This window comes from Harmonia axyridis, chromosome 3 (assembly GCF_914767665.1).
Source record: "Harmonia axyridis chromosome 3, icHarAxyr1.1, whole genome shotgun sequence".
NCBI classification, from domain to species: domain Eukaryota; kingdom Metazoa; phylum Arthropoda; class Insecta; order Coleoptera; family Coccinellidae; genus Harmonia; species Harmonia axyridis.
Genome location: NC_059503.1, coordinates 59,165,161 through 60,283,878, shown reverse-complemented (window position 1 = coordinate 60,283,878; position 1,118,718 = coordinate 59,165,161). Strand labels below are relative to the sequence as shown.

The 1,118,718-nt window shown below is 34.8% G+C and overlaps 47 protein-coding genes, 3 long non-coding RNA genes and 2 other non-coding genes across 85 annotated transcripts; 25 read left to right on the top strand and 27 right to left on the bottom strand.

Moving 5' to 3' along the window:
* Positions 1 to 8,197: 8,197 nt before the first annotated feature.
* LOC123675611 (cell division control protein 45 homolog) lies at positions 8,198 to 11,672 on the bottom strand. The gene is made up of 9 exons (XM_045611011.1): positions 11,069 to 11,672; positions 10,642 to 11,001; positions 10,398 to 10,592; positions 9,990 to 10,345; positions 9,440 to 9,644; positions 9,191 to 9,385; positions 8,839 to 9,038; positions 8,706 to 8,782; positions 8,198 to 8,375 (listed from the first exon to the last, which is right to left on the bottom strand). Exons 1-9 carry the CDS (start codon positions 11,117 to 11,119, stop codon positions 8,311 to 8,313), a joined length of 1,704 nt encoding a protein of 567 aa, XP_045466967.1. The 5' UTR covers positions 11,120 to 11,672; the 3' UTR covers positions 8,198 to 8,310.
* Positions 11,673 to 15,538: 3,866 nt separating this feature from the next.
* Positions 15,539 to 28,824, top strand: LOC123675610. Of its 2 annotated transcripts, XM_045611009.1 has the most exons (7): positions 15,539 to 15,696; positions 15,749 to 16,086; positions 20,389 to 20,899; positions 24,774 to 24,953; positions 26,305 to 26,535; positions 28,348 to 28,554; positions 28,607 to 28,824. In XM_045611009.1, exons 1-7 carry the CDS (start codon positions 15,649 to 15,651, stop codon positions 28,742 to 28,744), a joined length of 1,653 nt encoding a protein of 550 aa, XP_045466965.1. In that variant the 5' UTR covers positions 15,539 to 15,648; the 3' UTR covers positions 28,745 to 28,824. The 2 variants fall into 2 exon arrangements, with proteins under 2 accessions (XP_045466965.1, XP_045466966.1); XM_045611010.1 differs by lacking the exon at positions 28,607 to 28,824 and having other exon boundaries at positions 26,305 to 26,542; positions 28,348 to 28,385.
* Positions 28,825 to 30,610: 1,786 nt separating this feature from the next.
* LOC123675609 (nucleoredoxin-like) lies at positions 30,611 to 41,555 on the top strand. The gene is made up of 7 exons (XM_045611008.1): positions 30,611 to 31,487; positions 36,934 to 37,089; positions 37,152 to 37,277; positions 37,333 to 37,433; positions 40,349 to 40,544; positions 40,691 to 40,781; positions 40,876 to 41,555. Exons 1-7 carry the CDS (start codon positions 31,122 to 31,124, stop codon positions 41,250 to 41,252), a joined length of 1,413 nt encoding a protein of 470 aa, XP_045466964.1. The 5' UTR covers positions 30,611 to 31,121; the 3' UTR covers positions 41,253 to 41,555.
* Positions 41,556 to 44,495: 2,940 nt separating this feature from the next.
* Trnar-ucg lies at positions 44,496 to 44,568 on the top strand. Its single transcript has one exon. It is a non-coding gene; the product is annotated as a tRNA-Arg (tRNA).
* Positions 44,569 to 48,701: 4,133 nt separating this feature from the next.
* LOC123675608 (cholesterol transporter ABCA5-like) lies at positions 48,702 to 74,631 on the top strand. Its single transcript, XM_045611006.1, has 28 exons — positions 48,702 to 49,019; positions 49,177 to 49,325; positions 49,381 to 49,554; positions 49,608 to 49,795; positions 49,848 to 50,049; positions 54,172 to 54,401; positions 54,485 to 54,671; positions 56,561 to 56,704; positions 56,756 to 56,906; positions 56,964 to 57,175; positions 60,650 to 60,825; positions 60,880 to 60,994; positions 61,049 to 61,198; positions 61,255 to 61,390; positions 62,792 to 62,899; positions 63,256 to 63,432; positions 63,496 to 63,711; positions 63,771 to 63,953; positions 64,010 to 64,280; positions 66,970 to 67,156; positions 67,212 to 67,548; positions 68,103 to 68,383; positions 68,440 to 68,583; positions 68,633 to 68,851; positions 69,098 to 69,466; positions 71,307 to 71,398; positions 71,461 to 71,708; positions 73,363 to 74,631. Exons 2-28 carry the CDS (start codon positions 49,206 to 49,208, stop codon positions 73,464 to 73,466), a joined length of 5,121 nt encoding a protein of 1,706 aa, XP_045466962.1. The 5' UTR covers positions 48,702 to 49,019; positions 49,177 to 49,205; the 3' UTR covers positions 73,467 to 74,631.
* Positions 74,632 to 76,654: 2,023 nt separating this feature from the next.
* On the bottom strand, positions 76,655 to 107,195 carry LOC123675602 (ATP-citrate synthase). 5 transcript variants are annotated; one of them, XM_045610997.1, is made up of 17 exons: positions 107,054 to 107,195; positions 106,662 to 106,748; positions 90,255 to 90,481; positions 89,871 to 90,163; positions 89,568 to 89,814; positions 89,113 to 89,292; positions 88,761 to 89,030; positions 88,301 to 88,512; positions 85,775 to 85,813; positions 85,245 to 85,455; positions 83,900 to 84,109; positions 81,908 to 82,151; positions 81,585 to 81,856; positions 81,338 to 81,523; positions 79,623 to 79,913; positions 79,000 to 79,276; positions 76,655 to 77,391 (listed from the first exon to the last, which is right to left on the bottom strand). In XM_045610997.1, exons 3-17 carry the CDS (start codon positions 90,457 to 90,459, stop codon positions 77,220 to 77,222), a joined length of 3,309 nt encoding a protein of 1,102 aa, XP_045466953.1. In that variant the 5' UTR covers positions 90,460 to 90,481; positions 106,662 to 106,748; positions 107,054 to 107,195; the 3' UTR covers positions 76,655 to 77,219. The 5 variants fall into 5 exon arrangements, with proteins under 5 accessions (XP_045466953.1, XP_045466954.1, XP_045466952.1 ...); XM_045610998.1 differs by lacking the exon at positions 106,662 to 106,748 and having other exon boundaries at positions 107,054 to 107,193; XM_045610996.1 differs by lacking the exons at positions 106,662 to 106,748; positions 107,054 to 107,195 and adding an exon at positions 101,920 to 102,077.
* A 106-nt stretch (positions 107,196 to 107,301) lies between these two features.
* Positions 107,302 to 109,339, top strand: LOC123675604 (zinc finger protein OZF-like). Its single transcript, XM_045611002.1, has 3 exons — positions 107,302 to 107,444; positions 107,497 to 108,067; positions 108,124 to 109,339. Exons 1-3 carry the CDS (start codon positions 107,322 to 107,324, stop codon positions 108,945 to 108,947), a joined length of 1,518 nt encoding a protein of 505 aa, XP_045466958.1. The 5' UTR covers positions 107,302 to 107,321; the 3' UTR covers positions 108,948 to 109,339.
* A 1,287-nt stretch (positions 109,340 to 110,626) lies between these two features.
* LOC123675607 (DNA-directed RNA polymerase II subunit RPB9) lies at positions 110,627 to 112,104 on the bottom strand. Its single transcript, XM_045611005.1, has 4 exons — positions 111,934 to 112,104; positions 111,025 to 111,153; positions 110,880 to 110,966; positions 110,627 to 110,810 (listed from the first exon to the last, which is right to left on the bottom strand). Exons 1-4 carry the CDS (start codon positions 112,005 to 112,007, stop codon positions 110,708 to 110,710), a joined length of 393 nt encoding a protein of 130 aa, XP_045466961.1. The 5' UTR covers positions 112,008 to 112,104; the 3' UTR covers positions 110,627 to 110,707.
* Positions 112,105 to 113,107: 1,003 nt separating this feature from the next.
* LOC123675605 (phosphorylase b kinase gamma catalytic chain, skeletal muscle/heart isoform) lies at positions 113,108 to 118,305 on the bottom strand. 2 transcript variants are annotated; one of them, XM_045611003.1, is made up of 9 exons: positions 118,027 to 118,305; positions 117,801 to 117,964; positions 117,460 to 117,744; positions 115,959 to 116,049; positions 115,877 to 115,906; positions 114,486 to 114,690; positions 114,289 to 114,375; positions 113,500 to 113,658; positions 113,108 to 113,407 (listed from the first exon to the last, which is right to left on the bottom strand). In XM_045611003.1, the coding sequence occupies exons 1-9, from the start codon at positions 118,116 to 118,118 to the stop codon at positions 113,267 to 113,269; spliced, it is 1,254 nt and encodes a 417-aa protein (XP_045466959.1). In that variant the 5' UTR covers positions 118,119 to 118,305; the 3' UTR covers positions 113,108 to 113,266. The 2 variants fall into 2 exon arrangements, with proteins under 2 accessions (XP_045466959.1, XP_045466960.1); XM_045611004.1 differs by lacking the exon at positions 114,289 to 114,375 and having other exon boundaries at positions 118,027 to 118,303.
* Positions 118,306 to 120,993: 2,688 nt separating this feature from the next.
* On the top strand, positions 120,994 to 124,852 carry LOC123675603 (bromodomain-containing protein 7). Its single transcript, XM_045611001.1, has 8 exons — positions 120,994 to 121,415; positions 121,577 to 121,848; positions 121,902 to 122,259; positions 122,319 to 122,505; positions 122,577 to 122,803; positions 122,872 to 123,012; positions 123,145 to 123,389; positions 124,430 to 124,852. The coding sequence occupies exons 1-8, from the start codon at positions 121,073 to 121,075 to the stop codon at positions 124,622 to 124,624; spliced, it is 1,968 nt and encodes a 655-aa protein (XP_045466957.1). The 5' UTR covers positions 120,994 to 121,072; the 3' UTR covers positions 124,625 to 124,852.
* A 3,299-nt stretch (positions 124,853 to 128,151) lies between these two features.
* Positions 128,152 to 158,367, bottom strand: LOC123675601 (max-binding protein MNT). Of its 2 annotated transcripts, none has more exons than XM_045610993.1 (4): positions 158,149 to 158,367; positions 136,445 to 136,998; positions 133,291 to 133,657; positions 128,152 to 131,399 (listed from the first exon to the last, which is right to left on the bottom strand). In XM_045610993.1, the coding sequence occupies exons 2-4, from the start codon at positions 136,978 to 136,980 to the stop codon at positions 131,157 to 131,159; spliced, it is 1,146 nt and encodes a 381-aa protein (XP_045466949.1). In that variant the 5' UTR covers positions 136,981 to 136,998; positions 158,149 to 158,367; the 3' UTR covers positions 128,152 to 131,156. The 2 variants fall into 2 exon arrangements, with proteins under 2 accessions (XP_045466949.1, XP_045466950.1); XM_045610994.1 differs by lacking the exon at positions 158,149 to 158,367 and adding an exon at positions 137,299 to 137,502.
* Positions 158,368 to 166,153: 7,786 nt separating this feature from the next.
* On the top strand, positions 166,154 to 167,179 carry LOC123675600 (dnaJ homolog subfamily C member 30, mitochondrial-like). The gene is made up of 2 exons (XM_045610992.1): positions 166,154 to 166,699; positions 166,761 to 167,179. Exons 1-2 carry the CDS (start codon positions 166,402 to 166,404, stop codon positions 167,102 to 167,104), a joined length of 642 nt encoding a protein of 213 aa, XP_045466948.1. The 5' UTR covers positions 166,154 to 166,401; the 3' UTR covers positions 167,105 to 167,179.
* A 691-nt stretch (positions 167,180 to 167,870) lies between these two features.
* On the bottom strand, positions 167,871 to 169,991 carry LOC123675599 (vacuolar protein sorting-associated protein 37B). The gene is made up of 3 exons (XM_045610991.1): positions 169,648 to 169,991; positions 168,953 to 169,130; positions 167,871 to 168,895 (listed from the first exon to the last, which is right to left on the bottom strand). Exons 1-3 carry the CDS (start codon positions 169,777 to 169,779, stop codon positions 168,495 to 168,497), a joined length of 711 nt encoding a protein of 236 aa, XP_045466947.1. The 5' UTR covers positions 169,780 to 169,991; the 3' UTR covers positions 167,871 to 168,494.
* Positions 169,992 to 171,239: 1,248 nt separating this feature from the next.
* On the bottom strand, positions 171,240 to 180,383 carry LOC123675597 (ankyrin-2-like). The gene is made up of 2 exons (XM_045610990.1): positions 179,893 to 180,383; positions 171,240 to 174,352 (listed from the first exon to the last, which is right to left on the bottom strand). Exons 1-2 carry the CDS (start codon positions 180,188 to 180,190, stop codon positions 173,067 to 173,069), a joined length of 1,584 nt encoding a protein of 527 aa, XP_045466946.1. The 5' UTR covers positions 180,191 to 180,383; the 3' UTR covers positions 171,240 to 173,066.
* On the top strand, positions 179,141 to 179,639 carry LOC123675598. Its single transcript, XR_006746792.1, has 2 exons — positions 179,141 to 179,286; positions 179,368 to 179,639. It is a non-coding gene; the product is annotated as an uncharacterized LOC123675598 (long non-coding RNA).
* A 1,052-nt stretch (positions 180,384 to 181,435) lies between the features above and the next one.
* On the bottom strand, positions 181,436 to 189,031 carry LOC123675596 (phosphatidylinositol 5-phosphate 4-kinase type-2 alpha). The gene is made up of 7 exons (XM_045610989.1): positions 188,711 to 189,031; positions 188,554 to 188,651; positions 188,389 to 188,499; positions 185,355 to 185,733; positions 185,198 to 185,300; positions 184,251 to 184,445; positions 181,436 to 183,107 (listed from the first exon to the last, which is right to left on the bottom strand). The coding sequence occupies exons 1-7, from the start codon at positions 188,843 to 188,845 to the stop codon at positions 182,872 to 182,874; spliced, it is 1,257 nt and encodes a 418-aa protein (XP_045466945.1). The 5' UTR covers positions 188,846 to 189,031; the 3' UTR covers positions 181,436 to 182,871.
* Positions 189,032 to 189,316: 285 nt separating this feature from the next.
* LOC123675585 (myb-binding protein 1A) lies at positions 189,317 to 195,328 on the top strand. The gene is made up of 5 exons (XM_045610965.1): positions 189,317 to 189,574; positions 189,633 to 189,818; positions 189,875 to 190,273; positions 190,901 to 191,597; positions 193,155 to 195,328. The coding sequence occupies exons 1-5, from the start codon at positions 189,404 to 189,406 to the stop codon at positions 195,086 to 195,088; spliced, it is 3,387 nt and encodes a 1,128-aa protein (XP_045466921.1). The 5' UTR covers positions 189,317 to 189,403; the 3' UTR covers positions 195,089 to 195,328.
* On the bottom strand, positions 195,091 to 196,283 carry LOC123675589 (transcription initiation factor TFIID subunit 7). Of its 3 annotated transcripts, XM_045610979.1 has the most exons (5): positions 195,928 to 196,276; positions 195,476 to 195,880; positions 195,364 to 195,424; positions 195,238 to 195,269; positions 195,091 to 195,184 (listed from the first exon to the last, which is right to left on the bottom strand). In XM_045610979.1, exons 1-5 carry the CDS (start codon positions 195,997 to 195,999, stop codon positions 195,164 to 195,166), a joined length of 591 nt encoding a protein of 196 aa, XP_045466935.1. In that variant the 5' UTR covers positions 196,000 to 196,276; the 3' UTR covers positions 195,091 to 195,163. The 3 variants fall into 3 exon arrangements, with proteins under 3 accessions (XP_045466935.1, XP_045466933.1, XP_045466934.1); XM_045610977.1 differs by having other exon boundaries at positions 195,091 to 195,269; positions 195,928 to 196,283; XM_045610978.1 differs by having other exon boundaries at positions 195,091 to 195,269; positions 195,476 to 195,871; positions 195,928 to 196,233.
* An 811-nt stretch (positions 196,284 to 197,094) lies between these two features.
* Positions 197,095 to 198,543, top strand: LOC123675588. Its single transcript, XM_045610976.1, has 3 exons — positions 197,095 to 197,609; positions 197,751 to 197,906; positions 197,956 to 198,543. Exons 1-3 carry the CDS (start codon positions 197,361 to 197,363, stop codon positions 198,469 to 198,471), a joined length of 921 nt encoding a protein of 306 aa, XP_045466932.1. The 5' UTR covers positions 197,095 to 197,360; the 3' UTR covers positions 198,472 to 198,543.
* On the bottom strand, positions 198,413 to 198,863 carry LOC123675595. The gene is made up of 2 exons (XR_006746791.1): positions 198,710 to 198,863; positions 198,413 to 198,628 (listed from the first exon to the last, which is right to left on the bottom strand). It is a non-coding gene; the product is annotated as an uncharacterized LOC123675595 (long non-coding RNA).
* A 5-nt stretch (positions 198,864 to 198,868) lies between these two features.
* Positions 198,869 to 274,007, top strand: LOC123675586. 5 transcript variants are annotated; one of them, XM_045610968.1, is made up of 18 exons: positions 198,869 to 198,978; positions 199,201 to 199,352; positions 205,187 to 205,248; positions 263,034 to 263,276; positions 265,843 to 266,001; positions 266,058 to 266,214; positions 267,492 to 267,642; positions 267,698 to 268,603; positions 268,663 to 268,861; positions 269,122 to 269,258; positions 269,649 to 269,820; positions 271,363 to 271,548; positions 271,600 to 271,776; positions 272,125 to 272,254; positions 272,376 to 272,536; positions 272,899 to 273,013; positions 273,072 to 273,285; positions 273,573 to 274,007. In XM_045610968.1, the coding sequence occupies exons 4-18, from the start codon at positions 263,067 to 263,069 to the stop codon at positions 273,757 to 273,759; spliced, it is 3,261 nt and encodes a 1,086-aa protein (XP_045466924.1). In that variant the 5' UTR covers positions 198,869 to 198,978; positions 199,201 to 199,352; positions 205,187 to 205,248; positions 263,034 to 263,066; the 3' UTR covers positions 273,760 to 274,007. The 5 variants fall into 5 exon arrangements, with proteins under 5 accessions (XP_045466924.1, XP_045466923.1, XP_045466926.1 ...); XM_045610970.1 differs by having other exon boundaries at positions 198,932 to 198,978; positions 199,238 to 199,352; XM_045610967.1 differs by lacking the exon at positions 205,187 to 205,248.
* On the bottom strand, positions 199,600 to 214,450 carry LOC123675593 (microtubule-associated proteins 1A/1B light chain 3C-like). Of its 2 annotated transcripts, XM_045610985.1 has the most exons (5): positions 210,105 to 210,289; positions 208,297 to 208,591; positions 205,185 to 205,246; positions 200,663 to 200,769; positions 199,600 to 200,401 (listed from the first exon to the last, which is right to left on the bottom strand). In XM_045610985.1, the coding sequence occupies exons 2-5, from the start codon at positions 208,358 to 208,360 to the stop codon at positions 200,242 to 200,244; spliced, it is 393 nt and encodes a 130-aa protein (XP_045466941.1). In that variant the 5' UTR covers positions 208,361 to 208,591; positions 210,105 to 210,289; the 3' UTR covers positions 199,600 to 200,241. The 2 variants fall into 2 exon arrangements, with proteins under 2 accessions (XP_045466941.1, XP_045466942.1); XM_045610986.1 differs by lacking the exons at positions 208,297 to 208,591; positions 210,105 to 210,289 and adding an exon at positions 214,333 to 214,450.
* On the bottom strand, positions 210,655 to 214,309 carry LOC123675594 (microtubule-associated proteins 1A/1B light chain 3C-like). The gene is made up of 3 exons (XM_045610987.1): positions 212,536 to 214,309; positions 211,726 to 211,832; positions 210,655 to 211,661 (listed from the first exon to the last, which is right to left on the bottom strand). The coding sequence occupies exons 1-3, from the start codon at positions 212,563 to 212,565 to the stop codon at positions 211,451 to 211,453; spliced, it is 348 nt and encodes a 115-aa protein (XP_045466943.1). The 5' UTR covers positions 212,566 to 214,309; the 3' UTR covers positions 210,655 to 211,450.
* LOC123675590 (microtubule-associated proteins 1A/1B light chain 3B-like) lies at positions 223,447 to 240,575 on the bottom strand. 3 transcript variants are annotated; one of them, XM_045610981.1, is made up of 4 exons: positions 239,844 to 240,540; positions 224,896 to 224,951; positions 224,012 to 224,118; positions 223,447 to 223,947 (listed from the first exon to the last, which is right to left on the bottom strand). In XM_045610981.1, the coding sequence occupies exons 1-4, from the start codon at positions 239,905 to 239,907 to the stop codon at positions 223,737 to 223,739; spliced, it is 438 nt and encodes a 145-aa protein (XP_045466937.1). In that variant the 5' UTR covers positions 239,908 to 240,540; the 3' UTR covers positions 223,447 to 223,736. The 3 variants fall into 3 exon arrangements, with proteins under 3 accessions (XP_045466937.1, XP_045466936.1, XP_045466938.1); XM_045610980.1 differs by lacking the exon at positions 239,844 to 240,540 and adding an exon at positions 226,529 to 226,850; XM_045610982.1 differs by lacking the exons at positions 223,447 to 223,947; positions 224,012 to 224,118; positions 224,896 to 224,951 and adding exons at positions 236,778 to 237,213; positions 237,278 to 237,384; positions 238,174 to 238,229 and having other exon boundaries at positions 239,844 to 240,575.
* LOC123675591 (microtubule-associated proteins 1A/1B light chain 3C-like) lies at positions 242,055 to 259,852 on the bottom strand. Of its 2 annotated transcripts, none has more exons than XM_045610984.1 (4): positions 259,568 to 259,852; positions 243,802 to 243,857; positions 242,853 to 242,959; positions 242,055 to 242,788 (listed from the first exon to the last, which is right to left on the bottom strand). In XM_045610984.1, exons 1-4 carry the CDS (start codon positions 259,587 to 259,589, stop codon positions 242,587 to 242,589), a joined length of 387 nt encoding a protein of 128 aa, XP_045466940.1. In that variant the 5' UTR covers positions 259,590 to 259,852; the 3' UTR covers positions 242,055 to 242,586. The 2 variants fall into 2 exon arrangements, with proteins under 2 accessions (XP_045466940.1, XP_045466939.1); XM_045610983.1 differs by lacking the exon at positions 259,568 to 259,852 and adding an exon at positions 245,904 to 246,138.
* A 1,315-nt stretch (positions 274,008 to 275,322) lies between the features above and the next one.
* Positions 275,323 to 292,000, bottom strand: LOC123675587 (segment polarity protein dishevelled homolog DVL-3). Of its 6 annotated transcripts, none has more exons than XR_006746787.1 (13): positions 291,737 to 292,000; positions 291,495 to 291,564; positions 291,195 to 291,385; positions 288,553 to 288,715; positions 288,225 to 288,394; positions 288,039 to 288,167; positions 287,750 to 287,844; positions 287,559 to 287,690; positions 284,966 to 285,231; positions 282,968 to 283,178; positions 279,875 to 280,066; positions 277,021 to 277,089; positions 275,323 to 275,365 (listed from the first exon to the last, which is right to left on the bottom strand). XR_006746787.1 is itself a non-coding variant. In XM_045610972.1 (12 exons), the coding sequence occupies exons 1-12, from the start codon at positions 291,895 to 291,897 to the stop codon at positions 276,639 to 276,641; spliced, it is 1,914 nt and encodes a 637-aa protein (XP_045466928.1). In that variant the 5' UTR covers positions 291,898 to 291,995; the 3' UTR covers positions 276,505 to 276,638. The 6 variants fall into 6 exon arrangements, 3 of the variants coding, with proteins under 3 accessions (XP_045466928.1, XP_045466929.1, XP_045466930.1); XR_006746789.1 differs by having other exon boundaries at positions 287,580 to 287,690; positions 291,737 to 291,994; XR_006746788.1 differs by lacking the exon at positions 275,323 to 275,365 and adding an exon at positions 276,631 to 276,772 and having other exon boundaries at positions 291,737 to 291,994.
* A 15,411-nt stretch (positions 292,001 to 307,411) lies between these two features.
* On the top strand, positions 307,412 to 436,882 carry LOC123675584 (scavenger receptor class B member 1). Of its 3 annotated transcripts, none has more exons than XM_045610962.1 (11): positions 307,412 to 307,562; positions 365,444 to 365,594; positions 375,741 to 375,832; positions 380,942 to 381,102; positions 422,071 to 422,209; positions 422,735 to 422,938; positions 424,050 to 424,305; positions 426,144 to 426,281; positions 426,423 to 426,541; positions 427,429 to 427,554; positions 436,245 to 436,882. In XM_045610962.1, the coding sequence occupies exons 1-11, from the start codon at positions 307,515 to 307,517 to the stop codon at positions 436,536 to 436,538; spliced, it is 1,728 nt and encodes a 575-aa protein (XP_045466918.1). In that variant the 5' UTR covers positions 307,412 to 307,514; the 3' UTR covers positions 436,539 to 436,882. The 3 variants fall into 3 exon arrangements, with proteins under 3 accessions (XP_045466918.1, XP_045466920.1, XP_045466919.1); XM_045610964.1 differs by lacking the exon at positions 307,412 to 307,562 and adding an exon at positions 318,717 to 319,085 and having other exon boundaries at positions 436,245 to 436,880; XM_045610963.1 differs by lacking the exon at positions 307,412 to 307,562 and adding an exon at positions 354,114 to 354,560 and having other exon boundaries at positions 436,245 to 436,881.
* On the top strand, positions 396,125 to 398,946 carry LOC123675583 (zinc finger MYM-type protein 1-like). The gene is made up of 2 exons (XM_045610961.1): positions 396,125 to 398,415; positions 398,511 to 398,946. The coding sequence occupies exons 1-2, from the start codon at positions 396,546 to 396,548 to the stop codon at positions 398,861 to 398,863; spliced, it is 2,223 nt and encodes a 740-aa protein (XP_045466917.1). The 5' UTR covers positions 396,125 to 396,545; the 3' UTR covers positions 398,864 to 398,946.
* Positions 436,883 to 450,210: 13,328 nt separating the features above from the next.
* LOC123675582 (calsyntenin-1) lies at positions 450,211 to 667,726 on the top strand. 2 transcript variants are annotated; one of them, XM_045610959.1, is made up of 14 exons: positions 450,212 to 450,419; positions 484,606 to 484,611; positions 521,680 to 521,959; positions 639,937 to 640,223; positions 648,798 to 648,996; positions 651,096 to 651,421; positions 653,449 to 653,576; positions 654,557 to 654,733; positions 655,315 to 655,437; positions 656,820 to 657,029; positions 658,728 to 658,965; positions 659,029 to 659,216; positions 662,668 to 662,982; positions 665,286 to 667,726. In XM_045610959.1, exons 1-14 carry the CDS (start codon positions 450,350 to 450,352, stop codon positions 665,490 to 665,492), a joined length of 2,754 nt encoding a protein of 917 aa, XP_045466915.1. In that variant the 5' UTR covers positions 450,212 to 450,349; the 3' UTR covers positions 665,493 to 667,726. The 2 variants fall into 2 exon arrangements, with proteins under 2 accessions (XP_045466916.1, XP_045466915.1); XM_045610960.1 differs by lacking the exon at positions 484,606 to 484,611 and having other exon boundaries at positions 450,211 to 450,419.
* A 3,504-nt stretch (positions 667,727 to 671,230) lies between these two features.
* On the bottom strand, positions 671,231 to 673,056 carry LOC123675581 (60S ribosomal protein L22-like). Its single transcript, XM_045610957.1, has 3 exons — positions 672,902 to 673,056; positions 671,924 to 672,073; positions 671,231 to 671,551 (listed from the first exon to the last, which is right to left on the bottom strand). Exons 1-3 carry the CDS (start codon positions 672,908 to 672,910, stop codon positions 671,264 to 671,266), a joined length of 447 nt encoding a protein of 148 aa, XP_045466913.1. The 5' UTR covers positions 672,911 to 673,056; the 3' UTR covers positions 671,231 to 671,263.
* Positions 673,057 to 674,134: 1,078 nt separating this feature from the next.
* On the top strand, positions 674,135 to 675,588 carry LOC123675580 (ribonuclease P protein subunit p29). Its single transcript, XM_045610956.1, has 2 exons — positions 674,135 to 674,809; positions 675,033 to 675,588. The coding sequence occupies exons 1-2, from the start codon at positions 674,287 to 674,289 to the stop codon at positions 675,167 to 675,169; spliced, it is 660 nt and encodes a 219-aa protein (XP_045466912.1). The 5' UTR covers positions 674,135 to 674,286; the 3' UTR covers positions 675,170 to 675,588.
* On the bottom strand, positions 675,511 to 683,477 carry LOC123675577 (bleomycin hydrolase). Its single transcript, XM_045610954.1, has 8 exons — positions 683,052 to 683,477; positions 682,845 to 682,999; positions 681,348 to 681,593; positions 681,161 to 681,298; positions 680,748 to 680,996; positions 679,130 to 679,356; positions 678,953 to 679,073; positions 675,511 to 676,204 (listed from the first exon to the last, which is right to left on the bottom strand). The coding sequence occupies exons 1-8, from the start codon at positions 683,059 to 683,061 to the stop codon at positions 675,977 to 675,979; spliced, it is 1,374 nt and encodes a 457-aa protein (XP_045466910.1). The 5' UTR covers positions 683,062 to 683,477; the 3' UTR covers positions 675,511 to 675,976.
* A 102-nt stretch (positions 683,478 to 683,579) lies between these two features.
* On the top strand, positions 683,580 to 684,732 carry LOC123675579 (uncharacterized protein F58A4.6). The gene is made up of 3 exons (XM_045610955.1): positions 683,580 to 683,967; positions 684,035 to 684,422; positions 684,483 to 684,732. The coding sequence occupies exons 1-3, from the start codon at positions 683,690 to 683,692 to the stop codon at positions 684,531 to 684,533; spliced, it is 717 nt and encodes a 238-aa protein (XP_045466911.1). The 5' UTR covers positions 683,580 to 683,689; the 3' UTR covers positions 684,534 to 684,732.
* LOC123675576 (transmembrane protein 145) lies at positions 684,632 to 700,884 on the bottom strand. The gene is made up of 11 exons (XM_045610953.1): positions 700,708 to 700,884; positions 700,502 to 700,651; positions 699,665 to 700,033; positions 696,281 to 696,442; positions 696,019 to 696,103; positions 693,122 to 693,343; positions 691,211 to 691,383; positions 688,885 to 689,016; positions 685,646 to 685,807; positions 685,046 to 685,406; positions 684,632 to 684,970 (listed from the first exon to the last, which is right to left on the bottom strand). The coding sequence occupies exons 1-11, from the start codon at positions 700,792 to 700,794 to the stop codon at positions 684,765 to 684,767; spliced, it is 2,109 nt and encodes a 702-aa protein (XP_045466909.1). The 5' UTR covers positions 700,795 to 700,884; the 3' UTR covers positions 684,632 to 684,764.
* Positions 700,885 to 701,143: 259 nt separating this feature from the next.
* Positions 701,144 to 723,993, top strand: LOC123675575 (serine/threonine-protein kinase Tao). 2 transcript variants are annotated; one of them, XM_045610951.1, is made up of 14 exons: positions 701,144 to 701,572; positions 703,572 to 703,861; positions 705,687 to 705,902; positions 708,026 to 708,365; positions 712,774 to 712,913; positions 713,071 to 713,392; positions 713,573 to 713,746; positions 714,297 to 714,508; positions 714,566 to 714,839; positions 714,905 to 715,021; positions 716,537 to 716,773; positions 718,598 to 718,756; positions 718,815 to 718,933; positions 721,372 to 723,993. In XM_045610951.1, the coding sequence occupies exons 2-14, from the start codon at positions 703,629 to 703,631 to the stop codon at positions 721,490 to 721,492; spliced, it is 2,664 nt and encodes an 887-aa protein (XP_045466907.1). In that variant the 5' UTR covers positions 701,144 to 701,572; positions 703,572 to 703,628; the 3' UTR covers positions 721,493 to 723,993. The 2 variants fall into 2 exon arrangements, with proteins under 2 accessions (XP_045466907.1, XP_045466908.1); XM_045610952.1 differs by having other exon boundaries at positions 701,147 to 701,375.
* Positions 723,994 to 727,048: 3,055 nt separating this feature from the next.
* Positions 727,049 to 728,578, bottom strand: LOC123675572 (protein NipSnap). Its single transcript, XM_045610949.1, has 5 exons — positions 728,424 to 728,578; positions 728,117 to 728,290; positions 727,893 to 728,061; positions 727,569 to 727,836; positions 727,049 to 727,396 (listed from the first exon to the last, which is right to left on the bottom strand). Exons 1-5 carry the CDS (start codon positions 728,474 to 728,476, stop codon positions 727,248 to 727,250), a joined length of 813 nt encoding a protein of 270 aa, XP_045466905.1. The 5' UTR covers positions 728,477 to 728,578; the 3' UTR covers positions 727,049 to 727,247.
* A 188-nt stretch (positions 728,579 to 728,766) lies between these two features.
* On the top strand, positions 728,767 to 776,150 carry LOC123675569 (rabankyrin-5). The gene is made up of 13 exons (XM_045610946.1): positions 728,767 to 728,948; positions 729,005 to 729,729; positions 760,701 to 760,927; positions 761,503 to 761,625; positions 761,681 to 762,448; positions 762,505 to 762,744; positions 764,960 to 765,128; positions 765,184 to 765,420; positions 765,543 to 765,760; positions 766,373 to 766,517; positions 771,005 to 771,172; positions 775,402 to 775,524; positions 775,581 to 776,150. Exons 1-13 carry the CDS (start codon positions 728,945 to 728,947, stop codon positions 775,833 to 775,835), a joined length of 3,402 nt encoding a protein of 1,133 aa, XP_045466902.1. The 5' UTR covers positions 728,767 to 728,944; the 3' UTR covers positions 775,836 to 776,150.
* On the bottom strand, positions 731,125 to 753,997 carry LOC123675573. The gene is made up of 3 exons (XM_045610950.1): positions 753,622 to 753,997; positions 732,677 to 732,850; positions 731,125 to 731,491 (listed from the first exon to the last, which is right to left on the bottom strand). The coding sequence occupies exons 1-3, from the start codon at positions 753,668 to 753,670 to the stop codon at positions 731,214 to 731,216; spliced, it is 501 nt and encodes a 166-aa protein (XP_045466906.1). The 5' UTR covers positions 753,671 to 753,997; the 3' UTR covers positions 731,125 to 731,213.
* LOC123675574 lies at positions 748,791 to 749,232 on the bottom strand. The gene is made up of 2 exons (XR_006746786.1): positions 749,035 to 749,232; positions 748,791 to 748,981 (listed from the first exon to the last, which is right to left on the bottom strand). It is a non-coding gene; the product is annotated as an uncharacterized LOC123675574 (long non-coding RNA).
* LOC123675571 (translation initiation factor IF-2, mitochondrial) lies at positions 773,106 to 775,296 on the bottom strand. The gene has a single exon (XM_045610948.1). The coding sequence runs from the start codon at positions 775,216 to 775,218 to the stop codon at positions 773,155 to 773,157; it is 2,064 nt and encodes a 687-aa protein (XP_045466904.1). The 5' UTR covers positions 775,219 to 775,296; the 3' UTR covers positions 773,106 to 773,154.
* A 645-nt stretch (positions 776,151 to 776,795) lies between the features above and the next one.
* LOC123675565 (vacuole membrane protein 1) lies at positions 776,796 to 791,648 on the top strand. Of its 4 annotated transcripts, none has more exons than XM_045610942.1 (7): positions 776,796 to 776,915; positions 786,294 to 786,535; positions 787,983 to 788,128; positions 788,515 to 788,650; positions 788,715 to 788,864; positions 789,781 to 789,940; positions 790,516 to 791,648. In XM_045610942.1, the coding sequence occupies exons 2-7, from the start codon at positions 786,315 to 786,317 to the stop codon at positions 790,942 to 790,944; spliced, it is 1,242 nt and encodes a 413-aa protein (XP_045466898.1). In that variant the 5' UTR covers positions 776,796 to 776,915; positions 786,294 to 786,314; the 3' UTR covers positions 790,945 to 791,648. The 4 variants fall into 4 exon arrangements, with proteins under 4 accessions (XP_045466898.1, XP_045466896.1, XP_045466899.1 ...); XM_045610940.1 differs by lacking the exon at positions 776,796 to 776,915 and adding an exon at positions 777,215 to 777,433; XM_045610943.1 differs by lacking the exon at positions 776,796 to 776,915 and adding an exon at positions 778,443 to 778,587.
* Positions 791,649 to 791,760: 112 nt separating this feature from the next.
* LOC123675563 (WASH complex subunit 2) lies at positions 791,761 to 807,843 on the bottom strand. 2 transcript variants are annotated; one of them, XM_045610937.1, is made up of 15 exons: positions 807,460 to 807,843; positions 807,174 to 807,359; positions 806,384 to 806,526; positions 806,159 to 806,327; positions 800,874 to 801,023; positions 800,418 to 800,547; positions 800,243 to 800,359; positions 799,314 to 799,390; positions 799,007 to 799,177; positions 797,333 to 798,945; positions 796,385 to 797,115; positions 795,361 to 795,641; positions 794,355 to 794,845; positions 793,885 to 794,324; positions 791,761 to 792,034 (listed from the first exon to the last, which is right to left on the bottom strand). In XM_045610937.1, the coding sequence occupies exons 1-15, from the start codon at positions 807,583 to 807,585 to the stop codon at positions 791,928 to 791,930; spliced, it is 4,932 nt and encodes a 1,643-aa protein (XP_045466893.1). In that variant the 5' UTR covers positions 807,586 to 807,843; the 3' UTR covers positions 791,761 to 791,927. The 2 variants fall into 2 exon arrangements, with proteins under 2 accessions (XP_045466893.1, XP_045466892.1); XM_045610936.1 differs by having other exon boundaries at positions 793,885 to 794,845; positions 807,460 to 807,835.
* A 639-nt stretch (positions 807,844 to 808,482) lies between these two features.
* LOC123675568 (cytochrome b-c1 complex subunit 6, mitochondrial) lies at positions 808,483 to 808,966 on the top strand. The gene is made up of 2 exons (XM_045610945.1): positions 808,483 to 808,659; positions 808,717 to 808,966. The coding sequence occupies exons 1-2, from the start codon at positions 808,555 to 808,557 to the stop codon at positions 808,888 to 808,890; spliced, it is 279 nt and encodes a 92-aa protein (XP_045466901.1). The 5' UTR covers positions 808,483 to 808,554; the 3' UTR covers positions 808,891 to 808,966.
* Positions 808,967 to 809,374: 408 nt separating this feature from the next.
* Positions 809,375 to 810,156, bottom strand: LOC123675567 (mediator of RNA polymerase II transcription subunit 21). The gene is made up of 3 exons (XM_045610944.1): positions 809,960 to 810,156; positions 809,690 to 809,905; positions 809,375 to 809,635 (listed from the first exon to the last, which is right to left on the bottom strand). The coding sequence occupies exons 1-3, from the start codon at positions 809,999 to 810,001 to the stop codon at positions 809,456 to 809,458; spliced, it is 438 nt and encodes a 145-aa protein (XP_045466900.1). The 5' UTR covers positions 810,002 to 810,156; the 3' UTR covers positions 809,375 to 809,455.
* A 259-nt stretch (positions 810,157 to 810,415) lies between these two features.
* LOC123675564 (histone-lysine N-methyltransferase SETD1) lies at positions 810,416 to 833,872 on the top strand. 2 transcript variants are annotated; one of them, XM_045610938.1, is made up of 18 exons: positions 810,417 to 810,741; positions 810,804 to 810,979; positions 811,031 to 811,258; positions 811,978 to 812,371; positions 812,425 to 812,618; positions 812,679 to 813,002; positions 813,241 to 813,380; positions 817,384 to 817,541; positions 819,445 to 819,763; positions 820,802 to 821,159; positions 823,673 to 823,990; positions 824,053 to 824,293; positions 825,781 to 826,119; positions 827,988 to 828,170; positions 828,462 to 828,819; positions 829,856 to 830,149; positions 831,924 to 832,276; positions 833,467 to 833,872. In XM_045610938.1, the coding sequence occupies exons 3-18, from the start codon at positions 811,032 to 811,034 to the stop codon at positions 833,638 to 833,640; spliced, it is 4,374 nt and encodes a 1,457-aa protein (XP_045466894.1). In that variant the 5' UTR covers positions 810,417 to 810,741; positions 810,804 to 810,979; position 811,031; the 3' UTR covers positions 833,641 to 833,872. The 2 variants fall into 2 exon arrangements, with proteins under 2 accessions (XP_045466895.1, XP_045466894.1); XM_045610939.1 differs by lacking the exon at positions 810,804 to 810,979 and having other exon boundaries at positions 810,416 to 810,803.
* Positions 833,873 to 835,147: 1,275 nt separating this feature from the next.
* LOC123675562 (esterase AGAP003155-like) lies at positions 835,148 to 836,237 on the bottom strand. The gene is made up of 2 exons (XM_045610935.1): positions 835,811 to 836,237; positions 835,148 to 835,682 (listed from the first exon to the last, which is right to left on the bottom strand). The coding sequence occupies exons 1-2, from the start codon at positions 836,139 to 836,141 to the stop codon at positions 835,321 to 835,323; spliced, it is 693 nt and encodes a 230-aa protein (XP_045466891.1). The 5' UTR covers positions 836,142 to 836,237; the 3' UTR covers positions 835,148 to 835,320.
* A 393-nt stretch (positions 836,238 to 836,630) lies between these two features.
* LOC123675561 (esterase AGAP003155-like) lies at positions 836,631 to 837,692 on the bottom strand. Its single transcript, XM_045610933.1, has one exon. The coding sequence runs from the start codon at positions 837,598 to 837,600 to the stop codon at positions 836,917 to 836,919; it is 684 nt and encodes a 227-aa protein (XP_045466889.1). The 5' UTR covers positions 837,601 to 837,692; the 3' UTR covers positions 836,631 to 836,916.
* A 5,092-nt stretch (positions 837,693 to 842,784) lies between these two features.
* On the top strand, positions 842,785 to 957,955 carry LOC123675560. Of its 3 annotated transcripts, XM_045610931.1 has the most exons (9): positions 842,785 to 843,070; positions 848,692 to 848,694; positions 867,613 to 867,637; positions 893,706 to 894,150; positions 899,009 to 899,203; positions 901,857 to 902,176; positions 948,969 to 949,566; positions 951,708 to 952,446; positions 956,626 to 957,955. In XM_045610931.1, exons 4-9 carry the CDS (start codon positions 893,792 to 893,794, stop codon positions 957,214 to 957,216), a joined length of 2,802 nt encoding a protein of 933 aa, XP_045466887.1. In that variant the 5' UTR covers positions 842,785 to 843,070; positions 848,692 to 848,694; positions 867,613 to 867,637; positions 893,706 to 893,791; the 3' UTR covers positions 957,217 to 957,955. The 3 variants fall into 3 exon arrangements, with proteins under 3 accessions (XP_045466887.1, XP_045466886.1, XP_045466888.1); XM_045610930.1 differs by lacking the exon at positions 848,692 to 848,694 and having other exon boundaries at positions 842,785 to 843,072; XM_045610932.1 differs by lacking the exons at positions 848,692 to 848,694; positions 867,613 to 867,637 and having other exon boundaries at positions 842,785 to 843,072.
* Positions 957,956 to 958,201: 246 nt separating this feature from the next.
* On the bottom strand, positions 958,202 to 958,732 carry LOC123675488. The gene has a single exon (XM_045610845.1). The coding sequence runs from the start codon at positions 958,730 to 958,732 to the stop codon at positions 958,202 to 958,204; it is 531 nt and encodes a 176-aa protein (XP_045466801.1).
* Positions 958,733 to 959,899: 1,167 nt separating this feature from the next.
* On the top strand, positions 959,900 to 964,598 carry LOC123675559. The gene is made up of 2 exons (XM_045610929.1): positions 959,900 to 960,051; positions 964,098 to 964,598. Exons 1-2 carry the CDS (start codon positions 959,992 to 959,994, stop codon positions 964,494 to 964,496), a joined length of 459 nt encoding a protein of 152 aa, XP_045466885.1. The 5' UTR covers positions 959,900 to 959,991; the 3' UTR covers positions 964,497 to 964,598.
* Positions 964,599 to 1,008,129: 43,531 nt separating this feature from the next.
* On the top strand, positions 1,008,130 to 1,057,005 carry LOC123675558. The gene is made up of 2 exons (XM_045610928.1): positions 1,008,130 to 1,008,568; positions 1,055,120 to 1,057,005. Exon 2 carries the CDS (start codon positions 1,055,136 to 1,055,138, stop codon positions 1,056,876 to 1,056,878), a length of 1,743 nt encoding a protein of 580 aa, XP_045466884.1. The 5' UTR covers positions 1,008,130 to 1,008,568; positions 1,055,120 to 1,055,135; the 3' UTR covers positions 1,056,879 to 1,057,005.
* A 30,086-nt stretch (positions 1,057,006 to 1,087,091) lies between these two features.
* Trnap-ugg lies at positions 1,087,092 to 1,087,163 on the top strand. The gene has a single exon. It is a non-coding gene; the product is annotated as a tRNA-Pro (tRNA).
* The last annotated feature ends 31,555 nt before the right edge of the window (positions 1,087,164 to 1,118,718 follow it).

Below are 1,118,718 nucleotides of genomic sequence, written 5' to 3'. Positions count from 1 at the left end.
GCATCATTACTACAGAGTAATATTCTACAAAATATATATATAAAAATCAGCCATTTAAAAGTGAGAAAAGTAGCACCTATTTTAAGTTACCTTTCTCACCTGGTCTGCCCTGGTGTCACTGAGCGAACTCTACAAACTACAAGTACAAGGGACTACTCAGAGCCTATAAGATTTCATCCTTCAGAAAATAAGTTATCTCTTACGGCTTTGGATATTCGCTTTACAAATTTTTTTTGGTGCTAAGATGCAAACGAATAGTAGTACCTAAACCAGTTTAAGTGAAAAACAACTAGAAATCAATTTGTCTAAGGTCTTCAAATCAAAAAGCGACGTCGCTATGAACGCTTGGCCGCCACAAGCCAGTTATCCCTGTGGTAACTTTTCTGCTGTGGAGCTTGGTCATGGATGGCCTCTTGGAGAGGCTTACAACAGGCGGATTAACGTCCAGGCTTACGCCGACGACATAGTGGTGACGGTTAGAGGCAAGCATGTGGGCCCAATAAGTAGCCGAATGCAACTTGCTCTCAAAACTATTGAAAATTGGTGCGGGGAAGAGGGGCTTACTGTCAACCCCTCGAAAACATCAATAATCCCGTTCACTAGAAGAAGGAATCTCGACCTCAGAGCTCTGGTCTTAAATGGTCAGACTCTGCACTTCTCTAGTGAGTGTAAATATCTAGGTGTTACCCTGGACAGTAAACTGAACTGGGGGAAACATATAGATAAGACTCTTTCCAGAGCCACGGCGGCTATGTGGGCATGCAAAAGACTCTTTGGAAAGACATGGGGAGTGAAACCGAAAATGGTACTGTGGTTATACACAGCGGTGGTACGCCCTATTGTCACCTATGCATCTCTAGCATGGTGGACATGGAGGAGGTCACCACACGCATCAGGTTGCAGAAAATGCAAAGGCTGGCGTGCATTGGTGTCACAGGAGCTATGCGCACAGCTCCTACGGCAGCGCTGGAGGTCATACTAGACTTGCCTCCCTTACACCTACATGTAAGGAAATGTAGCCTGCTCGAAGCAATAAGGATTTCCCATAATGGAAAGCTCCTTCCTGGGAACTGGGTTGGACATATGAGGATACTGAATCAACTAGATTCAAACCTCCTCGCAAAACCATCAGATATTATGCCAACCACCTACGATTTTGAAACGCCCTTTGAAACGGTTATAAATGACCGTCATAGTGCAATAAGTTTCATAAATCGTCTAGACAAAAAGTCATCCATATGGTTTACAGATGGATCAAAAACAGAGAAGGGCACCGGCATTGGGATATATGGACCTAGACTGAGGATCTCTAAAGCCCTGGGAAGTGAGCCCTCGATTCTACAAGCCGAGATAATGGCTGTTTATGTATGCGCCCAGGAGTGTCTCAAAATGAACCTCAAAGGGGCGCATATCTACATCACCACGGACAGCCAAGCCATGCTGAGATCCCTGGAATCGTGCTGTCAGGGGTCTCTGCTGACTTGGGAGTGCCGTAACACCATAAAGCAACTGGCCAGAGGAAACAAGGTGACTCTACTATGGGTACCAGTGGCACTGTGGTGTTGAAGGAAATGAGAGAGCGGACGAGCTTGCAAAAAGTGCATCTAGGCTAAGACCTGCTGGACCTGAGCCTTTCTGTGGGATAGGAAAAGACCAATACAAAGCTGCGGTCCAGCTATGGGAGTTGAACAGTAGGACAATCCACTGGACTAACACTCCTAGACTTGCTCAGGCAAAGAAATTCGTGAAGATTTCACCTACTTACACCAGAAAACTCCTGAAGCTGTCACGAGCGGAGCTCCGGGTGATGGTGGGACTGCTGACGGGGCACTGTCGGTACAAACATCATTTGTACCGTATGGGTAAGTCAGCAGACGAGATTTGCAGGCTCTGTGGATCGGAAGTAGAAACTTCTGAACACTTGATATGCAAGTGTCCAGAGCTGGCTGGCCTAAGAACCATTCACATGGGCAAGCCGGTCCTGGATACCAGAGAGGTAATGGCCAAGGCCCCTAAGGAGGTTGTCAATTTTATTAACGTCGTTGACGACCTCCCTGGGTTTCTATGAATGAGTAGGGTAGTGAACAAAAGATCTGCATGGTCGCAGTTCCCGGAAGGCTCACCGAAGCAAAACGACCCCAGTTCAAATAATAATAATAATAAGGTCTTCAAATAAGAAGAGGTACAATCTGTCCAGAGTCAAACTAAGGATAATTCACATAATTGAACACTTGGTACTGCACATTGATCTACAAACAGAATTTACAAAACATCTCAACAAGTGAAGCCAACGTTTTTCTTTGTTACTCTTCTGTAAAATAGATATACAAATAATCAATTTACAATTGATATCCACATTCTGTTACGAATATATCCTGGCGGTCTGTTAGAGACGAAGGAGGGATAGGATTCATGACTGTTTGACCAATAACAGTTGCTCTATGTGCAAACCATGCGATTTACTTAGTTTATATTGCTCCGACATATATTTGAACGGATTATAGTAATCTATAAGCGCTCCGGCGCATAATTTCGAAGATTGGAATTTTTTAAATTAAGGGTTGGAAAAACTACCCCAGGATCCTAAAGGAAAGTGAGTAATTTTTTAGCGTTTATTCAAATCGGTACTAGTTATCTATAAAAGTAAATTGGTTTTGATCCAGCACATATTTCCGAAGATATGAATTTTCGACTAAGGGGGTGAAAAACTATCCTAGGATAGTGAATCACTTTTGGAGTGGTAATTCACATCGATATTGGTATTCTATAATTGAAATATGTGTTCCAGTAAATATTCGGGGAGATATGAAATTTTCAAATCAAACGGATGATAATTTAAGTATAATGGTTGCTAAAATATTTCTCGGTCTATGAGGAAGTCATTATGTCCTATACCGTATATCTTCAATGCTATACGGAATCCACATTCGAAATTTGTATCCGATCTACTGAATATTTCAATAAGGTATCATTATCTGTCCGCACGCCTATGGTCATGACGTTCGTGTGTTTTCATCAAACAGTTCACTACAATAACTCGGCGTTTTAAGTCCATTCTCTGTGTTGTTTGGATGTGCCTTTGAAATTCAATTTTCTAGTGGAAATTGTTAAATTTCTCATATGATCATTAAAAAAGTGAAGAGTTTGTTTCAACTTGTGTTTCTCTACCAATTAAAATTTCCCTTCAATGCAATTTCTTATTCGCTGTTGAATGATGTTACTATAGTAATATAATCCATATAAAACCAATGAACTGAAATTGTTCAATAATACAAATAATGTACCCCTCAATTCACTTCAAAGTGATTTCTCTGCTACGCTGATAGGCTAAAGTGGAATACAAAGTTTATTTTATTTCACGAGTAGCCTGACCAAAAATGAAAAATATGACCACATTTTACCCTTCCAACATTTCAGATTAATAATAATAATAATAATAATAATAATAATAAAGTTTATTTGCTCTCAACACAACCTAATATAATATTCTAATAATTATTGCAAATAAACACGATGAACAGAGGCTCACTAGAGGTTCGCCTGTTAGTTCTGAAAAAAATACAAAAATTCTCTTCCTTGAACGTCATGACAACATTATACAAAAAAAAAAAAAAAAAATTTCGTTTGGTATGAACAATAATACAAATGGAATCATATAAAATCTAAAAGTCTATTATCGGGTTGAAACTGTCAAAATCTGGTTCTTAGTTTTGTCCAATTCGGGGTAAAAATGTCTTAATCATGAGTAAATATTTGTCACTATTCTTGAGGGCACTTAATAACTCTTTGTTTAGACATGATGGATATGAATAATAAGGTAAGTAAATCCACACCAACACTCACTGAATTCCCAAATCATTGAATATCTTCGCATCTCCATTCAGTAGCCACAATTTCACCTTCCTATTGAATGATCTACGATTTTTTAGTGTTCTACATTCCATAGGAAGAAAAGCGAACATTTTGGGTGCCAAATACCACCAGCATCTCTGACCAACCGTCTTTTGGGTACGTATCATCTTGAAATTCCTGAGTTTATGTCTAGTGGGGTACTCGTGATCGATCGATTGTAGTCTTATCTTTCCCCTCTGGACGAGACTAGTCAATTTTAAAAAGTAAAGTTGTTGTATGTTCAGAACTCTTGATATTTTGTAAATTTCTACAGAGGGGAACAAATATGGTTTTCCAAACATCGTTTTGAGAATCATCCTCTGAATGACGTGTAGTCTCTCCAAATGAACAGCGTGTGCAGCTCCCCAACCAACATTCCCATATGTTAAATGTGACTGCACCAAACCGTAATAAATAGTTTTGAGTTGTTCACTATTCATCTGCTTTCTCAGGTACCTAAATGTATGTAGCAGTCCACGAAGTTTCTTTGCCAAATGTTCACAGTGATAGTCCCATCTCATATGTTTATCGATATATATACCAAGGTACTTAATATGGCCTTCTGTACTTTCATGGATATATTCCTGGTCATCAATCTTCAAAGGACCCAAATCCGGTTGACTGGATTCGTAAGATGTGAAAGGTAAGTAGGAAGTTTTCTTTGCGTTTAGGGTCAATCCGTTCTGTCTGAACCATCTTGAAACAACACTTAGATCAAATTCTATGTTCTCCTTTAGTTTCTCCCATGTTCTCTCTTCAGCCATTAAAACCACATCATCTGCAAAGGCTATGATTTTTCCAAAGATTGTCATACTCAATAAAGCATTTACATAGATAAGAAAAAGTATCGGTCCCAATACTGTGCCTTGGGGGACCCCACATGTTATCACCTCCTCATGGCTGGTTACATCCTTCATTCGAACTATTTGAATTCTTTCAGTTAGGTAACTCCTGAACAAGTCAAGGGCTATTCCTCTTATACCGTAGTTATATAATTTTTCCAATAGTTTTTCATGGTTTACCGTATCAAATGCCTTTGATAAATCGAGAAAAACACCAACCTGGGGTACACTTCGGTCTAGAGCATCGTATATATACTTCGTCAAATCCTTGATTGCATCTTCTGTCGACATTCCCTCTCTAAACCCATATTGACGGTCTGATATCACATTGTTTTTCTTCAGGAATATTATTATTCTCGTCTTAATAAGCTTTTCAAATATTTTTGCCAAGTTGGAAATAATCGATATAGGTCTATAATTGGACATCTCTAGTTTGTTTCCTCCTTTGTAAACTGGATTTATAATGCCTTTTTTCAAACAATTCGGAAATATTCCATGGATGAAACATTCATTAAAGATGTGGGCTAGAGGTAGTGAGATTTTAGATTTAATTTCTTTCAATGATCTCGACTGGAGCCCGTCAATACCTGGGGTCTTTCCCACTTTCAGATCTTCTATTTTATTTTCGACCTCTTTTTCATCAGTTGGAACAAAGAAGAAACTGTCTCTTACGGATAATTCACCCTCATGTAGTGGTCTTTCTGGTTCTATAATTCTGTCAGAGTACTTTCTTCCCAGATTACTGAAAAATCGATTGAATTCACTAGCAATTTTTGGTTTTTCACTTATAATATGCCCTTTATCGTCTTTGATCTTTTCTATACCTTTTTCAACTATATTTTTTTTATTGTAGATTTTTTTCACTTCTTTCCATAAAACTTTTGTTTCTCCTTTACTGCGATTGATGCATTCATTCAAATATTGTTTTTTCGATATTATTATAAGTTTGTTCAGTTTATTTTTATATTGAGTATATTTATTTTTCAGGTTGCTATCAAGTGGACTTTTTCGAAGTAATGCGTATAATTTATTTTTTTCCTTTATTGATTTCAGCAGAGCCCTTGTGATCCAAGGATTTTTTGACATGTTCTGCCGACTACTCACAATTAATTTTGTATTATTTTTTATATGTTTCTGTAAAATTTTAATAAAGTTCTCCATCTTCTGATTTACTTCATTTTCCCCATATACCTCTTTCCATTCCTCTTGTTCTAAGTCTATACTCAATTCATTATAATTAGTGTATTCCTTTCTATATTTTTTCTGTTCAAGATGGGTTGTTTGCTCGATTTCTACTGTAAGAAAAACTGGGTAGTGATCCGTAATATTGCAGTGTAGTATATAACCATGAATGTTTCCAACAGATGAGTCGTTTCTCTGAGCCACGAAGTAATGATCCAAACATGTATTGCTTTCAAATCTTGTACATTTGTTAATAAATGATCGATATCCAAAGTTACTCATAACATTCCTATATTCATCCACTTTTGAATCATGACGAGCTAAAATATTTATGTTAATATCACCACCCAGAATATGGCAATCACATTTAGCTTCAATTTCCCTAAGATATGTGTACATTTTATCAATGAACACACTTTCTGAAGAATTCGGTGATCTATATAAAGCTGTCAACTTAACGTTTTTACATGAGTAATTTAGGTCTACTTCTAAAGCCTCTGTTTCTCCTATTATAACAGTTCGGTAGTCAAATTCCAACCCTTTTCTGATATAGCACAGTACACCATCGTGGCCGTTGTATCTGCCATAGTTGTAGACGACAGTATATCCTGGTATACTGTACAAGTTTGGATCCTGCAGAATGAACGTCTCGGTTAATATAATCACATCCATCTCCGGGGTTAGCTGCTCTATCAGAATAATGAACTCATCCATGTTTTTTGCAGCGCTTCTGATGTTCATGTGGATGATCTTGAGCTGCGATAATGTCATGAGTTTATTCAAATCTCCAACTTCCACAAGTTCGGTTGTTTCCTGGTCTTCACATTCGTAATCTCTAATATATGAATCCATTTCGGGTAAAAAAAAACTTAATTGAATAAAAATCTCAAACGATACCAAATATCAGCATTAAAAAAATAGAACAAAAAAAATCTCCTTTTTCCCCTTTTTAATTTTCCTCTTTTTTTTTTTTTCTCTCCTTTACTTCAAAATTTTACCAATTTCCAATAATAGAATATAACAAATAAATATTGCTGAGTTACATACCCCCTTTGTTGTCCTTCGCAACTTTTGTCTTCTGGCTGGAAGTACCGGATGAGTGGGATCTGAGGAATGTTTTCCTATTAACACCTAAGTCGGAATCTCCCTCTCCAGCAACTTTCGAGTTTTTGTCCTGACGTTCCCGGCTCAAAATAATATCCGTCTTGCACAATTCTTCCAGCTCTCTATTCAGCTTTTCTGTCCTTGTAACGGAATTTGGAGTATCTGGTGCACTCGAAGGATTCCTATTTGTACCTCTTATAGTGGTGTTTAATTCTCCAGCTGATCCTTCCCCCTGCTGATCTATGTCAATTTCATCACTCTGTACCTTAAGATCTTCATAAGTGAATCTTTCTCCATTTATGAACAGTAATTGGTTTTTTATGTAAGCATTGAAGTTCTTTCTTTTAGCTTCTCGCAAATGCTCTCTCAAGACTTTCTGTTTAGCTCTATCCTCAGGACATAGGTCGTCGTTTATGAATATTTCTTTTCCCCTCAACTTACTCCTATTTTCTATTACCTTTTTTTTGACAATATATGATACGAACTCGATCTTTATTGGTGAATTTGATTTCTTACCAAGTTTATATAAATCGTTAATGTTGTGGATTGTTAAATTAATATTTAGCAAACTATTCAATTGTGAGATTGTGGTCTCGACCAGCTCTCCAGCTTCCACAGGTAAACCTGTAACTATAATGTTATTCTTTATGATATTTCTTTTTAAAGCCAAAATGTCTAACTCAACTTTTGATATTCTCCCCTCAATCTGACCAATGCACTGTCTAGTACTCACTCCCTCACATCGTATATTATCTTTTATTGCATCCAACTCTTTTCTTAGAATAGAGGTTTGTGTGGAAAGTTCTTGTTTCAGCACTTTGACTAATTCACTTGTATTTGACATAATTTACAATTCGGACCGTCGATGTAATCCTTTAGACGTCACATCCAAGAATCGATAAGGAGTTATCTTACACAGATAAGAACCTCGATCGTAAACAATGTATTTCCCTCCGACAACAAACTCGATAATTTGTCCGTTTAATTGTTAATTTCACACAGCCTAATAAACTAGGGTCTTCAGTATTATTATTCTTGAAATATATGTATCAAAATTACTATTGTTTTCAGTTTCCTCGTTATATTTCTCTACGTTTTTAATAGCAACCTAGTCAGCGACGCACATATCACGTCGAAATTGAAGCTATGATTCTACTCTACTAATGAATACAAATTTTAAAAAAACTATGTTTTATTGGACAATATACAAAATATTCAATTATGAAATATTTACAATGAATAAAATGGAAAAATTTTGTACTTGAAATAGACAAAACAAGAAGGAATCACTTTAGGTCAAAATTGCTGTCAAAGCGTCTAAAAACCTTACTCTGTCCCTCACAGGAAGTTCAAAAACTGCAAAAAAAAAAACAATTTCTCAGATTCCAGAGTATTCATGGCAAACGACGAACCAAATAAAAATTTTTATAAAAAAAAGGGGTTTTGATTAGGAAATAGTTATCCCTTCAGAGATATTATTAATAAAATTAGAGATTTATGTATTCATTTTACAGATTTCAATTGTTTTTAGACTTCTTCATCTTCATTAAAATAATATTATAGGGAAGAATCTGAAAACAATGGAATCTTTAACTGAGTAATTTTAGTTAATATTCACTTGTATTTTCTATATCTGAATAAGATATTGATTTATAATTATTATAATCAATTATTTTTTGTACTTACATGATGTATCGAAAAAATCACAAGATGTTTTGCATCGTAACATCTCTGCTGCTTTTTCAAAGGCTTTACCGAAGAAACTTAAATGAAAGATACATTTTAACGCTTTTAACATTTAAAAATCTCAAGTACTTACTTTTTAGGTGAATTTTCGCATAAAGGAGGTATCCCAAGAATTATGCAAGTTCCGTTTTCTAAATTTCGTGGTGCAGAAACAATCAGAGGTAACTGAGTTGCTTTTCTGTTTCTTGAAATAGAAACATAGGCTGTAAGTAAAAACTGGGCCAGTAGGGACAATACATGAAGATTTGAAAACATGTACCAATCAAGAAAACCCTAAAAATTAGAAGAGTAAATTTTGAGGAAATATTAAAATGCTCTGGCATATATGAAGATATGATATAATTAATTTATTTTTCAGAAAAAACTCTAACACTATTACTTATAAAAAAGCACATTTTTGTTATAATGCTCTGATAATAACTTACTTCTTGAATGATATAGTAAAGGAAAGGCCCAGCACTTGAAATCTGCTTCATTTCCAAAGCTCCTTGCACAGTTTTGAACATAACTTTGAACAAAGTTTTAGCTCTTCCTATGCCTGCTTCAGCCATTTCCTTTTTAGGTTTTGGCAAAAATTCTAGAGCTGTATGGAAACATTCTTCTGGACTTTTAGATTTAGGCTGAAAAGATCTTTACTGATTAATCAACTTCTTTTATTTATTCATTTTGCTTACCGCTGTTTCTAAAAGGGCCAACATCATATAGACAACATCAGAAGCAGAATAATTATTTGTAAAGCCATATCGTAATATAAACGTAGGATAGACAATGTCCTCAAGATCGTATTTTTCACTAAGTTTTTCTAATGAACTGTGGAATTCTTGTCTGAGTTGTAGATCCATTGACGTAAATTTTTGTTTACTCTGGGCAAGAGGTAAACTGAAAGCCATAACAAGGAATAAAAACAGATTCTGAATGAAATAATCTCGTAGTTTGTTATCAGCTCTCTAAATATATTAAATAATGCAGGAGTACCATCAAAAACTTATTTAAAATTCCTTGGTAAAGTTGAATTCGGAATGATGGAATGCTTCAAATGAAATTCACAACACTCTTATGAATTATAATTAATTGCAAATCGATTTTGACCTCACTTCGTATATTTATTATCATAAACCATTACGAAAGGTTTATTTGGAGAACCCATGAAGTTTTCTTCTATTCTATTCTTTTAATAAGTCACTATGTAAAATTTGAAGTATATCTCAAAATATTTTTTCTTACCCCATATCTGCTAGCAATTGATGTAATTTTCTATCTCCCTTCAGAGTCCACAACTTCAATCTACATGATGTAAACATAGAGAACTTCAAGCTACTTTCCACACACCAATGTTTGTGCAAAACTAATCTTAAATCTTTTTCAAATGTGATTTTCAGTGATGTTTTAACTTCTGAATCATTTGAGCGATTGTGAAGCCTTGTAGCATGTGATTGAAGACTGCCTATTTCTATATTATATTTAGAGTCCTCCAGCTTGCCAAGAAGCATTTGCTCTGTCAGAGCTATAATGGCAAGCCATAGCATTTCCTTATCATCCTTATTAAGGGACCATGCTAACTCAAACATGAGTATTGCACTCTAAAACCAAGAAAATTATATGTGATGTTGAGATAAGTTGAATTAGACTTACAGCTTTAGCGTAATATGTAAATTGGGCATACTCAAATAACAATTTGCTTCTATTCTCTTCCCAAAGTCTTTTTTCTCTTCTTTTATCGATTTCTTCTTCGTTCAACCTTCTCCTCTTAGCAGCTCTTCCTTCAGATTCATCGTCACTTCCAACCTCACTAGTAGAGTCCCCCACTTCATCATCTTCATTATCAGACTATAAAAATGTTTTCAAATAAAGTTTTTTTTTTGGAGTCGTTACTTACATCTTCTCTGAATATATCATCAAAACTTGGAACTCCTGCATCTTCTTCAGGAGATGACAACAATCTCACTTGTTCATTGCTGTAAATATTACAGAGATCTATTGGTCGATGTGAATCCAATACAAAAAATATAATATCTTCTTCTGGTTCAAGAGCTTCAACTATATCTATTGTACCGCCACAGTTTATTAAGATAAAATATTTCACATCTTCACAGTTTTCTTGGAAAGATGCTTTAAAATCTTCAATACCTCGAACAACAGCTAAACTGTATAGAATATGATTGTGTCTAAGCAAGGATTGCAGTATTTTACAACAACAAATACTATCTATGTCATAATGGACCATAAGAAATATCCTCTGAAAATATAAGATATTAGCAATAGAACTTCAAGATATATAGTATAGTTCTCAGAAATATACTTACTTTTCCAGCAAGAAATCCATAGAAGTCATTCTTTAAATCATCTACATACATTTTAGATATAATTCTTTTACTTAAAAACCATTTTAAATGAGAAAATAATGCTAAGGGTTTCAAAGTTTCAACCAATCATCTGAAGTAAAATTCCGAAGAATTATAACTAAATACGTAATTAAAATATTTTATCATTATGCACTTCACAGATCAGGTTTTCATGAAAATTACAAGTAACCTCTAAAAGTCTAAATAACTATTTACCAAACATTGGCGCCAAAAGAAAAAACCGTTCACAATTCACATCGCAATCGCAAATATTGACATGTGCTAGGAGAAGAGTATGAATGCGCATGCTTTGACAATGGCTTTTGAAAAAATACATATTTAAATTCGAATCATATGCTAGGTATAAGGAATTAGAAAGTGTTTATAAATTCCAATTATCACTAGTCACTACATTTATAATAAACATTAATAGAGGTCAAGGTTTAAATTGCCTATACATATTAGGGCCATCTAACAAAAACAGCTGATTACTATCAAAGATGGCCTCTATGGTGCAAATACATATTGTTTGAGTTCAGTATTTCTTCTTTCTTCTGAGTGTGTGAGTTTCAATACAATAATTTTGTCTCCAACTGAATAGGTTCCAATAACTCTCTATTGGAGAGTTATTGCAACATACAAATAATCGATGACATTATTAAAGGATCCTCTAACGCGATTTTAAAACTGGACTATGAACCAAGGCGCCTCCATTGAAAACGGAAATCAGTAAAGTGACTGATCTCTAAATTTGTATTTCCATCATCTTGATTTGTGATCTGATAGGCATTAAACGAATAATTGATTGGATAAAAGTCCAAATTTGGCAATGGAAGAACAAGTACCTAGCTAGCAGTTTTAGCCAGTGATGTGGATATTGAGGAATTAATATGTTTGTAATGACTTACAGCTCGCCTTCCAGTACCAGAATTCTAATGAACTCCAATATCTGAGATGGCTTCAATGAGACCAATTCCTCACTTCTATAACTTTCGTGTCCAAAGCAGGTTTTGCGTTGGCTAGTGATAGTGATGCATTCCGAGAAAGCAGCCTAGCGATATTGAGCATTTGGTACCAGTCGAATACTCCAGCGCCAGATCCCGTCTTGGTTTTGGAACCATTTGTGTACCATTTGACGGTATTCTTTTTATGAACTGGGATTGTGGACTCCTTTTCCCAATCTGCTTTTCTAGTTAGTATCGTAATGAAGGTTTTTTCGATGCTAATTTTCTTTATCATCCTGCCACTGGGAAGATTCGCTGATGGTATGTAATAGTCAGAGAGGATCAGGCTCTCCTATTATAGGCGAATCAAGATAAGCGCTACGCCACCTGGTGACAATCAGAGTAACTATAAATGTTGCCATGGTTTGCTATGGCTCTTACCTGAGAGGTAGTCAGTCTTTTTCATTCCTCTGAGGTTCTAGTATTTTGCTTTGTTTTTGTGTGATATTCTACAAATATTTATATATTTTTTAAATCATTTCAATAGTTCTGAGTCTTTCAAATCGCTATTGTTCAGTTCCTCAGTGTTCTTCCTGGGAAAAAAAAGGTCAAATATCAAGTTCCATGCTTTCCCTCAAACTGGTAATAAATATCGTGTTTGGATGGAAGGGAAATTGGGGAGTAAAGTGCTGATGGATCGACAAAAAGCTTGGCAACTGAACTAAAAATCGATAAACCAGTGACAAGAAATATGAAAGTATGTTCCCTGCATTTTATCGATGATGATTATTTTTATCGAGGTAAGAACTGATAGCACATGAAATTTTAGATTATATTTATGGGGATAATAATCATAATAATAATCGTTTACAGATTCCAGTTCTACACAGAAAGAATGTTTGAAAAAGACTGCTGTGCCTTCCAGAAATCTTTCTGTTGGATCCACTACCACAAAGGAAGAACCTGAATGTTCTAGTAGTAGATCTGAAAGATTGAATCAAAGAAATATCAACAAAGAAAAACTTATTGCTGAAGAATGCTCTAGTGAAGAAATCGAACCTGCTCTACAATCTACTTCCCAAGATGAAATCGAAGCTGCACAAGGTCTTTCAAGGATTTCGAAGTGCAAGTGTGTTGTTTTAGTTTTAACAAAATTGAAATGTGATCTTTCATATGTGACATCTGTTTTATTTGGCATTTCACAAGAATTGTGCCAAAGATACATTGTCTTCAAATCTAAGGTACCTTTACACTATATTGGAAAAATTCCTCAGAAATATTTGGACATGTATTCTGAAATTCTATATATTTTTTTTCAGGGCACACTGATGATACTTCTCTATCACATTTTAATTATTTTAAAATAGTCGTATAATATGCCGAATATATTTTCAAAATAAATACATTTCATAAGTGAAATATTTTCAATTGAATTCTCATTATTTTTTGATGATTCATTAGTCAAGCAATAATTTAATTTGATAAATAGGTATCGATATGAGTAGTTTTAAGTAACCTAGTTATTTAAATTTATTTTTAGAAACATTTTATGTAAATTGAGTTATCTCTTAATAAATAAAAAAAAGGGATATGCGACTTTCTGTAGTATTCCTAAAAATATTCAATACATTAGCATTTGTAATATTTTGTTGGGACTGTATAATTGAAGGGTAATGTGAAATGATCAATTCTGATGAGTAAAAAAACCTTTCACCTAAAGTTTATTAGTCATGCAAATAACATGTAACATTTTTATTATGTGACCAGCATTTAAAACTTCTTCACCTTCATAAACACTTCTAGAAGTGTTTGTACCTTTAAGATACCCCAAGTATTCTACTCAGTCTTGCCATTTGGACCTAAAAAAGGTACTATTAGAATCCTGTAGTATAATAATGTTGATTGAACCGTTCACATATTATATGCACACGATTGTTATTCGTCATTTTTCGAAGTCTTCCATCCTTGCATAACTTTCAATATCACTAGACTGAACTGAAACAAATGATGATATCTATCGCCTTTACCTAAAATGAAAGTATTATATACAAAGTAACACACTTGTTCACTATAGAAGACCGAAAAGTTTTTATATTTATTGTAAAATCGAATTTTAATAACGCAAATACACACACAACTAATACAACCAAACACTCCAATGGCAACATTTATAGTTCTACGTTTGCTCACCTTGTCGCTGCATTCTTAATCTCAGATGCCTATCTAGATAGTCTTAGAGTGGCGTCATAGGCCACTCTCTCTCTATCACTAGATGAAGAGGAGTGAGATCTGAAATGATCTCCAATGCCCTAGTTGAGCACGTTCTCAAAGCTCCAGTGATATATTATTATTATTATTTGAACTGTGATATAAAAATGTATATAGTTTTTATGGTCCTGATACTCTTACAGCAAATTACGCGTTATTTTTGTTTCGTCGATTATGTTCTGGTAATTTCGATGTCAAAGATGCACCACGCACTGGAAGACCAATTGTTGAAAATGTCGACAAAACCATGGACATTGTCGAGTCCGACCGTCATGTACGCACAAAAAAACCGTTTGGAACCATTTGCATAAAGCTGGTCTCAAGAAGAAGCTCGATGTATATGGGTAGCACAGAGTTAACGCAAAAAACCTCATGGACCGAATTTCCATCTGCAAAACGCTGCCGAATCGCAACAAAATCGCCCCATTATCGAAGCGGTTGGTGGCTGATAATGAAAAGTGGATGACTTACGACTGCGTCAAGCGAAAACGGTCGTGGTCGAAACGCGGTGCGCCAAGCTAGGATTGACGACCGAAAGGTTTTGTTTTGTTTTGCAGGGGCAGATGAAGAAATTTTTCAAGGGGAGAGGGTGCGCACAGTACCCAATTCACATGAAAATGAAAAAAAGGAAGTATTTTTTTCATTCATCATCGCTCAAGGGAGGGGCGCGTGCGCCTCTGCGCCCACCTTGTATCCGTCGCTGTTGTTTGTGTGGGAATTATCTACTATGAGCTGCTCCCCTACGGCATAACTGTAGTTGTGCCGTGTTTCTTCGAAAGCTAGAGTGGCCTAGTTATTATAGGATACTAGGTTCTCAACACGAGATTTCGGGTTCGAATCCCGGGAGAGTTTGAGAGGAAAAACGTCACTGATCCGCTCAAAACTAACATTTATTTTCATCTCTCATCTTCCGAATACTGTAATGATCCAGAGGTCAACACAAAAGTGAGGGTTCGAATCTCAAGGGAGTTTGAAAAAAAATTCCGCCCGCGCGCATGCGTTCTACGCTCACCAGAAGATTGATAAGAGTTAAGATTTTCGCCATATGTAAACTATGTTACACTGAGATCACAAATTTCTACAAATTAATCCTCTATGGTGTAATCTTTGCTATTCTTTTTTTTTTGACATGTACCCCAGCAGCTGATTGGACTATCGAGTATTAATTGGGTATAGATTTCTTTATCTTTCGTATTGTTAACAAACTTTCTTTCTTGGTTGAAATATGGATCATATGACAACAGATAAAAATTGAATATTCATTCTGTCGACATTTTGTTTTTTCGGCTGGCAGTTATTCCAAACATCTATTTTAAAATAATCAAAATTATGGCATTGAACTTATATCGTAAAATAAATGCAACGATTGCTAAAAACGTAAGAATTCTACAAAGTCAGTAGGAGATTGTATTACAAAGTTTGCTTTCAGTGTAAAAGGTTCCTACAAAACAACGCTCAGAAACTGACCCAAGTAAGCAATATTCTTGAAGAAAACCAGGTCCAAAAAGAAGTGGATAAAAACAAATTCAATAAATTTTCTATATCTTCCCATGAGAGGACGACGCCCTCAGAAAATCCTCGATTATGGGCTAATGCTTTTGAACCAGAAAGAGATATGATTCAGAGGAGTTTGCAAAATCGCTATTTACAACCAGCTACAATGCCAACTTACCGAGATGAGCCTATTTTCGATACTAACTTTATGGCTTCACTCCAAGAGGAACCCATCAAAAAGGCCAAAAACATAGTTTTGAACAATTCTGCTAGGTGAGTCCGTTTCTTGCACACTAGAATTTTTTTCTTTCATGATTTACTAGTCCCAGTGGTCCTATCAATTACATTTTCGTCCTGCTTCACAGTGAGGGTATGAAGTAGGTATTGACTTCTTGTTTTTTTTAAGGTTTCACTGGGACGACGCAATGGAAGAAATTCAAGAAACTATAAAGTACTATAATAGGGCATACGAAACGCGATAAATTCTTGTTTTTTCGAATAAAGCTTGTTGAAGTCACAGTTGCTTGGATAATATACCATAAAGAAAGACCCATATAGCTTATATCTGCCGTGGAAACAATAAATCCTCCTTGCATTCTTTGACTATGAAATATTCAATTTTAAATTTCAAGTAGTCTCCAAGAATTACAGATTATTTTCTTGAGCTCTGGGTGAGGTGCCTTCCTAACCTAATTTTAGATTAAATATACTGTTGTTTTTGCAATTTGTTGAAATGTTTATAAGGACGTTTACCGTTACTATTACCAGCAGAGAGAGGGAATCACAAGCTGTTTAACAGACGTCAATTTTAGAGCATAAAATGTTTGACATTTGACAGTTCCATTTATGGCCTCGGCGTTAACATTAACATTCCGCCCACCTTGAATCCTCATGGTGTCAACAAAAAGAAGTCTTAAAATGAATATATGTACAATGTATGTGAATTATTGATATTATTCCTCTGACCTCACTCTTGTGAGTCCATTTTTACTCGGAAATAGCTTCAATGTTCTACCTAGCTTTCATTCCAAGAAGAAAGGAGTTTGTGTTATCTTCTTCAAGAGTCACCAATGGTCCTGATTTAAGTAAATCGTGGATTTTTGTCTTCAATTTCAACCTATGCTGGAGTGGGGAAATGTACTCTCTTCATTTTCCTTATACCATTGTAGGGTCTGTTTGGCTTGTTTATATTGCCAGTTGTTGCTTCCTTTAAATTGGGCTTTGGGATTGATGACAATGGTGCTCCAATGAGGAAATGCCTTCTAGTAAGAGCTCGATAGTCTTCTGGATTAGATGAAATGCTTCAATTTGTATTATTATTGTATTCAGTATAACAAAAGGAGGTGGAATTTCGATGCCTTCACATCCGATTCCCAGATACCACCTTGATTACCTACAAAAAAGAGTTTCAGGAAAAGTAGGTAACCGAAAGAGAAAAACTCTGGCGGAATCTTCCTGGTTTGGATCACTCCAAGATCCACGAAGTATCTGGTTCTTAGTAAGAATATGCTACACCTCTTCACTGGATTCCTCACAGGGCATTGCCGCCTTAGGAAACACCTAATGAGAATGGGTCTAACAGAAAACGACGAGTGCAGATTCTGTGGGTAGGAGGAAGAACTCAGGATCACCTAGTGACGGAATGCCTCGCCATCGCTAGCCAACGCAAAATCTGCCTTGGACACGAAACTTATAGAAGTGAGGAATTAGCATCCTTGAAGCCATCCCAGATATTGGAGTTCATCAGAACTCTGGAACTGGAAGGCGAGCTGTAGATCACGTTATGGAGAGAATAGCTCTGATGGGGGGCACAATAATAGACCATTAGGTCGCAGTGAAACGAAACCTCACTAATAAATCTCTTAATCTTACCACCTTGATGAGGTGATCTGCTAGGAATAAAACTCCATCTGATCGATCCTGATGCTAAAGAATTTCCCATTTTATCATGGTCTTGTGCCAAAACCTTTCAATGCAGAGTTTGCGCCTACAAAATTTGTTGTGGCATCTGAGCTTGTATTACTGACTAATTCCAAATGAGTGACCTTAGTGGCTTTTTGGCACGAGACAGAGAGGAATTCCAGTTGATGGTCGCCAACCTCCGTTGAGGAGACGGCACTTAAAGAAGAAGAAGACCTTAGTAGTGAAACAAACAAATAAACTAATTTTTTTTTTGTATTTCTCAATTATTTTTTGAGAGCAAAACACAACATCTCTCGCTCTCACATTCGGTACCAACAGCTGAGCCCATCAAGTTTCTAGGAGTCCATCTGGAAATTAGGTTAGGTTAGATTCTCTGATATCAAAATTATCAGTGGCAGTATTCACCACCCGAAGAATGAAAATGTGTGCTTCAACTGTAGTAGCTCGTCAAGCATATTTTGCCAACTTTCACGCAGTAGCCTCGCAGAGTATCCTTTTATGGGGAGCGACATCCGAGGCGTTAAGGGTGTTGAGACTTCAAAAGAGAGCAGTAAGAGCACTATGTGGTCTTGCACCTAGTGATTGCTGCAAGGAAACTTTCATAACCGGGGAAATTCTGATTGTGCCACGTATATACATTCACGCCTGCCTCAAATATGTACACAAAAACATCCAGCAGTTTACCAGAAATTCAAGCAGACATGCCTATAATACGCGAAACAAGGCTGCCCTGGATACACCTTTCCATCGTCTGGCATCTACTCAGCGAGTCGTTGATCACAGGGGTCCTGTATTATACAATTATGGTACCTGATCGTATAAAGGCTCTAAAGGAAAAACGTTTCAGCACAGAGGTGAAGAGGGTGCTGTTGAGGACAGCGATATATGAGGTGACTGAACTTTTCGACTGTGATATTTTTGATGTTTGATATTTCATGTTTGTACAAAAATGATGTTATTGTGATGTTTATTGATATAATTGCTATTCTTGACTTTTCCTGTATGTTTATACTGTGAAATAAATAAATATTATTATTATTATTATCATGAAAATTAGCCCTCGGTCACCGGCATCAGTTTTTGCCTATCTAGTATAGAAATAGGACTTCTCCTTTGAAAGTGTCCAATTTGGCCCATCCTGTACGGGATGTAGAATTTGGAATTTCAACCACCATAACTTTCTGAATTCCTATCTGATTTATAATTTTCCATGGTTGTTTAGTTTGGAACGTAGATACGAGTTTGAACTCTTTTGGATACAGAGAGCCCGTTTCTCATGTGTAATTATGAAGAAGATCCATTACATAATCAATCGAAGGCGACTAAGATTATTTGAACTGGGGTCTTTTTGGTTCGGTAAGCCTTCCGGGAACTGCGACCATGCAGATCTTTTGTTATCTAACCTACTCATTCATAGAAACCCAGGGAGGTCGTCAACGTTAATAAAATTGACAACCTCCTTAGGGGCCTTGGCCGTTACCTCTCTGGTATCCAGGACCAGCTTACCCATGTGAATGGCTCTTAGGCCAGCCAGCTCCGGACACTTGCATATCAAGTGCTCGGCTGTTTCTGCTTCCGATCCACAGAGCCTGCAAATCTCTTCTGCTAACTTTCCCATACGGTACAAATGATGTTTGTACCGACAGTGTCCCGTCAGCAGTCCCACCATCACCCGAAGCTCGGCTCGCGACAGCTTCAGGAGCTTTTTGGCGTAGGTAGGTGAAATCTTCACGAATTTCTTTGCCTGAACAAGTCTAGGAGTGTTAGTCCAGTGGATTGTCCTGCTGTTCAACTCCCATAGCTGGACCGCAGGTTTAAATTGTTCTTTTCCTATCCCACAGAAAGGCTCAGGTCCAGCAGGTGTTAACCTTGATGCACTTTTTGCAAGTTCGTCAGCTCTTTCATTTCCTTCAACCCCACAGTGCCATGGTACCCATAGTGGAGTCACCTTATTTCCTCTGGCGGCTGGCCAGTTGCTTTATGGTGTTACGGCACTCCCAAGTCAGCACAGACCCCTGACAACAAGATTCCAGGGATCTCAGCGTGGTTTGGCTGTCCGTGGTGATGTAGATATGCGCCTCCTTGAGGTTCATTTTGAGACACTCCTGGGCGCATACATAAACAGCCATTTTCTTGGTCTGTAGAATCGAGGGCTCACTTCCCAGGGCTTTAGAGATCCTCAGTTTAGGTCCATTTATCCCAATGCCGCTGCCCTTCTCTGATTTTGATCCATCTGTGAACCATATGGATGACTTTTTGTCCAGACGATTGACGAGACTTATTGCACTAGGACGGTCATTTATAACCGTTTCAAAGGGCGTTTCAAAATCGTAGGTGGATGGCATAATATCCCATGGTTTTGCGAAGAGGTTTGAATCTAATTGATTCAGTATCCTCATATGTACAACCCAGTTCCCAGGAAGGAGCTTTCCATTAAGGGGAATTTTTATTGCTTCGAAGGCGACTAATGTATACCTATCATTTTTTAAAGAATACACTGCATATTTTGGTATCAGTTACTTGTCATTTTACTATATAAGACTGACTTAAACTTATGTATTTGCATAACTGAATGAAATTTATTGAATAAATAATTTCCCTTGGCTGAAATTAATTTTATTGCATTTCATCTAACCTATTAATTCTTTTCAGCCAACAAATCTTGGAAAGTTTCAAGAAGAAGCAGGCTCAAAATCTGCCTACGCGCAAACCAAGACTGACATCAAATCCTTTTCCGGAACCTTTAAAAGCAATATTTTCACCTTACACCATATCCGATCAAGAGAAAGCCGATCAGATGTTACTCGACCAAAAATCAATGCAGATGAATTTAATAAACAGTACAGGAAACAGCCAACTAACCTCTAACCACGATGCTATAAAGTCGTCGAAAAAGTTTTACTGCACCATGACACAGCGGGAAAAATCTCAAGATATTTTAGATCGAGTAATGGGGATCTCAAGTCTGCATTCGAAGGAATTTTTAAGTCTATCAAGTGATCAAGTTAGATGTTTCTCAAGTAAGTCGGGCGGCAATGAGGTTTGTAAGGACAGCACGAAACCAAAGATGAAATCTTGCTTACCGAGAAAATGCAACAAGATAACGATTAAGGGATGTCCACCAGTAAGAAGGAATACGATTTGTAAGCAGAAGAATAAAGAAGTATGTAATTGATTTAGTTGTCCCTTTGTATTTTCATACAATCATGTTTATTCAGTAAAAGACCATATGTGAGAACTTCTCCTTTTAATATTTCAACTCGGAAAATATAGTCGAATGTAACAATTGATTAAATGAAAAAGGGGTTGAATAGGGAATGGTGGAGGTCATTTCAAACATAATTTATGAAAACATTTTCTACAGAAATTTTGAGTTTAATTGCGATGAAAAAATATTTAATTCATTACTTTCCTTTTTTTTGCTTCTTTCACCTTTTAAATCGAAATCTGTTGAAACAAAACTACTGCCTGCATTCTAACGAAAATTTCTTTAGGAAATGAAGTAGGAATTTGACAAGTTTATGAAATGATTTTTTTATACAAGAATTGAGGAATTCAAAAATTGCACGCAAATTTATATCATAAATTTATAATTTTTTTCTTCATATACCAAATATCAAATCATACTAATTCTTATTCAACATCTTATACAGCATAGGTTTGCTTTTTTCATACATATCAAACCTTCTCTGATGAAAATAATACAAAATTCAAATCAAACTTGGTCGACGTAGAAAAAGTTGAAGTAAAATGAAATAAGGTGAGAAATTAAAAAAAAAGTATATCTGAGATACATTTTGCGAACTGACATGACGAGAGTTCCTTTGAAACCTCAATTGCATTAATATCATCCTTGAAGGAGGCTAAATTGGGGTTAAGAAGTCTTACTTAGCCATTAGTTCTTTGAAATGACGCATTGTAAGTGAAGCGTCATTTATTAAAAGTTGAGTTGGAGGGCAAGTTGAGACATTAAAATCGTAAGAAGCGTTTTCCTCAGTTGTAATTTGGAGCAATAATGAAAAATCCATTTCGATCTGTTGGACGATGAAATAAATTATTGGGTTGTTTCGGAATGTTCAAAGAACGCATTGATGTCTCATAAAATTTTGTTCATTTTAAAATTTATTATCTTTGTATTGTATTAAAAAAAAAAAAGAATTGATTTTCATCGCCCAACATTTATCTCTTTGATGTTGCTGTAGTAGTAACTCTGTGCTTGACCGAGATATGTCGTTATAGGCCTAGCGTCACTCTCTAATTCGGCATCGCTGGGGATATAATCCAACCGCACTAGGTTCGAGTCTCAATACTGCACTATGAAGATGGAAGGTGGATTTGGCAGAGATCACTGAGTGCTAAACTGACGATTCTATCAGTGATCTCGGGATGAAACACCACAATCCTCAGAGTAAGGGCGCACCATTTAAAAAAAAAGACCAAAGAAAAACTGATAACCAGTTAATTTGAAAAGATGGAAAACCTCCAGACCACTCTTGGTGAATGAAATAAACAAAAAACAGAAGAGCACTATAAAACTCGTCTTCTTTCTTTCTTATATGTAGGCTTGATTAATCGATCGTCTAGAGGTATGATTCGATTACCTGGCCTTTCGTCTTACAAGTTTCTCACTATGGTACTGAATTTCGTCTTTAACTCTAATGTTAATTACTCGAGTCGTCTTCGATATTTCACGTCTTTGTCTTATTACAAGTTTCGGTCGTCTCGTCTTTGATTCATTCGCGACTCGTCTTAATCTTGTCCGCGACTTTTCGTCTTATGTCTTAAGTTGACCGACTGAACTTACTCTTACTTCGACTTAGACCCAACTTGAACTTTACTCGTCTTCGACTTAACTTCAACTGACTCTCGACCCGAACTTACTTCGTCCCCTGACCGCAACTTACCCTGTCCACTATGAATATCCTTCCCTCCTTCCAGCTTGACTACACCCTTAGGGAAAGTACCATCCCCTAGTCCAATAAGAATTTTGCCGTACCGCCCACAAAGATCTTCGCGGATTCCTGGAAATCGAATATTCTCGAAGGACTAGAACCTGATACACAGATGTGAGACATCTGGTACGACCGTGTTGTCTTCGAACTTTACAATTTTACAATTTACAACTCCATGACATATTTTCGACACCTCGAAGAATTACACATTCTTTTTATATTATATGTACAATAACAATTCGTTCCCTGTAAATTCATTGAAACTGTCATGCCCTCAACACTTGAAGAAACTAATAGGTCTCCAAGCATCCTGTTGACCATCTCAATTATTTACAGGGAACAATAACTGGATCCTACATATATACTACTCAATTTGATATACAGGAGGTCCCAGAAGTCGACGTCAAACCCGACTCGAGTAACAGGCTAAGTCATAATGTGTATTTTTCAAATTATATTGCATTTCTTTTGAAAAAATGCACAACTTGAGTTGATTTTTGAAATCTTTTTGCTACAAATCTTTAATTTTTTTCAATTCCACTTTTCCTAAGGTATCCTGAATAGTGCTCTGTAATCCGAAATCTTCAATTCTAAGCCAAATGCTCTAGCTTGGAAGATAATGTCTTTTTTGCCGAATAAAATATTCAAAACTAATATTTTGACCAACAGTTGAGCGAGTGACCTCAATAGTTAACATTTTATATGGATTCTAAAATGGTATAACGCTTCCTACATTATTACTTAGATTAAGTAAATAAGTGTTTTCTTGAAAAAAAAAATACGTTTTATGGTGAAATATAATAAATTTACAAAGGATATTCAAACTACTCTATTTCAGTCGCAATACATGCACGACATCTTCTCAACAAATATCTGGACATCAGACAGGCGAATCTCTGTTATTGACGCATTCAAATGCTTCCGTTATTCTCATCCGAAGTTAAGCTACATTTTAGATCGGCTTTAAATTAAATTTTTCTTTTACTGCACCCCTGTAAAAAAAATGTGAGAGATTTAAATCAGGTGAGCAGGCTGGCGACGAGATTGTACCAGATCGCCCTATCCATATGCCCGGATGTTATTCATTTAAATATTATTTAACTGAGAGGGCTTTGTGAGCTGTGCACAAATCATTGAAACCACTCTTCTCTGAAAAAACTTAGTGGTACGTCTTCAACTAAATAAGGTAATAGTGTTGGGAAAAATCTGAATAAATTTCAACATTTAAGACTTATGGCAACTCAAAAGAGCCTAAGACTCTTCGTAATTGAGATATATCTTGCTTCATTATTCAAATTTCTACTCTCGTAAATTTTGTAGGCTGATGTAACCATCTTTTTCAAATGTCGATTCATTCGACCACAAAATTTTTTCTAAGAATTGTGGATATTCCTGTTTTTTTGTGCATGGTTTCGCAAAACACAACCCGAGGTTCATAATCCAGAAGAAACAGAGCCTGACTCGCTGGAGCTCATATTTTTTCGATAATCGGTAAGCTGTACTTTTGGACACTCCTGTGCTTCGCTGAATTTCACGTACCGAAGTGCTTGGATCTTTTTCAATTGCTCGAAGTATAATGTCCTCGTAAGGAAGGGAAATTCTTCCTCCACCATGCACCTGGTTTGGAAGCCAGACCGATGTAAAGAGTAGACATTCGTAGAAACTCGATGATCTGGATAACATTAGGGTATCCCTCATGATACATTTTAGAAGCGGCACTAGCGCTACATCTACATTTCCCATAAATGCGGTGCATTTTGGCATAATCCTGTGTGGTGTACACAGACATGATAGCTATACACAATCACAGGTTATTCCAGGGAAAATAGGGTTCTTGTAAAGAACTCAAAACTGACCAAATCCAAATCACGAGCAAAAAAATCCAATAAATGAAGCCAAAGTACACAAATAAAACGTATACAGAAAGTAGTAGACGAAGAAGTGTAATATACTGATCTGCATACGTGTGCCAATACCAAAAAATGTTGTCACTGTCTATCTTACTACCACTTTATGAAAGCACTCACTCCATCTCATTCAAACCAGATTCTTGAAGTTCTTGTATTTGAAATGAAATGTTTTCAGGTACATTGCAAAAAGATAGATGCACCGTATCCAAGTTACAGTGAAAGTTGCTATATGGAACCCAGAGCTAGAAAAACCGAATGTGATCTTTGTCCTTGGACCGAGAAAAACAATCCTAATTTCAAGGGAAAATTGAAGATACCCCCTAAATTCTACCACACAGATTGCATGTCCTCTTCAGTAAGTAACGTATCACTCTTGACCCTGAAAATCCATTTTAATGCTCAACAACTCAAAAAATCTAACTACTCTCATGATCCAGCCTTCAATTTTTTGATATGGTAGGGACTATTAGCCAGACAACTCTTAGAAGAAATGTACAAATTTTATTGCACATCGTAAAAATATACTATGATATAAAAACACCTCTTAAAGAAAAACCCTTTACAAGAACATTAATTCGATATTTTTTAAGCCTTCATCTTTTCTATTTCAAGTGCAGGATATAACGGGTGTTTTTTTTCGAGGTATATAACTTTAAGTTGGCATTACTGTTCAAGTTGACGACTGATTCAACAGCTTTCAAGTGATTTATTCTCAGTTTGGTTTAACAATTCATTTTGAATAGACTCACGTCTGAACAACGCTTGCAAATAGTGCAATTTTATTTCGAAAATAATGGTTCTGTGCGGGATACGTATCGCGCACTACATCCATTTTATTTTGTTTAGCGATGAAGCGCACTTCTCGTTGAATGGCTACTTCAACAAACAAAACTGCCGCATCAGGAGTGGAGCTAATCCTCAAGTGTATGTCGAAACACCGTTACATCCAGAAAAACTGACTGTTTGGTGCGCTTTATGGGCTGGTGAAATCATTGGTCCGTACTTCTTCAAAAACGATGATGGCCAGAACGTTACAGTCAATGGTGATCGGTATAGAGCCATGATTACTAACTTTTTCATTCCTGAATTAAACAACCATGATGTCCAGGAGCTGTGGTTTCAACAAGACGGCGCAACATGTCACACAGCTCGTGCCACAATCCATTTATTGAAAGACACGTTTGGTGACCGCCTAATTTCACGTTTTGGACCTGTGAATTGGCCTTCAAGATCTTGTGATTTAACGCCGCTAGACTACTTTCTGTGGGGCTGTGTGAAGTCATTGGTCTATGCGGATAAGCCACAAACCCTTGACCATTTGGAAGACAACATTCGTCATGTTATTGCCGATATATGGCCACAAATGTTGGAGAAAGTAATCGAAAATTGGACGTTCCAGATTGGACTACATCCGAGCCAGCCGTGGTGGTCATATGCCAGAAATCATATTTAAAATGTAATGCCACAAGATTTTCTTGAGGATGAATAAAATTCATGTCAATCGAAAAATCCATCGTTGTTTTATTACAATTTAAAGTTCTATAGCTCTAAAAAAAACACCCTTTACTACAGTATAAGTGCTTATGCAGCATGAGATTATGAACAATTATCACTAGTTATGGAATAAAGAGGTGATTCATTATTGGAAACGATGTAAACCTAAATAAGCAAATAGTTAAAGTTGTCTTTCTTGATCATTTTTATAGGCTGCAACTACTAACGGGGGATTTTCGGTGAAGAATTTTCCAGACCAAGATGCACTCAAAAACTTCTCTCAAAGATGGATGCACAAAGCAAACCTGAGTCAAGTATATATCAAGGGAAAGAAGATGCCGACAATGGACTGTTTCGAATCTGTCAAGAAACCAATAACGAGACGATGGTTGTTTAACGTCACCAAAGATAGCAATATCGTCGAACAGAATTCCAAAAACGAGGTAAGAGGTAAGGGAAGGACATATATCTAAGTTCGACCTTTGAAATTATCTGTACCTAATTGTTTTTCCTTCGAGAAAAATGACATGTTGAATGGAATTCTAGCGGAGAAATATGGAGAATATCATTTGTCGATAATTCAATAATTATCTTGAATGAAAACAGTTATGAAATAGTTATTTTTGCAATATGTATGTAAAGTGTCAATTCCATTATTGAAAATGTGGTAAATACTGCTCGTCATTCATTGTTAATTGTGCAATTGGAGAAAGACGAACAGTAGAAAGATATAATATAAGGTGTGTGAATAAGTCTTTCCCGTTTTTTTTTCAAATTTTGAGCCTTTATTGTGAAAAAATGGTTACAAATGAATTATTGAAAGTATTGGCCATCGCTAGCTACAACTTTTCCCCATCTTTCTGGCAACATACGAATCCCGTTGCGAAAAAATTCGACCGGTTTGGCCTCTATCCAGTCATCCACCCATTTTTTGGCTTCCTCGTAGGAATGGAAGTGCTGGTCAGCCAGGCCATGCGTCATCGATCTGAAGAGATGGTAATCAGACGGAGCAATGTCTGGACTATACGGCGGGTGGGGTAGGACTTCCCATTTGAGCGTTTCTAAGTATGTTTTCACCGGCTGTGCAACATGTGGGCGAGCATTGTCATGTTGCAAAATAACTTTGTCGTGCCTGTCGGAGTATTGTGGCCGTTTTTCTCGCAGTGCGCGGCTCAAACGCATCAATTGTCGTCGATAGACCTCGCCTGTGATCCTTTCATTCGGTTTCAGAAGCTCATAGTAAACCACACCTAGCTGGTCCCACCATATACAGAGCATGAGCTTGGCGCCATGAATATTTGGCTTGGCCGTCGATGATGATGCATGGCCGGGTAGTCCCCATGATTTTCCTCGCTTCTGATTATCGTAACGGATCCACTTTTTATCGCCAGTCACGATACGATGCAGAAAACCCTTTCTTTTATGTCGCTGAAGCAGCTGTTCGCAAGTGAAAAAACGCCGTTCGACGTCTCTCAGCTTCAGTTCGTACGGCACCCAATTTCCTTGCTTTTGGATCATTCCCATGGCTTTCAAACGCTTGGAAATGGTTGTTCGGTCAACTCCCAATGCTTCAGCAATTTCTTCTTGCGTTTGACACGAATCTTCATCAAGCAAAGTCGCCAATTCTTGATCTTCAAAGATTTGCGTCCGCCCGGAACGCTCCTTGTCTTCCACGTCGAAATCGCCACTTTTGAAGCGTCGAAACCATCCGCGAACACTTGAATCATCGACACAACCTTCTCCATAAGCTTCCTGAAGCAACCGATGCGCCTCGGCAGCAGATTTCTTCAAATTGAACCAATAAAGTGAAACTTCCCGCAAATGACGTCGACTCGGCTCAAATTTCGACATTTTCACGATTTCAAAAATTTATGATGCGAAAAAATTTCAACTAATGTGTTAGTGTGGAATTGTTGACAGATGAATAAGCTTTGATTATGACATATGTAACCATTAAATACTCGCACAGTATTGGTGGCGCCATCTCTTACAAAAAACGGGAAAGACATATTATGTGTAGCAAAGAGAACTCTATTATTTTTTCAATAGATGGCTTTACTTATCAGTATCTCGAGTTGTATAAGTCCGATCGGGTTCCACTAGATGGCGCAAGGAAGATGAAATTGCGTACTACAAAAACTTTTCTGACAGTTTTGTGATTACTTGACTCAGTTGATATAGTCAAAAATGTATACTAGAAAATAAAAAATAAATTAAATATCAGCAAAATATCTTTCATAATATTTTTGTTTCAGGTTCCAATGCCCATTGAAAATTTCAAATTTGGATACTGTGATAGACATCACACCGTATTAACTGAATTTTTCATGAAAAATGATGATTTGTTGAGGAATTTCAAGAATGGTGACGATCTCTCCGATTTCGGAATAAAAAAGACTAAATTATCCAAAATTCTTTCTTGTAGAGAATTGTTCGACGTCGTTTGTAAAAAAGGAGAAAGGGTAAAGAAAAGTGAAGATGGAGTTTCAGAGATTTTATATTTTATATTTTCAGATTATTCCTGATTATCCAAAAGATTGCGAGAGACCTTATCAAGATACTACAAAAACATGCCCATCAGGACTCACCAGAAGGAAAACGAAAAAAGATAGATTGAAGAGAAAAATCCCCAAAGACCAATCTTGCAAATAGAAGGAAACAGATAATATTAAGAAGAACATGTAACACGATGGAAATATCTCCAAAAATAAAATGTCGACCGATTAAAACAATATTTTGAACGAGAGTTAATTCCAAAAAACATATGAGCGATAAATATTTATGAGACTTTTTCAGCTGAAAATATGCAGTCATTTCGAACTCCTTTAGAGAATTCAGACTATGTTCCTGCTTTTCATGTGGTCTGCAATTCATTTTATCGAAATTAATGTTTCCAAATATTTTGATGATTTCTTTGATTCGGCTTATCTTCAATTGATATTCCTACTAGTACGTATTGAGTAGAGTTGAATAATCTTACCTCTTTGAAATTGTATGCGTGAAAAGTATACCGCCAGCCCCTGTACAAAAATTAAATGAGAAGCATTTTGAAAAAATAATTGATTTTAGGCACAACATGTCTAGACAAAAAATGAACACTACTCACTAGGCTATCCGAGAGGCAAAAAAATTCAGGGCATGCCATTTGAAAAAATTGACTTATTGACATTTTTTAAGGTAATTTTGAAAAAATTACAGTGTCTTTCAGACCATCTGTAAAGTGATCTGTTAATTTGCAAAAACTTTTCGGGAATTCAATAAATATAAATCGTACTATTATCTCCAATAGTTTTCAAGATATGATATTTAGTTTAAGCCATTATAACCATGAAATTTTTTGAGAAAAGTGGCCTACGTCAAAAAGTACCACAGATAAATAATGACAAGTGGGGTATTCCGAAATCAGAATTTCATAGAGATTATGATATAAAAATTCGGCATTCACACTGAAAAAAAACAGGTAAAGGGTGGTTTTTTAGAGCTATAGAACTTTAAATTGCAATAAAACAATGATGGATTATTCGATTGACATGAATTTTATTTATCCGCAAGATAATCTTGTGGCAGTACATTTTAAATATGATTTCTGGCATATGACCGCCACAGCTGGCTCGGATGTAGTCCAATCTGGACGTCCCACTTTCGATGACTTTTTCCAAAATTTGTTGTCTTCCAAATGGTCAAGGGTTTGTGGCTTACCCGCATAGACCAATGTCTTTACATAGCCCCACAGAAAGTAGTCTAGCGGTGTTGAATCACAAGATCTTGGAGGCCAATTCACAGGTTCAAAACGTGAAATTAGGCAGTCTCCAAACGTGTCTTTCAATAAATCGATTGTGGCATTGTGTGACATGTTGCGCCGTTTTGTTGGGACCACAGCTCCTGGACATCATGGTTGTTCAATTCAGGAATGAAAAAGTTAGTAATCATGGCTCTATACCGATCACCATTGACTGTAACGTTCTGGCCATCATCGTTTTTGAAGAAGTACGGACCAATGATTCCACCAGCCCATAAAGCGCACCAAACAGTTAGTTTTTCTGGATGTAACGGTGTTTCGACATACACTTGAGGATTAGCTTCACTCCAAATGCGGCAGTTTTGTTTGTTGACGTAGCCATTCAACTAGAAGTGCGTTTCATCGCTAAACAAAATAAAATGGACGTAGTGCGCGATACGTATTCCGCACAGAACCATTATTTTCGAAATGAAATTGCACTATTTGCAAGCGTTGTTCAGGCGTGAGTCTATTCATGATGAATTGCCAAACCAAACTGAGAATAAATCACTTGACAGCTGTTAAAACGGTCGCCATCTTGAACAGTAATGCCAACTTAAAGTTATATACCTCGAAAAAAACACCCGTTATAAGGGGTTCGGTTTTCACCAAATCAATTCTCTCAAAAATCGATCCCGAAAATGTGCCATTCATTTTTTTTTTCTAGCTCAAAGAAGTTATGTGATCACTAGAGAACCAATTTGAGACAACCTGTACAGTCCCCAAGATAATGAATTCATTCCATTTGGCTTTTCCACATTGTATATTGTTCCCCTAGAATTACCATTCATCACGTATCACCCCCACCTGCCGCCACTGGCCCATTAGGCGCAGAATTTTCAGCATCTGAACGCTGCACGTTACTCCACGCTTTCAGTCGAATTTCCACCGGCCACGTCTTCTCATCTGCTTTCCGACGTCCCTGCAGCAATAGCGTCCTGACGCTTCGCGAGCGAGCGCGTTCTATACCTCCGTCTTTTTCGCGCCCACCGATCGCGAGACCTTTGTTCAGGCGCACTCCAGAGTTCAGTGTACTCTTCGAAGGGGTGACTCACGTCGAAAAGGGTGGCTAATGACGAATGGACGTGTTCGTTAGGCGCATACACATGCAACTAGATGCATCTGTATGATATCCAGGACTCCCATCTGGTCTTGATAGGATGAAAGGAATATTGAAAAACATGCATCTTTAAAACTCCCATATCCATTATTCTTCGATACCCTACTCAATTTCAATATCCCATCAGACAAATGGAGCCTGACCAGCATAAGTGGCAGGATAAGCTCCTAGGCGAGCGGCTAATGAGGTGCTCGAATAGCTGCGATGTCGATTTCCCGCTAACCGAAACGTCGAAAGCTCTGGAGAAGGCGGACGTTGTCGGTTTGTATTTTTCCTTCGCGAATATCAATTCCAAAAGTGATGAACTGACGTGCCAGATGCTCGATTTGTACAGTAAATTGAACGGAGAAGATGGAAATGATGGGAAGAGGATGGAGGTAGTGCAAGTGGTGTTGTGGGTAAACAACGACGTATACAGTGGCTTCGAAGCCAATCACAGAGAATGTCTGATCGGGTTGCCCTGGTTTGCATTGCCGTTCGACGAGGTCGAGCTCAAGGTGAGATGGAGGGTGCTAGGTTTGATTTTATAAGCAAAGGTTTTCCAATATGATGTTTCATTTTTTTACTACAAAACGAGATTAATTTGCAAAAAATAATTGAATGTTTATTTAATTACAAAGAGGAAGGTATACCATCAATGATGGTTAATGATATCAGCCAAATAGCCGCCACGGCTACGGTTGCAGCACCATAACCTTTTCATGAAATTTTAATTGACCAATTCACCAATTTCAGCTGTATGTCCTAAATAAATTCTATCTTAACTGTGGATTATTAATTAAGACGTTATCTTTCACGTAACCACAAAGAAAAAAGTCTAAAGGTGTTAAATCACAAGATCTTAGCGGCCAATTGTTATCACCTGTTCGAGAAATAACACGGCAGGAAACTTATCTTGCAAAATTTCGATTGTTTCGTTGTTTGTGTGGCAAGTAACGCCGTCTTGTTGGAAATAAACGTCGACATATTTTAATTCTAGAGTAATGTCGTTTGTGGAATGACGAATTCCCAAGATCGACGAGTAATAGACAAACCTGGGTTTTCGTTAAAACTAAGGGCTACAGCAGCAATATCTTAGTAGTTATTGAGCGACGCACACAATTCCGATTCTTCACATCACAAACAGCTCAAAATAATCTACCTTCATCCTTGATGAATATCCATTAATGCACCATCCAGTGGCAAAGCTTGCTTTGAATGGACCCTGTATAAAAATTTGTTGGCAGATTCAAATGAAGAGTAAATGTTTTTTACAAAAGAAACAAAAAAGCTAGAATTAAAATGAAACGCATAAACGTCTTCTCATTAGTAAAGCCCACACAATAGCAGCTGTCTATTGATTCATGTCAGGTTTTTATCCCTCAGGAAAACATGTTATTTTTATTTCTGGTCAATGAAGAATGGGGTTGGATCTGCATACTTTTTCTGGTAGACCATTGAATGAGTCAACGTCTTGAAATATCGGAAGATTTCGAAACTATGCGGTTGCTATTGTTATATTTTGAAGGGCATCCCTCTGTATTTTATTACTCATTGGAGACGTTCTGTGTTGCCAACCTCAGTAAATCTAGAAGAATTTTCAATTTTTAGCCCTAATTTGAGGCTAATTTATTACTCTATTGAAAAATTTTTTGCTCTTCAAAAGCTTAAATATTAGACAGGCTTACTTTCGAACCTACGAGTTTTTGGATTCAGGTTTTTTTCAACAGAAATCCTAGGTTCTGCTAGCTTTACCTTTAAACTAGCAGAACCCAACTATGAAGAATCTCCTCAGAATAAATTATTACTTAGTCATTTTAGGCTCAATTCTATTCTATCCTTTGTTCATATACATTGTATTTTGCTGAGTCTACTATTTTGCAAATGGTGTCTATGAATTATGATCAAACCACATTTCCTATTACATGTATGTATTGTTTTCGAGTCAGTCTTATGGTGGGTTTATGCACCATTCCTAGGAACTAAGACTAAACCTCAGAACTAAGAATTGAACTCTAACAAATCAATGAGGGCTTTTATGCACTTTACCTAAGAACTCGATTTGTTAGCATTCAATCGTTAGTTCTTAGGTTTAGTCTTAGTTCTTAGGAATGGTGCATAAACCCACCATAACAAGAGAGTGCATAAACGCCACTGAATTCTTAGGTTTAGTTCTTAGGAATGGTGCATAAACCCACCATTAGAAAGATTATTATGAATTAACGAAGGAGTTTTGAGTCGATATGACCTTTTTTTGAAAGTTGTTCTCTAGCGAAATTCCCATATGATTATATTAAGCTCTTGCTATAATCAGTCGAATAGCATTGAATAATGGATATGATCCGAGTGTAGCTGATGCTATTAAAAACAACATTTTAATTAAACAACGCAGGCCGTAGCTTATCATTCGGATGGGGTTAAATCCACCTTGAAATAACTTCCCCTTCCAAACATTCTTGAATGATATAGCGAGGGAGTGGAGATCTTTTATTTAAGTGTGCATTCATTGGGATCTCTTCCGTTGAACCCTAAAGAATGACACAGCGAAATAAGTAGAATGTAATGGTATGAACAGTTTCAACTGAAGACCCTCAGAGTAATATACATAAATAGAGAGAGCATATGTCATTTTCAGTAAGCAAATTTTCTTCCCAACATGAACTATCAAATTTGACATGAAGCGCGCGGAAATGAAAACTTATCAGTGATACGATATTTCACTCAATTCGCGTAGGGAATCAAGGTTTCATATTAACTCAAAATATATTGAAATAAATACCTAAATATATCAGAAAACAAACTTCAAACGCGCCAAACGACGTGAAACAACCGATGCCGCTAGGAGAGCAAAAGTTGCCTTGGATTTCAGCGGGTAGATACAGAAAATAATAAATATTCTACTCATTATAAATTCGATAATTAGGAATAATATCGGATTCCAAATATTCAAATTTGCATATTCAATCGGGAATCACTCAAATAAATATATTTCATTCAATATAATAAACCTTCATAACGATATAGTAAAATTGTGAATTTGAAAATATATCACAATCCGACAACGTAATCTAACCATGTTAGAGACATGTAAAAATTGCGTGTCCTCCCTCTATCTATATGTATTACTCTATGACCAGACCAAAAGAACGAACGTAGGAGACACCAATCACAGAATAAGAAAACCCCATTTCTTTACATTTGGCCATCACCTGAATTTCTAAGCACCAATTTATCCCCAATCGAAACCACAAAATATTGTCACATGTAATTAATTTGATATTGAATAGAATTCTTTTGTGGACCTCAAAATAATTGTCCGTGATATGCAGTCAAACGCTAAATGCGTGGTGAGTCTAAATAACAGTTTCACCCCTCTATTGAATAGATTGCAATCGTGGACGCCCACACCCCACAGTCAAGTTTGAGTAGTTTATGATAGATGATAAGCTTGTTACGACTTTGTGGCACGCCTTGAAATCTATTTGATCATATTACGTAATATCCCACTGTTTTTGTATTGTATATATAATTCTAAAGTTGACTGTTATTTAACCATTCCCCTCAGAAATGTTACCCCTCTTTTCATTGAGCGTCGCGGCGGCGTAACTCATTCCCCCGATAGTCATTTTTCCATTGTCACAACCATCAATGCTGTAAAAATCAAAATTCCTCTACCTTTCTCTAATTATTAATTTTGAAAAGATTTATTGGTTGATCACCATTGTTTTGACTACATTTTTTGAGAATTTTAAAGTGTTATCCCCTTTTTTATTGTTCTTCTAGATCTGAAACCATCTTCTGCATTGTTATACTCCCTCTCATATAATTATACCTGCGATATTATTCCAGCTTTTCCTTACACATTGAAGTACCAGTTGTTTTCATTTGTCATGAACGGGTTGGTCAGAGAATGTTGACCAACGTTCACTTATCTCCGGTTTAGATGTTCTTTCAACCCCTGAAAGAGCGGCTTTCCAGAGGTCTCGGAGAATGAATAATTATGTAAGTTTCACAAAGCTGTTATGTGCGAGTCCGGCCCGTCGCTTCAATGGACAGATCTTTTCCTTTTTTTTTCCTTCTCTTGGGACAGGATTGGTTTTCTTGGCCAATAAAAGTCGATTAAAATTTTAAAACTAAATATAATAAAGAAAAAAAATATCCAAAATTACAATATCCACGAAATTGATATATATTTGACTCAATGGCCAAAAACTTTATAATAAAAAAATGTCTCAAATAATCTATTATTCAAACAAAAGAAACAGAATAACCAACTTTGAACTTGGAAGAATCGGGACTACTCAAATAAACTTATTTTCATCGAAAAAGTATTCAAAAATCAACAAATAAAAATAAAAATTAAATAGCCAAAAGATTGTTAAGTTGCCCTTATCCCGCGATGCTAGGTGAATAATTAGGCCCTGCCTAAACCTAGTTTTAATTTCTGCAAACTTTTCACTCGAAAAGTGTAATTCGTTTTTAATAACTCCACTCCCGATTCGCGCATTCCGAGCTAATCTAATTTATACCAAAACAAATTCCAAAACTTTATCCCAAAAAAAATCCCTGTTTTTCTATTTCTGACCTAACTCTTCCTTTCTCAGAGCCAAAACAATTCCTTTTCTTGAATACCCAACATCCCTAAAACTCACTCATCTACCAATTTACCGTTCTATTTAACTTATCCTTATTGAATATTACTCTGATCTTGAAAAGAAATTGTTTTGCTCTAAGTCCAGTTTCGCGACCGACGTTCGAATTCTCAACCCTTCTCAATAAGAGACCCTAAGCGATACTGACTTCTTCCTTCAACCTCAACAAAATCGTAACATCGTACTTATCTAAGACCGCCCCAACAATTGCCCAAGATACCATGCCAATTAGATCATTGGTTAGAAAATTCTTTATCCTTCTTCAATTTTCCTTCAACAGACCCCACCTTGGCTTCAAACTATATTTTTCTGTCGTCTCATCGAAAACCATACTTCGACTTTGTCTAACGAACTTTTTGCTGTGTCCGACCATAACGGTTTTTCGCATGTATCGAACTCAGATAAGTCAAGATTTTCCCATATCTAAATTATTTTTCTTATCCGTGCAAAATATAGATATCGATTTCACCAACGCAGTGAGACAATAACTAAGAAAAGCAATAATTGAAAAATAAAACATCCTGCTTTTAAGATATGATCAGTTTACACAAGTCGCGATCGCTCTTTTGAATTTAACGTATATTCTTTCTGAATAATAATCCCAATAATTTCAAAAGTTTCAATAATTTTCAAATTTCCGATTTACTACAAAAATTTCAATAATTTCCAACTTTCCGATTTACTACACATTCAATAATATTCAGTGTGCACAAAATGTATCCAAAATTTATTATTATTACAAAATGGATAAGAGAGGAGGCATACAAGCCTATAACTCTCAGGAAAAAAATACAGAAAAATTTACACAACACCAATACCCTAAAATGAGGAAAATGGATAATGACATTGAAGTGCATCCAACAGATTTTTAAAAGAATTCACACTTGGGTACCTACTATCCAGCCTGGCAGTGAATGCCACCTATCAAACACCCTGTTGCAGAGGAAATGTTGTCTTTGAGATGTCCGATAGTTCGCTTCGCCAAATTCAATGGAAACACTTTTTTCCTTTACCTTTTTTTCCGATTCCATCAGATTCCGGTCAACTAAAAATTGCCGCTATACTAGGTAAAAAAAAAATGGAAACGGGAAAAATAGTCAAGGAAAAAAGTGTTTCTTTTAACATCAGGTACTCTAGAGATCTTTCAACAAACCTGATCACTGATGATTCATCCAAAAATAGTTTCAATAATTCTTTTGAGCGAGATTTCGTGTCACCTACTCTCTTGAATAACAATATTAGCCAACTCAAATATCTGTATTCACATTCTTTACATACATATATGTATACTTAGAATACAAATTAATTACAGGCTAGGCTATCACGAAGGTACAGAATCAAATCGGGAGTTCCCACACTGGTACTATTAGACAAAGACGGTTCTACTATAAGTATATCTGCTCAGGATAAATTATTAGAGGATCCACATGGTCTGAATTTTCCTTGGAGACCTAGACCCGTTGAACAGGTGAAAATACGTGACTTTTATTATTGCTGAGGCTATGTAACGAATTTTGAACACTGTTGTAGGTTCTCAAGGATGTTACACTTTTACCCGGAGGAATATTCTTCAGCGAGCACCAAAACACCGAAGGAAATATTTTTTATAGGGATATACCAGACGGCATAAAAGGTTTCTACTTTTCTGCCAATTGGGTGAGTTTTATTTTTACTACATGTTGTTTTCAACCTTCATTCGACTTGCTTTCAGTGTCCACCTTGCAGAGCATTTACTCCGCAGCTTGTCGATATGTATAAGCTGGTGAGGAAAAAGGAACCCAACTTCGAGATAATTTTCGTCAGTAGTGATAGGTAAATATCTAATCAAATAATGGTTCAAGCGGTTCTCTTAACTAGTACAAGTTCTGAGCTTCTGAGAGGTTCCACAGAGGCCTAGATGAGTCGTGTTAGAAAAAATTAGTCGTAATAGAGATTTAACAGAAATTATAGAATAAACGATGAAGTTGTAGTTTATTCAGCCTTTCAGCATCGAAAACTAAAGTCATTAGCTGTTGAGATGCTATCTCATATATCAAGCACATATACAGAGAATGAATAAAATATACAAAAATTGTATAAAATTTAAAAAAATATATGTGAATACGAATATTACATAAAGAGTAGACAGTACTATATTAAAATATCTATGCAAGAACAGAAAAATATAAAATAGTAATAATAATGTTATACAAAACATACATAGTAGCCTAAATATAATAATAATAAATAAAAATGAAAAATATATAGATGAAATAGATATTCAATAAATATAATGTAGATCGGAATATACAATAAAAAAATGAACCAAAAATTGGCAATATGCCGATTCAATATGAATTCACATACACTTAAATTTCTACGCGCACAAACAAAAAATTTTGCAATTGTATTATATGAACAAATTCTATCTCAGTTCAGGCTCAATGTAGAAATTTATCCTAGCCAGGCTATAGGCAAGGCTTCGAGCATCGAGTTGATAACTGATACTGGTTTTTTACATTTTATCTAGGTTGATTGTTGTTCATTTCTCAGCAAGTATATAACGAGCGTTCATTTAAATTTGTGGTCAAGAAATGTGTGTAGAAATTCCCAGAAAATCACTCTAATTTCTCCACAGCACACTTGACCACGAATTTCAATGAAAGCTCGTTTTAAGTGTACACAGTGTAACATTATGACAATGGGTTTCGTAAAACTTTGATTGACCGATCAACTCGTTGATTGTAGTTTTGAATCTATGAAAGTGTCAAAAATGAGCTCAAATTGAACACAGAAATTTTCGATTTAGTAAATTAAAATAAATACCATTACATAAATATTCAATGAATTGGAATTATATTCTCTCGAATTATACTTCTTTATAGTTCTTTTCATACTTGAATGAACTCCACAACATTAAACATAAACGGAAACTCTTTATAATTTGACAATTTCTTACAGAAAAACATAGCTTCTTGAATACACGGAAGGGTATCTTGAATTTAATTGAATCGAAGATCAGCTATGAAGTAGGCAGATTCTGTTTCACAGAAGTTTTATGCTATTGAATTGTATATAGGAAGACTTAATATGATTGAAAAGCCATCTTTCCATAAAACTAGGAATACTCAGGTGTTTTCTACAGCTTGCAATTGATAAAAGGCATTAAGAATATGCGAGTCAAGCCGAAAATATCCTGCACATGCTCTAGCTTAGAAAACTACCCTAATAATTCATGAAGAAGACATTATTGAGGGGGATTCTTAATAGAAAATCTTCCCTGCTTTTCTTTTTAAGGGTGGTTCGCCTACTATTGTCTATACATACAGCAATTTCAAAGGGAACAAAACTTGATAAAGCAGCATAACTCATGCCACGTGCTTCATTAAATGATTATCTTGATCTCCTTAGGTACTTCGAAGGAAACGAAACTGTCTTTGACTAAAAAGACCTTGCTATTATTGCCTATTTCGCTGAGTTATCTTCAGCACTCCAATACCATCTTAGAATCGATGATATTATATGATGAAGGTTAATTTTCACACATCTTTCTATTGCAAGTATCTCTTAGACAGCAGCCTAACGATAGTGGGCATTTGATGTCAGTCCCGAATACTCCAGCGACGGCCCGGTCTTGGTTTTAGAACCATCTGTGTACTATTCAATGGTATTCTTTTCGAGAACTGGGATTATGGACTCCCTTTCCCAATCTTCTCTTCTACTTAGTATCGTAGTGAAGGTTTTCTTGGTGCTATTTTTCACTAACAATGAAAAATAAAAATAACAAATCAAAATATTGGAAACATACTTCATATGGACAATATTTTTTTCAACTGAATACATCTAAGTCAATCAAAACATTAAATTAATCATATGGAGCAACGCACGAATACTGCAGTTATTATGAGTTAACAGTATGCATACCTTTCTACTTAATTTTTCCCTGTTTTCATGGGAATCATAAAATATTCGTTAAGTTAATCCGTCTAGTTGTTGATTTTGTCCAAATCAGACATTTGTCGATTAATATACAGGGTGTTTCAAGTTCGACAGCCTATTAGACGTTTCTGGAGAACGGGGTCGATTTGAAATCTGAAAATTCGGAATATGACATTGTTCATGATGCCCCATTTAGCTAATATATTTTCGAAATTACGGCAAAAAAATTAAAAAAAAAACTCTTTTTTTCATTTTATATCTTAGATATTATCAAGATTTCCATTCTCAATTACTCTTTGCTGAAATTATTGCATTAGTACTAATATTTTTCAAAATATTAAGAAAAAACAGTGATAAAGAAAGAATTTCCTTAGTCACAATTACGTGAATTATTCTTACTGTGAATATCCTATGCGTATACTCAATTCACTTTCTCAAACTAGAATGTTGTTGGAATATCATGCATATCTTGAATTTGAAAAATATCATCACAGGGTGTTTCAAATATTGTGCCAAAAATTGTGAACAAAATTTGACCATAACTTTAGATTTTCAAATTAGAACCCTATTTTTTTGTAATTTCGTTGGATTCTACGGTGAAAAATAAGGGTAGTGCTCAAACATGATTATGAAAATCAAAAACCAATGCATTTTGAGATTTCTAGAAACATGTACATTTATAGTGATAATAATTAAAATCTTATCAATTACTCTGTGCTTCTTTTTTAATACCAATTGTGAATTATTTGTAATATCTATGTCTATGTGTTTCATAATTTACCAATAACTAGTTTAATTTTATGTTATAGGAGTCCTGAATCTTTCTCTACTTGTGTAGGATATATGCCGTGGTTAGCTGTTCCATTTCAACAATCTGCAGTTAGGGCAGAACTGGCCCAACTTTATGGCATTAGAGGAATCCCCACTCTTCTGTTATTAGATAGTAATGGACACGTTATAACAATGGACGCCAGAACTGAATTAGCTGAAGATCCACTGGCACAGGTATGATTAAAGAGAATCCAGGCAGAATATTGTCAATTGTTATCAATACTGTCTAAGAACGTACTCCTTAGTTTGGACCAATTTTTGTTAATTAGAGCTCTAAGTCTTTATTTACAGAAATCTAAAATTTTCACATATTCCCTCAGAATTTTCCATGGAAGCCAAGAGCTGTTAACGTGTTAACAGAACGATATGCGGCCAAATTGCAAGATTTTCCTGCTATTATACTCTTCGTAGGTATGTAGTCTCCAAATTAAAACATCTATGGCAAAGCCTTGTTCACATTTTCAATTCGACCTAATCACTATTAATTTTCATGTCATGTCCATAGATGGTGAAGAAACTGAGCTTCATTTCGCCGAATCTGTCCTAACACCAGCCGCCGATGGTTATTACAAGAAGCACAATATCAATTTCACCGCCCTACATGAGGATTTCCTCCTCTGTGTAAAGAACGAGAACTATCTACAGTTTTTAATAGGCCTAGACAGCGAAACAAGTGACATTGTCCGTGATTTAGTTGGTCTGGACGATGTAGTACCTCTGCTGGTAGGCATAGACATACCAAATAGGAGATTTGCAGTGATGGAATACGGCGTCGAGCTTACGGTGGATAGCTGTACGGATTTTGTTGAGAAATTCAAAACTGGCAATGTGAAATTTATTGATATCAATAAGAGAATGTCACAAAAGAATGATGAAAACTGATGGATTTTTATCTAAGTTTATTGAGAATATCATATTTTGAAAAAGCAATAATGTCTCTGTGTAATTTTTAGAAACTTGAAATATTTATATCATTAAATAAAATTGATAATGTGTATAATTTCTCCTTTCAAATGAACTAGCAATAAAATTTTATTATTTTGAGTGGTACCTACGTTTGCAAATAAAGTTATATATCGATGGTAGGTATTCTTCTAAAAGGGAAATGGAAATGTATTCAAATGTTTGTGTATTCATTTTTCTGAACATTCCTTGGCATTTTTCTTTCATTTACTGTAGAAGTAGATTTATGACGGACAGAAAATAAAAATTATATACATGTTTTCTCATTGAAAATGCCTATGTTGTAAAATAAAAAAATTGTCAAGCGCCAATTATATTGAAATCAGACTAGTGATCAGACTTCTGAACTAGTGAATCGGAGAAAATTGTGGTCAAACCTAAAGTAGTCCAACAAAATTCGTTGTATCGTTGAAATACACGTTCCCGGTTGAATTTTCAACCTTTTGGTTTCTGACGTGTTTCAGATACGTGTTGATAACGTTATATTCATATTAGTTTCGAAAACTAGTTTTATAATAACTAGATAACGTTATTTTATATTTATTATAAATATGCTGATTGCTGATATTGAACGTTATTTCAACATTGCATTGATAAAATTCATTATTCACCTATCTATAGAACACGTTGATTTTACGTTTTCTAATAACTATATCATCAAGTTCCTATTCAACGTTAATATAAACATATTATTCATACTCTCTGTCGTTTATTTGGGTAACATACACTTTTGTGTTCAACATTTTATCATTGTTCATGTTGAATATATCTTGTAATAGATCTCTCAACTTTTTTTCGACTCAAATCATTGATAGTGATAATGTAATATCAGTTTTAAATCGATGATCAAACTACAATCTACTCATGCTACTCTATCATGTAGGGATATGTGCTATTATCCTTAGTTACTTTTACTTTATCAAGCATCGTTATTTTTCCATTGTCTCAGAAGCTTTCAACAAATTTTACGTTCAAGAGAAAATCGGAAATTCAAATAAAAAAAAAATCGTCAAGAATTGCTCTTAACCATTTGATTTTGAAAACTGGTCTAATTTGAAACAAAAAATATTTTTCTTTTGCAGAACGAGTTTTCTTTGATAACTTTTCATGCCTGTGTTCGATAGATTTTCCGATAACATATTTTGATAGCTCGTGAAAAATACTATCATACTGACGGGCCACTTTTCAATTTTGCTCAAAGAATTAATCACAATATCCAGTGACCCTCTTTGTAAACCACCTTGCGCAAAATTTGAATTTCTTTTAAGTTTGTTATAAGGAAGAAGATCTATAATATAAAGAGCTATTTTGAGTAACCCGGAAGTACTATATTTCTCTATAATCATCTGTGATATCAAAACATTTTCACATTTATGTAAGTGGTTGTTTACTATATTTTATATAGACTTGTAGTGACTCTTTGCTAGTCCAGCAAAGTCGCCCATAGCACGATGAAATTGTCAATTCACGTTAGATGATCGCAAAGCCCTCCGACATAAAAATGGAAGGTGTATTTGGCAGAGATCACTGAGTCCAAACTGACGATTCTATCAGTGATCTCAGTTTGATACAACGGAATCCCCAAAAAATTAGCTTGGGTCGAGTACGTCTCGCCAAACATTCTATTTCAAATATTATTATAAGAATACCAGCAATATAGGCAGAATAATTCATACGTGTCTATTTTTGTTATGTGAAATACTTAAATATACAGGTTATATTTGAATGTTTGCGGAAAAAGTTAAGGGGCGTTTCCTTGTCAAAAAATAGGGTGGGTCTTTCATATAAACTTTTTTTTTAACCATCCCTGCTTAGTTACAGCCCCCTAAAGATTGCGCCCGAAAAGTAGTTTTTAATAATTTGTGAAAATGTCATAATTGATTTTTTTACACTTATTCTTTATTTGTACCAGTTCTCAATAAAAATATCGTTTTGACATCCGCCTATTGAATAAATTTGAGTTCGAAAATAATTCCAGCCTCAACAACTCAGACGTATTATCTGTTGATAATTTTTTTTCTCAAAAACCGTGAATTATTCTAGTTTGTTTGATCGTATCCTAATTTGTTGTTAGGACCAGGCGAGAATGCAAAGATTGTAAAAATGAAGGTAAGTTTCCGACGATGAACGAGGTCAATAGCTTCCTGAAGCAATTTTTGCAAAAATGATCATACATTAATGGGATCTTCCATTGGCGATTCTCTAAGGAATTGACATCTCTTCATTGGATTTCCTTGAAATGTCATATCATTCCAATATATTTACATTATAGAACCTGAATTCCATTTTATAAAATCATGACTGTATGCGCCCCTTCGTAATTTAGAAAATTTGGGATAGAAAAATTATGAAAATAATATAAACTGATTATTTCTATGATGGATCATAGCAAATTTTAGTGATATTTTGGTAACTAGAAATAAAGCCGATGTCAATAATTCCTGAATGGACTGTACAATATAAGTTTAAGAAATCAAATTATGAAGAAATTTATAAATCCAAAACATATCAGTAAAGACTTTTAATAATTAATTTCTAAAAAAATGTGAAATATGTCATAAAATAAAGGGCTTCCCAATAAGAGTTTTCATTTTGATATTAAAAAAAACGAGTACATCTGAAGAGAAATCAAAATATGTTCAGTTCATTGTGAAGAGTACAGAAGGCCATTGATGGTGAAAGACGGTTGCAGCTAAATGACTGCCACAGCTACGGTTGCAGTACCATATCCTTTTAATGAAGTTTCTCATAACCAATTCGTACATTCGAGGTTGTATGTCCTCGTTAACCGAGGTGAAAATGAGCTTCATCACTGAAGATGATATTTCGTGAACGTCGCACACGGTTTCGATTTGTTCACATCACTAAATTGTCTCAACAGCTCAAATTTTGTACCAATTTCACCATTACCGGTCGATAAGGTGCCTCTCGTTGACATAAAAGACTTAAGTTTAGCGAACTAGGTCTGCAAAATTTTCACCATTGTTGTAGTCAATTTTAACAATTTCAGTATCGTTTCAATTTAATGTTTTCTAACGAAATTGCTTAGATTTCAGGTTCAGCAGATATGAAAGCGCAACGCATTATAACAAGACCCTGTAGAGTGCAAGTTAGAGTTTATATCCCCACACTAGAGGCGTCCATACAAATTATTTATGCATCGACCGTGTGGCCTAATGGATAAGGCGTCGGACTTCGGATCCGAAGATTGCAGGTTCGAGTCCTGTCACGGTCGACAAATTTTTTTTCCATTCAATCAGAAATTTTATTCAGAAATAGATTATATTTTCCTACTCATTCTAGATTGAACACCTACATCCAATTTACCTTTCTCCATCTCTGTCATAATATGAATCTGGAAATTCTAACTCCTTTGAAACATCCCCAAGCAAATATATTTGAGCGAGATTGCTCAATTATTTCGAATTATGGGCCGGGATTGACTCAATATGTTGCTTGATTCCTTTCAGGAGTTTCAGGTGCTACCCACTGATAACGAATCCGTGTTCAAAGTCGATAATGTATGTCGGTCTGTGACAGATATGTAGACAAGGGGTGCCATAAATATGACCGTTCGAATTTTTTTTTCTTACAATTTCAAAACAAACAGTTTTATCGGAATTGAATATTATATTTATTATTTACATGTGAAATAACAGTTTTAAGCTTTATACAAAAAAAAAGCAACAAGATGATATTTGGCAAAATTTGAAGTATTATAGTTTTCTTATTTTTATCTTAATTTTTTTCGAATTTTTTTCAGTAACTGCACTGTAGATAAAAGTATTAATTTCAACTTGAATATTCATTCTTTCGTTGAATGCTGACTTATTAGTCACTATACAGGGTTTAACAGGAGTCTGTTGTTAAACCCAGTTTTGTAACATCCAGTGGAACAATTTCATGATAATATTTTTTCAAATTACCAATTTTCCTCAAGAACCATTACTTTTCAACATTTTATTTTTTGGTTCATGGCTTCAAGAGCAATAGCTCATTTTCAAGAGAAAAAAGAACATCAAAGATTCCCTTTGGGAAATAAAATTTGAAATCACTCGCTAAACGGATGTAGTAATTTTTTTTCGGTACATTTAGTTGAAGTTGGGCGAAATATTAATTTTGAATACTTTGTTCGGCAAAAAGTGATATCTTTCAAGCTGGAGCAGTTGACTTCGAATTAAAGGCACTAACCAGGATAATATAGGAGAAATGAAATTGGAAAAATAATATAATATAATTCAAATGCAAGACTTCTGGGATACCCTTTATACCTAAATTGCTGCTAGTTTGAACTGTGGGTCAATTAGGAGGTATCGGATGTTACATAAAAACATTGCAAAATTTCTTTAATTTGATTGCTAGGTTTTATATAACATATGATTTAATACAGCAACAACAAGAAAATCAATGTCAACTCTAATGGACCAAAGGACATAATGACAAAATAATTACCACATATGGAAATTTGTAAAACAATTTTTGGTGTCCGTAATGCTCATAAATTCATGAATTTTTGTTTTGTGTTCGCAATCAGGATTTTAAGTGCCCAGTTTCTAAATTCCGATGCTGAGATTGGTAGATGCAGGATAGATCGATTGGAACCTGCTAACATAGCTTTATTTGATCTGAAATTTGAACTCACAGCAGTGAATACTTCTGATGGAATATTAGGACGCTGTTTTTGATTGTCCGTTTTTCTCTTCTGATGATCATGCGGTAACATTTTATCCTTCTATTTTATATGAAATTGACTCCTCCCACCAGCTATTATATTGCTTAATATACATATATGTTACGGTATTGTTTAAAATGTTAAGTTTTCAAATACTAATGTTTATTTTCTTGAACAACATCGGCATTGATTCTGAAGCTCTATTCCCAAATCAGTTGGTGCGAGCAGAACCGATTTCGTAAGTACATTCACCTTTCCATTAATTCTTACAGTTTGTTCATATAGATTTTTTCTTCAACGTAACATCTTCTCTGATGTTGAACGAAAGCAGGTACGCGAGATTTCATAAGTATTCCAATTAAAACAATTTTTCTTCAGTACCTATTCCAAAATTAGAACTCTTGTGAAATAACGATCAGTGAAGATATATCTTAAGCATCTTTATTCGTCGAATGTTTGTGCTAACCTTATACACAGGGCCGTCGAGACTGGGTAGGCGGCCGCTTAAGGCGCCAAATGCAAGGGCGACATTTTAAGCTTGATCAACAAAAATCACATGTGCACAAAGCAACAACAGGAAGGAATACCAACAAATGTATAATTAACATCAAAAAACATCAAAGCATGCCGCACTATGCATTATACTCTTAAATATCCAGATGTCGCGTAATGCCCTCATAGTGCTGTTTACGAGTTATAAACTCTAAAAAAACACATGCACCCATCAGGTTGGTCGGCGTTCACTTTACTCAAAGTTCTTCTGGATTATTATTTGTCTTTTCAATTCTCCAATCAGAATGTGGATTTTTCAGAAATTAAAATATTCCATTATATTCTAATATTTTTTGATGGTGTAGTATGTGCATGGTGAGTGTCCTTATATTCTGAATTTTTCTATTCGCCTTCGGATTTAAAAACTTCAAATTAGGTTAAAGATGGTGAGCTAATATACCACTGTTCCCAAAGGAATATGAAATATGATTATTTCATCTAGGTCAATCCCATCGAACAAGCGATTGAAATATGTCATCGGTATCCATATTTTTAATTTTTTGACAATTTGATGAAAACTTGAAATAGATAAATTTTTGGATTTCTCTTCGACATCCACAAACTAAATATCCAATTAGCCAATATTATTTTTTTGCAGTCTGTAGAGTTAGCTTCTGTTAGGGCGCAAAATTAGGTCACCGCCTAAGGCGGCAGTTTGGCTGGCGACGGCCCTGATACTTATAACGGGTGTTTTTTTCGAGGTATATAACTTTAAGTTGCCAAAACTGTTCAAGATGGCAACCGATTTAATAGCTGTCAAGTGATTTATTCTCAGATTGGTTTGGCAATTCATCATGAATAGACTCATGCCTGAACAACGCTTGCAAATAGTGCAATTTTATTTCGAAAATAATGGTTCTGTGCGGAATACGTATCGCGCACTACGTCCATTAGCGATGAAGCGCACCTCTGGTTGAATGGCCACGTCAACAAACAAAACTGCCGCATTTGGAGTGAAGCTAATCCTCAAGTGTATGTCGAAACACCGTTACATCCAGAAAAACTGACTGTTTGGTGCGCTTTATGGGCTGGTGGAATCATTGGTCCGTACTTCTTCAAAAACGATGATGGCCAGAACGTTACAGTCAATGGTGATCGGTATAGAGCCATGATTACTAACTTTTTCATTCCTGAATTGAACAACCATAATGTCCAGGAGCTGTGGTTCCAACAAGACGGCGCAAGATATCACACAGCTCGTGCCACAATCGATTTATTGAAAGACACGTTTGGTGACCGCCTAATTTCACGTTTTGGACCTGTGAATTGGCCTCCAAGATCTTGTGATTTAACACCGCTAGACTACTTTCTGTGGGGCTATGTAAAGTCATTGGTCTATGCGGATAAGCCACAAGCCCTTGACCATTTGGAAGACAACATTCGCCTTGTTATTGCCGATATACGGCCACAAATGTTGGAAAAAGTCATCGAAAATTGGACGTCCAGATTGGAATACATCCGAGCCAGTCGTGGCGGTCATATGCCAGAAATCATATGTAAAATGTAATGCCACAAGATCATCTTGCGGATAAATGAAATTCATGTCAATCGAATAATCTATCGTTGTTTTATTGCAATTTAAAGTTCTATAGCTCTAAAAAAACACCCTTTATTATGTATGTCATTATGTCCATAACTAGTGTGTCATTTTGTCCGTAGTAAACGGACAAAATGGAATTTGTTAGAAGTCAAAATAACTTCTTATATCTTTTATTTTTGTAGTTCAATTCAATTTTCAGCTGATAATACTGGAAAACAACTAACCAAAGTTAGTATGTGTATATAGTATCAAAATTCAATAACTAAAAATATATGATTGATAAACTAAACAGTATGTAATTTTCCCCTATTTAAAAAAATGCCATTTCCAACTTCGACACCCTATATCTCGAAAACTAGTCATGGGATTGAGTTGGACACATAATCTTTCTTGTTCAGGAGATCATATTCTACAAAATACAAAAAATTCAGAAAAATTAACCGATAATTTTTCCATTAGGCTGCTGCTTGGTCCTTTCAATGTCCACATTCAAAAGTTAATATTGTTATAGGTTACTTCCTCTTTACCATGCAATTTTCCAATCCAATCCTGGAATAACTACGCGTGCGTGACTAGATTTCCATCCTTTTTCCACCCTCTATAACCGACCTACCCTCCGGTATTTCCAAGAACACAGCGTTCCAACCCCCTAAAAATCGATATGCAGCCTGTTTGAACTCTAAATATCTGTTCAAATAGTTTACTAGATTTTGTGTATGTTCCTATTGAAGGATAGTTGAGTTTTTCGCATTTTTAACAGTTTATCCGGATTTTCATTGTGTTGGAGGTCAATTTTGTGGCGTTTCAAGTGCGGGGCAGTAGATGACAGTATGGCGGAGACCATCAGGGATGTCTTTACACAATATGAATTAAATTAAATGTACCCTCAGTTCATCAACGACAAATATATTATTCTCTTCAGGTAGGCATCACTTTATATTTACAATAATTTCATCTTATTACATCTTCATTGTTGTATCATAATAAGAACCATAACAAATCTTTATTTTTCCTGATTAAATTTCGTAATAGTAGCAATCGTTCAACTCTCAAATATTCATCACATAATGAATTTACAGAACTAGGAAGTAGAAAAAAATCATCCAAAATGAATAAACAATTTGAAATGGAACAAGGTCAACAAAAATCTTTGTACATGGAACAACTGGAGGCAATGTTGAAGAGAAATATACTGCTAAAAAAAAGAGAAAAAAGGAAAACCTTGGCTGTGAGTAATTTATAATCATTTAAATATTAACTTGTTAACATTTTTATCATTGTAGGAAGTCTTGTTACCCTTATACTCTTTGGGTTTGTTGATCTTGATCAAACTTTTAATACCCAACCCCAATTTCCCTGAAATGACGACACCAAGAGGAGAAGCTGAATTGTTTCAATATTTTCAACACTTCCAAAATCATACTGTAGCTGTAGTACCAAATACAACTGATACTTTGGTAAATATTTCAATTTGTTTGAATGTTTGAATTATAAAATATTTTTCATTTAGGATTTTTTGAATGAAGTCAACAAATTGTGGTTGGCAACTCAAGAAGTGGAAGATCGACATAAAGATCCCATAAATTGGTTAGTTTATCCTTCAAAATCGGAATTATTGAAAGCATACTGGAGGGCACCGAAGCAGATACCAATTGCTGTTATTTTCGAAGAACCTGGACCTATAAATGGAAGGCTGAAGTGAGAATCATCGATCATTTGCTGTGTGAAATTCACAAATTCTGTTTTTCAGATATGAAATAAGGACAAATCCTACTTATCACGAAACTCCTGCAACCACAGTTTTGTACAGTTCGCCTGCTAATTGTAGGCATTTCGCAAGTTCATGGACAGATGTTTTGCCAATAGAGTCAGGGGATAGTTGTCCTGTTAATGAATATTATTATTCTGGATTTGTGGCACTCCAAGCTCTGCTGGATTACACCAAAATAAAAGTGAGTGGATTTTTCATCATATTATTTATACTGTTTCAGCTGTTAATATTTGGTAGTTAATCATGAGAATGAGTTTTTTTGCTACCAACAAAATTGAATATGAAGATTACATTGTGTAAGGTCACAGTTTCTTCAGGTGATAAGGAAAAACAAAAAAGGGGTATAAAATTTGCCAAAGAAGGAGAAAAATTATTTTTTGACCGTTATGCAAATTTATTTATTTACTTCTTTATTCTTGACCTCTAATATACAGTACAAGTACTGGTGACAAGGCCTATTCAACAATATACAAAAAAATAATACTATAAAATATTCAAAACAACAACAAAGTTAAACTAAACAAAATAAATCTTTCAGGTACAACTTAAGCTCAATATTAAAGTTTTTCTTCAGTTCTTATATACTTTATTTCTGGTGGTATTTGGTTAAATGCTTCTATTGCTCGGTAAATTGGGGAGTCCTGGGCTTTCCTTGTAAACCTGAGTTCACTTCTGATGGTTCCACTATCTCGGGTGTTATGACTATGCACATCCTGTACTAGTGTAAATCTATAATTTGACTTTATATAATTGTTCGTCATGCCATGTATCAGTTTAACTTGTTTCAATTTCTTTAGGTTATGAATGTCCAAAAGTTTAGTGTCCTTATATAAAATTGATGTAGGTGTTAACATGCCATAGTTGAATAATATTTTTATAGTTCTATTTTGAAACACTTGTAGCCTTGTTAATAATGTATTTGATGCATTTCCCCAACAATTAATGAGGTATCTCAGTCTGGAGGAGATCAAGCTGTGGTAGATCATTTTTTTGTGTTGTGTACTGAACATAAATGAGCATCTTCTCAGTGAACCCACCACAGGAGTTACCCTACGTGTCATGTGTTCTATGTGTTTTTCCCAATTCAATCTTTCATCAATATACAACCCTAGATATTTGTGCTGTTTCACACGATCAAGTGAAATATCATCAAACTTGACTTGTATTTCATGGAATGGCTTGTTCTTCTGCCTTATGCACATATATACAGTCTTGTCTACATTTATGCCCACTCTGTTATAACGCAGCCAGTCAGAATAATAAATGTTTAGTATTTCAGCTATTATTTGAACGTTTTGAATATTTTGGATCATAGTTCTGTTAGTTCATTCATAATTCCGAAGCTATTTCTGTTGTTCTTCTCATTCTACTAGTTCTGCTCATATAAGTATTATAATGGATTCTAAATATAGAATATATGTATAATTTTCATGTTCTCAATTGTAATAAAAGGGTGATCATTATCTACCCAATGTGTTGCAAGGATGAAGAATAGTTTATTTTCGTAAAATACATTCGATGTTCATTGAATCTAGTTTGAAATCAAAAATTCAAAAGCTATAAATAGAAATCCTAGACGGTCAAAAATTGTTCCTCCTTCCCTTCTAAATTTTATAACACTTTTTTGATTACAATTCAGAAAGTTCTTCCTGTTTGTCAAATACTTAGATACCTACAATTCAGCAATCACTATACACTCTCTTTATTAATTATTTTTTATATAATATCGTGGTTATTTTTGATAAACACTTCAAAGTTCAGATTGGTTTCGATATTTTCGTTTATTTTTGTATATATTATGTTTAAAGCTGTTTTATAATTTTATTCATCAAAAAAACATTCATCAATCTCAAAACTACATATCGGAAATGAAAGTTATGCCTCACCTCCCTAGGAGGAAGAAATAAGAAAGCATATTAAAGCTGTTTTATAATTTTATTCATCAAAAAAACATTCATCAATCTCAAAACTACATATCGGAAATGAAAGTTATGCCTCACCTCCCTAGGAGGAAGAAATAAGAAAGCATATTGGATTGGAATCTTCAAAAATGACCGAGAGATACTCATCGCTATTTTCCTTTGAATCATAATAATAGATGTTTTCATCGCGAATATTGTCATTTATATTTATAATAAACAGTGGAAATGACAAATAACCTTCCTTTAAAATCAATCATTATATATTTATACTTTAAGTGAGTATAAATAATGATTGATTTTGGATGAAGACCAGAATGAGTCAGATCAATTTTCTAAATTCAATGAAATATAAAATTAATAATAATAAGAAGTATTCATGCCATTTAAAAAAATAAGTCGATATGATCTACATACTCCTATTAGTCCTATTTCGTTCGAAAGAAGATCAAAATTATGACATTATTGGACCAAAACCTTCGCTATCTGATATATCTTTTTGATATATTCTCTTCCGAATAGAAATACAAATCCAACTGACCAAATATTGTAACCAATTAAAAGAAATATTAATTTTTGAAAACTGTATAGGTCCTTGAGTAAACCGGCTAATGAATTGAATAACTGAATCGAACTAAAAGAATTTTTGTATTTTTCAAAACAATTTTTTTTCATCAGTGTCTTATAGTTCGAAAAACTTATTGATTTGCAGACTTATAACTTGTATATTCATTTCATCAACTTGCTTTTGAGAACAACGTAGGCTAACTGAAAACTTCTCTGGCAAATTTTACAGATGTGGCGATTTCAACAGATGATCTACACTTACTCTTCTGTGAAATAGATATGCAAATCATCAATTTACAATTGAAATAACAATTTTCGAGAATTTAATTTTGTTTTTGGTTGATGGTGAATAATTAATAAGTCATGACTTCGAATTATGAAGAACAACGAATCCACTTATGAATCCAATATTTCTCCTCATCGATGTCTTATAGTTCAAAAAACTTACTGAATTTACAAATATACTTACAACTTGTAAGTTTCCTGACCTCCATAGCACCTCATTCAGATTTCAAATGATTTACTATACCAGTGTTAACTAATAAAGATAAATACAAATTGTCATTCATTGTTTAAGGTACCAAAAATTATCGAAAGGTAGCTTCATCCAGCTTATGATCAATTCCCTAAGAAGAAAGTGTAGAACACTTTACTGTTTCAGCCGTTACTATTTGGTAGTTGATCATGATTGAAACAAGTTTTATTCTTTCTATATTTATCTATCAATGAATGAAATTGGATATTAACAATACGACGATTACAGTATGTAACTGCGCAGTTTCGAAGTTCATCTTCAGGTGATACGGAAAAACAAAATTTACAAATTTTATAGCACTTTTTTTATTTCAATTCAGAAAGTTCCTTCTGTTTGTCAAATACTTAGATACCTACAATTCAGCAATCACTATACACTCTCCTTATTAATTATTTTTTATATAATATCTTGGTTATTTTTGATAAACACTTCAAAGTTCTGATTGGTTTCGATATTTTCGTTTATTTTTGTATATATTATGTTTAAAGCTGTTTTATATTTTTTATTCATCAAAATATCATTCATCAATTTCAAATCTACATATCGAAAATAAAAGTTATGCCTCACCTCCCTAGAAGGAAGAAATAAGAAAGCATATTGGATTGGAATATTTAAAAATGACCGAGAAATACTCATCGCTATTTTCCTTTGAAGCATAATAAGAGATGTTTTCATCACGAATATCACGAACAATTTTTTTTCATCGGTGTCTTATATTTCAAAAAACTTATTGATTTGCAGACTTATAACTTGTATATTCATTTCATCAACTTGCATTTGAGAACAACGTAGGCTAACTGAAAGCTTCTCTGGCAAATTTTACAGATGTAGCAATTTCAACAGATGATCTACACTTACTCTTCTGTGAAATAGATATGCAAATCATCAATTTACAATTGAAATAACAATTTTCGAGAATTTAATTTTGTTTTTGGTTGATGGTGACTAATTAATAAGTCGAATTATGAAGAACAACGAATCCACTTATGAATCCAATATTTCTCCTCATCGGTGTCTTATAGTTCAAAAAACTTACTGAATTTACAAATATACTTACAACTTGTAAGTTTCCTGACCTCCATAGCACCCCATTCACATTTCAAAGGATATACTATACCAGTGCTAACTAATAAAGATAAAGACGAATTGGAATTCATTGTTTAAAGTACCAAAAATTATCGAAAGGTATTCCCTAATGAGAAAGTGTAGAAAACTTAAATTTAATAATTAATCCATTGCTACAATTTCTAGACTTTATTTAAATCTTTTATTATTTCTTTAGATTGATTCTGGGAGACAGGATTTCAAAATGCCACAAATATCCCTAGAAATGTTTCCGAAGGAAGCGTTCATAGCTGATTGGATGGTCATATTTCGTGTGATGGTACCTCTTTATATGGTAACTGCTCTATCCCAATTCATCACATACTTGTTGATACTTATAATAGGAGAGAAAGAAAAAAAAATAAAGGAAGGAATGAAAATCATGGGACTAAGAGATTCCGTTTTTTGGTATGTAATAAATGGAAGCTCATTCTTGAAATTGAAAATCATTTTCAAAATGTGCTATTCAATTAAAAATAAATAATTTTCAGGTTGTCTTGGTTCATTATATACGCAGTATTCGTTTCAATTTATGCAGTAGTATGTTGCTGTCTACTTTATGCGTTGAGGGTTTTTCAAAACACGAACTTTCTTCTATTATTCCTATTGGTTCTTCTATTTTCATTTTCCATCATCATGTTTGGATTTATGATAACACCGTTCTTTGATAAATCAAGAGTAAGTATTTTCACTTAGGTCCTGCCACTCTTGCCAAGAAACATCAACCTCTAATAAAGTTTTCGAAAATTAATATATCTTTATAAAATTCAGAGAAAACACTTTTTCTAATGCAAATATTGAATCATTGAATTCTAAAGAAATTAACACATATTCATATACTGACTGAAAAATTTATGAGTTAAATATTATATGTTTTGCCGACACGAATGACATAACGATTAAAAAATTAATTAAAATACACTGCGCAAAAACATTAACGCACATTCTGAAAATCTCAATTTTAATGAAAGTTAACTCTACATTGACTTTATAACTTATTTTTTATGTTCTCTCGGGAAGGTTTTGAACGGAACAAGACACATTAAATGGAAGAAAAAATTCAGGATTTCACCGAATCTTATGTGAAAGAAGAGAAATAAACAATTTTCAAAATACTGGAATTCTGATTAGTGATTTAATACTTGGTATTTCCACCCCTTGCGTTAGTTACAGCTCGACAACGACGGTTCATACTCAAAATGAGTGATCTTAAAATGTTCTGATCTAATCCTTCCCAGATTTCTTAGAGTTGGATTCCTAAGTCATTAAGAATAGCTGAATGATTTTCTGAACTTCTCAGCCTTCTATTGAAGTTGTCCCAAACCTGCTCAATCAGATTGAGATCTGGACTTCTTGCTGGCCATTCCATTCGAGAGACTTCAACCTCTTCAAGGTACCCCTGAACGATGCGCGCACGATGGGGTCTGGCATTATTGTCCATAAAAATGAAATTTTCACCAATGTATGGGGCAAATGGCACTACATGCTCTTCAAGAATGTTCCTTATATACCTATCAGCATTCATAGCTCCATTATCAACGACCACTAGGTCTGTGCGAGCAGTCAAAGATATTCCACCCCATACCATAATCGATCCTCCCCCGAAACCAGTAGTATTCAGGAAATTGCACTGAGCATATTTTTCATGTGGACGTCTGTATACAAGGGAACGTCGATCACAATGGTAGGGGCAGAATCTAGACTCATCTGTGAAGAGAACTTTTTCCCAATCAGCCTCTTCCCAATGGATATGCTCTCTCGCAAAATTCAAACGCGCCCTTCGATGGGCTGGGGTAAGAGCTGGGCCTCTTGCCGCGACACGAGGCCTTAAATCATATTCTCTGAGGCGATTTCTTATTGTCTGAGTGCTAATTTGCACCCCATGAGTTTGCTCAAGCTGATTTTGAAGGAGGCGAGCGGTTGCAAACCGTTGTCTCAACGAAGAAACTCTCAAGTAACGTTCTTGAATGGCAGTTGTTACCCGTGGTCTACCCTGTCCTGGTCTTCGGACATTCATACCTGTCTCCCTTAACCGCTGCAACATTCTCGACACACTTGTATGGGAAACTCCAAACCTTTTTGCAATTCTTGTGTATGTCCACCCTTCTTCTCGCAAAACTACCGCTTGGGCACATTCCTCTTGGGTCAAATTGCGTGTTCCGCGTTGCATAGCGATCGAGTGTAGAAAATCAAACGAAAGAAAAACTATTGATCATTATAATTGATCGAGAACAACTGATTTCAGAATGGAGCCAATACATTAAATATCTGATAATCTCATCTTTTTTTATTTCCATAATGTGCGTTAATTTTTTGCGCAGTGTAATATTGTTTTCTTTGAATGCTATATCATAAACTAAAATATTAAACCTGTGAGGTTAACGGAGTTTTTTTTTATGAAATTATAACCAGAGGTGCCAAATGATGTTTACTGCTTATAGATCCTCACATAAGTCAACCCCACTATTTATATGATTTGTTTGATTCTGTCATTGCCCGTTCAAAGAAGATGATTTCATATTAGTATAAGAAAACCTTAGAGTATCTGGTTAATGAATTTTTTTCAGACTGCAGGAATTCTTGGAAACTTCATCGTTATCATAATGAGCTTGTTTTATTTCATTCAACTAATATTTGAAAATTCCAACTCGACTATATTATGGATCATATCCCTAATAAGCTCTTCCGGATTTGCTGTTGCAATGGATAAGGTATATTGAAGAGATCAAATCAAAACTCAGCTAATTCAATGAACTTTCCAGGCCTTGGTATTGGAATTATCGGGACAAGGTGTTAGCTTTGAAAACTTATGGGAGGGCGAAGGTATCTCCTTCGGAGGAAGTTTGGTAATGATGGCCTTTGATACTGTAATTTATGGTCTATTGGCTTATTATTTAGACTCAGTCGTGCCTAGTAAGTATAAAAAGATAGAGAACTGTTTGAAATACTTCTAACGACGGTTTCCCCCAGGTGAAAGTGGTATCAAAAGGAGCCCATTCTTCTGTTTCAAACCCTCCTTTTGGTGTTCAAATAAGCCTGTTAAAGACTATCCAATAGCTAATGGGGCTTCAGTAGGATCTCTGAATACTGGAGAAGATGGTAATGTGGATGTGGAACCAGTTAATAGAGAAATGAAGGGAAGAGAAGCTATCAGAATAGTGGATTTGTACAAATCTTTCACTGTAAGTTGATCCATTTCAGTCAATGGACTAGTTTAGTGATGTTGATAATACTATATTTGACACGATAGAATTAAAATAAAGAGCAAAACTGCTAAATCAGTGGAAAAATTTTGAAAATCCATCAATAAATGACTGAGAAATAGATTATTTAAATTTACGTATTTTAGCGCGGAACGTCCTTGGTCTCCGACTCGTTTGTGACGTCACGCCACTTGCCTGTGATCGCTACACCATAAATTACGTTTAAATACTTAGCCGCGCCAAGGCTATCGCGCCGTTTGTAGTTGTACAGTGTAGTTTTAACTCGAGTTTTTTTTTATGTCACCATAATGGAAGAAGTCTTCGTGAAAGGACAGGGTTATTTTTACTCAATAACTTATTTCAAACCAACTTACACCTTAGTATTTTTATTATCAGAAATAGACAGCTAGTACTGATAGGTACTTACATCAAAATGATCTTCATACACATATGAAGTAGTTTTAGGTCCAATTAAGTCACGCCTCATTAATTTGCACCATTTCTTCCTTTGATTCATGTCATTTGGTACATGAAAAAACAATTTATTGGGGTTTTTAATTGTCGTGCTTGCACACATAGGCACAATACAATATTTGTAGGATTTATTTTTATTTCAGCCATCGTGTAACGAACAAAACACGACACGAACGGCACAAGTAATTGTACACCAATGAATTCGTAAGCACTCTGCGAATACCAGTCGCCTCGTGTAATATAAGTGGCGTGACATCACACACTAGACTATGAAATTATTCTTCCAAGCGCAACTTCCAAGTCCCATAACTTTTTCATTTCTAGAGATATTTCAATGATTCTTTCACATTTTTGTTTCATTTTACTTAAATTTTTAGAATTAATCCTTAACAAAAAAATGAAAACTCGTCCATTGCGTGTAACATAATTTGAATGAAACTAATTTATTTTAGGATATAAGGAATTTACACTTAATTGGGTTATCCAATAATACTACACATTCTTCTCATCAATTTTTTTCTGATTCAATGTGTAATTCAAAATATATTCGATAAACTGAATATGGTAAACAAGAACCCAATTCCAAAAAAAAAAATGTATTATTCGAAAAAACTGTTAAGTGTTTTTATATATTCGATTTCAGTATGAATAGGGCATTCTTCCTCTAAAACACAATTTTCAGTTATAAACTTTGTGGCATTATACATTATGACCATTGTTTCTTTTCATTTCTACAACTTGCCATATTAGATTTTTGTGCAACAATTATTGCAATACCTTTGTTGTTGTTATTTCTCGTTCTGAAAGAAAACTTTGTGGCTGTCTCCTCCTATCACAAATAAAACACCAATCAACACAATTAAGAAATTCTTCTTCTTCATGTGCCCTGTCAGTTTTGTCCGACGTTGGCGATCACCATTGAAAATGCTTCTCGATCCTGTGCCATATGCAAAAGTTGACCTGCATTTCTTATTCCGGTCCATTCTTGGATATTTCCGAGCCAGGAGGCTTGCCTCCTTCCTACACTCCTATTTCCTTCTATTTTGCCGCGTATTATCAATTGCAGAATTCGGTAGCGACTTCCCGTCTTCACATGGCCCAGATAGGATATCTTCCTACGCTTGATGACATTAAGCAATTCTCTATTCTTGTTGGCTCTTCTCAACACTTCTTCATTTCGAATGCTTCAATGAGGTTCAATGTTGGCAACTTGAAGGTTCATGGTACAAAAGCACCGGCCAAACATAGCACTTGACCATTCTCTGCCTCAAGTCCAGGTTAAGGTGGTCATTACATAAAAAGGTCTTCATTTTTGCAAAAGTGGTCTTGGCCATTGCTATTCTACGTTTAATCTCCATATCCGGATCCAGCTGGTCTGTTATTATAGACCCCAAATAAAGGAATTGGTTCACCCTCTCCATGGAATTTCGGTTCAATTTGAGTGAAGCATCCGGATATGGGTTACGGCTACATACTAAAATTTGGTCTTTTTTGCATTTATTTTGATCCCCATTTCTTCTCCCACCTCATGGATTCGATCAAGCATGATCTGGAGACCCTATAGGCAGTCCGACAAAATCCCTGTATCATCCGCATATCTTAGAACAATGACAGTTTCCCCGTTAATTTTTATTCCATATGGTTGGTCTTGCAATGCTTTTTTAAACAATCTGTCTGAATATACGTTGAATAAAGTTGGGGATAAAATAGAACCCTGTCCCACACCTTGTTGTATAGATATTTCTTTGGTGAGATTATTATTTCCAATTTTGATATTTGCTGTCTGATTCCAATACAAGTTCTTTATGATACGTATATCTTTGCCATCAATGCCTTTGCTCCTCAGTATTTTAATCATTTGAACATGTTGTACTTTATCAAATGCCTTTTCGAAGACCACGAAGCACACAAAAACGTCTTTTCTTTGGTCTCGGCACTTTTGTAGTAAAACGTTCGGCGCGAAGAGATCTTCTTCGCATTTCAGCCTGATTCTGCTATGTAAAGGGTGTTTTTTTAGAGCTCTAGAAATTAAAATTGCAAAAAACAAATATGGATTATTCGATTGACATGAATTTTATTTATCAGCAAGATAATCTTGTGGCATTACATTTTAAATATGATTTCTGGCGTATGACCGCCCCGGCTGGCTCGGATGTAGTCCAATCTGCACGTCCAATTTTCGATTACTTTTTCCAACATTTGTAGCCGTATATTGGCAGTAACACGGCGAATGTTGTCTTCCAAATGGTCAAGGGTTTGTGGCTTATCCGCATAGATCAATGAATTTACATAGCCCCGCAGAAAGTAGTCTAGCGGTGTTAAATCACAAGATCTTGGAGGCCAATTCACAGGTCCATAACGTGAAATTAGGCGGTCACCAAACGAGTCTTTCAATAAATCGATTGTGGCACGAGCTGTGTGACATGTTGCGCCGTCTTGTTGGAACCACAGCTCCTGGACATCATGGTTGTCCAATTCAGGAATGAAAAAGTTAGTAATCATGGCTCTATACCGATCACCATTGACTGTAAAGTTCTAGCCATCATCGTTTTTGAAGAAGTACGGACCAATGATACCACCAGTCAGTTTTTCTGGATGTAACGGTGTTTCGACATACACTTGAGGATTAGCTTCACTCCAAATGCGGTAGTTTTGTTTGCTGACGTAGCCATTCAACCAGAAGTGCGCTTCATCGCTAAACAAAATGAAATGGACGTAGTGTGCGATACGTATTCCGCACAGAACCATTATTTTCGAAATAAAATTGCACTATTTGCAAGCGATTTTCAGGCGTGAGTCTATTCATGCTGAATTGCCAAACCAAACTGAGAATAAATCACTTGACAGCTGTTAAATCGGTCGCCATCTTGAACAGTAATGCCAACTTAAAGTTATATACCTCGAAAAAAACACCCGTTAGTACTCTGAGGAAAATTTTGAGAGTGTGACTATTAAGAAATACATCTATGAATTTTCCAGAACTGCCGAAAACCGGAAATAAAGGCTGTCAATGGAATCAATTTAACTATCTACGAAGGACAGATAACTGCTATTTTGGGACATAATGGTGCCGGGAAAACAACTTTGTTCAATATTTTGACAGGACTCACTTCACCTAGTTCTGGTACAGCTTACATATTCGGCTATGATATCAGGTAGGTACTACTTCATTCCCCTCAAGAAAACAGATCGAAATTGAAAATTTTCAGAGACCCAAATGATATGGATAAAATCAGAAGAATGACAGGTGTTTGTCCACAACATGATATTTTGTTCGATAACTTAACACCAAAGGAACATTTAGAGTTTTTCGCAGCAGTAAAAGTGAGATAATCGCTATGCTAAACTTTTCAGAATATTTTGAAGAGGTATTTTTAGGGTATTCCCGAGAAGTCGAGAGAATTTGAAGTTATGAAAGTTTTGAGAGACATAGATCTGAGCGATAAAGCGGACTCTTTTGCTAGATATTTGAGTGGTGGTCAAAAACGAAAGCTCTCCATCGGAATTGCGCTGATAGGTGATCCAAAGGTGAACTATAATGAATTTGAGTGACATAGTCAATATTTCAATGTATTCATTTTCAGATAATAATATTAGACGAACCAACTGCAGGAGTGGATCCCTATTCGAGAAGACACTTGTGGTCATTTTTACAGAATAGAAGGCATGGAAAGGTGATACTGTTGACCACACACTTCATGGATGAAGCTGACATATTAGGTAAATGAAAATAAAAAATGGGAAACATTCTCTTCCGAAATTTCGTGATACTGCTTCAACATTTCAACTGATAATTGTTGAAACATGCATCAGACGTTAAATAGTCCTTGAATGTACCAAACGAAAAGGCCATAATGAAAAGTTTTATTGAATATTATTGACCATACATGTAGGACCCAGTTATTGTTCCCTGTAAATAATTGAGATGGTCAACCGGATGCTTGGAGACCTATTAGTTCTTCAAGTGTCGAGGGCATGACAGTTTCAATGAATTTACAGGTAACGAATTGTTATTGTACATATAATGTAAAAAGGATGTGTTATTCTTCGAGGTGTCGAAGATATGTCATGGAGTTGTGAATCTTGAAGAGATTTACTGGGGGGTTGTGAAAGTTCGAAGACAATACGGTCGTACCAGATGTGTCACATCTGTGTATCAGGTTCTAGTCCTTCGAGAATATTCGATTTCCAGGAATCCGCGAAGATCTTTGTGAGCGGTACGGCAAAGCTCTTATTGGACTAGGGGATGGTACTTTCCCCTTAGGGTGTGGTCAATCCGAAAGAAGGGAGGTCGATATTCGAGACAGGGTAAGTTCCAATCGGCAGAGAGAGGCAGTTCAAATTAAGCCGAAGACGGGTAGAGTTCAAGTTAAGTCGAAGACGGGTAAAGTTCGGTCGGTCAACCAAAGTCGAAGTGAGAGTAAGTCTAGTCGGTTGAAACTGAAGACGTAAGACGAAAAGACGGTTCGCGGACTAGATTAAGACGAGTCGCGAACAAATCAAAGACGAGACGACCGAAAACTTGAAGTACGACAAAGACGTGGTAATCGAAGACGTTTCGAGTAATTGAAACTAGAGTTAAAGACGAAATTCAGTACCGTAGTGAGAAACTTGTAATTAAGACGTAATTAGGATCTTCTCAATACTGAGTTTGTACTGTATAAGTGTGGCCTTGTAAATAGATGTAAATCATTGAAAAGAGTTTAATCATTACAAATCCGACAAAATCACGAAGAAGAAGACGAATCATACCTCTAGACAATCGATTAACCAAGCCTACACATATAGTCAATTAAGTGTTTTATCTATTTTCTTTTAATAATATTTTATTGACTATATCATTTGTATATTTATGATTCATTACATTTTATTATCTCTTCAGAAAAAATCCTGTACTGTTCGAAAAAAAATTATATTTGCTATTACTGAACTGAACTGAAGCAAAGTTTCATTGTATTGTCTCGTTCAAAAGATGAAAAAATAAAACTAAAAATAAACTGATCAATTGAGTCAAAGACGCTGTATGGTCTAAGAATTATACTACCCTAACCTACAGTGTAAATAATTCAATTATATAAGACTTAAAAATGGAGAAATAGTAATAAACTAAATTTTTTTTAGCTGATCGTGTATCGGTGGTATCTAAAGGAAGTATAAGATGCTGTGGGAGCTCCTTATTTTTGAAAAACAAATTTGGCATAGGATATCATCTTACCTTGGTTTTAGAAGGTAATGTAAAGAAGTTTATCCTTCTATAGATATGTACTAAGCTAAACAGAAAAATTTTATTTTTTCTTTCATATGTGATGTGCACTTAAAAAAATAATCATCTGCACGAAACAAAGAAATTAATTATAATAATAATATAAATTTATTTAGAAAATCGATATCAAAAATAAACATTGAGAAACTTCTTTTACTTTTATTAAAATTTCATGAAAATCTGATAATTTTATAATTGATTTTCTGACTAACAAATCACCAAAAAGTCAGTTAGAGAAATTATTCTTCTGAACTTTATAGCACTTATTAGGTGTAATATTTTCTATGAAAAATTAAATCATTTTCCGATTTGTCATTGATAGGTGTTGCGAAGGAGCATCAGATAACGAAGCTCGTCACAAATCATGTTGCAAAAGCGGAGAAGGATAGAAGGCATGGCAGGGAACTGAGCTTTATATTGCCGCACAATGCTGTCGACAACTTCGCGCCACTTTTCTCAGCAATTGAACAAGAAATCAACAGTCAAAATGGCAAATTGGGTGAGATCCGTTGTAAAGTAATTCACTAAAACATGCATGTCTTACATATCTCCCATTTGATAGGTATCTCTAGTTACGGTGTTTCGATGACGACACTTGAAGAGGTGTTTTTACACCTAGAAAGAGATGAAGAAGAACTAGAAGAGGAACAAGTAGATGAATTTTCTAAGAAGATTGTACGAAGTAGAGCTTTGAGCAGAAGTTTGAGTCTACAAAGTAAAAGTACCAGTTACCAAAGTCTCCAGAATGAGGGGAACAACATTGGAAACATAGATACTGGTGAATTTTCATCGACACAAAACATGAAATGGGAAAATATTCAACTATTTCTTTTTCAGAGTGCGAACCATCGATTTGTCAAACTTTATTCGCTCTTCTTCATCTACGAGTTATAAGAATATGTCGAGATATCCAAAAACTGTACTTTATGGTGTTTTTACCTCTTGGATTGGCAGCTCTCGGCTTGTATTTGAATGGAAATCAAACATCTGAACCTAAACAACAGACTTTAGCATTGAATGGTGAATATAAACATTTTTTAAGGATCATTTTCTTCTTATTTGAAAAAATTTCACAGGAAGTACCTACCCGGGTACTACACTAGTTGTACATAATGGTTCGGACAAAAATCTAGACACGTTTTTCGATGAAATGATTTATTCTGGTGCTAAACAAATAGATGAGTATAATGGAAACTTTTCATTACTTCTCGAGATGAAGCCTCATATGGCTGCCTTGAACATAAACACATTCAACTATCCAGAACACAGTTTAACTGTTGTATACAACGACACCTTTCAACATGGATTACCAATTGTGATAAATTTGATAAGTAACTCCTTTTACAGGTAAGACAAGATTCTATTTAGATACAAAGTAAGTAGATAGGTATAGTAAAGGGTGTTTTTTTTAAGAGCTATAGAACTTTAAATTGCAATAAAACAACGATGGATTATTCGATTGACATTTTTTTATTTTATTTATCCGCAAGATAATCTTGTGGCATTACATTTTAAATATGATTTCTGGCATATGACCGCCACGGCTGGCTCGGGTGTAGTCCAATCTGGACGTCCAATTTTCGATGACTTTTTCCAACATTTGTGGCCGTAGGTATATCGGCAATAACACGGCGAATGTTGTCTTCCAAATGGTCGAGGGTTTGTGGCTTATCCGCATAGACCAATGACTTTACATAGCCCCACAGAAAGTAGTCTAGCGGTGTTAAATCATAAGATCTTGGAGGCCAATTCACAGGTCGGAAACGTGAAACTAGGCGGTCACCAAACGTGTCTTCCAATAAATCGATTGTGGCACGAGCTGTGTGACATGTTGCGCCGTCTTGTTGGAACCACAGCTCCTGGACATCATAGTTGTTCAATTCAGGAATGAAAAAGTTAGTAATCATGGCTCTATACCGATCACCATTGACTGTAACGTTCTGGCCATCATCGTTTTTGAAGAAGTACGGGCCAATGATTCCACCAGCCCATAAAGCGCACCAAACAGTCAGTTTTTCTGGATGGAACGGTGTTTCAACATACACTTGAGGATTAGCTTCACTCCAAATGCGGCAGTTTTGCTTGTTGACGTAGCCATTCAACCAGAAGTGCGCTTCATCGCTAAACAAAATAAAATGGACGTAGTGCGCGATACGTATTCCGCACAGAACCATTATTTTCGAAATAAAATTGCACTATTTGCAAGCGTTGTTCAGGCGTGAGTCTATTCATGATGAATTTCCAAACCAAACTGAGAATAAATCACTTGACAGCTGTTAAATCAGTAATGCCAACTCAAAGTTATATACCTCGAAAAAACACCCGTTACTATACTAGTGTCACTGATTAACATTCAAAAAGTAATCAATCGAAGAGCGAGAGAAAGAGTTTCAGCTGTATTTTTGCTTTATTTCCTTTCTGGTTATGTTTCCTCGTTCTTTTTTTTGAAGGAAATCAACGTTCCATCGCTTACAGGATCTTTATATCCCTTATGTTTAAAATATGTAATGTCTAGGAAGCGGAGGAATTTGCCATTTCCATATGAATTTTGATGTATTTGAATTGCCAGTTAGATTTTGAGAATGTGTTAGTTCATTTTCATAGTGAAAAGGCTTTGTACCTCATATTTAATATATCTACAAGATCACCACGTGAAACATTCACATTTTGGGAATAAAATACAATATTGATTTTTTATATTTATATAATTTTAATATATCATCAAGTTTCATTCAAGGTTGATATACACATTTCATTTATATCTTTGTCGTTTATTTCGGTAACATACACGTTTGTGTTCAACATTATATCATCATTCATGTTGAATATATCCATTTATCGACCTCTCATTCTTTTTTTGAAGCAAATGGTTGATAGTGATAATGGAATATCCGTTTTAAATTGATGATGAAACTATGATCTAATCATGTTACTATATCACGGTAATAGTAGTTTTTCAATGTCAAGTCTATAAGAAATAAATCGACTATCGCCTCTCTGAAACAGAAAAAACTCATGACACCATTAGAATCTCTATATTAGATAATGACTACATACCGAATTTCGTCAACTTATCTCCAGAAACAAATGAGTTATACAGAAAAAAAGAAAATCTCGATCTCGAGAGGCATTCGAAATATTTTAACACCAACACACTAATCCCTAAAATAAACTTTTTTGTAATTTAAGCCACCCTATATCTCTAACGGTTCTCGATATCCCTGTAGTGGTCTTCCAAATAGTCCTAACTCTGTGTATACATTTCTAGTGACTCGCTGCTAGTTCAGCAAAGTCACCAATAGCACGCTGAAATTGTTAGTTCACGTTAGAAAACTGAAGCCAAGCTGAGCGTGTCTTCTTTTTGTTATGTGAAATACTTAAATACCTACATGAACAATGGTTTATATATTTATAAATATTTTTATAAACAATTGTTTATATATTCACATTTATTTTATATTCAAGTTTCGTCAACGTTCAAGTGCTGGTTAAGCTGCTAGCACTGAATCACCGTTTCTAACATATATGTCGTATTTAGCACACGGTGCTTAACCGACCATTGCTCCATTGTGACTGAAAACCGTTCTTGGGAGGAAAATGAACGCCCCATTACGATATGACTCACCATTTCTGAGTAGCATCCTCTTACTTTATAATTATGTAATTATGTGAGTTAATACAGTCGACATGCATACGAAATCAGGTGTTATTGATCTTCATCAAGTAGGTAATACAAAACTAACATTTTGTGCTCAAAATCACTATTTTTCTAACAGTCATGGAAAAAATATTTTTCTGTGTCCTTCTTGGGGAAGTAAATTATCTATGACCTCGGAAAAAAAAGCGCGGAACATTTCCGTAGAGGTATTTAAAGCCTTTCCTTGCTCAGGGATTTATCTATAATTAAAGTTTTAATTAGTCGAATTTTCCTTGATTTCATATTGTCCAACCTCGAATCATCAACATTTAAAGTAGTGCACCAAACAAGAAATGAGCTACCTAACTAACACAACGATCAAAATTTTCTTCCATTCAGGTTAATGACCCAAGATAAAGTTAGAACAGGCCAATGGGAACCCATAGTATTGAACGTTCAGCCATTTCAGCAAATAGCCAAACCTGAAGGATTCAATTTGGGGGTTTTCTCAGCTGCTACCTTTATTGGTATGATATTCGTTCTAGTTCCAGCTAGTTTATCTGTTGACATGGTATATGACAGAGAGGTAGGAAGTCAAATGAGTAGTTTTGTAGGGATTAATCCAACTTTTTTTCTTTCAGATAAAAGCGAAAAACCAGCTTCGGGTCAATGGGTTATCTTTTTGTCTCTATTTTATAACGTATTTACTGGTGCTAATGGGTCTCATGTTAATTATATGCAGTGCAATTTTCCTTATAATAGCGTTGTTCAAAATACCAACCTTAGACAGTTGGCCAGCTCTCTTGACGCTTGCAGTTTTGATCTTTTTATATTGTCCCTGTTCTATACTGTTTAATATATGCTTGAGCTATATATTCGACAAAACAGATACTGCACAAGCTATGCTTCCCAATATAACAACGTTCTGGGGCGTGGTACCATTTTATTTTGTTATGGTGCTGGATATGATCGGAATCGGTAAGTCAATAAGGAATATTAAAAGTTCTGTATCTATTCAAAACAGTTGACAAATTGGAATCATATTCATACGGAAAGAATATTTCATTCTATTGGCCATAATAAGAGAAAATTTGTCAATAAAATGTTCATTATGAATTCGATAACTCCTTGCTGTTTGTTCCGAAATGAAGTAATGATTATTTTCAATTAACTTATGACGAAAAACTCAAGTGCTCATTTTCACATATGAAATTTCATTCATTGTAGCAAATTTCTTGCATACAATGGAAAAAAATTGTCGTAACCCAACTCCTGATTGGAGCGCGACTAATATTCAAGTCTTCTAGAGCAGGCCATAACTGTGACCATCCCCACTCCGTTATTGAGGGTTTGTTTCCGCTGAAATATCTTATGCCCGCCACTCACTCAATAATATTATTGTTATCAAAACTGAGGAAAAACTGACATTGAAAATTTACTTAACTACAATTGGTCAACTGTTTTTGAGTTAACATATTCTGTTGAGTATCGGTTTATTTTTATGTATGAATATAATTCAATAATTTTTTCAGGAGGTAACGTATCCTTCATCCTCCACACTATATTTTCACTGACAAACATCATGTACATGCCGTTTGCTATAATTTACTATGTACAGCGTGTTTATATAATGTGTGAGCATAACTCTGCTTGTGGAGAACTCGGTGTAACAGATTATTTAACGAATGAGATTGTTTTAATGTTAGTTGGTATATTCATAAGCATGCCACTTTATTTCTTCGTGTTAGTTGTATTGGACATCCAAAAGGGTGGAGGAAAGGTAGGAGATGCTCTGAAATGCTTCTTCTTCAAGGTAAGTGGTCGGATTTTAATTCTAAATTTCTCAATAATGATTGTCGTTGTTATCAGCAAAATACACCAGAAGTTGTTGATGATGTGAGCGAAATGAGCGATATAGGAGAGAATGAAGATGACGACGTGAAAACAGAACGCCTAAAAGTGAAAAACTTGTTGCATACACACACTGAACATCCCCCTGTTATCATTGCCCAGGTAAGGAAGGTGTTCATTCTTTGCAAATTATAATAAACTTTCGATTTAGAATTTACACAAAGAGTACATCAACAACAGTTCTCCGGGGATGTGCGAATGCTGTTTCAAAAGAGAAAACGAAATGGAATCTCCTCCAAGAGTGGCAATCAAAAGTCTGTCGCTATCTGTAGATGCGGGAGAAGTTTTGGGTTTGCTGGGACATAATGGTGCTGGTAAGACAACGACAATGAGAATAATAACTGCAGAGGAAGCTCCGACCAGAGGAAGGGTAAGTTTAGGAGAAAACAATTTCTGCCTTATTCTTGCATTTATTTTGTATGCGTTATGTGATTTCAATTGAAATAAAACTCTAATATATTCGACATTAGTCTCATTCTATTCATCTTATTCTTACTGACTGGGATATATTTAGTCTGGTGTCGCCACTGTCAATTCGGTCATTACTTAAAGATATAATTTGATAAAATACGTACTAAACTTTTAAATCTTTGATAACCTTGCAACTCTCCTTCAGGTACAAATTTGTGGCAATAGCATAACATCAAACATGAATGAAGTATTCCACCATCTGGGTTATTGTCCACAACACGATGCTCTCTGGAAAAATATCACAGTAAGAGAACATTTAGAATGTTACGCTGCCATCAGGGGAGTTCGACGCTCGGAGATTCCTAAGGTGGTCAACCTATATCTGAGCGGTCTACAAATTCACGAGCACGCAGACAAACAGACACAACAATGCTCTGGAGGAACCAAAAGGAAGCTTTCATTTGCCATGGCAATGATTGGCTATCCGAAAATAGTTTTGCTCGATGAACCTTCCACCGGGATGGACCCAAAAAGCAAGCGTTTCTTATGGGACACGATAATAGCCAGTTTTCAGGTAAAGAATGCAAGGTTTCTTCGTGTGAAGGTAGTTTATGGAAGAATTATAGCTGAAGTTCCGATTTTCTTTCTCAACTCATTCTTTTTATCCATAATATTGAAAAAATCCAGAGACTATAACTGTACTAACTAGATAAGTCTAAAATTGTCATTTCATTTCATCAAAATAGTACATCTATTGATTAATTTGTTGATGATTCATTTTCCAAATAGATGAGGCAGAAACATACTACAGTCGACGCACCATTCGACGCATCAATTCACTTATGAGTCTCGTGGTATAGATTTCTCCTCCTTCTCCCCCTCTTCCTCCTCTTCCTCCTCCTCCTTTTCTCCTCTTCATCCTTCTCCTCCTCCTCTTCCCCCTCCTCCTTTTCCTCCTCCTCCTTTTCCTCCTCCTCCTCTTCCTCCTCTTCCGCTTCCTCCTCCTCCTCTTTCTCTTCCTCCTCTTTCTCTTCATCCTCTTTCTCCTCCTCCTCTTTCTCCTCCTCCTCTTTCTCCTCCTCCTCTTTCTCCTCCTCCTCTTTCTCCTCCTCCTCTTTCTCCTCCTCCTCTTTCTCCTCCTCCTCTTTCTCCTCCTCTTTCTCCTCCTCCTCTTTCTCCTCCTCCTCTTTCTCCTCCTCCTCTTTCTCCTCCTCCTCTTTCTCCTCCTCCTCTTTCTCCTCCTCCTCTTTCTCCTCCTCCTCTTTCTCCTCCTCCTCTTTCTCCTCCTCCTCTTTCTCCTCCTCCTCTTTCTCCTCCTCCTCTTTCTCCTCCTCCTCTTTCTCCTCCTCCTCTTTCTCCTCCTCCTCTTTCTCCTCCTCCCCTTTCTCCTCCTCCTCTTTCTCCTCCTCCTCTTTCTCCTCCTCCTCTTTCTCCTCCTCCTCTTTCTCCTCCTCCTCTTTCTCCTCCTCCTCTTTCTCCTCCTCCTCTTTCTCCTCCTTCTCTTTCTCCTCCTTCTCTTTCTCTTCCTTCTCTTTCTCTTCCTCCTCTTTCTCCTCCTTCTCTTTCTTCTCCTTCTCTTTCTCCTCCTCCTCTTTCTCCTCCTTCTCTTTCTCCTCCTTCTCTTTCTCCTCCTTCTCTTCCTCCTCCTTCTTCTTCTTCTTCTTATTTTTTCTTCTTCTTCTTGAATAAATATTCGATACACGAAACCTTTCGGAATAGGGAGGAAGGTGGTGAATTTTATACTCTCGTCAAATTATCACAGAAAAAAGAGGTCGGCTGCTGACGGTCGCTATTAACCTGCATAGAGTTAAGTTCGCTTTTAAGGGAACCTGTGCTGCAGATTTTCGTGCGTAATGTCGGTCTGCTCTGCGTGTACTAAGTATGTTTCTGCTTTCACAATAATTCGAGTGAATCCAATAGTACTTGTAACAATTCTGAAAGATTTGAATTTTCTGCGAAAACTTTATATCTGCGTACATATCTACTTTTGAGTGCTTGGACGCCAGGTGTTGCATTAAGGCATATAACGTTGAAGGCTACGCCTACTTTCAACTAAATAGCCTCTGTTCCTATGAGGTTGTCATCGATGAAGGGTTATACAAATCTCATGAGCTTCAAATAAGAGTTAAACCGGTCTATTATATCTAATCACATTCGATTGCAGCCTGATTACTGTGATGAACTTTTGGCTTAGATTCTACTAGTCTGTTTTATTTTTAAAACTTTTTCAATTCATTCAAACTTTATTGAATTCTATTATATGTCGCTTTATCCTTAAAGTTTTATATATTTATATGTTGTCATCCATAGCGTGTTATTCCTATTTTTTAGTGCTGACCTCACCTAAGTCTTTAATATATGTCTATATTGTTGTATATATGTATTCAACGCTTAATGCATTACTGTATTCAAAGGGCTCTCGGGGTGCTATCTTAACAACACATTCAATGGAGGAAGCCGATGCTTTATGTTCAAGAGTTGGCATAATGGTAAAAGGAGAGTTGAGGTAATATTTCATTCAGAATTGCAGTCTGACAAAGTTGACAAATGGGTAATCCCCGTTTTCAGGTGTTTAGGCCCCACCCAACACCTAAAAAACCTATACGGCGCTGGTTACACTCTTGAGATAAAACTGAGGGGCGGCGACAGCACTCCTACTTCGACGACTGGTGATAAAGACAACGAACTTAGAGATTTTGTAAGCAATCTCTTCCAGGATGCGAATCTTCTTGAGAGTTTCGGCGATAGATTAGTGTTCAGTGTACCGCAATCTTCGGTGCCTTCTTTGGCGAAATGCTTCACAAGTCTTGAAAAAGGTGAGTTAATTTGAGCAAGAGAATCATTAATACGGTATAGTATATCCAGAGTCACTTAGAGGAAGCCAGATTATATTTCGATTATTATTTATTTTTATTTTTTTATTTATTAACTTCTTTATTCTTGACCTCTAATACAGTACAAGTACTGGTGACAAGGACTATTTAACAATATACAAAAAAATAATACTATATAATATTCAAAACAACAACAAAGTTAAACTAAACAAAATAAATCTTTCAGGTACAACTTAAGCTTAATATTAAATTTTTTTTTAGTTCTTATATACTCTATTTCTGGTGGTATTTGGTTAAATGCTTCTATTGCTCGGTAAATTGGGGAGTCCTGGGCTTTCCTTGTAAACCTGAGTTCACTTCTGATGGTACCTCTATCTCGAGTGTTATGACTATGCACATCCTGTACTAGTGTTAATCTATAATTTGACTTTATATAATTGTTCGTCATGCCATGAATCAGTTTAACTTGTTCCAATTTCTTTAGGTTATGAATGTCCAAAAGTTTAGTGTCCTTATATAATATTGATGTAGGTGTTAACATGCCATAGTTCAATAATATCTTTATACTTCTATTTTGGAACACTTGTAGCCTTGTTAATAATGTATTTGATGCATTTCCCCAACAATTAATGAGGTACCTCAGTCTGGAGGAGATCAATCTGTGGTAGATCATTTTTTTGTGTTGTGTACTGAACATAAATGAGCATCTTCTCAGTGAACCCACCACAGGAGTTAACCTACGTGTCATGTGTTCTATGTGTTTTTTCCAATTCAATCTTTCATCAATATACAACCCTAGATATTTGTGCTGTTTCACACGATCAAGTGAAATATCATCAAACTTGACTTGTATTTCATGGAATGGCTTGTTTTTCTGCCTTATACAAATATATACAGTCTTGTCTACATTTATGCTCAGTCTGTTATAACGCAGCCAGTCAGAATAATAAAGCAGATCAGCATTGATAGTCGATTCCAGTTCCTCCAAAGATCTTCCTGAGTACACCAGGACATGTACATTGTACACCAGAATGTGTTGATTTGGTTGTTTCTATTGGCTAAAATAGTCCACGTTACCTCGGGTGCCGATTTGCATGTAGGGGAATTCATGAAATGAGGATTTTTTCCAGGTTTCAGTTCGTGCTGTGTCAGATTTTTCGTCTACTTGAATAAAGTATATTCAAATTCGCTTGTAGTAGGCAATAATATTTCGAATATGAAAAAGTTTTCCTAGTTCAATAGGGAACAGGAAATTTATTGTTAATCCACCCTTTTTGAATATATCCCACGATGTTAGTTAATCATATATCGAGATAGTATGTGTCGATTTGGTCACTTTCATTGCCCGAAATAGTACACGTGGCAATTTGATCGTTCTTATTGGTGGGAGTTGTGCTCATTTTCTACGTCTTACCAACAAAACTGGTTTGAGGTGTCATTACTCATCAAGAGCCGTTTAAGAATATTTAATCAAACATTGACCAAGAATTCTGCACTTATCGAGAAAAGGAGAGAGAAGGAACTGGAAAAGAGAACGTAAAATTGAAAATATTGGTCAACTCTGAAAATGAAAAATCATGAACTTAAGTGGAAATATTCTTTAATAAGGTTTTCTGATTAACATTAATTGTTACAGCTAAAATCGAGCTCGATATTGAGGAATATAGTTTCAGTCAAACAACTCTAGAACAAGTTTTCCTCAAGTTTGCGCAGTATGATGAAGTCAACTCATCTGAATAGCCTACGCCATTGGATCCTACATTTCTTTCCAGTTAACGTCAATTTAGAAAAATATTTAGTTATATACCTATTCGCATTCAGAGAATTCTATTTCAAGATCTCTAAAGAGTTTATTGAACTGCTGAGGTTGATAAGAAATTTGTTTCGTTACAATTAAGAACATCGATGTTATAGAGCAGTAACACATCAAAAACTGTAAGAATTCAAAGAAACATGAATTGAGAAGGTTACATCCGGAAATGACTACTGAAATATTTTGCTTATGTTTCTGGTGACGTGGTAAAACTCTGTAAAAAAAAATCTTCTACTATACAATTCTACTTCAATGAGCTATTTTTGAAAATTAATACCCGTCAGTGCCAAATACCCAATACTGCCAAAATTCAATCAGCTTTTGATGTGTTAATTACTGCAGATGTTTGTTTTAATGATCAATGAACTTTATTGATTTAATTCGCTATAATCATGGAATATGTAATGATTTTTAGGATCATGATTAAAGATCAGGAATATGTAAATGTAAAGATTTTTGACATTATCTGTGATTTTTAAATAAATCTTTTGATCATGTGCTAAAAAAGTATTGTTATTAACTCTAACTTCCTTGAAGGAAATTAGAGTTTTACGAATCATGTAAATCCACCCTTTCTAATGAAATGAATATTTGTCGTTAGTTACAATATATTAAAGATATCCTTTGAGTGAGTATTAAATTTTTATTTTGTGATAAATTTTCAAATTAAGTTCAACCGAAAAATGTTGAAATTATTAAATCAGTTCCTTAACGATGTTTTTCATTATTATTCTTTTTTGTGTGTTCTTAATAATAAGACTAGTGCCTAATGTTATAGTTCAATAATGACACTTGATTTGTCCACCCAAAAATTGGTAATAATGAATGCTCCCTACTTTTAGGTGGAATTCCTTGGCTTTTCACGTCAATATTCTGTTCCTAAGCAAAGTATCGCATAAATAGTAATATTTAAGCTAATATTTTCAATAAGTTTGAAAGGTATATGTATTATTGTGATCTAAAATTCTAGTAAATATGTTTGTTTTGGAAGTTTATCTGAAGTTATTTTTGTGTAATTTTGATAGATTTATGGCTTTATATGTATTATTTCCAACGAATGTAAATTTTTCATTTAATAAATATTGAACAAAATTAATGATTCATTGATAATTATGGAATATAATCTAGGAAAAGAAAAAATTCAATGTTTTCTATACCTGCATTTCCAAAATTTCTAATCGAAAAAAAAAATTTGATATTAACTCGAAATAATTTTTTTATTACCAATTCGATTGTTCTTATCTTATACTAGGTGTTCCTGAATTGAAGTTACGAAGGAAAATTAGAGATTCCTTGGATGATTTTAAAAATGAAATTGTCCATAAACTTGAGCTCGCAAATGCTTTGTTTTCGAGATACAGAGTGTTTCTTGTTGTCCTACTTTTTTGTGATGCTTAATCAGTTTATCGAACTATATGTTCCGAAAGAATTGGTGAATTTGTATTCAGAGATTTAGTGTGAAAAACTAGAAAAAGTAAACAATGCCGCCTTCCATTATTTTGCCTGCCCTCTTGAGCAGGCCCTTCAGTTTCAGGCTCTTCTGTTCAGTTTCGACTTGAACATTTGGTTTTTTTTTTCTTTAAGATTACAGATATAATCTGTGACGCCCACGTTCAACACTAGTTAATTTGATATAAAAATGAAAATATTATAATATAACGAAATGTGGTATGAAAAACTTCTTATATTTTTCAAGAATGAGTTGGAAATTATGAAATGGAATCGTTTCTGATATATTTTGCATTTCTTTCTGAGGAACCAACATCCTGGATTAGAGAAATTGAAAAAAAATCCAGAAGTCGCCAACTCGTAAATAAAGGGTGTTTTTTTAGAGCTATAGAACTTTAAATAGCAATAAAACAACGATGGATTATTCGATTGACAGGAATTTTATTCATCCGCAAGATAATCTTGTAGCATTACATTTTAAATATGATTTCTGGCATATGACCGCCACGGCTGGCTTGGATGTAGTCCAATCTGGACGTCCAATTTTCGATGACTTTTTCCAACATTTGTGGCCGTATATCGGCAATAACACGGCGAATGTTGTCTTCCAAATAGTCAAGGGTTTGTGGCTTATCCGCATAGACCACTGACTTTACATAGCCCCACAGAAAGTAGTCTAGCGGTGTTAAATCACAAGATCTTGGAGGCCAATTCACAGGTCCAAACGAGAAATAAGGCGGTCACCAAACGTGTCTTTCAATAAATCGATTGTGGCACGAGCTGTGTGACATGTTGCGCCGTCTTGTTGGAACCACAGCTCCTGGACATCATGGTTGTTCAATTCAGGAATGAAAAAGTTAGCTATCATGGCTCTATACCGATCACCATTGACTATGACGTTCTGGCCATCATCGTTTTTGAAGAAGTACGGACCAATGATTCCACCATCCCATAAAGCGCACCAAACAGTCAGTTTTTCTGGATGTAAAGGTGTTTCGACATACACTTGAGGATTAGCTTCACTCCTAATGCGGCAGTTTTGTTTGTTGACGTAGCCATTCAACCAGAAGTGCGCTTCATCGCTAATGGACGTAGTGCGCGATACGTATTCCGCACAGAACCATTATTTTCGAAATAAAATTGTACTATTTGCAAGCGTTGTTCAGGCGTGAGTCTATTCATGATGAATTGCCAAACCAAACTGAGAATAAATCACTTGACAGCTGTTAAATCGGTCGCCATCTTGAACAGTAATGCCAACTTAAAGTTATATACCTCGAAAAAAAACACCCTATAGCACTATGGAGAATCACGCGAGATCTGGATATTTTTGCTGGAAATTAATGCTTTTGTGGAAAAGCTACAGTACACAATACAGTTGTAAGACAATTACGCACAGGCCGCTTCGCGACTCGTGCGTAATTTTTTCTAGTTATGCGTAATATGCTTCTTAACAACTCTTGTTATGTAATATACTATTAGAGGAACTGTCTTGACACAATCGAATCTTAGGAGTTGGAATGCCAATTCCTGAGGCAAGTCAGGGCTTCTCTTGACTTTTACATTGATTTCGAAAAGTGGAAGTATTTTGTGTGAGTGACGTAGACTTTTTCACCTTATTATAAAAAAAAATTAATTAACTAAAATTCAAGAAAAAAACATCTTATATTATTTTATATTATATTTGAACTTATAGATGATACAAATAAATATTAAATATAATTTTCTTAACATGAACTAGAACATCCAATAAAAAAATATAAAAAGGAAAGAAATCTTCTCTCCTGATGTTTCTTTTTAATTTTCTTCCTCGCACTAAAATTCACAATTTTTTTCACATGTAATAAAATTTTCAGTCCATAAAACTTTTCATAATATAAAAGAAAACCCGACCAAAAATCTGTTACTTTAACCTAAGAGTGAAAATCAAAAGAATTACAAAGATATTGCACAGATGTTGGAATTGTAGATGCTTATCTAATGGTTGGTTACACAAAAGTTGGATTAACAGAACAAGAAATGCCACAAAAAAACAATTTGGTTGATATATTCAAATTATTGTGAGTTAAGTCGAATTTTTGTATGAGCCACACTAAAAGTTTTTTGTCACAAAATGCATTCTGGTCATTTCACTCTTCACATAACATCCCTGCATTTTTATCATCCACATCTTTTACTTCCCAAAGTAAAACAAATGTATGTATACTAATCGAAAATTTTTCCAGGAAATTTTAATTGTTGTATTGTTCAGGAAGAACATATGAAATATCGTCCCAGGGATGTCTGTAGAGACCTTGCTTAAGCCTCTTCTGATCCATGAAATGGCCTATGAATCCTATTGAACGACCCAGAACGAATAAGGAATTTATGGCACCTATATTTATGTACTCCTGGGCTTCCTCACTAGAAAGATATTACAAAATTAGTAATATATTTTCTCGAAATACAAGGTGATTCACCGGGATGGCCTATTAGACGTTTATGGAAAACTAATCATAATTTTGAGCTGAAAATTTTCATATTGGGGTTTGAGACAATGATCTTTCTCCCTAAAATATTTTCAGATCTCTACAACTTCCGGTTATACCGGAAACAGACTACCACTTCCTCATTTCAAATGGCACACCCAGTATATTATTGCATCATTAGATAGCTTTTTTATGGCAATTTCGGCAATATGCCATACATTGGGTAAAAATTCAACGGTTCATGAGTTATTGGGATTCTTATGAAAAAAAAGGTGGCGATGAGGACTCACATTTTTTTGAATATTTCAGCAGAAAAAGCTTTTTTCGAAAAAATGTTTTTCTTTTTCGATTCCGCAAATACGTAGTATTATAAGACTGTTTTCGGCTTGGACCAAAAATGTAAAGGGTGTTTATAAGGGGATCATGAACTTGGACAACTCGAATTCATCAAAACTCAAGATTTTCAAATTAGAACCTATATTTTTTATTATTTCAGTCGATTCTACGTACAAAAATAGTGGGGGTTACTTAAACAAACCCTTTACCTAAAATGAATACTTTAAGAGTTATAGGGGAAGAACTTCAAATGAGGAAAAACCGCTATTTATAACTGTATTAATAACTGTCTGTTACTTCCGGAAGACATAGAAAGAAACTAAAATTCGATGTTTGGATAACTAAAGTTTACATTTCATGAATTTTAATTAATTTTTCGTTGGGATTGTTGAGAAATCCATAAACCAATACATTTTCAATTACAAATAATTCATTACATTTCTTGATATGTCAAATTTAGTTATGAAAACATCGAATTTTAGTTTCTTTCTGTGTTTTTCGGAAATCGCAGAATACTCCATACAGTTATAAATAGCGGTTTTTACTCATTTGCAGTTCTTCCTTGAAAACTTTTAAAGTATTAATTTTAGGTATAGGGTTTGCTTAAGTAACCCCCACTATTTTTAGACGTAGTATCGACTGAAATAACAAAAAATATAGGTTCTAATTTGAAAATCTTGAGTTTTGATGAATTTGATTTGTCCAAGTTCATGATCCTCTTATAAACACCCTGTACATTTTTGGTACAAGCCGAAAACAGTCTTATAATGCTACGTATTTGCGGAATCGAAGAAGAAAACAATTTTTCGAAAAAAGCTTTTTCTGCTGAAATATTCGAAAAAATGTGAGTCTTCATCGCCACCTTTTTTTTCATAAAAATGCCAATAACTCATGAACCGTTGAATTTTTACCCAAAGGTATGGCATATTGCCGAAATTGCCATCAAAAAAGCTATCTAATGATGCAATAATATACTGGGTGTGCCATTTGAAATGAAGAAGTAGTAGTCTGTTTCCGGTATAACCGGAAGTTGTAGAGATCTGAAAATATTTTAGGGAGAAAGATCATTGTCTCAAACCCCAATATGAAAATTTTCAGCTCAAAATTATGATTAGTTTTCCATAAACGTCTAATAGGCCATCCCGGTGAATCACCCTGTATTACTCAGTTATCAGAATCAAATGTAGATATGTGTTTCATCACTCACCTGGTAAAGCTCCCACAATTCCTTAGCATATCGACAAATGAACATGCGATAACACCATCTACGTTCAAAATAAGGTTAGGTTTTTTACTTGTGGTCAATTTCTCTACTTCCAGGGCATATTTCAAGAGCGGTGTGCCTGGAAAATTTGCCATCACGAACTCCTTAACGATTTTCACTCTTTGATCAGGATTATTTATCGATTTTACCCTATGTCCAATACCCATAATTAATTGACCCTTATTACGCATTGAGTTTACAAATTCTGCTGGATGTAGGCCTGCAAGCAACAAAATCAATGAAGTTGTTTCAAATTGTTTCTTTCACAATCCATATATTTAGTACAAAGTATATGTTGAGATGTTTCCATATAATATTTGAACTTATGGTTATTATAGGCAAGGCCATAGCCAGGGAAGAGTCCGATGGAGTTCAGACCCTCTCCCCAAAATTTTTTCAGAAACAAAATTTTACAATTCCAATTTCACCGAAAATATTCCCAACTTTCCCAATTTTATTGCATATTCAGAGAGTTCAGGCGACAGACCCCCTAAATTTTTTTCTAGCTACGGCCTTGATTCTAGGACAAATAATTTTTTTTTTTTTAAATAAGTATTCCACTCAACCTGAATCGTAAGCTTCGCTGAACTGCTTTGCAGCGCCATCAAGAGCACCTCCGAACCTATCGCCGATAGTCAATAATCCAGAAACTACACTGGACACCAAATCTTTACCAGCTCTTGCGCACACTATGGTGTTGTGAGCTCCAGATACAGCAGGTCCATGGTCTGCAGTAACCATTAAGCACATTTCAAAGAACTTGCAGACATAAGAAGGTAAGCAACGTTGGAACCAGAGGAGGGATATGACGCCACCAATACCTACATTTTTCTGTAAAACATCAGAAATTGGCATACCTGTAATTGAAAAAATGGGAACACTTAACAAAAAGATCTGAAAATGACATCATACGAAAATAAACAAATTATCAAATAAAGACACTGCGCAAACAAATTAACGCACATTCTGAGTGATCTTAAAATGTTCTGATCTAATCCTTCCCAGATTTCTCTGAGTTGGATTCCTAAGTCATTAAGAGTAGCTGGATGATTTTCTGAACTTCTCAGCCTTCTATTAAGGTTGTCCTAAACCTGCTCAGTCGGATTGAGATCTGGACTTCTTGCTGGCCATTCCATTCGAGAGACTTCAACCTCTTCAAGGTACTTCTGAACGATGCGCGCACGATGGGGTCTGGCATTATCGTCCATAAAAATGAAATTTTAGCAATGTATGGGGCAAATGGCACTACATGCTCTTCAAGAATGTTCCTTATATACCTATCAGTATTCATAGCTCCATTATCAACGACCACTAGGTCTGTGCGAGCAGTCAAAGATATTCCACCCCATACCATAATCGATCCTCCCCCGAAACCAGTAGTATTCAGAAAATTGCACTGAGCATATCTTTCATGTGGACGTCTGTATACAAGGGAACGTCGATCACAATGGTAGAGGCAGAATCTAGACTCATCTGTGAAGAGAACTCTCTTTCCCAATCAGCCTCTTCCCAATGGATATGCTCTCTCGCGAAATCCAAACGCGCCCTTCGATAGGCTGGGGTAAGAGCTGAGCCTCTTGCCGCGACACGAGGCCTTAAATCATATTCTCTGAGGCGATTTCTTATTGTCTGAGTGCTAATTTGCACCCTATGAGTTTGCTCAAGCTGATTTTGAAGGAGGCGAGCGGTTGCAAACCGTTGTCTCAACGAAGAAACTCTCAAGTAACGTTCTTGAATGGCAGTTGTTACCCGTGGTCTACCCTGTCCTGGTCTTCGGACATTCATACCTGTCTCCCTGAATCGCTGCAACATGCTGGACACACTTGTATGGAAAACTCCAAACCTTTCTACAATTCTTGTATATGTCCACACTTCTTCTCGCAAAACTACCGCTTGGGCACATTCCTCTAGGGTCAAATTGCGTGTTTCGCGTTGCATAGCGCTGGAGTGTAGAAAATCAAACGAAAGAAAAACTATTGATCACTAGAATTGATCGAGAACAACTGATTTCAGAATGGATCCAATACATTCAAAATCTGATAATCTCATCTTTTTTTATTCCTGCTGGGAAAAAACATCTGTATTGAAGAAAAACGTTGAAAGTGGATAACATAGGCATGCATAATTCTGATAAAAATAATTATCATTGAGAACACCTTCAGTTGTAGAATAAATTTGAGATTTCCATAATGTGCGTGAAATTTTTTGCGCAGTGTAATTCAAAAACAAGAAAAAGTGGAATTATAGAAAAAAAGGTACAACAAAAAGTACACAAACTTACCCGCATAAATAAGTTCTTGTCCTCTCTCGTCGCAAATTGAAGTCATAAAACTAGCAGGCTTTCTAATCAATCCCAACTCTCTAGCCCAGCTGTAGTCCATGGGTACAGTGGGTGGGGGAACTTCGGCCGCAGGCACAATAATTCCCTTATTCACAAGAGTAGCATACACTTCGTGGATTAAATCACCTATGGATAGACAATCGATAAGTATTTCAAATTGGAGAAAATCACTACTTAACCAACTTACCAAGGTAATCAAAGGATTCTGGAACATAGGCACCTTTTGCTTGCAAAGCCTCATTTTTGGCAGTGGCCGTCTCTCTGTTAGAGTTCGCACAAGATCCAGCATGTCCAAACTGCACTTCAGCAGTAAACATGCCAGCACATGTACCTATGCACCAAGCAACAAGTGGTTTAGTGATCTTTTTGGTTTCAAGAGCATCACAGACTTGGTATTCTTCAACACCACCGACTTCTCCAAGAAGAACAATCATTTTAACGTTGGGATCTGCCTGATACCTATAACTCTTTCATAAATACATTGTTTTACTTATATTTTATGGCACTGACCTCATTATATGGTCCATAAATGTGGTTCCTGGATATCTGTCACCTCCAATAGCTACACCTTCATAGACACCATCAGTGGCTTTCGATATAATATTGTTCAATTCATTGCTCATACCACCAGATCTTGAAACATAAGCCACACTTCCTGGTCTGTACAGTTTAGAATGAAGAATGTTATCCATCATACCACCAGTATTACCAATTTTGAAACAACCTGGTTTCACTCCACCTACAGTGGCTGGGCCTGTGAAAAAAGAAATGAACCCCTTAAGTAAACAAATGCTTCAACGTCCAGGCTTACGCCGACGACATAGTGGTGACTGTAAGAGGCAAGCATGGGGGCTCACTAAGTAGCCGAATGCAACTTGCTCTCAGAATTATTGAAAATTGGTGCGGGGAAGAGCGGCTTACTGTCAACCCCTCGAAAACATCAATAATTCCGTTCACTAGAAGAAGGAATCTCGACCTCAGAGCTCTGGTCTTAAATGGTCAGACTCTGCACTTCTCTAGTGAGTGTAAATATCTAGGTGTTATCCTGGACAGTAAGCTGAACTGGGGGAAACATACAGATAAGACTCTTTCCAGAGCCACGGCGGCTATGTGGGCATGCAAAAGACTCTTTGGAAAGACATGGGGAGTGAATCCGAAAATGGTACTGTGGTTATACACAGCGGTAGTACGCCCTATTGTCACCTATGCATCTCTAGCATGGTGGACAAAAACGGAGGAGGTCACCACACGCATCAGGTTGCAGGAACTTCAAAGGCTGGCGTGTATTGGTGTCACAGGAGCTACGCGCACAGCTCCCACGGCAGCGCTGGAGGTCATACTAGACCTGCCTCCCTTACACCTACATGTGAGGAAATGTAGCCTGCTCGAAGCAATAAGAATTTCCCATAATGGAAAGCTCCTTCCTGGGAGCTGGGTTGGACATATGAGGATACTGAATCAATTAGATTCAAACCTCCTCGCAAAACCATCGGATATTATGCCAACCACCTACGATTTTGAAACGCTCTTTGAAACGGTTATAAATGACCGTCCTAGTGCAATAAGTCTCGTAAATCGTCTGGACAAAAAGTCATCCATATGATTCACAGATGGATCAAAAACAGAGAAGGGCACATGCATTGGGATATATGGACCTAAACTGAGGATCTCTAAAGCCCTGGGAAGTGAGCCCTCGATTCTACAGACCGAGATAATGGCTGTTTATGTATATCTGCTGACTTGGGAGTAAACCATAAAGCAACTGGCCAGAGGAAATAGGATGACTCTACTATGGGTACCAGGGCACTGTGGGGTTGAAGGAAATGAAAGAGCTGATGAGCTTGCAAAAAGTGCATCAAGGTTAACACCTGCTGGACCTGAGCCTTTCTGTGGGATAGGAAAAGACCAATATAAAGCTGCGGTCCAGCTATGGGAGTTGAACAGCAGGACAATCCACTGGACTAACACTCCTAGACTTGCTCAGGCAAAGAAATTCGTGAAGATTTCACCTACCTACGCTCCTGAAGCTGTCGCGAGCCGAGCTTCGGGTGATGGTGGGACTGCTGACGGGTACAAACATCATTTGTACCATATGGGAAAGTCAGCAGAAGAGATTTGCAGGCTCTGTGGATCGGAAATAGAAACAGCCGAACACTTGATATGCAAGTGTCCGGAGCTGGCTGGCCTAAGAACCATTCACATGGGTAAGCCGGTCCTGGATACCAGACAGGTAACGGCCAAGGCCCCTAAGGAGGTTGTCAATTTTATTAACGTCGTTGACGACCTCCCTGGGTTTCTATGAATGAGTAGGGTAGTGAACAAAAGATCTGCATGGTCGCAGTTCCCGGAAGGCTTACCGAACCAAAACGACCCCAGTTCAAATAATAATAATAATAATAAGTAAACAAATACATAAAAGAAAGATGGTAAGTGTATACGAGGACACATAGGAAACAAGTGGTTATGAGACCTCTTCTTATCCGTTATCATGGTTCTTCTCACCTATTATGGATACTTTCTTCTCATTAGCCAATTTGATCAGTTTCCTTGTTTGGTTCTCTGGAATACCCTCCGCAATTATAGCTATGGTCCTAATTTGTGGGAATTCCATAGTTTCTATAGTGCTCTGGTAGGCTGATCTTAAGGAAGCAAAGTTGACGAGTACATCAGCCGTGGGGTGTTTGTTCATAGCATCTTGCATTTTTTTATAAACTGTAAAAAGGAAGAATAGTCAAAAACATTCCTTTCTAACAAATTTTTCAATGAATAATGAAAATTCAAAAAAGAAAAAGAAGTACGATTTCCAGGTGTGTAATATCATACGATATTAATTAACTATCTGGTTAATGTATCAACAAAAATGCCATCAACACAACCATTGTCAAACAGAAGCTTTCCACGCAATTCCATAGGAATCATAATCGAAAGTAAACAAGGAGAATGTACGTCATCAAGGGAAAGTAGCGATATACCGGTTTCACCCTTATTAGGGATCATCAGTACCGTATAACTCTACCCAAGATGACTGTTCTTGGGAAATTGAGTCGACTTGATTCTATTAAATTGGGATAATGAACCACCGGATTTCTTGCCTAATATATTGAATTTGGCTGTACAAGTTATGTGTTTACAAGGTAAAAGCTACGAGCGTACTGAATATGGTACCCCAATTTCCTGGGGATGTTAAGTGTCGCTTTGGATTTTGCATACCAAAGCGCAATCCAAGTCCCTGATTGGTCCACGTCTTCATTCCTTGCCCTAAGATGTGACTTCAGGATGACCATATGTAGCGCCAATGTGGCGCCAAGGATGCTCTTGTTCTATTTTTAGCCCTCGCTGTACCTGCTGGGGTTGGTTTTTCATCCTAAATGGTAAATGCGTCTTTCTGAATATTCAACTGCCCGTAAAGTTTACGTGAAATTCACTTGACGCAACAATGACGAACAAACGAAATAGCAGGCTTCTTATTGAACGCTGGCAGGCGCAACTAGTATGATTTACTGCGGTGAGCCACCCAGCGGACAAAAATCATACCGCAGTAAATCATACTAGTTGCGCCTGCCAGCGTAATAAAGGTGAAACCGGTATATCGCTACTTTCCCTTGATGACGTGCATTCTCCTTGTTTACTTTAGATTATGATTCCTATGAAATAGCGTGGAAAGCTTCTGTTTGACAATGGTTGTTTTGATGGCATTTTTGTTGATACATTAACCAGATAGTTAATTAATATCGTATGATATTACACACCTGGAAATCGTACTTCTTTTTCTTTTTTGGATTTTCATTATTCATTACCAACTGCAGGTGTTAGCCAATTATATATTATTAAATTTTTCAATGCTTACCTGGAATAAGGATTTCCTTGTGACCCCAATAATACTTTTGCTTGTGGTCCCCAGTGAAAGGATAAATGACTGCAACTACACTTGGTTCTGGCCTGCTGCACACAAAATCGAAATCAAGCATGCTTTGAATAGCTCTAGACTGCATACCCCATACTATGGCTTTAGTGCCATTAGTGAACATAACTTTTGCAGACGAATCCGTAGCATCGCCCTATATTGTGCGATTAATATATTCTTTAAATAAATACATTTTACAAAGATTTGGAATATTGGTACCTGGAACTCTTTTCATCCTGGCAAATTACTATAATCAATTGATACTAATTCTCTAAACAATAACAAATACAAATGCATTTCAAAATGTCGTATTCTCATAATTCGAAAAATTTATATGAATGGAATCTATTCATTTCAATAGTACAATGAAGCCGTAAGAAAAATAAGAGTAAATAAAACTGATTGAGTAGAAACTTTTGATGAAAAAAAAATTTCAAGATACCAATTCGAAACTAAAAAAACGCCAAAATTACCTGTGGTATTTCTGTTGGAATTACAACCTTCATTTGGACCTTAAAAATTATAAGTGAAAATCAATTTCATTCCTTTTATTTTCTCGGTATCAACTTTTGAATACAAATGTTGACGATAAAAATTGGCATTAGAATAATTACAGCTAAGGCAAAACAAGATAATTTTTTTATTCTTAGGTAAAAAATTAATTGCCTATTGCATCGTTTTATGATCATAATTCTCCTTATATAATTTTGGTGACGGCCATCAGTTGCTCAGTAACTCAATTCCAACCCTTTCATTGCAATAAAAAAATGTTGAGATTATCGTTCAAGTTATATAAAAATTTTAATTTCATACACTGCGCAAAAAAATTAACGCACATTGTGAAAATCTCAATTTTAATGAAAGTTAACTCTACATTGACTTTGTAACTTATTTTTTATGTTCTCTCGGAAAGGTTGTGAACGGAACAAGACACATTAAATTGAAGAAAAAATTCAGGATTTCACCGAATCTTATGTGAAAGAAGAGAAATAAACAATTTTCAAAATACTGGAATGCTGATAAGTGTTTTAATACTTGGTATTTCCACCCCTTGCGTTAATTACAGCTCGGCAACGACGGTTCATACTCAAAATGAGTGATCTTAAAATGTTCTGATCTAATCCTTCCCAGATTTCTCTGAGTTGGATTCCTAAGTCATTAAGAGTAGCTGGATGATTTTCTGAACTTCTCAGCCTTCTATTGAGGTTGTCCAAACCTGCTCAATCGGATTAAGATCTGGACTTCTTCCTGGCCATTCAATTCGAGAGACTTCAACCTCTTCAAGGTACTCCTGAACGATGCTCGCACGATGGGGTCTGGCATTATCGTCCATAAAAATGAAATTTTCACCAATGTATGGGGCGAATGGCACTACATGCTCTTCAAGAATGTTCCTTATATACCTATCAGCATTCATTGCTCCATTATCAACGATCACTAGGTATGTGCGAGCAGTCAAAGATATTCCACCCCATACCATAATCGATCCTCCCCCGAAACCAGTGGTATTCAGGAAATTGCACTGAGCATATCTTTCATGTGGACGTTTGTATACAAGGGAACGTCGATCACAATGGTAGAGGCAGAATCTAGACTCATCTGTGAAGATAACTCTTTCCCAATCAGCCTCTTCCCAATGGATATGCTTTCTCGCAAAATCCAAACGCGCCCTTCGATGGGCTGGGGTAAAAGCTGGGCCTCTTGTCGCGACACGAGGCCTTAAATCATATTCTCTGAGGCGATTTCTTATAGTCTGAGTGCTAATTTACACCCCATGAGTTTGCTCAAGCTGATTTTGAAGGAGGCGAGCGGTTGCAAACCGTTGTCTCAACTCTCAAATAACGTTCTTGAATGGCAGTTATTACCCGTGGTCTACCCTGTCCTGGTCTTTGGATATTCATACCTGTCTCCTTGAATCGCTGCAACATTCTGGACACACTTGTATGGGAAACTCCAAACATTTCTGCAATTCTTGTGTATGTCCACCCTTCTTCTCGCTTGGGCACATTCCTCTTGGGTCAAATTGCGTGTTTCGCGTTGCATAGCGATCGAGTGTAGAAAATCAAACGAAAGAAAAACTATTGATCACTAGAATTGATCGAGAACAACTGATTTCAGAATGGAGCCAATACATTCAAAATCTGATAATCTCATCTTTTTTTATTCCTGCTGAAAAAAACATATGTATTGAAGAAAAACGTTGAAAGTGGATAACATATGCATGCATAATTCTGATAAAAATAATTATCATTGAGAACACCTTCAGTTGTAGAATAAATTTGAGATTTCCATAATGTGCGTTAATTTTTTGCGCAGTGTATTAACTGTGTCACTAAAGCAATAGAAAACTCAAGCAAAACATCAAGATAATTCCAATTATAAATAGATGAGTAGGCTGAAATTTATTTGTATATATAAAATAATCGCACTTGACAAAATTTCAAGGGGATTGTATCATCAGAACCCCTGACCTAGAGGAACTAACCGACAACAATGACATGATAAATCACATATCACATACACCTTTGTATGGTTATGTGGCCTCCAGGGGCGCAACAGGGACAGGAATGAGTGAACGAGCGCAAGAGAGTTACTGATGCCAAGTCAGTGCTATTCTCAAATTTTTGAATTACCTTAATTATTAGAAGTGTTTTCGATTAGATTAGTATTCAGAAAATCTTTTCAAATCCCAAAGCCAATAATAATAAGAAACTAAATAGAGAACCCAGAAATACCACAGATAAATGTTAATTTCAAAATTCTCAATTCATGAAATGAACAAAATGAATGATATTGGAAGACTTAGTCTTATCAATATAGATGAAACCATAAAGAAAATAATCAATTGGTATGAAGAATAAATGAACAGTTGCAAGAAAAATGCATGCAAAGAATGAACAAGAAAAATTACTGACTTTAAAGTAAGACTTTGTTAATTGAAAACCAAAAATGAATAACTTATTAATAAAAAAAAGTTAGTAAAGCAAAAAGCAGCTCACCTTTTCTTTCTTCGAACACGATAAAGAACATGAACTATTTTTTTCGTTGGAATCTAAACATTTCTTATTGGGTTGCTTTTCTCCACTTGGCAGCAAAAAGTTTGCAGTTGCAAATTCTACATTGTTTTCTTTGGGTATTGGACGGGTTCCTAAAGCATAACCACAAATTGCAGTCATGTGAGTTTCTGGACCAAAAACATACAAAGGAATTCCTACAAAAAAGAAACAATATTTGAATGTTTATTGTTCAAAGATCTAAAACTTTTTCAAGATTTATAAAATAAAAACATATCTGAAACACTATAAGGTTCTACTTGATATATTATTTTCATAACCGTTTTTCAAAAAAGCTATTGGTTTCCTGATTTTAATTATATTGCTACTTCCCTTCAGCTGACCAAAATTTTGCCGAAAGCTTCAGATAATTTAACGAATAATTGAAGTGCAGATTGACACTCACCTAAGGTCTGTCCAACCTCCCGCATCCTTCTCAAACCTTCTTGATAGTTAGGACCAGCCCTTCGAACAAAAATGGAAACCTTATGCTCTATCAATTTGGCCTGAAATTCAACTAGAGCCGTGATGATACCCTTGAATGTTGCAGCCACATTTGTAAAATTAGCTATTCCACCTCCTGTGATCAAAACCTTTCCTTGTGGATGTTTCTCTTGTGTCATCAGACCCAAGATAGTTTTAGCATATTCGTAGGTTTGCTGTTCTGTTGGAGCACCTACAAAAATTCAAAAGATTTCTATATGAAAATGTTCTCAATTAATACCAAGATATGGTTTTCTGCAATGATGAAAACCTACCTGAATATTCTCCGTAATTGGCTAGTTCCTTAGCCCCTCCCAGATCACAAATGGTGTCACTATAAATAACTGATGCTCCTCCTCCAGCAACCATAGTCCATATCCTTCCAGATTTATTGAGAATTGTCAGTTTTAGACTAGCACCAGATTTGGAATCCAAATCAGCAATATATGCTTCCTCTGATGACATTATTAAAAGTTATAACTCGTTAAGATTACATGCAAAACATCAAAAATAGTTTCCCCATGATATTGGAAATATAGGTGAATTTGGAAGCAAATTAAATATAGCTGTCAGTTTTTATTAAAAGTTCAATTTATGGCATGCTTTTTCAGTTAAAATTATCTAATGACATGAGGGAAAGGTCAAATAACGATGAAGATAGATAGTTACGATGAAGACAGAGCATCTTTCAACAATGAGTTGATTGTTATATATATAATTAAGAATTTACCTGGAAAAGCATCTCTTCCAAATGGTGGAGGGTATTCAATTTCACCCCATTGAGGTTTGCAGATGAAATCAGCTGTAGCATCTAATTTTGCTGCCAAATCAAGGATATAAATCTCTTTCTCGGTAACAACCAAAGGATTAATCTCAAGATAGGTGAAATATAGATCTACATAAAGTTTATACAAGTTGTAAATGAAAGTGCCTATGATGGATTTTTTATTGGCGTCTTTAACTTCTTTCAGAAGGGTCTACAAAGAAACAACTCAGCATATTGCTAAATATTACAAGATGACACTACCCTTACCTTACTTATAGTATCGAAGTCTGTGTTTGAACCAACTGGTACCTCGAGTTTTACTGCTTTACTGTCAACATCTCCGATATCAACACCTCCTTGGTGGTAGAAAAGGATGGTATCGCAGGTTCTGGATGAATATATGCAAACATAAACTTCTTCTTCTGCTTTATGTGCCACAAAAGGCTCGATTATGAAACTACGTAGTTTTCCTACTGCTTCCCCTACTTTTTGATCTTTGTTCATGCGCTGGTCTATCCATTGCTTAACAGTTTCAAAGTCTTTATTGACTGCGATAAGACCTGGAATATGGGAATAACAGCTATGAAAAACATCTGAGCAGAGTTAGAGAATAGTATTTATGCTTGATTTGAGAATATTTTAAATCCTTGCCTAATTTTCCTCTTCGTTTGATGAGTTGATCTGGTTTAACCACCAATTTCTCGGACTTAAGCCATGGATTTTTGGCCACCAATTCAGAATAATTTGTATCTGGCCCAACTGAAGCAAATCGGCACTGTACAGCAGCTGTGTTAATAGGCAAATTCCTGTTTATTATATCCTTTCCTGTAGCTTCGTATATAGCCTTGGCCGACATCTTTGTTGTTCTTGGGTTTTATCTGTGGAAAAAAGAAAAATTAAAATTTTCAAAAAAAAAAAATTGTATAAAAATTATTAGAACAATTGAGTAATGAAATTACATTGACCAATGAACAAATTCAATTTAGATTATTCCTTTAAACTATCGGTTTTGGAATCGTCGGCCAGAAACAGTGATTCCTTAATGTTCCAACTAATTTTTATACATCAAACAGCCGGTCAAAGATTAACAAGTTTCCTTCATCGAGTTTGCGAATGAGTTTCAAAATTACAATCAAGTTTAATGACGTTATTCCGCATATTTTTCGGTGCTTTTCTTCTAATGGATATACACGCAACCTTGGTTTCTCACCGTCGCTATTTGAAATGCAAATGGAAATAGGTCCATTGCGTACCTTTGACGATATATTCGTCTGTTATATTTTTCTCATTTCGCATTTCTAAAGCTATGCAAATTTCAGTTCATTCTGTTGGATTATTTCAAATCATAATACATTGATCAATAATTTGATAATAATGCAAATCTGAATTATTGTTCCAGTGGCGACGCTAGAGGGGAGCCAGGAGGAAACCCCTCCAAATTTTTGCTGCCCTCTCCCGCGAAAGAAAAAAATGCAACATGAATTTAACGTTAACGAGATGGACCAGGAAAAAAAGTTAATTGATCTCAATTTTTCGAAACGTTGGATGTAGACATTCGAAGTATAGTGAATAGAAATTCAATACCTTCAAAAATAAAAGAAAAAAAAATTTTCTCACGATAACGTTTACTCATATCTGTTATGTGCGAAAAATATGACTGATAATGAAGTTGGAGCCAAATTACTCGGAATGATAGCATTTTTTTGATTACTGATTCGATTGTTCCTAACTTTAAGGTACAAAGGAAAATGAGAGATTCTATGGATAATTTTAAGAAAAAATATCTTATAAATGCTTTGTTTTCGAGATATAGGTTATTTGTTGTAGTCCTACTTTTTGTGATGCTCATTCCAATTTATCGAATCTTTATTAATCTTCGCTACAGATTGGGTGAATAAAAATAAGTACCGAAACTTATAATTAATTTATTCATCACAACTTTCTAACTGGATTTTTATAATAATTTGAATGTTCTATTAGAGAGCTGTTTGAAATTTTTTTCTTAATATCGATAGCAGATAAGACATTACTACAAGAAAACAAAAATTGTGGTACTGGACCACAGTTTCTTTTTATATTTATCTAAACTACCAGCTCAGTATAGAAACTATACTGTGAAATTTTTTCTTCCAGAAAAAATATCACCCTGTAGATTTTCATTCAAAATTAGCATATCACATGATGAAAACTTCAAATTCAAATATATATGCCATATTTAAGTAAAATATTTTGTGAAGGGAAGGTGGTATTAGAAAATAACTTGAGCTCTAACACCTTTATCTCTAAAACAAAGGGGTTGCGGGCCCATATGTTATAGGATTTTTTTTTAAATGATTTGAGGAATCTGTCACTTTCGTTTGTGCCTCCAATTTAGGAACACCCTGTATAGGCAATTCAAAATTCATGTCTTCACAAATAAATATGAATTTCAATGAAACATGTACAAAACGGCACAGACAATTTTGCGATGCGAATAACTCACTTTAGTTCTTTGATAACTGCAGCATGGAAATTTTGTGAAAAGAAAGATACAAAAAACCGAAAACAATAAGTAAGTAAAGGGTATTTTTTTTCGAGGTATATAAGTTTAAGTTGGCATTACTGTTCAAGATGGCGACCGATTTAACAGCTGTCAAGTGATTTATTCTCTGTTTGGTTTGGCAATTCATCATGAATAGACTCACGCCTGAACAACGCTTGCAAATAGTGCAATTTGATTTCGAAAATAATGGTTCTGTGCGGAATACGTATCGCGCACTACGTCCATTAGCGATGAAGCGCACTTCTGGTTGAATATCTACGTCAACAAAAAAACTGCCGCATTTGGAGTGAAGCTAATCCTCAAGTGTATGTCGAAACACCATTACATCCAGAAAAACTGACTGTTTGGTGCGCTTTATGGGCTGGTGGAATCATTGGTCCGTACTTCTTCAAAAACGATGATGGCCAGAACTTTACAGTCAATGGTGATTGGTAAAGAGCCATGATTACTAACTTTTTCATTCCTGAATTGAACAACCATGATGTCCAGGAGCTGTGGTTCCAACAAGACGGCGCAACATATCACACAGCTCGTGCCACAATCGATTTATTGAAAGACACGTTTGGTAACCGCCTAATTTCACGTTTTGGACCTGTGAATTGGCCTCCAAGATCTTGTGATTTAACACCGCTAGACTACTTTCTGTGGGGCTATGTAAAGTCATTGGTCTATGCGGATAAGCCACAAACCCTTGACCATTTGGAAGACAACATTCGCCGTGTTATTGCCGATATACGACCACAAATGTTGGAAAAAGTCATCGAAAATTGGACGTCCAGATTGGACTATATCCGAGCCAGCCGTGGCGGTCATATGCCAGAAATCATATTTAAAATGTAATGCCACAAGATTATCTTGCGGATAAATAAAATTCATGTCAATCGAATAATCCATCGTTGTTTTATTGCAATTCAAAGTTCTATAGCTCAAAAAAAACACCCTTTATTTAATTGGGTTCTTTTTTGATGGAGATTTATAATCAAATGAAAAATAAACTAACTGAAATGAGTAATTTGATTCATTTCAATTTATAAAGGGAGATTAGTAATGAAGCGCAGGCATTGCATGATCTGAGCTTCATCATTTTGGTAGTGAAATTAATTTTCTCTTGACTGATCGATAGGATCAGGCCAAATAATTGGATCCTTGAATAACATGAAGAACATGCCCATTTCGAGCAAAACATATGTAATTTTCAGTGACGAGGCCTATTATCGCTTTAAGGGCTTCGCTAACAAGCGAAACTGCAGCAATCGGAACTTGAGATAATTACAAATGATTACTGAGAAAGCAATCAATCCAAAATGAATCAGGTCAAATCGAGAGGCTTCAGGAACTAGTTATAATCACAAACTGATATAAACTTCCGAAGAGATATAGGTAATCAACTGGTCAGGTCATTAGAAAAAGATATTCCGAAAATTTTACACAATGGTTCATTACTTCCTCCTATATTGTAAAATTACTCAACTCATATGAACAAACAATGCAAATTTTAGACAATGGTTTTTTTATTGCTCTCGGAGAATATGAAAACATATAAGTAGAATACTGTAAGGTTTGAACCGGAAATTATTGATTCAGAAATTCAAAAGTCAATCAGAGGTAGAACGTTGTGGATAAAATAAGAAAAGCACCGATGATGTGAAGATTGTTGAGCAGTCGTCCATTCATGCGCCAATTGCGCAAAAAGAAAGGATTCGTCAAGATTTTCTGCGCCCAGAGACCGAAATGTCCTTGAATACCGGCACTGATCCTGAATATACACCTAGTCACTTACTATTTGAACAACGTAACCTATATTTGTGTATGAAAACAACTCATACAGATAATTGAAGCGTTTTTGGAACTAGGAATATCGCTAGTTTCAAATTTTCCGTAAAAATTTATTTCTCATTTTTTTTGCTTCTACCTACGATAGCGTATTATTTCTTTACGAACAATATTCCATTGAGTGCGTTACCACAAAAAATTATATTCATCATAGGTATATACAATTTTATCACCTATGTACTGTATGTATTGGGGTGCCCCAAATTAGATGCTCACTGAAAGCATCTCGAGAACTATATGACTTAGGGACCAAACTTGAATGTTCCCCGACCTTTTTTCGAAATAATAAAATATCATAAATATCTTGATTCGTTCTAGAGTTACAGTGCGTTTATGTAAAATGACATTTTCAAATATTTCACTATAGGTATCTTGGTTCCTAAAACGTTCTTTTTCGGTAATTTTTATGGCTTATATGATACTCATAACAGAACATAGATATTAATTACCGTTTCAAAGATATAGAGGAGTGTTAGCGTTTTTTAAAAATATAACGGGTGTTTTTTTTCGAGGTATATAACTTGTTAAAAAATACATATATGGAATGGAGATACAAATTTATACATTTTATTTCAACCCAAACCGTAATCGTTTTCTTAAGATTATTTTAGTATCTAAAATAATGACTATCAAAGTCGAATTATGTAGTTCATTAAATGCGTGTTCGGCTTGTGGTTGTCTTCAATTCTAGTCTTTTTTTTGAATTATATGATATTAACTGGTGCTGGAGGTACCACAAGGAAGTAACGGGTGTTTTTTTTCGAGGTATATAACTTTAAGTTGGCATTACTGTTCAAGTTGGCGACCGATTTAACAGCTGTCAAGTGATTTATTCTCAGTTTGGTTTGGCAATTCATCGTGAATAGACTCACGCCTGAACAACGCTTGCAAATAGTGCAATTTTATTTCGAAAATAATGGTTCTGTGCGGAATACGTATCGCGCACTACGTCCATTTTATTTTGTTTAGCGATGAAGCGCACTTCTGGTTGAATGGCTACGTCAACAAACAAAACTGCTGCATTTGGAGTGAAGCTAATCCTCTAGTGTATGTCGAAACATCGTTACATCCAGAAAAACTGACTATTTGGTGCGCTTTATGGGCTGGTGGAATCATTGGTCCGTACTTCTTCAAAAACGATGATGGCCAGAACGTTACCGTCAAAGGTGATCGGTATAGAGCCATGATTACTAACTTTTTCATTCCTGAATTGAACAACCATGATGTCCAGGAGCTGTGGTTCCAACAAGACACGCAACATGTCACACAGCTCGTGCCACAATCGATTTATTGAAAGACACGTTTGATGACCGCCTAATTTCACGTTTTGGACCTGTTAATTGGCCTCCAAGATCTTGTGATTTAACACCGCTAGACTACTTTCTGTGGGGCTATGTAAAGTCATTGGTCTATGCGGATTAGCCACAAACCCTTGATCATTTGGAAGAAAACATTCGCCGAGTTATTGCCGATATACGGCCACAAATGTTGGAAAAAGTAATCGAAAATTGGACGTCCAGATTGGACTACATCCGAGCCAGCCGTGGCGGTCATATGCCAGAAATCATATTTAAAATGTAATGCCACAAGATTATCTTGCGGATAAATAAAATTCATGTCAATCGAATAATCCATCGTGGTTTTATTGCAATTTAAAGTTCTATAGCTCTAAAAAAAAACACCCTTTATAAGGTGTCCCATCGAAAGAATGAAATCAAAAAACTCAAGCGGATCATATTCTTCAAAATCCGGCAGTGGGATGATTTTCGGCTAAAAAACTGCGTTGAAAAATATAGGATCTTCATTTAAAAAATGCCAACTATACATCTCTAAAACGATAATTGATGACCTGTAATGAGTAGCATATTGACCATAAACATTATTGAAAAAACTTTTTAGAATGCTTCGAAAAACTTGAACAAAAACCAAGATATGTATAGCGAAATATACTGCTCTTCAAAAGTTAGGGAATTTAAAAAGAAATTGATATTTATTTACTCTTTCGAAATAATTGTTTTAAGTAATATAGTAAAGTAAGAAGAAACCACAAAAACTGCCTATGTGTTCCCTAACTTTTGAAGAGCAGTATATTTGAAACATATATTTTTCATTTTTCAGAAACGAAGCAAGATATTCACGATTTGATTTCTGATATCTCGAAGATTTTTTTTCTAATTCTTAAAGTTCTCAAAATTTTCAGTGAGCATTGAATATGGGGCATTCTGTACAAGTTATCCGTCCACCACAATCTCTGTCCTAATTAAACTAATTAAAGCTCAGCAGTATTCGAAAAATCAGGAAAATTCGTTTGTCTAAGTATATTCTATTGCGGCAACCTTCATAATGAACTTCTCATGAAAAATTCATGATATTCAACGTTACATTCTTATTTAAATTAACTGGAAGTGTGAAAGAATAAACGAATGAATGAATGCACACCTGTGCTCGAGCAGGACTGTACGTGAAATATTTTCTGGGTTGAAATCTTGTGAAGAACGTAGACTACCCTTTGTAATGTTCACAATCTTCACAAGATATACAGGGTGATATAAGGTATTTGAAAAGGTTCTATAGGGTGTTTTTTTTTCGAGGTATATAACTTTAAGTTGGCATTACTGTTCAAGATGGCGACCGATTTAAAAGCTGTCAAGTGATTTATTCTCAGTTTGGTTTGGCAATTCATTATGAATAGACTCACGCCTGAACAACGCTTGCAAATAGAGCAATTTTATTTTGAAAATAATGTGCCGTTGTTCCCGATTTTCATAAGCGCATTTTTTTTAGCGATGAAGCGCACTTCTAGTTGAATGGCTACGTCAACAAACAAAACTGCCGCATTTGGAGTGAAACTAATCCTCAAGTGTATGTCGAAACACTGTTACATCCAGAAAAACTGACTGTTTGGTGCGCTTTATGGGCTGGTGGAATCATTGGTCCGTACTTCTTCAAAAACGATGGTGACCGCCTAATTTCACGTTTTGGACCTGTGAATTGGCCTCCAAGATCTTGTGATTTAACACCGCTAGACTACTTTCTGTGGGGCTATGTGAAGTCATTGGTCTATGCGGATAAGCCACAAACCCTTGACCATTTGGAAGACAATAGCTCTAAAAAAACACCCTTCACAAGGGTTGTCCAAGTTTTCAGAAATTCATTTGAGGCCATGACATTAAACCACAGTAATTAGGGGATCGTCTTTGGAACCATAATGTGTCGATTTGGTTACTTTCATTGGCTGCAGCTACGCATATCTAAGACTTCTTAATTATCTTTCTCATGATTCGTATAGACCAGTGCGGTCCGTAGAAGGATTAATTAAATGAGGATTTTTTTCTCGGTTTCAGTTCGTTGTGTGACTGATTCTTTATTTTTATTTGGATGAAGTATATTCAGAGTCATTTTAAGTATGCCAGAATTTTTCTAATATAGAAAGGTTTTCCAAGATCCCAGAAATGTATTAGGGAACAGAGAATTGATAGTCTCACCAGTCCATTTGAATAAATTACAGTATGCTATTTGAATATCCATCGAAATGGTATGTGTCGATTTGATCACTTTCATTGCTCGAAATGGTACAGGTGCTGCCGCGTGGCAATTTGGTCGCAGTTATTCGTGGGAGTTGTGCTCATCTCCCACATTTCATCAGTATAACTGGTTTAGAGAGTTATTGAGAGCCTTTTAAGAAAATTTAATCAAACACCGATGAACAATGATTCTACAGTCATCGAAAAAATGGGAGAGGTTTTTTATAATTCGGCGATGACGTTTGTCAAAATTATACGACACATGTTAAAAAAAAAACTGAAAATGAATATTTTGCGATCAAATCTATTCCTTCAGTTACTTTCCAAGTTGGTAATGATACGTTGAATTCTGAAGAAAATTATTCCTAATCCTAAGGAAGGTCATACCAATGAAAACAAATTTTTTAGGTGGAATACGAAAACGTCTAGGTGAGATTGACCAATATAATTTCCACTACACTTTATGATCAATTTCATCAATGTTATTACTAGTTTGCGTTATCTTCAGACTGAACATTTCCAAGTCCATCTAAAACACTTTCGTGTGCTTATAATTTTATACAACAATGATATAGTTTATAATGTTCCTTGCTAGTATATTACAGATTGAGATTAGAGAATAATCAAATTATAACATACTAGAATAACATAGTAACATAAATGTTTTTCACGTCAAGAACTATCTGAAATATAATCGACATATGAGTTCAATACAATCACGTAAATATTATTTTCAACTTTAGAGTAGGGTTTAAAAAGCGTGCAAATATTTTTCAATTTTTGCAAATCGATAGTTCCTCATTGTTGAATTTATGTAAAAAGATTATTCATTTTTTTCTGTATCTACCTGCTTTGGCACCTATTGCACCTAGTATCATCGGTTGTTTCACGACGTTTGGCGAGCTTGAAGTTTGTTTTTTGAATTTCTGATGTATTTAGGTATTTATCTCAATATATTTTGAGTTAATACGAAAGTTAATAATATGAGACATAAGAAGTGTTTTGTTTTTGGAGATACCTGCGAATTGAGTTAAATATCGTATCACTGATATGTTTTTATTTCCGAGGGCTTTATGTCAGATTTGATAGTTGATGTTGGGGACAAAATTCGCTCACTGAAAATGACGTTTGCTCCCTCTATCTATGTTTATTACTCTGAGGTTCAACATGAAATTTAATTCTTGGTTTCAAATTGCCAATTTATGTAGGTACATCCAATTGCAATTTTTAATTGATATCTTCAAATATAATTTCTACAGCAATTGTGAGATAGTAAAAAATTTTTAAGGAGTAGAGGAATAACCTCTAATGACCGCAAAAGTTGATGTTTAAATAAACCTAAACTCACTTTGCATAAGTGGCACGTACATGGACAGTTAAATATCATTCTAAACTTTCTCTCATTGGAAGAAAAGGCAATCATTTTCCAAACTTCACTATTCCCCTAATGTTTTTTCAATGTGAAACAACAACAGTTGATATCCTGACAAGTTATACTGCTTCGACAATTATCGATCTTAATATGCTGTAAATGTAAATACTTTACTTAACGATGCACTGAAATTGTCGTCTCACATCGATTTTCACGTTGAACGAGCATGACCAATTAAAATCCATTGTTTGATATTCGAAACAACTACCTGTATAAATCTAATCGACAACTTTTTGGCTATGACCTCGTTAATTAGCTGAACTCAAGAAGCATTCAAAAATTTCGGTTGTGTCACTGTTATTCGTGTCACCAATGGCGCAGCCAGGATTTTGTTTTGTGAGGGGGGGTGAGAGGGCTAACATCAAACGAATAGAGGACAGCAGTGTACGGCAACTTTCAAAAAATTAAAATTTTTCCTATTTTTAATAATTTTTGGTAGTCTTTTTTTCACGAAAAACGAAAAGTTACCAATTTTTTTTTCATTCGCAAATTAAAAATATTCACTTCCTTCTATGTAGATTATTGTTTAAGAAAATTATGTGAGTCCCATAAAAATCGGTGACTTGTAAAAAGAAATATATGTAATGTTATTTTGAACTGAGCAGCCACGTGGTGGTGAATGAATGAAATATATTTATTTGAGTGATTCTCAATTAAATATGCAAATATGAATATTTGGAATCCGATATTTTTCCTAATTGTCGAATTTATAGTATGCAGAATATTTATTATTTTCTGTGTCTATTTGCTGAAATCCAAGGTTTGGCAAATATACGCTCTATTAGTGTTTCGTCACACACCGCCATTTTTGGTTCTCCTGTTCATTTCGGAATCCAAACAAATAAATTGTCATTCAAATTAGTACGGTGTCGTTGAAGTAATTGGCCTATTTTCATTAATAAGAGTATTTGAGGAAAGATTTCAGTATGAATTGATAGACAGAAGGAACGAGGTTAATACCAGAAAGTTTGAATCCTGTATCATTTCCCAGATTTTGTAAAAAGCCGTGTTTATTAGTTGAACTTCAAGTTCGAACTTACTGGCATTAATCTCGTTCCTTCTGTCTATCAATTAATAGTAAAATCGTTCCTTAAATAATTTCATTTATCAAAATAAGCCAATTTCTTGAACGACAACGTACTAATTTGAATGAAAATTTGTTTGTTTGGATTCCGAACACTGACAGGAAAACTAAAATGGCGGTGTGTGTCGTCAACACTAATAGAGCGTATTGCTCTTCTAGTGCCATCGGTTGTTTCACGTCGTTTGGCGCGCTTGAAGTTTGCTTACTGAAGTTCTGATATATTTAGGTATTTATCTCAATATATTTGGGTTCATATGGAACATTGATTCACTATGGGACATAAGAAATGCGTTCTTTGTGGAAAAACTCGCAAATTGAGTGAATTATCGTATCATTGATATGCTTTCATTTCCGCGCGCTTCATGTCAAATTTGATTTTGCCTACTGAAAACGACGTATGCTTCCGCTATCTTTGTTTATTACTCTATGACTCCAACACTAGAGAGAAAAAGATTAAGCCCTAAATCACGTGACCACGTGGGAGTGGATAAAGATGTTTTAATTTCAACCAATGATAAGGAAAGCAAAATTAGGTGATCTAGAATAAGGATATCGATTGGTTCAATATGTTTCATCAATCAAAACATCGGTTGATTGGGCCCTGGGTCACGTGATGTGGCCATCACCTTTCTGTTAGAGTCGATTCCTCTATGTCTCTATGCGTTATCTACTTTTTCTCAATGTAAAAAGCACTAAACGATATTTATAACGGGTGTTTTGACACATTTGGTGACGTTTGGTGACCGCCTAATTTCACGTTTTGGACCTGTGAATTGGTCTCCAAGATCTTGTGATTTAACACCGCTAAACTACTTTCTGTGGGGCTATGTAAAGTCATTGGTCTATGCGGATAAGCCACAAACCCTTGACCATTTGGAAGACAACATTCGCCGTGTTATTGCCGACATACGGCCACAAATGTTGGAAAAAGTCATCGAAAATTAGTCGTCCAGATTGGACTACATCCGAGCCAGCCGTGGCGATCATATGCCAGAAATCATATTTAAAATGTAATGCCACAAGATTATCTTGCGGATAAATATAAAATTCATGTCAATCGAATAATCCATCGTTGTTTTATTGCAATTTAAAGTTCTATAGCTCTAAAAAACACCCTTTAGAAATATACCATTAATTTCAATAAAAATTCAGTGAATTATAAAAATAATGTAGAATACTTGTTTAGAGCGGCTCATTCTAACACTGGTTCATTCAAAAACTGATAAATAGTAAAACTAATATGTGATTAGAATTCTGAGAATGGAGATAACAATCGAGCAGATCTTATCCTGAAGATCTCAAACACTCGAACTCGCGAAACGTCGATAGAAAAACCGACGACGGAAAAATACCCGAAAGAACAAGTAATGTTATGTGTTATGTGAAATTAATTATGAATTATATCGGAGCAAAATCAACATAGCAAACTTTGTGGAAAAATGGCATGAATAAGAATTTAAACAACTGTTCAAAAACTGATAAGTCATTTTTCTCGTTTTTTTTTCTTATGACGTCAGATGAATATCTGACTGGATTGGAATAATTCAACGAAACGGTCCTATATCACAGAATTATGATATGTATATAATTATACATGTATATCCGAAAAAACTAGCTTGAATATTACATTAATTGGGTCTTTACTTGATGGAAATTCTTATAAAATAAACGATTATAAAGTCAAAATTGCAAAAATATCATTGAAATTAACTACAATTATTGTACCTTCCAACCGTGGTTTTATATTTGGCTAATTATCAGACCCAGGTATTGCAAACAATCTTTCATTCAATCATTGCATTAAAATTGGTATTTGAGTTTTTTACTGGCATAAATGTTGTGCATCCTGAATTTTTCCCAGCGCTGCACTTGACATGCTGGAAAACACTTATTTCGCTCACCTTTTCTTTTTATAAATGATACTTAAAATCCGAAAATGTAGGAAAATCACAGAATCGGCAAGGTCACAAAACTTTGCGGCACTCAAACGCGGCAAATACGACTCTGGCTCCAAGACTGGATATGCCGCTTGACCGATGGCTGGTAATAACTGATCGACTTGATCTTATCTGGGACATATATTATCAACGGGTAATGGCGACCCTACCGAGTGACTGATAAGCGATTTTTCGTCAGGAAGAACCGCTCGATAGCAAGGTCAGAACGACCTTCAGCTAGGTCGAATCCAGAAAGGATGGGAACTCATCCGATGCACGTTCTTTTATCGCCGCTTTCATAAGTAGGACGAATGACGCTCAGGATTTGTTTTCGTGACCCGCAAAGGCTGGAAAATGTACAAAACAACATGCAGTCCTATCAAGATACAATATGGTTTGAACAGTATTAAGAATCCCCTCTATATGAAGTTATTCGATTCAATTTTCTGGAGTAGTGGAAAACTACATGTGCATGTAAATTAACAAGAGAATGATGATGGAGTGCCATCATATGGTTGCACTCGAATAGTGAAGGAAAATGAAGGGTTTTCCGTGATGTAAAGGGTGTTTTTTTAGAGCTATAGAACTTTAAATTGCAATAAAACAACGATGGATTATTCGATTGACGTGAATTTTATTTATCCGCAAGATAATCTAGTGGCATTACATTTTAAATATGATTTCTGGCATATGACCGCCTCGGCTGGCTCGGATGTAGTCCAATCTGGACGTCCAATTTTCGATGACTTTTTCCAACATTTGTGGCCGTATATCGGCAATAACACGGCGAATGTTGTCTTCCAAATGGTCAAGGGTTTGTGGCTTATCCGCATAGACTAATGACTTTACATAGCCCCACAGAAAGTAGGCTAGCGGTGTTAAATCACAAGATCTTGAAGGCCAATTCACAGGTCCAAAACGAGAAATTAGGCGCTCACCAAACGTGTCTTTCAATGAATCGATTGTGGCACGAGCTGTGTGACATGTTGCGCCGTCTTGTTGGAACCACAGCTCCTGGACAGCATGGTTGTTCAATTCAGGAATGAAAAAGTTAGTAATCATGGCTCTATACCGATCACCATTGACTGTAACGTTCTGGCCATCATCGTTTTTGAAGAAGTACGGACCAATGATTCCACCAGCCCATAAAGCGCACCAGTCAGTTTTTCTGGATGTAACGGTGTTTCGACATACACTTGGGGATTACCTTCACTCCAAACGCGGCAGTTTTGTTTGTTGACGTACCCATTCAACAAGAAATGCGCTTCATCGCTAATGGACGTAGTGCGCGATACGTATTCCGCACAGAACCTATATTTTCGAAATAAAATTGCACTATTTGCAAGCGTTGTTCAGGCGTGAGTCTATTCATGATGAATTGCAAAACCAAACTGAGAATAAATCACTTGACAGCTGTTAAATCGGTCGCCATCTTGAACAGTAATGCCAACTTAAAGTTATATACCTCGAAAAAAACACCCTATATATCATGGTTCATTTTGAATAACTCGCTGTCTGGACTCTGGGCTGCTGTTAATTTTGAAGCTGTCAAAAAGTATGTCTTGTTTGAGATGCATAGAATTCCTGGTGTATGTACTGATTCCATTTTGTTTCAGATTTTTGTGATATTCCACCTGTTGCTTTAGTGTTCTGCTTACAAGAGTACTGTTAGGTAGCGCTTTTCAGAATTGTTCGAATACCCGCTATCTGTCTGGCGCCGTTTAAAAATGAAATAATAATTTGAGACACTGCAAACTTTCACCATCAATTACAATTCAGTTCATATCGAATTCTCAATGAAATGAATATAGAGTAAAATGAGTAAATGACATTTTTGGATCTCAGCAAGGTGTTTGACCTGGGTTCATCCTCTGTCCTCTTGAAAAAGTTATCTTAATTTGATCAAGCTAATGCTATATTAAGACTAATCAGAGTTATTTCGAAGGACGCCGACAGAAGGTGTTAACTAATGGAGAATGGTCCCGAGAGGGCCAGGTTGAGACTGGAGTGCCTCAGGGGTCGATTCTGGGACCTCATTTCTTTATTATTTTATCAATGATCCCACATTTCAACAGAGGAGTTAGCTTTGAAGGTGGAAATGATGGCCATGGAGTGGTTTCAAACAAATGGTATTAAATGTAACCCAGATCCGACGTTGAAAAATAAGGTTTATGCCAATGATCCATAAACCTTAAAGATGGAATTCGTGAAGTTATCGAGGACATATAAGAGGGTATGGTGCCGCAGCCGTATGAATGATTGAAAATTTCAACAAATATATAAGAAAAGCTCAAAATCTTTTGACCTCTCATTCATTCATGTGCCAATTGCACTCTTGGAAACCACAGAACTTTAGAAAGGTATATTGTGGTCTCCAAGAGCCTATAATTGTTGCGTGAATGAACGAGATCTGAAATGCTTTTGACTTCAGTGCTTTTCTCATTTATTTTCGATATTCTGTTTGAATTTGATGAGCTTCTGATGAGAGTATCAATAGGAAATATTTGCACGACACGTGGATGATCATTCTTAATAAATGCAATCTGTAATCATGGAAATAATAGGTATTTTTTTTTAATATTTTTCTTGAATTTTCAATGATTCTTATTGTGTAATCACCTTGAACTTTGAAATCGTTATTTCATGTAAATAGTCAAAAGCTTGGAACTGTCATTTTACATCCAAATAGAAAAGTCCATATTGATCGAATAAGCAGTTTTTATATGTACCTTTAAAAGCTAAAGGTCGACATTTTGAATAAATCCTAAGAGCGTAATTGGAACTGAATTTTATTTTGATAACGTATGTGTATTTAGACTTGTATAAATCATCATTTCATTAGGAATCTTTTTCTATAATTTCATGTTATAAAGTTGGATATTCAGAAAATAAAAAAAATGTTCTTTTATTCCCAAAAAACAAATGAAAACTCTGATTACAGACCAAGAATTCTAAACTTATTTGTGCTAAACTATACATTTTCACAAATGACTGTAATCAAGAACACCAAAATCTACTTGATCTTGTGCCTGCTATAACAGGATTGTCGCTTTAGTCAGCAATAGAGACAAAAAATGATCTTATTTTAGAGTTTCAACTAGTTTTAGTTATTTCAATCTCGATTCAATTTTTTGAGTGTAATTTATGCGACAAGATATGGATATATTATCAAAACTTGAAAACTTGAAAGAATAGGTTTTTCCTTCATTGATTATGTATAATATGTATATGCTAAAAATTTAGACTAATGGACCAAATTATTCAACTTACCGGTCCGTGATAATGTGATCCCGTTGAAAAACACTGCTGTATAATATTTAATAATAATTTATTCATCTATAGATAACATTCTAGCGAAATACAGATAACTCCATAAAAAATGAATAGTTACACATAAATGTCATATGAATTTATTCATATTAAGCTAAATATCTTGTGGAGAAAAGGTGTTATGAGAAAAAAATCAAATTTTAACACCCTATATCTCGAAAACAAAGCTTTTGCGGGCCCATGTTTATGGGACTTAATTTTCTTAAAATGATCCGAGGAATCTGATGTCATTTTCGTTTGTACCTGCAATTTAGGAACACCCTGTATATACCGTAATGAAGTCACCTAGTAGCCATCCGGCAAAATTCTTGCCGGATTTTACATGATCGTTTTGCGTTCAGTCCCGGGAATAATCGTTGCTTAGAAACGAATTTAATACTATATTAATATATTTTGGGCTCTAAAGTTACAACGATAAAGTAGACATTCTCGAGCGATTTCAGAAAAAGTTTTTTGAAAACTCGCACTTCGCCTCTGTTTTGAAATTTATACTAACTTTTATTTGGAGAAATTTTCATTTCTATGAATCTCCAAATTAAAGCAATAAAGAGGATCCTTTGAAAGTTGATTATTATACCACGCGTTCAGTCGACACATCTCCGCCTGCTCAATTATTTAATGAAGATTATTGGTGATTAAGAGAGTAGGTACTCCAACCAAGTGAAATCAGGTGTGCATCTCAAAGATAACGACATATTTCCAGCAAAAAACATTGAACAAATAAAATATTATACTTTAATTGGTTGTGGTTTATGATATTTGAAGACTTGTTAGAAAGTAGTATATTTTATTTCGTCTTTTCATTCGAACAATACTACTCTGTCTAAAAACACCGAGAGAAAAACACCGTCAAGAAAACACAAAATATCTATTATTCATCTAATTTTATTGTGTCACTTTCAAAGTTCTTTTTACTCAATCTGACGAAAATTCCCCTTTTCATATATATTTTCGGAATACCTGTATTATAATAAAATTGAAATGTTGACAGTTTGGAAGAGTCTGACAATATAATTAAGATTTTGGGTGAAATAGTAATTTTGATCAGATTTATCTGATTATCGGATTATCTATTGTGATAATGTCTAATCTCCATCGGGGGTTGATATATATGTTCTGATCTTATAGAAGTTCCCAGACAATCATCAAAACATGTTTTAACACATTACTGACCGCGAATATTTTTGTTAGTTGCCTCAAAATGGTAATTTGATGTCTAAGAATTAGTTCTTCCAATGCTTTTATACATATAAAATGGAAACCTAGCAAAACCCTTATACCTCTTCAACCATTGACAAATGATATGTACATTTCAAATAGGACACCCTGACACCAAAATGGAATATTTCAGAAGCGGTGGATATGAAAGTATTTACCTGTTATAGAAGAATTCAAATTATATATTCGTTGTCGAAGTCGTCCCTAACTTAGGCCTGTTTGCTCTCCTATTTCCAAGTAGTAATCTAAAATTTATTATCGTGAAAAGGGCAATACTTTACTGAGAACAGTTATATTCAAATCATCTTCGAAGAACTTGACGAGTATCGAACAAGATTTCAACTTTCTTTGAATAAAACCTGGCCCACTTTCTCCAAAACATAACCAAACATAATGAAACCCAATTTATTCATCGACATATGACCAATGGAAATCTATCCTCATTCATAATATTAGGGAATCACTAAATATCCTGCCTTTTTGAAAATTATGATTGACGTAAATTGAAACGTCAAATTTGAGATATTGGATATACTATGAATTTACTCACTTAGTCTTCAGAAGAGTATTGTTCTGTTTAAAATAGATAGAATAGGTCACAAAATTATTTCGAACACTTATTCTAAGAAACAGTGTGGAGAAACAACTTTGTAAGATCGTACGATCGAATTTAAAGTGGTCTGATTTTTATGGCCAACCAGGCCGCCAACTAAACTAACACGTACTTAAGAGGGGATAATGACAATGTGACAGTAATGACAGTATACACTATACAGTTTATAACCTAGTAGCTCATTATTTTGGGTAATAATTTTTGAATGGATACTTCGAATATTTGTATGATTTGTCTAGGAAATAGAGAAAAACTGATTAGCATTGGGGAAATAAATTCATCAGAAATATGTCTAAGAGTAAAATTAGAAAAATGTGTTCCAGAACTAGTACGTATTAAGCATTAAAATGTCTGAAAAATCTTCATTTGAATTTTTGTAGAATTGGATGGACAGTTACGAGATTTGCTTGAACTGTTGTGAACAATTGAAAAATGCATACAATTTTCGGGAACTTTGTTTGAAATCAGAAAAGGCTAGATTTGAATTATGGGAAAAACTCACTCACTTGCAAACTGAAAATAAGCAAATCATAAAATTAGCAGAAAGTTTAAATACCCCTGAATATTACAGATGTGATATAAAAACAGAAGAAGAAACGCCTGCTGGTTTTTCAAATTTTATTAATTTGCGGTCAGAAGAACAGCAAAATATAGAATCAAAAGAAAATCTTGATTCATCTAAAGATGATAAGTCAATCATAAATACAGAAAAAGATTCAAACACTGATTCAAGTTCAAACTGTATCAAGAAACTTTCAAATGGGACAATAGAACCTACATGTATTAATATTCAGAATGGAAAATTCAAAGATTTATTTTGTAAATATTGTTGTACACAATATACTGATGAAAAATTATTTATTATACATGAAAAAACTTGTGTTCCAATTGAAACTAAAAATAACTTGAATGATTGTAAGGACAGAAGTGTTGAAACTGAACATAATGAAGGTAATTTTGAAATTAGCTATTTTGGAAATTCAAAAACTCAAATTATAAATTTTCAGATAAAATACAACTTGGTGGAAATGCAAATAAATGTGATGTTTGTGGAACTCTCTTCAATAATAAATACCTATTGAAGCGTCATAAAAAAAATGTGCATGCTACAGAGAAAAATTTCAAATGTGATCAATGCCCTAGTACATTTGTTTCTTTAGTTTATTTGAATGCCCACAAAAAGTATCACTCAGGGGATAGAAAACATGTTTGTTCATTCTGTGGAAAGAGATACATAACAGCTAGTGATTTATATCATCATGAAAAAATACATGCAAATAAAAGGGCATATAAGTGTGAAGAATGCAAAAAAGCTTTCAATACTTCTTCAGATTTACATAAACATAAAATATGTGTACATATGGATAGGAGTTTATGGAAATACTCCTGTGAATATTGTTTACGTCAATTTCCTTTAAAGATTAATCTAGATAATCATATTAAAACACATACTGGTGAAAAAAATTTCTCTTGTCATTTGTGTGATAAAAAGTGCATATCCAGATCTGCTTTGGTTAGACATATCGAAAGTCATACTAATATCAAATCATTCAAATGTAATTTTTGTAATTTGAGCTACAAGTATAAGAAATCTCTTGAGTTCCATATAGTTAAAAAGCATGGAATTGGTAACGCTAAAGTCCCTGAAAAGGTAAAAAAATATTTTTGTCATCTGTGTCCAAAGAGATATTATGCAAACAGCAAACTTGAAAAACATATAAGAAGTCATACAGGAGATAAACCTTTCAAATGTCCAACTTGTAGTAAATGTTTTGTCGATAAAAGTTATATAAAGCAGCATCTAAGGATTGCACATAATCAAAATGTATGAACTATGTGGCATTAACAGTCTACTAAGGAGATAAAGTAATGATTTTGATAATATACAGAAAATTTCAAAAGAAAGCTGACAGTATTGAAAAATTAGTGAAATAACAAAGAAACTGACATGTTTTTCACTAACAAAACATCACCATCGAGAGCTTTAGGAAATGTCCCAAACTAATATCCCCAAATAAATGTAGAATATTACTTGAACAAGCCTACAACGAACAAAATATTTGTCATTTAATTTCAGTCCTTTATATTACAGAATATTATTGGGGTTTGAAGAGGAAAAGATGTAGATATATCATATAATGGTTTTCTATCTCAATTTCTAAATACTATGAATGATGATTTGCATGAAGTATGTAGTTTAAAAAAGAATATAGTGTGATTTTTCAAAAAAAACTTGTTTCATATTCAAAAAATTTTATGAATCATAAAAAAAATTAGTTCCCTCCATTCTACAATAATCTAATACAATAATACCAAATTTGTATAAAAAAACCAAAAGGTCGCAAAGCGATAGCTTCAGGCGTTTTAAAGTTATGGACGAAAATAGATATTCTTCAACTGATGCACTGAAAAACTAAATTGTGTCTTCTTTCGGGCATAACTCCAGAACGCCTGAAGCTATCGCTTTGCGACCTTTTGTTTTTTTTCATACAAATTTGATGGGATTTCTGTTAGAACTTAAAGACAATTTGGTTTTTGTAGTGCATCAGTTGAAGAATATCTTCTTTCGGCCATAACTTCAGAACGCCTGAAATTATCGCTTTGCGACCTTCAGATTTTTCCATGAAAATTTGATGGAAGTTTTGTTTCTGTTAGGAAAATCCTATCATTACATTTGAAATATCGGAGTAAAATGAACAAAACAATGAACGTCTGACTTAGCGCCCCCTATCGAGAGCAGCAAAAACAAATTTATCATGACTATATTTTATCCTCAATCAACAAGATATTATCTTTCAGACAAGATCTAATTTGCTCAAAAATGTTGAGCCAAACTGGAGTTACAGGCGTTTCAATCAGTCAGATTTCCCCCTTTCACCTACCCTTATTTGATGTCGCAAAATCGAAAGTGACAATTCAAAAAGATAGAGAATTTTCCAAGGATTACAGTGATGATATTTTTTCTTCAACTTCATATGAAACATTTTCGAGTAAAATTCATTTTTCTACTCGGCGGTAGCTATTACGCCCCCTATCGATAGAGGTATGAACTTCAAAACAATTTCCAGTGTGTTCTCTTGTACACAGTGGTAAAAATTTTTACCGCAAGTCTCTACGATGAGTGGATCCTGAGATATAGCCGCTTACCTCGCTTATTTGCCCACCCTGTACAGATTTGAAATTAAGGGCTTTTTGTTGATGAATATTTCCCCCAAGTTATCATTAAAATTTTTCAGATATTTTTAAATTTTTCATTCCTCAGTAGAAGACCCTACCCAATATTAATTTTTTGGATTTTGCCGAGTTTAGTTAGGACTAGCGACAGCTCTGGTCAAGTGGGTCCTTATACCACAGCTGAGCAAAATTTTAGCCTCCAGTAAAAATTGTTTTTTGTTTCGAATCAGAATGATGGTCAGAGCCCAGATATACACTAGGTCGTTCATGATCTACTGTAAGATCTCTTATTAAAATATCTGATATATTAGCTTGAATATATAAGAAATTCAACTGTTTATTAAAATCTGAGAAAAAACTTAATATTTATTTCATAAAATTATCATAGCAAATGTTACAATTATTGAATTCATCATATTACTCGGTCCATCTATGCGCACAGTGAGGATTTGTACAAACATAATATAACCTCATTTCTTCTTCAGCTCTTCTTGTTTGAGCCTGGAAGAAAACAGCTTCCCTGAAAAGAAATATATAAATGTAAGCATAACAAAAGTCGATTATCACTTGTGACATTACTGAAACATACCTATGATTACATTCTGGACAATGATGTTCCTCTGTCCTGGGCAAAGTTGGATCAGAAATAACATCCGCCACAATATGTGTCAATTCACTGAAATTAAAAGAATATTCATTAAATCAGTGCCTTATTTGAAATACATGTAACTTACTCTATCTCGTGCATAATTTTGTTGACATAAATGCATTTTGAATCAGCATTTTGTCGGTAATCGCAATTCCTACATGCATATAATAAAATCTTGTGTTCTTTATCTTCTCTGGGATATAACATGTTATTGCTGAAACAAATATAATCATTCTTTAATAAGATTTCAACTATTCAAATTAGAGGAAAAAATGTCGTCCTCTAAATCAATGGTTTTTTTTATCATTACTTAACATATTTTATATCTTAGAAAATACCTAGCATACTAGAGCAATGCACAACATGAAACAAGCAATATTGTCAGTATGTATTCCAAATTCATTGATATGGCAACTTGCCTATGTAGGGTTGCTAGCGACACAACAAGCAAATTGAAATACCGTACATATTGTCTGTAGTTTAGCAATATTTAGGTAGATTTGTCTCCATATCTAGAACACAAAAGTTTGTGTTACCTAGTTTTCTAGTTTTGGACATGTCGGTCAATCCAGTACTCAATATTGAATTTGTGTAGCTTCTGGAAAAGTACCCACGTATTTATGATTCTCAATGGCAAGATAATAGTAAAAAGGATGTGGTGATAGCATCTCTATATTCAGTATCTTGTTTGGAAATATAAGATGCTAAAAGAAACATCTCCAGTAGTGTTGAAAAAGTATCTGGACTGAGTGGAATGAACCTTTACTTCATTGGCACATACACTTGCTCCATGATTCTTGAGAACTTGAAATGATGGATGAATCTAATATCGTCTTCGTTTATTGCTTTCGTACGCAAGATAGCTTACAATGCCTGCTGCCATTGCCTATTTCTGGTTGCTTATTGCTCCAGTGTGCGAGGTTACTTAGAGTTACAATGCAATAATAAATCAGCCTTCTGAAAATTGAATCTAGAAATCGTTCATGATATTTACCATTCTTGACAAAATCTTATACCAACAAAACCAGGTCCTTCGCTATGGGAATCATAACCAGTAGGTTTAGACATTTTTATGTTATTTCACTCTTGATAACAAATAACACAAACAGTTGGCTTTCTTTTGTAAAAACGGGACTTATTCACAGAACTGTCAGAACCTTAGAACATAGAATATTCTATACTGTAAGCACAGAACACACATAATGACATAAACATACAACAGAATACTTATACCTCTATGCATATTATTTAAAAAAATACTCAAAAAATTGGATATTTTCCATGCCCTCAAGTTAAAGAAAACATTGACTGGCTCTTTCGAGTTTACAACAAATGCCCAATATTCATTTTTATTTATAGATACAAAGCAAAATACATGTGCACACATTAATGTAATCATAGGATGAAAAAAAAAAAAACCAAAAACAACAATTACAGCCTTCCAACAGCTCTTCTAAAGGAAGCCAAGGGTGAATCAAACAGCTCAAGCTTGTTGCTGTGAGCGTTTGCTGATCTCATTGCTTTATTGAGAGACTCATTTTGTCCATAATTTGTTCTGCAGAAAGGAATCTTGAAAATTTCACTATTTCTTCTAACATTTACTGATAGCGGGACAAGTTCAACAATTTGAGGACAATCGATACAGCCATTGATAATCTTATGGAGGAATTTAACAATATTTGCAATATGGTTTCACTGGGGCTGTCATATAGCGTTAATAGGTTCTTGCAATACATGTAGATTTTGAATCTAGAAGATCAATAGCGAAGGCGCAATATTCGAAAAGATAATGAAATATTGGAATTCTTGTCCTGAACAGACTGTTTTCTGATGCAGGAAAAAAGTACAAGACATATAATTCCAACAGTTTTTTACAATAAAAATATTTGTAGGATTGCACTCTTGAGAGTTGAAATGAAAATGTTAATGCACATAGTAAAACCCAGATTGAAAACATTTCTTGATTCATAACGAATCAACATCACATTAAAAGCATTCTCAATAGAATGCCTAAGCCCCTGAAAGCAATATGCCTCAGTGCCTAGTGTCTCAGTGAGTAACTTATGATAACCATTTTTGATTATCAGTAATGTTCTAAGAACTAAATTTTTCAGAAAAAATTTAACAACGCATAATTTAATATTGAGTTCTGGGAATAATAAATCAAATTCAAATTAAATAACTTTATAACTAAATAATGATCACAAAAATAACTAATGGCAAATATTTCTTAATTAATTTTAATTAATATTTATTCAATCAGAAAAATCACAATTTAAATTATTTTAAAGCTTAACCGCTCTAAGTTGAATAAGTTGCACATAGTACTATGTGCAATTATTCAAATTGTTTACATAAATTTGTTTAAGATCAGTTTTGGGATAATTCTCAAAGAGAGCTGCTCTATTTTGGCCTTCACCTTTCTTGACCCAGTGACCATATACTCTGAAGGCACAACCGTCTACAACCTGTGGAAATGTCATAATTCAATGCCATAAAATCAAACCATAACAAATAGAGGTTAGGAATCATACACCTCAATTTTGTACTATTTATTTACCTTTCTTAATAGTCTCATCGCATATGGATCTATTTTAGCAGTTTCAACATTTAAAGGTTCAGGTGTATACTTCAGCCTTTGAATTCGTACCACTGCTTGTACTACCTTAATAGCCCATTTAAACTTTTGTCTTGGATCAAATACTCTATGGTGAATTTTCTAAAAATTAAACTAAAGTGAGAAAGAGATATGTTAGAATAAAACAAAGAGAAAAAAAAGGTTTTAATTTCTCAATATAATTCAAATTCAATCAATCTGAACAAAAACAAACAAAAATGTGTTAGTATGAATCTAATTAAACTCAGAAGATTATTCTTTAAAAATTATTTGCAAGCAGATAAATGAAAAGCTGTTATATTGGATGGCTCAATAAAAACTAACATGAAATAGTTTCACACAAAGTTTAATCATTTAAATCTGTTACTAGAAATTCCTTATGAAAAATCTATGAAGTAGTGGATTACTACCAAATCATATTATCAAGAGGTTTTTTAAAAATTTTATTTCACTTCTAAAATGATGAATCAGATTTTTGAGAAAAAGAACTAGATGTCCTAAGGGCGAATTTTAAGAATTCATAAAAATGTTGAAAATATAATCAGTCCCTGTTAGATCCGTTGTTGAAAGCAGCATTATTCCATCAAATAAACCTCTATATATGTTTTTGAAGTATATTCTTTATTTTACGACTCGGAAAAATATGTAAATAAGAAACACAAAATTCAAATTAAATTCATTTTTAAAATGTTGCATCATTAGTGAAAGACGGCACAAGACAAACAAATTTACCGCAGCTATTTCTGAAATCAAACTGTATCTTCTACTGTCCCTACGAAGTGACATTTTCAATGTAGAAATATCTTGATCAAATAATTGCTGCAAAATTTCAGAGTGATAAAAAAAAATGTGAAAAATCAACACTATATGGAAAATATTCATTTGAAGAACCATTCAATGCCGCTATCTAATATGTAAAATTCATTTACCATTGTATGGAAGAAAGGGTGCTTCAAAGCTTTATTTATTGATAATCTCTTCTCAGGGTCCACTACCAGTAATTTACAGATCAAATCTTTAGGTGCATCTGATATATCATTCCATTCTGGTGATGAAAATGAGAATTTTGCTTCCATTATATTTCTCAACATAACCATTTGCTTTCTGTGCCAAAAGGGGGGACAACCTACTAATCTACACAAGGAATTATTTTTTAATTATATTTTCAAGTTCGATTCGACTTGTCTTCCATTATCAAGGCCAAAAATAATAAAAAAAAAATATTTTTTTTTAATTTATCGTTCCTTATTCAAAGTTTCAAATTGATGTTGCTCAGTAGTGATGTAATGTAATTCTATCAGAAACAACAGAAAAGAATACAGATAAAAGTGCCGCATTATGCATTATACTCATTACTATCTCAGATGACTCGTAATCCCCCTCATGGTCAGTGTTTTTTTCCATTTTTGGGTGGCTTCTTGTTGTTTCAGGAATAATTTTAATTATCAATTATCTGATGAGAATGTTAATTTCTCAGAGCAATACAAAATATTGGAGAAACATATTTCTCTAATTCTGTGGTTATTCCGTTCATTCTTCCACATCTTGTAGAACAAAATCGTGCGAGAATATATCAGAAACGCACAGTTTTCATGGTTATATTTGATTATTATATGTTGGTACTCCGAACTTTCCGCCACGGCTTTATCTGTCAATTAATCAATTTGCCTTAAAAAAATCAGTTCTGCCAACCAACATTTTTCAATGCAAAAATCACTAAATGATATTTATGGAAATATTTCATAATTTCATTAAAAATCCAATGAATTAGAGAAAATAATGTATAATACTCGTACAGAAGGCTCATTCTACCACTCGTTCATTCAAAAACTCGCCACTTCGTGGCTCGTTTTTGAATTTTGAACTGGGGGAAGAATATCAATGCCTTCTGCACTTGTATTATAAATAACTATTTCCATTCCTTTGAGGCAATATTTTCAGATGTACAATTGACGTAAATTAATGAAACGTATTTTGGTTCAATCTAAACTTTTGAAATAGGATGTGCTACTGAATGCCATTTAGTCTAGTTTGTTGAAATCTTATCGATGACATATGGGTTAAAACCATTATTTGATGTTATTTGTTTTTAATTGTATTGAATTTTTTAAGAAAATTAAAATTTTGAGACTTTTACGGTAGATCTTCTCGATATGAAAATTTCCTGCTGATAGAATGAATTCCAAAATGTAAACCATGAAGTACTTTTTTCTCAAACAATTTTGCGTATTCAAATCTAATTTTTAGGCACCTATAATTGCATGCGTGATAACTATAATTCCAAACAAATTAAATAATTAATAATAAATAAAATACTTACAAGGTAAACATAATAACTCCACATGCCCACCTAAAAACAAAATAGCTTTGATTAAATAGTCATGATCTTGAAATTTACCTACGCATCTACTTCATAGGAGTATCCTGGAGCATTCTCTATCATGTTACATTTCAGAGTCTCAGGTGCTAAGTAGCCGGGCGTTCCACATAGATCTGCAAATTGCAAACTTTAAGAATCTAAATATTTTAAACTGATTTTATATAAGTGGCGTCCAATAATGTTTACTATAAAATATCATGTGAATTATTATTTTTCCAAAAATTATCTGTCGATATCAAAATATAAAGTATAGGGTTTCCCACAATTAATCAGCCGTATTTCACTGATGTGAAGGACCTATTTCATTGACTCATAAAAATTTTAGGTCTGCTCTACAAGGAAATTGAACTGTTTTGGCTGAGAATACCCTTGTTGATAACTTCTGATTGGGGTATTATTTTCCAGTCAAATTTTGTACAGTTGGTCAACACTAAGAACTCATAGATTGTGAATAGATGGAACATATTCCAGGCACGTATTGACAAAAATTGGGTTTTCTTGTTTAGTTTAAAATGTTCATCAGGTATATGCATTTCCGAAAACGAATTGATAAGTTAAGTCTGGGAAAATAGCACTTATCATAACAATTATTCTGAATTTTGCACTGCAAAGCCCAAAAACTTATGATAAGATATCCTTATATATACAGTGTGGCCATGGTGGATGGTACCCTAGACTTTCACAGAGAACGCAAGGTATGATTTATTGAATATTTCCCTCCTGTCAAAAATTCTATGTATCTGGAGAACAATTATCGAAAATTACAGCGATAATTGCATTGTAGGAAGCGAAACTGCACTGCGATAATTGTTCTGTTCATAGATGCATAGTTTCTATGCATCTTACACAGTTCGAATCTATGGCAATTCCATTCTACATCAGTTTGACAAGTGATGAAACAGTTTATTCGGGAAATATTCCCCCGAATTACACTCGTGCATCAAAATGACCGGATAATTTCGCATTCCAGCGTGTTTTCCCTGAAAAACTGCATTCGGTCATTTTCATTTTTGGAGAAAGAGCCCTCCACCTTCGGTGTCGGGCTCTTTCTCCAAAAATGAAAATGAACTCATGCAGTTTTTATGACAACACGCTGTCATGCAAAATTATCGGTAATTTTGATGCACTTGTGCAATTACTTACGAAAATTTGTTTTCTTGAGTAGGAACACAGCTCTATTGATCTAGAAAATTTTCAGCTCTGAGGTGTTGTTGCTTATATCAAAAAGTACTAACAACTTTGATGTTTCAAATAGAACTCCCTGTATATAATTTCTTTTTTCGGTTTACCGAAACTTCCTATCTCTAGAGATTTTCGCATAATCAATTGATTTACTTCTTTTTTGTGCTAAACATAGCTTCAATTAAACATTCATCAATTCTGTACTTGGAATCTAGCATATATAGGGTAACATCAATGGTGGTCTAACCTGTATATATCTTTATTTATATAAATATATAAGATATTTAAAAGCTTACTATGGAAAAAAAATTCGAAGAAAAAACTCAAGTATATGATCTTACCTGTAAGTTCCTCTCCAGGTGCAACTTGTTTTGCGAACCCAAAATCAGTTATTTTCACATTTAAATTATCATCTAAAAGTATATTTTCTGGTTTGAGGTCTCTATGTACAACATTTTTAGAATGTATGTGGCTCACTCCCTCGAATATTTGTTTCATTATATACCTTGTTTTCTTCTCAGAAAGGGCAACCACAGATGTTAAATAATCAAATAATTCTCCATTTTTACACAATTCAAATACTAAGAATATGAAGGTGGGTGATTCAAATACATCTTGAAGTTCGACTACAATAAAATAATGTTCAATATTTATGTTATCATAGGAATAACATCAACATTACTAATATATGGATGTCCTGCAACTAATCTCAAAATTGATATTTCTTGTCTTGTTGCCTCTAAGGACATTCCGTCTGTGTTGTCAGTACTTAAATCTATAATTTTAGCGGCATATTCTTTTCCAGTTTCTTTATCAATGCATCTCCTTACAGTAGAACTAATACCCCTGTAATGAACATGTTTTAATTTTTCCTACTTTTAATATCATGTTTACCAAAAAAATCATACCTTCCTAATATTTCTTTAGGTTCATATTTTGCGTAAAATTCTTTGGCAGCATGTTTGTCGGGCAATTTGTCGTCTTCCTCTTCCTTCGTCATTGTGCAATGATTTGCTTTGAGCAATTTGGAAGAAATCACAGCCAAATTTAGTAGAAATACGTAAGTAAATTTGTCTAAAGTAGCACTAAAAATATCACTTCATGGTCATATTTATTTATATTGCAAAATTTAAAGGTTAACCTAAAAGTCATAAGATTTTTTAGCAAGCGTACATTAGCTCTACAAAAAAAATTTAAACGGTTCATTTCTTTTTGATAGGTCTACGGTGATTCAAGGATAGATGTGCCATCGGTAACGAAACTCGTAAATGGGTAAATCTGCTGATCTACATGTAAAAACAGCGCCAATTAAAACGGAATATTCAAGAAAAGCTCTGACTTGGCATGAGGATTTTTTCATTTTTTGAACAATCTTTATTCGTGTGCCTATTGCACTTTTGGATACCACAGATATGTGTATATAGGTATATACGAAATAAGATTCATTACGATTTCATTATGTCGGTTAATTAGTGTAAATGAGAAATTCTGATGATACGATCCTCCTGGAATTTGGCATGAACATGTAACTAAATATGTAAGAGTAAATCTTACTGAATTCTGAATTTTGAATTCATGGAGTTTGAACTTCTTATTTTGCATCTACAACTAAAATTTTAACTAAATCGGATCTGTGATCACTGAACTACCACTTATTGCATTTTTTCCGATATTCTTCTTGAATTTTCTCGTGTTCTGGTAACGCGATATACAGGCAATAAGGTCCAAATTCAAACATTTCCACAATAAACCAGATTGGCTTGGGCTGACGTGCTTAAACAAAGCCACGGTTGAATGGCTGAAGAACATCCAGCCAAAGCTAAAACCCTGGAAGGGGGTTGAGGAGGCTGTAGTGCCTCACCCAAAACAGCCAGGATCTTTCTGAAGAACATGTTCTCTTCTCGATGGAAGTGCATAACGAAGAAGTTAAAACCTCTAACTGGAAGGTTCTTCAGAGAGAACCATCAAACACTATGGTAGAAGTGAGATACCCAGGAAACCGATTGGGAATTCTATGTAGACCAATTAAGTCAGAACTGGAAGATCTGAAATACAACATCAACTCAAATGAAGAGTTGGAAAATGTATCTGCTAACTCCACATCGTCTTCGAGGCGAGGATATGAAAGTAGCTGTCCACTCAGGAAGAAGACGACCTCCAGATACGTTCCTGGTGGAATAAAAAATTGGAGCATCTCAAGAGAGGGACTAGGAAAGCATTCAACAGGGCAAAGCGACAGTGTAGTAGGGATGGGCAATAAATATCGATATATCGAATTATCGATATTTTTTCAGAAAATTTTCGCTAAATATCGTCGGTATTTTCTAATTCGATACTATCGATTGTCGATATTTTCAACCGCGATATTATCGATATATTTATATAGATTTCAGAGTATCAAATTCGATATTTTTTTATATTTCACATTATGATTTCGACCTCACGAAACATAGTTCCATTAGTCGAAAATCCTGATTTAGCGGACTATAAAATAAATATCGAATATTTCCGATATATGTAGCAGTTTTGATAATCTACTCATCGAAAATAAAAAGTTATGTCTCGATCTTGCTGAAAGCTCGAGAAAAAATAGACATAATAAAATTGTAATAAAATTCAACGGCCGTTGTTAAATACCTTTCTTTCTGTACATAAACGTCCTGAACCATTAATTGGTTATTGATGGAATTCCCAAGATCCCTTTTACCTACTCCATATTAACCCATACAATAAGCATTTTCAGTTTTGAAATTCTACATATATTGAAAATATGCAAAACTGCTAAATATGATGTTTTCAACTGAATCTAGTCACGATGAATCTGGATTTTCGTCTAATGGAACTAGAGCATAATATGTCTCGTGTGGTCAAAATCATAATGCAAAATATTAAAAAATATAGAATTTAACACTTTCAAGTAAATATCGAGTATTTTCGATATGTAGAATTTCAGAACTGAAGTACCTACTTCATTTTGAAAATATTCTATAAAAATGGAAGCAAATTACTAAAAATCTAGATTTTCGACTAATGGAAGTAGATCAAAATATGTTTCGTGTGGTCGGAATCATAATGCGAAATATTGAAAACTACTAAATATGTCGTTTTCAACTGAATCTTATTATTATCCTCTTTGATAGAAAAACTTTACTGAATTGAAAAAAAAAAAATTCCCACACTAAAATATTACAGCAATATATATCGATAAATATCGATATATCGATATTCTTACTCCAACATATTTCGATACATTTCGATAGTGTCAGAAAATATCGATACAATATATATCGATAGTTTTCTGTCCCTTGCCCATCCCTACAGTGTAGTTAGGATGGCTATCGATTGGCCCTGACAACAAAAAAATTAGAAAGGCCAGAAGGTGGAGCTTATTTGAGGGAATAGATAAAACAGTACTCACATTTGTGACGAGAACCGGTCTAATCTATAGACCTTGTGAAACTGATGAAACCGATTAGTGATCATTAACTCATGGTAACTAATTGAAAATAAAAAAGCCTTGATGGAATTCACCTTTATCTTGTTGATGAACATAAAATGGAATTCCGATTGGATATTTTGTTCAAAATAAAAATGCACCGAAACTCGCATTACTGAGAATAAAATTCAATCGCTCTATTGTACCTCGATGGACGCCACTGGACCCAGGTCTTCGTTCGGGTCTTTTTGGCAACTCTGATGCATAGACCTATTAACCCAACATCTTAGAATATATATAGATATATTAATGTTCTAACTTCTGTTCTAACTCTGATGATAGTTATGATAATATTATGATAGTTATGATAATAATTAGATCTTTGTACATAGATGTTTATATATCGATCAAACTTTTTTACTCTGTGACACGGGTAAACATAACATAACCTAAACTTCTAATTAATCAATCATTTTTCCATAGCAGTTTGAGCCAGAGTATTTTGTTTTGCATTCACAATGTCGATGAATTTAGTGCCGAAAAAGCACAAAAAACACCGCCTTGAGAGACGTGAGCGTCATGAAAGTTCTGGAGAAAAACCTTCTGGACTCAAATTGATACTGAAGGTTGGCAGTCAAGGAACTCCTGAACACAACTCTGAATTTGGAAATACAAGCGGTTATGCTGTACCAGAATTGGAAAGTATGGATTCCAACGATCCATACTATGCAATGGGAAAAAGTCATCATAAAAAAAGCAAGAAAAAAAAGAAAAAGAAGGATAAATGCAAGGACCGAGAGAAGAAGCATAAACATAAGGATAAAAAACGGAAGAGAGAAGAAAGTGAAACAGAAAATACAGGTTACTAAAAATTTCCTACAATTTTATGAATCTTACTTTCAACTTTTTTTCCGTCTTGTACAGTCTATTCCTTTGGTATAATGTGCTCATTTTGCTTCATTGGCAATCTTCTATTCTTAATGTTTCTTTATTATTTCGCATTCATTTTTTTAATTTTTCAGAAGTTATTTTGTCTCCATATCCTGTATTAGGAAGCCCTTCACAACATAGAGAGCCAAGAAGTTGTGTACTCAAAAAAATCCAAGAAAAAACACCACTTCAGAAAATGTTGGATCATCTATTAGGTTTGCTGGAAAAGAAAGATCCCCAACAGTTTTTTGCTTGGCCTGTTACAGAGAATATTGCGCCTGGATATTCTAGCATTATTTCACAGCCTATGGACTTCAGTACAATACGTCAAAAAATTGAAGACAATTTGTACAATATCTTCCAGGTATATATCATTCTTTGTGAAATTGATATCGGCTAATTTTAATTTACTTATAGGATTTTGTAGAAGATTTCAAACTCATGTGCGAAAATGCAATGAAATATAACAGCATAGATACAATATATTACAAAACAAGCAAAAAGTTGCTGCAATCTGGCATGAAATTGTTGCAACCTGAAAAATTAGGATGGTTATTCAATCTGATACCTGAATTAACAAGTGATCATGTTGGTTTTGAAATCACTCCAGAACTAAGACTTAACAAGCATAGAGATGACAATGATGATGATCATGTCCTTGAAAGTAAACGTAAAATGCCTGTCACAAAGTTTGAAGCCATTCCAGATGAACTAACACCAGAAGAAATTTTAGTAAGATCTCAGAATGCCGCTAGAGAAGCAAGGAGAAAACTAGGTGCATATTTAGGTTTATTTCAATGAATAATAATCAAACTTCAATACCTGAATTTTTAGTTCTCAAAAAAGGAGGAGTTCCAATGGGTTTCCTCAAACAACGTAGAGATGGCACAACAAATCTAAATATTCTTGTCGGTGGTGACGGTGTGATACCAGGAACCAAAAAGAGGCCAGTACTTTTAGGACAACTTACTGGTAAATTATCTGAGGGAACAGGACAATTGGCAGGTTTTAGAGAAGATAGGTATGTGTGGAAAAAAAATTCCTAATATTCAGTAACCGATTTACCAGTTTTTTAAATTCTTTTTTTTGCAGGAGGAATTTTGTGAAGACTGTTAAACCTCTATATTATGGTGCATTTGGTTCTTATGCACCTAGTTATGATTCAGCATTTTCTAATTTAACAAAGGAGGAAAGTGATTTGGTTTTTCAAACTTATGGTTCTGATTCTTCTCAACAATATGCAGAAAGTATAATGGATTTTGTTAAAGATTCAGATTATGGCACTCGTTTGGTTGATAGTCTATTGGATTTACTCACAGGTAGAAAATATTTTCTGGATTTCAAGTGTTTATACTCGAATCACTCATTCTTTTAATTTTCGATGAAGGTGGGGATCATAGTAAGACTAAAAAAACTCTGGAAGGAAATAGAAATCTCCGAGAAGAAGAAGAAGCTGTTAAAACTGTTCTTGAAGTGAAACCTATAGATTCGGTGAAGGTAGATATGGATGAATTGAAGAGCTTGCAAAGTGAGTTTCTGTATATTTTTGAGACATTCTTTAATCTATCATTTTTGATCGTTTTGATTCTAACCAATGAAATATATTTTGCGAAATAATTGTGTGAAAAAAATTGCAACTTATATATCTCTATGTTTCTAGGTTTGGGCATTGACATGAGTTTTCTTGATAATATGGAAGAAGAGGTAAAAGTGGCAGAGGAACGATACGAGCTTCAACAGCGATTGAATTCAATGTGTGAACTATTAGAAAAATTGCAGAACGTTCAACACCAGAGACTTTCGGCACCTTTGCCTCCCCATTTGAACCAGTGTCCACCACCTAGCGAAGAAGAAGTCAAGATAGCAGAGACTATCACTAATAATTTAACAGATATTGCAAAAAGGGTGAGTTCTATATAAAAAAATTTTTTTATGACTAAAATTTATAAATTATACGAGGAGTGTATTTAAAGTAAGGTCTCCAAGGCCATTGTATCGCCGCAAGTAGCGCTAGATGAAATCCGGCAACACTGTTGTATACGTTAGGCCCCCCCCTCCACCAATCGACACCTGGTGGAGCTCATTAGGACGCTCAGTCTTGACGTAGCAGCCATTTGCAATGGAAGTGCCGGTTGTCGCTCCCGCCAGGTGCGAGTTACGTTCAGTCATTAAGTTTTTGCACTTAAAAAAAACTCCACCTATAGAAATTCATCGTCAATTGGAAGAAGTGTATGGTGAGAAATGTATGGACGTGAAAAACGTTCAAAAATGGTGTAGAGAATTTTCTGCTGGCCGACTAAACGTTCACGACGAGGAGCGCAGCGGCAGGCCGTCACACTCGGACGAAACAGTGCGGAAAGTTGAGGCGCTTGTGCTGAAAGATCGCAAGTTGACTCTCAATGAGTTGGCCGAAAAACTCCAAGATGTGTGCAGTAGAGACTATCCATTCAATTTTGGTGAATAACCTGCAATACCGAAAATTTTCAGCCAGGTGGGTCCCGAAAATGCTTACCCCGGAGCACAAAGTCAAACCTGTCCAATGTGCCCAAGACTTTCTCGCCAGTTTTAAAGAGGAAGGGGAAGAATTTCTTGATTCAATCGTCACAGGAGATGAGACATGTGCTCATTATTACAAACCTGGAATTTGCGAATGATGAAGAAGTTCATGAAGCGGTCATTTCGTTCTTGCGCGAGGCGGCGGGATCGTGGTTCGAGGAGGGGATACAAAAGTTTGTCGTACCAATGAGGAAGCTCATCGAAGTGAATGGCGATTACGTAGAAAAATAGCTTAGATTTCAAGCTTTACAGCAATTTACAAAACTTAGTCAATAAATGATATTTAATGTGAAAAGAATAAATGGAGACCTTACTTTAAATACACGCCTCGTATCAACCACAATTTACTTGGTTTATTTCAAAAAAAAATAATGTCTTGCTCTTTTTAGGTTAATCCTGGTGATCTAGTACCTGTGGTTGGTGTGAGGAAAGCCCTTGGAGTTGCCGTATCAGATGTGGAAGTGCCTAATGATGTTCCTGATTTAGAACTCGAATTACGCCAGTTCTTAGAATGTGAGTCTTCTCATCTAAGTCATAGTCCTTTGAGAGATGATAAAACAATTGAAGAAATGCTATTAGAATAGTAAAATGATATATTAAGGGAAATTTAGAGGCTCATTTAAATTTTGTATTAATTTATGATGATTTCCAGTTTTAATTGAAAGTTTTTTTATTCCAATAGAAATTTAAGCGATATAGTAGTTTTTTGACAATTTTGCATATACTTCAACAGAAAGAATACACAATGTTTTATGAAATCAAATTTGGGAATTATCATCATTTTCAAGGATTATAGAATTTTAAAATACTAATCAGTGTCTTTCGATTTCTAAGATATTTCTTTGACTTTCAACAGAGTTGTTGATCACGATTCAATTTAATTTTTTTGAATATAAATCCCAGAACATTGTTGGCAAAAGCTCTACAACCAGAATGTTGAAATAATGATTATAATAATATGGAATATCATAATGCAACTTTTTAATTGTAAAAAAATACATATATGGAATGGAGATACAAATTTATACATTTTATTTCAACCCAAACCGTAATCGTTTTCTTAAGATTATTTTAGTATCTAAAATAATGACTATCAAAGTCGAATTATGTAGTTCATTCAATGCGTGTTCGGCTTGTGGTTGTCTTCAATTCTAGTCCTTTTGAATTATATGATATTAACTGGTGCTGGAGGTACCACAAGGAAGTATTATGGGGCCACTATTATTCATAACTTACATAAATGATATTGAAAGTTGCATCAGGAATGATAACTTTGCATCCTCAACAAAGTATGCTGATGACCCAAATATTCTTATTAGAGTAAAATGAATTGATAGAACGCTTCTTGAAGGATAAACTATACAGGATGTCCCGTAAAGACCACGTCAAATCGAATGAGAATGTAGATCAAGGGATAACTCACCTGCTATGGCAAAATTCCCATTATAAAAGTCTTACCGTTTTCGAGATATTTTTTTTTTTTGGAAAATAATGAATTTTTGCCCCTTTCAATAGTTTTGTCCTTGTTGGTACAATTTTACACCTTTTTGGTTAATTTTTTCAGTAAAATATTGCTGAAGAATGATTTCAACGTTTACATTAAAAACATCCTCCGAACATTTTAAAGGGGGGCTATGAGAAATATTTTTATTGGAAATTTTGGTAGTGGATTATTTTGTTCATAAAGTTTTGCCCATCGTAGTGGAGCCAAAATGTACCTAGCTACTGCTGCACATTACACCAATAAATTGTCCATTTTATAGTGATTTCAAAGAGGTATCACACAAGTCATTTGGTATTCAAAGAAAAAAGATATGGCTGTTTTTATCCAAATGGGTACGTTTCTGACAAAATCAAGTTTGTCAATTCTGTTAAGTTATCTTTTATGTTGCATTACTTAGTGAACAATGGCAATTGTTTATGTGCAAAAATATTACTCGCATAATTATTCACCTCAACGAAATTCAACTTTGCCGGCAAATTTCGCGAAAACATCATGCAGGTCCAGATTTTTTTAATAAGATCATTTGGAGCGACGAGTCTTCCTGTACCAAAGATGGGTACATGAAGACCTAAATCCTCTGGACTTTTAATATTGGGGCTGCCTAAAAGACAAAGTATACGCAACACCAATATGTGATGAAGCCGAATTGCGGATGCGTTCTCTCAATTCGGCTTCATCACGTATAGATGTTGCGTATACTTTGTCTTTTAGGCAGCCCCAATAATAAAAGTCCATAGGATTTAGGTCAGGTGAACGAGGAGGCCACAAAATTTCACCTCCTCTTCCAATCCACCGGTGGGAATCAGTTCTATTCAAATGTGCGGTAACTTCGAGTCCGTAATGTGCTGGGCATCCATCATGTTGAAACCACAGACTACATCACAGCGCCAGTGACACATCTTCCAATAAAATGGGCAGCTGGTTGGTAAAAAATTCCAAATAATTGTTTGCGTTCAGTGATGGCGGCAGTTCGATCGGGCCCAAAATTGCACCATTAAATATTCCAGTCCATAAATTGATCTTGAATCGATATTGTGATCTATCTTCTCTCACCTCGTGTGGATTTATGATATTCCAGCTATGCAAATTGGGGAGATTCATGTACCCATCCTTGGTATAGGAAGACTTGTCGCTCCAAATGATCTTATTGAAAAAATCTGGATCTGCATGATGTTTTCGCAAAATTTGCCGGCAAAATTGAATTTCGTTGAGGTGAATAATTATGCGAGTAATATTTTCGCACGTAAACAATTGCCATTGTTTACTAAGTAATGCAACATAAAAGATAACTTAACAGAATTGACAAACTTGATTTTGTCAGAAATGTACCCATTTGGATAAAAACAGCCATATCTTTTTTCTTTGAATACCAAATGACTTGTGTGATACCTCTTTGAAATCACTATAAAATAGACAATTTATTGGTGTAATGTGCAGCAGTAGCTCGGTACATTTTGGCTCCACTACGATGGGCAAAACTTTATGAACAAAATAATCCACTACCAAAATTTCCAATAAAAATATTTCTCATAGCCCCCCTTTAAAATGTTCGGAGGATGTTTTTAATGTAAACGTTGAAATCATTCTTCAGCAAAAAGGTGTAAAATTGTACCAACAAGGACAAAACTATTGAAAGGGGCAAAAATTCATTATTTTCCAAAAAAAAAAAAATATCTCGAAAACGGTAAAACTTTTATAATGGGAATTTTGTCATAGCAGGTGGGTCATATGTAGTATTTGAGACTCCAGATGAAATTCTGATATCAACAACAAAACAAGAATTAACCCAGTATACAAAGTTCTTAGGAACCTATGTGGACGATAAACTTGGGTAGAAAGAAGATATTTTTAAGCTAGGAGGTAGCTTGGCTTTGGTCTGTTGACATGGAACCATATTATATTGAAGAAATTTTGAATAGGGTTAAAACTTGGAAGGACACAACATCTCGATATTCAATGTCTGTGTTATTTGTCTTTGCTTCTTTTGACAATATTTCATCTCGGGGAATACTTTGTTAGCATTGTATATTTTATTTGAAATAAATCATATTATTATAATTATTGAGCCTGAAGAAGATTATTGCCCTTAGTACTTATCAGTCTGGAACCCCAATGTGTTTGCTTGGCATTTCAATCACTGTCTTCAATGAATCTGAATTCTAAAATTGTGTGTCAAGGTGGACAGTACACTATTGATATGCATAAATTCCTGGTATTGGTTTTGATTTTAACGGTTGTTGCTTAAAAAGCCTCTGTTTGAAATTTTTCCTGTTCATGGTGGGTAATAGAAATTTTTGATGACAGCTAATCCTCCACGGGATGCATCATCAAAGTGTGATAAACTGAGTAGGATGGGACGGTGAATACTCTTCAACTGGTAAACTATATCTCAGAAATGAACCAGATGTCCACTTTGTTAAATAAAATAAAGTTGAAGTAAACTTCTATATGTGAAATTTCTAAAAAAAAAATCATATGAATACAAATTTGAATAGGTGAACGAAAATTCCTGACATCACTTCATTTCTCTCATTTTTTTTACTTTTCTTGAAATTGAACATAGTTTATGTTGCAGCATTTTCAAATCTTGAAAATGAAACTCGGAGACAATTTTTATATTTTTATTTTAATTTTTTTTTTAAATCATACTGAAATATTCAGTACATTCAGGTATTTACAGTTGATTGGCAAAATTACTTTTTTCCTATCAATATTTACAAATTTCTATCTATATACAAAAAATAGTTCACTAATATAAACAGAATCATATTGCTAAAAAATATGTTAAAAATAATTTATCTTTCAGTAAATTTTCCAATCCGTCATTGTAAAAGTTCATACACCACTTTTTGCTTTTAAACATTTTAAATATTTACAATATAAACTTTAGTTAAATTAAAATTAAAGACTAAGGAAATAATACGTTTTAGAGATCTTGAAAGGTCAGTATTTAACTGTACCTTACTTTGAATTTGGATTTTTTCAAAGTAACATTTGTCAGTTAAATTAAAATATAGTAGAGGAATCATTTATATTCGTAAAAACTGGCAAAATGTTACCAAATTATCACAATCATACTATGGGATCCACCTCAATATCAATTCTAACTTAACAAAAATTAAGTTTTCCGGTAATTTCAGAAGTTATTTAAATTCAAAACAGTAGTGAATTGGTGTAATAATATATAAGTTTTGTTTTTTGCTTTGAAGAAAGAACTTTGCACAGTTACAATATTATACATGATCACCACATAAAATGATATTATTTTAAAATTACACTCATAAGTTATAAAAATGTTTGTGAAAGACATAATAAATAGTTTTCAAGATTAAAATAGGTTTCTTTCCAGCGGTTGATAATTTAGAGAACTATATCAAAATTAAGTCAAATTGAGTTGTAAATTTTGACAACACCTCGAACTATGAGGAATAGATCTGATCAGGCATTACTCAGTTTTAATTAATTTTTTCTGTGATTTTCCATAGATAAAGTCAATAGACTACTAGAGAATCTTTTCGTGATTTATACAAGCTTTTACGAGTTTATTCTGAGCACATCCAGAAGACTTATCAGCCATTTTCTAAAACAGTTTCAATATAATAACAAATTTGAAATTTTAGTATAGTAAGCATTAACAATCCACTGTTCAATGATCTTTTATGATAATTTTAACAAAATATTCTTTAGTTTGTTATGAAAACAGCTCTAAGGCTATTATAACTTTTGGCCTACAAGGCTTTCAGATATACTCAAAATCCTTCCACAATTGTCCAAAGCCAAATAAGCCCAATCATAATTTCATATTTTGAACAAGTTCAAATAAACCTAAAAATCATGTAGAAAATTGAAGACTAGAAAGTTAACCTAAGATTAACGTTTTTTAAAATTCTTAAACAGTAAAACATGTGAAACAGTTCAAAATACGAAACTGAATAAAAAAGAGTAAATAACATATTCATTTTAACTAAATTTCTTCATTTCACAGCCAAATCAGATAGAACCTATCAGCTTTCAAACAATGTTACAAATTCAGGTCAATTATTCAAGGAGACAATTTTTTCAAAACAAATACATCCTAAACAATTAAAACAAAAACAGTAAACAAATGTAACAAAAGTTAAGGATGAAATATAATTTTTCAAACATTAATTCGGAACTTAAAATAAAAAAAAATTAATTTGTGCAGTATTTTCGGTTCCAATAATTATATACAAATAAATATCTGAACTGCTAGTTCAATTTTAAAATTAAATTCATATTAAAGTTTGAAATGAATGGTGAATTCTCAGTTTGTTCAAAGGTTTCCTCTGAAGTAGGAGATCCCTCTGTTTCGGCAACAATGACATATTATGTCCGTATATATTTATTTTGGATACACAGGATATTGAATCTGCTTTAGAAATTGGTTCGATTAATTCATAGAAGAATGCTTCCAATGATTTTAATGAAATTTATAGTTTTTCAAGTTGAATAGGTACTTTTCAATTATTTTTTTTTATTGAGTGAACAGTTGAAAGTACTGTATCTAACGTTATTTAGAGACACAGTAATAATTGAATCTCTATACTTGCACAAGTTCTAGTCTCTCTAGCCTAACTATGGTTAAAATATTACTCAGATATAACAAAGAGAGACAGAACGATAAGTTTTTGGCAAACATCAATTGTTCAGGAATTAATTTCATTAAAATCTGTTGGATTCATTTCCACAAATCAATACTTAAAATTTTTCTAAATACAATTCTCATCAAGTGATAATTCAAGGAATTGTACCTTGAAGTTATGAACAGTTTAAATGAATCACATTAAAAAAATTGTGTTTAAGGCCTAAATTTGATGAAACATTTTCGAAAAACTAATTCAAGGAATTGTACCTTGAAGTTATGAACAATATAAATGAATCACCTCGAAAAAATTTTTGTTTGAGGCCTAAATTTGATAGAATATTTTCGAAAAACTAATTTAAGGAATTATACCCTTAAGTTATGAACAGTATAAATGAATCACATAAAAAAAATTGTGTTTAAGGCCTAAATATGATGAAATATTTTCGAAAAACTAATTCAAGGAATTGTATCTTGAAGTTATGAACAATATAAATGAATCACATCAAAAAAATTTTTGTTTAAGGCCTAAATTTGATAGAATATTTTCGAAAAACTAATTTAGGGAATTATACCCTTAAGTTATGAACAATATAAATGAATCACCCTAAAAAAATGTGTTTGAGGCCTAATTTTGATTAAATATTTTCGAAAAACTAATTCAAGAAATTGTCCTTGAAGTTATGAACAATATAAATGGATAACCTAAAAAATAAATTGTGTTTGAGGCTTAAATTTGATGAAACATTTTCGATAGGAAAGTTATGAACAATATAAATGAATCACTTTGAAAAAAATTTTGTGTTTGAGGCCTAAATTTGATGAAACATTTTTGATAGGGAATGTAAATTTTTCGAACCCCTGAAACTTTTGAGAAATAGTCTTGAACAAACTGAAAAAACAGCTCAGAGTGAAAAATCATGAATTTAACACTGTGCGAAGTTTTTTCTGCAGTGATTAATCCACAGGTTAAAGGGGCCTCGAACCATTTATTTGTCACATTCGTGTTCTAACTGGGTCTTGGATTAGCCGTGCTAACAACGACCAAGGGGCATTTTCCTACAACGTACTGAGCGTTTACTAGAGGCACCACTTTTCCATTCAATTGTTGTTGTGTAATGAAAGTTGGTACCAATGGCGAAAGGTCGGTGATACCTTTGGGAACTATTGCTAGTTTCTGAAGTACCAATCCCTGGTTAAGTGGATATCCGACAGGTAAAACTGATAGAGCAGTCTGAACAGGCTGCTGTACCTAAAAGTAGAGGAACTTGGATAAGAATTCAATAATCGCGATTCCAAATAGTCCCAACTACCTTACTCTGAACGATACAGGGTGAGGCAAGTTAATTTTCTTTTTGAATATGCCTATCATTCAGTCTATGTAAAGCTGTTGGTTGGAAGAGGTTTCAATTCAACAAAGTCCGGTCTGAAGTTAACATACGTTTACTATTAGCCCCGATTATGTGGGGCATTTTTCTGGCAGTTATAGGTACTAATACACAATGCTTTTATAATGCGCATGGTTTAGGCCTATTTTTCTCATTTGAGTCGAGCAACTTTACCCCTAATACAATGCGCAAAAAAATTAACGCACATTCTGAAAATCTCAATTTTAATGAAAGTTAACTCTACATTGACTTTATAACTTATTTTTTATGTTCTCTCGGGAAGGTTTTAAACGAAATAAGACACATTAAATGGAAGAGAAATTCAGGATTTCACCGAATCTTATGTGAAAGAAGAGAAATAAACAATTTTCAAAATACTGGAATGCTGATAAGTGATTCAATACTTGGTATTTCCACCCCTTGCGTTAATTACAGCTCGGCAACGACGGTTCATACTCAAAATGAGTGATCTTAAAATGTTCTGATCTAATCCTTCCCAGATTTCTCTGAGTTGGATTCCTAAGTCATTAAGATTAGCTGGATGATTTTCTGAACTTCTCAGTCTTCTATTGAGGTTGTCCCAAACCTGCTCAATCGGATTGAGATCTGGACTTCTTGCTGGTCATTCCATTCGAGAGACTTCAACCTTTTCAAGGTACAACTGAACGATGCGCGCACGATGGGGTCTGGCATTATCGTCCATAAAAATGAAATTTTCCCCAATGTATGGGGCAAATGGCACTACATGCTCTTCGAGAATGTTTCTTTTATACATATCAGCATTCATAGCTCTATTATCAACAACCACTAGGTCTGTGTGAGCAGTCAAAGATATTCCACCCCATACCATAATCGATCCTCCCCCGAAACCAGTAGTATTCAGGAAATTGCACTGAGCATATCTTTCATGTGGACGTCTGTATACAAGGGAACGTCGATCACAATGGTAGAGGCAGAATCTAGACTCATCTGTGAAGAGAACTCTCAAGTTGCCTCAACGAAGAAACTCTCAAGTAACGTTCTTGAATGGCAGTTATTACCCGTGGTCTACCCTGTCCTGGTCTTTAGACATTCATACCTGTCTCCCTGAATCGCTGCAACATTCTGGACACACTTGTATGGGAAACTTGAAACCTTTCTGGGCACATTCCTCTTGGGTCAAATTGCGTGTTTCGCGTTGCATAGCGATCGAGTGGAGAAAATCAAACGAAAGAAAAACTATTGATCACTAGAATTGATCGACAACAACTGATTTCAGAATAGAGCCAATACATTCAAAATCTGATAATCTCATTTTTTTTTATTCCTGCCGGGAAAAAACATCTGTATTGAAGAAAAACGTTGAAAGTGGATAACATATGCATGCATAATTCTGATAAAAATAATTATCATTGAGAACACCTTCAGTTGTAGAATAAATTTGAGATCTCCATAATGTGCGTTAATTTTTATGCCTTCAATAGATTAGTAACAGCCCACAAACACTTTGAATTTGACTTCAATCCTCGTAGAAGGCGCTTTCGAAAAATTATCTTGTGTTTTCACTACTTTGAACTTCCTGTCAAAAATAATCCTCAAAACTAATTCAAAAAATAAGGGTCTTGCTAAAACCGTACCTGCTCCATCATACAAGATATTCAAGACTGACTAAAACAAGACTTCAGATATGTAACTACAGTACTTAAAAAACTAAAAGTTTGGATAAAAGGAATTAACTTGGCGCTCGTTGTATTTTTACATAGAAAATAATCTTACATCTTTTAAGGACGCAAGAGTGCTTGCTACAGTTCCTTGACTTTTGCTTGGCAAAATTGGTAGTGACAGTTTTTTAACACCATTGGTGACCTGAGGATGAGGCTGGTCGTCCATGTAGTCAGACCTAGAATCCTCGTCTCTCATATCGAAAATGCTGGATCCATGCTCAGAGGAGTCTCTATGGTTGTCCTCAGGTGTAGTAGGCACAACATCGGCCAGGAGGCGGTTAAAATCGACATTCTCATAATGTGAAGAAAGGTCTTTTTTCAGTTGAGTCAGTTTGCTTTGCCATGAGATTTTCTCTCTGGCCAACCTCTCCATTTCTTGTTCGAGGTCCATCTCTCTCTTTCTCAACACTTGAATATATCTAAAAAATGAGTTTTATGTCAAAAATTTATATTTAACTATTCAACAATGATTCAGATTTTGATAATTCCTAATTCAAAAGCAGTAAGTCTTTACCTATTGTATTATACATGTTGTTCCTAAATTAGAGATCCAAATGAAAATTAAATATTCCTTGGTTCGTTTTGAGAAGAATACTTATAAACATTGGTCCGCAAACGCTTTGTTTTCGAGATACAGTGTGTTACATTGTATATTATCGAATCTTATTCAATTTTGGTGAACCATATGTTTTTAAAGGTGCAATAAGTAAATTGAAAATATTATGTTACAATCATTTATAAAGTCCCTGTATTAAGTGTTAGCTCATTAGAGGGTTTGAACTGATAAGTGAAGATCACATCTAGAAGTGGATAGGAAAATTAGGAACTATCAATTTGTTCTCAAATATCTATTGATGAAATAATATCTACAGAAAGTAAGAAGTACTATATTATGTTGTCCAAACAGGATTTCTGAGCATTGCCGTGAATTCTAAATCACGTTGAGAAACGTGATCGTTACTTTATGAAATCAGTGAAATTAAAGCGTGACGTGAGCACCAATAATTAACAAAGAAATAATAACTACTGAATTACTGCCTAATTGACCATATTCACCGTCGCCATATTGTTATGCGACAATACCAACTACCCAGTGTTCCCAACGAAGAAATATTGAGTTTACTAGAAAAATTCCACAATATAAAGTTTCTAAGTGAAGTTTATGTGTACCTTTTCTGGCTGCTACGTCAGATAGGCTTGTTTGGGACAATATTTTGCAAAAATTTCACCTTTTAGAAATAAAAACATTAGTGAAAGTTGGTTTTCTGAACAAATTAATTGTGGCCGAGTGTATAAATGAAGGCTTCGCTTCATTTTTGGAAATAGTCAGTGGAAGAATAGTCTCTATGGCTGATAGTATTTTTGATATTAGCGGTATTTTTCTAGTAAACTCAAAATTTCTCCGTTGGGGACACTGGGTAGTTGGTATTGTCGCAAAACAATATGGCGACGGTGAATATGGTCAATTGGTGATGGTATTAAAATTCAATTTCATTATTTATTCATTTCTCAAATATATATTTACGATTGAATTTGTGTGTATTATTTATTATTCAATGTCCAAAATTATTATTATTTTTATTTTATTTCTACATCACTAGAGTAGTATTTAGGCAGGAGCTAGTTATTGTATTCACATTTTGAAAAAATTCATATTGATATCTATTTTAAAGAATAGACATCTTTGGTTAGCTAATTTACTCTAACTAGGAATTAACAGAAAATGTCACAAATTTGAGCTGCAGACATAAACGAGTTTAGATTTGTGTGATACATACAAATATCTATAACGAGCACAACATGGAACATAACCGACTCCGATACCTGAGAAGTGATCACGTCACGCTTTAATTTCACTGGTAACATAAAGTAACGATCACGTCTCACAACGTGATTTAGAAATCACGGCATCACTCATATCTGTGTCGACATCTATACTGGGTAGAATTAAGTATAACATAATTTTATTGATTTAAAATTTCAAATAGTTTCCGACAAAAAGCTATTTTTTTCAATATTCATCTAAACCCTTTACCGGACCATTTTTTTCCTAATTTTTTATGTTATGTATATCCATAAAGATTGTTTGATCCGCACGCGCCAGCTGTTTAGTATCGTACCAACCAATTGACCATATTCACCGTCGCCATATTGTTGTGCGACAGTACCAACTACCCAATGTCCCCAACGGAGAAATATTGACTTCACTAGAAAAATTCCACAATATAAAGTTTCTAATTGACCATATTCACCGTCGCCATATTGTTATGCGACAATACCAACTACCCAGTGTTCCCAACGGAGAAATATTGAGTTTACTACAAAAATACCGCTAATATCAAAAATACTATCAGCCATAAAGACTATTCTTCCACTGACTATTTCCAAAAATGGAGCGAAGCATTCATTTATACACTCGGCCACAATTAATTTGTTCAGAAAACCACCTTTCCCTAATCTTTTTATTTCCAAAAGGTGAAATTTTTGCACAATGTTGTCCCAAACAAGCCTATCTGGCGTAGCAGCCAGAAAAGGTACACATAAACTTCACTTATAAACTTTATATTGTGGAATTTTTCTAGTAAACTCAATATTTCTCCGTTGGGAACACTGGGTAGTTGGTATTGTCGCATAACAATATGGCGACGGTGAATATGGTCAATTGTGGTTTATGTGAAAATCCCAGAGTACCTTTTCTGGCTGCTACGCCAGATAGGCTTGTTTGGGACAATATTTCAAAAAAATTTCACCTTTTGTAAATAAAAACATTAGTGAAAGGTGGTTTTATGAACAAATTAACTGTGGCCGAGTGTATAAATGAAGGCTTCGCGCCATTTTTGGAAATAGTCAGTGGAAGAATAATCTCGATGGCTGATAGTATTTTTGATATTAGCGGTATTTTTCTAGTAAACTCAATATTTCTCCGTTGGGAACACTGGGTAGTTGGTATTGTCGCACAACAATATGTCGACGGTGAATATGGTCAATTGTTTTGGGATAGTTTTATGATAGGGCCTCAATAAACTTATTAAAACGGCAAAGCTGTAAAAGGTCGTAACTACGGTATATTTTTTTGGGAACCTATTCCTAACATTTTAAATAATAAAAAAATCATTCCAAACAATATTTCTGTCTTGTATATTTATTTAACATTCTCAAGCTCCTGAAAAAACGACCATTATATGTATGTAGACACAACAACATACCTTATTGCTGAATGCAAAATATTCAAATTCGAGGACTTCTTCTCATCAGGAGACGCTGGCAACTGTTTCTTCAAAATATCGAAACATTCTTTTAGATGAGCCCTTCTGTGTTTCTCTAATTTATTATGTACCTCCCGAGTACCCGCCCTGAATACAAGAGGGGGAGGTTTCCTCTTAGCAACGTTACTCTTTTCGTCGATATAAAGTGGATTTATTATATCGAAACTATTTTGGATAAACCTTCTGTTGACGTCCATCTTCTTCTCCGGACCTATGTCCGGTGGAGTAGTGGACGGCACTGGTGTTTGGATGACGCTATGCGTCGCACCAGGTAGATGCGACGTTGCTATCACCAACGCCTGTTGGTTTATAGAGAGCGAATTGCTCTGTATTACGCTATTATTGTGGGTTTTGGTTGTTGTGGCCACGACCGTTGTCGCTGATAACGCAGCATCTATGGTTGCTAGTGTTCGCTTCTCTTTTCGTTCCTGCATCTCCAGGAATTTAGCGGCTTCCCACAAGGTATTGAGGCTCATAGTGATAGTGTTTCGTATCTGAAAAAAAAATCATATTAGGATAATTGCTTTCAATAAATGAAGGTAAAATAGGTCTACTTGATGAAGCTAATTTAATATAATTATCAAGAATATGACATTTTTGCGCCAAAATCTTCACCATTCGATATAACTTTTCTGTTTAGAAATACAATTTCAAATTGAAAACATTTTTTCTTTGCGATCTGTATAGGGTGTTCAGAAGAACAAATTGAAATTTTCATCTATACAGTATGTTCGGAACCACCCTGTATATATGAAAATAATTTTGAATTGTGATTCGGATTAGTCTCTACTTACACATTACAAAAAGAGATTTTCAAAATATCTTTATATACTTCCTTAAAATGGGATCCGCGTCTGTGGTGGGCCCCCCCGGTATACATTGATGTTATTATATTTTTTCAACGTGTCGAGATATTTGTGTAAATTTTGCTATGTTTTCAAGGTAGAAAACGATCTCATAAGCAGTGTTCCCACCTTTTGAAATAGAAATTCCCCCAATGGATGCCAAATTCCTTATTTGATGTATTTTACAGCAGAAATTCCCAGCACACTTAAGGCCCGGTGCACACATCCGACTTTTGCAGTTACGACACCCGTTGCGGTGTCGTACCTATTCAATGCACACTACATACGACACCGTCGTGGTTGCGGAGCCGGATCAATTCACTTCAATGAAGAGCTCAATATCCAATTCCCTCTCTGCCATTGTGCGAACTCACGACAAACGTCGTATGTGTGCGCAGGCCAATTTGGAATAGAGTACTGAGAGATCGCATGTACGACTGCGGCACAGTTGCGGCCTAGAGGGACATGCTACCAAAAAACGACCGTATGCTGGCAGTTACGACGTCGCAACTGCACGGCCGGTAGTGTGCATGCTCCCATTTGATTCTTTGTACCACAGGCCGCAAGTACGACACAGCAACGGTGTCGTACTTGCGGCCTGTGGTACAAAGAATCAAATGGGAGCATGCACACTACCCGCCGTGCCGTTGCGGCGTCGTAACTGCCATCATGCGGGCTGTGGTACAAAGAATCAAATGGGAGCATGCACACTACCCGCCGTGCCGTTGCGGCGTCGTAACTGCCATCATGCGGGCTGTGGTACAAAGAATCAAATGGGAGCATGCACACTAGCGTACGACACCGCAACGGTGTCGCAACTGCAAATGTCGGATGTGTGCACCGGGGCTTAATTGCCAAAAATTGTCGAATTACTCATTAACAATATAAAGGATGTTTTTTTTCGAGGTATATAACTGTAAGTTGGCTTTACTGTTCAAGATTGCGACCGGTTTAACAGCTGTCATGTGATTTATTCTCAGTTTGGTTTGGCAATTCATCATGAGTAGACTCACGCCTGAACAACGCTTGCAAATAGTGCAATTTTATTTCGAAAATAATGATTCTGTGCGGAATACGTATCGCGCACTACGTCGACAAAATCGTCCATCAGAGCAGTAAATTCGATTAATCATGGAACGTTTTCACACCACGTTTACTCTTATTGATAACTCGCATCCCCAGAGACGCCATACGATACGTACAGAAGAAGCTATTGACCATATTCACCGTCGCCATATTGTTTTGCGACAATACCAACTACCCAGTGTTCCCAACGGAGAAATTTTGAGTTTACTAGAAAAATACCGCTAATATCAAAAAATACTATCAGCCATAGAGACTATTCTTCCACTGACTATTTCCAAAAATGAAACGAAGCCTTCATTTATACACTCGGCCACAATTAATTTGTTCAGAAAACCACCTTTCACTAATGTTTTTATTTCCAAAAGGTGAAATTTTTGCAAAATATTGTCCCAAACAAGCCTATCTGACGTAGCAGCCAGAAAAGGTACACATAAACTTCACTTAGAAACTTTATATTGTGGAATTTTTCTAGTAAACTCAATATTTCTTCGTTGGGAACACTGGGTAGTTGGTATTGTCGCATAACAATATGGCGACGGTGAATATGGTCAATTGCTGCTGTAGAGCGTAGCATTGAGGAAGACCCGAATGAGTCTATCCGCCATCGAGCACAGGAATTGAATCTGTATCCATCACCTTTATGGAAGATTTTGCGGAAGGATCTTGGTTTGCGTGCTTACAAAATCCAACTCGTGCAAGAATTGAAGCCAAACGATCATCAAGTAAAGCGTAGATTCGTCGAATGGGCCCAAAATGAGATTGCAGTTGTTCCCGATTTTCATAAGCGAATTTTGTTTAGCGATGAAGCGCTGGTTGAATGATTACGTCAACAAACAAAACTGCCGCATTTGGAGTGAAGCTAATCCTCGAGTGTATGTCGAAACACCGTTACATCCAGAAAAACTGACTGTTTGGTGCGCTTTATGGGCTGGTGGAATCATTGGTCCGTACTTCTTCAAAAACGATGATGGCCAGAACGTTACTGTCAATGGTGATCGGTATAGAGCCATGATTACTAACTTTTTCATTCCTGAATTGAACAACCATGATGTCCAGGAGCTGTGGTTCCAACAAGACGGCGCAACATGTCACACAGCTCGTGCCACAATCGATTTATTGAAAGACACGTTTGGTGACCTCCTAATTTCACGTTTTGGACCTGTGAATTGGACGTCCAGATTGGACTACATCCGAGCCAGCCGTGGCGGTCATATGCCAGAAGTCATATTCGAAATGTAATGCCACAAGATTATCTTGCGGATAAATAAAATTCATGTCAATCGAATAATCCATCGTTGTTTTATTGCAATTCAAAGTTCTATAGCTTTAAAAAAACACCCTTTATAAACAAAAACATTTTGTGTTTAATATGTCATAACAAAAAACCGAGGTATTGAAAATAAAATTGTTGAAATCTACAGAAAAAAAAAAATAAGGTCGAAGTTTGGAAAACACCATCACAGAAGTTCTTTAGATAAGTGAACAAAGAAAAAAGACTGCAGCCACGTAGTTGACAAGTAAATGTGAAACAAAATCTGAATAAATATATCTAATTAATGCCTATATCAGGATTTTTGAATATCTTTTAAAATATGATGTTATCTCAAAAATTCCCTCAATACAGAGATTTCATTCAGAAAAAAAATTCCTTTTCCCTTTTGGATACTAAAATTCCCTTAAACGACAAAATTTCATACACTTGGAAACACTGCTCATAAGAATTCAAAAAAATCCCTCGAACATCCGCCGAAGGCAACGATGTGGCAACGTCGCTCGAACAAGTTGCATGCTGCTGTGCACGTTGTCGGGAGGCTACGGCGCACGCGTCGGCCGATACGTAAATGCGAACAAAGAACAACCTGAGGACGAAACGGACAGACGTGCCAATACTGCCAATGCTTTGGCGGAGGAGCCGGACCATCGACAACGATTCTGTTTACGCGACGTTCGCGATTTTGTTGCACTTTCCAGCGATGAATCACCGCGCGACTTGTTTTCTATAGCGAAAGGCGATAAGATAAAGAAACTGCGGCGACTGGATCTCGCAGGAAGGCGACGATTTTCTAAGGTTCTGTGGAAAACGGGCCCACATCGATTTTCACGGCGGCGGAAAGACTTGTTGGAGCGAGGCGAGAGTGTCGAGTAATTTTTTGCAGCTGCCGCAACTTGCGCCTGCACATTTACGACGTATACGATTCGATTGTACACGGTATTTTCGTTTGTTTACGCGGCGTGCGGCGCGCGTTTCCGAACTGGCAGCCAAGACGCGCCGAGTATGAGAGTGCACTTCTTTATCTCGAACGTTTGAATTTGTTTAAAAAAAAATATAGGGTGTTTTTTTTTCGAGGTATATAACTTTAAGTTGGCATTACTGATCAAGATGGCGACCGATTTAACAGCTGTCAAGTGATTTATTCTCAGTTTGATTTGGCAATTCAGGATGAATAGACTCACGCCTGAACAACGCTTGCAAATAGTGCAATTTTATTTCGAACATAATGGTTCTGTGCGGAATACGTATCGCGCACTACGTCTATTTCATTTTGTTTAGCGATGAAGCGCACTTCTGGTTGAATGGCTACGTCAACAAACAAAACTGCCGTATTTGGAGTGAAGCTAATCCTCAAGTGTATGTCAAAACACCGTTACATCCAGAAAAACTGACTGTTTGGTGCGCTTTATGGGCTGGTGGAATCATTGGTCCGTACTTCTTCAAAAACGATGATGGCCAGAACGTTACAGTCAATGGTGATCGGTATAGAGCCATGATTACTAACTTTTTCATTCCTGAATTGAACAACCATGATGTCCAGGAGCTGTGGTTCCAACGAGACGGCGCAACATGTCACACAGCTCGTGCCACAATCGATTTATTGAAAGACACGTTTGGTGAGCGCCTAAATTCACGTTTCGGACCTGTGAATTGGCCTCCAAGTTCTTGTGATTTAACACCGCTAAACTTCTTTCTGTGGGGCTATGTAAATTCATTGGTCTATGCGGATAAGCCACAAACCCTTCACCATTTGGAAGACAACATTCGCCGTGTTATTGCCGATATACGGCCACAAATGTTGGAAAAAGTCATCGAAAATTGGACGTCCAGATTGGACTACATCCGAGCCAGCCGTGGCGGTCATATGCCAGAAATCATATTTAAAATGTAATGCCACAAGATTATCTTGTGGATAAATAAAATTCATGTCAATCGAATAATCCATCGTTGTTTTATTGCAATTTAAATTTCTATAGCTCTAAAAAAAACACCCTTTATTATGAAACTGGCCCTTAATCTGCAAAACACAGGAAAAAAACTCGCGTACCGTTCAGCATTAATAAATTCCTGTTTCAACAGGAACCAACCACTTCAATTTTCGATAAGCGTTGCAGGTAGGCGCATCCGTGGTGCTTGATGAATCGAATTGATGTTTCGCAGATTATCTTATCAACGAAAATAATCAATGTCAATGTCACGTCGGAGCGTGATTCGAAATTTTAGCTTGTCTCAATTAGACGCCCGTAGCTCGTAGAATGTCCGGGAATAATTTTTTTGTAGCTTATCCACGCTGAGATTCGTTTATACTTTTTACCTTTATTCAGGCTGTGGTTGGTCATAGCCTAGTGGACCTGCAATCTGAGATTGTTTAAATTTTGTGTGTTTATTCCATTCTTTAAAATGTTCTATGTAATTTTAATAAAGGGTGTTTTTTTAGAGCTATAGAACTTTGAATTGCAATTAAACAACGATGGATTATTCGATTGACATGAATTTTATTTATCCGCAAGATAATCTTGTGGCATTACATTTTAAATATGATTTGTGGCATATGACCGCCACGGCTGGCTCGGATGTAGTCCAATCTGGACGTCCAACTTTCGATAACTTTTTGCAACATTCGTGCCCGTATATCGGCAATAACACGGCGAATGTTGTCTTCCAAATGGTCAAGGGTTTGTGGCTTATCCGCATAGACCAATGACTTTACATAGCCCCACAGAAAGTAGTCTAGCGGTGTAAAATCACAAGATCTTGGAGGCCAATTCACAGGTCCAAAACGTGAAATCAGGCGGTCACCAAACGTGTCTTTCAATAAATCGATTGTGGCACGAGCTGTGTGACATGTTGCGCCGTCTTGTTGGAACCACAGTTCCCGGACATCATGGTTGTTCAATTCAGGAATGAAAAAGTTAGTAATCATGGCTCTATACCGATCACTATTGACTGTAACGTTCTGGCCATCATCATTTTTGAAGAAGTACGGATCAATGATTCCACCAGCCCATAAAGCGCACCAAACAGTCAGTTTTTCTAGATGTAACGGTGTTTCGACATACACTTGAGGATTAGCTTCACTTCAAATGCGGCAGTTTTTTCTGTTGACGTAGCCATTCAACCAGAAGTGCGCTTCATCGCTAAACAAAATTCGCTTATGAAAATCGGGAACAACGGTAATCTCATTTTGGGCCCATTTGCAAGCGTTGTTCAGGCGTGAGTCTATTCAAGATGAATTGCCAAACCAAACTGAGAATAAATCACTTGACAGCTGTTAAATCGGTCGCCATATTGAACAGTAATGCCTACTTAAAGTTATATACCTCGAAAAAAAAACCCTTTACTTCCTAGCTCTCAACAAGAGATTATTTGCTTCTCTTCTAATCATATCGATATTGTCTCTTAAGGCGCGTAAACACATAGAACAAAACATCGCGTAACAAGTCCAGACGTCACTACGTAACAGCGTAACATCTAGGCTTCCCGCAGGTTGTCTGTTTTTAACATCGAAGAAATGTTTTCACCACTTGTTTCATGTGCAGACGGGTGCGATACACAGTCGACAGAATCTTACGTTTATAAGTTACGAGACGATGTTACAAACAATAGTTACGCGACGGCGTTACGATAAGATGTTTTTTCTATGTCTGTACGCGCCTTTACATCTTCGCAAGCTTCTTCTATCCTGTGTCGTAACTTCTACCGTAAAGTGTTTTCAAGAGACCCCTTTCTTTCCATAAAGAGTCAATATCGGGACTTTATGAGAAAAAACACTTCAAACTTTTTCCTAACCTCAAAATTGGTTTATGAAATAAACGTTTCATTAGTAAAGAAGATTTCTCATGGAAAACGAGACTTACTTTCGTTTATGAAACTGGCTTTGGTGCCCATGCAACAGGGCCACAATTCCATGAATTGAAATGAATAGGTTTAAATTTTCTTATCGCAAACAGACACACAGTTTATAAAGGGTGTTTTTTTTAGAGCTATAGAACTTCCAATTGCAATAAAACAATGATGGATTATTCGATTGATATGAATTTTATTTATCCGCAAGATAATCTTGTGGCATTATACATTTTAAATATGATTTTAAATATGATTTCTGGCATATGACCGCCACGGCTGGCTCGGATGTAGTCCAATCTGGACGTCCCATTTTCGATGACTTTTTCCAACATTTGTGGCCGTATATCGGCAATAACACGGCGAATGTTGTCTTCCAAATGGTCAAGGGTTTGTGGCTTATCCGCATAGACCATAGAAAGTAGTCTAGCGGTGTTGAATCACAAGATCTTGGAGGCCAATTCACAGGTCCAAAACGTGAAATTAGGCGGTCACCAACCGTGTCTTGCAATTAATCGATTGTGGCACGAGCTGTGTGACATGTTGCGCCGTCTTGTTGGAACCACAGCTCCTGGACATCATGGTTGTTCAATTCAGGAATGAAAAAGTTAGTAATCATGGCTCTATACCGATCACCATTGACTCTAACGTTCTGATCATCATCGTTTTTGAAGAAGTACGGACCAATGATTCCACCAGCCCATAAAGCGCACCAAACAGTCAGTTTTTCTGGATGTAACGGTGTTTCGACTTACACTTGAGGATTAGCTTCACTCCAAATGCGGCAGTTTTGTTTGTTGACGTAGCCATTCAACCAGAAGTGCGCTTCATCGTTAATGGACGTAGTGCGCGATACGTATTACGCACAGAACCATTATTTTCGAAATAAAATTGCACTATTTGCAAGCGTTGTTCAGGCGTGAGTCTATTCATGATGAATTGTCAAACCAAACTGAGGATAAATCACTTGACAGTCGGTCGCCATCTTGAAACACATGCCAACTTAAAGTTATATACCTCGAAAAAAAAACACCCGTTACATACATGCGAAAAGACTGCCCTTGGTAAAGACCGTTTCATTAGAAAGTTGCCTTCAAGTGGAGCTTGAAAGTGGCTCCAGTTTCATGAACATATTCCTACCGTCTTTTAGACTAAGCTTTCTTTCATTTGTAAGGGTTAAATTTCTTAGGGTGGGCTACTCTGAGGACTATTGATTTATTGTCCGCATTTGGTATTATTTCAAAGAAATTGAAATTTTGTGTGTAAAGGTAAGATCCTCAACTTCACATATGATAATTTATAAAAAAAAGTTTGTGTGGTAGAGAAAAACGTGTAATGGAAATGACACAACAGAATGAGGTTATATTTTGTAGTCATAGAGCATGTGTGAAGAAAAGGAGCCCTTTTTGCCATAAAGTGTATCGGGACTTTATGAGGAAGGACACTTCAAACATTTTTCTAACCTCAAAATTGGTTTATGAAAAACGTTTTATTTGTAACGAAATTTTCTCAGGGAGAAAAGAGACTTCTCTTTCGTTTATGAAACTGGCCCTAAGGATAGGCGGGGTTGTACAAGGTGTCCCAAATACGATGCCCACTGAGAGCATCTCGAGGACTATGAAACTTAGAGAAAAAAATTTCAAGGATCCCCTATCTCATTTTTCTAAATAATAAGATAGCAGAAATTAGATGATCATAGATATATCGATTTGTTCCCGAGTTACAGGGCGTTTATGAAAAGTAACTATTTCAAATATTTCGGTATATCTTGGTATCTGCTTGAGATATTAAAAAAAATTCTGAAGGCCTTAATGGAAAAAATTTGTAGGAAATTTTTTTTACTTTGTTCATTTATGAGATCATTCAATAATAATTGATATTTTTCGAGTTATACCGCGAAAAAAATTATTTTTTAGCTTTTTTGCATTTTTTGTTATATGTTCCGTCACAAAATTTTAGTGGCAAACATCATATTCTGATTAGCACTCAAGAATACATAAAATCGAAGAAATTAAAACTACCCCAAAAAGTGGGTTTTTGCACAGACAGTTAAAATACGCTAATTTTCAACTATCGTATAAGTCAGACCAGATTATCGGAACAAAAAACCCTAATGAGAGAAATTTATAGGGAATTTTATTCACTTTTATTTTGTATGGGAAGGTATTTTACGAATAATTAATATTTTTCGAATTATATTCAAAAAACGCCAAAAAAAGGTAAATCTAAGAAATCAAAACCATTCCAACATTTTCCCGTGAGTGGCTCTTGTGAGCACAAATTGACTGGACTACAATGAATTGTTTCTGAAATGTATGAGTATTTCATTAATAATATGTTAAACAAAGAAAAAACACAAACAGAACTAATTTTGAAGTTGGGTCTCAGTTGGAAAGTGGTTACAACTAATTTTACTTCCATACTACCGTCAAGGAGTGTAAGTAGCTAAAAAAATAAACTTTTTAATCGAATTCAAGAATTTGAAAAAAAAAATGTCGAAACTGCAATTATCAAATATTTATTACTAGGAAGTTTGCACGTCCATGAACAATGCTCTATAGCACATTTTGCATTCACTGTATACTAATCTCACATTCATATCACAAGTTTCTTATCGACTTTTTTCATTTTTCGATGATAAGAACTCAACACAATTTCAGTATGCGTTTTAAGCAATTATCATTCGATCGATAAACGCAATTAACGTATTTTGTGGTATTTGCATCTAATTCAATGTTATGGCTATTAAAAATGGTATATCAGAACGCAGCAAGTTCAAGAACTATTGTCTGAGAATGTCTGTTTTTTTTTTCAATTTTTATTTTATGCAGCGAGAATTTTAAAAAGTATTTTTTACTCTTCAATGGCGTGTGATATTTTCACTTCCTTTATATCTACGCCCATGATTGGATCTCAGTGAAATCTTGTGTTCTGCATTTTATTTAATCACCCTACTTGCAGTTTCGCTAAAAACAATAGAACAGTTATTGACGTTGTCATTAAAATTGGTATGTTCACATTGTACATTCTCGCTGCTTCAAGGATTCTCCATTTTTTTAAATGAACACAAATTACCTTCTGCAGTGAATGTTGCCTTAGGCTTTCGTCACTAGCGAAAAGAGATAAATTCAGAAGCTTTTGAGCGCTAATTGCAGCGTTCGAGACCACAGAACTTCAAATATACGTCAAAAGATGTCTCCCAAACATAATCATTCGAATTTTTTCCAATCATTATGGGATAAGTAAAATACAGGGTAGCTCGTCTGAGATGGAACACCCTGTAAATATATATATATATATATAGTATATTTACAGGGTGTTCCATCTCAGACGAGCTACCCTGTATTTTGCTTATCCCATAATGATTGGAAAAAATTCCCGAAAAACTTCGAATGATTATGTTTGGGAGACATCTTTTGGTGTATATTTGAGGCCTGAACAAACAACCCCCTAAAAGGAGGGGGCGCTTGAACCCCTCAAAATTAAATAGGGAAGAGGGGGTTGAGTGATACTTTATTTGAAATATCTTGGAAGCCTCTTTTCGTTTCGGGAAATTTTTTCAACCACTATGGGATGATAAATATACGGGGTGGCTCGTCTGAGATGGAACACCCTTTATAAAGGTATATGTTTATAGAATTATAAAAAAAATACAAAAGCATAATATCGAAAAAAATCAAGAGAAAAGTACTGATGTGAGGTCGGGAGTTTTTTAGCGCTCGCTTGCGGACACATGTTTATGGGAAAAAATCTTAAAATACGCCCCTGAAATCTTGATACTGAATTTTGAATCACCCTGTATATGTTTTTTATTTTTATAATTCTGATGGCGCGAAATGTTGCAAATGCTTTTTAAAGCATTTTCAATATAAAATAACAATTTATTGTTATTTTGTATTCACTTGTACAATCTCAATACAGTCAAATCGGTCGGATTTTCGAAATACAGGTTGTTTCTTATTGTCTTACTTATCTTGTGATGATTATAATATATGAGTTTTAATGGATGAGGTAATTTGGATTTCATTAAGTATTTCGAGATTGTTTCAATTTTTTTCTCAATATCTGTAGCAAATACGACAAAACTACAAGAAACCAAATAGTTTAATAAAGGGTGTTTTTTTTTCGAGGTATATAACTTTAAGTTGGCATTACTGTTCAAGATGGCGACCGATTTAACCGATTCTTCAAAAACGATGATGTCCAGAACGTTACAGTCAATGGTGATCGGTATAGAGCCATGATTACTAACTTTTTCATTCCTGAATTGAACAACCATGATGTCCAGGAGCTATGGTTCCAACAAGACGGCGCAACATGTCACACAGCTCGTGCCACAATCGATTTATTGAAAGACACGTTTGGTGACCGCCTAATTTCACGTTTTGGACCTGTGAATTAGCCTCCAAGATCTTGTGATTTAACACCGATAGACTACTTTCTGTGGGGCTATGAAAAGTCATTGGTCTATGCGGATAAGCCACAAACCCTCGACCATTTGGAAGACAACATTCGCCGTGTTATTTCCGATATACGGCCACAAATGTTGGAAAAAGTCATCGAAAATTGGACGTCCAGATTGGACTACATCCGAGCCAGCCGTGGCGGTCATATGCCAGAAATCATATTTAAAATGTAATGCCACAAGATTATCTTGCGGATAAATGAAATTCATGTCAATCGAATAATCCATCGTTGTTTTATTGCAATTTAAAGTTCTATAGCTCTAAAAAAAACACCCTTTATAAACATAAAAAAATCATTCTTCAACACCCTGTATCTTGAAAACAATGGGTTTGCGGATCTAAATTTATAGGACTTTATTTTATAAAAATTCTTTCTCATTTTTGTTTGTGCAAATTGGGACACTCTGTATAAGTCAAAATTAATCATATTAAATTTGAAGAGCGCTCCTGTACAAGTCAAAATTAAACCTATTTAATTCAAAGAGCGCTAATAAACAATGAGATCTCTAGTTCTTAAAATCCTCAACTTCCATATAATTACCCAAAATAATCCCACTACTACGATCCCAACATCAGGGTACCGACAATTATTTATTGCTTATCGTCGGTTAGATACGAGGGTAGCCCGTTAATTTTTTAAGACGGGAAGTGAAGGACAGATTAGGTCCCCAACGCAACCATCAATAACAGGTCATTGTCCCAGACAGCCAAATCTGATGAAAGAGGGTACGGTGCTAATACGGGGTGATGCGTAACATGAGAATGGAACAAAGGGATAATGTGAAACTTTTTCAACAATGGGATTACTATATTTCTGTTTACTATTTCATTGTACCTTTCGGCAAAAACTTGTAGAGAAGATTGAATGAAGCTGTTGTGAGCCTCAAGTGGTATTATTCCAATACAGAATCGAGTGAAAGTAACGAGCTTTTAAACACGTCGATTTATTCAGAATTTCCTATTATATTTTATTATGAATATGTGTCCATCAGAATAAATATATTTAATATTATGAAATAAAGTCCAATTCAATTAAATAAATAATGAAATACTTATTACAATCAACGGTACGGTGCTAATACGGGGTGATGCGTTACATGAGAATGGAACAAAGGGATAATGTGAAACTTTTTCAACAATGGGATTACTATATTTCTGTTTACTATTTCATTGTACCTTTCGGCAAAAACTTGTAGAGAAGATTGAATGAAGCTGTTATGAGCCTCAAGTGGTATTATTCCAATACAGAATCGAGTGAAAGTAACGAGCTTTTAAACACGTAGATTTATACAGAATTTCCTATTATATTTTATTATGAATATGTGTCCATCAGAATGAACATATTTAATATTATGAAATAAAGTCCAATTCAATTAAATAAATAATGAAATACTTATTACAATCAACGTTCTCCGAATAATAATGCATTTAACGACAGTATCTTGAAATGTTTCTACAATGTATAATCTCTATGAAATATCTCATCAGAGATTAGTTTGAATGGAGAAAAACATCAATTATATTTATAGTATAACACTTGTCACGCTTATAATATGTGTTGAAAACTCATCAATTGTTATTTCTGTATAATCGAGTGTATAATATAAATGAAAAATTCTTTTTATTAATTTGATGCTCTATAATAACTACTAAACCTTATTGCTATTAGAGAAGCTGCTATTCAATTCATGAAAATGAGATAACGCTGAAGGCTTTCAATGCTGGACTGTCCAAAAGACTTGGAAAACTCTGTGTGAAACTAAAAAGTTCAGAATTTTCCGAAATACAAATCCAATGATTTCAATGATAGAAAAATTAGATTAGAAAAAAATAGATTCAACCGGAAACGAACGTACGACAGTTGGTGTACAATTCGAGCGTTTTAACTATGGAGTCATTAGAGCGTGTTGATTATTCGTAGTTGCGATACTTATTTATATTCTTCAAAACTGCTGGAGCTAGGGCTTTGTATTAAATTTCTATATAACGGGTGTTTTTTTTCGAGGTATATAACTTTAAGTTGGCATTACTGTTAAAGATGCGACCGAGTTTGGTTTGGCAATTCATCATGAATAGACTCACGCCTGAACAACGCTTGCAAATAGTGCAATTTTATTTCGAAAATAATGGTTCTGTGCGGAATACGTATCGCGCACTACGTCCATTCTAGCGATGAAGCGCACTTCTGGTTGAATGGCTACGTCAACAAACAAAACTGCCACATTTGGAGTGAAGCTAATCCTCAAGTGTATGTCGAAACACCGTTACATCCAGAAAAAACTGACTGTTTGGTGAGCTTTATGGGCTGGTGGAATCATTGGTCCGTACTTCTTCAAAAACGATGATGGCCAGAACGTTACAGTCAATGGTGATCGGTATAGAGCCATGATTACTGACTTTTTCATTCCTGAATTGAACAACCACGATGTCCAGGAACTGTGGTTCCAACAAGACGGCGCAACAAGTCACACAGCTCGTGCCACAATCGATTTATTGAAAGACACGTTTGGTGACCGCCGTATTTTACGTTTTGGACCTGTGAATTGGCCTCCAAGATCTTGTGATTTAACACCGCTAGACTTCTTTCTGTGGGGCTATGTAAAGTCATTGGTCTATGCGGATAAGCCACAAACCCTTGACCATTTGGAAGACAACATTCGCCGTGTTATTGCCGATATACGGCCACAAATGTTGGAAAAAGTCATCGAAAATTGGACGTCCAGATTGGACTACATCCGAGCCAGCCGTGGCGGTCATATGCCAAAAATCATATTTAAAATGTAATGCCACAAGATTATCTTGCGGATAAATAAAATTCATGTCAATCGAATAGTCCATCGTTGTTTTATTGCAATTTAAAGTTCTATAGCTCTAAAAAAAACCCTTCATATTAGATTATCAGTGAGATTTTGAATTTTATAAGTTTCTATTCAACTTTTCTTTTTTCTAGAACCCAGAGCACGCTGCGCAAAATATTGATTAGAAGTACCTATTCATTTTCAAACCGTTATTTCTTTTGAAAATAGGAATTGAATTTCAAACGGAAAATGTAAACTGTGAATTATTATTACAAATTAATTTTTTGAGAAAATTTAAACCTATTTATTTCAATTCATAACATTGTTATGGAAGAGGAGCATGAAAAGAAATTTTGGAAATTGAGTTCCTTAATTTCTACATATTTCTTCAAAGAGATTATTTACTGTTCTACTAATCATATCCAGATTATCTCTCACATCCGCGCAAACTTCTATTCTATGTAGAAACTACTTCCATGAAGTGTTTTAAGTTTTACATGTCATACATCTCTCAAATAATAAAAAAATACCCAAAGAGTTAGAGCCGGTGACCTAAATGGACATGCCACAGGGACACAATTTCATGAATTCAAATAAATAGGTTTAGATTCTCCCAAAAACTTAATTAAATTTTGCGCAGCGTGTTACACTACTCAGTAGAAGTTGAGGGTTTTAGAATAAAGAAAAATTGAATAACAAGCTATAACATCCGAAATTTCAGCTGATAACATCAAATACTATGCTGTGGCGTACCCAGACATAAGCTGAATTCAACGATATATCATACAATGTCATTCAAAGTTGATTTTCAGGTGATTTTGACTGTTATTGAAAAAATATTGAAAAAAAATGAGGTTGAGGGTGGCCCAGAGAATACGAAACGTTGGATACGAAACCTGATTACGTCAAATTGAGGATAATTTACTAAATAAAATAAAACGAAGTAATTTCCACTATATTATAATGTAATGTAATATAGTGGAAATTACTTCGTTTTATTTTATTTATAATGAATTTCTGCCAAGTAAGGACCGAATCCATTAAATGAATAATTTACTGTCGAATAAAAAATTCCTGTAACATTTTTTGATAATATTTGAAATAAAGTGAAAAAAAAAGAAAGATTAAAATGACAAAATTCACTTTTTTTATGATATCTCAATAATCTCGATTTGTTTGGACTGCTTGACAATGCTTCTATGCATGCAACTTTTTCTCCATTTGACCGACCTTCTAACTCTTATGGTTTCAAAGTTACCAATACAATCCCTTCAAAAAAGTGGCCACTCTGTAGACTGAAATTTTCATGTCAATAACGAAAATTCTCCAAAACATGTAAAAAATATAGATGTTGAAGTCTAAAGGAAAATACTCAATAATATCAACAAACGCACGAAATATAAACAGAATCAAACAGCTGATTTCCAAGTTATGGATATTTAGGCCAATTTTCATGAATCACCCAGTTTTCCAAAACTCGCATTTTTAGGATACACAACAAGATATACTTTTCTGAAAAACCTGGATGACTTGCATTCACCGCTAGGCTATGTTTACACCTTGTATATTGACAAGTATTCGATATTTTTATATTTATATAAATATCATGTTATTTTTGAACTCTGCCCTCGGGTTCACCAAACCTGAAACACCTGGGTAATTTTTGAAGATAAGCCGTTTCTCTCTAGTTCAATACTTTCAGAATAACCAAAGTCGGGCCTACGACCAAATGTCATTAATGCGTGTGTACGTTCAACACGTAGCAGCAGCGTTATTGAATTATTTATTCATCGCGGCACGGTAAGCGCGTTGGTCAACTCGACGCTCAGAGCAGATGTCCCCAATCGAATTCTCAACGTAGCTGCGATATGAATGGGGTTACCAGTTACCACTCTCCGAGAGATTACTTTGTCGTCTTTCAGGGTCCAACGCGTAATTAACTGGGCTTGAAGACGTCCACCGAGTATACGGAACCCTCTTATCAGCGTGCTCTACCGACAAAACCATATTTGAACGCGTTACTGAGTTCCGAAAAATAAAAACTTGAACAAGATCTGAAGTGGTGATCCAAAAATTTTACTTCACTATAGATTGGTGGTGTAGGATCAGAGAAACAGGAAAATGATAGTCTGTTAGTTCGCCGACGTTTCGGAAAAATTTATTTCCATCCTCAGGGCTCTACAAAATTTACGGAAAACATCATTTGTAACATTGATGAAGGTGTTTACAAAAATAAAGGAAAGATGAGCATTACTAAAAGTTATTGACTAGAAAATATCACAGAAAAGATGGTCTGGTATAATTTAGATATACAAAGAAGCATTATATAAGGTGTGTGAATAAGTCTTTCCCGTTTTTTTTCAAATTTTGAGCCTTTATTGTGATAAAATGGTTACAAATGAATTATTGAAAGTATTGGCCATCGCTAGCTACAACTTTTCCCCATCTTTCTGGCAACATACGAATCCCGTTGCGAAAAAATTCGACCGGTTTGGCCTCTATCCAGTCATCCACCCATTTTTTGGCTTCCTCGTAGGAATGGAAGTGCTGGTCAGCCAGGCCATGCGTCATCGATCTGAAGAGATGGTAATCAGACGGAGCAATGTCTGGACTATACGGCGGATGGGGTAGGACTTCCCATTTGAGCGTTTTTAAGTATGTTTTCACAGGCTGTGCAACATGTGGGCGAGCATTGTCATGTTGCAAAATAACTTTGTCGTGCCTGTCGGAGTATTGTGGCCGTTTTTCTCGCAGTGCGCGGCTCAAACGCATCAATTGTCGTCGATAGACCTCGTCTGTGATCCTTTCATTCGGTTTCAGAAGCTCATAGTAAACCACACCTAGCTGGTCCCACCATATACAGAGCATGAGCTTGGCGCCATGAATATTTGGCTTGGCCGTCGATGATGATGCATGGCCGGGTAGTCCCCATGATTTTCTTCGCTTCTGATTATCGTAACGGATCCACTTTTCATCGCCAGTCACGATACGATGCAGAAAACCCTTTCTTTTATGTCGCTGAAGCAGCTGTTCGCAAGTGAAAAAACGCCGTTCGACGTCTCTCAGCTTCAGTTCGTACGGCACCCAATTTCCTTGCTTTTGGATCATTCCCATGGCTTTCAAACGCTTGGAAATGGTTGTTCGGTCAACTCCTAATGCTTCAGCAAGTTCTGCTTGCGTTTGACACGAATCTTCATCAAGCAAAGTCGCCAATTCTTGATCTTCAAAGATTTGCGGCCGCCCGGAACGCTCCTTGTCTTCCACGTCGAAATCGCCACTTTTGAAGCGTCGAAACCATCCGCGAACACTTGAATCATCGACACAACCTTCTCCATAAGCTTCCTGAAGCAACCGATGCGCCTCGGCAGCAGATTTCTTCAAATTGAACCAATAAAGTGAAACTTCCCGCAAATGACGTCGACTCGGCTCAAATTTCGACATTTTCACGATTTCAAAAATTTATGATGCGAAAAAATTTCAACTAATGTGTTAGTGTGGAATTGTTGACAGACGAATAAGCTTTGATTATGACATATGTAACCATTAAATACTCGCACAGTATTGGTGGCGCCATCTCTTACAAAAAACGGGAAAGACTTATTCACACACCTTATATAATTCAAAACATTTTTAGTTTAGATATTATCTCTTAGACGAGATCTAATTTGCTCAAAAATATTGAGCCAAACTGAAGTTACAGGCATTTCAATCAGTCATATTTCTCCCTTTCACCTACCCTTATTTGATGTCGTAAAATCGAAAGTGACAATTCAAATGGATAGAGAATTTTCCAAGGATTACAGTGATGATATTTTTTCTTCAACTTTATATGAAACATTTTCTAGTAAAATTCATTTTTCTACTCGACGATAGCATTTACGCCCCCTAGCGGTAGAGGTATGAACTTCAAAACAATTTCCAGTGGGTTTTCTTGTACACTTTAGTGATAAAAATTTTTACCGCAAGTCTCTACGATGAGTGGATCTTGATATATAGCCGCTTACCTCGCTTATTTGCCCACCCTGTACAATAAAAGACATTGTACAGGGTGTCCTAAATTCGATACTCACTGGGAGCATCTCAGGAACTATAAACGACCCAGAGACAAAATTATCAAAGACCCACGATTTCTTTTTTCGAAATAATAAGATATCAGAAAGCAGATACTAGATATCTTAATACGTTCTTAAATGAAACATTTCTGAAAAATTACTTCTTCAAATATATTCCTATATCTTGGTTTCTGTTCGAGGTATTACAACAATTCCCAAAAGATTTTTTCATCGGCAAAGTTACCACGCTTTCCACTGCGTGGAGATATACAGGGTGGTACAGATTTTAGTTCAATAACTTTGACGTTGCTTAGAACAAATTTTTCATGAAAAAAAGTTCATATGAACATGTATCTTAACAAGCTTCGTTTTCGAGATACAAGGAGTCACAGTTTGACAAAAAAAGATCAGTTTTTTTCAATAACTTTAGTATTATTATATTCATTGTTTTAATTTCTAGCTATTGAAGTCTCCTGCCAAAATTATACAGTCGCCTAGATATAAGGGTGCAATGATTTTCCTATTGAAAACCTACGCCACTGTCTTTTTTCGAAAGAATTATTCTATATCTGAAATTAACGGGGTTAAGTTGAAAAAAAAGATGTCTTGAATTTTTTTCATAGAATGTACCGTTTTCGAAATAATCACGTTCAAAGCAAACACTATCCACTAGGATAAATTATTCAAATTCTCCCATAGATAGATAGACTTAATTTTGACATTTCCATAATATTAATATTAATTAATTGCCACCTCAAAGCGTTACAATAAACTTCGCCAATTTCTGTATTTTCATTTATTACTAATGGGAAAATTTGAAAAATTATTTTTTGTAAATTTTTAGAGATAGTGTTTTGCTTTGTACACGATTATCTCGAAAATGGTGCATTCAATGAGAAAAATTCAAGGAACCTTTTTTTTATAAAAACTCTGTTGATTCCAGAAATGGAATCATTTTCTCGATAAAATAAAATGGCGTAGATTTTCAATAGGAAAATGATCATCCCATCTCTGTAGTCAAGCCACTTTTAGCAGGAAATTATTAGCTAATTTGAAAAATTACAATATCAAAAATTGAATACCTAAAAATAAAAACAGTGAATGTAATAATACTAGATTTAGAAGTAAAAAACGAAGTATGTTAGGATATATTTTTATATAAACTTTTTTCATGAAACAGGTTATACTATTCGACGCCAAAATTATTGAACTAAATTGTGGACAACCCTATATAAGGCAGGGACCAGTACCTTATTTTATTAATATAAAATAATTAATATAAATTAATTAATTGATTAATATTAATTTGATTTAATATTAATTAATTAATTGATTAATATGAAATAATTAAGTATTAATAATATACTGAATGAGTCAACTCGGCAATTTTAAATAAATTATGTATGCATTTTGTTAATTTTTATTTCAAAATTCAAATAAAAAACTCGTTTTAAAATTCAGTCTATTATCTCCATAAAAACTTTCCAGTAACTAATACATATTTTTGAAATTAACAATCCCACGTGGTGAAATATTCGATGAAAGTGATATCAAACATACTGAATGAGTCAACTCGGCAATTTTAAATAAATTATGTATGCATTTTGTTAATTTTTATTTCAAAATTCAAATAAAAAACTCGTTTTAAAATTCAGTCTATTATCTCCATAAAAACTTTCCAGTAACTAATACATATTTTTGAAATTAACAATCCCACGTGGTGAAATATTCGATGAAAGTGATATCAAACATTGTCTGTCGACGTTTCAATAATAATATTTAAATATAAAATATTTAATCATAAAAAACCATACCTAAAAATTCACAAAATTTATTTCAAAATTTAAATAAAAAATTAATTTGGAAAGTCGACCATAAAAAAACCATGCCTGAAAATTTAGAATATCTAGTGAACATATTCTAAAAAAGTTTCATTGAAATCAATAGTTCAAGAAATGCCTAAAATCGAACGAATAACCGAAACTAACGTCTAAATAATGACGTTGAAAAAAACCAGACCTGATAGGGTGTAGCGTTCAGTAGGCGGGAACGTATATAGGGTGTCCCATGACCACGTCATGTCTAGGAACTCGCAGGTGGGTTCCCCAAAATCTGACGTCATTCGAACACACCACAGAATCTAGCCAATCGCATAGCTAAGGCCACGTGTACGTCCCTTGCTGTCAAATACGTAAACAAAGGCGCCCTCAGAAAAGTTCACGTTTAAAAGTATCACTCAAGCATTTTAAGACTGCGCATTTTAATTCAGGAAAGTGAATACTTGAACATGGGCAACAAGAACTGAATTGAAATTTTTTTGATGGCAATAAATATTATTATTATTATTAAATGAAAAAAGTGGAATGATAAATCAATTACATTAAAAAAACTGGAAAATCTTGATACTAATCACAACGTATTTTTTGTTTATCTACGATTTCTATAATATTTTCTCTGGTGCTGAGTCAGAATAATTTTTCAAAAACAATTTTCTAATTCTCCACAAATTCAAGTACCTAGATCGCTATCGGAAGTCCATTCTGACAATTATTGTTCATACATAGTCAGGAAACACCCAAATCGTTGATCATCTAAATCATGGAAAATACGCATTAAATTATGAATAAAGAAACAGAATTAAAAGCTATGTATGTTGTTGTGGACACTTGTTAGAAATCATCTGGTTTTTTTTGTCTACTCAAATATGTTCGAGAAGAACGCAATACTTTTTTTGTTCGTTATCGCGTGAATCGAATCTTGTGGCTGCGTTGCATTGAAGTACCTCAATATTATGGAAATTGAAAAAAATATAAACATTCAATCTGTAAATTTAAGGAGTGGCTCATGTGTAGCGTGGCAACAGCGCTTTAGTCAATGGCGTAAACTCGCGTAGGTGACTCAGGGGAGGGGATCACCATAACGTGTCAAACATAACGGTTCGATATAATAATTCACGAAAATTCGCGAAAAAATCGGCGGAAACCTACTTAAAACGACGATAAAATTCTGATTTTACATGCTAAGCTGATATTCAATCTCTAAACTTACAATACTTGTATAAAATCCAACACGACACTAAGTGTCATTTATAAACAAAAGAAAAACGGGCTATCATTACTTCGACCAATCAAACAGCAGCATAGGCTACGTCACGAGGGCTTGAAGCACCGGGCATTGGCCTACCATAGCTCACTCGATTACGAATACACCCAATACTTTCTCTAGGAAAATCTCAGGTTTTGAGCGTTAATTTCGAAAAAAACTTATCAAATTCGACTTACGTGTTCTTAAGGAAAAAAATCTCCACCTCCTGGCCACTGTGCTCGGTACAGAACAGTTTAAAAATTGCGGAAATGAACGAATGCGCTATTCATTTGAATGAATTTAATTGAATTGACTTAGGATGGAATTTTTTGTTTAAAATGGATGTGGTTACTGTTTTCTGCGGAGGGACTGACGCAGACCGGTTTGCCACTGGCAGCCAACTAGACCACTATCACGTGGAAAAGCTCTATCGAGCGATTTTACCCCCACCGCCGTGTCTATTGACACCTAACGCGCGGCGTTGCCGCAGTTCAAGGTCCCGAATTCCTGCGGTCCTTGGATAAATGTCATGCCGGCTCTACACTCGCGGCGCGAAAGCGTGGATGGTGATCACGCTGCGAAGGGTTTCCCGTAGGATTCGATGGGATTTTCTGGTGCAATATGAAAAGGTATATTTCGCCGCGAAATTGATGGTGAGCGGAATTCGCGAGCAAGTGTAGAGTAGCCATCAGGCCGATCACCTGGGTCTGCCCGTAGGCTTTTTGGGTGGTTGAAGGGAGTTCCGACTTTTATTGCGGTGACACAATGACATGAACCAGGTGATTTACGACCACGTGGTACTTATCTATTAATAGGGAACGGTTATTTGGTGCAAATATGATATGTAGATAAAGCTTTGAATTACCGAACGATGCAAACTCGTGGAAATCACTTGTGGGAGTTTCTCAACAGGAATTCGTGATTAAAACAATTCCATCTTCGATTCAATTTCAATTCTGACAACTTTCAAAATTCATATAATGGGTCAAATAGGATACTTTTGAATGGGAAGTTCTTTTTCTACACTAGATAGACGAAAACTCATTTCGGTGTGAGGGCCAATTTTCATTGTCGAAAAACGCAAATCCCTAGCTATCACCGTTTTTTCAATATTTTGAAAATGAACATTTTCAAAATATTGCTTAACTTTTTTTCTAATTTTTCATTTCTGTAAAAACATTTTTGTAACAACTTTAAGGTAGAAATCAATGACGTTTATTGAATTTTCTGATATTTCAGGGGATATCACTATGAATTTTTTTTTCGAACGGGACACATCGTATCTTTCTACATATTTCGATAGAGCTGGAAATTACCATTCCAAAAATATAGCATAACTAACGTATATGGAGAAGATTATATCTTTCAATCTTCCCCAAAGGTAAAAGTCCATAGAACTTGGTCAGGCGACCTAGCCGGCCACATGTTAGGACTTCAAGAAAATATCAAGTATGCTATATTTTTGGAATGGTAATTTTAATCTCTATCGAAATATGTAGAAATATACGGGATGTCCCATTTGAAAAAAAAAGCATAGAGATATCTCATGAAATTGGTTTGGGGTGAATCGCCGTGATGATATTTCAATCAGAACAGATGGTGTGGTTCGATAGGTTATGTCAAATAGGCCAACGATATATTGTTTAACAACTTCAACGTCGTCGTGCAACCAATGTACCTACATATTCAGGGTGTCCCAAAAAGACCACGTCAAATGAAAACGGAATGGAGATCAGAATGTGCTCTACCTGATGTGATAAAGTCGTTCATATGAAATTCTCAGTTTTCGAGATATTTGATGTTTTATGGAAATGTTGAATTTTTCACATTAAATACTTTCTGTCATGCCATAGGTACAATTAAATACTTTTCGAATCAGTTTTGTGAATATTGTTGAATGATTGCTTCCATTTATGCCTGAAAAATAGCACAAAATATCACACAGGGATTTTGAAAAAATTAAAAGTGTTTTTTTCTACCGAATTCTATCTGAGTTCGGTACAAAAAAAAAATACTTTCTCCAAAACGTGAATTTCAAATATTTTTTTCAGAATCCCTGTATAATATTTTGTGCTATTTTCTAGATAAAAAATTAAAGCATTTAATCAACAATATTCACGAAAAAAAAACTGATATAAAAAATATTCAATTGTACCTATGGCATGAAAGTATTTGAAATGAAAAATTCAATATTTTCATAAAACATCAACTATCTCGAAAACTGTGAAACTTTCATTTGAACGATTTTTTCACATCGGGTAGAGCACATTCTGATCTACATTCCATTTTCGTTTGACGCGGTCTTTTTGGGACACCCTATATACCTTACTGTCTCAAACCAGGAAAAAACTTCCAAACTTCCGAAACAAATATTAGAAAAATTCAAAAACCTATTAATCAACGAAAAAATTCGAAGAAACAATAATTACTCCAAAAATTCACTGCGAAACAAAGACAGAAATGAGAATTACCTACCTACGTTACATAAAAATGTTTAACATTTCTGTACATTTCTACATTCACATAAGTAATAGGTATTATGAAAATATATGATCTATAGATAATAATATGATAATATTAACTAATAATAATAAATGAGAAATTAATCGATCCCGTAAGGCTGAGAATTAAAAAAAATGTACCTATAGGAATTCTCAAAGCAATCATCTGAAGAATTTTCTAGAGAAGAAATGTTCATTGAATATGATCTGTGATAAATATAAATAAGAAGCAGAATATAATAATCACGTTATGGAGAGAATATCTCTGATGGGGTACAATAGACCATTAGGTCGCAGTGAAACAAATCCTCCTCAATTAAATCTAATCTAATCTAAAATATAATAATACATAAAAATTTCAAATAAAATTGGGGATTTTTTTTTTAAATTAACATCATAAAATGGTGGAGGCATTCTGAAAATATTTTAAATATTTTAAATTATCATTATATTGAAACTATAATGAAATTATTCAAATGCAGTTCAAACAAAGCGAAAAAAATATACTTTAGTACTTACCCGTTTTTTAGGATTTCAATGGCCAGTTGCACCATTTGTCTAAACATTGATTAAAATTTAAACATCAATTAATTTCTGATTTCTCTTAAGAAATCAGAGAGTAATCAATGTTTAAATTTTTAATCAATGTTTAGGCAAATGGAGCAACTGGTCCTAAATTTATTTTAATTTTCAAGAAAAGGTATTTGATTTGTTTTTTTTCCAAAAAGCATTCGAACGGACGAGAGCTCCTAAGATCCTGACGCCAAGTCAGGGATTTTTTCAAATTTTTTACATTCCTTTGTCTGTCTGTATAAATGAAAAAGGAAAGAGGAGTATCGTACGTTATCCGCAGGATAGGAATACTCCACCCTCGGAAGGGCACGTCATCGTGGCTCGTCCTCAGGTACCTGATCCTTGAGAATTTTGACGTCTTCTACCACGTGGTTTGAAGATAAACAAAACATTCTAAATCTTTCGATTTTCGAGAGTATTGGATAGTTGCTCCCCTAAAGTTTCATTTCAAATGTTAGATACTGCAGAATGAAATAAAATTCTAAACTTTTTGTCGTACACTTTCGACACACACCCTTCCACTTACAGGGTGTTCCTAAATTGTAGGTACAAACGAAAATGATAGATTACTCGGACCATTTTAAGAAAAGTCTTATAAACATGGACCCGCAAACGCTTTGTGTTCAAGATACAGGGTGTTAAGGTTTGATTGTTTTCAAGTTTATTTTTCATAGCAACTTCCCTTCACAAGATATTTAAATTAAATTTGGAATAAATACTCCAATTTTCAAGATTTCATCATATGATATATAACTTTGAATGCAAATCTACAGGGTAATTTTTTTTCTAGAACAGTGTCCGCTTCTTTCCTACAGAAGTTAATTTTTGGTAGACTGGTAGTTTAGAAAATTGTAAAAAAAAACTTTGGTCCAGTACTACACATTCTGGTATCTTGTAGTTTTTTTCGTATATGCTACCGATTTGGAGAAAAAAATTTTCAAACAATTCTTTAGTACCAAATCCCAGGAAAATGAAAATTATATAATTAAATTATAAGGTACTCGATCATTTACCTAATCTGTACAAAAAAGTAGGACTATAAGAAACAACCTGTATCTCGAGAACAAAGCGTTAGGACTTTTTATTTAATTATTCGATGAATCTCTCATTTTCCTTTGCACCTCTAATTAAGGAACACCCTGTATAGATACAATTTGTTTTGAAGAACCTATGTCGAAATTTCTAGGACGAAAAATGATTAAGAGTATACCATATAGGTATGTAGTTAGTTCTATAAAATTATTTCCGGAATTTTTCTCCCTATAATTCGAAAAATACCGATGATTGAATTGAAACTCATTATTAGTTGCAAAATAACAACAGAAACAAAATTACGTTAAAATCATTCCACTAGAGGAAAAAAAAGTTGAATTTATTCAAAATGATAAGTTGGAAATTTCATCGAGATACATAATATATTTTATCAAAACCTTAAATATAGTGATGGGCGGCTATGACTTCGGGGTCAACAGTTCCGAAATCCAAAAAGAATTTTCAGAATTTCATCATTCAAAAACGATTGTAGTTACAACTTATAGTCGTTATGAAAGCACATTTTTAGGCACCCGTCCTAAGAAATACAGCTTTTTAGCCCCTAAAGTTCTATTAAAATAATTTAACGAAATTTGGGTACCGCTGTACCTGCATTTCATTAGCTTCCGTATTTACAGCCTGATTCGGCAACGCCGCGACCTTCTCGCATGTTCCCCCCAAACACTGACGTGTGACGCAATAAACTCATGCTCTCTCGTTTTCAAGCGTAATTTTCCATCAAAAACAGTCTAAATTTCCCGAGAAAATTTTCAATTAAATGTATTGCTAGTTGAATATTTGTCCCTTGGATTTCTAGAGCCTAAAACCGCGTTTGCTTTGTTGCAAGCCCGTTGAGGGGAAGTACCGCACATAAATAACGATAGATCAAAGGGTTCAAGAAAACAAAAGAGGGGGGAAAACGACGGTGCGTTGTGAACCGCGTGCCTGCGAAAATAAGCAGAGATTGGTGTGGTGCGCACGAAAGGTGCGCAGAAGTCTGATGTCTGTCAGAGGATAGACGCATTATTTTTTCGCATTTTGCCATCTCATCTTTTTACCTATATTTTTTTTAATTCTTACTGGAAAAGGGTTAACCTCAACGTTAAAATTCTGGTGTGCGTAAATTATTTGGAATATATTCGAAAACAAACACACACGTGTAATAAAGCGTGATTATTGAGTAAGGTCAGGGGATAATATGTCAAACAAGTTATCGATAGATGAAGATTAGTGATTATTTTCGGGATGGAAACCACTGCAAGTTTTAAACCATGGTTCATTATTGTATCCTGGTTGAATATCTCCATCATAAAAAAAAGCGGTTAAGAATTTTGAAAAAAAAAAAAAAAACAAGCTGGATCAGAACCCAGATCGCCCGCACAGAAGTTTCCATCTGTTGACTACTGAGCTGCAACTATTCCACTCGAACTGGCGATTATTATGAACATATTGTGAAAAATAAACATATTTAAAAATTCCTAATCATTTGTATTTATCTTTTTGTTTTCAATTTCACGATTATATGTTGCCAAGTTATCGAGAGTAGATTTTTTTATATTGTTTTCTCAATTTTTTTACCTACAATAATTATGGATCGTATTCACTAGTTAGGTGGATCCATGCGATAGACCTGAAAATTATATTTACTTATTATTCATTATTTTCATATTTTGAAAATAGCTTATTAATTCTGTTGATTAGATATACAGGGTGATTCCTAATTATGGTACGAATCTTTTAAAGTGATTCGTTAGGTCCTTTTGAGAAAAAAAAGGTCCTACGAAGTAAAGGGTGTTTTTTTTTAGAGCTATAGAACTTTAAATTGCAATAAAACAACGATGGATTATTCGATTGACATGAATTTTATTTATCCGCAAGATAATCTTGTGGCATTACATTTTAAATATGATTTCTGGCATATGACGCTGGCTCGGATGTAGTCCAATCTGGACGTCCAATTTTTGATGACTTTTTCCAACATTTGTGGCCGTATATCGGCAATAACACGGTGTCTTCCAAATGGTCAAGGGTTTGTGGCTTACCCGCATAGACCAATGACTTTACATAGCCCCACAGAAAGTAGTCTAGCGCTGTTAAATCACAAGATCTTGGAGGCCAATTCACAGGTCCAAAACGTGAAATTAGGCTGTCACCAAACGTGTCTTTCAATAAATCGATTGTGGCACGAGCTGTGTGACATGTTGCGCCGTCTTGTTGGAACCATATAGCTCCTGGACATCATGGTTGTTCAATTCAGGAATGAAAAAGTTAGTAATCATGGCTCTATACCGATCACCATTGACTGTAACGTTCTGGCCATCATCGTTTTTGAAGAAGTACGGACCAATGATTCCACCAGCCCATAAAGCGCACCAAACAGTCAGTTTTTCTGGATGTAACCGTGTTTCGACACACACTTGAGGATTAGCTTCACTCCAAATGCGGCAGTTTTGTTTGTTGTGTTTGTTTGTGTTGTGACGATAAAATGGAAGTAGTGCGCGATACGTATTCCGCACAGAACTATTATTCAGGCGTGTGAGTCTATTCATGATGAATTGCCAAACCAAACTGAGAATAAATCACTTGACAGCTGTTAAATCGGTCGCCATCTTGAACAGTAATGCCAACTTAAAGTTATATACCTCTAAAAAAACACCCTTTACAAGCACATGCATGTCCGCATTTGCTTCATTTTCGAGATTGAAGTTTAAAAAAAACGGTAGGTAGGTATTTATAATCACCTCTATCGTTTTTTTTTTAAAGTTCAATGACCTGTATCTCGAAAACGAAGCAACATCTTATATTTGTCCGTTCGACCTTTTTTTTCACCGAATAACTCTTTGAAGTTTCATACCGTTGTTAAGAATCACCCTATGTAGGTACATCTGTACGAAAATGAAAAAAATTTCAAAATAATCCCATTTAAATTAATAAAAGTTTGAGAAAAATTGTGCTTTGATAAAAGAATTCTGGTAATTGGTGAAGTCATATACTTGAGTAAGTTAAGTTCTGCACCTTTGTCAGAATAATATATAGGGTGTTCGGGAAAATGTGGGAAATCTCTCGGATTCAGATAAAACAAAAAATAAGATGACAAGATCCCATAATTTTTTTCCTCGCGGCCCTCCCTACGTAGATACGGCCTCCTAAATGACGTCACTGGAAATCAATTTTAGTGAAATAAATTTCAAACTGCTTAATATAATTCAAAGAAAAATTTGATGTGATGTAAGGACCTCTTAAAATACTGCCCTTGAATATAAATTAGCTCTTATAGTTTACCAGGGGAGGACTAGATTGTACATTTTAATGCTTACATTTTCAACACCCTGTATGATAAGAAGAGAAAGAAGAAAAAAACAAATTTGGATAGCTTGAACATTAAGCTTAAAAAAAGGTACTTTTGCTTATTGTCTATAAAATGAACCGTTTTCGAAAAACAAAATAACAAAGGAATTAATTTTTTCATTTCTATTAAAAAGAACCATGAATTTCATTTTTTTTTATCGGTAATAAATTGTGAGACGAAAGTTATTCAAGGAACAAAAAAGTTGTAGTTTATGTTATTGTATCCGACAAAATTACAAAGATTCTTAAGTATGCAGTTTTGGCACAGATAGGCACGTTAACAACCTAGTCCGCCCCTGGTAAACTAAAAGAGCTAATTTAAATTTAAGGGCAGTATTTTAAGAGGTCCTTACTACTGTTCATCATATCAAATTTTCTTTAAATTATATTAAGTAGTTTGAAATTTATTCCACTAGAATGGATTTCCAGTGACGTCAGGGAAGGCTGCTAGGAAAAAAAATGATGGGAACTTGTCATCTTATTTTTTTATGTTTTATCTGAACCCGAGAGATTTTCCACATTTTTCCGGACACCCTGTATATCAAAGACCCTATGGTCTAATGGTATACACGTACATACATATGTACAGATTTCGTAGAATAAGGGGTAAGTTACTATTCATTTAATTTTTATAGCATAAATAATTTTTTTGATGCAATTATTCTTGATCACACTGTATATCACAGAATATATATCAAAGGTATATTCTGTGCTGTATTTAGCAGTTTTGGCGTTGTCAAATCATGTGTCTAATGTCAATTGTAAACCTTGACATTTCATATCACTGATATTTTGTTCGGAGATTTTGAATATGTAGTAATTTTGGTTAATTTTTAGTGGAAGTCTTAACGAAGACCATGAATACTTATAAATATTATAGTTCCTAAGTTCTATTTGACAGATGAAAGATGACGATTAAGTGTTGTGTAACTTTTAAGAAACATCGGGAATAATGAATTAATGTAAATTAACTTCCAATCGGACAGAAAATTTTCAATGCATAAGTCATACCTCATTAGTATAAATAATTTCCATGAAATGTGCAACAGAATATGCCATCAGTCATTTAGAACAATTTCAATTTTTCGACCTGTTAATGCAAAAAATTTTTATGAAAGCCTGGAGATTACACAAGGGGCGACTCAGGCAGATATAAAAGAAGCTTATTACAGATTATCAATGAAATACCACCCTGATAGGAATAAAGGAGAAGAGGCTGCTGTAAGATTCAGGAAAATAACAGAAGCTTATGAAGTATTGAGAAATGTAAGGTTAAGGAAGTTATATGATAAAGGTTAGTTTTTCATAAAATCAAAAAACCTATGAGTTTTATGATGTTGAAATTGAATTTTAAGGACTAAATTTGAACCAGAGACATAGTACACCACAAGAAGAAGAGATTAATAAATTTTACAAATCAAGGCAGTTCAAATCAAAGCCCCCACCCCCAACAGGTAGAACTCCAATTTATGATTTTGATGAGTGGTCCAGAAGTCACTATGCTGCAACTTTAGCAAGGGATATAGCAAGAAAGAAAAGAAGGCAACAAGAGAAAGCTAGTCAGACGGAAGATGTAGAAAATGTCAAAAAAGAGAAAATTATGTTTTGCACTGCAGTTTTGATCTGTTTTGTAGGTTATCTTTATTTAAGGAATGAGGGTTATGATGAAGTCAAACAAAAAGTAACAAAACAGAATTGATTCATTTTTCAGGGGTTTGTTTATTTTATTTGAAATGTACATAATGAATAAATCTATCAAACATATTCGACCACATTCAAATATTTCATTTTAAACTTCTTAATTAATTATAATTCAACTGAATATTGAAATATACAGAGCTGTTTACCATATATTCGTGCAATGAATAGCTCAATATTAATCAGGCCCCATAATTTATAGAATGTTTTAAAGGCAACTTTTTTTTGTTCTCTTGCAGTTTTGTTGTATCTGCTACCGATTTGGAGTAACAAATTTCAAACAATTCTCTAGTAATCCCCAGGAAAATCCAAATTATTTTAAAGAATCAGTTAGTAAATTGTGTAAATAAATTAATTATGTTTTGATAATTGGTACTTATTTAGCCAATCTATAGCAGAGATTCGATAAACCGGTATATAATCTTCACAAAAAAGTAGGACTACAAGAAACCTCTTGTATTTAGAAAACAAGTGTTTGCGAGCCCATGTTTATACGACATTTTTCTAAAAATTCTAAGTTATCTTCCAATTGCCTTTGTACCTCCAATGTCAAAACAATAGATGAAAGAAACAAATTCATGTCAAAGTAATTGACATATAATATAATGAATATTGGAGTTCAATGGTTTTTGTCTGAGATGATGACAGACAATTCTCTCTTTTGAAATACTTACTTGACAAGTAAATTTTTTTAAATTTAAAAAACATGAATTGCGATACAGTTTGTTGCATGCAGTAAAAGATTTTTTTAATTATATCCAAAACTATTGAGTTAAGAGTAAATATATATTCTTAGGATAAAATATGCACAACTTATCATAATATATATACATCACATATGCTATTCTAAAACTTTGCAAAGAATTAAAAATATTATCAACAGATGATCCCTTATATAAATTATGAAAGATATTAGTAACTAAATAGTTTGATTGGTTACTTTCCTCACTTATATTCTGTACTTAATTCAAATATGTTAGTTATAATGCAAAAAATTAATTTGCAACTAGTAGTTCATGAACATCGGACATTTTCAAGATAAATTCACTTAGAATATCATTCATATAAAAAAATAAATTTACTTCTAATGCATTCATTCATTTATAAACTCTAGAAGAAATCAACAAAGGCCTTTATTTTTTTAGCGGTAACAAACCATTAAGGCAGAAACACTCATGTTTTTCGTCCATCACAAGTTGACTGACAATTCGATATCAGGTTGATGACCATAATGTTGTGAAGTGACAGATATATTTCTGCCTTCTAATTCTATAACCACCTAATTGAAAATTATTGGACGTGATGTAGAACTAATTTTTTTTCCAATTGTATCTTGTGCACACATGCGTTAAAAATTGGTAGTTTTTTAAAACTTTGAATTTTTACTCAATCTAATAATGATTCTGAAAATAGTTTACATTTGCATATGGAGGAGGCATAGGCATATTTAGAGGACCTGTTGGGTAAGGCACTGATGCAGGAGGAATATTAGATGGAATACCAGGAAAATAACTAGAATTCACACTGAGAGGTGGGGGATTCATATAATTAGGCATGTTATTGAGGAAAGGATCGCTACCACGTTGAATTATTTTGGACATTTTATCAGCCTTGACTAACCTAAGATGCATAATTTTTCTTCTAGCTAAAAATTGTTCCAGAAAGTCATCTAAATCTCCCCCTTCATCCATAAATTTTTTTGCTATAGAATCAGATTCTTCTTCCATTTCACTTGCTGCTGTTTGTAATAATGCTAAAGCAGTTTCCAATGACAAATCTCCATTTTTGTCTTCTAAAATCACAGAAATTCAAAATGAAATTAACCAATGTACAATATATTTATACTTACTTAATGTCTTCAGTTTTTCTTCCACTCTTTTTGATAACTCTTCACCCTCCACACTAGTCATCCGTAACTTTTCTCTTTTTTCTGCCAATTCTGGTTCTTTAGTAAGATTCATTTCCGCCATAGACTCATTTGTTGCTATTACTGTTTCTTTTTCATTCTGAATCTCTTTCAAGTAAGTCTGAAGTGAAAAATTATTAATAAAAGTTAAGTGGCTTTTACTACAGATCTGAAGAAGGGGCTTTGGCTTTTACTACAGATCTGAAGAACTGGCCATGGCTTTTCTAATAGGCCTTTCATAAAGTCGGAATATTCACCCAACTAAATATTAAAAACATTTACATGTAAACAAGTTCCAAAGTAGAGAATGAAAATACAATTAATCATAAACAATAAGAATACCGATCAATTCAACTAGACCATCAGAGGTCCCTCATTAATTTTACTCATAATTAACTAAGTCGGCCTACAATTTTGGCAAGGGTGGCTGTCAATTTCCTTTTAGACAAGTTGTTTATCATTCATCCAGCTTATCGGCAATCTTTTTCATGTATGACACCGACTGTTGTTATCGATTTTAAGAGGGGCTTCTCCGATATTTCATATGTAATTTTTATTTTCGAAGAATGACTCCTCTTCAGATCTACCAATGGTGCCCCCTTCCTTGAACAACTTCCATGATTCAACAGTTCATTTACCTGATCAGCATTGCTTAATATGTCTTCTATTTTAGCATCGTCATTCAAGATTTCATCAAGTTCGTTGTTAGATAATCCCTCCAGCTTTCTAGATAAACTCTTGCTATCTTCGGTAAGAATTGAATACGACATATTTGGAAGTTTAGAATAGATACAAAATTTTTAAATGTCCATAAATACACTATTGATTTGACATCACTGGTTAACTCACTTCTTTCAATTGAAACAGTACCACAATGTCAAACTTAGTTTGAATTTGAACTATTATTATTATAATGGTAAAATTGTATTATGTACTTTTACAAGAATTATTATGAAGTTTGACATTGACACATCCGATATTGAACATCAAAATAAATTGTGTTTATATACTTATAGCGGAAATAATGGTCTCAGTGACGAAGAATAAATCCATCGCGTTCAAGGATGCTGTAAATTGTAAACAAATATGGGGAGGAAAGTTAGTATTCTTCTAAATATACGTTGTTACTTATATGGGTAGAGGTTTTTATTAATCTCGTGATTTACGAGATAGTCGTGATATACATTTTCACATAAAATTTCAGTGAATTTATGGACATATATTACATATATATTTTTTTATTTAATTAATAGAAACTGCCGAAAAATTTGATGAGAGCATTTCAATTGAACTGTTAATGCTGGTTTTTGATAATGAATATATTTCCCCTGCGTAATTATCAAAATGTTTTAAAGAGATTCCTTCGATTTTTTCACTTCTTGGTAGAGGACCACGATTACTCAATATTAATTTTTTGTATTCTCTCGACATTACACTAGCCCCATCATATGTTTGAGCCACTTATTTTGAATTCAAGTCAAATTTTCGAATTTGGCAGATGAAAATTCAAATAAATCTTCAGTAGAACGCCCATTACTTACATCATAAAATCACAAGAATCGCTCAATAAATTCGCCAATTATTACATACCGGAAAATTGTGACAGCTTATGTCAGTTGTTTCACCGTTTTTTCAGAAAAAAAATTGAGATTTCTTCAATTTTTTATTCACAACAAAAGCAACCATCAAAGATTAAATCTTTTTATATGGTTCAAAATGTACCAGGAAAAACTGATCTACTGTTAGTATCATTGCAATTGCACGCCCAACAAAATAATTCATTCAAAGTTTATACTGTCAGTCAAAATCGACAAAACTACAACAAACCAAGAAGTGTAGTGCTGGACCAAGGTTTCTTCTTACATTTTTGTAAATTACCAATGTTCCACCAAAAAAAAAAAATTCTGAATGAAAGAAGCAGGCACTGTTTGAGAAAAAATTACACCCTATAATCTGTATTCCAAATTAGCATATCACATGATCAAAACTTGCCAAATTTAAGTTGAATATTTTGTGAAGGGAAGGTGCTATGAGGAAAAACCAAAGTTGCACACCCTGTATCTCGAAAACAAATCGTTTGCGAATTGCGAGCCTATATGTTCATAGGACTTTTTTTCTTAAAATGATCCGAGGAATCTGTTATTTTTGTTTGTACCTCCAATTAAGAAGCACACACTGTATGCTGTATGATAGTGGATGAGGAAAGGTGATCAAGAGAAAAATAACTCTATTTTGTCAATATTTTATTTGGTATCAAAAATGTGCTCAGATTCGGAGCAACATTCAAATAAAGGTATGAACAGACCGACGCGGGACTGCGGGAGCGATGCGTTAGATGCGACAGCGGGCAGATTGCATAGCATGCACACAAACGCGATAATAATAAGACAAAACTACTGTGCGAACTGCGGGAAACACTGCACGATGCGGACCGAAATTAATTCGCAGACATCCCGCAATTCGCAAGCGTTCTATCCGTTCCGATATGCACTCCTTCATATCCCGCCGTTGATTTCCATCCCGTAAAAGTTTCGTTCCCGTCCCACGTCGGTCTGTTTATACCTTAAAGCGTCAAAATTTTTTGTCAATATAACTAAATGTTTCACAAGACACAATACACTGTATATAGGTCCAATATTAACATATTCATAAACTCCAACCAGTCATTCCAAAATACAACATCAAATCATTCAAGAATACAACAGTTATGTAGGAATATTCGATTATTTTCGAAGCAATCAACATTTGTCCAAATATTTCAGTTAGTTTTTATGAATTTTACACTGAAAAACGTAATACTTTGAACTTATGTTAAGTTGAGTTGTTACTCAATCGTGTATAAAAAGATCTACGATAAATATTTGTACTGAGTTGAGGTAGGTAGATTTTATACGCGCGTAAAAAAATATCTACAAAAGTTGAACAATGCTGAATAAAAAAGATATAAGTTTTATTATAGGTACTAATTTATACTGTATTAAAAAGGCAATGCGATATTTTCAAATTTATGTAAATAAGTTTTCCCATCAAAATGTATACCTATCATTTTTCATTATATAAAATTGATATAATTTAATTTCGAGTAATTAATCAAAATTCAGTTTTTTCTATTGATCTTTCCGAATAAAATCCTCTTCACAATATCGACAAAATTGACTATTAGTTACCAACGCTAAGTACGTAGTCATAAATTCAATACTTGTTGTGATTAATTTTATCAATTTCTTCAGACAAGGCCGTTGCTAGTGGGTAGGCAGTGGTCAGTGGCGTCAAAATTCAAGAGAGGCAGTTTAACTTTAAGAGTTAGTGATGCTAAAATTCATGCACTACTCATCAGGCTTGTCGGCTTTCTGTTTGACGAACTTTTACTGGGAATTTGGGGCGAGCCTTTGATGTTTCTGGAATTATTTTACTTAGCTCTAGTTCAAGTCAAGTAGTAGTTTTTCAATGTTAGGTCAAGTATTCAATAAATAAATACTTGACTTTGACTTGAGTTTAATTTCAAGTCGAGCTCAAGCCAAGTAGCTTGAATATCAAGTCAAGCCGTAAATCCCTAGTTTCAATTGCACAAGATCTAAATATGGCACAAAAAACCGTTTGGAACCATTTTCATAAGGCTGATCTCAAGGAGAAGGTCGATGTAAGGGTACCACAAGAGAAATCGACCGATTTTTGAAGTGTTTAGTGACTGGTGATGAAAAGTAGATCATTTACGACAACGTCAAGCGAAAACGGTCGCGGTCGAAATGCGGTGAGCAGCTGAAACGTTGGCCAACCTAGGATTGACGGCCAGGAAGGTTTTGCTGTTTTGCTTTATCTGCTATGAGATGCTTCCCTACGGGATACAGGTAGGTTTTTTCATTCTTCAGATTTGACTTCTGTTAGGGCGGCAATTTGTCTAGCAAGTAGTGACGGCTCTGTACTCAGAACTATAATACTTTCTCAGAGGTAAAAAATTAAATATCTGTATACCAAACTGAAAATCATATAGAAATTGAAATAAATATTTTCGAAACTAAAATAATGAGGGGGTATAATTATTATATTCATCGCTTGGTCAGGGATCGTACTGATCGAAATAATGACCGAGATTCTTCTTAAAATAATCTGGTTTCATCCAATCCCTACTTTCTTTCGGCACTTCATTCGAGTGCGAATATTTCAAACGTTCCAAATCCTGTGTTGGAATATAGTCCAGAATCGCCTTAATACAAACGGCGTTCAAAACACCATCGAAAATTTGATTAAGGAATTCAAATCCGATAGTTTCTGCCTTTCCACGCCTGCACCCTTTCCGATATTTCTCAGCTAGCACATGACTATAGCAAGGAAAGTTTGAACTGTTGATCTTATCCAGTAACTTGGCGAATTCCTCGTTTTGCGAAAATCTGGCCGCTATGCTTATCGGGGCGATGAGAAAATCGAGTAAAGTGAACGAGCTTTCGTTCCCCACACTCATCGAAGCCAAAGTAGACAATTCGGATGTGCAAGTCAAGAGGAAAGTTTGATACTTTTCATTTTTCTCGATCTGGTTCAACATATCCTCGGTAAACTGGAACTTCCCTTTACGTTCTTCCAACGCGTAATACCTGAGAAGTTCCAAGCCAGATTTGCTATTCATGAGCAGGTAATACTGAAGGACTGTAAATCCATGGATATCGGGCAAGACGATGTCGGCACCAGATCGCAGTAGGCATAGCATATACGACCTATCCATGCCTTTAGTTATAGCTACGTGCATAGGTGTTTGGCCTTCTCTATTTTGGGCATTAATGTCAACTCCGGCCTCTACCAACATCCTCGTCAGTGCGATGCTGGGATATAATTTGGACAACCTACAAGATAAAGCCAGGGAATGTAGGGCCGTGTTACCAGCATCGTCAGTCGCCATAGGATCCGCTCCATTCTTTAACAACAGCTCGCAAATTTCGACGCAACCCGCCCACCTATGCAAAAACTGATGCAATGCCGTTTTGTGAAATTTGTCTCTGGCGTTTAAATCTGTGCCTCGGTTAATCAGATGGGACAGGACTTTACGGTTCCCGAAGGGGAATCCCATATGAAGGGGAGTTTCACCGTGACCGTTCCTTGCGTTGATATCTGCGCCGTGATCTAGAAGAATGTCGATGACTTCTGGATCCGCCTGAGTGGTGGCCACATGCAAAGGTGTGAATCTTTTGTTTTCCGTCCTAGCGTTGACGTCGGCGCCCATCTCCAGAACGTACAACATTATTTCTTTGCAGGAAGACAGGGCCGCAGCATGCAACGCAGTTTTGCCTTGATCTTCTATGGAACAATCGATGTTAGGGAGGAATTGGAGAAATTCCTTTGTCAGTGCTGGTACTAGAAAAAGAATGAAAAATATTGATTCAAAAAAATTTTTTTTTCAACACAACAATTAATAATATTTATTGATCTTTTGAGACATTATACACTGCGCAAAAAAATTAACGCACATTCTGAAAATTTCAATGGAAGTTAACTCTACATTGACTTTATAACTTATTTTTTATGTTCTCTCGGGAAGGTTTTCAACGAAACAAGACACATTAAATGGAAGAAAAATTCAGGATTTCACCGAATCTTATGTGGAAGAAGAGAAATAAACAATTTTCAAAATACTGGAATGCTGATAAGTGATTTAACACCTGGTATTTCCACCCCTTGCGTTAATTACAGCTCGGCAACGACGGTTCATACTCAAAATGAGTGATCTTAAAATGTTCTGATCTAATCCTTCCCAGATTTCTCTGAGTTGGATTCCTAAGTCATTAAGAGTAGCTGGATGATTTTCTGAACTTCTCAGCCTTCTATTGAGGTTGTCCCAAATCTGCTCAATCGGATTGAGATCTGGACTTCTTGCTGGCCATTCCATTCGAGAGACTTCAACCTCTTCAAGGTACTCCTGAACGATGCGCGCACGATGGGGTCTGGCATTATCGTCCATAAAAATGAAATTTTCACCAATGTATGGGGCAAATGGCACTACATGCTCTTCAAGAATGTTCCTTATATACCTATCAGCATTCATAGCTCCATCATCAACAACCACTAGGTCTGTGCGAGCAGTGAAAGATATTCCACCCCATACCATAATTGATCCTCCCCCGAAACCAGTAGTATTCAGGAAATTGCACTGAGCATATCTTTCATGTGGACGTCTGTATACAAGGGAACGTCGATCACAATGGTAGAGGCAGAATCTAGACTCATCTGTGAATAGAACTCTTTCCCAATCAGCCTCTTTCCAATGGATATGCTCTCTCGTAAAATCCAAACGCGCCCTTCGATGGGCTGGGGTAAGAGCTGGGCCTCTTGCCGCGACACGAGGCCTTAAATCATATTCTCTGAGGCGATTTCTTATTGTCTGAGTGCTAATTTGCACCCTATGAGTTTGCTCAAGCTGATTTTGAAGGAGGCGAGCGGTTGCAAACCGTTGTCTCAACGAAGAAACTCTCAAGTAACGTTCTTGAATGGCAGTTGTTACCCGTGGTCTACCCTGTCCTGGTCTTCGGACATTCATACCTGTCTCTCTGAATCGCTGCAACATTCTGGACACACTTGTATGGGAAACTCCAAACCTTTCTGCAATTCTTGTGTATGTCCACCCTTCTTCTCGCAAAACTACCGCTTGGGCACATTCCTCTTGGGTCAAATTGCGTGTTTCGCGTTGCATAGCGATCGAGTGTAGAAAATCAAACGAAAGAAAAACTATTGTTATATAGAAAATTCTAATAAGAAAAAATAAGTTTTTTTGTTTTGTATAATATTAATCTATGGTCGAGGAAGTGAGGCTTATTATTATTATTAGACTTTATTATTGAGTTGTGAAAAATATATAAAGCTAACACTATTGATCACTAGAATTGATCAAGAACAACTGATTTCAGAATGGAGCCAATACATTCAAAATCTGATAATTTCATCTTTTTTTATTCCTGCTGGGAAAAAACATCTGTATTGAAGAAAAACGTTGAAAGTGGATAACATATGCATGCATAATTCTGACAAAAATAATTATCATTGGGAACACCTTCAGTTGTGGAATAAATTTGAAATTTCCATAATGTGCGTTAATTTTTTTGCGCAGTGTAGATGAATTTGGCGTCAATTAAAGACCCCAACAATAAAAAATTAAAAATATGTAATCGAAAATTCGAAACTGAATGAAACGGAACCAACAGAAGCCTGAAAAGAGCAATGAGTTGAGAGTGGTGAAATGAATAAGGACCAGTTTCATGATCGACAGTAAAATATCGTTTTCCGTGAGAAGTAAGATGTCTAAAAACCTGGTGCATGGACTGATTAGATTTTGTTTTGCCAATTTTGACAATATTAGTTGAGCTTCTGTTTGGCTAGGATCAGGTTTTAATTGATGTATCCTGTCAAAGTCAAAGGAAAAAAGATTGAAATGAAAAGAATGACATTGCGGCGCCGCCACGAAATAAAACTAATATTTTCAATTTGCTCGAATGTCATTCCATTCAAAAATTGACGAGTGCATACACCACGTTTTTAGACATCTTAGTGAGAAGTCACATTCACAAATGAAACGTGTTTCATAAACAAATTTGAGGTTAGAAGAATGTTTGAAGTGCCCTTCCTCATAAAGTCCCTTTATGGCAAGAAAAAGGATTTTTTTTGTTCGCGCATACTCTGTGACTAAGAACATAACCTTGATCTGATGTATCATTTACTTTCACTTTGTACACTTAATACATTCTTTCTCATTTTTGTCAACAAAATTTCAGTTTCCATGAAATATTATCAAATGCAAGCAATAAATCACTAGTTCTCAGAATAGCCAACTCTAGGAAATTTGACACTTGCTAATGAAAGAAAACTTGGTTGGATTATGTTCATGAAACCGGAGCTCTCTATAAACTATAAAGGCGTCTTTTCTATTAAGTGATCTTTACCAAACAGAGCCTTTTCGCATGAAACTGGCCCTTTTTATGAATGTTTATAAAATTATAAATCCTCATTAAAGTGGCGAGTTGTTCACATTCATTTGTTCGTTTGCAGTTTGTTTTTGCCTCCTTTTTTGGGGCTGCAACCAATGGATTTTCGTTTAATTTTATAAACCAGCATCATTTATTCATTCGGTCGGCAACTTCAATATAGAGAGAATTGCTTGGGAGTTGCTCGTCAAAGATAAACATTAAATTCAAATTTCATGCCACCACCTATTAGGTTGTAGTGCAGTAGTTGAACACTACGATACAAAGAAATATAATTTTTTCTTTGTGAAGAGTGTTTTTTTTAGAGCTATGGAACTTTAAATTGCAATAAAACAACGATGGATTATTCGATTGACATGAATTTTATTTATCCGCAAGATAATCTTGTGGCATTACATTTTGAAAATGATTTCTGGCATATGACCGCCACGGCTGGCTCGGATGTAGTCCAATCTGGACGTCCAATTTTCGATTACTTTTTCCAACATTTGTGGCCGTATATCAGCAAAAACACGGCGAATGTTGTCTTCCAACTGGTCAAGGGTTTGTGGCTTATCCGCATAGACCAATGACTTTACATAGCTCCACAGAAAGTAGTCTAGCGGTGTTAAATGACAAGATCTTGGAGGCCAATTCACAGGTCCAAAACGTGAAATTAGGCGGTCACCAAACGTGTCTTTCAATAAATCGATTGTGGCACGAGCTGTATGACATGTTGGGCCGTTTTGTTGGAACCACAGCTCCTGAATATCATGGTTGTTCAATTCAGGAATGAAAAAGTTAGTAATCATAGCTCTATACCGATCACCATTGACTAAAACGTTCTGGCCATCATCGTTTTTGAAGAAGTTCGGACCAATGATTCCACCAGCCCATAAAGCGCACCAAACAGTCAGTTTTTCTGGATGTAACGGTGTTTCGACATACACTTGAGGATTAGCTTCACTCCAAATGCGGCAGTTTTGTTGGTTGACGTAGCCATTCAACCAGAAGTGCGCTTCATCGCTAAACAAAATTCGCTTATGAAAATCGGGAACAACGGCAATCTCATTTTGGGCCCATTCGACGAATCTACGCCTTACTTCATGATCATGAGTCTATTCATGATGAATTGCCAAACCAAACTGAGAATAAATCACTGGACAGCTGTTAAATCGGTCGCCATCTTGAACAGTTATGCCAACTTAAAGTTATATACCTCGAAAAAAAACACCCTTTATAAGGTTTAGGTTCCCCAAAGATATACTGTTTTTACGACTTTTTACAGCTTAGCAGTTTCAATAAGTTTAATGAGGCCCTATCATAAAACTATCCCATAACAATTGGCCCGCCTAGTCCCCAAAAATTCAAAATCTTCAGGAAAATTCAAATCATCATAAAAATCAAGTTGTGAGCTGTGATGAATAATTAGTTTTGGTGTTTACTGTGCCGATCTGTAGCAATTATTGATAAAGATCTGATAAACTCGAATAATCATATTCAAAGTAATACTACCAGAAACAATGCATCTTGAAAAAAAAAAGCGTTTACAGGCTCATGTTTATAGGACATTTTTTCCCTAAAGTTATCCAAAGAATCTCCCAGTTTTTTTGTAGCTGTATAGCTTGTAAATAAAATATACTGTATAAATAGAATAACAATTTCAAATTTCTTTCAATTTCGTGTAGATATAGAATCATCAGAACTTTACAAAATTCAAACAGAATATCTAGAAAAACCTTTTACTTCATTGAAAGCAGATCCCACCGAGTTGAGATTTTCCATGTAAATTTAAAATAACAAGAACATTTAAACAAAATTTATGTTGATAACGTCATCATAATCAGAGAAAATTCAAGCAAAATATCAAAAATACGAAATATTTGTGATACCTCTGAAATTTTTTATCAAAATTGATACATCCCTTAGTATTTTATAATATTTTTTTTTCCAGACCCATCTAGTTTACTTCAAATTCATGTTGTATTTTTTTGTTCATGCAATATTTCAGGGGGACAGCAAAAATTTAGGGGCCCCCTCTGGAGTAGTTACTGCAGCAATCATTCAACTTTAATGACAATAACTCTATTTGTCAAAGAAACCTTCCAAAAAAAGGGATATTGTACCTATAATAATTGTGTAAAATAAATATACCATATTTTTTTTATGGAATTCAATGTGTTTCTTTTAATTCTATGTTAGTAGTTATATGAAATTATAGAGAGCTTTGGATTGACAGTTCATATTATAAATTCGTTTTGAGATTGTCATAAAATAGTTTTTTCAATTTAAATTCATTCTTCGTTGGTTTAATAGCATTGTTTTTGATTTTTTCAGGTTAGTTATTTAGAATTTATATAAGAAGAGTTTGTAAATATTATGTTCCACGTTAGAATTTAAAAAAATAAATTTTTTCAGATTGATGAAATCAAATCGTCTATTATCCGACTGAATAAGAAAAGATTTCTTATAATTGTATACTAAACATATGAAGTTTTTCGATTTAACAATAGACAATATTATAATGAAGTTGTAATAAACACACTCTAATGTACAAAATCACGCTTATGAAGATTCTGTGGATAACCAGACAAAATGTAAGAACCAACCAAGGGCGTACTCAGGATCAAAAATAACCATGATCGTTCAGGTTGTAATATTTCATAAAATATAACGATAAATTACCCTAATTTAATGATTTTCAATAGTATTTTTTTATTTATAAAATAGCTATTTCAATAATTTTAATGAATTCCCAGCAACAAAATTTAATTACGATTAATTCTTATGGGATAGGGAAGCTGTCTCGCCTGCCCCTCGCTGGTTACGCCCATGGTAAGAACTATTCTGGTCTCGAATTGAATAAAGTAACTAATGAACTAATGCATTTTTTTAGTAATTAATTAGGTATTTCCTAAAATTACATGTATTTGTTCAACTCACCTCCACAAGTGATAGACCTGTATAGTATCGTCTCTTTATAGTCGTACAAATACAAAGGATCTGCTCCATAACGGAGTAGCAGAGTAAATAATTCATGGAATTCCTCCTCTTGTTTATAAGCATCAATGTATAACGATGCGAAAACAGAGGATATTTCATCCTTCTTTATCTTTTTATAGTTCCTTTTCAAATATCGTTTAAGTTGTTTGTAAGATAAAACTTTTACAGCTTCTTCCAAATTTTCAACTTTTGGTTCACCAAAACAAGATAAAGTTATTGACTCAAGAAAATCCATCATTTTGAGAGAACGAACCACAAACCGAACGAACACTAACTAAATTGACTAAAATAGAAATGGTGAACTGTTTACGTTAATGCCTTGGCTGAATTTCAGGGTGGAATAGGATATATTGATATATAGGACCCTTCCATAGTTGAGCAGGTCATTTTCGGAACAGTGTTCTCTCATTGGTGGGCCATAAGAAAGAAAGGGGATGTTATCATAATATTACATTATGGAAAAAACTATTTTACAAATAAGTAATTAAGTCAGTTCCGACAGTTACTAATAAAGAATTTCAAAATATCGAATTAAACGACATATATATATATAATACCTCTATATATATATAATACCTATATCTACATATAGGAATTCCAATTGTGTATTGATTTTATATGAACTGTGTTCCAAAGGGGATATAAGGATGGTTTTGAATGTTTTTGACAACGAGTTGATTTCAATCAGGGTTTTTTGCCAATATATGTCCTAATATTTGCTTGTCCGATTTTGTTAAATTCTGTTTATACCTAGATGTTCAGATAGAGTGAATACTGTATGATTCCATAGAAATTAAAACTCATTTGAATAACCCGCCTTGTTCATGCGCAAACGTAAAATTTTCGGGATCTCAATATTTTGCGTTCTACTTTCTACTATTGCTTTTCAAGTTCGAATTGGCGCTATAAACACATTCAAAATGACATTAGTCAAACTGACAAAAAATAGTTATTTATGCAACAAGTGAATGTTTATTGCACTCGACGTGAAATTGTCCGACGAGGCCGAGTTGGACAACACGTCGAGTGCAGTAAACAATTTTTGCACGAGTTGCATACAACATTTTTTCTACGTTCATGCAAAAAGCAAAAAATGATTTATTGAGGTGCGGCACTAGGTGTAGGAAAATGAAAAGCGCAACTTGAATACTTTATTATTAATATCGATTTGCATTGAAACAGGAACTAATACGTTACGAACAATTTAACTCAAAGTTTATTTTTACCCTCAATGTTGAAAGTGAATGAACAATTGGTGACAGCACGTTGAAGTAGAATGACAGATGAGTGCAATGAAAACTTTATTGCACTAGTGCAATAAAGAACTTCTTTTCCACTAAATATAGTTCAATAAAGTTTTGCTTTTTGCATGAATGTAGAAAAAATAATTTTAAAATTGGCAAGGGGGCGTTTAACTTAAACATTAACCTATTTTTCCTTCATTTTTAGGGTTAGAATGTTAACAACTAATGAAAAACTCATCTCAATGAAATATATTTATTGGCTTATATCAAAAAGACAATTGAAACTGAAACATTATTATAATGATATGAAATTAAAACATATATAAAGCTTTCTGTAATGACAAAAATATTTTACATATTGCATCAACACATATTATGTTGACTATACAGCATTATTATTCATCTGGATAATCAATATGAAAAAATGCTTTATGGATGATTTCCATTATAATTTTACAATCCTAAGACACAGTAAGGCTGTACAAAGTTTTACACATAAAAATCTAAAATTTTACCCTGCCAAAAAAAGTTCGATCTACTCAGGTTTATTCCCAAGATATTTAGCATTCCTCAAATTCCTGCAGTCTCAAATATAAATAAGAACAACGAGAAATTACACCAAAACAATTGTGTTGTCCCACTTGTCCTGACATACCAAAAATCCATTTTCTTTGTATATCTCTAAAATCCACAATTCCTGATCTTACAAAATTTTGTATATTTGTTAAGACTGATAACAAAAAAGTTGATAGATAAAACAAATATAAAATTTTGTATATTTGTTAAGACTAATAACAAAAAAGTTAATAGATAAAACAAATATAAAATTTTGTATATTTGTTAAGACTGATAACAAAAAAGTTGATACATAAAACAAATAGAAAAAGAGATAGAACTCGAACTATCCATTCACACGAAACTATGTAGCTAAGGTACTTTATAAGGATTATCCTGAAATAGAAAAACGGTTATAAATACAGTAGATTCTCGAGAGAAGACTCGAAAAATTTCGGCGGTTATATAGAATATAAAAAATTAAACTTTTTTTCTATTTCCCCAGAATTTTTTTGTGCATGTAGAAAATATATCAGATGATTATTTCAATAAGTAAAAATATACATAAAATTTGAAAGAAACAGTACAGAATTGATGAATGATATGAAAAATGAAACTCTTATGTACTCTTACATACCAAATCTGATAACATCAATTCTGTACAGGATCTATCAAGACAAGTTACTTTAACAACTCACATATAAAAATTCTTCATCGAAAAGCTATTTATTTTGGTAGAAATGCTGCCAGAATGCGTATTTTCTTGCAGTCCAATACACTTTTAGAACTTCTAAAATACACCGACATCCATCAAATTCAAATTATCGACTGATAAATTTTTGCTGTAAATCTCATGTTTCGTTATCGAAACCCGAATACATTTTCATTTAAACCCTAGATAACAGACACTCCTATAATAAGCATGCATACAACTAATATCACTTTTCCTCATACAGTGTGTACCTTCAGGATAGAAATAGATGAAAAGTTCAAAGCAGTGTGTTCTTAAATTATCTTTATCAATTTGAAAGAAAATCTCAAACAACTGTTAACGGTCTAAAGAACTATCTTCCAGAAATTGAAAAATTCACAATGTTCTACTAGACCACATCAAACAATTTCATTCTATTGCCTTATTCATGAACTCGATAAATCTTTTGGCATACTGATCTGGATCACATGTGCTTATACCATCCACGTTAGAACCGTATTTGACTGTCTTGGCGGCCTTGGCCGCCTGCTTTCTGACTCCATAATGGGTAAGAACATCTATGATGGCCACAAAGTATATTTCTTTTACTGGAGCTGACTCGCAACTAGGTATGGCATATATATCCAATTCCGGAATGATACCTCCTGAAAATCAATTTTTTTTATAAGAAATATGTTTAATAACCAAAATGAAAATTGATAAAAAAGGTGTTCTGTTCCCCTGCATATATACAGGGTGGTCCAGATTATAAAGGGTGTTTTTTTAGAGCTATAGAACTTTAAATTGTAATAAAACAACGATGGATTATTCGATTGAATTCAATGAATTTTATTTATCCGCAAGATAATCTTGTGGCACATTTTAAATGTGATTTCTGGCATATGACAGCCACGGCTGGTTCGGATGTAGTCCAATCTGGACGTCCAATTTTCGATGACTTTTTCCAACATTTGTGGCCGTATATCGGCAATAACACGGCGAATGTTGTCTTCCAAATGATCAAGGGTTTGTGGCTTACCCGCATAGACCAATGACTTTACATAGCCCCACAGAAAGTAGTCTACCTGTGTTAAATCACAAGATCTTGGAGGCCAATTCACAGGTCCAAAACGTAAAATTAGGCGGTCACCAAACGTGTCTTTCAATAAATCGATTATGGCACGAGCTGTGTGACATGTTGCGCCGTCTTGTTGGAATCACAGCTCCTGGACATCATGGTTGTTCAATTCAGGAATGAAAAGTTAGTAATCATGGCTCTATACCGATCACCATTGACTGTAACGTTCTGGCCATCATCGTTTTTGAAGAAGTACGGACCAATAATTCCACCAGCCCATAAAGCGCACCAAATAGTCATTTTTTCTGGATGTAACGGCGTTTCGACATACACTAGAGGATTAACTTCACTCCAAAGGCGGCAGTTTTGTTTGTTGACGTAGCCATTCAACTAGAAGTGCGCTTCATCGCTAAACAAAATAAAATGGACGTAGTGCGCGATACGTATTCCGCACAGAACCATTATTTTCGAAATAAAATTGCACTATTTGCAAGCATTGTTCAGGCGTGAGTCTATTTATAATGAATTGCCAAACCAAACTGAGAATAAATCACTTGACAGCTGTTAAATCGGTCGCCATCTTGAACAGTATTGGCAACTTAAAGTTATATACCTCGAAAAAAAACACCCATTACATATATTCAGGTAAGTCTAGAATCTAGATTAACGCGCTGTGGTCCACCCCAAAGTCGAACTAGGAAAACAGTTACATCAAGAGGGTATTTCTTACCTTCATACTGCAAACTGTGTTCTCTGACAAACTGAGCAATGGCATTTGGAGAATCAGGTGGTGTATTCAATTCAAATCGTCTTTGGTCAAAACCTGATCCACATTCGCTCTCATCAGAATCACTACATTGATGTACAACCTTTAATTCTCTTTCTCGCGCCATCTCCAATTCACCACGTTCTACTTCATGTATTCCTGAAATTGAAAATAAAAAACTTTGTATGGATCATGTGTCACAACTTTGGGATAAAGGTCATTTCTTCAAAAATTAAAACTAGTCTACACATTTTGTCATATTCACTAAAGATTTTTTAATGTTATTGAAACAAGAGTGGGAAAATTTTGATGAAAAGTGCAACTTCAAATCATTCTTTATCTTTATTTCCTTTTTCTGACCTAAAATCAGTACAGGTGTACTGGTAACACTTAGAACAATGATTATTAAACATTCTAAATCGAAATAAAGAAAAAATAATCCTATTTACAATCAAATATAATACATAGAATAGTATATTGTGCAACATGTGGGGAAAGTCCAACTTTTCTCGCGAGTGTGGAAGTTTGTGGCACGAGCCTGAAAGGCGAGTTCCGCAAACACACGAGCGAGAAAAGAACTTTCTCCACCTGTTGCACACTATACTTTTCCTAAAACTGCACAAATTTCAATAATTCAAGTAATGGACTTGATTCAAATCAAAATGGCCTTCGTTGACAGTACAATATGCTAATTTATTGCGTTTCCATAGAAACGATTCAAAAGCCCAATTTCATTGGTCTACCAAGCAAGGTGTGGGCAAAGTGCCGTGAGAAATAATATTTCCCACAGTATGAGCAATACATAGTTTTCAAATTGAGTAAGCTATGAAGAATACGCTACTTTTCATAGCAGTTGTAGGAAAAAATATTTTCGGAGAATTCTACAATACAAAATTGAAAAGACTTCTTACCTAATAAAAGACTGTAATCCATCAAATGCAGTTTAGTTAAAAACTCAACATCAGCAGTTAACGTTTCCATCAACTTACTTTTTGCCTCATCACCAATATATACCTGAGAAGAAGAAAGCTTAAATATTTTCTTCCTCAATGTTCAATCTGGTTTTACCTTCATCTGTTCATTGACAAAATCATTATCTTTGTAAGTTGGGAGTTCCTTTTCTCTCTCCTTTTCCGAAGCTTCCCTATCTACAGTGGATCCTTTTAGGTCAAACTTCCTGTGGATGTGTAAATGGTTGGAAAAAACATTCCTTGTGACAACTATATAGTTTTCTACATTATCAACAGTAAGTCTGTACATCCCTAGATACTGAGGTAGCAGTGTTTTTCCATGTCTTTCTACTATGTATGGGTGATACTGCTTGAGGAACGAGTGCATTCTTTCAACTTCTTCGGAAGTCAAGGTTTTAATTATAAAAAGTTTGTCTGATGTGTGATAGAATTTAGCACCACTCTTCCCTGCAGAATCCTCAGGTAAAGGTTGAGACCTGAAAGAATAAAAAATTTGAATATTTTTATCTGGAGAATAGCACAGTTTCTTGCTGCAAATGGTATATCTACGTTTCATTTAGATGAAACGATGTTAAATATAATCAAACTCATTTCAAATATAAACTGTTCAACAAAAGTAGGGGTTATTGAATTAATATGTGTTTTTTTTAAATTTGTATATGCGGATTATTTCAGGTTAAAATGATAAGATTTCAAAGGAAGGATGTAATCATTCTTATTAGGTGTAGTAAAAAGAAATCCATTGTTTTTCCAATAGATGGCTTTAGTTTCTGTAGCTTGCGTTTTAACGGGTGTTTTTTTTGTGGTATATAACTTTAAGTTGGCATTACTGTTCAAGATGGCGACCAATTTAACAGCTGTGCAGTGATTTATTCTCAGTTTGGTTTGGCAATTCACCATGAATAAACTCACGCCTGAACAACGCTTGCAAATAGTGCAATTTTATTTCCAAAATAATGGTTCTGTGCGGAATACGTATCGCGCACTACGTCCATTTTATTTTGTTTAGCGATGAAGCGCACTTCTGGTTGAATTGCTACGTCAACAAACGAAACTGCCGCATTTGGAGTGAAGCTAATCCTCAAGTGTATGTCGAAACATCGTTACATCCAGAAAAACTGACTGTTTGGTGCGCTTTATGGGCTGGTGGAATCATTGGTCCGTACTTCTTCAAAAACGATGATGGCCAGAATGTTACAGTCGATGGTGATCGGTATAGAGCCATGATTACTAACTTTTTCATTCCTGAATTGATCAACCATAATGTCCAGGAGCTGTGGTTCCAACAAGACGGTGCAACATATCACACAGCTCGTGCCACAATCGATTTATTGAAAGACACGTTTGGTGACCGCCTAATTTCACGTTTTGGACCTGTGAATTGGCCTCCAAGAACTTGTGATTCAACACCGCTAGACTACTTTCTGTGGGGCTATGTAAAGTCATTGGTCTATGCGGATAAGCCACAAACCCTTGACCATTTGGAAGACAACATTCGCCGTGTTATTGCCGATATACGGCCACAAATGTTGGAAAAAGTCATCGAAAATTGGACGTCCAGATTGGACTACATCCGAGCCAGCCGTGGCGGTCATATGGCAGAAATCATATTTAAAATGTAATGCCACAAGATTATCTTGCAGATAAATAAAATTCATGTCAATCGAATAATCCATCGTTGTTTTATTGCAATTTAAAGTTCTATAGCTCTAAAAAAAACACCCTTTATAAGTGTGATCGGGTTTTACTAGATGATGTTGAAAATATGAGAATTCATACTAGTTTTGTGATTAGTTGACTAAGTTTTAAGCATGAGTCAAAGATGGACACTAGAAAAGGAAAAATATGGTATATTTCAGTTTTTCTTAGATAAAGGCGAAAATGCAAGCCAGGCGGCTGAAAATGTAAAAATATATTATTGCAAAGTATTTATTATTCATTGAACACCTTCTGCATTTTATTCTTTTCTATTTGCATCATAATATATCAGGTTCCATTTGGAAAATCACCTCAATATTTCAATGGTAATCCTATGCTTACTAATTAAAATCAAACGAATCATTGCTTTTTTTGCAGTACAAAGAAAAATAGTTCTACTGTGATATATCCTAACAGGCAAAGTTTGATTGAACTGAAGGTGGACGTATATACTAAAAGATAATAAATAATTTTAAATATTCAGTTTGCTTTCAGATATTCCCAGAATATCTAATAGTTTCTCAATATTGAATTCTAAATTATAATGAATATTCAACAGAGTGAGCCTAGTCAATCTATGTTGGAAATAACTGCACATCATAATTAGTACTGATATTGCACTGAGTTTTGAATCAGGAATTATCGATAATTCCTTCTTCCATATCTTGAATTCACATTCAACGGTTATTTCGGTCTAATTCATATAATTTTTTTAAATCAGTCGAAGATCAATCAAACACGTGAATGATGATAACACAGATTGATGTTTGAGAAATCTGTAAGTCAATCAGAAATTTTGAAGTCAGATGTTTCTATTGCTCCGGACTTTTCCAAGTAGCATAATTGCATATTTTTTATGACCAAACAATCCCATCATCCATCTGCACTTCATCGACTTTAGGAAGTATTTTTGTAGGACGTTTTCAACCACTGAAGTACTATCTAATTGGTGGTAATTCGAATTTTGTGTTTACTTTTGAGAAGCAATAGAAGTTCTTTCTATATTAAAGTTGCCGATCGAAGCAATAAATGATGCTGGGATATAAATAATAAATGAAAATCCATTAGAGACCATTAGGTCTTTCCATTGACAAATTTTCTCTGAATTGGTATGGTAACATTTCAAAAAGAATAAGATAAGTTAAAGATTAAGGCTTCAGAAAAGAGCATCAGAAACAGTGGTCAGAAAAGTGTGGATAACTTCACATTAACAATGGCTAATAATAATATTCATAACTCTTACCAATTCTATCTCAGATTGAATGTTAAAACAAGTTAAAATCATTGAACTCTGGTTACTCTAGCAAAAAGGATAATTCATAATTCTAATCACTCCTACTTCGCTTCAAATTCAAGATTGATAAAAAGAATATTATATGAAGCTACATGAAAATATTAACTGTTTGTTATCGAAATATAATTATGATACTAACCGAGTTAAGGATTCCTTATAATCCAAATCATCAATTCCAAACCTCTCTCTAATATTGCGGAACACCATAGGACAATATTCTTTCACCTTGAAATGAGAGGGCATATTCTCCCTAAAATAAACAGGGGAATGAAGACATTATTATGTATGATAGATTCTCACGTACTTATTAAAAAGATGGTTATCTATTTTAATTTTCGAATACGCCCTAAAATCATCTGGCAACAACATCACAGGGATGGTTACATGCATAAGCTCGTTTATCTGAAAAATGATATGAATTTCATCAAATACATTATGTAAAACCGAGATAATATACTTACAGTGTGATTAATTCCCCACATTAATACCGACAGAAATGGTTCGTTCGCCCTGAAAAGCTTGACTTTTTGATGTTTCACCCGAAAATGTTTCTTTTTGAGTTTGGACAGTCCCTGTCCTGTACTTGGGAAAGACATGTCGTATAAAATTGTAGAGCCCCTTCAGAGTATTAAATAGTCAAATGATTCATTTTCAATTGTAGTGTTTACTCAGGAACCAAATGTTTTCGTTATTTATCTAATTCTTATCAGACAAAAACATTTATCTTAATTTTTCAGAGAAACACACCTTCATTGATTAATAGTCGGGTATGTACGTACTCTGTACTTCATTACTTCATATTCGATATCTCCGTATTCGGCTATTTCGGATTAACCGAGAAAAATGAAAAACTATTTGAAGTTAACAATTATTACTGAATTTTGAATATAATATATAATAATTTTTAATTTGTTCATGTTATACGAAATATGAAATTGACTCAAATCGAAGAATACTTGTACATTGTATTTCTTTGAAGTAAGAATAAGCCGATATTCTTTATTCTATGTTATGAACCACAAAATACGCTATGCACAGAATATAATTATTATGATATATTTTGTGTCTTAACCTCTATTTTGGCTTTTGTAGTGTCTTAAACTAACCTCACAAATATCAGTGCAGTATTGAAATAGTATTTGAAAATTATCACCATGGAAGAGGAACACGTGGAAGATGAAAAAAGTAATATAAATAACGATGTCGGAAGTTTAAAAATAAAACATTCAATTTTGGACAACTTCAGAAAACTTACTAAAATTAAAGAAAAAGTGCGAATCAAAGCAAGTACCAGTTTAGTGAATTATTTGATAGAAAATCAAAAGGTAATATTTCTCTATTATGTTAATATTTTTTCAATAATTTTCCTTTTACATTTTTCAGAATGAAACCGAATTTAAATACGCTTTGGGGAGGATAATAAGAGGTCTTGGTTCTTCCACAGTCAGTGCAAAAAGTGGATTTTATGCTACATTGATGCCCTTAATTAACTTTTCGGATATAACTGTAGAGCAGATCTTCGAATTTGTTGAAAAAGAACTTCACACAGGGACAGGCAACTCCAAAAGTGTAAGTATTTGTATTTTAAATATAATATTTCACCTAATTTTTGTTCATTTTCTTAGGAAAATGCTGACGTATCCATGGGAAGCATTTTGGTTTGCACAGCAATAGTAAGATCGGGTCTGTTCATGAAAAGTTCTGATGAGGACAAGAAGAAAATCATAGAATGTATTTTGCATGCTGGAAATGAAAGAAGTTACTTGATGTGTCCAGCAATTGAGCTTCTTTTGGAAATAGATGAAAAAATAAACAAAGATATTTTTCAATATCTATTACTGCCCATTACCAAACCACTAATTGAAAAACCATTTTCCGATTATACTTTAGATACTTTCTACTATTTAATAGTATTAACAAATAAGTATCCTAAGCTCATTGGAAGGGAAATTCTAAAGAAAATTGCAAACAGTTCAATCTTGATAACCGAAAGTAATCTTGAAAATTTTTCGAACATATTAATGGTAAGTTTTGATGATTTATTGTTATAATTGTTGGTAGTCATGTAGAATAGGTATATGATCTTGAGACCCCCAAAGACGCCCAATTTATTACGTCAAATGGACAGATTGAAAAAAGTGTTTATTTGTTATTATTAGGGGAGGCTTATGTCCAGCAGTGGGCACAGCTACTACCATACAATTAAGAGTTCCTAGTTTTCAATAAACTTCTTAAAAAGAAACTTTTATTTCAAAAAATTTATTTAAATATTTTACCCGCTTCTGCAAAGGAGCGTTATATCTAATTTACAAAAAATATTCATAATTACATTTAGTTTAGAAAATTATATATGCAATTATGTTGATTTAACAATGAATTTTCTAAACCATTCCATTTGAAGGGTTCTTCCAGTGCATAAATATTCAAAGATATTGGTAACCTATTAACTATAACTATCGCAACCGACGGAGGGAATTGATGAAATTTTTCTATTTTCTAAAAAAAATTCTTCAAATACCTAATTAATTTTTCGATCTGGCAAGGAAGCTGCCACTTTGATATAGCAGATTTGAGGGTCTCAAAGACATATACCTATTCTACTTGTTTACCAAGAAAGTGATAATTAAATTATACCATAATAATTTTTTCAGACCATACCTAGAATAACATCAATAAAGCACCCAGTTTATGAATTATTTGGAAAGATGCTTGTTAAAACTCAATTTACCATACCATTTATTCATCTTATGGACAAAGCCTTGTTAAAATATAACAGGAATAAACACTTGATTATTATCAATTTCCTGACCATACTACTAAAACATATTGAAAATCAAAATGATCTTCCACATCTTTTGGAAGAAAATTTCATTCAACAGACAATAAAAGTATTTCGACAACTTAGGGGTATTGAGAAAGATTATGAATTGAAGGAATTTACTCATAATCTTTTTGAAAGTTTAGTTGAAGCATTGAAGAAGGAGAATGTTGATGATCAAACTAAAATTTCCATATTGAAAAAATTGCTGTTCTATCCAGGAACATTTATTTTTGAGAAGATTACAAAAAGTAAGGTTATACAACATATAACATTGACCTTAAAAAATGAAGGTGTCAAAGAACTGGCCGCCATATATAAAGAAGTGGTGATGTTGGAGAATGAAAAATTCAACTTGAATACTTCCGAATTACTTCAAAAAAATGATAGATTGTATGCTGCAAATTTATTAGTTAAATTGATGTGCCATCCATCCGTCCATGAAGAAAACAAATGGAAGTGCGAACAGCTCAAGTTTCTCATGAGTTTAGGACTTTTGAAACAGCCCCAAGTAGAAGATGAACTAGCCAGTAAGTGTGATTAGTATAAAAACAATATTAGTAGGTACTGATATGATTCTGTTTACAGAAATCTATCCTTTAATGTACACTGCGCAAAAGAATTAACGCACATTATGGAAATCTTAAATTTATTCTACAACTGAAGGTTTTCTCAATGATAATTATTTTTATCAGAATTATGCATGCATATGTTATCCACTTTCAACGTTTTTCTTCAATACAGATGTTTTTCCCAGCAGGAATAAAAAAAGATGAGATTATCAGATTTTGAATGTATTGGCTCCATTCTGAAATCAGTTGTTCTCGATCAATTCTAATGATCAATAGTTTTTCTTTCGTTTGATTTTCTATACTCGATCGCTATGCAACGCGAAACACGCAATTTGACCCAAGAGGAATGTGCCCAAGCGGTAGTTTTGCGAGAAGAAGAGTGGACATACACAAGAATTGCAGAAAGGTTTGGAGTTTCCCATACAAGTGTGTCCAGAATGTTGCAGCGATTCAGGGAGACAGGTATAAATGTCCTAAGACCTAAGATTCTTGTGTATGTCCACCCTTCTTCTCGCAAAACTACCGCTTGGGCACATTCCTCTTGGGTCAAATTGCGTGTTTCGCGTTGCATAGCGATCGAGTGTAGAAAATCAAACGAAAGAAAAACTATTGATCACTAGAATTGATCGAGAACAACTGATTTCAGAATGGAGCCAATACATTCAAAATCTGATAATCTCATCTTTTTTTATTCCTGCTGGGAAAAACATCTGTATTGAAGAAAAACGTTGAAACTGGATAACATATGCATGCATAATTCTGATAAAAAAAATTATCATTGTGAACACCTTCAGTTGTAGAATAAATTTGAGATTTCCATAATGTGCGTTAATTCTTTTGCGCAGTGTATATACTGTTTATCTATGCCACTGTCTATGATAGTGTCATTCTATTGTAAATTTTCTTACTCAACTAAACTTTGATAACAAACATATCAACTATTTCTAAATCTGAATATTATGTATAAAACTATTATGAAATTATGAATTATCTCTGAAACCTTATCAATACTTTTAATAGAATGTTCATAATTTCGTTTTTGGATTCTATGTCCATATTGTTTTTAAAAATTATACATACAGGCTGATCTATTGCGAGAAAAATCTGAAATATGTCAAGTTTCCTCTGAAGAGCTGGTTTTTTCACATGGAAATAAAAAAACTTATTCCTACCGCGCAGCTTTTATCTAGGAGTAAAACCTGCGCTGTAGGATGCAAGGATGGAAATTTTGTAGGGTATGGAGTTCATACTAAGAAGATGCAAAATAAAAAAAATTATTCCATACATTCATTTTGAAATTCAGTCGATTATTAACTTAATCTCATAAAATTATCAACTTCAATGGACCAGCCTGTATATGCAGAACCATACACTACTTCATAGTTGTCATTCATAAAATTAGTTTAATGTTTTCAATCTTGACTCTCCTAAGCGTCAGTAAGACTTCATGGGAGCTCACACCAGGCTCCACTAAATATTTGAGAAAAAAAATTCTTATTGTTATTTCAATTGCAGGTTCACTGAAAGAAACATTTTTTAGATCCTTGGACTTGAAACTGTCAAAATTAGAAGACCTCCGCATTATACTATTTGAAGTTTTCAACGAACTAGATTCTTATCTAACCAAAAATTTAGAAATGAGATCTGATCTTACTGAAGAGATAAGTGAAACCTGGTCAAAAGCTAAGGAAATTATCAACAAGATCCAATCCAAGAAAACAAAAAAAATTAAACTAGTTTTTGAAATACTATTTTTACATTTAGGCCTGCAGCTTTTTAATGATGTGAAATTGGCAAAAGATTCATTAGAAGAACTGTTCAGCTGCTATGAAAGAATGAAAAAAAAGAACAATTCTGAAACTGATCCTGCTTGGATAGAGGTAGTTGTTGAAGTATTTCTGAGCCTTTTGTCCCACAATTCATATCTTCTAAGAAAGATGGTCAACTGTGTATTTCCACATCTCTGTGAATACTTGAATGCCTCAGCTATACATCAAATTATATCTGTTTTGGATCCTAATAGTGAGGACAATCCACTAACATACAATGGAGATGCTTCTGATGAAGATCTATCTGAAGATGAAGAAGACTCAGATAATGAAGAGGAAGAAGAATGTGTGGAAGAGGAAGAACAAAATGATGATGATGATGATTGCAGTGAAGAAGAAGAAGAAGCAGTAGACGAAACTAAAACGGATAAGTTGAGAAAAGCTCTTCAGATTGCTCTGACACAGAATATGGATAATGAAGATGAGAGTGATATTGATTTAGATCAGATAGATGATGAACAGGGAGAGAAATTGAATCAAGTTTTAGGACAAGTTTTCAAAGAATTCAGATCAAATTTCAGAAAGCATAAAAAACAAAGCAAGAATGACGAAATTACAACCCATTTCAGGATAAGAGTCCTTGATTTGATTGAAATATACATAGATTCCAGCCCTTCAATGATATCAACATTGGAAATAATGGTTTCATTGCTGCATCTTCTAGAATTCAGCATAAAAGATACTCATCAAAAACCTTTGCAAGATCGTGTGAGACATTGTTTGAGGAAAATGTCTGCACTGAAAAAATTCAGTGATATTGCTGAAGTATCAGATAACACATTGTGTGAATTCTTGGAAAATCTTTTACTGAAAGAAACAAGAACCTCAGTTATCCTTCAGATGATGGGAAATGAAATTGCTCAATGCTGTGTATTTATAATTAATTGTTCAAAGATTTTGGTGAATGATGAAAACACTCCTAAAAAGATGAAAAAACACCTGAATCAGAATATCACCAATATCATAACAAGTTCCTCAAATAACTATTTAACAAAGAGAAATTGTCATTTACCTAATGTGATATTCAAACAGATACTACAATGTAATTGGAATGGAAACATTGAATTGATGAAATTTTTACTTCCTGTTATATTTGACGAAAATATTAAACCATTCAAAAAGAATGAAGCAGTAGATTGGATAAAAATTTGTTATAGTAATCATAGACTGTTATTAACATGCGAAAATGAGTTAAAGGAAGACTTTGAAAAGATTACTGAAGAATTTTTAGATAAATGCTTACAATTTTTCAAAAACTTAATTGAAATTAGTGATAATAATGTGAGGGAGAAATTCTTATCATTTCTTTTCCAACTTTTAGCAACCATCAAACAGAGTCCTTTACAAATCAAAACATTTGATTGGACATGCTTAGGTGATAAAATCAGAGAATATAGAAACTGTACTAAAATAAATCCAGATACAAAAAAATCTTACAATAAATTATTAGTACAACTTGGAATTTCAAATAAGATTGAAACAAAACCGTCAGTTATTGAATTTTCTGATAAAGATAAAAAATATTCTGAAACCAATGGCGATTGTAGAATAGAAGTAAATTCGAAAAAAAGAAAAATGCTGAACCATGAAAGTAAAAAAAAGAAGAAATTAAAAACATGAACTGTTGAATTGTAAAAATGTTTATTTTTTGGAAACTCAATTTTTTCTACAAAATTTACCTCAATAGATGTTTGATCAATCTGCTTCATCTGACATCTGAAAAATGTTGAATATTATATTATGTAAATTGGTAATTTCCAAAAATTTACCTCAGAAGAAATGTTTCCAAACAAGTGAAGTTCTAAAAAATAAAATAATTTTTCACTTGATAATTTTTGTTAATAAAGTATTTATACATAATTACTTTTTTTATTATTATAATTTTATAAACCTACCACTATTATTAGAATAATTTTCCTTGTCATGTTCATAGGTTATTTCATATTTCGATGAAACCTATAGGTAATTTACTGTTAATTCAAATTTTTATCTGAAAAAGATACTTACTGCTTCTAGGTCAGTTCTTAGAAGGTAATACAATTCTCTTTCTATATTTTCTACTTCAACAGCTCGATCGGTATTTATAAGGGTTTTTCTGAATCTTTTCTTTTTAACATTTTTTAATGGTGGGGTTATTCCATGCACATAATTTACTTTTTTACTTTCATATTTTTCATAGCCGCAAAGGAGAATGTGACTAACGTCGGCAGTTTTACAAATAGTTACTTTATCATGAGTTTTATAAGATTCAATGATGGTGGGAAATTTTTTCAAACAACCATATATTTTTCGCTTTCCAAATTTGACAAAACCAGTATTGTTCAAATTGAGGCTAATTTTAAGTGCCTTTTTTATTTTACTAGGTTTTGTATTCAGTAAATCTCGAAGTTTCAAAGCTTCAACCTGAAATCGCTTTGTTTTTCGATATGGTTTTGAAATATTTGAAGCTCGAAACTTACCTTTGGCATTCTTAAAATGAATTGCTCTTCCAACTCAACTTTTTCGTCGTCATTATCATTTTCGCAAGCCATTCTTATTTTGAATTTTCAACAGATTACAATTTTTAAGACCTGCGATGATTTCATAGAGTAACAGAAATTACGTTAGGAGTTGAAGTTTTGAAAAATTATCAAGTGATATTAAAATTGTCATAATTTGGAAATCAATTTCAGAAATATTCTCTATAAATTCCACAAAATATATTTGATTGGAAAATAAAAACATTTTAGCGCTCTCTAGAGTCGAATTCAGGCAACCTATTAAACGAGTAATATCTTGAGCTGTGGGTTGTCAAAGTTATTCAGCCTAAAATTTGAATTTTCATATTCATGTATTCTGTACGTGTAATATACATATATTCACAAGTTCTTGTCATAATTTTACAAAAAATTGGCGGTGATTGGTATGCTGTTGTTTATCATCAGAATACTTAGTGCTATATCTGAGTTGTTTTTTTTTAATGCGTGCAATGCAATACGTTATTACAATTTTTTTGAATTTCTTCTAATCAATTGAGTGGGGTTATGCCTCCCCCTGTTATGCCTATGGGGAGGCATATACGTAATCCCCCTCAAAATGATGGAGATAATACGGAATGAAAATTAATGTGATTCAATCCAATGCAATAAAAAAATATAACAATTATATTATCTAGTGTATTATCTATAAAGTAAAGGAATAAATTCAATATTCAAATATCTAGAAAAGGAAAAGCTTTTCGAAAACTCGCACAATCACAATAGTAACTCTCAGGTAGACTACCTCGGTAGTGCAGTGGACAGAGATGTCGACTGTGGTGCCGAAGGTACCGGGTTCGAATCCTGGCTAGGTCATGGATGTTGTACATGTCCGGTGATGGTTAGGTTAGAGGCTAATGACCATAGCAGTCGATGCCTTCAATGAAAGAAAAAAAAAAAACTCTCAAGTAGCTTACATCGTGATAATACCTACTATCACCGTGAAAATAAGCCATTATAATCAAAGATTAATCTAATCTTTGATTATAATCATAAATATCTCAGATAATACCTTGAACTATATAAGTATAATAAGTATGATACGCAAGCCCCATGACTTTTTTAAGAATTATTGAAGCTAAAACTAAAACATTCATCAGGATTAATATCGGCGTTCTCTTCCATAAACTTTTTCGACTTTTATTCATTTTTTTGGGGCGGCTTCTTGATGTTTGAATCATTTTCATTCGAGTTCTCCAATCAGAATGTTGATTCCTCAGAGGAATGAAAAAGATTGGAGCGCTTTTTCTCCGACATTTTGTTGGACATTCCGAACTCTCTCTATATTTCTCTCACATAGAGATAATATCAATTTCGATATTTATTATTAGGTCTATCTATGCACTCTTAATATGTTTTAGGTTAAGTTCGCTAGAATGCGACTAACAAAAATTTTATTTTTACAAAGTAAACTGAGTTTTACAGATACTTTAAGGAACAACTTCAGAAGAGCAATTCAAGATCCACGATATCTTCAAACTATCGATACTATATCTTCTAAGATAGATGCTACAAGGGTAAAAGAAAACTTCTATAAGAATATAATCAGTATTAATCAATGGTACACTAGGATATTAGGTCTAGATGAAGTTAAGCAATTTCAGGATCGAGTTATATTACTTCAAGTGAGTTTTAAACTTTCTATGAATTCATATACCAAAAAAAACTATACCCTAAATTTTAATGTTTGCATGATGGAAGATATTCTCATCATTTTGAAGTAAAAAACGAAGAATCATTGAGATATATTATCACTTTCATCATAGGAAAAATTATTAGTCACTCAGGAAAAGAGAAGAGAAATTGGATCTCAGTTGAGTGAGATAAGAAAAAAGTCCTATCAAATTCAAGATGAATTGCAAGCAATCAAACGCCAGGAAGAACCTGATAAATACTTTAAGCTGATGAAAGAAGAAACTGAGGTAATAATCAATATATTGTGAAACAATATTCTGATACTCTCTTTTATAGCTCTTGAAGTTAGAACATGAGATAAATTTATCATTTCAAGAATATGATAAATCAGAAAGAGACCTCTTTACTGCCTATTCCAATGCAGTCAGAGATTCTCATGAAAAGTACAGATCCCAAATGGATTATACAAAATATTTTGGTATTATTTTAAGTATTGCTGGTTCATTTCTGGCATTTGCCTACACTACACTCCGTAAACATGATCTCAAAATGTTCATTGATAAGAAAATAGAAAATTTGTATAGTTCATTAGACCCCTTACTGATACAGTCTTTAGTTAAAGAGCAGTCAGAGATATCAAATAAGCTTTTGGGTTTACAAAAAGAAAACCAGAAACTTTTGAGTTCCATGGATTCCATAAGCATTCAGTTTAGAGAGAACAAAGGAAAACCGACTTTGGTGGTTCAAGACACACCATCAGATGGCTTTGACGATAATAGAACAAAACTCGTAATAGGTTTTTCATTTTGTCTAATATTTATTGGTTATGTGTTAGGAAAAATTGATAGATAATATTATTGTGACTACTATAAATAGTATAAAATATTTGTTGAGCAGGTCTTGAATAAATGTTATGCATTGGGACTTCTTTTTTTTTTAAACAATTTCAATTCATTGTTCGAAGTATAGAATATATTTAAAGGTCTGAAGTATGGTTTCTTGAGGAGCACTAAAGAGAAAATAATAATATAGTATAATATGTAAAAATTTATGAATCGCTTCTATTGTCAGTGTTTTTACTACCTGTTACCTTGAGGGTTCATCTTTTCTGAATTATAATTATGTAAATGATTCATTTTTCACTGATTTCAACTTATTTTAGTTTAACTTTAGCTGAACTACAAAGAATTCTACTCTTTATTCATTGAGACCATTTGTACAGATTATCGAAGAAGATCACACTTCTTTGTGAAAATGACATAAATTTATAATCTTCATCTATGACCTTATAATCCAATATTTTATTGGAGTTGATAGCGTTGGGCATAGACTACTGCGTTTGGTATTTCTTATGTTTTTGTAAGTTGCGTGATCTTTATTTATGAAAAATCCAGATTATCAAATCATAATTCATATGAAAAATTCATAAATAATTGGAAAATCACTAAATTTTAGAAATTACATATCTATTGCATGTTACTTCGCATGTTTCAATAAAGTAGTATTATTTTCAACTTGATATATTACATTCGCTGTTTAATTCACGTTTTCTGTCGTACCAACTTTGTTTTTTTTATCTAGGAAGGCAGTTCTTAATAGAGTCATTATTCAATTTAAGGCCAAGTAAGCTCGCCTGAAAACAGGAACAAGTCATGAAAATCTAGTGAGAGCAGTGATAAATCGAAACAGATCTGTTTTTCCTCAATCAAACAAAAGCCTTCCACCTATTGAAGGTAATTATTGAAAAACTATATTCCTTTTGCTAATTTAAGAATATATTTAAAATGTAATTGGAAACTGTTGTATGGAACAGAATGGCAATCAATTCCTTTTTGGATTATTTCTAATTTTCATGAAGAAACTTAGGTAGATTTTTATTTGAAGTCCTAATTTTGTAGATCCTTCAATAATTTATGTGCAGTTATGATTCAAAAGAATCTAATAAGGATTAAGGGCTTTCAGTAGATATATCAAACAAAATCGGATCATCATAATTATAATATTTGTACAATAATGTGGATGTTACAATTTTATATTTATGAGTGGATGGTATGATGGTAATCATCCTTTTATCTCTCCCTTTGCAGGCTGTTGTTGTTTCAGACACCTTAAGTTGTATATATCCCTTTATACAATATAGATCAGTCTATGCTTTCATTGCTTGATATTTGAATATTTCATCAATATATGAAATTGAATGCCAAACATAATTGAAATATTACTTTATGGTATCAAAAATTTATTTACAATTATTATCAACTCAAAAATAACACAATCACAATAATAATCGTGAAACCAATGAATCTTATAACACTTTCCTGCTTAGGGAGGCAACAAAATTTTGATCAATAAATAAAATAAATTACTGTAAATGTTTTTCAGGAAATACATGAATTTTTTCTAGTTATGAAGTATTGGATTCTAAAATTAAAAAATTACAAAGAAAATATAACAACTACATGTAACATAATTAAAAAGCTGCTTTCAATTGTATATGAGACATAAAAATATCAGTTTTTACATTTGAAAATAAGTTGAACAATATTCATATCTAACATAATATAATCAACATGTAAAAAATACAGTCAGTCTTCAATCATTAATGCCTAGTTTCCATTGAATCTATCCAAACGTATCTTGTGATGCGTATGTAATATATAGATATCCATCTGACTTTCCACAGTTTTGGTAAAGTTCAGCCATAGTCAGTGATAATCCGATCATTGGGTTCCCATCCACAAGAAAATACAATGCTTTTTTTGAATTAAGGTGCATGCTAGTTCTGAAACAATTTTAAATATTAACATAACGACAAGAGCACAAAAAGTAGAATGACTTGATAATTTTTATTCAGCCTCTGGCCCATGGATAATAACGCTAAAAAGTTGCTCCAGTGAAAGAAATTTGGCTCTAATGAAGAAGCGATTGTCAAGGTTGAAGCCGAGTTAAAGAGTACAAAAAAGGGAGGCTTTAGAGTATATGTATCACTCTTGAAGATGACTATGTTGACAAATAAAGTCTAATTTTCAAAAAAAATATTTACCTGATTATCATTTGGAATTGTGCCAGGGTCATTTCTTGGGGAACTAAATATTTGGTTCTTTCCAACATGGGCAGTTTTTTTTCCATGGCTAACCTTGTCAATATTATCTGCAAAAGTATTTGTATTGAAAGAGTAATTTTCAGCATAAGCTTTGAGTTTGTTCTTTATTACAAAATTTTATATAAGTTAGTTTCAGATAAAAATTTTAATCCATAATGCAGTTTTATGATTTTAGATTAATTTTTTTAATTTCTTTATGATTATTCTCTCGAATTTTCACTCTGACTCTACCGAAGCTACAATAATCCTTGTCATTAGATATTTGAGATGAAAAAAAATTCAGGTCCTTGTTTTTATCTAGAAAAGGGAAGATCTTATGGAAAAATGTTTCGTGTGATATATTAATTGATAGTTTGGAGGGGGAAGTCCACTTGTGCTACAACCTCAATAATTTCTTTGACCATCGTGGTGGGGGAGGGGTTAACTTTGGAAATGGAAATTATAAATTAAACTTATTATGTATTTTTCAATAATTAACAAACTTTATCTGGTATGTTTTTGGCCGAGACTACCTACCGGTTGATCTTAAAATATCTAACCACGCGCTCTTCGCCTTCTATCTTGGAAACGATTGATCGTATACAGGGTGTCCCATAAGTGGCACGTCACAGTGACACCGGAGGTAGGTCAGCTAAAGAGGGACCTAACCAGCCTAACATGACCCCAGTAAAAGTTGCATGGTTTTCGAGTTATTACCAAATTACGTTTTTTAGTGAATTTTCACCTTTTTTAACATTGTCAGGGTCAGAATTCTGCTGGAAAGCTCTCGAAGCTTATTTTTTTTGTTGTAATGGAATCTTAAATAGTTATTTAAGATGACATGAGTATGATTCTGTCAAAAAGTTATGTGGATTTCCGTAAATTAATGGATAAATCTTGGTTTCAATTGCTAGCAAAACGAGAACTTCGACTTTGGACACCTGCTGTGAAAAAAAAATCCTTGAAACAAAACGAGCAAGTAACATAAAAAAATTGGGCATTTTAGACAGATTTAGAAATGGTACAATACACGAATTTTATGCCCATAAAACTAGGTATTTTCATCATCTTACCGATGCCCTACTTAACTAAGTTGAAACTAGGAACCCCGCTATCAGGTAATTTTGCCACTTGCTATGACATTACATTTGATACCGGGCTTTGTTATTATTTGTTAAAGTCACAATAGGGAAAAAGATGGATTAGGGGAAGCGAAAAAGGAATATTATTGAAAAAAAAGGTAAATTAATTAAAAACAGACTTAACTTTCGATTATTTATTTAATTCTTAAATCTAACTTACAGTAAATGTTCAAACTGTTTCCCTCGGACTCTAATGCATAAATGACACCGTTTTATAAAATTACGATTCAATTTTCTTAAACTAATTTCCGATATGGTCCGGGCTGCGTCGAATACGCGTTCACGCAATTCTTCCTCGCTTCTTATTGTATTCGACGCAGCCTGGACCATATCGGAAATTAGTTTAAGAAAATTGAATCGTAATTTTATAAAACGGTGTCATTTATGCATTAGAGTCCGAGGGAAACAGTTTGAACATTTACTGTAAGTTAGATTTAAGAATTAAATAAATAATCGAAAGTTAAGTCTGTTTTTAATTAATTTACCTTTTTTTTCAATAATATTCCTTTTTCGCTTCCCCTAATCCATCTTTTTCCCTATTGTGACTTTAACAAATAATAACAAAGCCCGGTATCAAATGTAATGTCATAGCAAGCGGCAAAATTACCTGATAGCGGGGTTCCTAGTTTCAACTTAGTTAAGTAGGGCATCGGTAAAATGATGAAAATACCTAGTTTTATGGGCATAAGATTCATGTATTGTACCATTTCTAAATCTGTCTAAAATGCCCAATTTTTTGATGTTACTTGCAGACTTGCTCGTTTTGTTTCAAGGATTTTTTTTTCACAGCAGGTGTCCAAAGTCGAAGTTCTCGTTTTGCTAGCAATTGAAATCAAGATTTATCCATTAATTTACGGAAATCCACATAACTTTTTGACAGAATCATACTCATGTCATCTTAAATAACTATTTAAGATTCCATTACAACAAAAAAAATAAGCTTCGAGAGCTTTCCAGCAGAATTCTGACCCTGACAATGTTAAAAAAGGTGAAAATTCACTAAAAAACGTAATTTGGTAATAACTCGAAAACCATGCAACTTTTACTGGGGTCATGTTAGGCTGGTTAGGTCCCTCTTTAGCTGACCTACCTCCGGTGTCACTGTGACGTGCCACTTATGGGACACCCTGTAGAAAACTGTCCAAACAAAAGTTTTAGGAAGTTTTATTTTCTACAATGTTGATTGATAACAAATAGCGAGAAACTTATAGGAAACGAGATACTTGCAAAAATTTCGAAAAAAAAAGGTTTTGTGACCTTTGACCTTAGAATTTAATAGACGCGGACAACCTACCATATGTAGTTTTCTAGACAACTTTTAGGTTATCAAAATAAAAGTTTATAGCTGGGTCATAGTATAAGGAAAGGATAGTAAGCCAGTGTAGTGCTTTTTTCGATTTTGTTGATGTTGAGCGCCATCTAGTTGTAATCACGTTTTACTCGAATTTTACTGTCAAAAATTGGTCCGTAAAGTAGAGCCCTCTGAAAAAATCGGTGTTATTTTGAAGAACTGAAATATTTGAAATAGAGTGGTCTGAAGATTTCTATATTTTGATATTTTTTCTGCTCTGTAATAAGCATTTACGCCAGAGGGGTGTATTTGTGATAACTTAATAATAACATAAAAATTGTTGGCAATGTCATGCGACCCCTTTTCAACCACCCCACTGAATAAATTATCGTATTATTTCTGCGCCATCTATATCTCATGATTCAGCGCTATCTATTATCAATTTACTTCTCCAAATCAAAATCCAACTACATTAGCGAGCTCTGGTGACTATTTCCTTGCCGTCAAACGGCGGATGGCTTACTATCCTTTCCTTATACTATGGCTGGGTATCTCAAACCTGAGTTTTTAGTCAAAAATATTCTCGGTTGTTGTTAAGCGACGCACTTGGTTTCGATTCTTCACATCACCGGCCGAGAAAGTGCCCCACGACAACCCAAATGTGCTTTAGTTTTGAGAACTGTGACTGCTGAATTGGCACCATTTTTATAGTGAATTTTAACAATTTCAGTGCGTTGTTGAAGCGGGTATCGTTTCATTTTTAGTAATGGGGTAGTTTTTACTTGTGGAATGTCAAAAGATGACATCTGCTATAGTGGCATCTGGCCATATAGCGGGATATTCAAAATGGAATCTTTTATTGGAAAACCTGCTTGAATGCTTTCCAGCTTCGGACGGGGTCGTTATATGGATTGTTGACCGTTCAATTATATAGGGTGTTTTTTTCGAGGTATATAACTTTAAGTTGGCATTACTGTTCAAGATGGCGACCGATTTAACAGCTGTCAAGTGATTTATTCTCATTTTGGTTTGGCAATTCATCATGAATAGACTCACGCCTGAATAACGCTTGCAAATAGTGCAATTTTATTTCGAAAATAATGGTTCTGTGCGGAATACGTATCGCGCACTACGTCCATTAGCGATGAAGCGCACTTCTGGTTGAATGGCTACGTCAACAAACAATTTGGAGTGAAGCTAATCCTCAAGTGTATGTCGAAACACCGTTACAGCCAGAAAAACTGACTGTTTGGTGCGCTTTATGGGCTGGTGGAATCATTGGTCCGTACTTCTTCAAAAACGATGATGGCCAGAACGTTACAGTTAATGGTGATCGGTATAGAGCCGTGATAACTAACTTTTTCCTTCCTGAATTGAACAACCATGATGTCGAGGAGCTGTGGTTCCAACAAGACGGCGCAACATGTCACACAGCTCTTGCCACAATCGATTTATTGAAAGACACGTTTGGTGACCGCCTAATTTCACGTTTTGGACCTGTGAATTGGCCTCCAAGATCTTGTGATTTAACACCGCTAGACTACTTTCTGTGGGGCTATGTAAAGTCATTGGTCTATGCGGATAAGCCACAAACCCTTGACCATTTGGAAGACGACATTCGCCGTGTTATTGCCGATATACGGCCACAAATGTTGGAAAAAGTCATCGAAAATTGGACGTCCAGATTGGACTAGATCCGAGCCAGCAGTGGCGGTCATATGCCAGAAATCATATTTAAAATGTAATGCCACAAGATTATCTTGCGGATAAATAAAATTCATGTCAATCGAATAATCCATCGTTGTTTAATTGCAATTTAAAGTTCTATAGCTCTAAAAAAAACACCCTTTATGTACGTAGGCTTCTAAGGAATAATTCAAGCAATTTAAATTTTCGGGTTAGATTTTCATATTGTTTTCATTAGATATATATTATACCAGTGTTATTTTTCATATCGAATTGAATTATTAAATCTGAGTGGACTATTTCATCCCTTAAAACATTATATAGAAATCATTTATTCCTCAAAAAATGACTAATGGTTACTTACAGGTATTCTCGCTGGAAATCGACTTCTTATTGCTACCATTTCATCTCTTCCGGTGTATATACCTGTAAGTAAAAAAGGTTGTTCTATATAAAATAATACTAGCTTTCACCTGCAACTATTCTTTCGTGCTGATCTCATTGTTTTTCAATAATGTACGCTCCTGATCCTCAGAACACACCTAAACTAATATTATACCGGGTGGTTCAAAAGTCTGGAAAAGGTGAATTTATTTCGTGCACTGGTGGAAAATCGGAATTCTGATACTGGGGTCTTTAGTCATTTCGTCCGAAGAATCGATGAGCCCATTATATTTTGGGCCCCAAAGGCCTTATATGAAGATATGAGGCCCAACTTTGAAATTTCAAATGCAAACCTATCTTTTCTATGGCAAATTCGGATTCAGCGGGAGATTTTACATCCGAATTGGTTGAAACCAAAATTTTTTCGTACATTTTTGGACCCTATACAGCGTTTTTTGTTCAAAAATCATTCAGATCAGGATGCAAAAATTCATATTTTAATACTGAGGTCCTTAGTAATTTTTCTCGTTGAATCGATTGAGCCCATCAGATTTTGGGTGCAAATGGGCCTTATAGAAGATAAGAGGCCCAACTTTGAAATTGCTAGAAAAAAGATTGGTTTGCATTTGAAATTGCACCCAAAATCTGATGGGCTCAATCGATTCAACGAGAAGAAACAATGTATAGAATTCAGTATCTAATCTGATTGTGAATAAAAAACATTGGGTGTTACATTTAAAAACGAAAGTTGGTGTTATTGAATGAATCTTAAGGTTTTCCAAGAATTCATTTCTCCCAACAAAGCTTAACCATAAAATTGTAAGTGATTATCTCGAGTCTTCCTCTAACCAACGGTCTTCGTGAATCACCCTGTATAGTTAACAAAAAAAAAAAGAGATATCAAACAATGTTGACTCACTCTGTAGAACTGAAAGATAAGGTAATTTAAAAGTTGTACAGGGTGTTCTGATTTGTTTCCGACAAACTGAAATGGGTGATAGATCACATCATTTTAAGCAAAAAAGTTCCTATGAACATTGGTCCGGAAATGCTTCGTTTCCGAGATACAGGGTGTTGAAGTTGAAAAAATAATTCGCGTTTTCTTTAATATGTTTTGACTGCTTCGAAATCCTTTCATGAAATTGTTCCTATTCAATTATTAAATTTAAATTCATTTTGAAAATTTCTAAGGCGAAATGCATGCGGATTTTCTATTGCCCACTAATAAGTAGAAGTGGTATGCTATGTAATTGTTGTTTTTGAGTGTTCTGAATATTCTGTTTCCTGAAATATTGCGTTGATGGGATGCTTTACAAATACTGAGTTTTTATTTTCTTCGAAGGTCTGTAAAATCCTATTTCTCTGTATATGATTTCTTCTTTGTATGCTTCGTTCGGGCCTTTGGTAACCAATACCATTTTCCTGTATTTGTTGATAAGCTATTAACTTAGTTAACTATAATTATAATTAATGACATCTGAACCTAACACACTTTAAATCTGTCATTGTGTACAGCCATTTTAAATCTATTGCCGCAACAATTGTTGAATGTAAAACAATCAATCATTCGAAGATGTCATTTGTGCATTCAACAGAACGGTGGACGATTCGAACACCTTCTTTAAAAATTATTATGTTATTTTGTTTTGTTCTAAATTGTTACTTCTAAAAAATATTTAATTTAAAATTATTACAAATTTGTTTCTACATGTTTTAGAGATTACAAAAATATGGATTTGGCTTTAAATGCGTTTTTTTCTGAAACGGTTGCCCCTAGCAACTTAAATAAGGTATACCTTTTTTAACTAGAAAAATCAGGGGAATCGATTTTTTTAGTCCAGAATGACGTACAGCGTAGCACAGAAAAGTTGCAACGGTTTAAAGGGACGAAATGATTTCCAGTGGCGCCCTCTAGAAAATACAACCAAATCGACCATAAATTTGAATTTCTCACCTCAAAAAACCCTATGTACCAACTTTCATGCAATTATTTGGAATCAGTCGAAAGATATTTAAGAAAACGCGAATTATTTTTTCAACTTTAACACCCTGTATCTAGGAAACGAAGCATTTCCGGACCCATGTTCATAGGAACTTTTTTGCTTAAAATGATGTGATCTAACACCCGTTTCAGTTTGTCGGAAACAAATCAGAACACCCTGTATGAAATAACCTTTTCGGCTTTCGATATTTTTTTAAAATTTAGGAATCAGGTTGAATCTTGAAGAATATACAACATGATAAAACTCTAGATAACTTTCACTGAATGTTCGAAAAAAAAAAGTTTTCTTCGAAATTTTTGAGTGTACCTACTCGCTTTTTTTGAGAAACTTTTATTGTGCTTGGAAAGACAAATGATTTTATTTTTGAAAAAAATAGATTTATCAATCATAAATACAAATTATCTAATGGATTAGGACCTTAATTGATGAGAACTCATTATAGATAAAATAAAGCAAGGTATTATATTAGTGCATATTACTTATTTTATTTCAAATAATTCTTATCCTTTCCGATATTTTGTTGATTGATTCACACTATCCATTTGATATCATTCAAGCCTATTCACCTAACGAAGTTATTGGAGTTCGTGTAGAGCTCAGTATTTAGGAAGCCTTCATTCAGTTAACTCGGATTAAAATAATAAGATCGAAAAATAAATGTGTTCATTGAGAGATATTTTATATTTTGAAATGTGAGTGTTTACACCAAAATAATCTTACTAAATTTGGAATAGTTAAGTTTTTCAACAGAATTTTATAATTATTTTCATATTATAGTAAGATAATTGATAGTTGAAAAATATTCATGTATACCATTACTATCAATTACATAATGCTCCATTCTTGATTTTGTATTCAAAATTTAACTTGAAGGAATATTTCTACCTTGATCTCCATTACATAAATTCTATTATATTCTCTTGAATTTTATTATGACTAAATCGGACTTCATTAAGTATTATTATCATTGGTCTAATGCACTCGATTTAACTGTTTGTGAAAAATCATATCATTCGGTATAAAAATTGTTGACTTAAACACAATTTTTTTCAATTTTGGTCCACAAGAAATAAAATTTTGGGGACTTACTTGATTGATCTGAGCTATCACTTGTATAACCACACGATTGTGGTATTCCATTTATTTTCGACATATTTTCTTCTATTCCTACTGTAAATTATTATTTCAACTCCCCTCAAACTTGAAAAATTCTAAACCTTTGGAGTATAAGAATTCTTCACTCAGAATTTTAAGATAGCACTCTGCGAATTCCAACTTCCACTAGTATGTTCACGAACTGAAATTGTAACCTGAAGTGTCCAAAAATTCTACCCCTTATCTGTCATTCTTTTGACCATTAGGTCTTATACCTTTAAGGAGGGACCTAAAAGCGATAAAGGTATTATAATTATTCAATTAGGTGTCGGGTTCATTAAATGATATCTTTTGATTGTTAATTTGTCATTTTGAAAATAATTATTGCTGAAATGTTTTTTTATATTTGTGTTAGACGAAAATATTTTGTATCACCTATTATTTACGACCCACTTTTATCATAATATCTTCATTTGTTTGTTTAGATGATTATTTAATGAGTAACTATTGACTGACTATACACTCTATAAGTCTAAAAATAAAGATAATTTTGGAATATTATTGATAAGTGAATTCATGACTTCAGTCATGAATACCGTTATTCATGAATAAAGTCATGAATTCACTGATCATTATCTCTTGATTTCAAGTGTTAGAAATTCTTAGTCTCTACCATATACAAGGGCTTAGATCTTTTTTTTTCCTGGTGGGGGGGATTTAATCGAAAAAAAATGTTTTGACGACAACGTTTATTCATATCTTAAATGTGAGAAAAAGAGGTTTGATATCGATTTTTTTATTACCAATTCTACCAATTGTTCTTACCCTATACTGGGTGTTCCTGAATTGGAGTTAAGAGGAAAAATGCGAGATTCCTCATATAACTTTCTGAAAATGATCTGAGAAATCTTTTTTTTTTCTTTTGTACCTCCAATTTATGAATTTATATATAGGTAGTCAATTCAAAACTGATTTCTTCACAATAAATTGCAATTTGATTGAAACACAATAAATTGTACAGCACAGCCCAGATAATTTTTCGATACGAATTACTCAGTTCAGTTCTTTGATAACTAAAGCATTGAAATTTTGTGACGAGAATAATACAAAAAAAAGGAAACAACGGGTAAGTCACAGATGACAAATAAGGGGCGACGCTGACAAAGCGGATAGATAAAGGAAAATAATAAACCTCCGACATAGACGTGTTCGTAGTGCAATAAATAAAAATAGACAGCAATAATAAACTCATAAAACGTAAGAGTCCCATTTTTTACTGCCGTGTCGATTTCAAAGGAAAGTAAAATGATTATTTGTTCATTTTATGGGAAAATTTTCGTTCTTCGTTTGACAAGGGATGTGTCTGCCATCCATATAATAATAGAACAAAGTAAAATCTGAAGATAATAGGTACAAGGATGGAAATAACGTAACGGAAACATGAAGGTGTTCGGCTATGCGACAAACTTCCAATGACATGGAAAAAACTTAGAGTAAACCTTTTGAGGAAGGTGTTGGAAGATCATCTAATAAGGAATCCTCTATATAATTTGATGGAATTTGTTGATTTATATGTTTATATTGTATTTTCATGATGTTGTTACTATGAAATATTAATGAATATCTCTGTATCTATCTATGAAGTAGTAGTTGCAGAGAACAAATGTACCAAATATCATGAAAATACACATGGTGATTCGAAAGTTATGGATACCTGAAGAAATTGTAAAACCCAAAAAAACACTCTGGATCTAGATTAAAAAGAGAGAAAGACCCTTCAAATATAGGTTATTCTGACTCACCTCAGTCTCCTACGTTCAGCTTCTGCCAATTTACCAATGAATCACCCTGTATCTCTTGAAAATATGGGTTATATTACATTTCATAATCGATGGAGATATTTTAATCCGATTCGAATATCGTATTTTCAATACAAACTGGTGCAATATGGATGATATTTTAATAAACATGATCAAGATACTGAACATGTATTGAATTCGCGCACGTTCTGTGGGGCAACCCAAAATACACTTTTCGACGTGTCACATTATTCTCTATAATAAATTGTTCTTTCGGTCGGAGGAAACAGCAAACTCTGTTTTTTCTTTTCCATACGATTTTGTCGAAAATATTTCTTTGTATAAATCTTTTCATGGCAGTAACGAAAAAAAAAAAAAAAAAGAATTGTCCAATTTGGTGCAGTCGATTGAACGTGATGTCCTTACATAATAGATCCTCTTTTTTTTTTGTATATAGATTTGGTTGAAAATTTTGTTATATTCGCAAAATGATTGAGATCTATCCTTATTTCATTATTTTCCATTCAGAATAAGCTTGATATTAATGCTTGATTATTAAAAATTCAGTATAGCTTCGTTCTTTTGGTATTCACTTTCAAAATATCAATAGAATAAATTTATTCTTTTCAATATTATTAGATTTTTTCAAAGACCCTCCAATTTATGACGAATCGAAATATCTCGAAGATGTTACGTTTTGAGCATATGAAACTTTGAACAAAATTGGGGTTCATTCATTCAGAAAATCTAAAAATTAGTTTCTACATCTAGAGATTTTTTCGAGCACTGTAGTAGTAATTTAAGTAAAGGGAAATATAAATCTTTTGATTAAGTAAAAAATTATTACAACATTTAATTATAGAAAACATTTTAATCGAATTTAACAATTTTAATAGCACTATGTATAATATTATAAAGCTCTACTACCCCTTAAGTAGAAATATATTTGATTCAATAAATAATGAATGAGACAAAATGAAAAATGCATGAGGAAGTAGAACTGCCATACACAATAAATATTTATAGAAGCAACAATTTACAATAATTCACAACTTGTTCAAAGGTATTGAACACTATTATTTCTGTTATCCCAACTCATTTTGGTTGTTGTTTTTTAATGCCAGATTCAAACAGAAATCAGTCTTTAATAACTATTTGACAAGTGATAGGACAGTAATTATAATAATTTCAATTTTGCATTTCATTGACCTATTTAAAATATAGTAAATCAGTACAAAGCTAAAACTATGCTTTCAAAAAGAAATGAATCACAAAAACATATAAATAACAGTCTTTAAACTCATAACTAAGTCATATTTTTATGTCATTTTATTATATCAACTCTTCAGTCAGTATTTTATTTTCGAGTTTGAACTTTTTTCAATTGAATCCGCAGACCTGCTACCAAATACCTCTTGAGATGTGTATGTTATTGAAAGGTATCCTTCGTTGTTAGCATACTCATGGTATACTTCAGCTATGGTCGTCGATAGACTAAGCATCGATCTATTGTTAACAAGAAGATACATAGATCTGTTACTTTGAAGTTCCATTTTATTTCTGAAAATGAAAGAATCACAAGATACATTCCTGATGGAAAAGTTAAATTGTAATTTATAATTACCTCAGAAACATTTGAAATTCTGACATGGTCACCTCTTGGGGTATTAAATATTTCTTTTTATCCAGCTGAGGTAAATGCTTTTCTTTGGAGAATCTTTTAACGATAACCTATAAAAAAAATATTTAAAACCTTGGTAGTTATGAGATCCATAGTCCATTTTACAATCAAATTCTTGTATTTATTATTTTTCACCATAATTAAATTTCTATTCATATTCATTTATATATGAAGGAAATCATGAAAGTAAAATGTGCCTGTTACTTTCGAAAAGTTCTAGGCCTGACAAAATTTGTCTCTGAAATTTATCTGTTGTTTCTTATAACATTTTTCGTCTTTATTTTACTATTATTCACATGCGCTCAATTTTTATATTTTCATTATTTATTTAGTATACGAAAATTTTGACCTTCATGGAAAAAAAAGTTATTTTTTTTTCTCTATATAATCATTACACAAGTAATGTTTTTCCTTCTAACTATAAATCAAATTCTACATTAAAAGATATGTGGCAGTGTATAGCAATACCAAAACGATTAAAATATTACAAATAATAGACTGGTGGCGTAAGACTTTACAAAAGTTATGGAACATCATGATATGAAACATTTATAAAAAAAGGAAATAACCAGTCATTTCTGATATAATTTTTGGATTACTACTTCAGATTTGTGATTAAAATATAAAGTGAAGATTTGAATGAACAATGGTCAAGTTCTTGAAATAATTTTCAACTATTAATGTTTGTTTATCAATTGATATGATATTGACGAACCATGGAAAATTTGATGGTGAATAAATAAGAATACTCACTGGTACTCTAGTTGGGAACCTACTTCTCATTGCTAATATTTCATCTTTATCCACATCTGTAATTAAAAAATATATTAAATTTTAATTTTGTGTGATGTACTTACATTGAGTTAATTTTATTCTCAATACTTCAAAAAATACCTAAATACAGAAATATTTAGAAAGACGGTAAAAATCGGGAACTTTGCAGGTTTCCTTTCGTTTTTTAATAATTATACACCATATTTAAATATCACACAACTCACCTTACTCCACAAAATGTCCCTCAAAAATAACAGATAAAAGTTGTTATTTATTACAGTACTCAAAGAGGTAATGGATCTCTATCTGTTTGTTTTTTTGATTGTATTATGTTTGTAATTTATCATTATTTTTAGACATTGGAAACGGTTCTTCCCGAAACGTTTGTATAATTGTGACTGTGATGAGAATTACAATAATAATAATAAATAATAAATCATCCTAGATAATCAAAATTTCATTTCGATCCAATCTATAGTTTGGAAAATAAAGAAAAAAAAATTCAAATGACTATATTTACGGAACCCCTAGTCCGATTTCAGCCGCGCCATTCTAAATACGTTTTTTGAACATTTCTAGGTTTTTCCGTTCAAGAGTTATCATTTTACGGTGGCATCTAGAGAGAAATGCCATTTACACGAAATATTATTGTGCTCTGTTCGAGAAATTAACGCTTATAAAGTTGAATTTCTAAAAAACTTGCATGATTATGTTTCAATATCACTGAATTTAATGCTTTCTTCATTAATGTTCGCTACATATTGGGTTAAGTACCACAACTTATAATTTATTTATTCATATAACAGAAGATAAGGTAATTTTGAACATTTTTTGATTGAGTTGTATGAAATGGAAATGACGATTTGGGCTTTCGATATTTTTTTTAAATTTCGTAATCAGGTTGAATTCTGAAGAATATACAAAGTAGTCAAACTCTAGATAACTTTCACTGAATGTTCGAAAAAAAACAAGTTTTCTTCGAAATTTTTTAGTATACCTATTCGCTTTTTTTTGCGAAACTTTTATTGTGCTTGGATAGACAAATGATTTCATCCTTAAAATAAATAGATTAATCAATCATAAATACAAATTATCTAATGGATTAGGACCTTAATTAATGCAAAATCATTATAGATAAAATAAACCAAGGTATATTATATTAGTGGATATTACTTATGTTTTATTTCCAATAATTCTTATCCTTCTCGATATTTTGTTGACTGATTCACACAATGCATTTGATATCATTCAGGCCTATTCATCTAACGAAGTTATTGGAGTTCGTGTAGAGCTCAGTATTTAGGAAGCCTTCATTCAGTTAACTTGGATTAAAATAATAAGATTGAAAAATAAATGTGTCAATTGAGAGATATTTTATATTTTAAAATGTGAGTGTTTACTCCAAAATAATTTTACTAAATTTGGAATAGTTAAGTTTTTCAACATAATTTTATAATTATTTTCATATTATACTAAGATAATTGAATAATATTCATGTATATCATTACTATCAATTACGTAATGCTCCATTCTTGATTTTGTATTCAAAATTTAACTTGTAGGAATATTTCTACCTTGATCTCCATTGCATAAATTCTATTATAAACTCATGAAATTTTTTTATGACTAAATCGGACTTCATTAAGTATTATCATTGGTCTAATGCACTCGATTTAACTGTTTGTGAAAAATCATATCATTCGGTATAAAAATTGTTGACTTAAACACAAATTTTTTCAATTTTGGTCCACAAGAAATACAATTTTGGAGACTTACTTGATTGATCTGAGCTATCACTTGTATAACCGCACGATTGTGGTATTCCATTTATTTTCGACATATTTTCTTCTATTCCTACCGTAAATTATAATTTCAACTCCCCTCAAACTTGAAAAATTCAAAACCTTTGGAGTATAATAATTCTTCACTCAGAATTTTAAGATAGCACTCTCCGAATTCCAACTTCCACTAGTATGTTCACGAACTGAAATTGTAACCTGAAATGTCCAAAAATTCTACCCCTTATCTGTCATTCTTTTGACCATTAGGTCTTATACCTTTATGGAGGGACCTAAAAGCGATAAAGGTATTATAATTATTCAATTAGGTGTCGGGTTCATTAAGTGACATCTTTTGATTGTTAAGTTGTTATTTTGAAAATAATTATTGCTGAAATGTTTTTTTATATTTGTGTTAGACGAAAATATTCTGTATCACCAATTATTTACGACCCACTTTTATCAAAATATCTTCATTTGTATGTTTAGATGATTATTTAATGAGTAACTTTTGACTGAGTGTACACTCTATAAATAAAGATAATTTTGGAATATTATTGATGAGTGAATTCATGACTTCAGTCACGAATACTGTTATTCATGAATTCACTCATCATTATCTCTTGATTTCAAGTGTTAGAAATTCTTAGTCACTAGCATATACAAGAGCTTAGAACTTTTTTTTTCCCTGGTGGGGGGAGATTTAATCGAAAAAAAAATGTATTGACGATAACGTTTATTTATATCTTCAAAGTGAGAAAAAGAGGTTTGATATCGATTTTTTCATTACCAATTCTATTGTTCTTATCTTATACTGGGTGTTCCTGAATTGGAGTTAAGAAAGAAAATGAGAGATAAATCAAGATAATTTCAAGAATGAAAACTCGCATAAACATGAGCCCGCAAACACGTTATTTGCGAGATATTGGTTGTTTCTTGTAGTCCAACTTTCTTGTGATGATTATATCAGTTTATCGAATCTTTATCAATATTCGCTACAGAGGGGGAGAATAAGTACCAAAATATATATTTATCTATTCATCACAGCGTACTAACTGGATCTTTATAATAATTTGAATTTTCCTGAGGATTACTGGAGAGCTGTTTGAATTTTTTTTATCGAAATCGATAGTAGTTACGAAAAAATTACAACAAATCAAAAAGTGTAGTAACCAGTTTTTTTTTCTCATTTTTCTAAACAACCAGTGGTTCACCGAGAAATAGTTTTGGAGAAAAGAAGCGGGCACCCTCTCAGAAAAAATATCATCCTGTAGATTTGTATTCAAAATTAGCATGACGAAAACTTTAAATTGGAATATCTATGCCAATTCAAATTGAATATCTTTTGAAGGGAAGGTACTATGAGGAAAAACTTGAACTTTAACACCTGTATCCGTTATACATATAACTTTCTGAAAATGATCTGAGAAATCGAGCGAGAAATCTGTCATTTTCCTCCCATTTATGAACTTATATCGGGTGTCCCAAGGTGAGTGGCCTATTAGATTATTATGGAAACTATTGATGGTAAAGATTTCAAATTTTGTGGATAGATATTTGGCCATTTAAGGTACATTTTTAAAATGATTTCATATTTCCAGTGTTGCCGGATATACGACAATTTGGCAACAACTTTGTTATTTTAAATGGGACATCCGGTATTTCTATTTTTTTATGATACTCCATAAAATATTAAATCCATTTACTCTTACTTTTCTATCCCTATCTTTAACGGTTTTTGAGTTATTAATTATTTTTCGAAATTTTAAATCAAATTGGCGTATTAAGAAAATGTCTCTTGTTCGCTCAATATTTGAGATTTAAGTCAGAAATTTTGCAAGTCGTTAGATATTGATCTGATCTGTGTCACTGCTTTTGAATTATGGTTGTCAATAATACAGGACGGACCAAAAAAAATCATCATTTGCTAAGTTACAAAATTGTAAAAAAGTCAATTTTTTCAAATTAGACACCTAGTATATTTTTCAATTTTTGGAATCAGTACAACACACCTTACAATTTTTCTATTCACGTCCCTATACCTATCCCATCTGGATTCCGAGTTATATGCGTTATATGTGTATATCTTTCTTGAGCCAATATTTATAGAAAGACCTCGGAACAAAACACCTGTTAGGCAATAATTGTTTATTTTGACATTTATGGATTGAACTGATTCATTGATATATCGATCTATGAACGACATAGAGAAAATAAAAATACAAAAGAAATTAACGCTTATTGAATCAATGTGAAATCTAATAAACGCATATAACTCGGAATCCAGTTGAGATAGGTATAGGGACGTGAATAGAAAAATTGTAGAGTGTGCTGTACTGATTCCAAAAATTGACTCATGTAATATTGCTTCAATTCCGATTTTATCTGCTTCAATTTTTGAAAATTCCATCAATGATGGGAGAAAGTTTTCTCTATACGCTTTCAATTCGTTTAATAGTCCAAGTATCATTCGTAATACTCAACAGAATATCCCAGAAGTTAAGATATATGAAGAATTCATAATTTGATATCAAATTTACTAAGGACAATTTTTTTAGCTTGCGAAGAATTTCAATAATTTTACCTAATTGTGACTTCAAGGAATGTACAGCGTTTACTTTTGAGGACCAGCGAGTATCGCAAAAACCTTTTAGAGTGAGGTAGACTTCTGTTTTGAGTAATTCCCACCTTGAAGAAGATCCAACAAAAAAATTATATATTTGCTGAACAGTTGCAAAGAACGTTTCCATATGTGGGTTCACCTCAGCAGCATGAACGCCCACTAAATTCAGACTGTGGGCAGTGCAAGGAATAAATTTCGCATTATCATTTAACATCCAAATTCGAGCTTGTACACCCTTGTATTTTCCAGCCATATTAGTCCCATTATCATAAGACTGCCCCTCTCACATTGTTAATGTCCAAACCATCGCCGATCAATTTTTCTACGATTTCTTTTGCGAGTCCTTCACCTGTTTTTTCGCGAGTATTAATGAAGTCAATAAAACTTTCCTTAATACTGCATTTTTTATTGCTATCAATATGCACGTAACGTTTTATCTGAACCATCTGCTCTCGATGGGCCACGTCTGTGGTACAGTCAACCAATATTGAGAAATATTTCGCGTCCTTTATATCTTTAATAATTTGTCTTCGTACTTTAGTAGCTGCTAAACCAATCAGCTCATTTTGTATTCCAGAAGAAAAATAGGAGAGTGCCTTTATTGTGGGTTTCAATGTGGGCCTTAATAACATTATCATAGTGACTTATCAGTTCAATTGTGTTAAGAAGTCTACCACAATTTGGATCACTTTTAAAATATGCCTCCACTTATTTTTCTCGTTTTCTATTGTTTTCAGCAGCTCATCATCGATACAACCACCCATTTTCAATCTCTTTTCAAAAGCTTTCAACTTTATGTAGTTTTCTCTATGACTGATGGAATTTTCGTGACGAGGTAACGTAGGATTTAAATGTTTCCAATCATTAAAACCAGTGGTCCAAATGTTGTTGGTATCATTAAAAAGTTTACATGGGAAACAAAATAGTGAGTCCAAATCCTTACAATAAATGAGCCGATTCCTAAAAATTCTTTCTCCATTTTTCTTGATGTTTGTGAACCAATGTTTTTCAAATCGCCTGTTGTTCGCCATGGATAACATTCGATGTCATCAAAACAAATAGGACCATGCTCAACATACATCGTAATAGTATTTTTAAATATATTCCACGTTGTTGGATTGTTGAAGTCAATCTCTATGTTAGTTTGGAGTTCATGATTTTGTCGATTTTCTTCGTTTTCGTGATTTTGACTAGATTCAAGTTTTATGAATATTTTTTGTTCACTTTCGCTATCTGTAGAACTTGAAGCAGAAATATCAGAATGAGTAAGACTGACAGTTTCACTCACTTCAGTAGTACACGGTTTTTGTGGTAATAAAAACTTTGATATGTCACTTGTGTTGGCTTTTAAGGTAGCAGTTTTTTGAGCACGTAGTACTTTATTCTGCGCTTCTGATAATTTTTTTGGTGGCATGTCTGCAAAAAAACAATCGTAAACTTAGCATAAGAATAATATTTGGATGGATGATTGATAGTCAAAATCCTTTGTTTAATTTTTTTCATACGAATTTTTTGGTAAGAAAATAATAATTTCTGATTAAATAAATAATTGAATACTCAATCAAGAATCAACCCATATCTAATATTAGTTTTCTGTTTTATTTGAATTGATCTATCTCCAAATGAAAACTATAAATGGAAGAGGCAACACGAACCATAATGCCAATTTTGCAAGCCCAGGATATTTTTGATTTATATTTAAAAATAAATTTTTTTTTTCATGTATAATTTTTTCTCAACTTACCTGAAATACCACAATTTCTGTGGATAGAATTTAAAATATGCAGAAACTCGAAAACACAGTAAACACTCAACATAGTTTGAAATAAGTGTATACTTTTCGCCGGAATAAAAATGTAGCAATATTCAGATGTCCCCAGGAGCGTACAAATACTGGGGGTAATCAACCCCACCCGAGATTTCCAAAATATAAAATTTCAGATTTCGCAAGACGAAGAACGAATATTTTCCCATAAAATGAACGAATAATCATTTTACTCTCTTTTGAAATCGGCACGACAGTAAAAAATCGGACCCTTTTACGGTTTACCTATGAGTTTATTACCACTTTCAAGATTAGTACTTTTATTGCACTACGAGCTCGTCTATGTCCGGTGTTTATTACTTTCCCTTTATCTATCCGCTTTGTCGGCGTTGCTCCTATCTCCCATCTCAGGGAAAACAAGGAAGATCTGAGAAAGTGTGCCCAGGGAATGCTCGGCAAATTTGTAGAGTGGTTCAATAAAAATCATCTTCATCTGAACACAGAAAAAACTGTATTCATGTGTTTTTCACCAAGGACAGGAAATTATACAGAATCGCTTCTATTGAAAAAAGATGGGAAAATTATCCAACAGGTCTCTAAAACCAAATTTTTGGGTTTATGTCTGGAAAATGATTTGGGATGGGGAAGTCATATTGAATCTGTATGTGGTGGCTTGTCGTCAGCCTGTTATGCCCTGTATAGGTTGAGAGGATTGACCAATTTTGAAATAATGAAATCATACTATTATTCGCATATATATTCCAGAATAAAGTATGGTATAATTATCTGGGGGTGTTCATCATTGAGCTTGAGAGTATTCCGCGTTCAAAAAAGAGCTATCCGAATAATGCTGGGTGCACAGAGATTTGCTCCTTGTCGGCAATTTTTTGTTAAAATCGAGCTACTCACGGTGCCTTGTATATATATCATGGAAATATTGATATTTGTGAAGTCTTATTTGGAAAAATTCAGGAAAAATTGTGACTACCATGATTATTCTACAAGACACGGTGGGAAGCTTTCTATACCTAGACATAGATTGAGCATATTTGAACATGACCCTGCCTATATGGGTATTGTATTATATAATAAGTTACCTAATTCGATTAAGCAACTGCAGAATAAAATTGCCTTTAAACATACTGTAAGAAATTTATTAATAAAAAAATGTTACTATTGTGTTCAAGAGTTTCTCAATGATAATGAGTTACATTAGAGCTAGGATGGCTGTTTCTGTTATGTAATTTTTCTTGTTTATTTTTTTTTTGAGCCTTTTTTCCTTGTAATTGACTTGTCCTATATTGTTATGTTACAATCCACAGGATCAATAAATATTATTCTATTATTCTATTCTATTCTATTCACATCTGTGATTTTTGCGTTCGTCATCGGTATACACTCATCCGTTGTTTACTTTTTTTGTATCGCCTGGTGTTCCAATATTTTTTTCTTTTGATATTTTTGGGCGCCCCTACAAACCTTGCGCCGGTGGCGAGTGCCACCTTCGCCACGCCCTAGATACGGTACTGCATATTGGTGCAATATGTATGATATTTTAAGAGTCCGTTAACGCGGCACAAATTCAGGCGTTTTCTTAACTAACTCGGTCTTGATTTTCTCAGGAACGGTAAACGCTATCGAGATGATTCAAAACAATATTGGAAGGTCTTTATCCCTTGTATGTTCGTTAGGTAATAATTTCATTTTAAGTTGCAAATTAATTGTTTTATTGAAGTAGAAAGTACGATTTTCAATACCAATTTTGAATAATTTATTGTCGCTTCAGTTGACCTAAATTCGAAAATCTAATACAATATGGTCATAGCCTATTTCTTCTTCTTTCCAATGATACCAATTAGAAATATATTACATCATAGTTACTCAAAATTCTATGTGACGTTGTAAATTTGTTTCAAGTGCCAGAATTGTAAACTAAAAATCGTTGCTCCTCCCTGAGGGGCGTGGCTTGTAGCTATCAGGACCGTCTTTTAGGAAATATATTCTTGAAAACCTGAATTATTTGTCACGAACAAAAAAATATTTTGTCGCTTATACCTGCATGTTTCTATTGCAGCATTGATTATCTTTAGAGTCATACGATCGATTTTCATGTAACTTTCTCGAATGAAAAAATGGATTCCTCATGGAAGGTTTTGGATTGGATCCAATAGTCAATTAATTACTTCGGACCGAAGGTTTCGTAAATTTGGGAAAAAGTAAATGTCTGTTATTATGAAGGAAAGCAATTCGGATGTAATAATGGCTGGCAAATTACCTTGTTTTTACCATATTTCATATAATACAAAATTTGGGAAGTTCAGAAGCTCTCTTAGATTCGGTATTGTGCTTGAGGATAATACTTTGGAAGTTAACAAGAAGTGATTTCGTGTAAATTTATTTGAGTTATTTCACGATTTTATTGCCACATCAGATAAACATCAGTTGTAAATAAAGGTTATTCGGTACTCTTTTGTGTACCGTATTATTTCATTGCTGGACAATTTGACAGTTTCGAGGTAGGTTCAGCATTGCATAGGTACCTGAAAGAAGGCAATTACGGAGAAATTACATTTCAAAATGGTCTATTTTTGTACCGATACATATATTTCTACTTACTCAATGATTTTATGTAGAAATGAAGAATATTAACTATACCTGACATTAAAATAACGCATTTTCAAACTGAAATTTCTAGAATGGTATTTTCAATTTAGGGTTCAGGTACCTATTACTAGAAGTTTTCATATCTATTTGGCCTGTGCAGCTCTTCTTATAATTTTGTTTATGTGTATTGAATCGAACCTTTTTTGCTGGAAAATATCTTTGGATGAATTCCGAATTGTTTATATTCTGCAATTCATAGATTCTCTGAAAGAACTTTCTAATCACTCCGTTTTTTTTTTAATGAAATTTATCTAATATGCGTTTGGTGAAGGAAATAAAAAATTGGGTTTCAGTCGAAATTAGTTTTCGTACGTGATATGTGTAGAATTTCGAAAACAATATGTACTTGTCCAGAACATCCAGAAATGCTTGATATAGCACATCCGCCGTCAGTAGTGTCATGAATCCTGGTGATGGTTATGCACAGCTGAAGAAAATAGGAATGATATGAATATCCCTTGTTTTTCATTTTCACTGTAAGAAAGAAAGAAGAAGAAAGAAAGTTTATTCAGAAGTAGGTAACAAAATATCATTCAAAATTTTTTACAATGATCATAATAATCATATATAATAATAATCATAATAATTTCAAAATAAAAGAGTACACAATGAAGTATGTAATGCCTGGGAACAGATAGCGTTGAAATCTATGGAAGGAGCCGCAGCAGAAGAAGTGAACTAAGCGATCGAATGTGGAAGTATCGACATAAATGGTACACCTTCAATAACGTTATTTTGTGATGATAGTTGGGCTGAACGATCTTATCGAAACTGGGGAAATTATAATTCACTCTCCGGAGTTCCTACAATTGTTGGGATGCAAACTTTTTCAAAACCTAAAAAACAGTTCGTGTTTCTCAACTCTGTTCTTATTATAAAGAAACCGTCTTTACAATTACAACCATAATCATAGGTGACCATTTGACAATCATTTCATTTAATCAAAATGTCGAAAATGCGGCTGCATATTCCGACACGCACTAGTAAAACTCGAGAAAGAAACGAGATAATCCCAATGCGTTACAAATTCATTCAATCTGGGCTGAGGGCCTAATACGTTGTCTATATTTTTACTACGATAGTCGACGCCCACCCGCTCTTGCCCCTTCACGTTGCGACCCCTCTGCTTCCCGAGCAGTGTGGTGTAAACAGACTCTTAATAAACAAAATCAAGATACAAAACATGCATTGAGTCCGCACATTCTGTCGGGCAACCCAAAATACACTTTTCGAAGTGTCACATTATTCTCTATAATTGTTATTTCGGAGAAAACAGCCAATTCTTTTTTTTTCTTTTCCATACGATTTTGTCGAAAATATTTTTTTGTATAAACCTTTTCATGGCAGTAACGAACACAACAAAAAAAAAAAAGAATTGTCCAATTTGGTGCAGTCGATTGAACGTGATGTCCTTACATAATAGATCCTCTTTTTTATGTATATAGATTAGGTTGCAAATTTTATTATATTCGCAAAATGATTGAGATCAATCCTAATTTCATTATTATTCGGTTTATTTTCTATTCAGAAAAAGCTTGATATTAATGCTTGATTATTGAAAATTTAGTATATAGCTTCGTTCTTTTGGTATTCACTTTTAAAATATCAATAGAATAAATTTATTCTTTTCGATATTATAAGATTTTTTCAAAGACCCTCCAATTTATGACGAATCGAAATATCTCGAAGATGTTACGTTTAGAGCAAATGAAACTTTGAACAAAATTGGGATTCATTCATCCAGAAAATCTAAAAATTAGTTTCTACATCTAGAGATTTTTTAGAGCACTGTAATACTAATTTAAGTCAAGGGAAATATGAATGTTTTGATTAAGTAAAAAATTATTACAACATTTAATTATAGAAAACATTTTAATCACATTTAACAATTTTAATAGCACTATGTATAATATTATAAAGCTCTACTACCTCATGTCAAAATACATTTGGTTCAATAAATAATAAATGAAACAAAAATGAAAAATGCATGAGGAAGTAGAACTGCCATACACAATAAATATTTATAGAATCAACAATTTACAATAATTCACAACTTGTTCAAAGGTATTAAACACTAATATTTCTGTTATCCCAACTCATTTTGCTTGTTGTTTTTTAATGCCAGATTCAAACAGAAATCAGTCTTTAATAACTATTTGACATGTGATAGGACAGTAATTATAATAATTTCAATTTTGCATTTCATTGACCTATTTAAAATATAGTAAATCAGTACAAAGCTAAAACTATGCTTTCAAAAAGAAATCAATCACAAAAAAATATAAATAACAGTCTTTAAACTCATAACTGAGTCATATTTTTATGTCATTTTATTATTTCAACTTTTCAGTCAGTATTTTATTTTCGTGTTTGAACTTTTTTCAATTGAATCCGAAGATCTGCTACCAAATACCTCTTCAGATGCGTATGCTATAGAAAGGTATCCTTCGTTTTGAGCATACTCATAGTATACTTCAGCTATGGTCGTCGATAAACTAAGCATCGATCTATTGTTAACAAGAAGATACATAGATCTGTTACTTTGAAGCTGCATTTTATTTCTGAAAATGAAAGAATCACAAGATACATTCCTGATGGAAAAGTTAAATTGTAATTTATAATTACCTCAGAATCATTTGAAATTGTGACATAGTCACCTCTTGGGGTATTAAATATTTCTTTTTATCCAGCTGAGGTAAATGCTTTTCTTTGGAGAATCTTTTAACGATAACCTATAAAAAAATATTTAAAACAGTGCCTTGATAGTTATGAGATCCAGAGTCCATTTTACAATCAAATTAAATTAATTAAATTTCAATTCATATTTCTTTTTTATTCATATTTATTTATTTAAAAAGGAAATCAAGGAAGTAGAATGTGCCTGTCACTTTCAAGAAGTTCTAGGCCTGACAAAATTTGTCTTCGAAATTTATCTGTTGTTTCTTATAAAATTTTTCGTCTTAATTTAACTATTATTCACATGCGCTCAATTTTTATATTTTCATTATTTATTGAATTTACGAAAATTTTGACCTTCATGGAAAAAGAAGTTGTTTTTTTTCTCTATATAATCATTAATGTTTTTCCTTTAAAATATAAAACGAATTCTAATATAAAAAAAATATGTGGCAGTGTATAGCAATACCAAAACGATTAAAATATTAGAAATGATAGACTGGTGGCGTATAAGAACCAGAAAGCAGGAGATTGATACAATGTCAGTTTGCCGACGTTAAGGAAATATATTTTTCTATTCTCAAGACTTTACAAAAGTTATGGAACATCATGATATGAAACATTTATAAAAAAAGGGAATAACCAGTCATTTCTGATATAATTTTTGGATCACTACTTCAGATTTGTGATTAAAATAAAAAGTGATGATTTGAATGAACAATGGTCAAGTTCTTGAAATAATTTTCAACTATTAATGTTTGTTTATCAATTTATATGATTGTCATATCGACGAACCATGGAAAATTTGATGGTGAATAAATTAGAATACTTACAGGTATTTTTGTTGGGTATATACTTCTCATTGCTAATATTTCATCTTCAGCCACATCTGTAATTAAAAAAGATATTAAATTTTAATTTTGTGTGATGTACTTATATTGAGTTAATTTCATTCTCAATATTTCAAAAAATACTTTATACAGGAATATTTAGAAAGACGGTAAAAATCGGTAACTTTGCAGGTCTCCTTTCGATTTTTAATAATTATACTCCATATTCAAATATCACACAACTCACCTTACTCAACAAAATGTTCCCCAAAAATAACAAATAAAAACTGTTATTTATTACAGTACTCAAAGAGGCAATTGATCTCTATCTGTTTGTTTTTGATTGTATAATGTTTGTAATTTATTATTATTTTTAGACATTGAAAACGGTTCTACCCGAAACGTTTGTATAATTGTGACTGTGATGAGAATTACAATAATAATAATAAATAATAAATCATCCTAGATAATCAAAATTTCATTTCGATCCAATCTATAGTTTGGAAAATAGAGAAAAAAAAATTCAAATGACTATATTTACGGAACCCCTAGTCCGATTTCAGCCGCGCCATTCTAAATACGTTTTTTGAACATTTCTAGGTTTTTCCGTTCAAGAGTTATCATTTTACGGTGGCATCTAGAGAGAAATGCCATTTACACGAAATATTATTGTGCTCTGTTCGAGAAATTAACGCTTATAAAGTTGAATTTCTAAAAAACTTGCATGATTATGTTTCAACATCACTGAATTTAATGCTTTCTTCATTAATGTTCGCTAAATATTGGGTTAAGTACCACAACTTATAATTTATTTATTCATATAACAGAAGATAAGGTAATTTTGAACATTTTTTGATTGAGTTGTATGAAATGGAAATGACGATTTGGGCTTTCGATATTTTTTTTAAATTTCGTAATCAGGTTGAATTCTGAAGAATATACAAAGTAGTCAAACTCTAGATAACTTTCACTGAATGTTCGAAAAAAAACAAGTTTTCTTCGAAATTTTTTAGTATACCTATTCGCTTTTTTTTGCGAAACTTTTATTGTGCTTGGATAGACAATAGATTAATCAATCATAAATACAAATTATCTAATGGATTAGGACCTTAATTAATGCAAAATCATTATAGATAAAATAAACCAAGGTATATTATATTAGTGGATATTACTTGTTTTATTTCCAATAATTCTTATCCTTCTCGATATTTTGTTGACTGATTCACACAATGCATTTGATATCATTCAGGCCTATTCATCTAACGAAGTTATTGGAGTTCGTGTAGAGCTCAGTATTTAGGAAGCCTTCATTCAGTTAACTTGGATTAAAATAATAAGATTGAAAAATAAATGTGTCAATTGAGAGATATTTTATATTTTAAAATGTGAGTGTTTACTCCAAAATAATTTTACTAAATTTGGAATAGTTAAGATTTTCAACATAATTTTATAATTATTTTCATATTATACTAAGATAATTGATAATTGAATAATATTCATGTATATTATTATCATTGGTCTAATGCACTCGATTTAACTGTTTGTGAAAAATCATATCATTCGGTATAAAAATTGTTGACTAAAACACAAATTTTTTCAATTTTGGTCCACAAGAAATACAATTTTGGAGACTTACTTGATTGATCTGAGCTATCACTTGTATAACCGCACGATTCTGGTATTCCATTTATTTTCGACATATTTTCTTCTATTCCTACCGTAAATTATAATTTCAACTCCCCTCAAACTTGAAAAATTCAAAACCTTTGGAGTATAAGAATTCTTCACCCAGAATTTTAAGATAGCACTCTGCGAATTCCAACTTCCACTAGTATGTTCACGAACTGAAATTGTAACCTGAAGTGTCCAAAAATTCTACCCCTTATCTGTCATTCTTTTGACCATTAGGTCTTATACCTTTATGGAGGGACCTAAAAGCGATAAAGGTATTATAATTATTCAATTAGGTGTCGGGTTCATTAAGAGACATCTTTTGATTGTTAATTTGTCATTTTGAAAATAATTATTGCTGAAATGTTTTTTTTATTTTTGTGTTAGACGACAATATTCTGTATCACCTATTATTTACGACCCACTTTTATCATAATATCTTCATTTGTTTGTTTAGATGATTATTTAATGAGTAACTTTGGACTGACTATACACTCTATAAATAAAGATAGGTAATTTTGGAATATTATTGATAAGTGAATTCATGACTTCAGTCACGAATACTGTTATTCATGAATAAAGTCATGAATTCACTGATCATTATCTCTTGATTTCAAGTGTTAGAAATTCTTAGTCACTAGCATATACAAGAGCTTAGAACTTTTTTTTTCCCTGGTGGGGGGGGATTTAATCGAAAAAAAAATGTATTGACGATAACGTTTATTTATATCTTCAAAGTGAGAAAAAGAGGTTTGATATCGATTTTTTCATTACCAATTCTATTGTTCTTATCTTATACTGGGTGTTCCTGAATCGGAGTTAAGAAAGAAAATGAGAGATTAATCAAGATAATTTCAAGAATGAAAACTCGCATAAACATGAGCCCGCAAACACGTTATTTGCGAGATATTGGTTGTTTCTTGTAGTCCAACTTTCTTGTGATGATTATATCAGTTTATCGAATCTTTATCAATATTCGCTACAGAGGGGGAGAATAAGTACCAAAATATATATTTATCTATTCATCACAGCGTACTAACTGGATCTTTATAATAATTTGAATTTTCCTGAGGATTACTGGAGAGCTGTTTGATTTTTTTTTATCGAAATCGATAGTAGTTACGAAAAAATTACAACAAATCAAAAAGTGTAGTAACCAGTTTTTTTTTCTCACCCGGGCACCCTCTCAGAAAAATATCATCCTGTAGATTTGTATTCAAAATTAGCATGACGAAAACTTTAAATTGGAATATCTATGCCAATTCAAATTAAATATCTTTTGAAGGGAAGGTACTATGAGGAAAAACTTGAACTTTAACACCTGTATCCGTTATACATATAACTTTCTGAAAATGATCTGAGAAATCGAGCGAGAAATCTGTCATTTTCCTCCCATTTATGAACTTATATATAGGTAGTCAATTCAAAACTGATTTCTTCACAATAAATTGCAATTTGATTGAAATACAATAAATTGTAAAACACAGCCCAGACAATTTTTCGATACGAATTACTCAGTTCCGTTCTTTGATAACTACAGTATTGAACATTAGTGATGAGAATAATATAAAAAACGTAAACAAGGGGTAAGTGGCAGATGACAAATAAGGGGCGACGCCGACAAAGCGGATAGATAAAGGAAAATAATAAACCTCCGACATATACGTGTTCGTAGTGCAATAAAAGTACTCACTTCCACAGCAATAATAAACTCATAAAACGTAAGTGTCCGATTTTTTACTGCCGTGACGATTTCAAAGGAAAGTAAAATGATTATTTGTTCATTTTATGGGAAAATTTTTGTTCTTCGTTTGACAAGAGATGTGACTGCCATCCATATACAGGGTGTCCCATAAGTGGCACGTCACAGTGACACCGGAGGTAGGTCAGCTAAAGAGGGACCTAACCAGCCTAACATGGCCCCAGTAAAAGTTGCATGGTTTTCGAGTTATTACCAAATTACGTTTTTTAGTGAATTTTCACCTTTTTTAACATTGTCAGGGTCAGAATTCTGCTGGAAAGCTCTCGAAGCTTTTTTTTTTTGTTGTAATGGAATCTTAAATAGTTATTTAAGATGACATGAGTATGATTCTGTCAAAAAGTTATGTGGATTTCCGTAAATTAATGGATAAATCTTGGTTTCAATTGCTAGCAAAACGAGAACTTCGACTTTGGACACCTGCTGTGAAAAAAAAATCCTTGAAACAAAACGAGCAAGTAACATAAAAAAATTGGGCATTTTAGACAGATTTAGAAATGGTACAATACACGAATTTTATGCCCATAAAACTAGGTATTTTCATCATTTTACCGATGCCCTACTTAACTAAGTTGAAACTAGGAACCCCGCTATCAGGTAATTTTGCCACTTGCTATGACATTACATTTGATACCGGGCTTTGTTATTATTTGTTAAAGTCACAATAGGGAAAAAGATGGATTAGGGGAAGCGAAAAAGGAATATTATTGAAAAAAAAGGTAAATTAATTAAAAACAGACTTAACTTTCGATTATTTATTTAATTCTTAAATCTAACTTACAGTAAATGTTCAAACTGTTTCCCTCGGACTCTAATGCATAAATGACACCGTTTTATAAAATTACGATTCAATTCAATTCAATAAAGGACAAAGTGTATGCAAAACCAATAAGAAGCGAGGAAGAATTGCGTGAACGCGTATTCGATGCAGCCCGGACCATATCGGAAATTAGTTTAAGAAAATTGAATCGTAATTTTATAAAACGGTGTCATTTATGCATTAGAGTCCGAGGGAAACATTTTGAACATTTACTGTAAGTTAGATTTAAGAATTAAATAAATACTCGAAATTTAAGTCTGTTTTTAATTAATTTACCTTTTTTTTCAATAATATTCCTTTTTCGCTTCCCCTAATCCATCTTTTTCCCTATTGTGACTTTAACAAATAATAACAAAGCCCGGTATCAAATGTAATGTCATAGCAAGCGGCAAAATTACCTGATAGCGGGGTTCCTAGTTTCAACTTAGTTAAGTAGGGCATCGGTAAAATGATGAAAATACCTAGTTTTATGGGCATAAGATTCGTGTATTGTACCATTTCTAAATCTGTCTAAAATGCCCAATTTTTTTATGTTACTTGCTCGTTTTGTTTCAAGGATTTTTTTTTTACAGCAGGTGTCCAAAGTCGAAGTTCTCGTTTTGCTAGCAATTGAAATCAAGATTTATCCATTAATTTACGGAAATCCACATAACTTTTTGACAGAATCATACTCATGTCATCTTAAATAACTATTTAAGATTCCATTACAACAAAAAAAATAAGCTTCGAGAGCTTTCCAGCAGAATTCTGACCCTGACAATGTTAAAAAAGGTGAAAATTCACTAAAAAACGTAATTTGGTAATAACTCGAAAACCATGCAACTTTTACTGGGGTCATGTTAGGCTGGTTAGGTCCCTCTTTAGCTGACCTACCTCCGGAGTCACTGTGACGTGCCACTTATGGGACACCCTGTATAATAATAGAACAATGGAAAATCTGAAGATAATAGGAACAAGGTTGGAAATAACTGAAGGCATTCGGTTATGCGACAAACTTCCAATGACATGGAAAAATGTTAGAGTGAACCTTTTGAGGAAGGTGTTGAAAGATCATCTAATAAGGAATCCTCTATATAATTTAATGGAATTTGGAATTTGTTGATTTATATGTTTTGTATATTATTTTCATGATGTTGTTACTATGAAACATTAATGAATTATCTATGAAGTAGTAGTTGCAGAGAATAAACGTACCAAATATCATGAAAATACACAGGGGGGTTCTAAAGTTTAAGATACCTGAAGAAATTTTAAAACCCAAAAAAACATTCTGGATCTTGATTAGAAAGAGAGAAAGACCCTTCAAATGTAGGTTATTCTGACTCGCCTCAGTCTCCTACCTTCAACTTTTGCCAATTTACCAATGAATCACCCTGTATATCTTGAAAATATAGGTTATATTACATTTCATAATCGATGGAGATATTTATTTATTTATTAAATCAGACGGCAAAGCCATTTTACATCGGTAAAAAATTTTAATCCGATTCAAATATTGTATTTTCAATACATATTGGCAGGACCGTATCTAGGTAGTATTGCGCCTGTGGCAATATATTTGACAGCGCCCCCCATTTTCGAGATTTTTTTTTATCCATTATATTTTCTTATAGTGTTTTTTCTCCATAATTTACGTCATATATTTTCCTTAGAGTTTTAAAATAATACACAATAATGTAGATATTTACTTATTCGATTAAATATTATTATTTATATAAAAATAAAACAAATTCCAAAACAAAATATTTATATTCATATAGTAAATAGGTACCTATATCTAAAAAAATTCATATATTTCTACTTAATTTTTGAAAATACTGAAAATGTAAAGTATTTCTTCGGATAATTGACTAGAAAATTATAATCGATAATCACAATTATGTAAGTATGTTATTGGTTCAAAATCTAACTTTTCTTGATTTCAATTCGGCAAATGAATCCACTAATTTCGAGTAATCTAAGGTACATGTCACTTCCCTTTCGATTGCAAGGATTGACATATTTGATAATCGCTCTTGTCCCAAGGAGGAACGAAGATACGACTTTATGAGTTTCAGTTTGCTAAAGGAACGTTCACAAGTAGCAGTTGTCAAACTCAGAAATATTCTCAAAGCCGTTTGTAGATTCGGATAAATATTCTCAAGAGTGAGATCATATATACCATTCAATATTTGTAATGGTCCCATTTCGATAAAGTTGCCTATAATTAGGTTACTTTGAAATTTGGAACTTTCAATTTCCATTGAAAATTCATGTGCATTTAAATCAGAAGGATATTTTTTTGCAAGATCTGCAGCACTTTTCTTCAAATCGTCAATAGTCATAGATTGAATAACACTTCCATTCAAAAAAAGTTGTCGGCCACTTCCTTCAAAGCAACAAATCTTTTTCCCATATCCATTATTGTTTTATCAAGCACTTGTAATAGTCCAATTCTGAGTTTTGCATTTGCATCAAAAAGATAAGCTTCATCACTAGCTGGTTCTCCTGACATTTTTGGTTTCTTCCGTTTCCTTGACTCATGTAATATTGCTTCAATTCCGATTTTATCTGCTTCAATTTTTGAAAATTCCATCAATGATGGGAGAAAGTTTTCTCTATACGCTTTCAATTCGTTTAATAGTCCAAGTATCATTCGTGAGCTTTTAGAAATATCAAGTTGCTTTTCCTGCAAAGATTGATTGATTCTATTTATCTTAATCAACAGAATATCCCAGAAGTTAAGATATATGAAGAGTTCATAATTTGATATCAAATTTACTAAGGACAATTTTTTTAGCTTGCGAAGAATTTCAATAATTTTACCTAATTGTGACTTCAAGGAATGTACAGCGTTTGCTTTTGAGGACCAGCGAGTATCGCAAAAACCTTTAAGAGTGAGGTCGACTTCTGTTTTGAGTAATTCCCACCTTGAAGAAGATCCAACAAAAAAATTATATATTTGCTGAACAGTTGCAAAGAACGTTTCCATATGTGGGTTCACCTCAGCAGCATGAACGCCCACTAAATTCAGACTGTGGGCAGTGCAAGGAATAAATTTTGCATTATCATTTAACATCCAAATTCGAGCTTGTACACCCTTGTATTTTCCAGCCATATTAGCCCCATTATCATAAGACTGCCCTCTCACATTGTTAATGTCCAAACCATCGGCGATCAATTTTTCTACGATTTCTTTTGCGAGTCCTTCACCTGTTTTTTCGCGAGTATTAATGAAGTCAATAAAACTTTCCTTAATACTGCATTTTTTATTGCTATCAATATGTACGTAACGTTTTATCTGAACCATCTGCTCTCGATGAGCCACGTCTGTGGTACAGTCAACCAATATTGAGAAATATTTCGCGTCCTTTATATCTTTAATAATATGTCTTCGTACTTTAGTAGCTGCTAAACCAATCAGTTCATTTTGTATTCTAGAAGAAAAATAGGAGAGTGCCTTTATTGTGGGTTTCAATGTGGGCCTTAATAACATTATCATAGTGACTTATGAGTTCAATTGTGTTAAGAAGTCTACCACAATTTGGATCACTTTTAAAATATGCCTCCACTTATTTTTCTCGTTTTCTATTGTTTTCAGCAGCTCATCATCGATACAACCACCCATTTTCAATCTCTTTTCAAAAGCTTTCAACTTTATGTAGTTTTCTCTATGACTGATGGAATTTTCGTGACGAGGTAACGTAGGATTTAAATGTTTCCAATCATTAAAACCAGTGGTCCAAATGTTGTTGGTATCATTAAAAAGTTTACATGGGAAACAAAATAGTGAGTCCAAATCCTTACAATAAATGAGCCGATTTCTAAAAATTCTTTCTCCATTTTTCTTGATGTTTGTGAACCAATGTTTTTCAAATCGCCTGTTGTTCGCCATGGATAACATTCGATGTCATCAAAACAAATAGGACCATGCTCAACATACATCGTAATAGTATTTTTATTTATATTCCACGTTGTTGGATTGTTGAAGTCAATCTCTATGTTAGTTTGGAGTTCATGATTTTGTCGATTTTCTTCGTTTTCGTGATTTTGACTAGATTCAAGTTTTATAAATATTTTTTGTTCACTTTCGCTATCTGTAGAACTTGAAGCAGAAATATCAGAATGAGTAAGACTGACAGTTTCACTCACTTCAGTAGTACACGGTTTTTGTGGTAATAAAAACTTTGATATGTCACTTGTGTTGGCTTTTAAGGTAGCAGTTTTTTGAGCACGTAGTGCTTTATTCTGCGCTCCTGATAATTTTTTTGGTGGCATGTCTGCAAAAAAACAATCGTAAACTTAGCATAAGAATAATATTTGGATGGATGATTGATAGTCAAAATCCTTTGTTTAATTTTTTTCATACGAATTTTTTGGTAAGAAAATAATAATTTCTGATTAAATAAATAATTGAATACTCAATCAAGAATCAACCCATATCTAATATTAGTTTTCTGTTTTATTTGAATTGATCTATCTCCAAATGAAAACTATAAATGGAAGAGGCAACACGAACCATAATGCCAATTTTGCAAGCCCAGGATATTTTTGATTTATATTTAAAAATAAATTTTTTTTTTCATGTATAATTTTTTCTCAACTTACCTGAAATACCACAATTTCTGTGGATAGAATTTAAAATATGCAGAAACTCGAAAACACAGTAAACACTCAACATAGTTTGAAATAAGTGTATACTTTTCGCCGGAATAAAAATGTAGCAATATTCAGATGTCCCCAGGAGCGTACAAATACTGGGGGTAATCAACCCCACCCGAGATTTCCAAAATATAAAATTTCAGATTTCGCAAGACGAAGAACGAATATTTTCCCATAAAATGAACGAATAATCATTTTACTCTCTTTTGAAATCGGCACGACAGTAAAAAATCGGACCCTTTTACGGTTTACCTATGAGTTTATTACCACTTTCAAGATTAGTACTTTTATTGCACTACGAGCTCGTCTATGTCCGGTGTTTATTACTTTCCCTTTATCTATCCGCTTTGTCGGCGTTGCTCCTATCTCCCATCTCAGGGAAAACAAGGAAGATCTGAGAAAGTGTGCCCAGGGAATGCTCGGCAAATTTGTAGAGTGGTTCAATAAAAATCATCTTCATCTGAACACAGAAAAAACTGTATTCATGTGTTTTTCACCAAGGACAGGAAATTATACAGAATCGCTTCTATTGAAAAAAGATGGGAAAATTATCCAACAGGTCTCTAAAACCAAATTTTTGGGTTTATGTCTGGAAAATGATTTGGGATGGGGAAGTCATATTGAATCTGTATGTGGTGGCTTGTCGTCAGCCTGTTATGCCCTGTATAGGTTGAGAGGATTGACCAATTTTGAAATAATGAAATCATACTATTATTCGCATATATATTCCAGAATAAAGTATGGTATAATTATCTGGGGGTGTTCATCATTGAGCTTGAGAGTATTCCGCGTTCAAAAAAGAGCTATCCGAATAATGCTGGGTGCACAGAGATTTGCTCCTTGTCGGCAATTTTTTGTTAAAATCGAGCTACTCACGGTGCCTTGTATATATATCATGGAAATATTGATATTTGTGAAGTCTTATTTGGAAAAATTCAGGAAAAATTGTGACTACCATGATTATTCTACAAGACACGGTGGGAAGCTTTCTATACCTAGACATAGATTGAGCATATTTGAACATGACCCTGCCTATATGGGTATTGTATTATATAATAAGTTACCTAATTCGATTAAGCAACTGCAGAATAAAATTGCCTTTAAACATACTGTAAGAAATTTATTAATAAAAAAATGTTACTATTGTGTTCAAGAGTTTCTCAATGATAATGAGTTACATTAGAGCTAGGATGGCTGTTTCTGTTATGTAATTTTTCTTGTTTATTTTTTTTTTGAGCCTTTTTTCCTTGTAATTGACTTGTCCTATATTGTTATGTTACAATCCACAGGATCAATAAATATTATTCTATTATTCTATTCTATTCTATTCACATCTGTGATTTTTGCGTTCGTCATCGGTATACACTCATCCGTTGTTTACTTTTTTTGTATCGCCTGGTGTTCCAATATTTTTTTCTTTTGATATTTTTGGGCGCCCCTACAAACCTTGCGCCGGTGGCGAGTGCCACCTTCGCCACGCCCTAGATACGGTACTGCATATTGGTGCAATATGTATGATATTTAAATAAACAAAATCAAGATACTAAACATGCATTGAGTTCGCACATTCTGTCGGGCAAACCAAAATACACTTTTCGAAGTGTCACATTATTCTCTATAATTGTTATTTCGGAGAAAACAGCCAATTCTTTTTTTTTCTTTTCCATACGATTTTGTCGAAAATATTTTTCTGTATAAACCTTTTCATGGCAGTAACGAACACAACAAAAAAAAAAGAATTGTCCAATTTGGTGCAGTCGATTGAACGTGATGTCCTTACATAATAGATCCTCTTTTTTATGTATATAGATTAGGTTGCAAATTTTATTATATTCGCAAAATGATTGAGATCAATCCTAATTTCATTATTATTCGGTTTATTTTCTATTCAGAAAAAGCTTGATATTAATGCTTGATTATTGAAAATTTAGTATATAGCTTCGTTCTTTTGGTATTCACTTTTAAAATATCAATAGAATACATTTATTCTTTTCGATATTATGTATTATATATGTATGATATTTAAATAAACAAAATCAAGATACTAAACATGCATTGAGTTCGCACATTCTGTCGGGCAACCCAAAATACACTTTTCGAAGTGTCACATTATTCTCTATAATTGTTATTTCGGAGAAAACAGCCAATTCTTTTTTTTTCTTTTCCATACGATTTTGTCGAAAATATTTTTTTGTATAAACCTTTTCATGGCAGTAACGAACACAACAAAAAAAAAAAAGAATTGTCCAATTTGGTGCAGTCGATTGAACGTGATGTCCTTACATAATAGATCCTCTTTTTTATGTATATAGATTAGGTTGCAAATTTTATTATATTCGCAAAATGATTGAGATCAATCCTAATTTCATTATTATTCGGTTTATTTTCTATTCAGAAAAAGCTTGATATTAATGCTTGATTATTGAAAATTTAGTATATAGCTTCGTTCTTTTGGTATTCACTTTTAAAATATCAATAGAATAAATTTATTCTTTTCGATATTATTAGATTTTTTAAAAGACCCTCCAATTTATGACTAATCGAAATATCTCGAAGATGTTACATTTGAGCATATGAAACTTTGAGCAAAATTGAGGTTCATTCATTCAGAAAATCTAAAAATTAGTTTCTACATTTAGAGATTTTTTAGAGCACTATAGTACTAATTTAAGTCAAGGGGAATATAAATCTTTTGATTAAGTAAAAAATTATTACAACATTTAATTATAGAAAACATTTTAATCGCATTTAACAATTTTAATAGCACTATGTATAATATTATAAAGCTCTACTAACCCATATGTCAAAATATATTTGGTTCAATAAATAATGAATGAGACAAAAATGAAAAATGCATGAGGAAGTAGAACTGCCATACACAATAAATATTTATAGAATCAACAATTTACAATAATTCACAACTTGTTCAAAGGTATTAAACACTAATATTTCTGTTATCCCAACTCATTTTGGTTGTTGTTTTTTAATGCCAGATTCGAACAGAAATCAGTCTTTAATATCTATTCGACATGTGATAGGACAGTAATTATAATAATTTCAATTTTGCATTTCATTGACCTATTTAAAATATAGTAAATCAGTACAAAGCTAAAACTATGCTTTCAAAAAAAAAATCAATCACAAAAACATATAAATAACAGTGTTTAAACTCATAACTAAGTCATATTTTTATGTCATTTTATTATTTCAACTCTTCAGTCAGTATTTTATTTTCGAGTTTGAACTTTTTTCAATTGAATCCGCAGACCTGCTACCAAATACCTCTTGAGATGCGTATGTTATAGAAAGGTATCCTTCGTTGTTAGCATACTCATAGTATACTTCAGCTATGGTCGTCGATAGACAAAGCATCGATCTATTGTTAACAAGAAGATACATAGATCTGTTCCTTTGAACCTCCATTTTATTTCTGAAAATGAAAGAATCACAAGATACATTCCTGATGGAAAAGTCAAATTGTAATTTATAATTACCTCAGAAACATTTGAAATTGTGACATAGTCACCTCTTGGGGTATTAAATATTTCTTTTTATCCAGCTGAGGTAAATGCTTTTCTTTGGAGAATCTTTTAACGATAACCTATAAAAAAAATTGAAAGTTACTTGATAGTTATGAGATCCAGAGTCCATTGTATAATCAAATTCTTGTATTTTTCACAATAATTGAATTTCAATTCATATTTATTTTTTATTAATATTTATTTATTTATAAAGGAACTCAAGAAGGTAACATGTGCCTGTTACTTTCGAGAAGTTATAGGCCTGACAAAATTTGTCTCTGAAATTTATCTGTTGTTTCTTATGACATTTTTCGTCTCAATTTTACTATTATTCGCATGCGCTCAATTTTTATATTTTCATTATTTATTTAGTTTACGAAAACTTTGACCTTCATGGCAGAAGAAGTTATTTTTTTTCTCTATATAATCATTACAGAAGTAATGTTTTTCCTTCTAAATATAAAACAAATTTTAACATAAAAAAATATGAGGCAGTGTATAGCAATACCAAAACGATTTGAATATTATAAATGATGACTGGTGGCGTAAGGACTAAAAAGCAGGAGATTGATACTATGTCAGTTTGCCGACGTTAAGAAAATATATTTTTCCATTCTCTAGACTTTACAAAATTTATGGAACATTATGATCTGAAACATTTATAGAAAAAGGAAATAACCAGTCATTTCTGATATAATTTTTGGATCACTACTTCAGATTTGTGATTAAAATATAAAGTGATGATTTGAATGAACAATGGTCAAGTTCTTGAAATAATTTTCAACTATAAATGTTTGTTTATCAATTGATATGCTTGTCATATTGCCGAACCATGGAGAATTTGATGGTGAATAAATAAGAATACTTACAGGTACTTTTGTTGGGTATCTACTTCTCATTGCTAATATTTCATCTAAAACCACATCTGTAATTAAAAAAGATATTGAATTTTAATTTTGTGTGATGTACTTATATTGAGTTAATTTTATTCTCAATACTTCAAAAAATACCTATATACAGAAATATTTAGAAAGACGGTGAAAATCGGGAACTTTGCAGGTCTCCTTTCGATTTTTAATAATTATACACCATATTTAAAAATCACACAACTCACCTTACTCGACAAAATGTCCCCCAAAAATAACAAATAAAAGTTGTTATTTATTACAGTACTCAAAGAGGTAATGGATCTCTATCTGTTTGTTTTTGATTGTATAATGTTTGTAATTTATTATTATTTTTAGACATTGAAAACGGTTCTACCCGAAATGTTTGTATAATTGTGACTGTGATAAGAATCACAATAATAAGAATTAATAATAAATCATCCCAGATAATCAAAATTTCATTTCGATCCAATCTATAGTTTGGAAAATAAAGAAAAAAAATTCAAATGACTATATTTACGGAACCCCTAGTCCGATTTCAGCCGCGCCTTTCTAAATACGTTTTTAGAAAATTTCTAGGTTTTTCCGTTCAAGAGTTATCATTTTACGGTGGCATCTAGATAGAAATGTCATTTACACGAAATAATATCGTATAATTTATTTATTCATATAGGTAACAGAAAGATAAGGTAATTTTGAACATTTTTTGATTGAGTTGTATGAAATGGAAATAACGATTTGGGCTTTCGATATTTTTTTTAAATTTAGTAATCAGGTTGAATTCTGAAGAATATACAACGTAGTCAAACTCTAGATAACTTTCACTGAATGTTCGAAAAAAAAACAAGTTTTCTTCGAAATTTTTTAGTATACCTATTCGCTTTTTTTTTGCGAAACTTTTATTGTGCTTGGATAGACAAATTATTTCATACTTAAAATGAATAGATTAATCAATCATAAATACAAATTATCTAATGGATTAGGACCTTAATTGATGAAAAATCATTATAGATAAAATAAAGCAAGGTATTATAATATTAGTGGATATTACTTGTTTTATTTCAAATAATTCTTATTCTTCTCGATATTTTGTTGATTGATTCACACTATCCATTTGATATCATTCAAGCCTATTCACCTAACGAAGTTATTGGAGTTCGTGTAGAGCTCAGTATTTAGGAAGCCTTCATTCAGTAAACTTGGATTAGAATAATAAGTTCGAAAAATAAATGTGTCCATTGAGAGATATTTTATATTTCAAAATGTGAGTGTTTACCCCAAAATAATTTTACTAAATTTGGAATAGTTAAGTTTTTCAACAGAATTTTATAGTTTTTTTCATATTATAATAAGATAATCGATAATTGAATAATATTCATGTATACCATTACTATCAATTATATAATGCTCCATTCTTGATTATGTATTCAAAATTTAACTTGAAAGAATTTCTACCTTGATCTCCATTGCATAAATTCTATTATATTCTCTTGAATTTTATTATGACTAAATCACACTTCATTAAGTGTTATTATCTAATGCGCTCAATTTATCTGTTTGTGAAAAATAATATCATTCGGTATAAAAATTGTTGACCTAAACACAATTTTTTTTAATTTTGTTCCACAAGAAATAAAATTTTGGGGACTTACCTGATTCTTCTGAGCAATCACTTGCATAGCCGCTCGATTGTGATAATTCATTCATTTCCGACATATTTTCTTCTATTCCTACTGTAAATTACAATTTCAACTCCTCTCAAACTTGAAAAATTCTAAACCTCTGGAATATAAGAATTCAGAATTTCAAAATAGCACTGTGCGAATTCAAACTTCCACTAGTATGTTCACGAACTGAAATTGTAACCTGAAGTGTCCAAAAATTGAAATTCTACCCCTTATCTGTCATATTTTTGACCAGTAGGTCTAACCTTGAAGGGGGACCTAAATGCCATAAATGTATTACTATTTAATTATCTGTTGGGTTCATTAAGTAAAATCTTTTGTTTGTTCACTATTTCAAGAATAATTTCTGCTGAAAGGTTTTTGTATATTTGTGTCAGACGAGAATATTCATTTGTATGTTTAGATGTTTATTTACTGGGTAACTTTTAACTGTCCATTCACTTTACGAAGATAATTTTGGAATATTATGGATAAGTGAATTCATGACTCCAGTCATGAATACCGTTATTCATGAGTTCACTAATCATTGTCTATTGATTTCAAGTGTTAGAAATTCTTAGTCACTACCATATACAAGAGCTTAGATCTTTTTTATTTTTGAGGGGGGGGGGTGTTTATCGAAAAAAAATTTTTTGACTACGTTTACTGAGTACACGTTGTCTTAAAAAAATTTTTTTTTGAGAAATTTGGTTCAAACTTCGATATCAAACATTTTTGTTCATTTTATGGAAAAATTTTCGTTCTTTGTTTGACAGGGGATGTGACTACCCTCCATATAATAATAGAACAAGGGAAAATCTGAAGATAATAGGAACAAGGTTGGAAATAACTGAACGGAAACATGAAGGCATTTGGCTATACAACAAACTTCCAATGACATGAAAAAACTTAGTGTGAACCTTTTGAAGAAGGTGTTGAAAGGTCATCTAATAAGGAATCCTCCATATAATTTGATAGAATTTGTTGATTCATATGTTTTGTATTGTATTTTCATGATGTTGTTACTATGAAACATTAATGAATATCTCTCTATCTATCTATGAAGTAGTAGTTGCAGAGAATAAACGTACCAAATACCCTGAAAATATACAGGATGGTTCGAAAGTTATGGGTACCTGAAGAAATTGATAAACCCAACGAAAAACTCTGTATCTTGATTAAAAAGAGAGAAAGATCCTTCAAATATAGGTTATTCTGACTCAGTCTCCTCTATCTACCCTCAGCCTCCTTTAATTCACCAATGAAACACCCTGTATATCTTGAAAATATAGGTAATATTACATTTCATAATCGAAGGAGATATTTTATTCATATTCATATTCATTATTCAGATTCAAATATCGTATTTTCAATACATATTGGTGCAATATGGATGATATTTTAATCAATAAGATCAAGATAATAAACATGCAATGAGTTTCTGTATTTACAATAGGATGAATCAGTTCGCTTCCGAATAACATAATCTGAAAATATCACTACTTTTTACTAGCTGCTTCGCACTTTCTGTCAGGCAACACAAATTACACCTTCCGAAGTGTCAAATTATTCTCTATGATTGTTCGATCGGTCGGAGGAAACAAGAAAACCTTTTCTTTCTTTTCCATATGATTTTTTCGAAAATAGTTTGTTGTATAAACTTTCTCATGAAAGTAATGAACACAAAAAAACAGAAGAATTATCCAATTTCGATTGAATGTGATGCCTTCACATAATAGATTTTTTTTATATGATTATAGATTAGGTTGCAAATTTTATTATCTTTGCAAAATGATTGACATCTATTCTGCCTAATATCATTATTATTCGATTCATTTTCCATTTAAAATAAGGTTGATATTAAAGCTTGAATATTCAATGAATTAAATAATAATAATTGAAATAATATCAATGATTGAATGAGCATTAAAAATTTAGTATTTAGATTAATTATTTTAGTATTCACTCTTAAAATATCAATAAAATACATTTATTCTTTTCGATATTACTAGATTTTTTCAAAGACCCTCCAAATTATTACGAATCGAAATATCTCTAAGATGTTACGTTTTGAGCAAATGAACTTTGAACAAACTTGGGTTCATTCATTCAGAAAATTTAAAAATTAGTTTCTACATCTAGAGGTTTTTTCAAGCACTGTAGTAATGATTTAAGTCGAGGGAAATATAAATCTTTTGATTAAGTAAAAATTATTATAACATTTAATTATAGAAAACATTTTAATCACATTTAACAATTTTAATAGCACTATGTATAATATTATAAAGCTCTACTACCCCATATGTCAAAATACATTTGGTTCAATAAATAATAAATGAGACAAAAATGATAAATGCATGAGGAAGTAGAACTGCCATACACAATAAATATTTTAAGAATCAACAATTTACAATAATTCACAACTCGTTCAAAGGTATTAAACACTAATATTTCTGTTATCCCAACTCATTTTGGTTGTTGTTTTTTAATGCCAGATTCAAACAGAAATCAGTCTTTAATAACTATTTGACATGTGATAGGACAGTAATTATAATAATTTCAATTTTGCATTTCATTGACCTATTTAAAATATAGTAAATCAGTACAAAGCTAAAACTATGCTTTCAAAAAGAAATCAATCACAAAAACATATAAATAACAGTCTTTAAACTCATAACTAAGTCATATTTTTATGTCATTTTATTATTTTAACTTTTCAGTCATCAGTATTTTATTTTCGAGTTTGAACTTTTTCAAGTGAATCCGAAGACCTGCTACCAAATACCTCTTGAGATGCGTATGTTATATAAAGGTATCCATCGTTTTTAGCATACTCATAGTATACTTCAGCTATGGTCGTCGATAAACTAATCATCGATCTATCATTAACAAGAAGATACATAGATCTGTTAGGATGAAGCTGCATTTTATTTCTGAAAATGAAAGAATCACAAGATGAATTGCTGATGGAAAAGTCAAATTGTAATTTATATTTACCTCAGAATCATTTGAAATTGTGACATAGTCACCTCTTGGGGTACTAAATATTTCGTTTTATCCAGCTGAGGTAAATGCTTTTCTTTGGAGAATCTTTTAACGATAACCTATAAAAAAATATTTAAAACCTTGATAGTTATGAGATCCAGAGTCCATTTTACAATCAAATTCTTTTTTTTATTATTTTTCACCATAATTAAATTTCAATTCATATTTATTTTTTATTCATATTCATTTATTTATAAAGGAAATCATGAAAGTAAAATGTGCCTGTTACCTTCAAGAAGTTCTAGGCCTGACAAAATTTGTCTCTGAAATTTATCTGTTGTTTCTTATAAAATTTTTCGTCTTAATTTTACTATTATTCCCATGCGCTCAATTTTTATATTTTCATTATTTATTTAGTTTACGAGAACTTTGGCCTTCATGGCAGAAGAAGTTTTTTTTTCTCTATATAATCATTACACGAGTAATGGTTTTCCTTCTAAATATAAAACAAATTCTAACATTAAAAACTATGAGGCAGTGTATAGCAATACCAAAACGATTAAAATATTAGAAATGATAGACTGGTGGCGTAAGGATCAAAAAGTAGGAGATTGATACTATGTCAGTTTGCCGACGTTAAGGAAATATATTTTTCCATTCTCAAGACTTTACAAAAGTTATGGAACATCATGATCTGAAACATTTATAGAAAAAGGAAATAACCAGTCATTTCTGATATAATTTTTGGATCACTACTTCAGATTTGTGATTAAAATATAAAGTATTGATTTGAATGACCAATGGTCAAGTTCTTGAAATAATTTTCAACTATGAATGTTTGTTTATCAATTGATATGATCTTCATATTGACGAATCATGGAAAATTTGATGGTGAATAAATTAGAATTTTTGTTTGAACTATTCAGCAGAGTAATTTTTGGACTTAAAGAGATCTACTTACAGGTATTTTTGTTGGGAATCTACTTCTTATTGCTAATATTTCATCTTTAACCACATCTGTAATTAAAAAAGATATTAAATTTTAATTTTGTGTGATGTACTTATATTGAGTTAATTTTATTCTCAATAATTCAAAAAATACCTATATACAGAAATATTTAGAAAGACGGTGAAATTCGGGAACTTTGCAGGTCTTCTTTCGATTTTTAATAATTATACACCATATTCACACAACTCACCTCACTCGACAAAATATCCCCCAAAAATAACAAATAAAAGTTATTATATATCACAGTACTCAAAGAGGTAATGGATCTTTATCTGTTTGTTTTTGATTGTATAATGTTTGTAATTTATCATTATTTTTAGACATTAAAAATGGTTCTACCCGAAACGTTTGTTTAATTGTGTCTGTGATAAGAATCAAAATAATAATAATAAATCATCCCAGATAATGAAAATTTTATTTCGATAGAATATATAGTTTGGAAATTATAAGGAAAAAAAAAATCGAATGACTATATTTACGGAACCCCTAGTCCGATTTCAGCTGCGCCATTCAAAATGAGTTTTTTGAAAATTTCTAGGTCTATCATTTTTGTTTGTACTTCTATTTTAGGAACACCTGTATGTATTAGTCCTAAGGTTAATCGTTTTGGACTTTAATAAAATTGGATAATTTTTATATTTTATTTATATATTTGAATAATTATTCTCAATTAAGCCATTTCTGTAATTGTCGAAATTTGAGCGATCTGTTAACGAGCAGCTAGTTTCGGATCTCAAATTCTGTGGTAAATTACGTTAATAGACGAAATTCGAACAATATCTCAAAAATATGGCGGATTATTTCAAAATTGGCGATTTGATCCAAATCATTTGGATGTAAAATGACAATTTCAAGCACCATGCAAAATATTAATGTTGATTGCATGACCCGAACCAAAGAAAATTCAACAAAAAAAAATGGAAAAGAAATTACCCGATATTTTCTTTATCACGAAACCGATTAAGTTGAGATTTTAAGTATTGATATCAAATAAAAAATTCAAGCTAATGCAAAGTTTCAAGTTGATAACATCATCAAATCCATAGAAATTAGAAGCAGACTATCGAAAAAAAAAATAATATTGTGTGACATCAGATCAAACCCAGTTATAATTTGATGGTAGATGTAGGTACAATATCAATTTCATGCTGTGTAGAAAATTCTATGTTTGTCACGGAAATTCAAGTAAATCATCAGAAAAACTTACTCAAAACGTAACAATGCATTGTACTATTTTGAAATATAGGTATAGTTTGCATAATATGTAACATAACCAGTCAAATGTTCATGCAATCTATATAAACAAAACAAGGGCGCAACAGGCGAATGAATGAACGAGAGCTCAAAAGCTCCCGACGTGAAGGTAGTTTTTTTTCTATTTTTTTTTAAAATTCTTATATCCAAATATGGTTTCTAAGTCATTTTACGTATAAAACTTCTTCAGAAAAGCGTTTATAATATCACTCATTTCAGACAGATAAAATTATCTCAATAGAATACACCATTCAATTATTCTAGTTTATTTACGAATCTCTTCGAAGATGTAAATATTTTCAAACTACCATTCATGTTTTTTTTCAATTATTGATTTCTGAAGGAATGTGAATGTTCTTTCATGAGTAATGAGTTTTCTAAGTCTAAATGTCCTACATTAATAGAACATTTGCGGAATACAATTATTTAAATGAATTCGTAGGTTGAAGAAATAATAAATGATAGGTATATTAAAAAATAGCTTCTACTGAGAATTGCCTGTTTATTGAGCTGGTGTAAAAATAATTGAAAGGCTCTTTTATTGAAAAATCCATAATACAATATCGAAAAAAAAATGTTTGTCTAACTTTCCACATCAGTTTGTTGTTTATTTATCAAAATTTTTCCAAGTATGGCGGTAATTAAAATCTAGCTGCTATATTAAACCAAAATATCTGAAGAAAATCTGGTGCTTCAACAGTAAAAAATCATAGCATCCATAGTAATCATTTAAACTAAATATTATTTCATAATAAAGAAAAAAAATTGAAATTCCCAATGAAGAAGGTGATAATAAATACCTGTTTTTTCATTATTATTGCTGTTGAAATTCATATCTTTCACATATCTGCCTAATCCCATTTCGCTGGTTCCTAATAAACACTCTTTTTTCAAATCACACGAGCAATATTTGTTTTGATATTCTGAATACATCGATTTTCAACTTGAGTTTTTTTTTTTCAAATTTCACCCTCCCTTCTCGATTTGACTTTTCGAACTGAATCTTGAGAAGTCCGAATGTTGAGATGGACTATCTAATATCTTTTTTCTTATCGACTGGGCTGTTTATGATAAATAAGGTCTTCGGTGGGGGCAAGTCGCCGTCAATTCTATTACGATAAACGTTATCGATGTTATTCAGCATAAGTATCCAAGACATTATTGAGTTTAATTGTTTTCCTTTAATTGCGGTTACTCATCTCAAAGAGATTTCGCAAAATATACATAGATAGGGAAAAAAATTTCAACGAAGTTTGTAGGTCTTTTTTTTAACCCTTTGGCTGAATTGTCGCTTGATTCCTAGGGAACAGAACAACAAAAACTCTGTTTTTTATTATAAAATTAAAAATAAGGTTTTATTCAGAACACCCTGTGGAGTAAATTGTGAACCGTCGAGAGTGTTAAAGAACACTCAGATGTCGTCTCATTTTTCTGAACATTTTCCTTTTTAGTAATTGCAATATCTTAATTTTAAAAGAATTAATTTAATTAATTTTAAATGAATATATCAAATATAAACCTGCTGTAATAGTTGTGAATGAATAACCTCGAAATAAGTGCTTTATTAATAAAAAAATATGGATTTCTCTCAGTGCAAAGGTAAGAGGTTTTTGGTAGAAGCCTCTACCGAAAAAATATATTTGCTGAATCGAATTCGATTCAGTAAAGCATAGAACCGTTCAGATGCCGTCCTCAGTTACTCTGTTTTTTATTATAAAATTAAAAATAAGGTTTTATTCAGAACACCCTGTGGAGTAAATTGTGAACAGTCGAGAGCGTTAAAGAACACTCAGATGTCGTCTCATTTTCTGAACATTTTCCTTTTTAGTAATTGCGATTTCTTAATTTTAAAAGAATTAATTTAATTAATTTTGAATGAATACATCAAATATAAACCTGCTGTAATAGTTGTGAATAAATAACCTCCAAATAAGTGCTTTATTAATAAAAAAATATGGATTTCTCTCAGTGCAAAGGTAAGAGGTTCTTGGTATGAGCCTCTACCGAAAAAATATATAGAAAAAAAGCATAGAACCGTTCAGATGCTGTCCTCAGTTACTCTGTTTTTCATTATAAAATTAAAAATAAGGTTTTATTCAGAACACCCTGTGGAGTAAATTGTGAACAGTCGAGAGCGTTAAAGAACACTCAGATGTCGTCTCATTTTCTGAACATTTTCCTTTTTAGTAATTGCAATATCTTAATTTTAAAAGAATTAATTTAATTAATTTTAAATGAATATATCAAATATAAACCTGCTGTAATAGTTGTGAATAAATAACCTCCAAATAAGTGCTTTATCAATAAAAAATATGGATTTCTCTCAGTGCAAAGGTAAGAGGTTCTTGGTAAAAGCCTCTACCGAAAAAATATATTTGCTGAATCGAATTCGATTCAGCAAAGCATAGAACCGTTCAGATGCCGTCCTCAGTTACTCTGTTTTTCATTATAAAATTTAAAATAAGGTTTTATTCACAACACCCTGTGGAGTAAATTGTGAACAGTCGAGAGTGTTAAAGAACACTAAGATGTCGTCTCATTTTTCTGAACATTTTCCTTTTTAGTAATTGAGATATCTTAATTTTAAAAGAATCAAATTAATTAATTTTAAATGAATATATCAAATATAAACCTGCTGTAATAGTTGTGAATAAATAACCTCCAAATAAGTGCTTTATTAATAAAAAAATATGGATTTCTCTCAGTGCAAAGGTAAGAGGTTCTAGGTAAAAGCCTCTACCGAAAAAATATATTTGCTGAATCGAATTCGATTCAGCAAATATATTTACTTTAATACCCATGGGTATTAAAGTTCTTACCTTTGTGTATTAAAATTATGTTGTGCAGAAGATATGATTTTAAAATAGTGTTGTGAATGTGATCGGAAAAAAAGCAAGAAAAAAAAAACAATTTAAAGATGTACTAGAGAACATAATATCAATACCAAGAAAATTCAATTAATATATTAAAGGAATTTTATTGTTTAATTGTTGAGAATTGTATTAATCATCTTCTGCGATAGTTACTCACAATCTAAAAACTTAAAGAATCGAATTCGATTCAGCAAAGCGAAGAACCGTTCAGATGCCGTCCTCAGTTACTCTGTTTTTCATTATAAAATTTAAAATAAGGTTTTATTCACAACACCCTGTGGAGTAAATTGTGAACAGTCGAGAGTGTTAAAGAACACTAAGATGTCGTCTCATTTTTCTGAACATTTTCCTTTTTAGTAATTGAGATATCTTAATTTTAAAAGAATCAAATTAATTAATTTTAAATGTATATATCAAATATAAACCTGCTGTAATAGTTGTGAATAAATAACCTCCAAATAAGTGCTTTATTAATAAAAAATATGGATTTCTCTCAGTACAAAGGTAAGAGGTTCTTGTTAAAAGCCTCTACCGAAAAAATATATTTGCTGAATCGAATTCGATTCAGCAAATATATTTACTTTAATACCCATGGGTATTAAAGTTCTTACCTTTGTGTATTAAAATTATGTTGTGCAGAAGATATGATTTTAAAATAGTGTTGTGAATGTGATCGGAAAAAAAGCAAGAAAAAAAAACAATTTAAAGATGTACTAGAGAACATAATATCAATACCAAGAAAATGCAATTAATATATTAAAGGAATTTTATTGTTTAATTGTTGAGAATTGTATTAATCATCTTCTGCGATAGTTACTCACAATCTAAAAACTTAAAGAATAGAATTCGATTCAGCAAAGCGAAGAACCGTTCAGATGCCGTCCTCAGGTACTCTGTTTTTCATTATAAAATTTAAAATAAGGTTTTATTCAGAACACCCTGTGGAGTAAATTGTGAACAGTCGAGAGTGTTAAAGAACACTAAGATGTCGTCTCATTTTTCTGAACATTTTTTTTTTTAATTGAGATATCTTAATTTTAAAAGAATCAAATTAATTAATTTTAAATGAATATATCAAATATAAACCTGCTGTAATAGTTGTGAATAAATAACCTCCAAGTAAGTGCTTTATTAATAAAAAATATGGATTTCTCTCAGTACAAAGGTAAGAGGTTCTTGTTAAAAGCCTCTACCGAAAAAATATATTTGCTGAATCGAATTCGATTCAGCAAATATATTTACTTTAATACCCATGGGTATTAAAGTTCTTACCTTTGTGTATTGAAGTTATGTTGTGCAGAAGATTTGATTTTGAAAAAGCGTTGTGAATGAGGTCGGAAAAAAAAGCCAAAAAAAAACAATTTAAAGATGTACTAGAGAATATAATATCAATAGCAAGAAAATTCAATTAATATATTAAAAGAATTTAATTGTTTGATTTTTGAGAATTGTATTAATCAACTTCTGCGATAGTTACTCATAATATAAAAACTTAAAAAGGGTGGAAAATTGTTTTTGGCCTATGGGGGCAAATGAGTTTAATCCGGACCTGCCTCCAATATCATCCAAATCAAAAAATCTTTTTTTTTTCTACAGAAAAATCTCGTCAGGGAGGGGACGATTTTACATATAAACATATTTTTTTTCTGCTAAATATGTGGGTTTTTCATTTACAAATTTTTTTCTTATTTTTTTATGTCATTAAAATTTCCATTATGAAACCTTATAAAATCTATACTTATAATAAAGCAAAAGAAATCGGTGTGTTTGTACCTTCCATAACTTCATGGGACAATAAGCGTGGAAAAAGTGAAAAAAATACAAAAAATTTTTTTTTTGAATTTCCGTCAGTACACACTTATATCTGAAAATACCGAATGGATTTCGTTGAGTTTTTGAAGATTGAGCTTTTCTAGGAGGTTTCGTTCCATCAGAATGATGGAAATAAAAAAAGTTATCATAATTTACAAAAGTTTTTCACTCGGCTGCATCACAGATCCAAACTGATGGTTCGAAATATTCAGTGACACAGAAAGAAATAATGAAACATTTTTTCTTAAAGAAAGTCTGTGTTCAGAGATATTAACACTGTTGAGTTTTGGTAAACATCTTCAAATATTTGAAGAAATCCAATAAAATATTGAATTTCCTTACATAATTTCAAGAAAAAAAAGAGTGTGCATACAAAACAAATAAAAACAAATTGCTGAATAACGTACATTTCATTCAGAACAAAAGCAATTATTTTATTAAATGGAAAGATTTTGCGTTACAACATTTATCACATAAAAATATTGATTTGCATCACTTTGTTCAATATTTCTGGATCCATGAAAATGTGGGTATGAATCGAAAGAATGTTATGACTATGTATTCAACGGATTGGATCCCACTCGCAAAATTAATGCGAAAAAATTCTGTACTGTAATTAAGACTTTTTCATGCAACAAATAATATAATTATTACTTGAACATCTGTCATTGATTATTTCATTTTCCAGATATTTCTCAATTACATTATTTATGTTGAAGTCAAGTATAGTAGTCGATTCCTCTAAATTTTGGCATTGAAAATAAACTAGTAGCATTCAATCTAAATATCCCCAATAGAATATTATGCTCTTTTCCCCATATTAGAACAATTATTGCCTCTTGAAAGTATGTCAATTATATTGCTCCAGGATGAAATTATCGAATAACAAATGGATAGAAGAGTTCAATCACATAAAAATGTTTTCCAATATGTACCTAGTGGTAGGTTTTAATGTGAGCTTGAAAGACCTGAAGAAGAATACAATAATGTTAAGTAGCAGCAATCATTTGTGGCATTTTCAGATCTTGATTGGTGTCATTTAATAAAGATTATTTTGTGAAAACTTCAGTTATCATGAGCTTCGAGAGTGATCTGAATTCTTCAAAATAGAATGCTTATTCTAATGAAGTATTTGCATATCATCAGAGCTGGGCCAAATCTCAGTAATTTGTTATCAAATTGTAGGAGTTGAGGGAGCCTATTCACTAGTGCTTCAATTTTAAAATTTGATTCGACAAGATGGCAAATATTATTTTTTCTGTGGGGATTTTTTAACAGAGTTGCATTTAGCCTAATTACTCAATTTTTTGAATTTCACAAACATTTCATTTTAAGATTGAATACTTTTATTTTCAAAATGATCAAATATTCTTCAATGTGCGTTCAAATTACTTCTGAGAGTTCGATTCCATGAATTTCTGTTTTTTTTTTTATATGGAATGTAATGGTCATATTGAAGAAACTGGAAAATTTGGATAGAATTTTGTGTTGGGAGAAGATATCACCTTAAAACTTAACAGTGTGAATATCTATGAGCTGTATTCTGAAGGGAATTATTCTAATGGTTGAAAAACCTTTAGTTTGCAGGTTTCCAGGGGTTGCATAGCTCATTTCGAAAATTTAAAATGGCTTCTTTTGACCTAAGCAATCTACGATTAAAATATACGTCCAATTCAAATACTCATCCTGTATAGCACTCAAAAAACGAAAAAAGCCAGAAATTTTCAGGGTAGGTTCGGATTTCGAATGCCGCGGTTGAATATTTTGATGGGCATAATCCGATTTCAAATTTCAGTGAATATGGTCGTCCGAAATTTTGTTTTAATGTGAATTTCAAGGCTCTAGATGGGATTGAAATGAAAAATTACAATTCGGAGTTTTGTGAATGATAATTTCAAAAACATTATCAGAGATTTTCATCGATCGCATCTTCTAGCAGAATATCAAAAAGTAATTAAGACAGAACTAACGTGAAGTCAGAAGCTGACATGTGCCCTTGGGGATCACATACATATCTGCAATTGGCGCATGAATGAACGAGCGTCCAACCATTTCTAAATTGATGTTAGTGCTTTTCTATTTTTTTTACAATTAGAAACTATCAATTATTGGATTTGAGACAATGAACATTTTTTGCTGTATAATAATTTCAATTATTGTTCCATGTATCCAATGATGTAAGGAATATATTAGTTTGATATCATTGAATTCAATAATATTATCTTAAAGTTATTTCGGGAATGAATACTTTGTTTAATTTTACATCCACTACAAATAGCTATTCAGAAAGGTCATAGAGCTCAACGAAATGATTATTGTGACAATTTAGCTCTTTTTTCTAAACATTTCAACAGTATTCAATCACTAGGTACTAAGTAAATACCTTTCCGATTATATTTTCTAGAACTGAATAGGAGGTAAATAAAGAAATCGATTCTTTTCTTTCCATGATGATGTTGATGTTATTAAACAATGTTGAATATTGATAAGACTGATATTTATATATTTCGCTTCGTTTCTCTCTTCACATCGATTGGAAAAAGTAGACCAACTTTGTGCAAACACATTACTTGATAGGTCATCGTTTGGTTAAATTCCATTAAATGTCCCTAACAACACGATAAGTAAAATTCCCTCAGTAACAGATATTTCTCTCCTGTATATAAAAGCTAAATAACGATTTTGGTTTGTTATTCGCTATAATGAACTTTTGGAAATAATTAAATTCGTTAACCAATATTGAAAGCTGAGATTTATCTGTATTAAGAAATTTAGGCTCGCACCAACAAATTTTTAATGTGTATTGAAATTGTTAGTTCAATGGAATGAGCAGATGCCTAAATCGAATAAAAATAATCACTCCTTTACCATCTAGAGCTTTTCTCGATTAATATATCGTAGGAATCTTCAATTTCATTCCAGATATGTTTAATATAGACAAATCAAATTTAAACGAATCATTTCAACTAATCAGTTAAAAAAATTAATTGTACAATATAAAATTGAAAATGTTTATAAGCGCAAAATACCAAACATAATATTTTTCACATCAATGTAAGCTGAAATCTATGAAATTTTGAATATATATATATATATAACCTAACCTAGCCTAACCTAATCAGTTAAAAAAAATAGTTGTACAATATAAAATCGAAAATGTTTATAAGCGCAAAATACCAAACATAATATTTTTCACATCAATGTAAGCTGAAATCTATGAAATTTTGAATATATATAATTCGGAATATGTTTAAAATAGCAGTATACCTTCTAATTATCAGACTGTTTCGATCTAAATGAAATATGTCTTAAGATAAGGGGAAATCATAAACTATTGGTTGTAATTTGGAGCGTTTTCAGAACTTTATGAGTTATATTAACCAGATCGTTGAACCCAATGACGTAAAAATCGAGATTACCTAAACCATTATATTTTTCAAAGGCTAATTTTCAAAAGAAAAAATATTTTCAATTTTTTTTTGTTTGAAGAGAAAGTTTGTGCATTATTTTAAATCCCGAACAGTTCTCATCAACAAGGTGCAAATTATAATCAAAAATGTATTATTAATTTTAATGTTAATGCTATGAAAAAATGATGAATAAGATTATGAAATTGAATTTCAATAAATACAATAATCACTGAGCTCAGTTAGTAACATCCTGTAGGTACGTGATAAGCTGCTCGAAGAAATATTATTATTCCAATTGTTCTTCCTTTCAAATGACAACTTCGTATGTCCATTATTGTTATTGAATACGATTTATGGAATTGATATCGAATAAACGGAATAATCACTGAAGCTTCTTTGTTAATAACAGCTCCTTGTTTGATATATTATTATTCCAAATATGAATTGGATCACCTATTCATAGATATTAATGATTTCTTGTTTTTTCTTTGAGTTTCCACCATAAGAATTCAAAGTAATTAACCTTATAATAAATTCATTCAGACATTCTGAAACGGTGTTATAGGTAATTGGTTAGACTCTTACATTTTCATGCATCTCTTGATAACTACACACAACCACATATTCAACTTAGTTTTTGGACTTTATGAAGATTTTTCACGGATCACATTTGAACTCAACATATACCACGAAAACGGTATAAGAACTAAATGCAACTGCATCTAATATTTATGTTACGATAGTTAATATGATACAAATATATGGGAAATTTCATCATCCCAAAATAAAAATACTACGTTATTAGATTCTAATGTGTTAATAACGATTAATTCATTCATAATTATCAGTTGGCGGGAGGTATTAGCGAATAGTGAAGTTCAGGCTGCATAAGATAATATTAAAAGTGAGTTGAATAAAAATATTAACGAATATACAGAAAAAATTACTGAAAGGAAAATAAGCAAACTTGAAACAAACCTTGGATAACATCGGTAGTCATCAATTACTTACATTAATAACAGGGATAATCTGAATTATATATAGAAACGTTATACATCTTCTTTTATTGGAGTCATAATAAGTATGAAGAAGAAAGAAAAAACTCTTTGTCGACTCCGAAGTCTTTTATTACAATGGCTATATATGTTTCGATTTCTCAAGAGATCATCTTCAGGCGCTAAAATCAAGAAAAAGGCACAACTGAGCAAAAAAAACCAACTAACAAATAATGTAAAAAAATGTTTTATTTTTTATTTTAATGCGGCAATTTTATTTAGAGAATTTCTATTTCTGCTAATGATAAGTTCAAGTAATTTGTATCTTTTTCGTTTTTAATGTTAATTTAGTTGTTCAGTTGTTGTCTTTTTCTTGATTTTATAGAGCCTAAAGATGATCTCTTGAGAGATCGAAACATAATGAGATATTTTAATAAAAGACTTGGAGTCGACATAGAGAGTTTTTTATTTATCCTTTATACTATGAATTACAGCTTGAATCCGAATATAAATGGTACAGACAAAATTAAATGCTGTGATTCGGAAAAGGTAGAATGACTATTTTGGTTATAGTAAAATATGCGAGGACCAGGGAAATTGCAAGGAGGCTGGAAATATTGAAAATAAGTTAACTGACACAGAGTAATCAAAAAACAACAATATCAATAATGACAATATATTGAGAGAAAACCTCGAAACGATATCAGATTATTTCACAAATATCGGAACTGAAATGGCAATAGAATCTTTTTGGAATAAAGAATTGGAAAATTAATTTACAGAAGTTTCTAGGTGAAACTCATAAGAGCGTAGTAAATTTTCTAAAAAAACGCACAAAATGCTCTAATAAAAATAATGTAAGACAAAATAAATTGTTCTCCATTGAATCGCTTTATAATGACACTGTATTATTTGAGTAAATTGGAACTTTTCAATTTATAAGTGCCTAATACGGATGTTCTCAAATATTAGTAATTTTCAGTGAAAAAATGATTAACTTCTCTTGGGATCTTGGGGTAGTTTTTCCAACCCCTAAATCTCGATAATTCATATCTAAACGATCTCGATAATTCATATAACAGGTGTTTTTTTTCGAGGTATATAACTTCAAGTTGTCATTACTGTTCAAGATGGCGACCGATTTAATAGCTGTCAAGTGATTTATTCTCAGTTTGGTTTGGCAATTCATCATTAATAGACTCACGCCTGAACAACGCTCGCAAATAGTGCAATTTTATTTCGAAAAAAATGGTTCTGTGCGGAATGCGTATCGCGCACTACGTCCATTTTATTTTCTTTAGCGATGAAGCGCACTTCTGGTTGAATGGCTATGTCAACAAACAAAACTGCCGCATTTGGAGTGAAGCTAATCCTGAAGTGTATGTCGAAACACCGTTACATCCAGAAAAACTGACTGTTTGGTGCGCTTTATGGGCTGGTGGAATCATTGGTCCGTACTTCTTCAAAAACAGCTCGTGCCACAATCGATTTATTGAAAGGCACGTTTGGTGACCGCCTAATTTCACGTTTTGGACCTGTGAATTGGCCTCCAAGATCTTGTGATTTAACACCGCTAGACTACTTTCTGTGGGGCTATGTAAAGACATTGGTCTATGCGGATAAGCCACAAACCCTTGACCATTTGGAAGACAACATTCGGCGTGTTATTGCCGATATACGGCCACAAATGTTGGAAAAAGTCATCGAAAATTGGACGCCCAGATTGGACTACCTATATCCGAGCCAGCTGTGGCGCTCATATGCCAGAAATCATATTTAAAATGTAATGCCACCAGATTATCTTGCGGAGAAATAAAATTCATATCAATCGAATAATCCATCGTTGTTTTATTGCAATTTAAAGTTGTATAGCTCTAAAAAAACACCCTTTACAACCGCTCTCACGAAAGTGCTTGCCTACTGGGATAATCTTGCCTACTGGGATAATTGTTAGTAGAATTTTTAAGGTTGTGGTCCATACATATTGTTGAAAGTTAATATTTAGTTTTGTTTATTTTGTAATTGATTAGAAAAATTGGGTGTCTAGTCGGCCTGCCCCTGTATATTAGTCCACTTAATTTTCTTTCATGATTCGGAAATCGAATACAATATGTTAGTACCGATGCAGCAGGCGCGATAACAAACTAGTTTGTTTTTTCATTCAGCGGTATGAAGTTAGTCGAAAATAAGAAAAAAATAATTCAACAACAGCGTTAGTAGGATGAAACAAGGCATTTTTAAGCATAACAAATAGAAGAGACATCCTTGAATACTCTAAAAAATTGGTTTCAACAAGGTTTCTAGAGTTGATTTACTTAATTGCAAATAAATGGTTAAATGGATATACAACCTTTTATTCCCAACTAAACAACTCTTTAAATAATTTACTAACACATCAAAATTTCCTTGCCTCCCCTTGCTTAGTTACAGGCCCCTAAAGAGGGCACCAAAAAGTAGTTTTTAATTTGTAAAAAGTTTATAATTGTTTTTTTTTGTTACATTTATTTTATATTCGTACTCAATAGAAATATCGTTTTGACATCCCCTTATGAGATAAATTTAAGGTGAAAAATAATTCCAGCCTCCACAAATCAGGAGTATTATCTGAATTTTAGCAAAAAATTATAAGAGACGTTATTTGTTGAGAATGAATCAGTCAATAAAAATTAATTTTCTTATTTTTAAATATGAATATAGTAAAAGTTATTGCGAAACAAGTATGACGGGTGGCTTTTTCTACCCCTCGATATAGAGGAACACAATCAACAATTTTTTTAATGCCTGCATATAAAATTGCTGAATTTATTGGTTTTCAAGGAAAAAATTAAAAAATATTTTTCTGACGCCAATTTTCGTGGATCCCCATTAACAACTTGTGGATCCCTATTTATTCTTCACGACACCGTGGACCCCCTTCGAGAGGTCTACCCGGAGGTCTACCTGGAACACTTTGGGAATCACTGTACTACAGCAAAAACCTTTATTAATGAATAGACGTAGAGAACATTTCAAAAATCGAGATAAACAGGAACTTAGATAAGCTTGTGGAATTGTGTCAAGGATTTTCGTATGAAAGTCATGTTTTCAATGAATACGTCAATAAAGAGAATTAAAAAATATTCAGTATTACTATCCAATTACTATCCAATATGTTGTAACATTATATTTGTTTTTACTATTATGCATTCTGCGAATTTTATCATGTTGTGCGTTTGTATTCTCATAACTCAATCTCCAGACTACGAAGGGCATAAGATAGGTCAAATATGGAAAATAATTGATGCACCTTGGAATTTCTCTACAACTCATTTGTCATAACCTTTGCAATACATAATCATGAAATTGAGAACATGGATTGATCCGCTGGTACCTACAGAATACAATAAATATTTTTGTTTATTGTTCATTTCCAATAAAAACAACTCCCTGCAATGTTTATAAGGGATGTTTTTAAGAGCTATAGAACTTTAAATTGCAATAAAACAACTATGGATTATTCGATTGACAAGAATATTATTTATCCGCAAGATAATCTTGTGCCATTACCTTTTAAATATGATTTCTGGCATATGACCGCCACGGCTGGCTCGGATGTAGTCCAATCTGGATGTCCAATTTTCGATTACTTTTTCCAACATTTGTGGCCGTATATCGGCAATAACACGGCGAATGTTGTCTTCCAAATGGTCAAGGGTTTGTGGCTTATCCGCATAGACCAATGACTTTACATAGCCCCACAGAAAGTAGTCTAGCGGTGTTAAATCACAAGATCTTGGAGGCCAATTCACAGGTCCAAAACGTGAAATTAGGCGGTCACCAAACGTGTCTTTCAATAAATCGATTGTGGCACGAGCTGTGTGACATGTTGCGCCGTCTTGTTGGAACCACAGCTCCTGGACATCATGGTTGTTCAATTCAGGAATGGAAAAGTTAGTAATCATGGCTCTTTACCGATCACCATTGACTGTAACGTTCTGGCCATCATCGTTTTTGAAGAAGTACGGACCAATGATTCCACCAGCCCAAAAAGCGCACCAAACAGTCAGGTTTTCTGGATGTAACGGTGTTTCGACATACACTTGAGGATTAGCTTTACTCCAAATGCGGCAGTTTTGTTTGTTGACGTAGCCATTCAACCAGAAGTGAGCTTCATCGCTAAACAAAATAAAATGGACGTAGTGCGCGATACGTATTCCGCACAGAACCATTATTTTCGAAATAAAATTGCACTATATGCAAGCGTTGTTCAGGCGTGAGTCTACTCATGATGAATTGCCAAACCAAACTGAGAATAAATCACTTGACAGCTGTTAAATCGGTCGCCATCTCGAACAGTAATGCCAACTTAAAGTTATATACCTCGAAAAAAAAACACCCGTTATAATTGATGTGCCATTTGAAAAAGGAAGTAGTATTCTGTTTCCGATATAACCGGAAGTTGTAGATGTTCGAAAATATTTTAAGGAAAAAGATCATTGTCTCAAACCACAACATGAAAATTTTCACCATCGCGGTGAATCACCCTGTATGTGTCATCACTGTTTCCAAATTGTCTGAATATATCAGAAATAGTATCGGTTCAAGTATACTACTTTCTGTGCCCCCCTGAGAAATTTTCTAATATATTCCTTCATTTCCTTCACTTCAGCATTTATCAAATTTTGAGCAACTTGTACTAGTTATTTTTATTTATGATGATACGCGAAAGAAGCTGCTGTATACCTATACAATGTTTCAGAAAATGCCATCAAGTGGTTGAAGAATCTATAGTTTTGTTGTTTCTCAATACGAGTAGAGTTAAACTTCGAGTGCACCTGCCAAAGTGCTTAAAGTCTTGTTGAAACATCGCATATAGATAATATTATAATGATATCGCATTATATCCAAAATCTATCTTGAGATTTAGCTAGTATATAACCAAACCCAAAAATTTTGCATAACTAGTCGGGTAACTTAAAATAGTTGATATACGTGTTAAAAAAAATTGCTATTTTGAGTAAAAGCCTCGATTCAAAGTGAGATTATTTCTCTTAAAATCAAGATAACGCAATAAATACAAAAATGAAATGTCCAAAAAAGATTAATCACAGGGGTGTTTCACCCCTTCTTATAGCAAAATAAATGAGGAACGGCATCTGAAGAGTTATATTTTAGATGAATCAAGCTACAATTCAAACCAATAATTGCTGAAATTTGCCAAAGGTTTTAAGAGAAAATGACATACAAACTTCGTTGAAATTTTGTCCGATCCCCTAATACTACCAGTGTGCATTTTAGAGATTTTTTTATGATATATTATCTCCGACAAATTGAAGGCTCGTTTTAAAAAACTATTTATCTGATCTAGAAATCTTTTAAAAATGTCAACACTTACCTGTACCTATTTCAAAATCCATAATTTCTCCTTATTTTCCACTATTGGGGTTTCACTCACTGGTATCAACTCAACGTAATAAAAAGCAATATTATCGTCTTCTAATTTCGGTACTACTGTAAGAATTCTTATCTCTCTTCAAAGAATTTCAATTTCAATTTTCTGACATCGTCGGTGAGTTCAAAGAAGCGTCGAAAATATATCTTGCGTAAAAATTATCGGTATCAGTTTATGAATCGTTGAATTATAGGAGTATATCAATCAGTTTTGTAATTGGTTTCGAAATTTCATTGTTGTCTAAATAAAATATCACCGATGAAACGTAAAAACAACGAGTAAACAATAATATACAAGGAGTGTTCAAAAAAGAAACCACACTGTTACGACTATTTTTCGATATTTTATTTGATGGTTGTTATGATTTTCAGAATTTGAAAGTGGAAGTAAGAATTTATCTTTAGCCTTGTTATTACTATGATATGAGTTTCCACACTGATGACGTTCTATATATATTTTGGTTCATTATTCCCATTAATAAAACTCCTTGAAATTTTCAATTTATGTACTTTATAGAATTTATAGAATATAAAAATCGTGCGTTTCTCGAAAACTGTAAGAACTATTCGCATGTATTTTAGTAAAATAAAATAATTAATGTAGCATATTCCTTAAATTTACTTGGTAGTTGATCATAATTGAAGCGCATATAACACTTGTTGATCTATAAAGGATAGCTATTTGTTTTTTTTTTTGTTAAAGCAATCCCCATGAGGGAATGGACGAACTTCCTTATGAAATAGAGATTCACGGCTTGACTTGAAATTCAAACTATTTGACTTGAAATCAAGTCAATTTCAAGTCAAGAAGTAGTTTTTCAATATCAAGTTAAGTATTTATTTATCAAGTAATTGAAAAATGAAGTACCGGGTTTTTCACCATAACTTGACCCCCCCCCCCTTTAACTTTGTTACAGGAAGAGGTACAAAAAAATGTTTTCTACAAAAGTTTCACGAAATCGATTAGTGTTTTTTAAAATGATTTCACAAAACGAAATATATACAGAGTGGGCAACATATTGATAGCAACATCATTTTTTCAAATGGAACGCCTTGTATATTTTTCTATATTTGATTAGATCTTTTTCCTCTGATTTCGAATATATAACATATGTTATCTGCCTATCCCTCTTATTCTGAGTACTACAGAGTTTCAAATTCTAAGAACCACCAGGCAAAAGTAATCAATTTTCAAGTGGAAGGCTGCGATAATTCAAAATGCTCTTTTTGAGTTATCTCGTTTTTTTCGAGGTATCTTGAGGTATTTTGTATTATAACGGGTGTTTTTTTTCGAGGTATATAACTTTAAGTTGGCATTACTGTTCAAGATGGCGACCGATTTACCAGCTGTCAAGTGATTTATTCTCAGTTTGGTTCGGCAATTCATCACGAATAGACTCACGCCTGAACAACGCTTGCAAATAGTGCAATTTTATTTAGAAAATAATGGTTCTGTGCGGAATTCGTATCGCGCACTACGTCCATTTTATTTTGTTCAGCGATGAAACGCACTTCTGGTTGAATGGCTACGTCAACAAACAAAACTGCCGCATTTGGAGTGAAGCTAATCCTCAAGTGTATGTCGAAACACCGTTACATCCAGAAAAACTGACTGTTTGGTGCGCTTTATGGGCTGGTGGAATCATTGGTCCGTACTTCTTCAAAAACGATGATGGACAGAACGTTACAGTCAATGGTGATCGGTATAGAGCCATGATTACTAACTTTTTCATTCCTGAATTGAGCAACCATGATGTCCAGGCGCTGTGGTTCCAACAAGACGGCGCAACATGTCACACAGCTCGTACCACAATCGATTTATTGAAAGACACGTTTGGTGACCGCCTAATTTCACGTTTTGGACCTGTGAATTGGCCTCCAAGATCTTGTGATTTAACACCGCTAGACTACTTTCTGTGGGGCTATGTAAAGTCATTGGTCAATGCGGATAAGCCACAAACCCTTGACCATTTGGAAGACAACATTCGCCGTATTATTGGAAAAAGTCATCGAAAATTGGACGTCCAGAATCCAGATTGGACTACATCCGAGCCAGCCGTGGCGGTCGTATGCCAGAAATCATAATTAAAATGTAATGCCACAAGATTATCTTGCGGATAAATAATATTCATGTCAATCGAATAATCCATCGTTGTTTTATTGCAATTTAAAGTTCTATAGCTCTAAAAAAATACCCTTTATTTGGTGGAAGATTCATCGTAGTCGAGGGAATATCACGACTAATCGGTTGGGGTGTTTTCGCGTTTTTCCAATAGTTATGACAGCGATTTCATGAAGAAATGTCCCTCGTTGAAAAAACTGGTCATCTTTTGAAGCTATCCACGAATCGATCCATTTTTTTACTTTCTCCTAAGACCGAAAGTGCTGGTCAGTCAGGCCGTGTTACATTGATCGAAACAAGTGATAGTCCGAGGGAGCAACGTCTGCAGAATACGGAGGGTGGGTTAGGACTTTCCATTTCAACGTTTCCAAGTATGTCTTGACCACTTTTGACATTCTTTTGAGGTATGCATAATAAAGCCCACTGGGGCTAGATCTGGAGAATGAGCTGAGAGGCCAAACAGTTGGAAGATGAATACTTTCAATTTGACCATGGTTTTTTACCGATTTGGGACAAAGGGCATTGTCATTATAAGAAACTCGTTTTTATCCATTTTTAAAATAAAATAGTGAAAAATTGTTCGTTTAATTTGTATATTTTGGAACATTAATAAAATTAATAATGAAATAGAAGCTGTGCCATTCAATTTTCAACCTAGTTAGATCTGTTAAGAAAATATTCGGTGTATTCTTTCAATATTTTGCTTGAATTTCCCTGGTATTGGTGACGCGATCATCATGGAAATTAGCATGAAGCTTAAAATTGTTATTTTACATCTAAATGCATTTCATTTTGATCGAATCGGTACTTTTGAAATTATCAGAAACATCTAACGTGAAAGTTACTAGGTTTTTTCGTTTGAGAGTTATCGTAATCACGGATCATCGGACGGACAGACATACTAGAATTTGACCACGAATTTGTGATCAATGAGTAGAACATTTTTGTTCAAAACCCGGCCCAAAATTCGAACGACAGCTCAAAGATGTGTTCAATCCAAAAAAATATTGTGTTCCATCCAACAATAATTTCATTTGATCAAGTGATGATCGACATGCTCGAAATAATTTTAAAATAATATCAGACGTGAATACAAATCTTGACAAATGATAAACAAAAAAATTAACAGTACCGGTGTTGCACATGCTGCGATGTAATGTAAAATCAAAATCAATAAAACGTTCAGTTCAATTCGTCAGTTATGAAGAAAGGTCAAATTTTGTACCACATCATTAATTCTCCGTCGATAAGATAAAAGGTAGTCCTCAAACATCCCAATTTGTTTCAGTTGTCAACAATGGAATTCTAGGAGGAATCAACAATGATTTTCACTCTTTACTATATGTACGCCACTCTTCTGCAATGGTGGCGATTGGGCACCCTCAGAAACAAACTGAACGGGACTTTGAACTCGAAAAATGCCCTTTTGCTTAGCAGGAGTAAACTGGTTCACTCTACCAAAAGACAAAGAAGCATCGAGAGCCTATTATTCCACGTTGGAGATAGAATAGCTTGTACTATCGTTCCGAAGGTAAGAACACTCGTTCCTATTATGATTTGATATCGACTGACCTATCAGCTTTATATTCACTGGCAGAGTATTTCGAAAAAATGATGAATATGAACATTACATCTATCAAAAAAATTATTTTTACTATAACGCCAACTGTTGAATTAATATTTTGAATCACTCAACCACTGAAAATATATGGATCCATATACAGAGTGGGCCATTGAAAATGAAACAATGGACAGAACCGAATTATACCGGGTGGTTCACCACAGAAGTGAATCTCATTTTGAGGGTATAAATAAACATATTTTGAAAATATTATTTTGCGATGTGTATACAGGGAGTCAGAAGCAAAATTTGAAATTATTTTCATATAATAGGTATTAAAGGTTTTCATTGCTTTATCATACAGGGTGATTCACGAATACCGTTAGTTAGAATATTTCAAGATGGACTCGGGATAAACACTTCAAATTTTATAGTTGTTGGGAGAGATGAATTTTTGGAAAACCTTCAGATTCGTTCGACTTACGTTTTCACCGGAAATGATACCAACTTTGGTTTTGTGATGGACACCCAGTTTTTTCATTCATAATCATTACTCGGTATTCTTAATTGCTTTGATGTATCATTTACATATTTTCCAGTAAATTTGTCTCAAATCTGAAAAAATGCCTCAAATTTTCTCAAATAGGGCTTCATTCCCATTTTAATAACTTGAGATTTTTGGATGAAAATTTTCTAGCTTCTATCAGAAAATATACCAATGCTTCTCCTCCTTCAATTAAAAATTCAATTGTTGAAAATCCGATCGAACACATTCAAAGCCAGACATGACAGACTATCTTCATTCAACTAATGGGATTTGATCTGTGTTCCTCGCATAATCCATATAATAATAATTCACCATAATATCCAGAGGTATTATTGCCATTAATGTATAGTTACATTGAATTGATACAGTAATATTAATTTTTACCTGAATCAGTTACACTGCGCAAAAAAAATTAACGCACATTATGGAAATCTCAAATTTATTCTACAACTGAAGGTGTTCTCAATGATAATTATTTTTATCAGAATTATGCATGCATACGTTATCCACTTTCAACGTTTTTCTTCAATACAGATGTTGTTTCCCAGCAGGAACAAAAAAAGATGTGATTATCAGATATTGAATGTATTGGCTCCATTCTGAAATCAGTTGGTTTTGATCAATTCTAGTGATCAATAGTTTTTCTTTCGTTTGATTTTCTACACTCGATCGCTATGCAACGCGAAACACGCAATTTGAACCCAGAGGAATGTGCCCAAGCGGTATTTTTGCGAGAAGAAGGGTGGACATACACAAGAATTGCAGAAAGGTTTGGAGTTTCCCATACAAGTGTGTCCAGAATGTTGCAGCGATTCAGGGAGACAGGTATGAATGTCCGAAGACCAGGACAGGGTAGACCACGGGTAACAACTGCCATTCAAGAACGTTACTTGAGAGTTTCTTAGTTGAGACAACGGTTTGCCAGCCGCTCGCCTCCTTCAAAATCAGCTTGAGCAAACTCATGGGGTGCAAATTAGCACTCAGACAATAAGAAATCGCCTCAGAGAATATGATTTAAGGCCTCGTGTCGCGGCAAGAGGCCCAGCTCTTACCCCAGCCCATCGAAGGGCGCGTTTGGATTTTGCGAGAGAGCATATCCATTGGGAAGAGGTTTATTGGGAAAGAGTTTTCTTCACAGATGAGTCTAGATTCTGCCTCTACCATTGTGATCGACTTTCCCTTGTATACAGACGTCCACATGAAAGATATGCTCAGTGCAATTTCCTGAATACTACTGGTTTCGGGGGAGGATTGATTATGGTATGGGGTGGAATATCTTTGACTGCTCGCACAGACCTAGTGGTCGTTGATAATGGAGCTATGAATGCTGATAGGTATATAAGGAACATTCTTGAAGAGCATGTAGTGCCATTTGCCCCATACATTGGTGAAAATTTCATTTTTATGGACGATAATGCCAGACCCCATCGTGCGCGCATCGTTCAGGAGTACCTTGAAGAGGTTGAAGTCTCTCGAATGGAATGGCCAGCAAGAAGTCCAGATCTCAATCCGATTGAGCAGGTTTGGGACAACCTCAATAAAAGGCTGAGAAGTTCAGGAAATCATCCAGCTACTCTTAATGACTTAGGAATCCAACTCAGAGAAATCTGGGAAGGATTAGATCAGAACATTTTAAGATCACTCATTTTGAGTATGAACCGTCGTTGCCGAGCTGTAATTAACGCAAGGGGTGGAAATACCAAGTATTAAATCACTTATCAGCATTCCAGTATTTTGAAAATTGTTTATTTCTCTTCTTTCACAAAGGATTCGGTGAAATCCTGAATTTTTCTTCCATTTAATGTGTCTTGTTTCGTTCAAAACCTTCCCGAGAGAACATAAAAAATAAGTTATAAAGTCAATGTAGAGTTAACTTTCATTAAAATTGAGATTTTCAGAATGTGCGTTAATTTTTTTGCGCAGTGTATTTTATTACATGCTCAGAATTAATTACTAATATTCGATTTTGAGACGTATTTTATTTTGCAGCAAACGATATGTCTAGCGCACTGGGTCTTATTTCCAAAAGATCCAAAATGCTTTCCAATACATATTGAGTACAAAAATACGAATTTGAAGCCACCATACATTCACTTAGTTATCAAAAGTTTTCTTGAATATTATAGACATGAAAGTGAAACAATACAGGTGAGAATCTTAGCATAAGTCAAATAAAATTAATGAAGAATGAACTGAAATTTCAGATTGAAAATTTTGGTCAACTTATGGCGTGGAAGGCAACTTCTAACAAATTCGAAGTTATATTGAAAACAGATATGGAGAATATGACAAAATTAATACAATGCTACTACAATAGTATAATCGACATCAATCATGATCTTGAAATGATTGAATTAGAAAGTGAGTAGTAAAAAAATTTGGATTTCTGAATATAACTGACTAACATAGCCCCATAAAAAGAAGTCGCAAGTTATCACCAAATACAGCAAATCTTTCGTCCTCATTTCGAAAGAACCTATGATGCTGCCATCGTGTGAACCGCACCAAACAGTCTATTTTAATGGATGTAATGTTGATTCGTTAATGACTTGAGGATTGTCTGTGCTTTATTTACGGCAAGCTCTGGGAAGTGAGCCCTCGATTCTACAGACCGAGATAATGGCTGTTTATGTATGCGGCCAGGAGTGTCTCAAAATGAACCTCAAGGGGGCGCATATCTACATCACCACGGACAGCCAAACCACGCTGAGATCCCTGGAATCGTGTTGTCAGGGGTCTTTGCTGACTTGGGAGTGCCGTAACACCATAAAGCAACTGGCCAGAGGAAATAAGGTGACTCTACTATGGGTACCAGGGCACTGTGGGATTGAAGGAAATGAAAGAGCGGATGAACTTGCAAAAAGTGCATCAAGGTTAAGACCTGCTGGACCTGAGCCTTTCTGTGGGATAGGAAAAGACCAATATAAAGCTGCGGTCCAGCTATGGGCGTTGAACAGCAGGACAATCCACTGGACTAACACTCCTAGACTTGCTCAGGCAAAGAAATTCGTGAAGATTTCACCTACCTACGCCAAAAAGCTCCTGAAGCTGTCGCGAGCAGAGCTTCGGGTGATAGTGGGACTGCTGACGGGGCACTGTCGGTACAAACATCATTTGTAACGTATGGGAAAGTCAGTAGAGGAGATTTGCAGGCTATGTGGATCGGAAGCAGAAACAGTCGAACACTTGGTATGCAAGTGTCCGGAGCTGGCTGGCCTAAGAACCATTCACATGGGTAAGCCGGTCCTGGATACCAGAGAGGTAACGGCCAAGGCCCCTAAGGAGGTTGTCAATTTTATTAACGTCGTTGACGACCTCCCTGGGTTTCTATGAATGAGTAGGGTAGTGAACAAAAGATCTGCATGGTCGCAGTTCCCGGAAGGCTTACCGAACCAAAATGACCCCAGTTCAAATAATAATAATAATAATATATACGGCAAGAAATTATTTTTATTACTTAACACTATTCTTCGGTAAAATAATAATAGGGTTATTGAATTTCCAACCCTGCCGTCCATGAATATATGAAAGGGTTTTATTGATTTATTGGTGCTTGTAATATCGAAAGATTCTGGGAATAAACCGATAGTATATTTTGTAAACTTTTTTATGAAATTTATATGCGATTCTCTCCACAGCTATAAATATAGACGGTAGCGCAAGTAGAATCCAATATGGTAGAAAGTATTCTACTGCTGAAACTCTGAAGTTCTCTTATGCTCCAGTACATTGGAAGAAGTTTGTCGGAGAATTGAAGGATCTGTATTCAAAAATACGTGAAAATTCTACGTAAGAATGTATTTTCAATCACAATTTCCAATTAAGCTAATCAATATATTTTCAGTCCTAAAATCAAAATAGAAAATGGAAGTGGTAAAGTTGATGATCACAAAAAAGTTCCTGTTTATGAAGTTAAACCAATGAAGAAGGAAAGTAAGAAAAGTGAAGATAAACATACTCTAGAAGTCGGCGGAAGCGATCATAGACGTCATAAAACTTCAGATAAAAAGGAAAAACTCGTTGAAGATAAATACAAAATTGAGAAAAAAGCCAAAGACGAAGCTTCCAAAGTAAAAGAACAAAAGACTGAACATCCGAGATCTAAAGCTAAAATAATCACATCAAAGTCTGAAGTAGCTCATAAAAGTAGTGACAAACGAGAAGAACTCGAAAATAAATTAGAAACTAAAGTATTAGAATCTGTTGAAAAAAATAAAGGTAGTGCTCATAGTACAACAGTATCAAAAGATATCCGAACAGAATCTGAACGTGGAAGAAGCAAAGAAAAATCTTCTTCATCAAAAGAGGTGAAGAATAAAAGCAAAAGTAGAGATAGGGAATTGGAAGGTGATAGAAAAGAAAGAGAAAAGAGGCATGATAGTAAATTAAGAAAAAATGATGGAAAAGCAAATATATCAAAATTAGAAGATGAGAAGAATGATTTACCTGATAATAATATAGATGATAAAAAAGAAATTGATTCATCAGCAACAAAGATAACTAGTGAGAAAACTTGTGATGGTGATAAATCATTAACTGAAGTGAAGAATGCAGGAGAGATATCAAAATGTGAGTTACAGAAAAGTGATATTCCCTGTAAATCTAAAAAAATTAACACATTTGCAAATATAGAGAATAGAATCATGTCTTCACAAGGTTCGAAGCCACCAAATATCCTTGTATATGCTGATAGTATATCAGCTAAAGAAAATGTTAAAGCAGTTCTTAAGTCTGTCATCAATGATGAAAAGTGAGTATAGTTAACATTTGCTGATTCCAATATTATTCAATATTGAATATTTTTCTCAGGTATATTGTCTATGATCTTCCTACGAATATCTCAGCATATCCTGTTTGGTGTGATTCTACTTCTTTAGTTGTTATTTGTGGTGCAACAACTCCCGATATAACTTCTCATCTTCTTCATTATTTAGTTCATGGCGGTCAACTTCTTTGCTTATGCAGCGATCTACTCAATAGTTTACTAACAGTTTTTTCGACAGCTGAAGTAAGTAGCACCAGTTATTCAGTTTGGTCATTACCTGAAATTCCTTTTTTACAAAACCATTTGAAATTGTGGAATGAGTAATTTACCATGCATGGCAAAGAGGCGTATTGTTTGGCTAAATAAGGAAGGAAGAAACTTCATATATTTGGTTACAATGATGTTCGGTAAAGGAACTAATATTCTTCTATTTCAACTGGTATTCAGATACTCATCAGATATTCCAAGTAAATTATGTTTTTGTTCATGTTTTTTAATTTTAGGTCAGAGAACATGAATTAGTTAGATTTTCTTATGGAGAATGGAAAAGGGTGAAGATGATGCATCATATATTCTGTTATCAAGCTTCTCCTGCCAAAAAACAGTTTTCTCAAGGTTCCATTGAATCTAATAATCACAGGTGATAAACAATTACAAAATTAATTTTTTTATGGAAAACTCTCCTCCCTCTTCAAAAAGAAATAAATATCCATTGAATTTTCTCAAAATATTGTACTCTTTTTTTTTTTAATATCAAAATGAAAACTCCTATTGGAAAACCCTGTATATAAAATAAAAATAATAGCGAAGAAGATTCGACTGTATGTGACATTCAATTATGTGAATAACTAATTTCTTTTTGTCTTTCCAAAACAATATTGATCAAGAACTTTTTCTTCCTCTCACGTATAGGATAAATTTGTAAATTAACTTAGTACTTTTACTGTCTTTCCAAAAATTGTTTAACTTATATCACTGCACATGTTAATCAATACAAGTCTAATATACAATAACTCACTTTTTTTGATAGTAATGGATCCAGTCCTATAGCTCCTAGAACACCATCCATTGCAGAAATTCAACATAATGGTGAGAAATACACTCTTCAAGTACAAGTGTTAGGTACTGAAGAAACATGGCAAACACCTAGTTTGCTGTTGGCAAATGTAAAAGGATCCAGAGGAAGGGCTATCTTTTCTCAGGTAATTCGCACTTTACTCATTTAAAATAGGCAGTTGTTCATTATTTTTATTGAAAAGTGCGACTGAAGAATTCTACCAGAATTGAATATTATTCCTGATTGGATAAATAATTGAAATAACAAATTTAATAATGGGGTTGCAGATACCAACAATTCAAAATTTTTCATGAGTCCTTTTTCAAACAGAAATAGAAATAGGTAATAAAAACTAATACTTATTTGTTTGGTGTTGAACAAACTCGATCTCAATTATGTTTAAAATCCAAAAAAAATAAGCTGAAGAAAATGTGTCTTACTCATTGGGTAGCACACCACGATTCTGTTTAGTTCTATACATTCTTGAAGTAATTATACTTCAATCTTCAGTTCAAACTCCGCATTATAGAATATAATTGTTTATATTCAAATTTTTTTATACCCAATCAAAATTTATAGAATTTTCAATGAAAATTATTTGTTTTTGAGAAAATATTCATTTCATGTATTCAGCCCTTACTGAAGAGTGTTTTTTTTAGAATATAGAATTCTAAATTGCAATAAAACAACGATGGATTATTTGATTGACATGAATTTTATTTATCCGCAAGATAATCTTGTGGCATTATATTTTAAATATAATTTCTCAAATTTCTGGCATATGACCGCCACGGCTGGCTCGGATGTAGTCCAATCTGGACGTCCAATTTTCGATGACTTTTTCCAACATTAGTGTCCGTATATCGGCAATAACACGGCGAATGTTGTCTTCCAAATGGTCAAGGGTTTGTGGCTTATCCGGGATAGACCAATGACTTTACATAGCCCCACAGAAAGTAGTCTAGCAGTGTTAAATCACAAGGTCTTGGAGGCCAATTCACAGGTCCAAAAAGTGAAATTAGGAGGTCACCAAAAGTGTCTTTCAATAAATTGATTGTGGCACGAGCTGTGTGACATGTTGCGCCGTCTTGTTGGAACCACAGCTCCTGGACATCATGGTTGTTCAATTCGGGAATAAAAAAGTTAGTAATCATGGCTCTATACCGATCACCATTGACTGTAACGTTCTGGCCATCATCGTTTTTGAAGAAGTACGGACCAATGATTCCACCAGCCCATAAAGCGCAGCAAACGGTCAGTTTTTCTGGATGTAACTGTGTTTCGACATACACTTGAGGATTAGCTTCACTCCAAATGCGGCAGTTTTGTTTGTTGACGTAGCCACTCAACCAGAAGTGCGCTTCATCGCTAAACAAAATAAAATGGACGTAGTGCGAGATACGTATTCCGCACAGAACCATTATTTTCGAAATAAAATTGCACTATTTGCAAGTGTGGTTCAGGCGTGAGTCTATCCATGATGAATTGCCAAACCAAACTGAGAATAAATCACTTAACATCTTTCAAATCGGTCGCCATCTTGAACAGTAATGTCAACTAGAAGTTATATACTTCGAAAAAAAACACCCTATAGATGGAAATTCATTATAAATAAAATCAAACAAAATAAAAAATAATCTAAGAGACTTGTTTTTATGGGAAAAAATTTAAAGCAATAATTTTTCAGGTTCATCTGGAAATAGATCCCCTTCAATACGAAGGAGATGAGAGTAAATTCACTGCTTTGAAAGATAGTAACCAAGCACGACTGGAAATACTCACCGACATATTGAGGAATCGCTTGGACATCGATTGTACAAAGACATCAACCCAAATAACTTATACCCCTGCTTATTTCTTAGGAAGACATGATGTAATAATTTAAAACTAGTTACAACAGCTTGATGCAATAGAATTTTTTCAGCTCAAAATGGAACTACTTAATCAGTGCCAAGAAGTAAAAAATAAAACAATAGATTGTGGACATATCACTATGGTATTTTGTGAAAAAAACGTTGATCCAGGCATTGCAACAGCAACAAGATTACCTATTATGGTGTATGCATGTCCTTCTTTATTTTCTACGGTGGAATATTTTTCAGTGAGTATTCTTTCGAAAAAAGAAGACAAAATTATTGTGTTTGAATCTCAACCTTTGGAAATTTGGATTCGTGATTAAAACAAGCATATACTTTTATGCCAAAAATTTTATATCAACAATTTTTAGGAGTAAAAGCAAAGAAGGTATAACCTAACCTAACCATGATCACTACCTATTAATTAGTAACGGCTGGAACCTCTCAAAATGTGGGTTCGTTTCGAAACTATTGCAGACATCCTTCAAAAGATAAAGTTTATGAATTTTGGTCAAAATTTCATGAATATTAATTATGTATTGAATCTTGAAACATTTGTACTTTTTGTTGTTGACATTCTCATATCTTTTTAGACTCTATCTACCGAATGCATTGGAAGGTTAGTTATATACGCTGATGTTCTGATGAGTTCTCAGTATCTATTGAGCAAAACAATAAGGCATGGTTTAGTTGTAATTCCTAGGCAACAAACTTCAGGTATTGGTAAGTTGAAAGAATTATAGTGTTGCCTAGATAGACAGAAATAAAGGAAAAAAAAATATATATAAAAAAAATATAAAGTAACCTGAGTTAATTAGGTACCTCATTTGTATTTAATTCACAGGGCGTTCTAATAACACTTGGTTGAGTCCAGTTGGAAGCGCTTGTTTTTCTTTGCAACTACATATCCCACTCAGTTCTCCCTTAGGAAGAATGTTAACAATTGTCCAACATATGGTTATTGTAGCTATCGTTGAAGCAATTAAGAAAAATCCGGGTTATGAAGTTAGTATGAAAACTCTTATTGAAGTGCATAAGAAACAGTAATAGAAATATGTTAGAGGGGATGTTTTATAAAGGGTTTTCCAATAATAGGTTTCATTTTGATAAAAAAAGAGTATATTTTAGGAGAAATTAATGGATGCCAAATTTTTGTATAAATTCTAACAATTTCAATACGTTGTTGAAGCGTTCTTGTTCCATTCTTAGTAATGGCGTAGTTTTTACTTGTCAAAATATGACAGCTTCAAAAGTTGCCTAGATAGCAGGCTATTCAAAATGAAACCTCTCATTGAAAAATCCTTTATGTTAGAAGGTCCATACAAGATTTTGTCCACAGACGGTCATTATGACTTCAACTTTTTCAGGGATTAGATATTGGTATAAAATGGCCTAATGATATTTATATACGTAAATCCGTAAAAATTGGTGGTCTTATAGTAAATTCTACTACTGGAAATAAGATGTCAGTTTTAAATATAGGTAAGGGAAGAACACAAATGTTTTAGAGACTAAGTCAACCAATATTTTTCTTTCCTAGGTTGTGGTATAAATTTGAACAACAATGAGCCGACCATGTGTTTAAATAACTACATAATGGAATACAATAAAGAGAATAATACGGCACTAAAACCCTTATCCCAAGAAAAATATTTTGCCATGGTATTTAATGAGATTGAAAATTTATATGATGTGATTCAAAATGATAATGTCGAAGTCTTCTTTGATCTTTATTATAAACATTGGATTCATATGTAAGTAAAAATCATCTTTTTATTGAGGTGCTGTTAGAGAAGTATAGTTGTTGGTAGGTCCACAAAAAAATTTTGATCCTCTAGCTTTGGAATTTTATATGCATTAAAGGATTTTTAAACTTCGGAATATCAAATCTAAAGAACTCGAATTGCATATTGATATAAGTTGTAAAAATTCATCAAGCATCAAATAAAACACTTACATTAGCCTTGTTATTGATTTAATGCATGAAATAAGTCGGCACTTCTTTTTTTATAGTACATACATTGAATCAATTCTTTTATAGGGATTCCAAAATAACAATACAAACAGAAGATGAACTTACACAAAATGCAACTATAATAGGAATAGATGACTTTGGTTTCTTGAAAGTTAGACAAGAAAACGGTGAAATTTGTGTTGTACAACCTGATGGAAACACATTTGACATGATAAAAGGCCTAATAGCACCAAAGCCAAAATATAAGGGTTAAAACATTCCATTTTACCGTCGTTTCAAAAAAATTTTATAATCAGAAGTGAAGTGTTCAAAATTGTATATGTAATATTCAATATCATCATTTTTTTCTCTAAGGTTGTTGGATTGTCAAAAATTTATTGAATGTTTATACTTATTGTTATATTTTTATTTTTCATATGTAATGTGCTCATGTGGGCTTGTTTTTGAAGAAGAAATTGATGTATTTGATTTAATGGAGAATAATAAACTTTTCTCAGAAGATTTGTGAATTTTTTTATCAACCAATGGTACTCCGACTAAATATTTCTAATAATGAATAGGCCAGCAGAAGAAATCTTTAGTACCTTTGATAAAATAATAATTATTCCATATTTTGTTGCGTTCTTAGACTTTTGGAACCTGGGCCACTCAACAATAATATTTTCTGAAAATAAGTTTTCGTTTTTCCAACCTAAAAACTGTCTAAATGAGTATCTATATTAATTAACTACCCATTTGTTAAATATTAACATTTTGAAAAAAATATCAACTTCACATAAATTTTTATTTGAGTATGATTTAATATATATATTATAACATTTGTCTTCAGTCACACAAAAGATATTAAGGTTATATATTCCCTGTATGTCCAAAAATATGAAAAATAAAATAATTATGCCAAAAAAAACTACCCTGTGTACAACTTTACAAGAATGCTTTGTATTCAAGAATAAAATTTTTTTATCAATTGGGTTTCTTGATATTATTTAACATAGAACGAATATGTGTGCATCATTTACAACATGTAAAAATAATTTAATTTGTCCTTGTCCCAAAACTTAGTTTCAAATATCAATTAATTGTTGTATTGAAATAATTCTTGAAATCACCAACACTAATTAAACAATTAAACTTCCTGAACCTGTAACCATCAATTTGTAACTTGAGAAAAGTTTTGAAACTAATTTGTGGGATATATTGTTTCGAGAAATATTTGAAACATCTCATCTGCTCTATGGTTACTAAATTATTGCGTTGATATATTCTATTTGCCTAAACAAAATACTAGTCTATCTTATGGTTTATGTTTTTTGAAAATGAGGCGATAAAAAAATACAAAGAATATTTTATACTGAAAAAGTCAGAAAAAATACACAATTACACTTAGAAGCACCTAAATAATGGCAGTGAATAAAAAAAGGTTAAATCCCATTGAAATGTATATCTATATGCTGAATTATATTTGTATACATTTTTTCATGGAATAGGAAGTTATAACTTATTTCGATGATTTAGAAAAATGAATACATCTCAAAATAAATAATTTCAACAAATGGTTTTAAAACATCTAATACAATATACTATAAAAAGTTAAAAATTGTAAATAATCACAACAAAATATAATTATTGTTGACAAATATAATATCAATTATAACTTCACAACATATTCATGAATATCAACTTATAAAATTAACTATACAAAAGAAGTCTGCTGATAATAACATTCCCTGTTATGAAAAACTTGGGTTTCAAATGGTGATAGAAACTCACAATAAGTACTTAAAAAGATTATTGAAAGTTATATTACACTTTTTCCATATAGTTCTGGTTAAATTTATATCCCATTTATCCTGCACGATCTAAAAAAACAATTCATTAATATGGAATAGAAAAGACAATTGAAGAAAAAATTATACAGTTTTTACTTCATACTATTTTGGAAACGAAGTATTGATACTCAAAAAAAAAAAATTAGTAAATATAACAAGAACCGTTCAATTCCATGATTTATTTTGAATTCCATCAGTTCTAGGAGAATTTGGATAACTTTCAAGGATCAAAGTCTCAAAATTTGATGCTTTCTGCAATGAAGACTATGAAGTTATTTGGAACAAACAATGAAACAAGCAGAAAGACAATATTGGAACCTAGGTAACGATTTCTTTAAATGAAAAATTTACTGTTTTGTAGAAATTTTTAATGGAACATAATGGAACTACATGAATATCTCTGATTCATTAGATTCCAAAAAACTGAAGTTATTTACATTATTGAATACTTATTGTACTAAAAATACGTTCAATAAAAATGATCATTTTGGAAAATTATATTCTGAATTATAACAAAAGAAGTTAATTTACAAATTATAAATGAAAATTATTCCATTAAAATAATACTTGAATGAATCATTATTATTTACTTCATTCTAAAATTGTTTTGGCTTATGCTGTGGATGATGATGAAATTAAATAATTAATATGTAGCTAAGACAAATTCATACATACATTCTCATACAAGCTCTAAGCTTCTTAGAGGTCTCAGAGTCCTAGGAGAATCCGGATAAAATTTTTGGGTGAAGAATAACTAAAGGAAGCTGAATATTGATTTTCTATCAGTTATTTATTAATATGTTCATTGTGGATCACATTTCATTGATCCACTCATATATTTTTGACGAATTTAATATGAATTATTTTTATCGATGTGTTTCTTTACTGGTTACTCTAGGTCATGAAATCTAAAAACTGAAAAATATTTATCAATTGACAAGAAGATTTTAGCTTATTTGAGAGATATTCCTATTATTCTTTTAGTGAGGGATTTTCGACTCTAATTACTCTGATAGGTTAGGTATTTAAGATGTTTTATCACCATGCGACCAGACAAACTTAATTCAATAAGTGAATGATTATTTTAACAAGAGCAAACAAAAAATTATTTGTATACTGTTTCCGTAGGATCCTAAAAATTCCTACAATATAGAAAAAAAAATTCCCTAAAATCTATGAGAGTATAATAATAATGTATACAAATTATACAATATTGAAGTTAATCTAGAGCTCTAGATTACTAAATATCCACTTGCTACATGCAAATATTGCCTGTTCTGCACTGGAATTTTTAAATTTCCTTTCAAAATTTCTCTGAACACAAATATATATCTACAGATTGGTATCCTGTTACATCAAGTTCTTTTTGAAGAATAAGAGAATTCCGATTGAAAGGAAAACTTTGAGTATTTTCTTCTGTCCCACTTGTATTTTCCTCTGTAAGGAAAAATAATTTCAATTTTCTGCTAATGCTTAAATTGAATATATTTCTAACAAGCCTGTAAGCCGCATTCGATAAATAAATATAAAAAGCATTAACATAATAGTTGCATTTTGTCAAAATTGTGAGTATAATTGTAATAAGTCTGAAGTAAAAACTGTTTCAAATTATTGAAGAACTCAGGTGACTGGTACTCAAATAATGATGACTTGAAATGGATAAAAAAATAAACACAAAAACTTACCTCCAAAAAATCTTTTCAAAAAAATCGCAACACTTTTTGGTAAATATTGCACTTAGAGGTAACTTAAAACTGAAATAAAACATGAGTTAGTGAAAAAATCAATATAAGGTGAAATGAAAACCAAAATGATATGAAAATCAATAATAGCAAATAAAAAACCAAACTATGTACATATAATTTTTATTGTTATCATGCTGCTTAAAAAATCATGCACCTTACACAATGCAACATAAAAGTTATCTATACAAAACAATTTGAATATCTGTTTTTTGCATATTTTTCTGTTTGGAAATTGAAATTATTATTTACACATTTCAAGTAAAAATTTTTTTGTGATTTTTTTCAGTTATGGAGAAACAGTTAAATAAATAATTACATGTACGTTTAGGAATAACTTCCAAAATGAATTTGAAACAATAAATACACTATATACAAACAGAAATGGAAAATTTGTGTTAAAGATAAAAAGTGAAATTGAGTCATAAAATAATTGATCTGATCTTTAAATAAAATAAAAACAACTATTATTCGTGCTTCTGACCAACTAGTGTAAAAAATGGACATGGCAAAGACATACAATGCACAACATTAAAAGTGGAGCTGAATGGTTTTTTTCTTATTTAAATTTAAAAGATATATTTTTTACATACAAAAAACGCAAAGAAATAATCAAAGAATTTTTAAAATATTAAAACCTACTCAAAAATGAAATTCTTTCAATCGACACATGTGATAAAGGAATATAACATTAAAATATTGAATTGATTTTTTTTAAATGTTGGAATTATTTGGATGTGATAAGAAGAATCTTGAAAACTAAAATATTTATATGTTTATTTGTTTTTAAAATTTTATGTTGAGAGTGGTGATCAGCCTCAGTGATTAAAATAAAAAAAATCAATAAATCAATCAATAAAATCTAGCAAACTTAAAAAAAATAATAAGTTTCAGTTGATTCATTAGTTTTTTCTTCATATTCAAAAATAAGGAATAAAAGTTCCAGTTAAGGATAATAATAAAAAAAAACAATTCTTCAACATATAAAATTGAATGAACTAAAATGTGTAATCCAGTATACAGGGTGTCCCGTAAAGACCGAGGGAGAATGTAGATCAAAGGATAAACCACCCGCTATGACAAAATTCCCATTATAAAAGTCTTACCGTTTTCGAGATATTTTTTTTTTTTTTAAATAATGATTTTTGCCCCTTTCAATAGTTTTGTCCTTACGGTTGGTACAATTTTACATCTTTTTGGTTAATTTTTTTTCAGTAAAATATTGCTGAAGAATGACTATAACGTTTACATTAAAAACATCCTCCGAAAATTTTAAAGGGGGGCTATGAGAAATATTTTTATTGGAAATTTTGGTAGTGGATTATTTTGTTCATGAAGTTTAGGCCATCGTAGTGGAAAAAAAATGTACCGAGCTACTGCTGCACATTACACCAATAAATTGTCTATTTTATAATGATTTCAAAGAGGTATCACACAAGTCATTTGTTATTCAAAGAAAAAAGATATGGCTGTTTTTATCCAAATGGGTACGTTTCTGACAAAATCAAGTTTGTCAATTCTGTTAAGAAATCTTCGATATTGAATTACTTAGTGAACAATGGCAATTGTTTACGTGCGAAAATATTACTCGCATAATTATTCACCTCAACGGATTTAGGTCTTCATGTACCCATCCTTGGTACAGGGAGACTCTTCGCTCCAAATGATCTTATTGAAAAAATCTGGATCTGCATGATGTTTTCGCAAAATTGAATTTCGTTGAGGTGAATAATTATGCGAGTAATATTTTCGCACGTAAACAATTGCCATTGTTCACTAAGTAATGCAATATCGAAGACATAACAGAATAGACAAACTTGATTTTGTCAGAAACGTACTCATTTGGATAAAAACAGCCATATCTTTTTTCTTTGAATACCAAATGACTTGTGTGATACCTTTTTCGAAATCACTATAAAATAGACAATTTATTGGTGTAATGTGCAGCAGTAGCTCGGTACATTTTGGTTCCACTACGATGGGCTAAACTTCATGAACAAAATAATCCACTACCAAAATTTCCAATAAAAATATTTCTCATAGCCCCTCTTTAAAATGTTCAGAGGATGTTTTTAATGTAAACGTTGAAATCATTCTTCAGCAATATTTTACTGAAAAAATTAACCAAAAAGATGTAAAATTGTACCAACCGTAAGGGCAAAACTATTGAAAGGGGCAAAAATTCATTATTTTCAAAAAAAAAAACAAAATATCTCGAAAACGGTAAGACTTTTATAATGGGAATTTTGTCATAGCAGGTGGGTTATCCTTTGATCTATATTCTCCCACGGTTTGTCTTCACGGGACATCCTGTATGTTTACTTGCTTTTAAAATTTTATGTGGAAAGTGGTGATCAGCCTCAGTGATTAAAATATATTCATCAATAAAATCTAGCAAACTTGAAAAAATCAATAAGTTTCAGTTGATTCATTAGTTTTTTCTTCATATTCAAAAATAAGGAATAAAAGTTCCAGTTAAGGATAACAATAAAAAAAAACAATTCTTCAACATATAAAATTGAATGAACTAAAATATGTAATCCAGTAGAATCTTTGTAATTCTATTAATCGTAATCACAGCTGTTAGACCGTAACACATCAGCATGCTCATCTACTTCTTCCGTTCAAGGAAGGCGCAACACACATAAACCAACCAAAAATCTTCCTTTTTTTAATGCATCTAGTGAGAAAGAAAAACCTTTCAACTCCATTGCGTATACTACAAAACCTAACTACATCACATCAACAAACATCTCGCAGGGGTTACCCATTGCAATTTTAAAAGATTGTCTACTACCAGCTATATCCTTCGATTGGGTAGCAACGGCTGTTCCGCTGCTCTGGTCGGAACCGTTTGAACTGCCGTTGCCGTTTCCGGAGGGTAACGGTGGATTGTTCCTGGGCCCAAGCGAGGTTATATCACTGTCTGTGCCGCTGCTGTGGCCCGCAGCGGCGTCCTTGAGAGGGTCGGAACCGTTCGACGATCCCCCTGCAGATATAGTGAATCAATAAATATTAACAGAATCTTGACTGAAATTTCTCGATCAACATTTCTTGATTGAATTGTTATCATCTGACGACCATTGTGTGTTGTCTGAAACTATCGTATTAGATATTAGTCGATTGGTTTTGAAGATTCCTGGTAAGACTACGGACTGTACTAGGAGGTTATGTTTAGAATTCCATGGATTAATTTTTACTACTGAAGATATTACTACTATTAAATGTCACTTCAAATATAGTATTTTTGTTATATCGGGTGTTTTTTTTCGAGGTATATAACTTTAAGTTGGCATTACTGTTCAAGATGGAGACCGATTTCACAGCTGTCAAGTGATTTATTCTCAGTTTGGTTTGGAAATTCATCATGAATAGACTCACGCCTGAACAACGCTTGCAAGTAGTGCAATTTTATTTCGAAAATAATGTGCCGTTGTTCCCGATTTTCATAAGCTAATTTTGTTTAGCGATGAAGCGCACTTCTGGTTGAATGGCTACGTCAACAAACAAAATTGCCGCATTTGGAGTGAAGCTAATCTTCAAGTGTATGTCGAAACACCGTTACATCCAGAAAAACTGACTGGTGCGCTTTATGGGCTGGTGGAATCATTGGTCCGTACTTCTTCAAAAATGATGATGGCTAGAACGTTATAGTCAATGGTGATCGGTATAGAGCCATGACTTTTTCATTCCTGAATTGAACAACCATGATACCCAGGAGCTGTGGTTCCAACAAGACGGCGCAACATGTCACAAAGCTCGTGCCACAATCGATTTATTGAAAGACACGTTTGGTGACCGCTTAATTTCACGTTTTGGACCTGTGAATTGGCCTCCAAGATCTTGTGATTTAACACCGCTAGACTACTTTCTGTGGGGCTATGTGAAGTCATTGGTCTATGCGGATAAGCCACAAACCCTTGACCATTTGGCAGACAACATTCGCCGTGTTATTGCCGATATATGTAAATTTTTGCTGGAATGCTGGAAAAAGTCATCGAAAATTGAACGTCCTGATCGGACTACATCCGAGCCAGCCGTGGCGGTCATATGCTAGAAATCATATTTAAAATGTAATGCCACAAGATTATCTTGCGGATAAATAAAATTCACGTCAACCGAATAATCCATCGTTGTTTTATTGAAATTTAAAGTTCTAAAGCTCTAAAAAAAAATACCCTTTACATTATAATCTTACGTATATTAGTAGAACTACTGAATTTCAATATTGATGAGGAAAAACCAATTATTAACATCAGCAAATAATTCATATGAACTTATACTATAATCATCTCAGCGGTGAGATGACGTCATAAAACTATTTCCAGTATCGTTGCCAGAATGTGAATTTTTACAAATTTTTTATAAAATCAACATTTGTTATCAAAATATTCTCACGCTTTGAATTTTGTGTTTGATTTCAAAAAACTTTGGAATTTGTATAGTTATTCATAATGTTAATGTCTATGAGCCAGAGATCAAAAAAACTTGTCGTGGTGAAATGGGGATTCGCTATCCCCACTGTCAAAATTGACGTTTAAAACGTGATAGTAGCATTTCTTCCGTTTTAAAGCTAAGGCATACAATTTTGTTCCATTAAAATTTCAATGGTAAACACTCAGTGTTTTGAAAAAATTCGAAACTTTAGCAAAGAAACAATTTATTATTATACATATAATATTCGAATAGGAAGACAAATAGGCGGGTTCCAACATGTCAGCAGACGACCTAATCCTTCTTATGTACTTATGTCTTATGTACTAGACGGTGCCATATTGACTCGCTGATGGCTGATTCGAAATGAATCATAATGTGAAATAGGTAAACTTGCATCTCAGAATTATGGACAATTCTGCCTTTTATCTCAAAATTATAAAGACAATTTCGTTCTACACTTTCGTTTAGAGCGGCTTAGTTGGCTTTCATGCATTCATTGGCTGCATTTTACAATAGGAGAAAGAAAAGACCATTTTCTTCATTCGAAGAAATGCATTGATGTAAACGAGGCCAGATTTCAGCTGCTTGTTGATACCTATAAGGTTGCTAACATCAACGAAGTTTCAAAGTCCTTAATTTTGATGGCAACAGTTTGCCATCGTGGTTATAATTCTTAAGAGTAATATATATATAACAAATAGAGAAAATAGGGAATAAGGCTCATGAAAATGTCAGTCAACATTACATCTGAAAAAGTATAGGTGGAACAATTTTCAAGACACCTATTTGTTTGAATGATGAAGAACAGCTGCCAGGTTTTGTGTTCAATGTTCATCAGGTTTTTAAAAAAAAAAAAACAATAAAATATTCTGTTATTATAAATAAAAATCTCCAAAACTTGTTTTAGATTAACGTAAGCCAATTCCGACGAAGAACCATAACAATTTTTACTGAATCTTCAATTTATTCAATCCGTATTTTTATTTCGTTTTGCATGTATCGTTAAAATGAAATATACAAAAAAAATTAGTATGAATATTGAAATTGAAAACAATTGAAGAAATTATATCTTTATTATTCAATCAATTAATAATTTGAATGATTTCAGGTTTTGGAAATTTTATTACTTTCTTTGGATCGGCTTTCATTTAGTTTTAATTCAAGCCAAATCCTTCATTAAATGTTATTCCCGTCTTTCTTTCCGTTCTAATCATAGAAATATTAGAATAGAGTATGAGAATCGTTCCTTCTTCACATTCAGTAGTGAAGAAAATGATAGTTGAAAAGTTCCCCGTTCCTATCTTTCTGACAAAGCGGTTAATTGGTTGAACCATGAAAAAAGAAATCGTTTCACTTTCGGTATGATTTGATTTTTCTATTGCTGAACATTTAGATTAAAAAGAATTAATAAAAATTAAAAAAACTACAAAAATATCTGATAATTTATGCTTACCGCTTCCACTCAAAACTGACTCCTCCCTGTTGTAGCCGTAAACAGTGTTTTCACTAGCAGTATAAAATGGCATCGGCATATATTCCAATGGATTATATGTTCCGCTGTATGGCATATAGTTCGGCACATTGGGTAGAGGTCCCACCGAATCGTTGTCTTGTATTTTAAGGTTGGACATTGCTTGACATAGATCACCAAAGATATAGTAGCACTATAAGAAACAAATGTGCAAAAAAAATTGTAATCTCAATAAAAAAAAATATTTAAGAAAATGATTATTCATTAAAAAATTCCTTTCAGTTCTGATAATTCAATGTAAAACTAACTACACTGCGCAAAAAAATTAACGCACATTATGGAAATCTCAAATTTATTCTACAACTGAAGGTGTTCTCAATGATAATTATTTTTATCAGAATTATGCATGCATATGTTATCCACTTTCAACGTCTTTCTTCAATACAGATGTTTTTTCCCAGCAGGAATAAAAAAGATGAGATTATCATGTTTTGAATGTATTGGCTCCATTCTGAAATCAGTTGTTCTCGATCAATTCTAGTGATCAATAGATTTTCTTTCGTTTGATTTTCTACACTCGATCGCTATGCAACGCGAAACACGCAATTTGACCCAAGAGGAATGTGCCAAGCGGTAGTTTTGTGAGAAGATGGGTGGACATACACAAGAATTGCAGAAAGGTTTGGAGTTTCCCATACAAGTGTGTCCAAAATGTTGCAGCGATTCAGGGAGACAGGTATGAATGTCCGAAGACCAAGACAGGGTAGACCACGGGTAACAACTGCCATTCAAGAACGTTACTTCAGAGTTTCTTCGTTGAGAGAACGGTTTGCAACCGATCGCCACCTTCAAAATCAGCTTGAGCAAACTCATGGGGTGCAAATTAGCACTCAGACAATAAGAAATCGCCTCAGAGAATATGATTTAAGGCTTCGTGTCGCGGCAAGAGGTCCAGCTCTTACCCCAGCCCATCGAAGGGCGCGTTTGGATTTTGCGAGAGAGCAATCCATTGGGAAGAGATTGATTGGGAAAGAGTTCTCTTCACAGATGAGTCTAGATTCTGCCTCTACCATTGTGATCGACGTTCCCTTGTATACAGACGTCCACATGAAAGATATGCTCATTGCAATTTCCTGAAAACTACTGGTTTCGGGGGAGGATCGATTATGGTATGGGGTGGAATATCTTTGACTGTTCGCACAGACCTAGTGGTCGTTGATAATGGAGCTATGAATGCTGATAGGTATATAAGGAACATTCTTGAAGAGCATGTAGTGCCATTTGCCCCATACATGGTGAAAATTTCATTTTTATGGACGATAATGCCAGATCCCATCGTGCGCGCATTGTTCAGGAGTACCTTGAAGAGGTTGAAGTCTCTCGAATGGAATGGCCAGCAAGAAGTCCATATCTCAATCCGATTAAGCAGGTTTGGGACAACCTCAATAGAAGGCTGAAAAGTTCAGAAAATCATCCAGCTACTCTTAATGACTTAGGAATCCAACTCGGAGAAATCTGGGAAGGATTAGATCAGAACATTTTAAGATCACTCATTTTGAGTATGAACCGTCGTTGCCGAGCTGTAATTAACGCAAGGGGTGGAAATACCAAGTATTAAATCACTTATCAGCATTCCAGTATTTTAAAAATTGTTTATTTCTCTTCTTTCAAATAAGATTTGGTGAAATCCTGAATTTTTCTTCCATTTAATGTGTCTTGTTTCGTTCAAAACCTTCCCGAGAGAACATAAAAAATAAGTTATAAAGTCAATGTAGAGTTAACTTTCATTAAAATTGAGATTTTCAGAATGTGCGTTAATTTTTTTGCGCAGTGTATATGAAAATCCTTGAATTTTTCATTTTCAATAGTTAAGAATCGATTACCGTAATGTTAAAACAAACCTTAAAATGATGGCTATTCTATTAGTTCAATCAGATCAGTAAATCTTCAACAAAACTCATTTATTTACTCATTATTTACCTGTTCCGAAAATGTGATCTTATTAACGGTGTGCCTGATGAAGCCAGCTTTCAGCAGATGCGAGGCATACTTTCTAGCGTCCCGCCTCTCATGGAAACCCTCGATATGCGTCAACAGCCAATCGATCATGTCAGTTCCGATGAAGGCGTTCGGAATAGTTATCTTGAGCCACATTCGATCGCGTATTTCTAAACCACTGTCTGGACGTTGCATGGCTTGTACCACTTGAGCCATTGGAGAGTGTATGTATAGTGGTTCTTCTAAATCTATAAAAAAAAACCTAGATATTTTTACTGTTTTTAAAGATCAGAGGCATTTTTTAAATTCCTCAAAGCTTGAATTATTTCACAAATTGAATACCTCTGAAGCATGCAACCAGCAATGATTGAATAGGAAAAAACAAGGAAAGTACTGACGTAATGTAGGAGCTAAGTGGCTCTTGATGATTCGAGAGTCCTTGGACACCACAGTTATTTATTGGTCCAATTGGCGAATGAATAAAAAAGCGCTGAAAATCTCCTGACTTTACGTCCATACTTTCCTCATCCTTTAAGCCTGTTTTACATTGGTATAATGAGTAGTAGAGTGCATATTATTTTCTACTAGAATAATGTCAACAGGTTGTACTAGTGTGACAGTGGATGACACTTGTGGAATGGTACTCACTTCCACAATCTTACTCTACTGGTTTGTTTGATGACTATACCAATGTAAACAACACAAGTTTGGTTTTAGCAGAGGATAGTGTGTCTTTCTAGCTGATTGTGTGTATCTGCCATTTTTTTAATTAAACGTACAACTTCCAATTTTATGTATTAATTAAAATGAAGTGAGCAGAAAATGAAACTAAGAAATTAATGGAAGTGTACATGGATTATGAATGTATATGGAATATCAGCAGTCCTAACTTTAAAATATATGACAAAGGAAAATATTGGTATTGCCGAATTAAAACAAAATAATAAATTTATTTATATTCTTCTAGGTCTTTCAAAGCCTGAATTCTCTTAAAAAAAAAAAATTATCCCAATGTTTTACACGTCTCCTAATCCTCTTACGCATTTTTTTCCTACTAGTTTCTTCTTCTATTATGCTAGTGAACTCTACTAATTATACTAATATAAACCAAGCTTTACAGTATTCTGCTTGAATCTTGAATGATTATGATGAGGCGGTAAACACGAAATATTGCATAAAGCTTTTATTGATTTATATTTACTAGCAAAATCTTGGTTATGTCCGATCAGTCATACCTAAGATGTCTAAAACACTGGTGTGCTCATTCACTATTGAAGAACTTTCTGCATCGTTTCTTATGGCGCTCACGTAGTTTTTCTGTCAATGTCGTTTTGAGGTTAAATCAAAAGTCTATCAACTTTTGATGAACCGAATTTTAAAATGATGCCGTTGATTGATCAATTCTTTATTTAGCGCCACTTTAAGTAAGAAAAATGACCCATGTCGAACGAGTTGCCAGAATTATCCAGAATCTAATCCTGAACACACCAGTATTTTAGACATCTTAGTCGTACTGGAATTATTGGGTAATTTTTTTGACATTCCTCTTGAGTATTCTATGATTATAAAATAAATTAAAAAAACATGATTATTTGCCACACCATGGTCACCCTTAAGCGAAAAAGAAAAAAGTAGTGAAATACATACACATATAATATATTGCCTCATTTGAGACAATCGATATAGATTGTGCTCTCAATGGATAGAACAAAATGAAATAAAAATATCTAGGGTTTTCTATTGAAATAAGGGCAACATTCGGAAAAAAACATAGAGTAATAAACTTAGATATAAGGAGTATACTGAATTTTTACGTATCCCCAACATGGTTAGATTATGTTGTCGGATTATGATTTATTTTCAAATTCACAATTTTACTTATATCGTTATGAATGTATGTTATATTGAATGAAATATATTTATTTGGGTGATTTCCGATCAAATATGTAAATTTGAATATTTATTATTTTCTGTATCTACCTGCTGAAATCCAAGGTTTGACAAGTTTTGCTCTCCTAGTGTCATCGGTTGTTTCACGTCGTTTGACGCACTTGAAGTTTGTTTTCTGATATATTTAGGTGTTTATTTCAATATATTTTGAGTTAATATGAAACGTTGATTCACTTTGGGACATAAGAAGTGCGTTCTTTGTGGAGAAACTCGCGAATTGAGTGAAATATCCTAATACTGATATGTTTTCATTTCCACGCGCTTCATGTCAAATTTGATAGTTTATGTTGGGGAAAAATTTTGCCTACTGAAAATGACATATGCTTCCGCTATCTATGTTTATTACTCTGAGGAAAAAACTGAGTGTGCATCTGGATTCTAAGGAAAATTATCCGAAGTACCTGTTTTGACTATTTTATATATTCCGCAAAATTTTAAAATAACCGTTAGCACAGAAACTGTAACAGCAGGATCAAATTTGTTTGTAGTATCTTTGTTTTTATAAAAAACGCGAAAGCAGCACTGACCGAATGGTAATACATATTTTTCCATTCCACAACAACATAACCAAAGCTGATAATACTCGAACAAAAATAGGTGCAATAAAGAGCAGGTGCATACATACCAGGACCAAGAAGACACTCACGTTCATTCGCTGGTATTGTACTTGTGATTGATGCACTTGAAACTGTTGAACTACTTGGGGGCCGTACAACTGGATCGCCTCGAACAGCTGCGGTATGAGCAACCCACGCACCTAACCAAAAATCAATATTTAGAAGTCAATCATTCTTATTTCAACTTGAATTTTCATACCAGGATCTATGGGTCTGACTGGTTCTGTCCTGGGAATGGTGAAGTACCCTTTAGGGTTGGGATCCCAACACTTTGCTACTACTAATTTTATGGGCCTGAAAATGTATGAAATTCAATTAATTCTCTTCTGATCGATTTTTTTATTGATAATTGAAAAAATATCCATTCAATCGAATTTAAACCTGAAAATCAATCGTAAAATGGTGAAACAAATGGTTTCGATGTTTGTCAGGAACTTTTGACTTCATACAATGCTTTTTAATTTTGTTTTATATTTGCATTAACTCACCCTGGTTTCTGCACTACCTCCCTTAACACTCTAACAGCTTCATCATTCGACATGTTTTCAAAATTTACATCGTTCACTTGCAATATCATATCACCAGGTTCTATCCTACCGTCTAAAGCTACAGCACCTCTAAAAATTGAAGAAAATGGTCTTCAAAACGGATAGAAAAAATAAATATCAACTTACCCTTTCATTATAGATCCCACATATATACCACCATCACCCCCTTTATTACTTTGTCCCACTATAGATATACCCAAGAAATTTACAGTGTCCATATTCAATGTTACAGTAATTATGTTGAGAGACATTGTCGAATCTGTTATGCTTGAATAGGAACTTGTCCTTGACATAGCCTGAAATTTGATTGAATAATTTTATTTATACATATAACATACAGCAATAAGTCAATATAATCGGTCCCGTAAATTTCTGATTCGAAGATGAACAACTTTTCCAATAGCGGTGTAAAGTTTTCGTTGGACTACCCTGTATATATTTAAAATAACTTTACCTGTAATCTCTGCTTTCTTCTTCTTTGAGGTCTTTTTCGTCCAGCGACATGTAAACGACTCACACTTGAACATTCTGATAGGGCTGTGTGCCTACCAGTCGTTTCAGATTGAAAACTAGTGGTTTCTAAATCAGAACTTACAATAGAGGCAGTCTCGTATACTCTGAAATAGAAAATATCGAAATTCATAAGGAAACTTCAGTTCATGTACAGAATGGCAAAGAAAAAGGACATCCAAATGAAGAATAGTTAACAATTTTATGTGGGAATATAAAATATGCTATTTTTCAAAAGTTTTAAAAGTATGTGTTATATACATAATAATGTCGATGTTCATCTCTGGGTTTGATTTACATTTATAATGGATTGTTTTTTTATTTGTAGAATGCAAAACTATCCAATTTTACATTTAAAGTAACTTTTTCGAATAAAAATTGCATATGAATATGTGGTTGTGGGAAACTCATTTATTTTTCATAGCAACACTTTTCCCTCTGTCCCATAGAATAGGAAAATGTCAGCTCTCAATCGAAATGACATTGGTATTGTACCTTTGAAGTAAAAAAAATTTTATTGGGCGAGACGATTGGAAATTTACAAAATTTGGCAATTACTCATTTTCTTCGAATAACTTCTACATTTTTAATATTTTTAGCAGAAAGTTGATATGAGAGGAAATTGTGGCCATACTAAAAAAAAAAAACATTAAAAGTTTCAAGAAATTATTTCTCGTTTGGAAAATTTTCTCTTGACCAAACTCAAGAGAGTGGTTACCAGGAGAGAAAGAGGTAGAGCAGCTTCAGTTCTTTTCACTAATGATTTTCAAAAGAATATTCAACAAATCGCCAGAAGTGGATGTAATATTACTGGTTCTACAGCAGAAAGGGAATCATAACAGTTGTCACATGCTATGAAAAGTTGGGATAAGCAAGGGTTTGGTTTGAATTCATTTTATGCTAATAATAAAATGGAAATGTATAGAGATCTCAGATTGTAATATTTCAAATTCTTACATATACAATGTCTGCTTTGTCTTTTTATGTAACTTTTATTACAATTCAAATAATGAATATTTTTTAGCATGACTTTGAAAGTGACACAAGTGACAAGTGGAAACATGCCAGCCAGCAAATAATTAAATAGTTCAATAAATACAGTGCATTTCAGACTGAGATCCTTACTGTATGTGCTTCACTATGGGTTTTTAAGAAATGATCCTGTTCAAGTGCCTTTCAGGTAGAAATACTTGCAACCGGAAAATATGTGGGAACAAACATAAAAAAAGACCACCAGAAATATGACATAACAATCCATTCTGATAGTCAAGTTGCTTTTCATGCACGATTCAAAACTGATATAAGTGAGTGCCGAAGGAGAATTAATGATTCAGACAAGAATACTGAAGTTTTTTTAGTTTGGGTTTCTCGTTGCTTGGAAAAAAAGGAAACGAAGACACAACCAATACACTTGCCAGAAATGGTGCATGTACCCATTGTCATTGATTTGAAGTTGATATGGGAGCGCTGAGGTAAAATTAATCAATTAGTTTAAAAACTAAGGTCTTTTTAATCTGGGTTCCTAGTCACTCGGGAATTAAAGAAGCCAAAACACTTGCCTGACAAGGCGAATGAACTTCTTTTACTATCTCGGAACCTTTCTGCATAGGAAAATGCTTCTATGAAAAATAATTTTGAGGAAACTGAAAGAGAAATGCTCTAGCGGAATCTTACAGGGGTGGACCACTCCAAAAAGTACCTTTGCAACTTTAATTTGGCTAATGTAATTGGATCTCAATAAGAACATACTACATATCCTCACAAACTTCCTTACAGGGCATTACTGCCTCAGGAAGCATCTAATGAGATTACGATTATCAGAAATTCAGGAGTACAGATTCTGAGAGGGCTGCGCCACTATTGCAAGCCAACGCAAAAAATACTTTAAACAAAACATAAGTAAGATTGAGGAGCCATCCCAGATTCTGGAATTCATTAAAACTTTAAAACCGGAAGGCACGCTGTACATGGTTTAGTGGTAAGAATAGTTCTAATGGAAACACAAAAGTCCCTAACGTCGGGGTCCAATGTAACCCCTCAACAGTAATCCTCCATGTTTTTGCATCTACATAGTTTGCAATTTCCAGTAACTACTAACTGTCAAATGAATAAATTATCATTTTTCTGTTCTCCTGTAGATACTGTTCATAATAAATCAGGAAGAAGACATTTTTGAATGGTTCAAAGTTCCAACTTCTGTTTCAATCCGATAAGTGTGGATTGATTGATGATTTATTTTGATAGTAGTAACTGGACATCACAGAATATTTATATTACAAGACAGATGTGACACCTGAATTATTTTGAAGGATACGACAGTTTTATATGTCAATATCCTCATTTCAACTGCAAATACCTGTCACATGTTTATATTTTCAGAGGCGGAAATAATGTAATTGAAATAATGAGTTTCTATTAGAAAATTAGAATATGAAATCTAGTTACTTCAGAATTTAATTCTTCTGAATTGACCAGTTAATCACTTTTCACTAAATATTAAGTAACAAAATGAATTAATTTACGACCATCCCATCATTATCATGAACTCATTTAATTCTTATTTTGGTAATTTAAAAATAAACTTACCTAGGAAGATGTCCATTGATTCTGGACGAATATTTGTGATGTCTTCTACCCTGTCTTGAGCTTATTATACTTTCTGTATCTGTGCAGTCAGGTGCGGGTTGAGGCAGTCTTTGTTCAGGTGACTGATGTGTGATACTATCAGTACATTGTGATCCCCCATCTGATTGATTTGAACCTTCAGCCGAAACCAACTAGAAATACAAATTATGAAGAAAACCATTTGGCTCTTAGTCACCAATCATATGGTTGGTTTTTCCTTATTATTAATATTGTACTTCATACAAGAAGGGAATAGCTCACCCAACTAACAACTCTACCATTGAAACATGGTAAATGTGCGGTATCATCAACAATTTCTTCCTTCACAACCCTAAAAAATTCCATATAAATTCATGAGATGTCAAGTACTATTGTTATTGTTTATACTATACAAGATCACATTGTGAATGTCTTTTTAAGTAGACACAACTAGAAAATTTCATTTGATTGATACAGAACAATGTTTACAGAATGAACAAGCTTCATAACTTGTCTGCTCTCACCCAAAATCATCGTCCATTGACTTGAAGAAAAATTTGTAGTTCGGCCTATTCAACACATTTTTGAAATCTGCTAAGGTCACTTTCTCTGGTGATATTGGTATTTTCACTAAATATGGTGTTTCTTCGTCATCTATATGATAAATCACTTTCGTTTCATCCATTTTTAATATTAAAATTGCAAATTTTCAATCATTTGACAGTAAAACAACACTTCCTACAACATGGCGCACAACTAAATTTATATCCCTTCCCCAAAATCGTGCAAATCTCAAGATGATCGAATAAATCATGACATATAGGTGGCGCTCCTGTCAATAAAGATTTTGAAGATCATTTTAATTTGCGTGATTTTATTTGTTCATATTGGATGCAATAGTATAATTGCAGTATTGCTATTTAATTGAGCTGAGTGGAATTTGTTCTCGAAGTTCCGGTTGAATCTTATAAGTATCAAAGTATCATAATATGACCCCAGTAATATTCAATATGAACAATAGAGATGTCGCTTTTGAGGAATATCTAAAACAGAAAACTTGAGTGTGATTATTGCGATCTAATTTCATATTTACTCAAAAAAATACTAGGAGGCAGTTTAGTGCTATTATTGAAGAGTACGGGAAATACCTCTCTAACCAAAGAAATAAGAAACCATGGAAAATTTTGTATTTTTTGCCGTAGATAAGAATACGAATCTGCAATACAAACAGGGGTTCTTATTTGAAATTCCAAAGTTGACCCCCGCACCCTCCACAATGGGGAATTAAATGAAGGGGATTCTGGCATTAATGGACTTCCCCTTAAAACCATCAAACTTTTATTCAAAACATTTTTCTGTAAGATGTTTCGTTTCACGAGCGCAGCTAGTGGGTGGGCTTTGGGGCAGATTGAACAACATATTTCTCAAACTTCAATCTGTGTTATCATCATTCACATAGATAAGTAGATGATCATTCACGTCTCTAGTTGATCGGAGTAATGACTCTCCAACTGATTTAAAAAAATTAACAAAATTATATGAAATGAATTTAGAAACAGCCAACGAAATAACCTTTGAATGTGAATCTCTGTTGAATATTTATTATGACTTCGAATTCGATATTAAGAATTGATTGGATATCCTAGGAACATCTGAAAGAAAACTGAATATTTATTTTTATTATTCACTTCAACCTCCAGTTCAACCTCCAATTCGTTCAATGTTTAGCCCCCAAAACAAAATCCTGGCTGCGTCATTGTTTCGTTTTCGAGATTTTTGACTGATTCAACTTAAAAAAATCATTCGGTAGGAACCTCATTATTGAGAGTGTTTATTAAACTGATCTTAAGCCTGATGTTTTTTTAATATCGTGTAATATCAAATACCTACAATCTCATTAGGATTATATTTTCTTATTGAAGATCAATAACGCATGTTCCAGTGAAAAAAAAATCAATTATGCTACTAACGTCAGTTACCTATTCATTTGAAAGTTTCTCGGACAACTGGTCTGAAAAACTCGAGATAAAAGGTGGGTAATCTCCATTCATCCTTTAATTTGTTATTTGAATGTAGAATTTTTTTCAGAGTAGTTAGAGATGTCAAAACAAATTGCGAATAATTCCAGGTATTTTTTTGTTTGCGGTCTCTTTTGAAGGAGAGCAGCTCCACTTGTTTGTTTATCCAGCGCATTGAAAAATTCATTGATAATCATATAGCAGTTGAGTGAAATGCAATTAGGGTTTCATCAAGCCAAGTAGCTTGATATTTTAACCAACTACTTGACTTGAAAATCAACCTCGTGACAAATTACATACCTAAGCTTGATTTGACTTGATTTGAGATATTTATTGCTTGACTTGATATTGTAGGGAATCTATCGATTCCCTCGAAAATATTTGAGTTGAGTTAAATTTCGAAGCAAAATGCTAAAACCGGTGTAAAAACTTGGAATGATCAAATACATACCCCTAAGGGATCTGTAGAAAGGCTTTGCTAACGGTCGAATGGAAAACTACCTAGAAACTACATCTAAAATATATGTGCAACACTTGCACCGACAACGAGAAGATTAAAGATTTTCACATCTGTTCCCGGGACTGCGACTGAGCCGCCACGACCAAAGTGGCCAGCGACCCTTAAAATCGATAAGATTTAAATATCATCCTCTTCAAACTCTTTTAGTGGGTTGGAAATAAATTGAATAAGTGTTTTTATCCCGTTCTTTTATTTCCCTCATTTGTCCTTGGCCGTGAACTGTGGTTTCCCCCATAGCTCTGATTACGGAACTTAAGCATGAGGTTACAGTTCCCTGCAGGTACTTGGTCGGCAAGCCTCCTGCCTTCGAACTTAATCGTCCACGAGGAGACGCCTCTTGACCTTGGTCTCGATCCGAGGGTCTTGCGACCTTTGCCAACTAGCGAACCCTAAGTCCTCACAGAACAGGATTCCCCTTATTTCACCGGGAAGTTAAAAGAAGGGAGTTTTTGAAGGAAAACTTTGACCTTAAGCAGTGGCGTTGAGCAAAGAGCTAACATACTTTTTGTTATCCTAGTTTCCTAAGATTCGAGAGCATTGAAGTCATAGTTACTCTTCGAATAGTGTACCGAGAATTACACTCTAGGTCTTAAACTGCACCCGTGGAAATATAAGTAGCCCCTATTCTACCACATACTCTAAGCCAAATGTTGGCATCTTTTTGCTTCTTTCTTGACCTCTTGTGTCTCGTACTGCTAGACCTGTCAATGATTTGCACCTACCTTTGTGGCCTCTGCCTGGTCGGTTCTGCGCCACTATCTCCTCTTTGGTGGACCCAGCCGGCTGGCTGGCTGCATTGCTTCTCTTCTCGTGTCGCGTGTTGTTGGTGAGGTATGGGGAATGTAGCAGGCTGGTATTAGCCACCCCACATTTTATAGTCAGTCTTGGTTTCACTGTCTACTTGACAGTAGGCAGTTACTACAAGTCCTCCAACCACGGCAAGGTGCTGACCTCGGGAGAGATACCTTTACTACCTGTTACTCGTTAGAGTAACTGATGAGCCCACCAGCGATCTCGGGGACGAAACACCAAACCCCTGGGTGAGGGCGCACCTCGTAACTTGGCTCGAGAAAGACTCGTCAAAGTGGTGACCCCGACGTGATGGAATGGAATCACACCCCCGCTCATCGTCACGGCTTCTGGCGTGTTCATATTACATAAGCGCCGATGGCACGCTGAGCCTTACATTTCCACCTTCACAGCTCGCTTGCGCTCCCTCCTGCCTAATTAAAACTGCGCACCTCCTCCTCTGGTAGGTCGTCGGTGCTGGTGATGGAGTGTGCAGTGACTCTGTCTGCTCACAGATGGCGTTATGGGTTTCGCGCCACGCTTACTTTGGCCCCGGTGGATTTATAGGGGTCATCGCGTTGCAACAGAGTCACCTCTTCACGATGGTATGAGATGGTGTGTTTTAGGCAGTGATCGCTGGATAGCCTAACTGATGAGTCCACCAGTGATCTCGGGACGAAACACCAAACCCCTGGGAGAAGGCGCACCTCGTAATTTGGCTCGAGAAAGACTCTCCAAATGTCCATTCAGAACAAACTTATCTTGCATAAAATCATTGTCCGTCTCACTGTAACTTAGGCTTCAACATGTTAGGCTTTTACACTCTCTGCAACTAAGTTCAAAAAGTTACAAATCATCAGGAAAAAAGTTCTCAGGACCGCCTTCAACGCCCCCTTGTTTAATAGTCATATCCAACTCCATCATGAGGCAAACCTACCAGCATTAAAGACATTTCTTCATGGAATCGCCCTCAAAACTCTTGGGAAGGCAATAATATACACAAGCCGAACTTCCTTCAGATATAAGAGTTCAAAGCTTGAATTTTCAATCAAGTATTTTGATGAATGTCAGTGAATGGTACACTCTGTATCACTCAATCTGCCCCAAAAAAACGTTCATCTCATGTATCCTTCCCAAAAGCCCCTCGAAGGCTGACAAGTTATCCCAATTTCTATACCATTTAACACTTTTCAGATGAGGATAAAGGAGTCTATGACTCGTATATTCCAAATAGAACGTTAGATTTAGTGAGTAAACGTTTCACAGTTCATAAGGCAGTTCATCTATGTGGTCTCTTCCCTGATTTTAGAAAAAAAACATTGCTTCAAGATAAGCTCATTTACAATCCGTTCGATAGTTTAGGAGTTTAGCATGTACGTACTGTGAGAAAATGAAACGAATATTCAACTTTTCATCACTGAAAGAATTTCAACTTTGAACCTCTTGCTATTGTATAAGATACAATTCAGTGAAACAATAAAAAATATAGTCCATTGACCAAATATCGAAGGATGATTATTGAAAGGAATATTCGATATCATCAAATTGATGATATCAAACATTGAATCATGCAATACAATGTAAACATGCCTGGCATTCGATCAGTTATAAGAGCTTCTTCACGAGGTTCAATCCAGAAGTACCTTGAAACTAGAAGTTCAATGTCCAATAATCTATATGATACAAGTAATTTTTTCAGATATCGCTAATGACATCGTCGAAAAAAAATCAGTCTTGTTAATTTAGGTTCTTCTCTTTGCACTTCAGTGTATGTAATTCACTAGGTGATAATTAACTGTACACTTAGTGTTGAGAAAAATAGGACCATTTTATTAACGATTTTTTTTTAACCTTTTGATCTAAAAGGAAATTTTTTTAATACAACAATATACGTTCAACTATGTATTTGTGGTTAAAATGTTGATGTTTGGGGTGAATTGATTTCCAAGAGAGGTAACATTCTGAGAAATTATTGAAACCCTCTACAATTGTAGTGTTGAGCCAGTTTTTTCTGTTTGTATAGATGTTTTTTCTGTTTATATACTGTTTGTATAGCGTCGCGATGTTTTTCTCTGGGTTCCTAGTCACTTGGGAATAGAAGGATATAAAGAGGCCAACACACTTGCCGGAAAAGGAACACAAACTCTTTTGTGGTATAAACAAGAAAAAGTTTTAGGCGAAGGAAAAAACAGAACAAGAAAGACACTGGCGGAATGTTGCTGGGTTGGATCATCCCAAAAAGTTTCTTCGAAACTTTCACACTGCGAGATTTGAGAAATATCTGGATCTTAGCAAGACTAGCTACTCCACCTCATTGGATTCTTTACAGTGATTTGTCGTTTCAGAAAGCACTTCATGAGACTGAGTCTAGCAGAAAACAATGAGTGCAGATTCGAAGGGGAGGAGGAAGAAATTCCAGATCACTTGGTGAAGGAATGCCTAGTTATTACTAGCCAACGCAAAATATTCTTTGGACAAGAAACTTGTAGAAGTGGGGAAGAAGCCTCCTAGAAGCATCCAGATACTGGAGTTCATTTATTAGAACTTTGGAACTGGAAGGCGAGCTCTAGATCACGTTATGCCGAGAAAAGCTCAGATGAGGAACACAATAGACTATTAAGTCATAATTAAGTGTAATGGAATCCCATGGAAGAGTTGATTTATACCTTTCTTCTTCTTTTCAATAGGAGTGTGTGTTTCCTCCGATTTGGCCAGTTTTTCTACTGGCATCTTCTCTACATGGTCTCTCCAGAACCTCCTGCGTGCTCAGATTCATCTGACCGCATCCTGAGTCTCCAGTTCTTCCCTTATGTCTGTACTCCTCACATGATCTCTAAGTGTTTCCCCTTTGATTTCTCACATTTCTGTTGTTCTTGCCATTCTCTTTGTTGTAGATGTTCCTGACCACGTTTTGGCAGCGTATGTGAGAACTGGCCTCATACAGGCTTTATAAAGGGTGTTTTTTTAGAGCTATAGAACTTTAAATTGCAATAAAATAACGATGGATTATTCGATTGACATGAATTTTATTTATCCGCAAGATAATCTTGTGGCATTACATTACAAAAATGATTTCTGGCATATGACCGCTACGGCTGGCTCGGATGTAGTCCAATCTGGACGTCCAATTTTCGATTACTTTTTTCAACATTTATGGACGTATATCGGCAATAACACGGCGAATGTTATCCGCATAGACCAGTGACTTTACATAGCCCCACAGAAAGAAGTCTAGCGGTGTTAAATCACAAGATCTTGGAGGCCAATTCACAAGTCCAAAACGTCAAATTAGGCGGTCACCAAACGTGTCTTTCAATAAATCGATTGTGGCACGAGCTGTGTGACATGTTGCGCCGTCTTGTTGGAACCACAGCTCCTGGACATCATGGTTGTTCAATTCAGGAATGAAAAATTTAGTAATCATGGCTCTATACCGATCACCATTGACTGTAACGTTCTGGCCATCATCGTTTTTGAAGGAGTACGGACCAATGATTCCACCGGCCCATAAAGCGCACCAAACAGTCAGTTTTTCTGGAAGTAACGGTGTTTCGACATACACTTGAGGATTAGCTTCACTCCAAATGCGGCAGTTTTGTTTGTTGACGTAGCCATTCAACCAGAAGTAAAATGAACGTAGTGCGCGATACGTATTCCGCACAGAACCATTATTTTCGAAATAAAATTGCACTATTTGCAAGCGTTGTTCAGGCGTGAGTCTATTCATGATGAATTGCCAAACCAAACCAAACTGAGAATAAATCACTTGACAGCTGTTAAATCGGTCGCCATCTTGAACAGTAATGCCAACTTAAAGTTTTATACTTCGAAAAAAAAACACCCTTAATATCATTTCCTTTCAATAACAATAACAATAACAATAACAATAAATTTATTTCTCATTATGAGGTGTGAAGAAAATATAGTATTTAGGTAAAAACGAAGCAAAAAAAAATTCCTAATGAAAATTTATGACACTATTATAATTATTACTTATATTTATTATACATTCCTTTGAAGCTCAATAATAATCAAATTTTCACCTCATATCAGATTTTTTTTCGAATCACAATTATGGTTTCCTTTCCTATGATCCATTGTTTAAATCCAGGAACAGTTTTGTATGAACAAATCAGTCTATAACATTGATGAATATAATTTATTGTTGACTTTTTATGCAATAAACTTCCATTTGTGTTGAACAATGTCGAAATATCAAAAACTTCGGTTTACTTCTTATGCAGTCAGCTATTAAATGAATGAAACCCAGATGGCGTGGATGGAGATCTGCAAGAGTTATTTGTGTTAGATCGAAAAAGAAAGTATGACATAATCCGCACGTTGCGTATACAACTCACCGAATTCGATGATCGTTTTAAACTAAACAAATATTTCTCTTCCTTTTCTAGATTTTATTCATAGGTATTTCTTATTATCAACACGTGAGAACTTTCTCTGTACTTCAAATAAAATTTATGTGTTATTACTCATAACTTTTAGAGTTTTAGTAAAATGAGATAGAGTCATCATTTTTGTGGGAGCGCAGTGTATGAGTTCACACATAATATATTTGAGCACCTAGTTACCCAGTATCTTCTATACGCGTTGAGCCAGAACTGGTTTTCCATTGATTCCTTATTATATAAAATGGCATAAAAGAATTTTCGACATAACGAGTTAGGTAAACAGAAATAAAGAAATTCACTTTTTCTTGCAAACCGACCAAATGAGAGAGAATTCGCGCTCTGAAGGTTATGTTATTATTGATAAGAACGAACTTGGAGTGCTATGAATGTTTCCTCAGTCTGTTTCATAGGTTCTTTTTACTTTCTTATTCATTGTTGTTATAGGCTTTTTAGAGAATAGAAACTGAACAAAAAATTTTGTAACTTTTGTTTAACTTTCCAAGAAAAGGCTCAAGGATGTAACGGGTGTTTTTTTCGAGGTATATAACTTTAAGTTGGCATTATTCGAAAATAATGGTTCTGTGCGGAATACGTATCGCGCCCTACGTCCATTTTATTTTGTTTAGCGATGAAGCGCACTTCTGGTTGAATGGCCACGTCAACAAACAAAACTGCCGCATTTGGAGTGAAGCTTATCCTCAAGTGTATGTCGAAAAGCCGTTACATTCAGAAAAACTGACAGTTTGGTGCGCTTTATGGGCTGGTGGAATCATTGGTCTGTACTTCTTCAAAAACGATGATGGCCAGAACCTTACAGTCAATATTGATCGGTATAGAGCCATGATTACTAACTTTTTCATTCCTGAATTGAACAACCATGATGTCCAGGAGCTGTGGTTCCAACAAGACGGCGCAACATGTCACACAGCTCATGCCACAATCGATTTATTGAAAGACACATTTGGTGACACAGTCTAATTTCACGTTTTGGACCTGCGAATTGGCATCCAAGATCTTGTGATTTAACACCGCTAGACTACTTTCTGTGGGGCTATGTAAAGTCATTGGTCTATGCGGATAAGCCACAAACCCTTTACCATTTGGAAGACAACATTCGTCGTGTTATTGCCGATATACGGCCACAAATGTTGGAAAAAGTCATCGAAAATTGAACGTCCAGGTTGGACTACATCCGAGCCAGCCGCGTAATTTCACAAAATCATCTTGCGGATGAAGAAAATTCATGTCAATCGAATAATCCATCGTTGTTTTATTGCAATTTAAAGTTCTATAGCTCTAAAAAACACCCTTTACACACCTACTTTTTCCAGTGTAGATTCATTTTGATTCTATGCGGAAATCACATTTTCAGAGTGATATAAAAACAAAACTATCAATTTTTATGTGTTAAAAATCACTGAGTTCATTTTAAACTGCCATACAAAGGTTTCTTCCAAAAATTGAAGAAATCGATGAAGCCATTTCGGCAGAATAAAAATGAATGAATGGTATACGGATGATGGATCAAAATCAGAGAGAGGCACAGGTATTGCGGTATATGGACCTAACATGAGGATCGCTGGGAAGTGAGCCTATCTATCTTGCAAACCGAAACACTAGCTTTCTATATGTGTGCTCAAGATTGTTTAAAAAAAACTCAAATGTATATACATCCATGCAGATAGTCAGGCCACGCTGAGGTCCCTGGAGTAATATATCCAAGGGTATCTGGTAACATGGGAGTGCCGTAATATCATAAAGCAACTGATAAGAGGCAACAAAGTATCTTTACTATGGGTACAAGGTTTGTTGTTATTGAAGCAAACGAAGAAGTTGCTAACACAGAATCTGTTGGTTCAGAGCCATTTTGTGGGCAAGGGTCCAACAATGGGAGTGGGACAATAGAATAACCCTCTGGAAGAAGACTACTTATTCCCGAAAGTTCTTGAAGAAACCACGAGCTGAGTTTCGAGTAATGGTGGGACTGCTGACAGGATAATGTCGGTGCAAATACCTTTTGTACCGCATGGGTGAGTCAGCAGATGAGATCTACAACTCTGTGGAAGAACGTAGAAACAGTCGAACACATAGTGTGCAAATGTCCGAGGTTGACTTGCCTAAGAAACACTCATATAAGAAAGTCAGTCCTGGATACTCACGAATGGAACACCCTGTACATTTTTCTATATTTGACTAGCTCTTTTTCCCCTGATTTCGAATATATAACATATGTTTGGCCTTCTTATCATGAGTACCACATAGTTTCAAATTTAAAGAATCACCTGGCAAGCTAATAAATCAATTTTTAAGTGGAAGGCTGCGATAATACAAAATGCCTTAATTTGAGTTATCTCGTAAGCATAGATATGACATACGTTTTTCATTATTATTATTATTACAAAATGGATAAGAGAGGAGGCATACAAGCCTATAACTCTCAGGAATAAATGCAGAAAAATTCACATAATACTAATACCCTAAAATAAAGAAAAAGGAAAAGAAATTGAAGTGCATCCAACAGATTTTTGAAAGTATTCACACTTGGGGCGCCTACTATCCAACCTGGTAGTGAATTCCACCTATCAAACTATAAATTGGAATTGGATGATTTGGATGCATCTCCATATATTCTCTCCCTGTAGCTTTCTTATTTTTATTGTTCTTCACATAAATATTTCAAATTTTTCCGCTTCTGTGTAGTGAATATTCGATGAATATGAATATGACAAACGAATGTTATATATCGTTGCTTACGAGATAACTCAAGAAAAGGCATATTGAATTATCGCAGCCTTCCTTTTGAATACTGATAACTTAGCTTGCCAGATGGTTCTTAAAATTTGAAACTCTGTGGTACTCAGAATAAGAGAGATAGGCCAAACATATGTTATATATTCGAAGTCAGAGGAAAAAGAGCTAGTCAAATATAGAAAAATATACAGGGTGTTCCATTTGAAAAAATGAAGTTGAAATCAATATGTTGCCCACTTTGTATATATTTCATTTTGTGAAATCATTTTAAAAAAACAATAGACGATTTCGTGGAACTTTTGTAGAAAACATTTTTTTGTACCTCTTTCAGTAACAAAGTTAAAAGGGGGGTCAAATTATGGTGAAAAACCCGGTATATTCTCATTCGGTACTTGAATTTCCATACATGGGATTTTTGTTGATCAAGCTTGAAATGCAACCCCTGAATTTTGGAGCCCTAGGCCACTGCCTACAATGCGTACCCTTAGCTACAGCCCTGGAGAATAAAAAAAAAAATGTTTGAATTGGTTCATAACAAATAATTGAGTATGAGAAACAATAAACCTGATTTATGATGTAATTTACTTATAATCAATGTTTATTGTTGAATTTATAACCTTATTCCATAATCTAAATTCTTTATGTACCAACTATTTTCTAGAAAATCTCATTGATATTATAACAGATGTCTGTCATACAATACCTAGATCTGGCAAATCTCCTTCATCGTTAATTAGATATCCGAAAAAGAGACACAGTGAAGTATCGACAATTTGACAATATTACAATACATAGAAAATGCATTGAAGGTGATAATCAGCATTTCGTCCAGTAATTATGGACATGAATCAAATGCATCCATAAAAATTTTGTTATTTTTGTATTCATCATGAATTCATGAGCTGACAGAATATATGTAGAAAATGCTCTAATCAAAATTATGAAGCCTTAAAATTTAATTCAATAAGTCGGCATTTTTATGAAATATAGATTTTCGAAAACCACTACGGAAAATAATAATAATTGAATGAGGTTTAGAATAAGATAAATTTTCCAAAATCCCATCTATAGGAATTCGAACTTAATTTGACAATAAATCGTTATTTATTGTCAAATTAAATGACCTTCACCAAAAAGCGATGGTTCGTCGTTACGAACCATCGCTTTTTGGTGAAGGTCAATTTACACTTCTTGGGAACCATTAATTTAAAATTTTTTCGACTTTCTAGAATGAGAATGTAGACAACTATATGGAAAAACCAAAAAAGAGTAATTTAGAACTTCTTTCAAGGGTATTTGTCACATCGTTCATCGAGAAGAATATTCCTGAACTATGTGTATTTGTGTGATTCCAAGAATAACCTGAAGAATGGAAAATATAGGAGTTTTTGAGCGCTCATTCATATAATTGCACTCCTGGAGACCAGTAAACTGTATATCGAATCATTTTTGAGAAATCAGTATGGAAAGCTAGCTATAATAAAATCAGCGTCTCTTATAGTTGTTTATAGGTATGCCTTATAGAAAATAATAATAATAATAATGATACGACATACGACATACAGCTGTACCTAATTCTCTATCATAAAAAAGTACTACAAATTGCAGAATTTCGCGAAGGTATTACTTATTAAATCTTCAATGGGTGTAGCTTTTGAATTGAGATTTATTAATAAATAACTCAAAATAAAATATATGAAAATGTCAAGAGTTTTGTCAAAGAAATTATCAATGGATTAAAATGTGAAAGGTTTGATGTCGGGAATACTCTCAATCTAGGGTTTTTTGTCTTCTTTGAGGACTTGAGGAGGTGTTGAGAATTTTGTTAGCACGATAAATTTTTCTTCACCTACGACTCCAGTTGGATTAATCTTCTCCCCGATAACTCTTACAGTTTTTATTTTGGGTATAAGGGTCGTTCAAGTAAACCGCTACTTAAACGTAAAATTGACTAAAATAACGAAAAATGTAGGTTGGTATTTGGAAATTTTGGGTTTTGAAGAATTTGAGTAGTCCAAGTTCATGATTTTCTCATAAACACTCTGTATATTTTTGTTCCAAACCGAAAACAGTCAAACATAGGTGACACTTATGTTGCTTCATATTGGAATAAAATGATTCTTCATGAATTTGCGGCAATACTTTTGTTTTTATAGAATTATCATGATTATTGTGATAGGATGCAATCATTTTCAACATTCTCCAAGTATACTATCCTCTCATGAACTCCATTTTCATCAATGAATTGTTCAGAAATATCAATATCTTTTTCTAGATGAGTCTTGAAGTCATTTCTAATATCTGAACATTCAGTAGTTCTGAAAAAAATGAAACGATAATGTACTAATATTGTATTTCAATTTTCAGAAATTGCAAAATTCTACACTCTAGAAAAGATCAGTTCAATAATAAGCAAGCTTTATTCTACTCTGAAGAACATCGACTTATATGAGGTTTTCACTATTATTCGTTTTAAAAAATTTGTCATTGCTGAAAGACCTTTTTTTAAAGATTTTTGGAATGAAAAAAAAAAGAATTAGATGATGATACATACGTTATATAACTTTCCCAACAATCATTTGTTTTTTGATGAATTTTCATACAACATTATTATACAAAAAATCCTGTCGAAGGCTGCAAATGCATTTTTTCTAAATTTAAAAATGAAGACGTTAAAACGTATTTTGAATTTTTGCATGTGGTAGAAAAGTCGGTAAATCAGAGGAAAGTTTGAGATTGCTTTACTCGACCTGAAAAGTGGTGAGATTTCAAAAACAATGAGGAGATAGGAGTTGTTGAACTTTGGCATCTTAAATATTCCCAAATAAATTTTCATTCTGTTTTCAATAGTACTAGAAATAATGAATCTTTTAAACTAAAAGTAATACGAGGAGGAAAACATTACCTCTGACCATCACATTGTTAGAAATCTGTTTATAGTTGTAGAGACCTAAAATATTTTAAGGAGAAAGATCGTCTCATATCCCAACATGAAAATTTTCAGCTCAAAATTATTATTGGTTTTCCATAAATGCTTAATAGGCCATCACGGCGAATCACCCTGTATATCCATTAACAAACTTATCGAACCTTCCTCGAAAATTTTTGGTTTTTAGTTTTTTCATTTCGGTAGTTATTATGTAAGGAGGGACATAATTGAATTTGAGGATGGATTCGTCATCAGTTAGTCTAACCTTATACCTAAAGGGTGTTTTTTTTTTAGAGCTATAGAACTTTAAATTGCAATAAAACAGCGATAGATTATTCGATTGATATGAATTTTATTTATCCGCAAGATAATCTTGTGGCATTACATTTTAAATATGATGCCTGGCATATGACCGCCACGGCTGGCTCGGATGTAGTCCAATCAGGACGTCCAATTTTCGAAGACTTTTTCCAACATTTGTGGCCGTATATCGGCAATAACACAGCGAATGTTGTCTTCCAAATGGTCAAGGGTTTGTGGCTTATCCGCATAGACCAATGACTTTACATAGCCCCACAGAAAGTAGTCTAGCGGTGTCATGGGCGCCCGCAGAAATTTTTCTCAGGGGGGGCAAAATGAAAATTATTGAAAAACGATAAGGCGTCCATGATTGTCGTAGGCGACATCAGTATTCCGTTTCTTTCTATTTCTGTATTTATATTTATCACCAGCGTCTACTCTGAATTTCAAAAGATCACTAGAATTGGTACAGGGTGGACAAAAATACAATAGTTTCGTAAAATAACGCATAATATTCTTTATTAGTTAAATTAACAATACTTATTGTCTAGCGCTAATTGGTTTGAATGTAACACCCTGTAGTTTGTTAAATTTTTAGACTAATAAAACTGAGCTGTTTCCAAACATGTTTGGTACTTGTGGTGTAGCAGACAGAATATGAAAGAAATTATTTCTTATTTTTATACATTTTTATTAATCTAAAAATGTAACAAACTACAGGGTGTTAAATTCAAACCAATTGCCGTATTTTTGATAATATTGTCAATTTAACTAATAAAGAATGTTACGCGTCACTTTATGAGCACACACAAAACTATTGTATTTTTGTCCACCCTGTACCAATTGGAATCAATATGTGATACATTTTTGGAATCTGCTCAGCCAGAGTAATCGGAAAATTGAGACAAATTGGGGTGTTCCTTTAAAAAAAAATGACGCTGACGTCATTACTCGAAAGTAATTCACCCTTTATATTAGATTATTATTTTAAAATACGGTAAATTAAAATAAAAAATCGACGTGTTTCAGGATTATTTCTTAAAATGGTCTGTTTAGCTAAAAATGAATTTTGTTCCATACTTAACGGTTACGGACGCAGTGTATAAGATGAATTTATAAACAAATTGACACGCATGGAGTGTTTTCGGTTCCATGAATTTTCTCCACCCAAGAAGTGCTCAATGCGCCTAAGAAAGTTTTCAATTCCAAAAATACCTCTGCCGATTATGGATTATATGTATAGTATGTAATTCCATTGAAAACCGGAAAATAGTTGTGAATCTATTACTTTCCTTTTTTCCTTGCCCTTTGGATTGAGAAAGTAATATTGAGGGTGTTGTGCTGAAAAATGAGGCATTCAAAATCTCAGGGGGGGCCATGGCCCCCCCTGGCCCCCCCCTGCGGGCGCCCATGAGCGGTGTTAAATCACAAGATCTTGGAGGCCAATTCACAGATCCAAAACGTAAAATTAGGCGGTCACCAAACGTGTCTTTCAGTAAATCGATTGTGGCACGAGCTGTGTGACATGTTGCGCCGTCTTGTTGGAACCACAGCTCCTGGACATCATGGTTGTTCAATTCAGGAATAAAAAAGTTAGTAATCATGGCTCTATACAGATCACCATTGACTGTAACGTTCTGGCCATCATCGTTTTTGAAGAAATACGGACCAATGATTCCACCAGCCCATAAAGCTCACCAAACAGTCAGGTTTTCTGGATGTAACGGTGTTTCGACATACACTTGAGGATAAGCTTCACTCCAATTGCGGCAGTTTTGTTTGTTGACGTAGCCATTCAACCAGAAGTGCGCTTCATCGCTAAACAAAATAAAATGGACGTAGTGCGCGATACGTATTCCGCACAGAACCATTATTTTCGAAATAAAATTGCACAATTTGCAAGCATTGTTCAGGCGTGGGTCTATTCATGATGAATTGAAACCAAACTGAGAATAAATCACTTGACAGCTGTTAAATCGATCGCTATCTTGAACAGTAATGCGAACTTAAAGTTATATATCTCGAAAAAAAACACCCGTTACTTTGAAACCATTCCCGGTACAAAATTCGAAAAATATGGACATTGTGTACTGTTCCTGAAGAATTGTAGATTGTCACCAAAACTAAAGCTCCCTTGATAATACTTCAAATTCCTAAAAATTCCTGAAATTAAGGAGCTTATAGGGAAAAATTTCCATAACAATTTATATGAGAGCAATTATATTAATTGGTTTTCCACTGAATTTAGGTATTCGCACGTATCCATCACCAGATATAGGTACATTATAATTTGTATTGGACTTCCCTGGTGTATCTACCAAAAAAAAAAACCAACACTGAAGCAATAAACTTTATTCAAACTAAGAAAAAAAAGTTAATCGAATTGTTTTTCTCGATATCATCTGTAGACACCTTTAATTGTACCCGAAAAGTATTATTTCAGTCCTCCGTGATGCTTAATGTTAATGACATTGACGTCGAACTCTATAATATACACTTGTGGATGTCTGAGATGACATCGATCTGTTCATCAATCGACTTTGAAGTATTTATTGTGGTTTAATTTATGCACTGACTAGTGGTGTTGAAATGGTGAGACGTATTTCAATCTGCAGGAATGATGCAGAAGATATTGGGGTATGTATTCTATAATATGTTCTTGGAAGGATAGATTAGGCTGGAGAAAAGACTTTTTTATTTCAATACCATGAATTTAATATTATGTTAAAACTGAAAACCGATTGATTTATTATTGAATGAGATAATAATTTAGGTAGATACGCTTCAGATTCAAAAAGGTTATAAATACTTCCTCTCTTTATTTTTCACGAAAAATGTGTTAAAATTTATTTTTGGAAAACTTTTTTCAAATTATTGTTAGTTATATCAGATATAGTTATTAAACCTGAAGAGTGTGATATGTGTAGGTAGACTAAATATTCATCAAGAAGAAAATTAATTTACATTACTTTTTAAAAACATATTCATTGGAATGAAAACTTTATAAAATACGTGGACCCATGATTTCCAAAAATTTTTTAATAAAAATTCATGCACGTTGATTTTTAAAGAGAATAATTGACTCAATTGGAAATTTGCAAGAAATGAAAGCTTAAAGCTGGTAATGCTAGCGGAAATATTGTTGTCAAGAAAAACTGGAAAGAAGGTGAGAAATTAGAAATACAAGAACCTTATTAATTTTATTGGTTCCTGAGGAGTATAGAATCTTCTTTGAATAACTACCTCATGGAGAAAAAGAATAATTCAATAAAATCTGCAATAAAAATATTTATTTATTGTACAAGACGATGAATTTGTACTTTATCTTTGTGAGTGTCTTTTAGCGTCAGTTGATCGCGCTTACATTACAATTTTTTGGAGTGCTCTTTCTCAAAAGGATACATACCGGGTGATTCACTGCAATGACCTATTAGACGTTTATGGAAAACTAATCATAATTTTGTGCGGAAAATTTGCATGTTGGGGTTTGAGACAATGATTTTTCTCTCTAAAATATTTTTAGATCTGTATAGGGTGTTCATAAGAAGATTATGAACTTGGACAACTCAAATTCATTAAAACTCAAGACAAATTTGAACCTATACTTTTTATTGTTTCAGTCAATTCTACGTAAAAAAATGGGTGTTACTTGAGCAAACCTTATATACCTAAAATGAAAACTTTAACAGTTATCGAGGAAAAACCGCAATTTCTAACTGTGTGAAGTAGTCTGTGACTTAGAACAGAATTCGATGTTTTGATAACTAAATTTTATATTTCATTAATTTTTCGTTGAGGGATCCATAAACCAATAAAATTTTCAATTAACAATAATAGATTGCAATTCTTGAAATATGAAATTCAGTTATAAAAACATCAAATTTTCGTTCCATACACTGTTTTCCGGAAGTCACAGACTAATCCACTCAGTTAAAAACTGCTTGAGATCCTCCTTCTTTTTATGTGTAGATTTGACTGAAATAATAAAAAATATAGGACCTAATTCGAAAATCTTGAGTTTCGATGAATTTGAATTGTTTAAGTTCATGATCTCCTGATGAACACCCTGTACATCTTTGTTCGTAAACTGTCTTATGGTCCTACATATTTGAAGAATCGAAAATGAAAAGGGTTTTTCCAAAAAAAATTTTTCTGTAGAAATATTGAAAACAATGTGAATCCTTGACGTCGCCATTTTTTCATAAGAAACCTATGAACCGTTGAGTTTTTAACCAAAGATTTCATATAGTTTAGGCACAGGTAGCATTCGATATAGGTACACTCCCATCTGGAATTGCAGTAGGTAATTTTATCAATAAAATATTCAAATCATACGGAAATTATTACGATTAAAAAAAATGATGTTGATGTTATTTATTAATTCAAACATGCTATTTCATATAGAAGTTTTTTTACGACTACGATGAAATTATTATTTTCAATGTTATTAGTCTTCTGAGGTATAGGGATGTTGCAGGTTGTAGGTATAGGTTATTAAGTTATCATACATAAAGGGTGTTTTTTCAGAGCTATAGAACTTTAAATTGCAATAAAACATCGATGGATTATTCGATTGACATGAATTTAATTTATCCGCAAGATAATCTTGTGGCATTACATTTTGAATATGATTTCTGGCATATGATGTAGTCCAATCTGGACGTCCAATTTTCTAGGACTTTTTCCAACATTTGTGGCCGTATATCGGCAATAACACGGCGAATGTTGTCTTCCAAATGGTCAAGGGTTTGTGGCTTATCCGCATAGACCAATGACTTTACATAGCCCCACAGAAAGTAGTCTAGCGGTGTTAAATCACAAGATCTTGGAGGCCAATTCACAGGCCCAAAACGTGAAATTAAGCGGTCACCAAACGTGTCTTTCAATAAATCGATTGTGGCGCCGTCTTGTTGGAACCACAGCTCCTGGACATCATGGTTGTTCAATTCAGGAATGAAAAAGTTAGTGATCATGGCTCTATACCGATCCCCATTCACTATAACGTTCTGGCCATCATCATCGTTTTTGAAGAAGTACGAACCAATGATTCCACCATCCCATAAAGCGCACCAAACAGTCAGTTTTTCTGGATGTGACGGTGTTTCGACATATACTTGAGGAATAGCTTCGCTACAAATGAGGCAGTTTTGTTTGTTGACGTAGCCATTAAACCAGAAGTGCGCTTCATCGCTAAACAAAATAAAATGGACGTAGTGCGCGATACGTATTGCGCACAGAACCATTATTTTCGAAATAAAATTGCACTATTTGCATCGTTGTTCAGGCGTGAGTCTATTCATGATGAATTGCCAAACCAAACTGAGAATAAATCACTTGACAGCTGTTAAATCGGTCGCCATCTTGAATAGTAATGCCAACTTAAAGTTATATACCTCGAAAAAAGCACCCTTTAAAATATAATTTTTTGGGATTTTTCTATTTGATTCTTTAACATTTAGTCTTTGAAATTCATTGAATGGATAATCAGCTGAAAAGATCAATGCAGTACCTATGGTACCTATTTTTCCTCCGAATCTCATGAATCGTGCTTTTCTTCTATCAATAATTGTTGGAATAAAGTTTAAAAATCTTTCTTGAACGATTCAAATATGATTGAAAATGAAACAGTAAATTATTTAGGATTTCCCGATATTCTGATTTTCAGGAATTTCGCACCTAATGTGGAAAAAACACATCGCAATTATCCCAGTTATTCACACCTAATATCTAGGTTTTGGTTCATTATTTTTATGACTTCCATAAAGACAATTTTTATGGGTATGTATTCTATGAGAAAGGAGGAAATAATAAATCATTGTGTGAAATTTGTAGGGACAAGGAAATTAATACATACATAGATAACCAAGAGGCTACGACAAATCCGATAAAAGGAATAATATACAGAGTATTTCATTTGAGATAGATATCGAAGTTATAATTAGGTTTAAAACTTTGCTTCCGCCGTTTTGCAATAGATGGCTGTAGTCGTAGGAATCGAAATAAATAGATCGTAGATGTCATGCAATAAGCTTAGGTGTTTGTAAACATAACGCCATCGAAATATTAGTCGACGTGTGTCTGCATTCTAAAATTATTCTTGATTAAACATGTCTGCCAAATTCTCGTCATTTGCGGGAGGTTTTAGTTTTCTTTTTTAATCTACGGCTGATGCTCATCGAATGCTCTCAAATACGTATGGTGAGGCCGCTATTAATGAAAAAACGTGTAGAGAGTGGTTTTAACGCTTCAAGAACGGTTATTTTGATGTCGAAGACCAGCACGGCGGTGGAAGAGAGAAGGTTTTCGAAGATGGAGAATTGCAGGCATTACTTAATCAAGACTTGTGTCAAATGCAACAAAAATCGGCAGGATCATTGGTTGTGCAAAACTTTTCAAAATGCCTAAAAGTCATGGAAATGATTCAGGAACAGGAAATTGGGTGCCGTACGAATTGAAGCCGAGATATGTTGAACGGCGTTTGTTTGCTCGTGAACAGCTGCTTGCAAGGTAAAGACGAAAGGGATTTCTGCATCGCATTGTGGCTGGAGATGAAAAATGGGTTCATAACGATAATATCAAGCTTAGTAAATCATGGGGATATCCCGGCCATGATTCCACGTCGACAAACAAACCGAATATCCACGGTTTCAAGGTCATGCTCAGTATTTGGTGGAACTAGGTCAGCGTAGTGTGTTATGAGTTGTTAAAACTGATTGATACAATCACAGGCGATTGTAATCGAACGAAATTAATGAGTTTGAGCCGAGCATTGAAAGAACAACGGTCGCAATACAAAGAGAGACATAATAAATTGATTTTACAGCATGACAATGCTCGACCCCATGTTGCGAAAGTGGTCAAGAAATACTTGGAAACGTTGAAATGGGAAGTCCTACCCCAACTCCTGTATTCTCCAGACGTTGCTACCTCGGACTATCACTTTTTTCGATCAATGGCATATGGCCTGGCTGACCAGCACTTCCGGTCTTATGAAAAAGTAAAAAATTGATTCGATTCGTGGATCGCTTCAGAAGATCATAATTTTTTTTAACGCGGGATTCGTACGCTGCCCGAAAGATAGGAGAAAGTAGTGATGGACAATATTTTGAATCAAAAATGTATAACCAGTTTTTCACGATAAAGCCTCGAAATTCTGAAAAAAACGGCGGAAGCAAAGTTGTACGCCTATGTTTATATAAAGGGTGTTTTTTTCGAGGTGATAACTTTAATGTGGCATTACTGTTCAAGATGGTGACCGATTTAACAGCTGTCAAGTGATTTATTCTCAGTTTGGTTTGGCAATTCATCATGAATAGACTCACGCCTGAACAACGCTTGCAATTAGTGCAATTTAATTTCGAAAATAATGGTTCTGTGCGGAATACGTTCGCGCATTACGTCCATTTTATTTTGTTTAGCGATGAAGCGCACTTCTGGCTGAATGGCTACGTCAACAAACAAAACTGCCGCATTTGGAGTGAAGCTAATCCTCAAGTGTATGTCAAAACACCGTTACATCCAGAAAAACTGACTGTTTGGTGCGCTTTATGGGCTGGTGGAATCATTGGTACTTCTTCAAAAACGATGATGGCCAGAACGTTACAGTCAATGGTGATCGGTATAGAGCCATGATTACTAATTTTTTCATTCCTGAATTGAACAACCATGAAGTCCAGGAGCTGTGGTTCCAACAAGACGGCGCAACATGTCACACAGCTCGTGCCACAATCGATTTATTGTAAGACACGTTTGGTGACCGCCTAATTTCACGTTTTGGACCTGTGAATTGGCCTCCAAGATCTTGTGATTTAACACCGCTAGACTACTTTCTGTGGGGCTATGTAAAGTCATTGGTCTATGCGGATAAGCCACAAACCCTTGACCATTTGGAAGACAACATTCACCGTGTTATTGCCGATATACGGCCACAAATGTTGGAAAAAGTCATCGAAAATTGGACGTCCAGATTGGACTACATCCGAGCCAGCCGTGGCGGTCATATGCCAGAAATCATATTTAAAATGTAATGCCACAAGATTATCTTGCGGATAAATAAAATTTATGTCAATCGAATAATCCATCATTGTTTTATTGCAATTTAAAGTTCTATAGCTCTAAAAAAAACACCCCTCCGCACTAAGTCTTTTCCCTTAGTTCGACATACCTAACCCAGAGTTTCTCCCTCATTCAAAGAGAAATAATTAAATAACAATATTATAACATTATTTATATGGTTTTTCCGGTAGTTTATGGGAGTGCATAAAAAATTTTCTCGCCAACTGGATTATTCATGTAGGCGTGGTTGGTGTCAGTTCTACTGACTTTAGTGTTAGTTGCTTCTGGTAGAACTTAAATGAGATTATTAACCGAGATATCGATAATTTAATTAACCTCCATGTCTGCTTCTATATCATTATGTCACTGTAGCAAACTTAATTTTTAATCAGTCAGTCCCAGAGGTCAGCATAAGCATGAGCATAACAAACTGGTTCAAAATACGAAAGGAATAAAAAAGATTTTATATTGACCGATTCCTGGTACCAAATGCTTTGACATATCAGGTGTGTGAATAAGTCTTTCCCGTTTTTTTTCAAATTTTGAGCCTTTATTGTGAAAAAATGGTTACAAAGGAATTATTGAAAGTATTGGCCATCGCTAGCTACAACTTTTCCCCATCTTTCTGGCAACATACGAATCCCGTTGCGAAAAAATTCGACCGGTTTGGCCTCTATCCAGTCATCCACCCATTTTTTGGCTTCCTCGTAGGAATGGAAGTGCTGGTCAGCCAGGCCATGCGTCATCGATCTGAAGAGATGGTAATCAGACGGAGCAATGTCTGGACTATACGGCGGGTGGGGTAGGACTTCCCATTTGAGCGTTTCTAAGTATGTTTTCACCGGCTGTGCAACATGTGGGCGAGCATTGTCATGTTGCAAAATAACTTTGTCGTGCCTGTCGGAGTATTGTGGGCTCTTTTCTCGCAGTGCGCGGCTCAAACGCATCAATTGTCGTCGATAGACCTCGCCTGTGATCCTTTCATTCGGTTTCAGAAGCTCATAGTAAACCACACCTAGCTGGTCCCACCATATACAGAGCATGAGCTTGGCGCCATGAATATTTGGCTTGGCCGTCGATGATGATGCATGGCCGGGTAGTCCCCATGATTTTCTTCGCTTCTGATTATCGTAACGGATCCACTTTTCATCGCCAGTCACGATACGATGCAGAAAACCCTTTCTTTTATGTCGCTGAAGCAGCTGTTCGCAAGTGAAAAAACGCCGTTCGACGTCTCTCAGCTTCAGTTCGTAAGGCACCCAATTTCCTTGCTTTTGGATCATTCCCGTGGCTTTCAAACGCTTGGAAATGGTTGTTCGGTCAACTCCCAATGCTTCAGCAAGTTCTTTTTGCGTTTGACACGAATCTTCATCAAGCAAAGTCGCCAATTCTTGATCTTCAAAGATTTGCGGCCGCCCGGAACGCTCCTTGTCTTCCACGTCGAAATCGCCACTTTTGAAGCGTCGAAACCATCCGCGAACACTTGAATCATCGACACAACCTTCTCCATAAGCTTCCTGAAGCAACCGATGCGCCTCGGCAGCAGATTTCTTCAAATTGAACCAATAAAGTGAAACTTCCAGCAAATGACGTCGACTCGGCTCAAATTTCGACATTTTCACGATTTCAAAAATTTATGATGCGAAAAAATTTCAACTAATGTGTTAGTGTGGAATTGTTGACAGATGAATAAGCTTTGATTATGACATATGTAACCATTAAATACTCGCACAGTATTGGTGGCGCCATCTCTTACAAAAAACGGGAAAGACTTATTCACACACCTGATAGTTTTCGGTACAAATATTCACCAAACCATATGACATTGACTTACAATTTGCGAGAAAGGCCTCTGTGAAGAAAAGTCATCTTTATTCAGATGAGAAAATTATGTTTATAACTTTTACAACAGAGAATCGAAACTTTTGATTTTGATTCGATAGTAAACACTTTAGCTGATGTATCCGCCAATATAGGATTTCTAGCGTATTTGATAAATATACGAGTATGTTTCCATCGTAACTGATAAATTTATTATCTGCAGAATGAGAAATCACAGTTTCATCGGACACTTTTTCCATTTCAAGGTAGACGACAAATGATGTTAAAAAGAGTAAATTAGAGTATGCCAAGGGTCAGGGTTTGAAATCGTTATATTTCTGAATTAAAAATTATAGAATGTGCAACAAAATGTTATCACATAATGTTTAAGTCATAATGAGTTACAGAATAACAACAAATCGAAAAGGAAGTATTGAGATTCTATTATGCAATTGAGTTTTTCGTTAAAATTCTATAAATACGATTGATATTCATGGATAAATACATTAGGAGGATTATTAGGTATATTATTTCGAAAATACACTGCGCAAAAAAATAATAATAAATAAACATTCTGAAAATCTCAATTTTGATGAAAGTTAACTCTACATTGACTTTATATAGTTATTTATAATACAAGTGCAGAAGGCATTGGTATTCTTCCACGAGTTCAAAATTCAAAAACGAGCCACGAAGTGGCGAGTTTTGGAATGAACGAGTGGTAGAATGAGCCTTCTGTACGAGTATTATACATTATTTTCTCTAATTCATTGCATTTTCGTTGAAATTAATGAAATATTTCCATAAATATAATTTAGTGATTTTTGCATTGAAAAATGTTGGTTGGCAGAACTGATTTCTTTAAGGCAAATTGATGAACTGACAGATAAAGCCGTGGCGGAAAGTTCGGAGTACCAACATAGAATAATAAAATATAACCATGAAAACTGTGCGTTTCTGATATATTCTCGCACGATTTTGTTCTACAAGATGTGGAAGAATGAACGGAATAACCACAGAATTAGAGAAACTTATTTTTTATGTTCTCTCGGGAAGGTTTTGAACGAAACAAGATACATTAAATGGAAGAAAAATTCAGGATTTCACCGAATCTTATGTCAAAGAAGAGAAATAAACAATTTTCAAAATACAGAAATGCTAATAATTGATTTAATACTTGGTATTAATGAGGGATCTTAAAATGTTTTGATCTAATCCTTCCCAGATTTCTCAGAGTTGGATTCCTAAGTCATTAAGAGTAGCTGGATGATTTTCTGAACTTTTCAGCCTTCTATTGAGGTTGTCCCAAACCTGCTCAACCGGATTGAGATCTGGACTTCTTGCTGGCCATTCCATTAGACCACTAGGTCTGTGCGCGCAGTCAAAGATATTCCACCTCATACCATAATCGATCCTCCCCCGAAACCAGTAGTATTCAGAAAATTGCACTGAGATGTCAATTACAATGATAGAGGCAGAATCTAGACTCATCTGTGAAGAGAACTCTTTCCCAATCAGCCTCTTCCCAATGGATATGCTCTCTCGCAAAATCCAAACGAGCCCTTCGATGGGCTGGGGTAAGAGCTGGGCCTCTTGCCGCGACACGAGGCCTTAAATCATATTCTCTGAGGCGATTTCTTATTGTCTGAGTGCTAATTTGCACCCCATGAGTTTGCTCAAGCTGATTTTGAAGGAGGCGAGCGGTTGCAAACCGTTGTCTCAACGAAGAAACTCTCAAGTAACGTTCTTGAATGGCAGTTGTTACCCGTGGTCTACCCTGTCCTGGTCTTTGGACATTCATACCTGTCTCCCTGAATCGCTGCAACATTTTGGACACACTTGTATGGGAAACTCCAAATCTTTCTGCAATTCTTGTGTATGTCCACCCTTCTTCTCGCAAAACTATCGCTTGGGCACATTCCTCTTGGGTCAAATTGCGTGTTTCGCGTTGCATAGCGATCGAGTGTAGAAAATCAAACGATAGAAAAACTATTGATCACTAGAATTGATCGAGAACAACTGATTTAAGAATGGAGCCAATACATTCAAAATCTGATAATCTCATCTTTTTTTATTCCTGCTGGGAAAAAAACATCTGTATTGAAGAAAAACGTTGAAAGTGGATAACATATGCATGCATAATTCTGATAAAAATAATTATCATTGAGAACACCTTCAGTTGTAGAATAAATTTGAGATTTCCATAATGTGCGTTAATTTTTTTGCGCAGTGTAATTAGACTCACGCATACAAATTTACGATTTCGGAAGTGTCGTTGTGAATCATGCAAATTTTAATTCATAAAACATGAACTGTGTTTTATGATTCGGTGTGAAAAGGCATATGACGTATTTCTCATTGAAAAATAAGTTTAGTTGATCATAAAATAACTGTCGAAAAAATCCCTACGGCTGTTTCCATCAGAATTTCACACTTAAAAAATGTTTTTCTTCGAATCTATTAATGACCTCATGGAATTGTACAGTTTAGATAAACAGGGAAGTAGATTTTAATAAGAAATCTTAATATTAAAGAATCCATGGAAATAGTTCGATCCAGAGTATTTCATATTACTAAAGGACCTGGCAGCTGCCTAATGGAAAAATTGTTACCGGTTAATTTTTCGAATTTTGTATAATGAAGAGTGTTTTTTTAGAGCTATAAAACTTTAAATTGCAATAAAACAACGATGGATAATTCGATTGACATGAATTTTATTTATCCGCAAGATAATCTTGTGGCATTACATTTTAAATATGATTTCTGGCATATGACCGCCTCGGCTGGCTCGGATGTAGTCCAATCTGGACGTCCAATTTTCGATGAATTTTTCCAACATTTGTGGCCGTATATCGGCAATAACACGGCGAATGTTGTCTTTCAAATGGTCAAGGATTTGTGGCTTATCCGCATAGACCAATGACTTTACATAGCCCCACAGAAAGTAGTCTAGCGGTGTTAAATCACAAACATCTTGGAGGCCAATTCACAGGTCCAAAACGTGAAATAAGGCTGTCACCAAACGTATCTTTCAATAAATCGATTGTGGCACGAGCTGTGTGACATGTTGCGCCGTCTTGTTGGAACCACAGCTCCTGGACATCATGGTTGTTCAATTCAGGAATGAAAAAGTTAGTAATCATGGCTCTATACCGATCACCATTGACTGTAACGTTCTGGCCATCATCGTTTTTGAAGAAGTACGGACCAATGATTCCACCAGCCCATAAAGCGCACCAAACAGTCAGTTTTTCTGGATGTAACGGTCTTTCGACATACACTTGAGGAGTAGCTTTACTCCAAATGCGGCAGTTTTGTTTGTTGACGTAGCCATTCAACCAGAAGTGCGCTTCATCGGTAAAAAAAATAAAATGGCGTAGTGCGCGATACGTATTCCGCACAGAACCATTATTTTCGAAATGAAATTGCACTATTTGCAAGCGTTGTTCAGGCGTGAGTCTATTCATGATGAATTGCCAAACCAAACTGAGAATAAATCACTTGACAGCTGTTAAATCGGTCGCCATCTTGAACAGTAATGCCAACTTAATGTTATATATTATACCTCGAAAAAAACACCCTTTAGTTGACGCGTCTGAGCGTTTTCGAATAATTCTTTCGACCTACAGAGCCGCTGCTTCATTTTCAATGGTCCACTCTGTATATGACAAATAACATTAATTTTCAAATGATTCTCGATGAATTTTGCCCAATATAATAATTACGCTTGTTAACAATGAAACAAATATTTCGAAATGAGGAATTCCACAAAATCATCGGAGGGGAAATTCTACCAATAATCAGTCAAAATCGCAAAGACATGCAAGAAAGAACTTTCATTCATCTCCTTACCGCTGGTAGTAGGTACCACCCCACCAGAATTCACCATTTCAAGAACCCGCGACTGATAACTCTGCCTGATCGGTGTAATGGACGTCGTTTCAGTACGTCTCAGTGTTCTGCTACTTTCTTCTCGTCCTGCGACGAGCTCATCTTCCAGCGCCGAGGTTAGAAGGACGTGATGCCTGCTGATTTAATTGTGAGACGCTGTGATCTATCGATATATGTACCACGGCAAAGCGATTTAGTCAGGTAGCGGTTCGTATCTCGAGGCAGACATTCATGTTTTTTCGTGTTTGTGGCTCACCCCTGTACATACACATTGGATAATTCTTCGTACTTTTAGGCAGTGATTGGTTCTTCGAGACTCTTATGTGTTTTTTGTGCAGGTGTTATAAATTTTTGTTCTAAGGATAATATGCGACACGCTTGAGAATTTAATTGGTAAGATAACATATTTTCATGTTTTTAAATTATACAGGGTGTTCCCAAATTGAAGGTACAACCGAAAATCATTTTGCGAAAAAAAAGTCCTATAAAGTTTGATTTCTTCATATAGTAACTCATCTACCTCTTAATTTAGGCATATATATTCCAATTAATAGTTTTCATCATGTGATTTTTTCTGGAACAGTGCCCGTTTCTTTCCTTCAGAACCTTTTTTTGGAGGACGAATGGTAGTTTAGAAAAATGTAAAAAAAAACATTGATCCAATACTACACTTTTTGGTGTCTTGTAGTTTTGTCATATCTGCTACCATTTCGAGAAAAAAAAATCAAACAATTCTTTAGTCATTCTGTTAGTAAGCTGTGAATAAATTGATTATAAGTTTTGATACTTATTTAACCAATTTGTAGCGAAGATTTGAAAACAGCTAAAATCATCAAAAAAAAGTAGGACTAAAAGAAACACTCTGTATCCCGTAAACAAAACGTTTGCGGGCCCATGTTTATAGGAATTTTTTTCTCAAGATTATACAAAGAATTTTTCATTCTATTTGTACCTACAATTTGGGAACAACCTGTATATATTTAGTCTGGGACATCAGCATATTCTCAGATTTTTCGTTATTATAAGAAATATCGAATTTGATTTATTGAATTACTGATTTGGATTTGGATGCAGAATTTATAATTCATTTCATATTCAATTGATTCAATCGAGATTTAGAATTTTCGACGAAATGGCTCTCTGAGGAGTCACTTTGAATAAAAACATCAAATATCATTTTCAAAATATCCAATAATCCTTTGAAGAGGAACTACCAGTTATTTTCTATTCTACCATACAAACTTTAAGTTTTCTTTTGAATATGAATACAACTAAATACATATATCATTTTGTTGGGTTTGAATCAAGTGATTTGTAGATGTGTGATTCAAATTTGTAATTCATTTAATTGAGATATAAAAATATTTGGGGAACTTTCTCACTAAGAGGTTACTTTGATCACAAAAATCATTTGCCAAGCATCAAATAACCCTTTGAAGAAAAATGTATCCGATATTTGGTATTCTCCCATACAAATATCAAGATTTTCTATATACGTATTCTACAGGATACATATATCATTTTGCACAATATGAATCTTGTGTTTCGTGGTCTTGTGTTTAAAATTTGGAATTCAATATCCACGAAAAGCGAATTAGAAGTAAAAAATATTCTATTAATATTATTATTCCATTACAATTTTGTAGATGTACCTCATGATATTTTTCAAGGAAGGATTGTTTTCTCAGATTCAATTTGAAAAAGTGTAATAAACTGTGATATAATGCATTGTGAAGTTGAGTACCTTCAAGTATCTGAGTTAATAAAGATTTGATTTGAAACTTAGAACATACAACACTAGGTTAAAATTCTGTCACAATTATAAAGGGTGTTTTTTTAGAGCTATAGAACTTTAAATTGCAATAAAAAAACGATGGATTATTCGATTGACATGAATTTTATTTATCCGCAAGATAATCTTGTTGCATTACATTTTGAATATGATTTCTGGTATATGACCGCCACGGCTGGCTCGGATGTAGTCCAATCTGGACGTCCAATTTTCGATGACTTTTTCCAACATTTGTGGCCTAATATCGGCGATAACACGGCGAATGTTGTCTTCCAAATGGTCAAGGGTTTGCGGCATAGACCAATGACTTTATATAGACCCACAGAAAGTAGTCTAGCGGTGTTAAATCACAAGGTATTGGAGGCCAATTCACAGGTCCAAAACGTGAAATTAGGCGGACACCAAACGTGTCTTTCAATAAATCGATTGTGGCACGAGCTGTGTGACATGTTGCGCCGTCTTGTTGGAACCACAGCTCCTGGACATCATGGTTGTTCAATTCAGGAATGAAAAAGTTAGTAATCATGACTCTATACCGATCACCATTGACTGTAACGTTCTGGCCATCATCGTTTTTGAAAAAGTACGGACTAATGATTCCACCAGCCCATAAAGCACACCAAACAGTCAGTTTTTCTGAATGTAACGGTATTTCGACATACACTTGAGGATTAGCTTCACTCCAAATGTGGCAGTTTTGTATGTTGACGTAGCCATTCAACCAAAAGTGCGCTTCATCGCTAAACAAAATTCGCTTATGAAAATCGGGAACAACGGCAATCTCATTTTGGACCCATTTGCAACCTTTGTTCAGGAGTGAGTCTATTCATGATGAATTGCCAAACCAAACTGAGAATAAATCACTTGACAGCTGTTAAATCGGTCACCATCTTGAACAGAAATGTCAACTCAAAGTTATATACCTCGAAAAAAAGCACCCTTTATCAGGTACAATATTTGCCACTTTTTTTCAACATTCGTAATCTTAAAACAGTTCGCCCAACAACCTTTATTTTTGTCGGAAACTTGTAACTAAGTTTATCAAACATTTAAATTAGATTAATTCTATAAATTGATGCCGAGGTGTACATAAATCTATAGAGGAACGAAATGGACGATCTCTATATAAGTCGATCAACAAACATATTGCCATTGCAGAAGCTCAAAGTCCCTACATGAGCGGAACATGGATACAAACAACATATTGCAATACTCTATTCATTAAATGTCTGAATGTTGCTGTCAAATTGTTTGAATTACTTCTTTCAAGTTACTGTCGAAATGGTGGAAAAAATGCGGCAATTCTATTGGAAAAACTGGTTTAAGTGTGTAACCATTAAAATTCAGTTTCATCACACCCTTTTGCAATAATTTATTCCTTGTGTAGAATCAAGAAGTCACCTAGATATTTCAGTGAAGGATAATGGAAAAAGAATTTCCGAAAGTAGGCATACCAGGGAAGATCTACACTAAGTCTGAGTAATTTCGTTTTGAAGAGCTTATTGCTGCCTATACAATGGTAATTTTGAAAGTATAGGGTGTTTTTTTTCGAGGTATATAACTTCAAGTTGGCATTACTGCTCGAGATGGCGACCGAGTTAAAAGCTGTCAAGTGATTTATTATCAGTTTGGTTGGGCAATTCATCTTGAATAGACTCATGCCTGAACAACGCTTGCAAATAGTGCAATTTAATATCGAAAATAATGGTTCTGTGTGGAATACGTATCGCGCACTACGTCCATTTTCTCGTCGACAAAATCGTCCATCAGAGCAGTTATTTCGATAAACCATGGAACGTTTTCGCACCACGTTTACTCTTATTGATAACTCGCATCCCCAGAGACGCCGTACGGTGCGTACAGAAGAAGCTATTGTAGCATTGAGGAAGACCCGAATGAGTCTATCCTATATCGAGCACAGGAATTGGATCTGTGTCCATCCACTTTATGGAAGATTTTGCGGAAGGATCTTGGTTTGCGTGCTTACAAAATCCAACTCGTGCAAGAATTGAAGCCAAACGATCATCAATTAAGGCGTAGATTCGTAAAATGGGCCCAAAATGAGATTGCCGTTGTTCCCAATTTTCATAAGCGAATTTTGTTTAGCGATGAAGCGCACTTCTGGTTGAATGGCTACGTCAACAAATAAAACTGCCGCATTTGGTGTGAAGCTAATCCTCAAGTGTATGTCGAAACACCGTTACATCCAGAAAAACTGACTGTTTGTTGCGCTTTATGGGCTGGTGGTCTGTACTTCTTCAAAAACGATGATGGGTAGAACGTTACAGTCAATGGTGATCGGTATAGAGCCATGATTACTAAATTTTTCTTTCCCTTATTGAACAACTATGATGTCCAGGAGCTGTGGTTTCAACAAGACGGCGCAACATGTCACACAGCTCGTTTCACAATCGATTTATTGAAAGACACGTTAGGTGACCGCTTAATTTCACGTTTTGGACCAGTGAATTGGCCTCCAAGATCTTGTGATTAAACACCGCTATACTACTTTCTGTGGGGCTATATAAAGTCATTGGTCTATGCGGATAAGCCACAAACCCTTGACCATTTGAAAAACAACATTCGCCGTGTTATTGCCGATATACGGCCACAAATGTTGGAAAAAGTCATCGAAAATTGGACGTCCAGATTGGACTACATCCGAGCCAGCCGTGGCGGTCATATGCCAGAAATCATACTTAAAATGTAATGCTACAAGATTATCTTGCGGATAAATAAAATTCATGTCAATCGAATAATCCATCGTTGTTTTATTGCAATTTAAAGTTCTATAGCTCTAAAAAAAACCACCCTTTATATGGTTGATGCTGAATCAGAAAAGTTTTCAAACCCCCTTTACGTCCTCCGGTGGTCAATCTGCGCCTTATCTTTCTGCGTCTGCGATATTCACATTATTCGTTTAAAACACCGATCCAAACCATTCTCTCCTGATACTATTTTGTCAGCGTTTTTCTTAAACTTTTTCACAGCATACAGCGTTTCCTTTGGCACCACTGCTATAATTTTCTGATAATATTGTGATTAGGAGTTATAGTTGAAATAAAAGGGGAGAGGGGAGCATGGAGGCATTCACCTCCATGGCTCCCATGACCTCAGATCCACCAGTATTTATTTTGTTATTAATGTTTTTTGTTATTGATGTTTTCTAGGTATATGTAAATGAATAATTAAGTATTGAAGATGAGTTTTATTCCATCATTTTTCAGATTGTTTATTCGAGTATCAATTTTTTTGCACGTTGACAAGCATATATTATTATTAACCCAAGGTGTTATTTCTTCTATTTAATCTTTTGGCGTGTACATTGAAAGGACAAAAATAAACAGAATGAATCAATAATTTTTTTCCAGAATAAATTAATCAGAGTTTATATTGGAAAAACTCAAATACAAATAAGCGCTATATATTCATGTTGTTATTACGTATCAGAAGATACTATTGTGGAATTTTACTCTGCTATTCTCTTCTCCAAAATTAAAATTTCATGATGCCATTGTTCATGATGAAATGATAGAACCTGAGTAGTGTGAAATTCAAATAGGTATTTGACTGATTTGAGAATATCAATATCAGAAATAATAGGTGAAGTTAAAACAAAATTTCTAATGGGGTTATGTACAGGTGTCCCAAATTCATTGCTCACTCGCTGCTCATCTCGAGATTGAACAAATGTTCAAAGACCACCAATCTCTTTTTTCGAAATGATGAGATATCAAAAAGCAGATCATTGATTCATTCACTTGGTACAGGGCGTTTCTGAAAAATTACTGTTTCGAATATTTCTCTATATCTTGGTTTCAAGAAATTGTGAAACTTTTTTTCAGTGATTTTATGGCTTAAATGATATCCATAACAGATCATAGAAATTAATTACTATTTTAGAGACATAGAAGAAAAATGGTGTTTTTTAAATGGGACATCCTATATTTTTCGAAGCAGTTTTATAGTCGCAAATTTGTCGAAAAGCATCTCGTTACCAGTTTTTCAAAAATATCATCCGTCTCAAAGATATTGAGTTCTTTGACTTTATTTTTGAAAACGGACACCTTATAAATAAATTTTTTTCATTTATCTCATTTTGTATCTATTCTATAACTCAAATCAAGTAATATAAAGTGTGTCCAATTTCAAAAATACTTCTCTATATATCTTAAACGGTGAATAATTTTTGTTATGATTATCACATAAACCATAAAAATTAGTGAAAAAGTTGTTTTAGAATTTTTCGTTAATCTCTTACAGAAAGCAGGATATATCGAAATATTTGAAGCATTCATTTTTCAGTAACTTGAGAACGAAGCAAGACTTTACGATCTGATTTCTGATATCTCATTATTTTGAAAAAAGAGATCGGGGGTCCTTGAAAATTTTTCCTCTGAGTGTTATGGTTTTCGAGATGCTCTCAATGAGCATCAAATTTGGGTCAAAATCGCATTTAATATTAGTTGGTGAAATTTGGATCCAAAAAGCTGGGTAATTCAATTTAATTTAGAGCTAAATCCTTAATTGTAGGGAGGAAATCTTTTTTTATACATGATAATAACTTTCGAATAAATTTTCTTCAATAATTCCATTCGATCTATGTTGACCATTGTATTATTATTAAACTTCTTATTGGATACAAAATGGCGAATGCGCACGAATTAAAAGATAATGGATTTCAAATTATAGAACAAAATTCTTATCTTTTGATATCTTGAGTAAACAACATCGGTAAGTTTGCAATTCTCTTGGCAATTGGAACATTTTTTCATTCAATATGAAGTCATCAGCCTTGTATCGATTTTTTCCCTTTAATTGTTCCTTAACTAATTAACTATTAATTTTCTCCTTTCTTGTGCTGAATAAAAAGATATTTCAATAATCCATTTATGTTCTAATATTAAATCGTTGATGAAAATTTTTCGAAAATGTGTGGAATGATTCTAGTTTAATGTTCCTCATAACTCTACTCTCCCCTAAAAACCCCAAAAAAATTTATTACAATTAATTCAATTCAACATCGCTTTGGAGTTCAAAAACATTCTATCTAGATTATTTTAATCCTAAGTTGATAAGCTGAAAAACGGAATCAAAAATTTTGTTCTGAAAATAACAATAAGAAATCATGAAAAGTGTTCTTTAAATTATAAACAAATTAAAGTCGGTTGATTAAATTGAGTGCTCAAAAACATTTCACCAATTTTATTCGAATTTGTCATTTCAGTTCCACACAGCTGGTATAATGATATCTTGTAGTATCTGCAAATATTGCTCTCCATTTAAGTTACAAAAAAGTCCTACAACATTATCTCCCAAAAAACCAGTCCACATGTTGAATTTTTTAGGATATTGCGTCAAATTTTATTATGTCGAGATCAATTTCTAGCTAGTGAATGATTGTAGTGGCCTTGGAGAGAAAATGAGTATTCATCGGTAAACATAACATTTTTTTGCAAATATGTTTCTAGAATTTTGTCTCTAATTATCTCACAAAATTCCATTCACCTGAAGTTTTCTTGGATAATTTCTTGGGTACTTTTCCATTTATAGAATTTATATGAGTGTTCTTTCAAAATGTCTAATTGAGCTGCACTTAGGCTTATTCGCTTCTATAAAGACAAATACATTTAAATCCTTCTCAACTCTTTCTTCAGAGGGGAGAAGGGTTCCTGTATCGTCATGATAACACTAACTTTAAAAAAGGTAGCTAAAGTGTTTACTATCGAATCAATATCAAAAGTTTAGATTCTCTGTTGTGAAAGTAAAGGGTGTTTTTTTAAAGCTACAGAACTTTAAATTGCAATAAAACAACGATGGATTATTCGATTGACAAGAATTTTATTTATCCGCAAGATAATCTTGTGGCATTACATTTTAAATATGATTTCTGGCATATGACCGCCACGGCTGGCTAGGATGTAATTAAATCTGGAGGTCCAATTTTCGATGACTTTTTCCAACATTTGTGGCCGTATATTGGCAATAACACGGCGAATGTTGTCTTCCAAATGGTAAAGGGTTTGTGGCTTATCCGCATAGACCAATGACTTTACATAGCCCCACAGAAAGTAGTCTAGCGGTGTTACATCACAAGATTTTGGAGGCCAATTTACAGCTGCAAAACGTGAAATTAGGCGGTCACCAAACATGTCTTTCAATAAATCGATTGTGGCACAAGCTGTATAACATGTTGCGCCGTCTTGTTGGAACCACAGCTCCTGGACATCATGGTTTTATCGTTTGAGACCAATCACGGTTCGGAGAACTCAAAAATTTTGAAAGAAAGTGAATGATTTGCATTATTTCTAATGTTATAAAATATTATCAACTCAATCGATTTCTATCAATATTCTATCATTATAAAAATATCGATTCTTTGTTTTTCAGAACTCCTAATATATTTCAATAATGAAACATTTTGTACTGCTCTTCGAATCTTTCTATATTGACAAAAAATTAGATGGAAAAAATTTATAACAGAATAAATTTTAATATATTAATATTTTACTCAATGAAGTCAAACTGCCTGCTATATTGTAGAAATTTACAATAGTTCATACTTGAATCGAGATAATTATATACTGATGACAGATGATCATTGTTCATATAAAATAAAATATCATTACTGATTAGCTTTTTTTTATTGCTTTCATTAATTGATATGATAATTCACAAAAATATCCTCCAATTTCCGATGTCATGTTTATTTATGATGGTTTTTTGGTGGGAATAGACTTAAACAATAACAGAGTCTAAAATGCGTTTTTTGATTGAAACTACTAATAATGAAACTTTTGAAGGAGTTTTTAATTATATGCGAGGACATGAATTCTTCTCAACCATTACAATAAACAAACAACATGGAAAGTATTTTGAATACTGTTCGAAACTCTCATCATATTTATATCCAACCATTATCTGGCATGAATTGAAAAAATTACTTGGATTCTAGTTACTCACACATTAATAAATATTGATATAGTAAAAAATCGAAGTGCTAAAAGTGAAACGAACCGCAAAATACTTGAAACTGTATGGTCTCAACGAAATTCAGTTTTAAGCTGCTTAAGAACATTTTCATAAATACAGTATTTCACAGGACTTTCTAAATATGTTGAAACATTTCAGAAAAAACATACGTCGTAATTTTTATTGGACTGGATATGAATTTATTGTCTGTAAATAAGAAATATATGTATGCGTTTAATGTTTATTGTCTCATCCTGTATTTCGGTAATGCAAACAAAGAACAGAGCAACTTGCACATTATATGGTTCATTATTTTTTGATAGAAGATTTCAAATCAAGAAACATCGATTTACGAAAAAAATCTGAAAATCATTGAAATGAAAGTATTTATGAAATTAAAAAAAAATAGTAATCGTCACTTGTCATTGAGGGTGCGAAGTATGAAAAATATTTGTATGTTCTTTCTTATACTTTTTACGATAACAATTTATAAAATAAAATCAGTCAGAAAGTTTGCCTTCTTATTATATATTTCCAGTTCAATCTGAAATTTCAATGGCTGATAAATTCTTGGTTGATTCAAACACCAAGTTTCAGAATAAGAACTAAGAAGACATTATGCTAACTATTTCCGTTTCATTTTACCCAAGTCCAGATCAAATAAAAAATAAGAATTTGTTGTCTGTATGTTCATCCAGATGGGGTGTTTGGATTGTATTGTTTTCTTGGAATTTGGCATGAACATTTGAGTGGCTATTTCAAACTGAATTTTCATGAAGCCGAATCTATTGCTATTATTTTGAGTATATTGGGTATATTTTTGATATTCTGTTCGAATTTTATGGTTCTGGTGAAGCCAGTCTAATATACACTGTGTCCGTAAAGTATGGAACAAATTCATTTTTTGCTAAACACACCATTTTAAGAAATATCCTAAAATACAACGATTTTTTTATTTGAATTTACCGTATTTTAAAATAATAATTTAATATACGGGGTGAATTACTTTCGAGTAATGACGTCACCGTCATTTTTTTCAAATGGAACACCCCAATTTTGTCTCAATTTTCCGATAACTCTAGCTGAGCTGATTCCAAAAATGTATCACATGGTGATTCCAATTGGTACAGGGTGGACAAAAATACAAAAGTTTTGTATGTGGGCTCATAAAGTAACGCGTAACATTCTTTATCAGTTAAATTAACAATATTATCAAAAATACTTATTGTCTAGCGGCAATTAGTTTGAATGTAGCACCCTGTAGTTTGTACCATTCTTTGATTAATAAAAATGAGCTGTTTACAAACATATTTGGTACTTATTTCTCATTTTTATACATTTTTATTAATCTAAAAATGTAACAAACTACAGGGTGTTACATTCAAACCAATTGCCGCTAGACAATAAGTTATAATATTGTTATTTTAACAAAACTATTGTATTTTTGTCCATCCTGTACCAATTGGAATCAACATGTGATACATTTTCGGAATTAGCCCAGCTAGAGTAATCGGAAAATTGGGACAAATGGGGGTGTTCCATTTAAAGAAAAATGACGGTGACGTCATTACTCGAAAGTAATTCTCCCTGTATATTAGATTATTTTTTTAAAATACGGTAAATTGAAATAAAAAAATGACGTGTTTCAGGATTATTTCTAAAAATGGTCTGTTCTGATAAAAATGAATTTGTTCCATACTTTACGGACACAGTGTATTTTAGTTATTAACAATAATTAAGCAGAAATCTCTTTGTTGAAAATACATTTTTTTAATTATCTGGAAAAAAATTTTCTACTACATACCTACAGGGTGTCCGGGAATAACTGTACTTAATCTCATCTGAAGAGTAGGATTAGGTGAGTACGGATTGACTATAAAATAATTTCTGCCTTTCCTCAGAAAGCTACAGGGTGAGTTTCATATTCATGGAAATACTGATCAATATCATTGGAACCAAACTTATCGACGAAATTTATTGAAACTTGGGATGTTATTGACACATGATGAGATCGAGTCAGAGAGATATTGAGAATTGAATATATTCGCGAAAATTGGATTAAGTAATCTCGTGAATGAATAAGAAGCGTAAAAAACTTCTTGAAAAACACAGTACACGTCTAGAAAAGGATAAGAATCTGCTAATATACGAAATAATTCATTAGTGAAACAATAAACAATAAAAAGCAGAATTATTTATATTACTTCATAATTTTATAATCCAATCCGTTAATTCTAAGAGACAACATAAGTTTTCAAGAGTTGAATGACATAGAATCACATAATTGAAAATATTAGCGAAAGAAGTTGTCTTGATATGATGGTACTGAATATGATCGTTGTCATTAAAAGATCCTACTCAAATTGTTTTGAAGTTGAATATTCTATTCAAAACAAGTGATCAAGGATTCAAATACCTCGGCTAAATATTCATAAATTGATAATTTTTGTATTCTATGAGATATGGGAAAGAAACCATTGTGAGAAATTTGCAGTGTTTTCAATTAATAAGCCTATCAAATTTCCATTCAGTCAACAACTAACATCCTTGATATGGTCTTTAAGGCTATTCAGATACCCTCCCACGGATTTTCCGCTAAAAAATCCAGAAATCAAATTCAAAATTAGTTAATTAATGGAGTTCTTGGAGAATAGATATAGTTTCATAAATTCATCATTTCTCATCTATTTGAATTTTTTCTTCGGTAGTACACAGTCGTATCCATGAGTGTTCTGTATACAACTCTAAGAATATTTCAAATTTTGAAATATATGTTAATAAGGTAAGAACTAAGAATTGTCTCCATTACTTACATATACATAATTTCATAGATACCAGGTGAGTTTTTTAGTTGAATTAACAAAAATCTCGAAAAGGAAACATATTAGAAAAAAATATTTCGAATAAATAGCTGATGGTTTTTAGAGGGAAGTCCTTATATGCTAAATTCTCTTCCATTTATTTCACCCTTGTGGGAAGAGACGGGGTCAACTTTGGAATTTTAAATGAGAATCCCTGTTTTTTATTGCAGATTTATATTCGTTGGAAAAAAATACAAAACTGTTTTATGAACAATTTTTCACGAATAGTCGCATATGGTTCTGAAATCGAATTCAAATTAATCATTCACATGAAATTTTAGTCGTGAATTGTCCAATTATTCGTTGAAGTGATGAAAAATTCTCTGCGCATAAAGTTAGACAAGATTTACGAAGATTCGTACTAGATTCCAAATAATCTTCTTTCAATTAATACACCCTTTTTACTTAATGGGAAATATTTCGAACCAAAAACATCATGAACAAATAATTCTGCCATTTTCAAATGATCAATGACAATACATGAACCGAAAACAAACAGTTAAGCAGAAAATGTTCAAATTCCATGTGGATGATTTAATGGAACGGGTACGTTGAGGTCGTTTGGACATAAAATTCATATTCAATTGCAGAGCCATCGTATTTTTTGCCGTAAAAAAAACTGCAATAAACGTACCACTGTCCCAAGAAGGAATTCAATGAAAGATGTTACAGCATTAAGTGGACTTCTCCTTCAAAATCACCAACTTTTTATTAGAAACATTTTTCTGTAAGATGTTTCCTTTTCGAGATTTATGTCTGATTCAACTTAAAAAAAAACACTCGGTATGATCGTCGATCACGGTATTAATGTTCATTCTGAAGATATAATATACTCAGAAAAAAAGCCAATCGTCAATTCTATTCAATTAGTTTTTTTCTAATGAGTACTATACACTGTACTATATGTACTATACACTGTGTCCGTAAAGTATGGAACAAATTCATTTTTAACTGAACAGACCATTTTAAAATATATTCCTGAAACACGTCGATTTTTGATTTTAATTTACTCCATTTTAAAATAATAATCTAATATACAGGGTGAATTACTTTCGAGTAATGACGTCACGGTAATTTTTTTTCAAATAGAACACCCCCATTTTGTCACAATTTTCCGATTACTTTAGCTGAGCTGATTCCAAAAATGTATCAGATGTTGATTCCAATTGGTATAGGGTGGACAAAAATACAATAGTTTTGTGTCTGCTCATAAAGTAACGCGTAACATTCTTTATTAGTTAAATTAACAATATTATCAAAAATACTTATTGTCTAGCGGCAATTGATTTGAATGTAACACGCTGTAGTTTGTTACATATTTAGATTAATAAAAATGAGCTGTTTCCAAACATGTTTGGTACTTGTGGTCCAGCAGACAGAATATGAAAGAAATTATTTCTTATTTTTATACATTTTTATTAATCTAAAAATGTATCAAACTACAGGGTGTTACATTCAAACCAATTGCAGCTAGACAATAAGTATTTTTGATAATATTGTTAAATTAACTAATAAAGAATGTTACGCGTTACTTTTAAAGCACACACAAAACTATTGTATTTTTGTCCACCCTGTACCAATTGGAATCAACATGTGATACATTTTTGGAATCAGCTCAGCTAGAGTAATCGGAAAATTGTGAGAAAATGGGGGTGTTCCATTTAAAAAAAAAATTACCGTGACGTCATTACTCGAAAGTAATTCACCCTGTATATTAGATTATAACTTTAAAATACGGTAAATTAAAATAAAAAATCGACGTGTTTCAGGATTATTTCTTAAAATGGTATGTTTAGCTAAAAATGAATTTGTTCCATACTATATATTTAGCCTAGTGGATCTGCTATTACACCAACTTCGCTTACGTCAAGCAAATACTACAAATTTATTCTTGAATACAAGTATCTGCTGTAAGAAGTCAGTAGGTACTTCAAAGTATAGTTAATACTTCCACGAGAGTTCTACTTGAATTAGTAGCCTCTGGCAGAATTACAAGTAGCTACTTCGAAATGCAGTACCTACCTTCTTAGTTTTGAAGTATCTAATCTGTAACAAATGCAATAATTCTAGCATTAGCATGTTAGCATTGTTATTCATACCACTCATTAAATGAGATAAATCTTCTCATGGAAAATGTATGCACCAATTTGAAGTTTTGTCATGAAAATCCAAGTCAGACTGCTTCAAGGCACGTGATTTTAGATTTCATCTTATATTAAATTTTCTTTGAAATCATGTTAATTATCCACTGCGATGAAAGAACGTGAAAATTTTAACTGATAACCCAGCACGCACCCGACCAATTTTCAAGGCAACTCTCATAGTCCACGCCATTTCCAACAATTCTAGACACCAATAGCAAGTTGTATTCATTAATACCGATTCGAAGTCTGAAACCTTTCGTGCACTATAATTATTCCAGCTATTGCGATTATTTATTTAATAACAATTATTTGTTTCAAGATCAAAGCCATATATCTCGTGCTAAGAACTGCTAAGCGATCGGATGTTGTTGAATTTTTTTGCGTTCAGAATTGGAGTATTACGGTAAAGGCCGAAAGTATCATTAATACAGCGGCATTAATTACGAGCTTTTAAGTTTCGCTTGATTATTACCAGTATTATGGAATTCATAAATAATTGAGAAATATTTTCATATGAGTAGATATGAAGTTGAAAAACCAACCATTTGATAATTTTTATATACTTAGTAGATAAAGGGTTTTCCAATAAGACTTTTCATTTTAAATAGCCAGCTATGCTATCTGGGCAGCTGCCAAGCCTTTTGACGTTTGACAAGTAAAAAATACGCCCTTATTATAAATGGCATAGAAATTTTGCAGTCATAATTCGCGAAATTGAAGCTAAAACTTTTGAGTTACCTTGAAGGACCTTCTCTCCGGAAATATGGAACTGGTGAAAAATTTTGAGGTGTTTGGGACAAGTTACAGATGCGAAGAGTCGAAACCGTGTGCGTAGCTCAAGAAGAACTGACAATATTGCTGCCGTAGCCCGCAGTGTTGACGAAAACCCAGGTTTGTCGTTCCCTTGTTGATTTTGTGAAAAAATTTGTCCTTAAGGTTTTTAAATTTCAGTTAACACAAGAACTCAAGCCGGTTGATCACTAGCAACGTAGTATGTTTGCTGATTGGGTCGTTGAAATTCTTCAAAATGATCCTGATTTTCATCGAAAAATCATCTTTAGTGATGAGGATCATTTTCACCTCGGAAGCTAGGTATTGCCGCATTTGGGGCTCGGAAAATTAGGGATTCATGACTTGGGTTGATTCTCAAGCTACTTGGCTTGAGCTTGTCAAGCTCAAATCAAGGAGTAGTTTTTCAATCCCAAATCAAGTAAAGTATTTATTTATCAAGTACTTGAATCATATCAAGCTACTTGATATTCAGCAGTTTCATTGTATAGTGTCACATCAACAAAAAATGAAGAAATGAGAAGAAACCTTGCAAAAAAAAATATTTAAGAAACTTATTGTAAAGGGAGTTTATTTTAGAGCTATATATATTGCAATAAAACAACGATGGATTATTCGATTGGCATTCATTTTATTTATCCGCAAGATAATCTTGTGGCATTACATTTTCAATATGATTTCTGGCATATGACCGCCACGGCTGGCTCGGATGTAGACCAATCTGGACGTCCAATTTTCAATTACTTTTTCCAACATTTGTGGCCGTATATCGGAAATAGCACGGCGAATGTTGTCTTCCAAATGGTCGAGGGTGTGTGGCTTATCCGCATAGACCAATGACTTTACATAGCTCCACAGAAAGTAGTCTAGCGGTGTTAAATCACAAGATCTTGGAGGCCAATTCACAGGTCCAAAACGTGACATTAGGCGGTCACGAAACGTGTCTTTCAATAAATCGATTGTGGCACGAGCTGTGTGACATGTTGCGCCGTCTTGTTGGAACCACAGCTCCTGGACATCATGGTTGTTCAATTCAGGAATGAAAAAGTTAGTAATCTCTATAGCTCTATACCAATCACAATTGACTGTAACGTTCTGGCCATCATCGTTTTTGAAGAAGTACGGACCAATGATTCCACCAGCCCATAAAGTGCACCAAACAGTCAGTTTTTCTGGATGTAACGGTGTTTCGACATACATTTGAGGATTAGCTCCACTCCAAATGCGGCAGTTTTATTTGTTGACGTAGCCATTCAGCCAGAAGTGCGTTTCATCGCTAAACAAAATAAAATGGATGTAGTGCGCGATACGTATTCCGCACAGAACCATTATTTTCGAAATGAAATTGCACTATCTGAAAGCGTTGTTCAGGCGTGAGTCTATTCATGATGAATTTCCAAACCAAACTGAGAATAAATCACTTGACAGCTGTTAAATTGGTCGCCATCTTGAACAGTGATGCCAACTTAAAGTTATGTACCTCGAAAAAAAACAGCCGTCATAAAAGAACCGAAAATATCCACTTTTTTGAAATAGAAATATAAATTAAATCCCAGAATATATTTCTAACAGAGGAATCTCAAAAATAAATAAAATATTATATATATTATATATATATCCCCCAAAGTCGAAAAACTCGATATCTTTGAAACGGATGATGTTTTCGGAAAACCGATAACGAAAGGATTTTCGATAAATCTGTGGCTAAAAAAACTGCGTTGAAAAATATAGGGTGTCCCATTTGAAAAACACCAGTTTTTCTCTATATCTCTGAAACAGTAATACTGTAGTGGCCGTTTAAATAATCTTTACCGCTTTTCAGTAATACTGGCAACCATTTGATAAAATTTCCAACATTCCAACAAATTATAAATTGTGTAAATCAATTCTTATTCAGTTTTTGTAAACTTCCACAATGAAGTTACAATTATTTATGAAATCCATGTGAATATTACACGTCGGTTATATCATAAGTTATGAACCTGCTAGAGAATATCTATATATCAAATAAATAATTTTTCAACCTAATTCATGAAATTCTTACAGCAAATCGTTGAATACATCATATCAGTTCCATTATGATCCAAATTCAATTTTCGTGCATGTAAGAATCAGTGGACCAAAGATAACATTTCACAATTGCAACTATTGCATTCTAGTTTGTACTTACTCAAATATATTGTGTGGTCCACTTTCTTCCAGTATTATATAATGACGTTTGAAATTATTCTATAAGAGACTTAACAGTAATTCGTTCTTGTTTAGATCAATCATCTCATCGAATTGTTGCAGAACTTCGATTATGAGATGAAGGTTATTTTTATCATTCCCAATTCGCAGTTTCTTTCTCAGAGCTGTCGCTAGCCAAACTGCAGCCTCAGGCAGAGAGAGACCCAATTTGCCGGCCTTACAGAAGTCTATTCTGCAGAACGCAAAAAAATAAATATTGGTTAATCGGGGTCTTCTATCGACAAATTGAAGGCATCTGTTAGAAAAATCTTGACAATAACATAGGAGAATATTCATTAACAGAAAAACAAACAATTGCAATTGTATTTTTGATTGAATAGTTATTTATAATACAAGTGCACAAGGCATTGATAGTTTTCCTCGAGTTCAAAATTCAAAAACGAGCCACGAAGAGTTTTTGAATTAACTAGTGGTAGAATGAGCCTTTTGAACGAGTATTATAACTATATTGTTTTTTTTCGAGGTGTATAACTTTAAGTTGGCATTACTGTTCGAAATGGCGACCGATTTAACAGCTGTCAAGTGATTTATTCTCAGTTTGGTTTGACAATTCATCATGAATAGACTCACGCCTGAACAACGCTTGCAAATAGTGCAATTTCATTTCGAAAATAATGGTTCTGTGCGGAATACGTATCGCGCACTACGTCCATTTTATTTTGTTTAGCGATGAAGCGCACTTCTGGTTGAATGGCTACGTCAACAAACAAAACTGCCGCATTTGGAGAGAAGCTGATTCTCATGTGTATGTCGAAACACCGTTACATCTAGAAAAACTGACTGTTTGGTGCGCTTTATGGGCTGGTGGAATCATTGGTCCGTACTTCTTCAAAAACAATGATGGCCAGAACGTTACAGTCAATGGTGATCGGTATAGAGCCATGATTACTAAATTTTTCATGCCTGGTTTGAACAACCATGATGTCCAGGAGCTGTGGTTCCAACAAGACGGCGCAACATGTCACACAGCTGGTGCCACAATCGATTTATTGAAAGACACTTTTGGTGACCGCCTAATTTCACGTTTTGGACCAGTGAATTGGCCTGCAAAATCTTGTGATTTAACACCGCTAGACTAATTTCTACGGGGCTATGTAAAGTCATTGATCTATGCGGATAAGCCACAAACCCTTGACCATTTGGAAGACAACATTCGCCGTGTTATTGCCGATATACGGCCACAAATGTTGGAAAAAGTAATCGAAAATTGGACGTCTAGATTGGACTACATCCGAGCCAGCCGTGGCGGTCATATGCAGAAATCATATTTAAAATTTAATGTCACAAGATTATCTTGCGGATAGATAAAATTCATGTCAGTCGAATAATCCATCGTTGTTTTATTGCAATTTAAAGTTCTATAGCTCTAAAAAACACCCTTTATAATACTTTCAATCAAACGATTCCATTGTTTGCAGTTCAAATAAAAAAATATTACGTTCATTAGTTAATGCACCTTGGTATAGTATATCTAAAGTCACTTGGAGTAAGCTGAATATTTCGATTATACAAGGGCTGTCCAAGTTTACAGAAATTTCTTCGGGGCCAGTGAATTTATTGCCTAACAATATTTTCAAATACTTACCCCGGTACTTAGCTGATCGCGGTATCTACTTCAAAGGGACATCTATGGCCACCATGCGTTTTTATGGACTAGTTCAAGTGACTTTGGATATACTGAACGTCTCCAACCTCACCAAACATAAGGATTTGACAGTGCCATATGTTACCACCGAAATAAAAAACTACTCGAGAAAGTACCACCAGATGCTGGAAAGACTATTTACCAATAATCTATGTATACATAACATTTACTTAAATACTGTACAAGTAGATTGTAAATCTCAATAAACACTAAAAAAAAAATTCATTAGCGACAAACCCAGATGCGCAAAATTGTTCTGGAATTGTCCTTTATTCTTATAACAAGAAAGGAGAAGTTAGCACATTTACATAAGTACACGTTAAATTTATTAGACAAACTACTGTTCGACTGATGTTGAGAGAACGCAAATTGGTACCAGATGGTTTTTTGTGGCATACCACACATGTTCACGCGGCGCAACAGAAAAAATACAACTATACCTGCTGTGAGATAACGCGAAAGATTTCGAACACTAGGTAGCAATATAATAATTTCATAAAATTTCTGCAGAATTTCGTCGGTTTTTGACAGATTTGTAAATTCCAAATAAAAGATATATCTCATCAGAATTCGACAAATTTGAAGGCCAAATGTTCTTTTCCTATGATTTGCTGCTGAAATACCCAAAAAGAGTATAGGCTTTCCATTAAAAATAATAATAATAAATTGTTCTCTGTGGTTTTGTCGTTATTATTTCCTGAGAATTTCCGGAGAATCCCACAATAAATGTTGTCTTGCGTGTCATCGTGTCGTGGATTTCTTGGAAACTTCCTGTGTTGCCAACATTAAGGAGACTGCTTAACCCAGCAAAGAAAAGATTCCTTCTGTGAATTATATGGTGATTCGAAGTAATGTGATATTTTTTTTGATTGGTTAGCTTTGGTTGATATTGAAAATACTATAAATCTATGAAAATTTAAACATACTAACTGACAAAGAAACTGCAACAACAAGAAACTGTTTAAATACATTTTTTTTTGTTGGTAAAACATACCGTAAAGCACGGAGTAAATGATTGAAATTTGGAGAAAAAACGAAGAATTTACATTTTTTTTGATAAATTTGTTTGTTAATAATGTGTTTGTCCATCATGATTATCTATACACTGCTCAACACGTCTCCGCATTGATGCAATAAGATGGTCTATTTCTTCTTGAAGGATACTATCCCAAGCTACCTGTACTTCATGTCTCAGAGCCGCCAAAGCTCTATGGGCGAAAGATCGGGAGATCTTGGCGGCCATGGCAAAAGATTCAAATGTCTCGTTTCGAAAAAGTTTGAACTAATTCTGGCAACATGAGGTCGGTCATTATCTTGCTGAAATATTGGATTCTCGAGCCGGTTGAGGTAGGGGAGAATATATGGCTCCACTATTTCTTGAAGGTAACGTAGCGCTGTCATGTTACCCCGAATAAAGACTAAAGGTGACCTATTTTCATGTGCAATAGCACCCCATACCATAACGCCTACTGTCCGGTGTACATGACGCTCAACATCGAACTGAGGTTCACGTCTTTCTCCCCGACGTCGTCTAACTCTTTTTCGGCCATCATGTGCACCCAAGGAGAATCGGGATTCATCAGAAAAGACGTCCTGATGCCATTCCACATTCCAATGTTGGTGTTCTCTGCACCACTATAATCGTTGCCGGCGATGCTCAACCGTCAGAGGTAACACAAGATGGGGTCGATAATGCTGCAGTCCAAAAGACCTTATCCGGCGGTAAACCATTCGGACAGTTACAGGATGGCTTTGTTCTCCTAACCACTCACCAGCTAAAGATCGAGTTGTCGCAAATCGGTCTCTAATGGTCATAAGTCTTAGACATCGATCTTGAACTTCATTTGTGCCCCTTCGACGTCCTGTGCTTATTCTTAGACCTCTTTTAAATTCACTTAACTTTCGATAAATTCCGTGTACACGTGCTCTAGGCATTTTAACAACAACTAAACATCGACTTTGGATCTCCTCGTACAGCTGGTTTGTTGTAAAATTTAAAAACTTGCAAAAAACGAATACAATATTGAATTATCAAAAAGTGTTCGCTACGCTTCTAAATGAACCTTTCACCATGCATTGATGATTTTCAATGCATTTTCATTTTCTAAAGAAAATTGATCCCAATAAGTGATATATGACATTACGTAGAAAGTGTCACGTGATCGTTAGTTTTCATGCTATCAAATTGCAGGTTAATTCAGTAATTGTATTCTATTATAAAATAATGGAACTTTGGAAGGGTATATCATTTCATTACCTTTGAAAAAGCAGGAACGTTTTCATTCATTCTTCTTCTTGGCACTTGATATATCCGTGGTAAAAATGCCTACTTAATTTTTATGCAACGTTTTATTTTCTATGAAATACAATTATTTCTCTATTTCAGTATCGTGATGAGTTCCTTACAGTACTAAGGACAAGGCTGTAATGTTATTACATCATTGTTTTCAGTTATATTTTTCGATTTGTGGTTATCAACACTGAACCTATCAAATTTCAACACACGTCAATTATTCTCTCAATTCTGGTGGTGTTAAATCGATGTCGTCAGACATAATTCAAGAATTTAATGCGTAATTGTGAATTGGTTATCAGTGAATCTCGCGATGAATGAATCTACTGACATCATGTGATGTCTGCTGAGATACCTGGAATCTTACTGCCAGGGGTCTCTGTTGACCTGGGAATGCCGTAACACCATAAGGCAATAAAGCGACTCTACTATGGGTACCAGAAGACTGTAGTGTTGAAGGAAACGAAAATGCCGATGGACTTGCAAAAAGTGCATCAAGGTTAACATCTGCTGAACCTGAGCCTTTCTGTGGGCTAGGAAAAGATCAATATAAGGCAGCGGAGATATTTTTATAATTTAATCAATTTTGGAAATATATATCTCCCTTAATATGCATTTTGAAACAAAGTGAATGAGGATTGCATGTTTCCGAGTCATCAAATTACAATAATGCAAAAAAGAATTGCTAAAATCGGCCAAAAAATTCAAGAGTAAATGACCTACAATGAAATTTTGTCCGTTCTCCTAATGCCAGTGTGTATAAATGTATAATATGGAACGTTCATATATAAACCTTCATAAATATGTATAAATGTACTGCTGAAACATTTTTTCAGTGAAGAATGAGAAAGTAATAGGAAATTATTCCTTACGCCGAGAAAGTTATATAGAGCTCTTCCGTTGAAAAACTTTGAAAACCTTTAACTTTTTCTTTCATTTTCAAGTACGACCTCTCATTTTCTCGTAATTGATTCTGATACCATACTAACAACATAAGCTGCTCAATCAAGAAAAAAATATCTACTTTCTATCATAACTAGTCACATTCATATGAAAGTTAGATTCAGGGAATCAAGCACAAGACCATCAATATTTTATCCGACCTAGTTGAGCATCATTTTACATATCACACGCAATATCAGAGTTTTCATAGGAAATTAAATATTTTCCAGATGGAAAGATAATTGGAAATAACTTAAGTGTCACCCATTGGTAGTGCGACTATATAATTTTTTTGTCGCAGTTAATAACATCATTTCGAGTAAGTTGAAGCATGACACAATTTTCATAGATATGCGTTTCAGTGGATATTAATAAAGCTGGTTTTCCAATACTTGTTCAGTTATGCGCGTTGTTCAATTCGAAATTGAAATTTGTTTCACTGACTTGAAATATGCGAATGAATTGATGGCATCGATTTTATTTACTGAAAAATTATACATCCAGTGGATTTTTTGAGTTGAATCAGTCAAATATCTCGAAAAGGAAACATCTTACGGAAAAATGTTTCGAATAAAAGGTTATCATTTTGAGATTTATCATAAAACCTCTTCCAGCCTTGTAGGGTGGACGAAGGTCAATTTAATAATTTCAAATGGAAATACCTGTTTTTTTTTTGATATTCGTAATCTACGCATAAAATCATTGAAAATTTGTAAGAACAATTCTCACAAATGGCCCTGCATTTAAATTTAGATTTTCCTCAACGTGTTCGTGAAAGTCGACAACTAAAAAAGGATATTATATCAATTGAAATAAAAGAGAAATCTGAATCTCTTCTATTTGGTGATCTACTGATCTAGTGAAAATCTCCATCAAGCCTTCTATCTTTATGCGCAGAATTTTTTTCATCGTTTCAGTTCGACAATTCAGCACTGAAATTTCATGTAAATGATTAATACATTAAGGTACCTACAGAGCCATCTGTGACGAACCGTGAAAATTGTTTGTACGAAACTTTGAAAATTTTTGCCGTAGAATACAGACTTGTAATAAAAAATAGGGTACTTCCCACTCAAAACCAGCAAACTTTTATTCAAAACATTATCCGTTAGATGTTTCATTTTCGAGATTTTCCTCTAAATCAACTCAAACACCCGGTAATATAATGCTGAAGGCTTTCAAAGATAGATTGTTCAACAGTGTCAGATATTTCTAGCCGGGTTCTAGTATGTTTCCTCAAGGGTGTTTTTTTAGAGCTATAGAACTTTAAATTGCAATGAAACAACGATGGATTATTGGATTTACATGACTTTTATTTATCAGCAAGATAATATTGTGGCATTACATTTTGAATATGATTTCTGGCATATGACCGCCACGGCTGGCTCGGATGTAGTCCAATCTGGACGTCCAATTTTCGATGACTTTTTCCAATATTTGTGGCCGTATATCGGCAATAACACGGCGAATGTTGTCTTCCAAATGGTCAAGGGTTTGTGGATTATCCGCATAGCCAATGACTTTACATAGCCCTACAGAAAGTAGTCTAGCGGTATTAAATCACAAGATCTTGGAGGCCAATTCACAGGTCCAAAACGTGAAATTAGGCGGTCAACAAACGTGTCTTTCAATAAATCGATTGTGGCACGAGCTGTGTGACATGTTACGCCGTTTTTTTGGAACCACAGCTCCTGGACATCATGGTTGTTCAATTCAGGAATGAAAAAGTTAGTAATCATGGCTCTATACCGATCACCATTGATTGTAACGTTCTGGCCATCATCGTTTTTGAAGAAGTACGGACCAATGATTCCACCAGCCCATAAAGCTCACCAAACAGTCAGTTTTTCTGGATTAGCTTCACTCCAAATGCGGCAGTTTTGTTTGTTGACGTAGCCCATCTTGAACAGTCATGCCAACTTAAAGTTATATACCTGGAAAAAAAAGCACCCTTTATCTGCTTTCTATACCATGATCTTATAACAGATACCAGTGCAGAGCACTGATTCCAGCATTGAAGAGAGAAATGTTGGGCTCTATTCATGTGACCATGAAGGAGAGGAATACAGAGTTGGAATTTCAAGCAATAGATAATAGAATAGTATTTATTAGTCTAATATGTCGATAAATCTTCTGACCTCAGTCAGCTGATGCAAACATCATGCATCTCACTTCTATATTGGAGACGATTCCTCTTATTCTACGCTATCTACATTTTATTAGGTCATTGTTTCCTATCACTCGACATAGAATAATCATTGAGTATCACGCATTTTGTATGTATTTTATTCTATCAATCAGAATGGTATATTCTGTAACAAGGGTCAAGGGTCAAGGTCAGAATGAAAATCCGATGCGAGTGTATCATCATCCGAGGATGAGCTCGAGGAAACACGAGCATCGAATTTTCATTCTAACCTTGTTACAGAATATACTATTCTGATTGATGGAATAATATACAAAGAAAATGCATACCAAACGAGGTGATATGTACATAATGATTATTCTATGTTAATTGATAGAAACAATGACCTAATAATATGTTGATAGAATGAGAGGAATCGAATCTAATATACGAGTGAGATGCATGATGTTATACATAAGAGAACAATAAGTACTATTCTATTTTTGCTTCAAATTCCAAGTTTCTTGGTCCTTCATGGTCATGTGACGAGAGTTCAACCTTTCTTTCTTCAAATTTGGAATTAATATACCTATATAAATAAACAATGATGAAGAAAATGAATGTATTTTAACTTTTCACGATTTGGTCCAAGTGAAATGTGACACAAAAGTTGATAATATTACTTCGGTACTAAAAAAATTGTGTGACTTGCCAAGTGCATGTTGTGTCGTCCTGTCTGGCAAAGGTTTTCAGTTTCAGTCAAGAGGAACTGATTATATTAACAATTAAGTCACCCTGAAACTTTTCGAGAGGCAGTTTTCCTTTTCTTCAGGCTGAAGTTTTACAAGGGTATGAATAAACATATTATTATTATTAGAAGAAGAAAGTCCAATCGAACAACTAATGGATGCAATAATGGACCTTTTCGATAGATGGTACCATCAACTTTACACTTTGAACTATCATACTGGTAGAAAGACGCAAATTGTTAGTCATTTACTAGGGCGATAAACATCTTTTTCTCTCCCTATAATTCAATTTCACCTAGTTCAAATTCATAGAGTATAAAATCCACTTAGACTGTGTTTTTTCTGTTGCAAGGCTCCAACTTATTCCACTAAGTTTTATATTCGTACAGTGTCATATCAAACCTTATTTTCAGTTTCTATTGAGAATTCACACGAACACATCGATGAGCTTAATACAGATTTACCAGAAAATCAAGTTCTGATTAGTGATTAGATGTAGATATCGAATACCGTTTTAAATTCAGTGAAATGGCTGATACAGGATACAGGTCAATTGGGTTGCTTACAGAAATTTTCTCTACATTCCACTTCATATATTGATCATCATTATTAATTACATTTGATTTCGAAATTAGCTATTTTCAATACAACATAAAATTTTTGAAACTAGTGAGTGGCTTAGCTATTAGTAACCCAACTGCACCTGTTTTGAAAAGCCTTTTAAATTTGGTATGTCTGTCTTGAATTTGTAAATATATACTCCTGATCTTTGACTATGTAGAAGATAATAATAATGTGAATTTCAAATTTTAAAACCAAAAAGATCTCTAATTCACCTTTGAAATTAAAGTGGGTGGTAAAATCCCGTTTCTGAATTGAAATATAGGGGTGGCATCATAACAGACTTATATTCCAATATCATGGCGTCCCACAAAACACACATTTCAATTTGCTTTACTAAACATCAGAGAATATTGCAATTATTAGGCGAATAAAACACAAATTGAAATTATTCAATATAACACAATACTCACAAGTATTCTTTGATTCGAAGATTTTCAGACAACAAGCAATTATTCTGTATCAGAATGGTTAGGTAACCGAAAACTTGCCCAAAAAATTAGCTTTAGTTCCAACTCGACTGCCATTTACTGAACAACACAATTTCTAAAAATTAGTTTCAAGGATATAAGGGGTGTTTTTTTAGAGCTATAGAACTTTAAATTGCAATAAAACAACGATGGATTATTCGATTGACATGAATCTTATTTATCCGCAAGATAATCTTGTGGCATTACATTTTGAATATGATTTCTGGCATATGACCGCCACGGCTGGCTCGGATGTAGTCCAATCTGGACGTCCAATTTTCAATGACTTTTTCCAACATTTGTGGCCGTATATCGGCAATAACACGGCGAATGTTGTCTTCCAAATGGTCAAGGGTTTGTGGCTTATCCGCATAGACCAATGACTTCACATAGCCTCACAGAAAGTAGTCTAGCGGCGTTGAATCAAAAGATCTTGCAGGCCAATTCACAGGTCCAAAACGTGAAATTAGGCGGTCACCAAACGTGTCTTTCAATAAATCGATTGTGGCACGAGCTGTGTGACATGTTGCGCCGTCTTGTTGGAACCACAGCTCATAGTTGTTCAATTCAGGAATGAAAAATTTAGTAAACATGGCTCTATACCAATCACTATTGGCTGTAACGTTCTAGCCGTCATCGTTTTTAAAGAAGTACGGACCAATGATTCCACCAGCCCATAAAGTGCACCAAACAGTCAGTTTTTCTGGATGTAACGGTGTTTCGACATACACTGGAGAATTAGCTTCACTCCAAATGCGGCAGTTTTGTTTGTTGACGTAGCCATTCAACCAGAAGTGCGCTTCATCGCTAAACAAAATAAAATGGACGTAGTGCGCGATACGTATTCCGCACAGAACCATTATTTTTGAAATAAAATTTCACTATGTGCAAGCGTTGTTCAGGCGTGAGTCTATTCGTGATGAATTGCCAAACCAAACTGAGAATAAATCACTTGACAGCTGCTAAATCGATCGCCATCTTGAACAGTAATGCCAACTCAAAGTTATATACCTCTAAAAAAACACCCTATATTATGCATTAGAAAACACCATAAATACAAAAATTCAAGAAATCTGATATGGTTGAACAATTCGTCTGTAAAAGCCTCCAGCATAGCATCTTCTTTATTTCAACGAAACTATGTTGAATGACTTTTTTAACAAATAATTGTATCAATATTTTTTGGGTATGCTTATTTTGCTCTTTGGTATATAATGAAATTTTCAACAAAATTTGAAATAATTCTTAGGTAGTCAGAAAAAATACGAAAAAATAACATACCCATGTATGCTTATTTCCGAAATTACTTTGGTGAGTCCACCATACTAACGAACTGACACCTTTTGACCCAACCTATTTCGAAAAATCCAAAACACTTTTTAGTTATCATTCGAATTTCTTATTATTGTTTGATAGCATTTTAGCCATAACGATTGTTTGTAATAACTAAAAAGCTATAATTGACAAAAGCTTTAAATCCGTAATCAAACATTAAAAATGAAATTTTCAAATGCTTTCGTTTTGTGAATGGGGTGAATCCAAACTGCCAACAGCCTTAAAACCGAATATTCCAATACAACGAATTTTTAAAAGACCATTCAAGTTAGGAGTTGCGCTGTCTTATAATCGTGATAACATAACTGCTGAAAATGATTTCCTGTTTACCTTATTCAGGTTACACAAAAATTCTAGTCCATACGAGCCAGTTTTATTACATAATTTATGCGATTTTATTCATCCAATATGCAACAAAACGCTACTTTCTCCACGGTTGTTTGCAAGATGAAACGTATTGCACAAAATCGAATATATTCGCTTTATTGGTTCGGAGAAATAAGATGCGTATTAAATAATGCAGATTTTTTCAACCAGAAGAGTTGGAATGAGTGACATATTATGTCATTAATTTGAACTCTTTCTTATGCAAAAATCTGCAGTATCGTTCAGGAACAGATATTGAATGGACCTCTCTACTTGAAAACTTAATAAATTAAATAAACTAAAATCTTGAATCGATTCAGTCCTCACTTGATGGACATTCATCAGAGATAAAATGAATGAAAGTAGATGCTTGGTTTAATCTGAATCTCTCTCAATATCTATTCTTGAACGATTCTGCAGATTTTTGTAAAAGAAAGAATAAATAAATAAATTAATAATAATAAAATTGGAATAAATAGGTCGCTGTCGCTTTATAGAAGAAATATAATATCATTTTGTATCAAGTTATCGATAAATCAACTTAATACCTTTATTAGGAGAATTAAGGTAATAAAAGAAATAATTTTTGAAAAACTTTTTTCTTCAAAGGTATACTTATCTACTATTTGTATTAACTTCATGATGAAGGTCTATCAAAGATATTTGATTATTTGAACTGGGGTCGTTCTAGTTTGGTAAGCCTTCCAGGAGCTGCAACCATGTAGATCTCTTGTTCTTTACCCTACTCATTCATGGATACCCAAGGAGGACGTCAATCAAAGATAGAGAAAATAAACACATAATTTAGGTTCTCCGAAATTGATTCCTCGCATATCGCTTGGTGAAACATAGATTTAATATTAATAAAAGAAGATAAAACATGGTTTTGTTCGTAAGAGATCAACGGTTACAAATCTTTATACCTTCACACAGTTTGTTTCAGAGGTATTGGATAGGAATGGCCAGGTTGACGTTATCTGTATTGATTTTGCTAAAGCTTTCGACAGAGTTCAGCATGATGTTATGTTGCACAAGTTGAGCAATTATGAATTGGACGAAGGAGCAATTAGACTTTTGGATTCATATCTGTCCAAACGTGATCATTTTGTCAGTTATAATGGATATAGTTCTGTCGGTTACTTTCCATCATCCGGTATACCGCAGGGATCAAATCTTGGACCACTTTTATTCATTTTTTTCATTAATGATCTTCTAGAGTTGATTCATTGCGCAAGACTCTGTTACGCTGATGACTTGAAAATGTTTTCTATCATAAGGAACTTCGACGAGTGCATCAACCTTCAGGTCCAGTTGATGTTGGTGTTGAGTTGGTGTGAGCAGAACAAATTGAGATTGAACGTCGACAAATGCAAAATTATGACTTTCTCCAGAAGAACTGGAATATATTCCTACGATTATGAATGCAATGGTAAAAGACTTGAAAGGCATATTGTTCTCAGGGATTTGGACATTTTGTTTGATACGGAGCTGTCGTTTGTTGAGCACATTTCACTGATAGTTTTGGATGCTGCTAAGGTGTATGGGTTCATGATTAGGAATTGTAGGGATTTCATCGAGATAAACTGCCTTAAAATCTTGTATAATGCAGTTATTCTTTCGAAGTTAGAATATGAAAGTGTGGTGTGGAGTCCTATATATGAGTGCCATGAGAGAAAACTCGAGAGTGTTCAAAGAAGATTCATGAAATTCCTTCTGTTTAAGACTGATGGAGTGTATCCACCCCAAGGGTGTGACGGTGCAATCTTGTGTGAGCGAACTGGATATTTGAGTTTAGAAATGAGAGAGAAGGGTAATTGCTTCTTCAACGTTCCTTTTTAATGTGATCCATTATAATGGTGATTGTTCAGAAATATTGTCGAAGCTCAACTTTAGCGTTCCAGGTTTCAACTCAAGAATTGTCCTGGTTTTCAAGCCAAATAGAGCTCGAACGAACATTCTGCAAAAGGCACCTATTACAAAAATGTGTGAGAACTTCAACTCATTGTGATGGCCAAGATATATTCTCCTCATCAATAAGAAATTTGGTCAAGTCGGCAATTAATTATTTTTCAGGGGATGTATCTTAGATCATGTGAAATTTATGTTTTTTATTTTTTGTTTCAATGCTATCTTTTTTTATTTTTTGTGATTTATATTCACATTGTCGTGTAAATGGGTTAAACTGTTGGACAATAAAGCTATAATTATTATTAACTTGAGACACCCGGTATATGTGATGTTATGCAGTACTGTGGACTACTAATATGAGGTCGATAATCTTCTCGAAAAGAACAATATAATTAGCACATTGCATATTTACTCATACTTGAAAAATCCCTTATTGCCGCATACCTTATTCAGTGAAAGAGATAATGTTCAATGAAGCAACCTAGCTATTGGACATAATACGTTGCTATGAACCATGAAATAAAAAACGTATGTATTTATTACGGCAGAAATTGAAACTGCAAAATTGATTAAATAAGTTTTTTTCATGAACAAATCTTATGATTATATCATCATAGCTTTTCAAACAAGGAAATGTAAATTGCTGGAAAGAATAAATGCAAATGCGATAATGAAATATTCAATCGCTTTACAAAATGATAGGATAAAACCGGGCTATTCTCAGAAAAAGGGACTAGATATCAATTCAAATCTGAGGATAGATATGAGAATATAAAATACTCAGTGGATAAAACAAAATCTGCAATGAGCCACTTATTGGAAGAAAAAGCCAAGTGAAGCAGAATACGAAACAGAATTATCAAGTCAATTGCAAGATTTCAACTGAAAGAGATAAAAACAAAAAAGTCAAAAGGTTACGGCAAATAGATACCTACTTGGAACCTAAAAACGCCATATTGGGTTTATTGGGTAGGACGAGGAGTTCCACACTGTTCATCAAGATCAGAGATTCTGATGATATAATCATCCTGAAATTTGGTAAGAAAAGTTTAGTGATTGATATCCTCAAACAAACTAAATTCCAACTTAGTCGTTGTTACGGAAAAAATAGGTCCATTTTTTTGATTTTCTGCTTAAAATGTTGTCATTGTAATAGAGTTTCTTTGTTTTCATATAAATTTTTTCTTTTTTTTTCATTTTGACCATTTTTTATACAATTGTGAATTATTTTCATTTAGGAAAATAAAAATATTATTATTAGGTTTTACGCTTCCTATCTTCGAAAGACATGAGAAAAAATCTAGTGTAATTCACTTTTTTCTCTTTGTTTTTCAATTGCTTTGTCACCTTTCACTTATTCATATAAACATTTCGCATCCTCAATCTCATGAGTGAGTACGTTATCCTCACACAACTATTTTCCTAGTGTAACTTTACCTTGATGCTTGAAATACCAGTCTTCTATATTTCCTCCATGTTGTTTCAATAATGAAATAATGATTCACATTGGATTTTCATATTGGTAACTTTTGCAGAAGGTTTGTCCCAGAGTTCATAAGACATTCCAAGATCTACTTTCACCCTTTTATTTACCAATCCATGAGGAGTTCGAAAAGTTACAATCATTCTTTTTGCAAATTTTCATTGATTATGAACATTATAACTCAATATACGCCCACGTATTCCATCAAAAGTCTCTATTATGGGTTTCAATTCTTATTTTTTGTATTAATTTTTATTCTCTGATTTCAAATCATCTAAGGCATATCCTGTTTCAATGACATTTCATGTATCGATTTTTGGTATTTTTGTGCCATTACTCTCTTCGAAGATATAAGCTCTATTGATCCTTAAGTTTGGACTTTAATTTAAATCTCAAATATTTAGCTTCGAAGCAGAGAGATCTCTATTATTAAATTTGTTTCCAAGAGTGCCTAATAAGAGAAAAACAAAAAAATAAGAATGTATTCAGCAAAGATAAAAAGGCGTATTATACCTATACTTCGACCATACTTCGATCATTCAAATACACTGCGCAAAAAAATTAACGCACATTATGGAAATCTCAAATTTAATCTACAACTGAAGATGTTCTCAATGATAATTATTTTTATCAGAATTATGCATGCATATGTTATCCACTTTCAACGTTTTTCTTCAATACGCTATGCAACGCGAAACACGCAATTTGACCCAAGAGGAATGTGCCCAAGCGGTAGTTTTGCGAGAAGAAGGGTGGACATACATAAGAATTGCAAAAAGGTTTGGAGTTTCCTATACAAATGTGTCCAGAATGTTGCAGCGATTCAGGGAGACAGGTATGAATGTCCGAAGACCAGGACAGGGAAGACCACGGGTAACAACTCCCATTCAAGAACGTTACTTGACAGTTTCTTCGTTGAGACAACGGTTTGCAACCGCTCGCCTCCTTCAAAATCAGCTTGAGCAAACTCATGGGGTGCAAATTAGCACTCAGACAATAAGAAATCGCCTCAGAGAATATTATCTAAGGCCTCGTGTCGCGGCAAGAGGCCCAGCTCTTACCTCAGCCCATCGAAGGGCGCGTTTGGATTTTGCGAGAGAGCATATCCATTGGAAAGAGTTCTCTTCACAGATGAGTCTAGATTTTGCCTCTACCATTGTGATCGACGTTCCCTTGTATACAGATGTCCACATGAAAGATATGCTCAGTGCAATTTCCTGAATACTACTGGTTTCGGGGGAGGATGGATTATGGTATGGGGTGGAATATCTTTGACTGCGCGCAGAGACCTAGTGGTCGTTGATAATGGAGCTATGAAAGCTGATAGGTATATAAGGAACATTCTTGAAGAGCATGTAGTGCCATTTGCCCCATACATTGGTGAAAATTTCATTTTTATTGACGATAATGCCAGACCCCATCGTGCGCGTATCGTTCAGAAGCACCTTGAAGAGGTTGAAGTCTCTTGAATGGAATGGCCAGCAAGAAGTCCAGATCTCAATCCGATTGAGCAGGTTTGGGACAACCTCAATAGAAGGCTGAGAAGTTCAGAAAATCATCCAGCTACTCTTAATGACTTAGGAATCCAACTCAGAGAAATCTGGGAAGGATTAGATCAGAACATTTTAAGATCACTCATTTTGAGTATGAACCGTCGTTGCCGAGCTGTAATTAACGTAAGGGGTGGAAATACCAAGTATTAAATCACTTATCAGCATTCCAGGATTTTGAAAATAGTTTATTTCTTCTCTTTCACATAAAGTTCGGTGAAATCCTGAATTTTTTTCCATTTAATGTGTCTTGTTTCGTTCAAACCTTCCCGAGAGAACATAAAAAATAAGTTATAAAGTCAATGTAGAGTTAACTTTCATTAAAATTGAGATTTTCAGAATGTGCGTTAATTTTTTTGCGCAGTGTATATGTTGAAAACTATGAATTTAAATTCCGAAGAATTTTCGGAACTGAATACAAATTTTGTTATTGGTGATGCTTCTATTGATGAACATTTATCCCAAGTGTTACAACCTTCATTCTCATGAGTAATAAGAAATTCCTTATATTTCCAATAATTCTGGAATGTTAATCGATCACAATTCTGAAATAACCTTCTGACTGACCGAGAACTTGCAATTGATGAATGAAGTAACTGGTCAAGGATGGATATCAGCAAATCAGTTACTTTCCGAGATTGGGAAATAAACGTGAAATCTGATCGAGAATCTGAGATATACTTGAAGGTAGATCTTTGATCTAAAACATTTGAAACATTCAACATTTGAATTATTCAGTGTTTGTGATCCAAGGAAGTATGAGGTATTACAATGACGCAGCCAAGATTTTGTTGAACATCGAAAGAATTAGGTGACAGGGAGGGTTCTAGGTTTAAAAAAATTGAAGTCATTCTATAACTTGGATATTGAACTGAAGGTCGAAGAAAATACTTATAGATGTAGGTTTGGTTAATTGATCGTCTAGAGGTATTATTCGATTACCTGGCCTTTCGTCTTTTTCTCCGTGACTTTGTTGGATTTGTAATAATTAAACTCTTTTGAATTATTTACATCTATTTACAAAGCCACAATTATACAGTACAAACAAAGTATTGAGAAGATCCTAATAACGTCCTAATTACAAGTTTCTCACGACGGTACTGAATTTCGTCTTAGACTCTAGTTTTAATTATTCGAAACGTCTTCGATTATCACGTCTTTTCGGTCGTCTTGTCTTTGATTTGTTAGCGACTCTTCTTAATCTAGTTCGCGAACCGTCTTTTCGTCTTACGTCTTAAGTTTCAACCGACAGAACTTACTCTTACTTCGACTTAGACCGAACTTTACTCGTCTTCGTCTTAACTTGAACTGACTCTCTGCCGATTGGAACTTACCCTGTCTCGAATATCAACCTCCCTTCTTTCGGCTTGACCACACCCTTAGGGAAAGTACCAACCCCTAGTCCAATAAGAATTTTGCCGTACCGCCCACAAAGATCTTCGCGGATTCCTGGAAATCGAATATTCTCGAAGGACTAGAACCTGATACACAGATGTGACACATCTGGTAAAACCGTGTTGTCTTCGAACTTTCCCAACCCCCCAATAAATCTCTTCAAGATTTACAACTACATGACGTATCTTCGACACCTCGAAGAATAACACATCCTTTTTACATTATATGTACAATAACAATTCGTTCCCTGTAAATTCATTGGAATTGTCATGCCCTCGACACTTGAAGAAACTAATAGGTGTCCAAGCATCCGGTTGACCATCTCAATTATTTACAGGGAACAATAACTGGATCCTACATAGATAATAAGATAATAAAATAAATAATATCACATATTCAGTTTTCTTTCGGATGTTATCTAAATTCTAAATGAATATGCAGTTTTTTATTTCAGCACTTACGGTATATTTATACAGTAAATAGCAGCATGTTTTCGTTTTGTGCAACTCAGTTTTATCACTTCATATCTCCTCAATACTACAGTAAAGAATTTTGAATAAAAATTGCCGATTCAACAATATAAAAATTCTCTCCATGAATGCCAAATATTCATGCATTATTCAATTAAAATCATTCGTATTGATTTTAATTGGAATTAATGATATTGAAATAGTAAACAAATGTAATCAGAGTGGCAGTTTGTTTGATTTAAACGCATTTTTCGGTAATGCGGATGAGGTCATTAGATATTAACGTGAACAAAAGCGTGTCAACATTCACTTTTTGTTTATTACTGTTTCAAGCATTTTGCAGCTTTTACTTGAAGACATAAAAAAATTTCGTACTTATTTTGTCTATGTAGTTGAGTATGTGATAATAATAAAAAAATTATTTGTATTTCAAGTATTTATTCCAAAAATTTGGTGGAACGTTTGTGGTTGAACAGCCATCTTCAGTACCACTAAAAACAAAAACAAATAGTGAGTTGAGCAACAATTCGAGACCTCAGTATGCCAGCCACTTGATCGTCAAAAATACTTTGTTTCCACAATCAAAGCGAAGAGACATAACATAAGTTCTCGAAAATGTTGACAGCGAAGGATGCAGAAGCAATAGCCTACACGAAGGATGTCCTCAGTCTGAGAATCGTGCCACCAGCTGAGTATAAATAAAAAATAAAACAGTAAAAATATGAATATTTCGAAGAAGTTCTTGGAAAATATTCATATTGAGGATGAAATATCGATGAGCTATAATTGTTTGAACATACACACAAACTTAAATTTGAAAAAAAACGACATCCTCCCTGTATGTTGTAGCATACACTGTGTGCTGCCTACCTGTTTTATGTGCCTTGTTTCCCTTACTCTTGATATCTTTAACTTTATTATTTTTATGTTTTATTTTTTGTTTATACTGGTTTTTGTTATTGCTTTCGCATCCTTCGCTGTCAATATTTTCGAGAACTTATGTTTCAGACGAATTACTTACTATTCTTGTGGTTACAGATCCTTTTTCATCTTCTTGAAACTCTAGATTTTGGAAATACACATTTTTATTTATAAAACTTCAGAAAATAATAACCGTAGACACTTTTAAAGATTAAATTGATCAAGCTACAGGGTGCATGGAAATTGAGTGGTGGGAGATGGTTTTTCTTTCGATTCCGATAATCCTATTCCTAAAGATAATTGCTGCATCCTTTGATAGCCAGATAGTTTTAATGATTTGCACATAGCACTAAGGTTCATATGCGAGTAATTTGCGGATTCGAAAGTGAGAAGAAGTGAAAAAATATTGTTCTGTTCAGAAAGGGGACCTCATTTGGCAATTCAAGATTTAATTCTATATGTTATGTCTTAATCAAGTGGCTGAAAATAGTGCTGAAATTTGTTTCATTCGACTCGAACAAAATTAAAGTTTTTTTCAATGCTTTTTGAGATACTGTTGAAATGGTTTTTGGACTTAGATTTCTATTCGAAATCAAATCTCATTTGAGATAGTAACGTCAGTGAACTTTTTTCGATTAACTTTACAAAAAATATGGTTTGAAGATTACGAAAGGTACATTAATCTGTTGAATGTGCTATTCGCTAAAATTCTCCGTGTTAATATATTCAATTACTCATAACTACAAAAACCAAATTAATGGAATTCTGGAAAAATATTTTAACCCAGGTAGGTAATATATTGTACTAAAGATTCGAATGATTATTGTATATTTTAGTCCTTTGTGTATTCGCTTTAATTTTTCAACTTTCGGTTGGATCTTTTGTCTCTGAAATACTCATAGTACGCTTTTTCCATATGTTGCTTAAACTTTGATGACCTCATCAATACAAAACAGTAAGCTTGAGATGGGTATTTTAAACTCCACTAATTTGTTCCAATAGCTCAAATTCTTTCCACCAGTTCCACTTCTAACGGTCGAGAATATGCTTCACGGCCACCAAAAAGGGTTTTAGTTTTGCAATATTGGTATTCACAATTTTCGTACTGCATTTTAACAATTTCACTGTAAAGATGAAGCGTATATCCTTTCATTTTTAGTAATGACATAGTTTTCACTTGTTAAATGCCAAAATATGACAGCAGCTCTGAGATCAGGCTATTCAAAATGAAACCTCTTATTGGATAAATCAGTATATCTACAAAAAAAATGTCAACTCGATTTCATCTGTGGTCAAGAGAATATGGATATCTCTAGTTGTCTTAAATTTTCTCAAACTCTGGTGACGCTTGAAATTGTGATTTCACAACCAATTTCAACACTTAATATCATTTGAATCAGTAGTTTTGAATATATCAGGAAAATTATATTTCGAACAGCCCTAGTTTCTTCAGCTTATTACCTATGACATTCGAGATCTGAACCTACCTTCAAAATTTCGAGTTTTTAAGTCTTTCTGTTCGAGAGTTATGGTGTTTACGGAAGGACATAATCGAATTTGATCTAGCGATTTACCAGGGCCTCTGCCAGACATTTTGGCGCCCCGGCAAAATAAAATTTTGCCGATCTGATTTGCCTAATTTATATGATTTTTTTTTAAGGAGCCCGTGTTATTCTCCTCAAGCATGTTTTCAATTTCTTATCAAATCGTATTTTTTAATTTGAAATCACATTTGATTCCATCAAAAAACGTCTTGCATTGCTTAAAATGTACGACGCTCTATAAGTCTATAGTGAAAAGACGGCGTAGTTCTTGAAGGTGCATTTTAGTACCTTTTTGTATTTCCATAACTATAGTTCGATTTGAAAGAAATTGGTCATTGGTAATTTGATTATTATACTACAAAGAGTGGTATTTTCACTAAGAAAACATTTTTTATAAAAAAAAATATATTTTTCATTAACTGATTGCGTCCCTAGAATTTGGCGCCCCGGCAAAATATCCGGTTTGCCGGTCCTGGCGGCAGCCCTGTGATCTACTCAGGGAGCGAGTATTCATGAATGATTGCGCCGTACTTAATAGTTTGATTGCATTTGCAAAGAGAATGGTTCATAATCATGTAAGATTGAAATAGTTATGATATTAATTTTTGTTTACCATCGCTTGATTGGGATACAGATTTATCAATTGACCTGTTCACGTTATTTGATAATTGTTGTTAAGGAATAGCGTTTATAGTGTTTCGAATTGCACCGTCCAAAATTTCTTGATAATCATTATTAGCATTAGAAGTAAAAATGGCTAAATCACTATATATTTCAAATTTTTAAATTTTTTGGGATGTCATTATAATTAGGTGGTTGTAATAAAATGATTCGGTGACACCATTTCTATTAGGTAGTGGCAAATGAGTATTTTTGTTGAGGCAGCTTGTTATTTGATCGTTCTATTGGGATTCACACCCCTGAATATCTGAAGGCTCAGAGAAGCAAACTTTATGAGACGCTAACTAAATTTCAATTTGAAGGAATTTTTTCAAAATATATCAAAACAAATTAATGCATTATTATCACGTACATATTTTCGTACCCATTTGGAATTCGGAAAGATGTGATTTTTTATGGTTTTTGAATCGAGAAATGTGATGATGAATGAATAAATTTCAAATTCAAATGCTTAATTTTGAATATTGATAATTTTGCATGATCATCTATGTCATCCTTGTTGAGATACTATTATTTTCACTACCGCGTCTACCAAAGTTAGAGAAGATTTTGTGATTATTTTTGGGATGAAAAAAATGTTTGATTGTCTATTTCAAAAATATTTTATAGGAATTGAAGATCTTCATATCTCATAAAACTAACACTGATAAACGAGGTGGTGTGCAAACAAACAACAACTTCAATCACCAAAAATCATCGTTTCATTTTGTTGTCTACCTGAACCAACTGAAAAAAAAGCAGGAGTACCACAGGGAAGTATACTGGGTATACTGCTTTATCTAATATATACATCCAAAATTCTAGAGAATCAGAACAGTACAATAGCATGATTCGCAGACAACAGCAATACTCACAACCCATGAAAATGCGGCTACAGCTACTCGCGTCTCTGAAACAATGGAAAACAGAAAAAATTTGCGACACCATTAGAATCTCTATATAAGATAATGACTACAAACCGAATTTTGTGAAGTCCTCTCCAGAAACAAATGAGTTAATCAGAAAAAAAAATCTCGATTTTCAGTTTTTTCGAGATACATATCTCGGGAACCATTGGAGATATTTTGGATCTGTTACCACCAACACACTTATCCCTAAATAACGCAACTTTTTTGTTATTTAAGCTACCCTGTATCTCTAATGGTTTTTTGATATCATTGTAGTGTCCCTCTAAATAGTTCTAACCCTGTATAATAATTTTTGAGAAACTGTCCAGTAAACTAACAGGTCGATAATTTCTGGGATCAGTTGGATCGTACTTGTTGAGAATTGGTTTAAAAGGCAACGAACGAAACAGATAGATATCTTCCTTACATTCAAAAGAAATTAATGCAAAAAGAGACACTTTGCAACATGGGCGCCCGCAGAAATTTTTCTCAGGGGGGGGCAAAATGAAAATTATTGAAAAACGTCCATGATTGTATAGGCGACATCAGTATTCCGTTTTTTTCTATTTCTGTATTTATATTCATAAGAGGAGGAAGGGCTATGCAAAAAAAGATTCAATTTCTAGTAATTCTGAATTCTTTGGCAAAAAATTGAACAGAGAAAAAAAGCATTACATATTCTTTCGAGAATCTCGTTTCAAGGACAGGAATCAAATGATTTGAATATGCGAAGTAATCTTCAGCTGAATCTGCTTAATAATTAGATCTGTACATTTGTCTACCGCAAATTCGAGGTATTCCAATCTCTATATTGAGACTGAGCAATAGATGATGCTCTGGAAAAAATTCTGTGAAGCATGCATCATCGGAGCGATGTTTTCCACATAATAATTAAATTTATATGACGGTGAACATCCACAAAATTAATAGAAATACCTTGTAGTGTATTTGCTATTGGTTCCAATATATTTGAATATTTACTTGCTACCTTCAAACAAACCACAAAAGTGAAAGAGTTTATTGCAGCCCATAACTGAGCAGCTCTTTTTGTTGTTGAAGAATTCATTGAAATTTCCCCAGATTCTGTAGCAGAAAGAGTTTTTAAAGTAGTTTTCAGAGAAAACTCGCAAAGATTTTTATTCAGCTGACCAACGAGTTTCACAAAACAAAGGAATATTTGGAATCAGATTTCTTCTTAAAGTACTCTCTCGAAAAAAGACTTTAATGTCTTAACGGTGCCAATGCTATTAAGAATTTCAGTAATTTTACTGATGTCATTTATTACTAAATTCAACCTAGGGTAGGCACAATGGAAATAAATTACTTTCTTGTACTTATCTCTTATGATCTTTAGAACCCCGTGAATTTCACCAGCCATTGTTGAGCATCCATCATAACCTTGTTCTACAAGTTTGTCCAAATTCAAACCAGATTTTTCTATAAACTCAAGGATTGAAGCAGCTATGCAATCAGCTTTCAATTTGTTCAATTGTACGAATCCAAGAAACTCTTCATTCACTGTAAAATTTTCATTTTGCTCATGTATACATATCGTATTCCAATAGATAACTGCTCATGTCCAGAAATATCAGCAGACTCGTCAGCCATTACACTGAAATACTTCGAAGAATTTGCTTCTTCTACAATATTTGTCATTGGTACATGCCCAGCTACTGAAATGATCTCATTTTTAATTATGTGAGAAGTATATTTCGAGTTAATAGCTGTGTTGAATAAATGGATCTCGAAATCTTTATCACCCGCGTCTGCTCTGAATTTCAAAAGATCACTAAAATTTCCAGAGTTCTTGGTGCTCTCTCCTATAGGCATATCGTGAGTTTCGCAAAAAACTATTGTTTTTATAATCGGTAAAAATTTTTTTTCTATTTTCTGCAACACTTTTTTCTTACCTTCATCTATCAAATGACAATATATAAGATGAATTTATAAAAAAATTGACACGCATGGAGTGCGTTCGGTTCCATGATTTTTCTTCACCCAAAAAGTGCTCAACGCGTCTAAAAAAGTTTTCAATTCAAAAAATACCTCTGCTATATGCTCTACTATATGTATATTAATTCCATTGAAAACCGGAAAATTGTTGTGAATCCATCATTTTCCTTGTTTCCTTGTCCTTTGAATTGAGAAAGTAATATTGAGGGAGTTGTGCTGATAAATGAGGCAATCAAAATCTCAGGGGGGCCATGACCCCCCTGCCCCCCCTGCGGGCGCCCATGCTTTGCAATAGTCAAAATACCGAAGACTGATAATTGTACTAGGTACGATCATTATCGGAGAAGTTTGAAATCTAAATTGATAAGGAATCAGTTAATTCCACAAATAAGCTGATTCTTGATGCAAAATTTTCTTCGAAGAACCATTTAGTTTTCTGTAATACTAATGAAAACTTAGGCAAATACTTTGATCTTATTTAAGAAAAACATTTGTTTTCTTCTCGATTGTTTACTTCGAATGGAAATATATGCTCCAAATCAAGTATTTTTCAAGCTCATCGAGTGAAGGTTCATATAATTTCAATAAGAAGCATTCAAGCATGAAATCCGGATGAATCAGTAATAATTTATCCTATATCGAAAAAACCGCATCCTTAGATGGAAACAGTAATATATGCAATAAAGACATGTACCTAATCTAATGACACTCTAGTCGCTCTGAATTTCCCCAGTTATAAGAAATAACGCTTATAAGTATGTCATGCCGACGATATTGATGTCCTACCTACTTAATACAAGAGACATTTTCTACGCCATTTTTGCCTTCAATTGGTTACAAAGTCTTGCGTGCACTTTCGCTGATTACTTCGGTGACTGAAGAAATTCACTGCACTTTTTCAATGTGAATGCATCGGGCAGGACGTTTCACATCATCTATTGCGACAACTATAGTCTATAAACAACTATTTTACATTGATTTTTTCGACTTAAAATCTTAAGACTATTCAAGTCCAAACCATCACGGATTCATAGTTCTTGTAATTGGAATTTTGTCAAGTGCAAGAATGGAGAGGTCGTTCGTATAAGTATGTTAACGTACAATTATTTTCTTCGATTTCATTAGTCAAGCATAGGTTGTTTGGTAACAATGCTGGTTGAGCCTGGAGCGGTACTTCATCTTATTTGAATAACGAATAAAATTGGTTCCTTGACAGGATTAACTCAATGACAAAACGTCGAAATGCTTATGATCTTAGGAGTGTTGATTCATATAAATGTTTGTTTTCACTTTGTTGGGAAAAAATCAGAAGGAAGTAAAGAAGTAGGGACTCATTTTGTGCTACTTGGTTTGGTTCTTTTGTTTCGAAGATTCGATTGAATAATATACCTTGTTAAAAATTAGCGTTGTTATTCAAATACTGCGCACCATTGCACATGATAATCAAGGAATAGTTGTTAAAGAAGAATGAATATTATCTACGTAAATCTATAAATACCATAGGCATTGAACTTTGTCTTTTATTTCTTGTTTATTTCTGGACTGAGTTTCTCATAGAATTCTGGCCCTATATAGTAAAATACTATAACTTTTTGATGCTTGTTATAGTGCTGAGCTACACACATTGGAATTATTTTTGAGGTTTTATATTTCGTTCATACATTTTTGAGATATCAATATCACCTTTTTTGTACTAATTCAGTTATGCAAGCAACAAGCATGAAGTGCTATTGCGTACAGGCTCACGCCTCTGTGACTATATGTTTATACCCTGTAGCTTACAGAATAAACCATTTTATTATTATTATTTGTTGTCAGCTCAGATAAATCAGAAGCATATTAAAAGTTCCCTAAGAGCGAAATGACATAGCTCAATCAACCTGAAGAGTTCTCCAATGAGAGGTATCTTTTTGAATAGCTCAAATCTTTTTTTTTTGTTTAAGGTCCAGAATTTACATTCCCTCCGCCTCTAATTTCATTTCTCCTATTTTCTGCTGTTGTCTGATCGGGAGGATTTCCTCCCTACTTCATGTCACTTTTTTCTTCTATCTAGTTCTTTGAAAGAGGTATTTCCTCTTATCGGTCGTTATTACTTTAATTTGTATTATCTTTCTTAATTCCTTATTCTCGTGCTCTTTCAGAGTCTCTATTGTCTTCTTTCTATGCTTATTGATTATTTCTTCAATAGTTTCAATTTTCAGTTCTTCTCTGATTTGTTGGTTAGTTATATACCATGGGGCGCCAACCGCTGTTCTTATTACTGAATTTAGTGTACTTTGCAACTGGTCATTATTGTTGTCCTTCGTATTGTACCAGGTAACTCCTGCATACGTTATGCTTGGTATTAGCACTATTTTTATTATCTTCAGCTTGTTTTATAAATAAAGTTCACTCCTAGGGTTGAGCAATGGGTACAATCTGCCGTGCAATTGCCTTGTCTTTTTTCTTTTTTCTTCTATCTGTTTGTTAAAATTCATTCTTCCATCCAGTATTACTCCCAGATATTTTGCTTCCTTTTTCCATTCTATTGTCTGATTATCTATTTTGACGTTTCATGCTCTTTCTTTCTTTACTGTTGTTCCTCCGAAGTAGATTGCAACTATTTTCGATGTGTTCACTTTGAATCTCCATTTCTTGAAGTATTCCATCAGTGTATCTAGGTCTATCTGCAGCTGCTTAGTGATTGTTTTCCGCATTCTACTGTGATAGTATATGGCAGTGTCATCTGCAAACTGGGCTTTCTTGCATATATTCATTTTTGGTATGTCTCCCATATATATGTTAAACAGCAGCGGTCCTATCACCGATTCTTGGGGAACTCCGGCTTCTATTTTTCTAATCGTTGACCTGGTACTGTCGATATTCACCCTAAATTTTTTTTGAATAGCCCGCTATCTTGGCAGTTGTCTCTTTTGAAGCTATCAGCTTTTGATATTTGACAACTGAAAATTACGCCATTACTAAAAATGGAAAATAGACGCTTCAACAATGCATTGAAATTATCAAAATTCAATACAAATATGGTGAAAATTTTGCAGTGACAGTTCGCAAAACTTAAGGCACTTTTGGGCAATCCTGAAGCACCTTTTTGACCTGCAATAGTGAAACTGGTGAAAAAATTCGAAATGTTGGGGCCATTTAGGGATGTGAACAACTCGCTCAAGAACAACTGAATTGATGCTATAGCTCGTAGTGTTGACGAAAACCCAGGTTTGTCGATTACTCGTCAATCCTGAGAATTATGCATTCCATATACGACATTACAGCCTATTTTTGATGAGGAAGACATTTATTTTCAACAAGACGGCGCTACGTGCCGCAACAAGCAAAGAAATAATGGCAATTTTGCAAGAATAGTATCCTGGCCGTGTTATTCTCGTAGAGATGATCAGAATTGGCCAGATCTTGTGATTCAACATAAATAGACTTTTCTCTTTGCGGCCACATGAAGGATAAGGTCTATACAATGCTTCACAATTGATTCAAGACCAATATGGAATTCGTGAAGTATTCGAGGACAAACAGCCGCAAATGTGCGAATTGGTTGTATAGAAAATTTCATAAAAAGCTCCCGCGGCCATTTGGCTGCAATCGTTTTCCATCTTCAATGTCATACTTTCCTATTCACAATGAAATGAACACCAACTGATTTCTTTCAAGATATACATTTTTTTTTAATATCAAAGTGAAACTTCTCATTGGAAAACCTTGTATAATCTTTATTATTATTCTCTTGAATGCATAAAATCAAAGTTGATTCGACAAAGATGCCCATTTGATTTATTTGCAATTGTCTGTGAATTTCAAAGTTGTATAGTTGGGTGAAAGCAAAGGTAATGAAATTTCTCTTAATGATTCAACCTATTGTTCTTTTGGTTGTTCTCTGGTTGTTTATAAAGGGTGTTTTTTTTAGAGCTATAGAACTTTAAATTGCAATAAAACAACGATGGATTATTCGATTGACATGAATTTTATTTATCCGCAAGATAATCTTGTGGCATTACATTTTAAATATGATTTCTGACATATGACCTCCACGGCTGGATCGGATGTAGTCCATCTGGACGTCCAATTTTCGATTACTTTTTCCAACATTTGTGGCCGTATATCGGCAATAACACGGCGAATGTTGTCTTCCAAATGGTCAAGGGTTTGTGGCTTATCCGCATAAACCAATGACTTTACATAGTTCCACAGAAAGTAGTCTAGCGGTGTTAAATCACAGGATCTTGGAGGCCAATTCACAGGTCCAAAACGTGAAATTAGGCGGTCACCAAACGTGTCTTTCAATAAATCGATTGTGGCACGAGCTGTGTGACATGTTGTGTCTTGTTGGAACCACAGCTCCTGGACATCATGGTTGCTCAATTCAGGAATGAAAAAATTAGTAATCATGGCTCTATACCGATCACCATTGACTGTAACGTTCTTGCCATCATCGTTTTTGAAGAAGTACGCACCAATGATTCCACCAGCCCATAAAGCGTACCAAACAGTCAGTTTTTCTGGATGTAACGGTGTTTCGATATACACTTGAGGATTAGCTTCACTCCAAGTGCGGCAGTTTTGTTTGTTGATGTAGCCATTCAACCAGAAGTGCACTTCATCGCTAAACAAAATTCGGTTTTGAAAATCGGGAACAATGGCAATCTCATTTTGGGCCCATTCGACGAATCTACGCCTTACTTGATGATCGTTTGGCTTCAATTCTTGCACGTAAACCAAGATCCTTCCGCAAAATCTTCCATAAAGTGGATGGACACAGATCCAATTCGATGGCGGATAGACTCATTCGAGTCTTCCTCAATGCTACGCTCTACAGCAGCAATAGCTTTTTCTGTACGCACCGTATGGCGTCTCTGGGGATGCGAGTTATCAATAAGAGTCAACGTGGTGCGAAAACGTTTCATGGTTAATCGAATTAACTGCTCTGATGGTCGATTTTGTCGACGATAAAATGGACGTAGTGCGCGATACGTATTCCGCACAGAACCATTATTTTCGAAATAAAATTGCACTATTTGCAAGCGTTGTTCAGGCGTGAGTCTATTCATGATGAATTGCCAAACCAAACTGAGAATAAATCACTTAACAGCTGTTAAATCGGTTGCCATCTCGAACAGTAATGCCAACTTAAAGTTATATACCTCGAAAAAAAACACATGTTATATTGAAGGCGAATCAGGTGTATGTTATCAAGGTTCAAATAAATCTAATGAATTATTTTTTCTGTAGAGATCTTGGTAACCAGGAATTACCGTGAGTTGTACTTATTAGAGTAGGAAATTTCATAAGCGCACATAGCCATAAATAAAACGTTTATCGTTAATATAACCAATGAACTGATTTACATCAATAATTATATCCTCAATTTTATCCTTAGAATTTCGCTGACCAAATCTGTATCAAATCCTCGGTTATAATGGTTTATCTAACATGTCTCTCTCCAGAAATAAAAGAGAAAGTGTCAGCAAAAACCGATTTAGTTCTTTAGCAGTTATACTGGCGAACTTTAAGGTCAATTTAAGAAGTGTGGGACGACTATTGAAGTGACATGCTCCTGATTCTAATGTTTCATTAAACCTGTTACAATATTTGGCAATATTTTGGCCTGTGGCTTACTGTCGGTTTGATAATGTCACGGAGACGGTATTTGCTGAAGGTTATTAATTGCGTAGATGTACCTGAAACATTTAGAAAAAAATCTGAGTTCCCGAAGGAAGGTTCATTTTAATTTATTACTTCCTACTTCCTACCTATCTATATTTCGTCAAATATTTCTGAGATGAATATGCTCTGACTTACAGTTGCAATTAGTAAGTGTAGGATGCAATTCCCTCGCGAAATTATTTCGCGAGAGAATTGCGCATCATTGACACTTATGGAGTATATGTTTCTGATAAAGACGGAATTTTAAAATCGGACTGTACATTTTAATAGTTAAGGTACAGTTTTCTGGGAAAACCAATAAGCATTTCTCAAAAAAAAATTAAATTAATTAAAACATCTCTGTCGAAACGGCGTTAGGCATAAATGAAGATTACTTGAACAAGTTAAACGATAAGGTACGATTAATTAATGGCGAATCCGTTCTCAAATTTGGTTCTGTCCGTCCGGTCGTCTGTAAACAGGATAACTCTCGAATGGAAGAACCTAAAAAGAATTGAATTGATCGCGTAACCAGAATTACAGAAAATTCAAGAAAAATATCAAAACGAAATTTCTTAACATTCGATGACCAAAAAACTGACGTAGATTTTGGTCGTTGAAAACAATGGCAGTTCCAAGCTCCATACCAAATTCTAAGGTGATCGCATATCTGAATCATAGAAAATTCATACATAATATTGGAACCCAATTTTTCAGTGGATACAGATCCGATCGAGTTAGAATTTTGCGTGGATATCTATAAACAGTTCTGTGGTTTCCAAGGGTGCTATTGCAACATAAATGAACGAGCACTCAGTAGTTTTCCATTCTTTTTGAGAGGTAAAAACAAAGGTTCTTCAATAAAGTTTTTTTTTCCTACTGATACAATATTTTTGGAGGAACATTACTTTTTACACTGTAATCTCTGCTTTTTTTCATTGTTTATTTTCTTCCAGAGAAATCTATTAGGAGGCAACAGCATGGGCCTCTACAAGCAGTATTTCAGAGTAACAAGACATGCTAGAGATAAGATATTTGGCAATCCAAACAACAATGATTACCATCCTCTACAGATGCTCATCTCTGAGCAAGGCAAGCTAAGTCACAGTAAGTATTCACAATTGATCTTTAGAAACATGTCTTCAATTGGTAATTTTATCCTCTTATACTGACGTGGGGTTTGAGCTTATATCTAAAATTAGGCATTGCAATTGGAATTTACCGTGAAGGAGTGCTGAAAATGTTGCATAAGGCTCTAAAATTTTGCTTGTGGTATCTGTGTATCAATACACGTATATTTATATTCACAATCAGTTGGCCTAGTGAATCTGTCCTATAGGACAGATCTACAGATCGGAAATTACCAAGAGGATTTGTTCTAGTAGCGATGAACTCTGTAACAAAGCATACACAGAACACGCCAACTTAATGTAGGAATGAAAACATTAACTATTTGAATGCTAGTGGTCGATCCTTACTCATATGGATGATCATGATTTCACAATCAACCTGTTATGAGTTGAAATCTCAATTGTATTTATCATCTGACACAAATCCCAACAATAAGGGGATTCAACATATCACAATAGCCCGCCACTCACGAGGCGTTTTTTTCGAGCGTTTGGAAGCCAGGCATCCAAATGGCAGCTAGTCTACACTGACTGCCATCACAGCCTGCCATTGAAACCTGCCACTCAAGAGTTTGTTTTATTTAGTATCCGGGTCGGATTTCAGATGATCACAGACAATTCATCAGGTACCGTCGGAACTTCGTAGCGTACCAAATTCTTGTGCAAAATGAAAGAAATTTTGAAAGGTTTCATCGAAATATTTAGGTAGGCAGGAAACCTGTCGATGGAAAATAAAAAGTTCAGCATACGCAAACAGGAATATAAAAAATGAAGCCTATGGGGAACTAGTAGAATATTCCAAAGGAAAATTACAGAATGAAAGGGTATATAAAAAATTTCTATTTGGCTGATATCGTTTTCCATCGTTATTGACATTATCTTCCTTCACATTGAAATGAACATTCATTAAATTCTCTTGAAATATACTCGTTTCCTATAATATCAAAATGATAGCTCTTTTTGGAAAACCCCTTCAGTATAACAACTGATATTTTAGCTAATTTCATTTCAAATTAGCTAACAACATTTATAGTTTCCGACATATATTTTGATAAAACTTTCGGATTCTTCATTCGATACGTAAACAGAAAATTACAGGCTAGGACAATCGAATTGGTAATAAAAAAAATTATTTCGAGTAATTTGGTTCGAACACTCAAATCTCATTTTCTCACATTACAAAATGAGTAAACCTTGTTGCAAAAAAAATTTTTTAGATTTTTTCGATTCAAATCGGTAAAAATACTGATTAACTAGGAACACTACCATCAAATGGGACATTTCATGGAAGAAAGATCTCTTCATAAAAAGAAACAAATTTTGGACATATGCCAGACAAAGTCGAACAGTAAATATCCAAACCCTCTAATTGGATAATTATTTTCAATAATAATTCTTTGGTATCGGTAACAGACAGTTCATACCTTTTTAAACTAGCCTGGAATTTTCTGTTTACGTATCGAATGAAGAATCCGTAAGTCTTATCAAAAAATATGTCGGAAACTATAAATTTTATTAGCTAATTTGAAATGAAATTAGCTAAAATATCAGTTGTTATACTGAGGGGTTTTCCAAAAAGAGCTGTCATTTTGATATTAAAGAAAACGTGTATATTTTAAGAGAAATTAATGAATGTTTATTTCAATGTAGAGGAAGATTTGTCAATAACGATAGAAAACGATATCAGCCAAATAGAAATTTACATATACCCTTTCATTCTGTAATTTTTCTTTGGAATATTCTACTAGTTCCCCATAGGCTTCATTTTTGATATTAATGTTTGCGTATGCTGAGCTTTTTAATTTCCATCGACAGGTTGTCTGCCTAAATATTTCGATGAAATTTATCAAAAATTCTTTCATTTTGCACGAGAATTTGGTCGCTTCGAAGTTCCGACGGTACCTGATAAATTGTCAGCTGTCTGTGAGCATCTGAAATCCGACCCGGTAAAACAACCTTGAGTGGCAGGTTTCGATGGCAGCCTGGTATGGCAGTCAGTGTAGACTAGCTGCCATTTGGAAGCCTAGCTTCCAAACGCTCGAAAAAACGCCTCGTGAGTGGCGGGCATAAAAGTTTTGGAAATTTCTGTAAATAACGTATATTTATAATAACAATCAGTTGGTCTAGTGATTCTGTCCTACAGGATGGATCTACATATCGGAAATTACCAAGAGTAGTTGTTGTAGTAGCGATGAACTCAGTAACAAAATATACACGAAACAAAAGTCGTACAATCTTTTGTGAGGCCACACAGAGGCCTAGAAGAGTAGGAATGAAAACATTAACTATTTCATGATTTCACAATGAAACTGTGATGAGTTGTAAGAATTGGCAAATTGATACTTTTTAACTGAAGGGGTATCTATATAATTGGCTATCCGTTTGGCCAACACTCATTTGAATATACTTCATGGTCATATAAGTGCTATGTTCTCACATTTAAGGTCATTCGTCAGATATGAAGTTAAGCCTTCAAATTAGATTAGAATATGGTTATTTAAACATTGAAATTTCATCTCTGGCAAGCTGTAATTTGAAATTATCATATTTTGAGATTCTTCCGGATTTGGATGACCTCTTTGGTTATGTGACATCTCTTATTTTATTTTACACAAAGGTCAATGAATTTCAGATCAATCATTTTACCCTCTATAACTTCGATGTAATTTCCTTGAAATTCTGTGAAAAAATTGAAAATTCAAGATTTCAATTGTGTGGTATATAAAGGGTGTTTTTTTTAGAGCTATAGAACTTTAAATTGCAATAAAACAACGATGGATTATTCGATTGACATGAATTTTATTTATCCCCAAAATAATCTTGTGGCATTACATTTTAAATATGATTTCTGGTATATGACCGCCACGGCTGGCTCGGATGTAGTCCAATCTGGACGTCCAATTTTCGAAGACTTTTTCCAATATTTGTGGCCGTATATCGGCAATAACAAGGCAAATGTTGTCTTCCAAATGGTCAAGGGTTTGTGGCTTATCCGCATAGACCAATGACTTTACGTAGCCCCACAGAAAGTAGTCTAGCGGTGTTTAATCACAAGATCTTGGAGGCCAATTCACAGGTCCAAAACGTGAAATTAGGCGGTCACCAAACGTGTCTTTCAATAAATGGATTGTGGCACGAGCTGTGTGACATGTTCTGCCGTCTTGTTGGAACCACAGCTCCTATACATCATGTTTGTTCAATTCAGGAATGAAAAAGTTAGTAATCATGGCTCTATACCGATCACCATTGACTGTAACGTTCTGGCCATCATCGTTTTTGAAGAAGTACGGACCAATGATTCCACCAATCCATATAGCGCACCAAACAGTCAGTTTTTCTGTATGTAACGGTGTTTAGACATACACTTAAGGATTAGCTTCACTCCAAATGCGGCAGTTTTGTTTGTTGACGTAGCCATTCAACCAGAAGTGCGCTTCATCGCTAAACAAAATTCGCTTATGAAAATCGGGAACAACGGCAATCCCATTTTGGGTCATACGACGAATCTACGCCTTACTTGATGATCGTTTGGCTTCAATTCTTGCACGAGTTGGATTTTGTAAGCACGCAAACCAAGTTCTTTCCGCAAAATCTTCCATAAAGTGGATGGACACAGATCCAATTCCTGTGCTCGATGGCGGATAGTTTCATTCGGGTCTTCCTCAATGCTACGCTCTACAGCAGCAATAGCTTCTTCTGTACGCACCGTACGGCGTCTCTGAGGATATGAGTTATCAATAAGAGTAAACGTGGTGCAAAAACGTTCCATGGTTAATTGAATCAACTGCTCTGATGGACGATTTTGTCGACGATAAAATAGACGTAGTGCGCGATACGTATTCCGCACAGAAACATTATTTTCGAAATGAAATTGCACTATTTGCAAGCGTTGTTCAGGAGTGAGTCTATTCATGATGAAACCAACCTGAGAATAAATCACTTGACAGCTGTTAAATTGGTCGCCATATTGAATAGTAATGTCAACTTAAAGTCATATACCTGGAAAAAAAACACCCTTTATAAGTTCAAATCTCGATGGGAAAAGTCTGAAGCGTCTAATGCTATAAAATATGAAGCAACTTCAGAACCCCTTGATTATAATGAAAAATGTTATCAAATATGTTATTTTATATTTAAGTATTCGATACGATTTTTGGCATATAGAAATTTCAATTTTCTGGGATTAATATTTTCCTATTTTTAACGATTTGAGCGTTTAAAAATTTGGATTTTTGAAAGAGGTGCGCGCTCAATTAATATATCAAACTTTGAGGTAATCCCATGTTTCCATAACTTATTTTGGAGACTGGTATTTATTTGAAATCATTTTATATAAATAATGTGGAGAAATTCCACAGTTTATTAGTTCTACATGTGAAGCTCGATCTCAATTGCTTCATACGACGAACCGCCACTGTATTATGGGGATTTTTATTAATGTAATTTTTGTTATAGTTCTCTCGGTAATGACGTAAGTAAATTATTCGGGTCACTAGGTAATCAATAAATGTGATAAATATTGATATACAGTACAAAAAGATAATAATCTATCACACTCAAAGGTTATGACGATATGCTGAAATTGTAGAAATTCTCGGAAATGAAAGATTGTACAGGGGTGGGTAATTACCATTGCTACATGATTAAAAGTAAAAAGTGTATTTTTTCAACGTATCTAAATTCTTCCTAGTTCACTTCTAGATTGTCTGCATTCAAATTCTATCTTACCTGTCTCTCTTTAGAAATTAAAATTTCTCCACAAGAAATTCGCAATAATTCACGTTTCTTCAGTATCGAATAATTGAGATTGATTGGAGTGAATTTATCGCTGTGTTGAATATTCATTTTCTTTATAGAGTTATCCATTAATTTTATTGATTTGTCAGATTTATATCCTCCAAACTCCCTGATGAACTAACAACAATGGATATTCATAGACTTAGACAATAAAACAAAATGTCAAGTTCATTCAGTTGAAAGAATAGAATCTTCATACATTTGTTCATTCTTAATGTTTTCCACTACCCAGGTAGTATAAAAATCGTAAAACAAGTTAACATGTTGATCATACAAAGATTTCATGAAATATTCCAACTATAGGTATAGTTGCGAATGAAGAACGAATTTTACGAATTATTCTCGATGTAATAATGCTTCTGCATTCTTCAACTCTATGTAAATGTCTGTTATTATCCTAATGGAATTATATCATCTTCAGGTCGAATGTTTCGCTTTCACTCTCATTTGTTTAACTCGGTCAACGAATGGCCTTGAATGGAACGCAGCTACTTTTCCTTTTATCTCGTAGCGTAAAAGTCTGGGTATCTCTATGGTTGTCGGTTGCGACATGATTCTGTTTTTACCGCATAGTATTTACTTTTAGTTCATTACCTGAAATAATGATGATCTTTTGTCCGTCAACCAATCAGAGTTTCGTTTGAAAGAGTTAAGATTTAACAGGTGTTTTATACATACCTTAATTGATTTTTGCTGAACGCTTTGTGATGAAATGAATGACACAATTATAATTTTGCTTCCTAGTCTACTGAAACTTCAATTTCAATTTTCACTTTATTTATCCAAAAAACATACACGTCGAAATACACTGCGCAAAAAAATTAACGCACATTCTGAAAATCTCAATTTTAATGAAAGTTAACTCTACATTGACTTATTTTTTATGTTCTCTCGGGAAGGTTTTGAACGAAACAAGACACATTAAATGGAAGAAAAATTCAGGATTTCAACGAATCTTATGTGAAAGAAGAGAAATAAACAATTTTCAAGAGTAGCTGGATGATTTTCTGAACTTCTCAGCCTTGAGGTTGTGCCAAACCTGCTCAATTGGATTGAGATCTGGACTTCTTGCTGGCCATATATATATATGGGGCAAATGGCACTACATGCTCTTCAAGAATGTTATATACCTATCAGCATTCATAGCTCCATTATCAACGACCACTAGGTCTGTGCGAGCAGTCAAAGATATTCCACCCCATACCATAATCGATCCTCTCCCGAAACCAGTAGTATTCAGAAAATTTCACTGAGCATATCTTTCGTGTGGACGTCTGTATACAAGGGAACATCGATCACAATGGTAGAGGCAGAACCTAGACTCATCTGTGGAGAGAACTCTTTCCCAATCAGCCTCTTCCCAATGGATATGCTCTCTCGCAAAATCCAAACGCGCCCTTCGATGGGCTGGGGTAAGAGCTGGGCCTCTTGCCGCGACACGAGGCCTTAAATCATATTCTCTGAGACGATTTCTTATTGTCTGAGTGCTAATTTGCACCCCATGAGTTTGCTCAAGCTGATTTTGAAGGAGGCGAGCGGTTGCAAACCGTTGTCTCAACGAAGAAACACTCAAGTAACGTCCTTGAATGGCAGTTGTTACCCGTGGTCTACCCTGTCCATGTCTTCGGATATTCATACTTGTCTCCCTGAATCGCTGCAACATTCTGGACACACTTGTATGGGAAACTCCAAACTTTTCTGCAATTCTTGTGTATTTCCACCCTTCTTCTCGCCAAACTACCGCTTGGGCACATTCCTCTTGGGTCAAATTGCGTGTTTCGCGTTGCATAGCGATCGAGTGTAGAAAATCAAACGAAAGAAAAACTATTGATCACTCGAATTGATCGAGAACAACTGATTTCAGAATGGAGCCAATACATTCAAAATCTGATAATCTCATTTTTTTTATTCCTGCTGGGAGAAAAACATATATAGTGAAGAAAAACGTTGAAAGTGGATAACATATGCATGCATAATTCTGATAAAAATAATTATCATTGATAAAGCTTCAGTTGTAGAATAAATTTGAGATTTCCATAATGTGCGTTAATTTTTTGCGCAGTGTATATACAAGACGAAGCAGGAATAACAGTCTCAGCAAATAGCTTGTATACTGCCATAACCTACTCATTGCTCATGATCAACTATCCTTCTTTCTCAAGAACAGAGGTTTTTTTTTATATTAGAGAGAAAAAAAACAAAAAAAAACAAGGAGGAGAAGAATCCTCCTTCACTACAATATTTGTACCCAGGAGTTATTTACGGGAATATATGTATACATTGGTTACGATGGAATTCATCCGTGAATTCAATTAGTATGGGTCTTGTTTTGTTTTCTGTCTTTTTTCCTAGACGATGGCATGCTAATATTGCACGTTCTGCGATGTTTATATTCTCATTATTACATATTAATGCAATATTCCCTGTCGGATTTGAATTTCATGTTTCAGGAACTTCAAGAATTATTATACAATAGCCTTCTTATTTTCCTGTTGCAGCTGTTCCAATTTAGTTCCAGTTTCTATTTAATTTCCTTAGATTCACCCTGCATTTTTTTGCTGATTTTCTGCAGAACTTTTTCTGTCGATTTTTCTGAATAATTATCTAATACGGCTATAATGGTTTCCTTGACGATGTCTTTTTTGTCAGCTCTGGTCTCTCCAGAAAGAACTCTCTGTCTGTTGTTCTCAAAAGTATTTTCACAGATTTTTTGAACTCAAATTTGAACTTATCGAAGCGGTGAGATGTCTATGTCTACTATACATATGCGAGAATGAAACTAGTAGAGGCATTGTAATCACTTTTGGGATAGTTATATTTTTGTTATCCAATCTAAAATTTCAACTTGGAAATTGGATGGTATGTATATTCAATTTGGACCGAAGATGGTTCCATTCAAACTTAATCTTCAGCAGATTAGCATGCTCTCAATCTCAACATTTCGCGTTCTACTTGTCCGATTTTAAGGAATTCTAGCAAGGGTATTCAGATTACGGCATTGAAGGTTTGTAAATGCATAAATCAGGTCTTTGTCGGAGAAAGTAGTGTCATGCTGAGAATAACTTACTATGGAGGGCTGATATTTTAGGAGCGAATGACGAGGAAGCATTCAAAGTGCCACAGATAATTTTGACATACCTAATTTGTTTTTCCAAAAACAATGCCATATTTATGGCATTTCATAATTTCATGAGACAAATCTTCGATAAAAAAAAAGAATTATATTTCTGAGATTTGGTTTTCACATACTCCGAAATCTTGTTGTAAAGAGTTCTCCAATAAGAGGTTCATTTTGATATAAAAAAACGAGTATATTCAAAGAGAAATCAATGGATGTTTATTTCATTGTAACGATGAAAAACGATATCAGCCGAATGACCGTCATGGCTAGCAGCCCTTTATCCTTTCCATGACCTATTTGAACATTTATGTCTGAAGATGTTAAATCATTAGGTCTCGGTGGCCAATTGTTATCACCTGTTCGAAAAATTACACAATTTGTTTGCTTTTGTTTCGTTGCTTGGGTCACACGAACCGCTCACTCGGCATACTGAATGATGAGAACCCTATAACATAACCTATATTTCAAATTTGATCTTAATATCTCAAACACATAGAAAAAAGTCTTATTTTGACCTGAAAAATACGCCCCTGAAATCTTGATTCTGAATCACCCATGACATAATATCATGGCTAACAAGATAACAACGAAAAGTTGAAATATTTCAAACCTGAATTTACTCTATTTTGAAGCTCTTTATGATTGTAAGTTATTCGCTTGAAAATCATGAATTTATCTGTCGAATAAAAATAATTCAAACGAAAAAATTTATTTTAATAATACCGATTTTATGAAAAAATTTAAAGAAAACAGACTATATTCATGAAAACTGTTTAAAATGTCCACTTCCTTGCTCAATACATTTTATACATTGAGACATATTGGATGACTGATACTGGCTGACAAACAAAATATCTGGTTTCAAATAGATGGTTGCCCAGGTCACACTCACACCTCATAGCTTATACTCGAGTTAATTTAAATGAATAATATTTTTGACAATTGTCACTCAAACATGATATTATATTTAATTCTGAAAACAATTTTATCATAATAAACCAATATTGAAATAGACCAATTAAGCAAACTATAGCATGAAGAAAACTCAAATATTTGCATATGGAGAAACTCAAGAATCTTCAGCTTGATTAACAGGTAGATGACTCCGCAGCAAATAGAATGTTAACCATCATAACTCAATAGAAGTGGAAATAATTTATTTTATTTTTTAGCCATGTGTTCACGAAATATTTACAAGATCTGAAAAATATACGGATAATATGATATAACATTCTGTATTATGTAAATGTCACATTTGGGAAGTTTATACCACGATGTTTACCAGAAAATACAATTTTTTTATTTGAATTTTCACTGGTTCAGATGACGATATAAACATGAAATTTCGTACAAAGCTTGCAATTGTTATTCTATATGAACAAACAGAATCTAACAGCGATAGGATTTGTTGTTAGATTATTGAATTAGATTGTTCCTTCATTTTTCCTATAACATATCTATTCATCATGTATGTTGGACAGAGATCTGTCAAGCAGACTTTTCGAATAAATTCTGACCGAAAACGTTACTTATTATAGTTATTGAATTTTCCCATTTTAAATATCGAACCAGCTTAAAAAAGACTCCTGGAAGACATTCAGAAGTCAAGTTTTAGACGTCAACATTTGTTATGTTGAGTATTGGGTATTTCTTCTTCAATATTATATTCTTCGTTATGGTTAATTTCATATTAAATACCAAAATCTCAGCTCCGCCCTTTTTGAGATCACGGAAATATTGGCTTATTTTTTAGATATTCTTGTCTGGTTCTAGTGGTGCGATCAACACGAAATTTTTGCGTCGTGGTTGAAGAAGAAGGAGATTAAGCTTGAAATTGTTATTTTACATTCAAATGCAGGTTTTTATTCCATAAAATTTATATTTTTAAAATAACGGGAAGAACAAATTTTCCAAGGCCCATTTTTATGAAATCCTTGGTCAGATTCAACTGCAGTTTTTAAGATTCAAACTTACTCCAAAAAGTTTTTAGTTCATTTCGTTCGAGAGTTATCGTATTCACGAACAAACAGACCGGACAGACGAACAGAATCTTTCATTCAAAGTTGAATGTTTTTTATTCCGACTTTCTGTTAGTTTTTCTTTTTTCTTAGATGTTAGGAGTCTGTATCAGTTAGGAGAACCTCTGTGTATTTAAAATATTTTCCATTTAATCTGACACATATATATCTGATTTATTTATTTCAGGACGTTTAGCAGTGGTACTTCTAGGGATCTTCACATTAGCCATCGGAATAATTTTATCATCAATACCATGGCTGGATTACCTCATTATCAAGGTGAGCATTCAAACAATCTTTTTTTGTAATATGAATATCTTTTTGAGATTTCATTTGACGACGAGTCCAACGAAAAAATTTGTTAATTTCAAATAAAGTGTTTAATTAAAAAAATAATTCTTTTGTTTCGATATCACTGATTAAGATTATAAAATATTAGTGTTTGATTTCATCGTTGCATGTGATAAGATTTCCATGGAATTATTTGCACAATTCCTTGATTATTTGCATTCAATTTGTTCATGTGCTGAAGCTAGGAGAAACAATGCAACTTAACTTCTGCTTTTGTACGAAATTTTATGTGAATAGCTTCCAGCTTGATCGAATCCATGAGGTGGGAGAAGAAATGGGGATCAAAATAAATGCAACCAAATTTTAGTATGTAGCCGTAACCCATATCCTGATGCTTCACTTAAATTTAACCGAAATCCCATGGAGAGTGTAAATCAATTCCTTTTCTTGGGGTCTATAATAACAGACCAGCTGAATCCGGATATGGTGATTGAACGTAGAATAGCAATGGCCAAGACCACTTTTGCAAAAATGAAGACCTTTTTATGTAATGACCAACTTAACCTGTACTTGAAGCAGAGAATGGTCCAGTGTAATGTTTGGCCGGTGCTTTTGTATGGTGTCGAAACATGGACCTTCAAGTTGTCAACATTGAACCTCATTGAAGCATTCGAAATGTGGTTACACAGACGTATGCTCAAAATTCCCTGGACAGCACACAAAACAAATGAAGAAGTGTTAAGAAGAGCCAACAAGAATAGAGAATTGATTAATGTCATCAAGAGTAGGAAGATATCCTATCTTAGCCATGTGATGGGGGAAGTCGCTATCGAATTCTGCTATTGATAATCAGCGGCAAAATAGAAGGAAAGAGGGGTGTAGGAAGAAGGCAAGCCTCCTGGCTCGGAAATATCCAAGAATGGACCGGAATAAGAAATGCAGGTCAACTTTTGCATATGGCACAGGATCGAGAAGCATTCTCAATGGTGATCGCCAAGGTCGGACAAAACTGACAAGGCACATGAAGAAGAAGAAGAAAATCTCTGTATGGCGTTTGGTGGATAGCGAACCGACAAATTTCTTTTTCGATTTATATATTTCACAAGTTCCGGAACATGAATTTCGAAAATTCCAGCATGGAAATATTTTTCTTCAAAAAATTATAGAGAAAGTAACTCGTATTGACTCGAAAGAAATTACTCAAGATGAAATGAAATTGATGAAGGCAGATCATATAGTGGTGTGTAGTAAATCAGGAAAATATTGAGGAATATAATCATTCATTGTCTTGGAAAAATCTAATATAAGGCAGTGGTTCAAAAATGGGAGTTGGATAATAGAAAATTCCTTTAGAGGAACAATCCTGGTCTTGCTCATGCAAAGATATTTGTAGTGCATTAACGAACTATAGCAGGAAGCTCTTGAAGCTGCCTCGAGCTCATGGTGGGACTGCTGACAGGACACTGTCGGTGTATTATCTCTTGTGCCACGTGGGTAAGTCAGGAGATTAGATTTTAAAGCTCTGTGGAACGGAAACACCTGAACACATGGTGTGCAAATGTCCAGGGTTGACTGGCCTACGAACGATATAGCTAGGCATTCCGTCACCAGCTGATTCGGAGTTTATTCCTCCTTGACAGTCAAACTCACATTGACAACTGCTTAATTGTATCCAACAGAATCATGCTCAAGATGATATTATGTTTAGACCGGACCTAGCTTCCTGTCATTATATTATATGTGACACTCAAATCTGCAGGTTGAATGCTCACAACTTCTTAATGTTCAAACGATCCAAGTCTTAATGCAAGATAATGAAGATCATAGATCTTCACACTCAATTCAAAATGAAAATGTTTTTGTTTATAAAATTTTCAATTGAAAATTGAAATTGTTCTGAAAAATTGCCGTGAAACCATGTTGTCTTTTCAAACTTGTATAAAGAACTTCGTGCCAAAGATATACTTCAGTACCTACTAATAAAACGTCTTGATAAATTGAATGATCTTGAATAAAAATTAAGAATAACTATAAAGAGTAAAAATGAATATAACGTTTTGTCAGTTACATATGATTTATATTTGGACATACCGATAAATATCATGTCATAAGAAATATCAGTTACAAAGTACACTAAATACTGTACATCAGACAGTGGTTGGCGACCCATGGTACATTAGCAACCAACAAATCACGGAAGAATTGAAAATCGAAACTAAGGAGGAAAAAAAAAACAAACAAATAAAGGAGACAATAGAGACGCTCAAAGCGTACGAGAATAGAAAATTAAGAAACATTCTAACAAAAAAGACAGACAAGAGGCAATACCCCTTTCAAAGAATCAAATTTGAAAATAAGGAAAAAAGAAAAAGAGATTTTTATTTGTTTCTTTTCTTTTGCATTTTACATTTGATATGTTTTCATAATTGAAATTGGGCATTCACACACCACGTAAGTTATAGTCCAGCTGGAGCTTCTGTGGTAGGTATTTTGTTTCTTCCAATGGTTGGACATAATTTTTTAATATGTTTGATATTGTTAATAATTTGTGGAATAATACTATATGTATAGTATTATTATTGCTAAATAGAGGAAAAAAGAGTCATTCTCTCTCCCAAATGAACAAGAGTAGTTGTTCATTTGGGAGGGGGCATGAATTTTATTCCATACGCCTCTATTACCATTTTTATAATTTTCTATAGAAAATTACAGGAGGCGTAGGGAATTAAATCTAGTCCTTATACAAAAAGAAGACCTGTGATGAAATATCATGTCAAAATTTCGAATAACGGCTTCCTTTATAATATAGCAGGATATGCCAATGTCAGTCTCCTGATAGACAAGGATTGTTAGGAGAACCTTTTGCTTTGGCAACTTCTCATGGAAACTTGAAAATGACATATTAAATTTTTTTTTGTTGATTGAAGAAATTTCGGAAGATCTTATGTTGAGAAGAAGCTCGTTCTAATGATATACCGTATGTTTATATGTTCTTTCAATTTCTTGGTTGCTGTAGCAGCAGAAAGTTATTCGATTATAGCTAGAAAGTTATTTGAACAGTACCCTCATTTTTATGAAGCCAAAGTGGCGGTATACTGCAAGTTCCTAGAATTGCGACGGTCCGTCAGAAGACATTTGAACCGCTCCAACACCCCTGCATATTAGCACATACTATAAAATCATTTCATTTATCCCCAAAGGTTCACGAAAAACCATCAAATTGTATATGCAGTATCTTGTGTGTTACCATTGAATTTGGCGACCAGTTCTGAAGTTGCAAAGGCAGAACTTGAAGTATTTGAGACAGTTATGTCCATCATCTCTTTCACTTCAAAATCTGCTCTGGAATGCTTGGACAAGTGCGATAAAAACCTTTTTCTGAATATTTACATATTGTGGCAAAAGTTGGATACTAAACCTGTTTCCCGTGGTACCCCAGAAAGGACTTTCTCAAGTTTAAGGAGACTTAAAACTGATTTAAGTGAAACAACGAGTGAAAACAGACTGAACGAATTGGCTCTCATTAATGTCTACTAATATGGAATAGATATCGATGCCGATGGTGTATAGTGGATACATTCAAGAAGAAAAACAGAAGACTAATTCTATAATGAGTAAAGGAAACCAGATGTTCTTGTTTTTTGTTTTTTTATGCGATTAAATATATATTCAATCATAAGTATTATCTTATCTTATCGGTTATTTCATGCACTTTCATTCGTTCATTTCCTTGAACTAATGGCGTATCAAGAGATTGAGTTAGTTATTTTTACTATGCCATATTTATGTTTTAACACGAAGGTTCAATAGAAATCACAATAAGGACAATCCAAAAACTCATTTATTTCTGAGAAAAGAATTTGTTATTATCCCCTCTGTGTACGCCCTTGTCTTGAAACCCTTCCTGAAACTAAAACTTGGCTACGCCCATGGTGATTGACCTTTCAATAAACATTTGACCTATTCCAGATTATTTCAAACAACATTTTTTCTTCATTATTATTATTATTTGAACTGGGGTCGTTTTGGTTCGGTAAGCCTTCCGGGAACTGCGACAATGCAGATCTCTTGTTCTCTACCCCACTCATTCATAGAAACCCAAGGAGGTCGTCAATGACGTTAATAAAACTGACAACCTCCTTAGGGGCCTTCTTCTCTGGTATCCAGGACCGGCTTACCCATGTGAATGGTTCTTAGGCCAGCCAGCTCCGGACACTTGCATACCAAGTGTTCGGCTGTTTCTGCTTCTGATCCACAGAGCCTGCAAATCTCGTCTGCTGACTTTCCCATACGGTACAAATGATGTTTGTACCGACAGTGTCCCGTCAGCAGTCCCACCATCACCCAAAGCTCGGCTCGTGACAGCTTCAAGAGCTTTTTGGCGTAGGTAGGTGAAATCGTCACGAATTTCTTTGCCTGAACAAGTCTAGGAGTGTTAATCCAGTGGATTATCCTGTTGTTCAACTCCTATAGCTGCACCGCAACTTTATATTGGTCTTTTCCTATCCCACAGAAAGGCTCAGGTCCAGCAGGTCTTAACCTTGATGCACTTTTTGCAAGCTCATCAGCTCTTTCATTTCCTTCAACCCCACAGTGCACTGGTACCCATAGTAGAGTCACCTTATTTCCTCTGGCCAGTTGCTTTATGGTGTAACGGTACCCAAGTCAGGAGAGACCCCTAGCAACACGATTCCAGGGATCTCAGCGTGGTTTGGCTGTCCGTGGTGATGTAGATATGCGCCCCTTGAGGTTCATTTTGAGACACTCCTGAGCGCATACGTAAACAGCCATTATCTCGGTGTGTAGAATCGAGGGCTCATTTCCCAGGGCTTTAGAGATCCTCAGTTTAGGTCCATATATCCCAATGCCGGTGCCCTTCTCTGATTTTGATCCATCTGTGAACCATATGGATAACTTTTTGTCCAGACGATTTACGAGCACTAGGACGGTAATTTATAACCGTTCCAAAGGGCGTTTCAATATTGTAGGTGGTTGGCATACATTTTTTCTTTATATTCTACGTACCTTTTATGACTTCAAGCGGAAATAAAATATCTCAGTAATTATTTGAGAGTAATCGGTATAATTGTTTTGCAGAATTTGAGGTTATGGAACGGATCTATCAGTTTTCAGTACTGGCAGAAGCCCGGAGTCGTACGCCTCACGAAAGTCTACATATTCAACGTTACCAATCCTGATGAATTCTTGGAAGACGGAGACAAACCTCAACTGCAAGAGATCGGGCCGTTCGTTTACAGGTGAGTTCACGTTCAATGAACACGCCAGACATAATCAGTGGAAATTGATTACACCTCGCTGAAACAACATTACTAACAGGTTAAAACGATATAAATCTTTCGCTAACAACAAATTCATATTGTTGTCGAATTCAACGGTAGACTTGGAGTTAAGACTACTATTTCTGAAATTTCGCAACGTGTGACATGTTGAAACAACCATAAGAATACGCCTGACAGATGTTTTCGTCGTGTGGTTGTTAGGAAACTCAATATCCACACCTTGAAGGAATAGCTGCATGCTTTACTCTAGCTAGAAAAATTAACGGCCATAATTCAGTGAATTAAATACCAGATTAACAATAATGACTGGCGAGAATATCCTGTGCGGTCCGGTACAATTGTAACGAGAGTTTCTTCACTAGAGAGAAATATTCGAACATAAAACACAAATATTCAATTATGAAACTATTATTGCTCACCAGAAACTCGATTCGATGCAATTAATTATAGATAAGATTATGTTATATTCCTTTTTCTACGAGCATTAACAATCCTTTGATGTTTTATTAGAACGCTTTGTGATAACAATATTAACTTTATCGGTTAATCTTATGCCGGGTAATTTTCTCAAGCTGATTCAGTCAAAAATCTCGAAAAGGAAACATCTTACGGAAAAATGTTCCGAATAAAATATTGATGGTTTTGAGAGAAGAGGCCTCTTATACCAGAATCTCTTCTATTTAAACTTTGAAATTTCAAATGACAACCCCTTTTTATTGCAGATTCATATTCTACGGCGAAAAATACAAAAGTTTTGTATAAACCTTTTTTCTCTAATTCTGTGGTTATTCCGTTCATTCTTCCACATCTTGTAGAACAAAATCGTGCGAGAATATATCAGAAACGCACAGTTTTCATGGTTATATTTCATTATTATATGTTGGTATTCCGAACTTTCCGCCACGGCTTTATCTGTCAATTCATCAATTTGCCTTAAAGAAATCAGTTCTGCCAACCAACATTTTTCAATGCAAAAATCACTAAACGATATTTATGGAAATATTTCATTAATTTCAATTAAAATGCAATGAATTAGAGAAAATAATGTATAATACTCGTACAGAAGGCTCATTCTACCACTCGTTCATTCCAAAACTCGCCACTTCGTGGCTCGTTTTTGAATTTTGAACTCGTGGAAGAATATCAATGCCTTCTGCACTTGTTTTATAATAGTTATTTATAATAAGATATTTATATTAAGAGACTCTCAATTTACCCTGATAGTTCCCTTAATGGAAAGCTCCTTCCTGGAAACTGGGTTGGACATATGAGGATACTGAATCAATTAGATTCAAACCTCCTCGCAAAACCATCGAATGTTATGCCAACTACCTACGATTTTGATACGCCCTTTGAAACGGTTATAAGTGACCATCCTAGTGCAATAAGTCTCGTAAATCGTCTGGACAAAAAGTCATCCATATGGTTCACAGATGGATCAAAAACAGAGAAGGGCACCGGCATTGGGATATATGGATCTTAACTGAGGATCTCTAAAGCCCAGGGAAGTGAGCCCTCGATTTTACAGACTGAAATAATAGCTGTTTATGTATGCGCTTAGGAGTGTCTCAAAATGAACCTCAAGGGATCGCATATCTACATCACCATGGACAGCCAAACCACACTGATATCCCTGGAATCGTGTTGCCAGGGGTCTCTGCTGACTTGGGAGTGCCGTAACACCATAAAGCAAATGGCCAGAGGCAATAAGGCGACTCTACTATTGGTACCAGAGCACTGTGGGGTTGAAGGAAATGAAAAATCTGATGAAGTTGCGAAAAGTGCATCAAGGTTAACACCTGCTGGACCTGACCCTTTCTGTGGGCTGGGAAAAGACCAATATAAAGCTGCGGTCAAGCTATGGGAGTTGAACAACAGGATAATCCACTGGACTAACACTCCTAGACTTGTTCAGGCAAAAAAATTCGTGACCTACCTACCCCAAAAAGCTCTTGAAGCTGTCACGAGCCGAGCTTCTGGTGATGGTGGGACTGCTGACGTGCCACTGTCGGTACAAACATCATTTGTACCATATGGGAAAGTCAGCAGACGAAAGTTGCAGGTTCTGTGGATCAGAAGCAGAAACAGCCGAACACATGGTATGCAAGTGTCCGGAGCTGGCTGGCTTAAGAACCATTCACATGGGTAAGCCAGTCCTGGATACCAGAGAGGTAACGGCCAGGGCCCCTAGGGAGGTTGTCAGTTTTATTAACGTCATTGACGACCTCCCTGAGTTTCTATGAATGAGTGGGGTAGAGAACAAAAGATCTACATGGTCGCAGTTTCCGGAAGGCTTACCGAACCAAAACGACCCCAGTTCAAATAATAATCATAATAATACCCCGAAAGTTACAAATCCATTTTTCGAGAAAAATCGTGAACACAGCGGCTTATAGGATGGATAGAATCGATTTTGATCTAGTGAGTAGAACTTAAAATCATTTAACACCACTCACGTCTGAAAAAAATATTACCTAATATTTCCGTGACTACAAATATGGTACAATTGAAGTTTAGTTTGCTTATTTGAATTATCAGTTTCTAGTATGATTAAAATTTTGTGCTTTTGTGCCATCTTTACGATCGAAAATTCAAGCATTACCTATATCGGAAGAGCAGAAGACGAGATATATGGATAATGAGAATTTTAGATTTTATATCTGAAATAATCACTCAATAATCCAATAATGCTGAATTTCACAAATATGTTATTGTCAGAAACCTTCATCTAAATAAACTAACCGACAATAATGGCAGTTGATCATTAACCACTATTTCTGAATTATAAAAACTTGAAATGCACTGTCCAATCTGTGGGTGTGAAAAGACACATTTTAATTTTTTTTTATGAAAAACATCAATGTTCATTTCGATAAATTTTAATATGAGCATATGAGTTACCTACAAATTCTAAGAATGAATTGAAAATACATATATTAATTCACTAGTGTATTGAACACAATTCAATTCAATGAATGGATAACGGGCCTCTTTGCTATGGGTTAAATAATATCGTTTTTAAAAGTCAAAGTGGAATAAAATAGCGTATTTGCTTATCACTATAACTCCACTTTTCGACCTTGACTTTGAACTCGTTCAAATCACTTCTCGAACTGTGGTAACTAGTTCCTTCTTTGCATTTCAATTGATTCACATGAATTGGGAACTAAGAGCAAAATTTCATTGTTCGTAGTTGAAAACAATGTCTAGTCCTCAGGTTCTTTGCCAAGGTAAAATCTTGATGTATTCACAATTACTTCCCGATTGTTTGGTATGCACTTCACAGTAGCTCATTGAAGAGTTTTCAAATGATTGTCTCGTGTTTGGAGTATTCATCTTGAATAAAAGCAAGAAGTTTATTGCACTTGATTCTGACCATAATTATTGATAGTACTGAATCAGATCGTAATCTCGTAATAAAAAATAGATTTAAAAATTCGAAATAAAACTTAGCACATTAAAAATATGTGAAGAGTTCAGATGTTTTCACCCCTCTTATTGAATTATTTCACAAGTATTGAAGAGTTTGATTATTTGTTAACGAATCAGTCAATAATCTCGAAAAAAAAAACATTTCTTTCCTTTAGATACATTCAACATAAAAAAATTACCAGGTTTTTTTTTAAATTAAATAAGTTGGGTAAACCAAAATATTTATGGAATTTGAAGTAAATAAATCAATTAGATATTGTGATTCGAATTATTTAAAATATAATTTTTTGGAATCTAGCAAATTTTTAGAAAAATATATGCAAGATTCATTTGCCTGATGGAAAGTCATAATACTCTCCTTAACCTATTTTCAATTGTGAAATCAAAGCAATTTTGAGATTCCAAGGCTCGCTACAAATACTTAATAGCCAATTGATGTTCTTGGTTCCATTCAACTAGTCAACAACCTGTATTTTCAAAAGCTAGATATACCGTCAGATCTTTTGGTATCAGGAGGAATGAAAAAATTGCTGTGCATTGTACAGTCAGAGGCCCTAAGACAGAAGAAATTTTGGAAAGGGGAATCAAAGTTATGGAATATGAATTGAGACGAGACAATTCCTCAGCATCCGGTATATTTGGATTTGGCATCCAAGAACACATTGATCTTGGTATTAAATATGACCCAAGCATAGGAATTTATGGTCTTCATTTATAAAGGGTGTTTTTTTAGAGCTATAGAACTTCAAATTACAATAAAACAACGATGGATTTCGATTGACATGAATTTTATTTATCCGCAAGATAATCTTGTGGCATTACATTTTAAATATGATTTCTGGCATATGACCGCCACGGCTGGCTCGGATGTAGTCCAATCTGGACGTCCAATTTTCGATGACTTTTTCCAACATTTGTGGCCGTATATCGGCAATAACACGGCGAATGTTGTCTTGCAAATGGTAAAGGGTTTGTGGCTTATCCGCATAGACCAATGACTTTACATAGCCCCACAGAAAGTAGTCTAGAGGTGTTAAATCACAAGATCTTGGAGGCCAATTCACAGGTCCAAAACGTGAATTTAGGCGGTCACCAAACGTGTCTTTCAATAAATCGATTGTGGCACGAGCTGTGTGACATGTTACGCCGTCTTGTTGGAACCACAGCTCCTGGACATCATGGTTGTTCAATTCAGGAATGAAAAAGTTAGTAATCATGGCTCTATACCGATCACCATTGACTGTAACGTTCTGGCCATCATCGTTTTTGAAGAAGTACGGACCAATGATTCCACCAGCCCATAAAGCGCACCAAATAGTCAGTTTTTTTGAGTGAGTCTAATCATGATTCATGATGAATTGTCAAACCAAATTGAGAATAAATCACTTGACAACTGTTGAATCGGTCGCCATCTTGAACAGTAATGCCAACTTAAACTTATATTCCTCGAAAAAAAACATCCTTTACTTAGTCTTGGGACGTCCAGGATTCAATGTAGCCAACACAAGAAGGAAACAAGGCAAAGTAGGAGCACCTCCTAGATTAACCAAGGAAGACGCCATGAAATGGTTCCAACAGAAATATGATAGTATCATTTTAGGAAATTCAACAAAAATTGCTCGCTACCCCTTTTAGTTAAATTTCATACAAACCAGCTCCTCTCATCTCTAGTTTGCACTAAACAGCGAAAGGTATTTTCTTTTGATTGCTAGGTTGTATTATTTCGAAGATATGCTTCATAATGTTAAACCACACAGAGTCACAGAAGAAAATAATTCAGGTGGAATAATTCATAGGGACTTTCTGTTTTTTATTAAAGAAGACCTCAAGGACGAACTACCTTATGAAATGTCGATCACTGTGAGAATATGAGAGTCTTACTCGTAGATTCCCTTATTCCGATCTGAAAGTGATTAAATTGCTGAAATCGGGTTGCCTGTCACCTTTCGACAGGCTTTCAGAAAGGATAGTTAGTTTGGGGGAGATTGCACCATTCACTGACGGTCATGGAAAGACTCGATTTTATATCTGGCAGAATATTCGTCGTACTCGACTGATTCTATGACTAATCGCTTGGTTGTGTTTTATCGCATTCCCAAGAGTTTTGAAACTAATTTTATGAAGAAATTTCTTCAGGTTCGCCTCACGATGGTGTTGACCATTACGAACAAACGTTGAATGTATTCTGAATGATTTGCGAGTTATTGAATTTGCGAAAGACCAACTCATTGAAGCATAAGTTGAAATGGGACGGACAATGTTCTTGTTCTTAATGGACAAGAGAACAGCGAAGACAATTTAGCAAGCACCATTTTACCATTTTGGTCGCCATAATCCAGGATATGGTTTGAATAAGTGATTCTATTCCAAGTGTTTTACTTGGGATTCCCAAGGGATCACTCGTCCTTACATTTGACAAGAGAAGAGCTCTTATTTTCTGGGTTCACTTTGATTAACCATTCAATGCACCATTTTTCCAGTCAGCTTAGGTCGACCTGAAGGTATTTGGTTGCCAATCGGGGAGTTTTTGACCTGGCCATGATAGCAGTGTCGTCTCCGTATATGGCTAGAGAAGCCTCGTTATACTTGAGGATGTCGCCTGTCAATACTGAATATAGAATATAAAAGAGGAGACAGACCCAACTTCCTAAGGAACTTTAGCTTCGAGTTCTCTCGGGTCAGAGACTCTTTTGCAGATTTTTGCTCTGAATGAGCAATTTTGAAGAAGGAATAGATGAGTTGATACACCGGAAGGGGCGCATTCACTTCAAGTTTGAAAGGAGACCCCTGTGCCATTCGTATGGCACAGGGCTAAGGCTTTCGACACCGTGTCGAAAGCCTCAGAAATATTGAGAAAAACTACTCAAGTAACCTGATTCCATTCGATACCAGTTCCACTTATCTGTGGTGGAATGTTTGGGAAAGTGTTCGTCTAGGCGTCTAGGGAGATGCTCTTTGAGCCTGATCATGTCCGCCAAGCAAGAGTGGATGATCCTTTTGGTGACTTTCCCAATTGAATTTAGGAGGCTGATCTGGCAATGGTTTTGAGTAATTTGGGGGAATTTCATCACTTCTCCTGAATTCAGGATGAAATTCACGGTGGCTTTCTTGCATCTATCTCGAAAATATCTTAATTTTCGAAAGACCTACGATGGTGTCTTCTGGTAACCGTTTCAAAGAAGTCTCATTTGAGATACCGTTGGATCAGGGAGCTTTTCTCCTTTGGAGTTGCGAAATGATAATTCGAAGTTACTCCATGAAGACTCAATTTTACCTAAACTATATATAGATAGTTGGCTCCTGAAGCCAAATGAAGACGGCAAGACCGTGGAGAGGGTACTTATAACCATCTTTTTGATCTCGAATAGGAATTTTGTCTACAATTTCTCTAGATGGCTTTAGAATATCAATACTGTCATAAGATCAAAATCACAATAAAATTTGAAGGGATATCCAAAAAAATGGTAACAAATTGAAAGCTACTTCCAGTATAAACAGAGGTTTTACAAACAGAAAAGCTTGTTAGATTCTTGCTGTATCCCGGATAATATATACTAAAAATATAATGTGCTCTTTTACGCATGAGTTTGAGTAGGTTTAAGCAAGAATGACCCTGTATACGTATGTGTAGGAATGTTTGCTTACAAATTCAAGGCTTCAATGTTTTAGAACATAATCTTACACATATTATATCACATATTTCCGTGAGTTTGAATTATAGATTCATTACCCCATTAAAATCAATCATAATTTGTTGGTGACGGATGTAATTGAAAACCAGAATTGAAATTAATAAGCAACACTGACACTTGCACGTTTTGACTATGTCCACCTATTCGCAATATATCTTGTCTCGAATTCAAGCCGAAATACTCTATTAACCATACGAAAATCAAGTAACTAGTAACCCTGACATACAAAATTGGAATTTCCATCTTGAGGCGAATCACTTATTCATATCGAAATACAATCCATCATGTATGGACATGATAATGAATGATTTTGAATACGATCTACTATTTCTCATACGAAGGTCGTTTACATCAAGAAGATATATTTTGGGGCGACTTGAAAGGTTCTAGATAAGATTTAAATGATATTTTGAGGCTATTTCTCACTTTCCCTACATAATGAGCTAGCAAAATTGAGGTAACCACACTCTCATCCACATAATATAAACTTCCGTTTAACGACGTTTCGACAGTGATGTTATCATCTTCAGAAACAAAAAGCTACTGAACGTACGTTCAGATCATCAAAAGTCTGAGGATTATCGGAATGCATATGGTTCTTTTCATAACACTTCAAACAAATTTGTTGATAAATCACAAGATAAAAATAATAATGCCTTTATTGAAGAGAATAAAAAATGTTACAATTCCAAAAAAAAACATCAGAAAAAATCAATCACAGGGCGGAGTTCAGGTGGTGATGAAGCCTTACACCCCTGCTCTTCCACTCAAACCCTGACGAAGAATATATGAAAAAAGCCTTATACATCTCGAGACAATAATGATTGAGAAAAAAAAATAACGTAACACAAAGAAAAAATTTCAATAAATTTCTAGTTTCAAAATTTAATTATAAGTGAGTCATATGACAAAAAAAAAAGAGAGAATTACTGATTACTGAGCCCGCACTGATCCCTATAAACTACATCCCTGACTTTAGCTCTGAAAGATGATACAAACAAATCTACAAATGAATTACAAATATATCTGTTATAAAATCTATTAATGGAAAAACTGAAAGATCTTTCAAATAGTGATAGCCTATGAGGAGGGGATATAAGTCCTCTTATACGTGTGTTAAGATTATGTACATCAGACCTGAATGTTATCTTTCGATACAGATACGATGGTTTTTTAGACAATAGAATACGGTGGTAACAGACTAAAGCTCCCACCAGAAATCTGTTACGCATGTTCAACCACCTGACATCCACCAATTTATGGCTTATATGTTCAAACTTTCGAATTCCATATATGAATCTCAAGCAAGAATTTTGAATTCTCTGGATAGAGTTCAAGGTCACTTGATCCAAACAGGAAAAAAAGCCTGTGAGCAATAATTGAAGTTGGACAATACCAAGGAATCACAAACTGTCCTCTTTACCTCAACGGGCAAAATAGAGCGGTGAGGATAGATAAGCCTCAAGGCTGTGTTGGGTGGTCATCACCTGTATGTATTCCTGTTTATATAAATAAGGCATACAGCGAGCGCCTAATACAGCCTGCGATATGTAACCTGAAACGAAAAGAATTGTCCATTATCAAACCCAGGTTACGAACACTCTTTACAATAGGAATAAGCTTGCTGGACAATTCACATTGCTAAAAAAAATTACATGTTCAGTGAATTTTTTTTGCAATAAAGCCAAAACGGATCGTGTCGTGTGGCTGGATGCACCATCTTGCTGGAACCACATCTTTGCTGAAATCCATATCATTAATTTCACCCCAAAAAAGGCAGTAATCATTCAGATATAGCGAAGAGAATTGACGCCTTCTTCATTTTCAAAGAAGAATACGGTCCAATCATTCGACCAGACCAAATTGAACATCATTTAATGACTTTTTGTGGATGTAATAGTCTCTCAGCAGTTATGAGGGTTTGAAAAATACCCGTGCCGTAAGAGAAGCCCAACTATTGTGCGCGCCGAGAAAAAGATAAATATGTATTATATCTCCAACATTTTCACTTGAAGCAGCAATATTTTCGGTCAACCATGAATTTCGATGATGTATAGGCATCAGTAACAGATCCAGACTATTCCAATTGTTCTACTGTCTTACCAATTGTGCGTTCAAATGGACGATTATGTCGACCATAATCTGCCTGTAATGCATGAAACTTAGTAAATATAGTTAGTAAGTAAGTTAATCATTTTTGTAGTAAGTTTTCAGAAATTTTTACACGTTCATCAAATAAGAGGTTCATATTGTTAAATGGCTAACCTTCAACTAAACATATAACACTTGGTTGATAGTTCTGTTTGACATATGTCATTAAAACAAAAATGCACTTTACGAGTGCAAAAATTTTTTTTGTCCTAAAAGTGATTGCAAAGCTTCGTTTCCTTTCGCTAGACTCGAAGATAATGAAAGACTTATGGTACCTGCTGCAGCTTGGGTATCTTCTAAGTTGGGAATTTTTTGCTGAATCCTGAGCCTTTTTCATGGAATAGTCACCTACCAGTTCCATAATCCATCCGAATACGCTCTATTAGTAATGACGTCAAACATTTTAGTTCTCCTGTCAGTGTTCGGAATCCAAACAAACAAATTGTCATTCAAATTAGTACGTTGTCGTTGAAGAAATTGGCTTATTTTAATAAATAAGGTTATTTAAGCAACGATTTTACTATTAATTGATAGACAGAACGAACGAGATTAATGCCAGTAAGTTCGAACTTGAAGTTCAACTAATAAACAAGGCTTTTTACAAAATCTGGGAAATGATACAGGATTCAAACTTACTGGTATTAACCCCGTTTCTTCTGCCTATCAATTTATACTGAAATCGTTGCTCAAATACCATTATTTATGGAAATAAGCCAATTCCTTCAACGACACCGTACTAATTTGAATGACAATTCATTTGTTTGGATTCCGAACACTGACAGGAGAACCAAAAATGGCGGTGTGTGACGTCACACTAATAGAGCGTATTGGCTCCCCTTGGTAAAGACCGTTTCATTAGAAAGTCGCCTTCAAATGGAGCTTGAAAATGACTTCGGTTTCACGAACATATTCCAACCTTTCTTTTAAAGAAAGCTTTCTTCCATTCATAAATGTTAAATTTCCTAGAGTTGGCTCTAAATTTAAATTGAAATTTTGTGTATCAAGTGAAAGTAAATGAAGGTACTTAATTCCAAATATGATCATTTTAACAAAAAAGTTTGTGTGATAGAGAAAAACGTGTGATGGAAATGACACTATCGGGACTTTATGAGGAAGGTCACTTCTAACCTTTTTAATTTTGTATTGATATTGATGATGGACTATATGTTAGATAGTTATTAGGACTGTTTCCATCATCTATACGGTTGGTTGTTTCCGACGTTTCGGCAAGCTTCGTCTGCCGTCTTCAGGGTGTTGTTCCTGAGAAGGATCGATTGTTTGATTCTGAGAAGAACCATTTGCCAATCCCTTTCATAGCCTCAAAATTGTTTTATGGAAAACGTTTCTTCTGTAAAGGAGATTTCTCACGGACAACGAGACTTTACTGAAACTGGCCCTAACTGAAATCCTCAAATGTAGATTTGTTGTGGTTATAGCTGATCAATAAGTAAGCAAAAGCTTCTGATTCGACTCTGGTATTTTCATTTATGATTTGTTTTATCTTTGCTATGTTACCTGCTAAATTCACGCTGCTTATAGTTCTTCTATTGATTGTATGTATTCTTTATTTTATTTTATTTGAAATTCAACTTTCATTTTGCATTTCCCCCAACGTCGTAAACTCTTTTTTCAATTTTCAATTTTTGGCCGATTTTTGAATGAAGTTCTTTATTGATTTCACAGAGAAACTTCATCACTATTTCAAGAATATGCGGGTTGTCAAATAAATTTTAAACTCATTCGAAGAATATGAGTTTGGACCTAAATCAGATTATATAATCAAAAATCCTTCATCTTGTCACAGGTTACCTTTCAAAGGAATATCAATTACATAATGAAATATCTTAAACCTAGAGTAATTGAATAAATCAACAATTTTCGGTATCCGATATGAGTTGTAAATGCAATGATCTTTCACATATAATTACGTGTATTAATTTGTAAGCCTGCACCAATGCCCGGGATGATTCACCTTTAAAAAAATTTCTTCATCTCATGACATTTCATGTTATATGAGATGATCATTCAATTTCATTGTGTTGACCAGTTCAGTGAATTTATGCAAGAAGTGTTATTTCACGGTGAAATTGTTGGAACATCTAGCGAGCAATACGAATTTATTCATATTTTCTTTCGATCATAATGACCATCCAGTTTCATAAGGAGGTCTGTGCTTTCAAATTTCATCATAGCAAAAATTTAATTTCGCTGAATCTATGATTGTGATAGACTTCATGTATTATACATATACTATACACAATAATATAAATGGTAACTCCGGATAGCGTTAAATCATGTATTCTTGTAACTTAGAGTATTAATAATTATATCAATATCCAGACTATAGGAAAATTTTCTTCATTTGGAGGATTCATTAGACTTTTTTTTATTTTCTCCGTACAAAACCTCTCTCCTCAGTGTTTCTGATATTCCAACACTTTTTAGGAGGAGTGAAGCAATCTCAAACGTTCCTCTGGTTCCTCTGGAATTCAAAAAACGTTTTTACATCTTCATTTTTAATTTTAGTAAGAATGCATTTTCAACCTTCAACAAAACCTTTTGTATAACATTTTTATGTGAAGATTTATAAAAAAATAAATGTTTCTTCGGAATGTTATATATTGCATATATTTGCTCTTCAATAAAAATTCATCTTATTCTTTTTTTTTCATTTCAAAAAACTAATTGAATGAATAACTCTTTACAATGAACAATAGTGAAAACCTCATATGAATCGTCTCTAGCCTAAAATAAACCATACTAATTTTAGAACTATACCCTATCAGCTTTGAGTCCATCTCAAGAATGGTCGAACAGTGTGTCCAGTGTGGGACTTCTCCTATGTGTCAGTTTATCATTAGGAGTCTCTGTGGATTTGTTGGTTTCTTACAAACCATGGCATATACATTGGAGCTCTAAACAGTTCATTTTGTGTGTCTCCTTGGTATGGATTTTGGTTGCATAGTCTCATGCTGCCAATCCATATGTTAGTTGGAGTCTTGCAATTGACTTGGTCATTCTTAATTTTGTATCTTGGTTCATTAGGCTCTTTCCTTATATAAGTGGGTGAAGTTTGCTCATTGCTGAGTTTGTTTTATCCATTGCATATTTTATATGATTTTTCTATGTAAGTATATATATTCTCTTCTTCTGGTACCATGACCGTTTAACGACCGTTGGTCATCATGTTGGCTATCATGTTGACAACTATTGCTTTATTGACAGCTGCTCGAAGAAGTTGCAATGTAGATTTCCTGTACCACTGCTTCAAATTCTTCAATCACTATGCTCTCCTTCTTCCTGGACCACGCCTGCCCCGGATTTTTCCCTCCATAATGAGATGTAGGATCTAGTATTTCTCTGGTTGCCTTATGATATGACCAAAGTATTCCAATTTGCGTCGTTTGATTGTTTTAACTACTTCTTAATCTTTGGCCATGCGATTGATAACTATGTTGTTAGTAAGTAGTAAGTCTATTACCTAGTGTTTAATCCAGATACTTAACTTCATATTCCCAATTTATCTTCATCCTCAGATCCATTTATCCTTAGATTTGAATTGATCTCTAGTCTCCTTCTTTTGTATAAAAATAGTCTAGTTTTTTTGAGTACTATGAGTTTTGATATCGTTTGCTGGTATAGTGACACTGAAAGACTACATTTTGAGTATGATAAAATTTTGTGGGTTCGAGAACACGTATCAAGTTAAAAGTGAAAGTAATCCAGAGATCTCCTTGTATATGCAGATCGACCTGATCTATTCGGTTAACTTTAAATTTAGTTAGCATAGTTCCTGGCCAACCAATTTAGTTGATATATAACAAAATTGAAGAAGAAAACACTACATTTGATACCAGGAAATATAAGAATTCTTGAGATAGATTGTTTCTTGTTAAAGTATTCTTTCAATAATATATAGTGACAATAAAATTATTATGGAATATATACTCAGTGAAACAAAAAATCCAAAATTCCATGAAAATGAAAGTTTGAGATGGTTTGTAAAGTATTGAGGACGTAGACTATCAGTAAGGTTATGGTCAAAACACAGAGATCAAGTTAACATGAACATCAGCTAATAGATTTCAATTTTATTCATTCCTTCGCACTTTCAAGGTGTTTAATAATTTTATGGTGAAATCTAGAAAATATTTTTTCAGATTGGGTTAGTCTAGTTTATCGTTTGCTAGGATAGGTGAAGTTTTTTGCCGACACCAAAATTACTCCACATTACAAATGGAACGATCTCAGACAATTCTTTTAGATCAATAAAACATACTTCTCTTAATACCCAAATCCTCTAAGTAGACGTTGACGTAAGTGCAATTTAAGCTTGATCAGAATCAATAAATGTTTAGGAATAGTTATTTATAATACAAGTGCAGAAGGCATTGATATTCTTCCACGAGTTCAAAATTCAAAAACGAGCCACGAAGTGGCGAGTTTTGGAATGAACGAGTGGTAGAATGAGCCTTCTGTACGAGTATTATACATTATTTTCTCTAATTCATTGCATTCTCATTGAAATTAATGAAATATTTCCATAAATATAATTTAGTGATTTTTGCATTGAAAACTGTTGGTTGGCAGAACTGATTTCTTTAAGGCAATTTGATGAATTGACAGATAAAGCCGTAGCGGAAAGTTCGGAGTGCCAACATAGAATAATAAAATATAACCATGAAAACTGTGCGTTTCTGATATATTCTCGCACGATTTTGTTCTACAAGATGTACAAGAATGAACGGAATAACCACAGAATAAGAGAAATGAATTATTGAAGTGGAAAATTAAAGATAATTAATATACTAACTGACAAAGCAAGTGCAACACCCAGAAGGAGCTGTTTAAATTTTAATTTTTTTTTTTTGTAAAACATGGATAGTATAGCAAGGAGTAAATGATTGAAATTTGGACAGCTCCTTCTGGGTGTTGCATTTTCTTTGTCAGTTAGTATATGTGTTCAACATGGATAATTTCGATATAATTCATGAATAAAAGGAATACGATTATAAACGCTCACTTCCTTATAATAAAGAATAAAGAAACTACTAATATTGAAGAAAACGTCGAAATATCATTTTGATCAGAAGATGTAGGAAATGATTCATCAGAACAAAATTATGTTTGGTTGAGTCAAACTTCCTCAAAATTTGATATCTTTAAAGCGGCCAAAGATTCTACTGAAAAAAATGATGGATATAGTGACTAGATGCAGTTTTCTGATATCTTAAATTCTTAAAATATTCAATAGAAGAATTTTTATGAAATATCTGTTCAATTGATAAATGTTGAGTCGCGTCTTCATTGAAATGAAAAAAAATCGAAGTTAAACGCAGGAAGTTTGCAGTATTGAGTCCAATACCTAAAGGATGCACCAGTGACCCCGAGACAGCGTGGCATGGACCGACATAAGAGGAGGAAAAGGGTCAATTGATGACGCAATGTCTACGCAATTTCCGATCTTGGCAGTGCCTCAACACAATTCAAGAACTTGCTCGTGATGTAATCACTTTCACCTCGTTCGAGCTTGTTTTTGGCCGTCGTCTCTTGTTTAGGAATTCCCGTTAACCGATATTGGCATATTTCGAGAAACTTGCATAACGAAAACCAGATATTACGAAAACAAAAGGATATGAATTTGGTATTCATACAGATTTTATTGTACAAAAAGTTTATATGCATAATATATTATATACTGCATGCAGGGCCGTAGCCAGGGGGGGGCATTATGGGGCAATGCCCTACCTTTAATTTTCAATGCCCTACCTTAAAAAATAGTAACAATTTAAATAATATTCAAAGGAAATTTCATTATGTGACGTGAGGAAAAAATTATCACTCGCAAATCAATTCTGAATTAATCACGAGTTGTTAGAGATTGCGAACTACATCAATAGAGTGCACCGTGGTCATTGTATATATACAGCACGCTGTATTTTCAGAAGCACCTCATGTGCTTATTTTCTTGATTCCGCACATAGATGGCATTTGAAGTATGTATGGGACCTGTACTGGAATATACGCCCCTTGGTAGGGGGATCCCCATATAACCCAAAATAGAGTTTAGCGAAATAATTGTTTGTTTATTGAAGTGAAGTGAAGTGTTGATTGACTCATTTAGCGATGGATATAAGGACTTTCTTTACCAAAAAACGAAGAGTTGAAGAGGGAATTCATCACGATGAACCCCATTGCTCAAAACCCACTCCTAGTTCTATGGAAACTAGTTTGGCAAAACAGGTTGGTAGAAATAGAATTAACTATGGTATTCCTTCGGATATTGCACGAATCGGAGAACCGATAAAACAAATTATTTTAAATATATATCCCAAAGAAAATAATAGGGCCTTTGTTGCGGATTGGTTTAAGCGATATAAATGGTTGCAGTATTCGGTCGAGAGAGATGCTGCTTTTTGCTATCCTTGTCAACAATTTTTACCCCATGGAAGCAAACAAAGTTCTTATACTTCCACAGGATTCAGAAACTGGAAAAATGCCAGTGATACAAGAACTGGGTTTCCAAAACATGAGAAATCAATTCCTCATACACAAGCCATGGCGATGTGGCAAGACAAACTACGCAGAATATCTACAGGTAGCAGTGTCGAAACTTTGATAAATCATGAAGTTTTAGAAAAAAACCGGTATTACATGAAATCAATTGTTGAAGTTATACAATTTTTAGTTGTCAACGAGTTAGCTTTGCGAGGAAATTATGTTTTGGAGGAAAAAAAAGAACAAGGATTATTTCAGAATTTATTTGAATACACGTGCATGAAAGATCCGAATTTGAAGGAGGCTTTCAGCCATATACCACAAAATGCGACATATCATTCACCGGAAATTCAAAACCAAATAATTCAAGCAATGGTTCAAGTAGTACAGAACTCCATTGTCAAAGATATCAAGGAATCTGACGTGAATTGGTTCACTCTAATGGAAGATGGAACGAGGGATAAGAATAATCGTGAAAATATTGCTATAGCAATACGTTACGTTAAGGATGGAATCGTCAATGAGTCGTTGCTGACAGTTACAACAACTGAACATCTTGATGCAGCAACATTTACCGAATTAACTTTAAACACTCTTACGAAAAATGGCATTGATCTCTCCCGTATGCTAAGCCAATGCTATGATGGAGCAAGTGTTATGAGCGGAAAAGTTTCAGGAGTTGCGACTAGAATAGAGAATCAATTGGGCCGAAAAATTCCTTATGTCCACTGTTATAACCACCGCTTACATTTAATAGTTATCAGGACTATCTCTGAAATGACTTTCATCCGTTTATTTTTTGATCAATGCATCATGTTACATGAGTTCTTTCATCATGGAAAAATAGCTGCAATGTATGGTGGAAAAATAATTGGCAGATTACTCGAACAACGTTGGTCAGGACACTTGGCGGTTACAAAAGTTGTAAACGATAATTATTCAGAGATTTTGCTAACTTTAGATAAAATGAAAAATGACAGATTCAATGGTGACGACGTTGCCAAGAGTGTCGGCATCAAAAAAATTATGCTTAATTTGGAATTCCGAATGGCTATGGTTGTGGCCAAAAAAATACTATCCATGCTTCAGCCTGCAGATGCAAGTTTACAAGCCCGAAGCGCAGGATTGAAAGACGCCCTAATAATCATAAATTGCGTCCAAAATGAAATCACAAAATTGAGAACAGATGAAATGTATCATCAAATTTTGGAAGAAGCTAAATCTATGACAAGCATTGATTCTGAAAATAGGACTCACACCCAAAAAAGGCAAGTCAGAAGATCTAATCGCATGGATGACTACTTGATGTTTGACTCTTCCTGTTCCTCAACGAAACAAAATGAAGAAGATCAACCATTTAAATCTGAGTATTTCGAAACATTGGACATACTAGTTGCTGAATTACAGAGAAGGTTTTCAGACAACGATGATCTGTTAAATTCTGTAGCGAGTCTCGATGAGTTGGATGTGAACAAAATGGAACCTTTGAAAAATTTAGGTGAGTGTAAGGCAATTAACAAAATGATGTTGCTGCTTCTAAAATATTACGCTTGTTTATTCATATTCAATTCACAATTTAAATTAACTTTTCAGGTATAACAATTCCATCAAATGAAGAGGCTACAGTGGTTAAAGCTTATTTGAGTCGTCGTGAGGATAAAACAGAAGACATAGTGCAAGTTTTGTACAGACAGCGAGAGGCTTTCAAAGATACATATGAACTCTTTGCATCTGTGGCGACCATAGGATGTAGCACTGCTGTTTGTGAATCTACTTTTTCAACCTTAACTGCAATCAATAGACCTCAGAGGCTGTCAATGAGTCACGAAAGAATGGCAGGCATGGTATTTCTGGCCTTTGAAAAGAGAAGGACTCAGTCTGTTGATCTGAATGAAGTCCTTCGCATATTTAATAATATGACAAATCGAAGGATTCAGCTGTTTTGAGGAAGTTTTTTATCATCATTATATTAATCACAACATGTTGAAAGAAATAATATAAACTGAAGAAATAAATATTTTTATATATACATACTACCATACACTCAAAAGTAGGTACGATGAAAATTGATTCATCAGATCACATCGAGTACAATTTTTTACTTCTGCCCTACCTGTAACCTTCATTGCCCTACCTTAAATTCATTTCTAGCTACGGCCCTGACTGCATGGCAAGAAAGTAACGCAGCAAGCCCATAATTCTTGTATGCGGAATTATTAAGGAAAATACGATCACGCGTCGATTCTCATTTTCAAAAGCAAGTTACGCTATAAATTTTTTTCAATTTGATATTTCTTACCCCCCACAACTTTTTTTCGAATAGGAATAAGTACCGGGTTTGACACTATAATTTGATCCCTACTTTGTTAGTAAAAGAGGTACAAAAAAAATTTTTCTACAAAAATATCACGAAATCAACTAGTGTTTTTTAAAATGATTTCACAAAACGAAATATATACAAAGTGGGCAACATATTGATTGCAACTTCATTTTTTCAAATGGAATACCCTGTATATTTTTCTATATTTGACTGGCTCTTTTTCCCCTGATGACGAATATGATGGCGATAAGGGAAGAATGTGGAGTGGTAGACATCGGGAAATTCGTCAGGAAGAGACGCAGAGAATGGAATGATCATGTTGGTAGAGCGGGCTATGAAAGACTTATAAAGATAGCACGAGATCGAAAAAACACTGGAAGGAGGGACGTAGGAAGACTAAGAAAAAGGTGGCTGGAGAGCTGGGTATCCACCTCGGTAGAGACACCGTGAAGAAGAACAGGTTACGACCTAAATAAAAGAGGAAGAAGAAGAAGACGAATATAAAGGGTGATTTTTTTAGAGCTATAGAGCTTTAAATTGCAATAAAACAACGATGGATTTTTCAATTGACATGAATTTCATTTATTCGCAAAATAATCTTGTGGCATTACATTTTAAATATGATTTCTGGCATATGACCACCACGGCTGGCTCGGATGTAGTCCAATCTGGACGTCCAATTTTCGATGACTTTTTCCAACATTTGTGGCCGTATATCGGCAATAACCCGGCGAATGTTGTCTTCAAAATGGTCAAGGGTTTGTGGCTTATCCGCATAGACCAATGACTTTACATAGCCCCACAGAAAGTAGTCTAGCGGTGTTAAATCACAAGATCTTGGAAGCCAATTCACAGGTTCAAAACGTTAAATTAGGCGGTCACCAAACGTGTCTTTCAATGAATCGATTGAGGCACGAGCTGTGTGACATGTTGCGCCGTATCCCCAAGTGGCCATAACATTCGGCAGCGTAATGCCCGCCACTCACGAGGCGTTTCTTCCAGCGTTTGGTAGCTAGCGTCGAAGAGATTCCAGTCAGACAGCTCGGGACACGGCCGTACGAGTGTAATTCAGAGTATGAACTTGACTGCCCGACTGGAATCTCTTCGACGCTTGCTATCAAACGCTCGAAGAAACGCTTCGTGAGTGGCGGGCATTAAAGGGAACGCCGACAAGCCTGATGAGTGCATGTGTTTTTTTAGCGTCAATAACTCGTAAACAGCAATATGAAGGGATCACATCTGGATATTTATGAGTAGAATGTAAAATGCGGACTTTTTGTGGTTTTTGATGTTATTTAAATTGGTCGGTATTCCTTCCTGTTGTTGCTGACAGAATTGAATCTCATTTGGTACACAGATTCACATGCAACTTGAACTTCCGGATTCAACTGCTCCAGATTCTGTGTAGGATAGTTTGAATGAAGAGGTTTTTTCCTCCCACTATATCGAATACCTGTGGTGACTACTCAGAAACGTTCAATCTTGATATTTGGACCATTGAACACCTTACTTATTACTGCTTCGAATTATGAGAAGAAGTTATCTGATTCTGATCAAACGTGAACAAAATATCGCCTCAATTAAAAAATAAATATATTGAATAATTCTTGCATGTCTTAGATGATGATAAATGACTTAACACGAAGTGATTTTCAGTTGGAATGCACTGAAGTTTATCTGCATATATCATTTTATAAAATTTAAATATAATGTTCACCTCGTATCATATAATTAGCTATCATGGAATTACATCAGTAACTGGTAGTGCAAATAATTCGCAAAGTTTTGGTTACAATTGAATTTAATTAGGCTAATGATTAATCCAGTTCCATTTCGGTATCGGTAACAATCTGTTCAAAATCCCGACAGCTCAATGACACGACTCAAGGAATTTGTAAACTGCAACACCACTACATCTCAAGCATAAACTAGTGATGTTATCAAATCAGGCAAGCGTTATAATAAAACTCTAGTAACTATTGAACCAGTTAGTGATTTTAATAATTCAAATCATTATTTGGGGTTTCTATACATCACGACGTTTCTCGCTTTAAAATATTACCAAATGACTCTCTGAGCAATAAGAATTGAATGTGTACAGGGTGGGCAAATAAGCGAGGTAAGCGGCTATATCTCAGGATCCACTCATCGTAGAGACTTGCGGTAAAAAAATTTCGTACAAGAGAACACACTGGAAATTGTTTTGAAGTTCATACCTCTACCGCTAGGGGGCGTAATAGCTACCGTCGAGTAGAAATATGAATTTTACTCGAAAATGTTTCATATGAAGTTGAAGAAAAAATATTATCACTATAATCCTTGGAAAATTCTCTATCTTTTTGAATTGTCACTTTCGATTTTTCGACCTCAAATAACGGTAAGTGAAAGGAAGAAATCTGACTGATTGAAACGCCTGTAATTTCAGTTTGGCTCAACATTTTTGAGCAAATCAGATCTCGTCTGAAAGATAATATCTTGTTTATTGAGGACAAAATATAGTCATGATAAATTTGTTTTTGCTGCTTTCGATAGGGGGCGCTAAGTCAGAAGTTCATTGTTTTGTTCATTTTACTCCGAAATTTCAAATGTAATGATAAAATTTTCTTAACAGAAACAGAAATTCCATCAAATTTGCATGAAAACACCTGAAGGTCGCAAAGCGATAATTTCATGCGTTCTGAATTTATGGCCGAAAGAAGATATTCTTCAACTGATGCACTGCGAAAAACCGAATTGTGTATTTAAGTTCTAACAGAAACAGAAAGCCCATCAAAGTTGTATGAAAAAACCAGAAGGTCGCAAAGCGATAGCTTCAGGCTTTCTGGAGTTATGGCAGAAAGAAGACACATTTAGTTTTTCAGTGCATCAGTTCAAGAATATCTTTTTTCGTTGTAATGAATGTGAATGATAATTCGCAATAACTACAGGCTCATTGAAAAGATATTCAACAAATTCCCGGTTCTATCCCAGTAGAGTGAACGCAAACGAAGTCGTTGTCACCCCTCACAGTTATTAGGCATTAAGTCCTTCATCCTGGCTTAAGATAAACACCCCAGGGTGGTTGGCACTGTCGATATCTCACGATAAAACAACTAGGTTCCAATTTCAAAAGATTTGTACAGGATGTCAAAGCAATAAAAATGTAGTCGTAAAAACTCTAGGGAGGTTTAAATGGCCCAAAACTTCGAACATAAAAATCTGTTCTATTCGGAGGGACCACCAACGGTGGTGCGTCCAAAATGGTTTCCAATTTTGTGCGGTGCTAACGGTACAACCCCATGTCAATAGTACATAACATGGGGTGGAAGCAATAATCTAGGTACATAAGGACAATCACTCTGATTGGACGAAAGGAAAAAGAAGATAGACGCTTAGAAAAATTTGGTAGAAGGAGGGTGACGATTATTCAACTATAAAAACAATAGTTTTCAATTCAGTAGACAGTTCAAGTTCGATCCTAAGTTGAATAAAGTTCAAGTCAGTTTGCGGGAACGGTTTCAGGAAAGGTACAAATAGGGAATTTGTTGAAAGGTTTATTTGAACAGTGATTGTGATATCCAGGGTAAGGATATTTAATTTAATCTTATATACAGGGTGTTTCCTAAACATGCGGCAAAAATTCAGGGGGTTGTTCCTTGGACTATTTTAAGCATGTTTTGTCCTTGGATGATTTTTGAAAAACCTCTTTGTTTCGAAGATACAGGGCGAACAACATTTTTCATATTTTTAAAATTAATAATAGTTTAAATAAAAATGCGTACCGCACTGTGTTTACTAAGTAGGTACAATTTATTTTTAAATTTGTTTAACAACATTCCAATTACTAAAAACGGCCAGTTTTTTGACTAAAAATTGATAAGTGCAGATGGTAAAGGAATACAGATTAAACACGGTTTTCATTTGAATTCGTTTGCTGGGTGTAACTCAATAAGAAATGATCCTGGTGTTTTTGAAAGGGTTCGGCAGTCAATGAGGAGAAGATTGGATGCTTGTATGCTGGCTAGAGGTGGTCATTTTCAACAGTTTTTGTAGGTTGAGTTGAATTTTCATGTAATTTTTCATAATAAAATGTTATTATCTGAAATTTTGTTTCCCCTATATCTTCGAAACAAATAGGTTTTTCAAAAATCATCAAAGGACAAAATATTCTTAGAATAGTCCAAGGAACAACCCCCTGAATTTTTGCCGCATGTTTAGGAAACACCCTGTATATTGTTTGATGATTTTTCTCCTTATAGTGTTATAATTTTTTCTTATTTACTCTTAAGGTGTTTGCCATACGCTAGTAATGTGCAAATTTTATTGACTGTATTTTCTCATTAATTATTTCAATCCATTATTAAACTTTGTTATTCAAAAATACTTGGTCTCATTCAGTGAAACACCTCTTAGAAAAAGATCAAATATAAGACTTATCCTAGTGCATAAGCCGAAAGATTCTTTCATAAAAGAGAAATTGTGTTAATTTCAAAATAACTGTACTGGCCGGAACTATAGAAAGCCGCTCTTCTAATAAGTTCCTTTTTTAAACATTAACACCCAACTACAGGCCAGTTTATTACATCGTCCATAACTCCAGAACGCCTGAAGCTATCGCTTTGCGACCTTTTGGTTTTTTCCTACAAATTTGATAAGCTTTCTGTTTCTTTTAGAAATTACACAATTTGGTTTTTCGCCGTGCATCAGTTGAAGAATATCTTCTTTCGGCCATAAATTCAGAACGCATGAAATTATCGCTTTGCGACCTTCAGGTGTTTTCATGCAAATTTGATGGAATTTCTGTTTCTGTTAAGAAAATTCTATCATTACATTTGAAATTTCGGAGTAAAATGAACAAAACAATGAACTTCTGACTTAGCGCCCCCTATCGAAAGCAGCAAAAACAAATTTTTCATGACTATAATTTTGTCCTCAATCAACAAGATATTATCTTTCAGACTAGATCTAATTTGATCAAAAATGTTGAGCCAAACTGAAGTTACAGGCGTTTCAATCAGTCAGATTTCTTCCTTTCACCTACCCTTATTTGATGTCGAAAAATCGAAAGTGACAATTCAAAAAGATAGAGAATTTTCCAAGGATTACAGTGATGATATTATTTCTTCAACTTCATATGAAATATTTTCGAGTAATAGTATATAACATTACTAGCGAGGTAAGAGGGTTTTTACTGGCGAATGGAGGATATAATTGACGAGCCGCAGGCGAGTCAGTTACCTCCTTGAGCCAGTAAAACCCGTTACCTTGCGTGTATTGTTTTATAGTTTATTTGTTTCTCATTTGTAAAAAGGTAAGATAAATTCCAAAAAAAACTCAATAATTTGTCTCAAATGTCGTAAGCTATCATAGACAAAAAATTTATTGAAAAATATGACGTTTACTTGTCATTTGCAGATTTCAAAAGATAATAGCGTTTCTGAAACGAAAAAATGAGCGTTATACGCCAAAAAAGGCCAAGGTATTAAGTAAAGAAGAGACTGAACAATTTCTTTTACATGCTCCTGATGACCAGTGGTTGCTGGCGAAAATTGTAACAATATTTGGGATTTTTGGATGTTGTCGATGTGACGAAATTCTCTCCTTAAACATGAACTTGAATGATGTAGAAGATATGGGAAAATACGTTATTGTGACATTGCGGCAAACAAAAAATTTAACAACAAGAAGATTCACCATAACCGATGATGGCTGCAGCTTCAAGCCTTGCATGTTATACAGATTTTCTGAAAGAGTTGATACTGATGATGTTGAACCTTCTGTTGACTCAGAAACTGCTGAACTCGAGGACTGCAGAACATTTGTACTCTCCTTACTACCAAATAATTTGCTAGACATTTCTACTAACTTGTAAAAATTTTGCAAGTTAACTGTCAGTTTTACAAGTTAGTGACTTGATAAAATAAACTTTCTTGATTAATATTGTGTTTTTGGAAACTGACGTTTACAAATGAGAAACAAATAAAATTCATTTTTCTACCCCACGATAGCAATTACGCCCCCTAGCGGTAGAGGTATAAACTTCTAAACAATTTCCAGTTTGTTTTCTTGTATACTTTAGTGATAAAAATTTTCACCGCAAGTCTCTACGATGAGTGGATCCTGAGATATAGCCGCTTACGGCATTCTGGGTTGGGGTGCAGCATATGATTGCCACCTCAACAGGCTGAAAATAATACAAAAATCATTCTTAAAAATTATCCTAAGAAAAAGCAGAACGTACAGCAGTGAATGGACGTATAAAGAAGCGGAAGTTATGGATCTGGCACAACTATATGCATTTAAGACTCTGATGGATAATCATAAAAATAAAAATGATATAACACACTCTACTCATACATATCCCACGAGAATAAAAGGTACTCGTCCCACTACTATAAGAGCTGAAAAGACAATTGGCCAAAGATGCAACCAATACTTGGCTCCAAGAATATTCAGCATTCTACCTGAAGATATAAGGAATATCCAAAATTGTTATCAGTTTAAATACAAGCTAAAAATATGGATAAAAAACACCGAAAGAACACTGCTCTACAATATTATAAACTCTAAATAAATAATAAAATAAATGTGTGTATATATGTATGTATATATATATATATATATATATATATATATATGTATATGTGTGTATATATTACTTACCCGAATCTTGACCAACTACTCGATAACTGAGAATTTACCCGAATTGTGACATAATACACGGATGTGGATATGGATCACCGAATTGCGACACTGAACCTGAATTGGACTATTCACACTGGATTGAGAAAAGACCGAAAATGGAATGATACTCTGCATCTACTTACCTACACATTAAGGCTAATGTAAAATTTTGTAATATTTGTGATTTTACTCACAGAAAACCATTTTACTTGGTTTTCTCCATTTTTTGAATATTCATTAGTCCCTCATATGTATGTTTATGTATATGTAAACTTTGACGATGAATATATATTATATTATATTACCTCGCTTATTTGCCCACCCTGTACAAATTACCCTTTGTGATTTTAGTATTGTTAACATGAAATAACCATTCAGGTTATTTCATGTCCTGTATATTCATACAGGGAGGTTAAAAAAAAAGGGACCCTGTCTATGGGATAGGTAGAACACTGAAAAATAATTGGGGTTTGCTTAATACAAAAATAACGCCATCCATATTCAATACAAAGGACGTCGACGAAAAAAGAAACTATACACATTTTTTATGGAACAACAGTAGTGCAGCCGTAACTACAGGCAACATTGTAACGACATTTTATATGAATATTTTTTGGAATTTAATTCAGTTTGTTTTTAAATCTGACTCTCATGGAAGACGCTAGCTACAAGGTTCATACCAAGTAGTATTGAACTTGAACATATTTTTTTTCAGGTTAGATTCATCTATTAAATTTTCGAGTGAACTCAAACATCATTCAATTTTACACCAAAAAGGTATTCTTGGTAAAACTCGATACAATGTACCGTTTTCAGAATATCAAGATATGAAAATAATTATATAATAACCGATGTTGGTATAAATTTATTAATTATTATTCCCGACTTTTGTCTATACGCTTAGGATTTCTCCTCGCCGTCGGCTTCTCACTCCCCGCTAAGAGGAACATTCACCCAATTCCAGATATTTAAAATATCAGAAGGGTAGAGCTCGGACCGAGCTCTAGCTCGGTCGTGTCCGGTCCTTGTGGTCCCCCTGGTTCTCGAAATTCTGGTCCTCTTACACGTGATCCTTGGACCTGTCCTTCGCTTCCTAGGAATTTTCTCATCGTCCTTGCAGTACCTAAAAGAACAGCTTTTTGCATTATACATATATACTCACTAATTCCCAGTTGCTTGATATTCCTTTTGAGATTTTTGGGCACTATTGTAGTTGTTGAGATGATAATTGGAATAGTTTTCGTTAATAGCATTCCCCACTGACGCTTTATCGGAAATTCGAGGTCCCTATATTTTGAAATTTTTTCGACCTCTTTTTGACGCATGTTGTTGTTATTAGGTATTGCTACGTCGATGAGTTTTGCTGTCTTTTGATGTTTATCGACTAGCAGTATATCTGGCCTGTTGTGAGGAACTGTTTCATCAGTCAAAACTGTACGATCCCAGTACAGTTTATAGCGCTTGTTTTCCAGGATGGTTTCCGGTCGGTACTTGTAGTATGGTACTTTTTCAGAATTAATTAGTTTTAATTTGGTTGCCATTTCTTGGTGTAGTATTTTTCCTACTGCATCGTGTCTCTCTTTATATTCTTTTCCTGCAAACATTTGACATCCTCCCGTGATATGTTGGATTGTCTCATTCGTTGGACACCCATAACGGCATCGATCGTCAGAAATAGTTCGATCCTTTATGATATGCTTGCAGTAATTTCTCGTTGAGATCACTTGATCTTGGATGGCTAAAACGAATCCTTCCGTTTCTGGATATATCGCACCTGATGTGAGCCAATAGTTCGACGCTTCAATGTCTCTCCTTCTTTGCAGTTTATCTTGGATTGTCTGGTGGTTGTATAACAATTGCCTCTTGTGCAGTTGTAATGGTGTTGATTCGTCTGCTTCACATAGTATTTTGTAAACCTTTGACGTATCTGCTTTGTATTTGAAGTATGTTCGTAGGTATTCAATTTGCTAATGGTCAAGTTCCATAATGTCTAGCAGACCTCTGCCTCCTTTATTCCTCGGCAGTGTCGTCCTCTCAATGCTACTTTTCGGATGGTGCTTGTGTGCTTTTGTCATCAAGGTTCTCATTTTGCGTTGCAGGTTTTCTATATCTGTTTTGCTCCATGGAATTTTACCGAAAGAGTATGTTAGAATTATTTTTTTTAGAATTATTATTATTATTATTGATTACTGAGCTTAATGTGTATTAAAAATTTTTCGACGCGTAAATAAGATCTCATCGATATATTGGTAGAGGTGCAGCAAAGCTACGATTCAGTGGCCTTTTCGGTCATGCGATTTTAATCCTGTACACAGCTTGGTTGCATCTTAAGAAAAAAGTCTATGCTACAAAGGTAAATTCACGTCGAAAACTGGATACAGAATTCAACGTCAGTTTAATGACCTCATAGCTGATGCACCACCGTTTAGAAGATAAATGATTCCTTTGGAAAAAAATTATGAAGTCATGAAAACGGAGGACATTTTGCACATTTACTCTAAATGAATTTTATTTTATATAATTAGTCTTCATTTTAATTTTCTTCTTGTGCTTAATAATTTTATCATTACAATATACCATCAGCATCACTTATTATTATTATAATTGTTGATCCCTCAGAGAAAGTTCTAGGTTTCAATCTTCCTAGGAAAATTTGGTGTATTTTGAATAGACTTAGAACTGGTCATGGTCGTTGTAATAGTACCCTCTTCAAATGGTGTTCTATTGATAGCCCACTATGTGAGTGTGGTGTAGAAGAGACCATTGACCACTTGGTGAATGATTGTCCGATTTATAAATTTCATGATGGTTTCCAAGCTATCCATTCAGTTTCAGATTCTTTTTTAGAATGGGTAGTTAACTTCAAATCGATATAATGAAAACTAATATTTAGTACTCCTTTCTGCTTCTTTTCTTTTTGTTTTAGGATCCAATTGGAAATTATAGAGTCGTCAACCGAAAAGAGAGGATAAAGGAAATTTTGTTTTGGTTGAAGAGGAAGTCCTTCAATATAAATTATGTCAGCTTATTCTGTAAACGTTTACACAAACCAGTCACTACACCGATACGGGGAGACAGAGTTTTTGCTGAGGTTTTTATCTGTTCTCTTGTATCATACGTTGAAATGTATGATGCCCCGTTACATTTCCTCTGCTAATACTGAGATTAATCGACACATATGCTTGATTGTTTGAAATTAATATTTTGTATTTGCTCTTTCTCAAAAGAATATATATATATATTATAATTGTTAGTTCACTTGAAATTTTGATTGATAAATCTAGCCTTGAAAAAGTTATATATTCAAGAGCAATACTACTTGGTACGAACTAATGCCTTCTATCCGATATAAAAACAAATTCATGGGATGTATAAAAACAAATTCATGGGATGTATCAGCTTCCGAAACATATTTTTATAAAATTTCATTACGATATTGCCAGTAGTTTCGGTAAAATCGTTAAAAATGTGTATACATTTTGTTTCTTCAACGCGTTTTATCCTGAATACGGATGGAGTTACGAAAATTGTGTATTACGCAAACCCCAATTATTTTTGTCTAGCTATCCTAGAGACGGGTTCCCCCTTTTTGTTGAAGCACCCCGTATAGTAATGATGATAGTTCTTATGGAGAACAAAAAACAGAGGAACATTGAATTTATAACTTGATTTTTTTATAACTACATCCCCATTTTAAATGTGGTGTCCAAATAAACATTTTCGCTCAAATAATCCGATACATTTTCAAAGTTATGAAGGTTATTGACCGTGAGTATTTCCAACTTTTACTCTCTGGAACTGAAAAATACAATAATGGTATTCATTCATGAGTAACTCATTGAATAAATTAATCGGTATACAAACTCAACTCCGATAGTAGTTGACCTTGACATAGAAATTCCATGATCTATTTGGTTCAAGAATATAAATATTAATAGTGGTCGCTGAGATAGTATAGATACAATTTTTGGATGTTTTTTATATGTGTATGTATACCTATGCCTCCACTGAAGACTTAATTTAACGTTAGAAATTTACAAAAATTTAAACCCTCTGAAGTAGTTACAGCTTTTGTTCTCGAATATGTAAAAGTAAAAGTTAAAAATAAACAGAAATCTATGTGACTGCCGTTGGCCATTCTAATTTTATTGGAAAGAATAAAAGCAATTTGCGTGGAATTTGATCCGAAATCTGGTGCTATATAACTTACTTGGAACTTCAATCTCTTTTGCAGTCAGGCTATTAGCATTTTACTGCTCAATCTCAATATAATTCACCTCTGGTGAGCTATTTTGATCTGCTCTAGCAGGTGGCAATATGCCACTTCAGGAGGTTTGTGTAAGTAATCATTACACAATCTCTGTGCCAGTAAGGGTTTGGCTTTAAAACACACTTCCTATGGAAGTGCCATCTTAGGTCTTTTGTGTTTCCTAGGGGCTTTTTCATCATAGTCGCAAGCCTTCCTTATAAGAGGGTTTGCGTGATTCTTCATTTTATTGAAGGTCTTCACGCTCAGATATATTAGATGGTCGTCTAGGAATGGTATATGCAAGTCTTCATGTATCCGTACGTTGCTGACAAACCATGGTGCATTTACTGCTCGTCTCAGGATCGTATGCATTTTTGCGGCGTATCCCCAAGCCGGGCATGCGTAAGACATGACCGGCCAAAGCTTGTTGGAAAGAGACATTTTGCTGCTTTTGCAAAGTAGCGGTTGCAACGCTGCCACTGCTGTCTTTCCCTTCACCACAACTGATGTGACGTGTTGTTTCCAAGTAAGCTTCTTGTCAAGTGTCACTCCCAGATACTTGGCCTCGTCTTTCCATTCGATCCTCCTACCTAACATTACGACATGTCCTATTGGATCTTTTTTCTTCCGACTGAAAAGAACGGCTTCGCTATTCTCAGGGTTTACTTCGATTCTCCATCGTGCAAACCAAGATTGGAGTCTATAGATGGCTTCCTGTAGATACTTCGTTGCCATTTTGGGACACCACGAACTGGCAAGAATGGCGGTGTCGTCAGCGTACAGTGCCATAGAGTTTTTCACCGTTTTTGGCATGTCGGATACATATATTGTAAACAATATTGGAGACAGCAGAGATCCTTGCGGAACTCCGGCTCAAAGAGACCTCTCTGAAGACAAAACTTCGTCAACTCTGGCTCTAAACTTGCGAGAATGTAGGTAAGAAGCTATAAGTTGGACCATGGAGAGTGGAAAACCGGCAGCAAGCAGTTTGTATAGCAGGGTGCTATATAAAAAATGATTCTTTTGAAAAAAAATCTTGAAAAAACACAATCAGCATAAAAATCTACAAATTGAAATATCAAAAATAAATTTCTCGAAAATAAAGCATTATAAAGGTTGGTTCACGAATAACGGTATATCGTTTTTTGTTGAATGACTTGTGTTTATCAGAAACGACAGCAAAAATCTAAACTTCTGAATTCTGCCTTTTTTTTGGTATGGTTCATACGAACAATGCTAAATATGAAAAAATATTGTTGGACGGTTCGGGAGTAGTAGCTTACTAAGAATTCTGCCCAAATCCATAAATTTCTCTTCTCCCAAAATAGAAATGCCCATATTTAATTCAAAATATCAAATTCTTCATCAGAATGATACATTGGAACAACTCATTCATTTACATTTTCAGATAAACTCTTTCATCCATATTATTTTTGATACTAATCTATTCAAAAAAATTAACAGTAACATATCAGTATTGAACTCGTGGAATTAATTATCTTCATTTTACAAGGATGAATATTTTTTTCAGGGAAAAAAGATTAATAATGTAGTAATAATTAAGAGACTTAAAGTCATTAAAATATTTCACAGAAAGAAATTGATAAAAAAGTTTCTTCGATGATCTGAAAACGTCATCACCTAATGACCAGTAAATAGTATGTTGGTAGAACTTCAATAATAATTGGATTGATTACATGGAATTAATGGATTTGTTGAATTATTGGATCGTTGAATTTTCTATATGGTACTTCATATTCGCAAAAAATGACATTGAACGTGACACATCTCCAAAAAGATCATTAAGCTTAGTGCTACAATTAGCACCAAGTCAAATGTTATACTTAGAAGTGAACAGTAGAGGATAGGAAATATGGAAGTTTAATATCCTGGAGCAGGGTTCAAGCCCAAGGTTATTCGTTCCAGATCACGAAACAAATTCTGTAAAATCCATGATGGTGGATGAAAAATCATTCATTTATCTTTGCACCATTAGTAGGTGTTATCTGCACAATTGCAGGATAAGGTATATTTTGTATGGTTTCCAAGAACTGTTTCGTCTTTAGTGATATTTTTCTAACAAAACATGGAAAATTTTGTATCCTTTAAACATATATAAAATGGTTTAATTAAAACTAACTTTTTATTGTCGATTCCTCGTCGATTTTGGAAATTAGGTATTCTTACCCTATTCTGTTGAAAGACTCTTAAGGATTTAAAGTTCAGTTAAAACAAGAACTCAAGCTGGTCGATCACCAGCAATGTCATATCTTCGCTGATTGGGTCTTTGAAATGCTTCTAAATAATCTGGATTTTCATCGAAGAATCATCTTCAGTGATTAGGCCCATTTTCTCTTCGGAGGCTACGTTGATAAGCAGAATTGTCGCATTTGGGGCTCGGAAAGTCAAAAGATGATCGCAAGAAATGTTTCCTGGTTGTGTTTTTTGCTTGAAGAGGTGATCAAAATTGGTCATCGATATCTTGTGGTAGAACAGCATCAGTCTTTTTTCTTTGGAGCCACGTGTATTATTATTATTATTTGAACTGGGGTCGTTTTGGTTCGGTAAGCCTTCCGGGAACTGCGACCATGCAGATCTCTTGTTCACTACCCTACTCATTCATAGAAACCCAGGGAGGTCGTCAACGACGTTAATAAAATTGACAACCTCCTTAGGGACCTTGGCCGTTACCTCTCTGGTATCCAGGACCGGCTTACCCATGTGAATGGTTCTTAGGCCAGCCAACTGCGGACACTTGCCTTCCAAGTGTTCAGCTGTTTCTGCTTCCGATCCACAGAGCCTACAAATCTCGTCTGCTGACTTTCCCATACGGTACAAATGATGTTTGTACCGACAGTGCCCCGTCAGCAGTCCCACCATCACCCGAAGCTCGGCTCGCAACAGCTTCAGGAGCTTTTTGGCGTAGGCAGGTGAAATCGTCACGAATTTCTTTACCTGAACAAGTCTAGGAGTGTTAGTCCAGTGGATTGCCCTGCTGTTCAACTCCCATAGCTGGACCGCAGCTTTATATTGGTCTTTTCCTATCCAACAGAAAGGCTCAGGTCCAGCAGGTGTTAACCTTGATGCACTTTTTGCAAGTTCATCAGCTCTTTTATTTCCTTCAACCCCACAGTGCCCTGGTACCCATAGTAGAGTCACCTTATTTCCTCTGGCCAGTTGCTTTATGGTGTTACGGCACTCCCATGTCAGCAAAGACCCCTGACAACACTATTCCAGGGATCTAAGCGTGAGTTGTCCGTGTTGATGTAGATATGCGCCCCCTTGAGGTTCATTTTGAGACACTCCTGGGCGCATACATAAACAGCCATTATCTCGGTCTGTAGAATCGAGGGCTCACTTCCCAGAGCCACATGTAAGATCTATGGCAATGCTCTGCAATTGACTCAAGACCAAAATGTAATTCGTTGTAAGTTTTAGAGGACATACAGTCGCATATATGCGAATTGGCCATGGAAAATTTCATGACAAGTTCATGGTGCTGCAACCAAAGCCATGGCGGCCATTTGGCTCAAATCGTTGTCCATTTTTAATGGCATACCTTCCTCTTCACATTGAAATAAACATTGAGATATACTCGCTTTCTTTCTATATCGAAATGAAACCTCTTATTAAAAAACCGCCCTGAATTTTTTTTTAATACCTCAAGGATGATCAATTACTTGAACTTTTGCAAACATTCATCAGTTACCAATTTTCGAGGTATTATAATGCATGGAAATTTTTGATTTCTAGCTTTTTTTCTAACAAACATTTATTCATCAAGACTGAGGTAACAATTCTACTTTTTTCGACTTAATGAGAACGAACAAATTTCACTGAATAATCTTTTCGATCAACTCAAAAATGGACATGAAAAGGAGCATCGATCCTAAAACCATTTCCTAGTTGACTATTGTCTAATAATTGAACTTTCATTTTATTGAGATTAATGCATATACATTTAAAATTTCCTGAATATAATGTCAAATTATTCGTGTTCTTATTTACCCACCGCCTCTAGATATTATCTCAGTTGGAGACTAATACTATGTCCTCATTATACAATAAAACTCGAGTATGAATCACCACAGCATGTTAAGTTGTTGTGTAAATTTACATTAACCGACAAAACATATACAACCGACTGTACCAAAGAAAGTGAGATTGATCTAATCCACGAAGATACCATTATATAATGAATCAAATACCATTATGATATAATCAATTAGCTCTACTTTAAAGCATTACATACACCTGATGGTCATTTCCACGAATGTGAAATAATAGGAAATTGAATAAATAAACGGGACATAATTCTCAAGTCCACTTGCTGAAATGAATTGAAATGAGTGTTTTTTTTATGAAGGGTGTTTTTTCAGAGCTATAGAACTTTAAATTGCAATAAAACAACGATGGATTATTCGATTGACATGAATTTTATTTATCCGCAGGATAATCTTGTGGCATTACATTTTAAATATGATTTCTGCCATATGACCGCCACGACTGGCTCGGATGTAGTCCAATCTGGACGTCCAATTTTCGATTACTTTTTCCAACATTTGTGACCGTATATCGGCAATAACACGGCGAATGTTGTCTTCCAAATGGTCAAGAGTTTGTGGCTTATCCGCATAGACCAATGACTTTACATAGCCCCACAGAAAGTAGTCTAGCGGTGTTGAATCACAAGATCTTGGAGGCCAATTCACAGGTCCAAAACGTGAAATTAGGCGGTCACCAAATGTGACTCTCAATAAATCGATTGTGGCACGAGCTGTGTGACATGTTGCGCCGTATTGTTGGAACCACAGCTCCTGGACATCATGGTTGTTCAATTCAGGAATGAAAAAGTTAGTAATCATGGCTCTATACCGGTCACCATTGACTGTAACGTTCTAGCCATCATCGTTTTTGAAGAAGTACGGACCAATGATTCCACCAGCCCATAAAGCGCACCAAACAGTCAGTTTTTCTGGATGTAACGGTGTTTCGACATACACTTGAGGATTAACTTCACTCCAAATGCAGCAGTTTTGTTTGTTGACGTAGCCATTCAACCAGAAGTGCGCTTCATCACTAAACAAAATGAAATGGACGTAGTGCGCGATACTTATTCCGAACAGAACCGTTATTTTCGAAATAAAATTGCACTATTCGCAAGCGTTGTTCAGGCGTGAGTCTATTCATGATGAATTGCCAAACCAAACTGAGAATAAATCACTGGACAGATGTTAAATCGGTCTACATCTTGAACAGAAATGCCAACTTAAAGTTATATACCTCGAAAAAAACACCCGTTATATTTGTAGATATACGAAAGAGTTTCTCAAAAATCATTTTGTGAATAATGGCGAAAAAGGAGATCTAGGTATTACTTATTTTGGATTTGTTCTTTAAGGAATAATAGATGGCGATAATTTTGAAGAAGTTATGGACAGCGAAATAGAAATAACGAGACTACCACTCAAAAATATGAGATTACAGGGATACGATAATATGAAACGTTCACACAATGGTTTATTTTTCCTTACAGCTCCTGAAATGAATTCAAATATTTTTACAGGTTCGAAATTGTTGGTTTTATTCCGATGAATATTTCATCTCCTACTTCTTTATCTCTCGGTAGAAAACCTGCTTTTGCATTCTGCAGTGTTGACTTCTGTAATTTACGGCTGCAAATTGAGTCTCTGCCTAGGGCGGCAGTTTGGCTAGCGATGGCTGTGTGAAAGTAAAAGCTTCATGCGACTTTTCGAAAAAATTACATGAAAACGAATTCGAACAAACGCGTGAAAGCTCCTTGCTCACTACGTTTTTTATCACAGATTAATTGAAATAACTTCAAAAACAGGATACCTCATTGAATTATCTATATGATCTAACCTTCCTTCTGAGCATATGGCATGTACACCAAAAAATCTAATTCGTATGTCGTATCAACAACCCATCATTCTTGTCGTCGTGGACCCTGGAAAATACGAATGTACAATTACCACAGGCGAAAACCGTGACTTATGGTACTGCATATTTATAACATAAATACTCCATATCACTCAACCAAAAAATTCGCATTTTGTTTTCATTGCTTCAAAGTAAAAGATGTTATCACGAGTGACCTTGACGAGAATACGTTCTATTCTAGAACTTTTAAAGAATGAGAGACGAAGGATATGTGGAATATTGGTATTTTGTTGGTTAATCAAGGAGAATATTCCTTAAAAAAAAATTAAATCGCATTTGCAATAGATTGACTATTGATTCGAAATTAGTGCTTTTTTCAGCAGACTAACTTCATAAATTCTGACTTTCTCCGTAAATTTTCTGATATGCTGAACTTCAATTATGAAGGATTTCAGAACACTAAAATACCTATCTCTCAACATTTGTTCACTCGTTATAATATCGTACTGTTCTGAGCAAAGTGGTCAAATGCCATGGGTATATTAATGAGCAATGAGCGATAATACAAAATGATTTTCTGAGGAGAATTGTGAATACTCAATAAATCGAATTTTACCTAAAAAAAACGTTCAAACTCCATACAACTCACCTAATTTAAACTTATAGACGAAGTCTACATTGAATAGCAACTGTGGATCCAGTTGTTACTTGCAGTGAATTCTCCATTACAAAGGAAAAGGCACCTCAATGTATGAAAAATGATAACCGATTAATTTATTATGTTAGTATTGTTTTCCGTAGATTTTTGAAGGCTGAAATCAAAAGTATGCTGATAAGAAGACTCGGCTTCTCACTGATACAAAAATTAAAGGGTGTTCAAAGTAGACAGCGATTAAAACTGCCAATATAAGATTGATAACTTTTGAACTATGTCCAGGGAACATACTTGAATAGGTCTTCCGCTATTTTGCAGCTAAGAGGGCTATTATTGATCAATTTATTAGGGGTATTTATGGTCTTTACTTCACTTATGTTTCACATGAAAATGTATCTGCTTCGCTATTTTGCTTATACAATGTTTTATTCTTTTTTTATTTCGCCATTATCATTGAAATATTAAAGGCAAAATAATATAATAACAACATTCTTGAATGGCACACTATCAAGAAAGTTTCTATATGCTCTGAAGAGGGATTCAACCAGTATCGTCGGCTGTCAAGTTGATATGGGTATCTTTATTCCTTTTTAATTTTTGCTATTAACTCAGGTCTTGCAAACTTTTTCGTGGAGCATCATATTTTAAAGGGTGTATTTTTAGAGCTATAGAACTTTAAATTGCAATAAAACAACGATGGATTATTCGATTGACATGAATTTTATTTATCCCCAATATAATCTTGTGGCATTTGATTCTAAATATGATTTCTGGCATATGACCGCCACGGCTGGCTCGGATGTAGTCCAATCTAGACGTCCAATTCTCGATGACTTTTTCCAACATTTGTGGCCGTATATCGGCAATAACACGGCGAATGTTGTCTTCCAAATGGTCAAGGGTTTGTGGCCTATCCGCATAGACCAATGACTTAACATAGCCCTACAGAAAGTAGTCTAGCGGTGTTAAATCACAAGATCTTGGAGGCCAATTCACAGGTCCAAAACGTGAAATTGGGCGGTCACCAAACGTGTCTCTCAATAAATCGATTGTGGCACGAGCTGTGTGATATGTTGCGCCGTCTTATTGGAACCACAGCTCCTGGACATCATTATTGTTCAATTCAGGAATGAAAAAGTTGGTAATCATGGCTCTATACCGATCACCATTGACTGTAACGTTCTGGCCATCATCGTTTTTGAAGAAGTACGGACCAATGATTCCACCAGCCCATAAAGCGCACCAAACAGTCAGTTTTTCTGGATGTAACGGTGTTTCGACATACACTTGAGGATTAGCTTCACCCCAAATGCGCCAGTTTTGTTTGTTGACGTAGCCATTCAACCGGAAGTGCGCTTCATCGCTAAACAAAATTCGCTTATGAAAATCGGGAACAACGGCAATCTCATTTTGAGCCCATTCGACGAATCTACGCCTTACTTGATGATCGCTTGGCTTCAATTCTTGCACGAGTTGGATTTTGTAAGCACACAAACCAAGATCCTTCCGCAAAATCTTCCATAAAGTGGATGGACACAGATCCAATTCCTGTGATCAATGGCAGATAGACTCATTCGGATCTTCCTCAATGCTAAGCTCTACAGTAGCAATAGCTTCTTCTGTACGCACCGTACGGCGTCTCTGGGTATGCGAGTTATCAATAAGAGTAAACGTGGTGCGAAAACGTTCTATGGTTAATCGAATTAACTGCTCTGATGGACGATTTTGTCGACGATGAAATGGACGTAGTGCGTGATACGTATTCCGCACAGAACCATTATTTTCGAAATCAAATTGTACTATTTGCAAGCGTTGTTTAGGCGTGAGTCTATTCATGATGAATTGCCAAACCAAACTGAGAATAAATCACTTGACAGCTGTTAAATCGGTCGCCATCTTGAACAGTAATGCCAACTTAAAGTTATATACCTCGAAAAAAACACCCGTTATATAGGGCCAGATATCTGTGAGAAACTCAGTCCAGAAATAAACAAGAAATAAGAGACAAAGTTCAATGCCTATGGTATTTATAGATTTACGTAGATAGTATTCATTTTTCTTTAACAACTATTCGTTGATTAACATGTGCACTGGTGCGCAGTATTTGAATAACAACGCTAATTTTTAACAAGGTTCTTTCACTATCTTCTATCTTCGAGCTCAGTATCGGCTACGATCAACTGTATTCAGTCAAATCTTCGAAACAAAAAAAACTAAACCAAAATGCAAAAAATGAGTCCCTACTTCTTTCCTTTCCTCTGATTTTTTCCCAACAAAGTGAAAACAAACATTTCTATGAATCAACACTCCTAAGATCATAAGCATTTCGACGGCTGGCTCGGATGTAGTCCAATCTGGACGTCCAATTTTCGATGTCTTTTTCCAACATTTGTGGCCGTATATCGGCAATAACACGGCGAATGTTGTCTTCTGAATGGTCAAGGTTTTGTGGCTAATCCGCATAGACCAATGACTTTACATAGCCCGACAGAAAGTAGTCTAGCGGTGTTAAATCACAAGATCTTGGATGCCAATTCACAGGTCCAAAACGTGAAATTAGCAGTCACCAAACGTGTCTTTCAATAAATCGATTGTGGCACGAGCTGTGTGACATGTTGCGCCGTCTTGTTGGAACCTCAGCTCCTGGACATCATCGTTGTTCAAGTCAGGAATGAAAAATTTAGTAATCATGGCTCTATACCGATCACCATTGACTGTAACGTTCTGGCCATCATCGTTTTTGAAGAAGTACGGACCAATGATTCCACCAGCCCATAAAGCGCACCAAACAGTCAGTTTTTCTGGATGTAACGGTGTTTCGACATACACCTGAGGATAAGCATCACTCCAAATGCTGCAGTTTTGTTTGTTGACGTAGCCATTCAACCAGAAGTGCGCTTCATCGCTAAACAAAATAAAATGGACGTAGTGCGTGATACGTATTCCGCTCAGAACCATTATTTCCGAAATAAAATTGCACTGTTCGCAAGCGTTTTTCAGGCGTGAGTCTATTCATGATGAATTGCCAAACCAAACTGAGAATAAATCACTTGAAAGCTGTTAAATCGGTTGCCATCTTGAACAGTAATGCCAACTCAAAGTTATATACCTCGAAAAAAAAACACCCGTTATATGTTCGATATTTTTTATCATTACTCTCCTAGACTTCTGCGCGAACTCCCAAAATCTTAGAAAGAGATATGGAAAAATTTTTTTCTATGTAGGTTTTCACTGTTAATTTTTTACCCCAAGCAAATGGTTGGCCGGCTCCCCGTCAACAGAAAATTTCTTTTTCGACCTTGAGCTCAAACTCTCGACCTTCACCTTAGGAGCAAATTCTAACCACTGAAAACCAATCGACCGTGGATACAAACGATTTGTAGCTTCATTTTAAACCAAGAACACCTCGTATAGTTATGAATCGTTGATTATTGTTTTAATATGTGATCACTTGATTCACAATTCGTTACATGTCACGAGAAAAAAATAATAAATTCAGAGAAGATTTATTAAACGACCTCGCTGAATATAAACTTCTTGATTACATTTCTTTATAAGGTCTTATTTTTATATCAATTCAGAATTTTCTTCAACGCACAACACTAATTAACTTGAATTATTGATCAATTGTTTTTTTGCACAAGGAATATATTATAGCCTCAAAAACATCCAGGTAAACATTTTATAGCTCATTATTGTTCATAATCTCAACTAATAGAAGACAGATATATACAGAGTGTTCTTAATTATTCACGCCTTGTCCATTTGGAACAGATTGTTTTTTGTAGTCAATTTGAGCACAATCACAAAGTTTTTCAGGATGTAACGGGTGAGAGGAATAAATTAAACTTATATTTTTTCTTCGATAATAACTATTTGCATCTTCTCAAATTTTTCTTAAATTAAAAAAGTAGAACTAAGTCCGAACATAGTAATTCATAGTTCATTGAATTCTTCTGAAATTTTCTTTTATGTAATATCCAAATGTCATTCCCCTTATTTATATGTGTACTAAAGTCTGGATTCTCCGTTCACATGTGTGTAATTTAAAAAAAATAGGTTTAGGACTCAGTATTCTTAGCGACTACACAATTCTTTCAGAATTTTAATGAACCAAATTAATCAAATTAATTTTTTGAATATTATATATATTGAATGTTGAAGAATATTGTATATTTTCATGAATAAATTTAAATTTGTATAAGGGTTAAGTCATTGAAATAAGTCAAGGACTTATATATAAACTCCCCATTTGAAATTGAATTTGAAATTGAAATTGAATACAAATTTCACTAATTCGATATGAGTAATATCATAATAAAAAATTTGTCGAAACTCGGATGTTACCTTCAGAAAATAATATATTCATCTTAAAGCGTACAGGAAACTTGTGCTTGTATGTAGTTTTGATCGATGAAATATTTGAACCTTGTGCATAAATCATTTACTACATATTAATCACAACATTTTGATCAATTGATACCACGGTCTTGACATTAAATCTACTCACATGAATCCCTATTCGAATTCTAAAGTAGGATTCAAAAAGTTGGGGTAATTGAGTTTTTCTACAATCGACTAATGCTTTTTTCATATGAATAAAATTTATTACGATTTGTTGGAAATTTTTAACCAAATATAGTTAACAACGAAGGATTTTCGAGATTAACTACAGATTAATTTAATTGCAAAATTCCTATCGATCTACCTCAATTAAATGAAATTGAAGCTGAAATTCCTCAGATGTGGTGACTCTTTCCAAGAATGGGAGATGGCGCTGTATAATACGCAATACTCGGCAAAATTTTTTTTTCATCAAACAATCGTCTTAGTCGATGGAGCATTGAAGGCGGTCCTGAAGAAGCTTGATAACTTTTTAATAATAATAATAATAATTTATTCACCAAATTCAAACAAACAAAGCATAATGAATATTGTGTTATGAACTAAGGATCAAAATTCTTGAAGATATTAATCAGATAATCCCAAAGATTCATAATGAGAAATAATTAGCTAATATCATGCAATATTCACCAAAAAACACTGCGTACTATTCGATGCGGTCTATTTATCGGTCAAAAACCAATGTTAAAACTCAGTACCACCATTATGTAACCTTCTAAAAGTTATTGGTTAGACTTGGTCAAATCATCACCCAGAATTATACTCGTACATAATTGATATTTAGGATCTTACACAATTCTTGATGAAATCTGGTCAGGGATTGTCGAAATCCTAATCAAAATTCTAATTATCAATTATTCATTCAAAACCAACTAAATATTCATTTTCGTTATAGCTGACCTCTAAATAACCGTTTTTCATTGAATTCTATTATTACTAATCCTTTATTTGTTTGTTTCAGAGAGGATATGGAAAAAGTGAACATCAAGTTTCATGACAACGGGACGGTCAGTTATCAACATAAAAAAATTCTACAATTTGTACCTGAATTATCTGTTAACAAGGAACAGAAAATAACCGTACCTAATATTCCACTTTTGGTTAGTTGATAATTATACTCAATTAAAAATGTTACCAAATTTTCTTTTTTCTACATTCATGCGAAAAGCAAAACTTTATTGAACTATATTTAGTGGAAAAAGGAGTTCTTTATTGCACTAGTGCAATAAAGTTTTTATTGCACTCATCTGTCATTCTACTTCAACGTGCTGTCACCAATTGTTCATTCACTTTCAACATTGAGGGTAAAAATAAAGTTTGAGTTAAATTGTTCGTAACGTATTAGTTCCTGTTTCAATGCAAATCGATATTAAAATAAAGTATAAAGTTGCGCTTTTCATTTTCCTACACCTAGTGCCGCACCTCAATAAATCATTTTTTGCTTTTTGCATGAACGTAGAAAAAATGTTGTATGCAACTCGTGCAAAAATTGTTTATTGCACTCGACGTTTTGTCCAACTCGGCCTAACGGCATCGTCGGACAATTTCACGTCGAGTGCAATAAACATTCACTTTTTGCACTTGTTGCATGAATAACTATTTAATTACCTTCGTTTATGTTTTAGACTCTTGCGATGCACTCCAATACTTTGGGTTTTTTCGTGCAAAAAACCATATCGTTGATATTGAACATGGGTAATTTCAAACCGTTTGTGACGGTTACAGCGGACGAATTGGTCTTTGGGTATGACGATAAGTTGGTGTCTTTAGCCCATCAGTTTTACCCGAAGAGAAAACGACCGATGTCTAAGATGGGACTTTTAATCAATGTAAGTAGATTATATTCCTGTGAATAAAGAAAATTTCAACTTTTTCAGATGGGATGGAAATGTGTATTTTGTGAAACAATTATTTTCTTCTTGGTTAATTTAGTATCGAGTAATGAAAATTTCACCGTAACCTAGATTTTCATTTATCTCATACTTCTCTCTCTCTCTTCTCATACTTAGCCGAGAATTGATAAGGATGGGGCATGCAAAAGATGTAATGTATATTTTATTATTACAAAGAATCTAAAACAAAAATTGTTCACCCTTCGATGCAGAAATAAAATTAAGAATAGTGATAAAACTGATATTGAGTGCAAAATGGTGAATGCGCAAGGTCTTGTTATACTGAAGAAAAACCCTGTTAGTTCTTTTTTGAGCGTAAATATTTGAGTTAATTTCTACTTCAAATACCAGTTTTTGAGTGAATTTTTTGAAACGTTTTGATGTTAGCATTACTCATTCAGTCAGAATATGATTCAAGTGCGTTATAATAATTTATTAAATATACTACTCCATTTATTAGATTTGATTTCAGAATCAGAGATTGATAATTTGAAATAATAATACAAGACAGAAGTAACGTTGAAATGCATTTTTTATTATTATAATCTGGTACATAATTTCATGACATTTATTTTTCAAATATGATTTTTTTATTTTTCCGCCGCATATACGAGTTTCAAAGTACAGGGTGGGCAAATTTCGATGTTTTAGCACTACAACTTTTGAACCAGAGGAGGTAGACAAAATTTGATACCCCCTTCTCGTTCTCTTTTTCTGAGAAACTAACAAGGGAAGTATTCATTTTTGGCCACCTTCTTTTGTTTTCGAGTTATAAGCGAAAATTGGAAAAAAAGCGATATCGAAAAACATTTATATCTCTGTTAATACTGATGATCGAGTTTTGAAATTAAAACATCATAGAAGCACTTTTTTACGTAGAATCCAATGGCGGTTCATCTTCTCAAAAGGGGTTTTATATACGAAGCTATGACCCAAAGTTATGTTTGAATAAATTGATTGAATAGTTATTAATGCATAACATATAACTAATTCTCAAGAAATAGGTACTAATCATCTATGGACGAATAATATTGTTTTTTACTTTTAGAGGAATGGTACATTAGATGAAGTCCATAATATGTATACAGGAATGACTGGAATGCAAGAGTTTGGTTTGTTAGATAAAGTTAATGGAATAAACCGCTTGCCATATTGGGATACTCCACCGTGTAATACTTTAACAGCCAGTGAAGGATCTTTCTTTCCCCCTAGGGATTTGACTAAATCAGATATGATCTATTTGTATGACAAAGATTTATGTAGGATTTTACCCTTGCAGTATAAGGGTCCTTCTAATAAACATGGTGAGTTATCTACATTGATGAATGGATGATGTCACTCATTAAAATCACACAGTTGGTACTTGTTGGTATATTTTTATTCGACGATTCGATGAAAATTTTGAATAATACTAAGCGTTTAGCCCGAAAAAGAAATGAAAATTGATATTCTGAAAATCATACACATCATGAACAAATTCTGAAAATTATAAAGGAATAAATTATAATCGAATTATATGATAAAGATCATATCCCCCTTGAGCTTCACAATAACCGATAAGATCATAAAACTCCACTCTTATATTTATCAACACCAATGGTGTTAACGAGCTTGTCAATTAAATTATTTCTATTCTTAGCTCTTCTAAATTTTCAGGCCTTTTAGGCCAAAATTTTTGAGCGAAGTAATTCCAACAAAAAAAGTCTACTGTAGTAACATTATTGTAGTAACAGTAACTATGCCTGCGAGACTAAAATACTAGTGCAAATGAGCCATCCAAAACAAATTATGATCAAAAATTCTCAAACTATTACTATTTAATTTAAAATTGAGTCTTAACAAAATCAAGTTAGGAATTAACAAATTCAAATTAGTACTGAACACATTAGAATTGGGAATAATCAATTTCAAATTGGGACTAAACACATTCAAATTTGAAATAATCAGTTTCAAATGGGGCGACATTTATTATTATTTGATTTGAATTCACGAATTTTTGTATGTCAAGAGGGAGTAGCGAACCAATCTATTACTCATACCGAAGTTTAGTTTGAAAAAATGATCCAGAATATTTACAAAATTACATTATTGGATGTTTTTACAGATACAAAAAGTGGCATAATGAATTCACATAGAAATGAGGGAATTTGAATTTGATTTTTCTCAATTTGAATTTATTTAGTCTTAATTTGAAGTTGAAAAGGTATAGAAGTGCCCGGTTCTGAACCTGAAGGTAAATACTCTCATGGGGGTAAATCAGCTATTTTGTAGAAGTTACAAAAAATCTGATGATTAAAACCTATTATATTTTGTTAAAAAAGGCCAATTTTTGGCATAAATATTTTGAAAAATTTTTTGCGTATTCAATTAACCTAAACTGCAGTTGAAAACGAAAATGAGAGATTTCGTGGGCTATTTTAAACAACAAAATTCCATAAAAATGGGCTCGCAACTGCTTTGTTTTCGAAATACAGGATGTTGAAGTCTGATATTTTTGAGTTTCTTTCTCAAAGCAACTGCACTTCGAAAGATTTGCAACTGAAACTTTGTATAGATATTCTAATCAGAGTTTACATCATATGCCATGCTAATTTGGAATGAAAATCTACAGCGTTATAATTTTCTGGAACAGGTTTCTCTTCTTTCCTGCAGAACTTTTTATTTGTGAACCACTGGTAGTTGATCTTTATGATGCATTGATACAGATCAAGCAACAAAACTTATATTTATTTTATTCATAATCCATCACAGGTCACAAACTGGATTGATTTTTATGATAAATTTCTTATGATAGATTTAGAAAGAATTGTTTGAAATTTTCTCTAGAAATCAGTAGTGGATACGATCAACAACAATAAACCAAAAAATTCAGTACCTACTACATCAATGTTTCCTCCAAAATTTTTTCAAACTTTCAGTGGTTCATAAAAAAAAAATTTTGGACGAAAAAAGCGGACACTGTTAATATCTTCAAAATATCCAACAATTTTTCACGTTACTAACCTATTTATTATTGTTGATTCATAATCCATTAAATGATATTCATCATAATAAAAAGCTCTTTCTTTCTCATTTAATGAGAAGTTGATTTTATTCTATTCGGTAAAATTCTTCATCTAGATTCAATGTGTTTTCTTCATAGGAATCAAAGCAGACATCTATACACCTCCAGATAATATTTTCGAAACGATAGACGTTAATCCAGATAATAAATGCTACTGCCCTGGAAACGAGTTCTGTCCACCTAAAGGACTTCAAAATATTAGTCCCTGTCAATTTGGTAAGATGAACTAGCTAATCACGAATCATTGAAGGTTTACCTACACAAAATTGACTCAAATTTTTCAGGCACATTTGTGTATATTTTTAATGGTGTTTCATTTATAGTTTCAAACACATTAAATCGATGAATTTTTCGCAGATGCTCCTGTATACGTATCTTTTCCTCATTTCTTCAAAGCCGATCCCAGTTTGAGTGAACCATTCGAAGGCTTAAATCCTAGTAAAGAAAAGCATGAAACCTACTTCAAGGTTCAACCGGTAAGTTAAAAAAAAATCGATCCAGTATTCAGTGATAATACACAAGCAGATCCCCTTGAGGGATAATTGAAATTTTTTGCTCTCGAGCGATTAGTTTCAACTAAAGGCTAGAAGATCCATCTGATAAAACTCTGAAGTTGAAAGAAACTTCAAATGGTAATATGAAGCTGAGACTAGCTCTTTCTCTTAATAATTCTTTATACGAATTAACGATTTCAGTTTTTCTACCATACATCCATTTTGGATATCTTGTAAATTTGAGAATCTTATCTCACTCCTTAGTCCTTATTATCTCATACCACCAAATTGTAATATACTTTTGACCCGGTTTATGGTTTTTTTGGATGGTCGATAGGAAATCTAATGAAAAGTTGTCCACTTTTATATTTATTCAACGAAGAAGAGCTATTTTGGAAATTGTTTGTAAATTTTCTGTTGATCCTTTCGTCTTTGCCTTGCAAGTAGCTTTTCAGAAGCAAACAAACGCCGTTCAACATCTCTCGGCTTCAATCTCTCAATGATATTGTCAAATCTTGTTGCGTTTGACACGACTCTTGATCAAGTAATGCCTCCGATTCTTCATCTTCGAAAACCTTCTCTCTTCCACCGCCATGCTAGCTTTCGAAGTTAAAATCACCGTTCTTGAAGTGAAGTGAAGTGATCTGACATGTTTAATCGAGAAAAACTTTATAATGCAGAAGCAAATCGACTAATATTTCAATGGCTTTATGTTTACAAATACCTAAACTTTATATGACATCTACGATTTATTTATTTTGACTACCACTTAACGCTACAGCCATCTATTAGTTAATTTAATATTTTTTTTTAATTTATAAAATAATGAATATTTCATATTACATGTAGTGTTGAAACATAATTTTCAGAAATTGGGAGTACCAATCGAGGGAAAAGTGAGGGTCCAGTTGAATTTGAAAGTCGACCAAGCACCCTATGTGACACCAGTTAAAAACTTTCCTAGCATGATCTATCCGATCATGTGGTTAGAAGAGGTGAGTTAAGATCGAAAAAAAAATTCAGAAATATAGTTCATAGTTTCATAGGTAATCATTTATGGAATATCAGTAAGTACTAAGTACTTAAATAAATGGGACAATTGTATCGAAAATAACAACCATGTTATCATTACTTAGCATGCGAAATGAATAATAAAAGGATTGAAGTCTTTCGAAGTTTAATTTTCCAACAGTTTACAATAACCTGTTATATTTTCTGATTATATCTGAAGAATACCAAATGCATTAAAGGGTTTCATCATAATAAATTAAGGTTAACTCCATCATAGCATCAAAACATATTCAGGTGAATATCGATCAATCCACGATAATGTCTTGATAAAATTGTAGTTATATTGATTGTCAGTTTGGTTAATTCTAAAGTTGAACCTCATATCCTCCACAAGAGGGAATTAAATGGAAGAGGTGCTGGCCTAAGTGGACTTCCTTTAAAACCATAAAATTTATATTTGAAACATTTTTCCCTGAGATGCTTCCTTTTCGAGATTTTTGAGTCACTGAACTCATCTCAAGTACAGGGTGGGCAAATTTCGATGTTTTAGTACTACAACTTTTGAACCAGAGGAGATAGACAAAATCTGATACCCACTTCTCGATCTCTTTTTCTGAGAAACTAACAAGGGTAGTATTCATTTTTGGCCACCTTCTTTTGTTTTCGAGTTATAAGCGAAAATTGGAAAAATGGCGATATCGAAAAACATTTATATCTCCGCTAATACTGATGATAGAGCTCTGAAATTAAAACATTATACAGGCACTTTTTTACGTAGAATCCAGTGGCGTGTTCGTATTTTCAGAAGGGTTTTTAATTACGAAGCTATGACCCAAAGTTATGTTTTTTCTAATGGGAACACTAGATTTTTGTGCCAATTTCTGAAAGCTTAATTTTTCCTGATTTCAAAAATATATAACATCGTATGATTCGTATCAAAATAAATAACAGAAAATGGTCAAAAACCTTTTTTTACTTAAGAGTCGCAATATTTCTATGGTTTCATCTGTTGATGAGCCTTTCTTAACAAGAGCAGTGTCCTTCCGTCAATCTGATTATTTCTATGCTTTTCACTTATTTCTACAAAATTCGAATCTATATTCATTTTATACAAATAGTTTCGAAAAGATAAACGAACTTGGAAAAAGTTTTCTACGTAGCTTGAACACAGTTTCAAATATTCATCTATTGAAATATCGAGAAGAGGTGTCGACTGTGCATTGTGCAATTGTTGTCATTATTAGGTTAAATATTATTTCTTGTTTGTCCCTCCGTAATTAAATTGTTGAGTTCAATCATATATGCATTGTTTCATATGCTGAAGACCTATGTAAATAATCTCCTGATACATGCATCTCAATACAACTCTTTCGATTGAAAAATTCGATCTTGTGGTTTCTCCGTTATTTCCAAATCAATTTTTAGATAAAAAATTTATAAAACATATCTAGATTCGAATTTTGTAGAAATAAGTGAAAAGCATAGAAATAATCAGATTGACGGAAGGACACTGCTCTTGTTATAGAAAGCTCAATTTTTCTGTGTTCATCAACAGTTGAAACCATAGAAATATTGAGACTCTTAGGTGAAAAGAGGTTTTTGGTCATTTTCTATCATTTATATTGATCCGAATCATACGATGTTATATATTTTTGAAATCAGGAAAAATCAAGCTTTCAGAAAATGACACAAAAATCTAGTGCTCCTATTTGAAAAAACATAACTTCGTAATTAAAAACCCTTCTGAAAATACGAACACGCCACTGGATTCTACGTAAAAAAGTGCCTGTATAATGTTTTAATTTCAGAGCTCTATCATCAGTATTAGCGGAGATATAAATGTTTTTCGATATCGCCATTTTTCCAATTTTCGCTTATAACTCGAAAACAAAAGAAGGTGGCCAAAAATGAATACTACCCTTGTTAGTTTCTCAGAAAAAGAGATCAAGAAGTGGGTATCAGATTTTGTCTATCTCCTCTGGTTCAAAAGTTGTAGTACTAAAACATCGAAATTTGCCCACCCTGTACATAGGATGTTTCATCATAAACTGGACAAACATACCTATCCATATATAGTCGTTTAGATGGCACTAGGAGAATCATTTTTGCCTTATGACATAAGACATACCTACCTCGTTGTCGAAGCATAAGCGAGATACAGGGTGTTCACCGTCATTATACTAGCCAAGTGCTAAATAAATAAATCCCGACTTTAGCCTATACGAGTAGGAAAGAAAACTCCCCTCGCGGTTGGCTATTTCAATCCTTGCTAACATCCACTCAATCCCAGATATTCAAAATATCAGAAGGGTAGAGCTCGGTCATATCCGGTACTCCCTGGTTCTCGTCGAACTCCTGGTCCCCTTACACGCGATCCCGCCGATCCTTGGACCAGCTTTTTGCATTTTATCACAAATATACTCACTATTATCATTATTATTTGAATCGGGGTCGTTTTGGTTCGGTAAGCCTTCCGGGAACTGCGACCATGCAGATCTTTTGTTCACTACCCTACTCATTCATAGAAACCCAGGGAGGTCGTCAACGATGTTAATAAAATTGACAACCTCCTTAGGGACCTTTGCCGTTACCTCTCTGGTATCCAGGACCGGCTTACCCATGTGAATGGTTCTTAGGCCAGCCAGCTCTGGACATTTGCATATCAAGTGTTCGGCTGTTTCTGCTTCCGATCCACAGAGCCTGCAAATCTCGTCTGCTGACTTTCCCATACGGTACAAATGATGTTTGTACCGACAGTACCCCGTCAGCAGTCCCACCATCACCCGAAGCTCGGCTCGCGACAGCTTCAGGAGCTTTTTGGCGTAGGTAGGTGAAATCTTCACGAATTTCTTTGCCTGAACAAGTCTAGGAGTGTTAGTCCAGTGGATTGTCCTACTGTTCAACTTCCATAGCTGGACCGCAACTTTATATTGGTCTTTTCCTATCCCACAGAAAGGCTCAGGTCCAGCAGGTCTTAACCTTGATGCACTTTTTGCAAGTTCATCAGCTTTTTCATTTCCTTCAATCCCACAGTGCCCTGGTACCCATAGTAGAGTCACCTTATTTCCTCTGGCCAGTTGCTTTATGGTGTTACGGCACTCCCAAGTCAGCAAAGACCCCTGACAACATGATTCCAGGGATCTCTGCTTGGTTTGGCTGTCCGTGGTGATGTAGATATGCGCCCCTTTGAAGTTCATTTTGAGACACTCCTGGGCGCATACATTAACAGCCATTATCTCGGTCTGTAGAATCGAGGGCTTACTTCCCAGGGCTTTAGAGACCCTCAGTTTAGGTCCATATATTCCAACACCGGTGCTCTTCTCTATTTTTGATCCATCTGTGAACCATATGGATGACTTTTTGTCCAGACGATATACTCACTAAGTCCTAATTGGTTGATATTTCTCTTGAGAGATTTTTGGGAACTATTCCAGTTGTTGAGATGATAATTGGAATGGTTCTCGTTGATATCATTCCCCACTGCCGCTCTATCTGAAATTCGAGGTCCCTATATTTTGAAATTTGTTCAACCTGCTTGTTGACGCATGTTGTTATTATTTGGTATTGCTACTTCGATGAGTATTGCTATCTATATTGATGTTTATCGATTAGTAGTATATCTGGACTGTTGTGAAGGACTGTTTAACAGTCAAAACTGTACCATCCCAATACAGTTTTCCAGGATGGTCTTGGGTTGGTACTAGTATTATGGTACTTTTTCAGAATGAATTAGTTCTAGTTTGGTTGCATATTCTTGGTGTAGTATCTTTCCTACTGCGTCGTGTCTCTTTTTATATTCATTTCCTGCAAACATCTGACATCCTCCCGTGATACCCGGATTGTATCATTCGTTGGACACCCATATCGGCATCTATCGTCAGTAAAATAGTTCGATCCCTAATGATATACTTGCAGTAATTTCTCGTTGAGATCACTTGATATTGGATGACTGAAAGAAAACCTTCCGTTTCTGGAGACAAGCCAATAGTTCGACGCTTCAATGTCGACATGATCCATGATCGAAATGTCGTCCATGTAAGCTTCTCTCCATCTTTTCTGTTTTTCTTGGTTTGTCTGGTGGTTATATGACAATTGCTCCTTGTGCAGTTGTGAAGGTCTTGATTCGTCTGCTTCACACAATACTTTGTAGACCTCTGACCTGCCTGATTTGTCTTTGAAGTATGTTCGTAGGCATTCAATTTGCTCATGGTCAACTTCCATAATGTCTAGCAGATATCTGCCTCCTTCATTCCTCGGCAGTGTTTTGATTTTCTTGCTGTTGAGGTTCCTTTATAAAATTTTGTTGGTTCTCCTCTATCTCTCATAACTCGGACGACGATCTTTACAAATACCTAGCGCGAATAATGACTTATTAACTGAGTTCATTAACTCAGTTAATAAGTCGACGAATCAACCATCAAAGAATGAACTTATTAACCGAGTTCACTAACTCAGCTAATAAGTCTTCCTTCATTCTTTAATGGTCTTCGTCGGTTTTGTTTCATTCCTAGGTATTTGTAAAGAAGGTCTTATTTCATTTTCTTTTATCTCCTGTTCATTGGAAAGAGCGATAGATTCATCTTGAATTCTTCCTCACTATTATATATTATATTATTATTTTCAAGCAAAATTCTAATTAGAGTGGTCATTTATGTTGTAACCTTCGAAGTTACTATATCTGGTCACATCAAAAGTAGATACAATTGTGAAATATTTCAACAATTTTGGTTGAAAATTTTTTTCACTCTATACATGTTAAAAAAATTGTGTTCGAAGAATTCGTGAAATTCTAAAAATAAAGTTCCTCAAAAAAATTGAATTCAATTTGGCAATCGATAAAAAAATCAGGGACATGACAGGTTTTCCTCCATTTTGAATTTTTTTTCAGGGATCATTTTCTGAATTGAGCACACAAAAATAATCTGATATGACCAGAAATCTTAACTTCAAAAAGTACACATAACTGACCACACTCAATAGAATATTGCTTATGTTTTGAAAATGAGGAATATGTAATATGGCAAAAATGATTCTCCTGGTATCATCTGCACGACTATATAAGTTGTTCAGTTTATGATGCAACACCCTGTATACTTTTTAAACGAATATGTGAATGGAATGATAATAAAACATTGTAATAATGGATTGATGCCTTTGATCCGAGTAAGACTATCTAAGAATGAAAGCATTTTATAGTATATGGGAAAGACGTAATTCCTTGCTCTCCAACCAGACTTTTGTTTCGGTTTCAATTGCGCCATCTATTGTTGTAAAGGTCAAGCTCTTCCTATTTAAGAACGAATACTTCTTTGGGTTTTCTTGGTTTAGTTCAATTGAGTGTAGATGTCTCAGTATAATATATATTAAATAACGGTATGTACTCCAGAATCGATGCGACAATCTTTGAACTCGGATTTCCTAAATTGTATATTGAGTATCGAGAACGGTAAGGATATTTTACCGATCGGAGACAATAGTTTAGAGGAGTACCGCAGGGACGACTCCAATTATTGTCTGAGATCGGTAGTCCTTAACGTTCGAGACACCCATAGGATTTTTTGAACGAAATACCAAAAAATTAAAATAATCATTAGTACATTTTATGTCGATGTTATGTAGGAATATAATAGAAGGCGACTTTGTTGAAAAAATTTTGCATATCTACTACGGAATATAGAAAGTCGAAACTCAAATGTTGAATTCAGCAGCAATTTTTCTCAATCCAGCGGTATTTCATCAGCAATTGTAATAATTTTACTTCCACTTTCAATATTAATTGAATTATATTCATTGTTTGTGAATTATTTCATTAACCAGTTGAAATAATTTATCGATCTAGCAACAAACTGATTAATTATGCCTCTCCAAAGTAAACTAATGGGTGGATATTCCTCAAGTCCTTGATTGTGATAATACTTATTATCCCAACCTTAAATGGATCTTCCTAATATTCAACTCTAGCTAGCAATAAAATATTCAGATCGTTTAATGGAATGAAAAGAACCTACGTTAATCATTAAAACTAATACTGAACAATACAGAAATTTCTAGAAGTTCATGCTGAAAGCTAAAATATTCAACTTCGATTTCATCGGATCCATCAACTTACATTTTTGAATGCTCATCTCAGAACAGATCGCAATTTTATTTCCGTGAAAAAATGTGTTAATGATGATATTTTCACGCAGAAATTTTAATAATAGAGTTCATACAGAATATTAAATGAAATTTGGCAACCGATATAAAAGAATCACAAACTTTGTGGGTTTTCAGACATTCTAAAATTTTTTTCAGGGTTTTTCACTTTCACTTATTTTTGTATATAAATAAAATAAATAGTTCGTTAATGGACGAAATACGACTAAGTTTCGTAAATATGGCTGTTAGAAATTTTCATTTCGCTGTGAATTTCAAAACTGCGCAATTATGATCAATATAATATTTGCATTTCGATGTATAATGATCATTCCAAGCCTCGTGCGAAATTTTATATTGATCTTATAGCCTGAACTATAGAGAATACAAGAAGAATTTCTAAAAAATTTCAGTCGATTTTTTCGTGAATACAAAACCAATGGAGTTGAGGTCTTAAGTTTTGATATGAAACAACAATTTCGAGCTTTGTGTGAAATTTCAAGCTGATCACATAATCAGAAGCGTGGAATATTCAAGAAATATCCAATGTTTTCTTGAAGAAATTTCAGGGGGGTTGATATGATATCGTAAAAGATTCGAGTAAAATATCAAAAAAAAAAATAAAAACGATTGAAGAAGTGTCTTGAAGTCATTTTCTCTATAGTTTCTACAACTGCCGGTTCCCATAACTCCAGAATGCCTGAAGCTATCGCTTTGCGACCTTTTGGTTTTTTCATACAAATTTGATGGGATTTCTGTTTCTGTCAGAACTTAAAGACACAATTTGGTTTTTCGCAGTGCATCAGTTGCAGAATATCTTCTTTCGACTTTCGGCCATAACTTCAGAACGCGATCTTCAGGTTTTTTCATGCGAATTTTATGGAATTTCTGTTTCTGTTAAGAAAATCTTATCATAACATTTGAAATTTCGGAGTAAAATGAAACTAAAACAATGAAATTCTGACTTAGCGCCCCTATCGAAACCAACAATATCAAATTTATCATGAGTATATTTTGTCCTCAATCAACAAAATATTTTTTTTCAGACGAGATCTAATTTACTCAAAAATGTTGCGCCAAACTGAAGTTACAGGCATTTCAATCAGTCAGATTTCTAACTTTTACTTATCCTTATCGTAAAATCGAAAGTGACAATTCAAAAAGATAGAGAATTTTCGAAGGATTACAGTCATTATATTTTTTCTTCAAATTCATATAAAACAGTTTCGAGTAAAATTCATTTTTCATTTCGACGGTAGCTATTACGCCCCTTAGCGGAAGAAGTATGTACTTCAAAACAATTTCCAGTGTGTTTTTTTGTACACTTGAGTGGTAAAATTCTCTACGATGAGTGGATCCTGAGATATAGCCGCTTACCTCGTTTATTTGCCCACCCTGTACATCGACTAATCACCCCCACATTTTAAAATCACTTAAAAACCATGATATGGATTAAACCGAATTTCTTTTTTTCTTTGTTTCATCCATTTATTCGACTCTGAAGACAATTATAATTATGTTTACATCCCAACTCAGAAGAAAGAGATGTAAAAAGGTCCAGAAGGGAATTACATAATATAAATAAATAAAATAAAATAAAATGTATTCTATTTGGAATATCGGAGTTGTTTGTACTTATTGCGGCAACACTACAGCGTTGAGAAATATTTTAGGTCGATGGAGTAGTGGCTCCGTAAAAATCTAGGGACTCAGGGTACCATCGGCCTTGGCCCACCCTGCATTTCTCTCTGAGTATCCTTTTCAGGCCCGGCGTTATAAGTGAAACAATGAAGTTACCGTTTCAGGCGCCACTCTTTGAGCGGCAACAATTCGGCCTAGTTTGCTAGTCGCCTTCTCATATTTCATCATTGATTCTTAAAAACAACATAAGGTTATTCCGCTTTGCTGGGTTTGTCAACATTTCCTGCAATAAAAATCTGAAAACTGCATTTACTAAGCAGAACAAATGTTTATTTTATTTTCGAAGTAATACTGAAAGTTTGCATGCTCTATTGGCCCTACCATCTTTTGTATTTGTGGTGTGATAGGTTATCATTCTTCGATCGTACGCAGTGTCAGTGTGAATTTTTTATGTTTACGATATAATACTCTGTGTATTTTAATATTTTTGACTTATGATTAAGTATTTGTTCTCTTTTGTTGTTTTATTCGATTCGAAAATTTTGGAAACACTTGGCTTCAATATTACCTATATATGGAAACATTTCAATATTCTGCATTCACTAGAATTTCATTTTTTGTGCAACACGATTGCAAGAAGAAAGTTCTGTAATATCATAGGAGCAAGTACTATTTCTTTTCACAAGGGGGTCATGAGAATGATCATGCTGTTATTGAAACTTTTTCAGCAGGGGCGTCAAAAAATGTTTTGCTTAAAACTCACGCCGGCCCTTTTCATTTTTATTTGTCTTCTGCTGAAATGGTAATCAATTTCATAAATATTCGAACTGAGTTAGATTTCAATTCGACTTTTTCCAGTTGAATAAACTCATTTATTATTATATTATTATGTCCACAGGGTATTGATGACTTGACGCCGCCAATTCGACGCTGGATCTACCTTGGTACGACGTTCGCCGAAATTGCTTGCCCCCTAATGACCTACAGCTTCATCTTCATCGGAAGCTGCATACTCATCGGGATGTTCGTGAACGGCTACAAATCCCTTCTCTTCACAAAACGAACTATAGAGATAGGCATGAAGCAACTACAGAGGAGGAGTGCCGCCTATATACACCATCCTGAACATTTGATCATGAGGCACGAGGCATACACGCTAATAGACTTACCTGAGGAGCCTCAAAGAGGCTGAAACGTTGTTCGAAAGTATCGACTCCGATTCAAGGTCGAGTGGCAGTTGAATGAGTGGTATTTGAGAACGCATCAAAACAATTGTTCCTGATTTCCTATTTATATTCTCAACGAATTTTTTTTTACTCGAAGGTTGCAAAAAATTTCTGAGAAATAATGTATATTCACTTTTATCGATAATCACGCATGGGATATAACCAAGTACACTTTTCCCTGTTACCACTCAATCTCAGTGGTGATACTAAGAGGGAACACCACCACGTGCATGCTCAGTTTAAAACGAAAAAAGAGATATTTCTTCTTACAAATTACCGATTTTTATGGGATTTTCACATAATTTCCCGTAACAATAATCTACATGGAAGAACGTTAATATTTATAATTTGGCAATGAAAAAAAAAAAAATTTCTAGTAATTTTTCGTTTTTAACAAAAAAATTGATGATATGTACTTTGTACGAAGTACTAATATATTTTTGAAATATTATGAAAAAACCTTCCAAAAATCATTACAAAAGAGGTAAAATTATAAGCGTCAGAGGGGACATGAATGGGTACCAAAGTTTGACTGATGCTCGAAAAACCACGTGGTGGTGATCTCCCTTAATTTCAATACAAGTGTAGAATTATACATGTTCTATGAGAGATCCCTATAGTTTTGAGAACGAAAACGAAAAATGAATTAAGATATTAGATCTATAGTATATCAGCTTAAGTTACTCATTCTGGATCGAACGATGATAAACCAAATATCTTTGGATGAAAGCAATACTTTGTTCGATTCCTTCGTTGAGAATATCTTAACTATAAGTTCTCCAACATTTACTTTCCTTGACCACGAATGACATATACAAGATAGCAGATTTATTCGTTGTTTTGTTTGCTCTCTAGAAGATATTAATATATAGGGTGTCCCGTAAAGACCACGTCAAACCGAGGGAGAATGTAGATCAAAGTATAACCCACCTGCTATGACAAAATTCCCATCATAAAAGTCTTACCGTTTTCGAGATATTTTTTTTTGGAAAAAAATGAATTTTTGCTCCTTTCAATAGTCCTTACGGTTGGTAAAATTGTAGCCGAATCCGCAATTCGGCTTCATCACGTATGGGTGTTGCGTATACTTTGTCTTTTAGGCATCTCCAATATTAAAAGTCCTGAGGATTTAGGTCTTCATGTACCCATCCTTGGTACAGGAAGACTCGTCGCTCCATATGATCTTATTAAAAACTCTGGATCTGCATGATGTTTTCGCGAAATTTGCCGGCAAAGTTGAATTTCGTTGAAGTGAATAATTATGCGAAGAATATTCTCGCACATAAACAATTGTCATTGTTCACTAAGTAATGCAACATCGAAGATTTCTTAACAGAATTCACAAACTTGATTTTGTCAGAAACGTACCCATTTGGATTAAAACAGCCATATCTTTTTTCTTTGAATACCAAATGACTTGTGTGATACCTTTTTGAAATCACTATAAAATAGACAATTTATTGGTGTAATGTGCAGCAGTAGCTCGGTACATTTTGGTTTCACTACGATGGGTTCAACTTCATGAACAAAATAATCCACTTCCAAAATTTCCAATAAAAATATTTCTCATAGCCCCCCTTCAAAATGTTCGGAGGATGTTTTTAATGTAAACGTTAGAATCATTCTTCAGCAATATTTTACAGAACAAAAAGGTGTAAAATTGTACCAACCGTAAGGACAAAACTATTGAAAGACGCAAAAATTCATTATTTTCCAAAAAAAAAAAAAATACCTCGAAGACGGTAAGACTTTTATCATGGAAATTTTGTCATAACAGGTGGGTTATCCTTTGATCTACATTCTCCTTCGGTTTGACGTGGTCTTTACGGGACACCCTGTATAATAACAGCTATTCACTGAATTTTCACTCAGAAAACAAGGGATTTTCTTCCTAAAATAAGTGGTTATTAAATTAATTTTTCTGATGATGCCCCCAACTAAGGAAGAACTTGAATCAAAAAGTGTAGGGTTATTGTTAAATTTTCTGTAAAACTAGATGGGCTCTACTAAATATTTTTTCTATTTAATTCCAAATGTCAAAAACATTTTCTTCAGGTGAATGTGAGAGATTATATACGTTCTTTCTCAAAATTTTGCAACTTTTCAATATTTCTGATATGAGTTTTAGTCAATTGGTGTTTTCATTTAGAACTCAGTCAGAACAGGTGGAGAAATAGCATAACAATCAGTTACAGTCATGCAGATATTTGCTTAAATACCAAAGATTCTTGCTGACTATTTGACAGGATATATAGTTAGTTATTAGTTTATGAATTTACTACTTCAAGAGGACAATGCGAATGTGACAAAAATTGAGTTTTTTACAATGAGAATCATTTTTATGATAATTGAGGTTTTCGAAATCTTAATTATAAATCCGTGTTGAGTTTTTAGGAAGGAATAGTGAATTTTACAATTTGCTCAAAAATATACAAAGACGTACGAATTTTACTGTGAAAATGAATATTCTTTATTAAAAAAACCATATGAGTGAAATGTGATATATTATTGGATATATTTTTATAATTAATTGCATATTGCAATTTTGTATAATATTGATATAAATAAATGATAAATAAACTGAATAATTTTTCTTAATCGAGATGTGAGTAATATTTTTCTAAGCTGTTCATTCATCCCTGGATTCTAGAATCACACAAAAGTACAGTTCAATACAATTGAACACAAATCGAAATAGAATCATTATTGCTTTATAAGGTAATGGAGCAAGAGTGTAAATTTGAAAGAGTACCACCCTGAAGATCTCGGCCCCTATACATGCTTTATAGGGGCCTAGGGGGACATTCTAAGCGGTTGGTTCCAATCAATTTGTATCAACCCTGTAAACATGATTACAGCAACCTCTAAAATCTTACCTTGTTTCAAAGGCGATTCGATTGCCTAAAATAATGCCATTCGCTTGATTTTATTCATTAGTATGATACTTTCTAAAAAATAAAGAAGAATGATTACTATAGCAAGAGTTTCAATGAAACATGAAAATAATTAATTTTTTTTACTACAAAAGATTTTCGAAATGTTGAGATTATTTTCTAGACAAAAATATTACCTATTTTCAAATTTGGCTCCCTAAGTTGTGGAAAACTTTAATTTCAATTTATCGGCACAATGTGCCGATCTCGGGTAACTTTGAATGTAACAAGAGGAAAAAATCTAAAGTTTTCAAGTCTGGGCAGTGTGGTGGCCGTTCAATCGGCCCTCTTCTACCTGTGAGACCTTGCTATTTAATATAAAAGAATGTTAATATATTTTGATCGAAAGACCAAATATGATTCATTAGTTGTAGGACAACTTTAAAAAATTATAAGAAGAAAAATAAGTGAATTTGGATAATATTAAATATGAGCAAAGTCTTCATCTATCCACATCTAAAATTGGATTCACAACTCTAAAATGAAAATTCTTAAATATTTTATTTCAACGATCCCAAAAAAATACAACTATTGACAGGACTCCCATTTGCACTTTTTACCGACACAAAACGAACTCAAAAAAAAAATCATTGGCAGAACATAGATACACTTCAAATCTGGTAGTCCTAAAATGAACAAAGAGCAAAAAAACAACAAAAATCCATACCCACATGCCTAAAATAACACATTCTGTGCATGTCTTTATTCCAAGGTCAACATATTCAGATGAATGTTGTGAATTTTTATTATAAGTGTTGCATAATAATTAATCACAAGTACTAATTGCTATTACTCGTGTGAAGTTGACTTAGGAACAGTCGGTACAGAGTGTTTCATGAATAAGCGAACATGCTTTCATTGTGAAATTCTATGTATAAAATTGGATAGCCTGAATAAGTGTTAGAAATTGAGTAGTAAAACGCTCTCTACATATCATCTAACGGGTGTTTTTTTCGAGATATATAACTTTAAATTGGCATTACTGTTCAAGATGTCGACCGATTCAACAGCTGTCAACTGATTTATTCTCAGTTTGGTTTGGCAATTCATCATGAATAGACTCATGCCTGAACAACGCTTGCAAATAGTGCAATTTTATTTCGAAAATAATGGTTCTGTGCGGAATACGTATCGCGCACTACGTCCATTTTATTTTTTTTAGCGATGAAGCGCACTTCTGGTTGAATGGCTACGTCAACAAACAAAACTGCCGAATTTGGAGTGAAGCTAATCCTCAAGTGTATGTCGAAACACCGTTACATCCAGAAAAACTGACTGTTTGGTGCGCTTTATGGGCTGGTGGAATCATTGGTCCTTACTTCTTCAAAAACGATTATGGCCAGAACGTAACAGTCAATGGTGATCGGTTTAGAGCCATGATTACTAACTTTTTCATTCCTGAATTGAACAACCATGTTGTCCAGGAGCTGTGGTTCCAACAAGACGGCGCAACATGTCACACAGCTCGTGCCACAATTGATTTATTGAAAGACACGTTTGGTGACCGCCTAATTTAACGTTTTGGACCTCTGAATTGGCCTCCAAGATCTTGTGATTTAACACCGCTAGACTACTTTCTGTGGGTCTATGCGGATAAGCCACAAACCTTTGACCATTTGGAAGACAATATTCGCCGTGTTATTGCCGATATAAGGCCACAAATGTTGGAAAAAGTAATCGAAAATTGGACGTCCAGATTGGACTACATCCGAGCCAGCAGTGGCGGTCATATGCCAGAAATCATATTCAAAATGTAATTCCACAAGATTATCTTGTGGATAAATAAAATTCATGTGAATCGAATAATCCATTGTTGTTTTATTGCATTGTAAAGTTCTATAGCTCTAAAAAAACACCCTTTATAACATCAATTCCGTTCATAAACTACATTGAACACTATTAAATTAGTATATTGGCAATATTGGCTTTACTGTCACGTTTTACATTTCATCTAGCATCAAACATCAAATATATTTTAAATCATTGTAAATACGGACCGGTTAATCTCTGAATAATGTGTGTCGATCTATTTTGCATAACAATTAAATAATTAAATTTCGCAGTAACGGGTCTGAAATAATGTGCTCCATTTATCTCTTTCACCTAAATAAACAAATTTTGAGTTTACTGGTATTGTTTTTTCGGATGAAGATGATTTATTCAACTTCATCATATTGAATGAACTTTGATAAAATAAAAATCATATCAAGTATGAACTTAAAGTAAAGTAAACTGGCATGAAAGATTAGCCGATCTCACATGCATGGATTATTTTTGTGGGAACACTAAAAATGAAGTACACAGCATGTGATGATATACTAAATTAAAAATTAAGGAAAGCTGTAGCGTATCAAATACCAAGAGCCAAAAAGAGTATAGAAAAAATCTTTAAGGTAACTTGCTTCTGTAGACTAGTGGTGAGAGTGAAGGGATTGCAACCAATACGACTAAAGTTCAAACCCCGATACCATCATACGAACTCGAAAAAAGTATGGTGCGTACATGTCCAGACAGATCAAGATTGGCAAACGGTTCTTCTCAGAACCAGACAATCGGTTCTTCTCAGGACCAACACCCTGAAGACGGCAGGCGAATGCTTGCCGAAACGTCGTAAACAACCAACCGCATAGATGATGGAAACAGCCGAAAAAACATGAAATATTTATTTATTACATATTTAACTATTCCTTACTCCAGATTCTAGGAATATTTTTGGGAACTCTTTTAGCTAATATTTTCAAATGTTATCACTTTGTAATTCACATTTGACAAGATGATTATTTGGATAAAGTTCATTCAATATAAAGCTGCCGAAATTATCATATTAACTTGAAGACACAACAGTCAAAAACCTGCAAAATTTGTGCGCAAATATGCCGCTGTTAATAAATGTTGTTAGTAAACAATGATTTAAAGTTGTTTTATCAACAAGGTACCAGATTATTAGCAGATCTTATGTACCCCACAATGGCCCGGTCTCCCCAATCTTTAAGAAGAAATTATTTCTATAAAGACGTGGCCGATCGAATCAACAAATGATGCTGGGTAATATTAAACGAAAATCCATTAAAGACATAAGGATTTTTCCATTTCCATTTTCATTGTTTGAATTGTTGGTATTTGGGTTTGGCTTTGACATTGCAGCCCACTAGCTGCGCTTGTGCCACAAGGTACACTACAAAAACATTCATTAGGTGTACAATTTTGGTTTATTGATTTATTACTATAGTTTATTCTTCACACATTACGTTAAACATAATAGCCGTTAATTGACATCTTAGGGCTGATAGAAACAAAATTTCAGGAGTAATTGTGGATATAAATCCTCAGTAGCAATTTCAGGTGGCGAAATTGCATTACAACGAACCTCAACTCGGGCTGTTTTAGGTGTAGGGATGACACAGCACAGCTGTTCTACGACAGCTGCGGTTGTTTAAGGGTGGCAAAGGGCAGTTCTGTTGACAAACTGCGTCTCATATATCCTGAAACGAAAGGTATAATATTACTCACCCCTTTGATAGCTTACGTCATAACTCTATCAGGATCATTTTCCGGAAAACTTGTTTCCGGTTACGAACACAATTCATTTTATATTCATACCATCATAGATCCCCAAGGTATTAATTGCATGTTGAAATTGAATTATCTCTGCAATATAACATATCCCGTCGGTTTTAATAAATAATCCATACCTTTATTATGTGTGGAACTATTCACTGGGAAAATGTACCTATAATGAATGTTTTCCTCATTAACACACGTGCAAAATTAGGAAACATTCAAATTCTCAACAATTTTTTTTGTCAATTTTCTCATGAACCCTATAGCCGATTTTACCAATTTCCTCATTTACCTACTTTCTGTTTTGCTTATTATAAACAGCAGTGAACAAAAATACATATCTTGTGGAGGATATGAATATTTATATTGTGTTTCACTTCATCCTCATGAAACAGTATTAAGAATCATTTTTTAATTTAAAGTCACAAACAGGTTGTAATTAACTTCTCTGAAGTGAATTGTACATTTTAGAAATTGTATTATTTTTGAAATTTTGAAATGTATATTAATTACGCACAGGTAAATATTTCGCGAAATAAATACCTCTGTAATTATTTATGTTTATTTTGAATAAACATTATTATTATTATTCATAACACCTTGTGGTGACTGGTGAGAATGCTTACGAACACTCAGATGTCTCATCTTTTCTGAACAGTTTTTTTCATTTATTGCGATATCTCAATTTTAAAAGAAATAACATAACTTCTAATGGTAACGTTGTTGGACGAGAAATTCATGTTAAGAATCCCCAGATTTTGAAGTTAAATTCAATTATTCTCTCCGCATGTGTCGTCGCGATTAGATCGCATTTCATTGCTCCGATAACTAGTTTTCCGCATTCGAATAATAATCGATAGAAATCTTCAAAAATGGGTTTAACTAGAGGAAATATAGAAGAATTGAAAGGAATCGTTAAAGAGACAGTAGTGGCCGTATTGGATTGCTATTTAGATACCATTACTGAGAAAATAATGCTCAAGATTAAAGACAGAATGGAGGAGGAGTTTGAACAGCTGAAGTTTCGATTGCAAAAAGATGAGTTTCCTTCTACTGATCGAAATTTGGAAGAACTAAAATCAAGGCTTCACAAGACCGAGTCTAATTTGGAACATTTACAACAAGAAAATAAAAGAAACAATGTTATTGTTTTTGGAATTCCGGAATGTGATAATTCGGATCTGAAGAAAAAACTTATAGCCATGTGTCAAGATAAAATGGTAAACATTGATGCACGATTTATAAAATCCTGCTACCGTTTAGGAAAAGGAGTTAAAAACAAAATACGTCCGATTATTGTCAAATTTTTAGATGAATCTTATCGTAATGAATTTTACTCATCAAGAAAACTTTTTGTGGGATCAAAGGTATTTGTGAAAGAAGATCTAATCAGAAAAAGAATCGATATATTCAAGTATGCCATAGCGAAATTTCCCAAGAATGTGTGGACTGTTGATGGTATAATTAAGGTTAGAACTGAAAAAGGTGTAATTTCAGTTAATGATAAACAGGACGTAGATTCCTCAGTTTAAATGAGTTGATAATGATTGTATTGAATTGTATTATTATGTTGTATGATGTAGGTGATTTCTATATAGGTTTAGTTCTTATACGCTTATCGGGGTAGTTTCACTGTATATACTGCCTACAATTGTTGTAGAGTTTGATCGTGGAATTTTTTTTTTTTTTTACTATATTTTTACTATTCTTTTGCTATTGTAGTTGTATAATGGATTGCTTCGGATCAGAATTGGATGACACAGAGAACAAATATTTTGGTGTTGATGATGCTAGAAAGGAGATTGAATTCGATATGTCTATCGAAAATGAATATGGTAAATTTTAATATACGTAGTATACCAAAAAATTGTAATGATTTGATGTTATACTTAAAGGCCTTGGAGTTTGATAAAAAAAATGTTATAACCTCCTCTCCCAAGAACTTAAATCAAAAACCAATGTAAGAAGTAAAATTTTCAGATATCGTCTCCGAATTTATGTATGTTAATTCTGATGGGTTCGAAGCCATCCTATCGACATAATTTTTTGTTATCTGTTGTTTTTTTTTATATTTCTTAGGCTTGTTATGCCTTCCAATTGGTAATCTACATTTTTGTTGTTTCTCTTTCAATAAATGTATTGATTTTTTGTATAACTGGGGAGAATGTTCATCAGTTGTAGAAGCAGATAATGACAGCATACAAGCTTGCTTAGGCTGTATATTTCTGCAAGTGAAGTTTTTGTTTGATGTATATTTATACTTATTGATGAATAAATTGAATTGAATTGAATTGAATTGATCACTGAACCAAAAGTGTACATAAATTCCACGAAAAAGTTAATTGTAGGGTAGTTGTTAAATTCAGTTTAATTTTTCAACTAATTAACACTAACATTAATAAAATGAAAAGTCATTCATCAAATTGATGAAATGTTTCCATTAAATTAAGGAAAATTTTGGAAGACAACTAAGAATTCTAAATATAAAATAGTGAATAAAATCATATAATGCGCCTTAACTTGGTTTTAACAACGCTGAATACTTTCCAAGAAATGAAAAATAATAAAAAAATACACGAATGTATTACCGACTCTTTGTTTCTGTTAAAATCTGAAATAATATTCGTTTCAAAAGCAATTTATCGTATGCTTTTTTGAATTTGATATTTCTAAACCTCTACTTGATTTTTTCAAATGGGTAATATGGATTGTAATACATCAAATGAAAGGTAATTTGATTATCTATTCAGCGATGTGGCAAAAAAAAAAGAATTGGTTGTGCCGTTTTTCATAAAAAATCAGAAAATAATTTACAATTTGTGATTGAAGAGTAACTGCATTCAGACCATTGTTCTCTTACTAATTATTCTCAAGGAAAATCCTCGAATCCATGGATTTTTATTTTCAAATGCAGGTCTCCTTATGCTTTTTTGAATTTTCGATCCACATCCCTCTACCTACTGTTTTTTTCAAATAGAAATATATGGATTGTGATATTTCAAATTAAAGGACATTCGATTGCACATTGAGCGGTGTAACTGAAAAAAGAATTTGTTGAGCTATTTTTTATTACAAAATTAACTATTTGTGATTGGTGTCAGGTTCTTATTCTTGAAATAATAAATATTGAGAAATATCCTCCTACCTAATGTTAATTCTGTAATAAAAATAGCTTCACAAATTCTTTTTTCAGTCAAACCGCTCAATGTGCAATCGAATGTTCTTTCATTTGATATATCACAATCTATATATTCCTATTTAAAAAAAGGAGGACTGTGAAGCCTAAATTTAAAACAGCAAAAGCCACTTTATGGATATTAGTGGAATACATTTTTTTAGGTTGATTAAGTTTTTCCGAATAGTTCCTTCAATAATCTCTTATCGGAAATTAAATTTTTACTGATATCTTGTTTGTTTACAAGTTATAAGGACATGAATAATATGTCATGGATAAATTAACTCCTCATTGTGAATTCCTGCCTTGGGCTTCCCAAATCGCATTACTCTGGCTTCGATGATCACGTGGACATAATGGGTGTCATGTTTGTTCTATCAACCAGAATCAACAGCGAATATGTTTGAAAGTTAAATATACTAACTGACAAAGAAACTGCAACACCCAGAAGTAGCTCTTTAAATTTTAAATTTTTTTTGGTATAACATAGATAGTATAGCAAGGAGTAAATGATTGGAATTTAGAGGAAAAAACGAAGGGTTTACAATTTTTTTTTAATAAATTTGTTAATAATGTGGTTGTCCACCGCGATCATCTATACAATCCCTAACAAGTCTCGGCATTGATGCAATAAGATGGTCTATTTCTTCTTGAGTGTTACTATCCCAAGCTACCTGTACTTCATTTATCGAGCCGCCAAAGTCCGTTGGGACTAGGGTAAATTTCCAAGCCTTCTACCCATGATGTCCCAAACATGCTCTATGGGCGAAAGATCGGGGGATCTGGGCGGCCATGGCAAAAGATTCACATGGGTTGCTTCGAAAAACTCTAAACTAACTCTGGCAACATAAGGTCGGGCATTATCTTGCTGAAATATTGGACTCTCGAGCCGGTTAAGGTAAGGGAGAATATATGGCCCCACTATTTCTTGAAGGTAACGCCGCGCTGTCATGCTACCTCGAATAAAGACTAAAGGTGATCTACTTACATGTGCAAGAGCACCCCATACCATAATGCCTACTGTCCGGTGTACATGACACTTAGCATCAAACTGAGGTTCACGTCTTTCTCCTCGACTCGCCTAACCCTGCTTCGGCCATCATATACTCAAGGAGAATCGAGATTCATCAGTAAAGAGGACCTGATTCCACATTCCAATGTTTACATTCTCTGCACCACTGTAATCGTTGCCGGCGATGCTCAACCGTTAGAGGTAATACAAGATGGGGTTGATAATACTGCAGTCCAAAAGACCTCATCCGGCGGTAAACTGTTTGGACAGTTACAGGATGGCCTTGTTTTCCTAACCACTCATCAGCCAAAGATCGAGTTGTCGAAAATCGGTCTCTAATGGCCATAAGTCATAGACATCGATCTTGAACTTCAATTAAGCCCCTTTGACGTCCGGTGACTACTCTTCTTCGATTTTGGGCATTATCAAACCACGCTTGACAACATCTCATAACAGTAGTTTCGGAACGTACCTATACGGTTAGCGATTTCTCGAAATGACAACCCCACCTCCCGTAGACCAATAATTCGTCCTCTTTCTAATTAACTTAGTTGGCGATATATTCCTCGTACACGTGCTCTAGGCATTTTAACAACAACTAAACATCGAGTTTGGATCTCCTCGAACAGCTGGTTTGTTTTAAAATTTGAAAAACTTGCAAAAAACGACTACAATATTCTTCTTCTTCTTCTTCTTTAACAGCCTTTCAGAATCCACTCCTGGACATAGGCCTCCCCTCTTTTCTTCCACTCTTCTCTATCCCTAGCTGTTCTATACCAGTTACGACCCTCAGTCTCTCTAATGTCGTCCATCCATCTTCTGGGGGGTCGTCGGACGCTTCTTTTATGCAGTCTCGGTCTCCACTGCATGATATGTCTTGTCCAACGGGTGTCGTCCTGTCGAGCAACGTGTCCTGCCCAAGCCCACTTCATGGTAGCAACTCGTTTTATTGCATCCTCCACCCGTGTTCGTCGTCTGATCTCTTCGTTCCTTATACGATCTTGGAGGTTGCGAGGTTGGAGTTACCTAGCGAAGACTAAAATCCTCACAACAGAAGAGAGGAACATCCAGATAGGTATGGAAGCGATAGAAAGGGTTCAGGATTATATCTACCTGGGTCATCAAATAAAACTGGGAATAGAAAACCAGCAAGCCGAAATTCAAAGAAGAGTCCGTATGACTTGGGCCGCTGCTGGAAAACTCAGCCACACCCTCAGAAATCCTGATATACCTATCAACCTCAAATCAAAAGTTTTCAACACCTGTATCCTTCCGATCCTCACATATGGGCTAGAGACGACTACTCTGACTTGCAGAAGCGCTAACAAGCTCAGAACAACACAAAGGGCCATTGAAAGACTACAATATTCAAGTAACAAAAATTGTTAACATGAAAACACCTACACGATCTTTTTCTCCAAATTCAATCATTTACTTCTTGCTATACTATCTATGTTTCAACAAAAAAAAAATTAAATTTGAACAGCTACTTCCGGGTGTTGCAGTTTCTTCGTCAGTTAGTACCTATATATTTTTGTAACATTAATTTTACATGTACTATCAACACAATATTCAATATTGTGAATATTTTCGAGTCAGTCCCGTACAAAATTCGGTGGTATTGTTTGTATAGTTATTGGAAAATGAAGATCCATGGAATTTGGTATAAATATCCATTTTATGATTATTTCGAAAAATTCCCACAGCTTTAACCAAAGTAGTTAAAGACTAGGCAGTGGTCTTATGGAAAAATTGTCACCGTTTATTTTTTATGAATTATTCGTATTTAATAGAATATTACCTCCTGAACAAGAAAGTCTCTGGGCCCAACTCAATCCTATGACTAGTTTTCGAGATACAGGGTGTCGATGTTGGAAAATGTTGATTCTTTACAGTAATATTTCTCTTAGGAAACCATCATGAATGAAACACTTTTTCGCGACAAATATTGCTTACACATAAAGTAATAATTTCAGACTGACTTTTGATAAAAATTATTGTTAGATACGGGGTTAGTCAAACATTATTCAAAATATAATTCGTTCAGTTCATAATTCAATTTGTTATTAAAAAAGTCTTCCTGGGAATTTTCGCATTTTTGTGATTACTCTTAGTTCGAGTACACTATTATAATGTCAAAAAATATTTGTAATAACGATCGCCTCTCTCAATATATTACCCTGTGTATCTCAAAAACTGGTCTTAGCAAAGCCAATACTGTTTGACATTATTATAATGTACTCGAACTAAGAGTGATGACAAAAAATTGGAAATTTCCAAGGAAGACTATTTCAATTACAGGGTGAATTTTGAACTAAGCGAATTTCATTTTGAATAATATTCGACTCACCCCGTATTTAATAATAATTTTTATTAAAAACCAGTCTAAAATGATAACCCTATGGATAAGCAATATTTGTCGCGCAAAAGTGTTTCATTTAAGATGTTTTCCTATAAGAAATATTACTTTGAAGAAATGCCAATTTCCAAATTCGACAACATGTATCCCGAAAACTAGTCATGGGATATAGTAGGTCCCATATACTTTATTGTTCGGGAGTCCATATTTCACAACACACGAAAAATTCAGAAAAATCAACTCATGACAATTTTTCTATCAAGGTTGGTCCTTAATGCGATTTGAACAGACGAAATGGGAAGTATAAAATCTTAAATTTCACCGCAAAATTCTATTTTTCCCGTCTTCGTTAAATAGGAATAACAAAAATTTCAATGATTCAAATAATATTTAAATGCAAAATTCCTCCCATACGCATATTTGCAAGCGCGAACAACAAAATCAAATGAAAATGCAGAAATCTACCAACTAGTAAAATCCGACCTGACGGACCATAAGCACAGATCGATACGACGGCTGGCGTGTTTGGCCGAACGACAGCACCGCCTCTACCGGCGTCACCGTGAATCACGTTACGATCGAGTATTCTCTACCTTTTCACCAGAACCAGTCAAGTCAGTTCAAAAGGAAATTGAGCCGTCCAAGGTGAGACGCAGTGCGCTATGAAAAAACAGTGTTTATTCTAACGAAAAAAACGATAAAAAGTGTCGGATTTGTCGCGAAAGAACATTACAAACATGCTTGTGATAAGTGTAATTAGTGTAATTCTATTTGGAACGACTTTGGCGAGCCTAGAGGAGTACGCAGGTGAGTCTGTCTACCTGCAGGTGTCAATTTTCAAGCCGATCGAAATGTTTTGTGCACTGTCGTTGACATCGATCCGAGATCTTGGTCCTCTACGTCGGATGAGCGTCGTGGGTGCATTTTAGTGTTTTTCGGTATTTTGGTACAGGTGTAGAGACAAAATGGCGTTACGGTAGACACTCGTTCGGCGAGTTCTGGTAGAAATAATAATGCACCTGAACGCATGGTCGGTTCTTACCCTGCTTCTTATTGGGAACCTCTTGATTTATTGTTCTAGACAACCCCTCTTCCTGCATATGAAATAAGCGCCTTGGGGATCGTTGTCTCCCATAAGTTATTCGCTATTTCTTTTGTTATTTCAAAAGCGGTGGTTGTTTTCATTCCGAGTCAAATTTTTTCATCCTGTTACAATATCTGCACATTGTTGACGGATGTGAAATTTTATCAGTATGCAATGAAGGGTGAATCTTTTATTCAAACTTTCTACATATTATTTTTTCGAATTGACTTTATCTACGAGACTATTTTTCTAAGATGAATCAATCAAGAGGTAAAATCATCGCATAATTACTTAATTTCCAAAGAAATTTTTATTCAATACAACAATTTTTCCGTCAGCTACATGTTGACTTATTCAGGCGAGTACCCTCGCGAGTACCTTTATGGTTTGGTTATTGGTACTAAACGAAATAAAGTTGGGTGTAATACTTTTAATAGATATCAAGAAGAATTTCCGTCAAGTAGTTACTAACATAAACTATATGGTCAATAAGTTGAATAAAGGTGAACAGAATGAAATTTCAAATGAACGTATGTTACGTATCTATTAAAATGTATTGATGTCGATGAACACATGTGTATGACGTCTCTATGAAAGTGATACACATACATATGTATATCACATTCATATGAATATGATATACCTATAAATATCATATACATCTTCATGAATTAAATATACTCGGATATATATCACTTTTGGGGATGTCAAATAAATGCAAAATTTGAAGCAGAAGTTTAGGTCAGTGGCGGATCCATTGTACTGTTTAGGCGAGATAATGGATAAAATATGAATTGTATTTCTAAAAGATATACGAAATAATGAAAACAACTAACATAGGTACTTTGGTTTGTAACCAGAATGAGATGAAAATAATTTCTAGTCAACAATATCTGCCCAACATGGAAATAATTGAAAATGTAAATTTCTTTCAATTATCATATTGATAACAAATTAAGCAAACAACATTCTGCATTTACAAAAGCATTTATTCTTGGTTGAAAGCTGATTCGGCTCTGAAACTATGAAAAATTCGATGAGGGAGGGTAATTACCCCTTTACCCCCCTCTGGAACCGCCTCTGATTCAAATCTGAAATTTAGTGGTTTATATTTGACAGAGATCCGCAATTGTGGCTTTAACATGTGTAAATTATGGTACTGTCGACCCAAAATTTATTTTGAAAAGCAACCGAGATTTCGTAGAAAAATTGAAACAATCCTTTGAATGATTGGCAATCAATGAATTTGATTTGTCAACTAAAAAAACCTAAAAATGAAACTTCTATTATTTATTAGTAGATTTTGTGATGGGCGAAACCCGAGGAGAAACCTTTAATGATTAAAATTGTATGAACATATCTTAAAAGTGTACCTACATCAATAAAATAAATTCTCTATGAAACGTCTTCATACAATTTTCAGATGCAATTTTAATGATTTCAGGAATCAAGGCTTCCATACTGCCGAAATGTCTAGAAACGTGCAAATTTTGTCCCGAAATTTATTTCAACGACTGGAGTCTCCAAAGAAGAATGTTCATGGTCAAATTCCATCCGTTTTACCGATCGTACTTGAACACAATAGCTTTGAAAAGAAAGAACTAGCGACTTGAAATTTCGTTTGTTTAGTTTGAGGTGCAAATGCGCCGCTAATGCCCTTTCATGTTTCTCGGAGATTCGTACTCATTACGAAAAATATAGATCCATTACCATTCATATTTAATACTCTCACCTAAAACTACATCAAGTTTCATTATTTTCTGAGAATCATTTGACTTTCATTTATTTTTGTATAATTTATTTAATATCTTCGAATATATTCGTCAGATTTCACAGAAATTTCTGAGTTGAAAACAAAAAAAGTTCAGTTGGGTTCAGTGTTTGGACAAATTAGTTCTTTGATAAAACTAGGTTTACACTCAGGTATCATTTATACAGATGAGCAAAAACTTCTCTGAGTTGTTTCGATCTATCATTTAATTGATATCAAATCAAAACATAAGAGAATTTAGACTCTTTTGTCTCTTTCGACTTTTATATCAAAGATGTGAAGCTTGTTTTCTTTAGGTGTAATTTGAATTTGAAATAAATCTTGAGAAATTTGCTAATAATCTTAAAACAGGTAGAAATTCGTGTAGTTTTTGATTTCATAAGAAATCAAAAGGAGGATCAATGCATAATTCTAACTTCTTACAATCACACTAATGTTGTTTGAGTAATGAATATTGTTCGGCAATTTCTCAAGCAAATTATAGAATATATTGTAATGAAAATTAAACATCAATAGACGGCTGGCGCTTACCTTCTAACTCCATTTATTCAATTAGTCCAGGGGGGAACCTCATAAGAGTTAAACACACAGACATATCCATCCTCTATACATATTCTCTGTCGGTAAATAAGTCACGAAAGTAGGGTCAAAAAGTTTATGAGAGAGTTTTATTTGAGGGAGCCGTTGAAGGTACCGCATAAAATATAGTAGGGCCTTAGTGCTTTAGACGACCTTGAAAATATCTTTATATATATATTTTTTATTATATATTTTACCTTGGTCAGAAAAAAACTATTCTAGGGTAGTCGACTTACAAATTAGAAGAGAAGCTACAAATTAATTCACTGCTTTCTGGGGATTACATATTATATTGACAAAACTGTGATGTTGAAATTCAAAACTCGACAATACCTTGAAAGTATTGAATCGCAATATTATGACCGAAAACCTCAAGAACACAAAATGATTGTTTGAAGCGCAACTGAAGAACGAAACTCCTCAGAATTGTCTTTGTTCATCAATGATGTAGATACCGGGTTTTTCACCATAATTTGACCCCCCCTTCAACTTTGTCACTGAAAGAGGTACAAAAAAATGTTTTCTACAAAAGTTTCACGAAATCGACTAGTGATTTTCAAAATGATTTCACAAAATGAAATAAATACAGAGTGGGCAACATATTGATTGCAACTTTATTTTTTCAAATGGAACACCCTGTATATTTTTCTATATTTGACTAGCTCTTCTTCCCCTGATTTCGAAAATATAACATATGTTTGGCCTATCTCTCTTCTTCTGAGTACCACAGAGTTTCAAATTTTAAGAACCACCTGACAAGCTAAGTAATCAGTTTTCAAGTGGAAGGCTGCGATAATACAAAATCCTTTTTTTTTTAGGTATCTAGTGAGCAACGAAATATAACATTCATTTGTCATATTTATATTCATCGAATATCACTACACAGAAGCGGAAAAATTTGAAATAATTATGTGAAGAACAATAAAAATAAGAAAGCTGCAAGGAGAGAATATATGGATTTGCATCCAAATCATCCAATTCCAATTTATAGTGAAAAACGGGTGTCATATCGTTGCTTACTCAAAAAAAGCATTTTTTATTATCGCAGCCTTCCACTTGAAAATTGATAACTTAGCTTGCCAGGTAGTTCTTAAAATTTGAAACTCTGTGGTTCTCACAATAAAAGAGTCAGACCAAACATATGTTATATATTCGAACTCAGGGGAAAAAGAGTTAAATATAGAAAAATATACAGGGTGTTCCATTTAAAAAAATGAAGTTGAAATCAATATGTTGCCCATTCTCTATATATTTCATTTCGTGAAACTTTTGTAGAAAACATTTTTTTGTACCTCTTTTAGTAACAAAGTTAAAGGGGGGTCAAATTATGGTGAAAAACCCGGTACATTTTACAATAAGAGCAGAATTTAATTCAAACTATAAAATTCTAAAATAAATCGATAAACAAAAATCTGAAAAAGAAATTCGCATTTCAACTTTCATATACTCGAATTATCCCCTGTCTGGATATTTTTTTGTAATAAGTGAATGCAGTTGCTCCCGAGATTTAGTAGATATTTCCTGTTGGTTCGAAATTTCGAGAGCTAAAATAAAATAATGGATCCATTGTTTCCAAATGCTTCCGAGAATCCGAGACGCCTCTTAAAATTTATGCTATGCAGTTATGCTATCTAGATTACTATCAAAATGAAATTGAATGAATTTCACAAATCCAGACTCAAGTTCCTCATGCGGTGATTCACTTCCTAGTAATTTCTGACGTTTGACCTTTAAATTACAGACAAGGAATTGTTTATTTACTCTGTTATTACGAACACTTGATGCATGTAATCGGAGATGATAAAATACCTCGTTGGAGTATAAATTTATTATAATCAATTAACAGATACCTAATTATCTAAATTATTTCGACAATTGGTAATTTTACACCTGTAGGTTTTTTTTTTTTAATTTTATTTCTGGTCACCTGTCTCTTACGAGAGTTTCGATAATATTCTAGTCTATTGAGGTGCAGTAACCACACTTTTATGCACATATTCACTATGAGCGTTCCGACAACTACACTGCGCAAAAAAAATTAACGCACATTCTGAAAATCTCAATTTTAATGAAAGTTAACTCTACATTGACTTTATAACTTATTTTTTGTTATCTCGGGAAGGTTTTGAACGAAACAAGACACATTGAATGGAAGAAAATTTCAGGATTTCACCGAATCTTATGTGAAAGAAGAGAAATAAACAATTTTCAAAATACTGGCATGCTGATAAGTGATTTAATACTTGGTAGTTCCACCCCTTGCGTTAATTACAGCTCGGCAACGACGGTTCATACTCAAAATGAGTGATCTTAAAATGTTCTGATCTAATCCTTCCCAGATTTCTCTGAGTTGGATTTCTAAGTGATTAAGAGTAGCTGGATGATTTTCTGAACTTCTCAGCCTTCTATTGAGGTTGTAGCAAACCTGCTCAATCGGATTGAGATCTGGACTTCTTGCTGGCCATTCCATTCGAGAGACTTCAACCTGCATATCTTTCATGTGGACGTCTGTATACAAGGGAACGTCGATCACAATGGTAGAGGCAGAATCTAGACTCATCTGTGAAGAGAACTCTTTCCCAATCAGCCTCTTCCCAATGGATATGCTCTCTCGCAAAACGCAAACGCGCCCTTCGATGGGCTGGGATGAGAGCTGGGCCTCTTGCCGCGACACGAGGCCTTAAATCATATTCTCTGAGGCGATTTCTTATTGTCTGAGTGCTAATTTGCACCCCGTGAGTTTGCTCAGGCTGATTTTGAAGGAGGCGAGCGGTTGCAAACCGTTCTCTCAACGAAGAAACTCTCAAGTAAAGTTCTTGAATGGCAGTTGTTACCCGTGGTCTTCCCTGTCCTGGTCTCCGGACATTCATACCTGTCTCCCTGAATTGCTGCAACATTCTGGACACACTTGTATGGGAAACTCCAAACCTTTCTGCAATTCTTGTGTATGTCCACCCTTCTTTTCGCAAAACTACCGCTTGGGCACATTTCTCTTGGGTCAAATTGCGTGTTTCGCGTTGCATAGCGATCGAGTGTAGAAAATCAAACGAAAGAAAAACTATTGATCACTAGAATTGATCGAGAACAACTGATTTCAGAATGGAGCCAATACATTCAAAATCTGATAATCTCATCGTTTTTTATTCCTGCTGGGAAAAAACATCTGTATTGAAGAAAAACGTTGAAAGTGAATAACATATGCATGCATAATTCTGATAAAAATAATTATCATTGAGAACACCTTCAGTTGTAGAATAAATTTGTAATTTCCATAATGTGCGTTAATTTTTTTGCGCAGTGTACGTCGTCATCTTCAGTAATAGGAAGTGCAGTAATCTTTTTAATGTTCGTTGAAATGTGAGCTCGAAAATTCTTTTATTCTAGTCAAAAGCTATATTCTTCTACTTTAATAATTATAATAAGTTATTTTCGACAGTTTGATTTCATTTTTGGAATTATTTTGAGGAACCTGTAGGTATCTATAAAATATTAAGAAATTAATAAAATTACAACAACAAAAATATAAGTACGAATGAGATGTAGCTTCAGTTTCTTGAACTGTGAACGTTTAACCGTACTTTATGATGAACATCTGGTTTCTGGAATATTCGTCAGCCGTGAAACGACGGTCTCTTGAGATGAAGATGAATATCTTTGAAAGAGGAAATTTCAGAAATACGTGCTGCGTTCGTTGTGCATGGTAACGATGTATTGAAGATATCAGGTAAAAAATGTAGAGCACTAATTGTGGAGGAGAATTCTTTTAAGTCTTGTGTAAAAGGCCTTGCGTGAATAAAAACGAAAAAAACTGCTTTCACCATTTACCGCCTGGAGTGAATGAGGAGGGTTACCGTCCACAAAGTACGGAACCCTCAATGAAATTTAAGCCTCAATTCAATCTAAAAGAAAAAACTCGGCTATTACAATGAACTTTGGGCACATCGTCAGACAAAATGATAGGAACGGAATAAAAGTTGTTCAGAAATGAACTTTGTGAGCGAAAATTCTCAAATCTGAGACCAAAAATTTTTTTATATCAAAAAGTTCTCACGATTATTTCTGTACATTCGGAAGACTTGAAGCAATAAGTAAAGGGTGTTTTTTTTAGAGCTATAGAACTTTAAATTGCAATAAAGCAACGATGGATTATCCGATTGTCATGAATTTCATTTATCCGCAAGATAATCTTGTGGCATTACATTTAAATATGATTTCTGGCATACGACCGCCACGGCTGGCTCGGATGTAGTCCAATCTGGACGTCCAATTTGCGATGAGTTTTTCCAACATTTGAGGCCGTATATCGGCAATAACACGGCGAATGTTTTCTTCCAAATGGTCAAGGGTTTGTGGCTTATCCGCATAGACCAATGACTTTACATAGCCCCACAGAAAGTAGTCCAGCGGTGTTAAATCACAAGATCTTGGATGCCAATTCACAGGTCCAAAACGTGAAATTAGGCGGTCACCAAACGTGTCTTTCAATAAATCGATTGTGGCACGAGCTGTGTGACATGTTGCGCCGTCTTGTTGAAACCACAGCTCCTGGACATCATGGTTGTTCAATTCAGGAATGAAAGAGTTAGAAATCATGGCTCTATACCGATCACCATTGACTGTAACGTTCTGGCCATCATCGTTTTTGAAGAAGTACGGACCAATGATTCCACCAGCCCATAAAGCGCACCAAACAGTCAGTTTTTCTTACACTTGAGGATTAGCTTCACTCCAAATGCGGCAGTTTTGTTTGTTGACGTAGCCATCCAACCAGAAGTGCGCTTCATCGCTAAACAAAATTCGCTTATGAAAATCGGGAACAACGGCAATCTCATTTTGGGCCCATTCGACGAATCTAGGTACGCCTTACTTGATGATCGTTTGGTTTCGATTCTTGCACGCGTTGGACTTTGTACGCACGCAAACCAAGATCCTTCTGTAAAATCTTCCATAAAGTGGATGGACACAGATCCAATTCCTGTGCTCGATGGCGGATAGACTCATTCGGGTCTTCCTCAATGCTACGCTCTACAGCAGCAATAGCTTCTTCTGTACGCACCGTACGGCGTCTCTGGGGATGCGAGTTATCAATAAGAGTAAACGATAAACGTGGTGCGAAAACGTTCCATGGTTAATCGAATTAACTGCTCTGATGGACGATTTTGTCAACGATAAAATAGACGTAGTGCGCGATACGTATTCCGCACAGAACCATTATTCTCGAAATAAAATTGCACTATTTGCAAGCGTTGTTCAGGCGTGGGTCTATTCATGATGAATTGCCAAACCAAACTGAGAATAAATCACTTGACTGTTGTTAAATCGGACGCCATCTTGAACAGTAATGCCAACTTAAAGTTATATACCTCGAAAAAAAGACCCGTTATTAAAAAATTCTCACGATTATTCCTGTACCTTCGGAAGACTTCGGAACAATAAGTATATAGGTAAATTTACATTTTCAGCCGAATTTCGATCATTATTCTCTCTCATGAACACCCCTACCTGTAGATTCCCAAAAAAAATGCAGATATGCATCAGTGGCATAGCCACCACAATGTGGAGCCATGCAGCGTAGCCCTCGCGCTTAGGGGCCTCTTGCACCCTAACCTGCAAACTTATGAAAATTTGTAATATTTCCGATCCTCTCGAACAAAAACGAATAGGAAAATTTCCGGGGATATCACTGCAATACTTTGTGGCTCAACATTTAGACATCATAAATAATAAATAGTCGCATGTTTTCTACAGGCTGCGGCACAAAAATTATTCCGATTTGAGAGGGAGTGAGCAGTTGGTGGTCACAGTATAGAGAGGAGGAGGACTATCCTTGAATAGCTGTATAAGATCCCTTTCCAGATTTCAGTCAGTATTCAGCATTTCATCACATGCCATGGCTTGATCAGGCCAACATCGTTGTCGTAGCCAGTTTGTTGAAAATGGCGGATTTGTAATAAATACTTACTCAACTTGACAGAATCCAGTGCCCTATAATATAACCATTTATTCATGGGTGTTGAATTTTTGACAGATAGATACTGCATTGAAAAAAGTCCACAATGGACAGTATTTAGACATCTCGTACATTTATTTGCCACCCCAGCTTAATGTTATTGGCAAAATTCGAATTCAAAACCAATCGCAATTCGAGTGCGAAATATGAATATCGATAGTACCAGGTCGACGGTTAGAGAAATTGAAGCCTGAGTTCCACAAGGATCGGTGATAGGACCGCTGTTGTTCAACTTATACATGGCGGACATACCGCAAATGAATAGATGCAAAGATAGCACAGTTTGCAGATGACACTATTTACTACCACAGTAAAATGCGGAAATCGATTATTAGGCAGTTACAGATAGATCAAGAAATGAACACTCAAAGTGAATACAATGAACATAGTTGCAATCTACTTCGGAGGAACAACAGTAAAAAAAGAGAAAGCAGGAAACGTCAAAATAGAAAATCAGACGGAAAAAGGAAGCAAAATATCTGGGAGTGATTCTAGATGGAAAAATGAACTTTAACAAACATATAGAGGAAAACAGAAGAAAGGCAATTGCACTGAAGACTCTATCGGCTGCTCAACCCAAAAAGTAAACTTTCCTTAGAAAATAAGCTGAAGATAATAAATATAGTGCTATTACCAAGCATTACGTATGCAGGAGTAACCTGGTATAAAACGAAAGACGATAAGAAGGATCAGTTACAACGTAGGTACACTAAACAGTAATCAAAACGGACAGAATTGTTACTATTGAGGAAATAATAAACAAACAAAGAAGACAATAGAGACGCTAAAAGCTCACGGGAATATAAAATTAAGACAGATAATACATATTCCAACAAGAGAAAATTGGAGAAATTATAGTAGAGGCGCAAGGAATAAAATTCCAGTCTTTATACAAGAAGAAGACCTGTGTGAGTGCGAAATGTGTATTCTTCTTCTTAGTGTGTTGTATTCTTTCAAAGGTTGACGATCATCATGATTATCTTCATTTTATTGAGTTAAACCATTCTCTTATATTCCGGAGCCATGATATGCTTCTACGACCTATGCTTCTTTTGTTCGTTATTTTTCCCTGTATTATTTATTACTACAACTGCTGGATTCTCTCCTCTCATGACATGTACCTTGAACTTTGTTGATTTTATTTCTTCATTGAATTCCGCCGTTTTCTCCAATTCTTCCCTAGATATGCCATTTAAGTAGACAATACCAACTCACCTCGGAACGAACTTTCAATAATAAGAAATATATCTGTTGAGTTTCGAGATATCTTTGAGTTATGTACGATATATGACAACTTTTGTTGTGCAAAAACTTATCGGCCATCTTATTTTTATTGAAAAGACTATCTACGACATAACTTTCCAATTTTCAGCTCCCTTGTCTCTTTATAGTGCAAGGACGTTAACTCTAGCATTTTCTAAGAAAGTAGCGAAAGTTCCCCTAAATTAATGTCCATTGTAAGTCTCGCTATTTGTCAACTCCATAAAACTTGCAATTTTACTTGTTATTGACGGAATTGTGTCCTGCGCTTTTACCATTTCATGAAAAAAACCGTTGAAGGACACTTAAAGCATGTTTCTAATTTCCAGGTATTTATTGAAATTTTTCGACTTACATACCCACATCTTTTTTCTCACTCGGGGTTATCGTAAATTTGCTATTTTTTAACTTTCGAACATTCTCTACCATTATCTCAGAAAGTTCCTGAGAGCGACAAGCACTGGTGTCTCCCCCATTATCATAAATATCTTCATCAATAAAAATTGTTCTTGCCTGCCTACACATTAATTTATTTATTCACAGTTAAAAACATTCGATTCTTCTCTTAAAAAAGGGAAAAATTTTGGAAATCTGAAATATCCATCTTGTCTTAAATAAACAGCGTTGACTTCAACATGGAATATTCGAACCACAAACTTGTTGGTGACTTCAATATTCGCCTCTTTTCCATGAAATATGCCAGCATTGTTGTTTCCAATATTGAGGTTGAATTCATATTTAGGCACCACTCTTTGAAAAGCTTATATGCTGGTTAGTTACGTTTCTGAGAATTCACCGGTAAAAGGAATTTACATGCAGAATTTGCTGCTTCTTGAATTCCATCTTCTTTGAAATTCATTTTAGAGAAAGACATGTAGTTTTGACAAAGACTTTGTTTCACAAATGAAAACGTTAGTAACCCATGGCAAACCGATATTGAATTTTATATTTTCGTACAAAACCCTCTTATATTCCTCGGCCTATAAATTCGTTGTGATTCATTCAACTCATTGTGGAAACCATAACATTTGTTACATTTTTCTGAGATTCTTCTTTTTTGTTTTCAAATTTAATTATAATATATGCATCGTCAACTTCTGGTGAAAAGGAAGAATGGATGATTTTGTTTGGATGAAGAAGAAGCCCTTCGAAATAAATATTTCAGCTTATTTTGTGAACAAATACAGAAAACAATCACTACATACACCTATACGGAGAGAGTTTTTGCTGAGGTTTTCATCTGTGCTCTTGTATCATACGTTGAAATGTATGATGTTCATATTTCCTATGCTTATACTTAGATTCATCGACACATGCATCATTGTTTGAAATTAACATTCCTATTAACATTCCTATTAACATTCCTATTAACATTCCTATACATTGTATGATGTCTTAAAGGAGGAATAAATTATTTCCCCGAATTTTGCCTGTACGCGTAGGATTTCTCCTCGCCGTCGGCTTCTCACTCCTCGCTAAACAGAAAAAAGACAAGGCAATTGCACGGCAGATTGTACCCATTGCCCAACCCTAGAAGTAAACTTTCTTTGGAAAACAAGCTGAAGATAATAAAAATAGTGCTAATACCAAGCATTACGTATGCAGGAGTTACCTGGTACAATACTAAGGACAATAATAATAATCAGTTGCAAAGTACGCTAAATTCAGTAATAAACAAGAAAGAAGACAATAGAGACGCTGAAAGAGCACGAGAATAAGGAATTAAGAAAGATAATACATATCAAAATAAGAAAGACCGATAAGAGGAAATACCTCTTTCAAAGAACTAAATAGAAGAAAAAAGTGACATAAAGTAGGGAGGAAAGCCTTCTGATCAGACAAACAGCAGAAAATAGGAGAAATGAAATTAGAGGCGAAGGGAATGTACATTCCGGACCTTAAACAAAAAGATCTGAGTCAAAGTGTAAATAAAAATTCTCAGAAAACTACTTTTTGGGTGTCGTTATAGATTGTCAGAAATGAGTTAGTAGCCTGTATGGGGGATCAAGGGTCCCTAATAACGAAACAGATGAAATCGTTACCGAATTGGCTTCACGTTGTTTTTAGACCATCAGAATCTCACACAATAAAGTCAGGAGATACGGTTAAGCCCCTCCCCTCTTTTTCTCGGGGATGAAGAGGAAAGTAGAGGAACCGAGAGCAAGATCGTTATTTCTGCAGCCCTTCCAACGCGTCCAAAAGGCGCACCTCCTCGCTTTGTTAAAAGGTGAAGTAACAAGGTGTTGCAGGGTTAATGTAAGAGACCTTACTAGACAGGTACACGAAGGGAATAGATGTTTCTCTAATTCTGTGGTTATTCCGTTCATTCTTCCACATCTTGTAGAACAAAATCGTGCGAGAATATATCAGAAACGCACAGTTTTCATGGTTATATTTTATTATTCTATGTTGGAACTCCGAACTTTCCGCTACGGCTTTATCTGTCAATTCATCAATTTGCCTTAAAGAAATCAGTTCTGCCAACCAATATTTTCCAATGCGAAAATCACTAAATGATATTTATGGAAATATTTCATTAATTTCAATAAAAATGCAATGAATTAGAGAAAATAATGTATAATACTCGTACAGAAGGCTCATTCTACCACTCGTTCATTCCAAAACTCGCCACTTCGTGGCTCGTTTTTGAATTTTGAACTCGTGGAAGAATATCAATGCCTTCTGCACTTGTATTATAAATAACTATTCTGAGGCAGAATCGCTTATGCGTCTCTAAGGCATGGCTCTTTGGGTCTCCTGTTTCAGTTTATTATTTCCAATTATAAACGTTTGGTTTCGTTAAAGGAAAAATGGCCCACGTCTAAAATTTTCCCGAATTACTTTTGGGTTTTGTAGAATCTGAAAATCGAATTGCATTACTTTGAACAAAAATGCTAAAATAAAGGATTTTTCAATGAGAGTCTTCATTTTGAATAACCCGCTATCTGGACAGTTGTCACTTTTAAATCTGTCTTCTTTTGCTGCTGTACGTTAACGAAAACCCTGGTTTTCCTATTTCTCGTATCTAACGGGTGTTTTTTTTCGAGGTATATAACTTTAAGATGGCATTACTGTTCAAGACGGCAACCGATTTAACAGTTGTCAAGTGATTTATTCTCAGTTTGGTTTGGCAATTCATCACGAATAGACTCACGCCTGAACAACGCTTGCAAATAGTGCAATTTTATTTCGAAAATAATGGTTCTGTGCGGAATACGTATCGCGCACTACGTCCATTTTATTTTGTTTGTTTTGAATGGCTACGTCAACAAACAAAACTGCCGCATTTGGAGTGAAGGTTATCCTCAAGTGTATGTCGAAACACCGTTACATTGAGAAAAAATTAACTGTTTGGTGCGATTTATGGGCTGGTGGAATCATTGGTCCGTACTTCTTCAAAAACGATGATGGCCAGAACGTTACAGCCAATGGTGATCGGTATAGAGCTATGATTACTAACTTTTTCATTCCTGAATTGAACAACCATGATGTCCAGGAGCTGTGGTTCCCACAAGACGGGGCGCAACATATCACACAGCTCGTGCCACAATCGATTTATTGAAAGACACGTTTGGTGACCGCCTAATTTCACATTTTGGACCTGTGAATTGGCCTCTAAGATCTTGTGATTTAACACCGCTAGACTAATTTCTGTGGGGCTATGTAAAGTCATTGGTCTATGCGGATAAGCCACAAACCCTCGACCATTTGGAAGACAACATTCGCCGTGTTATTGCTGATATACGGCTACAAATGTTGGAAAAAGTCATCGAAAATTGGAAGTCCAGATTGGACTACATCCGAGCCAGCCGTGGAGGTCATATGCCAGAAATCATATTTAAAATGTAATGCCACAAGATTATCTTGCGGATAAATGAAATTCAAGTCAATCGAATAATCCATTGTTGTTTTATTGCAATTTAAAGTTCTATAGCTCTAAAAAAAAACCCTTCACAAGAAGATGGTAAAAAAAAATAGTTAAGAACTGACGTGGTTTTTGAGCCATGGGCCAAAAGCGTCCTTAGATTCCACATATATACATTTATGTGATCTCCATGAGCGCAATTCACGAATGACGAGTCTTCAAAAGCTTCAGACCTCACGTCAATACTCCCCTCATTTTATTCTATCAAATTGACAGTTTTTAATATTTGACGCCCTGGCAGTTACATCGGAATGGATTATCATTAGAATGTGGAAAACAGACAGGAAGTAAATTAGCGAGTGTTTTTATTGCAGCAATTTGTCACACGACTGATATAATGGTGCTTCCATCAGTGTTTGTTATTAGTAACTACATATAATTCAGATAACCGTGATCGTTTGAACCGTGAGCTGGTAGTGGGAATTCTATGATAGACGGACTTATGAGAGTAAGAGGTGAAGTGTGGATGAATTGTGATAATCATAATGTAGTTGAGTTGTAAGAAAACGTGACTATTCTAATGGTTTAACCATTGTCTGATAAAGAACTCTAATAAAGGCGATATTATGCTCTTTTCGATTATTCTAAAAGAAAATGTAAAGGTTCCACAGCTGACAGATTGGTCATACAAGTTATGTCTTAAGGACCACACATCACAAAAATGCACGTTCGACCAAAATATTGCTGCTGTAAGTGAAACTCTCGAAGAAAATTCCAATTTATCCATTCCTTGAGGCGCACAACATTTGGGCCTGTCTTATGGCACGCTATGGCGTATTTTGCATCTCCATCTTAATAAGGTTCAGTTCCATGACGATTTTCCTCATCGAATTTTCTTCAGCGAATATTTTCACTTGATGGTTATGTGATCTAGCAAAATGGTCTCTTATGGGGCAGCGAATATTCTCAAATACTTGCTGAGAGAGTGAGAGACCATTACATCCACAAAAAGTCACTGCATCGTGTGAAATTTGGTCTGATGGAGTGATTGGCCTGTACTTCTTTGAAAATGGAGGAGGTGATTTTATCGGCTTGAAATTAATGATACAGAATTGGAGTAGATGTGGTTTCAGCAAAATGCTACAACAAGTCATAAAACCCGATACGTTTTGGCTTTATAGTTTCCAGGATTGGATTGGATTTTTCTGTGAGATGTGAAAGATCTTGTTTATGCCGATTATCCTCAGAGTATTGACGATCTGAAAACCAACATCTATCAAGTTAATGGTGATAGATTAGCCGAAAGGTACCTGATAGTCATCATCATAAGAGATCAAGCGGAGAGCATTTAAATGATGTTGTATTACATACATTATGGCAAGGCCAAACATTATATTGAAGAAAAATTTGATCGATATTCTAAATGACAGTGTATGGTATTGACGTTACCTTCGGAACCACAAAATAGACAACTCTTCAGTTTCGGAATTTCTGAATATTAGATTGTTATTTCCAATAATGTAGTGTAGTTCAGATTCACTGTGAGATAGTAAACATTCCATCACCTTACGTATTCAGCAAGAGCCATTGTAATCTCAATGAGTTGAACGCTGCATCGTGAGCACGATAAATCTCCAATCGACAAATTGAGTCAACAGTTGGAACGAGAAATTGAATCGTGCGTAGGCACGTAGACATTTGCGTTGACCCAAAAAAGGATAAAACCACAGAGTAATAAATATAGAGGGAGCATACGTCATTTTCAGTAAGCGAATTTTGTCCCCAACATGAACTATCAAATTTGACATTGAGGTCGTGGAAATTAAAATATATCAGTGATACGATATTTCACTCAATTCCATAGACATACAGCGTGTCCCGTAAAGACCACGTCAAACCGAGGGAGAATGTAGATCAAAGGATAACCCACCTGCTATGACAAAATTTCCATTATAAAAGTCTTACCGTTTTCGAGATATTTTTTTTTGCAAAATAATTAATTTTTGCCCATTCAATAGTTTTGTCCTTGCGGTTGGTACAATTTTACACCTTTTTGGTTTATTTTTTCAGTAAAATATTGCTGAAGAATGATTTTAACGTTTTCATTAAAAACATTCTCCGAACATTTTAAAGGGGGGCTATGAGAAATATTTTTATGGAAATTTTGGTAGTGGATTATTTTGTACATGAAGTTTAACCCATCGTAGTGGAACCAAAATGTACCGAGCTACTGCTGCACATTACACCAATAAATTGTCTATTTTATAGTGGTTTAAAAAAGGTATCACACAAGTCATTTGTTATTCAAAGAAAAAAGATATGGCTGTTTTTATCCAAATGGGTACGTTTCTGACAAAATCAAGTTTGTCAATTCTGTTAAGAAATCTTCGATGTTGTATAACTTAGTGAACAATGGCAATTGTTCACATGCCAAAATATTACTCGCATAATTATTCACCTCAACGAAATTCAATTTTGCCGGCAAATTTCGCGAAAACATCATGCAGATCCAGATTATTTTAATAAGATCATTTGGAGCGACGAGTCTTCCTGTACCAAGGATGGGTACTTGAATCTCCACAATTTGCATAGCTGGAATATCATAAATCCAAACAATGTGAGAGAAGATAGATCACAATATCGATTCAAGATCAATTTATGGACTGGAATATTTAATGGTGCATTTTTGGGCCCGATCGAACTGCCGCCATCACTAAACACAAACAATTATTTGGAATTTTTAACCAACCAGCTGCCCATTTTATTGGAAGATGTGCCACTGGCGCTGCGACGTAGTCTGTGGTTTCAACATGATGGATGCCCAGCACATTACGGACACGAAGTTACCGCACATTTGAATAGAACTGATTCCCACCGGTGGATTGGAAGAGGAGGTAAAATTTTGTGGCCTCCTCATTCACCTGACCTAAATCCTATGGACTTTTATTATTGGGGCTGCCTAAAAGACAAAGTATACGCAACATCCATACGTGATGATGCCGAATTGAGAGAATGCATCCGCAATTCGGCTTCATCACGTATGGGTGTTGCGTATACTTTGTCTTTTAGGCAGCTCCAATATTAAAAGTCCAGAGGATTTAGGTCTTCATGTACCCATCTTTGATACAAGAAGACTCGTCGCTCAAAATGATCTTATTGAAAAAATCTTTAAATAACAAATGACTTGTGTGATACCTTTTTGAAATCACTACAAAATAGACAATTTATTGGTGTAATCTGCAGCAGTAGCTCGGTACATTTTGGGTCCACTACAATGGGCTAAACTTCATGAACAAAATAATCTACTACCAAAATTTCCAATAAAAATATTTCTCATAGCCTCCCTTTGAAATTTTCGGAGGATGTTTTTAATGTAAACGTAAGAATCATTCATCAGCAATATTTTACTGAAAAAATTAACCAAAAAGGTGTAAAATTGTACCAACCGTAAGGACAAAACTATTGAAAGGGACAAAAATTCATTATTTTCCAAAAAAAAAGTATCTCGAAAACGGTAAGACTTTTATAATGGGAATTTTGTCATAGCAGGTGGGTTATCCTTTGATATAGATTCTCCCTCGGTTTGACGTGGTCTTTACGGGACACCCTGTATGTTTATTACTCTTAGAATAAAACTGAACATCCTTCATTCAGAGAACAATTCTCAATTCTATTCGAATTTTCTCGGTTATACCCATAAAGCCAGATAAGATCATCGTACCCAATAACTCAATTCCATTATATTTCATATTTGGAGGCACCAAATTAGTTTAGAGATAAAGCGGCCCCTTTCTCCTGAATTTTAATAATGTTCAAACGAGTTTAGCTTCGAGCTTTCAAAGCACCTTTAATAGGCTTAAGGAGGTATTGATTTTTCTCTCCCCATCACGCTTTAAATATCTGTATTGTTTCTGACTTCACGGTCGCAAAGGGAAGATGAGAACTTAATTCCAAATCATCATTAAGCACTCATTGTTGAAAGTAATCGGAAAAGCTCGGAATAATGCCCCATTATTTTGCGTAAAAATTCCCTAGGAGTGTTGGGGTAAAGAGGGACTTCGACAGCCTCAAATGTGTATAATTCCGCTCAGCAGGCAGCCGAGCTCCGTAAATTAGAAAAAATCGCTAAAATCCGCACGGTGGCGGAATGAAGATAAGGAAAAATAAAACGTTCGGTCTGAATAACCTTTACGTGCGAAGCAGACAGATTTTTCCCGATGAGATTAACGTTTCTCCTGTGGTTTTATTCATTTCGTTCGTCCAGTTCGGTGTAGTAACATCTAATATTAAATACACTGCGCAAAAAAATTAACGGACATTCTGAAAATCTCAATTTTAACGAAAGTTAACTCTACATTGACTTTATAACTTATTTTTTATGTTCTCTCGGGAAAGTTTTGGGAGAAAAATTCAGGATTTCACCGAATCTTATGTGAAAGAAGACAAATAAACAATTTTCAAAATACTGGAATGCTGATAAGTGATTTAATACTTGATATTTCCACCCCTTGCGTTAATTACAGCTCGGCAACGACGGTTCATACTCAAAATGAGTGATCCTCAAATGTTCTTGTCTAATCCTTCCAAGATTTCTCCGAGTTGGATTCCTACGTCATTAAGAGTAGCTGGATGATTTTCTGAACTTCTCAGCCTTCTATTGAGGTTGTCCCAAACCTGCTGAATCGGATTGAGATCTGGACTTCTTGCTCGCCATTCCATTCGAGAGACTTCAACCTCTTCAAGATACTCCTGAACGATGCGCGCACGATGGGGTCTGGCATTATCGTCCATAAAAATGAAATTTTCACCAATGTATGCGGCAAATGGCACTACATGCCATGTATGTTCCTTATATATCTATCAGTATTCATAGCTCCATTATCAACGACCACTAGGTCTGTGCGAGCAGTCAAAGATATTCCACCCCATACCATAACCGATCCTCCCCCGAAACCAGTAGTATTCAGGAAATTGCACTGAGCATATCTTTCATGTGGACGTCTGTATACAAGGGAACGTCAATCACAATGGTAGAGGCAGAATCTAGACTCATCTGTGAAGATTTTCCAAGATTTCGCAATCAGCCTCTTCCCAATGGATATGCTCTCTCGCAAAATACAAACGCGCCCTTCGATGGGCTGGGGTAAGAGCTGGGCCTCTTCTCTCTCTGTCTGGGTGCTAATTTGCACCCCATGAGTTTGCTCAAGCTGATTTTGAAGGAGGCGAGCAGTTGCAAACCGTTGTCTCAACGAAGAAACTTTCATACCTGTCTCCCTGAATCGCTGCAACATTCTGGACACACTTGTATGGGAAACTCCAAACGTTTCTGCAATTCTTGTGTATGTCCACCCTTCTTCTCGCAAAACTACCGCTTGGGCACATTCCTCTTGGGTCAAATTGTGTATTTCGCGTTGCATAGCGATCGAGTGTAGAAAATCAAACGAAAGAAAAACTATTGATCACTAGAATTGATCGAGAACAACTGATTTCAGAATGGAGCCAATACATTCCAAATCTGATAATCTCATCTTTTTTTATTCCTCCTGGGAAAAAACATCTGTATTGAAGAAAAACGTTGAAAGTGGATAACATATGCATGCATAAATCTGATCAAAATAATTATCATTGAGAACACCTTCAGTTGTAGAATAAATTTGAGATTTCCATAATGTGCGTTAATTTTTTTGCGCAGTGTATGTTTTCTGTAAATCATTCGTGTCAATTTCGTTGTAGGTCTATATTATTCGTCTATTCAAAATCGAATTGATAGATATGAATATCAAAAGAGTAATAAATAAACATAACATAATATGTACAGGATGGGCCAAATTGGACACTTTTGAATAGGGATTCATCAAGCCAAGTAGCTTGAAATTTTAACCAACTACTTGACTGGAATATCAAGCTCGTTAGAAATTACATAGTTGAGCTTGATTTGACTTAATTTTAGATATTTATTGCTTGGCTTGATATCAAGCTACACTGAGAGAAGTGTTTATTTGATATAATCGAAAATGCATTATAGTTAATAAATCATTTATTGGATATATGAACAAACAAATATTAGTTTCATGGAAATAAATAATTTATTTGAAATCCCACCAATAATCATCATTTATTATTACACTTCATTCATTTACGCATAACTTATATTAATAATGCTGAAGAAATATCCATTTGAAGGAAATAAATATAGTTGAGGTTAATATATCATCGAGTAATAATTAATAAACCTCATTTATATGTAATATGTATCCATGCTGAATAAAAATAATATTTCAATTCAGTAATGGTTAACGTATTTCTTAGATAATTATTTTGTTTGTTTCTATTATCCAATTGTTAGGGTCTGAGAAGAACGATTTGCCAAACTAGGTAATTTTTTAGAGATCATATTGAGGGTATCCGGGTTTGAACACTAGTCATCTTGATTGCATCTGTTCACTTTTACCACTGTTCTGCCAACATCAGTAATAACTAAGCAGGTACAAACGATCTGAACCCAAAATTCGGTACATAGTAACACAGATTTTATGTTCAAAAATGAAATTCAAATCAAAGGAGAAGTTCAAGGACAGATCCTTCAAGGAGATGCGCTTCTCTTTGAGGGATGTGTCCTTAAACTTTTCCACAGATTGGATCGCTAGAATTATGTTAGTTTGTTAAGTATTAATAAATCCTAAATTCTGAGTGAATAAATTATTGAATTCTTGTTAGAGTTTATTCATAAATAGCAAATGTTCGTTAACTAGCAGTTGAAAATTTGTTGACACTGAATTTATGTTATTTGTGGATAACGTTTGTTCATATAAATTATTTATCACCGAAATATATTAAATATCATCAAATATCTTGTGAACAAATATTTTATGCTCTATTAATAAACTTTTTTGTATGCATTATTTAACTATTAATGAATATATCAAACATAAATCTGCTGTAATAGTTGTGAATAAATAACCTCCAAATAAGTGCTTCATTATTAAAAAAATATGGATTTCTCTCAGTGTGCAGAGACATAAGGAATTCCCAATTTGGAAACCACAAGCCAGGAGACATTCTTCTGTATATTCCCTGAAATATGTGCTGTATATTATATGTATAGGATACCACTCAACCGAAGAATATTCTAGAACACTCTACACTAGGGTTTGATCTTCACTATAATTTCTTGAAATCGTCAAGAAAAATCCTTCATTACGTGAATTTCATTTCTATGGAAACGAATGTGTAATATTTGCAAGACGTAAGATGATATTAAAAATGAAAGAACAAAAAGGCAATAAAAAATATCGTACAATTGAGTGTCAACAGAGGTATAAAAAACCCACCTGAATTCAAGTCTATATCTGAAGAAGAATATTATGACAGGTCGTTAAGAGAAAGTAGACTCCAAATTTCTCGATCAGATGGGATATTCCCAAGTAGTAAACTTGCATAATGATACTACTAACATAATTACATTGAAACTTGAAAGCGTTTAAGGTATTATTATCTGATGGGCTATTTTGTGGCCTTTTCTTGATGTAAAATATAGATTTTTGTTTCATGGAGCAAACGGTTATGGTATTCGAGAAAATTCAACTGGGTAGCTTGTTGTTCTCAAATTTTTTTTTAGGTCTTTTTGGTTTTTTTTATTGAGAATATTGCAAGAAACCTTTCACATTCTTTGAATCTTGTTTTTGGTATTTGTGTAGGACCAATATCAACTGTGATAGCTATTGTGTAAAATACACCCTGTATACCTCACTCGCACTAGTTTTATTCTTTCGAGAGATCACTCAAAAGCCTAGAGAAATCTGATTGAAAAAATTGCATCTTGTGTATATCCGACAACGTTCAGCCAAGAGTCGAACTCAATTACTTTGCGCTTAACCTACAAACTCTCTACAAGCGTTATTGAATAAATTATTCAGACACAAATAGGGGAGCTCTCGACTCATTAAGGGGATAAATCCCATGCAGAGTGCTCGAGCTAGGATGTTTTAATATTCCCGTATCAAGAGAATAATGAGCTTCCTGAGTAAACACATCAGCGAGTACATAATGCAACTTATCAATGCTTTTCCCATGTTCACTATTCCATGCTGAAGACGCCGCTTGGGTCGTTTCTGGATTGCTCTCGGAAAAAAAATAAACTATCCACAAGAACTCAATTAAAGTATGTTTTTAATAATAGTGAAATATAGGGTATCTGATGAAGAAGAAGAAGATAGGATGTCCAAATTTCGAGTGCTCATTACACGTTTCTGGAGAACTAGGCTCATTTGAACTTTGAAAATTAAGATTATAGGTTATACCTAAGGTCATCCAGGTCTTCCAAAAAAGTAATTTTTGTGTATCCCGTATTGTTAATTTCGGAGATACAAGGTGATTAATGAAAATTGGCCTAAATTTCTGATATCCATAACTTGTTAATCAGTAGTCCCATATTGTTTAAATTATGTGGTTTGTTCCCTTCAAAACATTTCAGTAATTTAATATATTCAGGACTGTACTCAGATTATTTAGTTTTTTCTTTTAGAATTGGAAATATACAGGGTAAATTGGTAAATGGGCTATTGCTAAGGATAGATAAACGAGACCTAGGCGAGTCAAAATAACTTATATTGCAAAGGTCTATCTCTCTTTATAATCAAGAAACATTGTGTTTTATTGATTCTGTCAATTTCTTTAATTACCCATTACTTTCGAAGCACCCTATATATGATATTTGTGCGTTTATCCTCTGTAAAAACTACTTCATACAGACATAGCAACTTCGAGAAATTTTGGAATGCAGGGTTTTTTTATGGAATCTTATTTATCCATTTTTTCATAGGCCGGACTTGAAATAAAATTAATTTGCTATGTCTGTATGAAGTAGTTTTTACAGAGGATAAACGTACCACATATTAAAATATATGGGGTGGTTCGAAAGTTATCGGTAATTGAAGAAATTGACAAAATCAATAAAACACTCTGTATCTTGATTATAAAGAAAGATAGTCCCTTCAAATATAGATTATGCAGACTCGCCACAGTGTCCTTTATCTACCCTTAGCGTTGGCCCTTTTCACCAAAGAATCACCCTGTATGTTTTTTACACGTTTCAGAGGAATGCCTTCATTGCAATGAAAAATACATAATTCAGTGTAATGAATTCAATTTTTGATGATTAAAAAGTGAAATAACTTATTTCCGCTTTATATATTTATTTTCACAACAATTGTTTCGTCATGATAACATGACTTCGTCAGGTGAGCATGGTAACTGACTGAGACAATCAAACACTTAATTCAATTTTTACTTCCAAAGCACACTTTTTCCAAAGAGTAGCACTATTTTGTTTGGAATAGTCTGCGATATTTCTTGAATTTAACCCACATCCTTCTATTTCGAAAATATGTAGGTAGTTCACGTTTAGGATATTGACAATAAATCTAATTAATGAACAAAATACCTACTAACTAATCATTTTAATTTTTTCAGGTGTCCTTATTGATATTCTGAAAACTATTTGGAATAATGCAACCATTGAAACAGAAAATCATCAACAATTGAATAATTAATCATATTCAAGAAGAAACTTGAAAAAAGGAAAATTCTTTCTATTCCCTTTTACCTAGTTAAATCACAAAAATATTTTAGTTTAGTAGATACAGTTTCGAATAATATCATAACCAGGTACGCCCAAAATTTCTAATATAGACACATTTACGTGTAAAAACCAGGGATATATTGCAAAGTTTATCATAGCAAACCGTATTATTACCGAGAATGAAAATTTAGAGTAATTATTTTGCATCATAATTTCCATGAAAATAATAAACTTGATTTCCATTGAATTATAATACAATAATATGACTTGTTTGTTGTTATTATGTTTAGGGAACAATGGCAAGTTAATTTATCCTAGTGGTAACACTGATCATATTCTATGATTGTATCAATGACATGTATTGCGCAGCCGCATATAGTCTTGTCTTGTCTATGAGTAGTACGTCATAAGTTGAAAAAAAAAAAAAACTTGGAAGCCGTTGTTCTCCTGTTCTGTTTAAGAATAAAACTTATATTATAAAAGTGTTAAAACAGTTATTCGATCCACTAAACCCACGTTTAAAAACAGGTTATGTGCCCAGTCGTGCAACTGGAATAAAAACAATTTAACGGATACGTTTTTCGAGTGTGTGAAAAGTAAAATCGAAAAAACCACGTGTGGTGTAAAATGGCAGATAACACGACCACGACGACATTAAAATTAAATGGTGATAATTGGCCCATATGGAAGTTTCAAACCAGTATTATATTAAAAGGACGAGGTCTTTTCGAGATCGCGGATGGTTCAAGAATAAAACCCAGTTCAGGAGATGAACTTAACAAATGGCTCAAGGACGACGCAAAAACTCAAGAATTGTTGGTTACACGTATGGAAGAAGGTCCTCTAACTCACTTACTGTCATGTGAATCTGCGAAAGAAATGTGGACCAAATTAAAAACGGTATATGATAAAGAATCAGTTGTAAGTGTGCATTTGCTACAACAAAGGTTTTTCATGCTCGACTTTGATTCCTCTGTGAATACATTTATATCCAAAATTGAGGAAATAAAAACCAAATTAAAGACTGCAGGTGAAGTTCTGTCAGATAAAATGATAATTACTAAAATCTTGATGACCTTGCCAGAACATTTTAAACACTTCAGATCAGCATGGGAGTCAGTTCCAGATAAAAATCAAACATTGGAAGAGTTAACCTCTAGATTATTGCTTGAAGAAGAAAGATGCAAAACAGTAGAGTCGACAACAGCACTAGTAAGCAAAACGAGTTCTCAGAATAATCCAACCAAAAAATGCTACATCTGTGCAAAAGCTGGTCACATAGCAAAGAACTGTTACTTTCGAACTAAGAACTCTAAGAATGATAAGGCTGATAAAACAAATAAATTTTGCAGTTACTGCCGAAAACAAGGACATCTAGTTCAGACTTGTTGGATCAAGAAGAAAAAGGAAGAACCGTCGAATAAGAATCCTGTCAAAGAAGAAGTGGAACACAACGCTTTTATGGTATATTCAGATGGTGTAAAATCAGGTGATTGGTACCTTGACTCGGGAGCCACTGAACATATGACATGAGATAGAAGCTTGTTCGAGAAAATGTTCGAGGATCGAACCCCTAGGATGGTGCAAGTTGGAAATGGGCAAACATTGGAGGTAAGAGGATATGGAAATATTAAAATGTGGTCCTATAATGGAAGAAAATTCATTGAAACGTCATTATCGAATGTTTTGTATATACCTGACCTAAAATTTAATTTATTCTCGGCTGGATGTGCTCTTGATAAGGGATATTTCATGTCATCTGATAATTCATCATGTAAGTTTTTTGATAAATATGGAAATATTAGAGCCCAGGCACTAAGACAGAATAAATTATATAAAATGCAGTTCAAGAAGGAAATGTATGAAAACAAAATAGAAAATGAATTAACTAATAATATTTCTGAATGTATGACAGTTAAAAATATAGAAAATTTAGAGACTTGGCATCACAGATTAGCACATCAAAATATTAAGTACATCAAAGATTTCCTTAAAAAAATGAATGTTGAGTATATAAACAATGAATTTATTTGTGAATACTGTTTATCGGGCAAACAACATAAATTAAAATTTCAACATAGTGAATCACGAGCTACTGTACCTTTAGAGCTAGTTCATGCAGATGTGTGTGGTCCTATGGAAACACCTTCGTTAGGAGGAGCTCGATATTTTTTATTATTTAAAGATGACTACACCTCATATAGACATGTTTATTTCCTAAAGCAGAAATCTGAAGTAGCAAAAGCAATTGAAAATTATATATCTATGGCAGAAAGGCAAACTGGTGCAAAGATGAAAGTTTTGAGGACAGACAATGGTTTAGAATTTGTGAACAAACAGGTAACGGAATGTCTGCAAAGCAGAGGTATATGCCACCAACGCACAGTGGTATATACTCCCCAACAAAATGGAAGGGCGGAACGAGAAAACCGAACATTGGTTGAAGCAGCCAGGACAATGTTACATAGCAATAAAAATTTGACAAAAATGTTTTGGGCAGAAGCAATAAATACCGCTACATATGTTCTGAATCGCTCTGGTCCAAGCATTGTTCAGTTTAAAACTCCTTTTGAATTATGGAATCAAAAGGAATATAAGATGGAAAATTTTAATATTTTTGGAAGTAGAGTTTCAGTACTAGTACCTAAGGAAAATAGATTGAAGTGGGACACAAAAAATGAACAAGGATACTTCCTTGGTTATGGAGAAGACACAAAGGGATTTAGAGTGTATTTACCTGATAAAAACAAGGTTGTCATACAGAGGGATGTAATATTCCTACCAGAAAAAGTTCAAGAAACAAAAGGTAAAATAACTGAATTCTGTAATATTGAAGAAAATCAAGACTTGGAGTTAGAAGATACCCAAATTGATAATATTGTACACGATGAAGAGACAATTACCGATGAAGAAGAGTTGGATCCAGAAATCAGTGAAGAAATAGTGAATGGAAGATATAACCTGAGAAGAAACTTAAGAGGAAACCCAAGGTTTGAAGATTTTGAAATGGATTTGGATAGTTTGTTGTTGACAGTTACAGAAGATGACGAACCAACATGCTATGAAGATGCTATGAAAAGCGTTGAGGCTGAGCAATGGAGGAAGGCAATGGAGGAGGAAGTAAAATCGTTGCAAGAAAATGAATCGTTTGAAGTAGTGTGTGATAGTGATGTTAAAAGGCCTGTCATAGAGTGCAAATGGGTGTATAAGAGGAAGAAAGACGAGTTCGGTAGTGTCACGAAATTCAAAGCAAGACTTGTTGCAAAAGGTTTTCAACAGACAATTCCATTAAACGGCGATATTTATAGTCCAGTAGCGAAATTAACTTCTGTAAGAATTTTCTTAGCTATATGCAATAATTTAAATTTCAGGATACATCAACTTGATGTATGTAGTGCTTTTTTAAATGGAGAAATAGATGATGATGTATATATTTTATTACCTAAAGGTTTTAATACTGACACAGGAAAATTTGCAAAGCTAAGGAAGTCCTTATATGGATTACGATCCTCACCAAAAAATTGGTATAAAAAATTTAATGATTTAATGATGACATTGAACTTTGTAAGATCTCAAAATGAATACTGTATTTACTACAAAATTTCAGGCTGTTCAAAGATTTTTGTATTGATCTATGTTGATGATCTATTAATTGCCGGATCAGATGAAAAAGAGGTTGATGATCTAAAAGTTACTTTGAATCAACACTTTAAAATGAAAGACTTAGGAGGTATCAGTTATTTTTTGGGTATGCACATCACACAAAATGTATTGAAAAATGAAATCATAATCAACCAAACTTTATATCTAAAGAAAATGTTGAAAATTTTTAAAATGGAAAACTGTAAACCTTGTAATACCCCTATGGAACCAAATTTTAGACATGATGATCTTAAACGCAAAAATTCTGAAAGTATAGAAATTGAAGAAAGATGTAGAGCAGCAATAGGTTCTATAATGTATGCCATGTTATGCTCTCGCCCAGATCTATGTATAAGCATAAGTATCCTAAGTAGATATCAATCAACTGCAAGTTCACAACTTTGGCAATCGATTAAACGAGTTTTAAGATATGTTCAAAAAACACAAAATTTAAGTTTAGTTTTTAGAAAAACTGATTTTCAGAATGAAATTGAAGGATATGCTGATGCAGATTGGGCTGGGGATAGAACAGACAGGAAATCTACGTCTGGTTATGTATTTAAAGTTTTTGGGTGCACAGTCAGTTGGTGCTCTAGAAAACAATCATCCGTAGCTCTGTCTTCAACAGAAGCGGAATATATAGCTTTAAGCTTAGCCATAAGTGAAGCTTGTTGGCTTAAGAGTTTAATTAGTGATTTAAAAATTTGTGATAGTTTAAATGTCATGATTTATGAAGATAATCAATCGGCTATCAAAGTGTGTAGGAACCCAGAGTTCCACAAGAGACTCAAACATATTGATATTCGTTATCATTTCATTCGAGACAAAATAAATGATAAAACAGTTTCACTAAAGTATATTCCAACCAAACTGCAACTCGCAGATTTGTTCACGAAACCGCTGTCTCTAAGTTCATTCAATAATTTTACAATCAACTGCAATGTATTTTAAGAAATTTTTTTGGGTAACTTACCATTGAGGGGGAGTGTTGTTATTATGTTTAGGGAACAATGGCAAGTTAATTTATCCTAGTGGTAACACTGATCATATTCTATGATTGTATCAATGACATGTATTGCGCAGCCGCATATAGTCTTGTCTTGTCTATGAGTAGTACGTCATAAGTTGAAAAAAAAAAAAAAACTTGGAAGCCGTTGTTCTCCTGTTCTGTTTAAGAATAAAACTTATATTATAAAAGTGTTAAAACAGTTATTCGATCCACTAAACCCACGTTTAAAAACAGTTGTGTTATTAAACATATCAAAATTCAGTAAAAAGCAGTTAACTATTTGTCTATCAAGTAAAAACCGAAACCATCAACCATCATAATTGCTCTTGATTTGAATGAAAACTGTTATTAGTTTTGAGGTATGTTATAACTCGCGAACTGTAGCTGGGGTAGAATATAATGGACGAAAATGCTGGCGTTTCAATGAAGAATAAAAAAATATATTTCATAGTTATCGAACGATCTCCTAGCATTTTTTTATTGCCTTCCAACAATAGACATATAAAAGAGATTTTATTGCCTCGTATGGGATTTATTGTTATATCCACTTATTGAGACATTATTCTGACAATTACTGAAAATTGCTACTCTTGTTCGTTCTCTATATGATTATTATCACACCAACAGAACAGAACAATTATTGAAACAAATTAATAGAATTAGAATTTATGTTTAACATTATGATACTCTGCAATTTGATGGAATAATCTACAATATTGTTCTTGTAGAGAAAACTTGAAATTAATTTCAAGTCATTTTTTTCCATATATACGGGGTGGTCGTTTAAAGGATTCATAACTTAATTAATTAAGTCCAGTCAACTAGGGGTTAAAAGTAGATGGTTATTGAGCTATAACGGTTTTACGATTTTCCAGAAAATATCTGATGAGTTTCGGAAAATAATCAATTGTATGAAAATATTAGATTGTAAAAATCTAATTGATGCTTTCTTAAAAGCTGAAAGATGAGTTCACTTTAGAGAGAAGAATGGTTGCCTACAACTTATACCATCTAAGAAATAATTGGTGTTAAGTAGCCAAAACATTTTTTTTGAATCACTTGTTCATAATGTATAAATGTTACCAATAATTCATAATTATTAAGCAATTTATCACATAATTATATAATATATAATTGAAATTTCTAATCAAACTTACGAGATTGATGCAATCGTACCTGGCAAATAGAAAATTTAAGGTGAATTTCGAGAGTAACAGGTCAACGATTAGAGAAATAGAAGCCGGAGTTCCCCAAGGATCGGTGTTAGGACCGCTGCTGTTCAATTTATACATGGCAGACATACCAAAAATGGACAGATGCAAGATAGCCCAGTTTGCAGATACTATCACAGTAGAATGCGGAAAACAATCACTAGGCAGTTACAGATAGACCTAGATACACTGATGGAATACCTCAAGAAATGGAGATTCGAAGTGAACATATCGAAAATAGTTGCAATCTACTTCGGAGGAACAACAGTAAAGAAACAGAAAGCAGGAAACGTCAAAATAGAAAACCAGACGATAGAATGGATAAGGAAGCAAAATATCTGGGAGTAATACTGGATGAAAGAATGAATTTTAACAAACAGATAGAAAAGAACAGAAAAAAGACAAGGCAATTGCACGGCAGACTGTATCCATTGCTCAACCCTAGAAGTGAACTTTCTTTAGAAAACAAGCTGAAAATAATCAAAATAGTGCTTATAATAAGCATTACGTATGCAGGAGTTACCTGGTACAATACGAAGGACAATAATAATGATCAGTTGCAAAGTACGCTAAAATCAGTAATAAGATGGTATATAACTAACCAACAAATCAGAGAAGAACTGAAAATTGAAACTATTGAAGAAATAGTCAATAAACAAAAAAAGAAGACAATAGAGACGCTGAAAGAGCACGAGTATAAGGAATTAAGAAAGATAATACAAATCAATATACGAAAGACAGATAAGAGGAAATACCTCTTTCAAAGAACTAAATAGAAGAAAAAAGTGACATGAAGTAGGGAGGAAAGCCTTCCGATCAGACAACAGCAGAAAATAGGAGAAATGAAATTAGAGGCGAAGGGAATATAAATTCCGGACCTTAAACAAAAAGAAGATCTGAGTGCTCTAAGACAGGGAAATTTTTCATTTGATTTCCATTTTAAAACGTAAATACAAATTTTGGTATGGGTTGAATTTTGTGTAAACGCTTCATCATCGGAAATAATAAACCAAAATCATCATAGGAAATAACAAATCGAAAGTTCAAAGGCATTCAGCTGAGAAAAACATTCTCTACTTCGCCCTTCTACGTCCCCATCAAATACTCTATTCTAAAAACAGAAAATCCAATTCGACGAACTACAATTGCATCCGATAAAGGAACTGAAGGAACGTCCCCTCCGTAATTCCATCAAAGACTTCTCCAGCTTTCCATTATCGGAACGACCTTAGTCCCGGATAGCGCAAGAAAAAAGTCGGCATAATTCAAAAATCGACCCTCTAGGTCGAGGCACCCTTACGCTATTGTTTTACGTGACGGAAATCACCATGATCTGCGTCTCCCCGTTAATGACGGCATGCCCGTAGCTTCCAAATTAAATTCCTCGACGCCTATGGCCATTTTGTACCCGGAACTTTGCCCGGATTGGAGAATTCCGGACCGAAGAAGGTATTGCGTGTTCAATTGACAGAATAAAGGAAGAGGCGAGAGAGGAGATGCTCAATCTTTTTTACAGATGCATTGTTTCGAGTAGGACAAATTGATGCAATGTGTTTCTTCTTTTGTATAAGCTTGTTGTATGTAAATGGACGCAGAATGGTCTCAACAGAACGGAATTCAAGGTCAAAGTATGGTCCACCATAAAAACGATATCGTCTAGAAACTTCAATTGTTCAAATTAATTATAAAATTCAAATTTAATGTTGAGAAAAAAAAATTTTTTATTATTATTATTATTAAAAGAAATTACAGAGTAGAGGCAAAAGCCTATGAACTCAAAGAAAGGTGGAAAAAATAGTTGAACATACTATATATACAGACAACAGTAATAGAACGAAGAACCAGTAACAAACACAAAAGTAAGAGCATAAACATAATGTTCAGATGCGAAACCCATTTTTAAACCAGGCATCAAGTATGTTCTTGAAAGTATTTAAGGAAGGTGCATTCACGACGTCACCGGGGAGTCTATTCCATACACTGAACACTCTATTAGAAATGAAATATTCGCGGCACTTAGCACGAAAACTTTCACGCTTGAGTTTTAAACTGTGACCTCGTAGATTGTTTGTGTTAAGTTGGTATAAATGTGAGATATCGGTACCGAACATTCCATGGAGCGCACGAAAGGTGATTATCAAATCCCCGCGCAGCCGTCGATCCTCCAGTGAAGGCAGCCCCATCCTCTCCAACCTCTCCGGATACGATGGTCTTAAGACACCATAAGGCAGACGAGTCACTCTGCGCTGAAACCCCTCCAAGAGCATCAGATCGCCTCTGAGCCAAGGGTGCCAAACAGGACAGGCAAATTCTAAAATTGGCCTCAGGTATGTTTTATAAATCTGGTCTACGGTAGCGACATCACATCCCTGGAAAGATTTCTTTATAATAAAGAGGAGTCTCCTTGCTTTATTCAGCGTTTTGGCTTGACCAGGAGAGATCACTGGTGATGGACACACTCAAGTCAACGTGTGTGGTACAACCCTCCACTCCAAGGCCATCAATACAATGAGTGTGTCGGGGATTGTTTGCACCCAGATAGAGAACACGACACTTTGAATGGTTAAGAGGTATTAGCCAATGAGATGACCAGAGGGAAACCCTATTAAGATCCTCTTGGAGTTGTCTATAGCAAGTCTCAGCCTCTCCGAAAAACTTGACATTGTCCGCATAGGATACACTTGGTGAGACAATAGAAGAAGTCAGATCACTTACATATGCCTAAAACAGAAGAGAACCAAGTACCGACCCCTGAGGCACACCGCTAAGCACCTCCCTGGGCTCTGAATACGCATCTCCGACATTCACTGAGAATGTTCTGTTGGTCAAAAATCCTCTGATCCAGCTGAGGAGTGCACCACGAATGCCAAAACTTTCCATTTTGTATAGCAGAAGAGATATTGGAACCTTATCAAAGGCCCTGGACAAATCCAAAAGAAATACATCAACAGGGATCCTTCTATTCAAGGCTGACGTCCATTTATCCAAACAAAATAATAAATTAGTGATTATGGATCGACCATGGATAAATACATGCTGTGAATCAGGAATTAGTCCGTGATTCAGGAGGAAAGATGTAAGCTGCTCAGAAATAACTCTCTAAAGAATTTTACAAACTATTGAAGTTAGACTAATTGGCCGATAAAGAATAATATAGATTGAAAGGAACTAATCCTTCATTAGCTACAAACATATGGTTAACTTTCTCATAATGATAATTGGTTTTCATAACAAAATGATATAGTGTTTAACGATTCATGATGACTTGCCAAACGTTACTGAACAGAAATGTCATTCTCATCATAGATAATAACCACCGAAACTTCTCAGCTGAAAAAAACATGAAGTATTTCTTCTTTGTACGATTCCATAGGTTTACTGTTGAAAATAATAAACCAGAAGCGGCTTGCATACACCACACGGTGACACGTTTGAGATGTATTGCTGCTTTCTATTGGATCATTTGCGCATTTTCTCAGCTCCAAACGCGACGTTTTGGCAGTTAACGAAGCCATTAGGTGGCAATTACATTGTGCGCTTAAAGGGTATCCATTTATCGTTGTTCAAGGATTCAATTACTACCGTTGTTTTATGGCGTAACACGTAATGATAACTAGCAGCCAAATGTCAGTTGTCATAATAACTGCAATTCAAATATTGGGTTTTCATCGATACAACATTTTACAGGGTCTTCCAAATTGAGTTTCAAAAGTAATAGTATAATGTTCAACGAGCGGTAATGTTGTTCATAACTCACGCAGTGATGAAGTTTGTAGCAGGAGCCGCAGGCGAGTGCTGTAATCCATCAAGTGAGTTAAGACCATTAAAGCCAGTTGACTACTCTATCTACGACTTTACAATAAATACTAAAATATAAGAATAGAGAAAGAACCCCAAAGTTACCTATAAACGTCAAAATTATCAAAGTGACATTCCTCCCCTCAATAACCATAATGAAATGTTTCCTTTCGGCCAACCGAATAGAAGCACAGGAATATAGAAGCGCAGAGCCATCTTTTCCGATTTATTATAGTGAGTTATAGAAGTGAGTTATCATAGCTCACGTTGTTTGTTAATAGATACTATTAATTGCTCAAAAACAGTTGAATAATGATTATATAATACAATTAGAGTAGATAATAGTATATTATTCAACGAGCGGTAATATAGGTCATAACTCACGTAGATGAAGTTTGTAGCACGAGCCGCAGGCGAGTGATGTAATCCATCAAGTCAGTTAAGACCATTACCGCAAGTTGACTAATTTATCTACGACTATAACAATAAATACTAAAATACAAGAATAGAGAAAGAACCCCAAAGTTACCTATAAACGTCAAAATTATCAAAGTGACATTCCTCCCCTCAATAACAATAATGAAATGTTCCTTTTCGGCCAACCGAATAGAAAAACAGGAATATAGAAGTGCAGAGGCTTTTTTTCCGATTTATTATAGTGAGGTATAAAAGTTAGTTATCATAGCTCACGTTGTTTGTTAATAGCATCTATTAACTGCTCAAAAGCAGTTGAATAATGATTATATAATACAATAGGAGTAGATACTTAATAGTTTATTATTCAACGAGCGGTAATGTAGGTCATAACTCACGTAGATGAAGTTTGCAGCACGAGCCGCAGGATAGTGCTGTAATTCATCAAGTGAGTTATGACCATTACCGCAAGTTGAATACTATACTTCATCCAAGACTATAATAATAAATACTAATATACAACCCAGCTTAACGTTAAGCTAGCAGAATCCGCGTTTTCTCCCAAAATTTAAAACAAAAAATTTTTTCGATACGATAATAAATTAGCTTAAAATTATTGCAAAAAAAAGAGAATTCCAAAGTGGTTCTGCTAATTTTACAGGGGTGCACCTAGTCTTTATAAAATTTTTTTCTCAAGTACTATTCATATAATATCGAATTTCATTTGCATTTCTTATCCATGATAAAACAAAACTAATATAACTTTTTAGTTTCAGGTAAGACTGCACCAACCAACATCGAGCAGGAAATGGCGTTATATGCGGAAATTCCACCGTTGTTTGAAGAAATAGGTGAAGTGTTATCAACTGGCTTCCTTTAAAGAAACCGCTTCTTTACCGAGGTCGTAAAAAGAACATCAAACAAACCAAACTGAAGCGACAAAGAGGGAGTTTCATCCTGACCAAATATCTCCATGCCAAACAATCCGGACGGTCTCTGCATAGAAGAAGGTGGAATTAAATATTTGCCCGTGCTCTTAGCCCATGCTTTATCCTGATTTATGCAACAAAAATTTCCATGAAAACGCGCCAAGTCCAAAATAACGTAATATATTGCCCCAAGAAAGCAAGTAACACAACTACAATTTCCTTTTGAACGTGATAAATGTTCTAATCCGCTTACTCTCTCGGTCGGATAGAATCGATATGGTAGTTTCAGCATATTTTCTCATTGGAGAAGCAGGGAAATTTTTATGTTCCATTTTATTTTGATGTTTTTGAACATATCAGAATAATAGTGGTTAACGACGGTATGAAATTCTATTCTCGTATAAGAAGTAGTTAATCGAATTTTCAATTTAATTCAATGGTGTTAAAAATTATTCCAGTTTGGAAAATGCATTTGGAAATATATTCAATATTGAACGTTATTTCAGCGCATACTCTGGCCCAGTGGTGAGTGGATCGGATCAAAACATCTGCACGACACGATATTTGAATGAAAAGTTGTTCTCTTTCAATGGCTAGGTGGGGATGGCCACAGTGCAGTCAGTCAATTATTCAGAATATTTCCCTCCTGTCAAAAATTCTATGTATATGGAGAACAATTATCGAAAATTACAGCGACTATTTCCCTCGTCGTAATTTGCACCAATCAGAAACGCGCAATTTTGAATTACGAATGGTTTCTAGGTGGAAAAACTGTTTGGCAGGACCTGTCAGCAGTTTATTCGCGTTTACCCGCGGCAAAACTTGACAGTTGTTGTCACCAAAAATTATAATACCTTTGAAAACAAACGTAATTATAATCTCCAGGGACACCAGAAAACGACGCTCAACAATTTTTTCTGATTTTATTGTCAAGTGCTAGTTAGTCAGCTTATATCGTGAAAATGAGTCGCTTTGGAAGCGATTCTTTGTCTAATATTGATCTGGCGATTGAGAAAAGTATACCGTATAATACCTTCAGAACTCATATTTCAATATGGAAACAGTTCATGACATTCTGCAAAGCAAATAACTATGAGCTTATGGAAAACACAACTTTAGAACAACTAAACCTAATTCTGAAAGATTGGGCGTGGAATATGAAGAAGGAAAACTGTGAAAATTACAAAGAACTAGTTGTGAAGACAATACATAGGTAATGCATGCAGAATTATCTGTTACTCAGGAAATAGTCTTGTCAAATACCATTCGGGCATCTAATTTTTCCTGTGAAAAAAATCGAAAAAACACATTGCAAAGTAATATTTTTTGACAAAAAGCATTCGTGCAGGTGCAAAAATCCTCGTCTTCGACTCGGATTTTTGTTGCCACCAGCACTCATGCTTCTTGTCAAAATATTACTTAGCAACGTGTTTTTTCGATTCTTTTCGGAAAAATTAGATGCCCTTATGATATTACTTACGATAATTGCATTGTAGGAAGCGAAACTGCACTGCGATAATTGTTCTGTTCATAGATGCATAGTTTCTATGCATCTTACACAGTTCGAATCTATGGCAATTCCATTCTACATCAGTTTGACAAGTAATGTAACAGTTTATTCGGGAAATATTCCCCCGAATTACACTCGTGCATCAAAATGACCGGATAATTTCGCATTCCAGCGTGTTTTCCTTGACTATTTCCCTCGTCGTAATTTGCACCAATCAGAAACGCGCAATTTTGAATTACAAATGGTTTCTAGGTGGAAAAAATGTTTGGCAGGACCTGTCAGCAGTTTATTCGCGTTTACCCGCGGCAAAACTTGACAGTTGATGTCACCAAAAATTACAATACCTTTGAAAACAAACGTAATTATAATCTCCAAGGACACCAGAAAACGACGCTCGACAATTTTTTCTGATTTTATTGTCAAGTGCTAGTTAGTCAGCTTATATCGTGAAAATGAGTCGCTTTGGAAGCGATTCTTTGTCTAATATTGATCTGGCGATTGAGAAAAGTATACCGTTTAATGACCTCAGAACTCATACTTCAATATGGAAACACTTCATGACATTCTGCAAAGCAAAGAACTATGAGCTTATGGAAAACACAACTTTAGAACAACTAAACCTAATTCTGAAAGATTGGGCGTGAAATATGAAGAAGGAAAACGGTGAAAATTACAAAGAACTAGTTGTGAAGACAATGTGGAACACCGTTGCAAAAAAAATGCAAGAAATGTATTTTGTGAAGTGGAAAATAATTTTTGACCCATTTAAAGACATTATCTTTAAGTCTAGTAGGGAAGCTCGTAATGCGAAAAGAAGGAATTTGCAGACGTGTGCAAATAAAAGGAAGTGCAGCTCTGCTTCATTGAAATTGGATGAGTATTATGCAATGGTTTCATTATGGGATAAAAACACTTCAGCAGGACTCCAACGGAAATTTTACCATATCGCTTCAGTGGAACTTGCCTGGAGAGGTGGAGAAGCAGTAAACTGCAAAGTTCATTATTTTAAAGAGGAAGTGGATAATTCTGGGATGAAAACAGGTAGAATACACATTTTTTTAAATAACTGATTTTCAAAAATCCAACTTTTTAGGAAGAGTAGAATATAATCCTCTCTTCAATAAAACGGCACAGGGTGGAGAAAAAAAAATGGCCGAAAGTAAATGGCTGGTCCCTAACACGAAGAACCCAACCTTTTTCCAGTCCGCCTATTTAAAATTCTGATGGTTAAACGTAATCTAGAATAACAACTGATAGATTATTCTTAACGATTAACCCATCACGAAACAGAGAACTTTCAAGTGGATGGTACAAAAACACTCCAGTGGGAAAAAATGAACTTTCGAAATGGACTAAAGAAGCGGCAGAGAAGGCAGGATTGAATACAAAAGGAATAAAAATAACAAACCACTTTATGCGGTCGACAGCAGTCAGTAACTTAGCTAAAGCAGGGATAGGTGAACAACAATTGATTAAAATTACTGGCCACAGTTCAGCCAACTCAATTAAACCTTATCTGCAAATGGATAATGAGCACTACTCCAACATCATAAACACCCTTAGAAGTGACGCCTCAGAACCTCCAGCTAAAAAGCAGAAAACAGAAGATCCTGCAGTCACTCCTCCCGCTTCTCACTCAACAGATTACATTAATGATGTACCTACACCCCACATCTTCAATGAATCAACAAAAGTTTCAAACAATACCCCTACCGTGTACCAAAATTGCAATTTATATTTGAATTGTACCATAAATAATTAAATTTGTAGTATTTTGGATGAAATAAAATTGAGTATCTGTTTTTCAGTTTTCAAATTAATACCTATACATAGGTAATGCATGCAGAATAATCTGTTACTCAGGAAATAGTCTTGTCAAATACCATTCGGGCATCTAATTTTTCCTGTGAAAAAAATCGAAAAAACACATTGCAAAGTAATATTTTTTGACAAAAAGCATTCGTGCAGGTGCAAAAATCCTCGTCTTCGACTCGGATTTTTGTTGCCACCAGCACTCATGCTTCTTGTCAAAATATTACTTAGCAACGTGTTTTTTCGATTCTTTTCGGAAAAATTAGATGCCCTTATGATATTACTTACGAAAAACTGCATTCGGTCATTTTCATTTTTGGAGAAAGAGCCCTCCACCTTCGGTGTCGGGCTCTTTCTCCAAAAATGAAAATGAACTCATGCAGTTTTTATGACAACACGCTGTCATGCAAAATTATCGGTAATTTTGATGCACTTGTGCAATTACCTACGATAACTTTGTTTGGAAGACTGTTGAGCGTCTAAAAAAAAATTAGAATTGTTAATGATAGCCAGCATGAATATGTCTAGGGAAGGAGTACAAAAACTGCCATTTATGATTTTGTGGCAGCAGTGGTGGATGTTTTAGAGGAAAATTCTTATGCGCTTGTAATTTTCATAGATTGTTCGAAGGCGATCGACTTTGTTGGACATGAGGTATTGCTCAAGATGTTCGAAATTTATGGTATCAGGGATTAACAATTCAACCTAATCAAAAGTTATCTGGAAAAAAAAAACACAGAACGTGTCAATCACTACGAGCTGAAACAAATATTATTTTTGGAATGTTGTTATGGTGTAGGGTGTCCCACAGGGAAGTTTACTTCGACCGGTTTTTTCCTAATGTACGTCAATGACCTCCCTGATGCAGCACATAATTCGGCCGATATTTTTAACAACTACGCAGATGACGCCAATGTTATTCTAACTACGAGAAATTTTGCTGAATTACAAGTTTTGAAAAACAAATTTTTTGATGCACTTTGCGATGATTATTTGTTGGTAAACTGAGAAAAAAGAAAATTCGTTCTTTTCACTCAGATGTCTAAACCGGGTATGTTGAACATACGAAATTCTCGGGTTGGACATGGACAAAAATTTAGAATAAAATTGGCGAATTTATGTGGAGAATGTGATTGGTAGATTGAAATCCACCGTTCACGTTCTTTGAATATTGAAGAGTGATGTTTGCATTCCATTTTTGATGGCTGTATATTATTTCAGTCTATCCTGACATACGGCTTGATATCTTACGGAAAAAGTATACATGCTGAATTTATTTTCAGGGTTCAAAAGTTGACGATTCGCTGAATATTCGGATCAAGTTATATATTCAATCCTTTGGGGGCGTGTCATCTCGAAAAAATTTTGATGGTTAGGGATGCAAGTACTAGATTATTCTTAGGACAGTATGAATTTAAATAAATAAATAAAGGGTGGTCCAACGAAAACTTAACACCTCGATTTACCGACCTTAAAATGAAAATGTGGAAAATCGCTCGAACCCGTCACTTTCTTTGCGATAATTTCATCCACGTAAATTGACTCAACCCCCTAACGGGGTTGAGTACAACCCCTTGATTTTGAATAGGGATCAGAGGTGTTGCGTTAACTACTTTTGAAAATCGTGTCGAATACTATCTGACCCTAAACTTTAACTTCAAACTATCCATGTATAATAAAATAACAGCGAAAATAATGAAAGAGCCAATATGTAATTTACCTCGAGAATAAAATACGAAAAATTATTCGTATCCGACACATTTCAAAGGTATTCAGTAGTTTGGTTGTTAATTTTTTGGCCAAAAAAGAATTAATTTCTTGTCCGAAAAAGTGAATGGATCATGTTTTTGATTAACCCTAGTCTATCGTGAATTTTTGAGAACGTTACAAGTGTGTCAAAGCGATTGTTGATTCGTAGTAGAATTAAAATGGTGTATTCTGTGGAAGAGAGGAAGATGAAATTATTTTTTAGAAATAACGACTGCGTGGACAACAGTGGCTTTATTCAACGAACGACATCCTGGACAAAATGAATCGTCTGTTGACGTTGTGCAACTGGTTGCCAAATTCGACACTACTGGTTTAGTCGGAAACAAAAAGAGGGTGTATGAAAGAGACGAAGCGATAGACTTGACTGTCTTAGGTCATGTAGAAATGAATTCGACCTTGAGTACTAGGAAATTGTCCGATGTATCTGATGTTTCACTCACAACAATCATGAGAATCCTGAAACAACATAAATTTTTCGGACGAGTGTTAATTTTACCTCAACGTCGAAAAAATCGAGGTGTTGAGTTTTCGTTGAACCAAACTCTGTATGTTGTCCAAAATTTCCTATGTCTTGCGTATAATTATTCAGTGCGGTTTGCTCCTAAACTTCCAAAATCGCTTCTTCGCCAAACAACTTCAACTGCAGAATGATTACATCAAGCTTCTCGTAAGACTAGAAACTCAACAAAGCACCAGACTTCCCCGGCTACAAAACACCATCTTAACTTTCTACAGCCAAGAAGTTTCTTCGGCGACGTATGTTCGTCTGCAGAACGCATGCAAATGACCCTCTTCGATGAGACGACAACACGCATAATGAGATAAACACCGGGCTAATACTCTGTTGGCAAAGAACTCAATTTATTCACACCCGCTTATAACGAACAAGACAAGTCATTAATTCGACGACTTGCGGATAGGCAGAGTTTATAAACAGTGCAGCTCAAAGGGGGTGAATGAATGTCTTGGAAACCGAAGGGTGAGTGGAAGTTTTGAAGGGACCGTGTAATTAGGGAGTTCGAGGTTGAGGATGTTGTTAATGATGTGTCTCATACTATAGAGACTATAAGGCATAATATGGATTCTTTCTTGAATTGTGGCAAATTGAAGACTTTGTGTTCTTGCGATTTTTTTTCTTAATTTGGACCGTTCTTCCATCAGCTATATTCATGTCGTCTTCTTATAACGGGTGTTTTTTTTCGAGGTATATAACTTTAAGTTGGCATTACTGTTCAAGATGGCGACCAATTTAACAGCTGTCAAGTGATTTATTCTCAGTTTGGTTTGGCAATTCATCATGAATAGACTCACGCCTGAACAACGCTTGCAAATAGTGCAATTTTATTTCGAAAATAATGGTTCTGTGCGGAATACGTATCGCGCACTATGTCCATAAGCAATGTAGCGCACTTCTGGTTGAATGGCTACTTCAACAAACAAAACTGCCGCATTTGGAGTGAAGCTAATCCTTATGTATGTCGAAAAACCGTTACATCCAGAACAATTGACTGTTTGGTTCGCTTTATCGGCTGGTGGAATCATTGGTCCGTACTTCTTCAAAAACGATGATGGACAGAATGTTACAGTCAATGGTGATCGGTATAGAGCCATGATTACTAACTTTTTCATTCCTGAATTGAACAACCATGATGTCCAGGAGCTGTGGTTTCAACAAGACGGCGCAACATGTCACACAGCTCGTGCCACAATCGATTTATTGAAAGTCACGTTTGGTGACCGCCTAATTTCACGTTTTTGACCTGTGAATTGGCCTCCAAGATCTTATGATTTAACACCACTAGACTTCTTTCTGTAGGGCTATCTAGAGTCATTGGTCTATGCGGATAAGCCACAAACCCTTGACCATTTGGAAGACAACATTCGCCGTGTTATTGCCGATATACGGCCACAAATGTTGGAAAAAGTCATCGAAAATTGGACGTCCAGATTAGACTACATCCGAGCCAGCCGTGGCGGTCATATGCCAGAAATCATATTTGAAATGTAATGCCACAAGATTATCTTGCGGATAAATAAAATTCATGTTCTATAGCTCTAAAAAAAACACCCTTTACATGTTTTACCAATAATAATATTCAAATAAACATAATATGTAATTTATCTGGTATCGTTAGTGTCAAATTGAATAAAAATAGCCCCCTCTCATTTTATTCAGAATTTATAGGATCCAATCAATAAATATCGAGTAAATCAAGCAATCATACTCATCCGAATTATCATAATGAATTATTAAGCCTCTCGTCATGATACTGGGGTATTTAGTTTTAATCACCGCAAGATGAAATGTGTATATTATTATTATACATCTGGTCCGCTGAAAGCTTTATTCGATAATGAAGCTAGTAATCACCTACTAGCAATAAATAGTTTACGTGATTACAATGTTTATTTAGAACAGTTTCCCAGCAATTATATTTTATGTACCTATACAAATTTGAGTTGTTTAATCATTCTTAAAAACACCTGAGCTATATTTTTCATTTGATAAATTTTAATTTTTACGAATATTCGATTGAATTAGCTTTTGAGTGCTCGTTCGTTCAGAGTTAAAAATCAGATGTTCCCTCCCTAAGTAGTTAACGAGTATTGTTCTTATGTTTAACAATTTTTTAATCAACCATAGTTTAATAACGTTTTTACGTTTAGAATGTTTAAAAATTCAACATGATCTTCACACAATTGATTTGATGTTTCTGAGAAAATTCTCTACCAATTTTGAAAGCCTTTTCCGTTCTTAAATAGGACTGAAACAAAAAAAAACAGTCGAATATCCTATAATTACTGGAAACTATTTTCATTCACTCTATTATTTCGTTTCCATATAATGAAGTTTTTGGTGCATCAGGCACGAAGGCACAATATAACTATTTATATTATTATTATTGCTGTTCACATTCAATATTTTAAACTTAACTCAACAGTATTATAGAGTTTATTTATGTAATTTTCTGAATAAACGCTCTCAATATTATATTCAAGGTGAAAACCTATTCCGAGTAAAAAACTATTCTGATTGTGTTTGAAATTAATACAAGTTCAGTTTTTTTTGGCGGAAACTATTGGATTGGAGCTATTTAAGGATCTATCTCCCTTCGATTTGAAAAGGTGCACTAAATGTTCTTAGTGAAAAATCCACTCTTTCATAAAATTTCAGTTCGAGATGTAACTTATATCATGTTGAAAACCCCCTTGAATTTTATTACCGTCAAAGCCATTCTCTAACTTTTCTTCCCTAATCTTTTTCTTAGTTATCATAAAAAAAATAGAAGAGAAAACACGTTTTTCATTGTTCTTCCTCCATAACAATGAATTTTCACGTTTCATTTGAATTCATACAAAGACGTGGGAAGCGGTAGCTGAAGGTCAAGAATGATTAAGCCGACTCTTATTCAAGATTAGTCCATTCGTTATCCCTCAAGAATTCTCTCCAGAAACCGCGATGAAAGCTACAAAGTTGGAGTAGTGAAATCAAGAGAGAATTATAACGATCCCATGAGCTTGCAGTTTTTTATACGTGCGTGCGAAGAAGTTCTATCCCTTTCAGGCTTTTTATTGAAAGAGCTTCGATGGTATTTTTGATGAAAAGATTCCCACTTGAGATTTGGACACTGCAGGAATCGATCCAAGAGCGCTCTTCCCACTAGTGCATTATTCATTTCTTTTGATGAATTGTGGCTGATCTATTTTAGTTCACCTTTTTGCGAATTGATTTTCTATATTCCAAATATTTGATTGATGTGGTCTTTTTTTTATTTTATCGAGATGAAAATTTTCATCAATTGTAGAATTACTCACAATTTGACACCACGTGTCAAATTCCAATTGAAGATGAATATCCGAAAAGAATGACCCAACATATCAGTAAGTGCAAAACCAACGGAGTTGAGAATTTTGTTGTAATATGTATTAGTGTATCGCAGTATGTTACAACACTCATTAGGTGCTGAGGGTTTTAGAATGAAGAAAAGTTTAACAAAAGCTATAAAATTCAAAATCTCAGCTAATAACATCAAAAATCATCACAAAAGAAATAAAAATAGAACTGTATTTAAATAAAGTTACATACAACATGAATTCTTTCGTTTGCTACTCTCTTGAATAAAGTGTGTCATTCAAAGCAATAATTATTTTCTTTGCACTGAATTAGGTATGTGCTTTTTCATGACAATAACAACATTCCTCTTAAACTTGTAAAAAATATATACTTCGAAGTAAAATGGAAAAAACTCAATAATCTGATTATGGTCATGGACATATTGAAATCACATGTAATGTTTTGAAGGGTTGTAAAGGGTGTTTTTTTTCGAGGTACAAACTTTAAGTTGGCATTACTGTTCAAGAAGGCGACCGATTCAACAGCTGTCAAGTGATTTATTCTCAGTTGGTTTGGCAATTCATCATGAATAGACTCACGCCTGAACAACGCTTGCAAATAGTGCAGTTTCATTTCGAAAATGATGGTTATGTGCAGAATAATTTTGTTTAGCGATGAAGCACACTTCTGGTTGAATGGCTACGTCAACAAACGAAACTGCCGCATTTGGAGTGAAGTTAATCCTCAAGTGTATGTCGAAACACCGTTACACCCAGAAAAACTGACTCTTTGGTGCGCTTTATGGGCTGGTGGAATCATTGGTCCGTACTTCTTCGAAAACGATGATGGTCAGAACGTTACAGTCAATGGTGATCGGTATAGAGCCATGATTACTTACTTTTTCATTCCTGAATTGAACAACCATGATGTCAAGGAGCTGTGGTTCCAACAAGACGGCGCAACATGTCACACAGCTCGTGCCGCAATCGATTTATTGAAGATTATCTTGCGGATAAATAAAATTCATGTCAATCGAATATTCCATCGTTGTTTTATTGCAATTTAGAGTTCTATACCTCTTTAAAAAACACTCTTTACATGCGGCAGACTTTCCAGGAGATGATTCTTCAGTTCATGGATGAAAATCTTCATTTTATTATTTTTTCTGTGAGACGAAAAGTTGTATGGCTACAAAACTTGGTGTGTCATTAACAAAATATTTGTTCAAATGTTATTGTATTTGATTTAATGACAACGAGTACAGTTAAACCTACAGTTAAAGTCTAACAAAAAACTATTCATTGTAATTAGAAGAAGCAACAGACAAAAAATATTCAGAAAAATTAATGATTTCCAGCAAATTTTCACTTATGAGAAAATGTGTGAGTGACGGTTAATGTCTCTACAGTAATTCGAGTTTCCTTCCTCAGACAAAAGCAAGAATTCAATATCAAATTAAATTCCATCATTTGTTACTTTGTGATAGGTCATTTCTAAATTCTCATCTAAAAAGGCAAGTTACGTGATTATGAAAATCTCTTACGTTTTTCAACGCCCCAGAAGTTAAAGAGCACAATGATGGAAGACCTTATCAACTACTCTTGACAGAGCTAGAAGAGAATCAAAAGGCACAATCTACGATGTGTGCAAAATCCCTTTTCCTTCAGACCCTCCGTTCTCGGAGTTTGAAGACACGTACGAAAAAGCTATTCTGCGTCAAACGAACGTGATGTGCCATAAAATTTTCACATGCATGACATACCAATCTCTCATCAGGTCGGACACTATTTTTCACCATTTTCGCACCACCCTTCGACCTTTGAATGATGGGAATGAGGAAATGACCGGTCTGTAAAGGGCTCCAGCCAAAGGATAGGACAGTTTTCAGCATGAAGTATGCATGAATCTTGAATAATTTATCAAACAGTCCTCTTTGGCTGCAATGAGATCATAAAACAAGTCTTATTAATCTTTAACACCTAATAGAAGCCTGTTAGAAAGCTGAGAATCAACGGATCATCGGAAAGGCCTTCTCGGAAGATTTCAAGGGAGTGGATGAATTTTTAAAACAACTCTTGTTTAGATCCGATTGGGGAAACTTGGTTTCGAATTGTTTTATACTTTTGGGGCTAACGTAACTACCGTTCAGTTGATAGGTAATTTAGGTATGAAGGTTGAAATTATTCTTGTCACACTATTCACTTCGTGCATATTCATTATTATAAATTGGTGAATGTTTTCCCCGCTTGTCGAATCCAATTTAATTGTTCATTTTCTTGCTGTAGAAATGTGAGAGAATTCATTAATTTTCATAAACAAGTTATATTATGAACTAATAAACTTAATAAACTATATTATACATATACACTGCCCAAAAAAATTAACGAACATTCTGAAAATCTCAATTTTAATGAAAGTTAACTCTACATTGACTTTATAACTTATTTTTTATGTTCTCTCGGGAAGGTTTTGAACGAACCAAGATACGTTAAATGGAATAAAAATTCAGGATTTCATCGAATCTTATGTGAAAGAAGAGAAATAAACAATTTTCAAAATACTGGAATGCTGATAAGTGATTTAATACTTGGTATTTCCACCCCTTGCGTTAATTACAGCTCGGCAACGACGGTTCATACTCAAAATGAGTAATCTTAAAATGTTCTGATCTAATCCTTCCCAGATTTCTTTGAGTTGGATTCCTAAGCCATTAAGAGTAGCTGGATGCTTTTCTGAACTTCTCAGCCTTCTATTGAGGTTGTCCCAAACCTGCTCAATCCAATTGAGATCTGGACTTCTTGCTGGCCATTTCATTCGAGAGACTTCTACCTCTTCTACCTGTATGCGGCAAATGGCACTACATGCTCTTCAAGAATGTTCCTTATATACCTATCAACATTCATAGCTGCATTATCAACGACCACTAGGTCTGTGCGAGCAGTCAAAGATATTCCACCCCAAACCATAATCGATCCTCCCCCGAAACCAGTAGTATTCAGGAAATTGCACTGAGCATATCTTTCATGTGGACGTCTGTATATCGGGTGTCCCAAGGTGAGTGGCCTATTAGATTATTATGGAAACTATTGATGGTATAGATGGTATAGATTTCAAATTTTATGGATAGATATTTGGCCATGTAAGGTACATTTTTAAAATAATTTCACATTTCCAGTGTTGCCGGATGTACGACAGTTTGGCAACAACTTTGTTATTTTAAATGGGACATCCGGTATTTCTATTTTTTTTATGATACTCCATAAAATATTAAATCTATTCATTTTACTTTTCCATACCTATCTTTAACGGTTTTTGAGTTATTAATTATTTTTTGAAATTTTAGATCAAATTGGCGTATTACGAAAATGACTCTAGTTCGCTCAATATTTGAGATTTAAGTCAGAAATTTTGCAAGTCGTTAGATATTGATCTGATCTGTGTCACTGCTTTCGAATTATGGTTGTCAATAATATAGGACGGACCAAAAAAAATCATCATTTGCCAAGATACAAAATTGTGAAAAAGTCTATTTTTTCAAATTAGACACCTAGTATATTTTTCAATTTTTGGAATCAGTACAACACACTCTACAATTTTTCTATTCACGTCCCTATACCTATCTCAACTGGATTCCGAGTTATATGCGTTATATGTGTATATCTTTCTTGAGCCATTATTTATAGAAAAACCTCGGAACAAAAAACCTGTTAGGCAATAATTGTTTATTTTGACATTTATGGATTGAACTGATTCATTGATATATCGATCTATGAACGACATAGAGAAAATAACAATACAAAAGAAATTAACGCTTATTGAATCAATGTGAAATCTAATAAACGCATATAACTCGGAATCCAGTTGAGATAGGTATAGGGACGTGAATAGAAAAATTGTAGAGTGTGTTGTACTGATTCCAAAAATTGAAAAATATACTAGGTGTCTAATTTGAAAAAATAGACTTTTTCACAATTTTGTAACTTGGCAAATGATGATTTTTTTTGGTCCGTCCTGTATTATTGACAACCATAATTCGAAAGCAGTGACACAGATCAGATCAATATCTAACGACTTGCAAAATTTCTGACTTAAATCTCAAATATTGAGCGAACTAGAGTCATTTTCGTAATACGCCAATTTGATCTAAAATTTCGAAAAATAATTAATAACTCAAAAACCGTTGAAGATAGGGATGGAAAAGTAAGAGTGAATAGATTTAATATTTTATGGAGTATCATAAAAAAAATAGAAATACCGGATGTGTCATTTGAAATAACAAAGTTGTTGCCAAATTGTCGTACATCCGGCAACACTGAAAATGTGAAATTATTTTAAATATGTACCTTACATGGCCAAATATCTATCCACAAAATTCGAAATCTTTACCATCAATAGTTTCCATAATAATCTAATAGGCCACTCACCTTGGGACACCCGATATAAGGAAACGTCGATCACAATGGTAGAGGCAGAATCTAGACTCATCTGTGAAGAGAACTCTTTCCCAATCAGCCTCTTCCCAATGGATATGCTCTCTCGCAAAATCCAAACGCGCCCTTCGATGGGCTGGGGTAAGAGCTTGGCCTCTTGCCGCGACACGAGGCCTTAAATCATATTCTCTGAGGCGATTTCTTATTGTCTGAGTGCTAATTTGCACCCCATGAGTTTGCTCAAGCTGATTTTGAGAGAGGCGAGCGTTTGCAAACCGTTGTCTCAACGAAGAAACTCTCAAGTAACAGAACAGAACAGAATGCTAAGGACTCTATAATGAACGTCTCTGTTGAGAACGTGACCATCTACGTTATATGGGAACTCAACTATTGCTTCCTTATGAATGTTAAGAGCAAGCAAGTTTTAAAAACACCAATCATTAAGCCCATCTATGTCACCCTGAAGATCCCAGCAATCCTCAACACACTGAATTCGACGGAACAACTTGCAATCAACAATCATTTATGAGAACTAGAAATACTAGTGGAACCAATATAGATCCCTGAGGAACACCAGAAGACACAACGAATTCAGCCGATCTGTAACCTAAGCATCGAACCCAAAGTCGTATATTCGTAAAGTAAGATTCAAAAAAACGACTGAAACTCTCAGTCAATCCACAGGAGGACAGTTTTCTAAGAAGGATACCATGGTCTAGTCGGTCAACCGCTTTAGAGAAGTCTGTATAAATTACATCAACTTGAGAAGAATGATCTGAAGCAAAAGTGATGTACTGAATTATACACTTCTTGTTGAAGCATTGGTAGAAATAATATAATAAAAGAATATAGCTGATTAATAGAATAAAGGAGTTGATGCTGGCCATATTCATCATACCATATCATATGCAGTACTACTTTCTGCTTTTTGAGCACGTGCCAAAGTGATAACTTGCGTTTCGCTACCTTATGACTGGCAGTTTAGAAGAAATTTCTGTTTTATTCTTATTGTTCCAATGATTGTCAGTTTGTCAGGTTCTTGCAGTAAGTAGTTCATCTCTCAAACTTACATATATGAACGGATTGTCCATGCCGATATTTCTGTCACTTTCTTTTCTATTTTGAGAAAATAAAATTTATATGGATCAAGAATAAGAATTTTCGAATTTTTGGAATCAATTTTTTCATTCCAATTTCCCCTGAATTCACATCCATCACTCGAGATATTCTGAGCGAAAGAGTAGGAAGACAATGACGAAGAGAATATAAACCGACCAAATTTCATTTGCAACTGATAAGAATGTCTTAATCAATCTCCTAACCAACAAACTCCCAACTGAACAAGCACAGCTTGTGGATCATTCCGAAGTGCTCTTAAATATTTCCTCGCCTTCAAAGACTCCCGTCATAAATCTTCGAAGATGGCGAGATACCGTACCAGGAAAGTATTAATAAGAATAAAGCATTCATCTGAGATGTGAAATGGGAATTTCTCAAGACCATGGCGAGCTCTAGAATCAACTTTCCGAATAATTAGCTCAGTTGCTGGCCCAGCCAAAGCGGATCCTTATTCTTTTCCTCGAGAATTATGTTTTCGCGTTTTTCTCTTTCAGTTTTGTTCTTTTGTAAGGCAGAAGAGACCGTTGTGAGGGAGAAAGGATGAATATTTAGACGTTTGGCATTGTTTTCCTGGCAATTCGTTTTAGTGAAAGGTTGTACTTTTTAGGGTCTGCAGGACGAATGAGGAACCTTATAATTTAATTTTTGTTCTTTTTCACTATCGCCATTTGTAACGTTTCCTTTTGTTTGTGAAGGAAATATTCCATTTGGTCGGCATTGAATAAATATTTATGAGAGAAAAAGAGTAATGAAATTTTCAGAATAATCTTGCATGTCTATATCAATCATGTTGAAGAATAAATCGAAGGAGCAATATAAAAAAACTTTCAACCTAAAAAACAATTTCTCGTTATTGTTTCTTTGATAAAAGTTATATTAACGATCACGAATTTTTTCAGCGAACTAATCGATACATAATATGTAACATACCAACACAGATTCATGAGTTTGGCATCACCCTAGATCTCCCAATGTTTTTTTCTTCATGAAAAATGAAGTATATACCATAATTGATAAGTTTCATGTGAGAAAACAACTACAGTTTTTGTATAAACTTTATAACCCACTATTATATTTTTGTTCACAAAAAAGAAACGCCATCGCGATATGCTGCTAAAGGATATTATGTCATTCCTCTTGAATTTGGATCAGGCCCTGTCAACTTCTGGGTGCTGCTAATGACCAGAGATTCGCGGCTTGACTTGATATCGAAACTACTTGACTTGGCTTGACTTTGAATCATTGAAATCATAAAGATATGTTGAAATGAGAATGAATTATGAAAAAAAACTTTCATTTATGAAATCTATTGTGAAAACAGAACCAAAAATATCAATCATTTTAAAATGGAAACACAAATAAAATCACTATGATACATGACAAAACATAAATGTAGGCTTGGTTAATCGATCGTCTAGAGGTATGATTCGATTATCTGGCCTCTCCACTTCTTCTCCGTGACTTTGTTCGGTTTAAGTTATAATTAAACTCTTTTTAATTATTTACATCTATTTACAAAGCCACAATTACAGTACAAACACAGTTCATACGGTACTAAATTTCTTCTTTAACTCTAGTTTTAATTACTCGAAACGTCTTCGATATGTCACGTCTTCGTCTTCAAGTGTTTCGTTCGGTCGTCTCGTCTTTAACTCGTCTTAATCTAGTCCGCGAACCGTCTTCTCGTCTTACGTCTTAAGTTTCAACCGACTGAACTTACTCTTGCTTCGCCTTAGCCCGAACTTAAACTTTACCCGTCTTCGACTTAACTTAAACTGAACTCCCTACTGACTGCAACTTACCCCGTCCACTCTGAATATCCTTCCCTCCTTCCGGCTTGACCACACCCTTAGGGAAAGTACCATCCCCTAGTCCAATAAGAGTTTTGCCGTACCGACCACAAAGATCTTCGCGGATTCCTGGAAATCGAATATTCTCGAAGGACTAGAACCTGATACACAGATGTGACACATCTGGTACAACCGTCTTGTTCTCGAACTTTCTCAACCCCACTAAGTCTCTTAAGATTTACAACCGACATGACACATCTTCGACACCCCGAAGAAATACACATCCTTTTTACATTACATGTACAATAAAAATTCGTTCCCTGTAAATTCATTGAAACTGTTATGCTCTCGACACTTGAAGAAACTAATAGGTCTCCAAGCATCCTGTTGACCATCTCAATTATTTACAGGGAACAATAACTGTATCCTACATAAATATAAAAAATAGTGTTGCTCAATATTGAGAAACCTCCAAGTACAGTTTGATTACATCATTTTTTATTCAGTATCTAAGACACATGAGGCATCTTATGGATTTTACGCCAAATCTATTGCTGGTTCTTGTAGTAGTCGGAGAGGCTCTGGAAAATTGTCTTTCAACAGGAGCTAGAGATGCAGATGATAAAATTTTTTTGCCATTCTGGCCATGTTTGGAAAAACGCCTTCGTGCCTCTTAAACCATTCCACCAACTTTCTTGAATAAACTTATTGAATATTATCAACCAAAATATGGGTCGTAAACACATTTCTGTTCGATAAAATTGAGAAATCACCAGGAAATACAAATTATTCATCTGAAATCAGGTACATATTCCATAAGAGCCTCAGCTATATTCAACAATTTATTTTGTCATGTAAGAATATATATAAATTTTGAGTAAAAAGTACGTCCATCGTCCATCAAAATGAATGAAGATGATAATCTTCTAATAATCGTCTTTCATTGAATATAAAACGAGTTATGAAACAATATTTATTCTCCAACCAAAGTCTTCATGATGACATCATGATAAAAAAATAAACAGAACAGGAATGAAACCAACGTACCATGATCAAATGTTGAATGAAGCGCACTATAATTCAATTGACTGAAATCTTTTATTCATCATCATATCAGCATTATCGACACATAAATTTCATAAATTACCATCTATTCATAAAATGAAAACGATAATTTCACCTTATCACAAAAATCCACGTCATTATTATAGCTTTGTTCTTTATTTATACAATATCTCAGCTCATTATTATTATACTTTGCAGTATTCTTCTCGAAATTGTAAAGCTTCGACTATATAAGTAATAGGAAAAATGTTTTTAGTGTAATACTAGATTCTGGATAAACAGTGAATTCGAAAAATTATTGAACAGATCGTGAAATCAAAAATGATGAAATATATGTAAAATATTCAATGAGATGTATCACAATGCTTTCAAGTTCTCCTCGTTCTCTGAAATTCCTACATGTATACACTTAGACCAAACCCGAATAGCTATATCAAATTTCATCAAAATCTGATCAGTGCAACGCGAGATATTAAGTTTGCGATAATTCTACGTTAGAGCTTGAATGCCTGTACGAGTTAAATTTTAACAAAATCGAAACAGGAGAACTCGAAATAGTTTAGGGAATTCTAGTTTACGCACGCTCGAACATCGTCTACAAACATATCAAATTTGATACTGACTACATACTGATTAGCGTCTGCCAGTGTTCAATAAGGTGCCTGCTATTTCGTTTGTTTGTCATCTTGGGTAGAGTTATGCGGTGCTGATGATCTCTAATAAGGGTGAAACCGGTATATCGCTATTCTCTCTCGATGACATGCATTCTCCTTGGGTTACTTTCGATTATGATTCCTACGTAATAGCGTGGAGACCTTCTGTCTGACAATGGTTATGTTGATGGCATTTTGCTGAGACATTAACCAGATAAATAATTAATATCGTAGGATATTATTACACTATTGGAAATTGTACTTCTTTTTCTTTTTACCAAACTACCATTGTCTACGTCGCATTTTGGCTAATTGGGTTAGTTTGAACCTTTTTTACCAAAGAATTATGTTTAGTGCTGAAACTCATTTCTGGTTGAATGACTTCAGACCAAATTGTTGCAAGCCACTAACGAATCTTCATTATAATCATGAAACTTTACTTTTTGTTGAGGTTTACACGTTGGCGGTATCATTGAACTTTATTTCTTTCGAAATTTGTTCGTCATTCAGATTACTATATTCAAAACATCGAAAGTATAAAGAGATGGCTAATATTTTGAATTCAACGAAATTATACTGAGTACAACAGTATACTCAAGTAGTAGTCAATGATAGATCGAAGAAAAATACGGATTTACAGAATACTGGAGATTCATGTAGATAGTTTATTATTGAATTAATGAACAATATATTTTTCTTGAAGCAAATGGGACGATTCAACAATTCTCCTGAAAAACCGTTGCATGAAAAAAGCTGAAGTGAAACCAGCTCTACTTAGAAGCCTTCCGTTTTCGTAGTATATTCGGAAACACTAAAAGAAACAAACTCTCCTAAAAAAGACCAACCGAAATGAATCATTTTCCACATTTTGTCCCTTGAAAGTCCCATTCGTATGACGGATCACAAGTGAAGATTGATTGTCGCTTCAGGAAGATGAATGCTCTAGTCTGACCGATATTTATCTCTAACAGAGTCATTAGTTTTGATCTATTCCATTCACGGAAGTGGTTTGTGGCAACCAGCAGCTACTAATATGCTATGTCCACAATCCTATGCGTATACTCTATTCATTATAATTCCGATAATGCGAGTTGGGAAAGATTAATTGATTGCAAATTATTTATGGTGAAATGGTTTTCATATAGATGATGTGAAAGTGATGATAAATTTGGAGGGTGTCTCATTTTGCTTCCGAGTCTACCGAAGATACCCACCTAGAGGAAGCTTTGAGATAACTTTTGAAATGAAACAAGTTTCTACCACGATTTCCGAATTTATAAAGTGCATATCAGCACTTACTGAACAATTTCTATTTCGTCTCTGTTGACAATCAGATATTTAATATACATAAGTGTACAACATCTTTCGATTTCAGCTCGTACGGCACCCAATTTCCTTGTTTCTGAATCATTCTCAATACATTCTGGAGCTTTGAAATAGCTCGTGGCGTCACTCTCAATGATCCTGGCAATTCTTGTTGTTTGTTGTTGTTCTTCTTCTGCATTTTCGAAAATCTTCTCTCTTCCACCGCCATGCTGGTCTTCGATGTCAAAATCACCGAGAAAACTTCGGCCCATGACGGATTTGGTGTGAGCGTAGGGTAAGAATTTTAAGCTTCAATCAATATTAGAAGCTATTTACATCATCCAAACTATAGAAAACTCAAGACGAATATTGGGAAATAAATTTGTGGCGACAAAAAGCAATTGGACATAATGTCTGTATCTAGCCGAAATTGTCGTCACAATACTTAACATAAATGTCCTGCATTAGTGTACCAATGGTTTTTCGTGGTACCTTTGCTCTCAGATCTTCTTTTTGTTTAAGGTCCGGAATTTACAACCCCTTCGCCTCTAATTTCATTTCTCCTGCTTTCTGCTGTTGTCTGATCGGAAGGCTTTCCTCCCTATTTCATGTCACTTTTTTCTTCTATTTAGTTCTTTGGAAGAGGTATTTCCTCTTATCTGTCTTACTTATTTTTATTTGTATTATCTTTTTAATTCTTTAATTCTCTGATTTGTTGGTTAGTTATATAACATGGAGCGCCAACCGTTGGTCTTATTAATTACTGAATTTAGCGTACTTTGCAACTGATCATTATTATTGTCCTTCGTATTGTACCAGGTAACTCCTGCATACGTAATGCTTGGTATTAGCACTATTTTTATTATCTTCAGCTTGTTTTCTAAAGAAAATTTACTTTTAGGGTTGAGAAATGGGTACAGTCTGCCGTGCAATTGCCTTTTCTTTTTTCTGTTTTCTTCAATCTGTTTGTTAAAATTCATTCTTTCATCCATTATTACTTACAGATATTTTGCTTCCTTTTTTCATTCTATCGTCTGGTTTTCTTTCTATTTTGACGTTTCCTGCTTTCTCTTTCTTTACTGTTGTTCCTCGGAAGTAGATTGCAACTGTTTTCGATGTGTTCACTTTGAATATCCATTTCTTGAAGTATTCCATCAGTGGTACTTGTGCATACAACTTTCTCATTTAAAGGGTTTTCAGAAAGATACAATAGACTAATAGAAAATATATTTTCCCTTCCCTAATTAGTGTGCAGGCAACATGATACCATTACGCAGGCATACAATATAGAGAATAAGAAAAGGAAGAAAAAATTCACGATGTAAAATATGATTTTGTATTAGTAACCCAGGTATAAAACTGGAAAAACCAGAGTTCAAGAGAGTAAGCTACGAGGTGATGACCATTTGAGTTATTACAGTGTTCAAGGATGTTTCCAAGTGTTGCACCACAATAAAGTTCTCGTCTGTCGTCCATCAGTGTTTTAATAATCCCCATGAAAAAGTGGTACCCCAAAAATTCTCAATATTTCCTTCATAATACATCCGATCGAGTTGAAATTTTGTTCTGGACATAAAATAATCATTTCAAGTGAATAATTTTGAGTTGATAGCGCCATCAGAAATTCAATAAGAATATCATAAAAATTCCCGAAACCAACAAACTGAACGAGTTGAGATTTAGCTCTTATCTATGGACTATTTCAAATGAAACATTTGATATCCAAATTGTGAATAATTGTCTATTTAGGATCACCTTTATAGACATCCACTAGTGAACATTATTAGTGGTTAAAAAGGTATCGTTCCAGCTAAGGATGAAAATACGTCGTGAACCTGCAACCCTGCAAAAGCAACTAGATGCCCACCATGTTCACTAAATCATTCCAGAATTAGGCTCATGTTTCAAATCGGAAAGTCTCCTGTCATCTTAAATTCGGCTTCACTGAACGGCTCCTTCTGAAATATCTGCAGACTTGTTGATACATATTGAACAATTTCTCATACAGGCGTGCCTTTCAGCTGTCCAAACAGCAGGGTAATATCGCATGTTCAATGGCACTTTGTCTCCGCTGAAATTCAACACATTCATCATTTTTATTGTGTACCCTCTTCTGATAAAAAGGGAGATACATGAAATTTGGAAAGCAGTCGATTTCCTAACAGAAGTTTGTGAAAGCTGATTTTGTTATCGTTATGAATTATGGACTACGCGATCTTAATCTTGAGCTGTTCAGCTTCTGTTTGGTGAACTCGTGATGGTAGTTCAGAAGATCTAATGCAATAAAAAAATTGATGAATTTTATTATTCATGACGCGAAATTGAAATAAAGGGTATTTTTTTTAGAGTTATAGAACTTTAAATTGCAATAAAACAACGATGGATTATTCGATTGACATGAATTTTATTTATCCGCAAGATAATCTTGTGGCATTACATTTTAAATATGATTTCTGGCATATGACCGCCACGGCTGGCTCGGATGTAGTCCAATCTGGACGTCCAATTTTCGATGACTTTTTCCAACATTTGTGGCCGTCTATCGGCAATAACACGGCAAAAGTTGTCTCCCAAATGATCAATGGTTTGTGGCTTATCCGCATAGACCAATGATTTTACATAGCCCAACAGATAATAATCTAGCGTTGTTAAATCACAAGATCTTGGAGGCCAATTCACAGGTCCAAAACGTGAAATTAGGCGGTCACCAAATGTGGCTTTCAATGAATCGATTGTGGCACGAGCTGTGTGACATGTTGCGCCGTCTTGTTGGAGTCACAGCTCCTGGACATCATGGTTGTTCAATTCAGGAATGAGAAAGTTAGTAATCAGGGCTCTATACCGATCACCATTGACTGTAACGTTCTGGCCATCATCGTTTTTGAAGAAGTACGGACCAATGATTCCAGCAGCCCATAAAGCGCACCAAACAGTCAGTTTTTCTGGATGTAACGGTGTTTCGACATACACTTGAGGATTAGTTTCACTCTAAATGCGGCAGTTTTGTTTGTTGACGTAGCCATTCAACCAGAAGTGCGCTTCATCGCTAAACAAAATAAAATGGACGTAATGCGCGATACGTATTCCCCACAGAACGATTATTTTCGAAATAAAATTGCACTATATGCAAGCGTTGTTCAGGCGTGAGTCTATTCATGATGAATTGCCAAACCAAACTGAGAATAAATCACTTGACAGCTGTTAAATCGGTCGCCATCTCGAACAGTAATGCCAACTTAAAATTATATAGCTCGAAAAAAAAACACCCGTTATATATCAAAATTATGAATAAAAGACCTCAAACTTCACAATTTCTATGACAGTTTTTGAAATACATATTGCAATGTAGAATCACTTTATCATGTCTCTCGTTGTATTGCGGCCGTTCATCTTTCCATGCTTGGCTCAAATGTATGAATTGCATTCGATAACGATCGCCTGTGATTGTTTCAGTTGGTTTTAACAAATCATAATAGGTACACTACGCCAAGCTGGTCCCACCAAATACGTATTCTCCAGACGTCACTGCCTCGGACTATCACTTCTTTCGATCAATGATACACGGCCTGGCTGACCATCATTTCCGGTCTTATGAAGAAGTAAAAAATTGGATCGATTCGTGGATCGCTTGAAAAGATGACCAGTTTTTTCAATGCGGGATTCATAGACTGCTCGAAAGATGAGAAAATGTAGCAGGTTTTTTACAATAAAGCCTCGAATTTCTGAATGAAACGGCGGAAGGAAAGTTGAATGTATTTTTAATAGAATTTTCAATTCAATCAATTGAGTTGCCTGTTCAAAAATAAGAATTCATAATTTGTCATTAAAAGAAAGCGATACCCATGAAAACGATATCGCAGTAATAAAATGCCAACTTTATGGAAACGATCCAAGAGTTCGATGTAATTCTCGTACGAGATCCAAACCGATCCAGAAATTTACTCGACAGTTGATTCAAAACTTGCCCTGTCCCTCATCTTTCTGGGAAGTTAAAATGATTTAATGAAAGAAGATGACTTCGGCAAAACCCTCGCTTTCGGTCTCAAGTTATTCTTTTTGTATGAAAAAAAAACTTGCTAGCAATTTATGCGTCCCTTCCTATCGGGTGAAGGAAAAATGCCTTACAACTTCGAATGAGTTTCACTCCTCCTTGGGCGACTACTGAAAGTTATGATTCGATTAGAGGGGGTAATGGCTGTCGTTAACCTGGAGTTCGGGGTAAATTGAGTGTCAAATGAAAATTTCGAATTTATTGAGTGAATACAAAATACTAAATTTCTCTTAGATGTTCGTTTTATACCCATTATCCAGAATTTTATACAGGATTAGTCAATAGTAACTCTTGGAAATTTTGGACTAGGAGAATAGATTTCGACGGAATCGACAGTTCTCAACACATAAGCAAGTAAAAGGTGTGTTTTTTAGAGCTATAAAACTTTAAATTGCAATAAAACAACGATGGATTATTCGATTGACATGAATTTTATTTACCCGCAAGGTAATCTTGTGGCATTACATTTTAAATATGATTTCTGGGATATGACCGTCACGGCTGGCTCGGATGTAGTCCAATCTGGACGTCCAATTTTCGATGACTTTTTCCAACATTTGTGGCCGTATATCGGCAATAACACGGCGAATGTTGTCTTCCAAATGGTCAAGGGTTTGTGGCTTATCCGCATAGACCAATGACTTTACATAGCCCCACAGAAAGTAGTCTAGCGGTGTTAAATCACAAGATCTTGGAGGCCAATTCACAGGTCCAAAACGTAAAATTAGGCGGTCACCAAACGTGTCTTTCAATAAATCGATTGTGGCACGAGCTGTGTGACATGTTGCGCCGTCTTGTTGGAACCACAGCTCCTGGACATCCTGGTTGTTCAATTCAGTAATGAAAAATTTAGTAATCATGGCTCTATACCGATCACCATTGACTGTAACGTTCTGGCCATCATCGTTGTTTTGGAAGAAGTACGGACCAATGATTTCACCAGTCCATGAAGCGCACCAAACAGTCAGTTTTTCTGGATGTAACGATGTAACTTGAGGATTAGCTTCACTCCAAATGCGGCAGTTTTGTTTGTTGACGTAGCCATTCAACCAGAAGTGCGCTTCATCGCTAAACAAAATGAAATGGACGTAGTGCGCGATACGTATTCCGCACAGAAACATCATTTTCCAAATAAAATTGCACTATTTGCAAGCGTTGTTCAGGCGTGAGTCTATTCATGATGAATTGCCAAACCAAACTGAGAATGAATCACTTGACAGCTGTTAAATCTGTCGCCATCTTGAACAGAAATGCCAAGTTATATACCTCGAAAAAAACACCCGTTATAATCTAATCGAACTATAACAATCTTCAACACAGTAAAGTCAGTGCATAAATAATATGTATATTAATATGATCTGGAGATTTCAGCGACTTCAAGACGCTTTCCCAGAGATGAAGATTACCCAGCTAATGAATTTCACAAACGTATAATCGATTTCATACTGAATAATTTACTTGCCATCCCACATTTCCTATTTTATATACCGTTCAACTTCCTCTGTGTCAGCCACGAATAGCAAGTTAATTATAAAATGTGGCGACCAATGCTTTTCAGTTTTTTTTTTTTGACGTACTTAGCAGACGACTTCCTGTCGTGTATTCTAGAGATAATGATATCTCTTGAAGTCAGGCGACATTTCAAAATAACTCAAGAGGTACCTACAGAAAGACTCAAAAATGAACTCGATCAGAAATTCATGCTTCGAACAATTAAAAAAAAATGACTTGAAGTCAGGAGCTCTTGAGCATTCTTTCATTTATGTACAATTTGCTTCTTTCGATACTTCAACACTATATTAGGTAAAAAAGATCAATTGAAAAGTCCCCGGTTTAACATAGTAATACACATTTTTTTGGCAAAATTTTCGATTTTATTATTCAACATAGTTGCCTTAGCGATTATAGCGATTATAGCGATCTTCCAACTTCGGCGATTACCTCTTCATTGGCGCTAAATTTATTTTTTTGAGGTCTGAGAACAGGAAAAAATCGCTGGGGGCCAGATCTGGCGAATACGGTGGATGCAGAAGAATCCAAGCCCACTGCCACATATCGACGCTTATTGCACTTGATCAGCTTCAAACACTGCTCAGAATCATCAACACGTTGTTGTTTTTGATTGATTGTGAGCTCGCGCGGCACCCATTTCGAGCACAGCTTTCTCATGTACAAATATTCGTGAATGATAAGATGTACACGTTCAGATGATTTTTTCACAATGTCTGCTATCTCGATCAACTTCACTACTTTACGGTCATTCAAAATTATTTTTGTGAACTTTTTTGATTTTTTTCGTCGGTGACAGTCTCTTTTGGGCGTCCACTGTGTTCGCCGTCTTCGGTGCTAATTTCACCACGTTTAAACTCAGCATACCAATCAATGATGGTTGATTTTCCTGGTGCAGACCCCGGAGACTCTTCATCAAACCAAGATTTTGCTTCAACTGTATTTTTTTCCTTCAAAAAGCAATATTTTAGCAGCACACGAAATTCGTTTTTTTCATCTTTTTGCAAATAACAGAAGTAGCTACACTGACAACGCAATATATATGATATGCCGAGTGACGTTTGATGAGTAAACATGGCACCGCGTATCAATGGTAACATTGCTGAAACGACTTGTTATAGATGTAATAAAGAGGTAAAAAATTTTGTCACTTGCTCAAAATGCAGCAAATCTTACCACCCTAGCTGTATACTTAAAATTGGTGGACTTTATGTGAGACTGGAAGGACAAATTGTTTGTTGTGAAGACCTAACCTCAAAAAAATGTCAATGCCAAGATAAAGATTTGGAAATACAAAAACTGAAAATACGCCTTGCTGATTTGAATGGAGTGTTATTCGAACAGTCAATGAGTGAAATGAAGACAACAGAAAATATTTCTGAGTGCTCTAACGAAGATAATCCTGTGATAGATCCTGATATTCCATCAGTTAGAGATGATCACAGAAAAGAGGTGAAGTATCTAAATCGCATAATTGAGGAAAAATCCAATATGATTTCGGAGCTGCATGACAAAATAGTTGTTTTGAAAAAGTACATAACTCTAATTGAAAATGTTAATGAAAACAAACGGATGGCGCCATCTCTAATCGTAAAAGAAAATAAACATTTCTCTGAAACAGAGCATGAACGTATTACAGAGAGCGAAAATATATCTACTAAGAAATCTAAATTACCGGCCATAAAATATAAAGAAATCAAACATACCAAGGAGAAAACTACAACAATGAAAGAAACCTGCCCTGTTGAAGAAAATACTAAAATAGTTCATGAAGCTGTAAACGCTAATATGAAAGCACAAAGTGCAAATGAGAGAAAAGAAAGAAATAGGCAGATAAAGAAAAATATAGGAGTGACTGGAACGTGCGTGGACTCATCAGTTTTTTCTGCAGTGCCGAAACGAGTATGGCTTTACGTGGGGCATGTAGGCGTGAATGTAGAAGAATCCCATATTGAAAACCACCTCAAAGAAAAGTTTCCGAGTAAAAGTTTCGTTATAGAGAAACTCCCAAAGCGTGTTACCGCTAATACTGTGTCTTTCAAGATTGGTGCGGATCTGTCATTGCTGGACGATATTTATAGGCCCGAAAACTGGCCACTAGGGGTGGTCATTAGGAGATTCAGGTTTTTTCGGGAAACAAATGGTGGAAGTTGCTGGAGACGTTGTACTGAAGACAGAAAAGAAGAATATGCTTAAAACTGACGCGATATTGAACTTAAACATTCAGTGCCTTAGGAACAAATTAGATTTATTGGATTTTGTACTATGTTCTGTGGACTACAAACTGATTTGCATAACTGAGCACTGGATGTCAGACGATGAATTGAAATTTCTGAATATAAAAAATTATAAGGTAGCGAGTGCTTACTCTCGAAAAAATGTCCAACATGGTGGCACTCTTATACTAACTAGAGATGATGCTGAGACAACCCAAATATCTGAAATAAACCAAATGACGATAGAAGAGCATGTTGAAATGTGTTCAGTGTTGGAGAGATCCACGAATACCTACTACATTTGCGTGTATAGACCTCCAAGGGGCGATTTCGACTTATTTCTGCAAAAATTAGATGAAGCTCTCAGTTACATTTCAGGCCTGTCTCATCGAAATATTATTATAGCGGGAGATTTTAATGTGCGATTCTGTGAGGAAACAGGCGATAAAATAAAAATTCAAGAAATACTACTGTCATATGGTCTGCATATAATATTTAGCGAGCCATCCCGTGTAACGCTTACATCTGCGAATTGCATAGACAACATATTTACTAATATGGACAGTGCGAGTTATGTAGCGCAAACAATCGACTACCACATTTCGGACCATAAGGGACAGAAGTTGGAGATTCCCACGGAAAATCCTCCTGAAAAAAGAGAATATAAGACAATCCGCATTATGAATACAGATAATACTCACCTGTTTCGAGAAGGATTGAAAGATGTTGATTGGAGTTTTATGAATGGGAACTGTGTTCGTAGGCAGTGTAAGAGTTTTCACGACACTGTTTTGAATTTATTCCACCGGTGTTTTCCTGAAAAAAAAATTATAAAGAAGAAGAATGATCGCAGCAAAAAAATTTGGGAAAATAATGAAATTATTGATCTGAAAAATAAGGTAGATGCTACCCACACGATATTTCAGGTCAGAAGGGATGAAGATTCGTTTAAGCTCTACAAGGAGATGAAATTAAAGCTGAAGCAACTAGTAACGGATACCATCAAGAACAGGGATATGGAATTCCTAAACCAGTCAGAAAACAAGAGTCGGGCTATATGGAAAGTCATAAATAATAGAATAAAAAACACTACCAGGTTACCAAACACCATTGGCCTGTCTGAGGAAAAATTTAACTGCTACTTTGCCACTATTGCAGAGAGATTAAATACGCAGAAAACCGATCCAGGAAGTTGTGACACCCTTTTGAAGAACAAAAAGGTGAATAGTATGAAATCCTGTTTCCTGTTGCCAACAACGAAAGATGAAGTTATGAGAACGGTTTCGGAGTTTAAGAACAAACCCTCAAAAGATATTTATGGCTTTTCGGTGAGATTACTCAAGGAGACGATTGACTATCTGGTGGACCCACTCACACATCTGATGAATGCTTGTCTTGAGCAAGGATATTTCCCGGATGAATGGAAACTGGCAAGGGTGTTACCTGTGCATAAGAAGGGAGAAAAAAATCTATATGAAAATTATAGGCCCATATCTATACTGCCAGCGATTTCTAAGGTTCTCGAGTCCCTAATCAAAACAAGATTGCTCTCGTTCTTGGAGGGGAGCATGTTGCTTTCAGGTCAGCAACATGGCTTTAGGAAGGGAAGATCTACGATAACGGCCATGATCCAGATGACAGAGTTCATTATGGACGCACTAGACAGCACAGATGAAGTGATGTTAACCTGCATGGATTTGAGTAAGGCTTTCGATTGCGTGGAACACCAAAAACTCTTATCCAAGTTGGAGTATGTTGGGGTCCGAGGGCCAGCTCTTGGTCTGATAAAATCCTACTTGCACGATCGTTACCAAATAGTGGACCTTGATGGAAAAACATCTTCAAAATGCAGAGTCACCCAAGGAGTTCCCCAGGGATCGGTGCTTGGACCAATTTTATTTGCCCTTTACATCGATGACTTGGTGCATAATGTTGTGGTGGATGACGTAGTGCTCTTTGCGGATGATGTCTCCTTTCTAAATAGAGATAAAGTGGAGGGTTTACTTCAGGCAAAATCTAAAAAGTCCATAGATGATGCTGTTGGGTGGTTCATAAACAACAGTATGAGTGTGAATGCTGATAAAACGAAGGAGCTCGTAATTACAACCAAACGATGGAACAAAGATAGTATATCCCTTCTTGGATTATCAATCAGCGGAAACCTAGGTTGGGATCAGCATGTGAATGAATTGTCTGGTAAACTTTCGACAGCACTCTTCGCAATTAGAAATATAAAGAACTTTCTCACAGAAAAAGAAGCCCTGATTGTGTACCATGCTCAATTCCACGGACGGATGACCTATGGCATCATTCTTTGGGGGGCGTCTTCGGAAGCGGGAAGGATATTCCTGAAACAGAAAAAGGCTATCAGAATAGTAGCAGGGGAAGGTCGGATGACAAGCTGTAGACCACTTTTTAAAAAATATGGTATACTTACTGTTCCGTGCTGTTACATCATGGAGTGCCTCTTATATGTGCATGGGAGCGGAAACAGGTTCCAGAAACACTTGAGCGTTCACGGTCACAACACGCGTTTCAAGGACAAATATGTACCTTCGTTACATAGACTGGAGAAAACGAGAAACATGCACATATATAACAGCCTAAAACTCTATAACAAACTACCGGATAGCCTGACATCACTACATTATAATACCTTCAAGAAAAAAATAAAGAGCTTGCTAAAAGAAAATGTATTCTACTCGATGGATGAGTTTCTGTCCCATAAATTCTAGTCATTCCTATGAAAAATTGTGTATTTTGCCGTTGATTATATCGTACTGTGAAATTTGTAACGTGTGAACATGTATTTATATTTATTATATACATTTATTTTGACAGCATCTGTAAATACTTGAGATGAATATATATCTATCTATCTATCTATCTATCACACAAACTAAACCAAATATATCATAAAGATATATTTGTGTGAAGAAATAGACACAAAGTTGTTAATTTTTTCATATTTATACTGAAAATCCTTCATCAAGTTGATTCTTGATATTATTCTGAAATTATTAGATTTTTGCCCTTGATAATACTTTATGTTCACATCTCCCTCGAAAGTTTGTTGGTATCACGATACCCTGTTTCATTCTATCATACATCAAAAAAATTAGGTGTTTTAATTTATTAATGGTATTTTACTCGTTCAGCACGTCAAGTTACGACCTTATTCAGAGGTTGCTCCTCAAGCGTGGCAAATAAAGAGAGTTTCAACTTCATCCTCATCATTAATTAATTTTTCCCTTGAAAATTTCCCAAGTGGAGCTGTTTCTCCTGATAAAGGGAGGCTTCCCTCTCTATGTTTTTAGCGCTTGGAACTAAGAACTTAACTGATTCAAATTTAAATAAATTATACACGAGTGGTTGGAAAGGGGGCCATTACGTATTCTTGGTACTAAATTTGTGGTTAATTTATGAAGTTTCGATGTGGAAATGTAATCCTCTTGTAATTTTTCTAAAAGGTATATAAGGAAATTTTTAAGCGAAATTTCTGAATCAGAGAGTAGTTGATAAGATTTTCAAAATGAGGTATCGCAACACCCCTCATCCCTATTCAAAATCAAGGGGTTATACTCACCTCCGTTAGGGGTGTCGAGATCTGATCATATCTAGAAATTTGAAATTTGCTAGGTCATTCCATTAGACAGCTATCGAGGTTATAGACTGAATCCAATTTGACGATAGATTTGTCATAAGTGAGTCGAACCATACCATACCGTTTGAGAAAATAAGGTATCTGCCCAAAATTTGAAAATTACTGACATCGATACATATAATGAATAATGGGAATAGACCAGCCTCAAGAATAACAACTTAAAGAAGTTAAGCGATGTTCCATCTATATATTTAGAGTTATTCACAGCTGGAATTATACAATGAATCATCTAACACACTATGTGCTCGAAGGTATGTTTCCTATAATTAGCATACAACTATAAATTGAGGGTGAGTTTTTACTTCATGTTATTCTGTCATAATTCATTGTATAATTCTAGCTGTGAAGAAGTCTAAATATAAAGGGCGTTCCTTAATTGGAGATACAAACGAAAATGACAGATTCCTGGGATTATTCTAAGAAAAAAGTCCTATAAATATGGGTATGCAAACGTTTTGTTTACTGGGTGTTGAAGTTTAATTTTTTCTCAGAGCATATTCCAATCACAATGTTTTCATCATGTGATTGCCCCATATCGTGGGGCAAGTGAGTTCTTCTACTCTTCGTTCATCGAGGCGCTATATTAATACACATTGTAGCAATTTGTGTCGTTATTTTTCGTTTTTTTCTTCATCTGATATTGTTGGTGGTGTTTCGGTGAATTTTTTTTGTCCTTAGAGTTTATTCTCTTTTCTTCTTTTTCAGTTGAAGAACTTGGTCCAGCATTCTCAAATTCCTTATGACTGCTTTTGTTCTCGTTGTTTTTGCTTTTTCTTTGAGTTGGTCTTTATAGTATGAATTTGTGTTTTTTTTATACCCTTGCCCCAATGTGTCATAAAAAGTGAAATTAATGTTTTGCAATGTACTTTTATATTTGGCAACGTTCTGAATATCAAGCCTAATAACATGAGTTTGATGTTATATGATGCATTCTATGAAATATTTAGAAATTATAAATTATGGAATATCCTTGTTTAATTCACCTGGAATATAACAAGACAAAAGTTGTATCCCATTGAATCCCCTGGAATCGTGTTGCCTGGGGTCTCTGCTGACTTGGGAGTGCCGTTACACCATAAAGCAACTGGCCAGAGGCAATAAAGTGACTCTACTATGGGTACCATGGCACTGTGGGGTTGAAGGAAATGAAAAAGCTGATTAACTTGCAAAAATTGCATCAAGGTTAACACCTGCTGGACCTGAGCCTTTCTGTGGGTTAGGAAAAGACCAATATAAAGCTGCGGTCCAGCTATGGGAGTTGAATAACAAGATAATCCACTGGACTGACACTCCTAGACTTGCTCAGGTAAAGAAATTCGTGACGATTTCACCTACCTACGCCAAAAAGCTCTTGAAACAGTCACGAGGGTGATGGTGGGACTGCTGACGGGGCACTGTCGGTACAAACATCATTTGTACCGTATGGGAAAGTCAGCAGATGAGATTTGCAGGCTCTGTGGATCAGAAGCAGTAACAGCCGAACATATGGTATGCAAGTGTCCGGAACTGGCTGGTTTAAGAACCATTCATATGGGTAAGCCGATCCTGGATACAAAAGAAGGAAACGGCCAAGGCCCCTAAGGAGGTTGTCAGTTTTATTGACGTCATTGACGACCTTCTTGGGTTTCCATGAATGAGTAGTGTAGAGAACAAAAGATTTACATGATCGCAGTTCCCGGAAGGCTTACCGAACCAAAACGACCCCAGTTCAAATAATAATAATAATCCCATTAAATTTCGGTATCTACTCAAGTTTCACTATTTTTTATAAAATTTTTCATTGATACCACGAGGTAATTGATTCACTCCTGCGAAAGACGCACTTGCCCCGTATGGCTCACTTGCCCCACTCTCCCTTACATTATTTCGATCTTCTTTGAATTTCCTTCATAAAGAAAATTGTTGCAGTGAGTTGATAGCATCTACCAAAAAGTTTTATGGATGACACCCATACAGATAATGCACAACTAACTCCAATCTAACTCCTACGTGAGAAATTTCACGTTCAAATTCATCCATTCGCTTTTACCTTCTTTGTTGTCAAGCTCAACTCGAGCCTCTTTTGAAGGTTCCCATGAAATGCTGCCCACGAGCCAGAAAGCCGTCAAGGACAATCACAGCCTGCAATCGGAAGTTTTCTAATAAACCGCGGAATTCTTAATACCTCCGTGATGGCGGAGTCGAAGCCATCTGCTTCCAAAATAAAGGAAAACAACTGATTCAAATTAAGAGAGAGAATTTTGCCGGGATACGCGCTGAAAACTTCCCTACAGAATGGGAACATAAATGAGTTGAAAACTTTCGGTGGGAGCTGCACGTTCGCAATTTTCGAATTTAAAATCAGTTACATTGTTTGGAGATTATTCGCGAGATTTCTAGTTTTGTTGGACCTTTTTTTTCGCCATAGCATGGGGTTGATAACGAATTAAAATTTTGTACAAACATCCACGCAGGTTTCCCAACTATCAAACTGTCGCTGTTACAAACCTTGTTTGTTTTTGTTTCAACTCAACCTTCTAATACCAACAGAAGCATATTTTGCAACCGATTTACTCGTAACTGCTATTCAGGCTTTCTCTGTTCTCACATTCTATTAAACTATAGATTGAAGAGATTTTAATCCTTGAAAGTTGGACAAATTACAATTAGTGAGGAAAATTATACTCAGTAAACGCATATCGCTATATGCATTTTCTTTTAAATTTAATCAAGGAGGCTCCGTTTCATTGCGACCTAATGATCTATTGTGTTCTCCGTCAGAGCTTTTCTCTCCATAACATGTTCTACAGCTGGCCCTCCAGTTCCAGAGTTAATGAACTCCATTATCTGGGATGGCTTCAAGGAGGCTACTTCTACAAGTTTCTTGTTCAAAGCATATTTTGCCTTGGCTAGTGATGGTGAGGCATTCTGTCACTAGGTGATTCTGAGCTTCTTCCTCCTCCCCACAGAATCTCCACTCGTCATTTTCTGATAGACCCATTCACATAAGGTGTTTCCTAAGGCAACAATGCCCTATGAGGAATCCAATGAGGAGGTGTAGTTTATTCTTGTTAAGATCCAGATACTTCTTGGATCTCGCAGTGTCAAAGTTTCAAAGAAACTTCCTAGAATGATCCAAACCAGGAATATTCCGCCAGAGTGTGTTTCTCTTTCGGTTTTTCCCTTCTCCTTAAAATCTTTCTTGTAGGTATATTTGCCTATGCCACAGAAAGGTTCCGAGTCGATGAAAGGAGTTTGTGCTCCTTTTCTGGCAAGTGTGTCGGCCTTTTCATTCCCTCTTCGGCACTCCAATACCATCTTGGAATCGATGATATGTGAGCTCAGTGCTTTGATTACAGAGTGACTATCAGAATGTACATTTCTGATAGTTTTTCGCTAGGTTAATTTCTACACATATTTTTATTGCAAGTATCTCTGCATGAAAGACAGCGGCCTAACGATATTGAGCATTTGGTACCAGTCCCGAATACTCCAGCGCCAGTCCCCGTCGTGGTTTTGAAACCATGTGAACCATTTGATGGTATTCTTTTTGAGAACTGGGATTCTGGACTCCCTTTGCTATATGCATTAGTTGTAATCGAACAAACAAATAAGTGAAGAACGTACAACTTTACAACCCTACTACTATAAGATAAAATCAGATCGAAAAATAACCAAAACACGGATGTAGATGTTCCAACGAAAATTTGACCCACAACAGAACTCAGAAACGAAGAATTTTCGAAGATTTTAAAAGACACAGGCCTACTTCTGTTTTGAGTGGGACGACTTTTCAATTAAAATATAATTGGGTTTTGTTACCACCCTCAGGTGGTTTTTTCAGAAAAGTCTCCTCATATGAATTCTTTCTCTCTAATACAGAACTTAAAAATTATTTTTGGATTCTTCAATGTTTGTTTAACATCACCTTTTGACGGTAAGTTCAATATTAGATTATTTCGTGAAGACTAAACCGATTTTGAAAATTTTAACTGGGTGGTGCACAGAACATAATTGACTTCCAAACTAACCAAAACACGGCATCTCTTCCCTATTCAAAAAATGTTGTGGTTTGATGCCACCTACATGATGGCGATTTTTCCGGAACAAACTCATGATGAAAATTCGTCCCCTCAAAACAGAAGTTGACCTGTTTTTTTAATCTTCGAAAATTCTTCGTTTCTGAGTTCAAAGGAGGTCAAATTTTCGTTGAGATACCCTGTATATGTTATAATATAAGACATTATATCCACTGTAGATTTTAAAAATCAGAAAAGTATGATGAGATTCTGATGGTTTCATCAAAATCTGTTATACCGATACCAGCTCTTGATGACGCTCGATGGAATCAAATTATTTTGATATTAAGTTCTTTGCCCCTAATACTCACACAAATCTGTCTTATTCAGCTCCTTAATGACCCGAATCTCTCAGTGGTGATAACGGAGGAAATCTAAAAGTGAAAGCTAACAAGGTTTCTGTTAACCCAACCATCTTACAATAAACAACGAAGTCTTAATTTCTTATATCGTATACAAGATTTTAACGATTTGCTATCAATAAGACCTTCCAAAATAACATTTTAGACATCCTGTTGATTATAAAAATCGTAGTCTTATGTGTTTCTATTCGTTGTAACCTTTCAATTGTGATGCTTGATTGAAACCTTGGTTACACGTGCAATAGCTAATCGATAACCATTTTCTTCGCTATCGCTATCATCAAAGCTATGCGTATTTTCGATACTGCAGACTTGAACAGTTGTTGTAATTGTAACATTTTCTTGAACCATGAGTCCCTTCTCCTTCCTATAAATCTTTTGCTGATTACATTTCCATGGATAATAAGCTGCAGCAACTGTTATTTATTTTTCCTCATAATATGTCTCAGATAGATAGAAAACCCTCTAGTAGGAGAATTTGGAGCCGACAGTTCTTTACCTGATTTTTTGTGTAAGAGGAATTTTGTGGAGAAAAAAATTATAGTAGAACGGAAAGTAGCTTTAAACATAAGAAGAATTTCTGTATTTCTCTCATCTACGATTTGCAGGCGCAAATACACCACTTAATATTAATGTAGGCTTGGTTAATCGATCGTCTAGAGGTATGATTCGATTACTTGGCCTTTCGTCTTTTTTCCGTGATTTTGTTCGAGTTTGTAATAATTAAACTCTTTTTAATTATTTACATCTATTTACAAAGCCACACTTATACAGTTCTAACTCAGTATTGAGAAGATCCTAATTACGTCTTAATTACAAGTTTCTCAGTACGGTACTGAATTTCGTCTTCAACTCGTTTGTTAATTACTCGAGTAGTCTTCGATATTTCACGTCTTTGTCTTATTACAAGTTTCGGTCGTCTCGTCTTTGATTCGTTCGCGACTCGTCTTAATCTAGTCCGCGAACCGTCTTACGTCTTAAGTTTCAACCGACTGAACTTACTCTTACTTCGACTTAGACCGAACTTGAACTTTACCCGTCTTCGACTTAACTTGAACTGACTTTCGACTCGAACTTACTTCGTCCCCTGACCGAAACTTACCCCGTCCACTCTGAATATCCTTCCCTCCTTCCGGCTTGACCACACCCTTAGGTGAAGTACCATCCCCTAGTACAATAAGAATTTTGCCGTACCGCCCACAAAGATCTTCGCGGAGTCCTGGAAATCGAATATTCCCGAAGGACTAGAACCTGATACACAGATGTGACACATCTGGTACGACCGTGTTGTCTTCGAACTTTCCCAACACCCCTGTTAATCTCTTCAAGATTTACAACTCCATGACATATCTTCGACACCTCGAAGAATTACACATCCTTTTTACATTATATGTACAATAACAATTCGTTCCCTGTAAATTCATCGAAACTGTCATGCCCTCGACACTTGAGGAAACTAATAGATCTCCAAGCACCCGGTTGACCATCTCAATTATTTACAGGGAACAATAACTGGATCCTACAATAATACTACTGGAATGTGGATCAACCTTTCCATTCTTTCTCTAATAAAACAATTAATAATACCCTCGGATTCAACACTGGTAATGTTCGGTTTTGAATTAAACTATTTAAAACGAAATTGAAGTTTCATTTCAAACATCAATTAATCAAATTTACTCTTATCAATGAGTAACATCTATCATGTCTTCAAATGCCATAACGAATTTGAATTATATTTTAACAATTTTTCTTTTTTCTTCCAGTTCCAAAGCTCGATATAGATAATCTTGACAACGGTTACCACGGTCTTGTCAGGGAGAATGAGACCCTTGTCGAGGTGACCCCCGCCATAAGGGCTGTCGGTTCGCCGGTGTGCAGTTTTCGTATAGTGAACAAGCACCATGGAGAGGCTCCCTTCGAGATCATCTCCAAAGATGACGGTTATGCTGAATTGAAGGCCAGACGCTCTCTGAATTGCGAAAAGAGGAAGAACTACAAGTTCGACATCGCCGCGGTTGGATGTAACGGAAGGCAGAGCATAAGGTAAGATTGAGATTAGATCTGGCTGATGAGGCAGCCTGGTTCAGTTTGGAATCTAATAGTCCGGGAGCCAGGTGCAAATTTGGTTGATTATTTCTTCTCGAGAGATACTTGGTGAGATGCATCAGATAATAGTAATAAAAAGCGTCGTGAACATCAGCTACGACTCGGTTGGGGGGGGAGAGCGGCGGCAGCCCCCCAAACACGAAGAAAAAAAAATACATTCAGTCATTTCCTCCCAACTGAAAATTTTTAAAATTGTAGCTAACCCAATATCTAGACGAAAAAATACAATCAGCTGGCTATAGCATAGTGTATTATACGTCAACTGGTGCCTCAAACATGAAAAAAATATATATTTTCAATGATTTCCTCTCAAACAAAATTTTACCGGATGATAGCTTATATGCAACTATGGATAGATATACAGGGTGTCCATTTGAAAACGAAACAGACGAGATTACAGACGAAATAAAGTTTTTCGATAGAAATGCTCGGACAGGTCGATTTCTGTTCCGAGGGGGACAACTTAAGATGTAGGTTACTGACGCATAGCGCTTCAACCCTTGCTACTACAACCCTCACCCCTAAATTTTGAATAGGGAAGGTGGGGTGAGTGATACCTCATTTGAAAGGTATTTTTATACTGATTTCAGCACAGTAATTGTTTTTTCATTTCATGCATTAGTTCTCGAAATATTCTCAACTAAGTATTTGAAAATGAAGTGGTGTTTTCATGGCACTTGTAGTGTTTTGTGAAAAATCGACATTTTGAGCTTCAAAACAACCATGACTATGGCTTCCTTCCTAACTAACTAACGCATGAATATTTTGAGAACTAATGCATAAAATGAAAAAACAATTACTGTGCTGAAATCAGTATAAAAATACCTTTAAATTGAGGTATCACTCACCCCATCTTCCCTATTCAAAAATTGGGGGTGGGGGTTGTAGCAGCAAGGGTTGAAGCGCTATGCGTCCGTAACCTACATCTTAAGTTGTCCCCCTCGAAACAGAAATCGACCTGTCCGAGCATTTCTATCGAAAAACTTTATTTCGTCTATAATCTCGTCTGTTTCGTTTTCAAATGGCCACCCTGTATATGTTAGCTGGCTGTATCTTGGTGGAAAAACCGTCAGCTGATACTTTGAAAGTTATTACGTAGAAGTTAAGCGGATCTATTGCCCATTTGAATGCATCATTGAATGGGAGGAAATGACTGAATGTATTTTTTTTTCTTCGTCTTTGAGGGGCTGCCGCCGCTCTCCCCCCCAGCTGAGTCGTAGCTAACGTTCACGAGGCTTTTTATTACTATTATCTGATGCATTATACTAAATATCGTTCGAGAGGAACTTGGTCATGTATATCTGTTACTGGCTCCCGGACTATAACGACGCATACTCAGTTGAATATTGGCTTCAACTTTGCGTCTTCCGATTTCGAGCTGGGCCGCTTTCATCAGTATATTGCCGAATTATTGATTTCACTTTAACAGTGTTTTAATTTTTTCGTTAAGGATTAATTCTAAAAATTTAAGTAAAATGAAACAAAAATGTGGAAGAATCATTGAAATATCTCTAGAAATGAAAAAGTTATGGGACTTTGAAGTTGCGCTTGGAGGAATAATTTCATAGTACGTGTAAGTGGCGTGACGTCACACACTAGTATTCGCAGAGTGCTTACGAATTCATTGGTGTACAATCACTTGTGCCGTTCGTGTCGTGTTTTGTTCGTTACACGATGGCTGAAATAACTTACTATATACATACATATAAATTACTCTTTTTACTTTTTACTCCTCACATAAATATGTTTTGCCATTGATAGACTTCAACAACTACAAACTGTTTATGAAACGTTTTTTAAATAAATCATCGTTATAAGTTGAGCCATGATGAAGCAAACTCAAAAGTAGATACTTACTTGAAAAGTTCAACTCCTTTTATTTCAGCACTGACATAAGATGGATTTGAAGAAAAAAACGCCATCACTGCGAATATATCTATTTTAGGCAAATTGTCACTTTGTCCTTTCACGAAGCCTTCTTCCATTATGGTGACATAAAAACAAAACTCGAGTTAAAACTACACTGTACAACTACAAACGGCGCGAGAGCCTTGGCGCGGCTGAGTATTTAAACGTAATTTATGGTGTAGCGATCACAGGCAAGTGCCGTGACGGCAGAGACCAACGACGTTCCGCGCTAAAATACGTAAATTTAAATAATCTATTTCTCAGTCATTTATTGATGGATTTTCAAAATTTTTTCACTGATTTATGAGTTTTGCTCTATATTTTAATTCTATCGTGTCAAACATAGTATTATCAACATCACTAAACTAGTCCATTATCTGATTCTGATGTAATTCTGTATGAGTACCATCTCTTTTGGATCGTAGATGGGCCATGACAATACATAATATGCACGTTCGCTTGGTTCAAAGTAACCAATGTAGATTTCTGATCTTTGTTATTCAATGGTTGGTTGACAAGAAAAAAAGGTCAGATTTTTTTTAGAAATACTAGTTTCGATTATGATCAGAAATCATCTTCAGGGCTCTACAATGAAATATACAAAATTTTTTTTCGATATGACACTAATTGAAAAATTATATAAAGGACATTACAAACGTTCAAATAATATTAAAATCTATTTTGCGGGTAGTTCTCGGGCCAAATTTGAAGATCATCAAGTAAGGCGTAGATTCCTCGAATGGGCCTAAAATGAGATTGCTGTTGTTCCCGATTTTCATAGGCGAATTTTGTTTAGCGATGAAGCGCTCTTCTGGTTGAATGGCTACGTCAACAACCAAAACTGCTGCATTTGGAGTGAAGCTTATCCTCAAGTGTATGTCGAAACACCGTTACATCCAGAAAAACTGACTGTTTGGTGCGCTTTATGGGCTGGTGGAATCATTGGTCTGTACTTCTTCAAAAACGATGATGGCCAGAACGTTACAGTCAATGGTGATCGGTATAGAGCCATGATTACTAACTTTTTCATTCCTGAATTGAACAACTATGATGTCCAGGAACTGTGGTTCCAACAAAACGGCGCCACATGTCACACAGCTCGTGCCACAATCGATTTATTGAAATACACGTTTGGTGACCGCCTAATTTCACGTTTTGGACCTGTGAATTGGCCTCCAAGATCTTGTGATTTAACACCGCTAGACTACTTTCTGTGGGGCTATGTAAAGTCATTGGTCTATGCGTATAAGCCACAAACCCTTAACCATTTGGAAGACAACATTTGCCGTGTTATTGCCGATTTACGGCCACAAATGTTGGAAAAAGTTATCGAAAATTAGACGTCCAGAGTGGACTACCTCCGAGCCAGCCGTGGCGGTCAAAGTTCTAGAGCTCTAAAAAAAACCACCCTTTATAATACAAGAGAACAGATGAACACTTCAGCAAAAACTCTGCCCGTATAGGTGTACTGATTAGGTTATGTAAGCTGACATATTTATGTTGAAAAGGGCTTCTTATTCATCCAAACAAAATCCTCTCAGCTTTTCTCTTCCCCAGGAGTTGAATACGCATATATTATAATTAAATCTGAAAACAAAAGAGAAATTGAACAGAAAAGAGTAATGAATGCTATAATTCCCATAATATAACTCCCACTAAGTGATGACAATGTAAATCACCATAATAAATTGAAAAATAAGATGAAATCCAATCCAGTTGCAAACCTGGAGTGTTATCATCAGTATCGTTTAGTTTCGTTAAATTTCTTAGTAATTTTAGTCTTATTGAAAAAATAATAATAATAATAATAAATGAATGATAATAATAATAAACAAATGAGTGTATATAATAGAAAAGCTCTTGTGCTTTTATGTACGATAAATTAATTTATGGTTTCAAACTGAAAGAATTCTGATACTCAGTTCCTACTTGAATCTTGTTCCTTTTTACAGTTGGATGGCTAATACTAATGTTCATTAATCTTCATTAATAGGGTCCCATTATGTTTCCGGTCGGAAGCTCTAGAAACCCTGCTATTTTCTTTGGTTTCCCATTCAGAAGTTTTCTGTTACATCAATGATAATTCAATTAATTTTGTTGCGGCAGCAGCAGAGGAGGTGAACTTCGGAGCGTATTTCTGTAAACTTGTCGAACTTTTCCAGAGAGTATTATTGGCCGGTTAGTAACAATCAGTTGGATTATTCTACTGCTGCAGTTACACCGCCACCTAATTGAATTATCTTCGAGTTGCTGGATCAGTTGACGTGGGGAGTAAGTTATATTGAATTAATCTGGTCGATTTTGCCGTTTTTTACAATACCTTTAGAGTTTTGGGTATGGAAAGATCAAAAATCGGAGAGAGAATTATACACGAAAAAGTTCAACAGCGGGTTATAAATCAAGGCTGGTTTGTGGGTGTAGAACGATTCGATATACAGTTATAAAGGCTGTTTTTTTTAGAGCTATAGAACTTTGAATTGCAATAAAACAACGATGGGTTATTCGATTGACATGAATTTTATTTATCCGCAAGATAATCTTGTGGCATTACATTTTAAATATGATTTCTGGCATATGACCGCCACGGCCGGCTCGGATGTAGTCCAATCTGGACGTCCAATTTTCGATGACTTTTTCCAACATTTGTGGCCGTATATCGGCAATTACAAGGCGAATGTTGTCTTCCAACTGGTCAAGGGTTTGTGGCTTATCCGCATAGACCAATGACTTTACATAGCCCCACAGAAAGTAGTCTAGCGGTGTTAAATCACAAGATATTGGAGGTCAATTCACAAGTCCAAAACGTGAAATTAGGTGGTCACCAAACATGTCTTTCAATAAATCGATTGTGGCACGAGCTGTGTGACATGTTGCGCCGTCTTCTTGGAACCACAGCTCCTGGACATCAAAGTTGTTCAATTATGGAATGAAAAAGTTAGTAATCATGGCTCTATACCGATCACCATTGACTGTAATGTTCTGGCCATGATTGTTTTTGAAGAAGTACGGACCAATGATTCCACCAGCCTATAAAGCGCACCAACCAGTCAGTTATTCTGGATGTAACGGTGTTTCGACATACACTTGAGGATTAGCTTCACTCCAAATGCGGCAGTTTTGTTTGTTGACGTAGCCATTGAACCAGAAGTGCGCTTCATCGCTAAACAAAATAAAATGGACGTAGTGCGCGATACGTATTCCGCACAGAACCATTATTTTCGAAATAAAATTGCACTATTTGCAAGCGTTGTTCAGGCGTGAGTCTATTCATTGAATTGCCAAACCAAACTGAGAATAAATCACTTGACAGCCATCTTGAACAGTAATGCCAACTTAAAGTTATATACCTCGAAAAAAAAAACACCCTATACTCATCGTTACAGATATCTAATAGTATCACTTTACACTATAGTGGTAGTACCATCACCAATGATCCTCAAAACAAGAATTCTTGACTTACATTGTCTGCCTAAGCGATCACCTACCCGGCCTAGCGACCTCCCTGTGTATAGTACGCCTATAATTTTTTTCTGATCTTGTAATAATATATAAGTGATTGATAAATTTCCAAGAACGAATAAGAAATTCTATTCATCTGATGTCCAATCTTGTCCAACCTGCACCCACCAACACAAGGACAAGACGGAGTACGGTCGTTGCCTCGGTGACAGTTCATGAAATCCAAGTCATTTCACCCCGTCATCGTCGTGCCCGATTTGACGGCACACAAATTGAAGCCATTTGTATGTTCCGCAATCTGGAAACACCACAACAGACACGCAATCTCGGGGACTTTATTTCTTTCAACCCGTTTATCTCCCTTGTCGTCCCTTCATGAATTGATATCCGGATAATTCAAGCGTGAAAAACGCCAGATATAAAGTTTCCTTCTTGGGATGTGGATGTCCCTACCTTCCGTTGAACTCTTTATTCGAATGAGGTTTGGATGTTGTGGAACGGAAAAAATTCCGCAACAATATGTTAGACTCACTCGCAATCAATTGGAAATTTAATGATTCAACTCATTGTTACAAAAGTTAATTGCAATCGTGATTGTATTATGTTCATTCAATATCGATTAAAAGTTGACTCAAATCCAACAGGAGAAATTTGCGACGTTTTATTATTGTGTTTGTTATGCGTTGAGCTTTTATAAAAGGGTTTTCCAATAAGAGGTTTCATCCATTGATGTTTATTTCGTTGCAAAAAGTGAAGTATGCACTAATGATGAAAACCGATATCAGCAAAATGCCGCCACAGCTACGGTTGCAGCATTGTATCCATTTTATGAAATTTTCCATTTGCGGCTATCCTAGATAACTTAACGAATTCCATCTTTAAGGTCTTGAATCGCTTGCGGAGTACGGCATAGACCTTATCCTTTATTGAGTTTTTTTTTTTCGAGGTATATAACTTTAAGTTGGAATTACTGTTCAAGATGGCGACCGATTTAACAGCTGTCCAGTGATTTATTCTCAGTTTGGTTTGGCAATTCATCATGAATAGACTCACGCCTGAACAACGCTTGCAAATAGTGCAATTTTATTTCGAAAATAATGGTTCTGTGCGGAATACGTATCGCGCACTACGTCCATTTTATTTTGTTTAGCGATGAAGCGCACTTCTGGTTGAATGGCTACGTCAAAAAACGAAAGCTAATCCTCAAGTGTATGTCGAAACACCGTTACATCCAGAAAAACTGACTGTTTGGTGCGCTTTATGGGCTGGTGGAATTATAGGTCCTTACTTCTTCAGAAACGATGATGGCCAGAACGTTACAGTCAATGCTGATCGGTATAGAGCCATGGTTACTAACTTTTTCATTCCATAATTGAACAACCATGATGTCCAGGAGCTGTGGTTCCAACAAGACGGCGCAACATGTCACACAGCTCGTGCCACAATTGATTTATTGAAAGACACGTTTGGTGACCACCCAATTTCACGTTTTGGACCTGTGAATTGGCCTCCAAGATCTTGTGATTTAACACCGCTAGACTACTTTCTGTGGGGCTATGTAAAGTCATTGGTCTATGCGGATAAGCCACAAACCCTTGACCATTTGGAATACAACATTCGCCGTGTTATTGCCGATATACGGCCACAAATGTTGGAAAAAGTCATAGAAAATTGGACGTCCAGATTGGACTACATCCGAGCCATCCGTGGCGGTTATATGCCAGAAATCATATTTAAAATGTAATGCTACAAGATTATCTTGCGGATAAAATTCGTGTCAATCGAATAATCCATCGTTGTTTTATTGCAATTTGCAGTTCTATAGCTCTAAAAAAACACCCTTTATATGTCATCATATTTTCACCTATATAATTATAGATCGAGGATTATATCTTCTAAGGGTAGTATGTATTTCTTATTTTTCTGTACTGCGTATATAATTTTCGAAAAAGTTAGGTAGGATTGAAAGAAAAAATAAAATCCTGTTAGGTCTCTTTTTAGGACATCTGGTCCTCAAATCCAATTTCACATGTACTTATTCCCAATAACGTGTCACATTCTACACCTTTTCTCTTCTTGAAATACCGTCCCTTGTATTTCTTCGTCTTTCACGAACTCTCACGTAGGTCGATAAGACGGACGGATTTTAGAAGGCATTCTGCTGAGGAACGGACGTCGTCGACGAGGACTCTGGGGAAGATGAATCGAGCAGGATATCCTGCAGTCTGAAGTGCCGTCTTTTCGATATGCCACCCTAATAATAACATCTTTTGCGAACAGAGCAATTCTGAAGATCGATGCTAAGTTGCTGGTGCGGAATGCGAATCGGCATTTTCGTCGAGAGAGAACAAACCTGATCGATATTGACGTGGCGAAGGAGAAGTGCGCGTTCTTTTTCGTTTACTTGACCGGATTTCAAGACGAATGTGGTCAGGTTTATGGTTCGGGTAGCAACCCGATAAGTTCTTCATTTCTCAATTTCTTCTCGGCCATTTAGTTCAAATAGCGTGAATCGGAAATAATAGAAATAATACGATTGACTGCCCTTGTTTTCAAACTGTGTTCAGTTGAACACATCGCTCTGTTTATTTTGTCACTGGTGCTCGTGCTGATAAATAACTTTTTAGCAGGATAATTACAATTTTTACGTCTTTTTGACTTATATTACAAACTGTTTTTCTGATAAGATATTTTTCTGTTACTATAGAAACTATTATACAATTATAAAAATATGACTGATCAAAAAGCCCAAAATCTGCATTTTCCTTTCCCCCAAAAATAAATATAATAACAACTTCAATGCTCATCTCCATACCTGTAAAGGTAAAAGGTCTAACAAATCCACGTATCCTTCATTTTGGGAGTGAAGACATTTCTGTCGATTCATTTTCAACCAATATGACATTAAAACCCATACTACGGTTGGAGAGGAACTAGTATTTGAGTATCAAGTCGCAGCGCAGGCCGTTACGGTGACCATCCTCACTTCGCCATCGAAAGGGAAACCTTGTTTATTCAATATCGGATCACGAAAATGTTTTAATTGTTACACTTTTCCACTACAGGAGCTATGCGCACAGATCCCACGGCAGCGCTGGAGGTCATACTAGACTTGCCTCCCTTACACCTACATGTGAGGAAATGTAGCTTGCTTGAAGTAATAAGAATTTCCCTTAATGGAAAGCTCCTTCTTGGAAACTGGGTTGGACATATGAGGATACTGAATCAATTAGATTCAAACCTCCTCGCAAAACCATCGGATATTATGCCAACCAACTACGATTTTGAAACGGTTATAATAATAATAATGATAATAATACTTTACTTCATTTCAAATCATTTTCTACAGTGTGTTTAACAAATAGTTACATGAAATGAAACAGTGTCCAAAAAAAAAAAAGAGATAGAAAAGTTGCTACAAGTTCATCTCAATTTCATCCATCGAATATGGTTCTAAATCCAGTAGTTCCTTATATATGTGCCCTTTAAAAATTCTTGTGGATGTTATGTTCTTAATTCTTTGGGGGAGGTTATCAATATATATAAATGACCGTCCTAGTGCAATAAGTCTCGTAAATCGTCTGGACAAAAAGTCATCCATATGGTTCACAGATGGATCAAAAACAGAGAAGGGCACCGGCATTGGGATATATGGACCTAAACTGAGGATCTCTAAAGCCCTGGGAAGTGAGCCCTCGATTCTACAGACCGAGATAATGGCTGTTTATGTATGCGCCCAGGAGTGTCTCAAAATGAACCTCAAGGGGGCGCATATCTACATCACCATGGACAGCCAAACCACGCTGAGATCTCTGGAATCGTGTTGTCAGGGGTCTTTGCTGACTTGGGAGTGCCGTAACACCATAAAGCAACTGGCCAGAGGAAACAAGGTGACTCTACTATGGGTACCAGGGCACTGTGGGGTTGAAGGAAATGAAAGAGCGGACGAACTTGCAAAAAGTGCATCAAGGTTAAGACCTGCTGGACCTGAGCCTTTCTGTGGGATAGGAAAAGACCAATATAAAGCTGCGGTCCAGCTATGGGAGTTGAACAGTTGGACAATCCATTGGACTAACACTCCTAGACTTGTTCAGGCAAAGAAATTCGTGAATATTTCAGCTACCTACGACAAAAAGCTCCTGAAGCTGACGCGAGCCGAGCTTCGGGTGATGGTGGGATTGCTGACGGGGCACTGTCGGTACAAATATCATTTGTACCGTATGGGAAAGTCAGCAGACGAGATTTGCAGGCTCTGTGGATCGGAAGCAGAAACAGCCGAACACTTGATATGCAAGTGTCCGGAGCTGGCTGGCCTAAGAACCTTTCACATGGGTAAGCCGGTCCTGGATACCAGAGAGGTAACGGCCAAGGCCCCCAAGGAGGTTGTCAATTTTATTAACGTCGTTGACGACCTCCCTGGGTTTCTATGAATGAGTATGGTAGAGAACAAAAGATCTGCATGGTCGCAGTTCCCGGAAGGCTTACCGAACCAAAACGACCCCAGTTCAAATAATAATACACTTTTCCACTGGACCAATTGCGGATAATAACTTCATAATATAGATACTATTTGTAATTTATGAATTACAAACAAAAATTATAACAATACAAAGATGAACTCACTGAGAATAGGGATGATCGAAAACGACCAAAAATGATTTGCTGATTTGCTAACTGAATTCATTACATTCCTTCAAAAGGTATGAAATACCTTTTGAAGGGAAAACAACGAACATTTTCGAACGGTCATATTAATGGAACTGCTAGTCGGATTTTGCCATTAACAAACTTAACCGCGGCATTCAAGAACCGAACTTACCATGAACTTTCAAAGTCTATATTTTTTTCTGTTGGAGAGTTCTGTATACGAACAGCTGGAATGGGCGGATAGACAGCTAGGAAAATTGAGACTATTCCCTGTTTGAAATTAAAATATCGTGACGCAATGAAAAAAACAATATGTTCAGGAAACGAGCGCTTCGAAAGGAAACCTCCTTCAATATAAATGATGGAAAAACACGGAATAGAAGTATTCGACATGGCATAATTTCATGATCGATTCATCGACTCATTATTCTATTCATTGGGGTTGATAGCGAAAATTATTATAGTTCTGATTCAGGATAATATTAGGCTTGATCGAGTTATGTTTTGGACATTTTTGTTCCACCGCAACTTATATTCCATCAATAAAATGTTTCGGACTATACCGTTGAAAAGAATTCTAACGAAAGATCCAGAACATGAAAAAGTTCTATTTTCTGTACGCTCGGAGAGAAAATTAACTTTCCTGCGAAAAAAGCGAGTGGAAAAGGTATGGAAGAGAACGATTAAAGGCGTTATACCGAGGAAATCTTCAGCCGAAGCTGAATTGGAATTTTCTTGGAACTTCGTTAAGATTCGAAGTCAATGGTTTTTTCTTTGCCTTGTTCGGAGATTTCTTATATCGAAATAATAAAGAAGACAACTACGTAGAATATAGAGAACATTAAACCTTGACTGGAAGTTATTTGCCACAAATCCATTGGATTTATAGGTTTTTTCTTCTCCGCTCTCACGATGGAAAATATTCGGTTGTGAAAGTAGTCTAATTGATAACTCTTATGTTATATGTAGGATTGTTATTGTATAGTTTGAATTATAAACAAAAACGACAAACTTTGGTATATTTCCACAATTTTCAATATTGAAAACAACATAATGCACCATACTGTGTTTTAATCAAATTCACATTCACACCTGATGGAATATAGCCTCTTGAATATGTTTTTTCAAAATGAAGTAAGAAGTTATATTGGAGATTAACGTTGCAGACGTTAGAGTTTCCAAACTATCTGGAAGTGTTTAATCTCAGATGTGTCACATCTTTGTTTTCAAAGAAGGATTTTTTGTGTTAATGAACTTATTCTTTTACACTTCAAGGGACATTCTAAGGTCTCTCAATCTCTAGTCACAATGCCTGCAATTTTCGAATTTTGAGCCGCAAATGGTCCCAAGCGATAAATTTTATTCACTGATGACAGGTCCGTTCTCAAATTCGATTATGACTAGTCTTCTTTATACTCGACAATTTTCGAAAAAAGGTTCCATAATCTTAATGTTATCTTAACTCTTATTTTTGGTAGGGGAAAACTATTTTTGAAGTTATATTGGTCATTTTCAAAAAAGGAAGAAGAGTAATTCAATAGTGGATTCTTTATTCAGATAATACATACTCGTACCGGGTTTTTCACCATAATTTGACCCTCCCTTTAACTTTATTACTAAAAGAGGTACAAAAAAATGTTTTCAACAAAAGTTTCACGAAATCGACTAATGTTTTCTAAAATTATTTCAAAAAATGGAATATCTTCAGAGTGGCCAACATATTGATTGCTACTTCATTTTTTCAAATGGAACACCCTGTTTATTTTTTTCTATAATTGACTAGCTCTTTTTCTCCTGATTTCGAATATATAACATATGTTTGGTCCATCTCTCTCATTCTGAGTACCACAGAGTTCCAAATTTTAAGAACCACCTAGCCAGCTCAGTAATCAGTTTTCAAGTGGCAAGCTGCGATAACTCAAAATACCCTATTTAGAGTTCCAATTTAGAGTGAAAAACGTATGTCATATATCGATAACAGCGAGATAACTCAAAAAAGGGCATTTTGAGTTAACACAGCTTGCCACTTGAAACCTGATTACTGAGCATGCTAGTTGGTTCTTAAAATTTGAAACTCTGTGGTACTCAGAATGAGAGAGATAGATCAAAAATATGTTATATATTCGAAATCAGGGGAAAAAGAGCTAGTCAAATATAGAAAAAAATATACAGGGTGTTCCATTTGAAAAAATGAAGTTGCAATCAATATGTTGTTCACTGTGTATATATTTCGTTTTGTGAAATCATTTTAAAAAAACACCAGTCGATTTCGTGAAACTTTTGTAAAAAACATTTTTTTGTACCTCTTTTAGTAATAAAGTTAAAGGGGGGTCAAATTATGGTGGAAAACCCGATACATAATTTGAACGTTTATTGGATTAGGCCACTGGAATTTTAGGTTGAATTTTGGGAGAGGATTGCAATCCCTAAATTGGTATAATTCATTTAACTCCAAATGAAACATGGTGTATGTGATTATTCACGATGGCATTGCAGTCTGTTTATCTAGATGCGAGGTTTAAGTTGGAAAATCAAAATGGCATTAACAATCTACGAGTAGTCAACTTAGTCAGATCTGATGTTCCTGAAATATTTGGTATTAGTTAGTTTTTTCAAACGACCACGTTTCAACCACGACCGTTTTCGCTTGACGTTGTCGTAAATGAACCAGTTTTCATGACTAGTCTTCGAAAATGTGTCGATTTTTTTGCGATTCAGCAGCGATTCACAAATGGAAATTCTGTCCATGAAATCTTTTTGCGTTAACTCGTGTAGTACCTATTCATTGAGGTTTTTTTGAGACCTAGTCAGATCTGTTGTCCCTGAAATATTTGGTATCATTTTTACTTAGTTTTCTCAAATTCTCCTTAATAATTGGAGGAAATTCCTGCTCAAAATTCGAGAAATACAAACATGATATGGCGCTATAGTCGACGAAACAAATCTTCCAGATATCTCGAAAACTTGAGTCTTGCGGTGTCTTCAAACATCGTTTCCCAACTCACGTAACCTAACCAGAAACTTTTGATTTTCTAAGGTTACGGACGACAGAACGAAAAGAATAGAATTAAAGGAAGTATTCATCAATGAGTCATACCTTATCTTTTTAGGCCATTTCCGGATCAAAAATCGAAAATTACGTACGTTGAAACAAAATGCTATAGCGAATTGTTAGGATAACGAGAGCTCGAAGATGTAACCATCGAACCATGAGCGAATATGTTCCCAAATTGAAAAATAAAAAGCCTGTAAGGCATCATGCTATCCCAACAAATTGCTTGTTTCCCCAGATATCCCTAATATGGTGAAATACCGAACAATAGGTGCGCGCGGGAAGAGGGGTTCTTATTGGCAAATGGGATTATAAAAGGGACACATAATAACCTACTGGAGAGGTATACACGTGGTGAACACGTACCTAGATGAATTTGCGGGGTATCGGCCTGACTAGTTTGAAGAAATCAATATGGGATTACATTAATGCTCTCCTAGTAGAATTTGCAATATCTAGCGCAAGGCAACATCTGGATAATTTAATGTAGGTACGTATCTAGGCTGTATCGTGGAATATATTTCACCCTATACGCTTGGCATTTGTGTCGTGTTTAATGGAATATTGTATTTAGGTCATGAATAAAGCAAAATCAATATTTTCGATGTGGCTCTGTTGTAGGTTGAGCACAAATTGGTATTTGGTAGTGTTTGCTTTTTATGTACGTTACAGAATTGCCATGGAATGTAATCTGTGATAATTATGTTTATTTTTCGATGTGATTCGAAAATCAACATAGCAAAAGTTAATTGTTAATTAAATGACAAAGAAACTGCAACCCTGCAACAGGACCTGTTTAAATTTTAATTTTTTCTGGTAAAACATAGATAGTACAGCAAGAAGTGAATTATTGAAATTTTGAGCAAAAAACGGAGGATTTACAATTTTTTTCAATAACTTTGTTAATTATGTGTTTGTCGACCGCGACTATCTATACACTCCACAACACTTCTTGGCATTGATGCTATGAGAGGGTCTATTTCTTCTTGAGGGATACTATCCCAGGCTACTTGTACTTCATGTCTCAGAGCCGCCAAAGTCCTGTTTAAACTAACTTTGGCAACATGAGCTCGAGCATTATATCATGTTACCTCCAATGATGGTTAAAGGTGACCTACTTGCATGTGCAATAGCACCCCATATCATAACGCCTACCGTCCGGTGAACACGAGGTTCAACATCAAACTGAGGTTCACGTCTTTCTCCCCGACGTCGTCTAACCCTCCTCTGGCCATTATGTACACCCAAGGAGAATCGACATTCATCAGGAAATACGACCTGATGCCATTCCACATTCCAATGTTGACATTGTCTGCACCACTTGTTATCGTTGCCAGCGATGCTCTGTCAGAGGTAACACAAGATGGGGTCGATAATGCTGCAGCCCAAAAGACCTTATTCGGCGGTAAACAGTTCGGACAGTTATAGGATGGCCTTTTTCTCCTAACCATTCACCAGCCAAAGATCGAGTTGTCGCAAATCGGTCTCTAATGGCCATAAGCACAGCCGTCTTCAACTCAATCAATATCACAATATTTCAAACACTCAGATGAACTTTATAAACAATACACACTCGGTACACAAAACCGGTAACAAGTGCAACTTGTTTGAAGAAATTATCAGAAAACCCCACACAAATCGGTGATCTGTAAGAACTAAGAATAGTTATTCCCCTTTAAGTTTTGAACTGAAAAGTCAAGTGGTACCATTCCCTCTTAAACCCCGACCTATAGGTCCCTCAGACATTGTTGCCGCTCTTACTGTGCATGGCTTGAGTTGAAGACGGCTGTGCCATAAGTCTTAGACGTCGATCTTCAACTTCATTTGTGCCCCTTCGACATCCGGTGCCTATACTTTTCTTCGATCTTGGGCATTATCAAACCACGCTTGATAACATTTCATAACAATAATTGGATTTCTGTTCGTACGGTTAGCGATTTCTCGAAATGACAACCCCGCCTTCCGTAGACCAATAATTCGACCTCTTTCAAATTCACTTAGCTGGCGATAAATTCCACGTTCACGTGCTCTAGGCATTTCAACAACAACTAAACATCGACTTTGGATCTCCTCGAACAGCTGATTTGTTGAAAAATTTAAAAAAACTTGCAAAAAACGACTACAATATTAGTAACATGAAAAAACGCTATACTATCCATGTTTTACAAAAAAAAAAAGTTTAAACAGCTTCTTCTGGGTGTTGCAGTTACTTTGTCATATATCATATGTTCGTAGAAATTGCAATTCATCCTCGGAATTAAAAAAAAATCCAAATGTTGGTTTGTAAATTTATTTGGTACCTTCATACGACCAAACGGCTTATCCGATTCTCATGAATTTTTACACAACAATAGAGGTAGACTCAGGAAAGGGGCCATTATAAATTTAGCTCCAAAATTTACCATAGGAGGACAGAAGACAAATGTTTTGCAATTGATTCAAAACCGAAGAGATGTCCGCAATAGTTCATTTCAAATGACCGGAAAGTAATAAACTCATCAACGCTCATAGACTCATAAATCTTATTATCCACTTGTTTGTTGATAATATTTTTGCGTTGTTCAAATTTTTACTGACATGAATGTGGATAAGTGAGCGTTATTCATATGTAACCTGTGAGGTTTGATCCCAATTTCACGAATTTCGGCCGAAATCAAGATATAGTTGAATGTTGTGTTCATTCAGCATTATTCTTTAAATAATTAATTGACGCGGTTATTACATGATGGAATCCATTTAACTAATAATCAAATGATGGTTATTTTATTATGGCAGTCGAAATAGAATAACCGATATTAAATCATTATTTTTGTGTGTTTCGATCAATTTCAGATTTCATTAGTTGTTATTAGTTGTCATTAATTCAATATGAATATTGTTTCCGAGTTCATATTAGAGTAGAGTATTCTACTAAAGATGAAAAAATACAATATTTTCTAGGGAAAGCCTGTTACATCGTATATGAGTATGACGTACAAGATGTGTGATTCGAAGAAATGTTTTTTGTAGTAAATGTCTTACACTTAAAATTGACCCCTTATGTAAATTTTTATGGATTAACATTATCTCGCACTCAATTTATTTAGCTCAAAAATAAAAATCAATATTTGGATTTATCAACAATGATGCATTCCAATGATATTTCAGATAATCCGACCACTTCTCAACGTTCAATGAACTTCGAATAATCAAGATAATAATATGATAGGAAAATGCGGAAGATCGGTAAGAACATAATGACAAAAATTAAGCAGTTGTTCAACAAGGGTTTCCGCTCAACCCGTGTTGATTTATTAATTTTTGTAGAAGTATTGTTTTTAGTGCTCGTTCCCCAAGCAGAACACAATATCCTTTCCTTAGATGGATTTATTTTTACCAATTCTGAGTCTAGTATAAACTTTATTTATTTATGATGTATTTCAGTAAGAGAGTATATGAACTCAAGAAGGATTACACCATTTGGCTTTCCAAAAAAAAACCCTGAAAACACTTCCTCTTATATCTATTCACCTTTTCAGTAGAACACCAATAAATGAAATGAAAATATGGCATCTCATATATTTTTGTTTTGAGTTTGATGATAGCAAATGGAAACCTCATTAACTGCTGCTAATATTTCAGAGGGCAGTTCATCATCAGATGTTAATACTGTATTGTTTTAGCGAAATATGATTATTAAATATGTAATTTGTAGTAGGTTTCTACAAATTCATAACAAACCCTTACAATCGACTGTCCTTCATCACTAGGCAACATAACTCAACAACACAAACTTAGCAACTTTGATATTACAGCAAATACACTGATATACAGATCAAATTTGACTTGATTAATTATTCACACATGAATGACAGACGTATTTCTGCATGTCGTTGCCATAGTTATTTCATCACTGCCGTTAATTGGACGTTCGGTGCCTAGAGCCATGACAGAATTAAATTTACCTATTGATATACTAACTGACAAAGAAACTGCAACACCCAGAGGGAGCTGTATGAATTTTAATTTTTTTGTTAAACGTAGATGGTACCTATAGCAAGGAGTAAATGATTGAATTTGGAGAAAAAAGTCATGAAGGTTTTTTAATGTGAACAATTTTTGTTACTCGAATATTGTAGTTGTTTTTCACAAGTTTATTTAATTTCAAAACAAACCTGACGTTCGAGGAGATCCAAAGTCGATGTTAAGTTGTTTTTGAAATGCCTAGAGCACGTGAAGGCGGAATTTATCGCCAGCTAAAGGGATTTGAAAGAGGTCGAATTATTGGTCTAGTTCGAGAAATCGCTAACTGTACGAACATAAATCCAACTACTGTTATGAGATGTTGTCAAGCGTGGTTTGAAAATACCCAAAATCGAAGAAGAGTAGACACCGGACGTCGAAGGGGCACAAATGAAGTTCAAGATTACCAATTCGATTGTCCTAGCCTGTAATTTTCTGTTTACGTATCGAATGAAAAATCCGAAAGTCGTATCAAAAAATATGTCGGAAACTATAAATGTTATTAGCTAATTTGAAATGAAATTAGCTAAAATATCAGTTGTTATACTGAAGGGGTTTTCCAAAAAGAGCTGTCATTTTGATATTAAAGAAAACGAGTATATTTTAAGAGAAATTAATGATTTATTATTTCAATGTAGAGGAAGATTTGTCAATAACGATGGAAAACGATATCGGCCAAATAGAAATTTACATCTACTCTTTCATTCTGAAATTTCCTTTGACATATTCTACTAGTTCCCCATAGGTTTTATTTTTGATATTCCTGTTTGCATATGCTGAACTTTTTTTTTCCATACACAGGTTTTCTGCCTAAATATTTCGATGAAACCTATCAAAAATTCTTTCATTTTGCACAAGAATTTGGTACGCTACGAAGTTCCGTCGGTACCTGATAAATTGCCAGCTGTCTGTGATCATCTGAAATCCGACCCGGATACTCAATGAAACAACCTCTGGAGTGGCAGGTTTCGATGGACGCATGGGATGGCAGTCAGTGTAGACTAGCTACCATTTGGACGCAAGCCACTTGGACGCCTGCTTCCAAACGCTCCAAAAAACGCCTCGTGAGTGGCGGGCATAACTGTGACCATCCCCACTTCGCCATTGAAAAGGAGCATTAGAGACATGAAGTACAGGTAGCTTGGGATAGTATCCCTAAAAAAAAAATGCATCAATGTGCCGAGATGGGTTGGGAGTGTATAGATAATCGCGGTGGACAAACACATTAGTAACAAATTCATCGAAAAAAATTGTAAACCCTTTTTTTTTCTCCAAATTTCAATCATTTACTCCTTGCTATACTATCTTTGTTTTACCAAAAAAATGTGTGTGGGAAAAGAGTTGAATGCGCACAGTTGTCAAAAAAAAAAAAAATTCTAACAAATTTGATTGAATTTACAGAGTAGGTTATACGAAACTTTTGAACATTCAACATTCAGTTTGGGCCAAGGGTTTTTCTGTTTCTGCCTGTACCTAGTGAGAACCCGAATCCCCCATTTATTTTGGGGGATGATATATAAACAACTTACCCCACAATTTCCATTCGGATCCCACGAATCAGGAAATACAAAGTGTTCGTTGAGAGCCCCGAATATCGCTTCGACAACTCTTCTTTTCGTTTCATTCAATTTCGTCCCACGAAAAGGACAACCTAACCTCAGAGAGAATTCACAATGCTGTGAATTCCACCTCAGGACTGCCTGAATCGATACTAGGAGTTCATTAGTGAAAAGCAATCACACGGTGTCCCTCGTATTTTGTACTTCCTAGAGTCAATTCTTCCCTAGTGAGATAGCTAATGAATTTTGTCCTGCCCTCCAGGTCTTTATTGGCTCTGATGAAGTTCTTGCCAAATTGTAAAGAATCCATTATTGTTCAGTTGATTAAAACAAAAACGAATTTTACATTATGAGCAATTAATTTTTCTCTAGATGCAAAAACATCTCATTCTGTATAAAAATATCAATATGAAAGAATTCAAATGAAATTAAAATATCGACCTACCTGAAAAATAGGATATATGAATGATTTAGGACAATAATCGAGCTTTAACCTATAATATTTGATATAAAATGTAACAGGACAATTGAAAAATCCCTGGTCTACCATAGGAAAATACATTTTTTTGACAAAATTCAATTTTATTAGTCAACATAGTTCTCGAAACCATTTTTGTTGTACGATTTGTCTTTCGCTCCAAAATAGGCCTCAGTTTCGGGATTACTTCTTCATTGGCGCTAAATTTCTTTCCAGCGAGCATTCTTTTCAGGTCTGAGATCAGGAAAAAGTCGCTGGGGGCCAAATCAGTCGAATACGGTGGATGCAGAAGCAATTCGAAGCCCAATTCATGCAAATTTGACATTATTTTCATTGATTTTTGACACGGCGCATTGTCTTGATGAAACAGCAACTTTTTTTCAAATGGAGCCGTTTTTTAACAATTACATCCTTTAAACGATCCAATACACCAAATAATAATCGCTGATGATGGTCTGGCCCTTTTAGAGGTAATCAATGATGTGTTTTCCTCACTTTGGATTCGGTTCATCGTGTGCAGTCCACTCAGCTGACTATCGATTGGACTCCGGAGTGAAATAATTAAGCCATGTTTCATCCATTGTCACATATCGACGCAAACATTCAGGTTTATTGCACTTAAACAGCTTCAAACACTGCTCAGAATCATTAACACGTTGTTGCTTCTGATCGATTGTAAAGTCGCGTGGCACCCATTTTGAGCACAGCTTTCTCATGTACATACAGGGTGGCCATTTGAAAACGAAACAGACGAGATTACAGACGAAATAAAGTTTTTCGATAGAAATGCTCGGACAGGTCGATTTCTGTTTCGAGGGGGACAACTTAAGATGTAGGTTACGGACGCATAGCGCTTCAACCCTTGCTGCTACAACCCCCACCCCCAATTTTTGAATAGGGAAGATTTAAATTTAAAGGTATTTTTATACTGATTTCAGCACAGTAATTGTTTTTTCATTTTATGCATTAGTTCTCGAAATATTCATGCGTTAGTTAGTTAGGAAGGAAGCCACAGTCATGGTTGTTTTGAAGCTCAAAATGTCGATTTTTCACAAAACACTACAAGTGCCATGAAAACACCACTTCATTTTCAAATACTTAGTTAAGAATATTTCGAGAACTACTGCATAAAATGAAAAAACAATTACTGTGCTGAAATCAGTATAAAGATACCTTTCAAATGAGGTATCACTCACCCCATCTTTCCTATTCAAAATTTGGGGGTGAGGGTTGTAGTAGCAAGGGTTGAAGCGCTATGCGTCCGTAACCTACATCTTAAGTTGTCCCCCTCGAAACAGAAATCGACCTGTCCGAGCATTTCTATCGAAAAACTTTATTTCGTCTGTAATCTCGTCTGTTTCGTTTTCAAATGGCCACCCTGTATATAATCGTGGATGATATGATGTACACGTTCAGGTGATATCTTCACAATGTCTGATATCTCGATTAACTTCACTTTACGGTCATTCAAAATATTTTGTGAACTTTTTTGATTTTTTCGTCGGCGACAGCATCTTTTGAGCGTCCACTACGTTCGCTGTATTCGGTGCTCATTTCATCACGTTTGCACTCAGCATACCAATCAATGATGGTTGATTTTCCTGGTGCACCCCAGAAAGTCTTCATCAAGCCAAGATTTTGCTTCAACTGAATTTTTTCCCGTCAGAAACCAATATTTTATCAGCACACGAAATTCTTTTTTCGAATAACAAAAGTAGCTACACTCACAACACAATATCTCACGAACTAATGGTCGGACTGCCGTCAAATTTTGACACGTATTGTTTGAAGGTTGGTAATAACTAAAAATCATATGGATTTAATATTAGCACCGTCATCTTTGCATCAGACCGGGGACTTTTCAATTGGCTTGATATTATTTATTTTCAAGGCGTCGTCGAAGGAAAAAAAAATGTATTGTTAACTCGTTTTTATATACTTTATTCACATAGTCACGTAGTATCGGGACACCCTGTATAGTATCAGTCAATTGGATCACCAGTAAAATGTTCATAGTTTACGTTTCGAAATGTGAATCCAAAAATCTTAGAACTTTCCCCTTAAACTGTAGGAGAACTATGAATGAATTTAGTCAGAAAATCGATTGCTAAACGATCTATTAATATTTGAAGCCAAGAATTAAGGAAACATTAAAAATATCAATTCTCGGAAACAAAATCAATTGGAAACATATATTGCTACGATCATACTCAATACAATACTTTTTTACCGAAAACTCAGCTCTTAGGTATAGTAAAGAAAGTATGAATTTTCGAATTTTTTTTTTGGTTTTGGAATGAATAAGGCTAATTATTTTCATGATAACATTGACAAAAAAAAATTAGTGAGGATTACTTTAAAATATCATTAATTCACCCCAATATATACCAAAGTTTTCCATATAATTTCAAGAAAAAGGACCTAGCGCACTTCCAGACTCTATTAAAAACTGTATATCCGTAATGCAACTTCTCACGAATTTTCTTCAAAGATAATCGCTGATCATAATTGAATTTAATACTTTTCTTTATTGACTTCAGTATCTTTCCTCTTGGTCCTTTCGAAATGAATCATCTAGAAAATCGCGCATACCTTGCCAAGTCAACAAGAAGAAACTTCAGAGAGATATATCCACAATTTGAAACTTCGGAAGGCGATTCTAGATTGAGAAGGTGTTTATTCAACGACTAAGTTCTCTGGCTCTCTGGTTTGAACTTTGAAATTGAGGGAAGAAGTAGGAAATTCTGTTGACCTTGCGCCATCGCATCGATCACATCAATTTTCTCCTGATATTGGGGAATTCAAGTCTGCCTGGGGCTGTTTATCAGGTTGAATATCTTCCTATGAATGAGAAAAACTCTGTGACTATTTCGAATTTTACATTACTTTGATAAAGTTGTTGATTGCAGATCGAAATATATGATGAAATCAAAACCATCCCCATAAACCAAAAACCAGCATGGCTTTAGGACTGAACAATAGCATACAGTGTATATCCATCCTCAGAGAAAAAAAAACATAAAATACTATTCAAATTAATTTCAATCAATGCTTGAGAATAGTTATCTCGAGGCCTCCACTAATTCACAGTCAGAATGAAGAAAGGAGCGCATCCATCAGTAACCACAATGCAATTGTTTTCACTTCCATACCATTGATTAATGAGCTTAGCATCTCGCTAATAACTCTATTGATAACATACACAATATCAATTATACCCAGAACTGATTTCAAATTCAATTCATGCCAACATCCAAAATCTCAACTATATCGGTTCTGGGGTCTCGGAAATATTGGTTAATTTTTTTTATATTCTTCTTGATTTTTCTATGGTTCAGTTCGTGCATCTACATGAAAGAGTAGTGAAATTGTTATTTTTTATCTGGATTGATTCAGCACTAACGTAGTTCAGATTGTAACTACTATATCATTTGTATTTCATCGATAGAAATGGACCTTCTTCCCCATGTTTAATACTTAGGTAATCATTTATGGTGTGCTCAGTTCATATCCTTCATCATCTAGAAACGAGGAAATGTGTTTCCAGCTTCAGCCAAACTCCAACATAACTCGTATCTGGCTATATATTCGCCACTGAGATATTATCTCCATCCGGTAAATCTCAGTCCAGCCTACTGTCGGATCCATTAACGCTTTTCTCATTTGATAAGCCTTATGATGAATGGTTGAAATCTTTAGGTTTCCCAAATAAAACTACTAATGACTTCCTCGATTTTTTTTTGTTCTTAATTCTTCCTATAGTTCTCAACAAATTGACGAATATTCACAAATAAATCATTAATTTTACTTGAATAAACATTATCATTGAAAACGAAAATATTTCATATACTTACTATATTAAATCCTCGACTTGGCTTGTCCGAGAAAACATCTTAAAATGAAGATAACTCTTTTTATTCCTATTCGTTTTCAACAAAGCACAAATTTTGCTTCAAACTTGTTTTAATCTCTAACTACAATAACCTAAATAAAATCCATGCAAAAATTCAGAGTACATACAGACCTACAAACATTTTAAAAATGTATTTTTATGTTCGATTTCTCTTCTCCTATCGCCATCCTATCCTATAGGATGAAAATTAGTTTCTTCAACTTTATTATGTTTTGAGGTTATGCAAAGATAAACATAATGTGAAGATCAACAAATCTCTTCTGCCTTTTTGCTATGCAAATTATTTCCAAGGAAAAAGCTTACTCGTTTTCCATCGTTGGAAGACTAGCATAACCGAGTAACTTCTTGATAAGAATAACATCGAACCTGTTTACAAACAACGCAACAATTGGGACAAGTGCTTAAGATGAAATCGATCTGCATTCAACGTTCATAGGACAAGATTCGTCTATGGAAAAAGTAACATCTAAATTAGAAAAAATTCGAAAAAATCTTTAATTTTGCGCTATTGTGTATACATTTTTTGTCATTCTGATAATTCACACAATCATCAACACAAAATCTTGCTTCAAGCATAAAATGTTACTATCTACCTGCATGCAATGAAATAGGAACATGAGAAATTTTTCAGAAAGCTTAAAATTGTTATTTTATATCTTCCTACAAAATTTCAACTTGGTCTAATACGTTGTTACTGATTTTTTATCTTCTGATTATGCTATCAGCACAAAATCTTACTCGAAGCTATTATTTCTATACCACGCTAAATTTGAACAAGATCAGATCTATCATCACGGAAATATTAGGTATCCCAAAAATGATAATTTGAACTATTCGGAACGAGGATAATGACCAATCCCGAATTAACAGTCACCTTCACCAGGAAAACTAAAAGATCCAGTGATCGAATGGCCAAAAAGACCTTAATGGCCCCACGTTGGGCGCCAAAATTATGTGTAACCTCTTTGTTACAACTCAAAATGCCCGAGCACAGTCGTTTGTTTCGAGTGGTGGTTCTGATCTCTGAATTCACCAAATGGAATGGACAAAAACCCAGATCGATCAAACTCCTCTTATATTCACATAAGTACATTAAAATCTTAATTTTTGAATATCTGGTACCAGTAAAATTTTCATACAATATTTTACAAAAATGGAAATATATATAAGTGAGTCCGAAATTTCTATATTTACAAGAATTACTTCTAAATTCACCTGAAGAGATAAAAGTCCTAGCTGTATATCTTCATCCACCGAAGTTGATAAAAATAGTAAGGAGAGTAAATACTGCGGCTTGTAAGCTGATAATTGACAATGATATTGGTCTTTCTTTTGACGAAGGACTCTCAATGTAATAATCAAACTTTCAGAGTTTATCAGAAACACCAATCAGGAATTTAGTGAAGAAAAAAATACAAAAAAAAAACTTTTTTGAGTGTTTTAGGAATATAATAGAGGAAAACCACCATATAAATTTCGCTGCGATAATAAATCGATAACAATCATTCAAAGAAAACAGATATATAAATAAATTGACAGTTTCACTGTATCGGGTACATATGCACGAAGATACGCATTGGCGTACGCCCAGATTTTCGTCAACTTTCTTGTTTAGTTGAATATTCAATTTACAATGTACCATGCTACAGGATACAAGGAATAAATTATCACGTGAATATCACACGAAACTTGGTGTTTTTGGGTTGAATCGTTCAACTGTAATTCTATTAAATTGGGATAATGAAACACCGGATTTCTTAACTAATATATAGAATTTGGCTGTACAAGTTATGTGTTTACAAGGTAACAGCTACGAGCGTACTGAATATTGTACCCCGAATTCCTGGCGATGTTAAGCATCGCTTTGGATTTTGCATACCAAAGCGCAATCCAAGTCCCTGATTGATCCACGTCTTCATTCCTTGCCCTTAGATGTGACTTCAGGATGACCATATATAGCGCCAAGGAAGTTCCTGTTCTATTTTTAGCCCTCGCTGTACCTGCTGGGGTTGGTTTTTCGACCTAAATGCGTATCTCTGAGTATTCAACTGCCCGTAAAGTTTGTGTGAAATTCACTTGACGCAACACTTGGTATGTAAAAAATTCAATATACTTCAACACTCATTTTGGGGATAAGTGAAATAATTATTTTCATGAATTATCGATTTACCACATAAAGAAATAATACATTAGCAGAACGAGACTGAATAAAGTCCATTCGTTACCAAAGGCCGACGTTATTTAGTTGAGTTTTAAAGTTTTATTAGTCGAATCCATAGTTGTGCACACCTCAGGTAAGCAGAAGTTTCCAACGTCAAATCTCCGCAGTCTGCTTGTCGCCAACCCGAATCGATCAGGACGGAGCATCACGCCGCCCCCTTCCTTTGATCTCCTCACTTTTTTGCCATTTCGCGTTCAAAAATGCAGCCCTATGCGAAAACCCCCGGGAAGAGGGCTGAAACGCGTTATGTGTACATACCTGCTTAGCATGTGTGAAATGAGAGGCCTCTCCTCTTTGTGGCGGCGTGTTCGTTTATCTTTGCTCCGGTTGTTAGATGCTCCAGAGAGGCTTCTGGAGGGTTCCCGAAGCAACCCTACGAATTAGAGCATCGCGAAATGATAACAATTTACACGGAGTTGCGGTCGTTAGGGCGTGACCCAGATTTTTGGCGTTGTTGAGGGCGAACGGTGTTTCGACTCGCTGATTTCGAGTTCTCCCGGTGGCTTATTGTAATTTGCTTCCTCCCCATATAAGGTGTAGTAAAAAGGAGTTCATTATTTTCGCATAAAAACAAGGCTTCAATTACCAGAGTTAGAATGATTCGATTCAAGTCAAATATACGCCGTTTTGTTCGATAACTTGTTGCCATTATGAAGGTAATATCGTTATTCCTCTCTTATAGAAGCCCTCGTCCCTATTGGCAAAAAATTGAGACAGTCGATTTCAACGAGCCTCTGTTGAAGCGAATTTTTCGCCAGCAAAATTTTTCGTCATGGACAGGAACAGATGGTAATCACTTGATGCCAGATTCGTACTTTTAGGTGGATGTATAAAAATCTCCCAACCAAGCGTCCAGAACTTCTGGAGAGTCACTATCGATGTGTGTTGCCTGGCGTTGTCCTGATGGAACACATTTCCTCTCCTATTGACCGCTTCTCGGTCATGGTTCCCTTCAGACGGACGAATTGTTGACAGTACAGTTCCGAGTTAATAGTTGTGCCGTAGGGAAGCAGCTCAGAGTAAATATGTCCCTGTCCATCCCACTAAACACACCACAAAGTCTTCTTGGCCCTCAATCTTAGCTTGGCTACCGTTTCCGCCGACTCACCTCGTTACGTCCACGACCGTTTTCGCTTGACGTTGTCGTATAAGATTCACTTTTCATCTCCAGTCACCAACAGCTTCAAAATGGTTCGATTTTGTTGCGATTCAGCAGAGATTCGCAAATGGAAATTAGGTCCGTGAGGTTTTTTTGCGTTTACTCATGTGGTACCCGTACATCATGCTTTTTCTTGAGATCAACCTTATGCAAATGGTTCCAAACGGTTTTTTGTGCAATTTTTAGCTCTTGGTGTGCTTACATGACGGGACTCGACAATTTCCATTTTCGATAATTGGTCTTCCAGTGCATGGTGCCAAAATTACGTGTGATTGGGTGTTACATTATAAGGATTATAAACTTTATTATCATTTTCAACAGCCTAGCTGGCATTTTCGCCTTTATCGAAGAAAGACTGTAAAATATAGCGTATTTTCTATTTCCTAGTGTCGATCTCCGAAGCGCATTCAAACTAAACTGAGTGAACTTATCACAAAACTGTCAGAAAAGATTTTGTAGTACAAAATCTGATCTTTCTAACGCCATCCATTTGATAACTTGTAGATAGTACAAAAAAAAGGTAATTCGCTTATGCCCTGGCTTATAGAGCTTGTTATTCGAGAAATTTATATTTTCTTGACTTTCTATAAACCCATGTAGGTATATCTCAGTCTCAATAGATGAATGAAGAATTATTGTTATCAATTCATAGTGAATTTTCGTGTTCCTAAATGACTATGCTCTCATCTTCCAGAACAGAGTGATCATGTTGTTGCCTTATGAAGTGATTTCAAGTCATATGAAATTATGCAAACTAGTGACTATGTATGTACGTTTAACAGAAATTGAACTTTAAATTTCCTTGCAGTTTCTTGAAAAAGGTAGGAAGCGAAAGTAGTGATATTTCAAAATACATATAGACACTTTTTGAAAATTTAAAACCCTATTTTCTCCCATTTAAGAAACTCTTCAACTGTTCACACCTCAACTCGGATTCGAAGATAATTGATAACCTTTCAGGAATATCTACTAATCTGTCCTTCTAACGGTTCATTAAACTCTCTGCTAACAACAATGACGTTCCTCGATCCGAAATGATTGATGACCTCGCGAATCCGATAAAGTGGCAATTTAACCCCTTCAATTTTAGTAATCACCAATTTCGAGCTATATCCTCCTATATAACTCAATCGATACAAAACTAAGCCATCTCATTTAGACCCACGCGTCTCGGTTGCATTGCAACACTGCCAATTAAGGCATTAATAATTGTTTTTGTTGCATTTAATTGAGACAAATGGTCAAGGCAAATCCCTCCAAACCATTTTGTTAGGAAGAATAACTTTTATCTCTCGCCTTGCATTACTGCCAGATGGGGAAAACTGAGTAGTTTCGGTGATTTGGTTTCTAATAGCAATATCAAGTATTCGGGTATTCCATTTTTATGTTAGACAAAACGAATATATTTCAAGAGAAATCAAAAGGTGTTAAATAACAAGATCTCGGTTGGAGATTGTGATCATCTCTTTAAGAAATAACACAGTCAACTTCCCAAATATCATAAGATGGCAGCTTCAAAAGTGAAAGCTGCTCGCGATAGCGCGTTATACAAAATCAAGCATCTCATTTTTCAAAAAATACTGCAACGTTTGCACTTTGCTTTTTTATTTCGTCTTCGAACGCAAATAACCTAGACACGTGGAAAAAATTAAAATATATTTGTTAAAAAATATTTTATAAAATATCCAGCGGGAGGATATCAAATTCATTCGTTTCAAAAAAATCGATTAAAAAAACTACTAGTGCTGGTACTTTGCACTAAAAAAACTAATTCAGTAACATCGGAGCAATCAATATTCTGGATTGCATAATTATTCACTCTTGAGGTTATTCCAATTTAAAAAATTATATAATTCTTGTTAGACTCACTGAAATCATAGTCTTTGAATTTCAAATGTGGATCTAGGCTTATCAAAAATTTGTTGTGCGCGGATGGATATTTTGTCTAGTTAAGTTCATCGTCGCATATTGCCTTGAAGCCACCCCTCAATATAATGATAGCCAATCACCTTGTTGACTTTATCTATTTACCAAGAAGATGTGTTTGGATACATGTATGTACTCTCATCGTCCCATCCTATCGAGATGTTCCCTAAGGATGCACGGGAACAGGGTGTCAATACTCCTGCAGTTGACAGAAAGAAAACGCAGGAATGACAAATAAAGTACTTTTTCCTAGATGTTGCCAATTCGTAGTGAATCATATTTGAAATACAAATGTCTAGTACTCCTGAGTACCTACTCAATGTCAAAATTTAGTAGTTATGTTCATAAGATAAAACTTCAAAACGCTCCTGAAATGGTGAAAGAGCATCTTTATCAATATATCTGCAAATTCGCCTCGTAATAATTCAGATTCACATTGAGTTAAAACTACATCATCATAATGAAACCTTTGTTATTTTCCATATCAGAAAGGTCGCAACAAAGAATTTCTCTCGAAAGCAATCGAAATCGATATTCCACTAGATTAAAAAGCCTTCTCGGAAGGTTAGCACAATAAAAGTTTCCCATTTCCATCAAAACTTGGCTGTGCAAGGAACTCACCGTTTTTTGTTTATCAATGATCGTTTGTGAAAGATCAAACCTAAGAGCTTTGGTAATGCACTTACGTCTGATAGTTTGTTTGCGATTTTCCATCAAAGGCTATTGAATATCTTATATGGATAAGGAAATGAAAGTACAACTGTCTTGAACCTTCATACTTCAATCATGAAGGGTGTTTTTTTTAAAGCTATAGAACTTTAAATTGCAATAAAACAACGATGGATTATTCGATTGACATGAATTTTATTTATCCGCAAGATAATCTTGTGTCATTACATTTCATATATGAATTCTGGAATATGACCGCCACGGCTGGCTCGGATGTAGTCCAATCTGGACGTCCAGTTTTCGATGACTTTTTCCAACATTTGTGGCCGTATATCGGCAATAACACGGCGAATGTTGTCTTCCAGATGGTCAAGGCTTTGTGGCTTATCTGCATAGACCAATGACTTTACATAGCCTCACAGAAAGTAGTCTAGTGGTGTTAAATCACAAGATCTTGGAGGCCAATTCACAGGTCCAAAACGTGAAATTAGGCGGTCACCATACGTGTCTTTCAATAAATCGATTGTGGCACGAGCTGTGTGACATGTTGCGCCGTCTTGTTGGAACCACAGCTCCTGGACATCATGGTTGTTCAATTCAGGAATGAAAAAGTTAGTAATCATGGCTCTATACCGATCAACATTGACTGTAACGTTCTGGCCATCATCGTTTTTGAATAAGTACGGACCAATGATTCCACCAGCCCATAAAGCGCACCAAACAGTCAGTTTTTCTGGATGTAACGGTGTTTCGACATACACTTGAGGATTAGCTTCATTCCAAATGCTGCAGTTTTGTTTGTTGACGTAGCCATTTAACCAGAAGTGCGCTTCATCGCTAAACAAAATAAAATGGACGTAGTGCGCGATACGTATTCCGCACAGAACCATTATTTTCGAAATAAAATTGCACTATTTGAAGCGTTGTTCAGGCGTGAGTCTATTCATGATGAATTGCCAAACCAAACTGAGAATAAATCACTTGACAACTGTTGAATCGGGCGCCATCTCGAACAAAAATGCCAACTTGAAGTTATATACCTCGAAAAAAAACACCCTTTATAATCATTCATTTCTATAGTGGATTCGGATGTATTGCCTAAATTTATGATTCGCCATAATAATTTCGGCCAAATTTATCAACTGAAACCTCACCAACAACATCTCTTGGAAGAGCACTCTTATGGAAAACCCCGTTGTCAACACCCAAGTGGTTGTAAATAACACTTCATCGACTTGGGAAGGGACTCGATTGGATGCTCATGCAGATATCGATTCACCCTCTGAATATATTGAGAAACTTTGTCTCCGAAACAAGGAGTGTAACGCCAGAACACGTATGCACTTGACTCGTAATTAGGTTTGTACAGGATTGTATAGTTTCCTGATTTGAACTCACTGGGAGTATAGATACAAGCGATTGTTGCTTCTGCACTCAACTGTGCTTGGCCAACTGTGATTGATACAGCTTTATGTCCACATCTCCGAGTAGGTACTCCAGTTTATTTCTCTTAATTGAATGTGATACATCTGCCCGTGGTTTTCTATTTTAACTTGCTAATTAATTTCTAATTGAAATGGTTGACAAGTATTTCTGGTGATGCCAATCTAATATAGGTAGGTATTCGTGGAATATGATAAGGAAAATTTTAGACAACAATTTTTTCATAGGATACATAAATGAACAATTAAAAAATAATTTTCTGAACTATCTTACAAATACTCAATAACTTTCTAAGGGTAAGACCTTGACTACTTTCCTAAATATACTGAGAGTTAAGGTTCATAAATAGGAAGATGGTTGAAAAGTTTGATACCTTTGATCGATAGGACACATCTCGAACCTAGAAGTGGAAAAGATTTGAATATCTTTCGGAGTTGTGAAGGTCCTTCTGTTACTTCTGAGTAATTTCTCCACTTCAAGATATTATAGGGCTGGTGATAGAACATTAAGCCTTTAAGGTATCTCACAAGAAGTGTGTCTTTGATTCTTGCTTTTGTATAATCTCCCCCATCTCCCCCTAGGTGTCCACATAAACAGATATTGGAACGTCATCACCGAACAAGTTAATCCTGATCATATTCTCCAAAAAAAGATGATTCTATAAGTTTTTTTTCTAAATTATTTTGAAGATCATTAATGAACAACAAGAAAAAGAGTGGTCCTAGGACAGATCCCTGTGGTGCCTCTAACGTTATATCACTGGACAAAGATTCGTGAATTCTCAAGGAAGCTATTCTATCGAGCAAAATCTGTTTTGATACCTAAGATTTTCGTCTTCGAGGATTAAATTAACATCATTTTTTAATACCCTGCGCAAAAAAATTAACGCACATTTTGGAAATCTCAAATTTATTCTACAACTGAAGGTGTTCTCAATGATAATTGTTTTTATCAGAATTATGCATGCATATGTTATCCACACTCAACATTTTTCTTCAATACAGATGTTTTTTCCCAGCAGGAATAAAAAAAGATGAGATCATCAGATTTTGAATGTATTGGCTCCATTCTGAAATCAGTTGTTCTCGATCAATTCTAGTGATCATTAGTTTTTCTTTCGTTTGATTTTCTACACTCGATCGCTATGCAACGCGAAACACGCAATTTGACCCAAGAGGAATGTGCCCAAGCGGTAGTTTTGCGAAAAGAATGGTGGACATCCACAAGAATTGCAGAAAGGTTTGGAGCTTCCCATACAAGTGTGTCCAGAATGTTGCAGCGATTCAGGGAAACAGGTTTGTCCGAAGACCAGGACAGGGTAGACCACGGGTAATAACTGCCATTCAAGAACGTTACTTGAGAGTTTCTTCGTTGACACAACGATTTGCAACCGCTCGCCTCCTTCAAAATCAGCTTGAGCAAACTCATGGGGTGCAAATTAGCACTCAGACAATAAGAAATCGTCCCAGAGAATATTATTTAAGCCTCGTGTCGCAGCAAGAGGCCCAGTTCTTACCCCAGCCCATCGAAGGGCGCGTTTGGATTTTGCGAGAGAGCATATCCATTGGGAAGAGGCTGATTGGGAAAGAGTGCACTGAGCATATCTTTCATGTGGACGTCTGTATACAAGGGAACGTCGATCACAATGGTAGAGGCAGAATCGAGACTCATCTGTGAAGAGAACTCTTTCCCAATCAGCAAAAACCCAAACGCACCCTTCGATAGGCTGGGGTAGGAGCTGGGCTTCTTGCCGCGACACGAGGCCTTAAATCATATTCTTTGAGGCGATTTCTTATTGTCTGAGTGCTAATTTGCACCCCATGAGTTTGCTCAAGCTGATTTCGAAGGAGGCGAGCGGTTGCAAACCGTTGTCTCAACGAAGAAACTCTCAAGTAACTTTCTCGAATGGCAGTTGTTACCCGTGTTCTACCCTGTCCTGGTCTTCGGACATTCATACCTGTCTCCCTGAATCGCTGCAACATTCTGGACACACTTGTATGGGAAACTCCAAACCTTTCTGCAATTCTTGTGTATGTCCACCCTTCTTCTCGCAAAACTACCGCTTGGGCACATTCCTCTTGGGTCAAATTGCGTGTTTCGCGTTGCATAGCGATAGAGTGTAGAAAATCAAACGGAAGAAAAACTATTGATCACTAGAATTGATCGAGAACAACTGATTTCAGAATGGAGCCAATACATTAGAAATCTGATAATCTCATCTTTTTTTATTCCCGCTGGAAAAAAACATCTGTATTGAAGAAAAACGTTGAAAGTGGATAACATATGCATGCATAATTCTGATAAAAATAATTATCATTGAGAACACCTTCAGTTGTAGAATAAATTTGAGATTTCCATAATGTGCTTTAATTTTTTTGCGCAGTGTATATGATACTTTTTTTTTATAAATGTATAGAGGAATCAAACCAAACTTTTACCGTTAGTCCAATAATATGAAAGTCATAATTCACAACAAATAAATGTCGAACGGAATCTTCTTGGCATTCTTCGAACATGATAAGTATATCGATCTGAACCATTCTTCCGGATATTGTTCCCTAAGCGAAACTCACCCCTGTTTTCGCCACCCCTCTTGCTGTCCCGTGGTCCAGTCTGAATCTGTCCAACCGTCTTCCCTTTGGAAGAAACTCTCTTCGGAAGAAAACTTCTGAAACTGCCCCTTATCGGGAACACCCCATGCTATAAATAACGGATGTTCTGCATTTCTGGTGCATTGGAGAAATAACGGATTGGGGAGAAAACTTTCGTCAGTAAACTTATCACGATCACTTGAAACGGAACAAAAGAAAGATTTGGAAGTGAGAAAATTCTCTTGGAAAATTATGCATGAGTTTCGATTCTTTCTGGAAATATTCTATTTGAATTTAGTCTGCCAGGTCGAAGAAATAATCTTGAAGGAAATGTAACGAAAAATTTGTTATGTAAAGGGTGTTTTTTCAGAGCTATAGAACTTCAAATTGCAATAAAACAATGATGGATTATTCGATTCACATGAATTTTATTCATCCGCATGATAATCTTGTGGCATTACATTTTAAATATGATTTCTGGTATATGACCGCCACGGCTGGCTCGGATGTAGTCCAATTTGAACGTCCAATTATCGATGACTTTTTTCAACATTTGTGGCCGTATATAGGCAATAACACGGCGAATGTTGTCTCCCAAATGGTCAAGAGTTTGTGGCTTATCCGCATGGACCAATGACTTTACATAGCCCCACAGAAAGTAGTCTAGCGGTGTTAAATCGCAAGATCTTGAAGGCCAATTCACAGGTCCAAAACGTGAAATTAGGCGGTCACCAAACGTGTCTTTCAATAAATCGATTGTGGCACGAGCTGTGTGACATGTTGCACCGTCTTGTTGGAAGCACAGCTCCTGGACATCATGGTTGTTCAATTCAGGAATGAAAAAGTTAGGAATCATGCCTCTATACCGATCACCATTGACTGTAACGTTCTGGCCATCATCGTTTTTGAAGAAGTACGGACCAATGATTCCACCAGTCCATAAAGCACACCAAACAGTCAGTTTTTCTGTATGTAACGGTGTTTCGACATACACTTGAGGGTTAGCTTCACTCCAAATGCGGCAGTTTTGTTTGTTGACGTAGCCATTCAACCAGAAGTGCGCTTCATCGCTAAACAAAATGAAATGGACGTAGTGCGCGATACGTATTCCGCAAGAACCATTATTTTCGAAATAAAATTGCACTATTTGCAAGCGTTGTTCAGGCGTGAGTCTATTCATGATGAATTGGCAAACCAAACTGAGAATATATCACTTGACAGCTGTTAAATCGGTCGCCATCTTGAACATTAATGCCAACTTAAAGTTATATACCTCAAAAAAAAACCGTTATATGGGTTGTTCATCTCTTAATTTTTATGGTTTTATTAGATTACGTTCATGATATAGCATTAATTTTCTTTATTTTTATTGATTTAAATTGGTTGTTGTTTCTAATTCCCTGTGATTGGGTGTCATATCTGTTGGAAATAGAAAGGCTTATTATCAACCCTGGGACTATGATAATAGCAACCCCTAAATTCTTAAATGAAAAGGGAGGTTGATTGACACCTTGTTTTAAAGATAGTTCGATTGTCTTATCAAAAATGCCTTGCACTTAGTTTTTTTGTTAGTACTTCCTGTAAATTAAAGAAAAAAAGAAACTGCTGTGTTACAATCATTTATGAAGTCCATGTGCTATTATATTTTAAACCCGATTGAAACACATCGTGTATATCCGTATCCATATCAAATTTACTGTTTTCCATGGCTAGCAAAGGTCAGATATCATCCCTTATACGATTATTACGCTCATTTCCTTGATTACATCGAGATAAGCATCCAACCTGAGACCAATATCCAGCTCTTGGCAGCGATCTTCAAAATATGCGACTATAAACCTAATTTAACATCATGATCTCACATCCACACGATCACCCCTTCACTTCTCGACAAACTGACGGTATCTCCGAAACAAACGGACTGGCGTATTCGCTTGCACAGGTCGTTATTGAACGAGCCCAGACGCCTGATAAAACCCCTGTGAGAATTTTCGGGGAAATAGCTGACAAAACCATGGTCTCATCTCAACCATCCCGTTCGTTGCAGGGACCTCCCAATTCTTCGAACTGGCTGGGTAAATAGGGGATTCTCATTCCAGGGATGCCCGCTTCAGTTTGATACAGTTTAGGTAGTCGAAATTATTGGCCAAGATAGAGGTCCGACCTATCTCGAGATTCAACCCTTGGAATGATATATGAACGCGTGTGTAGAATACACTTGGATGTGGCGTTATTATTTTCGATCCGATAATATTCGCATTATGTCGGAGTTTCTTTGTTCCCAACGAAAGAACCCTCTGATGCTTTTTTTATAGAACTCAATTTTTCTTATAGGGTTACGAACAGCGTTCTAACCATAAAAAGTGTCGGCTTATCCACTGGGAGCCCAGGGGCTCGTAGCATGAATCCGACCAGGATTTCTGTTCATAACTTTCGATAGCAGAAAATAAAAACACTTTGGAATAATAGTGAATGATCCTGATGAAATAATCCCTTGTCATATCCGTATATATGAAGAAATTCAATTTATTACATGTTGATGATCATGTAATATATGATCGTAATAGACCTATATTAATAGTTTAGTTGTGTAACATGAGGGGGCGCTTCATGTATGTGCCATCCGTCATAATACTAGTATCATGACATATGTATCATTATTGTAAGAGACGCTGAAGCCGCACGATCTTAAATAAACTATATAAAAAAAATATGAAGTATTATTGATTATTACAAAATTTATCGAATGAAATTTCATTGAGGTCAGTGACTAGAGAAATATCCGCAAATACACTGCGCAAAAAAATTAATGATTCTGAAAATCTCAATTTTAATGAAAGTTAACTCTACATTGACTTTATTACTTATTTTTTATGTTCTCTCGGGAAGGTTTCGAACGAAACAAGACACATTAAATGGAAGAAAATTTCAGGATTTCACCGAATCTTATGTGAAAGAAGAGAAATAAACAATTTTCAAAATACTGGACTTCTTGCTGGCCATTCCATTCGAGAGACTTCAACCTCTTCAAGGTACTCCTGAACGATGCGCGCACGATGGGGGTCTGGCATTATCGTCCATAAAAATGAAATTTTCACCAATGTATGGGGCAAATGGCACTACATGCTCTTCAAGAATGTTCCTTATATACCTATCAGCATTCATAGCTCCATTATCAATGACCACTAGGTCTGTGCGAGCCGTCAATGATATTCCACCCCATACCATAATCGATCCTCCCCCGAAACCAGTAGTATTTAGGAAATTGCACTGAGCATATCTTTCATGTGGACGTCTATATAGACGTCCACGTATATACAAGGGAACGTCTATCACAATGGTAGAGGCAGAATCTAGACTCATCTGTGAAGAGAACTTTTTCCCAATCAGCCTCTTCCCAATGGATATGCTCTCTCGCAAAATCCAAACGCACCCTTCGATGGGCTGGGGTAAAAGCTGGGCCTCTTGCCGCGACACGAGGCCTTAAATCATATTCTCTGAGCCGATTTCTTATTGTCTGAGTGCTAATTTGCACCCCATGAATTTGCTCAAGCTGATTTTGAAGGAGGCGAGCGGTTGCAAACCGTTGTCTCAAAGAAGAAACTCTCAAGTAACTTTCTTGATAGTTAATATAGGTAAGGCAGCTTGTTCTTATTTCGGATTGAGAAACCAGAGGTCTGTTGAAAATAGATTGTCTGGGTACTACTATAATTCCAACAGATTGTACTAAATTTCTTGGGATCCATATGGAACGAACTCTTAGTGGGACAACCCACGTTGATGTCCTATGCAAAAAAATCAATAATATAAGGTGTGTGAATAAGTCTTTCCCGTTTTTTTTTTCAAATTTTGAGCCTTTATTGTGAAAAAATGGTTACAAATGAATTATTGAAAGTATTGGCCATCGCTAGCTACAACTTTTTCCCATCTTTCTGGCAACATACGAATCCTGTTGCGAAAAAATTCGACCGGTTTGGCCTCTATCCAGTCATCCACCCATTTTTTGGCTTCCTCGTAGGAATGGAAGTGCTGGTCAGCCAGGCCATGCGTCATCGATCTGAAGAGATGGTAATCAGACGGAGCAATGTCTGGACTATACGGCGGGTGGGGTAGGACTTCCCATTTGAGCGTTTCTAAGTATGTTTCCCCGGCTGTGCAACATGTGGGCGAGCATTGTCATGTTGCAAAATAACTTTGTCGTGCCTGTCGGAGTATTGTGGCCGTTTTTCTCGCAGTGCGCAGCTCAAACGCATCAATTGTCGTCGATAGACCTCGCCTGTGATCCTTTCATTCGGTTTCAGAAGCTCATAGTAAACCACACCTAGCTGGTCCCACTATATACAGAGCATGAGCTTGACGCCATGAATATTTGGCTTGGCCGTCGATGATGATGCATGGCCGGGTAGTCCCCATGATTTTCTTCGCTTCTGATTATCGTAACGGATCCACTTTTCATCGCCAGTCACGATACGATGCAGAAAACCCTTTCTTTTATGTTGCTGAAGCAGCTGTTCGCAAGTGAAAAAACGCCGTTCGACGTCTCTCAGTTTCAGTTCGTACGGCACCCAATTTCCTTGCTTTTGGATCATTCCCATGGCTTTCAAACGCTTGGAAATGGTTGTTCGGTCAACTCCCAATGCTTCAGCAAGTTCTTCTTGCGTTTGACACGAATCTTCATCAAGCAAAGTCGCCAATTCTTGATCTTCAAAGATTTGCGGCCGCCCGGAACGCTCCTTGTCTTCCACGTCGAAATCGCCACTTTTGAAGCGTCGAAACCATCCGCGAACACTTGAATCATCGACACAACCTTCCCCATAAGCTTCCTGAAGCAACCGATGCGCCTCGGCAGCAGATTTCTTCAAATTGAACCAATAAAGTGAAACTTCCCGCAAATGACGTCGACTCGGCTCAAATTTCGGCATTTTCACGATTTCAAAAATTTATGATGCGAAAAAATTTCAACTAATGTGTTAGTGTGGAATTGTTGACAGATGAATAAGCTTTGATTATGACATATGTAACCATTAAATACTCGCACAGTATTGGTGGCGCCATCTCTTACAAAAAACGGGAAAGACTTATTCACACACCTGAAAGTAGATTCAAAACTTCTTTACCATCTAGTTCTCTTTTTGATGTTTAATACAGCCTTGTTTACTGTCATATCTCTTACAATATTTTGCTCTGGGAAAACTGTAGTTTTTTTACTAGAGTTTTTGTGGCACAGAGAAAAGTGATACGTCTCATTTTTAGTTTGAACTATCGCGCATCCTGTCGGCCTATATTTGTCGCCAATAAATTACTGTCACTCCCATATTTATATATATTCAAATGTCTAATATACGCTAAGGATAATGAGACTAATTGGAAAAAAACTAGCTAGTTCGCACGATCATAGAACACGTAACTCACAGGTGCTTCTGATTCCTAAACATCGGACTCACAGTTTCAAACATTCTCCACTTTATCAGGGCATTAGATTGTTTAAACATTTGCCTTCCTCTTTCAAATCTTTGAACAATCATTCTAAAATGAAATTAAGGAGTTATTGCTGCAAAGGTGTTTTTATTCGATTAAGGAATTTCTCTCTGATTCGTTGATCACTAAATAGAATAGTAAGTGTTGTAAATAATAGAATAGTGTTGATTCAAATTGTAATATTTCCCTGACCTATCCTATACACATTGTTAAGTGTCCTGAAGAATCAATAAATTATTATTATTAATATACCTACATAATTTAAGTTTACTGAAAGGGCACATTACTTAAAAGAAAATTGAATACGTGTGTATAACAATAAGTAAATTCGATTTTTGCGCCAGTGAACCGTTTACATATCTTGGAGCCACTAATTTTGAATGCAAGTCAAATTTTCCGAATTTGGCAGGTAAAATTGAAACAAATCTTCAGAAGAACGTTCAGAGCTGGTTGATTTTCAATAAGAAAAGGATCATCGTACCCCTTTCTATGCCTTTTAATAATTTCCAAGGAAAGCTCAAAAAGCCAGATCGAATATGTAACAAATATGATGTTTTTGCACAAATAATGAAGACATTTCCAACCCCCCTAGTCGGTATTGGCGTAGAATGTTTCGTGTCTATCGGAGTTCAGGTAAAGAAACATTCTCCCTAATTTGAAAAAGTAAATATTTGAACTCCCGAACGTGCTAACGAGTGAGTTGAAACAGAACCCATAGAAATGACGGTGGCGTGTTTGCAGCCAGTTTTTCTATCTGTGCACGTAGTGCTGACTTGAAGGTTTCCAAATAGTTACTAGTTGTTTTTTCATTTCGTTCCAGGCTATTTTCCTCTATTCCACATTCTACAAATAAGAAGGACGTGAACTGACTTCACGCTATCACTGCGAAATGTATTCGAGGTCATCTCCAACTTATGATTGCATATTTCTTTTATCTCTACCCTTTCAAAGTTGATTGTCTCTACATTTACTTAATGAACTTTCATTCCAAGAAAAAATTCATAGTGGTTAAATGCAATGGCGTATTAATATCTTCCGAAAACCCCAATACATAAATTTCTTGCCTTCATTTTCTGGTTATTTTTGTGTTATACTTTTTCATATTTAATTTTATTTTTACTCGAGACACTAATTGTGTGAAACGTGTTCATTATTGTAGCATTACTCAATAGATACTTAGAGACTAGAGAGTCAAAGTTTTGTTTTGCAGTTAGACATAACTGATCATCTCTAATAGTCTGAAAGAATCCTCATGAAGCAAAAAAACACCCAATTAAAGTTTGAGCAAGAACAGACAGATCAACATACATAGACGACACTTAAGTAATTTTGACTGTCTTTTGTTAATGCAAATTTCTAGTTCGGAGGATCAAAAATTTATCAGAAGAAACATACGCTCTGAAATATTTTTTGAAATGGTATAAAATATACTAACTTCCATAGACCTCTTTCAAATTCACTTAGCTGGCGATAAATTCCGCGTACACGTGGGCAAAAAAATTAACGCACATTATGGAAATCTCAAATTTAGTCTACAACTGAAGGTGTTCTCAATGATAATTATTTTTATCAGAATTATGCATGCATATGTTATCCACTTTCAACGTTTTTCTTCAATACAGATGTTTTTTCTCAGCAGGAATAAAAAAAAGATGAGATTATCAGATTTTGAATGTATTGGCTCCATTCTGAAATCAGTTGTTCTCGATCAATTCTAGTGATCAATAGTTTTTTTTTCGTTTGATTTTCTACACTCGATCGCTATGCAACGCGAAACACGCAATTTGACCCAAGAGGAATGTGCCCAAGCGGTAGTTTTGCGAGAAGAAGGGTGGACATACACAAGAATTGCAGAAAGGTTTGGAGGTTCCCATACAAGTGTGTCCAGAATGTTGCAGCGATTCAGGGAGACAGGTATGAATGTCCGAAGACCAGAACAGGGTAGACCACGGGTAACAACTGCCATTCAAGAACGTTACTTGAGAGTTTCTTCGTTGAGACAACGGTTTGCAACCGCTCGCCTCCTTCAAAATCAGCTTGAGCAAACTCATGGGGTGCAAATTAGCACTCGGACAATAAGAAATCGCCTCAGAGAATATGATTTAAGGCCTCGTGTCGCTGCAAAAGGCCTAGCTCTTACCCCAGCCCATCGAAGGGCGCGTTTGGATTTTGCGAGAGAGCATATCCATTGGGAAGAGGCTGATTGGGAAAGAGTTTTCTTCACAGATGAGTCCAGATTCTGCCTCTACCATTGTGATCAACAATCCTTTGTATACAGACGTCCACATGAAAGATATGCTCAGTGCAATTTCCTGAATACTACTGGTTTCGGGGGAGGATCGATTATGGTTTAGGGTGGAATTTCTTTGATAGCTCGCACAGACCTAGTGGTGGTTGATAATGGAGCTATGAATGCTGATAGGTATATAAGGAACATTCTTGAAGAGCATGTAGTGCCATTTGCCCCATACATTGTGAAAATTTCATTTTTATGGACGATAATGCCAGACCCCATCGTGCGCGCATCCTTCAGGAGTACCTTGAAGAGGTTGAAGTCTCTCTAATGGAATGGCCAGCAAGAAGTCCAGATCTCAATCCGATTGAGCTGGTTTGGTACAACCTCAATAGAAGGCTGAGAAGTTCAGAAAATCATCCAGCTACTCTTAATGACTTAGGAATCCAACTCAGAGAAATCTGGGAAGGATTAGATCAGAACATTTTGAGTATGAACCGTCGTTGCCGAGCTGTAATTAACGCAAGGGGTGGAATTACCTAGTATCACATCACTTATCAGCATTCCAGTATTTTGAAAATATTTTATTTCTCTCCTTTCACATAAGATTCGATGAAATCTTGTATTTTTCTTCCATTTGATATACGATATATATATGATAGGTTGAATAAAGGTTATTATTATTTAATGTGTCTTGTTTCGTTCAAAACCTTCCCGAGAGAACATAAAAAATAAGTTATAAAGTCAATGTAGAGTTAACTTTCATTAAAATTGAGATTTTCAGCATGTGCGTTAATTTTTTTGGGCAGTGTATAACATTTGATCGTACCGAAAACAACAAACGAAAAACTCATACAAAATCATCGTGATTATGATATTTGGCACTATTTTATGTAAATTATGAAAAAATTGAGAAAAAAAATATTCATAGAAAAAAAGATAATTCATGAAATTAGGAGCGTTCGTTTCATAATATTTATCTTCTACGAAAAAGATAAACGATGAAGAAAACCAAATGATGTGGAAATGACCACATGAAATACGAATATGATTTCAATATTAGTGACTCAATCCCTCCTTTCAAATGATTTTTCTCCTTTTTTGATCTCCAATTGAGAAGGAAAAACCCCCTTCCATTCCCTCAAAAATGTGCAGATACAGATGAATGATATCGAGCTTTGCATTCATCTCACTGACAGACGCCGGTCTTTCATGTATAAAAATGGATACACCCACAATTTTGTGTATTTCCGCTATACGGTCTGAATATAATTTATGGGGTTTGCAAATTAATGAACCATGAAACTTGTGTGGTTGGTCCCAGGAAAAGATCGATGACGAGTTGGTAGGTTGCGGTTTTCTATACACTCTGCTCGTTCTTCGTTTCGCTTTTAACTGAATATCCTTCGTTTATACAGGTAGCGTATAATCGACAAGAATTTTCAATAAGGCTTGCGGTTCGATAGGAAAAACACAATTTTATAGTTTGAAAGACATTATTATTATTATTTGAACTGGGGTCGTTGTAGCTCGGTAAGCCTTCCGGGAACTGCGATCTTTTGTTATCTACCCTACTCATTCATAGAAACCCAAGGAGGTCGTCAATTCTTCTGTATAATATATACATCCATGATATACCAAGGAATCCGAGAAATTCGCTTGCCCTTTATGCGGATGACACAGGAATAGCAGTCAAACACAGAAGAGCAAATATCATACACCAAAGATTAGAAGAAGCAGCAGACGAAATAACCAAATGGTGCATTAAATGGAAAATTGAAATAAATGGACAGAAAAGCCAAGCTATCCTACTACAAAAGAGAAGATTACAAATGGAGGAAAAATTATCAATTGACGGCAAAGAAGTTGAATGGCAAAAAGAAGCAAAATACCTAGGTGTGATCATGGATACGGGACTATCAACATGTTAAGTATGCGGTGGATAAAACAAACAAAGCGATGAACCGTCTATACCCAATCATCGGAAGAAGAAGCCGAATGGACATAAACACCAAACTCAGGATAATTAAAGCCGTTGCCAGACCCCAACTCACGTACAGCTCAGTGGCTTGGGGATACGCGGCAAAGAACCAAATCAAGAGAATTCAATCAACGGAAGATAAATATCTAAGATGAGCAATAGATGCCCCTTGGTTTGTTAGAAACTTCCAAATCCACAGAGACCTAAAATGGGACAGAATTACTGACTTCATGAAGAAAAAAGCGGAAAGAATATTCAAAAAATTGATAGAACATCCCAACGAAGAATTGAGAAGATGAATTGATTACGACCCTGCCGAAGATGCAAGAAGAATGAGAATATACTGCAAAAGACCCAGGGATCAATTGCGAAACGATGACCTAAATATATAGAAAACTCAAGAAAACACATCAAATTGAAGAAACAATCCGAATAAAAAGGACTCCAGAATAACCCAGCACAATAGTGTGCTAGTTGAAATTTATCCGACCAAGAGATAAATGGTTGATAGACTTTATGCCAGAAACCTAAGAAGCAGCAGGTTAGGTTTAGTGAGTATTCTCGCTCTTGATGAGCCAGGACCCTCACACTTGTTCCTTTGGATGAGGTTCTTCTGTAAATGGATTGCCCCTGATTTAACAAAAAAAAAAGGTTGTCAATGGCGTTGATAACACTGACAACCTCCTTAGGGGCCTTGGCCGTTACCTCACAAGTATCTTTAGGCCAGCCAGCTCTGGATACTTGCATACCATGTGTTCAGCTGTTTCTGCTTCTGATCCACAGAGCCTGCAAATCTTATCTGCTGACTTTCCCATACAGTACAAATGATGTTTGTATCGACAGTGCCACTCCCACCATCACCCGAAGCTCGGCTCGTGACAGCTTCAAGAGCTTTCTGGCTATGCTAAAATCATCACTAATTTCTTGGCCTTAGTAAGTCCAGGAATGTTTCTCCAGTGGGTTATCCTGTTATTCAACTCCCATTGCTTGACCGCTGCCTGATATTGGTCTTTTCCTAGCCTACAGAAAGGCTCAGATCCAGCAGGTGTTAACCTTGAAGCTCTTCTTGCAAGTTCATCGGTTTTTTCGTTTCCTTCAACACCACAGTGCCCTGGTGCCATACTAGTGTCACTTTATTGCCTCTGGCCAGTTGCTTTATGGTGTTACGGCACTCTCAGGTCAACAGAGACCCCTGGCAGTACGATTCCAGGGATCTCAGCGTGGTCTGGCTGTCCGTGGTGATGTAGACATGCGCTCCCTTGAGGTTCATTTTAAGACACTCCTGAATGCATACGTAAACAGCCAGTATCTAGGTCTGTAAAATAGAAATAGGGTTGAAAGACACTTTATAATCGAGTATAGTCTCCCGAACATCAATACACATGTTCCAACAAGATTTCAATTTAGGGATTCCATACCTGAAGCGAGATTCTGGAAGGGTTGCAAAATACGCTCCTACCGCTGCTATGACCTCATCATTTGATGAAAAATGCATCCCACACTTGAATTTTTGTAGGCTTGGAAGCAGATGGAAGTCGCTAGGAGCCAAATCTGGTTAATACGGGATATGCTCTAATAATTCGAATTTAATTTCATGAATTTCAGACATTGCCGAAATGCTCTTATGACACGGTGCATTGAATCTTTTTTCTTCTGCAAACCGGTTCTTTTTTCACGAATTTTTTTCTTCATCTGGTCTAAAAGGTTAAAATAATATTCAGAATTTATTGTTTTACCAGTTTTCAAGTAATCAATAATCAAAATTCCTTTCGCATCCCAGAAAACTTATGCCAACACCTTCTTGGCCAATTACTGGAGACGAACTCATTTCGGAGCCGATGAACGAGGCTCACATCACTCTTTAACCTCCTGTTCTGGTGATAAGCCCAAGTCTCATCCATAATAATGAATCAATGAGCACTTTATTCTTTCGAAAACGCTCTAAGTATTGCTGAGAAAGTCGCATTCGAATGTGTTTTTGCTCCATTGTAAGCGAATGCGGTACCAATTTTGCACACAGCTTTCTGAAACCAAATTCTTCAGTCAAAATATTGCTTACACTATCCAATGAGATGCCTACGTTTTTCACAGAATCCCTTTCATTCACCTGACGATTTTCCAATACGATAACCTGCTTTTTTTCTATGATTTCTGGTGTTGTTGGACATCCTTGACTTGGATCGTCTTCAAAGCTTGTACGCCCATGTTCAAATTGAGCGACCAATTTTTTTAATGTACTAATTGAACATTGTTTCCGCTTTAAACCATCCAATAATAAAAATTCAATAACTGCACGATACGATTTATTTCATTTAAAAAAAAAACTCTAAATAGCTTGTAAACAAAGAATAAAATGGCAGAGCTAAGTGTTTTGTATGAATATAATACATATGAGTTTAATGTTATTACCTCCTGTCTTGTGCTTTGTTGTCTTTTATAATTTTGCTTTGTATCTTGATTTCCATTTTGAATTTTCATGATGCCGTTTTCTGTTATAATCAATATTTCACTCAATGAGTTGGTTCCAATATATGTTCTATTTTCATCATTGAAAAAGACCAGAAATAAAAGTCAGAACGTCGGCATTTCATTTCATAACGGAATTCATTTCCCTAGTCCTCTAAGCCACTACACATGACATTACAATAAAAAGACCTAGAAAGAAAAGAACATTTCTGCAATTCAGATTATGTTTGAGGAAAATATTGCACATGGCAGAAAAGATGTCTCAACTCCTTTTTACAACCAGCTCAAATCTCGTTTCATTTCAAGAAGCATAATATATCACATTCATATGGAGATTGTGAAAGCGAAAGAAACTCTCCTAACATATTTCCATGCTTTGGAATGAAATCATAAAAAATATAGATATTTTTTCCTCATAACAGCCTCAGTTATTATTATATATTAAAATTATGAATTCGTGAAATATGGTTCATCAGAAAAAAAATGTGAATAGTCCTACTGATTATTCCTGATATTATCAATGATTTAATAATTTTTAATAAATGCCTTAAACATATATGTACAGAAAATATGTCTTTCATCAATTTGACTCCAAAAATACACTGAGCTTGATTTCAGTTGCAGTATTTATTGTTTTATCAAAAAATTATAAATCAAAAATTATATTATTTCTTATATTTTTTTTCTTTGTTCCAGGTAAGGATCGATATTGAAGAATACTGTCTTGGTAAATCAATTGCGTAAACAAGATCAATAAGAATTGAAGTTGAAGGCTACAAAAACGAGGTATGAATGAAATTACAACCTATATAGGTCTCCAGAAGTCGGGAATCCAATCCCGCACCGAAACATCAATCCCGCAAATCCGCACGAATGCGGGGTTTCACTCAACCTATTAAACATGCTCATAAAAAGGTCTTATGCTATCAAATACTATAGTATAAAAGTGTTAATTTCATGGCAACAGCTCTCAAGTTTTGCCGCGGGTGAACTCAAAATCTTCCAAGTAAAGGGTGTTTTTTTTAGAGCTATAGAACTTTAATCTGCAATTAAACAACGATGGATTATTCGATTGACATGAATTTTATTCATCCGCGAGATAATTTTGTGGCATTACATTTTAAATATGATTTCTGGCACATGACAGCCACGGCTGGCTCGGATGTAGTCCAATCTGGACGTCCAATTTTCGATGACTTTTTCCAACATTTGTGGCCGTATATTGGCAATAACACGGCGAATGTTGTCTTCCAAATGGTCAAGGGTTTGTGGCTTATCCGCATAGACCAATTACTTTACATAGACCCACAGAAAGTAGTCTACCGGTGTTAAATCACACGATCTTGGAGGCCAATTCACAGGTCCAAAACGTGAAATTAGGCGGTCACCAAACGTGTCTTTCAATAAATCGATTGTGGCACGAGCTGTGTGACATATTGCGCCTTCTTGTTGGAACCACAGCTCCTGGACATCATGGTTGTTCAATTCAGGAATGAAAAAGTTAGTAATCATGGCTCTATGTCTATACCGATCACCATTGACTGTAATGTTCTGGCCATCATCGTTTTTGAAGAAGTACGGACCAATGATTCCACCAGCCCATAAAGCGCACCAAACAGTCAGTTTTTCTGGATGTAACGGTGTTTCGACATACACTTGAGGATTAGCTTCACTCCAGCCATTCAACCAGAAGTGCGCTTCATCGCTAAACAAAATGAAATGGACGTAGTGCGCGATACGTATTCCGCACTGAACCATTATTTTCGAAATAAAATTTCACTATTTGCAAGAGTTGTTCAGGCGTGAGTCTATTCAAGATGAATTGCCAAACCAAACTGAGAATAAATCACTTGACAGCTATTAAATCAGTCGCCATCTTGAACAGTAATGCCAACTTAAAGTTATATACCTCGAAAAAAAACACCCTATAGATTAGGTAGATAAAGGTACTTTATCCTCAACAGAATAAGTGAAATGGTCTTCGGTTTGGGATTGTGTTTTGTCTTCTAAAGACGTCTCTATTTGCAGCCTGTCAGTGAAACTCTTGATTTCATTTCGTAATGTTGATTTGAAAATAAAATAAAGCTTCAACCATTTCTTTACTCAATGTCGAGTTATAATGACTTTCGAATTTGCTAATCATGAATCTTAGTGTAGTTTCAGCAGTAACTAGTGTTGCATCTTCCTCCGTAACTTATGAGTGGTCTATTGCTTTCTGGTACGTTTCAAAAGACGTTTGCGGTTTTATTGTCTAATAGTAATAGTAGAATTTCAGAGGGATCACGCATTTGTGGAATAACCAGAAGACCTTGCAAATTTCTCCATACAATTTTGGAGCATTTGTTTGTTCCTACACACTCAACTTACACTCATTCAGGGACATTCACAAAAAGTTAATCATCAGGTATTTCTCAAGAGCATTTAATTTAATGCATTTCGGAAATCGCTAACACCCTATATATTCCCATTTTTCAATCTAAATCTTTCAAAAGACAAACAAAAAATGTTCATAAAAAATAAACCAAGAATTGAAACGTTTATGATTGACACCCAATCCCAATGAGGTCTTCATTTTATTGATTCAAATCAAAGAGGGAGGTTCAATATTGAATTCGATTGATTTCGCTATCATAAATTGAACACATTACTAAGTATCACGTCATCCAAAGGAATCATGAATTTTTAACTCCCCATAACGGTTGTTGCTAGACTTTATTCACGTACGAGCTGATCAGGATGTTCATGTTTCAAGATTTCATTACTATTTAGAAGCGGGAGAAGGTGATGACAGCATACTTGATGGAGATCCTCAACTTTGAAATTAGTTTTCTGCTTAATATTCTATTTGACAAGGGCGCAAACTTTGTAAATCTGAAAACTTGTAGGTCACCGCGCATATACTGCAGATGTCAGTTCTGGAAGATTTTATTCATGTTATTCATCAGAAATATAGGTTTTCCTATAGGTATCATACAATTTAAATTGAGTATGATTTTTGACATTTTTATGTCATTTGTGTTCAGTAGGTTATGCCATTTAATATAAGGTGTAGTGAAGAGAATACCTTATTTTTGCATTAAAAACATGGCAAGTCATTATCATTATGGCTCTCTCATAAAAGCTCTCGTCATACCACCATCATAAATATCATAGTAGGTTTGCGAATCCCTGTACTATAGGGTGTTTTTTTTTTTAGGTATATAACTTTAAGTTGGCATTACTGTTCAAGATGGCGACTGATTCAAAAGCTGTCAAGTGATTTATTCTCAGTTTGGTTTGGCAATTCATCATGAATAGACTCACCCCTGAACAACTCTTGCAAATAGTGCAATTTTATTTCGAAAATAATGGTTCTGTGCGGAATACGTATCGCGCACTACGTCCATTTTATTTTGTTTAGCGATGAAGCGCACTTCTGGTACGTCAACAAACAAAACTGCCGCATTTGCAGTGAAGCTAATCCTCAAGTGTATGTCGAAACACCGTTACATCCAGAAAAACTGACTGTTTGGTGCGCTTTATGAGCTGGTGGAATCATTGGTCCGTACTTCTTCAAAAACGATGATGGCCAGAACGTTACAGTCAATGGTGATCGGTATAGAGCCATGATTACTAACTTTTTCATTCCTGAATTGAACAACCATGATGTCCAGGAGCTGTGGTTCCAACAAGACGGCGCAACATGTCACACAGCTCGTACCACAATCGGTTTATTGAAAGACACGTTTGGTGACCGCCTAATTTCACGTTTAGGACCTGTGAATTGGCCTCCAAGATCTTGTGATTTAACACCGCTAGACTACTTTCCGTGGGGCTATGTAAAGTCATTGGTCTATGCGGATAAGCCACAAATCCCTTACCATTTGGAAGACAACATTCGCCGTGTTATTGCTGATATACGGCCACAAATGTTGGAAAAAGTCATCGAAAATTGGACGTCCAGATTGGACTACATCCGAGCCAGCCGTGGCGGTCATATGCCAGAAATCATATTTAAAATGTAATGCCACAAGATTATCTTTCGGATAAATAAAATTCATGTCAATCGAATAATCCATCGTTGTTTTATTGCAATAAAGTTCTATAGCTCTAAAAAAAACACCCTTTAGAAGCGTTACATTTGTTTCGATGAAGTTTATAATACTGGTTTCAAGAAGTGTTTCTTTCTTTCCACAGAGAACAGTATTCGTGGAAATAATTTTTTACATTTAGTTGTAAAAATAAAGCTAAAATTTTGCATTATACCTATTCATAAATGTTTCAATATGTTGAATCTGATACACCAAGAATGCTCTGCTGCTGGGTAGGTACAAGGTTGGAGGATACATTGTCAGAGAACAATCTCTTCATTCCGTTGAGAATATGCTCCAGGGAACAATCTCATTTCCTTATCAAGGGTACGTTCCAGGAAGCGATTTATTCATCAAAGAATGTTGTAAGAAATTCACTCTTTGAGAAGAACTTGCTCGATGTAACGAAAATTTGTCTGTTGAGGAATCCAAAAATGGAGAATATGATGCTCATTCAAATACAATTGAAACTCTATATTTTTTATTGATATAATTAACTTTTTACTCATCCTCGTCAAGCCAGCAGAACCATTGGAATTTTCACTTTCTTTCTGGCCATAATTTCAGGCTTATTTCTTACCATATTGAAAAATTGTTTGATCTTCGATTGTGACAGAAATTGTGGGTTGTGCTGGAAAATGAAAGCCCTACATGCGATGTCTCATAGATTTTCAATTACTGCCAATTGTCTTAATGAAACATTTTACATTATCATTACACCTAATAAGTATGACATTGAATTCTTCAAAGATTGCAGTCGAGAAAATGTTTTGTCTTAGTTTTATTTAAACCGTTTGAATAAGACTCGTTTCAACCATTAGTAAAATACTGAGTCGCAACAAATATTCAGATTTTGAAGGTGAGAATATTGTTGTTGAAAAACTATTAAATACAAAAGAAGATTCTGTCGATAAGGTTGTGGTTAAAGGATCTCACAAACCAACGCGGCAAATACGAATATTTTTACTGCCTCTGAGTCTGGATCCTACTAATCCTATTATCTATTGATAGTTTAATGATCGGTACTACCGACATGACTATCAATCGATAATCGTTACTTCCGACTATCAAACTATCAATCGATAATGAATAAGTAGAATACTGGATTCTACTAATTCATTGCTGATTGATAGTTTGATAATCGGTACTACCCACATGACTATCAATCGATAATCGGTACTACCCACATGACTATCAATTGATAATCGGTACTTCCGATTATCAAACTATCAATCGATAATGACTAAGTAGAATACTGGATTCTACTAATTCATTGCCGATTGATAGTTTGATTATCGGTACTACCGATATCACTATCAATCGAAAATCTGTACGACTTATATGACTATCAATCGATAATGGGTACTTCCGATTATCAAACTATCAATCGATAATGAATAAGTAGAATACTGGATTTTAATGATCCATTACCGATTTATAGTTCGATAATCTGTACGACCGATATGACTATCAATCGATAATCTGTACTATCGATATGACTATCAATCGATAATTAATAAGTAGAATTCAGACCCAAATGCGGTACGAATATTAACATTTTCCGCGTTCGTTTTTGGGAGATTTAATTCTAATTTTCGTAAATTAATTCTAAACAACCGGTATATATTGTTCCTCTGATCATAACTAAGGCCATTCTACAGAAGACAGTTTGATTGACTATTCAACATATGTCAACTGGAAGGAGGAGTGTTTGCTGAAAAGTGGAACATTACTCTGAGTACACACTATTTGAAGACCAACAGAACAATGAATCACTGCATCTATCATTCGAATCAATACCTGATACATATCCATAAATATTTATTTCACGCCACAGATCGGTCAATGCAAATCTGAAAAATTATGCAGAAAACCAAGTAACACCACTCAACATCCTGTTTGGTTCAATCAATTTCAGTTTTTTTGTAGATGTATCTACGGCAAACACAGGCGTCCATCATCCGTCAAAGTTCTGTCATGAATAACATACTCAATATCTGATTCCATCACATCTGCATCGACTCAATATATAACATATATGCTGAATATTGCTCGCTGGAAAACGATATGCAAACACGTCGAAGCCATTACTCAGCTAGGGGGAAAAATAAAGAGGGATTTTTCCACGTTTCAGAACTTGTATTTTCCGTCTAAAAAACAGCGGTGTTTAGCAGGATAAATGCTTACTGACAGAATCGGTTCGTTACTTTCAATGTAGTGTATCAGAGATTCTGAAGGACCATGTAGTAACTGATCAACTGAAAATTTTCGTTTATACTCATTACAGGCTCTTGTGGTTCGAATAATTCAGTAGGTTCTGCAAATCCGTATGAAATTTTTTAGACACCGATGTATTTAATATTTTTCGGAAGTTTGGTTACGTTTTAATTCCAACATTTTTAGATTGATAAAAATATCAAAGTTATGACAGAATTTTGCCAAAATCTTCACTATCTGATATGTCTTTTTGATATAGAAATATACGAAATACATTTCCAACTAATAAGATATTAGAACCAACCTAAAGAAATATAAATGATCCAAAACTGTTCAATTGGGTGAACTGTTAATAAATTGAATATCAAACTAACTTAAAGACAGACGTCAGTTTCGGAATTTTTATTTTTTAATACAATTTATCCTCATCAGAAAATTACTGAATTTACAAACTTACAAGTTGAATTGCAATTAACTTGAATTTGACAACACCGTAGGCTAACTGAAGTTAACTGAATGAGTAGACTTATTCGACCTCTGAAATATAAAATTCCACTCCATAAAACATCAGGAGAAATTCACAGATACATATTTAATATTCCATAGGTACGTAGGTACATAGGTACGTGTAATAGACGTCAAATCTTTAACTGATTCAAGTTTTGTCTTCAAGAGGGATTACCACCAGGTGATTTTTCGCATATCAGTAAAACTGGCGATTCTGTGATGACCAAACTTTGTACATACGGAGTACTAAGATGTACATTCACTTATTCTATTTTTGAAGCAAATAAGTAGAGGATAGTGAATATTGCGTGTATGAAGGAACACCCTTTCGGGAACGAGAAATAGACTGTATCGGGTTTACGTGTATATTTTGCTTGGTTACAAGGTTCACAACTGTGGTGGTGCGGCGCGTAGATACTTAACGAGTACGTGTTGATGGCTTGAAGGTTTGGACGAGAAGGGAAGAAGGACTCTCTCAGTCTCTCCTACTAAGGGTGTAATTGTTGCGACAAGGGGGTTTTGCCACGTTGAGCACAATGGCGCCATATGTAATAATCATTTGACCACGGTATAAAATCTATACACCGTGGCTTGACTGTACAGACAGCAATGTAGGTAGGTACGACGACTTTCACGAAATTATAATTTTAATGATTCTTGGTAGTGTTTTTTTCCGGATATTTTACAAATATATCAATGCTTTGTAGAAAGTATAAGGTGTGTGAATAAGTCTTTCCCGTTTTTTTTCAAATTTTGAGCCTTTATTGTGAAAAAATGGTTACAAATGAATTATTGAAAGTATTGGCCATCGCTAGCTACAACTTTTCCCCATCTTTCTGGCAACATACGAATCCCGTTGCGGAAAAATTCGACCGGTTTGGCCTCTATCCAGTCATCCACCCATTTTTTAGCTTCCTCGTAGGAATGGAAGTGCTGGTCAGCCAGGCCATGCGTCATCGATCTGAAGAGATGGTAATCAGACGGAGCAATGTCTGGACTATACGGCGGGTGGGGTCGGACTTCCCATTTGAGCGTTTCTAAGTATGTTTTCACCGGCTGTGCAACATGTGGGCGAGCATTGTCATGTTGCAAAATAACTTTGTCGTGCCTGTCGGAGTATTGTGGCCGTTTTTCTCGCAGTGCGCGGCTCAAACGCATCAATTGTCGTCGATAGACCTCGCCTGTGATCCTTTCATTCGGTTTCAGAAGCTCATAGTAAACCACACCTAGCTGGTCCCACCATATACAGAGCATGAGGTTGGCGCCATGAATATTTGGCTTGGCCGTCGATGATGATGCATGGCCGGGTAGTCCCCATGATTTTCTTCGCTTCTGATTATCGTAACGGATTCACTTTTCATCGCCAGTCACGATACGATGCAGAAAACCCTTTCTTTTATGTCGCTGAAGCAGCTGTTCGCAAGTGAAAAAACGCCGTTCGACGTCTCTCAGCTTCAGTTCGTACGGCACCCAATTTCCTTGCTTTTGGATCATTCCCATGGCTTTCAAACGCTTGGAAATGGTTGTTCGGTCAACTCCCAATGCTTCAGCAAGTTCTTCTTGCGTTTGACACGAATCTTCATCAAGCAAAGTCGCCAATTCTTGATCTTCAAAGATTTGCGGCCGCCCGGAACGCTCCTTGTCTTCCACGTCGAAATCGCCACTTTTGAAGCGTCGAAACCATCCGCGAACACTTGAATCATCGACACAACCTTCTCCATAAGCTTCCTGAAGCAACCGATGCGCCTTGGCAGCAGATTTCTTCAAATTGAACCAATAAAGTGAAACTTCCCGCAAATGACGTCGACTCGGCTCAAATTTCGACATTTTCACGATTTCAAAAATTTATGATGCGAAAAAATTTCAACTAATGTGTTAGTGTGGAATTGTTGACAGATGAATAAGCTTTGATTATGACATATGTAACCAATACTCGCACAGTATTGGTGGCGCCATCTCTTACAAAAAACGGGAAAGACTTATTCACACACCTGATACATATAATTTTTTTTCGCGAAAAACGAAAAGTTACCAAAAATTTCTTTCATTCGGAAATTGAAAATATTTACTTTTTTATGTTTATTATTGTTTAAGGAAATTATGTGAAAACCCCATGAAAATCGATGATTTGTATGAAGAAATATCTCTAATTTCGTTTTGAACCGAGCAACCGCGTGGTGATGTTCCTCCTTAATTTTATTAATGAGAATTATTTTTTATTTCCATAAACTGACCTTTAAACTGTGAAAAAAAGCAATCATTCAAGGAAATAGGTGACAATCTACAAATGTTATACATAATTCTTTTCCAATCTTAACCTTTTCCACACCCTTGGGTCTCCTATCGTTCGAAGCACGATCATCCCAAAAATCAGCATAATTCATCCCTGAAATCGACGAAGCGATTTTTGCCTTCAGATTATTACCTAGCAGAAAGTTCTCCAGTTGGGTCTGGGGGAATTTTCGCGTTCGCATACAAATACGTCTACTATTGAGAAGTTATCGGGGAAGTTTGAAAGGAATTCGATTGGAAATAGAGCGCCTTCGCAGTTGATAACTCCGCGAATTATCCGGGGGTTCCCTGCAAAAAGCTGAAATGATCTTCGCGTTCTTGAATTCGCGAATACTTCCGAAACTCAATTTTCTACATAAATTACCGGGATCGGTCGATCGCGTGAGTTCGCGTAATGAGGTAAGATTGAAATTTATGCAACGTACCGGCACTGATCGATTTTGTTCGAGTTGGCGGTATGCAGAATGAGAATTGTCGGGGTATCAGGTTACTTAAAAACTTTTTTTTTTAATGGCGAAATACAGGGTGGTCCTGATTTCAGTTCAATAACTTTGGCGTAGGATACAACAACTCTTTCCATGAAAAAAATGGCTTATAAACATATAATAATAATAATAATAAATGGGTTTATTCAAATATTCAATACAATAAGTACAATTTCAAATTAAACTCAGAAAAAATAAACTGTGAGTTATCTCTAGAATAACTATTTACAGCTATTAAATAAAAATATGATTCTAACGACAGCAAAAAAAATAAAATACAGTTCTTGCCACCATTATTCCATAATCAAATTTTTCTAAATGATCTCATTTGGAATTTTTTTTTTTTCATAATCGGGAATTCGACTCATCCTGTGAATTTTATTTCATCATTTCATCCTTTTAAAAATACCATGAACTCAATCTATGAAGAGTTGATTAGATTGTGTATAAATGTTCTATCTTCTCTAATTAACCAGTTTTTCATTTCTTTCTTGAACTTTTTCAAATTTCCTATTTCTCTTATATTTGTGTACAGTCTTGAGGCTATGTATGTACAGCATCTTTGTCCTATTCTTTTTTCCGATCTTGGTCTTTCATAATTGTCCCTTTCTGTTCTAGTCGAATATTTATGTTCTTTCAGTGCAAGAGGTATTTTTTTCTGGTAAATGTTTGCTGCTATTTTACTAGCATAAATCTGTCTCACATCTAGTACTTCGGATATTTCGTAGATCTCTTTACTGGAAAAATTGTATTTTTTTCCATACATAATTTTCAGGGTGCACTTCTGAATAACAATATATCCTAACAAACTTCGTTTTCTAGATACAGGGTGTTAAAGTTAGAAAAGAAAGTTTTTCACTTATAACTCTAGTATTAGTACATTCATTGTTTTGGTGGTTAGGTATTGAAATCTAGATAATGTAATATTTCGAATTAGGTAAGTGTCTCCTGCCAAAATTATTCAGGTGTGCAATGATCCTTTTCCAATTGCGAATCTACAACACTGTATTTTTTTCGAGAGTATAATTTCATTCTTGAAATCAATAGAGCTTCACTGAAAAAATGGCTTCTTGAATTTTTTCTTAAAATGTACCAATTTCCAGATAATCGAGTACTGTGATTGTGATATAAATATAAAACAAAGAAATTCTATAGGCACTTTTATTCAGTAGAATCCATTGGTGCAATCATATGTTTTTATTGCAATTAGTTTTGAAGAAAAACAAACTTTTCATGAAAATTTCTGTGACAAATAATACATGATATATAAAACTATAAAAATCATTCAAAGTTTGTAAAGTAACAGTTGCCCATGAGACTCTAAAGACTGATTCCTAGGGCTGGTTTGGCTTATCTGGCAACAAGACTCCTACCCTGGCTTCTACAAATTTCTAATTAATACAAAATGCTTAGTATGACGAAATGGCGAATGCGCTTATTTGGGATTTGTTCCTTTAAATTTTGTAGGAGTTTTGATTCTGAAATTCTACAAACTATTTCAGCAGAAAATTATGTAAGGGAGCCGCGCGAAATCTTTGGAAGATCGATATTTTTCAATCTGTTCTCATATTGATGTTCATGTTGAAATATATTTCAGGTGATATTTTTTTCCGTGTAGACATGTGAAAAATGGTGTTTGGGTAGATGCATTGTGAAATGAAACACATTTTGTGAATCGAGAAGAAAATCGCGAATTATGTACCCGTATGCCATTTTGGAATATGTTCTCCAGATATCATTTGAATTGACAAGCAATAAATACTGAAATTTGACCTGACCTTTTAAAGGTCACACTTAACTCACTATATTCGAAAAAATATTGCCCAAAATTATATATCATCTATCACCCTGTAACTCATTTATACTTTGAAAATAGGGTATAGAATAATAATAATAAAGGTCTTTATTTTAACCTCAGCGAAGTCAAACTAGTAGCTTTTCCACTTAACTGAGGACCAAAATATACTCTAACATAATGAGGAGTCTCACATGCAATATATACAAAAGTAATCAGCTTAATTAAATAATACAACAAAACAAAGTACAAAAAAACTAACAGAACAATAAGGATAATACAACAACAATAATAATATAACACAAATACAGATATATTAACGAAACCATCAACTCAACATCAGATTGTTCATATATCATAAAGCATAAATTATTCCCCTGATGCCTTCTACATAACTTTATAGGGTGGCCCCGAGTAGGGGTAACAATCTCATAGGGTAGATAGCACTAATAAGAACAAATGTCCTGCAAACATAGGTCCTGACTATACAGTTGTTGTGGGAGTGTAGAGTTCGAATAAAAGAAAATGAAAGGAACCTGCTAGTATCGAAAATAGCAATCTTGTCTTTATGAAAAATCATATCTCAAAATGTTAAAAGTCCATTTTCTCCAAAATAGTGAAATTTAAAACTTCCAATCGGGGGTTCCATTTTTTAAATTAATCATCAAGAATTTCAATACCGTCAAAAAAATATAAAATTTGCAATATTTTGTTTCTATACGATTCAAAATATTCTATGATATACAATTTGAAAATTAGTACTACTAATAAACCTTAATATGAAATTTGATTTGTGTTTTTCGTTTCGGAAAATCATAAACTGAAAACGTTTCTTGAGGCATTCCTTTCTGTCCCAAAGGATTGATGTTGGAAATACAGGCTTTCCCAATGAGAAGTTTCATTTTGAATAGAAAAAAGAATTTTTTTTTTAGTTTTTTCGAAATAACTCGAGAACCATTGGAGATATTTTGAATCTGTTAACACCAACAGACAAATCCCTGAATAACGGATCTTTTTTGTATTTTAAGCCACTTTGTATTCCTAACGGTTTTTGATATCCCTCTAGTGCCCCTCTTAAGAGTTCTAACCCTGTATACTCGTTTTTTTTTCTATATCAAAATGAAGCCAATTTTTGAAACATCCTTCCTAAACCAAATACGAGGATTCCAGAACTATCCTCAAACACATTTATTTCTCCTACACTCGAATTCCACACCTTAACAATGTATCGCATTACACACAAGGGAATCAAATCGTAAGATTTTTTCGAAGTAATTGATATCACGTTGTCACAGGAGAACCTTATAAGAAGGAATTCATTGTTTTCAATTACGTCGTCACCGACATGTGAGTAATGCCCGTCTCCAGTTTCGTCTGTTTTGTGGGTAAGAAACGTCAGGAAATTGAAAATTCGATAGGTGGAGTCTCGCATCGTATTCCGAGCCATATGAGGTCTGAATATTTCATTAGCATAAACCCGAATCATCAATACATCCGTGGCACTACCAACTTGGATTCTTATATTTCACCTTAGGTGAGCGTATTCGAATTCAGGCAGTTCAAGAGGGTATACCTCCAGCAATATCTCAGTTCAAAACAAAAATTATAGATTTTTATCTACTCCTATTGAATTATATATTCATTATTAAACTGCTTTTGAGCGATTAATAGTATCTATTAACAAACAGCGTGAGTTATAATAACTCACTACTATAACTCGCTATAATAAATCGGAAAATTGAATCTGTGCTTCAACACTTCTCTGCTTCTATTCGATTGGCCGAAAGGGAACATTCCATTATTGTTATTGAGGGGAGGAATGTCCGAGTGATTGTCACTTTAATAATTTTGACGTTTTCAAATTAAGTTGATATCTAATTATTGTGAATGTTTTGCTGATAACGATTAATTCAGATAGTGAAGATGAAATCTAATATAGGTATACATTTTCAAAAGACAAACAGCTAATGTTACCATACAGAATTACTTGCCGAAAAAAATATAAATTTTCAAGATTGGTGTAGCAGTAAGATCATTAAGTCATCGTTTACAGGGAATGTTTTTTTGTATATTTCAATGGATTTTTATAGGCAACTATTAAGGTTTTTCAATATAGTTCTATGTCTGTACTCTGTACTGGATTCGAGCTAGCCGAAGCTAGTTCGATTGTGATTGATGACACTAAGTGTCCATCTCTCTTGTACTCGGGATCGAGAACATATGTTTATTTCCCGTTCCTTCTGTCTTTATTCTAAGTCTGTATTTTTTTCTTAGTATTTATTGATATAGTCGTAGATAAAGTATAGTTTTCAACTTGCGGTAATGGTCATAACTGACTTGATGAATTACAGCACTCGCCTGCGGCTCGTGCTGCAAACTTCATCTGCGTGAGTTATGACCTACATTACCTCTCGTTGAATAATATACAATTACCGCTTACCACCACCGTTCTTCATGGGGTGTTACATAATTTCTTCAAACAATGATCTACATTGCATAATGACAATATTTTCAATTTGAGAATGAAAAAAAATTGTATGTTTTCAATAAATAAAGCATTGATATATTTTCGAAATATTCATAACAAAACCTACAAAAAATCATTAGAAAAGAGGTAAAATTATAATTTGGTGCAAGAAATAATTGTACTGCCCTCTACTAATATGCTTCGTAAAGAGGAAGAAGATAAAGTGAATGTACAACTTTGTACACCGTAAGAAGTTTGGTCATCGCAGGAGCGCCAGAGGGGAATGAATGGGTAATATTTGACTATATATGAATATATGTACAGGGTGGGCAAATAAGTGAGGTAAGCGGCTATATCTCAGTATCCACTCATCGTAGAAACTTGAGGTAAAAATTTTTAACACTAAAGTGTACAAGAAAACACACTGGAAATTGTTTTGAAGTTCATACCTCTACCGCTAGGGGGCGTAATAGCTACCATCGAGTAAAAAAATGAATTTTTCTCAAAAATGTTTCATATGAAGTTGAAGAAAAAATATCATCTCTCTAATCCTTGGAAAATTCTCTATCTTTTTGAATTGTCAATTTTGATTTAACGACATCTAATAAGGGTAGGTGAAAGGGAGAAATCTGACTGATTGAAATGCCTGTAACTTCAGTTTGGCTCAACATTTTTGAGCAAATTAGATCTCGTCTGAAACATAATATCTTGTTGATTGAGGACAAAATATACTCATGATAAATTTGTTTTTGCTGATTTCGATAGGGGGCGCTAAGTCAGAAGTTCATTGTTTTGTTCATTTTACTTCGAAATTTCAAATGTTATGATAGGATTTTCTTAACAGAAACAGAAATTCCATCAAATTTGCATGAATAAAAGTTAGTAAAGCGATAGTATCAGGCGTTCTGGAGTTATGGCATCATTATTCAGACGATCAGCGCCTAAAAGATAACTCTTTTTCACATCCCACCAAGGGGAACATTCAGTCGTCAGTCATTCGTTTATGTCAAGTCCTCACCTCGAGCACTTCCGGCTTCTAGGGACTGTCTGTCGCTTACCAGTAATTATCCCAATGTGCTTGCTGTACCTGTTTGTTATTAGCATAGGATATCCTAATGGACGAACTACCTTATAAAAGTCGACGTGACACCGCATTTGATAAACAGGACATACCGCACCAAGTCTAACCTGCTGTTCTTAAGGTTCCTGGCATCTATTTGCCTATTAACTTTCTGATTTTTTGTTTGTAACTTTATTACCATAACTATTGTGAGGTTTATTTGTTAACCTATGTCTTTCAGTCCTATATATTTGATATTATTGAGTTTTACTTATTTTACATTCTTTCACAGTATATGTCTGGGTATTTCGTTATAGGTTATATTCGAAAAGGTTTGCTTTTTCAAAAACCTTTCTCGACCTTCCTCTTCAGGAAATCTGCGACAGTTTCTCATTCATTCTCTGTAGACTGAACCGCGGCATATCTATCGCAACTCTTATTTGTTTCATTATTTTATATTATATTTTTTATTTATATTTGTTATTTTCTAATGTCACTTGTTTTTTCTTGACATGTCTTTTGGCTGCATAGCCCCATGTTACCTAAAATGTTGGTCCATCTCGTTCAGATGTCTTCCACACAAGGGCTCTCCCCTACATCTTAGTAGATTTCCTGAAATTGCTTTGTGATCGTGTGAAACATGATCTCGATGTAGTTGTAAATGATGAAACTCTTGGAAATATTCCCGAAAATGCGAAATCCAAGTAAAAACAGAACAATAATTGTTTGAGAAAGTCATGAAACAACCAAAACCTACCTCCATGAGATGAACACAAATGTATAATAATATGCTACATTTGACTTGTGATTGAGATGTCAAACCTTAAGCTATTCACTTACGAATAATTTTATAATTTTTATGAATTACATAAATGCCTCAATTAGTGAATAAATATTTTTATCTACTCCTATTGAATTATATATTCATTATTCAACTGCTTTTGAGCGATTAATAGTATCTATTAACAAACAGCGTGAGTTATAATAACTCACTACTATAACTCACTATAATAAATCGGAAAATAGAATCTGTGCTTCAACACTTCTCTGCTTCTATTCGATTGGCCGAAAGGGAACATTCCATTATTGTTATTGAGGGGAGGAATGTCCGAGGAAATGTCACTTTAATAATTTTGACGTTTTCAAAGTAAGTTGATATCTAATTATTGTGAATGTTTTGCTGAAAACGATTAATTCAGATAGTGAAGATGAAATATTATATAGGTATACATTTCCAAAAAAAAACAGCTAATGTTATCATACAGAATTACTTGCCCGAAAAAAATATAAAGGAGGTTGGAAACATTTTTAAGATTGGTGTAGCAGTAAGATCATTAAGTCATCCTTTACAGGTATTTTTTTTGGTATATTTTAATGCATTTTAATAGGCAACTATTAAGGTTTTTCAATAAAGTCTTATGTCTGTACTCTGTACTGGATTCGAGCTAGCCGAAGCTAGTTCGATTGTGATTGGTGACACTAAGTTTCCATCTCTCTTGTACTCGGGATTGAACACATATGTTTATTTCCCGTTCCTTCTGTCTATATTCTAAGTCTGTATTTTTTTCTTAGTATTTACTGATATAGTCGTAGATAAAGTATAGTATTCAACTAGCGGTAATGGTCATAACTCACTTGATGTATGAACTTGGTGTGGTATATTCCTGAAAAACTTGCATACTCGCATTCTCAAAAAATTGTAATCTTATTTTTTTTGTTTCAGGTGAGGATAAATAAAAGCCACTGACCCTGGTTAATTTGATGTTGTCAAATGTCAATTCATAGATAAGGTCAGTGTCAATTTAATCTTGAATACTGCAAATGGAAAGTTACGATACATAACCATACCTCTAAGAATTATATCAGTGAATAATACATTATTGTATAGATTAAGTAATATCTATTCATCACCAAATCTTCAGATTCTTCCGAAAAGATCCTAGTATTTATTGAGAACTATGATTCAGTAATAGTATGATATGCTGAAAATTGAGTTCCTGATCTAGTTGCGTTTAGATTAGGTTATATCTTCAGCGATTGATACTCCATGTGTGCTGTCATCTGTATACCGCAAGAAGACTTGCCGCCACACCATCCAATGAGTTTATCTACTACTAGTTTCAAAAGCTTTTGTTATGTTATCCTCAAAATATACTGCTCCACAAGAGTTAGGGATATCGTATTCAATATTTTTAAAAAGTATGTAATCTTCGAGAAAATCGCTGTAAAATCATTTAAAACAACTTGAATCGATCCAGTAGAAATCAATATGAGACATTTCGTCAATCTGGTAGCCTTTTTTCTGAAGTTTGGTTTTTTGCATATGCTTCATGGATGTTCTTATTTTGAAATGGAGTCAGTTTATCAACGGCTTCGATTTGAAACGAGTTTTCTGAAAATGCCAAGACGTAAATCAACAAACGCTGAGGCTAATAGGGCTATCGGAATGCTACAGGGTGGCCTAACTCAGGTTGTTGTAGCGGAAAGGCTCCAAGTCACCCAAAATGTGATATCTCGACTTTGGAATAGGTTCAGGGAGACAGGTTCCGTGTTGGAAAGACCAAGGCTTAGTGGGCGACGAAAACCAACACCTGCTCAGGATCGTTTCATTACCGTTTCGGCGAGAAGAAACCCTACATCTACGTGCAGAATGCTACGGAATACTCTTCAAAGTGCAGATGCAAGTTTTCATCGAAACCATCAGATGACGTTTGAGAGAGGTGAATCTAGGTTCTAGACGTCCATTAAGAGGAGTTCCATCAACACGTGACCATAAGCGTCAAAGACTGGCATAGGCAAGCCAACATATCAATTGGAACGATCATTGGCGTAGTGTCCTTTTCACTGATGAATCCAGATAAAGACGATTTTCAGATTCTCGAAGAATAAGGGTATGGACAATCCCACGCATACCCCATAATCGTCGCTATGTCCAAGAAGTCCATCCATTCCGGGGGGGTAGTGTTATGGTATGGGCCGGGATATGTTTCAACAGGCGCACAGATCTACACATTTGTTCTGGGAATATGACCGCCTTACACTATAGGGAGCATGTCATTGACAATGTTGTGCCAAATTTTCACGCTGCTATTGGTGAAACTTTTCAATTTCTATTCCACATTTACCATTACCTCCGCACTCACCAGATTTGAATTGCATAGAACATGCATGGGATATGATCCAAAGAAGATTAGATAATCATCAACCTACCCCAGAATCCTTAAATGATCTGAGGGAGCTTCTGCCACGTTTATGGAACCAAATTACTCAAGAAATGTTCAACCACCTCGTGTGTAGTATGCAAAGAAGATGCCAAGTTGTTATTGAGGCCATGCATTGTATTGATAGTCTTAAAATGCTTGAATTCCTGCAACTTGAAATCATATTAATATGAATTTTTATCTCAAAAATTTCATTCAAACTATATTTTTTTGCAATTTAAGTCTATTGACTTAAATTGCAAACTCCTTAACTCATGCGGAGCAGTTTATTTCTATAAGTATCGGGAAGACTTTTAGAAGTATCTCAAAGTCTTTCTGACTTATCCAGTATCTAACCCAAATTGTTTTCCTCGTATTTTTCCTCCATTGTAGCATAACTTTTTGAAATATTGACAATTGTATTTGAAACAACTATTTCAACTAATGCAGAATCATTACCATACTTATGTGACTTTATCCTTCGTAAAAATTCAGGCATTAATGAATGATTTGGCACCAAAGTTACAGGCATCTTCTCTCCAAAAGCGAAGGTTTTTCTTCTCATAAATCCCACAACGACCTTGCCTGAAAAAATGGCTCTCCACTGATTTCTCGAGAATAAGACGAAAATATGGCTTTCAAGCATCCCCGAAGTCATTAATCTCTCTCTTCCCCTTCGAATCTCCATATAATCCCCTCATTTTCGAATCGGCTGGCAGCGAATATGAGCCGTGGAACGAGATAAAAAAAACGGAAAATTCATTTTTCCTGACAAAATGCCGGGTTCCATCCTTGTAAGAGAGGCAATCAGCCAATCATACCGGCTGCTTTTCGATATCACAGTGTAATTTAACGCGCCGCTTGGCTCTCTACGACTTTACCAAGCGCCATCTGGCGTGCCTCCTCTCATCCTCCGCCGATAACCTGCTGGATTTTATCTGGGGTTTTTTCCTGGGCGGGCTTGGGGTTCAATGGGAGTTGAACAGCCTCGTTTTAGATGAGCGACGGTGAAGCGGCAGGAGAGGACAATGAAGAATGATAACCGGCCAATTTTAATTTCGCCTCTTTTGTCGGCGTTTGTGGAAAAAACAGAAGTTGTCGGAGAAAAATTTTTCCAAATGAACGGATTTCTTTGTCGAATACAAGGTTTTCATTGTAAACAATATGTGATTATTCAATAATGATATATTGCACGTTTGTTTCGATAGCAGGGAAAAACCAATAAGGTAATTCACTTGCTTAGTTTATAGGTGTACCCCAAGAGACTCTTCTTGATCAGATGATCTTCTCTATGTAATGGGTGCTTTTTAAGAGCTTGAGAACTTCAAATGATAATAACAGCTGTCAAGTGATTCATTCTCAGTTTGGTTTGGCAATTCAACATGAATAGACTCACGCCTGAACAACGCTTGCAAATAGTGCAATTTTATTTCGAAAATAATGGTTCTGTGCGGAATACGTATCGCGAACAACGTCCATTTTATAGTCGACAAAATCGTCCATCAGAGCAGTTAATTCGATTAACCATGGAACGTTTTCGCAACACGTTTACTCTTATTGATAACTCGCATCCCCAGAGACGCCGTACGGTGCGTACAGAAGAAGCTATTGCTGATGGAGAGCGTAGCATTGAGGAAGACCCGAATGAGTCTATCCGCCATCGAGCACATGAATTGGATCTGTGTCCATCCACTTTATGGAAGATTTTGCGGAAGGATCTTGGTTTGCGTGCTTACAAAATGCAACTCGTGCAAGAATTGAAGCCAAACGATCATCAAGTAAGACGTAGATTCGTCGAATGGGACCAAAATGAGATTGCCGTTGTTCCCGATTTTCATGAGCAAATTTTGTTTAGCGATGAAGCGCACTCCTGGTTGAATGGCTACGTCAACAAACAAAACTGATGCATTTGGAGTGAAGCTAATCGTCAAGTGTATGTCGAAACACCGTTACATCCAGAAAAACTGACTGTTTGGTGCGCTTTATGGGCTGGTGGAATCATTGGTCTGTACTTCTTAAAAAACGATGATGGCCAGAACGTTACAGTCAATGGTGATCGGTATAGAGCCATGATTACTAACTTTTTCATTCCTGAATTGAATAACCATGATGTCCAGGAGCTGTGGTTCCAACAAGACGGCGCAACATGTCACACAGCTCGTGTCACAATCTATTTATTGAAAGACACGTTTGGTGACCGCCTAATTTCACGTTTTGGACCTGTGAATTGGCCTCCAAGATCTTGTGATTTAACACCGCTAGACTACTTTCTGTGGGGCTATGTAAAGTCATTGGTCTATGCGGATAAGCCACAAACCCTTGACCATTTGGAAGACAACATTCGCTGTGTTATTGCCGATATACGGCCACAAATGTTGGAAAAAGTCATCGAATATTGGACGTCCAGATTGGACTACATCCGAGCCAGCCGTGGCGGTCATATGCCAGAAATCATATTTAAAATGTAATGCCACAAGATTATCTTGCGGATAAATAAAATTCATGTAAATCGAATAATCCATCGTTGTTTTATTGCAATTTAATGTTCTATAGCTCTAAAAAAACACCCTTTATAACCATTTTTGGGGTATGTAAAAATTGCGTATACTCCCTCTATCTATGTTTATTACTCTATGATCCCCTCTTATCAGGTTCTGTATTATAATTCTTCATCAGTTTGTTCAATTTGACATTGTAACTCCTTATAATATTGTAGCTCGTATGTGATTTGTATTCGTCCTAAATTTATATATTCTTTTGGTTTAATGTAGTAATAATTCCTTAACTCACCGCTGAAAGTGTTTGACTTCAAAACGATTTTTTGTATTATATTTCCACTTGATTAAAGGAAATATGTTCATTCTACATAATTACAAAATTTTCTTCATTATATCCGATCAGTATTCGAAAAATCCTCTTGGCAAAAATTATTCAAATTCCGCGTTTATTTCCATCCTATATTCAAGTGGAACATTCATCTCTGCAATAAGTCTAATGTACCCACCTCTTCAATAACTAGTTTCAATGCTCCATCTTGGTCTCCCTAAACTTCAACACAGCGGTGGGGCACTGAGTGTTTGTTTTTAGACCACTTAATTTGTCCACGTCCTCCTCGTACTTCATTCCATGACCCTGGAATAAATAGCCGACCTCAACAACTCCATGCAGTCTGGATGGCCAGGAGCCACTTTAATGGGACCTCTTTGTCATACGTCGTTCCGGTGTTAGTCATGAATTTGTCTCTGGTGGATAAAAATTAATTATGTCACTGATGCAACGTAGGTATTCCTGTTATGAATTAAACATTATAAGTTTCTGTTTGTTCTACTACATCTGAAGTCGAAATTCCCTTGAAATTTCATCTGACTATGTGATATATTAGCTCACTGGCCATGATTCAATTAGCATTTTAGATGATTTGTTAGTAACGTTTTGATGATTTCTTAGATCAACTCTTTCAGATATGTGTGATATTTCACAGCTTGAACAGGGGTCAATGTTATTTTGGAAAAAATTAAATGAAATTGAACGGAAACAATTAAGCACATTAAAATTCATTTACGCTGTATAAATTCTAACTTTGGTTTTTCAACTCCTTCAGATCTTCCGGTACTTCACTATACAGTTGTAACGTTACAATTGCCCATGACACTCTAAAGACTAATTTCTAGGGGTGGTTTGACTTATTTGGCAACAAAACTCCTACCCAGGTCTTTACAAATTTAATAAAATTAAAATATACAATGATCCATCCTTTTCACTCCAAACAAATAATGAAATAAAAACTTAACTTAAATCGGTTTTTAAATGAGTTACTCTGCTATTGGGATGGAACCTCTTCTGTAAATTAATTTCAGCCTTCTGAACACCAGATCTTATCAGGAAGCTATAGTACTCCAATCCCCATTCAACGAAGTTGATGTGATAATGCCAGGTATTACGCAGGTATTCTTTCAGATTCAGGAACTAAAGTGGTTTAACAAACGTACTATTCCAAATTCTGTATCTCAAGGAAGTACTTCTTGATATTTTTCAATCCAAAGAAAGGTTTCTGTTGTTCCAATTCCACGGGAGGTGCTTTGAGAAAATGAACAACGATATTAGAATATGTTAACTGAATTTACAACTCCTTCTTAACAAGAAATTATAAAGAAATCATTACATTTATCATAAAATAAACCTGAGAAGGAGTTTTGTTGAAATTGTTTGGGACAAAAAGAATCCTACCAAACCTGAAATACCTTTCGACAAGATGGATGACTCTAAAAAAAAACTACTGTTTCAAATTAAATTGATTCTTTCTGGTGAGATTATTACTTGTTGAATACAAATATTCATGTTAACACTTACCGAGAATCCCGACACAATTCTCGCCGATAAATTAGACTCCAAATCTCAAATTAAATTAATAACGACTGAAATCTAAATCTTAGGTACGTATCCTTGCTGAAGTCTTGACAACTATTGGAAATCTCTCAGAAGATTCTCTCTAGATCCGCGCATCCGCGCTCCGACCGATAATACATAATAGCGTAACATGGACCGAAGCGTGCAAAATCGTTGCACAGTTTAAGGCAGATGCAATTTGGACCCTGTTGGGTTTTAATTATTCCAGCGCATGGAATGACGATGTTATGCTTTACACGAGTATTATAACCATGATAGCAAGAATTCATCCGAAATTTGGCCTTTTTTTGATGGACATAGGTCTAAATTAAACAGTATATTACGATAAAAAAACACTACGACAGGTGTCAGTTTGCTTCATACCATATAGTGTTCTCAAAGCTCTTTTTCGTTTGAGAAGAACCTTCTCCATCGCACAACTCTGTCCCCAAAGTATAATGCCATATATCATCTGATTGGAAGGCTGAGAAACACGTCATCTTGGCAGTCTTCTTGATAGAAAAATGCTTGACTCTTCCAATCAAAAATATCGCCGTAGAAAACTCTACAAATAATTCGTCGATATATTTGTCAGTTTGATGAAGAAAAGTTATTCCAAGTATACCCATCCACCTGCTTTTTGGTGTTGAAAGTCAGTTTTTGGGTTTTATCCATATTTATCTTCAAATCATTAGCCTCGAACCAGTTTTGGGCATCAGCTGAGGATTTTCCTGATTTTGTTCGATCATATTGTTGGATTTATTTAATACTGCTGTATCAACTGCATAGTTGCAAGTTTTATCAGATTCAATAATATGTATAGGATAAATATGTGTCCCAATATTGAGCCTTCTGTTTTTATTTCTCTTATATGCGAGGAGCAGTTATTCCATTCAACTTTTTGGAATCTATTTGAAAAGTAAGATGCATGTCTTATTTCGTAGGCTCTCCCTCTTCACGTCATAAAATCTGAGCTTATTTAAAAGAATGTCATACGGAACGGCATCAAAAGCTTTGCGTAGGTCTAGACAGGACAATTCTACATCTTCGCCGCTGTTATACGCCTCAAGAACTGCTCTGACCTTATTTATAAAGACACCTGAAATGAGTTTGTAGGATTCCTCATATTTCCATCGCGGAGAATCATCTTCTATAGGAGGATTTTAGAAATTGATTCTTTAGAATCCTGTGTCCTAGCATTTTTAGGGAATAATTGAAATTCACATATTATGATGAAATTTGTAGTAAGGTGACAACAGTTTTTCATACGGTTTTCTAATGGCATTTTAATGAGGAATTTTTTACTATGAAGAAACTGACGAATTTGGTTCATTTTTGCACAAAAAAACAACGTGGTGTAGAAGAAAATGACAACGTTAAAACGCAATTGTTTTGAAATGACACAAGCCAAAGTAGACGATACATTTGGCCTGCCGAATAAATATTCATGTACAATGACTGCACCGCTAAAACTATTTTCATATCAAAATGTATTACTCATTGTTTGAAATATAAAAGAAGAGATCTCACTCAAGGATGTTTATTTTAGGAGTTTGTACTGTCGTGACAGATACTTTAGTATCACCTCTTCCGTGTCATTAAATTTTAAGTTACGACTAGTTTTTGTCAGATTGGGATGAAAAAAACGAGGCGTGATATTTAGATCATTCCTCTCTCAATTTTTCGAAGGTTTTGGATAATTTTGACCTTCTCATTGAACTGGAAGGTAAATTTGAAGTTTGCGCTTCTGTTTCGTGTCAATAGATCGCGAAATAAAAATCATATGAATTAATACATCAATCCAATTCAATCCCGATGGACTTTCTTATTGATTTTTATGTTATGAATATCTACAAGTTAATTGCAAAATATTTATATTCCGATTATGGTGTCCCTATTTCAACTTTTTCATTGTGAACAATTTTTAGGTAATATTCTCCTCTTCACGTTCAAAATCAAACACTCGGTTTCTAAACTATAGGACAAAAAAATAAAGCTTCGTCCTGCCGTCTCAATGGAATGGAAACAGTCCATTATCCTAATCAGCACCATTATTTCTTGTTGTATACACAAGTCTAGGCTATATACCCAATTCCTTCAATAATAACGAGCCTTAAAACATGCAGTAGGGAGAGTCCTTGAAGTTTTAATGTATTTCCCGCAGGATATAGTTGTTACCGAATAGCCTGAATCTCAGAAATGCATTATTTTTGAACGTTCTCTTTTCAGAACTGTTTCGTGAACAGCTTCCACGAAAATAAGTAATTGAAGCTCCTCTGGTTTATGCCTAATTTGTTCTTACATTATAATAACTCACATCAAGAGTAAAATTTTTAGAGACGATACAAACTACCTCGCTAAACTAACAAATGAAGGGTGTTTTTTTAGAGCTATAGAACTTTAAATTGCAATAAAACAACGATGGATTATTCGATTGACATGAATTTTATTTATCCGCAAGATAATCTTGTGGCATTACATTTTAAATATGATTTCTGGCATATGACCGCCACGGCTGGCTCGGATGTACTCCAATCTGCACGTCCAATTTTCGATGACTTTTTCCAACATTTGTGGCCGTATATCGGCAATAACACGGCGAATGTTGTCTTCCAAATGGTCAAGGGTTTGTGGCTTATCCGCATAGACCAATGACTTTACATAGCCCCAAAGAAAGTAGTCTAGCGGTGTTAAATCACAATATCTTGGAGGCCAATTCACAGGTCCAAAACGTGAAATTAGGCGGTCACCAAACGTGTGTTTCAATAAATCGATTGTGGCACGAGTTGTGTGACATGTTCGCCGTCTTGTTGGAACCACAGCTCCTGGACATCATGGTTGTTCAATTCAGGAATGAAAAAGTTTGTAATCATGGCTCTATACCGATCACCATTGACTGTAACGTTCTGGCCATCATCGTTTTTGAAGAAGTACGGACCAATGAGTCCACCATCCCATAAAGCGCACCAAACAGTCAGTTCTTCTGGATGTAACGGTGTTTCGACATACACTTGAGGATTAGCTTCACTCCAAATGCGGCAGTTTTGTTTGTTGACGTAGCCATTAAACCAGGAATGCATTTTATCGCTAAACAAAATAAAATGGACGTAGTGCGCGATACGTATTCCGCACAGAACCATTATTTTCGAAATATATTTGCACTATTTGCAAGCGTTGTTCAGGCGTGAGTCTATTCATGATGAATTGCCAAACCAATCTGAGAATAAATCACTTGACAGCTGTTAAATCGGTCACCATCTTGAACAGTAATGCCAACTTAAAGTTATATATCTCGAAAATTAAAACACCCGTTAGATTTCACCATTCTTCCTCATTTTTTTCATTTCAATGAGGACTTTTTTTTTTATTATAACGGCTTTATTCGCCAGTCTGAAATAAAAAAGGGAAATAAGTTGTTTCAATGATTAACAGAGGTTTGAACAATTTTCGCAGAATTTTCTTTTTTTTAACAGGTGGAATCCTCATGGACCAACTACCTTCTGATAGGTTGAACAGGTTAGGACTCTTACCTGCCAAACCTAACCTCGCTCAAAATTCGAAAATTACGGACTGCTTGCCGAAATGATATATCTTAGCGGTCTGTTCGGTCAACGAGCGTTCAAAAACATTCAACTCTCGTACTTGAATTTGTTCTATTCGCAATGCGGAGTTACAAATGGCAATTCCCCACCCACGAGTTCTCCTGCTGCAATATAAATCCGACTATGGTCGATTTATATTCATATCATGTTGTTGCGAGATTCATCATAGTCAGCCTCTCTGAATTATTCGTTTTATAATGAAGGAAGCAGTGACTAAGTGAAAAATAATCCTTTTTGAAACAGTGCAGCTGCGTGTTCCAGTAAGCTTAAGATTTTCTCGACTAGTTCAATTCAAATTCGAAGGAGGACTTTTTTTTGTTGAAGCAGGGGGAATACTTATGGACGAACTACTTTATGAAAGGTCGAACAATGTGAGACTCTAGTTATCAAACCTAACCTGCTATTTATGTAGGCTTGGTTAATCGATCGTCTAGAGGTATGATTCGATTACCTGGCCTTTCGTCTTTTTCTCCGTGACTTTGTTGGATTTGGAATAATTAAACTCTTTTCAATTATTTACATCTATTTACAAAGCCACACTTATACAGTACAAACTCAGTATTGAGAAGATCTTAATTACGTCTTAATTACAAGTTTCTCACTACGGTACTGAATTTCGTCTTTAACTCGTTTGTTGATTACTCGAAACGTCTTGGATTATCACGTCTTCGTCGTACTTCAAGTCTCGTCTTTAACTTGTTCGCGACTCGTCTTAATCTAGTCCGCGAAACGTCTTTTCGTCTTACGTCTTAAGTTGACCGCCCGAACTTGACTCGTCTTCGACTTAAGTTAAACTGTGTCTCTGCCGATTGGAACTACCCTGTCTCGAATATTGACCTCCCTTCTTTTCGTCTTGGCCACACCCTTAGGGAAAAATACCATCCCCTAGTCCAATAAAAGCTTTGCCGTACCGCCCACAAAGATCTTCGCGGATTCCTGGAAATCGTATATTCTAGAAGGACTAGAACCTGATAAACAGATGTAACACATCTGGTACAACCGTCTTGTTCTCGAACTTTCCCAACCCCAGTAAGTCTCTTAAGATTTACAACCGACATGACACATCTTCGACACCCCGAAGAATAACACATCCTTTTTACATTATGTACAATAACAATTCGTTCCCTGTATATCAATTGAAACTGTCATGCCCTCGACACTAAAAGAAACTAATAGGTCTCCAAGCATCCGGTTGACCATCGCAATCATTTACAGGGAACAATAATTGGATCCTACATTTATAATATAACACGATCTGAAAGGAGTTGAAGAGGGATTACTACAACGTGGCCTTTCGCGTATCAGTCACACTTTGGTACCCATTCATTTCCCCTCTGGTGCTCCTGCGATGACCAAACTTTGTAAGGTGCACGAAGTTGTACATTCACTTCATCTTCTTTCTTTTTTCGAAGCAAATACGTAGAGAACAGCGGTCAATTATTTTTTTTACGAAATTATACTTTACCTCTTTTGTAATGATTTTTGGTAGGTTTTTTCAAGAATATTTGAAAAGCGTGTCAGAGCTTTTTATAATGTACAAATCATAAGTTTTATTTATGAAAAATCAAAAGTTACCAAAATTTTCTTTTCATTCGTCAATTAAAAATATTTACTCTCTACAATATAGATTTTTGTTTAGAGAAATTATGTGAAAACGCAATAAAAATTGGAGATTTGTAAGAAGAAATATCTCTAATTTTGTTTTCAATTTCAATTTACACTGGGCAAAAAAATTAACGCACATTGACTTCATAACTTATTTTTTATGTTCTCTCGGGAAGGTTTTGAACGAAGCAAGACACATTAAATGGAAGAAAAATTCAGGATTTCACTGAATCTTATGTGGAAGAAGAGAAACAAACAATTTTCAAAATACTGGAATGCTGATAAGTGATTTAATACTTGGTATTTCCACCCCTTGCGTTAATTACAGCTCGGCAACGACGGTTCATACTCGAAATGAGTGATCTTAAAATGTTCTGATCTAATCCTTCCCAGATTTCTCTGAGTTGGATTCCTAAGTCATTAAGAGTAGCTGGATGATTTTCTGAACTTCTCAGCCTTCTATTGAGGTTGTCCCAAACCTTCTCAATCGGATTGAGATCTGGCCATTCCATTCGAGAGACTTCAACCTCTTCAAGGTACTCCAGAACATGCTCGCACGATGGGGTCTGGCATTATCGTCCATAAAAATGAAATTTTCACCAATATATGGGGCAAATGGCACTACATGCTCTTCAAGAATGTTCATATATACCTATCAGCATTCATAGCTCCATTATCAACGACCACTAGGTCTGTGCGAGCAGTCGAATATATTCCACCCCATACCATAATCTATCCTCCCCCGAAACCACTAGTATTCAGGAAATTGCACTGAGCTTATCTTTCATGTGGACGTCTGTATACAAGGGAACGTCGATCACAATGGTAGAGGCAGAATCTAGACTCATATGTGAAGAGAATGGCAGTTCTTACCCGTGGTCTACCCTGTCCTGGTCTTCGGACATTCATACCTGTCTCCCTGAATCGCTGCAACATTCTGGACACACTTGTATGGAAAACTCCAAACCTTTCTGCAATTCTTGTGTATATCCACCCTTCTTCTCGCAAAACTACCGCTTGGGCACATTCCTCTCGGGTCAAATTGCGTGTTTCGCGTTGCATAGCGATCGAGTGTAGAAAATCAAACGAAAGAAAAACTATTGATCACTAGAATTGATCGAGAACAACTGATTTCAGAATGGAGCCAATACATTCAAAATCTGATAATCTCATCTTTTTTTATTCCTGCTGGGAAAAAACATCTGTATTGAAGAAAAACGTTGAAAGTGGATAACTTATGCATGCATAATTCAGATAAAAATAATTATCATTGAGAACAACTTCAGTTATAGAATGAATTTGAGATTTCCATAATGTGCGTTAAATTTTTTGCGCAGTGTATTAATCTTCAAACATCACATATTATTCGGACTACGCACCCTGCGATATTTCATTTAATTAAATTTCGAATAAAGCGTCTACATTTTGTGCTGAACTCTCGTATTAATTGCCCGATCTGCACACCTATATGGTCTCCGCTGTAAACCCCCGGAATTTCAATAAATCCTTGATGGGGCCCAAGGCCATGACAAATGGAAAATCATAATTTCTGTTCCGAGTGTCGGAAAGTGTGAAACGTGTCCTCGTTACAATCCCGAAGAAGACCATCCATCACTATGTTATTGCGGGCATTTCGAGTGTATAGATAGCGAGATCCCCGTGCTGTTGCTCGACTAGGACATTTCCATAAAAAACGCTAGGTCGTATATCTTCGGAGAGATACGGGAGTAATCTGAAAGGGTGCTCAAAATTTCATGAAAGGTTAGATCAGTATTTCATCAAAATGGTGGATTCTTTTGGATTTATGAAGACGGCTTCGGCGTTCAATCACGATATTTTCAGAGTTTGAAGTTTGATTTTTTACTTTCATTGACTACACTATTTTGCTTAGTAAAGGGTGTTTTTTTTTATAGAGCTACCTATAGAACTTTAAATTGCAATAATACAACGATGGATTATTCGATTGACATGAATTTTATTTATCCGCTAGATAATTTTGTGGCATTACATTTTAAATATGATTTCTGGCATATGACCGCCACGGCTGGCTCGGATGTAGTCCAATCTGGACGTCCAATTCTCGATGACTTTTTCCAACATTTGTGGCCATATATCGGCAATAACACGGCGAATGTTGTCTTCCAAATGGTCAAGGGTTTGTGGCTTATCCGCATAGACCAATGACTTTACGTAGCTCCACAGAAAATAGTCAAGCGGTGTTAAATCACAAGATCGTGGAGGCCAATTCACAGGTCCAAAACGTGAAATTAGGCGATCACCAAACGTGTCTATCAATAAATCGATTGTGGCACGAACTGTGTGACATGTTGCGCCGTCTTCTTGGAACCACAGCTCCTGGACATCATGGTCGTTCAATTCAGGAATGAAAAAGTTAGTAATCATGGCTCTATACCGATCACCATTGACTGTAATGTTCTGGCCATCATCGTTAACCAGAAGTGCACTTCATCGCTGAACAAAATAAAATGGACGTAGTGCGCGATACGTATTCCGCACAGAACCATTATTTTCGAAATAAAATTGCACTATTTGCAAGCGTTGTTCAGGCGTGAGTCTATTCATGATGAATGGCCAAACCAAACTGAGAATAAATCACTTGACAGCTGTTAAATCGGTCGTCATCTTGAACAGTAATGCCAACTTAAAGTTATATACCTCAAAAAAAAACACCTGCTACATTTGATCTATTTCGAGTTCTTGATGGACTCAAGTACCTACCAGCAACAAATTTTCCTTGAGGCGCCTTTACTTTTCAACTATCATAATAAAATTAATAATGAAATATACATATAGACAAATATAAACAAGAGTCTTATTTTATTATATATGAAATACATTCTATTTATTGTATTGAAAAACGTTTCAAAGATTTTGAGTTGAGTTCAAATTCATTCGGTTGATATCATTTGCAACAGCAGACTTATTGGCAATTATTATTCGTTAGCTGACCCATAAACAAATCAATTCGGAGAGCACCATTTCCAGGACGAATTATATTTAAATAAATGAATAGTGTCAAACAGTGGCGGCTCGTGAATATTAATTAGGGATTAACAGATTGTTTGGGCAGGTCAGTTTTTCATAGGAGAAGTTCCATGGAATCGTAGTGTCTTCTAAATAACAAATAACTTAAATGATTTCTGAGAATTAACAACTCTATATGCCACTCAAATTAATTTAAAAATCAATGTTCAAAAAAAAAAAAAAGAAATAAATTGAGCTCGCTGTACGAAAAGTCTTGTCGAAACTAAATGTAGTCTATATTCAGATGATTTTTTTTTGGAAACAAAACAATAGACAGCATGGCTTCTTCACAGCTCCTTTTTCATTTCAAAAGAAATGAGAACCGATGATGCCGCCAGGGTTTAAATAGCTCCAAACAGTCAATTTTAATGGATATAATGTTGATTCCTTAATAGCTTGAGGATTTCATTTTCTCCTTATAGGTACGGCAATTTTGTTGATTGACGAAGCCATTAAACTAGAAATGAACTTCATCACTTAACACAATTTTTCGGCAGAAATGTGACGTAAACGATGATTATTAGGCTTCAATTCCTGCACGAGCTAGATTTCATAGTCACGTGAGATCTTCTACGTGTAATTTTCCGCATAGTCAAAGGACAAAGGCTAACAAGTTGAGAACGGCGACGTATCGATATCTCGGGGTCTTCTTCAACACAATATTCTCATCGGTACGCACACTTTTTGGTCCTGTTGATGGTTTTGAATCGAGAAGGTGAAAATGGTGAAATTAATGAGAAAATGATCCATAACTGCACAAATTCCTTGCTTACTAGACCGATTATATTAACAGTAAATTCACGAAGAGCTTTACGAACAGATTTATTTTTTCAAAGCTAAAGTTCAAGTCATTCCAAACAAAAAGTTCAATAGTAAAAGGCCTAAAGAGCCTATAGAGGCTAGTTTTGCCTAAAAATAAGTAGCTGGGACACACTGTATAATTGACAAAATGTAACAACACCACATAACAATGCTTTCAATAGTATCTCATATTAATGACTGTTTACATATTGATTACTCAGAATAGTGATTATCCAGGATAACGTTTTGTATTATACAACAATGGAGAACAAATGAGAGTTTTCAGTTTTCAGCCTCTAGCGTCCACACTAGCCTATAGAACAACTTTTGCCTATTGAACTTTCTGTTAGGAATGACTTGGACTATAACATATCAAAAATTCAGCCAATTTGACAGACACCACTTTCCCTAATAAAATGCGGTGTTCTTTCCACAATTTGGAAGCGTTATTCGGGCGTTAAACCATTCATGATGAATTGCCAAACCTTACTGATCAGAAATGTCAACACAATTTGACATTCCCAACTGTCAAACCATAGACAACAACCATCGAAACTTCTCATGCAGCTTAAAAAAACGCCCGTTATGTATTAAACAGGTGTAATCTTCCAGCGAAACTTTTCACGTTTTCACCGACATAATATCATGTCGTTGTCAAATTATCCGCAATTTCAGGCAGTTTATGTCGTCGAAAACCGAGGTATATTCTACGCGACGCCATAAAAAGAAACTGTAGTTACCACACTATATATCACCCCGCTGGGAGTTCCGTGCTCTGAATCCCCTCAGATTAATTGTTTTCACATGGACTGTTCCGCTGAATTAATTATGAGATTTAACCGGTGACCGCGGGGGGATTATAAAATAACCCGCCCCCATTTAGGGCACACCTAACGGGACCACTCAAACTATGCGTCATTTATGGCTCCCGGGATGTTCAGTTCACGAGCCACCGCTGCTTTTACAAGAGATGACGGGCGGATTCGTCCAGTGTGATTCTTGTAATCTGACCCGAACGATTACATAAAAAAACTACCTTTCTAACGTTTTATTTTTCAGTACCTACACTGCGCAAAAAAATTAACGCACATTATGGAAATCTCAAATTTATTCTACAACTGAAGGTCTTCTCAATGATAAGTATTTTTATCAAAATTATGCATGCATATGTTATCCACTTTCAACGTTTTTCTTCAATACACATGTTTTTTCCCAGCAGGATTAAAAAAAGTTGAGATTATCAGATTTTGAATGTATTGGCTCCATTCTGAAATCACTTGTTCTCGATCAATTCTAGTGATCAATAGTTTTTCTTTCGTTTGATTTTCTACACTCGATCGCTATGCAACGCGAAACACGCAATTTGACCCAAGAGGAATGTGCCCAAGCGGTAGTTTTGCGAGAAGAAGGGTGGACATACACAAGAATTGCAGAAACGTTTGGAAATACAGGTATGGATGTCCGAAGACCAGGACAGGGTAGACCACGGGTAACAACTGCCATTCAAGAACGTTACTTGAGAGTTTCTTCGTTGAGACAAAGGTTTGCAACCGCTCGCCTCCTTCAAAATCAGCTTGAGCAAACTCATGGGGTGCAAATTAGCATTCAGACAATATGATTAAGGCCTTGTGTCTCGGCAAGAGGCCCAGCTCTTACCCCTGCCCATCAAAGGGCGCGTTTGGATTTTGCGAGAGAGCATATCCATTGGGAAGAGGCTGATTGGGAAAGAGTTCTCTTCACAGATGAGTCTAGATTCTGCCTCTACCATTGTGATCGGCGTTCCCTTGTATACAGACGTCCACATGAAAGATATGCTCAGTGCAATTTCCTGAATACTACTGGTTTCGGGGGAGGATCGATTATGGTATGGGGTGGAATATCTTCGACTACTCGCACAGACCTAGTGGTCGTTGACAATAGAGCTATGAATGCTGATAGGTATATAAGGAACATTCTTGAAGAGCATGTAGTGCCATTTGCCCCATACATTGGTGAAAATTTCATTTTTTTGCACGATAATGCCAGACCCCATCGTGCGCGCATCGTTCAGGAGTACCTTGAAGAGGTTGAAGTCTCATTTTAATGACTTAGGAATCCAACTCAGAGAAATCTGGGAAGGATTAGATCAGAACATTTTAAGATCACTCATGTTGAGTATGAATCGTCGTTGCCGAGCTGTAATTAACGCAAGGGGTGGAAATACCAAGTATTAAATCATTTATCAGCATTCCAGTATTTTGAAAATTGTTTATTTCTCTTCTTTCACATAAGATTCGGTGAAATCCTGAATTTTTCTTCCATTTAAAGTGTCTTGTTTCGTTCAAAACCTTCCCGAGAGATCATAAAAAATAAGTTATAAAGTCAATGTAGAGTTATCTTTCATTAAAATTGAGATGTTCAGAATGTGCGTTAATTTTTTTGCGCAGTGTATATTGATTATAAATTAATTAACCCTCAGTTACCGTAACTATTATGTGTAGTAAAAATAAATCCATTATTTTTCATGAAAACAAGGCTTTGATTACCATAGTTAAAATATCCGATTAAGGTCAAATAGGCGCTGTTTTGTTCGATAAATTGTTGCCTTTTAACGTAATACCATTATGCCTCTCTCATCATCCCTATTGGCAAATAATTGGAACAATCGATTTTCACGAGCCTCTGTTGAAGCGATTTTTTCACCAGTAAACTTTTACGCCATGGACAAGAACAGATGGTGTCAGGTCCGGACTATGAGGTAGATGCATAAGAACCTCCCAACCATGTTCCCGAAGATTTTGTCGAGTCACTATCGATGTGTGCTACCTGGCGTTGTCCGGATAGAAGACATTTCCTCTTCTATTGGCCAAAGCTTGCCGCTTCTTGGCAAGTACTTCCTTCAGACTGTACAATTGTTAACAGTACAGTTCCAAGTCAACATTTGTGCCGTAGAGGAGCAGCTCATAGTAGATAATTCCATGCCTATCTCACCAAACACACAGCAAAACCTTCCTGGTCGTAAATCCTAGCATGGCCATCGTTTCCGCCGGCTCACCGCAGTTAATTCACGACCGTTTTCGCTTGACGTTGTCGTAAGTAATCCACTTTGCACCACCACTCATCAACCGTTTCAAAAAATGGGTCGATTTTGTTGTGATTCAGCAGCGATTCGCAGATGGAAATTCGATTCATGAGGTTTTTCGCGTTAACTCGTGTGGTACCCATACATCGATCTTCTTCTGGAGACCAGCCTTAAGCAAATGGTTCCAAACGGTTTTTGTGCAATGTTTAGCTCTTGGTCATTCGAAACAATGCTTACATTATGGTCAGATTCTACAATGTCCTTAATTTCTCGACATTTTCGACAATTGGACTTTCAGTATGTGGTACATCTTCGACATTGAAATTAAGGGAACGGAATTGTCGAAACCAAAATTGCTTGTGATTGGGTGTTGCAATGTCAGGACAATAAACACTATTCACATGTTCAGCCGCCAGGCTAGCAGTTCTACGTTCATCGAAGAAAAACTGTGAATTATAGCGTATTTTCTATTTGCTAGTATCCATCTTTGATGCACGCTCAAACTTAACCGAGTCAACTAATCACAAAACTGTTAGAAAAGTTTTTGTAGTATGGAATCTCATCGTTCTAACGTCATCTAGTGAAACCCGATCGGACTTATATAGCGTGAGATACAGATAACTTAAGGCATCTATTGGAAAAATAGTGAATTTATTTTTACTACACCTAACATAAGCATAGTTATAACTAGGAGTTGTACTTAGCAGTTATAGATCTTTATCTACTCCTATTAAACTATATGTTCATTATTCAACTACTTTTGAGCTATAAATAGTATCCATAAACAAACAACGTGAGATATAATAACTCATTGGTATAACTCACTATAATAAATCGGAAAAGATGGCTCTGTGCTTCTATTCGGTTGGCCGAAAGGAAACGTTCCATTGTTGTTATTGAGGGGAGGAATGTCACTTTGTAATTTTGACGTTTGTAGGTAACATTTGGGTTTTATCAATAAAGTTCTTTCTCTATTCTTGTATTTTGGTATTTATTGTTATAGTCGTAGATAAAGTATAATATTCAACTTGCGGTAATGGTTATAACTCACTTGATGAATTACAGCACTCGCCTGCGGCTCGTGCTGCAAACTTCATCTGCGTGAGTTATGACCTGCATTACCACTCGTTGAATAATATACTATTAACTCCTTCCCGTATATTTACAAGTATTTGTATATTTCGCAACATCCCAAAAACAATTATCGAATTTTCCACTGAATTTATTTCCTGAATTGCAAAAATTCCCCATTAAACTGGCCGATATCGTTGTCCATCATTAATGGCAAACCTTCTTCTTCACAATGAAATAAACATCCCTTCATTTCTCTTCAAATATTGTCGTTTCTTTTAATACCAGAATAAAACCACTTATTGGTAAACCCTTCATAAGTATATTCTATAAATGTTAAATGAAGAGAACGACCACATTTATTCCCCCTTGATAAACAGAAGGAAGTCCTGGCAAAAACGTTCAGATCCCATTCCCCCGATCTTCTATATTCTGAAAAAAGAAGAGATAGAGAACAGAACCCTTCGAATTGAAATTCCCCAGGAACAAAGGGCGTAAGACCCTAAATTCCAACAAATGACTGAAAGATGATTTCGGAGAATTTGGAAACGAGACACTCGATAAAGTTGGATAAATGGATTCCTGTTGGATGGAACCGGTTGGAGAAGATGGATAATTGCAGATTGGGCCGATCTCGTGCGAGAAGCCGAGTCGTTTCGTGAGATTGAAAGGAAAATCGTATAACCTTATCCGAAAGGACAATTACTTCTTTTGCTACATTCTTCTCCAGAGGAATGTAAATTGGAAAGATCATTAGTGAATTTGGATGACGGAACAGTCTATCTAAACTTGATGCGATATTATGGGAGGGTTAGGATGACTTCTTGCGATGAGGGTCGGATATTGTCACCGTCAAATTGAATTGGATGTGATATTCAATTGATAATTGAAGTTAATTGTTTTTTAATTAGAATGAATCGTTAGGGCTTTCTCATGAAAAATTCTATACTGGATTATCCATGTCTTATTCAGCTCTGTTTCAATGACATATGTCCAACAGAAATGTCATACGAAGTGTCATATAAGTTAAAAGTCAACAATTCATCAATATGGATAGTTCATCTACTGCTAAAAGTGTGAAAATTGTGAAAACATCGTCTAGAGGTATGATTCGATTACCTGGCCTTTCGTCTTTTTCTCCCTGACTGTTGGATTTGTAATAATTAAACTCTTTTGAATTATTTACTTCTATTCACAAAGCCACAATTTTACAGTACAAACTCAGTATTGAGAAGATCTTAATTACAAGTTTCTCACTACGGTACTGAATTTCGTCTTTAACTCGTTTGTTGATTACTCGAAACGTCTTGGATTATCACGTCTTCGTCGTACTTCAAGTTTTCGGTCGTCTCGTCTTTAACTTGTTCGCGACTCGTCTTAATGTAGTCCGCAAAACGTCTTTTCGTCTTACGTCTTAAGTTGGCCGCCCGAACCTGACTCGTCTTCGACTTGAGTTAAAACTCCGTCTCTACCCGTCTTCGGTTTAATTTGAACTGTGCTCTCTGTCGATTGGAACTACCCTCTCTCGAATATAGACCTCCCTTCTCTCGGTTTGACCACACCCTCAGGGGAAGCTCCCAAAGATCTTCGCGGATTCCTGGAAATCGAATATTCTAGAAGGACTAGATGTAACACATCTGGTACAACCGTCTTGTTCTCGAACTTTCCCAACCCCAGTAAATCCCTTAAGTTTTACAACCGACATGACACATTCTTCGACACCCCGAAGAATTACACATCCTTTTTACATTATATGTACAATAACAATTCGTTCCCTGTAAATCAATTGAAACTGTCATGCCCTCGACACTAAAAGAAACTAATAGGTCTCCAAGCATCCGGTTGACCATCGCAATTATTTACAGGGAACAATAATTGGATCCTACAAATATAATGATTCTGTAGTAAGTATAATAATATATATAATCGTCCATCTGAGCTCAAAAAGGTAAGACAGAGTGCCTACTATTTCGTTTGTTTGTCATCTTGGGTTGAGTTATGCAGTACTGATGATCCCTAACAAGAGTGAAACCGGTATATCGCTACTCTCCCTTGATGACATGCATTCTCCTTGAGTTACTTTCGATTATGATTCCCACGTAATATCGTGGAAGTGTTCTGTTTGACAATGGTTATGTTGATGACATTTTTGCTGATACATTAACCAGATAGAAAATTAATACCGTATGATATTATTACATACTTGAAATTGTACTTCTTTTTCTTTTTGTATTTTCTTCATTCATTACCAAGTATGAGCCATTTTATTTATTATAAGCAACATTGTTGCAAAATTACATAATCTGATCTCCATATAGCCCATCGACAATGTCAATTCCAATCTCGTAACCATAAGACTCTCGGCGTCTTACCGGTCTTAACTATCGACCAGAAAATGAAATATCAACTCCTTATAAGGAGCAGCTCGAAACTCTCGTTTCCAGTTTCTTGTCCTTCCTACTGACCGATTTAGCGGCTAGACGCCTTCGATTCTCGGCCATTTATCAGCTTCTTCATGCAAATGAGAAGTTGAACACGCCGTGCCGTCATTTCAAAATGACCCATGGCGGCAGGCCGTTTCGCAGTTTTGAAGTGTGTATTATTTATTGCCACAGTTAGGATGGCGTTTTTCTGTACGCGGTCTGTAATTGCTACATGGAAAATGGAACAATGGGGAGACAACGGTGATTTATCGTTATGAGGGCCAGGAACTCACAGTCTGGTGGATATAATGGTTTTTCGAAGCTGGTTTCTGGTTCATATATGAGGTTTTTCACTCGAATGGGGTTTGCATTCGGAGCTGAATCGAGGGAAAACTGATGAAATGTAATAATTCGGGTTGTTTCTTCGAATGAATGTCTTTTCACATTCAAAAGCTAATCTGAAAACTTTTTCAAATCATTCCTCAGAACTCAGATCTTCTTTTTGTTTAAGGTCTGGAATTTACATTCCCTTCGCCTCTTATTTCATTTCTCCTATTTTCTGCTGTTGTCTGATCAGAAGGCTTTCCTCCCTACTTCATGTCACTTTTTTCTTCTATTTAGTTCTTTGAAAGAGGTATTTCTTCTTATCTGTCTTTCTTATTTTAATTTGTATTATCTATCTTAATTCCTTATTATCGTGCTCTTTCAGCGTCTCTATTGTCTTCTTTCTTTGTTTATTGACTTTTTCTTCAATAGTTTCAATTTTCAGTTCTTCTCTGATTTGTTGGTTAGTTTTATACCATGGGGCGCCAACCGCTGTTCTTATTACTGAATTTAGCGTACTTTGCAACTGATCATTATTATTGTCCTTTGTATTGTACCAGGTAACTCCTGCATGCGTAATGGTAGTAGCACTATTTTTATTATCTTCAACTTGTTTTCTAAATAAAGTTTACTTCTAGGGTTGAGCAATGGGTACAGAAATTCCACAGAAAAAACTCGAAAGCCTTTTATCTCTAGGTTGGCACAAATGTTCTCAATTGTTTGATTGTCTCAGTCTTTACTTGTCGGAAATTCATCTTCATCTTCATCAACAAATGTTCTCTATGATCACTGGATATTCAAGCGTTATTCGTCAGATTGTAGGTTGTTCAGAAGTGCTTTATTTTCCGAGTTCATCTCAAGTTTGTTCTTCTTTTCTGCATTGGATAACACTTTCAAACAAATAAAAGGTAAAGTAAAAAAGAAATTCATTATTTTTGCATGAAGAACAAGGCTTCCAATTACCATAGTTAGAATAGAATTTCGATTTTAACAACTCTCTGTTAAAGCAAATTTTTCAACAGAAAAATTGTTTGCGATGGACAGAAACAGATGGTAATCACTTGGAGCCAGGTACGGACTAAAAGGTGGATGCTTTAGAACATCCGAACCAAGCTCCCGGAGCTTCTGGCGAGGCTCTATCGATGTGTGTGGCCTGGCGTTGTCCTGATGGAACACAATTCCTCTCATATTGAACAAAGCTGGCCGCTTCTGGCGATTATTTCCTTTAGACGTTCTAATTGTTGAGAGTAGAGTTCTGAGTTAACATTTACGTACGGGTGTTTTTTTTTTTCGAGGTATATAACTTTAAGTTGGCATTACTGTTCAAGATGGCGACCGATTTAACAGCTGTCAAGTGATTCATTCTCAGTTTGGTTTGGCAATTCATCATGAATAGACTCACGCCTGAACAACGCTTGCAAATAGTGCAATTTTATTTCGACAATAATGGTTATGTGCTGAATACGTATCGCGAACTACGTCCACTTCTGGTTGAATGGCTACGTCAACAAACAAAACTGCCGCATTTGGAGTGAAGCTAATCCTCAAGTGTATGTCGAAACACCGTTACATCCAAAAAAACTGACTGTTTGGTGCGCTTTATGGGCTGACGGGCGTGACAGCAGCAACGGACCTAGCAACGGTTCTCTTAATCAGTTCTTCAGAACAGTTCTTCTTCTAAGGGCTCTACCAGGGATTTTGGAAGGAGGATTGAATCATTTTCGACTCGAATCGATTATAAAATATCTTTTGAACACGTTCTATATGGTGAAATGATATTTACCCCCTTGTTATCCCCTACCTACCCCCCGAAGTTTGAAAAATTCGGTAGTCGGCTAAATTGACCGTTGCTGGGGATTTTTTGATGCGAATCGATTGTTTCGATCGAAGTGAACACGACCTGTTTGGTGAAATAATTTGTGACCCCCAAAAAAACTCCCTAATCACCATATTTCACCATATAGGTCGTGTTCAATTCGATCGAAACAATCGATTTGAACACGACCTATATGGTGAAATAATTTGTGACCCCCAAAAAAACCCCCTACGCACCCCTCGAAGTTTGGAAAATTCGGCGTTCGGCTGAATTGACCGTTGCTGGGGATTTTTTTATGCGAATCGATTGTTTCGATCGAATTGAACACGACCTATATGGTGAAATAATTTGTGACCCCCAAAAAAACCCCCTACGCACCCCTCGAAGTTTGGAAAATTCGGTGTTCGGCTGAATTGACCGTTGCTGGGGATTTTTTGATGCGAATCGATTGTTTCGATCGAATTGAACACGACCTATATGGTGAAATAATTTGTGACCCCTAAAAAAACCCCCTACGCACCCCTCGAAGTTTGAAAAATTCGGTAGTCGGCTAAATTGACCGTTGCTGGGGATTTTTTTATGCGAATCGATTGCTTCAATCGAGTTGAACACGACCTATATAGTGAAATAATTTGTGACCCCCAAAAAAACCCCCTACGCAACCCTCGAAGTTTGAAAAATTCAGTAGTCGGCTAAATTGACCGTTGCTGGGGATTTTTTGATGCGAATCGATTGCTTCAATCGAGTTGAACACAACCTATATAGTGAAATAATTTGTGACCCCCAAAAAAACCCCCTACGCACCCCTCGAAGTTTGGAAAATTCGGTGTTCGGCTGAATTGACCGTTGCTGGGGATTTTCTGATGCGAATCGATTGCTTCAATCGAGTTGAACACAACCTTTATACTGAAATAATTTGTGACCCCCAAAAAAACCCCCTACGCACCCCTCGAAGTTTGGAAAATTCGGTGTTCGGCTGAATTGACAGTTGCTGGGGATTTTTTGATGCGAATCGATTGTTTCGATCGAATTGAACACGACCTATATGGTGAAATAATTTGTGACCCCTAAAAAAACCCCCTACGCACCCCTCGAAGTTTGAAAAATTCGGTAGTCGGCTAAATTGACCGTTGCTGGGGATTTTTTTATGCGAATCGATTGCTTCAATCGAGTTGAACACGACCTATATAGTGAAATAATTTGTGACCCCCAAAAAACCCCCTACGCACCCCTCGAAGTTTGAAAAATTCAGTAGTCGGCTAAATTGACCGTTGCTGAGGATTTTTTGATGCGAATCGATTGCTTCAATCGAGTTGAACACAACCTATATAGTGAAATAATTTGTGACCCCTAAAAAAACCCCCTACGGACCCCTCGAAGTTTGAAAAATTCGGTAGTCGGCTAAATTGACCGTTGCTGGGGATTTTTTGATGCGAATCGATTGTTTCGATCGAAGTGAACACGACCTGTTTGGTGAAATAATTTGTGACCCCCAAAAAAAATTCCCTAATCACCCCTCAAAGTTTGAAAAATTCAGTAGTCGGCTAAATTGACCGTTGCTGGGGATTTTCTGATGCGAATCGATTGCTTCATTCGAGTTGAACACAACCTATATACTGAAATAATTTGTGACCCCCAAAAAAACCCCCTACGCACCCCTCGAAGTTTTGAAAATTCGGTGTTCGTCTGAATTGACCGTTGCTGGGGATTTTTTGATGCGAATCGATTGTTTCGATCGAATTGAACACGACCTATATGGTGAAATAATTTGTGACCCCCAAAAAAACCCCCTACCAACCCCTCGAAGTTGTGGAAGATATAAAGGAAGCCGCCTCTGATAAATCGATTGTTGGGCATATCAAAGAAATAATGGCGGCATCATTTAATTTTACCATATTGACGCAACTAATAAAATGGTTTGAAAATATAGTAATTTTACTCTGCTCAATGAAGGAGAACTCACATGTCAAAATTGCAATGCAAAATCTTCTCGACGTTTGCTGTAATGGAGAAGACTACGAAGAAGAATTTGAATATATTCAACTTTTCAAGAACACTAGACCCAGAGATCCTCTTTATAAGAAGAGTCCATTTTATAAACTCTTCAGAATGAAATATATCACAATAAAACGTGAAGTGGTAAAATATAAGCAATCTGGTAAAAAAAATATATATCACAATGAAAAGTTCCTACTGAAAATCTTGAGAAAATATATTCCATTTTTACCCTTATGGACCAGTGTCATATCTGGTAAGAGAAGGAGTAATGCCCCTGTAGAGAATTGGTTTTCAGTGGTGAAGCATTTGATTTTAGAAGAACTTGAAAACCAGAAAACAAGTAGTCATTAGATTGATAAGAAGAAGAATTTTGGCTGTTCATAAGGAGATAATGCTGAATATACCCAAAAAAGGATGCACTTCGAAAGGCGAAATAAAGAGAGAAAGAACAACAACCAAAATCCTGTAATTAATCAGTTGTTGGATAATCTATCTATCTCTTCTTTGAAAAACATCAGATCAGTTGGTTGAACAGATATTATTGAGAAAATTTTCTTGCCTACTATGAGAATATAATATCGTGAAAGTTCACTTAGGTACCTCCAAATTTGACTGTTGATGATTTGAAATATTATAAACTAACGTACTGTGATATTTGCAACAAGGCTGCTGCTATAAGATGTGATTTATATAATGTTGGACTTCATATAAAATATATTTTGTTATGTAAGTTAAATTTTCGAAAAATTTATATTATGAAAATGTCAATTGATTTATTACTAAAAACAGAGTTCTGAAAGTTACCTTTACCAAATATTTTGCATTGGTATAATATATTAGTTTATTTATAAAGTTTACATTATTTTAAGTTCCTGTTTTATTTCGAAGAATGTTTCGTTTAACTTTTTCAAAGCTATGCTGTTTTAGTTTATTTAAATGATTTATTTTTTTAACTTTTCAGTTCTCTTTATGTTTGTCATTAATGATAGTTATTTAAAAAAAAAAACCGAAATAAATTATTCTCGTTATATGAGAAATTATGTGGTATATTCCCCAATGAACCAACCATTTCGATTTACCAAGATTAAGGAAATTAATCTTTTTGGAAAAATACTATACGTGCGAATAAACAAATACATGTGGTATTGTGTCCATGAAGAACACAGAATGTTTCAAATAAGTGTCTTAGATTATTGCACTGAGACATCAAGGATTCACGAAGTCGCCCACCTATTCAACGAAATCATACAATTCGATATATGAGTTCAATATGCTGCATTTGATTGCCATAGTGAGAAGTTCGTCTCGCAATTTTTCGAATTTCGGGAGCTCAGTGATTGTTTGGGGGTCACAAATTATTTCACTATATAGGTCGTGTTCAACTCGATCGAAACAATCGATTCGCATCAAAAAATCCCCAGCAACTGTCAATTCAGCCGAACACCGAATTTTCCAAACTTCGAGGGTTGCGTAGGGGGTTTTTTTGGGGGTCACAAATTATTTCACTATATAGGTCGTGTTCAACTCGATTGAAGCAATCGATTCGCATCAAAAAATCCCCAGCAACGGTCAATTTAGCCGACTACTGAATTTTTCAAACTTCGAGGGGTGCGTAGGGGGTTTTTTTGGGGGTCACAAATTATTTCACTATATAGGTCGTGTTCAACTCGATTGAAGCAATCGATTCGCATAAAAAAATCCCCAGCAACGGTCAATTTAGCCGACTACCGAATTTTTCAAACTTCGAGGGGTGCGTAGGGGTTTTTTTTAGGGGTCACAAATTATTTCACCATATAGGTCGTGTTCAATTCGATCGAAACAATCGATTCGCATCAAAAAATCCCCAGCAACTGTCAATTCAGCCGAACACCGAATTTTCCAAACTTCGAGGGGTGCGTAGGGGGTTTTTTTGGGGGTCACAAATTATTTCAGTATAAAGGTTGTGTTCAACTCGATTGAAGCAATCGATTCGCATCAGAAAATCCCCAGCAACGGTCAATTCAGCCGAACACCGAATTTTCCAAACTTCGAGGGGTGCGTAGGGGGTTTTTTTGGGGGTCACAAATTATTTCACTATATAGGTTGTGTTCAACTCGATTGAAGCAATCGATTCGCATCAAAAAATCCCCAGCAACGGTCAATTTAGCCGACTACTGAATTTTTCAAACTTCGAGGGTTGCGTAGGGGGTTTTTTTGGGGGTCACAAATTATTTCACTATATAGGTCGTGTTCAACTCGATTGAAGCAATCGATTCGCATAAAAAAATCCCCAGCAACGGTCAATTTAGCCGACTACCGAATTTTTCAAACTTCGAGGGGTGCGTAGGGGGTTTTTTTAGGGGTCACAAATTATTTCACCATATAGGTCGTGTTCAATTCGATCGAAACAATCGATTCGCATCAAAAAATCCCCAGCAACGGTCAATTCAGCCAAACACCGAATTTTCCAAACTTCGAGGGGTGCGTAGGGGGTTTTTTTGGGGGTCACAAATTATTTCACCATATAGGTCGTGTTCAATTCGATCGAAACAATCGATTCGCATCAAAAAATCCCCAGCAACGGTCAATTCAGCCGAACGCCGAATTTTCCAAACTTCGAGGGGTGCGTAGGGGGTTTTTTTGGGGGTCACAAATTATTTCACCATATAGGTCGTGTTCAATTCGATCGAAACAATCGATTCGCATCAAAAAATCCCCAGCAACGGTCAATTTAGCCGACTACTGAATTTTTCAAACTTTGAGGGGTGATTAGGGAGTTTTTTTGGGGGTCACAAATTATTTCACCAAACAGGTCGTGTTCACTTCGATCGAAACAATCGATTCGCATCAAAAAATCCCCAGCAACGGTCAATTTAGCCGACTACCGAATTTTTCAAACTTCGGGGGGTAGGTAGGGGATAACAAGGGGGTAAATATCATTTCACCATATAGAACGTGTTCAAAAGATATTTTATAATCGATTCGAGTCGAAAATGATTCAATCCTCCTTCCAAAATCCCTGGTAGAGCCCTTAGAAGAAGAACTGTTCTGAAGAACTGATTAAGAGAACCGTTGCTAGGTCCGTTGCTGCTGTCACGCCCGTTATGGGCTGGTGGAATCATGGGTCCGTACTTTTCCAAAAACGATGATGGCCAGAACGTTACAGTCAATGGTGATCGGTATAGAGCCATGATTACTAACTTTTTCATTCCTGAATTGAACAACCATGACGTCCAGGAACTGTGGTTCCAACAAGACGGCGCAACATGTCACACAGCTCGTGCCACAATCGATTTATTGAAAGACACGTTTGGTGACCGCCTAATTTCACGTTTTGGACCTGTGAATTGGCCTCCAAGATCTTGTGATTTAACACCGTTAGACTACTTTCTATGGGGATATGTAAAGTCATTGGTCTATGCGGATAAGCCACAAACCCTTGACCATTTGGAAGACAACATTCGCCGATATACGGCCACAGATGTTGGAAAAAGTCATCGAAAATTGGACGTCCAGATTGGACTACATCCGAGCAAGCCGTGGCGGTCATATGCCAGAAATCATATTTAAAATGTAATGCCACTAGTTTATCTTGCAGATAAAAGAAATTCATGTCAATCGAATAATCCATCGTTGTTTTATTGCCATTTAAAGTTCTATAGCTCTAAAAAAAACACCCTTGAGTTGATATGTTGTAAATTAGTCTTAGAACCTTTTCTCACATGAGTTTCTTTCAGTACCGCCCGCATATAGAGCAAGTCAAAGATTTGAATACGTTGCTCTTATCTAATTATGAGCAGCCAAACATTAAGGTGGCGGGTTACACAAACAGTTGACTGATATCCTAATCTTCAGGCGACCGTAATTTCCGTCGTTCCACTCTGTAAAACCGCCGGTTCTCACCTGGCAACGAGGACTGAAACTTTCCTCGATCGATACAAGCCGAGTCCACGCAGAATGAAGTATTAACATCATACAGGGCGGTTAATTAATTGTCAGTAATTGTAATATTGGCCTTCAGCGAACTCGGTTCATTGCCGTTATAATTAATTTTACCGTCGATTATGTCCTGTTCCATCTCTTCTTCGGCAATCATTTATGTACCGGCTAGCGGCTTTCATTCGGCTGAATAATGCAGTTCCTGCGTAATGGATGTTGCTGTGGCGATGGGAATCAAAACGGGGAAAATTGATTCGGACGAAATTCATCAACGGCAACGGGGCTTCGTTTTGTCGCTGTGGGTTCGAAAAGGAAGTCGCATTGATTGTCGGCAAGGGATATCAGCGCGTGCAAAACACCTGTTATTGAACGTGGTTGAAATTCCGTGTCGACCATAGACCTAAAGGATGTTTTTTTTTTGAGCTATAAAGCTTTAAATTGCAATAAAACAACGATGGATTATTCGATTGACATGAATTTTATTTATCCGCAAGATAATCTTGGCGCATTACATTTTGAATATGATTTCTGGCATATGACCGCCACGGCTGGCTCGGATGTAGTCCAATCTGGACGTCAAATTTTCGATGACTTTTTCCTACATTTGTGGCCGTATATCGGCAATAACACGGCGAATGTTGTCTTCCAAATGGTCAAGGGTTTGTGGCTTATCCGCATAGACCAATGACTTTACATAGCCCCACAGAAAGTAGTCTAGCAGTGTTGAATCACAAGATCTTGGAGGCCAATTCACAGGTCCAAAACGTGAAATTAGGCGGTCACCAAATGTGTCTTTCAATAAATCGATTGTGACACGAGCTGTGTGACATGTTGCTCCGTCTTGTTGGAACCACAGCTCCTGGACATCATGGTTGTTCAATTCAGGAATGAAAACGTTAGTGATCATGGCTCTATACCGATCACCATTGACTGTAACGTTCTGGCCATCATCGTTTTTGAAGAAGTACGGACCAATGATTCCACCAGCCCATAAAGCGCACCAAACAGTCAGTTTTTCTGAAGGTAACGGTGTTTCGACAAATACTTGAGGATTAGCTTCACTCAAAATGCGGCAGTTTTGTTTGTTGACGTAGCCATTCAACCAGAAGTGCGCTTCATCGCTAAACAAAATAAAATGGACGTAGTGCGCGATACGTATTACGCACAGAACCATTATTTTCGAAATAAAATTGCACTATTTACAAGCGTTATTCAGGCGTGAGTCTATTCACAATGAATTGCCAAACCAAACTGAGAATAAATCACTTGACAGCTGTTAAATCGATCGCCATTTTGAACAGTAATGCCAACTTAAAGTTATATACCTCGAAAAAAACACCCGTTATTAGGTCTATGGTCGTAAAGGATGTTTCTGTGGCGATGGGAATCAAAACGGGGAAAATTGATTCGGATGAAATTCATCAACTGCGGGGGCTTCGTTTTGTCGCTGTGGCTCCGAAAAGGAAGTCGCATTGATTGCCGGCAAAGAATATTAGCGCTTGCAAAACACCTGTTATTGAACGTGGTTGAAATTCCGTGTCGACCTGTCGTTTTGAGGTTTATGTCGACTTTGCCCCCTTTTATCTTCTGTGGTAATATAGGGACCGCCATTTCACGGATAGATTTTTTGGCGATAAAATGGACGATTTAGTTCGGGTATAAAGCTGACATCGTTTACGTTCGTGTACGTTATCAAATGGTCTTTGTCGCTGATGGGGGCGATGACATTTCAATCGCCTGCTCTAATGATATCCAATAATTCCATGATAAACTTACTATTATTTGCTTCATTATTCAAAATTATAACGGGTGCTTTTTTAGCTGCATGAAAACTTTCGATTATTGTTGTCTATGGTTTGGCAGTTGAGGTTAAGAATGTCAAACTGTTGACATATCTCTTCAATAAGGTTTGGCAATTCATCATGAATCGTTCAACGCCATAACAACGCTTCCAAATCGTGGAAAGTTACTTTGAACAAAATAAATCTGTACGTGAAGTTCATAGAGCACTTCGTCCATTTTACGGTCCACATAATCGGTTTAGAGAGCAAGCAATTGATGCAGTTATTGATCGTTTTCGATCAATTTTACGCGTAAGAAGAGAATATTGGTGCTGAAACGCGGAGTCTTGAGGAAGACGCCAAAATGTCGATACGTCGCCATTCGCAACTTGTTAGCCCTTGTCCTTCCACTACGTGGAAAATTTTACGTAACGATCTTGGCTTCTGTGCCTATAAAATATAGCTCGTGCATAAATTAAAGCTGAATGACATTTACGTCGCATTTTGGCTGATAGGGCTATTTTGAAACTTGTCGAAGATGGGAATTTTCACGAAAAAAATTGTGTTTAGTGATGAAGCTCATTTCTGTTGCCATTCTCTCGTTGTATTGCGGCCTTTTGTCTTCCAATGCTCAGCTCAAACGCATTTATTACGTTCGATAACAATCACCTGTGATTTTTTCAGTCGGTTTCAACAATTCATAATACACTACGCCCAGCTGGTCTCACCAAATACTGAGCATGACCTCGGAACCGTGAATATTCGGCTGCAGACGTGGAGGCATGGCAGGGATATCCCCATTATTTTCTGCGCTTGGGAATATCGTCATGAACCCATCGTCTGCAGTCACAATGCAATACAGAAATCTTTTCTGTCTTTACCTAGCAAGCAGTTGTTCACAAGCAAACAAACGCCGTTCAACATCTCTCGGCTTCAACTCATACGGCACCAAATTTCCTTGTTTCCTGAATCATTCCCATGACTTTCAGGCATTTTGAAATGGCTCCCAATGATCCTGTCAATTCTTGTTACGTTTGATATGAGTCTTGATCAAGTAATGCCTCCAATTCTGCATTTTCGAAAACCTTCTCTGTTCCACCGTCATGCTGGTCTGCGACGTCAAAATAACCGTTCTTGAAGCGTTGAAACCACTCTCGTCACGTTCTTTTACTGATAGCGGCTTTATCATAGGTATTTGAGAGCATTCGATGAGCCTCAGCCGCAGATTTCTTCATATTGAAGCAGAAAATTAAAACCTCCCGGAAATGACGAGAATTTGGCTCGTGAGCTGACATGTTTAATAGAGAATATCTTTATGATGCAGACACAAAACGACTTATATTTCGATGGCATTATGTTTACAAATACCTAAGCTTATTGTATGACATCCACAATCTATTAATTTCGACTACCACTTACCGCTATTGTAAAACGGCGTAAGCAAAGTTGTACACCTAATATAAAGGATGTTTTTTTTTAGAGCTATAGAAATTAGGCTTTGAATTGCAATAAAACAACGATGGATTATTCGATTGACATGAATTTAATTTATCCGCAAGATAATCTTGTGGCATTACATTTTGAATATGATTTCTGGCATATGACCGCCACGGCTGGCTCGGATGTAGTCCAATCTGGACGTCCAATTTTTGATGACTATTTCCAACATTTGTGGCCGTATATCGGCAATAACACGGCGAACGTTGTCTTCCAAATGATCAAGGGTTTGTGGCTTATCCGCATAGACCAATGACTTAACATAGCCCCACAGAAAGAAGGTTAGCGGTGTTAAATCACAAGATCTTGGAGGCCAATTCGCAGGTCCAAAACGTGAAATTAGGCGGTCACCAAACGTGTCTTTCAATAAATCGATTGTGGCACGAGCTGTGTGACATGTTGCGCCGTCTTGTTGGAACAACAGCTCCTGGACATCATGGTTGTTCAATTCAGGAATGAAAAAGTTAGTAATCATGGCTCTATACCGATCATCATTGACTGTAACGTTCTGAAGAAGTACGGACCAATGACTCCACCAGCCCATAAAGCGCACCAAACAATCAGTTTTTCTGGATGTAACGGTGTTTCGACATACACTTGAGGATTAGCTTCACTCCAAATGCGGCAGTTTTCTTTGTTGACGTAGCCATTCAGACAGAAGTGCGCTTCATCGCTAAACAAAATAAAATGGACGTAGTGCGCGATACGTATTCCGCACAGAAGTCTATTCATGATGAATTGCCAAACCAAACTGAGAATAAATCACTTGACAGCTGTTAAATCGCTCGCCATCTTGAACAGTAATGCCATTTTAAAGTTATATACCCCGAAAAAAACACCCGTTATAATCTTCCATCCATGTGAAAGCAAACCCACAATACAACATTATTACACGTCCATTAGAATATATAATTGAATGATAATTAATAGCGTTCATTCCAACTTTTCGTGTTAAAATTCTACCAGATATGCAAACGAAATAATTCAATTTGAGAAACGTGAGGAATTCGACTTTCAATGCTCAACACGGAATTAAGAAATTATTTTCATCTCGGATGGAGGAGATCTCCACAGGCATCTAGATTAGGCACATTCTTTTCCAAATAGATAAAATTGAAGCATTCAATTCGGCGCTTAATAAGGACGAAGCTGCTTCCACCCCACTTTTTTATGCGAAAAAACGGGAGAAAGTTGGAACATCGGCGTGAATACCAACGGAATGAGGCACTCGTAACGTTAATACCGGGAAGGGATCTAATTAAAGAAGCCACGTGGTGCACTCTTCCAAGAATCTGTTGGATTCCAGCTGATATTGAGGTTGAAAAATTAAAAGTCAGGGTTAAACTCGATGATTATGAAAGATTTTACGTTGTCTGTTCCACGGCGACAACAATCGAAAATGGTAGAATCAAAAACCATGCGCATTACACATGCTTATTCTAAATTTAAGCATCAGAAAAAAGCAGAATAAAAAACTAAATTAGTTTGTGTAGTAAATTTGTATTCATTGATTCAGTGTGAAAAATTCCACACTTTTTTTAGGTATATAAGTATAGTTAAAAAAAATGTATTTTAAGTGTAATTATTTCTTTTCTTTTTTTATTAAAATTTAAATCTGATAATGATTCAGGAACTTGGAATGTAATGAACGATAAAAGTGCTCAACAGAGTTCTTATTAATTCTTATCAATAAATGATGAAATATATGAATTTAATTCAGGTTTCAAAATCTTCTGCTGAGTTTCAACTCCATAAAAGCTAGAACATTTCTTTTTTTTCTTTGGTAGGATTGAATAAAACAATCGGATGATATATTGTAATACTAGAAATGATAAAACTTCTTATATTTCTTGAGAAGGATGAGTTGGAAATGGAGAAATCCAGTAGTTTCTCGTATATTTCACATTCCATTCAGAGGAATCAACAATCTGATGAGAGAATTGAAAGAAAAATAATACAGAAGCCGCCCTAAGTGGCAATAAAATTCGGCAACGTTTAACAATTCGAACGCCGACAAGCCTGATGAATGCATGTGTTTTTTTTCAGCGTCAAAAACTCGTAAACAGCATTTTAACACTCGTAACAGGGGTTACAGAATCTGGATATTTATGGTTTGTTATGTTAATTAAATTTGTCGGTATTCCTTGCTGTGTTTGCTGACCGACTTGATTTTTGTTGATCAAGCTTGAAATGCCGCCCTTGATTTTTGTCGCCTTAGGCGATCGCCTACTCTACCTACCCCCTATCGACGGCTCAGTCGAACAGAAATGAAGATAGCGAAATATTTGACTCATCAATAATTTTTTGACACGCCCTGTAACTCGAGAACGAATCAATATTATTTTGAAAAAATATTGAATATTTTTTCTCTGAGTCTTGAGATGCTCTCAGTAAGCATCCTATTAAGGACACCCTGTACAATGTCTTTCATTGTACAGGGTGGGCAAATAAGCAAGGTAAGCGGCTATATCTCAGCATCCACTCATCGTAGAGACTTGCGGTAAAAAATTCTACCACTAAAGTGTTCAAGAGAACACACTGGAAATTGTTTTGAAGTTCATACCTCTACCGCTAGGGGGCGTAATAGCTACCGTCGAGTAGAAAAATGAATTTTACTCGAAAATGTTTCATATGAAGTTGAAGAAAAAATATCATCACAGTGATCCTTGGAAAATTCTCTATCTTTTTGAATTGTCACTTTCGATTTTACGACATCAAATAAGGGTAGGTGAAAGGGAGAAATCTGACTGATTGAAACGCCTGTAACTTCAGTTTGGCTCAACATTTTTGAGCAAATTAGATCTCGTCTGAAAGATAATATCTTGTTGATTGAGGACAAAATATACTCATGATGAATTTGTTTTTGCTGCTTTCGATAGGGGGCGCTAAGTCAGAAGTTCATTGATTCATTCATTTTACTATGAAATTTCGAATGTAATGATAAGATTTTCTTAACAAAAACAGAAATCCATCAAATTTGCATGAAAAAACCTGAAGGTATTGAAAGACAATTTTCCATTTTTCATCATTTTTTATGGATGTGACACTACACAATAAAACTGCCAAAAATCAAGTTGCTTGATATGATTCAAGTATTTGATTAATAAATACTTGACTTGACTTGAGATTGAAAATCAAGCCAAGCCCCTAACTCCTATATTCGTTTCAATTCCCATGAAAAAAAGGAAAAAAACAAGAATAGACAACACTGTGAAGTCATGGTTTTAATAAAACCCGAGATCCACTTTCCTGAAAAGTTATATCGAAAACTCTGGCACAGTGAAAATGACGGTTCTCACACTCTCACATAAGTCAAATGCATATAAAAATACCTGCAAATTATGAATGAGACACCCGCTCGAAGTAGGTCCTAATGTTTAAATTTAGAACCATTAGTCATCATGGCTTAGTCGTCACAGATTCAACAAGTTAGTGTCGCTTGTTCATTGTTTCTTCGTGTCGTTTTGTTGTTGTTAGAAGATTAATTCGACGTGAGGAGAACTGGAGAATTCTTAATGATGCAATCGATGTCGCTGATGTTTTATTATTTTCCTTTGAGTGTGCCATTAACGAAGGATATTATTTTTGAACCTTTGAACAGATGTTGGGACTTCTGTTCATGTAACGTTGAGGGGTTTTGATCTTGGAATATTCAGTGAACACATTAAACTGAGAGATTTATTCAATTTTATTTATCTATTTACATTTTATTTATTCATTCACATAACTTATTTGAAATTTTACGATTTAAAGAGCTATAGATTTTTCAGTTAGAGAAGGAGAACTTTAAATGGATTGAGATTCATAATCTTGAAAATAGGCAAATTATATACATATATGTATAGCATAAAACTCATTGTTTCTTTATTCTCCACGAAGATTATAATCATGGTAATGTTACATAATATATAAAATAGAAATAGAGAAATAGAGAATTCGTAATCGAACGTTCAGGAACTTCATAATATTCTTTTCAGAAATTTTTAAGTTTACCTTCGAAAAATGCAGAAATCGTATAAGAAATACGCCCTGATATATAGGCTAAAAAATTCAAGTTTAGGTTACTTTCAGGTTTTGTTATGCTTATGCACTTAGATAGCCTTAATTTGGAAAATCTGAATAAAAATTGTGAAGTTAAGGACCTACCAAGGATTTGCGAGCACATACCGACAGACAGGCACTAAGCCAAAGTTATTCAGAATAGTCTGAAATGTATTTAGCAACCGGCATTTTTACATCAGAGACCAATAATTTTTTTCATCACAAAAGTGATCACAATGCTCCTTTATGTTCGGTAAACTCGGAAGCTATATTTATCTAGATAATTATCTACGTTTACACAAGCAAGTTTGACTCTAAAAATGTATGCCGACAATGTGTGATGAAACAATTGTTGTTTTTATATTGAAAATTATGTGGAAATTTTATTATATTATTTTAGTCACTTCCCGAATTGATTCGATTTAACATTCAGACAATAAAGTACCACTAGCTGTTCATTCAAAAAGCCCACATAGTCAGGGCCGGCACGAGCACTTTTGGCACCCGAAGCAAAGAGATTTTTGGCGCCCCTGCTGAAAAAGTATCAATTAACACCCCCCCTCAACAGAAAACATCACCTGCCGCGATAATAATTCGCCATTTTTGATTTCTCTAGCGTTTTTGCTAATCGTTTCTTTCTAAAGTCGTTTCCACTTGGTTTCTTTTTTTCGGACAATTATCCTAAAATAAATTACTGGATTTCTTCGACGCCGATGAACAATGTGTAAGGAATATATGATATCTGATTTTCACATTCACAAGACACTGCGTACGATCGATGAAAGATTACCTATCACACAACAAGATACAAAAGGCGGTAAGGCATGCAAAGCTTCGAAAACTAAATGGGATTAAAAAAACATATGTTCCGCTGAAAACATTCAGCATTTATCAGTTACTAGTTTCAAATACAGATTCGTAGGAATTTTCTATATGTTGAATGTGTAAACAACTTCCACGTAATTCGAAGTGTTGTTTTTCGTCTTTGTGAAATACATTCCATCCCTCATTCAATTAGGGTAATAGGCAGTGCTATGCTGCTTGGGTTATCATGTTTTATTTATTGAACAGACAGCTTAGTAAAGATGGTTTGGAGATTTTTATTGCAGGGAATGTTGATAAACGTAGAAAAGCGTACCAACCTCATGTTGCTTTTAAGAATCAAGACTATATTTTTTCAGAAATATGAAAGGGCGTTCACAAACTGGGCTAAATTGCCGCCCCTTGAAAAGAGGCGCCTGAAACAGTCGCTTCAGTGTTTCACCCCTAACGACAGCCCTGCACATAGTGAAGTTAAAAAGTTATCTACCTTTCAGTTCGTTCAGTATTCCATTTCGGTCCATCTCAAGGGTGATTTTAACAATAGATAAAACTGTTGAACAAAAAGTGTCTGACTACTATTTTTACTGAAATGTTCAATTAAATGCCATCTGAAAGCGTTATAATGAACTACGCCAATGTTAATATTTGCTTTTATCACTAATGGGAAAGTTTGAACAATTAATTTTTGTAGATTTTTGTGGATAGTGTTTGTTTTGTACTAGATTTTCTCCAAAACGTACATTCTGTGGAAAAAATTCAAGAGACCTTTTTTCAAAAAAATCCTGTTGATTTCAGCATTGAAATAATTTTCTCGAAAAAAATCAGGGGTGTAGATTTTCAATAAGAACCCCTATATCTACGTCACTGGATGATTTTGGCCAAAGACACCTACCTAATTCGAAACATTACGTTATCTAGACTTCAATACCTTAGAATTAAATTAATGAATGTAATAATACTAGAATAATAAGTGAAAAACTATTTTTTTTTCAAACTTTAACACTCTTTATCTCGACAACGAATCTTGTTAGGATATTTATGTTTATAGGAACTTTTTTTCATGAAAAGAGTTGTTCTCTTCGATTCCAAAGTTATTGAACTAAAATCTGGACCACCCTGTATATATCTCTTAATAATGTACGTAAACAGGAACAGGATCTGTATTTTTGTGTTGCATTTTATTGTCTCACCCTGTAAAGTTTTGAGGGAAATAAACTAGTATGAGTGTGATTATGCAGGGTTCTTTATCGATCAACCACCATATCTCCTGATATGGTTCCGGCAGTCTTTTCCCTCTTTCCAAAACTCAGATTACTTCAGTCCACTCGTTCTCAGTCGGTAAAAGACGGAAGAAAATTCAGTCGGTTATGAAATTTTAGGTAAAAGGTAGTGGGAAAATCTTATATTCTGATCCACTTCTGTCGGCGGAAGATGAAGTACATTTATCTTACTAGTTGGACATAATGGGTTCATGAATTAGAAATTTTCAGCGTCTCATCCCTTCTGAATACCCATTTGGTTCAATGGAAAATGACTTAATCCCCGGAAATAACCCCATTTATACACCGGATGCGAAAACTGATTGCTTTATAATTAGGATTAAAAGGGAAATTGGCCTTCATAGGTTGTACAGAAAGATTTCAAAGGGGCGCAGGCAGGAAGGTCCTTCATGGCGGAATAATTCGATAACAAGCTGACTAGCGCCCAATGAGAATGCGTGGAAGAGTGCTCTATGAGAATTTCGAAGGGTTTAATGATAACGAGTAGTCTTTATCAAGCGTTGTGTTGGAAAATGCGGTTTTGTTTACAGTTCCATCCTTTCTAGATGAACATTTTTCCGAACATGGACAAGAGGATTTTAAAACTCTCGTGACTTTTTCTTTGCTTTCGATTAATCTATTTCCGTTTAATATTTTCCTCTGAGAATATTTCAACTTATCTTGAATTTTCAAATAATAATTTTTTTAAAAGATAAAATCGAAAAATTTGTTGAAAGAAAATCAAATCAAAAATTTAAAAGTGATAATATCGAATTTTAGTTGAACGCGATGTATGGCTTCAGTTCATTTTTTTATTGGAGACAATAGAAAATATAAATCTAGTTTTCACATAACAGATTATCATGAAAAAAAAGGATTTCAATTTGAATCACAAAAATTATTACAGAAATGATAGACTGGTGGTGTAAGAATCAAATTTGATCCTATCTATCTATATGTCTATAACAATTTCTGAACCACCACTTCAGACTTACAAAAATTATAGTTGAATTTTTTCAAAATTTCCTATAGAATTTCTCAAACACCTTGTAGATATTTCTCGAATGGAAGGTATTTCCACATTCTTCTAATTCTAAAAAATGAACGTTCAGATGCGGTAGATGTTTCTTCAATAGAATTTGGTTTATGATCTCTATTTTTGTCTCTGAAAATATAAAAGTTGGGAAGTAATGAATTGAACTGTAAAGTTTGAAAAACACTGACTTGCCATCATGAGTTTTCAGGGCTCTATCAATTATGCGCCTATTGCGCCTTTGAAGATTCAGTAGTGCATCAAACGAAATAGTTCTATTCCAAGATACAATGCATATTTAATAATAATAATAATAATAAAGTTTATTTACCAAAAAATGTGTTACATAGATAACAAAAGAACAGATGAGATGCAAACAAACATTGACACCCCACTAAAACTGAAATTGCGCGTGGGTAATATTTACATTATTTCCAGTTTGATGAAAAAAAAGTGATCAGTACTCACTATCCAACCTTTTACAATATATTCCATTTTTCTTTCCATAGTTAGTGCGAAATTTAACATAATCTCAGACAAAATCCTGCAGCAACAAAATTTCTTCATAAGGATATACCTGGCGCATACGCCATTTTGTGGCGTGTATATTCACAATGAGATTTTCGTCTGCAATATACTTAGAAGTAAGACGTAACTTAATTTCTGAAGAAAAAAACCTTAAATTTGAGTAGAGTCCCATGTAAAGGGTGTTTTTTTTAGAGCTATAGAACTTTGAATTGCAATAAAACAACGATGGATTATTCGATTGACATTAATTTTATTTATCCGCAAGATAATCTTGTGGCATTACATTTTAAATATGATTTCTGGCATATGACCGCCACGGCTGGCTCGGATGTAGTCCAATCTGGACGTCCAATTTTCGATGACTTTTTCCAACATTTGTGGCCGTATATCGGCAATAACACGGCGAATGTTGTCTTCCAAATGGTCAAGGGTTTGTGGCTTATCCGCATAGACCAATGACTTTACCTAGCCCCACAGAAAGTAGTCTAGCGGTGTCAAATCACAAGATCTTGGAGGCCAATTCACAGGTCCAAAACGTGAAATTAGGCGGTCACCAAACGTGTCTTTCAATAAATTGATTGTGGCACGAGCTGTGTGACATGTTGCGCCGTCTTGTTGGAACCACAGCTCCTGGACATCATGGTTGTTCAATTCAGGAATGAAAAAGTTAGTAATCATGGCTCTATACCGATCACCATTGACTGTAACGTTCTGGCCATCATCGTTTTTGAAGAAGTACGGACCAATGATTCCACCAGCCCATAAAGCGCACCAAACAGTCAGTTTTTCTGGATGTAACGGTGTTTCGACATACACTTGAGGATTAGATTCACTCCAAATGCGGCAGCTTTGTTTGTTGACGTAGCCATTCAGCCAGAAGTGCGCTTCATCGCTAAAATGGACGTAGGTCGCGATACGTATTCCGCACAGAACCATTATTTTCGAAATGAAATTGTACTATTTGCAAGTATTGTTCAGGCGTGAGTCTATTCATGATGAATTGCCAAACCAAACTGAGAATAAATCACTTGACAGCTGTTAAATCAGTCGCCATCTTGAACAGTAATGCCAACTCAAAGTTATATACCTCGAAAAAAAACACCCATTACAAATCAGCCATTTGAAAATAAGAGAAGTGTTTTTTTCACCTTTATGTTACCTTTACTAATATGGTCCTGTGCGAACTTCACAAACTCTACTAGTTATCCATATCATCTATCTTTTGTAGTTCGTAATTGTAAGACGAAAATCGAAAGTCTTTTGAGATAGATAGTTCGATAAACTTTGGTTGGAATTAGTATGGAAGTCTATTGAAGGGATCTATTCAATTTGTTCACCAAACTCTTGAACTATTGTTGAGAGTTGCTGGAAGGTGAAGTTCCCTCCTTTAAATTTCAGTTTATCAACCCCCTACAATTAAGCAGGACAACACCAGAGTTCATTTGGCGGGGATTCCCCTTTCCCTTTTGTTCTTAGATTCACTTTGAGATAAATCGCTATTTATAGGTAGGAATCGAACAAACTTCCATTGTCATTTGTCAATGTTCCGGAAAATATATAATCATATAATCATTTGGCTATCGCCATTAGAATTGACGGTTTGAGTAACACCCACTTCATTTTCATAGTATTATGTGTCAATGAACACACCAAATCAAATTCAACACTATCCAGTGACTTTTTGTAGATGTAATTATTTCTCAGCAGCTACATGAGCATTTTCATCACCTAGTATAAAATGTGCTTCGTCGCTGAAGAAAATTAGATCCAAAATATCATCATCCAAAAGTTGTTAATCGAACACCCAATCGACATATGTTCTACGCATTTCAATGTCAGCTAGCTTTAGTTCTTGTGTCTACTGAACCATATAAAGATAGAGATGTAAATTCAGTGGCAAAATACGTCATAGGGTGCCGTAAGAGAGGCCCAAAATTTTTGCTCGTCGAGGAAAGAATAAATTTGAATCTTCTTCAATAATTTCAATTACAGCAGCCATATTTTTAGTTGGGCGTGCATTTCGATAAAGCATTGGCCTTAAGACATCAGTAACAGATCCAGTCTTTTCTTATGCTTTCACTTGTCAACTGTACGATCAGATGGACTATAATCTGCCAGTTTTTGACGAAATGTTCTTACTACAGAATCATTATTTCTCTAGTAATTTTCCACAAATTTCACCCTTTAAGCAGTAGATGAAAGATCCATATTGTTAAAAGGCTACCCTTCAACTGAACGTATGACAGTTTATTTGACATATGTTATTGCAATCCTGAACACGACATGGATAAACCAGTACTACATATTCTGCTTGTCTTTGTCTCTCCAAAAACACAACGATTAGATTACCTACCCTCAACTTCATCTTGATTTATTTGCGTATAAGAACTGTAAAATTATTTTAGAAATCATCGTATGTCCTATGTCCAAATCTTTTATCGAAACTAATTCTAATAAATTTGACTCAAAATAATTTCTTTCCTCTCAACTCGACAATTCTGAATTGTAATGCTAAACATCCAGTGATTAATTTCTAAACACAAATTTCTAAAACTTTATCATACAATCAATTTAATTCAAAATGAGGGTAATTGATATTAATTCCTCATCGCGGAGTCATCTTATAGCTACAAAGGAATGGCCATATGATCATTTTGATCTGAATGTGAAAAAAAATCAATTCTTGCACGACGCTAGAAGTTCCGGGATGAAATCCTCAAATTACATTTTTTTTCTCATTTTATGAACCTCTCATTATTTTTTGAACTTTTTCATTATACCGAATTAGAGAATAATAAACTCTTGTATTAAATTTCCAGCGTTTTCAGCGGGAAAACCTACTTCAGCTTCCCGTACTCGACCTTGTTGCGGCATAAAAGGAAAAGATATGCAGAAAATTCTTGCTCTCGAAAACCGCCGCCGAACATATTAAAACAGTGGTGCATTCGGCATTTTGTGGATTTTGTATCTCCATTTATATTACACCCTATAAATGCGAGTAAGCCGTACGGGTTTTGGCTTGAACAGCGACACAATGGAAGCGAGGACCGTCTAGCTTAAGTATTTGTTTTCATTTTTGTACAGCCCTCGGTGCCTCTCAGATCTTCTCTGATTTATGTCACCGCTTCTGATTCCACGGAACGGCTCATTGTTGTACAAGGTTACGAGGATGAAGCCCATTTATACATATAATATGTATCCGCATCTAGAAGGAATATAGGAGAATATGAGATGTGAACAAATGATCGCAGTGATGCTAAAATCGATGTTTTGGGTTATTCATGTCGTGGTCCGGACTTCACAGCCCTGTTTCAATGACATATGTCAAACTGAAGTGTCATCCGAAACGTCATATGTTCAGTTGAAGGTTATAGCTAAGATGTCTATAACACTGGGGTGCTCACTTACTCTTGAAAAACATTAAGATTGATTCAGAAACCTGAATCAAGCTGGAGTCGCTATATGTCGACGATGCAAGAGGAAAGGTTAATTGAGTAGCGATGATCACTGACGGTATTACGTTCTTTCTAACATCAACTTTCCTCAACCTTTGAAAATTATAAATATATAGTTCGTAAGACATATCAACACTCACATCTGGGATTAATAGTTTCTCATTGCGGAGAATCTTCAACTTCCTCGAAAGCTTAAAGGCTGGAGCATCGGACTAGTAATTCGGAGGTTGCAGGTTCGAGTCCCGCTCGAGGAGGTACTTTTTTCAGAATTGAAAATTTGTCTGAATGCCATAAAATTAATTTCATTTATTAAGATTGAAGTGGCGACATTTGAAAAGACCAGCCTTTTAGATTTTAATGGTATTGGTCCTTTTTTACTTGATTTCCGCAACGTTTCTTATATGGTGATGCTTACGTCGTCTTTCTATCAATGTCGTTTTGAGCTCAAATCATAGAGTAATAAACATAGATAGAGGAAGTATGCGCAATTTTTACATATCCCCTACATGGTTAGATTACGTTGTTGGATTGTGTTATATTTTCAAATCAACAATTTTACTATATCGTTATGAATGCATATTATATTGAATGAAATATATTTATTATGGTGATTCCCGATTAAATATGCAAATTTAAATATTTGGAATCTGATATTTTTCCTAATTATCGAATTTATAACAAGCAGAATATTTATTTTTTTCTGTATCTACCCGATGAAATCCAAGGTTTGGCAACTTTTGCTCTCCTAGTGTCATCGGTTGAAGTTTGTTTTCTGAATTTCTGATACATTTAGGTACTTATTTTAATATATTTTGAGTTAATATGAAACGTTGATTCACTATGGGACATAAGAAGTGCGTTCTTTGTGGAGAAACTCGCTTATTAAGTGAAATATCGTGTCAGTTTTACGTTTTCATTTTCGCGCGCTTCATGTCAAATTTGATAGTTCATTTTGGGAACAAAATTTGCTTACTAAAAATGACATATGCTTCCTCTATCTATGTTTATTACTCTATGATTCTTTTTCACTTGATTTCTGCAATGTTTCTTATGGCGACGCTCTCGTGTCTTTCTGTCAATGTCTTTTTGAAGTTGAATCAACAATAAACTACTTTTGACAAAACAAATGAAACTTTTGAAATGATACCGATGATTGTTCGATTTTCTATATAGAGCCACCTTAAGGAAGAAAATAGAAAAGTTACCCATGACGAGTCGAATAGGCAGAATTATGTCAAACAATATCTAATCTAATCAGTGAACACACCAGTATTTGAGACATCTTAGTTATAGCCATTCAACAATATGGTTCGTTCATCTACTGCTGAAACAATTGGGAAAACTTACTACAAAAATCATGATTCTATAGTAGTACTACTGTAACTGATGTCTTAAGCCTATACATCATCAAAGTGCACGCTCAACCAAAAATATAGCTGCTGCAAGTGAAAGTGTTGAAGAAAATCCATATTTATCCATTCCTCGACGCGCAAAACATTTGGGTCTCTCTTACGGCATCCTATGACGTATTTTGCGTCCTTATAAGGTTGCATTGACATAAAAATGAAGCCAGCTAACTATGGGATGCGTAGAACATTTGACTGACGATTTTTCGCATCCAATTTTCTTCAGCGACGATGCACATTTTTCACTGGGTGACTATGACACAACAATCAAAATTGTCAGATATGGAACATTAAAAATCCTCATGCAACTGAATTATGAGCAATTTGGTTTGATGGTATTTTGTTTCTAATGATTCTTAATCAAATATATCACTACAACTTCTGCAAAATTTGTAGATAAATATGGAATATCCGAATCAATTTGTGAAGGACTTTCTCCCGTTGAAATCAATTTTCATTTCTGATCCGGTTTTATTCGAAATGACATAACAAAATGCTTCCTCGACTAATAAAACCCTGAATTATCATTCTTACCATAAAAAAATTTCAATAATCATGAATGATTTGTTATCCCTAGTTCTCTGTCTCCTCAATTAAAAATTTTCTATGGAAAAATGTTCGCTCTTACTAATGTAGTTAGGCATTGTTCTTTGTCTGGAAACGTGATGCCTGCTATAACATCATTTTCCTAGAATATCAGGCATCACAAAGAACATTCCTCCAATCTCCAGGGAGTAAAGCTGTAGTGCGGTGAATTTAATACACAACGTTAAGTAAGACTATACCGTACAATAGAAACTCACATGGGGTTCCAAATTTCAGGGTTAGATGAAATGTACAATGAGAATTACAAAGTCAAATGTTGAAATGAAAGTTCTTCCGTTAAATATTGAATGACGAAAAGGGAATGCGAATATCATAAGAAGCTTTCAGCCCTTGTTCAAATAATTCACATATTTCCATTGAATTTATGTCATAGTTTGAACATAAATATACCGAAATGCATTGAATTTTATAAAAAAAGTTTAATGTCCTAAATCTCAAGAAATTTTTTTTATTATGAACATAAATTACATTATTTTGCAACTCATTTCGAAAGAGAGATTTTTAGTACATAAGCTTTTCCTGAAAATGTCAAGTCAATATAATTTTGTACCCGAATTAAGAGTAATGACAAAAAATTAGAAAATTCCACGAACAGGGTGAATTATGAACTTAACTAAACAAATTTCATTTTGACTAATGTTTGACTCAGCCCCTATCTAATAATGATTTTTATTGAAAACTAGTCTAGAATTATATCCTTATGGGTAAGCGTTATTTGTCGCGCAAAAGTGTTTCATTCAAGATGTTTTCCCACAAGAAATGTTACTTTAAAGAAATGCCATTTTCCAACTTCAACACCCTGTATTTCGAAAACTAGTCATATGATTGAGTTGAAATATTTTTCGAGAAAAAATTATTTGAACATTCCAATATTTTAGATATCAAATTACGGTGGTCAATAACTCACCACTAATTCTGAGATCTAATGATAATGATTCATGCCTATAATTTAGTCCGAAAATTCAATATCACATCAAGTGAACGTTTTGGAACGCCAAGAATTTCACTTAAATATTTTATTCGATTATAAGTTGTAAAATCTTTCATTAATGGAATAAAAAGAAAGTTTTTTGGTTTTGTGAAATATTTGGGCAATATACGACGAAAACTTTCCTTGGCAAAGTTGAGGGATGCATAATCCTCTTAATGCAGACATCGTAGTGGACTCCTTTGATAATTAGGTACCTAAATAAACTTTTAGGACCCGAATGTTTTTTTTGAGATTAATGTTGTTAAAAAGAGTTTGTCAGGAGTGGTTAGTTTGATGAATATGAGAAATGAATACTATATTTCAGTTTCATGCTGTTTTTACTTTTAAAACCTCTACATCACATTAAATGACAATTATCATGTTGAATTACACTATTTTCGAGTATTGAGACGCCTTCCATTAATTCAGTGCTTTTATTTAGTTCAGGTGTATTGAAAAATCCATTATTTTTTCATGGCTTGGATTTGTTTGTATTTCGTACGTTGTTATATGTAGGTATAAATGAACAACAATATTTGATGAAGTAAAAAGAAATCCATTATTTCGTCAATAGTTGACGTTAGAAATATGAGATTTTGTACCACAAAAACTTTTCTGACAGTTTTGTGATTAGTTGACTCAATTTTGTTTGAGCGCGTGTCAAATATAGACACTAGCAAAGAGACAATACAGTTTATATATAGACTTTGTTTACAGTTTTTCTTCGATAAAGGCAAAAAAGCAAGCCAGGCGGCTAAAAATGTAAAAAGTGTTCATATAACAATTACACGCAATTTTCGTTTATTCGATCCTAAAGATTGCACAAAAAACTGTTTGGAATCATTTCCATAAGGCTGGTGTCAACAAGAAGCCTGGGTTCCACAAGAAATAACGCAAAAAAACCTCATGGAGTGAATTTTCATCTACAAATTGCTGCTGAATCACAATAAAATTGACCAATTTTTGAAGCGATTGGTGATGAGAAGTGGATCATTTACGACAACGTCAAGCGAAAACGGTAATGGTCGAAATGCGGTGAGCCAGCAGAAACGGTGTCCAAGCTAGTATTGACGGTCAGGATGGTTTTGAGGAGTGTTTGGTGGGATTGGCAAGGAATTATCTACTATGAGCTGTTCCCTTACGGTACAACTATTAAATCTACTGTAGTGTCAAGAATTGGTCTGCTTTGGAAAATAGGAGAGGAATTGTGTTCCTGTTCCATCAGCACAATGCCAGGCAACACACATCTATAGTGACTCGCCAGTAGATCCTGGAGCTTGGTTGCGGCGTTCTTATGAATCCACCTTATAGACCGGACCTGGCACCAAGTGATTACCAACTGTTCCTGCCCATGGCGAACAATTTTGCCGGTGAAAAATTCGCTCAGAGGCTTGTGAAAATCGACTATCTCAATTTTTGTTAATAGGGATGAGGGCTGCTATAAGAGAAGCATAATGATAAATGGTGTTTTTTTTAGAGCTATATAACTTTAAATTGCAATAAAACAACGATGGATTATTCGATTGACATAATTTCATAATTTTATTTATCCGCAAGATAATCTTGTGGCATTGCATTTTAAATATGATTTCTGGCATATGACCGCCACAGCTGGCTCGGATGTAGTCCAATCTGGACGTCCAATTTTCGATTACTTTTTCCAACATTTGTGGCCGTATATCGGCAATAACACGGCGAATGTTGTCTTCCAAATGGTCAAGGGTTTGTGGCTTATCCGCATAGACCAATGACTTCACATAGCCCCACAGAAAGTAGTCTAGCGGTGTTAAATCACAAGATCTTGGAGGCCAATTCACAAGTCAAAAACGTGGAATAAGGCGGTCACCAAACGTGTCTTTCAATAAATCGATTGCGGCACGAGCTGTGTGACATGTTGCGCCGTCTTGTTGAAACCACAGCTCCTGGACATCATGGTTGTTCAATTCAGGAATGAAAAAGTTAGTAATCATGGCTCTGTACCGATCACCATTGACTGTAACGTTCTGGCCATCATCGTTTTTGAAGAAGTACGGACCAATGATTCCACCAGCCCATAAAGCGCACCAAACAGTCAGTTTTTCTGGATGTAACGGTGTTTCGACAGAAGTGCGCTTCATCGCTAAACAAAATAAAATGGACGTAGTGCGCGATACGTATTCCGCACAGAACCATTATTTTCGAAATAAAATTGCACTATTTGCAAGCTTTGTTCAGGCGTTTGTCTATTCATGATGAATTGCCAAACCAAACTGAGAATAAATCACTTGACAGCTGTTAAATCGGTCGCCATCTTGAACAGTAATGCCAACTTAAAGTTATATACCTTGAAAAAAACTTCCGTTACTTCACGTCATATCCAGCTTCTTTTCAATTTGTAGTATTTGTTAACGAGTGTTTAATGGGGAGTTTTCCACGAAACACAATTTATTTGTATTTTGTTTTCATTTTCTTTCGTAAGATCTTACATAATGAATTGAAGGCGTTGAGTTGATGGTGAATTGGTTAATTTCTTCTAAGCAAAACGCCTGTTGCAAATGAATACGAAGAAAGGTCGTGATTCGCTCCGTCATGATTGACTTCCCACACTACTTTCTCGCAAGCCCGTGCAGCTTTGATTGCTCCACCGGAGAAACACGGAGAAAGAAAACAGGAATATTCCATAAATATCGAGAAGACCTTATTAGCGTCTCTTGCGGAGCCCAAATGCAGGATTCCAGAATTAGTCAGAAGCACGCAGAATTTGAATTAGAGCCAAAATTGCCCGACAGCGCCGTTCTGAAACGGCCGCCATAATGAGGTTTTGGGAAACACGTGACATGTTCTCGTTTCTAATGTTCAGACGGGAACTGTCGAGGGATTTATCGAGCCACATTTCGCGTAATTGATACTTGAAAATGGTAATTAGACCGAGTCTCTTGGGGATGTCGAGGCAATCGTAGACGTTCTTTCTGTGGCGCGTCATATTTCATTAGTGAATTTTGGAACTATGAGAATGTCAATTTGGTTGCTTCCGACTTGGGATATTTGAGTTTCAGGTAAAATCGAGAGTAAAATCAAGGTGATGAACAGAAATTCAGTAAATATTAGGTGTAGTAAAAAGAAATCCATTATTTGCTCATAATGAGGGAATACCACCACGTGGTTCAAAACGAAATTGGGTATATTTTTCCTTGAAAATCGCCGATTTTATGGGCTTTTCACATAATTTCCTTAAACAATAATCTATATGGAAGAAAGTGAATATTTTCAATTTGTGAATGCAAAAAAAAAGTAACTTTTCATTATCGGAAAAGAAATTTATGATATGTATGTACTTTGTACAGGGTGGGCAAATAAGCGAGGTAAGCGGCTATATCTCAGGATCCACTCATCGTAGAGACTTGCGGTAAAAAATTTTACTACTAAAGTGAACAAGAGAACACACTGGAAATTGTTTTGAAGTTCATACCTCTACCGCAAGGGGGCGTAATAGCTACCGTCGAGTAGAAAAATGAATTTTACTCGAAAATGTTTCATATGAAGTTGAAGAAAAAATATCATCACAGTAATCCTTGGAAAATTCTCTATCTTTTTGAATTGTCACTTTCGATTTTACGACTTCAAATAAGGGTAGGTGAAAGGGAGAAATCTGACTGATTGAAACGCCTGTAACTTCAGTTTGGCTCAACATTTTTGAGCAAATTAGATCTCGTCTGAAAGATAATATCTTGTTGATTGAGGACAAAATATACTCATGATAAATTTGTTTTTGCTGCTTTCGATAGGGGGCGCTAAGTCAGAAGTTCATTGTTTCGTTCATTTTACTACGAAATTTCAAATGTAATGATAAGATTTTCTTAACAGAAATAGAAATTCCATCAAATTTGCATGAAAAAACCTGTCGGTCGCAAAGCAATAAATTCAGGCGTTCTGAAGTTTTGGCCGAAAGAAGATATCCTCAACTGATGCACTGCGAAAAACCAAATTGTGTCTTTATAGGTTCTGACAGAAATAGAAATTCCATCAAATTTGCATGAAAAAACCAAAAGGTCGCGAAGCGATAGCTTCAGGCGTTCTGGAGTTATGGCCGAAAAAAGATATTCTTCATCTGATGCACTGAAAAACTAAATTGTGTCTTCTTTCGGCCATAACTCCAGAACGCCTGAAGCTATCGCTTTGCGACCTTTTGGTTTTTCATGCAAATTTGATGGAATTTCTATTTCTGTCAGAACCTAAAGACACAATTTGGTTTTTCGCAGTGCATCAGTTGAAGAATATCGGCCAAAACTTCAGAACGCCTAAAATTATCGCTTTGCGACCGACAGGTTTTTTCATGCAAATTTGATGGAATTTCTATTTCTGTTAAGAAAATCCTATCATTACATTTGAAATTTCGTAGTAAAATAAACAAAACAATGCACTTCTGACTTAGCGCCCCTTATTGAAAGCAGCAAAAACAAATTTATTATGAGTATATTTTGTCCTCAATCAACAAGATATTATCTTTCAGACGAGATCTAATTTGCTCAAAAATGTTGAGCCAAACTGAAGTTACAGGCGTTTCAATCAGTCAGATTTCTCCCTTTCACCTACCCTTATTTAATGTCGTTAAATCGAGAGTGACAATTTAAAAAGATAGAGAATTTTCCAAGGATTACTGTGATGATATTTTTTCTTCAACTTTATATGAAACATTTTCGAGTAAAATTAATTTTTCTACTCGACGATAGCTATTACGCCCCCTAGCGGTAGAGGTATGAACTTCAAAACAATTTCCAGCGTGTTTTCTTGTACACTTTAGTGGTAAAAATTTTTACCGCAAGTCTCTACGATGAGTGGACCTGAGATATAGCCGCTTACCTCGCTTATTTGCCCACCCTGTACAACGTACAAAGTTTGGTCATCGCAGGCGCGACAGAGGGGAAATGAATGGGTACCAAAGTTTTACTAATACGCGGAAAATCACTTTTTAAGTCTATCATTGGCTCGATATGCAGACGATACTGAAAGCAATTGACTCTAGAAAAGGATCTTAGACTTTTTAATTCCCTGACCAATTTTACTAAGTATCTCCTGTATTAAGAAAAAAGATAAGAAGTGTATGAGTGAATAGTTCTCCAGTTGACGAAATTCTATTTTATATAAAAATAAGGATGAACTACGAACATGTTGTAGCAAGTGTGGAAGGACAATTGCTGTTTGTATCGAAAATGGTTTAAATTGTGGTTCATCAATTTTGGGTGTAATAAAAAAAAATCCATTATTTTCCAATAGATGGCTTTAGTCCTCTGTAAAAGTCCTTTGTAAAAGTCCGATCAAGTTCCAATAGATGACGTGAGAAAGATGAGATTTCATAGTACAGAAACTTCTGTGACAGTTTTGTGATTAGTTGACTCAGTTTAATTTGAGCGCGCTTGAAAGATGGACACTAGCAAAGATGAAATATCCTATATTTTAAATTTTTTATTCGATGAAGGCAAAAATGCAAATGTTTCGTCGATTCCGTTCCGGTAATATCGATGTCAAAGATGCAACACGCACTGGAAGGCCAATTGACGAATGTCGATAAAATCATCGACATTTTACGAAAAAGATTAATTGGAATATAGTACAAATCTTCGTCCAGTCGCCTACCATTATGCGAAGAAATATTTCATGTGAAAGATTAATGGAACGGATACATTGAGGTGGTTAAGAGGGAAAATTCAAATTTGATTACAGAGCCATCTGTGACGAATCGTGAAAAATGAAATGAAAAACTTTTTTTTGAATCTACGATGGAAACAGGGATTCCCATTTGAAATTTAATGATAATAAAGCTGTAAAGCCTTATAAGCACAATAGAATAAATGCATAACTTTCGTTCAGGTACATACATGTTACAATATTTTTTTTCGGCAACCGTCCGGGAAGTGCTCACTTCCCGGACGCTTTTTCTCTGAGAAAGTAGCATTTCCCGGCCTAGTCCGGAAAGTACGTACTTCCCGGACTAGGCCGGAAAAGAATCATAGAATCCATAGCAACCGAGATAACGGCTGACATTTCATATGAAATTAGTTGTCAAAAATTTGCATGTTTTTTGATCGCAATCGCAATAAAATATGGAAAGCAGCAGCGATAGTGTTATTTTACATGATTGCCGAAAAAATATTGTACGCAACACGCCCGAAAATGGGTTTTTTGGACTCACAGACTTCCAGGACTCGCTTACGCTCGTCCTGGATTGTCTATTCGTCCAAAAAAACCCTATTTTCCGGACTTGTTACGTAAATTACTATTCTAGAACAGAAATGATTACGAGGAAGGAAGTTTCTGTTATCTGACTGTAAATCGAATTTCTTCTTTTCTTCTTAGCATACACACATGCTTTAAAAGAATCAATATGTGTTCATTCAATTCTTGAATAAAAATTTCGTGTATTCCAGTTAAAAACGACGGTATTGTAGTCTATACATACTAGGAACAACTATAAATGATCATCTTATATAATTAATTGATATTCTCCAAAATATGAATGATAGAGTTGGTTATTTACATTACAGCTACATTATCTCATACAAATCTTATTATAAATTAAAGAATAAATTTTTGAACGAATGCCTAGTCTTTTTGACTTTCAATTCTGTTGGCTCCAGGACTTTCTGATCGTGGAGATACTTAGTTGGTTAGAAAGAGAATTCTAGACTCTCGATTTTCCATTTTCGTTAAATCTCGCTTTTGGATACTTCCACTCCAATCGAGTTATCTTTTCAACTTTGTTGGAGAAGATGAAATGTAAAATGCGAACATTGCACTTCAACTCATAGGACGCAAATAGCAACAACGAAATTGAATAAAAATCATATTGGTTCGAACTAAAATGTGAATTTGTTGTATTGGTGAAACAATCATCCTAAAAGCTTCATATTCGATTCCGAGAAAATAATTACATATATTCACTAATAAATCGAAGTGCCATTGAATAAATAAATATTCATATAACAGAATGATATATGCCCGTTGAAATAATATTTCGTTTATGCAATGAAATACTCGTAAATAACCCAATTGTTTTCAATTCCCAATGAACATAAATGTTTCTATCTTCCTATAGAAAGATAATTGATTTCGATAATTCAATTATAACAATTTATCAAAAAAAAATTCAATTTACCATATGTTTCACTTCAAAATTAATGTTGCAATAGTAATGATTACCTCGAAAGTACCTTCTCTCAATTAAGTTCTAAAATTTGTGGAGCTTTTAGTCCCTCAAGTTGAAACTAAGTTTTAAAGTTTCACAAAATTAAAATCTTAATGTCAATATTCAAAATCTGTGGGTATTTAAACATAATAATACATATGGATGTGAAACTTGGACACCCATAAAAAAAACTTTAATCAGGAAGTAGACACAAATAGAATAGAATAGAAAGATTTATGCTGAGCATAATATTGACAGACAATAAAAGAAACACATGAACCCTTATCAAAACAGGGATTGAAAATATAGCTCAAAAGGGTTTTGAGCTTGTTTTCAATATAAGTTAAACTATTTTAGGAGCATCGAAAGGCTAAAGAAGACAGTATGTGCATGATAGAGCATTTCACAGACAGTCATATGTATATTTTTATATAGTAGACGGCTTTAACGTCTACTACAACATAATTGTTGAGCTCCTTTAGTTTACAGAGACAGTAAGTTTTGTTAGTTTTCACTAACAAAAAACCCATCACAGGTGTTTAAAAACATCTTCTTATACTTTTGGGAGGCTCATTGCCTGTATTATTCCGTTTTATTTGTGTTCGTTTCTTGGGTTGTAGATTGCCAGCTATCTAGCCATATGTATTTTTGGTGGAGTTTCTAAGGGTTTTCTTTCGTGAGGTATGTTGTCTCTTGCAATCTTAGCCATTCTGTCTGGGCTTATTCTGTCAATGTGCTGGTTCCATTCCCTCCTTCTTTCTCTTATTCTTCTTACAATATCATCTGTTTGACACTCTTCTTTTATGGTTGTGCTTCTCTGCCTAACGTTCAGTGTATATCCTGCTATCAATAATTGTTCTTCATCTCGATTGTTTTTGATATTCTCTTCGTCAAGAATGTTTCAGCTCTTGCTCTTGAGCCATAACTGGTCGCTTATCCTCGACCTGATCTTGTGATTTCACATTATAGGTATTCAAATGACATGACTTGCTCAATGGTGTTGTTTTCCAGGACTAGCTTACATCGTACCAGCTTCCTTGCTATGGTGATGGCTTTGGTCTTGTGTTTGGAGATCTCCATATTGAGTTGTTCTGACCTTCTATGGAAAACCTGTAACAGTCTTTGAAGCTCATATGTGATGAGAAACGCGTCGGCTCAGCATTATATGCTTATTTTGTGTTTTCCATACGATACCTAGACCAATTATTTCAATGGTTTTTGTCAATTCATACATGATTGCGTTGGATAGCAGAGGATTGAGACTGTAAGCAAGTTAACAAACTTCGCGAAAGCGATATTTGGGATAACAAAAAAGTTTTGTGTTCAGATGAGATCAACCATAACCTATATAATAAATAATATAAAATTGGCTAACATCTGCACTTGGTAATGAATGAAGAAAATACAAAGAAAAAGAAGTACGATTTCCAATTGTTTAATATCATACGATATTAATTATCTATCTGGTTAATGTATCAACAAATATGCCATCAACATAACCATTGTCAAACCGAAGATTTTCACGTTATTTCATAGGAATCATAATCGAAAGTAATAAAAGGAGAATACATGTCATCAAGGGAGAGTAACGATATACCGGTTTCACCTTTATTAGGGATATCAGTACCGCATAACTCAACCCCTACTATTTCGTTTGTTCGTCATCTTGGGTTGAGTTATGCGGTACTGATGATCCCTAATAAGGGTGAAACCGGTATATCGCAACTCTCCCTCGATGACATGCAGTATACTTGGGTTACTTCCGATTATGATTCCTACGTTATAACGTGGAAATCTTCTGTTTGACAATGGTTATGTTGATGGCATTTTTGCTGATACAATAACCAGATAGATAGTTAATATCGTATGATATTACACACTTGGAAATCGTACTTCTTTTTCTTTGTATTTTCTTCATAACCTATATGTTTCATTCAAATATAAAATGAAAGCAGTCCATACAGTCTTCATCAATATTTCCTTGCTCGACCAAGAGACAATCGTTCTAATAATTGTATTTTTTCAGTGCTACAGTCCACATCACCGTAAGCGACGTGAACGAGTATGCCCCCACATTCTCCGAGCCCAGCTATGTCAGGCAAGTGGACGAGGGTAGGATATACGGAGAGATAGTGAGGGTGGAAGCCACTGACAGGGACTGCACCCCCAAATTCGGAGACGTATGCAGATATGAGATCTTGACCCCCGATCAGCCCTTTGACATCGACATAGATGGCGTTATCAGGAACACCGAGGCTCTGGATTATGAGAGAAGCCACAATCACATCTTGAGCGTTGTGGCGTACGATTGCGGTAAGTTGAAAAGAGGTTTGAAGCTGAAATATATTTAGTTTAGAGAAATTGGACCCTTCAATCAATATGCGTCTGTCGAAAATTTCATGCCGTGTAAAAAATAAAAATTATTGGGATAACAAATAACTTTCCATGGCTCTTGGATACTACATGTATAGGGTGTTTTTTTTTGAGGTATACTTGGTACTGGTATTCGAGATCGATTGTTACTTTATACAGGCAATTTTTTTTTATCAGTAATTGAAAGTTATTGATCAATATCATGATTTACATGAAAATTCTTATTTTGGGATGGGTATGGTATAGGGTGTTTTTTTTTCGAGGTATATAACTTTAAGTTGGCATTACTGTTCAAGATGGTGACCGATTTAACAGCTGTCAAGTGATTTATTCTCAGTTTGGTTTGGCAATTCATCATGAATAGACTCACGCCTGAACAACGCTCGTAAATAGTGCTATTTTATTTCGAAAATAATGGTTCTGTGCGGAATACGTATCGCGCACTACGCGATGAAGCGCACTTCTGGTTGAAAGGCTACGTCAACAAACAAAACTGCCGCATTTGGAGTGAAGCTAATCTTCAAGTGTATGTCGAAACACCGTTACATCCAGAAAAACTGACTGTTTGGTGCGCTTTATGGGCTGGTGGAATCATTGGTCCGTACTTCTTCAAAAACGAGGATGGCCAGAACGTTACAGTCAATGGTGATCGGTATAGAGCCTTGATTACTAACTTTTTCATTCCTGAATAGAACAACTATGATGTCCAGGAGCTGTGGTTCCAACAAGACGGCGCAACATGTCACACACCACGTTCCACAATCGATTTATTGGAAGACACGTTTGGTGGCCTAATTTCACGTTTTGGACTTGTGAATTGGCCTCCAAGATCTTGTGATTCAACACCGCTAGACTACTTTCTGTGGGGCTATGTAAAGTCATTGGTCTATGCGGATAAACCACAAACCCTTGACCATTTGGAAGACAACATTCGCCGTGTTATTGCCGATACGCGGCCACAAATGTTGGAAAAAGTCATCGAAAATTGGACGTCCAGATTGGACTACATCCGAGCCAGCCGTAGCGATCATATGCCAGGAATCTTGAACATTAATGCCAACTCAAAGTTATATACCTCGAAAAAAAACACCCTATACCATACCCGTCCCAAAATAATGTAATGATTTACATGAAAATTCTTTTCATGTAAATCATGATATTGATGAATAACTTTCAATTACTGATAAAAAAAATTGCCTGTAGAAAGTAACGATCGATTTCGAATACCAGTACCAAGTATCTAATGTAAGCTTTCATTCATGTACACATAAACAAACAGCTCTGTTTCAATATGTTCGGCGCTGTGACATGACAATAAACCGTGGTAGACAGGCAACTATCGAAGCATTGAAATCCAACATCATGAGTTGGCAGATAATGCGGAAATGTGTGATCAACCGCATGAATCTAGCCAGATCCAGAGGCGTAACAACTCATAAACCTTGTGGGGGTGGTATAAAACAGTTAAAAACGAAAAAAATCTGGTTATTCGGATATACTTTCATATAAAAAAATCTAGTTGTCTATTGAGCTTTTTGCAAGTTCATCAATAATTCCATCTCTGGAAATAGGCAACTCCCAATAAACATACATCATTATTGATACGCCGTTGAGCCTGTTTTGAGAAAGATAATCCCGAAGATAGTTTTATTTTTTTCAATGTTGAGAGGCAATAGGTAGCTTATACACATCAGGATAAGCTTTGATTACATAATGGACCATTACTTTTGACATCGGAATGATTACTGGCTAAACCACAAATTCGATTTTTATCAACCTGTTGAGCAGGCACACTTTCGGGAAGGCTACAGCACCGTTGACCATCTTCAGACCCTTCGTAAAATAATTGAGAAAACAACAGAATATAATGTACCTATATAATATATAATGTCGATCTTGCAAAAGCTTTTGATACTGTCTGTCATGATCGTCTACTAGAAAAGCTCGAAAATTATGGTTTCCGCGGCAAAGTATTAAATCTGCTACGAAGCTATCTATCAGATAGAATACAAATTGTACACCTAAATGGAAAATATAGTGAAAGTAATCAAATGAATTTCGGAGTACCACAGGGTACAGTTCTTGGGCCTCTCCTGTTCATATTGTATATAAACAGTCTCTTCAGGGTTAAAAACAAAGGTGAAATTATCGGTTTCGCGGACGATACCATGATACTTTTTCATGATGTTACATGGAAGAATCTGAAAAAACAAGTATGCCAAGAATTTGAGACTCTGACAAAATGGTTTAGATTGAATAAACTGACGATAAATATCAGTAAGACCAAATATATAACCTTCGCCTCAAATAAAAAGGGAATTCCAGATTTAGGAGACTTGAATTTCGATGACCAGTTATATATAGCAAAAACACATTCAACAAGGTATCTTGGCGTAGTCATCGATGAACATTTGAAATGGGATGAACACATAACGTATGTTTCGAGAAAACTTAGAGGTATCCTATATAGATTTAAGTATATAATGAATTATGTTAATTCTCCAAAACATCTACAGATGCTCTATGAGTCGCTGGTCCAGCCACAGCTTTCGTATGGTATAATAGGATGGGGAGGTGTTTTTGACACACACAAGAGAATCATTGATGTTCTCCAAAAAAATATCCTCAAAGTAATGTACAAAAAAAAAATTACATTCTCTAGTGACAGTATATATACTTTAGCAAAAGTATTAGATATAAGGCAAATTTTTGCTCAAAGGATTATCTCGCATATCAAACAAAACAAAATTTCCATCATACAAAAAGAACACAAATACCCTACGAGAGCTGGAGACGATAACGAAAATTATGAGAGACCCAGAGCAGAAAAAAGGATAGGACAGAGATGTAGTGAATATATAGCTGCAAGATTATACCCGATCGTACCAAAAGAAATAAAAGAAATTAATAATAAAAATAAATTCAACAAAGAACTAAAGAGATGGCTGATTGTACAAGACCGAACTGAGATACATAGGATTATAAATTCCACTTAAAGAAGGAGAAAAAAAATAAGGGAGAAAAGATGAAGAGAAAAAATACACGCTAAAGACGACAGGGAAAAAAAAACCGAGAAGAAAGAGTCACCGATGAAGACAAGATAAAACTGATGAAGAGACGTACCTATACCGGCTGAGAGAGGGATCACTTAGAGTTGAAACTTATTTATCATTTATTATGTATAGTTGCTGGTTTTTCAGTTTTTTTTTGTTACCGTAAAATAGGGAATAAATAATAATTTGAATGCTGTACACAGTTGTAACCTCAGGGTGAATAACTCACAGCTTTATTTCCTGTAGTTTATTTTGTATTTGTACTAAATAAACTCTATTCTATTCTATTCTATATTCACCTAGCTTTCATCGATTTCCAAAAATCTTTCGATTCCATAGAAACCCGTTACATCCTAGACTCAATGGACAATGCAAGAATTGACAGCAGATTTACACAGATCATCAAGCACATATATGACAATGCTAAAATGCAGGTTAAATTCAACGAAAACTGAAAACCAACACCATAAAAATAAAAAGAGGAGTGGGACAGGGCGACACTCTCTATCCAAAACTGTTCACATTGGTACTTGAAGATGTATTTAAAAAACTTAATTGGCAAATGAAAAGCATCAAAGTTGACGGCTCATTTCTCAACCACCTGCGATTCGCTGACGACATTGTCTTGTTTTCCAGTGATATTCATGAATTGGAGGAGATGATAAGTGCATCAAAACAAGTTGGTCTGAAGATGAACATACAGAAGACCAAAATTATGAGCGGGGAAAATGTTGCCATCACGATAGACCAGCAACAAATACAAAATGTTTCTCATAATATACACTGCGCCAAAAAATTTTCGCACATTATGGAAATCTCAAAATTATTCTACAACTGAAGGTGTTATCAATGATAATTATTTTTATCAGAATTATGCATGCATATGTTATCCACTTTCAACGTTTTTCTTCAATATAGATGTTTTTTCCCAGCAGGAATAAAAAAAGATGAGATTATCAGATTTTGAAAGTATTGGCTCCATTCTGAAATCAGTTGTTCTCGATCAATTCTAGTGATCAATAGTTTTTCTTTCGTTTGATTTTCTACACTCGATCGCTATGCAACGCGAAACACGCAATTTGACCCAAGAGAAATGTGCCCAAGCGGTAGTTTTGCGAGAAGAAGGGTGGACATACACAAGAATTGCAGAAAGGTTTGGAGTTTCCCATACAAGTGTGTCCAGAATGTTGCAGCGATTCAGGGAGACAGGTATGAATGTTCGAAGACCAGGACAGGGTAGACCACGGGTAACAACTGCCATTCAAGAACGTTACTTGAGAGTTGCTTCGTTGAGACAACGGTTTGCAACAGCTCGCCTCCTTCAAAATGATGATGGACACTAAGAACACTACAATGGAGACCTCGTGAGACCAGAAGAAGTAGAGGCAGACCACAAAAAAGATGAGTGGACGACATCCGAGAGATTACAGGTAGAAACTGGCTGAGACAGCCCAGAGATAGATGAATGTGGAAGAGTATGGAGGAGGCTTTCATTCAGGAGTGGATGGTGAATAGCTGAAAGAGAGAGAAATAGAAAGAGAGACTGGCTATTCAACCCACTTGTTGTAGCAAAAAATACAGAAAATTTGCAAAACGTTTCGTTATTTCTGCTGAGTATGAGAGCCAATTGAACTCTACGAGCCATTCATGTTGAACACGAAGTTTTACTCTTTTGTCTCTGTATTTATTGAGTAAAGGAAACGTGTATGCCGGTGGTGGAACCCAAAGTGAACTAATCGCATCTTTTATATCGCTGACATGTTGACCCACAAAGTTTCCAATGTCCTTTAAATTTATTGACACTTATTGAGATTGATTTTCACCAGTCGACGTATAAGCTGAGCTGTTTTATCCAACCGCTAAAGACTTGAAGATTGGCCTGCATCAATTTTCCTTTTTTGAAAAAGGTTTTCCGAAGAAGTTTGTTTATTCATAATAACATTAACAAATTCCATCCAACTCAAACTTATCAAAAGAATATAAAGGGTGTTTTTTTTGGAGCTATAGAACTTTAAATTGCAATGAAACAACGATGGATTATTCGTATGACATGATTTTTATTTATCCGGAAGATAATATTATTATTATTATTATTAATCTTGTGGTATTACATTTTAAATATGATTTCTGGCATATGACCACGGCTGGTTCGGATGTAGTCCAATCTGGACGTCCAATTTTCGATGACTTTTTCCAACATTTGTGGCCGTATATCGGCAATAACACGGCGAATGTTGTCTTCCAAATGGTCAAGGGTTTGTGGCTTATCCGCATAGACCAATGACTTCACATAGCCCCACAAAAAGTAGTCTAGCGGTGTTAAATCACAAGATCTTGGAGGCCAATTCACAGGTCCAAAACGTTGAATTAGGCGGTCACCAAACGTGCCTTTCAATAAATCGATTGTGGCACGAGCTGTGTGACATGTTACGCCGTCTTGTTGAAACCATAGCTCCTGGACCTCATGGTTGTTCAATTCAGAAATGAAAAAGTTAGTAATCATGGCTCTATACCGATAACCATTGACTGTAACGTTCTGGCCATCATCGTTTTTGAAGAAGTACGGACCAATGATTCCACCAGCCCATAAAGCGCACCAAGCAGTCAGTTTTTCTGGATGTAACGGCGTTTTGAATACACTTGAGGATTAGCTTCACTCCAAATGCGGCAGTTTTGTTTGTTGACATAGCTATTCAACCAGAAGTGCGCTTCATCGCTAAACAAAATAAAATGGACGTAGTGCGCGATACGTATTCCGCACAGAACCATTATTTTCTAAATGAAATTGCATTATTTGCAAGCGTTGTTCAGGCGTGAGTCTATTCATGATGAATTGCCAAACCAAACTGAGAATGAATCACTTGACAGCTGTTAAATCGGTCGCGATCCTGAACAGTAATGCCAACTCAAAGTTATATACCTCGAAAAAAAACACCCTATATATATTGAAAACTACAGATTCTTTTGTGACTTCGGACTATTACATTTTCATCTAAGTAAATAGATAACATATAGTAACCTAAAAAAACACCCGTTGCTGAACCTAGTGACCTGATGAGTGATAATATTAACGTAGTAAGTAATGATATTATTAATTTACTTCAAATTCCTAAAAAATTAGAGAAATTGCTATCAGGAGTGCCACTCGTCCAATTCGAGTAGTTCGGAGCTTTTACTTCAGGATCTCATTAATTTTTACGCGATTGTTTATTATCAGTTTGGCATTTATAGCCTGTATGTAAATAATGATTGTGCCGATGGCAGTCGGCAAGATTGAGCCCTTTGATATAAACGCTGGTTTATGAATTCGTTGATTCAATTTATGTACGATTAAATCATTGAGCGTTGTCAGTTATAATGGAAATTAGTCTTGGGAGGGGGGTTAAATACACCCCTTATTCCTTCCCTTGGGTACGCCACTGGCCGGATCTGGACACTAAAGGGAAATAAGGAAACCAATGTTCTTTTCAGGAAATAGTCTTCAACACCCACCGTAGGATTAGAACCTTTCAAAGGCTTAAAGGAATCGGTGGAAAAAAAAAATATAAGAGAAAATTTACAGGCCAACCCTATTTCTAATTCAGATTAGAGGCGGATTGAATGAACTTTAGCGAAAAATAATAAATCGCCTGCGTATACATGAAACAAAATCCTGATTCATTTCCAATAGAGTCATTTCCTTCGTGGGATCCCTGAAACTCTGAACTACACTGCGCAAAAAAATTAACGCAGATTCTGAAAATCTCAATTTTAATGAAAGTTAACTCTACATTGACTTTATAACTTATTTTTTATGTTCTCTCGGGAAAGTTTTGAACGAAACAAGACACATTAAATGGGAGAAAAATTCAGGATTTCACCGAATCTTATGTGAAAGAAGAGAAATAAACAATTTTCAAAATACTGGAATGCTGATAAGTGATTTAATACTTGGTATTTCCACCCCTTGCGTTAATTACAGCTCGGCAACGACGGTTCATACTCGAAATGAGTGATCTTAAAATGTTCTGATCTAATCCTTCCCAGATTTCTCTGAGTTGGATTCCTAAGTCATTAAGAGTAGCTGGATGATTTTCTGAACTTCTCAACCTTCTAATGAGGTTGTCCCAAACCTGCTCAATCAGATTGAGATCTGAACTTCTTGCTGGCCAATCCATTCAAGAGACTTCAACCTCTTCAAGGTATTCCTGAACGATGCGCGCACGATGGGGTCTGGCATTATGGTCCTTAAAAATGAAATTTTCACCAATGTATGGGGCAAATGGCACTACATGCTCTCCAAGAATATTCCTTATATACCTATCAGCATTCATAGCTCTATTATCAACAACCACTAGGTCTATGCGAGCAGTCAAAGATATTGCACCCAACACCATAATCGATCCTCCCCCGAAACCTGGTCATATCTTTCATGTGGACGTCTGTTTACAAGGGAACGTCGATCACAATGGTAGAGGCAGAATCTAGCTTCATCTGTGAAGAGAACTCTTTCCCAATCAGCCACTTCCCAATGGATATGCTCTCTCGCAAAATCCAAACACGCCCTTCGATGAGCTGGAGTAAGAGCTGGGCCTCTTGCTTTTGCGCAGTGTAGATGACGTGCTAGATTTTAAGATACGTTCTTAAAGGTTTCACACTAATAAAAACATTACGAAATTTTCCTACTGGTTTCTCATTTCCTCATATCTCAAATCGTATTCCAAATCGAATAATTTTTCAATGGTAATCGGCTTATAAAAAGTAATCAATCTTTTTAGAGCTAAAATAGTTTCACTTCAGAAAACTGTGATTCCACCTTCCTTCATAAGGAATGAGTATAAAGTAAATATGACGAATGAATTGTATTGTATTGGTTATATTGAGTTTGTTCAACACCAAACATTAGGTATTACCCGTTATTACTTATACCTATATTAAATTCAAAATTTGATGAGGGCTGAAGCAACCCCCTCCCCAGTTGCGCCAATGACATACAGCCACAATTACAGAAACCCTAATTGGATGTTGCCCGTTAACAAATGTTCGAAATCCAAACCTAGCGTGAAAATTTCAAGCTTCTAGAGATCTTCATTAGGAAGTTATCGTGTTTGTGGCCGAACGTAGAGGCATTCTCGAATTTGACCACCAATTTGTCATCAATGAGTCGAAGCCTATCGTTCTGGATCAAAATCCGAAGAAAATTACAGACATCGTAACGAAATTATCTCTTCAGGCAATTACCGCTAGAAAGCCATATTTTAGTTTCTGGCATAATGAGCAAACAAATTAAAGAACTTTCAAGCTCATTACCAACCAATAACTTTGCAATGGATTCGATCACCTCAACTCAATATTCAGTAAAAAGAATAATAATTTTACACCCGGGATTTCTTTAAAAGGTTGTTGTTGTCATGTTAATTTGGCTAATACAAAGACGCCTCTATTTAATTTCAAATTAATTATGCATAATCTCTCCTTCCAGGTATGAGACAAAGTTTGCCAGTTATGGTAACTATCAAAGTAAACAAGGTGTGCAGACTTGGATGGAGAGGACTACCAGAGAGAGTTGATTATGCTCCAACAACTGGAAAACAAGAACTGTTCCCATCTGCTTCTTTGGAACTCTGTGATGTTCCATGCAACATCAGAAAGTTGAGAACCAGAGTGGATTTGGCCACCAGGTAAGCTTTTGATTCTTCAATAATTGGGGATATTCATAGGACAATTCACTTTTTGAGCGGGAAGTCTACTATAATGAAAATGAGCATATTCAAATATAGTACTAACAGGAAATATAAAACAAAAATTTTATCTCAGTGCAATGAAAAGAATTAGAGAAATGTATAATACTCAAAGTCACTCGGAGGAAGCCAGAATGGTTTGATTATACACGGGTTGTCCAAATTCAGAGCAATTAGGACCCAGGATATTTATTGCCTAACAGTAATTTCAAATAAACCCCAATATCATATCGCATAGTCTCAGGAACCAAAATGTTTCAATTTTGTTGTTTCTATTGGCTAAAATATTCCACGTTCCACCTCATGCCGATTTGGTTACTTTCATTGGCTGCAGCATGCAGCTAACTAAATCTATCACTTCTTATTATCTTTCTTATGATTCGCATAGACATGAGAATTTTTACTTGGTTTTAGTTGTGTGACTTATTTTTCTTTTTTATTTGGATGAAGTATATTAAGAGTCACTTGAACTAGGCCAGAAGTTCCCAAAAATTTATTAAGGATCAGGGTCAACAGAGAATTTATTGTCTCTCCTATCCTTTTGAATGCATCCCAATGCTAGTTGATCTTCATATGAAATAGTAGGTATATGTCGATTTGGTCACTTTCATTGCTGTATCGAAGTTAGTCTCTTGCAAAGCTGTTTAGTAGAAATGAAATTCTAACCTGAACGCTGTACCATTCACATATCATGAAACACATGCATAATACAGGGTGGGCATTTGAAAACGAAACAGACGAGATTACAGACGAAATAAAGTTTTTCGATAGAAATGCTCGGACAGGTCGATTTCTGTTTCGAGGGGGACAACTTAAGATGTAGGTTACGGACGCATAGCGCTTCAACCCTTGCTGCTACAACCCCCACCCCCAATTTTTGAATAGGGAAGATGGGGTGAGTGATACCTCAATTTAAAGGTATTTTTATACTGATTTCAGCACAGTAATTGTTTTTTCATTTTATGCATTAGTTCTCGAAATATTCATGCGTTAGTTAGTTAGGAAGGAAGCCACAGTCATGGTTGTTTTGAAGCTCAAAATGTCGATTTTTCACAAAACACTACAAGTGCCATGAAAACACCACTTCATTTTCAAATACTTAGTTAAGAATATTTCGAGAACTAATGCATAAAATGAAAAAACAATTACTGTGCTGAAACCAGTATAAAAATACCTTTCAAATGAGGTATCACTCACCCCATCTTCCCTATTCAAAATTTGGGGGTGAGGGTTGTAGTAGCAAGGGTTGAAGCGCTATGCGTCCGTAACCTACATCTTAAGTTGTCCGCCTCGAAACAGAAATCGACCTGTCTGAGCATTTCTATCGAAAAACTTTATTTCGTCTGTAATCTCGTCTGTTTTGTTTTCAAATGGCCACCCTGTATTATCAAAATTGTATGAAAAATAATGAAATAGTATTTCATACTCATTTAATTCTGTAAATGTTATCGGTAAAATTCTGATGTTTTTATCATTGATAAATTTGTTAGTTTTCACTTACAGTATTGATTTCATGAGTATTGCAGCACCTTATGAACTTTCTACAAATTTATGTAGGTAAAAAGCATAATAATTGAATGCACATAATTATTCAAATGTATAGCATTGGGAGATGAAAGATAAACAAACGAATTATATTTCCTACAAAAATAACGAGGGAAATATGTAATTCATACGTTGTGTTCGACCTTAACCGCAAGGAATAGATGAGTTTGATAACCATTTTATATTTATTTTTCCATATGAATAGCCAGCAAAAGATTTCAATTTCTGAGGAATTAATTTCAGTAACTGATTAAATACAGTTTTATTCGTTTGTATATGGATTGATTTAGTGCATGAATTTCAATATAAAATATTTGAAACTCTTGGGGAACAGAATATTCACTACCTTTAAAATGCCACTGTTCAACTTTTGAGTTATGAAGACTCTAAAGATAAAGAGATATATACGTCCGCTCATAACGAGTGATCTGTTTGTGTTGTTTATTTTCATATTATTCACTACTACGTTCACCGAAATTATTTTTCTTCTACAGACATATCGGAAAAGGTTGCGACCGCGACACCTACAGCGTGCAATCACAACGCAAACTCTGTGGGGCTTCACCATCTGCCATTGACCTTCTCCCAAGTCCAGGAGTAGGAGCTGAATGGACCAAACCTCTAATTTCGGATGAGGGCCATGAATCAGATCAGATGTTCGAATTCGACGGCAGTTCAACTGCAGTTTCCATTCCTAACCATGTGCTAGATCATAACTTACCACCTACATTCACCTTCGCCACTTGGATGCGTCATGCCCAGCATCCTAACCAAGACAAACATATCAAGGAGCATATCCTTTGCTCTGCTGATGACCACAGTGAGTAACACCACACCATCTATATATAAGGTTTTCCAATAAGAGATTTCATTTTGAATAACCCACTATCTGGATAGCTGTCACTTTTGAAGCTGTCATCTGTCATCATAATGAAACGATGCGCGTTTCAAACACATTGAAATTGTTAAAATTCACTACAAAAACGGTAAGCATATTGCTGTCATAGTTCTCAAAACTAAACACTTTTGGGTCGTAGTGAAGCACATTTTTGGCCGACAATAGTGAAACTGGTGAAAAAATTTGAGCTGTTTGAACAAGTGAGTGATGTAAAGAATCGAAACCGTGTGCGTCGCTCAAGAACAATTCAGAATATAGTAGTGTCGATTCCTCGACGATCTTGAGAATTACACTGCGCAAAAAAAATTAACGCACATTCTGAAAATCTCAATTTTGATGAAAGTTAACCCTACATTGACTTTATAACTTATTTATTATGTTCTCTCGGGAAGGTTTTGAACGAAACAAGACGCATTAAATGGAAGAAAAATTCAGGATTTCACCGAATCTTATGTGAAAGAAGAGAAATAAAAAATTTTCAAAACACTGGAATGCTGATAAGTGATTTAATACTTGGTATTTCCACCCCTTGCGTTAATTACAGCTCGGCAACGACGGTTCATACTCAAAATGAGTGATCTTAAAATGTTCTGATCTAATCCTTCCCAGATTTCTCTGAGTTGGATTCCTAAGTCATTAAGAGGAGCTGGATGATTTTCTGAACTTCTCAGCCTTCTATTGAGGTTGTCCCAAACCTGCTCAATCGGATTGAGATCTGGACTTCCTGCTGGCCATTCCATTCAAAAAACTTACACCTCTTCAAGGTACTCCTGAACGATGCGCGCACGATGGGGTCTGGCATTATCGTCCATAAAAATGAAATTATCACCAATGTATGGGGCAAATGACACTACATGCTCTTCAAGAATGTTCCTTATATACCTATCAGCATTCATAGCTCCATTATCAACGACCACTAGGTCTGTGCGAGCAGTCAAAGATATTCCACCCCATACCATAATCGATCCTCCCCCGAAACCAGTAGTATTCAGGAAATTGCACTGAACATATCTTTCATGTGGACGTCTGTATACAAGGGAACGCCGATCACAATGGTAGAGGCTCATCTGTGAAGAGAACTCTTTCCCAATCAGCCTCTTCCCAATGGATATGCTCTCTCGCAAAATCCAAACGCGTCCTTCGATGGGCTGGGGTAAGAGCTGGGCCTCTTGCCGCGACACGAGGCCTTAAATCATATTCTCTGGGGCGGTTTATTGTCTTAGTGCTAATTTGCACCCCATGAGTTTGCTCAAGCTGATTTTGAAGGAGGCGAGCGGTTGCAAACCGTTGTCTCAACGAAGAAACTCTCAAGTAACGTTCTTGAATGGCAGTTGTTACCCGTGGTCTACCCTGTCCTGGTCTTCGGACATTCACACCTTCAGTTGTAGAATAAATTTGAGATTTCCATAATGTGCGTTAATTTTTTTGCGCAGTGTATTACCCCCAGTACCTCCCTTTTCTACGCTCTTGTAGAAGCAACGATACAGACGCAATTTTGCTGGACGTGTTATTTCCCAGAAAAGGTGATCAAAATTGGCCACCGAGATCTTGTGATTTAACACCTTTATACTTTTTTTTCGGACCACGTGAAAGATGGAATTCGTGAATTTATCCAGGACATAAAGCGAATTGGTCATGGAAAATTTCATGAAAAGAATATGGCGCTGCAACCGTAGCCGTGGCGGTCATTTGGCCGATATTGTTTTCCATCGGTAATGGCATTGATTTCTCTTGAATATTTAATATCAAAATGAAACCTCTTATTGGAAAACCTTTTATCATTCGCTTAGGATAATTGCAATATTCGTTTCTATCAATTTATCCTTGTTTCAATTCAGTTTTGTTTATTCGTTCTTTCATTCACCAAACGGTAAACAATATTGAATTGGCGACATTAATATTTTCTGAGATAATGAAAAAATGATTCCAAACTTTATTTCTTTTCACAGAAATGAACAGACACCATTATGCTCTTTTTGTAAGAAACTGCCGATTGATTCTCCTGCTGAGGAGAGACTTCTCTGAAGGAGACTTGAACATTTTCAGACCAGCTGAATGGAGGTGGAAGATACCACAAGTAAGCAATAATAATAATTTTTCATCTATCTTGTAACGTTACAATCGCCCATGAGACTCTAAAGACTAATTTCTAGGGGTAGTTTGGCTACCTCCTACCCAGGTTTTTACAAATTTAATAAAATTAAAATATACAATGATCGATCCTTTTCACTCTAAACAAATAATGAAATAAAAACTTAACTTGAATCGGTTTTAAATGAGTCGCTCTGCTATTAGGATGGAACCCTCTTCTGTAAATTATTTTCAGCTTTCTGAACACCAGATTTTATCAGGAAGCTATAGTACTCCAATCCCCATTCAACGAAGTTGATGTGATAACGCCAGGTATTACGCAGGTATTCTTTCAGATTCAGGAACTAAAGTGGTCCAACATACGTACTATTCCAAATTCTGTATCTCAAGGAAGTACTTCTTGATATCTTTCAATCCCAATTACACGGGAGGTGCTTTGAGAAAATGAACAACGATATTTAAATATGTTAACTGAATTTACAACTCCTCCGATTTCTAACCAAAAAATTAGAAAGAAATCATTACATTTATTATCAAATAAACCTGAGAAGGAGTTTTGCTGAAATTGTTTGACTCAAAAAGAATCCTACCAAACCTGAAGTACGTTTCGATAAGATGGATGACTAAAAAAAAACAACTGTTTCAAATTAAATTAATTCGTTCTGCTGAGATTATTACTTGTTGAATACAAATATTCATGTCAACACTTACCGAGAATCCCGACACAATTCTCGCCGATAAATTAGGTACGTATCCTTGCTGAAGTCTCGACAACTATTGAAAATCTCTCTAGATCCGCGCATCCGCGCTCCGACCGATGGTACACGATCAACTGACAAATTATCGCGTCTTCGAAAATTCCAGCAGCCCAACATGGACCGAAGCGTGCAATATCGTTGCAATCTGGAACTTGATTCCTAAATTTTGTCATACCTACTTTGATACCTACTGATTTTTTTTCGATAGATTTGTGACGACCAATGGCATCACTACGCTATAAACGTCCGTTTCCCAGACGTAGAACTCTACATCGATGGTCAATTGTTCCACACAGAAAAGAAAAACCCAGAAGTCATTGATGACTGGCCGTTACATCCAACCAAAGGGATCAACACTACTCTGACTGTCGGTGCTTGCTGGCAAGTGAGTAACTTTAGTAAATTTTTATTAAGTTCCTCAAAATGAAAATCTATAATTCATTTGTATTTTTCAAACTGACCAAATCACAATTCTAAGTTTTATTTTATTTATCCTCAAAAAGAAAAAATATTCGATATCCTATAAAAAGATCAGATTTCAGGATTTTTACGATGATACTTCTACATCTCAAATAAAAAAGTAGCCGAAGTTATCTTTTGTGTGCTCTTTCAGTGCATAAATTGAGGTTATTAAATTTTGCTCAACTCCTTGTTGTATTTGGAAAACTCTACATTATCAACCTTTTCAATTCATCTTTCAATTGCTAAATAGTAAAACAGAATAATCGGTATGTAATAATACTTCTTCTGAAAAAACATCATCATCAACAAACAATCTCTGTACCTAATGATGGAGTTTATATTTTTAAACCATTCACATTTCTAAACAGAATTATATGCCCTAATTTCCAGATATCAATCTTTACTGAATAAATAAACATTAGCATATAACAAGATGAATAATATTGTCTTTAATTCTGTAACCTCAATTGCTTCATCTCTACATTTCCATGAAATTATTTTAAGGGCTCAGACAATAAGATGAAACATCACTTGAAGGGATACCTAGCTGGATTGAGTGTCTTGGTTGGAGAAACTGAGAAACCAGAAGTACTGAACTGCTTACATCAGTGCAAAGAAAGCTTACAGGTAAAAAACTTTGCCAAAAATTATTGAATTCAACTGAAGATAACGTGTTTTCATAACACTAGGTCGATTCGAGATACCATATGAGCTTTTGGATTTTACCACCAAAATCCTCTAAATCAGAGACCATGTTATTGCTGAAAATTTTTTTCGCCTCAAATATGAACCAATAAATCACTGATTTCAATATTCAGTATCTGAAACCTAAGCATTGATCACCTTACTTTCGATGAGGAAACCTAAGTAAAAGGTGTTTTTTTTAGAGCTATAGAACTTTAAATTGCAATAAAACAACGATGGATTATTCGATTGACATGAATTTTATTTATCCGCAAGATAATCTTGTGGCATTACATTTTACATATGATTTCTGGCATATGACCGCCACGGCTGGCTCGGATGTAGTTCAATCTGGACGTCCAATTTTCGATGACTTTTTCCAACATTTGTGGCCGTATATCGGCAATAACACGGCGAATGTTGTCTTCCAAATGGTCAAGGGTTTGTGGTTTATCCGCACAGACCATTGACTTTACATAGCCCCACAAAAAGTAATCTAGCGGTGTTAAACCACAAGATCTTGGAGGCCAATTCACAGGTCCGAAACGTGAAATTAGGCGGTCACCAAACGTGTCTTTCAATAAATCGCTTGTGGCACGAGCTGTGTGACATGTTGCGCCGTATTGTTGGAACCACAGCTCCTGGACATCATGGTTGTTCAATTCAGGAATGAAAAAGTTAGTAATCATGGCTCTATACCGATCACCATTGACTGTAACGTTCTGGCCATCATCGTTTTTGAAGAAGTACGGACCAATGATTCCACCAGCCCATAAAGCGCACCAAACAGTCAGTTTTTCTGGATGTAACGGTGTTTCGACATACACTTGAGGATTAGCTTCACTTCAAATGTGGCAGTTTAGTTTGTTGACGTAGCCATTCAACCAGAAGTGCGCTTCATCGCTAAACAAAATAAAATGGACGTAGTGCGCGATACGTATTCCGCACAGAACCATTATTTTCGAAATAAAATTGCACTATTTGCGAGCGTTCTTCAAGCGTGAGTTTATTCATGATGAATTGCCAAACCAAACTGAGAATAAATCACTTGACAGCTGTTAAATCGGTCGCCATCTTGAACAGAAATGCCAACTTAAAGTTATATACCTCGAAAAAAAACACCCGTTATTTGAAATTCATTTTCTTGGAACCCAAGTACCTCCAATATCTAAAACTTTCGAATAACTTACTTCAACTAATCGGTACACTCGAGCACGGAATTTTTTAATTATTTCTTTATGCTTCAATTCATTCCCTTACTAATACATTTTTGAAAATATTCGTCTGTATCATATCACACTCATCCAAAATACAATGAATTTCAGGTTCCTGCAATGGAGCTTCTTCAACCTGGAATGGAGTTATTGACAAATTCAGATCTAACAGAAGTAACAGTCGAAGGAGACAATAGAACCAATTTAGAAACATTAGTACGAAAGGTTGGCTATGTGAATACCAGAGAGTTTCCAACTGCAGGACGCAGAAATATTAGGCTGACGACAACTGTAACTTGTGATAACGAAAAAACTGTGAGGGTAAGAATTCCATGATAATAATAATAATTGCTATGTAGAAAAAGTTAATTTTTTGAAATTCTAAGCATAATATTAATCTTCCAAGAAATCTAATCAGATGCACTGTCTTTACGTAGAAAAATACTATAGGTTTCTACATTTTATTGGCATAAAAAAAGATGTAAATCTATATTATCATTAGTTTATTGTTATTTACCGAAATAAATTTCATAAGATATCACTCCAACTCCAACACCCAGAAGGAGCTGTTTAAATTTTAATTTTTTTTTTTTTTTTGTAAAACATAGATAGTACAGCACTTGGTATAGCAAGGAGTAATTGATTGAATTATGAAAAAAAATCGTGAAGGTTTTTTCATGTAAATAATTTTCGTTACTTAAATGTTCGAGGAGATCCAAAGTCGATGTTCAGTTGTTGTTAAAATGCCTAGAGCACATGTACGCGTAATTTATCGCCAGCTAAGTGAATTTGAAAGAGGTCGAATTATAGATCTACGGTAGGCGGGGTTGTCATTTCGAGAAATCGCTAACCGTACGAACAGAAATCCAACTACTATTATGAGATGTTGTCAAGGGTTGTTTTTATAATGCCCAAAATCGAAGAAGAGTAGGCACCGGACGTCGAAGGGCCACAAATGAAGTTCAAGATCGACGTCTAAGACTTATGGCCTTTAGAGACCGGTTTGCGACAACTCAATCTTTGGCTGATGAGTGGTTAGGAAAACAAGGCCATCCTGTAACTGTCCGAACGGTTTACTGCCGGATAAGGTCTTTTGGACTGCAGCATTATTGACGCCATCTTGTGTTACTTCTGACAGTTGAGCTTCGCCGGCAACTGCACCACTGTAGGTGCAGAGAACGTCAACATTGGAATGTGGAATGGCATCAGGACGTCTTTTCTGATAAATCTCGATTATCCTTGGGTGCAGATGATGACCGAAGAAGGGTTAGACGAAATCGGGGAGAAAGACGTGAATCTCAGTTCGATGAGCGTCATGTACAAAGAACAGTAGGCGTTATGGTTTGAGGTACTATTGCACATGCAAGTAGGTCACCTCTAGTCTGTATTCGAGGTAACATGACAGCGCTGCGTTACCTTCAAGAAATAGTGGAGCCATATGTTCTCCTTTACCTTAACCGGCTCGAGAATCCAATATTTCAGCAAGATAATGCCCGACCTTATGTTGCCAGAGTTAGTTCAGAGTTTTTCGAAGCGACCCATGTGAATATTTTGCCATGGCCGCCGAGATCCTCGATCTTTCGCCCATAGAGCATGATTTGGACATCATAGGTAGAAGGCTTCGCAATTTACCCACACGGACTTTGGTGGCTCTGGTGCAGGTAGCTTGGGTTAGCATCCCTCAAGAAGAAATAGATAGAAGAATAGATCAATGCCGAGACGTGTTGGGGAGTGTATAGAAAATCGCGGTGGACAGACACATCATTAACAAATTTAATAAATTAAAATGGAAACCCTTCGTTTTTTCTCCAAATATCTATCATTTACTTCTTGCTATACTATCTATGTTTTACTTTACTATGTTTTATTAAAATTTAAACAGCTCCTTCTGTGTGTTGCAGTTTCTTTGTCAGTTAGTATATATTGAAAACTCAGGATTTTTTTGTGACTTCGGACTATTACATTTTCCTCTAAGTAAATAAATAACATTATAGTAACCTAAAAATTCTTCCTTTCAAGGTGCCTGATGCTCAGACGTACGTGATGGTTCTAAAACCTCAAACGCCCAGTATCCATCTCAACGGTACCGGAAACATGGCAAGGAAATACGAAGATTTCAGAATGGGAGTGAAGGTATTGGCCGATATCCATATCACCGGTGAATTGAAACTCGACAAATGCTCTCTATCTATCTACCCCAACCTGAACCCCGATCATGAGAACCTAGGTGTTCCAGAAGAGATGTTGAAGAGATTGGGTGAGTCACCATAAAGGAAACACATTTGAATAAAATAATCATAATATTATCGATTTTTTGAAGGCATGGCAGCCCGTATCTCGAAAGACGGCGTTGTAATAACTGGCTCGGATATGGTGTTCAACTACGAACAAGTGCTTAGGCTCATCGTGTACACCAACAAGAAGCCAGCCTACTATCTGAACAGGGTATTCAAACTATCTTGCTCTGAGCTGAATGGTCGCTTCACATCTAATGAATATGTTCAAACCGTAAGTATGAATTTTCCAAACAGATTTACTTTTTCGAATTATTCGGCTGAAATCAAATACCATAATTCTATTACTTATTGGCTATAACTTTTCAATGGTAGAAATAGTCATTTGTGGCTCTATTCGATATTTGTGATATACCTTCAAAATCTACAAAACCTGACTGAATAATGCGTGATGAAGGACCACCCTTCGGGTTTACGTGTATATTTTGCTTGGTTACAAGGTTTACAACTGTGGTGGTGCGGCGCGTAGTTACTTAACGAGCACGTGTTGATGACTTGAAGGTCTGGACGAGAGGGAAGGAAGGACTCTCTCAGTACTCTCGTACTAAGGGTGTAATTGTTGAGACAGGGGGGGGGGTTGCCACGTTGCCACGTTAAGCACAGTGGAGCCACATCTAATAATCATGTTTGACCACGGTAGAAATTCTATAAACAGTGGCGTGGGAAAAACTAAAAACAGCCAGTGGCGGCTTTTCCTGTGAGGCAGTGCCTCAGCAAATAAATTCTGGAACTTATACGTATTAATCGAATATTTTATTAATCCATTTCAACCTCTATTTCACATCATTCGGTACCACACTGGATCTCTGTTTCATATATCCACTCCAATCTCACGATTCTAGTATATTCATCTCACTTCCTCTTTAAGTAAAACGGTCTGCGGCATGCCTAACGCGCTTCCTTGTCTAGCGCTTTATCTATTTCGTCGGGGTGAGAAATCGAGAATATTCCTAAGCCTTTAAAGGCATTTTCATAAATTAGATTTGAGGCATGCCGATGCTGCAAGGCGAACTGCAATTATTCGTGTGTTTGCAATGATATTAACAGTTCTTTTCCTGATACATCTAAAACAATACAAAATGAATTAATCTATTCGGTTGCTTTTGTTGTGAATAAAAAAAATTGAAGAAATCTCTTAATCTTTTTTCCTGAAATGACCAAACTGCAGAACGCCTAAAGCTATCGCTCTGCGACGTTTTGGTTTTTCATAAAATTTTATGGGATTTCTGTTTCTGTCAGAACTTAAGGACACAATTTGGTTTTTTGCAGTGCATTAGTTATCTTCTTTCGGCCATAACTTCAGAACGCCTGAAACTATCGCTTTGCGACCTTCAGGTTTTTTCATCCAAATTTGATGGAATTTCTGTTTCTGTTGAGAAAATCCTATCATTACATTTGAAATTCCAGAGTAAAATGAACAAAACAATGAACTTCTGACTTAGCGCCCCCTATCGAAAGCAGCAAAAACAAATTTATCATGACTATATTTTGTCCTCAATCAACAAGATATTATCTTTCAGACGAGATCTAATTTGCTCAAAAATGTTGAGACAAACTGAAGTTACGGGCATTTCAATCAGTCAGATTTCTCCCTTTCACCTACCCTTATTTGATGTCGTAAAATCGAACGTGACAATTCAATAAGATAGAGAATTTTCCAAGGATTACAGTGATATTTTTTCTTCAACTTCATATAAAACATTTTCGAGTAAAATTCATTTTTCTACTCGACAGTAGCTATTACGCTCCCTAGCGTTAGAGGTATGAACTTCAAAACAATTTCCAGTGTTTTCTTGTACACTTTAGTGTTAAAATTTTTTACCGCAAGTCTCTTCGATGAGTGGATCCTGAGATATAGCCGCTTACCTCGCTTATTTGCCCACCCTGTTCATATAAAGCACTGATATATTCTTGAAATATTCGTGAAAAAAAACCTACCAAAAATCGTTACAAAAAAGGTAAAACTATCATTTTGTGAAAAAAAATAATAATCGATCGTCGTACACTACGGCCCTCTACTTATTTGCTCCGAAATAGAAAGAAGATGAAGTGAATGTACAAATTCCTACTACACCGTACAAAGTTTGGCCATCGTAGGACCGCCAGAGGGAAAATGAATGAATAACAAAGTTTGAATGATACGCGGAAAGCCACGTGGTGGTAATCCCTCAAGAGGTCATGGTCAACGGTCACCATTGAAAAATTACTTGGTTCTTTCCCCCTCATCTACTTGTTCTATCTGTTATAATGTTGTCATGAACGGGTTGGTCAGAGAATGTTGACCAACGTTCACTTTTATCTCCGGTTGAGATGTTCTTTCAACCCCTGGAAGAGCGGCTTTTCAGAGGTCTCGGAGAATGTTTAATTATGTAAATTTCACAAAGATGTTATGTGTGAGTCCGGCCCGTCGCTTCAATGGACAGCTCTTTTTAGTTGACTTTCTTTCTCTAGGGACAGGATTAGTTTTCTGGGTCAATGAAAGTCGATTAAAATTCTAAAATAAAATATCCAAAATTACAATATCCACGAAATTGTTATATATTTGACTCAACGGCCAAAAACTTTATGATAAAAATAAAAATGTCTCAAATAATCTATTATTCAAACAAAAGAAACAAAATTAACCAACTCTAAACTTGAGAGAATCGGGACTACTCAAATAAACTTATCTTCATCGAAAAAGTATTCAAAAATCATCAAAACAAAATAAAAATCAAATAGCCAAAAGATTTTTAACTTGCCCTTATCCCGCGGTGCTAGGTGAGTAATTAGGCCCTGCCTAAACCTAGTTTTAATTTCTTTAAACTTTTCACTCGAAACGTGTAATTCCTTTTTAATAACTCCACTCCCGATTCGCGCTCTCCGAGCTAATCTAATTTATACCAAAACAAATTCCAAAAAAATCCCAGTTTTTCTATTTCTGACCTAACTCTTCCTTTCTCAGAGCCAAAACAATTCCTTTTCTTGAATACTTAAAATCCCGAAAACTCACTCATATACCAATTTACCGTTCTATTTAACTCATCCTCATTGAATAATACTCTAATCTTGAAAATAAATTGTTTTGCTCTTAGTCCGGTTTCGCGATCGACGTTCGAATTCTCAACCCTTCTCAATAAGAGACCCTAAGCGATTATAAACTGACTTCCTACTTAAACCTCAACAAAATCGTAACCTCGTACTTATTTAAGACCGCCCCAACAATTGCCCAAGATACCATGCCAATTAGATCATTGGTTAGAAAATTTTTTATCCTTCTTCAATTTTTTTTGTCAACAGACCTTTAACCTCGGCTTCAAACTAGATTTTTCTGTCGTCTCAACAAAAACCATACTTCGACTTTGCCTAACGAGCTTTTTGCTGTGTCATCTGGGAACGATCCTAATGGTTCGTCGCATGTATCGAACTCAGCTAATTCATGATTTAGTTTATGCTTTCTTATCCGTGAAAAATATATCGATTTCACCAACGCAGTGAGACCATAACTAAGAAAAGCCATAATTGAAAAATAAAACATCCTGCTTCTAAGATAAGATCAGTTTACACAAGTCACGATCGCTCTTTTGAATTTAACATATATTACTTCTGAGTAATAATTCCAATAATTTCAATAATCTCCAAATTTCCGATTTACTACAATGTTACTGATAGCATTTCGTTTGCAGCTCACCGTTATTCATCCACAACCTAAGGATCCCTTACCAGCCCACGCAACCATCAACCAACACTCTGTTCTGATGAGACCAGCCGCTGTGGTATCCAGGGAATACATTCCATCCGAGCATATGGCCATGGTAGCTACCGGGGGATCACATGCGGTTACCATCATCGTCGTTGTATGTATCGGTTTCTTGCTCTTCATGATCATTTTGGGAGTGGTGAGAATAAGAGCTGCCCATCACAGAACTTCGGCCGAAGAACAGGAATCCGAGATGACATGGGACGATTCTGCCTTGACCATCACTGTGAATCCAATGGAGGTAAGTTCCGATTTTATCATGTAAAGCGTAAACACTTCTATGCTACAAAACATTATTCGTCTGGATGATGTATAGCTTTAATTGGAATACTCTAGTTATTTATACAACAAAATATTCGAATATTGACTAATTTGTATACGGTAGAGCGGTTTGCCAACGGAGGTGACTTTGCCAAACTGCCTAACATTGCCAAGCTCACATACTATTCAGCATTTCACAACCTGGCAACATACGGCAACATCTTATTCACGCCCAAAAAGTTCTACGTCAGAAAAATGCAATAGTAGCCATATAAGGCATGAGGAGCAGTGACATTTGTGGAGATGTCTTCAAAAATGAAAAACCTAACTGAACCTAACGGTAGTAGAAGTGTTTATACTTGTCTGCGTAAATTACGTGCATGGTCACCAGGAAAACCTCCTCAAGAAACTCCAAATTTCATGAGTATAACACAGGACAGAAAGACAAGTTTTTCATTCCACGACCGAGAATCAGAAGGGAACAGCAGGGTCCAAACTATATATGCCTGAAGTTCTACAATGGTCTCCCAGTAGATGTCAGGCGTTTATCACCGAGCGCTTTAATAAGGCTGTCAAGAAGATACTGCTGGCGAAGATAGTGTATACTCTCAGTGAATCCTTGGTTAATGTTTTTTATTGTTCTTTTGAATTGTCAATGTTTGTTTTTTGCGTTCATATACACCTTTTGATTGTATTGACGGGCCATGTACCTTTTGGATGGTGATATCTGTTTTTACATGAACTTGTGTATGTTTTTAAGTACGAATAAATAATATATTATACTAACTGACAAAGAAAGTGCAACACTCAGAAGAAGCTGTTCAAATTAAAATTTTTTTTTTGGTAAAACATAGATAGTATAGCAAGGAGTAAATGATTGAATTTGGAGAATAAAATCGTGAAGGTTTTTTCATGAAAACAATTTTTGTTACTAATATTGTAGTCGTTTTTTGCAAATTTTTTAAATTTTACAAAACAAATCAACTGTTCGAGGAGATCCAAAGTCGATTTTTATTTGTTGTTAAAATGCCTAGAGAACGTGTACGCGGAATTTATCGCCAGCTATGTGAATTTGAAAGAGGTCGAATTATTGGTCAACGGGATTCGGGTGTTGTCCTTTCGAGAAATTGCTAACCGTACAAACAGAAATCCAACTACTATTATGAGATCTTGTCGAGCGTGGTTCGATAATGCCCAAAATCGAAGAAGAGTAGGCACCGGACGTCGAAGTGGCACAAATGAAGTTCAAGAACGACGTCTAAGACTTATGGCCATTAGAGACCGATTTGCGACAACTCGATCTTTGGCTGATGAGTGGTTAGGATAACAAGGCCATCCTGTAACTGTCCGAACGGTTCACCGTCGGATAAGGTCTTTTGGACAGCAGCATTATCGACCCATCTTGTGTTACCTCTAACGGTTGAGCATCGCCGGCAACGATTACAGTGGTGCAGAGAACGTCAACATTGGGATGTGGAATGGCATCAGATCGTATCTTCTGATGAATCTCGATTATCCTTGGGTGCACATGATGGCCGAAGAAGGGTTAGACAACATCAGGGAGAAAGACTTGAACCTCAGTTTGATATTGAGCGTCATATATACCGAACAGTAGGCGTTATGGTTGGGGTGCTGTTGCACATGCAAGTTAGTCATCTTTAGTCTTTGTTCGAGGTAACATGACCAGCTCTGCGTTACCTTCAAGAAATAGTGGAGCTATATGTTCTCCCTTACCTTAACCGGTTCGAGAATCCTATAATTCAGCAAGATAATTCCCTAACTTATGTTGCCAGAGTTAGTTTTTCGAAGCGACCCATGTGAATATTTGGCCATGGCCGCCCAGATCCCCTGATCTTTCGCCCATAGAGCATGTTTGGGACATCATGGGTAGAAGTCTTGGTAATTTACCTCCGCTCCTACGGACTTTGGTGGCTCTGAGACATGAAGTACAGGTAGCTTGGGATAGTATTCCTCAAGAAGAAATAGACCATCTTATTACATCAATGCCGAGACCTGTTTGGGAGTGTATAGATAATCGCGGGGGACAAACACATTATTAACAAAATTATTAAAAAAAAATTGTAAACTGTTCGTTTTTTCTCCGAATTTCAATCATTTACTCCTTGCTATACTATCTACCTATGTTTTACCAAAAAAAAAGGTTTAAATTTAAACAGCTCCTTCTGGGTGTTGCAGTTTCCTTGTCAGTTAGTATATAATATTAAATTACTTTATAAATCTTCTGGAGTTGCAAGCACTGGCTTATCACCTGACTTTTTTCAGAACGCCGAAAGGAAACTCGAAGGCAACAATGCAGAATTCACCGACTCTGACCAGTCTGACTCAGAGTCATCGTCTGATGATGACAACATGGAAGGATCCTGTCGAATTCCCGATTCTTCGGAAGATGAGGATGAACCCCCAGTACGCAGCCGCAAGCATGACTATCAGAACGTAAGCCAGCTGGAATGGGATCACACCACAATGTAAGGTCATGAGGATTCGGTCGAACAGTCGGTCAGTTGAAATTTAGGAATATCTAAGGTGTTTAAGTTACTTTAGCATAGAATGACACTGTGGTGAAACTTATCTGGTAAGTCAGTAAAACACTGGTCGAACTAGAAAAGTTTCCACTAACATTTCACACCTGAAATGGCTTAGCAATTCCAACACTACAGGTCAAAAAAAAAATGATTTTCTCTCAAAGGTAACAATCACCTTACACTGAAATGACTACGGCCGACAAAAAAGGTTATTTTTCAAAAAGACATTTTTCACTTTTTAGAGTCCTTTGGGTTACCCCAAATGTTCATCAAAATATGAAAAAAAATAAATTGTGCCATCCCCTCTAAATGTTCATTTTCTCGATTCCATTATTATATTTCATACCTAATTTCCTACGTCAGAAATTATTTTCGGTTTAAAATTTTCGTCGGTGTAATCAATAGTTGCTATATTCAACATTATCTATTTTTTTTTTATGAATCATGGGTACTAAATATGGTTACTGAAATATCAAACGATCGTCCATATATTGAATTTTAGAATTATATACACTTAGTGTATCCTTTTCGACACTGTTAGATAGGATATCTCAAATTTCTTCATCGAAAAAACCTATTTTTCAAGAATGTTGCAACTAAATAATTAGTTCCAAAATTCTGTGAAATATTTGATAAAAAACTTTGAGAACAGCTATTTTCTTCACGCTTCTCGCTATGTTTCTGTTGATGCAATGATTCTGTTAAATTTAAGATTTCTAGAAATAAGGATGTTATCAATTCTCTAAAGAAGAATCCCGTACGTTACAAACTAACAATTTTAGCTTCGGAAAAATCCTAAAGCTAAATAGGTTTGGATATTAAAAGCACTATGCACTATGTTCCTATAAATAATTTATAGAGCTTAGCGATCAAAATTCTACTTTATGTTCTCACATGCGAAAAACATCGTGTTTCTGTAGCTATTTGCTTAGTATGTATGTATGGGATTATTTTTTGATCTGTAAAAACTTTGCAGCTAATTTTTCAGCTATTCATAGTTTCAATATATTTTTTGCTAACTTTTTTATTTACTTATCTTATTTTTATTTTGTTTGCTAACATTAATATAAGTATTTTTAATTTTGTACTTAATTTTTTCATTTAATATTTCCTGATTTTTCTAGGCAGTTTATAATATTGAATATCTCGATGAATATTTCAAAATCATATCAAATACTTGAAAAATGCAATCACTTTTGCGTACATCTATCAATAGCTGTGCTGTATTTCACTCATAAAAGTAATAAAATGAAAACAAATATTCACTCGTCTATTAGACAATGTTCCTGTTTTAAATTTTGCACAAACATCTCTTGAGAAAATATATCATCAATACTAACCATTTTCCGATATTCAGACTTGTTTGTATCCTCTCCGTCTTTCTCTCGCACAATCTTTATTTTGTTTAAGTGTAGTAGTTTAAAAAGTGTACATAAAATTTTGCAGCTATTATTTTTTGTAAAAGTAGGAAAAAGAATGGGTACTTAATAACGTTTATATGAATAAAATATATATTAACAAGAATTCTTTAAATTTCTTTGAACGAATACATGCTTATTTTAAGAGAATGCAATAGTAGACATTAAAGAAAGAAAAATTTATATCATATTATGCAATATGAATGTTGGAGATTTCCAGTTTGTTAAGTTATATTTTTCAATCTTCTCAGTTTTTAAATGTTGACTTTAGAATAGTTGCTGTGATGTCAAAATTGTTTAGTTTAGGAGAAAAAGAAATGAGCACTATTGATTTTGTGGATTTTCTTCAAGATTGAATAGACTAAGGAATTTTAGAGACAGATTAAATGGCTAAAATATATTTCATTTCAACCAAATGTTTAGCAGAAATATCTTTCTATTTTCGACATTGCACCTTCTAAATCTTTTCTTTATCAATAGGAGAATGTCTTCCGTAATGAGTTGTAAAGATATCTAGGCTGGTTCGATTAAAAATTTGATCTTGAAGAATGAAGGGGAAAAGTAAATCCAATGATAACACTATTTTTGACAACAGTAACATTGGTACATTCCAAGCAATTTGTAATCTTTGTATCTACCAGTTAAAACGCTTTGTTGTGTGTACATCATCATGAAGATGAAATATCCGAATGTTTTTAGATGTTATACCACAATAATTATGTAATACATGAATGTATATTAAATAAATATATCAAAAAATTTATGTTCACTGTTTTGTTATTGGTTTTTGCGAAAGAGAGATTGGTAATATAAAATATCTAGGATTATGAATAGATAAAAATAATATATCAACATCGCTAAATCCATATTTCGCCTCCTGGTAGTAATTGAATCGATTAACAAAATGAAAATTATTTTCGAGAGAAATTCACACGAACACGGAGACAAACTTACACGAGACAGCCGAGAAACATCAAACATTACCACCAAATCACAACAAGAGCGAAAACTAACCCGATTCCCGAGTAACCCGAATAGTGCAGAATAATTGCAGTTATCAGGCATGCCTCAGAGCCCTCAACCTATCTTTAGAAGCCGCCTTCTAAAGCGGACAAGGCGTAGGACTAGGAATATTCTCGGTTTCTTGTAGCCTCGATGTAGATAACGCGCTAGACATACTTGAGTGAGGCATGCCTCGAACTACTTCTTTTAAAGAGGAAGTGGGAAGAGTCATGAGATTGAACATGAATATTATTATTACCGTGTGATGTGAAATTGAGGATGACATGTATTAATAAAATATTCTCTTAAAACGTGTAATTTCCAGAATTTATTTGATGAGGCACTGCCTCATAAGACAAGCCATAAATGGCTAAAGTGTGAGTTTAATTCTAACTAGATAATATATCTGTTATACTCTGCAGGTGTTACAAAGTTTATGAAAAAAAATCACGCTATATAATTGCTGCAGCCGGTATTCATACAAAATAGAGTTTTATATGTGCATACCGTTTACACACTAAGTTCAAAAGAAAATAACCTCATTTAAAAATAAAATACTGTCTAAATTGTGCAAGTAGTTTTGACGAAACTGTATAGTCTAATTTATGATGGTGCGCTAAGGTATATTATACAGGGTGTTTCCTAAACATGCGGCAAAAATTCAGGGGGTTGTTCCTTGGACTATTTTAAGCATGTTTTGTCCTTGGATGATTTTTGAAAAACCTCTTTGTTTCGAAGATACAGGGCGAACAACATTTTTCATATTTTTAAAATTAATAATAGTTTAAATAAAAATGCCTACCGCACTGTGTTTACTAAGTAGGTACAATTTATTTTTAAATTTGTTTAACAACATTCCAATTACTAAAAACGGCCAGTTTTTTGACTAAAATCATTAGTTTATACCACTCCAGTAGAAAATGTGGAAGACTTGCGAAATCGGATCATTGCTGGGTGTAACTTAATAAGAAATGATCCTGGTGTTTTTGAAAGGGTTCGGCAGTCAATGAGGAGAAGATTGGATGCTTGTATGCTGGCTAGAGGTGGTCATTTTCAACAGTTTTTGTAGGTTGAGTTGAATTTTCATGTAATTTTTCATAATAAAATGTTATTATCTGAAATTTTGTTTCCCCTATATCTTCTAAACAAATAGGTTTTTCAAAAATCATCAAAGGACAAAATATTCTTAGAATAGTCAAAGGAACAACCCCCTGAATTTTTGCCGCATGTTTAGGAAACACCCTGTATATCAGATTGATGCAATTGGTTTTTTATCAGAATGTGAGGTTCTGCCTGATAATAGTTATTTATTCAAAAAGTGTTGTCCAACTCGGCCTAACGGCCTCGTCGGACAATTTCACGTCGAGTGCAATAAACAATTTTTGCACGAATTGCATACAACATTTTTTCTACGTTCATGCAAAAAGCAAAAAATGATTTATTGAGGTGCGGCACTAGGTGTAGGAAAATGAAAAGCGCAACTTGAATACTTTATTATTAATATCGATTAGCATTGAAACAGGAACTAATACGTTACGAACAATTTAACTCAAACTTTATTTTTACCCTCAATGTTGAAAGTGAATGAACAATTGACCATATTCACCGTCGCCATATTGTTATGCGACAATACCAACTACCCAGTGTTCCCAGCGGAGAAATTTTGAGTTTACTAGAAAAATACCGCTAATATCAAAAATACTATCAGCCATAGAGACTATTCTTCCACTGACTATTTCCAAAAATGAAGCGAAGCCTTCATTTATACACTCGGCCACAATTAATTTGTTCAGAAAACCACCTTTCACTAATGTTTTTATTTCCAAAAGGTGAAATTTTTGCAAAATATTGTCCCAAACAAGCCTATCTGACGTAGCAGCCAGAAAAGGTACACATAAACTTCACTTAGAAACTTTATATTGTGGAATTTTTCTAGTAAACTCAATATTTCTTCGTTGGGAACACTGGGTAGTTGGTATTGTCGCATAACAATATGGCGACGATGAATATGGTCAATTGACCATATTCACCATCTGGCTGCTACGTCAGATAGGCTTGTTTGGGACAATATTTTGCAAAAATTTCACCTTTTGGAAATAAGAACATTAGTGAAAGGTGGTTTTCTGAACAAATTAACTGCGGCCGAGTGTATAAATGAAGGCTTCGCTCCATTTTTGGAAGTGGTCAGTGGAATAATAATCTCTATGGCTGATAGTATTTTTGATATTAGCGGTATTTTTCTAGTAAACTCAATATTTCTCCGTTGGGAACACTGGGTAGTTGGTATTGTCGCATAACAATATGGCGACGGTGAATATGGTCAATTGGTGACAGCACGTTGAAGTAGAATGACAGATGAGTGCAATAAAAATTTATTGCACTAGTGCAATAAAGAACTTCTTTTTCCACTAAATATAGTTCAATAATGTTTTGCTTTTTGCATGAATGTAGAAAAATGAACTTATGGTTCGCCCCCGGCTCGCAATAATTAGTTTTGTGGTCAGGCATACAAGGAAGTAAGTATCTGAGACTACTGCTCGTCAAAACTTTCGAATAGATTTTTTGAGCGCTAAAACCAGTTACCTCCTGCTGTGGAAGCTGCACCATCAGTGAATGATAATCTACTCAAGAAACGCTACAACAGATAGATCAACCTCATTAATTCAGTTTTTTTTTCTTGGGTAGGAATCGTTGCTCTATCGATCTCAAATATTTTCAACGCTGCAGTGTCGCCGCTTACATCAAAAGTACTAAAAACTTTGATATTTCAAATTAAACACCTTGTAAATTTTTTCTACTAGCCGTTGCCTCTTGATTATTAATGTATCAACTACCTTGTCCTATCTAGCGATTTTCGTGTATTGATTGATTTTTGCGAAACAGCTTCAATTTAACAAGCAAAACTTCTATACTTGGAATTGTAGAATGCTGTTTCGGGTACATAGTTCCTACTCAAGAAACCAAAATTTCAATATAATCTTAGCATCCGTTCTCAGTCAAAAGTCTATGGGTATATTACCTCCACCCTCTTATTTTAATTTACAATTACTATCATTTTATATGTGTCAAACTCCATTGTTCACCAACAAAATATTAGAATACAGAACAGTAAATATTCTCCACTTCATAACACAAATCATTTCACGTAAATAAATACTTTCTAAAAAAAAAATTTGGATTACAACTAATATCAAACATGAGTGAAATTGAGTATGCTTCAAGTAATAATTTCTACTCAGGGTGGTTAGAAAAATCAAAGAATATCTAGTTTTCAATTTTATTTTTATTTAAAATATAATTATTCATTATCTTCTTCCTCATTCTCTTCTTGGTCGTTGATCTGGAAGTATCTCAACTCATAACTATCTTTTCCTGATGCTACTACTCTCAACCAATCTCTGAGGTTGTTCTTTTTCAAATATTTTTTGGTCAAATATTTAAGATACCTTTTGGAGAAAGGAATTTCAGCAGATAAAACTAGTTTCGTTCCCTTTTCCTTGGACAATGTTACATAGTGTTGTCCGTTCTTGCCACTGAAGTTGGAAAGTTTATTGTTAATCTTTATTTTAGCCTTCAGGTAAGTCTCCTGAAATACAGAAAAAGAATTATTATCATTATTAGAAATTCAAACAGCAGTATTGAATAAAACTACAAAAACTAAATTTTGAACAGCCATATTTAAAAACTCATCATCGAGTCGTACCATATCGTTTGAGACCATTCCCGAATGAAAATTGAAAAATCAAACATTGATATGTTCTCCGAACAGGTTGATCAAAATTTTGTTCAGGTAAAATCAGCTCTTTAATCTATTGGGCATAACATTGGTCTTTGAATAAGTAGCAAATTTTAGGCACACATTTTCAATGAAAACGTAGGTATGTTAGTGAGGAATTGATGACACTATGTATTCACCTGAACTAATCAAATTATTTGAATAAATCCAAAAAATACTTACGAAATCTCCGAGATCCATGATACTGTCTTCAACTGGATGGGTGCAGTCAATGGTGAATTTCAAGGATACCTTCTTCTTTTTGAGACCCTTTCCACGGATTTGTTGTTTCTTTTTTGGCTGAACCTTAGCGGCAGTTGGTTTCTGCATTGTCTGGAATCCACAACATTATTAGTTGTGTTTCAACCAGACATTTGCAATGCAATTGGATGCTGGTTGAAAACATGTACTACGAAAATAAAATCTACAATTTGAACATGAGGGGTAAAATTTTCAATAAATAACCAGCATACTAAACCCTTCTATTTACAGAACATTTCCTAATTTACAAAGATACAAGTTTGAAATGGAACTATCTAAAATGATTAATAAAGAGAACCCTTATGCTCTTTATACAAAAAATATATATATACATCTCCTTTAGGTGTTTTAACGATTTCCTTATGAGATATAAGGAAAATGGCAGCACAACCATAAGCAAGACATGGAAGTCCGAGATTGAAAACTTTGATGAATCTAAAGAATGAGTCTTCGAACTCTAAATTTTCTTTTTCCCTTTTAGTACAATGGTATTTTATGTAGGGGTAGCATCCAGTTCTCAATATGTGGTAGTTAGAATGCCCAACGTGCCAATTGAAATGAGATTTACCCCATTGATCATCGATTACACTATTATATTTTACAAAGTAAGAAGTCCAATGAGGTTCTTCACACTGACTGAGATAAACGGTCAAAACTTCAGACGAAAAGGGTTTCAATTTATTCACTTTAGGTCCATTTGAAAGGTATTTCATCATATTAGTGCAAATATTCCGTAAAGAGGTTAAGTTAAACATATCTTCTTTTATTTATTGAATCAATCACCCATACTCCTCTAAGGTTTAAATATTCTTAAATAAGGAACACCATCAAGTGAACAGAAGAAATATTTTATCGTAATTAATTGAATAATTATAAACAAAATTCTCTAAAAATACTTACAGCAACCATTTTGTCGAATTTTCACAGGAGTAACCCCACTTTACGTGAACAAGACAGCGATAGAAACGAAAAGGAAGAATCACAGAGTTATGAATAAATTTTCTGTTTGAAATACCACGGTTGAAATCAATGTTACCAACATTGTTATGTTACCAACATTGTTCTTCAATATTGTTCAATTATTTAATACCAATTTGCTTTTCTTCATATATGCAACACACACCTATATGTCAGGGATATAGGAATTTTAAATTGACAAAATATATAAGCAATATCTTACACTTAAATTGAAGACCGCATTAACGCATATGGCCGACCCCAGTTTTCGGAATCAGTGGCGTAGTACAGTATTAACTTCACTATAATAACGAATGTGAGCATTGAGCATCAAAGTAAACAATATACAGGATGATTTATTAGCTCACCTTGAAACTTTGCCATATGAGATCATGTAATTTTAACAAAAAAAAACATTATGGGAATATATGTCCGATTTCAAGTATTTAAGGAAGTAAAGGCTTCAAAAGCATCTTTCTATTGATATGATTTATTAATAAAAAAAGTATTCTTAGAAACAAGCGTAAATGCACTTGTCAGTAGATATTCCATGTAATTCTCGACTGACGCGAATGCGTTTTCATTATAATAACCATAAATGAATATCATATTCATTTATGGTTATTATCGCCATACGTTTTTCCGTGTTGTAAATTTACATTTCAAGGTGTAATCTTGTATCAATTTGTTACAATAATACCTACTGACAATGAACTGACAAGTGTATTTACGCTTATTTCTAAGCATACTTTTTTAGTGTTTGAATCATATCAATAGAATGATGAAACTTTTGAAGTCATTTATTTCCTCAGATCCTTGAAATCGGACAGATGGTGAGTGGTCCCACGATGTTTTTTTGTTGAAATTACATGATCTCATATGACAAAGTTTTTCGATGAGCTGATAAATCACCCTGTATATCTACTTGTGTAGCTAGATTCACCTTCTGTTTATAGAAATTTAAATGTTGTCTTCTGACTTTGGCGTTTCGTCCCAAGATGAAGACTCTCCTTTTTCTACAAATCGTTTGATTAATTTACAAAATAGAAATTCATTGCTTCGTAATTTTATGGATAAACATTTTTTTTCTTCAAAACAATTTCCTAATTATTTTATCATGAGGCCGGATCAGATAAAAAAATAATTTTTATATTCTATGTTCTTAGTTTTGACATAATACATAACCTTAAATCTAATATACTAGCAATATACAAACAATTAATTGGTGCATATTTTTGTAACTATTCCAATTTTTAACATTAGTATTGAAATAAAAAGATTGATTGTTTTTTGTGAAGAAATCTTCTGCTGCTAATAACTTTGGCGATATGGATTCGCCGCTGCCATTAACATGTTTTCCAGACCCAGATCAATACAACACAAAAATAGTCAAAAACTACATTGAAAAGTATATCAAATCAACAGTACCAAAGGGGGACTTGAAAAACCTAGATAAAGATTTTAAGTATTCTTTTGTCTTGGATAGGTTTTCACATGTCAATACAATTAAACGTCCAAAAATCAAAAAAAACTTTCTCACAAGGAAACAGAGAAAAACTCTAAATTTACTCAAATTACCAAAAAATGGGTGGAATTATGATTCTTTAGCACCTATACATGAAATGTGGAAACAGTATTTGAGACAAAATTTAGATTTGGCTAAGAAGGCCCCTACTTGTCAAGATCAAGATTGGACTAATTTCTCTACCATCATTGCTAAATCTGAACTCATTGGTGCTAAAATAACTATTGTCAGATCAAAGGTACCTTCTCTAATTGGAATGCAAGGAATATTAGTGTTAGAAACTAAAATGACCTTTCAAATGGTAACTCCAGCTTCTGAAATAAAAAGTAAGTGCGATATATTTTTTAGTTCACAATAGACTTTGTATTATATTTGAGGTTGAAGTAACAATACTAACGTTCACAGAATTTTGTTTTGTTTTTAAAACCATTTTGATAAAACTGTCTCTTTAGAAATGATTACTTCAACCTCAAGTGGAGGAATGTAAAATGATCTTCAAATTAGTAATCTCTCTTATGTATCTCTAAGAGTTAATTCTTTTTTTTTCAGTAATCCTCAAAGAAACTTCTGTTTTTGAATTCCTGTTAGACAGCATGAAATTCACGATATTTGGAAAACATCTGATAACAAGAGCAAGTGAAAGGAGTGTAAAAAAAATTAAAGGACATATGATTCCAAATCTCTAATTGACAGTTCGATCCTAATAGAAGAAAGTGAATTTTTAATAGGAAGAAGTCCAATGATAGCCGAAAATCATTATTTTGTTTTTCTTGAAGAAGTATTTTTATAGTTTCAAAATGGAACTCGACGGTAATGGTTTTGGATTCCATTTGTCAATTTAATATTTATAAAAACATTTAAGCGGACCTTCATTTTTTAAATTACGTGATACTAACTTAAGTACACGTTAACATTTTGCATATTTGTTAAGTGCTATTTGATGCTGCATAAATGCACACTAACACCAGTAGATTTGTTCTCTTGTAAGAATATTTCGAATTTGTTCAAGGAAGTCAAGAATACTGCACTGTGTTCTCAATTTATTGTATATAGATTAGGAATTAAAACATATTGTATATTTTTGTTTATAAACGAATAGAACATGCTTGATATTTTTGTTTCGAGGAAATAAAATATGAAAATCAATTCCAATTAAAAAAAAAATGGTAAAAATTTGATATACAAGATATTTCCCAAGTAAAACATATTTTGTAAATATATTGACAATAAAATTAAATAATTGCGCAAATTTATTCTTCATTATCGAACCATTAAATCTTCACTTGAACGTGAAATATCAAAGAATATTAAAAATAATATAAGTTGATGGTCCTCATTATCCATCAGATATCAATCAGTGTTTTGTTGATTGAATTTTTATATACAACATTGTAAGGAGTAATTTCATCTTATAATTATTCAATTCAAATAGAAATCTTAATTAAAGGAATATCTTGTACATCAAAAAATTCTGATTATAACAATGCACAATCTTAGATTTTACATTCTTTGGCAAGAGTACCAATAGGATCCCAGGCAGATAAAATTATAGGCTCCAATTTGGAGGTTTCCAAAACTTCTGGTGGAACATGTTTCTTATCCACCACTACTTCAAAATTGTATTCCATGAACCAATCTGTGGTCATTAGTAAGTAGCCTTTCTCTCCTTTATCATCTCCCCAAGAATTTTCAACACGAAGTTTGGTGATTTTCCCATCCTCCTGAAAAAATTGTGAATGAGCACTTCCACAGAATTTTTAGAGAATCGGCCATTTGGAAAATAATAGAGCTAGACCTTTAAATTGGCCTCACAAAAAAAAACTAGAACTACTATCATGAAAAATTTGTATTTGGCTAATCGGAGAAAGTGGTACAAAATCCTAAAAAATGATAGAATTTTGAATGACAATCCACCCAACCCTCATATTATAATTTCTTGCAAATTTTATTCAGAGATGTTCGTAGGGGGACAGATGCTACCGTATTTTTGAATCTTGAAAACTCCCTCCTCTACGAGTGGGCTACAACCCCAAGAATTTGAATAGGGGTCGAGTGACAACTCATTTTGAAGATCTTTGAATTTACTTTTCAGTAATGTCTCGAATTTTCAAGTTCGGTATTTTGACAACAAAACGAATTTTCTCTTCTGATCCTCATTTTATTGTGCACATAAGAAACTTAGATGTTTAATAGATGTGTTAAGCACTAGAGGTCTCACGTCGGAAATGTAATGTTTCTAATGATAGGCAGTGATGAGCCCTTCACCTATGGTTCTTCTTGATTTCCAAAACACAGGATTGACAAACAACTACTATGACAAAGATACCCAATATTTGATGTCTCTGTAGTAACATATATTTTTAAATAAAATTTCATTTTACAATTGATAATTTCATCTTAAATTTGAACCTTTACCCATAAGGCTACCATGTTAACAAAAATTTGAATAAAGATATCCCATGTCAAGAGAATGATTCTAACTTCTCTTATATGATCTATCAATTGACTGGGAAAATGGGTTTTTTTAAACACAGCTTATTGTAAAATCACGAAAGCACTGTAATTTATTAAATATTTTTCACTAAAATGAAAATTTTCCACTAGCATTTTATTCGAGAAAAGAACAATCATCAAATTAAAAATTATTCATCATAAACTGTGTTACGAATAATCACAAAATTTAAAAACGGATAATGGCACAGCCTTCTACATTTACATTTCTATAGACGGCTGTGGTAATAGAGTAAACTAGTTTCTCTATTTCAGTATCGTAATAAAGTCATTACAGTTCTCAAAACAGTGCTGTAATGAACTCATTACAGCATCGTTTTCTGGTTGTCTCTACTGCCTTTCAATCCTATCATAATTTCAACAAACGTCCATAATTGTTAATATAATGTATGATTTGGATATAGTGAAATGATTTGCAGCATTGTTCTCAATTTCTCTTAATTTTGATGGTGTTAAATCGATTTCGTCACACATAATTCATGAATTTAATGAGTAATTTTAAATTATTTGAATTCGATACGTACGATACAAATTCAAATTGCGTAATCTGTCAATTTTCGTAACAGTCACACCAACTGCCAAGATACAATACAAAAGTCACTAGGATGTATAATTTGAATTTTTAACAGAATTTCGACAATATTTTACAAAGCTTGTCTGAAATAGAGAAAATATCGTCTAATACTCGTTGCAGAAGGCAATTCCAACACTCTTGCCTTCGAAAACTCGCTCGTTTTCGAATTCCGCATTCGTGTTGGAATAGGAGCCCATTCTGCAACCTGTTTTAGAATATACTAATACTGTTTATAACGTTAAAATTTTCGAATTTCGAACATTTGATTCAGATGGGGATTCAACATCATATAAACCCTGAGATATAGTAAAAACGAGAGCTATTATTTTGTATATTATATGTTACTCATTGAGTTTCATATCTTACTTTTATAAATGTTAACGAGCTAACATCAATTATATCATCGCATATAGCGAAGTGACACATATGACGATATTATCACAGATTACTAGTACTACTAGTACTAATCTGTTACTTAGTCTGTGATATTATCATCACATATAAGTAGTTCATGAACTAAAAAAGTAAAAGTCAAGGTCATGCATGGTCTTAACCTAACAATAACTATTAATTTTAAATTGAATAATCGGGAACAAGGTTCCCTAACAAGAGAAATTATTTTACATTTTTTCCAATATGACAAATGTATCATGATCCAACTATTGGTAGAGAGGCAAGTCATAATATTAGGGATGAAAGTATACGGTATTGTTGAGCTTACAGCGCCATCTAATGTTACAAAACAGAAGCTAATTCTGGCCAAATAGATCACTGTAATGTGTTCAAATTATGACCTCCAGATAAAAACCAGATGTATGGACTGATTAGCTTTTGTTTTGCCAATTTCGAGAATATTAGTTAAGCTTCGTTATGTCAACTGTACGTAGAGCTATCAACAAATTAAGATTCTTGTTATTTATTATTTATGAGTTTTGTGCCATTATGTACCTATATAAGTATATCTTTCATTATAGTTATGATCTATGGAAGCAATTCTTGTAATTGAAATACCAATAAACTCTCTCTCTCTATTTCAAATATTTGAATTCATTCCAGTAAACGTTTCGTGTTTTGTTACACGACTTTGCACGATCATACTCGGTTACACATCGCTTTTGATTGGTCAGTATCGGGTTTTAATTAATGTATCCAATCAAAATCAATGTAAAATGATCGAAATGACAAGTATGACATTGCGGCGCCGCCACGAACTAAAACTAATATTTTTATTTTGGTCGAATGTCATTGCATTCAAAATTTGACGAGTGCATACACCATGGTTTCAGACCTCCAGATTTGACGATATAAATTTTCAGTTGAAAATTGACAGGGGAGAAACGTAGATTAAGGTCCTTAGGTAATTATTTTAAAAAGCCTTACTTACGTCTATATCAACTGCTGTAAATACCATAGCATGTGTAACAGAACTTTCTCCATAAATTAACCTATCAGCTTTACAAAGATCATTGTGGCAATCAACTCCAAAAACAAGGGGAAAGTCATGCCTACGATAAATAATGACAATCAATTTTGGGGCTTTTTCGTTAACTTAAATACTTACACTTTCAAATCCAGTAGTCCTTGTTTATTAGCGAATCTTTTCGATACATCACATCCAAACCAAACAGCCTCTCCACTTTTGATACTTTTGGCAGTGACATCGAGTAAAAGTTCAATTGGTTGGTTATTGTATATACAGGGTCTTCCACCGACCATGTTGTTCAAAAATTCTACAGCATAAGTCTTCCCATATTCGTTAAATGGCCTGGGATCAGCAACTAAACAAACCTTTAACAAGCAGATGTAAAAAATTATGAATGAGTTTCCAGAGGATTCTGCGAAAAAATATTAATTTTCGTTAAAAATTGCTTAATGGTACAACTTGGTTGAATTTTTAATCTTGAATTTTCTCAACCTCTGACAGAATTTAAAATTAAAATGAACTAGTTGTTTTGTGGAGAATTCACTATTATGTGTTCGACAACTGTAGGTTCAGCACTAATATTTTCACAACAATCAAAGGAAAGAATAATACCTTATGTTAGACTAGAAATAAGGGGGATCTTGCGGTTAAGAACTTGGTGTGTAACTAATTCATTGTGCTAATATTCTACCAAATAAATCATAAATAGAACAGTTTGAAGTAATGGGTGTTTTTTTTCGAAGTATATAACTTCAAGTTGGCATTACTGTTCAAGATGGCGACCGATTCAACAGTTGTCAAGTGATTTATTCTCAGTTTGGTTTGGCAATTCATCATGAATAGACTCACGTCTGAACAACGCTTCCAAATAGTGCAATTTTATTTCGAAAATAATGGTTCTGTGCGGAATACGTATCGCGCACTACGTCCATTTTATTTTGTTTAGCGATGAAGCGCACTTCTGGTTGAATGGCTACGTCAACAAACAAAACTGCCGCATTTGGTGTGAAGCTAATAATCAAGTGTATGTCGAAACACCGTTACATCCAGAAAAACTGACTGTTTGGTGTGCTTTATGGGCTGGTGGAATCATTGGTCCGTACTTCTTCAAAAACGATAATGGCCAGAACGTTACAGTCAATGGTGATCGGTATAGAGCCATGATTACTAATTTTTTTCATTCCTGAATTGAACAACCATGATGTCCGGGAGCTGTGGTTCCAACAAGACGGCGCAACATGTCACACAGCCCGTGCCACAATCGATTTATTGAAAGACACGTTTGGTGACCGCCTAATTTCACGTTTTGGACTTGTGAATTGGCCTCCAAGATCTTGTGATTTAACACCGCTAGACTACTTTCTGTGGGGCTATGTAAAGTCATTGGTCTATGCGGATAAGCCACAAACCCTTGACCATTTGGAAGACAACATTTGCCGTGTTATTGCCAATATACGGCCACAAATGTTGGAAAAAGTAATCGAAAATTGGACGTCCAGATTGGACTACATCCGAGCCAGCGTCATACGCCAGAAATCATATTTAAAATGTAATGCAACAAGATTATCTTGCGGATAAATAAAATTCATGTCAATCGAATAATCCATCGTTGTTTTATTGCAATTTAAAGTTCTATAGCTCTAAAAAAAACACCCTTTATACTCATACAACTATGTTAGCAAATTCAAACAGCAATGTTGTTTAGGTCCAAATAAACTCGATAAAAAAACAGCTTTCAGATTCCTGCAATGATTACCTTATCGTCCATATTGAAAACTGGCTTGACAAATTTCTCATAAAACTCTACTGCTGTAATCGGACCAACTTTATGAAATTGCTTATTTTTATCATAATAAGTCCAAGTAAATTGTTCGTTAGGAACACCCAGACAGATTCCCACCACTCTATAAATAATAGCCATCTGTTCTACAATTTTGTTTTGGATGTTCTCGGGACTTTCCCCGTTTTCCACCATGTCACGTAAAACTTTGGCATATTCTCTGAGCTACAACAAAAAAATACTTTTACATTTCAAAAACTGCTCAGTTGTATTTCAGTTTTAGGAATTCAGGATAATATAGGGGATTTAACAAAGACTATTAATATGGATATAATATAAAATTATTGAATACTTCCAAATTATTATCCAGAAAATGATTAAAAAATTACCTTGCTCCTTAAAAGACGATTCATTTTTAAACTTGTCTCAGAACTGTAAGTTTCAGGAAAACATTTTTTCGGCATAAGCCCATGCTTAACAACAAGATTATGGACCATATCCCATTGACCTCCATCAGGTACAGCATTCTGGAAGGGAGCATTTAAATTTTTTTTTTTTAAATTTATGTTTACATACCTCAAACAAGAAACAAACAAGTCTCCCATCAACAGGTTCTTTCCTTCTGGCAGTCTCAACAATGGCATTCAAAAAGAAATTAGCTCTTTCTATTTTGTCCCAGTAGAAAAGATAAGATTGGGAGAATTCAAAATCTTCCAGGTTCTGAGATTTGATGAAAGGAATGCGCATTGCATTCAGAGCAGAAAATAACCAACATCTTCCTGTATTTTTTTGATTGGTAACTGGTTTTCCTTCACTATCAATCTGTGAAAGGAAATTTAAAACTTCAAAGCCTTATACTAATGAAATTAATTCTTGAATTATTTTTTGTAATAAATTACTTTTAGTCAAGTGCAGGGCCGCCGCCAGATATTTCAGCGCCCCGGTAAAATAAAAAGGAGCCTCTGTTATTCCTCTCAGCTCAGACATCTTTTCAATTCCATATGAAATCGTTATTTTTTAACTCAAAATCACCTTGTCAAATTTATCAAACGACGTTTTGTGGATTTCATCAAAAAAACGTCCTGCATTGTTTAAAACAATTCAAACGATGCAGGACTTTTTTGCCCTTTAGAATTATTTATGTCCTAAAGGGCAAAGAGTCTTGTTTTATTATCCAAATTTGCGCCCCGGCAAAATGTCCGGTATGCCGCTCCTGGCGGCGGCCCTGGTCAATTGAGTAATTTTTACACTTATTTTAGGTAATGGCGAAATCACTTATTGAAAATCGTTTCTTTTTTCTTATTACAAAAAACACACATAAAATATTCACTAAAAACTGTGAATAGCAAAACTATAAAGTTAGAATATATTATGATTTTTTTTTTCATGATCATTTTTTAAACCTGTTACCAAAAATTTAAAACTTGAATGTCTGATACTAATGAAACTGTATAATTCCCATGGAAATTCTTGAATTAATTTATGTAATAAAGTACTTTTACTGAACTGAGTAATGTTTACTTATTTTAGATTTTGGCAAAATATCTTATTGAAACAATTGTTTTTTTATTATTATAAAAAACACATAGAAAATTTCGCTAAAAACTGTGAATTTAGAACATATTATAATTTTTATTTATCATGATCATTGTTGAGAATCTTTTATCAATAAATGATTAAGGGATATTCAAAATTCAAAGTACAAGAAATTATGTGCTTACTTTCAATTTATAAAAACTAAATTTTTTCTCATTTCAAATCAATTCAATTCTTCAAAAATCATTGATCTCAGCAACAATATTTTCTTTTCTTTCTTATGATACTTCCATTGTATGAAATTCAAATTAGTTCATATTTTTAATCTATAAATAAACATGTAAATACTTATGAGAATAATCATATCTGACAAGGTATATAAAATCACCAATTATTTTTAGAATGATGAATGACAAAGAAAGTAGCATGTGATCATCATTGCAGGTGAATGACAAAGAAAGTTGCAGGTGTTTTTATTGGACACAAACCTACTAACATACATTTTTGAATAAAAAATATTAATCAACTTTTACTGACCTTGTGACTAAATACGTGAACTGTTTCTTCCATTACTTTCCGAGTTAAACAAACATCAAATGGGTCAGTTCTAGAACAAACATTTAAGGCCAAAATGTTTGTTTTATCCTCCGAAAATTTACTTCTGAAACCATCAATGATGGATTTATTCAATTCTGTAAAAAAATGAATTTAATCAAAGAAAAACTAATAATTTCAACAACTTACCAACTTCCATTATAGTCAATAGCAACAAACTTGAAAAGAGAAATAATGCACTGTCACAACGATCAACAAAGGCAGGAAAATAAATTACGTGAGGACTAACTTCTTACTCAAATTCACCATTTATAATTTACTAGATTTTTTACTAGATCATGGATTATATGAGTGAAACAAAGATTCTAATAAGCTTTTTGACGGCCACGGTTTGAAAACTCTTAACCATCTCAAGATTTTTTTTTGACCATTCACTTGTATTTGAAATAAAGTAATTGCAATTATTTATAATTAGGATTTCAAGAGTATTATGGATTAAATTCATTACGAAATATTTTTTATTTATATACTAATGATAATAACAAACCCCAAAATAAATGGCCTGATCAAGTACGATAACTTTTTCCCTTCCGCACGTTTTGGCGAATTCGAATTAATTCAATTGAATTGAATATATGAATTCTGCGACAATAAAAAACCAAGTGGTTGCCCTTGAAGAATTTGGGTTCATTTTTATTATGATCAGTAGTTCTAAAGTACTATAATCTGTCAAAATTCAATGAGAAAAATAAAAATTGAACAATATTGCAAATAATAAATTTAAATTATAAATAATATATTTGCTCCTAAGGCAATAATTGTAAATTATGGAAAGTATACATATTATAATTAGAGATGGTTTTTACATTTACGAGGAATACCTAGTCGATGAAATTGGAGTTAATCCCATTAGAAATTCAGTAAAAAGAAAAAAACCAAAATTATATCTGCAGGGTATTTTTGTTCATTACCTAATGAAAGAATTGAGTGAAAGTGAATTATTTAGAAATAACTTTATCAATAATCAAAAACGGCTTTCAAATGGCAGAAATAATTTACACATAGTTTTGCAGACGACATCAATAGATTTATTAGATCATAATTGGTAAATGAGATTCATATAATTTCAATATATTTGAAAGTAACAAATTCGCCGGAAATTAATTTTTCAGGAACCATCGTATATGTGAAATGGTGAGAGAAAAATCTGAAGTGGACCATATTTTATCTTGGCTTTCGACTTTGGGTGGTGCTTATTCTGCATTAGGAGATTATTTTCAAGAGTGTGCAGAGATAGCAGCCAAAATTTCAGCAAATCAATTTAAATTAGCTTTAAGAATTGGAGACCCACAAATCGCAGCAAGATGTAGATTGTATCTTGCATTAAGCTTAATTCAAAGGAAACTATTCAGACAAGCTAAAAAAATTATTTATAGAGAGTATAGACAAGCTGTGAGTGATATAGTTATTGACATAAGGCTATTGAGAATGTGTAAAGGAATATGGGCTAAATTGCAGTATGAACATTTCTTGCATGTGCAAGAGAAGCAAAAATCTCAGGTGAAATAAATTAAATTGAATAATTACGAATTCTTCACACAATTATTTTTTCCAACCTAGGCTTCTTCTGAAAGAAATCATTCAATGACTGAAACTCGAAGGTATATATAATGGGGTCATAAATTGGAAAAATCACAGAAAAACTATTGTATAATCATTAGGTTTTGTTGAAGTACATTTTTCAAATTTTAGAGAAAAATTAATTCAAATAAGTAAAACACAACTTTATTTTTTATTAAGAATACCATGTTACGTCAATCAAATTATTACATGTATATGTTCTGTAGTAAAAGGTAATTGATCAAAAATATTTTTCTAGGAAAATATTTCTATTCACATTGTTCATTGGTCATGATTTTCTTCACCTGTGTTTTGTCTACTTATTGAATTATGAGTACTCATTGACATTTTACTAATTGTGAAAAGATCAATTGGAACATCCTGAACATAATCTGCATATCTTCCAGCATAAACTGTTTGATTTGTTAATGAATCTCTTCTATTTTCATTCTTAAATGAACCATTGGACATCACTGAATTGCTGGAAGCTGAAAGAATTTCAAAAATATAAATACAACAATTTATAAAAAAAAGGCGATCTAATTGTTGCATTGTAAACATACCTATACTTTCTCTTTTATGTCCAGAAAACTGTGAATAGTCTACTGGAGGTGGATTTTTTGCCACACTCCAATTCATTACATTTTCCATTATATTGTCCCTTTGATTTTGGATCCCTTCAGTTTCATCATTTTTCTTCACACCACTGAATCCTTGCTGATTATACATGCCTTCGAAAATTTCTTCAGTCCTTCTAGTTAAAGGTATAATTATTGTTTGTTCTGCTATTGTTGGTTCATATGGATGGTGCATAAAATTTTCTATTGTTGTTCCGTTTGATGGATTCAATTCCATAACTCCAATTTGAGTGGTACGAACATGAAATGGGAAATTTGTATTGGCTACTGAAGGCATGGTAAGTATCTAAAAGCATACAGAATGATAATTGCATCATATAAAATGAAAAAAATCATTGGCTCATGATATAACAATGATTAGAAAAAAAAACTACAATAAATTCGATTTCACCCTAAAGAAAATAACTTGCAGTATAGTAAGCATCAGAAGCACTCATGGTTTTATAAGAATGAAATCAAAGATATATTCAAATTTCAATATGATGACTTTATTAAATGATGACAAATAAACATTTCATTACTCACTAAAAAACTGAGATGTCCACCAAAAGCTATAAACAGTAACATTGCACAAACTATGGATTCTCGAACCCATTTATCAATGTAAGTGTTTCCTGATAAAATGAATACAGGTCCTGCAATAAACCATAGTGTTCCACATATGTTGAAAGGATAGTAAAAGTTACTCTGGAAATTTAAAATACGTATTAGTGAACAAAATTATTGAAATAATAATGCAAATTTTACAAAAAAATTTTTTTGTTGCCTCCTATCTGATGATAGTTGATATATCTTGAACCATTGAGTAAAATAATAATAAATAATATAAAATAAAAATAATTATGAAGGCGATGAAAAGCTAACTTGAAATTCATACAGAATTTCGATGTAAAGAATCTACGTTATGAGTGGAAATTCGCTCTCGAAATTTATACAACAAAATGAACTCATCGATTTTGGATATGAAGATTGAAGACGATGAAAAGCCAACTTGAAATTCATTCAAAAATATCAATTCTAATATAAGAAATCTACGTTATCAGAGAAACCCGGTCGATCTACAGTGTGTCCCGTAAAGACTACGTCAAACCGAGGGAGAATGTAGATCAAAGTATAACCCACCTGCTATGACAAAATTCCCATTATAAAAGTCTTACCGTTTTCGAGATATTTTTTTTGAAAATAATGAATTTTTGCCCCTTTCAAGTGTTTTGTCCTTACGGTTGGTACAATTTTACATATTTTTGGTTAATTTTTTCAGTAAAATATTGCTGAAGAATGATTTTAACGTTTACATTAAAAACATCCTCCGAACATTTTAAAGAGGGGCTATGAGAAATATTTTTATTGGAAATTTTGGTAGTGGATTATTTTGTTCATGAAGTTTAGCCCATCGTAGTGGAAAAAATTGTACCGAGCTACTGCTGTACATTACACCAATAAATTGTCTATTTTATAGTGATTTCAAAGAGGTATCACACAAGTCATTTGTTATTCAAAGAAAAAAGATATGGCTGTTTTCAAATAAAATAAAACGAAGTAATTTCCACTATGTTATTTAATTGTTAGCAACAATTGTTTCGCCACACTGTGGCTTCATCAGGCTACATTTCTGAACTGATAAGAGTACAAAGGTTTTCGGAATCTTATATAGGAACAAAATTGACACAAAATATTCGAAAGCTGTTTGGCTGTTTTCATCCAAATGGGTACGTTTCTGACAAAATCAAGTTTGTCAATTCTGTTAAGAAATCTTCGATATTGCATTACTTAGTGAACAATGGCAATTGTTTACGTGCGAAAATATTACTCGCATAATTATTCACCTCAACGAAATTCAATTTTGCGAAAACATCATGCAGATCCAGATTTTTTTAATAAGATCATTATAGGAGCGACGAGTCTTCCTGTACCAAGAATTGATACCAGAATGTCAATAACAATATAAGAAAATCGGTCGGCCTTGTCGAGTAATAGAAAATTTCTCTCGAAATTTCTACCAAATATTAGTCCAGTTAAAAAAAAGGCGGTTATCTGGAAAGTTTTCCGGAAGTTTTGAAAGTGGCTCTTTCGGAATTTAAACTTTGCCGCTTGCGCCGCCATCTAATGAAAATGGCGCTCAAAATCAGTTTTTTAGTAATATCTCTTTTTCGACTCATTTTATGATAAAAACAGTTATATACCACAGTAAACTAGAGAATATTTCCTACAACTCATATATCAGCACCTTTTTTTTGTAAAATCAATTGTTTAGGGAGTGAGAGCGCTATAGGTTCAATATGCGCTTTGGCTGAAAAACCCTTTTCCACATCACCTTGAGCTAGAATGAGCGGCGCGTTTTTTATCATGATGTCCCTTATAGGTCGTATCCATATCTAATGCCAAATTTCGAAATTTAGCGCCTACCTCTCCTGTGCACCCGTATAGGCTTTCTCACACCCCTTTTTACATTTATTAGAAATGAATTATAAACGATGTTTCTGGAGCTGGTGTCTTGAGTCCAACAAAGCGTATATACCCAATCATCGGAAGAAGAAGCCGAATGGATATAAACCCAAACTCAGGATAATTAAAGCCGCTGCCAGACCCCAACTCGCCAGACCCCAACTCACGGCTCAGTGGCTTGAGGATACGCGGCAAAGAACCACATCAAGAGAATTCAATCAACGGAAGATAAATATCTAAGATGGGCAATAATTGGTTTGTTAGAAACATCCAAATCCACAGACACCTAAAACGGAACAGAATAACTGACTTCATGAAGAAAAAAGCCGAAAGAATATTCGAAAAATTGATAGAACATCCCAACGAATAATTGAGAAGATTAATTGATTACGACCCTGATGAAGATGCAAGAAGAATGAATATATACATACCGCAAAAGACCCAGGGATCAATTGCGAAACGATGACTTAAATATATAGGAATCAAGAAAACACATCAAATTGAAGAAAAAATCCGAATAAAAAGGACTCCCGAATAACCCAGCACAATAGTGTGCGAGTAGAAATTTATCCGACCAAGAGATAAATGGTTATAGCCTTTATGCCCGAAACCTAAGAAGCAGCAGATTAGGTTTAGTGAGTATTCTCGCTCTTGATGAGCCAGGACCCTCACACTTGTTCCTTTGGATAAGGTTCGTCTGTAAATGGAATCCCCCTGCTTTAACAAAAAAATAAAAAAACCTCAGAGGCTAAGTTACAGAATTGTCGCATTTGGGGCTCGAAGAATGATTGTTGAAAAGCCTCTACATCCTCAATGTGTCAAGGTTTGATGCGGTTTTTGGGCTGGTGGTGTGATTGAACCTTACTTATTCGAAAATGAGACCACGTGAAAGATTAAGGTCTATGTTAATGGTCCACAATCGATTCAAGACCTTAAATAGGTATGGAGTTCATGAAGTTATGGAGGAGGAGGAGGACATACAGCCGCAAATGTGTGAATTGGTCATGGAAAATTTAATGAAATGGCTATGGTGCTGCAACCATAGCCGTGGTGGCCATTTGGCTGATATCGTTTTCCATCGTTAAAGGCATCCTCTTCGCAATGAACGCAACCATTGATTTCTCTTAAAATTTACTCGTTTCTTCAATAGAGAAATGTAACTTCTTATTCGAAAACCCTTTATAAATATTTTATTTTAATGAAAAAGTAGAGCAGCTTTGGCCATTCAACAAAATTAAAATAACTTCCAATTAGGACCTTTATTTGCGAGACATCTTATTTATTTAATCATGTCAATTGTTGCAATATATTATACGTACCTTCTCAGGATAATGTTTCAAAGTGAATATTGTTGAATAAATGAACATACACCAGGCCAACATTCTTAAAATAATTAAAGCGTATCCAGCGGGAGATTCGAATAAGTACAACACCTCCCCTGGATCGAAAACCTAAAAAAAAATGATAAATATCTATTAGCAATTACCTACTAGGTTCATTCAACTTTTACTATATCAATTTTATCAACGGATTATTTTTTCGAGCAAATATAAAGGAAAAATAACAGTTCAACATAGGTTCTCTCATTAAGTTCCATAAGGGAGATTCAGGTTAATTCAAATTGATCAAATAACTGCTCATTATATTTAGAAAGTACCGATATTGCACTAAGTTTTGGTTAGGGAATCCTCGATCTTCCACATCTTGAATTTTCATAAAGGGTTATTTCGTTGGCTGTTTCTGAATACATTTCATAAAATTGAGTTAATTTTTTTAAATCAATCGAAGAATCATTACTCCGATCAATCAAACACGTGAATGATCAGGGCCGCCGCCAGGACCGGCAAACCGGACATTTTCCGGGGCTCCAAATTTAAGGGGCGCAGTCAGTTAATAAAACATGACATATTTTTTGACACAAAACTGTTCTCTTAGTGAAAATTCCACTCTTTGTATTAAAATAACAAAATACCAATAGCCAATTTTTTTCAATCAAATTGGCGCTCTCAACTATTGTTATGAAAATACAAATATGTACTTGAAATGCTGAAATAATAATGGATTCAATATTTTTGATCATTCATTGTTAAAAGTCACTTCAAACCACTTTCAGGTATCCAAGTTCTCAAACTCAGTAAAACTGTCTGCGCAAAAATTTGAAGTGTACGTCTCAGTTTAGTTTTTAGTGGTGTTTCCGAATATTGAAACAGATTTTCAAAATTCCGATGTACAGGGTGTTTTTTCGAAGATTCAAACGATTCATAATTTTTTGCTAACCCGGACCTGGATTTTCAAAGCGGTTATTGCATGTTATGTTTGAGCTCTCAATTAGGAACATATTTGCCAAATATGAAGAAAATATACCGGGTGCTTCGTTCGATATGGCCTCAGAAAGAAACGGGCAAAATTCATAAAACACCCTGTATCTCGGCCAAGAAGACAGCTAGACCCAATAAATGGAGTATCTTCAGAACCGCCTTGGTGCCACCTATGCACCTGTGAAGTATTTCCGTTTCCAAATGAAACCTGGCACTGGAAGATGTTTTTAAAAACCTCCATTGGGAACACAGGGACCTTAAGATCGATGGCCGATATTTAAATCACCTGCGTTTCGCGGATGATATTGTGCTTATCAGCAGCGACTTGGTCGAGTTGCAGGAAATGCTTTTGGAGTTAAAGACAGCTTCGGAGAGGGTGGGCCTAACAATGAACCTAGAGAAGACTAAAATCCTGACAATAGAAGAGAGGAACATCCAGATAGGTATGCAAGTGATCGAAAGGGTTCAGGATTATATCTAGCTGGGTCATCAAATAAAACTGGGAATGGAAAACCAGCAAGCCGAAATTCAAAGAGGAGTCCGTATGACTTGGGCCGCTGCTAGAAAACTCAGCCATACCCTCAGAAATCCTGATGTAGGGAATCTATCGAAAATATTTTAAGTCCGAGAATGAAAATCCTATAAACGGAAGAATTCAGTGTAAAAACTTAGAATAGCGAAATCACACCCCTAAGTGATCTGTAGAAAGGCTTTGCTAACGGTCGAATCTAAAACAGCCTGAATGCCCATAAAACTCGGCATTTCAGCGCGAATAAATGAATTGAGTTCAGACCAGTCTACGAGAAACTACATCTACAACATATGTGCAACACTTGCACCGACAACGAGAAGATTAAAGATTTACGGCACACATCCCTACTGCGGATCGTGGAAGAGTGGAAGAAAAGAGGGGAGACCTCCAGGAATGGATTCTGAAGGGCTGCTAAAGAAGAAGAAGAAGAATGAAACACCCTGTATACAAAATATGGAAGAAAATTACATCAATACGAAGGAACAAGTGATCAAAATCTCCTGATTTCTCGTCAGAGGTTCTTCATTTTTTCAGTTGAAAAATTCTGAATAACGAAGAGTTACCGAATTTTTATTCATTCATTATTCGAATAAATGAGTATAAGACATTTTTTTTTATTGAACTACCCTGTTCACCCATTTTTGCTATAAAATGGATTATGGGTTTTTCAAATTTAGAATTTTTTCTCAATATTTCATTGATAAACAATCCCTTGGTGATGTTCGTCTGTTGAAAGTTAAATCACCTAGCAAAATATACTAATAATAACACAATGCATCTTAAGCGTTAACTCACCAATGATTCGTAAATAAATATTGTTACGTATGTCACTATATAAGTACACATAAAAATTGTTAGCTTTATGCTACATGAAACTGGTAAACGTCCTCTTGTAACAGTGTACCCTTTTGCCAGTAAAAGAAGCAACAGAAGGAAATATGTCTCTGATCCCCCCATTAAAATAGAGCCTAAAATGGAATATATTATCTAAATATCTCGTTCAATCTAGAGCAAGAAAGCCACAGAAAAACATGCAATGAAATAACAAAATGATTTATGTATCTACTAAGAAAAAGAAAAACTTGTCAGAATTTAATATGTTTTGAAAAGTCACGTATTCAGTTCCTCTAAGATAATTATTAGTGTTCAGATTTCATTACACAAAGTATTGATAAAACTAGGTGGATGACCCACGATTTCTTATACATAAAGGGTGTTTTTTTTAGAGCTATAGAACTTTAAATTGCAATAAAACAACGATGGATTATTCGATTGACATGAATTTTATTTATCCGCAAGATAATCTTGTGGCATTACATTTTAAATATGATTTCTGGCATATGACCGCCACGGCTGGCTTGGATGTAGTCCAATCTGGACGTCCAATTTTCGATGACTTTTTCCAACATTTGTGGCCGTATATCGGCAATAACACGGCGAATGTTGTCTTCCAAATGGTCAAGGGTTTGTGGCTTATCCGCAAAGACCAATGACTTTACATAGCCCCACAGAAAGTAGTCTAGCGGTGTCGAATCACAAGATCTTGGAGGCCAATTCACAGGTCCAAAACGTGAAATTAGGCGGTCACCAAACGTGTCTTTCAATAAATCGATTGTGGCACGAGCTGTGTGACATGTTGCGCCGTCTTGTTGGAACCAAGCTCCTGGACATCATGGTTGTTCAATTCAGGAATGAAAAAGTTAGTAACCATGGCTCTATACCGATCACCATTGACTATAACGTTTTGGCCATCATCGTTTTTGAAGAAGTACGGACCAATGATTCCACCAGTCCATAAAGCGCACCAAACAATCAGTTTTTCTAGATGTAACGGTGTTTCGACATACACTTGAGGATTAGCTTCACTCCAAATGCGGCAGTTCTGTTTGTTGACGTAGCCATTCAACCAGAAGTGCGCTTCATCGCTAATCAAAATAAAATAGACGTAGTGCGCGATACGTATTCCGCACAGAACCATTATTTTCGAAAAAAATTGCACTATTTGCAAGCGTTGTTCAGGCGTGAGTCTATCCATGATGAATTGCCAAACCAAACTGAGAATAAATCAATTGACAACTGTTAAATCGGTCGCCATCTTGAACAGTAATGCCAACTTAAAGTTATATACCTCGAAAAAAACATCCTATACAAAAAAACACCCAATCCAATATCATGAGATTTATCGAATATAATAAACAATTGGCACCGGTGCCTTTAATTGATTCCTTTAAGCTCTTCTGATGGTCTATTCCGAGTATAGAAGTTATTTTGCTAGATTGTCAAAAGGAATGTCAAATAATCCGAAACATCCGGTATATCGAAAACCGCGAAGAAAATCGAAGGTTTTGGATTTCTCCCGGGGTTTTGAGACAATTTCGAGGGAGGTCATATAATTGTGATTTTTGCTTTAGGAGACGCCCTCAAGGCCCTGATATTGTATACGTACATCTCTATCTTCTTACTCGAAGGGCTGTATCTTAAATAGAGCCTAAAAGAGAATATTTCATCTGATTAATTCGTTAAATCTAGTGCAAGAAAGCCACATATAAAACATGCATTGAAAGAGTAACATTGACACAAATACCTATACTAAGAAAAAGAAAAACCAATCAGAATTTAATATTTTTGGTATGTCATATTAGTGCAAAAGAAGTAAAATAAATATTTTATAATTTCATATACTGGTATATGAAAGTATCTACTTACCAAACCTTTTAATTTTTATTGGATTTAAGCCTGTCAATGCATATTTCAAATAAGCAATAGTTTGTAAAAGTATCCCAAATAGTTGTAGAACAACCGATACGAAGAAAATTCTGTACGTGGTATGGAGTAATTGTCTGGTTTTCAGTTCAAAGGCACTAATCACGACTACCAATAGAAGTACTGTATAAACTACTGAAAAAATTGTAAGGATTGGTAGAATATCTGAAAAACAAAAACAAGAGAATGAGTTGTAATATAGAATTCCTATTCGTTGTGTTTTTGGAGATTTAATTTTGAATATGCACGAATAAGCACGGTTTTACATCGGCAGAATATCTATCCAATAACCTGTTCAGTCTAATTTTTAATGAGTTCAGATTCTCCATAAGGAAAATAAAAGACCATGGTTCATTTCACAAGGTTTCTTCTACACTCAGGTGAAAAAAAGTTAATATCTGGTTAAATGTGAAGTCTCATATTTCTCTTATTTCAAGATCAATTTTCAAAATGTTTTCAGTAAACTGTAAATAAAATCATCAATTTCAACTTGCATATTCAAACATGTGATTTTCGCAGGAGCTGATTAAGACAATTTAGTATCTGGAAATGAACCAATTTATTGTTTCAGAGTGTTTATTTAATAGTATTTTACATAACATCGAGAAGATTTTCAGATATCACCACAATTACAGTTTTCATCATCAATATAATAAAGATATTCATCTTGCCTTTTATTAAGCAAATTTTTGCAACACTACAAAGTCTAATTTTTTACACAACTCAGCTTCAATGCACAAAACGTCAAGAGAATTCAAACGCTTTGAGACATATTAGACCTCAAATACGATAAAATTCGCCTCAAAGCTGAAAATGACTTCTCTGCTAAGCAGTTCTTTGCATAAAAACGTTCTAATTGTAATATCAATGTAGGTTAACACTTGCACTAAGCTTTTAATGAAGGTACTCATTCTCGAATAGAGTTTTTGGAGAATGTTCTGACTGAGCTACGTAGGCTTTGAAGTGTAAACATTCATTGTGAAGTCGTCTCAACCTAGTCCGCGAACCGTCTTTTCGTCTTAAGTTTCAACCGACTGAACTTACTCTTACTTCGACTTAGACGGAACTTGAACTTTACTCGTCTTTGACTTAACTTGAACTTACTCTCGACTCGAACTTACTTCGTCCCCTAACCGCAACTTACCCCGTCCACTCTGAATATCCTTCCCTCCTTCCGGCTTGACCACACCCTTAGGGAAAGTACCATCCCCTAGTCCAATAAGAGTTTAGTCGTACCGCCCAAAAAGCTCTTCGCGGATTCTTGGAAATCGAATATTCTCGACGGACTAGAACCTGATACACAGATGTGACACATCTGGTACAACCGTCTTGTCTTCGATCTTTCCTAACCCCAGTAAATCTCTTAAGTTTTACAACCGACATGACACATCTTCGACACCCCGAAGAATTAACACTTCCTTTTTACATTATATGTACAATAACAATTCGTTCCCTGTAAATTCATTGAAACTGTCATACCCTCGACACTTGAAGAAACTGATAGGTCTCCAAGCATCCTGTTGACCATCTCAATTATTTACAGGGAACAATAACTGGATCCTACATCAATATGAATTTTCATCACAAAAATCTCATTAAAACTATATTTTTTTTCAAATTAAGTCAATATCCCAAACTCATGTGGAGCAGTTTAGTTAGAGGAAATTTCGAGAGCACCTTGTGCGAGATAATACAGCAGAAACGAGGGAATACAGGTTAGCCTGTTTCACTGGAGCTATGAAAACGAGCCCAACTAGGGCATTGGATATCATTACAGATCTCACACCTCTTCATTTGTGATAGAGAGGGTGGCCTCATAGGCCACTCTCTAAGACTATCTGGGGAAGGTACTGGCAATGAGGGAATTAGGAATAAGAGAGCCTGGTCCTCCCTGACTAATTTTAAATACCATCAGCGAACCTTCCCATCGATAAAACCTTCATTACGATACTAAGAAGAAAAGAAGATTGGAAGAAGGAGTCCACTCAATGAAATGGCAAGAATGACAAGGTCAACACACTTGCCAGAAAAGGAGCACAAACTCCTTTCATCGGCCCGAAACCTTTCTGTGGCGCAGACAAATGAACCTACTTCAAAGAGTTTCAGGAGAAGGAAGAACCCGGAAAAAAAACACTCTGGCAGAATCTTCCTGGTTTGGATCACTCCAAAAAGTTTCTTCTAAAACTTTGACTCTACGAGATCCAAGAAGTGTCTTCTTTCTCTTCAAGTGGTAGTTAGAAGTGTCTAGATCTCAGTAAAATATGCTACACATCCTCACTGGATTCGTCACAGGGCCTTGTCGCCTTAGATCTCAAGAAAATGGGTCTAGCAGATAATGACCAGTGCATATATTATGTGGGGAGAAGGAAGAAACTCCGAATCACCTGGTGACGGAATGTCTCGCCATCACTCGCCAACGCCAAATCTGCTTTGGACAGGAAACTTGTAGAAGTGAGGAATTAACCTCCTTGAAGCCATCCCAGATATTGGAGTTCATTAGAATTCTGGATCTGGAAGGTGAGCTGTAAACCACGTTATGGAGATAATAGCTCTGAGGGGGGGACAATCGAACATTAGGTCAGAGTTAAACAGAACCTCCTTAATTAAATCTAAATCTAATTCAATGAAACTAAAATTCAATTTTTAAGTACCTAGTACAGAAACTCATCAAAGGTGCCACATTCATATTTTGAATATGCCAGTTCTCCTGATGTGATTACCCTGACAGTAGTTCATTTTATTACGAGTAATTACAATTTACTATAACTCGTCCACATTTTGCGCGTACCTGCTGATATTATTGATTTTGCAAGTATATAAAAATTTAGGAAAAAACTTACAGAATTCATCTGCAGAAAGATGCTCATGCCAGTAATCTCCTGGGGGGCCATTTGTCATCAGTATTCTGTACTTCACGTGTATGCCCTTGAATGAAAATAAATTGATTTCATTTTTAAGACTTTATTGTTGGCATAGTGTATTTGCCACGGGCGTTTGCAGGGGGGGAGCGGGTTAACTTTTAATATTCTAGGAGGAGTAAAGCAATACAATAAACTAATTTTTCTCAATTAAATTTGATAAGATTTATAGGTTACATCTTACCTTAAGGCTATTACAGTTGCTCAGTGCTATGAACCACCACCTTTCCCTTGAACTAGTAAAACTTCGTCCATTCTGGCACAAAACGTTTCTTCGTGGATTTTGGTTATTCGGTTCAGGAATGGACCTTTTTATTATTATCTTTTTCGTTTTCTTCATTGAATCCTGAAACAAGCAGTTATTTTTATTAGCAGAGTAAAGCACCAACTTGGCTTCAGAGGCTTTTGAACACACGTTCATTCATGCATCAATTGCGCCCTTGGAGGATACACAATTGTATGTAATATATACAGTGATGAGATGTGATATTACTATGACGTCGTTATTGGCAATTAATTCATCTTATCGAAGGATTGTGATGATACGATCCTCTTAAAATTTGGCTCAGTATCAGCTGACCGAAGTCATCTAGAGGACTATGAATAACAGAGAAATCGCAATGGGTGCCTTCCTAGACATATCTGAGGTCTTCGACAATACATGTGTCTGTCAGAGAGGGAATCAAAAGGCGAAAGGTACACCTCATGAGAATAAGTCTAGCAGAAAACGGCGAGTGCAGATTCTGCGAGTAGAAGGAAGAAATTCCGAACCACCAGGTGTGGAATGCCAAGCCATCGCTAGCCAACGCTAAAAATATTTTGGACTTGTAGAAGTGAGGAAGTAATCTCTTTTAAGTCATCCCAGATTTCAGTGCATTAGAACTCTGCAACTGGTGGGCATACTGTAGACTATGTTGCTTATGGATATTCGAGACATCCATTCTTATTTACATAACAAAAAATAACATGTATGTAATATATTCTGGAAATATTTCTGATACCTTTTGAATATTCCAAATTCAATGTTTGGCGAGACGTTCTCGCAAGCCTAGCCAATTTTTTGAGGGGATTGCGTTGTTTCATCCCGAGATCACCGATGGTATCGTCAGTTTGGCACTCAATGTTCTTTGTCAATTACACCATCCACTTCTATAGCGGAGGATTTTGCCAGAAGGAAATCATCTCCTATTGAACTCCTACCCTGCTCGACACTATTTGGCTTCAGTGTTCCTAACGTGAACTGACAATTTCAGTGTGTTATGGGCAACTTTGCTGGACTGGATGTTTTTGAAATCTCTTAATATGCTATTTCGGATATTAACATATGAGGTAATATTGTTCAAATGTTTCAAATGTTTACGATAAAAAAAATTTTGAAATGTTTCAAATGTTTACGATAAAAATAATTTTGAAATGTTTCATAATAAATAATTCCAAGATGTTCCTGAAATCTAACAATATAAAGATCTGAACCTTAACTTTTGAGTTAATTTGGAAACGATTCAAATATTAACGATGAAAATCATTTTTAAATGTTTCAAAATATGTCGCGCTGAAATGTAGGAATTTAATTTTTTGAATACTCCTATTTAAAAGTCATTTTGAAACGTTTCCAATGTTAACGATAAGAGTTATTTTAACTGTTCCCGAAAGTATATGAATCTAATATGTTTCAGAAATGTAACAATACAATGTGCCGAATATTCATAATTAATATTATTTGGAAATATCTCATGTTTTCTGGGTTGGATGTCCAGAATTGGTACATTACACATCCAATAGACGTCCAGAACACCATTTTGGACGTACAATTCGAGTCGAATGTATTGTTCTTATGCTGTATTAATGTTCACTGTTAGTTATGCACATTGTCTAGCGATCGAACTGCTGTCTGAATTTATAATTTTTGTTGAAATTTCGGGGAAATGGAGGGCTGAAGAACCCAGTTTTATGCTTGCTTATAAACCTCAGTTATAAATGTTATTCTTCAAAGGGCGATATTAAATAATTGAACATGGGAAGAATGAAATAATATTACTATATCATAATACAATGTGCCCGAATTGGACATACAGTGAAACTTCACTTTTGAAAGTAAAATGAATGCACATTAACTGGACCAACAAAATGCATCATCATTCATCAAATTTCATTTAGTTGTGTGGAAATACTATTGATTTTCAGTTGGAACAGAGAAAATAGATGAGATTCAAACAGAAAATTTATATATATTTTTGAACATTATATGTAGGTAGGCATAGATGAGTAGATAGGTAGGTAGGTAGGTACGTAACGGGTGTTTTTTTTTTCGAGGCATATAACTTTAAGTTGGCATTACTGTTCAAGATGGCGACCGATTCAACAGCTGTGATTTATTCTCACTTCTCAGTTTGGTTTGGCTTTGGCATTTCATCATGGTTAGACTCACGCCTTAACAACGCTTGCAAATAGTGCGATTTTATTTCGAAAATAATGGTTTTGTGCGGAATACGTATCGCGCACTACGTCCATTTTATTTTATTTAGCGATGAAGTGCACTTCTGGTTGAATGGCTACGTCAACAAACAAAACTGCCGCATTTGGAGTGAAGCTAATCCTTAAGTGTATGTCGAAACACCGTTACATCCAGAAAAACTGACTGTTTGGTGCGCTTTATGGGCTGGTGGAATCATTGGTCCGTACTTCTTCAAAAACGATGATGGCCAGAACGTTACAGTCAATGGTGATCGGTATAGAGCCATGATTACTTACTTTTCATTCCTGAATTGAACAACCATGATGTCCAGGAGTTGTGGTTCCAACAAGACGGCGCAACATGTCACACAGCTTGTGCCAGAATCGATTTATTGAAAGACACGTTTGGTGACAGCCTAATTGACATTTTGGACCTGTGAATTGGCCTCCAAGATCTTGTGATTTAACACCGCTAGACTATTTTCTGTGGGGCTATGTAAAGTCATTGGTCTATGCGGATGAGCCACAAACCCTTGACCATTTGGAAGACAACATTCGCCGTGTTATTGCCGATATACGGCCACAAATGTTGGAAAAAGTCATCGAAAATTGGACGTCCAGATTGGACTACATCCGAGCCAGCCGTGGCGGTCATATGCCAGAAATCGTATTTGAAAAGTAATGCCACAAGACTATGTTGCGGATAAATAAAATTCATGTCAATCGAATAATCCATCGTTGTTTTATTGCAATTTAAAGTTCTATAGCTCTAAAAAAACACCCTTTGCAATGGACATACGTTCGTAACAATGGACGTCAACAATTGCACGTACAATAGACATCCATTCAATGTCCATGAACGTTTGGACTAGAAATGGTCGTAAAATGTATGTCCGATGGATATATTGTGTGCTATATGGGATGCAGGCCGGCAAGAAAGACAACCAACATATTTGACGAGGAAATAATGTAATAAAAAAAAATTAATAATACATGAATCGTAAGTTAAAACAAACGACCTTGATTCAACGATCATTTCGAATCTGAAAATATCAATGAATGAAATGAACCGAGGAAAAATAATTAACTAAGTGTTACATTAACAGTAACTCACCACGTTCGTTGTAGTTTCAAGAATTTCATATCCATCTTGGCTAAATTCAAATGGAGTTTCTGTCGAAAATTCATTGCTGTATGTAGAATCTCTGTAATATTCAATTGTTGACGTTGAATAATCAGAAATGGTAGTATGTTGCTCTTCTGGGGTACTTGTTGTAGTTTTTGTCTTTCTTCTTGATGGTAACGTTGGCAGAGTAATAGTGTATGTTTTATCCGAATTTTTTCTACCTTTAACATTTATTCCTGTTTTCCTTTCATTCATATAAGTACATCCTGCAAGCGTCTTATAATTTGGTAATCGAGCAGTCAAATTGATCACTTGATTTTGTTCCACATGAACAACGGCTTCTTTTTCCGTACATGTCTAAAACATTATTGTGATGAAATGATAAACCATTTTCTTTTTGATTGTATGATTTATGATTATTATTACATTTCAATATTATTGTCTGTTTTTTCCGATATTTTTCATTTGCGGAAAAATATTGTAATAATAATCCTTTATCCTCATTTTTCGCATAATTTTCAACAAATTTATCCAATTTTCCATTTTCCTGGATCCAAAATAAAATATATACACACAACGTTTAAATTCTGAATAATAGAAATATTTCATTTTTTCTTAGATGAATCCTTTTTGGGTCGAAAAATGTGGCATAAATTCAGCATAGAAAAAAAAAATAAAAGCTCGTTCGCGAATCACGATAAATATTTTTTTTATATTTGAGGTATAAATGATAAATCTGGTGGATGCGCTCACAAAAAATTAAAAAATAAACTAAGATTTTTCTTCATTTTTCTTCAATTGGGTTTAGAATCATTTCCTTCCTACCTTTTGTGTCTTATAAACGGAAGGCCACTGATCTTTGGTATCATAATATAATAATAGGTTTGGGTCCCCATTCTCTTCATTGAATTCAATATGATATTCGAAATGCCCTTGATGAGATAAAAAACAAAATCTCGTGAGGAAAACCCAATCCTAAAACAAAATTTTTATGGACAATATCCTATTTTTGGTGATTTATTTCAACAAACCTCTTTTGTATTGATTTCGCCTTCAATATACTTCGAAGAAATCATTTTCAACGAAACAAGTAATAGCAAAGAAAAAAATTGATTCATAATTTCTTCGAGTTAGGTTCTGTACGAGGTATCTGAGACTGTTTATTGTAAAAGTGAAACAAACACCAACAATATATTTTATGAAGTTATATTCACCATGGAAACTTATACAACTTACATACAAACAATAAAAATTAATAAGAATACTGAATCACAATGTTTCAAAGAACTTTTTCAAACATGGAATATCCGATATGTGAATATTGGGAGAGTAATAGTAATTGTAATGAATTGATATAAAGAAATTGAATTATTTTCGAATTTGAATTCCTGTTGCTATAGGTAAAGTAGACCGTAGAGAACAAGAAATACTTCATTCTGTGTTATGTGCAGATTTTCCTTTCATTAATAGAAACCTGTGTTATCGATTCTTATCAAGAATTTATTTGGGTGCGGTTTTCTTGTTCATAATCAAATTTACCTACACATATGACAAGATTCTACAATCTACCCGAATACTATTTATTCCATACATAGAATATCAGCAATTTTATTCCATTTCATAATAATATTATCGACCGAGACCGAAAATGTGAGGTTAACGTATCAACAAACAGGGTGACAGTTCTCCTATTTTCTAGGTACTGATTTCTTGATGTTTTTGTCATAAATTTCTTCAGAAATCATTTTATAATTACCAATTGAAGTATTTTGAGGGGTTTTTCAAACATAGCTTGACGTTGGACAATAAAGTGAAATGCTGAAAATAGAGTTGATATCTTGTGAAAGTGAAGAAATTGGATAATTTTTCATTGGACGCCATTTTGACTAGTATTTTGTAAGTTTTTAATAGCACTTTTCGTCATTCAATAATATAAACAATTACACTTCAATTTTGTTGGTCGGAAAACATTTTGTCAAATATCCAATCATGTTTTATTGAACAAATTATCTTTACTTGAAGAGTATTTCTCAATCATTACAGTTTCGAAAATGAATCATTCGGAATTAGCAACAATTTGTCATTTCGTATTTCATAAAATAAAAAATTAGTTGGTATTTACAGCTTTACTCATACCTGTTTCATTATATTCTGTTAAGTTACAATCATCGAATCAATTATATTTAGAATTACCTCTATATTTTGATTTTTCATTGTTATCAAAACAAAATTCGCAAATCATTTTATAGTTATTCCATGAAAAGATTTATTTTGATGAATTTCATTATTTATAATTCTACTTCTATTATAGACATTCAATAATAATGATTATGCTGAGTATATTGGCATATTTTATAATAATTACATGAAATCATTCATCAAAAGCAATGATAAGGAATTATCGATAAATTCACGTGGGAATTTATATATTTTGAAATAATGTTCAAATTTTTTTCGTTCTCCTTGCTATACAGATACAGATATACCTCAGTTTGTAACTTTGAATGATTATTTCTTCTACTCTCTGACAATATTTACTACATTGAAACATTTTTCAACTTGGAAAAAAATTCAAATTTTTCATACAAAATTCGATATTAGTAGGTATCCTTCTATAATTTTGCTCATTGAGATTTAACCCATTTATGAAGATAGAGGGAGTATTGTATAGAATTTCTAAAGTCATGGTATCATTTGAATATTTTGAATTGTGTAAATTATCTTATTAGATCTATGAGATTATTCCATTCATTTAAGATATTTTGTAAAGAAGAGGAAATAGTCAGATTTACAAGTTATTTTTTTTTTTAATTTGTAATTCTTCTATTAAATTTTCATATCCCTCACTATTCAAAACTTTATATCTCAAAAGTTTTATTTTATTTTTTTCAAAAAATTTCGAAAGTATCTTGTTAGAAAATTAAATTAAGAAATAAAGTGTTTGAGGTTTTTATTGTATACTTTCCATAAAGTTGGTAATATGTATATAGAAAACTTCTTTTTATTCAAAAGAAAATCAAAATATTATTATAGTTTATTTCTGAAAACTTAGCGGATCCTTCCTTTTTATTGAAATAAGGTAAAATTAAATACTTCATATAACTGTGATAATAATAGAGTTTATTCATGATTCAATATAGTAACATTCAGTTTAGCAATAAATTATTACCTCTGTGGTAATCATGTTTATTAATGTTACTATAATGAATCATGAATATAACTGTGATGTAATTGATTGCTATATGAATAGCTAAAAAAGCTTAAGCTTGTTTTATGTTTTCCCCACTAAGAGTTAATTCTTAGTGTTGATGTGAGTGATTGCAGTTTTACAAGATTGAGATATTAACCTTGATTTTAGACATGTCGCAACATTCTGTCATGGAATGAAATTTTTAAAGGGAAAATTGATATCAACCCTTGTCGAATTGTGTTAAATGCGGAATCCTTTCCAATATTGATTTTTTCCCATTATTCTCTTTGTTATTTAATATTCAAAAATTTTTTGTCACTTTATTTATCATGAGAAAGAAAGCTTGTGAAAATAATATATCAACTTTAATCAGGAAATTTATAGTCCATTGAATTTTATTTGTGTGTTAACGGCATTGTCATCACTGAAGATCACTAAAAATTAAAGATCATGAATATGCTGCTAAAACGTTTTCCTGATAAGCTTTCATTTCTTCGATTAGCATAGTGAATAACATATAAGTACAGGTTGGGTTGAGATGTGTTTGAAATAATTTATTAGTTACGTTTTATTGTTTTACTAGAAAATTTCAAAAGTTTGAATGACTTTACAATTGGATGATCAGTTTTTAAGACATGATTAGCAACACTATAATTCCAATTCATCTGTGCTTTTTATAAACCTGAAAATTGTTATTTATTTCAGATAAAATCCACTGGTGAGTGATGTTCTAGCTGAAAGACGCTCGCCCGTGAAGCAAAGATGGCCCCGGTTCCTAGACCGGGTAGCCTTAGGGATCCCGACATAGCTGAATTGTTTTACAAGCATGATCCGGAAAAGATCTTCGAAGATCTCAGAGAAATCGGACATGGATCTTTCGGGGCTGTCTACTACGCTCGTTGTCTCATCACCAAGGAGATTGTGGCCATCAAAAAGATGTCATTCATGGGGAAACAGAGCCTTGAAAAGTGGCAGGATATAATCAAAGAAATACGGTAGGTAAAAAGCTTCGATAATTATATAATACATATTGATAATCAAATAAAATAAACTTATTCTAACAAGCTTACTGAAACTGCCATATCAGAAATTCAATTAGGCCAAGTTAAGATGCAGAGAAAACCTGGTGTGTCTATTTATTCTTGTAAAGCTTTCAGACAAAACAGGAGATTTTTCAGATTTATACTTACTCGATTTTGGGAGATCACATAAGTTTCAGATGGCGCATACAGCATTTACATTTGATATTTCTCTCGATTCTTGGCTCTCCTGGCCTTTGAGTATAGAACAATAATATTTTATTATCTATGCTTGTGACAATCTTCTGTACTCTGTCATTATATTCCATTCATTTCATTAAAAATTTGTTATGAACTGAATTGTAATTTATTGTGAAAGTTTACAGTGTCTAAAATCAGTATTTCACTTTTAAACAACGCCAGACAGATAGCGGGAATTCGAAAATTTTTAAAGAGCGCCATCTTACGAAACTCTGGTTAAGCAGAACACCAAAGCAACAGGTGGACCAAGGTTTATAGATTTAGACAGGTTGTCTCGTAACTTTCAACCAATCAGCGTCAACCATTTGTGACGTCACTCGGTTTACACATTCAAATAAATAACATTTGATTGTAATGAAATCGTGGATTTTCACGGATTTTCTTAGTAGTTTGATCGCGTATATCGTTTGTAGCCTCTCATAAATAGTCTTTAGAATCTTCAATCATAAAATAGCTACGATAAAATGTCTGTCAATGATGGCCAATGGCGATACAGACACTCTATAGACCTTGACAGACACCGGATGATGTGTTACCCCACTCTTCAACCCAAGTTACGAGACAACCTGTGTAATCTACAGACCTTGCAGGTGGACTATCTCAAAAAGTCTGAAACAAAATCGAATCAGTGCACACACCAGGTTTTCTATGCATCTTAAGCCAAGCTATGGTCTATAATAAGCAATGCAACTTAGTCAATTGATTTATGTACATGAATTGGAACCTCTACAGATTTACCTTGCTTACACAAACAACCAAAAATTATAAGATTTTTAATATTTCACATAATTGCCAATTTTAAAACGAACAAATTATTCCTTACCTAACAAACCAACTGGTAACATCTGAAATTATTTATTTAGGTAACAATAATTTCTAGAAAGATATATCAGTATTTTCCTTTTTTATTGAATTAATAGCAAATTGCATATCGTCGGCTAAGAGTGTAAATCTGCTAAGTCCATTTTGAACAATTTCACAGGAGACCAAAAAAACCGTACAGTACAGTGTTATAATAATAATAATAAGAGAGTTTATTCATGAAAATACATTCAATAGAGTTTATTGAATGTATTTTCATGAATAAACTCTCTTATTATTATTATTATAACACTGTACTGTACGGTTTTTTTGGTCTCGTGTGAAATTGTTCAAAATGGACTTAGCAGATTTACACTCTTAGCCGACGATATGTTAATTTCAAGTTTATCATGTCTCTACTGAAGTTCTAGTAACCAAACAATAATCCTCAGAATCTTTACAAACGTTCAACAATCGTTTCAATAACGATATTGTCATAAACTGAAGAAGAGATAAATGTGGGTGATTCATCATTGAATTCAATTCTCCGAATTCAATAACGATAATGTCATATTCATATTTGATATTTCATATATGCACAAGCTTAATTATGCATGTGATCTTTACATACTTATTAGTTATTTATTTAAACAAATGGAAAAATGAATCAAATCAGTTTTGAATTCTAGTTCCTAACTCTATTAGTCCATTAGTTGAAACATATTTTTTTTTTTTTTAGATTCTTGAAACAACTTAGACACCCAAATACGATAGAATACAAAGGATGCTACTTGAAGGACAACACAGCGTGGTTGGTTATGGAGTACTGCCTGGGATCTGCCTCTGATATCATCGAAGTACATAAGAGACCTCTTAGAGAGGATGAGATCTCAGCTATATGTGAAGGGGTGCTTAGCGGTTTGAATTATTTGCATGGATTTGGGCGCATACACAGGTAACATTAAATGAAATTCTTACGATCATTCATATTTCCATCAAAGAATTTGCTGCCTTTGGATACTCTTATAGTATTAGGTGTAATAAAAAAAATCATTATTTTTTCAATAAATGGCTTTAGTTATCTGTATCTCCCGTTGTATGAGTTCGATTGGGTTCCTCTAGATGGCGTAAAAAATATGATATTTTGTACTACAAAAACTTTTCTGATAGTTATGTGATTAGTTGACCCAAGTTTAGTTTGAACGCGCGTCGAAGATGGACATTAGCAAAGAGAAAATACGCTATATTTTTCAGTTTTTATTCGCTAAAGGCGAAAATGCAAGCCAGGCGGCTGAAAATGTAAATAGTGTTTATGGTCCTGATACTGTAAGTGCCAATCATGCGCAATTTTGGTTTCGATGTCAAAGATGCACTGGAATGCCAATTCTAGAAAATGTCGATTAAATCATGTACATTGTCGAGTCCGACCGTCAAAACAAAGTAGTATACAGGTAAACCAAATAAAATTCGAGTTATTAGGTGAAGAATAGTGATATATATATTCCCTATAGTAGGAGTAGATCTTATATATATTTGATGAATTCACTGAAAAATGAATTGACAATAGAAAATTTCATAATGAAATAGACCAACGACTCTGTGTTGACAAATGCCAATTGACAAATTCTGACTATTTTAAGAGTTTCTCTGATGATGAAGATTCAGATTACAAAACGCAAAAAAAGTTAATTTTCAAAGTGTTATTGTTAGTTTCTTTTTAGGCACCTTTTTTTTGTTCAACATGACATCTCCTGACAAATTATTGCAATTATATGCTCAGGAGCATTTTATTCAAATCTTTTGAGCTTGTTTCAGCAATTGAGAGTGAAAACTATAAATAAGTTTTTCGTAAAAATTCTTCTGAGAGGTGTCTCAAGGGCTAAAGAGATTCGGGATAAAAAAACATTGAACAAAAAATGTATGCCCTACAGCCTCACAAAACTAACAACAAAATTTAACTCTATAAAACCTCACGATACAATTATTGCATAATTGAATACGCTCGATTTACCGACACGTTTCGACTTGTGCGGCGGGGTTTGGACTTCGAGTTATAGAGGTAATTTTTGTGTCTTAGACTTATAGAGGTAAATATGGTAAAATATATCCGTAAAATCATTTCGAGTTATGCATCTTTTTGTATCTCATTTCATAGCCAATGTGGAGCAGTGTATAAAAAATTATCGATGGCGGTGCCAAAAATAACCAAGAAGATCATTTCTCAGTCGGGTTCTGGCCTCCGAACATCCAAATTCCATCCCAACCAGAAATGAGAACTCCTCGATAGATGAGCAAAAACCCCGAAAATTGCAAAAAATCCATTTTCAAAGCTCCATATCTCGAAAACTGTCCATTTTTGAGCTTTGTGGCTATGGACACTTCTGATCAGTTTATCAAGAACTACAACATATCAAAAATTCAGCTAAATTCACGAAAAGCCATTTCCCATATAAAACGTGCGGGGTCCTTTGGTTTGAACCAGTGAACAAAGTTACCTTTGAATCAGCTGTTCTTTTAATCCGCTTAATTGGATTTTTTTGTAACTCCGCTCTCAAAACAGTGATATTTATTGAATTATAATTCATAATTGCTATAATTAATCTAAATATTCATAAAATTTTACACACTACAGCGTAATGACCAATAAAAGACCATCAACACATAATGGCTGCGTTCAGCGGAAAGAGCAGTTGCAAATCTGATCACTGAGCGCTCACAGATCCTAAAGTGATCAGAGAGCAGTTTTCTGAATGGTTAGCAAATACCTAACCTCTAAAACCTCTGTTTTGACAGTTCTCACAACGTTCTGAGCTTAGTGAGCGTAATTCAAAGCCGCTCAGGAAAATGGCGTCCGCACACTAAACATGTTGAGTATGCGCTCACTGATCAGATTCGTTCAGCGAAAATTCTACCAACTGTTGTGTCCGCTGAACACAGCCAATGACATTTGAAAATTCAAATAATCGGAGACCTCGCGCTACACTAGCGACACTAGCGGCGAATTCATACGCGATAACCCCCATTAGCTCATATTATTTGACGTTATTACCATTATACGAATCTATTTAATTATTACAGGGACGTGAAAGCTGGCAATATCCTCCTCACAGAAAACGGCACTGTAAAGCTGGCTGACTTCGGTAGTGCGTCTATTAAATGTCCGGCGAATTCTTTCGTTGGTACACCTTATTGGATGGCGCCGGAGGTCATTCTGGCCATGGACGAGGGGCAGTACGACGGTAAGGTGGACGTGTGGTCGTTGGGCATCACCTGCATTGAACTGGCCGAGAGGAAGCCGCCTTACTTCAACATGAACGCCATGTCCGCCCTCTACCACATAGCTCAGAACGACTCGCCCACCCTTCAGTCGAACGACTGGAGCGACGTCTTTAAGCATTTCGTCGAAGCTTGCCTACAGGTGAGGTGGGGACAAAAAGATGTATAAAAAAAAGAAAATTCAGGAATTGTGTCAATAGTTTTACACAATCATAATACACTGCGCAAAAAAATTAACGCACATTCTGAAAATCTCAATTTTAATGAAAATTAACTCTACATGGACTTTATAACTTATTTTTTATGTTCTCTCTAGAAGGTTTTGAACGAAACAAGACACATTAAATGGAAGGAAAATTCAGGATTTCACCGAATCTTATGTGAAAGAAGAGAAATAAACAATTTTCAAAATACTGGAATGCTGATAAGTGATTTAATACTTGGTATTTCCATCCCTTGCGTTAATTACAGCTCGGCAACGACGGTTCATACTCAATCTTAAAATGTTCTGATCTAATCCTTCCCAGATTTCTCTGAGTTAGATTCCTAAGTCATTAAGAGTAGCTGGATTATTTTCTGAACTTCTCAGCCTTCTAGTGAGGTTGTCCCAAACCTGCTCAATCGGATTGAGATCTGGACTTCTTGCTGGCCATTCCATTCGAGAGACTTCAACCTCTTCAAGGTACTCCTGAACGATGCGCGCACGATGGGGTCTGGCATTATCGTCCATAAAAATGAAATTTTCACCAATGTATGGGGCAAATGGCACTACATGCTCTTCAAGAATGTTCCTTATATACCTATCAGCATTCATAGCTCCATTATCAACGACCACTAGGTCTGTGAGAGCAGTCAAAGATATTCCACCCCATACCATAATCGATCCTCCCCTGAAACCAGTAGTATTCAGGAAATTGCATTGAGCATATCTTTCATGTAGACGTCTGTATACAAGGGAACGTCGATCACAATGGTAGAGGCAGAATCTAGACTCTTCTGTGAAGAGAACTCTTTCCCATTCAGCCTCTTCCCAATGGATATGCTCTCTCGCAAAAGCCAAACGCGCCCTTCGATGGGCTGGGGTAAGAGCTGGGCCTCTTGCCGCGACACTAGGCTTTAAATCATATTCTCTGAGGGGATTTCTTATTGTCTGAGTGCTAATTTGCACCCCATGAGTTTGCTCAAGCTGATTTTGAAGGAGGCGAGCGGTTGCAAACCGTTGTCTCAACGAAGAAACTCTCAAGTAACGTTCTTGAATGGCAGTTGTTACCCGTGGTCTACCCTGTCCTGGTCTTCGGACATTCATACCTGTCTCCCTGAATCGCTGCAACATTCTGGACTCACTTGTATGGGAAACTCCAAACCTTTCTGCAATTCTTGGGTATGTCCACCCTTCTTCTCGCAAAACTACCGCTTGGACACATTCCTCTTGGGCCAAACTGCGTGTTTCGCGTTGCATAGCGATCGAGTGTAGAAAATCAAACGAAAGAAAAACTATTGATGACTAGAATTGATTGAGAACAACTTATTTCAGAATGGAGCCAATACATTCAAAATCTGATCTCATCTTTTTTTATTCCTGCTGGGAAAAAACATCTGTATTGAAGAAAAACGTTGAAAGTGGATAACATATGCATGCATAATTCTGATAAAAATAATTATCATTGAGAACACCTTCAGTTGTAGAATAAATTTGAGATTTCCATAATGTGCGTTAATTTTTTTGCGCAGTGTATTAACCTTAATGTGCTAAATTCCTTTGATTACTCGGCAAAAACATATTTCAATAAAACTAGTTGTCTGGTTATTACGGCACTGGGAAAATATAATACAAGATCAACAAGAGAGTAATCTTTCAGTGTTCCGTTCAAACCTACAAACGTCAGCCAAAGATTCATATCATATTACGGTCCAATTCTTTTCAATAGGTTGTGTGCAGATCTTAAAAAAAGTTATCACAATCCTAGAATTTTCAAGATCAAAATAAAACAGTTTATTAGCGCACCAGAGTTATTTTAGTGCACTGTTCTAACAAAAAAAGTGAAAACTCTCCACTGTAAGGTTGTTTTTATATACAGGGTGGCCATTTGAAAACGAAACAGACGAGATTACAGACGAAATAAAGTTTTTCGATAGAAATGCTCAGACAGGTCGATTTCTGTTTCGAGGGGGACAACTTAAGATGTAGGTTACGGACGCATAGCGCTTCAACCCTTGCTGCTACAACCCCCACCCCCAATTTTTGAATAGGGAAGATGGGGTGAGTGATACCTCAATTTAAAGGTATTTTTATACTGATTTCAGCACAGTAATTGTTTTTTCATTTTATGCATTAGTTCTCGAAATGTTCATGCGTTAGTTAGTTAGGAAGGAAGCCATAGTCATGGTTGTTTTGAAGCTCAAAATGTCGATTTTTCACAAAACACTACAAGTGCCATGAAAACACTACTTCATTTTCAAATACTTAGTTAAGAATATTTCGAGAACTAATGCATAAAATGAAAAAACAATTACTGTGCTGAAATCAGTATAAAAATACCTTTCAAATGAGGTATCACTCACCCCATCTTCCCTATTCAAAATTTGGGGGTGAGGGTTGTAGTAGCAAGGGTTGAAGCGCTATGCGTCCGTAACCTACATCTTAAGTTGTCCCCCTCGAAACAGAAATCGACCTGTCCGAGCATTTCTATCGAAAAACTTTATTTCGTCTGTAATCTCGTCTGTTTCGTTTTCAAATGGCCACCCTGTATATTCTCTATGTAGCTTAAACCGATTTCTCTTCTGTAATTTTGCTCAGAAAATTTTGTTTAGTTTAAAATTATTATAAATGCGATCAATGTAAAAGTTTTGGATGATTTTTTTCTGTTTCCTACTTCTGAATAAACTTTCTTTCTTCTTCAAAGAATATCTTGTACGGGAAAGCCTTCTATATTTACAATGAGATCAGGATGATTCTCCTTCGTTTATGTGCCTGATATGGCATGGAATACATTAACAAAGCATGCATAGAACTCAACTAGTTCCCTAACTTGGACATTCCCTAAGCATCTGATAGATTTACAGAGATCTAGGAGAGTGGGGATAAAAGATTCAAATATCAAACATTTTTATTAAAATATGAAATAACAAAATTAAAAAATTACTTCCTTCTTCTCTTATAAAGGGTGTTTTTTTTAGAGCTATAGAACTTTAAATTGCAATAAAACAACGATGGATTATTCGATTGACATGAATTTTATTTTACCGCAGGACAATCTTGTGGCATTACATTTTAAATATGATTTCTGGCATATGACCGCTGGCTCGGATGTAGTCCAATTTTCGATGACTTTTTCCAACATTTGTGGCCGTATATCGGCAATAACACTTCCAAATGGTCAAGGGTTTGTGGCTTATCCGCATAGACCAATGACTTTACATAGCCCCACAGAAAGTAGTCTAGCGGTGTTAAATCACAAGATCTTGCAGGCCAATTCACAGGTCCAAAACGTGAAATTAGGCGGTCACCAAACGTGTCTTTCAATAAATCGATTGTGGCACAAGCTGTGTGTGACATGTTGCGCCGTCTTGTTGGAACCACAGCTCCTGGACATCATGGTTGTTCAATTCAGGAATGAAAAAGTTAGTAATCATGGCTCTATACCGATCACCATTGACTGTAACGTTCTGGCCATCATCGTATTTGAAGAAGTACGGACCAATGATTCCACCAGCCCATAAAGCGCACCAAACAGTCAGTTTTTCTGGATGTAACGGTGTTTCGACATACACTTGAGGATTAGCTTCACCCCAAATGCGGCTGTTCTGTTCGTTGACGTAGCCATTCAACCAGAAGTTGTCGAAGATAAAATGGACGTAGTGCGCGATACGTATTCCGCACACAACCATAGACAATAGAAGAACCATTATTTTCGAAATGAAATTGCACTATTTGCAAGCGTTGTTCAGGCGTGAGTCTATTCATGATGAATTGCCAAACCAAACTGAGAATAAATCACTTGACAGCTGTTAAATCGGTCGCCACCTTGAACTGAAATGCCAACTTAAAGTTATATACCTCGAAAAAAAACACCCTTCATTTTGCAGAAGCCATCATTGCTCTATTGTTTTTCACTTATAGTTTTATTTTTTGTATTTATATAAAACAATGAATAAATTTTATGAATGAGATGACAAATAAGGTGTTGGATTTGGTTATAGAATGAGAATTGTTGTAAAATTTGAATATTGTCTTCTGTCTTGTAAATGATATTACATGCTCTGTGGTCTCCAAGACTGCTCAAAAGCTACTGATGTCAAGGCAGTGCTTCTCTCAATATTTTTTTTGTTCCAGGGATCGATTATAAAATTTAAATTTGAATTATGCCCGTACTCATAGTCGATACTATGAACTCGGGAATATCTATTATATAACTACTAACTCAAGTACGGAGTATCGACTATGAGTACAGTAAAATTTGTGTACATCTCATTTAAGTACTTAACAAGGTTAGAACAACTTAACTTCTAGCGAAACAATATTTAATTCAAGATAACATTTTATATTTCAGAAATCTCCTAATCACCGACTCACCTCTCATCAGCTCCTAAATCATCAATTCATCACTAGAAATAGGTCCCCAAATGTTCTGATCGATCTTATTCAGCGTACGAAAGCTGCAGTTCGAGATCTTGATAATTTGAATTATAGGTAAGTAAAACATTTATGAATATTACCGTTCTTACGTCAGATCTCTTATTAGGTTTGTTCTAACACGTAGTTCTCGTCAACTCATAGTTTGTTGGAACAAACCTACGGTAGATAATGCCTTGCAAAAAAATAGTTTTAATTTCTTTGATATCTGCAGGAAAATGAAGAAAATTCTAATGATCGATAATTGCGAAAATGAGAGCACCATCGACGTGGACGACACACCTGACGAACATACTGGCGGTGACAGTTCCAAGAGCAATTCTGTGACATCTGAACATAGCGTTCACTCGGTAGGCGTGTCCGCAAGTAGCCAATCCAGCAGTACGAACAGTTTGCCAGCCGGTGGTGACGATAGGAGAGCGCGTGCAAGCCTCAATCACGCCGCTGCAGCTGCTGTATCGGATCATGGTACCAACAATTTCGCCACTATAAGAACTACCAGTATTGTAACTAAGGAACAGAAAGAACACATGCAGGTAAATTAAAATTTTAGTCGAGTAGATTATGTAAGGGAGGTATTCAATTCATTATTGTTAGTTTAGGGATTTATCAATTTTTAAATACAAGTGACAAGTTTTTGAAAAATTTATGTGTATTGAAAATATGTGAATTAATCATTTTTTGCATTTACCATTTATTGATATCTTTCTCTACAGGAGGAGATGCACGAACAAATGTCAGGATATAAACGAATGAGGAAAGAACATCAAAGTGCTCTATGGAAACTTGAAGAAAAGTGTAAAATGGAGATGGAAAGCCATAAGAACCAATTGGATAAAGAATATGAAGTGTTATTGATGTATTTCAGTAAAGAATTGGAGAGGATACAGGTAAATATCTAATTTTTTTTGCAAGTAAACAAAACATATTATTACATATTTATTTATTTATTTATTTGTCCAGCTCAAGTTTATAAACAGTTTCATACAATAACAAATACATAGTTTCATGCGACAGTTCTTGATAAGATTAACAACAAATTCATATGTTTTTCATACTATATCTAATACAATTACAATAATAATAAAAAGTCTCACATTTGTTTTTTATTCTTCAAAAATTTAGACAAATAATCAATTCTATGAATAATTATTGTTTAATGAATTCTAGGGTAATAAGGCTAAAGCACATAATTCAAAACTTGTAACGATACACATTTTGGCCTCTGAATGTAAGTTACGTGTAAGTTAGTGCGTCGAAAACTAGATGATGAGAAATAGTGACTTATGTGCTTTAGTCAACAAATGAGTAACACAAAATAATGAACGTTAGCATTGAAAGAAATTTTAGTCATTTTTGCGCACTTGTTGACTTATGTGCTTTAATTTGCCAACGTGAGAATTGTTCATCCAAATACAGAAATTCTCTTGTTGAAAATAGGCTAAACACAATCAGGAACTTGAAAGACGGCATAAACAAGCCTTAGCAACAGAAAAGAAAGTTTACAAAGATATCACACTTAGGCAAGAACAAGATAAAAAAGCCTTTGACGCTGTTAGGAAGAAAGAATACAAAGCTAACAAAGAAAGATGCAAAAGAGAACTGTCACAAGACGATTCCACACCGAAAAGGCAAAGAGACGTCACGCTACAGTGAGTTTTCATTTAATTATCTTTATATTTCTATCCAATTAATCTCTTTTTCGACAGAAACCATAAGGAAAACTTGAAACAAGTTGATGCGCAAGAAGAGCAGCGCTTGATAGCCAATCAAAAGGAATACCTAGAACTGGAAATTAGAAAGTTGAAAAGAAAAAAACTGCGCCAACAACATGAACTTCAGCAGGAACTTTTGCGCCAAGAATTGAATAAAAGACAGTCACAATTAGAAAAAGCCCACGAGATGCTGCTAAGGCATCATGAGAAGACGAAAGAGTTAGAGTACAAGCAACAAAAAGCTGTTCATATGCTTCGAGAAGAACAGGTAGTTGAAATATGCGTGCATTGAAAGAACGTGTTATTAAATCACTCTTATCTTTTGTTATTCAGGTTAGGAATCAACATGACACGGAGTTAGCTAACCAACAGGAGTATATGAAGCGCTCAGAAAGGGAACTCAGAAAAAAACACGCTATGGAGTTGAAACAACAACCTAAATCTCTGAAGGTAATCAAATATTTAAATATACAGGGTGATTTGAGCTGAAAATTTGCATATTGGGGTTTGAGACAATGATCTTTCTCCCTGAAATATTTTCAAATCTCTACAACTTCCGGTTATACCGGAAACAGACTACGACTTCCTTATTTCAAATGGCTCACCCAGTATATTATTGCACCATTAGATAGCTTTTTTGATGGCAATTTCGGCAATATGCCATACCTTGGGTAAAAATTCAACGGTTCATGAGTTATTGGGATTCTTATGAAAAAAAAGGTGGCGATGAGGACTCACATTTTTTTTTAATATTTCAACAGAAAAAGCTTTTTTGAAAAATTGTTTTTCTTTTTCGATTCCGCAAATACGTAGTATTATAAGACTGTTTGAGGTTTGGGCCATAAATGTACAGGTTGTTTATAAGAGGATCATGAACTTGGACAACTCAAATTCATCAAAACTCAAGATTTTCAAATTAGAACCTGTATTTTTTATTATTTCAGTCGATTCTACGTACAGAAATAGTGGGGGTTACTTAAGCAAACCCTATTCCTAAAATGAATACTTTAAGAGTTATCGAGGAAGAACTTTAAATGAGGAAAAACCGCTATTTATAACTGTGGGAATAACTGTCTGTTACTTCCGTAAAACATAGAAAGAAACTGAAATTCGATGTTTTCATAACTAAATTTGACAGAATTGTTATGAATTATTCGTAATTGAAAATTGTATTGGTTTATGGATTTCTCAACAATCCCAAAGAAAAATTAATTAGAATTCATGAAATGTAAAATTTAGTTATCCAAACATCGAATTTTAGTTTCTTTCTGTGTTTTCCGGAAGTAACAGGCAGTTATTAACACAGTTATAAATAGCGGTTTTTCCTCATTTGAAGTTCTTCCCCGATAACTCTTGAAGTATTCATTTTAGGTAAAGGGTTTGCTGAAGTAACCCCCACTATTTTTGTACGTAGAATCGACTGAAATAATAAAAAATATAGGTTCCAATTTGAAAATCTTGAGTTTTGATTATTTAAGTTGTCTAAGTTCATGATCCCCTTATAAACACCCTGTACATTTTTGGTCCAAGCCGAGTACAGTCTTATAATACTACGTATTTGCGGAATCGAAAAAGAAAAACATTTTTTCGAAAAAAGCTTTTTCTGCTGAAATATACAAAAAAATGTGAGTCCTCATCGCCATAAAAATCCCAATAACTCATGAACCGTTGAATTTTTACCCAAGGTATGGCATATTGCCGAAATGGCCATCAAAAAAGCTATCTAATGATGCAATAATATACTGGGTGAGCCATTTAAAATAAGGAAGTAGTAGTCTGTTTCCGGTATAACCGGAAATTGTAGAGATCTGAAAATATTTTAGGGAGAAAGATCATTTTCTCAAACCCCAATATGCAAATTTTCAGCTCAAAATTATAATTTAATAATAATATATAAACGTCTAATAGGCCATCTTGGTGAATCACCCTGTATTTCTAAATGTCTAATACGTGATCTTATTTCAGCAAAAGGAAATGATGGTACGCAAACAGTTCCGAGAAACATGCAAGGTGCAGACTAAACAATATAAACTTCTTAAAGCGCAATTGTTGGCGTGTACGCCTAAAGAGGAACAGAAGGCTGTTATTAAAAAGTTGAAGGAGGAACAAAGGAGAAAGTTGGCGCTTTTGGGAGATCAGTACGAACAAAGTATTGCTGAAATGTTGCAGAAGCAATGCATACGTTTGGATGAGAGCCAAGAAGTGAGTAGATGCTTCACAAAATAATTCTAATAATCTTCTTCGTTCGCTTTAAACACGGTAACTCCCGAATGAAAAGAGCTACAATCTTTGAATTTTCAGGTTAGGTTGAGATCACGAATAACGTAGTTGAGATAGTTTAATGGACTAGGTGTTGTGAATATAGCCGTTCAAAATTTTGTTTTCCTATTAATTTCAAAACTGCAGTTTTGATCGAGATGAAAATTTGCATTTAGATACAATTTCAAACTTCCTGTAAAATTTCGAACTGATTACATCATCAAAACCATACAAATTCAAGAATATTGAAAAAGAATTACTCAATATATTTCCTCGATGACAGTTCTGAGATGAGATATTTGCTTATCCATATAGTCTGTTAAGGAATTATTGACATCCCAGGTGGCTGTGGAAAATCGAAATTAGGTTGAAGATCATTCAGTAATATTTTGATTTTCAGAATTCAAGTTGGTATTAGAAATGTCATTGACAGATGATACATATTTTGAATTTAGTTCTGTTTGTGTTACATTTCTAGGTTATATGTAAAGGTTGTTTTTTTTAGAGCTATAGAACTTTAAATTGCAATAAAACAACGATGGTTTATTCGATTGACATGAATATTATTTATCCGCAAGATAATCTTGTGGCATTACATTTTAAATATGATTTCTGGCATATGACCGCCACGGCTGGCTTGGATGTAGTCCAATCTGGACGTCCAATTTTCGATGACTTTTTCCAACATTAGTGGCCGTATATCGGCAATAACACGGCGAATGTTGTCTTCCAAATGGTCAAGGGTTTGTAGCTTATCCCCATAGACCAATGACTTTACATAGCCCCACAGAAAGTAGTCTAGCGGTGTTAAGTCACAAGATCTTGGAGGCCAATTCACAGGTCCAAAACGTGAAATTAGGCGGTCACCAAACGTGTCTTTCAATAAATCGATTGTGGCACGAGCTGTGTGACATGTTGCGCCGTCTTGTTGGAACCAAAGCTCCTGGACATCATGGTTGTTCAATTCAGGAATGAAAAAGTTAGTAATCATGGCTCTATACCGATCACCATTGACTGTAACGTTCTGGCCATCATCGTTTTTGAAGAAGTACGGACCAATGATTCCACCATCCCATAAAGCCTACCAAACAGTCAGTTTTTCTGGATGTAACGGTGTTTCGACATACACTTGAGGATTAGCTTCACTCCAAATGCGGCAGTTTTGTTTGTTGACGTAGCCATTCAACCAGAAGTGCGCTTCATCGCTAAACAAAATAAAATGGACGTAGTGCGCGATACGTATTCCGCACAGAACCATTATTTTCGAAATAAAATTGCACAATTTGCAAGCGTTGTTCAAGCGTGAGTCTATTCATGATGAATTGCCAAACCAAACTGAGGATAAATCACTTGACAGCTGTTAGATCGGTCGCCATCTTGAACAGTAATGCCAACTTAAAGTTATATACCTCGAAAAAAAACACCCGCTAGAAAGAAAGCCGCTACTGGGCTTTCAGGGTCTACTTTGATGTCAAAAATTTTCCATAACATGTTTCCTTTCCGAGATTTTTGGCTGATTTAATTCAAAAAATTCACCTGGTATGTTTAGAATAATAACGATTTCAAGCTAATATCATAATTATTATCATAGAAAATTCAAGACGAATATCAAGGAAAAAAAACCCATATACATATCTATATATAGTTCTGTGCCTGACTTGATCAAGATCATTTGAACAACATGAATCCCTTTATTATAAAAACTAGTTGGGATATTTTTTACATTTATGTATTTACTTCACAATTCACAATTGGTGACATTTTCAGCTGGAGTGCCAAAACATGAAGGAAAGGCTCAACTATGAATTAGAAATTTTAATGGCTTACCAGAGCAAGAACAAAATGCAGGCCCAGGCACAACGGGAAAGGGAAAGAAAAGAGTTGGAAGATAGAGTAGCGTTGAGAAAAGAACTGCTTACTCAGAAGGTGAAAATGATCCATTAAGAAAGTAGAACTAAAAACTATTAGTTACTTCATTTTTTAGATGAATGTTGAAACCCAAACTTTTCTTGACGAGCGTGCAGAAAGGATAAGGATACTGCACCAACAACAAGAACAAGAGATGGCTATATTTGATGAGGAATCGGTCAGGCTTGGATTCAAGTGAGTACCATAAGAAGTCGCAATAGTAAAAGTTAAGAATCTTTAGAGATTAAAAAATATGAATCTACCCATATTTCAATTCAATTTTCATGAATTTTGGGTAATTTAGAATATTGAAATGAAATATAAAAAAATGTGTCTTGAAGCCATCTATCCTCAACTTGGTTTTTCAGACCAGACATTAATATAATTTCTGCAACCTATTATGGCATGATGATACTTAATCAAATATACTAACTGACAAAGAAACCGCAACATCCAGAAGGTGTTTAAATTAGATTTTTTTTTTTTTTTGTAAAAAATAGATAGTATAGCAAGGAGTAAATGATTGATTTTGGAGAAAAAAATTGTGAAGGTTTTTTTCATGTTAACAATTTTTGTTGCTTCAATATTGTAGTCGTTTTTGCAAGTTTTTTAAATTTTACAACAAACCAGCTGTTCGAGGAGATCCAAACTCGATGTTTAGTTGATGTTAAAATGCCCGAAGCACGTGTGCGCGGAATTTATCGCCAGCTAATTATTGGTCTACGGGAAGCGGAAATACAACTACTGTTATGAGATGTTATCAAGCGTGGTTTGATAATGCCAAAAATCGAAGAAGAGTAGGCACCGGACGTTGAATGAAGTTCAAGATCGACATCTAAGACTTATGGCCATTAGAGACCGATTTGCGACAACTCGATCTTTGGTTGATGAGTGGTTAGGCCATCCTGTAACTGTCCGAACGGTTTACCGACGGATAAGTTCTTTTGGACTGCAGCATTATCAACCCCATCTTGTGTTACCTCTGACGGTTGAGCATCGCCGGCAATGATTACAGTGTTGCAGAGAACGTCAACATTGGAATGTGGAATTGCATCAGGTCGTCTTTTCTAGTGAATCTCTATTCTCCTTGGGTGCACATGATGGCCGCAGAAGGGTTAGACGACATCGGGGAGAAAGACGTGAACCTCAGTTTGATATTGAGCGTGATGTACACCGGACAGTAGGCGTTGTTGCACATGCAAGTAAGTCATCTTTAGTCTTTATTCGAGGTAACATGACAGCTCTGCGTTACCTTCAAGAAATAGTGGAGCCATATGTTCTCCCTTGCCCTAACCGGCTCGAGAATCCAATATTTCAGCAAGATAATGCCCGACCTCATGTTGCCAGAGTTAGTTTAAACCTTTTCGAAGCGACCCATGTGAATCTTTTGCCATGGCCGCCCAGATCCCCCGATCTTTCGCCAATTGAGCATATTTGGGACATCATGGGTAGAACGCTTGGAAATTTACCCCAGCCCCCACGGACTTTGGCGGCTCTGAGACATGAAGTACAGGTAGCTTGGGATAGTATCACTCAAGAAGAAATAGACTATCTTATTGTTGGGGAGTGTATAGATAATCGCGGTGGACAAACACATTATAAACAAATTTATTAAAAAAAATTGTAAACCCTTCCTTTTTTTTCTCCAAATTTCAATCATTTTTTTGTTTTACCAAAAAAAATTGAAATTTAAACAATTCTCCCTTCTGGGTGTTGCTGTTTCTTGGTCATTTGGTTAGTATATTTTTCTTCGTCTAGTCCTACTTCTGTTGCTTCCAAAGTTTTGAAATATTGAAAATTTATTTTTGACTTGCATATTATCCTGCAGAATAATAATTTCAGGTTTTTTTTTAATGGAACACCCCCATTTTGTCTCAATTTTCGGATTACTCTAGCTGAGCTGATTCCAAAATTGTATCACATGTTGATTCCAATTGGTACAGAGTGGACAAAAATACAATAGTTTTGTGTGTGCTCATAAAGTAACGCATAACATTCTTTTTTAGTTAAATTAACAATATTATCAAAAATACTATCTGAAAATGTAACAAACTACAGGGTGCTACATTCAAACCAATTGCCGCTAGACAATAAGTATTTTTGATAATATTGTTAATTTAACTAATAAAGAATGTTACGCCTTACTTTAGGAGCACACTCAAAACTATTGTATTTTTATCCAATTTAATTGAAATAAAAAATCGACGTGTTTCAGGATCATTTCTTAAAATGGTCTGTTTAGCTAAAAATATGTTTGTTCCGTACTTTACGGACATAAGCTAATATGTTGTTATTTATAAACGCTGGACATGATGTGAAAAATTAAAAATACATGTATGAAAAGATCTATCAAAGTAAGGTTTTCTACAGAATTCTTTGATATTTTTAATATTTCTCATATTGAATAATCTTCATTAAGCATTCATCTATTAAATTTTATGATTAAATTTTAGACAAAATTGTACCTGACTCCCCATGAAATTTTTGATGGGTTAAAAATTTATTCATCCTTGTGATGTGTATTTTATTGAGAATGAATAAATGAATTATTATTATTATAATATTTGAACTTTAAAAATACATTCAAAAATTGTACTACTTCATATAGCAAAACTTCATTACATTTTTTACAGTGCCTTGGCGATAGCAGAATTGTCTAGAGAAACCTATGACGATGAGTCGAGTCTGTCAGGGTCTATGCTTAGTTTAGCGCATTCCAATAGTTCCACCAGTTTTCCTCCAAACTCAGTCTAGTAAGAATTAAAAAACGATAGCGTTCAATGATTATTATTCTTGTTATGACCAATACTATAAACATGGATCTTCAATCAGATTATATTAATAAAATACTATATGAAAATTTCAACAAAATAATTTCTGTGAAAATTAGTAGAATTTTTAGGGTATTATTTTAGATAAAAGATGATTCTTGATTTTTTTATAAATACAAAAAACAATGTCCTCAGAAATGTTTATTTATAGAGGAATTGTCCTCGTTTATATTATATATTTACAACTAATTTAAACTTCACAGATGTAGTTACCATTTAATATATATATGTATGTTTGTATTTCAGTATAAAATGCTTTAAACAATTGGGAAACAGAATAATTAATTGTAATTTCGAAAAGGTCCTTGTTTGTATTGATCATTACAATACTTGTACATAGTCTAATCTAGATTAAAATTATAGAAAAACGTGAATGACTAATTGTAATATATATATGTTTATATATCTATATATACAAACATATGTATATATATTGGTTTATACCATTTTATTAATTTTTTTAATCCTTTAAAAACTTCCACTTTTTGAAGTCGCGATAACTCATTATACGACTTTGTTGTTTACGTAATTTGATTTTTATCTGGATGAAAATGCTCAATCTTTGATTATCAGAAAAATAAGAGTACCATTGGTTTGGAACGTTGTTTAAAAACGGAATTGAGTTTTGCTATTTCTCTCGATTAGATAGCCCACGATTAATAACTTCGGATGGTCTGAGAAATTCAAAGTAGATTTGCGTGTTTGTGTAGGTTCGAAAAGAAATGACAGTAATGAGTAAGAGATTGAGGTAACTTCGCTTGGATATGTGGAAAAGTAATTAAAATTTATAAGTGTAAAAATGTTTAGGGAAAATGTCCGGAAAAATAGTGAAAAATGTTAATTTATAACATTGTATGTACATGTCATTGTCATATAGAAGACAATAGGTATCACTCTGATAATTCCACTTCTTTGTAAAAAATAGTCTTTCAAATAGAGCACTATATATTAGACCATCCTTCAATAGAATCTTCCTGATGCAAATGTGAAACTTGCTGATTTCAAAGACTAGAAATGCCAAATGATCGATTTTAAAAACTAGGAATTTTCAATTCTTATATTTTTGATGTTCAAAAAGTTAGATTAAATAGTAATCGGAAGTAATAGTTGATATGAATTCAGTGATTCTTTTGATTGTTCCTTAGTTTATTAAGTAAAAAGGCAAAACTAATTGAACAAAAAGAAGAGCTTTTGAAATTCTATAGGCTGCCATCAAAGAAATTTCCAAAGGGTTCAAAAATATTTCCAATTTTCTGTTGTAGTTTTCGCCAATATTTCATTGATTCATTTCGTGGTTAATAAAATATTTTGGATTTAAATAAATAACTCATTTATAATACATGACAAAAGTGTTCGTGCAATTAAAAAAAAAGTTGATCGTCTCATCACAGTTTCTTTTTATTGTGATAATTATGATAATTGTAAATAAAGTCATATATTTTGAGAGGTGCAGAAATAGTTTATGCAATTAACATATAATCCAAATTTTATTGCAATAACTGTATAACTTTTATTTAAAAATTTTGAGGAAGCTGTAATTCTCTTTTTGCATTTCTCTAAATATTATCAAGAAAATTTTGATATTATACAATATGATAGTTCAAATCTTCTATGTAAAATAATAATTGTATATTTTTGTTGTCATTTTTCTATAGTGTATGTTATAATTGATTTTATAAGAGTTAATGTGACACCCTATATAGCAAAGAGCAAAGCAAAAACTTAATAAAACTCCAAATTATTCAATATTCTCCAGATATTTTTTGCCTTGTTAAGGCGTTGCACGAATTAACAGTAACGAGAAAATTCACGTTTCTAATATTTTGAGGTGAATTATTCATTTTTCTCATGATTGAAAAAATATTTATTTGAAGGGTGACATGGGACGAGGTATCTATTGTGTATACAATTAAAAAATATTAGTAAAGATTTTGTGTAAATTTCTGAATTTTTTTCTATTTCAAAATCAAACCACCTGCATTTCTTTGAAATAAACTATTCAAAATTTCTTGGAACAAAAAAAAACAGACAACAAAATTATTAGGTGAAATAGGACTAAAATTTGAGAAATTATACAGAATGTTTTGTTTGATTCAAGTCAAAAACATTTTGTTAATGTGATTTAATTCAAACATGTTTTTCCAAATAATATTTTATCATTTCTCATTTTTGTTTGAAGTAAAAGACGCTTCCTGAAACAATACATTCTGTACAAATAAAGCATTGTATATATTTCACCAATATCTGCATAAATTATTGGGCACTGTTTGAATAAGGGAATAAATGTTGGTCAAATTGTAAAATGAGCAAAGTGTATAGCAATGTTATGAAAGCAACGATCATTTCTTTATTTATTTTGCAGTAGCCACTATATCTAGTGTTACTACAATTGTATTTTATACGTAAATAAAAAGTTTCGCTTTATTAAGTTCAATTTATTTTATTAATTCAAATTGTTGTACATTTTTTTTCCACTACGATGGGCTAAACTTCATGAACAAAATAATCCACAAATTTTTGGAGGATGTTTTTAATGTAAACGTTAAAATCATTCTTCAGCAATATTTTACTGAAAAAATTAACCAGAAAGATGTAAAATTGTACCAACCGTAAGGGCAAAACTATTGAAAGGGGCAAAATCATTTTCAAAAAAAAAAAATCTCTGAAACGGTAAGACTTTTATAATGGGAAGTTTGTCATAGCAGGTGGGTTATCCTTTGATCTACATTCTCCCTCGGTTTGACGTGGTCTTTACGGGACACCCTGTATACTGAGTGACTAGGGAACTCACCTCTGGTTTTGGTCCATCATTTCCAAAAATAATAAGTTTCAAAGTTCAAGTTTTCAAATGTTTTGATTCAGAAAAATTTTTCTCGGAAACTTATGGATTTTCATTTGGAAGAGATCTATTCATACTATTTTCAGACTAGGATTCAGGATATCATGTAGAAGTTAATTTCATGAAACACTACCAACAGTCTTCTGTTTGTCCTCGAAAATAAGAAATCTATGATGGAAAAATATCTCAAGAACAACAGAGTTGAAATACTTAAGAAATAGATTTATTTCGAGTGATGCAGAATACTGTACACAAACTTCTTCAACAAACTGTCACCCCAAAAAATTGCAGACAACTAAGCATGATTTCAAGAGGCGGATTTTCAAAGTTACTGAATCATATTCAGTAAATGAATTTTTTCATGAAGTGTAATTTTTTTTACTAGGTTTCACTTCACTTTCTCTATTTGAAATAAAGACTGTTTTTATTTTATTATAATAGATTGATTTTCATAGCTTGAAAATCCTATCTGCGAATTTTGAAAGTTACAATGATTAATTTCCGGAAAACAATCTATCTAGTAATAGGTTCATAGTAAATTTTGTTTTGAAGAACTTCGAGTTGAAATAAAGCAGATTATATTTTTTCCATTTTTCGAAATAATAATAAGTGATTAATTGTTGAGGAAGCCATTTTACGAAGAACCTAATCTAATAGAAAATAGAATAATGATTAATTTCAAGTATTGTCTTTTTTTATTGATGTGAATTGATATCAATTAATAATTTATTCAAAATTAATCACCATTCAGTAAGAACCGAATCAATTAAATACTTGTTAGAAACTGATAACCACCTTTTTGCGCGCTTGTTACAGGGTAACAATGGGCTAGCATTTTGCCTAAATATCTGAGGTTGAGAATGGTCTCCTGTCAGCTTAGCCACAATGACTCAAACAGAATGTGCTAGAGAATAGAAATTTTCAGGGTCCATAGCAATACGTAGCTTCTGAGCTCTAGACTATGGTGTGATCTTGTTTAAAACGATTTTCATGCTCACTAATGCTTTCTTCGCCTGTTCTATCAATTTCATTGCTATTTGTATCGTTCAAATCGGTGAAAAAACAACTTCTTTATGGCTTTGGCACTAGAATAATCCACTCATGTTTTTGGTGCCGCACTAACATCAAGACTCATCACATGCCCCCGGGGATACGTGCCGCAGTGAACGTGTTAAAAGATAAATAACATTGTGTTGTGAAAGTATCATTTCATAGCACATCAGAAACCATGAAGTTTTGACTTGGACTCTGTATGCAGTTGATTTGAAATTTTGTAAAAAATTACGAATTTTAACATAATTCATTTATATGATGACGAAATAAATATCTCTATATACGTTGAAGATATCTTTTTGTAGATCGCTGAATTCTTCTTTGACAGTTCCACCCAATCTTCATTTTTATTGCATTAACTCATGTGAAATGAAGTTACTTCCAAATAGTTTACACTAAAGCTTAGTGAAGAATAACTAATTAGGGACTCCAGACCTTGAGTGTCTGAATCGATATGTAGGGTTGGAATTAATACTGAAATTATGGTCACCTTGAGATTAAGGGTCCTCCTTGCTTGTAAAGGGTGTTTTTTTTAGAGCTATAGAACTTTAAATTGCAATAAAACAACGATGGATTATTCGATTGACATGAATTTTATTTATCCGCAAGATAATCTTGTGGCATTACATTTTAAATATGATTTCTGGCATATGACCGCCGAGGCTGGCTCGGATGTAGTCCAATTTTCGATGACTTTTTCCAACATTTGTGGCCGTATATCGGCAATAACATTCGAATAACACGGCGAATGTTGTCTTCCAAATGGTCAAGGGTTTGTGGCTTATCCGCATAGACCAATGACTTTACATAGCCCTACAGAAAGTAGTCTAGCGGTGTTAAATCACAAGATCTTGGAGGCCAATTCACAGGTCCAAAACGTGAAATTAGGCGGTCACCAAACGTGTCTTTCAATAAATCCATTGTGGCACGAGCTGTGTGACATGTTACGCCGTCTTGTTGGAACCACAGCTCCTGGACATCATGGTTGTTCAATTCAGGAATGAAAAAGTTAGTAATCATGGCTCTATACCGATCACCATTGACTGTAACGTTCTGGACATCATTGTTTTTGAAGAAGTACGGATCAATGATTCCACCAGCCCATAAAGCGCACCAAACGGTCAGTTTTTCACTCCAAATGCGGCAGTTTTGTTAGTTGACGTAGCCATTCAACCAGAAGTGCGCTTCATCGCTAAACAAAATAAAATGGACGTAGTGCGCGATACGTATTGCGCACAGAACCATTATTTTCAAAATAAAATTGCACTATTTGCAAGCGTTATTCAGGCGTGAGTCTATTTATGATGAATTGCCAAACCAAACTGAGAATAAATCACTTGACAGCTGATAAATCGGTCGTCATCTTGAACAGTAATGCCAACTTAAAGTCATATACCTCGAAAAAAAACACCTGTTAGAAAGGATAAGAGAAATACTTTGTCATCGTTTATAATGTGAGAATCTTATATTCCTAAAGGAAAATCATGAAGACTGAACAGCAATTTGCCAAACTGCCTCTTAGTACATTATTGACCATTTTGACGAAATTTGATAATCTTAAATATTCAAAGCATTCAAATAAAATAGTCTTATATACCATGATATATTCACCATCAAAAACCACAATAATATAATAAAATATATAATCAAATCTCATTACTAGATAATTTCAAACTTACAATTCAAAAGGAAAAATAATTGACGTAAAATCCATATAATTTAAAAAATTAACTTTTAATAAAATTGGCAAAATTACCTATGCCAATATCGAAGTACGAGTATATTTTCATTTTGTTGGAGAAAATTCTGTAGGTTCCATTATACGGCAATGCATTTCTCTAATGAGGGGTACAGTATAAGCAACACATTCATCCCATCCTGGGGCTCTCCAAGCACTCTCTCTTGTTTCTTTTCTGCTATTAAGATCTTCATAGCCTGAAATCATAATAATAATTAGAAATTGGGCTCAAAGTAAATATGAATACAGCCATAACATCCTGAAACCACAAACTTTTAATCCTTTACTGAAATAACTTTTTTTGAAATGAAGATCAGATTGATATTTCAGATAATAACTAAAAGGTCTATTTCAGTTAATATCACTCACACCAAATATGATGTACATTATAAAGTCTTCCAATTTGGGAGAAAAATCCAGCAAATGGCTCATCATTATTTTTTCTGAAGTTGATTGCACGAGCCCAATTGTTACCCCATTCTATCATTGTACCGGGTTTGAGAGCGTAAGATCTTATTTCGTAAATATTTTTGTTTTGCCTCAGCAGGATTTGAGGCCAATAACTAAATGCCAATAAATACTGTAAATGCCGGGATCTCACTAATTTTCCCTGTTCTTCATTGAGTTTTTGGAATTCCTGAAAAATTCAAGATAACTACTCGCAACTGTTCACATTTATTCATTTTTATATACCTGATTTTCTTCTATAACCCTGCTATAAGCATCAATGGTTTCATAACCTCCATTGAATTTCCACAAATGTAACGCCTGATCTTGATCACCAACATTTACTGTCCAAGACCCAACCAATTCAACACCATTCAGAGATCCTAATGATTTAGTAAGTTCTAAGTTATTCTTCCTGCAATAAAAGCCTATCAATTCAATGACGCTATTCATTTACTTCATGTACTTGCATATTCTGTAAATAAGGCTTTTTTGAATCAGCCCTGAAATTGTGTGTTTGTAGACCATATATGATTTCTTTATCACTTAACATTCGACTGTGGGATTCTTTGGTTGGTTCGATTTTTCTGACAAAAATTTTTGAAAGCCATGCATCTTTTTTTACAGTAGAGGTTGAGATACACCTGAAAATATTCATTTTCGGTCATACTTTTGATGTAATCTATAAAACTATTCCTCTCAGTAGGCTGTGTTTTGGGTCTTACAAGATAGATGTAAGATAAATTAATATTTCTAGACATTTTAGGCAGATATTACCTGAAGTTTTGTGCTATTTTGTTTATGTATCGGTAATTATTAGCCATTTCCATGAGATGCACTACTTAAAAAATAAGATTAAATTGATATGAATTCCTATTAATATCTTCTCCAGTTATGACCTATAACCAACAAGGTTATCTCGAAGACTACGTTTATGTTAATTCAAAAAAGTCAAAACATAAAGTTGTAAAATTGAAACATTTATTTATCATTTCTTTATATTCTTCTTGAAGCAGTTCAAATATAATGGTTTTAATATTTTAAGGCGTATTTAGAGTTATAAATATACTAACATCCTTTTATGATTATTATTATTGATTATGGAATAAACGAGCTAGTAGGTATAAACGAAGTTAAAAGGATTGTTTTGTATCAGCTGTCAAAAAGATTCATTTTATTAAAATTATTGGTTAGCACAATTCGAAGGGCGGTGTAAAATATCAAAGTAAGGAATGAAATAATTTTATAATACAATATTCGTGGTTGAGATACACTTATCTGGTTCACTGATAATTAAAATGGGTAAGATAATAACTAGTTTTTCTATATTTCCATAATTATATTAATTTTTATTATAGGTGATAATTCTGAAATAAAGAAGCTACAAAATCATCTCACCTTACTGAGAGATGAATATTCTAAGCTCCAGAAAAAATGCAACGAAATAGAAATTAAATACAATGCCATTGCTGCTAGTAGTGGAAACAGTTCGGAAGATACTTTTGCATTCCGTCTTTTGAATCATGTCAGCAATTTGTATGGTTCATCGTTGTATAGTGATATCAAAATCAAACTTTATGATAAAGACATAAATGCTCATAAGTTAGTTTTGGGTGCCAGATCTGATTTGTGGAATGAAACTGTACTTGCTGCTAAAGAAGAATTAGATTGGTCTGATATTGATACTGATGTTGGTACAGCTATTGTAAAGTGGATATATACAAGTAGTCTTGAAGTTGATAATGTTGAATTTACCCTGAATATTCTCAAAAAAGCACATGAGTTGAAATTACATCAGTTGGTGGAGTCCTGTGAACAGTATTTGATTTCTAATGTCAATATAAGGAATTGCGTCAAACTCTACACAGTTGCGGAAATGTTGAATGCTGACAGATTGCTGAATTACTGCTCTGGATTGCTGTCTACTCATTGGAACGACTTGAATGCTTCAGATTTCGAAGATATGTCAGGCCCATTATTGTATAAGATGTTGAAAAGTAAAACTACTTATCCTTTGCATACTGCTATCAAATTAGGTCGAGAAGATGTAGTCTTCTTGTGCATGGTAGAGAATGCAAATAAGGTAAGTTTTTTTTTTTCAATAAAACCTTTCATGGTTCATATAAAGGCAAAAGTATTTAATTTTAAAGAATAAGGACGCTTTGTTTTTTAATGTATCAATGAAAAATGCGAACAAAAAGTATCAGTACCAATATACATATATATTCTCTTCTCTTCTGTTGTCGTTTGTTTTGAACAACATGACTCATTATGTGTGCTGTGAGGAAAGCTGTCTCCATGCTTATCATATATATATATTACAGAACATAAATTACAACATTGATATAAGCCATAACAGACCTCACTGTTTAAGACATCTACTTCTTGTAAATTTAAAGTTGTCATTACTTCACTAATTGAACCGTTTCAAGATCTCCTTGGTCTACCTCTCTTTTTTTTCTGAGGGAAATTTTTAGCCATCAGGCATTTACAGGACATGATGATCAAACCATCTCTGTCTCTCAATCTTATCAATCAGTGATTTGCTTGACTTCATTGTTGGTTCTTTTTCAAGTCTTGATATCCCATTCATATTCAATCATATTCTAATGATACCAAGTCATAGAACATCTAGATTTGAACGTTCCTATCAAAGTGTAAGATTATTCAATAGTTTGCCAACTTCCATGAAGGTACTAAATTTAAAGAAATTCAAGAAGAGCATAAAAGATTTACTGCTTAACAGAAGCATAGTATAAGGAAAGGATAGTAAGCCAACCGCCGTTTGACGGCAAGGAAATAGTCACCAGGGGTCGCTAATGTAGTTGGATTTTGTGACTACCCAAAGTGGAGAAGTAACTCGATAATAGATGGCGCTGAATCATGAGCTATACATGGCGCACAAATAATACGATAATTCATTCAGTGGCGTGGTTGAAAAGGGGTCGCATGACATTGCCAACAATTTTTATGTTATTATTAAGTTACCACTACATTTGAATATTCGAATATTCATTGAATATTTATTCAAAATATAGAAATCTTCTGACCACTCTATTTCAAATATTTTAGTTCTTCAAAATAACACCAATTTTTTCAGAGGGCTCCACTTTTTTGACAGTAAAATTCGAGTTAAACGTGAGTACAACTAGATGGCGCTCAACAAAAACAAAATCGAAAAAAGCACTACACTGGCTTACTATCCTTTCCTTATGTTTATACTATGGCAGAAGTTATTATTCTGTATCAGAATATTTGAATGATAGTACTTTGAATTCATGTGGAAGAGTGACATCCGATATTAGTTAGTTTTCCTTTTCTTTTTGTGAGTGATTTTTTATACTGACTTGTCCTATACTTTGTACAGTCTGAAAAGAATCAATAAACTTTATTATAAATATTAAGAAAATAAAAGGAAAGAAAGGATCAATAAACTTTATTATTATTATCATCAACATAAAAAAAAGAAACTCGTGTATTTCATCATCAAGATTTGCTAAAAATATTTTTATTTAATAAAATGACTCTTTTACAATTTGACTAATATATTGTCAATGTAAGCATATCTTAATCTAGCAATGGTATGTTTCTCAATATTATCACAGCTGATAAAATTAAAATAGTTAGAGATCCGACGCTTTGAAATTGGGGGGCCTCATTGCACAGATCCGTTTTGCAATAACATTCTTCGGTCCATCCTGTCCGAAGCCCTTGGTCATTTATCACGGTACAGTTTTCTGCGTATGGTTCTTCTATTATCACCTTAGGTATCCATTCCCTATTGACAATTTCGTGGGTTTCGAATTTTTGGAAGGCACAAAATCTATCGGTGCCATTTCTCAAGCCTGCAACAAAAATAATTCTATTATTTTTTTAATATTAACATGTAAAATCGATATCAAAATTGCCTTGTTTAATCTTGTTTGATTTTTATGTTAATAATATCGCCAATCTTTCAATTTCCTTCAACAGTTTATACTCCACCTGTTGACTGTTTGATTCTTGCATGTTCATTTATTCGCCTTGTTTACTTTTATTTTGTTTTAATCCTTCACCTTGATGTTTTGTTTTAATAGTTCTAAGCATATGTGCTCTATTATATTCATGATTAGGGAGCAAATGAAATCGAATAATTTCTCAAATCATAATTTTCTATCAATATTTCAACTTTATTTTTAGTGATTTCTGGTATTTTTAGTCTCAAATTTTCTAAGATATAAATTTATCATCTTGTGTGAATCCGCATAACAATTCTTCTATATGCAGCTAATTTCATTGTAGTAGGTTGGAAACATGTTCCATTTAATAAGATCAAATTTATTGAACATTGTAAAATGAATGCCAGAATGAGATCTAACACGACAGTAAACATGTTACAATTGACATAGAGTAACCTGCGTATTTTAATTCAAAATTATAATTATTATACAGGGTATAACGCCAAAAAAATTCAAGGGGTTCCTGGCACCATTAAAAAAAAGTTCCCATGAACGTAGGTCGTCAAATGCTTAGTTACCAAATATAGGGCGTTACAGTTTGAAAAAGAAAATCGTTCTTTCTTAATATCTTGGAAATCACAAAATAACTCAAAATCACCTTTGAAGCATTGTTATTACTTTTGAAACTATCTTAACTAGTAATATTTTTTTTCAAAGGTCAGGGGCGGAGAATACCGGGGTACCGTTGGATTTATTTACCAAATTTTTGAAGAAAGATACGATTGGTTGATAAGAATAGAATATACATATAATACATTCGAGGTCTTTTCCTTCGATTCGATATTCCTTAGAGTTTTCAAAATAAAAACTAAAAAAAAAAAGGATTCAAGTTCTCAAACTGAGGCTGCCATAATTTTTGGCAATGTGCTATTTTATAAATGTCAAAGTTATTTTTATTCCATTCTTATTGACAAAAAGTAGAAGTTTTATTCTTGATATCTTTATTCATATATTTGATGAATTTCATCATCTTATTTGTCGATTTATTTTCATGGTCCTCAAATTAATTGAAACATATCAAATTAAAATTACCTGCAATTTTGGCCTGGTAAGTTTTTTTGACACAGAATGTTGACTCTGGACAGTCAACAATAAATCTGTCCGAATAGTCGAATTCGGAACACAGTCCTGATGGTTCTGTTAGGTAAAGGTTAGTTTTTGTAAGGCTACATCGATAGCACCTTATAGCAGTTGAATAGGAAACATCTGAAACATAAAATAAAACTTATTGATTTTTTGCTCAAAAATTTTCATCGTCATCATCATCAAAAAATTTATGTGATCAAGTTGGGATTAAATATAATTTTTTTCATTAAATTGCAGGATATTATAATTTCCAAAATAATTATTCACAAGACCTTTTTCATCTCGATTATGTTTTGTTTGTCCTTCATAGTAGTTTTCATTTTGTCATTTATAGGTTATTTTCACAATTCAAGTACATCCAGGGGGGCCGGGGGGCCCGGGCCCCCCTGAAATTGGACATACTAAAGCTTTAATAATAGCAAGATGAGCAGAATTATAATTTCGATTACCTTTGCGCCTCCCAACAAAAATCCATTGAGTATATATAATTTGAAACATAAATTTCTTGATTATTCGATTGGTTTTTACTTTTTAAAACATCAATTTCGTTCTAATTTTAGAAAAAAAAAATGATGAAATGAAGTTGGTATGTAGAATAATCACACGAATTTAGTTCTCTATAATAAAATACTCAATCACCCTGTGGTCTCTTGTTTTCCTAAATTATTATATAATCGGCTAATTTCCAAGCAAAAGCATGTCCACGATATTTTGGTAACTTTATCGCCTGAATTCTTAGGTAATAGGGTATTTATTTTGTGACAAAATTGGTTTTCAAATTAGTTAGTGATTTAATGAAGGAATCTCGACATCATTTCGAATTTATAAGTATCTACACTTGCAGTTTATTGGATTTTTTTAATGCACATATTTCAAATTATGTCGAATTTAAATAAGATCACTTATGCAGGAAATTTGTTTAATTATAATTTGATAATCACCGTTCTGAATTATAAAACTTTCACCAATTATTTTTGAACTTTGAATTTTTTTCCGTTAGTTTTCTACGGGCTTGTTGGATGCGTAGTTAACAGTTTTTACTAATTATATATTTTCACTCCGATAGATAATCTATGCACCAGTTTATATTGGTCTCATTAATTTGCATCGAATATCTATTACTAGTCGGAACTAATTCGGCTAAAGGCATTGTTTCAAAACTTTAAAAATTGAAGTTTTCATTTATAATTAACAATATACATATATTTAAGCCTTATACCTTTTTCTATAGAATTTGAATTCGGCATGAATCGTCTCTACGTTGCCCATAATTGGAATTATGCATTCTAGATAGAACAATAATAACCTCTGCTTCAATTCTGGATTTCCGGGTTAAGTTGTCGTGAGCGGTCGTTTAAATTGATTATAAAAAAATACTGTCTAAGAGAACGTTGAACCCGCTTGTTTTTTTAACGAGCCTAATCAGTAGCCACCTCTTCCTGTCCATATCTTCTCCTTTAGCCAGAAAGGAAAAGAAATCAACAATGATAATGACAATTGTTTGAAATGAGAATTTGTTTTGCCATTTTTTTTTAACGAAAAACTGTAAGTTGGAACATTAATTGTATCAAACTTCTCTCATCTGGTTTTCATAGGACTCGGCTCTAGGCTTTTTAGGTGATTATACGTATACACCGAGCCCTAGGCATTTTTCAGTAGAAGAATCGATTCCTCCATCATATAAGGGGTGTTTTTTTAGAGCTATAGAACTTCAAATTGCAATAAAACAACGATGGATTATTCGATTGACATGAATTTTATTTATCCGCAAGAAAATCTTGTGTAATTACATTTCAAATATGATTTCTGGCATATGACCGCCACGGCTGGCTCGGATGTAGTCCAATCTGGACGTCCAATTTTCGATGACTTTTTCCAACATTTGTGGCCGTATATCGGCAATAACACGGCGAATGTTGTCTTCCAAATGGTCAAGGGTTTGTGACTTATCCGCATAAATCAATGACTTTACATAGCCCCACAGAAAGTAGTCTAGCGGTTTTAAATCACAAGATCTTGGAGGCCAATTCACAGGTCCAAAACGTGAAATTAGGCGATCACCAAACATGTCTTTCAAAAAATCGATTGTGGCACGAGCTGTGTGACATGTTGCGCCGTCTTGTTGAAACCACAGCTCCTAGACATCACGGTTGTTCAATTCAGAAATGAAAAAGTTAGTAATCATGGCTCTATACCGATCACCATTGACTGTAACGTTCTGGCCATCATCGTTTTTGAAGAAGTACGGACCAATAATTCCACCAGCCCATAAAGCGGACCAAACAGTCAGTTTTTCTGGATGTAACGGTGTTTCGACATATACTTGAGGATTAGCTTCACTCCAAATGCGGCAGTTTTGTTTGTTGACGTAGCCATTCAACCAGAAGTACGCTTCATCGCTTAACAAAATAAAATGGACGTAGTGCGCGATACGTATTCCGCACAGAACCATTATTTTCGAAATAAAATTGCACTATTTGTAAGCGTTGTTCAGGCTATGTTGTTGATGATTTGCCAAACTAAACTGAGAATAAATCACTTGACAGCTGTTAAATCGGTCGCCATCTTGAACAGTTATGCCAACTTAAAGTTATATACCTCAAAAAAAAACACCCGTTATAACTTTAACACCTTATATCTTGGAAACGAAGCGTTTACAGACATATATTTATGGAACAATTCATATTAGAATATTGTGAGGAATCATCTCCTGACATTTCTGTACATATTTATTCTAAAAAGTGAATATTTTTGTTTATTTTGAATGTTTTTATCCCGACCCTCCACTCTCCTGGACTTCATGTCAATATCCTCGTTTTTTAATGTTCAAAATTCTTGGATTTTCGAGGTATAGAAATTTGAAATAATAATCTTTATTTCTTATGTTGAATATACAGAGCGTATAAAAAAATAAAACGTCAAAATAAACATATTCATTAGAAAAACTCAGAAATATAATAGCAATTCTTATCCAAAAGTAATGACTTAACCCTCTATAAATAAATTTGGAGAATTTTGTACTTCCACAGGTAACTTATTAAAAATTTTACAACCCATATACTACAGATTTATTTGATAATACGAAGTACTGTGATTTTTAGGTGCTAACAAAAATTTACCTCTGGTATTATAACAGTGTTTGATATCATTAACAAATAAATATCTATTCATAATAGCAACCGATTTTTGCTGATAGCTTTTGTGGTGTCTACGAAAAGCTGTAGATAGCGTAAGAACATTTTTAGTACTTATAGGCATTCTAAAATATGAACTAAGAAAATTCTAGGACGGTCCTTGAATATTTAGAAAGTTTATTTTTGAAATTTTGAATTGATATAATTTGTTTTGAATGCTCAAGAAATTTTGCAACTATGGTCAATATTGGCTTAGAAATTTAATTATTTATGAATAAAATACGTTTAGAACTAACGCTGAAAGACATCGCTGGAAGACGTGTGTTTATATGTTGTCGCTAGATCTCCTACGTAAACGGAAACGAATGAATCATCATCTTCTGTGTTATTGAACTATGTGTAAGCTACCACTACACGTCCATTTATTGTTATCAATCTAATATTCCTGTTATTCTGATCTGTCAAACTTCTACGTACACGAAGTATGCATATTTATCATTCAACTCGTATCTAAAAATTTGAAATTGTGTGGTTGAATAGTCACTCTTCATTTATTTTGTTGGATTACGGTGTGCACCCATTGATTCTTCATTTGAACGGAATTTCATTAATCAGTTTCTCTGAATGTGCAGCTGAAAATGAGTCACCAAATATATTCGAATATTGCTAATATCGACGAGTATACGAAAATAATGGATATTGAAACTCCAGCTTTTAACGGGTTAATTTAAATTGGTCGAAGAATTCGAAGTAAATGAGACTATTAATCCGTTGATTATTTCGTCTGGCGACATAACATCGTAAAGGAAAACAGATCATTTGTTTCTACAACTATGCTGAAAATGAGCAACAACTTCAAGTTAATTTTGCTACACAGTAGCTTTTTCAGATTCTACATTTCCAATAATGTAAAATCTGAAGAAGCTGTTGTGAAGCGAAACAATTGTTATTTGAATAAAAAAAACGGAAATAGAATAGCTGTCATTTAAATTTCCTCCGCGTTTTCTCTTACAGGACTCGATCCGATATGTTGATACTTCGCCGTTCTCAACTTGTTGGCCTTTGTCCTCTACTACGCGGAATATTTTACGTAAGGATTTTGTCTTAAGTTCCTACAAAATACAGCTCGTGCAAGAATTAAAACCAATCGTTTACGTCGCATTTTTGCTGATTGGGCTAATTTGAAACAGGCCGAAGATGAACATTTTCATCGAAGAATATTGAATAGTGATGGATCTTAATTCTGTTTAATTAATTCGTCAATAAGCAAAATTACCATATAAGGGTTCAAAGACAATACTCAAGCCATTAACGAATCACCATTACATCCAATTAAATTGACTACTATTTGGTTCGATTTACACGCTGGCGGCATCATCAGTTTTTATTTCTCTCCAAACGAGTAAGGAGCTGCACTTACGGTGAATGTCGTGCCCTATCGGGATATGCTGACTGATGTTCTGTTTTCATTTATTCATTTATTGTAAAAAGTAGTGAAAAAATTGGGTTATGTAACCGCGGCCGACATATGCCGGAAATCATATTTAAAAAATGAATGCCATGTAATTGTCTATCAGATTATGGAAATGAAAAATCAATTTCAACAATATTTCTTTCTTGTATTATCATTTAAAGTTCTCAAGTTCTTAAAAAGCTCCCATTATACAGCATGTATTTGAAGAGTTGCAAAAAAATTTAGAGGGTGATTCCTTGTCAAAAAATAGAATGTGTCTTTCATATAACCTTTTTTTTTGAGCCCCCCTGCTTAATTACAGCCTCCTAAAGTAGGGTTTAATTTTTTTTCATAAACCAAAAAATTCTCAAAAATGAAATTAAGCTGACATTTTATGCGGGCGAGAAGGCATTCAGAAAATTTTGGGTGGTGTTCGTCTATGATTCCAAATTCCAAGAGGTGATAAAAGCCACCCTTCAATCTTGTTTCGCAATATTTTTTTCTATACTCATATTTTACAATAAAAAAATTAATTTTGAATAGACTGATCCATTCTTAACAAATAAGGTCCCTTGTAAAGTAATTGCACAAGTGCATCAAAATTACCGATAATTTTGCATGACAGCGTGAAAAACTGCATGAGTTCATTTTCATTTTTGGAGAAAGACCCCCACACCGAAGGTGGAGGGCTCTTTCTCCAAAAATGAAAATGACCGATTGCAGTTTTTCAAAGAAAACACGCTGGAATGCGAAATTATCCGGTCATTTTGATGCACGAGTGTAATTCGGGGGAATATTTCCCGAATGAACTGTTACATCACTTGTCAAACTGATGTAGAATGGAATTGCCATAGATTCGAACTGTGTAAGATGCATAGAAACTATGCATCTATGAACAGAACAATTATCGCAGTGCTGTTTCGCTTCCTACAATGCAATTATCGTAAGTAATTGCACAAGTGCATCAAAATTACCGATAATTTTGCATGACAGCGTGTTGTCATAAAAACTGCATGAGTTCATTTTCATTTTTGGAGAAAGAGCCCGACACCGAAGGTGGAGGGCTCTTTCTCCAAAAATGAAAATGACCGAATGCAGTTTTTCAAGGAAAACACGCTGGAATGCGAAATTATCCGGTCATTTTGATGCACGAGTGTAATTCGGGGGAATATTTCCCGAATAAACTGTTACATCACTTGTCAAACTGATGTAGAATGGAATTGCCATAGATTCGAACTGTGTAAGATGCATAGAAACTATGCATCTATGAACAGAACAATTATCGCAGTGCTGTTTCGCTTCCTACAATGCAATTATCGTAAGTAATTGCACAAGTGCATCAAAATTACCGATAATTTTGCATGACAGCGTGTTGTCATAAAAACTGCATGAGTTCATTTTCAAGGAAAACACGCTGGAATGCAAAATTATCCGGTCATTTTGATGCACGAGTGTAATTCGGGGGAATATTTCCCGAATAAACTGTTATATCACTTGTCAAACTGATGTAGAATGGAATTGCCATAGATTCGAACTGTGTAAGATGCATAGAAACTATGCATCTATGAACAGAACAATTATCGCAGTGCTGTTTCGCTTCCTACAATGCAATTATCGTAAGTAATTGCACAAGTGCATCAAAATTACCGATAATTTTGCATGACAGCGTGTTGTCATAAAAACTGCATGAGTTCATTTTCAAGGAAAACACGCTGGAATGCAAAATTATCCGGTCATTTTGATGCACGAGTGTAATTCGGGGGAATATTTCCCGAATAAACTGTTACATCACTTGTCAAACTGATGTAGAATGGAATTGCCATAGATTCGAACTGTGTAAGATGCATAGAAACTATGCATCTATGAACAGAACAATTATCGCAGTGCTGTTTCGCTTCCTACAATGCAATTATCGTAAGTAATTGCACAAGTGCATCAAAATTACCGATAATTTTGCATGACAGCGTGTTGTCATAAAAACTGCATGAGTTCATTTTCAAGGAAAACACGCTGGAATGCAAAATTATCCGGTCATTTTGATGCACGAGTGTAATTCGGGGGAATATTTCCCGAATAAACTGTTATATCACTTGTCAAACTGATGTAGAATGGAATTGCCATAGATTCGAACTGTGTAAGATGCATAGAAACTATGCATCTATGAACAGAACAATTATCGCAGTGCAGTTTCGCTTCCTACAATGCAATTATCGCTGTAATTTTCGATAATTGTTCTCCAGATACATAGAATTTTTGACAAGAGGGAAATATTCGTAAGTAATTGCACAAGTGCATCAAAATTACCGATAATTTTGCATGACAGCGTGTTGTCATAAAAACTGCATGAGTTCATTTTCATTTTTGGAGAAAGAGCCTGACACCGAAGGTGGAGGGCTCTTTCTCCAAAAATGAAAATGACCGAATGCAGTTTTTCAAGGAAAACACGCTGGAATGCGAAATTATCCGGTCATTTTGATGCACGAGTGTAATTCGGGGGAATATTTCCCGAATAAACTGTTACATCACTTGTCAAACTGATGTAGAATGGAATTGCCATAGATTCGAACTGTGTAAGATGCATAGAAACTATGCATCTATGAACAGAACAATTATCGCAGTGCAGTTTCGCTTCCTACAATGCAATTATCGCTGTAATTTTCGATAATTGTTCTCCAGATACATAGAATTTTTGACAGGAGGGAAATATTCGCTGTAATTTTCGATAATTGTTCTCCATATACATTGAATTTTTGACAGGATGGAAATATTCGCTTTAATTTTCGATAATTGCATTCCATTTACATAGAATTTTTGACAGGAGGGAAATATTCACTAAAATTCACAGTTTTCGAGAAACAAAATAACCAACAAATAATACGCCAGAGTTGGGGAGGCTGGAATTATTTTCGACCTTAAATTTATTCAATGGCCGGATGTCAAAACGATTTTTTTTTAACTGCTACAAATATAGAATGAACGTAACAAAAAAAAAAAATTATAAACTTTTCACAAATTAAAAACTACTTTTTAGGTGCCATCTTTAGGGGACATCAGGAGGGGTTCAAAAAAAAAGTTCATATGAACGACCCACCCTATTTTTTGACAAGGAACCGCCCTCCAAATTTTTTCGCAAATATTCATATGCACCCTCTATATGTCGTTTCAAACGTGAAAATGTCTATCCGTTGATGGGTTGATGTTCCAAAACGATTCCCATGTAACCTCTACGGTGTGTACTTAAAGCGACCCAGTTCCCGCGTCATCAACAGGCGTCCGTAAAGACCTTCAATCGGTCCGATAGCCAGGTTCGTAGCGTACTACAGACTAAACTGTGCGCCCCCGCCGCCCCCCTCTGAAGGACCGCCACCGACGCCCACCACCCCCCCGACATTCCTGCATCGTAAATCGTCCGGAAACCGCTCGTCGTCGTATCACTATCGGGACGTCCTTGACGAGGGCCGTCTGGAGTACCCCTCGCCGAAAGACGATACGCGATCCACGGAGGCGATGATAAGGTTCAAGGAACTTGGAGGCGGAAACGAGAGATTGAATTATTCCCCGCTGAATAATCCGTCTAATAATAGATTCGGATCGGTGGAGGGCCGAAAATCTCGGGTGCGAATATTCACAACGTTCGTCCGAAAATTTGTCAGCGTTCATTCGCCAGGATTGTTTAGGAATTTTGGCGCTGATAATCCTTATTGTTTACTCACAATCGGTAGGTAATCCAAGGATTTCTAACCTTCAAAGCAGTCGGGAAGCGAATCATTACATACTTCATACTTTCCCAGCTAGCATGTGTCACCTGGTGTGTGCACCATAGAGTAATAAACATAGATAGAGGGAGTATACCAACATGGTTAGATTACGTTGTCGGATTGTGATATATAGGGTGTTTTTTTTTCGAGGTGTATAACTTTAAGTTGGCATTACTGTTCAAGATGGCGACCGATTTAACAGCTGTCAAGTGATTTATTCTCAGTTTGGTTGGGCAATTCATCATGAATAGACTCACGCCTGAACAACGCTTGCAAATAGTGCAATTTTATTTCGAAAATAATGGTTCTGTGCGGAATACGTATCGCGCACTACGTTCATTTTATTTTGTTTAGCGATGAAGCGCACTTTTGGTTGAATGTCTACGTCAACAAACAAAACTGCCGCATTTGGAGTAAAGCTAATCCTCAAGTGTATGTCGAAACACCGTTACATTCAGACAAACTGACTGTTTGGTGCGCTTTATGGGCTGGTGGAATCATTGGTCCGTACTTCTTCAAAAACGATGATGGCCAGAACGTTACAGTCAATGGTGATCGGTATAGAGCCATGATTACTAACTTTTTAATTCCTGAATTGAACAACCATGATGTCCAGGAGCTGTGGTTCCAACAAGACGGCGCAACATGTCGCACAGCTCGTGCCACAATCGATTTATTGAAAGACACGTTTGGTGACCGCCTAATTTCACGTTTTGGACCTGTGAATTGGCCTCCAAGATTTTGTGATTTAACACCGCTAGACTACTTTCTGTGGGGCTATGTAAAGTCATTGGTCTATGCGGATAAGCCACAAACCCTTGACCATTTGAAAGACAACATTCGCCGTGTTATTGCCGATATACGGCCACAAATGTTGGAAAAAGTCATCGAAAATTGGACGTCTAGATTGGACTACATCCGAGACAGCCGTGGCGGTCATATGCCAGAAATCATGATTAAAAGTTATCTTGCGGATAAATAAAATTCATGTCAATCGAATAATCCATCGTTGTTTTATTGCAATTTAAAGTTCTATAGCTCAAAAAAAAAAAACACCCTTTATATGTATTTGTATTTGTTCGAACGATAATCTTGTTTAGCCGCATTGTGACTATTGGAAATGATAAATCATGAAAAATTTCAATGGCCAAATAATTAAATTGATCTAATTTCTTCTTGTCTTCAGTGAAAATGCTTTATAATATTATTATTTGGCTTTATTAATATCCCATGTTTATTTCACTTGGTTTTTCCGGAAATTTGTTTTCTTATTTCTGACGTCAATCAAACGGATTGCCAATTTTTGGTGTTTGAATAGTCTTCTTATTATCATTCGATAATATTTAATCATTTTCATGCATGTTCCCGATAGTGTACCAAGTGAATTCAAAAATTGTTCGTGAATGATCAAAATTTGCCAAGAAAAAAAAATTGATGAACCATAATAATTTTATAGTAAATTTTTTTTGATTATTTTCTGCTAATATTATTTGGTGTTCTATTTTCAATAAAAAGCCTTGGAATCGTCGTTACTAATAATTGAATTTGATCCTCTCATATTTTTGAAATATACCATGATGTAGTTTGGTATCGAAACATACAAATGATAAAGGTGCAAAAATTATCGTTGAGCCAGTACTTAAGTGTAGTTCCAACGAAAATATACCAGAGACAAGCGCCGATTGCACCATAATTTAACTCTAATATCAGCATTTTTTTGTTATTTGAAAACACAAGTTCAGTTATTTCTGTCTCATCAAACCTAATTAACGAATTGGACAACAGTTAGAAATACTGATGTCCTTCTATCATTCTCACAGTTATTGTTAACTCTAATAACAAAATTACTGAAAATCTTGCTCTCTTCGAAGGAAACGGTTTTACCGCAACTTTGATGATTTTACCCAACCATTCGTAACGTAAGCGTTTCTTAATCAGCGTCTTGCATAAAACGAATGTCGCAACTTTGAAACGGATTGTTGCAAAACTGTCCCAATGTTGTTATTTTTTTTCCGTTCGTTTTAAGGTATCAAGGTTTATCGGGTGTTATCGAATAACAAGTTGGAATATCGTTTCATCTAGATCTTAGTTTTGAACGGCTACAACTGCAGGAGCTACACCATCGAGTTACATAAGCGTAACAAGGTCGTTTCGAAAAAGAAGCAGACAGAATATCATTATTTTCTTCAAGCTTCATCGGCTTTCGAAGAATGTTCCAAAAATTGCTATTATTTTTGGCTATATTACATGGTTTGGTTAGGATCATTCTGAAAATATACTTCTTGAGTTTAGAGTGAAATTACTATCAGTGCTTTGAGAAGGAACACCTCAACGTGGCTGCTCAGTCCGAAACGAAATTAGAGATATTTCTTCTTACAAATCACCGATTTTCATGGGATTTTCACATAATTTCCTTAAAAAATAATCTTTATGGAAGAAAGTTAATATTTTTAATTTGCGAATGAAATGAAAAAAAAATTGTTAACTTTCCATTTATCGCAAAAAAAATCGATTTTATTTACTTTGTACCTCCTTGATTTCTCTCAAAATAAAGGGTGTTTTTTTAGAGCTATAGAACTTTAAATTGCAATAAAACAACGATGGATTATTCGATTGACATGAATTTTATTTATCCGCAAGATAATCTTGTGGCATCACATTTTAAATATGATTTCTGGCATATGACCGCCACGGCTGGCTCGGATGTAGTCAATCTGGACGTCCAATTTTCGATGACTTTTTCCAACATTTGTGGCCGTATATCGGCAATAACACGGCGAATGTTGTCTTCCAAATGGTCAAGGCTTTGTGGCTTATCCGCATAGACCAATGACGTTAAATAGCCCCACAGAAAATAGTCTAGCAGTGTTAAATCACAAGATCTTGGAGGCCAATTCACAGGTCCAAAACGTGAAATTAGGCGGTCACCAAACATGTCTTTCAATAAATCGATTGTGGCACGAGCTGTGTGACATGTTGCGCCCCGTCTTGTTGGAACCACAGCTCCTGGACATCATGGTTGTTCAATTCAGGAATGAAAAAGTTAGTAATCATGGCTCTATACCGATCACCATTGACTTTAACGTTCTGGCCATAATCGTTTTTGAAGAAGTACGGACCAATGATTCCACCAGCCCATAAAGCGCAGCAAACAGTCAGTTTTTCTGGATGTAACGGTGTTTTGACATACGCTTGAGGATAAGCTTCACTCCAAATGCGGCAGTTTTCTTTGTTGACGTAGCCATTCAACAAGAGGTGCGCTTCATCGCTAAACAAAATAAAATGGACGTAGTGCGCGATACGTATTCCGCACAGAACCATTATTTTCGAAATAAAATTGCACTATTTGCAAGCGTTGTTCAGGCGTGAGTCTATTCATGATGAATTGCCAAACCAAAAAAACGAACGAAAAAAAACACCCTTTATTTTTGGCTATATTATATCATTCATGGTTTAGTTAGGATCATCCTGAAAATATACTTGTTGAGTTTAGAGTGTTCATTGAGAAGAAACACCACAACGTGGCTGCTCAGTTTGAAACGAATTTAGAGATATTTCTTTTCACAAATCACCGACTTTCATGGGATTTTCACATAATTTCCTTAAAAACTAATCTTCACGGAAGAAAGTAAATATTTTTAATTTGCGAATGAAATGAAAAACATATTGTTAACTTTCCGTTTATCGCAAAAAAAATTGATGTAATTTACTTTGTACCTCCCTGATTTCTCCCAAAATATACTCTTTTTTTATCATCAAAATGAAACCTCTACTTGGAAAACCTTTGCTTAACCAAATTGTTCCTAGTGTCAGATATTGAGACCCAGTTTATCAATCGTCGACGAGGTCACGGAAGGCTTTGAAAATAACGTAATACGCGTTCGTTTGTTTCGAAACAAAACGTCAACCAGTCGAGACTATGACTATTTCAGCTATTAATCAGACAGAATGGGGGAGTTATGGGGTCAGTTCATTTTAACGATGGATTTCTCTGTACGAGTTGTTCGGAACGGTTGAAAAAAAGAGGCGTTGTAATGGAGCCTTTTGTTGTGATTCGGCCATCATTCAAACGTTGCAAATATTTCACAATTGTTATTTATGGATGGTTGCGTTCCTTAAACGACTCCATTTCGGACTACCGGATCAGATTCAATAATTTTTTTTTTTTTAAGATTATGTATCATGTTATTTCAACGTTTGTGGAATCTTTGAAAAAATTCAATTTAATTTTTCATTTAGAAACAAATTTCAACTGCATTCATAATTTATCATTTGTCTAGTTGCTTCTTTCTCAATTGTACTTTCAGACGCCTTAGAATACTTCATTAGATAGATTTCAACTCTATAATTTTCTAATTAGGTTGTCTTTTGATTTGTTTACTTTCTTATTTTGTATCGAGTGTCCAAATTCGTTGTCTAGTGAGGGGATCTCAGAATCCCTTTGATCTAGATGAAAATGATTGAAATTTTTTTTATCTCGATATTTTTAAGAGTCAGATTTTCAAACTATGAGAGAAAATTGGAGAATGGCGTGAAAAGAAAAGTTCTCATAACTTCTTTATTATTGGTGCTATTGAAATGAAACAAAAACATCCTACAGACACTTGTTTGAGTTGAATCCATTGGTGTAATCACTTATTTTTCATTGCCATTAGTTTTGAAGTTATAATACAAATGTGTGTTTTTTCAAATGCAAACCAAAACAATTTTTATATCGAATACAATTGCTTTTTTTCCTTTGAAAAATATATAACATGATACATATATAAATTTCTCAATTTCAATTCAATTCAAATTATAAAAATCATCAAAAGTTACAGTTTTACACGGCAAATCAACCAAGAAGCATATCTATAATAATCTGTGAACTTTAGATAATTAAAATATTCGGTGGCCACCAAGGTCTCTGGATTTAACTTCATTAGATTTTTTCTTTTGGTCACATTGTCTATATAGAAAACAACATTTATCAATTCGAAAATGTTGATATGTTGAAAAAATCTAACGTTGTTGTGTTAAATCCGGAGAATTTGGTGGCCACCAAATTTTCAAATTGTGTGTGAAACTGAAATATTTGTTGTTTTTTTAGTTTGTAAGAAATTTATACATTATATCATGTTATATATTATTGGAAAGGAAAAAAAGCGATAATACTGTCTTGAAAGCCATTTAAATCCTTTTACATATAATAGGATCTAAAGTAGAATTAAAAAAATCAGGAAAAGAGATTTTCACTGACTTAGTGTAACAAGCATTTGAGCGATACACATGAAATTTTTGCATTTTATCATTTGTGATCATTCCTGGCCCAAAATTCGAAAAATATAAATTTGTGAATTTGTGACGAAATGATATACCACTCGATTCAATTAAATAGCTCTCAAAAACTGAAAATTGTGCAAATGTTTTACATTTTATAAAATGAAATACATTAATGTTTTTCTTTTTTATTTATCTAATAATAAACAATGTTTATTTACAAATTATTCATATCATATGTATTAGGATTTCAACTGATAACTTCGAAACAAGTGTGTTAGTTCAAGATAAGGAAATTTGAATATGCTTGATTGATTGAGTACTGACGAATAAGAGGTTGACTGGTTTTTTACTACTGTAGGTATTGGTATAGAATCATTTAAATTGCATATGAACCGAATGGAATCGTAAACAACGACATGATGAAAAAATTATAGCTTGCTGGGGTAAATAAAGATTTGAGGATGTAGAGAAGAGTTCTGTTTGTGTAAACTTTAAATTTCTCGAACTGTAAGCGTATATTTTGACTTTTATTTAAGACGTAAACCAATTATTTATAGAGGAGCCTTCATCTTCATTTGAGGTGCATATTTATACAGACTGATAAGTTAGATGATTCAAGTATTCCAATTGCACTCTTGGAGGTCGCAGGGAGCAATTGGCGCTTAAATGAAAAAGTGCTCGAAAGCTCCTGAAATTACAGATAATGCGACAGAATTATAGAGTCTGTTCGGAAAACGAGTACTCAAAAAAAATGTACTTGTATACGTATCTTTTAACTTATGCTATTTATGAATTAACTTATTCATTTATTATTCATTAAGTTTGTTCTCGTCTCTTTGAATTCCCTATTAGGCTATTAGGCGAATACCTTAAATGAAGAAAATACAAAAACAAAAAGGGGTACGATTTCCAAGTGTGTAATATCATATGATATTAATTATCTTTCTGGTAAATGTATCAACAAAAATGCCATCAACATAACCATTGTCAAACAGAAGATTTCCACGCTATTTCATAGGAATCATAATCGAAAGTAAACCAAGGAGAATGCATGTCATCAAGGAAGAGTAGCGATATACCGGTTTCACCCTTATTAGGGATAATCAGTACCGCATAAGGGTGAAACCGCTATATCGCTACTCTCCCTTGATGACATTGCATTCTCATTGGATCAAATATCTTCAATAACCTTAAAGCATATTGGTCCAAATATAGTAAAGCCATTAGTACACCTTGTAAATCTCTCAATAAAAAGTGGACAATTTCCGATGGTATTTAAATCGGCCTTGATAAGACCTCTATTTAAGTCTGGAAGTAAACAGCTTATGAATAATTACCGACCTATATCTCTAACCTCGAACTTATCAAAAGTTTTCGAAAAAGTTGTTCACAAGAGAACAATGAAGTTTCTGGATGCCTGTAATGTCCTGAGTGATCGGCAGTATGGATTTCGGAGAGGAATTTCAACACAGGACGCGATAGCGCATTTGACATCTATGATATATGACTGTTTGGATAGATCTAAACCATGTTTATGTATATTTCTCGATATAGCGAAGGCATTCGATTCGGTCGATCATGAGGAGATGCTCAGAACTCTGGAGGACTATGGTTTTGTCGGGAATACACTGGATTGGTTCAGAAGTTTTTTGACCGGGAGAAGTCAATGCGTTCAGATTGAGGATTCGTTGAGCTCATTCACTGCCGTCACTGTTGGAGTACCCCAAGGTACCATTCTCGGCCAAATTCTGTTTCTATTGTACACGAACTCCTTATTTGGACTTGAGACAAGGTCAAGAATAATTTCTTTTGCGGACGATACCGCAATGTTTCTGGAGGCGGAGACATGGCAAGAATTGAAAATGTTTGCGGAAAGTGACTTCAACTTAATATCAAAATACCTGCGGTCTAAAATTTTGACTCTGAATATAGAAAAAACTGTTTTCGTTCCTTTCAGCCACTCTGTCGCATTTTGCCCCACTTTTACATCATTGGTGGTTGACGATCACTGCATGATACACTCAGCGGACACGGTAAAATACCTGGGTGTTGTGTTGGACAAACATCTTAGATGGAAACAACAAATTAACAAAATAGTCCATAAATTGAGAACTCTGATACAAAAATTTAAAAATCTCAGAAGGTTTTGCGATGCCCAATTGTTGAGAACATTATATCTGGTGTTGGTGCAGCCTCATTTGACTTATGGTTTGCTGGGCTGGGGAGGAATTGTTAAAACTCATTTAAACAAGATCGAAATAACACAGAAGTGGATTTTGAAAATCATTTTGAACAAGCCCTATCGATTCCCAACTGACGAGCTCTTCAGGATTGCCGCTGTAATGGATATGAGGCAGTTGTTTTTCCTGGCGCTTGCGGTTCACCAGAGGAAGAACATTATGTCTGCAAGTTTCAATGAGCATGGTCATGACACCAGAAATAGAGGACAGCTCATATTATTGCCTACCTCATGTGGGACGAAGGGTCAGAGATCACACCTGTTCCTTGCGCCTCGAGTTTATAATGGTATCCCTCAAGTTTTGAAGATTCCTAGTATAATGACTGCATTTAAGAAGAAAATAAAAAGTTGGATCCTGAGTCAGTCAAGACACTTCATAGCCAGTATAATCGACATAAAGAACACCTATAACATATCGAATCAATAGTCCTGGAGTCGTCAGTCTACTCGTGTAGCACCTTTAATCTGCCGTCTGTTGAGAATTCGTGGAAATTACGTCAAGACTTTTAAACTTGTACTTTTTTTTTTTTTGATTCTCACACAAGGTTTAATCCTCCGGGAGCTCACCTTCGAGAAAATTTGATTTCTGTTTGTTTCATGTCACGATTTTCTTTTTTTTCTTTCAATATTTTCTTACATTGTAAAATGACTGTATTTTGTTTTGGATGTAGACTAATCATGAAATAAACATTATTATTATTATTATTATTATTTCTTTCGATTATGATTCCTATGAAATAGCGTGGAAATCTATTTGACAATGGTTATGTTGATGGCATTTTTGTTGATACATTAACCAGATAGATAATTAATATCGTATGATATTACACACTTTGAAATCGTACTTCTTTTTCTTTTTGTATTTTCTTCATTCAATACCAAGTGCAGGTGTTAGCCAATTTTATATTATTTATTGAATACCTGAAGATTGTTATTGTTTCTTCAAATGGCGTTAGTAAATAAATAAATTCTTTCCTATTATCTCAACAAAATATATTAATCTGCATTCTGAAATTCGATACGCTGTAATCCATTCATGATAACTATGCAATAATAATTAATTTCGATAAAAAGGACCCGCTCTCGATATGATGTATCAGAAATATTTATCGACTGATCGATACGCATTTTATTTTGCTAATTGATGCGACAATATTTTGGTGTTCTCAATAAATTTGCAATCGATTATTGGAGAAACAATGAATTTGTTTGCTATTCATGGTATTTATTATTTTCATTGAATATGGTGATGAACAATGAATGTGTCTCAAGTAGATACACATGTATTTGATCAATTGTAATAATATTTTTGGCTTATCGTATATATTTCCGTAAAAAAAATAATCAAAATTTGATTCAGTTTTATATAGTATATAAACAAAAAAATTGGATACAAACCACTAGATTACAACCCATTTTTCATTATTGTTTATCGGTACTTCTATTCTTACCATTTATCGAATTTATAATAAGTACTACATGCAATATTAAACATTGAAAAGTGAAAGGATATTTTCGACACATCAGATGATAACATTCAATGGATGATCTCAAAGACTTAGTCTCAAGGAAATATAAAAATATGTTGAATCATTTCATTGTTCATTGTCAGGTCATTGCTAAAGATATAAAATAAGATAATTCCATTGAATTAACTTGATTTAATTAGTCTTTATTCAATGAAGAGAATCGGAAACTGAATAGCAATGTATAGAACTGGTATTATTGATAAATCATGCATATTAATTAAAGTCATATTCGAATATCTTTTCAAATTTCATCATTTTGTAGGAAAGTTTCAAGCAATGGCTAGTATTATATGGTTTTCGATGCGGAATATCGAAAACAAAAAGTTCCGAATATAACATCAGAATAAATTACATCTTATATGTTATATGCAACAGTTGTGTGGTCTCCAATAGCGCACGAATGGACAAGCTAAGGATTGAGAGTTCCTCACGCCTAATAAAATACTATTCCTTGAGCTTCAATGGCAATTATAATTATACACTTCAAACCTTCAACAATGATTAATAAATTATTAAATATAAATCGGAAACTTGTCACTGATCAGGATTCTGAGCAATTCTTTTTATATTTTAGAAAGTATTCTCTGGCATTGTGAATTACAATTCGTTAACATTGAAATTCTATTTTTATTAGATCACAACATCGTAACTATTGTATCGAGCTAATAGTATTCAAGTGGATTATGTCTACGTTTAATGTCATTTAAAAGCTCTTAAGACTAAATCGAGACTAAATATATCAAAATAACTTCTAAGGTATTATAGAACACTTGAGGAACAATTATAGAACAATCGAGGAATATGATATTTTTGATGTTACTTCGCGTAGTCTGTTGATTCTGATTATTATTTTCAGAATGACACTTAAAATTGTTCAAGAATTTTTTTTATAACTTCAATCAGATTTTCACGGTAATCATAGGAAGTCTTGGATGTATAGAAACAAAAAAATTGAAAGGATTTTCTCGGAAACGGAGAGAACTAAAAACATATAAATCGGTAAAAACAAGTTGTTATACCGGGTGTTCAAAGAAATATGAGAGATTTCTTGGATAATTTTCAAGGTCCGCAAACGTTTTGTTTTCGAGATACAGGGTGTTCCTTTTAGTACTACTTTTTTGATATTGGGTGAAAAGTACCAAAATTTATAATTAATTCACGAGGTTATTCATCACAGCTTACTGAATGGATTACCAGAGAATTGTTTGAAATTTTTTTCTCGAATTCGTTAGCAGATACGACAAAACTACAAGAAACCAGAAAGTGTGGTACTGGACCAATGTTGCTTTCTACATTTTTCTAAACTACCAGTGGTCCACAAAAAAAAGTTCTGTATTTAAAAAAATCGTTCGTAGAATTTTCCATTTTTTTTGTTATTACTCTTAGTTGGAGTACGCTATTATAATGTCAAACAGTATTGGCTTTGTTATAACCAGTTTTTGAGATACATAGGATAATATATTAAGGGTGGCAACTGTTATTACAAAAGTTGTCAAAATGTCTCGAACAGAAATATAGCCAATTATTTTAAAAAGTCATTTTTTAGAACACCCAGTATCTAAAAACAATTTTTATCGAAAACCAGTCTAAAATTATATTTTATATTACCTTATGGGTAAGCAATACTTGTCGCGCGAAAGTGTTTCATTCAAGACTACTACTTCAAAGAAATCCCATTTTCGACACCCTGTACCTCGAAAACTAGTCATATTATTGAGTTGGGTACATAGATTTTCTTGTTCAGGAGGTCATAATCCAAAAAATGCAGAAAAATCAACCGGTGACAATTTTTCTATTAAGCTGCTGTCTGGTCCTTTAAAATGAAAAAGCATTTACTTGTGAACTCAGCAGATCTTGCTTTTATGAAAAAATTAGCATTACATTTGGTAAGAGCATTAGGTATATTATGAACCATCAACTTCATATTGGGTTGTTCAGTACAAGAATTGTACTGGTCAACTCAAGGGCGTAGATATTTTTTTTTTTTTTGGGGGGTAAATAAAAAATACATTTTTGACGACAACGTTCAATTAGATCTGTAATGTGAGAAAAAAAGTTCGATAACATAGTTTGAACCAAATTACTTGAAATATTTGTTTTTATTACCAATTCATTTGATCTTACCTTATACTCCTTAAATTGGAATTACGAAGAAAAAAGAGATTCCTTGTATAATTTTGAGAATGAAAAGTCCCATGAATATGAGCCCTCAAACGCTTTGTTTTCCAGATACAGGGTGGTTCTAGTAGTCGTACTTTTAAATGGTGCTTTAATGAGTTGCTCAAATTTTTATTTATCTTCGCTGCAGGGTGGGTAAATACCTAGGTAAATACATACCAAAATTCAGGTAAAATGATCCGCGAAATCTATCATTTTCATTTGTACCCCCAATTTAGGAACACCGTGTGGATATAGTCAGTTCGAAACTGATGCCTTCACAAGTAAATTGCAATTTGAATGAAACACAATAAATTGTACAACAAAGCCCCGACAATTTTTCTATATACAGGGTGTCCCGTAAAGACCACGTCAAATCGAATGAGAATGTAGATCAAAGGATAACCCACCTGCTATGACAAAATTCCAATTATAAAAGTCTTACCGTTTTCGAGATATTTTTTTTTGTTGAAAATAATGAATTTTTGCCCCTTTCAATAGTTTTGTCCTTACGGTTGGTACAATTTTACATCTTTTAGGTTAACTTTTTCAGTAAAATATTGCTGAAGAATGATTTTAATGTTCACATTAAAAACATCCTCCGAACATTTTAAAGGGGGGCTATGAGAATTATTTTTATTGGAAATTTTGGTAGTGGATTATTTTGTTTATGAAGTTTAGCGTATTGAAATTTTGTGACGAGAATAATACAAAAACGAAAACAACGGGTAATTTTGGTAGTGGATTATTTTGTTCATGTAGTTTAGCGAGTTACTCAGTTCAGTTTTTTTATAACTACAGTACTGAAATTTTGTGACGAGAATAATACAAAAAACGAAAACAACGGGTAAGTGTACATCGGACGAATGCAAAAATCACAGATGGCAAATAAGGGGCGAATCCGACAAAGCAGAAGGAAATTAATGAACCTTGGACATAGACGTGTGCTCGTAGTGCAATAAAAGTACTCATCTTGAAAGCGATAATGAACTCATAAACCGTAAAAGGGTTCGATTATTTACTGCCGTGTGGATTTCAAAGGGAAGTAAAATGATTATGGCTTCAAATTTTTGTTCTTAGTCTTTGCTAGAATTCTGCATTTTTATATTTTGGAAATCTTGGGAGGGTAATTACCTCCAGTACCTCCCATTTATACGCCCTTGGTTCAACTAAAATTTTATGAATTTTTGAATTTGAAGAGGTTTGGGGGTAGTTGAACGCAAGTGTTTTAAGAGATTCCGAAAGCTCTGACACTAACAATTGTGGATACGCAAAGAGTGACAATCATCCGAAAATCTTCTACGACAGGAAAACAATAAATGAACACATTATCTTTATTTGTACGCTTCTTCGACTTACATGTTAGCAATATCCATATCACAGTCAACCTGCACGAAAATTCGCCCATCTTTGGAACATAGTAAATGCGCGGGACAACAAACAAAACTAACACTACCTCTTTTCCTCTACTAATGCTAAAACGCCGATCCTTCCATGGCGTGCCTCTTATCACTCGCGCGGTCGAATTACTTCTTTTTTTACGGTCGTACGAAATGTCTCATTTTTCACCTACGAGGACGAGGGTCTCTGCTGTGCGCGCTCAGTCAACTCCGCTCGGAATTCGGGATTGCCATGCGATGCGACCGCGCTGGTCGGATTTTAGCGACGGAATGGCGTGACTCACGCGACACGCACGCCGGGAGGCGTCGAACGAGCGGCGGTAGCCGGCGTAGAAGTCAAAAGTCTGCAGGGACGGTTAAAAACGCGGCCGTAGTAGGTTCGGGGAACCGGCGACAGACGTGGATTCAACAGGTTTGTTTGTTTGAAAGCGGGGCTGGATTGGGCAGGGATGGTAGTTCATTATTTCCAATTCTAGAATTCGAAACATACGAAAAATGTAAAGATATCTTCGAATCCATGGACTTTTGTGGATTTTAGGATGTTTATTCATTTATTTATCAATTTATCTATGTAATTGTTGATTAATTTGGGAATAAACATTTAAAGGGTGTTTTTTTAGAGCTATAGAACTTCAAATTGCAATAAAACAACGATGGATTATTCGATTGACATGAATTTTATTTATCCGCAAGATAATCTTGTGGCATTACATTTTAAATATGATTTCTGGCATATGACCGCCACGGCGGGCTCGGATGTAGTCCAATCTGGACGTCCAATTTTCGATGACTTTTTCCAACATTTGTGGCCGTATATCGGCAATAACACGGCGAATGTTGTCTTCCAAATGGTTAAGGGTTTGTGACTTATCCGCATATACCAATGACTTTACATAGCCCCACAGAAAGTAGTCTAGCGGTGTTAAATCACAAGATCTTGGAGGCCAATTCACAGGTCCAAAACGTGAAATTAGTCGGTGACCAAATGTGTCTTTCAATAAATCGATTATGGCACGAGCTGTGTGACATGTTGCGCCGTCTTGTTGGAACCACAGCTCCTGGATAGCATGGTTGTTCAATTCAGGAATGAAAAAGTTAGTAATCTATACCGATCACCATTGACTGTAACGTTCTGGCCATCATCGTTTTTGAAGAAGTACGGACCAATGATTCCACCAGCCCATAAAGCGCACCAAACAGTCAGTTTTTCTGAATGTAACGGTGTTTCGACATACACTTGAGGATTAGCTTCACTCCAAATGCGGCAGTTTTGTTTGTTGACGTATACATTCTACCAGAAGTGCGCTTCATCGCTAAACAAAATAAAATGGACGTAGTGCGCGATACGTATTCCGCACAGAACCATTATTTTTGAAATAAAATTGCACTATTTGCAAGCGTTGTTCAGGCGTGAGTCTCTTCATGATGAATTGGCAAACCAAACTGAGAATAAATCACTTGACAGCTGTAAAATCGGTCGCCATCTTGAACAGTAATGTCAACTTAAAGTTATATACTTCGAAAAAAAAACACCCGTTAGTTTAGAATTTCGAATTTGAAACACATAATACTGGAAAGTTTTGAATTTTTCGATTTCACATATTTTTTGGGGTGCTGAATCCGAATCTGAGGTTTGCCACCAATATTTCCTGACGGAACGTTGAAAGAAATCCAAAAAAATGTAAAGCTCCGATCTTCTTTTTGTTTAAGGTCCGGAATTTACATTCCCTTCGCCTCTAATTTCATTTATCCTATTTTTTGCTGTTGTCTGATCGGGAGGCTTTCCTCCCTACTTCATGTCACTTTTTTCTTCTATCTAGTTCTTTGAAAGATGTATTTCCTCTTATCGGTCTTGTATTATCTTTCTTAATTCCTTATTCTCGTGCTCTTTCAGCGTCTCTATTGTCTTTTTTCTTTGTTTATTTACTATTTCTTCAATAGTTTCAATTTTCAGTTCTTTTCTGATTTGTTGGTTAGTTATATACCATGGGGCGCCAACCGCTGTTCTTATTACTGAATTTAGCGTATATGCAACTGATCATTATTATTGTCCTTCGTATTGTACCAGGTAACTCCTGCATACGTAATGCTTGGTATTAGCACTATTTTCAATATCTTCAGCTTATTTTCTAAAAAAAGTTTACTTCTAGGTTTGAGCAATGGGTACAATCTGTCGTGCAATTGCCTTGTCTGTTTTCTGTTTGTTGAAATTAATACTTTCATCCAGTATTACTCCCAGATATTTTGCTTCCCTTTTCCATTCTATCGTCTGGTTTTCTATTTTGACGTTTCCTGCTCTCTCTAAATGTGAAGCAAAGTTGTACGCCTATGTATACAGGGTAATTCACCAGGATGGCCTATTAGATGTTTATGGAAAATTAAATATAATTTTCATTTTATGTGACAGCATATCCCCATATCATCTTCTGAGCTCGGGATTATTAATGAACCCATTTTTCGTCTGCCGTTACAATGCTATGCAGAAATACCTTCCGTCTTTGCTTTGCAATTAGCTGTTCACTTGCAAACAAACGCCGTTCAACATCTCTCGGCACCCAATTTTCTTATTTCTGAATTATTTCCATGACTTTCAGGCGTTTTGAAATGACTTGTTGCATCACTCCCAATGATCCTGCCAATTCTTGTTGCGTTTGACACGAGTCTTGATCAAGTAATGCCCCCTATTCTGCATCTTCGAAAACCCTTTCTTTTCCACTGCCATGCTGGTCTTCGACGTCAAAATCACAGTTTTTGAAGCGTTGAAATCACTCTCGGCACGTTCTTTCACTAATAGCGGCCTCTCGTATTCGAGAGCATTCGATGAGCGTCAGCCACAAGTTTCTTCATATTAAAGCAGAAAATTAAAACCTCCCACAAATGACCAGAATTTGGCTCGTAAGCTAACATGTTTAATCGAGAATAACTTTATGATATAGACACAAATCGATTAATCTTTCGATGGCGTTATGTTTACCTAATCTTATTGTATGACATCCACTTACCGTTACAGCCATCTATTGCAAAACGGCTGAAGCAAAGTTGAACACCTAATATATTGGTAAGCAATATTTGTCGCGCAAAAGGGTTCCATTCAAGATGTTTTCCTACGAGAAATGTAACTTTAAAGAAATGCCGACACGCTGCATCTCGAAAACTAGTCATAGAATTGTGTTGGATCCACAGACTCTCTTCTTCATGAGGTCATATTCTACAACAAAACTTCAGAAAAATTAACCGGTGACAAAGCTATAAGAGAAAACCTGAAAAAAAAATCAAACCTGTATCTCGAAAATAAAAAGCGTTTTCGAGTAGCAGAATAAACATGGGATATACTCGAATACCCAAAGGTATGAGGAATATGAATAAAAGTACAAAAAATCGCGAAATATTTATGGAGTATTCTCGAATAACCCAAGGTATTAGGAATTCAGATTTTTCTTTTGGACGTCACCCTCTATAATTAGGTATACATCTAGGTGCATGTATGAAGCGCTCCTAAAACCAAGGTGGTGCTTTTCTCAATTATTTTTGTTGAATGATTTCAAAGACCTTCCTACTGTTAATAAACCAAGAGAACTTGAATCAATCATATTAATTCTTGCCTGATCCTTTTCTTATCAAATAGCTAATCCGGAAAATTTAAATTACAAATAGTCTTTCTAGGAATCGGACAATTTCTATAAATATTCTTCGAAGCGCTTGAGCGATGAAAGGTTCATTGTATGTGTTTCTTGGATGTTATTACCGATAATTCCAGTAGAAGATAACTCGTTATGATGAAGTTTTATCGTTTCAAAATGATTAGAAGCTAGTGACCCAGCAGCAGGCGTTGTCCTATCAGATATTCAGCATGTTTGGGAAGAAATTCACATACTCAATCTTTATGTACAGTTCAACTTAAACTCTGACACATGTGATGTTTCGAGGTCGATTTCGACCCAGAAAATCGTATCAAGATTAATCTTAATCTCCTTTCAATCGTAGAGTAACCTTTTTGGACGATTTGTAATCCCACCCCGTTCTATGAACGTCAAACCGGTGTGTCTACTTATACCTGTAAAATTTTCAGACAAAACGGGAGATTTCTCAGATTTATAAAGGATGTTTTTTTTTAGAGCTATAGAACTTTAAATTGCAATAAAACAACGATTGACATGAATTTTATTTATCCGCAAGATAATCTTGTAGCATTACATTTTAAATATGATTTCTGGCATATGACCGCCACGGCTGGCTCGGATGTAGTCCAATCTGGACGTCCAATTTTCGATGACTTTTTCCAACATTTGTGGCCGTATATCGGCAATAACACGGCGAATGTTGTCTTCCAAATGGTCAAGGGTTTGTGGCTTATCCGCATGGACCAATGACTTTACATAGCCCCACAGAAAGTAGTCTAACGGTGTTAAATCACAAGATCTTGGAGGCCAATTCACAAGTCCAAAACGTGAAATTAGGCGGTCACCAAACGTGTCTTTCAATAAATGGATTGTGGTACGAGCTGTGTGACATGTTGCGCCGTCTTGTTGGAACCACAGCTCCTGGACATCATGGTTGTTCAATTCAGGAATGAAAAAGTTAGTAATCATGGCTCTATACCGATCACCATTCACTGTAACGTTCTGGCCATCATCGTTTTTGAAGAAATACGGACCAATGATTCCACCAGCCCATAAAGCGCACCAAACAGTCAGTTTTTCTGGATGTAACGGTGTTGCGACATACACTTGAGGATTAGCTTCACTCCAAATGCGGCAGTTTTGTTTGTTGACGTAGCCATTCAACCAGAAGTGCGCTTCATCGCTAAACAAAATAAAATGGACGTAGTGCGCGATACGTATTCCGCACAGAACCATTATTTTCGAAATAAAATGCACTATTTGCAAGCGTTGTTCAGGTGTGAGTCTATTCATGATGAATTGCCAAACCAAACTGACAATAAATCACTTGACAGCTGTTAAATCGGTCGCCAACTTGAACAGTAATGCCAACTTAAAGTTATATACCTCGAAAAAAACACCCTTTACCTGTAAAACTTTCAGACAAAACGGGAGATTACTCAGATTTATACCCACTTGATTTCGAGAGATCGTGTAAGTTCAGATGGCGCTTACAGCGTTTACATTTGACATTTCTCTCGATTCTCGACTGTCGTGACATTTGAGTATAGAACAATAATATTTTATATTCTATACCCGTGACAATCTTCTATACTCTGTTATTATATTCCATTCCATTCATTGAAAATTCGATGGGAACTTTATTGTAATTTATTGTGAAAGTTAGCAGTGTCTAAAATCAGTATTTAATTTTTAAATGGCGCAAGGCAGATAGCGGAATTCGAAAATTTCTGAGAAGCGCCCTTTATCTGTCTCTTGTTGGAATTAATTCTTGATTAATTGATCTAATTTGTTTTCCTTTACGATTTCGTGCCTCCTTACAGAACTCTCAGAAATCTCATAACCTTTGGGAAATTACGTTTTCTGACGTCTGCTGTCCAAAAGTATTGTAAGCCTAGGTTGATCATCCGGGCGATAAATTCTATGGTTCATAGAATTAACAGGATTTTCTGAAAATGTCGTTCTTTCTCTATGGTTTCCTTATTTTTGATTTTTAATTATTCGAATCGGTCGCTCTATCATTTTGCCACAATGTTTTTTACGAATTTTGAGCCTGAAATTGTCTCAAACGATAAGGTTCGACTCACTGATGACGAATACGTCTTCAAAGTCAATTATATCCGTCCGTCCATATTCTTGATAATTTTCGAACGAAAGAAACTAGAAACTTCAAATTCTCAGGATAGGTGCGGTACTCAAATGCGGTGGTTAAATTCAGTAATAGTAGGGCGACAGTCGACAAGACGAGGCCATATACTCTGAGTACTCCCAGCTTAACCACAACCATTGAAAATTCAAGAATAATACCAAAAAAAAATTCCCAGTCGCGATTTTTTCCTTTTTTAACCGTTAGCGATCTGCAGCGTGTTTTATGTTAATTCTATTCCACTTATTTTCTTCTGTATTAAAACAGTGTGCCGTGGTTTGGCGACATAAATATGAATTTGTTCCTTTAAATTAAAGAGCTGCTGATTGTCATTTAATACGGTCATACTTCTAAGGAGGCTCATTAATTGGTCAAAAGTATCTAGATTACCTCCAGAACGTGTTGCGGTTTTTTTGGAAAAATGTGCCTGTTTACTAGAAAATGTGCCTCTTCAAATAAGACGAAATATATGGGGCTTCATGCCACTGTAAAGAGATATTGAGAACAAAAATTCGAAAATAAGTAGATAGGAAAGGAACCAATGGACCCATAAGATATACCCCCAAGAACTTCGGACCTAACGTCTATGGATTACTTTCTGTGAGACATCCTGAAAAATATGGTATCTGATAATTAAGTATGGACCATAATGATGGGCATATAGAACATATGATTTAATATGTTTAGTTCTTACTTTATTTATTTTTATTGAAATATATTATTATTTATCAAATATAATATTAGAGAAATAGTCCTTGATTTGAAGAAACAAAATCATATCTATGTCGCCGAATCAAGGCATACTACCACAATACAGAAAAAATGGAATAAAATGAACATAAAACACTAATGGTTAAAATGGAGAACAATGACATTTGGAAAAAATTATTAAAAATAAATCAACTATCTCTCGAATGGCATAATAAAAAAACATATATTCCTGAGAAAAAAATTGGCTCAAGTCAAAAATAATATTCACATTTTGTGATACAGTTTGTGGTACATTTTTGGACACCTGGAGACTTTTTGTTGATATGTTTAAGTTGACTTAATTCTATTGACAATTGAGTTTGTGGGTTTTTTATCGTGTCATATAATTTAGTTATACTTATGAAGGTATTTGCAGTATAACAAAAAAAATGGCACGGCTCATTACTTATTACTACTATTACTCTTGGAATTAATTTGTGATTGCATTTGATTGGTACATGACGAACAAGACACCATTTTTTTCCATTTAAAAATTCTGTATTCTTATTTAATTTTTTACAGTTGAAAGAGGTCACAAATGCTTGGAGTGAAGAAGGGGAGTTACCATTGGAATTAGCCCTCCGGTCCAAGAAAGAAAGTTTAGCTAATTCTCTCATTCAGCACAATAGCGATGTTAATATCAGAGACAAAGACGGAGAAGCCCTAATCCATAGGGCCATCAAGAGGAGAGACAGTTATTCTATTTTGTTTCTGCTGGACAATAACGCTGATACCACTTTAACCATTCCGTAAGTTTATTTTAATATTTTTTTAACCCCAACTGTTAATTGTATTCAGTACAATGATAGCTTTAAATGCCTGACTCTTCATAATTATGCGTAGTCGATTTTTTTTCAAAATTTGATGCCTTGATTTTTTGCCTTTTTTTATATGTTTATATTTTTTTATTTTATTTATTTATTTATTTTATATATTTTTTGTCGACTTCTGGCAGATATGGAAATAGATGTAACTGAATATTCATTTCGGAAGGAAATAATTGAATATACCGTTGTTCATTTTTTTTCTTCATTGAATTTCATATTTATTTCTATAACAATCCATAAAATTGGCGAAAAAGCAGAATTTCCTCAAGGGAAACACCCAAAAACTATTTCTTCTCTCGATTTGTTTCTAGATAGAGACGAGGTTAAAATGTTTGGAGCACTACTAACTACTATAATTATTGAAATTTTGCTACAAGTTCCTCTTCAGGAGATTCTGTTATAATATCGTCTGGTTTCTTGATTTCAGTATGCTCAAGTAAAAAAAAAACAATAAAGAAATACAAATAAATAAACATGTATAATTTCGTTTTCTATAGAAAGAGCAAAGATTCACCTCTCCATTTGTTAGCTGCCTCTCAAAGCCTAGACCAAGCTGATATCATAGCCGAAAAGATGCTAAGATCAGGCGTCAACATCAACGCCCAAAACACCCAAGGATTGTATGTATATCATCTCTCCTGAATGCATGAAATAATCAAGGTAACAAAATTTCAGCACCGCTCTCCACATAACCATTCAAAGTAACAATAAGCAGCTATTCAAGGTGCTATTGGATCAATCCGGCATCAATCTCAACGTGAAAACCCAAGAAGATCATACGCCATTATATTACGCATTAATCCATTATGATGACGATCACGAAGAACCCGATGACACCTACGCTAACCTCCTGATCAATAGAAACGTAGCCACAGATTCTTTGTATTCGAAGCACAACAATGATAGTCTGCTTCAAGTTATAACTTCCGCAGGTCTGCAGAACGCCTCGTTGTTTCTAATCTCTCATGTTACCAATATAGACCATATGAATCAAGACGGCAAATCTGCGCTGCATACTGCATGCGCCCAAAACTTAGGAGAGGTGGCCTTGAAACTTATAGAGAGGGGGGCGAATCCGAACCTACAGACTTACGAGGCTAGACAAGCGCCCTTACATTTCTGTGTCTTGAATAAGTCCATTGATTGCATCAAAGCTTTCATCAAGTTTAACGAAAACATCGCGAAAGGCTTGTATTCAGATAGTGAGGTGAAAGTTTCACCTGTTGATTTCGATGTAAGGGACGCCGAAGGTGATACTCCAATAATGGTAGCCGTGAATAAAGGCCATGATTATAACGAAGTGGTGCTCTTGTTGATTGAAGGAAAAGCCGATGTTAACGTGAGAAACAACAACGACTTCACCCTGTTGCATCAAGCGATAATGAAAGAGGACTTGAAGACCTCATTGTTCTTGCTGGAAAATGGAGCAGATGTTAATGCAGAGTAAGTACTGCCGAAGCTTGATCGTATTTGAATATTGTGAATTTGTTTGGTTCCAGAACTCCAGATTCTGAGTCTCCTCTCCAATTGGCCATTCATTGTCGATTGGGAGAAGTAGTTGATGCCTTGTGTAGCAGAGGTGTAGACATGTCCGCTAAAGACAAATCCGGTTTCTGCCCTCTGTGGGCAGCTTTAGAAACTGAGCAGTTCAATATAGCTAGTATTCTTGTGAGACATGGCGCTGATACAGATTGTTGGGGCGAAGGTCCTGACAAATGTCAACAAACACTCCTACATCGGTGAGTTTCATCAATCACTGGAGAAATATATTAAGATTTATAAAAGTAAAGGGTGTTTTTTTAGAGCTATAGAACTTTAAATTGCAATAAAACAACGATGTATAATTCGATGAATTTTATTTATCCGCAAGATAATTTTGTGGCATTACATTTTAAATATGATTTCTGGCATATGACCGCCACGGCTGGCTCGGATGTAGTCCAATCTGGACGTCCAATTTTCGATGACTTTTTCCAACATTTGTGGCCGTATATCGGCAATAACACGGCGAATGTTGTCTTCCAAATGGTCAAGGGTTTGTGACTTATCCGCATAGACCAATGACTTTACATAGCCCCACAGAAAGTAGACTAGCGGTGTCAAATCACAAGATCTTGGAGGCCAATTCGCAGGTCCAAAACGTGAAATTAGGCGGTCACCAAACGTGTCTTTCAATAAATCAATTGTGGCACGAGCTGTGTGAAATGTTGCGCCGTCTTGTTGGAACCACAGCTCCTGGACATCATGGTTGTTCAATTCAAGAAGGAAAAAGTTAGTAATCATGGCTCTATACCGATCACCATTGACTGTAACGTTCTAGCCATCATCGTTTTTGAAGAAGTACGGACCAATGATTCGACCAGCCCATAAAGCGCACCAAACAGTCAGTTTTTCTGGATGTAACGGAGTTTCGACATACACTTGAGGATTAGCTTCACTCCAAATACGGCAGTTTTGTTTGTTGACGTAGCCATTCAACCAGAAGTGCGCTTCATCGCTAAACAAAATTCGCTTATGAAAATCGGGAACAACGGCAATCTCATTTTGGGGCCATTCGACGAATCTACGCCTTACTTGATGATCGTTTGGCTTCAATTCTTGAACGAGTTGGATTTTGTAAGCACGCAAACCAAGATACTTCCGCATAATCTTCCATAAAGTGGATGGACACAGATCCAATTCCTGTGCTCGATGGCGGATAGACTCATTCGGGTCTTCCTCAATGCAACGCTCTACAGCAGCAATAGCTTCTTATGTACCCACCGTACGGCGTCTTTGGGGATGCGAGTTATCAATAAGAGTAAACGTGGTGCGAAAACGTTCCATGGTTAATCGAATTAACTGCTCTGATGGACGATTTTGTCGACGATAAAATGGACGTAGTGCGCGATACGTATTACGCACAGAACCATTATTTTCGAAATAGAATTGCACTATTTGCAAGCGTTGTTCAGGAGTGAGTCTATTCATGATGAATTGCCAAACCAAACTGGGAATAAATCACTCGACAGCTGTTACATCGGTCGCCATCTCGAACAGTAATGCCAACTTAAAGTTATATATCTCGAAAAAAACACCCGATATAACTGATACCTGAAAACTGAAATGTTACAAACTGATGTCAGTTATTATTAATATTCTTATTATTTGTTGGAAGATATTGGGTAAGCAATAGTTATTTATTATACAAGGGAAAAAAGTATTAGATTTTAGCTCGAGGTTATGTTGTCTCCCGACGCGAAGCGGAGGGAGACAAAAAACCGAGAGCTAAAATCTAATATTTTTCCCGTGTATAATACACTATTTTTTTCTGTGACAGGAAAAACGACTATTTAATAGTGAAAGAACATATTATTACAATATATTAAAGTCAGAATGTTATCGATATGAATTTTGAATTTTTAAACTAGTAAGCTGCAAATAGACCTGCGTTGCTAAGGGAAACTTCAAAGTAATCAAATATCTGTCAATTTAATTTTGTGATTTGTTTCAAAAATTGCGAACTCAGTAATAATTGTTTAGTAGTTATTTTGTTGAATAATATAAAGTTAAAAAATGTCTGATTCTGAGTTTTCTCTGACTCCACTGGAGTTGATAGAAGCAGCGCAAGTAGCGTCACGAAAATTATTTCCAGCTAAATCGCGGAAAATTTACGAAACCGCGTATTCAAGATTTATGTAATGGAAAATGAAAAAGACATGCAGTTCTTTCTCGGAGACAGTGTTATTGGCTTATTTTTCGGAATTGGCACAACAACAAAAGCCATCAATAGTGTGGTCGAATTATTATTATTCCTTTACCTATATGTAGATAAATATATATCCGGGAAAAAAGTACTCACTTTTTTCCCGGGGAAAAAAGTAATTTCGTGAAAAGTCATATTTTGTTACCTGTCAACAGAGATAAAATGTCAAATTTTTTTCCCGTCACAGAAAAAACGTATTTTTTTCGCAGAGCCATCGACGAAAATAAAGAAGCCGCTGCTATATTTTTGATACAAGCAGGATGTGATATAGATTGTCACAGGTTACCTGGTCCTAACGGTGAGGGAGGGGAAGAAGCGAGAGATAAAGCTTCACCATTACACCTCAGTTGCCAGTGGGGCCTTGATACGGTAGTAAGGGTGAGTTGATGAAAGTCTTAACCCTTACTGGCACTATTGACCTTATACTTTTAAGACTCTCATTGAACATCGAGCGAACGTGAATAATAAGGACGCAGATAACGCAACCCCCCTCCATATAGCTATAGAAAATCAACGAGACGATATGATAGCACTACTCTTGGCAGTACCAGAAATTGACCTCAGTTTGAGAGACAAGAATGGTCTGAGTCCTTTCGCAACTGCTCTAACTGTTAGGAACAATAAGGCTGCTCAGGTTATACTGGATAAAATGCCAAATGCTGCTGAGCAGGTAAGAATTTTGTCTTTGGCAATCAGGAAAAGATTCAACACGAAATTAAACCAGACAGACTTAAAAAAGAAATACCTAAAATGAAAATTTTGTAAATTTTACTTAAATAATTGAAATTTCAGTTTGATAGTAAAGGTCAGAATTTCCTACATGTGGCGATCAAAAAGAAAGACATAGAGAGTGTTCTTTTTTTATTGACCGTCAACGTTGATGTCAATTCGAGGGTGCAGGATGCGATGTTGACTCCGCCTCTTCATTTAGCAGCCAAATATGGAGATGAAACTATGGTCAGAAGTCTTATACTGGCGGGTGCTAGAGTCGATGATAGAAATGCACAAAAGTGAGTTGGATCTTGACGTTTTGATTATATGTAATTAATAAAAATTTATTAGTTATATCAACGATGAAGGCGTATAAATCTATTTTGTTTATAGAGGACATTCTAAGTGATCAGATGTTAAGATTAATATCGAAAAATTGAATATTTACTGAGGTATTTCAACATTTCGTTAACACTTCCAAATCTGTTTTTTCAACGCCACTCCGTACTTCATATTTGATTGACCTGTATAGAAAGAATGACGAAAGAAACACCCTGCATCTCGGAAACAAAACGTTTGCTTATAGTACATTCTTTGCTAAAATTATTCAAAGAATCGCCATTTTAAATTGTACCTCCAATTTAGGAACACTCTGTATATAAAATACTAACAATTACAAGCTTCATGCAAAATTCCTTGTGGATGTCATCAGAATCATAGAATAATCAAGTAAAAAATAAGTCTTGTTTTGGACGCTGCTCCTTCATACGCGTATTGTACCCTTGGATATACATACCTATATAAACAACTGTTTTTTCTGAGGGTGCTCAAAAGTTTTTAACGTCTCATCAGTGTTTTTATTTAATTATGTATAATTACAACTGTTGAATAGACATCATCTTACTCTTTAGAAGAACGGCTCTACATGTAGCTGCCGAAGAAGGAAATGCTCCAATAGTATCTGCTCTGCTCCAAAATCATGCAGATTGTGATGCTGTGGATTGCGAGAGTGATAATGCTCTGCACATTGCCGTTCGGGAGGGTAATTTAGCTGTGGTATGTTGAGTCAAGTGTTTACATTTCATGAAAAATAAATAAATAAATAATGCATACTACATATAACGGTTTCACAAAACTTTGATCGACACATCAATGATATCTTATATTGTTTCTATTGTTCATTTAAAGAATATATATTGGATCCATTCTCAGCTCAGATCAACAAGTTCCCTCGAGTTATATAAAAAATGTAAGTTAGATTATAATATGCTGCTCAAAAAAGCTAAGTTTGATTTTTATAATAAGTTTTTAGAAAACTCTGAAAATAAAAACAGAGCAATTTGGAACATCGTGAATTGGGAAACAGGTCGAAATAATAATAATGAAAAAATTAATGTAGCTCTTCAAATTGATGGCTCTATTTGCTCTGATCCAAAGACAGTAGCACGAGCTTTCGGCAAGTATTTTTCTAATATAGCAAATGATGAATTGAGTAGTTATTATGGGGGTAACCTTTCTCGGTCCTGTACCACCTGTAAAATGTCATCAGTTAGCTTTTATTTCTATCCTGTTCATGAAATTGAAGTATTAGACGTCATCAGAAGTTTAAAAAATAAAAAAAGTGTGGGTACAGATTTCATCTCAGTAAAGATTCTCAAGGCAGCCGGCGCTTATCTTTCTGAACCCATCGCTCACTTATTAAACTTGTCGGTCACCACTGGTATATTTCCATCTTCGTTAAAAACAGCCACTGTAATACCAGTATACAAAAAAAAGAATGACATTTGTGAAATCGCAAATTATCGACCGATTTCAATTCTGAGCGTACTATCGAAGGTGTTTGAAAGAACCGTGTTTCAAAGAATGACTAAATTTTTGGACAATTTCAGGTTGATTGGCGACTGTCAACATGGTTTTCGGAAGGGCCGATCTACCGAAACGGCAGCGTTCGGGTTTGTTGAGCATGTTTATGAAAGCTTAGATAAAGGCTTATTTGTGGCGGGGATATTTTTTGATCTCTCTCGCGCATTTGATGTACTTGACTTTTCATTCATAATAAGTAAATGCTATAATCTAGGGTTTCGAGGTATTTTCCTTGATTGGTTATCAAGTTTCTTAACTGACAGAACAATGAGAGTAAGAGTGCAGAACATCTTAACTGAAAAGTATAATAACACCTCTGGTGTCCCCCAAGGATCAGTCCTAGGACCTCTTTTGTTTGTATTATTTATAAATGATTTGCCTAGTCATCTGAAAGCAGATTACATCACTCTGTTTGCTGATGACACATCAGTATCAATAACAGCATCAAGTCTTGATGAGCTCGTTTGTTCCTGTAAAATTTTAGTTGAAAATTTCGTATCATGGTGCCACAAGAATAAAATAATAGTAAATATAAAAAAAACACAGTTTATACATTTTGGCTTGAAAAATAACACTATAGGTAGTATGACAGTTGATTGTTGTGATGGAGTAGTCAAGTCTGGGGAGTGTGTTAGGTTTCTGGGCATCTACATTGACAACACCTTAAAATGGTTTCAACATATTGATTATGTCTGTGGTAAAATAAGCAAATCGTATTATGCTATCAGTCGCGTAAGGAGCTCTTTTCCACTCGAATCACTACTGAAATTATACTATTGTATGGTATACAGTCACATATCTTATAATATTTTACTATTGGGTACATCGTCAGAAATGAACAGAGTATTTATACTGCAAAAGAGGGTCTTTCGGCTGATTTTTGGCATGGATCCACGTTCCTCCTGTAAACCATTTTTCATTAAAACTGGCATCTTGACCGTTCCATGTGTCTATATTTATAAGTCTCTTATACATATCAGGGATCGTTATGCATCTTTCGAAAAACTTTCTAGTTATCACAGCTATGCTACTAGAAACACTGCTATACTCTCTCTGCCTAAGCACAGAACATCCAAATTCGAAAATTCACCTACTTATAAAGGATTAAAATTGTTCAATAAATTGCCTGAATCAATCAAATTTTTAGATCGTACAAGTTTCAAAAAGAGAATAAAGTCTTTATTGCTTGGAAAATGTTTTTATAGCATAAACGAATATTTCCATGATTCTCCTCTGAATTGTTAGGCATTTGTTCTATTATTATTGTTGCTATATATTATACTGAATTGTAATTCATTTGTTTATTTTTCTTTTCTTCTTTCTCTATGATGTGACTTATCTCATACATTTTATAATGTCTTAAGAGATCAATAAATGTTATTATTATTATTATTATTATTTTGAGGTGAATCCAAGCAGGGCTGGCGTTAGGGGTGAAACAGTGAAGTGGCCGTTTCAGGTGCCTTTATTTGAGGGGCGGCAATTCGGCCCAGTTTGCTGGCCTTGATTCTTAAAAACAACATAAGGTTGTTCCGCTCCGCTGTGTTTGTCGACATTCCCTGCAATGAAAATCTCCAAACCGCCTTCACTAAACAGCCTTATAATAAATAACACATGGCAGCCCAACCAATATAAACATAATTCCCTAATACCCTCGTTTAAAAAGCTTTCGCTTTCGGATTATTGGGAAGCCTATGTTTAAACATTCAACATATGGAAAATTCCGACGATTTTGCATTCGAAACGAGTTACTGTCACCTAAATGCCAAATGTTTTCAGTGGAACACATGTTTGTAATCCCAATTAGTTTTCGAAGTAATACTGAAACTTTGCATGCGCTACAGCCCTTTGTCTTGTGGTATGCTAGGTAATCATTCTTTGATCGTACGCAGTGTTATTATGGATATGAAAATCAAATAATATAATATGGTACTTACGAATTATTCATTGGCGTTGAAGAAATCCAGGAATAAATTAAAATGCCTACACCGACAAAAACATGAAGTAAATAGACACTTAAGACATGTATAGGGTGTTTTTTTTCGAGGTATATAACTTTAAGTTGGCATTACTGTTCAAGATGGCGACCGATTTAACAGCTGTCAAGTGATTCATTCTCAGTTTGATTTGGCAATTCATCAAGAATAGACTCACGCCTGAACAACGCTTGCAAATAGTGCAATTTTATTTCGAAAATAATGGTTCTGTGAGGAATACGTATCCCGATTTTCATAAGCGAATTTTGTTTAGCGATGAAGCGCACTTCTGGTTGAATGGCTACGTCAGCAAACAAAACTTACGCATTTGGAGTGAAGCTAATCCTCAAGGGTGTATGTCGAAACACCGTTATATCCAGAAAAACTGACTGTTTGGTGCGCTTTATAGGCTGGTGGAATCATTGGTCCGTACTTTTTCAAAAACAATGATGGCCAGAATGTTACAGTCAATGTTGATCGGTATAGAGCCATGATTACTAACTTTTTCATTCCTGAATTGAACAACCATGATGTCCAGGAGCTGTGGTTCCAACAAGACGGCGCAACATGTCACACAGCTCGTGCCACAATCGATTTATTGAAAGACACGTTTGCTGACCGCCTAATTTCACGTTTTGGACCTGTGAATTGGCCTCCAAGATCTTGTGATTTAACACCGCTAGACTACTTACTGTGGGGCTATGTAAAGTCATTGGTATATGCGGATAAGCCACAAACCCTTGACCATTTGGAAGACAACATTCGCCGTGTTATTGCTGATATACGGCTACAAATGTTGGAAAAAGTCATCGAAAATTGTACGTCCAGATTGGACTTCATCCGAGCCAGCCGTGGCGGTCATATGCCAGAAATCATATTTAAAATGTAATGCCACAAGATTATCTTGCGGATAAATAAAATTCATGCCAATCGAATAATCCATCGTTGTTTTATTGCAATTTAAAGTTCTATAGCTCTATAAAAAAACATCCTTTATATGTATTTGTTCGTATTTTATTCGAAAACCTTGGAAAGCATTGGTGTAATATTGTATATTAATACATTCTTCATTGGAAGAAGAACATTTGTATTATTATCGGAGCAGGTGTCATAGTTGAGAGGGAAGTCATGTTGTTATTGATGCTTCTTCAGCAGGCGCGCCGAAAAATTCTTCAGGCACCAAAATTACTCACGCCTACCCTGAATCCGAGATTGAACTGAGCCTGAATATAGAAATAATTTGATGTTATGTTTCCTCTGTGGAACCTCTTAGACAATTAACGCATGTGTGAGAACGTGGAAATCATCATGATGAAAGTTTTGTGAAACCTACTATTAAAGACTATCAAAATTATCAATAATTGTTTTTGAAACCAATATACTGAAAGATTCAAGCTTTTTAGGTTTTATTTGAGTTAATGCTTGCCCAAGATTCTGGTAGGATCATAAGAATCTAGACTGAAGAAATCATTTGGCTCATCCAAAATCTCCCTTTTACTGAATTCCATTTGCATCTGCCAAATTTTGAAAAAATTATTGTAAAGATGCAATTTTTGGGGGTAGTCCATATCAGGGGATTCGGACTTCATAGGAGTTCATTTAAAATCATAGATCGAATTTTTTTCCTTATCTCGACCTCTAGAACCACGTTCTGAAATATATCAGAGTTGAATCATCATAATTATCACTTACATTATGTTGTAGGTTAAGATATTATTGACAGAATCAGATATAGACGCTGGTGCCTTCAATTTAAAGGGTAGAAATCCCTTGCATGAACTATGCAAGTATGGCAAGGATAACGCTGCTGCCATATGTGATTTCTTCTTGGAGTGTATGCCAGATTATCAGATTGACAAACCGGACATCAATGTAAGTATGTCTGGAATTGGAGATATTATATGCCTATTTAATTATCATGAGTCGATCCCTTATGGATCTAAGTAGAGTTGACTATCGCCGGTTGACTTGTATTTGCTTAAATATTTATTTTTTACGTTCAGCTTACCAATAATATCACCTATGAACCAAGGCGGGTAAGAGATCTTTTTTTCAGACAACCTGGGTACGCATTCCAAGAATACACGATGCAGAACATTATAAAGGGTGTTTTTTTTTCGAGGTATATAACTTTAAGTTGGCATTACTGTTCAAGATGGCGACCGATTTAAGAGCTGTCAAGTGATTTATTCTCAGTTTGGTTTGGCAATTCATCATGAATAGTAAGGCGTAGATTCGTCGAATGGTCCCAAAATGAGATTGCCGTTGTTCCCGATTTTCATAAGCGAATTTTGTTTAGCGATGAAGCGCACTTTTGGTTGAATGGCTACGTCAACGAACGAAACTGCCGCATTTGGAGTGAAGCTAATCCTCAAGTGTATGTCGAAACACCGTTACACCCAGAAAAACTGACTGTTTGGTGCGCTTTATGGGCTGGTGGAATCATTGGTCCGTACCTCTTCAAAAACGATGATGGCCAGAACGTTAAAGTCAATGGTGATCAATATAGAGCCATGATTACTAACTTTTTCATTTCTGAATTGAAAAAACATGATGTCCAGGAGCTGTGGTTCCAACAAGACGGCGCAACATCTAACATATCTCGTGCCACAATCGATTTATTGAAAGACACGTTTGGTGACCGTCACTGTTCTATGCGGATAAGCCACAAACCCTTGACCATTTGGAAGACAACATTCGCCGTGTTATTGCCGATATACGGCCACAAATGTTGGAAAAAGTCATCGTAAATTGGATGTCCAGATTGGACTACATCCGAGCCAGCCGTGGCGGTCATATGCCAGAAATCATATTTAAAATGTAATGCCAAAAGATTATCTTGCGGATAAATAAAATTCATGTCAATCGAATAGTCCATCGTTGTTTTATTGCAATTTAAAGTTCTATAGCTCTAAAAAAACACCCTTTTAAAGCATCACAAGCCAGATTAATGTCCCTGCATTTTTCTAAAAAATCCCAGTTTGTGGTTAAGAGCATGTCATAAATATAATAAATATTTGCGATGAATAATCAATTATCATACTATTGAGTAGATTTGGCGGTTGAAACAATATTGGATGATTTAATTGGGTGAAAAAAGGTCCTTATTATTCTATTTTTTTTTTCGAATTCAATGATAAATCACCCACATTTATCTGTTCTTCAATTTATTGTATTTTTGTATTGGATGAATTTTCCCGTCTTAATTATTGCGGATGGTTTATCCTTTTGTTCCAAAGAGGAATATTTTCTTGCAACCAAAACTTTTCGACTTTTTCTATCTAAACGAGATATTACTTCATTGCTATATCCAGTTTCGTTCTTTCATAAATTGTTTTATCTTGTATTAGGAATTTTCTTGAATCTTCATACTGTATCAACTATCAAATAAGCTGATTTCAGAAGATCAGTACCTGTATTTTCAGAATGTGTAATCAACACTATGAAGGTCTGAATATTAATGGTCACAGTGATAGCTAAGTCACCTCCCTTCTCTTGTGAACTTAAATAATGAAATTTTTAAGGTGTAAATAAAAAGATACAAGTTTCTTGACAGATAATTATAAATGATACCTTATGGAAAGTTACATCTCAATTGAAAGGTATTGAAAAGTTATGTTACATTTCAGTTAAAATAATTTTGTCCTCCAATACTTTATGAATGAAATTTAACTTGTCATAAAGTCATTTTTAAAAGTATTGATCACAGTGACCTGGTGAGGTCTTCTACGTTTGGTGATTAGCCTTTGGTTAGCACTGTGTATATTTGTAAAATGTCTTGTTAGGAGAATGTCAGGAGCCAATAATTAATTCATTTTTTATTAGTTATATACATGGATTATTGAATTTTTCAATTAAAAACCAGGGTCCCAATTGACAACTCGAGGTTTCATTACTTTTTCTAAACACTGTATATTATCTCCCTGTTCAAAGGTAACCGTTTTGTCTTTCAATTGTAATCCACATTCAGAATTAGCCTTTATTGTATCAACTTCATTTTTAAGATGTCTCAAAGAAGATAAGGGCCCAGTATAAATAATATTTTCATTCCTAATCAACTTAAAAATTCCATTTTTCTTTAGAGCACCTTTTGTACACTTGCAACCTGCAACAGGAATCTGCTTTTTGCCTTGATTTATGATGAATTGTTGTAATACTGTTGCCTCTCCAGTTACCTCTTCAACTTCAATGGGAGGTATACGAACATTGAGCTCCTCTTTAACATCATCTACTAGCTTATAAATAACATTGAATTGTTTTATTGAAACCTCAGACGTTTCTGCCATTTCTTGTATGTGCATTGGAATGGTAAGATTAAAGGCATATATCACAGCATTAAAAGTTTTGGCAAGTTCTATATCGCTTTCAGTTACTGTTCCTACTGCAAAATGGACCAAATCCATTTCACAAAGATCTGAATTATAAGTATCCAATGTATCAATTATGGCTTCTACAGAGCCATCTACATCTCCTTTTATAATTATATTGAAAAGTGTTCTAGTATCATCTTCCTTTTCTGGTTTTCTGGGACCTTCTTGTTTGAGTTTATACCTGCCTAATCTCCTTCTCAATTTCAATTTTTCTTCATACACCTTACGGTCTTCCTCTGCCTTCTGTAAAATAATCTCTTTGTCTTCTAGAGCCTTTTGGAGGCTCAGCTTCTTTTCTCGAATTCGTATCACCTCTCTAGCTCTTTTTTCTGTTTCCACTTCAAGAACTAACTCTCCAGCAGATGGAAATTCTTTCCAACCATCAATTTCTACTGCATAACCAGGAGTTGCCTCAATCATTATTTTATCAACTGCATCCTTTATAGTTCTAACCTTTCCATAAGCTGTTCCTGCTACTAATATAGAGCCCTTTTTCAATGTTCCTCTTTTAACCACAATGGTACATAACTTCCCTCTGTATGGATCCACTCTACTTTCCACTATAACAGCTTCCACTGGACCTGTATAGTCAGATTTTATTTCTAGCAATTCAGCTTGAAGAACCAAAGCTTCAACTAAAGCACCCAAGTTCTGTCTTTTCAAAGCTGAAATAGGAATAGACTGTATGTCTCCACCATATTCTTCAATTTGTAAACCTGCTTCCAGCAATGTTTTTTTTGTTCTTTCAATGTCTGCTTTGTGAGAATCAATTTTGTTTATGGCTATGAGAATTGGTACTCTTGCTTGTTTTGCCATTCTTATTGATTCTACTGTCTGGTCCATAACTCCATCATCTGCTGCAACCACAAGTACCACTATATCTGTTACATTTGCTCCTCTTGCCCTCATAGCATGAAAAGCTGCATGTCCAGGTGTATCTAAGAACGTTACTTTAGCACCAGAATCTAATTCTACAGAGAATGCCCCAATATGCTGAGTAATACCACCAAATTCTTTTTCAACCACACAAGAATGTCTCAATGCATCTAGTAGAGTTGTTTTACCATGATCAACATGGCCCATAATAGTTACTACAGGAGGTCGTGGTTTTAACAAAGACTTATCTGCCTTGGGTCTAGGATAAATATCAAGGTCCTCTAATTCTTCTATTTCATTTGATGGCTTTTTAATTACTTCCATTCGATATCCACCTCTTTTCATTATTTGTTGTAAAAATTTCAAATCTTCGATAGGATTATCGGGATGTGTCATTTTGTCTGAAAATAATTCATACATGTATTTCATGTCTTTATTTATAATTTGACTTATTTCTCTGGGAGTAATATATCTCCAAACTTGTATAACAGGCATTTTTGATTTCTCTGGAAATTGCATAGATCTCACAGATTTTCTCTCTTCCGCCGTTTTACGTTTCTTGTACAAAATATTGCTAGAATGCAGACATCTCAAATCTCCATGTTCCAACATTGTCGGATGTAATATGAGTCTCATTGAATTAAATCGGAATAATTTCATCAACATAGTCATTATAGATTTGTTTTTTTTGCTTAATATCTCCAATTATTTTAGTGTTTATTATTCATTTTGAATGTGAGGTTAGATAAGTTAATGATGAACACAGACAAACCAACGTGATTTTCTGTGATCAAGGAAGTTGAACTCTGTGGGGATACGTTCCAAATCATTATATAATTTGTATTTTATTTTCAGGGCAATTCTCCCTTGCTACTAGCATACATGAAAGGAAATGCAAATTTGTGCCGGAGTCTCATCAAAGCAAATATTTGTTTGGGAACGGAAAATAATGAAAAGATAACGATTTTCAATTATCAGGTACTCTTTCTTCATTGCGTTTGCTGAAATTGATTAATATTTTGGTACTTTTTTAGGTTCCAAGTAAACATCTATTGAATCGTTTGTTAGACCAGTTGTCTCAGCCATCGAAGTGGACCCACACAGACTTTTGTCAAGAATGTGGAAAAGGTTTTTCGATAACATCAAGAAAACATCATTGTAGGCATTGTGGCAGAGCTCTCTGTAGTAGATGTTCGGATCAAGAAGTTCCCATCATCAAATTTGGAGAAAATAAACCAGTAAAGGTTTGCAATATTTGCTTTGATGTGTTGAAAGGGGGATTCAATTGAGAGCTGGCCAGTTTTATCAACCCATTCCAAAAAGTAAATTGAATTTGGTTCGAAGAAATCATTTTGGAAAAGTTTGTCAACGATTATTTTCAATTCAATTGTTGAAGGAGACACTCTAAACATGTGATATAAACTTTTCTCTTTATATTAATTTTTAAATTTAGAATATAAATCTGAATAATCTTTATATAATATGTTGTATTTAAAATATTGAATTTTTAGGTTCTTGCTTGGTAAACATTGTTGTTAATGTTTGAACAAAAAGTCGCTTTATTTTTAAGATATTTTACAAAAAATAAAATAATTTAAATAGTATTCATTATTTCCTAGATATACCCTCGATTTTTTTTTCAATAAAAGACCTATTTGACTCCTGAAATTTTATTTTCACAGTGCTTTTCACTCCATCCAGCATAATTTGGTGACAAGCAGGGTATTATAGCAAAAATACTTTGGTTTTCTCAAAAATCACATTGTCGTTGGTTGATTTTTAATGATACCTATGCCATAGAGAATATGCTCAGCTTTTCTACTTTCATCATCCCACTTTTCTGAACAATTTATAATCAACTTCCTAATAAAATATAAATATATCTGAAACACGTGATAATATTTTTAAACTTCCAAGAAATTTAAATGGGAACATGAAGCACAGACACAAAATATAGTGAATTTAAAAAAAAAAACTGGGGATATGGCATAGACCTAATATCCAATTTAATGGATATTAGGACCTAATATCCAATATAATGGATATTAGGTCTATGGGATATGGTTATTTACCTTTGTTTTCTCTTATAAGGAATGAATAAGGATACTGTAAATATTAGTGTTTTGTGGTGCGAATTATAAATGTGATCAACCCATTTAATTATTTCTTTAAGTTTTTCTCAGAGATACTCGTATGAACACTACCGCACCATAGAGTTATTGTATTTTTTATAATAAGTCTATGATAGACACAAATAGATTACTGTCATCGTGCTCGATGATCGCCAATTTTTATTTTTTAATTGACATAAAGAAATAAGGTGATGTGGTCTCATTATTGAATTTCTGATATTAAATTGCTTCCATAAGGTGAGTATCCATAAAATAATTATCAACTGATTGTAAACTTGTGGTTAAAATGCTTACATAAACTGACACATAAGTTTATTCTACATTCAAAGTATTCTTAGGTTAGGTTTTTATTTGTATTTATTTCAATTCATAACAAAATTTTAAATAACTTGAAATTTTCTAATCAGATTCAAGATGAGCTATTAATTTATATTGCAAAATTTCCATTCGGAAAAAAATTTTACATACTAGAAGTTGCCCAGTCCCGAATCCTTAATCCTGTTTTACTAACATCTATTCAATTTAATTTATGGAAGGTTTTATCGATTGATATGGCTGGAAAGAACACTCTATCCCAAAATTCTGCAAATGCAATACCAGTTGCCCATTTTAATAACTACCATACAAATTCAGTACACAAAAATCAAAATAAAATCCCTAAAACCTCAAAGGAGCTTAAGTCCATGACGAAAAAAAAATTGAAATCTGAGTGTAGACAAAGAGGTCAAAAGACAAGTGGGAATAAACTTGAACTGGTATGTTTCGAGTGGACAGAGTTTAACTTTTCATATTTTGTTTGGCTGCTCTTTGTTATTATTATTTTTGCTTTGGGTGTATAGTAGATGTAGCAAATTGATGTTAGATTCTATTAAAGAAGGTTTGCCAAAAGATATACACATTCTGCATTTTATAGTTTTTTGTATGATTCTAATTCCTAGGCATTACTTATTTTAGTCAATTACTACAATTTCAACTATCTTATGAATCAATGATATTATAGTTCCAACTCTAATTTGTTCAATAACAATTAACAAAAATAGAAAAATTCATATATTTTTGTATCCAGAGAGCAGAATGTGATACATAGCCCCTTTTCTTCAGGCTGCCCTTCAATTTTTTATTTTCTTTTTAACAAGCTAAAAAAATTAAAAGAGGTTTTGAATATTTTCAAGTGAAGACTATGGAGAAACTGTCAAAAATGATACTATTTATACAAAAATACTATTTGAGCCAAATTCAATAAAAATAGTAATACCTGATAGATCACAAGACAATAAAAAAATATTCCCATAATAAAAATATAAGTAGGCCGAATATTATGAGAAATGCATCTAAGACTTAAGTATTTTGTTGTACCACATAGTTTGAATTTTTGCAAATCATAATATCGTCCCAGTATCAGAGCCTTATTCCCATAGAATTAATAAAATTTCAATGCTTATTCCTTGTAATGCAATTCATGCGTATTTTTTGTTTTGAATAAATGATGAATGTGGTTGGTATACATATTTTACAAGCCTCTTTATTAATGTTTAAAAGTTATTTTTTTTTTGGAAATTTTCCTGTTTTTTGAATTTGTCCATAAAATTTAGGATATATCAGATAAACTATTCAAATTTTCATTTATCTTATCCATGGGAGATAACACAAGCATTTGGAAATAGAGTGAACATCCTTGAAACCGCAAAATAATTCTAACTGGATTTTTTTTTATTTGTAAACGTTGATAACAAACTACATATATCAATTATTAGTTTATGTTTCTGACATAATATTTAGCCATTGTTTTGGTGTTTTATTGCTCACATGAATTCGTTGTGTTATTGATTGTTATAACTGAAAAAACGAGGATTATGAAATCTTCAAATGTTGGTTTCACATACTGTTTTATAGTCAGTTGGCTTGACTAGTAAGTTTCAATTCATTTAATTCAATACATTAAAAGCTTTGATTTCCATATTGAAAAGTGGTGAAAAAAATTGTGATTATAGTTCTAATATAAAAAATGAATTGCTGGAATCCATTTTTTCAAAGAAGTTTCCTCAATTTCATTCCATACTGATTTCAATGAATCAACACTAATAATAACCAAAGTTAACTGACTTAATACATGTTCTGATCCACAGAATCTTTATAATCGTTTCGACAAAGATGTTGTCATCTTCAGAAACTTAAAGTTACTAATACTTCAGTAAACAGAGGTTTGAAATCATTTTCCTCGAAAAGATCTGCATTTTTCATATCATGATTGAAAGAACATTAGAAATATGTATATGGTCAAAAATGCAGGTCTGAGAATCATCACGTGCTTCGACAATACCGTGGAAATGTCAATAGATACACGTAACTCTCAAAATTTTACGAAAACCAGAAGGTTTATCGCAATAATTTTCGAAAAAAAGTTGTAGGACGAAAAAGTCTTTTCCCATTCTCGAAAATGTTTATGTCAACTGTTTAGTATTTTGTATTGGCTCGACAACATCGAATTTCAAATTTACCGCACTGTGAAATGGCCACAAGCGCGCAAAGTGAATCACAGTTGTATTAGGTGTAGTAAAAAAAAAACCATTATTTTTCCAACTGATGGCTTGAGTTATATCGATATCGCGTTGTATAAGTCCGATCGGGTTCCACTAGACGACTTTAGAAAGATGAGATATCGTACTACAAAAACTTGTCTGACAGTTTTGTGATTAGTTTATTCAATTTAGTTTGAGCGCGTGTCAAAAATTGACATAAACAAAGAGAAAATGCGCAATTTTTCACAGTTTTTCTTCGATAAATGCTAAAATGCAAGCCAGGAGGATTATAATGTAAATAGTGTTTATGGTCATGATACTGTAATAAATTTTGCCCATTAACTAACTTACCCGAGATATTGAGACATTAAACCTACCTTGGAAATTTCTTACACGATATTAAGACCATTCTCATCTCAAAATTTCAAAATTACAGACATTTTAGTAAAATGACAGTTTGGAGGCCAATTTATTGACATAAAACCATTTCTTAAAACATCGCCGACATGTTTCGATTTTAAAAATCTTCTTCAGGGTTCTAAAATGAGATACAGAAAATTGTACAATATCTAATATAAATAGGAGTCGATATGATCACACTAGTCACTACAATTCTTTCAATTATTGAAAACGAGATTACAGCTAAAAATAAAAGGCTAAAATTAATAAAAAAAAACAAAAGAAAGAACACAATCTATCTCATTTTTCAGAGGTAAAATCAACAGTTTCATCAAATGTATTTTTAGGAGAGTTACGCACATTTATTTTGTGGTTTTAATTTCAGACCACGTAAAAACGAATATACCTTACTATAAATATGTTGCACTTATATGTATAATATACAGGGTGATTCATTGGTAAATGGGCGGAAGCTAAGGGTAGATAGAGGACACTGGGGTGAGTCAGAATAATCTATATTTGAAAGGTCTATGTCTCTTTATAAGCAAGCTGCAAGATACCAAGTGTTTTATTGATATTGTCAATTTCTTCAATTACCCATAACTTTTGAACCACCCTATATATTTTCATGATATTTGGTACGTTTGTTCTCTGCAACAAATACTCCAGGCAACCATAGTACCTGAATTTTTTTTCCAGGTCCGGCCTAAGAAGAATTGATAAAAAAGATTCAACCGAAAAAAACACCAGGTATATCAAAATTCTTTAAATTTGAAAGGATATCCGAAAGAGAAGAAATAATTTCTCGAACTTCCGCATACGATTTCAATACTCAATATATCCGTTCAAACCTGAATATTCAGACAACACGGTAACCAAAATTTCAAAAGAAAAATCATTCGGTATTTATTAATTTTCCCAATTCAATTGAATTTTTTGTGTCACAAAATTGAAATACAACGAAATGCAAAGGTTTGCAGAGGTTTTTTGTTTGGAAGAAGTTTGTAATGCTTTCAATTAGTGATGTAACCACTGAAAACGATAACATCGAGGATAAAATTCCTTTATCGAACATCTAAAAATAAACAATAAAACGAGTCCTAAAAAACATAAAATCTTCATAGAAATCCTTAATGCTATAAAAAAGCATTTGAAACGGAGGAAAAAGTTCCACAAAAATCACTAAATTGCTACCTTTCATTCCTATGCTCGTTTAATTAGACATTGACAATTGATTTTCTTATTATTACATATACAATTGATTTATTATTATTATATCGTGGATTCTTTTTTGTTTTTCTTCTTTATTCGAATATCCTTTCAAATTTAAGGAATTTTAATATACAAGGTGTTTTTTGGGTGGATTCTCATTTATCAACCTGAAAAAAAAATCAGGTACTATGGCTGTGTGAAGTATTCGTTACAGAGAATGAATATACCAAATATCATGAAAATATATAGGGTGGTTCGAAAGTTATGAATAATTGAAGAAATTGAGAAAATTAATCAAACACTTTATCTTGATTTCAAAGACAAATAGACCTTTCAAATATATGTCATTCTGGATCATCTCAGTACCAACGAATCACCCTGTATATATTCACGTGTCATAGATGTTCTATCCCAAACTAATTCAAGTTTTGTCTTTGATTTTATTAAGAAGATAATATCATGGTATTCCATTCTTTATACAATGATAATATTAACTAACTCTCATAAAAAAAAACATTTAATGAAACTGTTGATTCCACCCTTGAACAATGTTATGGATTATGTTCTTCTTTTTGTTTTTTTAGTTAATTTTAACCTTTTATTGTTAGCTGTAATCTCGTTTTTAATTGTGTAATTGTAATGTGATCATAATGCCCCTATTCATATTAGATGTAGTACTTTTTTTTGTATATATCATTTTGGAGCTCTGAAGAAGATTTTTGAATAAAATCGAAACATGTTGGCGATGTTTCAAGAAGTGGATTTTATTTCGATAAATTGACCTTCAAGCTGTCAACAATTACAATGATTTAAGAATGAAAGAAGGTGTCTAATCTATAACTGTTAGTATACCGTATTTATGGCTGACAGATTTGAATTGGACGCTGATTGATCTATCAGCGAAGACTACACTGAGCAAAAAAATTAAGGGGTAAGAGCTGGGCCTCTTGACGCGATACGAGGCCTTAAATCATATTCTCTGAGGAGATTTCTTATTGTCTGAGTGCTAATTTGCACCCCATGAGTTTGCTCAAACTGATTTTGAAGGTGGCGAGCGGTTTCAAACCATTGTCTCAACGAAGAAACTGTCAAGTAACGTTCTGAATGGCAGTTGTTACCCGTGGTCTACCTTGTCCTGGTCTTCAGACATTCATACCTGTCTCCCTGAATCGCTGCAACATTCTGGACACACTTGTATGGGAAACTCCAAACCTTTCTGCAATTTTTGTGTACGTCCACCCTCCTTCTCGCAAAACTACCGCTTGGGCATATTCCTCTTGGGTCAAATTGCGTGTTTCGCGTTGCATAGCGATCGAGTGTAGAAAATCAAACGAAAGAAAAACTATTGATCACTAGAATTGATCGAGAACAACTGATTTCAGAATGGAGCCAATACATTCGAATACTGATAATCTCATCTTTTTTTATTCCTGCTGGGAAAAAACATCTGTATTGAAGAAAAACGTTGAAAGTGGATAACATATGCATGCATAATTCTGGTAAAAATAATTATCATTAAGAACACCTTCAGTTGTAGAATAAATTTGAGATTTCCATAATGTGCGTTAATTTTTTTGCGCAGTGGATTTCCGGATCCAAATTAGCAAATTACAGATATTTGGGCAAAATTCCGCTACAAATCAAGTTCGATATTTTTTCGCTATATTAACTATAATTTCATAATCGGTGTTATCTCATTCCCAGTAACTTTCTCTCCTCATAAATTGTATTTATACGAAACAATTAGTGTTAGAAATCCCTGATAACGTTGTTATGATATGACTGGACTTTGACTTAAAATATAATGTCTGCATCCAAAGAATTCCGGAACTCCTAATAACATATCTTCATCTTCAATAGTCGGGAAGCATAGTTCTACTTCACAAATCAACACGTATTGCTCTATTGCCAATTTAGATATGTCCCGTAGACCATCTAAATTTAATTTTCAAATGACCTCGCAACATTTCTTCGATCTCATGAAAGGGATAGTGTTCATTTATTGACAAATATATTCAAAATGAAATCGCAATTCCTCATCATGACATTGGCGATCTGAAAAGCAATAATAATGACAACTTTAAACAATCATTGTGTAATTGAAGTTGAAGAAGTGGTGACATATGCAAATCATGTTGATGGCTCTGACGAGGTATGTAAATAAATCAGGCGATACAGGAGGTTTCTTAATTGTTCAATTTTCATATTGAAGAATTAACTTTTTTATTATTAAGTATTACACCCGTCAAATTTTTATGGTACACAAATTTTGCATTGCGAATGAAATTGCACGTGTCGAAGCGCTGAAAATGTTACGTAAGTCACTCAGTGCATTCAGCGCAGTGGTATATTAAACTTGGTGGAATATTGAATTCGCTCTGGCCGGCCATCAACATCTTCAACTTGACTTCAAGAAGGGTTTTCTTCCAATAAGAGGTTTCATTTTGAATAGTCCGCTATCTGGGCACCTGTCATATTTTGACATTTGATAAGTAAAAACTACGCCATTATTAAAAATGGAACGATACAGCCTGCAATACTGAAACTGGTGGAAAAATTTGAGGCGTTGAGACAAGTAATGATGGGGAGAATCGAAACTGTGTGCGTAAATGAGAATATTGCTGCGTAGCCGAAAACCCAGGTTTGTCTATTCCTCGTCGATCTTGGGAATTAGATCATGATTTATGATTTTTATGGCCGGGTATTGACGTTATGGACGTTTATTCTCAACAAGACGGTGCTCTACGTGTTACACAATCGCAAACATCGAAACAATGGCAATTTTGCAAGAAAAGTTTCCTGGACGTGTATTTCTCGACGAGGTGATCACAATTGACCACTGATATCTTGTGTTTAGGCATTTTTCTTTGCAATCACGTAGAAGATAAGGTCTATGCCAATGGTCCACAATAGATTCAAAAGATGGAATTCGTGAAGTTATCGAGGATATACAGCCGCAAATGTTCGAATTGGTCATGGAAAATTCAATGAAAAAGATATGGTGCTGCAACAATTTGGCTGATATCGTTTTACATCGTTAATGGCATACCTTCATTTTTACAATGAAATAAAAAACCATTGATTTCTCTTAAAATATTCTCGTTCTTTTTCAATATCGACATGAAATAAAATAAAGATGAATAAATAATAAAAAATAAAAATATCTTATTGGAAAACCCTATATGAAGGTTTTTTACCATTTGAGAAAACGAATTCCTTGAAACCAAAAAAACACTCGAATTTCTGGCCAAGAATTGGACAAAACCATCGAACAATTATTATATTCCTGTCATATGCATCCAGCGACTTGTCTCTTTCCAAGCCTAAAATTATTTCTACTTTGGCGTGCCCGTTTTAATTATCTTCTTGGAAATGCATTAAAAAATTTTTTTGATAATTATATTATTCATTGCCTAACTGATGGCGATGTAATAAATTACAATGTAATTATAAATATCGTGCGTTCATTTAAATTCGTGGTCAGGAGTGCTGTGGAGAAATCAGATTTGATTTTCTGGAATTAAAAGTAGCTTGTACCTTATATTTACCAAATTCGAAGTATGTAAATAAATGTTAGTAATATGGTTCAAGCTAAGCGCTACTTGTGATCACAGAATATCCATTCTAAATTCTCCACAGCACTCTTGACCACGAATTTGAATGAACGCTCGTTATTTTGTGTTTCCTCGACCAAACACTGTTAGTTTTTGGAAAAGAGTCCTAACAATTTAATAGCTTAAAATTATCTCCTGAGGACGTAGACATAAACCACTTATTTAACTACACTGCGCAAAAAAATTAACGCACATTATGGAAATCTCAAATTTATTCTACAACTGAAGGTGTTCTCAATGATAATTATTTTTATCAGAATAATGCATGCATATGTTATCCACTTTCAACGTTTTTCTTCAATAAAGATGTTTTTTCCCAGCAGGAATAAAAAAAGATGAGATTATCAGATTTTGAGAGTTTCTCCGTTGAAGGCAATGGTTTGCAACCGCTCGCCTCCTTCAAAATCAGCTTGAGCAAACTCATGGGGTGCAAATTAGCACTCAGACGATAAGAAATCGCCTCAGAGAATATGATTTAAGGCCTCGTGTAGCGGCAAGAGGCCCAGCTCTTACCCTAGCCCATCGAAGGGCGCGTTTGGATTTTGCGAGAGAGCATATCCATTGGGAAGAGGCTGATTGGGAAAGAGTTCTCTTCACAGATGAGTCTAGATTCTGCCTCTACCATTGTGATCGACGTTCCCTTGCATACAGACGTCCACATGAAAGATATGCTCAGTGCAATTTCCTGAATACTACTGGTTTCGGGGGAGGATCGATTATGGTATGGGGTGGAATATCTTTGACTGCTCTCACAGACCTAGTGGTCGTTGATAATGGAGCTATGAATGCTGATAGGTATATAAGGAACATTCTTGAAGAGCATGTAGTGCCATTTGCCCCATACATTGGTGAAAATTTCATTTTTATGGACGATAATGCCAGACCTCATCGTGCGCGCATCGTTCAGGAGTACCTTGAAGAGGTTGAAGTCTCTCGAATGGAATCGCCAGCAAGAAGTCCAGATCTCAATCCGATTGAGCAGGTTTGGGACAACCTCAATAGAAGGCTGAGAAGTTCAGAAAATCATCCAGCTACTCTTAATGACTTAGGAATCCAACTCAGAGTAATCTGGGAAGAATTCGATCAGAACATTTTAAGACCACTCATTTTGAGTATGAACCGTCGTTGCCGAGCTATAATTAACGCAAGGGGTGAAAATACCAAGTATTAAATCACTTATCAGCATTCCAGTATTTTGAAAATTGTTTATTTCTCTTCTTTCACATAAGATTCGGTGAAATCCTGAATTTTTCTTCCATTTAATGTGTCTTGTTTCGTTCAAAACCTTCCCGAGAGAACATAAAAAATAAATTATAAAGTCAATGTAGAGTTAACTTTCATTAAAATCGAGATTTTCAGAATGTGCGTTATTTTTTTTGCGCAGTGTATTTGCGACCCAGCCACAAATCCTTCGTTTTATCAACTATCATCACCTTTTTAATTCATGCTCCACATTCCGGAAAGTTGCCCAATGCAATTGTATTTTTTTACACTGAAACTCTTTCTATCAGCTAATCATCCTTCCATCACAATCACACATCCACACCCTTATTGGCACAGAATTTTATATACATAATTTTCAACATGTATGAGGAGCCTCCATTATTTTATTTTCCTTATTAAATACACTATTATATGTTGTGCATGGAAGACAATCAAAATTCAACAATGTTATGCCAACAATAGTATCGGAGTAAAACGGCTATGATATACAGACGGACAAGAAATAAAATTAACAAGGGATCTTGTCTTGTAGTTGGTCAATTATAATTTTGTATGACTAAGCCGATTTATTCTTGTTTTGTGTGTTTCATTTTTTATTGATATATTATTCATTTAGCGATTCAATTCAATATTTTTTCACATTACAGATAGAAAGATTAGGTAACAAAATGTCAACTTCTGTGAAAAGAAAAGATGCGAAGGAGGCATCTTCAAAAACAAATGGGAGTAGCAAACAACTCGAAAAGAAAAAGTCGAGTGAAACAGGAAATCTAAGGAAACAAAAGGAAATTGAAGATAGAAAAAGCCTAGTCTTGTGGAAGAGGCCATTTTCAACTCTAGAATATAGTATTAGGGAATGTGCAATACTTTTAGTTACTTATGGAAAAAGGTGAGACAATGGTAATGCATTTAATGAATGATGATAAAGAAACTCAATAATATAAGAGAAGCACAGACTGTTGAGCTTTTGAGCGGTCGGTTCTTACAAGAGCCCAATTTTGGAGTAAATGGTTCAAATTTTATGTCTAATTATAGCATCTTCAAAACTACAGAAGTTAGTGAAAAATTAATGCCATGTTTTCGAGTTCTTTTTTCGAAAAATGAGAGAAACTGATAACAGCATTTTCTTACACATTCGAGTGATTATTTGACATATATACAAATTCAATTTCGATCAACTCGGATGTTATTACGAAAATATTAATTTTTTTTTTCGATAATATACTTTAATCTCTGAATAATACATACGTTGATCCATTTTGCACAACAATTAAACAATGGGAAGTCTTACAGTATTTGTTGAATATTTAAATACATCAATTTCACTTATTTGCTTCCATGCTATTCAGCATGAAATCTTTGATGTGGTTATCATATGTATTCCAAGATTTTAGTAAATAAAATGTTTCAAAACTTAATTTTCTGAGAATTACACTCAATTATTCCTACTCACACCTTGCTTTTGAACCTAGAAGAATTTATTTGCTAATGTGATTAAAGGCTCTCTTCATTTGTAGTTCTCATTTGACATGATTATTATTTTAATTAAGTTTATTTGATACAATGTTCCTAAAAAAAATCATCCTCTCCTTAGAAAACACCAGTTTTCCCAAAATGTATGTATTTGGGTGAAATAAGGTATGCATGGAAGACTACTTGGGTCGTCTTGATTTGAATCAATGAAGTTAATTTCTCTTAGATATGCATCACGTTCTTTAAGAACTGTTTCTGTGAGATTTAATGATTTAATTGTTGTACAAAATCGGTGAACTATATTGATCCTGAAGGTATTTTCACTGATTTGAAATATATTCGATTTTTAATGCTACATATGATGCAAATCGAAGAGCAGTGTCAGTATTACCAATAGGCTTTGAATCTGTTTGCCACTCTTGAGTTTTTTCTTAGCGATCGATATGAAATTTCACGTGAAGCTTGAAATTGCTCTTCTATACCTAAATGTATTATTTAATTATGTTTTTTTGAAATAATCAGGCAAACCAAATTTCGAACTCTCACCTTTAAGGCACCCTAGTCTAATTTTACCCAAAAATGATGATGCAATCTGTTCTGGAAGCGACCGCCCAAAAATTAATAATGGGGACAAAATGCTTTCAGCTATGGAATCATGAACTTCTTGATTAGATTTCTAGTAAACCATTTGATTTGTTTGTTTTAGTCACTAACCTTAAGTGTGGTTATGCGTAGAACATGAAAGTTTCACCAATTTGTTATATCTTTCTTGTTAACTTTTGTAAAACAAATATTGCGGTTATATCACATGCTATGAATTTACATCATTTATAATTTACCAATATCTTTTTTTTCAATTTCAGACTATTACAAAACAAAGGATTACTTGTTTTATTGATGATCTCAACTTTATTCATAAGTATATTAATAAATACCAATGGACCCCATCAATCGTTAGTACAAGCAGCCAATAAAAAAATTTTATGGTGTTTATATTGGATAGGATTAGGTAAGTTGAAAATGAAAAAAAATTATTTGACACAAAAACTTCTCTTGCTCTATTTGAAGATTGTGAAATGGGATTTTATAATATATGAGATGTGATTGATTATGATGTCTTTGTTATCTGTTAGTTTATCTGAATAACTTTATTTTTGAGAGATTCTGATTATAAAATTCAAGTAATTATTTGACATATACGAATTAAATTTTAACCGAGTTGGATCTGTTGTTCTATTACGAAAAAATAAGGTATTTTTACGATATTCTACTTGAATTTTCGATGATTCTGATGACGCAATGAATGAAATGAAATTTTTTATAAAGCTTTAACTAGATGATATACATCTACATATTTACTTCTCTAAAAATGATAATGTTTATTTTTCCTTTCAGGTGTTTTATCATCTGTTGGTCTAGGGACTGGATTACATACTTTTATTTTATATTTAGGTCCACATATAGCACGAGTTACACTGGCAGCTTACGAATGTAACTCGGTTGATTTTCCTGAACCGCCTTATCCAGACGAGTGAGTTATTTTTCTCATGATGAAATTATAAAAAATTTCAGTAAATTATTTTCAATATTTCCAGCATAATTTGTCCTACGAATGAAGTGACCTCTTATATTTCAATATTCAGTATCATGGCCAAAGTTAGGTTAGAAGCAATGTGCTGGGGAGCTGGTACAGCACTAGGGGAGTTGCCCCCATATTTTATGGCAAGGGCAGCTAGACTCTCAGGGTGAGTAAAATGACCGACCCTTACTACTTACTGACGTTTCCATAATTGAAAAAAAATTTATATTATTATACTTTAAAATTCATATATTTATCAACAAAATTACTCAGACTCGTTAAATATAAACATATAGTTAATACAATTGCTTATACCTTGTGTATTAATCGAATTGGTATCCACTGAAACTTCAATAGAAAAATCACTTTTCTCTAATTCTGTGGTTATTCCGTTCATTCTTCCACATCTTGTAGAACCAAATCGTGCGAGAATATATCAGAAACGCACAGTTTTCATGGTTATATTTTATTATTCTATGGTGGTACTCCGAACTTTCCGCCACGGCTTCGTCTGTCAATTCATCAATTTGCCTTAAAGAAATCAGTTCTGCCAACCAACATTTTTCAATGCAAAAATCACTAAAATATATGTATGGAAATATTTCATTAATTTCAATGAAAATGCAATGAATTAGAGAAAATAATGTATAATACTCGTACAGAAGGCTCATTCTACCACTCGTTCATTCCAAAACTCGCCACTCCGTGGCTCGTTTTTGAATTTTTGAAGAATATCAATGCCTTCTGCACTTGTATTATAAATAACTATTATGTAATTGTCACTTTTGCGTTTTCAGTAAAATTTAAAATGACAGGGAAAATGATTTATTCAAATCAAGTGAAAAATGGAATCATGCAAAAAACGCTATAAGCATCATTAATGTTAAGATCAATCTCAGACATAAAATATGGCTAACATTCTTAATACTTGATATATAATTTCATGATCTAAGAGTGATGATTTTACAAACTTTATTGTTTGTAAGATGTCCCACTAGTGGCGCATATAATAACTATTAGAACGTCTTATAAGTTCATGTAGGTTACCTACATATTATTTACATTAGCTAATATTCTGCTAGGATTGATCCTGATGATGAAGATGATGAACTCAGGGAATTTGAAGAGCTACAAAGAAAAGCAGAAGAGCACCAAGAATTAACTTTTATACAGAAAGGAAAACTTTTTGTTGAAGAATTGGTGAAGAAAGTAGGATTTTTTGGAATTCTAGCTTGTGCCAGTGTAAGTATTATTAGAATGTTTCAATTACTACTCAAAATATGAACAGCTTTCAACTAAGACAAAGTTGGCACAAAATATTATAGTTAGGTTATTCACTTTAGGCATGAAATGACGTCACATCTAATGACATTTTGGTACAAACCAAAAATTTCCTGATACTGCTTGAAAGGTTCACAAATCTGGGGATATTTGATCGCATTGCGTTGCCGATGTGTCATTCTGTTATTCAATTGACGTTTTCATTTCATTCTTTACAAATTTTTAACTTAACATTATGCAATACCAAACAAATTCCACAGTTTTACTAAATCGAACACAAAATTCGAAGAGTGAGAATATATTGTTAAACAATTGTTATTGATTTCTTGGTAAGACTTGATAAAACTCCGGTATGGCAACGATGCTGAAAAACATTTTATGATGGTATTTCATACCTTAACCTAACCTAACCTATAAAACCGAATCAGATAAATTCATCAAAAAGGCAAGACATCCATTAAATGATATTGAACATGTAAATTAATTTGATAATTGATTGTAAAGTATTCTTGGATTTATTATTGATATATTTTCAGATACCAAACCCTCTATTTGATCTGGCTGGTATAACCTGCGGCCATTTTCTAGTGCCTTTTTGGACGTTTTTTGGTGCAACTTTGATTGGAAAAGCCATCATCAAGATGCACATCCAAAAGTTATTTGTTATAATAGCTTTCGATGAAACGTTAATCAATATAGCTCTAAGTTGGCTCAAGGTTGTTCCTTTGGTAGGTGAAATGCTTCAAGTTCCTTTCAAGGCATTTTTGGATGGCCAAAAACAGAAACTGCATCAGAAGGGAACTGCATCCGAAATATCCGATAAAGGAAATATCTTGGGTACATGCTTTGAAGTCTTTGTGATGGTGATGGTGCTTTATTTTGTAGTTTCTATTCTGAATTCACTAGCGCAAAGTTATCACAAGAGGATATCAAAAAATAAGTCTGATAAAATTTCAAAAGATTAGCATTTTTCAGGGATTCAAAATTTAGAAACAGTAATAACAATAATTTTTTTTTGGCATTCTAGTCTAGTGAATTTGCATGTGACAACCCTAATTATTTCGAAGCAGGTTATGGGCTTCTATTTTTTGTTTGTGGAAATGTATAGAATACATTTGAAGTGTCAACATCCTTTGATTTGCGGAAATAGAAATTCGCTATTTATTGAACGAACATTAAGCCCATATTGATTATATGAGTAATCTGCAAGTGAAGATGAAGTATTTCGATATTTTGAGTTGTATTATTTGACTGCCAATATCAGCTAATTAAGAAAGAAAGGTTAGATGTTTGGTATTACAAATGATAGGGAGAATGTCATGGTTTTTCAATTTATGTAACTTAGGTATATTTTGAAATTTTGATTTGAACCTGATAATTATACACAGAAGTGACGATATATCGCTACCATCCAATTTATTCATCATTAAAATTAATTTCCAAATGAAAAATGAATAGTTGTTGATTAGTTTTAGTTCCTAGTAACATATAATTTGTGCATTTCATGATATTCTGTTTTAAGAATACACTGTGATTTATAATACATATTCATTGGTGTTTCCTATATTTCATTTGAACTCTGGGTTTTAGAATGGCTTGTTTGGAGATTATCTTGATTCACAATTCAAGTTTTTGTATTGAAGATGAATAAAATATTTGTAAATACAAATAATTCTTTATAATTTCTTTCCCATAAGTCCCTTCTATTATTTCTACTATTTTATCAGAGAAATATATACTCGATAATGTTTATTATATAATTGGCCATTGAAGAAAAAAGGTTATCGTAAAAATAATATTTATTGTATTCCTGTATGGTTAGGTACAAATAGGAACAAATTTTCAATAATTTGTAATCTGATATATAAATATTTTGAATTGGATAAATGTTAAATAGGAGTAATAATTATTCTTAAAATAGATAAAAGATAACAAATATATAAACTTTTCATTTCAACAGTGCTGATAGGGGATCTTCTTTTCCCTCAATATTTTCCAATTTACGTAAACTAGTTGACAATGAAGGTTTTTTATTGATCACAGAAGGTTTAATATCTGGAAAAAAAATATAAAAATAATTATGATGGCACCCTGAAAATTATTAAGTATTATGAAATAATATTAGGCATTTGCAGTTGTCTCATTTTAAGATACTTCATGAATTTTTTGTTTACGTTACAGCACAAATTATCAAATTTTATGGTAGGCATCGACATTGTTCATTTATTTAATAGATAAACTGGTTTATTTAGTAATAATGGAACTCCTTTCGAATTCTAACAAAAACATACTAGGAACGTGGACTTTGCTCAGAATAAACTCTGGTAAGGTACGGTGTTCTCAAAATAATTGATTGAAATATTAGGATTCAATTTATTTCATAAAAAGACTGAAAAGAGTTACTTTATATTTCAATTTGAAAAGATACTACCGAAAAGTTAATTCATCAACAAGATGTGAAATGGTGCCCTACTTTGCAATGATATTCAATATCGTCTTACTTAAACTTTTATTCAATTTTACAATTATCCCATACTCATAGTTTTTTGAAAAAATTTCTTGACTATTGGTTGATTAAGTGGAAGTAATATATGTTTTTTGAAGTCCTTTTTTTAGTTATCTGTAAACTACACAAATTATCTTGTATATAAATAGAGAAAGCATTACAAAAAATGCTTTTAATGTGATTTGTTATTCTTTCTTCATTGCTACACACATTTTTCAATGAAGTTATTGAATGTACAAACACATATATTCTACTATAGGGTGTTTTTTTTCGAGGTATATAACTTTAAGTTGGCATTACTGTTCAAGATGGCGACTGTTTTAACAGCTGTCAAGTGATTTATTCTCAGTTTGGTTTGGCAATTCATCATGAATAGACTCACGCCTGAACAAATAGTGCAATTTGGCTCAAAATGAGATTGCCGTGGTTCCCGATTTTCATAAGCGAATTTTGTTTAGCGATGAAGCGCACTACTGGTTGAATGGCTACGTGAACAAACAAAACTGCCGCATTTAGAGTGAAGCTAATCCTCAAGTGTATGTCGAAACACCGTTACATCCAGAAAAACTGATTGTTTGGTGAGCTTTATGGGCTGGTGGTTCATACTTCTTCAAAAACGATGATGGCCAGAACGTTACAGTCAATGGTAATCGGTATAGAGCCATGATTACTAACTTTTTCATTCCTGAATTGAACAACCATGATGTCCAGGAGCTGTGGTTCCAACAAGACGGCGCAACATGTCACACAGCTCGTGCCACAATCGATTTATTGAAAGACACGTTTGGTGATCGCCTAATTTCACGTTTTGGACTTGTGAATTGGCCTCCAAGATCTTGCGGGTAAGCCACAAACCCTTGACCTACATCCGAACCAGCCGTGGCGGTCATATGCCAGAAATCATATTTAAAATGTAATGCCACAAGATTATCTTGCGGATAAATAAAATTCATGTCAATCGAATAATCCATCGTTGTTTTATTGCAATTTAAAGTTCTATAGCTCTAAAAAAAACACCCTTTACTTCAATTTGTCGTGGAAAGGTTGGATTTTTGTCCCAAATTATTTTTTTGTTGATACTATGATTTTAAAAAGAATAGCGGAAAAATAACAAAATACATTTTAGTACTGAAAATGAATAGGACGCAAATTGAACATGTGATTATTGATTACAACTCATTCAGAGACTTGCTTAACCTAATATGTATATAGAGTCGGAACAAGAGATGGATGTAGCCCCCAGAAAGGTGACAAAATTCATTGAGACAATATTGCTCACTTAAACAGTGCAGGGATGCACAATAAATCTTAAGGTCAAGGCGCATGCAAGGTCAGATAATCTTTCGTCCTTCCTCTAATCTAATCTGATAAGTATATGAGATGTTATGGAAAATTTTACCTTTTTTGGTTTCACTCTCTCTACTGCTTGTACCAAAAATATCATCATCCATATCGTCGAATATATTTCCATGATATTTCAGAATGGATTTTTTTTCTTTAGTTTTATCATTTTTTTTGCTTTTCAAATTTCCCAAAAAATCATCATCATCATCAGAATCAAATATATTATTGGATTTCGATTTTTTACTTTGGACATTTGAAGAACTACTATCAGCCTGGCCTGCCATTTTTCCAATCATAGACACCGATGGTTTGTTTTGTTTTTTATTATCTTCAAAACTTTTAGATTTTTTCACTGCATTTTTGAAAATATCATCATCGTCAGATGAATCAAATAAGTTGTGCAATTTTTTTTCCATACTTAACTTTTTGGATTCTGAATAATTTTCACTACTTTGAGAAAATTCATAAGGACTTTCTTCTTTAATTTTGAGGTTACCATCTACAAATATTGATTTTTCAATATTATACGAAGTATTTCCCTCTGAGTATTCTTTTTGAGTTTCATTTATTTCCTTGGATACCTGCGTTTCACCTCCAAAAAGATTCTCATCTTGTAACAAATCATCTATGGTATCCGTAACTGTTGTTTCATTCTTAAATGAATCATCCAATTTATCTTTAAATAATTCTTTCTTTTTTGTACTTAAAATAGTTGCCTGGCTGACATTTTTTATGCTTTTACTAATAGTTTTGAATAAATCTTCTGAACTATCTTTCATGTGGTTCAAAAGTTTATCCTCCTTTTCTATATCCACTGAATTAACCGACGACCGTTCATCTCGAGTTATTCCACTATTGAGCGATTCATCAACTGAATCTCGCTTTTCAATTGCAGAACTTATGACCTCATCAGAAATGGGATCTTCTAGCCTAAAATCTGAAATCGAATCTCTAAGAGATTTTTGTCTTGCTCTTCTAGACGATGGCCTTCTTTTAACTGGTATTTTAGCTCTGTCCTGCAACAAAAGAATGTTCTGGGTGAGTCAACGTTATTGTGGAGAATGAGAAGAAATAATTTGTAAAATGAAACACATTCTAAGAGAATTTTAAATCATATTAAATCTTAAATTTACTGAGTTCCAATAAAAGGAATTCATTCGTTTTCTTTTTTATTTTTATGGCTCATTACTGAATTTCCATGTTTTTCATTTTGTTGTTGTTTCATTATTGAATTAGTTTATGGAAGATTCTGACTTTCTAGATGATTTTTACGATTATGTTCCATGTTCAATCACGAGATATCTCAGTCCTGTTTATGTGAATAAATCAAATTGACATGATTAGTGTAACTAAAACTTTTATTTATACCTAAATGAATAATAATAATAACTGTAATTTATTCCTACCAAAGGTCATCAACCTTAGAACGATGGCGCATTCTGTTAATACAGAAACCAAATGAAATGATTTTCATCTTGAGGTAGTTTTATCATTATTCTCAATTTCCTGCTTTTAAACAATAAAAACTAACCTTTGTGATACTCTGCAAAACTTCAATATCTGCACCAGAGTCAAAACTGATCGATTTTTCTATCTTATATTCTGGTTTGGAATTTGTATCAGTGATTGGAGCTTTGGATTTTATCAAAAACTCCTCATTCAGGCTAAATCTTGAAGCTGGCAAGGATCTAGATAACTTCTCGCTCGCATCAGGGATTTGAGTTCTATCTCTTTTAGAAAATGCTGTTCCTGATCCAGGTAGAAGAGCCTCAACATTGATGTTAATGTTATGAGATAGTTTTCGAGGTACAGCTGAAAAATAATTAACATTCAAAGACGAACATGAAATGAAGTTTTTAGAGAAATAACTTTCTAGATTTCATCGTAAAATAAGGTTAAAAAAAAGTGAGAGTATGTTTTACGATATTTCTGAATTTAGTATATTTATTTATCAGAATTATTTTCGTCCCCGTGTTAGCACAACTATTTTCTATACTCATAAGATATTTAAACATGATAAGTCGTTTAGTTTGTTTACCATGCTGCATTTTGTCAATTTATCTCGGTGTGTTTTGCGATTTTTACAAATTTTAAAATTCAAACAGAAATTGGTGTGCCATGTAGCTGAAAAGGTTAGATCTGTGAAAAGAAAGACCAGGAATTTTGCACTAAGATAACATATTTCTAGTCTCTGTATTCCTGTTATGGGCCTTGCCGAAATTTCTCTCTTTCTGAAACTCAAATCACACCTTCGATTCAGCCATCATCATCAATAGTAGATATAAAAAGAAAAAATATTTATAAATTTTTATAATTATATAATTCTCACGATTTGATATCTAAATTATTGAAATTAATATGATTAGATATGATTTAAACTCATTTGTATATTAATAAAATCTAAAAGATATAATATCAATAAGCCGATTTATACTTATGTATAAATTTACATTATCATTGATAAATTTGGATTTCACCTCTTAGTATTCTTGAAGCTAACTTGCAGTCGTCCTTCAGAAATTAACAATTAACATTGAAACCTCAAAATAGCTTACCAAGTGGTTTTGTTTTTTCTTCATTTTTATTAGATATCTGCTGCAGTTTTTGAGTTATTTTAGATATATTACTTTGCATATTGTCATCACTATCAGCTGCAACAACTGATTGAATTGGATTCTCATCTAAATTATCATCAAATGATACGCTTTTTGCAATTCTTTTATCATTACTGATAATGTTTTTGCTTATCTTGTTGTTCCTATCATCACTACTCTGTTTTATATTTGAGAACAAAAAATCAGTCTGATCTCCATCTAGGTCATCTTTGAATAGTAAACCTTGTGTTTGATTTGGGTTTGTAGCTTCAGGTATATCAAATAATGAAGGATTTTCACTTTTTTCATTTTTTTCTACAATATTTGAGCTATCACCAGTTTCGGTTTTCTTATTGTCCCCAGAATCCACTGACAAAACCAAATTATTATCTTCTGATGATATAATGTCACTAGAAACAGTTGTCTTGATTTTTTTATCTTCAATTTGTAACTCTCTTTTGTCTGTTTTGGAATCAGGAGAATGTTCACTGTCATTAGAAATAATTTTTGAATCATTTATATTGGTAATAATATTGCCTGATACCAACTTGGAGTCATTATTGTACTTAGGATTGGCATTTTGCGGACTATTGGTTGAAATATTTTGTACTTCTTCATCATCACAACTGGGGAGGTTAATGCTAAAGTTACTAGATAATACCTCTTGAGACATGGAATGAATAGGAACCAATCTGAAATGCCACATTCAATTTAATAATTTTGAAAAATCTCAAAAATCATAATTAAGATGTTTTCATACTGAAGAAACGGTACATATACAATTTTACCATCTCTCAGCAGTTACATGAGGATTTTCACTGCCCCTTCAAATGCCTAGTAATTACAAAATATGGCAGAAAGATCTAGGCAATTAGAGTTATTTACATATACAACTGAATGAAGACTTACCTATTATTTTTAGGTTCCTTGGAGGTAACACATGTATCATCAAAAAATAATGATGGTGGTTCGTTGTCAAATAAACTTGATGATTGACTATGGAATCCATCATTTCCAGGATCCACCTCATCAAAAGTGTTATCAGAGTAAGCGTCCCAATCATCATCTGGTGGTGGAATTGATTCCATGAAGTTAACATTTAGAACATTATGTAAATTTTTATATTCCTCATTTTTAGCATCTGCTGAAAAATTTGGCTTTTTATTATTTTTTTCTATTACTTGATATTTTTCTTCCGTGTGTATTTCTGAAATTTTAGGCTCATCTTTGCTTGACTCTCCTTTTTTTTTGGTACTGTCAATAGGTTGATTTTTTGGATCACTTATTTCATCTTCCTTGTTTATGATAGTATTTCTTGGTGATAAATCTGCTGTTACTGGTTGTGCTTTTGAATTTTTAGTTTCAGCAATATATGACGGTTCCCCCATTACATCATTGTCTATCTCTTTGGATATTTCTTCTTTTATAGTTGCATTTTTATCAGGTATGTCATATAAATCTTTAGAATTAGATTGAAATGATTCAGATAATATTTCCGATTTCAAAGTTTGTATTTTATCATTTTTCTTTGAAAATTGTGAAAACAAATCATCCATGTCATCCAAATCATCCCCAAAAAGACTTATGCTTGGATTCTTGATTTTGTTCGATTTATAATTCTTCTCTTTGGTTTCTTCCTTTTTCGTAGCTTTTTGGATATCAATAGAGGTCTCAACTTTTTTAGACTTTTTCGCCAAAAATATATCGAAATCGTCATCTTCATTATCATCAAAAGAAAAACTTATTGTTTTCTCATTTCTTGAATCATGATTTGTTTTTGATATTTCCGAAAATAGGTCATCAACATCAGTTAAATCATCAAAAAGACTTGAACTTGTTTTTTTATTACTTGTATCACTATCAGGTTTTCCAATTTTTTCACTTTTTTTGGAGTCGTTTTTAATTTCATTTTGGTTTTTAGCATCATTTATATGGCCTTTGAGCTTGGAAATTTCATTAACTCTCATATCATCAAATAAAGAACTTGTACTACCTTTGAAATTTTTTCCAAAGTTATATTCTGTATTTGGTGTCTCAGGTGATGTTATATTTCCAATAGATGGATTTTTAGGTTTACCTATTTTATCATTACTCTTTGATGAATCTTCTTGAGAAGTAAACCCTTCAGACAAAACAGGTGTCATGATTTCATCATCAGAAAATATAACACTTTTTTCAAATAAACCTGATGGACTTTTATTTACACTTGAAAATAAATCATCACTAAAAATATCACTATCAAAAAGCGCACTTTTTTTCTTTTTTGGTTCGTTACTTTGAGGCACTGAAGATATGGTTTTTTCATAAAAATGTTGGTGTTGTATATTTGGGACCATCCCTTTATCAACAAAACTAATAGTACTACTGACAGGTGATTTAATTTCTTCTTTTGTAGGGACATGGTTTTCATCTTCATTAGAAGATTCGGATGAGCTGCGTTTTCTCTGTTTTAATATTTTTCCTACGTTTTGATGATGGAAGATATCAGATTTTCCAAATATTGATACTCCACCTGTTGGTTTCTGAAATTATGGACAATGGATCAAATCATTGTTCACTACATTATTTGTTGTAAATATTTACCTTATTTTCTTTGGTATTTGTTTGCTCTTCCAATAGCGGAGGTTCTGCATCAAAAGCAGGTAACAAAGGTTTATTGGCCTGAATATAAGGTTTTTTATTTTGTGTAGGAACAGTATAATTTGAACTGGCAAAAATATCATCATCGCTGTCATCATCGAAAAGGTCTTGGTTCTGTTCAATATCATATAAAAAAACACTCAATTACAATAATATCCTCCTACTCCCTTTGAAATTACATTAAATTTATTCAGTTATGAATTTATAAACAGCTAAACTGCAATAATATTAATATGGAAGAAGTAACTACCTTATCTGACTTTCCAAATTTTCCAGGTTTCCTTTGTTCAATAGGAAAATGTTTACTTTGGGGTATTTTAGCTTTACCTGAAGAAAATATTACATTATAAATTCAATTAATTGATTACCAAAAATTCAAATTTCATTTCGAGTGTTGTTTCATCAGCAATTCCATGTACCACCGTCCGTAAAGTCACCAGATTTAACTTGATTTTTTTTCCTGTGGGGGGAACATTTAAAATCTAATGTGTACAAAACACCATTGGATATAGCAGAACTTAAGAGGAAAATAACTTGAAATCGTAATCAAATTTCCGTTGAGGGATGTTAGGAGAAAGATGTACCAGAGGAAGTCTTTACCATTGTTTAGAAATTGCCGGTCATCAACAACTAGAACATTTGAAGTGATTTTTGCAAAGATAATAATATGTAATAGTTATTCAAAGGAAAACATCTTGAAGCTGATGCCATTTGGCACTAGTAGTAAAGTAATCTGGAACTCTGAATAAATAGGCAATTTCATATATTCTAGCACCATTACCATATGAATTTTTGAAAAAACTTGAACTTGACTTATTAGTGACCTTGAGATTAAAATTTCGTTTACTTAAAAAGAGATAGAGCATAAACAAATCGCACTATAAAGAAATTTAACATCCTAAATCAAAAATTACACTTTTAAATGAGAGGGACTTGACGGAGGAAACTTTAATCTATTAAAGTAAAATTTAAATTGTATCGCTCTATCCATGAATACTGAAAAGCTATAGACATATTATGTTATATTATTTTTTAATGATTCATTTTTATATTATAGGTATATTAATTTTTTTTTATGTGATGGATCTATGCTGATTTGATATGTAAAATTGGCTTTTCTTACTAGGCAGAAGTAAATTATACATTAATTAATTTAAGAATAAACGATTCGAAATTTACCTGGATTCCATAAATCATCGTCTTCATCATCATCAAATAAACCTTTTCCCCCTGAAAAAATACCTTCTTGCTCTTTGATGTCATCCAAAGGAGGTGGTTCATTAGAAAATAAGGCACCTATAAAAATATTTCAATATTAATATTACTTGTTGATATCAATTGGTGTATCATATACCATAATCACTAGGTTTCTTCTGAACAGGACGCCTATTAACTTCAGATTCCTCTAAATGAACTTCTTTTTCTCTTATTACATTTCCCAATTTTGCAGCCAACTGCTCAGCAAAGCTTAGATTTTTCGGCGTCTGTAAAGACTTCAAAATTGAAAATTTTGCTTATATTATATTTAGGTTTATTATTTCCACAATACTTCCAACATACACCATTTCAAAAAAAATTGATATCTTATTCTTTTCTTTTAATTATTCCAAATAACATTGGTATTTCTATGTAAAAGTATTGAGATCACGTATTAAAGGCCAAAAAAATCAGTTTTTATTCATTTATGTTGTATCAAAAAGAAGAAACAGTACCTACATAAAAGTTTAATTTTTTTGATTTATTGGAAATAACAAACCGCAACACAACTTTTGTTTAGTTTACCCAAAAATATCACACAAAAATTACTTACTGGCTCTGAAGAATTATCTGACTCACTTGCAGATGTAGAATGATCCTGATTTGTTGTATTAATTGTTGGGACAGTCAAAGGTCCTACCTTTGTGGAGTTCAAACCAGAGAAATTTGAGAATTCCGAACTTACATCTGAGTGATCTTCATTCTGAGAAACATTGAATAAATCAGAACACGAATTCAGAGTACTTGATAAGAAACAACACATTTGACACAATAAAGAATATACGAATCTAAGAGTGGGCTAGGTATATAGGTAAATTATTAGAAATAGAGAAACAAACTAAAATGAACATGTGGAAGATTTGTTTGTTTCGAATTTAACCCGATAGAAAAATAGATCTAATTGCGTTTCGAAATATTCATTATGAATGTAATTATGATCAAGATAAAATTTTAATTAATTAAAACCCCAATGGTCATCTGAGCATATCAAATGGAATAATGTAAAGACTATAAATGTACATGTTTGCTTTTCTTTCTCTATAATAGCATTCATGTCAATATTAGCATTTTTCTAAATTACAAATTAGAATGAGTTCAATCGAGAGAGAAACAATCAATAACTGAAATGCCTGTTGCATATATCGGGTGTCCCAAGGTGAGTGGCCTATTAGATTATTATGGAAACTATTGATGGTAAAGATTTCAAATTTTGTGGATAGATATTTGGCCATGTAAGGAACGTTTTTAAAATAATTTCACATTTCCAGTGTTGCCGGATGTATGACAATTTGGCAACAACTTTGTTATTTTAAATGGGACATCCAGTATTTCTATTTTTTTTATGATACTCCATAAAATATTAAATCTATTCACTCTTACTTTTCTTCCCTATCTTTAACGGTTTTTGAGTTATTAATTATTTTTAGAAATTTTAGATCAAATTGGCGTATTACGAAAATGACTCTAGTTCGCTCAATATTTGAGATTCAAGTCAAAAATTTTGCAAGTCGTTAGATATTGATCTGATCTGTGTCACTGCTTTTGAATTATGGTTGTCAATAATACAGGACGGACCAAAAAAATACATCATTTGCCAAGTTACAAAATTGTAAAAAAGTCTATTTTTTCAAATTAGACACCTAGTTTATTTTTCAATTTTTGGAATCAGTACAACACACTCTACAATTTTTTTATTCACGTCCCTATACCTATCTCCACTGGATTCCGAGTTATATGCGTTATATGTGTAAATCTTTCTTGAGCCATTATTTATAGAAAAACCTCGGAACAAAACACCTGTTAGGCAATAATTGTTTATTTTGAAATTTATGGATTGAACTGATTCATTGATATATCGATCTATGAACGACATAGAGAAAATAACAATACAAAAGAAATTAACGCTTATTGAATCAATGTGAAATCTAATAAACGCATATAACTCGGAATCCAGTTGAGATAGGTATAGGGACGTGAAAAGAAAAATTGTAGAGTGTGTTGTCCTGATTCCAAAAATTGAAAAATAAACTAGGTGTCTAATTTGAAAAAATAGACTTTTTTACAATTTTGGAACTTGGCAAATGATGATTTTTTTCGGTCCGTCCTGTATTATTGACAACCATAATTCAAAAGCAGTTACACAGATCAAATCAATATCTAACGACTTGCAAAATTTCAGACTTAAATCTCAAATATTGAGCGAACTAGAGTCATTTTCGTAATACGCCAATTTGATCTAAAATTTCGAAAAATAATTAATAACTCAAAAACCGTTAAAGATAGGGATGGAAAAGTAAGAGTGAATAGATTTAATATTTTATGGAGTATCATAAAAAATAGAAATACCGGATGTCCCATTTAAAATAACAAAGTTGTTGCCAAATTGTCATACATCCGGCAACACTGGAAATGTGAAATTATTTCAAAAATGTACCTTACATGGCCAAATATCTATCCACAAAATTTGAAATCTTTACCATCAATAGTTTCCATAATAATCTAATAGGCCACTCACCTTGGGACACCCGATATAGGGTGTTTTTTTTCGAGGTATATAACTTTAAGGTGGCATTACTGTTCAAGATGGCGACCGATTTAACAGCTGTCAAGTGATTTATTCTCAGTTTGGTTTGGCAATTCATCATAAATAGACTCACGCCTGAACAACGATTGCAAATAGTGCAATTTCATTTCGAAAATAATGGTTCTGTGCGGAATACGTATCGCGCACTACGTCCATTTTATTTTGTTTAGCGATGAAGCGCACGTCAACAAACAAAACTGCCGCATGTGGAGTGAAGCTAATCCTCAAGTGTATGTCGAAACACCGTTAAATCCAGAAAAACTGACTGTTTGGTGGGCTTTATGGGCTGGTGGAATCATTGGTCCGTACTTCTTCAAAAACAATGATGGCCAGAACGTTACAGTCAATGGTGATCGGTAAAGAGCCATGATTACTAACTTTTTCATTCCTGAATTGAACAACCATGATGTCCAGGAGCTGTGGTTCCAACAAGACGGCGCAACATGTTACACAGCTCTTGCCACAATCGATTTCTTGAAAGACACGTTTGGTGACCGCCTAATTTCACGTTTTGGACCTGTGAATTGGCCTCCAAGATCTTGTGATTCAACACCGCTAGACTACTTTCTGAGGGGCTATGTAAAGTCATTGGTCTATGCGGATAAGCCACAAACCCTTGACCATTTGGAAGACAACATTCGCCGTGTTATTGCCGATATACGGCCACAAATGTTGGAAAAAGTCATCGAAAATTGGACGTCCAGATTGGACTACATCCGAGCCAGCCATGGCGGTCATATGCCAGAAATCCTATTTAAAATGTTATGCCACAAGATTATCTTGCGGATAAATAAAATTCATGTCAATCGAATAATCCATCGTTGTTTTATTGCAATTTAAAGTTCTATAGTTTAAAAAAAAACACCCTTTACCGATTATTAAAAACGGGTTGGCATCCAAGAAAACCTGGCTCCCACGTCAGGTTTCTAATGAAAGTGTTGGTATAATATATAATTTATTAGAAGTTTCGGAGAAACTCTCCTTCTTCCGTAAAAATTAACAAAGATGATTGTTTACAGTGAAACAATTATCGTTTATGACGAGAAATTGAAAGCTAAAAATTAAGTTTTTATTGAAGAATATATGGGCAACAGCCACTGCTCATGGAAACAGGTATTGCTCTGCACAGAGTATCCCAAATTCGATACTCATGAAAGCATCTAGAGAACTATAAGAAAAAATCTTCAAGAACCCCGATCTCTTTTTTCGAAATGATACAATGTCAGAAATCAGATCGTAAATACCTTGCTTCGTTCTCGAGTTACAGGGCGTTTCTGAAAAATTTTTTTCAGAGTATTTTTTTCCTTGTAGCTAATTGTTATATGTTTATACATGAATAAAGGAAATTATTATTAATCAAAAGGCCAGCCCCGAAGCATCGACATAGTGAAACCCCAAAAGCAATAAGGGAGCTGATGAAGAGAAATAGAAAAATCAGGAATATCCACAGAACTTCAAATAGAGAAGAATATAAAAAAGACCTGAATAAACACAGCCCAATGCTAAAAAAATGTTCTAAAAGAAGTGAAAACAGACAGATGGAACCAGAGAGCTGAACAACATAAACCATTCAGCATGGAAGATGCAAAAATGCTTACGGCGTGAAAAAACTGTAATATCACCGCTACACAGAGCAAGTGGGATGACATACTCAATTCTAGAAAGAGCCGAAGCTCTGGCTGATTCAATAGACCGAGAAGCCACTATTAACTACAGAGAGGACAATGAAAACGAAGACTTGAAAGAAGTAGATGAAACTGAAGAATTGATGTTGAAACCACCGGATTGCGATACCATTCCAAATCCAACAACACCAAGAGAGATCAACAAAGTCATCAAGAAATTGAATAACAGAAAAGTTACTGGAAAGGATGAAATAGTAAAGTTTATGTTTCAAAAGTGGAACAGCGGCGGTAACAAATATCGCCAATAGAGTAATGAGAAGAGAACACTATCCAAAAATATGGAAAACTGCAAAAGTTGAATAAGCCAGGAAAAAAGAAAAACTCTCATAAAATAACAGACCAATAAGTCTACAGTCAGCTCTTAGAAAAACAGTTGCAAAAGATTGAATGAAACAGAAGCACTGAATGGGATACCATCCCAAACAATTCGGATTCAGAATAGATATGAATAGAATGGCTAAATCATTTGAAAAATTAAGCAACAAATCATGCAAATAATCATTGAATAATATTCCAATTATGTACTTCTTTGGTTATTGTTGCTTTTAGGGGGAAACAAAAATTGTTCGAGGTTTAGAATAATCTTGCAAAAAGCTTTCAAACTTCAGTTCTGTGTCATTGTAACAGGCTTGACTTTCACTTCAACAATTTTAGGATTCTAATAAAAGTTTTAGGATTATCCCGGTTTAGATCATAAATGGTTCCATACTAATTCATTTCGGATATACATTGCATATAACCTGAAACCCTTGGTAGCTTAAAATCTCTACAACACTACTACACCAATTTCAATGAAATATGTATGGTTATTCCTCTTGGATCCGAATTTCATTCGTACATATCAATGATCTAAAATCTAATACATAGAAGCGCCCTTGAGCGCAGCGCAAAAATTTAGTCCAGGGTCACGTGACCACGAGGGAAAGGATATAGATGTTTCGTGACCACGAGGGAAAGGATATAGATGTTTGAATTTTAACCAATGATAAGGAAAGCCAGATCGCGTGATCTAAACTGAACAGTTTCGATTGGTTCAATATCTTCAACCAATCAAAACATGTACTTATTATGGGGTTGTTTTTGTTTCTGTCTTCATTGATTAACTCTCTAAGTATCAGAATTATTGATATTAAACAATTGTTTGTGTTTATTAATCAACTTTAGTGTTTTTCAAAACCATTTTTCATGGCGATCTTAAAACATAAATACTTTTATTTTTCTTCAATGAAATTTTGTTTGATTGATGAAACCATAAGAATTCTTGGAAGTATTGAACATTTTTTTACTAGTGAACTTTTTATAGTCCTATTGAAGAAACAAAATTTTATGAAAGAAAAATAAGAAACACTTGTTACAATAATTGATTAATAAACACGAAAGATTGAATATAATAACTTCTAAAGAAAATTTCCAAGACCCTATTGATTTTAAAATATTCATAATTTTTATTCAGAAACCTATAAGAAAATTTAGAACATTTAATTCATTTCATTTATATCAAATGAATAAAAAACTGTTATTTCATTCCATTGATGTAAAAAAGCAAAATAATATAAAAAGAAAACTCACTTGTAAAAAGTTGTCTTCTTTTTCTGAATCACTTAGTTTTTCAGAAGAATTTTCATTCTCACTATCAGTCTCTTCTAATCCTATGTGCCACTTTTTGTGCCATTCTTCTGAACCAATAACTAGTGGAAGTCTCCGGTTAATATAAGGATCTATTCTTCTATAAACACAACTAAAAAAAAATATATTCTCATACAACAAGAAGATTTTTTTTTTAATATTTTCAACCTAGGTCCATCTTCATCTTCTCCCTCACTATCACTCACTGTTATATCAACTTTATCATAAAAATTATCCAAAATTTCCAAACCTAAAGCTACAACTTCTCTAAAATCTTCTATAGTTTCTTCTTCAGGCACATTGTTTACCTCCTAAAATAATATATACAACAATACATTACTATATGTCATATATGGATTTTTTTTTTTCAGAACAATATATATTTTTGGAAAAGGAACATTGATTTATTTTTGAAACATCAGCCTCTCTCCGCCATTAGTTGAAAATATGTTGTGGAATAATCTCTTTGTATTCTTTCCATAGGTATGAAACTCTTCAGGAGAATATCACTAGCAAAAAATTGTGTGATGTAACTGAATATATTCTTAATTATTTGAGAAATATAAGTAAAAATTAAACATTCTATAAAACTTGAAGAAATTAAAACAAATAGGCATTTGTTATATCAATTCAAGATTCAGCTGAAAATTATGTTCTTTATCAAAATAATGAAAATGATGATGATGACTTATTTCACAATAGAAAATGTTTCTGATAAATTGGAGGTTTAAAAGCTGAATATTTATTAGAAATGTATAGACAGATTCACAATTTAATTATTCATTTTGTAACTCCTATATTCAGATTTCAAGAGTTGCACTTACTGTGCTCAAGAATAAAATGAATTTTTATTTCAGAAGATGAAATTACATGTCTAACGTTTTTCCAAAATTATACTTTTTCTATCTCTGTTTCTTTTCCAATTTGATACTCTAAATAACTGGAAGAAATAATTTACTTCATTTATTTGTTGTTCCAATTGAAGTGTTTCATCATCTTCATAAACTCTACACTCCACAAATTGAGTGTTTCTCAGACTACTCAATTCATTCCTAGCCAGGTCAACTTGCAGATGCACTCTGTTCAAATTCTCACTGAGATTCTGAATTCTTTCATTGACATTCTCGGCTTTCTCCAATAAATTCTGTTGATTGCAATAATTTAATACTTTAAAATCCAAAATTAAGAATACATGTCTTAATAGAAGAAATTGCCAAATTGGCTTGAGTTATGGATAAACATACATCACCAAATGTTTTTAATGTATGCAACAGAGCAGTATCACATGCCAAATTCCAATTATCAGCATGTTGGACAATTTCTTCAGTTGTCCAAGGTCTCTCCCATTCCTTTTTTATTTCTTTCGACATTTTATGGTTGTAGATTTTTTTTAGAAAGATTCACTGTCATAATAATAGAGAACAGTTTCGTTTCCGAAATACATTGAATTGATTCCCTGAAGAGCACTTCTTCAAAAATTAATAATTGCTAAATTTTTAGGGGAAATACAAATAATTCTAACAAAAACAAACTTGTCAGCAGAACTTTCTAGGTTATTCATTTTGATTACTCAAGTAATTAATGAACTATTTTCCGTCGATCTACTATAATGATTTTAGTTTGTTTTAATATTAAGCATAAAGCAATATGCAACTCTTGGGTTATAACTTCAACTGATTAATATTTTTCATAATTCGTAGTAAGAAAATGTAAGCCGCAATTACTAATTGGGATTCAACAGTAGGTGCGACATCTAAGCCAAACTACCATAAATGGGTCATATCAGCTCATCTCCTTGTAACACAGAGCAATAATTAGTTGAAAAAAAGGTGAAATAATTGGTAGAGAAACCAGAGGAATAAAATACAAAGGTGTTTCATTCCTCTGAGGAGTAAGGGGTTCCGTGTTCCCTTCTAATATCCTTCTATATGTCCCTGTGATCTCGGATATCTGATCGTATCATAGATCTGCCAATGTTTAAAAATTTAAACAATGCATCTACTCATTACTGAAACAATTCGGATATTTTTTATAATTCCTACTTTCATCTCAGAATTATAATTATTGAGACTTTTGTTTCAGAATTATGGATAATTATTCCGACTTTTCATTATAGTTGTTAGAATAATTGGCAACATACTGATCACTTTATATAACTTTTTGAATCAGGAAAATTAGTTACGGCGGAACTCAAAACTTGTTCGAAGAAATTTAAACCAACTTGACAGATTATCTAAATTCTATGGTGGTCATTGAACGATCCATATTCTGTGAAAAAAAGTAATATCAAAGAAAATTGAGTTGGTTACGCAAGTTCCGAGAAAGATACTGAAAAAAAAATGGTTTTCGAAAACTTTTTCTCCAAGCTAACCAGGTCCTTCACAGTAAAGGCACAAGAAGAGGCCGAGGAAGAAGAAATTGTAGACCCACAAGAAGTTTTAAGGGTAGGATTGAAATTTCAACATAACCTGAAAAATTTATTAATTCTGATCTATTTTCAGGCGGAATGTAGAGAAACAGAACACTGTCAACATTTAGCTGAAATACTACAGCAATGCTCTGACAGAGTTAACTCCAAGAAGCATACTACTGAAACTTGTGCTGAAGAACTATTAGACTTGCTTCATGCAATTGACCATTGTGTTACACCTAAGTTATTTGCTCAATTGAAGTGAAATAATTCGATAATAGTAGCATTAACATATGATCATGTATAAATGATAATAATATATATAGTCTAATTAATGAAAAGTTTTTTTTTAGTAAATTTGAATTCAGTCGCAGCTTATCGAAACGAATAAAATTTTGTTTAATAAAGTAAAATTAAATTTGCTAGAACTGAGACCTGCTCTAACATACTACGTTGCAACTTTTCAAAAAACATGAAATTTATGTCAAGGAAAAGTAATTCGTTGTAGGGCTTACTTTCAAGTAACTAATATTTTTTGCAAATGCCTTGGTTTTCAGTTTAAACCTTACAGGTCAGATTATTTGTATTTTCGAAATATACAATATGTTCAAATTTTTTTTTTTTTTGGTTGTCCTTTTTAGTATTTGCGGCGAAAAACTTCGCATTTTTTGAATTTCTTGAGCAAATATAATGCTGCAGAATTGACAGATTTTTACTGGTGAGGTATTTCATTGTAATAAGAGAAAAAAGGGAGTTATCATTATAACGAGAAAAACATTTGTACACAAGAAAGTTACATTTTTTCATAAATAAATCTATATTAGGATACATTAATTCTGATTGAAGTTGTTCATATTTTTTGCCAGGTGCTGCATATCAAGTTGAGCTTGAGCAATTTCACTTAAAGCACCTTGAATATGTTCCAATAAATTTTGTCCTCTTCTAACAACAGCTTCTAGTTTTTCAGCTGCATCTTGATTTTCTAATTCTAAAGAACGTAAAGCTTGTAACTGAAAGTAAAATAGTTTTATTAATTTTTTCACACATAGTTAGCTACTATATACCTGCAGTTCTGTAGAGTTTTCTTCGCTAGGTAATGATTCAATAAGAGTATCAATATCTTTTGCACATCTAGCTATTAAAGATGTAAACAACTGTACATAGTCCTCCTGTGACTGTTGCTGGGGTGTCTGAGAACCAGTTCTGTCAAAATTTGGAAATTTACTCGGTGGGGCAAATTGTTGTAAAATTCCTATGCTGTTACAAAAATGCTCAGCTTGCTAAAAAATATATTGATGTGTTTCTAGTACTAAAAAGGAGTAAAAAAGTTTCACCTGATTGATGCAATCTTGCAATTGTGTTAAACGGTCAGCCATTGTTTGGAAATCTATTGAAGAGTTGCTGAAAATCAATTGTTGCGTTAAATTTTAGGTAGAATTGAAAAGTGCAAATTGTAAATATTATTATTTTATTTCGAAACTCAAAATTATAGGTTAGGTCATTCCAACGAATCATAGACCAAAACAATTAATCATAGTACCATAGAATCAATAAAACCAGTATTATTAGTTCAATGCATAGTACTTCTTCCACGTATTCAAATTACGTATAAAACAAATTTTCGAAATATAAAATGAATAAATTCTAATTACAACTAAATTGAATCATTATCTTGTTTTCCTTTTCCAAATGAGAATTTCCAGTATTGATTAACATATCTTTTTTGGAAATTTCTATGAATTATATTTTTCTCCACTCAGTAGAATTTGAATATTTTACATTTATTCAATAGATATGAGCGAAACTGAATATTATAATCGATTTCATTCATTTTATAATTTTTCAACTTCATTAAACCATTGATTGTGCTCTTTTTACTCTGTGGGACTAAATGATGCCTATGAAACTAAAAAGTGAGAAGAAAAAGATTTTATGTGATTGTTGGTTTAGTAGCGAAAATGGTAACAGAATGGATTCTTTATAAGAGAAAAACTTATTCATATTACTAAATAATATTTTGTAAAATTTAGTTTTATACTGTGTCACATCATTGAAGGGTATATTGGTCCCAAAAGTGTATTTAGCGTTTGTTATAGAATTTTGACATTATTTATAGGTTAGAAATCTCTTGTATATCTTTTGGAAAAGTTCAATTATCCTGTTATTTTCGTGTTTAAGGTAAATATTATGAATGGTTTGTTTCTTCTGGGTGGTATCAGAATTCAATAATAATTATTTCGAAGAATGTTTACAATGCCCGCGTTTTTTATATTTGATCCAAGCTGATATTCATTTGTGATTATACCCACTATTGTTGTTTATAAGTTTTGAAGTATAGAGAAGATTTCAGAAAGGTAAATTATATGAATATCGCTCTGACTATTAATTAAGCAATTTTTTTACAGTATGAATGGTACCATGGACCAAAGGAACAAAATGCATATTCCTAAAACGATGAAAAGTTATAAGTTATTAGTAGATCCCTTTCTTGTTAAAGGGACTGCTAAATTATATAGATATGATGGTGTGGTTCCGGATGATAGTACATATCAACCAGTTATTCCAAGAGATCCTCGTTCACATTTAACAAGAATTTGGACTCGATTAGAAACTTTGGATCTTCCTGTCCCTAGGTAAGTTACGATAGCTTAATTTTCTGAAACAATATAAATAACTAGTTGGATTAATTAATTATGTCAAATTTAGTAAAATCTTGAAGATATAAATTCTATATGAAGAGTTATTACTTTTGAAGATATCATTGTCAAAAAAATTGAATCTTATTTTATAATTTGATTTTCCTCAAAATTATGGTTCTGTTATATTGTTGTTATAAATATCTTATTTGTGATAACTGGACAAATATTAGTTGCTATTTACTTTTTATCCTTTGACTTGCAAATATTGATCAAATTTGAAAAAGGGTTGTTATGAACCCTACTAGTACTGTTGGGAATAAATCAATTGAATTCCGTAAAATATCATTTTAGGCATTAATAAAAAAGCTTTTTAGTTGATTCAAATTCTGATTTTGAGTTGAAAATATGTGGTAAAACTTTTCAGATTTTTTTTAACTGTGCAACTTACTAAAAAGAATACTTTTTTTTACATCATTAAAATCTCAAAATTTAATGAATTGATAGAAATTGCATGTCAAATCATTCAATATTACGTCATGATCATAGAATAAACGTGTCTATAAATATGGTGCAAATGACCTACTAATGGCGGGAAGTTTGAAAATTTTCAAAGGTCGCATTAGAAAATGATTTTTCCGTATGTTTTATTCAAAGTAATTAGGTTTCAACGGTTATTTTTCGGATTCTTATATTTGATATGAAATTATTTTCAGATTCAAAATCGACAGTAATTATGTAGGTGAACCACCTGCAATTGAAGTCACTATTCTTCAGCTGAATGATAACATCGATAAACATTTTCTTAGAGATGTTGTACAAAAGTTTGGTGCTATTGAAGAATTATTTATTTATTATCATCCTATAACTAACAAACATCTTAGTATAGGAAGAGTGGTGTTTGAAACAGTGAAATCAGCAAAAGCTTGCGTTGAGAAGTTGAACAATACCAGTGTTATGGGGAAAATTTTGGAAGTATTTTTGGATCCATTTGGTGAAAAATGTAAGTTAAAGTTTGATGAGTATACAGCAGAAAAGAAACTACCTGAAATCATCGCACAACCAAAGGTTGAATCTGAAAAGGAAGAGAGGATTGCTGTAGAATTCAAGGTACTGATATTCAAAAATTATATTACTTTGTATATTTATTGATTTTTTTTTAGGAAAAACAAGAAGATGAACACAGAAAAAATGAAAAAAAAAGGGAAAGGGAAAAAATAGAACGAGATAGGTATGGCAGGGTAAGTTTCAGTAGAACAGATTTTGCTACTCCGAGTGGTAGCTCTGATTTGGGGTACGGAACAGGACCAAGTGAATTTTCTACAAATTATGGGTCTACTAATACTACACCAGTAGGGTGAGTACCTTTTACCATTAAAAGCCTTTCATTGTTTCTAAATGTGATTTTCATTTTTAGGTTCGAATTTTCACACCCTAGCATACCACTCACTCCACAATATGGTTTTCCTACCCCAAACGCTTACCAAATGAACCCTCCCCCTCACACAGTTTGGCCAATGGCAACCCCTGCTTGGCCTACTGAGACTTGGGAAAGAACACCTACTTCTATTGCTCCCCCCAAATGGCCAATTATAGAAGAAACACATGTAAAGACAGAAAAAGATAAATATAAGGATGGAAAAAGTAAAGAGAAAGAAAAAAGAAAGAGTTCTAGTTCTAATTATAAGGCCAACAATGACGAAAAGACTGATGAAGAAACAAAACTAGATTTGGACACTAGGTTGGTATAATATAATGATCTACCAATCTGGTAGTTAGGCACTTGAAGTATTTAGTTTTTGCTTTTTTGCGATATTTTAATTTAATTTCATATTGGCCTTGTGATACATGGAGTTGCAAAAAAATATTTTCTTTCATCACATAATTTGTGCATTCCATTACTTTTTCTTTTTGGTCACCATGGTGAAGAACTTAGAATATCTTTGATATAGAATTATTCAAAATCTTAATTTTTTCAGGATTGCCCTCTTGCTCAAAGGAAAGGGTACCGGTGGAATGGCTCCTCCTTTTTTAGCATTTGGCGATTCCGATGACGAGTTCAAAATGGACAAACATCCCAAAGGCTTGCCTCTACCACCTTCAATCGATAGTGATGATGGTATGTTATTTTATTATTTTCATTAACAGATTCAGTATTTTTACACCTTAGAGTGAATATGATTGAGTTTAAATTACAGGATTAGGATCATTGAAATCATTGAAGACAACGTTTTGTCTATGTATCATTTGGATCATTTTAGAAATGGTTTTAAATTATCTTGAAATTAGTTATGCAATGTTTTTAATTCAAATAACCCAATATGTCAAAAACTGTTTTCTTGATCTTCCTAAATTGAAGATAAAATATCTGAATTTTGGATTTCAAAAATCAAGAGATCAACCTTGAGAATATTGAATTAGTGAAATCTATACAAAAAAAATTCAAAGACTTATATGAATAGAATAGCATAGATGAATACAGGGTCATTCACCAGGATGGCCTATTAGACGTTTATGGAATCATAATTTTGAGCTGAAAAGTTGCATATCGGGGTTTGAGACAGTGATCTTTCTCCCTAAAATATTTTCAGATCTCTACAACTTCCGGTTATACCGGAAACAGATTTCTACTTCCTTATTTCAAATGGCACACCCAGTATATTATTGCATCATTAGATAGCTTTTTCGATGGCAATTTCGGCAATATGCCATACCTTGAGAAAAACTCAATGGTTCATGAGTTATTGGGATTCTTATGAAAAAATGGTGGCGATGAGGACTTTTTTTTAATATTACCGCAGAAAGAGCTTTTTCCAAAAAATTTTTTTTCTTATTCGATTCCGCAAATATTAAGTAGTATTATAAGACTGTTTTCGGTTTGGACCAAAAATGTACAGGGTGTTTATAAGAGGATCATGAACTTGGACAACTCAAATTCAACAAAACTCAAGATTTTCAAATTAGAAATTTTTTATTATTTAATCGATTCTACATACAAAAATAGTGGGGGTTACTTAAGCAAACCCTATACCTAAAATGAATATTTTATGAGTTATCGAGGAAGAACACTAAATGAGGAAAATCCGCTATTTATAACTGTGTGGAGTAGTCTACGATTTCCGAAAAACACAGAAAGAAACTAAAATTCGATGTTTTCTTAACTAAATTTGACATATCAAGAATTGTAATGAATTATTCGTAATTGAAAATTGTATTGGTTCATGGATTTCTCAACAATCCCAATGAAAAATTAATTAAAATTCATGAAATGTAAAATTTATTTTTAACATCGAATTTTAGTTTCTTTCTGTGTTTTCCGGAAGTAACAGACAGTTATTAACACAGTTATAAATAGCGGTTTTTCCTCATTTGAAGTTCTTCCCCGATAAATCTTGAAGTATTCATTTTAGGTATAGGGTTTGCTTTTTCTGCTGAAATATTCAAAAAAATGTAAGTCCTCATCGCCACCTTGTTTTTCATAAGAATCCCAATAATTCATGAACCATTGAATTTTTACCCAAGGTATGGCATATTGCCGAAATTGCCATCGAAAAAGCTATCTAATGATGCAATAATATACTGGGTGTGCCATTTGAAATAAGGAAGTCGTAGTCTGTTTCCGGTATAACCGGAAGTTGTAGAGATCTGAAAATATTTAAGGGAGAAAGATCATTGTCTCAAACCCCATTATGCAAATTTTCAGCTCAAAATTATGATTAGTTTTCCATAAACGTCTAATAGGCCATCCCGGTGAATCACCCTGTATAATCAATCAGTAGTAAAACCGTGTCTCGGTACATTTAACAAACTCATGAAAAAATCAATGATCTATGAGAAAAAATTTCTGAATGCTTAAAACCATGTTTAAGACAGAGTTGGAAAAGTTACAACTCTTGAATTGTAGTCTAGTTGATTCTCACCTTATGTTTTGTCTACAACTGCGGAGTTCAAGGTATTCGAACTTCAGAAACATCACATGAAAAACTCAACAGATTGCGGGCAAAAAGCCCCAAATACTGCGTGCGTAAAATCGTATTTTCTGAGGCAATAGATTGAAAGATATTTTGGCAAATAATTTTAAAGACTTTAAAATGTAATTGAAAAAAATTCACCCATCAAAAAATATACAACATAAAATTAAAAAAATTATCATCCAATGGACAATTTGTTTACTATATTAAATATTTATCGTCGCCAATAGTTTCAGAGTTATGAAATTTTGAATATTTGATTAAGAACAAGGGAGCAAATATCCCTGAATATTTAAGGTTCTGCATAATAAATAAATAACTGTATTTAAGGCAATTTACTTCAAATGACAATTATTAGGTTACAAAAAAATATGTACATATAGAATATATCAAAAGTTTCTGAGTTTTTCTTTGTATAGAGTTTACCTAGATTTTTTTTTTGGGTGAGATATTCTGAGACGAAGTAATAATAAACTATTGAAATATTAGTAAAATTTTATTAGCTTTATTCTACAAAGTTTATAATAGAAGAAAGATGAGTTCGAGAGAGTAGCCAAATCTAACCGTTAAAATTTTTTTTTCAATGTATGATAATACACTGCGCAAAAAAATTAATGCACATTATGGAAATCTCAAATTTATTCTATAACTGAAGGTGTTCTCAATGATAATTATTTTTATCAGAATTATGCATGCATATGTTATCCACTTTCAACGTTTTTCTTCAATACAGATGTTTTTCCAGCAGGAATAAAAAAAATGAGATTATCCGATTTTGAATGTATTGGCTCCATTCTGAAATCAGTTGTTGTCGATCAATTCTAGTGATCAATAGTTTTTCTTTCGTTTGATTTTCTACACTCGATCGCTATGCATCGCGAAACACGCAATTTGACCCAAGAGGAATGTTCCCAAGCGGTAGTTTTGCGAGAAAAAGGCTGGACATACACAACAATTGCAGAAAGGTTTGGAGTTTCCCATACAAGTGTGTCCAGAATGTTGCAGCGATTCAGGGAGACAGGTATGAATGTCCGAAGACCAGGACAGGGTAGACCACGGGTAACAACTGCCATTCAAGAACGTTACTTGAGAGTTTCTTCGTTGAGACAACGGTTTGCAATCGCTCGCCTCCTTCAAAATCAGCTTGAGCAAACTCATGGGGTGCAAATTAGCACTCAGACAATAAGTAATCGCCTCAGAGAATATGATTTGTCGCGGCAAGAGGACCAGCTCTTACCCCAGCCCATCGAAGGGCGCGTTTGGATTTTGCGAGATAGCATATCCATTGGGAAGAGGCTGATTGGGAAAGAGTTTTCTTCACAGATGAGTCCAGATTCTGCCTCTCCCATTGTGATCGACGTTCCCTTGTATACAGACGTCCACATGAAAGATATGCTCAGTGCAATTTCCTGAATACTACTGGTTTCGGGGGAGGATCGATTATGGTATGGGGTGGAATATCTTTGACTGCTCGCACAGACCTAGTGGTCGTTGATAATGGAGCTATGAATGCTGATAGGTATATAAGGAACATTCTTGAAGAGCATGTAGTGCCATTTGCCCCATACATTGGTGAAAATTTCATTTTTATGGACGATAATGCCAGACCCCATCGTGCGCGCATCGTTCAGGAGTACCTTGAAGAGGTTGAAGTCTCTAGAATGGAATGGCCAGCAAGAAGTCCAGAAAATCATCCAACTACTCTTAATGACTTAGGAATCCAACTCAGAGAAATCTGGGAAGGATTAGATCAGAACATTTTAAGATCACTCATTTTGAGTATGAACTGTCGTTGCCGAGCTGTAATTAACGCAAGGGGTGGAAATACCAAGTATTAAATCACTTATCAGCATAAGATAAGATTCGGTGAAATCCTGAATTTGTCTTGTTTTGTTCAAAACCTTCCTGAGAGAACATAAAAAATAAGGTATAAGTCAATGTAGAGCTAACTTTCATTAAAATTGAGATTTTCAGAATGTGCGTTAATTTTTTTGCGCAGTGTATATTGTGTGAAACTTGCATGCTTTTTATTACTTCTTAATTTTCATACTCTTGTTTTGAAGAGAGTATGCCAGTTTTCATATGGGTAGTGATTGCATTTAACTAAAGACCAGGAAATTGTATTCTATTGTACATTTTTCGTTATTTCAGACAAGTCAAGTATTTCTCTAAGTGATATGGCAATCAATCCCCCTGCACCAGATGTAGATATACCCCTGGATGATGAAACTGCTCCTTTATCAGAGCCTCCCTCTCCATTTCTAACTAAGGAAATATATTTGGAATGTCATCGCAATGCGCTTGAAATGGTGAGAATCAATAAATTAATATTACGGTTCAGGATGTTCGAGTAATTATTAACTGAAATATTCAGTATTCTTCCGACTAGCTGAAGCTAGCTGGATTGTGATTGGCGACACTAAACTTCCATCTCTTTTGTATTTGGGATTGAGCACAAATGTTTACTTTCCATTCCTTCTATCTTTATTTTGAGGGGAAATACATAAGGTGTACCAAAAATATTTTTCCTTATGGAATACCCTATTTATTTATGAAATGAATTCATCCAAGTTTGTTCCGAGTTTCATATGCTGAAAAAATTTCATAAATTGGAGGTTCTTCCATAAATTCGAAATGAATGAATTTATTTTAATGAGATTTTGAAAGTTATTACTAGAAGAACGGAGAGAGAACGAAGATTCTGATAATCATTGAGAATTCTAATGGCTGTTCAAAATGAGACGAGTCAATTAAGACTTATTGAAACGGTAATATAAGGCTTATTCCAAATGAAAAAATAATGAAAATAGGCAGGATTGACCTCAATTGTTTTTCGAAAATAATAAAAATTGCTATCTAACGAAAAAATGAAATACAGGTTGTGCCATTATTGCCCGATAAAAACTTTGAATTACCTCATTTTGAACACCCAGTGGAGTTCTCAATGATTATCAAAAAGTCAGTACTTACTTCTGTTCTTTTAGTACTTTCAAAATCTCCTTCAAATAAATTCATTCATCTTGAAGTTATTTGGTTTGAAAATTCAAATATTTCAGCGCTTGACTGTAATAGATCGTCGCGTCAATGGTGGAACACCCTGTATAAACACTGGGCTTCTGAGAAGGATTCTTAAAAGCTTAAGAATCAGAATTAAAAAAATTAAACATAAAACCTCACATTCATACTTGGAGAGTTATGAGATATCATTTAAAAACGACACAAAATATAAACTGACTAGCAGTCTCAGTTAATGTTAGGTCACATAGGAGGACACATCTTTTTATTGATAATTGATGTAATTTACATTTTAGCCCAAGATTTTTCACATGAATGATTTTCTAAATTTCGTGTAATCATTAACATATGAATTAATTTTGAAAATTTTTTTTTTGGAAAAACAACTATTTTATGGAAAATATACCTGTTGCCGATTTTATACAGGGTGACCATTTGAAAACGAAACAGACGAAATAAAGTTTTTCGATAGAAATGCTCGGACAGGTCGATTTCTGTTTCGAGGGGGACAACTTAAGATGTAGGTTACGGACGAATAGCGCTTCAACCCTTGCTGCTACAAACCCCACCCCCAATTTTTGAATAGGGAAGATGGGGTGAGTGATACCTCAATTTAAAGGTATTTTTATACTGATTTCAGCACAGTAATTGTTTTTTCATTTTATGCATTAGTTCTCGAAATATTCATGCGTTAGTTAGTTAGGAAGGAAGCCACAGTCATGGTTGTTTTGAAGCTCAAAATGTCGAACACTACAAGTGCCATGAAAACACCACTTCATTTTCAAATACTTAGTTAAGAATATTTCGAGAACTAATGCATAAAATGAAAAAACAATTACTGTGCTGAAATCAGTATAAAAATACCTTTCAAATGAGGTATCACTCACCCCATCTTCCCTATTCAAAATTTGGGGGTGAGGGTTGTAGTAGCAAGGGTTGAAGCGCTATGCGTCCGTAACCTACATCTTAAGTTGTCCCCCTCGAAACAGAAATCGACCTGTCCGAGCATTTCTATCGAAAAATTTTATTTCGTCTGTAATCTCGTCTGTTTCGTTTTCAAATGGCCAACCTGTATATGCAATCGAAGGCTTATAGCTACTCTGAATAATTTTGAGTTAAATGTAAACACATAATGTAATTGGCTGTAAAAGCTACTTAAGGTATTCATAACTTAATTGTATTCTGAATTTTCTTAAGGCTGTTGTGGCAAGACAACGGGAGGCATTAGAAACCACGGCTCTTTTGAAGAAGGTAAACCTGGATAAAATTGGAAGTGATATATCCTCTAGTGAAGACGAATTGTTGACTGGAGGTAGGATGAATTATAGTCCTATCGGAAGATCGGACTTTAAGAATGATAAGTCGGATAAGGAAGATGACAGAATGAGCTTGTCATCGTTGAGCAGTAATGATCAGAAGATAGAGGAAGTCAAACCAGCTCCATTACCCCCGAATTTGAGTCATATCCCCCCACCACCTGCACCATATACGTTTTCACATCACTATCCCCCTCCTGGTAAGGCATATTGATTTTTTATAATAGATAAAGGGTGTTTTTTTCAGAGCTATAGAACTTTAAATTGCAATAAAACAACGATGGATTATTCGATTGACATGAATTTTATTTAACCGCAAGATAATCTTGTGGCATTACTTTTTAAATATGATTTCTGGCATATGACCGCCACGGCTGGCTCGGATGTAGTCCAATCTGGACGTCCAATTTTCGATGACTTTTTCCAACATTTGTGGCCGTATATCGGCAATAACACGGCGAATGTTGTCTTCCAAATGGTCAAGGGTTTGTGGCTTATCCGCATAGACCAATGACTTTACATAGCCCCACAGAAAGTAGTCTAGCGGTGCTAAATCACAAGATCTTGGAAGCCAATTCACAGGTCCAAAACGTGAAATTAGGCGGTCACCAAACGTGTCTTTCAATAAATCGATTGTGGCACGAGCTGTGTGACATGTTGCGCCGTCTTGTTGGAACCACAGCTCCTGGACATCATGGTTGTTTAATTCAGGAATGAAAAAGTTAGTAATCATGGCTCTATACCGATCACCATTGACTGTAACGTTCTGGCCATCATCGTTTTTGAAGAAGTACAGACCAATGATTCCACCAGCCCATAAAGCGCACCAAACAGTCAGTTTTTCTGGATGTAACGGTGTTGCGACATACACTTGAGGATTAGCTTCACTCCAAATGCGGCAGTTTTGTTTGTTGACGTAGCCATTCAACCAGAAGTGCGCTTCATCGCTAAACAAAATAAAATGGACGTAGTGCGCGATACGTATTCCGCACAGAACCATTATTTTCGAAATAAAATTGCTCTATTTGTAAGCGTTGTTCAGGCGTGAGTCTATTCTTGATGAATTGCCAAACCAAACTGAGAATAAATCACTTTACGGCTGTTAAATCGGTCGCCATCTTGAACAGTAACGCCAACTTAAAGTTATATATCTCGAAAAAACACCCGTTACCTACTAAAAAATTATTGTATTGTTTTGAAAATCAATTTATTTCGTGTAACTTTCTTCTCTTTTTCAGGATACCCTCCAGCTACATATTCCTATCCCGCCACAGCTCCCCTTCCCCTTCACCAACACTCCACCTACCCTCCTACACCCTTTCCATACGCTACCACTGCCCCGCCCCCTACAGTGTTCCACTTGACTGCGCATCCGGCGTATCCTCCCCAATTCGCCCCCCTCCATTCTACACCAGCATATATTCCTTCCCATTTTCAACTACCTCAGCACAATTTGGAAGAAAATAAGGACGATCCCCATGCTCCAACTAAAAATGCTATTATACAGCAAATTACCCAAGAACTGAAATTGATCCTGAAAAAGGATTTCAACAAGAAAATGGTGGAGAATACTGCATTTTCGTTGTTTGAGAAATGGTAAGATGAAAAAGTTACTTTGAGGTTTTTAATTTTCCTTCGAAAATACACCGCCCAAAAAAATTAACGCACATTCTGAAAATCTCAATTTTAATGAAAGTTAACTCTACATTGACTTTATAACTTATTTTTTATGTTCTCTCGGGAAGGTTTTGAACGAAACAAGACACATTAAATGGAAGAAAAATTCAGGATTTCACCGAATCTTATGTGAAAGAAGAGAAATAAACAATTTTCAAAATACTGGAATGCTGATGAGTCATTTAATACTTGGTATTTCCACCCCTTGCGTTAATTACAGCTCGGCAACGACGGTTCATCCTCAAAATGAGTGATCTCAAAATGTTCTGATCTAATCCTTCCCAGATTTCTCTGAGTTGGATTCCTAAGTCATTAAGAGTAGCTGGATGATTTTCTAACTTCTCAGCCTTCTATTGAGGTTGTCCCAAACCTGCTCAATTGGATTGAGATCTGGACTTCTTGCTGGCCATTCCATTCGAGAGACTTCAACCTCTTCAAGGTACTTCTGAACGATGCGCGCACGATGGGGTCTGGCATTATCGTCCATAAAAATGAAATTTTCACCAATGTATGGGGCAAATGGCACTACATGCTCTTTCACTACACCTAATTGTGTCACAGCCTTTATTTAGCTATGAAAAAATCGGTGATTTGTGTCAGAAGAGAGGATCTTCAATTTTGATTTTCAAAAAAAACTTTTTATATCCTTTTGATTTTAAAAATGAACACAAAATTCCTGATGAATATTCAACCAACTCATTAATTTTGAATCTTCGAAAATTTGGTAACAAAGGTTCATGATTTTTTTGAACATGTAATTTGTATTAGATGCAGAGGTTTTTGGCAAACTCCCACCACCATTTGGTTGGAAGTTACCAATTTCATTAAGTATAGTTCTTTTGAAGGTTCAAAAAAAAAATTTTTTTTCAAATTATCAAATCCACTTTATGGGGATTTATTTGGTGTGTGAATAAGTCTTTCCCGTTTTTTTTCAAATTTTGAGTCTTTATTGTGAAAAAATGGTTAAAAATGAATTATTGAAAGTATTGGCCATCGCTAGCTACAACTTTTCTCCATCTTTCTGGCAACATACGAATCCCGTTGCGAAAAAATTCGACCGGTTTGGCCTCTATCCAGTCATCCACCCATTTTTTGGCTTCCTCGTAGGAATGGAAGTGCTGGTCAGCCAGGCCATGCGTCATCGATCTGAAGAGATGGTAATCAGACGGAGCAATGTCTGGACTATACGGCGGGTGGGGTAGGACTTCCCATTTGAGCGTTTCTAAGTATGTTTTCACCGGCTGTGCAACATGTGGGCGAGCATTGTCATGTTGCAAAATAACTTTGTCGTGCCTGTCGGAGTATTGTGGCCGTTTTTCTCGCAGTGCGCGGCTCAAACGCATCAATTGTCGTCGATAGACCTCGCCTGTGATCCTTTCATTCGGTTTCAGAAGCTCATAGTAAACCACACCTAGCTGGTCCCACCATATACAGAGCATGAGCTTGGCGCCATGAATATTTGGCTTGGCCGTCGATGATGATGCATGGCCGGGTAGTCCCCATGATTTTCTTCGCTTCGGATTATCGTAACGGATCCACTTTTCATCGCCAGTCACGATACGATGCAGAAAACCCTTTCTTTTATGTCGCTGAAGCAGCTGTTCGCAAGTGAAAAAACGCCGTTCGACGTCTCTCAGCTTCAGTTCGTACGGCACCCAATTTCCTTGCTTTTGGATCATTCCCATGGCTTTCAAACGCTTGGAAATGGTTGTTCGGTCAACTCCCAATGCTTCAACAAGTTCTTCTTGCGTTTGACACGAATCTTCATCAAGCAAAGTCGCCAATTCTTGATCTTCAAAGATTTGCGGCCGCCCGGAACGCTCCTTGTCTTCCACGTCGAAATCGCCACTTTTGAAGCGTCGAAACCATCCGCGAACACTTGAATCATCGACACAACCTTCTCCATAAGCTTCCTGAAGCAACCGATGCGCCTCGGCAGCAGATTTCTTCAAATTGAACCAATAAAGTGAAACTTCCCGCAAATGACGTCGACTCGGCTCAAATTTCGACATTTTCACGATTTCAAAAATTTATGATGCGAAAAAATTTCAACTAATGTATTAGTGTGGAATTGTTGACAGATGAATAAGCTTTGATTATGACATATGTAACCATTAAATACTCGCACAGTATTGGTGGCACCATCTCTTACAAAAAACGGGAAAGACTTATTCACACACCTGATATTTTTCAGTACTTATTAAAGAAGTATAGATTTATAATTTTCTTTCATGAAAACCTTCAAGACAAAAATAGGTATTTCATCAGTTTCCAACAAAGCTAGAAGACACAAAATATTGAATTGTTGTTTTTCCAAAAACCAGTACGCCAGTGTGCCGAGGTTAAAAAATAATTCTATTACATAGAAACGAACAATATACCAAAATGTAAACTTGTTTTCTCTACTTTAATTCACATTTTTATGTTTGCAGGTGGGAAGAAGAAACTTCAAAAGAAAACGAACCAAAGGAAGAGGAAGGAAATGAGAAATTGGTGTCAGAAAAATGCAATGCCAATCTCCTACTGGAAGCTAATCGTGAAAATATTTATAGTAATTTAGACAGTTTGGCTGGAACTGGTAACCTGGTTTTGGGCATACGCGCATCTTTACCCAAAATGCCTAGTTTTCGAAGAAAAAAAATTCCTTCACCCATACCTGAGGATGATGACTCAAGAAAATTGTCTGATAACGAGGAAATCATTAGGGATTCGGACAATGAGGTGGTGAACCACTCCAAACCTTTCAGCAGGTACTAAATCATACTTTCTTATAAATTTCAACATTCAGGCTATTCTGACATAATTTTTTTAGGATTAGGAAACCATCGACTAGTTCGATCAGTTCTTCTGAAAGTTCTGGATTTTCGAGCGAAAGCGATAGTTCTAGTAGTGATGAAAGTTCAGATTCTGAAGCTGAAGTTGTTGAAACCACCAGAACGTCACCGGTACCAAAACAGGATGAACTACAGAAAATGGCCATTGAACCATTCGCGAACTTGCCAGACGATTTACAAGATGGAATTTTGCCAACTTGTAAAACGCCTGAACCTGTTGTAAGTATTAAATAGGTACTTCTATACAGGGTGTCCCGTAAAGACCACGTCAAACCAAGGGAGAATGTAGATCAAAGGATAACCCGTTGTTATGACAAAATTCCCATTATAAAAGTCTTAACGTCTTCGAGATATTTTTTTTTTTTTGAAAATAATGAATTTTTGCCCCTTTCAATAGTTTTGCCCTTACGGTTGGTACAATTTACATCTTTCTGGTTAATTTTTTACGTGAAATATTGCTGAAAAATGATTTTAACGTTTACATCAAAAACATCCTCCGAAAATTTTTAAAGGGGGCTATGAGAAATATTTTTATTGGAAATTTTGGTAGTGGATCATTTTGTTCATGAAGTTTAGCCCATCGTAGAGGAAAAAAAATGTACTGAGCTGCTGCCGCACATTACAACAATAAATTGTCTATTTTATAGTGATTTCAAAGAGGTATCACACAAGTCATTTGATATTCAAAGAAAAAAGATATGGCTGTTTTTATCCAAATGGGTACGTTTCTGACAAAATCAAGATTGTCAATTCAGTTGAGAAATCTTCGATGTTGCATTACTTAGTGAACAATGGCAATTGTTTACGTGCGAAAATATTACTCGCATAATTATTCACCTCAACGAAATTCAATTTTGCCGGCAAATTTTGGAAAACATCATGCAGATCCAGATTTTTTTAATAAGATCATTTGGAGCGACGAGTCTTCCTGTACCAAAGATGGGTACATGAAGACCTAAATCCTCTGGACTTTTAATATTGGGGCTGCCTAAAAGACAAAGTATACGCAACACCCATATGTGATGGAGCCGAATTGTGGATGCGTTCTCTCAATTCGGCTTCATCACGTATGGGTGTTGCGTATACTTTGTCTTTTAGGCAGCCCCAATAATAAAAGTCCATAGGATTTAGGTCAGGTGAACGAGGAGGCCACAATATTTCACCTTCTCTTCCAATCCACTGGTGGGAATCAGTTCTATTCAAATGTGCGGTAACTTCGAGTCCGTAATTTGCTGGGCATCCATCATGTTGAAACCACAGACTACGTCGCAGCGCCAGTGGCACATCTTCCAATAAAATGGGCAGCTGGTTGGTTAAAAATTCCAAATAATTGTTTGCGTTCAGTAATGGCAAACTTGATTTTGTCAGAAACGTACCCATTTGGATAAAAACAGCCATATCTTTTTTCTTTTAGCAATATTTTACAGAAAAAATTAACCAGAAAGATGTAAAATTGTACCAACCGTAAGGGCAAAACTATTGAAAGGGGCAAAAATTCATTATTTTCAAAAAAAAAAAATATCTCGAAAACGGTAAGACTTTTATAATGGGAATTTTGTCATAGCAGGTGGGTTATCCTTTGTTCTACATTCTCCCTCGGTTTGACGTGGTCTTTACGGGACACCCTGTATACTGGATTGAGAAACAATTAATAAACTTCAAGAATGTTCAATATGTGAAAAATTATATTCATTCAAAACTTCCAGTCTGAATTGGCCAGTCCAGAGGGAAATCCACCAAAAAAACCTAAACTGGAAATATCCAGAAAACGGCCACTTCACAACGATAGTGATAGTTCGCTGAGTGAAACGGAATTGGAATATCTTGAGAGAAGACGAAGAAATACTGAATGGATGGAACAAATTGAACGAGAAAGGGAAGAAAAGGCCAAAGTCGAGGAAAAGGTCGATAAAAATGATGGTGTTTTCGCAGAAGTTGCTGCTCCTAAAGCAGATATTAAGACCACAGTGGAAAATAAATCTCTGGTAGAGATGGAAGCAGTTAGGGATGCTTTGTTACAAGCAATAAGGAATCCGGAACCGCCAGTGAGTATGCACTATGTCAGCTTAAATCACCCTAAAAAAATTTTTTTCCATATCAATGATGACAAAAATAATAGTTTTAAAAATTGTGTTTATTGTTCTCATATTGTGTTGTATAATATTTGATTGTGTTTGTGTTTGATACAAATTGATATGACTTGAAAAAAAAATGACTGAGAAACCAGATTGTTTCAAGAGTAATTCAATATACAGGGTGATTTACCGGGATGTCCTATTAGACGTTTATGAAAAACTAATCATAATTTTGAGCTGAAAATTTGCATGATGGTGTTTGAGACAATGATCTTTCTCCCTAAAATATTTTCAGATCTCTACGATTTCCGGTTATACCGGAAACAGACTACTACTTCCTTATTTCAAATGGCACACCCAGTATATTATTGCATCATTAGATAGCTTTTTCGATGGCAATTTCGGCAATATGCCATTCCTTGGGTAAAAATTCAACGGTTCATGAGTTATTGGGATTCTTATGAAAAAAAAGGTGCCGATGAGGACTCGCATTCTTTTGAATATTTCAGCAGAAAAAGCTTTTTTCGAAAAATTGTTTTTCTTTTTCGATTCCGCAAATGCGTAGTATTATAAAAATGTTTGCGGTTTGGGCCAAAAATGTACAGGGTGTTTATAAGAGGATCATGAACTTGGACAACTCAAATTCATCAAAACTCAAGATTTTGAAATTAGAACCTATATTTTTTATTATTTCAATCGATACTACGTACAAAAATAGTTTTTTCTGCTGAAATATTCAAAAAAATGTGAGTCCTCATCGCCATCTTTTTTTTCATAAGAATCCCAATAACTCATGAACCGTTGAATTTTTACCCAAGGTATGGCATATTGCCTAAATTGCCATACCAATTGTTCTGTTCATAGATACATAGTTTCAATGCATCTTACACAGTTCGAATGTATGGCATCTATGGAATCTATGTCACTTTGGCAAGTTAACAGTCTATTCGGGAAATATTCCCCCGAATTACACTTGTGCATCAAAATGACTGGATAATTTCGCATTCCAGCGTGTTTTCTTTCAAAAACTGCATTCGGTCATTTTCATTTTTGGAGAAAGAGCCCTCCACCTTCGGTGTTGGGCTCTTTCTCCAAAAATGAAAATGCAGTTTTTATGACAACACGCTGTCATGCAAAATGATCGGTAATTTTGATGCACTTGTGCAATTACTTACGATAACTGTAATCTGTAATTTTGGAGCCTTGAAGAAGATTTTGAATAAAATTGAAACATATTTAGACATTAGTGTGGTAAATGCAATTAACTTCATGTTTTCTTTGTTATGTTGTGGTTTTTGTCTAGGTATGCTATGGTATGATGTGATCAGTTGATCTCAAAATAGATGAGAATCTGTTGATTCATTTCTCATTAATTTGGTACTTTTTTAAAGCATGTGAATGTCCCATCAAACATTAATGGGATAAAAAGCAGAATTAATGTTGAAAAAATTAATTCTCTGCATTTTTGTGAAATCAGTTAATTCTACCATGCCTTGTAGAAAAAAATCTTGCGGGAATATCTCAGTTTCACACAGATTTCATGATATTATTTCATCATTATATGTTGGTACTTGGGACTCTTCTGTCACAGATTAGTCTACTATCTGTCAAATTTGTGATACAAAAAACAGTTCTGCCAACCAACATTGTTCAATGCATAAATAACTGAGCGATATTTATGGAAATAATCCATTAAATTTATTGAAATTCAGTGAATTAGAGAAAAATAATGTGTAATACTCATGCAGAAGACTAATTCTAATACACATGGAAGAATTTCAATGCCTTATGCACTTTTATTATAAATTTTGTTTGATTGAATTCACTCTGTTCTGCAGACTTTGGCAGCATTGGATTCGTCTGTTACTTCTTCAAATATCCCTGATAAAGAGCTTCATAGTGATGGTGAAGCGCTCACTTCTGATAAGAAGGAAAATATATTCAAAAAAGATCTGAATGGTACCCTTGCTAGAGTGAGGAAATTGTCAGAATCCGATGATGAAGCTAGTTCTCATTCTCAGGTGAATGACTATTATGAGAATAATATAAAAATATTATTTTTGATATTCAGAAAAAACGGTTTCACATTGTTTGAACAATAAAAAATGAGAAAATGTTCTTGATATTTATAGTTCACAGCATTTTATAATCAATTTTGGGATTAGAATGAATACGACAGATCTAGATAAGCTTTTGTTTCTTGATGAATCTTTGATCCGTTGTCTTTTAAACTCTTTTGTCTTGTATTTTTTTCCAATGCATGATAATCAGAAATACTCCTATTTGGTTTTTTACAATAAATCCAATTTAAGGTTGCAATGGAACATTCCTACTGTATGCCTCACAAAGAAAATGAAAAAGATCAGGAAGAAGGTAGTAACAGTCATGCTGGAAATATTGTACATGATCATGGGTACTCGAATCAAGAAGTTAAAGAGAATGAAGCACCTGTAGAGGAAATACCAGCTGTAGAAAAATCACCGGAAAAGCCTGCCAAAAAATCTAGAAAGCGAAAGCAGGCTAAACTGCAGGAGCTGCAGAATACTACAGATACTAAAGAAGATAATTACAATGGTTACTTTCAGACTCCTTATACTGTACATTCTGTGAAACATAAGGATAGAGATATTGCAGCTCAAATGGCGATTTTGTACGAGTTTTTAACTAAAGGTAAATTGAATTATAACAGGTCTTTTTTTAGCAGCATTAGAAATATCGATCGATCGTTGTCTATAGTTTGACAGTTGAGAATATCAAACTTGACATTTCTGTTCAGTAAGGTTTGGCAAAACTTCATGAATAGTTAAACGCCAGAACAACGCTTCCGAATTGTGGATATTTACTTTGAAAAAATAAATCTGTAGTAAAATTCATTGAGCACTTAGTCCATTTTACAGTCAACATAATCCGCCTTGTGAGCAAATAATTCATGAAGTTATTGATCGTTTTCGCAATAGTTTTACTTTCTCGATTCAAAACCACCAAGAAGATAAAGAAATGTGCCTACTGAAGAGAATAATGCTGCTGTGTTGAAGAAGACGCCGAAACGTCGATACGTAGCAGTTTTTAACTTGTTGGCCTTTGTCCTTCGACTAACCAAAAAATTTTATGTGAGAATTTTAAGATCTTTTATATGCTTACCTACCTATAAAATACAGCATGTGTAAGAATTAAAGGCGAATGACCATTTTTGACATGGCATTTTTGCTGGTTGGGCTAATTTGAAACTGGCCGAAGATGAACATTTTTACTGAAGAATGTAGTGTTGAAGCTCATTTCTGGTTAAATGGTTTCGTCAATGAGCAAAATTGGCGGCATTAACGTATCACCGTTACATCCAATCAAATTGACTGATTTTTTGTTTCCTAAAGTTGATTAGGTAAACATGGATGAAATTTGGTTCCAACAAGACGGCGCGCTTAGCCTTTCAATTTATTGTAAAATCAATTTTGTGACAAACTTTATGTCAAGAAGTGTTCCTGTTAACTGGCCCCCTCGTTCGTGCGATTTAACGCCTCTCGTTTAATTTTTATGGGGCTATGTTAAGTTATTGGTTATGCAGATAAACCAGCAACTCTTGAAGCAGTAGATGCCAACCTTGAAGTTACCAGACTTTTTTTTGACATGACCTCAAAGAACTTCGTGGACGATTATCTATTCGCACATAGTTTCTTCATTCATTATTTTCAATCAATTATTCTTTCAGGGATCGATAATGAAGATATTCAGTATATGAAGAAATCTTACGAAGCTTTGTTGGCCGATGATGCAATGAGTTATTGGCTCAACGATACTCACTGGGTAGATCATTGCGTTACCGATTTATTCTCTAATCCAAGGAGGAAAAAGAAAGATGATGTTAAAATTCATGATTCAGGCTGTGCCAGGACGGAAGGTTACTATAAGATATCACCACAAGAAAAACTCAAATACAAATATCATCACGCTAAGGCGCATGCTGTGTCACTTTTACCTACTGCTGCCGTTTCAAAGATGCAGGGTGAGTTTTTCATCTCATTTCTTCATTTATGAAGCTTTTAATTTATAATATGAGTTGAATCTGATGATATGAAATGAGGAAAGCATTAAGTGAATTCGGAAGCATTTGAGCGCTCTTTCATACAGGAGTTCTTAAAGACCACATATTCCGATAGATAGTCTGTGATTTCCAATGGCACAATTAGTGGAGGAATCGATTCTAAAAAGTAGTGACTATATTCCCACAATGGCGACAAGATGTCATAAAACTGTCAAAAGTCCGCCATTTTTTGTCTGTAATTTTGGCGGTATTTTTTAATTGTATATCGGTATCGTGCGGCTATATTAAGATGCATAGAAAACCTGGTGTGTCTACTAATTTTCAGACAAAAAGAGAAATTTTCCAGATTTATGCCTACTTGATTTCGAGAGATCGCGTTTGTTTCAGATGGGGCATACAGCGTTTATATTTGACATTTCTCGCGACTGACCTCCAAGTATAAAATAATAATCTTTTATATTCTATGTTCGTGGCAATCTTCTCTACTCTGATTCAATACTAAGATGTATAGAATCCCTGGTGTGTGTACTGATTCGATTTTGTTACAGACATTTTGAGAGACCCACCTGTTGCTTTGGTGTTCTGCTTCACCAGAGTTCTGTAAGGTGGCGCTCTTCAGAAATTTTCGAATTCCCGCTATCTGCCAGGTGCCGCTTAAAAATGAAATACTTATTTTAGACTTTACAAACTTTCACAATGAATTAAAATTCAGTTCCTATCGAATTTTTAATGAAATGAATGGAATATAATGACAAAATTTAGAAGATTGTTACGAACATAGAATATAAAATATTATTGTTCTATACTCAAAGGTCACGAGAGCCGAGAATCGAGAGAAATGTCAAATATAATCCCTCGATATCAAGTAGGTAAAAATCTGAAAAATCTCCCGTTTTGTCTGAAAGTTTAACAAGTATAAGTAGACACACCAGGTTTTCTATGCATCTTAACCATTACCCGTCTATCATTATATTCCATTCAGTTCATTAAAAATTCGATAGGAACTGAGTTGTGATTTATTGTGAGCGTTTGCAGTGTCAAAAATCATTATTTTATTTTTAAACGGCGCCAGACAGATAGCGGGAATTCGAACAATTCTGCAAAGCGTCATCTTACAGAACTCTTGTAAGCAGAACACCAAAGCAACAGGTGGAATATATCAAAAAGGCTGAAACAAAATTGAATCAGTACACACACCAGGGATTCTATGCATCTTAGGCTATATTTCATGTTCTCAATTTCTTCAGGAAGTGACATTATGGTCTATGAATTTGATTCCTGCTCTTAGGCTTAGGAGTAAGTGGTGCTACCCACTGGACCAACCAACCTGGTATTTAATCATGATTCAAACAAGTTTCAAGTTTTTTTCCGATAGTTCAGCAACTTCCTATTAATTTTGAGGACATTTGGTTTTAACAGGATTGTTGTCCAAGACACAATGAATAGAAGTGACAGTTTCTGAAACGGAATGATAGAGTCTCTGTAGGAACTAATAATTTATGCATCTTTGCATTTTGATCTTCCTCTGCATCTTCATTCTGATTTTCTGACATCAGTGACATCGATGCGCACTCCACAAGCTGACTCTTAAGGAAGGCATATTAATCCTTTGTTTATTCAGTTAAATACTTGATTATCCTTCTTGTATCATGTGTTATTTTTTTTTGTTGCTTGACCAATCGAAAGTTCTTCAATTCGTAAGATGTAAGAAAAATGATTTTAATTGAAATTTTAGGCATTTCGAGAGAAGCAAGATCTAACCAAAGACGTCTGTTGACTGCCTTCGGCACAGACACTGATTCCGATTTACTCAAGTTCAATCAACTTAAGTTCAGAAAGAAACAACTCAAGTTCGCCAAATCGGCCATTCACGACTGGGGACTTTTTGCAATGGAACCAATAGCTGCAGACGAGATGGTTATAGAGTATGTGGGGCATGTGGTTAGGCCTAGTATTGCCGATCTAAGAGAAAATAAGTATGAAGCGACAGGTATAGGAAGCACATACCTATTTCGTATCGATCTTGAAACGATCATTGACGCAACAAAATGCGGTAATTTGGCAAGGTTCATTAATCACAGTTGTAGTGTAAGTATTTTTTTATCTATATAAAAATTGGGGAAATTTTGTAATCAAGGAATTCTAGTAAATTTTGAACTGATCTCTTTCAAATAATAAAGGGTGTTTTTTTTCGAGGTATATAACTTTAAGTTGGCATTACTGTTCAAGATGGCGACCGATTTAACCGATGTCAAGTTATTTATTCTCAGTTTGGTTTGGCAATTCACCATGAATAGACTCACGCCTGAACAACGCTTGCAAATAGTGCAATTTTATTTCGAAAATAATGATTCTGTGCGGAATACGTATCACGCACTACGTCCATTTTATTTTGTGTAGCGATGAAGCGCACTTCTGGTTGAATGGCTACGTCAACAAACAAAACTGCCGCTTTTGGAGTGAAGCTAATCCTCAAGTGTATGTCGAAACACCGTTACATCCAGAAAAACTGACTGTTTAGTGCGCTTTATGGCTGGTGAAATCATTGGTCCGTACTTCTACAAAAACGATGATGGCCAGAACGTTACAGTCAATGATGATCGGTATAGAGCCATGATTACTAACTTTTTCATTCCTGAATTGAACAAGCATGATGTCCAGGAGCTGTGGTTCCAACAAGACGGCGCAACATGTCACACAGCTCGTGCCACAATCGATTTATTGAAAGACATGTTTGGTGACCGCCTAATTTCACGTTTTGGACCTGTGAATTGGCCTCCAAGATCTTGTGATTTAACACCGCTAGACTACTTTCTGTGGGGCTATGTAAAGTCATTGGTCTATTCGGATAAGCCACAAACCTTGACCATTTGGAAGACAACATTCGCCGTGTTATTGCCGATTTAAGGCCACAAATGTTGGAAAAACTCATCGAAAATTGGACGTCCAGATTGGACTACATCCGAGCCAGCCGTGGCGGTCATATGCCAGGAATCATATTTAAAATGTAATGCCACAAGATTATCTTGCGGATAAATGAAATTCATGTCAATCGAATAATCCATCGTTTTGTTACAATTTGAAGTTCTATAGCTCTGAAAAAAACACCCTTTAGAAACAGTGAAGGCTTAATCATTTCAATATTAGGATATAGAGAAAAACATTGAGAGAAGAGAAATATATAATTTCTTCATTGATTTTTTTGCAACATTGCTTTATACTGAAATATACACAACACCTTTTGATTTACATTCCTAATTTTTCCATTCCTTTTGCAGCCTAATTGTTATGCTAAGGTCATTACCATAGAATCCCAGAAGAAAATAGTAATTTATTCCAAACAACAAATAGGAATTAACGAAGAAATAACATACGACTACAAATTCCCACTTGAAGTGGAGAAAATAGTTTGTTTGTGTGGTGCTGCTTCCTGTCGTGGTACTTTGAACTGAGTTTTTGTAAATAAAAAAAACCCTTGTGTAAAGACTGTGTGGCTGGTATCCTATTTTGCCATAACAAGTTTAAACTATTCGACATTAAAATATTTCATGACTTGAATTTATGTGAAATGAATAATTGAAGTATATATTTCAAAATTGTTTTTTTATTTGTAAATAGGTTAAAATTTTGATGTACATAATTACAGTTTATTTAGATTCTTCTCAAATAAAATATTGTAAATTCTGTTTATAATTATTTTCGAATTAGTTTAATTCAATTTGAACATTGAGGAACTTCTGGTGTTTTTCTCAAACGAAGATGGAGGAGGACATACAGTGTTGGCAATTTGATATCATGGGATGTATGATCTACTCGTTGGAAAGAAATGCATAAAGAATGCCGTCCAAAAAAAGTGTGAAACCCCGTCGCCGCCATTTTTTTCAAAAGAATCCCATTAACTCATGAACAGTTTAGTTTTTACTATAGTATAAGGAAAGGATAGTAAGCCAGTGTAGTGCTTTTTTCGATTTTGTTGATGTTGAGCGCCATCTAGTTGTACTCACGTTTTACTCGAATTTTACTGTCAAAAATTGGTCCGTAAAGTGGAGCCCTCTGAAAAAATAGGTGTTATTTTGAAGAACTAAAATATTTGAAATAGAGTGGTCAGAAGATTTCTATATTTTGATATTTTTTCTGCTCTGTAATAAGCATTTACGCCAGTGGTGTGTACTTGTGATAACTTAATAATAACATAAAAATTGTTGGCAATGTCATGCGACCCCTTTTCAACCACGCCACTGAATGAATTATCGTATTATTTCTGCGCCATCTATAGCTCATGATTCAGTGCCATCTATTATCGAGTTACTCCTCCAAATCCAACTACAGTAGTGACCCCTGGTGACTATTTCCTTGCCGTCAAACGGCGGTTGGCTTACTATCCTTTCCTTATACTATGTTTTTACCCAAGGTATGGCATATAGCTGAAATTGTCATCAAAAAAGCTATTTAATGATGCAATAATATACTGGGTGTGCCATATAAAATAAGGAAGTAGAAGTATGTTTCTGGTATGACCGGAAGTTCTATAGATCTGAGAATATTTTAGCGAGAACGATCATTGTCTCAAATAGCGATGGGACGAGTTGTATAATTCTCAACTCCCGAGTTCAGTTCGGTGAAGGAATCAATGGTGATCAAGGTTATTTTTGATTTTAATAATTTTTGACAGGTTATTTGCAGGATATAGATACAATAATCATTTTCATGTGATGAATTTATTCATAGGAATAATGTTCTACTTCTGTATCATTTTTCACAGTTTCCATATTTATTTGGTCTAGAGGCATTCTTGAATGAATAAATGATATTTTCTGTACTAAAAACAAAATTAAAATATAATGTCTATCTTCTAACAGACAAATCTTTGAGGGTATTATTCCCAACATTTCTCAAAACAAGTGAGAAAATTATTATTGGACCTTTCATTATCAAATTAATTTTTAGGATATTCCTATCTAATTTTTCTTTTTTAATCGTTTATTTTAGACATCAAAAACAGTTGTACAAAACTGTCACTGAGGCCTTTAGCTAATACATAACAATAATATAATAATAAATAACAAGTGTAAAAATATAAAAAAATTTACAAATTTACCAAATTAACTTTGGCATGCTTTATTGTAATAACGTTAAGAATTCTTCAAATCAAAATGGAATTTGAAAAAGTCCTGGTATGGTTTTTTTTGAACAGAAGATGCTGGTACAAAGTGACCTCCAGAATGTGTTACTATAAGAGGATCTTTGAAGCAGTTACTCAAAGCTTCGCTCATTTGAGACGGTATTATCTGATCGTTTTCTCCAAATACATGCAAACTTGGTAGTTTAATAATATCTTGGTAATATTCAGCATGTGGTGTGCTACCTGATTTAAATCCTGCTATCATTATAGCAAATTTGAATTTAATATTCAATAGTCCTCTTTGTTGAAGATGGCACAGAAGTGATACTAAGCAGGCGCCTTGGGAGAAACCCCAAATTCCGTCAAAACCACCTGAAATAATGAAAATACAATTTTATATAATTGTATAACAATTAATTTTTCATTCAGAATGGATCTGTTCAATATTAGTAATACTAATTATCATTTTTGTGAATTACTAATCTGAATAGTTTATTCACCAAATTTTTCGAATGCCTCCGCAACTAATTCAATACTCTTTTCAAATCCAATTGCTGGACCACCTGTTCGGATTCCTCGAAAACTATTATCTTCTCTGTTAAAGAACCAGCCGTACTGTTGATCATTTTCACTTTGACCAACATCAATATTTTCTGTATCACTAGGAATTAAAACTTTATGAGGTGCTGTTATAAATGTAAATTCAGCCCATTTGTTTACTATTTTTCGAAAAGAACCAGTTTTTTGACGAAAAGCATCGGCATTTTGCCTGTAACCATGAATTGCCAGTATTTTGAGTTTTTCATTATTCATTTTATTTTCACAAGTCATCAGTAAATTTGTTGAAATTTATTATTTTAATTGTGAAATTAGCTTTAATTTTTACACAGGTTAAACCATAGAGTTCTATTATTAAATCTTATGAAATCATTGATATTTATTTTAAAGTTCAAGTATTTGCCTTTCTCGAGGATATAATCAAAATCAAATGCTAAATAATTCTTAACACATTTGTAAATCACGGAGTTCAATACAAACATAATTTTCTTTAAAAATTCAAAAACCAATTAAAAGTCAAAGATGCGTTTTATTGAAATTTTTTTTAGTTCATTATAGGTGTTTACCACTTAATTTTAACAATAATAATTAGTAAGCTTTACTGATTGATTCATTGGGTTAAGGGTTGATGAGACGTCATCAAATTAATCAAAAATATAACCAACATTATTGTTTGAAATGATGAGGAAGAGAATTAATAAATTATTTTTACCATATTTACAATTTTGGAATATTGATTAAATAATACAAGTACCAGCAAAATTAATAGAATTAGGTTATAAATTTAATTTATTTGATGAAAATAAAAACACTGATGGATTTACGATTAATCATTAGACATTTTGCTGAAAATGCAGACTATATTCAACGTCAATACAAATATTTCAATAATTCCTGTATATATAATATACAATAAGCATCATTTGTAGTAAGTAAATTTCCAATCTGTGTGAATAAAATAAATTAAAACATAAGTAGTTATCACATGGATTAATTTATAGGTATCAAAATACAAAGCTCTGAAGATTAAATTCTACAGTTTACTGAATTATGACAAATTTTTAGATAAATATTGATTGTATATGAAGTTATGATAATCTTCCATTTGTTCAGGAGTTGTTGGAATAATATGACCTCCTGGATGCCTTACTATAATAGATTCTTCAAATGCCTCTGCTAATAATTCACTCATATTTGTAGGAATTATTCTATCGTCATCTCCAATTACATGTAAGGTTGGTATTGGGATAATATCGCTAAAATATTTCAAATGGGGTAAACATTTCGATTTGAAACCTGATATGATAATAGCAAAATTGAATTTTGTTTTTATTAGTCGACGATGTTGAAGATCACATAGTAAAGCCACCAGACATGCACCCTGGGAGAACCCCAAAATACCATCAAATGGACCATATGTTTCAACTATGGATTCAATCAGTGTTATTGTCTCTTCAAACCCTGTTGCTGGCCCTCCATTCCTTATGCCTCGATTTGTCAAATTATCCCTATTGAAGAACCAACCAAACTGATTTTTATTCAATTTGTCACCCACCTTCAAATCATCTGGATCGTCCACCAGAAGTACTTCATGAGGAGCAGTCACGTACACAAAATTTACCCATGGAGATAATGCGTCCACCAATGGTTGGGTAATTTTTTTGAATTTCTCAGCATTTTGTCGGTAACCATGGAGAGCTAAAATTTTAAGTTTATCATCTGACTCTGACATATTGAAAAACTTAGTACCGGTTGGCGTTTTATGTTGTTTCTAGAATCTAAGAGTAAATTAAGGTTATGTTTTTATTTATTGCTAAAATTTGTGGAACTGTGGAAGGTCTCTATTCTATGGTTCTACCACACTAGCACAGAGTTAAATAACATTTTTAGATTAGTCCATGGCCTATATTTAATGTTTTCTACAGAAACTGATTGTTGTGATGTCCTTCCTTCAAAAACGCCATTATGAGGCTAAAACATATGTAGGATAAATTAAAAATAAAATGAGAAATTAATCAACTTTTTACTTTACTTTTTACAGAAATAAGTGCGAGAATCACAAGATAGTATTCAATTAAATACTCCGAAATTCGAGGCTTTATTGTAAAAAACTGGTTATATATTTATGATTCAAAGCATTGTCGTTCGCAGGCCACTACCTTTCTCCATCTTTCGGACATCGTACGAATCCCGCGTTGAAAAAACTGGCCATCTTTTGAAGCAATCCACGAATCGATCAAATTTTTCACTTCTTCATAAGAGTGTTGTACTGTGGTTGTTTGTCTTTCAATGCTCGGCTCAAACGTATTATTATTGCAAAATGGCGGAAGCAAAGTTGTACACTTGAAACCATGTTTAGCAAGGGGCTTCATCAGTGACAAGCATATTTGATATATCGAAAATTCATGAAAAAATTTAAAATATTAAGAAATTAGGGTCGGTGCCTTTACTGCTTTTGAATACATTGTTACTCAGAAGATCTGACCCGATACGAGTGACCGAACTTATCTTGAATATGGATTATTACTTGCTGATGTCTAGCCGCATTGGCAGTAGAATATGATACGGTTTTTAGGGATGAGCGTTGCGATGAAAAAATTAATGAGTATCTTCAACTTCGTCTTATTAGTGTCAGTGAGCAAATTGAACCATTCGGGTCCCAGGCCATCTGAGATCACAGAAAAATCCGACTGAAACCAATTCGAATTTTGAAAACGAAGAGTGACAAAAATTTGACGAATAATTATACCGGTGGCGGGATGATAACTTCATACCTGAATCACAGCACGATTTTCGAAAAACAGGTCAACCGTTTCAGTAATGATAGACCTAATGGACACCATAATCGAGGCTCACAATAATAATGAGGAAGTGGAGTTGGTCAGCATAGACCTGAGCAAGGCTTTCGACAGCGTTTGTCATAGAATTCTCCTCGACAAACTAAAATATTATGGAATAAGAGGAAAAGCTCTTAACATGTCCTACCTAGCAAAGAGGTCGCAGGTAGTGAGGTGGAATGGCACGGTTTCCAATTTGAAGGAAATAAATGTAGGGGTACCGCAGGGCTCGAGTCTAGGTCTGATTCTTTTTATCGTCTTCACAAATGACCTACATGTCAACTTGAAAGCGGATCAACTCTGCAGGTATGCAGAAGACACGGCTTTCATGAATAGGTCGGGAAGTAGAAACACAATAGAAAATAAAAATAAAAACCTCAACATCGCTATTGAATTCTCAGAGTTGGTTCACTTCGAATGGTCTACTGATGAACAAAAATAAAACCCAGCAGCTCTTGTTCACAAATAAGGAAATAATAATTGATTCATTGAAATATTTGGATGTGCCATTTCACGCATCATTAAGCTGGAGTCAATACATAGCTTGTATGTGGCTTGGGGTATTGCACGGGATAAACGATGCCAGGTATGCAAGGGATCAGCACCCTCATGCCGCAGGGAGAAGAAACAACTGATTCTGGGCTGCGATTCGAACGCACACCACAAAGTATGGGGCAGCACAGATATAAATCATAGAGGTGAGGATTTGCTTGATTTTCTATTTTCTACTACATAGAGATAGTGATATGTGGGTAATAGTCCAACCTTCATGAATGCGATCAGAAGGGAAGTAATTGACCTTACATTGGCGACACCTTTCATTGAGGGGATGGTCAAGAACTGGAGGGTCTCAGAAGAACCATCCATGTCAGACCATATGGCAATTGAATTCAACGTTGAAGCAACTGCTTCAGCTGATGTTGAGTGCAGGATACCCAGGAAGACAGACTGGGAACTTTATATAGCCCACCTGAGTTCTGAACTGAAGGGTCTGAAATACAACATCAGTTCCAATGAGGATCTGGAGAACGCCTCTGCTCACTTCACATCATGTCTGAAGAGGGCATTTGGAAACAGTTGTCCACTCAGGAAGAAAATGATTTCCAGAGACGTTTCCTGGTGGAACAATCATCTTGAAAACCTCAAGAAAACTGCTAGGAAAGCCTTCAATAAGGCTAAGCGAGAAGGCAGCTGGAATGCCTACAACTGGCCCTGACCAACTACAACAAAGAGGTCAGGAAAGCCAAAAGGCAGTCCCGGAGAAGTTTATGCGAGGGAATAGATATAACAGCCCCAGCAGCTAGACTTCAAAAGGTACTATCTAAGGATCACTCCAACCCAAATAAAGAAGCCATGTGGGGAATTTACGAACGATCCTCAAGAGAGCCTAAGAGCTCTATTAGAGACTCATTTTCCTGGCTCCAGGCAGACAAACAGTGAAGATGGGGCCCCCGCTGGGGAAGTATACAACCCCACCAGGTAGGATTCTCAGAAAGCTGGTAGACTATTCACACCAGAAAGAATTGAATGGGCGATAAAGAGCTTTCAGCCCTTCAAATCAGCAGGCATGGATGGTATTTTTCCAGCCATGCTTCAGAAATGTGTTGAAGTCCTTATAGCCCCGATAACTGAGCTCTTTAAGGCCAGCTCTACAAGGGGCTATATCCCGAAATCATGGAGGGAGGCGAGGGTAGTATTCATACCCAAAGAGGGTCGAAAATGCTCCCCGGAGCCTAAATCCTATCGACCCATATGCTTCACCTCTTTTCTCCTGAAGACCATGGAGAAAATAATGGATAATAATATAAGGGGAAGTTTAAAGCTCCACAACAAACAGTTTGCCTATAGGGCGGGCAGATCTACTGTAGACGCCCTTCATCATCTTCTCAGAGAGGTGGAAGGCACCCCCAACGCAAAGGAGATTCTGCTTGCAATGTTTGGTGATATCGGAGGGGTCTTTGACAATACCCTACATACCTCCATATGCAATGCAGCCAAAAGAAAAGGGATAGAACCCTCCACTGTTAAGTGGATATCAGCTATGTTGAAAGGACGAACCATTACAGCCTATCTGGGAGAAACCGAAGTGACTGTGCTGACGTGCAGGAGATGCCCTCAGGGAGGGGTTCTATCACCCTTGCTGTGGAGCTTGGTCATGGATGGCCTCTTGGAGAGGCTTACAGCAGGTGGCTTTAACGTCCACGCTTACGCCGACGACATAGTGGTGACTGTTAGAGGCAAGCATGGGGGCCCACTAAGTAGCCGAATGCAACTTGCTCTCAGAATTATTGAAAATTGGTGCGGGGAAGAGGTCAACCACTCGAAAACATCAATAATTACGTTCACTAGAAGAAGGAATCTCGACCTCTGAGCTCTGGCCTTAAATCGTCAGACTCTGCACTTCTCTAGTGAGTGTAAATATCTAGTTGTTATCCTGAACAGTAAACTGAACTGGGGGAAAGGCTGGCGTGTATTGGTGTCACAGGAGCTATGCGCACAGCTCCCACGGCAGCGCTGGAGGTCATACTAGACTTGCCTCCCTTACACCCACATGTGAAGAAATATAGCCTGCTCAAAGCAATAAGAATTTCCCTTAATGGAAAGCTCCTTCCTGAAAACTGGGTTGGACATATGAGGATACTGTATCAATTAGATTCAAACCTCCTCGCAAAACCATCGGATATTATGCCAACCACCTACGATTTTGAAACGCCCTTTGAAACGGTTATAAATGACCGTCCTAGTGCAATAAGTCTCGTAAATCGTCTGGACAAAAAGTCATCCATATAGTTCACAGATGGATCAAAAACAGAGAAGGGCACCGGCATTGGGATATATGGACCTTAACTGAGGATCTCTAAAGCCCTGGGAAGCGAGCCCTCGATTCTACAGACCGAGATAATGGCTGTTTATGTATGCGCCCAGGAGTGTCTCAAAATGAACCTCAAGGGGGCGCTTATCTATATCACCACGGACAGTCAAACCACGCTGAGATCCCTGGAATCGTGTTGTCAGGGGTCTTTGCTGACTTGGGAGTGCCGTAACACCATAAAGCAACTGGCCAGAGGAAATAAGGTGACTCTACTATGGGTACCATGAGTACCAGGGCCCTGCGGGGTTGAAGGAAATGAAAGAGCTGATGAACTTGCAAAAAGTGCATAAAGGTTAACACCTGCTGGACTTGAGCCTTTCTGTGGGATAGGAAAAGACCAATATAAAGCTGCGGTCCCGCTATGGGAGTTGAACAGCAGGACAATCCACTGGACTAACACTCCTAGACTTGTTCAGGCAAATAAATTCGTGAAGATTTCACCTACCTACGCCAAAAAGCTCCTGAAGCTGTCACGAGCCGAGCTTCGGGTGATGGTGGGGCTGCTGACGGGGCACTGTCGGTACAAACATCATTTGTACCGTATGGGAAAGTCAGCAGACGAGATTTGCAGGCTCTGTGGATCGGAAGCAGAAACAGCCGAACACTTGATGTGCAAGTGTCCGGAGCTGGCTGGACTAAGAACCATTCACATGCGTAAGCCGGTCCTGGATACCAGAGAGGTATCGGCCAAGGCCCCTAAGGAGGTTGTCAATTTTATTAACGTCGTTGACGACCTCCCTGGGTTTCTATGAATGAGTAGGGTAGTGAACAAAAGATCTGCATGGTCGCAGTTCCCGGAAGGCTTACCGAACCAAAACGACCCCAGTTCAAATAATAATAATATTAATAGCAAACGAAATATCATATGCAAACATGACAGTCCATTCAGCTAATACATGATCTGAGACGTAATTTATAAAAAAGAGAAAAAAGAGAGGGCCTAGCACTGATCCCTGTGGGACCCCCAGAAAAACCTCAAAAAGATCCGAAACAAAATCATCAGCTTTCAGGCACATTATTCAGTGAAATGCACGCGAAAGATCAAAAAACAATCCCGAACCCCATGAACGACATCGAATAGAAATTGGTAACATATGTCATCAAATATTTATCTGAAATTCTCGGAATCTAGCGTCTCCATCGGAACCCCACGCTAGACGACGGTCTCTTGCACACCACTATACCTGTCTTTCCGCTACCACGTCCAACTACAATTCACAACCCACCGAGACAGATCAAGGTACCCGCGCGCCAGTGAAACACTTGAACCCGATTCCCCCATTCGACTTCTGGTACGCGAAGCGCGAGTCTATGCGGGAACCTCTTTGACTCTCAACATTCGGTGGTACCTACTCACCTGTTGGTTTACTGCCAATTCGCGCGCGTTGTTTGGTGATTTTGTGACAGTTGTGAAGATATTTGTGAACAATTGGTGGTCTGTGATTTGGTTTTGGATTTATGACTGTTTGATTGGCCAGGAACAGTGGGAAATTGTGTAAGTAGAGATTGATGGTTCTTTGGCATAACGTTTGACTGAACTGAAAGTGAAGGGAATGTTGATGATAACTTTGCAAGTTTCTGTTTTGAGAGAAACACATTTCGGCTCATGTGCACAACCCGAAGCACAACCTAGATGGTACTTTCTTGACAATCTTTATGCCCACAAAGAAATTGAAGCATATGATATGTAATACGAAATTAAAATATTCATATCTGAGTACTGAAAAAGTCTTGAAACTTCAAATAACTTCTTGAACGATAAGAGAGATGGACTATTTGTCTGATGTGCACATCCTAGATGGTACTTTCTTGAAAATCTTTATCTCACAGAGAAATCTAAGCATATGATATGAAATACGAAATTAAACTATTCATACCTACTGATTCAATTCCTGAAACTTGAATTAACTTCTTGAACGATAAGAAATATTGACCATTTGTCTGATGTGCACAATCTAGATGGTACCTTCTTGAAAATCTTTATGCTCACGAAGAAATTTTATCATATGATATGAAATACGAAATTAAACTATTCATACCTACTGATTCTATTTCTGAAACTTGAAATAACTTCTTAAACGATAGGAGAGATTGCACATTTCAATGTGCACAACCTAGAAGGTACATTCCTGAAAATCTTCATCTCACAAAGAAATCTGAGGATATAATATGAATTACACGAAATCAAAACTATACATTCATACTGATAAAATTCCTGAAACTTGAAGTAACTTCTTGAACAATAAGAGAGATTAACCATTCGTTAGATGTGCACAACCTAAATGGTAATTTCTCGAAAATCTGTATGCTCATGAAGAAACTCAAGCATATCATAAGAAATACGAAATTAAACTATTCATACCTACTGATAAAATGCCTGAAACTTGAACTAACTTCTTGAACGATAAAAAGATTGACCATTTGTCCGAGCATTTTTTGATGTGCACAATCCAGATGGTACCTTCTTGAAAATCATTATGCTCATATAGAAATTTAAGCATATAAAATGAAATACGAAATAAAACTATACATACCTATTGATAAAAGGCAACTTCTTGAACGACAAGATGAGAGATTGATCATTTCTAATGTGTACTACCTAGAAGGTACTTTCTTGAAAATCTTCATATCACAAAGAAATTTCAGGATATGATATGAAATACGAAATCAAACTATATACATACCTAAGTACTGATAAAATTCCTGAAACTTGAACTAACTTCTTGAACGATAAGAGAGATGGACAATTTATCTGATTTGCACAACATAGATGGTACCTTATTGAAAATCTGTATGGTCACAAAGAAATTGAAGCACTTGATATAATTCCAGAAACTTGGAGTAACTTCTTGAACGGTAAGAGAGATATTTGACCATTCGTCTGATGTACATCTGCACAACCTAAATGGTACTTTCTTGAAAATATTTGTTCACAAAGAAATTTAACCACTTGATATAGAATAGGAAATTAAACTTTCCATACCTACTGATACAATTCCAGAAAGTTGAACTATTTTTTGAACAGAGATATACCAAAAAATTGGAGATGTGGTACACTTTACTTAAATAAAAGATTGCTTGCGCTAGTTAGTACCAATGAAATTGTGGCACAGATGAGTTTCAACTCTAGAAATTTTCATTCAGTAAGTCACAAAGATAGTGAACATTGAGTTAAAATTTGAAGCCCTCTAGAAAAATTGACAACGTTATGTTGTCTTGTTGACTTAACACCAATCAGAAAATCCAAATCCGCTTGTTATATATCATCATAACAAAATAAGCAGGGTGTTCCTAAATTGGAGGTAAAAACTAAAATGTGAGATTCCTTGAATAATTGAAAAAAGTCCTATAAAATGGATCCCTATACGCTTTGTTTTTTCGAGATACAGGGTGGTGAACTTTGATTTTTCCATAGCATCTTCACTTCACAAGATATTCAACTGAAATTTGGCAGAAATATTTGAATTTGGAGTTTGTATCACATGATATGCCAATTTCTGCTGAAAATCTACAGGGTGATATTATTCCTGGAACACGGTCCGATTTTTTCCTGCCAAATTTTTTTTGTTGGACCACTGGTAGTTTGAAAAAATGAAAAAAGAAACTTGATCTAGGACTAAACTTTTTCATTTCTTATAGTTTTTTTATATCTTCTACTGATTTCAGAAAAAATTTCTAACAATTCTCTCGAAATTCTCTGTAATATCCTCGGGAATATTTAATCTGTGATGAATAAATTAATTATTAGTTATTATTATTCATTAGTTATTAATTATATATTAGTGGTGGTTAATTCCCTGATCAGTAGTAATGTTTCTAAAACGCGTATAATTATAAAAAGAAACACCCTATATCTCGAAAACAACGTGTTATCGAGCCCATGCCTATTGGTCTTTCTTTTCTTAAAATTAATCAAGAAATCTCTCATTTCGTTTGTACCCTCATTTCAGGTTATAAAATTGTCGTTGAAAAAATTATGATTTTTTGGATGAATATCTACCAGATTCAGAACATATTTCAATTTCTTGGAATGTCGAAAAAATTCCTGAATTGAGTTGAATTTTTCGCCGCATGTCACTTAAATCCATGGCAATCTTTGGGCTTATGGTATAATATTCAATTAATTCATCGTATCTTCTAGAATATTCTGTAAACAACTCTTTTAGACTCGAACCGAATTCTCAAAATACCATTAATAATAATAATAATAATAAATTTTTATTCATCCTGATAATATATACATAATAACAATAAATCTATATACAATTAAGCGCAATAATAGCGCTTGTTTACAAATTCTTGTATATTTTTAGTGAAATGTCTCCAATAAGAAAATATTTATTGTCATCATCTGATAGATATAATCCTAATTTGAATACATACCTATCGATTCTGAATTTAAAAATATTCACTAATTTTAAAATTGAGATGATTAAAAAAAATTTTCATTTAGATCCAACAGATATATCATTTTCTCCTAGGTATCCTTCATAACTCGTGACAAATTTCATTGTATATGAGTATCACGGAGTGGAGTCTCATTTTTTTCGATAATGCAATTTCGAATTCGAAAATGCATTATCAAAAATTAATTCCGACACTATTAGGCCTTCAATTTTTAGATCGAGGACAACTAGGTACTGATTAATAATGTACGTATTGAATTGGTTATTGCACTATGAAGCCATTACTATTTCTATTATTCTGTTAGAGAACAAATCTTCTTTGATCAAAGAAATTCTATCAGCCTCATATTTGTCATACGATATTTTCACACATAATACATATTCTAGAAAATATAATGAAATAATTAGGTACATGACATGTATAATTTGCCATTATCAAGCTGAAGTTAATTAGAGGTACAGATAATTGTCCAACTGTAATGAATTATGCTATGGATAATCATAGTATATTCTATATATATACTTACAACTACCTATTAGTAAAGCTATAGCATTGAAGGACGGAAACATCTCCCTTTAAACTTATGTTACTCGGAAACGGTTAATTTTTTGTTGATTCATCAAGAGTGCCTGCTTTCAAGAAAAATTTGGGAGAATATTATTTCAATATGTTCCTTCTCAAAATTTTCCAAAAAAATTTAGGCAAAACCTCTTGAAAACTACTCTCAGTTAATTTAAAATTTGAGTCAGCCTCTTCCCAATGGATATGCTCTCTCGCAAAATCCAAACGCTCCCTTCGATGGGCTGGGGTAAGAGCTGGGCCTCTTGCCGCGACACGAGGCCTTAAATCATATTCTCTGAGGCAATTTCTTATTGTCTGAGTGCTAATTTGCACCTCATGAGTTTGCTCAAGCTGATTTTGAAGGAGGCGAGCGGTTGCAAACCGTTGTCTCAACGAAGAAACTCTTAAATAACGTTCTTGAATGGCAGTTGTTACCCGTGGTCTACCCTGTCCTGGTCTTCGGACATTCATACCTGTCTCCCTGAATCGCTGCAACATTCTGGACACACTTGTATGGGAAACTCCAAACCTTTCTCCAATTCTTGTGTATGTCCACCCTTCTTCTCGCAAAACTACCGCTTGGGCACATTGCTCTTGGGTGAAATTGCGTATTTCGCGTTGCATAGCGCTGGAGTGTAGAAAATCAAACGAAAGAAAAACTATTGATCACTAGAATTGATCGAGAACAACTGATTTCAGAATGGAGCCAATACATTCAAAATCTGATAATCTCATCTTTTTTTATTCCTGTTGGGAAAAACATCTGTATTGAAGAAAAAATTTGAAAGTGGATAACATATGCATGCATAATTCTGATAAAAATAATTATCATTGAGAACACCTTCAGTTGTAGAATAAATTTGAGATTTCCATAATATGCGTTAATTCTTTTGCGCAGTGTATTTATGAAAAACCAATTATCGTTAGGCCTCTTCTGGGGGATGTATCACGCTTACTATGTTATTTCTGACATAACCTCATAGAAAAAACTCCACTTAGTTTTCAGTATTCTAACACCAATCATATTGTTCGACATTTACGACACACCTTGTATATACGGAAAACACCTATCCATCAAGGTCATCTTGATGGATTGCAAAACCATTCACTCAGATCGATACTATAAAAATTAGACTTCACGTGTTTACATGTGTAATTCAAAAAAATCCAAAATAACTGGACAATAATTCCTTATTTATTGACTGAATCGAATGCTGAATTGAATTGATTAATGCAAATAAGCATACATGTACCTTTACAGTTAGAGACCAATAGAAAACGATATTCAAATAGAAGTAAGTGATGAATAAATATGGGTGTACAATATTGAGTCAACAGATGCTCATCTTGATTCAAGTAGGTAGAAAGAGTTAACCTAAAAAACAGATGTTACCTAGTTTTAACTATTTTTGGAAATGGAAGAAAACTAATCATTCTTCCCTGCATTTTTTATAGCTCACCTTTCTAGCTAGGCAAAGCAAATTGAATAGTTTTGGTGTGCTATGGTTTTACAAAGAGGTTTCATTAGATATTCATTCATATATCGGGATAATATGTTTTTTTCAATGCAGCTTCAGTTACAGTTTTCTAAGCTGCAATGGCTGCAGTACTGTTGGTTTTGTAGGTACACTAAAATTGGGATCTAACATTTGAGAATTAGCTTTTTTTTAACTAGCAGAACCCAGCCATAGAGCAACTTCTCAGAATATATCTACTTACACAGCAATTTTAGGTTCTACTTAGGCTATTACGATTTTTTTGCTATCTAGAGATATCATCTACTAGATTCACTCTAAGATGACAGTATCAAATACAAATAGAACGTATATGAAAGATCTTATTGCAACATAATTTCTGGTACTTTTTAGGCTCACGTTTGGACCCACTACCAGATTTCTTGATTCAGGTTTAAACAAAATCCTGGATTCTGCATTGTCACCACTAACAAACACATGCCAAATTTCAAGTCAATTGGATGACTGGTATCTGTTCAAACTTGTCTTGATTATAACTGAAAATATTTCCATACTAACAGAAAATAGAGCCTGACATTCGAATCTGATTACATTCGATCAACATCTGGAACTGCCATTTTAGGTGAATCTATCTAAACCGAGATTAGAAACTTGAAATCTTTTACAACTAGAGAGCAAAAAATGTTGTAAAAGGGTAATACATTAGCCAGAATAGAGACTTGAATTATTATTTAAGTAGATTCGTCCTGAGAAGTTTCCCTGAAGTTAGGTCCTGCTAACTCAACGATAAAGCGATAAAGCTAGCAGAACACTTTTTTTTTTCATAAATCAAGGAATTTAGCAGTTTGGCAGTGGGTCGAAAAGTGAGCCTAAAATGAGTCAAAAATTATGCTGCAATCAGATTTTTCATATACATTTGATTTGCATTTAGCACTACCAGTTTAGGGTGAATTTAGTAGATCTAATGATATGAGCAAAACTGAAGGGAAATAGGTAATAAATTAGCTTGAATAAAGCCAGCCTTAAATTACTGTGTAAGTGAATTTGGTTCTGAAGACTTTGTTTATGAATTTTTTTAAACCTTAATCAAGAACGTGAGCCTAAAATGAACCAGAAATTGTGGTGGAATCAGTTTTTGGCATACATTCTATTTGTATTTGGTATTTTCAGCTAAGAGTAGGAGTAGTAGAACCCATGATATCTCCTCGATTGGAGAGCAAAAAAAATGTCATAATAGGGTAATAAATTAACCTGAATAGAGCCTCAATAACTGTGTTTTTCTGAGGAATTTCTTTATGGTTGGGTTCTGCTGACTTGACGGTAAAGAAGCAGAAAAAACCTTAGAACAGGACTCAACATATCATGAACAGAAGCGTAACATTGAATGATTACAAAATCACGTTAATCAAGAAATTTGACAGTGCATTCAAAGATGAGCCTAAAATGAACCAGAAATTATGGTGCAATCAGTTTTTGGCATATATTCTATTGTATTTGGTATTCTCAGCTTGGAGTGAATCTAGTAGAACTTATGATATCTTCTAGACTGGAGAGCAAAAAATGTTGAAATAGGATAATAAATTAGCCTGAGTAGAGCCTAAAACTACTCTATGATTTTGTGGAGTTCCTTTATGATTGGGTTCTGCTAACTTGACGGTAAAGCAAGTAGAAACCAGGATTAAAATAAACCTAAGAGCAGGACTTCACATATCATGAACAGAAGAGTAACATTGAATTACCACAAAATTACGTAGGTTTAGAAAATTTTAAGTGGGTTCAAAAGTGAGCCTAAAATTAGCATAAAGTTAATGTACACTTAGAATGTCCATATGAAATCGATTAGTTTTTTGGTTCTGTCAGCTTAACGTTAAACTAGATGAACCCATGATTTCTTCCACAATTTAAGAGTAGAAAATTTTCCAATGGTAATTCCTAAATAAGCTTAAAATTATGGCCACAAAAATATCGAAAATTCCATAGAGGTTTTGCCAGCTTCACGGTTTTTTTTCTTTTAATAATAGGATTTTCTCATATTTGAAAAAAAGAAATTGCAATTTTCAGTTCTTTATGTTGGAAATATTAAGATATTCTTTGAATACGAGGATATTCGGGCTTATGGTAAATTTGAATTGTTTTTTATTATTCGGAATAATAGATCATGAAAATAATTCGAATAAAAAACAGCAAAATTCACACAATAATTTAGTGAATTCAGAAACTGTGAGATAGAGGAAATATAGTATAATTGGTGAGAACAATCACCATGATTGTGATGATTGTTATTACCAATTATATAACAACTATTTGTTTTATGATAGATAATTTTTGAACGTCGTCTGCATACTTCTCCTATCATCAGATAAACACCGAACAAGACTTAGGTGTTTCAATGCCATTAATAGAAATCGATATCACGTATTTCGAATGAACGTACAATCGAATTGTTAATGACAAAAAAGCAGGAATGAATGTGGCTTATTATCTCGGAAACTTTTGCCAACTAGAACCTCATAGGAGGTATCCATGGCTAGCCTTGAGCATTTTTGAAATGTCAGCGAAACAAAGAGATTACAAACTAGCCCAGTAAAATACAAGCTGCACCTTGCTGCGTGAGGGTTTTATATCGCATAGTTAATCGCTTGACATTGAGAATACACTATTTGTACCTACAACTTGTTTCTACAGGGTGGATCGGTTGAAGATAAGATGGAACACCACCACGTGGTTGCTCAGTTTTTACAAATCATCGATTTTTATGGGGTTTTCACATAATTTCCTTGAACAGTAATCTTCATTGTAGTAAGTAAATATTTTTAATTTTCAATTGAAAAAAATTTGGTAACTTTCTTTTTCCGTAAAAATATTGTATTTTGTACAAAGAACTGATATATTTTTGAACAATTCGCGAAAAAACCCTACCAAAATTCATTACAAAAGTGATGAAATTATAATTTCCTGAAAGCAGTCATACAGTGCTGTCCTCTACATTATGCTTCGAAAAAATAAAGAAGATGAAGTGAATGTACAACTTCCTACACCATACAGAATTTGCTCATCACAGGAGCGTCAAAGTGGTACCAAAGCAAAAAACCCACGTGGTTGTAATCCCTCTTAAGAATATTGATCCCAAAAGAAGAGATTAAGATTTTTCCTCCATATTGATGCTTAATACAATGTTTTCTTTGTAATTATGCTTTCATCTCTTCAAATGCAAGTATTATGAGGTATTTGTAATCATATCGGAGAAAGAGCTATGCCCATTTCCTGTATTTTGACAATTTTTGGCATATTTCAAATACATCTTCTACACTTTGGAAGGTGGCAAATGAAATAGTAAAATTCAGATGATGAAGTTTTCACACCTAGAAACTGAACTGCTATACCTTTTCCATGTAGTTCAGAAAATCAGAGTTCAATTTCAAAAAAAGGAAACAAAGGGTATTTCAGAATAGGAAGGTGTAATTCAGAAAAAAAATTGGATTTCACAATAGTTAATTTAATTTTAGAAAAACGAAATGGAAATTCGGATTAAGAAGTTGGAATTTAGAAAATCAAAGTTGTTATTCAGAATAGCGAATTGAATTTCAGAAAAAGAAAATTGTATTTCAGAAGTTATAAATTCAATTCCATGTAATATGTAATTCAGAACAGAATAGAATGGAGGCTACCAGTACAATATAACATGCAACACAGGTATTACATAGATATGGCTACCGAGGCATTGTGGTATTTGAGTCTTGGGCCTTTCTATGTTGTTCTTGGGCCTTTCTATGGGTCTGGAAAAATTTTATGCAACGGTCCAACAATGGGAGTTAAACAATAAAATACCTCTATGTAGGAACACTCCTGGTCTTGCTAAGGCAACGAAATTTGTGGTGCTTCCACCGACCCATACCAAGCTCTTGAAGCCACCACGAGCTGAGTTTTGGGTTATGGTGGGACTGCTGACAGGATACTGATGACGCAAATGCCTTTTGTACCTTATGGGATAGCAGCAGATGAGTTCTGCAGGCTCGGTGGAATGGAGGTAGAAACAGCCGAACACAAAGTGTCCTTATGTTCAGGGTTGACTGGCCTAAGAACCACCCATATGGAAAAGTTAATCCTGGATACTCACGAAGTAACAGGCACGGCTCCAAAGGATGTCTTTGGCTTCGTTAACAATATCTACGGAATCCTTGAATTTGTGCAGCTAGAAAAAGCACCAGTTATATTATCAGCAGTGAGCAGTCCTCTTTAGTATCTTGAATTACAATAATTGCGATATCATAATTGTTCACTATTTTCAGTGAATTCAAATATTCACTTTCTTTGCAATGCTTTTTGGTTCACTTTTGTTAAGTCTTTATCTCATCCTTTTTATTGGACAGATTGTGAAATACTTTTAATTTTCTCAGATAATAATGTATAATTCATGTATCTGTAAACTTTGATGATGAATATATGTTATTATTATTATTATTATTAATCCTTTTGGTTTTACGATAATAATAATAATTGTGTATTCAGTTCCAATTTTGAGATCCGTCCGTGAAGATTACTCCATGAAACTCAACTTTAAATAGAACGAATTGAAACTTTTCGGTATTCAAACCATGTGAAGTCATCTGGCATAGAATTATACCAATTTTATACACCAACACCGTTAGTACGCAATTAAAATACTCCGTGGAACACCTCTTTATAACCTTGAAATGCTCAACTCACTTAATAATACTAACAGTCGGCTAGCAATGTCTCTCGAGTAGTACCTTTCATTTTTATGATTCTGCATCTCGACTATTAAGTACAAAACGGTAAATATATATGATATTTCATACTCCTTCCGTAAGATCCTCCGGTTCAAGGATTCGTTCACCTTGTCGTTTGGAAGCGAATTTTATAACAGAAAAACATCTCAAATTTTACGCAGTGGCTTATTATTTCCCTCTACACAGAGTGAGTCTGTGACTTGTTTATAGATATTTCAGTAGATTCTTGAGGTAAACACTTCCTTTCGATTCGTCCTAGATGAATAGAAATAGCCATTATACATTTTTATAATGAGCTTTGCCAGAATTGGAAACCAGCTCACTTAACTAAAGTTTTTGCAACCATAATAAATACCATAAATAATGGTTTAACGTGTGTAAATTAACATAGTAAATTAATTTCACGGCATTCAGACCATTTTTCAATTCTCGAAAAAGTTCCTCCTCGAGCGGGACTCGAACCTGCAACCTCCGACTTACTAGTCCAACTTCCTCGATAGATCAAAGGCGAGAGCATCGGACAAGTAAATCGGAGGTTGCAGGTTCGAGTCCCGCTCGGGGAGGAACTTTTTCGAGAATTGAAAAATTGTCTGAATGCCGTGAAATTAATTTAATACGATAAGAAATACCTTTTCAATAATTATATTATAATTAACTATCCCCATATGAAAATATTGATTTGCATCATTCAGTTCAATATATCTGAATTCGTTCTATAATGTGTATACATGAACTGTAGTTATATCCAAAATTAATCCAATTAATCTCTGTAATGTTGTTATGATTTTTTTATGCAACAAAGACTGTAATAATTATTTACTACCCGAACTTCTGGCATTGAATATTTTATTTTACATGTACTTCTCAATTACATTCTTTATGTTATAGTCAACTCTACTACTTGATTTATCTTGATTTTGGTAATGAAAGTCAGGAGTACTAGTAGTATTAAATATAAATATCCACAATTGAATATTCTGCTTCTTTCAACTCACTGATTTTTTCCATCTGTTTTTACATTAAAACAATTATGCCCCTCATGAAAGTTTGTCAATCATATGCTCTAAGATAAAATGATCGAATAGCAAATCAATAGAAGTATTCAATAAAAAACATGTTTCAATATGTAGTGGTATGTTTCAAAGTAATTTTGAATGTCCTGAACCAGAATAAAGTAATGTTAGGTAGCAACAGTATTCACTGGGATTTTCAGATCTTGGTGGTATCATGTTATACGAGACTTTTTAATGAAAACTTTTTAAACATTGGTTTCGGGAGTGATCTGAATTTTTCGAAATTGAAAGTAAATTTAAATGAATTACCTTCATATTATCATAGCTCTGCCAAAGCTCATCAATTTGTGATAAAATTTTAGGGGTTGGGGTGAGCTTATTCGAATAACTTCATTTTCAAACGAATTCGGCTACTGCTTGGTCAAAAATTTTGGGAAGTTAAACATAGCAAATATTCATTTCTGGGTTTTTTAAAAAGTTGCATTTAACATAAGTACCCAATTTTTGAAATTCACAGATAATTTTTTCTAAACAAAAAAGTCGAAGGAAATAAGTGTTTCATTTTACCTCAGAAATCTTCTTTTGAAACATATGTACTCACCCTATATTATAGAATTATATGAAAAATTTTATAATGAATATAATTTAGGATTTTAGTTTCTGAAGACGTTGTCGAAACAATTCTTTAAACGCTTATAAAGATTCAGTAGATTGAAGTGAGGTTTCTATAATTTCATTGGGGTATAATTAATAGCTCTGGTCAAGTAGATAACAATATGGTACGGAGTAAAATTGCTTATTTACTTCAGCATTTAAGTATAGTATCGTGTCTATTGGGAATATTTATTATCTCTTTTTCTATCTGAGTTATATCGAAAAAAACCTAGGTTCAACTGAATTGTTGTTTTTGAAAGATTGAAATAGACGCCTTAAGTAGGTCACTTATTGTGCAGTTTTTTAAGAGAGCTCATATCGTCTTCCTTCATATTACTCCCGTTAGTCGAGACCATGTTTCGATGAAACTTTCCTCCTAATTGTGTGTATTATGTGTCTTATTCTCCTATGAAAAATGGCAGTGTTGCTACACATGAATGAGGTATAATAACGAAGAGACAATGCCTGATTATAACCAACATAGGTAATTGTACCTTTTAATAATGTTATAATGTAATTTCGTAACGAAATATCCAACAATAGAATTCTGTCTTTATTTATTGGTTGAAAGGTGGATAGGTCGAAGGCTTAGTTTAATTGTTCAATTCAAGTGAATTGAAGGGAAGGCCTAGGATGGGGTATAAGGGATTTTCCAATAAGAGGTTTCAGTACATTTTAAGGGAAATCAATGGATGGATTTTTATTTCATTATAAAGAGGAACTTATGCCATAAAGGATGGAAAACGATAGCAGTCAAATGGCCGCCACGGCTACGGTTGTAGCACCATATCTTTTTATGGAATTTTTCGCAAATTTGCGGCTGAAGGTCCTCGATAACTTCACGAATTACATCTTTAAGGTCTTGAATCCATTGTGTATCATTGGCATAGGCCTTTTCTTTCATTTGGTCCCAAAGAAAAAAGTCTAAAGATGTGAAATCACAAGATCTCGGTGGCCAATTGCGATCACTTCTTATGTTTGGGCCATATGGACCCATATAAAATATTCAGATAAAAGTGTTGAGCATGCTCAAAAGTGATTCTGATGAAATACGGTATGGGTATTCGCGCTGGGGCATAAAGAGTTTGGGTTGCTCAAACACGAGGCATAGTGTCATACCCATTGGCAGATAATTCATTTAATTTTCTGTCAAGTAAGTAAATTGAAGCTGTATTTCTCCTTTTTTCTACTGTTGTCTGTTTGGGAGACGTTCCTTCCTACTTCTTGTAACTTTTTTCTTCTATTTAGTTCTTTGAGAGAGGTATTTCCTCTTATCTGTCATTCTTATTTATGATTTCTTAATTCCTTATTCTCGTGCTCTTTCAGCGTCTCTATTGTCTTCTTTCTTTGTTTGTTGTCTCTTTCCTCAATAGTTTCAATTTTCAGTTCTTCTCTTATTTGTTGGTTGGTTATATACTTTGGGGCACCAACCACTTTTCTGATTACTGAATTTAGCGTACTTTGTAACTGATCCTTATTATAGTCTTTCGTATTGTACCAGGTAACTCCTGCATACGTAATGCTTGATATTAGCACTATTTTTATTATCTTCAGCTTGTTTTCTAAAGACAGTTTACTTCTAGAGTTGAGCAGCGGGTACAATCTCCCGTGCAATTGCCTTGCATTTTTTCTGTTTTCTTCTATCTGTTTGTTGAAATTCATTCTTTCATCCAGTATTACTTCCAAATATTTTCCTTTTTTTTTTCCATTCTATCGTCTTATTTTCTATTTTGAATTTCCTGCTTTCTCTCTCTTTACTGTTGTTCCTCCGAATAAGATTGCAACTGTTTTCGATGTATTCACTTTGAATCTCCATTTCTTGAAGTATTCCATCAGTTTATCTAGGTCTATCTGTAACTGCCTAGTGATTGTTTTCCCCATTCTACTCTAGTATATGGCGGTGTCATCTGCAAACTGGGCTATCTTGCATCTATTCATTTTCAGTATGTCTGCCATGTATAAGTTGAACAACAGCGATCCTATCACCGATCCTTGGGGAACACCTGCTTCTATTTCTCTGATCGTTGACCTGGTACTATCGATATTCACCCTTAATAAATTATGATTTTCTTTTGCAATGGGGTATTCGCGCTGGGGCATTAAGAGTTTGCGTTGCTCAAACATGAGGCATACAGTCACGCCCATTGGCAGATAATTCATTTAATTTTCTGTCAACCAAGTGAATTGAAGCTGTAAGTTGCAACAATCGATCTTTCCATTCACAAGATTTTCCTGTGTGGTGAACCAAGTGTTCTTAGCATCTCGTTGAAAATCAAATACTTCTATTTTTACACGAAATAATAATTTTATAGAATCCTCTCTAGTCATCTGAAGGCGTCTTTATAATCTTATATTCTAATGAAAACCTTCAATCTTCACAGACCACCAGAGCATAACCTATGGAGTTGTCCATCATATTCATTTCGCTTTCTTCAACCTTGACTTGCACCGATCTATAACAACGAAGTGAACATTTATGATTAGGAGTTATTTATAAACTTTCCATCTTTATTACAATAAGCATATTAGTTATTAGATGTTAGAGATTTAATTATGAATTTTCTTCTTTTGCGAAATTCGATATACAAAGTGGAAAACCTTTTTTATTATTGAAAATAATTGATTGATTTTGTAGACCAAGAAATGGATACATTTTTTCGCGTATTGGGTGTATTGATGGACCTATTTTATATTTTATTTGAAATACGTTGGAAAAATATGTAATTTCATTCATGATAAATTTGAAAAAAAATATAGTTATGACGTCAAATTAAGATCACTTTTTCACTTTTGTTTTCATGTAGTTTTTCTTACCGAATGAATCTTCAAACAATAAGTTGATTTCTGCTTGATGCTATACATTGAACGCTTTTCTTATATATATTTATATATATTTCAGAAACAAGGAAATTGTGCTTTACTAGTTGAAGCCGAGAGATGTTGAACGGCGTTTGTTCGCTTGTGAACAGCTGCATGCAAGGCAAAGACGGAAGAGATTTCTGAATCGCATTTTGACTGGAGACAAAAAATGGGTTCATTTCGATAATCTCAAGCGCAGAATATCATGGGGAAATCCCGGCGATGCTTTCGTGTCGACGACCAAACCGAATATTCACGGTTTCAAGGTCATGCTCAGTTTTTGGTAGGACCAGCTCGGCGCAGGGTATTATGAGTTGTTAAAACCAACTGAAACAATCACAGGCGATCATTAACAAACGCAATTAATGCGTTTGAGACGAACATTGACAGATAATCTGCCGCAATACAACTACATGAAAAAGTGATTTTACAGCACGACAATGCTCGACCCCATGTTGTGAAAGAGGTCAAGACATAGTTGGAAAGTTGAAATGGGAAGTCCTACTCCACCCCCCGTATTTTCCAGACGTTGCTCCCTCGGACTATCACTTGTTTCGATCAATGACATACGGCCTGGGTGACCAGCACTTCCGGTCTTATGAAGAAAAAAAAAGACCAGTTTTTTCAACGCGGGATTCGTACGCTGCTCGAAAGATGGGAAGAAGTAGTGGCCAGCGATGGATAACACTTTAAATCTCAAATGTAACGAGTGTTTTTTTTCGAGGTATTTAACTTTAAGTTGACATTACTGTTCAAGATGGCGACCGATTTAACAGCTGTCAAGTGATTTATTCTCAGTTTGGTTTGGCAATTCATCATGAATAGACTCACGCCTGAACAACGCTTGCAAATAGTGCAATTTTATTTCGAAAACAATGGTTCTGTGCGGAAAACGTATCGCACACTACGTCTATTTTATTTTGTTTAGCGATGAAGTGCACTTCTGGTTGAATGGCTACGTCAACAAACAAAACTGCCGCATTTGGAGTGAAGCTAATCCTCAAGTGTATGTCGAAACACCGGTACATCCAGAAAAACTGACTGTTTGGTGCGCTTTATGGGCTGGTGGAATCATTGGTCCGTACTTCTTCAAAAACGATGATGGCCAGAAAGTTACAGTCAATGGTGATCGGTATAGAGCCATGATTACTAACTTTTTCATTCCTGAATTGAACAACCATGATGTCCAGCAGCTGTGGTTCCAACAAGACGGCGCAACATGTCACACAGCTCGTGTCACAATCGATTTATTGAAAGACACGTTTGGTGACCGCCTAATTTCACGTTTTGGACCTGTGAATTGGCCTCCAAGATCTTGTGATCTTGTGATTTAACACCGCTAGACTACTTTCTGTGGGGATATGTAAAGTCATTGGTCTATACGGATAAGCCACAAACCCTTGACCATTTGGAAGACAACATTCGCCGTGTTATAGCCGATATACGGCCACAAATGTTGGAAAAAGTCATCGAAAATTAGACGTCCAGATTGGACTACATCCGAGCCAGCCGTGGCGGTCATATGCCAAAAATCATATTTAAAATGTAATGCCAAAAGATTATCTTGCGGATAAATAAAATTCATGGCAATCGAATAATTCATCGTTGTTTTATTGCAATTTAAAGTTCTATAGCTCTAAAAAACACCCTTTATTACTGATATGCGTTTTCATTTCCCTCTTTATGTAAAATCGGGTATTGCATGTTCATGCTAGGGACAAAAATAGCTAATATTATTACTCTGAGGTCAATTCCAAACTCATCTTCCATCACATCGGACCATACAAAATGATATACAATTAGTGACACAACCATCTTGAGTTAAGTGAAAATTATATAAAATAGCCTTGGCAAGAAGTTGTCAAGCTCGGGACTTAAATTTCAACGGCAAATTTGTGGAAGAGTATTATTTGACCTTTACCATCTACAAAGGGCAAATGTTAATATTGCCGAATTTTTATATTCTCGGGAAAACAACCAGTTATTATGCAAGAGAACAAAAAGATGAAGCACAATAAGCTCAATACTCAAGCAAAACGGGAACGATAAGCGACCATGACCAATCGTCGTGTTCTTGTAATAACGATTATTTCGCATTGCAGTTGGTGAGAGGAAAATCTATAGGTCACATTAATCGCAGATGATCTATTTTGAAGTACGTTGCTGTTGTAACATTCCATTATATTCTATTTAAGGGGATCCAGTAGCATTTGAATGTTAGATTTGCATTTTACATTGAACGATTTCTGATTCGTCATTTCCAATGATAAAACTCTGGCAAATCTCCATGAAGATATTTTTTAGAAACAGACTTCTTTTTCATTCGATTTTAGACCATTAGATCCTGGTTTTTCATTTTTCGAGCAACTTCATAAAAATTACATGGGCGTACAACATCGCTTCCGCCGTTTTTTCAAAATTCGAGGTAGATTGTGAAAAACTGGTTATATATTTATGATTCAAAGTATTGTCCATCGCTGGCCACTACTTTCTCCCTTCTTTCGGGCAGCGTACGAATCCTGCGTTGAAAAAACTGGTCATCTTTAGAATCGATCCAATTTTTTACTTTTCATAAGACCGAAAGGGCTAGTCAGCCAGGTCGTGTGTCATTGATCGAAACAAGTGATATTCCGAGGGAGAAAAGTCTGGAGAATACGGCAGGTGGGCTAGGAATTCCCATTTAAACGGGGTCGAGCATTGTCATGCTGTAAAGTTACTTTATTATGTATTATCATTGTATTCGAACATATTAATATTGAAGGGCTTTCTCTTCATTCAAACAAAATCTTCTCCATCCTTTCCTTCACCAACTATTGACGGTTTCATGATTAAATCTGAAAACAAAAAAAAAGAACCAGAAAGGAGTAATAAATGTTAGTTTTCATTATACTGATTTGAATTTGGCCTCCCGTTTTTAAAATTAATCTGAAACTGAATGGATGGTTTGGAAACTACCATCAAATATGATATATAAATTGGAGAAGTATTCACCAAGTGGTCAATGGTTTCTTTTACACCATACCCACATAGTAGGCTTTCAGAATGCCATTTGAAGAGCATACGACTATGACCAGTCCTTAGTCGACTCAAAATACACCAATACACCAGTTTTACTAGGAATATTGAAGCCTAGAACTTTCTCTGCAGGATCGACAATTAAACTTGTTGAAGACATTACAAGAACTCCATTCCAATGCCAAATTTCCTTATCACTTTTATTGGTTTGAAGGAAGATATTAATTCATAAAGGTTAGCATGACTTTAATCTGGCAGTTTTAGTATCTGGGAGGTTACATACAATTGAACATAAGTTTGGGTAGAAATTAAATTTTTCCCAAGATATCTTGACTACGAATATGAGGCGGAAGTATATGTGATAGCACTGGTAACCAATGAAAAGGTGTAGATCGAATAGTTCCACTGATAATTCTCATAAAAATCGTTAAGCTGTGCATCAATTTCATGAACATGAGTTTGATTAAACCTAACAACAGTATTCAGCAGCAACAAAAAATTAAGCCAAAGATGTCGCCCAAAGTGTGCTGGCATCAGCACCCCTTGAAGAATCAGCTAATTTTTGAAGGATATTATTCCTTGACTTCAATTTCAAACGTGAATTTCCCAAGTGTTTAATAATTTTTCCCATCAGATATAATCCAATATAGTTAGTAAATATAGAATAGAATAAATATTCATTCATGAAAAAACTACAAGCTAATTCATACACTAACAAAATATTAAAGTAGTAGTAGTGTAAAATATTAGCATCATCTCGATCATAAGATCAGATAATTGGAACCCCATTTGGTCTGAAAGAAGCATAATAAAGGGTGTTTTTTTTTAGAGCTATAGAACTTTGAATTGCAATAAAACAACGATGGATTATTCGATTGACATGAATTTTATTTATCCGCAAGATAATCTTGTGGCATCACATTTTGAATATGATTTCTGGCATATGACCGCCACGGCTGGTTCGGATGTAGTCCAATCTGGACGTCCAATTTTCGATTACTTTTTCCAACATTTGTGGCCGTATATCGGAAATTACACGGCGAATGTTGTCTTCCAAATGGTCAAGGGTTCCTGGCTTATCCACATAGACCAATGACTTTACATAGCCCACAGAACGTAGTCTAGCGGTGTTAAACCACAAGATCTTGGAGGCCAATTCATAGGTCCAAAACGTGAAATAAGGCGGTCACCAAACGTGTCTTTCAATAAATCGATTGTGGCACGAGCTATGTGACATGTTGCGCCGTCTTGTTGGAACCACAGCTCCTGGACATCATGGTTGTTCAATTCAGGAATGAAAAAGTTAGTAATCATGGCTCTATACCGATCACCATTGACTGTAACGTTCTGGCCATCATCGTTTTTGAAGAAGTACGGACCAATGATTCTACCAGCCTATAAAGCGCACCAAACAGTCAGTTTTTCTGGATGTAACGGTGTTTCGACATACACTTGAGGATAAGCTTCACTCCAAATGCGGCAGTTTTGTTTGTTGACGTAGCCATTCAACCAGAAGTGCACTTCATCGCTAAACAAAATAAATAATAAATAATACGTAGTGCGCGATATATATTCCGCACATTACCATTATTTTAGAAATAAAATAGCACTATTTGCAAGCATTGTTCAGGTGTAAGTCTATTCATGATGAATTGCCAAACTGAACTCAGAATAAACCACTTAACAGCTGTTAAATTGGTCGCCATATTGAACAGTAATGCCAACTTAAAGTTATATACCTCGAAAAAAACACCCGTTACTTTTCAAAATTTTCAAGTGATGCTTTTTGTAGAGTTTCGTTATAATTTGGTATTAGAATGTGTGGTATTCTCCCACATTTCGAAAAGTCACAGCACAAAGATGGGGACCTACCTAAAGAGGCCTGATTGGTGCGTTTGAAGAAGGAAATCATGTAGTTTTGCTTCATTATTTCTAATAATGAACTTTTGGAATTGGTCATTTGATCTACTGCTGATTTTTTTGCACATATATCTCCGAAATGGAGAGAGCTACCAAAAAAATAGATCAACAGAAATTTGTAAATCGTAAAATTCTCCACAGAAAATTTTTTCCTATGATTTACAGCGATTTAAAACCTGGAAAATACAAATATGCACTCATATGTGCCCATTATTCACCATCGAGTGGTCTATTTTAGGAATTATATTGGGTTTTCTCTCTGATTATCGCAATAAATCTTGCCTAAAATTAAATAACACTTATTCTATTTCCACTGTGTTAACATTTCAATAACGATTGCTTCGCTACACAGTAGCTTCTACAGAATTTACATTTCGAAATCTGAAAAGCTACCGTATAGCGAAACAATTGTTTTTTGAGAAATAAAAATTGGAAATATAATATAATAAAATCTGATGAAGGTACTGTGTGGTGAAACAATTGTTATTTGAACATTTAAGAAGTGGTAATAGAATAACTGTCATTTTATTTCGATTAAATTGAATTTCTATCAAGTGAGGATCGAGTCAATCCAATAAATCTTGCGCGATGGTGTGATTATTGTGTCAATGTCCTTGTAAAAGAAGCTAATAATGACGCTGATGTTCTCATTATTGAAACCGCAATGGAACAATACAGTAGCACCAATATAACTGCCATTTGTGGAGAAGATATAGATTTATTGAAAATACTGACTGAGAAGGATCCTATCATCAGATTCTCTGGCGACAACTTACAATAAATCATATTACTTTACTCATATTATACAGTTGGGTTGTTTACTAAAACGCCATAAGAGCATGAATCAACTAGCGCTCAAAAACTCCTAACGCCAAATCAGTGCTTTTCGACTTTCTTAATAACGGGTGTTTTTTTTCGAGGTATATAACTTTAAGTTGGCATTACTGTTCAAGATGGCTGTCAAGTGATTTATTCTCAGTTTGGTTTGGCAATTCATCATGAATAGATTCACGCCTGAACAACGCTTGCAAATGGTTCTGTGCGGAATACGTATCGCGCACTACGTCCATTTTATTTTGTTTAGCGATGAAGCGCACTTCTGGTTGAATGGCTACGTCAACAAACAAAACTGCCGCATTTGGAGTGAAGCTAATTCCCAAGTGTATGTCGAAACACCGTTACATCCAGAAAAACTGACTGTTTGGTGCGCTTTATGTGCTGGTGGAATCATTGGTCCGTACTTCTTCAGAAACGATGATGGCCAGAACGTTACAGTCAATGGTGATCGGTATAGAGCCATGATTTCATTCCTGAATTGAACAACCATGATGTCCGGGAGCTGTGGTTCCAACAAGACGGCGCAACATGTCACACAGCTCGTGCAACAATCGGTTTATTGAAAGACACGTTTGGTGACTGCCTAATTTCACGTTTTGGATCTGTGAATTGGCCTCCAAGATCTTGTGATTTAACACCGCTAGACTACTTTCTGTGGGGCTATGTAAAGTCATTGGTCTATGCCGATAAGCCACAAACCCTTGACCAATTGGAAGACAACATTCGCCGTGTTATTGCCGATATACGGCCATAAATGTTGGAAAAAGTCATCGAAAAAGGACGTCCAGATAGGACTACATCCGAGCCAGCCGTGGCGGTTATATGCCAGAAATCATATTTAAAATGTAATGCCACAAGATTATCTTGCGGATAAATAAAATTCATCTCAATCGAATAATCCATCGTTGTTTTATTGCAATTTAAAGTTCTATAGCTCTAAGAAAACACCCTTTAGAATCAGCTCAACACAATTCCCTAGTGTTTCTTTGTTTGAGGATATTGTTTCAAATTAACAAGAAAAAAGTTCTTACTATCCGAACAACATTTTTGATGAAAATATATCTACTGTTGGGACTCGTGTTCGAGCCACTGAATTCGAATTGAATTTCAGTAAGACTGAAGACAGTGATTTTGCGGGCAATTTTTTTCAATGAACAAATAATCAACCGAAAACGAAACCACATAAGCTTGAAAAACCATTCACAATCTAGTTCTACAGGTAGAGTTTACACTCCCACGTCTTCACTCGTTGAAATTTCAACGAGTTACTATAGATTTATGGATCAATGCGAGTGTAGTGACCTTAGAAATATCTGCATACGGTGTTCTGAAACATGTACTTGAAAGTTGTTCCTTCGAACATGTGGATATGAACGAAACTAGTTATATCTTTTTAGGCAGTCTACACACTACGAGTTTTCACCATGAAAACTGATCATTGTCAATAAATTGAATGAAGTTTGGATCAAAAGAAAAAATAACTTGTGGAAAAATGATTCGTTTTATCGAAAATACGTTACCTGACAAGAGGCTTCGTGTTTTTGTTGATGACAAAAGTAGTAGTATCAAAAAGTTGAATAATGGACTCCCACAAGGATCGGTTTTGTCTCCCATACTTTTCAATTTATACTTGTGTGATATCCCTGTCATCTTATCTGAGAAATTCATCTATGCCGATGTTTTTACTCTTGTGTTTCGTCAGTCTGATTTCGGAATTATTGAAAATACTTTGAATGAAGATCTAAAAATTATTATGTGGCGTTTATGCCCTAATCCAAATAAAGCAGAAGTTTACTTTTTCATTTGAATAACCAACAAAAATATAGAAAATTAAAAGCAACTTCCAATAATTTCGTCTTGGATCATAATTATACTCCCAAATATCTTGGAGTTAAACTCGATTCTTCTTTGAATTTCAAGGTTCACTTGGAAAATTTGAGTATAAAATTGAAGTCGAGGAATAATATTCTTCAAAAATTATCTGATTCTTCATGGAGAGCTGATGCTAGCACCCTTTGTACAGCAGCTTTGGTCTTGGTTTTTTCTGCTGCGGAATACTGTTCTGTTTGGTTCAATAGTGCTCATGCTTATAAAATTGATGCGCAGCTTAACGTTTCTATGAGAATTATCAGTGGAACTATAAGATCTACAACTATCACATATATAAGTTCTGCCTCATATTCGTAGTCAGGTTGCAGTCAAGAAATCATGGGATAAATTTCATTTTTACCCGAACTCATTTCCAATCGTATCTTATCTCCCAGAGAAATGCCAGATTGAAGTTACGAAAACCTTCATGGATTAATAGCTTCCTTCAATCCAATGAAAGTGACAAACAAATTTTGGCGTTCGGAATGGAGTTCTTGTAATGTTTTCAGCAAAAGTCTAATCGTTGATCCTTCAGAGAACATTCCAGGTTTCAATTTCTCTAGGAAAATTTGGTGTATTTTGAATCGACTTAGGACTGATCATGGTCGTTGCAATAGTCTGCTCTTCAAATGGCATTTTATGGAAAATCCACTCTGTGAGTGTGGTGTAAAATAAACGATTGACCACTTGGTGAATACTTGTTCAATTTATAAATTTCATGGCGGTTTTCGAGCTATTCATCCAGTTTCAAATTCTTTTTTAGAATGGGTCGCTTATTTCAAATCGATATAATAAAAACTATTACATTTATTTCTTTTTCGATTTCAGATTTGATTAAAATGGGGGATTTTGTTTGGATGAAGAGGAAGCCTTTCAATATAAATTTGTCAGCTTATTTTGTAAACTGATACATCACTACACATATAAGGGGAGATAGAGCTTTTGCTGAGGTTTTTATCTGTACTCTTGTATCATACGTTGAAATGTATGATGTCCTGTTTACATTTCCTCTGCTAATACATATTAGCTGCATATGCTTTATTGTTTGAAGTCATTAATTTTTGGTATTGCTCTATAATATAATATATTTATATTCATTTATTTATAATATTTTGAATAACTCCCACATTATGAATTAAGGCTAAAAGGCTAATTTTTGGAAGTTTGATAATAGCTCCATGAGGAACTACGGATTATATTTATCATAAAAGCCTCCATGCAAATGGTCCATGAGAAAATAATCATAAGAACTTGAATATCAACCATAACCATAAGTATTTCTTCCACAATTAATTTTTTTCTTAGAAGGTGTTTGAAAATAATTAAATTAAAGGTAGCTGAACTTATTGAACCTATTGAATTGAATATTTGACTCCTATCAATTAGGTATCTATTATTCCAATTGCGATTTTTTTTAGTTTGGATGATAACTGGTATCATTAACGATTTACATGATTCATTTCATATCAGTTATGATATGTCTTTATAATTGAAGTCTCTAGTAATTGATCGTCAAACGCCAAAACTAAATTAGTTAACGTGAGAATAGTTATTTATAATACAGTGCAGAAGGCATTGATATTCTTTCACGAGTACAAAATTCAGAAACAAGTCACGAAGAGGCAAGTTTTTCAATGTAAAAATAACTAAACGATATTTATGGAAATATTTCATTGAAATTCAGTGAATTGGATAGAATAATAAATAATACTCGTATACAGAAGGCTCATATACTCGTTCGTTAAACAGTGTTAGAATTTTGAACTCTTAGAAGTTCCAGTTATGGAACATCTAGTAACTTGCAGTATTTCAACAGAGAATGTTTCTCACATATCTAACCTTTATAGTATATTTAATCTCAAATTATTACAATCCTTTCGATAATAACATGATTTCAATTATTCCATCATCGTAAAAATTATGACACTCACTATTATATTTTCATAATTCACTATCAAATTATAAAATGGGAACTACATAATCATAGAAAAAGATCATAGATCATATCACGATTAGGCATTATATCTTTCAAGAAATCGAATGAAATACATTTTTCCCTTTAATTCCATATTATTTTCTGGGCAGTGAAAAGACGACAGCAGAAAATCCTCAGTAATCGTGGAGTGTGTGGCAATCTTTAGGAATCTCCGGGTTTGATTTGCTAGAGGCTTTTTGCTAGAATACTTTCATGTCAGATCACCGCAGGTTGAACAGTTAGATTGAGTTTTCGGTTGAATGTTGTATGCAAGAAACTGATTCATCTTATAGCTACTGAGTTTTTTGTTTGGAATTTTTCCTCTTTAACTAATGCAATTTTTTAGGAATATCATTTCGACAGGTTGTTTTGGATTGTGAATTTCTTTATAGACTTTATTCGATCACTTTATTGAAGGAAGTGAGTTATGTGTAGGTATCAATTTAAATATTGAACGAATCATTACATGATTTTCAGAAGCGATGAAAACTTCATTTACGCTCAAAATCCCTTCATTTTTTAAACTCGGGCGTTAAAAGAGCATTGATTTATATTCCTTGATATGTTTAATCATAATACCTACTTGATAAATATTTGAAAATTTTCTAATCCTCTCCAATACTTGATAGACTTTTCATTCAGCTGTATTAATTTTCAATGCTTTTTGTAAACCTGAATTAATTGGTTATTTTGTTTCAGGTGTTCATATTTCTGACAAAAGAAGGTGAGTTCATTATCAAAGGAAGTTAGGACACTGGAAGAGTCAATGCTTCATTATGAAGGCACCATTAAAAAAAAATGTTTAAAATGAGAAGATTACCTCGTAACCCACAGTCATGACACTATGACCTATGACACTGCTGGCAATTTTTGAAATTCATTATATTAGCGGGAATTAGAATAACATTCTATGAGTGAAATTTTTATAACTAAAAAGAATTTCATTTCTTCGTGGATCGCAAAAAATGTGTTAAGTCCAAAAGCTTGTAGCCATAATTGATAGAGTTGTTGAGATGAATCCTCCTTGGTCCCTCTTAATTGGTTGTTTATCTATATTATTCTCGTGTATATCACGTGAAATGCTAATAAAAAATATATAGGGTGTTTTTTTTCGAGGTATATAATTTTGAGTTCACATTACTGTTCAATATGGCAACCGATTTGACAGCTGTCGAGTGATTTATTCTCAGTTTGGTTTGGCAATTCATCATGAAAAGACTCACGCCTTAACAACGCTTGCAAATAGTGCAATTTTATTTCGAAAATAATGGTTCTGAGCGGAATACTTATCGCGCACTACGTCCATTAGCGATGAAGCGCACTTCTGGTTGAATGGCTACGTCAACAAACAAAACTGCGGCATTTGGAGTGAAGATAATCCTCAAGTGTATGTCGAAACACCGTTACATCCAGAAAAACTGACTGTTTGGTGCGCTTTATGGGCTGGTGGAATCATTGGTCCGTACTTCTTCAAAAACGATGATGACCAGAACGTTACAGTCAATGGTGATGGGTATATAGCCATGATTACTAAATTTTTCATTCCTGAATTGAACAACCATGATGTCCAGGAGCTGTGGTTCCAACAAGACGGCGCAACATGTCACACAGCTCGTGCCACAATCGATTTATTGAAAGACACGTTTGGTGACCGCCTAATTTCACGTTTTGGACCTGTGAATTGGCCTCCAAGATCTTGTGATTTAACACCGCTAGACTACTTTCTGTGGGGCTATGTAAAGTCATTGGTCTATGCGGATAAGCCACAAACCCTTGACCATTTGGAAGACAACATTCGCCGTGTTATTGCCGATATACGGCAACAAATGTTGGAAAAAGTCATCGAAAATTGACGTCCAGATTGGACTACATCCGAGCCACCCGTGGCGGTCATATGTCAGAAATCATATTTAAAATGTAATGCCATAAGATTATCTTGCGGATAAATAAATTTCATGTCAATCGAAAATCCATCGTTGTTTTATTGTAATTTAAAGTTGTATAGCTCTAAAAAAAACACCCTTTACAAATACACCAAAAATTCATACAAATTCATTCCAATTTGATCAACTGTGTGTGTGTGGACTATAATGATTATTTTTGGATCAAATCGTTCGGTGTTCGAAATATACCTTTTCATTTCTTCTATTTTATCATGTTATTTCACTTTCTTCTCTCTGAAGAAATTTGTACTTTACTTAACTGCATCGAAATTCTAGTGATTAACCTGAAATAAATACATAAAAATACAATTCATATGCAGAAATACATGCATAATTTAGTGTAACATCGAACATTCCTCAGCTGACATACAATTCTCACTTTTAAATACAATATTTAGAAAATGAGTTGTTTGAATTGATTAACAGTTAATTTATGTAAAATAGGAGATATAACAATTCTCTTACACGAATATGTCGATAAGTAGGATTGTAGGTTATAGGTTGAAAGCTGTAACAATCCTAGGAATCTCCGCGGATTTCTTTTATATTGTTGATCAGCTGTGTACAAATTGAATGATTCAAACGGCTGTTCCCAATCCGCATAGATTCTTACTTCCAATTGTTAATTACAGATAGAAATTGATATGCGTGGTGAATAGGCTAGAGAAGTTGTGAAACTTCAATCAGAACCTAGCGTGATGTTCATTTTAGATACACTTGCCACATTATTTGTGATTAGGAACACGAGAGAAGAGGTAAAAAAGTTCCATTGTCACAATATTATACCTAGTGAATTTGTGCGAGTTAGCAAGCCAGCTTCCTGTCTTATAAAAATAGATGATTGGTTTAAGAACCTCTAGAATGTTTATAACGTGATCGTTTATCGAATAAATTGATGTTTCTTGATGGGTACACACAAATAAGAAATGAGGAAAGCCAGAAGCTTTTAAGGGCTTGTTCATTCATTAATCAATTGCGCTCGTGAACAACACATAACGAGCGCTCAGAAGCACCTGACTTAAATTCATTCATCATGTGTAACCTTCTTGAATTTCTTTTCAGTATTGCACTTGATTTTTCATCGGTTCTGAAGGTCTAATTAGCTTGAAATACTTACATATTTTGTCCTTAGGGCACATGTTTATTGTTGTTTCATTAATGAATTATATCATATATTGGCAATTTCTTATCATCTACTAGACGTTCACTGTGTTTTCAAGAAGATTCTCATTCTTTATATTCATTTATGACTTTTCGCGAGATAACTCTTTGACCAATTTCAAAAATTCATAAAAAATTAATGTTGGATGTGACAACATTCAGTAATACTGTATTGAAGCTAAATTTATGTAGGCTTGGTTAATCGATCGTCTAGAGGTATGATTCGATTACCTGGCCTTTCGTCTTCTTCTCCGTGACTTTGTTTGGGTTTGTAATAATTAAACTCTATTTAATTATTTACATATATTTACAAAGCCACAATTACAGTACAAACACAGTTTTGAGAGGATCTTAATTACGTCTTAAATACAAGTTTCTCACTACGGTACTGAATTTCGTCTTTAACTCGTTTGTTGATTACTCGAAACGTCTTCGTTTATCACGTCTTCGTCGTACTTCAAGTTTTCGGTTGTCTCGTCTCTAACTCGTTCGCGACTCGTCTTAATCTAGTCCTTGAACCGTCTTTTCGTCTTAAGTTGACCGACCGAACTTGACTCGTCTTAGACTTGCCTTGAACTGACTCTCGACTCGAACTTACTTCGTCCCCTGACCGCAACTTACCCCGTCTACTCTGAATATCCTTCCCTCCTTCCGGCTTGACCACAGCCTTAGGGAAAGTACCATCCCCTAGTCCAATAAGAATTTTGCCGTACCGCCCACAAAGACCTTCGCGGATTCCTGGAAATCGAATATTCTCGAAGGACTAGAACCTGATACACAGATGTGACACATCTAGTACGACCGTGTTGTCTTCGAACTTTCCTAACCCCCCAGTAAATCTCTTCAAGATTTACAACTCCATGACATATCTTCGACTCCTCGAAGAATAACACATCCTTTTTACATTATATGTACAATAACAATTCGTTCCCTGTAAATTCATTGAAACTGTCATGCCCTCGACACTTGAAGAAACTAATAGGTCTCCAAGCATCTGGTTGACCATCTCAATTATTTACAGGGAACAATAAATGGATCCTACATTCATGCTTTTTTTGGAAATTTAATTGCTCTTATTCTTTGCTCATCAACATCGTAAACCATAGAAATATTGATACTCTTATAATTAAAAACAGGATTTTGACCATTTGAATAGAGTATCAGATTTTGTCTTTCTCCTCTGGTTTAAAAGTTGTAGCGCTAAAACATCGAAATTTGCCTACCCTGTATAGAAAAAGGGGAAGGCGTCTTGCCCCACTCGTGCAATTTTGCGCGCTATATTGCGCCCTATTTTGGTTAGTGCGAAATTTCACTCGAACTGAGTTAGTTTCGCCCTAGTGACATTCGCTTAGGAGTTTCGCTGATGTAAAGACAGCTTATGAAGTATTTTGAGTTCTTTGTGAACTCTGTATGCTTTAAGCAATATAGAATACAGGAGATACTCACCAGAAACAAATATTCGAATGAGCAGGTGTTATAAGATTCAAACAGTTTGAAATTGATGCTGAAACGAACCTATTATTGCGCTATTATAAGGCTTAATATTTTTGTAACCAAGTTCTGATTGAGTTGAGTTTGACAGTTATTTTGTTATGATATCTACCTTCAGAGAGAGTACCAGTTGGTTAGTATATTGTGTACTCATAAAATCATCAGGAATTTCTTGAAGATGAACTTTGATCCTGTCGAATAATGAATCGATGTTTTATAGTGCGAGTCTACTTTCCTTCATCAGAAACAACAAATGATTTCACATGAGACCTCCTTTCATTACAGTCAGTCGCGATATCGTCGCTAAACTAAATACATTCACCAATAATTCTGAATGTCAGAAGTTTATTTCCCACTAATTAATTGGCGTATCTTCATTAAGGCAATCCTTAGAGTTGACTTTAATGAAAGGGATATGATTTATAATTCAATTTCATCATTTTGCAATGCGTTCGATGGATTTTTTAAGCGCTTAAACAAACTTTAAAACATAGTACACAGAAAATTATTATTTTCTTCATTCGAATTTTGACCTCAGTTCAGGTCTTTGATTTCTGTTTGAGTTAGGAAATCACCTCCCACTAGTGCAAGTCGTGTATTAATATTGTATAGTTCTTCTCGCATTATTATCGTATTGATTTGAAATTTTAAATTGCAGCGAAGAATAACAGAAATTTAATGATTTGAATAATTGAAGTTGTTTTGAAGGATGCTTCGATTGTAAGTTCCATTATGGATATTGGGAGGTTCTATGAGAACTGTAAAAAATTCTGCAAACAAGAGATGCATCGCGTTTGAAAGTATATACTTGACAAGAAATGAAGGGAATTTTAAAAGGCAATCTGAAGGAGTGTTTAGATAATTCAAGAGCATATATATGTCTGTCGTTGACATACCGCTGGAAATCCATTTGATTCATTATGTGTTGAATATATTTTTTGTTTGCTCTGCTGCAAGGTGTCTAATGTTCGAGGTTAGGCTTCATTTGAGAGAACATTCACGTTTAATAAATTACACTCGCAATGTTCGTAATTTGCTGTAGACCGCAATTATTTTACAATGTTTATATCGACATTTCTCGTAACAATTCACGAGAAATGATGCTGTCATAGTGTCAAGGATAGGTTTGGTTGTAGCTATTACATTGTGGTTTTCTGTTTGCCCAATTTTGACTTTAATAGACCTTTCAAAGTTTACGTACACATTAGAGGTATGCATTCATACATAATTGAGGGTCATCACTTTATCCATAAGAATATGTTTTAGAAGATCACATGTTTTATTTCATGAATGTACGAGCCCTCAAAAGTTCTCGACATCACGTCAGTGCTTTACCCTCATTTTAATAATTTATGTAGGCTTGGTTAATCGATCGTCTAGAGGTATGATTCGATTACCTGGCCTTTCGTCTTTTTCTCCGTGACTTTGTTGGATTTGTAATAATTAAACTCTTTTGAATTATTTACATCTATTTACAAAGCCACAATTATACAGTACAAACTCAGTATCGAGAAGATCTTAATTACGTCTCAATTACAAGTTTCTCACTACGGTACTGAATTTCGTCTTTAACTCGTTTGTTGATTACTCGAAACGTATTGGATTATCACGTCTTCGTCGTACTTCAAGTTTTCGGTCGTCTCGTCTTTAACTTGTTCGCGACTCGTCTTAATCTAGTCCGCGAAACGTCTTTTCGTCTTACGTCTTAAGTTGACCGCCCGAACTTGACTCGTCTTTGACTTAAGTTAAACTGTACCGTCTGTACCCGTCTTCGGTTTGATTTGAACTGTGCTCTCTGTCGATTGGAACTACCCTCTCTCGAATATAGACTTCCCTTCTCTCGGTTTGACCTTACCCTTAGGGGAAGGTACCATCCCCTAGTCCAGTAAGAGCTTTTGCCGTACCGCCCCCAAAGATCTTCGCGGATTCCTGGAAATCGAATATTCTAGAAGGACTAGGACCTGATAAACATATGTAACACATCTGGTAGAACCGTCTTGTTCTAGAACTTTCCCAACCCCCGTAAATCTCTTAAGTTTTACAACCGACATGACACATTCTTCGACACCCCGAAGAATTACCCATCCTTTTTACATTATATACAATAACATTTCGTTATTATATTTCTACGAAATATTTATGCCAACTAACATTTACTCTTAGGTTATCTGATATTTTATCGATCACCATATTTTCAATGTTACTCTCAAATTATTATTTTAATATTTTGATTGGAGTTCATGGAACATCTTTAAATACAGTGTGAAACTATAGGATTTTCCAATTAGAAATTTATTACAAAAAAGACCAACATCATGTATTTCTCCAGTACAAGATCAAACACAATCTTTCCAAAGAATATCAACATCAATGACACGGTAATTGAAATAAGCACAAATTTAAAAATCTTGGGAATCATAATTGATAGGAATCTCAACTGGAGATCTCATTGTGGTCAACTAATTTCCAGATTGAACTCTGTAAGTTATACATTGTTATCAAGACCATTTATTACGCCAACATCCATTCATTACTAACATATGGAATAATTTTTTTGTTCACAAGTTCACAAGCCGTACAAGTTTTTATCCCACAGAAGCTAGCAATTAGGACCATGTTCAATATGAAATTTCGAACATCTTGCAGAGGAACTTTCAAAAGAAAGAATATTCTCACTGTACCAGGATTATATATTTACAGAAGTATACTTTTTTTCCGAAAAAATATCAACTATTTTCAAAATCAAAAACTAGAATTTCACGAGAAGAATGAACGAGTACTTTCTTCAATGTCACAAATTAACGTTAACTGAAAGGAGCACGACTTATACACTGTGTCCGTAAAGTATGGAACAAATTCATTTTAACTAAAAAGACCATTTTAAGAAATAATCCTGAAACAAGTCGATTTTTTATTTTAATTTACCGTATTTCAAAATAATAATCTAATAAACAGGGTGAATTACTTTCGAGTAATGACGTCACCGTCATTTTTTTTGAATAGAACACCCCCATTTTGTCTCAATTTTCCGATTACTCCAGCTGAGCTGATTCCAAAAATGTATCACATGTTGATTCCAATTGGTACAGGGTGGACAAAAATACAATAGTTTTATGTGTGCTCATAAAGTAACGCGTAACATTCTTCATTAGTTAAATTTACAATATTATCAAAAATACTTATTGTCTAGCGGCAATTGGTTTGAATGTAACACCCTGTAGTTTGTTTCATTTTTAAATTAATAAAAATGAGCTGTTTCCAAACATGTTTGGTACTTATGGTCTAGCAGACAGAATAAAAGAAATTATTTCTTATTTTTATACATTTTTATTAATCTAAAAATGTAAAAAACTATAGGGTGTCACATTCAAACCAATGGCCGCTAGACAATAAGTATTTTTGATAATATTGTTAATTTAACTAATGAAGAATGTTAAGCGTTACTTTATAAGCACACACAAAACTATTGTATTTTTGTCCACTCTGTACCAATTGGAATCAACATGTGATACATTTTTGGAATTAGCTCAGCCCCCCAGAGCTGTGCAGGAAAATTGAGGGTACCTAAAATCCGTTACACCATTCTACTTTAGGAACAAAAAATTCGTATGTTCAAAATTCATATTGCCGAATGAAAAAGTAATTTCTTCAAGTTAAAATTTTTCCAAAACGTTCTGATACTTTGCCCCCCCGTTACTTTGAATTGCCCCCTCGGGAAAAATTTTCTGATAGAAACACTGACAAAGCGAAGCATAATGTAACAGAAATATCAACGCTAGAGTTCAATTCCCTCAAACTCATTATATCTCACATTCCACGATATTCCCGAAGTTATTCAATCACCGATCTCCATTATAATCATAAAAATAGAAACAATTTTCATCGGAAGCTGACACGATTCCTAATCATACTTCAATATTGTAATCATCGTTCTATTCTACTGGCCACAAGTTAGGTCATACCTACTTCGAACGGCTATTGTTGACTTTTACTTTTCTGCCTCTGTATTAACATATTTTCCAGATCGTTGATTTATGTGGCCTACGCCCTAAGCAGCATAATTTTTTATTCGGGAGGACTTGATTTTTGTAGAATTTCATAATCAGATAAACAAGAAAAGTGCAAATGCCGAAAAAAAATAGTTTGTTTTATAGGAATAGTGATTATCTGTAAAAGTAGAGCATTTTCTTGAGCTGCATCAGAATATTTATGATTTTTCTGTTCAGTTTTCAAGAAATACATGGTGTTCCTAATTGGAGGGTAAAACGAAAATGAGAGATTCTTCGGATAATTTTAAGAAAAAAAGTCCAATAGACATGGGAACACAAACGCTTAATTTTCGAGATACATGGTGTTAAAGTTTGATTTTTTATTATGATTTTTTCCTCATAGCATCAGCACTCCACAAGATATTCAAATGAAATTTGGCACAAATATTTCGAATCATAGTTCACAACAAGTGATATGCCAATTCCGTGAATCTACAGGGTGATAATGCCCGCTTTTCTTCGATGTACCACGGTAGTTAAAAAAATGAAAAAAGGAACATTGAATTAGAAGTGAACTTTTTCTTGTACTTTTGTATTATCTGCTACCGATTTCTAGACAAATTTCGAACAAATCTCAAGAAATCCTCGGGAAAATCCAAATTATCATAAATATGCCGGTAACAATAAATTGACTACTAATTTAGGTGCTTATTTTCTTAATTTGTAGCAATGATTCATACAAATTCGATAAACTCATAAAATCATTACAAAAAGTAGGACTACAATTTTTTCCCAATTCGAAAATGTTGGTGCTAAGTGCGAAGTTAGCACCAACCACTTCAAATGCCGATTTCCCAAAAAATACAATGGTGCTTGTCAAACTTTACACTGCACTAATAGGCACTAATTAACCACTAATTAGTGGCATAGGAATTTTTCCTCAATTCGAAAATTTTGGGGATAAGTGCGAAGTTAGCACCAACCACTTCAAATGCCGATTTTCCAAAAAATACTATGGTGCTTGTGAAACTTTATACTGCACTAATAGGCACTAATTAAGCACTAATTTGTGGTATAGGAATTTTTCCTCAATTCGAAAATTTTGGTGCTAAGTAAGAAGTTAAGAGAAAAAAAAATTGTAGTCTGAAAAAAACGAAGCGTTTTCGTGTCCATGTTTAAAGGACTTCCTTGCTTAAAATGAATCAAGGAATCACTCATTTTCATTAGTACCTACAATTAAGGAACACCTTGTTGATTGGAGGAAAACACAACTTTCCAGTACCGAATGAAAATCGGTAAGAAGAAGATCGTTTTTTATAATTTTTGAAATTTTGTTGTACTTAATTCCAAAATGATTTTGACTAATCTCATCTTACAATTTCCTTCAGAATACGATAACGTTTACTTTAATTCGGAAAATCATATTCCTACAAAAACAGATATTACCGGTTTTGTCAGAATGGTAATGAGGTGTAATATTTGGAACAACGCTATATTTCAAGGCTCGTTAGATAATGATGATTGAAACGGAAACACTTAGGTATATAGATACTAGTGATAAAGATAAAACTTGGTCTAAGAAGATATTTCATGAACAATGTCAGGAGCATTTGTGAGTTTCTTCCAATTCGTATGGATGTTATTTAATTTAAATGAGTTTTACGTCAATATTACTCAAGTCAGTTTTCTGAACACAAATATGAATGAAAAAATTTTCCTTACTGCGACTGCGAATAAAACATAAAATACAACACAAAATACAATACAATGTCATTAATAATATATAATAATAATTCAACAATTTTTTAGGAAAAAAAAAGCATACTTACAAAAATAATAACTGATACTTGACAGGAGATGTTGATATTCTTACTGAAATTTACATTTTTTTCACACAACACAAGCAGTCTGCTCTCCGAAAGATATTCTGTGCGTCATGGGGTTATCAAAAAAGGAAAATTTGATAATTTTTGTTCAATTGGGGCTCTATGAATACGGCTGTTTTGTGTCTTGTTCGCTTCAAAATTGTAGCCTCGATCATGATAAAATTTGGATTTGAATGTAGATTGACAACTTGAAGCCCTTCTCTCAATAAATTGGTGTAATTGGCGTATAAATGACGAGTGCTCTAAGCTTCCTGACTTCACGTCAGTGCTTTCCTCACTTTTCAATTAAAGAACAGTTTCTTTTCGAAATTTATCAAATACGGCTGCAGGATGGAAGGATTTAACACCATGATTATCCCAAAATTCGAAAACTACAGACATTTGGGTGAAATGTTACTTTGTATATTTCAGTTGAATTTTATAGTAGGTATTTTCACATGTAAGGAACTAAATGATGTTTTAAGTAATATTTATGAATTCAACTGATACCATTATTTCACTATTTATTTCCCTTGTACTTAATTTTTTTTAGTATTTTAGAACTTTTTACACCACTTTGCAATATTCAAATTTCGGATAAATGAGGGGAATATTTGTAAAGTCTCCGATCAACTAACTTTTTAACGAATGTCGGCAGACATCAAAAACAGACACATCCGTTCCTCATTTTGTCGATTCCTTTTCTTTTGTTAGGTAAATTCCAATAGTTTTGGATTTCTAAATTTCCTCCATAAAAGCCGTTACATTCACTTCGGCAAAAATAATTACATTATAAAAAATTTATTATTTCCTTCATTGATAGGAGAACCGAAATCAATCACATAAAATTTGAATGTATAGAATTCTGAAACTAGGATACTTGATGTGGTTTAGCAACTGGTTTCCTGTTCCGGAAGTCATTGACAGTTCTTGAAGTAGATTTGTTTATTAGATGAAAAACTTTTTCACTGATTAAAATTCTTCACGAAATATTCGGAAATTATCTAACTGAAAAGCACTGACGTGAAGTAAGGAGCTTGTGTGAGATCGTCATTCATGCGCCAATTGCTAATTTGGAGACCACATATTGGTATGACTTATGAACGAGAGCATACAAGCTTTTGACTTTAGGTCAGTCCTTTTCAAGACCGATTATTTATTTGTAAAAATTACTGAAACAAAATTGAATGGAGCACATTAAAAAAACTGATTTTTTTCTTTCAAATAATGTGAATAAAGAGTCGTGTCCATTTTTGGACAATTTATTGAGCTCCTGATGTATATTCTCCATATTTTTCTGAAGTGAATGCATGAAATTCAGCTGATAATTTTTGAACCAATATTTTTCCTTTTGAATAATTTTTACTAACATCGGATGGTTTCAAAATAGTACCTATTGAGCCCTGATGTGAGACTAATAAATCTTAGTGTAAATTTAATTCCAATCGAATTATGTTTTAACAATTAACAATACTTACTATTTCACTATTTCAAAGCGATTTTTTCCTCTTAAAATAATTTATGCGTTGAATAAATAGAAACGTATCCATATCATTCCAAAATTATGAATCTGAGTATAATTTAAATTTTCAAATGAATATAGATTCATCCAACTACCAAACAAATGAGTCTCTTTATTTCTGTAATGTAGCTAACAACCGACCAAAAAATGAATAGAATGTTAACACATAAGTAAATGGCTTGATTCTTACAATCGCCACAATGGGTGTACCACGTATAGTTCAAAAACTAAATTCAAGCTTAAATAGGAATGAAAACAATATTCTTCTGTTGATGCTATCCATTATTTCACTATACAGTGCATCCCATTTTGGGTGAGACTGCCAGGTTTCTCGCTTGTTATTTAAGATAGAGCCTTGCGGTTTTCACGTTCCTGTCCTACTTTTTCGTGAAACTCAAGTTGGTCTAATCAGATTTTGCATAACTGTTTCCGTCCAAGAGATACAGGGTGATTTTGAAAATTGATACTTTTCGGACCCCTCCTTTATCTCCAAAGTTATTAGATATAATGCTGAGGTAAAAACTACGTCTGAATCAGAATTCTGCGTAGAATCCAGTGGCGTACTCAATTTTTTTTTTCGGTGTATGGTTTTGAAGATTCAACACAAACCTATATTTTTTTCAATGGAACACCCTATATATCATTACTTCGTTGAATTCGTTATTTTTTTCCCTTCAGAATGATATATGATACTATATAGGTAGGATGGTAAGAAATGTTAAAAAAACACTAAAACATCAAATAATGATAATTTTTTGTTAATGAGCAATGGATTTTCCATATGAAAAAAAAGGATTAATTGGATAATTATATATGTTTATAGTAAATAAACATTATTATATAATTTTAATTTGTGATTTTTATTTATAGTAGAGTAAGCAAACAAATATAATACACTCATCACTAATATGAAAAACAAAACGTAGGTACCTACCTAATAGCAAAAAATGAATAATAAAAAAATTCATAAACATTGCATAATATCTTATAGATTAAACTGTTCAAATTGCTGTCCATTTTCCCTAATACATATAATATACTACAGTAAAAGACATAACAGTCTCGAAGAACTTCGTGCATCAAGAGAGGCAGTTTTCCAGGATTTACAAAACCGCCCTTTTATAATATTAAATGCATTAAGAGGAAAATGGACAGTAATTTGAACAGTTCAAGCTGTAAGATATCATGCAATGTTTATGAATTTTTGTATTATTTATTTGTTGCTATTAGGTAGGTACCTACGTTTTGTTTTTCATGTTAGTGATGAGTGTATTATCTTTGTTTGCTTACTCTACTATTTATAAAAATCACAAATTAAAATTATCCAATTGAATCTTTTTTTCATATGGGAAATCCATTGCTCATTAACAAAAAATCATCATTATTTTATGTTTTTTTAATGTTTTTTTAACATTTCTGACCATTCTACCTATATAGTATTATACATCATTTTGAAGGGAAAACAATAACGAATTCAACGAAGTAATGATATATAGGGTGTTCCATTGAAAAAAATATAGGTTTGTGTTGAATCTTCAAAACCATACCCCGAAAAAAAAATTAAGTACGCCACTGGATTCTACGCAGAATTCTGATTCAGACGTAGTTTTTACCTCAGCATTATTTCTAATAACTTCGGAGATAAAGGAGGGGTTCGAAAAGTATCAATTTCCAAAATCACCCTGTATCTCTTGAACGGAAACAGTTATGCAAAATCTGATTAGACCAACTTGAGTTTCACGAAAAAGTAGGACAGGAACGTGAAAACCGCAAGGCTCTATCTTAAATAACAAGCGAGAAACCTGGCAGTCTCACCCAAAATGGGATGCACTGTACATGTGCACTAAAATAGAGGGGGCAGAATATTCTTGGGGATTGAACATTATTGGGGATTGATAATTTTTGGTGATTGATAATTTTGGGGGATTGATAATTCATGGGGATTGACAATTCTTGAGATTGATAATTCTTGGGAATTGATAATTCTTGAGGATTGATCATTCTTGGGGATTGATAACTCTCTGAAATTTTCAAGAAATGTTTATCAAAAATCTTCAAAAATTGAAAACGAGGATATATCAAAACTACTTCAGTATACAAATCGCCTCGAAATGATCTAAATGAAGGCCTGACAAAAATGCTGGATTAGACACTTACCAAACATCATTATTGGTGATTTGAACTACAAATCAAGAGAATAGAACAGCAGAACAGAAAGCTAAAACGAGTACAAGCATAAGACGTACACCGAAAAGTAGAGTGCTAGATATTGTACCTACACTAGAACCAAACATTTTAATATAACTGCCCAAATGACCTTCCAGATGTAAAAGGTATCGTCACAATGAAAGGTATTATCCAAGAGTTCATCCTGGATATACTGGAAAATAGCAAATTGGACCACAACTTGAGAGAACTTACAGTCACAGGCTGAAAACAGAAGAATTCATAATGAAAGGCCTGGCAGACTGGCAAAAGTACAGAGAAAAACCAAAAGTGAAAATCAATGAAATCTCACTGATAAGAATAATAATAGAACTTCTGAAGACGACGTCGAAAAACTTGAGAAGAGAATAAGAGCATTAAAGGAGAACATTAAAGGAATCAAAAGGTCAGCCCCGAAGCATCCACAAGGTGGATCTACAAATGCCATAAAAGAGCTAGAAGAAGGCTATATAGATAATTATTAAACTATTTAAGGATGTCGTTACGCGCTTGGTGTAACGTTTGAGTCTCCAAGTATAGTTATGTAGTTTAAAATCAAATAATATAAGTTATACTTGCATAAGATTGCATTATCGAAAAAAAATTATATTTTCATTTGTAAATTCAAGATGTACCTAGGTCTTTTCATCAAGGAAAGACTAAACCAATCAAATATTTACTAAAACATGCATGTTCTTATTTTGAACTACGATATTGATTTCAATTGTATTCATATTAGAGTAAGAACTCAAATTATTATCGTATTTCAAAATAAGAATATGTATATTAAAGTAAATATTTGATTGGTTTAGTCTTTCCTTGACGAAAGCTACTAGATTGCTTTCAAACTAATTCTTCTTGGAGACTCAAACGTTACACCAAACGCGAAACGTAATCCTAAAATTGTTCAATTATCAGCGAATATATTTCTGGTTCTCCATGTAATCATCAATTTCAACACACCGATATATCTGCAATTAAATTATTAACGGAAATAAAAAATTAATACAAACAAATTGTTCACACTTTGGGAATAGGTCAAACTTTGTGATGAATTATGTAATAATAAATTGAGCGGAATGAAATATGAATGTAAAAATTATTTATAACTTCGAGAGAAGCATTATCTGGATGCTTCGGCTCGCTGTGAGGGAGAAAGTCTTGAAAAAATTGCGAGTAGTGTTGTCGGTGATTAATAGAGGATGAGTAATGGTGATCAGATTTGGCTGTGTTATTATTATCGAGGAATTCGTTGTGATATACGAGATTATCATAGAAAAAAATAATTGGTCTCGAAAGTGTTGTAGTGGGTGAAAGTTTTCTACACTTAAATTGCTATTCATTATGATTTATTCTCGGACCTGAAATATTTTTCGATATTGATCGAGAAGAATATTCAAACCGAAATCTTATGTAATGGTATGCAGAAAAAATTATCTAACATATAAGAAGAAAATAAATCAATTATTGGCTGCTTTCATCCGAAAGATCAGTTGCGAATCTGAACCCTGAACGCTCACAGACATGGTTGCCATTTTGCTTCATTGAATATATCCCAGTTGATACCAAATGTTACCCCAAAATCATGATATTTTTCGAAAAATCCCACAAATTTTCAAATGTTGATTTGTAACATTATTGAACGTCAATAATTGTGATTATAATTAATTTTCAATGGTTATGAAAGAAAACTGTTTAATTTCTTGAAAATTACTAATTTATGACCTGCAACTATTTTACAGGCTTCAATTCATGTTACGCTACTGAAATTTGCAAAGACACGTTAATTTGTCCATTCATCGTTCATGATTGGTCACCGATGAATCGGCTACGCCTGCGCGTATCTAGAAGAAAGAACAGAGATAATTTTTCCGAAAGATTTTCAATAATTGTTGAGACTTCAGAAAAATCACTCAGAATCACTCAAAAAATGGTATCTGCCCACTAAACATGCTGAGCATGCGCTCACTGATCATATTCTGTTGGATCATAACTGCTGGGTTCGCTCAACGCAGCCATAAATTGCGCCAAATTAAAATTGTCTGTTGAGATTTTCACACACTGAGACATATCAGAAACTCTTGATAATAGGTATAATGATGAGGATATCGATGTTGTTCTTCTCGACGGAAGAATTAGAATTTGAACATTATTTTTCATCTTCAAGAACTATATGTCAAAAGACAAAGACGAAACAGTTAGATTACGAAAGCAATGATGAACCAATAACAGAACCAATAATAATTTATTAAAGAGGAGACGTGTTATTCATACTAGAAGATGAAGTAGTTGAACGATATATTCGTATCCTTCACAGTTTCCTAGGTGAAAAGAAATGAACGAATAAAAAAATTATTGAGAGAATATATCATTTCATTTGAAAGATTTGGTAAAGAGTTTCAATGTTAATGACAATACATTTTTTGACGCTAGCAGTATTTGTCGCATCGGGGGAAAGGTTTTTCTCAAAAATTGATGATGACTGTGGCCCAATCAAAACTTATCGACTTGGAAAGCCTATAAAAAGCGACTAAATAGATTCTCTTCCTTTGGACGGAAAGATTTTGAAAGAAATAAAATATTTTCATTTCTCTTTGATTTGTACTATACCTATAGTTTTATTCTTGTTTAATTTCTTTTTGCACTTATTTGCGAGATTTTTCATCTCATTAGTATGTTAAATTAATATGAAACACATCATTACAAGTACCTATATAGACTCATTGAATTTCATATGTAGATTACCATGATTGTATTAAATACAATATTTTCACCACAGAATTCTGGATATTCTAAATACACTGCGCAAAAAAATTAACGCACATTATGGAAATCTCAAATTAATTCTACAACTGAAGGTGTTCTCAATGATAATTATTTTTATCAGAATTATGCATGCATATGTTATCCACTTCCAACGTTTTTCTTCAATACAGATGTTTTTTCCTAGCAGGAATAAAAAAAGATGAGATTATCAGATTTTGAATGTATTGGCTCCATTCTGAAATCAGTTGTTCTCGATCAATTCTAGTAATCAATAGTTTTTCTTTCGTTTGATTTTCTACACTAGATCGCTATGCAACGCGAAACACGCAATTTGACCCAAGAGGAATGTGCCCAAGCGGTAGTTTTGAGAGAAGAAGGGTGGACATACACAAGAATTGCAGAATGGTTTGGAGTTTCCCATACAAGTGTGTCCAGAATGTTGCAGCGATTCAGGGAGACAGGTATGAATGTCCGAAGTCCAGGACAGGGTAGACCACGGGTAACAACTGCCATTCAAGAACGTTACTTGAGAGTTTCTTCGTTGAGACAACGATTTGTAACCGCTCGCCTCCTTCAAAATCAGCTTGAGCTAACTCATGGGATGCAAACTAGCACTCAGACAATAAGAAATCGCCTCAGAGAATATGATTTAAGGCCTCGTGACGCGGCAAGAGGCTCTTACCCCAGCCCATCGAAGGGCGCGTTTGGATTTTGCGAGAGAGCATATCCATTGGGAAGAGGCTGATTGGGAAAGAGTTCTCTTCACAGATGAGCCCAGATTTTGCCTCTACCATTGTGATTGGCGTTCCCTTGTATACAGACGTCCACATGAAAGATATGCTCAGTGCAATTTCCTGAATACTACTGGTTTCGGGGGAGGATCGATTATGGTATGGGGTGGAATATCTTTGACTGCTCGCACAGATCTAGTGGTCGTTGATAATGGAGCTATGAATGCTGATAGGTATATAAGGAACATTCTTGAAGAGCATGTAGTGCCATTTGCCCCATACATTGGTGAAAATTTAATTTTTATGGACGATAATGCCAGACCCCATCGTGCGCGCATCGTTCTGGAGTACCTTGAAGAGGTTGAAGTCTCTCGAATGGAATAGCCAGCAAGAAGTCCAGATCTCAATCCGATTGAGCAGGTTTGGGACAACCTCAATAGAAGGCTGAGGAGTTCAGAAAATCATCCAGTTACTCTTAATGACTTAGGAATCTAACTCAGAGAAATCTGGAAAGGATTAGATCAGAACATTACTCATTTTGAGTATGAACCGTCGTTGCCGAGCTGTAATTAACGCAAGGGGTGGAAATATCAAGTATTTAATCATTTATCAGCATTCCAGTATTTTGAAAATTGTTTATTCTTCTTTCACATAAGATTCGGTGAAATCCTGAATTTTTCTTCCATTTAATGTGTCTTGTTTCGTTCAAAACCTTCCCGAGAGAACATAAAAAATAAGTTATAAAGTCAATGTAGAGTTAACTTCCATTAAAATTGAGATTTTCAGAATGTGCGTTAATTTTTTTGCGCAGTGTAGGTGCGGAATTATAAATTTTTGATATTTTTCTCTCTACATAAGGAGATTCACCGCGATAGCCTACTAAGCATTTATGGAAAACTTTTGTGTTGAAAATTTGCATGTGGGGGTATTTCAGTATCAAATTCTATTGATTGTATATTTTTCTGATGCTTGTGAAAGCAACTTCAATATTTGGCCTTCTAAGCGTTCAGAAATATCGACTTAATTGAATGAAATCAGAGAACGTTGATCTATTCGAATTTCTAGTATCCAGATTTCTTATCAAAACAAGGTTTACCGGTTGAGATCTCAGTTCACATCAATTTCTTCTGAAAATCGTAGACGTTGTTATATAAAACAGAGGAAGTGATACCAAGACCAGGTTGGTATACACCAGATCCAGTTTTCTCTCAACGCCATGTTATTCTCTACTGACACTTGCCGTGATTTTCACGTTGATTGCTTTGCTTGGATAAATGTATACCTATAGCTACTAACAAGCGTAACTTTCACAAATATTTATTTCTTTGTGAACTTGTTTAATGTGTAGTTTATGTTTTTAAGGAAATCGTTACTTTTTAGCAATGGAACAGGGTTCCTTAACGAGATGTTCAAGCATAAATCGTTATTTTTGTTCATTGAACTTTCCCGCAAATTTTGTAATTTCTTCGTGGAACTCCTGATTCTTTTTGTGTCTCTAAGATGATTTCTAGATGTGGAACTGTATTTTTTGTTGCCATTATAATTGGCTCGAATCAACAATACTTCAGCATTGTTATTCATTTTGGGAATGACTGCAAAGTCACCTTTAGTAGCCAATGATTTATCTAGTGTAAAGAGTTTTTCAATAAGAGGTTCCATTTTGATATTATAAAAAAACGAGTATTTTTAAGAGGAATTAATGAATGTTCATTTAATTGTTAAGAGGAAGGTATGCTATTATCAGTGAAAACGATATCAGCAAAATTGCTAAATGGCTAAATGACTATAATTGTAGCACTATTACCATTTCATGTGGTGATTATTCGTCACAAAATCAGACATTTCAAACAACCAAACGCATATGACGCCAAAACAAAATCACTTATGTATTGAAACAGTTTGTTTACCATTTGTCCAAGCTTGGTTCTTGACGTTCATGGCTAGTTCAACGAAAGTTGTGTGGCTAAACAAATGAGGAAGTGACTTTGTAATTATCGATATCTTCCACATAATGAAGGGTGTTTTTTTTAGAGCTATAGAACTTTAAATTGCAATAAAACAACGATGGATTATTCGATTGACATAATTTTATTTATCCGCAAGATAATCTTGTGGCATTACATTTTAAATATGATTTCTGGCATATGACCGCCACGGCTGGCTCGGATGTAGTCCAATCAGAACGTCCAATTTTCGATGACTTTTTCCAAAATTTGTCGCCGTATATCGGCAATAACACGGCGACTGTTGTCTTCCAAAAGGTCAAGGGTTTGTGGCTTATCCGCATAGACCAATAACTCTACATAGCCCCACAGAAAGTAGTCTAGCGGTGTTAAATTACAATATCTTGAAGGCCAATTCACAGGTCCAAAACGTGAAATTAGGCGGTCACCAAACGTGTCTTTCAATAAATCGATTGTGGGACGAGCTGTGTGACATGTTGCGCCGTTTTGTTGGAACCACAGCTCCTGGACATCATGGTTGTTCAATTCAGGAATGAAAAAGTTAGTAATCATGGCTCTATACCGATCACCATTGACTGTAACGTTCTGGCCATCATTGTTTTTGAAGAAGTACACAGACCAATGATTCCTCCAGCCCATAAAGCGCACCAAACAGTCAGTTTTTCTGGATGTAACGGTGTTTCGACATACACTTGAGGATTAGCTTCACTCCGAATGCGGAAGTTTTGTTTGTTGACGTAGCCATCCAACCAGAAGTGCGCTTCATCGCTAAACAAAATTCGCTTATCAAAATCGGGAACAACGGCAATCTCATTTTGGATTTTGTAAGCACGCAAACCAAGATCCTTCCGCAAAATCTTCCATAATGTGGATGGACAGAGATCCAATTCCTGTGCTCGATGGCGGATAGATTCATTCGGGTCTTCCTCAATGCTACGCTCTACAGCAGCAATAGCTTCTTCTGTACGCACCGTACGGCGGATGCGAGTTATCAATAAGAGTAAACGTGGTGCGAAAACGTTCCATGGTTAATCGAATTAACTGCTCTGATAGACGATTTTGTCGACGATAAAATGGACGTAGTGCGCGATACGTATTCCGCACAGAACCCTTTTTTTCGAAATAAAATTGCACTATTTGCAAGCGTTGTTCAGGCGTGAGTCTATTCATGATGAATTGTCAAACCAAACTGAGAATAAATCACTTGACAGCTGTTAAATCGGCGGCCATCTTGAACAGAAATGCCAACTTAAAGTTATATACCTCGAAAAAAACATCCTTTATGAGTACGTATTGGCTCAATTGGTGTTCAGTATTCAGTGCTATATATACAGCTATTCCACAAAGTATTCGTTTTGAGTATATCGCATTTTGGAGCCCCTTTGTCCAGTTTTTTCGATTATGTTGAATATCAAAGTACCTACTTTGGATTGTATGCAGTATGTAGGCTCTTTCATTACTCTGGACTTAATCGAAGAAAAACTTAAAATATAGAGTGTTTTCTCTTTACTAGTATCCATCTTTGACGCGCGTTGAAACTAAACTGAGTCAACTAATCACAAAACTGTCAGAAATGTTTTTGTAGTAACAATTCTTATCTTTCTAACGCCATCTAGTCTATTGGAACTCGGTTGGACTTATAAAACGCGAAATACAGATAACTAAAGACATCCATTGAAAAAATAATGGATTTCTTTTTACAACACCTAATAATAGTAATCGAATGTATCGAAATTTCAATGAGTTTCACCATCGTTATGACATTTAATTCATGAAATTCCTTCGATAATTCTTCTGATAATGCATGAAACCAATAATCTTTAAATGGAACGAATTCAATAAAAACTTCTGATCCACTCCACATTCCACTAGGCGTTAAAACTTGGACGAGCACCTAATGCGGAAAGTTTACAGATATATTTTGCATTATTAAACTGCTGTTATCTTCGCTTAGATTTCCTGCGACTCCTATAATTGATGCTTCGCACGTGAATTCGCTGAATTCTCTTCATTCTAACAGGTAATTTGAATACCGCTCGAGATATTGACCTGGTTATCACAAAAATGAGCTTAATCATTAATCTGGTTCGAAACCATGCTCTACATTGATCCTATGAGATAAATCCAATGATATGCGTGATTTAACCAACAAGGTATGATTTAGTTAGTTGATTAGTGTTTTTAGATGAGATCCAATTGAGTTAATATACAGGGTGGGCCACGCTCGATGATACCCTAGACTAGGACGGAGAACTGAAGTTACGATTTTATTGAAAATTTGGTTTCTTGGGTGGGAACCACTAGATACTTTTGCCTCTTATATCTAAAAGTATTATTATTATTACATATTTGAACTGGGGTCGTTTTGGTTCGGTAAGCCTTCCGGGAACTGCGACAATGCAGATCTTTTGTTCACTACCCTACTCATTCATAGAAACCCAGGGAGGTCGTCAACGACGTTAATAAAATTGACAACCTCCTTAGGGGCCTAGGCCGTAACCTCTCTGGTATCCAGAACCGGCTTACCCATTTGAATGGTTCTCAGTCCAGCCAGCTCCGGACACTTGCCTATCAAGTGTTCGGCTGTTTCTGCTTCCGATCCACAGAGCCTGAAAATCTTGTCTGCTGATTTTCCCATACGGTACAAATGATGTTTGTACCGACAGTGCCCCGTCAGCAGTCTCACCATCACCCGAAGCTCGGCTCGCGACAGCTTCAGGAGCTTTTTGGCGTAGGTAGGTGAGATCTTCACGAATTTCTTTGCCTGAACAAGTCTAGGAGTGTTAGTCTAATGGATTGTCCTGCTGTTCAACTCCCATAGCTGGACCGCAGCTTTATATTGATCTTTTCCTATCCCACAGAAAGGCTCAGGTCCAGCAGGTGTTAACCTTGATGCACTTTTTGCAAGCTCATCAGCTCTTTCATTTCCTTCAACCCCACAGTGCCCTGGTACCCATAGTAGAGTCACCTTATTTCCTCTGGCCAGTTGCTTTATGGTGTTACGGCACTCCCAAGTCAGCAGAGATCCCTGGCAACACGATTCCAGGGATCTCAGCGTGGTTTGGCTGTCCGTGGTGATGTAGATATTTGTCCCCTTGAGGTTCATTTTAAGACACTCCTGGGCGCATACATGAACAGCCATTATCTCGGTCTGTATATCCCAATGCCGGCGCCCTTCTCTGTTTTAGATCCATCTGTGAACCATATGGATGACTTTTTGTCCGGACGATTTACGAGACTTATTGCACTAGGACGGTCATTTATAACCGTTTCAAAGGGCGTTTCAAAATCGTAGGTGGTTGGCATAATATCCTATGGTAAAAGTATTAACAACTATAATATGTCAAATAGAACACCCTGTATATTATTACTTTTTTCGGTTTGCTGTAGCCTCTCGATTATTTATGTATCAACTTTCTTATCCCTATATCTATAGCATTTTTCGAGCAATTCATTGGTTTTTTTTATGAAAAACATAATTTCAATCAAATATTCATCACTTCGACACTTGGCATCCTAGAAATCTGCAATTTCGGGTATGGATTACCAATATCCCGTGTATCCTTTACGTTTAATAAAATGCTTTTCTAATCACACAGGGATGTTCAAAATCACAGGCTCCAACGAGACATAGTAAAATTATGAAAAGTGAATTTTTTCAAATGAAATGACCTACATATCATAAAATGTATTGAAAGAAAACTTGCTTTTAATTAGGAAACTTTACATTTCAGGTATAGAAACATGTTATATCGTCTGAAAAGAAATATCAATTTCTTCCAGAAAATTCATTCCATTCGACAAAAAGCACTTTTTACCATTTTAATACGTCTGTTTGAAGCATGTGTTTTCGATGAACCCTGTGACGTATTTTATAACACGTAAATGATACGTTCAAAACTATTTGCATAAGTCTGGTTCCAAGAAGAAGCTCGATGTATGGGTATCACACCTATTAACGCAAAAAAATATTATGGACCGAATATCTATCTACGAATCGTTGCTGAATCTCAACAAGATCGACCCATTTTTGAAGGGCTTAGTGACTATAGTGATGAAAATAGGATCACTAACGACAACGTCAAGCGAAAACGGTCGTGGTCGAAACCCGGTGAGCCGGCATTTAGAACTTAGAACTTCTTTTTCTTTTGCAGTCAGGCCTTTTACTGCTCCATCTCAATATAATTTACCCCTGGTGAGTTATTTTGATTCTGCTCTAGCAGGTGGCAATATGCCACTCAGAAAGTTTGTGTAATCATTACACAATCTCTGTGCCAGTAAGGTTTTGGATTTAACACATACTTCCTATGGAAGTGCCATCTTCGGTCGTTTGTGTTTTCTAGGAGCTTTTTCGTCGTAGTCGCAAGCCTTCCTTATTTGAGGGTTTGCGTGATTTTCCATTTTGATGAAGGTTTTCACGCTCAGATCTTTCAAATGGTCGTCTAGGAATGGTATTCGCAGGTCTTCATGTATCCGCACGTTGCTGACAAACCATGGCGCATTTAAGGCTCGTCTAAGGATCGTATTCTGCACGACTTGATGTCTTTGCAGATGCGTCTTTGCGGCGTATCCCCAAGCCAGACATGCGTAAGACATGACTTGCCGAATGGTGGACTTAAAAAGAAGGAGCTTGTTGGAAAGAGACATTTTGCTGCTTCTGCAAAGTAGCGGTTGCAACGCTGGCGCTGCTGTCTTTTCCTTCGTCACATCTGATGTGACGTGTTGGTCCCAAGTGAGCTTCTTGTCAAGTATCACTCCCAGATACTTGGCCTTGTTTTTCCATTCGATCCTCCTACCGAACATTACGACGTGCCCGACGGGATATTTTTTCTTTCTACTGAAAAGAACTGCTCCGCTCTTCTCAGGGTTTACTTCAATTCTCCATCGAGCAAACCAAGATTGGAGTCCGCAGATGGCTTCTTGTAAGTACTTCGTTGCCATTTTGGGACATCAAAAACTGGCAAGAATAACGGTGTCGTCAGCGTACAGTGCCATTGAGGTTTTCACCGTTTTTGGCATGTCGGATACATATATTGTGAATAATATTGGAGACAGCAGAGATCCATGCGGAACTCCGGCTGAAAGAGACCTCTCTGAAGACAATACTCCGTTAACTTTGGCTCTAAACTTGCGAGAAGGTAGGTAAGAAGCTAAAAGTTGGACCATGGAGAGTGGGAAACCTGCCGCAAGCAATTTGTATAGTAGGTGAGCCGGCAGAAACTGTAGCCAACCTAATATTGATGGCCAGGTTTGGCTGTTTGTCTGGTGGGATTGGCAGGGCATTATCTACTATGACCTGCTTCCTTACGACACAACTGTTAACTCGGTTCGCTAGAAGCTCCGGGACCTTGGGTGGGAGGTTCTTATGCATCCATCTTATAGTCCGGACCTGACACCGAGTGAACAATTTTGCTTGTGAAAAATTCGCTTTAACATAGGCTTGTGAAAATCGAATGTCTGATGTTTTGCCAATAGAGACAAGGGCTTCTATGGGAGAGGTATAATGATGTCATGATTGCCAGGCATATTATAATCCTGCTTCTCTGAATAAAGACGTTATTTATTTATTTATTTATATCACCTTTAAAATAAAAACTTGTTTAGCATGTAAAAATAATGAATTTTTTTTACTACACCTCAAATACTCGGTTTTTCAATATCAAAATGAAACCTCTTATTGGAAAACACTTTATTAGCCGGAAAATTGAAAGATGGATGTGCTGTAGCAATTTTCTCACAAACTTGCAGTCGAAAATTCATACTGTTGAATGAATTCACCTAGCAGATCACGTGATAGGTGCCTAGGTGCCCATGACTTCCTACGATCTTGTAATACTAATTGATGGAGTCACCAATAAAACGGTTCTTTATAGCAAACAATTGCATTCAGTCTAACCTATTGTGGGTAACATTTCCAATAATATCTTCTTTCGATAATCATTGACAAATCAAACGTAAATATCATTCCGAAATTTCTACAAAAGGGGACAGCTGTCGAATTAATATTACGTTTCGACATTATTATTAACGCTTCATCAGGCAATCGGATGGGTATTGAGAAACAGCCTTTAAAAGTTGCAGAAATTTTCCTTGGATATGAAGTAGTTTCGAAATTTCTGTCGAGATTTATTATTTTTGATACGAAATATTATATTGATCCATATTTATGAAATCAAATGAGACAATATCAATCGAGCCTTTTCGTAAGAATACTGCAATACTGAAAAACTGCAAATTTTACAAATAGTTCTTTAGTATGAAAAATCTCATGAGAAATATCATGTCGTATGGGCTGAAAGCAGAGTTGTGATTATTAAAAATTTTCACAACTATTTGATCCTGAAACTGTTGACGGTAGAACATTTCTGATAATAATATGTATATAATATTCGGAGAGGTATCATTCCATACATAACTCCATAATTATTTTCATTATAGTTGAGTCAGTATTGATTTGATCCTAGTTAATTTCAATGAGTATCGTTGTGTTAGTCGTTTTAAGAGAATTTCAGCGATTCCAAATACTGCATATCGCTTACAAAATTATATTCTGAAGCTACATAAAATATGGTTGACTTTCATGTAAGAAGTGATGAGGTATTCAAATTTCACTTTCATAATATGCTAAATGTGCAATATTTAATAGATAGAACAAAGGAGAGCCATGAATCTATAGTCAAAGCATTCATCTTTCACTTTCGTTGTGGTAATAAATAGTTCAGGTATGAAACTCAACTGAAGTTAAGATATTCATCACATTGAAAACTGGTCTTTCAGCTCAAATTTTATTTGTTCAAATTTTTTGTATGAAGCATTGTAAACTAATGAAAATACATTTCAAATTTATGTTGATGAGAAAATATTGTATGATAGATTGGAACTTCTCATTATTTCACATTGAATTCTTAATTTTAAAAGGAAATTCAAGTTGAAATCATAACTAATGACTACGTTAAATAATACTAAGTACAACTTCTGTTCTAGAAAAGTTGATATATCACATAAGGAATATAAATCAAAGTTGAATGCGATCATTTGTTGAATTGTTTCATTTGAGAAGTTGTTATTCGAATTATGCAGCCTATCCATTCCAATTTTTCTTCTTTTTTTATAATTGTTCGATTCAGATTTTATCAACTTTTTTTCTTGTTGCAGGTCACATTGAGTGGTTTTGGTAAAATGTCCTAATTCGAAGAAACTAAGTCTACATAGGTGCCATAAAAATATGTTCCAAGGATAACATGGCTTTGAAACTACGGAAAGATATAAAAAAGTCACTTTACTATGTTTGGTTCCTGGGAGCGAAGGAGTCAAAGGGACTTAGAGGATCTGAATATATAATACCTGTGATAAAACACTTGGAGCAGAGGGAGAAAGAGGTAGAACCCTTCAAAGTTACCCTTCAAGTGTCCCATAAAGGATTGAAGATCATACAGAATATTGTAGCTCAAGGAAAGAGTAAACCCAAGAACGAGACAATCAAACATTTCATTCCTCATAATACTATTACCTGCGTCTACCAGCATGAAGATATAATAGCTTGTATTCTGTTACTTTTCAACCCAGTTACGAAATGTCCTCTGCATATACATGCTTATAGGTGAGTTAATTTCTCATTATAATTAGATTGCAAGTAATTCTCAAAGAAATAAAAATGCTCTTCCTATATAATTTTTATAGTAGTTAATGCAGCAGAATAGAGTTGTAGACCTAGATTACCATAATAAATATTTCTAGTTCAAAATGTACACGGTATTATATCTAAAGATGGCCATTCACTATGCTTTGCCAAGATACTCGATTTAAAATATACTTGTAACTGTAAAGTACTTTTTCGGAATTTAAGTAAATTGGACACATTATCAAGTACTTCATAAGTACCAAGCAAGTACCGCCATAAAATAACGTTGAAGTGTTGTTACCCCAAATGGTTAACCGGTAAAAATCCGCTCTCGTAGAAAATCATAAAATAAAGACAAAAAAAAAATAGTTCTAACTTTATTAAGGCAGAAAAAACCTAATGTTTTCATTGTGGTCTGGACTAACGGTACTAATTGTTACCAGGAGGCAATTCCCCGATGTATCTTTTATAATTATATTATTTCTCTTATCAAATTCACTTTTCTACTTTGTACCAATCTTAGTCTGGTTGAAATTTCAGGTCTGAGTACTATGGCATTCTGCTTTTCGGCGTACGTCTTGAGCTTCTTATCATTTTGGTTTCCTGTTGTGCTGATTGACAGTTTGAATAATGATGTTCGGCAAATTTCCTTCAAGCAACTCTTTTAGATCTTCTTCGTTGAGATGATTTTAAGGTGGTTCGTAATCTGATGTAATTTTCATGTAATAGTCACCCCGATTGCTACTTATCATTTGGACGAGTCTTTCTCGAGCCAATTACGTAGGTACGCCCTCTCTCTCTGAGGATTGCAGTGTTTCATCCCAAGAACACTGATGGAATCTCCTGTTTGGTAACCCAGTGATTTCTGCCAAATACATCTTCTCACTCTATCGTGGAGAGATGACTCTGCTGTAATGCGGTAGCCACTATACACCCGCCGGGACGCACTAGGGTGTGGTGCGAAGCCCATAACGCCACCTTTTGGGCAGACAGCATTACATTATAATAATTACATTATAATCGAAACAGAGTTTCTGTTTGCCGCTTCTTTAGTACATCCGACAAGTAGTGGCCGATCTTTTTGACTATAAGGGTCATGCTCCCTCCTTAGATATCTATTACTCACCCAGTATAAACTCCAGAAATTTTTTTCTAGTATATAGTCTCATCTTTTTTATGGCCATGAAATCTGGTTGCTTTTCAGTTATTATCTCTTCTAGTTCAGGTTTGCGGACTCATATACCGTTTATGTTCCATGATAGTTTGTTTCATCAAATACTGATTTCGTTAATTGGGTTTATTTAGTTTGAGGAATTTTTTTTCCTTTCTCCTTACCTATTTCATGAGGTTGCTTATGATTTTTCTTGATGAAGGTATCTAAATTCTCATGGTTTTGGTACTTTTCTTGTCGATCTCTCCTTTTTTTTTCAACACCCTCTTTGATTTTCCATTCCATTCCCTGAATACTTCTTTCTTCGTCTCCTATGTGGGCGTTTTCTTCTCCTATGGACAGGATGCGTGTTTTTCATTTACTCTTTCATTATTGTATTTGGAGTCTTCATCTTGGTCACCATTTCAGTTCGTTAGATTCTCAGTAAATGGTTGTGCCACGAGTAGCAATTCGTTCCTCGTTTTCTCTGGTTAGGTTAGGTTAGGTTAGCATACAATCTTTGCTATTGTACGATCCGCAGCATTCGGCACAACTTCATGGGAAGGTGCATTTTCTTTGTTCGTCTTCATAACACTCGCGTATAGCATTGACTGGATTCCATGGTTTTGTTCTTTGGCTCCACTACGCAATTGATACCATAGAGTCGACTGATATCATAGATTCTCTTATTTCTGGGCTTCCAAAAAATTTGGGTTTGCCTTCTTTGTTTTGTTGTCTTTATAATATCCGCGTTTGTAATGCCTTGTTCTGCTGTGATTATAGTTATATTTGCGTCTAGGGACGGATAGCGTACACCTGCAAAAATAATCTTTTTTTCTCTTTGAAAAGTGTAAAATTTCATTCCTCTAAATCCAAGGAATCTGGTAATTTTCCTGTGGTCTTCCGGGATCTGTGGTGAGCACTCGAATGCCGCCCCCCCCTGCAGGCAATCTGGTATATCTGATGTCTTTCATGTGCATCTCTCTGGCTTCTTTTATTTGACCCATTTCGGCAATCAGTTGCTCGATTACTTTTCTAACACTTGGATTTCTGCAACTTTAACTGCGTTTTGGGCATCTTTCGCCTCAAGTTGCTTGTCGTACCCTTTCTCGCAAACAATTTTGAAAAAACATATCGCTTCCGGAAAATATATTTGTTTATTAAAAAAATCGTGATTCTATTATAACATTCTTCCTGTAGAACCAGCGATCTATTGATCTGAAGTTGACACAGCACGTATGAATGTGAAATATGTAATGAAATTCACGTTATCTTTTATCGTTCTTGCAGTAAATAGTGAAGAATTCAAGATTTCAGTTGTTTTGAGTAAAAGATATTAATTTTAGTATCTCTCAATCACCGTTTCATCAATGCTCAGAGGTATGTTTTCTGTGGTATCAAGCTGCTATTACTCACGAAGATCTTGTCGAACCTTCATTCTAGAACAATATCTTTCATCCCATAGCTGTTATTGGTCTGAAATGTTGAAACTTGAAAGCAAAAATTTCAATCTTATCATAAAATTTCTTATTAATGACGGTGTTAGAACTGTGAAGAAATTCATGCATCAGAATATCGAAAAAAAAAACCAATTCATTTATGAGGCATTTGCGTTCTTGAAGACCACATATAGAGTGTTGTAGTCTTGAAGACGTCTCATTATTTTTAGATAACTCTTACCAATTTCAGTGCGATAAAAAAAGTAGCCCAGGAGATAGTAAAACTCAATTATTACTTGATATGTGTTTCTTGCTTCTAGCTGCATGAAAATTGATAACTGTTGATTGAGCCTGCCTAAATCCATATTGGTCATTGTTTCGCTTGTAAAATACTTTGTTTGAGGATAATTCATTTCAAGTTGATTTAGAGTCATATTCTTATCTAATTCCACTTTGAATGGGATCCTTGAAGTTTCCAGTTTTTCATATTAGTTCTTTTAAGCCAAATAAATAAAGTACATTAAGAAAGGAATGGCTGTATTTCTGTTATTCATATCAGAATTGATATTGAGAAGGAAGATAAAATAATTGCCTTAATCATCGAAGGTTCAAACATTGGATGAAATTAGTTTTAAATTAGTCGAAAACTTTTTATTCCTTCAAAAAACATTCATTGAAATTCCTTCTTCAGATTTTAACTACAAACAGGATGTTTTCGATAAGTGAAAATCTTCTATTATCTGATGACTTCAGGTTGATGTCATCGTTATTTTTTTGAAATATCAATGGTGTCGGTGGTGTCACGACCTCTACTAGTGACAAGGTCGCTTACTTTTACTTCTGCATATTCGTTATTGAGATCGATAATTTCGACATTTTGAACGGTTCAATTGAATTGAAATTTGTTTGATGTATACAGGGTATCCTTCAATTCTGTATGTATGAATGTATGGATTGTTGTTTTGAATATATACGGTATATTTTCAAATTAATGTATGTCTATTGAATTTTTATTCAGCTTCATTATCATCTGCTTCTTTGCCTCCATTAACTTCTTTTTTCGATGAAAACAACAGTTATTGAACAATTGACGTTTATTAATGATGAAAAATATCAATACAGTAATATTAACAATATAAATATGAATAAAAATTAACATAAACAGGACTATTTCAAGACATTTATTATTTACTTCTAACTTGGAAGTGTTACTTCAGAATTGACGGCACTACTACTTGTAAAGGGTGTTTTTTTAGTGCTATAAAACTTTAAATTGCAATAAAACAACGATGGATTATTCGATTGACATAAATTTTATTCATCCGCAAGATAATCTTGTGGCATTACATTTTAAATATGATTTCTGGCATATGACCGCCACGGCTGGCTCGGATGTAGTCCAATTTTCGATTACTTTTTCCAACATTTGTGGCCGTATATCGGCAATAACACGGCGAATGTTGTCTTCCGAATGGTCAAGGGTTTGTGGCTTATCCGCATAAAGCAATGACTTTACATAGCCCCATAGAAAGTAGTCTAGCGGTGTTAAATCACAAGATCTTGGAGGCCGATTCACAGCTCCAAAACGTGAAATTAGGCGGTCACCAAACGTGTCTTTCAATAAATCGATTGTGGCACGAGCTGTGTGACATGTTGCACCGGTTTGTTGGAACAACAGCTCCTGGATATCATGATTGTTCAATTCAGGAATGAAAAAGTTAGTAATCATGGCTCTATACCTATCACCATTGACTGTAACGTTCTGGCCATCATCGTTTTTGAAGAAGTACGGACCAATGATTCCACCAGCCCATGAAGCGCACCAAACAGACAGTTTTTCTGGATGTAACGGTGTTTCGACATACACTCGAGGATTAACTTCACTCCAAATGCGGCAGTTTTGTTTGTTGACGTAGCCATTCAACCAGAAGTGCGCTTCATCGCTAAACAAAATAAAATGGACGTAGTGCGCGATACGTATTCCGCATATAACCATTATTTTCGAAATGAAATTGCACTATTTGCAAGCGTTGTTCAGGCGTGTGTCTATTAATGATGAATTGCTAAACCAAACTGAGAATAAATCACTTGACAGCTGCTAAATCGGTAGCCATCTTGAACAGTAATGCCAATTAAAGTTATATACCCCGAAAAAAAGCACCCGTTAGAACTTCATTGCTATATATGACTTTGTGTATGTTATAATTATTTGCTGGATCAGAACTTATTGACATATTTTTTTTTATAGATGTGATAGTGTTGAGACTGCTGGATTACTTCGTCAGCAATTGCAAGTTCTCATAGAAAGTCCTGAAAATCAGAAGAAATTCGCAGAAATAGAAAGCAGATTAAATCCCCCAGTTAAGGAAGTGAAAAAATTGGAATCATCCCTTGGTAGTGACACTGGCACGAGTACCAGAGAAAGTGAATCTAGTGAAGAAAGGTGAGAAATATTAATTTTGTACGAGTGAGAATTCATGATTAATGAGTGATTGAAATTTCTGTGAATTGAATTATATTTCTATCGATTCTATATTTTTTCTCGAATAAGATATAAAAAGATATCTGCCATATTAGAAAATAATCATTAATAGTTGAATCGTTTTATTTTTTTTTCTGTTTCCATGTTTCCTAATTTATAATTAGTACAGCCAGTCAGAATCAAATATTCATATATGAAATGCGCTCGTTCATTAATGCCCTTTATCTTCAGTGGTTTTTGGGGGAAAATGGGATTGTTGTAGCAGGCTGGGATTAGCCACTCTACATTTTCTAGTCAGTCTTAGTTTCACTGTCGAATTTATGGCAAGTTGCTGATCTCGGGAGAGAAACTAACCTAACCTAACTTTAGGTCATAGTCCAGTAGACAGTGCAAAAAAGTGGGGTCTGCTGGATATAATTCCGAATGTAATGAAACTTCTAATGGTTGTTTGGGGGTACTGTGGAATGATCTGTCAAGTTATCCAATACGAGGACCCTGTGCTTACTAAGGAGTCCCGAAGAACCACAACATTTTTGAACTTTTTTCCGTTTTTGGCTTATAACTTATAAACTGAGTAGTTTTAGACCAAACATTCATTTTCAAACCAATTATAGATCTTTGAATTTGCTAAATTGTTGTAGTCATAAATTTTTTCCTAAACTTCAATCGAGATACAGCCGATCAAAATTAGGATTAGGTGGACTTTTCTCCATTTAGCTGGTGCTCATGAGAGCAATGGCGAGCTATGGCTGACTGACACGTGAACGTAGTAAGAGCGATTGTGTGTTGTCAAGAAGAATTGTGGGGATGCTATGCCGTCAAAACATATATGATCAAATAGAAGTTTTATGAGGAATTATCGATATGCAACGCGCTCGCGTTGGCAGATACAATGATTACATCAGGACACTGAGTTATTGGAGTTATTGAAAATTCACCATTCCCTGAGATAGAGATGATGTGAATCAGCTCAGGGCCTGTTGCTGCCAAAGATTTTAATTTTTACCTAGCCTGATCAATTGGGATTACCCTCTTGAATGTCTTCTTGGAGAAAGGAAATTTTGAAGACTTGGCTTTGATTCTAGTACCAGGTGTCTTTTATAGGCCCATTAAGATTAGATTAGATTTAGATTCAATTGAGGAGGTTACGTATCACTGCGACCTAATGGTCTATTGTACCCTCCATCAGAGCTATTCTCTCCGTAATGTGCTGTACAGCTCGCCTTCCAGTTCCAGAGTTCTGATGAACTCCAATATCTGGAATGGCTTCAAGGAGGCTAATTCCTCACTTCTATAAGTTTCTTGTCCAAGGCAGGTTTTGAGTTGGCTAGCGATGGCGAGGCATTCCGTCACCAGGTGATCCGGAGTTTCTTCCTCCTCCCCACAGAATCTGCACTCGTAATTTCATGTTAGACCCATTCTCATGAGGTGTTCTCTAAGGCGGCAATGCCCTGTGAGGAATCCAGTGAGGAGGTGTAGCATATTCTTACTAAGATCCAGATACTTCTTGGATCTTGTAGAGTCAAAGTTTCGAAGAAACTTTTTGGAGTGATCCAGACCAGGAAGATTCCGCCAGTGCTTTTCTTTCGGTTACCTATTTTTCCTGAAACTCTTTCTTGTAGGTGCATTTGTCTACACCACAGAAAGGTTCCGGGCCGATGAGAGAAGTTTGTGTTTATAGGCCCATAAACCTTGTGTAAAATTTTCCATGTGATCGATGGACAAAAGCCAACATGTTGAGAACTTGCTACAGCAACAGTGTTCTCTTTGGTACGTTTATTTCTTTGTCTAGTTGATGGTTTTGAATTGTGAAGAGTGAAATCAGTTCGAAAACTTTCAATAACTGCACGATTTGTTTGCTCAGTAGTAAGTGAATTTCATTTTACTTTACATTTTAGAAGCTTCGTTCTGGCGTTAAACGATTTATTATGAATTGCCGAACCAACGATGTCCAAATTACTGGCGTATTCATTGATTAGATTTTGTTTGAATGTTTAAGATGATTATAGTGACTCGGCTAGGTCCCTTTTTCCTTTTCATCCTTTAGAGTGGCGCTATACAAAGGATTGACCAATCCATAGCATCATAAAATTTTCATTTGTTCCATCAAAAGTCATTGATCTTGTTATTTTTGTTGATTTAACCTCAAAATACGACATTAACAGAAAGACGACGTGAGCGCCACAGGAAACAATACAGAAATCAATTGAAAAAGGACCAATATCATTAAAATCCAAGAAGGCTGGTCCCTTCAAAAGTCACCACTGTAATCTTAAGGTTTTTCAAGAGTAGGTGAGCACACCAGTGTTTTAGACATCTTAGCCAAACTTTACTGAACTGAAATGTCGACACAGTTTGACATTTACAACTGTCAAACCATGAACAACAACCATTGAAGCTTCTCATGCAGCTAAAAAAACATCCGTTATTTTCAATATTGTAAAAATCGCATAAATAAACTTGCGATGAAATGAAAAATAAGGTACTACAAACAAACTATATAGCAGATAATTCACACCTAAGTCTTTTGACATTGTTTATATCCAAGGATGGTTTTATCTAAACGACGTTATACTTATATTATCCATTTGACATGTCCATTATATCCTTCTAGGTACCAGATAGACAATAATCGTATAACAAACCTATATGATTCGGTTGCTGCTGAGTTGAGGGCGAAGCTCAACAAGAAGAATGAACCAATACTCCTACCACCAAGAGATTATGACACAGTTCATAGACAGAAAGGAAATTTAACCGGAATCGAATTGAGGAGATGTCTTAATGCCAGCATAGTAGGACAAAACGCTAAAGCCAAGAGGATAGAGAGCAGTGGTGGCAGTTCTGGTATTGGCTCGGATCATCCACCTAGTCCTGACAGTCCTAACATCCCAGATTCAAGGTTCAACACTCTGGACAACCACAGCACAAGTGGTGAGTTGATTATACATTGCATATTTTATAAACATATAATATGTAGAGAAGTAGAGATGAGGTGAAAAGGCTGATCGCAAACATCCATTTGTGGATCAGCAGTGCAAGAAGAAGAGTATGTAGTGGGAGAAAATAATGTATAAATATAAAAAACAAAAAGATTCTTCGATAATTTAATGGAAAAAAGGTTGTTCACAATTTTTCTTTAAAATTGCACCAAAAAGCTATTGGCCAATTTTATGAACTGGAAGTTGAATTACCCTGTATAAGGAAATTGAATTTCATCTCTTGCCTTATTCGGTTGATGGCTAAGTTTTATATTTCCTCGACAACCATGAGATATCATTGCGAAATTAATTGCAAATCCTCTCCAAGCTATTCACATAAACAACTTTTACATCTGCGTGTTTATTTGAATTCATTACCAGGTACGCTGAATTTATTTTTCAAACAGGTCATTCTTTTTCTGCTGGAGGTAGTTTAAACTTTATTCCATCAGATGAAAGTATCAGATAGTATCACATGCAAGTGCATTTGATTACGGTTCCAGTTCATGGTTTCACGGATTTTAATTTATCAGCTATAAACTAGTTCTGCACGGTATTTTATGGGGGGACTTGTTCTTCCGGAACTTTGATGTGTCTGAATTGCACGTGAAATACTTTTGTTCTTCAGGAGCAATATAGAGGTGTTTGTTATTTTGTTAACGGTAGAAATTCCCACCAAAAAATTTGCCCTGCTCAGTTTATTCAAGTGTACCGATAGCCATGAATATTTCTGTATTGAATTTTTTACAGATTTTAAGCTCTGCTACATGTGGTCAGTGAAAATTGATCTCAGTTTTCTATACGGGTTTTCCTTCCCTCTGGTTTTAAGGTCTGTCTGGTATTTCATTTCTTGAAGTAGAGGAATTTCGAATAAAAACTAGGCTAAAGATATACTTCATATCTTCTCTTTGAATGATATAACATAATTGAAATGATATAAATACAGGGTATTACTACATCAGAGGTACAAACTAAAATGAGAGATTCCTTGAATAATGTCAAGAAAATAAGTTCTGTAAATATGGTCCCGCAAATGTTTTGTTTTCGAGATACAGGATGTTTCTTTTAGTGCTACTTTTTGTGTTATGCTTATAAGAATTGATCTAATTATCATGAATCATTTAGTTTATGAATTTGGAGTTATAATCGACTCAACGCTTAGTGACCTTTTTTTCAGATAATGGAGTGGCAAAATGTTTCGAGTCCAAAAAATAGTTCGAAATCTTTACTGCGTCTACTTTGAACTCGAATTGTTTTATATTATACAGGCACCTAAATTTCATTTGCAACCAAAATTTGTAAAAATCATATCACCAACCCGTAGGACAAATTGAAGCACCTTACACTACTTAATGCGATTAAAATCCACATACGTAGAGACAAAAAAAATCGATAATCTTACGAAAGGGCTTACAATGGGAAGGTGTAGGAATACAGTTGAGGACAAATCTAAGTACGAAATCTATACAATTTATTTGAAAGTATGAAATCATCGATAGAATCGTTGATCGTTGCTGTCGAGGATGTGTGTGAGCAGAAGATGCAATTAATGTTGCAACACTATTTCCTAATGTCCAAGTAGTTGCTAATAATAATTTGATTACAAAACAAGGATTTCGAATTCATGCAAGTAGCAATTTTCAACGGTTATTCACTATCCGAGAGCCTTATATGTTCTCTTAGGTGTAGGCAAATAGTTGTTTGTTAGAAACAACTATAATTGTTACAAATTTTAATTTTTTGTTCAGTTGGTTTATACACGTTTTCAAATAGACGATTGAATGATAGAGCAATAATTGATTGGAAAGTGCCTTTGCAGTGATCCAGATTATGAAAGATATCTGTTAAACATTTTTCATTTCTATATAAACATTCTTGGAGCAACTTTTTACGTAGAATTCAATGATGTTTACTGATATTTCATGAGTATTAGATATGACAATTTTTTCTCAAATGGAACAGTGGAACTTCTCATATAGTTCTACATATTTCGATAGAGCTTAAAACTGTCATTCTAAAAATTTAGCATACTTGATATTCTTCTAAGGAAATAGGCTCTCAGACACCGACATCAGTTTTCGGCTATCTAGTATAGAAATAGGAATCTCCCTTCAAAATTGTCATATTTGACCCACCTGTACATAATTCAGCGTTTCTCAAACTGTGGGTGCGTCCCTAAAGAAGTTACGTGAGTTGGGAAGCACAAGAGATTGGAAATAAAAATATAAAATGCCCAAAAAATTTTTAAAAAGATATTAATTGAAATTTTATTCAACAATGACGATTAAACGATTTGAGGACTAACTAATGAATAACATGAGCTTGTTTTAAGGCACACAATTTCTCCTAATTGGGTTTCATGTTAGAGATGGCCATTTTCTATTTGAAGTTTATTTATTTGGATTTCAAGTTAGCAAGTGCCGAAAATCTAATTTCACAAATATAAGAAGTTGGAAAAGGCAAAAGAATTATAACTGAGTACCCATTCGGAAGCTCTGTTCAGAAGTTTTTTGAAGATTTATTAACTAAGTTCGACTTTTGTAAGGTACTTGATGAAACATCTATCAGTTGTTCGTCTCCTTGTAGTGATTTTCCAACAGGTCTATTCTCAAATAGAGTATGTAATTGTGTAATATAGAATCCTACGTCTTCGGATAGGGGGAGCTACATTTTTCGAATTACAACAGAAGGGGCAATGAGCAAAAAGTTTGAGAACCGCTGACATAACCAGGGCAATCGCCAGAAATTTTGGCGCCCCGGCGAAATAAAATTTCGACGTCCTGATTTTCCTAATTTATCTGAATTTTATTTGAAGGAGCCTCTGTTGTTCCTGTTAGGCATCTCTCCAATTTCATATAAATCGTTTTTTAACTTGAAATGACCTTTTGAAATTTATTAAAGGACGTTTTGTCGATTTCATCCAAAAATGCCCTGCATTGTTTAACAGTACGACGCTTCATAAATAAAACTATAGTAAAAAGACGACGTAGTTCTGAAAGATGCACTTTATTACCGATTTGTATTTTCATAACTACAGATGAGAGCGTCTATTCGACTCCAAAGTAATTAGCTCTTGGTAAAGCATAAAACATGTATGTCTTGTTTTATTGACTGACTGCGCCCCTAAATTTTGGCGCCCCGGCAAAATGTTCGGTTTGCTGGTCCTGGCGGCGGCCCTAGACATAACCAATGGTTGTTTGAATGGACTAGTTTTCATTTTTTCGGTAAGGATTAATTCTAAAAATTTAAGTAAAATGAAACAAAAATGTGGAAGAATCATTGAAATATCTCTAGAAATGAAAAAGTTATGGGACTTTGAAGTTGCGCTTGGAAGAATAATTTCATAGTACGTGTAAGTAGCGTGACGTCACACACTAGGCGACTGGTATTCGCAGAGTGCTTACGAATTCATTGGTGTACAATCACTTGTGCCGTTCGTATCCTGTTTTGTTCGTTACACGATGGCTGAAATAACTTACTATATACATACATATAAATTACTTTTTTCTCTTTTTACTTTTAACTCCTCACATAATTATGTTTTGCCATTGATAGACTTCAACAACCAGTACTCAACTACAAACTGTTTATGAAACGTTTTTTAAATAAATCATCGTTATAAGTTGAACCATGATGAAGCAAACTCAAAAGTAGATACTTACTTGAAAAGTTTAACTCCTTTTATTTCAGCACTGACATAAGATGGATTTGAAGAAAAAAACTCCATCACTGCGAATATATCTTTTTTAGGCAAATTGTCACTTTGTCCTTTCACGAAGCCTTCTTCCATTATGGTGACATAAAAACAAAATTCGAGTTAAAACTATAATGTACAACTATACAAATGGCGCGAGAGCCATGGCGCGGCTAAGTATATAAACATAATTTATGGTGTAGCGATCACAGGCAAGTGCCGTGACGTCACAGACCAAAGACGTTCCGCGCTAAAATACGTAAATTTAAATAATCTATTTCTCAGTCATTTATTGATGGAATTTCAAAATTTTTTCACTGATTTATCAGTTTTGCTCTATATTTTAATTTTATCGTGTCAAATATAGTATTATCAACATCACTAAACTAGTCCATTGAATGGCCTATTTTTGCTGAGTTCCCAATTAAAGCTTGTTAGTTATTATACATGGCAATACAATTAATTGAAAATATTAAACGAAACCTGCTGTGAACGATTATCTGGTCGCCTGAAATTTCGAAGAGAATTTCGCACATCCAGAGCCTTCATCTCACAGATGCGAGATATTTTGAGAGCTGTTCTTGAACAGCCTCTCGCATCTTCTCATAAAATCATGACATACTTCGTTGGAATAGACCCGAGAACTTTTCACTTACATTCCACAAGAAACGACTTCATCGACCTTCGAATTCAAATGAACGAGAGTTAATTCTATCGGAAATTGACCCCATTTTTCGCTTCGTCCACAACCCGCAGGGGTTATTGTGATAAAGAACAACTTTCTTCGAACCGTGGCCGCTGAAGAGGAAAAGTAAGTACATTCGCGTCAGATGAAATGATCGCGAACAAATATAGTTAACGAGCCATATGAAACTTGGCATCTTGCTTGAATAATGTCTTCTTCATTTTTTCATGTATAGCGAAGAATGGGGAGAGTTGGAGCCATGTAAGGAGAAGTGAACTAAAGTATCAATTTAGGTTGAAATTTTAATCTTTTTTGCACATTAATTAGACTTTTGGTTATTTATAATAATATAATCTACAATGAAAATGATGCATTATTATGAGCGAAATTATTCTATTTTATTCTTTAGAACTTAAGAATTCTGAAAAAAAATGCTTATGTAATCTTCAGGTGCATCTACTCAGATCTTCTTTTTGTTTAAGGTCCGGAATTTACATTCCCTTCGCCTCTAATATCATTTCTCCTATTTTCTGTTCTTGTCTGATCGGGAGGCTTTCCTCCCTACTTCATGTCACTTTTTTCTTCTATTTAGTTCTTTGAAAGCAATTTTTCCTCTTATCGGTCTTTCTTACTTTAAATTGTATTATCTTCCTTAATTCCTTATTCTCGTGCTCTTTCAGCGTCTCTATTGTCTTCTTTCTTTGTTTATTGACTATTTCTTCATTAGTTTCAATTTTCAGTTCTTCTCTGATTTGTTGGTTAGTTATATACCATGGGGCGCCAACTGCTGTTCTTATTACTGAATTTAGAGTACTTTGCAACTCTTCATTATTATTGTCCTTAGTATTGTACCAGGTAACTCCTGCATACGTAATGCTTGGTATTAGCACTATTTTTATTATCTTCAGCTTGTTTTCTAAAGAAAGTTTACTTCTAGGGTTGAGCAATGGGTACAGTCTGCCGTGCAATTGCCTTGTTTTTTTTCTGTTTTTTTCTATCTGTTCGTTAAAATTCATTCTTTCATCCAGTATTACTCCCAGATATTTTGCTTCCTTTTTCCATTCTATCGTCTGGTTTTCTATTTTGACGTTTCCTGCTTTCTCTTTCTTTACTGTTGTTCCTCCGAAGTAGATTGCAACTGTTTTCGATGTGTTCACTTTGAATCTCCATTTCTTGAAGTATTCCATCAGTCAGGTGCATCACAACCTGAGCACTCAAAATGGGATTACGAGTAGCTCCTATTTCCCGAATAGTAACCATATCGAAATAATGAAACTAACTTATCACACCATCGCTAAACTACTATCTTCCACTTTCATTATACAATTTAAGGAATGATCCATACATTATAACAGGCCAATTGAAAAGTCCTCGGTCTACCATAGTGAAACACATTTTTTTGGAAAAATCCGATTTTATTATTCCACATAGTTGCCTTCGGAGGCGATACTTTTCGATTTGTCTTTCGCTTCAAAATATGACTCAGATTCGGCGATTACTTCATCATTGGCGCTAAATTTCTTTCCAGCAAGCATTCTTTTGAGGTCTGAGAACAGGAAAAAGTCGGTGGGGGCCAGATCTGACGAATATGGTGGATGCAGAAGCAATTCAAAGCCCAATTCATGCAATTTTGCCATTGTTTTTATTGATTTGTGACACGGCGCATTGTCTTGATGTAATAGCACCCTTTTTTCTTCATATGTGGCCTATTTTAACGATTTCATCCTTTAAACATTCCAATATCGCTATATAATAATCGCTGTTTATGGTCTGGCGCTTTTGGAGGTAATCAATGAATATTATACCTTGAGCATTCCAGAATATTGATGCCATAACCTTGCCAGCTGACTGTTGTATTTTCCTCGCTTTGGATTCGGTTCATCGGGAGCAGTCCACTCAGCTGACTGTCGATTGAAAATGATGGGGTCATGTTTCAACCATTGTCACATATCGACGCAAAAATTCAGGTTTATTGCACTTAAACAGCTTCAAACATTTAGAATCATTAACACGTTGTTGCTTTTGATCGATTCTGAGCTTGTGCGGCATCCATTTTGACACAGCTTTCTCATGTACAAATATTCGTGAATTATATGATGTACACGTTCAGATGATATCTTCACAATGTCAGCTATCTCGATCAACTTCACTTAACGGTCATTCAAAATTATTTTGTGAACTTTTTTGATTTTTTCGTCAGTGACAGCCTCTTTTGGGCGTCCACTGCGTTCGCCGTCTTCGGCGCTCATTTCACCACGTTTAAACTTAGCATACCAATCAATGACGGTTGGATTTTCCTGGTGCAGACCCCGGAAACTCTTCATCAAGCCAAGATTTTGCTTGTACTGTATTTTTTTCCTTCAGAAAGCAATACTTTATCAGCACACGAAATTCTTTTTTTTTTTCATTTATTTTCAAATAACAGAAGTAGCTCACTCACAACGCAATATCTCACAAACTAATGGTCGGACTGCTGTAAAATTTTGACACGTATCGTTTGAAGGTTGGTACTAACTAAAAATCATATGGATTTATTACTAGCACCGCCATCTGTGCATCAGACCGGGAACTTTTCAATTGACTTAGTAATCGAATTATATAAGGATATTAAAAATTGCGATATTTGGGACTTTTTATATCGATGTCTTACTATGATATTTGAAGAATCTGAGGATTGAAATCTAGGTCGAAAAATAATGACAATCTGATTTAAAAACATCAAATTTATACCTCTTTTATGGTAATTAGTTTTGGTCATCAGATAACAGAAGCTCTAATTTGTAAAAAATCACTGGCAAAACATTTTGCGATATTTTCAAATAGTAAGAATAATTGCACAGCAACGCTTTGTAACTCGAAAACAACTACCTATGATCAGCTTCCTGAAATCTTTTCATTAAAAAATAAGAGTTCGTGAGTCTCTAAAATAATTTTTCATATAGGTGACCGTTATAGTTCTCGAGATGCTCTTAATGAGCATAAAATTTCGTACCATCTTCATATGATTGATTGATTTTGGTTTCATTTTCTTACTTCACCTTTACGTATTTCCTTCCATGAAGCCTAGGAGTAAGATAACATCCTGTGAAAGTTGATTTGCACCTCATAATGTTTTTTAATTGTCGGTTTCCAATAATGTGACGGGTCCTGTTAGAGATATCGTTCATTTCCTTTCAGATTGCCGAAATATGACGCAATAATCGTGTTTGAAAAGCAAAAGTGGTCCAGATTAACGGGTGCGGTAGACCTGATGTTCGATATCCGATTGATATCATAAGAGAAATTCTGAATTTGTTCTGCCATCGATAAAATTAGAGAAAGATGAAATTTTTTTATTGTAAACATCGAAAATTATGTATAATATATCTACTGACTACCATCATTGAGTGTTAAAGACCATTTCTAACTTCGAATGAAGATTTATTTTGCCTCCTATCTCATAGAATATCTCGAAAAATGAGGTATTTAGGAGCTTTTGAGCGCAGGTTCATTCATGCACCAATTACACCTGTGGAGACTACATAATTGTATATAGGTATATTATGCGACTAACCCCTGGTTTCTGAAAGACTGATCAAATCTTTGTTCAACTAATACAACATTCAACTCAAAAGCGATGTCAAATCCATTTGGGTTTCTGAAATTTTGTACAGTGTAAAATAAACTCTATTATATCTATGATATCTGAAGCATTTTACTTGAAGAGAAAAATCAAAATGCGTTTCAGAAACCCAAAATGACGCTTGACGTACAATAAATGTTTAATATTTGACCACTTTATTAACTATACTGTAATATGCATACCTATACAATATACAATCCCTGGTGTGTGTGTACTGATTCGATTTTATTTAAGACTTTTTGGGATATCCACCTGTTGCTTTGGTGTTCTGCTTCACCACAGTTATGTGAGGTGGCGCTCTTCAGAAATTTTCGAATTCCCGCTATCTGCCTGACGCCATTTAAAAATGAAATACAGATTAAAGACCTTACAAACTTTCACAATAAATTACAATTCAGTTCCTATCGAATTTTGAATGAAATGAATGGAATATAATGACAGAATATAGAAGATTGTTACGAGCATAGAATTTAAAATATTAATATTCTATATTCAAAGGTCACGAGAGCCGAGAATCGAGAGAAATGTCAAATATAAACTATGTATGCGCCATCTGAAACAGACGCGATCCCTCGAAATCAAGTTTCTCCCGTTTTGTCTGAAAGTTTTACAGGAATATGTAGACACACTAGGTTTTCTATACATCTTGGTTGAATGGCACCTTACTTTCAGCAAACCAAATGACGCTTGGCCAGAGAATTGACAGCTGTCAAGTTGAATTTTTCGTTGATTGGCCTTCGAGAAATCGGCCGTTATTCTTCTTGAAATATTTTCATCAAATTTGTTGGCGAATGAGTTGAATTTTATTTGAAATATGAATAGGTAACACAACTGTAGATATAATTAACTTTCCCATCAAAATCTGCAATAATTTTTTCATTTTATTTATTACGATTCTATATGCAATACGACTGCAGTATTCTCCCAGACAACTGGAATTTATTGTCAATCACAATAAAATTTTTATTGGCCTATTGTTAGATATTCGGATTACATGCATTTTACGATTTGTAAATGAGTCCATTCTGCTCCATGCTGAATTTTTTTGTAACGAATCAATTCAATTTTAATATATGCGTCTAATAAAACGCCAAGGTGACGCTCTCAGATGCAAACAGTTCATTGTTCGACGTCTGAAACTCAGGATTTTATTGTCTCTCTGAGATCTGTAAACGGAATTGTGTAAACATTGGGACATATTATGCCCCAAGCCATTTAAAAAGGAGGTGAGGTTGAGGTAATGGGAAATTTTTCGTGGTATTAACAGTTTCACAAGAAATAATAGCTATTTTTTGAGAAATACAATCCGAATTAATTTGAATGGAATTGAGAAGATAAATATCAGTTTACATTCAATAAGTTCAGAATTGTATTGGGTATTTGGAATTCAAGAACTTGATATTTAATTAAAACTGTTAAGGTTTTAGATACTTTATGTTTCTTAGTGAAACTATTTTCTCCAAGTTTCATATTTGGAAGTATAAGATTTTGGCAGGAACAATTCGATTCGCTACAATTCAAACTTCGTCCAAATACTTACGAAAGAATAATATTGAAAAAATTTGTAAAATAAATATATGTATTCGGTGACCCAAATTTATTGTTTGGTAAAAAAACTAGAAAAATATAAATGACACATTTTTGGTCTCGATTTTTGAGAGAATTAATATGATGGAAACCACAATTTCGTTCATTCATACATACATGTAGGCTTGGTTAATCGATCGTCTAGAGGTATGATTCGATTACCTGGCCTTTCGTCTTTTTCTCCGTGACTTTGTTGGATTTGTTATAATTAAACTCTTTTTAATTATTTACATCTATTTACAAAGCTACACTTATGCAGTACAAACTCAGTATTGAGAAGATCCTAATTACGTCTTAATTACAAGTTTCTTACTACGGTACTGAATTTCGTCTTTAACTCTAGTTTAATTACTCGAAACGTCTTCGTTTATCACGTCTTCGTCGTACTTCAAGTTTTCGGTCGTCTCGTCTTTGATTTGTTCGCGACTCGTCTTAATCTAGTCCGCGAACCGTCTTTACGTCGTACGTCTTAAGTTGACCGACCAAACTTGTTCTGTCTCCCGTCTTAGCCTTAACTTCAACTTTACCCGTCTTCGGCTTAATTTGAACTGTGCTCTCTGCCGATTAGAACTTACCATGTCTCGAATATCGACCCCCCTTCTTTCGGATTGACCACATCCTTAGGGAAAGTACCATCCCCTAGTCCAATAAGAATTTGGCCGTACCGCCCACAAAGATCTTCGCGGATTCCTGGAAATCGAATATTCTAGAAGGACTAGAACCTGATACACAGATGTGACACATCTGGTACGAACGTGTTGTCTTCGAACTTTATCAACCCCCCAATAAATCTCTTCAAGATTTACAACTCTTGACATATCTTCGACACCTCGAAGAATAACACATCCTTTTTACATTATGTACAATAACAATTCGTTCCCTGTAAATTCATTGAAAGTGTCATGCCCTCGACACTTGAAGGAATTAATAGGTCTCCAAGCATCCGGTTGACCATCTCAATTAGTTACAGGGAACAATAACTGGATCTTACACACATTTTCATTTGTCATTAAAATATACATAGTAAAATAGCAAATAAATAATTTCACCCTCAAAGGTTTTTCATAAACTCAACTGTTTTCAAACTATGAGAGAAAATTGGAACATGTCGTGAAATGAAAAGTTCTCGTAACTATTTTATTACTGGTGGCATAAAATTAAAAAAAAAATCTGGCATTTTTTCAGTAGAATTCATTGGTCCAGTTCAGCAGTTCGCAAACTCCTTCTAACTGATTTGACTATGTAATTTCAATAACATTAATTTATTTCGATAAATTATGCTTACAATCATAAATACAAATGTCCAAATGAAATACGAAAAAGTCAAAAAAACCTCATGCAATGCCCGCAAAAAAAAATTTTGAGATGTTATAAAACCTCCATTTTATTAAAAGTTCGAACAATTCAGTTTTGAAAACTTTGAAACTTGTTGCTTGTTTTAGATTATTCGGGAATAAATTGAATTTTATATAGTTACATTCTTTCTCAGTTGAAGACAGTTTATGTTTGGAGTGAATGAACAAATTATGAAGAGTATCATAGATCTGTGAGAACTTAAATTCCATAAATTGATCAGAATTTTCAAATGAAAATCTGTAATAGTTTATCAACATATATCTCTACCTGCATTCGACAATCTGAATTTTTGTCTATTTCCAACACCAGAATTTTATTTTTTATTGATTTATCAACAAATTATCATACGAGTACCACTTCTGTAGTGCATCAAAAAAATTGTTTTTCAATACTTATAATTTAGCAGAAGTCTCGCAGTTGAAATCACATTGGTGTCATCTACGTAGTTGGTAAAAAAATCGGCCGAATTATGTGCTGCATCACGAATATCATTGACGTACGTTATGAAAAGAACTGGTCCAAGTATACTTCCCTGGGAGACACCCTGCACCATAACAAAATCCTAAACCAGAACCTGTAGGGACATAATATGGGTTGCTACAGGGCCTGCAGGACCTTAAGAGGGGTCTATATCATTTCAGCGATCAGTTCAAAAATTAGTACGCTTTATTTTAGGCTAGAGACCATCGATTTATATGAGGTTTTAACTATTATTCATTTTAAAGAGTTCGCCATTGCGGAAGGTCCTTATTGATCAATTTTTTTGGAAGTCTTTTTAGAGGCTGGAAATGCGTTTTTTCTGAAATAAAAAAATAATGACGAAAAAACGAATGTTCAATTCTTGCATGTGGTAGAATAGGACGGCAACTTAGAGGAACGTCTGAGATTGGATCACTCATCCTGAAAAGTGGTGGAATCTCAAAAACGACGAGGAGAGGAGTAGTTGAAGTTTGGCAGATCACCAGAATGCCACGTGGTATAAACCCCTCTCAAGTTTATTTACTCTTGAACATAAATATTCGACTGAACATAAATCGTCAGATTCCAAACAAGGATATTGATGCTGAAACATCTTCTATGTGAGATTTGCAGATTTTTCCAATTACTTACGAGTAACAACTCAATGATGCAATGAGGGAAGTGCGAAGTCACTATATTCCAATTGATGTCTCATTCCAATTCAATCTTAACGAGTATTCTCTCTTCGCACAATTATATCGAGAAACATATCGTAACCAGAAGTACTATTCTTGTCGGATGAAGACGAATATTGTGATGTAAATCCGCCACCGCTATGCCGAATGGCACTAGAATTAATTGCGCAAATAATCTACTTAATCGGCGGGTTTCATTTCCGCTCCGTGCGACGTGGAGAATTGAGGAAACGCAGGTTTGATGGAGACTACCCACGAGATGCTACTACGATAAAGACGGGTCCAGTTATACTGGTTAGGCAAAGAAGCCATTTATCATTTACCGAGTCGTGGACTTGTACGAGTCGGGTGGTTACTCCTCCAATTTTAACTGTAGACTAATTAGGGCAATTCGGCTGTTTATTTTCCATTCAGACTACCTCATTAGGTAGGTAGGTAATGTATATTGAGAAGGAATATTGGGGAGCCAATTTAATAGTCATATTAAACGTTGCAGAAATTTTGTGGGATTAATTTTCTCCATGAAAACGGAGAATTCTCGAAGACATTCTCGTTTTGTTTAAAAAGTGGCATTTACGATCTTTTTTTTTGCGTTGAATTGAACTATTGTGGAAAATATATTATTTCATAAGGAGGAGAAGTGAACCTTTCATGGCGCGCCTGTGTTCATCTGCCGAACGTAGTGATGTGAATAATTGAAGGCGAGCCATGAAAAAAAAACTTCTCCTCCGAATATAATACGTTATTTCTTTTTCGAAAATTTGGAGATGCATAAAATGTCGACATCCAACTTTAGATAAGATTTATATTAAATACCAAACGTGTCTTTCAATAAATCGATCGTGGCACGAGCTGTGTGACATGTTGCGCCGTCTTGTTGGAACCATAGCTCCTGGACATCATGGTTGTTCAATTCAGGAATGAAAAAGTTAGTAATCATGGCTCTATATCGATCACCATTGACTGTAACGTTCTGGTCATCATAGTTTTCGAAGAAGTACGGACCAATGATTCCACCAGCCCATAAAGTGCACCAAACAGTCAGTTTTTCTAGATGTAACGGTGTTTCGACATATACTTGAGGATTAGCTCCACTCCAAATGCGGCAGTTTTGTTTGTTGACGTAGCCATTCAACCAGAAGTGCGCTTCATCGCTAAACAAAATTCGCTTATGAAAATCGGGAACAACGGCAATCTCATTTTGGGCCCATTCGACGAATCTACGCCTCACTTGATGATCGTTTGGCTTCAATTCTTGCACGAGTTGGATTTTGTTAGCATGCAAACCAAGATCCTTCCACAAAATCTTCCATAAGGTGGATGGACACAGATCCAATTCCTGTGCTCGATGGCGGATAGACTCATTCGGGTCTTCCCCAATGCTAAGCACTACAGCAGCAATAGCTTCTTCTGTACGCACCGTACGGCGTCTCTGGGGATGCGAGTTATCAATGAGAGTAAACGTGGGCGAAAACGTTCCATGGTTAATCGAATTAACTGCTCTGATGGACGATTTTGTCGACGATAAAATGGACGTAGTGCGCGATACGTATTCCGCACAGAACCATTATTTTCTAGAAATTGCACTATTTTCAAGCGTTGTTCAGGCGTGAGTCTATTCATGATGAATTGCCGAACCAAACTGAGAATAAATCACTTGACAGCTGTTAAATCGGTCTCCATCTTGAACAGTAATGCCAACTTAAAGTTATATACCTCGAAAAAAAACACCCGTTATATGTAGAGTACAAACTGTGTACAAACTGTACTGTTAAAACTTTTATATGCTAAAGTTTGTCGGTGAGCTAATAAATCACTCTTATAAAGGTTCAATGAGTCTACTTGAATAAGGATATTCAATATGAATATCAAAAAAATTGACATATTTGTGTCTATTCCTTCACAATAATATATCTTTATGATATATTTGGTTTCTTTTTGTCTTGGAATATAATTACAATTCTAAAAATGACAAAATTAATAACCAACCAAAAGAAAATTCGAAATAACTAAAACTATACAAATTGAGTAAACGGTTAACAAATTGAATAACTTAATTAACATAAACACATCAGATGTACGTTTCGGAATTTTTGTATTTTTTCTCATCAGTGCCTTATAACGGGTGTTTTTTTTCGAGATATATAACTTTAAGTTAGCATTACTGTTCAAGATGGCGACCGATTTAACAGCTGTCTTTAACAGCTGTCAAGTGATTAATTCTCAGTTTGGTTTGGCAATTCATCATGAATAGACTCACGCTTGAACAACGCTTGCAAATAGTGCAATTTTATTTCGAAAATAATGGTTCTGTGCGGAATACGTATCGCGCACTACGTCCATTTTATTTTGTTTGTCGATGAAGCGCACTTCTCGTTGAATGGCAACGTCAAAAAACAGTGAGTGAAGCTAATCCTCAAGTGTATGTCGAAACACTGTTAAATCCAGAAAAACTGACTGTTTGGTGTGCTTTATGGGCTGGTGGAATCATTGGTCCGTACTTCTTCAAAAACGATGATGGCCAGAACGTTACAGTCAATGGTGATCGTTATAGAGCCATGATTACTAACTTTTTCATTCCTGAATTGAACAACCATGATGTCCAGGAGCTGTGGTTCCAATAAGACGGCGCAACATGTCACACAGCTCGTGCCACAATCGATTTATTGAAAGACACGTTTGGTGACCGCCTAATTTCACGTTTTGGACCTGTGAATTGGCCTCCAATGTGATTTAACACCGCTAGACTGTGGGGCTATGTAAAGTCATTGGTCTATGCGGATAAGCCACAAACCCTTGACCATTTGGAAGACAACATTCGCCGTGTTATTGCCGATATACGGCCACAAAAGTTGGAAAAAGTCATGGAAAATTGGATGTCCAGATTGGACTACATCCGAGCCAGCCGTGGCGGTCATATGCCAGAAATCATATTTAAAATGTGGATGAATAATATTCATGTCAATCGAATAATCCATCGTTGTTTTATTGCAATTTAAAGTTCTATAGCTGTAAAAAAAACACCCTTTAGTTCAACAAAATTACTGAATTCACCAACTCATCACTTGTACATCTACTTCACAAAAATTGCAATTGAGGAACTTCATACCAACTAAACGTAACTGTTGAGAGTAAGGATTCACAGAGAAAGCAACTACTTCAGGTAGTCAAAGATTTTTTTCTTGTTATTCTCATGAAATACATATACAAATCTACATTTACAATTGAAATAACAATTTTAGAAATTGTTAGTTATTTTGAATTTTGGTTGGTTATTAATTTTTTCGTTTTAGAATTGAAATTTTATTCCGAGACAAAAATAAACCAAATATATCATAAAGATATATTATTGTGAAGGAATTGACACAAAGTTATCAATTTTTTTGATATTTATAATAAATCCCTCTGTATTGCTCGGTCTTATATTTGAACAGACTTTAGTGCTGAATTCGCGACAAAAAGATTGTTGAATATCCCTTCAAGCGTGATTCTAATCATTAACTTCTGGGGCTGTATCCTATTCGCATAGTTTCAAATTCAGTAGTTACCAAAATAACGTTATGCAGCTTCGTTTAGTATATGACGGTTTTTTCTTTTTGTTAAAGCAGGGGGAATCCATTTGCAGACGAACCTTATCCAAAGAGCTAGTGTGAGGGTCCAGGCTCATCAAGAGCGAGAATACCCACTAAACCTAACCTGCTGTTTCTTAGGTTTCGGGCATAAAGCCTATAAACCATTTATCTCTCGGTCGGATAAATTTCTACTTGCACACTGTTGTGCTGGGTTATTCGGGAGTCCTTTTTATTCGGTTTGTTTCTTCAATTTGATGTGTTTTCTTGAGTTTCCTATATATTTAGGTCAGCGTTTCGCAATTGATCCCTGGGTCTTTTGCGATATATTCTCATTTTTCTTGCATCTTCGGCAGGGTCGTTGTCAATTAATCTTCTCAATTCTTCGTTGGGATGTTCTATTAATTTTTCGAATATTCTTTCGGCTTTTTTCTTCATGTAGTCAGTTATTCTGTCCCATTTCAAGTCTCTGTGGATTCGGATGTTTCTAACAAACAAAGGGCATCTATTGCCCATCTTAGATATTTATCTTCTGTTGATTGAATTCTCTTGATGTGGTTCTTTGCCGCGTATACCCAAGCCACTGAGCCGTACGTGAGTTGGGGTCTGGCAATGGCTTTAATTATCCTGAGTTTGGTGTTTATGTCCATTCGGCTTCTTCTTCCGATGATTGGGTATAGACGGTTCATCGCTTTGTTGGTTTTATCCACCGCATACTTAACATGCTGTTTCCACGTTTGTCCCGTATGCATGATCATACCTAGGTATTTTGCTTCTTTTTGCCATTCAACTTCGTTGCCGTCAATTGATAATTTTTCCTCCATTTGTAATCTTTTCTTTTGTAGTAGGATAGCTTGGCTTTTCTGTCCATTTATTTCAATCTTCCATTTAATGCACCATTTGGTTATTTCATCTGCTGCTTCTTGTAATCTTTGGTGTATGATATTTGCTCTTCTGTGTTTGACTGCTATTCCTGTGTCATCCGCATAAAGGGCAAGCAAATTTCTTGGATTCTTTGGTATATCATGGATGTATATATTATACAGCAGAGGTCCTAATACTGAGCCTTATATGACGGTGAAATAAAAAATTTGACACCGTCATGATTGATTGTGATTTGAGCACGGCCAATTACGAAGCAGCAACATAAATATTTTTTACTTAATTTGAAATAACTGACGAGGTATGCTAGTCTAACTGCAAATGAACCTGTCTACGATGTAAAACCCATACGTGAGTATGATATAAGAGGAGGCAACATAATCATGCCCACAACAAAAATCTTAGCGGCAATGAACTTGCTATTACCTCACTGGCAAATTACCAATGATTACAAACATTACGCTTGCATACCCGTTATCGATGTTTTACTCTATTTCCATTTTCTCCTATATGCGGGTGAAATTCGCTGATTTTAGCGCTTCCTACATTTACCCACAACCACAAGAAAGAATTGAGTTATTACCGATTGACTTCGACGGTATCGTATAGCCTCTTATGTATATATTACTCAAGTTAATGGTGGTCTGTTCATTTCCGACTTTCAGCATGTAATGTAATCAATGTCTTTTTTCAGTTGTGACTTCTGGTAATGGATAATTTCACTTTCTAACGTTAACTTGTTTTGTATATTCAGTTCGGTATTATCCGAGATAAATATTTTATTTGCACTTGAATGCGCATATTGGTGTTACTATTATGGCGGACAAAGCACTTCCGATTGGAATTAGCGGATATAATTTTTGATTTTACGCTTCGTTTGTGGTTGTTTAACTTTGTTTTTAATTATATGTCGGAAGTTGACGATTTGCAGTGCTATATTGTTACTTTCAATCGAATAATTTCAATAATTTATCATGCTAAAAATTGAAGTAGGTGATTGAACGATATATTATCTCCAATGAAAACCCTTACGAAAAATGCAAGAAAATATTTTGTTATATCTTCTTGAGATTTAGGTAAAGAATACCCACCTTCACTAACCATTCAGCTGATGGGAATCCTTAAATACAAGTAAGAGTAGTTAAGAGGTATTCCATCAATATACATAGATCATTTACATACAGAACAACATCGGACCTAGTACACAACCCTGAGGTACTCCTGTTTACACATTTACAAATTCTGATTCAGATAACACTTCTCTACTTTAATAACGATTTTTTTATAGCAACCTCCTAGATAAGCAATATCAAGCGAGATTAATTTTGAACAAAACGACTCTACATATCGCATACAAGCTACATTTCATGCGAATTTATAATATTTTTTAAGAAAAACTACTGAAGGTAGTCCCTCATAACCTTTAGTTGTTTTTCTTGAAAAATATGATAAATTCGCATGAAATGTAGCTTGTAGCTTGAATTTGTAAATGTGTAAACAGGAGTACCTCACGGTTGTGTACTAGGTCCGATGTTGTTCTGTAAGATGATCTATGTATATTGATGGAATACCTCCTAATTACTCTTACTTGTAGTAAGGATTCCCATCAGCAGAATGAAAATTTTTATGTTCTTTTCATTGTTGGATTTAACAAACTTCAGAAAACATCTCAGTTGAGGAAATCATCTACTTTAAAGCAAGTGATAACGAAAAAATTTATAAGCAATTAATTCAAAGTGGAGAGCTCTCCAAGCCGAAATTATTCAAGAGAAAATATCAAGAGTGTTCTTTTCTACAGCTGAAACTAACCAGAAATAGAATGACTTGAGCCTGTTGTTGAAAAATCCTAAGTTGAGACTTTGAATAAAAATCATTTCCAATCAATCCAAGTAAATAAATGTGGTTGGTTGCAAGTTAATTTAGTTTTCAATTGAATTGCTGTTTACTCGACGAAAATTGACTTCGAAGTTACATAATTTTTCTTTAAATTAAGTTGATAATATTCATTGAAAATTACATAACTCAGTTCATAATGCCAGATAACCAAAAAGGTTGCTGCGGTTTTTGATGCGATACTATGAAATTTATTACAAAAATAATACCAGAGCTATACCTAAGCCATAATTTAGCAAAGTAATTGTTGTCAATGACCTCAATTTGTATACTGGAACTGTAAAAATATACAGATTAGGAACCAGATCCTGATCGTCGTTGGGCTGCATTGAAACTTTTGAACATTAAATGCCTTATGAAATTACCAAGAAATAGGAATAAGTCGAAAATAGTTATTTGTTTTACTAGGCAGCAAAGTAGTAGATTGACTGCCGGGCTGATAGTTCATTCAGCTACGGCAGCCAATCTACTTTGCTGCCGAGTTGAACATTTAATTTTTTCTTCTATTGTTATAATGATATATGTAGAATATTGTATTTGCAAATTATTTCAATTCCCACAATCTTTTCATTCTTCCAGTTGTGATGAATCGAAACAAAATTTGATAGAAATCGCAATTGTTGGAATAATTGGTTTGTTATGGAAATGTATCGATATGATTTCAATCAATAATTTTGAAAATTCGGGCGGGGTTCTAGTCAATGAAAAAAATTTTTAATTCAAAATTTCAGGAATATGTTTCAAAACAAAACAACAATAACTTAACTAATTACTTAAATGCATTTATCTTATATTTCTTGTTTTTCAATTTCCTTTTGGTTTTCAGTTGTCACTTCACATCAATCAAAACTTATTCTTTTCTTATGCGAATCAATGAAATATCAGCTTTTATTATATAACCTACTTCACAAAATATATCAACTTTTCACGAAAGATAATTCTAACTCTGATTATACAACTCATGTTCTGATGAACCAATAGAATAAGTGAATTTCCCATAGTTACGGCGTATTGATAAGTGAATATACTACTTGACGACGTGGTATAATCGTTTTGGTAATTCGCCTCCTGCCATATTGTGATCATTTCCATAGTAACATTCTTGGACGTTCGCCAAAAAATAAAAATTAAGCTCAGTGTAATGTCATTGAATTATCAAAATGCAGTGCTTTGATGGTTATAGTTATTGAAATTATTCGTTATATAACCGTAACGAATACTACTCGAGCATATATTTCGATTATACGAACCTCTTCACGAGACGTAGTTCGCGAAACATCACGAGAGCGCAGCTCGAGTCTCGTGAATCGTCTCGAGTCTCGTGAATCATCTCGAGTCTCGTGAATCGTCTCGAGTCTCGTGAATCGTCTCGAGTCTCGTGAATCGTTTCGAGTCTCGTGAATCGGTGTATAATCGAATATTGTCTATGCTCTTGTGATATTAAAACTGATTATATTATTATCATAAATAACATAAATGATTATTATTTAAACAAAATTATCTTTGAATCTTGTTTTATAGTTTCGAATATAGGAAGTATCAATAGGTTTTTCACAATTGATTCTGTATTTCAAAACTTATTCTTCCACAACTTATGAAATGTTTTGTTGCCAATGATAATAATCATTTTGAGCAAAAGAGTCCTCACTTTGCTGCCTAGGCAGGAATAGTATTACTTTGCTGATTGATATGTGTCTGCAAAATTAATATTAGCTCTGAACTGGAGAAAAAATCAGTTGCTGAAATATCTCTCGAATACAATAAATTTATTATTTTTTTCCGGTTCTTCTTTGAAGTTTATTGTTATCCTCTAAGAATAGCATTTTTCTTCGATAACAATTCACCTCTGCAAAAGTGGTTTGACCAGATTGCAAGAACTCATAACTTTCAATTCTGGTTGATGTCCACCAAGACCAAGCACACCAAGCTATCTTTTTTGTTAGATTTGATATTGAACAATTTGGAGACACTCGAAAATAATCGCTAGTTAATAAGAAGAGCTACATTTCATTAGCGTGAGAAATTTTAGAAACGAATAACAATTATGTTTAATATGTTATACCCTGACAATTAATTTATACCCTTTTCAAACTTTTTCACAATACATATTTCACATTGAATTAAAAAAAATTCGAATCATTGACATTTTAAACCTTTATATGGTATATTAATACGAAAAAAATGTTCATAATACATCCATCATGTAGGGAACTGACTGATAGTTCAGAATATTTTAATTCTGTACAACTAGCCGTCCGTGAACTCGTATGGCATAAGGTATATCAATTTTCTGACGAATTGAATTCTTAGTGGAATGTGACGAATATTCACATAAATTATAATAATATAACATGGTATGTACACTGCGCAAAAAAATTAACGCACATTCTGGAAATCTCAATTTAAATGAAAGTTAACTCTACATTGACTTCATTACTTATTTTTTATGTTCTCTCGGGAAGGTTTTACGAAACAAGACACATTAAATGGAAGAAAAATTCAGGATTTCACCGAATCTTATGTGAAAGAAGAGAAATAAACAAATTTCAAAATACTGAAATGCTGATAAGTGATTTAATACTTGGTATTTCCACCCCTTGCGTTAATTACAGCTCGGCAACGATGGTTCATACTCAAAATGAGTGATCTCAAAATGTTCTGATCTAATCCTTCCCAGATTTTTCTGAGTTGGATTCCTAAGTCATTAAGAGTAGCTGTATGATTTTCTGAACTTTTCAGCCTTCTATTGAGGTTGTCCCAAACCTGCTCAATCAGATTGAGATCTGGACTTCTTGCTGGCCATTCCATTCGAGAGACTTCAACCTCTTCAAGGTACTCCTGAACGATGCGCGCACGATGGGGTTTGGTATTATCGTCCATAAAAATGAAATTTTCACCAATGTATGGGGCAAATGGCACTACATGCTCTTCAAGAATGTTCCTTATATACCTATCAGCATTCATAGCTCCATTATCAACGACCACTAGGTCTGTGCGAGCAGTCAAAGATATTCCACCCCATACCATAATCGATACTCCCCCGAAACCAGTAGTATTCAGGAAATTGCACTGAGCATATATTTCATGTGGACGTCTGTATACAAGGGAACGTCGATCACAATGGTAGAGGCAGAATCTGACTAATCTGTGAAGAGAACTCTTTCCCAATCAGCCTCTTCCCAATGGATATGCTCTCTCGCAAAATCCAAACGCGCCCTTCAATGGGCTGGGGTAAGAGCTGTGCCTTTTGCGGCGACACGAGTCCTTAAATCATATTCTCTGAGGCGATTTCTTATTGCCTCAGTGCTAATTTGCACCCCATGAGTTTGCTCTAGCTGATTTTGAAGGAGGCGAGCGGTTGCAAACCGTTGTCTCAACGAAGAAACTCTCAAGTAATGTTCTTGAATGGCAGTTGTTACTCGTGGTCTACCCTGTCCTGGTCTTCGGACATTCATACCTGTCTCCCTGAATCGCTGCAACATTCTGGACACACTTGTATGGGAAACTCCAAACCTCTCTGCAATTCTTGTGTATGTCCACCCTTCTTCTCGCAAAACTACCGCTTGGGCACATTCCTCTTGGGCCAAATTGCGTGCTTCGCGTTGCATAGCGATCGAGTGTAGAAAATCAAACGAAAGAAAAACTATTGATCACTAGAATCGATCGAGAACAACTGATTTCAGAATGGAGCCAATACATTCAAAATCTGATAATCTAATCTTTTTTTATTCCTGATAGGAAAAAACATCTGTATTGAAGAAAAACGTTGAAAGTGGATAACATATGCATGCATAATTCTGATAAAAATAATTATCATTGAGAACACCTTCAGTTGTAGAATGAATGTGAGATTTCCATAATGTGCGTAAATTTTTTTGCGCAGTGTATATTATAGCACTAATATTGCCTGTAAGTTGTTTGTACTTTTACTCGAATCCTTTAATACCGAGTAGGATAGTGATTCTTTTCTTCTTCATCGTAATTCAGCATTCAATTCACAGAGTGACGTAATTTCCGCATATTGTTCATTACAGTCATATGAATATCATTCATTAACAAAATCATATGGACGAGGTAAATATTTACTTTGTACATAACTACCTAATGCATCTCAGTTAAGTTAGGTACTTACGTACGGTGAAAGTTCATTCTAATTTTTGCCCAAAACAATGAACAAAGACCGCCGGTTCAATCATATTATAATCTTACGTGATATGTTTTCATTTCGTATGATGATATTCCATACATACGCATCTCTTCCATCCTCTTCCGTCATCATTAATCTTCAACAATTGCCGTTCTTTCAGGAGGAAATCAGAGACCACATTGGATTTCTCTGTTGAGCTCATAACGGTGAAGTCAACCTTTGGAAAAATTCGCATTTAGTCACAGTTGAGTCTTTTGTTGTGCAACTAATTGCTAGATTAACATTGTTACTTGTTTCGTGGATGGTCTTACAATCATGGTAGATTAAGACAGAGTCAACATAATCAAGCTACGTAGGCGTGGAAATTATGTCTTGACTGTAATAAATTGGGAAGTGAATTATCAGAACAGAATGAATATGGAAGAATTCTGATTTCCAGGAAAATCTTGATACAAAAATATTTTTCAAATTTTCCCATTTTTGATAAATGATAATACAAAAATTGACGTAGTGGAGTATAATGCTTTCAGATGGAATTTAATTCAACATTTCAAAAGAATATTTATCAGATAATTGAATAATAAAGAATATTCATAAACATTTTTTATTGTTTGGGTGTCTTTCAGAAATGTTCAATTGAATGCCACCACGAAAGCCATCTGACTACGTTAATTTGTGTACTTTAATTTATCACTAATGGAAAAATCTGAAAAATTAATTTTTGTAAATTTTTTTGGATATTATTTGCTTTTTCTCGATCATCTCGAAAATGGTACATTTTATGCAAAAAATTCAGAGGACAATATTTTTAAGTGAAATTCTTTTGATTTCAGAAATGAAATAATTTTTTCGGAAAAAAGACAATGATATCGATCTACATCTACATCTACGCCAATGGATAATTTCGACAGGAGACACTTACCTCATTTTAAACATTACCTCATCTAAACTTCAATACCTAAAGATTAAAAAAATGAATGTAATAATACTAGAGTTTTGAGTGGAAAACTGATTATTTTTACAAAATTTAACAACCTGTATATCTAAAACGAAGCTTGTTAGGATATATGTTTATATGAATTTTTTTCATGAAAAAATCCGAAGCAAAAGTTATTGAACTAAAATCTGGACCACCCTGTATTTAGACTTTATCAAGGCAAGTTAATTCAGTCGAATAAGGATGATTAGTCTGGGTAGAAAGAATATTGGAAATTAACGAAATCACTTTATGAATTGATAAAACTGAGATTTAACGATATAAACATTGAAAAGTCTATTACAAAATTGCAATCACTATCAGAGCAAACTAAGATGGAACGACGTTCTGAAGGTGATTGCAAATTGATAAGAATTGATTAGATGTTCATGTCGTTCTATCTTTTTTTTTATACATTTAACAAAGTGTTACTGTTAATTTCCAATATTCAAATTGCTATTTGATAATAGAGTTTATGCCGTTATTTCTTAGTTTTTATACATTCAATGAAGTATTATTCACTCGTGGACATGTTAACACCGAAACTATTTTAAGAGATATACAGGGTGATTCACCGCGATGGCCTATTAGAAATTTATGGAAAATTGGTCACAATTATGAGCTGAAAATTTGCATGTCAGGGTTTGCGACAAAGATCTTTCTCCCTAAAATATTTTCAGGTCTCTACAACTACCGGAAACAGACTACTACTACTACCTTATTTCAAATGACACACCCAGAATATTATTGCATCATTAGATGCATTAATAGCTTTTCTGATGAAAATTTCAGCTATATGCCATACCTTGGGTAAAACTCAACGGTTTATGAAAAAAATGGCGACGAGGACTCACATTTTTTTGAATATTTCTGAAGAAAATATTTTCTAAAAAACCTTCTTCATTTTCGATTCTGCAAAAACGTAGTATTATAAACCTGTTCGCGGTTTGGATGAAAAATGTACAGGGTGTTTATCAGAAGATCATGAACTCGGACAACTCAAATTCATCAAAACTCAAAATTTTCAAATTAGAACCTATATTTTTTATTATTTCTATCAATTCTACGTATACAAGAGTGAGGGTTACTTGAGTAAACCCTATACCTAACATGAATACCTCAAGAGTTATCGAAGAAGAATTTTAAATGAGAAAAAACCCCAATTCCTAATTGTTTGAAGTAGTCTGTGACATCCGGAAAACACAGAAAGAAACTAAAATTCGATGTTTCGATGACTGAAGTTGACAGTATGGTGTATTGCTGAAATTTTCATCAAAAAAGCAACCTAATGAAGCAATAATATACTGGGTGTGCCATTTGAAATAAGGAAGTAGTAAAGGGTGTTTTTTTTTAGAGCTATAGAACATTAAATTGCAATAAAACAACGATGGATTATTCGATTGACATGAATTTTATTCATCCGCAAGATAATCTTGTGGCATTACATTTTAAATATGATTTTTGGCATATGACCGCCACGGCTGGCTCGGGTGTAGTCCAATCTGGACGTCCAATTTTCGATGACTTTTTCCAACATTTGTGGCCGTATATCGGCAATAACACGGCGAATGTTGTCTTCCAAATGGTCAAAGGTTTGTGGCTTATCCGCATAGACCAATGACTTTACATAGTCCCACAGAAAGTAGTCTAGCGGTGTTAAATCACAAGATCTTGGAGGCCAATTCACAGGTCCAAAACGTGAAATTAGGCGGTCACCAAACGTGTCTTTCAATAAATCGATTGTGGCACGAGCTGTGTGACATATTGCGCCGTCTTGTTCGAATCACAGCTCCTGGACATAATGGTTGTTCAATTCAAGAATGAAAAAGTTAGTAATCATGGCTCTATACCGATCACCATGACTGTAACGTTCTGGCCATCATCGTCATCTGAAAACATTTTAGGGAGAAAAATTATTGTCTCAAACTCCAGTATGCAAATTTTTAGCATAAAATTGTGATTAGGCCATCGTGGTGAATCACCCAGTATGTAGATCATGGTGTAAAATATGCACTGTTTTCCCCTATGATCACGAACACGACCTAACAATACATGTAGATTTTCATCCTGAAATAATGCCAATAGAACAACGAAATAAAGAAATTATGAAGGTCACTAGGTAACTACAACTGGATATTCATGTTTATAACGAAGAATGAGATTTTCATTCCCACAGTTTTTGATTGTAATAAAGGAGTACAAAATCGCATTGACACAATGAGGTGAGCAAACAGGTTCGTTGTTGGTCTCTTTTCGTTTCGTAAGTAAACGCCGACAGCATTGTTACAATGCGTAGGGAAGAACAATAGATTACGGTACAGGAAAATCGTACGAACAGTTTGATTTAGTAATTGGAAGTCTTCACATACCTTGTAATTTTTTTCGTTTGTAATTCACACTGTTGAATAATCTTGCTATTTGTTCATTGTTGGTTTTTGGATCAGATTTCAAATGCTGATATTACGGTTTCGTGCTTGGCTTCTTTACATCGGATTATACAGGGTGTTTCAAACGAAACAGCCGAAATTCAATCGAACAATCATGGTATTTTGATCGAAACTTCAAAGTGATACAAAATAAATATATAAAATTCTTGGATTCATAAGAAAAATATCATCACGTGACTGCTCAGCCAAAAACGAAATTTAAGATATTTCTTTTTACAAATCACCAAATTTTATGGGGTTCACACATAATTTCCTCAAACAAATATCTTCATGGAAGAAAGTAAATATTCTATGTATATGTATAACCTCATACACCGTACAAAGTATGGTCATCGCAGGAGCGCCAAGAAAAATGAAAAATGAAAGGAAATGAATGGGTACCAAGTTTGACTGATACGCGAAAAACCGCGTGATGGTAATCCCTCTTAATCTTCTCCCTGAAAATTATTGATATCGCTTATTTAGAACGTGGCTATGAAGTGACCCCACACATATTTTCGAGAATTGTAAAACTTGAATGTTAACCTTACTCTTTCACTAAATTATGCTGAATAAGTATCATTTATGATGGAAGATCCCTTATAACAAGAATAATATAAAATTCTTCCAAAAAATTTTTGAAGTAGGTACTCGTTGAAAATGAGATTCCGCTGATAATAATCAAATAAACTTAAATAAAGTAAACTTTGGTCGTAATCTTCTAAAAACTTTCGAACGTGCCGAGAAAGTAATTGAATTTGTGACGGAGTGGTTTTCTCTAAATGAACTTTATAGTAATGATGTAATGAACATAAGAAGAATCGAGTGCATTAATGTTTTGTCTATGTAGTCATGTTCGAGAATATTGCAACTCGTTTTAGAAGAATAGTGAAGAGCTTGATTATATTTCTTGACACGAACTTGACAACTTATATAGCCTAGTAAAAGCATTTATACTTTTACTGGCTGTGATTAGAGATGCAAAGGTATGTTAAAGGTTTTTATAATTCTAGATTCGAACTCTATACCTGTGATAAAATAATTTGGAGAACTATTGAATATTTAATAAAGTTTTAAGAGAAAATATTGATGCATTTTGGTACCATTTGAAAGTGTGTTGTAATATATTTAAATGGTTCTTATATGTTTATATTTTGATGTATAAGACTTTACAAAAATAGGTTTCATTGTAATATTGAGATAATGAGTATATTTTGAGAGAAATCAATGGATGTTCATTTAAATGTGAAGAGGAAGGTATGCCATTAACGATGGATGATATCAGCTAAATGCATTACTATTTTCCATGATCCATTCGCTCTATGATGCACGAGCTGTGTGACATGTTGCGCCGTCTTGTTGGAACCACAGCTCCTGGACATCATGGTTGTTCAATTCAGGAATGAAATAGTTAGTAATCATGGCTCTATATCGATCACCATTGACTGTAACGTTCTGGCCATCATCGTGTTTGAAGAAGTACGGACCAATGATTCCACCAGCCCATAAAGCGCACCAAATAGTCGGTTTTTCTGGATGTAACGGTGTTTCGACATACACTTGAGAATTAGCTTCACTCCAAATGCGGCAGTTTTGTTTGTTGACGTAGCCATTTAACCAGAAGTGCGCTTCATCGCTAAACAAAATAAAATGGACGCTAATGGACGTATTTAACGACGAAATAAAATTGCACTATTTGCAAACGTTGTTCAGGCGTGAGTCTATTCATGATGAATTGCCAAACCAAACTGAGAATAAATCATTTGACAGCTGTTGAATCGGTCGCCATCTTGAACAGTAATGCCAACTTAAAGTTATATACCTCGAAAAAAAACACCCGTTATAACCAGTTTTTTACAATAAAGCCTCGAATTTCGGAAAAAAAACGGCGGAAGCGAAGTAATTACTACACTTCATTTCGTCAGGCAATGTTGAAACACCTCGTACGTGGAACAATATCGATATTGTTATGGTTTATGGATGGTTTTGCAATCTATCCATTGACATAATATCGTTTCAACCTCCTGTAAAGTAATTCGAAGAATTCGAGGTGGGTGCCCGTCGAAATAAAAATATCAACCGCATTCAATGAATAAACACATGCATATCAACATTCATGAATTCTCTTCGGCGACGAATATAAATCCGTTCAAACAAATGAGCCATCTGTTACGACAATCAATAATGTCACTAGCGTCGATATAGTCTCTCAATCAGGCTGTATCTACCGTGCCCGTGGCCTGTCTCATCCCACTTGTCGGCTTCCGCATTCTGGGCCGCCCTACAGCCCAAAGCTATCACCTGTTGACTTATTTGCGCGGTTTGGCCCAACCCGTAAGAGAGTAAACAGAGCGGACGTGTATGCAAATCGATGGGATGTGGAGTGCAATAAATCTTTTTCGCGGTTTGTTGCAGATTCAATTAATTAGAATGATGGTTAAACGATGTGTCCGTTTTAGTTTTCATTTCACTGTTGTAGTGGAGAATGTTGAATTTCGAGATTGAATTTACTGAAGGAGTGAGTGGACAACACAGGCGATACCAAGTTTCAAGAATAGGGGGGGCAATAATTTTTTAAGGGGGGCCAAATTTTAGGGAGGGATTCGACAAGAATTGAATAATAAAGGAGAAATAGAGAGTATTCACGAATATTTCATAGAAAAAGTGCTGATATTGAAAAAATATCTATTAAACATAACAAAACAAACATCAAAAACATTTTTTATGAAATACGAAATATTTACATAGATCTGAAACCAATAACAAAAATAATATGAAACATGATATAATATAAACAAAAAAATAAATTTACTCAATGACTAAAACAGATAATAATAAAAAAAAGGTATTAATGAATCACAAAACTTATATATACAATAACAGTACCAGAAGGAAAAAATAAATAAATATGCCTACTCGTCATCTGCAATATCAGTAATAATGCAAAAAGAAAAAAAATAGCATCAAGAGAATCGGTTATAATAAAACAAATACCAAATTTAGATAGTGAAATATCGAATTTTATAAAAGTTTAATGAGTCTACTTGTTGAAGGCTATTTAATATAAATCAAATAATTTGACAACTTTGTGTCTAATCCTTCACAATTTTCGTTTGGTTGATTATTAAATTTGTCATTTTTAGAATTGGAATATATTCCAAGACAAAAATAAACTAAATATATCATATAGATATATTATTGTGAAAGATTAGACACAAAGTTGTCAAATTATTCGATTTACATCGAATTTTAGTTTCTTTCTGTTCCACACAGTTAGGAATTGCGATTATTCCTCATTTAAAGTTCTTTGTCGATAACTATTGAAGTATTCATTTTAGGTATATGGTTTACATAAGTAACCCCCACTATTTTTGTACGTTGAATCGACTGAAATAATAAAAAAATATAGGTTCTAATTTGAAAATGTTGAGTTTTGATGAATTTGAGTAATCCATGTTCATGATCTCCTTACCTTGTACATTTTTGATCCAAACTTCGAACAGTCTCGTAATATTACGTATTTCCAGAATCAAAAATGAAAAAGGTTTTCTAGGAAAACCGTTTTCACAATTTTTTTCATTAAAATCCCATTAACTCATGAACCGTTGATTTTTTCCCCAAGGTATGGAATATTGCTGAAATTGTCATAAAAAAAAATTATCTAATGATGCAATAACATACTGGGTTTTTCATACGAAATAAGGAAGTGGAGGAAGTTTTCGGTAAAATGGGAAGTTGTAAAGATCTGAAAATATTTTAGGGAGAAATATGAGGAGGTTCTCATAAACACTCGTCGTCTGTTCAGTTTGAAGATGTAGACTTCTTATGTCTTCTTGGTACGTTTATGATTATTTTCAATATAGTGTTTTGGATTACGTATAGGCTTCGCAGATAAATGTTGAAAACTCCTTCTTGAGCAAAATTTATACCTCAATTTCGAAACTACAAGATATCCACATATTTGTAATATGTCTGTGCGGTTGAAAACTCCACGTGAATTATAAAATAAATGAAATAGTGTTTTTAGCATCTCAATAAGAAAGTTGAGCTGTACATTCCATGTCAAATATTGGTCACAGTATATACCCAGATATTAAATAAGATCGACCTTTATTATAGACGAACAGCTGCAATCAGAAGGTTACAATTATCCGAGTGAACAGGGGCAGAAGTAAAAGCTCATTGACCATCAGTTTTGAAGTCCAAGAATTGTACCCTGTGGGATATCAGTATACGGACAATCTGAAGTAGACTCAATTCTCCACCAACCTTTAGATACTGTATTCTGATGTAGTTAAAGATCCTCTCTTACTCTTCTGTTAAATGGGTATGCAAGCAATACTCACAAAGGAAATAACAATCTTAGAAAGTTTAATTTCATCTTATCACGCACAGATAGATTATCTATCTCTGTGATTAAGTTTATTTGTAACAGAGCGTTCTCAAATAAACATTATTATTATATTATCTTATGGTTGTTGCTGACTCTAATCATCTTATGATTATTCAATTCAATTCAATTCATCCCTTATAATTTCATTATAAGGGTTGAATGAGTCTATTTGATGAAGGCACAAAAACGTCATAATTTTGAAATTTATATTAAATTCCCTTCATGAAGTAGCCTTTCTAATTTAGAAATTTTGTATTGATTAGGGTCAACATTAACCAGAAGATAAACTTAAACTCTTTGAAATTATTATTTCCATTGAACATATTGATTGTATACCCATTTCACAGGAAAGTAAGAGAAAATATTTGTCGAGATTGTTATATTTGTGAATTCTCACCAGAGAAACATTCTCTTCCAGTTAGCCTACGGTTCTGAAAATGCAAGTATTTTCCCTTCATTCAATTTGTACAGTTTTGGATATTTTTTCGGTTAGTTCTGATATTCAATTAATTTGAACTGGCATTTCTAAAAAAAATATATATCAAAATGATATATCAAACTCTGAATGTTTTGGCACAATGATGCCATAATTTAACAGTGGCTATAGTGATGCCTGCATACTTAATATTCATTATTGAACCTGAGAGCGGAAAAAGAGTTTGGACTTTTGTCCTATAGTGAAATTTTCATTGGAATGGCGACATGAATTGCTTTAAAACTTAGAATTCAAGTCATATCTTCAAAATTTAATCATCAAATCTTTAATATATTCATAAAAAGTACTTGTTATTCAGCATTTGGACAATTGCAGTTTTCAAAATTTCTATTATAACTCAAAATATAAAAATGATTCGTTTTTAGATTTGGATCACTCAGGAAAAAGGAGCTCGAATTTAAAATGAGTCATTCGGTTTTTTTCTAGCTCCGGTTGTTAATGAGGTACCCCCACTAGACCATGAATTTTGCCCAGCCTATTAAAATATCAACAAACAATCCGTTCTGATTTGCTTAAAATCCGTATAATCTCATCGTTCCTCAAATCGTCTATTTTGCGCCAACAGCTATCAACCTAGTGTGACCCCTCTGCCCGTTTGGTGACCTGGATGTAACCAAATTGTATAGTCGTATCGCCATTTTCGTATTGAACGCCGCGAGATTGCAGTTGTTCGAATTTCAGTTTAGATCTTAGCGGGGTTCCGTAGATTTTAATTAAGATGACAATGAAGAATGATACGGAAGACATAAGAAAGTCGGCGAAAGTGAACAGTTAGATTTTGAGCAGAAATTCCTCCGCAATACTTGTAGGATGGTTCATTAACGTAGTTCAAAAAATACTAGTTTGATATTCTTCATCAAATTCAATGCACCACCTTTTAGCAATAATTTCTAGTGCCCAGCATAGCGATATGAGATAAAAATATAATCTTTTAATCGACTTTGAGGAATTTTTTTAGTCTACATCTAATGAGCTAGAATCTAAAGTGAAAGGCACCATTCCGAAGGTCGTTTACATCAATGTCCCATCGGCAGTTGATATGTTTGATGTTTGTGTAGGGTTGGAATTTACTAGTTTGGCGGCATCTTCCATTTCAGCAATTATGCCGAAATAATTGTTTGCTGTTATTCAAATATTTATATCTGTATAATCTATCCATCTATGAATATCTCTTAGACCCTAGGAAGATTATTTTCTCTGTTTCATTTACTCCAACGGTGTAAAAAAACATATTTTGCAGCACCGATGAGTAGCCAGAACAAAAAAAAACACTACATTTTGACCGCCTTTGAATAATAATAATAATAATAATAACAATAATCAAAGACCCAATTTGATGCCCTCAGAGAGAAGCTAGCGCTGCAGAATGCTAAAAATTAATATTGGATAATCGGGCTTCAAGATTCTGGCACCCCGTTTATTTTGCATTCCATTCTGAGGAATCAATATTCTGATCGGAGAATTGAAAAGAAAAATAACCCAGAAGCCGCCCCAAGTGGCAATGAAATTCGGCAACGCCTAGCAAAACGAACGCCGACAAGCCTGATGAGTGCGTGTGTTTTTTTTAGCGTCAATAACTCGTAAAGAGCTCTATGAGGGGATTACGCGACATCTGGATATTTATGATAATAATGTAAAATGCGGCACCTTTGATAATTTTTGATTCAATGTGTGATCCATTTTTAGGATTTTTACACAAGGATATCAATTGTAATGCAAACTTTTCAACTGATTTATTGGTCGTGGAAATCTGAGATGATGAGATAAAATGGGAAATAGTTGAGTAATAAATGACTTATTTCAGAGTAATTGGAGAAGTCAGTTAATATAACATAACGACATAAAGAATTCCGATAAATCCTTTGAGGAGCTTTTTGTATATGTACCGTCTGGCATTCTGACAGAATGTAGATAGTTATATTTCTTGAATGTTTTTAGCTGGATTGCGATTTACAAGTACGATGTTTACTTGCTCTTTATAGAATATGATGTTTCTTTCATTATGTACCACCTTTATATAATAACAGTTTCTAGCCTTCTAAAAACTTGAATAATTTAAGTTTTCCAAGCTTTAACGTTTCGAGGATTATCCTTGAGCACCTGTGCCTTCACAAAACCCCCAGAGAAAGAATTACACCCAGGAAATCTATTTTTAGGGTCAGCTGCATCACTCACAGCACCTATACACGACACGAGGATACTGACGTCATTCTAGATCTAGTATCTACCACACCAGTTTCTTGAAATTTCTGCAATTCGTTGCTCAGTTCGACAATGGACTAGTTTTCATTTTTTTGTTGAGGATCAATTCTAAAAATTTAAGTAAAATGAAACAAAAATGTGGAAGAATCATTGAAATATCTCCAGAAATGAAAAAGTTATGGGACTTTGAAGTTGCGCTTGGAAGAATAATTTCATAATACGCAGCGTCTAGTGTGTGACGTCACGCCACTTACACGAGGCGATTGGTATTCGCAGAGTGCTTACGAATTCATTGGTGTACAATCACTTGTGCCGTTCGTGTCGTGTTTTGTCCGTTAGACGACGGCTGAAATAAAAAAAATCCTACAAATATTGTATTGTGCCTATGTGTGGCACGACAAGTAAAAACCCCAATAAATTGTTTTTTCATTTACCAAATGACATGAATCAAAGGAAGAAGTGGTGCAAATTAATGAAGCGTGACTTAATTGGACCTAAAACTACTTCATATGTGTGTGAAGATCATTTTGATGTAAGTACCTATCAGTACTAGCTGTCTATTTCTGATAATAAAAATAGTAAGGTGTAAGTTGGTTTGAAATAAGTTATTGAGTAAAAATAACTTTGTCCTTTCACGAAGCCTTCTTCCATTATGGTGACATAAAAACAAAACTCGAGTTAAAACTACACTGAACAACTACAAACGGCGCGAGAGCCTTGGCGCGGCTAAGTATTCAAACGTAATTTATGGTGTAGCGATCACAGGCAAGTGGCGTGACGTCACAGACGAGTCGGAGACCAAAGACGTTCCGCGCTAAAATACGTAAATTTAAATAATCTATTTCTCAGTCATTTATTGATGGATTTTCAAAATTTTTTCACTGATTTATCAGTTTTGCTCTATATTTTAATTCTATCGTGTCAAATATAGTATTATCAACATCACTAAACTAGTCCATTGTCTAGATTATATATAATTATATCGCGTAATATGCGAAATACATTTCGCACCATTTTCATAAAAAAATTCAGTAACTTAATACGTTGTTTTAATGCTATCAAATACCATACAATGTGGATGTCTTCGAAGTTTGAAGTAACACAGGCGAGTACTTTTGAACACCCGGTGTACATCATTAATTATATTATTGATAAACTATACAATCATTCTGGAAACGCAAAGTTTTGTATGCGGTCTGTAGCCATATCAAAATTCATTGAATCAATGTGTACTCCAAAAATGTTTCTAACACCAATAGCCAGAAGGTCAATCGCCATTGGTGAAATAACTGTTGTCCCAATAATTATTCCAGCTAAGCAACGTTCATTTTAACGAATTAAAGCTTAAGGCTATATTGGGATAATTTTCATACGCTCGCTATCTGAATATCATGGCTAGCATGCATATGTTGTCCTAATAAATTGTGAACGTTACTCGATAATCGAATTTGATTATGTATCTATGAAGTAACGTTAGTTTTATTTAATTGATCGGAAATGATCTTCTTCGTTTTTTACCGTCCAAATATTGAAAATATTTACTTTTGATATTTGATGACGATCAATAACTGAATTAATTATTATATCATAGAGAGGACGATTTTCATTTGATAACATTTCCAGGTTTATTATAATTAAATTTAGGTATTATAATGAATTTTTTTTTTAATGGCGTATTTGAAAAGTTTTCATTTTCACTGTCATCTTTTCTTGACCTCCCAGAATATCAGAGCTTGTACGAGTTACAATCAGTTTTCTTCTTCGTCACTTCAAGGAAAACACTGTTGACTTATCGCCGAAGAGTAAATGATTAGACGGTTGCTAGAAACAAAAAAAATGAATATCTCTTGACTATAAAGCTATGAAGGTCATTCAAGCTCACTTTACATTACTTATCTACCACCAAATATTAAAAAACTTTTCATGTGATTGAATACTTCTATTCATTTGCTAATATTCGATACTTTCCTACTTGAACAATATGATGGACATATTTTCAAGAGGACCGTAATTGTTCTTATGTGTAAACAAATGCAGTGAGTTGAAAAAAGCATAATATTCAATTGGGGATATTTAGATTGAATACTAGTACTCAAATTTCAATGCCAAAATCAAGATGAATCAAGTAGTCTAATAGACTATAATAGAAGTCCTGCTAAATAAAATGATCAAAGTTCAAGTAAAAATTACAGTTTTTGTTTTATGAAAAAGTCTTAAATAGAACAAACTCAATCGCAAGTGGAGTCCAACTTATCCATCATCTGGATTGAATCTGAAAAAATGCTAAGGGAAAAAAGTGTTCCTTCTGATCTCTAAAATCTACTGTTATGATATATGTACAGGTGAAAGACTCGCCATGTATAAACATAACTTAGAATTATGCTTTCTTTCTTTCTATTTATAAAGGGTGTTTTTTTAGAGCTATAGAACTTTAAATTGCAATTAAACAACGATGGATTATTCGATTGACATGAATTTTATTTATCCGCAAGATAATCTTGTGGCATTACATTTTAAATATTATTTCTGGCATATGACCGCCACGGCTGGCTCGGATATAGTCTAATCTGGACGTCCAATTTTCGATGACTTTTTCCATTTGTGGCCGTATATCGGCAATAACACGGCGAATGTTGTCTTCCAAATGGTCAAGGGTTTGTGGCTTATCCGCATAGACCAATGACTTTACATAGCCCCACAGAAAGTACTGAAAGTAGTCTAGCGGTGTTGAATCACAAGATCTTGGAAGCCAATTCACAGGTCCAAAACGTGAAATTAGGCGGTCACCAAACGTGTCTTTCAATAAATCGATTATGGCACGAGCTGTGTGACATGTTGCGCCGTCTTGTTGGAACCACAGCTCCTGGACATCATGGTTGTTCAATTCAGGAATGAAAAAGTTAGTAATCATGGCTCTATACCGATCACCATTGACTGTAACGTTCTGGCCATCATCGTTTTTGAAGAAGTACGGATCAATGATTCCACCAGCCCATAAAGCGCACCAAACAGTCAGTTTTTCTGGATGTAACGGTGTTTCGGCATACACTTGAGGATTAGCTTCTCTACAAATGCGGCAGTTTTGTTTGTTGACGTAGCCATTCAACCAGAAGTACGCTTCGATTTTGTCGACGATAAAATGGACGTAGTGCGCGATACGTATTCCGCACAGAACTATTATTTTCAAAATAAAATTGCACTATTTGCAAGCGCTGTTCAGGCGTGAGTCTATTCATGATGAATTGCTAAACCAAACTGAGAATAAATCACTTGACAGCTGCTGAATCGGTCGCTATCTTGAACAGTAATGCCAACTTAAAGTTATATACCTCGAAAAAAAACACCCGTTACAAGGGACGTTGACAAGTAGCCCTAAAATATGTCAAGCCCCAGTATATAATATATTACTACCATCAATCTATTATATTATTGGTACAATAATGAACAAAATCTATTTTTGTTCAACCTTATTATGGAGACTCCAACAGTGCGTTAAGCGAGAAAATATTTTATTTTCAAAATTGCATTTCTATGAATCCAACGGATGATTACCGAAGCTTCTGAGAATGATCATATCAAAATGAAACCCATCTCTGATCACGTACAAAATCCATTGGCGTGGGAAATACATCCTTGTACAAATTCGGCGAGACGGTTCAACATTCGAACGCAACAAACCCACCTCTGTGTGTCCGATACGTCGCCGTGCATAGAAGTCACTCACCGATTCGATGTCAGACCCACATACAGTTGTTGACCCACATTTTGCATTCGCGTCGGATGTTGTACGTCTTAGACATGGCTTCATGTCAATTTTTTTTTTCACTAAATCGCTACAGGAAAAAGAAGACAGGTGCGGCTGGTATCAGCGGAATTTATTCATAACAGCGAAGTTTGGAATGCTGGAGATATTGATTATAGAAAGTTCAGGATAGTTATTTGAATGGCTTGCTACACGCCGATATTAGTTTTGAATCTTAGAAAATGCATCTAAATCTGTTTTGGTTGCGGATTTACAATATGAAGCATCTGAAACATCTAGTCAAGCTTCTACTATTCGACCAAAATACTCAAACTTACCTTTTTAAAACGGAAACTTGTTCCTTTTCTTTGGAAAAAAATTAAGAATGCTTAACAAAGAAGAATTAATGAGAAGTAAGATTTGAAATGTATTGCATGCAAACAAACCAAATTTTGGGTGAAATTATTCAAAGTTTCAACTTCAAAGATTTTTGCTTGCACTGACAAAACTTATGTCTCTGTCAGAACTTGAAGACACAATTTGGTTTTTCGCAGTGCATCAGTTGAAGAATATCTTCTTCTTCTTTCCAAAACGCCTGAAACTATCGCTTTGCGACCTTCAGGTTTTTTCATACAAATTTGATGAAACTTCTGTTTCTGTTAAGAAAATCCTATCATTACATTTAAAATTCCGGAGTAAAATGAACAAAACAATGGACTTTTGACTTAGCGCCCCCTATCGAAAGTAGCAGAAACAAATTTATCATGAGTATATTTTGTCCTCAATCAACAAGATATTATCTCTCAGACGAGATCTAATTTGCTCAAAAATGTTGAGCCAAACTGAAGTTACAGGCATTTCAATCAGTCAGATTTCTCCCTTTCCCCTACCCTTATTTGATGTCATAAAATCAAAAGCGACAATTCAAAAAGATAGAGAATTTTCCAAGGATTACAGTGATGATATTTTCTCTTCAACTTCATATAAAACATTTTCGGGTGAAATTCATTTTTCTACTCGACGATAGCTATTAAGCCCCCTAGAGGTAGAGGTATGAACTTTAAAACAATTTCCAGTATATTTTCTTCTACACTTTAGTGGTATAAATTTTTAGCCCAAGTCTCTACGATGAGTGGATCCTGAGATCCTGCTTACCCCACTTATTTGCCCACCCTGTACAATGTGCGTTGCAAATTTCGCAAAATTAGTAACTGCTAAATTTTATCTAAGGTGAAATATACAAGTAGGTAAATATATAGAATGAACAATAGAACAATACAATCAAATATTTATTTACCTTTCAGTTGTCACTATAACCTGAAAGCTGAAACATCTAATTCTGTTTCCTGAATATTTCATCGTTCGGTCTTATAGCTAAAAAATAATGAAAAGATTCGTATTCAGTACAATTTTTCAAGGTGATATTTTGACTTCAATAAATATCAGATGCTTATGAATAAATAATTTTATTATGATTAATTCATGTTTCGTAAATCATTGAGGTCTTTCAAAATTATTAGTGGCAGATATTTGACAATATTTCAGGATTCATTCATTGTTAATACTAATCAGTTTATGTTTGTCATTATATAACTTTACGGCATTCTTCAGGAGATATAAGATTCTTTAGATGATTAAGAAAATGCAAATGAGATGAAAAATCCTATTTCTGTTCAATTGTAGAACGTGTTTAAGATTTCTACTCACATTGTATGTTGAGAAACAGGGACCACAAGGTCGAAAACTCATATTTGTCAACCAAGAGGTCCTTTGAGTAATCTATAAAAATTTCGTTAATTTCAAAATAATTTAAAATAATTATAATGATAATATAAAAATATAAATTTTCCAATTGAAATGACTCATCTCAAATGGGTTCAGATAAAAGAATAACAATTAATTTTCTTTTAAAAATAACAACAGAACTTTCTAACCTTATCTAATTTCAAACCATCAAAAACGAACATTATACAAAAACGAATTGAATATTTATTTTAAAATTCTTGAAATTAATGTCCTTTTTCTTTTCGTTGAATTATTCCTTATGAATTTGAGTATATTTTAATGTATCAGTCAATCTATCGACCACACACATATGAATCGCCCAAGCAGTATTTGCTGTACCTCATCCAGAATACTGATTGAATGCTTTTCTGTCTGTCGTTTTTCCTTCAATTTACCAAATTCAAAACCAATATCAGTGATCATCAATTCTTGTCCAATATTTGAGCTTGTTTCAGCCACTTATCAATTTGGTTTATAACTTTACCATCTGATTTTTGATCTCCGAATTTCCATAAAACTATGAATTTTTTCCTCAAAATTTACATTGACGTCTTATCACAAAAGTGTTTTCATTATCCTGGATTTTTAATTTAGCTTTCTGCCTTCGATGATTTTATCTGTGAACTGTGTATGGCAATGCTATCACTGAATTTTTAAATTTTCTATCAATCAAATTTTCTTATCATCTAGCGCCCCTCAATGAATTTTTTTATGTATTACCAAAATTTCTAAATCATCTACTACATTCTATAAATCTAAATATTATGTACGAAACAATCTGAGATTGATTTTATGTAAATTTTGACTGATTTTATAAAATTTCTGGATGTTTTATCTTTCAATGAAATTTTATGACTTAAAAAATTTTGAAAATTAGAAAAATCTATAATAGTACCCACCTAATGAGGCATTTTTAATTAACACCAACAGAGTGTATTTATATGAAGAAACAAAATATTTAATTAGTAAATTTATTTTTAACATTCTTTGCAATGGAATGAAAACATGGGGATGTCCAAAAAAAGGAGTTTACTATGAGCTATTCATGTAAGTTACTGGGTGAAACAATTAGGTTAATATGAATCATTACCTTCAAGAACTCGAATGATTTGAGTAGGATCTACTTTTTATGTCTACTAGTCATCATTGATTTTATTAACGATAAGCGAAGGATTGGTAGTAACAGTATCCTGGAATATCCTCTTTTTGCTATCATATCCTTGTTCTAATGAAATTTGTAGATCATTTCGCGGTTCATGTTTTGCTTCCTTTTTAATATCTACCATGGTTAGATTAAAATTATTCAAAATATTTTATATCATGACAAATATCTTGCTGCTTCAAATTCTCCATATTTATTTTTCATTATTTACAATCATCGAATTGATCTACTTAGCACATCGAATTGATCTACTTAGCACCATTTGTGAAACTTCAAAACATATAACTAAACGAAATAATATATCCGGTACCTATATTGACAGAATTTTCATTTTGGAATGATTTGAAAATGGAAATAGAATAATTATAAATTAATTCGAATTATTTTCTAACTACATCAAACAAAAGTTTTGAATGAATATTGAATATAGTTCTACCTACTAAATCGTTATATTCCGTATTCATTCAACACATTTTTTTAAATTTAAGTTTCGAAAACCATTCTTGAATATCTGTGGCATCGATGAGAACAATAATGAACTACGCGATCATCTGAAGTATTCATCCTAAGTCGATAACCCATTTTTTTTCATTTCAACAGGAACCAACACCATCACCAACGGTGAACCGCAGAATAGTGGTATTACCGTAATAGATTCGTATAAGAAGTCAATGTCCTAATCTTGCTGAAACATCTCGATGTCATTGATCAAAAATACTTCTATTTTCACTTTTCTGCTCATTGAACTAAGACAATACAAATAAACAGTTATGCTGGTATATTATGGTGATGAAGTCGGCTGTTCTCAATCCTAGTTGTGTAACAGTTGTTTTGCAGTTTAGATACTTTTTCAAAAATGGGTTGAAAAATATTTCTAATTAAGGCAGGGGACTGGAAAAAATATAGATAAATAAAAACAAATGAGGTACCTCGATATTAATTTGAATTTTGGGGAAAATTTGTGATAGAAATGAAGAAACGATGTTGATTCACATAATTTTTAAACTCAAAAACTAATACAATATATTAAATCCCTGAAATAATCTATAAAAGAACAAAACCGAATATCCTTGACTTGAAGTGAGGCGTTTTTGTGCTTTTTTTCAAGTTTCTTGATACTCCATGCATATTGTATATTCTTCGAGCTTTCTGCAAAAAACCGAAATAATTCTAAATAAATAAGTCTGTTTTCCGAAAGATATTGTTTGGTTCAAAGAGTTATCAGATCAAAACAACTTGATTATTGTATACACTGCTGAATTTTTGAATAATTCACATTTTGGATGAACTTTATAAATCTGAGATTTCGAAAATTTAGATATTTCTTATGTGAAGTAATTTAAATGAGAATTTTTGTTTAATCTCTGTTTGATAGTACGGAAATCTGAAGAAATTATAGATCTAGTTATAAATCTTCAGCTTGATGATGTAGAAATCATCGAGTAGTTCCTTTCAAAGTAATGGTTTTTTGGAATTGAAAGATTAATAATAACTGAATCAAAAATATATTCTGTAAAATTTTATTGATATAGCCCTGTTAATAATCATATCAAACAAGGAGATCGAAAAATAACTCAGGAGTCTCGAACGTTTATCTATTCAGATTGGTTACAAATATATGAATATAACTTAATTTATGCAAGAAATTTCTAGGTCAAGCATTCAAATGTTGTGAAACACATATAATTTCTTCAATGATGATAGTATTTACAACGGCAAAGTATTTAGGATTTTCTTGGGTAAATTATGTGGATTAGTATACAGAATTAGGTTAGATATACCTATTTCTTTTGTTTTTTTTTTGCCGTGCATCTACTTCTGAATATTTTATAGGATATAGTTTACAATATTAATTCCAATTTCAATCAAATTAATTTTGATTTATTGTATCTTACTCCTAATAAATAACGTAATCTGATTTTCGAAGAATATAGAAAATTCATGCAAATACATTTGCCTAATATTTTCCATAGACAAAAACTGATTTGAACATAGTCTCAGAAATATTGAATGATTGTAGAAAAATGTAAATACAGTCTGGTGAAGCGAAATTCGCTTCAAGCTTGAAAAGGTTGCAAATAAACTCTCAACTCGGTCAGATCAGTTGTCGCAGAAATAATGATTTTTTTTATAGGTACCTAATCTTCTCGAATTTCAATGGTTTATATGCAAACTTTGCTTAGAATTCTTTTCGAATGAATTGCTGAGATGAGTAACCAACGAATGAAGACAACACGAATATATTTAATAGAATGCTATTAATAGATATTTATTGTACAACACGATAAATTTGTACTTTATCTCTCATAATGTCTTTTAGTCTAATGACGCTCAAGAAGATGATGTGATTTATTGTCGCGCGAAATACAACATTTTTTTAAGTGAAGGCTTCAGGTGAAAAATGAAATTTCAAAATTAATATTTTGGCACAAAAATCGCAACTGTGTTGCTCTGTTACTAGGGATATGATCTGTCAACAAATGTAAAACATATTTTACATTCTGGTTTTTGCGGATTTTTCATTTTTTGTGTGTTTCGCGTACGAAGCGAATACGAAATCTTTGAGTTGCACAAGTTTGAGATTGACTTGAAATTAAGTCAAACTCAAGTCAATCTTTGTGACAAATAATTCAAGTCAAATCAAACAGGACAATGATTACAGGTTTGGAAATTCAAACTGTTCATCACCACATTTAGCCATATCAGCTCTATCTTGTTTTCAATGCTATTTTTCCCATTAATGCTTTGAAGACTTGTTTCTCAAATTAATTTTTGAAATGATTTATTCAGTAGATATACCTTGAATAGGTAGAATATTTATGTTGATTATAGCAAATAGGTACAACAAATACCTTCAATGATTTAAAACAAACAAAAAATATATCATTTTAAACTTTTTTCCAATCAAATCCAACTTGTCACCTCAAAATTCTGTATGGGAAGTGAAGTTCTTACTTCAGAACTTTTTACAAATTAAGTGAATATTTTTACATAATTTTCATTGTTTTTGGAATCTCCTGCCGCTGCATCAAAAAAATCTGTATATTTCTTTTCCTTGTTGATTAGTTTTGCCATGTCTACATATTTTTTCTCATTAGTTTTGGGGAGTATTCAAACTCATACTAAATTTGTTCTGGTACGTATCCCGAGCTGCATGAGCTACATGAAAAAAGTTCAGGTTCAGAGATTTCGAGTTCAGACACAACGCACAAAACACAAAAAAAAAAAAAAGCCAATGGTATCCTTCTTAATATGAACTACAGATTCAAACATCAAACTTTTTGAAGAAGTTTGATTTCAAATCAAACCAAACTTTTTCACATAAAAAGTTTGATTTTCAAGTCGAGTCAAGTTTGTGAGTAAAATCAAACTATTTTGACTTGAATGCATATATACGAAATCTACGAAAAAACTTAACACAAGAAGTAGAAAAAGTTAATAGTATATTCTAAAACAAGTTGCAGAATGGGCTTCTATTCCAACACGAATGCGAAATCCGAAAACGAGCGACGAAGGAGCGAGTTTTCGAACGCATGAGTGTTGGAAATGTCTTCTGCAACGAGTATTAGACGATATTTTCTCTACATCAGTCATGTTTTTCGAAATATTGTCGAAATTCAATGAAAAATTATATATCCTAGTGACTTTTGTATTTTATCTTGGTAGTATGTGTGACTGTTACGAAAATTGACAGATTACGGAATGTGGATATGAATCGTACGTTTCGAATTATGAAATAATTTACAAATAAGCATCAAATTCGTTGATTATGTCTGACCAAATCGATTTAACACCACTAGAATTAAGAAAAATGGAGAATAATGTTGCGAATCATTTCACTATATCCAAATTATATTGACAATTACTTGATGAAATTTGATAAGATTGGAAGTCAGTAGACAACCACAAAACGAAAAATATAATTGAAAACGATGCTGTAATGAGTTCATTACAGCACAGTTTTTAGAACTATATTGAACTCATCACGATACTGAAATAGAGAAGTAACATTACAGCACTGTTTTTAGTAGGTACTGTAATGAACTAATTACGATACAGAAATAGGGAAAAAAATTCGGAATTCCTCTGAATATAGATTCCACGGGACAATATGAAGAACAACCTCCTGAGTAACAGAATTTTCGACCATTAAGAAAACCTTCTCCTTCAGCCAACGCGTGGGAGATGGATCACTCATCATCATATGGACGACGTACACTTAACCAGACCTCCACTGGTATAATAACTAGGAAATGGATACAGCACACGCATAAAAAGAACCCATCTCGCTAACAGTAAATCGATTCCTTCTTCAGAGGTCTACCATCACCGTGTCGTAACGAACTACACGATTATAATTAATAAAAATAATAACGAATCCTTACGAATAATTTCGTGATTTTTTCCCACGGAACTATGCGGAAGCTGCGAAACAGACGTATTATCTGGCGTGTGGATGTGATCGGGACTGTATTTTGTCGAATAATGGCCTCTAGTTTGATTATAATGAAGACCGAGTAGTTAGGTCGATGATTAAAGAAGAATACAATCGGGAAAGCATCTCGAACTACGTGATGCTAATTAAATCCTGAGAGAATTTGCTGATGGCAGTGTGTTGCCGAACGTAGAAGCGAAGTCACAAACTTTTCCGACAACCTCAGTCTTTTTGTGCTTGGTATAACTTACTCTTCTCACAAATATACGCATTATGGCAATCAAAGATGATAACTCGTATTATCAAAGTAAAAATCAGAAATAAACTTTTTCTTCGATTGACATCAAATATTAATTTTGCAGATACATATAAATCAGCAGAGTATAACTTTTCCTGCCTAGGCAGCAAAGTAACTACTTAAATAAATTAATAAAACATTCGACATTTTCTGACAATCAATATTTTTTGCCACCTTCTTATTTCTGGAGTAGTTTTTTTTCGAGGTATATAACTTTGAGTTGGCATTACTGTTCAAGATAGCGATCGATTTAACAGCTGTCAAGTGATTTATTCTCAGGTTAGTTTGGCAATTTATCATGAATAGACTCACGCCTGAAAAACGCTTGCAAATAGTGCAGTTTCATTTCGAAAATAATGGTTCTGCGCGGAATACGTATCGCGCACTACGACCATTTTATTTTATTTGGCGATGAAGCGCTCTTCTGGTTGAATGGCTACGTCAACAAACAAAACTGCCGCATTTGGAGTGAAGCTAATCCTCAAATGTATGTCGAAACACCGTTACATCCAGAAAAACTGACTGTTTGGTGCGCTTTATGGGCTGGTGGGATCATTGGTCCGTACTTCTTCAAAAACGATGATGGCCAGAAGGTTAGAGTCAATGGTGATCGGTATAGAGCCATGATTACTAACTTTTTCATTCCTGAATTGAACAACCATGATGTCCATGAGCTGTAGTTCCAACAAGACGGCGCAACATGTCCTACAGCTCGTGCCACAATCGATTTATCGAAAGACACGTTTGGTGACCGCCTAATTTCACGTTTTGGACCTGTGAAATTGGCCTCCAAGATCTTGTGATTTAACACCGCTAGACTACTTTCTGTGGGACTATGTAAAGTCATTGGTCTATGCGGATAAGCCACAAACCGTTGACCATTTGGAAGACAACATTCGCCGTGTTATTGCCGATATACGGCCACAAATGTTGGAAAAAGTCATCGAAAATTGGACGTCCAGATTGGACTACATCCGAGCCAGCAGTGGCGGTCATATGCCAGAAATCATATTTAAAATGTAATGCCACAAGATTATCTTGCGGATAAATAAAATTCATGTCAATCGAATAATCCATAGTCGTTTTATTGCAATTTGAAGTTCTATTGCTCTAAAAAAAACACCTTTTATGAACGTATCGGAACGTGTCTGAACGGATAATGTGAATTAGCAGACAGTTGCGCTTGGTTCTGGAACACGTTATTTTCGTTGGTAATGGATTCCGAAAAATTAATATATTTAGTGCGTGAGCAGGAAATTCTATAAAATCTAAATTTTAAATACAGATTGTATCATGATACTAGTGAAAAGGAAAAAATTTGGAGAATAATTGCAGACAAATTGAAATAAGATGGTTCTGTTTTCGAATATTGTGTGTACACTAAATATTCTTACTGACTTTTCTCTTGTTTCATCTTCATTCAGTAATAATGTAATTGCATATAGTTTTTTACGTGAAAGTTTCAACATTTTGATGAATTTGATTTGTCCAAGTTAATGATCTCCTCATGAAAAAAGGAAAAAGGTTTTTTCGAAAACCACTTTTTCTGCAGAAATATTCAAAAAAATGTCCCTGTCATGAACATTTGTTTCATAGGAATCCCATAAGCTTGAGCTTTTACAAGAGGTGTGGCATATTGCTGAAATAATCATCTAAAAACATATCTAATGATGCAATACTATACTTTGTGTGCCATTTGGAATTAGGAAGTAGTCGTCTGTTTTCGGTATAGTCGGAAGTTGTAGAGATCTGAAAATATTTTAGGGAGAGAGATCATTTTCCAAACATGCAAATTTTCAGCACAATATAATGATTAGTTTTCCATAAACATCTAATAGGCCATCGCGGTGAATCACCCTGTATATTCACCATTGAAAAAGTTTTTGTCATCATAGAATACTTTTTGGTTCATAACTATGATCGTTATTCGGGAGTCACGATATATCTTACCATCTTTATTGTATCAGGAAACTATAGGTTGGATCTGTGCAGTAAAAAATAAATTAAAAATTAACCCAAAAAAAGCGAAAGACTCATTAAGAATTGTAAACTACTGAAAAAACCAATCATCAACTAGCAAAGAAATGACAATGTTAAATGAACATGAATCAATATTAATCGATGCTATAAATTATCAAGAATGATCACTTAGACTGATGTCGAATTTATGTTGCATTCAATAACAACTCAATTTACTTCGAAATGCAAATGAAGATTATTAATTATTTAATATTTTTTCAGATGAAGAATGGACAAACAATAACAACGATTCCGCTCTTTACCTCATGCACTCTTCTTCGGCCAACGTAACTTTACCAAGACCTTCTAGGAACCCCGAAAGAGAAATACCAGACGAGGCCTATAGCGATTATAGAACAGAACACAACTTTAACAGGTACCAAGAACCAATGTCTCCAAAACTGCCTAAAGGTGATGCTAGAACCCGTCGAGATAAGTACCATCCAGAAGATAATAGAACGCAAGAAAACAACATAGCAAAATACTTGGAGAAACCTATCGCTAAATACACCGACAACAAATACTTGGAGAGGCAGAAATCTTTGGAAAGGGAAAAACATAAAACAATCGAGTTTCCGAAGAGTGTAGAGAGAGCTGAGAGGAGTTCAGATCGACAAGTCTTCACTAACGGCCATAAATCGTTGGAGAAACAGAACTCAAGGGCTAGAAGTTTCGAATATGGCAGATCGGACAACTATTATCATGAAGATTCTGGAAGGAATCTGAAATATGAAGGAAGATATTATGATGATGAAATAAGAAGGGTGGAGAAAGAGAAGCCTAGCAAATACTATGAAGATGACGGTTTCGACGAGATTAGGTAAGTTTCATAGACGTACAACTTTGCTTCCGCCGTTTTTCTCCGAAATTCGAGGCTTTATTTAAACAAACTGGTCATACATTTATGTAGGCTTGGTTAATCGATCGTCTAGAGGTATGATTCGATTACCTGGCCTTGCGTCTTTTTCTCCGTGACTTTGTTGGATTTGTAATACTCTTTTCAATTATTTATATCTATTTACAAAGCCACACTTATACAGTACAAACTCAGTATTGAAAAGATCCTTATTACGTCTTAATTACAAGTTTCTCACTACGGTACTGAATTTCGTCTTTAACTCGTTTGTTGATTACTCGAAACTACTTCGTCATACTTCAAGTTATCGGTCGTCTCGTCTCTAACTCGTTCGTGACTCGTCTTAATCTAGTCCGCGAACCGTCTTTTCGTCTTACGTCTTAAGTTGACCGACTTGACTCGTCTTAGACTTGCCTTGAACTTTACTCGTCTTCGACTTAACTTGAACTGACTCTCTGCCGATTGGAACTTACCCTGTCTCGAATATCGACCTCCCTTCTTTCGGCTTGACCACACCCTTAGGGAAAGTACCATCCCCTAGTCCAATAAGAAATTTGCCGTACCGCCCACAAAGATCCTCGCGGATTTCTGGAAATCGAATATTCTCGAAGGACTAGAACCTGATGCACAGATGTGACACATCTGGTACGACCGTATTGTCTTCGAACTTTCCTAACCCCCCAGTAAATCTCTTCAAGATTTACAATTTCATGACATATCTTCGACACCTCGAAGAATAACACATCCTTTTTACATTATATGTACAATAACAATTCGTTCCATGTAAATTCATTGAAACTGTCATGCCCTCGACACTTGAAGAAACTAATAGGTCTCCAAGCATCCGGTTTACCATCTCAATTATTTACAGGGAACAATAACTGGATCCTACATTCATGATTCAAAGTATTGTCCATTGCTGGGCGCTACTTTACCCCATCTTTCCGGCAGCATACGAATCCCGCGTTAAAAACTCTGGTCATTTCTTGAAGCGATATATGAATCGATCCCATTTTTTTACTTCTTCATAAGACCGGAAGTGCTGGTCAGCCAGGCCGTATGCCATTGATCGAAAAAAGTGATAGTTCGAGGGAGCAATGTCTGAAGAATACGATGGGTGGGGTAGAACTTCCCATTTCAACGTTTTAAAGTATGTTTTATGACAACTTTCGCAACATGGGGTCGAGCATTGCCATTCTGTAAAATCACTTCATCGAGTCTTTCGTTGTATTGCGGCCGTTTGTCTTTTGATGCTCGGCTCAAACGCATCAATTGCATTCGATAACGATCGCCTGTGATTGTTTCAGTCGGTTTTAACACCAAATACTGAGCATGACCTTGGAACCGTCAATATTCGGTTTAGTCGTTGACGTGAAAGCATGGCCGGGAAATTCTATGATTTTTTTCGCTTGGGATTATCATAATAAACCCATTTTTCGTCTCCAGTCACAATGTGATGTAGAAATCCCTTCAGTAATTGCCTTGCAAGCAGCTGTTCACAAGCAAACAAACGCCATTCAATATCTCTCGGCTTCAACTTGTACTGTATCCAATTTGCTTGTTTCTGAATCATTCCCATAATTTTCAGGCATTTCGAATTGTCTTGTTGCGCCACTTCCAGATCCTGCCAATTCTTGTTGCGTTTGAAACGAGTCTTGATCAAGTAATGTCTCCAATTCTGCATCTGGTCTTCGACTTCAAAATCACCGTTTTTGAAGCGTTGAAACTACTCTCTGCATGTTCTTTCACTAATAGCGGCCTCACCATAGGTATTTGAGAGCATTCAATGATGCTCAGCAGCAGATTTCTTCATATTGAAGCAGAAAATAAAAACTTCCCGCAAATGACGATAGTCTGGCTCGTAAGCTGACATGATCGAGAATAACTTGATGATGCAGACACAAATCGACTGATATTTCGATGACGTTATGTTTACATATACCTGAGTTTATTGTATGACATCTACGATCTATTTAGACTACCACTTACCGCTACAGCCATCTATTGCAAAACGGCGGAAGCAAAGTTATACACCAATATAATTGTATTACAATCTTAACTGTCTGTCTTATAAATGATCAATTAACTTTCATTATCTTCTCCAGATATAAAAATTCATCTAACCTTGAAAAGTCAAGGTTCTCAAGTTATGAATCAGAAGAACATTCGAGAGATCATAGGTCTTATCAGAATCCTCCAGTCCCTAAGACACGGCAAAGGTTCAACGATGAATACCATCCTGAGAAGAAGTTTAATAGAACACAATTCATCGAAGACTATCAAGTGGAATTAGATGTTAAATCAAGAAACAGGAAAGAAGTTGAGGAATATAGAAAGGAACCTGAAATGAGACCAAGAACGAAAAAAAATGGTGACGATTACCAGAGAGAATCTGATATCAGGGCTATGAGCAGAGATGCTGTGGATTCGTACTCAAAAGAGCCTGTTTTGAGGGGTAAGAACAGAAATACGGAAAATTATGATGATGAAGTTGAGATGAGGAGCAAATCCAGAGTTTCTCCAGATGACTACCACAAAACGAGAAGGTACTTCGGTGAAGAAGAAGGGACGAGGGGTAAACCTTCAATTGAGCCTGAACGTTCGGCGTATTGCAGAGCAGATAAAGATGATAATTCTTATAAATCGCTAGAGTACTTCGAAGAAGCCAGTAAGAATAGAAGGAATGCACAATTTAGGCAAAGAAGTCCATCACCAGAAGTGATAAAAGTTTCTCCTCAAGATAGGTTTAGGGATGCGAAGGAAAAATTCCTTTCTATGGAGAGAGAAAGGTTAGCAAACCAGAGAAGAGGAATGAGAGATGAACCATCTAATTCTAATAACAAGGTAATTATTATATTTGATTTTTATTCTTAATACTCACAAGATTGCTCTGAGGAAGGGTATGCTATCAGTTCACAGAAAAGTTTATAATTTTCAAATTTTAGATCAAAATGAGCATTATGATAATTATCTCAAGTGTGAAGAATCCATAGTCAATTTCAATCAGACAATTAGTTCACATAGAATATTATAATTCCCGAATTACTTCAAATTTTATTATTGTCTGATACGAGTAGAATCGAAATCTTAGAGTTAGTTGTTCGACAATATTCGCTAGATTTTTGTCTCTGAGTCAATTCCCAACGAGCTCTGTAATTTAGAATTTTGATAGAGGAATCATCTCAACTGGTAGGGTTGATATCATTAAATTCAATTATGTCTGTCCGCCTGGTTGGTTTGAAAACAAGATAACTCTTGAATGGAGAAACATTCATGATAGCTTCAGATCTTGAATGGCATGTTTGAGTTCGACTAAAGGTTCTCTCCGAAATACACACATCAACAAAATTCTTGCCCCCCCTATCAAAACTCAATTTAGCATGAAATGTTACTTGTTCGGGAGAATACAGGTGTATTCGAAGTCAGTCAGTTTTCAGTGACCAACGAGAGTTGTAAAATTGAGAATATTCCGTGGAAAATTCCGGGACATCCAATTTCTCAGTTTGATCGGGCAAGAATAGTAACCCTACATCAAAAAGCTTTGTGGAACCGCCAGATTGCGCAACGTTTGAATATTCCTCGGACTTCAGTAAGACGCATTGTAGCCCTTTTACTGGAAACCGGCAGCGTTGCCCAAAGACTGGTGCCTAGTCGACCCAGAGTAAAATTTCACTTGAAGGAATCGAACCCTATCTGTAACAGCCCTTCGAAGTAATTTTTTGAGGACCTATAGACTGGTAGTCCCAACGAGTACCAAAAGAAGACGGTAACATTCTTGAAATTTAAGGGCAAGAAGACCTTTCAGAGAACTTTGGCTATCACCTGGACATAGAGATACCTGTCGGTATAGGTAGAACACCACCAAGACTGGCTTTTAACACATACATAAAGTAACAAAGATTTTCTATCAAATGTATTGCAGTTGAAATACAGGAAAATATTCATCTAAATTTCAGAACATATATTGTTTATGTTTGAGAAACCTAAAGGGGCCAAGACTTTTGACGATGTATGTATTTATTTCCTTGTGAATTTCAATACTAGGTACAGCTTCTATCGCGATGGAATTTTGTACTCAGATGTACCTGTAATAAAAAGCTACATGCAATTTAATGTTCATTAAGGGAATTACAGACATTCGAGAAGATTATCAGAAAAATAAATTCAATATTTAAGTGACAACAGATACAATAGAGTTGAGATTTTGCGTGCAAATATAAAATAACAGTCACAAGATTGAAGCGAAATTTTGTGTTAATCCTATCGTCAGAACCAACGAAAATTCAAACAAATATAGAACAATATGGTGAAAGCACTAACGAAAATTTGTTCATTCATGGACCAAGAGATGGTTCTAAAGCCACGACTGGCGCTGGAGTATTCGGGGCTGGCACTTTATAAATGCTCACTATCGTAAGGCCTGGACTGCGGCCTAACATCATCCAGGTAGAGATACTTGTAATTGAAAGATGTGTCGAAGTGAACCTGGTCAGAAATGTTTTATAGCGATACATTCTGACAGTCAGGCGGCAATCAAGGCGTTGAGCTCACAATCATCGATTTTGATATGGTATTGAAGTGCTTAAGGAAACTTAAGGAAATAGACAAGAATAACAAGGTCTGTTTAGTCTGTTTTTCCAGTTACTAGGGAATTGAAGGAGCTGAAGATGCCAAAACACTTGCCAGAAAAGGAGAAAAACTCCTTTTATTGGCTCAGAATTTTTCTGTGGCATAGGTAAATGTACCTAGAAGAAAGAGTTTTAGGAGAAGGAAAAAACCGAAAGCGAATACTCTGGCGGAATCTTCCTGGGTTGGATTATTCCAAATTGTTTCTTTGATTCTGCAAGATCTAAGAAGAATCTGGGTCTTAGTAAGAATATGAGTTTATCTAGATTCCTCAGGAGGCACCTCATGAGAATGAGTCTAGAGGAAAACAACCAGTGCAGATTCTGAATGAGGAAGAAACTCCGGATCACCTGGTGAAGGAATGCCTCGCCATCGCTAGACAATGCACAAAACACTCTGGATAAGAGAATTGTAGAAGGGAGGAAGTAACTTCCTTGAAGCTTTCCCATACAATGGAGTTCATTAGAACTCTGGAACTGGAGGACGAGCTGTAGTTTACGACGACTTATGGCGAGAACAGCTCTGATGGGGGGCAGAATAGACCCTTAAGACGCGGTGTAATAAACCACCCTGTATCTTAAAATTTAAACCAGAATATTTCATTTCCGACCTTCAGTATAGGGGTAAAGGGTCCTAGAATAGAATAGAAAAGTTCATTCAGAATTCATTCATTCGGGTGTTTTTTTCGAGGTATATAACTTTAAGTTGGCATTACTGCTCAAGATGGCGACCGATTTAACAGCTGTCAAGTGATTTATTCTCAGTTTGGTTTGGCAATTTATCACAAATAGATTCACCATTAAACAACGCTTGAAAATAGTGCAATTTCATTTCGAAAATAATGGTTCTGTGCGGAATACGTATCGCGCACTACGTCCATTTTATTTTGTTAAGCGATGAAGCGCACTTCTGGTTGAATGTCTACGTCAACAAACAAAACTGCCGCATTTGGAGTGGAGCTAATCCTAAAGTGCATGTCGAAACACCGTTACATCCAGAAAAACTGACTGTTTGGTGCGCTTTATGGGCTGGTGGAATCATTGGTCCGTACTTCTTCGAAAACGATGATGGCCAGAACGTTACAGTCAATGGTGATCGGTATAGAGCCATGATTACTAACTTTTTCATTCCTTAATTGAACAACCATGATGTCCAGGAGCTGTGGTTCCAACAAGGCGGCGCAACATGTCACACAGCTCGTGCCACAATCGATTTATTGGAAGACACATTTGGTGACCGCCTAATTTTACGTTTTGGACCTGTGAATTGCCTCCAAGATCTTGTGATTTAACACCGCTAGAATACTTTCTGTGGGGCTATGTAAAGTCATTGGTCTATGCGGATAAGCCACAAACCCTTGACGATTTGGAAGACCACATTCGCCGTGTTATTGCCGATATACGGCCACAAATGTTGGAAAAAGTCATCGAAAATTGGACTACATCCGAGCCAGCCAGGTCATATGCCAGAAATCATATTTAAAATATAATGCCACAAGATTATCTTGCGGATAAATAAAATTCATGTCAATCGAATAATCCATCGTTATTTTATTGCAATTCAAAGTTCTATAGCTCTAAAAAAAACACCCTTTATAATGGGATATTTTGCTTAACCTGGTTGTGTTTACCACTGGATCAACCTACCTTGGTTATGTGGTACTTTCAGGAAAGTTCTAAAATTTTGAGAAAGTCGACGGTGTGGTAATATTCTGTTTGTCGTCTCATATAAGATCATTGAGAAGAATAAATATATTATGTCTATTAATGAGCAGAAACTTCTTTTTCCTACAACTGCTATGAAAAGTAGCGTTTTCTGCATAGTTTACTCAATTGCAAAACTATGTATTGCTTATACTGTGGGAAATATTATTCCCCACGGCCCTTTGCCCACACCTCGCTTGGTAGACCAATGAAATAAGGCTTTTGAGTCGTTTCTATGGAAACGCAATAAATTAGCACATACGACAACGAAGGTCATTTTGATTTGAATCAAGTCCATTACTTGAATTATTGGAATTTGTGCAGTTGTAGGAAAAGTATAGTGTGCAACATGTGGAGAAAGTCCTTTTCTCGCTCGTGTGTTTGCGGCACTCGCCTTTCAGGCTCGTGCCACAAACTTCCACACTCGCGAGAAAAGTTGGACTTTCCCCACTTGTTGCACAATTTACTATTTACGTGTAGGTGCAATTTTCTAATTGAGCATAGAGATTGATTTACATGCATATGAATGTCTATATCTCATCGATCTGATTATCTGATTAAAATACCTTGTGGCTTAGTTGAGACCAACAGTCCAAATTCTGAAATCAAATCAATGAAAATTTAACCAATTTCCTTTTCAACAAGCACTTAACATAAAAATGAATTTTATCTCACTCCTATATTTTTTTTTTAGCCATCACACCTGAAAAGACACGAGAGCATGATGAGTCCAATGAAGGATAGATACGACGATCCTTTCTACGACGAAATAAATAGTAGCGTTGTAAAACCATCACCAAGACATGTAGAAGAAGTGAGGTACCGTAGGGAATCTCCCGTCGACCGTTACAGAAACACCGAAAAAGTCGATCCCAAGCGAAGATCTATGTTCAATTTGATCGAAGATGAGCACAGAAAAAACTCCAACGAAATCGCGAGAGAAATAAAAAGAAGATCTTATCTAGATTCTACCAACTATGACGATGAGCTGCATAAGGAAAGAGAAAGAAATTACCATGAGCTTCCAGAAAGTGACAGATATCCACCAGAAAGAGATGGCTACAGCAAGTCCTACCATGATCTGGACAAGGTGGGGGAGATGAAATACGATGCTAAATTCGCAAAGAATCAGAAGAACAAGAGCGGAGCAGGTTATAGGCACAGTTATGCTGAGCCTAAAATGAGAATGGATAAGAAAAACGGGTACTCCGATATTTTACACAGAACGAACAGCACGGTTGGTAGCAATGGGAGAGTTGGTATTGCAAGCATCCATCCTTACTGATACCATAACGTATCTTGTCACTATTTTTTAATTTGTTTATTGGTAGTTTTCCAAGGTGTTTCTAAAAATCTATAACTTTGGATATATAGTATTGTTATCTTCTTGATATTTTCACCGAATGAAGACGCTTATTTTTTTATCACATCTAATTATTCAATAACGCCTAATATGGATTGCTCAAAAACTATAATAAAGTACTAATAAATTCATTGAAGTCCATTAACTAACGTTGTTGTAAGATGATTATCAAAATAAACATCACTGCAATGCAAGTGAATGCAAAGAAAATGATTTCTATGTAGCCTGTGCAATTTGAAGTTTTAACTTTGAATGGTTTATATAAGTATAATTATTTTTTATATAAGACATCGTATACATACCTAAATAATATTTTCATTGATAAAACGAATATTTAACAATTGTGTTAATTTGATATTGATCTATTTTAAGTTGATTTTCTCTATATATTCTTACTTATGTTCACTTCTGTATATATTTTATTTTATATTGAAATGAAAAATATAGATTTATTTATTTTTATATGTGCCTTCGTATTTTATAATTGTGACTATCAGAAATTTAAAGAACCTTTTTATTGATTTTATGGTATATATTTGATGTAATGTAATTTCAATTTCATGAGTATTACTATAAGAAAATAAAACTGTGGTTTGAGTCAATTAATGTATTATAATGATGAATGTTGTTGATGCTTCGAATAATAAACGGTTTTTATGTATGCTTTATGTGCTTATTTGTTGTTGATTGATAATTTTTCCATACAATTAAAATATCACTTCTATCATTATGGAATTGAGCATCAATAAATCTTGTCAGTGTATCGAATATCGATAGCATGGAGATAGTGAAAGTCAATTAGGTACTTAAGTTCTTCAAAATTTTGAGTAGTCAATTTGTCATTTGTCAGTTTCTTTTCTCATCTTCTTCTTCTTCATCGTAAGTTAGGACTAATCCTGTGTTTTCATCAATGGTTTTCTAGCTGCTGCTGGGATGACGAAGACCAGCTTTCATACCACCTTGTAGGTGGTCGTCCTGGTGGTCGGGATGTATTTGGTTTTTCCTCCTTTGCGATTTTTGCCAAGCGGTCATCCGACATTCTGTCCACATGGTCTCTCCATGCTCTTCGCCGTTTTCTTGCCCATCTCACCACATCCTGGATGTCACATATATCTCGAATTTCTTCGTTTCTTTTGCGGTCAAGTAATGTGTATCCCGCTATAGATCTCAGCGCTCGCATCTCAGTTGTTCTTAGAAGACGCTTAGTTACGGTGTTCTCTGCTCTGGTCTCTATCGCGTATGTCATCACCGGTCTCACACAGGTCTTGTATATTCTGACTTTGCTCCTGGTGCTCATATATTTATTCCGCCAGAATACATCTCGCAAGTACCCCGATATTAATGATGCCTTCGTTGTTTGAGCTTTCACTTCGTTCTTCAAATTCCTATTACTTGTAATATTCGCGCCTAGATATTTGAACGACGATTCTTTTCTCATGATGAGATCAATTGGGAATTAACTCCATAAAGATATTTCTTCTCAATATAACCAGAATATTAGCTAAATTCTATCAGTACCTCAGGGGTCTAATCTGGGACCGCTTTTATTTATCTTATTTATTAATGACCTTCTACAGATAATAAAGAGTTTAAAGTTAGCTTATGCTGATGATTTCAACATTTATGCGGAAATTTCATCTGTTGATGACTGTTTGAGTTTGCAGGAAGACATGGATGTTGTGAATAGGTGGTGTAACAGCAATAAATTTCATTTGAATGTGTTTTTGAAGTGGCTTTCATATCGTGAGGATGGACTGTACCCACCTAGGGGATACGATCATAGTATCTTATCATCAAGATTTAATTTGAAAAGCCTCGAATGCAGAAGAGGTTTGCATGCCATCAAATTCCTTCATGGTCTTCTGGGTGGTAGAATTGACTGCGTTGAGTTGATAAGTGAGCTAGATTTTCTTGTACTTCGCCCGAATGCTAGAATCGGATACTTTTTTTTACATTTGTACACCAAGAACTAATTTGCTTTTGCAGTCAACACTGAGATTCGCTTGTTCCGTTGTTAATTCTATAGCAGTTAGATGTGATCTGCATTCTCAATCTCTGGATTATATCTGTGATTTGTATTTGAATGAAAACATCTGAAGTGAAGATGAACACATATGACGTTATATTGTATTTGATTTCTATTTCTTCCTTGTATTTTGTTTTTATTTTCCGGGGCCTAAAAACTGTCTATTGGGGTGTATTTGGGCTATTTATCTCTTGATTTTCATAGTTTTATTGGATTACGTTCATGACAAAGCATTGCTTTTTTTTCATTATAAACTAGTACTTATATGTTATTGATTGTTATTTTTATTTCCTGTAATTGGGTACTATTACCTGTTGGAAAAAAAGGCTTATTATTATTATCATTCGAAAAAGGTTCCAGTTGTTAGTGAAAGAAATAGAAATGTTCAGTACACAGTTATATTAGCAATACAGTATATAGGTATTACACTTATAATGGTTTGATCAAACTCTACACGTGGAAAATATAACGTGATGGTATGTCATTTCATGAAATGATTTGATAATATCTCAAATGATCTGATATTATTCGATAGGTTATAATATAAAAACGGAAATGAGCGTAATTATTTATCAATCAAAGTTGATCAATGTTTTCAGAAATCTACGTTGAGATCAAACATCCTAATTCAATGCAGTGTAACAAAATATTTGCATATAGAAGTTGGCGTTATGATGGGTTCTGTACTGAAGAATTTAATAATAATGGCTCTTTGTACTGTTGTTGCTGCTGTAAGTAATTTAATATGTCATGTATTTTTCGATTTAAGTAATTTTGAATCAGAAGAAGATGTTTCTATCAATATTTGAATGAAAAGAATGTCAATTCTATATCTGTTTAAATAAATAAGATAGAAGGTCTAATGTGATTCTCTTGTGGTGCTATAGATTCGATTTTTGCCTGTAAACCGTATACTTCTCCTGGTATTACACTAGCCCCATGATATGTTTGGGCTACTTATTTTGAATGCAAGTCAAATATTCCGAATGTGGCAGATAAAAATTGGAATGGCAGCTTATGTCAGTTGTTTCATCAACTTTACAGGAACAAATATATTGAGATTCATGCAATTTTTTTATTCACAACAAACGCAACCGAATAAATCGATTCATTTTGTATGGTTTTAGATCGAGTTTTAGATGTACCAGGAAAAATTGATCTATTATCTATCATTGCAAATGCACGACCAATGAAATAACATTTTTAATGTTATACTGCCAGTAAGCCAGTCGTACTTTTCATACCATGTATTTCGAAATCCTTTATTTGATTTTTCGACCCCACCCATAGTCACAAGACAAGTGCTAATGACTTGGAAGTTTTCTGGGTACGAATATTTTTGTTTTCAAAATCACATATATGACATTGGAGGCGGCTTAGTAAAGGCGAAATGTAGATTTTTATTGCAGGGAATGTCGATAAACACAGCGGAGCGGACCATCCTTATGTTGTTTTCAAGACTGGACCGAATTGCCTCCCCTCAAATAGAGGCTCCTGAGACGGTCACTTTACTGTTTCATCCCTAGGCTTTAGCTTCGAATAGTTAAATAGGCATTTTCTCGTGCTCACATGGGAAAGTTTTGGGTTAGTTTTGATTTCTTCAATTTGATATGTTTTTGGGGTGTTGTTTCTGAATCTGAGGTTTGCTACCAAAATTTCGTTACGGTATATTGAAAAGATGCGAAAAAAAGTGAAAAATAAATAACTTTTGGCTGTTTTTTGCATATAACTCGGAAACTATCAATTTTTCCTGAATGGCCTTTCTACAGGGTGTCCCATAAGTAGCACGTCACAGTGACACCGGAGGTAGGTCAGCTAAAGAGGGACCTAACCAGCCTAACATGACCCCAGTAAAAGTTGCATGGTTTTCGAGTTATTACCAAATTACGTTTTTTAGTGAATTTTCACCTTTTTTAACATTGTCAGGGTCAGAATTCTGCTGGAAAGCTCTCGAAGCTTATTTTTTTTGTTGTAATGGAATCTTAAATAGTTATTTAAGATGACATGAGTATGATTCTGTCAAAAAGTTATGTGGATTTCCGTAAATTAATGGATAAATCTTGATTTCAATTGCTAGCAAAACGAGAACTTCGACTTTGGACACCTGCTGTGAAAAAAAAATCCTTGAAACAAAACGAGCAAGTAACATAAAAAAATTGGGCATTTTAGACAGATTTAGAAATGGTACAATACACGAATCTTATGCCCATAAAACTAGGTATTTTCATCATTTTACCGATGCCCTACTTAACTAAGTTGAAACTAGGAACCCCGCTATCAGGTAATTTTGCCGCTTGCTATGACATCACATTTGATACCGGGCTTTGTTATTATTTTTTAAAGTCACAATAGGGAAAAAGATGGATTAGGGGAAGCGAAAAAGGAATATTATTGAAAAAAAAGGTAAATTAATTAAAAACAGACTTAACTTTCGATTATTTATTTAATTCTTAAATCTAACTTACAGTAAATGTTCTAACTGTTTCCCTCGGACTCTAATGCATAAATGACACCGTTTTATAAAATTACGATTCAATTTTCTTAAACTTATTTCCGATATGGTCCGGGCTGCGTCGAATACGCGTTCACGCAATTCTTCCTCGCTTCTTATTGGTTTTGCATACACTTTGTCCTTTAAACATCCCCAATAAAAAAATCCAGTGGATTCAAATCCGGGGATCGCGGTGGCCACAGTATGGGTCCTAATCGCCCAATCCACCTGTCGGGGAATGTGTTGCTGAGGTGCTCGCGAACCCGCCGAGCGTAGTGTGCCGGGCAGCCATCTTGCTGGAACCACATTCTCTGCCTGAGTGCCAACGGCGCGTCTTCCAATAATCCTGGCAGGTCATTTTGAAGCATTTCCAGGTAGTTTGCCCCGTTTAAAATAGCTGGCAACTCGACCGGTCCTATTATTTGGCCGTTAAAAATTCCCGTCCACAAATTGATTTTGAATTGGTATTGGGACCGGTCGTCTCTTGTTTCGTACGGGTTTTCTAGTTGCCAGCTATGGATATTATGTAAGTTGGTTTATCCGTCCCTTCTGCAGGCCGATTCATCGCTCCACAACACTTCATTAAAAAAGTTGGGATTTTCTCTCCACTTTTGTATCATTTTTCGACAAAATTCAACACGCGGTGCATAATCAGTCGGCTGTAGAGTTTGTACGCGTTGAATGTGGAAGGGATGGTATTTGTTCCTGATCAAAATTCGTTGTGCCGAGGATTTGGGGACTCCAGTACGGCGTTCAATATTTCGCACTGAAGATCCTGGCTCCGCTCGCACTTCTTCTAAAACGACGTTGTCGTCAATCGTTCGAGGTCTTCCAGATCGGCTATTCGTCCCTGGTAGTCTGCCCTCGCGATAAGCATTTGCAGTTCTCAAAATGACTTCGTAGTTGGTAGGATTACGATTCGGATATCGTTCCAAGTACAACCTTGCAGCCAATCTTGCATTGTAACTCACATTGCCTCGATTTGAAACACGCCTGGTTTCGCCGTAGATTAAATGCATGTCAGCGTACTCACTATGAGTAAACTTGTGATTCGCCATGGTTGCATACACAAATCAGTGTCCGATAGAGTGCCGAGTTGTCACTTTATTCCACAAATAAAGAGTAAATCAGAGTCCAGAGAAATGCCAAGTCGATTTTAGTTAAGGAACACACGAAAACAGAGACACGGAGAACACGGGGATCGCACGAAACGCAAGGTAACGAACTGATTTGGTTTGCAGGGCCATCGCTGCTCGTGCTACATGATCGAACAAAGCACTCTATCCATCCCTTTCTTCACCAAGTAGATAAAGAGAGACAGAACAAGTCTCTCTCTAGGGACGGCTAGCGAGGTGCATAGTTTTAAATTAGTTACATAGGGCATCGGTAAAATGATGAAAATACCTAGTTTTATGGGCATTAGATTCGTGTATTGTACCATTTCTAAATCTGTCTAAAATGCCCAATTTTTTGATGTTACTTGCTCGTTTTGTTTCAAGGATTTTTTTTTCACAGCAGGTGTCCAAAGTCGAAGTTCTCGTTTTGCTAGCAATTGAAATCAAGATTTATCCATTAATTTACGGAAATCCACATAACTTTTTGACAGAATCATACTCATGTCATCTTAAATAACTATTTAAGATTCCATTACAACAACAAAAATAAGCTTCGAGAGCTTTCCAGCAGAATTCTGACCCTGACAATGTTAAGAAAGGTGAAAATTCACTAAAAAACGTAATTTGGTAATAACTCGAAAACCATGCAACTTTTACTGGGGTCATGTTAGGCTGGTTAGGTCCCTCTTTAGCTGACCTACCTCCGGTGTCACTGTGACGTGCCACTTATGGGACACCCTGTATATAAAAATTTAATTTGAGTACTCTATTGTGTGAATACTACCACGGTATTATTTTCCCAATATATTCATTCAAATCAATGTGAACAAATAAACTTAATTTGAAAAAGAGTTTTTTTCAATGCTTTTTTCTAAACTGATATATGGGTATAGTTTATACCCATGTGGATTGTATTGAAAGAAGAAATTATTGAGTATACGACATGCATTACTAATAAATTACAGTTTTGGAGAGAAAAAGTGGGTTTTTGCAGAGACAGATAAAATACGCCAATTTTCAACTATTCGTTTGAGCCATAACCAACCTCAGATTTGGATTTAGCACCCTAAAAAACGAATGAATCGAATAAATCAACATTACCCCAAAACTCTTTTATGAAAAACACTTATTAGAACGTAGAATTCCAGTACTGAAAATTTTCAAATTCCAGGCTCCTACTAATTCAGGAGAAACATCAGCAGAAAGCAACATCCGAATTGCCAAAGAATGTTTCGGTAAACATGACCTATCGAAAGAAGTACTACTACAATTCCACGAAAACCCAGATGATCCACCGAAAAAGATGCTTTGCTACATGAAATGTTTTCTTGAACGCAAAGGCTTAATAAATGAAGATGGTAACATTAACATTGATTACAACAGCCGCGAGAACTCTGGAGAAGATGTACAAGAGGACTCTGATGGAGACAGCTCTGATGGTTCTGATGAATACGATTCTCTTGAAGAAGATCTGAGTTGTTTGACACGACTGAAACCTATTAAAAATTGCGGTGACATGAGAGGTGTTTTGAAGTGCCTTCCAAATGTTCTACGGAATTCAAATGAGTAAAGGAATAAAATATGACTTTAGCATTAAGACTGAAATATGTATCAAAAATATGCAAATATACGTTGGTGTGAGTAGGTAGCTGCACTCAAACATTGTATGAAAACATACCTATTCCATTTCATTCTATTAGTTTATGAGACTAGGAAGTATCTCAGTATGAAAAATTAGAAAGTATTAGAAAGTAAGTGAATTAGTTTTAGGGAGAGTATTTGAGAATCCAAAGTTGCTGAAAATTGTTATCTTTTTTTGCATGAAACTTGGTACAAAAAACGGTTGCTGACCAGTGACTCCATTCACTATAACGATAAAATTAATTTTGAAGTAAAAATTTGAAAAAATATGTCGAAAAACTACATAGATAATCAGGAAATTGAAAACATTCATTTTCACCATAAAATCCTAGCATTTACAGAGTGTTCCTTAATTGAAAGTACAAATAAAAATTAGAGATTCCTTGGGTAATTTTGTTTTGAGAAAAAAGTCCTATTTGGGGCCGTAAACTATTTGTTTGAAGATCCAGGGTTGTTTCTTATAGCCTACTCTTTAGGATGATTAAACAACCTATTCAAAAATTCTGAAGAGCCTTGAGGGGATTGTTTAGCGTTGACTTTGCGAATCTACAGAATTTCAATAATACAGCGAGTGAAAATTTTTGTCAAGCTTTCATAACTGAAATTAACGCCACCGATAGGTGGCGCTGCTGGCTTCTCGGCACTCTCTAGCGAGGCATCGATGAGTTCATAAAGAATCCCCGAATTTGTGCAGAGTCACCTCTCCACAATGGTGTGAGAAGGTGTGTCTTGGGCAGAGATCGCTGGATAGTCCACCAGCGATCTCCGTACGAAACACCGATATCACTGGAGAGAGGACGCACCTACGTGATTGGACTTGAGAGAGCCACGCCAAACTAGCTTTTCCTCAAGCTCGGGCACAATCCAGTCTTTATGCAAATTGGCAACTGCACAAATCCAGTGCTGAAGAGGAGACAGATAATCGACTGGAAGTCGTGCACCGAGTTCATGAACAACAAGTTTCAGCAAAGATAAACAAAATAAAATACCTTGAGAAAACAGCGGAGTTCGAGGAAACTCAGCCAACCCCCAACATCTCGCTGATGAAGCAAACCAGATCTATCAACATAGATGTACGATCCTCTACCGTATGAATTAACGGAACCGAATTAACGAGTAACCGAAAGGATAATCTTCTCCTTTTTGACTGACATCATCAGAAATACATTCTCCCAAATTAAAAGTTTATTTTTCGCCCCAAGTCTCAATCTGCTTAGAGTCGTGAAAGATAAATTTACTGGTTTCAAATGGATGCAGGAACTAGTGCAATATTTCTTAATATTTCTAAGGTTTTCATCACCGTATGACACGTGGGTTTCATCTTTAAACTTCATGAAGAGAAATTTAGCCTTCCGATATGTCATCTCATTTCCCCAACTATGACCTAACTTTTCTGGCCATTTTTACAGATGGTACTGCTATCATGGCCAAGTTAAAAGTCCCACGATTGGTGAACAAATACCTTCAGAACCACTTCAGCCGTCTGAAAGAATGGTTCCGAAATTCCACAATTTTTGACACTAGAGATCTTGAAGTCGGAGTCCCCCAAGGTAGAGTTCTATCTCCTCTTTTATATTCATTATAGACAGCTGAGATTGCCAAGTCTGACCGCATTTCTCTAGCCATTTGGTAGATGACTTAACAGAATACTGATAAGTCTGTAGTTTTCCCAGTTCTTGAAAATTTCCTTTTTTTTTGTGGGTTTGGTGATAGCTGTTTTAAATTGTTCTTTAAATTTGTTCAAACGACATATTTACCAGGTGTGTAATTTACCAGGTTTTTATTTCAAGTAGGGAATTAAACTGTTACTTCATCTATTCCAATGGTGTGTTTGTTTTTAAGGAATTTCCCTATTTTTAATTTTTTAAGTCTGTATAGGATTTGTTGGTTTTAGGTATGAAGATAGATCTGTCATATGGCGTACGGTTGTATTTTGGGTGAGAATGTTCCCGTAAGTTGATTTCCTTCTAAATTCTACTGTCTGGTTCTCTTGTTCTTGTTATATGATTTGGTTTTTTATCTCCCAATCAATTATTATTCTTTTTTTGTTTTATTATATAGTTCTTCTTACTTACACCTGCTCCTCAACGCTCAACAGTAAAATATATAGCTGAGTTTTGTATTTGTTTATTTATTTCAAGGTATTCATCTATTTGGTTTTTGTTCATACTTCTTCATTGGAAAACATTCATAGATAAAAAATTGAAACTTTTGAATCAATGTTTTCTCAATTTTATTATGAACTCACTTGTAACTTCTTTGTTGATAGGTCTACAGTATTAATTGTATTGTGGAACATGTAGGTAATGAGTGAGGCGTTTGTTGAGTTCATATTTTGGAGGTTAATATGACCATTTATATAGTGCAGATATCAGTTGCTATCTTGCATTGATTCCATAATTGAATCAACTGATGCTGAAAGCTGAAACTAATTGAGATTTGATGTAAGATTTCTACATGCATAGGATTGACATCGTCGGATCACTTATACATCTGAAATTAGCAATATTTAAAGTATATTCCAATTTTCAGTTATTCGATTCATCTGAACATTACCGATTTGGTTTCTTCACTCAACCTGGTATTTCGCTGCTTGGCTAGGGTTAGAATTCTGAATTTGGCATTGAATATCTATTAGGATTATTTCGAATAATATAAACGAATTTTCAAAATGAATTTTTGAAACTATAATTCTCTCAACATAAATATATTACTTATCGATGAAATTGAGCATTTTTCCATTTTCAATATCAAGGGAACATATTCGAATTCCTATTTGTACGATTCTAGATTCTCACCTACACAAAATGTTAATATTGGTGAATTGGTCATTTCAGTAGGAAGTGTCATTGAATATAACCGAACTCATACAATTTTTCAGTTCCAAGTACCTTCGATTGATACCTTGTACTCAAAAGCTGTATTAATTCAGCGTTTTATAACAACACCTCGACGTTTTAAAACTGTTCACCTTCAGTCATTTTCAAGTTCCTCCAAATAGTTTACGAATAATCCGAATGATCAATAACGTTTTGTAGATATTCTTGTCGATCAGGTTTCTGTTTATGGTTTTTTGTCATTGAATGCAGAATCAATATCATTACTTTAATTATAGGTGAGATGATTGTTATCAATGAGATGATGCACATGTTATGATAGATATTTCTTGTGGTTTTTTTCAAGTTACCCTTGTGGCGAGAATTTGTGGATCATGGTCATTTTTCCTGACAAGTCCATGATCATCAAGAATTTCGAAAGAATTCATAATGCTTATTGATTTCATTTCTTATACTTGTAGGTGATTAAGTGTTTGGATTTTTTTTTGTATTTTCAGACAAGAACATCGTTGCTGGAACGAAGTTGGCGTAGAAAAAGATCTCAAGAAAAATAGTGTAGGTGCTTCAACTTTAGTAGAAGAGAGGGGGGGGGGTTAAAAAAAATAAAGATTCAATAAGATTTAGACTGAGAAATTAGAATCAAGCCTATCAATATTTCCGCCCAACTGCATTTTCATAACACCTTTCACATTTCACATCTGTAAAAGAGGTCTTCATCAAAGCTGCAGAAAAATAGAGATCTACGATGAAGATCAACCCTTAGAGAATATTTCAGGATTTTTGAAAACATTTGAAAATTCTCCACAAGAAAAGCATTACATTTATCGAATATTGAATGAATAACACAATCCATGAGAAACTTTCCCTAAATCTGCCTTAGCTCAGGTCGGGATTCTTACCATGTAACTGAAGAAGGAAATTCTGAGGTTGATTGGTTCAACACAATTATGAATTCTTTTGGTTGGTTTTCATATTTTGTCAATTTGGAATTGTATGTCTAGACAAAAAAGTATATCAAAAAGATATACAAAAAGGTTTTGGCACAATGATAATTCAAAATATTCATGTCATCAGTTTGAGACCAATTACCGGCTCAAAATTTTAAATCAACATACATTGTGACGAAATAATGAAGATATCTCTCCGGTGACATTTGACGATGTTTATTCTTGATTAATATACCTTCGAGTGGGATTCTGTCAGCCTCTTTTGCACCGGTATAAAGAAGTATATCAGGATGATTTTGGTTTTCTGATAAGTAAATGTTACCTGTTATAACTTCGCTGAGACACAGTTGATCTCTGCCAGTTGAAAAACTTGCATAAATCATAGAAAATTGTTTAACTGGATCCATATTTCATTTATTATTATTAATAGGCGTACAATTTTGCTTCCGCCGTTTTTTTTCTCGAAATTCTAGGCTTCATTGTGAAAAAAGTGTTTTTACATTTATGAAACAAAGTATTGTCCAGTAGACCACTACTTTAGCCCATCTTTCGGGCACTGTACGAATCCCGCGCGTTGAAAGCACTGGTCATCTTTTGAAGCAAACCTCGAATCTATCAAATTTTTTACTTCTTCATAAGACCGGTAGTGCTCGTCATTCAGGCCGTGTACCATTGATCGAAACAAGTGATAGTCCGAGGGAGCAACGTCTGGAGAATACGGATGGGTGGGGTAGGACCCTGAACGTTTTCAAGTAGTCTTGACCACTTTCACAACATTCACTTTATCATGTCTCTCCTTGTATTGAGGCCGTTTGTCTTTCAACGCTCGGTTCAAACGCATTAATTCGATGACTATCGCCTGAGATTTTTTCAGTCTGTTTTACCATTCCATAATACACTACGCCGAGCTGGACCCACAAAATACTGGGCATGACCTTGGAATCGTGAATATTCGGTTTGACCGTCGACTTAGAAGCATGGCCGGGATATCCTTATGAATTTCTGCGCTTGGGTTGATAGTAATGAACCCATTATTCTTCTCCAGTCACAATGCGATGTAGAAATTGCTGTTTACAAGCAAACAAAGGCCGTTCAACATCTTTCGACTTCAACTCGTACGGCACCCAATTTTCTTGTTTCTTAATCATTCCCATGAAGTTTTGAAGAGGCTTGTTGCATCATTCCCAATGATCCTGCCAATTCTTGTTGAGTTTGACACGAGTCTTGATCAAGTAATGCCTCCAATTCTGCATCTTCGAAAACCTTCTCTCTTCCCCCGCCATGTTGGTCTTCGACGTCAAAATTGAAGCGTTGAAACCACTCTCGGCACGTATTTCACTAATGGAGGCCTTACCATAGGTATTTGAGAGCATTCTATGAGCCCCAGACGCAAATTTCTTCATATTAAAGCAGAAAATTAAAACCTCCCGCAAATGACGAGAATTTTGGCTCGTGAGCTGACATGTTCAATCGAGAATAACTCCATGATGCAGACACAAATCGACTAATATTTCGATGGCGTTATGTTTACAAATACCTAAGCTTATCGATGACATCTACGATTTATTTATTTCGACTACAACTTACTTCTACAGACATTTATTGCAAAACGGTGGAACAAAGTTGTATATCATATTTTTGGAACACTTAAATTGCTGTGGGCAGATTGATATAAGAAATCGTTTAATGCGTAAGTTGAAAACTATTTTGAATCGTACTCTACCTTGAATCTTCAAAAGGATTCATATAGCATATAAAAAAAAGATAACGATCATACCCATTATTATATGTATAAACACGAATAAGGAAAAGAAAAAAACAATTTTGCCGATAGATTTGAACGACGCAGATATCCTTCAATATGTCACAACTAATCATTTTAACGTTATTCAAAAATTGATTTCAATAGACGATACAAATCTTCCTTGTCTTCGAAATATAATTGCTTCTTTATTCGACGCATCTCAACCCTGACCTTTTATATAATACAGACTATTTTTCGAATTAATTGAAGAAGATTATCCCGGAGTTAAAAAACACACAAATCGAAGAAACATTCCTGGTATCAAATTCGATTTAATTTACAATTTAATGTGTTCTGATCGGACTGACCTTCGCTTACGATACAACAAACGTGTTGGGTATTTAAATTATGCTTGATATACCTATTCCAACCCTGGTTTTATGTACCTAATTGATGTTTTCGATGTAGAGATTTCCGTAATTTATCGATTCGAAATTAGGAATTATTGTACGAGAGTATAAATGGCGGTAAAGGATGACATGATCACGAAATGGATAATATACTGTAAAAAAAGCGGAGGTTTCCATAGTTTCACATTGGGATTTTTTCTCTGGAGTTTTATTATGAAAAAGTATTGAATATTTCAATTCTCAAGGATATTTCAATGGAAATATTTGATTTTTTCAACGAAAAAATTTATTTTTCAGCACAGATTCTTATTCTTAGGCTTAGGCTAAGGCTGGAAAGCAGAAGATTTTCCTGGTAGGCGTGGAAATCTACTTTTTCGGAGTACCGTGGAGGAAGTAGTTAGGTTTTTGTCCGCTGGGTGGCGTATCATACTACTTTGCGCCTGCTAGCGTTCAATAATGTGCCTACTATTTCGTTTTTTTGTCATCTTGGGTTGAATTATGCGGTACAGATTATCCCTAACATGGGTGAAACCGGTATATCGCTACTCTCCCTTGATGACATTCATTCTCCTTGGGTTACTTACGATTATGGTTCCTACGTAATATCGTGGAAGTCGTCTGTTTGACAATGGTTATGTTGATGACATTTTTGCTGATACATTAACCAGATAGATAATTAATATTGTATGATATTATTACATACTTGGAATTGTACTTCTTTTTCCTTTTGTATTTTCTTCATTCATTACCAAGTATCAGTCGTTTTATTTATTATATTTCGCGCTGTACATCGCTTAGGCTGAAAAGCGGAAGATTTTCCTGGTTGGCGTGGAAATCTACTTTTTCGGAGTACCCGTGGAGGAAGTAGTTAGGTTGTTATCCGCTGGGTAGCGCATCGCAGTAATCATACTGCTTTGCGCCTGCCAGCGTTCAATAAAGTGCCTACTATTTCTTTTTTTTGTCATCTTGGGTTGAGTTATGCGGTATTGATGATCCCTAACAAGGGTGAAACCGGTATATCGCTACTCTCCCTTGATGACATGTATTCTCCTTGGGTTACTTTCGATTATGATTCCTACGTAATATCGTGAAAGTCTTCTGTTTGACAATGGTTATTTTGATGGCATTTTTGCTGATACATTAACCATATAGACAATTAATATCGTATGATATTATTACATACTTGAAATTGTACTTCTTTCTCCTTTTGTATTTTCTTCATTCATTACCAAGTATCAGCCATTTTATTTATTACAGATTCTTATTCTTCATAAAAAAGTAGTAACTTTCGTTTTGAAGTTTTTCTTGGGTTTCAGAATATTATACTGAATTTTATTCGAACAGTTGGGAAAAAATAAAGAAGAAATCTAAAACTAATTACCATAAATAATTTTAAAATTAATTAATATTAATAATTTTGATTGATTTCATATTATTTCCATTACTGTTGAAAATAATTAATTTGAATTCCGATACATTTATCAATATTTCAATAAATGATTCATTACATTGCTTAAGAGTTTCTGCATCGATTTTCCTGCAACCGTTTAGATAAAATACAGTTCAAACAAAATTTACTGCTTTTTTATGGAGAAAAAGAACCTGCCCGAAAAAAATATATCTATTCATTTAAAAAATCTAGTTGACCTTGGAATAACCTAGAAATTTTTTTTATACCCTTGATTCCTAACAATTTTCATTTGAAACATTTTTCTCTAGAGTACATAGTTTTTTATTCTGTACTATTCACGTCCATATTTAAAATTGAGCAATTTATCACAGGAATTTGGGCAGAAATAATAAATGATCAACTATGATTTTGCCACCGTTTCGGAACGTCTTGTTCCTTTTTTCAAGGCTGAAAATATTATTTTCAGCCTCGAGTTGACTAGAGCAGGGTGCAAGAACCTAATGGAAAATATGAGCAGGTTCAGTCATTGATCCTTCGCATAATAAGGTTAAATATAATAAATAGCGTTATATCTAATAACATCGGTAAAATAGTTGTCCAGAAATCAAATAATAGTTATATTCTAAAATTATGGGAATTCAAGATTATTTGAGTTGAGACAGAGCTTTTGAAAGGAGTTGAAATCAATCAGTTTATCGATATCTACCAAGTAATTTGGATATACCGGTTTTTTTAAGTGGAATCAGTTAAAAATCTCGAAAAGGAAACATCTCAACGAAAAATGTTTCGAATAAAAAGTTGAGGGTTTTGATGGGAATATCCTCTTATGCTACAACTTCTTCTATTTTCTTCAACTTTTTGAGGGGAAGGGGGTTAACTTCGGAATTTTAAATAGGAACCCCTGTTTTTTATAGCAGATCCGTGTTACACGGCAAAAAATAAAAAAGTTTTGTTCTAGAAACTTTTCACGATACGTCACAGATGGACAAAAAATTATCCTGTAAGCAGTAAGATACTGTATTGGCAAATAGTTCTTTATTCAGCTGGTATTTGCCTCTTCTACTAAAAAGATCATAAATAAAAAATATTCATGATGATTCAGTAAGTAATGGAAAAAATTCAGTACGGAAACAAGATGGATATCGAACTTATCTTCGAATAAATATCTATCGATGCGGCAGTTGGTGACAGTTTCATGGTGAATAATTCAATATGTTCAGCTCTGCTGACCTCATAAGTGCTCACTGAGATTGACCTCAACCTTAAAAGCGAAATGTGATACGTGTCACTGAGCAGTGGCGTTGCGGCTGAGGATGATGGTGGTTTTTGATAGGTGTCAAAATAGGAAGAACCTAGAGAGATTAGATATCAGTGACCTAGAATTTGGGACAACCGTCTGCATTGATAATGAATGGTTTTGTATGAATAGGTAGTCCGTTCTAAAAAAAATATCCCCTCAACAATTTAGTACTTGCGAATCTTGTAACGAAAAAAATTGACATTAACAGGACCACAATATTTCGAAAGTCATTACTAATGTAACCTCTAGTCGCATTCTGTCTTCGCGGCTTTCAAGATCTGAAGCAACTCTGAAAATTTCAAGTTTCTGGGTTCTTCCATTCGTTATCTTGAATGCAGCTGGACGGACAGAATCTAATTTGAGCATGACCTCACTTCGAAAATTGAAAGGTCTTTCAATCGTATCTGAATTGTCAATGATGAATTTCAGAATTTTTTCATTAACATGAAATTATCAATTTTTCTGAAACACCACTTTAAGCCAATTGTCATTTATCGCTTTCTTATCTTCTAAAATTTTCATTTATTGATATTCTGCATTTGCAAATTGAAGACAAGAATACGTATAGGTACCTTTTTTTTGAAAAGATCTTTATAGATTGTATGCAAATTTTCATCAAAATGTAGAAATTCCAAATATTTTGGAAATTCATCATTGAAATACTTGTCAATTATTACAAAGATTATACGATTGAAAAATAATTTAATTTTCGAAGTGATATAAAACAAAATCTATAATTTTTTGTAAGGAAAAAACTAGAGTGTTCATTCTAAACTTCCATATGGAAGTCTGTACTGAAGCTACTACTGAGAAAGGTAGTGTACAACAAATTTCTAGTGTAGCTTGTTATGAAGTGAAGTTTTGAACCAAAGTTGGCTTTCCAATTTCTTATTAAATCAATTCTGCCGTTTTTGATTTGAATAAATGCGAGAACTGAGGAGCAATTTGAGCAACAATATCTGTGAATCTAGGCTAGACAATCAATTGAATCGAGAATCTTCTTAAAGGTCACTTCCTAGAAACAATAGATATCTAATGTTGACATTAAGAATCAGAGCTTAACAGCCAATCAATAAATTTTGCGACCTTTATTTTGTGCAATTTCTGAAAAATTAAAGGTGAAAGATGCAAACGGCTCATTTGTTCTCAGCTCTCTAGTTAACCTCTAAACTCTTCGTTTCTTACAAATTTGCAATGCTTATCTTTGACACAAAATGAAAGAGCTTACGAGTAATCTATAGGTACTTGGTCCAATTTGCGTAGTTCAGATTGATATGAAATGTTGATATACTTTGTTGAAAAAAAATGATAACTGTCATTTATTAATGAGTCATTGGCCTCCATCTTTTTTTGATAGTGTTATTGTGATAATTTAATATGTACATTTCAATCTACAGATTTATCAGCTGAATGAGGACATGAATAAATGAAAAAAAAAATCATTTGAAATCGGTCATTTATACCAAAAATTTCAATTGGAGTAGAAAGCATTTTTAGTGAGCGAACATCTCATTGATTTCTTATGCTGAATATGTAGATTTCAATATGGGTTTTTCTAAACTTACGATTTATTTTCTGAAAAAAAATTAAAGGGGAGGTAGATTGAGCTAATTAATTTTTTATTTTCATGTACAGAATTAAAAAAAATCTTATACAGTTACAAAATACTAATTTCTAAAATCGAAGAGAAATTAAAATATTTAACAAAAATCGAAATAGGTATACTTAGTCCTATATACAGAGCCAAATGGAGATTTCTATATGACAAGGGCGTAGAAATGGGGGGTACTGGGGATAATTACCCCCATCAGATTTCCAAAATAAAACATTTCAGAATTCTCTCTAAAATGAATAACGAAAATTTTTCTATGAAATGAAGGTTTTTACTTTTCTTTGAAATCGACACTGTTTATGAGTTTATTATAGCTTTCAGGATGATTACTTTTATTACACTACGGGCAAATCTATGTCCGAGGTTTATTATTTTTCTTTATCTACCCATTTTGTCGGCGTCCCCCTTATTTTGCATTCTGTGGTTTTTGCATTTATCAAAGAACTGAACTGAGTTATTCACATCCAAAAATTGTCTGTGCTGTATTTCACAATTTAATGTTTTGAATCGTGTTCCTAAATTGGAGGTTCAAACAAAAATGACAGATACCTTGGATAATTTTAAGAAATAGAGTCCTATAACATGGGCCCGCAATCATTCTATGCTGTGAAAATAATAATATATCTGACAGGGTACCTCAGTTCTCAACGATCGGGGAAAAATTGATGCAACGAGGATAGAATAGAATAGAATAGAGTTTATTCAAATATTACATTGATTGTTTAAACTCTAGGAAAAACTGTGAGTTATTTATAATAGCTGTTTACAGTTGTTTAAAATAAATTTCACTCTAACTAAAACAAATTTATAAAATACTAAAATAAAAATCTTGTTCTGTCCCAGCTTCCTCTCCTCGTCACGCCGTTGTATATATTTCGTCTTCATCGGGTTCACAGTCACGTTCGGGAATATCTGTCACAATCGGGATATTTTCATTTTTCTTAATTCATATTTAATTTTTTTTTCATTATTATTATAGTTATTCTTTATGTTGAATTTATTATTCTATGTATCATGGATCTATCTTCTGAAGTCAACCAGTTCTTTATTTCCTTCTTGAATTTCTTTATGTTTCTTAGTTCTCTTATTTCCGTAGGCACCTTTGGGTACAATCTAGAAGCTAGGTATGTGCAACTTCTCTGTCCTATTCTTTTTTCTGCCCTCTGTCTTTTATAGTTGACGTTTCTTGTTCTGGTCAGGTAGTTGTGTTCTTTGATGACTAATTTTATCTTCTTCTGTTTGATATTTATTATAATTTTATTGGCATAGATTTGCCTTATATCCAATGCTTTTGATAATTCGTATATCTGTCTACTAGGGAATGTGAACTTTTTTCCATACATTATTTTTAAAATATGTTTTTGCAAGACATCTATGCTTCTTTTATGACAATCCAAGACACCTCCCCATCCTATGATTCCATATGAGAGTTGTGATTGTACTAGGGCGTCATAAAGTATTTGGAGATGTCTTGTGGATTGGATATCTTTTCGTATTAATCTGAATCTGTATGCAATTCCTCTTAGCTTTCTAGTCAAATAATGCATATGTTGATCCCACTTCAAATGTTGGTCTATATAAACACCAAGATATTTCGTTGCATTTGTATTTACTATTTCCAACCTATCGTCGACTCGAAGGGTGCCCAAATTTGGAAGTCCAACTTTATTAGATGAAAAGGTTAGATATTGGGTCTTCTGTTGGTTTAAGGTGAGTTTACTTTGTTCGAACCATTTCTTTAGCATCCTCAAATCTTTTATTGCTTTCTGTTTCAGATTTTCCCAAGATGTATCTTCGTACATTACAATCTTATCGTCGGCAAAACTTATAATTTCTCCAGCAGATTTTTGTTGAAATATATCATTTTGATAAATCAGGAAAAAGAGAGGCCCGAGTACTGTTCCTTGCGGAACAGGATGATGGAGCACAAATCATAAAGTTTGAATTTTATTGATAGAAAATTGATATGATTGTGAATGTAGGTTTGAAAATTCAGAAAAGTTGAATAGTCTACATGCGGCAAATTTTTAAATTCGCCACAGGATGCTCAGGGTAGATTTCAATCGAAAACGGAAGCATAAACAGGCAAGGTAAATATTTACAAGGCTTTTCAAGATCTATGAGTAGGTAGTCTCTTTGAATGAGGCATCAACAAGGGACAAATCATCCTCATTGTTGATACCTTTTCCACCTCATTCCTAATCTCGATGTTGTTTAATTGGCCACTTCCGTTCACTGACAGTCACACGGGGTTAATTTAAGCACGACATGCACTCTCACTCAGCTCAAATTGGTTTATGTCACTTTTATTAGTTTATTGTTATCGTTTGTTGCTTTGGGAACATTACTTTCGTCTTGTGAATGCATCGACGAGGACGTCACGATCTTTATTCTTGTTAAGTCTTCCGTGTCTAATTGCTGATGCCAGTTATTACGATGTGTCGATTCGAATTGCGAGGAATGCAACAGAATATGTGAATCATTTTCATTAAACATACATGATATCGATAGACATTAGACTGAAAATGTTACAGCAAGTGATAAACTTCAAATTTTGACGTTTTGAAAACTAAAAAGGTTTTTGAAAGCTTTCAATGAGCATGATAACTCCTCAGATTGCTAAAGTTGTTAGACTAATAGTGGATTTTTTTTAATATCTCTATTCCATACCCTGAACCAATTTAAAAACCTCACCAAGTGAGTATATAAGGTGTAGTAAAAAGAAATCCATCATCATAATTAGAATGATTCAATTTAGGTCAAATATGAGCTGTTTTGTTTGATAACTATAGTTCCGAGTTAACAATTGTGCCGTAGGGCAGCAGCTTTTCGTAGATAATTCCCTGCCAATTCCATTAAACACACAGCAAAACCTTCCTGGTCGTTTCCGATGGCTCACCACGTTTCGGCCACGACCGTTTTTGCTAGACGTTGTCGTAAATTATTCACTTTTCATCACTTTTCGTCGATTTTGTTGCGATTCAACAGTGATTCGCAGTGGAAATTCGGTAAATGCGGTTTTTTTGCCTTAACTCGTGTGGTACGCATACATCTAGTATCTTCGTGAGGCCAGCCTCATCCAAATAGTGTTCCAAACGGTTTATTGTGCACTCTGAAGCTCTTGAGCAATCGGAACAGGACTCGATTTGTCGATTATGTCCATGATTTTATCGATATTTTCGACAATTAGCCTTCCAGTGCGTCATCTCTGACATCGAAATTACCGAAATGGAATCGACGAAACTAAAATTGCACATGATTTGCTATTACAGTAACAGGTCCATAAACACTATTCACATTTTCAGCCGCTTGGCTTGTATTTTTGCCTTTATCGGAGAAAAACCGTAAAATATAGCGTATTTTCTGTTTGCTAGTATCCATCTTTGTGGTGCTCTCAAACTTAACTGAGTCAACTCATCATAAAACAGTTAGGAAGTTTTTTAGTGCGAAATCTAATCTTTCTAACGTCATATAGTGGACTTAACCAACGCCAGATACAGATAACTAAAGCCATCTATCGGAAAAATAATAGATTTCTTTTTACTAAACCTAATAAATAAGAATATATGATCTAATATTGAAAACTTAAGAACAAATTCTATTCTACTATTTTTTTGACTATCCTATCTTTGGTTGATCTTTTCAAAATTCAGACTACTGCAAATGGTCCTGTGTAGATTCATTAATGCCAATCCATTCAACCTGTCTTCAATCAATTTGGATCTTATCCAATATGAACGGCGATGGTTTTCTTGTGAACAGCTGCTTGCAAGGCATAGATGGAAGGGATTTTTCTATCGCATTGTGACTGGATACGAAAAAATCATAGGGATATCCCGGCCATGCTTTCACGTCGACGGCCAAACCGAATATTCACGGTTCCAAGGTCATGCTCAGTATTTGGTGGGACCAGCTCAGCGTACTGTATTATGAGTTGTTAAAACTGATTGAAAGAATCACAGGCGATTGTTATCGAACGCAATAAATGCGTATACAACGAGAGACATGATAAAGTGATTTTTCAGCATGACATTGCTCGATACCAAGTTGTGAAAGTGCTACCCCACTCGCCGTATTATCCAGACGTTGCTCCCTCGGAATATCACTTGTTTCAATCAATCACACACGGCCTGGCTGACCAGCACTTCCGGTCTTATAGAGAAGTATAAAATTGGATGGAATCGTGGAACGCTTCAAAAGATGAACAGTTTTTTCAGCGCGGGATTCGTACGCTGCCCGATGGAAGAAATATGGAAGAAAGCAGTGGCCAGCGATGTACAGGGTGGGCAAATAAGAGAGGTAAACGCCTGAAGCTATTGCTTTGCGACCTTCTAGTTTTTTCATACAAATTTGATGGGATTTCTGTTTCTGTCAGAACTTAAAGACACAAATTGTTTTTTCACAGTGCATCAGTTGAAGAATATATTCTTTCGGCCATAACTTCAGAACGCCTGAAACTATCGCTTTGCGACCTGCAGGTTTTTTCATGCAAATTTGATGGAATTTCTGTTTCTGTTGAGAAAATCTTCATCATTGCATTTGAAATTTCGGAGTGAAATGAACAAAATAATGAACTTCTGACTTAGCGCCCCCTATAGAAAGCAGCAAAATCAAATTTATCATGAATATATTTTGTCCTCAATCAACAAAATATTATCTTTCAGACGAGATCTAATTTGCTCAAAAATGTTGAGCCAAACTGAAGTTACAGGCATTTCGATCAGTTAGATTCCTCCCTTTTCCCTACCCTTATTTGATGTCGTAAATTCGAAAGTGACAATTCAAAAAGATAGAGAATTTTTCAAGGATTACAGTGTTGATATTTTTTCTTCAACTTCATATGAAACATTTTCGAGTAAAATTCATTTTTTTACTCGACGGTAGCTATTACACACCCTAGCGGTAGAGGTATGAAGTTCAAAACAACTTCCAGTGTGTTTTCTTGTACACTTCAGTGGTAAAAATTTTTACCGCAAGTCTCTACGATTAGGGGATCCTGAAGTATAGCCGCTTACCTCGCTTATTTGCCCACCCTGTACAATACTTTGAATCATAAATGTTCAACCAGTTTTTACAATAATGCCTCGAATTCCGGAAAAATACGGCGGAAGCAAAGTTGTACGCTTATGTAGGAATAGGATTTTCAGAATCGAAGTTTTTGTATCTTCATACCCTTTAGTAAAGTCCATCTTGATTTCAATGTGAACTATGAAACTTTCTGCGGAATCTGTAGCGTTGTCCAGAATGGAATTTCGATTTTTTAGGAGCATCCCATTATATTTCATTTGAACAGTTAGCCAGAATGTCACCATTGGATGACAATCTAGGAAATCAAACGGCAGATAGGACACATGTCGCGCATGCTGTGTCGTTTCCTGAATACCATCCGATCTTCGATATTATTTCCCTTTGGCGATTATTAAGTCTGACCAGATTCGAAGGCACACTTATCGGCTGCCCGAGGCCTAGAGAAAGCGATTGTTTTCGCAGAGAGCATCGAAATGTCAATATATGATCGCTCCTCGATGGTCATTTACCTCGCTCAACATCTAAAGGAGCTCTTACACGAGAATGTCCAGCCCACTATATAATAAACTTCCTTCTGAGTTCCATGGCAGGCCCCTTATGAACTTCAAGAGAGAAGTCGAAAGGTTGCTTTTGGATGAAACTACATATTCCATAGAAGAGTTCTTGCTAAGAAAGAAAATGTAATACTTGGTGATTGTTTTTATGGTTAATTGTGTTTGTATATTGTTACCATTGTGATATTTTATATTTATTACTGTCGACACCATTTGTGATTTTTATTGCAAATAAAGATCCATCTAATCTAATTTAACCTTGGGAATATTCTTAAATTCAATATTTCGATTGCTATTCAAAATGAATTTACATTCACGACTAATCGATTTGTATGGCTCAAATGTAATAGCAAATATAGAAAAAAAATTATTCAGAATGACATATTTGGATATATTTCTTTCTGAACGAATCCTTCTTATAACAAGAAAAATGTGAAGAAGAATTTAAATCAACATTCATCGTTTACAAAAACAGTGAAAGAACATTATTTTTCGTTTTCGGCTGAACTTGAATGTTTAATTAAAAATTTCGAATAAATCCGTAAAGTTCTCTTTTAAACAATAGGAAAAAAATTATTATTCAACCTAAAATTATGACCAAATCCTATAAAAAAGCTGATATTAATGAATACAAACTGAATACAAACGTCATCATACGTTTCTGATTTCATTTTTATATCGATACTTATCAGTAATCCCTGATTGATATCATAACTGAAATTCGATCCCACATTTTAACTTCACACAGAAAAGTTGGAAATATTCTCAACTGTCATTGCAAATGATCTCGAAAATTAAATTTTAGTTTCATAGGTTCTACTGAAAATGAATTTTTTTGTATTAAATAGACTTCATAATTACTTAATTGGTTTTTCTTCATATTTAGAGTTAAATTTTTATTGTCTGAAATTTTATATACTTCTCCACTTTCAAAATCTGTTCTCAAGAAATATAAAATGTGAAATTTCTCCTAGCTATTATTGATTTGAATTACGCTTTGGGTATATTTTTGTCACATATGAATATTCCGATTGAAATAAATCAAGCTGAGGAGAGATGTGATCCATTAAAAAGAATATCAATGGAAAAACAAATGTTTGCAAATATATTTGTTAAGTTGAATCATGTGAAAATTAATTAAATACGAGTATGATTCAATTTCAATTCGAATAATATTATTCAATAATGACTCTCTGAAACCACCAATACTTCGGAAGTTCATGGAGGTTACTAATGTTGATTAGGACAATTCATTTCCATTGCATATAAAGGCCACAATATTTCTATCATTCCATACAATTTATTCCATTTTTTCTAATTCTTGGGTATTATCAATGAAAATATTGCTATTGCTATTGCACTCCCTCAGCGAAGTTGAAATAATTGATATTTTTGGTTCTATATACAATAAATTCAAAGTATTTTTGCATGGTTTCTTCTCATTTCATTATTTTTCTTATTGATGTGCACACTACACAATAAAACTGCTTAAAATCTAGTAGCTTATCAAGCCACTTGATGTACTTGATTTTTCAAGTACTTGATAAATAAATACTAGACTCGAAATCGAATTGAAAGTCAAGCCAAGTAAAGTAGCTTGAATATCAAATAAATCAGGTCAGCCGCCAGGAGCGGCATACCGGACATTTTGCCGGGGCGCCAAAATGTAGGGGAGCAAAGTCAGTTAATGAAACATGACTTTTTGCGCCTTTAAGAACAACGTCGTCTTTTTAATATAGACTTATAAATAGATCTTCGTACTTTCTGAATTAATGAATATAGTATGAGATAGGACCAACTGTACCATTTAAAGAAAAAAGACATTCATTTTAAAATTATTAGTCAGCGTGTTTGGCTTTATCCATAAACAAATGCATTCAAATAAATTCGATAAAAATTTCAACAAATTTAATTTGCGATCATATCTAAAATTGTGCAGCTGTGATGTTCGTTTATGAGCAATAAATCTGGTCGTGTGCATCGTCCTTTATCATCCCAACTTCATAATTTGCCAATTATAAGTTCTACAACTGGGAAGGTGTGTGAGTCTGTTTGATCACTTTTACCGAGCTCTTTCCTCTTTGAAGGGCCGCCAACAACTTTCCTATATAGCCGAGCCAGTGAAAGAAAAATTTCTCATGATAATGATTGGATTTTATTACAACTTCCGAAGCGAGACGTGATTATGCAGTTTGCGAATTATCGATTGGCAATATTCGTTGCTAGAGCTGAATATTGGCAGATCGAAAACGACAATTTGAAATAAAAGGACATACGCAGAAAACTTGTGTTATTTTCTAATTTGATTCATTCTAATAGTAAACTCTCGGCGGATGTATAGAATGCAAAAACAAGAAAAATTGGTCTGGTCACCGTATGCTGTTATGTGCCTTTCTGTGAGAAACATAATACATAATACACTGCCCAAAAAAATTAACGCACCTTATGGAAATCTCAAATTTATTCTACAACTGAAGGTGTTCTCAGTATATAATATATTACTACCATCAATCTATTATATTATTGGTACAATAATGAACAAAATCTATTCTAGTCCAACCTTATTATGGAGACTCCAACAGTGCGTCAAGCGAGAAAATACACTGCCCAAAAAAATTAACGCACATTATGGAAATCTCAAATTTATTCTACAACTGAAGGTGTTCTCAATGATAATTATTTTTATCAGAATTATGCTTGCATATGTTATCCACTTTCAACGTTTTTCTTCAATACAGATGTTTTTTCCCAGCAGGAATAGAAAAATATGAGATTATCAGATTTTGAATGTATTGGATCCATTCTAGTGATCAATAGTTTTTCTTTCGTTTGATTTTTTACACTCGATCGCTATGCAACGCGAAACACGCAATTTGACCCAAGAGGAATGTGCCCAAGCGGTAGTTTTGCGAGAAGAAGGGTGGACAAACACAAGAATTGCAGAAAGGTTTGGAGTTTCCCAAACAAGTGTGTCCAGAATGTTGCAGTGATTCAGGGAGACAGGTATGAATGTCCGAAGACCAGGACAGGGTAGACCACGGGTAACAACTGCCATTCAAGAACGTTACTTGAGAGTTTCTTCGTTGAGACAACGGTGTGCAACCGCTCGCCCCATTCAAAATCAGCTTGAGCAAACTCATGGGGTGCAAATTAGCACTCAGACAATAAAAAATCGCCTCAGATAATATGATTTAAGGCCTCGTGTCGCGGCAAGAGGCCCAGCTCTTACCGCAGACCATCGAAGGGCGCGTTTGGATTTTGCGAGAGAGCATATCCATTGGGAAGAGGCTGATTGGGAAAGAGTTCTCTTCACAGTTGAGTCTAGATTCTACCTCTAGCATTGTGATCGACGTTCCCTTGTATACAGACGTCCACATGAAAGATATGCTCAGTGCAATTTCCTGAATACTACTGGTTTCAGGGGAGGATCGTTTATGGTATGGGGTGGAATATCTTTGACTGCTCGCACAGACCTAGGGGTCGTTGATAATGGAGCTATGAATGCTGATATGTATATAAGGAACATTCTTGAAGAGCATGTTGTGCCATTTGTCCCATACATTGGTGAAAATTTCATTTTTATGGACGATAATGCCAGACCCCATCGTGCGCGCATCGTTCAGGAGTACCTTGAAGAGGTTGAAGTCTCTCGGATGGAATGGCCAGCAAGAAGTCCAGATCTCAATCCGATTGAGCAGGTTTGGGACAACCTCAATAGAAGGCTGAGAAGTTCAGAAAATCATCCAGCTACTCTTAATGACTTAGGAATCCAAATCAGAAAAATCTGGGAAGGATTAGATCAGAACATTTTAAGATCACTCATTTTGAGAATGAACCGTCGTTGCCGAGCTGTAATTACCGCAAGGGGTGGAAATACCAAGTATTAAATCACTTATCAGCATTCCAGTATTTTGAAAATTGTTTATTTCTCTTCTTTCACATAAGATTCGATGAAATCCTGAATTTTTCTTCCATTTAATGTGTCTTGTTTTGTTCAAAACCATCCATAATATAAAAAATAAGTTATAAAGTCAATGTAGAGTTAACTTTCATTAAAATTGAGATTTTCAGAATATGCGTTAATTTTTTTGCGCAGTGTATTATGGAAATATGTTCAAGATCATTTTTGATTTGCTGTCGTGCTGTTGATGTTTTTTTCTTCTTTTTTGTATTTCATGAAGTATCGACGCTAGAGAAGGGACTAAGGGAACCCGGTTCCCTAAATTTTTGCTGACCCCCCCTGAAATATCGAATGAGCAAAAAAGTTCAACATGAATTTAACGTAAACTAAATGAACCTGAAGAATTATTTGATTCAATTTTTCGGAACGTATAATGAAGAACGAATTTTGAAAAGAATTGCTGAATCCAAAATTTTTTTGAACGTGTATTCAAGATCACACAGCAGATTCTTTCAAGTCAGACCACAAATTTCTTCATTGCACAAAAACATAATATAAACGTTTAATTACCTGCGAATGTATCGACAGCTTTCAAGTAAGTTATGCAGAAATGGGAAGTGAAACAAATCAAGTCAGAAAGAATTTATGGAACTTGCCACATTGCTATTACTTTTTTGGTTGCGTGACTAAGTTTATTTATGTTCAAGTGTTTTGGATATATTCTATTTCTATTATTATACAAGGGCAATTAGAAGTTAGTGACTTTTCAATCGATAGATATTTTATCAATTGTCACATTTAGTCTGATCAACAATTGCATCCTTTAAAAAATCTGTCCTAATTCGACAATCCTCTCATTCAATAGACTAGTTTAGTGATGTTGATAATACTGTATTTGACACGATAGAATTAAAATGTAGAGCAAAACTGATAAATCAGTGAAAAAATTTTGAAAATCCATCAATAAATGACTGAGAAATAGATTATTTAAATTTATGTATTTTAGCGCGGAACGTCTTTGGTCTGTGACGTCACGGCTCTTGCCTGTGATCGCTACACCATAAATTACGTTTAAATACTTAGCCGCGCCAAGGCTCTCGCGCCGTTTGTAGTTGTACAGTGTAGTTTTAACTCGAGTTTTGTTTTTATGTCACCATAATGGAAGAAGGCTTCGTGAAAGGTCAAAGTGACAATTTGCCTAAAATAGATATATTCGCAGTGATGGAGTTTTTTTCTTCAAATCCATCTTATGTCAGTGCTGAAATAAAAGGAGTTAAACTTTTCAAGTAAGTATCTACTTTTGAGTTTGCTTCATCATGGATCAACTTATAACGATGATTTATTTAAAAAACGTTTCATGAACAGTTTGTAGTTGTGTACTGGTTGTTGAAGTCTATCAATGGCAAAACATATTTATGTGAGGAGTAAAAAGTAAAAAGAGAAAAAAGTAATTTATATGTATGTATATAGTAAGTTATTTCAGCCATCGTGTAACGAACAAAACACGACACGAACGGCACAAGTGATTGTACACCAATGAATTCGTAAGCACTCTGCGAATACCAGTCGTCTAGTGTGTGACGTCACGACACTTACACATACACATACTATGAAATTATTCTTCCAAGCGCAACTTCAAAGTCCCATAACTTTTTCATTTCTAGAGATGTTTCAATGATTCTTCCACATTTTTGTTTCATTTTACTTAAATCTTTAGAATTTATCCTTAACAAAAAAATGAAAACTAGTCCATTACATTTAGTCCAACGTTTTATTATATTTTTTTTCCCAGAAGATTATTGATGATTTTCTACTACACAGCCAATTCTTCTATATCTTTACAACTTCAAATTGAGACTTAATAAAACTAAATTGGAAATTAACAAATTCAAATTGATAATAGCCAAATTCAAATTGGGACTGAACATATCGAAATTGGGAATAATCATTTTTAAATTGAGACGATAGTTCTTGCTCTTCACTTCAATTTTTTCTATGAAATTCAAGCATATTTGTATGTCAAAAGGGAGTAGACTTAAAATAGTCGCAAGGGTCAAAATCTGTCGAGTATGTTGATGAAGTCAGTGGCCGAATTTATTGGATTATCCTTGATGATTATATAAATCTGCATTTCCTCATGATCCCGTATTATGAAGAGTTTCATATAAATCTTTGTTTGATAATTTTAAAGTTATATCTCTTTTACAAAAAATTCTCTAGATTTAAATGAGAGATCTATATGGAATATTTTCAAAATTACATTATCGAAAATTAATGTTGTCCCAAATTGAATGTGTTTATTCCCAATTTGAATGTGTTTAGTCCCAATTTGAAGTTGATCATTCTTAATTTGAATTTGTTGAGTCCTAATTTGAAATCGAAAAGGTCTAGTGAAATCGTATTAATTTTTCAATAGATCATTCATAAACATAGTCAACGTAATCTCAACTCAGCACATTGGACGTTACATAAAAATTGCATAGAATGCATGATGACCGAATTGAGAACCGATTCGTTTGGCGTCAACTCAAAGAATTTGTTACGATTTATATTACGTAAAATTCATATTAGATATCATGTAAGAAGAATTCCACTGAAGTTTATTCAGGAATCGTTGGTTGATAAGCTATATCGTGACATTTAAGTAGTACATACAATAAAAAATCGTATTTTATGCTTTAATTGTACGTTCGACTAAACATCTTTTTTCCGGTATTATGTTCCAGTGAAATCAGTCTTCCTGGTTACGTAATCGATTTGTTAATTATATGGGATGTGTTAAGCGGGTAGGTTATCAACCTACACAAGAAAAAAATTGAAACGATTGCTAGTTACATGATTAATTGAAAATTATGATCGGACAATTAAAGAATTTCATAATCGATCTGAATTGGTCGTTGTAAACTATAATATATCAACTCAGAATTGATTTGATCGATGGAAGTTTTACGAAACTCACCATAAATGATTTAAAAGTAATATTTTATTTTTTTGGATGGCTAGAATTCTACAATAAAGAACAATCTTCGAAAAATTGAATAACCCAATACTGAATTTTATCTCAAACAATGGAAGATCAAGGCGATATGTGTGTGTCCAATCTATTTATAGAAACGTTTTTGTGAGTTCCACAAGAACCTCAAGACAAATAAAACAACCTCAACTTTCTCTATTAGTGTTAATTATCGAGGTATCATTAATATCATGAATCCATTTCCAGCATCCAATTATGTACATCAAAAACTGTGTCGTTTAACTAATAAAAATGTCTACATCCTTGGAACAATTTTATTTATATTCTTTTAGAGAGAAACAACTATGCAATCTATCAATTATTGATTGGTAACCCTGCAAGTTTCATACTTAGGATAAGTGAAATAAATTTGGAATTGAATGATGATGAAATCCGTTGAAACAGAGGCGATAATCATCGAAGAAGGCTAGGACGAGATGGTGAACGATAGAAATTTGGTACAAGGTGAAGATTCCCTACAACTTTTTTCTGATATTTGCCGACGGTATGCTCCAAGACGGACAGGTGAACTTGAGAGTAAATGCCAATACAGTTTTCGTGAAGAAAATACTTCAAAACTTTGTACTGTAAGGTTAAGATTGATTTGATTTTGTTTTTTATCCCGACTTTCCAAGCCTCTGATAGACCCCTCAGAAGATTGGGATTCTTACGAAAAACTTATTTACATTTTTCACCCTCAATTGCTGAAACAAGCTTAAAAAATATGAATTAAATGCTCCTGATATATGTGCATATAATTGCAAAATTTTGCCAGGATTTGTCAGGTCGAAAAAAATATTGCTTGCAAAGAAACGAACAATAATACTCTCAATTAATGCCTCTTTGGACGTGTTGGAGTCTAAATCAGACTCCTTCAAGAGACATACTCTCAAAGTATTTTTCAATGGACTAGTTTTCATTTTCTTGTTAAGGATTAATTTTAAAAATTTAAGTAAAATGAAACAAAAATGTGGGAGAATCATTGAAATATCTCCAGAAATGAAAAAGTTATGGGACTTTGAAGTTGCGCCTGGAAGAATAATTTCATAGTACGTGTAAGTGTCGTGACGTCACACACTAGACGACTGGTATTCGCAGAGTGCTTATGAATTCATTGGTGTACAATCACTTGTGCCGTTCGTATCGTGTTTTGTTCGTTACACGATTGCTGAAATAACTTACTATATACATACATATAAATTACTTTTTTATCTTTTTACTTTTTACTCCTCACATAAATATGTTTTGCCATTGATATACTTCAACAACCAGTACTCAACTACAAACTGTTTATGAAACGTTTTTTAAATAAATCATCGTTATAAGTTGAACCATGATGAAGCAAACTCAAAAGTAGATACTTACTTGAAAAGTTTAACTCCTTTTATTTCTGCACTGACATAAGATGGATTTGAAGAAAAAAACTCCATCACTGCGAATATATCTATTTTAGGCAAATTGTCACTTTTTTTGTCAACGCAGAGAGACGTTGGTCCATTTCTTTATGAAATTTTCCATTGTCAATTCATTTTTCCGTGAGTTCATCAAATATGTACGATCTACTTCTACTTGAGGGAACAAATAATCACTATTCTTTAATTGTATAACTTAAATTTTCATTTGGTTTATCTCTATATCTCATTACCTCTGTATATCGATTCAATCAAGAATGACCTGCATAACTCGAATTGCGCTTATTATATCGAACTATAATTAACATTAATGAGTTTATTTCATTTTGTAGAAAATAAGCTCTTTTATGACTTGTCTCTATATTATTCGTTTGCATTGATTTTGATAATGTGAATAATTTTTGAGATTGATGAATATTATTATTATTATTATACGTAACTCGACAAAAAATGTTGGTCGCGTGGTGTTTCGATTTAACGAGAGTATACTGTTTCAGAATAAAGAGAAAAAATCTTCAAAGGGGATCTTTGAAGATTTTTTCTCCTCAGAGAATTCAAAGTTTTTGATTTATAGATAATAACAGTATAGCGTCATCAGAGGAAATTTATGCAGAATTTAAACAATGAATTTTGAACAATAAAATTTCAATAAATTTCATAGAGGAATTTCAAAAAGAAATCGCAGCATTGTCATTTAGCGTTCTACAGCTACCTTAGATTCAAACGAAAAAATCTATATTTTTAGAAAACTGACAAAATTCGATGTTTTAGCACTACATCTTTTAAACCAGATGAGATAGAATAAATCTGATACCCCATTCTCGTTCTCTTTTTCTGGTAAACTTACGAGACTATTATTCATTTTTCGCCACCTTCTCTTGGTTTCGAGCCAATTCTCGGCTAATACTGATGGTAGAGATCTGAAACTGAAATATTATACAGGCTCTTTTAACTTGGAACCCAGTGGCGTGCTAGTATTCTTAACAGAGTTTTTTATTACGAAGTTCAACGTATGATTTGTATCAATACAAATATAGCTCTGATGGGGGCACAATAGACCATTTGGTCGCAGTGAAACGTAACCTCCTTTATTAAATCTATCTATCTATCAATATAAATAATAGAAAATGATCAAAAACCCATTTTTTATCTAGGAGTCTCAATATTTCTATGGTTTCAACTGTTGATGAACTCATAAAAATTGAGCTTCCTATAACAAGAGCAGTGTCCTTTCGACAATATGATTATTTCTATCCTTTTGAGTAATTTCTACAAAATTCGTATCTTTGCTAGATTTTTTTCCATCTTGTAGTGCTAAAACATTGAAATTTGCCCACCCTGTACAGCGTGGGCAAATTTCGGTGTTTTAGCACTACAACTTTTAAACCAGATGAGATAGACAAAATCTGATACCCCATTCTCGGTCTCTTTTTCTGAGAAACTAACAAGACTAGTATTCAGTTTTGGCCACCTTCTTTTGTTTTCGAGTTATAAGCGAAAATTGGAAAAATGGTGATATCGAAAAACATTTATATCTCCGCTAATACTGATGATAGAGCTCTGAAGTTGAAACATTATACAGGCACTTTTTCACGTAGAATCCAGTGGCGTGCTCGTATTCTCGAAAGGGTTTTTATTTACGCAGCTATGACATAAAGTTATGTTTTTTCAAAAGTGAACACTAGATTTTTGTATCATTTTCTGAAAGCTTGATTTTTCCTGATTTCAAAAATATATAACATCGTATGATTCGGATCGATATAAATAATAGAAAATGGCCAAAAACCTCTTTTCACCTAAGAGTCTCAATATTTCTATGGTTTCGACTGTTGATGAACACAGAAAAATTGAGCTTTCTGTAACAAGAGCAGTGTCCTTCCGTCAATCTGATTATTTCTATGCTTTTCACTTATTTCTACAAAATTCGAATCAAGATATGTTTTATAAATTTTTCATCTAAAAATTGATTTGGAAATAACGGAGGAACCAAAAAATCGAATTTTTCAATCGAAAGAGTTCTATAAAGTTGCATGTATCATAGGTCTCCAGAATCAATACGCACAGGTACCAATACATTTTAAACAGCGTATGAAACAATGCATATATGATTGAACTCAACAATTTAATTACGAAGGGACAAACAAGAAATAATATTTAACCTAATAATGACAACAATTGCACAAAGCACAGTCGACACCTCTTTTCGATATTTCAATAGATGAATATTTGAAACTGTGTTCAAGCTACCTAGGAAACTTTTTCCAAGTTCGTTTATCTTTTTGAAACCATTTGTATAAAATAAATATAGATTCGAATTTTGTAGAAATAAGTGAAAACCATAGAAATAATCAGATTGACGGGAGGACACTGCTTTTGTTATAGAAAGCTCAATTTTTCTGTGCTCATCACCAGTTGAAACCATGGAAATATTGAGAGTCTAAGTAAAAAAAGGTTTTCGACCATTTTCTGTTATTTATTTTGATACGAATCATACGATGTTATATATTTTTGAAATCAGGAAAATTTAAGCTTTTAGAGAATGGCACAAAAATCTAGTGTTTCCCTCCGAAATACATAACTGCGGGTCATAGCTTCGTAATCGAAAACCCTTTCGAAAATACGAGCACGCCACTGGATTCTACGTAAAAAAGTGCCTGTAATGTTTTAATTTCAGAGCTCTAGCATCAGTATTAGCGGAGATATGAAAGTTATCGCCATTTTTCCAATTTTCGCTTATAACTCGAAAACAAAAGAAGGTGGCCAAAAATGAATACTACTCTTGTTAATTTCTCAGAAAAAGAGACCGAGAATAGGGTATCAGATTTTGTCTATGTCATCTGGTTTAAAAGTTGTAGTGCTAAAACATCGAAATTTGCCCACCCTGTACATAATTAAATTTTCAGAGAGAATTAGAAACATAAAAAAATGTTCTTTCTCAAATTTTTAATTTTTTTTTGAATATTGCAATGACTGAATCAACATCTTTGCGAAATGTTAGCATGGGAATTTTTCGAAGACGACCCACATTCGTTTTATCCACTCTTGTGTATCCTTCGGTCTCGCTCTTCGCGAATTTCTTTTCGTCAAGCGATACGGGCCCCGATGAAATAAAAAGTGGTTCTTCTGATGATGATTTATCGGTTCCGAGACGGAATTTGCGGTGCCGCCGCTTTCGATTCTTCCCGGCCGATACATCAGATCGTAAATTTTGATATATTGCGCTTACTTGGCGGCGGGGAGACTCCGCTTTCTCGGGATCTTCCGATTTTTCATGCGGATGTGAAGTTTGCATATAATTACATCACTATAGTCCGGGAGCCAGGTGCAAATTTGGTCGATTATTTCCTCTCGAAAGATACTTGGTGAGATGCATCAGATAATAGTAATGAAAAGCCTCGTGAACGTCAGCTACGACTCGGTTGGGGGGGAGAACGGCGGCAGCCTCCCAAACACGAAGAAAAAAAAAATACATTCGGTCATTTCCTCCCAACTGAAAATTTGTCAAATTGTTGCTAACCCAATATCTAGACGAAAAAATACAATCAGCTGGCTATAGCATGGTGGATTATAGGTCAGCTGGTGCCTCAAACATGAAAAAAAATTATATTTTCAATGACAGCTCTGACAGCGACTCTGATACTGAATCAGAGAGTGGAAGTAACTAAATATTATCGTGCAACATGTGGAGAAAGTCCTTTCTTCGCGAGTGTGGCACTCTCTGATTCATTATAAGAGTCGCTGTCAGAGCTGTCATTGAAAATATTTATTTTTTTCATGTTTGCGGCACCAGCTGACGTATAATCCACCATGCTTTAGCCAGCTGATTGTATTTTTCGTCTAGATATTGGGTTAGCTACAATTTGACAAATTTTCAGTTGGGAGGAAATGACTGAATGAATTTTTTTTTCTTCGTGTTTGGGGGGCTGCCGCCGCTCTCCCCCCCGGCAGAGTCGCAGCTGACGTTCACGAGGCTTTTTTTACTATTACCTGATGCATTCTACTAATCACCGTTTGAGAGGCACTTGGTCATGTATATCTGTTACTGGCTCCCGGACTACTACATTATGAAGAATCATCAGAAGTATCAACATACAACCCGATAATCACATAAAATTTCATTCATTATCAACCTCTAAATGATGTTTTTTATTGTGTAATAAGAACTGATCGAAAATGGCAATGCCATGGATATTATATGTACAAAATATTATGTGAAATCGACTAATTTTATGAAATTTTAAATATTCGATCGAAAGCTATTCAATTGGAATGAATTGGCATTCCGCCATTGGAGAACAGAGATTCTCTGAGATTTATATACATATGAAATTTATGACTTCAACGTCATTGATGACGGTTAGTTCATTAAGATCATGGGCTGTTATTATATGTCCATCATGATAAATGAATGAATTCATAAACGAACGAATGAATGAATTGAAATGAATGAATAAATGAGGAAATAAATGAATGAAACAAGAAATTAATGAGTAAATAAATGAATGAAAAGTAAAATAATGATAAATGAATGAAAAAATTAACGAATTAATCAATGGATAAATAAACAAATGAATGAATAAATAAATAAATGAATGAATAGATAAATGAATGAATGAATGAATTAATAAATGAATGGATAATTAAATAAATGAATAAATTAATATAAATGAATGAAAAATGAATGAATGAATGAATAAATCAATAAAGAAATAAATAAATAAATGAATGAAAGAACGAGTGAATAATCGAATAAATAAATGAACGAATAAATAAACAAAACAATTAATAAATGAATGAATTAATAAAAAGATAATTGAAAAATTTAATTAATGAAAAAAGAATTAATCGAAAAAATTTATGAGAGAATGAATAAAAAAATATAAATAAATAAATGAATATATTTGTTTTTCTTCTTATTGTGCCTTCTCTTTCAATGAAGGTTCGATATGACCATGGCATATTCCTCTCTGTTTTCGGCGGTTCTTTTACTTATAATAAAAAAAAAAATTATGAATGAATGAATAAATGTAGGCTTGGTTAATCGATCGTCTAGAGGTATGATTCGATCACCTGGCCTTTCGTCTTTTTCTCCGTGACTTTGTTGGATTTGTAATAATTAAACTCTTTTGAATTATTTACATCTATTTACAAAGCCACAATTATACAGTACAAACTCAGTATTGAGAAGATACTAATTACGTCTTAATTAACAAGTTTCTCACTAGTGTACTGAATTTCGTCTTCAACTCTAGTTTCAATTACTCGAAACGTCTTCGATATGTCACGTCTTCGTCTTATTACAAGTTTTCGTCTTACGTCTTAAGTTGACCGACCGAACTTGACTCGTCTTAGACTTGCCTTGAACTCTGATCTCTGCTGCTTGGAACTTACCCTGTCTCGACTATCGACCTCCCTTGTTTCGGCTTGACCACACCCTTAGGGAAAGTGCCATCCCCTAGTCCAATAAGAATTTCGCCGTACCGCCCACAAAGATATTCGCGGATTCCTGGAAATCGAATATTCTCGAAGGACAAGAACCTGATACACATCTGGTACGACCGTGTTGTCTTCAAACTTTCTCAATCCCCCCAATAAATCTCTTCAAGATTTACAACTCCATGACATATCTTCGACACCTCGAAGAATTACACATCCTTTTTACATTATATGTACAATAACAATTCGTTCCCTGTAAATTCATTGAAACTGTCATGCCCTCGACACTTGAAAAAACTAATAGGTCTCCAAGCATCCTGTTGACCATCGCAATTATTTACGGGGAACAATAACTGGATCCTACATAAATGTATGAATGAATGAATAAATAAATTAATGAATAAATGAATGTACAAACAAATAAAAAAATGAATAAATAAACAAATAAATGAACAAATAAATAAATGAATAAATAAATAAATATGTGAATGAATGAAGAAATGAATGATTAAATAAATGCATAAATCAATAATGCATAAATTTTATGAATGAATAAATCAATAAATGAATAGATCAATAAATACATAAGTAAATTTATTTATTTATTTATTTCAACGGTACAACCATTTTACATGATAACGAAAAGAAATAAACAGTAATAAAACAAAGGAAATAATACAGCTCAGCTGAAGGCCCAGAAAATATACAAAAAAAAAAAATATATGAACATGAAACAGTTTTATTCAATTATTGAAATATCTTTTTATCGCGAATAGGGACTCATTCAACAAATCCAAACCCGATTCATTAGATGCTCTCATCGCCCTATCCACTGGGTTGTTATAGGAATAGTTCCTGGTATGAAACTCAGGTACAAGAAAATCTCTGTGACGCAAATTAACATGCACTGCATTGAAATTCAATCTTGCCAGTAGATAGGGGCAATCAATGAGATCATTAAGGAGCTTATAAACAAACATTATCCCGAAATTTTTCCTTCGTTCCTGAAGAGTTTTCAAGGATAAGCCGGACATCAATAAACCATAGTCAATCTCACCAGACGGAATGCTCCGCTTATAACCTATCCATCTCAAAAACTTTTTCTGTACTTTCTCAATATTACCGATGTGAACCTGATAGTATGGTGACCAAACAGTAGAACAGTACTCCAAAATGCTTCTGACGTTAGTTATATAAATATTTTTTAAAGCATCGATGTCATTAAAATCTTTTGTATTTTGTTTAACGAAACCCAGCATTCTGAAAGCCTTCCGAATGGTTAAGTTGATATGGTAAACAAAATCAAGCTTGGAATCGAAGTAGACTCCCAGATCCCTTATAACCTCTACCCTATCCAAAAATTGCCCCGAAATATAATAACTGAACTCAATTGGGGACCTACCTCGAAAGAAACGCATTACTTTACACTTATTTATGTTCAGTTTCATCTCGTTCTTATCACACCAACTCATCAATGAATCCAAGTCGGCTTGTATTAGTGAACAATCCGAATAGCTAGTAATCTCCCGAAATAGCTTCAGATCATCGGCAAAGAGTAGAAAAGAACAACATGAAAAAACCTTATATACATCATTAATAAACAATAAAAACAACAGAGGAGACAGAGAAGAACCCTGAGGCAACCCAGATATTGCTTCAAACTCTCCAGAACAAACATCGAATATCTTCACCCTTAATTTGTTGCCCCTAATTCGGTCAACCAACCAACTCAATAACGGCCCCCTCACCCCGAGTGATTCGATTTTCAATTTGAAGATCCAATGGGCCACTCTATCATAGGCCTTAGAAAAGTCTGTATAAACGGAGTCCACTTGGTGCCCCTTCTCAAGCGCCCTACCCAACCTATCAACATAAACCAAAAGATTAGTGGTGGTAGATCTTCTTGAAACGAAACCATGCTGTTCGTTAATTATAATTTGCTTGAACATTGGAGTTACCTGAGATGTAACTATAGAGTCCAATACTTTGGGCAAATATGAAATTTTACAAATGGGTCTGTAGTTTTCTATGTCACTGCTATCCCCGGACTTAAAAACTGGTATAACATAGCTGTGTTTCCAATACGAGGGGTACGCCCCCGATTCTAAAGACAATCTGAACAAGGACCAAATGGGAAACAAAAGTGAATCACTACAATTTTTCAAGAAAAGAGCGGATAAATTGTCAGGACCGGAATCAGTTCGATTCGAGAGTGCCATCAGTTGACTTCGAACGTCATCTAAGGAACAAGGGCAATCTACAACGTCCACTGTATTGTCCGCGACAAAAGAAATATCTCTGGCTGGTGAATTTATATAAATCTCAGAGAAATTCAACCGAAATAACTCCGCAATATCCCCATCAGAATCAGCAACTACACCGTTTAAATACATAGAAGATGGAAAGCCTTTTTCAGTTTTTCGATCATTGACGAACTTCCAGAAAAACTTAGGAGCAGAGTTGATAGATTGTTGTACTGTATTAAGATATTCGGTATAACAAGATTCTGATATGTTCTACATTTATCCCTTAAAAGAGAAAAAATTTGATAATCTTCTTCTCTGCCAAACTTCTTGTACGTTTTGTGTGCTACTTTTTTTCTGAATATTGAAGCTGAATGCATAATTAAATAGATGAATGAATGCATAATTAAATAGATAAATGAATAAATTGATAAGAAAATCAATAAATATATTCATATATTATTAAATTAATGAATGTAAATAAATTAATAACATATGTGAATTTTCATGAACAGGAGTAATCAGTCCGGTCAAAATGAACTGTTTGAATAAAAAAAAGACTGCGACAGAGCTTAATTTTGCTAGAGTCTTGTATATACCAGATGGAAAAAAGTCCAAATGTTCCTATCGATCCCATGTGTGCAGAAAAAGTTATACAAGGTCAGAGGTCAAAATGTCAATTTTTTTCAATAAAGCTTAGATAGACAAAAATTGTAGATCATAGCATTATTTATAAAATAGTATTTATAATATATAATATAATATAATAATTCATTTTAACTATTAAGTATTTCATAATACATATTTCACATGTTCATAGTTCCTGCGATAGCACTATCGTGACAGTATGTACTATCACCCTGAAAATGAGCTTGCAGGAAAAAAGTATTGGGACCACTTTTGTGGATAATTTTATCTCTGAAATTTTATTTTATTTAATCACAATTAATTTTCATGCGTAATTTGACCGGACTATGACACACTTTTTAAAAGGTGCTAGACACTAGGTACATCAAGACATGGTGCCAAATTTTCAGGATTCTGATCATTGCAATGTCTGGTAATGAGTTTTTTATGCGCCGTCGCATTATCCATTCGATCGAACTTCCTTGTTCTGTCCAATTTGTCATCTGTCGTTGTTCTAGTTGCACCCGAGTGATAATGGACCATATTTTAAGTTGTAATAACTGATGAATCGGGTCATTTGTCAGCTGGACCTCCGGCCACGTTCGACCCGCAGTCGGAGAATATTTTCATGCGGTGCAGTCGCAGCGGATATCTTTGATAAATACTCGAACGTAATTAAGTACTTATTAACATAACAGTCTTACATGCGTTGTACTTTCTCCCTGTCCGATAATGGTACTAGCGTATTGCGGATTATGAATGATTCTGCGAATACGCAGGTTCGGATTCGGAAGTGGTTTCCGAGCTGATGATCCTGTCTTAGGTATACTAAATTTTGAATATTATTCATTATTTCACAGGACATTATGGTCAATATGTCTCCAACGATGAACTTTTGTGGAGTCTATTTCGATTCATTGAATCAGAATTAGGACCAGTAAGATCAATAACCTCCTATGATAAAAGGCCTGCGAATTAAAGAAACGACAATAAGTTGATAGCAATGTAACGGGTGTTTTTTTTTCGAGGTATATAACTTTAAGGTGGCATTACTGTTCAGGATGGCGATCGATTCAACAGCTGTCAAGTGATTTATTCTTAGTTTGGTTTGGCAATTCATCATGAATAGACTCACGCCTGGACAACGCTTGCAAATAGTGCAATTTTGTTTCGAAAATAATGGTTTTGTGCGGAACACGTATCGCGCACTACGTCCATTTTATTTTGTTTAGCGATGGAGCGCACTTCTGGTTGAATGGCTACGTCAACAAACAAAACTGCCCCATTTGGAGTGTAGCTAATCCTCTAGTGTATGTCGAAACACCGTAACATCCAGAAAAACTGACTATTTGGTGCGCTTTATGGGCTGGTGGAATCATTGGTCCGTACTTCTTCAAAAACGATGATGGCCAGAACGTTACAGTCAATGGTGATCGGTATAGAGGCATGATTATTAACTTTTTCATTCCTGAATTGAATAATCATGATGTCCAGGAGCTGTGGTTCCCACAAGACGGCGCAACATGTCACACAGCTCGTGCCACAATCGATTTATTGAAAGGCACGTTTGGTGACCGCCAAATATCACGTTTTGGACCTGTGAATTGGCCTCCAAGATCTTGTGATTAAACACCGCTAGACTACTTTCTGTGGGGCTATGTAAAGTCATTGGTCTATGCGGATAAGCCACAAACCCTTGACCATTTGAAAGACAACATTCGCCGTGTTATTGCCGATATACGGCCACAAATGTTGGAAAAAGTCATCGAAAATTGGACGTCCAGATTGGACTACATCCGAGCCAGCCGTGGCGGTCATATGCCAGAAATCATATTTAAAATGTAATGCCACAAGATTATCTTGCGGATAAATAAAATTCATGTCAATCGAATAATCCATCGTTGTTTTATTGCAATTTAAAGTTCTATAGCTCTAAATAAAACACTCTTCATGAAGCCACAAACAGTAAAAACGAGTAAGGTCTAAAAGCTCATTTTCACGATGATAATACTCTCACGATAGTACTATCGTGATATTAACTATCGCAGGAACCAGCACCATATTACTACTTGACAGTTACTATCGCACTGTCGTGACAGCACTCTCGCACTATCACAATAGTACTATCCTGATTCGTGAGAGTTACTTTCAACGTGAAAATGAGCCTTTAGGGAATATACTCGTAATAGTCTTGTGGTCTGCAGCTCGCCCTCGAGTTCCAGTATCTGCGATTGTCCAAAGCATTTTTTGTGTTGGCTAGCATAAGCGAGGCATGTTCTGCAGTTTCTACCTTCTCCCCATAGAATCTGCACTCGTCAATTCCTGCTAGACTCATTCTCATCAGGTGCTTCCTGAGGCGGCTTTGCTCTGTAACTATAAGCAATCTAGTGAGCAGGTGAAGCATAGTTTTGCTGACATCCAGATAATTCTCAAATCTTGTAGCATAAGAGTTTCGTAGAAATTTTTGGAATGATCCAACCCAAGAAGTTTCGTCAGAGTGTTGTTTCTCTTTCGGTTATTTCCTTCTCCTGAAAATCTTTTTTGCAGGTTCATTTATCTATATTCCAGAAAAGTTCTGAGGCAATGTGAGAAGTTCGTACTCCTTTTTTGACAAGTGTGTTGGCCTCTTCATTTCCTTCAATTCCCGAGTAACCAGAACCCAGACCAAACAGACCTTTTCATTCTAACTCTTAAGGTATCAACAACAGTTTCGACAAAAATGATGTCATCTACAGAAACTAAAAGTTACCGAAATAGTTTATCGAAATATCTACTTAGAAGTCTTCAACTGACCAAATACTCAACTCAATATATATAAACACTACCACTACGCCGACTTGCTTTCTATTTCAGACTGAGAATGGTAAACAATGAGTTATCAATTGAAGTTGGGTCGAAATTAAGTAAATCATCTAAACATTGGGCCTAAACACGTTCTATTCACTTTTTAGCATTTCTAAAAACTTTTGTATAAAGCATGCCCACTTTTTAAACATTGTCTACCAATGCGAATTAATCACTATGCTTCAAAGAAAATCTTTGAATATGAGAGCCATATTCGAATAATTTAAACAAATAGCTTATTTCGAAATAAGCAATACATAAGCAATAATATCGAAATAGCAATCCCAATTGAAAACGAGTAGAATATGCGTTAAAGAGTTAGACATTCACGGCTTGACTTGATATTGAAAAAGAAAAACTACTACTTGACTTGAACTTGAGTTTATTTCAAGTCAAGCTCAAGCTACTTGAGCTGCTTGAGAAAAAATATCACCCTGTAGTTTTGCATTCAAAATTAGCAAATCATATGATAAAAACTTCAAATTGGAATATTTCTGCCAAATTTGAATTGGATATCTTGTGGAGGGAAGGTGCTATGAGAAAATGACTCGAGAAAAAATCAAAATTCAACATCCTGAATCTCGAAAACAAAAAGTTTGCCCCATGGTTATAGAACTTTTCTTTCTTAAAATATTTCGAGGAATCTGTCACTCTTGTTTGTACTTCTAATTTAGGAGCAACCAAGGAAGTAGCATTCCCCTATTTTTATACGTAGAATTGACTAAAAGAATAAAAAATATAGGTTGTAATTTGAAAATCTTGAGTTTTGATGAATTCGAGTTGTCCAAGTTCATGTTCTTCTCATAAACACTGTACTTTTTTGGTCCTATCTCATTAAAATACTACTTATTGGAAGAAGCGAAAATTAAAAGACTTTTTCGAAAAAAAACTTTTTCTGCAGAAATATTTGAAAAAATGTGTCTTCGTCGCCATGATTTTTCTTTTATAAGGATTCCAATAACTCATAAACCGTTTAGTTTATAACCAAAGTATGGCATAATGTTGAAATTGTCATCAAAAAAGCTATCTTATGACGCAATAATATACTGGGTATGCTATTTGAAATGAGAGTAATAGCCTGTTTCCGGTATAACCAAAAGTTGTAGGAACCTGAAAATATTTTGGAGAGAAAGATCATTATGTTAAAACTAATGCAAAATTTCAGCTCAAAATTATTATCGCGGTGAATCGCACTGTATATGATATATATTTTCGAACTGAAAATTTCATTTCAGTCTTCAAATAAAATGCATTTCGATTTTTATACTCTGAAATCGATTTTCCAGTACTTTCTGTTACGAATTGAAATTGCCTTTCATTTATCATAATATATGCAAATTACCGATTTGCTCCTGATCAACTAGCAAACACACCATGACAGCTTCTATTACCTTGATCTTTTTATATTTTGTCCACTCTAGAAACAGTAGAAAATCTCAAACTACTGACAATATCCTCATAGAAACGAAGGAATTAACACAATTTCACTCCAGATGATTAAGAAAAACAACGAAGTTTCAAATATGGTTCGTTGCACATTAGAAATTAATGTATAATAACTAACTGTATCGATGAGGCGAAAAAGTTTTGATTCACTTTCGTTTGATGCCCTCGGCTATGTTGTATCGGAATTCCAGAGTAATTTGTTTGTAAGTATTGGTGAACCTAGAATTTCTTCACGGATTCAACTATCGAAGTTTCTTGTTGAAAGGCCAGAGCTTCTGGATCGCCGATCTTTAGATAAGTACAGGATGGGACAAACTGGACACTTTTGAAGGGAAAGTCTATTCCTATATTAGAAAGACAAAAACTGATGTCGGTGGCTGAGGATCAATTTTCATTGGCCAATTTCGAAAAACTTCATTTTCTCATTTCATGAGATATCGCTGAGAAGTTTTTTTCAAATGGGAAACCCTGTACATTTTTACATATTTCAATAGAGCTCAAAATTGCCATTCCAAAAATAGAGCATCCTTGATATTCTTCTGAAGTCCTGTTTGTTGCATACTCAGCTACAAATTTTGAACGAAATTGTAATTTTATGTTTAAAGTCCGTCATTTTGTGGTCACGTAAATATTGGATGAATTTTCAGGTTTTTACACGTAAATTGTGAATCGCCTAGGATGCGTCCTTTTCTCATGAATATTTAGTGGGTTTTCAGGGCCCTAAATAGGGCAGTTCTGTTCGTTGAGGAAGCCATCGAAGTGGAAATGAACATATGTCCAAATTGTGCCCTTCTTGTGGCGGAAAGATCTAATCGGTGATGTCTGTTATATAACTCTTAACGTATGTCTCAAAAGTTCTGGTACAAACGGAGATTTCAAAATGTCGCGTTTGGAAAGAACAGTCTTTCAATTTTTTTTCATTTCAATAACATTTCAGTTTTCGAAATAGATTGCGTCGTAATGGCTTATATTTTGGAGCTTAAAAAAAGTCTCAGAATTCAGCTGGACTGATATATAGTTTGACTTCTGAAATTCAAAATTTTCCGCATCTTGAACGCATTTTGTGGCAAGGTTCTGCTAGGGCCCTATGTGTTCACTTGATGACGCGCGTATCCCAAATACTATAAAATGCGCTTGCGATATGAGCAGGTTCCCAGAATTCTGGCTCCTGTTTCAGATGTGCAGTAAAAACCTTAAACTGGATCTTCGATTTCATCTTTAACGATGTTATGACTTCAGAGAAATAATAAACGAATAATGAAAATGAACCAATATGAGCTAAGCAGATACGTTTCCGCCTAGTTATGTAACTCATATAGCCCAGGAAAGTTAGTGCCAAAAAGGGATCTAGCCCCTAAAACTTGCTCAAGAGCTGGAAATCCTTTAAACCACTGTTGGAGGTCTTGAATAACAGATATCTGTGTTTGCGGCGGTTTCTAGGCTGTGCTTCAGATTTGAGAGCATACAAACCTCGAAATTTTAGCACTTTTCTCAGTATTTTGCTTATAACTCTTAAAGTAAGCATCCCACAAAAATGTTGTTTCCTTCCTCTTCGAAGAACATCAAATTTAGTGACTAATGAAGTTTGGAAAATCGAAATCGGTTAAGCCCTTCCCTCAATACCTCAACCTTCAAAATCTAACGCCTGTAGGTCAAAAAGACGGCACCGATTGAAGAATATTACAAAAAAGTATAGGAAATGATGCGGAAGACAAAGGAATCAGTTGTCTTTTTTCCTTCCAACAAATTTTTAGGAGTTTTCGGTTGTCATTAAAAAAATCCAACTACGTTTATAGTAATTTTGGATCGAATTGTTATATTGTCTTCAATGGGTACCCACAGATTTCCAAAAAGAGCACCAAGACAGGTTCAAACCGAGTCAATCGGGATTTCGGAGGGGTCATAGCTGCGCGACATCATTGCTCAAGGTTACTGATGACATCTTGACTGCTACGGATAGGGGACACATAACCACTCTCATTTTGCTTGACTATTCGAAAGCATTTGTTACCCTGGTACATGAGATTCTGTACGCAATTTTGCATTTCGCTGGTTTTTCGTCTAGTGCGGTGGCTTTCATAAGAAGCTATCTAAATTTAAGAACCCAGCAGGTGAGATGTGGCGAGGTAATTTCGGATCCCTTGCCGGTATTAGTTGGTGTGCCGCAAGGATCAATATTGGGACCCTTGCTATTCATTCTTTACACCCATTATATTCGTACATTCCTGAAATACTGTCTTGTGCACTTCTATGCAGACGATACACAGATGTACCTTAGTTTTCCTGCAGATCAGGTTGAGCAAGGGATAGCAAGATTAAACGAGGATCTTCAAATGATGAACAGGGTTGCGGGCGCGCATCAGTTGATACTCAATCCAGCTAAATCGCAGGCAATATTTTTTGGAAATGCCGCGGTCTGCAGTGACCTGAGTCAGAGCACTCAGTTCAAAATTGGGGATGAGGTCATTCCAATAGTGAGTAGTGTAAAAAACCTGGGGCTGTTCATGGACAACACTTTTCGATTCAGAACATTATGCTAGTTAAGTTCAAAAATCCATTATGAGTTTGCGACTTCTCTACCCTTTCCGGAAAAATTAAAACAATGCTCTGCAACTCACTAGTACTGTCGAACTTTACTTATTGTTTACCAATTTTTTCCGCTTGTTTAGACCAGGAAACAGTTAGAACAGTTCAAAAGATTCAAAACTCATGTTTGAGGTTTATTTACGGTATAAGAAAGTTCGACAGGATAAGTCATAAATTGCCGGAAGCTGGATGGCTCAATATGGTGAACAGGTTTAAATTATCAGCTCTAGTTCTTTACCATCGTATAGTCACCACAGCAACTCCTTCATACCTTCACAGGAAGATCAGATACAGATCTGATATTCACAATTTGAATATCAGAACTCGTGGACTTATATCAGCCCCTCCACATGCCCTCTTCGAGAGATCATTTAACTTTTGCGTATACAAATTGTACAATCAATTCATCCATCTGAAATCATTATCAGTAAATTCATTCAGAAAGCGTGTCTGGGACATATTGTTCAGTGAACAGTGTGCACCTGTGAGATAAGTTTTTGGTTCCTCTAAACCATTATTTCTTATTTTCACCGCTATCATAATTTTTTTTTCTCACCATTGTTTTTTTTTATTCTTAATTTTTCTTCTTCAGAGTACTTGTACTTTTTTTTTTGACATAAAGCACCATAATACTCAATTGCTATTTTCTTCTTCAGGGTTTGAGTGGAAGAACAGAGGGTTAACACCCACCTGAACTCCGCCCTGTGATTGAAATGAAATATATTTTTGTTTTGATAATATGTGAATCAAATATTTCTTTTTATTGTCAATAAAGGCATATTATTATTATTATTATTATTATATCCTTCCTGGTAATGAATCGATGACAGCAACGATGCCGAAAAAGGATTCCTGTCCAACGAAAACAACAAGAAACGCCTAATTGTGATGCTTGTGGACAAGTTTATAGGTGCGTGCATTGGAGTTATTGATGTTGAGGATGTAGATACCATGATTGTTGCTACCGCCGTAGAAATTTTCAGGAATGTAGGGAATTTGTTCATTGTCGGGGAGGACGTGGATTTTATCGTTTTGCTAATTGACCAAATATTAATCAACAGCCAAGGTCAGTCACAGTTAATCGACAACATATTTCAAATGAAATGCAGAAAGGGCAAACCTTGATCTATAGTCCTAAGATGAGATATCATTCGATGCAAAACGACACATCTTGTTTTTTCATGAATTCAGTGGCTGTGACACAACCTCTTTGTTTTTCCAACAAGGCAAGGTCAAATTCTTTCAAACCCTTCCCAAAAACAACAAGGAGAAGTACCACAACCATCTGAGAACCCTCTGTAAGAAAATATACTTTGAACTCTGCGTCCTTTCCCCCTGAACTAGCTGCTCACCAGGGCGTTTTTGCAGGAGCAGTTATGGAGGGACCGAGAGATGAATGAATAACAATGGGGTGCAAATCCTCCCCAGATGGTTTGATGCATCCGAGGCATTATTGAACTCATTTTCCTGTGCCTGCAAAACTGGGTACAAAAATGCATGGTCCTGCCGAAAAGTGAGGCTTAAGTTTAACCCACTGCCAGGGCCATGCATGCTCGAATTCCGTGGGTGAACTGCATGACATAATAAACGTCTCCTCTGATCTCTCGAGTACTTCCGAAGACTAAGATCATCTGACGAGAGAAGAAGGATCAACCGTAAAAGAAAAGAAAGAATAGCTAGAACTGGAGTAAGAAGAAGAGTTCCCTGAACAAGCCGGACCCTTTAGATGAAGACGAACCTGCTGCACATGATATATGCTATTTTATTGAGAATTATTATCAAGAATTCACTATTTGTATGATAAGAAATTCCTGATAATCAGTATCTGATCTGCCTACTAAACGCCCAAAAGAAGAAGACGGCTGCAAAAATCACCTCTCAATTGTATGACACATGTTGATAAATAACTCCCAGCGAAGTTTAAATTTTGACCACTCGTTTTTCAATTAGTTATAAATTCATACTTCGATATAATGAGCAACTCTTTATTTTCTCTTTCCTGTTCTATTTTCTGTGATCGTCTGGTAAGTTATTAATGATGGATGGTATAGTATATTCAAAGTCACTTGGAGGAAGCCTGAATATTTTGACTATACAAAGGTTGTCCAAGTTTCCAGAATTTCCTTTCGGGCCAGTGAATTTTTTTCCTGGCAATACTTTCAAATGAATCCCAGTATTTAGCGGATCGCAGTATCCACTCCAAAGGGACATCTGGCCAAACTTTTTTATGAACTAGTTCAAGTGACTTTGGATATACTAAAACCTCGTAATTAAAGCTTCATATGATGATTTCTTGTTTAATGTTACTCGAAAAAAATGCATGATATAAAGAGAAGTTTTGAGTTCACACGAAGTTTTCTGCGTAGGATTGCCTTAGCGGAAATTTGGCACTACGAACTCTTTCAATTCAATTTCAAATCTCAAGATGCGTCTGACTCAAAATTTAATTTCCTACACGTTTGTTCTTATGACATTCTTCAATTGGTGCTTTCTTTTTAAACTAAAGGCGTTAGGAGTTGAGGGTTATCAACTTTTAAGCTGTGTAAAAATCATTTATTTTTGATGGCCGATTGCGGCTGAACGGCTAAACCAGCCTTACTCAACCTTTTTTCACCTCGGGCCGCATAATTGCTACTGTTCATTCTTGCGGGCCGCAGCAATTTACCTAGTTGTAAAACTAGCTTTAGCTCGCGCGGTTTTCATTTATCGAGCATAATCAAAACTTTTTCTTTAAATCGGTTACAAAGTAGCCTTAGTCCTTTCGTAAGCTCTACTAGTTCCTGTCTGTGAACCAAATTTTATCAAAATCGATTCAGTAGTTTATGCGTCAAAGCGTAACAGACAGGCAGATTACGTTTTTCCGCATTTGTAATATTAGTAGGGTACGAAAATTAAAATATACAGGGTGTTAGGGAAACGCCCCCAACAACGAAAACAGGGGATACTATTGACGATTTTAAGAAAATTTGAATAATTTTTGCTATCGCAATTTTTTATTTTGGTAGGTACCATGATTTCTAAACTCTTTCATTAGCATAATTCACGCAATAATGCTAATAAGAGGTTTTAAAAATCATGGTACTGACCAGAAAAAAAATTACACAATAATATGACAATTTAACTGTATAATCAGCTAAAAAAACGCACCCATGAATCCATAGAAACGAAAACTACAAGAGCAAAAAACTTGAGATAAGGCAATCTCGGTAAGAAGATTAAGTATAGTATGTACATAAAGAATCCATTGTTTATATTATGGATATAGTGTTCTGTGTGTACGCAATAAGGGAGAAAACAAAGTAAATGAGTGAATATTGATACCGTTATTTTTGCGTTATTTCGAAACTTTATTTGTTATACTATTGTGAAAATTGTAATACTGTACTAGGCCGTTGCTCGGGCCGCATAAAAAGGGGCAAAGGGCCGTATGCGGCCCGCGGGCCGCAGGTTGAGTATGGCTGGGCTAAACCGATTTCAATGTTTCAAACATCATTAGACTTTTAATTTAATGAAATTTTTCAATAACATTTTCTATTAGTACCCAACGTACTTTTTGGATTATATAAGAACTACTGAAACAAGTGCGACAATTTCGCGGATTTTAGTCTCTCAAATTTAAAGCACAGTCTAAAAACCGTCGTAAATTCAAACACCTGTTATTCAGGACCCCCAAGAGGGTTTGAATCGATTTCCAGCTCTTGAGCAATTTTTAGAGGCTAGATCAGTAATTTGCCTTATCTAATGAATTAAGACGATAAATACCACAAAACTTTAGCGATTAATGGAGAATAGTCTTTAAGGCTGCAAATTAGCAAAAAAAAATTATTCAGATATGTTCCCTGGTTCAAAAATTTTGAGATAATATTTTGATTGTTTGAAGCTATTCGAACTTGGGAACTAGCGTTGACTAGATTCTTTTGATCATTTTTTCTAATTAACGGTATAAAGGTCAACCAAAAAAATATTAACATTTGAAATTAACCGGTAACCATCTTCCATACATTCAGGTGCCAGAGGTCCTTTGTTGAAAACACCTAAAAATCACCTCAAATTATGCGTTAATCCATATCATCCGCTCATACCATTCATAAACAATAAAGACCTCTCGCCTCCTAGACTAACATCTTCGGACCCACGGATACCATGCAGTCTCTCACCCATCCCATTCCCTCCACACTCTCGGCATGACTCTTCGTGCATTTCCAATCTATCTGCCGTCTCTCTATATGCTGCAGCCATTCACTTGTCTCTCCTCGCCACAACCTACTTCGAGAATCCTTTACATTTCATTACAAGTTAGTATCAGACAGGTGCTTCGGTCGAGGTGAACCAGAGACTTGCTGCGCTTACATATCCGGTACTTTCGGAAGTTGAGAACCAGTGGTCCATAACATCCCTCGTGAGTCACCGGAAGACACGGGGTGTTCTTTGGTGTTTTAACGACTTTGTTGCACGGTGCATGGTTATGCACAACTGTTGCGTTTCGGGTACTCTTGTCTAAGTGACCTAGGGAACAGTTTTGGTGTTGACGTCTTTTGAATGGTTGCATGTGGATTGATCTAGAGGATTTGGAATGTTTGACTTGTGATGGACTTAAGTGATGCTAGTTTTGAGAGGATTACATCTACTTTTTTTGGATAAGTGAGAAAGGTACGTTTTAAACATGTTTATTAAATTCGATCGAAAATTCATCGTAATATAGTTTTTAGTAAATTCTCTGTCTTGAAGTTATTGCGTGTAATATACTGAATCAATGATTTCTGATAGGTCTAATTCGTCACGGTATATCATGAGGGGTACAAACTTCCAAAAATCCTGCAACTACGAAAAGTGAACGAACTTTTTTTTGTTCGAATTGCTACTGATTTATAATTTTTCCGCCACCCTTTCCTTCTTAAAAAATTCAGAACCAATATTTACATACGACCTATAAAATTGAATGAAATAGGTCATCATTAGAACAGAACATCAATGAGATGTTGAATCAGCATTTTTGAGTGGAATAATAATAATATAATTTCATGAAATGAAATATCTTTAATGAAACAACCATTTGTTTCATTGCACATATTTCATTCTGTCAAAATGCGCCAAAAGTACATATAGTTGAAAATATTGCAGTACTACCATTTTTTCCTTTACCCAGGTAGTTCAAGGGAGAATTGTAATAAAACATTATAAATGATTTGCAAAAAAGAAAAGCAATTGATATATTTCAAATGTTTTCATTTATTTGTAACAATTCTGCTACGCTCAATAATTAAGAGCTTAAAAGATCATTAATGCACTACAAATCTCCACTGTATCTTTTCCTACATTTTTTCAGCAATACAGTTCAATCAGCATATTATAGTTCAAACGAAGTAAAATTAATATTATTATTATGATAGGTAAATCATTATAACTTACTGTAATTATAACCAATGCATTATTTAATTCTTATCAGTTCAAATACTTTCACTAAGTGATGAATGAAATGTAAAAAAAGTAAACAATGAATCTATATAATAATAAAATATCATACATGTTTAATAATGCCTATAATTATGCCGAAGAACTATATTGATCGCATAAGTATTCAATTATTCAGTCCCTTTTTAGGAGGAAATCAGAGATTTCAATACAATCAGTGAGAAGGCATATTATTGTTATTATTATTTTTTGTCGGTACCAAATAGGTATTTGGTCGAAAATGTGTATATATAAAATTTCATGAAGTAGGTTTAAATTATGATACTAGCGGAAAATTGTATTGATGCTTTTCAACATCGATAATTCTAATAAAATTAGCCTTGGAATTAGCATACTTGACGCTTGGAATATTTCTCTCATATTATTTTCTCAAAAATTTGAGTGAACCAACATTCGCATTATTTCAAGATGAATCGTTATCATATTAACATAAATAGTGTTTCTGTATTTGTGAAAAATATTTTGCTGGGATATCATTATATTGCTTCCATTGGACAGGACCTATCTGATACCTATCTGATATTTGATATTTTCGGTTCAAAAAACAACAGTTTCTGTTGTTATGATTTGCTGAAAATACAGATTTTAATGCAATGCGAATCTACTTCATAAGAGAAAAAAAAATTTTAGAGTCATGGTTGTCATCGATACTGTTACAGAATTTAAAGAGTTTTGAGATACTTCAGTGAATATTCGATAAGATTTATATTTCAAAAACTGAATATTGCTTCGGAATTGTAGCTTCTTCTCTTGAGCCAATACAGAGCATCCATTTCTAGTTTTCTCCGATCTTACTTAACATGATTAATGTTTTCTATGATTGTTCAATGCTTTTATCCCTTTGGCCTCAGTGAAAGCTCCCAGAAGCTTATATATTGTTGAACAATTGGCCCTTGTCATTTCAGGCACAGTATTTTCAAACTCGAAAATGAAATATTTCGAATTCAGAGTACTTACTTCAAAATCATATAATTTCCACTTATGGATGAGAAATATAAGAAGCCCAAGAAGTTTTTGGAGGCTCGTTCAATTGGAATGAAATTCTATGGTTCTGAGGAAACAATCCTCCTAATTTTTTGGCACGATAATTCGATTGGTTGTTTTTCATCTGTAAACAATTTCAATTTGATCGGGTCTGTTGTTGAGGACGTATAGAGATTGTTTTCGATTTTTCGGTGATATTTTATATGATTTTGGTAAAGCGGAAGAGTAAAAATTTTGCATGTAAATTGTGGATTATCTCTCTGTAAATCGAGAATCAAGTGTTTTCTCCTTGAAGAATCGTTTTATTCTGTTGATGAATTTTTACTTGAATCACATTCAGTTTTTTTTGTTTCTCCTGTATTTGTTTGACTTTTTTTATGTTAATGATCCGTATCATTTCAACTTTAAAAATGAATTCATTATTAATTCAGTTCAATCTTTATTAATCCTTCAAGATATTATGATGTATAGGACATGTCAACATAAGAATAATTACAATCAAAGTAGAAAGGAAATGATTATAAAATTTAAGATAAAATAATTCAAACAGTATGAAAAATAAAAATTACGAAAATGAACAACTAACTGAAAGAATCAGAGAAAAATTCCTCAGTACTATAAAAGCATTTTTCAATTAATATTAGCGATCTTCTTCTTAAATGTTTTATCATCTAACGATTTCAATCCGCTAGGTAAATGATTGAACAATTGAATACCGGCAAAAGTGGGAGATGTTTCATATATACTAGTATTGTGTCGTGGTATGCATAAAATACCATCATGTCGAGTCTCACATGCATAAGACAGTTCAATATGTATATACAAGGAAGTGACAAAATTTTAAAGTTCCTGAATGTTGATCCACAGGACTCTTGAGGATTTGAGCCCAAAATCAGGCGAATGATCTTTTTTGGGCAATGAAAGCACGACTACTTCCAGAGGACGCACCTAACAATATATATGACGTCATAGTTGATTATTATCATTATTCGTGAATCTCCATCTGAACAGAAAATATATATAACTTTGAAACTTTTGTATAGATTTTGCCCATTTGATAATTGTTCCACGGAATTCGCGATCTAAAGCTACCCTCAAATTTTCAAAATTCTGAATTTTTTCGAATTCATCATCAAGTCAATTATTCCAAAGTTTCATCATTAAAAATTATAGATCAAAAAAGGGTGCTTTTTTTACTGAAATATGTCCATTTTCAGCATCTCTACATCAATTCACCACAAGATAAAGTAATTCTTCAAATGCCTAAAAACTCTCAAGAGGAAATCTAAACTGTTAGGGAAATTAGCATATAGGCGTCTTCTTCTTTTTGGTATTTGACCTTCACATCCTTGGAACTTCGTATTCAAATTGAGGTCCGCGGTTATTCATGAAAAAACTTGGTTAATATCTAATATTTATCATCCGAATATGAATTTTTATGCAAAGACCACTTTTTCAAACTGTTTAGGATGGGCTACAACGCTTTCATGCATATTTATTTGACGAGCAGAAAGCTGGGCAAGGTACTGATTTGTGGTCAAGACCTGATAGATATTTAAAGTGATAATGTGAGATCAGGTGGTCGTTTTCAGATTGCTAATGAGTTTTCTAGACGGTGTGAATGAATTTGCTATTCGAGCTATAAGGTTTTGAATACGCATAACTTACTTTTCAATCGAATACGATTATCATAAGGATGAATGTGAATTTCGGGGAAAACATCTATATGATTGATTGCAAACTTTATAAGAGTTTCATTTCTTTCATGTCTCATTAGGTGTATCTAAACTGAAAGACAAAACAGGTTCATACCCAGATTTCTTATTTTATGTTCTACTCAGTTGTTCAGGATAAATAAGGCCTCCTTATTTTGTTTCTTTGCTTCTACCGTTAAAAATATAAAGACCTTGAGCTGAAAAAATCAATGGAAATTAACAAAAATGAATTTGCTAATCTTCTGCTACAACTTTTTTCAGGAAATATGGAAGATTTTCGTTTTAAATACATTACATAGGCGTACAACTTTGCTTACATCTATGATTTAAAGAATTGTCCACTACTGCACTTTTTGCTCCCATCTTTCTGGCAGCTTACGAATCCTGCGTTGAAAACACTGGTCAGCTTCTGAAGCGATCCACGAATCGATCCAATTTTTTACTTCTTCATAAAACCAGGAGTCAGCCAGGTTGTATGCCATAGATCGAAACAAGAGAATACGGTGGCTGGGGTAGGACTTCCTATTTCAACGTTTTTAAATATGTCTTGACTACTTTCGCAACATGGGGTCGAGCATGCTGTGAAATCACTTTATCATGTTCTATAGTTGTATTGTGGCCGTTTGTTCTTCAATGCTCGGCTCAAACGCATTAATTGCGCTCGACAACGATCGCCTATGATTGTTTCAGTCGGTTTGAACAACTCATAATACACTACGCCTAGCTGGTCCCACCAAATACTGAGCATGACCTTGAAAACGTGAATATTCGGTTTGGCCTTAGAGGTGGAAGCTTTGGCGGAATATCCTCATGATTTTCTGCACTTGGGATTATCGTAATTATCCTTTTTTCGTCTCCAGTAACAATGCGATGCAGAAATCCCCTCCGTCTTTGCTTTGCAAGCAGATGTTCACAGGAAAACAAACGCCGTTCAACATCTCTTGGCTGCCGCAAGAGGCCCAGCTCTTACCCCAGCCCATCGAAGGGCGCGTTTGGATTTTGCGAGAGAGCATATCCATTGGGAAGAGGCTAATTGGGAAAGAGTTCTCTTCACAGATGAGTCTAGATTTTGCCTCTACCATTGTGATAGACGTTCCCTTGTATACAGACGTCCACATAAAAGATATGCTCAGTGCAATTTCCTGAATACTACTGATTTCGGGGGAGGATCGATTATGGTATGGGGTAGAATATCTTTGACTGCTCGCACAGACTAAGCGGTCGTTGATAATGGAGCTATGAATGCTGATAGGTATATAAGGAACATTCTTGAAGAGCATGTAGTGCCATTTACCCCATACAATCGTGAAAATTTCATTTTTATGGACGATAATGACAGACCCCATCGTGCGCACATCGTTCAGGAGTACCTTGAAGAGTTTGAAGTCTCTCGAATGGAATGGCCAGCAAGAAGTCCAGATCTCGATCCGATTGAGCAGGTTTGGGACAACCTCAATAGAAGGCTGAGAAGTTCAGAAAAACATCCAGCTACTCTTAATGACTTAGGAATCCAACTCAGAGAAATCTGGGAAGGCTTAGATCAGAACATCTCAAGATCACTCATTTTGAGTATGAACCGTCGTTGCCGAGCTGTAATTAACGCAAGGGGTGGAAATACCAAGTATTAAATCACTTATCAGCATTCCAGTATTTTGAAAATTGTTTATTTCTCTTCTTTCACATAAGATTCGGTGAAATCCTGAATTTTTCTTCCATTTAATGTTTCTTGTTTCTTTCAAAACCTTCCCGAGAGAACATAAAAAATAAGTTATAAAGTCAATGTAGAGTTAACTTTCATTAAAATTGAGATTTTCAGAATGTGCGTTAATATTTTTGCGCAGTGATACCTAAGGGTCAGGTTTGCAATTGAATGATTGAAGATGAATAGCCTGTACTCTTAAAAAGTAATTTTGCCTTATTGGTGCAATATTCAAGAGATGTAACATTTCCCAATCCACATTCCATCGAAACGTCACCTCTAACGGAAAAATTTCAACGGGATTCTTCAGAACGGAGAAAATGAGGCTTCATCACAAAAATACACAACAGCTGTGGATATCTTCATGAAATATGAATCGACCAACACGAATAAATCTAGGGACGTTATATGCCAGCAGATATAGGCGCTATCTAGATCCACTATTTCATTCGGACGTAAGCTCCATCTATTCCACGGCACTCTAGATTATCGCCTCTGCTCTGAAATCCATTTTCAGTTCAATGAGTGGTGGGCGTTGGTCAAAACCTACTCGTTCTAACTAAATAGCATTTTGCCAAGTTTGTTGGAACCGATCTAATCTACACGATTTTAATTGACTCGAGCCGAGATAGCTCCTCTTGTGGTGCTCAGTCTGATTGTTTACTAATTTAATATGTCAGGTCTTTTTAGATCAAGAAAATCAAGATATATACAGGGTGGTTCATCATAAACTGAACAATATAGTGGACATATAGTCGAGTAGATGACACTGGGAGAATCATTTTTGCCTTATAACACCTCGTTGGCGCAGCATGAGGGAGATACAGGGTGTCCAACTTAATTTCTGAGCAATACTCTATTAAGTGTGGTTAGTTATGTATAACCTTTGTAGTTACGATTTATGGTCACATCAGAGTGTTTATGAGTGTTAAATTCAAAAGATAATATGAAAAAAATTTCGAAATGGCGGAAAACCTGCAATGTTCGATATTTTTTTCGGTTTCCGAATAAACTCAATTTTTTTAAGAATTTCTGTGAAAAAATTTGTTCATAAATCGTACAAAAATGTCTTTTTACATGTCTACAGCAAAAAAAAATTTTATCCGAATTTGTTGAAATGTTTCACGAATGTACCTACTTTTTAATACATAATAAGAATAGTAGAGCCGTATTGGAAATTATCGAACTGTTTCTTCATTTAAGCCATCCAAATTTCTCTGTTGGTCATTCAACATGACTGAAAAAAAATTGCTATGAGTACCAAAATATTAAATTTGGAATGTCGAAATATTCCATATGCTAATATAAAGCTATCACAAAAAAATTTCAGAGTAATTTCAATGAATTTCAGTTGCGAGTCGAATCTCGACCTTGAGGTACTACGTGTGGAATCTAAATTTGAACTAATGAAGGAATCGTTCATATTTTTCGATTGTTTTCATTTTCAGTAAGAAAAATAGAATCGTGATACTTTTTTTTGGCTGTACCTTGACATGTAAACAAAAATATTCGATATATGAAATTTTTAAAGGAAATTCTTAGGAAATTGGGTTTATTGAAAACAAAATTCATTTTGGAATAAAAAAATTCACGAAAAAGCAGGTTCTACGCCATTTTGAAAATATTTTTCTTCTGAATTAAGCATTCAAAAATACTCTTCTGATGTGGCCAGAAATTGTAATCTCAAAGGTTATAAATAATTGACCATGCTCAATCGAATATTGCAAAGACCTTGTATCTCGCTTATGCTTCGAAAACGAGGTATACCTATGTCATATCATAAGCCAAAAATGATTCTCAAAATGTCATCTACACGACTGTACCTGTTGGTCCAGTTTATGATGGAACTCCCTGTATATACTCTAAGAATCATAAATTGTAGATATTCTCTAATGCCTCTAATGTAGGTATGAGTTTGATTCTTGTTTAAGTATTGCAAATCATATCGTTTTAAGTTCTAAGTGACTAGGTACGCTCTCAATACTAATTCTTGAAAATCAGCATATTTCGAATTCATTCCCATCTAATTTCTGTGATTTCGATAAAGCTTTAGCTTATTCAAAGAAGGTTTATATCTTCAACTCAAGCGTGCACAGATAAAATAACTGCATCTCCCCCACAAATGCCAAAGATATCCCACATATTCAGTGCCTAGTGGTCATTTATTTGAACTAGATACCATCGTAATTTACTCTTTAATTGACTATTTAATTATGCAAAGCGTAGTACATCCTGATATATTGATTGGAGGGTTGTAATAATATTGGCCTCGGCATTTCTGAACCTGTTGGGAATTCCTATGCTGAAATTGTTGGCTATTCGGAATATTTTAAGTCTTTTGCGGGAATGTTTCGTTCTTAAGATGTTGTCGGGTGTTTAAAGAAGGAATTTCTTGAAGATTCTGTAGTCCTCATAGTGGCTTATCACCATTCGAAATGTAGAAATCTATCATATAGGTATAGTTCTTGAAAAAGGATCTGGAAAGAAATGACGATAGGAGAATTTGCTATTAAAATGAGGGCTGAAAATTTCCAATACAGGTTGTTTCAAAAAAACGTGACCCCGTCTCAAGGATGGGTAGCCAACTGAAAAATAATTTGGGTTTGCTTTATAGAAAAAAATTTCGTTACGCCATCCGTATTCAAAATATATGAAGAAAAAAATGTTTACACATTTTTTACGATGTTGTCGAAACTACTGGCAATATTGTGATGAAATTTTATACGAAAATGTTTTGCAAGCTGATACATCCCATGAAATTTTTTTTTATATCTGACTATCAAAGAAGGCGTTAGTTACATGGATCATACCAATAGGCCAATTGAAAAGTCCATATGATTTTTACTTAGTATCATCCTTCAAACGATACGTGTCGAAATTTGACAGCAGTCTGACCATTAGTTTGTAAGATATTGCGTTGTGAGTGTATCTTCTTTTGTTAATTGAAAAAAAAAAATTGGAAAAAAGAATTTCGTACTGATTGAATATTGCTTTTTGAAGAGAAAAAAAAACAGTTGGAGTAAACTCTTGGCTTGATGAAGAGTTTCCAGGGTCTGCACCAGGAAAATCAACCATCATTGATTGGTATGCTAAATTTAAACGTGGTGAAATGAGCACCGAAGACGGTGAACGCAGTGGACGCCCAAAAGAGGCTGTCACCTACGAAAAAATCAAAAAAGTACACAAAACAATTTTGAAGTGTAAAGTGAAGTTGATAGAGATAGCAGACATTGTGAAGATATCATCTGAACGTGTATCATATCATTCACGAATATTTGTACATCAGAAAGCTGTGTGCAAAATAGGTGTCGCGCTAGCTCACAACAACGTATTAATGATTCTGAGCAGTGTTTGAAGCTGTTTAAGTGCAATAAATCTGATTTTTTGTGTCGATATGTGACAATGGATGAAACATGGCTTCATCATTTCACTACGGACTCGAATCGACAGTCAGCTGAGTGGACTGCACACGATGAACCGAATCCAAAGCGAGGAAAAACACAACAGTCAGCTGGCAAGGTTATAGCATCAGTATTCTGGGATGCGCAAGGTATGATATTCATTGATTACTATATTTTACTATACATATTCATGATTATTATATGGCGTTATTGGATCGTATAAGGATGAAATCGTTGAAAAACGGCCCCATTTGAAGAAAAAAAAAGTGATGTTTCATCATGACAATGCGCCGTGTCACAAATCAATGAAAACAATGGCAAAAGTGCATGAATTGGGATTCGAATTACTTCTGCGTCCACCGTACTCGCCAGATTTAGCTCCCAGAGACTTCCTCAGACTTCAAAAGAATGCTTGCTGGAAAGAAATTCAACGCCAATGAAAAAGTAATCGCCGAAACTGAGGCCTATTTTGAAATGAAAGACAAATCTTACTACAAAAATGGTATCGAGAAGCTGGAAGACCGCTTTAATCGCTGTATCGCCCTCGAAGGCACCTATGTTGAATAATAAGATCGTGTCAGGTGAAAATCTGTGATTATATCCGCCTAGTAAAGGATTCACACTATTATAAACCATAACCGGCAAGATAAGGTGAGGTTAAGTTACCACGTTCACGTTTCAAGTTTGATAATTCAGGATGGAAAAATATTTCAAACCGCCAGAACCCCTAAATCTAGATGGGAATATAGCGGAAAACTGGCGTAAGTTTCAGCAGAAGTTTGAAAACTTCATGAAAGCATGTAGTCTAAACGAAGAAATTGAAGAAAGTTAAGTAGCAACTAATAGATGTTAGCAGGAACAACGGTTCCAGGATTAAGAAATAAAACTTTTAATTATCAAAGTAATCGGAGTTTTAATTCAACAAGTTGCAAAGTAAAACACGAACTAATGCATAAAATGAAAAACAATTACTGTGCTGAAATCAGTATAAAAATACCTTTAAATTGAGGTATCACTCACCCCATCTTCCCTATTCAAAAATTGGGGGTGGGGGTTGTAGCAGCAAGGGTTGAAGCGCTATGCGTCCGTAACCTACATCTTAAGTTGTCCCCCTCGAAACAGAAATCGACCTGTCTGAGCATTTCTATCGAAAAACTTTATTTCGTCTGTAATCTCGTCTGTTTCGTTTTCAAATGGCCACCCTGTATAATTTTTATGGTGGGTATCATAATATACTTTTATCTTGGTGATTTGCTCGATCAAATCATTTCTCTGTTTATTTTTGACACTTCTACAGATTTCAAACGACAATCAACGAGTTGATCGGTCTATCAAAGTTTTATAAAACCAATCGTAAATCACTCACAACCTAATCAATCTTCTCATCATTGGATATCTCTTTATAGAGATTTAATGAACAAACAATTCAGGAACTGTAAGCATGGGCGCAATCACAGTTCGATTGAGGTACGCCACGCATAAATAAGCAATTAATAATCGGATTGTCGGACAGGTTAACTGAACCAGAAATAGATAACAATGGCAATTTGTCTGAATATCACGTCCTTACTAGGTCACTTGAACCGATAACTGCTATCATTGCCATTTCGAATCGATACAAATCGTAACAAGAATCAGTTATTTGTCACTAAACCAGGAAAGAATTCTTCATCGACAACTGATTATTCAACTAGAGCTTGAAACTCGAAACGTGTGAATCGAATACCGAAGTGATGGTACCATTACATGATGCAGTTCTTGTAACACATCCGTGGTCAACTGTCCGTGTAAGATTTGGGTGGAATGGTGCTCGTATGTGGTACTGTCACCTCCTTACATAGATAATTTGTTTTGCTTGATAGTTTCCATCGCCGAGCTAGAATGTTTTCGGTCTATATGTTTCTTTACGATCGTCGAGATTTATTATACTGTTTTTGTTTCTAGGAAAGTGAAAGATTCTTTATTGGAGTTATCATTTACCAAATACTAATTGTCACAGATAGAATTTATATCATGCTTCGGTGGGTTTTCAATAAAAAAATTTCTACTCTTTTTATCTTAGAAATCTACTCAGTTATATGGAAATAACGACATTTTTCACAACTAATAATAAGCACCAAATTGAAATTTCATTTATATTTCCTATGAGCTTTTAAAATAGTTATTTTCGCAACAAATGACTCTTTTTTCACGAATGAGCTATTTTTTGCAAATCCCTTTTTATAGGTTATATTTTATAGTAGTCGTAGAATAGTGCACCTTTCACAAAATTGAATTCAAAACACTTAGGGCGAATAGATTGAAACGCACGAATTTGGAAAATTACTACTTTCCAAACGTCAATGCGTTCGGAAAGTAATACTTTCGAAACGTTAGTATAGGAAAACGATATTTGAAAGCGCAGAAAAAAATATCTTCATGCATCATATTTCTAAAAATACTTAACCGAGAGGATTGAAATTCAACATAGTTATTAGTTGAGAGGTAACGACAAAAAAATCGAATACGATGAAGAGGGTGTTTTTTTTTTTCGAGGTATATAACTTTGAGTTGGCATTACTGTTCAAGATGGTGACCGATTCAACAGCTACCAAGTGATTTATTCTCAGTTTGGTTTGGCAATTCATCATGAATAGACTCACGCCTGAACAACGCTTGCAAATAGTGCAATTTTATTTCGAAAATAATGGTTCTGTGCGGAACACGTATCGCGCACTACGTCCATTTCATTTTGTTTAGCGATGAAGCGCTGTGATTTAACACCGCTAGACTACTTTCTGTGGGGCTATGTAAAGTCATTGGTCTATGCGGATAAGCCACAAACCCTTGACCATGTGGAAGACAACATTCGCCGTGTGATTGCCGATATACGGCCACAAATGTTGGAAAAAGTCATCGAAAATTGGACGTCCATATTGGACTACATCCGAGCCAGCCGTGGCGGTCATATGCCAGAAATAATATTTAAAATGTAATGCCACAAGATCATCTTGCGGATAAATAAAATTCATGTCAATCGAATAATCCATTGTTGTTTTATTGCAATTTGAAGTTCTATAGCTCTAAAAAAACACCCTTTATTATGTAATCTAAATAAGAACCTATGAATAATGGTAAATATTCAGTTGGATATAGTGGGCACTAAAGAGCAACAGGCTTCACATATAATTCTGGCTCTCAAAACCGTTAGTGAGCCATAAAAATGTATTGGAATTTACAACTGAGTAACTAATAACTAATTTATCGATGGAACGATCTACATAGTAGAGTACTCATTAAAAATATTATGTCCAACATAAGTCTGTCGCTGGTAATTCACATATGGTACTTAAGTACAGATATGTTTTTTAATCGATTTCACCGAAATGACCGGGCAAGCTTAATGTAGGTGTTATTGGGATCTTTCACATTGAATGGGAACAAGTAACTCGCCGTGAAAATATCTTCATGCCAAATAAGTAATGACTCACCGGACAACAATATCGCAGTGAGATATTTCATCACTGTAAACCACCAACAGTTATAATATGAATAACAATGACTTCCTGAGCAAGATATCTGTTACAAAGTCAGAAGATGATTATCCATATTTTCAACTATTAAGCTCTTATCAACTTTTAATGAGACACCGAATATCGAAAGATCTCGAATAAAAATCCTATTATTAAATTATAATTGAGGAATATAATAGTAGTAAATGCGGATGCGTTGTTATCGTTAATTGATGATAATTTTTTTATTTCCTGTGTCCTTTTCGTACCTATGTACCGACTACTTGGGTTCAATAGAAAAAAGTCGAAAGGAATTAATGATTCAAATAGTAAAAAGAAGTTTTTCAGTTATTGATGATTGTATTAATTCAACAAGATAATTATTAACAAACACATCTAACTTTAAAAGCTCTTGATGTCATATCACGATTTGTTTTTGCTTTTAAGTACATTCACTTAACCTTGAAATAAAATGCACAATATTCGGTTACCTTTCGAATGTATGAAGGAATGTATCTAAATACTTCATTTTGTTTCAATCCTGTGATGGGACTTCTGAACATGTAAATAGATGTTCAATAGTGCTTCGATGGAGTTTTATAAGAGTTAAATTTTTTTTATTAGTTGAATTTTTTATTGGAAACTTTCAAATTATTGAGAGAAATATGATATAAGAATTGAATTCGGAAAGTATGTCATTTTTCGCAATGAAGCTTTTTGATTCATTACTTCATTTTACTGTTTCTACCTTTAGGTTACCTCTAAATGCTTTCGATGCTTTGCTTCAACCACTTTCATACGATTCTTGCATAGATTTTTTTGAACGGCTTATTTTGCGTGATTCAAGATATTTTTGAATGACCTTCATTCTTTGAATTGCAAAAATTAACTTTGTGAATGTATTATCAAACAAGAACACATACTGGATGAACGATATGACGATATTTAGTTTTTTTTTTCATCACGCTGGAATATCTTTGCTTTCATCATTGTTCTTTATTTTTCTTGTTTTTCTTTTCCTACATATTTTGGTTGTTTCTATATGTCTGTTAAACACTGCTATGTACTTCTCTTGTGCCCAACTGCTTGTATGACTGTAATGCTCTTTATGTATATTGAATCTCACAGGACCATGTCCTTGATTCAAATCTAATAATAATAATAATAATAAAACTTCTTTGCTGATCAAATTCAAATAATCAGTCATCAACTGCTTCAAACATGGGTTGATTTGACTTTTTTTTCGTTAACTCCTGTAATATCCATACATCGAGCTTCTTCCTGAGACCAGCCTCATGAAAATGGTTCCAAACAGGTTCTCGTGCGATCTATAGCTCATGGGCAATCGGAACAGCGCTTACACGACGGAAAAGAATCGACAATGTCTATGATTTTATCGACATTCTCGACTATTGGCTTTTCAGTGCATCTTTGACATCGAAATTACCGCTACAAAATAGACTAAATCAAAATTGCACGCACCAAAATTGGCTAGTACAGTATCAGGACTATAAACGCTATTTACATGTTCAGCCGCCCGACTTGCATTTTTGTCTTTATTGAATAAAACTATAAGATAGTATATTTTCTCTTTGCTAGTGTCCATCTTTGACGAGCGTTGAAACTAAGCTGAGTTTTTGTATTAAAAATCTCATCTTTCTAACGTCATCTAGTCCTAGAGGAACCCTATTGGACTTATTCAACGAGGTAAACATATAACTGAAGTCTTCGGTTGAAAAAATTGGGGATTTATTTTTGCTACACCTAATAATATCCATGGGCAACTTTTATGGTGCCCATTCATCAGGCTTCCAGTCTATTCACAGTCGGGCAGCTCGGGACTCGGCCACCCGACGGTAAATCAAAGACTGAACTTGACTGCTCGACTGGAAGGCGCTCCGAATGCTCGAAATCGGTATCCCGGTGAGCAGTAATTATAACGTACCAGAGCATTTTCTCACCGAACTCTTTGAAAACAATAAAAATGCTAGATAATGCTCTTTCGAACGGTTCGAAGCAAGCCAAGGATTGTCGGTTTTTCTGCGAGCCTCAAAAGAATTAATAGGTTGGTTTTTGGAAACACTGTGGTTCGACCTTTCGTTCGCGATGATATACACACTGGAATACTGTAGATGCGACATAATTATCGCCCAAGGCACGCCAAAGTGTTGGAATGAAGGTGTTGAAACCATAGTGGATCTTCAATAATTGTGTGATCGAATATCGATGATATTCCAGTAAATGCGTTATAATACTTGGGATCACCCGTTATCCAACGAAGATATCTCTAATTCAAGTAATGCAAATCAACAACAACATTAAAACAACGGATCCGCCCATATTAGATTGTTGTTATGATGCAACAATTACTCCAAGTATCAGCATAACGTAGCAGTGAACCAAATAGAGTGCAGTGATCGAAAAAAAAATGCGAATTCTACAATACAAGCTCGTGCATATTCTGAAAAGGTCAAGTACGTCTCAGCTGAATGAAACCATCTGAGAATGGGTGTTCGTAATGCGTGAGCGATGGAGAAAGGACTCTTATCTGTGATGAATGCGAGACGATGTTAGGAATTCGGTTGAGAGAGGTTTTTGTACAATGGCTTTTTCTCATTCAGCGGTTAAAACTTTTACCCATTTTCATAAGGAGTAGAACTGGCAAACAATAGTACTCGAGTATTTGAAAAACTTATAAACCTAGTTTTGCATGGAACATTTCCGATATCACTATAAGATGCAGAAAGACTAAAGAGAAAAACGCTATAAATTTTCATTTCTCATAGAAAGTCTTTTATAATCGAAAAAGCTGCTCATGAAATTGAGAAAAATATTTCTCCTCTTCGGGAAATAATAATAGTATCAGGGAAAAGTTCTTGAATGATGGACGGCATCCTTTGCAGAATATTCTGAACAATTTTGGTTTTGTGTATGTCTGTCTGAGTATCCGCCTATCTAAAATTCTAATCCGAAGAAATTTTATATGGGTATTCACTTTGAGTCGTAAATGCACCCGTTTAAATTCATGAGATTTCTATATACCACTTTCTGTGAATCTGATATTGAAGAAAATTTATATAGATGTTCACATATATGATTTCAGAAAATTTCAGCACTGACAAATATTTAGTTTTGGTCTTCTTCTTCTTCTTGTTGTGTGTAGTCTGATCTTAATGATAATTAATATAGAAATTTTCATCGGGTAATAAGTAGATCCTTAAAATTTCAACTCTTTCAGATAAACGGTTTGTTTTGTTCGTTCAAATAACGGAACGTGCTGACCTTCACCAAAAAACTGTTGGGTTTGTATTCTAAACCGAGTTGTTCTGTCAAATAATGCGCCATCCTAGGGAAAAAAATCATATATTCACATTCACAAATTGGATGCAGATCTCGAAGTTCTAATCTATTATTTTATATTATTAGTTTCAGAACTAACAAATGAAGATTTTCATTTCAGGTATCTTGATTTCGTTTACTGCGATTTCTTTGAATATAATAACCTGATTTCCCTTGTAAGAACTTTTAAAATAGATTATTATAAATCTTAGAACTGTGGCATTCAAATAATTGGGCGTATATATCGAAAGAAGTTGGTGATGTCACAATAGTGACATAATCTCATTATAATGAGAAATTTGAATTAGAACTTGAAATTTGATTTGATAATCAGATTGATAGATTTAATATCAACAAGCAGATGTTGTCAAATGTGTAGCAACAAACTGAACGTAAACTGAAATTATTCATCCATTGTGGAATATTCCATAAGCGTTCGAGAAAAGTGCAACTTCACCAACGATATTAAAAATTTTCGGCCGAACAATTTTCATTTTCCTGAAAAATAAACAAGTTTCTGTCAGAAATATTCACGAAACTCCGCAAAAACCTTATATAGTGTTAAAGAAATTATTAACACTTTCACTCGTATGGCCTGATAAAATGTGATGCTTCGATATGCTCTGTTGAAATTCCAAGTCAACGAGATAAGCATTTCTTTCTTACAGGTTCCAAATTGAATGCTTGTTGAAATCATCGAAAACATTTTACATTTCTCCTTCAGGCCTCCTCTTGAAAGAAGATTTTTACAATGAGGTTTAAGCTGCAGAGGATCATAATCTTTACATTTTGTTGAATATCTTAGATGAAAGATGAATATTGAAGGAGGAAAAGTAGAAAAAAAATTTAATCTCTTTTCATGTTGAAAATAAAAATATTGTTGGTGTAAGAGACTCAAAAATAGCAAAACCTCCAACTTGTTTTCTATTAATGGTGATCTAGGTAGATAAGATTAGATTTGGATTTGAGGGGGGTTTCATTGAACGGCAACTTTATGGTTTATTGTGCCCACCTTCAGAGCTGTTCTCGCCATAAGTCGCCACAGTCTACAGCTTGCCCTCCAGTTCTAATGAAGAACTTCTACAAGTTTCTTATCCAAAGCATTTTGTGTGTTACATAGCGATGGCGAGGCATATCGTCACCATAGGTGATCCGGAGTTTCTTCCTCCACCCCGTAGATCTGCACTGGTCGTTTTCTGCTAGACTCATTCTCATGAGGTGCTTCCTAAGGCAGTAACACCCTACAAAGAATCCAGAGACGAGATGTTGCATATTCTTGCTGATATCCAGATACTTCTCAGATCTCGGAGTATCAAAGTTTCGAAGAAACTTTTTGGAGTGACCAAACCCAGAAAGATTCCGCGTGCTTCTCTTTCAGGATAGTTCTGAACCAATGAAAGGAGTTGTTCTCTTCTTCTGCATTATAAACAAATTTTGTTATTCTTGCCTATTTCATTGAGTTTCCTTCGGCACTCCAATACTACTTTAGAATCGATTAGATCAATGCTTTAATTGCAGCCTGACTGACATAATATTGTATGGCTATATCACGTTTCTGATAGCTTTTTACTAGTTTTTTTTCCACTTATTTTTTGATTGGTAGTATCTCTGCCTAAGAGACACTCGGACAGCGACCTAACGATAGTGAGTATTTGGTGACAGCTCCGACTATTCCAGCGCCAGTGCTCGTCGTGGTTTTAGAACCATATGTGTACCTAGAAAGCTACTTGGGGAGATTTTCCTTGACCACAAAACTTCGTCGATGTAATTCCGTTAGTAATATTTACTGACCATTTGATGACAGTGAGTTAGTTTTTGTGCGAATGTTGTATTGAGCAGCTTGCTATTATTAAGTTCTTATGCCTTTAATTTTTGAATTTCACGCCGGATTCGTTCAGACTCACTTTTTAAGAAGTTCTATTGAAATACAATTGAAACCAGTACATACTATCAAAGATTATATTAATCAAAGTTCCTTAAAAAAAGTATGAATGAAGTTCAAAACCAATTCAGGCCTTTGACCATGACTGAACTTAACGACGCTCTACATCGTCTATTCTTTTTGTTTTTACTCTAGTCAAATTTGAGCCTGATTTGCATTGGTAGTAGAGTTCACAAGCATACTCTATTATGCTCATTTTGGTAGCGTCACTGTATTCCTGTGTGCTAGTTATTTGAAAAGATAATTCGAAGGTTGAATCAGACAAGCAGCTAGAAAGAGTCACTATCCTCTGCTAAAACCAATCTTGTGTTTGTTTACATTGGTATAGTCAACAAACAAACCAGTAGAGTAAGATTGTGAAGTGGGGGTGAGATAGTCGAGTGTTTTTTCACACGTGCTATCCACTTTACTCTCCCTTCTCCCCAGTACAGTCTGCACTATCTGTAGTACTCTACTGTCACCAGTGTCACTAGTACAACTTGTTTACATTTATCTAGTAAGAGGATCATAAGCACTCTACCACCGAACTCTACAACTACACTGCGCAAAAAAATTAACGCACATTATGGAAATCTCAAATTTATTCTACAACTGAAGGTGTTATCACTGAAAATTATTTTTATCAGAATTATGCATGCAAATGTTATCCACTTTCAACGGTTTTCTTCAATACAGATGTTTTTTTCCCAGCAAAGAATAAAAAAAGATGAGATTATCAGATTTTGAATGTATTGGCTCCATTCTGAAATCAGTTGTTCCCGATCAAATCTAGTGATCAATAGTTTTTCTTTCGTTCGATTTTTTACACTCGATCGCTATGCAACGTGAAACACGCAATTTGACCCAAGAGGAATGTGCCCAAGCGGTAGTTTTGCGAGAAGAAGGGTGGACATACTCAAGAATTGCAGAAAGGTTTAGAGTTTCCCATACAAGTGTGTCCAGAATGTTACAGCGATTCAGGGAGACAGGTATGAATGTCCGAAGACCAGGACAGGGTAGACCACGGGTAACAACTGCCATTCAAGAACGTTACTTGAGAGTTTCTTCGTTGAGACAACGGTTTGTAACCGCTCGCCTTCTTCAAAATCAGCTTGAGCAAACTCATGGGGTGCAAATAAGCACTCAGACAATAAGAAATTGCCTCAGAGAATATGATTTTAGGCCTCGTGTCGCGGCAAGAGACCCAGCTCTTACCCCAGCCCATCGAAGGGCGCGTTTGGATTTTGCGAGAGAGCATATCCATTGGGACGAGGGTGATTGGGAAAGAGTTCTCTTCACAAATGAGTCTAGATTCTGCCTCTACCATTGTGATCGACGTTTCCTCGTATACAGACGTCCACATGAAAGATATGCTCGGTGCAATTCCCTGAATACTAGTGGTTTCGGGGAAGGATCGATTATGGTATGGGGTGGAATATCTTTGACTGCTCGCACAGACCTAGTGGTCGTTGATAATGAAGCTATGAATGCTGATAGGTATATAAGGAACATTCTTGAAGAGCATGTAGTGCCATTTGCCCCACAAATTGGTGAAAATTCCATTTTTATGGACGATAATGCAAGACTCCATCGTGCGCGCATCGTTCAGGAGTACCTTGAAGAGGTTGAAGTCTCTCGAATGGAATTGCCAGCAAGAAGTCCAGATCTCAATCCGATTGAGCAGTTTTGGGACAACCTCAATGAAAGGCTGAGAAGTTCAGAAAATCATCCAGCCACTCTTAATGACTTAGGAATCCAACTCAGAGAAATCTGGGAAGGATTAGATCAGAAGATTTTAAGATCACTCATTTTGAGTATGAACCGTCGTGGCCGAGCTGTAATTAACGCAAGGGGTGGAAATACCAAGTATTAAATCACTTATCAGCATTCCAGTATTTTGAAAATTGTTTATTTCTCTTCTTTCACATAAGATTCGGTGAAATCCTGAATTTTTCTTCCATTTAATGTGTCTCGTTTCGTTCAAAACCTTCCCGAGAGAACATAAAAAAATAAGTTATAAATTCAATGTAGAGTTAACTGTCATTAAAATTGAGATTTTCAGAATAAATTTTTTTGCGAAGTCTATCTGTGCAATTTTAAGTGGAAACGTTAAGTTTTACGGAATCATCATTCCTTCAATAAGTATGCAACCATCCTAATCATAATCATTTCCTTAGCAGCATTTGATCAGGTTAATTCACATAGCGTATGGTTTGAAGATCTTCATTCAACCATAAAAAAGTTCGTTAACCCTTTCTCCACTGAAAGCGAACAAAGATGCACCGATGATGAAATCCTAACAATTCCTTCCTCAATTTCATACAGCAAAACCGCAAACCGTGAACCATCTGCTGTGCACTTAATCATATTTACAGATGCTCTCTAACTAGGAAACGGCCGTCCATCAGCATCTCCGATGGGAGATCAATCAAGATTCTTTCTTTTCGCATAGATCGAAGAATCGCTCGGCCCAGTTTTAGTACCGGCGGTACCTTTTAGCGCCGAGATCTGTCGTTAAAACCGTCAGACGAAAGTGAAATGACCCCGTTTTGGTAGGACATACCTGTTGGCGCGGAAACGTGTTTTCAACGTACGGAGCCCGTTCGAAAATTTTCGGCGTCTGAAGAACTTTCACTTATTTATAAGAATTACTGGCTCTTTGAAGATAACTCTATAAGGATCGATACAGGGCCGTGGTTAGAGGGTAGGCAGGGTAGGCGGTTGACTAGGACGGCAAAATTTAAGGGCGGCATTTCAAGCTTGATCAACAAAAATTACATGTGTAGAAAGTCAAAGTACCAAATGAGATTGAATTCAGTCAGCAACACCAGAAAGGAATACCGACAAATTTAACATCAAAAACCACCAGAGGTGCCGCATTATACATTATACTCATGAATATCCAGATGTGGCGTGATCTCTTAATAGTGCAGTTTACGAGTTATTGACGCTAAAAAAACACATACACTCATCAGGCTTGTCGGTGTTCGCTTCACGTTGCCGAATTTTATTGCCACTTGAGGTTCTGGATTATTTTCTTTTCAATTCCCTAATCAGAATGTTGATTCCTTAGAATGAAATGCAAACTATAAGAAAACGATTCCATTTCATCACTTCCAACTGATCCTTCTTTAGAAATATAAGAAGTTTTATTATTTCATACCACATGCCATTATTTTATGATATTTTTCATTTTTTATATCAAATTAACTAGTGTTAGGCGTGGGCGCATTCGAATTAAATAATGGTTCATACGCATCATCTGATTGTTTTAATCGATGATCTCAAGCAAAAAAAAACACATTTTCAAGCTTTTTCTAATATCGAAACTGAGCTAGGAACCAGAAACTGCAGGGCCAACTCAAGAGGGGCGGCGAGTAATTGAGGGCGGAATTATCTACTTTTTCTGGGAAATCTGGATTACTGGAAGAACGAATTAAATAATTTTTTTCGATTTAAACGAATTTCACTAATGATTTTTTATTTTATCAAATTTACTAATCTTAAACATCTTAGCATGGTGAATATCTGTTAGGGCGGCAAAATGGGTCTCCGCCTAGGGCGGCAGTTTGGCTAGCGATGACCCTGGATTGATATATCTATTCTCGAAAGTCAACACGACGTATTGTTGTCAACTGTCATCAAACGTCAACCTATCATGGAGCTAGCTCCATATAACCAATAGTTCACTTGGGCGCGAAATTTAAATGTCGTTTGAGTTATCTTGTTTTTTCAAGTTTCCCAGGAAACCAGTTTTTTTTCCTGATTTTTCCCAAATTATTAGAAAAGTTAAAAAAAATTAAATCGGTTAAGCGGTTTTTACGTGATGTTCCGGCATAATTAACAGGGCTCCACTTTTATATGTACAGATTTGAAGTGTGGTGTTCTGCAGATTTCCATTGAGTTTTCACTTCTCTTTGGTCTACAGGAATTTGGAAACAAAAAAGGAGCTGCCTTTTTTGATTTGGGGCTTATAGAACCTAATATTTCAAGCATGATCCATATTCATTTCATGCCCTACAAATAAATTTTTTTCATCCTGTAATAAAACAAGAGGTTATTGACATCGTGAAATCCTTGACAAATAAGAAGAGTATCAGTATCGATACTGACAACGTATCTGTGTCTATCTTGAAATCACAATGAGTAATTTAGCTGATCATCTAGTTCATATTATCAATTTATTGATCACCACCAATTTCCGTGAAAGTAGCATCAGTGACTCCTGTTTTCAAAAAACTTTATCCTTGTGATATGAAAAATTATAGGCCTATATTGGTTTTGAGTGTTTTCTCCAAACTATTTATAAAAATTGTTTATGGTCGAATGATTTCATTTTTGTGTCGGTTTAGAATTATTACTAACTGTCAGCATGGTTTCAGGGAAAAAAGATATACCTAAACGGCAACGGTTTTGTTGGACTATTTTAGGTTTGGTATTGTATGACCAAAATTGTGAACCACTTATTCACTACAGGTCTGATGACTGGTTGAGAGCGCCTATTCGATTTCAAAAAATTGACGCTCGGCAAATTTTTATTATAGGTACTACAAAGAGTGGCATTTTCACTAAGAAGGAATATTTGTGTCAAATGACTTTGGCAACCAAAATCTTCTCATTTCTCATGGCTATAGATATTCTAAAGAATGATATATTCTGAAGAAAACAATAATGATGACAGTAGAGCGAGCTAATGCAGTTGCCTTTTTATGATGAAGGAACCTGGGCAGGCAGAGAATGATAACGTGTCGAACATTGTCATTTTTTGATCTCCTAGAATTAAGACAATTTGCAACCGAATCTCTACTACACCAGTAAAACTCAGGTCCTATACTTTGTCTAACAAAGATCTTTCTAATGGCGAGATTCAAAGTTTGTCGTTCAAAAAGTAACTGAATTGTCAGCCTTTGCCATGTGCTCCCAAAATGTTCATTAGAATATACAAAAAGCATTGTGAGTCCCAATTTTATCTCCAGATGAATCTCGAAGATATGGCAATGAAAAGGAGGGGGAGGATATTTGGGCAATCAGACATCCGAAGGTCAAGTGCACCTCTTTATAAGCTCGTCTCAGTTCTTGAAGACCCTATAAGCCCTAGGGTAGGCAATGCACATTTTATATCTTTCACACAGATTTTTTATGTGAAGAGAGCTTCTCCATCCAGTTCAAAGATAGAGGTTCTCGTAAAAATAAGGATCAGCTGGTCCATCCCAAATGTATATGTGAATTGAAATCTTGCATGTGCTTCCTGAATCTTCTTAGAGTCTCTAGCAAGTGAAGACCATTTTGATGAATTTCATCTCAGATGATAGTTTTGAAATGTAAAAAATAACATTCCGCTGATATTATTCTATGAACAATTGATCTCATTCTTTTTTCAATAAGATTCAACGAAATGTGAGATACATTTTTGAAATATTTTCTTCATCTATTATAAAACCTATTATGGCATTCATGTCTTTACATTATTTTCTGCAAGTTTGACTTTTAAATAATGAACGAAATTAGAATTCTAGTACAGTCAAGAAATGAAAAGAGCCTGGTTACAAATAATTGAAGCAATTACAAAGTACATGGTCTGATAGTGGGGCACCAACACAACAAATCATTCTATTAAACGTCTATGCATATATATTATAGTATCAGTTTCTTCTATTCATTCAACCATACACGTCTGCTTTCTCCAGTGGAAAAAGTTGCAAATTAAAGATTAGCGTTTTTTGAATTGATCAATCAATCAGACAAAGTTTCTCTTTCGTCAGATATGGGTATTCTACTCGAGAATACGGAAAACAATGGAAATTTCACTTTTGCGAATGCAAGTATGCATGCATGGTTTAATCACGCATAGCCACGTATGATTCTAGCCCTTGAATTTGACGAATGGAACTTTATGCCTGCTATTTAGCAACAGCAGATGAATAGTAACACTTTGCATTCAATATAACAAAGAATATTTATTTTAAATCCGAGGTGAATTTTCATTTGAATGAATTTTACAAATTTTGCCAGAGCCTTCGATAGCCAAAATGGCAAAGATCAAAATTGCCGCCCTAACATAAGTCAACTCTGCAGAATGCAAAAAATTGAGTAATCGAGGTCTTCTATAATAAGAGATGGAAAAACTGAAATTAAAAATTTTTCAAAAAAAAAGTTAGAATATCTATTAACAAAAAACCAACAATCCCAAATTTGTACAAGAAATTAAATTCAGTTTAGGATTGGTAAGAAAAAATAAACCTTAGTGCTTTCCCTTGATATAACCCTCTTTATCGTATCTCTGTATTCTCATATTTTTGAGTGGTAGAGACATATTTTGTAGTTCGCTGACTATAATTTTTTCAAAATCACTCACAGCCAATTCTCCTAAAGGACCAAATCCTGAAAAATTGTCTCTAATTCTCATAAATCTCTTTCGCTATAATTCACAAAATGATTCAATTCATTACATTTACAAATCATTTTATAAATACCATCTATACTTTGTAATTTACATTGTAAATATTATCATTTTATAAAGGAAGGATGCAATGGTAATACCAAGTGCCAAAAAAATGCTTGAAAAATAAAAAATTATGGAGCTCAATTTCATCAACTTAATTAGAAGCCCTCTAATCCAAACTCACTCATTTTTCATATAGGTATATTGAATGATTAAAACATATTGGTTGTGATATGGAATAAAAACACTTCTTATATTAATTCAAAATAGTAAAATGGAAATGGTGAAATTAAATAGTTCATTCAATATTGTGCATTCCTCTGAAGAATCAACCTTCTGATTGGATTTAAATTGGACATTTGGAAATAAAAATTACTCTTGAAACATCAAGAAGCCGCACCAAAAACAGAAGAAAAGTTTGCAGTTAATCAAAGAGAACTTCGACAAGGCAGAGTGCATGAGTTTTAGCTTCAATAACTCATGGATTACGCATCAACTTAGATGTTCATTAGTAAAGCATGTTTTTTTAGAGCTATTGTACTTTAAATTGCAATAAAACAACGATGGATTATTCGATTGACATGATTTTTATTTATCCGCAAGATAATCTTGTGGACTAACATTTTAAATATGACTTCTGGCATAAGCCACGGTTGGCTCGGATGTAGTCCAATCTGGAGTCCAATTTTCGATTACTTTTTCCAACATTTGTGGCCGTATATCGGCAATAACACGGCGAATGTTCTCTTCCAAATGGTCAAGGGTTTGTGGCTTATCCGCATAGACCAATGACTTTACATAGCCCCACAGAAAGTAGTCTAGCGGTGTTAAATCACATGATCTTGGAGGTCAATTCAGAGGTCCAAAACGTGAAATTAGGCTGTCACCAAAAGTGTCTTTCGATAAATCGATTGTGGCACGAGCTGTGTGACATGTTGCGCCGTCTTGTTGGAATCGCAGCTCCTGGACATCATGGTTGTTCAATTCAGGAATGAAAAAGTCAGTAATAATTTCTCTATACCGATCACCATTGACTGTAACGTTCTGGCCATCATCGTTTTTGAACAAGTACGGACCAATGATTCCACCAGCCCATAAAGCGCACCAAACAGTCAGTTTTTCTGGATGTAACGGTGTTTTGACATACACTTGAGGATTAGCTTCACTCCAAATGCGGCAGTTTTGTTTGTTGACGTAGCCACTCAATTAGAAAAGCGCTTAATCGCTAAACAAAATTCTCTTATGAAAATCGGGAACAACAGCAATCTCATTTTACACTATTTGCAAGCGTTGTTCAGGCGTGAGTCTATTCATGATGAATTGCCAAACCAAACTGAGAATTAATCACTCAACAGCTGTTTAATCGGTCGCCATCTTGAACAGTAATGCCAACTTAAAGTTATATACCTCCACTCTTTATAATGCAGAGAGTCTGGGACCGTATTCTCGACAAGTGATCTTTCAAAACGTATACGTACTTTCAGTGCTCTGAACACTGAATGTGCGTATACGTTTTGAAAGATCACTTGTCGAGAATACGGTCCCTTACTGACTCTCATTCTCATTCGAAATTTGGAATATTTATACATGGGATTTTTGTCGATCAAGCTTGAAATGCTGGCCCTGAATTTAGAAGCGACCTTTCCTACACCCTAGCGACAGCTCTGAATTTTGTATTTTATAATCAGTTTCCTATGACAATGTGACCTAATTCTTCATCAATATAGTTTCTCGACTAACTTAACTTATTAGTCATTAACAGTTCAACATTCGAAATTGTGATTTATCGAAATATCTCATCAAATTCCTTTCAATTTATTTCCTGCATAAAGCCTATGAACTCTTCCACACCTTCTGTTTGTGAGATGGAAGATTCAGTCCACGATATTATTTCTCTCATCTTTTTATTAACAATTGAACAGCTCCGTTTACCGCCCACGATCTCCAACCCGGCGGATTAGCCCTGGGGTAGATCGAAACTTCGACTAACGGGCCAGTTTATAAGAAATTAATTCTAGAGCCGTTTCACAGAGGCGTATCCAGCTATCGGTGTACTCTGAAATATTTGAAATGGAAAATGAGTCAATCCTTAACGTTTGAGACCATGCCCGGTCCAAAATTCGAAAATTGGGACAAAAAGATTAGGAGACTAGCGGTCAACAAGTTATAAGTAGATGACATTATGTTGAATGGTTCACGTGATTCTGTCTTCATGACCTGGGACATTGATATATTAATTGAGTTCTGAATTTATGACAGATTTGTCCTCATAAATCTGAATTCAGTAAATGTTCATAATAAATTTCTTGAAAATAATACATGAATATAAATTTGTAGGGTACTTTTTCGTGGTACATTTTTTCAACAAAAATCTTGTTTGAAGTCTATGTATAATGAGGAAGTCACCAATACCAACTTTCTGAATATAAATGCAACATATGTAAAGTTTTATACAAGTTAGGAATATTACAATAATTCCAACTTTAGTCGAGATAGTACTTTTTTAGTCTCTTTACAAATTTTCGCAAAATTACAGTTTTGCCCTTCTTGTAATGATTAATTGTAGGCGTTTTTTTGAGAATATTTTCAAAATCCAACAGTGCCTTGTAGTAATACTATATCATCAATTCTCCTGCGAAAAATGAAAAGTTACCAAAATTATTATTATCCGCAAATTGAAAATATCGGAATACTATAATATAGATTATTGTTCAAAAGAATTATGTGATAATCTCATAAAATCGGTGATTTATAAGAAGAAATATCTCTAATTTCATTTTGAACTGGGCAGTCATGTGGTTATGTCTTAAAGCCTTTTGCTGAATATAATAACAAATATCCCGGATGATCATATTTTGATGACCTTAAATGTTAAGTCCTTGTTCACTTATATTCCTCAAGATTTTGTTATACGTCTGCTACAAGTTAATTGGATTTCATATAAAAACTTTGTCGATGTGTCACTGGATGTACTGATTTGTATTGTTAACTCTATTTTTAATAGAATGGAAAAGTTTGTTATGTCTGTCCTGGTCTCTTGAATACCCCTTATCTTTGTTTATGTTGATGATATTCTCATATCGGTGAGTATGAGTTTTGAATCCATAAGGACCTCAAGTGGGATTGAGGTAGATAGTAAGATCCCATTCTTATTTATTAGAGATCGCGGACCTATATTCCAAACCCTTGGCAGCCTACAGAACATTACATTTCAATTCATGCATAACCGTATCATAGAAAGTGGTAATCCTAAGAAGTGTGAATCACAAGATCCTCAATTCATCATTCATCTGATGCATACTTTTGTTCGAAGAATTTTCAACATTTATCCTGAATTTTATGTCTAAATGGATACGCAAATTTGGTCACAGTTCGGATCATTGAACTCGTCTTTCATCTAGTCTTATCCTTCGAGACAGTGGAACTGTTAATTTTGTCATTTTGGAACCAAGCCCAAAAAACAATTGGCTGACTCTTGTAGGAAAAAGTCTAAGTCAACTTTTTTTTTCCAACATTCAAGGAGTGGGAAATATAGTTTTGATTTCATAATTTGTTATTGGTAAGGTGAGTTGGTGGAGATGTTTCGATTTTTATTTTTTTGCTGGATTCACTATCAACAGTGTCAATAACCTTCAACATTGCATTTTCTTTCTATTATCGTGTGTTTCATTTAGATATTTAATAATTTTGGGTATAAATATAAACCTTTATATTGGGTTATAGCCTGAGAATAGCGACAACCCAGAATAGGCGGTCGGCTAGAGCGCCAAAATTCAGGAGTGGCATTTCAATCTTGATCAACAAAAATCTCATCTGTAGATATTCTAAGTATCAAATGAAAATGTAATTCAGTCGAAAGAAGCAGAAAGAAATACAGACAAATTCAATACGAAAAACCATCGAAAGATACCGCTTTTCAATTATAAACTCTCCTCTCTCTCTCATAGTATTTTTTTATGGAGTATTGAAGGTAAAACTCAGAAAAGGATAAAGGTTATTTTTTTCCCAACCAATTCTAAAATGAATATAATTATTTATCCAAATTTCAAAATATTGTTTTTTTTTCATGAATTCTCCTATGCTATTGTCAACATTTTCCAAAGAGATGCCTTCAATTTTATCATCATGGATTACACAATATCAATTTGTTGCATAATTGACTTTTGTTAGGGCGACAAATTGGGTATCTGCCTAGGGCAGCAGTTTGGTAAGCGGCTGCTCTGCCTGAGAAAGAAAACAAAATTTCTCGGAACGTTGCTGGTGAATAAGTGTTAATAAATTAGTTCCCCATGACTGCAAAAATCCTTCAGAATATTTTGGTGCGATTATATACACATCTACAAATGATGATATTTCCATATTTACTGATACTTATAATATTTACGTTACGTTACGTGATAGTTGTTAGATAATAATTATTTATTCTTGCTGCATAATTCTGCACTTAATCCGTAATTGAAAATGCAGTGGCGACGACAGCTTTCAAGTAAAGGAGAGGGGGCAAGGAGAAGTCACAATTTTTCAAGCGGGGTCAAGATTTTTGGGAGAGAATCGAAAAAATCGAAGAAAAAAGGGAAATTAAACTGTATTATATGTATTCATGAATATTCAGTAAATAAGGATTATGCAGCTAACGGAAAAAAATTATCGAACATACAAAAACAAAAATATTTATCTGAATTCAATAACAAAAAAAAGGAAATCAAAAAAAATTATATGATATAAATAAACGGATTCAGGAATGACTATAAATCGGATAGTACGAAAAAAAAAACAGTTATTTATTAATCACGAAATATACAATAACAATAACAGAAAAAAATTGAATAATATTTGTCATCAGCAAAATCAATGAAAATTGAACTTTTCATTAGAAATGGTACATGTCAGGCGCGAATCCAGGCCTAACATTTGGGGGGGGACTTTTACACATCTCCGTTTCAAAAATTGAGTCAAATTTGATCTTTGCTGATCTTGTGATCATTTTAGTCTTTATATGTCAAATTCTGAAGGAGGGGCCCGGTCCATTGGGGGGGGGGGGCGTTCCCCCAGTTCCCCCCTGGTATCGCGTTTTCCTTATTTTTGACGATATTTAATTTCTATTTACTACTTTGAATGTCTATACATTATAGGTTTCGAAAAATAGGGATCAAATAGTATTTTTCCAGGTCTATCTAGATAACGATTTAAATTGATTTTTTTTGCTCATGCGATATTTCAGGGGGGCAGCAAAAATTAAGGGGGCCAGGCCCCCCTCTAGCGTCGCCACTGATTAAATATTGAAGAAACAAATAATTTCCAACTCATTTCCATAATTCCGTCCATGAGTATTGAATCTTCTTTCTCGTGCAGAGGTAGGCAGAAAACACTGCAGGTCTCAAATCGCGATAACTCGATGGGCGTTACATTTTATGAGAACCATTTAGCACCACCGCCGTCCGTTCTCCGAAACGCGGAAGTTGTGGGTGCTATTCTGCAAGCTACCCATCCAAGTTCATCAATTCTCGATATTGAGCGGCATTCCATGAAGAAGAACACCTACAATCAGTTAAATTGAAATCATTCACAGGTATAACTGTATCTGTACGTGAAGGTAATGAGTACCCGGAGTGTTAGAAAGATGTTCTCTTTGCGATTCGATTCCTATTGTTGTTATGTTTGCTGGAAGTCGTAAAATGTGATGTAGGAAGTGAGGATTGATTTCGAATAAATGTTGTTGTCCTACTTTGGTTGCTTCGAACAGGTTCGAATCGTTCATGGATTCATTGCTGCTATGTTTTGCGCGAAAGATAAGATAATAAACAACATATAGTTCAGTCATTTGGTAGTTTTACCTATACAGTTCAAAACACTTCTCGATTTTTGTTTTTTGTAAAAAATATATAAAAAAAGAAAAAATTAGTTGTATCAAATTTGATACATACTGCATATGAGAATACATTTTCAAGGATTGTGAAAATCAACAAAACAACTATATTATTCTTGTTGAGACACAAATGAACACCACATTTTGAACATTTCAAATGAGAGAATGAATTGCAAGATGGATATTTACATCTGTTTCACATCATCATAGGTAGGTCAGTGGCCAATAGATTTGTGCCTGACGTCCTTCGGAGGAACATGCAAAAACACTGGTGACTTTTCTTTTTTCGCAACAAGCATATTTTCGACGGAATCCTTGGATGGTCTACCTCGTTTTTGGTTTCCATTTTGTGACTTACAGAGATCTTCTGCTATTTCTAGCCGAACATCAACCTGATTTTTGAGATCTTGCTTACCAATTTTCTTGTGGAGCAACCATGTATTTACTAAGGTCATGTCGACTAAATGGTAAAAAAGGCAAATATACCATTTCTTAGACCTAATTTTAATTTTATTTCTGACAATATAACTGTCCATGTCATCAATGGCTTCCAGGACTAGGTTTGGACACTCAATACTCACATTTTTTCTTTGAATTTTGACAGAAAAGTAACTGGCTTATTGTCTAGCCATACTATAGATGATATATCAACATCATGCAGTTGGGAATTCTTGGGCGTCGAGCTGTCCCCAAATAGAAAATTGCTCTGTTCTCTAAATAAATGAAAAGTGGAAATGATCCTGATAGACTCGAAACAATTTTGGATCAAAGTATTTTTGATCTGAGGCAAACCTTTTTTTGTGGACTTCGTATTTGGCATATGTACAAATGACATGTACGTACATGTACATAAATAAGAATTGTCTTATCTCAGTTGCTGATAGCATGGTCAGTTAGTTTGGATTTTTTTTGGGTCGAATATAGATTTGACTCTTCCGCGATTTTTTCGAACAGACTCTCAGAAAATAAGTATTTGAAAACCTGTTTCAAGCTCAGATATCGAATTTGAAATATTCGTATTCCCTTGAAATGATGAAGCTTCATTTTTCAAAATTAGATTATTTTTCTTCTAACTGTTGCTCTGTCAAAATATATGGTTGATCTGCAGAAATCGATCCTTGTCTGATCGAAGATTCTCCAAGTCGGAAAGTGTCCTCTACTTCTACTTGATCATCTTGATAAATTATTGTCCCATCTTCAAACTCCAGTGGGAGATGTTCTATATTGATTCTTCCAATGCTTTCAGAATCACTGTCGAGCTCATCATTGTCAGAAACAAAATCGAGATCATCCTAGTCTTTCTGCGTGATAGGTCTTTTTCTGTCCATTTAGAAATTTCTTTGGGGCCAGTGAATTTATTGCCTAACAATACTTTCAAATAAATTCCGGTATTCAGCAGATCGCGATATCGACTTCAAAGGGACATGTATGGCCAAGCGTTTTTATGGACTAGTTCAAGTGACATTGGATTAACTTTACCTACCTAGGCTCAAAATGTATTGATCTCTACAGGTTAAATTATGTTCAGCATAATAATCTCAGGATTCTTTATAATCCAACTACATTTTTAACAGATTACAATTATGTTTTTTGATTGATCATGTGAAATGTTATTTTCTTCATTTTTGTGGTCAAATCAGGAGGATATATCGACAGTAACCAGATGATCGTAAACGTTTACTGTTAGCTTGAGCTAACAGAGATTTCAATCTGTACGTGTTCTATTGTTATTATTGTCAGATGAGTATTGGACTACGCTCTTGAAAGTTACTCAGCAGCTATACATTGAGGAAGAAGCATTTTAATCAGATGTTCACGAATGAAAATATTTATAGTGTACCTAATTGATGATCATTTACCGTTTGCAGAACAATTGCATCTCGTATTTGATTTTCCTCCACAATAATTTTAATCACAAAATTAACTCTACGTTAATTACTGATTGAGTTCTTCCATCCTTACATACTTTCCTTCATTGTGAGGTTGGGAGGTATTTGTATTTTTGTCATAGTATTTTTTGGTGAATTCAGTCCTGTAGAAAAAATGCTCCAGGTTTCACAAGAAGAATAGTTGTTGATTTTTTTTCATTATCTTTGTCTCGTAGGTTTCAAAAATATTTTTAGGCTTTTAATGCTTCACACTTTGGTTCAGCCATTGTGAATAATTCATGGAAACTGAATTTCATCTCGGTTGTAAATAGGTCACCAAAATAACTGATGTTCATTCATTTATTCAATAAATCTCTAAAATTGCAATTCGAGCTCATGAAAATTCCAAAATTAATGACAAAATGATTTCAAACATCTACCCCTGAGGAACTCCATACTCGATTATTGCTACAGGTAATCTACTCCCAGTTGCTGAATACAAATTAATCGATCACTAAGAATTTGAGTCGAGTGTTCACTTTTCTTCTTAACAAGATGATGAGTAATTGTTGATTATAATTTTGCTTATGGAATAAATATCACCGAATCTACTAACGGGTGTTTTTTTCCGAGGTATATAACTTTAAGTTGGTATTACTGTTCAAGATGGCGGACCGATTTAACAGCTGTCAAGTGATTTCTTCTAAGTTTGGTTCGGCAATTCATCACAAATAGACTACGCCTGAACAACGCTTGTGAATAGTACAATTTTATTTCAAAAATAATGGTTCTGTGCGGAATAAGATCGCGCACTACGTCCATTTTATTTTGTTTAGCGATGAAGCGCACTTCTGGTTGAATGGCTACGTCAACAAACAAAACTGCCGCATTTGGAGTGAAGCTAATCCTCAAGTGTATGTCGAAACACCGTTACATCCAGAAAAACTGACTGTTTGGTGCGCTTTATGGGCTGGTGGAATCATTGGTCCGTACTTCTTCAAAAACGATGATGGCCAGAAAGTTACAGTCAATGGTAATCGGTATGGAGCCATGATTACATATTTTTCATTCCTGAGTTGAACAACCATGATGTCCAGGAGCTGTGGTTCCAACAAGACGGCGCAACATGTCACACAGCTCGTGCCACAATCGATTTATTGAAGGACACGTTTGGTCACTACCTAATTTCACGTTTTGGACCTGTGAATTGGCCTCAAAGATCTTGTGATTTAACACCGCTAGACTACTTTCTGTGGGGCTATGTAAAGTCATTGGTCTATGCGGATAAGCCACAAACCCTTGACCATTTGGAAGACAACATTCGTCGTGTTGCCGATATTCGGCCACAAATGTTGGAAAAAGTCATCGAAAATTGGACGTCCAGATTGGACTACATCCGAGCAAGCCGTGGCAGTCATATACCAGAAATCATATTTAAAATGTAATGCCACAAGATTATCTTGCGGATAAATAAAATTCATGTCAATCGAATAATCCATCATTGTTTTATTGCAATTTGAAGTTCTATAGCTCTGAAAAAAACCCTCTACTTGTCTCTGACAATCATTTCGAAATTGATAATGAATGATTTTTATGAAAAGTAAGCTGTTTGGTCATTTACAGATTTTAGTTCACCCCTTGTATTCTCAATCAATTTGAGAATGCATCCTAATGATAATCTGTCGAAAAAAATCGAGAATTTCATCATTTAACTGCAATAAAGCTTAATAGTCAATGGTGAATCACCCAGTATTGTTGATGTGATTCTGTGACAAAAGCTGAGATCTTATAGCAGTTCTAGCTTTTCAAAAAGAATCAAACTTCGAACCACCTTTCCACTGTCCTATCCAGAGCAATTCATCTTTACCAGTACCCAACCTCCTTCTAGTACCTATCTCCTTGATGGAAGTTATCCTAGCCATATTTCTTCCACTGATATTTCCAATTCTCAGACAATATGAATCGACCGTAATCCAATAACCATTATGTTATCTAAATACAGTTACATTTCTGTTGTACCTGATCTGTTAAGATGTAGTGTATAATAAGAGAGCATTCGGTGCAGGATCGTATCGGCTGAAGGAAGCAGGAAGAGTCAAAAATCCTTCGGAAATAAGGTTGAATACGGCAATAATACCATTATTATTCTCATCAATCCGAATCATGATTATGCTTCGTATAGTAATTGCTCATTGAAGTGGATCTTGGGGGAAGTATATTGACTGTTATCGAGAATCTCAGGGTTGAATTGAGGTGATTCGTTATGGAACGATCATCAAGGTCCTTAGATTGAGATGGTGAGTTATTGCAAAAATGCCTTTTTCGACCTTGAGTTTAAGACCAGAATAATTTGGATGGTCAATTAACTTCTTAAGATTTTTGATGGTGAATTACCGATTAATCAACTTTTTTTAATTATCTTAATCCAATTTTGGTACAAAGTTTGATTTTGAATATTCAAGAAACATATAATCTGTATAACGTAGAAGTACAATTTAAAAACTTCATGATCACAAATAATAAATAATTTGGGTATATCGAGTGTATATAAATGACTGCATTATAGGATAGATACAACATTATCATAAATTTTAGTGTCGTTATTTAATTTTTGATTTTAATAAGGATCTATCTTTTTCATACGTAAATTGAATGCTGAGAATCAATTCAGACGTTTGCGAATGAAATTTTGCAGATGTTCCCTGAACAAAGCACGGACAATATATTATTCCCTACATTCCTACTTCCTATCGGATGAGTAAATTGAACAATTTTTTTCAAAATTTCTTTCAAGTTTACAATGATTTGTTGGAATCACGGGTTTGACATACATATCAGCTTGTTGATTTCTTTTTGAATTCTATATGCTCATGTTCAAAAAATTGATGCACAGCTCAAAGTTTCTATGATAATTATCAGTAAAACTATTAGATTTACACCTTTATATTGGTTACCAGTACTATCACATTTACTTCTGCCTCATATTCGTAGACAGGTCTCAGTCAAGAAATCTTGGGAACATTTCATTTCTACCCGAACTCATTTCCAAAATCTTATCTCCTAGATACTAGAACTGCCAGATTAAAGTCACCCAAACCTTTATGGATTAATAGCTTCCTTCAATCTAATGAAAGTGACAAGGAAATTTGGCGTTCGGAATGGAGTTCTTATAATGTCTTCAACAAAAGTCTAATCGTTGATCCTTCAGGGATAGTTCTAGGTTTCAATCCTCTTAGGAAAATTTTGTGTATTTTAAATAGACTTAGGACTGGTCATGTTCCTTGCAATAGTATGCTTTTCAAATGGTATTTTATTGAAAGCCACTATGTGAGTGTGGTGTAGAAGAAACCATTTACCACTTGGTGAATACTTGTCCAATTTATAAATTTCATGGTGATTTCCAGGCTATCCATTCAGTTTCAGTATTTTTTTGGAATGGGTCGCTAACTTCAAATCGAGATAATGGAAACTAATATTCAGTACTCCTTTCTGGTTCTTTTTTTAGGATTTAATTATATAGTCGTCAACAGTTGGTGAAGAGAAAGGACGGAGAAGATTTAGTTTTGGATGAAGAGGAAGCCCTTCAATATAAATATGTCAGCTTATTCTGTAAACGTATACACAAACCAGTCACTACACCTATACGGGTAGTCAGAGTTTTTGCTGAGGTTTTTATATGTGCTCTCGTATCTTTTGTTGAAATGTATGATGCCTCTCGTTTATAAAAATATGCATATGGATGTAGTAGGACTTTTTAAGACCTCATGCGAAACTTAAAGTTGATCGTTTAAACAGAACTACAGCATATTCAAGAAGAGTATCGAAAAAAAATCATTCAATATTCTCGTGAACGTAAATCCGTTATTATATAAGGAGGCAATTTCAAGCCCAATGTAGCATTTGAAACTCTTCAGAAAAACTATAGAAAATCCAAGAAGAAATATTCAATATTGAATTGAATAATTTCAAATCTGATAGCGTTGAGACTCTAATTTAAAGATTAATCATTTCAACTTCTTGTCGAATTTCGTGTTGATAGCTTAATCAGAACCATAGAATATTCAAGACGAATAACGAAAAAATTACCGAATAATTCGGTTACAACAGATCCGGATTGAGTTGAGATTTTACAATAACAATTTAATATTGCGCGTATTTCAGAATTAAAGAGGAATATTGAAAACAAAATTTTGATATTTCCATGCTAGAGATCCGATCGAGTTTAGATTATGCGTTAATATGAGGAATGACAATAATAAATGAAAAAATATTGAGGAAAAAGAAAAAAATTATAAAAAATTAAAAAATATTGAAAAGATAAATGAGGAAAGAAGTGAAGTTTCTGATAGCTCAGGCCAATGTTAGTGAAATGTATGTAGCTTTGGGCTATCCTCAACATTGTTTGAAATAATGTGTTCTTGAAATTGTTTTTGGATTCCCTCCAAACTAAAACTTGAATTATTCATAGTGATTCATCCTGCCACCTATAATTTTTATGTTCTAGCTACATAATCTCAATGAGTTGCTATTGCATAATAACAAATAAAACCAAGAGAATACGTGCCTGTGCAGTACCGTAACTTATGGCATTTCTCTCCTATTCGAAATGACGTTTATTATAGTTGCAGCCAACAACTTTATGAAGACTATATGCATTCCTCTCTATGTAATTATTCGAAATTATGGCTTCTCCACCGAGGAATTAATATATACCCTGGTCCATAATAATTGCGCTAATGTATTATCTAAAACTTGCGTTGTGTGCTAATAATCTATGGTCGGATTCCTATTCAGTGCATTCAGGAGGTAGAGCAGAAATAGGATTCAATAGATTGGCTAAAGAAGCCACCTCTTTGATTAACTGAACTATTGTGGTCAATAGGGGAGAAAAATCATATGATCTGGATCTACAGTCCGGTTCCCGTCTTGATTTAAGCTTATCTTCAGGACAATAATTAACTAATCTCGCTTTCCAAACAGAAAACCGACATGTTTATTGAAACAATCGATTTTGATATAGTTTTTGAAATAATATTTTTCATTAGGTTTTCAGTATTCGTTTTACTATGTCGAATGCTCTTTTTCTTCTTTTGAATATACACTGCGCAAAATAATTAACGCACATTATGGAAATCTCAAATTTATTCTACAACTGAAGGTGTTCTAAATGATAATAATTTTTATCAGAATTATGCATGCATATGTTATTTCAACGTTCTTCTTCAATACAGATGTTTTTTCCCAGCAGGAATAAAAAAAGATGAGATTATCAGATTTTGAGAATGTATTGCCTCCATTCTGAAATCAGTTTTTCTCGATCAATTCTAGTGATCAATAATTTTTCTTTCGTTTGATTTTTTGACCCAAGAGGAATGTGCCCAAGCGGTAGTTTTGCGAAAAGAAGGATGGACATACACAAGAATTGCAGAAAGGTTTGGAGTTTCCCATACAAGTGTGTCCAGAATGTTGCAGCGATTCAGGCAGACAGGTATGAATGTCCGAAGACCAGGACAGGGTAGATCACGGGTAACAAATGCCATTCAAGAACGTTACTTGAGAGTTTCTTCGTTGAGACAACGATTTGCAACCGCTCGCCTCCTTCAAAATCAGCTTGAGCAAACTCATGGGGTGCAAATTAGCACTCAGACAGTAAGAAATCGACTCAGAGAATATGATTTAAGGCAATGTGTCGCGGCAAGAGACCCAGCTCTTACCCCAGCCCATCGAAGGGCGCGTTTCGATTTTGCGGCTGATTGGGAAAGAGTTCTCTTCACAGATGAGTCTAGACTCTGCCTCTACCATTGTGATCGACGTTCCCTTGTATACAGACGTCCACATGAAAGATATGCTCAGTGCAATTTCCTGAATACTACTGGTTTCGGGGGAGGATCGATTATGGTATGGGGTGGAATATCTTTGACTGCTCGCACAGTTCTAGTGGTCGTAGATAATGGAGCTATGAATGCTGATAGGTATATAAGGAACATTCTTGAAGAGCATGTAGTGCCATTTGCCCCATACATTGGTGAAAATTTCATTTTTATGGACGATAATGCCAGACCCCATCGTGCGCGCATCGTTCAGGAGTACCTTGAAGAGGTTGAAGTCTCTCGAATGGAATGGCCAGCAAGATGTCCAGATCTCAATCCGATTGAGCAGGTTTGGGACAACCTCAATAGAAGGCTGAGAAGTTCAGAAAATCATCCAGCTACTCTTAATGACTTAGGAATGCAACTCAGAAAAATTTGGGAAGGATTAGATCAGATCATTTTGAGATCACTCATTTTGATTATGAACCGTCGTTGCCGAGGTGTAATTAACGCAAGGAGTGGAAATACCAAGTGTTAAATCACTTATCAGCATTCCAGTAATTTGAAAATTGTTCATTTCTCTTTTTTCACATAAGATTCGGTGAAATCCTGAATTTTTCTTCCATTCAATGTGTCTTGTTTCGTTCAAAACCTTCTCAAAAGATCATAAAAAATAAGTTATAAAGTCAATGTAGTGTTAACTTTCATTAAAATTGAGATTTTCAGAATGTGCGTTAAGTGTTTTGCGCAGTGTATATTGAAATAACAAATGAAAATAAATTCAGTTAACAAACTTAAAGCGCGCTAAAAGTCGTGAAACAACCTTTGACACTAGGAGAGCCCTCCCCCCACTAGGGTGAAGGAAATGTAGGAGATTGTATCATAAATAGAAGTTTTATCAACTCTATTCGAAACATGTTTCCATAAGATGTCTCTTTTGCAAGAAAACTAGCTGATTCAACATGAAAAAGTCACCCCATCCGGTATATTTGAGTGATTTTCTCGAACTAGGAGGTTTCATAAGAATCATTTTATCAATATGGATTGAATCAAATAAAAAATTATTTATTTTATCATTTATTTATTTTCAATTATAATAAATCCGTAAGTATTTACGTCCATCCTAATCTCTTAATCTTCGTTCACTGCTGAGCCGAAAAATCTATATAACCTTATATCGCTATTGTGATCAAAAGTAATTTGATCCGCCTAATAATTATTCTTTTAATGCAAGATGCACTTGAGGTCCGCTTAGCTACCTGAACTACCAGCATAGATTTGATAAGTTAATTATAGGAAATACTAAGACCAAGTGAAGTCATTAAGCATGTCTCTTCATCAAAATCGTCTCCATCAATCAACTGAAATACCGACAGAACTTGTAATCGTCAATTATAACCAGAATGAGGAAAAGGAATACAGGAAGATCACTCGTGTGAAGAATAAGTGCACGTTTCGGAGCAAGCGACATGCACTAGCGATTTTTAAACAGGAGTACGGCTGAAGGTACAATTAAAAGTCACAGGTAACGAAGATAATATAGCCATCTTAAATTACAGAGCTATGGAATATCATACCGTGAATCATATGGAGTTCCATGGTTGTTCTTTCTCGGAAGAGCAACTCGATATGTTGACCTAAACTTGTCCGGGAAGTGGGTAATTTTTATCATTCAAATAGAATAGAATGCTGAAAAATGATTCATACTCTTCGAGTTTGTTCTAATAGCTCTATTTAAGTCATCAATTACGAAATGCCTAATTTTGTATAATTCTTGAGATCACAAGTTATACAAAATTTCATTTAGTAACCTATTGCATACAAGATTTTCTTCTAATTTTGAGGAAAGTGATAAAAAATTGAAATAAAGATTGTTTTTTTTAGAGCTATAGAACTTTAAAGTGCAATAAAACAACGATGGATTATTCGATTGACATGAATTTCATTTATCCGTAAGATAATCTTGTGGCATTACATTTTAAATATGATTTCTGGCATATGACCGCCACGGCTGGCTCGGATGTAGTCCAATCTGGACGTCCAATTTTCGATGACTTTTTCCAACATTTGTGGCCGTATATCGGCAATAACACGGCGAATGTTGTCTTCCAAATGGTCAAGGGTTTGTGGCTTATCCGCATAGACCAATGACTGTACAAAGCCCCACAGAAAGTAGTCTCACAAGATCTTGGAGGCCAATTCACAGGTCCAAAAAGGAAAATTAGGTGGTCACCAAACGTGTCTTTCAATAAATCGATTGTGGCACGAGCTGTGTGACATGTTGCGCCGTCTTGTTGGAACAACAGCTCCTGGACATCATGGTTGTTCAATTCAGGAATGAAAAAGTTGGTAATCATGGCTCTATACCGATCACTATTGACTGTAACGTTCTGGCCATCATCGTTTTTGAAGAAGTACGGACCAATGATTCCACCAGCCCATTAAGCGCACCAAACAGTCAGTCTTTCTGGATGTAACGGTGTTTCGACATACACTTGAGGATTAGCTTCACTCCAAATGCGGCAGTTTTGTTTGTTGACGTAGCCATTCAACCAAAAGTGCGCTAAACAAAATAAAATGGACGTAGTGCGCGAGACGTATTCCGCACAGAACCATTATTTTCGAAATGAAATTGCACTATTTGCAAGCGTTGTTTAGGCGTGAGTCTGTTCATGATGAATTGCCAAACCAAACTGAAAATAAATCACTTGACAGCTGTTGAATCGGTCGCCGTCTTGAACAGTAATGCCAACTTAAAGTTATATACCTCGAAAAAAAACACCCGTTATAATTGATAAAAATTGGGAAAACATAATTCTAGTCTCTTTGCTTCTGTTACTTTAGATTAGTTTGAAAAAGTCTGAGCAGAAGATTTTTAGTTTTATTTTTCCAAAATGAGTGATTTTTGTTCTGAAGAAGTACCAAGCGATATTGAAGAGGCAATAAATGATGCTCCATTATCTGATACTCCCAAAAACTCAAAGATAGTTTATGACTTGGCATACGAAAAATTTGATACATGGTGTGATGAGAAGAAAATAAAACATATCAATGAGAATGTTCCACTTGCATATTTTGAGGGTAAAAAAGATCTAAAAGTTTCCTCATTATGGATATACTCTACTCAATGTTTAGGTCTAAACGAAATCTGAAAAAAAATATTCATATTAAAAAATATACAAATTTGGTAGCATATAAGTACCTACTAAAAGGCAAGCGGACAGGTACAGTGCTATAAATTCAGAAGTTTTATATAACACGTTTTTTCCAAATTTTTGATTGGAGCTAATGACGAAGAAATCTGGCAATGATCATCAGAATAGCAGGAGCCTGCAGAGAAGCAGGATTAACATTTATTCCAGTTAAAAATTTTGTATATTCGAAAACGAAAATTATACGGCTATCATATTGCAATTAGTACATTGAAAATACGAATCTTGTTGAAATACTGCGAAAATATATAAAGTTGCGTCCTCAGAATCACAACAGATTTTCTCTAAAATATGGGAATGGAAAATGTACCACAAATCTTGTTTGGAATTAATACTTTTAGAAGTCTGCCAAAATATATCGAACAATTGCTTTTCTGTTCTATAAACTTTCTAAAGAAAAAAATGCTCCAAAAGAAGCTCTTCCAATTTCCTAGCAGACAGAGGCGCTGATATTTCAAAATTGATGATGAAAATTTAGCTTTGTTTCGGAGGGATATGTTGAAAATTCTATGAAAAATAAAACCTTTCACCGCAAGAAATCTTTCATAAGCTCGATCAATAAAACAAATACGTTGTGGAGAATTAATTTAAATAATTCCTATAATAACGTTATAAAGCGTAAATATGAAAAAATTGGAATCTTATATATAACGTAATTTAAATTATGCATCAACTTGTTTTTCTTAAAAGTTATATTATATCATTAATTCTCTTCAAATTATAGAACTTTAAACGAATGTTCAGAATTATCTGAATTTGATAACGATCAGTTGAATCCAAGCAAGCCTCATAATTATTTGACATAATATATGTCGAAATTACTAATCAAGTTGAATTAATCAATTATTGGAATTTTTTTAGTGATAAATACCTAATATCTATTCTCTAAGAGAGGGGTCAAGTTAATGAGTTCAAATATTAATATACGATATAAAAACATCAGTTACATTTTTATGTATGAGAAATATTGACAATTTCAGATATATGTAGAATGTATTGTACTTTTAACTCAGGTGACACTTCAAATGATATGTGAATAAGTTATTGTTCACAAAAAACCAACTCAGCTATAAAATAATTCAAACTTCTTCTGTTGTTGTTGAAACATACATATATTTGAAATTTGGTTGCTTCACGGATAATATTTTTGAAAAATAATAGATCATTTTCATTTCGAACGCTGTAGAAGCATTATATATTCTGTTTCCATAATGATTAAAAATTATGTAGGTATAGCGGACTAACGATACATCGAATATTACTATATCATCAAAAAACATCAGAGGAAAACATTCATCATCTATGAAGTGTTCTTTTTTTGAATAAATAGAGATTGCCTCTTACTACAGATTTATGACAATAATTCGATTTACTTCTCTCCGATGCTTGTTATTTGAATAGACGTTGATTTGAAACAGTTAGAAATAGCTATCTAATGAAATGTACACTAAACAATGTTTTAACGGTATGTTTAAGTAGACCACCACAGGTTGTTAGTTGTAAAGTAGATTAGAATGAATTAGTATTGACCAAATCTTAACAAACATAAAAATTACGTGATTGTTTAAGTTTCGCTTTCCTTAAAATTATTTCTATTATCGAGACGATAATTTGTTCAATTTCTATCTCGATTCCCTTATGCTTATGTGAGTCCTCTCGGAGGAGTTGTAGGCTTTGTTCCTATAGTATCTATATCAACGCCACTTCAGGCAAAGCACTATTAATTTTTCACTCAACAGCGAATGGTTAAACCAATCCCCGTAACCTGAAAATTTCGGCTTAAGAAATTAATTCCGAAAAGGTTCTTGAATAGATGAAATATTATCATTTTCACTAGTAGTAGGTAATCTTCATACTTTATGTATATCTACATATTGTCCATATCCATAATTGAAAGAAGAAGAGAATGTGTACCTAATGAATAAACATGTAATTCACATTTGTCTGGGATGATATGTTCATTAGTCTCATCCAATAATAATCCCTTGTTCAGCACAAGATGTATCCAAGTTACTTCATCCGATTGAATAAGTATTAAATTCCTGGAGGATTATGGTTCTCTATATTTCATCAGCTCAATGTTTCATTCTGTATTAACTCTTCATTATACAAGTGATTCAAATCTTACAGCCAAACTTTATCAGCCCAGTGCCTATGCAATTTTGATATACATGATGAAGGTTGATCAGGTTGAAGAAAATGGTTTTTACTTTGTACTCAGAATTTTTTATTTTCTCTTATTTTCTACTGTTTATATGCGAGACATTTCTCTCTTTCCATGTCACTTTTTTCTTCTAGTTGGTTCTTTAAAAGAGGTTTTTTCTATGGTCTGTCTTTCTTATAAGGATTTGTGTTATCTTTCTTAATTTCCTATTCTCATGCTCTTTTAGCGTCACTATTGTCTTCTTTATTTGTTTGCCAACTATTTCCAGAATAGTTTCAATTTTCAATTCCTCTCTCATTTATTGGTTGTTTATATACCATGGGGCGCCAACCGCTGTTCTATTTAATGTAATTAGGGGACTTTGCAACTGATCTTTCTTATTGTCTTTCGTATTATAATAGGTTACTCTTGCATACTAAATGATTGGTATAAGCACTGTTTTTATTATCTTCAGCTTGTTTTCTAAGGAAAGACTTTTTGGGTAAATTCTACCGTACAATTGCCTTGCCTTTTTCCTGTTTTCTTCTAGCTGTTTGCTAAAATTCATTCTTTCGCCTAGAGTTACTCTTAAGAATTTTGCTTCCTTTTTCCATTCTATCGTCTGATTTTATTTTGACCTTTTCTGCCTTCCCTTTCTTTACTGTTGTTCCTCCAAAGTAGATTGCAACTGTTTTCGTCGTATTCACTTTGAACTTCGATTTCTTGAAGTATTCCATCAGTCCATCTGTATTTGACTATAGTCATTGCTTTCCGTGTTCTACTATGATAGTTGATAGCGGTGTCATCTGCAAACTGGGCTATCTTGCATCTATTCATTTCTGTTATGTCTGCCATGTTTAAGTTGAATAACACCTGGTAATAATTGGTGGTATGATAAATGATAATATAATTTATATATTTCTCTAGAAGAGTATATCTCTCGGAATGTTCGATCATTCAATGGGTCCAGGCTTGCTAGATATCCAAAATGATAGCTCGGTAATAAATGAAGCAAGAATCAAGAATTCATAATTTTACGATAGCGAACTTCATTCTATCTTTGATCTATCCGTTCATAAATAAAATGAAGCTTATAATTATCACAATTATCAATAATTCACATTTTCATTTATCTTTTATATTGGAAATGATCCTTTCTTAAGACTACTAGAAACAACAAATAAAAACTATCCTAATAACTGAGAGAAGTTATTTTCCAGTTTCAATAATATTTCCTTAATACAACAGAGGGATTTATTCAGTTGTAGATATCTCTAAATTTTCCTTTGAACTGAACATGCCAAAATTATACATTTTTGACGATTGTATAAATCGAATCACTCCGTACAATTCCTGATAACTGTACATATATACCTAACCTAACCTTTCATATTATATAAAGAAAAACAAAATAAAATGATAAAATGCTACGAAATACAGAATAAGGTTTATCACAACTTGAAGACAAACAAATCAACAAACGAAATAACAGCTTCGAACGCCAAATAATCAGAGAATTCGTAATATCTATACGAATTCAAAGAACTCGTTTCACGATTAGAGGTTAATTGATTTCATTGCGAAACTTCATTAAAATCCATAATTGTCCCAAGTCTAATGAACCTTTATATTGCGTAATTTCACCGTTTCATGAAAATAGACGGAGAAGAGTGAATAACACCTGTTGGGGTCACTAATGACTTGAAGAAATGTCTATGCTGTCAATGGAATGCGTGATATATAAGTGCCTGATTTTTCTCGTTTAATGGAACTTATTCAAGATGAATGAACCAGTTATGTTTCGTAATTCATAACTGGAATCACCAATCGCTGCCACAATATATCTATTTTCGTCAATGTTACATAATATGAAGCTGTTTTCTTGAAAATGTCCCCAATAAAAGAATACATTTGGCAATTGAATTTTTTCTTTCAATATTATGGTACAATGCGAAGAGAAACCAATGTGGGTAAAGCACAGGGAAGTGGTTTTGAATAGGGAATTCTCGATAATTCCTTTTTTCCCATCTTAAACTTCTTGAATTACCATTCGAGGGTTATTTAGTTGGCTGTTTCTAAATTCCTTTCATATAATTTTGTTAATTTTTTGAATCAGTCAGAAAGTCATTACTTCGATCAATATAACACATGAATGATGATGACAACGATGTTACAGATTGATGTTTGAGAAATCTGTTACTCAATCAGAAATTTTGAAGCCAGATGCTTCTTTTGCTTCGGAACCTTCTATGAGTAACATATTTGCATATTTTTAAGACAATTCCAGCCTCCGTCATCGGCAACTTAGTCAGCTTTAGGAAGTATCTTTGTAAGACGTACTTTTTTAGGACGTGCTCAACCTTGATACAAAGAAATAATAATAAATAGTCTTCCACTACTGAACTACTACCTGGTGGCAATAAAATTCGAATTTTATGATCATCTTTGAGAAGCAACCCCCGAAAAAATCATCCTTTTTTGCAGATTGAAGAAATAAATGATGCTGGGTTATGTCCATTAAAGACATAATGTGCTTTCCATTGACGAAACTTTTCAGAATTGTTGGCACTTTTGGGGTAGCTGACATCAACAGCATAATGATAAATCATTTCACATATAACGGGTGTTTTTTTCGAGGTATATTACTTTAAGTTGGCATTACTGTTCAAGGTGGCGACCAATTTAACAGCTGTCAAGTGATTTATTCTCAGTTTGGTTTGGCAATTCATCATGAATAGACTCACGCCTGAACAACGCTTGCAAATAGTGCAATTTCATTTCGAAAATAATGGTTCTGTCCGGAATACGTATCGCGCACTAAGTCCATTTTATTTTGTTTAGCGATGAAGCGCACTTCTGGTTGAATGGCTATGTCAACAAATAAAACTACCGCATTTGGAGTGAAGCTAATCCTCAAGTGTATGTCGTACATCTAGAAAAACTGACTGTTTGGTGCGCTTTATGGGCTGGTGGAATTATTGTTCCGTACTTCTTCATAAACGATGATGGCCAGAACGTTACAGTCGATGGTGATCGATATAGAGCCATAATTATTAACTTTTTCATTCCTGAATTGAACAACCATTATGTCCAGGAGCTGTGGTTCCAACAAGACGGCGCAACATGTCACACAGCTCGTGCCACAATCGATTTATTGAAAGACAAGTTTGATGACCGCCTAATTTCACGTTTTGGACCTGTGAATTGGCCTCCAATATCTTGTGATTTAACACCGCTAGACTACTTTCTGTGGGGCTATGTAAAGTCATTGGTCTATGCGGATAAGCCACAAACCCTTGTCCACTTGGAAGACAACATTTGCCGTATTATTGCCGATATACGGCCACAAATGTTGGAAAAAGTCATCGTAAATTGGACGTCCAGATTGGACTACATCCGAGGCAGCCGTGGCGGTCATATGCCAGAAATCATATTCAAAATGTAATACCACAAGATTATCTTGCAGATAAATAAAATTCATGTCAATCGAATAATCCATCGTTGTTTTATTGCAATTTAAAGTTCTATAGCTCTAAAAAAAAACACCCTTTACTTATATACGGTTCTTTTGGTATCCAACGGCGCATATATGATCGAACGCTGGAAAGCTCATTATGCCAAATTCTCCTTCTGTTATATGCCTAAATCAACTTCAAGATTGATAAATAATGCCAATTCAAAGAAGTATAATACTTTCAATGCTCCTGATAAAATATCAACATATACTATAGATGGAAAAGAAATAATTGATTATAGAACATGAAGTTTTTCATCTACTTGTAGACCGAACCAATAACATAAATCTAGAAGAAACCTCATTACTTTTTCTTTGTTTCAGATAATGATCACCAGAAATGTTCACCGCATCACTCCTCCTGAAAGAAAACACTTCGACATCGTTGTCAACGTTGGTTGAGAAAGCATTGCAGAGGAAACCACCCTTTCCAGAATATGAACTTCAGCTGAACGTCTCCCAATTCATCCTGCTTCTTCGATCCAACCCTGAGAAAATACCAAAACCACTTCAACCAGACGAAGGCTTCGAATCTGACATCGACAGCCTTTCGATAGTATCTTCAGATGACAGCTTCACATCCGGTAATGTCGTTGAAAGCATTAGTAAAACACGAGAAACTGACAGTGCTAATGGTTCAGCCAGTTCAGATTCCGATACTGATTCACCCCCCACGCAAGAACAAGCTTTTCCAAATGAAAATATTTACTTGAATCCAAAACTCGAGACGAAAAATTTCGATGCTGTCAGGGAAAATCATAATCTAGTCAACTGTATATGTTATACCGATGTAAAATGTACTGAAATTTTAGTTTTTGTAATAGAAGACAAAGCTTTGGTGTTCAAATTTGACAATATCTCCCTCTTGCAACAGTTTTACGCCAAATTTGCTGCTTTGAAAGCTGTAAACAACCAAGTGGTTTACAATCAAAATAACACCACCACCAAAAAATTCAACTTGTTACAAAAAACTGACAACAATGGAATTACGCATATTCAAATAACCAGAGAACCTCCAAAGCCTGTATACGTAGATGAAGGTCCGAGTAGTATAATCAGTTTGAACACACCTGAGGACAACTTAAACAAACTCATTAATAAATCTGTCCAGCACATCAAGAGCTTAAACGAGTACAATAATACTAACACGATAAACAGACGTTATAGACAAACCAATTCTATTGATTTAGACAACTTGAAATATAAAGATAAATCGGCATCTGCAGATGACCTCCTCGACTTGAATCAAGATGAAGATCAGATGATCGAAGTAAAGTCTAAGAACGATCTGAGGAAAGTATGGAATTCTAGTGAAAATATTTTAGATATCCAACCACAAAGACCAGAAAGAAAGAAAAAGAATAAAGGTAAAGCACCATTACCTCCAGATGTTGAAATAAAACAAGACATATTGAGTGGTCAGTACGTAAGGGTTCATGTCAAAACAGAGAATACTGAGCCTTCCAGAATAATAATGAGAGGACAAATCAAAGAACCACACCCAAAAAAACTGCAGAACAATGGTATGTTGTCGACGAAACCATCGTTGAACACCTTGGTTAAGAACAAAGCAGCTCAGATCTTGAAGTATGCTCCCAGGAGATTCGAAACTTCGACTTTGACAAGGAATAAGACACCACCCCAAGAAACGTGGACCAATTCAATACCAAGATTCTTCAAACAACCAAGGAGTAGAAGTGAAACTAGAGTAGCACAACCTATGGCATACAGATACATCGACACCACCTTGAACTATCCAGTAACCTATGTACCAGTGGCGACAGCTAACGGTAGAGTTCTGAAATCTCACGAAGTTCCATACAGTTTTGGTGGCTTGCCAAGCTATAAAACGAACAGTATAGGACCTTCATCGAATATTGGGAATAGGTTGTTTGGACTTTCTCCGAAATTGAGGGATTTTAATCCCCAACCTCAAGATTCCATAGATAGTAAATGGAAGATTGAATCCCAGAGACCAAATGGTGAAGGTTACTTGAAGAGTGTAATAAAGAAAGATGAGAATAAAAGGAAAAACGAGAAAAAAGTTACATTCAGTGCTTACACTACAGTGCAAGTTGTTTGAACTCTATTGACTTCAAAAACCCTATAGGTACTTACTCGAAATTTGTTATCCACTCAGTTTTGCCTTTATCGATTAATTTTAACTATGGAAAGATATATTCAATCTTACAGTTAGAAAATCTTTTTACATTTCCAGTACTATAAATGTTTCGACAACACAAAGAAAACAAGAAATGGCATTGTTTCTGGATAATACTCATTTCTTTCTTCAATTTCCTATAAATTTCTTGGAATTTCACATTTCATTTTCTGAAATATGAATTTTGCTATAATCTCGAAAACTTTTCTTCAAAGTAAGAGAATCCATAATAATTTAATTGATAAAGAAAAATGTTAACGAGATTCAAAACATAAGTCTATCTTTTTTTCAATTTGAATGATTCAATTTGAAATGTTTATAATGAAAACACTGTGTATCATTTTTTGATATTTTTGTGTCATTTATGTTCAGTGGGTTCTGCCATCTAATAAAGGAATGATACACTTTTCGAAAATGTTAAGGAAATGTTAAATTGTTATTTTATTCTAGATAAATTTGAAAGTGGGACCAAGTACGGATAAGATAAGAAGTATTGAAGAATAAAACACACAGTGTTGCCAATATATACATTTTAAATTGTCATTCCTATTAGAACACTTACCCAAGTCAGTAAATGGCAACTGAAAAAACATTTTTAACTATTGAATATACACATGTTTGATGATCAAAATATTCTTCGATTATGACTTTCTTATGTATATTTTTGTTTTATTTGTAAATATGTATTATTTTATTCATTCTGCGTTATTCGAACAATAAAACGTGAAAATAAATTGGCTTTTCATTTATCCTAGTTGATCATGGCCAGCTGAAAAAAAGTGAAAATTGTTCATCTGAAATTGGTTAAAGGACAACAACCATCTTGAATCATGAATGTAACAGTACAGATTTTTTAAATATTTTTCTTTTTGAGGAAAAAATGGATAATTGACTTTTTGTACCATCAGAATAAAACAGTGGAACAGTAAGAACGCAAATCTCAACTTCTAACTCAAGAAATCATATTAGGAATGAAAATTGAAATGATATTTCTGTTATCAACTTCACTTTTTAGATAACATTTCGGAAGTTTCTGGTAATTATGCTTGTTTTAAATACTTAATGAATTCTTATGACAAGTCCTCATAAACATATAGATTATTTTCTTTGACTAATGTTGCGTTGTTTATAAAGATTTTTTCATTATATGGCCTAGCAGTTAACAACGCATATCATGGAACATTTATGGTGGGACAATTCAAATTGTTGAAATATCGTACATTGATATTGATAGGTATTTTTAGACAGTATTTCATAAAAATTTATTGAATAACGTAGGACAAGCAACTTATTCGCCAAATCTAGCATCATGTAATTTTTTCCTTTTAATTCTATTGCGTAAGAGCCATATAAGAGAATTGCTGACAACAAGACATATTTTACTTCGGAAAATAGATGAATGCTTTTGTTACAAGTGATTATTGTTGAAAATGAATCGTCTGAGATATAATAAAAAACTTTTTTGTCTTTTTTATGAGAAATTACTAATTCATTAGTTCCATATGTCATTTAAAGGCATGAATTTTCAGAGCGTCTGAAACAGTGACTAATTATACAAAAGAAAGTTATTCATTTCGAAATTATTCAAAGATGTTTTCAAGTAGAATGTAGTTCATCTGAAAATCGGAGAGTCAAATTATGAGGTTGTTAAAACGAATCCTACAAAACATTGATTCGTCCTATTCGGACAAGCCCTGAGCTGTGAAGTAGTCCACTTAAAAATAAGACATTTTGATTGAAAAAAATTGTCAAAAAGAATTTTCCAATTCACCCTTTGAAGTTTCTATCAGAAAAATGAAAAATAAGACAAAATACTCCGCATATGGTATTGTATAGAAATTCTTTCTACCTGGGTGGTACCATAAAACTGCGACTAATGCGAATTACATACTTGATTAGACAAGAAGGTGGCGGTATAAATGAAGATTTTCTCTCGCACATGAAGAATTCATTCCAAATGATAAAATACGTTTTATAACCGCACTAAATAAATACAACCTCATTCTCAATGCCCCCTCCACATACATCTCTCAGTGCAAATCTGTTGAAATTACGATCCTAGAAACGAGTATACTGAAATGTCAGCATCTTGAGCATCTTCAACCTCGGGAAAGAAAAATCTTAGGCGGTGTTTAGTTTCGATAGTAATTTCAACGAGAGTTTTTTTCTTTGAAGTGGCCTGGGGCAGCATAACAGCTATACGAGGAGAGAAAGTCGCAGAACCGATGTATTAACATAGGTAATACCTGCTTGTCTACCGGCTCGATTGCCTACTTTGTGCGTAACTAGCTATTGAGGCGTTTAGAGTGATTGGATATCGAAGAAATTGTCAAGTTGTGTTAGAGATTTTAGATTTTAAGTTGTTTTGTTTTAGTGAAACCCGTTGAGCGGGTAGATTAGGAATTGTTCTTAATTGGATTTTAAGTGTAGGAGTGTATTTGTCTATGCTGTATACAGCATAGTTTTTTTTAATTAATGGGTGTTTCCGAGGTATATAACTTTAAGTTGGCATTACTGTTCAAGATGGCCACCGATTTAACAGCTGTCAAGTGATTTATTCTCAGTTTGGTTTGGCAATTCATCATAGACTCACGCCTGAACAATGCTTGCAAATAGTGCAATTTCATTTCGAAAATAATGGTTCTGTGCGGAATACGTATCGCGCATTACGTCCATTTTATTTTGTTTAGCGATGAAGGGCATTTCTGGTTGACTGGCTACGTCAACAAACAGAACTGTCGCATTTGGAGTGAAGCTAATCCTCAAGTTTATGTCGAAACACCGTTACATCCAGAAAAACTGACTGTTTGGTGCGTTTTATTGGCTGGTGGAATCATTGGTCAGTACGATGATGGCCAGAACGTTACAGTCAATGGTGATCGGTATAGAGCCATGATTACTACATGATTGAAGAACCATGATGTCCAGGAGCTGTGGTTCCAACCAGACGGCGCAACATGTCACACAGCTCGTGCCACAATCGATTTATTGAAAGACACGTTTGGTGACCGCCTAATTTCACGTTTTGGACCTGTGAATTGGCCTCCAAGATCTTGTGATTTAACACCGCTAGACTACTTTCTGTGGGGCTATGTTAAGTCATTGGTCTATGCGGATAAGCCACAAACCCTTGACCATTTGGAAGACAACATTCGCCGTGTTATTGCCGATATACGGCCACAAATGATGGAAAAAGTTAGCGAAAATTGGACGTCCAGATTGGACTACATCCGACCTAGCCGTGGCGGTCATATGCCAGAAATCATATTTAAAATGTAATGCCACAAGATTAGCTTGCGGATAAATAAAATTCATGTCAATCGAATAATCCATCGTTGTGTTATTGCAATTTTAAGATCTATATCTCTAAAAAAAACACCCTTTATCATAGTGCTCAACTACAGAACTACTATCTGGTGCCAAAAAGATTCGAATTTTATGGTTTTCTTTCAGGAGCATCCCCCAAAAAATTAGTTCTTCATTGAAGTTGCTGATCGAAGCAGTAAATGATGGTGGGTTTCAAATAATAAACGAAAATCCATTAGACATTTATTTATCCATCCACCAAAGAAAATACAAGTGGGGATTATTATGTGGCATCAAAAATTTTATGGGGTGTCAAATGATTGCTTAAATGAAATAAAACATAATACAAAGAATACAATGATCACTTTCTCCAAGTACCTACCTTTCTGATTCGAATATTGGCAATCATATTGTCAATGTCAATCATAATTCTGTAGCAGCTCGAAACAGTTCTGGTGAGTTTTTTCCCAAACCAGGTTTTCAGGGTTCGTAACCATGATATTCTTTTTCTTCGGGGTACCCTCTTACTTACTCCTTTCCCTGGAATTATTTTCTGCAGTAGAGAATGTCTTTCTGTATTTCTCATAATATACCCAAGGTATTCGAGCTTTCTTCTCTCAACTTTAAAAATGATTTCCAAGTTTTACAAATTTTGAGCAGAACAGAAAAACTCAAAATATTGATATTCACCAGGTATATATAAAATAAAAATTTCAAGCTTTCTGCAAAATTTAGAATCAATCGCGTCATCAGAATGATATATTATTCGAAAAGCATGAATATAATTCATTGAAACCTGATATTTCAGTAACAACATACCCAAACGGGTTGAAATGCTTATAAATCTGTAATACTAATTTCTAGGGGTGTACGAAATTTCATGTTGATCGGATCATCAGAACAATAAAAAATTCGAGAAAAATATCGATTCTCTCATGACCAGTTGAACGATAATAAGGTCTACCCTCTATGGCATCAAATGTACCTTTCAGCATCTTTAATTATAAGGTGTGTGAATAAGTCTTTCCCGTTTTTTTTCAAATTTTGAGCCTTTATTGTGAAAAAATGGTTACAAATGAATTATTGAAAGTATTGGCCATCGCTAGCTACAACTTTTCCCCATCTTTCTGGCAACATACGAATCCCGTTGCGAAAAAATTCGACCGGTTTGGCCTCTATCCAGTCATCCACCCATTTTTTGGCTTCCTCGTAGGAATGGAAGTGCTGGTCAGCCAGGCCATGCGTCATCGATCTGAAGAGATGGTAATCAGACGGAGCAATGTCTGGACTATACGGCGGGTGGGGTAGGACTTCCCATTTGAGCGTTTCTAAGTATGTTTTCACCGACTGTGCAACATGTGGGCGAGCATTGTCATGTTGCAAAATAACTTTGTCGTGCCTGTCGGAGTATTGTGGCCGTTTTTCTCGCAGTGCGCGGCTCAAACGCATCAATTGTCGTCGATAGACCTCGCCTGTGATCCTTTCATTCGGTTTCAGAAGCTCATAGTAAACCACACCTAGCTGGTCCCACCATATACAGAGCATGAGCTTGGCGCCATGAATATTTGGCTTGGCCGTCGATGATGATGCATGGCCGGGTAGTCCCCATGATTTTCTTCGCTTCTGATTATCGTAACGGATCCACTTTTCATCGCCAGTCACGATACGATGCAGAAAACCCTTTTTTTTATGTCGCTGAAGCAGCTGTTCGCAAGTGAAAAAACGCCGTTCAACGTCTCTCAGCTTCAGTTCGTACGGCACCCAATTTCCTTGCTTTTGGATCATTCCCATGGCTTTCAAACGCTTGGAAATGGTTGTTCGGTCAACTCCCAATGCTTCAGCATGTTCTTCTTGCGTTTGACACGAATCTTCATCAAGCAAAGTCGCCAATTCTTGATCTTCAAAGATTTGCGGCCGCCCGGAACGCTCCTTGTCTTCCATGTCGAAATCGCCACTTTTGAAGCGTCGAAACCATCCGCGAACACTTGAATCATCGACACAACCTTTTCCATAAGCTTCCTGAAGCAACCGATGCGCCTCGGCAGCAGATTTCTTCAAATTGAACCAATAAAGTGAAACTTCCCGCAAATGACGTCGACTCGGCTCAAATTTCGACATTTTCACGCAAAAATTTATGATGCGAAAAAATTTCAACTAATGTGTTAGTATGGAATTGTTGACAGATGAATAAGCTTTGATTATGACATATGTAACCATTAAATACTCGCACAGTATTGGTGGCGCCATGTCTTACAAAAAACGGGAAAGACTTATTCACACACCTGATATCATAATTTCTAGGGGTGCAAGAAATTTCATGTTGATCGGATCATCAGAACAATAGAAAATTCAAGCAGAATATCGATTCTCTCATGACCAGTTGAACGATAATAAAGTTTGCCCTCTATACTCCATGGCATCAAATGTACCTTTCAGCATCTTTAATTAGGTTTTTTACATGTGATGTTATCGTGAGTACATAATTGCAGCCTCAATGAAGCCGCTCAGTACCTGAATACCATAAACAATAATTACAGAATTATTCGAAATAGTAATACGACTTTTGTCATTATGTACAAACACCTTTGCTTACATGTAAAAATCGTGGAACTCAAATAGTAAAAACATGTGAATTCAAGCCGATCGTGTTCCAGTCGAATCGACAATGATGATACTTCATTACGCAAGTGTTAAACCTTTTGAGAAGACACTCTTTCCATTTTGCCATTACAGTTTCAATTCGACTTACACAATAATGTACCGGAGGATGACTATCTTCAGCGATTCCTTGGCTCTTCTGTATTTCAATTTATTGCCATCTATGCTCTCCGAAGTCTTTTCGAGATCTTGCAATAACAAGCTGGTTTTGAAATCGTATATAACTTGAGAGATAACGTGGAATTTGTGACATCTTCCAGTTAGTTAGGAAAGTGTTCTGAGATATATCGGTTCATGGGAAATGGAAGCGGATTTATCGGTCAGCAACGGGCAAAAAAATGCTGTAAAATCATAGGAGAGAAGTAATAATAATAATAATGAACTTTATTTAGCACTCGGCTATTGAAAACAATACAAATATAATCCACTAACTTAACTTAACTCATACCAATCTCTCTACGTATATTTAAGATTGTCTACAAAGAGTTTTCCGATTTTATTACTTCAAAATGTATCTAATAAATTTTAAACGTACACCCATATTTTCGTACGAATTTGTTCAATATTTCGAGAAAAAGCTTTGACTAATGAGCTCCCATTTATTAATAATTGTTGTATCTGTACGATAATGATTGAAGACAAAACTCGGTAGATGAGCAAATAGACGTCTGTACCTACATAATAAGTGTTTGTTGTAGTTGTTATGAATTTATCAGAAGCATGAACGTCAGCTGAACTTAGTTTATAATCGAGGACCTTAAAATCTAATCAATTATATAAAGTTTCTGCACAAAATTGAACACTACTGAAAAATTGAAGTTCATGCAGAAATCATATTTCACTAATACAACGGGTATATAACTTTAAGTTGGCATTTCTGTTCAAGATGGTGACCGATTTAACAGCTGTCGAGTGATTTATTCTCAGTTTGGTTTGGCAATTTATCATGAATAGACTCACGCCTGAACATTGCTTGCAAATAGTGCAATTTTATTTCGAAAATAATGGTTCTGTACGGAATACGTATCGCGCACTACGTCCATTAGCGATGAAGCGCACTTCTGGTTGAATGGCTACGTCAACAAACAAAACTGCCGCATTTGGTGCGCTTTATGGGCTGGTGGAATCATTGGTCCGTACTTCTTCAAAAATGATGATGGCCAGAACGTTACAGTCAATGGTGATCGGTATAGAGCCATGATTACTAACTTTTTCATTCCTGAATTGAACAACCATGATGTCCAGCTGTGGTTTCAACAAGACGGCGCAACATGCCACACAGCTCGTGCCACAATCGATTTATTGAAAGACATGTTTGGTGACCGCCTAATTTCACGTTTTGGAACTGTGAATTGCCCTCCAAGATCTTGTGATTTAACACCGCTAGACTACTTTCTGTGGGGCTATGTAAAGTCATTGTTCTATGCGGATAAGCCACAAACCCTTGACCATTTGGAAGACAACATTCGCCGTGTTATTGCCGAAATTGGACGTCCAGATTGGACTACATCCGAGCCAGTCGTGGCGGTCATATGCCAGAAATCATATTTGAAATGTAATGCCACAAGATTATCTTGCGGATAAATGAAATTCATGTCAATCTAATAATCCATCGTTGTTTTACTGCAATTTAAAGTTCTATAGCTCTAAAAAAAACACCCTTTATTTTCTTCTTTTTTGTTGTTCTATTTTTTTAATAATTGCGATGGAATCTGGTGGTCCAAACAACGAAATAATCAATACACATCAATATCGAAATAATCGTACAGCTTTATCTTCAACTTGAAATATCTCGAGAAATAGATCCTCATTCATCGCTATGAATGAAGATATTCATCTGAAAATATGGAAGAATCGAAAAATTGTGATAAAATTTCAATTCCGAAAGTGGCGTATAATTTGGGCATGATCATCGAAATACTTGTCCCCGTCGTACGCCTCTTGTAGCTAAAAACGTTTATTCAGCATTATTTACAGTAGCATTTATAGTACTTACACTTTCTATTGAATATGAAATTGATTCATCAAATACGGTTCATAAATTTTGAAATAAAACACCCAGTATCTAAGAAAAGATTTTATAGATGAAATATTTACAACTACTTATGATAAGCCCTATACATATACATAATACATTGCACATTTAAACTTCGCAGATATGATTTTTATTCTCTATGAATCTGAATCTATATCTATTTTCATAATTAGCATATTATTTATGATGATTAAAAAGTAAAATAACTTATTTCCGCTTTATATATTTATTTTCACAACAATTGTTTCGTCATGATAACATGACTTCGTCAGGTGAGCATGCTCACCTGACGAAGTCATGTTATCATGACGAAACAATTGTTGTGAAAATAAATATATAAAGCGGAAATAAGTTATTTTACTTTTTAATCATCAAGATGAATTTCCGACAAGTAAAGACTGAGACAATCAAACACAGCATATTATTTGTTTTACTTTTTCATTGATATTTTTTTTTACAATTCTGAAAGCGTAAGTCACCTTTTATTATTTATAAATATATGAACTTCATTCCGAGAATTCATAGGTTATTATTATATTATTTACAAATACTGGTCACTTTTGAATGTCCTAAGAAGTTAGTTATTGAGACTAATTTCGCATATAATAGCTGATATTTTGATGGTGTTCATTTTTATTTTTCATATTCTCTGGTCTTCTACTTGTAGGAAAGGATCAACCGCAAACTTTTTCATTTCTGAGTGTTTTCTAATGCAGGTATGATAAAGTATATTCGAATTTACTATCCTTTATTCAAGTATGTTCAACCCTCGGTTCAACCTATGTATATGCACTAACATCTATTTTTCCTTTCATAATGAGACTTTGGGTATTATAAATATGTATTTCTTCAACTTTTACTTTCGTTGAAAAGCAGATCATATTAATGATTAAAATTCTGACCTCAAAATAGAGATGAATTCAATGAATTAGAATGATAAATGAAGAACTTGAAAAGGGTTTTAGTACTCTGAATTTTTTCTTATCTTCTTCGAACGATCACTTGAAGAACTTACTTGGAAATTATCAATTACCTATACAGTTACACATCGCAATCCAAACAAAGACACATTCAGCAGATTTTAGGATAGTGAAAACTCATTATCTGATACCATTATCCCAACTCCCAACATGACCAGCTCCTTTAACATCTGAGCGGAACCCAGGTCTTTGAAGCCGATGTCCTCCAGTTATTCCATGAAATTTCCAGCTGTAGGTTGCGATATAATAGTGGAATACATCTTCTGTTGAATCGATGCAGGAGCTCGGCACCCAGCACAGATAAGCCATTAGATATTGGTTAGATATACCTGTTTCCAGTATGAATGTGACCACATTCCATAGAAAGCGCCACATTTCCTTTCATCTACCAGGTGCATACGAAAACTGAAATGGAAAGCGAGTACAGGGTGGGCTAATTTCGATGTTTTAGCACTACAACTTTTAAACCAGATGAGATAGACAAAATCTGATACCCCATTCTCGGTCTCTTTTTCTGAGAAACTACCAAGGGTATTATTCATTTTTGGCCACCTTCATTTGATTTCGAGTTATAAGCGAAAATTGGAAAAATGGCGATATCGAAAACCATTTATATCTCCGCTAATACTGATGATAGAGCTCTGAAATTAAAACATTCTACAGGCACTTTTTTACGTAGAATCCAGTGGCTTGCTCGTATTTTCAAAAGGGTTTTTAATTACGAAGCTATGACCAAAAGTTATGTTTTTTCAAATGGGAACACTAAATTTTTGTGCCATTTTCTGAAAGCTTAATATTTCCTGATTACAAAAATATATAGCATCGTATGATTCGTATTGAAATAAATAACAGAAAATGGTCAAAAACCTTTTTTTACTTTAAGAGTCTCAATATTTCTATGGTTTCAACTGTTGATGAGCACAGAAAAATTGAGCTTTCTATAACAAGAGCAGTGTCCATCCGTCAATCTGATTATTTCTATACTTTCCACTTATTTCTACAAAATTCGAATCTATATTTATTTTATACAAATAGTTTCGAAAAAATAAACGAACTTAAAAAAGTTTCCTAGGTAGCTTGAACACAGTTTCAAATATTCATCTATTGAAATATCGAGAAGAGGTGCCGACCGTGCATTGTGTTATTGTTGTCATTTTTAGGTTTAATATTATTTCTTGTTTGTCTCTTCGTAATTAAATTGTTGAGTTCAATCATATATGCATTGTTTCATATGCTGTTTGATTGGATGGATTGGATTGTAAATAATCTTCTGATACATGCATCTCAATACAACTCTTTCGATTGAAAAATTCGATCTTGTGGTTTCTCCGTTATTTCCAAATTAATTTTCAGATAAAAATTCATGCAACATATCCAGGTTAGAACTTCGTAGAAAAAAGTGAAAAGCATAAAAATAATCAGATTGACGGAAGGACACTGCTCTTGTTATGGAAAGCTTAATTTTTCTGTGTTCATTAACAGTTGAAACCATAGAAATATTGAGACTCTTAGGTGAAAAGTGGTTTTTGACCATTTTTTATTATTTATATGGATACAAACCATACGATGTTATATATTTTTGAAATCAGGAAAAATTAAGCTTTCAAGAAATAGCACAGAAATCTAGTGTTCCCATTTAAAAAGACATAACTTTGGGTCATAGCTTCGTAATAAAAAACCCTTTTTAAAAGATGAGTTCGCCACTGGATTCTAAGTAAAAGAGTTCTTGTATAATGTTTTAATTTCAGAGCTCTATCATCAATATCAACGAAGATATAAATGTTTTTTTATATCGCCATTTTTCCAATTTTCGCTTATAACTCGAAAACAAAAGAAAGTGGCCAAAAATGAATACTACCCTTGATAGTTTCTCAGAAAAAGAGACCGAGAATGGGGTAACAGATTTTGTCTATCTCATCTGGTTTAAAAGTTGTAGTGCTAAAACATCGAATTTTGCCCAGCGTGTACAGTGCATCCCATTTTGGGTGAGACAACCAGGTTTCTCGCTTGTTATTTAAGATAGAGCCTTGCGGTTTTCCCATTCTACTTTTTCGTGAAACTCAAGTTGGTCTAATCTGATTTTGCATAACTGTTTCCGTTCAAGAGATACAGAGGGATTTTGGAATTTGATACTTTTCGGACCCCTCCTTTATCTCCGAAGTTATTAGAAATAATGGTGAGCTGAAAACTACGTCTGAATCAGAATTTTGCGTAGAATCCAGTGGCGTACTCAATTTTTTTGTCGGGGTATGGATTTGAAGATTCAACACAAACCTATATTCTTTTTAATGGAAAACCTGTATATCATTACTTCGTTGAATTCGTTATTTTTTTTCCCTTCAGAATGATGTATGATACTATGTAGGTAGGATGTTCAGAAATTTAAAAAAAACACTAAAATAATGATGATTTTTCGTTAATGGGCAATGAATTTTCCATATAAAAAAAGAATCAATGGGATAATTTCCTCTTATGATTTTTATTTATAGTAGAGTAAGCAAACAAAGATAATACACTCATCACTTACATGAAAAACAAAACCTAGGTACCTACCTAATAGCAACAAATAAATAATACAAAAATTCATAAACATTGCTTAATATCTTACAGATTAAACTGTTAAAATTGCTGTCCATTCTTCCTAATACATAATTGACAAAACACTTCTCAATACGCCTGAGTGCATTTAATATTACGAAAGGGCGGTTTTGTAAATGTTGGAAAACTGCCTCTGTTGATGCACGAAGTTGTGCTTTTTACTGTAGTGTATTATATATATTAGGGAAAATGGACATCAATTTGAACAGTTAATCTGTAAGATATTATGCAATGTTGTTTATGATTTTTTTTTAGGTAACTACGTTTTGTTTTTCATGTTAGTGATGAGTGTATTATCTTTGTTTGCTTACTCTACTAAAAAATAATAATAAAAAATAATATATAAAAATCACAAATAAAAATTATCCAATTGATCCATTTTTATATGGGAAATCCATTGCCCATTAACAAAAAATCATCATTATTTAAGTGTTTTTTTAACAGTTCTGAACATCCTACCTACACAGTATCATACACCATTTTGAAGGGAAAAAAATAACGAATTCAACGAAGTAAAGATATACAGGGTTTTCCATTAAAAAGAATATAGGTTTGTGTTGGATCTTCAAAACCATACCCCGAAAAAAAATGAGTACTCCACTGGATTCTACGCAGAATTCTGATTCAGACGTAGTTTTCAGCTCGGCATTATTTCTACTAACTTCGTAGATAAAGGAAGGGTCCGAAAAGTATCAAATTCCAAAATCACCCTGTATCTCTTGAACGGAAACCGTTATGCAAAATCTGATTAGACCAACTTTAGTTTCACGAAAAAGTAGGAGAGGAACGTGAAAACCGCAAGGCTCTATCCTAAATAACAAGCGAGAAACCTGGCTGTCTCACCCAAAATGGGATGCACTGTACATTCTGACCTCAGCATGTAGGTATTCCTTAAATCGAAATACGGGCTATCTACTTTCTTTATCAAGTGTGAAGCATTAATGAAACTAAAGTCGATAAGGTATCACATACTAATGTTCCTAGATCAAGATTAAAAAACAATTATGAAGGGGTAAACGTGTCAGGTAAAAATTAACTATCAGAAACAATATGATGTGTATTATGAAACGTGAGAAGGATTTTTATTCCGTGCTCAATCGGATAAACTTGAAATGATCTGAATTTCCGCTTATATTATATGATTAATCTATAGATTGAAGATTTCTGATAATAATAATTGATCTACAGAGTGAGTTTTAAGTATGGAACGCCTCATTTATTTCAGAAACGGATCACATTTTAATAATTTCAATAGATTTTGGTGTGATCTGGTGATAGGGCTGATAGAATGGTGGTATAAAAATATTGTTCAGATCTTTTTTTTTCCGTAATAATAATGAACCTTGTTACTTCCTACTGATTACCCTGTAGAAATTTTGCCTTTATAAATCCCCAAGAAAAACTGAATATTTCTGTTTGTTCACTATACTCAAATGCTATAATTTCGGAATTATATCATAGCTTCATTTCCATTAACATCGCCGAAGTTAAAATAATACATTCAGGGCCGCCGCCAGACATTTTGGCACCCTGGCAAAATAAAATTTCGCCACCATGTTCTACCTAATTAATATGAATTGACTTCAAAGGAGCCTATGTTATTCTTCTCATGCATCTTTTCAATTTCATATGAAATCGTATTTTTCAATCTAAAATCTCCTTGTCATATTTATCAAACGACGTTTTGGCGATTTCATCAAAAAACGTCCTGCATTGTTTGAAAGTACGACGTTCTATTTATAAGTCTATAGTAAAACGACGACGTAGTTCTTAAAGTGCCAAAAGTCTTGTTTCATTAACTGATTTTGCGCTCCCCTATAATTTGCCTACCCGCCAAAATGTCCGGTATGCCGCTCCCGGCGGCGGCCCTAAATACATTTAGGTGGCTATGATTGAATGGTCTCGTACATTTGAGTAGTAGAAAAATAAATTTTCAAGGTGAATAGTCTAAGTTTTCATTCGGAAACAAGCAATTCAGGTTCTGGTCGAGAATCAATCGGTTATATTTCACTCCTTTCTTTCACTGAATTTTCCGTTCTTCTTCGATTCTATTTTCATGTTTTTTAGGTTGCTTCATTTTATTTTTTTTATTATTTTTTAGTTAATTTTAATCTTCCATCGTTCGAAGAGAACCATCGTTTTTGGAGTTCTTTCCAGTTGCCTTTTTGGCATGAATAGTAGATAGCTTTGTAGTCTATGGATAAACTACGAAAAAGTAGGGGAGCTATAACAGAACCTTGTGGTACACCTGATTCAATATTTCTTGTCATGGGCATCATTTGTTGCATATATATTATATTAACTCGACAATACCTTGTCGAAAGTTTTTTCCATGTTCAGTAATATGTAAGGTCCCTGTACCTCTTGACAAATTGAGTTTTACTATATATTTCTCTTTAAACTTTCTTCTATGGATTCTTTATTTTTGGGCCTTATGAATAATTTGATATTTTCCTTTGGATTTTTGATATTTATTTACAATTTCCTTGAATTTCTTGTAATGTTTAGGTACCTATATTATTATCTGACTAATATGAGTCAAATTAGATAATTCTCTCACTATAAAACGCCTTATGTTTCCTCATTTTGTGACGTCTGTGTCTCTTGTCTTTGTGCTTTTCCATGTTTTTAACCTTTCGACATTATTCTTTTATATGCCTTTCAAACTTTTGACTTATTGTGTATTTCAATTGTTAAGATTCAGCAAAGTATAGATATTTCCCTGCATATTGTATATGGAGATTGTAATATTTTCAACATTTAAGACTTACATTGATGTAAATTGCACTGATTTCTGTGTGTTTTTTTTTAAACATTTTGTAATTTTCAGTAGCCCTGAAGAAGGGTAAAATATTATCCGAAAGCTTGGCTGAAACAATAAAGAGCTAAAATTATTTTAGTTGACTACATAGACATACATACCCGATCAACCTTTCCGTTTTAAATATTTAACTCGGTTAAGTTGGTAAACCTGGCGCCCAACTGAAGTTAGGCTCTGTAAAGTTGGTAAATTGGTACTACCCACTCACACCCTCACCGTAACAATTTGAGAAGAAATAAGTGTAACTGTAGTTTACAATAATCATCGGGTAAAGACATTCAAGAGATGAACTGAATTTCAATTCAAATCGATTTATATAGGTGGTAAACCTGGCGCCCAACTAAAGTTGGGCCCAAAGAAGTTCTTTGGTACATCTCATACTTTCAACGAAACAATTTGAGCAGCCGACAACCATAAGTGCAAGTGTAGTAATATCCAACGAGTGAAGACTTTAAGAGATGAACTGAATTTCATTCACTCGTGGAATAAGTTGGCAATTTTCGATCAGTCCATGTAGAAGAGAACGAAACTCAAATAGCATTCTCGAGCTCGCCGAGGTGTCTCGCATACCTTCCCCTATTCCCCATTCGACGCTTCTTTATTATAACAACATGACTGGCCAAGACTAAAGACCTAATCATTTCTCGTCCGTTCTGCAGTCGGTGCTCCTATCTATTTATTCGTTTTTATTTTTCCTTTTCTGCCGTCAGTGGAAGTTGAATGGAACTGCCGGGATTCCATGTGAGATTTTCACACGATAGAATGGAATGAAGGAACATGCTATGTCAGTCGATTTAACGTGCTTCCGAAGTCTGCCGAGTGCCGCGAGTTTGTCTCGCCGATCCACCAATGTGGCGAAGTTAACCGAAGATAATACAAGGATATTCATAATGAAATTCATAGCATATATATGAATCGAAAAAAATTTTTTTTTGACACCTCTACTGAAATTTACAATCTACTTTTCTCAAGTTACGGCGGTTTTTTTCGAGGTATAAAACTTTAATTTGGCATTACTGTTCAAGATGGCAACCGATTTAACAGCTGTCAAGTGATTTATTTTCTGTTTGGTTTGGCAATTCATCATGAATAGACTCACGCTTGAACAACGCTTGGAAATACTTCAATTTCATTTCGAAAATAATGGTTCTGTGCGGAATACGTATCGCGCACTACGTCCATTTTATTTTGTTTAGCGATGAAGCGCACTTTGGTTGAATGGCTACGTCAACAAACAAAACTGCCGCATTTGAAGTGAAGCTAATCCTCAAGTGTATGTCGAAACACCGTTACATCCAGAAAAACTCACTGTTTGGTGCGCTTTATTGGCTGGTGGAATCATTAGTCCGTACTTCTTCAAAAACGATGATGGCCAGAACGTTACATTCAATGGTGATCGGTATAGAGCCATGATTACTAAAATTTTTCATTCCTGAATTGAACAACCATGATGTCCAGGAGCTGTGGTTTCAACAAGACAGCGCAACATGTCACACAGCTCGTGCCACAATCGATTTATTGAAAGACACGTTTGGTGACCGCCTAATTTCACGTTTTGGGCCTGTGAATTGGCCTTCAAGATCTTGTGATTTAACACCGCTAGACTACTTTCTGTGGGGCTATGTAAAGTCATTGGTCTATGCGGATAAGCCACAAACCCTTGACCATTTGGAAGACAACATTCGCCGTGTTATTGCCGATATACGGCCACAAATGTTGGAAAAAGTCATTGAAAATTGGACGTCCAGATTGGACTACATCCGAGCCAGCCTCGGCGGTCATATGCCAGAAATCATATTTAAAATGTAATGCCTGCACAAGATTATCTTGCGGATAAATAAAATTCATGTCAATCGAATAATCCATCGTTGTTTTATTGCAATTTAAAGTTCTATAGCTCTAAAAAAAACACCCTTTATTAAGAAAATGTGATAACGTGTGAATTAACATGAAGAAGTTATCAAAAAATATCGATATTCATGTACAATAATTCAATTGTAGTCAAATGGCAAAATTCGTTGTAATCTTCTGTTGTTGAAGGGCTTCTGAGCTAGTTGGTCTATGAGGCTGTTGTCATGGCCTCCCAAGTTTTGAAGGTATTTAAGTAATTATGCTTCGTTATTAGTTAAGTTCTGTAATCCTGTTTGATTTCATTTCTTATGGTGTTCAGTCTCTCATCGGGTACAAGTTTATTTCCCACTAAGAGCCGGAATTGGTCGGCTACTCTTAGCTCAGAAACTTGGAGTTTGGGATAGTTTCTATGGAATTCTGCAAACAACTTTTGCCGGTAGCCTATTGTATCCTCTTCCATTTTTGTTACTTCATAGTATATGCGAATGATCGTTTCATTTATAGAACTTATCCATTTCATACGTCTTCTTGGGTGAGTTCTGGTTGGGGATCCTGCGCAGCACCTCCAACAGTCGGAGAAACTTGTGTTATTCTGCTCCTAGAATGTTGAGATTGTGGAGGCGTAGATTTTTGTTCGACAGACGCCCGTCTTCTTAGCACTCTGTCACTGATGTCCCGCATACTGTCTTGTCCAGCGACGGCTCCAGACACGCCCTGACGAGCCTCAGGCAGCGGCTATATATTCCTATTCCTTAAATTCACCATCATTCCGCCGAAGTGATTGTCTTCAATAAACCTGGAAATAATAGAAAATTCCCGCAAAACTACAGGCCGATTAGTCTTTTACCAGCCCTAGGAAAGATAATAGAAAGAGTAGTTGGCAAGAGACTCAAAGAAGAAACCGAAAATCTGAATATTCTACCAACAGAACAATTCGGATTCAGAGATAAACATTCAACTGAACAACAACTTCTCCGACTAACAGAGTATATCACCCAAGGCTTTCGAAACAAACAAGCTACTGGACTGTTATTACTAGATGTAACAAGAGCATTTGACAGAGTATGGCAGGAAGGACTATCCTATAAGATGAGAACAGTGGAATACTCAATTTCTACGTTAAATCAGAAGATGAAAAATCAACTCTAAGACACTTAGAAGCAGGAGCCACACAAGGATCAGTATTAGGACCTCTCTTGTATAATATATACCTACATGATATACCAAGGAATCCGATAAATTCGCTTGCACTTTATGCGGATGACACAGGAATAGCAGTCAAACATAGAAGAGCAAATATCATACACCAAAAATTACAAAAAGCAGCAGATGAAATAACCGAATGGTGCATTAAATAGAAGATTGAAATAAATGGGCAGAAAATTCAAGCTATCCTACTACAAAAGAAAAGATTACAAATGGAGGAAAAATTATCAATTGACGGCAACGAAGTTGAACGGCAAAAAGAAGCAAAATACCTAGGTGTGATCATGGATACGGGACTAACGTGGAAACAACATGTTAAGTATGCGGCGGATAAAACCGACAAAGCGATGAACCGTCTATACCCAATCATCGGAAGAAGAAGCCTAATGGACATATACACCAAACTCAGGATAATTAAAGCCGTTGCCAGACCCCAACTCACGTACGACTCAGTGGCTTGGGGATACGCGACAAAGAACCACATCAAGAGAATTCAATCAACGGAAGATAAATATCTAAGATGGGCAATAGATGCCCCTTGGTTTGTTAGATACAACCAAATCCACAGAGACCTAAAATGGGACAGAATAACTGACTTCATGAAGAAAAAAGACGAAAGAATATTCGAAAAATTGATAGAACATCCCAACGAAGAATTGAGAAGATTAATTGATTTCGACCATGGCGAAGATGCAAGAAGAATGAATGCATATCGCAATAGACCCAGGGATCAATTGCGAAACGATGATCTGAATATATAGTAAACTCAAGAAAATACATCAAATTGAAGAAACAATCCGAATAAAAAGGACTCCCGAATAACCCACCACAATAGTGTGCAAGTAGAAATTTAACCGACCAAGAGATAAATGGTTTATAGGCTTTATGTCCGAAACCTAAGAAGCAGCAGGTTAGGTTTAGTTAGTATTATCGCTCTTGATGAGCCAGGACCCTCACCCTTGTTCATTTGGATAAGGTTTGTCTGTAAATCGATTCTCCCTGCCTCAACAAAGAAAAAAACCATCATTCATGGGTTCCTCCGTGTCGTAGAGGAGACGGCCTTTGATCGCTTTTTACGATCCGCAAAGCTACGTTGGGAGAATTCTTGAGCTGCTTTCCGCACGGCTTTGTCCATTACCCTGGACAGGGACCCTTCGACAGGTTTCAGCTTCCCGGGTCAGGAAGCTCCTGGATTCTGCGCTGGGCAGGTGTCGATTCAAATCTCCTGATAGGTGAATCCCTAAGGATTTCCTAACCTCTACCCGCTTATTATTATTCTTATCATCATGAATTTGGTTGTTGTTCATTCCCGAATTATTTTTACTTTGTCGACCTTGTCGTACTTGCAAGCTTGCAAGCTTGCAAGCGGAGCTTCCAAGCGGAGTTTCTAGAACGTCATTATCTGTGTGACCAAAACTTGATATGTAACTTCTCATGTTCTTGTCCAATTTTATCAGAATTTCCTCTAAGACCTTCACGTTGAAATTTCACTATCATTGGATTGTGTCAGAACTCAACTACGTTACTGGGTAGTTACACATGCAAAGTAAAATAACTTGCCAATAAAAATGTTATGTAGTTGTGTATACACAGTGAACAAAAGATCTGCATGGTCGCAGTTCCCGGAAGGCTCACCGAAGCAAAACGACCCCAGTTCAAATAATAATAATTGTGTATACACAATTATTATTATATCAAATAATCAGTGTCGAAAAACTTAATGCATATTGAAATTCAGCTTCTTCGTATGAGGTTACGTAAATAAGTAAATAAATATTTGATGTAACTAGCCGTAATGGATGCTAATTAAGAACGTTAACAACGTTGACTTTTACCTCCCACTTTTATTCATAGAATATTCACATACTTTTGACGACGTTTCGCCAACAACAAACTTGTCAGAATCAATATTTTGTTGGGCTTAATTTTTTGTTTTTGAAGATGACAACATTCTTATCGAACCTTCGTTGAACGTATATAAACATTCTGTGGATAAGAAATGTAGTTATTTCAAATAGAATCAAAAAAAAATTATATTCAGCCAGATTCGCTGATGGAAATTAGGTTCGTGAGGTTTTTTTCGTTAACTCGTTTGGTACCCAAACATCGAGCTTTTTCTTGGGACCAGCCTTATGCAAATAGTTCCAAACGGTTTTTTTGTGCAATCTGTAGCTCGGGCATTCGAAACAGTGCCTGCATGACGGTCGGATTCGACAATGTCCATGATTTTATCGACATTTTTGACAATTGACCTTCCACTGCGTAATGCATCTTTGACATAAAAAATAACGGAAAGAAATCGACAAAACCAAAATTGCTCTTAATTGGCTGTTACAGTACCATAAACACTATTCTCATTTTCAACCGCCTGGCTTACATATCCCCATTAGCAAAGAAACTATAAAATATAGTGAATTTTCTCTTCACTAGTGTCCATCTTTGACGCGCGCTCAAACCGAGTCTATTAATCACAAAACTATCGAAAAAGTTTTTGTAGTTCGAAATCTCATCTTTCTAAGGCCATCTAGTGGATTTTGGTCGGACTTATACCAAACGAAATTCGGATCTATTGAAGAAAATATTGGATCTTGATTAATTCTTGCCAGTGTGAAGTCAGTTGAAGCGGAGCAAAAATATTGATAACAATATAATATCTTGATCTCCACTGAGTTTCTGTGAATATCCCAAGAGAAATTTCAGAGGGGGCTAATGGTGCTATACATCTAACTTATCATCTGCATATTCTCATATTAGGCTATGAAACGAAAAACGAAATTGATATACTAAAATATGAAAGAGAAAAAACAAAGAACCTATGTAATTTGAGTTGGATACCCTTGAGTTAATCAGACCCCTGCCTCTCATTCAGTTTTGTTTAGGATATGTTTGTTAGAGTTGGATAAGAGCTAAATCCTGCTTGATCCTTGTGCAATTACATTTTTTTGTTTTCCTGAAATGTTGATATATTGCCGAAAATATCTATGGATGAGCATTTTTTTTTAATTTTTGTATCTCTGTCTGGACCTTTACGCTATTCCCAGGAACTTATTTCATAGATTCAAGTTCAGATTGAAGAAGAAGTAAGGCTTCGTTTATCTTTACCTATTGACTTTTACCTTGTCGAAATAAGTAATTCCTAAATGTAAAACTTTTCCGCTTGATAATAAGATAAAACTTGTGTGCATTTTCAACTTATCAACTGTTTCATTCAATTAATGCATTCCAAATGAATTTTCTTTAGGATATAAATGTTCTACTTCTCGTTTAGTTCATTTGCAATTATCCATATATAATACTTATTACCCTATCTAAATTTTTTGCATACCTACAAGGTATATCCACTTTAAAATTGGAAGGAAATTTTGATTGAGCAGTTCCTATAGAAATCTTGCAGTATACCTACTCTCTGACAAACAGAATATGTGACACAAATATAGATGTGATTACACATTTTCAAGCATTTCATTTTGAATCAATATAGATGCGAGGTTATAATAATAGAAATCTCGACAGAGGACGAACAAATTCACAGATATTTACCTCGATTCCGAAGATTGTAAACCACACCTGAAATTTCTCAACTTGACGATAAATTTGTGAAATCACTCAAGAAGATCTTCAATACTGAATGAAGTTTCACAATAACAAATAGCAATTAAAGTGTTTGCCATTCACAAAGTACGGTGGTGTTGGCTGCAGGTTATATAAAAAATTTAAATATGAAACATTTATTCTATAATTCGGAGATTGAATTGAACGTCGAAGTGGCTAAAAACTAAAGATAATAAAAAAAAATAGTTCAAAATATTCAGTTTTCTTTCAGATATTCCTAGGATATTTAATACATTCCCAAATCAAACGACTGTTCTCGGGCATTTTGAGTTGTAACAAAGACGTTACACATAATTTTGGCGCCCAACGTGGGGCAGTTAAGGTCTTTTTGGCCATTCGATCACTAGATCTCCCAGTTTTTCTGATGGAGGTTACTGCTAATTCGGGGTTGATCATTATCCTCGTTCCGGTTAGTTCAGATCATCATTTTTGGGATATCTGATTTTTCAGTCGGGATTTATTTTTTTTTATGTTTTCAATTTTTCCTTCCACCTTATTTAATTTCTTTGAATGAAAATGTCTCTTTACCCAAATTTTTTTCAATATACAAATGAAACCTCTTATTGGGAAACCCTTTCAACCAATATATCACACATTAACATAGTAGGCAGCTATCTACGAAGTATATCTAATTGGTCGCAAAAAGGGGTTTGCGGTCAATTTCAGATGAATTTTGTTACTAATATTGAACAACCAAAAAATTGTGAAATGCAACTTACCCCAACGGGCTGCAGAAGAAACCTAGGCGAATCACCGCTAATCTGGTTCCAAAAAGGAGGTTCCAAGGAAGGGAATTCAGGGGAATTTACCTCCCTTAAGTACCTGTGGCTTCACCTGGCTGATGATAAATTCAGGGCACTTTGTAATAATCGGGAATTTGAGATTCTCGATTATTGGGTCTGGACGTCGCCAACGTGCGGTAGGTAGACCAGACCCTTGTAAGGTCAGGCACTTGATACTAGACTTGGTGGAGACTAATAAAGTGTGAAATTTATTGGTTCCCTATTTGTCCTATTTGTCAAATCTGGATGATGGAAATCTTTTTGTACAAGTCGATACTTAGGTGCAGTCTCGACCTCAGCCGATAAGAATGTACGTTTTAGGGTGTTAAAAATTAGTTTATCGAAGTTTGTTGAGTGGTCTCCTTATGGGAACATGCAATCCGTGGGAAGAGAAAAACTTGGCAACAACGGAAAAAATCCAAGACGTTATTTTTGAAGGTACGCCCATCGGGGGGCGGGAAAATAAGTAACCTTAGGCCAAATCAGAGAAAAAATTAAGCAGTTAGTGACGAGTAAGTTTCGGGAAACGGTTAGTTTCGGGGAGTTCAGGGAACTCAAGAATCAGTTCGAGAATTAGGAAGTTTAGAGTTGAAGGTAGAAGTTAGTCGATATAAATGTTTTGGAATATTAGGTTTGAAACGTAGTTTGAAAATTCAATAATAATATATTTTTTTTTTTGGTTTTGTCACGGGTCGACAATAGATTCAGTAGAGTTAAAGATTAGTCATAACGGTGTCGGTTCGCCAAAGTTTCCGTGAGGTTCGAGATACGTTTCGCGATAGTGGACTGGATGTGAAGGATTATCCATCGAAGGAATTGACAGGTAGGAAGTTGAGAAATTCAACATCCAAATTTTTTTTTTTTTTTTTGTTTGGTTGTTCTGTCCAATGTTCTGAAATCTCCAGTTAGTTTATGTAAAGGTTTAAGGCAAGTCTTCCGAAGATCAGTTTTGGCTCAAGCTTGATTTTGTTTAATTTTTTTTTTTTTTTGTGTTATTAAAATTATAAGAGAGCTTATGCCTTTTAGTTATCTCTAGATCTGTTCCCAAAGAAAAAATCCAGTTTAACACTAAGTCCTGTCCCTAGTGCGACAGGCCTTACCCACACTTTCTCCCTGAATAAAGGAGAAATTTTAATTAACATATTTATAACACTACCACCACCTTGATCAGAGGAAAGCCGCTCTTCCAATGATCACAAGAGGCGGTGGATTAGTACAAATGGTGACAGCCGGTGCGATGTGTTAATTTTTTTCTTCTTTTTGGAACAATATAGTCGATTTTTTTTTTCCGAAAGAATTTTGGATTTTTGAAGAGGTAGATATTTTGAATAAATCTTGGAAGAAGAAAATTTTTAAATTGTTGGACATATAGCCGATTCAATTTGAGTGGAATTATTCTGACAATTTTATTCGTGATAAATAATAGTTGAATACTAGAGATAGAGATCATAGATATTGGAATAAACTGAGAGATTTCTGGACAAAGGAATTAATGATATTGAGTGATTGAAGAATTAATCATATGTTGTGACAGTTTCAGCTAGATAATTTTATTCAGGGAAATACTTTAGGAGAAAGCCGTTAAGGAGTACGAGATCGGGTAACTAAATTAGTTGAGTTGTATGAATTTTTTTTTGGTAATATTTGGGTGAATATTTTATTACTCAGGACCCATTTCGTACCTTAATAAATCAATTATTTATTTAGACAGTAATTTAAGGAAAAACGCTGACAATGTTGCCGACGGCTAGTACTAACTCTACTGCGAATACAAGTAGTTCATCGCAAATTTCATTTAGATACCCTTTAGGAATGATCGCAACAACACTAGATAATTTTTCAGGCAAGGACGCAACTAGGTATTTCGAAAAATTTGAACTTAGGTCGCAATTAGACGGGTGGAGTGAACATGAGACGTTGACAGTGCTTAAATTCAAACTAGTAGGGGACGCGTATAATTTTTTTAAATCTGATATTGCCCTAAATTCTTTATCATATGCGGAATTAAAAGCAAGATTTTTTCAAAAATTCATTTCAGTTAGGTTACCTTGGGAAAATCAGTGGAATTTGAATAATTGTTTTCAGAGACAAGATGAAGACGTTTCATCTTTTTGCACTAGATTGAGAATTATAGGGGCGGAACTATTAAGTGAGGATTTGTCCGGGGCAACGAAAGATGAGGAATCGGGTATTAGGAAGAAAAATAGGGATTTGATTCTAAATCAATTCAAAATTGGACTACGTAAAGAAGTTATGAGGGAAGTCGGTATTTTTTTATTGCGCGAAGAAAATTTGGATTTAGAAAAAGCAGAGGAACTAGTAAGATTGCAGGAAACGACTCATGCAATGTTGCAAGGGAGATTATCTACTAGAAATATATCAGAAATTAAATTCGGAGTAATATGTCAATTTTGCAGAGAAGTGGGTCATTCGGCAAAGGATTGTAGAAGTACTTGGGCAAATTGGAGGAACATTCAACAAAACGAAAAAAAAGGCTGTTTTTCTTGTGGTAAACCGGGTCATTTCTCGAGGAAGTGTTGTAATTACAGGAGATCAGTACGAAAAAATCAGGAAGTTTGTTATTCATGCAATCAGATAGGACACTGGTCGAGAGAATGCCCAACGAAAAATTGGAGAGAAACCCAATTTCGTAATAATTCTCATTATCGACCATGTTCAGTTAGTAATGAGTTCAAAATCGGAAATATCAGAAAAGTTTACCTCAGTGAAAATAAGTCTGAAGGATTAGCGGAAAAGAAAATGACGGAAATTCAGGAGGATAAATCGCGAATTGAGAAAAGGAACATACAATCGGTCGAAAAACAGATGAAAAGTCACATAAATAATGATATTTTTCCAAAAGTAAATAAAGTTAGGGAACTTGAAGTCGAGACGCAGTACAAAGACATTAGCAATTCAAATATGATAAAAGAAAGGGTTAGCGGTATTGAACGAGAGAATATAAGGGATAACGAGGAACACGGATTGACGGTTAGGAAAATGATGAAATGTGAGAATTTGAGGGACTTAGACGGTAGGAAAGATGATTCGGTCACAACGGCAAAGAAAATAAGAAAACCTGATACCACTTTGGGATCAAGGGTTGTAAAATTAAAGAACAATACAGAAAGAAAGAACTTACTCGGTGAAAAATTGAAAGTAGGTACAAGAAAAGTTCACAAGATAGTTAATCAAAATATCCAGAAAGAAAAATCGGCAAAGGTGACTAGAGTTAATACGAAATCAGTGGACCCTCAGTTCAAGTTGGCGGATTTGGTGTATTTGAGGGAAATGAACGCAAAAAGGGGATTATCAAGAAAATTATTGAAAAACTGGACTGGACCGTATAGAGTAACCGAAATAATTGGTCCTGTGACGTGCAGGGTAAGAAAATGCGGGGGAAGAGATGAACAAATTGTACATGTAAATAGATTAAAACCGTACACTGCACGAGGTGATGAAATGGGAGAAATATTTGAAAAACGCGTGAGATCGGGATATACGGACCTGGATACTGATTCAGACGAAGAACAGGAGGAGTTAGGAAAATTCCCCCCATTTTTGATCCCCACTTGGGCAAACCAGGATGAAGATCAGGGGGAAAGCGAAGAAGAATCGGTAGAAGAAGTTGAAATTCCTGTTCGACGTTCAAATATAATAAGGCGCCCACCGGATCGATGGGGCTACTACTAGTCGCGAAAGACAGCCTCAGATAACGCGGAAATGGTAATTTCATATGGATTTTTTTTTTATTGTGGTTTTCTTTTTTTTTAAGTTTAATGTAGGATTAATTAAGTAAGATAGATAGTAGAAGATAGGGTAATATAGCGTAACGTCGCGATGGGTAACGTGAGGAAAATCTTAGAGATATGACCTTCAGGTGATGTGAATCGGCTCCTGCCCTTTTCGTAGATTCCAGGGACTCGCTAACTCGGAGAGCGAGAATCTGTTTGATATTTTAGATAATTCAAGTAGTATTCATCGTTTTGTTTGGTTTAACATTTTATTGGAAAAAAAACATTGTGGTCGCTGAAGGACATCCCTCGCCTGCAGTTCATAGGTGAGCACAATGTTTTGTTGAATAGTGGCAATGGGTGGAATGTTCTATTGTATGTATAATATTTTGTGTGTGTTTTGTTCTAATTTAGATATTATGTATTTTAATGAACCTCTTAGAGATGTATTTTGGTCTAATATATAGCTCCTAAGTTGTTCAACTTGCTTCCTGGAGAATATAAATCTTCCGTACACCACCCTAATTTCAAGAGAAAAGTGGGGAAATGGCTTCAATGTTCAGACAGAAATATTATTAACAACGAATAACTTGTGCTCAAACATTTGAGGAGATATATTGATTATAGGATATTGTGATACTGTTATGAGTCTGAATTTTGTAAAATTGTTTTTCGTTCTTTTTTTATTGTTATTTTTGATCAGCATTGTTGTGACCTCGTTGATATGAAGAAGTGAAAGAACATCACTTACAAGTAGCAACGCTACTTCTGTGATTTATGTTTATTTTCATATTATTTTCATGTAATTTATATAGGTAGTACGAGGAAGGAGAAACCAACCGTCGTGAAGAAGGACCAAATTGTAGTTAAGGGAATAACCTTCCTCCCAATCGTGTGTGTCTACCGCGAAAAGTATATGTGCGGATAAGAACACTTAATTAATGTGATGTCCCGGTGTGTCCAAGCAACACTATACTACAGTTCGCGCCTGAGAAGCGTAGACAGTTTCGTTGAGCAACCAGGCGAAGGGGTTAAGTTGGAGGTTATGGATGAAGTTACTCAGTTGTTCATTTGCGAGATATAAGTATGGAGAAATGAAGAGAAGAAAGTCAGCGAGAAACTGAGGATGCAGAAGAAGTTTACACAAACCGTAACTTCGCACAAATCCGATCATGTTATACACTGCGGATACTGAGGAAGATATCAACGATTTTGAATAAGAACAACACTTCATCGTACTTTAACTATACCCTAATGTATGGAGGAGCAGAGTACCAGTCTTGCGAAAAAACGCTCAAAAAGTGAATCGCGAATTACAAACGATATGCGTAAAATAGTCCAACTATAGACTTATCTCACGATCGTTGTGTAACGTTGAGGACAAGTGACACTATGCCCCCTTTCCCTATCCTTGGAGGTTATTCCTGAAGCGAAGTCTGGGTCCAGGAGAAAACGAAATATCGTCCTGAATGAAAACACTAGATGCCGTCATGACGAGACCAGGATGTGCCGCGAAAGTGTACTAGAATTGCGAAAGTGAACTCATAGAACTCCATGTTGGAGCAGTGAAGTGGTTAAGAAGAGATATTTGAAGGAATGTTCGACGAATTTTGTTTTTCTTTTTAGACTGAAGATTTTTTTTTATTTATTTTTTTTGTTGGTTGAAAATTTTTGGAATTGATCATGTAGTAAGAGAAAAGAACATACCACCTTAATAATAATAGTTTCTTTTGAGGGATTGAGTTTAAATAAGTCAATTTAAATTTTTTTTTTGGTTTGATATGTTTTGATATGAATGCTTGATTGATTATTGCATTATTGTATATACTTTGGTTACATGTGTTTGGGAGATGATGAACTATTGGACAGAAGACAAGGAGGACAAGGGAAAAGTTATGGCAACCGATGTCATAACTTTTTCGAAGAGGGATGTATCTGTAATAATCGGGAATTTGAGATTCTCGATTATTGGGTCTGGACGTCGCCAACGTGCGGTAGGTAGACCAGACCCTTGTAAGGTCAGGCACTTGATACTAGACTTGGTGGAGACTAATAAAGTGTGAAATTTATTGGTTCCCTATTTGTCCTATTTGTCAAATCTGGATGATGGAAATCTTTTTGTACAAGTCGATACTTAGGTGCAGTCTCGACCTCAGCCGATAAGAATGTACGTTTTAGGGTGTTAAAAATTAGTTTATCGAAGTTTGTTGAGTGGTCTCCTTATGGGAACATGCAATCCGTGGGAAGAGAAAAACTTGGCAACAACGGAAAAAATCCAAGACGTTATTTTTGAAGGTACGCCCATCGGGGGGCGGGAAAATAAGTAACCTTAGGCCAAATCAGAGAAAAAATTAAGCAGTTAGTGACGAGTAAGTTTCGGGAAACGGTTAGTTTCGGGGAGTTCAGGGAACTCAAGAATCAGTTCGAGAATTAGGAAGTTTAGAGTTGAAGGTAGAAGTTAGTCGATATAAATGTTTTGGAATATTAGGTTTGAAACGTAGTTTGAAAATTCAATAATAATATATTTTTTTTTTTGGTTTTGTCACGGGTCGACAATAGATTCAGTAGAGTTAAAGATTAGTCATAACGGTGTCGGTTCGCCAAAGTTTCCGTGAGGTTCGAGATACGTTTCGCGATAGTGGACTGGATGTGAAGGATTATCCATCGAAGGAATTGACAGGTAGGAAGTTGAGAAATTCAACATCCAAATTTTTTTTTTTTTTTTTGTTTGGTTGTTCTGTCCAATGTTCTGAAATCTCCAGTTAGTTTATGTAAAGGTTTAAGGCAAGTCTTCCGAAGATCAGTTTTGGCTCAAGCTTGATTTTGTTTAATTTTTTTTTTTTTTTGTGTTATTAAAATTATAAGAGAGCTTATGCCTTTTAGTTATCTCTAGATCTGTTCCCAAAGAAAAAATCCAGTTTAACACTAAGTCCTGTCCCTAGTGCGACAGGCCTTACCCACACTTTCTCCCTGAATAAAGGAGAAATTTTAATTAACATATTTATAACACTACCACCACCTTGATCAGAGGAAAGCCGCTCTTCCAATGATCACAAGAGGCGGTGGATTAGTACACACTTCACGAATAGTTGTTCAATATTATTTTGTTCACTAACACTATTAGATGACGATGCAGAAGATAGATGAAAATAAATTAACTAATTATGATGAATTATCAGAAGATTAATCAATTTTGTCTCTTTTGAAACTTTTCTATATTAGCACGTACGATGGATATTGAAAATCTGTTCTGATTCTCCGCTGACAGCCGATACGAAATCAGATTCTACCGGGGTCGTTCGAGAAGAAATACGACCGTAGTTCACGACTGAACAATATCACTAAAATTTTGTTCATTTCACAGGTCACATAATAAATATCCAAACTTCTTTGGAGGAGCCAGAACCGAATGAAAAAGAATATACTTGGTGAAACAGATGACGACAACAATTTGGTTAATTTCGAAAATTCATCCTAAAAGACAAGATCTGGGCCAAGATGTTTATGAATATGCACTGCCGGATTCTTCAAATGGAATTGTTATATCAACGTAATATTGGACTTATTCAAATTGTTTTCTAAAGTAAAATATGATCCTGTTTTTTTTTTGAAAATTATATTGAGCTCTGATGGCTAGTTCGAGTGGATGTTTTCTTTACTGAGTTCTTTTCTTCGTGAGCTGTGCAAAATAAGCGTATAAAATATCCAACCTAATTTTCTGAATAAAATCTTTCTTTCGATATGAATGAAGTATGATAGGAAAAAGGATAACGAAATAAAATAATTTCATTGGAAACTCTCAGCTTTCATGAATGATCAGTAGGTACCAAATAATGACGAATTCAATTTCATCATCAAAATTATCAACAATGAAGTCCATGAAGTGAGTAATCACTTTTTCGAAAATTAATTATTTTTTTTTATATCTGCTGCTAACTCGTTAGTAACTATTTGTAACACAAATATTTTCATTACCTACTATCTACCTCAAGGATACTGATACAAAAACATCACATTTCACTATGTTGCTAACTTTTCGATTCTTATCGAAAAAAAATGCATTTTGAAAGGATATCATTAGTACTTAACTGTTTGTAACACAAAAAAATTGATAAATATCTCCCCTTAACTGTGTTTTGTCTTTTGCGAAAGTACAGTGAAAATATTAATTATCATACAACATGAAAATTATACCTTTTTTCTGAGTTGAAATTTTTTGTACCAAATCGAAGAGACGAAAAAGGAGAGTAATTTGGCGGAAAAGGAGCTCAAAATAAAAATTATAAATGAAAGACCTACTTCTCATATAAATTCTCAACTAAAATTTTTGTTGGTCCAATATGAAAATTTTCGATTCAATTTCAGGATTGTCATAATGGTAGTTACATTTAGATAATACCCATATTTTCATCATACACAATTTTGTTGAATCTTCGGGAATTTATCATGTGGAGATCACTTTATTATGAAATGCTTATAAAATTTAACACTTTTTGCTTTCTGAACGAAGTGTGACGAATAAGTGCTCAAATTTTCATCAGTTTATCAGTTCGGCTCAGTGGTCTAGGGGTATGATTCTCGCTTTGGGTGCGAGAGGTCCCGGGTTCAAATCCCGGCTGAGCCCTCTTTTTTTTTGTATTCTGTTTTATCAGTCTCATTTTCATACTTTACGAGGACTAATTGTGAGAAAAAATCACATTATCTTTGAGTGAATGTCTAATTACAAATTCGATCTGGCAGAACAATAAGAAGAAAGTAAAACCAAAAATTATCTTAATTGATATCTGGATATTAAATTGGCACCTGTGACAGGCATTTTGACTCTTAAATTATTTTATACTCATAACGACCGTGGTAACTCTAATGGGCTATAGAAGAGTTTCGGATATAACGTGAAAGGATGCTCCATTCAATTGTAATAAACGTTGATAAAAGGTTTGAAAGAGAAAGTGTGGAATTAGCAAGTTTCATATCTTCTCAATATTTTCAATCAGGAGATGAATTAACTCTTATGTTTCAGAATATTTGGAATTATTCATGACAATTATTAGGTACCCTTTCAAAAGTTAATGATAATTATATTCTTACATGAATGTGATCGATAAAAAGTGGCACACTTTCAGTTTTTAAATCAGAAACGCTACGAATTTTTCTGCACATTATTTGTTGCTTAGTTGTGGGTGAACTGAACTTCTATTCAAATTCTTACTGTGCTATTAGTGAATCAAGATTACCGTCATACTTTATAGTACATTTACATTTCTCGTAAGTGGTATGGTGCTGAAATGAATTCAAATGCAAAAATTGTTGGAAATGCAATTTATGGAATATTTTTTGGAAATTGGCTATTGATTTTGGTTTATATCGACACTCGAATTGTCCATAGTTATGATATTTGAATTGCGTAAAATGAGAATCAATTGAAGAACAAATTTTTCACTATGGTTGATTGTTTCCTTTTTCATTGAACCATTATCTGAACTCATATGAAGATATAATATTTTTAATATCCATTTGGAAAGCATTGACGTGTCAATGGGCTTTTGAGCACTTGTCATTCATGTGCCTATTGCGCCCTTGGTGACCACATAACTGTATATAGGTTTTTGTGGTCAACAAGAAGCAATTTGCGCTAGAATGATCGCATGCTCATCATCTCTTGAATTCAAGTCAGCGCTTTCCTAATTTTTCTTCGATATTCAGGTTTGATCTCTCGTCGTTCTTGAACTTGCAACAGCGAACTCAACAGCGGCATTCGAGATCCGATCTAACTTACAAATTTCATTTAGTCATCAATGAGTCGAACATTTTCGTTTGAGCAGCGTTCTTTCTAGGTTCTCTTTGATTAGTCATTTACTGCAACATCCTTTCAAACTACTCACCAACTTAATCTTGAAGGAATTTTGCCAATCATGGTCTTTTGACCAGGCCATGATAGCAATATATTCTGCTTATATGACTAGAGAAGTTCTAGCACTTTTCAGCATTTTAGCATACCTATTTTTAACTATTGTAAAATAGCAGAACACAACTGACAAAATGGTGTACTCTAAAAAGACTCAATAGCAGTTATTTGGTGTTTGATATTTCTGTTCAGGCTCCTTGGCCTCTGTAAGACCTCTTGGAAACTAAGATAGTTGAATTCAAAGAACCAGTTGCTGCTATTCATTATAGGATGAGACCAACTTAGATCTTCAGTTATGGTACGTGGATAGTCTAGATTCGGGATTTTCCAAATGTAGTAGGTACAACGTATTCAGCAGGATTAAGGGGTAACATCTACTTTTAACTATAAAACCAGGCAGCGAGTATATGCAGGCCATTCTAGAACGTCTGATGATCTTTATGATGGGATTACAATATAACTTTTGTCATCCATATAGCTCCAGCTCCTGGTTCTTATAACTTGTGAGAGATCATCAATATATAGGAGGAAAAGCAGCGGGCTCAACACAGAACCTTGGGGTACTCTTCAAAACAGGTTGGAAAGGTGAGTGGGATTCGCTAACTCCCACAGAAAAGTATGTTTATTAAGGTCGCGATCGAATTCCCCGGAAACATCAAGGTAAATTAAATGGAACACTACCCCTCTGCCCAAGTCATTCATACATTGGGTTTGTTAGGACGAAACCATGGTGTTCATTAGGATCTTATTCGTTTTTTCCAGTTCATGATAATGATGATAATATACATCAAACTAAAAATTTGGATATTTTTCGGCAAGGGGCTTATCCCTTTTCATGTAAATAGGAATCTCAGAAGCATTCTGAGAGGTTGAGGAATTATTTTATTTCGAAAAGAACAACCTGAGGAAGGTGACTGAATAATTATCAGGAGCAGGCGTAGGTTATTTGCATTCTAATATCCTGCCGACTAAACGAAATCAAGCATGTTGAACTCGTATTCCTCTCAAATGGAATCAGGATTAGGTATAGGTGGCTCAAGGACAAAGATACTGGACAGAGTTTGTGGCATGTTTGTTGTTTCATCATCTGATGAGCAGCATTATTGAAGTATTACCTATAGCTCAGATATAAAACATCTTCGTATTAATTGTATGTTTTGTTTCATGGATTTAAATATTCCGAAGCTTTTTTCGAGAATTAATTAAATACTTCATTCAACAAAATGAACATCGTCTCAACATTGCTATTAAATACAATGAAAATTGATATCAAAAACTATGTCAATTGAATTGAATACCTAAAATACAGTTTTATAACCGAATAAATTTTGATGAATGGACGCCACTGTGTATAATTAGTTCCGCCTACTCATAGTCGAGTTCATATTTGCTATCATTCATCATTCATTGCTATCGATTCTAATTTCACAATAATCTTGATTTATAGTATCATGCAAAACCTTGGAGCAGAAGATATATGCCTAATACCATCTTTATAAACCATCCGATAGTTTTGATAAAGACCATCAATAATTTATCTAATTCGTATAGAGTATGATGGAATTTTGGTATCCTTATATTAGGATCCATCGATCTCATCAAGGTAAATTTTAATCAACAACAAACTTGAATCTGTGAATCTCTTTTTGCAATATTGTTCACGGGTATCGAAATACATTTCCAAATATGATTTATACTGTTATTTCAGTTCTTTCCGAAAAGAAAGAACAATTCTCAAGAATTGGAAACAATTTTCATATTTATTTTTTTCTCCCAACAGTCCTAGATCAACACAACAACAAATCTTTTTATTTCAAATCACAAGACACATTAAATGGAAGATAAATTCAGGATTTCACCAAATATTATGTGAAAGAATAGAAATAAACAATTTTCAAAATAATGGAATGCTGATAAGTGATTTAATACTTGGTATTTTCACCCCTTGCGTTAATTACAGCTCGGCAACGACGGTTCATACTCAAAATGAGTGATCTTAAAATGTTCTGATCTAATCCTTCCCAGATTTCTCCGAGTTGGATACCTAAGTCATTAAGAGTAACTGGATGATTTTCTGAACTTCTCAGCCGTCTATTGAGGTTGCCCCAAACCTGCTCAATCGGATTAAGATCTGGACTTCTTGCTGGCCATTCCATTCGAGAGACTTCAACCTCTTCAAGGTACTCCTGAACGATGCACGCACCCCATACCATAATCGATCCTCCCCCGAAACCAGTAGTATTCAGGAAATTGCACTGAGCATATCTTTCATGTGGACATCTATATACAAGGGAACATCGATCACAATGGTAGAGGCAGAATCTAGACTAATCTGTGAAGAGAACTCTTTCCCAATCAGCCTCTTCCCAATGGATATGCTCTCTCGCAAAATCCAAACGCGCCCTTCGATGGGCTGGGGTAAGAGCTGGGCCTCTTGCCGCGACACGAGGCCTTAAATCATATTCCCTGTGGAGATTTCTTGTTATCTGAGTGCTAATTTGCACCCCATGAGCTTGCTCAAGCTGATTTTGAAGGAGACGAGCGGTTGCAAACCGTTGTCTCAACGAAGAAACTCTCAAGTAACGTTCTTGAATGGCAGTTGTTACCCGTGGTCTACCCTGTCCTGTTCTTCAGACATTCATACCTGTCTCCCTGAATCGCTGCAACATTCTGGACACACTTGTTTGGGAAACTCCAAACCTTTCTGCAATTCTTGTGTATGTCCACCCTTCTCCTCGCAAAACTACCGCTTGGGCACATTCCTCTTGGGTCAAATTGCGTGTTTCGCAATCGAGTGTAGAAAATCAAACGAAAGAAAAGCTATTGATCACTAGAATTGATCGAGAACAACTGATTTCAGAATGGAGCTAATACATTCAAAATCTGATAATCTCATCTTTTTTTATTCCTGCTGGGAAAAAACATCTGTATTGAAGAAAAACGTTGAAAGTGGATAACATATGCATGCATAATTCTGATAAAAATAATTATCATTGAGAACACCTTCAGTTGTAAAACAAATTTGAGATTTCCATAATGTGCGTTAATATTTTTGCGCAGTGTATAATAAGGTTTCATTTCTAATAAGTATCTCAATAAATGTTTTTTGAATGATTTTGTTTCCTTAATTGCCTTCAATGATGTGGGCAAATTATTATAAAATTTCAGGCATCTGTACTCCTGTTGCTTTTGTGTGATTGTTAGATTACACTTAGGGTAGTTAAAATCAAGGGATCCTGTTGAGTATACAACTTCTATCTATGTTTATATATGGTTGGAAGTAGATTCATTTGACCTGTATAATAAATCTTTGCAAAATAATTTTGATACAAACACTTCAACAGCAATCGAATGATTGCTCTCCCCTGACATGTAACCTTAAATGTAATTATTTAATTCAAAATACAACTCTTTCACAATTGGAATATTGCCATAATACCACAAATTGCATCAAGTGGACTTTATTTACGGTTTACCCCAAACACCTGCGTGATCCTAAAAATTAGTCCACGAAGCTGACGCATCGCAAACATTTATCGAGGCAAATAAAAATGAAAGCCATTCAACGAATTAGGAGTTTGCATCAGACGAAAGTAACAATTTCCATTACAACATCCATTCACCTTTGGCAGCGGATAACTGCGAGATGTTGCAGTTTACTACCTACTGTATCAGAAGAAAAAAATGCTATAACAATGGCGACAGGTCCCAGGAAGCCGCTGAAACCGACTACCGCCTTGGAACTTTCTCCAGACCGGAAATAGGTTGTACGATATTGAACGTTTGATTTCGAATTAATGCCAGGTGTAATAATATGGTTGCGAATTTCACACAAAGGTCAATTTTTTTATGTCAATTCCATTCCGTCTCTTCTTTAACTTAATTTGGGAATGCTGAATAATCTTTACAATGGTGAATGCCGAATTGCAATGTCAAAGAAACGTCACGAAAAATATACCTCCTCCCAAAGAAAATTTGATCTCCCCCAGAACTCAGAAAAAAAGAATTTTAGAATATTCTAAAAAAAAACAATTTTTGTTTTATGTATATCTTGGATGGTGAAAATATTTCGACTATGTTACTTATTTTGTAGACAAAGTTTGACGACATAACTAAATTTTTTTGTAACAGTGCTGTATGAACTTTCTTTCTTGAGTTTTGAGGTGCACGGATTTCCATCATGAGTTTGTTTCAAAAAAACCACCCTCATGAAGGTGGTATCAAACCCCAACAATTTTTGAATAAGGAAGAGATGTCGAGTGTTGGTTAGTTTGAAAGTAATTTATGTTCTGTGTGCAACCCAGTTAAAATTTTCGAAATCTGTTCATAATTCACGAAATAATTTTATATTGAACTTACCGTCAAACAGACAGTTGAACCACCGTCGATACTCAAGAGAAGTTTCGAAGAATCCAAAAATGATTTTCAAATTCTGTATTATTATTATTAATGTTTCCATTCTTGACCACTTTGGCAACATGGGTTCGTGCATTGTCATGATGTAAAATCACTTCATCATGTCTCTGTATTGCGGCCGTTTGTCTCTCAATGCACAACTCAAACGCATCAATTCTGTTCGATAACACCTGTGATTATTAAGGTCGGTTTAACAACTCATAATACACTACGCCGCGCTAATCCCATCAAATACTGAGCATATCCTTGGAACATGAGTATTCGGTTTGGCCGTCGACGTGGAAGCATGGCCGGGATATTCCCATGATTTTCTGAGCTTGGGAACCCATTTTTCGTGTCCAATCACAATGAGACGTAGAATTCCCTTCCGTCTTTGTCTTGCAAGCAGCTGTTCACAAGCAAACAAACGTCGTTCAACATCTCCCGGCTTCAACTCATATGGAACCCAAGTTCCTTGTTTCCCATGACTTTTAGGTGTTGTGAAATGGCTTGTTGCATCACTCCCAATGATCCTGCCAGTTATTTTTGCGTTTGACACGAATCTTGATCAAGTAATGCCCCCAATTCTGCATCTTCGAAAACCTTTTCCCTTCCTCATCCTGCTCAAAATCTTCGTTCTTGAGCCCCAGATGCAGTTTTCTTCATTATGAAGCAGAAAATCAAAACACCCCGCAAATGACGAGAATTTGGATCGTATTATTATTATTTGAACTGGGGTCGTTTTGGTTCGGTAAGCCTTTCGGGAACTGCGACCATGCAGATCTTTTGTTCTCCACCCTACTCATTCATTGAAACCCAAGCAGGTCGTCAATGACGTTAATAAAACTGACAACCTCCTTAGGGGCCTTGGCCGTTACCTCTCTGGTATCCAGGACCGGCTTACCCAAAAGAATGGTTCTTAGGCCAGCCAGCTCCGGACACTTGCATACCAAGTGTTCAGCTGTTTCTGCTTCCGATCCACAGAGCCTGCAAATCTCGTCAGCTGACTTTCCCATACGGTACAAATGATGTTTGTCCCGTCAGCAGTCCCACCATCACCCGAAGCTCGGCTGGCGACAGCTTCAGGAGCTTTTTGGCGTAGGTCGGTCAAATTGTCACGAATTTCTTTGCCTGAACAAGTCTAGGAGTGTTAGGCCAGTGGATTGTCCTGATGTTCAACTCCCATAGCTGGACCGCAGCTTTATATTGGTCTTTTCCTAGCCCACAGAAAGGCTCAGGTCTAGCAGGTGTAAACCGTGATGCATTTTTTGCAAGTTCATCAGCTTTTTCATTTCCTTCAACCCCACAGTGCCCTGGTACCCATAGTAGAGTCACCTAATTTCCTCTGGCCAGTTGCCTTATGGTGTTACGGCACTACCCAAGTCAGCAGAGACCCCTGGCAACACGATTCCAGGGATCTCAGCGTGGTTTGGCTGTTCGTGGTGATGTAGATATGTGCCTCCGATATGAGGTTCATTTTGAGACACTCCTGAGCGCATAATGTAGGCTTGGTTAATGGATCGTCTAGAGGTATGATTCGATTACCTGGCCTTTCGTCTTTTTCTCCGTGACTTTGTTGGATTTGTAATGATTAAAGTCTTTTGAATTATTTATATCTATTTACAAAGCCATAATTATACAGTACAGACTCAGTATTGGGAATATCTTAATTACGTCTTAATTACAAGTTTCTCACTACGGTACTGAATTTCGTCTTTAACTCTAGTTTTGATTACTCGAAACGTCTTCGTTTATCACGTCTTCGTCGTACTTCAAGTTTTCGGTCGTCTCGTCTCTAACTCGTTCGCGACCCGTCTTAATATAGTCCGCGAACTGTCTTTTCGTCTTACGTCTTAAGTTTCAACCGACTAGACTTACTCTTACTTCGACTTAGGTTGACCGACCGAACTTTACTCGTCTTCGACTTAACTTGAACTTTACTCCTCTTCGACTTAACTCGAACTGACTCTCTGCCGATTGGAACTTACCCTGTCTCGAATATCGACCTCCCTTCTTTCGGCTTGACCACACCCTTAGGGAAAGTACCATCCCCTAGTCCAATAAGAATTTTGCCTTACCGCCCACAAAGATCTTCGCGGATTCCTGGAAATCGATTATTCTCGAAGAACTAGAACCTGATACACAGATGTGACACATTTGGTACGACCGTATTGTTTTCGAACTTTCCCAACCCCCCAGTAAATCTCTTCAAGATTTACAACTCCATGACATATCTTCAACACCTCGAAGAATAACACATCCTTTTTACATTATATGTACAATAACAATTCGTTCCCTGTAAATTCATTGAAACTGTCATGCCCTCGACACTTGAAGAAACTAATAGGTCTCCAAGCATCCGGTTGACCATCTCAATTATTTACAGGGAACAATAACTGGATCCTACATACATAAACAGCCATCATCTCGGTCTGTAGAATCGAGGGCTCACTTCCCAGGGCTTTAGAGATATTTGGCTCGTAAGCTGACATGTTCAATCGAAAATACCTTTATGATGCAGACACAAATCAACTAATATTTCGATGGCGTTAAGTTTACAAATACCTAAGCTTATTGTATGACATCTATGATCTATTTATTTCGACTAATACTTACTTCTACATCCATTCATTGCAAAACGCTGGTAGCAAAGTTGTAAACCTAAAAGATCATTTTGTTCGAAGAAATAATGGGAAAAATCTATAAAAAACGATAGTTGTAAGAGGAAAAATCTATAATTTCGATTTGAACTGAGCAGCCACGTGGTGGTATTCCCTCTTAACTGCAATTCTTGCTATTGTGACTATTTTATTCTTTATTTATTTTTCAAAAGTACCTACTAACAAGAAGTGTATGGCATTTTCGAAAAAACATTCGAATTACCTTCAAAACAATGTGTGACTCAACCCTCTTTCGATTTAAGATTTTAGGGATTGCTATCATCACGCTCAAAGGGTTGATATAGGGTGTTTTTTTTTCGAGGTATATAACTCTAAGTTGGCATTACTGTTCAAGATGGCGACCGATTTAACAGCTGTCAAGTGATTTATTCTCAGTTTGGTTTGGCAATTCATCATGAATAGACTCACGCCCGAACAAAGCTTAGTGCACATAGCGCAATTTTATTTCGAAAATAATGGTTCTGTGCGGAATACGTATCGCGCACTACGTCCATTTTATCGTCGACAACGACGAAGTGCACTTCTGGTTGAATGGCTACGTCAACAAACAAAACTGCCTCATTTGGAGTGAAGCTAATCCTCAAGTGTATGTCGTTACACCGTTACATCCAGAAAAACTGACTGTTTGGTGCGCTTTATGGGCTGGTGGAATCATTGGTCCGTACTTCTTCAAAAACGATGATGGCCAGAACGTTACAGTCAATAGTGATCGGTATAGAGCCATGATTACTAACTTTTTCATTCCTGAATTGAACAACCATGATGTCCAGGAGCTGTGGTTCCAACAAGATGGCGCAACATGTCACACAGCTCGTGCCACAATCGATTTATTGAAAGACACGTTTGGTGACCACCTAATTTCACGTTTTGGACCTGTGAATTGGCCTCCAAGATCTTGTGATTTAACACCGCTAGACTACTTTCTGTGGGGCTGTAATAAACTGGCCTGTTCTTGGGTGTTAATGTTTAAATAGGAACTTATTAGAAGAGCGGCTTCCTAATAGTTCCAGCCAGTATAGTTATGTTGAAATTAACTCAATTTCTCTTTTACGAAAGAACCTTTCGTGCGTCCGGCTTATGCACTAGGATAAGTCTTATATTTGATCTTTTCTAGGAGGTGTTTCACTGAATGAGACCAAGTATTATTAGATAACAAAGTTTAATAATATTGAAATAATTCATGAGAAAAAATACAATCAATAAATTTTGCACATCACTAGCCTATGACAAAAAATAAGAAAAAAATTATAACCTTCGACAATCTTGGACTATTTTGGTAAATTTTTTTATGAGGAGACAAATCATCAACCAATATTTATAAAATTAAATTAAATGTCCTTACCCTGGATATCACAATCACTGTTCAAATAAATCTTTCAACAAATTCCCTATCTGTAACTTTCCTGACAACCGTTCCCGCAAACCGACTTGAACTTTATTCAACTAAGAATCGAACTTGAACTCCGAAACCAAATTCCCCTTTTGGTCCCACCTTCCAACCGAACCCCGAACTTTTACTCTCTACCCTCGAACTTCTAACTCTAACTTCTAACTGGCTACCGAATTGAAAAACTGTTGTTTTTATCGTTGAAAAATCGTCACCCTCCTTCTACCAAATTTTCTAAGCGTCTATTTTTTTTTTCTTCGTCCAATCAGAGTGATTGTCCTTATGTACCTTGATTTTTGGTTCCACCCCATGTTATGTACTATTGACATGGGGTTGTTCCGTTGGTACCGCCTAAATTGGAAACCATTTTGTTGGACGCGGACCACCGCATAGAACAGATTTTTATGTTCGGAGTTTTGGGCCTTTTAAACCTCCCTAGAGTTTTTACGACTACATTTTTATTGCCTTTGACATCCTGTACTAATCGTGTGAACTTGGAACCTACTTGTTGTATCGTGGGATATCAACAGTGCCAACTACCCTGGGGTGTTTATCTTAAGCCAGGATGAAGGATTTAATGCCTAATAAAATGTGAGGGGTGACAACGACTTCGTTTGCGTTCACTCTACTGGGATAGAACCGGGAATTTGTTGAATGTCCTTTCAATGAGCCTGTACTCATTGCGAATTATTATTCACATTCATTACATTACTTTCCCCTTTGAAAAAGTTTTGACATCGGTTGTCATAACTTTTCCCTTACTACCATCAATAATCCAAATTTATCATCCCTCGAACACATGCATATATCCAATAAGTATATACCTATAATAATGCAATAGCAATCAAGCATTCTCCAACATATATAAAAAAAGGTGAATCAACATATCTAAAATTTATCCCTCAAAAAAAAAATCTCTTATCACTAAGGTGGTATGTTCTTTTCCCTTACTACATATCGAATTCAAAAATCTTCAACAACAAAAACAAAAATCTACAACCTAAAATTAAAGGCAAGATTCATCTATCATTTTTGTAAAATTCTTTCCTTGACCATTTCACTGTCTCCAACCTGGAGTGCTGTGAGTTCACTGTCGGATTTCGTGGTACATACTGGTGTCGTCATGCCGGCTCCTAGTGTTTTCGAAAATTCAGGACGATATTTCGTTTTCTCCTGGACCCAACCTTTGTTTCGGGGATAACCTCCAAAGATAGATAAGGGACATAGTGTCACTTGTCCTTAATGTAACGCAATAATTCGTGAAATTCGCACTATCATTACACATATTGTTTGTATTTCGCAATTCACTTCTTGAGCGTAAGACTTGTAGTCTGCTTCTCCATCCATTAGGGTGTAGTTAAAGTACTATGAAATGTTGTTCTAGTTCGATGGTTTCGCTCGGTATCAATCTTGACGATTCTCTTGGCATCGTTGATGTCTTCTTCAGTATATTCGTAAATCGTAGTGTATATCTTGGTCGGATTTGTACGAAGTTACGGTTTGTGTAAACTTCTTCTGCATCCTCAGTTTCTCGCTGACTTTCTTCTCTTCATCTCACTAATGAACAACTGAACAACTTCTTCCATAGCCTCTAACTTAACCCTTTCGCCTGGTTCCTTAACACAACTGTCTATACTTCTCAGGTGTTTTACTCAAACTGTAGTTCATTGTCGCTTTCGACACATCGGAAAATCACGTTAATTAATTGTTATCTTCCGCACCTATACTATTCGCGGTAGACACACACCTTTGGGAGGAAGGTTATTCCCTTAACTACGATTTGGTCCTTTTTCAAGACGGTTGATTTCTTCTTCCTCGAACTCCCTATATAAATTACAACAGGACACAAGAAACCTCTCAAAAAGGTTCGTTGAAATATACAATATTTAAATTAATAAGAAATACACAAAACATTACACATCCAATAGAACATTCCACCCATTTCTACTAAACAATAAAATATTGTGCTCACTTTTGAACTGCAGGCGAGGGATGTCCTTCAGCGATCACAATGTTTTTTTTTTCTTTTTCCAAGAAAAATGTTAAATCTTAAATATCAATTGAATTCTTCAAAATATCCGAAACCCAGAAGGGGTACCTTATTCAGTTTGTCGCTCTCCGAGTCAACGAGTCTCTGGAATCTACGAAAAGGGCAGGAACCGATTCACATCTCCTGAAGGTCATATCTATCTCTAAGATTTTCCCCACGTTACCCATTGCGAAGTTATCCTATCTTACTCTATCAACTAAATTAATCCTAACTTAAACGTAACCCAAAACTACAATAAAACTAAAAAATTCTCACGGTATCTGAGGCTGTTTCTTGCCGTTAGTATCTAGTAGCTCCATCGATCTGGTGGGCGTCTTACTCTATTTGAACATCGTCGAACCGGAATTTCAACTTCTTCTACCGATTCTTCTTCGCTTTCCCCATGATCCTCATCCTGGTTTGTCCAAGTGGGGATCAAAAACGGGGGGAATTTTTCTATATCATCCCGTTCTTCATCTGAATCGGTATCCAGGTCCGTATATCCCGATCTCACGCGTTTTTCTATTTTTTTCTCCATTGCATTACCTTGTGCAGTGTACGTTTTCAATCTATTTACATAAACAACTTGTTCCTCTCTTCCTCCGCATTTTCTTACTCTACACGTCACGGGATCAATTATTTCGGTTACCCTATACGGCCCATCCCAGTTTTTCAATGATTTGTTAGATAACTCCTTTTTCGCGCTCATTTTCCTCAAATATACCAAATCTCCCACATTGAACTGAGGATCTACTATATTTTTATTAAACCTTGTAACCCTTGCGGATTTTGCAACCCCTGTATTTTCGTCCATTTGGTCGTAAACTTCACTTTTCAATGTTTCACCGAATAAGTTGTTGGTTTCCGAATTGCCCTTCAATTCTGCCGGTATTAATGCTTCCGAACGAACCGGAATGACAACCCCTGTTTCTGAAGTGATATCATTTTTCCGCTTTTTCTTTGCCTTCACGACTGAATCAACTGACCCGAGCTCAAAGTCTCTCAACTTTTCATATTTCATCACTTTTCGGAAAGGCGATTCCTGTTTCTCGAAATCCGTTATATTCTCCCGTGTAATACCGCAAACCCTTACTTCTCTCCTTTTCGAATTTTCCATGTCTCTATACTGCGTCTCCACCTCAAGTTCCCTAACCTCATTTGATTTTGTCAAAATATCGTCATTTATTTTTTCGGCCGCTTGCGCGCTCCTCTTCTCAATGCGAGGTTCACTCTCCTGGATTTCCGTTATTTCATTTTTCGGTATTTCTTCCGACTTATTTTGATCAAGGTAAACTCTCCTGATATTTCCGATCTTTAACTCTTTATTCCCTTGACAATGATGATTATTATGATATTGGGTTTCTCTCCAATTTTTCGTTGGACATTCTCTCGACCAGTGTCCTGTCCGTTTGCAGGAAAAACATACTACCTGATTTATTCGTTCCGATCTCCCAAAAGTCCGACATTCCCTCGCGAAATGGCCCGGTTTGCCACAAGAATAACAGCCTTTTTCGACGTTTTGTTGAACGTTCCTCCAATTTGCCCAAGTACTTCTACATTCCTTTGCCGAATGACCTACTTCTCCGCAAAATTGACATATTATTTCGAAATTAACTGTCGATATATTTCTTGTAGATAATCTCCCTTGCAACATTTTATGAGACGTTTCCTGCAATCTTACTAGTTCCTCCGCTTTTTCCAAATCTAAATTTTCTTCGCGTAATAAAAACATACCGACTTCCCTCATAACGTCTTTACGTAAGCCAATTTTGAATTGATTCAAAATGAAGTCCCTATTTTTCTTTCGTATACCCGATTCCTCATCCCTCGTTGCTCCGGCCAAATCTTCACTTAACAGTTCCGTCCCTATAGTTCGCAATCTAGTGCAAAAAGATGACACGTCTTCGTCCTGTCTCTGAAAACAATTATTCAAACTCCATTGATTTTCCCAAGGCAACCTAACTGAAGTGAATTTCTGAAGAAATCTAACTTTCAATTCCGCATATGATAAAAAATTCAACGTGATATCGGATTTAAAAAAATTATACGCGTCCCCTACGAGTTTCAATTTAAGCAGTGTCAACGTCTCATTTTCACTCCACCCGTCTAATTTTGACCTAAGCTCAAATATTTCAAAATATCTGGTTGAGTCCTTGCCTGAAAAATCATCTAAAGTTGTTGCGATCATTCCTAAAGGGTATCTAAATGGAATTTGCGATAAACTACTTGTATTCGCCGTAGAGTTAGTGCTAACCGTCGGGAACATTGTAAGTGTCTTCTGAGCTAACCCTGTATAAACAAACAAAACGATTTATTTACTACAAAATTTCTAGTAAAATAATAAGAATAAAATTTCTACTCAAATTTTCTCATAAAAAAATTATATCAATGCATACAACAAATTCATGTACACCGATCTCGTAATCCTCTTACTGCTCCTCTCCAAACAGTATTTCCTTAAATAAATCTGAACTATTAATCACTTGGGAATCAAATTTCCCTGCAAATAAATCTGTATTATTAATTAACTCAAAAAAAAATATACCAAACGTGTCCTCAGAGTTTATTTTTTTCAGAAAAAGATCAAAATAGATCCCACCGCTGTCACCATTGTAATAAACTGGCCTGTTCTTGGGTGTTAATGTTTAAATAGGAACTTATTAGAAGAGCGGCTTCCTAATAGTTCCAGCCAGTATAGTTATGTTGAAATTAACTCAATTTCTCTTTTACGAAAGAACCTTTCGTGCGTCCGGCTTATGCACTAGGATAAGTCTTATATTTGATCTTTTCTAGGAGGTGTTTCACTGAATGAGACCAAGTATTATTAGATAACAAAGTTTAATAATATTGAAATAATTCATGAGAAAAAATACAATCAATAAATTTTGCACATCACTAGCCTATGACAAAAAATAAGAAAAAAATTATAACCTTCGACAATCTTGGACTATTTTGGTAAATTTTTTTATGAGGAGACAAATCATCAACCAATATTTATAAAATTAAATTAAATGTCCTTACCCTGGATATCACAATCACTGTTCAAATAAATCTTTCAACAAATTCCCTATCTGTAACTTTCCTGACAACCGTTCCCGCAAACCGACTTGAACTTTATTCAACTAAGAATCGAACTTGAACTCCGAAACCAAATTCCCCTTTTGGTCCCACCTTCCAACCGAACCCCGAACTTTTACTCTCTACCCTCGAACTTCTAACTCTAACTTCTAACTGGCTACCGAATTGAAAAACTGTTGTTTTTATCGTTGAAAAATCGTCACCCTCCTTCTACCAAATTTTCTAAGCGTCTATTTTTTTTTTCTTCGTCCAATCAGAGTGATTGTCCTTATGTACCTTGATTTTTGGTTCCACCCCATGTTATGTACTATTGACATGGGGTTGTTCCGTTGGTACCGCCTAAATTGGAAACCATTTTGTTGGACGCGGACCACCGCATAGAACAGATTTTTATGTTCGGAGTTTTGGGCCTTTTAAACCTCCCTAGAGTTTTTACGACTACATTTTTATTGCCTTTGACATCCTGTACTAATCGTGTGAACTTGGAACCTACTTGTTGTATCGTGGGATATCAACAGTGCCAACTACCCTGGGGTGTTTATCTTAAGCCAGGATGAAGGATTTAATGCCTAATAAAATGTGAGGGGTGACAACGACTTCGTTTGCGTTCACTCTACTGGGATAGAACCGGGAATTTGTTGAATGTCCTTTCAATGAGCCTGTACTCATTGCGAATTATTATTCACATTCATTACAGGGCTATGAAAAGTCATTGGTCTATGCGGATAAGCCACAAACCCTTGACCATTTGGAAGACAACATTCGCCGTGTTATTGCCGATATACGGCCACAAATGTTGGATAAAGTCATCGAAAATTGGACGTCCAGATTGGACTACATCCGAGCCAGCCGTGGCGGTCATATGCAAGAAATCATATTCAAAATGTAATGCCACAAGATTATCTTGCGGATAAATAAAATTCATGTCAATCGAATAATCCATCGTTGATTTATTGCAATTTAAAGTTCTATAGCTCTAAAAAAACACCCTTTACAAATTGATCGGAATAAAATGTCCCCATACGAACCAAAATTCACCTTTTGTTGTATTTAATTTGACTTTGTAAAGAATGAGAAAGAAATCGACAAACTCTATATTGGAATGGAATATAATGGATGTTTGTTTTCAGAAACCAATAATCACATTGCGTGTCTAAAAAACCGGTATGGCGTCATTTCGCCTGTACAATAAAAACGAGCACAACTGTCGGCGAAAACGTTGAAATTAATGTTATGATGTGGACGGTTAGAAATAACATAACATTGACCAAATATTTATCTTTGGAGCAGCGCATAACTCTGCGGAATGGGTCTGCGTATACATTTTTCGAATTAATTATGAGATTGGACTCAAATGCAATTGCAATCATTCGCTGACCATTCCTTGAAGCGACTTAAATGGAAATAAGCTCCACTTCAACTTTTCCAAATGGTTGCTTTCTGTGTCTCTTTCGTATTAGATTGACTTTTCTCTTCGAGTATCATATACGTGTCTGTCTACAATCTACATCATATGTAGGTATCAGATTTAATTTGGATGATATAATAATTTTTCAGTTACTTTTGACGCAACCATGTTGGATTCACTTAAACTGTTGTTTTTTGAAATTAGAAAATTAGAAGAACTACCATAAGGTGTGAATACTTTCATAATGATTTCAGTATTTTTTTATCGATATCAGTTATCTGAAATTAAGCACAAGAAAGATATTTGTCGTCTGTTTTTTGAATGTGATGTTATTTGATCGATAATTAGTCTGGATTACCTTGATGACTAGGGTCATATAAAAACTTGCCTACCTATTCATTCTGAATCAATAAATATATTTCGAGATATTTTGTTTATGGAACAAAATTCTTTAGATGTTTTTTGCGTGTTGAGTTTACTGCAAAAAAATCCAAAATCATTTTAATTAGTAAGATGTGGGCTCTTGTTCAGTTAATTCCTTCATAAATATTTTTGACAGGTTATCATTGTAATTTTTATTTAATGGGTATGGTTTTTTTTTGAAGGAAATTCATTCTCAAATAATAAATGGAATAATGAAATTGTTTTATTTAATTCCACTGCGATTTATCAATTTTCAGTCAAGACTGAGTTTTATGTTCAGTTTTTAACCACTATTTCGTTATTTTGTTTTGACATACCTGATCATTCTTATATTAAGAAAAGAGAATATACTTGAAGAGAAATCAATGGATCTTTATTTCATTGTGGAGAGGAAAGTATGCATTTATGGATGGAAAACGATAGTAGCTAAATAGCAGGCACGACTACAGTTGCAGCACCATATACTTTTCATGAAATTTTCGAAGACCAATCAGAACATTTGCGGCTGTATGTTCAGGACAACTACCCTAATTCCTTACTTCAAGGTCTTCAGTCAATTGTGGCGTATTAGCATATACCTTGTCTTTCATTTGGCCCTAAAGAAAAAAGTCCAAGGTTTCAAATTACAAGATTTCGGTGGCCAATTGTGATCACTTCTTTGAGAAATAACATGACCATGAAACTTTTCTTGCCAAATTGCGATTGTTTAGTTGCTTGTGTGAAAATGCCCTAAAATGCAATTAGTGAACAACAATTTTGAAGGAAGGTGCCAACAATTTTTTTTCATTTCGAAAATGATCTCGTTAACTCTGCTAGCCTTAGGCTAGAAGCAATACTCTTAAATATGGGTTATCGTTTAGTCTTATCTTATAACATATTTCAGATAATTAATGAAAATTTCAAACCGTTAATTTTAGGAAACGTCTCTGATTGGGATGTTATGAGTAATGCATTAGAAAGAAATATGAAAAAAAAAACTGACTTGGAGCGCTTGGACACCATAAAACTGTATAATTATTCATATGACCACTTTTGAATTCAGGGCCACTGCCAGGAATTTTTGCGCTCCAGCAAAATAAAATTTCATCGGCCTGCTTTGTCTAATTTATCAGAGTGTCCGTGAAAAGTTTCGTTTGTACCTCAAGGACTGGTAGAAAAATACCGCATCCCGCTGGGGTGCCACTTTCACGCTTTTGTTCAGTTTTTTCGATCATTATCGAAAAAAAAATCAGTTTGAAAGTCCATTGTTAAAAACTGTTTTTAACACAAAAATTTTCGTTTGTAACCTTACCTTTAATGAAAAAATAACACTCCTCAAATGCGAAGTTAGCACCCTCTTTTTCCAAAATTTCATTTCTACAATATATTTTGCGCCCCGGCAAAATGTCCGGTTTGCCGGTCCTGATTGAATTAATTTTCACTCAATTCATTTCGATTCTAATAAAATACCTCCGAAATGATCTCAATTTCACTGTGAAGACTGTAACAAAACTTGTTCAGTATGCCTGAGAAATTCTATTTTGTCTGTTATCGCCCTCAACAATTTTTTTTTTATATCATTTTGATGAAATGATGCATAAAATAAAGTTTTGTGAATACTTCATGTAACTTATTATTTATGGAACTCATATTATTTAGAATGACATCACAATACCTATCTAACAGCAAATGTTTATTTATTTCCTCTGAATTGATTATTATAGATAACGGGAAATTTCTCAATGCAAATTGTCATTAAAATTTCATTCATTTATTACAAAATTACGAAACAAAAAGCCTCCGCAAAGTACGTAATTTATATGTTTTATTATTGCATCCATAAAGCATTAGGTACATTCAATATCTAGAAAAAATTAACTTCGAAACATAGCTATTCACAATATGTATATTGCATAGTGAAAAACTCGCAGTCCTTGAAGCTTTTCACATTTGAAAACATAATCCATTAGGTAATAACAGTTCAAGATATTTATACTGAGCATATTTCACGATAATTTTTATTCAATTCATAAAACGTTCAATAACTCGCTGATAATTTACCGAATTTACGACTATTTTTTTATTTTACTCAAGACTATTATAGAAATAATAATGTGGCCCTCTGACAGTTTATTTACTAGTGTTACTTCGAAAAGTGTTTCGCCTGACTTAGATATAGTAAATATTAACACTTATTTTTTAGAAGTTTACAGAGATAATGTGGAAATGACTGAGTGTGCTGCAGTTCATAGATAAAATAGGATGAGGAACGAGTACTTAGGACTTATTCTCACAAAAAGTTACTTTTTTCTAGAGGGCAAGTTCACTCAGATCTCCAAAGAATCATTATAATATTTGATGAATATTGCCATTGAATTAGAGGGAAAAAATGAATAGAGTAAGTGAGAGTGTGCTGCTGGTAAAGGGCCAAAAACAGTTTGCAAACACATAGCTTTTGGTATGATATGCAATTTCAATGATTAAAGAGCATTCTGAGTAGTCTATTAAAAAAACCTACAGAAAAAACATATATTGCGTGAAATAATAGTTATCTGTTTTACAAGGCAGCAAAGTAGTAGATTGACTGCCGCAGCTGATAGTTCATAGCCGAGCGTAGCGAGCGAGTAATACCATAAAGTATTTAATTCAACAATCATTTTATTTTTCCTGTAGTGATAAATTGAAAAGAAATCGCAATTATTGGAATAGTTGGTTACGATGGAAATGTATGTTCATATTAATTAAGATGTCTAAATAAATATAAGAAGGAGAAGAAGAAATACATGTTGTATGCACTGAAATTCGACCAAATCGAGAATATTGCATAGAGTAATAAACAAATGTTTATTACTCTGAGGATTGATGAATCAAGTATCAAATCAACAGATGAACTCCAAGGATCAGTTTCCTGTCTATAATAAACGTTGTTAATATGTATTTCATTAACTTCTCGTTATAAGAAAAATGTGCAGAATGTTAGTTGAAAGTGAATATAAAACTTACTAATGACACCAAAAATACTATAGCACTAAAGATTTTCTAATTTTTTTCATGTAAGGCCCTTATCGAAGAAATGAAAGGTGATTCAATTTTAATGAATTAGTTGTTTCTATATTATATCTTGTACCTATAATTTAAAGTGCATCGTGTCCAAAAAAAGTGCAAGGAATGATCATCTTGCGAATATTTGTATTTCCTAGGATTAAAAAAAAACAATGAAAAGACATCTCCATTTGTTGAATTTTCAGTGAACTATTCACAAAACGTTCACTAGAATGAGTTGAAATATTAAAAAAATAACAAGAATCTGTTATAATTTGTTAATAGAGCTACCTACAGTTGACTTGACGAAGCTTAAATAATATTGTCGTAATTGGCAAAACAAAATCTAATCAGGGGTTTCATCAGGTTTTTAGACATCTTAATAATAATTATAGTTTGAAATATCTGACAATTTTCTGGAAATATATCTGAAATATTTATATTATGGACAGTTACAGCGACTTAGAAGTACTTACTCTTCCAGAAATAATGGATGTGGCAAGAAATATTGATTGTCAGAGCAATTTAGGTGGACAGTTTTAAGCTTAGAACTTAGAACATTAATAAGAGGAGCAGAAATCGCCTTGTAACTGATGTATTTGTTTTGATGCCAACATTCGTCACTCCTTGTCTGACGGGACACTATAGCAGTAGCGTAACATAATTAATTTCGAAATTATCAATTCATCCTCAAAAATAGTTTACAATATGATTTATTCATAAAAATTCTTTCGTGTTTCAAACAGGTCAATGTTTTTCTCAGTTTAATGATTTAGCTATTGTGAAGTGATGAAAAAAAGATTCCTGATAAAGCATTCAACAATCAAATCAGGATTCTCCACGCTGTGTGTGGCTCGCACACAATCGGCTAGCTCGATTGTGATTGGTGACACTTACTTCCTTCTCTCTTGTATTCGGGATCGAGCACAAATGTTTCCTTTCCGTTCCTTCTATTTATATTCTAAGGTTTTAAGCAATTAATTTGTTATGAATTTTGAACCATCGACCGTTTGATACTTATATAGAATACTCATTATGTCCTGTTCATTATTCCTGTGAACGGTGGGGACTCAATTTCTGAGAAGTGATTAGACCATCATCGGCACAAATCAAAAATGTATCATTGAAAGAGAGACGTTCAAAGTCCGCCGCCAACAAAATTGCTCACAGAATGGGAACACCTCAACCTAGATATTGTTGAAGCAATCCATTATTCCTTCAATTTCTTGTCATAGTGCTATCTAGGGAAACTTGCCTTCCTTCCCAAACAAAATTCCGACTTGTAACTGCAAACGCTCATCGATTACGGTTCTGCATCGCAAGAACTATGACAACCGGATACTGTCTGCCTTTTTTTCGTCTATTTTTACCGTCTTCTCCGCCGATCGCGGCCGGCAGCGTTAGATGCATCCGGTCTGGTGCATAGCATCGGAAAAAAATGCATTTCAACATGCGTTTCGTCAGATTATGCTAATGTCCACGCCAACTGAAAAATATTCGCGAGGTGGAGTCGACAAGGCACGATTTTTTTGGTTTGTTAAATTCGACCTGTCGCTCAAACTGATTAATTCCCTGTTGGAGAAGGATTATGTGCCCTGTAAATGGAATACATTAACTGCAATGAATCACAGACGATTTTATTCAACAAGTGAGATAAGCTGAAAGTTCTCGGGTCATAAATATCGCTTTAAAGTAGCATTCGCTGGTGCTGTAAATCATTTTTATAAGATGATGGTAGATGTGAGTGGACCATTGGGAGACAGTTTACCCTAACTGTTTCTGTAGAGAAATGGGTTATGGCGAAAAGTTCAAGAGGTCGAAGGCTCTTTCAGTTTTAATTGGGAGGGTCATATACATATGAAAACGATTTAATTAGAGGTATGAAAAATATGTTGTAGCGAATTCTCATGAAATGATATTTCGACCTTTGAAGCATAAAAAGTCTCAACATATATCATCCCAAAAATTGATGATGATGTTTTCCAGATAACAGGTGTCCTGTGTGATATTTATAGCAGATTTTGAGCGCTTGTGCACCGAGGAGATCGCTCTACCATTTCGTCACAATTTCTTCAATTTTTTAATTCAAATCCGTAAAGATAACCGTTCGAAATTAACTTTTTTTAATTTAACAGTTTTTAATTTCAAAACTGTAGATCGAGATAAAATTTGTAGAATGATAATTTCAAGGTTGGTGCAAAACAATCATTTGTCGGGTCCTTCTCGAGCCAAATTACGAGGTGTGCCCTCTCCCAGGTTGGGGCTCGCAGCTTGGATTGATATTCAAGCTACTCTGCTCAAGCTCAAGTAGCTTGAGCTATAAATTACCTCGAGGTCAAGTCAAGTATAGGGTGTTTTTTTTCGAAGTATATAACTTTAAGTTGTCATTACTGTTCAAGATGGCGACCGATTTAACAGCTGTCAAGCGATTTATTCTCAGTTTGGTTTGGCAATTCATCATGAATAGACTCACGCCTGAACAACGCTTGCAAATAGTGCAATTTTATTTCGAAAATAATGGTTCTGTGCGGAATACGTATCGCGCACTACGTCCATTTTATTTTGTTCAGCGGTAAAGGGCACTTCTGGTTGAATGGCTACGTCAACAAAAAAACTGCCGCATTTGGAGTGAAGCTACTCAAGTTTATGTCGAAACACCGTTACATCCAGAAAAACTGACTGTTTGGTGCGCTTTATGGGCTGGTGGAATCATTGTTCCGTACTTCTTCAAAAACGATGAAGGCCAGGATGTTACAGTCAATGGTGATCGGTATAGAGCCATGATTACTAACTTTTTCCTTCCCGAATTGAACAACCATGATGTCCAGGAGCTGTGGTTCCAACAAGACGGCACAATATGTCACACAGCTCGTGCCATAATCGATTTATTGAAAGACATGTTTGGTGACCATCTAATTTCACGTTTTGGACCTGTGAATTGGCCTCCAAGATCTTGTGATTTAACACCGCTAGACTACTGTCTGTGGGGCTATGTAAAGTCATTGGTCTATGCGGATAAGCCACAAACTCTTGACCATTTGGAAGACAACATTCGCCGTGTTATTGGCCGATATACGGCCACAAATGTTGGAAAAAGTAATCGAAAATTGGACGTCCAGATTGGACTACATCCGAGCCAGCCGTTGCGGTCATATGCCACAAATTTCATTTAAAATGTAATGCCACAAGATTATCTTGCGGATGAATAAAATTTATGTCAATCGAATAATCCATAGTTGTTTTATTGCAATTCAAAGTTCTATAGCTCTAAAAAAACACCCTTTAGTAGTTAATCAATGTCAAGTCAAGTATTTACTTATGAAGTACTTGACTAAACATTGAAAAACTACTACTTGACTTGAACTTGAATTGATTTCAAGTCAAGCCCAAGCTACATGTCTCCAGCTCAAGCTCAAGTAGCTTGAGCTTGACTTGAAATCACCTCGAGTTCGAGTCAAATAGTAATAATTCAATGTCAAGGCAAGTATTTACTTATTAAGTACTTGACTTAACAATAAAAAACAATTTTGACTTGAACTTGAATTTATTTCAAGTCAAACTCAAGTTTTAAGCTCAAGAAATATATTGGATATTTGGGTTATAAAATACAGAGTATTCACTAATACACAGATGATGATTTTATTAGTTTATTCTCAAACACTCTAGTAACACTCTATCTCTAAGCAAGTTCAATTCAGAAGGCTGAACGGAAGGGAGCTCTACCCAGAAGGGAACTCAACCCAGTTCAGCTGTCTGAACGGAAGGGAACTCAACCCAGAAGGGAGCTTAACCCAGTTCAGATGTCAGAACAGAAGGCTTGACAGAAGGACTTAAACACTCAGGTTATGTCCCTGACGTTTGCTCTCGATCATCGAAGATCTATTCTTGTTTTCTCTCTCAATGGCCCTCGATGGCCTCGCCACGCGCAGACTCGCAGTAATATTCTAACAAAATATCACAAACCACTAAATTTTTGGGAGTTTATGTGGACAATCAATTGAATTGGTGCGAACATATTCATCATCTATGCAAGAGACTCAATCGGGTTATTTATATGATAAGGGTGTTATCTCGACGGGTAGATAAGAAACTTTTAAGATCCATTCATTTTGCGAATTTTGATTCTATACTCAGGTATGGAATTGTGATTTGGGGCAGTGGTTCCGATTGCAATAAACTGTTTGTACTTCAAAAGTCTGCTTTAAGATTTATGATTGGTCTAAAATATAGAGAATCATGCAGAGGGCACTTCAGACAGAATATAATTATCACTTACTTTGGGATGTTTGTTTTAGAGTGCGTTCTTTTTGTGAAAACAAGTCCCCATTATTTCGAGGATCTCAAAAATATTAATAACACAAGATGTACCATTCCCTTTCACTTCCCTATACATAAAATATCATTAACTGAAAAAGGTACCAAGTATATGTGTATTCAATTTTATAATAATCTACCCAAAAATGTACTAGACATAGTTGATATTAGGAAATTCAAGAAAAATCTCACAGACTTGATTATCAATTATTCTATTTCAGAATTTTTGAATTATTGTGGTATAGATTCTAGGATATAGTTTGATTTTTTTTTCTGTTATTGGCGGTTTTCCATTTCTTTGTATATTTGTGTACAGGATTCAGGGAATAAAGCTATTGTTATTATTATTGCTACTTGAACTTGAGCTCGAGCCATGTAGCTTGAATATCAAGCCAAGCCGTGAATCCCTATTCCAAAGGGTTTGGTGTTTCATTCTGAGATCGCAGTTGGACTCATTAGTTGAGCTATCCAGCATTCTCTGCCCAAAACACACCTTCCCACACAATCGTGGAGCAGTGACCCTTTTAAATCCATCGGAGCCGAAGTAGTGTGGCGCGGTAACTCATAGCACCATCTGTGAGCAGGCAGAGTCACTACCAATAAAGAACAAATTATTCAATATTTTCGTGACCACAAAACCGAAGGTGTTGAGATATTGGGTGTTAAATTTCAAGCTTATCGCAGGAATGAAAAAAATAACAAAAAATTACAACAGAAATGCCCAATATTCACATGGTTACAGATATGTTAGGGTTTGCGTGTATATCTATGAAGAAAAACAATCTGGAACTACGCAACGTGCAGAATTTTGGAACTACATAAATTTGAGAAAGATATCGTAAAAATATTCATTTCAATTGCATATTTAAATGTATAAAATGACAGTTCCAAGCTTCTCGCGAAATTTTGCCATTGAGCATTGTTCATTTGTGCACCAGTTGCATCTTTGAAGACCGCTCATACAATGAGACCTAATATTTATTAACTGATACGCGGAAAGCTGCGTGGTGGTAATCCAACATCCATCTCTCAAGGTCTTAAATCGAGTGTGAAGCATTGGCATATACCTAATCTTTCAAGTGGTCTTAAAGGAAAAGCCTAAAAATATTAAATCACAAGATCTGGATGACCAATTGTGATCACCTCTTCAAAAAATAACACAGCCAGGAAACTTTTCTTGCAAAATTAAGATTTTTTCGTTGCTTGTGTGGCACATAACGCGGTCTTGTTGAAAATAAACGTCGTCTACATCAATATTTTCTAATTTCGGTGTTATGTCGTTTATGGAATGTCTCATTACCAAAATCGACTAATCTGAGTTTTCGTCAACTGTACAGGCTTCAGCAGAATATTCTGAGTGACGCACACGGTTTGCATTCACCACATCGATGACTTCTCCCAACAGCTCAAATTTTTTCACCAGTTCACTATTGGCCGACTGAGGCAAAAATGCTATAGTTTTGTGACCATAATATTTTCACAATTTTTGTAGTGAATTTTAACAATTTCAGTGCGTTGTTAAAGCGTGTTTCGTAGCTTGTATATCGAATGTTGGAAGATGACACCTCCAAAAGTGACATCTGTCCAGATAGAGGGCTATTCAATCCTTTATTTTGCATTCTACATAGCTAGGAAAAGTTGAGAGTTTTCTCGAAAAGTATAATTATAAATATTCAATTAATGGTCCAAAACTTTTTCGAGTCGAGAATCCACAGAAATGTTCTCATTCATTAAGTAATGAATGAATGATTCGCCACATTTTCCTCATAATTGAATAGGCGGTATGAAGTTCAACGATGAGACCAGCAGACAGATTCTCAAGGTTTCTCTTCTTCAGCTTCTCTATTGACAAACAATGTTGGTTAACAATAGCAAGAAATTTCAATGTCATTGTTGTTTCAATCCATCCTTTTCGCGCTATTCGCTCCATTACTGTCGTCGGTTTATTCCTATATGATCTATTGATAATTTTTCATTTCTTTCTTTCATTATGTTTTTTCCCATATTAAGGTATGTGTGGAAAGTAAAACGGTATTTTATTTGTTCTCTAATTTCCTTCACAGGTAATAACACTAATAAGAATATCATCAGAAAATATCTTCCTTCCTTACAAGTAATAACTCTGTGAAACCCTGATCGATTATACATATTTATATTACATTCCAAATACCAATCAGAATTCAAATCGAATTTTTCATTTTATTCTAAAAAAACCAGTATTTTCAAGGAAATTAATTCTGCTACATGAAAATGGGCCTCATCACTGAATATGATTTTTCGATGGACCCAATCAACGAAGATTCTACTTGGATGGTGATGTTCCGACTTGAGTTCTCAACTAAACTTTAAAAGTCTTAATACTTGAGTTTGGGTAATGTCAAATTCCCATGATAGAAGAGGAATCGACAAATTGAATTTTTGTCAATACTACGGGCAACAGCAGCAATAAGTAATAATAATAGTGATTAATGATATCAACGAGAAATATTTCTATTATCATCTCAAACAAATGGAATAGTACCCAAAAATCTCAAGAGAAATATCAAGCTCCTAGGACTTGGTTACTATATATGTAAAATGTTGTTCTTTCAGCTACTGCAAGGATTGTAAGAAAATTCCTAGAAGGCAACGGATAGGTCCAAGGATCGGCAGGATCGCGTGTAAGAGGACCTGAAGTTCGACGAGAACCAGGGGGGTCACAAGGACCGGACACGACCGGGCTCTTATCATCTGATATTGGATCATCTGGGATTGAGTGAATGCTCCTTTTAGCGGGTTGTGAGAAAGCCGACGGCGAGGGTAATTTTCTTTACTACGCATATAGGTTAAAGTCGGGGATAATAGTGCCTTTAATGCAAAAAATAATAATACATGAAAACGGGTGTTTTTTTTTCGAGTTATATAACTTTAAGTTGATATTACTTTTCAAGATGGCGACCGATTTAACAACTGTTAAGTGATTTATTCTCATTTTGGTTTGGCAATTTATCATGAATAGACTCACGCCTGAACAACGCTTGCAAATAGTGCAATTTCATTTCTAAAATAATGATTCTGTGCGGAATACGTATCGCGCACTACGTCCATTTTAGCGATGAAGCGCACTTCTGGTTGAATGGCTACGTCAACAAACAAAACTGCCGCATTTGGAGTGAAGCTAATCCTCAAGTGTATGTCGAAACACCGTTACATCCAGAAAAACTGACTGTTTGGTGCGCTTTATGGGCTGGTGGAATTCCGTACTTCTTCAAAAACGATGGTGGCCAGAACGTTACAGTCAATGATGATCGGTATAGAGCCATGATTACTAACTTTTTCATTCCTGGATTGAACAACCATGATGTCCAGGAACTGTGGTTCCAACAAGACGGCGCAACATGTCACACAGCTCGTGCCACACACGTTTGGTGACCGCCTAATTTCACGTTTTGGACCTGTGAATTGGCCTCCAAGATCTTGTGATTCAACACCGCTAGACTACTTTCTGTGGCTATGTAAAGTCATTGGTCTATGCGGATAAGTCAAAAACCCTTGACCATTTGGAAGACAACATTCGCCGTGTTATTGTCGATATACGGCCGCAAATGTTGGAAAAAGTAATCGAAAATTGGACGTCCAGATTGGACTACATCCGAGCCAGCCGTGGCCATGGTCATATGCCAAAAATCATATTTAAAATGTAATGCCACAAGTTTATCTTGCGGATAAATAAAATTCATATCAATCGAATAATCCATCGTTGTTTTATTGCAATTTAAAATTCTATAGCTCTAACTCTAACTCTTCATAAGGGCGAAGAATAGCTCAAGCTACTGCACTTACAATCATAAATGATGCCAATGTTTTTGCAACAAGTACCTAGAACATGGAATTTGCTCACCACCCATATCAACTCCAACCCTAACAGAAAGCGTTCTGGGGAAGAGAGGTATGTAGAAATATTCATACACATTTATTTTCAAATTATATGACTGAAAATACCACATTATTGCTGACAAATCTCCGTTTAACTAATCAACAGCACGAAAAACGATAGAAATTGGCCGAGAATGGACCCCTGCGGCACTCCTGAGGTTCTCAGACAAAAATCTTAAAAGGTGTTACGCAATCTAACACACCGATATCTTCCGAAAAGGTAGGATTCAAAAAAGCTCATGGCTGTTCGGTCAAAACCGAAGTAGCTCAACTTAGCACAAACCATATTATAGTCCAAAGTATCGAAAGCTTTTGCGAAATCCAATAAAACAAGAATGGTAGCATCACCCTTATCTAAAGATCGTAAAATATCAGTTATATTCTGCAGATGATTTGTAGTACTAAAACCACTCCTGAAACCTGACTGTTGAGCGGTAACAATTCTTTCCTCGGTGACGTAATTAAAAATCTGAAGAGACAGTATTTTTTCGAGTACTTTCGACAAAGCTGGTGAAACACTTATGGGGCGAATTTTGGCCAAACTTTCAGGATTTATGTCCTTGGGTAGAGGGTTTACAATAAAATACTTCCAAGCTTCCGGATAGTATCCAGATTCAATGCAAGAATTAACTATGTGTTATGTTGGGCAGAGTAACATTGAGTGATAATTGAAGCTTTCTTGCAGATATTCTATCAATCGCCAATGCATTCGAACCAAGATTTGAAATAGTAGATCTAATTTCATCCATTGATGCGAGTCTAAATGAAAATCCTGAATCCGGGTCGAACACATTCGAGCTATAATAGTTAGATGTCTCAGGGCAGGCATTAGGAGGACACTAAGGCAAAGTATTCTCAGTTGTTCTCGAGTGACGTACAAGAAAAGATTCTCCACATCGCTAACTTATACCAACAGCTCAAATTTTTCCACCAGTTTCACCATAGAAGGTTCTTCACGACGACCTCAAAGTGCTTTAGTTTTGAGAACTGTAACTCAATTCTCACCATTTTTGTAGTGATTTTTAACAATTTCAAAACCTTGTGGAAACGTGTACTATTCCATTTCTACTTCTCAAATGACAAAAGATAACAGCTTTACATTTGACAGCTACCTAGATAGGTAACAATTCCCTATATGACCTCCTATTGGAAAACCTTCTACAATTACGATTTCAAGTTCTGTACAGGATTTCATGTTGCTCGCATCACCAGAACCATAGAAGATTTGAACAAAACACCTTCAAAAATTCAAAATATCTCCTTCAAAATTGGTTTTAATTCAGTTTGTTTGATATACAAATTTCACCTCGAATGTTCATGACAACTGTTAAGAGGATAGTATCATCAGAAAATATCATCTAGATAAACAACAAAGAAATCATGGTGAATCATAGTACATAAAATTTTAACTATATACTGATCTGCGGACTTAAGAGGGCTTACCACCACGTGGTTTTTCGAGTATCAGTCAAACCCATTTCCAATATCATTTCCCTTCTGTCGCTCTTGCGATGACCAAACTTTGTACGGTGTACGAAGTTGTATATTCACTTCATCTTTTTTCTTTTTTCGAAGCCCGAAGCCAATAAGTAGAGGGCAGCACAGCACGACGAATTTCACGTGATTATAATTTTACCTCTTTTGTTTTGACTTTCAGTAGTTTTTTTTCACGAATATTTCGAGAATATATCAGTTCCTTGTGCAAAGTAGATATCATCAATTTTTTTTTTCGGGACACAAAAAGTTACCGAAATTTTTTTCTTTTTCATTCGAAAATTTAAAAATTCATTTTCTTCCATGTAGATTATTGTCTAAGCCAATCATGTGAAAACCCCATAAAAATCTGTGATTTGTAAGAAGAAATATTTTTAATTTCGTTTTAAACTGAGCAACCATGTGATGGTGTTCCCTCTCGAACAAGCGCTCAATAACTCCTCATGCCAAATCAGCCCAGAGGGTCAGTTTGAATCTCGAGAAATGAGTAGAAAGAAAGGTGTAAAAAGCCACTGTCAACATCATGCGTGCCTTTAAATCAAACCAGCCGAGTCGAAGAGAAAGGTCCCATACGCCGTATCAGATTCCCCAATCAAGCATTCCTAAAAAAGGGGCAAGCAGATGTAATTAACATCGGCAAACACAAATTAACCTATGACCGACATGTGTTTTCGCCAAGATTCACGACGTACGGTATGTGCTCCCATAAGTGCAACAAAATAGGTTCATGAGAATCCGCTGACCTTTCCGGCCGTTTCGAACAGTCACTTTCGGTGGATATATTATGGAGTTAATAAGGTTCTGATGGATTGTGGTGTAATAAAAAAAACATCTTTAAACCCGAAGAGGACGTGTAGATGCCACTAACTGAGCGAAAACTACAATTTTCAAAACAAAATGTTTATCACTATGCTACGTGATTGACACCTTTTCAAATTTTTGTTCAATAACCTCAGGAGTTCCGCAGGGCTCTATTCTCGGTCCATTACTATTTTTGATTTATATTTCGGATAATATGTAAAGGGTGTTTTTTTTCGAGGTATATAACTCGTTGGCATTACCAAGATGGCGACCGAATTAACAGCTGTCAAGTGATTTATTCTCAGTTTGGTTTGGCAATTCATCATGAATAGACTCATGCCTGAACGACGTTTGCAAATAGTGCAATTTTATTTCGAAAATAATGGTTCTGTGCGGAATACGTATTGCGCACTACGTCTATTTTATTTTGTTTAGCGATGAAGCGCACTTCTGGTTGAATGGCTACGTCAACAAACAAAACTGCCGCATTTGGAGTGAAGCTAATCCTCAATTGTATGTCGAAACACCGTTACATCCAGAAAAACTGACTCTTTGGTGCGCTTTATGGGCTGGTGGAATCATTGGTCCGTACTTCTTCAAAAACGATGATGGACAGAACGTTACAGTCAATGGTGATCGGTATAGAGCCATGATTACTAACTTTTTCATTCCTGAATTGAACAACCATGATGTCCAGGAGCTGTGATTCCAACAAGACGGCGCAACATGTCACACAGCTCGTGCCACAATCGATTTATTGAAAGACACGTTTGGTGACTGCCTAATTTCACGTTTTGGTCCTGTGAATTGGCCTCCAAGATCTTGTGAGTTAACACCGCTAAACTACTTTCTGTGGGGCTATGTCAAGTCATTTGTCTATGCGGTTAAGCCACAAACCCTTCACCATTTGGAAGACAACATTCGCCGTGTTATTGCCGATATACGGCCACAATTGTTGGAAAAAGTCATCCAAAATTATCTTGCGGATAAATAAAATTCATGTCAATCGAATGATCCATCGTTGTTCTATCGCAATTTGAAGTTCTATAGCTCTAAAAAAAACACCCTTTATAAAGTAGTTAGATTCGTTTCCACCTATTTTTATTGCGATGACACCAAAGTTCATCTATCGTTTCATCCCTCTCTTGTTTTTCGTGCTGTTGATCAGTTAAACGAATATTTGTCAGCAATAATGTGCTATTGTCAGTCAAAAATAGGAAAATAAATGTGAAAAAATGTTTCCACATACCTTTCTTCCCCAGAACGCTTTCTGTTACGGTTGAAGTAAATATGGGTGGTGAGAAAATTCCATCTTCTACTTATTGCAG

Excerpts from the sequence above, each read along its gene's own strand:
- LOC123675600 (XM_045610992.1), top strand. The coding sequence starts at position 166,402 with ATGCATAAGTCATACCTCATTAGTATAAATAATTTCCATGAAATGTGC. Across the intron at positions 166,700-166,760 it reads AAGGAAGTTATATGATAAAG|GACTAAATTTGAACCAGAGA; the intron begins GTTAGTTTTTCA and ends TTGAATTTTAAG.
- LOC123675558 (XM_045610928.1), top strand. The coding sequence starts at position 1,055,136 with ATGTTCACCGCATCACTCCTCCTGAAAGAAAACACTTCGACATCGTTG.
- LOC123675575 (XM_045610951.1), top strand. The coding sequence starts at position 703,629 with ATGGCCCCGGTTCCTAGACCGGGTAGCCTTAGGGATCCCGACATAGCT. Across the intron at positions 714,509-714,565 it reads CAAAGAGACGTCACGCTACA|AAACCATAAGGAAAACTTGA; the intron begins GTGAGTTTTCAT and ends CTTTTTCGACAG. Across the intron at positions 714,840-714,904 it reads ATATGCTTCGAGAAGAACAG|GTTAGGAATCAACATGACAC; the intron begins GTAGTTGAAATA and ends TTTGTTATTCAG.
- LOC123675590 (XM_045610982.1), bottom strand. The coding sequence starts at position 239,907 with ATGTCGGAAATGAATGAATTATCACAATCGAGCGGCTATGCAAGTGAT. Across the intron at positions 238,230-239,843 it reads TGATTGCTCAGAAGAATCAG|ATGTGGTTTTAGATGAAATA; the intron begins GTAAGTCCCCAA and ends TTTTAATTACAG. Across the intron at positions 237,214-237,277 it reads CAATTTCAAATGTTTCTGAG|AAATAAAATGGAGGTTCAAA; the intron begins GTAATTATAAAT and ends TTTCATTTTCAG.
- LOC123675569 (XM_045610946.1), top strand. Across the intron at positions 761,626-761,680 it reads GCCCAAAACACCCAAGGATT|CACCGCTCTCCACATAACCA; the intron begins GTATGTATATCA and ends ACAAAATTTCAG. Across the intron at positions 765,421-765,542 it reads TGCCAAATGCTGCTGAGCAG|TTTGATAGTAAAGGTCAGAA; the intron begins GTAAGAATTTTG and ends TTGAAATTTCAG.
- LOC123675568 (XM_045610945.1), top strand. The coding sequence starts at position 808,555 with ATGGTTTTCGAAAACTTTTTCTCCAAGCTAACCAGGTCCTTCACAGTA. Across the intron at positions 808,660-808,716 it reads ACCCACAAGAAGTTTTAAGG|GCGGAATGTAGAGAAACAGA; the intron begins GTAGGATTGAAA and ends ATCTATTTTCAG.
- LOC123675587 (XM_045610972.1), bottom strand. The coding sequence starts at position 291,897 with ATGGATGAAACGAAAGTGATTTATCATATAGATGACGAAGAAACACCA. Across the intron at positions 288,716-291,194 it reads ATCAATGGACATCTTCCTAG|AGTATACGAGACTGCCTCTA; the intron begins GTAAGTTTATTT and ends TTTCTATTTCAG. Across the intron at positions 288,168-288,224 it reads GTGGGATCTATAATGAAAGG|AGGTGCTGTAGCTTTAGACG; the intron begins GTAAGTTGATAT and ends TTCAATTTTTAG.
- LOC123675572 (XM_045610949.1), bottom strand. The coding sequence starts at position 728,476 with ATGGAAATGGCTAATAATTACCGATACATAAACAAAATAGCACAAAAC. Across the intron at positions 728,291-728,423 it reads AAAATAGCACAAAACTTCAG|GTGTATCTCAACCTCTACTG; the intron begins GTAATATCTGCC and ends GAATATTTTCAG. Across the intron at positions 727,837-727,892 it reads GGGTTATAGAAGAAAATCAG|GAATTCCAAAAACTCAATGA; the intron begins GTATATAAAAAT and ends TGAATTTTTCAG.
- LOC123675567 (XM_045610944.1), bottom strand. The coding sequence starts at position 810,001 with ATGGCTGACCGTTTAACACAATTGCAAGATTGCATCAATCAG. Across the intron at positions 809,906-809,959 it reads TGCAAGATTGCATCAATCAG|CAAGCTGAGCATTTTTGTAA; the intron begins GTGAAACTTTTT and ends TATATTTTTTAG. Across the intron at positions 809,636-809,689 it reads AAAACTCTACAGAACTGCAG|TTACAAGCTTTACGTTCTTT; the intron begins GTATATAGTAGC and ends TTTTACTTTCAG.
- LOC123675611 (XM_045611011.1), bottom strand. The coding sequence starts at position 11,119 with ATGTATGTAGATGATTTAAAGAATGACTTCTATGGATTTCTTGCTGGA. Across the intron at positions 11,002-11,068 it reads ATGGATTTCTTGCTGGAAAA|AGGATATTTCTTATGGTCCA; the intron begins GTAAGTATATTT and ends TTATATTTTCAG. Across the intron at positions 9,039-9,190 it reads TTTACTATATCATTCAAGAA|GGTTTTCTTGATTGGTACAT; the intron begins GTAAGTTATTAT and ends TCTAATTTTTAG.
- LOC123675608 (XM_045611006.1), top strand. The coding sequence starts at position 49,206 with ATGAATAAACAATTTGAAATGGAACAAGGTCAACAAAAATCTTTGTAC. Across the intron at positions 57,176-60,649 it reads ATTTGTACAAATCTTTCACT|AACTGCCGAAAACCGGAAAT; the intron begins GTAAGTTGATCC and ends TGAATTTTCCAG. Across the intron at positions 61,391-62,791 it reads GGATGAAGCTGACATATTAG|CTGATCGTGTATCGGTGGTA; the intron begins GTAAATGAAAAT and ends AATTTTTTTTAG.
- LOC123675561 (XM_045610933.1), bottom strand. The coding sequence starts at position 837,600 with ATGTCAGAGTCAGATGATAAACTTAAAATTTTAGCTCTCCATGGTTAC.
- LOC123675588 (XM_045610976.1), top strand. The coding sequence starts at position 197,361 with ATGCGACTAACAAAAATTTTATTTTTACAAAGTAAACTGAGTTTTACA. Across the intron at positions 197,610-197,750 it reads ATCGAGTTATATTACTTCAA|GAAAAATTATTAGTCACTCA; the intron begins GTGAGTTTTAAA and ends CTTTCATCATAG. Across the intron at positions 197,907-197,955 it reads TGATGAAAGAAGAAACTGAG|CTCTTGAAGTTAGAACATGA; the intron begins GTAATAATCAAT and ends TCTCTTTTATAG.
- LOC123675583 (XM_045610961.1), top strand. The coding sequence starts at position 396,546 with ATGGATATAAGGACTTTCTTTACCAAAAAACGAAGAGTTGAAGAGGGA. Across the intron at positions 398,416-398,510 it reads GGAACCTTTGAAAAATTTAG|GTATAACAATTCCATCAAAT; the intron begins GTGAGTGTAAGG and ends TTAACTTTTCAG.
- LOC123675610 (XM_045611009.1), top strand. The coding sequence starts at position 15,649 with ATGGCATTGAACTTATATCGTAAAATAAATGCAACGATTGCTAAAAAC. Across the intron at positions 20,900-24,773 it reads GTAAGCAGAAGAATAAAGAA|GTACATTGCAAAAAGATAGA; the intron begins GTATGTAATTGA and ends AAATGTTTTCAG. Across the intron at positions 28,555-28,606 it reads TTTGTAAAAAAGGAGAAAGG|ATTATTCCTGATTATCCAAA; the intron begins GTAAAGAAAAGT and ends TTATATTTTCAG.
- LOC123675596 (XM_045610989.1), bottom strand. The coding sequence starts at position 188,845 with ATGTCTTTCCCAAGTACAGGACAGGGACTGTCCAAACTCAAAAAGAAA. Across the intron at positions 188,652-188,710 it reads TGTGGGGAATTAATCACACT|ATAAACGAGCTTATGCATGT; the intron begins GTAAGTATATTA and ends ATCATTTTTCAG. Across the intron at positions 183,108-184,250 it reads ACACAGTTTGCAGTATGAAG|GAGGTATCATTCCGGAATTG; the intron begins GTAAGAAATACC and ends ATTGATTTTCAG.
- LOC123675599 (XM_045610991.1), bottom strand. The coding sequence starts at position 169,779 with ATGTCGTATTCAATTCTTACCGAAGATAGCAAGAGTTTATCTAGAAAG. Across the intron at positions 169,131-169,647 it reads TATTAAGCAATGCTGATCAG|ACTTACTTGAAAGAGATTCA; the intron begins GTAAATGAACTG and ends TTTTCACTTCAG. Across the intron at positions 168,896-168,952 it reads AGAAAAACTGAAGACATTAA|AAGACAAAAATGGAGATTTG; the intron begins GTAAGTATAAAT and ends CTGTGATTTTAG.
- LOC123675591 (XM_045610983.1), bottom strand. The coding sequence starts at position 246,036 with ATGTATTCAGAATATCAAAACAAATATTGCTCGTGTGATTTGAAAAAA. Across the intron at positions 243,858-245,903 it reads CAATAATAATGAAAAAACAG|ATGTGGTTAAAGATGAAATA; the intron begins GTATTTATTATC and ends TTTTAATTACAG. Across the intron at positions 242,789-242,852 it reads CAATTTCAAATGATTCTGAG|AAATAAAATGCAGCTTCATC; the intron begins GTAAATATAAAT and ends TTTCATTTTCAG.
- LOC123675601 (XM_045610993.1), bottom strand. The coding sequence starts at position 136,980 with ATGAGCCTCAATACCTTGTGGGAAGCCGCTAAATTCCTGGAGATGCAG. Across the intron at positions 133,658-136,444 it reads ATTTTGCATTCAGCAATAAG|ATATATTCAAGTGTTGAGAA; the intron begins GTATGTTGTTGT and ends CTCATTTTTTAG. Across the intron at positions 131,400-133,290 it reads CTCTTGCGTCCTTAAAAGAT|GTACAGCAGCCTGTTCAGAC; the intron begins GTAAGATTATTT and ends CTCTACTTTTAG.
- LOC123675559 (XM_045610929.1), top strand. The coding sequence starts at position 959,992 with ATGATGGGTTCTGTACTGAAGAATTTAATAATAATGGCTCTTTGTACT. Across the intron at positions 960,052-964,097 it reads TTTGTACTGTTGTTGCTGCT|GCTCCTACTAATTCAGGAGA; the intron begins GTAAGTAATTTA and ends TTCAAATTCCAG.
- LOC123675581 (XM_045610957.1), bottom strand. Across the intron at positions 671,552-671,923 it reads TCATGGATCTCGGAGATTTC|GAGACTTACCTGAAGGCTAA; the intron begins GTAAGTATTTTT and ends TCTGTATTTCAG.
- LOC123675589 (XM_045610977.1), bottom strand. The coding sequence starts at position 195,999 with ATGGCTTGCGAAAATGATAATGACGACGAAAAAGTTGAGTTGGAAGAG. Across the intron at positions 195,881-195,927 it reads TCATTTTAAGAATGCCAAAG|CGATTTCAGGTTGAAGCTTT; the intron begins GTAAGTTTCGAG and ends CGAAAAACAAAG. Across the intron at positions 195,425-195,475 it reads TAAGAACTGACCTAGAAGCA|GTTTCATCGAAATATGAAAT; the intron begins GTAAGTATCTTT and ends AATTACCTATAG.
- LOC123675604 (XM_045611002.1), top strand. The coding sequence starts at position 107,322 with ATGGATACTTCGAATATTTGTATGATTTGTCTAGGAAATAGAGAAAAA. Across the intron at positions 107,445-107,496 it reads AAAAATGTGTTCCAGAACTA|AATTGGATGGACAGTTACGA; the intron begins GTACGTATTAAG and ends GAATTTTTGTAG. Across the intron at positions 108,068-108,123 it reads TGAAACTGAACATAATGAAG|ATAAAATACAACTTGGTGGA; the intron begins GTAATTTTGAAA and ends ATAAATTTTCAG.
- LOC123675580 (XM_045610956.1), top strand. The coding sequence starts at position 674,287 with ATGGATTCGCCGCTGCCATTAACATGTTTTCCAGACCCAGATCAATAC. Across the intron at positions 674,810-675,032 it reads TCCAGCTTCTGAAATAAAAA|TAATCCTCAAAGAAACTTCT; the intron begins GTAAGTGCGATA and ends TTTTTTTTTCAG.
- LOC123675584 (XM_045610962.1), top strand. The coding sequence starts at position 307,515 with ATGGTGAGACGTATTTCAATCTGCAGGAATGATGCAGAAGATATTGGG. Across the intron at positions 422,939-424,049 it reads AGATGGGACTTTTAATCAAT|AGGAATGGTACATTAGATGA; the intron begins GTAAGTAGATTA and ends TTTTACTTTTAG. Across the intron at positions 426,282-426,422 it reads TATTAGTCCCTGTCAATTTG|ATGCTCCTGTATACGTATCT; the intron begins GTAAGATGAACT and ends AATTTTTCGCAG.
- LOC123675593 (XM_045610986.1), bottom strand. The coding sequence starts at position 214,396 with ATGTCGAAAATAAATGGAATACCACAATCGTGCGGTTATACAAGTGAT. Across the intron at positions 205,247-214,332 it reads TGATAGCTCAGATCAATCAA|GTATATACACCGGAAGAGAT; the intron begins GTAAGTCTCCAA and ends TTTTACTTACAG. Across the intron at positions 200,402-200,662 it reads CAATTCCAAATGATAATCAG|AACTAGCATGCACCTTAATT; the intron begins GTAAATATTTTT and ends AAATTGTTTCAG.
- LOC123675579 (XM_045610955.1), top strand. The coding sequence starts at position 683,690 with ATGGAAAGTATACATATTATAATTAGAGATGGTTTTTACATTTACGAG. Across the intron at positions 683,968-684,034 it reads GATTTATTAGATCATAATTG|GAACCATCGTATATGTGAAA; the intron begins GTAAATGAGATT and ends TTAATTTTTCAG. Across the intron at positions 684,423-684,482 it reads AAGAGAAGCAAAAATCTCAG|GCTTCTTCTGAAAGAAATCA; the intron begins GTGAAATAAATT and ends TTTCCAACCTAG.
- LOC123675582 (XM_045610959.1), top strand. The coding sequence starts at position 450,350 with ATGCTTGTGATAAGTGTAATTAGTGTAATTCTATTTGGAACGACTTTG. Across the intron at positions 657,030-658,727 it reads ATAACGAAAAAACTGTGAGG|GTGCCTGATGCTCAGACGTA; the intron begins GTAAGAATTCCA and ends CTTCCTTTCAAG. Across the intron at positions 659,217-662,667 it reads CTAATGAATATGTTCAAACC|CTCACCGTTATTCATCCACA; the intron begins GTAAGTATGAAT and ends TTTCGTTTGCAG.
- LOC123675597 (XM_045610990.1), bottom strand. The coding sequence starts at position 180,190 with ATGATGGATTTTCTTGAGTCAATAACTTTATCTTGTTTTGGTGAACCA. Across the intron at positions 174,353-179,892 it reads CAGGTCTATCACTTGTGGAG|TACCAGCACTGACAAAGGAA; the intron begins GTGAGTTGAACA and ends TTCTTTTTCTAG.
- LOC123675602 (XM_045610997.1), bottom strand. The coding sequence starts at position 90,459 with ATGTCGGCCAAGGCTATATACGAAGCTACAGGAAAGGATATAATAAAC. Across the intron at positions 90,164-90,254 it reads CAAACGAAGAGGAAAATTAG|GTCTTATCGCAGTCAATAAA; the intron begins GCAAGGATTTAA and ends CCCATATTCCAG. Across the intron at positions 89,031-89,112 it reads CAATTACGGAGAATATTCAG|GTGCTCCAACAGAACAGCAA; the intron begins GTAGGTTTTCAT and ends GAATTTTTGTAG.
- LOC123675565 (XM_045610940.1), top strand. The coding sequence starts at position 777,230 with ATGGCTGGAAAGAACACTCTATCCCAAAATTCTGCAAATGCAATACCA. Across the intron at positions 788,129-788,514 it reads TTTATATTGGATAGGATTAG|GTGTTTTATCATCTGTTGGT; the intron begins GTAAGTTGAAAA and ends TTTTCCTTTCAG. Across the intron at positions 788,651-788,714 it reads GAACCGCCTTATCCAGACGA|CATAATTTGTCCTACGAATG; the intron begins GTGAGTTATTTT and ends CAATATTTCCAG.
- LOC123675564 (XM_045610939.1), top strand. The coding sequence starts at position 811,032 with ATGAATGGTACCATGGACCAAAGGAACAAAATGCATATTCCTAAAACG. Across the intron at positions 811,259-811,977 it reads TTGGATCTTCCTGTCCCTAG|ATTCAAAATCGACAGTAATT; the intron begins GTAAGTTACGAT and ends AATTATTTTCAG. Across the intron at positions 824,294-825,780 it reads GTAAAACGCCTGAACCTGTT|TCTGAATTGGCCAGTCCAGA; the intron begins GTAAGTATTAAA and ends CAAAACTTCCAG.
- LOC123675560 (XM_045610931.1), top strand. The coding sequence starts at position 893,792 with ATGGCTTTGAAACTACGGAAAGATATAAAAAAGTCACTTTACTATGTT. Across the intron at positions 894,151-899,008 it reads CTGCATATACATGCTTATAG|ATGTGATAGTGTTGAGACTG; the intron begins GTGAGTTAATTT and ends TTTTTTTTATAG. Across the intron at positions 899,204-901,856 it reads AGTGAATCTAGTGAAGAAAG|GTACCAGATAGACAATAATC; the intron begins GTGAGAAATATT and ends ATATCCTTCTAG.
- LOC123675571 (XM_045610948.1), bottom strand. The coding sequence starts at position 775,218 with ATGACTATGTTGATGAAATTATTCCGATTTAATTCAATGAGACTCATA.
- LOC123675586 (XM_045610967.1), top strand. The coding sequence starts at position 263,067 with ATGATTTTCACTCTTTACTATATGTACGCCACTCTTCTGCAATGGTGG. Across the intron at positions 266,215-267,491 it reads TGAAATGATTGAATTAGAAA|CTATAAATATAGACGGTAGC; the intron begins GTGAGTAGTAAA and ends TTCTCTCCACAG. Across the intron at positions 272,255-272,375 it reads GCAACAAACTTCAGGTATTG|GGCGTTCTAATAACACTTGG; the intron begins GTAAGTTGAAAG and ends TTTAATTCACAG.
- LOC123675594 (XM_045610987.1), bottom strand. The coding sequence starts at position 212,565 with ATGAGAAGTAGGTTCCCAACTAGAGTACCA. Across the intron at positions 211,833-212,535 it reads GGTTCCCAACTAGAGTACCA|GTTATCGTTAAAAGATTCTC; the intron begins GTGAGTATTCTT and ends TTTTTTTTATAG. Across the intron at positions 211,662-211,725 it reads GAATTTCAAATGTTTCTGAG|AAATAAAATGGAACTTCAAA; the intron begins GTAATTATAAAT and ends TTTCATTTTCAG.
- LOC123675603 (XM_045611001.1), top strand. The coding sequence starts at position 121,073 with ATGTCGATGAATTTAGTGCCGAAAAAGCACAAAAAACACCGCCTTGAG. Across the intron at positions 121,849-121,901 it reads ATTTGTACAATATCTTCCAG|GATTTTGTAGAAGATTTCAA; the intron begins GTATATATCATT and ends ATTTACTTATAG. Across the intron at positions 122,506-122,576 it reads GCAGGTTTTAGAGAAGATAG|GAGGAATTTTGTGAAGACTG; the intron begins GTATGTGTGGAA and ends TTTTTTTTGCAG.
- LOC123675605 (XM_045611003.1), bottom strand. The coding sequence starts at position 118,118 with ATGACGAAGGAAGAGGAAGACGACAAATTGCCCGACAAACATGCTGCC. Across the intron at positions 117,745-117,800 it reads TGCAGGACATCCATATATTA|TCGAACTTCAAGATGTATTT; the intron begins GTAATGTTGATG and ends ATTTTATTGTAG. Across the intron at positions 116,050-117,459 it reads ACCTGGAGAGGAACTTACAG|ATCTATGTGGAACGCCCGGC; the intron begins GTAAGATCATAT and ends TGCAATTTGCAG.
- LOC123675562 (XM_045610935.1), bottom strand. The coding sequence starts at position 836,141 with ATGACTTGTGAAAATAAAATGAATAATGAAAAACTCAAAATACTGGCA. Across the intron at positions 835,683-835,810 it reads GGAGGCATTCGAAAAATTTG|GTGGTTTTGACGGAATTTGG; the intron begins GTGAATAAACTA and ends TCATTATTTCAG.
- LOC123675607 (XM_045611005.1), bottom strand. The coding sequence starts at position 112,007 with ATGTCTAAACCTACTGGTTATGATTCCCATAGCGAAGGACCTGGTTTT. Across the intron at positions 111,154-111,933 it reads ATAAGATTTTGTCAAGAATG|CAATAACATGTTATATCCCA; the intron begins GTAAATATCATG and ends TATTTGTTTCAG. Across the intron at positions 110,967-111,024 it reads AAAATTATGCACGAGATAGA|TGAATTGACACATATTGTGG; the intron begins GTAAGTTACATG and ends TTTTAATTTCAG.
- LOC123675488 (XM_045610845.1), bottom strand. The coding sequence starts at position 958,732 with ATGAGAAAAGAATCGTCGTTCAAATATCTAGGCGCGAATATTACAAGT.
- LOC123675577 (XM_045610954.1), bottom strand. Across the intron at positions 679,074-679,129 it reads GGACTACTGGATTTGAAAGT|GCATGACTTTCCCCTTGTTT; the intron begins GTAAGTATTTAA and ends TATTTATCGTAG. Across the intron at positions 676,205-678,952 it reads TTACAGCAGTTGATATAGAC|GAGGATGGGAAAATCACCAA; the intron begins GTAAGTAAGGCT and ends CAATTTTTTCAG.
- LOC123675573 (XM_045610950.1), bottom strand. The coding sequence starts at position 753,670 with ATGGGCGAATTTTCGTGCAGGTTGACTGTGATATGGATATTGCTAACA. Across the intron at positions 732,851-753,621 it reads GATATGGATATTGCTAACAT|ATGTTTCCTATTCAACTGCT; the intron begins GTAAGTCGAAGA and ends TTTATGTTTCAG. Across the intron at positions 731,492-732,676 it reads TTACCAGGCCAAAATTGCAG|GCTTGAGAAATGGCACCGAT; the intron begins GTAATTTTAATT and ends TTTTTGTTGCAG.
- LOC123675585 (XM_045610965.1), top strand. The coding sequence starts at position 189,404 with ATGGAAGAGGAACACGTGGAAGATGAAAAAAGTAATATAAATAACGAT. Across the intron at positions 189,575-189,632 it reads ATTTGATAGAAAATCAAAAG|AATGAAACCGAATTTAAATA; the intron begins GTAATATTTCTC and ends TACATTTTTCAG. Across the intron at positions 190,274-190,900 it reads ATTTTTCGAACATATTAATG|ACCATACCTAGAATAACATC; the intron begins GTAAGTTTTGAT and ends TAATTTTTTCAG.
- LOC123675609 (XM_045611008.1), top strand. The coding sequence starts at position 31,122 with ATGGAGCCTGACCAGCATAAGTGGCAGGATAAGCTCCTAGGCGAGCGG. Across the intron at positions 31,488-36,933 it reads TCGACGAGGTCGAGCTCAAG|GCTAGGCTATCACGAAGGTA; the intron begins GTGAGATGGAGG and ends AATTAATTACAG. Across the intron at positions 40,545-40,690 it reads CTGAAGATCCACTGGCACAG|AATTTTCCATGGAAGCCAAG; the intron begins GTATGATTAAAG and ends ATATTCCCTCAG.
- LOC123675563 (XM_045610936.1), bottom strand. The coding sequence starts at position 807,585 with ATGTCGAAAGAAATAAAAAAGGAATGGGAGAGACCTTGGACAACTGAA. Across the intron at positions 799,391-800,242 it reads CGATGATTTATGGAATCCAG|GTAAAGCTAAAATACCCCAA; the intron begins GTAAATTTCGAA and ends TATTTTCTTCAG. Across the intron at positions 795,642-796,384 it reads AGAAAAAACAAAACCACTTG|CTGTACCTCGAAAACTATCT; the intron begins GTAAGCTATTTT and ends ATTATTTTTCAG.
- LOC123675576 (XM_045610953.1), bottom strand. The coding sequence starts at position 700,794 with ATGAATCAATTTTTTTCTTTGCTATTACTTGTTTCGTTGAAAATGATT. Across the intron at positions 696,104-696,280 it reads GCAACTGTAATAGCCTTAAG|GGCATACACGTGAAGTACAG; the intron begins GTAAGATGTAAC and ends TTTTCATTCAAG. Across the intron at positions 684,971-685,045 it reads ACATAAAAGAGAAAGTATAG|CTTCCAGCAATTCAGTGATG; the intron begins GTATGTTTACAA and ends AAATTCTTTCAG.